The 1,153,433-nt window shown below is 36.7% G+C and overlaps 1 protein-coding gene, 4 long non-coding RNA genes, 1 other non-coding gene and 1 pseudogene across 31 annotated transcripts; 5 read left to right on the top strand and 2 right to left on the bottom strand.

Annotated features, from left to right (window-relative positions):
* The first annotated feature begins 39,053 nt into the window (after positions 1-39,053).
* LOC122237657 lies at positions 39,054-87,384 on the top strand. 2 transcript variants are annotated; one of them, XR_006216251.1, is made up of 3 exons: positions 39,054-39,105; positions 58,239-58,340; positions 87,234-87,384. It is a non-coding gene; the product is annotated as an uncharacterized LOC122237657 (long non-coding RNA). The 2 variants fall into 2 exon arrangements; XR_006216252.1 differs by lacking the exon at positions 39,054-39,105 and adding an exon at positions 54,440-54,526.
* A 9,126-nt stretch (positions 87,385-96,510) lies between these two features.
* LOC122237656 lies at positions 96,511-171,143 on the top strand. 3 transcript variants are annotated; one of them, XR_006216248.1, is made up of 7 exons: positions 96,511-96,586; positions 101,593-101,760; positions 138,027-138,097; positions 146,404-146,524; positions 152,029-152,096; positions 152,571-152,673; positions 171,068-171,143. It is a non-coding gene; the product is annotated as an uncharacterized LOC122237656 (long non-coding RNA). The 3 variants fall into 3 exon arrangements; XR_006216249.1 differs by lacking the exons at positions 152,571-152,673; positions 171,068-171,143 and having other exon boundaries at positions 152,029-152,470; XR_006216250.1 differs by lacking the exons at positions 138,027-138,097; positions 146,404-146,524; positions 152,029-152,096; positions 152,571-152,673; positions 171,068-171,143 and adding an exon at positions 104,324-104,435.
* Positions 171,144-262,158: 91,015 nt separating this feature from the next.
* Positions 262,159-266,334, bottom strand: LOC122237655. Its single transcript, XR_006216247.1, has 3 exons — positions 266,198-266,334; positions 265,150-265,350; positions 262,159-262,317 (listed from the first exon to the last, which is right to left on the bottom strand). It is a non-coding gene; the product is annotated as an uncharacterized LOC122237655 (long non-coding RNA).
* A 172,284-nt stretch (positions 266,335-438,618) lies between these two features.
* Positions 438,619-1,082,836, bottom strand: IQCM (IQ motif containing M). 23 transcript variants are annotated; one of them, XR_006216738.1, is made up of 19 exons: positions 1,082,592-1,082,836; positions 1,008,629-1,008,734; positions 1,007,697-1,007,779; positions 999,219-999,301; positions 996,924-997,191; positions 957,166-957,256; positions 952,022-952,113; positions 899,578-899,693; positions 863,524-863,579; positions 832,902-833,100; positions 813,598-813,742; positions 797,118-797,252; positions 706,406-706,567; positions 572,434-572,523; positions 463,148-463,281; positions 459,973-460,077; positions 456,922-456,949; positions 452,461-452,505; positions 438,619-438,763 (listed from the first exon to the last, which is right to left on the bottom strand). XR_006216738.1 is itself a non-coding variant. In XM_042983793.1 (17 exons), the coding sequence occupies exons 4-16, from the start codon at positions 1,007,713-1,007,715 to the stop codon at positions 522,873-522,875; spliced, it is 1,548 nt and encodes a 515-aa protein (XP_042839727.1). In that variant the 5' UTR covers positions 1,007,716-1,007,779; positions 1,008,629-1,008,734; positions 1,080,957-1,081,025; positions 1,082,592-1,082,836; the 3' UTR covers positions 493,153-493,656. The 23 variants fall into 23 exon arrangements, 19 of the variants coding, with proteins under 19 accessions (XP_042839730.1, XP_042839728.1, XP_042839738.1 ...); XR_006216737.1 differs by lacking the exon at positions 456,922-456,949; XR_006216740.1 differs by lacking the exons at positions 456,922-456,949; positions 572,434-572,523.
* LOC122238201 lies at positions 457,049-457,152 on the top strand. The gene has a single exon (XR_006217163.1). It is a non-coding gene; the product is annotated as a U6 spliceosomal RNA (small nuclear RNA).
* Positions 934,133-942,139, top strand: LOC102957978 (annotated as a pseudogene).
* Positions 1,082,837-1,101,088: 18,252 nt separating the features above from the next.
* Positions 1,101,089-1,109,599, top strand: LOC122237654. Its single transcript, XR_006216246.1, has 3 exons — positions 1,101,089-1,101,687; positions 1,105,732-1,105,816; positions 1,109,395-1,109,599. It is a non-coding gene; the product is annotated as an uncharacterized LOC122237654 (long non-coding RNA).
* Positions 1,109,600-1,153,433: the final 43,834 nt, after the last annotated feature.

The following is a 1,153,433-nucleotide window of genomic DNA, read 5'->3' as shown; positions in this document are numbered from 1 at the left end:
ATATATTTGGAGCTCTTCCAGTTTCCTTTCTTTGATTGATTTTTGTTTAATTCTATTGTGGTCTGAGAACGTACCTTATATGATATCTACTCTTTAAAAGTTGTTAAGGTATATTTTATGGCCAGAATGTGGTTTATCTTGGTGAGTGTTTCATGGGAGCTTGAGAGGAGTGTGTAATCTGTTGATGTTGGATGGAGTGAACTATAAATGTCAGTTAGATCAACTTGATTGATAGTGTTTTTCAAGTCAACTGTATCTTTATTGATTTTCTGTCTGCTTGATCTATCAATTATTGAGGGAGAGGTGTTGACCTCTTCAACCATAATTACACTCTATTTCTCCTTTCTGTTCTATCAATTTTTATCTCACATATTTTGACATTTTGTGTTTAGGTACATACATGTTTAGTGTTGTTTTGTCTTTTTGGAGTATTAATTTTTCTCTATTATGTAGTTCTGTTCTAGATCTCTGATAAGTTTCCTTGTTTTGAAGTTTACCTTATCTGAAATCAATATAGCTACTCCACATTTCTTTTGATTAGTTTTCTTTCTCTATCTCTTTGCTATTAATTTCTTGTATATTTAAAGTAAGTTTCTTGTAGACAATATAGTTTGGTATTATTTTTTATCCACTCTGATAGTCTCTGTCATTTAATTGGTATAATTAGACCATGCATATTTAAAGTAATTATTGATATATTTGATTTAATATAAACTATGTAACTTTTTAATATTTGTTGTCTGACTTTTTCTTCTTTCTCTGGTTTTAATTGAACATTTTATATGGTTCCATTTTATCTTCTCTCAGTTTATATATTAGACTTAAAAAATTGCTTTTAGTGGTTGCCTAAAATTTATAGTATACTTAAAATTTTTTTTTAACATTTATTTATTTTTGAGAGACAGAGACAGACAGAACATGAGTTGAGGAAGGGCAGAGAGAGAGGGAGACACAGAATCCTAAGCAGGCTCCAGGCTCTGAGCTGTCAGCACAGAGCCCAACTCAGGGCTCAAACCTACAAACTGTGAGATCATGACCTGAGCTGAAGCCAGACACCCAACCGACTGAGTCACCCAGGCGCCCTGCATATTATACATTTTAATACATTAACCTAAATCCACCTTCAAATAACACTATTTGCTCAATGTAATACAAGTATCTCATAACAGAGTATTTCTATATCTCTTGTCCTGTGACACTGCAATCATTCATTTCACTTTTATATATGTTGCTATCACTCAACATATAGCTACTATTATTAAATAGTTATTTTCAGATTAATTAAGAATTAAAAAAAAGGGGGTGCCTGGGTGGCTCAGTCAGTTAAGTGTTGGACTCTTGATTTCAGCTCAGATCATGATCTCAGGGTCATGAGACTGAGACTTGCATTGAGCTCCATGCTGGGTGTGAAGCCTGGTTAAGAGTCTCTCCTTCTCTCTGCCCCTCCTCTTCTTGAGTGCACACACACTCTCTTTATAAAAAAAATGAGAAAAATAAAAAGATACCTTATTGTATCTTTATTCCCTGATTATCTTTATTTATATAAATCCAGGCTTCCTTCAGATTGAAAAAAAATCTTTGAACATTTCTTGCAGGGCAGCTATGCTGGCAATGAAGTCCCTCAATCTTTGAGAAACACTTTATTTTCCTTAACTTCTGAAGGACAATTTTGTTGAATCTAGAATCTTAGGTTGGTGGATTTTTAACACTTTAAATACTGTGTTCCAATCTCTTCTTGCTTGCATGATTTCTGGCAAAAAGTCTGCTGTAGTTCTTATCCTTATTTTTCCATAGACCACATGTTTTTTCAATCTTGCTTCTTTCAAGATTTTTTGTCTTTGGTTTTCTGTAATTGAATATGCTATGTATAGGTATGTTTTCATTTATTTATTTTTTTGGCATTTATTTTACTTTGTATTTTCTGAGCATATTAGGTATATGATTTGGTGTTTGTCATTAATTTTAGAAAGTTACTAGCCATTATTGTTTCAAATATTTCTTTTCCTCTGTTTTCTCTTTGTTCTGTTTCTGGCAATCCAACAGCCTTTCAAAATTTTCCAAAGTTCTTGGGTAAATTATTTGTTTTTTAAAATATAGTGTTTTTTGTTTTTTGCATTTCAGTTTGCAGAGTTTCTATTGATGTATATTCAAGCTCCCTGATTCTTCCATTGACTGTGTCCAGTCTATTTATGGGTCCATTAGGAGCATTCTTCACTTCTTTTACATAGTGTTTTCAACATCCAGCATTTACTTTTGAATTTTTTCTGAGAGTTTTCATCTCTCTACTTGCATTATCCATCTGTTCTCGCATATTGTTTATTTTTTCCATTAGAGCCATTTACAAAATAAACATAGACATTTTATTTATTTTTATTTTTTATATGTAATTTATTGTAAAATTGCTTTCCATACAACACCCAGTGCTCATCCCAACAGGTGCCCTCCTCAATGCCCATTACCCATTTTCCCCTCTCCCCCAGCCCCCATCAACCTTCAGTTTGTTATCAGTATCTAGGAGTCTCTTATGTTTTGCCTCCTTCCCTCTCTGTAACTTTTTTCCCTCCCCTCCCCTCACCCCTGGTCTTCTGTTAAGTTTCTCAGGATCCACATATGAGTGAAAACATATGGTATCTGTCTTTCTCTGCCTGACTTATTTCACTTAGCATAACATGCCCCAGTTCCATCCATGTTGCCACAAATGGCCAGGTTTCCTTCTTTCTCATTGCCAAGTAGTATTCCATTGTATATATAAACCACATCTTCTTTATCCATTCGTCAGTTGATGGACATTTAGGCTCTTTCCATAATTTGGCTCTTATTGAAAGTACTGCTATAAACATTGGGGTACAAATGCCCCTATGCATCAGCACTCCTGTATCCCTTGGGTAAATTCCTAGCAGTGCTGTTGCTGGGTCATAGGGTAGATCTATTTTTAATTTTTTGAGGAACTTCCACAGTTTTCCAGAGTAGTTGCACCAGTTTGATTCCCACCAACAGTGCAAGAGGGTTCCCATTTCTCCACATCCTCTCCAGCATCTATAGTCTCTTGATGTGTTCATTTTAGCCGCTCTGACCAGCAAGAGGTGGTATCTCAGGGTGGTTTTGATTTGTATTTCCCTGATGATGAGTGATGTTGAGCATCTTTTCATGTGCCTGTTGGCCATCTGGATGCCTTCTTTAGAAAAGTGTCTATTCATGAAACATAGACATTTTAAATTCTCTTCAGATAATTCCAAAACCTGTGTCATATCTCAGTCTTATTCTAATAATTGATGTCTCTTCAGACTTTTTTTTCCCTTTTGGTATGCCTTGTAATTTTTTTGTTGTTGGAAGCTAGACATGTTGTAATCATTTACAGAAAATGAGGTAAAGAGGCCTCCAGTTTAGGAATTTATGCTCATCTGGCTAGGAGTTGGACTCTGTTTAATGTTTTCTGTAGCTATAGGTGTCGGAGGTTTCAAATCACTTTAATATCTTGATTTTTTCGTCTCTTTTCTTTATTTTTGGCTTACCTGAGTATTCCCCCTCAGAAAGAGTGTTTCTTGCAGCTCTTTCTGCTGTAATGTATTTTTATATTGGAACCAGATTCACAGGGTCATAAGTTATGGGAGCGAGAGAATGTTTTATAATATTTCAATTAAGTCTCAGCCTTTTGGTAAGCCAGTGTCTTTGGTTTGTGACTTTCACAAACATGTTTTCTTACATAGCTCAGCAACCCTCCTGTTAAGTGAGACAGGAAAACTTGAGGGTGTTGGAATGAGAGTGATACCTTTCTTCTCACAACTATTGGAAAGGTTCTGGTAAAGTATTCCTTTCTAGAGAGTAGGCTTTTATTTTAAATAGAGAAGGCTCTGTGCATATTTACCAAGGATTACTTTTTACCTCACCCAGCTAGAGCCACAAAGGGATCTTTCTTGGATCTTTACCTTAAGAACCTGGTGGGGTTCCTGGAGATGAAGACTATGTGGCTCTAATACTTTTTCACTCTTAAGGTAGTATACATGGAACTTCCAGCAATTTATCAAAATTACTGTGTATGTGTCTAACTAGCTTGAGCAACTTCTATTCTAGGTGAGTAGATCTTGGCTTTGATTTTTTGTGTTTGGCTGTCTCTCTAGGTTTTGAGGTAGCAGTTTGCCCTCCAAACTTAGATCTCTGATTTGTTCAAGAAAAGACATGGGTTTTCTGTTTGTCCTACTTTTTCTTGTTATGAGGACAGGAATTTACATGTTGGAGCTGAAACATAAAGTTCAGCTTACATCTTACATTTTTATTTGATGCATTTTCTACCCTTCTCAACCATTCTATTATTTTCAGCCTTTTCATATTCCTGTGCTAAATATGCCTCCTATATTGGTTGTGTTACTGGATCTTACTTTTTTAGTCCAATCTAAATTCTTTCCTTTGATCTGTGAATTTTAAAAAATTATATTTATTATAGTTACTGCTCAAATGTAAGTTTTTCCAGGTTATTTTGTATTTTTTATGCTTCTTTTTAAACTTCATTTCTTGTCTTCTAGCTATTGCATTTTTTGACTTTAAGTTACACTTTTATTTTTATTCTTTGGGTGATTACTCCTACTAGGGCTCATACTTAAATTTATTTTATTCATTTTTAAGTTTCTGTATCCTATCTCTTCCTAAACTAAATGACTACTTGCATGCCTATAACTACTTCTGTTTTATCATTACCAACTTTGTACACCCCACCTCATTCATAGTGTATGTTATTATTTCTCCAGGTTTAAGGTTAGGTGGGAGAGCCATCGATCATGCTACTTGCCATCTTATTAGCTATGGAAAATCTTTGCTCTGACATTCAGTGGATCAAAACTCTAATTTCTACCTCATGTATCACTTGTTAGGGGCAGCAACAATTCACTTTATCTATTTGGAATTAGAATCATAATTTTTGTGCAGAAAGTGATCTTAGAGATCATTTAGTAAAGTAGTCCCTATTTAATAAAGAATCATTTTCACTGAGGCAGGGGCCAACATGGTGGAGAAGTTGGGGGATCTGAAGTACCCTTGTCTCTCAAACACAGCAGTGTGGAGGCCAAGGGACTTTGAACTCCAAGAGTCCAGGAGGCAAAGTGACAGAGATGCCTCCAGGGCCCCACTGGGACAACCTGACAGGCCATAGGTGAATGATTGCAAACAGGGAGATAGAAAACGGGTGGTAGAGGAACAGAGGGGAAGGATCCCCTTCTGTGGAGAGACAAAGGGAAGAGAAAGAGAGGCTGGGGAAGCATAGGACTGCATCTGGACAAGAGAAAAACCATGGACTGGGACAGAGAAAGGTCCAATCTCTAACTGCAGGGCTTCTCTGGACTGGGGCCAGTTGTCCTGTTCGCCCACCTGGAGAGGAGGGGAGCCAGCCCCAGCTCAGTAACTAGTTCAGAGGCGCAGTCTGCAGTGGGAGAAAGCACTCTCCTCCCTGGAGTGCTGTGGGAAGAAGGTGTATAGCCATTCAAAGGGCAAAGGCTTCCTGCACCCACCAGCCAGAGACCATATATCAGGCGGCACACAGTGGCACTTTCCTGAAACTGGGGCAGACAGAGTGGGAACCTTAAAGACATGGGGGTTTAAGTCCCAGCCAGTTCCAGGGAGGTGTGAGAGTCAGCGGAGTGGGACAAACTGCCTTGTTTGCACCTGCGGCACAGTGAGGTTGGCTTGAACAGAGTGGTTTGGGACACCTGGTCTGTGGAGGAGAGACTGGGGTGTCAGTATTTGTCTCCCCATCACCAACAAGGTGAGGCTTCAGGGATCTGACAGTGGGGCCCACAATGGAGGTGATAGTTGCCTACACAAAACTATGCCCCTCCACACGTGGTAATTGTACATCTACTGGAGCAGGATTGTTGCTGATGAAACAGACATCCACTCCTCCAGACCAGTGCTGCTGCATTGCCTGGTTTAATCCTTGGACAGTTCTTATTATACAGATACATTCTTCATTTTCTCCTTCTTATCTCTTCCCTCCTCTAGTCTGTTTACTCTGGCTGTTAGTTTGTTTAAGCAGACATATTTAATCTATTCTCTTGATACATGTTCTACACCTCCTTCTTTATTCTCCGTTCTCTCTCTCTGGATTAAGCTGTATAGTTTCTCTGTCTGGACAATGTTCTTTTCTTTTCTTTTTCACTGCCTCCTTCTTAATTTTCCTTTCTGTCTCTCTGCATTAAACTGTATAGTTTCTCTGTCTGGTCAATTTTCTTTTCTTTTTTTCCCTGCCCTTGTCATTTCTCTCTTTGTATGGGATAAAACCCCTTCCATCAGCACCACCTCCACCCTGTTGTTTACTTGTAGCTGGAATTTCTGGTTTTTTGTTTGTTTGTGTGTTTGTTTGTTTTTGTTTTTTGTTTGTTTGCTTGTTTTCCATTCCAGGGCTACTTCAACGAAAAAATCAAAGCACACCTGGTGGAGGGTCCAAAACATCACTATGAGTAGGGAGATAAAGTAACCAAAGTCACAACAGCAGAAAGCAAGTAACACACTCCAAAAAACACCTCCTAAAGGGCTGGCCCCTGGACAGTGTATGACCCCTCTTTATAGTAGTGCTTTCAGGTTCAGGGCACATAACAAGCTTTTGAAAACACATAAGGGACAGAAAACTAGCCAAAATGACAAAACAGAAGAATTCTCCTCAAAAGACATTCCAGGAAGAAATGACAGCTAAAGAATCGATCAAAACAGTTATAAACAATATAACTGAACAAGAATTTAGAATAATAGTCATAAGATTAATCACTGGGCTTGAAAAAACCGTAGAGGACAACAGAGTATCTATTGCTGCAGAGATCAAGGAACTTAAAAATAGTCATGATGAATTAAAAAATGTTGTAAATGAGGTGCAAAATAAACTAGAGGTGGTGACAGTGAGGATTGAAGAGGCAGAGGGGAGAACAGGTGAAACAGAAGATAAAATTATGGGAAATGATGAGGCTGAGAAAAAGAGACAGAAGCTGAGAAAAAAAGAGATAAAAAAATTCTGGACCACGAGGGGAGAATTAGAGAACTAAGTGACAGTTCTAGCAGTTATTTGGTGGTGTCTGCTCCACCAAATGAAATGAAATGAAATGGAATGGAATGAAACGGAATAATATCCATATCATAGGAATTCCAGAAGAAGAAGAAGAGAGAGAAAGGGGCAGAAGGTGTACTTGAACAAATCATAGCTGAGAACTTCCCCAATCTGGGGAAGGAAACAGACATTGAAATCCAAGAGGCACAGAGAGCTCCCTTCAGACATAACTTGAATTGATCTTATGCATGACATATACTAGTGAAACGGGCAAAATAAAAAAGATAAAGAGAATTCTGAAAGTGGCTAGGGATAAACGGGCCTTAACCTACAAGGGTAGACACATAAGGGTAGTAGCAGACCTACCTACTGAAACTTGGCAGGCCAGAAAGGAGTGGCAGGAAATTTTCAATGTACTGAATAGGAAAAATGTGCAGGCAAGAATCCTTTATCCAGCAAGCCTGTCATTCAGAATACAAGGAGAGATAAAGGTTTTCCCAAACAAAAATTGAAGTAATTCATCACCACTAAACCAGCCCTACAAGAGATCCTAAGGGGGACTCTGTGAGTAGAATGTTGCAAAAACCACAAAGGACCAGAGACATCACTACAAGCATGAAACCTACAGATTACACAATGACTCTAAATCCATATCTTTTAATAACAACACTGAATGTAAATGGACTAAGTGCTCCAATCAAAAGACATAGGGTATCAGAATGGATTAAAAAAAATAAGGCCCATCTATTTGCTGTCTACAAGAGACCATTTGAGACCTGAGGACACCTTCAGATTGATAGTGTGGGGATGGAGAACCATCTATCATGCATTGGAAGTCAAAAGAAAGCAGGAGTAGCCATACTTATATCAGACAAACTAGATTTTAAACTACAGGTTGTAACAAGAGATTAAGAAGGACATTATATCATAATTATGGGGTTATCCATCAAGAAGAGCTAATAATTATAAATGTTTATGCACCAGATTCGATAGCACCCAAATATATAAAACAATTAATCACAAACATAAGCAATCTTATTGGTAAGAATGTGGTAATTGCAGGCGACTTTAATACTCCACTTACAACAATTGACAGATCATCTAGACAGAAAATCAATAAAGAGACAATGGCCTTCATATATGAAAAGCCCACAGCTAATATCATCCTTAATGGGGAAAAATGAGAGCTTTCCCCCTGAGATCAGGAACACAACAGGGATGTCCACTCTAACCACTGTTGTTTAACATAGTGTTGGAAGTCCTTGCATCCGCAATCAGACAACAAAATGAAATAAAACGTATCAAAATTGGCAAAGAAGAAGTCAAACTTTCGATTTTTGCAGATGACATGATATTCTACATGGCAAACCCAAAAGACTCTACCCAAAGACTGCTAGAACCGATCCATGAATTCAGCAAAGTCACAGGGTACACAATCAATGTACAGAAGTCGGTTGCATTTTTATACACCAATAATGAAGCAACAAAAAGAGAATTAAAGAAACTGATCCCACTTACAATTGCACCAAGAACCATAAAATACCTAGGAATAAGCCTAACCAAAGATGTAAAAGATCTGTATGCTGAAAATTTTAGGAAGCTTATGAAGGCAATTGAAGAAGACACAAAGAAATGGAAAAACATTTCCATGCTCATGGATTGGAACTATAAATACTGTTAAAATGACCATACTACCTAAAGCAATCTACACATTCAATGCAATCCCAATCAAAATGCACTGGTATTCTTCTTAAAGCTAGACAAACAACCCTAAGATGTGTATGGAACCACAAAAGATGCCACATAGCCAAAGTAATGCTGAAGAATAAAACCAAAGCAGGACGCATGACAATCCCAGACTTTAGCCTCTACTACAAAGCTGTAATCATTAAGACAGTATGGTACTGGCACAAAAACAGACACATAGACCAATGGAATAGAATAGAGAATCCAGAATTGGACCCACAAATGTATGGCCAACTAATCGTTGACAAAGCAGAAAAGAGTTTCCAATGGAAAAAAGAGTCTCTTTAGCAAATGATGCTGGGAGAACTAGACAGCAACATGCAGGAGAATGAAACTAGACCACATTCTTAGACCATAGACAAAAATAAACTCAAAATGGATGAAACTCAAAATGTGAGACAGGAAACCCTCAAACCCTTAGAGGAGAAATCAGGCAACAACCTCTTTGACCTCAGCTGCAGCAATTTCTTGCTTGACACATCTCCAAAGGCAAGGGAACTAAAAGCAAAAATGAACTACTGGGACCTCATAAAGATAAAAACCTTCTGCAGTGCAAAGGAAACAATCAACAAAACTAAAAGGCAACCAACAGAATGGGAAAGATATTTGCAAATAACATATTAGATAAAGGGTTAGTATCCAAAATCTATAAAGAACTTACTAAACTCAACACCCAGGAAACAAATAATCCAGTGAAGAAATGGGCAGAAGACATGAATAGACACTTTTCCAAAGAAGACATCCAGATGGCCAACAGACACATGAAACGATGCTCAATGTTACTCATCATCAGGGAAATACAAATCAAAGCTACTCTGAGATACCACCTCACAGTAGTCAGAGTGGCTAAAATGAACAACTCAGGATACTACAGACGCTGGCAAGAATGTGGAGAAATGGAAACCCTCTTGCACTGTTGGTGGGAATGCAAACTGGTGCAGCTGCTTTGGAAAACAACATGGAGGTTCCTCAAAAAATTAAAAATAGAACTACCCTACAACCCAGCAATAGCAGTAATAGGAATTTACCCAAGGGATAATTTACCCAAGGGATACAGGAGTGCGAATGCATAGGGGCAATGTTTATAGAAGCACTTTCAACAATAGCCAAATAATGGAGAAAGCCTAAATGTCCATTGACTGATGAATAGATAAAGAAGATTGGTTTATATATACAATGGAATACAACTTGGCAATGAGAAAGAATGAAATCATGCCATTTGCAGCAACGTGTATGGAACTGGAAGATATTATGCTGAGTGAAATAAGTCAGTCAGAGAAAGACAGATATCATATGTTTTCACTCATATGTGGATCTTGAGAAACTTAATGAAGGCCATGGGGGAAGGGATCAGAAAAAATAGAGAGGGAGGGAGGCAAACCATAAACGCTTTTAAATATAGAGAACAAACTGAGGGTGGATGGGGGTGCTGGGGGAGGGGAAAATGGGTGATGGGCATTGGGGAGGGCACTTGTTGGGATGAGCACTGGGTGGTGTATGTAAGTGATGAACCACAGGAATCTACCTCCAAAATCAAGAGCACACTTTACACACTGTATGTTAGCCAATTTGACAATAAATTATATTTTAAAAAAAGAATCATTTTCTTGTGGTTCTCCAAGAAGGTTGCTCCTACCATGCCCATGTTAAAAAAAGGAATACAATTAATTATGAAGCTTAGCTACTCTACACAATATATGTAGTGTCACTCCCATCTCTAAATAAGTTTCCAGAAAATTTCAGAATAGAAGGCAAGTGTCACTCTAATGTTATAAGGGATACCTGAATTACTTTAGCTTCATGTTTTTCAGAGAAACAAACATAGAACTAGGTGGATTAGGTGACTATGGTCCAGATCATGTAGCATTTAAAAAAATTTTTTTTTAACATTTATTTATTTTTGAGACAGAGACAGAGCATGAACGGGGGAGGGGCAGAGAGAGAGGGAGACACAGAATCGGAAGCAGGCTCCAGGCTCTGAGCCATCAGCCCAGAGCCTGACGCGGGGCTCGAACTCACGGACCGCAAGATCGTGACCTGAGCCGAAGTCGGACGCTCAACCGACTGAGCCACCCAGGCGCTCCAGATCATGTAGCATTTTAGAAGCAGAGCCAAGGCTGACTCCATGCTTCTGACTCCTGTTCCTGTGCTCAGTCCTTGGAACCATAATGGCTCCTATTTAGAGTCTATTTTGTGTAAAAGTATATGAAGAAATAGCTGCCTTTGAGTACATAAGAATTCCATATTACGATACAATGCTGTGTAAGGAGAAAGTAATTTTCATTATAAGCCATTCCTTTCCGTTGTTCAAAGTCTTCTGAAATAATCTCTTATAGATTTAAATTATCCCTGCTTGAAAAATGTATGGTTGAAGATCAGAGGTAATTTTATTTTGAATAATTTGGGCAGACTCTTTTGAGATACATCAGATTGGTGGAAATATAAAGAAGGAAAATGTTCATAAAAACTCACAAACTTATTAGCTTTCACTTAACTCTCAACTTGCTGAATTCATAACTTTCTTTAAACAAAATTCTTCATTTAATTGGAATCAAATCATAAAATAGTTGGGTAATTTAAAAATGTTAGGCCACTTAATATTTAATATGTTAATTGGAAGTACCAATAAACATTATGGCCCTTATTTTTCTTGTTTCAGCTAGCATTATTTCATCTTTTAAAAACACCACAAAAACATATGATAACAGAACCACACACACAAACTTGTATTGGGGGTGATCATTTGAACACTGTAAAGTCAGGAGTTTTCAAATTGAAAGTTCTTTGTGAAATAAAACACAAATTTAATATTTCCTATTTCCCTTTTCTCACTGAATATTTAGTTAGGCATTTTTGCTTTGATAGAAAGGAATAGAGAACTGCTCTAACAACCCAAGCAGTGGAGTCTTATTGGAAGGATACATGTGGTCTGGAACCACATGAAGAAACTCACTGAGAACTGAACTGTTCCTTCTTGATCTCATTTATGGAGTCTTAACTTCTCTCTTGGTATCTGTTTTGGCTCCTTTATTCTTTCTAGCAGATTCTCTTATTTATGTAAAGCTTCTGCTTCTTCCTGTCTTCAATGTGTACTAGATTATTGCAGTCTTTCTGACCTCCCTATACATCATGACTGTTCATCTCCACCTTATCCATGGGTAACAGAATGCACCCACCAACAGGTTGCAGTGATATCCACCTTGATGCACCTGGTTTGACCAGTGCCACCTCAATGGTAGGTGCCAGTGAGGTCATGCTAGTACCAACTATGGCTATCTAGGTTTCAAGGGCTGATGGAGGGCATGTGGAGTTTGTTGTCTCTGGCACAAATATTTACTTATGTACATATTTAACCAAGAATGACAAATGGATACATATACAGTACCATGTCTAACTTGTCATCATAAATTATAGTTACTGGTGGCCTCATTGGAATTCTCCAAGGTGTCAAAAGTGACAATATATGTGGGTACAACTGTCTAAAATATTTTCCAAATGTATTTGTTATGAATCTTTTAGGTGGATATTATTATAGTATTTTTATGTAATCCAGACACATGGCATGAATCTGAACACATACAGTTGCTACACGTTATGACATCTAAAGAGTTTCTATTTACAGTTTCATTGGGGTTGGAGTGGGATAGAGAATGCATGTTTAAAAAAAAAAGGAAAAGAACTTCAAAATGTCACATGCTTGCTCTATTTGATCAATGTACATATACATTATGTAGCAATATCTGGTGGGTCTTATCAAATGATCTTTGAAGCCAGAGTTTCCTCCATTGACTATTAGAGTTTTCCTTGGAAGGACTTAGGAAATTCCTCCTCCCAGCTGACTATTTCCAGTTGCCTAGATTTGAAGCTCTAGGCAGAGGCGGCCTGAACACTGCACTTGTCCCTGGTGTAATTGTGACTGTGAAACTGGAACTCATGGATCACGTTGTTCCAAACAGGATGTAGGAAATGAATGTAGGAGATTAAAAAGAAAAGGCCCTGCCCCCTCACTCTGTGGTCTCATGGATATTGAGCTGCAGGAGAAGTAGGGCAAATGGAGAGATACCAGAGGCCAAGATCCTTCTGGAGTTGGGGACTTCTATCAGTGGAACAGTGGAGGTCAGGGATCCAAACCCCCAAGTCCTAGTCTACCTGCTTTCAAGTTCCTACAGTCTGTCTGATTAACCAAGTGGTTCATGTGAAAATCACAATATTACAGTTTGAAAAAAAGCTCTGCTGAACTGCTAATTTTGTATTTATATGAATGTATCTGGTATTTGTAAATCTTCTGCAATAGCAGAGGCTCTGTCCTGGGAACATTTCTACCGCAGGAAGATTCACTATGGTGTAATGGAAAAACCCTGGAGCAGGCATCAAAGTGTCAGAACCTGGTTTTGTCCCGACAAGCTGTTTGACCTTGGTCCTTTATGAGACTGGGTTCTTCATCTGACAAATGCAGGTGCTTAAAAAAAAAAGAGGAATACCCACCCCATTTTCCTTCAAATGAAATTGTAGAAGGAAACCTATTACATGTAAGACTTAAGGCTGAGTTGGGATCCTCATTAAACTTTCTCTTCACTCCTACAGCAGTCCCTGAACTGTCCCCTGCAGAACCCTAGGACTCAGAAAACAGTTTGAAAATGACTAGATTATCTCAATGATTCCTGGTCTCTGCTCCCAGAGATTCTGATTCAGAAGTGTTGGGGGCAATGCCTAGGAATCTGGATTTAATTCTCCTTCCCCTCAAGTGATTCTGATGTAGGTCTTCATGATTTATTCTTTTCTGAAAGTCTCTCAGTCTAAGTTACTTAAGATTTGTGAAATTCCAGTTGGCTCATCTGCAAATATGAAGATTAAAATATCATCCTACTTGAAAGGCTTTTTGTGTGTGTAGGGGGGGGAGGGATCAGATGAGATAATGTATACAAAATTATGACTTTTAAAATGACATCTGTTGAAAGATGATTTAAATACCTGACAGACTATAGAATACTATACTATTCTAAAAATAGTTTTATGTAAAAATGCAATCCAGATAGTATAAAAAAGAGTCTTCAACTCCAAAACTTCTATATTAAGATCTTTTAGAAAGAAAAACTCTAACTGGGTGTTTTTCTTCTGTTAACAAAAAAGAAAGTCATAAATGTGCAATCTGATTGATTAAAGAAATATAGTTTAAAAGAATAGTACTTATTTTTACAAGTGTTCTTTTAGGAATTTTCTGTATAACAGGGGACTATAAAGGAGATCTTTACTATTAATGTATATTCATCCTACAATAGATCTTGAATTTGATAAGAGGTGGAGGGTCTATGGCTGATTTTCACTGGATATAAAGAACATTCGTTCTTTTGGATGAAAACAGACTTGTGAATATTTGAAGAAGTTCCGTTCTAGTATATATTATGTTCAGCCTGGTACTCAAAACACTTGTTCATTTCAAAAGTCCCAGATACTTTGTTCCCTAATCCATAAAATGAGCATTTGGGTGATCTCTAGATCTGTCAACCTAAGCATAAGCTCCTATAGTACATAAATAGCACTCTAGAGAGGAAATTTACCTCAAAACATCCATGTAATCAGGAAGAGAGTGAGGTTATTGTTTGACTCATAGTCATGTTAAACTTTATTTTTGTGGCAGCTGATATTTTCTAATGAATCTGTAGAAATTCCTGAATTAATAGGGTTGCTATGAATTAGACTATAGCAGAAGATAATCTGAGCCAGTAGTCCTAAACCAGGCTCCTCTCAGATCTGTTGAGAATTCTGATCAGCCACATTTGGAAACTACTGTACAAGAGAGCCATTTGTTGAAAACAGAATTTCTCCGGATGTGACTCAATTAATTCTTGTCAGCCTATCACACTCAAAAGTAGCTATGGATGGTGAACTTTTCTAGAAATGTCCTGAATCCAGGTGTGCGTGTGTGTGTATGTGTGTGTGTGTTTGTGTGTGTGTGTGAGTGTATGATTTATCAACTGTGCATCCACTGTTTTAAATAGTGTCTAGTAACTGTTAACACGTGGGTGCTTAAAAGCAAAATACAATATATCTTGTTGCAATGTATATGCAATATGCCATTTTATAGCTATGGAGAACTTAATATTAAATAGAAGTATACAAATAAGTAGGGTCATATCTATTCCCAAATGAAATTAAATGAAAATCCTTTCAGGACTTTAGTCACTATGCTTAAATTTCTGGAGCCTACACTGCTTAATAAATATGCAAATGCATATTTCTGTACAATTCTCTACTGGGACCATGTGACAGGTACTGAGGGCTCAGTTATTTCACCTCGACTCTACAATTTCTTTGTAGATGAAGGAGAAAAAGATTTTAAGAAAAGTAAAAGAAAAAATGTGGAGAATAAAAAGCTGCTGAATTCACTATAAATTAGTTATATGTTTATATATATTAAATATATTTATAATTTATAAATTAGTAGCCCCCTTTAAGCCCTGGAATGTTGGAGAGAAACCAGTGCAGGGCTTCTTAGTATATATATTTTTAAAGTGCCTTTGAATATCTTCTACTTTTCCTCCTACAGTTTGGACATCTTCCTTGCACCTGTGTTTTCTCTTATAACTGGCTTAGAAAATGTTTTTGTTGGTTGTGAGACAGCTGGTAACCTTAACTTTTACCTCATTATGTTCTTCTGAGTTCATTGTTTTGATTACAATCAATGTCCAAACTCCATTATTCTGAATCCAGTACAAATATGTACCATGGGTACTCTGAGAATTTCTTTGGGTGTATTCAATCCTAAATCATAATAAAATGTCTTTTTCATGTATCTCATATATGTTATCACAGGAATCATAAAGGCAAAACTTCAATCTGAAAGTTTGAAATACTACTTTTTAAAAAAAAAATTAATATTTATTTCTGAGAGAGAGGGAGAGAGGGAGAGAGGGAAAGAGAGAGAGAGAGAAAGAGAGAGAGAGAGAGAGAGAGAGAGAATGCAAAGCAGGCTCCAGGCTCCGAGCTGTCAGCACGGAGCCCACTGCAGGGCTCAAACCCACAAACCACGAGATCATGACCTGAGCTGAAGTTGGATGCTCAACCGACTGAGCCACCCAGGTGCCCGGAAATACTACTTTTTATAGCTGACTATCTTAGGGATGATTTTAGCAAAAACAGAAACCCACTCAAGCTAACATGAATGAGGGGGTGCATCTCACGATCTTTTACTGGGAGCTTGAAAGTCAGGTAGTTCCTAATTTCCCTTCTCCTTATTATAAAGTCTTCAGCTAGTGTCTCTGGTTTCCACTTCCCAGGAGACAGAATCTTGTTGGCTTAAGTTCATGTAATGAAGTTATGCTTCCTATGGCTGGGGGTGGTGGGGAGCAGATAATACAAGAAATGTCATGGGAACTGGGAAGAAGTGATGGTCTTTATAGTAAATGACTATTGCTACTTTTTGAATTTTGGTCATAGTATCTATTTGATATCTTCTTTTTCTTTCCTTTTTACATCTTCTTTTTCTAATGTTCTTTTAAGGATAAGTATTTATTATATTATTTTCTAAATGTTTATTTCTGACCGAGAGAGAGAAAGAGAGAGAGAGAAAAAGCATGGGTGGGGAGGGGCAGAGAGAGAAGTAGACACAGAATCCAAAGTAGGCTCCAGGCTCTGAGTTGTCAGCGCAGAGCCCAGCATGGGCTCTCAGTCATGAACTGTGAGACCACAACCTTTGCCAAAGTTGGGTGCTTAACCAACTGAGCCACCCAGGCGCCCCCAAGGGTAAGTATTTTTAAAACCCAGTTAATTCACATCACTAGCATCCTTGTTTTATTATTATTATTATTATTATTATTATTATTATTATTATTTTCTTCTCTGATGGTATACTAGTTTTGGACCAGACTGTTCGAGACCTCTCCCTTCTCTCCCTCTGGTCTGTGTTACAGGGCAGCAGATCCTTGCTGTCCCATTGCCCACCTCCCATGACAGGTTGGTTAGCTAATAAAACAGTTCTCAGAAGAGACTGGAGTGGGTAGAAGGGAGAAGCATGGTCTTACTTCCTGGGAACATTTATGTCAGTGTTACTGCCTTCTCTGCCACCCCAGGTCCCATGGGCCATTTGGTTCTAGCTTTCTCTACAGCCCAGCCTCTGGCTGTCATAACATGTCTTCCTCCCTTTGTCTTTTCAACTTAGGGGTAGAAGCTGCTTCCTGCTATTGCAAGTCACTGAGCTGGGCTTACTCTCTACACTTCCTTTGTTGTCTTATCTCACACCTCACCTATGTAACCAATTCCTGACTGATTGCTAACAGTTTAAATACTACCCAAAGCAATGTACACATTCAGTGCAATTCTTATCAAAATAACACTAGCATTCTTCACAGAGTTGGAACAAATGACTCTAAAATTTGAATGGAACCAGAAAAGACCCCAAATAACCAAAGTAATGTTGAAGAAGAAAACCAAAGTTGGAGGCATCATAATTCTGGACTTCAAGCTATATTACAAAACGGTAGTCATCAAGACGGTATGGTACTGACACAAAAACAGACACATAGATCAATGGAACACAATAGAAAACCCAGAAATAGACACACAACTGTATGGCCAAATATTCTTCAACACAGCAGGAAAGAATATCTAATGGAAACAAAAAAGAGTCTCTTAAGCAAACGGTTTTGGAAAAACTGAACAGAGACGTGCAGGAGAATGAACCAGGACCACTTTCTTATATAATACACAAAAATATATAATACACAAAAAAAATAGGATGAAAGACCTAAATGTAACACAAGAAGCCATCAAAATCCTAGAGGAGAAAACAGGTAACAACCTCTTTGACCTCAGCTGCGGCAACTTCTTACTTGACATATCTGTGGAGGCAAGGGAAACAAAAGCAAAAATGAACTATTTGGGGACCTCATCAAGATAAAAATCTGCACAGTGAAGGAAACAAGTCACAACTCTAAAAGGCAACTGACAGAATGGGACAAGATGTTTGCAAATGACCTATCAGATAAAAGGCTACTGTCTAAAATCTATAAGGAACTTATTAAACTCAGCACCCAAAAACCAAATAATCAGGTGAAGAAATGGAAAGAAGACATGAAGAGACACTTTTCCAAAGAAGACATTCAGATGACTACCAGACACATGAAAGGATGCTCAACATCACTCATCATCAGGGAAATACAAATCAAAACCACAATGAGATACCACCTCACACCTGTCAGAATAGCTAAAATTAACAACTCAGAAAACAACAGATGTTGGTGAGGATGTGGAGAAAGGGGGACACTTTGGGGACACTTTTGCACTGCTGGTGGGAATGCAAACTGGTGCAGCCACTCTGGAGAACAGTATGGGGGGTCCTCAAAAAATTAAAATTAGAACTACCCTATGACCCAGCAATTGCACTGTTAGGTATTTATCAAAAGGGTAAAGAAACGCTGATTTGAAGGGGCACATGCACCCCAATGTTTATAATAGTGCTATCAACAATAGCCAAATTATGGAAAGAGCCCAAATGTCCATTGACTGATTTATAGATAAAGAAGATAGAACATTACTTGGTGATCAAAAAGAATGAAATCTTGCCATTTGCAACAACTTGGATGGAACTAGAATGTATTTTGCTAAGTGAAATACGTCAGTCCAAGAAAGACAAGTATCATATGATTTCACTAAATGTGGAATTTAAGAAACAAAACAGATTAACATAGGGGAAGGGAAGGAAAAAAAAGTGAGAGGGAGACAAACCATAAGAGACTCTTAAATACAGAGAACAAATTGAGGTTGCTGGAGAGGTGTTGGGTGGGGGTGATGGGCCAGATAGGTGACAGGCATTGAGGAGGGCACTTGTTGGTAAGACACTGGGTGTTATATGTAAATGATGAGTCAGTGGGTTTTACTCCTGAAACCATTATTACAGTATATGTTACCTAACTTGGATTCAAATAAAATAAAACTGAAAAATAAAATTAAAAATATAAAGACCACATTAGACCTTTAGAGCACTAATGACTCAGAAGAAGCTCATAGGAACACATTTAGAAATTATTCATTTATTCTTTTGCCACATCCATTTTTTTTTAAAGTTTATTTAAAAAGTAGTATTTGGACTAAGTGTGATACAGTATAGAACTGTTGCTGCTTGTCTTTTTTTTCTTAATTAATGGACTTTATTTTTTAGAGTGTTTTTTGTTTGACAGAAAAATTGAGCAGAGTTTTTATGTATCCCCTGTCTACCCCCACATATAGTTACCTCTATAATTGACATTTTGCACTAAGGTGGTACATTTGATAAAGTTGATGAGCAAATAGTGAGACATTAGTAGCTAAAGTCTATAGCTTACATTAGTGTTCACTCTTTGTGTTGTATATTTTATGTGTTTTGACAAATACATAATAAAATGTATTCAATTTATAGTATCATAGGGAACACTATCATTTCTTTTTTATGGAATATTATTTTTTTCTATTTTTTAATTTTTTAAATTTACATCCAAGTTAGTTAGCATATAGTGCAACAATGATTTCAGGAGTAGATTCCTTAATGGCCCTTACTCATTTAGCCCATCCCCCCTCCCACTACCCCTCCAGTAACCCTCTGTTTGTTCTCCATATTTAAGACTCTCTTATGTTTTGTCTGCCTCCCTGTTTTTATATTATTTCTGTTTCCCTTCCCTTATGTTCATCTGTTTTATCTCTTAAAGTCCTCATATGAGTGAAGTCATATTTTTGTCTTTGTCTGATGGACTAATTTCACGTAGTATAATACCCTCCAGTTCCATCCACATAGTTGCAGATGGCAAGATTTCATTCTTTTTGATTGCCGAGTAATACTCCTCTCTCTCTCTCTCTCTCTCTCTCTCTCTCTCTCTCTCTATATATATATATATATATATATGTACACACACACACACACACACACACACACACACACCACATCTTCTTTATCCATTCATCCATTGATGGACATTGGGCTCTTTCCATACTTTGGCTATTGATACACTCTTCACTTCTTTAAACATTCCTTGTTTTCCAGTTATTTACCCTTCCCTCCTCCCGGTAACTCCTGATCTTTTATTATCTTCATAGTTTACCTTTTCAGAGTGTCATATAGTTGGAATCATACAGCCTCTTCAGACAGTCTTCTTTTACTTAGTAAAATGCATTTGAGTTCCCTCCATGTGTTTTTGTGGCTTGAAGTTAATTTTTCAAATTGCTGTATAATATTCCACTGTATAGCTACACCGCAGCTTGTCTATTCATTCACATATCAGGCAACTTCTTGGTTGCTTTCAAGTTTTGGCAGTTATGAATACAGCTGTTTTAAACATTTGTGTGGACATATAATTTCTACTCATTTGGGTAAATACCAAAGAATGCCATTGCTGGATGATATGTAAGAGTGTGTTTAGTTTTGTAAGAAATTGTCAGACTGCCTTCTAAGGTTGCTGTGCTGTTTTGCAATTCTCACTAGCAATAAGTGAGATTTTCTGTTGCTCCACATACTCATGAATCCAGCATTTCAATGTTTTGGATTTTAGCCATTTTAATAGCATTTTTTTCCCACTGCTGATGATAACCAAGTCTTTTTCTTTTCTGGTGGTAAAGAGATGAGATCAGTTGACGATATTATGACTATTTGTAAGCATGCTTTATTAATCATTACAATTTCTTAAGGACTTAAATGTTTTGAAAAACTTGTGATCCATTTGCTTTTTTAAAATTTTTTAAAAATTTAATGTTTATTTATTTTGAGAAAGAGAGAGAGACAGAGCATTAGCAGGGGAGGGGCAGAGAGAGAGGGAGACACAGAATCTGAAGCAGGCTCTAGGCTTTGAGATGTCAACACAGAGTCCAACATGGGGCTCGAACCCACGAGCCATGAGATCATGACCTGAGCTGAGGTCGGAGTCTTAACCGGCTGAGCCACCTGGGTGCCCCTCCATTTGCTTCTTTTGGTTCCCATTGCTTTTTTGGGGGGCCTGTAATTCTTGTGTTTTGTTTCTTAATTGGCAGTAAAACTAGAAATTAAGAATTGGTGCGTGTGTTGGTGCATGTGTACATACACTTGCTTTTGTGTACAGTTTACACCTAAGTGTCCATGCACAAGGCAGGTGAATGAAAGATTTCTTGTATTGGCTACAAGCATTATCCTTATCCATGTTTTCCTTGTTGGATACATAGACCAGTAAGCCTATATCATTATTTACTATGGTAGCCCATAATTCAGTAAGGAGGAACAAGACTGTGCCTTTTCATTATCATTTTGGAAACTGTTCCAGGACTTCACCTATTTATGCAATGTCCTTTGTGTCCATTCCCAATGCTGCAACCTCGACTCCAGCTTTCCTGTTTCACTTGATTTGCACCAACGGTTTTCTGAGTGGTATTCTTGCCAGCATACTCTCATTCATTCACTCTATGAATAAAACATTATGAAGAGCCCACTATACGTCAACATTGTGCTACCTGACAGGGATACACAGATGAGAGAAATATGCTCTCTTCCATCAACATATTACATTGTAATATTATATTACAATATAGCATTATATTATAATATAAAATTCCAATATAATAGGAGAGAAAATTAGATACTGACATGCTCAGAATGGAATCGGTAGGTCAAACAATAGAGATATTCACACAATAACCATATACTTATTCATGAATACCTCCAGGTAATTAGTTTTGGATGGGAGACTATGCTGTGGCTATAGTATGATCTCAACAAATATTTGCTGAAGCTGTGAAAAGACGAGTTCTCCCTCTCTGAATGCCAGCTAGGTCTTTGTATTTGCAGTTGCAAAGCTATAATTCTTAGGGAAACATAAATCTCACTAGTTTCCCCACCCAGAGATCTAGGTTTACCTGAACAATAATAAAGCATACTTTCTCTGTTCTGCAGAAAGAAGCAAGTCACTGTTTAGAATATTGCCTGTTCCTCTCATGAGGTTTGGTTTGGGCAGTATATGACACTCTATAAATATCCTGCATCCTGACTTATAATTTAGCTACAGTTGTTTTCTCCTCTGGCTCTTAGGGTAGTCTGTGTCTAGAGATTTTTGAGACCGTGGAGAAGCAAGTCAGGAAGGAGTCTTCCTTGTAAAGAGGCCCCATGTCAGGGGGCTCTGTGGGAAGGAAGTAGTGAACACATGGACTCACCACATGGAAATGGCAAAAACAGACCCACATGCGTGTGCATGATCACACGACTGACAAAACTGCTCCTTGTAGCGGTCTCCTAACAATCAAGCTGGGGTTGTTATAGAAGTTGTTATTGAACACTTTCTATGTGCCTTACAAAGTGCCAGGCACTTTTGCGTGTGTCATTACCTTCAAATAAATATGCCACCAAATTTGTCAGCAAAGAGATAGCATGGAGAGAGTAGCTTTAGGGAGATATGGTTAATGTATGGTTGAGTACACAGAAGTGGTTCCTGCAGAGAAGCTTGGATTCAAGGTACAAGGGAATAGGGTAACCTTGCAGTGGGAACAAAACCTAAGAAAAACAGTGCTTCAGGAAGACTTACATGGCAGTGCTCCCCACAAGCCCAAGGAAGTTGACATGTGAAGTAGACCTTAGCAAAAAAAAAAAAAAAAGCCTGTGCTTGAGATGAGCTCAAAAGTTCTCTTTTGATCTTAGCACCTCATTTCTGGAACATCTTATAGCCCTTGAAGCATCTGGCTTTTGTGTGCTCTGCTCTTCTAGTTGGAGGTACACTTATCTCAGAAGGTAGACACAAAGGGGTCAGAAGCACAGATGCGGCAGTTGACCCACGAAAAGCATAGGTCAAGATAGGAGAGTCAGGACTCCAGGACTAGGACTTGGGGAGGGAGAGGAGGAAAGGAGTCAGCAAAGAACCAACGGGCTTTGGAGCAAGAGCAAGAAATACACACTGAATCAGGCTGCCGTAATATTAGCAAAACTGAGTTTTAAGAAGGAAAGGATGCTTTTTGGGATCAAGGGCAGTAGCACCTATTAAGAGCCTAGGAAGCAGTATTCCAATCATTCCATTTGCAGCAACGTGGATGGAATTGGAAGGTATTATGCTGAGTGAAATAAGTCAGTCAGAGAAGGACAGATATGTCAGTCATGTGTGGATCTTGAGAAACTTAACAGAAGACCATGGGGGAGGGGAAGGGGAAAAAATAGTTACCAACAGAGAGGGAGAAAGGCAAACCATAAGAGACTCTTAAATACAGAGAGCAAACTGAGAGTGGATGGCGGGCGGGGGGAGAGAAGGAAAAATGGGTGATGAGCAATGAGGAGGGCACTTGTTGGGATGGGCACTGGGTGTTGTAGGTAAGCCAATTTGACAATAAATTATATTCATAAAAGAAAAAAAAAGGAACCTACAAAGCCTATTCCACAATCCTGGTTAAAATGAAGTACTCTGTCCTCTCTCAATAACCTGTAGAGCTATCATTTTTTAGAAGAACAAATATGTAATCAGTCCCATGACCTTTTTTACACATATCATTTCAGTCATTACAGCAGGTTTATTAAGTAGATATCATCAACGTCATCACTTATTTATTACAGATTGAGGACACTAACTCAGACTTTAAATGCCTTGCTCAGGTTTGCACAGCTAGGAAAGATGGAATTACAACCCAGGATGGTGTGTTTTGCAAGCCTGAGGTTTTAGTACTAGCATTATTTTATGGCACTTGAGATTTTGTAAGTGTGTCCCCCTCTCAAAAAAAGTTCCCTTTCTATTGTGTTTTTGTTTGTTTGTTTGTTTGTTCTCCACCACCTTATGCTCATGGTAGGAATACAATGCATATTCACTGAAAGACTGAGAGGAGTGGAATGAAAAAGAATAGGCCAGAATAGAATAGATGATAGAGAAGTACTTGCTACCCCTTGAAATCAGATTGCAAAGGAGTTACTTCTGACCTAAGTGGAGTTTATTATTCTCTCTCCTAGATGGTCTGTAGGCACCTCTAGATTCACATTTCTATTTATCTGACTGGTCTAAGAATTATGGCCCCATGCTTATATTTGTTAAGGGGAACATTCTAAATCAGAACTCACTGGCCCTTTTCATTTCCTGAACATGTTATCTAACAGAGCTCTTATTTGCATAGAGTTTTGTTTAGTTTTTTAAATGCTATACAAGCTGATCTTGGTAGAAGAAAACTCAAGGAGTGTTGAGTGAAATGGAATTATTTTGCTCACTCTGAGTATAATATTTGATTTGTCTCTCCTTGTCATCTGAAAAGGAGACTACCTACAGACTAAAGATAAATAGAGTGCAGAAGGCTGCAGATCCTTGAATAAATATGATATGCAAAAGGTCTGAATAGTCAACTCCATTTACAGACACTCCTGTGCAAATTAGATAGTTGGATTTTCCCCTAGGTAAGTGAATTTTGGAGGATATTTAAAATCAGAGTGGTAGATGGCCTTTTTATTAAAATAGAAAACAATGAGTATGTGCAAAGAAGTTTGCATTTGAATGTCCCACAGGGATCATTGGATTCACTTTAGCTCTCACAGATAAAGAAATTGAGATAAGCTAATTGGCCTTAAATATCACACAACTAGGAAGGTAGGGAGTATACCAGACTCCATCCTAGTCTGTTCTCTGGTTACCATGACAAACTGCCACCCCATGACTCTGCAATTCCTCCTCTCAACTCCCCTGAACCAAAATACTGAACTTTTCAAATGTTCCCAATCTTGGGTTATAAAATTTGTTTTGGTATATTAATACCAATGTTACTGATGCATAGATAATAAAATAATTGGAGGTGGAAATGATTACTGAACTGCTCTGTGCCAGGCACTGTACTAGACGTGCTAGACCCAAAGGGTGCAACTGTGAGCAAGACATGGGCCCTAAACTCTAGGAACTTCAAAGCTAGTGAAACTGGCTTCTTGTTCTGCCACTTAGGAGCCAACCCTTGGAGTCTCAAATTCCTCATCTATACAATGGGATAATCATAGCTCATAGAGTTACTGTATAAAGAAAGGTATACACAAAAGTCCTAACATACAGGATCTCAGTAAATTGAGCTATTACTAGCAGCTTTGTTTTACAAGCAAGGAAACAATGGTCCAGAAAGACCAACCAACACACTGAAGGTCACACAGTTGTAGGCAATCTGATTCATTCACAAACAGGATTTATATGGCTGGGGAATTCCTAACCATGCTCAAGGGTGTACCTTCACTTCAATTTTGTTGAATATATCTTGCATCATAGTTGCTTTCTGTAGTACCTCTTACATTGCAATGTCTTGGAATGTAGAAGCGGATGATTGAATACCAAAGATGACTTAACAAGTGTTCAGGGGAAAGCCCCCCAATATTCTTGAATCAAATTCTTCATTTCTCATAATAAAAGGAACTTCACAGTCCATTTAATGCATCCTCCCTATTTGGTCATTCAAATTAAGTCTTGTACTACTGGCTTTCTTAAAAGCTAGCTAGTGTTCATTTTAAAAGATGCTTAAGTAGCAGATAATCATCATGTGAAAGCACACTCATGGTTACAGAGCTTTCCAGTTTAGAAAATCATGCATTATAGGACCTATTCAAATAATATGTTCTCTTCAGACTAGTGTGATGAATTTGCTACTGGGTAGGGGAAGGTGAAGAGGTAATTGGTACCCATTGAGTAATATTCAAAGATTTTCAGAAAGATTTAAATTTAAAGGCGATTTAAAGAAAGATTTACATTTTAATAAGCACCAATATTTGCTGTTATATATACCAAAATTCATTTTAAGAGAAAACAAATCTGTTACCTCTTTCAGGACTCAGATTCAGTGCGCTCACTCTGGAGAAAGGCGAGGAAGAGGTCCTCCTCAGCAGCTTTCCCTCTCCGCTTCTTCATCCTCATTAGCCATCTCTTCCCCAGGGCTTCTCCTGCCTCAGGTTCACTGGGAGCTTGTTACAAAGGCGTATTCTTAGAGCTCATCAGACCAACTGAATCTGAGCTGGGGGTAGTGTGGGGTGGGTTTGAGAGAATCCACAGTTTAAACAAGCTCTCCAGGTGACATTTTCCCCATAATAAAGTTTGAGAACAACTACAGGTGTGTCTGTTTATTGGTCCTTGTCTTAAACCAGTGGTTCTCAAACCTGGTTACATGTAAGAACCGTCTGGGAAGCTTTGAAAAAATATCGATGCCAGGGCCCCACCCATGGAGATCCTGAAATAATTGGTCTGGGACTGAGCCTAATCATTAGTATTTTCTCCAAGTGATTTTCATTTGAAGACATAGTTGAGAACCATGGCAATGCTTCTGAGATCCCCACGTGATGCTTTCCCACATCTGCCCTCTGTCTCAGTATTCTGCCCCCCTGTCTATTATTTTCCAATTTGCTGCTTCCTTTCCTTGCCTTGTACATCCTAATTCCTGACAGATGGAATTCACAGACCATTTGGCATCTGAAAAGGGATACCATAAAGCGCAAAAAAGCAGGAAGTCACTCAGTATTTAACGTCTGTATTGCTGGCTTTTAATATCCAGGAAGGTTGTGTTCTAGTCATCCTCCTATAATTCAAATGATGCCCTTTGCACCTGGCTCTGAGATTCTGATTATGGAGATGACACATCTTAAAAATAAAACAACAGAAAAAACGTGATTGGTCCTATTCCTGCTGATGTTTAAATTTACTCTTATGAATAGGGGAAAGTCATGAGACATGTTGGGCCAAATGATATATCTCCTGTCATCTTAGGAGGTTCAGATTGAAGACTGGAGTTGGTCCATTTCTTTCATTCCACAACATGTAGAGATGTATTTCCTCTTTTGGATTTTTGTGATTATTGTTTCATTCATTATGTTAATTAAATAAATATGTATTGGGCACTACTACAATGAGAATGAATGATCTATAGTCACATGCAACAATATGGATGAATCTTACTAACATAATGTTGAACAAAAGAATCCATACATAAAAGCAATGTACCGTATAATTAAATAAAGTAAAAGCAAATGCAAAATTAATCTATGCTATTGTAAACCAGGACTGTGATTACCCATGGGGATGTATGTACTGGAAAGGGCAAAATGGAAGACTTCTGGTGAGCAAGCAATGTTCTATTTCTTAATCAGGGTGCTACATACTGAGTATGTTCAACTTGTGAAAATTTATTGAGGTTTTTACTCATGATTGTATTTTTGAACTCTTTTATATTTTCATAGAAGTTAAAACTACATAAAGAAAAATATTTCATGGGCACTGTGAGACCCTAGGGCTTCAGAAGTGAATATGTCAGAAGTGTACCCTGCCCTCATGGTATATGCGGTCAGGTGGGGAACACAGGCAAGTTCCATCATATACAGTATTACAAGGTTTCCCAGAGAAAATGACAGCTAAGACATTTGAAGTGTGAACAGACGCTTGTCAGCATAAGTGGTGAGGAAAGGGAGAGTACCCATGGTCGCAGGAACAACGTGGACAGGACTCTGAAGGCTGAAAGCATGGTGGGGCAGACAAAGTGAAATGGCCAGCATGCAAGATGAGCCTGGACAGAAAGCAGGGCCAGATTAAAAAGACCTTCTAAGTCATTTCAGAAGCTGGACTACTTGTCACAATGGGGTCCCTGAAAAACATTTGAAGGGGACATGGCAGGCTGCGGTCCTGAACAGATGTGGTTTTAAAAAAATTACTGTTACTGCAGAGAAAGGAATAGATTGGAGAGCGCAATTCTGCAGGCTGGGTTCCTGTAGTGCAGGCAGGAGATAATGGAGGTCTAGCTGTGATGGAGGCAGTGGGTGGACCAAAGGATTGAGAGGCATTTAGGAGGTAGACTTGCCAAGATTTGGTGCTAGGTTGGAAGTGAGGGAGAAGGAGAGGTGAAGGTTGAGCAGCTTAATGAATGGTGGACACTGGTAGGATGATGGTGGGTCCAGTTCTGGGCACAGAGAGAATGAGACTATGATGATTCCAGCTGAGAACTCTCTTAAGAAGGTGTGTTTTCTTGTTCTGCCTGCAGCCTTCCCTAAGAGCAGAGTCTATTTCGAAACAGCCACATTAATGGCAAAATGAAAAGAAGCTATTAGGTCCATTCATTGGGCAAGTTGAGGCATGTCTCTTAACCACTAGGTCTCTCAGCTTCTTTCTCTGTAAAATGATGACAATTAACAAGCCCCACCTTTCCACCCAGAGGTAGAGAACATAAAATGGAATCCTAATTGTAATCATGTTCCCTCAATGCAAGGAGACATTATTTCATCATATTTAGTCTTGGAGAGCATTTCCCTGTATTTTCTTTTGCAACTGATGTTACATGATATAAAATCTGTTCTCTCTAACTTCACATTCACAGGAAAGGTATTTCTGATATCCGTAGGAGAAGGACTGGAATCAGACCCTCCTTCATGGTTACCTTTGAGATGGGATCTTTCTGTGTCAATCTTTGCCATTTTGGCATTTTGGTTCATTTTGTATTGCTGGAAGGTTGTCCCCGCAGCACATGCTTCTCCTGGAGCTGCTCTCGGAATGTTTTAGTTATAGAAGTGGTACCACCATCCACAGGTTGTGTACGCAGCCTTTGTCTGCAGCCAGGAAATTAGTCGGGAATCTCGACCTCCTGCACTGAAAGACCAGATGACTTCCCACAGACTGTCTCTCTCCTGCTCACTAATGAAGAGAATCACAGATGCCATTTGATGATTACTTCCCAATTTTATTAGTTGTCTGTCTAAGAAGATAAATGAAAATCCTTCCTTTAGTATGTGTTTCTGCAAATTGCTCCAGTAGGAAAGGCCAGGTTCATGTGTAATCATTATTTATCTATTAATGGAACTATAAAACTATAATCGTAATTTAAACTATAAATCACAGAGTTAGAGATGACTTGTAAGACTGCCTAAAGTTTCCGTGTCATGCTCAGTGTATGGTATTTTGGGGAGAGAATCTGACTCAACCATGCATCCTCCCTAGATTCTGAAGTAATTTCTGTAATCATTGTACATCACTGTGGTACAGAGTATTGTTAATATTAGGCAAAATATGGAGAACTGTCTCATAGAAAATGGCACTATAATCCATTCATATAGTTTTGTCCAAGATAAAACGAATTACCTTGGTAGCTACTGAAAATACAGTATTACATTGTGTCAGAAAAGAACTAGTCTGACTGAGGAATTTATTACATATTTACTTTGCGTTCAGTACCTTGGATATCCGAGTGCCTTCCTAAGTACTGAGTTGTGTCATGATCGTTAAGTTCAGGGACCCCGGGTGTGGTTTACTCCTTTCTCTATCTCAAGTCTACGCTCTAATCCTTTCCTTACCTGTGCCCAGACTGTTCTTAAATCCATACACTGAGACTTGTTGCACTGGTTACACTTTTCAGTTTTATTATTTATATTTAGTTGCTTTTAAAATCTGCTTGCCTTATTTTTGCTTTATAGATTATATAATTTCCTTTGTTCTGTTTAATGTTTAAAACAATCTTGGGTTACTTTTTATTACCTACACTCTTGGACTGTGAATTATGCTGTTTGTTGCATCAGCAGATTCTTCTGTGATAGTTTGTCCTCTTCTGTTTATAAATTTGGAGGGTGATCTCCTCTTCCATGCAAGCCTTACCACACGCCCTGGCTGAGGGTCTCAATATTCAGTTGGACTCAATTTCCCCCAAGACAGACCCTCTCTTGTATCTTCCTTGTACATTTTCTTGTACCTTTCTATTTATACCTTCCTATTTTCAGAACTGCCTTCGCCTCTACTTCCAGAAGTAATGAGTACCACTGATGTCTGAACCACTGTACTATAGAACTATACTCTTCTATTTTCATTTCATCCAGATGATAAGAGAGCCATATTTGACTCAACTGAGAATGTTTTAAAACACACTATTATAAAGAGCATTATTATATGACCAGTGGATGATTAGTTGCTTTACTGTTCCTACATTAACAAAGCACACATGTATTGATCACATACTATATGTGTCAAGCCCCTTCTGGTCACAAGAGATCCAACGCTGAGCAGAACTTATCTAGTGGAGGAGATTGACAAGTGAGCGATTATTATATGATCTGATAAACACTATAATAGAATTATGACCAAGAGTTCTGAAAGAACAGGTGCTATTAATTATCGCAGCAACTTATGGATATTTACTTTGTGCCAAGCACTGTGTTAAAGGCTTAATTTCAGTACCGAGAGGCAGTTGACAGTGCTGAACCCATGTCAATATTCTCATTTTACAAATGAGAAAAATAGGGGTTATCCTATGAACAGGAGTTATACCCCTAGCAAGTGGCAAACTGGTGTTTTTAAGCACATCACTCCTGACTCTAAACCACCCCTTATGAGTAGAAACTGGGGGGATTTCGTGGAGGCAGTTCAACTGGGACTTGGATGAGTAGATATTAGCCAGTCAGGGAAGAGAGAAGTCACATTAGTATGGGAAGCATCTAGGAAGGGGAGCATCCTGATGTGACAGGGACTTAGGGAACATTGAAGGGGTGGGTAAGCATGGAAGATGAATGGGAATAGATCCTGAAGACTTCACAGCCACCATTGTCTCTCATATGAGCCTCACTGGGTTTGGGGAGAGAAGTGAAAGGGTTGGGGGTAGGATTGAGAGTTGGGATAAGTATGCTATTGACATGCATTTAAATAAGAAAAATATAAAGTTCAGATATTGGCAATGTATGTGAATTCTCTGCTCCATTTGCCTCATGTATAATTGGAACCACAGAGCTACCGTCAAATGAGCAGACTGTACCTACCATCCTGGTGTGGCGTTTACCCTGTAAACACTTATTGCCTCATTGCATCCTCCTTCCCTTACTGCACAGCATCTGTTTCTGTTTGTTACTGGACTCCACCTCAAAGGTTTCAACCAGCAACTTTTTTTTAAATGATTTGCCATGGTTGAACTTTGCAAGGAAGAAAATCACCTCCTCCCCTGCCGCCCCATATTCTGGAGAGTATGTAGTCTATTCAATGACTTCAGGCAACTAAGTTAAAAAATCATAATAATTTGTGATAACATTTAGAGGAATGTCAGCGAGTTATGGTGTTGCCTTTTGGTTGGCATATGCACATTTGATTATCACCTAGGTAAAAATTATCTTCTTATAATGTACATCAGGTGATGTGTTGCATATTAGCATCCTTCCTTCCTTCCTTCCTTCCTTCCTTCCTTTTCTTTCTTCCTTCCTTTCTTTTCTTTCTTTCTTTCTTTCTTTCTTTCTTTCTTTCTTTCTTTTCTCCTCTCTTTCTCATTTTTTTGTTCTTTCATCCTTCCTTGCTTCCTTCCTTCCTTCCTTCCTCCCTCCCTCCCTCTCTGCCTCTCTCCCTTCCTTTCTTTTCCAATGCAACAGTGACAGGATTTCAATCCATATGACAAATAATGTTTTGAGGTATTTTCCTACATTCACAAAGAAATTCCTGTGTTTTACTAGTGTGTGTGTTAGGGGAAGTGAAGACATAAAAATTGTTACTTGTTGTGGCCCTTTGTTGATACAGATATTTTCCTCTCAGGTACATGTTCACAGTGATTAAACACAGGTCATCTGAGCACATTATTTCATTTGAAATCCCAATTAAAGTATCTCATAACTATTAGAAGTTTAGTTGAACTTGTGTTCTTGGATTGTGCTCACTGTCAGCCATTCTTTTTATTTCAGTGCTAGATAATCACTAAATCCTTGTATTTATTTCCATTTTCCCAATTAGCTTAAGTTGTTAGTGCAAATTTATATGTCCTGGTTCTTCTAAGTTCTTGCCAATTACTTTGCAACACTGAACACTTTAACTGTGCTTGCTCTGGGGAACTAGCAATGAAACGGTAATTAACTGAGATACTTGCTCTTTTCCGTGAAAGCTGAGACTGAGATTATACTCCAATAAACAGACTTAAAGTAAAATGATGGTAACTCTTTTGATAACAAATTGTTAATCATAGTTTACATGTAATTCATTTTTTACATTAGTTAAAACTACAGAATGAAAACAAACTAAATTATAGTTTGTCAGATATAATAAAATGCTAACAGATCAGGTCTGGCTTGGCTCAGGGATACTCTACAATTTACATGACGTTTTAAATGAATCATAAAATGTTAATCAAGTAGAAATCTTGACCAAATCCAAGTAATCTGATTGAGTTCTGCTATAGAGATGAAACAATGGAAATTTCTTTCTCGTTGCACTTTTTCTTTGAAAAATTCATTTATGGTTATTGAAGAACAGACTTAGAAATAATTTTTAAAATATTCTAAAGTTAATCTCTTCTACCACCTTCAAAGACAGTCCGGTCATTTTCCAGCACTGTGGAAAAAAATGAAATGGGGATAAATTATCACAATGTCTCAATAGTTAAGTGGAATTTCAGACACATTTAGCGGCAATCAATAGATCAGTGACATTTACTGAGTTTCTACTAATGCATCTAGATAAAGATGCTAAGGAACTGAAAAGATACTAAGGAATAAATGTGTATGTGTATATATACAGTTGATCCTTGAACAACATGAGTTTGAACTGTGTGGGTCCACTTATACACAGTTATTTTTTCCAATAAATACAATAATATGCTGTAAATGTACTTTCTCTTCCTTAAGGTTTTCTTAATAATATTTTCTTTTCTCTAGCTTACATTATGGTAAGAATAAAGTATATAACACATACAACATACAAAATATGTGCTGTTTGACTATTTCTCAGCAAGACTTCTGGTCAACAGTAGGCTATTAGTAGTTAAGATTTGGGGAAGTCAAAAGTTATATTTGGATTTTTTTACTTTTATTTTTTATTTCTTTAGAGACAGAGAGAGTGCAAGCGGGGTGAGAGGGGCAGAAGGAGAGAGCAAGAGGATCCTAAGCAGTCTCCATGCTCAGCATAGAGCCTGATGCGGGGCTTGATCCCACAACCCTGGGATCATGACCTGAGCCAAAATCTGGAGTGGGACACTTCACCAAGGTGCTCCATATTTGGATTTTTGACTATGCAGGAGGTCGGTGCACTATATATGTGTGTATGTATATACATATATACATACACATAGTGTATATATATATATATATATACACACACACACACATACACATTGTGTGTATGTGTGTGTGTGTGTATACCTCCAACACATTGTGATATTATAAGCTGGTTTTTATATGGATCTAATACTTTAGAAGCATAAAATCCAGAGATGATGTGAGAAATTTTTTTTGTGTTGTGGGACTTACAGATACTTGTTCTGAGGCAAAGACTGAGATGGTGAGATGGAAGAGCCAAGTGGGAAGTTCTGCAAGTTACACAAAGGAAGAGATTCTATAGCTATACAAAAGTGCGGTGCCTTCAGTGGGAGCAGTTGCCACCCGCTCCTTCACTTCTTAAAAGTCTTCAACTCAGTTTACTGGGAGATCGTTTCTTTTTTAATGTCAACATATAGTCAAGTTTATTATGTAAATTAAAAAAACATTTAGTTTTAAAAAGGTTACATAGCCATTGTTTTTGGTATTGTCTGGGTTTCATAAAACCAAAGATTCATATGAGGTATTTTAATCAACAATGTTTTCCTAAGTTCAATGCCATTTGTTCTGCAGCAGGAGGTAATGTCCACTGCTGACATTCCTTAGCTATACATTTTTTTTCCTTTCAGAATCTGGGTCTCTGGGCAGTGGGAATTTGTGCCATCAGAGAAGGAAAAGTAGCTTGTGTTAGATTTCCACATCCCCAGAAAAGCTCATTTCTTCTCTTTGTGACAACTCTCCATGCGGTTTATGATTTACTTCTCTCTCCTTTAGGAGCCAAGTATCTGTTTCCTATGAAATTTACTACATTTGTGAAAGTAAAACCTGGTACAACTATTCTTACATGGACTTGTCAAGACTAGGTGGAAAATTTTTTAGCTTCATTCATATCAAAACCTAAGTTATTTATAGAAGCTTTTCATTAGAAGGCTAATGGTTCATTGGGACATCTGTATCCTTGTTTTTCATTAGAAGTTTCCAATTTTCCTCTCAACATCTAAATGAGTATGACAAAAATCATTCTCCTGCTGTATCTTAATATAATGTAGAATGAAATATATCATCAGATGCTCATTTCTAACAGACATCTCGATCTTGGCATATCCAAATTGAGCTCCTAATCTCTAAATACTAGCCCATATGCCCCATGACTCTTTCCTCTTTCGATCTGTTCTGTCCTCCATCTTCCTAATATCAGTTGATGGTGACACCATCCTTCCAGTTACTTAGTACAAAATCTTAGTGCAACGCTCACTTCACTTTGAAGCACTCTATCCTGGTGTATCCTATCCCTCTTACCCTGCTCTATTTTTCTTTTTACCCACAGCATTTAGCATTTTCTAACACACTATATGGTTTACTCTTTTGTAATGTATATTATCTATTGTCTGTATCTCCATATTAGAAAGTAGGATTCTGAAAGACCCGAGGACAAGGATCTTTGGCCTAAAATAGTGCCTCCATAGAAGACACTCAAGATATATTCGTGAATAAATGACGAAATAAGCTATGAATAAATTCCACAAGAGATTATTCAGTTAGCTATTTTTGTTGCCTAGAAGTAGCTAAAAGTACCCAATATCAAGGAATCTCTTGCTGACGATTCCATTTAAAATAGTCTCAGAAGGGGCGCCTGGATGGCTCAGTCAGTTAAGTGGCTGACTTGGGCTCAGGTCTTGATCTCACAGCTGGTGAGTTTGAGCCCCACATCCGGCTCTCTGCTGTCAGCACAGAGCTCACTTTGTATTGCTTTGGATCCTATGTCCCCTCTCCCTCTGTCCCCCCCACCCCCCAGCAGTCTCTCTCTCTCTCTCCCAAAAATAAACATTAAAAAAAATAATAAATAAAACAGTCTCAGAATGGCTATGATTTGGCTTTCAAAGTAAGAGTGAGGCAGGTTAGGCTGGTTTCTAGAGGCATCCTGCAAGTGAAGTGAATTATGAGGAGTAGAAGAATGATCTCTAATCTTTGATAAACCTTTATATGTAATATTTTGAGAACCAGTAGGTATAAGGAAAGACATTCTTTATGGCTTGAGAAAAATTAGTTTATATTTTGCTGTTATTGCTACAATTCAGCAGCATGATCACTTAATTCAAAGAGCATAGCTTTGATCCTGACAACACTCTCAGTAAATTTGAACAATTACATTCTTTCTTCTTTAATTTACTCAACTTAGCTATAGGAACTAGGATTAGATAGTTTTGTATTTATTTCTTCCCCAAGCAGGAAAATAAATTCAGCATTTTTCAAAATTTCTTAGAACATAGGAAATAAAGTAGTAATAATAAAAATGAATTCATAAGGTGTTTCCTTTTCAGATAATTAAGACATAAGATTATTGTTTGTAAATTGCATTGTATAGATAATTTGTGAGATGTAAAAGGTGAATTATTATAGTTAGAAGTGTTATTGCTAGACTAGTTAAAATCAACAACATAAGAAACAACAGGTGTTGTCAAAGATGTGGAAAAAAAAGGAACCTTCTTGCACTGTTGGTGGGAATGCAAACTGGTGCAGCCACTGTGGAAAACAGTATGGAGGTTCCTCAAAAAGTTAAAAATAGAACTACTCTAGGACCCAGAAATCCCACCACTGGATATTTACCCAAAGAATTCAAGAACACTAATTCAAAGGGATGCATGTACCCTGATATTTACAGCAAAATTATTTATAATAGCCAAGATATGGAAGCTGCCCATGTCTATTGATGAGTGGATAAAGAAGATGTATATATATACAATGGAATGTTATTCAGCCATAAAAAAGAATAAAATCTTGCCATTTGCAATGACATGGATGGAGCTAGAGAGTGTAATGCTAAGTGAAATAAGTCAGTCAGTCAGAGAAAGATAAATATAGGATTTCACTCATGTGGAATTTAAGAAACAAAACAAGCAAGCAAAGGGGAAAAGGAGACAGAGAGACAAATCAAGAAACAGACTCTTAATCATAGAGAACAAACTGATGGCTACCAGAGGGGAGGTGGGTGCGAGACGGGTGAAATAGGTGATGAGGATTAAGGAGTGTACTTGTTGTGGGGTGTCTGAGTAGCTCAGTCAGTTAAGTGTCCTACTCTTGGTTTTAGTTCAGGTCATGATCTCACAGGTTCATGGGATTGAGCCCCACATTGGGTTCCATGCTGACAGTGCAGAACCTGCTTGGGATTCTCTCTCTCCCTCTCTCTCTCTGCCCCTCCTATGATTGCTTTCTCTCTCTCTCTCTTTAAAAATAAATAAACATTAAAACAAAAAGGTGTGTACTTGTGATGAGCACCGGGTAATGTATGGAATTGTTGAATCGCTATATTGCACACCTGAAACCAATATAACACTGTATGTTCACTATTTTGGAATTAAAATAAAAACTTAAAAAGGATGTTATTATTAGTCTATGTTTTCCAGAAGGTTTGACTTTTATTTAATGTGTTTGATTAAAATATCTGAATCTGAGATACATAGTTTTGAGTAATATCTTGAGTAATTTATTTCTACTTTATAGGAAAAGTATTTAACATATATGAAGATCTGCTTCAAGTTGACATTATGGAAATGGTTAGGGTTTTAGAAACACAAGGACAAGGGTAAAATAATTTTACAGTTTATAACGTACAGCTCTCTAATCTGATGCAACCATCCGGAGATCACACAACTTCAGAATTGGAAGAGACTTGGAGATTTCCATAAGACTTTATATTTTGACTAAGAGAAATCAAGTGATTTGCCCAATGGTATCCCATCCCACAACTGGTTCATGGCAGAGCTGGCACTAGAAACCAGGAGTGTGACTGCCAGAGCAGAACTTTTTACTTTCCAAAAGCAGAGTTTTGAGCTAAATTAGGCCATCTTGGAATCTTACATTCTACTTAAACTTGGCTGAGGAGAGCATTCTTATTACTGAGAAATAATTTCTACCAGGAAGCAATCTATATTCAAGAACTACCATGTTTCAAATACCACTAGTAGAAGCATTTAGTGGAGCTGATCGATTTGGATAACTCTAGAAGACAAAATAGAATCTACAGATAAGTTGGAGAAAAGAAAAAGGAACGAAAGAGGAAGGAAACAATATTCTGGATAAGACAGAGTCTGGGATATCCTGGAGGTAGAGAGAAAAAAGGCACTAAGCCGCTAAAGCATTCTGCTTCCTCTTGAAAGGAATGTGATTTGGGGTAAAAAATCATTGGAAAGAGGGCAAGTGAATTAGAGCCTATCAATCCAGGAGCACCTGGTTGATGACAAGTCCAGCAGTAATAGAGAGGAAAGATGGCAGTTTCATTGGAATCAAGTTAAACTTGGTTCCAGAATTTAGTGGACACTAACTACAAGGACATACCACAAAGAGGGAATTTCTTACATTCAGAATTCATCTGGAGGAGGGGAGATATGATATGGAGTATGAGGAAACATAGAAGTCTATTTAACCAGAACAGAGGAGCAAACATACATTAAAATCTCATGGGTCACCCCCAGGAGGGATGTAACTCCAGAGGTTCTGAGGGATGTAAACTGAGTTTGGTATGTTAGGTCTCAGTATTACATATGTTTATTATGCCATGTTATTTGTTAATACTCTATTATCTGTCCTTCCTGCTCTGTTACTCTTTCCCTCATTAGGTTCTACTAAATTATTTTGAGAGGAGAACTGTGCACTATTGTTCTATATCCTGCACTGCCCCTCCCATCTACTACCCACTATTCCTAATCTCCCTACCCTGCCCTATTTTTATCCCCTTGTATTTACTATGTATTATATTTATAAGTTATTGTCATCTCCTGTTCAAAGAATGTAGGCTCCATGAGGGAAGAGATTGCTTTCTTTGTTTTTGTTTTCCAAATGTCTAGAAACATGCTGGGAGGTTAGGAAGTATTGAGTAACTAAGTGTTGCCTAAATTGTTAGGTCTCTGGTTAAATATCTTGGTTAGTTCCACGTATCTTATGGTTATGTTGTTCTTCCCTTGCAAGTAGATCCACAAAGCCAGATATTTAAGTCAGCATAGTCTCTATTTCTTTTTCTACGATCTGAGAGCAAACTGTTGGCCTGAAAGGAGAGAAAGAACATAAACTGACCTGGGACTGATCTGGGACCTGGAAAGACTGTGGCACCATGAAGAGGGCTTTCTGCTCTGGTCTTTGCTAATTCAAAGAGGCCCAGAATTTGCCTCAGTATCCTGAGCTTACAGGTGGGAGACCCTGGCTCTTGTTCTATTCTGTCACTAATTTACTATGTGACATCTAACGAATCACTGTCTCAGTTTCATTGTTTATAACATGAGTATAATAATGGTTTTAAAAGTTTAAGATGCTATGTATTTGTAAACATATTATTACTGCTTTTATTTTAAAAAAACATTTTCTTAAGACAGCATCTATTTATGTATAGGATAAGATTTTAAGGCATAATATATAATTTCTTTAGGTGACATATTTGCTTAATATGCACTTTCATGAAATATTTCCTGGTTTAGAATATCAGTCGTTTTTGTAGAGTATGATTTTGGGAGATATCTTTTTCATTCAGATATGGACATCAGTTTTTACTCCATTGGAAATCAGAAAATGAAGTTCGGCTATTTGTGATCACTGCTTTTGGCTGAAAGAATACTGGATTTGAAGTGAGATGCTGCATAGAGGTTGCACGGAGGGCCTGTGGGAAAGGCTTAGGCAGGTAATGGGCACTGACGAGGAATGAGTTTGTCATGAACCAGCCCATCAGGTGCAAGGGCCATAAAATGAGGCCATGAGGGACACAGTGTTCCTGATGACAGTAGTAAATCTGTTTCAAGTAAAGTGAACTGTTTGCTTAAACTTTCCCATGTTCTGTCAGACCTTTGGCACTGAGAACCAACTCAATACAGAAATTAGCTCACCCAGAGACTGCAGGGCAGAAAGACTCAAGTACAGATTGTTGCATCAAAATTGTATTTAGTAAAGCAAAGCTCTCATGAAATATTTGGTATATTGTTTTTTTAAATTTTCTGGTTTGAATAGAATTTTCCTTTCTTATATTACTGTTCTTTTAGCATAAAATGTGAAACAAAGTTCTTGCCTGATAAAATATATATATATATATATATATATATACATATTTCAGCTCTCTGACAAATCTATACTCTCTTAATTTTAATTTTTTATTAAAATTATACAAGGAAAATTATTTAGCATCCCAAGGAAGCATTGATTGTACTTATCCTCATGGACATTTCTTGTTTTATTTTTATTTTTATGTGGACTTTTTTCTACTTCCTTTTCTCCAGTGAACATTGTTTCAAATAAAGCTGTCTTATATAGAACGACATGGTTGCTAGGGAGCCAGAGTCACAACGGCTGATGTTACTAGGGAGGATACAGAGGTGAGTCCCTGATTATAGAAGAGAACCATTTTTCATTCTCCTTGAAAGTAAGTCTTTATATACAGATGACAGGTTCACTAACTCGGTTAGGAATAAGACGTCAGAAAGAAATATGAAATTTTAATATGTTTCCTCAGAGTGATATAAATCTAAAGATATTTCTTCCAGATGAATGGATGGAGTTTATACCCACCTCTATCTTACTCTATGGTAAAAATTCTTTTGGAAAATACCACATAGTGCAAATTGGTTTATAAAACTGGGCAAACTCTCTAAGATTTTGAGCTCAAAACCTGTCATTAGATGAATCTCTGCCCAATATTCCTTTCATTTTCACATTTGATTAAGTATAGGTCAATAAACATCCACTGAGATCTACTATATGCTAGGCATTTTACTAGGGGATTTTCATGTGTTTTCTCATTCAATCTTATAATCCTCATGCAAAGTATTATTATTTTAACAAACACTAGTAAATATTCTAGTTAGTGGAGAAGGCAGAATTTGAATCCCATTCAGTGTCACTAACTCATTTCTCTTAAAACATCTCCTAATGATGAATAGAATAAATACATAAATACATCAGTTTCATATAAACTATACCAACAGTACTTTTTCTGTTAGTTTTACTAATGCTTCTGAAAAATCCATAAATGGTAAAGTTTAGTAAAATACTTTCAGGAGATTATCCTGGCATTTGAAAACAAAATGTGCTAAACATTTCTTAGTTTTACCATCAGATAATTTAATTTTGTTGTTTGGATTCCCTGTACGATGTTGTTAATGCCCACGGTTAAACTCAATTAAAACTTACTGAGTAGATAGCTTGTATACAACATGGTGCTAGAATAGGTAGGACTGTCATTATGAAGCTTTCTATATAACATGGTGGAGATATTACCAGATGGAAAAGGAAAGCATTTTGAGTGTGCTTTTTTTTAAAAATGTAATCTCTGTGTTCAACGTGGGGCTCAAACTCATGACCCTGAGATCAAAAGTCACCTACTCTATCAACACAGCCAGCTAGGAGCACCCTGAGTAGAAATCTTTAGTGCCTCTTCAACATTTGAAATTTGCAAACAATCATATCAGCAACATGTTCCTCTTCAACTTTAGATACCTACAATCTTCAGTACTCTAGAACACATTAGTGGAGTCCTAAGGTCAAAGCCAAAGACTATCTTTACACAGCTTCTGAGATTATGGAGTTTTCATTGTCACCAGCATCCACTCACAGAATCTGAATAAGAGCATATGGAATAAACTAATACACTTTAAGAAAAGGTTGTGAATCTTGAGGTTTACACGAGATGAAGACATGAGCCACACTGAAGAATGGATTGGCACCCTATTAGCCTGAGAAACCACATCCCATAACCCAGAATATCTTTTAGAAAACAAAAGTGGATTAAAAAAGAGAGAGACATGTTCTTGGAGAGCAAGCTGTATGACTTGAGTGGGATTTATTGAGGCAGTTATTGTGTCTGGGTTTTCAAGAGTGCTGGAAAATTTTATGATCACCACTAGGCACTTGTAGCCTGGTCAGTGGAGATATAAGAGAAAGATTATTTAACGCTTCTGAATGTGGATTTATTGTCCGTGGGAATTAGGATTGAGAGTCTTTCCATGTATTGCTTTTTCCTATGCTAGATTATTTTTTTTAAGATTTTTTTTTAAAGAAATTTTGGTCTTTTCCTCTGAAATACCTATTTGTTGATTACTGTGAGGGGCAGGACATGTGATTAGGTGTATTGGCTCAAGTGTAGCAAATGCCACCCTACCTTAATAGAGGTTGCTTAGAAAGGTAGAGTTGGGGATTACTACCTTAATGGTCACCCATGGATTTAGCACTGTCAATCCCTTATCTCACAGAGGGCATGGGCAAACCTTTAAATGACTCCAATTTTAGAGATGGTGACACTGTGCATTAGACATAAGCCTTTGCAGCAGACCTGAGCCTTGAACACAGACCGAAATAAGAGATTTATGGGAAAGACAAGCCTTGTTTTTCGAACCACTGGCTGTTCATAAAACATGACAATCAGATAAAACTGTATGAGTTTTAAGCATAGGAAGAAAGTGGAGATATTTCTCCACATACTTTGTGATTTTATCTGTAAGCCAACTTTCTAGGAAAAACCTTAGAAACAGTTGCAGTAAGATGCAAGGTGTTAAGGGAAATGGCAATATTAAAATCAGCTGTAGGACTGCATTGTTTACAAATGAGCCAGTTCATTTAGAAGGATCCATTTAGAAGGATTTAGAAGGGAGTCAAAATAGCCAAACTATTCATATAAATTACCTATGTTTTTATTTTATTTAAAAAAATTTTTTTAATGTTTATTTCTGAGACAGAGAGAGAGCATGAATCAGGGAGGGGCGGAGAGAAAGGGAGACACAGAATCAGAAGCAGGCTCCAGGCTCTGAGCTGTCAGCACAGAGCCTGATGCGGGGCTCGAACTCACAGACTGCGAGATCATGACCTGAGCTGAAGTCGGACGCTCAACCGACTGAGCCACCCAGGCGCCCCATAAATTACCTGTGTTTTTAAAAATTACCTATGTTGAAATATTCTAGGGGTTATGTGTATATATACAATTCACAAAGCATCCAGAAGTTAGTAGGAAGTTTTGGACATGGTTTAATGTGCCCCCTCCCCTCTGCCTTAGTACTGAAAAGGAAACATTCAGTTCTCCCCAAGATATCTACTGAGACCTTATTTTATGTCAGGCATTGCAAATGTGCCTATGGGTTAGACATAGGGGAATACAATCCTACTATTAAATAAAAAAGAATATTTATTAAACACAACATTGCCCTTGAGACAGGTTGTACGAAACAAAATAGGATTATTTGACCTTGCGTGCTATGTCAGTCATCATTGCCTATTTTAGAAGATCTTGGTTCATCATAGCAAAGACCCAAGAGACTTGCATATTTTTAGGTTATAATCACAAGAAATTAAAAAACTGTTTCATAAATATTTAAAGTCTTCTTTTTCTTCAGATACATACAAATAATTGCTGCTATGGTTTTTTTCTTTTGTTTTTCTCTTTGAATAGGCAATGGCTACAATTGATTCAGTGCTACTTTACCAGAATAAGTAAAGGTCTATTTGCCTTGCATGATATTAAATTAAATCTGTCTGAGAGATAAACAACTTAAATTTTAATGCTTCATATTCAAGAGTGCATCTGTGCTAATATTTAAATAATACAATACATCTATCTTTCAGACTCTGATTTAAAGTTTCGGTCTTCTTTGGTTTTAGGCTTTTGTTGAAAGCTCTAAATTTATTTAATCCTTCTCTTTTCCAGAAAGGTGAAGGTATTAGTCTAAACCTTGCCTGACTAAAAAAAGAGTGCAAATCTTACTTCAGATTCATCCACTGAGTTATTTATTTTACTAGTTTACATCAAGGCTTAGTCATAAAGGCAAATAATATGAAGCAATGTTACCTGTAATATTCTTTAGTATATTTGATAGAAGTATAGAATGACCACATCATCAAATATATGCCTATAAAGAAATTTATTTTATGTCTTTCCTCACCAATTTGAATTACTCCATTCCCCAAATCACTGAAGGTAAAGCAATCTTTCTAGGATTTCTATATGAATATAGGTATTTCTTTTTCACCTTTCATATATAAGATGAACCAGTGGAGTGTAAATACATTTTCATTTTCAATTTTTTCCCCTCCTTTATATTGGTATATATTGTCGCCAAATTACCTCCTTCTTTATGGAGGGTTTGTAATACAGACACACTCACTTTGCCTCATGAGACAAGATAGTGTAAGGAAAAAAAAATTCAGGGCCCTAATACTATTCCTTCCCTTAACTCGGGTGCAGTTCTAAACCTTGAAGAACTTCAGTCTCTTTATTTGCAAAATGGAGTCAATCTATCTACCTTTTTTGGATTTTATGAGGATTAAATTAACATTCAAAACAAATAGATCCTGACAAATTGTGGGCAATAAAAAAGTGTCAGCCCTTTTCTCCTTATTGTTAACTGTGAATACATTAGTGGGACAAAGCCAATCATTCTTTCCTCTTCTTTCCACTAAGATCCAGGAGAAATGGCAAGACTTTATTTTACTTTTCATAATGTGTAGGTTGTCATTAAGAAGTTGTGGAAGTTAGTACTAGGAGATAGTCATGGTATTGTTTCATGTTTTTTTCTTAGAAGTAACTGAAGTATACTCATTTGAAATTTTATTAACCACAGAAACTATTGTATAGCTTGACAAATAAATCGAGTTGGCTTGAAATTTTATGTTTCTTGGAAAAGGTGTGTAGTGATCAAATACATCATTTTCACTTTGCGAATATTTAGTTCATAATTATGCCTGAAGGAGTTCTTAATGAGTTTCAATATGATTCCCAGACGAAACAGTTAACATCTAACCTTGTAAAAGTTCCATAAGTCTTAGGCATTTGTGATGGATAAGAGTCTCACTGACGGCCATCACCAGTTTCTTCCTTCTCTAAACCTGTCCATTGTTCCTCATATCAAGAGTGGAATCTAATTTCCATCTCCTTGAATCTGGGCTGGCCTAACTAGCTAGTGTGACCAATAACACGGAGCAGGAGTGATGCTCTGTAGCTGCTAAGCCTAGGTTATAAGAAGTTTCACATCTTCTTTGTTGGTCTTTTGGGATGTTTCCTCTCAGAATCAACCTTCCTTGTTGTGAGAACTCCCAGACACATGGAGAAGCCACGTGTAGGAGTTCCAATTGGCAGTGACAGCTGAGCCATAGTTGGTGGCCATTATCAGCAGCCAACCATGAGAATGAGCCGCCTTAGATGTCCAGCCCAGTCAAGGCTTCAAATGACTTTAGCCCCAGTAACTGTTGGACTGCAACCACGTAAGAAGCCCCGAGTTAGAACCAGTCAACCTACAGAACCATGAGAGAAAAAATTAAAAACCTGTTGTTTTAACCCGCCAAGTTCTTGGTAGTTTGTCATGTAATTGAAATATGGATAACAGGAATAGCATTATAAACAAACTACATGTTCATATAAAGATGTGGTGTCTGTTATGTTAAACCTCAACATATTAAACAATTTGTGTCCTTAATAGGACCAAATCCTGTTTTTTTATTTCAATGTGATCGAGTTCTAAAAAAACATAGTGAGTGTATGGTGTTAGATTTGAGGGGGAGAATCAAAATATAGAATTTTGGAACTCTGAGCCTCATATGCATCCATCCATTCATTTAAATATTGATTATGTACATATGCAAAGCAATATGCCAGGTGCTGTGGGGGATAAAGGGATGAGTCAGAAAGCTGTACCAATATTAGCATTTTGGAAGACCCTCCCTTTTCCCTCTGAAGACAATAAAACACAGTGTTCAAGTTTCCTGCTGGGTTTTCTTTTGGTGTTCTTTTCAGTTTTCTTTCTTCCATTCTTTTGCCTTTTTTTTCCCCTTCAGATTGTAGTTTCTTTTAGTGTTTGGGAAATGTAAAAAGAGAAAAAACCCTTAATTTGAAGGAAAAATAGTCACATACATAATTACATAGTTATAAAAAAAACACACAAACTAGTAATGTTAGTAAGCAATCTAAGTTTTGGTGAAGATTTTTATTTTTATTTTTTGACCCAGTTTATTTCTTTTTGACACTATAATATTGTTGTCTTTTGGTGAGATTTACGTTCATGATTTGATATAAATGACAAGAAAGATAATACTATTTTTCTGTAGCTCAGATGCTTCAAGTGTGATAAACCAACTATTAATTGTTTTCAAGTACTGTGACTTTAAGAATATGGACTTCAAAGGGACAGAAGCTGAACCATATTTGTGACTGATGTTTACTATATTTTTTAATGTAGGTAATTTTCAAAACACTCTAAGCCTAAGTTTTATTATTTAAAAAGTGAGCATAAAACTGGTACTGGGGCGCCTGGGTGGCTCAGTCGGTTAAGCATCTGACTCTAGATTTTGGCTCAGGTTATGATCTCACAGTTGTGGGATTGAGCCCTGCGACCGACTCCACGCTGTGGATCCTGCCTTGGTTTCTCTCTCTCTCTCTCTCTCTCCCCAAAATAAATAAATAAAAACTTTAAAAAAATGGGGGGGGGTGCCTGGTTGCTCAGCTGGTGAAGCGTCTGACTTTTTATTTCAGTTAAGGTCATGATTTCATGGTTTGTGGGATCGAGCCCCACATTGGGCTCTGTGCTGACAGTGTTGAGCCTACTTGGGATTCTCTCTCTCTTTCTTTCTTTCTCTGCCCCTCTCCCACTTGTTCATTCTCTCTCTTAAAATAAATAAACATTTTTTAAAAAAAAAACTTAAACAAATTATACTGATATCCAAAGGCTATTATGAGTATTGGACACAAATATGCATGTAGAGTACTTGCAAGAGCTCTAGCACGTAGTAAGAGAACCAACATTTTTCTGAAATTATGGTCATGGGAGATTACATTTTTAAGGTATTAAAAAATGGTGATGCTGATAGTTTAAGGAAATGTGGGTTCCACAGTCAGTGGGGCATTTAAAAATTGTCTAGATCTGTTTACTTTTTACAAATGGTACCAAAATTTAAAAAGATCATTTAGGAGTGCGAGCTTTCTTTAAGTGTAATCCCATAAAAATGGGTCGTTTATCTAGTTGAAATGGGGGTAGGGATGAATCTCACTTTCTGCAGTGGTTCATGTAGGATGAAAACCTAATGGAAAGTCCAGGTTAAGAATGGTCGCATTAGGCTAATCTTTCCATATTTGTGACTGTATTTCTTTTTAGTTCTGCTTGGCCATGTGTTGGAAGCCCTTGAAACTATATATTATCCTAAATGTCCTACATCATCTCTTGCCTCCCTGTGAGAGCAGAGTTCCTGCTCCTCATTCTGCCTGCAGAGTCTTAACCTGTGCTTTTGCTCTGGAGATCAGCTTCATTGCTCCAGCTTGGAGGGGAAAGGACACAAGTGGAATATGTTTTGAGGAAAAAAAAACCTTGGAATGTGTTAAATTTACTATTGCAAACATTTTATTCCAATTACAAAATGAAATCAAACATGTTTCACCTTAATTGCTCAAGCAGACTGAGCTACATTTTCATCTCATAGCTTTAAGTTTTATAATTTGGGATTTCTCCAAATACATTCTAGGGAAGTTGGTGAAGGCACTACCAGCTGGTGAGCACAGATGTTATTTCATTAACATACTTAGCCAAACCTTGATGACTCCTAATATATGTTTCCTTAATCCAGGATGTTTCTTTCCTTGAGTTCCTTTTCTCAAAGACTTCCAAAAATTTCCAGGGATGCCAGCACATATTCATGAGATTTTCCTGGTTGTAGGTCTTTCTTTGGTGAGTCCACTCCAAACTCCACAGACCTTAAAGCTGCTCCCCAATTCTTGTGCATCTCAAGTATTTGCCACTACTATCAGTGATGAGGTTGGCTGTGTTTCATATCTGGCACAGGGGGTCTCACAGCTTACTCTTGCACCTATAACGTGTAAATAAGAGCATCTCTTCTGCTCTCTGTTAGAGGGAAGGCTAAAAGTTTGCCTGAAAAAAATAAGTCCTAGAGTAGCTGGTGACAGCTTTTTTTAATTAAACAAGAATAAAAATTTAAGAATAAAATATGCTTATTTTAAAATTTGAAATAGTATAAATTCATGTAGGTAAAAGGGGGAAACCCCCACTTTTGTCCATTTTGTTCACATCTTCTATATATTTCTATTCTTTTGTTTCTCTATATGTGTATATACATATTTTAAATCGGAGCTCTTAGAAGGAAGAGAAAGAGAAGGAGGCAGAAATAATATTTGGGAAGATAATGGATGAAAATGTACCAACTTTGCTTTGATTAGTGTTTCATGATATGTTTTTTACTCATGCTTTCATTTTCAGCTTTTCTATTTTTTCTATGTTGTATCCCTTATAATTAATATGCAACTTGTAATTTATAAGGTATAGCCTAAAATTTTTTTCCTTTAACTGGAACATTTGGTACATTTAGATTTGATGTAATTACTAACATTTCAAATTGTCCTGTCTTTTCTCCTTTCTTGCTTTTTCAGGGTTATTTTTTTATTATTCTAGTATACCCTTCCACTACTTTGGAAGTTGTATATTATGTTTTTTTTCTTTTAGTGGTTTCCCTAGAAATTATAATGTGAATAATCAAAGTCTAATGCCATATAATACCTTTACCCTTCTCCTAGACAGTAGAAATCTTAAAGACTTTTAATGCCATTTACTCCCTTCTTGATTTATATTACTTTGCTAGATATTTTAATTCTATCTTTTCTATATTCCACAATATATTATTACCATTTTTTTTGTTTAATATAGTCAAAGTTCACTTAAATTTACTCAAATACTAATTTCTTTGCTCTATATTTTTTCTTATATCTCAGACTTTCCATTGGGGATCACTTTCTTCATACCTGGAGAATATCCCCTAGAATTTTATTAATGAAGATCTCTTAGTGGAAAACTTTCTCAGTTTTGCTTATAGGAAAAATGTCATTATTTATCCTCTTTAAAAATTATATCTTCTCTGGGTATAGAAGTCTTGATTGACAGTCATTTATTTCAGCCCATTGAAAGTGCTGTTCCACTGGCTTTTGATTTCATTGAGGCTATTGAAAAGTCAGATGTCAGTCTGTTGTTACATTGAAAAAAAATCTGATCTCTGGCTTCTTTTAACACCATCTCTTTGTCTCTGGTCGTGTGCTGCTTTACTGTAATGTGACATTTCTTCTGTGGGGGATGTATTAAGACTCTGCAATTTGTGAATTGATGTGTCTTTTATCATTTCTAGATACCTTCCCACTATCTTCTCAAATACTGTCCTTGCCTTGTTCTCTCTCTCCTGTCCATCTGGGGCTTTGATTGAAAATATGTGAGGCATGCTAACTCTATCCTCAATCTTCTTATCCCATTTCTTTATTTCTTCATACTGCATTGTAGACAGTTTCTTCTGATCAATATTCCAATTAGTTTTCTTTTTAGCTGTTTTTAATCTGTTCACGGTCACATCATTTGAGTTCCTAAATTTGAATAAATGTATTTTTTTTAATTTCTAGAGTATCTCTTTTATTCTTTCTCATATCTGCTGGGTCATTTTTTATAGTGTCCACAGATATATTAATTCTTCTCTTTAACAGGCATTTTATAATTTAGAGCTCATTAATTAAATACCTGAAATCTCAGTTTGTTTTGGCTCTTGTTGTTGCTGTTGTTCTAATAATGCCTTCATTTGCTGTGTACATTGTAAGTTTTAATTCTTCGTTGCTTATTTTCTTTGGGAAATTATTTGTGGGAATTGTTGAGTCCTAGAATGAAGATGAATTCCTCTAAAAATCTGAAGAGTATTTTTGTTTTTTTCTGCCATGTACCTGAGAGAACTGTGTCTGTGACTATCTTAAAGTAAATTTATAGTCTGAGGTATTTTGGACCACACAAATGAAATGAATTTTAGCTACAAATATATTGAAAAGCTGGCTTACAACTTTTCATTGAAGATTTATCCTTTTTGTTTTCCTTTAGTACCAAGTCAGATTTCCTTGTAGCCTCCTGGAAGTGGGGAAAGAGGGATGGGCTTATTTCTGATTTACTCTCATTTAGTTTGGGGACACCTGGAGTCACAGATTATTGATTGGGAAGTGTCTTTTATCAACTTCCTAACTTGGGTTAACTTTGTGCTTTATTTTTAATCCCCATGATTCCATGAGGCTATGAAAATGAAATTCAAGTTTCTAGGTTTAGAAAATGCCCCCATGTTAACACTATATTAGTCCTATGCTAACTCTTTGGATTCATTTTTTTCCGTTTTTGATTGGAAATAAATTACTATTTTGTCATATCATAGCTGCTTTTAATATGACATTTTTATGATTAATCCAGTATTTTTAGTTGTTTTCAAAAGGATAATCAGTCCTTCCAAATTCCTAACTGCCATAATAACTGAAGCATAAATCCCCATTCTTGTCTATACTATTAGTATATTACTTAATCATATGGAGCTTTGTCACATCTCTTACTTTGTGATTAATAATTATTAGGCTGTGTAACATTTTGTTATATGTGTCACCATTCTAATTGTATTCTAAACACCTAAATCAACATTCATGTGACACCTGAGTGTCCCCAAGACACTCAATCTTGGGGACAAGATTAAATCCAGATATTTAAATATCTTGTGATCCCCAAGAGTGAGGATCACATTACTGGTGCCCAGAATATATTGGCTGATTGAAAGACTAGGGTTTAATTTTTCCATTTTAGGAATATTCTTTTTTTTTTTTAATCTATCAGTATAGCACCATGACACACTGACAGTAAGTTTATGCTCTTTACGTTGTTTTCTCCATAAACACTGATTAATTTGTACTGATCTATTTCTACTCTTTGGGCAAGGACATTTATCACCAGGGGCTTATATTCATGAGCTGGAGAAGATCAGGAAATGCAAGAGCAGACTACTTGTGAGTGTGTGTGAAATGGTGGAGGCAGAAATGGTGGAGGCAGGTTAGTTTTCTCTCAATATCTACTCTCCTTTTCTCTCATTACAAGAGGGTTTTTGGTTAGGTACATGTCTTCCTAGAATAATAAAATATACTGGCCAGCCTCCTTTGTAGTGATGTATGAAATATAGCAATATTCCGTGGGCTGTAAGTGGAAATACCCTGTGAGAGCTTCCAGGACCCTTTGATATGATACAACTGGCATGTACCTATTGAACCTTCACAACCACTTCCTCTAACCTGTTGCCTAGAATATTTGTGATGGCTATAATTCCATCTCAGGTCATGTGTGAAGACCATGCCCAAAGGATGGCACAGTGGAATGTTGGAAGGAGTCTGGATCCCTGAGGACATTGTGGAACAGGGCCGCCCTACTGTCTCACAGTAATGTTTAGCTCTGAGCTCTTACCTGAGAGACAAATGAACTTTTAGCTTGTTTAAGCCGCTGTTGTTTTATGTTTCTGCGATTCACATCTGAACATTATCCTAACTAATGAGTAAATAGTTAATTCCAGAAATTATGCTGTCAGAGGGTTTGCTTTTAAATATCTGGGATCCAGCACGTAACATTTAGTCACACCTGATTAATGGTTTTTGTCACTCCGTAGGTGGGATTGGATGGTAAATAGCATAAGCTAATAATGTAACATCTGTTTTATATGCTTAAATTAAATACAGAGTAAACTTTACAGTTTTCAGTGTATGTTTTGAGTTCCATTATTTTACAATTTGTTTTATTATCTTTTTAAAGTCTCCAGGTTAAATATCTTCCCTGTATCTTGTTGATATTGTATGGATTGGATAAAACCCCAGAAAAAAATGTTGTTAAGGTTGGGCTTCATATCATAATGCACTGGGTGGCCTAGGAAACATGAGACATTTTTATAAACATTACATGGCTAGGTGTTTGTGCTTTATATCCATGTATATAAATCTCCCCACTGAAAACAAAATAAATTGATGAGAGCAATTTCTATGATGTTGATTTTTTTTTGTCACGCCACTGAAGTCTTAACACGATTCTTATTTTGGCAACTGATTAATTTTATGGAAATATGAAGGGAAATGTAAAGGTTTTACCAAACCTTTCAGGAACAGATAATTACTATGTAATATATCCATTCCAGGGCCTAGAATTGGTTAGTTTTTCAACTCATTTTATGGAATGGCAAAATCCTGCTGTTGATTCCAGAAAAGATAACCCAAAAATGATAACTAAAGGAAATTCCACTTATGGATATAGATGCAAAATCTTAAATAAAATAACAGCAAATTAAAACAGCAGTATACAAATCACCATACCTCATGACCAAATAAATATTTTTTAGGTTGGCAAGTGTGCATCAACATTAGGACAGACGCAAGTGTGATTCATTTTACCACTAACTTAAAAGTGGAGGGAGGAGATCATTCAATTTTTCAACTGAAAAATTCCTATTTTTATCAGAGATCCTGATCACGTCTCTTAGAAAGATAGAAATAAAGAGAAAATCCCTTAACTAAATATAGTGTATTTATAAAAGACCTTAAGCACAGATCTTACATAATGGCAAAATATTAGAAATGTTCTCATTATAGGCAAGCACAAGACAAAAGTTTTCACTACAACTGGTAGTGCCGATATTCGATGAGAAATCCTGTTCAATTTAATAAATTAAAAAATTTTATATATATGTGTGTATATCATTTCTAAATTATATAAGGTTTATGCCTTATAATATTATTTATATTATACAATACATTATATAATTTATACATGATTATATAAATAATATACAAATCGCTTTCTATATAGACTAACTGAAGTCAGTCTAGAACATCTGAGTAAATTACACAGACAGGTAACCGAGGCTCATTTGCCTGATCTATGTAGTACTAGTACCTTTCCTTCAATCCATGCCTATGGCACCACTGGGGACACGCTGACAGGGGGGAAAAGGATCTGGGCCTGGCTCACAAAAATGTTGGCATAATATGTTGGTGCTAGTCACAAAACAGTTGCTGCTGTATGAAAGTCCCACTCGATCTTGACCCTGAAGGAAAGTGATTAAGAGAAATCTTCCCCTTGGACACAATTAAGAGCAATACACTTGATTATCTGTTGCACATTGAAAAAGAAGTGGCACGAGTAAAGGATATATACTGACTCCTAAGGAGTGGGAAATAATATAATCAAATAGTCAGAAGGAACAAAACACAAAGACATGAGACAAAGATGTCTAGCAGAAACGTATGTACATAGACTACCAGAAAACAGCAATCTCATACAAAGCTCTTGGCAACCAAGTAGACAATGAATGTCAGTTAGCTTCTTACTGAGTCATCCCAGTGCTTATACAATGGAGCAATGAAGCCATGATAGTAAGGATGGAATGTAAGCATAGATCAAAAACATATGATTCCTTTCACTAAGGCTTATCTTTTCATCCCACAATCTTAGTCTTTGCTAGATTAGAGATCCTAGCTTTTCCTCCATGGGATCCACCCAACAGGGGGGCTATAATTACCAACTTGCCACTTTGGGGTCTCTTTGCCAGTGAACAAAAACAAAAACAAATAAACACACAAAAAGCAGGCAGTAGACTGGAATAAAAAAGACGCATACGTGTATAGAAATTATCCTTTTAATAAAAAATATGTATATATGTGTGTGTAACAAAGAATATATAAAAATCATCTACAAGTCAGCAAGAAATGAATCACCCAATAGAGGGGAAAAGCATATGAAATATGAATAAATACATAAACTTTTGAAATGATAGTAACTCTGCTGTGAAAATCAGGGAAATTGAATGAAAGCAATTGTGATAAATACAGATATTCCCTCAAATTTAGAAAAAAAGTAAAAAGATTGATGATTGATAATATTGATGATTTAATATCCAGTTTTGGTAAATTTGTGAGGAAATGACAACTCTGAATATACTGTTTGTGGAAATACAAATTGGTTAAGTCTCTTTGGTGGGCCTTTGGAAATCTTTATCAAAAATTTTAAATGAGCTTAACGCTTGAACCAAATTTCAACTTCTATGTACATAGGTATCTAGTTATGTACCAAGATATTCACTGAAGCAGAATTTATAATCAAGGATAACTGAGAGAAGCCTAAATATAAATCAATAATGAAATGGTTAAATATCAGCTTCATATAATAATATTCTGCTACAGTTTAAAAATAGGAAATACCTATAAGATATCTGGACATATTTTTAAGAAAGATTTTTTTAAAGTAATGTGTATGATATGATTTTATTTATGAAAATAAAAAAATATTTGTTATACACATATATACTTTGTGTAGAAATGCACACACTAAGCATCGACAAAATTTACATTGATCTTTCAGGAAGGTTCTATGGGAGAGACAGCAGGAGGAGGGCAGCAGGGAACGTAAGGTGGTATTTACTTTGTAACCTACATACTTTTGTCTTATTTGCATGTATCAAAAAAAATTAAGCCTATGCAATTTTAAAGTGGTTACAAAGATCCAAGATTCTTTCTTTCTTGTTTGTGGCTATTCCTGCCCAAAATGTTCTTGCATCTATTCTTGTATCTTATATCATGAGTAAGTCATACAGCATTCAAGGCGTCCATTTTAAAGGAAAGCCTAATTGATCATTAGGAATTTAGTATACACGTGAAATCATTTTTCAGGACAAAAACGTGTAAAATGGTAGCCATTGTTACAATAAATGTGTATTTATATTATGTGGACAGTGGTTTCACTCATTATAAATATACAGGTTCTAACAATGCCATTTGTTTAGGTGTAAATACAATTCTCTCAGACAGTAAGGCTAGAGAATAAGATGGTGAATTTCTATTTCATTTGAGATAATCTTAAAGAGCTTGAAAATTAGAGGAGAAAAAAATAGGTAAATGTGAGTACAGGAGTTTTTCTAGAATGTTTCATATTCTGCCAGTTCTAAAGAGCCTCCTGAAGGGACAGATGCTTTTCACTTATTGTCTATTATGTTTTCAGTGGATTAGGAATAAGAATCTTGCTCAAGGAATCCTGCAATGTACTTGTAGTCACTAGAGTTCCTATCATGTTTTTTATTCTTGGTGGAAGCAAATGTTGTCATATGACTAGGAATTATGGCTCTCATTTTTGAACACTATTAATGCCCCAGAAAGTCAAGGTTTTCACCTAAGAAAAAATGTAAACTTAAATTGGGGAATAATAATGTCCAGTAAAACTGTGTCTAAGTTACATTGAAAGAGAGGTTAAGGAATTTTAAAAAGGTAATATTATCCGCTGAAGGAAACTGTTTTAGGTTATTTGATATTACATGAAGGCAAAACATTTCTTCTTTTATGTTTGGAGAAAACAAACGAATGAAACGTGTACCAATTACATTTTTACTAGTCACTGCTGACAGATTCAACTTCATATTGATTTCATTTATGAAACCTGAACTGATACCCCCTTTTGTGACTCAATGAAGCTCTGCCAATCTGCAGTGGGTCTAACAATGTGCTGGGAGACAGATGCGTATATGGAATGTAGACAAGGACCAGAGGGAAAAAGTTACTGAAAACAGGAATACCTAAATTTTCAACCCACTGTTGGGAAATTACATCCAGGGAGGCAACACTGAATTTTACTGTAAAATTCTAAGAAAGAAGGAGGTCCACCAAAGAAGGGCCTCAATAAAATAAAATGGAGGCAATTGAAAGCTTGGCAAGCAGAAATGCATGTCTGGGTAATTCTATTAATATGGGATTTCAAGGGAGTAGTGTGTGAAAGAAGAGACTCAGATAAAGAAACTTAGAACTAGAGAGGCCAAACAGTTTAGCTCTTATTTCATTTCTAATACATCTAGGGCAACTTCTGGCTGTCAGTCTGTAGCTCTTTTACTACATTTGGTCCTTCTTTTCCTTTAAAGAGAAAGCCTTTTCTCAGAAGCAACACTGAAGCAAGTCAACAAGGGAATCTCTATGGACAGAAACATGGAGGGTGTTATAAATAAATATGGAGGTAAATAAATATGTTGATCAGCATAAGAGTGATAAAAGTAAATTTGGCGATAGAAGGTGGCTATCAAGCTTTTTTTTTTCTGGAACTGGGTGAACTACAATTTTAAAAGTCAAATCAGCCAATATAGGAATAAAAATGGGAGTATTAAATAAATTGAGATGCAAATATTTATGATACAGATTCTATGTTTGCAAAAATAATTTTTCTTATTGAGAATAATGGCTGTTTAAATAATTATCCATGCTTCTATATAGATAGTTTAATCATTGGGAAGCATGTAAAATACTCCTGGCCTGTGTTAAATGTACCATTTGGGTTCAGATTATGTTTGGCACCTTTTTTTGACCATCTTTGTCGAAAGCACTTCTACTTTTAGTCCAGTGGACTTTAGTGGAACAATAAAATACCCCTTAGAGCTTTTTAGATAAAATAGTATTCTGTGTATAAAATTAATACATAGTGAAAGATATAGGAAAAGCTAAGGATAGACAGGATAGATGAAAAATGGTATTTCTTATTCCTATCTCTTGGGGATAACCATTGTTATAGTTTTGACACATTGCTTTCTCAAATGAATATTTTGAGGTATGGAGATCTATGTGTCAATGCTTATGTATCCTTACCTGTCTTTCTATCTATTTGTCATCTATCCATCTATCTATTCCTCATACACATACATATGTGTACACATACACGCATCCATTTTGTTAAATAAATAAAATTAAAAGAATACAAAGAGAATTTTTAGCTAGACCATGTATTTATGTATACTTTTAATTATTATAATATATTTCTGTTTGAAAAAGAAGATTCATTTTCAGGTCCTAAAAGCCTAGTAATGTCTACATAAAAACTTTAATTTCTCTTCCAAATCGAAGTGTCTCCCCTCTACTCAGCCTATTTCTGACACCCTCTGGCTCAAGGACTTGTAATGAGGAAGGTGAGAAACATATTATTATCAATCCTCATCCTGCTGTTGGACTCCCCAGTGTTCAAACAAGGGAAGGGGAATTAGAGGAAAAGAGACAAAGTTGTAGATGACTAGTACTATTTTAGTTCTCTATTGACTAATACTATTTGTTAGTCAGGTCCTCCATTTTGGAAAGTGTCCCAATATTTACACAGAATGGATGGATTTCTAGTTCTTTAGGGTCAGTTTGCACATGCAAGTGCGTGCACGCGCGCACACACACGCACACAGAGTTCTGTGCTATGCTGTTTCCTCATACAGATATTTCTCTGACTCCTTAACATGTTTTTCAACTGCCTCGTAGTTTTCCTTTTGGGTCACATCCATCATACCACTTAGCTCTCACGAATCTTATGCATCCTTACCTTGCTATATGGCTGAAGTACAAGCTGCTCCTTATGACTATCTTTTGTCCTTATTTTGCTAACTCAGATGACTCCAGCCCATCACTTGCTTTCAGATCGAGAAGCAGTCTCTAGGGTCCTGAAATTCCAGGCGACACACATCAAGCTCTGTCAAGATTCTCACTTTATTTCAGTCTTTTTTGGAGCATTTGAGGGAGAGGTTGAAGGGAAGGGAAAATGTCACTGTATTCTCTGTGAGTTTGAACTATTCTTCTCTCTTAAGAGTGCTCTTGAATCCACTTTTGAACTTTAGACTTCATGTAAGTAGGTTATAGGTGGTGGTAGGAGTTGATAGTTGCTGGAACAGTTCTTTTCTCTTCATTGAATCCTCCATGGATGTGTCTAGCATCTCTCTTTAGAATGTGAAGTTATTTATAACTCATTGTTCTCGTTTTGGGGCTTCAGCCAAAATCCTAAGACAACAGGAAAGGTCCTATCCAAATTCTTGAAAAATATATATATATGTATATATATATATATATATGCACACACACAGATACAGAGATGATTTCACATTGCTTATGTTGTGCTTTTTAACCTTCTTTTTACTGTCAATTATATCATGTTCATTTATCATGTAATTACATTTCTTTGGAAATGAAATACTAATAATTAATATTTCATCTTTATGAAAATGTCATAATTTATTTTCCCTTTTAATTGTTAAAATGTTAGTTTTTTTATTGGATCATACCAGTAATACATGCTCATTAAACATTTTTGAAAAATACAGAAAAGTACAAGAAGACAATAACATCATTTGTAATTCCATGAATAAGGACTACCTGCCTTTTGGTATATTTCTTGCTAGATTTTCTCCCTCTGAATAGCTGTAGATAAGTATATGGATATAGAGATAGTTATATCTATGTATGTGTATATATGTATGCATATACAAACATATTTAATCTCTAACCCTTTTTATTATCATACATCTGTATTCAAAAATGAATGGGGTTCCTACTGTATATAGTTTTGTACCCTATTTTCACTTCCTATTATATTTTGATTTTCATATTTGAAGAAGTATTTTTGAAACCTACTTTTTTTATTACTAGCAAATATATGTTAATTATACAAAGGTTAGAACATATAGACTAGCAAAGAAGAAAGTCAAAATAATATTAACTTTTTGGTATTTATCCAGTCTGAAGGTCTACCAAACCGCCTCTAGATAGAAATGAATTCATAATAATACGAATATGCAAATCTCACTAGCTATAGAACACATCAGTCTTCTGCTGCAAAGTCTGTCTCCTATCCCTACCCTCTCCAGTTATTTATGGGCATTCCTCACATTAGAATGCTAATCATTCACTTCTGCTGCTCATTCATCTACTGGTGGCAGCTGTATTAGGATATAGGAGGCATTGGGAGGCCATATCCCTCTGGAGAACCTGGTTGGTGGATGCAGTGTAAGCCATGCTCTAGTACCCCAAACCACAACCTTTTGTCTCTGGGAGTTCAGTCCAGTTTGCTACTGAGCTCCTTTTTTTCACTTAGGATTCTTTCCAGGGATCCCATAATTCCTACCTGAAATCTGTCCTTCCTACCATCCTCCCTCCACTTCCCATAGTCTCAGAATGATGTCTGTGTATGTGTGCAACTAAACTATAGACACAATTACAAAAATACCCTTTGCCCTGGGGGGGGTGTTTCAGCCTTGTTGTAATTCATTAGAAGTTGTCAGGTGGGAAGTTGGCACAGGCAGTGCTTGCACGTGCACACACATACATACATGCACACATTTACATTTATGGGAAAGATTTTTATAATACACATATTTTATACCATAAAATACTTTTCTGGGTGTATTTATTATTAAATCTTTTAAATTTTTTACTGTTTTTTGTTTATTTTTGAAGGAGAGAGAGACAGAGCATAAGTGGGGGAGGAGCAGAGAGAGAGGGAGACATACAATTTGAAGCAGGCTCTAGATTCTAAGCTGTCAGCACAGAGCCCCATGCGGTGCTCAATCTCACGAACTGTGAGATCATGACCTGAGCCAAAGTCGGACACTTAACTGACTGAGCCACCCAGGTGCCCCTATTATGAATCTTTTATGTGTTTAAAGATTTGTATCTGTGTAAGCATGTGTACATGGTAGTTTTAAAGATGTGTCTATAGATCCTTTGGTACTCCTCCACTAAGGAGAAGCTTAATTACCCTCCCCTTGAATGTGGGCTGGACTTAGTGACTTGCTTCTAGTGGTAGAATATCACCTCTAATGTTAGATTTTAAAAGACTGTGCATCCATCTCAAGCTCCCTCCCTTCCTCCCTTCCTCTCTCTGTCTCCTTTCACCTCTCTTTTCCTCTTTCTCTCCCCACTCTCTATAGGGGAAGCAAGGTTGTGAACAGTCTTATGGAGATGATCACATGGGGAGGAAATCAAGCCTCTTGCAGTCCTCCTGAGCCTGGAAGAAGATCCTTTAGTCCCAGGTGAGTCTTCACAGATTGCAGTCCTGGCCAATAGCTTGGCTGCAACCTCATGAGAGATACTGAACTAGAACCACCCAGCTGAGCTACCCCCAGATCCCTGACTCAAAGAAACTTGAGAGAGAATAAAAACAATTGTAATTTTATGCTGTTTAGTTTGGGGTAATTTGTTATACACTAATAGATAATGAACACAGGATAGATAGATAAATAGATGATAGATAGATAGATATAGATAATGTGAGTTATAAATTTATGAAAACCTATGACCCAGGACTCAAGCTTGCAACATTCCCTACTACTCAGTATACCATGAACACTTTTATATGCCATTAAACTTTAGCCAATAATATTTTTAAATGATTAACAGCATTCTATGGTATAAATGCAATTTGCTTGACTCCAATACCAAATTTTGGATATTAAACTAATTTTTAGTTATTCATAATTAATAATCCTCTGTTGAACTATAAAATGTATAGTCAGGATTCTTAATTGTAAGCCACAGAAAACTTTTCTTGATGATTTAAATAGAAAAGGGATTTTCTTAGGTAATAGACCTAAAATTACTTAAAAATAAAAAGTAAAAAGCTCTGAAAAATGAAACAAGGGGCAACTGGGTAGCTCAGTTGGTTGGTTAATTGTCCTACTCTTGATTTCAGCTCAAGTCATGATCTCACAGTTCATGGGACTGAGCCCTGTGTCAGGCTCTGCACTGACAGTGTGGAGCCTAATTGGGATTCTCTCTCTCCCTTTTTCTGTCCCTCCCCTGCTTGTCCCTCCTTGTGCACACACACACACTCCCTCTCTCTCAAAATAAATAAATAAACTTTAAAAAAAAAACAAAAGATATTAGGAAATGGAAAAACAACATACCATATAGCCCTTTGGAGTACAAAAAGCTGCAGAAAATATTCAAATAATATTATGAAAACTGTTTCAGGAGGAAAATGAAGCCACCTCAATATCTTTAATGCTGATCCTACACCTACGGCACTCACTGATCTCGGTGGCACTGCTGCCTCAAGTGCCCTGGGAAATCTTGTCTTGTGACTGCCAGGCAGGATTCTCTTAGTCTCTGCTTCTTTCTGATACTGCCTCCCAAGTTTGGGGTTGGTGGGTGTGACTGGTGGAGTCCTTTTCAAAGGCATCTGCCCTCCAAATGAGAAGGGAAAAATGAGAACTTGGCAATTTTAGTTTCTATCCTGGGAGGTAAGTTGGGTCTTCTACTGAGAACAAGATATAGATACTGAGAAGTGAAAAAGGGTGCCAGATGTCCACTGACATCCACATTAGCATGTGCAACATTAGCTTAAATTTTTCTTGCAGTAATAATAAAATAAAAACCTTTCTCCAACTTAATGTAACTAACCTTCCTGTGTCCAAACTGCATTCCCCTCCTTTCCAAAGGGGAACCACACAAAATGTCATTCACTGCTGCATCCTGAAAAATCCATTTTCCTTCTAGTTTATTTACAATCTATTGTAATCCTAAGAGACAAACTGAAAGTTGTTTAGCATCAACATACCCTATACAAAATGGTGGAAGGAAAGATAAACAAGAAGGGAGAAGTGAAACATATAAGCCTGAGAAAGGAGGAAAACACAAAAAGTTGTTGTGATCCTCTCTTTGTAACTGGTCACGAGGTTCAAGTTGGTGATTATGACTTTTCTACTACTCATTTTGTGTATCTTTTTAAAAAATTTAGCCCACACCTCAAATGTCAAAGTGCTTAACGTGATGTAGTGTCCCATACTGACATTCTTGAGGAATCTAAGGCTTTGGTTATCTTCCCTACATAAATGTTGTGGCCTCCCAAAGAATTTTGTCAGTGAACATTCAGAACCAGGAGGCACCCCAGGATGTTCTTTTAGAGTCGTCAATATTTCTTACTTTCTTAATTGTGTAGCAGCAATTCTAACTCCTCTTGACAGAATCAATCTCAAAAGTCAACAGCATAATCCCCTTTATTTCCTGTTCACTTAGTGGCCTGAAGAGTCTGAATTGGCCAGGTGCTATTTTCAAGTTACCCATTAATTATTCCCTCGTTGTATCTTTTGATATAAGCAGTAGTGCTTTGGTTACTGAAACAACCAAATCAACAGCACCCAGAATTTCACGGGTGGAAAGTTATATTTTGAGAATGCCTGTATTTTGCATGGGGCCTTCTGAAATCTAGAATTCCCCATTCTACCCCCTTTCAGTCAACTGATCATTGACAGCTTTGCATGATACCTTAGGCAAGAATAGAGGAAAGGATAAAATGGTAGCACTAAAACCATTTGTGCCTTCAGAACTTTATCAGGTCCCATCGTGTATATCCACTTCCATTTGATGATGGAGCATTTTGGAGTACACCTGACTTAATAGACAAGTGGGTTAAGATGTCAGATTCATAATGTGAAGTTTCAGGTCCCATGGTCACATGTTTAGTTGTCAATAGGTACCAGAGACAAACCAGGATCTATTATTCAAAATAGGAAAAGACACTTGAGGAAAGGGTAATGGCTTTGACCACGAGCCTGAAGAATTTCTTCTGTGATTCCCCTAGGGGCTAGCCACAAACTTAACCATTGGATTTCCTGGGTAAAATAGTGAAGCTACTTCCAGTACAGTTTGGTCAGCTGAAGAGCCTTCTTTGTCCTCTGAGACCTTACTTGAAATTCATACCTTTTGTATGTCACACCTATTATATTTCATAAATGCTCAGATGGCATATTCAAAAGTGGTTACATTTTCTCTCTTACAACTAAAATGGCTCAAGTGTAATGTCCTTTTGTAGTTGATACAAATTAATGCACCTTATCTTTCACTTTGTTTGAGACAGCCCATATTGCCCTGGAAACATCTTTTAGAGAAGTTAATATTAGGGTACTGTGTTTTTATATTTTTATCTCCCATTATCTGGAAAATGTATATTTTACCCAGGTATATTTTTACCTTTGGTTCCTAGTTTCCTACAAGCCAGAATAATGTTCTAGGAAGGTGAACCAATCCATTTATCTAAAGGGAATCCAGCTTATCTCTTACCAAAACTCATAAGATTGGTATTTTTCAGAGGTAGGAGTCTCAGGAGAATGACTAATGTCTACTATAATAATGAATGATTCCTGTTAGGTCTGAACTTGCAGTCAAGGAGGATTAACAATTCAACATACTTCTTTGAATGAGGCTGAGCAGTATGAGTACATTTGACAACCAGGATCTTAAGAAAGACCATTAAGTGTATCATTCAAATACAAAAACCAGTGTACTTCCCCTAGCCACTTTTACCACACTTTGACCCTTGTGGACAAGACATGTTTCAAAACTTTTAGTTTGTGTTGTTTTCATGTGGAAAAATGTGAATGTTCTCTTCATGGGTAGATTCAAACTTTCTGAACAACACTATGCTCCCATAGTCATTTGTCCTGGGGGAGATATAGACAAATGGATTTAGACTAGGGTGGGCCAGAGACACTTACTACACTGAACCTATCATGATTCTCTCTACTTCCTAATGACAGAGCAAAAAGAATAGGTCCAATGTGCAGAGGTAGGGGAATAGTACCCGATTTGTCACTTTGTCCATCCTTTATGAAAATTCCTCTGTTTACTTTTTCCTGTTTATTCAACAAATCCTCCATCTTTTTTTCTGGTTTGCCAAACCCAGTCCTTTGACGTTTCTTTGTCTCTCTTCATGTACATTTCCCTGAGGACTTTTTAAGGGTAATTACATAAACATAGCTTTTAGTGACTAAAAAAGTAACATGTAGGGAATGCTATATTTCAAGCATTTTTAACTCCAACCTAAGTGCAAAAATTTCTACAGGGCATAGGTATGTAAGGTTGAAAGGAATATCTGATGGGTGTTTGATCACTTTATGCTATGCATTTAAATACATAATCTTCACATGTCTATGATTATTCTAGTATTAATTCTTGCAGTCAAATTTCTAGGTCAAAGGAGGTACATGTTCATAAAGGGCAAACTTGGCCCCAAGAAAAGATGAATTAATTTATAATTCTACCAATAGTGTACAAAAGCTTATTTCTTTACATCTTTGTTAAGATACTACAAATAAACACAATCTTTGACAATCTGCTATGTAAAAGGTATTATCTTCTTATTGATTTCTAATAACTTTTTATATATAAAGAATATTAAACATTTACTTGTCATTGGTATTTAAATATTTTCTCTAGGTTTTTTCCTCCAGTTAGAAGGAACATTTGCATTAAATATATATGTGATGAATATATCAATATTTTCCTTAATTTTTTTTTTCCTGGATGCATTGATAGCATGCCTAGAAAGTCTTTATCTGTGCTTAATTTGTGTAAATGTTCCCCTATAGTTTCTTATAAAACACTTTGTTTCATTATTCCAAAGTAAATCTTTATCCAATCTGTAATTCATTCTAGGGTATATCTTTGGGGGAGTTGTTGCAGGGAGTATGGCCAGAGTCACAAAAGATGAGTCCACAAACAAAGTACAGTTAAGTGAAGGTCTTCATACTTGAGTCAGAATGAGGCCCCGACTCCAGAATGAAGCTTCTTTTTATTAGGATAATTACTAAAGACTACGTGCAGAAAATCAGCTAAGCAAGTGTGCTAATCAATCTAATGGTTTAGCTTTTCAAGGTTGAATTTCGAGTTAATTGGTTTCTATAACACTAGGAAGGGTCAGGTGTGAAGGAGGATTGGGTCCTGGACAATGTTAATGGCTCTAGGTGTTCCTTACAAGCAGAGCCACAGCCACTTTCAGCTATGTAAACATGTCCTAAGACCTTGCACCTCTCCAGCCTTTCTCTTTTGAAGTCTTTTTCCTTTTTTTTAAATTTTATTTATAATCTTATTTTTTTTTTTGAAATTAACATCCAAATTAGTTAGTATATAGTGCAACAACGATTTCAGGAGTAGATTCTTTAGTGCCGCTTACCCATTTAGCCCATTCCCCCTCCCACAACCCTTCCAGCAACCCTTAGTTTGTTCTCCATATTTATGAGTCTCTTCTGTTTTGTCCCCCTCCCTGTTTTTATGTCATTTTTGTTTCCCTTCCCTTATGTTCATCTGTTTTGTCTCTTAAAGTCCTCATATGAGTGAAGTCATATGATTTTTGTTTTTCTCTGACTAATGTCATGTAGCATAATACCCTAGAGTTACATCTATGTAGTTGCAAATGGCAAGATTTCATTCTTCTTGATTGCCAAGTAATACTCCACCATGTATGTGTATATATATATGTATATATATACCACATCTTCTTTATCCATTCATCCATTGATGGACATTTGGGCTCTTTCCATACTTTGGCTATTGTTGATAGTGCTGCTATAAACATGGGGGTGCATGTGCCCCTTCAAAACAGCACAACTGTATCCCTTGGATAAATACCTAGTAGTGCAACTGCTGGGTTGTAGGGTAGTTCTATTTTTAATCTTTTGAGGAACCTCCATACTGTCTTCCAGAGTGGCTGCACCAGCTTGCATTCCCACCAGCAATGCAAGAGAGATCCTCTTTCTCTGCATCCTCGCCAACATCTGTTGTTGCCTGAGTTGTTAATGTTAGCCATTCTGACAGGTGTGAGGTGGTATCTCATTGTGGTTTTGATTTATATTTCCCTGATGATGAGTGATGTGGAGCATTTTTTCATGTGTCTGTTAGCCATCTGGATGTCTTTGGAGAAGTGTCTATTCGTGTCTTTTGCCCATTTCTTCACTGGATTATTTGTTTTTTGGGTGTTGAGTTTGATAAGTTCTTTATACATTTTGGATACTAACCCTTTATCTGATATGTCATTTGCAAATATCTTCTCCCATTCTGTCGATTGCCTTTTAGTTTTGCTGATTGTTTCCTTTGCTGTGCAGAAGCTTTTTATTTTGATGAGGTCCCAGTAGTCCATTTTTGCTTTTGTTTCCCTTGCCTCCAGAGATGTGTTGAGTAAGAAGTTGCTGCGGCCAAGATCAAAGAGGTTTTTGCTTGCTTTCTCCTTGAGGATTTTATTTTTAAATTTATTTTTTAATGTTTATTTATTTTTGAGACAGAGAGAGACAAAGCATGAATGGGGGAGGGTCAGAGAGAGAGGGAGACACAGACTCTGAAGCAGGCTCCAGGCTCTGAGCTGTCAGCACAGAGCCTGATGCGAGGCTTGAACCCACAGACCGTGAGATCATGACCTGAGCTGAAGTCGGAAGCTCAACTGACTAGCCACCCAGATGCCCCTCTCCTTGAGGATTTTGATGACTTCCTGTTTTACATTGAGGTCTTTCATCCATTTTGAGTTTATTTTTGTCTATGGTGTAAGAAAGTGGTCCAGGTTCATTCTTCTGCATGTTGCTGTCCAGTTTTCCCAGCACCACTTGCTGAAGAGACTGTCTTTATTCCATTGGGTATTCTTTCCTGCTTTGTCAAAGATTAGTTGGCCATACATTTGTGGGTCCATTTCTGGGTTCACTATTCTGTTCCATTGATCTGAGTGTCTGCTCTTGTACCAGTACCATCCTGTCTTGATGATTACAGCTTTGTAGTATAGCTTGAAGTCTGGGATTGTGATGCCTCCTGCTTTGGTTTTCTTTTTTAAGATCGCTTTGGCTATTCGGGGTCTTTTCTGGTTCCATACAAATTTTAGGATTATTTGTTCCAGCTCTGTGAAGAATGCTGGTGTGGTGTTATTTTGATAGGGATTGCGCTGAATATGTAGATTGCTTTGAATAGTATTGACATTTTAATAATATTTGTTCTTCTTATCCAGGAGCACAGAATCTTTTTCCATGAAGTCTTTTCCTTTGATGCTTCTCTCCTGCATCTCCCACCGGGAATTATCTATTCCACCCCCCCCCCCAAATGATAAGTTCCCTGCTCTATTTTTAAATCGTTTGTCCCCTGATTTAAAGCACTATCGTATCCCACACTGAATTCTTAGGTATGCTAGTACCTGACCTGTCTGGGCATACTTTTCTATTCCTTTTGGTTTGATTCTGTGCCTTGGTTTGATTATTGCAGAATTTTAAACATTTTATTATATTTAGTTCTTAATTTGTCTTTGGTTAGTAAGAACATATTATTTTCCAAGTGACTCAGTTTGTCGAAGCTTTAATCTAAAGTTTTATTCCTAGAATACTGCTATAAAGTTGTTTTGAATTGACATTATGTTCCTATTTTAAATACTTATGACATTTGTATTCACCTCATAGCTATGTTAGCAACAGTTATTTGGTTTTAACAATGTTTAACTGGTTTCAAGAAACTGTCTTGCCCAGGTAAATAACATATTCTATATTCTAGAGGTCTTGTTTTGACTCTCTTCTTAGTGGATTCAAATTAATCTTGGAATAATACTTTGCTTTCCATGAGTCCATAAGTAATATTCTTTATTAGCTCATACACAGACACATACAGGAACATAAACACAAATACATAAATATCTAAAGCTCTCTTTCTGTTGTGTGGATACAACAGAAATTTTAGTTGGGGTTAGATCTTTAGGGAGATACAAATTTTTTCCTTAAAATTATCTGTAGATGTTAATTTTTAGTATCATTCTTAATTTTGATTTATTATTCAGACAGCTCTAGAATACTTTTTATTTTATCCTGGAGAACTGCATTTCAGAATTTGACCTATTGCATACCTTAGATTATCATTTTGTTATTCTCATGTAAAATGACTATTTTGATACATATGCAATTATTAGTTACTCCATTGTCTTTGACATTTTGTGTCCCTGAGTATAAATCTAAGACTTCCCTATTTTTTAAAAAAATTTTACATAGCATACTTTTTTTCTGTCTATATACTTGTTTTACATTTTAGTAATGCAAAATTTTCTTTAAGAGAGCTTAGGTAATTGGCACCTTTCCAGTAAAACTTCCTGCAGCAAGTAGAGCAACAGCAATCACACATATTCTGTTTGCACTGCTGTTTCAAAACGTTTTCTACACTTATATCCTTGATTGTTTCTTCTGTTTTAATGTTAATTTTTCTTGGAATTTTTGTTTTGAATTCACTGTATTGTGGGTCATCTTTTCAGGTCTGTACCCCTTATTACTGATTTGATTTCTGTACTCTGCTATACTCTATATTGATTTTAATATAGATTTTAATTCCATTGAAATGCTAATTTTGTCACATTATTCCCTTATTTCATACTCAAGACTTAGTCCTAGATTTCCTCTTTATTTTGCACTTCAATCATGCTTGGTTTTATTTCAATTTAATGTCATTATTTCATTTGTTTCTCTAATTAATTGAGTTCAAACTTTCAGGAGATTTCTGATAACACGAAGTGATGTTTTATAATTGTAAGTCTTCTGCACTTTGTTTTTTTTTAATATATGAAATTTATTGTCAGATTGGTTTCCATACAACACCCAGTGCTCATCCCAACAGGTGCCCTCCTCAATACCCATCACCCACCCTCCCTTCCCTCCAACCCCCCATCAACCCTCAGTTTGTTCTCAGTTTTCAAGAGTCTCTTATGCTTTGGCTGTCTCCCACTCTAACCTCTCTTTTTTTTTTCCTTCCCCTCCCCCATGGGTTTCTGTTAAATTTCTCAGGATCCACATAAGAGTGAAAACATATGGTATGTGTCTTTCTCTGTATGGCTTATTTCACTTAGCATAACACTCTCCAGTTCCATCCATGTTGCTACAAAGGGCCATATTCATTCTTTCTCATTGCCATGTAGTACTCCATTGTGTATATAAACCACAATTTCTTTATCCATTCATCAGTTGATGGACATTTAGGCTCTTTCCATAATTTGGCTATTGTTGAGAGTGCTGCTATAAACATTGGGGTACAAGTGCCCCTATGCATCAGTACTCCTGTATCCCTTGGGTCAATTCCTAGCAGTGCTATTGCTGGGTCATAGGGTAGGTCTATTTTTAATTTTCTGAGGAACCTCCACACTGTTTTCCAGAGTGGCTGTACCAGTTTGCATTCCCACCAACAGTGCAAGAGGGTTCCCGTCTCTCCACATCCTCTCCAGCATCTATAGTCTCCTGATTTGTTCATTTTGGCCACTCTGACTGGCGTGAGGTGATATCTGAGTGCAGTTTTGATTTGTATTTCCCTGATGAGGAGCGACGTTGAGCATCTTTTCATGTGCCTGTTGGCCATCTGGATGTCTTCTTTAGAGAATTGTCTATTCATGTTTTCTGCCCATTTCTTCACTGGATTATTTGTTTTTCGGGTGTGGAGTTTGGTGAGCTCTTTATAGATTTTGGATACTAGCCCTTTGTCCGATATGTCATTTGCAAATATCTTTTCCCATTCCGTTGGTTGCTTTTTAGTTCTGTTGGATGTTTCCTTTTCTGTGCAGAAGCTTTTTATCTTCATAAGGTCCCAGCAGTTCATTTTTGCTTTTAATTCCCTTGCCTTTGGGGATGTGTCAAGTAGGAAATTGCTACGGCTGAGGTCAGAGAGGTCTTTTCCTGCTTTCTCCTCTAGGGTTTTGATGGTTTCCTGTCTCACATTCAGGTCCTTTATCCATTTTGAGTTTATTTTTGTGAATGGTGTGAGAAAGTGGTCTAGTTTCAACCTTCTGCATGTTGCTGTCCAGTTCCCCCAGCACCATTTGTTAAAGAGACTGTCTTTTTTCTATTGGATGTTCTTTCCTGCTTTGTCAAAGATAAGTTGGCCATACGTTTGTGGGTCTAGTTCTGGGGTTTCTATTCTATTCTATTGGTCTATGTGTCTGTTTTTGTGCCAATACCATGCTGTCTTGATGATGACAGCTTTGTAGTAGAGGCTAAAGTCTGGGATTGTGATGCTTCCTGCTTTGGTCTTCTTCTTCAATATTACTTTGGCTATTTGGGGCCTTTTGTGGTTCCATGTGAATTTTAGGATTGCTTGTTCTAGTTTTGAGAAGAATGCTGGTGCAATTTTGATTGGGATTGCATCGAATGTGTAGATAGCTTTGGGTAGTATTGACATTTTAACAATATTTATTCTTCCAATCCATGAGCACGGAATGTTTTTCCATTTTTTTATATCTTCTTCAATTTCCTTCATAAGCTTTCTATAGTTTTCAGCATACAGATCTTTTACATCTTTGGTTAGATTTATTCCTAGGTATTTTATGCTTCTTGGTGCAGTTGTGAATGGGATCAGTTCCTTTATTTGTCTTTCTGTTGCTTCATTATTAGTGTATAAGAATGCAACTGATTTCTGCACATTGATTTTGTATCCTGCAACTTTGGTAAGTTCATGTATCAGTTCCAGCAGACTTTTGGTGGAGTCTACCGGATTTTCCATGTATATTATCATGTCATCTGCAAAAAGTGAAAGCTTAACTTCATCTTTGCCAATTTCGATGCCTTTGATTTCCTTTTGTTGTCTGATTGCTGATGCTAGAACTTCCAACACTATGTTAAACAACAGCGGTGAGAGTGGACATCCCTGTCGTGTTCCTGATCTCAGGGAAAAAGCTCTCAGTTTTTCCCTGTTGAGGATGATATTAGCTGTGGGCTTTTCATAAATGGCTTTTATGATGTTTAAGTATGTTCCTTCTATCCTGACTTTCTTGAGGGTTTTTATTAAGAAAGGTTGCTGAATTTTGTTAAATGCCTTTTCTGCATCGATTGACAGGATCATATGGTTTTTATCTTTTCTTTTATTAATGTGACATATCACGTTGATTGATTTCTGAATATTGAACCAGCCCTGCATCCCAGGAATGAATCCCACTTGGTCATGGTGAATAGTTCTTTTTATATACTGTTGAATTCGATTTGCTAGTATCTTATTGAGAATTTTTGCATCCATATTCATCAGGGATATTGGCCTGTAGTTCTCTTTTTTTGCTGGGTCTCTGTCTGGTTTAGGAATCAAAGTAATACTGGCTTCATAGAATGAGTCTGGAAGTTTTCCTTCCCTTTCTATTTCTTGGAATAGCTTGAGAAGGATAGGTATTATCTCTGCTTTAAACGTCTGGTAGAACTCCCCTGGGAAGCCATCTGGTCCTGGACTCTTACTTGTTTGGGAGATTTTTGATGACTGATTCAATTTCTTCGCTGGTTATGCATCTGTTCAAGCTTTCTATTTCCTCCTGATTGAGTTTTGGAAGTGTGTGGGTGTTTAGGAATTTGTCCATTTCTTCCAGGTTGCCCAGTTTGTTGGCATATAATTGTTCATAGTATTCCCTGATAATTGCTTGTATCTCTGAGGGATTGGTTGTAATAATTCCATTTTCATTCATGATTTTATCTATTTGGGTCATCTCCCTTTTCTTTTTGAGAAGCCTGGCTAGAGGTTTATCAATTTTGTTTATTTTTTCAAAAAACCAACTCTTGGTTTCGTTGATCTGCTCTACAGTTGTTTTAGATTGTATATTGTTTATTTCTGCTCTGATCTTTATTATTTCTCTTCTTATGCTGGGTTTAGGCTGTCTTTGCTGTTCTGCTTCTATTTCCTTTAGATGTGCTGTTAGATTTTGTATTTGAGATTTTTCTTGTTTCTTGAGATAGGCCTGGATTGCAATGTATTTTCCTCTCAGGACTGCCTTTGCTACGTCCCAAAGCATTTGGATTGTTGTATTTTCATTTTCGTTTGTTTCCATATATTTTTTAATTTCTTCTCTAATTGCCTGGTTGACCCACTCATTCGTTAGTAGGGTGTTCTTTAACCTCCATGCTTTTGGAGGTTTTCCAGACATTTTTCTGTGGTTGATTTCAAGCTTCATAGCATTGTGGTCTGAAAGTATGCATGGTATGGTCTCAATTCTTGTATACTTATGAAGGGCTGTTTTGTGACCCAGTATGTGATCTATCTTGGAGAATGTTCCATGTGCACTCGAGAAGAAAGTATATTCTGTTGCTTTGGGATGCAGAGTTCTAAATATATCTGTCAAGTCCATCTGATCCAATGTATCATTCAGGGCCCTTGTTTCTTTATTGACCATGTGTCTAGATGATCCATCCATTTCTGTAAGTGGAGTATTAAAGTCCCCTGCAATTACCACATTCTTATCAATAAGGTTGAGTATGTTTGTGAATAATTGTTTTATATATTTGGGGGCTCCTGTATTCGGCACATAGACATTTATAATTGTTAGCTCTTCCTGATGGATAGACCCTGTGATTATTATATAATGCCCTTCTTCATCTCTTGTTACAGCCTTTAATTTAAAGTCTAGTTTATCTGATGTAAGTATGGGTACTCCAGCTTTCTTCTGACTTCCAGCGGCATGATAAATAGTTCACCATCCCCTCACTCTCAATCTGAAGGTGTCCTCAGGTCTAAAATGAGTCTCTTGTAGACAGCAAATAGATGGGTCTTGTTTTTTTATCCATTCTGATACCCTGTGTCTTTTGGTTGGCGCATTTAGTCCATTTACATTCAGTGTTATTATAGAAAGATATGGGTTTAGAGTCATTGTGATGTCCATAGGTTTCATGCTTGTAGCGATGTCTCTGGTACTTTGTCTCACAGGATCCCCCTTAGGATCTCTTGTAGGGCTGGTTTAGTGGTGATGAATTCCTTCAGTTTTTGTTTGTTTGGGAAGACCTTTATCTCTCCTTCTATTCTAAATGACAGACTTGCTGGATAAAGGATTCTCGGCTGCATATTTTTTCTGTTCATCACATTGAAGATCTCGTGCCAATCCTTTCTGGCCTGCCAAGTTTCAGTAGAGAGATTGGTCATGAGTCTTATAGGTCTCCCTTTATATGTTAGAGCACGTTTATCTCCAGCTGTTTTCAGAATTTTCTCTTTATCCTTGTAATTTGCCAGTTTCACTATGATATGTCGTGCAGAAGATTGATTCAAGTTACGTCTGAAGGGAGTTCTCTGTGCCTCTTGGATTTCATTGCCTTTTTCCTTCCCCAGATCAGGGAAATTCTCAGCTATTATTTCTTCAAGTACACCTTCAGTACCTTTCCCTCTCTCTTCCTCCTCTGGAATACCAATTATGCATAGATTATTTCTCTTTAGTGCATCACTTAGTGCTCTAATTTTCCCCTCATACTCCTGGATTTTTTTTATCTCTCTTTTTCTCAGCTTCTTCTTTTTCCATAATTTTATCTTGTAGTTCACCTATTCTCTCCTCTGCCTCTTCAATCCGAGCCGTGGTTGTCTCCATTTTATTTTGCAGCTCATTAATATAATTTTTTAGCTCCTCCTGGCTGTTCCTTAGTCCCTTGATCTCTGTAGCAATGGATTCTCTGCTGTCCTTTATACTGTTTTCAAGCCCAGCGATTAATTTTATGACTATTATTCTAAATTCGCTTTCTGTTATATTGTTTAAATTGTTTTTGATCAGTTCGTTAGCTTTCGTTATTTCCTGGACGTTTTTTTGAGGGGAATTCTTCTGTTTCATCATTTTGGATAGTCCCTGGAGTGGTGCGGAACTGCAGGGCACTTCCTCTGTGCTGTCTTGAATACCTTGAGTTGGTGAGTGGGGCTGCAGTCAGACCTGATGTCTGCCCCCAGCCCACCGCTGAGGCCACAGTCAGACTGGTGTGTGCCTTCTCTTTCCCTCTCCTAGGGGTGGGATTCCCTGGGGGTGGCGTGGCCCGTCTGGGCTACTTGCACACTGCCGGGCTTGTAGTGCTGGGGATCTGGCGTATTAGCTGGGGTGGATTGGCAACGTGCACAGGGGTGGGAGGGGTAGGCTCAGCTCGCTTTTCCTTTGGAGATCCGTTTTGGGAGGGGCTCCGTGGCACCGGGAGGGAGTCAGACCCACTGAAGTGATGGATCCGCAGAAGCACAGCGTTGGGTGTTTGTGCGGTGCAAGCAGGTTCCCTGGCAGGAACTGGCTCCCTTTGGGATTTTGGTTGGGGGATGGGTGAGGGAGATGGTGCTGGCGAGCGCCTTTGTTCCCCGCCAAGCTGAGCTCTGTTGTCCGGGGCTCAACAACTCTCCCTCCCGTTGTCTTCCAGTCTTCCCGTTCTCTGAGCAGAGCTGTTAACTTATAACCTTCCAGACGTTAAGTCCCACTCACTGTCGGAACACACTCCGTCTGGCCCCTCCGCTTTTGCCAGCCAGACGCGGGGGCTCTGCTTGGCCAGTGGGCCGCCCCTCCACCCCTGCTCCCTCCCGCCAGTCCGTGTAGCGTGCACTGCCTCTCTGCCCTTCCTACCCTCTTCCGTGGGCTCTTGTCTGCGCTTGGCTCCAGAGACTCCATTCTGCTAGTCTTCTGGCGGTTTTCTGGGTTATTTAGGCAAGTGTAGGTGGAATCTAAGTGATCAGCAGGACGTGGTGAGCCCAGCATCCTCCTATGCCGCCATCTTCCCCCAAGTCTTCTGTACTTTAAATCTATCTTTTCCTTCCAGCTTATGTAGAACCCCTGTAACTTTCTTATTAATTTAAATTTATAGATACCCATTCTGTAATAAAAGATTAATTCAAGCCAAATATTTGTCATTAAACCATACAGCTGGTTGTGTTTAGATGTCTCTTATTAGATCTTAAGCTAGTATTCAGATGATATGCACAACTATGAACTCAATTTTGGAGGATTGTGCTAATTCAGGTAGCATTAACTCTACTGGACATAGAATCTCCTACTCCTTTTTCTAAGCTTATGGAAGATTTTTTTTTCCTGAACAGCTTGAGGCATTATATGTTTCTTCCTCTGTTAGATACACCACATCTAAAACTTCAATCCCCTAACTGCCCTTAAAGTTTTACTTATCTCTCTCCCTTCTAGTTTGGCCTCATATCCCAGTGTGATATTGTCCATTCACTTTCAATCTGAAAAGTGTTACAAATTACTGAAATTGTTGTTCCTTAATAGGAGAAAAGCAGGAAGGACCAGTGTGAGAGAGAGGTGAACGTAAGGGAGAATTCTCTCTTTTTTTTTCCCCCTTGAAATTTTTAAATGTTTATTCAGTTTTGGAAGACAGAGAGCATGAGTGGGGGAGGGTCAGAGAGAGAGGGGAAACACAGAATCTGAAGCAGACTCTAGGCGTTGAGCTGTCAGCGTAGAGCCTGATATGGTGCTCAAACTCGCAAACTGTGAGATCATGACCTGAGCCAGTTGCCGCTTAACCGACTGAGCCACCCAGGTGCCCCATGGGGGATTCTCTTAAATGCTAGTAAAAAAAAAACCAGTATGGGCATTGATTAATATTCAAACTACTACTGTTGCAACATCACATCTCTTCCTATGCTGAAGAGAGAGCATATGTGTAGGTCAATAGGCAGGAGAGCTTGTGGACTGTAATGGGTTGTATGAATGGACTGTGTGGTGAAAAAGGGTGGGAGGAGATGAGGCTGAGGGGATCAGAGTTACATAATTATGACATATATCTGCCTGTGGAATCTAACTTTATCCTGAAGGAGGTGCTGAAATGTTCAAAGCTGGCATGTAATGCAGTGGGACAGAAAGATCTCTTTGGTAATCATTTGATTGGAGCAGGAGGAGATTCCTGACAGGAAGGGCACATAGGATGCATGGAAATCACCCAGGCAAGATAAGGTAACATGCTGGGGGGAAATGAAAGACTTTGTGATTGGAATAGAGGGCAAAGGAACTGGAGGAATCCAGGGTGACTCTTAGGCATTTGGTTAATGTTACAGGGTCAAGGAGTGTGACATTCACTGGAATAAGCTGCCTTCTTGGGCTGCGGTATTAAGTGATGATGAGTTCAATTTTGGAACTTTATTAGTGATTTCATATATACAATTTTATACACAGGCAGTGATCACTTTAACTTTAGTGGAACAACAACAAAAAATGTTTCCAAGGATAATATAAGCTGACTGTTTTGTACGCATGTATTGCCTACTTAAACTATTTGGATTGTGGTATGTTGTTGCTAAGGCCAAGGAAAGTAGAGAAATTAACCAACAAGATCAGTATTTAAATCAGGGTTGCGTTGGCAGCACAAGAGAGTGAGAAAGAGCTTAGCTTTGGAAGGCAGGAAATTAATATCCTTGAACGGATTTTACTCATTAACAATAGGATTTGGGGCAAGGCAGTTAGTCACTTAGTCATATAGGCTCCTGAGTTCCCTATTTGTAAAAGATAGATAATATCATCTTTCAAGTTATTTCGGAGTCTTAAGATCTGAACCAGATAGCTGATATGAAATTGCTTCCATATGCTGGTTTCATATCTGGAATGACAAGAAACAACATATTAGATATTTGTTGGAAACTGCATTGGGGCAAAAATGTTCTGATGGACTACCTTATGTAGTAAGGAAGTAAGGATGTAAGGAAGACTAGCCTTTTGTGCATTTTAATGCTACCTTTGATAAAAGAATATATTTAATTCAATTTTGGTAAACATAATAGTTTGGAGACTAGAACATTACAAATGTAAATTCTGACACATTACAAATAAAATAAAGCTAAATGGCAGTACTGCGTGCCAGAGAGATATTTTTTGCAATCAATTTTTTAATTAGCATTTTCCTTTATTAAAAATATAAGAAGAGAGAAAAGAAAATAGTTTTGCATTCAATATTAATATAATTTTCAACTCCTGGCTATGATTACATCATAAATATCACAGCCAAACTTCTTACAGAACTAAATACAGAGCATTTCATATTCTTTCAAACAAGTTCACATAATTAAGAAAGTGTTTTTCAAATGAAATAGAATTATCTCGTTTACTCTGCTGTATTTACATATGTCTTTCATGAAGAGCTATTTGGCAGTAAATCTAGCTGTTCTTTAAATAAGCGTACTAAAATACTTCTTCAGAGTCTAAAGTTCTACTAAGAGGAAAAAAAATCCACACCAATTTTGCCTCTGAAAAGATATTATCACTGCTCTTTTTGTTGGTCTAGAGACAAAATATTGGAGAAAATGGAATTTTACCAAAAGCAAGTTATGAATTCTCTTTCACAGAATCTTATCCTACAGTTTTTTTATAAACCAATAAAAATTAATGGATTAGGGGGAAAACCCACTTATTTACCTCAACGTATTTTGGAATAAAGAAACTGATCATTATTCACCCAGTGGCAGTCCTAGGTAAGCTCCCCTCAGGCAGAAGTCCAAATGAAAGACTTAAACACTGCAAATTGTGTTTGTCACATGAAGCTCTACCCCTCAAAACAAGCCAGCCGCACTTTTGATTGGTAAATATTTTAAGCTAGTGTCCAGTCAGCACCTTAGTTTGAATGGGTTTTATTACTAAGTTTAAATTTTGGGTATGTTAATATCTGACAGAAATTCTATTTTAACTCCGATGGTAAAACTAAAAAAAAAATAAAATAAAAGAGGGGAAAAAAAGGAAGCTATTTTAACAGCTGAATGGGTTTGAGAACAATAACTTTTTAGTTTGTGCCTGAGTGTCAGCTCATTCACCAGGGGATTGATTAGACTAGTGTTTCAGAGGCCATCTTTGCAGTCAGGTTGCTGGAGTTTGAATCCTGGCTTGCCTACTTAGGAATCATGTGGCTTGAAACACATTACCTTCCTTCTCTGTCCTCATTTTCCCTAATTATAAAATAGGGAAAGTAATAGTACCTGTCTCATAGTTGAGAGTATGAGTGAACATAGAAAATGTTTAGAACAGTTCCTGACACACTAAGTACTCAGCAGTTATAAGCTCTCCTTACTATTCTCAAAGAATAGTTAACACAACAAAAAGCTGATAAACAATGAGAAAGAATAGAGTAGGCTCTTTTAGACTAGTGCCCTGGACGTTGCAGGGATTTGAGAGAAGGAATGCACCATTAATAGGGGCTCTACCAAAGGCTACCTCTCATTCTTATTGCTTGGGATAGATCTTGAAAAACCAAGAGGAGTATATCGCTATTTCCCTGAAGGCTGGCGACCTAACCAGAACCTTCAGTTCTTTTCTTACTGGTAACATTCATTCCCAAATGAATCCCTCCTCTCCCCCTCCTACCCCCGCAAACTTGCAAAACCCACATGCCTCTCCTTGCTTGAGAAATACATGTGCCAAGTTTGAAATTTTAAAATTCAAACTCCTTTAATTTTTTGCATACACATAAATTCTGGCAAATTTCAATGCTGGTAAAAAACACGTTTTGCTTGTTGGAATGCTATTATCGCTCCAAACGAATGAACAGATTTCTTCAGCCTTTTTAAATGTAATTCATTTCTGAGAAGACAATAGGGATGAAGAATTTCTTCTTCAAGGGTCATGCTGAAGGAGGTGTAGAAAGTACTGAATTTGTGCATGCAACATACTGAATAAGTTTCCTCTCATCTATAACTGGTTATTTTATATACTTTTATTTGCAAAACTCCCAATGAGACAACATAGCCTTGACAAAATGAAGAAGAGTGTTAACCGGAACCTCATTTAACCCATTACGATGGATAGTTTCATGTGTCAAATTGGATAGGCTATGTTACCCGCCTTTTCAATCGCACGCTAATCTTGGCGCCGCTGCAAAGTTATTTTGTAGAAGTGGTTAACATCTGCAAACGGTCGACTTTTAGTAAAGAAGACTACCCTTGATAATGTGCATAGGCCTCATCCAATTGGTAGAAAGGTCTAAGGGCAAAACAGAGGTTTTGCCCTTTCATGTGGGGTCTTCAGTGCCAGCTTCTACCTGAGAATTCCAGCCTGTCGGCTTGATCTACAAGTTTTGAACTCAGACCAACCAAACCCCACAATCTCATAAGACAATATACATATATGTGTGTGTGTGTTACACACATATCTGTATATTATTCAGTTTTGAGGATGAATTTATCCTCAAAAGAGGTGTATTTATGTGTATATATAATATACATTGGTTCTGTTTCTTTCTCTAGTAGAGCCCGGATAGACTCTTCACCTTAATTGTGATATAAAATGCAAAGTACAAATTTCACTGGAATAAGACTTTTTACTTCAACTGCAACAACACTACTGATTTTCAGAATTTGGGCATCTGATATGGTTGGTTTTTAACTTTTTATTGAAATATTACACACACACACACACACACACAGAAGAATAACACACATCAAATTGAACACACCTGTGTAACCAACACCCAGATTAAGAAACAACATAATCTGGATACCAGAAGTCACCTTGGTTCCCCTTGTTGTCATGTCTCCCCTTCTCCCAGAGTAACCAGTATGCTGACTTCTAAACACATAGATTAGTAACCAGACATAAAGATTTTCAGTATGGGCAAGTAAATGTGTTTGGAGGATAGATGTCATTATCTTCAGACTTAGAGTGAGGTCTCGAAGCAAAGAGACAGTCTTATTACTCAGAGGTTGCTCAGAGGTTAAGACTTACTAAAGTTCAGAGCAAATGATGAATTTTTCTTATTATTTTAAAGCCTTAGTCACTAGATGGGTTTTCTTAAGTATATATTATAAAATCTACTCCAATCAGTAGTTACAGAAAGCTAAGTCCAGAGAGTAGGGAATTTAGGAGACAGTTTCTGCCCTTACATTATTTAATAATTAATTGCAAGAAATAATTAATTCTGTAAAATGGAAGTTTGTTTCCTTTCAAACTTTAAGCCAGTGGTGCTGGAGTGGTCTTGAATACTCCAGCTTTTTCATAAAGATGTTAGATCAGCTTCTTTGAAGAGAAGAGACTTTCTATGAATATATGAAAATATTCATATTTTCAAATATGAAAATATCCCTACTATTGGCATTTACACGATTTGTTATTAATAGTACTTTACCGACTTTGTGAAGTTCCCTTAGTCTTCTGAAGCTATTTCCTGGTATCACATATGCAATCAATTGACATTTCCTTACCAGAAAGTTAACCCACAGCAATTTCCAACTTGATGTACATTTTAAAGTTAAATAAATATCAGAAGATTATTGGTGTAACTAGCACCGCTTCAGAACTTGAATTAGAAAAACTCTATTTCATGGTGGAAAATAGGACTTTACATCCAGAAAGATCTATGGAAAGATGGATGCTTAGGAAATGAAGCCAGGAAAGGATTCCAAAGTTCCTGTGTATACTCTCTGGCCAGAAACCTCCCAGGCACCTGTTACAGCATCCCCTCTCTCTTGGTCAATGTGGGCATTCAATTCTATTTCTTCCTTGGGAGGGCATTACTCAGATCTAAATATACACAACTCCCAAATCCCTCAGGTTTTAAAAATTTCATGACATTTGATTTATGGAGGTGAAAAAAAAGGATCAGGGGAATGGAAAGCCCTGTTAAATGGCTTGGCCATTCTAACTTTCAGTGTGGTGATGAGAACAAAATCAGATTAATCTGGCCGTTGGGGATTTCCATGTTGATAACATTTCTGTATTTATATCATAGTCATATGGGTGCATGTCTTATCTTCACTAATACACCACAGACTTCTTAAGGAAAAGATATCTTCCCAATAAAGTTTTGTGTTCCTCCATAGTGTCTCAAAAATCAGTATTTGTCATATGGCTTTAAAAAATAACCATCATTTAGTTTTTAGTATTAACCCATTAAAATTAGAACAAATTATGCAGTTTTGGGGATGAACATTATTTATCCTCCAAAAGAGGTTTAGGTTTTCTGCCCATTGCTTAATTGTTTAAAGGAAGAATAAGCAGAACAAATCTAAATAAAGCCTTGATATGTCACCACTTGGGATGTTGCACATTATTCTAGTTGTTTCATCTTGAGAAACAGAAGATCAACAGAGTATTAGAAAAAGAATAAGAAGATCATGAAAGATCTTACATTATTGATCTCATTTCTTCCTTTAGTTACAACCTTTACAGCAAAACTCCTGGAAAAACATCTATTCTACTTGGATCTGATTTCTCTACTCCAATCTCCCTCAAATCTTCCCTGACCCACCTTTTGCCTGCACCAAATCCACTCTACCAAAACTGACCTTGGGGGCCACACATTTCAAGCCTTATATGACTTGACTTACCATTGGACAAAGTGACCACTCCCTCCTTTTTGAAGTTTTTGGCTTAGCTTCTAGGGCACACTCTTCAGGATGCCCCTCTGCCTGCTCCTTCTCAGGGGTTTGTGCCAATCCCCCCTCATCTATCAGTTACCTTCATGTTGGAGTGCTCAGAGCTCACTTGCCTCTTTGTCTACATTCACCCTGATGAACATGATGTCAGTCTCATTGCCCAAGTTGCCTTCTGAATGTTGATGACTCTCACATTTATAATCTTAGGCTCACCTCTTCTAAGACTCCCAGTTCCAGCTACCTATTCAGCACTCTTAATGGATATCTAATAGGATATCTAAAGCATCCAAACTGACTTCTATCTTCTCCCAAACTCCCCCTGATATTACTCTGCAAGCTTGTTTCTCATATATTCCTCCTAATTTCAGATTCAGGCCAAAATCTCATCTTAAACTCCTCCCTCTCACAGTCTACATTCAAGCCATCCAGCAAATCATAGCGGTTCTATCTTAAAAATGTTTTCAGGACTTCACCATATCTCACCAGTTCCACTGCTGCGTAATGTTTCACTTAGATTATTGCAACTATCTCCTGACAATGGCATGTCTGCTTCACTCTTGCCTTCCTATAGTCTGTTCTCAATACGGCTGCCAGAGCGATTGTGTTAAAAAGTAAGTCAGATCACATTACTCCTCTGCTGAAAACCCTCTGTTGGCTCTCCAAGGTACTTAGAGCAAAATCCAAAGTTCTTATATTGGCCTGCAAGAGCCAACGTGATCTGGCAACCTCATTTCTTACTATTCTTTTTCCTCCCTCTAATCATACTGGTCTTGCTGCATGTTCATGGTTTCTGCACTTGCTATCTCCTCTGCCTGGAACACCTTTTCCCCAGTCACCACCCCCTTGCTTCCATCAAATGAGCTTCTCAGAGAGACGTTCCTCCTCTATTATATCTGAAACAGCAACCACCTCCACATTCCTTATCTTACTTTCCTGTTTAATTTTTCTCCAAAGTACCTATGAACACGTGGCATAATACATATTTTGCTTATTTAGACACAGAATGAAAGTTCCAAGAATGAAGGGAATGTTTTTATTCTCTCTGCTAAATACTCCGTCACCTAGGATTTTAAGTACCCAATTATTTGTTGCATGATTGTGCCGCTTCCCTTCTCTCTCCCCTCCCCTCCTTTCCTCTCTTCTCTTCTTTTTCATTCCTTTCCCTTAGCTTGTTTTCTCTACCTACATTTATTCTTTTGATGATCTCCCCAGTGACATGGCTTTGGTTACTACAAGAAGTATAATCCAAAACTTGTTTAATAATTATTGCAATATAAAATATATTTAGAGGCATCTGTCCCCAATGAGAAAATGAGGTAGGCAACATAGAAATAAAATGTTGTTTTATAACATTTACGTCCATTTCCATATAGACGTATTTCTACTACCAACAACTTCACTCACTCTCTCATGATTTTTCCTTAAATTATTAGAATAACTTCTTAGTTGTTATTTGTAACTTATTTGTGAATATCTCCAATCTTTTCTTCACATAGTTGCCAACGTAATCATATCACACATATTTAAATATATTTCAATTACTTCCTACAAGTGAGGAGGATGATAAAAATGAGGTGTAGAATCAAGTATTTTGAAACTGGAATGAGCCATGTTTTTTCCCCTCAAAGTCAAATATATGTTTCCAATATGAGTTAACCATATCAAGGAGACACTCTGAAGAATGCCTGCATTATACATGTATATAATATTTCCACTGCGTGAAAAATACTGCTTAGTTGAATTAAAGGTCTGTATTGCCATTACAACTTTTAAACATTTCATTCTTTTAAATAAAGTAGAAATAAAATTGAAATCCATCTTGAGGATCATGATGCATTTCTATAAATCTGTGGACTGTTGCTTGCCATTAGGTCTGAGTTTTGGTTTGGTCAGCATTTTCTTTGCTAAGAAGGTCATCCATGAAACCCATTTTAGATTGATTGGTTTCTTTGTTAAGTTACACGCTATTTTAGTGGTGCAGAACATGGATAAGTTTTCTTTCAGGAAACACAAAAGTAGAAGTGTTTTCCAAATCTTTCTATACTTGAGTGACATTCTTCACTGGCCCAAACTTCTTTGGCTAATTGATTCTCTAAACAAGACCTCAGCCAACCTTCAGAGCAGCTGTTTCTGGAATAACGGAGACTGGCAAGTGAGGGAATAACTGTGGCTTTAACAGGCATGCATTTGCTTTCCACCACATTCTAAATTGCCTTCTCTGAAAGGGTTGCTTTTGATGACCAAATGCATCTTGTTTTCTCTCGGTTAAAAAAAAAAAAAGAAAGAAAGAAAATACAGTCCTATTTTTTAGACCATGATAACATAAAGCAGTCACTGGAAAAATTGGCAAGAGTGACTAGAGTTCCTAATAGGCTGGCCACTGTGACTTGGGATATTTTTCTGAGAAACCCAGTAATGCCTGTTTCATTTTGGAATAGATTCCTTTCCCCCAGTGGCACTCCAGAAGCCTAGCTGTCTGTTTCAATTATAAATCCCCAGTCTTCTCATCACAGACTCAGGGCTATAACTGACTTCTGGCAATTTATGATCAGACCTAAAGCATTTAGCTAGTGAATTGTACCATTTGTTGAGCATGTAAAAATTTCTGACACTCAGAGCCAAAATTAAAATGTCATTTAGTAAATGAGTGTGTTAAAAGCCAGGGAATCTTATAAGAGAGATAACCAGTGTCTTACTTAAAACCCCATAATTTTAGAGCTGGAAGGGAACTTAGTGATCACTTACTCTAACCCTTGATTTTACATATGAGGAAACTGAGGCCAAGGAAGATTAAGTACCTGGCTCAAAGTCACAACTGGCTTAAACAGATCAGTAGCCTAGTTCCCTCCAAGAGCCTGTTTCGTGTCCCATGATTCTCTTTTCACTCAAATGGGCTTTTGTGAAAGAGCAAAATCGGAAGACAGACAAAGATCTTAGGTGTTTATTTTCCATTATTGACAGTTCTCTTTTCCCCAGTGGGGTAGGCCAGGGTGGGCACAGGTGGAGGATGATTGTGCAAGCTGAGAAGCTCCTGAGATAATATTGCTTAACTTCTATGTATTTAGGACTGTTACTGTTGTAGGCTGAGTGAAACAGGAGGGGGATGAAATTATCTTTCCTGGAAACAACTACAATAGATAAGAACTTTTTGGAATCTGTTTAATAGTAGAAAGCATGAGGGCATTTTGGACAGCTGTTTTTAGTCAGTGTGTTTGGATAATTTGGTTCACTGTAAAGAGGTCCTGGGTGTATCATGGTATCCTGGATTTTCAGTTAGTTTGGGTTGTAGGACAACTTCTATCAAATAAAGCACAAATTTGAAAACAAACTTAGAAGACCCTTTGGAAAGACCATGGAGACTGAAATTTTGGAATTAAGAGCCATTTATCACTGGAGTTTTGCTGAAAAAATTGATAGGAAATGAGGAGAAGACTATTTTTGTAGTTTTATACCTTCAGGATTGTTAGAGGCAGAATCAGTCTATTAAAATGATGTTCCCTATACTGCTGCAGTATGCTATGGAGAGTCTTGGGATTCCTAGAAATGTATTAGGGTTTGAGTTTTCTTACAGTTGACAGTGAGGTTGGCTCTACACTAGGACTGTAGGTTGTCTTTCCAATAGACATTTTTCCCCCTAACTAATCCTGAACATTCACATTTGATGGTGCTATATCCACGTCTCAATTATTAGGATATCAGAGAACATCTGTTGCATTGTAGATACTTACATGTTTTTCAAGAAAATGTAAAAGGATTATGAATTTGGATTTAATTCAGAGAGGGACAGAGAGTGAGTGAAAGGTTTTAGTATTGGATGTGGCCATGTTCAGGGTTAGACAACCTCTTCCAGCCGCCTGGGTCCTATCACCCAGAAGTTTGTGGGGGTCATTTGTCCCTACATTTCCTCCTATCCAGTTTGGAACAGAAAGAACAGATAACCCATCGAGCTACAACATAATGGCCAATGATTTTCTGCGGTAGCATGAGACTAGCATTTTGATGCATGTAAATTAAAGAATATCAAAAAAGGGAAAATTGTTAAGGTTCTCCAAATATCCAATTTCTAATAATTCATCTACTAGGTTAATAGATTCAGTTTTTCTCAGCAAGCATTTGTTGATGCTAGTTGTGAAATATTTGGCTTCCATAGAGATAGAAGATCCCAGATATTCCTTGTGAGAAAGTCCATTAAAATTAGCATGTCCATTAGCATGTCCAATTTAGCATGTCCATTAAATTTCATTTTAACCATAATATTTATTTGAAACAAGACAAGAGAATCTTACTTCTTGGTACTTTAACAAACTATATGTAAAATAGTAAATTGATTTCCCTTTTACTACATCTAGCAGTTCTTCTTGTTTTTTTTGAATTTCTAATGTTTATTTATTTTTGAGAGAGAGACACAGAGTGTGAGCAGGGGAGGGGCAGAGAGAGAAGGAGACACAGAATCGGAAGCATAGCAGTTCTTCTGATTGACTAATTATATTAATATGATTATTTGGAAATAACCTGGATGCAGTATGCTAGTTTTAGTGACTTTAAAGGATTTCATATACCTACATGTAAGTGTAGGAGACAATGATCATAATTGATGTCACATAATGTAAGTGAATTCAGCATTTGAAGTTGATTTGCTGGAACATCTGATCTCACTGGAAGGAAGTGCTGATAAAGGCAGAAAGGTTTTCAAGGGAGAGAGGTATCAAGTTCAGTAACACCTCATTAAGTGCAAGTGCTTTGTCTGCAGGGAAGAGAAATTACTGATATTTTCATATCTTGCAACATTTTTCTTTGTAATTTAGCAGCACAAAGCCTTGTTTCTATAGTAAAATTCTCTGGAAAACTATCTTTTTTTTCCTGGGCCATGGTCTTTGACCTTCTTATAGTGGGACTCATTTTAAAAGTTCAAAATTGGTAAGAGGTTACATTGAAAATTGTATCCATTATTTTTCTAGAAATAAACCAAGTTATAAAACTTCAGATAGAAGGGGTACAGAGAATACCAAATGGGATAGATGAGAAACAAAACAAAACAAAACAAACCTATATACTATAGTGAACTTTTATACCAGAAAATACAAAGAAAATTTCTAAAAGTTTCCAGAGAAACACAGAAGGTTACTTACTAAGTAATAAGAATCAATATCTGACTTCTCAGTAGGAATACTGGAAACAGGTAAATGATTGAACAATATCTTGAGGGAAACCTTTTAAATATTAGACTTCTACAGCCAAATAAAATATTGTTTAAATATTAAGATGAAATAAACATATCCTCAGATATATAAGGTATCAGTGGTTCACCTCATAGGGACACTTTTTTAAAAATAACTCTTAGAGAATGTACTCTAAAATGAAGAAAAATGAATCTGGAAGTGATGAGATATGGAAGGTAAGACCAAGTTCATTGTTATAAAAAAGCAATTAAAAGTGAATAGCCATAATGTTCTAAAAATAAAATTCTAGAGAGCATCAATGATACCAGGGAAGTGAGTATAGTATAAAGGATAGATCACAGGGAGGTGTCAGCTTGTAGAAATTTTAGTCTTGTTCAGAGTGAAGACACAGATATTTATAAACTGTAGCAGAACTAGAGGGTATAAAAGTTCATGAGTTTTATGTAATGGCAGCCCACCACCAGAAGAATAAAAATAAGAAGTATAACTATTAAAGTAGCAGAAGAAAATTTTATTTAGCCAATAGAAAATAATAAAATAGAAAAAATAAAGTATAATTATTGTAAAATAAAATATAAACTAAGATGACACGGTTAAGATCTGATATAACAGTGATTACAATAAGTATACATGGGTTAAAATCACTGCAAAAATGAAAGAAGCAATAGCTGAGGGAAGAAATCAATATAATTAAAAACAGCAAAAACAATAACAGAAAAGGTATGAAAAGGAAAAATGAATCTTTAAAAAGATTGATCAAATATGTTGTGAAAGCCCGTCAAGAGAAATGGAGATAAATTTTAAATTGTAACGGTGGAAAATAACTAGTAGAAACATAAATAAAAATTGAGAAATAGTGTTCAGAAAAACTAGATGTTAATAATTCAACAAGCCTAGATAAGATATGTGAAATATATGATTTTGTTATGATTTCCAAGGTGAAAGTTTTCTTTGGCATGTCTAATAAATGCAAAATTTCTCTAAATTGAAAAAATGCATTAAAAGCATTAAATGCATTAAAAAGCTTAAATTATGATTTAAAAGTTTGCATTGGTTGGACATGCCAAAGAAATCTTTCACTTTGATTCAAGACCATGGTAATTTGCCAAGCCTGTTTTGGGGAGCCTTATAGTCATATCACTAATCTCTTAGGGTTTATAGGAGAAGACAGATGGCTTTAGTATGTTATAACAGTTCCCAGTAAAATATTGTCTCCAGAGGATACTAACCCATGCTAGTAAATGAATCAAAAAGTGAATTATATAATTATGGAACAAAAGCCCCATTGTCCATGAGGGCCAAGGACTCACCATTAGACAGGTGATGCTGACTCAGAGTAACCCAAGAAGATATGGCCATCTCATGCTTGGGGGGCTCTAGATGTTTTATTTATCACTAATTGTACAGTAGAAGATGACTAGGCACTTGGAGCTTGAAAAGTGTTTACTGATTTTCTGTGGAACCCCATGAACCATGCTCCCCTGGATCCATCTTAGCTTTTGGTTATGCTGTTTATTCCATTGTTTCAAGCCCTTTAACCCTATACTCAGAAAGAGTTCTGAATGACTTTCTGCTGCTATCAGTAACTTGGATCAACTAGTAAGAAATTTAGTTTCTCTGTGAAGGCAGAAGAATGGATAATTTTCAGACTGCATACTTTATTATCCTCCAGAGACCTGAGGGGAATGTCTTACCAGTAAAGTGGTAACATTTCTGTAAAAGACTGTATAGGTATAATACTTAAAATAATTGAGACCTGTAGGCAGAATTCCTAAGGGAGGAAAAAGGTATTTTTTCTGTTCAAAAGCATATGTGAGAATATCTATCTTTGGCTTAATCGGGTGTTTGCCAGGGTTGTGCCATTATTTTACATTTAGATAATGTAGCCAATCAAATAAATTTCTGGCACACTTATAAAGCTAACCACCAAATCAAAACAAAATAGGACCATTTGTATTTGAATACTCAGAAGTAGCTAGAGATGACAAAATAAGCTCTAATGATAACTGGCCTTGTTAGCTGACTGGTACTGGTTTCAAAATAGCATGTTATTCCCAAGAAGGAGATTCTTTTGATTCTGATCTGGTTGTCTTCTGGGTTGATTCTAGTCTGGATTCAGCATTTCTAGAGAGCAGTTATGAATATCATGCTTATTTGGCTTCATGTTTGAGTGCATGCTCATTAGACAAAAACTGAATGATAAATCAGGTCAGTGTTTGAGTGGTCAGTTATGTCTAACTCATAACTATGTTTGTTGAATCCTGATTTATGGGCAAGGACTGAAGTAGAGTCCATTTCATGTTATATGCAGAACTTCATCTTCCATAACATATGCCTTGGAATTTGAAACCTAAAGGATTTGATAATTTTCTTCGAAAACCTGCTACCTTATGTAGTGCTCCTCTACTTCATATTTTACTATCATGGGACATCTGGGAAGAGTCACTTTGTTTTAGATTAATGGGCTTGGCTGTTAGATTGATGGAAATATGGAGTATTTTTCTGTTAGATGAAGACATTTGTTTCTCACCTCCCATGCAGGGAATGAATATTGTCTTTTTATAGTTCAGGAAAGCAATTAGATAACAATTTTTTTTTTAAAGGAGGGTTGGTGTGTGTGTGGGGAGATATCTAGAAACTATTAAGGCTTAAAAAGCTCCATCCAAAACAGCAATAGCTTACACATACAGTGTTTTAAAGTTTACAATGATTCCCATATATTATCTCATTCATTTGTTCATTTGCTCACTCCAACCATATAGACAACACTGGGCTGCCTTTTAGTCTTTCAAACAATTCTGTGACCTGGGTGCTATCCAAATTTGAAAGATACAGTGTATGTTACTCTATGAATCTCATGCATTGTTTTGTGATAGGGTTGATCATATTGATATTTCTGTTTATATGTTCTTTCAGGGCTTCTATGAATTATGGTGCTCATGAGGCCAAAAGCTTTAAACCATGTAATACCTTTCAAGGGCAACTGCACATTCTCCAGCTACCCACTATGTACAAGGTAATCAATGTTTCATTGGATTTAGCAGATGTAAAGGTTGGCCCCAAAATGTGCAGCAGACAACTGTGAATGCCATGTACACTAGTACTTCCATGAGGAAATAAAAGAGATAACTAGAAAAGGTCACTTTAACATATTTACGTCCTAATAGACTTTCCTCTGTGCTCTATTTAAAATTAAATGTCTATGCTGGACACTTCAATATAACCTCTAGTTGTAAGCAAATATCATTGAATTGTTACTTAGCTTTCTATCACAGCAAAAGTCTCACTCACTCGTAATTGCTAGTTTATTTTACCATTTCTTCCTCTAAACTGAGATCCTTAGAGCCTTTGTGTTTTTCCATGTACTCCTTTCCATCATTAAGCACAGAACTTGACACCTAATAAACATTCAGTGTAAGGTTTTTCATTTTTTTTTCCTGATGAGTGGCTAAATCATAGATTCATAAATCTAAATTTCCAAATATTATTTCTGCCTGTGAGCAATGCTATTAAGAAGTCATTTTCTAGGGACACTTGGGTAGCTCAGTTGGTTAAGTTTCGAACTTCAGCTCAGATCATGATCTCACAGTTCATGAGTTGAAGACCTATGTCAGGCTCTGTGCTGGAGCCCGCTTCGGATTCTGTGTCTCCCTCTCTCTCTGCCCCTGCCACATTTGCTTGCTCTCTCTCTCTCTCAAAAATAAATAAACATTAAAAAAATTACAAAAAAGAGGTCATTATCTAATAAGGTGCCTTTTGATACATACACTGAGAAAAACAAATTCTATTCACATAATTGAACTTTAGTGGAAACTATGGATCAACTCCTTTCAGTATTTACATTGTATTGAAATAAGACAAATTCTACTTTGACCAATAAATTATTTATTACAAAAATTTAGTAAAGAATATTCAACTCCAAACAAAAGAAAGCTATACTAAGTGCGTCATTTGACTTCCAGGCAGGTGCTTGCCATCTCCATCTCCTTTTTTTTTTTTTTTTTCATGAGAACATTTAAGATCTAGTCTCTTAGCTAATTTTAATTATATAACTATATTTCAAATTTAAAATATATGACATAATTATACAGCATAATATATAATTATACCTCTATTCTTATGTAACTTTTGGAAATGTATCCTAATGACCAAATCTGGACAGCCTATCACATTTCATCTTGAAAGTTTGCTACAAAAAAAACATTTTTTGGTTTGACTGACAGGAATAAGAACAGAATGGCCAGATAAAGACTTCTTTAAGAGTACCATTCTTCCTCACTCCCCCAAAAGCTCAATGTCATAGATGCATAAGCATAAGATTATCTCACCTTGATAGAATACAATGGAAGTATCATGGTCAACTTTCATAAGATCGAGCCAAGAAAAGGTCTAAAGTGATGTACAAATAGTACAAACAATAGCATTATACAAATGTACAAATAATATTCTCTCTTCTATTCAGTCAGATCAGTGCAACTGCAGGGGCAAGAAAGGGTATTTTCTACTACTAAATGCAATATGCTTCTATAAAAATGTTTCAAATCTGATATTACTTATAAACTTTTTTTGATGCCTGGGTTGAGGTTGAAGACTTGTAATATAAAGAGTGGGTCAGTTGTGAATCTTGTCAACATTGTGCTGGTGACAGACTTTGTTACATGTAAAAAGAAAAATCAGCTTCAGAACATTTCAAATGTGTTGGCTGAACAGATATAAACAAAAAAAGATTGGCATCCTTGTAACTATATTTTATGTATTCAAAAGCCCCTTTCCATTCATGGGGAAAAAAACCCAGAGTTCATTATGTATTTATGAAAAACAAAATTACCTATTCATAAAAATCAAAAGCAATATGTTTTGCTTATATCAACGGGTAAAATTAATACAACTTTTCCTATAATAGCTCATTTGCTCTGACATGATTTTGAATATCAGAACAAAATGTCAAGAAGAGTTATAAATTAGAATAAGAGATAAAATTCTTCAAGTAAATTGTTTTCTCTATAGAGTCATAGGAATCAATTATTTATTATTCATGGAAATGTTAGCACTTCTAATTTGTACAAGGGCTTTCATTTTTACTTATTGATTCACCTACAGGGCATGCCCCTACTGTAAACATCAAGGTACATTATTATTGTTGCTGGCACTACCTATTAATAACTTGATATTAGAGCTGTGCTTCCAGTGCCATGTTTAATCTGCTTTTGATTAAACCAAGCATTCAATTATTCTTGGATAATATTCCCTTGAATCATACTTTTAAATATTAAGAGCAACAACCTGACTCTTCTTTCTCTCATATACTGTTATATTTGTCCCTGTCTTGTAAAAACGACTGGAGATGTAATGAAACTTCATGGAGGCCTGTCTTCCAGACATCAGTGCTCCCTTGCTAGAACAGGTAGGGATGGGAAATGCAACTTCCTACCAATGAGACAGCACTTGGTAGGATTATTCAATTTCTGAACTTGCTTCTGCTACCAAGGCTGTTAATTAGCACCAACTATGACAGCTTGTGGCATGATTGGACTCTTGTTCAACACAAATAATCATTAGCTGCTAATGATTTTAAATCACTGTGAACAAGACAGAGTCTGCCCTTCTGACCTAAATGTTCCAGGGGATGCTTAGAAGTTACAAGGTCTCCTGTAATGGATGAGGCTGGGTGTCTGGATTGAGAGCTGGGATTTTTTCTTAGCCACAGGAATAATGTCTTTCAACAAATAAGACATTGGGGTCTCAATTTACTTAATTTAAAAAATAAATATTTTATCTGATATAGTATATTTTGTGTATAGAATTGGTGCCATACAAAAAAGCCACATAGAGGAAACACATGAAGTACTTCTGTTGGATTTTGTGTGCACCTTTGCAAGTTGTTGGAAATGTCACTTTTGTTTTTCTTTCCACAGTGATTAGCGTAGTTAGTTTTTTTCCCATTATCTCTAGATAACTAGTCACTTAAGACTGGCTCAGCTGAAAGTGGAATGAATCAACGGAAAATGAAAAATGGCTCCTCCAAAGCATTGTGGAAAAAATTTTTAACATAATGAGTTAGTGATGTAGTTCTTTATATATTTTACATGTATTTAATATTTTGTATAACAGTTACTGAATTTATACATACAACTATAGCTAGAGACAGACCTATGAACTTAAAACACATCAGAATGAAATAGAACAGAGATCTGATTTATCAAGACAAAAGTTCCTAATGTAAGGAATAAAAAAAATAAGAATGTAAGAAATATAAAAATATAATAAGATATTTGAGGCCTCTCAAGGGCATTGCTAAATAAACTTATTATAGCATTACCAGATGCTTTAACTATTAAACAAACTGTTAGAGTATATGAATCAGCATAGGCCAGGAGTAAGAGTCTTAGGTTCCATTTTTATTGTATTTGTCACTCCCTCATTGCATAATAGCATCCCGAACAGTTGCTGCCCAGAACCTCTCAAAGGTGGGTGATTATTGCATTCTATCAATGGTTATACCAGAGACACAGGGTTATCACTGCACCTATTAGCAGCCAATAATGAATGATATATACAAACAGTAAATAATACACACATATTTTCCAAAATGGAATTCTATTTTCAGGCAAGCATAATTGCTACTTTCCTTTGCAAGATTCCCTATAAATTTGTACTTATTGAGAAATTAGTCAGATATGGGATTGGTTTAACAATTATTAGTCTCAACTAGAAGAGGGGCGCCTGGATGGCGCAGTCGGTTAAGCGTCCGACTTCAGCCAGGTCACGATCTCGCGGTCCGTGAGTTCGAGCCCCGCGTCAGGCTCTGGGCTGATGGCTCGGAGCCTGGAGCCTGTTTCCGATTCTGTGTCTCCCTCTCTCTCTGCCCCTCCCCCGTTCATGCTCTGTCTCTCTCTGTCCCAAAAATAAATAAAAAACGTTGAAAAAAAAAATTAAAAAAAAAAAAAAAGATAACATGGGACAAATAAAAACAGAATGACTTGGAGATTTGTCTGGCTTCTTTGGGGACTGATAGCTTAGGAAAAGTTAGAGATGGGAAATAGGAATTCTTAGGTTTTTCAGAATTGGATTCAATGATTTTGATATATTTTTTTTAACGTTTATTTATTTTTGAGACAGAGAGAGACAGAGCATGAACGGGGGAGGGGCAGAGAGAGAGGGAGACAGAATCGGAAGCAGGCTCCAGTCTCTGAGCCATCAGCCAGAGCCTGACGCGGGGCTCGAACTCACAGACCGCGAGATCGTGACCCGGGCTGAAGTTGGACGCTTAACCGACTGAGCCACCCAGGCGCCCCGATTTTGATATTTTTAATGCTGGTGAGATTTAGGATTTTGGTAACATTGCATGTTATCAGTTTCAAGTGTTTTATTCTAATTGGCTCAAATGAGCTGTAACTTTTCTTTACTGAGTAAATTCTGCTTATGACCAGAAGATGCTTAATATAGTAGTAAAAACTTGTATTTATGGGATGTCTGCCATGTCCCAAGAATTTGGCTAGGTGCTTTCACATATATTATCTTACTTTCACAAAAACACAGTCCAAATTGATGGAGAAATTAAAAGCCAAGTGTCTATGTGTCTCAACTTTTGTGAAGCATGGCACTGGTTTTGGCTTAATTGTCACTGTTTATCTTTGGTCTTTCCAGCCTCTTTTCCACTTCCTTTCCTAAATCCTTGCCCCATGAATACCTGCTCAAAAGAAAGTATTGGAAATTTGCATGTTATGAATATTTAAATAATATCAAAAACAAAAATTCAAGAAGTTTTAATTCTAATATAAAAATTAGAGCAGTAGCTTATCTTAGCATAAAGCCCTAGGTACTCCCTAATGCACGCAAATCTGGAATTTTCTGAGATACTTAGACAGAATCACTGGCACTGACAAAAACTGAAGTTAGTACTGGACGTGGGGGAAAAAAACCCCAAATATCCTTGGTTACGGGTAAAATGTTGGGATCATGATCCCAGAAATGTTCTATAGAGTACTTCATTATTGTTACAAGCCCCAGGACCAAACAATATAAAAGTAAAAGTCTAAATTAGTGGCAAAGCAAAAAGCAAAAACACTGTATTTTTGCTTCTTTCATGAAGAAACCCTAAATATGTGTGTTCTTGTGTGTGTGTATGTGTCCCCATGTCTGTATTCCCATGCCTGTGAGCTTATATCTGTGCATTGGTGCACATGTGCATGAGTTAGAAAGGAAAAGTACAAATAATGTAGGAGACCATGATAGTTGTCTCTGAGTGATAATACCCCAACAAAACAGAAATTTTATTAAGCTTTAACCCATCTGTGGATAGATAAATCCACATCAGGTTAGATTCATACAAGAAAAACCAAACAAAGCACTCAAATGAAGTTATAGGTGTGAAAGGGAAGGAAAATGAAAAAAAAAAATCAACCCGAAATTGTCAGTTTCAAGCCAGGGAAATGTGATCAGAGCCATAAAAAAGTCTAAGATGTAACAAAGCCACAAGGCTAATGTGATAACTGGATGCTTGATAAATCTAGCTGGAACTTGTTTCTATCTGTGAATTGAGGATAATCTTTGAAGAGAAACATGCGCCTCTTGACTGCTTAGATTCTTCTTCTAGGATCGGCACTATAATCCAGGTCAATTAAAGGAAATTGGCAGAGGTTCCCTGGTGAAAACAAAAGCAGGTTTTCATGCAACATGTGCTGTAGGTTAAGTAATGGACTCTTGGCTTCTTGGGACAGGATGTACTACTGGATATGTGCTAGGATCATTACAGAGAGAGCTTCAAGCATCCACCAGGGTTACAGGCAACAGTTATTAAATCCATTTCCTACTCAGGTTCTCAGAGGTTCATCACCGGCCTCCTTCCTGAAGTGACCTGATTCTTCTGCCCTGAATGTATGGTGTGACTTGCAAAGCTTCTCTCAGCATAACAGTACACTCTTTTCATTATTGTCTTTTTCTCTGGGGCTGGGCATTTTTCCCAGCTGGCTCTTATTTGGCTCTTGAGAAATCAAATCCTGTCCTGGCTTTGTGTATATCACCCTACTGCTTTAGTGTTTTATTATTATTATTTAATATTTATGGATGTGACATCATAATCATCGTGGCCCATTGGCCCATTGCCAATTTCCTTAACCTAATTTTGACAGTCTCTACCCACAGGGCTACAGATGCTCTGTGAAAAAAAGGTGCAACTTTCAGAGAGCGCTTCAGTAAGATATCATTAGTGAGTTGCTAATTAGCATGTTTTCTCTGCATCATTTTGGATGGTCTCAGCCTTGTTTTCAGTTTTTTTGAAGCATGCATTATTTTTGCCTCTCTTAAAACATACCATTAAATTTCACTTCATGTAACTACATCTGGAAAGAAAATATCAATCATTTCTCAGTAATTAAATGTGGCTACTTCATTGCTGATTTACTATCTGGTAAAATCTCAGAATTTCCTTGAGCATTATTTTAGAATCTAGCCCGTGAGAAGTGTTATCAGAGATAGTCAAAGTTTTGTGGTAAATCTAATAAGATCTCATGATAATTTTGGTGATACCTTATTAAAACTCCCTGTAGTATATAATTAAGCCCCACCATCCTGCATTTAACTGAGGGGAGGAAATTCTGAACTGTAACGTCAACAGCTGCAACCACTTTATGAAAATGTTAAGACAGTTAGCAAAGCCAAAACAGTTACAGATTACTATTATGTAAATTATAAATTTACATACACCCCCACATACACACATATACACAGACATACACACATCTGCAGCAGAGTTTATTTTAAAATGGAGATATGGGTAGGTGAAATTTATATCTACCTTACCATCAAATCTTACGTGTAAATCAACACCTTTTCCCGTCCCATGTCCTCTGTTATACAGGTCCATGGAAAGCCATCCCACACCCACCCAGGAGTCTCACCTCACATTGGCTTTTTCCTCCAGCTACCGTTTTCTTTCACATTGAAGTCTTTCCAGTCCTCACTACAACTTCTACAATGGCTTTTCCCTAAGTTTGAGGTCACAAGGGTATAAAACCCGCTACAGGGTGTTAGGGGTAGCAGTAACCCCACCTCCCCTTAAGTTCAAACCACTAGGAATGGAACCAGCTTGTGAAAGCTAATTTGCTCTCTATCCTTGAACAAGAAATATATGTTCCACAACAGCTATTATTGTGTCCTATCTAGGATTCACTGGGTCTCCAGTGGATACCAATGAATTGTGTATAGAGTTTTTCATCTCTCTATATATCATATATAGATGTATGTGTATACACACACACACACACACACACACACACACACACACACATATATATATATACATATACATCTCAGAGATATATCCATATCTCTGGATATCATTTTTAACTTAAATTTTTATGAAGGTAAATTATAAATACAATTGTAAGAGATAATATAGAGAGATCTCCTGTATACTTTGCCTAGCTTCCCCCAGGGCTAACATTTTGTAAAATTACAGTCTAATATCACAGTCAGGATTTTAATATTGATACAATCCACTCAATCTCATTCAGATTTCCTCAGTTTTATTTGCACTTTTGTGTCTGTGTGTGTATGTGTGTGTTCTATACAATTTTATCACCTGTGTATGTTTGTGTAGCTACCAGCACAGTCAAGATATTGATTCTTGCTGCCTTTTATTACCATGCCCACCTCCCACCTTCCTCCTTATGTCCCATCCATAACTCCTGGCAACCATTAATATATCTTCAACTTTTAAATTCTATTTTTTCCAAAATCTTATATAAATGAAATAGGACCCTTTGGAACTGTTTTTTTCTTTTTTCCACTCAGTATAATTTCCTGGAGATTCATCTCAATATATCATATATCATGAATTCATTCTTTTTTCTTTCTGAGTAGATTCCATGATATGTTATGTTCAAAAGTTAGTTTAGTAATTCATTGATTGAAGAACATCTGGGCTGACTCTAGTTTTGGCTATTAACAAATAGAGCTGCTATGACCACTTATATACAGGACTTTCATAAACATAAGTTTACATTTTCTCTTAGGAAGTAATGCATTGAGTTGAGAGCTGAAGGATGGAATAAAAACCCAGTAGTTCATCCCAGTATGTTCAGTTTTTATAGAAACTACCAAACTGTTGTCCAGAGTGGCCATACCATTTTTAAATTCCCATCAGCCATGTATGAGTGATACCATTTCTCCAGGTTCTCTGTATCTTTGCCATCACTTAGCTTTGTCAGTTTTTTATTTTAGATATTTTCATAGGTGTATGGTGAAATCTTGTGACATTAACTTGCATTTCCCTAGTGGCTAATGATAGCAAACAATTTTACTTTTGCTTATTTGCCATCTGTAAACATTTCCAAGAAAATGTCTGTTCATGTCTTTTGCCCATTTTCTGGATTTTTTTTTTTACTGTTGCGTTCTGAGACTATTTTATATATTCTACACATAGTCCTTTGTCAGCTAGGTTATCTGTAAGTATTTTCTCCCAGTGTGTAGCTTGTTATTTCATCCTCTTCACATGCACTTTCTCAAAGCAACAGTGTTTAATTTCTGGATGTCACTTAACAATGTCATGAGTGAGACCAGAAGGAAGAAATCGGTGTTTATTATTTAACTGCCATCATCAAGATATGGGTTAAAATGCAAGGTCTACAGAAACCATAGTCCCACATCTAGTTCAGTATACAGATAATAATAGCTGGTGGCAAAATAAGGTATGTGATGGTATGTTGCAATAAATGGTTATCTATAAATTCATATATTCATTCAATGAATAATTATTGAGTGACACTTATGTGTTAGGCCCTATACTGGTGGTGCAATGGTGACTTAAATCACAAGAATGTATAATTAAAACTGAGATAAGAACTCTGATGTAATGGAATATTGTACAATAAGAACATTTAACAGAGGAACAGGAAATAATGCCTGAGTTGAGAGCTGAAGGATGCATAAGGGAGGAGGAGGAAGATATGAGTGAGGGTGGCAGATGGGGAGATGTGCTGTGCTCAAAGGGAGTGCAGAGACCCTGTAGTGGGAGGGAGCATGAGTAGCTGGGAAACAAAAGGAAGGGCGGCTGTAGGGTGTGTAGGTGACAGGACAGTGATGCAAGAATGAGATGGAATTTGGTCTTTATTCTGAGAGCTATTCCAAGACTTGGTAAGTTTTACAAGGGAGAAGTGAATGAGTGATCAAACTTACATTCTAGAAAACATACTCTACCTTCTGTATGGAATGAGGAATGGAAGCAGTAGGGAAAGGCTGTGGGCTCACAGGCTTCTGTGGTTGTGCAGGTGAATATTGGTGGTGGTTTGAACTGAGATCCTTATGATATGTTCTTGATAAGGTTTTCAAAGGATTAATAGCCAACCTCAGACAATGAAATTAAAGACAGAATTTGGGCTGCATTTTGTAGAATTGGGTGCTCATAGAATTGGGTGGATCCCCTTTTAGACACATACATAGTAGAAAGACTACTACAGGGGTTGTTTCTTCTCTGGGAAGGGATAAGGACAACTATTTACCTGCCTTTAGGGTTGAATTTAGAAGCCTCAGTGCTTTGTCTTGCCACTAAGAGCTGAGGTGATATTCTATTCCAATCAGTTTTATGAAGTTTCCCTCCTCCCTCCTACCTAAACCCCTAGATCTAGGACCCAAAACCCAAATGGCCTGGGTAGCTCTTCTAAGACCTAGGTCATAAGAAAGGAAGTATGTTAAAAAAATACAAGAAAAGACAAAAGTTTAGAAAATCCAGGGAGTAAGAGTAAAAGAAAGGAGTGAGCGAAATATAAATAGAGTTTGTGACAAATAGGAATGAAGAGAAAAAGTTGCATCTGTCAGGGAGTGCCATTCATTATCAGTTGGTGTTTCCTCACCAACAGAAGCCCCCAGGTGGGCATAGCTCCCTTTCTCTAGCCATGATTGATGGTAGGGATGCCATTTTTGTGGATGAAGAGCATAGCAACCCAAAGAAAAAAATTGGAGCCATCTATGGGGTAGTCTTGGGAGCTGAAAAGGGTCTATGACAAAAAGCAGAAATTATGTCACAGAAGCCATTGGAAGGATGGGGCAGGAGTGGATGAAAGAATACCTTTAACATGAACCAAGGATGAAATTTTACTCTAAATTCACAGAGTCATATTTCCAAGTACACTTGAAACATTTGGTGTCTGTGCTTGTTTATAGTTGGGATATCATAATTTCCTTTGTATGTATGTTTTAATGAAGAACTTGAAGAGAAAAGAAACACCTCTAAAGCCTTTTTTGATGACAAATAGATTTTATGAAACATTCTTTAATAATCTAAGTATAAAGGATCTAATAGCACATAGATCAAATCTCTCAAAATATCAAGTGAAATAAAAAGAAAAACAAATATGTAATAAAAAGAAATACATCGTTCTTCCAAATATTTCAAAATTTCTCTCAATATGCAGAAAGTCCCCAGCCCCAGTTACGGTTACCTGTCTCAAGGTTACAAGGAATGAAAGGACTTCTCCATGATCTGAGAGACAAATAAAATCTAATTTACTGTGGATATACATTAATAAATATGTATCCAAGAGGTCATTTCAGCTCTAGTGGCTTGGGCTGCTAAGTGCAGTCACTTTGCTCACCGAGAAACTATCTAGTGTAGTCAGCAAGTTCAGTAGGACTCATTTTTGATATTGTTGCCATTTAGAAAACTGACCTTTTTTTTTCCTTTTGGTCACCATTTTCACATTCTAATTCTAGCATACGAAAAAGATTGGCAGTGCTTTGGGGCAGTAGGGGCAGCTGGCATTGAGATAAAAAAATGCTGAAATGCTCAGGTTGGCATTTAAGGAATAATTGCAATTGTGAATGGCTCTCTCAGGCAGTGTCAATGCAGATTTGCCTCTATGAATATGACCACTTGTTTTATGCTTGGAAAATTCAGTATAATGTCTTTTTTTAAATCTCAGATAACCACATTTTGCATGATTCCTTTTTATATTCTATGAGGAAGATTCTTTTGGAAATTGTGTCCTAAAAGGTATCCATAGACTGGTGTTGACCAAGTGGTTATACACATTAGCTATTCCCTCTGCAAACTGTTATAGGACCAGATTATCTCACTTGTCCTATTAAATGAAAGAAAGAGAAAAATACCTGAAAACAGGAAAATCACAGAAAGAAAAGTATAAACCAATTGTATTTTTCTCCTTCATCTCACCCATCTCCTTAAGATAGTATTAGATTTGTAAATGAATGCTTTGTGCACAATACTGTTTTACCTTGAAATTTCTAATTTTATAAACAGTCATCTAATTTTGGGGAATTTTCTGATAGCACAGTTTCCTGTTTCTTGGTTGCTCCCCAATTTTCTAAAATGTAATCATAGTTTGTTGTCCAAAGACAGGTGAAAAGTTGCCCAAGGAAGAATTTATCAATCTGGGAAACTCCCAAGATAAAGGACACTGAGAGTTGATGCTATCATATAGTTGGAAATCACTATTAAGAGCTTGAGGAAAATGATGGTTCACATTAAGTGAAGTGGAATGCTAAACACCGTGTGACAGACAGTGAAGAAGGGATCAAAAGGCTCACAAAGTAGATGTACTACCATGTAAGCCTGGAAAACTCGCCTGATGACTACATTGTAAAGGACATCCCAGACTTTAAAAATGGGAGGAGGCTGACTGCCTGGTTCAGTTGGTGAAGTGTGTGACTCTTGATCTTGGGGTTGTGAGTTGGAGCCCTGCACTGGGTGTAGAGATTACTTAAAAAGAAAATCGTTAAATAAAAAGAAATAAAAGAAATCCCAGGGGACACTCCTTTATTAAAGCAGGTTTGGCAAGGGGCATGAACACCATAGAAAAGCTTCATGGTGGCTGTGCTTCACAGACCATAGTTGATGGTAGGAGTTGCCTTAATAGACAGCAATGGGGATTGACAGGATCCCAAACTAAGGGAGGCTAATTGTTAAATGTCAAAAGCCAGTTGGGCATATTTACTGTAACGAGCAGCAAGGCTATAGTGGTAGCTGGGACACCTGAGATCAGAGGGCTCTGGAGATGGTTAATAGAACATGGCATCTCTAGGGACAAGATAGATGGGAAGTCAGCAAAGGTGTTGCTCAATCTACACCATTAAAATAAATCAAGATTGTCAATATGCTAGGCAACTTCCCAATAAAATGTCAAAATCTCTTACCCCTTTTCTGGATTTGAGCCAGTTTACCGATCCATAACTTATTTACTGTAGAAGAGACAATATTCTCAGAAGGAAGGACACAACAAGATCATGACAAGTGTATATGACAATAATTCCCTTAGTACTTCTGCAAAGGAATCTCTGGGCACTTACTTAACAACTATATACTGAGAAAGGGACCCAAACATTTTGAGGAACATTGGACAAAGAGGCTGTGGGGAATAGATAATAAAGACCTGGCTCAGGTTTGACTCAAGGAGTCCAGAGACCCACTCACTGATTATTTCCCCAATCACCCAATATATAATTGAATGTAGCAAAAAGAAACTCCATATTGAGATCTAAGCCTATGCCTGTATGTAAAAGCAATCATAATGAGGAATGCCAAATAAAAGTCTCAGAAATAGCCTCCTTCCCATCTTGCCTTCCTGGGACTGAATTTCTGATCCTCCAGTTTCTAGAAGTATGGAAGTATAAAGCTGGGAATATGTGAGCTTTAACTTATAAAGCTAAGTTCCCATTTCCTCAATAATTGAGTCACTCCTCTTTCCCAGGGGAGCTTCAATCTAATGGTTAATGAGAAGGATATAAAGTTTGGCTCCTTTGCCAATTTCCTACAATTCAGCTGTGCACATCCCTAGCTTCAGAGCTCCCCATGAGATTGGCTGAGGATGTTGTGGGGCTTACCATCTCTCTGCCCATTGGTACTTCTTTTAGCATCCTATAGGTGGTAATGTCAAGGATACTCTCCAATAAACTTTGTGCATGCAAACCTCAGTCCTCTCAGAATCTGCTTACCAGGGACCTGACCCGCAACATCATCCTTTCTCTTTTCAAAATAGAAGAATTGTGGGACTTGCCCAGCAAATAAACTCATCAGCTTATTTTAGCCAATTCTTCCAAAGTGTTAGGTATTCTAAATGATCGTTTGTCTGTGGCCTTTTTGATATGAAAATTACCTTGATCTGATGAATGATTACTTGGGAAATAAATTAATGAGTTGATTGTTTCATTTGGGCTCAGCCTAGCATTTTTATCAGAATATCCCATTAAAGATTCAAGGAGATGGTTCTTTCTTTGGAGAGACCATTCCATTCCTTCCAAGATTACCTTCCATTTTGGGGGAATTCTGAAATGCCCTGAGCTATGCAACTGAGTAAAAAGGAGCCTCTTTATTCTCTCTGGTCATAATATGCAAAATGGTGTGATCTTTTATTGAAATCTTCCAAACCTGAAATGCTTTTTTTTTCCTTTGTCTATACTCATTCAAGTAAATTATTGTTTTTATAATAGTAAACCAGAGACAATTTCTCCTCCCATTTTTATATTTTGAAATTGATTTTTATTTTAAATCTTGGGTATAGACTGGCTTTTATCCATTGCTTTTAGAAGGCTTTACAACCTTTACAACCTAAAAGGTGTAAAACCCAGATTTACTGAGTATCTACTATGTGTCTGCCATTATGCTTCGCTTATTCATATGCATTATATCATTTAATCTTCCCAATCATCATATATTATAATTATTATTCCCATTATATTATTCCCATTGTATTTCCCAACTCCTAAAGAGTTGAGAGGTAAAATAAATTGACTAAAGTCAGACAGCTCATAAACTGAAATCAAGGTTAGAACCCAGATCCTAGTCCCAGAATCCATGTTCAAAGCTTTTCCCACAGCTAATTTGACTGTGTGCTTTGTATCTAAAAACCATATCTCCTTTATGGAAGATTTTTAACGTCTTAAAAATTGTGTCTTATCTGAAATACTATGATTTTACAGATAATTAGACTCTATTGAAATTTTATTTCGTTTTCCAAAAATCACAGAGAAATTTGTGGAATAAGAAATCTTTTTTCTTTTTTTGCCTCTTAGAGAAGTGGACTATAGTATCCCCTTTTGAATTCTTTGCTTTGAACTCAGAAAATATTTTTACTTGAACAGAATGAGAATTTAGTATTTAAAATATAATTGTGGCTAGTGTGTATATGTATGTGAGTTTGTGTTTGTGTATATTTAATTTATAAGACATATTATTGTGTAGTAGAAGCGAATTAATAGATCATTGGAATGGTTCAGAAATATTTAATGTATTTAGGAAATAATTCTCTACCTACCTCACCAGATGGTTTTACCATCACCAGGATGATGGGGCAAAGCAATGATTTCCTTAAATGGATCTGAAACAAATGACAATGACTCTCCCAGACAATGACTATACAGGAGGAAGAGCAGCACACTTATTCTTTGACCCTATCTCTGACTGAGTGGTAACCAAAGGAACAACTAGCAAGTAAGTCTTTCTGTATCACCATTTTAGTTACAAGAAACTCTCTTGAGAGAGCCAGTAGAGTATAATAACGTAGCATAGCCTAGATAGGGGCACTCCTCTTAGTAAAATAAATATCTGGGAGGAGATAAATAAGTGACTGTAGAAAGTATTAAGAAGTAATTGCTTGTGTATCCTAAGTCAAAAGTATAATTTTGTGATCAACACACATCTATTCTGTAGAAGAAAACCAGGGAGCGCAACATATCATTTATGTCAGTACATCCACAGCAACCCTTATTAGTTCCAGGTTTGGAGTGGGGACTCAAGGGCACTTTGGACTATTTACCAGATAACGTTTTCTGCTTGTTGTTACTAATGCTTCATTTTAGTATCTCGGGATCAGTGTGTTTCCATATGGGGAAACTTTAGTCTACCCAAGAAAGTCTATTTTGACACTGACGTAAGAGGGTTATACGAGAATCTGATTCAGTGCTTTAACAAATGGTTAATCTTATGTAACAATGCAGTTCTGTAAATGCAAAACCTTTGGTTTAGTTACTAAAACAAACACTGCATATTATATCTAATGAAAGCTCTGATGTCCTACAGTTGGAGTGATAAGAATTCATTCTTGTATGTTTACTTTATAATTTCCAAAGTGTTCTGTTTCATTCAATGTCTTGAATGTTTAATATGACTAATCTCTTCTTGCTCTGGAAATGAGCATGTTCTTTGATAAATTGTTCGAGTGTTTAGGCATATAAATGGAAAAGATTTAGATTCTTGACACTGTATAGCATACAAGTTGATGAAGGGAACCTCACTATCACATGCCAAACAGGTTCTTCAACATTATGTATGTACAGAGAGATTAATGAAAAATAGCATAGGCTTTGGAAAGTTAACCTCTTCTCATTCCTAGATTTTATTTTGTTTCTTAGTTTGTTTTTTTAAGCTAGAAACAACTGAGCCATCATTGAACAGGTGAGAAAATCATACAGGTTTACTTTATGTACACACACACATATACACACAGCTATTAAGTAATAAGTATTTTCTGAAGCATTTGTGAAGGCTAAGGGAAGACACTGAAATAACTATAGATGATGGGGGTGGATAAGGCAACAGTGCCACCAATTACTTTTATCAGCCATATCACCCCATTATGTAAATCATAGAGATATGCAGATATATCTTTATAGATTGGCTTTGGCTTATCTATAGGGATATATGTTATCATTTGAGTTGAACCCAGTACATCATACATTCATAAAAGCCAGATGGATGACACTGCTTATAGGAAGTTTAATACCTGCCCATAAAGGCCAGATGGGTGCCGCTTCACAAAAAGGTTTATATTGGCCAGCTGTGACTGCACTCCAGAGAGTAATGAAATATTCTCAATTCTCCAAAGAATTTCTTTACTCTTTGTTTTCCATTGTAATTGTCTACAGAACCTTTCAGAACAGAAACACACCATTGACATAATCGTATACAACCTATATCTAAAGACTGTTGCTCTAGGGTAATACATAAAAAATATAAGACACTCAGCAACCATTTCAGTCAAAGAAAATAAACCAGTCAGATTGTGAGATGATTTTATGCTGGCTATTTCCTTCAATTAAAAATGGTTTTGAGTCCCATAAGTGTAGCTTAAAATATGTCAAAGTGAACAAGAGATTTCTTTGATGGAAAACACTCAAAATCTATTCTCTTCACCTGTATTAACACACAAGATTCCAAAACATTGTGGTGAGTGAAAATCAAGCCAATGTTGAATGAAGACTAAATTGATATTCCATCTCTATGTGGTTTCCTCATAAAACATTTATTTTTGTGACTTGTTCTCTTTGCTGACTTGGTGACTGAATTGGTTATGCTTGGTTTCTTAAATTTTCAGTCTCATAAATAGTTTGCTTGTAATTTAATATTATGATTACTTAAAATCCTAAATTTACCACAGACTTTAAATTCATGGGAGAGCAATCTCAAGGCTTTGTAAATATTAAAATTTATGAATATCACAATAGCAAATTATTTTCCCCATGAAACTTTTTATATTCTAAGACCCATAACTTTCTTATAGGGTTTCATATTCTGTTTCATTCCTGCCTCTAGCAGTAGCAATTCCCACTTGTTTAAGGACTATTTATTTCATAAGCCAAGATTTGTATCACCTCATGAGTTTTACTGTGTGCATGGAAAAATAGAGAATAATTGATCTTAGTTAGCTGTAGATGATGAGGTTAGTAAGATTCTAACATGTTCAACTAAAATTCTTTAAGGTTAGTCAGTGTTGGTGAAACCATGAATGTTAAGTCTGTGAATATTAAAAGTTTACCATGTTGTCTAATCTAATACACCTATGGTGATAAATCTCTTAAGGCTTTTTAGGGGGTTAATGTGGCTAAACAAAGAAAAGAAGTATTTTAATTAAGAAGAGGGAGAGCATGAATCGCTCCCTCTCACTGAAGTCTTTATTTTCTTCGAATTTCTTCAGATATTCAATATAGTTTCCCTCTACACAAAGTATGAGAAACTCTGAGCTAAAAAACCAATGGGAAATTACTTCAAATTTCAGGTGTACAGGTCAAGAGTTCAGACTGGACACCACTTCAACTATTTGGTGAGAAAGTTCACCAAAAGAAAAAAGAAGAATGGAAGCAATATACACTCAATCCACATTTCTTATGGGCCAGCAAGCCAAAAGTATGTTTAGTCAAATATACCAACCAAACTTGGCTCTTCTAACTTTCAATGTAGAAGAGCTCCTTCACAGATTGAAACACAAATATGATGTTATTGAAGAGTGAACATGGCTCCATTGTTATCCCCCAACCAGGAAGTAGAGTCTATGGCCCAAGCAGAAACACTTCAGTAGTTTTGGCCTACTGAAATAGGGTTTAAAGAGTGAAGGACTTGAGCCCCAGCATTACCATATTGACAAGACATAGCTAATTTTAGTGCACAGGGCAAAATAATAGAGTGGGCCAGATCTCTGAGGTTCTAGGAATATGATCTCCTTAAAGATCTCTCAGAGTTAGAAATAAAGCATTGTAAAATATTAGAAATTTCCACAGATGGCAGAATAGAGAGATCCTGAGCTTACCTTCCCCCACAGAGAACCTATACCCACATCTCTGAGAACAAACTAGCAAAACTAGCAAAACAGATCATATACAACTAACAATACAAAGAAAAATCCATATTGAGATGAGGAGGAAAGGCAAAGATGTGGTTTGATCAGGAATTATTGCAGGTGGAATATTACAACCATAGAGGCCCTCTCTGAGGAATGAAGTCCTAGGCCCCAGATTGGGCTCTACAGCCTGGGGGAACTGCACTGGAAAGAGGAGCCCCAAGTGTTTGGCTTTAAAAACTGATAGGCCTTATGTCTGGGAGAACAGAAAGGCAGTAGGAAACCAAGACTCTGCTCTTAAAAAGTGTATACAATCTCACTCGCTCAGAATCAAAGTGCAGAGGCAACAGTTTGAAAAGCACTTGGGTTACATTTGAAGGAGATCCATTGACCAATTTACTCAATATATGCCAGATGGGCAGGGATATATTGGAACATTCTTCAGGGACAAAAGCACTGGTGGGCACCATGTTTTTATTACTTCCCTTCTACCTAGCTGGCCTGGTGCTGGTGGGTTCCATTTCTGAAACTCTCCATCTATTGTCCTAGCATCACTTGCTCCACCCTGGCTTTCTCCTGTGGTCCTGCCCTATTAAACCCATCTGCCTACCAGGAGCCCCTCATAAGCTGAATGCTACCCTAAACTTCCCAGCAGTATTCATTGGCCAGCCCCAGAGCCCTTCCCAAGTAGCTTCCCCAGCTCTTCCACTTTCAGTGGGAACACTTGGCTGGCACTGAAACCACTCCCAAGTGGCCCTACTCTGGGGCCAGCCCCACACACTAAAATGCCTATAATAGTGATAGCTGGACTACCACTAAGCCTATCAGTAAGCCCACAGCTATTGCAGCCAGACCCTGCAGCCAGTTGCACTGGGGGACAGCCTGCATACCATAGTGCCTGCAATAGTCATTTCCAGGCCACAGATTCAGACAGGCCATGGGCCAGCCCTGATCACCAGCATGCCCATAAAATTCATGGCCAGACTTGACAGACAGCCTCCTTAGCAGGAGGCTGTCACATCAGCAAGTCTACAAAAATCATGATCCAGACATAACAGGAGGATGAATGCAGTCCACACAGGGGTCACTCCTAGGGCAAGTGGCTCAGGTGGCCAGGGAAAGTTTGCAGTACAAAGTCCCACAGGGGACCCTCTTCATAAAGACACTACTCCGAGACCAGGGAACATAACTCATCTATCTACCTGATACATAGAAAAAAAACCCAGAGAATTAGATAAAATGAAGATACAGAGAAATATGTTCTAAATGAAAGACCAAGACAAAACTTCAGAAAAAGAGCTAAATGAAATGGATATAGGCAATCTACCAGATAAAGAGTTGAAAATAATGGTCATAAAGATGCTCATCAAATTCAGACGAATGGATGAACAGAGTGGTATTTTCAACAAAGAGATAGGATATACAAAAATAAAAATAAAACCAATTAGAGCTGTAAAAAAAAAAAAGAAAAAAAACACTAGGAGGAATCAAATGGATTAAAGGAAGCAAAAGAACAGATCAGCAATCTGGAGGACAGAGTAGTAGAAATCATCCAAATGAACACACACAAAAAATAATAAAAAATAAAGATATGTTAAGCAATCTATGGGACAACATCAAGCATATTAAAAATCATGGTGTTCCTGGGTGGCACAGTCAGTTAAATGTCCAGCTTCAGCTCAGGTCATAATCTCATGACTCATGAGTTCAAGCCCCATGTTGGGCTCTGTACTGACAGCTCGGAGCCTGGAGCCTTCTTCAGATTCTGTGTCTCTGTCTCTCTGTGCCCCTCCCCTACTTATGTGCTCTCTCTCTCAAAAATAAATAAACATTAAAAAAATCATATTAAAGGAGTCTGAGAGAGAGAGAGAGAGAGAGAGAGAGAAAAGGGTAGAAACATTATTTGAGTAAATAATACCTAGAAACTTCCCTTACCTGGAGAAAAAAAGGACACCCAGGTCCAGGAAGCATAAATAACACCAGACAACATGAACTCAAAGACACATAATAATTAAAATATCAAATGTTAAAGATAAAGAGGCAATCTAAAAGCACCAAGAGAAATACAAATTGTTATGCAATTTATGCAATAAAAACTGCCTAAGGCTATCAGCAGATTCTACACCAGAAACTTTGCAGAGCAGAAGGGAGTGGCAGGATATATGTAAAGTGCCAAAAGGAAAAAAACAAGAATATTTTACCTGGCAAGGTTATCATTCAGACTTCAAGGACAGATAAAGAGTTTCCCAGACAAACAAAAGTTAAAGGAGTTCATCACCATTAAACCAGCCTTACAATAAATGTTACAGGGACTTCTTTAAGCAGAAAAGACTATAACTATAAATAAGAAAATTATGAAAAAAATCTCACCAGTAGCAAACATATAGTAAAGGTAGTTAATCAACTACATATAAAGCTAGTATGAAGGTTAAAAGACAAAAGTAGTAAGGCAAATATATCTAAAATAATTAGTTAAGGGGTACACAAAATAAAAGTTGCAAATGTGACATTAAATGTGGAGGAGGGAAGAGTAAAAATGTAGTGCTTTAGAATGTGTTCAAACTTATGTGACCATTAACTTAAAATTGACTGCTATGTACATAGAGTATTATATATCAACATTATAGTCATCATAAACCAAAAAACGTCTATTTTGTTAACTGATACACACAAAATAAACAGAAAGGAATATAAACAACACTAAAGAAAGTAACCAAATCACAAGGGAAGAGAGCAAGAGAGAAGAAAGGAACAGAGAACAACTACAAAAACAATGAGAAAACAATCATTAAAATGACAATAAATGCATATCTATCAATAATTGCTTTAAATGTAAATGGACTAAATGTTCTAATCAGAAGACATAGGGTGACTGAATATATTAAAAAAAATAAGACTCACACATGTGCTGCCTACAAGAGACTGATATCAGGTCTAAAGACACATACAAATGGAATGTTAAAGGATGGAAAAAGTAATTCCATGAAAATATAAACAAAAAGAAAACTGGGGTGGTAATACTTATATCACATAAATTAGCCTTAAAAAAAAGCTGTAACAAGAAAAAAAAAGAAGTGATTTACATAATGATAAAGGGATCAATCCAGCAATAGGATATAACACTTGTAAATATCTATGCACACAACATAGGGGCACTTAAATACATAAAGCAAATATTAACAGACATAAGAGGAGAAAATGGCAATATCACAACAATAGTAGGGGACGTTAACACCCCACTTACATCAATGTATAGGTCATCTGGACAGAAAATCAATAAATAAACATTAACCTTAATGATACCTTAAACCAGATATAACCTTAATAGTTATATACAGAGCATTTCATCAAAAAGAAGCATAATATACATTGGTTTCAAGTCCACATAGAATAGTCTTTAGGATAGACCACATATTAGACCACATAACAAGGCTCAATTAATTTAAGAAAAATGAAATCACATCAAATATCTTTTTCAACCACAAAAGTATGATACTGGAAATCAATTACAAGAAAAAAAACCCTAAAAATACCACAAATACAAGGAGGCTAAGAACCTGCTACTAAATAACCATAGGGTCAATGAAGATACCAAAGAAGAAATTAAAATATACCTTTAGACAAATGAAAATAGAAACACAATGTCCCCAAATCTATGAGATGAAGAAAAAGCAGTTCCAAGAGGAAGGTTTATAACAATACAGGCCTACCTCAAGAAATAAGAAAAAATCTCAAATAAATAATCTAACCTTATACCTAAGGGAATGAGAAAATGAACAAAGCCCAAAGTTAGTAGAAGGAAGGAAGTAATAAAGATCAGGGTGGAAATAAATTGAATAGAAATTCAAACAAACAAAAAATACCTAGAAAACATCAATGAAACTAAAGTTTCTTTCATAAAATAAACAAAATTGATAAACTTTTAGCCAGAATCATCAATAAAAAGAGAAAAAGAGCGCCCAAGTAAATAAAATCAGAAATGAAAGAGGAGAACTTACAATGGATACCACAGAAATACAAAGAATCATAAGAGACTAAAACAACTGGGATGACGTGGAAGAAATAGATACATTCTGGGGCGCCTGGGTGGCTCAGTTGGTTGAGCAACCATCTTTGGCTCAGGTCATGATCTCACAGCTCATGGGCTCAAGCCCCATGTCAGGCTCTGTGCTGACAGCTCAGAGCCTGGAGCCTGCTTGGGATTCTGTGTCTCCCTCTCTCTTTTCCCCTAACCCACTCGCATTCTGTCTCTGTCTCTCTCAAAAATAAATAAACATTAAAAAAATTAAAAAAAAAAAAGAAACAGATACGTTCTTAGAAACACAACATTCCAAGAAGAATCAGGAAAAAGTAGAAAATTTGAATACACCAATTACTAGTAATGAAGTTGAATCATAAGTTTAAAAACCCCAGCAAACAAATGTTCAGGACCAGACAGCTTCACTGGTGAATTCCAACAAACATTTAAATAGGAGTTTATACTATCTTTCTCAAAAAATTCCAAAAAGTTGAACATGAAAGAATGCTTCCAAACTCATTCTATGATGCCATAATTACATAACACCAAAACCAGGCAAAGACACTACACACACACACACAATAATTACAGGGTGATATCCCTGATAAACTATGATGTAAAAATCTTCAACAAAATTTTAGCAAGCCAAATTCTCCAATAAATTAAAAAGAACATACACCATGATAAAGTGGGATTTAATCCAGAGATATGGGAATGGTAGAATATCCACGAATCAATCACTATGATATACCATTGAAGAGCATCTCAATAGATGCAGAAAAAGCATTGATACAATTCAACAACCATTCATGATAAAAACACTTGATGAAGTAGAAAAAAGAGGGAAAATACCTCAACATAATAAAGGCCATATTTGAAAAACCCACATCTAACATCATACTCAATGGTGAAAAGCTGAAAGCTTTTTCCTTTAAGATCAGGAACAAGACAAGGATGCCCACTTTCACCACTTTTATTCAACATAGTATTGGACATCCTAGCCACAGCAATCAGACAAGAAAAATAAATAAATTTATTCATATTAGAAAAGAAGTAAAATTGTCACTATTTGCAGATGACATGATACTACATATAGAAAACCCTAGACTCCATCAAAAAACTACTAGAAGTAATCATGAATTCAATGAAGTTGCAGGATACATAAATCTACTGCATTTTTTTAACTATTTTTTTTGAGAGACAGAGAGAGACAGAGCATGATAGGGGAGGAGCAGAGAGAAAGGAGACACAGAATCTGAAGCAGGCTCCAGGCTCTGAGCTGTCAGCAGAGAGCCAGACGTGGAGCTCAAACTCATTAACCGTGAGATCATGATCTGAGCTGAAGTCAGACGCTCAACTGACTAAGCCACCCAGGCGCTCCCCCCCCATTTTTTAAACTTTTTAATGCATTTATATACACTAATAATTAACTATCAGAGAGAGAAATTGAGAAAACAATCCCATTCACAACTGCATCAAAAAATAAAATTCCTAGGAATAAATTTAACCAAGGAGGTGAAAGATCTATTCTCTGAAAACTATATAACATTAATGAAAAAAACTGAAGACTACACAAATACCTGGAAAGATATACTATACTCCTGGATTTGAAGAATATTGTTAACATGTCCATATTCCTCAAAGAAATCTACAGATTCAAAGGAATCATTATTCAAAATACCAATAGCACTTTTCACAGAAGTGGAAGAATCCTAAAATTTGTATGGAATTACAAGCCCCCAAAAAGCCAAAGCAATCTTGAGAATGAAGAAAAATGTGGGAAGTACAGTGCTCTCTGACTTCAGATTATACTACAAAGCTATAATAATCCAAACAATATTGTACTGCCACAAAAATAGACACATAGATCAATGAAACAGAATAGAGAATTCAGAAATAAACTCATACAGTCAGTTAATCTTCAACAAAGGAGGAAAGAACATATAACAGGGCAAAATCATTCTCTTTTGTAAATGGTATTGGGAAAACTGGGCAACTACATGCAAAAAAATGAGACTGGACCACTTTTTTTTTTTTTTTTTTACAACGTATACAAAAAAAATTCAAAATGTTTTGAAGACTAAATGTAGACAGGTGCCTGGATGGCTCAGTCGTTTAAATGTCCGACTTGGGCTCAGGTCATGATCTCACAGTATGTGGATCTGAGCCCCAAATCAGGCTCTGTGATGACAGCTCAGAGCCTGGAGCCTGCTTCCTCTTTCTCTGCTTCTCCCCCGCTTGTGCTCTGTCTCTCAAAAATAAATAAACATTAAAAATTATTAAAAAGTAAATGTAGACAGGAAACCATAAAACTCCTATAATATAACAGGTAGTAAGCTCTTGGGCATTGGTCTCAGCAATATTGTTTTTGATCTGAGGCAAGAGCAACACAAGTAAAAATGAATAAATGGGACTAAATTAGACTAAAAAGTTTTTGTACAGTGAATAACAGGATCAACAAAAGGAAAAGGCAACCTACTGAATGGAAGAAGATTTTTGCAAATGATATAACCAGTAAGAGGCTAATATCCAAAATATATAAAGAACTGAAACAACTCAAGATTTAAAACAGCCCAATAATCCAATTAAAAATGGGCAGAGGATCTGGATAGACATTTCTCCAGGGAAGACATGCAGATGACCAACAGGCAGACACATGAAAAGATGCTCAATATCACTAATCATCAGGGATATGCAAATTAAAACTACAATGAGATATCAACTTACATCAGTCAGAATTGGTGTTACCAAATAACAGGTACTAGTGAGGATGTAAGAAAAGGGAGAAAAGGGAACACTTGTGCACTGTTAAGAATGTAAACTGGTGCAGCCATTATGGAAAACAATGTGGAGACACCTCAAAAAACAATTAAAAACAGAACTGAAACTAATACAATGTTGCATGTCAACTACACTTCAATTAACAAAAAAAAGTAGTTGCTATGGCCCATTTGGCTCCATCTGGAGCCTGCTTCAGATTCTGTCTCCCTCTTTCTCTGCCCCTCCCCTGCTCATGCTCTGTCTCTTTCTTTCTCTCAAAAATAAATAAACATCAAAAAAATAAAAAAAAAAAGAAAATTTTGTCTATAATAGTCTGAATACTTAATGTCCTGAAGTGGACCTCTAAAAGATGATTCTAAAGTTGAAGAACCATAAAGGTAGGTAATTTTTGTAATAGCAAAGTTAAAATAGGCATTTGATTTTTCTTTCTCGGTCTATATGGGTTTTTATTTCTCTGGACTGTACATAAATATAAGGAAAGCCAATCATAAATATTATATATATGAATATTTTGAAAAATCTTATTTGAGCTTTACTGGATTTTAATCACACAGAAGTTAAAGGGTTTGCATTTGGTTCCAAATGCATTATACATTTACAGACTTTTTCTAGTTTTTTTTAATTAAAAAATTTTTTTTAATGTTTATCCATCTTTAAGAGACAGAGCATGAGCTGGGAAGGGGCAGAGAGAGGGAGACACAGAATCTGAAGCAGGCTCCAGGCTGCGAGCTGTCAGCACAGAGCCTAACACGGGGCTCGAACTCACGAACTGTGATATCATGAGCTGAGCCGAAGTCGGATGCTCAACCGACTGAGCCACCCAGGCACCCCTCTAATAGTTTGCTTTTGTAACTGAAACAGATGTATATCATTGATAGCAACACCAAAGGAATGTTTTAATTTATTAATTAAAATGTTATGGCTTCTTCAAGGCCGGTACCTAAATGCAAGCAAAGGCAGTGATCTGTGAATTAATTTCTTTTCTCAAATTTCTTTTCTCAATCATTTTCTCAATGGATATATAAATAGCATTTAACTGAAAGAGAAAGTTCTGTGGCTAAATCAAAGCATTAAAATATTTTAGTGAAATTTCGATTTCAGTTCATTTTCCAAACTCACGAATGATTTTCCCTAAGCATGAAAGGCAGAAGTTGAGGAGGCTGGGAAGAATGTGGTCACTGTAAAGGGAAGCACAGTCCCTGGTTTCTGTGATTGCCACCATTCCATTTCAATGTTGATTTCCAAAGTCTGGTCATGATTCTTTCTGTGGTCATATGTAACTAAAAATGTCAAATTGGTAACAAAATGGCATAGCTGTTGAGTTGGCCTCCCAACAGTTGGATGGCAGATCACTGTTTTGGCTTAAGAGCTTGGAGGAGAACCTGAAGATGGAACTGAGGCAATTCCTTTTCCACAATTATGTTCAAAGAGGTTCTCTCAAGATCGAACTTCATTGAGAAAGTTCCAGACAACATTGGCACTATGCAAGGGAGACTCAGCAAATAGTTTTTGATAGAGTCAGTCACTAATTCTCTGACCAGATCTGTTCTAGATCATCATAACCAGAGATGCAGAGAGGGCATGACAGAAGATTAGGCTAAATCTCTAATATACCCACAGCAACTATCTCTTTCATCTTTGGTTTTCGGTAGACTGACAGCTCTGATCAAATTCAAGTTGATGTTACTTTTAATACTATTCTTTCCTCAAAGGACACGCCTTAGTAAGAAGGGTGTGGGGAAAGACAGTGCCAGCTACAACATGCATTTTTGAAGGCTTCCTGGCCATACACCTTCTTTCTATAACATGTATTCCATTTCTTATCAGACTCAGTATCAAATGCTTTTCTTTAGGCTTAAAATGAGTGTTCTATTTGTGGTTTAATAGAACTTATAAGTTAAATCTTTACAACTTATAGAAAAAATATAGCAGGGAAAAATAGAGAACTTTTTGTGGTGGGTAAACTTAGTTATTGGGGAGTCGAATATAAAAGGGAAGAGAAGACATTGGGCCTTGATAGATACAGGTTGCTGTCCACAATACTTATTAAATATGACCTTGGAAAACACTAGAGATTCTTATTGTGTACTACCAAATAAAATGATCCTACAGTCAAGAGGAATCCTGGATTGCAAAATGACTTCTGAAAATATACAGTACAAGTAAAATCGGTCTGGAATTTCAGTATGGTCTCAGTATGGAAATTCAGTATGGAATTTCAGAGATCTTACAAGTATAATGACTTTATAAAACTACTTCAAATTAACATAGAAGAACTAGAAACTGATTATATTATCTTTAATGGGTTAATGAGATTTATGAGGGAATCAACACATGTAGGAAAAATAAAATTCATGAATTTCGGTCTTTGATCTATACCTCTTTTTACCCTTGGTTCTTTAGAAAATGGAGTCTGTGACAAAGCTTAATTTCTCAAGTTTTATTGGTAGTAGCAGCAGATCTGAGGCAAAAGATAAAGTGAGGCAGGGAAAGAGGGAATGAACATACAAAAGGATACATAGACAAGCTGGTTCTAGCTTCACAAGAAATATAACTGATTGCTTGATTTTGCACACTGTTTTCCAAACAGGTCCTGCCTCAGAGTTTCCACTTTAGGGCAGGGGTCCACAGAATTTATGTGTAAAAGGCCAAAGAGTAAATAGTTAGACTAAGCAGGGCATATAGTCTAGGCCACAATTACTCACTCTGTTGTAGAATGGAGTTGCCATAGACAATAAGTAAATAAATGAACATGTCTGTATTTCAACAAAACTGAAAAAATAAAAGGAAGGTCAGAATGACCCTTTGACTGCTTGACAAATCCCATCTTAGAGAGGAAGGGGAGAGGGATTTACTTGCCCTTTCTTTCGTGTCTCCTCTCTCTCATTGGTCAAAGTTCACCTCATGGGCCATTAATACTTCTGATTTTGTCAGCTACCCCTCCCGATAGTCACTGAGTAAACAGATTCCACATATCACAGTGTGGTGTATCATCTGAGCTTAGAAATGTTGAAGGAGTTGTAGCCTTCATAGGAGGTTGAACTTGATTCCAAGAACCACCATGATAGCAAATGACAGGGTACTAAGAGGAAGAAACAATGGTGGCAGTTTGAGCTGTCTACTTGAATAGGCAGCCATGGACTGAAGACTGGGACCTTGATGGGGCTGATTCAATCTTGGGAACTACCTAAACTGAATCTGATAATGTATCATATTCATATAAGGATTAAAACTTTCTGTGAAGAAAATATAAGTGAGAAGTGTTGATTGACACATATCTGACCTATGTTCTTTGCTTTAAAGTTTGTTAAATTACCACTACTGTAAAACCATTAAGAACATTCTCTGAGATGTTGCTGAGGCCTTAAATGGCTACAGAGCCTTAATGGCTACTGAGAAAATTGGGATAAAGTCAACATTTGAAAATAATATGCAAGAAGATGCAGTTGTCCTCTGAAGGGTCTCTGGAGCTGCTGTAATAGGCAGAATAGTTAGTTGATTAGATGGTCATCAGAGATCTTGCTCTATTTTTTACATAGCCAAACCCAGGCATTGGTGTCAGAGAGCTTGGGTTCAAAGCCTGGCTTTGGAATGGATCAGGCATACTCCTGACTCAGACCACCTCATTTGCTATTCCCCTACCTGGATATCCTCAAAACAAGTCCCTCATCTCCTTGGGCTCTTTGATGAAATGGCACCTGCATCCTGGAGCCCTGCTGGACCACTTGTTTAAAATCACAAATCCCTCCTTCTCCAGCCATCCATATTTATACCACCTCCTATTTAATTGTCTTCATAGCATGTATACCATCTAATACATGACACCTTTGATTTCTTTATTTTTATTAATGGCCTATCTTCTCTCCTGTAGAATAGAGAAAGCTTTTGTCTCTATTGGTCACTACTGGATCTTTCATGCCTTGAATAATCCTAGCACATTTTTGAATAAGTGAAAAATCAACATTTGAAAAATATAGAATTTTTATATATATATAAAAGCCTTATAGTATTTTAATTATATATAGAATTTATATATATATATAATTTATAAATCTATAAAATTATACATATATGTACATAAATAAAATTTACATACATATATAATTTTATATGTATAAAATATACATATTTTATACACATGCACAATATAAATTTTATATATGTGTATAAATATACACTATATATGTGTATATATAAGTGTATATATGTGTGTGTGTATATATATTTATATATATATATATATATATATATATATATATATATGGCTTATAGAAATAATCTAACTGGCTCTGGCCCAAGATAGTGACATAGGAAGACATTGAACTCACGTCCTCCATGAACACACCAAATTACACCTATTTATAGAGCAATTCCTCCTGAAGAACTGATGGTAGACTGAACAGCTTCTGAACAACAAAAGATAGAATGGCAGAAGAGAATGGCAAAAGAGACAGAGACAGGGTAACAAAAGGAACCCCTACCCTCAACACTGTGAACTGCAGTGGGGAGGGATAGTACTGAGGGACTAGAAACAGATTCATTTGTCCTGGAGCACAGAAAAAAGTCCCAGTTTAAAAGAGCAGCTAGTGTATAAAGATCCAGCCCTAGAACTTTGCCAAATGATGGGGGAGCTTCTGGAACTCTCTCTGGGTGGGATGGGCTGGTGGACATGGTCTATGCTCCCATCTACCTTGAAAGAACAGACTACTTAATGAAGGGTCTTGGTTCCAGAACATGCCCGCTGCTTCAGTAAGCCCCAGACCCCTGGCCCACACTAGCCCCAGCCATCCCATCAAAAAGGCCACAGGGTGGTTCCAAAACCCCTGGTCAGCACTCATTACAGCTCCAGCATTTATACCAAGGTGACACAGGCACAAAGCACCCTAAAACACTCCAGGCCCATACCACCTCAGCTTTAGATAGCTTGCTAGGGTACCCCCTGGATGATACCCGCTTCAGATTCAGCTGCCCTGCCACGATGCCCCCTACATGGAGCATTCTGGGAACCCCTGGCCCATGCCAGTGTCAGTTATAGCCACTTTTCCAGGGCACGCCCTGTGCAGAGCACCCTGGAACACCCCCACCCAGGCTGGCCTCAGCTCCCAGTGCCCAGCTAGTGTGCCCTCTGTGCTGAGCACCCTGAAATTGTCCCAGCTTGACCCTCCTTCAGCTTCATATATCCTTCCAGGGCACACTTTGTGCAGATAGCCCAGGCACCACACCAGCCCCTACTTCAGCCTTAGCTGTCCTCCAAGGGAGTGCCCTGTGTGGAAGACCTTAGGGCCTCCTGCCTTGTACCCTACTTTGGCTCCAGGCACTCTTCCAGGTCACCCTCTGTATAGAGAATTCTAAAATACTCCAATTTACACCCACTTCAATCTCAGCTATTCTTCCAGGGTGCCTTTTGTACAGAGAGTACAAGAACCTCCTGTAATGCACACTGCCTCAGCTCTAGTTGTCTTGCCAGGACACCCCCTGCATGGATTGCCTTGAGACATCCCAGCTTGCACCCACTTCAGCTTCAGCTGTCCTGAAATGAGCATTTGCTACACAGAGCCCTGGCATTTCCTGGCCTATATCCTGCCTCAGCTCCATTCTCCCTCCCAGGGCACCTTTTGAGAGTCCTGGAATACCCCAACTTACATCCATTTTGGCTTCAGCTATCCTCCTTGGTGCCCTTGGTGTGTAGAGCCCTAGGACCACTTGGCTTTCACCCATTTCAGATTCAGCTGTCCTGCTAGGTCACCCTCTGAACAGAGAACCTTAGAACCACCATAGCCCACACCCACTTCAGCTCCAGCCATCCCACCAGGGCAGCTCTAGCACAGAGTGCCCCACAACCTCCAGCCCATGCAAGCCACAACTCCAGTAAGCCATTAAAAATCACCAAGCACACACAACCTACATAGGGGCAGATACACAGGACCATTCCTTCAAGTTTAGGAGCAGTAACTATGTGCCTAATTCATAGAAACAAACATAGAAATTCAAGCAAAATAGGGAGACAGAGGAAAATGCTCCAAAATAAAGAATAAGACAAAAACTTCAGAAAAAGAAGTAAATGAAATAGAGATAATAAATATGCCTGATAAAGAGGGTTAAAATGATCATAAAGATGTGTACCAAGCTGGAGTGAAGAGTGAAAGAACTCAGTAAGACTTTCATTAAAGAGAAAGAGAATATGAAAAGAACTAGCCAGACATGAAGAATTCAATAAATGAAATGAAAAATACACTAGAAGAAATCAACAGATTAGCATATTAGCAATCTGGAAGCAGTGTAGTGGAAAGCACCTAAGCTGAACAGCAAAAGAGAAAAAAATAAAAACAAATGAGGATAGGCTAAACAATCTCTTGAATGACATCAAAAGAATACACATTTATATTTTAGGGTCCTAGATAAAGAAGAAAAGAAAAGAACAAAAATCTTATTTGAAGAAATAATAGCTGAAAAGTTTCCTAACCTATGGAAGGAAATAGACATCCAGGTTCAAGAAGCAGAGTATTTTAACAGGATAAACACAAGGACATCTATACCACGACACATAATAATTAAAAATATAGAATTTTAAAAGCATCAAGAGAGAAGCATAAAGTTATGTACAAGGAAAACACTATAAGGATATCAGCTGATTTTTCAACAGAAACTGTAGTCCAAAAGAAAGCAGGATGAAATATTCAAAGTGCATAAAGGAAAAAACTGAAACCAACAATACTCTACTCAACAAGTTTATCATTTAGAAATTAAGGAGAGATGAATTTCCTAGACAAACAAAAGCTATAAGTATTTATCATCACTAAACCAGCCTTATGAGAAAGGTTAAAGAGACTTTGTTAATTGGGAAAAAAAGGCCATAATTAGACATAAGAAAATTATGAATAAAAAATGTGAAATATGACAATATATATATAAAAAAGATGGAGGATGGAGTTAAAAATAGTGTTTTAAGAATGTGTTTGAAAATAAATGACCATCAACTTAATACAGACTGCTATAAACTTAGGATGTTATATATGAACCTCATGGCTCATAATCCAAATCCAAAACCTATAATAGATACATAAAAATTAAAACAAAGAAAGCCAAACATAACACTACAGAAACTAATTAATCACAAAGAAAGAGAGCAAGAGAAGAAGGAACAGAGAACAACTACAAAAGCAACCAGAAACAATTAACAAAGTGACAATGAGTTCATATCTATCAATAATTACTTTAGGGGTGCCTAGGTGGCTCAGTAGGTTAAGCATCCCACACTTGATTTTGGCTCAGGGCATGATCTCATGATTTGTGGATTTGAGCCCCGTGTCAGGCTCTGTGCTGAGCATGGAGGCTGCTTGGAATTCTCTCTCTGCTTCTTTTCCTGACCTTTCCCTACTCACACTCTTACTCTCTCTCTCTTCAAATAAATAAATTAATTAAAAGTTCATAATCTCATGGTTTGTGAGTTTGAGGCATATGTCACACTCTGTGCTGACAAAGCAGAGCCTGCTTAGATTTCTCTCTCTCCTCTATCTCTGCCCCTCTCCTACTGTTCTCTCTCTCTCTCAAAATAAATAAATTAAAAAAATAATAATAATTGATCTAAATGTAAATGGACTGAATACTATCATCAAAAGGTAGGGTGACTGAATGAATAAAGAAATAAGACCCATCTATATGCTGCCTATAAGAGATTTACTTGAGATCTAAAGATGTCTATAGTCTGAAAGTAAAGGTATAGAAAAACATTCACCATACAAATGGAAATGAAAAAATAGCCAGGGTAGCAAGATTTACATCAGACAAAATAGATTTTAAAACAAAGACTAACAAGAGACAAAGAAAGGCATTATATAATGTTAAAGGGATCAATCCGACAAGAGTATATAACAATATAAATACCTAGGCACCCAACATTGGAACACCTAAATACATAAAATGCATATTAAAGGACATAGCGGGAGAAATTTATAGTAATGGAATAATAGTTGGGGACTTTAACACTCTACTTACAACAATGGATAGATCATCCAGATAGAACAACAACAAGGAAACAGTGTTTTTGAATGACACATTAGACTAGGTGGATATAATGGATATATACAGAATCAAAAACCAACAGAGTACATATTTTTTCCAAGTACACTTTGAACATTCTACAGAATATGTCATGTATTAGACCCAAAACAAGTTTCAATAAATTTGAGAATTTTGAAATTATATCATGCACATTTCTGACCAAAATGGTATGAAATTAGAAATTAATCAAAAGAAAAAAAACTGGTAAAAACACAAATATGTAGATGCTAAATAACATGATATTAAACAACCAATGGGTCAATGAAGATATCAAAGAAGAACTAAAACATGCATGGAGATAATTGAAAATGAAAACACAAGGGTCTAAAATCTTTGAGACACAGCAAAAGCAGTTCTAAGAGGGAAATATATACAAGTACAGACTTAGCTCAAAAGTCATGAAAAAGTTCAAATAAACAATCTAATCTTACAGCTAAAGGAACTAGAAAAAGAACAAAGCTCAAGATAAGTGGAAGGAAGGAAATAAGAACCAGAGCAGAAATAAATGACATAGAGACTAAAGAAACAATGGAAGAGATAAATGAAACCAAGAGATGATTCTTTGAAAAAATAAAACCTTAGCCAGACTCATCAAGAAAAAAAGAGAGGGCCCATATGAGTGAAATCAGGTATGAGAGAGAAGTAACAACTAACACCACAGAAATACAAAGGATTATAAGAGAATACAACGAAAAATTTTATGCCAACAAACTGAACAACTTAGAAGAAACAGATAAATTCCTAGAAACAAAGTCTTCCAAAACTGAATCAGGAAAAATAGAAAGTCTGAAAAGACCAAACACTAGAAATAAATATGAATCGGTAATAAAAAAAAGTTACCAAAAAATAAAAGTCCAGGAGCAGAGGCATTCATGGGTGAATTCTGTAAAACACTTAAAGAACTATTAATACATATTCTCCTCAAACTATTCCAAAAAAATAGAAGAGGAAAGAAAGCCTCCAAATATATTCTATTCTATAGCATTACCCTGTGGTCAAAACCAAATAAAGACACCACAAAAAAAGAAAACTGCAGGCCAATATCCTTGATGAACATAGATGAAAAAAGTCTTCAACAAAATACTAGCAAACCACAATTAACAATATATTAAAATGATCATTCACCCCAGTCAAGTGGGATTTATTTTGGGGATGCAAGGATGGTTCAATATTTTGGGGATGCAAGGATGGTTCAATAATTAGCAAATTAATCAATGTGATACATATCAACAAAACAAAGGATAAAAACCATATGATAATCTCAATAGATGCAGAAAAAATATTTGACAAAATTCAACATCCTTTCATGATTAGAATGCTCAAGAAGTGGGTTTAGAGGGAACACACTTCAACATAATAAAGGCCATATATGAAAAACCCACAGCTAGCATCATCCTCAATGGTGAAAAACTGATGACTTTTCCCTACGATCAAGAACAAGACAAAGATGCCTACTCTCACTACTTTTATTCAACACAGTACTGCAAGTCCCAGCCACAGCAATCAGATAGCAAAAAGAAATAAGAGGAATCCACATTGGTAAAGAAGTTAAAGTCATTATTTGCAGATGACGTGATACTATATATAGAAAACTCTAAAGACTCCACCAAAAAACTACTGAAAGTAATAGTGAATTTAATCAAGTTTCAGGGTAAAAAATTAATGCCCAGAAATATCTAGCATTTCTATATACTAAATAAAGTAGCAGAAAGGTAAATTAGGAAACATTCCATTTACTATTGCACCAGAAAGAATAAAACACCTAGGAATACACTTAAGCAAGGATGTGAAAGACTTACTACAAAAATTATGAAACATTGATGAAAGAAATTGAAGATGACACAAGCAAATGGAAAGATATTCCATGTCATGGATTAAAAGAATTGATATAATTAAAATGTGTTTATTACCCAAAGCAATTTACAGATTCAATGCAATCCCTATCAAAACACCAATAGCTTTTTTTCAGTACTATAATAAAGAATCTTAAAATGTATATGGAACCACAAAAGACCTCAAATAGTCAAAGCAATCCTGAGAAAGAAGAATAAAACGAGATAACACAATTTCAGATTTTAAGATATACTACAAAGCTATAGTAATCAGAACAGTATGGTACAAATATAGATATATAGATCAATGGAACGGAATAGAGAGCCCAAAAATGAACCCACAGTCATATGGTCAATTAATCTATGACAAGGTATACAATAACACACAATGAGGGAAAAACACTATAAATACAGAGAACAAACTGATGGTTGCCAGAGGTTGAAGAGGTACAGGGATGGGAAAAATGGGTAAAGGACAGTGGGAGATATAGGCTTCCAGTTATAGAATGAATAAGTCACAGGAATAAAAGGCACAGCATAGGGAATATAGTCAACTTATTTCCTTGCTGTATCCTAGCCTCACACTGGGTTTTTAACTTTTAATTTTGTACATTTTAATATTTTTAAACTATAATTTTTATATTCTCTGATAATACAGCAGACAGGGGGAAGAGAACTGAAAAGTTTAACCCCTAAAAAATGCAGTAAAATTGCAGATTCAGTTTTTAACACAACAAGCTGAGGAATTGCACAGAAAATAACACAGGCTTGTGTCTTTTTACCATTGCTTTTGTCCAGCACAGCTCATTGAGCTTTGCAGGTATATTCAAGTGGCTTCACACAACTAGCACTCAGTTTTACAGGTGGAGTGACCCGTATTGCAGCAGTAATTCTGTGTGATAAGCATCTACCACTCATCTCTTCCCTGGAAGGAGTTCTGTTCGAAGTGGGCATACCCAAATTTCTTTGCTGTTACTGACAGGACCCAGAAACCTATTTCTGGTTTGGACTGGCAGGAAAATACGAGAGGATAGCAGGGTAAGACTTGTCTTTCTGTGTCCAGGAGGATCCACTGCTGGCATTCTGAAGGGGATAATCAATTAAAATATCTTTATGCTACTCTGAAACTTGTGAAAAGAAGAGGTTTTTAATTCAGTAGGAACACTTCAATTGCATTACTTGGTGTCTTGCCTTCCCCCCAGCTTCTGGTACCTGCTGTTGAACATGTACCTACCTGGCCAAACCATTCGGGTAAAGGGAGAGGTGAGATATAATCTCTCCACCTACTTCTAGGTTGGGTGGCATCAAAATCATCTTGAATTCATTGAATTGTGCAGTCTCAGATCCTTCCCTTCTCTATGCCCAGAGAAGAGAGGGTCGTGGCATCCACTTTCCAGTGTTCACTAGAATGCTATTCAAAACCTTGGGATAGAATAACCTCAGCCTTTCTCTTCTCCTCTGTCATGAAACCAGGTCCTCAATTTCAAGGAAAGCTGTGATCTGAGTTTTACCTGCTCCTTTGAGCAACAGCGGAAGTGAAAACAAATTAGTTCCTCCTTATTTTCACATGCAAAACAAATGTGATAATATATTATTTTCCTCAGGAGAGCCAAACACTGGTCAGTGTTATACACTGCCCAATTTTGTATATTTCTTCAATTAGTCTTATTACAGTCATAACAAGTTAGCCAATATTGCCTTTGTTCTTATGCATTTCTCCTGAGTACATAGGATTTCTATTTGTTAAAATTCCTTAAATATAAAGAACTACAACTGGAGGATGGTATCTGATTTTAATACACTAAGCAATGTTATTTCTTTCCTACAGAAATTTTCTTCTGAGTTTGGTCTTATCACCATCATCGTCACCATTATCATTATGACAGATAACACTTACGTGGAACTTACGATATACTAGGCATTGAGAGGATTTTACATTTATTAAGTCACTTAAACTATAAAGCTTCTCTGTAACACAGATACTATTTACCCACTTTCCAGATGAGAAAGGTGAAGCTCAGAGACATTGAGTAGTCCAAAGTCACACAAGTAGGACAAGTGCTAGAGCTAGGATTTTAACCAGGCAGAGTAACATGCTCTTATCCTCTGAGCTATCCTTTTTGTCACCAACTAAAACAAACACTGCTATTCAACTGCTATTTTCCATTAAATTACTTGTTTTCTTTCTTGAGTCCCCTTTAGGTATATTAGTTCTATGATTAAGTGGTAATTAAGGAAGTGTTCAGATACACAAATGGCCTTGTATTTTTGATAAAACTCTGGTATTTATGTTGTCTCAGGGTTTTCCTCCTATTTCTTAATCTTTTTGTGTCTTATGAAAAATAATTCTGTCTCTTACTTGCTGAGAGTTATCATGACCATATAAATGAAAAATATAGTAATTTTAAAGAGAACCATAGAAGATTTATTCAGGTGGGCTTTAGCATTTGAAAATAGTCAAATAATTGAATTGGTAAGATGTGAACTGAAGGCAACAGCTTTACATGTCGCAGGAAGGAATTTTATAGGCAGCAATGGGCATGCAAGCCTTGTGTGACACAGGAATATGTTTGCTTAATGACTTACCAGATCTAGTGCCAGTCCTAGTTTATGAGAATGGCCCTGTGTGTTGCTATGTAGATGATGAATTGTAATAAATGTGTTCAAGGACATTACACTACATCAGCAAAGACATTTGGAGAATATATACTATATGCTGTAAAAGAAAGTTGCAAACATTTCTGATTAATAAAAAGATATTTTTTGTGGAGGTATTACTTCATTCTTCTGTCTTTTAATCTTTATTTGAAAATTATGCAATCAGCTCTTTTGTTATTAAATTAGTTTCAGATCTACTACTATATATCTCAGTATATAAGTGACTGCAATTAGATGACAGCCATGTTTGATTTCACTGCATAGCCTTCACTTTCTTTAAATTCATGTTCACAAGCAGCATATTAAATGAATTTATTTTACAAAACAGTAGTTGCTGAGTGATGTTAAGTGTGTGTGTGTGTGTGTGTGTGTGTGTGCCCGCAGCAACAGCACGTCTAGGAACAAACTTGTGTCTCAGGGTGGAAATTTGGTCCCCTAAGTTTCAGCCAGAATTATTTTTTATGACTTAGTTATAAACCCACAAAAACATGGCTTTATAATGTAAATGCTGACATAACCTTTATATATACCCAGCAATAAATCCAGGAGCTATAAAATACAACATTTAAGAAGTCAAGCTAGGTAAAAATACTGAGTTAATGTGTATTGAGAGAAAGAGAGAAGTTAAACACTTCCAGTTTCAGTTTTGAACGAAATATAGACCCTTTTGTGTATTTTCCATAACAAAATAAAATTCAGAATGACCATCGTGTAGAAGTGAAATTAATGTCCAAAAATACTCTTTATGGGAAATAAAAGATACTTCAATTAGGGGATTACTGTATCCCAATCCAAAAGCAAACCTATGAAGGCCATTAAGAGTTCCTTCCCTAAAGAATTAAATTTCAGTCACCTATGTTCTGCTGGAGATAGAAAAGGTACTCAGTTCTCAGGGAGTGCTGTGACAGGGTAAAGAGTTTGTGGAGTCCAGTGGAATATCATGCCAGCAGAATTCTCATTGAACACTTGATGTCATGCATCATCTGACACTGGCTTTTCCATCAGGTCATTTCAGGATAAGGTACTACTGAAAAAGCATAACTGACTGGTGAACTGCTGACAAGTTTTAGGGGTTTGGCTGGCATTCCAAAGTTTATTTGAGTTAATCTCCATTCTCATTGGCCTGCAATGCTCGGTGAAAACTTGGTTTTCAGGGAACACTTTCATTACTACCTGATCGTACTGGTATCACAAACACCACAAGAAAAGTACTTGAGAGACAGGTTTTTATAGGAATAATTTTCTTCAGGTAAGAAAGAACTTCCTGTTACAAGGTACAAGGAGTATCCGGTTTTTGTTTATTTGTAACACATGGCAACTGCAGACAGCCGTATTTACCAAAGCCAGTGTCATTGGTGTGTTGGTGACTTGTTCCTGGAAATTATCTGGAATTTATACTTTCTACAGTAGGTTCCAAAGAATTCTCATTGATTGGTTAAGTAGGTAGAAGGTAGCAACAGATAAAATCAATTCAGCAACTGCACTGTGAAACTGCAGAAATTATAGTTGTAATTTTAAGTTTAATAGATGATGATTGATCTGAGAGGGTGTTAGACTGAATAGAAAATACCGCATTTTACTGAATCTCAGAGCCTTAGGGCTCAAGGACCTTATAAACTATACAACGATTCTCAGATTTCCATATATTCCATCACCATTTACAATGAAAAGGTCTGTACCATCTTCTGAGGATAATGTGTATATGCTTAAATGATTTTTCTTCTGCTCTAGTAATGGTTATGGAAAACCTATGTTCTGCTTAGACAAGTCTGTACCTGTGAGTTTGGTTGGGATTTTTTTGGGGGGTGGAGTTTGATAGTACATATAAAAATAATAGCTAAGTGGGAAAAGAAGCACTGGTTTGGTCAATGGCTGAGCAAACAGAAACATCACTATTACTGGATTTTGTTAAAAGATTTGAGAACACAGTTTAATTTTGGAAGCTTAGATGAGGCCTCTAGCTGCCTCTTCAGGAGATCTTAAGTTCTGAGGCTCTCATCCCCACCGCATGAGAAAGGCCAATCCACTGCACCTACCTGTGCCAGAAGAAAAGGGAAAGGTAGCAAGAGAGTCTCCTTCCCACTGATGGATCATTTCAAGCTGGCCTAAGCTGTTTATACACTGCTAGGCCTGACTTCCTGTGTGTCAAGAGAAGAAGGAGAGCAAGGCCCTGGCCCTCTGACAGGTGAAACAAAAATTTATAGAGAGAGTGGAAAAGACCTGTTTTAAATGGATACAGGAAGTGAAAGAAGAAAGCAGGACATGACCATTTCTTCTTAAGACACAGTAACAGTACTCTCTGTTAAATGTGGTGCCAAAGATGTCAACTTTTGTCCGATCAAGTTGGAATGTACTCCTCCCACAGGGCAGTGGGAAGGACTGAAGCCCAGGCAGACATTCCCTTCTTTATGAGCAGAGATGGGAATGTGGCGAGAAGAGGGAGAAATGTTTATCTTCTACACTTCCCTTCTGACAGTGGAATCCTTTCCATAATTTGCTCCCCAAATGACAATCCCGAACTTTCTTGAATACCTCCAGAAGCTGGAAATTACTCCTGGCAGTTCAGTGTGATTTGGGATACTTGTAGGAAGTTCTTATATGGAACCCAACTTACCCCATGACTTCTACAATGTATGTGGGTGTTGTCTTTGCAACAGTAAAGAGCTGGTCCAGCTATGTAACTCATTTCTAGATATTTGAGACCGTTATCTCTCTCCACACACCCCTCCTGACCTTCAAACGCCATGCCTCTCCATGAAATCTAAGAAGTAGGAAGAATTTTTATAAATATAAGGACACTTAAATCAGTTTCCTCTTGAGAGCACTTTCTGTTATATCACCTCCTGGAGGGGAAGTTCAGGTTAGAGTGCAGGAGAAGCAGCACTGATTGGCAGGACCCACAGTGGCACAGCAGGGAATGTGTAATGCCTCTTCTTTCCTCTCACTAAACAGCAGTGAAGGCTCTTGTCCCTCTCTGTGTGCCTTCTTTTGCCTCTGCTCTTAAAAGTGAAATTCTGCATAGTTGAGAGGACTGGTGCAGAGTTAAGACTCGTAGAGCCAAGAAAATAAAGAGTCAGATGTCCCAGCAGCTTTCAGTGCGTCCTGATTCTCACCACCCCCAGAGCAACCATGAAAGTAGGAGGGACCAGATGAAGACATTTAAAAATTGGTTCTGCTCCATAGTGATCCAGAGCAAGCTGGGGCTCGGCTGCTTTGAGGTGGTTTGAGAAGCTTCTCTCTGGGGTTGGGACATTAACGTGGCAGCCCTGCTTCCCTTTGAAATCACCCGGACTCACCCCCCAAAATAAAAGTGTTCCTTTTTTAAAAAAATCTATTTATCTTAACATACAATCTAATGAAACCAGATTCCATGGAAATCCAACAGAAGTATGTATTCAGCATAGCCATGGCCAACTTCTGGTCTTTAGCATGGATCTGTAATGCGGGAAGTGTGTGGGTGTTTGTGTCGGATCCATGCCATTCATTGGGTCTAGAGTGAGATCTGTGTGAGTTAAGAATTCCATTTATCCCATACGTTACAAGGGGAGAAAGGAAGTGCACTTATGTGCAGTGTTAAGAAACAAACAAAACAAAACAAACCCCCCTACAATGTAAAGGCCTACATCTTTAAAACTGTACCAGCTGCTGGAGAGTAGATGATATACATTTGGGATCTCACATGACATGTACAATGCTTCATGGTCACTTATGTAACAACCATTTGGGTGGGGAATTACCTACTGAGGGCTTTGTATGACTATTAAAGAAATATTCATAGAAAATACCTAAGTATGATATGAAATGTAGATAAAGTAAACGTTAGCCACCTGCATATGACTTGGCAAAGCATGAGCATTTGTAATTACCTGGTAGGAATCTAACATCTTCCAAGTTCTTTAGTAACCTTGGGAATTCATCAAGATTGTCAGGGCCTGTCACGAGGTAAGCACTGAGTGGATAAGGTTGAAAGAGCAGTAGATTGAACTTCCTTTATTTCTTTCTCATTACATCACACAAATGTCTGTGTTCCTGGCCAAATACATTAAGAAAAAAAATAAAAAGGAAATTCTAAATAATGATTGATAAAATGCCAAGCAACTTCAGAACTTTGTTGACATTTGCTCTCTTGAATTGTATCCTAATGCCTATATAAGATACAACTCTAAAGTAAGTAACTTAAAATACCAGTAAAAATATGCATTATTTTCACTGGAGCAGTCATTATGGAATGATAGCATTTAACCCAATAATTCCAAAATTATTCAAAACCATTACTATATTCTCTGCAAGTATCTACAGTTCCATGCACATTGCTTTGAATGTCAGTGTCCCTGGGCCTTACTGTTTGGCACATGCATGTCCTCTAGCATCCTCATTATAGAGAAACTTGATCTATAAAGTTCAAGTGATTTGTCCAAAGTCACAGAAAGCTGGGACCAGAATCAAGATCTGTTTTCCAGGATAATATTTTTGCCACAACATCCTTCTGCCTTTTTCCTTCGTGGGTGGACTTAATTTTTGGCAAAAAAAAGCGCATAAGTTATTCAAAGCCAAGTCTAGTGAATAAGATGGATGATCAGCTCAGTTCAATGCGGCAAACATTCATTGGGCACCGACTATATACAAGGCATTCTGACAAGTGCTGCATGGCATACAAGAGATTTTACGGTATTGAGCATGACCTTAAATTAACTGTAATAGATATTGGGAAAATGAACTGTGATTACAGTATAATTGAGAGCAGTTTCCTTGAGTTCCTGATTCTGTATAATATGCCTTCAATCAATAGGTTTGGATTTTATAAAACCAACAGAGAAAGCACCTACTTTAGTTAAGTACCTATTTGTTGTGCCCTTCTTTCAAATTCACCATGACAGGATTAGAATGAACAAAATTATTAGCCTATGAAAAGCATTATGAGTCTTTAAAATGAAAATGGGACGCAGCATTTTAGGTAAGAATACAATTATTATTTTCTGTAAAACCTGTTAGAATTTTTAGAATATTTATGTACTGCCAAGTTGCTACGTGGATACCTTTGGGGAAACGAAATCAACACATCCAATCTGTGGTGACAGACCTTTAATCAATCCTGTGCTTTCCTAGAGTCTTTCAAATATGGCCAGCTCTTAAACCTACTGCTTTTTAAAATCCCAAAATAAAGATAATACTTTGCGAATCTACTCTGTTTCAATTAATTTATATTATGATGACATAACGGCCTAGAAACAAAGTACATTGCCTACACCTTTTCCTGTGGTTTATGTAACAGAATAAATGTCTTTTCACAAGAATATATAACTACTGACCTATCATCAATAGAGATTTGAGTTAGTTTTCCAGTAATAATGTCATTTGGGAGATTAACTGTTGTTAAACATACATTCGATGTCTGGTGCATTTTATAAATATTAATTGCATCATTTACACATTTAATCCTCATAATAACTTCCTCAAGTAAGTGTTAGTAAGGAATCTGAGGCTCAGAGAGGCTAAATAAATTACCTAACTTCACAGAGTAAGAAAGTAGCTATACTGAGATTCAAGTTCAGATTTGTGGGTTGCTAAGCTGTCTTCTTCTTGCTGCATTATCTGTCCATGCTTCTTGAAATCAGAGTGCTACGTCACCTTTCCCTTTTATAATCAACGGTATAAACTGCAAGGTGTCTGGCCTTGGGGGAAGAGAAAGTTGAGAATAAATGGCGGAGAAAGAAACGGTAACTAGCGTTCTAGGAACTTCCAAATCCAGTCCTTGGCCTCCCACACTTCCCTGAAAGAACCCTGAAGGATAGGTATTCATAGAAAAACATGTCTGGCAAACATTAGCACTTTATTAATATCTGTGTCTTTGACCACACAGTTTGGTGCATTTTCTTTGGGATCTAAGCTGGGTCTTATGAGGAACCTCTATAGACTCTTGCTTAGGCCAGAAGCCATCCAAGTTGTCTCCTTTTTCCTCTGCCTCTTTCTGGTTTCCACTTGGTTTCTGAGGGGAAATGAAGTGGAGAAGAGGCCACTTATTCTTCAATTAGGACAGGGCCTGATTCTACTTTACCATGTGGGGATGAAGCAAATATAAAGAGATAAGTGTTTGTGTTCTTTCCGACAGAACAAGTCTTAGAGCCCTGTACTCCCCAGTCTTCAACTTCTGGCACACTCAGATTGTGATTCTATCCAATCTGGTGAAAATTATTAACCCAGAGACCAAAAAATGTTCTTTCTTGTCTTTCAATACATCCATAGTGAGTGGATTAAGGATAGTAGAAATGGGAATGGGCTAGGACAGGGTATATAGGCTTCTCTTAGCTATTGGGGAGAATTATGCATTGATTTGAAAAACATCCAGCTCACAATGCTGTCTTAATTCACACACTACCCTAATCTTCTGAGTTAACCAGCCTATATCTACCTTAAAGTTAGGTGAAATCATTTCAGAGGAGACATGGATAAAATACATGCACAAGAATCACATTTGACCATATCCTTTATACACTGTGGTAGAAATGACTTGACATGTAACCTGAGATTAAATATCTTTAAAGAAGAGGATAACTCACAAAACACCTGAAACAAATATTTTCTAAATTTGTGGCTACAGAATAAAATAATTATAATGGTTTTCTTTTTTTCCCAAACTTATCACTAAGTTTGTGCCAAAATTCCAAACACATATCAAATCAAACTGATGAGCCCATAATGTTAGTTTCTGATCTATATTGTGTAAACAGGGCTTTATATGCATGTGGTTCTATGAAGTGAGGCCCATCTTTTCCATGTATGAGGATGGAGCTTTATCTATCGTCCCAGTCAGAATAAACAAATAAGAGTTTTAAGGATGTCTTTATTTGAGATAATTCTGGGATAAAACACCTATTTGAGCCCCAACAAATAAATATAACTATTTTATCACCACATATGTAGTTTTCCTGCTCCTTATATTTTATTTCCTATTGGTGTAATATTCAAGACTGTGTTTAATATTTTTATTTTGTAAAATCTAAGTGTGGCAAATGCTATTACTTTACTGTCCAAAAGCTATAGTCTTTTCTTGGCTAACAAAATCCCAATTTTTTAGGTAGGCTAAGTAACAGCTTTAGGAAATGAATTGTAATTAGACAAATTTGGATGATTCTTTCTACTTTTTCAGATACTTGCTTTTCTAGCCTTTATTCTGGTGAGGGATGCCATATGACAAGTTCTAGCCAATGAGGCCCAAAGGGAGTTCTGTTATTTTTTTTCCCCTTTCTCCAATTAAAATGAATAGTAGCCTCCTTCTACCTGCTGCCTTCTTCCTCCCTACTTGAGACACTGAAATAAAGATGTGATTCATCATTCCTCGAAGTACAGTAATTATTTTGCAGTCATAGGGTACTAAGCCTAAGCTTGAAGGTCCATTCACCATAGCAGTGCAGAAACACAGGAGATGTGCTGCACCCAAAATGAAGCCACAAGTTTCCAGAATAAGAATTTGTACTATTAGTCAGATTGAAGATGTGGACAATAACAATACACTTATGTATGTCATATAGAGGAAGCTTAAGGAGCTAGGATAGAATGAATGAGGATTCCAAAATATGGTATAGGCAGATCCAGAGTTATCCAGACCAAGGTAGGCAGAAAAATTCTGTAAGGAAAGTAATCTAAGCTGAGATACCAGTGGGTGCAAAGGCAGGTTGATGAGCAAGAATATGACCTGATTGCTGAATATCTGTTATGTAGTTTAAGAGTGTCAAATGCCAAAGGGTCAATGGTGAGAGATGAGGTTAGAGAGGGATTAGTATCCTGATCCTAAAAGGACTTTTATGCCAGACTGAGGACTTTGCACTTTATTCTGATGATAGAGTGTTATTGAGGGAAGATAATATATTATATTACTACCTATTATACATTATATATTATATTCTAGAAGTTCCAGAACTTGGAGACAAAGAGATATGTTAGGATAAGGGAGAACATGAAGAATATAATGGATTTTTAATCCTTTCACAAAATGTGCAGATTTTATTGACTATGCCTTATTCAGAGCTAGTGATGTCCTAGGAGAATGTCCTTCTGCTATCAACGGGAAGCTTTTATACATAAAGACTGGGGGATCACATGTCTGGGTATGAAACCCAAAAGACAGATTCTTAAGCTACAGCATCCATATAAGTTGGTAGCAGAGGCTTTTCTAAGGAATGGCACTTCCCTCTAAATCTAGGCAAGTTTCCAGGCATCTAACAAGGAGACTTTTCTGGGTCCATTTTGGCACTGACTCTGTGTTCTCAGGGGCCACTGATAAGCAGGAATAGTGTAACCACAAGAATGCTCTCCGATAACAGTAAAGTAGGCTGCTGCATTCCTGTGCCAAAGCTATGTGCCCCCATCTACTGCCAGGCTGAAGAAAGAGACAAATTGGTCAAATCTGGTCTTACCTATTTGGGCTGGCAGCTATCAGGAAATGAGTAGCAGTATATGTGTATGTGTGAACGAGCAAGAGAGAGAGAGAGAGAGAGGGTGCACATGAGAGCTTAGGCATAAATCCTGGCCATGTATGTGGTGCTACAGTGCCTTGCTTCTCTGCTCTCAGGGGAATACCACTTGACTGGTTGATGACTCCTGCATCAGAGGTGGACCTGCCAGAAGCTTGCCTTTGCCTTGACTCTAGCAACCTGAAAGAGCAACGGCCAAGCTGCTTACAGTGCCTCTGCCCACTGCATCTTCCTTCCTACCACATCTCTAAAACCAAACTACTCATGATGAACACAGACTTGCTTTGTACATGCTGTCCACTTTTCCTGGGATCTCTATCCTTCTTTATCTGCTTGGGAGAATTCCATTTATCCTTCAAAACAGTTCATGAGTCACTTTGTCTAGGAAGAAGATTCTCTTTTCTCCCAATACCACATCTGAATGATCACTGTGTCCCCCTTAGGTTCCTTTTATCCCTTAAACAGTGTCCTTTAATCCCTATATATACATATACACACACATGTATATATAGGGATTGTGGTAAAGAATAAATAACATAATTGTGATAAAGAATACATAACATAAAATTTACCATCTTGAACATTTATAGTATACAACTTAGTAGTGTTAAGTACATTCACATTGTTGAACAACAAATCTTCAGAAATTTTCATCTTGCAAATCTGATATTTTACACCCATTAATCACCTTTCATTTCTCCCTCCTCCCAGCCCTCACAACCACCATTCTACTGTTTGTTTCTATTTGACTACTTTGATGGATCATATTAAGTGGAATCATACAGTATTTTTTGTGTTACTAGCTTGTTACTTAACATAATGTCTTCAAGGCTCATTGATGATATAGCATATGAAAGGATTTCCTTCCTTTTCAAGGCCAAATAATATACCATTGTATGTATACATCACATTTAATTTATCCATTCATTCATTGATAGACATCTGGGTTGCTTCTATCCCTTGACTATTGTGAGTAATGCTACTATGAACATGGGTATACAAATATCTTTTTGAGACCCTGCTTTCAATTCTTTTGGACATTAACCCAGAAATGAATTTGCTCGATCATATGGTAATTACATTTTTAAGTTTGTGATGAACCATCATATTGTTTTCCATAGAAGTTGCACCTTTTTACATTCCTACAAACAGTGAACAAGTGTTCCAACTTTTACACATCCTCACCAACACTTGTTATTTTCTGTTTTTCTTTTTAATTTTAGCCATCCTAATGAGGGTAATATCTTTGTTTTGCTTGCATTTCTCCGATAGTTATATTGAGCATCTTTTCATAGCTTGTTGGCCATTTTTATATCATCGTTGGAGAAATGTCTATTCAAGTCTCTTGCCCATTTTTAAATTGAGTTTTTGTTGTTGTTGTTGCTGATGATTTGTAAAAGTTCTTTATATAATCTGGATAACAACTCATCAGATTTACAATTTGCAAATATTTTCTCACATTTCATAGATTGCCTACTTCTATTGTTGTTTGTGTTCTTTGATGCATAGAAGTTTAAATTTTGATGTAGACCCATTTGTCTATTTTTTTATTTTGTTGTCTGTGCTTTTGGTAACACATCTAAGAGATCACTGCTAAATTCAATGTCATGAAGCTTTTCCTCTGTTTTCTTCTAGGAGTAGTTTTTATAGTTTTAGATCCTATGTTTAGGTCATTAACTCATTTGGAGTTATTTTCTGTATACGGAGTAAAGTAAGGGTCCAATTTCATTCTTTGCCATGTGGATATCCAGTTTTCCTAACAAGAAAATTTATTTGTTGAATATATTGTCCTTTCCCATTGAGTAGTCTTTGAAAAGATCATTTGACCATATATATGAGGGTTTATTTCTGAGATTTCTATTCTATTCCATTGGTCTATATGTCTATGTTTATGCCAGTACCACATAGTTTTGATTATTGTAGTTTTGTAATATGCTTTGAAATCAGGAAGTGAGAAATCTCAAATTTTGTTCTTTTTTTTTTAACATTGTTTGGCTATTTGGGGACCTTTGAGATTACATAGGAATTTTAAGATGGATTTTTCTATTTCTGCAAGAATTGTCAGGGGGTATAGTTAAGGATTGCATTGAATATGTAATTGCTTTGGGTAGTGTAACGGACTGAATTGTGCCTCCCCAAAATTCATATATTGAAGTCTTACTACATTTGGAGTAAGGGCTTAAAAGAGATAATTAAGGTTAAATGAGGTCATAAGTATGGAGCCCAAATCCCATAGGACTAGTGTCCTTATAAGAATAGGAAAAGAGAATAGGGATGCATGTGTACAGAAGAAATGTAATTTGAGGACAGACACAGCAAATAGACGACCATCTGCAAGCCAAGGAGAGAGGCCTCAGCAGAAACCAAACCTGCCCACATCTTGATCTTGAGGTTCTAGTCTCCAGAACTGTGACAAAATTAATTTTTTGTTGCTTAAGTCACCCAGTCTGTGGTATTTTATAATGGTAGCCTACTAGACGAAGACAGGTAGTATTGAAATATTGACAATATTGGGGGGCCTGGGTGGCTCAGTCGGTTAAGCGTCCGGCTTCAGCTCAGGTCACGATCTCGCGGTCAGTGAGTTTGAGCCCCGCGTCGGGCTCTGGGCTGATGGCTCAGAGCCTGGAGCCTGCTTCCGATTCTGTGTCTCCCTCTCTCTCTCTGCCCCTCCCCCATTCATGCTCTGTCTCTCTCTGTCTCAAAAATAAATAAACGTTAAAAAAAAAAAGAAATATTAACAATATTAAGTCTTCTAATCTATGAACAAGGTATAGCTTTCCATTTATGTGTGTCTTCTTTAATTTCTTTCAACAATGCTTTGTAGTTTTCAGTGTAAAAGTTTTTGACTCCTTGGTTAAGTTTAATCCAAAGTATTTCATTTTTTTATGCTGTTGTAAAGGAATTATTTTATTAATTTCCTATTAGGATTGTTCATTGTTAGCATAAAGAATACAACTGAATTTTGAGTGTTCATTTTGTATCCTGCAACTTTGTTAAATTTATTTATTATTTCTAAGGTTTTTTTTTTTCTGGTAGAATCTTTATGGTTTTTAAGATCATGTCATCTGTGAACACAGCTAATTTCACTTCTTCCTTTCAATATGGATTATTTTATTTATTTATTTTTTCTAATTGCTCTGGCAAAGACTTCCTATATGTGTAGGATAGAAGTGGTGAGAACAGGCATTATTTATGGCTTTGTAAGTCTCTCTCTTGCACTAGACTAGACCCAAAAGTCTTGAAAGTAGGGATGAGTCTTATTTATGCCTATATCTTCAGTGCCTGGCATTGACTAATATATATTTAATTTATTTCCTTAGAGAAAATAAAAGATAAATAAATTTTTGCAGAAAATAAAAAGTTATCTTGGGATTGCCTGATAAATATCTTTGGAGTAATATTAGGAATATAATTATAATAACTGGTGAACATTTCTGTTAAAAATATACAGTTCATTGTAGCTCACTCAGATTTAACATCAACAGTGACAGCATCCTGATAGAATGTACCCTAGATATAATGTGGTGAGAATGATTCTTTACCTCTGTGGTCTTCCTCCCCAAATCCCAGCCTAGTCATGAGAAAAACCCAGATAAATTCCAATTGAGGGGTCATGCTACAAAATACCTGACCATTGCTCCCCCCAAAAATGTCAAGATCATCAAAATCAAAAAAGGTCTGAGAAACTATTACAGCTAAGAAGAGTCTAAAGAGACATGACAACAAACTATAATGAGATCCTAGAATAGAAAAAGAACATTAAGAAAAACCTGACGAAATCAGAATGAAGTATGGATTTTATGTATTAATATTGATCCATTAATTGTAATAAATATGCCATATGAATATACGATGTTGATAATAAGGGAAACGGGGTGTACGATATATGAGAAATCTACCACCTTCACAAATTTTCTGTAAATCCTAAACTATTCTAAAAAAGAATCTGTTGAGAGGGTACTTCTCATGCTGTGGTCTTACCTCAATAAAAATTTTAAAAGGGGGGTTTTAAGTATTGGCATGAGCTACTGGGACACAAGATTAGAAGAAAATGAATATAGAAGATTCTAAACAAAGATTTTGGAAAAATGGATTTCAACCATTATTCTCACAGGCTCATTTCCATACTTTTTCTCTCTCCTCTTTATCCTCCCACTCCTCCTCTTCTTCCCTTCCTCCCTCCCTCCCTCCCTTCCTCACATACACAGATATACACACACGCCCAAACCCTCGAAACTGAGTATCCATATTTATCTATACGAAAGTGTGTGGAAGGAGAGAACATCATTGACATGCAAGGACAAAACACACACACACACACACACACACACACACACACACACACACATGTGCACACACACAAAACCCTCAAAAACAAACAAAAAATAATTGAGAAAGAGAGTAAAGAACAGGGAGGGGTGAGTTCAGCTAAATAGATTGTGAAGATGCCAATTAATCTTTCCTGAAGCAGGAATGAACAGAGATATTTAGGTTAGGATATTAGCCTGATTCAAGCTACTTTTTGGAAATTCAAAAAGTACACATTTATATTTGTATAAGATCTTTCAGAGCGGCACAGGGCAAAAGACATTTCCTTTGGCCTGGTGATTCCACTGTAATATAAGCATGATGAAATAAGACATCGTTCTTGTCTACTGTTGTAAACCCATTACTTGAAACAATCCTGACATATAGTCAGCACTCAAAAAATGTTTACTCACCAATGAACTTCTGTGTGACACTGTGCAGATGGCAAGGAGCTCCATGTACATTATCATATTCATCCCTCTTGAGAACTGTATTGAAGATTCTCAAAGTCATAGAGCTAGTAATGGGCGGAACCAGAGCTTGAACCCAGCTCTGAATGTAAATTTCATGTTCTTTCAGGGCTGACCTCTTTTGTGCCCTAGTGCTTTATAAGTAATAGGTATTCTACAAGTATTTGTTAAAATTAATACCTTCCTTGCACAAATGTTATTTCTGACCATTAACTAGATAATTTGTTCTAGTCTTTGTCTGTCAATCCAGGGCAGCAAGTGTTTGTAGCTCCAATATTTATAAGCATTTGCTCCTAACTGTAGATGTAGGTTTCAGTGAAAGGCAACAATGAGCCTAATTAACAATTTTTGCCATGGGTATATTTTAATCTGAAGCTATTTATTTTTTAAAACTACCATACTGAGCCACTGCTTTGTTATATATAGGACTTAATATACATAATATGTACAACATAATATGTTGCCTATATATAATATATATGCCTAATACATATATGAATGTGTGTATATATTTCTGTATCTAGTCTTCTGTGTCTGACTTTGCAGGACTGGTGGGCTGTGATCCCTTCAGGAGATACTGTAACAATGCAGGCCTGCTTCAGTCTCCATGGACAGAAGTGAGTAGGGGACGCTTGCCAATGGCTCTGGTAATCCAAAGACTGTAGCTCTGGAAACCATGCATGTCCTTGGCATGAACCTTGCAGTTTCCATAGAGAGCATCAGGAACAGCCTGTGTCAAGGTGCCTGAAAGAGGGAGTTGGAATACCTGAATAGGAGCAGACATATTCCTGGATACTCAGGAGAAACCATCATGAAATGCCTAGAAATAACTGGAAGATACGTTTAGTAAGGACTGCAGTCTGACAATCATGAAGATGGGGGCTAATAGCTGCTGTAGTTTGAACAGAAATGTTACTAAGACTTCACATAAGAAGGAGGCCTGGAAGTAGTCAGCTTACAAGGATAGCTATTAAACAGTGGTTAGTGTATACAAACTTGGACATTAAAATAATTACCACCAGGAAATGCCTCATAGAACAATCAGGCTTCTTTGACCCAAGGAAAATCACTTGTGGATTAACAAGTGAGTAACAGTCCTATTTGGTTTGGGTTTACTGAAAGTTAAAGGGATTGGTTTGAATGTCATCACTTACTTTTCTTAATAAATAGTTGATAACCAGTATTAACAAGAAAGTTTTGCAATAGCAAATTTCAGCTCTCAGAAATAGCAGCCATCCTCTACATACTGTTATTTAAAAATAGTGATGGTTTCTCATGGTTAGGAGTACAACAAATCTTAGCTGGCTCTAACTGTTACTCTAAAATATAGATCTTCTTTTCAGGTGGTCATGGGGTAAAATTATCTTGAATTTGTTTTCTTCCAAGAACTTACAAACCAGGCAACTGGGATTGGCTGGTGGTCAGTTACAGCCTGGGACAAGAAATTTGAGAAAAGAAGTTTTAGTGGGAGGCAGAGAACCAAAAGTTAATTAAAAACAAAAACAAAAACATACATTCAATACATTTAAGAAATTATTTCTGATCATTTTCAAATCCTCTCTGAACTAAGAGCATGATGGATGAGTTGAGCTTTAGGGAAATGAAGTAGTCTTCAAATTATAGCTTTATAAAGATTTCAGATTCTGCAATGAAATTTTAGACAATTTAAATCAAAGAGATTCAATTACCACTAAGCTAGAAGTAACAATTTTTATAATTTTCTGAATAAATGGGTTTTTTCCAAAGTCTTTGTTTTGATAAAATATTTCCTTCATGGTTCTCGTTGACTTCTCCTTCTAGGCTGAGTGTTTTTAAATTAAGATCTTTGTGTCATCTTTACAGTTTCTCATGGCTTTACAGGTAGTAGGAACTTGGGGTACCATCTGCCAGTCTTTCTGTCTCATGTTGTTTGCACATGGTAGGAGCTCCATTACTAACCAAAGGCTGAGAAAGGGGCAATGTTTGCCTTGTAGATGACGAAATGCTGCTGTTATCCCCTCTCTTCTTCTCCATGTTTGATATCTATGTAACTTTGAAATACAGCAATTGAGTTTTATCTATGGGAATACCAGGATACAATGAATAAATTTCAGAATTGCTGAAGTTTAGTTTAGTTAATGAGTCATAAATCATAGCCTTAAAAATGAAGAACACTTTTGGTGTCACTCTACTTCTAAAATAGGTAATAAAGCTGCCTCCATAAGATTTATTATTATTATTCCAGGGATGTAAATTGGATAAAATAGGGAGAAGAAGCAACAAATATGAGGCACATCCATTATTACTTAACCAAGGGAAGTTGGACACTGCCCTGAAAAAACCAGCATCAAAAGCGTAAAACAAAAGCATGCACTGACATTGCTTTATGGTCCTTGGATGGTTATCTCGGCTCTCCTGCATGCAGTGTATTGCTGACAATATGTTTTTCCAAATTTTTATTTCACTCTAAAGATAGTCCCGGAAATAAGTTAATCATTTCTTCTGGAAGAAATTGAAATTAATGTTACTCTTGAGGATCGGGAGAGAGCAGGTGAAACCCGGAAAACATAATGTGCTTCATATGGTCGGGAATCCAATACCAAACCAATCATGTTTTGGCATCTGAAATTAAATCTTATTGTTCCTATTTGTAATAGTGTTTCCTCTCCTATACTGCCTCTGTGCCTTGAATAAATGAGGGCGCTCACAGTTGAACTGATTGCTATGGTTACAGGCAATCTGTGTTACATCTCAAGGAAGTGAAAAAAAGGGTAGTTTAAGGTAAACATTACCTCTCTCTTAGAGAGGACAATTCTCTCACAACTGTACTCCTGACTCAGGCTTCTGTTGAAAATATATAAAGAATGCATTAAGGCTCAGGTTCTTGCCAACCCTCCTGCCCCACTCATAAAGGCGTACCGTTGATGCCCAATCCTATTTTCACCTCTAGAGGACCAGCTACCTTGGTTTCTGGAGTTTGGAGGCTAGGAGCAGGTTTAGAGTTGCAGACACAAAGAAATGTGTGAGACCTGTAAAGTTATATTTATTATTATAACGTATTTGGTAAGAACTGGTATTGTTATTGGCACCGACCAACTGAGCCCTAGTACTTCCGTTGTTGCAATAGCTAACACTAACAGCATTGGTACTTACAGTGGTGCATGCCTTTTCACAGCCATGCCTCTGTCCCCAGTGCTGGATGGGGAGTTGGGCCTTTCTGCTCCGTGGGTAAAGGGCTGGTCTCCAGGCAGTCTGTTTAGTTGGGTTCACCTCTCAAGCATGTATTGAGAGACTACTCCTGGCCAGGTGCTCTCCTGGGCTCTAGAAATGCGAAAATGAATAGGTCTTTTTCCTCTTGGAGAGTTGTCAGATAATCAGTATCTTTCCAAAGATGAAGAGTGGGCTATGAAAGACTTCTTTAGAGGAGTTTTGTTTTGTTTTGGTTTGGTTTGTTTGTTTAGGTTTTCCAAAGGACTTGACTGGCTGACAGCAGTTTTTCTGTTAAGAGAAAGGTTGCAGGTGTAAGACACCATAATTGGCTCTAGATGTTTTAATGATCCTACAGGCTCAAGCTAGAATCCTATTTCTTACTCGATACATTTTTCTACGTATTTTAGCCCATATTTCATGTTTCCATGTGTCTCTCCTTTTAGTTTATTTTTTCCTTTGTTCTCTTTTTGCCTTCTTTAAGATATAGTTATAGATGATTTTAACCCCCTTTTCTCTCTTAGTTTAGATAATTCCTTGATAATTATAGCTCTGTTGAAATTGGAATTGAAATAGGGAAATTAATGTTGTAATTCATTACTAATGAGTTCATACTTTTCTTTGCATAAGAAAGATATTAATGGCATGAACTAAGCTGACTGGCTTTGCTCTCTGGAAGGAAGAGGTTTTATTTCTTGGTTACAAATCCAGCTTTGGGCAAATGTTTCTGTTTTGCACAAAGCATATTTTAAGCCTGATTCTGTTGTGCAGGAGGTGATCCAAGGAAAGCTCAGTGTTTGAAGTAAATTGGTCAGTCCCAGATCTTGATTGAGCTTTATTCATTCTTCTTCTGTTGGTTTACAGTGGTCTGGTCTGTTCGCTAGCAAAATATCAGTATTTAAACGAATATGGACAGAGAATCTTGCTGTTCTGACAGTGAACGACAAGAAGCCATCAAGAACTGGACACATATTCCAGAAATTTAGCTTCCATTTCAGAAGTCAGAGATTTTTTTTAAAGTTTATTTATTTAATTTGAAGGTGCGGACAGAGAGAGAGAGAGAGAGAGAGAGAGAGAGAGAGAGAGAGAATACCAAGCAGGCTCTGCACTGTCAGTGCAGAGCCCAATGAGGGGCTTGACTTATGAAACAGATCTTGACCTGAGCCAAAATCGAGTTGGATGCTTAACTGACTGAGCCATCCAGGAGCCCCAGAATTTAAAGATTTTTAAAGAGCTACCTAGGAGAATTTTAATATTGATGTAAGAATTTTCAGCACATTTAACATTCATGCCAGTTACCTTTCTTTGCCAAAGTGGAATACTTTTTCTTTCTTTCTTTCTTTCTTTCTTTCTTTCTTTCTTTCTTTCTTTCTTTCTCTCTCTCTCTCACACACACACACACACATACACACAAATACTATCAAGCATCTTATAAAGCAACCCAATGTGAAATTTACTCCTGGCTAGTCTACATGAACGGAAAGTAGTTGGCAGGGATTCACTTCCAAGGAAGCTTTATAGAGATGTTTGGCTTTATGGGACAAAATTTTCAGGGAGGTTTGCGGAAATGATCGAAGATTGGGCATAATGGCTTGGTGGGTATTGAAGCAACTATGAGGAGACATTTAATATAATATGAATAATAATGTAGCATTTAACAGTCCCCAAACATCAACACAGGAGAAATCTATATTAAGCGCCTGAAGTTATATATTACAGTTTCCCAAAATGAGCTCTTGAGCTGTGCCCTAGCTGTTTTAAAATTAAAACGGAAATAGTGCGTCCCTTCTTCATTATTTCATTGCTTAAGCCGGGAGGACTTAGATGCCTTCCTTGAATATGGAATTCTTTCCAACACTCCAACAAATTGAAGGAGATTATGGGTTTGGTGTGCATGCTGGTCAACCAGCCGTATCCTCTACAGGTTCTTTTAAATATTTTGTTTTTCTCCAGAGATTTTATTTCTGACTCTCAATTTGTAATGTGGACATTGGCTAGGTATCCCCAAATTGAGAGTAGGTAGCTGAAATATTCTAAAACAGGCAAACAAAAAAAGAAGCCTGAGCTGTTGTTTGTTGGTTTGAAAGGGGGATTGTTTTATGTTTTCCACCAAACACTCCCCATTTTCCTCATCCCCTGAGTAGCCATAAAGGGTGACTTTCTCTTTATAAATTAGATGCGTGTCTTAAAACTTAATTAAATACCCATGCAAACTAGGCTTTTTCTTTTTAAAAATTTTTTTTTAATGTTTACTTATTTCTGAGGCAGAGAGAGACAGAGCATGAGTGGGGGAGGGTCAGAGAGAGAGGGAGACACAGAATCAGAAGCAGGCTCCAGGCTCTGAGCCGTCAGCACAGAGCCCAACGCAGGGCTCAAACTCACAAACCGTGAGATCGTGACCTGAGCCGAAGTCGGTCGCTCAACCGACTGAGCCACCCAGGTACCCCACAAACTAGGCTTTTTCTTCCTGGTTTTATGTATGTACTATTTCTTTAATCTTTCCTTTTTTGGTTTCACTTGCCTCTGCAATCATGTATAAAACCAGAATTCCAATCAATTTTTAATGGTGTCATTTTGACGAAAGGACAGAATCCTACTTTTCATATAGCTGTTCTTTTTCTTTAAGTTTTATTCATTTATTTTGAGAGAGACAGAGGTAGCATGAGTAGGGGAGGGACAGAGAGAGAGAGAGAGAGAGAGAGAGAGAGAGAGAGAATCCCAAGCAGGTTCCATGCTGTCAGCACAGAGCTCAAACTCACAAACTGTGAGATCATGACCTGAGCGTAAACAGTCCGCCGCTTAGCCCACTGAGTCACCCAGACACCCCTCATGTAGCTATTCCTAACACCTAAGTCTTTGAGTAACACATTCATAGAAGAGACAGTTCTGTTAAAAAGGTACTTAGAGACCAGACAATAGATTAAAATTCTAGAATTGAAACTTCCATTAGATGTCTGACAAGGTGGTAAACTTTTCCAGGTCTCTGTTTTCTCATTCTGACAAATGAGAATGTTGTGCGAGATGTTTTTGCATTTTTAAACCCTATTCTATGGTCTGGAGATTTATAATCCCCAGATAGTGATTAAAATAATTAAAATTCTCTATTCTTAATCAAAGCACTATCACTATATTAACTAAGATGTTAGAAGGATACCTTTATGAAAGGAATATTCTTAATTCAGTCAATCTAAGGCTTTCAAGAATTTCACATTAATATTTCAAATTGAAGAGCCATTCACTTCAAACTAAAAGAAAACATTTCTAAAAGGGCTGTGGTGAGTAGTATTTGGAATTTGTGGACATCTGGAATGAATCCTCTTCCACCTTTTCATTGCTCTTCTTCCCACCCCAGGAATCCCAAAGCCAGCATGCTCTTGAACTTTGTATTTCTGGCCTGTAAATACATAGGTAATGGAGTCAGAGTATTCACTCTGAAACTCCCATGATCATAAGATTTTTGAAGTATTTTTTATAACAACAACAAGGACCCATCTCTATTAAAAATAATATTTTAGGGGCGCCTGGGTGGCGCAGTCGGTTGAGCGTCCGACTTCAGCCAGGTCACGATCTCGCGGTCCGTGAGTTCGAGCCCCGCGTCAGGCTCTGGGCTGATGGCTCGGAGCCTGGAGCCTGTTTCCGATTCTGTGTCTCCCTCTCTCTCTGCCCCTCCCCCGTTCATGCTCTGTCTCTCTCTCTGTCCCAAAAATAAATAAAAAAAAAAGTTGAAAAAAAAAATTAAAAAAAAAAAATAATATTTTAAAAGAGCACTATAGAATTTTTAAAAGAGACATCTTAAATCAGTAATTATTGTTAAAGGAAATCTTAAAAGCTGATAGTAAAATACGTGGCCTCTATTTGCTAGAACAGAATTCCTTGCATTATAATATTTGGAAAAAAAGAAAATCTGGTTTAGTTTACACTCATATTCAAAAAGTGTTCATTTGTAACCTTCCATGTGCCAGGTGCCCTGGCAGTGGCTTGCTTGATTTTCATCTAGTTTAATCCTAACAGTGATACTATAGACAAAAACCAAAAAGTATTATATATGTTTTTTTTCAGATTATGAAAGTGAGCATCAGTAAATTTACTTGCCCAAGGATTTAAATTGAGTCCTTTGGCTCTAACTATCAAAAACAACCATCATCTGAATAGCTTTTTCCTCAAGAAATTAAATTGTTCAAGTTCTCATCATTACTAATTGTATGCTAACTAAGTATTATCTAAGGGAAACTTTACACTAAAAAAGACAAATAATTCAGAATATCAAACAGCCAGATGATCTCTTGCAATTATAGAAGTTGTATGTAAATGGATTCATTTGTGTGGGCACTCTCCTTATGGGTTTGCCCAAGCCATAGTAATTTGCTTAGCTGCCCTTTTTTTTTGATAATGTAAAGATAAACATCAACCCATATCTCAGCAATTACTGGATTAAATAAATCCATATCAATTTGGATTTATCTTTAGACCACTATGGAAAATACTACAATTATTATACAGTTGATCGTTGAACAATGTGTAGACTCCCCCATACAGTCAAAAATCTGCATATAACTTTTGACTCCCCCCCATAAATGAATCCTATGACTGGAAGCTTTACTGATAACATAAATGGTTGATTAACACATATTTTGCATGTGATAATGTATTATAGAGTCTTATAATAAAATAAGCTACAGAAAATATCATTAATAATATCATAAGGAGGCAAAAATACATTTATATTACTGTACTGTATTTATTAAAATTTTTAAATGTTTATTTTTGATAGAGGGAGAGTGCATGTGGGGGAAGGCAGAGATAGAGGGAGACACAGAATCTGAGGAAGGCACCAGGCTCTGAACTGTCAGCTCAGAGCCCAATGTGGTGCTCAAACTCACGAACCATGAGATCATGACCTGAGCTAAAGTTGGAGGCCTAACCAACTGAGCCACCCAGGTGCCCCTAGTACTATACTGTATTTGTTGAAAAATGTCTGTGTTTAAGTAGACCAGTACAGTTAATGTCCTTGGTGTTCAAGGGTCAACTGTCGTTTTATATTTTAAGAGATCAGCTCATCTTGGATATTGAAAGTTGTATGATATTAAATCTATGTCTTGGAACATGGTAAAGTTGTTATAGAAGATGTGTTTGTCTACTTTTCAAAGTTCAAAATAAGGAAATATTTTTTTCTGATTTACATGAAAAAGTTAATAAAGCTTTACAATTTTAAAATCTCTTTTAACAAAGAACTCAGAAATCAGTGCCAAAGTTCCTCCTTTAACATCCAAAAATGTCCAAAAGAGTGGGCCCTAGATTGATTTGCTTCTCTTTAAGCCTGTCTGATTGATTAATGAGACATTTTCAAAGGGAGAAATGTCTTGCTGTGTGGTTTTTCCGGGCCCTGCCTGGAGGAAGTAAACCTTGGAGGGAGCGGTTTATCAGAAAGAAGAATGAAGGTTTTCACCAGCCTTGTGTCTACTATTCAGCACCTTCTTGATCACTGGAACCAAAGTGCTGGGAAAACCTGGATACTCTGATGTGGACATGCAGGGCCATATGCTCACTGTCTAGTCAGAAGGGAATAATCCTTTTCCTTGTATCCTCATGCAGAGGCATGGACCACCAGTGTGATGGGAAGAAAACAAGTTACAACTTAAAAAACAAAACAGAAACAGATACCTTAATTAAATGTGATTTAATAGAAAGAAATTCATATTCATTAGCATACCATAATTGTAGCTTATTTCCCTGCCAGCAAGAAAACTGATCTCAAGCAAAGTTTACCCATTCAAGAAGACTGAATGTACTCTTATCCTTGACTGATTGCAACTTGGATTGAGATGAAGCTTATTCATCAAAAAACCTCAGCTAAGACGGTAATCTTTCCATCTTTTCAAATACCTGCCTGATGCTTCATAGGGTGACCTCATAAAAGTTTGATCCTCTACATACATATTTCTGTATCCCAAAGGACTGTGGGAAACAAGAATAAACCAAGATATCTCTTACTTTCATTGAAATCTGAACAGGAAAGATTTGAAGGAATACCACTCTTTCTGGGTCTTTTCAGGGAATCAAAGAAAGAAAACAAAACAAAAACAAAAACACATACCTCTAGGTTCAGTCATCCTCCTGTTTAAATCTCTGAGAATGGACTCACTGATCTCCCCTATTCCCCAGGAAACACCTGCCCCTCCAGTTGGCTCTTTGTTGGTTAATAACAGTGTGTCAAGGGGAAATAGCATTTCCTCTGTGTTAGATGTTTCTTTGTTAGAGCTGTATCACGTTTAGGCATTTTTCTTTCATTTCTTTTTTTTTTTTTTTTGATGGAGGAAAAATGCAGGATGATGAGAAAGCACTGATTGACATCACCAGATTACCTTTGAATTATAAAGCCATTCCAGTCGGATCACTAAGGCTTGAATATGCCTTAGGCTCAGAGACTTAATTGGAGTTTTCTCTTGCAGTTCCATTTTCTTCTTGAAGGGTTACAGAATTAGAGCTAATAGATAGAGAAAGGGTATTCCAGAACATTACATTTAATTTGGTGAGATTGTCCATTTTGTAATATTCATGTCTTTCAGCCCCTTCACGTGCACTTCTGTTGATGCTTCAGTTTTTTTTTTTTTGGGGGGGGGTGTGATGCACATAATTCCATTATCAAATTTACTTTCTTTCCCCTACAATGTCTTTTCCATTTTGGAGTTGTAGGAGATTATGCTCATTTTTGTTTTTAAACTACATAATCATTGGTTTGGGGGTAATAATGCTTACAAGTATACTTTTTTAATATAGCAAAACTTTGGTATGATGGTATTTACCAAAAACTTCTTGGGGACTGTAAGAATGAAGATTTACACCCAGTAGGTTCCCTTTCATCCCTTTGTTTCCAGTGACATTTGAAGCCCCCAGCTTATAGTTATTAATCACATTGCTGATGGCTTTGTCTTTCAACTACTCTCCCTCTACTATAGATTCTGTGGTCATCTTTATTCCATACAGAGGAATGAGGAATTTTTGTGATGCAGTAACTTGAAGTTCCAAGTGATTGAAAAACACAAAGAAGAATTAATGAATCTAGGTTAACGTAACACAATAAATAGTTTCTTTTTTTTTAAGTTTCTTTTTTTTAAGTTTATTTATTTATTTTGAGAGAGAGAGGGAGAGAGAGAGAGAGAGATCCCAAGCAGACTCCATGTTGTCAGCACAGAGCTTGATGTGGTACTCAAACTCACAAACCATGAGATCATGACCTGAGCCAAAATCAAGAGTTAGATACTTAACTGACTGAGCCACCCAGGTGCCCCTCTTTTTTTTTTTTAATGAGGCAAAAATAACTAATTTTCCTCCAAAATAAATTGGGTCAAAATGACAAAAGGATCAAAATACAGAATTCATGAGTTGGCCTGGAAAATACAAAGACAGACCAATAAAAATGAAGACCTGATCCCTGTCCTCATGGAACTTATGGTGTAAGGGGGGAACATACATTATTCAGATAATTACAAAAAACAATTATCTATAAACACAATAAGTGCTACAAAGGAAATCACGAATTAAGAAGGATTTTTATATTTTAAAATGACTGAGAAAATCAAAAGAAGAAGAATGTTCTGTGACATGTAAAAATTATATAATATTTCAAATTTCACTGTCCATAACTATGGTTTAATCTGAATGCAGTCATCCTCATTTGCTGATGTACCATGTATGGCTCCTTTTGCATTTTAGTGGCAGAGTTGAGAAGTTGTCACAAAGACAAAATGGTTCACAAAGCCTAAGACATTTACTATCTGGCCTTTTACAGAGAAAGTTTATAGACCCCTGTTCTAAGGGAATGAATTAAAAGTTGGTTTTGTTCCCATGGTCAAGGAAAACCTTGGTTGCAATACTCATAAAAATAGAGTCCCTAGAGGTTGTAGACCTTACTTCTATAGAAATTGCAAATACTACAAGAACTGAATAAATGGAAATAGAAGAAAATTAAGGGAATTTTTCAGGAAATCCGGTTTGATCAAGGAAGAAACCAAGGCTATATATTTGTGTTATTTTAATAAATTTGCACTTTTTTTCTCCTAAACCTTTTTATCTACCTATCTGAATGTGTGTGTGTGTGTGTGTGTGTGTGTGCATATATATATATATATATATATATATATGTACATTTACATATATGTATAATGGAGTCTAATTTTGACTTTTTATTTCTCACTTATAAGGTTCAACCTATAATAAGTGAAATTGGTTAGCAACTGTTAGATATTACCAGTCTCACTGAATCATTATTTAAATATGCTTATGGTTATGCCATTTGTTGGTTTTAACTTAATGAAAGGAAAGTATGAGAAGTTAGAGAAATGATATAAATATCGATTTTGGAGTCATGGGTCTAAATAACCTTCAACAAGTTATCCTCTTTTAGCTTTTATTTTTTTTTTACTCTGAAATCAGTATATCATTACCTCATATTGTTATGAAGATTAGATAACACATCTAAAATGTTTGGCACCGTGCCTAGTACCTAGACATGCACCTTAAATGTGTTATTTTTATTGTCATTATCATCACCTTTACACTAAGCTTCTTGAAGTCGGGAACATGTCTCATTTGTCTTTAAATTCCCATTGTCTATTACATAGTAGGGGCTCAAATTTGTTAAGTGAATAAGCTATATTTATCACTTATATTTCAAAACTTCTGTAAAACAATTTTTCTTTATTTAAAAATAATAGTATCTGAATTCTAAAGAACAAAAGCAATATTTGGCTTTTGGCAACACTTGCAGAGAAATAACATATTAAACAGGTCATTAGAATATAAGAAGTTAGGGGTTCCTGGCAGGCTCAGTCAGTGGAGCATGAGGCTCTTGATCACAGTGTCATGTGTTCAAGTCCCACATTGTATGTTTACTTAAAAACAAAATAAAATCTTATAAAAAAAAAAAAGAATAGGGGTTCCTGGATTGCTTAGTTGGATAAACATCCCATTCAGTTTTGGCTCAGGTTTGTGGGATCAAGACCCATGCTGGGATCCTCAATGACTGCTTGGGATTCTCTCTCACTCTCTATTCCCCTCCTCCACTCATGTATTTGTGTACATGCTTTCTCTCTCAAAATAAATAAACTTAAAAAAGAAAAAGAACATAATAACTGAATTAAAATCCGCACTAGAGCTTTGTAAATGCAGAATTGATGCTGAAAAAAATCAAATCAGTGGGGTGAAGAGGAAATTGTGAGAAGTTCACCAATGCATATTTTTATGCAAAGAAATGAAAGTGATGAGATCAAGACACAATAAATAAGAAAGTCAAACTTCAGCTACTGATAATACCTGAAGGAGACAACAAAACAACTGGGAATGAAACAGTTATCAAAGATATACTGGATGAAAAATGTTTCGAGCTAAAGAAGTATCCATTGAGCTTGCTTATTTCTATTTTTTAGTTCTTCCTGTAACCCTCAGATCTTTCTACCTTGCTTATCTTACTTGTACAAACACATAAAAGTTTCTGAGACTTGGTTATGCAATAGGAGTATAGCTTTCATAATTTTGGAATAGCTGGGATGCTTTTAAATTTTATTTGTATACTGAGAACAAACTGAGGGTTGATGAAGGGTGGGAGGGAGGGGAGGGTGGGTGATGGGTATTGAGGAGGGCACTTTTGGGATGAGCACTGGGTGTTGTATGGAAACCAATTTGACAATAAACTTCATATATTGAAAAAATAAATAAATAAATTTTATTTGTATAAAAGCCAATCCAAGTTTAAACACAGATAACTAAATTCTTACCTAGGTTGATTTAAAAATTTGAGTTAAGTTTGAATTAAATTTTAACTAAAGCATTAGATAAAGCATTGCTTAAAGATGGATAGTAGTGGTAAAATGTGTGTCCCATTTAGGCATCTAAAATATTAACCATGAAAGTCATTAATGAAGCTTGATAATACATATGAGCTTAATAAAATATCTGTTTAACAACACTTCCTAGCTTGGGAAAAGGTAGGCTATAAAGGTGAATAACACAAAATTCTTGCCATCAGAGAAACTGATAACATGGTTGGAAAGAAAAATGTGTGCAAGAATAAATAAATGAACAAAGAAAGGATCATTAGAAGTATAAAACATGGTTTGAATATGTAATCAAGAAGATTCAAAATTTCAGAATAGACTATTAGTTATATGAAAGGGGCCATTTTAAAGCATCAGTCAGGGTTACAATTGATTTAAAAAAATTCTTTAGGTTCTGGAGACCTGAAATGACTTTGATAAAAAGAGCTGATTTAAACCTTGTCACAGTGGGACTGTTGTTTTTGGATCATTGTTATCTATCTTGGAATGGAGCCATTTGATCTGTTTCTCCTCTGATTCTACCTCTTCTGGGCTCTCCCTTCCTCTTCATCATCATAATAATATCTGTCATTTATTAGATTGTTTTAAAGTAGTGGCTAATATTTGCATATTCACTATTCTGTGCTGGGTACTATCTCAAGTGTATAATTTAATAATCCACATGCTTTACTCAACAATCCTCTTAACAGCCTGAGGAAGTAGATACTATCTGTATTACCATTTTTCAGATATGGAAACTGAAGCAAAGAGAATTCAAATAACTTGTCCAAGGTTGCAACTTAAAAATGGTAAGGCTTGGATTTGAACCCAGGCAGCCTATCTCTAGACTTTGCGATCTTAATTGTTATGCTGCACTATGACCAAGCCCTGCAATTGGTATTATGGTAATCTTCATAAGAACCTGCCAAGATAGAGATTATTATTTTTATTTTCACAGGTTAAAACTGAATACTCATTGAATCTCTTAAAGTCATAGCGTTAGTAAGTGACAAAGCGGGACACAAACCCAAACCCAGGTTTGGATAAATCCAGTGCCTATTTTCATTATCTAGTATTATCTTTTATTAGATTTTAGATAAGACACCCTCTAAGCAAGAATTTCAACCTAAACAAAAAATTCATATAGTATGAATATGTAATATAGATAGGTTATTTTAGAGAGATGATTTTCTTATAGGAGATCTATTTTTAAACAGATTTTCAAAAGCAGATATTTATGGGTAGAAATACATTTAATACTTGATAACAAAGACTTTTGCTTATAAATGCAGGATTGAAAAAGGCACATGTTTCTTAGCTTGCTCTTAAAGAGGACGATTAAGAACAACAACAACAAAATTCATCTTAATATGTTATACCACACTCAACTTCAGCTACAGTAATTTTAGAGCAAATGAACTGTTAGACTTTTTACTATATTCTGTTATCTGATATTAGAAAACTCCCTTGTATAAGTGACATATACAAATAAAGGGAATTAGCATTTAAATCACCAGATCAAGTCTAACAAAGCTTGTATATATTCATAGGAGTGGTTTCCATGAAGAATAGAGTGTTGCATCAAGAAGATAATTGGACCAGTGTTCTTGAATCTTGTGTAGGTGATTTTGACAAGAAACCTTCATGTAGATTTGAAACCAATGACCTAGGAAGATGTGTGCTTTGAGTTTTTCCAGAGACAATGAAGTATGTAAGCTGTCATCATTTTCGCTTGGAGGTACTCGTGTCATGGACTACCCATTTGTATGACAGCTAGCTGACATTAAGTTATCTGTGGTGAACTGGATGAAACCAACTGGTCTGCCATACAGAATGATCCTTTAGTTTCACATTTTGGTCATCATTTTTCTAACTGACGGATCTGTTTAATTAATCTCCCAATTTGGTTTATTCACCTTGGCTATTTTATGTGATTATGAATAAGTTTTTCAATCTCAACCCTTTTTTATGGATAAAAAAAGCAACATACTACTTTTGCTTTTATTTTGTGTCTTTGAATAGCAATTTGAATTACCACTTTTTTTGAAGTGTCAGGTAAAAGTGTTACAAAAGGATTTTTTTTTTTTTTAAGAAACCACAGTTTGCCTGTTCAAGTTTGAGCCAACTCAAGTTCTTTGGGTAAAAGCCAACTCAAAATAGATCTCCAGTTCCTGACATGAAAACAGCATATAAAGGTAAGAAATTTAAGACCACCTAGTGATTTTTAATATCACAGGGAAAAGTTTAGTTGATTTTTGCTATCTTTTTCCCTTTAGAAAAAGATTTAAAATGCTAATAAAACCCAGTCCAGTCTTCCTTTGAGAATGAAAAAGGAAATGGGGGCACGGTACTCATTTAATGATGGATATATGAAAATGACAGCATCTTAGGGAACAAGAGAAATGATGTAAATCTTTTAAAATGAGGATATTAAAGACTTTTTCTTGACATGCTAAAGGCAATGTGTACCGGGAATAATTATAATGCCTACAAGAAGGTAAAAAGCTAACTTGGTTTGCTGGAATAAGTATTATTGGGATGTACCTTTTTTTTCTGATGGGCTCAAATAAATGACTAAATATATGCTAAATATTGATTTTTTAAAAATACACATTTTTATTTACTAGATGGTTCTTTTTTGAAAAGATTATATGTGCCTTCCCTTCTTGGAACATTTTGTTTATTCTATTTTTTTCCTTCCTAGTTTCACAATGCCATTGGTTTACTCCCACTCTTCCTCCATCTCACGTGTTCCCAATACACAGAGTTTTGTGATGCCCCTCATTAAACACAACACACGGTTATGTAGATTGGAGGTTCAGTTGTTCTAAGTACCGTTTTTGTAGCATTACGGATATTGCTAGTCTTTTGTGTGGGGTCTCTGAGATCTGTGCTTGTCTGAGCTTTTGCGCAATCTGTCATGATCTTAAAGATGGTAAAACAGGAAGAGAAAAAATTTGAACTAAATTTCAGCTATTTAAAAGCAAGTGCTTTTCATGTCCTTAACTTCTATCTGAAAAATTTCCTATTTAAAGCTTGCCCTTGGGGCGCCTGGGTGGCTCAGTCGGTTAAGCGTCCGACTTCAGCTCAGGTCACGATCTCGCAGTCCTTGAGTTCGAGCCCCGCGTCAGGCTCTGGGCTGATGGCTCAGAGCCTGGAGCCTGCTTCGGATTCTGTGTCTCCCTCTCTCTCTGCCCCTCCCCCGTTCATGCTCTGCCTCTGTCTCAAAAACAAATAAAACGTTAAAAAAAAAATTAAAGCTTGCCCTTGATTTCACTCTACCTAAAAATTCCCTTAAGACCAACTCGTAGTTGTAAAGTTAAAAAAAATAACAAACATGATGATGACATAGTTACTCTTAAAAAAAGGAGCAGAGGTTATTGAATACAAAATATTTAGTGTACTCTCTATGCAAAATTGTAGTCTTACTTTGTCCTACAATATGTGCCACATTTTTCTGTGAGTTGGCATATTCAGTTTTAGGTGGTGCCTAAAACATGAACAGGTAATGTTGATAAATAAGCTTGAAATCACACTCCAAAATTAGATGAAGAGCTCATGTAACCCATTTATGCTGGAGGAACCAGGGAATGAGAAGGAGGTACATACAAGGGACAGTGCTCACTACTATTCCTGTGCGCATTCAGGATTTGCAATTGGTGGAGTGGCCAGATCAGGGGAGGGCTGACAACTGCTCTCCCATCCCTCCTCCTTCACAGCAGATTTTGTAGGTTTAAGTTTGCATTGTATCAGAGCTTCGCTAATTGTTATTTCTAGCTGAATAGCACTCAGCTTGACCCAGGTGTGAGTACATTAGAAGGGAACAGAGGCAGGGTGTAAACAGAAGAGCATCATTATTCTTTCAATTTGCATATGTGTAATAATTACACACTTTGGGAGGAGAATTGGAAGGAACATTATTATATTCCTTTGTGAGTGCTTCTCAATTTTCTTACTTCTAATAGGTATACTCTTTCACCTTTGGAAAATTCTTGATGCCATAACTCTTTATCCTTTGCTTTCCTTTGGGATATAATTATTGGCAGTTGACAAAACTTTCACATTGGATTTCAAGTTGAAGAAAGTCATTTAAGTAAGCTTAACCAATGTACTCACTTTCACTAAATATTTTTTAATTAGTTATTTCAATAAAAAGGCCCATGTTTAAAATATTATCAATGAACTGTCATACATTAGCCAGAGAGATTCTCCCTGGCATGAGTCCAGGCTTGTCTTTACAAGTGAAAAGAGAACATTTTGTATTCTACCTGCCAGGTGAGAATCTGAGTCATACCTCCCAAACTGGTGTTTTTGGAGGCAGAGAGCCAAAGAGAAATTTAAAATGTAGCAGTTTTTCCTTCTTAATATAATGCATAAAATATTGACAGAATGTGTAATATGGATGGTTTTTAATTTCAAGTTCTGGTTATAAAGTTCTAATAAATGATCGAGAAGAACACTAGCTAATTTAGAACATAATTCTTGGAGGAGTGTGTTATGCCCCAGGGCTTTGGCTTTGGAGAGACCTTTGACAATATTTAGCATTTCTTCATTGAAACTATTGAATAGCACAATCTCAGTAGCTTTGTGTTAGGATATTTCATTTTGTAAAACCATTCCTTCTCTTATTAGCATTCCCAAGCTTTTATAGTGGTTATAGGATGTGATTGGATTAATAAAAGGTTTTCTAGAAGACTACTCAATTCATTAATAGAATTTTTGTCATAAAAATTAGCATTTAAAAAATTGTATTTTGAAACAATTGAACATAATGAATGAGTTAAATAGAGTATGTATTTTTAAACTAACATTTTGTTATGGTTTTGAAATTCAAAACTTCACTTTTTTGAAGTAATAATGCATTTGGTGAGTCTGTTGCTTAAATTATTTACTATTCTTATCCATGCTATAATCAAACTTCAACAGTTAAAAATATTCGTACTGCTATTCACTATTATTATGGGAGTCTCAGATTCCCATATAAACTGTATAAACACCTAATTCTTCCTGTTTTCATTGTGATACTACTAATCTAATTCCAGTTGCAGTATGTGCTTTTTCCCAACACTACCAAGCAATTAACTAAATTCTGATACTAACCACCTGGAGACGGCATTAGATCCCACAGGTTAAGAGCTCAGTCTCCTAAGATGCTCCCGCCCCCTACCTTCAGACACAATTACAAGTCCTGGTTGTCACCTGTGCTCCTGACTAACTGGCTACAGGTCAGAAGTCTCAACAGCTCCCTCCTTGGGTTTGGCTAGTTTGCTAGAGGGTCTCACAGAACTCAAAGAAATATCTTAGTTATTAGATTGTGATTACTGGTTTATGATAGAAGGATGTAACTCGGGAATATCCAGGTGGAAGAGATGCATAGGAAGAGGTGTGGGGGAAAGGATGGAGCATCCATGCTCTCCCAGCACACCTCTCTCTCAACACCTCTGTAAGTTTACTAATGTGGAAGCCCTCCCAACACTGTACGTTTGGGTTTTTATGGAGGCTGCATTACATAGGCACAACGGATTAAATCATTGGCCATTGGTGATTGGACCTCTCTTCTGGGGGAGGAGTTTAGGCAGAGTTGAAAGTTCCAACCCTGTAATCATAAAGGTTGGTTACAAGGGCAAGCAGTCACCATCCTTGGGTGCTTCCTAAAGGTCACCTCACTAATACAACCAAATACACCTTTATCATTCTCATCACAGGAAATTCCAAGAGTTTTAGGAGCTGTGTGCCAGAAACTGGACAATGACAAAATATATATTTATCATAAATTACACCATCACAGGTACTTCGGCCCACACTTATTTATTCTTCTTTAGAAATCTTATTTCAACTCAAACATCACAGCCCAGTAAGGAATCAAGTTTGTTTTCCATTGTCTGCGTCAATGACAGATCATTCTTCTCAGGTTCTGTAATTCTTGCCCTGGTTAAATTGTAGGCTCCCTATCGCCTATAGCTTTAGACCAAGAATTGGCCTGCCCTTCAAAGTCTTCTATTACATGACCCCACTCTACTTGTCCAAACTTGACTCTTGTGACTCTTCCACAGGAAACACAGACCTTCAATAAAGCAAGCTATTCACTGCCCTTAGAGTATCATATATACATCTGTACATGCATACTTCTGTTCTACATTTTCCCGAGCCTTCATCGTGCTTCCTCTCCCTTTACATATTCTTATCACCTTATTAAATTCAATTCAAAAACCACTTTTTTCTCTATGTATCTTCACATGAATTCTGCTCCTAGCTCTCCCTCTCCTCACTTTGGATTTCAGTAGCATTCACTGTTGACCCAATAACATTCACCAGGCAAAACATGAAACTTTAAATGTATCTTTTCTTTTCTTGGAGTCTAATAAGCTTCTTAAGGGCAAGAACTCTGTCTTACAGTCTTATTCATATACTGCACACAATATCTGCTCCAGAAAAGGCACTCATGGTTTGCTTAAATGAATGAATAAATAAATAAATAAATAAGAGTAGAGGAAGGAAAGAAAGGGGGGAAGGGTGCGAGGGAGGGGAAAAATGGAAAGAAAAAGAGGGTGATTGACTGATCTCTTGTGTCATCAGCAGAAAAATAAATTTTTGAAAGATGAGGGCTATACCTTTGTGTCAAAGAAACCATAAATATACATCACAGAATTGTAAATGCTAAAATATTCATTCATTCAATAATTATCCAGTAAGTTACTCCTCTTCTGTCCTCCATAAGGGAATTTTTCCCTCTGTAATCATAGAAAGTACATCCCTGCTTTTAGCCTTATCACCTCAACATTTTGGAAAATAACATAGTTCCTCACTAGTTTTTGGAAGTCCATGTTAGTTATGTTGTCCATGTCTGTACCTGCATAAAAATGTTTTCCCTCAGCTAATATTCTCAGCATTAAATAATTTTAATTAAGACCTCAAATTAGAATTTCTGAATCATCTTCTAAAGTATACATCACACATAGTTAGATAGATTATGATTATGGATGAGTCATAGTTACCATAAGCATACAGATAAGGAGAGCCTCAAAATATCCCTAATCTCTGTGATGATAAATACCTCCCCTTCCAGTTCCAGACAACAGCAATCTAGGCCTATACTGAAGCATATTTACAAAGGATGTATATTCTTATCTTAGTGGGCTGGTTGTATGTTTTCATTCTATATATAAAATTCTACCTGTAAAAAAATGGTCAGAGATCAGGTAGATTGCTCTGAAATCTTTCCTACCAAACCTGTATACCATATCATAACAGTTAGAATACACTCAACAGAATGTAATAGAAAACTCAAACACAAGTAAGTGGTTGAAACATTATAGTGGCCATGTTGATTAGCTTCGCAGCTCAGTGATGGCTCTCTCCATGTTTCTGCATTGCTGTCCTAGCTGGGTTGGGTAGCTCCTCTCTGCATTGCTAAAGCTCTAAGCATCACATCCTATTGATCAATGTCAGAGAAAAAGAAAGAACAATTTCTTCCCCTGGCATTAAAAAATATATTAAAAGTGAAGAATATTTTCCCACAAACATTTTCTATTAATTTTTTTCTTCTCCAATTAAAATCTGGGACCCATGTGAGCAGAGACGTTTCTGCTTTGCTCACTGCTGTTTCTCCCGGACCTAGTGTCTGCCATGTAGTGGGTATATATTTGTGGAATGAATGGATGAATGTATCTAGGTCTTATTGGCCCTGGATTGCATGCCCTTGCCCCAAACCAATCATAGACAAGGAAGATGAAACTCTATAACTGACTATGACCCTTCACAGTTTATCTGAATTAAATGGGGAAGGATAGACCCCAGAGCAAATTGTGGGCCTAACAGCAAGAAAAGGGGGCAAATGGCTATTAGGTTGACCCGCACATGGTCTTGGTAAATATCATAGCTAGCAATTTGCGGGGGGAAAGGGTATAAAAGTCAGTATTTGCAGTATGTTTTCAACAAAGTAGGTTAATGAAGAAAGAAGGAAGTAGGAGATAAAAAGTATAGAATATTTTTCCAGCCTAGGAAAGGAATGAAATATTGGATGCAGTAAGGTCACGGAGTCATGCAGCTTGAGATTGTCCAATTATTCTGTATCTTTATGTATTATCTATTTAAAGCTTTATATATGCCCAATGTAGTGTTGTTTATTTAATTAAACTTATGGTAGAACTTTGTTTCGTTTGTCCTGTTTTTCAGATATTATCACAAATGCTCAATCATGTCATTAGGAGGTATTATCCAAAGTTACCTGGAGAAATAAACTGTTTCAAATATTTTACTTTTATTTATCTTCATCAGATTTTTTCTATCTAGATTTAGGCCTGGACATCCTGCTTAAACTGTTTAAATCCTGAATCTGCTGCCCACTGTATTTGCTACAAGTTATTATTAGAGACTTTAGTTTTGGACATTGGACAATTAACCAGCAATCTTAGGTTTAATGGTTGAAATGATCAGTCTTTTAGCAAACTGCATTATCATTGACCTTGTAGGTTTTTTTAGCTCTTGTATACCTCCATCATGAAAGCTTTTACTAAAGACTTTTCTGCAAAATGGTAATCAGAGACTTCAGCAACATCCAGGTAAATTGATCCATCACAAACAGATAAAACAAACAGTATTTCCCCCTTTTAAATCTGTGGATGTGTCTAGAGAGTTTTGTTTTCATATAAGAAATGTTTTTGATAATCAGTCCTGAAATTCTGCAGTTTGCTAAATACACCTTGATAGAAATTTTAAAATCCATAGTCTCTTTGAATATCAGATCTTTGTCTGTTTTCTATTATGTATTTATTTCATTCTTTATGACTCCTCAAAGATTTCAAATTTGATTCAACAGTCATATTTGGTATTCTTTTAGAACTTTTGGAAAGATTTCAAACACATTTTGAAGGGCTCATTCTTCTCTTTTCTTTGGACTTTAAGGCCTCTTCACCAATACTTTGCTTCTGACAATCTGAGAATTAGTTTCCCTAATAACTAAGACAAAAGCCAATGGAAATAAAATAGTTCTCCCCTCATTGCCATGTATTAACAGGGTTCTGTCACTCCAATCTGAGGATTTCTTCCTTGAACATTCAGAATAAAATAGATGTGATTAGACACATGGGCTTTAGAGCATGTCCACCTGGATTTAAGCCCTGGTTCTGCCACTTATTAGCACTGATCTCCTTGAGTCTGGATAATGAGGATAATAACTGTGTTGATTTCATAGTACTGTTATGAGCATTAAATGAGATAATGTCCAAAGGATTCTTAGCATAATACTAGACACATTGCAATTGCTTAAAGATTGTAGCAGAACTGTCATGTTAAAGAAGATCTGGCATTGGAGAGGAGGAACAAAGTTTGGGGGAGGTTTCCAACATACGACAGAAATGCAGCAGTGCTAGGAGATCGAGTATTCTGCCAGTAATCAAAGTGTTGCTTGCACGGGACATTGCACATTGCTACTTTTGTATATGGCACTTGCTATTAGAATCTACTGCAGTAGTTTAAAACTCATGAAAAGGGATGACTACATCACTTTTGAGGGTGTGTAATCCCTAAGGAGTCAGTAAACTTATATGAGCTTTGACCTTTTTTTCCTGTAAGTGCTTGGGAAGTGTCAGAGTTTGTTTTCTGTTTTTTTTTTTTTTTCTTTCCACCACCCCGCTCCCCTTGAGTTACCTCAGATGCCCTTTGGTGTGTTTGATATTTCAGGCACTACGCTTTGAGATATTCATTTTTTCTCCTCCCATTTATTCCCTCCCTTTATAAACATGAACTGTGGATCCCAGCCTGTATCTAAATGGGCTCTTTCCTTGTTGAGAGCATAGTAAGATCCATTGATCTCCAGGGTCTTCAAGTCCTCTGTGGCCAGTGTATTAAGGTGCACGCTGTGTGTTTTTTTCCCCTGTAGGACCCTGCCCAACTGGGTACTCTGCAGCTTAATTAACCTTGGAGATAGACAGTGAAGCATTTGTTTAGTTTGACATTGTGGGTTTGTCAGATTTTTTTAGGGGGAATGGTAAAAATAAACATGTTATAATAATTTATGTACAAGGATGTTTATTGCAACATTATTTGTAATGGTGAAAAATTGAAAACAGACTAAATGTTTATCAACCACAGAATGGTTAAACAAATTATGGCACATCTATAAGATGGAATACTAGCTAGACTTTAAAATAAATGAGGCAGATTTGTATGTAGTTGTATAAAAATTTTTCAGTACTGTTGAGTGGATAAAAGCAAATTGAAGAATATTGTGTATAGTATGATCTTGTTTCTGTGTGCGTGTGTCTGTGTGTGTGTGTGTATAAAACTGAGAATGCCCAGAGTGTAGTAATTAAACTGTTAATAGTTGCTACTTTTGAGCAGTGGGGTCTGGAGGCATATAAGGAGTGAAACTTGCTCTTATTTAACACACTTCTATTATGTTTGAATGATTCATGGTAAGCATGAAATCCTATGATAATTTAAAAATAAAACTAATCAACTAAAAGCTGATTTTTTTTTACTTTATCTGCATTAATTGTCAGTTGCTTATTGATTAAAAATTAAAGAGAAAATATTTTACATCTATCCTTTCTCCCATCCATAATCCTGGAATCTGATTATAAAAATTAATATAATGGCCCTGGAATCATAGATTCAATTTGATACTAACTAATACTTTATGATAAAAGATTAAAATAGTAACCAAATAATTTAACTGATGTTATCAATTTGTATTAAAGAGAATATTTTTTAAAGGAAAATAAGGGGAAAATATTTTCTCATACTATTTCTATATTTAAGGTTTAAAGGGATATTTGTTTGAAGGGAAATAGGTCAGAAACCAATTGTACAAAACAAAGGACTCTGTGTATAAGAAGTAAATTAAATATTGGGATAGAGTATGGGAAAACCCAGTGCCTGGTTTATCACTACTAGGCTTACAAATTTTTCTGCCATTATTTTAATAAACTTGATGATGGATTGCATAAAGACAAGGACACACGACATTTTAACTCTATGTGTGTGTGTGAACGAGATAAGGGAAAGAGGAAGGAAAGGAAGACTCAGAGAAGGAGAAGGTGAGAGGGAGAGAGAGACTGAACTAGCAAAAGAGATCTTGAGAGAGAATCGTCCTTACCTCTCAGAATTTACCCTCTATTCTGCTGTAAGACTAGAGAAGATGAGCTCTAAAAAAAACGTAGAACATGAAAAATGATAATAATTATCAACAATTAAAAACCCAAGACTTCCAGTTTCTGGTACAGCATGTGAAAAGCTTGGCATTTGCCACTCTGTCCTAACAGCAAAAAGCTAAACAAACTGAAAATCAACAATCCATCCTAGATCCATAAGAGAGGTGAGGTCACAAGGCAAACTGCTGCCCCCCAAAGTTGGCATGCCTGATAGAAAAATACAAAGAATTACAACTTACCAGAGCAGAAACTCGTGAGCTGAAACCTCCTCAGAACGAGGGTAGAGAGACCTGAACTTCAGTTGACAAATGGCTTGAGGTTCCATGTGAACAACTCTCAATGGCAAAAACCCTGGGGTGACATGGTCATGGTAGAAGGGAGAAGACCTGCACACTCCTAGGTTCCACCTCCCAGATATATCTACCAGGTTCTTAGAGTGAATACTGGAGAAAAATCCCTTTGTGCTTCTGGCAGGGAGCAGAGAAAGGAACCATTTTGAAATATGGTAGAGAATTATGCTCTTCTTTTTTTTTTCAACATTTATTTTATTTTTGGGACAGAGAGAGACAGAGCATGAACGGGGGAGGCACAGAGAGAGAGGGAGACACAGAATCGGAAACAGGCTCCAGGCTCCGAGCCATCAGCCCAGAGCCCGACGCGGGGCTCAAACTCACGGACCGTGAGATCGTGACCTGGCTGAAGTCAGACGCTTAACCGACTGCGCCACCCAGGCGCCCCGAGAATTATGCTCTTCTTAATAAGGTCTGCCCCCAGGAGAAACTAGTTAATGAGAACCTAACCTGATGGAGTTTTATCAGAGCCTAATTAACCTGAGGGGAAGGGAAATATTCAACTCCAGCTGACTCTAGTTTCCATGTGAAGGAAAGAAAATACCTAACTAGAGCCCACTCTAGACTGCCATGTAGAAGAAGGAAAATATCCAGGTCCACCCAACCTAGTCATCCTTTCCCATCTAAGGGTAATGAGAAGATGGGGGGAACTAAGAAGCACGTGTGAACTTCACAGTCCAGAAGCACTGGTTCACTAAAAGACTGACAACTAGTTATAAGAGTAGAAAACACTTCTTCCCTTCCACCTACACCTTACCACTATATTCCTAAAAGAACTTTTAGGAATGTGTCTTTTACCTGACACATCATGCCCAGCTATTGAGAAAAAATTACAAGATATACTAAAAGGCAACAAACACAATTGGAAGAGAAAGGGCAAACATCAGAACTAGGCTCAGGTACAGCAAAGATGTTGGAATTATCAAACCATGAATTTAAAATATTTATAATTAATAAGCCAAGGGTTCTAATGGATAAAGTAGACAACATTTAAGAACAGAAGGACAATATAAGCAGAGAGATGTAACATCTCTTTCATTTCTGATTTTATTTGAGTTCCCTCTCTATATTTCTTGTTAAGTCTAGTGAAAGTCGTGTCAATTTTATTTACCTTTTCAAAGAACCTGCTCTTAGTTTTATTGATCTCTATTGTCTTCTTAGTCTCTAATTTATTTTTGCTGTAATCTTTGTTATTTTCTTTCTTCTACTAATTTTTGTGGGCTTTGTTCTTCTTTTTCAAGTCCTTAAGGTGTAAGGTCAGGTTGTTTGAGACTTTTCTCATTTCTTGAGGTGGACACATTGCTATGAACCTCCCTCTGAAAGCTGCTTTTGCTGCGTTCCACAAATTTTCGTATGCTATATTTCCATTTTCATTTATTTTTTTAAATGTTTTTTATTTATTTTTGAGAGAGAGAGAGAGAGAGAGAGAGAGACAGTGTGAGCAGGGGAGGGGCAGAGAGAGAGGGAGACACAGAACATGAAGCAGGCTCTAGGCTCTGAGCTCTAGGCACAGAGCCCGATGTGGGGCTCGAACCCACGCATGAGATCATGACTTGAGCCGAAGTCGGACGCCCAACCAACGGAGCCACCCAGATGCCCCAATTTTCATTTATTTTTAATTGAAGAGAAGATAATGGAAACGCATTCTTAATTATATAGCCTTAAAGAATGGAAGAGATAGAAGGAAGCTTTCAGGTCTTCAAATCCAAACTTCCTTCCCTTAAAAAATGCTTCTGTAATCTTTTTAATCATCACATCTCTATTTAAGCATTTCCTGCAGCAGGGAATTCATTCCTTTATTTTTATTTTTTATTCCTGTATTTTCAGATAGACTATTCCAGAACATGGACTTGTCTTAGAGAAGAAATCGTGTCTACTTCAATCTCTGACATCAACTAGCAGAACGAATTCTAGCAAGTCATTTAAACTCTCCAGGCCTTATTTTTTTTTCATCCATAGGCTGAGGTAGTTAGACTCAGAGGGTATTAAAGTTCTATATAGCTTTAAAGTGCTATTTGAACTTCTGTGATTTTCATTTGGAGTAGAAATGCAATGTAACAGAATTAGCATGGGCTTTGGAATGAGGGAAACTGGGTATGAATATTAACTAACATTTTCTGGGTGGGTGACCTTGAGAAGATCATCTGATGTCTTAGTCTGACTTCCATATCTTTAAATTAGAATTCACAAAGCCCATTTTGGATAGTTGTTCTGTGTGTTGATTGAAATAATGCTTTTAAAGCACTCAGCTCAGCATCATACTAAGCACGTGATAGGTGTCCAACAAATGTTAATTAACTCTTCCTTTCTCTCCATTTAAAACAGGAAATCTATGGATTAAAACGAAGCAAAAGTGAATACTTATTAGATAAAGAATATATTTTTTAAAAATAGAGTTAATGACTGGTATTAATTGGGTAAAATTTGTTCAGTGTTGTTTGGATTATTCTACTTGGATCCAGAAAGACTAGATTATGTTGGAAATTTATTTCTCCTCTCTAATTTACCATTATTACAACACAGAATGTTAAAAAATAGCATAATGATACACAAACATATTTAACACTGTTGAAATAACTTTCTATGCCCAAGATGGAGCCATTCCTGCCTGTGGGTATCACAACAGCAAACTGAAACTTAGGTAACTTTCCTGTCCCCGGAAATGCTCCTTTTGATCAGAACTGCAGTAAGCCATCAGCCAGTCCCCAAACACTAAGCCAACCCTGGGCCTTCTCACCCCCAACAAGGTTGACCATGTGGCCCCAGCCTATCAGATATTTTCTATTTTTCTCTTTCTTCTTCTTTATTCTTTTTCCTGTAAAAGCTTCTTGCCTTCCACCCCATTTTGCAGTTCTCTGAATGGAGACTGTTTTATAAAGTATTAAATAAAGTTTGTTTGTGTTACCTACACTGTCTTCTTTAGTCAATTTTAACAACAGTTACTAGTAAAGAATTAGATACTTGTGGGGTGTCCAGGTGGCTCAGTCAGTTAAGCATCTGACTCTTGATTTAGGCTCAGATCACGATCTCAACTGTTTATGAGTTTGAGCCCCACATGGGGCTCCACGCCGACAGTGTAGAGCCTACTTGGGATTCTCTCTCTCTCTCTCTCTCTCTCTCTCTCTCTCTCTCTCTCCCCCGCCCCTGCTTGTGCTATCTCTGTCTCTCAAAATAAATAAATAAAAACTTAAAAAAATAGTTAGATACTTGTAAACACTTTGCCATGGTTTATTGAAACTATTCTTCTATCTAAGTCTGTCTTTCAAAACAGTCCTTGAGGAAGGAATCCCAATCCATCTTTCTGCCCCCACCACACAGCATGGTGGCAGGCATATGTTAGGTATCATTAAATATTTATTATTCTAAGCTAGTAAGTATTCAATACAAATTACACCTTCAAATACTTTAGGAGAAATAACTACTCCATAATGAGCCAATTGACAGCACATATAATTTATTATCTCAGATTAAGAATCTGAGGTCCCAAAAGATTATCAGACTTGTCAAAGTTCAAAAAATGCCTTCCTAACAAAAAGAAGTTTGGTGACACAGCAACCAACTGGACCACTCAACTCTTCCTCTCCCTTCAAGGCCCTTGTAATTCAACAGAGGGTACTAAAACCAACGCAAAGAAAATAAAGGAATTCAAATGTAGGCCACACAGGGCAATAATATAGCTCTAGGTGTAATATTAATAAAGAGACATGGGGTGACTGGGTGGCTTAATGGGTTGGGCTTCCAACTTTGGTTCAGGCCATGATCTCATGGTTTGTGATTTCAGGCCCCACCTTGGGCTCTGCACTGACAGTGAGAAGCATTGGAATTCTCTGTCTCCCTCTCTGCCCCTCCCCTGCTTGCACTCTCTCTCTTAAAAATAAATACATTAAAAAAAAAATAAAGCAGCAAAACAAGCAAAACAAAAATGCTCAGGTATAGCAAGAGAGGAATGGAAGAAAGTACTTGTGATCAGTTAGTTAAAATTTTGCCAACTAAACTTTAAAAAAAAGAGTCGAGTAAAAGAATAAAGAACCAACACTTGAGAACACATAAAAAGTTGTAGCAAAAAGAACATAGAAAAAAGTGAGAGAAAGAGACTCCTATTGCTTTCTATGAAGCAAAAAAAGTATTACAGAGCAAAACGTCAAAGCTAGATTCATGCCGCATGTAACTCCCTGGAAATTCTCCTCCAGTTATGCAGCACTGTAGTGCGGATGGCATTCACCCAGAGATTCCAGGCCTCTGAGATATGCTTTTGTACCCATGTCACATTTGTACATTGCTTGTCAAAATTCTTCCATGGGATAGTGATGAATGAGAATGTGGAGCTAAATATAAACAACCGTATAATTCTACTCATTAAATTAAAAAGTCACTTCAGCTCAACATTCAAAAACAAAGGAAACTAAAAAAAAAAAAAAAAAAAAAAGAACATCTGTAAAATTAGGAACTTTGGCTGCCTTGAAGAAAAATAGCAAAAAGTATCTTTCTGTGAATTTTCATGGGATGAGGCCCTGTGTCCTTTGTGGACACCTCTCAAAATTAATTCCTTCATAACCAATCTTTAAATCCTCACTGAGAAAGAAAGACATTTCTAATCATTAGAAAAGAGGAAATAAACATGGGAAGTAGTAAGTTTGGGGGTAATTACCACTCTTTCATATTAAAAGATTTCAAGATTATCCAGATGTTTGTACAGTTCCCCAGAGAAAATTGGAGACCATTTCCTGCCAGGATGGAATGAATTATATAGTGTATGTGCAACATTTATTCTGTCATAAAAAAAAATCCCACAAGTTTATTCCATAACAATGAAACTTTGTTAATTCTTGGAAGATAGGAAAAGCCACCTGGGGCCTTTTATAGTTAATTTATTTCACACAGAAGACTCCATTCACAGTTTACCTGATTCTCTGTAATGCCCTCTTGTGCCCCTCAGGGCAACTTTATCTTGATGGGACTTCAGTTTACCTAATCCAACCAGTCTGCATGGATAGACTGAGTGGAGGGTTGGATTCAGATGCGAATTGGAGCCTGACATTTGAACACTGTGGTAAAATCAGGAAGAAAATATAATGACATACAAGGCATGAAACTCAAATATCACTCCAAGAAGCCCTGTGCTTTAAAGAAGTTTAGAGGGTGATGGGTATTGAGGAGGGCACCTGTTGGGATGAGCACTGGGTGTTGTATGGAAACCAATTTGGCAATAAATTTCATATTAAAAAAATAAAATAAAATAAAACACATGACTATTTAAAAAATAAATAAGTTTAGAAAATAGTTATTTTGCAAGCTTGTCTTCATATTGGTTTTAAAATGCTACTTCCAACAATGTATATTGAATAGATTTAAAAGCCAACATGTGACCCTTTTTTTCCTCCTCACCTCATTAGACTTTAATGAGGTGATAAAAGGAGAGAAAGATTGTCCCACACTTCAGGGCAGAGTCAGTTCTTCAAGAGCCCTGTACAGAGTAAGAATTGAAATTTGAAGAGAAGGGTGACATTAAGGAAGCATGAGCTGCATATTCCTATGGAAAGTGTGAAATTCTCCCCGATTTATCACAATTGAGATTCTTTTTTACATTTATACCAAACATTTCATAGCTTACTCATTATAGTTTTCAAAATCTATTCTCATAATTTATGTAGTCTGATTTATGTAATAATGCAATAAAATAATCAGAAAAGGTAATGTTAGAACAAAGATAGCATTAACATCCATGTAAATTTGTGGAGTCTGTCTCAGGCAAGTGAAGTGGCTTGCTTATGCTCAGCTAGCACATGGTCTGAGGCCTGGCAGAGGTGGGTTTACTCTCCACTATTTAGAGAAAGGTTCTATACATAGCTGCGTTTCCTGAAATTCTCTAAGTGATGCCTTGTACATCGTAGTATTTGACCCAATGTATGCTGAAAGAGCGATGCGACTGAGAGATCTGGCCCACGTAAGGGGAGAGAACTTCCACGAGAGAGAGAGCAGGTGGCTCAGGTGGGGTGAGGGGTCGGGTAAGGGTGCAAGTGGGAATAACAGCTACAAACCAGTTAACAACTGCACCGTTTGTTAAGTTCTTATTGTGAGTGTGGACTGGGTTTGTTTGTGTCTTTCTGTCTTGCTGCTTAAGTAGTTATGATACTTATGCGTTTAGTGCTTGTAAGAGTGCTATGAAATAAGCATATTACTACCTTCGTGTTAAAGATGAGGGAAACAGGTAAATGGGTGGCTCTGAGTCTCTTGGGCAGTCTCTCCAGTGTGAAAACCTAGGCTCTTCGTCCTGAGTCCTGGGGTTTCCCTCAAAGAGATTTGCTGAACTGGAGTGAAAGATAGGAAATGGGAGACTAGAGAGAGAAAATTATAGACATGCCTACAAGCAAGCCCATTATATCCACTCTCCATTAGCATCATTTCTGCCCCCAAACTATTAGCATGTTTCCCGCCTGTATTCCACCTTGAAATCTAATGGGAATGCAGAAAGTGTAAGAAAGATATGAATAGAAGTGTGTCCAATTCACAAATGGGAATTGGAGAGAAAAGGAAGAAATCCGGAAATGACTGAAGACTTTTCCCATGTTAGTGATGAAGTAGAAAGGATTAAAATAAAGATTTCTGATCTCTTGGCTGCCATTAGCTCACTTGACAGCAGTGAATGCTTAACTTCAGTTTCTGTCACCTTTAAAACAAATGGAAACAATATCCTTTACATCCCCAAATAATATAAATAAGCTTTGACATTAGACAAATTATATTAATGACATTTCGTAAATACTATCTCATAATTACACAAAATAAGCTCAGTGCCTTCAATACGTAAACATCCACATGTGAAGTGGGAAAAAAAAGGAGTAAGTGGTGTGTAGAGCCAACTGAAATCATGAAAGTATGAAAAGTTTTAATCTATATTTGTGTTGTTCCTGGAAAACAAAAAAGTAAACCAGAACATTCAGGGGTTTGCCAGATGTGGACCCACTTCACGAAACGGTAGCTTCTAAATACAGTGCATTGAAGTTAAACATTTTCAGATTGGGTAAAATGATAGAATGCTTCCACCAGCATTTAGCCCCATGAATCTTAATTTCCCATGGAGTTTGCTTTCAAAACCTTCCAATCCCTCTTTTTCTACCTCTGGATGCTCCCAGCCCCTCCTCTGATTCAGGAGGAATCATATCATCGGGCAGTGGAGGCAAATTGGGACCAAAATTCAGGGAATCCAACCCGACATGAATAAAGTATGATGCTATCATGTCAGCACAAATCCAGTTACAATATTATTGAAATATGAAGATACTTTTTGCATATTTATGGAATCAAGAAATACACAACATCATGCTAGTTTTATTTTTATTACTTCTTATTTTGGAATTCCAAGATCTGAAACCATCAATGTGAATATTAATTTATATGCTAACTTTAAAACAGACCTCTAGAATATATTTATAGATTAAAAAATGGTTTTCTAAGAAACCATTCAGTCATAGGAAAAGGTAATAATATTTTGTTCATTATTTCAGTGCTCTTTCTCCTAGAAATGCATGGTAGATTTGGTACTCTTTGTTTGCTGTGTAGATTACAAGGCTAAATAACATTTTTAACCACATACAGCTTTGGGATAACTATGTAGTACTATATGATCATATATTACATCAGTGAATTTTAGTTATTTATTCTATTGGTTCCCTAAAATCAAAAGATATGTATGACTGATTAAAGATATATAAAAATATATCTTTAATTTAATTTTAAGTTACTTATTTATTTTTATTTATTTATTAAAAAATTTTTAAATATTTACTTATTTTTGGGAGACAGAGAGACAGAGTGCAAGCAGGGGAGGAACACAGAGAGAGAGACACAGACAGAATCCGAAGCGGGCTCCAGGCTCCGAGCTGTCAGCACAGAGCCTGACGTGGAGCTCGAACCCACAAAGCATGAGATCATGACCTGGGCTGAAGTCGGACACTTAACTGACTGAGCCACCCAGGCACCCCTAATTTTAAATTATTTAAAAAGAAATACACCATAGGACATAAATCAATATTGTCACTGTACTAGTTGATATATAAAACTACTTATTCACCGTCTATGATGCCATAAAATCCCTGAGATATTACTCATGTTACTCATTGGAAGTTGGTTTCATGTGACCGAATACTTTACAGGATGGAAATTCATACATAGTTTCCTTGGTAGCCATTCTCACAGATTTAATCATGGTGACTCATTTTGGCACTGTGTGGCTATAATAAGTAATTCCATGGGAATCCTAATGTAATTCAGGAATAATTAAAGTTCACTAAGCAGAAAAAGATTCTGGCAACATCACAATGCAGAAGTTAGTTGTCCATCATGGTTTTAAAAAAATATATGATGTAAAAATGTGGAGAAAGCATGTGTGGAAGGCCTTGGAATGAGGACAAAGGGAACAGGTTTGCCTTACATCTCTTTTCAGAAGTTTTATTAGTGATTTCCACACTGAGAGTAATAGTGGTAACAGCTACCATTTATTGGCCACTTATATGTCTAGGTGTTTTACATAATTGTCTTACTGAATTTTGGGAGCAACCGTGAGACAAAAGTATTATAGTGTTCATTTTACAAAGATAGAGAAATAGTGCTCAGAGAAGTTAATCAATTTGCCCATGATCCCACTCAGTGAGAAGTTGACATTCAAAACCAGGTTTTCTGAATCCAAAATCTTCCTCTGTCCCAAGGAGCTACACTTCCACTGATTACCACAACTTCCTAGTGTACATCTCATCCTCATTCAGAAAACTCCACATTTCTAATACTTTTGGGATATTTCTTCATGAATGTTGAACAGTTGGTGGTGGGAAACCTCTGATTGCTCTTATTCAGAAATGGTTGCAAGGATATTGACCATTTACCCTGAAAATCAGATCTGTCTTGATCGACCAGATCAAGAGCCTGACTAGGGTATGATTTCAGAAGAACCAAAAGACTCTTCTGTCAAAAGAAACATGCTCACAGACTTGCCCACCAAAGCTGAACCATTATCCTACTTCATTTCTTCACTTCTTACTAAAAATACATTTTTAAAAATTTTTTATTTTATTTTATTTATTTTTTTGCAGTGTTTCATGGGTAGAGGAAAATAGGAGAGGAACGTAGGCTGGAGGCTGAGGATTGGAGCTGTGGAGATTTGGAGAGGTAGGATCAGTTCTCCAGGCCTGATTTATTAATTGTAAATCATTAGAGGGTAGAAACCATGTCTTAGTCTGTCTCTCCAGCTTCTAACCCAGTGCCTGAAACATTGCTTTGGTCCCATTACTATCCACTAGGTTGGTTAAGAGGGATATTCAGGTCTTTTTTGAATCAGAAAAGAGAAAGAAAGAAGAGAGAGAAAGAGAATCTGAAAATCCTGAACACTTGGGTTAGGGGTAAGAATCAGCTAGTAGGATTTTCAGGATTGGGGGAGAATAAAAGAGATTTGATTAATGAATGAGAGTAAAGTCATTAATATCCTACCTAAGACATATAGAAAGCACTCACAAATAATGACTATTTTTAAAATCTTAATCCTCATCTCATCTCCGTGATGTAGGTATTATTATTTCCACTAAACACATTAACTAATGGAGAATGATTAACTTTCCCAAGGTCACATAACCCGTACATAATCATGTTTGTTTGTTTTTGTTTTTTTTCCCTGGGACCTTCACTAGCATACTACTATATTGATTATTTGAAAAAGACAAACTTCAAAGACCTCACAATAGGGAAAGGCCTGGTTTTGTAGTCCCCTGAGCTCTGGGTTATCAGACCCATTCATTCATGTAGGTTTATTTATGGTAGAAGTTACTGACAATAAATTTCAAATTTAGAAATAAACTTGATTTTGCATGTTACTATCACATGGCTGTAAATTCTCCTTACATTTCCCTACCACATGCCAGGCAGAAAGAGACTTAGACATTTGCAGGAAGCTGTGTCATTACCAGTCCCATGTTATATGAATTTTTCTTCTTGCTCACCAATGTATCGGCTGCTCCTTTGCTTTCTTTGAGGCAGTTCAGTTTAATTTTTCATTATGACAGGTTTTTGTCTCCAATTCTTTATTTAGAGCATGGTTCTCAAAACTTTTTCATTCTGTAATCCTTTTGAGGGTTTCCACAACCCTCAAACATACCTTGAACCACTTTACTATCAAAATAAAAGTTTGGAAGAATAATTCAGCTGTTGGGAGGGGAAGCTGGTAAGTGTCTCTACTTTGCTTGACACTGTGTGAGAGAGGAAAGTGCTGGGGAGAAGGTGGGCAGTGCGCAGAATGCAGGCTGGGCAGGATATAGGGCCTTATGGTTCCAGTAAAAGAGAAGAAAGGGGTTGAGGCAGAAGATATTTTGTTGCAAATCTAAAACTGCCCTTGCTTAACAGATGTTAGAGAGGTTGCAACTCTGATTCGTGATTCCCTTGGAATAGCCCTGAGGAAAGGACATCCTCTTTGTGAAGTATTGATTTGAAAACAAGCAGCTTTTTCTCCTTTTGTCCCCATCCACTGCCCTCCTTCTCAAAACCCCTCCCTTTCTCTGTTTTCCCTTCTCCCCTTCTAACTCTGGCCTCTTTTCCTCCTCCTCAGTCACCTCCTCCTATTTAGAGAAATCCAGTGATTTGATTTATTTTCCTTGGGTTTTTCAAGGGGTCTCACTCATGACCCCACCAACTCCTAGGGCGAACTTTGCCCTCTGACCCAGAAAGCCTCAATCCCCAATTCAGCTTTTGTCTTTCCTACCAAATATAGATGAGTGATACTGGGTATTCTCTCTCTCTCTCTCTCTCTCTCTCTCTTGCTTTCTTTTTGGTGTGCAAAATTTAGCTCGCAGCAAATCTGAGCTGGCTCTCTTTTTCACTGGCTCTCTTTATTCGTACCTGCTTTTCTTGAATTGATCAAGTTGCAGCTGTTTTTCTCTCTAACTTCCCCTTCAGTTTCAGCGAAAATAAACTACTTCCTGACTTCAGCGCCTGGCCATCTAGTGATGTTATCCTGACTGAGTAGCTTGACTACAGAGTTAGAGGAAGTGAACTTTCAGCATTGTTTGCCTATTGAGTAACATTTGTTTTTTCCTTTGGTACAAAGACCTTGTTCGGCTTTTGAGGGCATGAAGCTTATGTTTTGTCCCCATGTAAAGATCATGTGTGGTCACTGAAGGTTCAACTGCCACCAAGACTACACATGTTTGCAGCTGGCCCTTCGCCACTCGTTCATTCCAGCATCCTCCGTGATGTCTGGTTCTCATCTGGTCCTTCCTAAGGCCATTTGCTTTGTGATAAATCACTGTGATTCCTGTCATCGCTTACTCTACGATTCCCTATTCTAGCTGCAGCTACAATCTCATGCTCAGTGACAAATCAACATTACATCAGCTTGACTGTCTTTTTGTGTCTTTATACAGTTTGAAACTTCTTCCTGCTTTTTTCAAAACTCCATGGACTTCCCACTCTCTAGGCTTCTATCTATTTAGATTGACTTCTTAAATATTCTCATTTTCTGGAGGCGTTTGGGCGGCTCAGTTTGTTGAGCGTCCGTCTTCGACTCAGGTCATGATCTCACGGTCCGTGGGTTTGAGCCCCATGTCAGAGCTCAGAGTCTGGAGCCTGCTTTGGATTCTCTGTCTCCGTCTCTCTCTGCCCCTCCCCTGCTTGCGCGCTCTCTCTCTCTCTCTCAAAAATAAACGATTTAAAAAAATAAAATGAAATATTCTCATTTTCTGTACCATCTTTTTCCCCTCTCCTTGTGCAGCTCAAGCTTACTATGTCTCTTGGTTGTCCATGGAGGCAGTCTATCCTCCTTTTCCCTCTTGAGAACAAGACTCAAGTTGTTTCCTCTTCCCAACACTTACCTTTGATCTTTCCTGGATAAAGAGAATGTGTAATGTGAGAAACTTCTTATTCCTTGCTCCACAAGTCATGTTTTTCCTTCCTCTTCCTTTCTCTCTCATGTCTCATTTTCTCCCTTCTTCCTTCAAAATAATTCTGTCTAGTTTTCTGTCCTTAGTTTTCTGTCCTTAGATGTGCACATTAATCTTAAAATATAATCTAACACCCAAATGTAGTTCATCTTATGTCACATTCAATTTTAAAATCTAAATTTTTAGCAACAAGTATCAAGTGTCTAAATACAAAACTCTAAATCAGCCTTAAAAAGTAAGGATACATTTTACCATCTTACAAATTATTTCCACTCATTTTCCACTCACTGAGTTATCCTTAAAAATGATCAATATGCCAAGATTCTAGCTGACTTGTTTGGCATAAACCATTATCTGGGTGGATGGATGATATTTTCTCTCAAATATCAAACCAATACATTATCAAGTGAACCTGAATGTTCTTTATCAGATTGGTTTAGATATAGAATGTACAAATCACTCATTTCCCTTTTTATTCCTGGGATGGTGCAGATTCTTGTTTCTGCTCTTAGAATATTACACCGAATGTGATGTTTACTATGTCACCACAGAGGCTTTTCCTGCCAAGGGTAGTTTATAGGGACTTACTGATGTCCCTACAACATTTGAAGAGATAGCAGAAACAGTGGAGGTTGAATATGCTAATAAACATTTTTGGATCAAAACTGTTTGCATTTCCCCAGGATAGCTGGCTTTAAAATACACAAAAGAATAAGCTCTAAATTACTGCAGGGTTTGTCAACCTCCCTAACAGGTTTTTTCTCTTTTGTTCTGAATTCACTTTAATGTGGACTTAACCATTTCTCAAAGCAATAATCACCATTAGGAAAGAAGCGTGGAAAAGTGGAAAAGAGCTGAGGTTTGAAGTCAAGTTGAAGAGATCATTCCTTATCTGTATCTGCAGGAATGACATCGCCTCTCTGTCATCATTTTCTCATAGGTAAAATGGGGATAGTGATTCTTAACTTTCCATCAGGGTTATGGGAATCGAAGATACCATGTGAAAACACCTAACATTGTCTGGGAAGTAAAAGGTGTGAATCAAATATTGCATTATTGTATTGACTTGTACTATTTGTTTTATTCATGAACTGATACCTACATCAAATTTACAGGTTTAGGCACAAGTAGATGGAGTACCACATCCTCTATATGATTTCTGGAATACTGGAAAGCTCCAGAAAATACTCAGAAGCCACTTCCTGACATTCTGACCTGTTGTCTCTATCTCCTCCCCTCAATGTGTTCTTTCTTTACCTTAAAGTTTGGTTCACTATTGAAATATAAACACCACTAAGAAGATTAATCCTTCGTCTTATCAATGGTTACCTTTCAATGTGAGTAGAGTTATCAGAGACATTTTCAGTGGAATTTGATTAGGACTAAAGTAAAGACAAAAAGCAGTTTAAGACACTGGGATTCTTGGGCCTGAGGGTTTAGAAAAGAGTATATGGAGAGGGATTAAACAGCAGCCTTGAAGGATATATAGGTAAAAGAATGCTCTGAGGTGCCTCCTACAATCTAGCCACTGAGCTAGGGTGCCAACCCCAGTTGCCTATCAGAATCACCCTAAAGCTTTTAAAACTACCAATGCCCAGGCCCAGCACCTTGGAGATGAGGATTTAATCATTTGGGAAAGGCATCTTGGTGTTTAAGAACTCCTCAGATAATTCAAATGCTTACTTGAATTGAAAACCACAGAATTGGAACAAATAGGGGCACTGGAAACATTTTTGTCTAGTCCTTCCTAACCTAGCCACAGGTTTTGATTGAATTAACTGCTTAAAACCCAACCTCCTTAAAAAGGATTTGTTTGTTATTGGTTTAATTATTTTTAAGGCCACGCTTAAAAAAAAAATGTGAGGCCGTAGTATTTATTGACTCAATCTCGTCATTTTGTTAAAGAGCATACAGTTTGAATAACTAAGAGATTCTAGGATCAGTTCAGCAATCATCCATGCTAGGTAAAGAATTTTGCATTGCTTTTATCCTTAGAGTTTTTGAATTTAATAAGCAAGGTTCTCGTTCTTCTCAAATGAAGAGAATTATGATAGAATCTTTAAGAAATTCCTAAAATAACTAATTCAATTAACTAACTTGTTTGTTGCTTTATAATGTATAATGCAACTTTATATATCACAATGATTAGGTATGTATTATTAATTATTATTATCATCATCATCATCATCATCATTTTTATCACTTGCAGAAGAGTAAACAAAGGGTTAGAGATTCTGACTTGCCCAGTTATGTGAAGATTTAAATGCAGAGGTAGAACTTCACTCAGGTGTTGATGTTAAAATTTGCATCCATTCCACAAGTTTATTATTTTGAAGTTCATTTTGTGTTTCTAGATCTTTAGCAGTACCTTGGTAATTTTTTTGACTTCACTGATTTTCTCTGTAATAGCTAGGGATATCAAGGATTATGTGGCATAGAAATCCCAAAACGGTAGTGTTAGGTTTTTGTTTTTGTTTTTCCTTTTTTGTCTTTTTCATTTTAGAATATCAGAAATCAGAGTGTGTTAACAAAAGAGTGACCCTAAGTCCTGATTCAGTCTGGGACGGTCTTTGCTTATGCTTTTGTCCTGGATTAGTTAGCAATTGTGCCCCCTTCTCTCTCCAAAGGTTCTCAATTAGGATGATAAATTATATGATCACCCTACCTAATGAGCATGCATCAAGCTTCCTCTCTTTGTTTTGCAGAATTAAGTTATTTATTTGGTCGAGTTTTCTTTCAACGAGTAGTCAGTAGCTTTCATATTTCCTTGATCCCCCCGTCATGTTTTACTTAGAGCTTCACTGAAATTTGAATATGTAGTGCATATAGAATCATGGTGATGATAATGATAATAGTAACTTGCATTACTAATCATTGATTTGTCTAAGCACCAAGTTACAGGCTTTACATCCATTATCTCATTTAACACTTATAAAACCTTGTGAAGTAGGAACTAGTGTTGTCTTCATTTAACACAGGAGCAAACTGAAGTTCAGAGATGCTAAGTTGCTCTAGGTTCAGGGCTGACTGACAATCAGGACTTTAACCCATGTGTGACTTCAAAGTCTGAATTCTAAATCCATACACTAAAATTCATGGCCCTCTTATCCATTCTACAAGAACCATCTTCTTATTCAGCTACAAAGCAAAAATTCTTATCCCTGATTATTTGCTAGATGTAATAGGGCATAAAGGAATGTAAGAAAAGTAAAGCGTTATATTCAACATGCTGTTGGAAACTTTAAATCTCCATATACAGTTGTGTCTATAGCGGCAGGAATACCTGTAAAGAATATAAATATTTTTGCTTAAAATCTCAATCTTTTGTCTAGTGTAGACTAAATATGAGGAAGATTGATGACTCTTCATCTGTATATTTTGAGGTAGCCTACACCATTTAAAGTCAGTAACTTGGTCAGCAATGTTATAACTTATAATGTCGTGAGTTAATTGAAGCTAGACCTAACTTTGACTATTCACATGCACTTGCTATAAGAAAGGGACCAAAGGACTAGTCTAAACAAATGGTGCTCAGCATGGTTAGCCAAATATTTGTCACGAGGTTTAATCATTGTAAGTTCACACATATACAGCAGAGAGATGAAATTGTCTCCAAACTAGTTTCTATTGAGGAGAAATGCTAGGAAATGGTAGAAGTTCAAACAATGGAAATGGGGTGGTGGCGGAATTTCTGAAATTCTATCTTAGTAGTACCTGCACATGAAGAAGAAAATCAAAATAGTGTGACCAAGTCAATATTGTAAATCCAAGTAGAGTTATTCAGGGCCCAGGCTGATGGACCCTTATTGGATATTAGGAATTTAGGAATTACTGAATGTGAACCTTGCCCGTAGAGAGGCCAGAGTAGTAGTGAATAGGAAAGACAAATTCAAATAAATGTGTTATTGACTATTTTGAAAAGTTTGAGGTAATATTTGGAGGGTAGGGAGTTGAGAAAGCTTTCTGAATGTGTAAGACTAAACAACAACTACAAAGATGAAGGGCATTTTCTTTTCAGACTGAGGGAATATGGCCGTACTGGAGAGCAAAAAAGGGCTATTAATGTGTCAGTGGCCAAAAGAAGGTGGCTTTTGGGTCTGTGCAGGGGGTTAGCCTCCTGGTGGCAGTGTAGTGGTTGGAGAGCACACAGATAGGCAGTCCCAATAGTAAAATATTTGAGGCCAGCACTGAAGGCTAAGTACTGAAGCGGGAAATGGCAGTGACAATATCCATATGGTGAATGTGAAACATTCCTGTTGTAGACATTGAAGATTCTGGAGGCATTGGAAGAAAATCTGAAGGTGTAACTTGAACAGACCTAGATCAAAAGATTTTATAGAGGGCGCTACAGAGGGAGAATGTAGAAGGATGAGTATGAAAGTGCCTGAGATTAGGAACAAAGTGGATGTATAGCCTTTATGTAAGTTAGCACAAATCTAACTCTTCTTTTTACAGAGGTGAAATAGAAAGCAGATTTTCTTCTATTCAGCCAAACTAAACACTAATAAAATTGGCCTACATGAATGCAGAAATAAATCATCCCAAACATGATTAATGTGCACACGTAACGGAGTTTCTGAAAGCAGGTACAAAGTATATTTTTTCCACCATCACATAAACTCTATAACATTTCCATAATTTGAGGTTTCAAGAATAAGAAAAAAAACCCACAGCTCTAAATGTTGACTTCTCTTAAGAGCAGTCATTATAAATATATTTGGCAAGAAAAAACAATTTTGGAAAGATTAGTTGAAAGTGAAAAAAAGGGAATTTCTGAAATTTCTTTATTTTTTAAAATTATAATTAAAACTTTTTTTAGAGTGGTTTAAGATTCACAGCAAAAGGAAGGCACACAAATTTCCCTATTGTACCTTTTGACCTCATATGTTCATAGCCTCCCTCATTATCAACATTCCCCACCAGAGTGGTATATTTGTTACAATTGATGAACCTATACCGACATATAGATTCATGGATTACAATAAAGATTCATAGATTACATAGATTACACTAAGTTTCACTCTTAAGGTATGTTTTATGGCTTTGGAAAAATGTATAATGGGTTGTATCCACCATTATAGTATTATACAGAGTGGCTTCACTATTCTAAAAATCCTCTGTGTTCCATTTGTTCATCCCTCTCCTTCACTCCCAAACAATGATATTTTTATTATCTGCATAGTTTTTGGTTTTCCAGAATGGAAATATGGTTGAAATTCTATGGTATGTAACCTTTTTGGACTGGCTTTTTTCAATTGGCAATATGCATTTATTTATGTTTCTTTTTATCTTTTAATGGCTTGATAGCTCATTTCTTTTTAGCATTAAATCATATTCCATTGTCTTGGGTGCCTGGGTGATTCAGTTGGTTAAGCATCCAACTATTAATTTTGGCTCAAGTCATGATCTCAGGGTTGTGGGATCAAGCCCCGTGCTGGGCTCTGTGCTGAGCAGGGAGCCTGCTTAAGATTTTCTCTCTCCGAAGATGGAGCAGATAGAACCAGGGAGGGGAAAAACTGAGCTGTGAAAATCAAACCCACTTTTCACAACACAACACACACCATTTTTAACCCCAACAGAGGTGCTGCTGAATGCACCAGGGATCTGAGCTACTGAATAATGAGTTCGGTGGGAAGACCCCTTAGGGAGCCTTTCAGCCAAAGCCACTAATTTTCCTAAGAAAGCTGAGGTTGGTGAGGCCAAATCACTTAAAAAAAAAATCACACCATCAGTTAATGCCAAAAAAGGAAATAAATTTAGTTCTCCTACCTCTCAAAAAAAAAAAAAAAAAAAGATTTTCTCTCTCCCTCTCCCTTTGTTTACTCTCCTGCTCACTAACTCTCTCTGGAAAAAAAAAAAAAAAAAAAAAAAAAATATATATATATATATATATATATATATATATATAATATCCATTGTCTGGATGTACCGCAGTTTATTCATCCATTCACTTACTGAAGGACATCTTGGTTGCTCCCAAGTTTTGGCAATTATGAATGAAACTGCTATAAACGTCTATGTGCAGGTTTTTGGGTAGACGTTAGTTTTCAGCTTCTCTGAATAAATACCAAAGAGCCTGATTGCTGGATCATATGATAAGAATATTTTTAGTTTATAAGAAATGGCCAAACTGTCTTCCAAAGTGGCTGCACCATTTTGCATTCCCACCTATAATGAATGAGAGTTCCTGTTGCTCCACACCCTCACCAGCATTTGTTGTCAGTATTCTGGATTTTGGGTATCCTGATAGCTACCTCATTGTTGCTTTAATTTGCCTGTCCCTGATGACATGCTCTGCGGAGCATCTTTCCATGTGCTTGTTTGCTCTCTGTATATCTGTTCTTTGATGAGGTGTCCATTAAAGTCTTTGGCCCATTTTTAAATTGTGTTGTTTACTTTCTTGCTGTGAGTTTTTAAAAGTTTTTTCTTCCTTTTTTTTATATTTTGGATAACAGTCCTTTATCAGATGTGTCTTGCAAATATTTCCTCCTAGACTGTGCATTTTCGCATTCTTTTGACATGGCAAAAACAGAGGTGTTCAATTTTAATGAAGTCTACCTTATCAATTATTTCTGTCATAGATTGTTTCTTTGGTGTTCTATCTAGAAAGCCACTACCATATCCAAGGTCATCTAGATTTTCTCCTATGTTATCTTCTAGAATTTTTATAATTTTGCATTTTACATTAATGTGATCCTATGTGAGTTAATTTTTCTGAAGGGTGTACAGTCTGTGTTGAGATTCACTCTTTGCCTATGGATGTCCAGCTGTTCCAGTGTCATTTGTTGAAAAGACTAACTTTACTCCATTGTATTGTCTTTGCTCCTGTGCCAAAAATCAGGTAACTATCTTTATGTGGGTCTATTTCTTGGCTCTCTATTCTGTTACTTTTCTTTACCATTAGAATTTAGTAAGCTTATAAAAGTTTAAAATGTATATTCATTAAAAAAAAAAAAAACTACAGTGTTTTCTTCTGTATGTAAAAGGCCAAGTTAGTAGTTACAATGCTAATAAAAAGCCTATAGGTGTGAATAGTAACTCTCCTGGAAGGCTGCTAAGATATTTAGAACACGTATCCACCAAAAGAGATCCAACAGAAGATTATTTCAAATTGTGGTGTTCTCTCAACACTTATGGTCTTTCTTCTCTCACTTCCATTCCCAGCTTTGTTCCTTTCCTGAGGTAGGAATGGTTCCCAAGACCTTTACTTAAATGTCCTTACGCCCTACTCAAAGTATGGACCCTCTCTGACTTCCTGTTCCTTCTTTCTGTCTTCAACAGAAATTGCCAGCTCATTTCTCTTTCCCTGGGGGCTTTATGTTCTTCCCTTTGGAGATGCTAATGAATGAATAGCTTCATTGTACGTGCAGATAATATTGATGTTCTGTCCAGTTCCCCTTCAATCCTTTGTTCCTAATTTGGGGGCGCTCCTGGCTTTGTGCGTTTTGGCTGTCAATAGCCAGTGTCCGTTACTTCAGGAACTTCTTTACCCACAAGAATCTAGGGATTTAATCCTTCTGAAGTAGCATTTAAAGAACAGCTAAAGAGTGTAAGATTATGAAAGCCCAAATTTGTCATTTTGGGTCAGAGACAATACTGAGGTGAGGCAAGCCTAATTTTTAAGGTTTCCCTGTTGAATCAGGCTAGAGCATATTGGGCCTCCTCTCTGTTCCTCTTTTGCACCCCCCACCCCCTTACTGATATCCCCTGGAAATGTATACATCTCTTCCACCTGAATCCTTGTCAGGGTCTGCTTCTGGCATATCTGACCAAAGATGGTGTATAAACTGCTTTAGAATTGTTTATATTTTAACAGTGATTATTGAAGACATGATGCTTTAGCTCAAGGGACTTACTTTCTAATGATGGAATAGCATGTCCATGTAAGGCAGGGGTGTGTTCATGTGCTTGTAAATAATGCCCTTAAACTGTGTAGGTGACCACCTAATTGTCTAGGCATAAGGCAAACTTTAGTTATAGGTATGGACTAAATTGCATCTTTAATTCTAGGTTCCTGTTTTCCTCATCTATAAAATGGGAGAAATCTCTCAATAACTTATTCATGAGTTGTCATGAAAGCTTAATAAGATAATGAAATTATGTAGACCTTAGCCTGTGCTTAAGATAGTAATCATTCATTAGCATTTGCTAATTTCTTATGAAGCAAATTGTATACAGGCTAAAATTAAAAACTTTAAATTAAATTATACTGAAATGTATTTAAATTATTGCTTACCACTTTATTAAAGTATGACTTTGAGTAAATACTTTACCTTCTCTAAATATCTCAGCTACCATTGTTTATAGAATGAAAGTCGTCACATTAGGGAAATTCAGTTTGAAATAGACTGACGAGTAGAATTATAAGTAGCAGATTTGTAATAAAATGTAAATTAATTTTGTTTAAAGATCGAGGTCTTGAAATTAATGGTTCACAAAATACAGTAATTGTTAGTGGTAAATCACAATGAATATTTTGTGATACTGCTTTTAAAATCAAGGGCTACTAGTTAGATATTAGAAACATTTAGTTTACTTTTTATTGGGCTTCTCTCTTAGAACAATTGTTTAGCTTTATTAATAAGGACATTAATGAGAATAAGTTTATTCATTTGATCTCAGTGTGGGCCAGTGAGCTTTGCTCTCTTTCATGATCACAGACTGACTCTTAATCCTTGCCAGTCATTATGTGGATTTGTAATGCTCAAAATGAGAACACTAATGAAACTGGTCAGTATGAACACACTGGTACAAATCCCAAAAGGCCATTTATATGTATGTATATGTATATATGTACATACATAATATAGCACATCAGATTAGGGCCAAAGGATCCAAGAGGATTAAGTAAAGCAGAGGGTGTTAGTATAGGTATGAAATTCACTATAAACTCACTGTAAAGTCATGACAATGACTGAGGAAGATACTCAAGGTGCACTATAGCTCTAAATGAGAAGATTCACTTTCTGAATGGAAGGGTGACATAATTTTTATTTTATCTCTTTGGGCCTTAGTTCTACATTTATAAAGTAAGAGAAATAATACCTTTTATTCATATATTAAATTACATCATTTGTGTAAAGAGAAATGAGGAAAAAATCTTTTGGGTTCTTTAGAAGAAAGGCCCAATATTCAGCTAAGTGGGTCTATTATTTTTATGACTTTCTTCAGAAAACCCTTAAATATATGTTAATTATAAGAATAAGGAAAGTATATTTTGTTGTGAGATAGCACATCACAGAGATAATCAAAGTGTATTTGAAAGTTGCCAAACATGGTAAAAAAGAGCCATATGAGTCTTTGGTGCCTAAGTAAGTTGTGACCTAGAAGAACTCAAAGGACCATTCTAGTGGCACAATTCACTATTCTATTATTCTGTGGTTTCAAACACACATGGAATGCCATGTCACAAGTGGCATTAATTAGGTCCTTCTTTTGTAAATTATTGTTTTCTTCTACCTACCTCCTTCTAATTAAATTAGTTTTTGATCTTGATCGTTGGCCTTTTCTATTGGTTCTTTCATCTAGAATTTATAAATGCTGTGTTCTGAAGCTTTATCAAACCAAAATGATCTATTTGCTAGTAACTAGGAGATTATCTTTATTTTTAGAAATTTTCCACTGTCAGATTTGCCTCATGTATCTCTTCAGTGTGCAACGTTACGTGCTAGAGGGTACTGATACTATGGGAAATTTAAAATTTTATTTTCCTAAATACAATTGATAAGAATAAGATCATAAAGAGTTAGATAACAGGTTTATTGGTCTTTTGAACTTTCCGAAATTATGGGCACCAGAAACTGGAAAAAATCAAACACTGGTCGATATTGTTCTTGGTCAGGCCAAGAAGCCCAAAATGGAGCAAATATGTCAGATGAAGTAAAGGGATTGACAGTTCACATGCTGCAGAATTCTTTTTACGCTTTCTTCCTCATGTAAGTAAGTGACACTTGTTAATGACTAAATTTTGTAGGAGAATATTCAGCTGAATCTGGCCTCTAGATATCTGCCATTTTCAGATGGTTGACTTTATGCTGGCCATGGCCATAGCCTTGAGAGAGACCATTTTGGTTGATAAATCTAGTGGTTTTCTCCACTGCTTACTTCTTTCTAGAAACAGGTTGGCCCGTGAAGCATTGCCAGTGGTCTAGATAGAATTGTGAACAATGAGAAACCTTAGCAGAATACAGAAAGAAAAAAATATGTCTTGTTTCTATTATCTTTGTTTCTAGATTAAAGTGGGTTTTTTTAAGAATTTTAATTTAGAGATAGAAACATACTTTCTTAGTTTAGTGGGTTTCACTGGACACAGCAGCAACCACAATTGCCAAGTAGCTGGAAGAAATGGTTTCTCAAATAGAAGGAAATGTTATTAATTCCCAAGATAGAAGTGTGGTAAATTCAATGGGATTAGTTTGTAAATTTGACTTGGTAATGAACCACTAAGGAAAAAAAAATGACAGAAATTTCCCCTTAAATCAATAGCTAACATTGGATATTTGAAATGCCATGACACTTTCTCAAAATATTTTAAGTAGATGGTGGAAATAATAATAGTTAATTATATCATAGGACCTGACAGAGAACTACAACTATTGGGTCTTGAAAATATGGACTTAGAACATAAATTCGGGAAATAGTCCTGATAAATGTTGGGAAATAAAGACCTTTTGTATTTGATTTGGAGATCTTTGATATTACAGAGGAAAATACAAGAATCCTGGTGTATAGTCCATATTTTGCCAGTCCAAATCTTATTTCTCATCTTCAGTACCTGGTAACCAGGAAAGGGAAATCTCATTTTCATAATGAGAAGGAAAATAAAAGTAAGTTTAGAGGGGAACAGGATAAGAGCCACTAGGAAAAGAAATAAGCATGAGAGATAATTTGTAACATTAAACCAACAGGGCTGCATAGAGAGAATTATGAGAGTGGGGAAAGTATCTGTCAATGCATATTTGGGGATATTTAGTACTTGAACTTAAACAATAAAACAATGATCAAGATAAATTTTAGTGAAATAAAAATGTTAAACTATAAACTTACCTATAAAATACACTTAGAAATGTCACTGAGGTTTTGTGGTATGAAACTGAAATAACAGACTATATTATAGTTGGAAAGCTAAGACATGTATACATACATACATATATATATATGTCTTATTATATGTATATCATGTGATACATGTATATATATATATATATATGTATATATCACCTTTCCCATTTTTTATACATATCCAATTCTCCCACCCTACATCTATTTTTCTTTTTTAATTCATATTATCAATGAAATATATCATCTGGTATTGAGGGCTCTTTGGTACTATACTACCTTCTTTGTAGAGCTGAGAGAAAAATGTAGCCTCTGTCCTCATGGTAGACAAACGGATATACAATAGTAATTTCTCTTGTGGATCATCTTATTGATGATGACAGCTAAAAGTTCCTGCCTTTGTTTGATTTTTTGAAATATGTATATCATAGCCATTCAATTACATAAGAGGAGTTGTAGAGGCGATGGAATTGAAGCTGCACTTTACAGCAAGAAGGAAAACTCCATGGGAAGCACTGTGTCCTCAGCATAGCTTTGATAGAAGCATAGACCTGGGAGTAGAAGCAGGGCAAGTGATCTACATAGACCTGGAGGAAAAAGTGAAGCTCTCAGGCAATGCATAGATCACTGCCAATTTACACTCTTTTTTTTTTAATGTTTATTTATTTTTTTTGAGAGAGAGAGACAGAGGAGTGTGAGCAGGGGAGGGGCAGAGAGAGAGAAGGAGACACAGAATCCAAAGCAGGCTCTAGGCTCCATGCTGTCAGCACAGAGTCGGATGCGGGGCTCGAACTCACAAGCTGTGAGATCCTGACCTGAGCAGAAGTCAGATGCTTAACTGACTGAGCCAACCAGGCGCCCCCAATTTACACTCTTAAAGCATTTTAATACAAGCGAGTATTTGATTTCAAAGGCTCAGGGAACACTTCCACTTTGGTCCTTTGCCCATTTAGCAGTTTAGGATTACCATTTGTGTACTAGCTAGATTGTGAGGCTGAAAGTTTCTATTATATTTTACTTTTATATGTGGTTGCTAAGGTAAATGTTTAATAAGCAATCACAGATCAGTTATGGGTGCCTTTTTTATATTAATGTGGTTGTGTGCAGCTCTTCTAATAACAAAACATATGCAGAAGATTTCAAAATTAGTTTCATTACTTCATTAAAGTTTTTACAGTGCTTTCCTTTGATACAACTCACTGAATGAAAGAAAAGGAGAAGCTGCCTTCAATTCCTTTCCCCATGTCCTCTTTGTCTAGTTCTTCTAAGCTATTGCATATATATAAGAAATATATATGTGTGTGTGTGAGAATTATCCCCACACACATATATGTATAGCTTAGTTTCTTTCAGTTGAACTACATTAAATTAAGGGGTTACTTTGCCCTAGATTAAAATAACAAAAATGAACAAGTGAACTTTTGGGATTTTCTATTCCCATGCTCAACCCTTTTTTTCTAATAACACAGGATGGCATTTTCTCTTGAACATGTTAGTGTGTTTTTCTCTAAGTTGTTGCCCTTTCTTTCCCACAATCAGCCACTTTGGCTGGAGCTTATTTACTGTGGTCAATTACTGAGTGATTTACATATTCACTTTACATTTTTTTGTTAATGCAGTCTATTTCTTTCTTTTTTTACTGAAGTGTAATTGATATATAATATCCTATTAGTTTCAGACATATATCATAGTGAATTGATATTTTTATACATTTAGAAATGATCTCCATGATCAGTCTAGTTACCATCTGTCCGCATATAAAGTTATTACAATATTATTGACTATATTCCCTCTGCTGTACATAATATCCCCATGACATTTATTTTATAACTGTAAGTTTGTACCTCTTAATCCCCTTACTGATTTTGTCTGTCTCCGTCTTCCTCCCCAATCTGGTAACCAACAGTTTGTTTCTGGTATCTATGTGTCTGTTTCTGTTTTGTTTTGTTTTGTTTTTTAAATTCCACATATAAGTGAAATCATGTGTTATTTGTCTTTCTCTATCTGACTTATTTCACTTAGCATAATACCCTCTAGGTCCATCCATGTTGCTACAAATAATAAGATTTCATTCTTTTTTTGGCTGAGTAATATTCTGGTGCATGTGTGTATGTGTATACACCCTCTTTTTTATCCATCATCTATCAATGGACATTTAGGCTACTTCCATATCTTGGCTATTGTAAGTAATGCCACAATGAACATAAGGGTTCTTATACCTCTTCAGATTAGTGTTTTATTTTCTTCAAATAAATATTCAGAAGTGGTATTGTGTGATAGTAAAGTAGTTCTATTTTTAACTTTTTGGGGAACCTTCATAATTTTCCAAATTGGCTGCACCAATTTACATTCACATCAACAGTTTTCTTCACAACCTCACCAACATTTGCTACTTTTTTGTCTTTTTGATAATATCCAATCTGACCAGTATGAGGAGATATCTCATTGTGGTTTTTATTTACATTTCCCTGATGATTAGTAATGTTGAGTGTTTTTTCATGTGTCTGTTGATCATTTCTATGTACTCTTTGGAAAAGAGTACAGTCCTCTGCCAATTTTTAAATTGGGTTGTTTGGGTTTTCTTTTACATTAGGTTATATGAATTCCTTATATATTTTGGATATTAACCCCTTTTTGGAATTCTGATTTTCAAATATTTCCTCTAGTTAAGTAGGTTGTATTTTCATTTTATTTGGTTTCTTTTGCTGTGCAAATGCCTTTATGTTTAGTATAATACTATTTATTTATTTTTGCTTTTTGTTGTCCTTGCCTGAAGAGATTGGTTCAAAAAATATTGCTAAGACCAATGTCAAAAAGCTTATTCCCCATTTTTTTAAAGGAGATTCATGGTTTCAGGTGTTATATTTAAGTCTTTAATCCGTTTGGAATTTATTTCTGTGTATTAGAGAAGAGAATGATCCAGCTTCATTCTTTTGCATGTAGCTGTCCAGTTTCTGAAACACCATTTGTTCAAGAGACTGTCTTTTCCTCATTATATATTCTTGCCTCCTTTGTCATAGATCAATTGATCATATATGCATGGGTTTATTTCTGGGCTACCTATTCTATTCCATTGATCTATTTGTCTGTTTTTATGACAGTACTGTATTGTTTTGATTATCATACCTTTGTAGTATAGTTTGAAATCAGGGACCATGATATCCCCAGCTCTGTTCTTTCTCAAGATTTCTTTGGCTATTGTGGGTTTTTTGTGATTCCATACAAATTTCAGGATTATTTTTTCTAGTTCTGTGAAAAATGCCATCAGTATTTTGATGAGGATTGCATTTAATCTGTAGGTTATTTTGGATAGAATAAATATTTTAACAGTATTAATTCTTACAATCCATAAACATGGCATATCTTTCAATTTATTTCTATTGTCTTCAATTTCTTTCATCATGTTTTATAGTTTTCAATGTACAGGTCCCCCTGTCATTAAATTTATTCCTAGGTATTTTATTCTTTCTGTATCAATTATAAATGGGACTATTTTTTAAGAAAAATTTTTAATGTTTATTTATTTTTTTAAGAGAGAGAGAGAGAGAGAGAGAGAGAGAGAGAGAATGAGTGCACACAAGTGGGGAGGGGCAGAGACAAGGAGAGACAGAATCCCAAGCAGACTCCACACCATCAATGCAGAGCCCAATGTGGGGCTCAACTCACAAACTGCAAGGTCATGGCCAAGATCAAGACTTGGACACTTAACTGACTGAGCCATCCAGGTGCCAGTGGGATTATTTTCTTAATTTCTTTTTCTGATAGCTCATTATTAGTGTATGGAAATGCAACTGATTTCTGTATGTTAATTCTGTATCCTGCAAGTTTACTGAGTTTGTTTGTTTGTTTATTTATTTATTACTTGTAATAGTTTTTTTGGTGAAGTCTTTAGGTTTTTCTATATATGGTATCATGTTATTTGCAAATAGTGACAGTTATTTCTTCCTTTCCAGTTTGGATGACTTTTATTTCTTTTACTTGCCTAATTCTCTGGCTAGGATTTCCAATACTATGTTGACAAAAGTGGCAAGAGTGGGGTATCATTGTCTTGTTCTTGACCTTAAAAAAAAAACTTTCAGTTTGTTGCCATTGACTATCATGTTGGCTCTGGATTTGTTATACATGGCTTTTATTACGCTGTGGTACACTAGGCTGGTTTAGTGATGATAAACTCCTTTAACCTTTATTCATGTGGGAAACTTTATCTCTTCTTCAATTCCTTTTTTTAAGTTTATTTATTTATTTTGAGAAAGAGATAGAGAGAAAGTGAGAGAGGGAGGAGCAGAGAGGGAGAGACAGAATCCCAAATGGACTCTGTGCTGTCAGTACAGAGCCTGCCATGGGGCTCTAACTCACAAACCATGAGATAATAATCTGAGCTGAGATTAAGAGTCGGATGCTTAACCAGCTGAGTCACCCAGGTATCCCTTTCTTTCAATTCTGAATGATAACCTTGCCAGATAGGGTAGCATCAGTTGTAGTTTTTTTCCTTTCAGCACCTTGAATATATCATGCCACGCCTTCTGGCCTACAGAATTTCTGCTGGGAAATCAGTTGAGAGCCTTATGGGGTTTCTCTGGTATGCAACCAGTGCTTTTATTTTGCTTCTTTTAAGGTTCTCTTTTTATCTTTATGTTTTGACATTTTAATTGCTCTGTGTATTAGTGTGGACCTCTTTGGGTTCACCTTGTTTGGGACTCTCTGTGCTTCTTGGACCTGGATGTCCATTTCCTTCTCCAGTTCAGGGAAATTTTCAGCTGTTATTTTTTCAAATGAGTTTCCCGTCCCTTTCTCTTTCTTCTTCTGGTACCCCTATAATACAAATGTTAGTATCCTCAATGTTGGTCTTGAGGTCCCTTAACCTGTCCTCATTTTTTAATTCATTTTTTTCTTTTTGCTCTTCAGCTTAGGTACTTCCCATTACTCTGTCTACCAGATCACTGATCCTTTATTCTGCATCCTCTAATCTGCTATTGATTCCCTCCAGATTTCATTTCAGTTATTATATTCTTTGGTTCTGATTGGTTCTTTTTTTACATATCCCCTTTGTTGAAGTTGTTACTGAGTTCATTCACTCTTCTCTCAAGTTCAGTGAGTATCTTTATGACTATTACTTTGAACTCTTTCAGTTACTTCTTTTTCTAAAGTTGTTATATTCTTTCATTTGGACCACATTCCTCTTTCTCCTCATTTTGTTTGACTTCCAACGTTTGTTTTTATGAATTACACAAGTCAGCTACCTCTTCTGTCTTAAAGGAGTGGCCTTGTATAGGAAGTACCCTATGTAGACTATGTGTGCCTGGAGGTTTTGGTTAGCTGGCTGGAGTTGGAGAGGTTGTGGGCCAGGCATCCCTGAGCACTCTGCACCAGGGACATCCTGATGAGATGGATGGATCTGGGGTGAGTACGGGCTTGGTGATACTGAGGTGCTCTGTAGCAGGGTCACCCAGGTGGGATGGATGGTGCTTGCACAGCCATACTCCAGAGAACTCCATGCAGGGGGCATTCTGGTGGGATGGCTAGAGATGGATTGGGCATGGTCTGGGGTGTCCCAGTGTGCTTTACACCTGGGCTACCTTAGCAAAATAGCTAAAGCTGTAGTGGGTGAAGACTGTGTGTCTCCTTGTGTGTGCCATGCCAGGAGAGCCATGGAGGGACAGCTAGAGTTGAGACAGTCACATGTGTGGGCGGGTGGTAGGGACCTGGTATGGGCTAGAGCCCAGGGCTTGCTGAGGTAGCAAGCTGCCTAAAGTGCCTAGCCCTTGCTCCTGTTTGTGCTATCAAGGTAGAGGAGAAATGTAAATAATAGCATTCTCTAGCCCTATGACTCTGTAGAAAGTTTTGGCAGTTTCCTCACTGTTAGGTGGATGCTCTAGGGTTGGCAAATGGGTTTTGTTCACTTATGGTCTAGTTTCCCTTTTAACTGCTGGGTTATTTTGTTTGTTTTTTGCTATGTTCCAGGTCATGTGAATCTGAATGTGGACCACTCAATGCTATCCCTTCTCACTGAAGTTTGTAGAGTCATGGGTGGGCTTCCTATTGCTACTGTGTCTCCATCTCTCCTGCTGCTCTCTCTGTGGTCACTCTATCCTTTGTTGTGCAAAAGCTGTTCAATGGACCCTCAGTTCTTCTTCAGGAGGATTTACGCTACATGTAGATTTAGTGTGTCTGTGGGAGAAGATGAGTTCATGGTATTTCTATGCTGCCATTTTGGACCTGCCCTCAATACCTAAATTTTTTAAGCTAAGAAATGACCTACCTATGCTATGAGTCAATGGTGGGCTAGGGTTTTAAGGTTTTTTTCAGGACCTTCACCAAGTCTGCCATACCTTGTTATGGTAGTTTCCAGGGTACTAGGCATGGACTGTACACTTTAAATATATTAGTTCATTTAATCTTTAAAATACACCTGAGATAGATTCTATAATTATCACCATCTTGCAGATGAGAAAACTAAAACACAGAGAGACTAAATACCTCAAAGTAATTGAGAAAGTAAACAGCAGAGCTAGGTTTTGAATTCAGGCATTCTGAATCCAGACACTGCCCTTAAATACTTTAAGGGATAAAGCATATTAAGGGCAGATGATCCTGGGCATTTTCTTCTCTCACCATTTTTTTAATAGTTTTCAAGAATAAGAGTGGGCTTCCAAAGTGACTTTGTGAAGCCCTGAGGACATCCCATGGATAAGTGTTGATGTAGGATATTAGCCTAAGGAGTTAATTTGTTCCTGGGTCACTGGAATATACAAGAAGTGATTTAAGGCATAAGTGCATGACCATGGAAAACCTTGAGCAGAATTCTTTTCCCAAGTGTGCATTGCTTCTCTGAGTACAGACATCCATGGTTAAAAATTGGGATGAGATAATTTGAGGATAGTAATACAATCTTACTTCATGGAAACAATATATTGATGTTGTCATGTGTTTAAGGTATAACTAACTTCTTGAAAGTTATATAAGATATTTTATGGGACATATGAAAACATACTAACATTTTTAGGGACTAATTAAATATGTATGAGTGTGTATAAATATGAATAATTACTATATTATGATTTATTAAAAAGGAAAATACTTAGAGAAGTAGGATAATACCTAACTTTTGCAAGTGAATTTCACATTATCTCACCTAATCTTGTTTACAGACAAGGAAGCTAAACCTTATAGAGATTAAGTAACTTCCCCAAGGTCACAAATATGATAAGGACAGAACTGGATTTGAAATCAAGTTTGTCTGACACCAAAGTCCTTGATCTTTAAATATCACTGTGTGTGTGTGTGTGTGTGTGTGTGTGTGTATTTGAGAGGTAGAAAGAGTGTGCTGAGTAGAATAGAATAAAATGATTTCCTTTTGTAGTTCTAGTAAGAGCTGAGTGGTACCACTTCTATACATACATTCTAGAGGTCATTTAGTTAGCAAATGTTATTAAGAATGTGTTTTATTGAGATTATGTGCAAGATTATGCTAAAAACATTACAGGATATAAAGAACCAATGGTCAGCTCTACCTTGTACCACTTGTGGTTGGAAACGTTCAACTCTGTATCACTTATTGATTTCTTGTTCAAAGTTTCCTTCCTGCTTTTTCTTTGAATATCAGCTCATTTAATTACATCAAGGCCATTTTCTTCTTCCAAGTCCCAGTGATAGTAGGCTTATACCAAAGAGCTCTCAGTGGGGACTAAATGTTAGAGGAAAAGGTAAGAAACATTAAAAACATAGCAAAAGGCATGGTTACTGATATTATGGGAATGACAGATGTGAAAGGGGCTTTGAGGGCAAAAAAGAAAGCCTCCTTATTCCCAGACACCTTTGTGTCTGGGTGAATGCAAAGATGCTGAATCATTCTTGAGGAGACAGACATTAATATTATACACAATGCACTAAGAAAATACTACTGCTATTAAGACTAATGGTCAAAATACTGATTACAGCTCTGGTCAAAGTGCCTTCACATAGGAAGAAGAGATTATCAGGCCTCCGATAAGATCATTGCTATAAACTATTTTTCTAGGGAAGGTGAATTTCTATTGATATTTATTTTGATATAGCTATGAGGTTTAGGGCTTATCCTGTTGCCTTACAGTATAACCCAGCTAGCTATAGGTGAACATAGGGTTGGATTCCAAAATTTCTCCCTTATTACTTGGGGCATCCACCAGAAGAGCCACATAGTTACATATTACTGAATGCCTTTCTTGGAAAAGGAAGTGCCAACTTTTCCTACTCCTCTCCATACACATACCACAGCCTTATTTAGTTCAAGAGTGCTTAATCAGGGAATAACTAAATTGGGAGTACAGTACTCCTCCCACCCCTTATCTGCAGTGCCCCTTCAGTTTCAGTTGCCTGTAGTCAATGGTATTTCAGAAGCAGATGATCCTCCTTCTGACATAATATCAGTAGCCTAACACTACGTCACTATGCCTAAGTCATTCACCTCACTACATCTCATCACATAGTCATTTTATCATCTCACATCATCATGGAAAGGTGAGTCCACTACAATAAGATATTTTGAGAGAGAGACCAGATTCACATACCTATTATATACAGTATATTATTATACTGTTGCATTTTATTATTGCTAATTTCCTACTGTGCCTAATTTATAAATTAAACTTTATCATAGGTATGCATATATAGGAAAAACATAGTATATATAGGGTTTGGTACTATCCTCCATGTCAAACATTCACTGGGGGGGGGGGGTCTTAGAACATAATCCCCGGGGATAAGGGAGGACTACTGTAATAAGTCATAATCAGTGTGACAGGGCAGTGATGAGTAAACACTGAGTGTTCAATAAATCTCAATAGCCAGTCAATAAAAATAGGAGGGACAGTAATTAAGATGGATCGCCACTTGGAAGAGGTAATCTGAGAGGGAGGAAAAGGTGATAGAGGGTTATGCTGCCCCCAGGAGTCAGCAAAGCCCTCATATTCCTTTGGAATTCCTCATGAAACTTAGACCTCCCTTTATAAGAAATGCCGTGACATTAAGCAAATGCACACCTCAGGTATGGCAAATTGTAGTGATTGCCCAGATTAAGGGTGAAAGATTCAGAGTGGCTTAAAGAGAAAGAAGTGGCAAGGTTGCCAGGAAAGCCTTAAAATTCTTGAGAATGTAGCATAATGAATGAAGAATGAATGTATGAAGAAATGAAGACTAAGAATCAGAAGGCTTGTGTCTTTCTCAGTGAAGCTTGGGCTCCACATCTAACTTCATTTTCCTTGTCTGTAACAGGAGGGGTGTAGGCTAGAGTAGTGCCAAGGTTCCTTCCTGCTTTAAAGACTCATGGTTCTGAACTCACGTCATTTCAGAATCTTTACAGAATTGACACATATCCTTGATCCCCAGTGAAATGCTAGTTTGGTTGCCTGACCACAGCATCTCCCTGCCTATTCTAAAACCACTTCTCAAGGAGCATAGTATTGTCTGGCAGTATCATTTCTTTTTAAAGATGTTCTTTGAGGGTGACTTTATATTTTGATATAATTTCAAGCTTATGAAAAGGTTCTCCAATACTTTTCCCAGATTCACCAATTATTTGCATTTTGTTCATTTGCTTAATTATTCTCTGCATGTGTATATGTTTTTTTATCACATATATACTTATAGACAGAAAACCATTTGAGAGTATATTTTAAATATTGTCACCCTTGATCCTTAGTTTACTGAATATTTCCTAAAAACACAGGCATTTTCCGACATAGCCATAGTCCAATTAACAAAACCAGAATGTTTAGCATTGATATATATTATAAGCTAACACACAGTCCATATGGAATTTTAATTAATTATGTCAATAATGTCCTTTATAGATATTTTTCCTTGTCCAGGATCCAATCCAGAACGACTTATTGCATTTAGTTGTAATGTCTCTTTAAATATGGAATGGCTCCTCAACCTTCCTTTACCTTTCTTGATCTTAAAATTTTTGAAGAGTACAGGTAACTTGCACTCTACAGTGTCTTTCAACTTCAGTTTGTGTAATGTTTCCTTATACATAGATTCAGGTTATGCATTTTAGGGAGGTAGTTGTATCACTGAAGTTGTATTGTGTCCTTCTCAGTGTATCATTTCATTCGGTACGTGATACTGGTTTATCCCAATATTGATAATGCTAACTGATCATTTGATTAAGCTTCTAGCTTTCTCTACTGTAATGTTTTGTTTTTTCCCTTTATAATAAATAAAATTTTAATTCACATTATAAGTTTCTAATCACATATACTTTAGCATGTTAGATATTTCTACTCCATTGTTTCACTTTTTTTGTGCTAATATTGGTATGATTTCCTGCTGTCAAGTTTACTTATTCTTTTCATCGATGTTTCCATACTGATGATAAGCTAATCTACGGGTTTTTCATCTCAGATACAATATATTTCATTTTAGCAATTTCGTTTGACTTTTCTTTTATAATAGTTTATATGTGTATGCTAAAATTACCCATCTGTTTATTTATGTTATAAACCTTTTCCAATATATTATTTTAACAAAGTTATTTTAAAGTCCCTGCCTTATCATTTTAACCTCTTGGCCATCTCTGAGTCTGCTTGTATTTCCTTTACAATTTTTTCTTCATGTGTTTTATAGTTTTTGATGTGTGCATTGTATGTACTAAAATAACAACAACAACAGCAACAACAATAAGAACAACCCAAACCAAACAAACAAGCAAATAAGACACAGTAGAGACTGTGAAGTAAATAATGAGTAAATATGTTTCTACTCAGGAAAGGGAACACCCTTTTTTCTGTCAGAAGTCCATCTAAACCATAGTTGAGTTATTGTTTTAATTAGATTTAGTACACCATTAGGTTAGTGATTCAGGGGTGAATCAGTACTTACCTTTGGCAGAGTAAGAACTCTGTACAAACAATATCCAACTTTTAAATCAATTGGAATCTCATTCTGTCTTATAAACTGGCTCCCAGCTTTTTATGTTGTTAAGGAGTTCCCTTTGCTATCATGTTTTGCTTCCTGGCTTTCTGTGTTTCAAGAGATCTCTTTCTACTTTCCTGTCTTGACCTTGTCTTTGGAGTACTGAGAAGTGTAGTCAGTGAATGCTCAGCATACCTGTAAGGGTTTTAGCATGGTATGTCCAACAGACAGGGCAGAAGAGCTGAAAGAGACTCTCAGGTTCTGGGCACCTGCTCCTCAGTGTTGTCTCCCTTAACTCTTCTGTTATTCCTCCTGCTTTGGAAAGCCTCTGAGAAGTATGTAATGAGGGTCTTCAGTGCCTTGGAGGGTCTCTCTCAGTTCTCCTCTCCTACTCTCAGCATTCAGCAAGTGCCTGTGTTTTAGGGGTTCTGTCTCAGATCTCTTGTTCTGCTCATAATCTTTTGCATAAGCATTTAGTGAGGCCTATGGGAAAGATCTGATGAGTAGGTATAGATTCTCTTTGTGCATAGCACTTCTCAGAATTCTGAACATCATACCAATTGCCACTTTAGTCTTTAAAATGTTTAGAGTTCAGTTAATTTCTCCTGAAGCCCATTAATGGTAGTTTCTTCCTATTTCCACTTTCTTACAAAAGATAAGAAAAGTTGTAGGACATTTTTTTTTTATAAGAGTCTAGTGACTTTCTAGATTTTGGTTAATTTTGGCTTATTTCATCCTCAGCTATCTGATGAGTTTACCAAAAAAATCTATGACTTTGTAGGTTATTTGGCTTGTTTTTGATATTAGGGTGAAAGTAGAAGCTGAAAATAAGATTTGGTGTTCTTTTAACACATTTCCATCATTATGTAACCACTTTCTGATAGAACAAGATGTTCCAGGATCATCTTATACTTTCCCGGCTCCAGCTCTGTAATTAGCCTTTTTCTCATGGATCCCTGGCTCTTTTTAGCGGAAATGTCACTATTAATTAGAAGCCAAATATAAGTATTAGATGTGTTCATTGCTATTAGTGTCATTTCTTCTAGGTCCTCTTAAGTAGACAAAGCTGAAAAACTATCATCTATCTATCTATCTATCATCATCATCATCATCACAATGTATCCATTCATCTATTAAAAACTGAGTTCATACTGGTGCCTCCTATTCCAATCTAACAACATTATATACATCATAATCTTCTCTTTTTTAATATTTGTAACTTTCTGCTACAACAATGTTAAACTTGAGCTTCATTATCCTTAACACATTTACTCATTTGCTCAAGAGAGAATACATAGAATTTAGTTTAAGAAATACTAACCCATATCACTGGGAAAAGACAAAACAAACCAACTAACTAGAATTCAATATTTATTTACCATTTTAAGGTAAAATTTACGTAAAGTATAGAAGTATTAACTATTTAATTCAATGAGTTTTGATAAATGTATATGTAGTATAATCCTCACCCCTTTAAAGATACTGAACAGTTCCATTATTCCAGAAAAGATCCCCTTCCCTCTCTGTCCCCAAATCAATTCTCTCTCTCAAACAACTGAAGTTCTAATTTTTTTCATTATATATTAGTTTTGCCTGGGCTACATATTCACAAAATGGAATAATACAGTATGCATTCTTTTGTGTTTGGCTTCTTTGGTTCAGCATAATGTCTGTGAGAATCCTATGTGCTATGTGTATCAATGGTTCATATTTTTGAGAAGTATATTATATGTACATATTTCATAATTTGTTTATCCATTTTCATATTGATGTACATTTGGGATTTTCCAGCTTTGCTATTATGAATGAAGATGCTATGAACACTCTTGCACAAGTCTTTGTGTGAACATATATTTTCATTTCTCTTGAATACATTATCATGTATTCATTCTCAAGAATGAAATTGCTATGGCATAGTATATATATATATATACATGTATAACTTTATGAGAAACTGCTAAACATTTTGCCCAAATGTTTGTATCTCGAGTATTTTTTTTTTACTTAATTTTAACACCTTTCTTTTGGAACTAGTATGAGGCTTTTTAGCTTCCCCCACTCTATGGTTTTACTTGACCTGAGTGCCCTCCATAGAAAGAGCTCTAGTGTTGGATTGATTTAAGGTCATACAGGGAGCCCTTACCTAACTGGAGTAGGCTAGTTAAGTTTCTAACTGGGCTTCAAAGAAGTGGCAAGGAACCTACATTCTCATTCAAAGAGCTTCTGGTCTTCCCCAAGTTCCCCTCCATCTCCTCAATCATGCAGCTATTCAATTCTGAACCTCTAGGAAAGTTATCATATTTCAGCAACGGCTGGAGTTACAAGATACTCTGAAACTTTGTCATTTGGGAACATACTTTGTCCTCCACAAACCATAAGATGTGATGCTGAGGAGTGGGTTGGTGGACATTCCTTTGGCTGACTTGACCCCTTTGCTCTTTTAGTCATCTTGTGGCAGAGTAATTGGAGGCTACTTAATGGCTGAACCAGGCCCTAGTCTTTGTGATGTCTAGACTTCATGAGCTCTGTCTTTAGCTAAGAATTGTCAGAAACAAACTGACTAGGGCGTTTGAAACTCTGCAGTGTTCTGAAATACAGTAAAGCGTCTGTACTCCCAAAATAGCACTCACACAACACTTGGAGTGTGCATTCTCTCTCTCTGGACACTGTTGTTGCATTTTCTTTACCCACACCAGTTCATCCTATTACCTCATCCTTTTCTTTAAAGGGAGAACGTGCTACAGTTTTCTTATCAGATTCAGACACTTCTCCCTAACAAAGTCTTTTCCTTCAGATGTATTCTTATTCTCCTTTTTCTGGTTTATTGGTGTCATAGGGCATTATCATGTATTATTGTCTGGCTGTGTCTCCTTAAATTCAGGAGACACTAAACCCCTGGTAATTACAGTGCTAGCCTAGTGAAGGGCTTTTGTGATTAAAATGTTTTATCATCAGTGGTTGTTGTTCATGATTTTTTAAATGTGTCTGCTGTCATGAACACATACTGTAAACATAGCTGTGATACGCAGCTAAAAAGAGCAGTAAAAATACATTTCCTGGTGAGTCAGTTCATTTTAGGTAACAAACCAGGCCCTGGTTATTATGTATGTAGCAGAGATGGCAGATTCAGAGAATACATGTCAGAAGAAAACTTCTGTTGATGATGAGAGCAGCCAGGCCCTTTTCTTTTGGGCAATGGAGAATGTGCCAGGAGCCCTGCTTCTCTTCAAAGAGAGAAACTGTTTCCATTACTAATTTGGAGTCTATCTTTTACTTCCTGAGATATGACATTATTCTCAGGGAAACCTGGAGTCCTGTGTTGGTTCTTGCAGCCCCATCTAACTGTAAATAGAAGTTCAAATATTTTCTTTCCATATTCCAATAGGTCATTTGTTCTTCCTTTGGGGCATGTATGTACTAGTTTGGAGACCCTGGGTTAAAGGATGAGTTGGATACGAACCCCTCGTATCTGACCACATTAGAGAAAACTCCACATAAAAACTTAACTTTGAATGATGAGTAGAAACTGGAGAGTATGCACCAGAAGAGAGTGAATGGCATGAATACTGCCATGGAAGCACAGGGTATGTGGGAGGAATAACAAAACGTCCATTATTTTAGAGCATCAAAGGAGATTTGTGAGGAAATTAGAGCCAGGATATTAAAGGCATTGAATGCCTTACCTAGGGTAAGAATTTAAACTTTATTCAGTAGGCATTGGAAGGCATTTTACATATATATATATTTTCCCCTTTGAACTGGGAGGTGTTTAAGGGAAGCAACGTTTTTGTTTATCTCTCTTAATCTCTAAGAAACTGGCCCTTTTCTTATGTGCATTCCCTTCCCTACACAACTTGTTATTGGAAATACCAGTCTAGAGTAGATAGGGGCTGGGATACATTGGTGGTGAAGGTGATGAGAGAGGAATTCAGCAAATGAAGATGCTTCTTACATGACCAGTGACTGGTTTAAGTCTGTTATATCAAAGCCTTAAAGGAGGGTGATGGTGATGGAAATGAAGGCAAAAATCACAGATTGTTTAGTGAAGGAAGAGAAAAAAAACATGCTTCCATTGAGAGTTTCCAGCCTGCTTAAGTGGGAAAGTGGGGATCAGGAAAAATGGAGACACCTGGAGAAGGAGCAGATTTGAAGGACGTCATAATCATGGGGGCTGATATTTAGCTAGAGGTGCCCAAAATAAAGCAGAGAAATAGGTATATAAAGATAGGGCTGGAAATAATATACACAACTGGAACATTAAAGGAATTAATAAGATTTAGAGGGGAATTGGTTAAAAGGAGAAGATGATCAAAGACAATGTTGGGAAGACATCTCCCCACATTTAACCAGGCAGTACTAGTTGGAGCAGAGACTAGGAAATCTCTGCTTAGTCTCTTAATTCAATTATTCATGTCTTTGGTGATTGTAGCTACTTCACAAATTCTTTTCTATCAGTTAGGTAAAATTAATGTGTTTCAGAAATCAGACTTCAATAATCTCAGGGAGTAAGTTTCAAGAAGTCTCTACACTAAGAGGGCTTAAGGAGCAAAGCAATACAAAAGAGCTAAGCATACTTTTAGAAAATAACATAAAACATAATGAAAAGTGAAAAAAATAGAAGTTTCTAAATACAGAACTACCTCTGAAATGGAAATAATTCTGAATATTACCAAGGCTATATTTAAGGTGACTTCCTTAAATGATATAGGCACACTGATGTTATGGACTTATCAACTCCACTAAATGTGAAGTTTGGTTTTTTTCTCACTGAGTTGCTCAGTTTGACTGAATTGATAAACTGTTTTGCTGTCATAAAAAAAAAAATCCAAAAGGTTTTTAAAAGAAATATAGAGAATTCGTGAAGCCTTTAAGGTAACAAAAAATCCTAGATCAGGGCTTAGGAAGTAATTTGGGGAAAAAAAGGTTAAACAAGGCAGAGACGCATTTCTGGCAAATTGCCAATAATATTATACTTAGTGGAGGAAGGAAGAGTATGTATTTTTTTATGGGTTGAACTATGTTGCTCCAAAATTCATATGCTGAAGCCCTAACCCTCAGTATCTTAGAATGTAACTAGATTTGAAGAGGGCCTTTAAAGAGATTATTAAAATTAAATAAGGTCATTGGGGTAGGATCCAATATAATATGACTGGTGTCCTTATAAGACTTGAGAGCACAGACTGGCACAGATAGGTGATCATGTGAAGACACAGGGAGATGATGGCCATCTATAAGACAAGGAGAGAGGCCTCAGAGGAAATCCACCTTGTCAACACCTTGATCTTAAACTCCTGGCCTCCAGAACTGTGAGAAAATAAATTTTTAAGTCATCTAGTCTGTGGTACTTTGTTAGGACAGCCCCAGCAGACTAATATAATTTTTAAATTTAAAAAGGGTGACCTGAATTAAACTTTTGTTTTGTTTTGTTTTTGTTTTTTGAACTTGGACAGGTTACTGGATGGATACTCATGAAGAAAAAAAAAAAATCTTGTCAGACTCAATCATTATGACCTAGAAAGATAGGTCTAAGAAAGATGTGATGCAGTCTATCTTGACTTGAACATGTTTAAAATTATATTCCATAGGAAACACTCATCATTTTATTAGGGAATCAGATTACAACCATCCGATGGAGGCTCACTGGTTAGAGGACCAAACTCAGAGCGTGGTTATGAAGGTATATGCCAACATGGAGGGGGGTGGTCAGGACAAAGTGGACAATAATCTAGAAAGAAAAGACACATTAACATTTGCTGCTAAAATTGTATCTGTTTTACAAGATAGAATCAGCATTATTAATGCAGATTCCTTACTGATGTGGGCAAATGGTGAGAGATTCACAGAGAATTTTTATTAAGAGTGTAAAGTACGAGGGCAGAACAATAATTACCAAAAGGGAATCCTTGCTTTGTAATCTTCCTTAGTCTGGCTGATGGCTATTCCAGGGGTGATTATCAAGCAATGAAACAAAAAAGTAGCCCTGTAGAGGGTAGAGTCACCATAATGAGAGGCAGGAATAGAAGTGCAGAAATCAGGAACCATGAGGTCATCTTTCAGTTATGCTTGCCACTAGCCAGACAGTCCCTGGGACCCATTTTTAAGCTCTAGATTCCACTTAGGAGTTAGAGGGAGTTTAGAGGTGAAGATAAAAATAATTAGGAAGTAAGCTCTATGAATATAGGTTAAAATAACTGATTATTAAACAAGAGAGGCCTAGGTTATTTAATAGTACCTTGATTTTTTTTTTAAAGAATGGTTTAGTTATAACTGATGATAATCAACCATTCTCCATTTACACAGCAGGGGTCAAAACAAGAGGAAATGGGCCCCAACTGCAATGTGTGGGATTTAGATTAAACATAGGGAAGAGTTGGTTGAGTGGGATGAATTACTATGGAAGGATATGGAGTTTCCTACGTGGGAGAACTTTATAAATAGTTTCTCAAGTGTCAAGCCTAATTTAAAAATTAAATCCTGTCTGAATAGTGGGGCTGGAGATTGGTGAATTGGAAGGTATAAGAAAACAACACAAACACTGAAGAGACCTTCTAATCTTCAACTGTATGATTATCTTGTAAGTAGTACAAGATATGAAGTAGGATATTAGAAAATCAGTGAGCACTAATACATGTGTTGTGATTTATTCTTAATATTTTATCTTTCTTCTTCCATTAATCTGGGCAGCAGTTTGGGCCTTTGCCAAGCAAGTTATAATTATCTATTGTTGAGATTTAAATCTCTTGATTATGCAAAATGCACCAGAAAGACCAGATAGAGAGGTTGGGAAATTTTTGCCTTTAAGTGTGTGTGTGTGTGTGTGTGTGTGTGTGTGTGTGTGACTAATATAGGGTGGTTAGATAAACACATGGGAAAAATTAGTGCACAATATTAGGTAGAATTATTGACTTATGTGACAAGGGCTATTTGTGTTAGAAGAGTGGGCCAGAGGGGTTTATAGGCTGGAAGTGTCACAGAGTAGATTTTAAAGGATGGGAAAGAATTAAAAAAGAGTGAGGGTATAAGAAGGACATTGCTGGTAAAAATGTGACCAAAGGGATGGAAGTGAGAATGTGTGTACTTGAGTCATACTTTGATACACCTAAGAGCCTTGCATAAGTATAGCCTCTGGGATAAATTCATAACTGTTCATAAGCCACACAAAGCTTTTATGATTTGCCATTACTGACATCTGTGACCTTAACTCAGCTTCTTTTTGTTCACTCTAACTCCCTTTTCTTTGTCACTGCCTTGAGTCTATTTGAGTTCAAATTCAAGTTCTGCCACTTTATGACTCTGTGACCTTGAGTCTTAGTTGCATCATGTATAAAATGGGGATAATAATGGGACCTATCTCAAGGCACCTGGGTGACTCAGTTGGTTGAGCTTCTGACTTTTGATTTCAGCTCAGGTCATGATCCCAGTGTTGTGGGATTGAGCCCTGCATCAGGTTCTGTGCTGAGTGTGGAACCTGCTTAAGGTTCTCTCTGTCTCTCTCTCTCTCTGTCTCTCTCTCTCTCTGTCTCTCTTTCTGCCACCTCCCCCCACTTGTACTCTCTCTCTCTGTCTCTATGTCCCTCTTTCTGCCACCTCCCCCCACTTGTGCTCTTTCTGTCTCTCTCTCTCTCTCTAAAATAAAAAAAAGGACCTACCTCAAAAGGTTATTGTGTGAATCAAATAAATTAATAGATGCAAAGTGCTTAGAATAGCACCTTGCATGTTGTAAGCATCAATAAAATATTATCTATTATTATTATTACTACTAATCCTGTAAGTCATGAAATGTAGGTGTTATCTCATCCTTGTCCATTCCTGAGCAGGCTACATCAACATCATCCGTGTGCTTGCTAATCTTTGTTCTTACCTTGTTCACACACAGTGCTCTAATCCTAGGCTGGGATGTCTGTATCTTCCTGGGTTGTGGGGCCTGCAAGCCACCATATCTTGTTTATTTCTGTGTCCCAGAGTCTAGGAGCAGTCAGTCAATATATGTTGAATAATTAAATGAATGAATGAATAAATAATTGATAGAGAGATATAAATCTATGAATTCACACATTATACACTTCCCCCCACCTCCACTGAATCCATCTTGTTTAGTTACTAATACTAAAGAGTAATATTAGCATTATAAAAAACCAAACAAAATAGTGGAATATGTAATGAACGTGTGTGGATCAAAATTTAATGATTTTGTATAATTGATCTCACTAAAAAAAGCTTTACAAAATATATTCATATTGCAAAACTTAAAGCCTACCACTATTATGTAATCTTAACAATTATATTGTACTTTAAAGATTTGTCCATAGTAATCGAGGCATGAGGTATTTCCACAACCTAATTAGTTATAAAATGTACTTTCTATTTTTAAAGTTTTCTATTGTAAATTCTTAGACTGTAGAGGTGGAGGGATCCAAAGGTAGGAATCAGGAGATATGGCAATGAACTTCTCTGGGCTTTAGATCCCCTTCTTTGAGGGTTTGGACTAAACAGTCTCTAAAATATCTTTCCTTTAGATATGTTTCCTGTAGATTGTCTGAATTTTGTAAATCTATGATGTGGCTGAGGTTATAATCTAGGTTTCTGGAATGTAGACCTAGTGTTCTTCCCATTAAAATCATGTAGTTTTATTAGTCACAGGATTAGTCTTTTCAATTATTTTATTTTCACAGAAGCTCTAAAAGATAGAATTATGGCAATGGAGAATTATTAATGTTTTAATAAAAAATAAAATGGTAAAAATAGAATTTTTATCTTTTTTTTTTTGGTAGATACCGTTCTTTTTTTTTTTAATATATGAAATTTATTGTCAAATTGGTTTCCATACAACACCCAGTGCTCATCCCAAAGGTGCCCTCCTCAATACCCATCACCCACTCTCCCCTCCCTCCCACCCCCCATCAACCCTCAGTTTGTTCTCAGTTTTTAACAGTCTCTTATGCTTTGGCTCTCTCCCACTCCAACCTCTTTTTTTTTTTTTCCTTCCCCTCCCCCATGGGTTCCTGTTAAGTTTCTCATGATCCACATAACAGTGAAACCATATGGTATCTGTCTTTCTCTGTATGGCTTATTTCACTTAGCATCACACTCTCCAGTTCCATCCATGTTGCTACAAAAGGCCATATTTCATTCTTTCTCATTGCCACGTAGTATTCCATTGTGTATATAAACCACAATTTCTTTATCCATTCATCAGTTGATGGACATTTAGGCTCTTTCCATAATTTGGCAATTGTTGAGAGTGCTGCTATAAACATTGGGGTACAAGTGCCCCTATGCATCAGTACTCCTGTATCCCTTGGGTAAATTCCTAGCAGTGCTATTGCTGGGTCATAGGGTAGGTCTATTTTTAATTTTCTGAGGAACCTCCACACTGCTTTCCAGAGTGGCTGCACCAATTTGCATTCCCACCAACAGTGCAAGAGGGTTCCCGTTTCTCCACATCCTCTCCAGCATCTATAGTCTCCTGATTTGTTCATTTTGGCCACTCTGACTGGCGTGAGGTGATATCTGAGTGTGGTTTTGATTTGTATTTCCCTGATAAGGAGCGACGTTGAACATCTTTTCATGTGCCTGTTGGCCATCCGGATGTCTTCTTTAGAGAAGGGTCTATTCATGTTTTCTGCCCATTTCTTCACTGGGTTATTTGTTTTTCGGGTGTGGAGTTTGGTGAGCTCTTTATAGATTTTGGATACTAGCCCTTTGTCCGATATGTCATTTGCAAATATCTTTTCCCATTCCGTTGGTTGCCTTTTAGTTTTGTTGGTTGTTTCCTTTGCTGTGCAGACGCTTTTTATCTTCATAAGGTGCCAGTAATTCACTTTTGCTTTTAATTCCCTTGCCTTTGGGGATGTGTTGAGTAAGAGATTGCTACAGCTGAGGTCAGAGAGGTCTTTTCCTGCTTTCTCCTCTAAGGTTTTGATGGTTTCCTGTCTCACATTCAGGTCCTTTATCCATTTTGAGTTTATTTTTGTGAATGGTGTGAGAAAGTGGTCTAGTTTCAACCTTCTGCATGTTGCTGTCCAGTTCTCCCAGCACCATTTGTTAAAGAGACTGTCTTTTTTCCATTGGATGTTCTTTCCTGCTTTGTCAAAGATGAGTTGGCCATACGTTTGTGGGTCTAGTTCTGGGGTTTCTATTCTATTCCATTGGTCTATGTGTCTGTTTTTGTGCCAATACCATGCTGTCTTGATGATGACAGCTTTGTAGTAGAGGCTAAAGTCTGGGATTGTGATGCCTCCTGCTTTGGTCTTCTTCTTCAAAATTACTTTGCTATTCGGGGCCTTTTGTGGTTCCATATGAATTTTAGGATTGCTTGTTCTAGTTTCGAGAAGAATGCTGGTGCAATTTTGATTGGGATTGCATTGAATGTGTAGATAGCTTTGGGTAGTATTGACATTTTAACAATATTTATTCTTCCAATCCATGAGCAGGGAATGTCTTTCCATTTCTTTATATCTTCTTCAATTACCTTCATAAGCTTTCTGTAGTTTTCAGCATACAGATCTTTTACATCTTTGGTTAGATTTATTCCTAGGTATTTTATGCTTCTTGGTGCAATTGTGAATGGGATCAGTTTCTTTATTTGTCCTTCTGTTGCTTCATTGTTAGTGTATAAGAATGCAACTGATTTCTGTACATTGATTTTGAATCCTGCAACTTTGCTGAATTCATGTATCAGTTCTAGCAGACTTTTGGTGGAGTCTATCGGATTTTCCATGTATAATATCATGTCATCTGCAAAAAGCAAAAGCTTGACTTCATCTTTGCCAATTTTGATGCCTTTGATTTCCTTTTGTTGTCTGATTGCTGATGCTAGAACTTCCAACACTATGTTAAACAACAGCGGTGAGAGTGGGCATCCCTGTCGTGTTCCTGATCTCAGGGAAAAAGCTCTCAGTTTTTCCCCATTGAGGATGATATTAACTGTGGGCTTTTCATAAATGGCTTTTATGATGTTTAAGTATGTTCCTTCTATCCCGACTTTCTTGAGGGTTTTTATTAAGAAAGGGTGCTGGATTTTGTCAAAGGCCTTTTCTGCATCGATTGACAGGATCATAGGATTCTTCTCTTTTTTTTTGTTAATGTGATGTATCACGTTGATTGATTTGCGAATGTTGAACCAGCCCTGCATCCCAGGAATGAATCCTGCTTGATCATGGTGAATAATTCTTTTTATATGCCGTTGAATTCGATTTGCTAGTATCTTATTGAGAATTTTTGCATCCATATTCATCAGGGATATTGGCCTGTAGTTCCCTTTTCTTACTGGGTCTCTGTCTGGTTTAGGAATCAAAGTAATACTGGCTTCATAGAATGAGTCTGGAAGTTTTCCTTCCCCTTCTATTTCTTGGAATAGCTTGAGAAGGATAGGTATTATCTCTGCTTTAAACGCCTGGTAGAACTCCCCTGGGAAGCCATCTGGTCCTGGACTCTTATTTGTTGGGAGATTTTTGATAACCGATTCAATTTCTTCGCTGGTTATGGGTCTGTTCAAGCTTTCTATTTCCTTCTGATTGAGTTTTGGAAGCGTGTGGGTGTTTAGGAATTTGTCCATTTCTTCCAGGTTGTCCAATTTGTTGGCATATAATTTTTCATAGTATTCCCTGATACTTGTTTGTATCTCTGAGGGATTGGTTGTAATAATTCCATTTTCATTCATGATTTTATCTATTTGGGTCATCTCCCTTTTCTTTTTGAGAAGCCTGGCTAGAGGTTTGTCAATTTTGTTTATTTTTTCAAAAAACCAACTCTTGGTTTCGTTGATCTGCTCTACAGTTTTTTTTAGATTCTATATTGTTTATTTCTGCTCTGATCTTTATTATTTCTCTTCTTCTGCTGGGTTTAGGCTGCCTTTGCTGTTCTGCTTCTATTTCCTTTAGGTGTGCTGTTAGATTCTGTATTTGGGATTTTTCTTGTTTCTTGAGATAGGCCTGGACTGCAATGTATTTTCCTCTCAGGACTGCCTTCACTGCGTCCCAAAGCGTTTGGATTGTTGTATTTTTCATTTTCTTTTGTTTCCATATATTTTTTAATTTCTTCTCTAATTGCCTGGTTGACCCACTCATTCGTTAGTAGGGTGTTCTTTAACCTCCACGCTTTTGGAGGTTTTCCAGACTTTTTCCTGTGGTTGATTTCAAGCTTCATAGCATTGCGGTCTGAAAGTATGCATGGTATAATTTCAATTCTTGTAAACTTATGAAGGGCTGTTTTGTGACCCAGTGTATGATCTACCTTGGAGAATGTTCCATGTGCACTTGAGAAGAAAGTATATTCTGTTGCTTTGGGATGCAGAGTTCTAAATATATCTGTCAAGTCCATCTGATCCAATGTATCATTCAGGGCCCTTGTTTCTTTATTGACCGTGTGTCTAGATGATCTATCCATTTCTGTAAGTGGGGTGTTAAAGTCCCCTGCAATTACCACATTCTTATCAATAAGGTTGCTTATGTTTATGAGTAATTGTTTTATATATTTGGGGGCTCCGGTATTCGGCGCATAGACATTTATAACTGTTAGCTCTTCCTGATAGATAGACCCTGTAATTATTATATAATGCCCTTCTTCATCTCTTGTTACAGCCTTTAATTTAAAGTCTAGTTTGTCTGATATAAGTATGGCTACTCCAGCTTTCTTTTGGCTTCCAATAGCATGATAAATAGTTCTCCATCCCTTCACTCTCAATCTAAAGGTGTCCTCAGATCTAAAATGAGTCTCTTGTAGACAGCAAATAGATGGGTCTTGTTTTTTTATCCATTCTGATACCCTATGTCTTTTGGTTTGTGCATTTAATCCATTTACATGCAGTGTTATTATAGAAAGATACGGGTTTAGAGTCATTGTGATGTCTGTATGTTTTATGCTTGTAGCGATGTCTCTGGTACTTTGTCTCACAGGATCCCCCTTAGGATCTCTTGTAGGGCTGGTTTAGTGGTGACGAATTCCTTCAGTTTTTGTTTGTTTGGGAAGACGTTTATCTCTCCTTCTATTCTAAATGACAGACTTGCTGGATAAAGGATTCTCGGCTGCATATTTTTTCTGTTTAGCACACTGAAGATATCGTGCCAATCCTTTCTGGCCTGCCAAGTTTCAAAAGAGAGGTCAGTCACGAGTCTTATAGGTCTCCCTTTATATGTGAGGGCACGTTTATCCCTTGCTGCTTTCAGAATTTTCTCTTTATCCTTGTATTTTGCCAGTTTCACTATGATATGTCGTGCAGAAGATCGATTCAAGTTACGTCTGAAGGGAGTTCTCTGTGCCTCTTGGATTTCAATGCCTTTTTCCTTCCCCAGTTCAGGGAAGTTCTCAGCTGTAATTTCTTCAAGTACCCCTTCAGCACCTTTCCCTCTCTCTTCCTCCTCTGGGATACCAATTATGCGTATATTATTTCTTTTTAGTGTATCACTTAGTTCTCTAATTTTTCCCTCATACTCCTGGATTTTTTTCTCTCTTTCTCTCAGCTTCCTCTTTTCCATAACTTTATCTTCTAGTTCACCTATTCTCTCCTCTGCCTCTTCAAGCCGAGCTGTCGTTGTTTCCATTTTGTTTTGCATTTCGTTTAAAGCGCTTTTCAGCTCCTCGTGACTGTTCCTTAGTCCCTTGATCTCTGTAGCAAGAGATTCTCTGCTGTCCTCTATACTGTTTTCAAGCCCAGCGATTAATTTTATGACTATTATTCTAAATTCTCTTTCTGTTATATTATTTAAATCCTTTTTGATCAGTTCATTGGCTGTTGTTATTTCCTGGAGATTCTTCTGAGGGGAATTCTTCCGTTTGGTCATTTTGGATAGTCCCTGGAGTGGTGAGGACCTGCAGGGCACTTCCCCTGTGCTGTGGTGTATAACTGGAGTTGGTGGGCGGGGCCGCAGTCCGACCTGATGTCTGCCCCCAGCCCACCGCTGGGGCCACAGTCAGACTGGTGTGTGCCTTCTCTTCCCCTCTCCTAGGGGTGGGATTCACTGTGGGGTGGCGTGGCCTGTCTGTGTTACTTGCACACTGCCAGGCTTGTGGTGCTGGGGATCTGGTGTATTAGCTGGGGTGGGTAGGCAAGGTGCACGGGGGCAGGAGGGGCAGGTTTAGCCCACTTCTCCTTAGGTGATCCACTTCAGGAGGGGCCCTGTGGCAGCGGGAGGGAGACAGATCTGCTGCCGGAGGTTTGGCTCCGCAGAAGCTCAGAGTTGGGTGTTCGTGCGGAGCGAGCAAGTTCCCTGGCAGGGACTGGTTCCCTTTGGGATTTTGGCTGGGGGATGGGCGGGGGAGATGGCGCTGGCGAGTGCCTTTGTTCCCCACCAAACTGAGCTCTGTCATCCAGGGGCTCAGCAGCTCTCCCTCCCTTTGTCCTCCAGCCTGCCCGCTTTCCGAGCAGAGCTGTTAACTTATGACCTCCCAGAGGCTAAGTCGCACTTGCTGTCGGAACAAAGTCCGTCCGGCCCCTCCGCTTTTGCCAGCCAGACTCAGGGCCTCTGCTTGGCCGGCGAGCCGTCCCTCCACCCCGGCTCCCTCCCGCCAGTCCGTGGAGCGCGCACCGCCTCTCCGCCCTTCCTACCCTCTTCCGTGGGCCTCTCGTCTGCGCTTGGCTCCGGAGACTCTGTTCTGTTAATCCTCTGGCGGTTTTCTGGGTTATATAGGCAGGTGTAGGTGGAATCTAAGTGATCAGCAGGATGCGCGGTGAGCCCAGCCTCCTCCTACGCGGCCATTTCCCTCTCCCCTTTTTATCTTTTTTTTTATCGTTTATTTATTTTTGAGACAGAGAGAGACAAAGCATGAATGGGGGAGGGTCAGAGAGAGGGAGACACAGAATCTGAAACAGGCTCCAGGCTCTGAGCTGTCAGCACAGAGCCGGACGCGGGGCTCAAACGCACAGACTGCGAAATCATGACCCGAGCCGAAGTCGGCTGCCCAACCGACTGAGCCACCCAGGTGCCCGGGTAGAATTTTTATCTTAAAATAACAAGTAAAACTATATAATCTTTAGTTAATACTAATTAATAGTATTGTTAGTTATCAGCATGGCAATTCAAAGGACTCTAGTGTGTAAACACTTTTAAAGGCAATTTATTTTATTGTTACATATCTGTCATAATTTAGAGATATAAGATAAAGAATATATCTATTTCAGCTACAGAATCCATAGGACTGCTGTATTTGCTTTCATCCCAAAGTTAATTCTTTTTGAGAAAGAGGAATTCAAAGGCCATAATTGTATTATTGAAATAGCTAGAACACCACACACAGTATTCCAGGCATTTTGGAAACCAAGTGGGCTAGGTGCATGATGGATCGGATCAATTACCAAACAGTCAACAGGCAGGGATGAAATTAGCAATGGCACATTCAGGCTGCTACACACTCTCATCTATTAATTGGGTTGTTTAGTGACTGAACTGACCCACCATTTCGCATTTGGAGTTAATTGACATAGCCAGCCTGACTATACTATGTTCTGGTTAACTGAGACATAGATATGGTTCCTGCTTTCTTGGTTCAGAGGGATAGCAAAAATAAGATGATGAAGGCACTAGTCAGGTTAGATTGTCAAATCTGAAATATTCATTTTGGTATTACCATCAATACTCTAAGGAACCATTTTTCTATGCTCTTTCTTTCCTACATTTTAAAGTTAGCATTATTTATTTTAGAAATCTGTAAAACATACTTTACTCCTTTTCTTATAATAGCATTTTGTTTTCTGTTGATGAGGCAGTATAGAACACTGCTCATATTCTGGGAGTATAACATAGTGGCCAAAAGCTTTGGAGTTAAATGGACCTAGACTGGTGCTCCTTTTCTATAGTATGGAAGGTACAATATCTAGTTCCTAAGGTTGTGGGGAATTAAAGGTTCATAATAAACATGAAGGCCTTAGCACATGGTGATTAATACATAGTAAATAATAAATTAATGTTACCTCTTGTTTCTGAGTGATGACACCAGAAATCAATAACCAATTTTTTCCCCATCATCACTTGATGGAAAGTTTTGACTTAACATTTGTCAGGATTCACTGTTGCTTGTATTGGAAAATGATATCCTTAGATGAGAGACAGCCTGGGAAATGGGGATATACAGTACTGTTTGGAATAAACTTATTTTTCTTCCTTTAAAAAAATTTTTAATGTTTTTGTTCATTTTTTAAAAATTTTTTTTTTAATGTTTATTTATTATTGAGAGAGACAGAAGCAGAATGTGAGTGGGTTAGGGGCAGAGAGAGAGGGAGACACAGAAGCAGAAGCAGGCTCCAGGCTCTGAGCGGTCAGCACAGAGCCCGACACGGGGCTCGAACTCACGAGCTGTGAGATCATGACCTGAGCCGAAGTCGGACGCTCAACCGACTGAGCCACCCGGGCGCCCCTGTTTTTATTCATTTTTGAGACAGAGAGAGACAGAGCATGAGCAGGGGAGGGGCAGAGAGAGAGGGAGACACAGAATCTGAAGCAGGCTCCAGGCTCTGAGCTGTCAGCACAGAACCTGACGCGGGGCTCCAACTCACAGACCGCGAGATCATGACCTGAGCTGAAGTTGGATGCCTAACCAATTGAGCCACCCAGGTGTCCCAAAACTAGATCTCATTTTTTAAAAGTAAGCTTCACACCCAGCGTGGAGCCCAGCACAGGGCTTGAACTCACAACCCTGAGAACAAGACCTGAGCTGAGATCGAGCTGGATGCTTAACCAACTGAGCCACCCAGGAACCCCTTATTTTTCTTTTTTAATTGTTTAATTATCAGGTGCTATTAATACAAGGAAAAACAGCTAAAATGATAGTGAGTGAAATAAAACACTGGTCCTCCATCATATATGTCTCATTACCTGAAATGTAGTTTATTTAAAAACTGATATATTCATTGAATTAAATCATGTTCTTTTTTTTAAATGTTAATTTATTTATTTTGAGAGAGGTGGGGGGAAGGCAGAGAGAGAGAGAGAGAGAGAATCCCAAGCAGGCTCCGAGCTGTGAGTGCAGATCCTGACCTGGAGCTTGATATCACGAAACATCAGATCATGACTGGGGCCAAAATCAAGAATTGGTCTCTAACCGCTCAACCAGCTGAGCCACCTGGGCAGCCCGAAGTAAATCATGTTCCAATCTTTGACAGACTCCCTCATTGTGCAGTAGAGAATGGTGGGTAGAAGCTAAAAACTACTTGAAAGACTTCATCCAGCTCTGGCTTCTACAACTGAGAGGGAATAAAGACATCATGTGTGGAAGGTTCAGAGAGAAGGTACAAAGGTGCCAAGAGACTGGAGACTGGAGACTGAAGCCTAGGAAGAAATGCTAATGGGGTTGGGCTTGTAAAGAAGGAAACAGGGTTGGAGGATAATGATACTAATGTTATAAAGAGTTGACACTCAGCAATGTAGCACGGCCAGAGGCCAGGCCATACTAAGGTGAGGTGGGAAATGAATGTCCTCTCTTCCCTTTGGGTGTTTGATTCTGCTCCCCGGATGGCAGGGAGCCCCCTTCCCACACATGCATTTTCCTTTTTTGTTTCTTTCTTATTCCTCCTCCCCCATTGCTGATTCTTCTCTCTAGCACGTCTTAGTGGAAATAATATCTGATTTGAAGCTAGAAGCTCTGAATGTGAGGTTTCAGCAGGTAATTATTAAATATATGAACTTGAACCAGTTCTGAGTTTCATTTTTGGAAAAAAAAAATAAGCGTTTCTTAATTTGTAAAAGGACGATAAAAAATATCTGCCTCATAGGGTTGCTGAGAGGGGAAAATAAAATAGCAGGCACAAAAACCACTTTGTAACATGTAGAGTAAATATGGGTGTGGGTTTTTAGTATTATCAATGTATTTCTTCAGTCTTTACATCTTTCCTCTCCTTCCCCTTCCAAGTAACAGGTAGCAGAGAAGAGAGACAGAAAATTGCCTTCTTACCTTTCTTTATAAGGTAGCTTCTTATCTTTAAGAAAAGGCTTAGTGATAGAGGGATGGATCTCAGGCTCTATTAGGCTTTATTCCAGTCTTGTGATTTCATGACAAATAAACCTTCACATATTTCCTCTGTGGGGTTGCTTATTGCTTTTTTTTTCGAGGCCCAGAGCAATCACTATCGCCTTCTAAATCTATACTTTGAGACCCTAGACATTTTTTAAAGAGAAAACTAAGGAAAGGAACAATTTCAGAGGCATGATTATATTGGTATGGATTGTGCAGCCAGCCTCTCCGGGTTTACCACCACCAAACCTTGTTCAACGCACCCTGCAGCCAATGTGGATTTAATCCTGCAGTGCTTTGCCTTGGAGAAGGAGACCAAAGAGTCCTGACTCCTCTGCATTGGCCATGGCTGCGTTTCCATGGTGATCCCAACAGAGGCCAGACCTCTGCTTCCTGCTGTTTGCACTGTGCTACCTGAGAGACACAAGGCAGAGTCCTAACAGAACTCTCGGTTCTGTTGCTGCCCTAAAATCACAGTGAGCACTGCCTTTGCTCAAACAGTGTAACATGCTGGCCTGCCCTGGGCCACATTCCTTCACCACAAGACCTGGGATTTGCCGAGCAGAAGTTGCAAGTGTCTGCCGTTTCCTCACAGGTGAATCCAGAGTTTCACAGGAAACTGAGAGGATCCCATTTGCTTTGTCCTTCGTCTCTTTCTGTCATTCGGGACCATGTTAGTTTGTTAGCGCTGCGGTAACAAAGTACCATAGCTGGGTGGCTTAAACAACAGAAATGTATTGTCTCACCGTTCTGAAGCCTAGAATTCTGAGATCAAGGTGTCCGTAGGGTTAGTTCCCTCTGAAAGATGTGAGGGTGAATCTATTCAAGGTGTTTTTCCTAGCTTCTGCCATGTACTGGCAACCTTTGGTGTGTCTTTGACTTCTGCTGCATCACCCCACTATCTATCTTCATTTTCACGTGGCGTTTTCTCTGTGTGCGTGTCTATATCTGAATTTCCTTTTTCTATAAAGACACTGACCTTCTTGGATTAAGGGCTTATCTTACTCCAGTGTAACCTCATCATAATTATTTACTTCTGCAAAAACCCTTTCCCAAATAAAATTACATTCTGAGGTACTAAGGGTTAGGGCTTCAGCCTATGAATTTTTTAAAGACATGGTTCAATCCATAGTAAGGAAAAACTCTTATATATATCTTGATTAAAATCTATTGAGTGCTCAAACTGTTTAAAACACGATCTGGGTACTGTAGACATTGCTTAAAGATGTAAACTATGAATGACCCATGCCTACTAAGAATACACCTTTTGTTGAAAGTCAACTTTGTAGCTGAGAAATGTTAAACAAACATATGGGAATAATCTGAGCAAAATTAATAGTAGATTTCCAACTTTTTTTAAGCAAGAGGAAAATCTTGGAGATTGAGAATAAAATATAAAAATTAGAAAAGACATATTTTCTCTGATTCAAGTGAGGATTTAGAGTCTCTTCTACCCATTTCTTTTCATAATAGCCATTGAGGTTTCATGGAAGTATTAAAATTGAATTAGAAACCCAAAGAATAGTTTGATCTAAAAGAGCAGAGGTGAGGAGAGGGAGTGTTCCAAAATAAAACACATAACATACGAGTAAAAGTTTGGGGATAGGGATATGGAAGGAATCTTAAGAAATTAGAGACTTGAGTTATAGAGAATAGTGGAAGCAAGTATTGAAAAGTAGGTTGGCTTCTTAGAGTGGAGGATTCCTTCATGGTTTGACTGACTTCAGATCTTTGAAAGAAATTTTGGGTAATTAGAAGCTTTCCTGGCCTCCAGTGACCTCCATATATCTTAAATCATCTTATTCGCCTGTCTATACCTTATCCTTGTTTGATGGTTTCCAATCATTAGATAACTTTTCTTCTTAGAAAGGCAGCATTGAGACAATCTTAGAATTGGGGAAGCAGTTTTGTAAACTTGTCTCTTTATTTCTATGCTAGAAACAGCATAATTTTTAAAAATTACTATCAAATTCATGTATATAATATGGACTTAAAGCTTTGATGAGGATCAGATGACAGAATTATGAAATGAAAAGAACTATACAGTAGATACTGTCCCAGGGCCGTAGGTACAATATTGTATCTCATCTTCACAGATTTCTAAGAAAGATTTAACTATTCCTAATTTCCAGATGAGCAATATGAAGTTTAAGTAAAGTATTTTTTCCCAGTCTCACAGTGAGTAAGTGTAAGAGTTGGAATATGAACCCAGATCTGCTTGACTATAAAGTTTATGCCTTTTGTTTCCCCTAAGATCTTATGCTGGAGAATAGAAGATACTGAAATCTAAAGGTATCAACACAAGGTCAAAGCTTATAGTCAAATCCTGGATCAGAAATGACAAAAGAATGAAGGGTTTGTGATCTGAGGAAGCATGAGTCCAGACTATTCAGTACTGATTTGACTTTCCTTAAAGACCATGGCAGAATTACATCTTAAAGATGTAAACTCAGCCTCCCATGTCCATTGTTGAGCCAATGGAAGAATTTTCCTACTCTGAAATGCACACTAAGTGGTAGTCACTTCTGTCTAGTCTCCAGCCCATGATATAGATGGTCTCATGTGCTTCTGTTCCTGTTTGCCAGTCTGCTTCTCCCTACCTTATCGTCTCATTCATACCAAACTTCATTAAATAAATCTCTTAGTTTTGTGCACATTATTTTTTTTATGTACATATAGAGTCTACATATTATATAGCAGAAAATAATTTAATAGAAATACAGGTCAACTGCTGCCTCTAGGATAATGTTCAGTGGGGTCAGGAGGAAATCAGGAAGTAGGTTATGGAGTTATGCAATGGACTTCAAATAAGAGCAGGCTTTTCCTTCCAAAGGAGTTTAAAATGTCCTTCCATTGTCAAAACTTGCCAAACACCAACTTAACAAGGAGAATGGAGCCACTGTATAAAAACCAAACTGAAAAGTTAGGTATGAGAGACAGCCATTATATCACATGCTATTTATGTGAAATAATAGGACAGGACACTAGCATTTTACAAAACATTTGGAAAAGCCTGTCATAGAACTCAGTCAATTCATTCTCACTATCCACTAGTTTCAACAAATGTATCAGCAAAGAATAGATACTCAGAAAAAATGTGGAGTTACAAAGAAAAATAATTATACACATGGAACTCTTAAAAAAAAAAAAAAGGAAAAATATTGAGAACTTGCTTCCAGAAACGCCTGAACTATTATGCAGTCTCATTCAGACAAGCTCTATATCTTAGAGACATTAGCAGAATGCTAAACTTGTAAAGTTCTGAACCTGGGATCTGGCTATTCATGGGAAGCTGAGTTGTGGATACATTTAATTTAGGTTTCATGGAATGTATTTATGGAATTCTCGGTCACTTCTATGAATGTTTATGTCACTGCTAGCTGTCCTGGTATAGGAATGTCTATCAAAAATGTAGTGAGCATCTTTTGCTTTGACCCACCCAGCACTATGACAAAGAGGAGCATCTGTATCAGGTTATGAATGTGTCCTCCAGTGGTGGGCCATGTGTAATCAGTAGTGGCAGAGAAACAGAGTTTGAAATGTGTGGACCAGGAGACAGCTATGGACATTTTTTCCCATAAGCTATAGTTTATATAAAAAATTAACTTGTTGGAATGCTTCCCAAGTCTTATAACAACATAAAACTTTATGTAATATCAATAAGTTGTGAAGCTGAATGAAACTTTGTAAAACATCATTAAGTAAAATAAATTTTGATCGGTCAATGATGATAGATAAAATACTGAATTATTTTCCATTTCCTTAATAAAAATTGTATTATAAAATTGTTGTCCTATAGAGTACTGATTAAAAAGTGTGCAGCCAAAAGTGTCTTAAAAAAATGACTTATATAACTGTGTTGGTCAATTAATAAAAATATTGTTATTTTTCTGAGCTTTGTGATGTTTATGTTATTTGTCAGACTTTTAAGACATTTAAATGTTATATTTTCATTCTCCATTTTAAATAAGTAATCATTTGTACTTAATTTCATATTCATGATTTTGTATTTTTTTCTTAAAGAGTCTCCTTAGTACATCAGTCTCCACCCCCACAAAACCTGAATTCTTTCCTGAATCTGAGCAATAAATGAAACAGTTGATAATAACCAAGATATCTAAAAAGGAATGAATAGACTTTTAAATGTGGTCCTTGTAAATCTTAATTTGATGTCATCAAAAGCAACCTCAGAAAAAGGATTCTCTGAAATTCCAATTTAAGCCTCACTTCTTCAGAAGTTTATCTTACATTCTAAGGACACATAAATTTGTGTCAAAGTATTTTCCAGGCTTCTGTGTATTACTTCCTGTTGCAGTTTCTCCTATCTCACACATAGAAATGTGGAAAGTCACACAATACTAAGAAGCAGAAGTAAGTGCTGATCTATACCCATAATTTGTGAAGTATTTCCACAAATTATAAAGCCACTAGAATTTCCACTGTGGCCAATAGTCTTATATACACTGTTCGCTTTTTCTAATAGAGCTCATATAAGGGTCCCCAGGAAGATAGAATTACTTTAGTCCTATTAACGTCAAGTTCTTGGCTCCAAGTCCCTGGGCCTCTTCCAGACATTGAAATGGGCAGCTGTCATCTACACAGGTATTTTCTTAGAAGTTTGCTGAAGCACCAACCCCTTTTCCTCTAACCATCATGGCTCTTTTTAAACACGTTTTGCAGCTAAAAAGCAAAATGATAAAAGAGCACAAAACAGGGAGGTAGAAAAAGAAAATAGGAGCGGCTCATTATGTCACAGAGGCAAAAAGCTGTAAATGGAGGAAGATCAGGGAAAGCCCTGGTAGGACAACTAATTTGACAAACTGCAAATTAGATTATTTCATATATTCCAATCACTCTAAGTGTTACAGAATTATGGACAAGATGAGCATATCCATACTGCATGATGGAAGACACAGGAATGAAGCCAGAAGTTGTATACATAATCTTGTTCTTCAGATGGGCATATGAACCTGGGAGTCTACTCATCCAAAAATGGATAGTAAACAGACCTGGGGAAATTTGGATAGTGGAGGGCAAAAAAATTTCTTTAAGTATTACAGTATATGGAAGTGGAATACCATCTTGAAGATTTATTATTAAAAGAATAGGATGCCGAAAGAGATTTCTCGCAGGGAACAGAAGAAAATTTAATATAAATTTAATAAAAACACCTAGTCTCAATGCTTTCATTTTACTGGATAAACATCCAGTTTACAAGAAGATAAAATTCTTATGAAATAAAAGCCACAGTCATCCAGAAAAGTAGTACTATGAAAATAAACACTGGGGGTGGGATTATTTTTTTTAAACCCAATAACTAATAATGTAATAACGGAATAAAAATATGCTCGTAAAGGGAAGAACTGTTGTTGCAGAAAACCAAATGGGTAATGTCAAGGATAAATATACTACATGTCCCCCAGAATGCAGACAAAGAAACAATAGCAATAAGAAAGAATACAGCAGTTAGAAAAGATAGAGAGCAAGGATTCAACATAAAAATTACATGTCAACTTAAGGACAATGCCAAACAACTGGGACAGATTCAGTAAATAAAGGCAAATTGAACTGTAATGTTTGGACTGAAAAAACAAACAAAAAAGGCCCCCAAACTTGGTAAATGTGGATTGAAAAAGCTCATCATATTCTGAAAAGAGCATGAAAAGAGATGCTATGCCAAGCTATATCTTGGCCAAATTTATGAATAATCAGTGACATCAGTGTCCCTACAAAAAATGGATGGAGACTCAGAATAATCTGAGGAGAGTTTATTTACAGAGAGACTAATTTCAAGGGAGTGGATGAGATGCTTGGGAACCGCAAAAGATTAAGGTAAGAATCCAGAACTAGTAACAGCAGCAGACTATCTTACTCATAGACCCAAGGGAAAAAGGAGATGGAGAGGTCATCAAATCCCAAATGTAAGTATGTTACGTAGGGCAGGCCACCTTAAGGTGATCAGTGGCTTTCTGGGACACCGGGTTGGTTCAGTGGGTTAAGCATCCGACTTTGGCTCAGGTCATGAGACAGTTAGTGAGTTCGAGCCCCACATCAGGCTCTGTCCTGACAGCTCAGAGCCTGGAGCCTGCTTCAGATTCTGTGTCTCCCTCTCTTTCTGACCCTCCCTTGTTCACACACAAACACACACACACACAAACACACACACACACTCTCTCTCTCTGTCAAGAATAAATAAACATTAAAAAAAAAGATGATCTGTGGTTTTCTGTTAAGGAACAAACCATTTTGAAGCAACCTGACAAAGGGAAATAATACACTAATTTCTCTCCTTTCTCTTCCAAACTCTTGGCCCCAGAGGCCAAATCCAACAGAAAGCCACAGGGTGGGCATCCCAATGGTGTACATTATTCAGGCCAATCTCTCAGGAGAGAGAACAGAATGGAGAAGGAACATGATGGATTGATAGAATATGCTCGATGCAGCAATCAGAAAAAAAAAATCCTTCAACATTTGATAATTGAAGGAATAAAATGTGTAAATAAGCAAAAAATGTTAGGCTTAATAAATGCTTATTTATAAATTTATGATTATTGTTAATCCATTTGAAAACAGATGCATAATTCTTAATAAAGAACATATATATTACAAAATAATTTGAATTATGGTAATAGCTCACTTCTTTTCTTTAATGTTTATTTATTTATTTTGAGAGGGAAAGCATATGTGAGTTGGGGGGGTGGGGAGAAGCAGAGAGGAGGAGAATTCCAAGCAGGCTCCATATTGTCAACATAGAGCCCATTGTGGGTCTCGAACTCATGGAACCATGAGATTGTGACCTGAGCCGAAATCAAGAGTCAGCTGCTTAACCGACTGAGCCACCCAGGAACCCCATTAAGAGCTTATTTCTTAACACCACAGATTAGAGTGAGATTGGATGGGTAAACTGATTAATTTCTGATCTCATCAGGTGTATAGAAAAGATAAAAGACTTTTTTTTTTTTCCTTTTTTTACCCTGGTATTTAGAAAAAGCTATATGTGTATCTGTGTGTGTGTGTGTGTGTGTGTGTGTGTGTGGAAACTTAGAGGTTATTTCAAATAGGCACACACTATATTTTTAAATGACTGAATAAATTTAAAATTGGACATAGCAAAAGATAATGTTTGAAAAAGGTAAACTGAAGAGACTGAAGTAGTCAAAATAAAAAAAAAATTTAGCAGTAATTACATGTTCCAATTTTAATAAAAGTTGAAGGTACTAGTTTAAAAAATCTAATAGCATGCTGCTGTAACACAATACAATAAACAAAATGAAGAGAGAAATAAAAATTAGATGATTTATCATGACCTTATAATGGTTCTCAAGCTTTTTGATCTCAGGATCTCTTTACCCTTATAAAAATTGAGAACACAAACAGCTTTCATTTAAATAGATTATATCTATCAATATAGATTGTGTTATAAATTAAACTGATTTTTTTTTAGTCAGGTCGATTGCTGTATACATAGTAAAATTTACTCTTTACATATGCAAGTCTATGACTTTTGGCAAATCTCTACAGTTGTATAACCACCATCACAATATTTCCATGCCCTTTTGAGGTCAAATGCCTCTCTCTACTACCAGTCCTGGAACACTCCATTTTCTGGCTCTATATTTTTACTGTTTGCAAATGTCATATAAATGGAATCATTACATAGTGTATGGAGTCTGGGTTCTTTCACTTGTCATAATGCTTTTGAGATTCATCTATATTGTTACATATAGTTTGGTCCCTTTTATTGTTGAGTACTATTCCATTGTATAGCTGCCCCATGAATTTTTTTATCCATTCACCAGTCAATGGATGTTTGAGGTTTTCCAGTTTTTTGGCTATTATAAATAAAGATGCTATGAACATTTGTGTATGGGGTTTTGCGGGGATATATGCCTCTATTTCTCTGGGTAAAGACCTAGGAGTTGGGATTGTTATATTGTATGGTCAGTGTATGCTTAACTTTATAAGAAACTGTATAAGAAATAATAACTCAATAAAGACAATTCCAAAGTGGTTGAAAAATTTTGCATTTCCATTAACAACGTATGAGAATTCTATTTACTCAGCATTCTTGCCAGGACTTGATATTGTCAATTAAAAATTATTTTAGCTATTCTAATAGATATGTAGTATTATCCTGTTGTGGTTTTAATTTGCATTTCCCTGTTGGCTACTGATATACAGCACATTTTCAGTGCTTATTTGCTATCTGTGTCTCTTCTTCGGTAACATGTCTGTTCAAATCTTCCGCCCATTGGGTTGTTTTCTTATTATTGAATTTTAAGAGGTGTTTTTATATCTTCTGGATACTAGTCTTTTGTCAGGGTATGTTTTGCAAATATTTTCTTCTACTTGTGGCTTTTCTTTTCCTTTTTATTTTTCTTTAAGTGTCTTTCAAGGAGCTGAAGTTTTAAATTTTGATGAACTCCCATTTATCAATTTTTTAATATGGTTCATGCTTTTGTATTCTATCTAAGAAAGCTTTGCCTAACCCAGGTCACAGAGGCTTTTTCCCATGTTTTCTTGTAGAAGTTTCATAAAACTGAGAAATTTTTAAAACATAAAAATACACAAGCACACCTACTATTACCCTTCAGAGTGTGATGTGTGTATGTATCAAAGCCATACATCATGTAGACTGGAACATTCTACAGTCCACTCCTGAAAGAACGTGAGTGAGGAAGGCAAATATCTTAGAATTATTCTGAAAAGATTGACCTCATAAGCTTTCTGAAAGGGTTTCAGGGATTCCCAAGAGTTTTTAGACCACATTTGAGAATTGTCAATCTAAAAGGTAAAGATAAACACAAATTATAAGTGGTAATATTAAATTTCAAATGGAGTAAAATTCAGGCAATACATTAAAGAAGACAAAAGGGTATTTCATATTAACAAACTCTCCTTTACCCAATTAAATTATAAGAGCTCTACATTTTATATATCAAACATATTTTTGAATATATTTTAGAATATATTTTAAATATGTTATATATGAAATATATTTGGAATATATTTTAGAAGTCTAGAAAATAAGGATACTTTCAAGTCATTGCAATTGTACTTGAAGAAATTATACCTCTTTAATTATTTAGAAGATAAAAGAGATCAATAATATATAAAATTTTTAAAGAGAAGATATAATTTTGACTACCTGAAACTTTCTATCTTATATAGAGAAGATACAACTTCTTTTGTTTTTAAAGTTCATTTATTTATTTTGAGGGGGGAGAGGGGCAGAGAGAGAGGAAGAGAAAGAGAATCCTAGGCAGGCTCCACACGGTCAGCGTAAAGCCTGATGCACAAGCAATGAGATCATGACCTGAGCCGAAGTTAGATGCTTAACTGACTGAGCCACCCAGATACCCCAGAAAAATACAACTTCTTTTTTAGCATTTATTGAACATTTAGAAATATTATTATTGCCATAGCTCAGTGTAGAAACGTTGCAGTTTGCATTTTTTGGATACTTACAATAAAATTAGAAAATAATCACATAAATTAAATAAACAAATAAAATTTACAAAGCATTTTTCTAAATAATTCTTGAATCATAAGAGACCAATACTGCATTAATAAATCATTTAGAAAATAACAAATAAGAGAATATTATATGGCAAAATTTATAAAAGATTGACAAAATCTTACTCAAAAGCAAATCCAGAGCCTTAATTTTTATGCTAATCACTGATGAGGAGGGGATATAAATAAACTTTGCATCATTCAAAAAAATAATAACAATAGGTAAACTTAAGTAGAGATAATTAAATAATAAAATCATAGAAAAGGAAATACTAAAAAATATTTTAAAAGGAAATGAAAATACTAACTCAAAAAGATCTCTACGCCCCTGTATTCACAGCAGCATTATTTACAATAGTCAAGACATGGAAATAACCTAAGTGTCCATCAGTAGATGAATGGGTAAAGACGTTGTGATATATATACGTGTGTGTGTGTGTGTGTGTGTGTGTGTGTATGTGTGTAAAGAAATATTATTCAGCCATAAGCAAATAGGAAATCCTGACATTTGTGGTAACATGGATGGACCTTGAGGGCATCATGCTAAGTAAAATGAATCAGACAGAGAAGGTCAAATGCTATGTGATCTCACTTAGACATGGAATCTTGAAAAGAGTGGGGGGAAGTCAGATTTGTGGTTGCAGGAGGCAGGGGTAAGGAAAGGGAGAATTGGAGGAAGATGGTCAAAAGGTACAAGCTTCCAGTCACAAGATAAATAAATACTGGGGATGTAATGTACAGAATGGTGATGTTAGCTAACATTGCTGTGTGGTACATAGGGCACCTGTTAAGAAAATAGATCCTAGGAGTTTTTATCACAGGGGATTTGTTTTTCTTTTTTACTTTCTCCTTTTATTGTATCTACATGAGATAATGAATGCTAACTAAACTCCTGCCTATCATCATTTCACACTATAGTAAGACTATTGTGTTGTATGCCTTAAACTTAAACAGTAATAAATGTCAACTGCATCTGAGTAGAACTGGAAGAAAAGCACTTTGGAAAATCTGATGAAGAAAAAAGGAGAGAAAATCAAATAAAATATTGTAAATAAAAACGAATATAGTGAGAAGTGACAAGGTTTTTTAAAAAATATGAAGGATGTATATAAAAATTTTCTATTAATTTGAAAATGTTAATTATACAATACTATTTTGAAAAAAAGAATTTCCAAAAGTGTCTGTGAAGAATGTAAAACCAAGATACATCAATGACCATAAAAGGAATTGAAAAATAAATAAAAAATATCATCAACAAAAATCACTAGGACAAGTTAATTTCATAGGAACATTCTTTCAAACTTTCAAGGAATAAATTATATGTTTTCCATTTTAGCCATTGTAGAGAACAGGAAAGGTGGTTAAATTTTGTGAAACTGGCATTAAACTGGCAAATATAGAACAAAAGAAAACTATACCCTTTTCAAAATGTTAAATGAAACACTTGAATGTCCTGTCAGGAGTTAATAGTTATCCTACACAGAAAGCATTCCATATATTTAGCCAAATAAATTTAATAAACCATGGATAAAACAAATCTTAACAGAGTGCTCTAGTACAGGGCATCTTAGGATCTCAAATATACAAAAATGCACGGTAAGCCTTCGAAATTTATTTAACCGTAAAAACACCTGTCCTTATTTTTTCTTCCCTGCCCCATATGCCTAATAATGGTTTATAATATTGGGCCTCCCAGAGTTCCAGGCACTGGTGTGTGTTAGTATTCTCAGCTACTGGACAGACTGTCAGAAACCAATCTCCCTAATTAACATAGGTGTTGAAATCGTAAATGATGAAGATCAAACTGACACTGGCAGAGTATTCACAGCATCATTCATCATCATCTTGTAGATTTTGTCGTAAGAATGCAAGATTGATTTACTACTATGAAGCACATTAATGGAAACACTTTAGAAGGTTAGATTTACAAATATGATCATTTAAGCCAATGACAACATGGGCTCTAATAAAATTAAAGAGAAGAATATCTTCCTTTATGAAATTGGCAAAGATGGAGAAAGCCGGTTACAAAGCTGGCAAGACTGCTGGGAGCTGGGTGATCTCAGATGCTGCTGGTGGGAGTGTCAAATGGACAATCTTTCTAGGGGACAATATGGTGACGTGGGTTTAATATGTAGTGAATTTCTTTAGAAGTTAAAGCTTTTTAGAAGGCTTAGATTCTAAGAGAATCGATGAGAGAAAGAGATAGACCAAGAGTGTTGTTAATAGTGTCTCTATTTTATAAACTTGCTCCAGTCCTTTGGAACCAGCCAGCCTCTGTCCTCCTCCCTTCCTGACCCTCAGTCCCATAGCGAGGACGCTTTCATGTCAAGGAAAATGAAATTAAGTCTCCAATTAAAAATCTTTCCCGGTCCCCAAGTAACTGGCAGGTAAATGGTTATCTGCAGTTGTGGGTTAAAATATTACTGGTTCTCAAGTCATATCAAGAAGACAATCTTTGGCCCGGCCGGCTGGGCTGCAGTAGCCAGGATTTCCTCACACAGTAATAACTCGAATTGCTCCATCACCCAGGTTCCTAGGAACAGAAAGTGCTCACAGGCGAGGCCAGGTTACCAGCTGCTTCCTTCAAAGTCCACGGGGATAAGTGAAAGGGACGCTTATGGTTCTTCAGTCAGAACTTTCTTCCTTCAGCATTCTTAACGCAAATGCAGTCTGGGAAGTTTAAAAATGTATTTTGTCACCTTTTGGTTCCCTGACTTCAGAGTACCAGTCAAAGCTGTAATGCAATAATATCCAAGAGGTGAGTTTTTGGTTCCCCTGCAGTCGGGAAGCCACAGCATCATGCTAATGTATCTCCTGCACAATCACAAAGAACTCATAATGCTGGCAGTGTAGGGGCCTGGATGTCTTTTACACCTATTTGTTACCTTCAAGGTCAGCAAGGATGCACCTGGAAAACACAGATGCAGGGACCTTAATCCCGCCTACTCAGGAAGACTTGTCTTTGGTTAGGTTATTTGAATAAAACATCATTTGGGATCTCACACGGTATATTCACACATGCTTATTTTAAAAATCTGCGTTTTGTGGAATATGCTGTATTTTAAAAGATTCACTACAGTCTACCAGTTACATATTTTACTTCGCTTTTTACAGACTTCTGATAGCAACAGCAGTAAGACTACTGAAGAATATTTCATTTGTACTGAATATAAGCATGCAGATAATTGTATAAGTACAAAAAATACTGAGATGTGTGTGTGTTTGTGTGTGTGTGCGTGTGTGTATATGCATGAGCTTTAAATATGTACTATTTCCATGGCAACACTGGAGATGAAGCAATTAACAAGATTTGACAAATAATTTCAAAGAAACCTTTGCCATGTTGGAACTTACCAGGATATGTGCTTCCTTAAATTCCTCCTACCTTGACCACACCTTTAGGACTTGATGCTTATAACAAAGGATAGTCTGTTAAATACTAAAAAACATTCTAAAGCAACTTTGTCACCAATATAGCTATTATGATTAATTTTTCACTTGACCCTCCTTTAAAGGCCTGGAACAATTTTTTTTTTCTTTTTGTTTTATGAGAAAGAATAAGTGAGTTATGGAAGAGATTTCTACTGCAAAACCTTTATTAAAGTAAAATATTCTGAAGCACATGACTTAAAGAATGTTGTTTTATTCTGCCAGTACAATTTAATAATGTCATTTACACTGAGCTCGATAGAATGGCAGTATCAGAAGTGTTGCACACCAGAAAGTCATTAAGCTAAATATTAAAAACGTTGTTTTATACTTTAAGGTATATAAATAATTTATAGTATGTAACTGACAATCTAGATGAGAAGGAGGGAATGACTGTGAAAAATACCTGGCCAATGCAGATGTGGAGTCTGACTGCTGTTAATGTGTAGTCCTGGGATTCACTGTGGCACATTGATGGGGAAGATGCTAAAAGAGTTAAAAAAAAATGTAAGTTCTAACTGAAGGGTCACCAAACATTACCTGGGCCAGTCACTAATCCTCTCAGTGCCTCAATTTTATAATCTGCAAAATGAGATCATTTGGAAAATGGAATGAGAAGAACGCTGCAAAGACATTTTGAGAGCATTATTATAATAATACTAGGAGAAACAGAAGTGAAGTAGACTGTGGCTGGGTTAATCATATAGCTTCACCATTGATGTTTATGAGGGTAAAGTTGTGGGATGTATTTTTTTAATAAAATTGTATTTTATTTATTTGTTTGTTTCTGAGAGAGAGCGAGAGAATGCGCATGCATGCTCACGTGCGAGTGAGAGAGGGGTCCAGGGAAAGAGAGAGAGAGAGAGAGAGAGAGAGAGGGAGAGAGAGAGAGAGAGAATCTTAAGCAGACTTCGCACCAGCGGGGCCCTGTTGCCGCACTGGTTCTCACAACCCTCAGATCAGGACCTGAATTGAAATCAAGAGACGAATGTTCAACTGACTGAGCTACCCAGGCACCCCATAAAAATTGTATTTTAAATAAGGGCTTAGAGGAGTATGCTTTGCTGCATAACCATTACATTTTTCTCTCTTAATTGACCCTTCATTCTTACTAATAGCTTTTATTCCTTCATGATTTTTACCGTATATATGTCCCGTCACATGCATCTCAGATTTACTTTCATTCACATCTTGCTCATTTTCTTAGTCCAAGGTTTTGAGAAAGGAAACATATTGGTCCAGTTTATCTTCCCATGCCACACAATAGGTTATATGTCAGGGGTCTCTGGGTGACTCAGTCCGTTAAGTGTCCGACTTCGGCTCAGGTCATGATCTCCTAGTCTATGGGTTCAAGCCCCACATGGGGCTCCGTGCATAGAGCTCAGAGCCTAGAGCCTGCTTTGGATTCTGTGTGTGTGTGTCTCTCTCTCTCTGCTCCTCCCCTGCTCATGCTCAGACTCCCTCTCTCTCAAAAATAAATAATATCTCTTTCTCAAAAATAAATAAACATTAATAAGTCATATGTCATTAGCCAGCAGGAATGGTTGGCTGTTATTGAGATAGTACCACACCTGGTTTAACCAGCTCTATTCAACAGGAGGGTCCAAGGTTTATATGATACAAAACATTGCTGACTAAGCCACAAGATACCCTAAGCATGGAAATTTCACTAATCAGGGACTGTGAACAACTGGGTGCTGGGGGATATCTCATATTCATCCAGACATATTGAACAACTTCCATCTTCCTAAAGGTGAAATGTCCTTGCCTCTGGGTCTTTGTAGATGCTGATTCTCCCATTTTCATTTCTTTCATACATCTCAAACTTTGTTTAATAAGTAAGCTTACTCCCTTGATTTGATGCTCCACTATCCCTTCCAATATTGAACTCTCTTTTGGCGTTCATCCAACATGCTTGCCCATTCATGCTTTCATTGTAGGCTGGGGAAATATAATTTGACAGGTGGGCCCGAGAAAGCTAACATGAGTAAAATGTAAATACTTTCTTGTGACTGGGTAAAAACAGTATCTCAGCCCCATCAGGCTACTGCACATCTATCCTTACCAACTTTTGATTTTGCCATGTGCGCAAATGAACAAACCAAACTCTGAGAGAAAGGAAGTTGGAAAGGTAAGCTGAGGGTATCTCTTTCATTGGTACGAAAATATAGGAAAGATAATTTGGCTGAGAAAGAGGAAACCAAGCCTTCTAGCAAACAAGCTTCTGAGGGAAACTTCATTGGAACACGCTTCAAGTAGGAGAACAAATTGCTGGTAAGTGATTTTGCTGTCTGAAGAGGAAGAACTAGTGAGAAAGTTTTTAAACCACCCCTTGGATTTTTTCCTTTGAAAAATGTATCTAAAATATTTTGTAGCACAATAGTTAATATTAAGTTTAATTACTGTTATAACATATTCTTTTTGGTGCAAGAAGGAGACTAAATTTACTTACTCTATGTTAATTGAATTAGCCAGTGTAGTACGAAGCCTTATAACTTGGGTCACGTGACTGACATTCTCCCACCGCATTTGGAAGCTCACCGATCTTATAGGTGTGACTTTTTCCAGCCACTATTAAAGTCAACTGAGAATACGTAAAATTAAAGATACTTAGTAACAGTAAAGTAGTAAGGTAGCAGTGAATGTGATCATGGAAAGAGCCAGAACTTCATTACTTCAGAAAAATAAAATAAAATAAAATAAAAACATTGCCTTTGATGTCTGAGAGGGCTAAATGAAATCCAAATTTTAGCATTTACCTTTTACGTAATCTCCAGCAACTCTTTCCATTTGTTTATTCATTCATCCACCAGATGCAAAATGAGTGTTTATCATGTGCCCACGATTATACTAGATGCCAAACATAATGATGAACAAAGCAGGTGAACTAACGTCCTCCAAACGTCTAATCCAGAGACTACCGTCCACTTGTATTTTAAATATGAATATTTCTTATCTCATTGAAAATATATAATTAAGTAGTTTAATTATTTTCCCCAAATTTGAAGGGTTATTGTGAAAACTAAGTATTTTATAAAGTGCCTAGTATAAGTGCTTAATACATTGTAAATATTCATAATAAGTGGTATGTATTATTTCCACAGTGTCTTCTAAAATGTTTAGTATGGGACTATAGTTTTACTGATAATAAAAAATTGGTATTAAGAATATAATTAACTGAAATTTTTATGTTGCTTAAGTCAGAGAGATAAGTATAGTAAGCAGTATGATACAATCTGTGTTGTATATAAGAAGAGTAATTTTTTCCCAACTGACTATATGTGCATAACTTTTTGGAAGCTATTGGGAAAAGAAAAAAAACTATAAATACATAATATTAATTTCGTTAGAAAGGTTTTTTTGAAAAAAAATAGGCTTTTATGAGCTGTTTAAATAAGGGGAGAGAGAGAAGCGGATGAGTTTAGACGGCGTGGTGGGGGGGGTTCTGCTGAGTTTAGAGTGCAGCTTGGAGAAGGTTTGGATGTGGGTGGGAGAGGAATGCAAATAGGAAAGAAGGCTGTTTGCACATGTGCTCATAGAAGTGGTGAAGCTCCACAGGGAAATAAAGGAATCTAAAGGGAATGAAGGATAAAGGAAAAGTGATTAAATAGATTAATTCTAATCCAAAGTGTAATCAATGGGTCAAAGTGTACTCCATTGTTAAAATGATGGGCACAAGTGGAGGGAAGTTGGACAGTACCCTACTGGACTATGAGAAGAGTTTGCTTCTTCAAGATTAAAGAGAAGACAAAAACAGAATACTGAAAATGATAGGAAAGTATCAGGTTTTTGGAATGCTGCCTGGGATTACAGCAATGTACTTGCCTTTTCTAAACCTTGGAAGAAATATAACTAATCAGGGAAGAAACCCTGGAAATGGCAATAAGTATAAACTTTCTTCCTGAAACTAGAGGGTACAAGATCTCAACCTGGGTGGTAGAAATTATGAAAGAGGGAAGGATAAAGAGATAGAGGGAAAACAAGCTGAGATGGAGAACAAATAATGTGGATCAAACTTGAGAAGTACACAGACTGGTAATATAAGTAGAGGCCACCAAAGAAAATGGGAACCTTTTAGAGTGTGACAAAAATTGAGTATTAGGTCTATGGAGTAAACAGGGATTCTCAATCAAGCCAGTCTGGTTTGGACTTTTACATTGGACAGGGAATCTGAATAGCATATATTTATTTTTTTAGTGTTTATTTATTTATCTTTAGAGAGAGAGAGAGAGCGAGAGAGTGTGTGTGTGTGAGAGAAAGAGAGGGGCAGAGAGAGAGGGAGAGAGAGAATCCCAAGCAGGCTCCACACTTGAAGTGGAGCTCAATGGGGCTTGATCATGACTTGAGCCCAAATCAAGAGTCAGACACTTAACAAACTGAGCCACCTAGATGTTCCTAAATAGCATATCTTTAAGTCAGGCCATGTAAAAGACAATCTGAGTTTTTACCAGGGCGGAGACTAAGAAGTACTAAGAAAGAGTGCTAAAGAAGAGTGGACCAGATGATGTGGGAAATGCATCAACCATCTGGGAATTTTAGGAAAGAGTGATTACCTTGAGAAACATTTGAGAAACATTTTGCGCTGCTTGAAAGTCTTTGACATGTCAGTATCTATGTCAGTTTCCATTCAAATGTAGACTGTGAAGAACTGCCATAAAAATGTGGCCATATTTTCCAAGATAATCTCAATTATAGTGTCTTGAGGGGACAATCTAAGTCTTTCACAGACATAGGGAGGATTTTACACATGTGTCACAGAGAATTAGCTATTATTATTTAAAAAGTGAGTGAGTTGTTCTTGAAGCAGACATACTGACATAGTTCTTTACAGTTGTTCCTGGAATTCCTAACACTTGAAACTGTGAGTACATTTGATGAATGCTTATAGTATTATTAAATTCATTTATTCTTAAATTCATTCTATAAATATTTATTAAGTACTTACTACATTCCAGGTACTATTGTAGGTGTTGGGAATATAAAGGTAAACAAGAAATATAAACTTTCTGTTCTCATGGAGTTGACATTCCATTGATGGCAGAGAAGGAATAGAAAATAAGAAGAAATGTTATTGAATACATGACAAAATAATTTTAAGTCATGATATGTGCAATACAGAAAATAAATAGGATGATGTGATAAGTCATGAGGAGGTGTGAGGCTTGGGTGATCATGACAGAGTCCTCTGAGGTAGTAACATTTAAGCCAAAAGACGTCAGCTACTGGTAAGGCAGAAACACAATGGCCTAGAGCAGAAATGAGCTTTGGGAAGTCCCTGGAATAGCAAAAGGGTGAGAGAGCATAAGTGCAGCTAAGAGGAAAGAGGGGAAGGAGACACAGTTGGAGAGAAAGACTTGGTCTGAGCATACACACCATAGTATGGCACAAAATTTGGATTTTCTTCTTAGTGTAGTGGGAAGCCATTTGCTGTAGAGCAACTTTTTTTAAAAAAACCAAAACGTTGGCCATCTGGATGTCTTCTTTAGAGGAGTGTCTACTCATGTTTTCTGCCCATTTCTTCACTGGATTATTTGTTTTTTGGGTGTGGAGTTTGGTGAGTGGATGGAACTGGAGAGTGTTATGCTAAGTGAAATAAGCCATACAGAGAAAGACAGATACCATATGTTTTCACTCTTATGTGGATCCTGAGAAACTTAACAGGAACCCATGGGGGAGGGGAAGGAAAAAAAAAAAGGAGGTTAGAGTGGGAGAGAGCCAAAGCATAAGAGACTCTTAAAAAATGAGAACAAACTGAGGGCTGATGGGGGGTGGGAGGGGGGGGTGGGTGATGGGTATTGAAGAGGGCATCTTTTGGGATGAGCACGGGGTGTTGTATGGAAACAAATTTGACAATAAATTTCATATATTAAAAAAAAAATGTCTACTTTACTACTGATGAAAGTGATATTGAGAAAGTGACCAAAGTATCAACTTTATTACTGATAAAACTGGTATTTACTGGACTGTAACTAAAATATTAACTTTATTATTAAAAACATATTGGAGAATTTGTGTTGTATCTGTGGACAATACTATACAGCATTAGAATTATAATTCCCCCTTCTCCCCCCTATCCTGGGCAGCTTGGACTGGGCGGCCTCTTCTCCTCCTCATGGGTTCCTGCCCCTATAAAACCATGTGAAGGAAGAAAGCAGAAAGGGTGGGCTAGAAAGTCTTCTATCCCAAAGGGTTCACTGGAGGACTTTTAAGAAGGAAGTGACACCGTATAATTTCAGAGGTACAAGAAAATGTCCTACACTTTGATGTTCTCCAATTAGAAATGTATTTCTTTGCTCTCTTTCTTCCTTCCTTGGTTTGCCAAACACTTACTGAGAATCTATCACCCATTCATTACTCTGCTGGGTGCTCATGATCCAAAGAAGATTTCCAGCCCTAGGGATCCTCTAGTTTTATGATGGAAATGACACGTTTACTAGCATTGGTGGAGGCTTGAACCAGCAGAATTTCTTTTAGGGGGAAAAAATCCATGTTTGTGAAAATGCTAGGATGTGCTGTTTTTGATTATAAAACACAAGGTCTCAACGTAGTGTGATGGGAAAAATTTGGACAGAGGAGCAAAACTGACCCAGCCAGCACAATGTCAGAAATTTGTAGTTTTCAGATTGGTCCACAGGACTTGGAATAAAGTAGAGAGTCAGAGTAGAGGGGTCCAACATGGCAGCAGGTAGCTGGTTGGGCTCTTGGGAGAGACAGCCAGTGAAAATTTCCTGTGATTGGTGAAATTTCAAGGAACATGGGATGTGGAGTTATTTCTTACCCTGGGCTGCAATTATCCCCCATTATTTATGACATTATTCTGAAAAGTCTGTTATGTACAATAGCCTTCTATCCCTGACTGGTTAAATTGGAGGAATGCAGAAGTAAAGTAGATGTCTTTGGTGGGGATGAAATGCTTCAAAGTGAAGAGGTATCTCTCAGAGGTAAGATGGTAAATGGGAGCAGGAAATCAGAATTACTGGTGGCAGAAGTATAAGCCCCTCAGAAATGTAAGCAAAAAGGGGAAGATTGCCTGGGATTTTCCAGCTGAGCCATCTTATTTAGGTATTAAAGGAAAAGGTAATGATCCAGAGGGATTAAGGACTTGAAACTTTTGAGTAGCAAATATTTGAATCACATAGAAAATTATAGTATAGTCTAATAAATACAAGGATTTTGTACTGAAGCCTGGGATAGAGGTAGTTAATGATAGTTTCCTAAGGAGGGCAATAAGAGTTAGCTGTGAGCCAAAGATGGGGTGAAGGAGGAGGTTTTTCATGCCAAAAAAGGTACAAAAGCCCACAGCAGTTTAGTTAATTGCAAGTGAGTTTCTAGCATCTGGGATATAGGACTAAAGTGGTGGAGCTAAAAGGTTAGCATCAAATCCCAGAGAACTTTCTAGACTGTATTCTGGACTCTATCTTGCAGGTAGTTAGACAAGAAGAGGGTCTCTGAAGGATTTTATGAGGAAATGACACACAAGACTTTTTATGTTTTATTTGTATTTTTTAAAGTTTATTTATTTATTTTGAGAGAGAAAGAGTGAGTGCGCATGAGTGGGGGAGGGGCAGTGAGAGAGGGAGAAATAGAATCCCAAGCAGGCTCCTCTCAGAGTCTGACACAGGGCTTGATCTCACGAACTGCGAGATCATGACCTGAACTGAAATCAAGTGTCCGATGTTTGACTGAGCCACCCAGGTACCCCTATACTTTTATCTTTTAAACTGCATTTGCATAAAGGACAGCTTCCCACATATTTAGAGTTGATTATGAAATGAGTGCAGGTTTCCTTGGAGGCTCTTCCCACCTCTCCTTCCTCCTGTTGTAACTTCTGATCATCCCACACTCCTAGACTCTCAGGTTGTATCCCGATGCAGGGTGCCTTCCTTCCCCTGAGGGCATCACATGACTGTGCCTTGATCTTCCTTTTCTTTTCCTCATCAAAGATCACTGATCTTATGTCTCCTACTCTTGAGGCCCTGTTCTCTGCCAAAGCAGAGCTGATAAAGCACCCACGCCTTCTGATGAGCATCGTCTTACTAGGACTGAGGGAAGATGAACTTATACATACCGTGTACCTTCCCTAGCCACAGTCCCTGTTTCATGTCCAGTACCTGGCACCATGCCTGAGGTGCAGATTAGACCTGCAACAAAAAAAATCTAATTAATCATTGCAACCAGCTCTATCTTGTTCTGATTTAGAGATGAAGAAATTTAAATTCAGGCAGATTATTAAGTTTATCCAAGGTCACAAAGCTGCTGAGTGGCCCTTTGAGGATTTAAACCAAAGTGGTTGGCCTCCAAAGCTCATCCTTTTGTCATTCTATCATGATACGCCACTCTCAGAGACATAATTAATATGAATTTCAGAAAAGGAGCTAGCGGTGTGTGTCATTTTCATATTCTTGTAGAATAATGGAGAAATACGATGTGGAGCTGGGATAATTAAGTGGGTACATAACTAGTTGAACAACCATACATAAAGGCGCTGACGGATTGATTGATGTGGGCTTGGAGGAAGATGTCTCCTGGCTATCCCAGTGTAAGTCCGCAACCACGTCCTCCTCAGCAATCTTGTTTAAGGCTAGAATGGAGACATATTGGTAATATGTACTTAATTTGTAATGACAAACGCTGGAGGATAATAAAAATGAGAATTCATAATGTAAAATGATCTTAACAGACTAAAATTTGGGGTTGAATTTTCTCCAACATTTTAGAAAGAAAAATTCTACATATAAAAACAGTTGAATGAATATTATATGAATACTCACATATTGAGTGCTTAGGTTAAACAACTGTTAATATTTTATCAGTTTTCTTTACCTATCTAAATATCTACTCAAAAATTTAAAATAAAATTTTTTTAATGCTTATTTGTGAGAGAGAGGTAACGAGAGTGATCCGGGGAGGGGCAGAGGGAGCCCGAGACACAGAATCCCAAGGAGGCTCCAGGCTCCAAGCTGTCAGTACAGAGCCAGATGCGGGGCTCGAACTCACGAACTGCAAGATTATGACCTGAGCTGATGTTGGACACTTAACCAAGTGAGCCACCAAGGAGCTCTTAAATACCTACTTTTTAATCATTAGAAAGCAGGTTGCAGACCTCAAAATTTGACTACTCCCTATCTCCTAAAAATACATTCTTCTATATTACTCTAATTCTGTTGATCACATCTAAGAAGAAAATTAACAGTAACTCCCTAAGATCATAATATCCAGTCCATATTTAAATTTGCTCAATTTTTTATTATGGTAAAATATTTATAATATAAATAGAATTATCTTTTGACCATTTTTAAGTGTACAGTTCAGCAGTCTTATGCACATTCACATTGTTGTGAACCATTACTATTATCCATCTCCAGAATGTTTTCATCATCATCCTCAGTTTTCGAGTCACTGAATTTTATATGAAATTTTATAGGTATGGTACATAATCTTACATTTGGATCTAAAAATCAACTGCATAAGCAGAAGACTGAGGAGATGGAAACATATCTGTAGGATGAATAAAAAACAATTAGGGGCTTTAGTCAACAGTAAGTTCAATTGTGAGTGTCAAAAAATGAGTGCAGGCTTAGGCTGACATGCAATCTTAGAATCTGAAAGAGGGAGTCATACTATTTTCTGCACTGCTCAGACCCTATTTGGAGAAGTATGCCCAGTTCTAGGCTGTATACCATTGGACAGTCAGAAAAATGATACTTGGAAGGTGAAAGGATTTTAAAAAGGCATCATCTAAGAAAGAGGGGAAGAGATTGGATATTTGGGACTTTCAGAGAAACAAAAGTTAACATATTGAGCAAGAGATGTTATTTTAACTGTCTCGGAATATTTAAAGAACTGCCATTTGGAAGGTAAATAAGAGGAAAGTGCCATGGGAAAGGTTTTAATTCAGTGTAAGAATTCGATTGAAAATGTTGTCTTAGGAAGTAGCTAGTATCTTGTTATAAATGGCACTTACTGTAATATTTGGCAGAGGAAATTAGATGCATTGAGTGACTTTTTTTGACTAGATGACTTTAGAGTCTCTTCTGACTATGTTTTGTTTAGGATTCTTTCGGTTGCAAGTAACAGACCCAAATAGTAAGCTTCTTAGGTAAATGAGGAATTTATTAAAAGAATGCTTGATGCATTGCATATGATCAGTGTTAGGGTTGAACACTGAAACTCACGCCAGGCATGCTTCTCTTTCTCTCTCTGTCTCTCCCAATACCCCCACCCCCCACCCCGTTGCTGTAACTCTCAACACTTGCTTCACCCTCTCTTTAGCTCTGGCCTCAGTTTCTATCATTGATTCAGATGCAACCTGGTCAGAAAAGAAAGCTGCTGACTGTTTCTGAATCTTAAGATGCTTGGTTGAAAAATCCTAGAGAAAGGCTCTGTGTTACCTACCTGTCAACTCTGGCCAGGAAAAATATAATAATGAACAGATTTGCTTTAGCTGTTGAGTTGTCAACTGTCTCAGGTAACAATGGACCCTTATGATGGGAGATTCAAATGTTGTGAAGGCCCAGAGTGAGTGTAAGACCCTATCTTGCCTTAAATGACATGGATGGCCAGTCCCGAAGGAAAATCACCATCTGCAGAGTGCTTCATGGCAATCTCAAGACACCCTAGAGGAGAAAATTCTTGAAGGTCACCCGGAAGCACCACATTAAATGTTGTAGCATAGTTGGGAGCTACTGAGTAATCCCTGCTACCCACAGACTGGCTAAGAATGCGGCAAATAAAGCAAGGCTTTTCTTTTCTGACAAGTTATGGGAAAGCTGTGAGACAAGGGCAGTGGTGCATACCAGCTTAGGCTCTGCAAACATTTACATTGTGGCTGAAAGCCAAGGGCGAGGCCCAGGACCTTTGGCACTGTAGATGAGATCCTAGCATTTTAGCAGAAAAGTCCATCCTTCCTTTACACTCAGGAGAGCTGAAAGTCCTCAAGGTGAAGTAACAATTCAGTGATAGAAATGATCCTCCCTAACATGGGAGTTCCCTGTCTCCTGATATTTCCTCTTTCCTGTACACTGCCCCATCTCTGAGAAATGACCTTATCATCTCCACAGAGGATCAGTGTGACTTTCTGTGCATTCACAGTCTGAGAAGGACTAGGCTTAGCTCTCAGAGGGTGGACAAATGTCCCCAAGTACCAGTTGCTGGTGTCATTGCAAGGACACCAACTGAGGAGCATTTCATTTTAATTTCTGCACAGCTATTTTTAAATTTGCTGAATATCATGTGCATGCACACTAATTTTGCTAAGAAATTATTCATTTCTGGGGAAATTCTACGAGTTGTAGCAGGGAATTGGGAGAGAGAACATAAACACATTACAGGCTCCTATGGGCTTACTCTCCTCCCCCACAACTTGCCAATGCCCACTGCCCACTTCCCACCTTCCCTAGTCCTGTCCCTCCTCCTGCTCCCTCTGAGGCTGACCTAGGACAGGGGCAGTTCTAGGAGTGACCGAGGCAGAGTTCAGAATGAATGCCTTTAGTTCAGCCCACCTGGCTTTTGCACAGTCCTCCGTGGAAGGGGACATAGAATGATGATGAAGATGATGGCGATGGTAACAATGATGGAAACAGGTTGCCCCTGCCAACCAGTAAATGCAGGTGGATCTGCTTTGCTATTCTGAGAACGTTGTCGAGTGCTGAGGTAACTAATGAAATGAAAGCTGAAGCGTGTGCACGCTGTTGCTTCCCTGAAAACCCATAAGGAGAATGTCAAATGTTTGAATGTTTCATTATATTTTATATTTCATAAGATGCTGCAGGGTATAGAAAGAATAAAAAGTAATGGTTAAAAAATGGAGGAGCAGGAGTGATGAGTCCTAGAATTGAAAATAATCATCACTCTTGGTTACTCAGAGTCAATAATACACTGTGAAAACCTCAGAAGGAAAAGGAGCAGGACTGAAAAAAAAAAAGTAACCCCACATGGATGTAAATAGGTCTCCAAAAAACAAAACAACAACAACAAAACAGCAAAAAACAATTAGGACAAAAGACAGACAGCCTTACTTTCTCTTTCTGAACTCTCACGCCAGAAAAGAGAAAAGGGGACCATTTGGGAGAATGTGCTACATAATGTAACAGTGGCAGCAGTGACAACAAAAACGTCCTGGCCTCACAATGAGTTATGGATGAAACCTATGTCTGTGACAAATGTGCCTCCTGTGAAAGATACAGCACTTTAAAATATATGGATTTTTTTTTCCTCCCTGCATCTTTTGGTATGGAACACATAATCTATTGGAGACATATGCATGCTCATGCCCAGAATAAATCAAGAGTGAGCCCAGTAGCCTTGGGATGTGGAACACGGGCCAGTAAAGAGGGCCCGTTGCCCACAGCACCACTCCCCCCACCAAGTTCCACATCTGTCTGTATGAAGATAAGCTTTCAACAGTAGGCTTCTAGAGGGTGGCAACACGTCTTTCTAATTTGGTCAGCAGTATAACTTTTTTTTTTTTTTTTTTGAGAGAGTGAGAGAGACAGAGTGTGAGTGGGGAGGGACAGAGAGAGAAGGACACAGAGTCTCAAGCAGGCTCCAGGGTGTGAGCTGTCAATGCAGGGCCTGACACGGGGCTTGAACTCACGAACCGTGAGATCATGACCTGAGATGAAGTCAGATGCTTAACTGACTGAGCCACCCAGGAGCTCCATGGTCAGCAGTATAACCTTCAGATGACTACTTTGGTGTTGGAACTGGGTCAAGATGTTGGAAGATGTCACAATTGTTCTCCCATGAAATGTGTGTTTTAAGCACAAACGGTCACTTGTTGCACAAACTGACCACCATTTCCATAAGAGGCATTGCCACAGGTCTCTCATGGAGAATGATGTGGACAGTGTGCAATTTGTTAATGCAATGTTTTTCATGTATTTTGACTGTGACCTACATTTAACTCATTTTACACTGGAATGCATTATACATACACATTTGAAACAAGATTTCATGAAATAATAATTACCCTAGCTATGTGCACCGCTCCCTAATTTTTCTATTCTATTTCATTTCTTCTATGCTTTTTTCCTTCCTTCCTTCCTTCCTTTCTCCCTTCCTTCCTTCCTTCCTTTTTTCCTTTCTTTTCTCCTTCCTTCCTCTTTTTGTTTTATGTATTACATTGGTTGTGGCTTACTGTTTGAATAGTTCTGAATTAGAAGACATAAAGAGATCAAGCAGAGCATCTGTGCTCTATCCAATGGGCTGGTTATAAGCCCTAGGAGGGCAGAGGCATCCTCAACACTTAGCACAGGGCACAGTGCATTACAGGTCCTAAGTAAATGTTAGTTATTTTTAACATCATCTACTAATTATTTGAAATTGAACAAATCATTAACTGCTTTATGTTTCTATTTTCTCATCTGTAAAAAGACACTAATAGGGGCTCCTGGGTGGCTTAGTTGGTTAAGCATTTGACTCTCAGTTTCAGCTCAGGTCATGGTCTCACTGTTTGTGAGTTTGAGCCCTGCATTGAGCTCTGTGCTGACAGTATGGAGCCTGCTTGGGATTTCTCTCTCTCTCTCTCTCTCTCTCTCTCTCTCTCTCTCTCTCTCTCTCTCTCTCCCCCTTCTCTCTGCCCCTCCCCTGCTCTCTAAATAAATAAATATTAAAAAAATTTAAAGATACTAATAATACTTATCTCTTGGCATTGTTGTGAGGAGGAAAGGATCTACAACAGTGCTTTACACATAGTTAGCCATCATTTTTATTGGCAGTGTTATAATTAAAGACTCAGTGGCAAATGCTATCAAGTGTAGCCAACTTACTTGGCCCATTTCCTCATTCACTCTTTTCTGTAGTGCCTCCTCAGTTCCCTGAATGATGCTAAGCATTTCATATTCATTATTATCATTATCTTCTCAACAATTCTATGAGGCAGGGCCTGTTAGTCTCAATTTATAGATGAAGCTTAACTAGATGAGCTACTTGCCTAACATACCATATCTAATCCTTGACACCAGGTTTATATGACTCTGAAGACTGAGCCATTATCCCTAAGAAAGTGGAGTTGAGTAGAGGTATTTCAGGCAGATAGATTGGCAATTGTAGAAGTCTGGCGGCAGAACTTAATTCTTTATTTCATATATGTTGTTTTCCTCTCATCTGTGTAAACACTCTGGATTAGATTAAGCGTAAGGAAGGTAGGAAAAACACACACCACTTGTGACAAAATAAAGGAATAAAGGAAGTATGGCTTGCTTCCTTTTCAGTTCTTGTAGAACTACTTTCAGAACCTGCTTCTCCTCAGTCCCATGGTGGGTGGGTTGGAGTCAGTCAGAGACATTGAAGCTCCAAATTTGATAGAGGTCAGGGAAATGCAGTAAGACATAGATTACCTGAAAATCAGGAATGAGAGACAGCCAAGGTCAAATAGACAAACTCAAGACAACTACCAAGTAAATACAAACATATAAATGGAGTAGATTCTGGAACTGGTGTTGTCAGGAAGTGCAGGCTAGACAGGCAGAGACTCATTTCTTAGGGTGGTTTTTATCTGCCCAGTGGCCACTTTTGAAGGGCTGAAGCTATCCTACCTTTGGCCCAAGCCTTCACTTCTGGAAGCCAGCTTTGATAAAGGTTGTCGTTTTAGCCACCAAGTCCCAGAGCTGGTGGCCATTTCTTCATGCAAATTCCCATTCCTTATTAATTATAACTTACCTGCTTATTTAAAATTTCTTTTCCAATTTATATACTCAGTGGAATGAAGCACATTTTCATATTTTAATGTGAAAGTATTTCATGTTCATTGAGCCTCTCCAAGATGAGAATTGAAAACAATCCATTCCTGTTTGTCTTGGAGGAGACCGAAAGCCGTACACTATTGACAATGTAGAATGATATCAAAGGAAAGAAGTTGCATGTAATGTCACATGATAGGTTTCTGAAGGAAATGACTGAGGACTTAATTTAATAACTGGACTGCTTGCAGAGTGACAAGCCTTGTCTTGCGAAAACCTGAAAGGAATTTCCTTTTTAGGAATGTTCTAATTCCAAACTTTTCACCCTACTCAGCCAATCCTGTAAATTTGACAATTTCTTCCATGATTTGTCACATTTTAGATTATGCCTGGGTCTACTTAGAGCCCAAAGATTCAAGTCCCTTGACATGAATGACTCCCATGGTCTGGTGCCTTCCATACACCAGAAAGCTCAGCTGCTATTGAACCTCCCTCTCCATTTTCTGGGTAGCTTATAGGCAGCCTCTCACTCTTCTTATAAAACCACCAAATATCCACATGCATGTGTGTGCACACATACTTAAAGTATTTAACCTGCTACATCATGGACCATGGGCACTGGCCTTAGAAAAACATACTGTATTGACTAAATAATAACCTAGTTCACCAGTATTTCATATTAACATTCCAAATCATACATATTTGGGGGAAAGGGGATATTTCTTTTTTTAAAGGTCATTTATTTATAGTTTCTATGTGTGGGAGACAGAGGAAGAGCCTGAGAGTGAGCAGGGAAGGGGCAGAGAGGGGTGGAGAGAGACATGGAGCTTGGTTTTATGACTCTGAGATGATTACTTGAGCTGAAATCAAGGGTTGGGTTCTTAACCAACTGAGCCATCCAGATGCCCCATGGGGGTGGGGGTGGGGTATTTCTTATATGAGACAAGTATTCCCTATCGGTAGGAAAGGGAGGTTTGGAACCAGAATTCCTAGTTTGTTGTTTGAATTGCATGCTCAGCCCCAACACTTTCCTTTATGCTGGGGCCACGTCTCGTTCAGGTAGGAACTCACAGACTACCATCTTCTTTGTAAAGCTTTTCTTTCTTTACTGCTCACTGATACCATTAGCAGTTTCTTTTTTTTTTTATCAGCTTCTCTGAGCTTGTATTTTTACCTTGCTTCCTTTACTGTCCCCTTTTCTGCTAACCTCTTGGACATCACAAAATAAGTTATATGAAATATACATCTACTAAAAGGTTTGGGAAACTATGGAATGACCTAGAGAATGTGCAATTGTCTTTTAAATATGACATTTATCATAACCTCATCCATTTTCTAAGGGAAAAGCACTCAGTAGTTTAACTCTTCAGAAATAGTTCCGTCTAGCGGGGTTTCTCAACATCAGCACTATCAGCATTTTGGGCCAGATAATCCTTTGTTGGGGGGGGGGGTCCTCTCTGTGCACTGCAGGATTTTAAGCATCATTCCTGGCCTCTACCCATAGATATTAATAGCACTTCGCCAGTTACGACAACTGAAATGTCTCTAGACATTGCCAAATATCCCCCGGCCACACCCCTGGAGTCTATATCATCTGTGTTTGAGAACCACTGCCCTCTAGAGACTTAGAACCACTGCCCTCTAGAGACACACAAAATGTGTTCTGCAAACTAGCAGCATCAACATCACCTGGGAACTTGTTAGAAATGCAGAATCTCTGGCTGTGCCCCAGATGTACTTAAACACAATCTGCATTTTGACAAGATCCTCTTAAGTATACCTTAAAGATTTTGAAGCTCTGCCTTGAAGAATGCCTCCATTTGTTAATTGTCTCCTCCTAACAGATCCATCTTTCTCTCACAGCTCCTTCTAATCTTCCCTGGAAAATTTTTCTTCTTTGTGGAAATTCCTTAAGCTGCTCACAGATATCTTTGACTCAAGAGCCATAGAGTTCCCCCTTTCCTTCCAGCAGTTCCTTTCCTCAATTCTAAATTATTTAGGCTATAATAATGCTCCAGAGGCTCTAGAGTAACATTCCAGAAGATGAGCCTGGGCTAGGAAGGGGAGGGGAAATTTGGGTCTTCAAGTCTGGAATAATAGTTCAGATAAGTACTGACAGTCTATGTCTGTCCACTCTGATGTTTCCTTGCTTGTGGGATTTGAAATTATACCTAGGCTGATTCTGTAGTTAAGACTATCATACTTCATCAGTTGATATCACACTTGATAATGAGATTCAGAATCTATGAACTGCTGTTAAGAAAGTCTGTCAATCTTTGACTAATGACTCTCCTCATTTTCAGTGGTCTTTAGCAGTTAGAGTCCAATATCATTGCTTAACACCCCTTCCCAATGAATTAGCACTTGAATACTATACCAGCAGGACAAATATACCTGCCTTATTTTGACACCTAATGTCCAATTTCCTTTAAAATTTTTCATTTGGTCATCTATTTTAATGTTATTGAAATTTAGAACTGGGCATAACTTCCACACACTTTCATATACTTACATTCTTTGTATCTCACTTCATAGGTGGTTATTTAATGGTTAAAGCAACTAGCGGAGTTCAGACACACAAGTGTCAATTGTTGCGAAGTGATGTGCAAACTGGCAGCCATATAATTATAGATCTAACAGGGCTGGGTACAAGGTGAGGCAAGATAGTTACCTGGAGCACAAACACTCTCCCAAGTTCATGTAACTTCTGATTCTAGTCTCTCCCAGAGACCTTGTATCTTCATTCTGCCTGTGACATGTTTTTTTCCAGTCATTTCTCTATCACCGAAGTCATGGATAACAACTAATTTCCCTGTTGTTTCAATATTCATGTTGTATTTTTTGTTCCCTACACGGTTTTCCCAGTCTCATTTCCTAGTCTTAGTTTTCCATGAAATTGGGCCATCTTGGATTCCTGTCTCCAGGGGAGGTAAATTCAGTAACTTGAAGAGTAGGGAAAATATGATTCAGAAGATCAGACTTGGAATTTTGTTTCCCAGATCCATGATCCCCATATGCTAGTCATCAATTTGTTGACTTCTCAATCCAAACCCACTCCCCTTTGCACTATTTCTTGATAGTGAATCTGTATCCTATAAAAATTTCTTTTGCCGGCTAGCTCCATGTTAAGCTTCGTGAGTAGAGTATGCTAGGGGAACTCTGTATGTACTCCTGTTTTGTTGCTTTGCTTCTTTCTTTGGTAGGGCAGTGGCCACAGCTACATTCAAGGGGGAGACCAAGTGATGCACATTTTCCAGCAAGTCTTGCTGGCATTCCAGCCAGCATCTTCCTAGTGAGTTTGCAGGAGGTTGCACTTTAGCAGGTTGCTTCCTGCTTTCCAGTTCCACCCTGCTGCACATTAGTGAGCTTCAGTGTTATCCAAGGGTCCACAGCCATTATTGTCTCTAACAAGGTCTAAATCTCAGCCTTGGTGAGAAGGGATAGTGACTTCCAAGTTTGGTGCTTCCTTGGATATTCTCCTTCATTCCTAGAGGTAGTAGTTATTCCCTTCATCTGCTATTTCAGTAGCTCTAGAATTTTCTTTACTTCTACTAGTATTATTTCTCTTTTGCATATTTAACATTTCCACATGTGAAATTACTGGTGTTGTTTCTGTCTCCTGCTTGGATCCTATTTCATCTTCCAGTCCAAAAGAGAAGATCTACGAAAAACTAAGTCTATTCTAGTTTCAGAAGGCATCTGTAGGAGATACAGGGCCCTTGTAGGGATCCCATTTATTTTCTTTTAAACAGATTAGAAATGGCCTTCCTTGGGAGAGACTGTAATGACCAGCTCATTAAAAGGTGACGCTCAGCAGTTAAGTCTCTATTGCTGTAGCTTGTCTTCCTGGGTTCTTGCCTTGCCACCTTCTTTTCTCTAGTTCTGACTGTAGAGGACCTACTACCAATCTGTTTGGACACCATTTACTTATGTTTAAGCTTTGGGCTTTCCTTGTTTTTTATATATATCATTATATATATATCTATATATATAATATTTACATATAATTATATATGTTATTTTTATATATTTATAAATATATATAATATTTATACCTAAATTAAAAATATCTAATATTATATAAAAATTTAAAGTATGTAATATGTTATATTGTATTATATATATATATACATATATATACACATATATATGTATATATATACATATGTATATATATATGAAATCAGGTTTTAATTGTAATATGTAATATGATCTAACTGGAGGAGATCACATTTTCTAACTTTTTTTATTTTTTAGAGAGAGAGAGTGCACAGTGGGAGAAGGAGGCAGAGGAACTGAGAGAGAGAAAGAGAGAAAGAGAGAGAGAGAGAGAGAGAGAAAATCTCAAGCAGGTTTCACACTCAGCACAGAGCCCAATGCAGGGCTTGATCCCATGACCCTGGGATCATGACCTGAACCAAAATCAAGAATTGGATGCTCAAACAACTGAATCATCCAGGTGCCCCCACATTTTCTAACTTTATTGTTTTCTATTTTGTTTTGTTTTCGACAATAGTAAATCACTAGAATGGCCTTTTCCCATGGTTTTCTACTTTCAGTGTAGTCTTTCTTAATAAGTGCTTGCTTTTTTATTTTAAATTTTTTTAATGTTTATTTATTTTTGAGACAGAGAGAGGCAGAGCATGAGCGGGGGAGGGGTAGAGAGAGACACACACACACAGAATCCGAAGCAGGCTCCAGGCTCTGAGCTGTCAGCACAGAGCCCGACGCGGGGCCCCAACTCACAGACCGGGAGATCATGACCTGAGCCGAAGTCAGACGCTCAACTGACTGAGCCACCCAGGCGGCCCAATAAGTGCTTGCTTTTAAACAGTATGGATGTTTTCATGACTAACCATTTTGAGATTGATAACAACCATATTGCTTATGAGGCTTAATGAGAAAATACAAAGTTTTTGTAAGATTTTTCCATTTTTCAGCTATAGTTCTCTTACCAGCTGGGTCAAGGGGCCCTCTGATCTACAGGAAGAGCTGTTGAATGCTAACTTCTATGGGACTGTGATTAAACTGGTTGGCTTGAAAATATACATTGTCTTTACCATGTAATTCTGATCTGAAGACAGTTAAAAGAGGGGACATTAATACCTTTTAGTTTGCATACTTAGAAGTAGGTGTCTTATACTCACTTTGCATATTTATGAAAAATAAACCATACATCACCATCATGAGCCCATGACCTTAGCCCAAATTTATAGCAGTAAAGTATTGCAACACTGATTTCTGATTGATAACCTTCATAAATGGATCTCATGCTTCCCACTGTGTTCTTGGCAAACATACCTTATTATTTATTTTCCTATCAATAAAATTGGCATAGAATTATATTTTGGGGTCCATATATTGACTGTGCATACATTAAATGCAAAGTTTTGTTATTAATAGTAGACACACTGAGATCTGAGAGTTAATAACTGTCTAAACTCACATACTAACATGTCGATCAGGTGAATGTTTGATTTAACAAAGTGACCTTCATAATTTACAATGTTTCTTAGTCTAAACTTCCCCATGACTATTTTCATTTGCACCTTGAGAGTTCTGTATCTCAGGGTCTTAAAGTATCCTATGTTATCTATTACTATTACACTATCCCAGAAAAAGATAAATGTTCCCTATAGATTTGTTTGATACAAATATCCTTTCAGAGTATTTTTCTAAAGATAGTGTTTCATTTCTAGATTGTAAAAGATGTAAAATAGATGCAGAATTTATTTTTTTTCCATCTTTTGGTCAGCATCTTCATTCACTGATTTTACATCTTAGTTATACTTTGGTGTGAACACCCATGAAAAGCTCCACATCTAATAAAAACAGCCTGAAAAATAATGCCTTCTTGCTTATGGCATGAGAGCTATTATGGAACACAATTCCTGTGTTTTGAAAAACAATAGAGTTTGTTATGAAATTGAGTTTCCCCAGAGAGTGCCACATGACCATAGGCTATTAATTATACAGTTTTATTATTATCTTTTGTTCAGAACAATAGTGCTCCTGAGGTCCTGTGGAACTTTTCTCCCCATGCGATTATGTCGAGTTTTGATTAAGCATCATTATATACAGTTCATTAACAATGTATCTTAAAATGAGTTTTTGATTGAACATTTTTATTGGTCATTTACTATAATTGATGGATTCTGTTGAAATTTTACATAGAAAATTTGCCAGGATAGTTATAGTATTTTTCATTATGTATCATTATGCCCCTTTTCCTTAAAAACCCAAGTTTCTTTAAAAAAATTAACTTTCAAAAATTAGATATTGATCTATTGCCAAGGCAGTTGCTCCTTCCATAGTTCAATTAGGAGAGAAACAGAAACTGGTAATATTGAATAGGAATGAGAAAAATTTGGGAAATTAAATAATCCTATTAGCATAGTCCTTTTTTCCCTAGCGCTCAAGTCATTCTTTGGGAAAGTAAATGAATGCTTGCTGGTTGATAAGATTCTTCTAATGCATTATAAAACTTCATCTGTTTCATTGGATTCCCCAATATTATAATATTAATCATAATGTTTACTGCACCTGTTCTTAACCTTAATCATAAATGATTTGGCAATGAGTTGACAGATTACTTTTTGTAATATCTTTATATTTAAGGAAATGTTAAAAATTTCTTACAAATTATTTAATGCATTAGTAAAAACTGCAGAAACTATTTAATGTGGTAGTAAAAACTGCCCTGGAATTTTTTGATAGTGAACTTATATTCACCGGAGTTGTTCAAGCAAATGCTTGATAGCTACTCATTGGGAAAGAGAAAATGGTAAAATAGATAATCTTTAATATTTCTTCCAGCTCTAACCTCTTACAAATTACTCATTGAATATAACATAAAGCAGAGAACAAAGGAAGAAAAAGAATTAGAGGAGGAGTTTAAAGACTGATAGTGTTTGGCTTCAAGCAAGCTACTTAACTTCTCTGGGTTTCAGTCACCTGTGATAATAAAGAAATTGGATTAGATAATGCTAAAGTTACCTTTCTATTGGAGCAATTCATGATTCTCTATTTCCCTGATGGCTGAGGATTAAATGAAACTCCTCTGAGAATCTATGTTTCATTCAGAAAATACCAGACCCTTGAGAAATAGAGTCCACTGACAACAGTTGGCAAATGTATGAAATTCCAATGAACTTACAGTTTTGGTATCTGTTACGTTAACTTTTATTCCTACCTCATCTAAAGTTTTGTACAGCTTTCCTCCTACTAAGAATGTGAACAAGAAAAGAAAAATAAAGAAAAAGGATTTTTTCTTTGTAATTCTTTATTTTCTTCTTTGAAATAGCAATTCCAGCTGCTGCTGGAAGCTTCTATGAATTAAAAATTATACTTTAGTGTTGTCATAGAGAAAAGGTCAAATTAAAGTTTTGGTTGCTGATCATGGGTTATTTTTCAGGAAAAGAAGAGCTAGTCATTGCTTACTATTGTAAATCTCATCAACTGATTGTCATTATCCTTCCCCTCATATTTATTTTCCTCTTTCTCCCCCTGGGCAGAATATGAATACTCTTAGCTCACAAGTATAATTCTAACCCTGTAGACTGAGCAGTTTGAACTCAGCCAACCACCCAGATATTTTGGGGGTCAAAAGGGCTCAATCTTCTGAAACTTGAAAGAAAAGAAAGCCTAAATGTAAAGGTCATATTTTATCTACTACAGAACTCTCTCTTCCTTCTCTTTCTATTTCTCTCTCAACATCCTACCCCAGTTGCAAGCCACCACTAACGGAAGGAAAATGTGCCAGGAATATGTTAGATTATAGTTAATTTGGTCACTATTTACCCTATAACATTGAGTGGATTACACTTTTGTATTACTTTATGTCTCAGAATTTATTGATTCAGTGATACCTCAAGTCGTGGCCAACAAGGACACTTTCTCCATCTACCACACCTACTTTCCTTGATTCTCTTGCAATTTAAGTGGGAAAAAAAATCATGAAAAAATATAGTATGAAGAAAATCCTTTGTAACATCAAGTTCATGGGTCAAGTTTAAGACTCTATTTGAAGTTCGTTCACATGATATTTTGATTTACTTGCCATATGTAAGGTGAATGAGCAAACTAGCTTTGTGAGTATTTAATATTTTAACCATATGGAGGAGAATCACTGCTTTTGCTTAAAGGTAAAACAAGGAGATAAGATGCATTTTATTGCCTATCTTGGGTTATTACGGGTTAAGATCTACTGAAATAATAAGAGTTTCCTATCCCATCACATATCTCTACATATCTGGGTAAAAGAAAAATGTTCCAGAGTTAAGATAGTAGCTCAAACAACAACTAACCCTCTTATTAATTGATGTTCTTGGCCAGAAAGGGAAAAAATAGTCAAGTGTGACCCTATGCCTCATCTGTTTTTAATATTGGAAAACAACGTAGCCAAAAAACAAAACAAAACAAAACAAAAATCCTATAGGTTGTCAGTTAGTATTATAATCTGAATGTAGAGAGAACAAAATATGAAAACAGAGCCCAGTGATCCAGCCTGGGAATAGGATGGGAAGACAAAAGTGTCTTACCTTTACACCAGCAATAAGGCATTCTGAGAAAATCATAGAGTTTGGTGGTTAATAATGCTATCCTCCAGCCCTCAGTCCATCATGATGACTTGTGTGACCTAGGCAAGTTAATTCATCTCTATCAGATTTTCTGTCTTCCTTCCTTCCTTTCTTCCTTTCTTCCTTTTTAGAATATCAGATTTACTTTCTTAACATACAAAGAAATGAGACATCCTTGGAAATCTCTGGCACAGTGCCTAGTATACAGCAGGCACACACGAAGTAGTCATGGGTTCTGTATCTTTCCCATTTCCTCATTCATGATGTGAGGAGTTTGATCTATAACACAACAGTTTTCAAGTCTTTTTTTTTTTTTTTCATTTGGACAACAGCAATAAAATTTTTCATGGAATCCCAACACATTAAATAGATAAAAGCTAAACTGTCCTGGTTGAAGTAAAAGTAGAAAGCTCAGAACCAGCTTCACTGGTTATTTGTGTTTATTACGGCAAAGGATTGACATTCATCCAAGCTTTTGGTCAGTATATGTTCATAGACACTCACAATCACAATTTTTTTCAGCACCTTTCACTATTTCTTGAGCCAAAATGTATTCCAAGTAGGTTTCACATGGCAGTGGTTTCTAGAGTTCACTTACTGTTTCCTCAAGTAATCTCCTTGACAATTTGATGTTAAAGGGGGTTACTATTGGTGTGGCAGATGATAATGATCCTGTGAAATCGCCCTGGAGATCATTCTTTTGTAAATGAAGGGTAACACACTAAACTGCAGGCAAACCTGATTCAAGCAGAATGCTATAATGAATGTCATTTATCTGTTCTGCTGACTGTGGGTGCTGGAATTTTTACTGAAATCTCTTGGGGACCACCCAGGGCAGATATCTATTTTTAACAATACATGAAAAGTTTCTTTTAATTCAAGACTATAAAAAGTTAAAAGAAATGTTTGGTTTAGTATAAATCAGAGCATTGTAATAACTGTATGTTTTACTAAATATTTAACTTACTTATACAATAACTATACTTAGCAGTATGGCATGGTTAGAAGGGGCTTCAGAGTTAAATCCCAGCTCTTTCACTTATTAGCTTTGTGACCTTGAGTAATTATTTTATCCTTGCTAAGCCACAATTTCCTCATTAGTGAAATGGAAATGAGAATTCATTCCTCATTTCGGTTGCTGTGAGATTTAAAAGGAAAAACCTATTTTGAATCCTACCATTGGACCCAGCATATAGTAGATGCCTAGTAACTTTATTTTTGCTTAAATGTGCTATGGCCTTGATGTCACTTATAGTCCCTCCTCAGCAAAAACTTGGTGATACTTGAGAACCCAGTTTGGCTGAGGAGTTGCAATGGTACAGCCTGGCTCTTTACCTTATTTTTCCTCTCTTTTTCTACCTCTGTGTCATTTACTGATCATCTCCAGAGTCTTGAGCTGACTTGGATTTTTATGCCAATTTACAGAGATTCTCAGGTTCTCTTAGGTTACTTGTCAAATGTTTATACAACATAAAGAAATAAATGTCTGCATTAACTGTATGCCTATAATCCAATCAGCTACTAGTAGGTACTGCACCAATTTACACAAAGTTAGAATAAGAGGAAAACTTTCTTTCAAAATGCGTTCTGCAAACTATCTGCTATTGTCATAAGTTTACCTAAGAATGGGTCCCCCACCCCTTTCGTCCCATTAGATGTTTTCCAGGTGGTAATGACTCCAATTTATATTCCACATAAAAACTTTTGCTATTCTGTGCAGACAACGCTAACTGTAGAATTAAATTCTCACAAATTTAATATGCAGACAAAACACTTGGGGATCTTGTTAAGATGCAGATTCTGATTCAGTAGATCTGGTGTGGAGCCTGAGTTTCTGTGTTCTAACAACCTCCCTGATGGTGCTCATGCTGCTGATCTGCAAACCACGGTTTGGGTAGCAAGGCTCCAGGTGCATGCTAGGTCACCTTGCCAATCATCCCTTATTGTCTCTCCACCATCTCCTTTGCCTATCTTGCTAGAATAAGCAGACTTGGTGTTTTGTTTGTGTTTTGTATTTATGTATTCCATGCCAGTCATGGTTACTTTTAAACTTTTTTAACGTTTTTTATTTATCTTTGAGATCCGGAGAGACAGAGCACGAGTGGGGGAGGGGCCGAGACAGGGGGAGACACAGAATCTGAGGCCGACTCCAGGCTCTAACCTGTCAGCATAGAGCCCGACACAGGGCTCCAACCCACAAACTGGGTGTTCATGACCTAAGCCGAAGTCAGATGCTTAACTGACTGAGCCACCCAGGCGCCCCATGCCAGCAATGTTTAAAATATAAACACAAAAACAAAAACCAAAAACCCGACAAACAAAACATTCCCAACTTGGAAATTTTTAGCTGTTTATCTCCAAAAAGTTGTCTTCTAAAGGAAAGAAAAAGAAAAAGAAAAAAAAAAAAAAAAAAAAAGAAGAAAAAAACAAACACAACTTTGTATCGATTTAAAATGATGACCTAGATTTATATGACTTCCTTTTTTGCATTCTAAACCTTCTTTTGACCATCATGCAGGTTGAATTTTCTGTCCACAAAGAAAGTAAAAATTCCTCATGGAAAAAACCTACTCTTATGACTTTGAAAAGTATTAAGATAACATTGGCATGTGACTGAGGCCGGCCCCCTGCAGGCCCAGCACTGACAATAGGGTGAACTCTTCCTTCTCTGCTTGCACTCAACAGTGAGCTGTCTGTAAGCCCTGTCCAATTAATAAAAATGATGCCTATGTGAAATGAACCTCTGTGAATTTATTAATTCATCAGTAGCCACATGAAAGGCATATCGGGTGACATGTTGGGCTCCCCATCCCTCAAATCCCAAGACTTGAGGATATTCAGAAATGCCATAAACTCCATTATTTTAAGAGCTGTTTCCTAAGAAAACTCTGGGCCAAGCATTTAGAATATATTATCACTTTAAACACAGATTTTCATTGACAACATTCTGTGGGCATCCATTTAATATTAATATTAAGCCAAAGAAATAATGGTCCTTGTTTCTTTCCTTTAAAACGACAGGAATAGTGGGTACTTGTTCCTTCTGAAAAACAGGAAATATCTAAGCCAGCAGTATTCACACTGGTGTCATTACTTGCATTACTTCAGTTATCGATTGAACCTTGCCAAAATTCTCCATGATGCATCTGCCTTCGAGCAAGGGAGAGGCTTCTATGAGAGATTGGCTTATAAAGGTTATCCCAGGATCAAATGATACGCAGTTCTCTGCCTTTTAAAAAAGTCTTAAAAGGCTGGGAAACAAGATACCGAGGCACAGAAAACGAGGCAGCTGGCTGTAATTTTCTAAAATTAGTAACATAATATTTTAATGTAACGGGTACAAAATTTGAACTTAATTTTTCAGAAGGGATGCCCAAACCAAATAAGCATTCATGAGTACTGTTCTGTGTCACCTTGAAATTACTGAATTCTAAATATCTTCCAGGGTTAGAACCCAGGGGCTCTTAGGAGTTTTCCAGAATCCTTGAAGTTCTTGCCTACCAAGCAATTTACAAGGTGGGAGAGGAGTGGGGCATAGCAGCCAGAATCAGAGGTCTAGGATGAGTTTATCCCCAAATTTCAGGGAGACTTCTTGGTGGTTCTTTCACTGACATTTGAGAATGTTGTATTTTATTTTGTCCCTTCTGTTGAATCTAGATTGATAACACCCTCCGAAACTCTTGCCCTAGGGTCTATACACTCATAAACACAAGAAAAGGAATTGCTGAGGCCTCAGTTTGTTCTATTGATTGGAGAGTGCTGCAGGGAGTCCCGAGATCAATAAAATACTGGCTTCCTCTCCTTCACCTCTTCATTGCCAGTTTTCTGTGCCAAATTTGCCTCTTTCTTTTCCTCATCTTGCTTTTGGGGATCAGTGCCATAGGCATCTGATCTTTTTCTTAATCTCTCTGGGGAAGAAAATATCTTAAATGCCCAGTGATTTTGTCAGGATTTTATCAGCAGTATATTTCAAGGTGGATTGAAATAGTACCAAATTTGGACCACCTCCAGGTCCACCTTTATTGTGTTTCCCTTTATCCATAATATCATGTAAAGGTGCAGTGCTTTAGGCTTCACTCAGATGGGTTTGACTATGGTTTTTACTGGCCTCGGCACAGGCTTGATTATATGTTAGTCTATGTGGTCATGTGAACACCCAGTATATTTCTTTCTGTGTTCCTGCTTCCCATTCTCATCTGCATGTGTGTGCAAGTGTTTATGCACACATGTATAAGTGAACATACATATACCAAGGACAGTATCTGTACGAGAGAGATGGGTATATTTTTAAAAGAGGTCAAAATAGGGATGATAAGACTCACATGAGGATAAAATAGAAGTCCACCCTCAGGACAACACTGTGATATTTTGGCGATTGAGTTCTACCCTAGGTCCTTGGTTTCCTCTCTGGAAGACCACCTTATTTTTGACAAGCCTTCCTTTAGATCAGCCTCTAGACAGCCAGTAGGTGCCAGAGACTCTTCCTGAACAAAGAAGATATTCTGAAGAAACTGCCTTTCATCTCTCTAAGACCAGAGATGGATTTCATTCATTCATTCATTCATTCATTCATTCATCCATTCTGCTGCACAAAGACCCAGAACACCAATGAATTTCTTTAGATGCAGTTGTATAATTTCACTTAAGAAGATGTCCTTAGATTCCCCTGAATCTTTCTTTTTCCCTTATCCCCAGAATCAATACAAAAAATAATAATAAGAAGAAGAAAGTGAGAAATACATGACCATAATTTTATTTATTTATTTATTTATTTATTTATTTTTAACGTTTATTTATTTTTGAGAGAAAGAGACAGAACATGAGGGGGAGAGGGAAAGAGAGAGAGGGAGACACAGAATTGGAAGCAGGCTCCAGACTCTGAGCTCTCAGCACAGAGCCCGATACGGGGCTCGAACTCACAAGCCACAAGATCATGGCCTGAGCTGAAGTCGAACGCTCAACCAACAGAGCCACCCAGGCGCCCCCGTGATCATAATTAAAGGTTTGAATAAAGCTCTTTCCCTACGTAAAGCAAATAAAAGTCTTGTTCTTTCCACCACTACAAACTACATATGCCCCTCAAGAATAGATTACTACTGCTGGAGTCAGCTATGGTTTCCATAATTTGCTCTGAGAACTGTTGGGATTAGCCTTCAAAGGGACCCTCTCCTCTGTAACTTTGTGCCTCCTTCCTTGACTCTGAAATCACCTCAGCAGAATGTCTGTTCCTGAATCCAGAGTGGACTTTACATTAGGAACAAAATTTCTTCCATGATCAATGGCTATCCAAACTAGATAATGGCTAGAAGAGGGGTCCAATGAATAGAACAGTTTCTATCTGGTTGTTCTACTATTTTTTTTTTTTTTTTAAGAAAATTCAGTAGTCTTTCAGGTGGGTCTCGGAACTCCCCAAAAGTGAATAGATTTGGAGTTGCTCCCCTTTAACTTCTGATATTGGACCCACATAGGTCCACACTCCAGGCTCGTGTTTGGCTCTCCCTTCCATGACTGACAGTCCCTATCCTGTTCTGAGGAACCATCTGTCTCCACAGCTCGCCCACACAAGGATGGAGTTGTCATTGATGTGGCAGCCAGGACTGCAACAACAGGCACTGATGCCAGATGACACAGGTGGTCGGGAGCATTGAGAGTCACCAAGGAGACTCAGAGAAGACTAGCACTTCCATTAGTTGGGTGGGATGCGTCTGAAGGCATCACCATTTTGTCACAGATTAAGGAAATCTGAGAAAAATGATGGACACTGACTCCTAAAATGTGTCCATCACATTCATAGAGATGTTAAAAAATGCAATATGTCACCATTCACTGAAAAAACACTATGTTTTCACTGTAAGTCACCAGACTTCAGTGCTTCCTTTGACTTGGGAAGCTAAGGTAGGATGAAGAACATGGTCAATTTCATCTCTAACTCTAGATTTTGCTGTATAATTTTTAAAAGGTACAGAAATATTCCAAATATTTTCTTTCAAGATGAACCATTAAGATCATTGGATGACCATTCAGATGCCAAGAAACCATTTCCAAGGTGCTATGCTATGGTAGGTTATACCAAAATATCTCAGGCAGTTGAAGCTATTCAGCACGTCTTGTTTCAAAGAACAAAGAGAAACAACATCCTCTATTGGTCTACAAGAAGTTAGGCAACATGTGAATGTAATGAAATTATACAACAAAACTTGATTCTTTTTCTTTCTTTCCTAATGACGACTCAAAGTCTGATAAGAAAACTCAACATAATCTCTTTCCTTCATTTTCTTCTTCAGTCTAATATGCAATGCATTTCCAGTGAAGTCCTGTTGATTCTTTGCATCTTTTCTTATCTCTTCCTTCTGTTTCTTCCTGGCTATAAATACTGAGTCTAGAACAGACCTGGCATATACTTAAGTGCTCAGTACATTAGAATGTTTGATAATCCCTGCTTAGCCATCTTCCTTGACTTTCTGTTTTTTCCAGGATGAAGTACAAACACCTGAACATTAGATTTAAGACACTTTGCATGTTGGTCTCAACCTGACTTTCCACCTCATTTCCTTGCATCTTCCTCTGCACAAACCTTCTGTTCAAGAAACCTGAAGATCTTGTCATTCCTTAAGCTTTCCATGTTTTTTCATCCATCTCTGCATGAAAACCCTTTTTAAGACTACCTGGAATACAGAGGTGCTGATGATTGTCTTTTCAGTCATTCTGTCAAACCATTCATTCATTCATTCATTCATTTCCTGACCAGCATCTACACATCCTTGAAGACCCAGGCAAAATCTTGCTGTTCATATGAAGCCCTCCAAGACCCCCTGAGTTTGTCACATTTTCTCAGTGCTTTTGTAGTACTTTATATATAATTCCATTGAGTTGTAATTTATCTTATGTGTTTCCTTTGTCCTCCTCTGGACTATAAGCTACTACAGAGTAAGCAATGAGTCATTTATCAACTTGTCCCCAGTATATTTTACAGTGCTTGATACATAATAAGTACTCAATAAATGTGTAATGAATAAATGAATAACTAAGCTACTGGGAATAGATACATGTTTTAGAAAGCAGAGATCATCGGGGCGCCTGGGTGGCTCAGTCGGTTAAGCATCCGACTTCGGCTCAGGTCATGATCTCATGGCTCGTGAGTTCGAGCCCCGCGTCGGGCTCTGTGCTGACAGCTCAGAGCCTGGAGCCTGTTTCAGATTCTGTGTCTCCCTCTCTCTCTCTGACCCTACCCCATTCATCCTCTGTCTCTCTCTGTCTCAAAAGTAAATAAACGTTAAAAAAAATTAAAAAAAAAAAAAAAAAAAGAAAGCAGAGATCATTGTTCTGGATTGAGGATTCAGCAGGTGAACTTCATAGCATTTTATCCATATATTTGAAAAACCTCAAGGAGTCTCTTTAGTAGTTATGTAAAATGCATATTGAAATTTTATTAAAATAATATTTTACATTATGTGAAATTCATAGAATAGCAACCAAATAACTTAAAGATCTTGGATCTGTAGACCAAGTAATATGATAATGAGTCATATAAACTGAGCAAAGGATAATGCAGCCTACAGAAAAATGTTTAGGGCTCCCTAGTCTCAATTATCTGTACATAATTCTCTATGAAGCCAATGAGAATGATGAATGACTAAGTAGAGCAACATTTGGTTTCTAGAGCAAGGAAGTTAACTATTTCAAAACAAAACAATATTATATAAATGTGATGATTGTCCTCATGTTTCTTTTAAAAGTGATGAATGTGCCCCCAAGTGACTTATTTAAATTTAAATGTAATTTGGTTTTTAAAGTAGATACTTTCACGTTTCTTAAATGCCAAAAGAGAAGAGCTGCCTAGTCATTTTGTTTTCCAGTCTCTCATTCATGCCTCATACCCTCCTCTGTCAATGACTTTGTTTGTTTGTTTTCCTACCTGAAGCTGCCCACAGAGAAAACAAAACAAAATGTTTGAAGGACATTGAAAATGGACAAGGAGGGGGGGTGCTTTCCCCAAGAAAGGGTACTTCTTAAATGAACTGACAGTGTTCTTTGTTGGTACAAATGAAAAGCTAACATAAAAATGTCCCCTAAGCTTCACTTTTAGTGTTTTGCAAGAATGGAGACCAGCTTTGACATATTTCTATGTGCCTATCTTAATCCTTCAGAACTGAGGATTCTGAGCAAACTGCTGAACCTGCAGTGTTTGTCTATTTATCTGTCTTCCATCTGCACATAATATAGACTTCACATTGTTCATTTGGGAGTCCCTGTTATTGTCCAAATGCCTGTCACAAAATAGGGTGTCTTAGTCCTCTAGGGTAACTGGCCATGGTACCAACAGACACAGATGGTGAATGAATGCATTAATATGCTCTGTTCATGGCGAAAATTGCACAGAAATAATACATTAACTTTAAAGGATTGCTTCCCATCTTTGTTACAGAGTTTTTGAGGCCATGTCTGCATGCACAAAATGAAGTGGAAATTTAAGGCAATTATCTGGGCAATATTTGGGGGAAAATTATAGTTACCTGTTAATAAAGAATTGTTAATTCTTACATTCTGAATTTGCTCACCCAGCAAACGTTCCTGACGGATTTCACCCCATTTGTCCACTAATTTACCTTGCCATGTTTCATACTTAGAGTCACAGTATACTTAGGTATTTAAAATGCAAAGCTGAGTTTCCCAGCCCCTAAGGAGAAAGGGGAAAAAATGGCAATATTTCACTATAACTCAATTATTATTTATAAGTTGTTTAATAAAAGGCTTAAGTTTCATTTGTAAAATGGGAAGCACAGGACCTATCTGCCTCCCCACCACAGAGACAGGGCTGTGATGAAAGCCCTCTATAATTGTGAAATCCTTTATAAATATAATACTGTTGGGTTGCATGTATTTAGAGATGGGGCGAGGAGTGATGACAGAAGGTAACTCAACAGATCTGGATTTATACGAAATTTTCAGCGGGAAAGTAATCCAATCCTTTATTAAATCAGGTGCAGACACTCTGGAGATCATTTGGTCGTATCATACAAGCACTATATACATACGCAGAAGGACAAGGGTCTCTGCCCCAAATCCTTTCATGCTCAGTACCTGAGCATTGGCTGCTCTTGTGTGGGAAGGCAATGCATGTGAGGGTCAGTGTGAGCTTTCCTTTCTGTCTACACTCTTTGAACCCAATTTCATGCTTTTCTCTACTTTGCTGCCCCTCTGCTGACTTCTGGCATACTTTTTTTGTCTTTCTTTTACCAAAGTTTCCTTAAAATTTTTCAGAACAATTCATGCTTCCTGCAATCAATGAAGCATTGTAAAAAAAAAAATACATAAAGAAAAATAATTAAGGGTCACCTGGGTGGCTCAGTCGGTTGGATGTCAGACTTGGGCTCAGGTCACGATCTCGCAGTTCACGAGTTTGAATGAAATCTTGTTCAGCTCTGTGCTGAGAGCTCAGAGCCTGAAGCCTGCTTTAGATTCTGTGTCTCCCTCTCTCTGCCCCTCCCCCACTCATGCTCTGTCTCTCTCTCTCTCTCTTTCTCAAAAATTAAACATTTTAAAAAATTAAAAAAAAAAAGAAATAAGAATCTTCCTCCACATTCTCTCTCTGAACCCCTGTTTTTGATGGGCATATTCCATCAACTTTTAGAAAGTGATGATGTTAATCACCTGATGTGCTCTTTGCACACTGCTCTCTCTGCCACACATCCATACGTATAGGAAAACATATTTGCACATGAACATTTGGGGCTGACTTTTGCTTTTATGAAACATTATATTAAACTCATCACTCTGAAATATACATTTTTTCATTTAAAAAATCATTATGGACAGTTCCTGGCCAATAATATATTTTCTTAATAGCTACATTTTATCCACGCAATACTCCACTATTTGTTTAACTTATTGTGTCCTTTCAGCTTATTTATAGGTTTTTTTTCCTATTTTTTTAATGTTTATTCATTTTTGAGAGACAGAGACAGAGTTTGAGCAGGGGAGGGGCAGAGAGAGAGAGGGAGACAAGATCTGAAGAAGCAGGCTCCAGGCTCTGAGCTGTCAGCACAGAGCCTGACGAGGAGCTTGAGCTCACAAACCATGAGATCATGACCTGAGCCAAAGTCGGAGGCTTAACCTACTGATCCACCCAGGCACTCCATATAGGTTTTTTACTACCAGAAAATTATGCTGTAATTGACACACTTGTTCATATATATTTATTTACTATATTTCTGTTCACATATATTTACTTTAGGAAAAAACTGACATAGTCAATGAAGGTGTGTTTTTACTTTTCATGTATTTTACCTGTATTTTTTGTATTTATCTGTATTTAATACGTTACTAGAAAAGTTTCCAAATGGTTTATACCAATTCACATTTCCACCAAACTGAAAAAGAGTGTCTCCTTGCCCTCATCCTTTATCAGCACTGAATTGATCACTTTTTAAGTTACTTTGCCAATTTGTTACATTAAAAAATGTTATCTCATTAAACTGTGTTTGCTCTGTATTTTAGTGAGGTTGCACATCTTTCCCACATTTATTGGCCATTTGCCTCTTCTACTTTGTTATTTGTTCATGTCCTTTATATAAAGTTATAGTGTGTGCATATAGGGTCTCAAAAAATGCCGGTTGAACAAATAACAAAAATATCTCAAAAAATTAAAATTTTCCCCATCAGTTTGTAGTAGTCCCTTGTATACGGGGGTGCTATATCCCCTTTTTTACACTATCTGTATTTTTTTCAGTTTATTTGTCTCTTGGCATTGCTCTACCATAAATAAAGCTACAAGAGATCTCTTGGAACATGATATAAGTAAAAAGCTGATACAAGCTGTAAAACATTCCATAACTCTAGTAACTATGTCTAATAACCATGTCACTACCCCATGTTGTTATGCCCAGCATATGTAGTGGTGTGTGACCATGTCCGATGAATGACTCTGGAACCAGGTCTCTTATATAACCTGTGGGGCTTAGTTAATAAATCAGAAAGCAAGGCACAGGCAAAAGAACAGCCTTTTCAGCCTTAGAGAGTAGAAATAGGACTGAGAGTGACTGTTTGCCTAATTGAAGGGAAGCCACACCTTTTAGGATATTTATAATGGGGCGCCTGGGTGGCTCAGTCAGTTGAGCTTCCGAAGTCGGCTCAGGTCGTGATCTCAAATTCATGGGTTCGAGCCCCACGTTGGGCTCTGTGCTGACAGCTCAGAGTCTGGAGCCTGCTTTGGATTCTGTGTCTCCCTCTCTCTCTGCCCATCCTCTGCTCACACTCTGTCTCTCAAAAATAAAATAAAAAATAATATTAATAAGAAATAATAAAATGAGCAGTAAAGGAAAATAATAATGTTAGTGATCATGATCATGATAATAGTAATATATATACATCCTAAAAATGTGTTTGGTTTCTCTGTACAAAAGAGTAGTTGGTATTTTTCGCTGATAATTTAATATCATTTATATGGTGTTTTGTTCTGAAAAGAACTTTAAAATAGAAGGTGAACTCAAATATTTGCATTTAAGATTGCTACTAACCAAATAGAGTTTAGAATTCTGTCACTTTGAGTTGAGATTTATAAAGCAACAGTGTTATGCACATAGGGCCTCAATAAATGCTGGTTGAATAAATACAAATATCTTAAAAAACTTATGAAGTGTGATTTCCTCACTTTATATTTTTTTAAATTTTTGTGTATTTATTTTGAGAGAAAGAGAGGGTAAGCATGTGCACACACACGAATAGGGGAGGGACAGAGAGAGGAAGAGAGAATCCCAAGCAGGCTGCATACTCAGCTTGAAGCCCAACATGGGGCTTGATCCCACCATCTGAGCCAGGTAAGATCGTGACCTGAGCCAAAATCACATGATCATGACCTGAGCTGAAATCAAGAGTCAGACACTCACCCAACTAAGCCATCCAGGCACTCCTCCCTCACTTTATAGGTGTAGCTCTTGAGGTCAAGGGAAGCCAGTGAATTTTGGGGACAGCAAATGAGTATGTGGCAGTGTCAGGATAAAGAGGGACCCTCTGCTTTCAGAGTCTCTGCCCAGCACCCTTCAGTTTATTCAAGATGTAATAAAACTCATCCATCAGACTCTAACTGGGTATTGGACAAAGTGTGGGGTGAAGCATGGTTCTGCTGTTTGCTTAATGGGAAAAACATACCATTGCTCTGTGACTGATTCTCTTCTTTATGAATATGCTCTTGATGTTCCCAGCACCTTGGCTTAACAGAAGAGGAAAGCTTGCTGATGAAGGCTCATAGTCAGTCACTCAGGGGCTGAGTTGGACTTGAATGGCCACTGTGATTCTTATACTGTTCATAGAAGAGAGCCTAAGAATGAAGAGGTTACCTAAGAAAAATCTGGCATCTCGATTATTGTTTTTATTTTGCAGTGTAATAGTCATTATTATGTTTCATGAGTTACATGGACCTCTGCCATAGATATGACTAGGATTGTCAACAGTTTTCACCTCAGATAACATGGTCAAATGTCTTACCAGGTATGAAGCTTAGTGATGGCCTACATCCAACTTGAACATTGATCTGAAACTATTTCAGGGCCAATAAAGTTGTTATCCATCTTATAAAATATATGTGTTCTTCTTTTGCTGGCACCACTCCCAGCAATTGTTGGATGCCTCATCCTGCCCTTGATCTTCATGAGCAAAGGAGTCATGGCTTTCTTCAGCTGTACTCACAGTTCCCCAGAAACTTAGAATCCCATGTGAGGAGAGGCAGCTGTAAGCACAGTCTAGTTTAATTCTTTAAAAAATAAATAATGTAAGTCACTTCCTTTTCATTTCATTTCATTTCATTTCATTTCTTTTGAACCAGTAATACATTTGCATGGTTCGAAGACATTCAAAAGTAAATAAGAGAAAGTATACAGGGAAAAATCTCCCTTCCATCTTTTCCTCCTTGTCAGCCAATCCTGCCTGGGAGAATATTAGGTTTCTGATGCATTCTTTCAGAGTTATTTCATAGTGTATACATCCGTGTGAAGGGGTGGGTTTTGCGTGTGTGTGTACATATGTGTACACTTATACACATATTTGTTCACAAATGTTCACATTCTAACATGTTGTTCTGCACTTTGAGTTTTAACTTTATAATATTTCTTGGGATTTTTTCCTTATAAATATGTAAAATTGTTCTTTATTCTGTTCATAGCTGCGGAGTCCTCCATTGTGTGGATATATCATAACTTGTTTAGCCAGTCTTCTATGAATGCATACTTAAACGTTCCTTTCAACACTTGTTATTACAAAAAGTTGTAGGGGTGCCTGGGTGGCTCAGTCCATTGAGTGTTTGACTCTTGATTTCAGCTCAGTTCATGATCCCAGGGTCCTGTGATGGAGTCTGCTTCTGGCTCTGCACAGAGCATGGAGCCTGCTTATGATTCTCTCTCCCTCTCTCTCTTCCCCTCCCCTGCTTGTGCACTCTCTCTTTCTCTCTCAAAATAAAATAAAATAAAAAAGTAAAATGAAATAAAAAATAAAATAACACAAAAAGGTGGTATTAAATGACTCTCTATATTGGTTATTTCATTTATATTTGAAAAAAATACGCTTCAGTTGTATAAATTTCTATCAGTAGAATGGCTAGGTCATGGCATATAGTGCACTTATTTTGATAAATATTACCAAAATGCCTTACATATGAATGTGAGTTGATTGACCGCCATTCAGAAACTGTTAGTTTTCTTAAGATCCCATGAATCTAAATATATGTGATTTTGTTGTTTTGGGCTTATGAAGGGATTTTTTTTTACAAGTAAAGGATGAGTAAACTAAGGGTATTACCAGTAGCAAATGTTTCCGTAGCATAGTATGTGCCAGGCACAGCTCTAAGAGCTTAACATTGATCCAGGAGTGAATACTCCATCCACTTCCCCCTTCATCCTCACAAATAAGAATTCTCCATAATCAGCCTAAAATATTTTCCAATAACTTTATGATTAAAAGTAAATTTTGAGGAGGATTTTTCTTTCAACTTTTTAATCTTCAACTCTTTTCTCATGTAATTATTTGAAAAAAAAATGTGGATTTGTTCCCTATTTTCAGCCAGCTTCCTACTTCCTTTTGGCCATCTTGCCACTTGCCTTCCTCTTAACCTTGCTCCTAGATGCAGACTTTTCCAGATACCACTGCACATCATGTCATGGAGGAGTGGGTACTAATAGGTGTCATGAGCAGTTCTTATTTCCAAATAAAGCACAGGATGGACTTGCTCCTTTCACAGAGTTGAGAAGCTGCTGACTTCTATGTTCTCTTTAGTTCATCCACAGTTTCTTCTTTACTCACAAAGAATGAGTCATTTTCCTAGATCTTAATTTTTATTTTCTTTTATTACTAGCATAATCAGTTGACTTTTTATCAGAGATTGTTTTTACAGTGAAACGTTGCTCTCATTTCCCTGTGGTTTACTCTCAGGGACAACAGCAGTGAATAAGAATAGGAAGCCCTTGTATAGTGCTTGCTATGTGCCAGGCTGTGTTCTAAGTGCTTTGAATATTGTATGAGGGGTACAAAGCTCATGTGCCTTCTCAGATCTCTCAATCGTATCTTTCTTTTTCAACATTCAACTAACACCAAGCACCTCTCCATTTGAGACCTGGCTGAGGCATGGAGTGTGGTTTCCAAAGTGCTTGCCAAGGGACCAGATGAAGCTAAGGGTAGAATAGGGCAATTACCTCTCTGCAGAGTGAACCAGTGGAATTCAAGAGACCAAAAGGAGCCAGACGGGTATATCCCCTTCCTTTATCTCATTCATGGACTGCTGTGAGGTGTGCCTCCTCTTTGCAACCCTTCCACATTAATCCCATTAACATCACCTATGTTGAAAGAACATTTGCTGAGCAATGTGCTCTGTTTTCTTAGCTATTTGTAGAGTGGCCAGTATGGTAAGGCATCTTACTGCATCGCATGGTATCTTGTCTTGTTAGGTTTCCCTTTTAACACCACTGTTACCACCTTAGGCATGTAACTCCCACATGAACTATCCTCACCATAATGTCTGTCTCTGGGTCTTTCTTCCAGAAGACCCCAGCTAAGATCTATACATCAACTAATTTAGTCCTCACAAAAACTCTACTGGGTAGATACTACTCTTTCCCCATTTCATAACTGATAAAACTGAGACAGAGGGGTTTAAATGACTTACCCAAGGCCACCAAGTTTCTTTGTAGCAGCATTGGATTTTAGTAGGGTGGCTCCAGAATCTATGCTCTTAGCCATTCTTCTCAGCTGCTCTCCAATATGAAGCTCTTGGAGCTAAGCTGTATAGTCACCACTAGGCTCCTTCACGGGTTTAACTGACTTGTTCCCAGGCAACTTCTTTGCATCATAAGACTCAAACTTGAACCTCAAAAAAATGATAATTTGTTGTAAGTCATGACCCTTTGGAGGTTGTTTGGGCAAACAGGAACTGACTGTTGAAACTGAATTCCAAGGGTTTGTTGTAAGTGTGGTAAGTGTCATATTTACTTTTTTGAAAAGTGTATTTTTGCATACACATACAACAACCCATATGAGAGTCATATCTTCTGGTGTGAGCATTGGGATGTGTGGACTAACATATGTGACACCTCAATATCTCTCCCATGCTAGACAAAAAGTGACCCAGGAGGGGGTGTCTGGGTGGCTCAGTCAGTTAAACGTATGGCCGTTAGTTTTGGCTCAGGTCATGATTTCCTGGTGTGTGAATTTGAGCCCCACATCAGGCTTCCTGCTGACTGTGCAGACCCTGCTTGGGATTCTCTCTCTCCTTCTCCCTCTACCCTTCCCCCACTTGCTCTCTCTGTCTCTCTCTTTCTCTCTCTCAAAAATAAATAAATTAAACAAACAAAAAAATGTGACCCAAAAAATCTGAGACACATGGTTATAGTACATATATATTTTACTGTTGGTAACAATTATTTTTATAGAATTTTCTGTCAAGGTTGGCTTCTCGGTATCCCCATTTGAACTTCAACTCTCAGGAAACCTGGGTGTAACTTCCTTAACTTACTCCCATAATATGGTAATTGATTAATGTGAGAGGCTGACTTCATGAGGCCAGTCCCCAAATGCTGTGGAGGTTCCATAGTAAGAGAAGTATACTGCCACTGCTTTAAAAATGGTAAATGGAAAGGAATCAGAGGCGGCATCAATGACGCTTTACACATCAGAAAACTCTCTGTAGACCAGACAGAGAATGTTGAACATGATACCTCTTGGGGTTTGGTGCAGATGTTACACAGTAAATATAGTTTGAATTGTCGCTGCATAGATTCTCTCATTGTCAAAAATTATGCTCTTTGAGGTCCATGCCTGAGGCACTGTCCTGTAATTAAATCAGAAGGTCTTGAAGAAGTCTCACATGTAGAATTTATTAAACCGTAACTAGGGTCTGTCAGAACTGTCTCATTATCCTGAATGACCAGTTCCTGGGGTCAAAGTTCCAAGTGACCATTCTTGTTCAAGAACCAGATATTTAAAGTAAAAGGTGCTATTAAAGTGGAGCCCAGTTAGAGATCACCTTGACACCAAGTTTGGCATTAACCAACCACCGAGAAGGGCAGAACGTTTTTGATGTATGTCTGTGTTTGTCAGGAATGAGAGCAGCCTATTTGCTGTTGGGTCTCTAAGCATAACATTATGTGTGTATGTATGTGACTCGCCATCTAAGAACAGGTGCTGGCTTTCTAAAGCTGGTGGCCCTCCCTGACAGCCAAATTCCTCCCAGGCTCTGTGGGCTTGCCAGAGCCATTATTTGTCATTTGTTTAGTTTTCATCTTTCTGGGAGAATATGGCAAAGCACAAGACCACAGCTGTGCCTCTTCTCAAACCCTTTCATATTTAGACTTGGTTTTTGTCTGATGAGGAAAATTTTACCATAAAACATGATGTCTTCTGGATATGGCTAGCAGAGCCAAATAGGATGGCAATGTCACCTGGCTTTTAAGGAGGCTTAAATACTAAAAGGCCAGTTTGCAAGCCTCACATATTTTGTCACTGACACCAAGCTGGGAAAGAAACGAAAATATTTTGATCACTGGGTATGGGCATTTGTGGCAGATGGTCTCTTCAGCAGTATTCCATTTGGGGGGTCAGTAGGGGAGAGAGGAGGATATCCAAATAGAATATATAAAGTCAAAGAGATAGAATCTTGGCCTCATTTACAGGGCTTTGTGCCAAACCTTGGAACACCCATGCGTCTCCACTCAAGCGGGTAGAGGTTCCCAGTCTGAGCAGTGTGACAGAGATGACAGTACATTTAAACAGTCTGCTGGGAGGAATTGCCCGGTTGGAAACCCAGGACCCAGGGAGACTGAACAGAATGGGAAAATGTGTATGCCTGTACCATCGATCATGAAGGGGAAGGCTTCCAGTTGTGCCTGCATAAGCCCTTGGTAGGAAGAATATTGCCAGAGGCATGTGTCTATGGAAAAGACTTGGAGAAATGCAGCCAAAAAAAGAGCTGAATCATCTGACTTCACCTTAGGTGACTTTGCATAGGACTGAAATCCCCAGCACAGCTCCTTGTCTTAAGACCTGGATCCTGCTGGCTGAATGGCTGGCTGGCAGGGGTCCAGAGACTGAGTTGCCTAGAAACTTTGGCCCCCACCCCCAGTCTCACCAAACAACCATTATGATAATGCAAATGCACTCAGAAAAAGCAGGGGACACTACAAGCTACCAAGTAGAGCTGGGGCTCTTTGAGGTCACAGGATTCTGCTAATTCCAGTCACTCGGGTTTTCTGTCTTGATATTATTTATTTATTTGCCTGGAAACTGCAGGTTTTTTTTTTTTTTTTTTTTTTTGCAAAAATGTTTGGGCAGAGGCAAGAAAATTATATTGGAGAAAGTATTTTTCCCAAGGGTTCACTGGGTACAGAAGTTGAGAAAGAAAAGGCCCAAGAATGCTATCAGTGTCATTACAATGGATCACCGTTGCCTTTCTGGACCTTCTGGTTGAAGATATCTCTCTCAGTCAGCTTTAGTCATTGGTGGGCTTGAACTTGGACTAACCTTTGTTGTCTCTGACAGCAGAGGCTATTTTGAGGTCCCTGACAGGTGGGCTTGTGAGCCATAACGCATTAGTGCCTACCTGATGACCAACCCAGGCAATGGTTCGCTTAAGTGATAACATTTTCTGAGCAATAGCTGTGTTCTAAGGCCTGTTCCACTCTTAGGGGAAGAGCAGACAGGAAACTGGCCCCCAAAGAGCATCCTGCTTAAATGTTCAAAAAATTGTTATTTCTTTTTCTGTTGACATAAAAAGACCAGCTAAAGCCCCAAAGTAATTACTCAGAGCCAGTGGCTTAGGACACCTGGTTTGTAGTCCCACTCACCTTAACTATACATAAAAAGTGACAAGAAGAGGAGACAAGTCAGAATATGAGTTTTCTGTCTTTGGTACACTCATATAAATAAATAATTACATACAGTACATTACAGTTTATAAAGTGCTTCATGTGTATTTTTATATTTTATCTTTGCAACAATATATATGGATGCATCCATTTTTAGATATGGAAGCTAAGTTTAAAAAGGTCAAATGATTTGCCCAAAGCAAGACATCTCATTGATGGAAAGCTGGGGGGAAAAGGCACAAGTTTAGGATTTCTGAAGCAAAACCTGGCATTTTATTCCTATTTCACAGCTGCCTCACTTATGTAGAGTAGTGCTAAGTGAGTACATCATTGTGAAACCTGTAGATTTTTAGCTGGGGAATGTTTAAAATGGAAATAGCCTGGTACAAAATAAGGCTAATTTTCCCTCTTTGCAGAGGGAGAGATTAGCTTGGGAAAAAGTGTACTAGCAGCCGGGATGAGTCTTATCTGAACAGGAGACGTCCTTCCTCCCTTACTGTGGAGCAGAGAGGTGACTGCAGGAAAGTGTATTTTTGCACATCTCTGGCATATATTGTCCATCAAGTTTCATCCCTAGCTGTGGCTGTGCAGGTTAGATCCTGGGTGGGAGGTGAGACAAGAACTTTGAGTTTCTCTGTCCTTCCTGAAGTTTCCAACAGAAGCTGCTGGAAACCTGAAAAGGGGATGTAAAATGTTCAAGTTCTCTTTTTTTTTTAAAAAAGTTCTTTAATTTATTTTTGAGAGAGAGAGAGAGAGAGAGAAAGAGGAAAAGAGTGTGTGCATATGAGTCGGGGAGGGGCAGAGAAAGAGAGGGAGAGAATCTCAAGCAGGCTCCATGCTGTCACAACAGAGCCCGATGCGGGGCTCCATCTCACAAGCAACGAGACCATGATCTGAGAAGAAATTGAATTGGATGCTTAACTGACTGAGCTCCTTCAAGCTCTCTTCTATTTTCACTTTTACTTTACTTTTAACTCTTTATGTAATTTCAGAATACAGAAAAGTCACCCAAAGAGTAATACAGAGTTCCAGTATATATTTCACTCAGTTGTTAACATTTTACTACATTTTTTCCTTCTTTCATATATATATATATGGGCTTTTTTCTGAACTTTACAAGAGTAAGTTGTTAATACAGTGCCCTTTTATTTCTAAATACTTTACCATGTGTTTCCTGAAAATCAGGACATGCTCTTACATAAACCTAATGCAAATGTCAAACTCGGGAATTTAACACCAACACAATAATATTACCTAATCTATAGACTTTATTAGATTTTTCCAATTGTCTTAATACTGTCATTTATAACAAGAGAAACTACTAGATGGCACTTCGTATTCAAGAGTCATGTCTCTTTAGTTGTCTATAATCTGGAAAAATTTCTCCATCTGCCCCTGACCTTGATGGCCTTGATATTGTGAAAATTACAAGTCAATTATTCTGTAGATTGCTTTTCAGTTTCAGCTTGCTCTGATAATTCATTCTGATAATTTATTCTGGTTGAATTTAAAAATGAAGAAAAATGTCATTAATAAAATCATAAATAAATCAATGTACCTAAATTGTATTGCCTGTTTCTTTTCCCTTTTCCCCCTATTTACAGTTTTCCATTCTTAGTACTAATATTCTTTAGGCCAAGAACACTATATGTAAATATCCATTTTTCACTAAAAAATTCTGCTTTACTGCTCTTTTAAAATGTTCTCACTACCCTTTCCTTTTTTGAAATGTAACAAGTTTGATCCTTTGTCTTCTTTCTCCCTAGTTTCTTGCACATTTCTTAGAATTTTGTGGGTGTCCAGCATCCCTAGACATATAAAGACTCCTTTCCTTACTCACTTGCTCTGTAGGTCTCTTTTGTATCCCGTTTGAAACGTTCTTCTTTCTAGGATGATTGTTTCTCATTTGGTTAGTGAAGTGACACTAAGGGCATGAATCCATGTGGAATTTAGTGAAGTGTGTAAGCATTATAAGATCTCTTGGAAACGAGCTCTGAAAATCTGAGAGTCATTAGCAGGGCCTCTGTAATTGGCCGTGGAGGGGTGGGCTGGACAGAAAGTGCAATGTGGAGCAAGTAGGCTTAGCTCATTTGGAAGTGGAGCACTTTCTGTTTCTTTTTAATGCTTCATTGAAGCTGGTTTTGAGGGAATTGAGAGCAGTTTAGTGGGTACTTTCTACGTTCCCTTCTTTACTACCAACCCATCATACACCCATCCTCACACAGGACATTAAATACATAGGAGGGACAGGAATTACTGAGAGCATGTTCTGGAATTACTGGAGAAAAAAGAGACACTCAAGTCTGGAGGGTGTAGAAAATAGAACGCAAACACATCTCTTCTGCTCTTGCTGTTTTGATCATGGAATGGTAGGTAGAGACAGTGACAAAACGGAGCACGGTTGTGGAAGTTATGGTTTTCTGTAGAAAGGGGTAGGAACAGTAGTAAAAATACAATACTTAAAAATGAAATGTGTATTTCCTATGCCCCCACAGACTTGGAGATACAAGTGGTATCATGTAGGGCAAATTTTGTGGGTTATTTCTGATTTCTGCTAACTCTCCTGTATACTCACTCCTGGAGATGATATATCAGAAAGGAGGTCAACACAATGGAGGCTGATGAAAGGGTTGCTATTTAAAAGTGATTATAACTACTGCTGTAGAGCCACATTTTACTCCTTACTTTTTATGGGTAATTCAAAATTTATGGGATCTATGATTTGGAGGGAAACACAAAGTGGTGATGGAAACCCTGTGAAAATGAAGGTTTCCTTAACTTATGTTCCTGAGTTTTTCATAGATGTGTTTTCCTGCACATGAAACAGAGAGCAGTAATGTAACTCAATGTGTTTGAAGGATGTAACTTTAAGTTTATTTTTTTATTTTGAGAGAGAGCAAGAGAACACATGTGGGGGAGGGACAGAGAGAGAGAGGGAGAGAGAGAGAGAATCCCAAGCAGACTCTGCACCATCAGTGCAGAGCCTGACACAGGGATTGAGCCCATGAACCATGAGATCATGACCTGAACCAAGATCAAGAGTCAGATACTTAACTGACTGAGTCACCCAGGCACCCCTGAAAGAGTAATTTTTAAATAAAGGCCATAGACATAGAACCAAATTGTGGTTTAAAAAGAAGAAACCAAAATGTTTTGTATATGAATAACAACCTCATTTGTACCCTTACTCTATAATAATCTCCCCTTTTTATTCTTGACCCTCAATATCTTTTTACTAATATTTGTCTGTTTTTGTGCAGGGTCATATGAATTTTCAAAGCTTTGATATTTTCACATACTTAAGAATTTAGTTCCTGCCAATTCAGCTTCTAGTATGCCTAAGACATTGGGCTAGCTGTGGTGGAGCACACAATGAGAACCAAAACATGGCCTCCACTTGAACAATGTCATACTTTAGTATAGAGGTAACAACCTAGAAATCTTGAAAATGAACAAACATAGCAAAGTAAGAGAAATCAAGGCAAGTCATCCTGGCTTCCTCACGTTCAGACGCAAATCCCAGTGGAAAATGGCCCCAGCTCCTTCTCTGGTCCATTTAGCCTGGAACTCTTTACACTCATAAGATTCATAGGTCATACACTGTCTGCCTTTCCAACTACAAAGAGAAGAGAGGTGAGGGAGTTTTACTGATGAGAAAGAAAATGGGGATCAACACACTCAGGTTTGGTGTTTCTAAAAGTAGGAAATCTAAGACACATCAGATAGAGCTTTACAAACATAAAACATCTTTGTACATAAAAATATTGAGAATCAATATGGTCTACCTAACAGACTCATTTTAGAATAAAGGTAAAATAAGGTTATTTTTCACAACAATGGGAGGCAAAAACCTCACGCATGCATGCACTGACTGCTACACTGTTCTTTATTGGTCTCTTCCTGAAGCACATGAACACTTTGTAACTGGAGACAAAATTACAAATAACTATAGAGTCCAAACAAGGATGCCCTGAGAGATATGATGAAGGTAAAATTATAGAAAGAGATTTGGAGATTGATTTGAATACACTGAAGAAAATGAATTCACTGAAGAAAGGTTACAAAGTACAGATACAAAAAATTATTTAAAAAATCATGCTCGAAATCAAACACTCTGATAATCTATTTATCATATCATGTGGTCTATCCTCCAAGATATGTGCAGACACATGTAAATATCAGCATAAATTTTTGAGCCATTTATTTAATAGTATAATGTGCTGGTCTTTATCTGGCTTTTATCCATTTCTTCATTATCTCTATTTTTATGATAAAATTTGTTGGTGTATCATTTTGTTATACTGATGTGCCATAATCTATTTACCCAGTAGTTTGTTGTTGAAAACTATATTTCTGTACTTTTTAAACATTAATTTTTATAAAGTATCTACTATTTATTGGCTATTTACCATCTACCATGCTCTTTATTAAGCAATAAGTTTATTGATCAGTCTCAACTCATTGGGTCTTGACATGGAACAAATTTGTTTTTCTGCCTTGCTATTTTAGACCTTTGTTCTTTGTTCTTAGATGACATTTAAAGAAAACTCCATAAGTTTATCATCATTTTCAATTATTAAACATTTGCTCAGTTAAATCTCAAACTTGAGTTCTGGAGAGTTCTTTTAAGGGCCCTGTAGGGAACGCTTTGTGATGGATTTCCCTGGTGTGGAAAAGCAGGAGATGGAATCTGGTTGAGCAACTTCCAAACCCCTCCTCTCCCACCTCCAAAGCTTTTGCTCCCTGGGCAGTACTATGGAAGGAGGCACTGGAAAGGTCCTCAGAAGTGTTGCTTCACATACAGAAACTTAGATATCTGAACCTCTCAGGTTGTCATTTTGGGTGGCCTCCTGTCTTTCCACTCTGCTACTTCTCCTCTCTCCAACTTCTTTCTTGTGTCAGGTAGCCACAAACTGATCAAAAAAGTTATATACCTAACTTTTTGTTCTCCATCTTGCAGAGATCCTTAATCATTTCCAGTGATTCATTTGATGTCCAGTCTAGCTTATTCAGGCTACTATGGCAAAATACTATAGACTGGCTGGTTTATAAACAACAGAAAGTTATTTCTTACAGCTCTGGAAGCTGGGAAGTCCAAGGTCAAGGTGCCTGGTTAGAGCCCATATTCTGGTTGATAAATAGCATCTTTCCATAGAGTCCTCATATGGGAGAAGGGATGCAGGAGCTCCTTTTATAAGGGCACTTATCTCATTCATGAAGTCTCTTTTCTTCATGACCTAATTAATTAAAGCCTCCACTCCAAATACCATCACTTTGGGGGAATTGGTTTCAATATATGAATTTGGTGGGGGAACACAAGCATTCACTCCATAGCAGAACCACACCAACCTAACTTTTCCCCAACTTAATTAAAGCATGCCCTTTGAAGGAAGAAAAAAACAAAAAACAAAACAAAAAACTATAGTCATGCCACAGTGAGCTGACCACTTACTACTCTGAAGATTTTCTTGTCTTTTTCCTCTACTGTCTTTTGCTTGTAGAGATTGTAGGTTAAACAGAGGGTCTGGATAAGTGTTTCTCAAACCTTAGTATGCATATGAGTTACCCATAGAACTTAATAATATTAAGATTTTAATTCCATAGTTCTGGGGTGGGGCCTGAGTTTCTGTATTACTAACAGGTTCCTGGGTGATGCTGATGGTAATGGTTTATGAACCACATGCTGATTAACAAAGGCCTAGTAATTATGATTGTGGTCAGGCTGTTTTTGCCCTGTTTTAGAGGCCCTGGATACACTTGTGGCCCCAACTGCTGGCTGCTATCCTGTGAATATGTGGTTATAAGTCTTAGTCCTCGGGCTTGGACTCCACTTTCCATTTCAGGTTAATGCAATAAGTCTCCATCAGTGTCTTCTTTCACATACATTACCCTACTTCTTCTTCACATAAACTTACTGTTACTGTTAGGCTTACCAATAAAGAAACTGAGGCTTGAGAAGTCAAATAACTTCCCCCCCTTGTTACACATTTTTATGTATAAAACCAAGGAAAAACCCAGTTCTACTTAACTTCTTTTCAACCCTTTCTTGCTAATGCATCAATATCTCACACGATGTCTCACGTCCTAGTCCAATTTTCACAAAAACTGCCACAGAATTTTTCTTTTGCTGTAATAACGATACTAATAACTGAAATGTATTAAATGTTACTAAGTTCAAGGCCCAGTGTTGAGGACTTTACCTGCAAAATCTCGTTAATTTTCACATCTATCCAAAGAGGTAGAGGCTAGTATAATTTAGACGCAGAGAAGTTAAAAAAATAAAGGATCTGGGATTAGAACTGTGGGCTGCTCAAAAGCCCAAGGTTTGAACCATAACCCAATGTTATGGTATATACTGCTACAGCCATATCTTTTTGGTTTTAATTCTATAAAAATAAAGATCATTCCAGTGGGCTTTAAAAAGAAGTACGGATAGTGAAATGGACGTTGGTAAGATGATTCTTCAAGTCGTAATAAAGAGATGTGTTCACAAATTGCTTAGAATTTTCTATAAACTCCCAACACACATTCTCTGAGATGCGATGATAAATTTTTTTTTAGGTCTGAACTGATGCATGGACTTAGTGTTTGTCATCTTCTGGGATGGTGCTCCTGGAAGTACACAGTTTCGGATCTCTAGCTAATTATTAGTGTGAGTGGTATGCATGTGGTGTGAGATATGGAGAGTTTAAGTAACTTTTCCAGGGTGACCATAAGATAGGTGTGGGGTTTGACCTAGAATCCAGGTCTGGCATGCACTCCAGGTTATATTCAACCAGGCTACATTGCATGTCTCTTTGTCCTACCTTTGGGAAATTGTGTGCTGATTCAAAATCTTGTCTCATAACCTATTAAGCATCCCTAAAAGGAATGGGTTTATTATGTCTCTTCACTGAAGTTTGCATGACAGATACTAGCTTCTGCTCCCTGAACCCAACTCTTTGTCAACATGTAATTCCTTGGAAGACATCAGGAGGCCCCAGCATAGGCCATAGCCACTGCTGGAAACATGAGCTTGCTCTTACTGTGTACCTATATGCTTGTGACTGGGCATCCTTTTGCCTTTAATGAGATTTTGCAGTGACAGGATTGGAACAGATTGCTGGCATTATGGCAGCCAGGATATTGTCAGGAGGAACTTGGCAGCACTCATAGGTGTTATGATGCTGGCTCTTTGCTCAAGGGCAAGAATATCGAAGGGAAAATTAGAGATAAAACAGAGAGTGAGAGGTAATGTCAGAAAAGTTCAGAAGATGAAACTGGGAGCTGTAAATACATTGGAAATTATTTGAGGTTTACATACTTTGAGTCCTTGGTGACTGAAGACATAGCCAAGAATTGCTTCAGTGATATTCCTTCATAAATCTGCATAATAATCTCTCGGCAGGGATTTGGTGAAATTACAAGTATTCATTTACTAAATTGGGTTCAGTGTCTGTATCATGCACGCCATATGAATATTCAGTGCAGTGAATTCTTCCCAAGCTATGTTGAAGTTAACACATAAGCTGAATATAACTCAAGTAGAACTCAAAATTGCATGCTTATTTTAACCTAACAGAGGTCCTAGTGTCTTAAAGAATTGGACCCACCCCCACGCCCAATATGTCAATTAATACTCATTCTAATAAAACAAAATGTAAAGGCTTTCAGTATTTGTATCTGAATTTTGGCATAAAGTAGTTTTCTTTATAATAGAGGATTAGGATAATAATACACAGGACTATGAATGGTTCCTTAGAACACAGTGGCAGCTGCCAAGCAGATTCAGGAAGAATGTTTAATTACAATACTCAGTAATAACAACAAAGGAAAAGTTCAATGAGAAGAAATGACTCTATTATAAGACAGAGGTCTGTGCTGAGTGGAGGAGGTACAATGGAGCCTTTTCTAGACCATAGACATTTGTTGTAGCTAAAGTTGCCTTGGCAGCTGATGGCCTTTTTACCTTAAAACTTGACTATTTTTCTTCTCAAAGAAACTCAGTTGGCTTTCCAGGTTAAGCATGCAGAATCACTTCAATTTCAAAAAAGTGCATTCTTTCCTGAAATGAAAACTGTTAATGATTTTAAGAGAAGGATTGATCATCTCTAGTTCTGTATGGCAAAAGAACACTTGACCAGGCACTTTGAGTTCTTATCCAGAACTCTGTAACAAACCAACTGTGGGGTCCTCAAACAGCTATGAAATATCTCTGAGCCTCTTTGAAAGATGAAATTTTCCATGCTATTCTGATTATTAATATATATTTGAGAATATTCCTTTTAGAACCTCCTTGGTCATAATATTTCATATGGCCCTAGAAAATAATATGACTTTATATCCACAATAGCTTGTCACATGTTATATGTGAAATTTTATTGATAGGTAATATTTGTTTGGACCTCTTATATGGCAGTTGTTATGCTAAATGTGTTTCACATGTCAAGTGTCAGCATATAAGATAGCTTTGTAGATGGAGTGGTTATAGCCCAGAAGGTTTAAGTCACTTGCACAATAACGTGTATTCTCTAAGTAGCAAAACTGAGATTCAAGGTCAAGTTTCTCTGATTCTGACAACAATACCTTTCACTATTCTATACTTCTTTCCTTTAAGATAACTTATAGCTACATGGTGAACCTCCTGTGTCCATCACTGGTGTGGGCTGAGGAAATGGGCTTGTGTTCTTAATTGAGTGTGTTACTCATTTAAAGAGATCTGGGATGAGAGATGGGAGAATATTATTTAAAGGATTGGATTTTAGAGGAACTGAGAGAGGAAGGGTGGAAGTTCATTAACACTGTACTTAGCAATAGCAAACAACTAGTGAGGTCAGTTTTCTCCTATTTTTAAGGATGTTACTTTGATATCTCTGTGGCTCTAAAGCAGATGTGGCAGAAACAGAAACATGCAAGTGTGCAAACGGTGCTTGTGAAGGCAGTACATGAGAGTGGGTGCAGATGCAAAGCAAGAAGTGACCTCACTTGCATGGGTCTTTCCAAATGAGGAAAGCTTTGGAAAGCTAATGCAAGGATTTGAGGAAGGAACTAAATATTAAGTCTGAAAGAAGATTTATTTTAGCAGAGACAGTGTGAACTGACTAGCAGACATAGAGGTTGCAGCTAGAGAATTGGGTGTGAAATTGTCTTGATGATGTAAGATGAGCCAAGTCTGAGGACAAGAATTTAGTGATGGTGATCAAGACACATGACTATAATATCTGGAAGGAGATCATCATTCTTAGGTGGTGAGTTGTCAAGATGCAGTCCCACATAGAGAATGCCTCTCAATGGGAATTTTTGGACTTGGAGGGATGGCAGAAGGGAAACTGTGTGCCAAAGTCAGCTTAAAGTTACAGAAACTTATGTAGAAGATAAAACAAGACTCCTGAACATGAAATTAGAGAAATTTATTTTTCTCTCAAGAAGTTTAGATTTAGATCCCATCAAACATGATAATCAGTTATAATGGAAATAGCTATGACTTGTTAAAGAAAATTGTAGAAGAATAATACAAAGTTCTTTGTGGATTGTTATAACTAATGAGAAAACTGGAGAGTATTTTGAAGTGGTGGAAGATGAGATTTATTATGTCAAAGCCAAAAGACCAATAGAATATAATTATGTTGGAAAGCAAGCTTTGGCATTTGGCCTGAAGGGATTAGGTAAGACAAAAGTGGTCAAGGGCAAATTGAGCTGACATAAGTTTCTCCTTGGAAATTTGCTTCAAAACTACTCCATTAGGAACTGTGTCATTGTTGGGCTACCATAAAAATTAAAGTAAAAATTCTTTATTCTTAAATTCAGAGTCTAAATCCAGTACTAGAGGGAAGGTCTTTCTACATTCATAGTATAAGCAAAGAAGAAAATCATGTGCAAATGAAGCTGTCTATCTCATACTATCGGAAGCCATATATTTATATGTATATAATATAATATATATATACATATATATGATTTCTAACATATATATGTATATATATACACAAATGTTATGCCCAGAATTCGTGATCCCCAAAGACCACCAGGGAGCCGAGTCTGATGCAAAAGCAAAGAGCCTTTATTCGAGCTAGCTCCAGCTCAATCTCCTACTTGCACCGTCGCAGCGGTGAGATACCGGAGAGAGAGCCATGTTATTATGGTAAAAACTGTTGGTTTTAAAGTATACCCTGGAACAGTGAGAGTTTTATATGTAAACTTCAGCTTCTTGTCCACATGAATGGTTCGCTATCCTGTATCGTGATCAAACTCACATACATACATATGTGTATATATATACATATATATGCGTATATACATGTGTGTATATATATATATATATATATATATATATATATCATTTGTTAATTTATTTAACTAATCTCTATACCTAACATGGGACTCAAACTCACTATCCTGAGATCGAGAGTCGCATGCTCTTCTGACTGAGCCAACCAGGTTCCCCTACATGTATATTTTTTTAATAAAAATAATTCTAATATATTTATTTTGTTAACATTGTGAATATTACTGTGGTAGAGTAAGCAAAGTAAATCTAAATCAGGGAGGAAAAAATAAAGGGGTCATTAGAAAGTCTCTAATTTTAGAATTTCATGAATGAAGATAGTGTTTATAAAATTGGAGGACTAAAATGGGATCCTTCTTCCATATGTCTGTGTCTCCTAGTAAGCATGAATCTGGACAGTAATCATGGAAATTTACACATCCAGGATTAGATGAGTCTTCACTATGTTCTACTTAGCCAACTAACAGAGCATGGAGCTCAGCCTCAACGAGGTCAGGAGACTATTTGTGGTCCTCAGTGACTTTACTTAGATTACAAATGAAGCATCCTGATTTCAGGAAATAACATTCAATAGGAGGCCTGACCTTGTGCAGGCAACAAATGAAGCTGGAAAATGTACCCTTAGGCCAGAACATTCTCAAACAAATTGACTTAGATTCTTGTATTTACGTGTCTTTGGTTCCAGCAAAATTTTTTTGGTTCATCTATAAGACAAATGATTTAAAAAAATCGGAAAACAACAAATAAATAAAACAAAGCAAAAGGGATTTTTCATGTAGAAATTTCTCCTTTGCTAAGGTCACTTTTTCTGTGGGTTTAATTATCAGGTCAGGAAGATGTAATCATAAGCCAGAGCAAAAGCAAACAGAATTGTCTGATTTAAAAGGCAAGAGTGGTTCATCTTGGTTTCATACATTTTGATTATATGGTATATTGAATTTGGTGTTTATAAATAAAGTTGGACTAACATGTCCAGACATAATTGTTTTCCATATTGCAATCTTTCAAAATGGAAATGGCTAGGCAGCATGTCCTTGCCAGCATTCTTTTTATTATTCTAAAGGGTACACCTTTTTGGGTTAGATCTATGCAGACATCAATCTTTTTATCAGATGCCTATCTCTAGTTCCTGTTGACTTTAGCAGAACTTGGTTTAGCTAGTTAAACACCAATTGGCCATATCCAATGACCTTGGAAATTAATCGGTGAGAGTAGGTAGAGCAAGTGATATACACATTTTCCTTTAAAGTTTAGTTAGCAGAAGTAAGAAGCTTCATGAAGGAGACTAAATCACAATTAAAAAATAAATATTGAAGAGGCACCTGGGTGGCTCAGTTGGTTAAGCATCCAACTCTTGGTTTTGGCTCAGGTCATGATCTCACAATTGGTGATATCGAGTCCAGTGTCACTTGTACTCTCTCTCTCAAAATAAATATACATTAAAAAAAAAAAATAAATAAATGTTTAAGAAGCAAAGCATGGGGGCAGGAGGTGTTGGGCTTTCTTGGTGGAATAATGGATTTGATTCTGAGTGTCAAGTTTCCCATGGCTTAGTGAGACACTTGAAAGCCATATATTTATAGGTATTTACTTCAGTGTCTGCAAAATGGGAACAATAATTCCATTCAGTCCTACTTTACAAATAAATAACATGTAATTGACTTTGAGATCATGAGATTTAAAGTGCTATATAAATGTGAATGATTCAAAGTTGTTTAAAATGAATCCAATTGAAGGGTACCTGGGTGGCTCAGTCGGTTAAGTGTCTGACTTTGGGTCAGGTCATGATCTCAAGGTTAGTGAGTTTGAGCCCTACATCAGGCTCTGTGGTGACAGCTCATAGCCTGGAGCCTGCTTCAGATTCTGTGTCTCCCTCTCTCTCTGCCCTCCCTAGCTCACACTCTGTTTCTCTCTCTCTCTTTCAAAAATCAATAAACATTGAAAATAATAAAAAAAAATGAATCCAATTGTTGAAATTAAATTTTTTTTTGAGAGAGAGAGAGAGAGAGAGAGTGTACAAGTGGAGAGGGACAGAGGGAGAGACAGAGAGAATCCCAAGCTGGTTCCCCGCCTAGTGTAGAACCTGATGTGGAATTGAGACCATGACTTGAGCAGAAATCAAGAGTTGGATGCTCAACCAACTGAGCCACCCAGGTGTCTCTAAATTGCACTTTCAAGGAGTCTTTATAAATGAATTGAATCAATTGAAATTTTAAAAACCATATAGCAAGGTATTCTGAATGGATTACTTTTGAGAAGCTGAGCTCTACTTTAATGATTATGAAAAAATCAGAGAAAAGGCAGCAGATTAACTTACATATAAGGCATGGCTCTGTTATTGTCTTGATTTCAAATTAGAACCAGTATTCCAGGAGTTTCAAATGACTGTTGACATGTGGGAAGAATTCTGAGTTTGGACTGTAATTTAAGCACACAGCATTATTATTAGTTTTTCCATTAAAATGAAAGGGAAAAAAAAGCACTTATAATGTGCTTCCTGTGTTCGAAGCAACATGCTAGGCTCTGGCGCTGGAATGGATGGGGAAGTTGAAAAAGAAGGTCTAGGGGCTAGACTCGGGCCATCATGGAGATCTGACCTGAGTCCCCATTTTCCATGACAAAAAGAAGACCTATCAAAATGCCAATGAAGAACATGATACGAGAGGGCTCAACACCACCCTATAAAAAGTTTCCAGGGCTTTATCGTGAAGTTCTAGTATATGGACTCAAGGTAAGAAAATAAAGAATGTCACCACTGGACATATTAAGGAGCATGTTGCAATATAGTTCTGCTGCTTCCTCCCCTGCCCCCTCCCCCCAAGGTTGTTTACAGCCTTAGAGCTTCAGTACTAAAAATAATGTAGAAAGGCAAGTCTGAGTTGCTCTGTAACCAGATAGATAAGGTACTGATGACCTTGAAGGATTTGGGATCCTGGAATCTTGAGACCTGGAGCCCCTTAAAGATAATTTTTCCTTAGAGGGGTATGAAGACCACAGATAGGATTTTCCACCCTCTACTGAAGAAGGCAAAGTATCAAATCTGCTTGATTTCAGGTAAACTTAGAAGACTTACTTATACAGTTACAATAATTTTCTATGCTGACATTACGAAGAGGGGCTATCTTTGCCTCTTCATATAAAGCAGGCAAATTTTAGCCTGTTTTTCTTTGTGAAAAATGGTCTGTGTGTGAGAGGAAAGTAATTTCCCCTAACATCTTCTGGTTGTTACAAAGTCTACATTAAATCTGTTCTTGTCTCTGAGGTAAGCCAGAGTCCTTTCTGAGGATGCCAGGAGATTTCTAGAGAGTAAAGAAGACCTCTCATTCATGGCATGTACTGTCAGTGCTTAATGTTGGACCATTTAGAAACTAGTGAGGTTGTATAATTTTACTTAGGTTTTCTTGCTGGTTAATCCTAGTACAATTTACCTCGTTAATTTGTTCTTAATGAGTTCATCAGCAATGATTTAATACAACTCTGAGGAACAGCTTTCTTTAGTCTTTAATTCGCGACAGTTCCCCTCCTATTTGGCAGTACATTAATGGAAATGGAAAATTGCCTCATTCTAAATGTCAGAATAATGCTGCACCAAAAACAATTCAGTCATGTCTTTCAAACCACGCACATATGGTTCATCACCAAATGTCACTGTTCTTCCCCCTTCCCCCCATGCCCCCCTCCCGCCTGTACCTTCCCTCTTCATTTTCTGTCTGTGGTGATCATTGTTTGGATTAACTTTCTAATATCTTTGCATGAGGTTTATTTCTCCTGCTGTCCAGGAACCAGTTCTCACAACACTAGTTTCACCTAGTTGCTTAGGATTTGCCGAGTTCACAGATCAGGTGACAGCTATTGCTTTTAGTATCGAAAATGGCTTTCATCTGCTCTCAAAATTGAAGAAAAAAAAGTTTATGTGAAGTTTCTTCAAAATCATTTTTGTGCATAATTTGTGGCTGTTTTGTGAAGTTCTCTAAGTAAACTGTATTCCTCATTCTGTCGATGCTAAGTCAGTTCTTCCCCACACCCCTGCCAGTTTTGCGTTCAACCAAGTTTCTCTCTAAAAGAGATGCTTCTATTATGAATATTTTAGTTGTGATTTTTTTGGGTAAGTTCATATGAAAACACCCACCGCACAGTTTTACTTGCACTTAAGGATACAAACTTTTAATTGAAAATCTGGATTCACTAATACTTAAAGGACATTTCAATGGAGTTTTAAATTAGTCTACGAGCTACACTGTCTAAAGACTGTCCATTTTTTTTTCAAAAGGAAAGTTAAAAGATAGAGCAGTTTCCAAAATTATTTATCAAGCATCACTTCTGTGGGCCAGCCTCTGAAGAGTATTTTCAATAAGTTTTTCTTTCTTAAAGAGACCCTACTTCCAATAATGTTTGAAAAAAAATTTTAAGAGAAAAGAATCCCCACTCTTGGTTGTATATATATATTTTACATTCTTATATTTAAAGTACTTGTCTGAAACTGGAATTTTGAATCTTAATTAATTTATTGGTTTGGCTTTTTATTTCTACCAGCAAGCTGACTCATCTGTGAAGTATGAATATTTTAATTCAAGTAACTGTTTTCTACAGATTGAGGATCATTTGTTTAAGCAGGCAGAAGGTAATCAGAGGGTAACTTGTAGTTTCGCATTACAGAGTTAGAAGCACCAAGAATGTTACCTGATTTCTCCGTTTTTCTTTTCCTCTCTCTAGTGATACATAGTTAAGATATTTTCTGGGTTTGCTCTGCAGAGACTATATAATTACTATCATAATAATTATATTTTTTCCACAATTTACTTAGCATCCACTGTGTCAGGTGCATTATACAGGTTATTGAATCTAATTTTCCTGAAAAGAGTGAAGTAAAGGTTATGAAAATAGTTTTCATAGAAGTTTAAAAGGCTGTTTGACATTACAGAGACGGTATGCATTTGGACGTGCTTTTCTTATTCCACACTTTTTCTTTCATCTGTAGTATTTGCTTTAGAGCATAAAAGAACATAAGGAGTGCATTAACCATTCTCCTTCATTGTCAATAGTCATCTGGCCCCTTCTAGAGTATTCCAGTGACACAGAATTCACATATTCCTAGGGCAGGCAGACTGTTGTTGAACAGTTCTAATGGCAGAATATGATTCATTATATACACCTGAAGCATGTCCTATACTCTTGCCCATCATCTTTCTTCTAGTTCCTATAATTAGTCAAATCTTTCTTCCACATGATACTTTCAGCTGTTTGAAGACGCTGCCGATTTCTTGAATTGATTTCTCCTGTAGGCAAAACCTTTCTGATTCCTTGCTGTAGATTCTTTATTATAAACTCATAACAGGGAGCAATAGGCCTGTGATGAAATCTGAAGCCATGTAGGATAAAAAAGGATTTCATTTGGGCATTATATTTTTTTACATGTAGACTCATAGGGTAGCCTGTGCCCTGTGTCCACCTCCATGAATTACGAAAATTTAGGATCAAGTAAAAAATAAATGGCAACATAAATTCCTAGGAACTAGGTCACCCATTTTGTACTAATGTGATTGACCTTTTGACCCTAACATGAAACTTTATACTCTGTGTAATTTTATGCACACTGACTTGGCCAATCAGTGTAGTTTTTGGTTCCATCAATTGATATTTGAATCCTCTCTTTGCCCTAACATCTTTCTGACATAGCTGCATTTCATGGAATTTTTTTCTATATTGTTAGTCAAGTAATTGATATAAATGTCAGTGTAGAGTATCCTTAAAACAAACTCCTAGAACACAACCCCATGGGCTTTCCTCCAGCATAACTACTGTTCAACCCATCTGATGGGCTGTGATTAAGCGTTCCCCAAGTCATCCTGAACCTCCAGAGAAAATGGAGGCTGCCCCTGAGGCCTCTGCCTCTGTCCCAGACATTGCTTGAATCTTTAGCTTTTGTTTTGTTTTTTAACTGACATCTGGATGTCAGCCTTCATGTCACGCTTCTAACAGAGTCTTTGTTCTTGGCTCTTTCTGTGTGATATTAATCTTTGCTTTTATAGCCCATTTGTTCAGACATTATTAATTCGTATGTTGAGTAAAACACACAAAAAACACTCATTTACTGGGGACTTTCTATGTGTATTAAAAAAATGCATGCCAGTTACTAGACCCTTATGAATCTATGAAAGACTTGCTCCCTGGGGTTTCTTCTTAAAGCAGAGTTCAACCAACTGCACCATGCATAGACACAAAGGCTTCTTCGGATTCTTCCTTCTTGTCTTTCTGAAAGAGATTCTAAAGAGTTCGTTAGACTACAGCTCAGGGCGCCAAGTTTTACTCATTTTCACCCACTGCTGGGCTCATAGGAGGTGCTCAGTTCAGGTTTGTGGATCTCAGCCAAACTGAATTCTGATCACTTGTGAATTCATAAGAATTTCACTTTGAGGGGCGCCTGGGTGGCTCAGTCGGCTAAGCGTCCGACTTCGCCTCAGGTCACGATCTCACTGTCCGTGGGTTCGAGCCCCGCGTCGGGCTCTGTGCTGACAGCTCAGAGCCTGGAGCCTGTTTCAGATTCTGTGTCTCCCTCTCTCTGACCCTCCCCCATTCATGCTCTGTCTCTCTCTGTCTCAAAAATAAATAAACGTTAAAAAAAAAAAATTAAAAAAAAAAAGGAATTTCACTTTGAAACTTTTCTATCCTTCTTAATCTTTCATGCTTTTGGAATGACTATCCTTGGGATGACAACTCTTTTGTTTCTTTTCCTCTTAAAATCTTGTGTTTTTGACCAACTGGAGTTCATTGGCCTTGGCTTGATGTGCCCTCTCCATGTGGTTGCTACACCCAACATAAGCCCATCATGTCCACAGAATCCCGACATTTCCACATCACCAGTAACATTCTTTCTGGATGCTCAAAATCAAGTTGTAAATAAGCTAAAGATCCAGAAGATATGATAGTTTCAGTCAAATCCAAAGTAACTAATAACAACAAACAAATGAACAATTAAATTCAAAGGGGCTTTTCTGAGTGCTAATTTTCATATTTTAATTTGTTTCTTAAAGCTTATTTTATTTTCAGAGAAAGAGAGAGAGGGCATGCACAAGTGAGGGAGGGGCACTGAGAGAGAAAGGGAGAGAGAATCCCAAGCAGGCCGCATTCCATCAGCACAGAGCCCAGCTCATGGGGCTTGAGCTCATGAACTGTGATATGACCTGAGCAGAGATCGAGTTGGAAGCTTAACCAACTGTGCCACCCAGGGACCCCTAATAATCTTTTTTAATCCAGAAAAATAGCTCCAACACTTCCTGAGCACCTCTTCTCTGCCAAGCACAGTCACTGCTGTGTTCATGTAAGTTGTCTCTAAAGTGTATGAAAGACTTTCTGGTTACCTACTGCTTTAAGCAAATTGTTTTGTTTATATAGGCTAATAGAGAGTTGAAAGGTAGATCAAAAATATTTGCTAGAAGTAGAATAAAATTTGATTCTCCTTTTGAATGGTTCAAGCAATTTTAATGATTTGTAAATTCAACTAAATTTTTATTTATATAAATGCATGCACATGATAAGTGCTCAATAATGTTAAATAATGACAAAGCTGATTTTTTTAAAAAGTAACTTCGTTTCCTGGTTATTTCTGTGACCAGAATATCAAGTACCAAAATAAACTGTAACATGTCTTATGATTGTTGTTAACTGGCTGGAACTGGCATATATCAGAGGTCAGAAGCTTATCCTCATAAGAATTTTAAGAGCGAAAAGTTTCAGGTTGCATCATGAATGCTTAGGCACATACCCATAATGCATACCCACAGCTTAGACTTTCTGAGAACTTTTTCTTATGTGATAAGTTCTTCAGCTAAATAGTAAGAGGTAGTGGAAAGAATGCTACCCTAAGAGTCAGGAGAGCTAGATTCTAGTATTGCCTTTTTTTTTTTAAGTTTATTTATTTATTTATTGAGAGACAGTGAGAGAGAGAGAGAAGAGGGGCAGAGAGAGAAGGAGAGAGAGAATACAAAGCAGGCTCCACACTATCAACATAGAACCCAATGCGGGGCTTGAACTCAATGAACTGTGAGATCATGATCTGAGCTAAAACCAAGAGTCAGGCGTGTAATGGACTGAGCCAACCAGAGACCTTTTATATCATAAATGGATTCCATTGGAGGAGGTGTTGGATTCACTACAATAGGCCAATGGAAAGGGCACTTGAGTCAGATCTAACAGGACTAAACTTGCTGTGACAATGGCCTGGTATCTAAAATATAGTATCTGTATTGGTTTCTTATGGTTGTCACAACTAATTACCACAAACTTGGTGTTAAAGCAATAGGCATTTATTCTCTCATTGTTCTGGAGACTAGAAGTCCAAACAAAATCAAGGTGCCAGCAAGGCCATGGTCTCATTGAAGGCTCTAGGGAAGAACATTTCCTTGCTGTTTCCTGGTGACTCCAGGCATTCCCTGGCTTGTAGCTGAGCTGTGTCACTCCAGTCTCCACCTACCTCTGCCTTCACATAAACTTTTTCTCTATTTCTGTGTGCTTTTCTGTCTCTTATAAAGACATTTTGAATAGATTTAGGGCCCACCTAGTCCTGCATGATGTCATCTCAATTCTTACCTCTAGTGTGTCTTCAAAGGCCCTGTTTCCAAATAGAAGATTTAAATTCTATTTCTTTCCTACTTCTAGGTTCCAGGTAGATATGAAATAGGGAGTGGGAGCACACTGTTCAACCAACTATAGGATCTAAAGATACATGGTAACTTTTGATTTAGGCCAGTTTTGAGTCACTTATTGATCCATTGTTTCATTCATTCAACAATGATTTATTGAAAACCTATTATATGGCAGAATAGTGCTAAGTATGAGGGTACTATCCACAAGCAGATATAAACCACAATTTTATGGAGCTGTCTAGAAGCACATAAAGGGACTCTGCTGCCTATATTCCTAAAGCATGATCTCCATACTGACTTGAGCATGCATATTTTTTCAGCATGTACTTCTAATATAAACTTTCACATTTATTTACTCAATTATTATATGAACTACACTACTAATGCATATGTATATTGTATAACACACCCCAAAATTTATTTATTTATTTTTTATTTATTTTTTATATGAAATTTACTGTCAAATTAGGTTCCATACAACACCCAGTGCTCATCCCAAAAGATGCCCTCTTCAATGTCCATCACCTACCCTCCCCCCCTCCCACCCCCCATCAACCCTCAATTTGTTTTCAGTTTTTAAGAGTCTCTTATGCTTTGGCTCTCTCTCCCACTCTAACCTCTTTTTTTTCTTTTTTTTTTCCTTCCCCTCCCCCATGGGTTTCTATTAAGTTTCTCAGGATCCACATAAGGGTGAAAACATATGGTATCTGTCTTTCTCTGTATGGCTTATTTCACTTAGCATCACACTCTCCAGTTCCATCCACATTGCTACAAAGGGCCATATTTCATTCTTTCTCATTGCCACATAGTACTCCATTGTGTATATAAACCACAATTTCTTTATCCATTCATCAGTTGATGGACACTTAGGCTCTTTCCATAATTTGGCTATTGTTGAGAGTGCTGCTATAAACATTGGGGTACAAGTGCCCCTATGCATCAGTACTCCTGTATCCCTCTGTATCACAGAGTGAATTCCTCTGTGTTTGAAATCAAAAAGACAGAGAAATGCAAGAACAGACATTGTTCCTGCCTGTGACTAACTTTATGACTTTATAAGAGAAAGTGATCTCAGAGGCGTTACTTACCTCAGTAAAATGAAGGTAATAACACTTAAACTACTTCAAACCAGAGTCTCGGATCAGGAAAATTTTGCCATCTCTTCCAGAAATAAGACACATAACTGTAAGATTTCATTGTTTTTCAGTAAGTTAAATGTTTTCCAAGAAAGAAACTGTTGACTCTTCTAATGATGACAGTTAAAATCGCATACTCAAAGTAGGAGGAGGAGCATTTTCAAATAAATCTATATTTTCATGGACTCAGGAGTGTCACAGAGAACAGTAAGCTGTGGTATGTTTCCCTAAAAAGGTGTGGTTGATTCATAAGTGAATATCTTTGAAGGAATTTTACAGACTAAATGCATATGTAAATGCTGCCTTCATGGACTTGTGTTGTTTGATTAGGAGCATTGCTGGTTCTGTCTGATGTGTTTATAGAGGGAAGTATATTTGCTGAGAAATAGAGGTAATCAAGAAATGGTTTTTATTTCTTCTTTTTTAATTTTTTTGATGTTTATTTATTATTGAGAGACAGAGACAGCGTAAGCAGGGAGGGGCAGAGAGACAGGGAGACGCAGAATCCGAAGCAGGCTCTAGGCTCCAAGCTGTCAGCACACAGCCTGACGTGGGGCTCGAACTCACGAACCGCAAGATCATGACCCGAGCTGAAGTTGGACACTCAACCAACTGAGCCACCCAGGTGTCCCAAGAAATGTTTTTTTAAAAACAGGCAATACAAAGATGAATCCTAAGTGGTTAGAAGAATTTGATTCTCACTCATTATTATTGAGGCTACCCATTTCAATACACTTTTGAAGATACTTTCTGCTCAGTTGTAACTATTGTGTTAATCCTTTAAAACTAACAATGGAGGAGCACCTGGGGGGCTCAGTTGGTTAACTATCCAAGTCTTGGTTTCGACTCAGATCATGATCTCACAGTTCGTGAGATCACATGTTGGGCTCTGTACTGACAGTGCAGAGCCTGCTTGGGATTCTCTTTCCTCTCTCTGCCCCTCCCCAACACCTCCTCTCAAAATAAATAAATAAACATTTTAAAGAATTAAAAAAAATAAAACTAACAAGAGAAATACAACCATAATATTATATTGAGATTTGTGATGCTTTTTTAGATAAGAAGTGAAATACCAACATACTTCTCAACAGTTTCGTGTAATAAAAATTACAGGATCTTGTAAGTTGAATAAGCCATGGATTGGACATCAGAAGGTCTCTTTCTCCTGGTGCCCATTAGACTCACACTTCCTATTTTTCAGATAAAGTTCCTTTCCCTCTTTGAGTGTTTTTTATTTTATTTATTTATTTTTTAACTAATGGGGCTGGGGTAGATTTTCTGTAACTTTCCTGATAGAAACATTCTGTTGTTTCTATCTCTGTTTCTTTCTGGTCTTTAACTCTGAGTTACTACTGTGCTCTCATGTTTACACTACGTTCTTCCACCCTTCATCTGCTTGGCTCAGCTGAACAATTATCTTTCCATTATTACCGCTCTTTTCTAGTGTCTCTGCTCTATTCTCTTCTTTTTTTAATTTTTCACATTTATTTATCTTTGAGAGACAGAGAGAGACAGAAGACAAGTGGGGGAGGGGCAGAGAGAGAATGAGACACAGAATCCGAAGCAGGCTCCAGGCTCTGAGCTGTCAGCGCAGAGCCCGATGTGGGGCTTGAATTCACAGACCGCGAGATCATGACCTGAGCTGAAGTCAGATGCTTAACCCACTGAGCCACCCAGGAGCCCCTCTGCTCTATTCTTTATATTCATACCATACCATGTGGATTAGTCACAGTTCAGAGCAAGGTGGATAATACCATTGATTTCAAGCTGTGTTTAATTCAGGGAATTGGATCCCCAAAGGTTAGAAGGACCTGAAGTTAAAAAGTCACTCTGGACTATTGATTTGAAGGTCACACCGTCATAGCAGCTACCCAGAGATCAGAAATTTCTGCTGCTCCCACACTTTCCCTCATGGTCATTAGCTGGTGACTAGCCTCTGGGGCATGGAGTCCAGTCACCACCAACACACCTGTATGACCTTGCTTGCCAGTATCAATACAGGCAGGAAGAGGGTTGCTACCCCACATTTATTTTGAGCTGTCCTTCAAGTCCTTGCTCAGATTTTAAAACTTAGCCTCAAGTGCATATGGGAAATTTAGAAATTAGATTTTGAATCCCTTAAACTAGAAGGAGGGTAGAATTGTGATTAGGAGAACCAACCCAAATATCTACCAAAGCATATATAATGCTTGACATGCTGAACTCGTTTATTTTACGTGGATCTTCTTAAGGGCAGGGACCATGCCTTATTAATTTCTGTATTAATAAATTAGGAAGAAGACACAGCATGAAAAGGTTATAGTCCATTCAGAAAATGTGTATCAATAGTAAACACTGAGAAAGACTTAAACAAAGTTATATGTATATATGGTGGACTGACAAAGTCTAGTTAGAAGACTAGTGAAATCTGGACTGATAGAGAAATCTTAAAAGATTTAGATTACAACATGAGTTTTTTTATTCATTTTTATTTTTTTTTATTTGAGTATAATTGACACAGAATATGACATTAGTTTTAGGTGTACAACTTCTCTAGTGAATCAACTTCTCTATATGTTATGCTGTGCTCACCAGAGAACTCTATTGCAATATCATTAATTACATTCCCAATGCTGTATCTTTTATTTTCAGGCTTACTCATTCCATAACTGGAAGTTTGTATCTCCCACTCCCCTTCACCCATTTTGCCCATCCTCTACCCCCCCCCCCCCCGCTCCCTTGGGCAACCATCAGATTGTTCTCTGTATTTATAGGTGTGACTCTGCTTTTTGTTTGTTTATTCATTTGCTTTGTTTTTTAGATTGCACAAAGAAGTGAAATAATATGGTATTTGTCTTTCTCTAACATATTTCACATAGCATAATGATCACGACATGAGTTTGGAAGAACAGTAGAATTTGGATGGACCCAAAGACAAAGATAAGATGTTACTATGGAGAGACTCCACTCTAAGCACTGTGAGTCCCTGGAGCTGCCTCTTCTCAAAAAAGAAGTTTCTCACATACAAAAATATTTTTCATTTATTCACTAATTCACTTACAAATGTTTACTAAGTGGCTACACCATCTATTTTTCAGGGGCTGGGGTTATAGCAATTAAAAAACAGGAAAAATGATTACAGAAGTATTGCACTTTGGTAGAGCAGATATTTTCAGATATTGATACATTATTTGACACTGTTTTTTATATTTTGGAATAGTTTATGTGATTGAATAAATATCCTTCCCCACCCCTTTTTTTCTTACATATGTGGTTCAAATGGTTTCTAATATGTTTGGCAACGTATAAATTCTCATATAGGCTATGCCAGATGGTCTCACTGTCTAAATGTTTAACAGTTGCGTTACACTATAATAGATGTTAACACAGTTGTGGAGAGGAGGGTAATAATAATATGTTAAGTAAGAGATATGGAGTGTAGTTAGCCTATTTATTCCCTAGCCCATCCCCCATCTTTTGAAAAACATGAGTTTAACAGGGAATATGGTAAGTAGGAAAGGTGTTAATTTTGGCTTTATGTTAAGATTTTGTTCAAAGCCAAAACAAAACCTTTCTAGGGAATGCTAAATGAGTTTAGACTCATGTCTGTTTCCCATAAATATATCTTCATTCAATCTGTTAATGAATTTATATAGTAAGAACAAGTATCTCCCTGACTTAATCAGTGTCCCATGCCTTATCTTATCTATATTGTAATCTCTTCAAGGGGTGCAAACTTTCAAGCTCTGTAAATGCCACCTCAACATTTCTTTTATTTTGTCCACCCTGAAACTCATTGGTCATTTGTGTGTCTATGTCATATTATTGTGTAATCAATCTGCAAATTCTTCCCATCATTTGCCATTTGATTTCTATTTAGTAAACCATCCAGAATCATCTACACAGTTGGAAAATGTCTCCCTTATATTCCTAATCATTTATTAAAATCCTAAACAAAATTTGTTTCCTAGAGTAAATTTTTGGGTGAGAGGCTGTATATTTATCCACTCATAAGAGTGACTTTTTAAAATTTTTATTTATTTATTTTTAATTTTTAACATTTATTTATTATTGAGAGACAGAGCATGAGCATGGGAGGGGCAGAGAGAGGAGGAGACACAAAATCCAAAGCAGGCTCCAGGCTCTGAACTGTTAACACAGAGCCTGACACGGGGCTTAAACTCACAAGCCATGAGACCATGACCTGAGCCAAAGTCAGATGCTTAACCGACTGAGCCACCCAGGTGCCCCAGAGTGACATTTATTTTAACCTTAGAAAGAATAATCTCAGGATGTATATTTTATACTCTGCTTTTATAACAAAGTATTTGAAGCAAATATGACTTAATATTGAATCAGTTCATATTTTTAATTATTGTCATTTCTAATGTATAATCTGCCTTTATTTTATAAAGAAATATTTATAATATAAAACATCAAAACTAAAGAAAAATTGAAATATCATAGAGTTCAAACAACAAAGATAACCAATGTTATAATTTTAATGTCTTTCTTTCTAGTCTTTTCATGTAGCTATGATACAAAAGAAAGAAATAGCTATATGTATTCTCAGAGCATTTTTTAGATTGGTTACAAATGGTGCCTTTCCCCTACTAGGTTATTTTTAGACATTCTACCTTTTTATTATGGCTCCATCTCAGAGCTGTTTCTGGTTTATAGCAATTGGGGTCATCACTCCAGACTTTGTGCTCTGGGAAGATCCATAATTCAACAGAGAACAAATTCCTAAAACTCCTGGGAAATAACTAGAAGAGAAGAAGGAAGAATGTTATCCCAAATGGGGGTTAAAATTACCTGAGACATTCTTATGGTTACATTTCAGCAGATGTAATTCTGATGTGTTAGGGGTGTCAGGAGAGATAGCACTTCAACTTCCTTTAATTGCCACCCCCCTGCTCCCACCTCCACCCCAGCTTCCCACATCTCAGTCCTTAAGTTTAAGGCTGGCATTTTGGGAAATACTGTCTTCTTTTCCCTTCAGGGTACCCTTGATATTGCTTTTGATCTGCTTGTCTTGGCTACATTTAAGGGAATGTTTGTATGGTGGGGGCATATAAAATACTGCTTTTCAGTGATCCTATATGCCCCTAAATGTGGACTTGATTCTACCAGTTTATGATTCCATTAACTGATACTCATCTTTTGCACTCCCTAGAATCTTCTCTAGTGATCTTCACATAGAATGAAAGTGTGATCACTGGTTATACATCTCAGGCCTTATGGCCATCTCTGTCAAGTTATATGTTATGGTCACTTTCTCTATGCCTGACGATTTTCTGAAGATACATGATTTATCTCTGTCTAGTTTATCAGTCAGTCCAGCACATTTGTGTGCATTTTCTGATGTTAAGTCTGTAATTGTTAGCTTTTGTGGTAAAATGTTTGCAAAGAGGGCCACAGTTATTGTTCTCATTCTTATAAATACATACCTTTTCAGTGTGGGTTGGTTGTGTCTCAGAGTAAGATGTGGAATTTATTTCTCCACTCCCTGCATATGGGCTTGGCACGTGACTTGCTTTGGCCAATAAGATATATGCAAACAAAGGCTTGAAATGTGTTTGCCCATTGGGGCTTGCCTTCCCTTCCCGTCCTAGAAAAACTGTTGCCATGTGGGCAAGCTGGATTAGCTTTCTTGGAGAGCTGAGCCATGTGAAAAGAGGCCCACTTGTCCCAGGTTAGCTTGGCCTTGGTCATCCAAGCAAGGCCACTCTAGGCTCTCCAATCCTCAGGGAGTTGATTCAGACCAGAAGAACTCCCAGTCCGTCTACAGAATTGTGGTCAACAAAAAATATGCTTGTTTTCTTCCAGGCAGTTTCTTACGGGAATAGTTTATTATGCAGTAAAATTGAACTGATACAAAAATTGGTACCAGAAGTGGTAGGATGCTGTAACAAAACTCAAAACATGTAGCAATGACTTTGGAATAAGATTGGAAATGAAGGCTGAAAAAGTAATGCAGAAACTGCTGTCAAAGCCTGAAAAAAAGGCAAATGAGCTGTTAGAGGCTAGGAAAGTGGTGAGGAAACAGCAATAGCCAGCTAAAAAGATAACCCATGTTATGTAGCCATGAAAGAGTTGACATAGCTGTCATGGGATTAAAAATGTACCTAATAACCTTGTAGATATGCCTAAAATGATATTATGGCCAAATGGTTAAAGCGTCCATTGGCTTCTTCTCGCTGTACCTTATATGATACTGTGAGAAAAAGAGGAGCTAAAGAAAGAATGATTTGGCAAGCAGAATTTAGAGATGTAGAGGGAAGCCAAATTTCTAGGTTGGAAAATAAAGCTGTTTTCACATCCAACCTCTCCAGACGGCAAAAGATTCTCAAAATAAGAAATGGCTCCTTGATAAGGGTAAATCAAGTATATGGCTATCAGATCCTTTAAAAATCCTCCGGAAGAGGTAAGGTGGTGCTTAGCAGACTCTTTCAGCTGGACAAAAGAGCTTTCAGTAATTTTAAGGGTGCTTTCCTATATCAGCCTGACATGCTGCCCAAACAGAGAAGTGTCTATTCCAAAGAAATTGTGGATGTAGATTTTGGAACAAGGAGTGGACTTCATTCCTCTTCATAGGGGAACTTATAAAACTTGGTGAGAGATTATCCTAAAGAGAAAAGAAACAGTTGGAAACCAAGAGAAGCCTCTGAGCCCCAAATTTCTATGGATAGGACGCAGGCTTCTAGAGCTACACTGAACAATGGACTTGGGAACCATTCCTGGGATTAAAATTGGGCTCCAATTAAGGAACATGCCCTTCTCTAGGAGTAGAGGCCCTTGTTAATGTTTACTTGGAAAGATTTTACAATAGCTACCAACCAGTGTGACTACCTGTATTTCTTTCTTCCCATTTGAGTGGAAGTATCTATTGATGTTAGCTATTCTTTCTATTACATAGTGTGTGTGTATGTGTGTGTGTGTGTGTGTGTATGTGTGTGCATGATATAAATAACTTCAGTGCTAAGTCTTTGAATAAAGAGGAGTCACATTTGAGGAACTGTGCCTAAAGATCCTCATCTGTTTCTGGACCTTATTTAGATGAAGATCTTGTAATTCAAAATGAATACCATAATGAGAAGTGACTTCTGGGGAAGAAAGAGAATGTATTTTGTATGTGGGAGGAAAGTTTCTTCTGTGGCTAGTGGGCAAACTATGATGGATTGTCTGTAGAGATGGCCACAATAATCCCTGCTATGCTTATATACGCATCTCTTTTTAATGTAACATTGCCATTCTTTCTAATAAGAGGTGGAATTTTATTCTTGCTCCTTTGAATCTGAGCATAGCCACGTGACTTGCTCTGGCCAATGGGACATGAGGAAGACAAAACCCAGGCACATGAATGGTTATACATTAAGACTCATTCTCTGTGGCTGCACATGTCATCCTTTAACAAGGATGTGGCAGTCCTGACCAGAAACCACATGGATGAGAACCAGGGAGGAGAAGTTCAGGATTGCCAGACTGGTAGGTGAGGCCATCCTGACCATCCAGCTCCAGCTGAGCCAAGAGCTGACTGCAGCCACTTGAGTGAGAGACAGATAAATCCAGCAGAACTGCCCAGCTGATCCCAGCACAAATTGTCCATCTGCTGAATCATGGTCCAATCATTGTTGTGTTAAATAGCTAAGTTTTGGAGTCATTTGTTAGGCAGCAAAAGCTAATTGATACAGATTCTTCATTTAAAATGCAATTTAAAGTGCTATATCTTCATAAAATTCCTTTTTTCATGAACATTACAGCAAATGTTTTGCCTTCATGTGCTTGAGTACAGCCTCCTTATCTTGAATCTCAAGAAGTTCTGTTAATACTTTACCTACTTTCCTTTCTTTGTTTAAGGACCTTAGTGTTTTATTTTGGATTCTCTTGCAAGGTGCCTTGTAATTAAGTAGCTCTTGACCTGTTTAAATTTGTTTAAATTTGACTTGTCACATTTATAGAATTCCCACTCTTCTTCCTGGAAAATTCTATTCCTCCCTAAAATGATTCCTTGCCCTTATCCCCTCCTTTTTTTAAACCGCCTTCTTTCCTTTGCCATTTAGGCATTTAGTGTTTATTTTCAAATGCTTGCTCTTTTTGGGCTGAGTCAAACATTTTTCCTGAGTTTCCAATAAGCTGTTCTTAAACAGTCTCCAGACTTCTTCATGGTTATTTACTTTCAGAACTATTTCTTTCAGGATTTTTTCCCTAAGAAAAGCCCAAATTTTGCCATAGTTCCCTTTTCTAAAACTGAATAACTTCATGATGAATATTTTTGGTTTTCCTTTCTTGCCAGAATGTTGGACTTAATCACGTGGTAATTGCTGTTAAACAAGCACTCCTTGAGAGACAACATCTCTCTTATGAACATCCCTTCAGATGAACAAAACCATCTCCTCCCCTCTTCTGAGGGACTTGAAAAACAAAGCTTGCCTGTCTATCTAAAGCATATTCTTCAGCTGTTGAGAAGATTCAGATGGAAATGAGGTAGAGGGGAAAATAACAGTTTGTTATTTATTTTGGTACTTTTCTGATTAATTAGCCCTCTCTATGAGGACATACCTTTATAGCATCTATATTACAGTTATTTGTAAATTCATCCTATCTTCCGTACTAGACTCAAGACATTTGCAAATAAGCTTCAGGTTCCAATTATCTTTGTATCTTTCAGAGTGAACCCAGGAAATAGGAGTTACATTATAAATATCTGAATAAATGAAGAATTATCAAATAAATTGATGAATGCATCCAAGCTATGACATGGACCAAGAACTTCTGTAGTGGGAAAAAGAGAAGGTTTTCTCACTTAAGCAGCCCTCCTGAATGAACTGTTTGCCTCTCCACAGTTGCCTAGTTTTGCCTTCCTACCTTACTGTGCCTTCCTTAAATGAAACAGATGGAGTTAAAGAAATAGAAAATCTATAATAACAAATAACATTATTTGTCCCCACTTACCACTCAAAAGGAGTCTGAGCCTCCTGTACCTACTTCTTCTGCTGGTTAAGTTAGAGAGAAATCTGGAAGATGGTGATGGCACATTTCTTGAATCTGTCTGACTACCCATTAAAATAAACAAAGTAATGACCATGATAAAACCAAACACCCATATAAGAAAACATATGAAAATATATTTTCCTGTACCTCCAAAATGTGTGGTGACGAACCACCAACAGTTCACAATACAAGGTATTCATACCTGTGTGGGGAGACGCAGAAGGAAGACAACTGGATATCTGTTAGTTCTGAGAATGGTGAGCACTGGGCTAATCTGAGAATAGCAGTCAGAAAGAATATGACAGGTTTCTGTAGAATCCAACTCAAAAAAGACTACAATGGATTATACTACCATAAATTCTAATGGTGCTTGAGGCATCTGGGCCTATAAACTCTCAAAATTATTAAAACAAAACCTATCTTCCAAGGTTGCCTGGGTGGCTCAGTTGTTTCAGTGTCTGACTTCGGCTCAGGTTATGATCTCATGGTTCATGAGTTTGAGCCCCGCATAAGATTCTGTGCTGAAAGCTTGGAGCCTGAAGCCTGCTTCAGATTCTGTGACTCCCTCTCTCTCTGCTCCTCCCCTGCTCACACTCTGTCTCTGTCTCTCTCAAAAATAAATGAAACGTTAAAAAAATTTAAAAAAATAAATAAAAATAAACATTAAAAAGTATTAAAAAACTATCTTCAAAAAAAAAGAAAAAAGAAAAATAAAAGAGGGGAGGCTGGGTGGCTCAGTTAGTTAAGTGTCTGACTCTTGATATCGGCTCAGGTTTTGATGTCATGGTTGTGGGACTGAGTTCTGTGTCAGGCTTGTGCTAAATGTGGAGCCTGCTTGAGATTCTTTCTCTCCCTCTCTCTCTGTCCCTCCCTCACTCATGCTCTCTCTCAAAATAAATAGATAGACTTCAAAAAGTAAAGAAATAAAACAAAGCTATCTTCTAAGACTAAGCCCCGTACTGAGGAGAAACTTCTAGGAGTAGAATTCAACAAACAGGATAAAGGCAATAGGGACAAAAAAAAAAAAAAAAAAAAAAAAAAAAAAGACAGGTGAGGAAAGAGAAGAGAAGAGAAATATACCAGACTATCAGAAAAATTTCTTTACTTACAGGGATTATGGTTGTATCCAATATAGTGTAATGACTAAGACAAGAGAATAAAAAGAATAAGATTTCTACAGAAAATGAAAACATGCAAAAATGTCATGCCCTCAAACATTTGAAAATTGTATGCTAATTGTGATAGGCATAATAATGGCTCCCTAAAGATATTTTCATCTTAATCCCCTGAACCTGTGAATATGTTAGGTTGCATGGCAAAGAAGAATTGCATTGCAAAGAAGAAGGTTGCAGATAGACTCAGGTTGCTAATCAGGAGTAAACTAAACAAAATAGGGAGATTAGCCTGAATCACTCTGGTTGGCCCAATGTGATATCAAGAGACCTTAGATAAGGGAGGCTAAAAACAGAGAATTAGAGAGATGGTGGCAGGAGAAAAACTTGGTCCAAAATCACTGGCTTTGAAGATGCATAGATGCAGCTATAGGCCAAGGATGTAGGCAATCTCTAGAAGCTGGGAAGAGCAAGAAAACAGAATCTCACGTAGAGTCTCCAGAAGGAACTCAGACTTGTTGGAACCTTAAATGAGTTAAGTAAGTTAACCCAGTGAGATCAATTTTGGATTCTGACACTCAGAACTGTAAAATAATACATATACATTGTCTTAATACATCAAGCTTGTGGTAATTTGTCATAACAGGGACAAGAAATGAATACACTAGTATCTTAAGATTACCTACAAAAATTAAGAAAATGATAGAAGCTATTATAATTTTTAAAAATATAAATAAAGTAGTTGGAGAAAAGCTACATTTGGGGAAAAATGGGGGACAGACTCAGAAAAGAAAAAGAAACGATCATCTCATAAGTAAAGAACAGAGTACAGGAGCACCTGGGTGGCTCAGTTGGTTAAGCCTCCAACTTCATCTCAGGTCATGATCTCACAGGTTCATGAGTTTGAGCCCCGCATCTGGCTCTGTGCTGACAGGTCAGAGCCTGAAGCCTTCTTTGGATTCTGTGTCTCCCTACCTCTCTGTCCCTCCCCCACTTGCACTCTGTCTCTGTTTCTGTCTCTGTCTCTCTCAAAAATAAATAAACATTAAAAAAATTTAAAAAAAAAGAATAGGGTACAAAGGATATGAAAATGAATAACACTACTGATAATGCCTTAATAGAAGTAGAAGATGGAAAGAAGGAACAAATTAAAAACAAATTAGAAAGGGGGTGTCTGGGGGTCTCAGTCAGTTGAGCATCTGACTTTGGCTCAGGTCATGATCTTGTGGTTCATGAGTTTGAGCCCCACATCAGCCTCACTGCTATCAGTGCAAAGCCGGCTTTGAATCCTCTGTTCCCCTCTCTGCCCCTCTCCCTGCTCAGGCTCTCTCTCTCATTAAAAAAAAAAAAAAAAAATTAGAAGATTAAAAAGAAATTTGAAGGAAAGTGATAGAGATTCATAAAGAAGGTTCAACACATTTATATGAGTCATTATATGAAAAACAAACCAAGGGAACAGAATATACTCTCATTAAAAGTTTTTTTAATTTCTTGAAATAAAAGATTATTTGCAACTTATTAAAATATATACCACATACTTGGGAAAATCTACACAGAAAGGTAAACATCAAGGCATAGTTTAGTAGAAATACTGGATTAAACAAATCCCATGTGCATTGAGGTAAAGAACAAAACCATACATAATGAAAGAAAATAAGATTATCATTAGAGTTTTCTACAGCAACACTTTATCCCAGATATGGAATAGAGTAGCATTTAAGATACTCAGAAGAAAGAAAATTTAAGACACATTTTCTATGTAGACAAACCAACTGTCAACATAAAAGCTGTAAATAAATGCCTATGAACATGTAGTGATTTAGAAAATATTATTTCCATGAGCTCTACCTGAGTAATTTACTGTAGAATGAGCTTTAGCCAACCAAAAGATTAGAGAGGTTTTGAAGTCAATAATGCAGTGTCTGTGTTTTCTTGCAATGTAGATATGGAACAATAATCAAATGGAGAAGAGAAAGCAGAGTATTTATAAAAAGAAGATTGCTGATTGCTTTAACAGTATTAACCTGGAATAAAAGGATATAACTTCATTTTGGATATTGTGCAAAAATTAGGGAGAAAGGAAAGGTTACCGGCTAATTTCAACATAGTTCATAGTGGCAAATCAATAAGCAATAGCCAAAAGCAACTTTAAAGGTACTATAAAAAGATATTAATGTAAGTTTTTAGTGTATTAGTATAACTCATTTGTGTACATATTATGTCTATATACGTATATCTTTATGTATGAAACCGATATAGGGCACGAAATATTGATGTGTTGATCATGTCAAAAAATGTAAATAAGTTTGAAACACCCATTTGAAGTAAAAAAAAAAAATTCAGACCGGTTAACAAATCATTATTTATTTATTTTGTTTTTATTTATTTTTGAGAGAGAGAGAGAGAGAGAGAGAGCACAAGCCAGGGAGGGGCAGAGAGAGAGAGGGAGAGAGAGAGAAAATCCCAAGCAGGCTCTGCACTGTCAGCATGGAGCCTGATGCAGGACCTGAACCCACTAAACCTGAGATTATGACCTCAGCTGAAACCAACCATCAGACGCTCAAACGACTGAGCCACCCAGGTGTCCCCAGTTAACAAATGATGCTTGAACACTGGAGCGCCTGGGTGGCTCTGTAGGTTAAGCATCTGACTCTTGATCTTAGTTCAGGTCTTGATCTCAGGGTTGTGAGTTCAAGGCCTGCATCTGGCTCCATGGTGGGCATGGTGCCTACTTAAAATAATAATAATAATAACTGAACACTATGCTACATACTATAAATCTGAGAAAGTAGAATTAAGACCAAATGCATTAAGAAATACAAAATTAAGTCTTCATTGTGCTAATGGCTACATTTATTCAATAACATAGTACCAACTTTCATAAAGCAGAAATTACATTAATAGAGAAAATTTTGACCATCTAAGTCAAATCAAGTGGACAAGGTATTGGTAAAGCTACAAAAAAAGTATGATATATTTAATAAGGTAGATATAATATATTCAACAAAGTAGATCTTAGATAAGAGATACATATCAAAATCAATCCTGATAATGGAGGAAGCACTTTCCATCAAGTGGATATGAAATATTTATGAAGTTGACTATATCAAAGTACAGAAAAAGAACTCAATAAATTCAAAAGACTAGAAATAATATTAATTAATAGTTTTAGACCATAATGAAAGATAACTAAAAATTAATAACTAAATCAAAACCCGAAAGATTTTTATTTAGAATTTTTTTTTAAAAATCCTAATAGATCTAAAAGAAAATGAAAAATAAAGTTATAAAATTTCTTTTAATTGTAACATAAAAACATGATATATTTGAATCTGTGGGAAACAGAAAAGAAGTTATCAGGGGAAAATTTACAGAATTAATTATTTATCCAAATAGCAATGTAAACAAACATATGAATTTGCACCTCAGGATTATAGAAAAAGAAACACACCCCACCCCCACCCCCACACACACACTAAAGTAGAAAGAAATTAGTGAAGATTAAAAACAAAACTGATGAATTAAACACCAAAAAAAAAAAAAAATGGAATTATTAAATAAAACTAAATACTAGGTCTTTGAAAAAAATCAACAAAATCAACAAAACAGGCAAAGCATTGTGTAACTTAGAAACAAAAGGAAGAAAGAACAAATACACAAAATCTAAAATGACAAGGAGAAAATAGTCATAATAGGAGAAATTTAAAATAGAAATAAGAAACCATTCTGCATTAGTTTACATAAATAAATTTTAAAACTTTGAACAGGGTTCTGTGAACTAGAGGCTAAATCTGGCCAGCTGTTTTTGTAATTAAAGTTTTATTGAAACACACCCATTCTTTTCTGTATTGTATATGGCTGCTTTGCTAAAATGTCAGAGTAGAGTAATTGTGACAGAGACCCTATGGTTTGCAAAACCAAAATATTTACTATTAAACTATTAACAGAAAAAGTTTGGTGACCCCCAAACAGAGAAACTGATGATTTTCTTTTTGGAAAAAGTAGACTTTGAAATGGGCTTCAATTGAAACAATATCACCCATTACTGTAGGAGAAATACAGTAAGTGCTTAAAAAGTTACTGCAAGGGAAGCGTTATTCCATTCTCCCAACTGAGAGACACCTGGAGGCCAGGGGTTATCAACAAGGAGGATCCACAACAAGTATGCAGTCCATGAAGACTTTGTTCCTACATTCCTGAGACTCCCCTTCCCCACTGAGAGACAGATGGACAGCACAGTATTAGGTGAATACTATCATCACTAGCAGACCAACATGTGAAGCTTCTTTAACTCTGCAGGCTAGAGACTCTTCCCCTACCTAGTGGCACCAGGTGGCCCAGAACTCAAAGCTTTTTCTGTCTCCTCAAGCAGCACCATCACAGACTAGCGACACCCTTACAACAACAAATAAATAAGCAGAACAATAGCACTGCAAAGTCTGAAAATTAAATTGTCATGGACCCACAGTCTATGAAAGTAGACCAAGATCTACTTGCTAAACCTGACCACGATGACTATCTTAAATTTAAAAATTTAAACAACTCAGAGACTCTTAACATAATTGCCAAAATGTCCAGCATGCAGTTGAAAATCGCCCATTCCCATCAGACCAAGAACCAGGAATTCACAACTCGAATGAGAAATGATAATCAACTAATGCCAACATGGAGATGAATATTAGAATTACCTCATAAGGACCCTGAAGCAGGCATGATAAAAGTGCCTCAACATAAATTACACATTTTCTTGAAACAAATGAAAAACAAATAGAAAATCTCAGCCAAGAAATAGAAGTCATATTTTCAAAAAGGCAGTATAGAACTGAGAAATATAATAGAAAAATATATTTGAATAAGTGCAAAGATGCACCTTTATCTTGGATAGAAAGTCTCAATAATGTCAATTTAACTTTAGTTAATGTAAAAATTTAATTACACTCCAAATGTAATATTTAATACATGGACATTGAGGAAATAAGAATGCTGATTGGATGCTTGGTTTTACTATGAAATAATCACTAATCTTTAAATATGATCATTATTTGATGGGTATAATTATGCAAATGAGTTCACATCTTTTGGAAACCAACAGTGAAATATAGAATAAATAATAGAATGTTTATGATTTGCTTCAAAATAATGGAGAATAGCAGGCATTAGGTAGGGATAAAACACGATTCACTATATGTTAATTTGTTGATAATTGTTGAAGCTAAATGACAGGTATGTTCAGTCTATTATACAATTCCTCTGCTTCAGTATATGCTTGAGATTTTTCCAAAATAAAGTTTTTAAAATATGTTCTCAAGATCTGAGGCTTGCTGATTTCTGTTTTGGTGGGGGAAAAAAAAAGGTAATGTAGAAGAGGCTGGCATTTGAGTAAGATGGAGGTAAGAAAATAATCGCAGGAGCCTGTAGGGGCACTAGTGAAGACGACTCCAGCCAAAGTATCCACAATCCACCATTTATTAAGGATATAACTTCAGAAAAATGACACACCCAATCTTGCTTAAAAATGGCGTTTTTAAAAATAAAAAAAAAAAACGACTCAAAGGAGATCATACCAAAATTTCCTGTAGTACTCTAAAATTTCTGTCAAAATCACACTTAGTATCTTCTTATACCAGCTTCTTTTTCTTATTGTTTCTCTTCTTTAAGTGCAATAAAAATAAAGAGATAAACATTTTAGCATACTTTATTAATTTTCTGTTTTGCTTGGACAATAGTATTGTTTTCTGACATTTTTAGTGTAATTAGTTACCTATTCATGGGTCAGAACCTGTTTTCCAAAGACAGACTGTATATTTGAATCCAGCCTCCATCACGTAGGAGCAGTGTGACTTTGGGCAGATCACTCACTCCTTTTATGTGTCAGTTTCTTCATCTGTAAAATGGAGAAGAGCTAGTACTTAAGATGGTGGTTAGAATCAATATACTTACTGTGAAACTAAGGGAATTTGGGACACAATCTGTTCAAATGCCTGGGTTTTTGATTATTCTCAGTGCATGGAAGGCACGGGCAGTTTATTTCTTGAACATAAAACTTGGGACTGAGCATTCAATGGCATGGTATTTGCCTCTATAATTCTCCACTATCCATCTTCATTAGTTTCCGGTGACTGTTATAACAAATTACCACCAACTTGGTGGCTTACAACAAAAATTTATTCTCTAACAGTTCTGGAGGTCAGAAGTCTGAAACCAAGGTGTAGGGCAGGGCCACACTCTGTTCAGAGGCTTTAGGGAGAAATCCTTCCTTGCTTCTTCCGGCTTCTGGTGACCCCAGGTGTTCCCTGGCATGTGACTGAGCTACATCACTCCAATCTCTGCCTCCTTTCACATAATGCTTTTCTCTGTCTCTGTATATTTGTTTTTGTCTCTTAAAAAGACAATTCTCACTGGATTTAGGGCCCACCCTATTGCAATACTGTTTCATCTCAATTTCTACCTGAAGTATATCTGCAAAGACCTTATTTTCAAATAAGTCCACATTCTAGGGTTCCAGGTAGATATGAATTTGGGGGGACACTATTCAACCCACTATAGTATCTAAAGATACATCATAACTATTTTGGTTTGGCTTTCTTGGCTTGTGGTTGTATCACTCCAATCCCTGCCTCCATTTTCATGTCACCTCTTTTCTGTCTTTCTCTTTTCCTCTGCATGTCTGTGCCCAAACTCCTTCGGTCTCTTTCCTCTAAGGATACACGTGATTGTTGTTAGGGGTTACCAGAATTATCTAGGGTAAGCTTTTCAAGAATCTTAATCACATCTCTTGCCATGTAAGGTAATATTCACAAGTTCTGGAGGTTAGGATGCAGACATATATTTGGGGGGGGCACGATTCAGCTCACTACACTATCTGAAAGAGTCACTCCTCTAACGAGGTATCGAATAAGAAGACTAGGTAAACACGTGTGGAGACTCAAATTCAGAAGCATCCATTTTGGAAGCAGAGGAAAAGGCAACATAATTTGTCACCTACCACACTAGGCTGTGACAATCTTGGATCCAGAAAATGCTGGTGCTTTACATTTCTATCACTTGGGTCAAGGTCCACTGAAAGAATGTTGCACTGAATTCTAAGAACATAGCTTCATTACCTTTGTTTGGCTACCTGACTTCAAGGTGCCCCAGCTTGCTGGACCACATTCCTGACTCATTCTGGATGTTTTGAGTACGATTTAGATGAGTGCCCTTGACATTTTTATTTTGTTTTACCTTTAATTACAAAGGTAACACATGCTTCTTGTTAAAACTTGAAACCAAGGACATTATATGTAAAAAGTGAATAATCTTCACCCCTTGTTTTTAATTACTTTCCTTACCCTAACACCACCACATCTCCAGGGTACTCATTATTATCAGTTTGGAGTTTGTGTTCCCATGTCTTTTTATGTATATGTAAATATATATAACCAAAATAGATTTATACCATATGTATTATTTTGCAACTTCTTTCCAGCTTTCCTTTCTTTAAATTTTATTAATAGCTCTGCTTAATTTATCCGGAAAAAAATCCCGAAAACTACGTTACTACTTCTAATATCACCCATCTATTGTAACAATCCAAGTGAAAAATGCTAATGGCTAATGTTAGCAATAGAGTTTTGAGAACTGACCAAATAATGGAGATCCAGATACTGTGATCCAAACACCCAATGGACAATATTCTTTGAAATGCTTTTGTAAATTGAGAATTGAGTAAGTGATTCGTACTGGGCTATCACCTTTATTGGTTTCTATTTACTGCTTAGGAAGCCAAGTACATTTCTTTTACTTTTGCTTTGCCAGGAAGCAGTCATCTACTTTACTTCCAATTTAAAATGCTCTATTGTAATCATGAAGAGCAACTCTAAAGACTTCTCAGTTCTATTAAACATTTCTAGCTCTATTATCAGATGCATATTAGTTAGTATGAAATTTGCACCAACAGCAATTTCATGTTGCTTTTTTCTCATGAAAAGATAGTTTCACTATTACTGTCTTTCAGCATTGTCTTCACTACATTCTCAACAGCCTATGCCTTTACTAAGGTCTATGACATCCTTGGCACTGTGCTAGGAGATACAGAGAGATGTGAGGTAGCCATCCTTTTCTTAAGAGCTGAAAATCTGGATGGTGAGAGAGAATATATAATAGTTCAAGTATCATAAATTGGTGAATTCATTCATTCGTCGTTTTTTTTAACACTTTATGCTAAAAAAATATGTATATCAGCCATTTTTTGGCTCTGAGATAAAGCATTGAACTAAACAGACGCAAATTTCTGCCCTCAAGAGAAATACTCTAGATGGGGAACAAAGCAATTAATAAGAAAAATATATGGTACATTAGAAGGTTAACAAAACTATGAAGAAAAATAAGAGGGAAACAAGAATGCAGAATGTTAGGGATTTTGCACATGCAGTTTTAAATTAGATGGGAAGTGTGGACCTCACTAAAAAAGTGATATTTGAGTGAGAATTTGAAGGAAATATGGGAGAAAGTCATGCCAGTATCTAGGGCAAGGACATTTTATATAGAAGAGATAGAGCAAAATCTCGGAGGCAAGATCATATCTGATGGTTTCAAAGAATAGCAAGGTGGTTAGTATGGTGCAATAGAGTGAAAAAACAGGAAGTAGCAAGAGAAGAGGTAAGGAAGGTCACAGGGCAGGGGGCAGTATCTTGGCTCTTACAATGTCAGAAATAGGGAGAGGTTTCAAGCCGATGAGTAACTCGTTGGTTGAAAATAGACTCAAATGTGAGCTATAGGAAGTTGAGAAATCAGTGAGGACACTGTTGCAATAATTCAGGTGAGGCATGATGGTGGTTTGGACCAAGGTGGTAGGAGTAGAGAAAGGGAGAAGTCATCAAATAATGGATGCATTTTGAAGGTAGAAACAGCAAGATTTTCTGATGAATTGGGGGTATTGTGAGACAAAAAGAGGATTACTCTGAAATTTACTAGGCTGGACAATTGGAAAAAAAGTGTTGCTGTTAACTGCCAGGCATCAAAGTTAGGAGTTCAGTTTGGCACATGGTAAGCTTGAGATGTTTATTAGACATGCAAGTAGAGAAGTTACATAAGCAATTGGATATAAAAAGCTACAGTTCAGATGAAAGGTGTGGCTAGAGATAGAACTCTTGTAGTTTATAGTGTAGACATGGTCTTTCTAGCCTTGACATTGGGCAACATCAAGAAGATATAGAACATCAAGGTAGAGAAGAGGTCTGAGGACTGAGTCATGGAAAACCCCACAAAGCAACCAGTAATGGTCCACGAGGTAGAAGGAAAACTCATGAAGCTCTGAAACAAAATATTTCAGGAAAGAGTGATCAACTTTGTCATATGTAATTGATGGATCAAGAAAGAGAAGAGAAGAAAAATATACATAAGTATGGAAACTCTTTATAGGAAAGCAAAAGGAACAGAAATATGGAAAGAGCTGGAGGGGAAGGTGGGTCAAGGACTTATTTTAGATGGGAGAATTAACAGTACAGATAAGACACTCTGTTTCATCTCTAATGTTTTAATGCATTGTGGATTTGAATATGTAGAGGAAGAAAAGTTTTCTTTTTCCTCCATCTGTTTTAAGTTCATAGTCTGGGGCCCTATAAATTAGACTGACACAAGACAGAGAAAAACAAACAGAAGTTTATTAACCTGTGTATCACACATACACACGAGAGTATTCAGTGATGAGTGACTCAAAGAGGTGGTTAGAATTTGAGCTTATATGGCATCTTAAAAAAAAGAACAAAGCATTTTTAGAGAAATGACAACACAAAGGAAAAAGACTGTTTCTAGGGTAGAAAATTGTGGGAGGGTAAACACATTTAACACTTAGACAGGTTTGAACTGTATGAATCCACTTATACACAGATTTAAAAAAAAATAAATAAATATAGTACAGAACTGTAAATTTATTTTTTCCTTTATGATTTTCTTAATAGCATTTCCTTTTCTCTAGCTTACTTTATTGTAATAGAACTTATAATACATATATGACATACATGTTAATCGATTGTTCATATTATCCATAAGGCAGCAGTAGGTTATTAGTAGTTCAGTTTGGGGGGGGACCCAAAAGTTATATGCAAATTTTCAATTGCCCAGAGGGCTGGTGCCCTTAACACCCATGTTGTTCAAGGGTCAACTGTATATGAAGGAACTAATGGAAGGTAAAGTCTAGCTAGTGAAGTTTCTCATATAGAGTCCTCTGGGTTGATAAGGGTCAGAGTTGACTCTGGTGATTAATTTGGATCTTTCTTGGTGGAAAGGGGAGGAGGGACACCTTTACCAATGTATGTCCTGCCTTTAGGCAAATAGGGAAGCAGCTCTTGTATCTGCTTCTTCTCAATTGCCTTCAGCTCTAAATAATCCTTATGAAGTGGCATATTTTGGGGTAGCATGTTCTGCTACCCTTCAAATGCCTCTTGAAAGGGCATGTTCTCTTCAGTTCTCCACATCCACATCCACCACATACTGTCTTTTGTCTAGCCCTGTAGGTGTTCAAGTTTGCAACTCCTGCAGGAAAATGTACACCTTTGTGGACTTAATATTGGCAGTTGTGGTATTTTAACCCTGAAAGACATGTACTCACTTGTACCTGTACTGAGGCACTTTCTGTTGGCTTTTTAAAATAATTTTTCTGTGCTTTGGAAAATTATAAAACTAAAATTTGTTTATAGTAGATAATTTAGAAAATACATAAAGGGAGGGGCGCCTAGGTGGCTCAGTCAGTTGAGCATCTGACTCTCAATTTCAGCTCAGGTCATGATCCCAGCATCATGGGGTTGAGCCCTGTGTGGAGCCCCATGTCAGACTCTGTGCTGAGCCTGCTTAAAATTCTGTCTCTCCCCCTGCCCCTCTCCCCCCACTCACTCTCTAAAAAAAAAAAAAAAAAAAAAAAATATATATATATATATATATATATATATATATATAAAATAAACAGAAAAAGGAAAAGGAAATAAATATTAACCATGAAAGATGGTAAATATTTACCATGAAAGATGATCCTCTATTATACTCTAGCATTTATGCTCATAGACTTTTGTGGATTTTTTTCAATGGAACCAAATTTGAGAAAAATGGGGTCACGCTCTAAATAATGTGTCATTTATTTTTTACCTTCAACATAGTATAAAGTCTTTTGAAGTAAGTATTCTCACTCTATCTTATGTAGTGATCTATATATAGCACCATTTTTATAAGTAATGGAATTCCATTGTATGGAAGGATTGAAATCTGTTTAATTGATCACCTGTTTAGATATTTATCTATTTGTTTATTGTGAATAAAATAATATGACAATGAACACCTTTGTAGCAAATCTTTGCATGTGTTTATTCCAAATTAGGATCAAAAGTGCTGCAAAGCTGGTGTGAAAAGTAAGTCACTTGGCCTCAGGGTGAGCTGGCTGACTTCCTCATGCAAAACTTCATAAAGCTCTGTTGTCTTATTAAAATAAATTACCTCAGTCAACCTTCACCAAAAGAGGTAAATATTATAAAACGTGTCTTTTAAAAAATTGAGGAAATTTTGGGAAAGTCACATGTGTACTGAAATAAAACCTCTCAGATGTAGAAAAACATCAATGATCCAAATAAAAAGTGTACTTCCCATGTAATTTTTCCTAATCTTTCTTTAGAGTTTGTAAATAAATAACACCATGTCTAACTGGTTCCTTTCACACATCAAGTCTTAGTGACTATTTCCAGGTTTTCTCTTATTGCTAAGCATTTAGACTTGTCAGTCTTACTATTTAGGCTATTGGCATCTGTATAGATGACTACGTATTTTGGCCTCAGCTTTTTCCTGCAAAGTCTCACATCTGTCAGTTGTCTGAGTAAGTGAGTCAGTCGCTTTGTCCTTTCGCTTTTCTCAAATATGGCGTAAATTCCCTTTCAACCATTCCGAAAGTGCTTTAAGTAACTAAAATCTTAGGCACTTTCACACTGAACTCTATCAAAATTTTGAACTCTGGAGATTCCCTACATAATTTTTATGCATTTGGTGCCTATCTCTTCTATGTAAGTTCCACCTGGGGCCCCTTGTCCAAAAACAGCAAAAAATATGCCATTAAAGGCTCTAAAATACAAAGCTATTTTCCCACAAGCCACCTCTCAACTTGTCATGGCACTTTTATCGGCTATTTAAAATTATTCTAGGTGGAGGAAAAAATTAACATTTTAAATTATTACTATGAATGTTACTGTTCATCTTTATATTGTGCCATGCCAGTTTTAATGGCAAATATAAGAACAGTGAACACAAATATGGAATCGCTGAAATTACACAATTCCTATTTGGTGGCTCATAGGTGCATATATATTTTGTACTTACCAGAAGCAGAAATGCTGGACAAAACTAACTCACCTGATCTGTTTTCTCACATGGTGATAAAATTACATTCTGCCAATACTTTCTACCTTTGGATTACTCGTGAGTAAGGAAGGACTGAAGGGAGAAGTTGGCTTTATCTTTCCCTTTCCTGCTATGCTGTCATTTTCAGCCTAAGTGGTTGACTAATACCTGGAAGCAATACAAGTAGGAAAAGATATCATAAGGTTCTTTGGCCACTTATGTTTCCTAGAATGCCACTTTCTTCTGCGTTTGAAGCAAACTCTGGTTCCAACAGAAAGTGTGCCCTGTCAGTGTATCAGCTTGCTCAGCGGAGGATGCTACATAATCACTGTGTACGGGCTTTGAGTCTGAAGGACCTCCACATCAGAGTTCCCTGTTCACAGGGCATGTAAACACTGTAGGAGAACTAGGCAGCAAGAAATGCCAAACCTACATATTGCACCGGTCTCCTTTGCTCAGACGTGAACTTCATTGCCCTATTAAATTTCACTTCCAAAATACAAGTTAAACGATAATGTTAGTAAGAATTTCAAGACCCTGACCACAGAGCATAAGGCCAAGTCTGGCACCCTTCTGACCATTGGGCTCCGTGTGACTGCCCAGGTCATATCCTCACGAAGCTTGCCCTGGTGCCAGCCTTTTCAAATGTTTTCTTGATCTTCATGGTGAAAAAAAAAAAATTGTGTCCTCTTCTCTTGCTGGATTCTCTTCCTAGAAAGCCATCTTTCTTAAAAGCTACAATTATGAACTCTATGTCAGTAATGTCCACATAGCTGTATGTTCACAAATATCTGTATCTTCAGCCTAGAGTGCACTTCTGAATTCCAGAGCCATGTATCCACTATCCACCTGACATGTTTGCATGGATGTCTCAAAAGGACATCAGACTTGAAGTGACTAAAACAAAATGTATGAATTCTCTCTTCATTGCTTCCTTTCCTCCCATCTTACCCCCAACACTTCTAGATCTTATCACCTTCTAGTGCCATGGATTTCAATGAAAGAGATCACCATCCAATCAATTACTCAAGTCAGAATTCCGAGGCCATCCTTAACACCTCTTTCTTCTCACCCTCTGTGCAATTCCATCATGACGTCTAGTCAGCTTCACCTTTTGAATATCTCCCTCATTTCTTTACTTCTCACCCCCCCCCTCTGTTGCCGCTGCCTCTGTACTACAATGGCATCCTAATTGCTCTTGCTAAATTCATTCTTGCCACATAAGGTCTGTTCTTCATGCTTCATCCAGAACACTTTTGGTTTTTTGCTTTTAGGAACAAATATGATTTTCCCACCTTCTTGAAACTCATCATTGCTCTTAGTTTAAAAAGAAAATCTTTAATGTGACATGCAAGGCCATTTGTAGACTGACCCCTACCACATCTTTATTGTACTCTAGTTCTGTCTTCCTTACATTCTGTATTTCAGAAACACCAACATTTTAAAGATTCTTAAATACTCCTTGTTTTCAAGCCCAACTTCAGGGATTTTGAAACCTGTCTTCACCATGTCTTGGAATACTCTTCCCTTCAGCTTATGTATTTGGACACTACTCTTCCTTTAGACCTCAGTTCAACTGCCGAATACAATAGTAAAGAATTCCCTGACCCCTAACTGAGTTAATTCTCCATATTATATAATACCACATTTGTCATGTAGATAGTCCTTTTATAAGTATATATTTACAATAACTTAGAATGCATCCTTTGTAAAGTGTTTTTGATCAAAATTTATCTCCTCCTGTATGAGTATACTCTGTCAGTTCAGACAGCATGTCTGGCTCACCATTGCCAACTCAGTTCCTAGCCCAGTATCTGGCATGTAGAAGAGACTAAATAACTATGTCACATCAATGAATGACCACTTACTTTGTTCCAAGCACGATGCTTGGCACTTTACATTTTTTTATCTAATATAATCCTCAGACAACCCTATAGAGCAGAGTCTATTATTATCTCAATTGTATATAATCTGAGGCTTAAGTTACTTGTATAAGATCATATAGAGTATAAGTAGCAGAACTAGAATTTGAACCCAGAGAATTTGTTCTCTCTTTCTCTTTAAACATAGTAAAAGAGACCATTTAAAACTGGACTTGAGAGGGGTGATGGAAACAATGAGTTGAAACCTTAACCAGCATTCTGGAAAGAATCCTATATGGTTTATTTCAAAAAATTCATCAAAGCTTCAAATAATAGAGATAAATATGTGATCCCAGTGTCAATGCCCAACCCTCTTCATCAAGATGTTGGGAATCCACGTAGGCAGGACCAGCAAAGGAAGGTCTATCAGCTAGCCTCTGGAACAGACTTTTCCTTCCCTATCCTGCCATTCAGTCATCCTTTTCTGAGTCTTTTATAAAATGTGGCCCAGCCAGAGCTACCCTTACCCTTTCCATGTTCCCATCCCGATGGATCCACTGCTGAGAGGTCTATCCATTCAGCAATTGCTCCAGAGCTAGGCTTTAAAGTACAAAGTTTTCATCAACTAAAAGTCCTCCAGCTGTAGCTGTTTCTACCACTGAGCAAATGCTGAAACACAGCTTGCCTTTACAGCCTGCCCTGCCAAGTATGTCTGCCAAAGCTGCCTGGGAATGTCTTCTCGGTCCACACACAGAAGTGATAAGAGTGATTTCAGATATCTTCTTAACTTTCTGCAAGGAGAATAACACTACTTTGCTGCGTGCCACCTCAACAGGGCTTCCAGCACCATGTAAAATGTGTAAAATTACCATCATTCTCCAGGCACCTCTGAGGCTCCATTATTCAACAGTTTCTTTGTCAGCAGCAGGGCAGTTAAAGCTGTCACTAGCAGCCTCACTTGGGCTTGTACTTTAACTATTTCATGACTTTGGGGGGGGGGGGAGGGTGGAATATGTGTGTGTGTGGGAGTAAATTTAGTGATGGTCTAAAAGATAATTTTCTTTGGCTTTTTAAAATATTGATTATTGATACTTCCTTTTCATTTCCCCAATAATTTCGATTGTTCATGTTGCCTGGTTTGCCCAGTGATTACAAAGATCTTACAATCTGGAAAGCTAATAACAAAACCCATAATAATATATGGAAGCTTCCTTTTGAGAATGGATGTAGAGAAGAAAGACAGATGGAGAAAAAGGGAGTGTTAGAAATAAATTAGGGAATAGGGTTGGCCGCAATCTATATACACCCACATAGAGTTACTTGCAAAACACAGTTTTAATCTGAAAGGCAGTAGAATCCTCATGAATGGACATGGGAAAAGGTGGCATGCAGCAGTTAAATATTTTGTGAGCAGATTGAACTGGCTGAAGGACAGAGAGCTTAGAGGTTGGAAGGACAGAAAAAAAAAACAGGTGGCAGGAGCTAATAAGAGGCAGAGATGAATACAATATTCTTTTAAATGGAGCCCAATAAATATTTTTGTTGTGATTTGAGATGTGGCAAGGCACACATTGCTTTGACACTTACACCTTCCAGCACTGGTGATGCCATTTGTAGTCTATGAAACTAATAAATGGTTTCTGATCCGCCCTTTCAGTGCTGGCATTAACATATAGGGAAATAGTCAAGGCAAAACAAAAACACAAAGGAACTACTGTAAAAATATTGTATTATTTGGATTCAGTCATCACCAATCTTGCCAAATCCCTGCGGATTTCCATTGTCCTGCATAGCAAGAATAAAGGAAAATATAGGGGTCGATGCCAAATTGTTTTAAGTTGAATGTTTTTCAATTTTTTTCATGAGATGTCAGTAGTTCTTTAAAACTCAGTTAAGGGTTTTGCAATATTTTTCTTATATGTATTTAAGCAATACATAAATTTCAGACTCTGTCTTAGTTATTTTAGTTGCCATTTTCAAGTAACTGATTTCAATTGTGAATATGCTGAAACCCACCAAAAAATAAATAAAAATTAAAAAATGGAAAAAAGATAAATATTGGTGTGAAACGATGCTTTCAATGCATGGGTGCCAGACAGGAAAAGCTCTTAGTCTTTTCCTATATTTGATCAATTGGCTTGTCTAATCCATTTGACTGTGGAAGGTTGGCCTGACATGACTTCAGATTAGTTTAATAGGGATTAAGGTGGCATGAAGTGTAAAACACCATGCATTTGCAAGTACAAACATGCTTAGAAATTCATTTGTCTTTTGGGGGAGGCTAGTTCCAACTCCAGCTATATTTACAAACAGATTCTAGCCACAGCCGAGCAATTTGGAGCTGGGGAAAGTAACTGTGCCTGCCTTTCCTTAAACCCACAGGGCCTTTGATTTCTGCCCAAATAAAGCAGGCCTTTGGCATTCAGCTCTCTTAGCTGGCAAGATATCTGCATAATGTCTGCAGAATTTAGAATGGCCAGGAGGGGCAGGTCAAAGACAGCCAAATTATGATATCACACCCATAAAACCTCATCAGTAGTGACATACAGAAAACACTTAGTGAATTGCTTTCATTAATTTATCCTTATTAAGAAATTCTAAGCAGTGTCTTCATTTCTTGGCAGGTTTCAGATTTAGCCCTTTCCCCTTCCTTCATTCACTGCTTTTCCTTAAAAAGAACAGGCACCACAGACACTGATTGACAGTAGTTGAAGACATGTGGCTTGGGGGAATCTAAGATGCTTGAACTACCCAGGAGGAATGTGTTATTTGCCTTTGGGAGAGCCAAAAACTTTCCAGAACCTCTGCTATGGGTTAGGATGAGAGCTGTTGCTGCAGAGAAGTAAAAGAAAACCTGACTATAGAGAATTCTGTATTTCTCTCTTCTCTAGAAACAAGGACAGGAGCTCTGACATACCCTGGGGCCAGACCCCACCCTGGCCTTGGGTTGCAATGATCTGACTCTGGAAAGAAGAAACAGGGATGGTTGTCATGTTGTCAGGATAGAGGCAGGATCAGGGAAAAGGTGGGATATGCAATGGAAGACGGGCCAAGCTTTTCTTCAGGTCATACATGTTTTTAAAGCTGAAAATCTGGCTGGTCTACAAAATCGACATCAGGAGGAACTGAGGGAAGTGAGAGGACTGATAGGAAACATTTCCAGATAATCAGCTGACCTGTTGACAGTTTAGAATGACATCAGCGTAGGGGCAGATATTCAGAAGACTCAGTGCCTTGTCTGCTTGTCTGACAAGAGGTCTGGGAAACATGACCTGAAAGCCTTATTCAGGAGGCAGAATTCATAAGCCAATACAGTGCCATGTGGAACTTTCCTATATAGGTATGTAGTGAGAGAGGAGTGCCAGAAATCTGAGACCAAGGAAGGCAGAAATAAAAAGACTTATCAGCGCATATTTAAGATTGGAATGAATAGAGAAAATGATTTTTTTTTTAATCTTTATTTATTTTTGAGAGAGAAAGAGAGAGAGCAAGGGAGGAGCAGAGAGAGAAGGAGCCAAAGAATCTGTGCTGGTAGCACAGAGCCCAACAGGGGGCTTGAACCCAGGAACCACTAGATCATGACCTGAGCCTAAGTCGGAAGCCCAACCAACTGAGCCACCCAGGCTCTCCAAGAGAGTGTTTTGAATATGAGAGAAAGGATCAAAGATGTTGCATTGTTTCACAGACAAATTTTAAAGTAGCAAAGATATAATTTATGTAGTGCAAATGAATCCTTGTTCTTTTGTGCTTTTTACTTACTGTGCTAAATTTTATTTCTTGGATTGTATACTTTGAAAATTCAAGTTTTTAAATATTTTAAAAATCCTTTAGTTATTATCAGAACTAACTGAACTAGGGCATTTTGGCTAGTTAAAAAGTATTCTTTTAACTTAACCTTGCTAGTCACTGGCATTCTTAAGGACTTCCACGTTAAATAAGCATGTCAGATGGACCCTTGTTAGTGACAGGCATTGATACAAGATGTGGGCAGGGAATCATGATGAGGGAAATACCCAAGTGCAGATGTTAACCACTCCAAGGAGGGATGAAAAAACCCCAAATCCCCAAAGCATGACTTAAAGAAATCAACTGTGAAGACAGCAGCTCTTTCTTCCTGCTAGCTTACTGATTTGAACAGGATGTTGTCTGGAGAAACAGTCCTACACTAAGGTGAGAAAAGACTATCATGACTCTCATCCCGATTCAGTGTGAATGAACCAAACTAGAACTATGCTCTGATTTTCTAAGGATATCAGAATCTTAACTGTTTTGACATTATTATACGAAGGCTTAAATGCATTCATACTAATTCCTTCTAGGTGTAGAGTCATGATATTCAATAACAAGAGGTAATGCCAAGAGATGAAAAGACACAGCTATTTAACACAAAACAATGCAAAAAAAAACCCCACAAATATAAGTAATGGACAGAAAGGTACCCTAGTGAGAGACCTTGACCCGTGTGGGGATTTGAAGTCTAGTACAGGCTCCACTGCTGAACAGCTATAGAGGAAAGGACCCCTGACTCTAAGTTCCTTTTTAGCTCTGCATATACATATATATATTTCAGTCTGATTCATCTTCCTAAGAAATACAGTCCTAAAAAGAAGGAGATCTTGCCATTTGCAACAACAGGGATGGACCAAGGCCAAGGTATAATGCTAAGTGAAGTAAGTAAATACCAAATGATTTCACTCATCCATGGAATTTAAGAAACAAAACAAATGAACAAACAAACCAAAAAGAGACAATCAAAAAAAAAAAAAAAAAAACCTCTTAAATACAGAGAACAAAACGGGTGCTTGCCAGAGGGGAGGTGGGTAGGGGGATGGGTGAAATAGATAAAGAGGACTTTAAGAGTACATTTAACATAATGAGCACTGAGAAATGTATAAAATTGTCGAATCACTATATTGTACACCTGAAACTGATGTAGCCCTGTATGTTAATTACACTTCAGTAAAAAAATAAAAAAGAAAGAAAGAAATACAGTTTGAGAGGTTCTTGGGTGTCTCAGTCAGTTCGGTGGCCGACTCTTGGTTTTGGCTCAGGTCATGATTTCAGAGTTTGATGAGTTTGAACTCCATGTCAGGCTCTGTGCTAGTAGCACAGAGCCTGCTTGGGATTCTCTCTCTCCCTCTCTCCCTCACTCCTCCACTCACGCTGTCTCTGTCTCTCTCAAAAATAAATAAATAAACAAACAAATAAACTTTTAAAAAGAAAAAGATATAGAGTTTGAGTTTCAAGAGCACTGAACATCAGTAAATAGTGAGTCTGATTTCTTTTGGTTTTAGGAAAGACCTGCAATTCTGTATAAATAACTATTTGGGTTTACTCTGGTGCATACCCCTTTCATTTTATTATCTTGAAAACTAAACCTGTTGGTTTATGATTTTTGGAGAGTTCAGAGGTAAAGTTATTATACTGCTGAGTAGTCTTTATTTTCAAGTACAAATGATGAATCTGTTTCTGGTGCCAGCCCTGTTATATCTTCACTGTGGTCAGCTGGATCTGTTGTTGGGGTCAGTTATAGATATTTGACCTAACTTAGGTAGTATGTTGAGGTTTTCTGTTCAGGGCCTCTTTTAAAAAAAACTTTTTTTAAATGTTTATTTATTTTTGAGAGACAGAGAATGACAAAGAATGAGCAGGGGAGGAACAGTGAGAGAGGGAGATACAGAATCTGAAGCAGGCTCCAGGCTCTGAGGTGTCAGCACAGAGCCTGACGCAGGGCTTGAATCCATGAAATGTGAGATCATGACTTGAGCCAAAGTCGGACGCTTAACCAACTGAGCCACCCAGGAGCCCCATGTTCATGGCCTCTTTTTTAAGCAAAAGGTGAAAACTCACACAAGCTTATGTGAGCTAGTGTAACAACATATTTGGTTTTACTATCACTATTTTTCCTCCTGGTGGTAACAGAAAAAGAAATTAGAGAACTTTGGGTTAAAGGTCCTCGATTTCTACAACGGCTAGTTTGATCCGTTAAGCACATTTAAGTAAAATGAAAATGAATTGCAGGCTAAAAGCAAGCTGTCTGCTTTCAAGAGTATCTTGGCTGATGATCCCAGGCAGCACTGAAATAGAAACCCCGGAAGAGATGCTACATATGAACCAGCGCACTCTGCAGTTCTCACTTCTCAAGAGAAACGTAAAATGGTCTTGCTCTTGTTGATGTGTGCATGCACAAAACAACAACTACAAAACACCTCACCTTTCAATACCTTTGAAAAGTTCTATATGTTGATTGAATGGGGAATTTGATGAAAATGACAGTTTTCTTACCACTGTCAACAGAGAAGTATAAAAATAAAAGCAGTGTGTTTGTATATGTGTGTGTATGTGCTCATGTGTGTTCATACACACGTGAGGAAGAGGTGAGGAGATATTCAGACTCAGGTACTCTTGGTGTGAATCAGTAGATTAACATTTGACCACTCTAAATTTATTTAATGGTTTTTTTTTTATTTGTTTATTTTAAGAGGGCGGGGGTGAGGAAGAGAGAGAGAGGGGGAAAGAGAATCCCAGGTGCTGATGGCCACACAGAGCCCAACACGGGGCTCAATATCACAAACTGTAAGATCATGACTTGAGCCGAAATCAAGAGTCAGACACTTAACCAACTGAGCCATCCAGGTGCCCCGACCCTTCTCAATCTCATAAGGGCTTCCATCTCCAGAAGACAGAGAAGAAATACTGACCATTTGGCATCTGTTTAGCTTTGCAGGTTTACTTGTCAGTGTAGTTTGTGTAATAAGGCTTCTCTCATCTCCAGATTGTTCATGGTGGTCTTTTGCTATGTACTCCCCAAAAGTTCCTTATTTATTTAGGGAACTCTCCTGGGATACTGATAGGATGCAGTGCCTAAAGATGGCACACACTGTCACTTTGTCCTTGTATGTGTGTGGTTTTTAAAGGTATGATTTCTCCCATTTTTTTTGGTTTGGAAGTAGACGAGAGGGAGCTGGTTGTGCTTCTCACCGCCGCGTCAGGCCCCAGACACCCAGATGGATATTCTGGTGCCTGTAGGAGTGCTCGTTAAAGACCTAATCAACAGGCTTCATTGACTCACAGGCTGCAATGTTGTCACTGGGGGTTGATTTTTTTCCCCTCTCGTTCTTTTATTATTTCCTTGGCACCTCTAATATTGTGTTGAAGATCATCTGAGACTGAGACAGAATGATGCGTGATGGGAGGAAATCAGAACTGAATATATTTTCTGTACTGGCACATATACCACACAGTTCTAAGGCTGACAGGCTTATCTGAAATAGCCAATTTTTCCAGGTCATAGCATATGCCTTTGACCCCTGGATGCCTCCCCTTCCCTTCTTACAAAACAAGAATGTCAGAAGAGCTTTTAAAAATTGCCTTAATAGCTATATTCATATCAGATCGAATATCTCCATGGCTTTCAACAAGAGCAGGCACACTGGAAGTAAAACATTATATTATTTAGAACAGATAATATGAAAATGAGAGATGAAGATGTTTTCTGTCTGAGGTACTCTGAAAAAACAAAACATGTGTCAAAAGGTTATAATTCTATTTCTTGCTCTCTCATGCACAATTTTCCTGGCCTTGGAAACATGGATATCATCCTCAGCTTTATCAGAAATATATCATAAAGCTGAGTTTAGACAAGGATGGTGTGAGGATGGATAGATGTGGTGGCATAAGAAAGTCTGAATAGTTGGGCGCCTGGGTGGTTCAGTCGGTTAAGCGTCCAACTTTGGCCCAGGTCATGACTTCATGGTTCCTGGGTTTAGTTCTTGGGTTAGAGTCCCCCACTGGGCGATCTGCTGTCAGCACGGAGCCATCTTGGGACCCTCCGCCCTTCCCTCTCTGCCCCTCCCCCACTTGCATGCATGCTCTCAAGGGCGCTCTCTCTCAAAAATAAGTAAACATTAAAAAAAAATTCAACTCTGGTGGGCTGGGAGTACATTACAAGAGACTGTCAATCACTCTCTTTATTGAGTTTTGTACAAAATGGGTAATGAAAAGCTAGAAGCAGAAAACATTTCTATGCAGACAAACTTTGGATATGTGTTCCCTAATTCATAAGTCAAAAGCAAAGAGAAAATGGTAGCTTGTAAGATTGTGTAATCTGGAGATCCAACTATTGTCTGATTTCAAACAGACTAAGGACACTTTTTACAATTGTTTTTAATGTTAATTTTTTTAAAGAATAACATTTGTTTTTAAATGAGGAAGGAAGACTTTGCTTGTGTAAATGACCTCTGAGGATTCTGAATACCAAAGAAACTAAGATGTTGAAGGATGGTTGGAAGCAATGAATAGAAGGAGGAGGTATATTAAGAAATAAAAATCCATATATATATGTATATATACAAAATATGTATATTGTATATACACAAAATATGTATATCTGTATGTATACAAAATTATTTGGATCACTTCCTTTGTTGCCAAATCACACATCCAAAAAAGACTTAGAGAGTAAACCGAGGTTTGCCTCCTCTTCAATAGAATAACCTCAATTTCTGTGTATGCAGAGGTGGGTCAGAGGCAGCTGTGAGCTGGCATCCTGGGAAACTTCATTACTGGATTGGCATCATGGGAATTTGCCCATTCTGTGCAAGACAATTTGTTAAATCCCATTCATGTGTCCAAATGCATGATTAGGGACTTATAGTAACCACCCATGTTCACACATCTATCATTCAGACACAAAACAAAATACAAAACACCAAATGTCTCTAGAGTTGAGCCAGATCTTTCTTATCTTTGAACAATCAAAACTTATAAAAAGCCTCAGGGAATTGAAATGATTTATGAATGTTCAAATTTGCTAAACTTTTGACAATCGTTCGTGCTAAAACAAAACTGTCTACATTATCTTGTATTACCATAAAGATTTTGACAAAAAAATATTTGTTTCCAAAAAAAGAATATTGCTTTCTTGTTATTTCTTTCCCTTCTATTTAGACATTACAATTTTTTTAAAAAAACTTTGTGTTTTTTTTTTTCTTCTGAAAGCTGTTACAAGTAAGAGCATCTGGGAGAAACAGAACCTTCCCAATGCAATGTAAGTAAAATCTCTGTTCTGGTCTGGTCCACAACTTACATCCTGTCACCAGGCTAACCAAGTAGACATTCGTTACCTCTTAAACTACCAGGGAAAACTGTAGGTTTTAGAATATGTAGATATAATATGTACATTCAAGTCTGGTGAAAAGAAAGTGCAGGTTATAAAAGCCTAGCTAACTCTTACTTTATTGTGAAAGCTCCAGGGTCCTGCTACTATTTCTTTTCCTGCCATGCATATTTTTTCACATAGCAATTAGAGGAATATCATTGCTGTTTATGCTCATGGAAAATTAGCAAACAAATGTATTATTTTCTAAAGCATTCATTTATGGATAAATCTGTGGCTCGTAATCAAAGTGTTTTATTTGCTTCTTTTAATCATGTGGTTTCTTAAGAAGAGTCAGCTGTCAGATTTTTTTCCCTGGATACAGAGGCTGGGAGAGGAAAGGGCACACAGCAGAGAATTGCAAAGAGAAAGAATTATGATTTATATTTTCTTTATTCATTTTAAGGTAAAACTGAAAGATGTGAAATGTGGTAAATGAAAAACGTAACTGATCCATTGTGGTTAAAGACTTCTTGGTTTCTCAGTATTAATTTTAGGTTATGAATTTTTCAATCTTTTGTGAGATCTTAATGCCCTCTGTTAAGAAACAATTATGTTTCATTAACGTCTGATTGAGCATCTTGTCAGCCTTAGATGACAGATTGTAGACACCTAGAAAATCTCTAGACTAATGTTGTTATCACTGTTGACAACACCATTCTTCCAGATTTCAGTTACAATAATCAGTGTCTTTAGGCATTCTTATCCAGTGATGGTGAGATTATAAATTGGTGCAAGCATTTTGAAAACAGCTTGGCAGTATGCTGTAAGAATCTTAAAACCAATTCCCTTGAGCTAGTCATTTCTCTTCTTGGAGTACAACATAAGGAAAAAGTACCAGATGTAGAATACGTAGCTTAATTTTTTGATTTTATGTAAACTGAGGACCCCCAGGTCCTCCAACTATCTGGGATTATCCTTTGCCTTTAATATCCAAGTTAAATAAGTCAAGTTTTCACTCATATTAACTACAGAAAATCCAATGACTTTCTAAACTCTCAGAGACTATGGTATGGGGTTGAGGTCAGGACAAGAGATACTTATATGATTACATTGGTTGTCCATTATAACTTCTCCAAACCACTGCAGCAGACCTTTACTGAATTCCTGTGACATCCCATACCTGCTTTTCCATGTCATACAAGTCTTGCTGTGCCATTTCATGCCATTTCCATTATTATCCCAGCACACCTAAGGTAACTGAATTTTTGGGAATTGTGGAAAGGCTTTGCAGAATGGGATAGGAAATAACTTAAAAATGGGTCTGGGTCACATTATGCTGTGAAAGCTAGTTGGCCATTCCCTTCCTGGTTGACTCTCTCCTTGGGCTCCAAACTATCACCCTGTTGATGGGCACTAGTCTCTCCTTTCAAAGCCTCCTTCCCATTTCCTGGTCACTCCAACTTCCTGTTTCCCTCCCCCTTCCTGACCTTGTCTCCTTTCCAAGAACCACACAAAGGTATTCCAAATTATTTTTTATCTCAACGTAGTTTTCCTTCAGAGAAAATACACTTTAACTTTATTTTAAAGAACAGTTTAGATTCTTTACTTTTAACATCCCCATTCTAAATTTTGTCTGAGACATATTTTTTCTTTTATTTCTCTTTCTTTCTTTCTTTCTTTCTTTCTTTCTTTTTTAACATTTTAGTTTTAAGTAATCTCTACACTCAACGTGGGGCTCTTGAACTTACAACTCCAAATCAAGAGTTGCATGCTCCACTTACTGAGCCAGCCAGGCATCCCTTGCCTGGGACCCATCTTATCTTTTAAACCAAAGGGTCTATTAAATTCAGGAGCAATCTTTTTCTAAAGCTGAATTCCGTTCTCATTGCCCCCTTCAAATTCATGAAACAGAATGTTTTTCTGATGTCCTGATAAACTGATAAAACTAAAAGTAGTCTGGAAAAAAACTAATGTTCCCCCAAAAGGAAAATGATTAATCAAGTTAAAGCAGATACATAGAATAAAATAATAGCTTATAACTATAAATTATATTTATGAAGAAGTTTTTGTTTTATATGTCACTATTTTAAATGACATAACATTAAATAAGCCATATTATTTTGGCTATGTAAAAATACTTAAATAAGCAGAATAAAATACACTAAAAATAAATAAAAAACCATCTGAGTGGTAGAGTTATGGGTGATTTTTATTTTCTTTTAAACATTTTTTAGTAGTATCCAGTTTTTCTGTAATAAGCATATATTTACTTTATGACTTAAAAATAAATTTATTTAAAATTCTCGGGAATTTAGACTTTTACATCTGTAACTTCTGTTTTCTTTTCTTCTGATTGTCTGTTCACGATGACGGTATAAATCTGGTCAGCATGAATCCAATACAGTTAATGATCTGGGATGAATGGTGGGGCCAATAATCAAAGAATTTAGGCTAATAACTATGTAACTTAATAGGGAAAAAGATGAAAAGCCACATGTTCTCTGGGAGCATCCATTTAAATGTTAGTCAGCTATGAAGAAGATGCCATCTATATATAATTTTCTAAATTGCTAATCTGGCCCCAAGTTAGAAATCAATGATAATAACCTCACAGTCTAGTCATATTCTGTTCATGGTGGTACAGGCAAACACTCAACTCCTCCACTGCCTACTCACATATAAACTAAACCCCCTAAATCTTCAATGATTAAACCCATCAATTGGAATTAAACTCTCCCTTATCTGATATTTGGGGCTGCTGTGCAACATGTTCCACCAGATTTATGAGATCAGAGGACGACTCTGTGTGTCTTGTGTTGCCTGTTGAGCCTCGTGAGATGTGCTGGTTTTTAAACTGTTCTCTTGGCCCCCGTCAGATGCCGCTGCAAACTTTATTCTCAGAGTTCAGATCTTTCTTCGTAAGATCAAGCATTGCATCTGGGTGATATCCTCAACAAGCCTAGCAATATCAAAATCAATGATGTAGGAAACCCATTTATTGTACAAGGTGTAAGCATGGAGTGGGACATGTTGGAGCACCAGAACCCCTTAAGCAGTAGATACCCCTCACAGGCACCTATATTCCCCTTAAATGGTCTTTATTTTTGATGTAACCAAACAAACAATTATTGAATAATAGATGTTTACAATTTCCAAAATTATTTAATAAGGTGCTTGTCCTTCTCATTAAGAAAAACAATCTTTTATTAAACTTGGGAATATCTGATTTGAAATGATATTTCTTTTATTCCTGTCCCCTGAATCCATAGATCTGTGGAATAAAGTCAGTAAAGACTTTTTCTAGTAAACACATATTTGATGGCTCACTTCAGCCCACAATTTGAGATAGTAACTTCCTCGCCTTCTGCACTTTGAGTTATACCTTATGTCTGAGAGTCACAAAGAAAAATAGTCTTTAGCTCTGGGTAGACCATGATAAGCCTAACTCAAAGGGAAATTTATATCATGAAGGTGGCAGGATAGTTTCAAGGAGGAAGTAAAATCTAGAATTGAACACAGAAAAAAAGTGTTGCATTGTAAGATCTATTTTGCCAAAAAAAAAATGTTAATTTTGTTTTTCAATGCAGATAGTTACATCACTGAAGCGTACTTCAATAATTAAATTTAATTTTCATTAAGAAGAAACTGTTTCCACAAGGCCAAATATATGTACCAAATATCTAAAATCTTCTGCAACCAAATTAAAAATATAGAATAATTGCCCAGCAGTCTTGCCAGGTAGCTGCATCACAATGGTGGGGGCGGGGGTCTTCTTGAATAATGCTTCAGGGCACACACAGGCTCTGGAGATAGATGGCCTGAGTTCAAATGCAGGCTCTACCACCAGCTGGCTGTGTGACCTTCAGTTTATTATTTAATCTCCTTAAGCATCCATATTCTCAGGAATAAAATGGGGATTATGATGCTATTAACTTCACATGATTGTTGTGAGAATTGAAGGGAAGATAGTACACACAGAATACTTAGAACAGTGTTTGGGTGATGCTAAATGATCATTAACCTGTAGTCATTGACTGCCATGATTTTTAAGGATATGTGTGTGAGTTTGAAATTAAAAGCTCAATAATGATATAAAAGCTAACTCCTAGTTCACGTGCCCATATGGCCATTCTATGTTCATTTCTACATATTAACTCTGAGCAACTTGCTCTAAATGCTCAGAGGTTATCTCTGTGTTGATAAATTATCTTCTTACTGAAAAAATGTGAGGAAGAGGATTTGAATGGTGAAATCTAGAATGAAATGCAGATGTGTTTTCCATCAAGAAAATACCCACTATTGTCATCTCCAGAATATCAACTGTCACCAAGCATCCAACAAAAATTGACAAAATATATTTGCCTAGGCCTTAGGGTTACAAAATAAATAACACCAGGGCGCCTGGGTGGTTCAATTGGTTATGCATCCGACTCTTGAAATGGACTCAGGTCTTGATCTCATGGTCCATGAGATCTAGTCCCATGTCGGGCTCTGCATTGGTAACATGGAACTTGCTTGGGATTCTCCTTCTCCCTATCTCTATACCCCTCCCCAACCTGTGCTCACTCTCACTCTCTCTCTCTCTCTCTCTTTCTAAATAAATAAATAAACATAAAAAAAAAACAAAATAAGTAACACAGGGTCCTGCTACCAAGGAGCTTTTCTTCTGTAGGGGAAATAGGGAAATATCAAGTAGCCTCACTATAAGGTAGAAAGGGATAAGTGCCTGAAACATATGTATAAAGTGAGTTTAAAGGAAGGTATCAGGGGCGCCTGGGTGGCTCAGTCGGTTAAGCGTCCGACTTCGGCTCAGGTCACAATCTCACAGTCTGTGAGTTCGAGCCCCGCGTCGGGCTCTGGGCTGATGGCTCAGAGCCTGGAGCCTGCTTCTGATCCTGTGTCTCCCTCTCTCTCTGCCCCTCCCCCATTCATGCTCTGTCTCTCTCTGTCTCAAAAATAAATAAATAAATAAAGGAAGGTATCATTCTTTTTCAAATATGTTAATCAAAGAAAAATTTATGGCATTTGAGCCAGACTTTGAGAAATAGCAAGACTTCATGTAGTATTATGAAGAAAATGCAGGCATGATGGCAATTGCATTAGCAAATAAGATTAGTTTTGATTTTCTAGACCCAGGTGTGTGTAGCAAGTTATTTTCTGCATGTATTTTGCCTATGAGATAATTCAAAGTTTAAGATAATTAGAGTCCTTATGCTTCACCTTATGGAAAGATTAGCAGAGGGATGACTTCTCTTGTAACTGCCCTCTCTCAAAATAAATTCAAAACAGGTCACAGAGTTACACACAAAAGTTAAAACTATAAAATTTCTAGAAGAAAATTCTAGAGAATACTTTGCAACCTAAGGGTAGATTTATCACCATTTATAAATCATACTTCATAAAAAATTAAAACTCTTGCTATCAAAAGACACCATTAAGAAAATCAGAATGCAAGCACAGACCAGAAGAAAGTACTACTATTCTGAATATATAAAGAATATATCCAATGTAATTAAAAAAAAGGCAAAAAACTTCAACAGATATTTTATCAAAGAAGATATACAAAGGGCCATTCAACATATGAAAAGGTGTTTAGCCTCATTATTCAGGAAAAGGAAAATAAAAGCCTCAATGAAGTACAACTGACTAAAATTAAAAAGAATGACGATTTGAAGGATTGATGAGGATGTGGAACAACTGGAAATAGCATACATTGCTGGTGGAAATGCAAAATGGTACAACCACATTGGAAAAGCAGTGTGGCAATGCCTTATACAACTAACTATACTTACATCCTACGTATCACCCAGCAGTTCCATCTCGGTATTCACTCAAGGGAAGTGAAAACACACGTCTATGGAAAGACTTATATAAGAATGTAGAATTGATAGGTTTGATATAACAGATATATATTTTTAAATATTTATTTATTTATTTATTTATTCATTTATTTTGAGAAAGAGAGTGAAAGCAGTGGAGGGGCAGACAGAGCATGTGAGAGAATCCTAAGCAGGCTCCACCCTAAGTACTGAGCCCAGTGCAGGGCTTGATCTCACAACCCTGGGATCATGACCTGAACCAAAATCAAGAGTCAGAGGCTCAACCAACTGAGCCACCCTGTTATAACAGTTATATTTAAAATGACTTATTAGAGCAGGGATATATTTTTCAAGTACAAATGGGACATTTATAAAAATTAACCATGTACTAGGTAAAAATACCTGTCACAACACAATGCCAATAATGAATATTATATAGCTCACATTCTTTGATCACTAGAAAACAACATTAAAAAGTTTTTCCCTAAGCCCACACGTATTTATAATTTAAAGATTCACTCATGGGTCAATGAAAGAAATAACGTGAAACTAAGGAAATACCTATACCTGATGACTATGGAACTACTACATATCAAAACTTTAGGAATGCAGTTTAAGCCATATATATATATATATATACACACACAGATATATATATATGTATATATATATGTGTATATATATATGTGTGTATATATATATGTATATATATATATGTGTATATATATATGTGTATATATATATATGTATAATCTATAAATGCATTCATTAAAAAAGAAGAATAAAAAGTAAAGGAGTTAAACTTTCAATTTTAGAATGTATGAACATCAGAATAAACCAACGTTGAAGGAAAGAAATAATAAAGATAAGAGCAGATTTAAATAATGTAGAAAACAAAGAAATAACAGCAAGAATTAGCAAACCCAAAAGCTGGTTATTTGAAAAGATGCATAAATAGAAACATTTGAAGCAAGACTGATCAAAAATAAATAGGCAGAAATGAACAAGATTAGAAACGGAAAAGAGGCTATAAGTCCAAATGCACTTGAGCCTTAAAAATCCTCAGAAAACAGACAAGTTTGTTTCAAATCAATTGAAAATTCAGAAGAAACAAAAAAAAAAATTTCTAGAAAATTTTTCTTTTTCTTTAGAAGCAGTCCAGCAAAATGATTAAGAGGGCAGCCTCTGAGGTGTATGATCTTGAACAAATTCATTAAGCTCTAAGTTTGCCCATCTGGAAAATGTGGATAATCAGTGTGCTTTATAGAATTGACACAAAAATTGAATTAATAATGTTGTTAACATGCATGAAAGACTATCAGGGAAATATTAAGTACTTGGTGAGTATTAACATTTATTATTTTTGTTAATGTTAATTTCCAACTCTAACTCAAGAAGAACAGAAAAAATAAATAAACCAATTACAACTAAAAAGTGAATTGAAAAGTAAAAGTATACTTTCTCTATAGTCACCATATCCACTGTTTTAGAAATGAATTTTACCAGACTTTCATATAGCAATCTCCATTTTTAATAAAATGCTTCAGAAAATTGTAAATGAGAGTACACTACTAAATGCATTTTACAAGGACAATATAGCCTCTTCCATAAGGACAGTGTCATGCTGGACAAGGATAGTACAATAGTCCCCTTTATCCATGGTTTTACTTTCTATGGTTTCAATTGCCTGCCATCAACCATGGCCCAGAAGCAGGTGATCCTCCCTCTGACATATCAGAAGGTCAATAGTAGTCTAATGCTGTATCACAATGCTTACATTATTCACTTCACTTTACCTTATCACATAGGCATTGTATAGTTTTACATCATCACAAGAAAGTTGAATAAGATATTTGAGAGACAGAGATTGCATTCATATAACTTTTATTATAGAATATTTTTACAATTATTCTATTTTATTATTAGTTATTGTTGTTAATCTTTCACTGTGTGGTTCCAGCCATCCACTGAGGGTCTCCGAACCTATCCTCACAGATAAGAGGATGCTGGTATACAAGGCATGGAAAATTATAAACCAATGCCATTTACCAACGTAGTTGTTAAAACATGGTTGTGAAAAATATGTACTAACTGAAAATTGACTAATTAAATTCAAGAGTATATGAAACATACATATGATGAAGTATACTGTGAAAAGTAGAACATCAAAACAACCTATTAATGTAATACCTATAATCTCAATGAATTCAGAAAAAGTTAGTTGATGAAATTTAATACAAATTAATGACAAAAATGTTGCATGAATTAGGGGCAAACTTTATAAAGTTTATTAACTTTAATTTCTGACAAAATAGAATTTGATGTTCAACTACATTTTTAGAAATTTGCAGCAAACGTCATGGTTAATACCAAGATTCTAGATGCATTCCCATTAACGTAAGGAGCAAATGATAATTCCTTCACTCAACATTTCTGTGCAATATTGTCCTGAGGCTGTACTAATTAGAATAAGGAAAAACAAAGAAATAAGAAGGGTAAGAATTAGAAAGGAAGAGATTATCTTTTACTAGATGATGAAATTATAATTTAATTAGACAATATGCAAACTATTAGAACAAATATGAATGCTAATGTTGTTAGATATGAATCCAACATACCTAAATCAATGATTTTCTTCTATAACAATAAACTTTAGATACTATAATAGAAAACATCCCTTTTTTTTTTAGCTACAAAATATAAGGGTAAGGATAAATATAGCAAATATATCTAAGAATTTATGGAGAAATTATAAAAATTTTTAATGACTTGAAGGTAGACAATAATGAAGCAACACATGGTATTAATTTAAATGTAGACCCAATATTTCAATACTACAAATTATGTGAAAAATAATCAACATAGTTCAATAAAAATCTAACTAGGGTGTTTCATGGAACTAGACAAGCTTTTTCTAAAGTTAACATATACTTGAATGGGTAAAGAAAATGTGGCGTATATATACACAATGGAATATTACTCAGCCATAGTAAAGAAAGAAATCTTGCCATTTTCGACAACATGGATGGAGCTAGAGTATAATGCTCTGTGAAGTAAGTCAGAGAATGACAAATATCATATGATTTCACTCATTTGTGGAATTTAAGAAAGGAGTAAAGGGGAAAAAGAGAGAGAGATGCAAACCAAGAAACAGGCTCTTAATAACAGGGTACAAACTGATGGTTACCAAAGGGGAGGTAGGTGGGTGGTAAGTTAAATAGGTGACGGGGATTAAGGAGTGCCCTTGTCGTGATGAACACCAGGTGATGTATGGAAGTGTGAAATTACTATATTATATACCTGGAACTAACATTCACTCTATGTTAACGAACAGGAATCAAAGTAAAAACTTAAAAAAAGTTAACTAGAATAGCAAAAGGCAAAGCTAGACTTAAGGAAAATTAAAGAACACATTGCAGCAGAGCAAGTCCTACCAAATAGCAAAAAATAGGAAGCTGTGGAAATGAAGATAATGTATCTGAATACAGAGACAGACAAACAGACCAAGGGAACAGAATAGAGAGCCAGAAATAGAACTAATATGAAAACTTGATATATGATAGTGGTGACATTATAAACCAGTCGACTAATCAATCACTGGTGATGAGGAAATTGGTCATCCACATAGAATGTAGTAATAATGATAGGTTCCAAAATCAAACTATATCCAAGAAGAAAAGTCTATTCTTAGTGGGAGATTCTGATTAACTCTTCAAAGTAAAATTCCAAAAATTTGTAAGGAAAATAAAGGATAATATTATGATGCTTAGGTAGTGAAAGGTTTTTTCATAGGTAACAAAAATATTGAGAGATTTCAGTATAAAAAGAAAAAGGGGGAAAAAGTCTGCATATGAACAGAAAACATAAAGAAAATGAAAAGGCAAGTCAGAGACTGGGAGAAGTGTTTTTGAATAGATAAAATCAAAACAGGACTGAGAAGCAGTGAGCTAAATTACCTGAGTTCAAAACCAGATTGCATCACTTATTAGCTGGATAACCTTGGCCAAGTTATTTCACATCTATGTGCTCCAGTTCCCTATATACAAAATAGAGATAATGGGTCTTCCATCTCTTAGGATTGCTGTAAAAATCAAATGAATTAATAAATATAAAATTGCCCCAAACAGGGCCAAGCTTGTCACAAGCACTTGATAAATGTTAGCAATTGTTTTAAAGGATTAGTATTAAAATATATAAAGAAATCCTAAAAATAAATAAGAAAATGACAATCTAATTGAAAACTGGGCAAATACTAGTAGTTTAAAGAAGATGCCTAGATGGCCAATAAATATTAGAAAAGATGATTGAAATATAAATTAGAACAATAACGAGATGCATTTCATGCTCATCAGATTGACAAAATTTAAAATGTAGGGCTATGGAGCAATAGACAGTCCACAAACTGCTGGTAAGAATATAAATTGCCACAACCAATATGAAAAGTAATTTGGCAATATCAAGGAACACTGATAATGCTCATAAGAGATAATCCAGCAATTGTACTTCTAAGATATAAACCCTAGGAGAATTTTAATATGGGTGATCCAAAAGACATGTACAATACCATATATAGTATAATAATAAATTATTAGAAGCAACCTAAATATCTTTCAGGGGAGATATGGATAAATAATATTCTTGTATATTCATATAAAGAGATACTACACACAGTTACAATGAATGGACAAGAACGATATTTATCAACGTGAACAAGTATGAAAACCTAATGCTAATCACAGTTTGTGCATTTAGATTCCCCATCTTTTCTCACCAACTCAAGCACACCACTCTAAGAATTTCTCTTCCCACAAGAGCAAATGTTTTTATTTCTACTGGATTATTCCCATGAGCATACAACTTGCTCTACCTTATTTCATCTTACATTCATTCTTCCGCTATCATCCCATTTCCTGCTCTTCATAGTAGATCTCTTTCAAAGGGTTGACCATACTTGATGTCTCCAATTCCTCTCTTCCCATTCTATTTCTTAATCTTCCTAAATTTCCTTACCTGTTGCAACAGCCAACATCTCAAAGTATTATCCACAATTCTTATCTCTGTGTCTTTTAACAACTTAATATTTTCAATAGATAATATAGTCACACATTTCAGAAATCTAAAAATATAAATACTTATATGCAGTAAGAAACTCTTTCTTTTACTCCAGTCTTTCTTCTACACAATTTCTACTCTTCTGTTATTTGTTTCTTATATATTATTCAGCTTATTTGTATACACAGAAGCAAATGGAAATATATTTACGCTGACTCTGCTGCAGAACTTTTTTCACTTAATGATGTATTTTGGAGGCCATTTCATATCAGCACATAATAGTTTTTCAATTATATTTTCTAAGTGTCTAGTATTTGATTGAAAGGAGGTACCATATAATTTATTTTACCACTTTCCTATTGATGAACATTTAGATAGCTTCTGTGCTTTTGTATTCATAAAAAATGTGGCAATGAATGACTTTGTATATTTGCTGTATTGCATGTGCATAAACATATGCAGATAAATTTTTAGAAGCAGAACTCCTAGGTCAAAGCAAAAATGCACTTAATTTTGATGGATATTACTAAATTTGTTTTATAGGAATTGTGTCAATTTAAGCTTTTCTCAACAATATATGGGAGTACCTGCTTCCTCACTGCCTCCACAAGAAATGCTATTATCAAATTTTTATTTTTTCTCATTTCATGGGTAGAAAATGGTAAATGGTTTTAACTTGTATTTTTCTAACTAAAAAAAGTTCAATTCTTTTCATAGGTTTTAAACTTTGTATTTTTTTCCTTATTTTTTATCTTTTGTCATTTATCTTTTGCCATTTTTTTTTCAGTTGGGTTATTCCCTTTACCAATTTCTGGGGGAGCTCTTTAACTGTTAGAGCTATTAGTCATCTGTGAAATGCTTTTCCCTTTTTGTCATTGACATTTACTTTTGTGATTTTTTTCTGCCATGAGAAGTTTATTTTTGTTTTATAACATGTTGATTTTATGTCTTGGTTAGAAGAACTGGCCCCACATCAAGGTTATAAAAGGGTCTTCCTAAGTTTTCTTCTAGTGCTTTTATTGACTCATTATTTAAAACATTTCAATCTCTGGATCCCTTGGAACTTAGAATAGTGTACAAGTATGGATCCAATTTTATTTAATTTTTATTTAGATGGCTACAAGGTTACTCCATTTATTGAATATCCTACCCTTGAAATGCCAACCTTAGGCTATTCTGTATTTCTTTATTCCTGTATATTGATCTGTTTGTCTATTAATGTACCAGTTTCATATTGGTTTAATTGCAGGGTTGAGACTTCAAGTATAACTTTTAAATAGGTGTTTTTTTAAAATAAGTTTTAAATATCTAATTGAGCTAATATATCTGTCTTGCCCTTCTTTTTCAGAATTCCTTTGCTCTTCTTTATTTTTCCACGTGAACATAGCATCTGTTTCTCTAGTGCCTCAGCAATCCCACTGGTATTTTAACTGGGAACCATTACATTTATAAACTAACTCTGTAAGTTAACACATAGAATTGACATCTTTGTGACATTGAATTTCTAACCCAAGATCTTGGTATATAATTTATTTGAGCAGCATTTCATTCATATAATTTTGTATATTACTTCTGGCAAATTTCTTTCATATAGTCTTAAATATTTCATTTCATTCTCAGGTATTTTGTTATATTTTTTTATTCCTCATGAAAATAAGACTTTTCCAATTATACTTCTAAGCTGTTTATTATTGTATACATAAAATATAATTTTTAAATTGATTTCATACTATATTACCTGATAGAATTATCTAGTTTATATTAGTTTTCAGTTGATTCTCTTGCCTTATACAGGTATATAAATGTAGCATCTGTAATAGTGATAATTTTACTTCTTGTTTTTCAGGTTTTATGCACCTAAATATTTCCTCTTCTCAGTTGTGTTGATGATAATGGTGGGCATTTGGTTTTGCATGATTTCTGTGGAAATATCTCTGGCTTTTCCTATTAAGTATGATGTTGGCTTATGGGCTGCTATAGTCATGTGGTAAGGAAATTTCCATCCATCCTCATTACTGCATCATTGAATTATCTAGAAGTTTCCTCAAGATAGCTTCATTGGAGCTATTATTTCCTCATATCTTGCACATCAGAACTGTTTAACTATAGCTTTTACAATTGGATATAATTTTGGCTGAATATAAACTTACAGATGTTCCTTTACTAATGAAAACTACTGTAGGAAAACATGATACCAATTTGATCTCTCCCCCTCTTATAAGAATGGCACTTGCATAACTTATTGTTCAAACTTATTGGCAATTCAGAGAGCAAAGGAGGGTTCTAATAGTAATTATACTGGAACAAAAACCATAAACTGGGACTGCCTTTCCTTCTATTCCTCCCCCAAAGCCTGAGATATATGATAACACTAACAGTAAGTAATTTCTTCTTTATTCTTGGATACACAAGATTTATTTCTTTCTAATTAAAGTTGAACAAATTTATTAAAATATATTTCAGCATTGGTGCCCCTGGGTGGCTCAGTAGGTTGGGCATTCCAACTCTTGATTTTGGCTCATGTCATGATCTCACGGTTCGTGAGTTTGAGCCCCATGTTGGGCTCTGCGCTGACAACTCAGAGCTTGCTTGCTTAGGATACTATCTCTCCTTCTCTTTCTGTGTGTATATATATATATATATATATACATGTATACATACATATACATATATATACATGTATATATATATACACATACATATACATATATATACATGTATATATATATATATACATACATATACATATATATACACACATACACACACACACACACAATGTTGAATGTTCTGTGTTAAGTGTTCTATTTTCTATGGTACACGGGAAATTTCAATATATAGATTCAAGTAGTCTCATATTCCAAGAAAGTTCTTAAGTTACATTTTTCAGGGTTTATTTTGTTCCACCATTTTGCTTTCCTTTTTCAGAGATTCATATATTGGTTCTCTTTTGCCTGTGTTTTATAACAAACATTTTCTCTCTAATCCTTTTTAACTCTTAATTTCTGTTTGAAATAGATTACTTTTCTCATTTGTGGTGTCTCTTACCTTGCTCCATGATATATAATCTATTTCATGTTTCCAACTGCACTTTATTTTTGTGAGATATATATTTCCTTCATTTCTGAGTTCTATCAGATTACACTTAATCTATTTATCATCATATTTTCCTTAGATTTTATATTTCTGTTTTATAATATTCCTTCAGAGATGTAATTACTTTATCAAGTTTGGAAACTTCCAAGGCAGAATCCTTAGTGATAATTTGTATTAGCCTATCATACCATGTTTTTATGAGTGTTCTTTACCTGTTGATAACTTTTTTTTCTTCTATTTTTTTTCTTATCCTTATATTGACATTGTGCCATGTAATTTTTTATTACTTTTTACTGGATGAATTGTATTTTCCTGGACTAATAACTATTAGAAATTTCTTGAGCAGTTGAATAGAGCCAGGGTAATCTTCTAGGAAACAGAAAGCAAAGGTGTCTCCTTTTTTATTTCTATAGAGATAGGCTGTTTCTGGTAAATACCACTCACTTTTATCTACCTCTGAATCCACTGATTTTATAAGCTATCCTCATCCAAGAGGATTTTTCCACCAGCCTTCTTCATTCTAGTTATAATACTTGAAAAGAAATGATGTGGATTTATAATTTAGGATGAGCCCTGTACTATCACAAAGTGTATTTTGTCCAAGACAAGGGGAAAAATGTGAAGTCACACAGCTGTGTTCCTAACAGAAATTCTCCTTTCTCTTTTGAACCTGCTCTGTTCGACACATTTTCTCACCACCTTGCTGAAAGAGGTCTTGCTAAGTATTATTAGTAACCTCTACATTGCTTATTCCAATGGTTGGTTTTTAGGCATGCTTATATTTGACTTTACGTTAGTACGTAGCACAGTTGATCCCTTCCTATTTTGAAACATTTTCTTTGATTGAATTCCAGCACATTCTTCTCTCTTTTCCTCTTATCTCTTTGGCTAATTCTTTTCCATCTCTTTGCTGATTCTTCCTTATCTTCCCAAACTCTAAACACTGAATACAATAGGGTTCCATTCTCAGGTCTTCTGACTTCTTTATCTTCACCTCCTTAAGTGATCTGATCCAGTCTCAAGGCTTTACACACCATCTCAATGGGGTTGAAATCCACTTTATATATCTTGACTCTATCTTCCTATGAACTCCATATTGATATATTTAATTTATCACTGAACACTCTCACTTGGATGTTTAACAGACATATCAAATTTAACAAGTCTATAATCAAACTCCAAAGCTTTCTCTCTGATATTTTTCACGCTTTCCCCATCTCATTTAATGAAAACACTATCCTTATAGTTGTTTAGATCCCAAATTTAGAGTAATTCTTGATTCCTGTGTTCCTCAAACTTCATATCCAATCATCACCAAATACTGTCAGGTCCTTCTTAAAATGTATCCAGAATGTGACCACTTCTAACCAGCCACCAACATCTCAGCTTGGATTATTGAAATGTCCTACTGTTGCCACCGCTCTTCTGTGGTCTGTCCTCCATATGGCAGCAAAACTAATATAATTTTAATATAAATGCTAGCACATTATATCTTTCTTCAAAATTCTTCGAAGTTTGTCCATTTTATTCACAATAAAAGTCAAGTTCCTTCAATGGCTGCAAATCCCTTAATGATGTGCTCTTTGCTCCAAATACAATATAGTTTTTTGTGTGGTTTGTCAATCATTCTAGAAAGTTTCTAACCTCAATACCTTTGCACTTGATGTACTCTTTGCCTGGAATTGTATTCCCCTTTTGTTTTCTGGGCTCACAGTCTCAGTCTTCAGATTGTGCTCCTAAGTCTGCTTAATATTAATGTTTTTCCATAAAACTCTACTTAAAATAACAACTATTGGACCATTCCACACCCCAAGTACTACGTATTTCCTTTTTCTTGCATGATTTATCTCTATAGTGTTCATTGTCATTTGAGATATTAGATGTTTGTATATTTATTTGTTCATTTTCTGTGTGCTCCTTTTTGAACATGTCATGAGGGCTAGACTTTATTGATATTGTTTATTGCTCTATCTTCAGTACCTTGTTTGGCCCATGGTTGAAAGTCAGTACATATTAGTTGAATAAATAAATTAAATACATAGGCAATAAATAGAAATTAAATAAATATATACTAAATATCCTATTAATTAAATAAATATAAACATCGTATAATATTTATATGAAGATTTACATTTGCAAAATAGTAGTCTATAACGCTGATGGAACAAAAGTAGATGGGGAAAGTATAAAAACATCTATAGGATGCTAAGGAAGGAGAGAAGACACAAGGAGACATACATGGAGACCCTCAATTATACATATGATATTTAACTTCTTAAAAATTGTGAGAAACACATGTAACATAATGTTAAGATTTGATAAAACTCAGTGGTGGGTACACTGGTATTTCACTTATTCTCTACCATTGCTGATGCACTGAAATATTTCATTTCATTCCTTAAGAAAGAGAAAACAGAGTAATTTCTTAAAGGAATCCCAAAAATGTATAGAATAAGAACTAGTTGAATGAATACAAAATTTATTATGCCTGAGGAATGACTGAAGTGATTGGCAGGGATTAGTATGGTATTTAAATCCACCTAAATTTAAACAACTCTGAAGGCAAAAGAGTTTAACCTGGATCCTTTTTTCATCAGATGCCTGGTAAGGTGAGTAACAATTACAAACGTTATTGATCTCATCTAGAAAAAGAATATAGCCTATAGTTTAAGGGACAATTGTCCCTGAGTATTTAAAAACCCACATTCACACAATAAATATATAATGAGTTTTTTCTATTGATCAGATTTATGCAAGTTATGAGGACTACAGAAATGAATAAGATGAAAATGGGGATAAAAATATCTGGCTTCGCAGAGTTCACAGTCTCGTGGGGAAGATGGACAAGTAAACAGTTATAAAACAATGTGCTATAATCGTGCTATAATAGCGACGCGTGGGGCGCCATGGGGGCAGAGAGCTGTGAGAATGAGCTTCCCATATGTCAATAAAGATCTGTGCTCACAGAGAAACTTTACCCAGAGCCGTGCTGTCAGCAACTATGTTCCAAAATCTACCATAATTATTAGTCCTAACTGCCAAATCCAGGGCCTCCCACTAGAATTTTTTATATTCCAGGTTTTGTGATTATTTTTCCAAGTAATAAGGCATTTGTTAAACTCAACACGTTCTTAGGAAGTTTTTATACTCTGATTTAAGTGCCATGTGGCTAACTTAATTAGGTTGTTTTCTCTGCTTCTGAAATACCCCTATCAAACCAACAACTAACAAGTGAAGTCTTTTTGATCATAATTTACCCACTTAATCTAGTGATAAGAGATATGGATAAAAGCCTCTCTTAGGAGGAAATACTAAAGTGATTTTTTCAAACAAAAGCCAATTTGTTAGGTATTAGCTGGCCCCATCTTAAGATACTACTAGTTTAGTTAGGGGTAAAATTAAGTGCAGCAACAGCTGTAACAAGGGTCAACAAGAAGAGAACTCTAAAAATATTCACCCAAAAGGTGGTAATAAACAGAAAGGGTCTAAATATTAAAAGATCAATATCAAGGTTTTTCTCACAGCCTACTATTCACAAGTATAATATCTTGTCTGTATTTCAGCAGCTGGTTTCCTCTTGGATTTATATCTGCCCTCTGAAAAGAGTACCACAGGGCAAAATCCTTCTGGTTGACATGATGGATAGCTTTGGCATTGCCATTACTGCTCTTAAGTCTTCAGGTATCCTGCCATCAGGTAAATAGATTTCACAAAGGTGAGATAGTTTTTACACTGGAAGCTGCAATCGAGAAAACTTAAGTGTCCCTTTTGGAAAGGAAGGCCATCGACATTTCTCAGGATAGCTTAATCAAAATGGGAAGTAACAAATTGTTATTCCACGAACTTGGAAATTTGTGGATAAATGGTTTCTGTATTTAGACATCGTTTCGCTTTACTGAATAATTCACTGATTAATATAATGGTCAACATTTCCTTCATTTGGACCCTCATGTTTTCCCCTCCATTTAGGTCCTAAAACCTTAAAGTTGAGGAGAGGAATTTTCCAGAACTCATGTTTCATTTAGGCAAATTATGCTATTGCTAAAAGAAAAGCTGACAAATTGTAACATTTACATTTCCATCCACATTATGGAGGAGGGGATTTAGTAGTTGGGTAGGAAATTCAACTTTTGAGGGAAAATAAAGTTCTACTTGGGAATATCCCTGGTCTCTCTGCCCGCAAGAAGTAGAAGTGGTATCATATTTCTAGTTTATAGGGTAGAATAATTGCCTCAGGTTTCTGGATTGAATTTTCGCTAGAAGTTCTGTAGGACAATTTAGGCCTTTGGCAATAACTTATCTAGGAAAAAAAATTTATACAACATTTAATCAATTTCATCCCTCTACAGTGTATACTGTTGCCATGACGGTCTTTTGATACAACTCACTTCATGTCTCAATCTCTGCTGAAAACCATGAAATACAGTCTTATTGATTGCAAAATAATGTCAAAATCCTTAAATACAGCATTGAAGGTTATTCATTATCTGGCTCCATACTACCCCTCCATTCCTTTCCTCTATTCACTTCTTAAGTAGCTTATTCTCTATTGAAACTTGCCTTTTGGACTTTCCCTCCATATTCTCTGCTTTTCCCACCTGAGTGACTCTCTCCTCTCACACACATACTTTAAAACCCAACTCAAACCTGCCTTCCCAACCCTCCGGATTCCATGTATGTAACCCATCTCTCTCTGAACTTTGTACTTTTCTTCAGAACTTTTACATTATAGATTCTTCTATAATTGTTAGAAGAACACCTTTTCTTTTGCACCTCCTGTGTGCAATGCTGGAATTAAGACATGACGGAGAACAACTTCACGGACTCCATAGTCTAGTGGGAAGGATAGACCAAAAATAGAATGAGGGAGGGAGAGAGAGAGAGAGAGGGAGGGAGAGAGAGAAAAGGAGAAGAGGGAGAATATAAGAAACAAATTCAAATAAATAAAATAAATAATGTATTACAATAAATGCTATTCATAAACAAACAAGCAAAGAGATAATATTAAAACCATCACGTAGGCCAAGGTATTTTTGGTAAGGGGTATCATTAGTCAAATTTCTTCAGAGAAGCTGAGCAGAGAGAGAGGGAGAGTGAGAGATTGAGATTTATTATGAGAAATTGAGTCAGAGTATTATAAAGACTGAGAAATCCCATGATCTGCCATCTGTAAGACAGAGATCCAGGAAAGTCAATGGTGCAGTTCAGTCAGAGTCCAAGGGCCTGGGATCCAGAGTTGCTGAAGAAGGAAGTCTTAGTCCAAGGGCAAGAGAAGATCCATGTCCTAGTTCCATCAGTTATGCATATAAAAGGTGAATTCCCCCTTCACCTTTTGTCCTATTCCAGTTGTCAGTAGATTGGATGATGTCCAGCCATGTCAAGGGAGGGCAATCAACCTGCTTCACTAACTCCACTGATTCATATTCTATTCTCATCTGGAAACACCACTGCAGACACACTTAGAAATAATGTTTAGTCAGATATCTGGGCATATGATGACCCAGTCAAGTTGACACAAAATTAACTATTATGTATGATCAGGGAAAGTCTTCCTAAGAAGGTGAAATTTAAGCTGAGTGCGAAAGATCAGAAGAATACAGCTATGGAAAGAGTGGAAGAAAAATATTTGAGGCAGAGGTAAAGGTGTACAAAAGCCCTGAGGAAAAGAGGAAATAGAAGACTATTTGTGTATGATGGAAAGGGGGAGCATGCAGAGCTTGAGGAGGAGACATTTTGTGTTTTAAATGTTCTGTAAAAGGAATGATTACTCTGTCTTTGGTGGGGAAAATGGACTGAAGGAGATAGTAAATAATGGGGCAGATTAGTTAGAAGGATGTTACAGTAATCCAGGTATGGTGCATTGTGCATGACAATACATCCCACATGCTTTTACCTGCTTCTGTGAAAAGGGGAGGTCATTATTCCCTCCCGTTGAATTGAACAGAGGCTTGTGACTGCCCAAAACACTAGAGTATGGTAGAAGTGATGGTATGACGTTGGAGGCTAGACAGTAAAAAGGATACAGCTTCCTTCTTGCTGATTGTGTGGGGGCACTCACTCCACGGAAAGCCAGCCACCATGCTGGTAGGAAGCCCAATTACCTTATGTGGAGAGACCACATGGAGAGGTTCAAATGGAGAGAAAACTGAGCCCCCAGCCAGTCACAACCACCCAACACATGAGTAAATGGCCCTTCAGATGACTTTGTCTTACAGCTTGTTTGTGTTGTGTTCTGTCTGGATTCCCGATCTACAGAATCGGTGGGCATTAAAAACAAAAAACAAACAAACAAAAAACTTGTTTTATGCAACCAAAGTTTTGGGGTAATTTGTTTTTAGCAAGAGATAAAAAATAGATTGGTGATACAGGAGGTGACAAGAAGGCAAAGTCATGATATTAAGAGTAAAGAGTAGCTCCACCTACTGAGGTCCCGAAGACAGGAGGATGCAGATGGCAGATTTAGAGAAGGGAAAGCTGATCTTTTCTACTAGACTTTAAGCTCTTTGAGAGCACAGTTGCACCTATTTCCTTCACAGCACAAAGCACAGTGGGTTTGTTGTTTTTTTTTTTTTTGAGTCTTAAGTGCAAAAAATATCTCCTAAATTGAACTGTGAAGAAGCTACTGCCCATGACTGCCCCCAGTGAGATCATCGCTTCTGAAAGCATTTATCTACAATATATATGGATATAGATGAAGATGCGTTTTTTACATTTGCATAAAAGGAATTGACATATTACATCAATTAATCACACTTGGCAAAGGAAGAATGCATAAATTAACTTTCTGTCTTTCAGACTTTGGCTGCACATAGCAGAGTGATATAAGGAACCGGAAAATGTATGGTTAATTTGGCTCATGGAGACATGCATATATTAAAACAGGTCATATCAGTCACAAAAATGAGGAATTGTTACGCCACGCTGTGTTCTGTAAACAAAACCTTTGTGCTTCTTACTTATGGCTAATTCTAGTTTATGCTTGCATGACCTTGGCCTTTTCTTCAGTGTGGCTGCTTAGATTTGTATTAGCCAAGTCTTCTTTATAAAGTGCCTAATTGAATATATTCTCTGCAGAATTTCTGGGAACTTTCCTGATGGGTCCAAGACTTTAAATAGACACAAGATGAGAAGTAACATAGCTGCAGTGACAGAAGAGCTCCCTTGCAGGGAATACTCCAGAGTAACACCTAAGTGGCAGTCTTTCTGAGTTCCCTGTTTCTGCAGTGTCCAAAGGAGAAGTCATTCTATCCGCATTCTTGGTGTTTGACACAGCGCTTTCTGCAAACTTGCCCACTTTGTAAATACCTTCACAGGATCTGGTTTGCTTTTTCTTTCTGGCACCTAAGTTAAGAATTTATCCCTTTTAAAATATTTGCTAATCTCATTTATATTCAAAGGGCAAATATGAACCCTGGAGACATCTCCTCTGGCCACATTTTTTGCCTCTGTGTTTCTGGTCGGGAGTAAAAAATGCCATGCTGTGGGTGCCATTAATGGGTCTGTGTGGGGAAAGGCAAAGGCCTTGAAAATATGACTCACAGTCCCAGCCACTGGACACACAGACACTGTGTCTAAACGTCCCATAACTATCCCAGGGGAAAGGTTCAGCTTTTTAATGATATAGATGTTTAATGACAAAGATGTCTCCCGTTTCACGTTTTTCCCCGCAGAAAGGAAGTTCATATAATCAACCCATTTGGCTTTGCTTTTAAAAAATGATGGTCCTGTGTAAGATGTTAATGTTTATCCCTTATTAAGTGCTGATTCTAATTAAACAAACTCTCTACTTTGAATGAGAAAATTGATTTTCTGTTTAAAATTTTTGTCGATAAAATTGTGGTGATTAGTGAGGTTGCAGTTAGTTATTAAGTCTTAATATACAGTTGTAACTTAAATTTAGCTATTATATTTTAATAATGTGCAATGATCCATCAGGTTTCCTGAGGTCTTTAGAGTTTTCACTGTTTATAATCCTCTATTGTGTTCAGAGGATTGTGAGGTACTCCAGGGAGCAGGTGCTAGTGGCCAAGCAGGTTTCTATTTTCATCAATGGGAGGAGTTTTCATAAAGGATTGAGTAATCCTACATCAATTGGCCTCAGGGCATCCCATGCCCAGTGAGTGTAACACACAGTTTTTCTTTCTTCTCTTTTCTTCCTCTCTTTTTCTTCCCTTTTCTTTCTTTTCTTCCTTTCTTTCTTTTCTTTCTTTCTTTCTAACTTCCTTCTTTCCTTCCTTTCTTCTTTCTTTCTTTCTTTCTTTCTTTCTTTCTTTCTTGATGGAAGTTAGATCCACATTTTTTAGCTTGGTAATGGGTAATGTGGAAGAAAAGATGGAGACTGTAGCAGGTGTTTGGTGATGTCAGGCTGCTCTTAACCCTCTTGTACCTACCAATGCCATTCTTCTGCATCTGTGGCATAGCATCTGGAGGCTTCATAAATTAAGGAAACTGATTTTAAAACTTCCTCTTAAATTTACCAAACCTTTTAAATTTACCTTTTGTTCATTGCAGACATTTGAAACAATGCACCAAGGTATATAAAATATAGTATCTTCATCACATCATCACCTCTGATCTTGTGCTCTGCCTAGAGGTAGTCACTGTTTTCAGGCTACTATGTATCTTTTGTTTTGTTTTTTCTATATATACCCATAAGCACACATGTAGGGCTCTGTCGATGGTGGTGATTTTGGTCAAAATGGGATCATGTGATACAGTGCCTCCAGCTAGCTTTTTCCCCCAATAATGTATCACGAACATACATCATGTAAAAATATACCATATTAGATCATAACGAAAAGTATTTAAAGAACACTGATTTATTTTTTTAATCAAACTAATCAGCATCCAAATTGTTGTTCTCTTTGTACTGATTGCATCAGAAGTCTAGCTATGTTCTTTCCACATTGCTACCATTTTTAGAAATATCTTTGACACTTTTACATCCACTTTCAGAGCCAGGTTAGACAATTCATCTCTTTACTTTGGGAACTCAAAGCAAATGGAGCATGCATTTTTTTGCTTATATATACAGTGGGTTTTTTTGTTTTGTTTTGTTTTGTTTTTTTAATAGACCCCAATTTGATAGGCAGAATTCTAAGATGGCCCTCAAGGTTCTTTCCTTTGCCATCCAGGTCAGTATCATCCTCTCACCTGGGGTGGGAAGGGGCTGGTGGCTATGAGGAAATATCTCTTCTGGGATTGCATTATGTTATCCAACAAAGATGTAATTAATCAGCTGATTTTGAGTTAATGAAAAGGGTGGTTATCCTGTGGGAGTGAGCCTGATCTAACTAAAGGTAGGTCCTTTAAATCTCAGTCTAGAGGTCAGAGACAGAGCATGTCAGGCAGATTCAGAGCTGCAGCAGATTTTCCCCTGTTGGCCTTGAAGGAGCAAACTGCCATGTTGTGACGACCATGTGTCAGGAAACATCAAGCAAACTCTTCCTGCTTGGAGTGGCCCCTAAATGGCAGCCAGCAAAAAAATCTGGATCCCTGTCTATACCCTCAAGTAACTGAGGTCAGCCAACAACCAGTGAGTTTGGAAGAGAACCCAGCGCTTCACATTAGATTGCAGTCCCAGCTGACACCTTGATTTCAGCCTGCGAGCTGCTAAGCCAGAGACTCAGTTCACCCACGCAGGGTTCTTGACCCACAAAAACTGTGAGATCATACATTTATGCTGTTTTCAGTGGCCAAGCATAGTGGTTTGAATTGTGGCCACCGAGAGGTATGTCCACAGGAACTTTAGAATGTGATCTCATTTGCAGATAGGGCTTTACAGATGTAATTAAGGTAAGGATCTCGAGATGAGATCATCCCGGGTGAGGGTGATGACACGGAGGGACAGAAAGGCCATGTGAAAATGGAGGCAGAGGTTACTGTTATGTAGCCCCCATGCCAAGGAGCACCAAGGGTTGCTGGCAGTCACCTGACGTTTGGAGGGAGTTGGTGAAGCCTTCACTCTCAGAATCTAGGAAGCAAACCAGCCCTGCTGACACTTAATTTTGCACTTCTGGCCTTTAGCACCATGAGAGAATAGATTTTTGTTGTTTTAAGCCTCTCAGTTTGTGGTAATTTGTTATGGCAGCCCTAGGAAACCAACACACCAAGTTTGTGATAATTTGTTACACAGAAATAGAAAAAGGATACACAATATTACAATTTCAGGAGATTTTGTTCTCTGTATCAACCCTGCATCTGCATCTCACATGGCGGCAGCGATTAAGAGGCAGCTGCTGCTGTTTGCCCTGGTCTGAGTGATCTGGTTCTCTCTGTGGACCACACCACTCCCACAATGCCCTTCAAGCACACTCACACCTGGCCTGTGTCTTCACCTGTTGGGCCCTTATGGTCATTTACACTTTTAATCTTTGCTTTAGGATTTCTTTTCTTTCTTTCTTTTTTTTTTTCTCTAAAACCTGAAACCATATTGCCAATTTATTGACACTTTGTTGCTTCTCAGAACTGAAAACTCTCCAGCAGCACTGAGGTTATTCAGAATAGAAATGTGTATGTGATAAAAAAAGAATTCCAAACTATATTCCAAAAGTATGTTGGACCAAACAAAACTTTTCCAAGCAGACTTGGCCAAACAAACCCTACATTGGACTTGAAATGAGGTGTCACTTTGCGCTATTTACCTACTTATTTCTCAGTACAAAACATTAACAATTTTTAAAAACTTACAGTACTGTTTCCTGCCCTTAAACTAGAATACCAATACGGAATATAGAGTAGTACTAATTTTCATGGAAACTGAACGTGTCAAAGACAAACCGTCTCTTCAAAGATACATTCTGGATGAGTCCACCTTGAGTTAGGTTCATAGTTCCTGCTGTGGAGTCTGCTAATTCTAGCTTCTCCCTCTCATACCTGAGTTGGCAGCAAGATTCACAATCCTACCTGTTTCTGAAGAATGGGTCTTTCTCTTATGAAAAGGATTTATGGATGCAATTTATGCCCAGTGACAAGACTTCCATTTCTTTCTACCTCCTGCAGCGAAGTGCAATTTAAATTTGTTATTTATTCGAATGGGCAAAAACTTGCCAATGGCTTTAATAATTGCTTATTTGTTTCTTTGTCTGCCAATATCACTTATTAAAAGAACTGGAATGAAAAGAAATGTCAAAGAGCAAATACAGTTTTCCTATAGGTCGTCTTAATGGGAAACTAATACATTTGACCCTTGAATAACGTTTGAAAGTCAGGGGCACCCATCTCTCATGCAGCTGACAATCTGTATGTAATTTTGATTCCCCCCCCCCCAAACTTAACAACTTCCTGTTCACCTGAGCCAATAATATAAATAGTTGATTAACACCTATTTTGTATGTTAGATTATTATATACTGCATTTTTACAATGAAGTAAGCTAGAGAAAAGAAAATGTCTTTAAGAAAATCATAAGGAAGGGAACATACATTTACAGTATTTTTTAAAATCTGCGTAGAAGTGGACCCATGAAATTCCAACCATGTTGTTCAAGAGACAAAGGTATAGTAGAGAACCAACATTTTCACAGGTGAGAAAGGAAGAGTTGATAAAACACTGAGGAAAAATGATGGAACAGAATAACTATGATATGTAATAAGATCCTTTTTAGTTTGATTCCTAACCTGAATTGAAAATAAAACCTGAGCCACTGTCACTTAAGGATATATGACAGTCTGGGAGTTGTGTTTTGATGATGGTTATGATTGAATTTCAATCAGAATTCAATGTTCAGGTTCACTGCTACCACACCATTACTATTTTATACCGACACAGCATCAGAGGATGGGCAAGCTTGTGTCTGGCAAATAAGACATTGCTATTTTTCCCAAGTCCCCTGGGGTTTGTTGTAAATAGATTTCTCTGCTGATCAGCAGCATTGATCAATATTTATTAAGTGCGGACTGGGTGCCTGGAATTGTGTAAGGCCATTTCATTTGTAAGATTGTTTTTGTCACTCATGTCATTTTTCTTAAGAAGGAATAGCTACTATTATTGTTAACAATATGCAAATAAGAATATTTAATTTATCATCCTTCCACTTTGATCTGGAAAAGGAATTAAAGCTTGCATATTACACCACCTTTCAATGAATCCTTTCCCAAAGACGTTATCCTAGATTTAGTTATTTTTAAAAAATTTTTTTTGACATTTATTCATTTTTGAGAGACAGAGAGAGACAGAGCACAAGAGGGGGAGGGGCAGAGAGAGAGATAGGGAGACACAGAATTCGAAGCAGGCTCCAGGCTTCGAGCTGTCAGCACAGAGCCTGACACGGGGCTCGAACTCACAAGCTGTGAGATCATGACCTGAGCAGAAGTTGGATGCCCAACTGACTGAGCCACCCAGGTGCCCCGATTTAGTTTTTTTTTTTTTTTTTTTTTTTTTTTTCAGCTAACTGATGCCTACGACTCTTCAGATTGTTGGGACCATTGCATAAATAGCTCTCTCATCCCTACATGTCTGTTCTCTACAAGTTTCAGATCTCCTCTCCACTTTGACTTGCACAGTCCTCAGAGGGGTCACAGACAAGGGAATGGGTCAGACCAAAGAGGAGGAACAAATTGCAAACAGGGGATGACATTAGCTACAGAGCTTCAAACGGAGAGGAAAGTTGTATATTTGATATACTTACCAAAGACATCCAGTTTTCCAGCTTTTCAGGGGACTTCTGTGTACCACCCATGGTATGTCAGTTCATCGGCAAAGGAAGCAGGAAATAAAATATTTGTGAGGAGTGTTAGGAAAGTACCTAGGGTAACTGAGTTCTCACCTTTAGACAAGAGCAATCTATCAGTGTTGTATTATGCCATGAAGAATTGTTTCCCTTCCCTTTTTTCATTTATTTTTATTTTTATTTTTTAATGTTTTTATTTATTTATTTATTTATTTTTGAGAGAGAGAGAAAGAGAGATAGAAAGAGAAAGCAGGGGAGGGGCAGAGAGAGAGGGAGAGAACTCCAAGCAAGCTCTGTGCCATCAGCACAAAGCCCAACGTGGGACTCGATCCCACAAACCGTGACACCATCACCAAAGCCGAAATCAAGAGTCAGAGGCTTAACCGATTGAGCCACCCAGGGGCTCCTTTCATTTATTTTTAAAATTTCATTTATCTGCTAAATCACTTGACAAAGGGAGTATAAAATACTTGTTCTGGGTAATCTTAGAAGAATGTTCTAGATTTTTCTACTAGAAATTTTACCGGTTTCTTTGTAGACTAAGGACAAGTTAAATAGTCTCTTGTTCTGACCCATTTCACTTTCATGTTTTCTGCATTATCTTTGGAATCTTATTTATTCATTATTCAAAACTGAAAACAAACTAGATGCAGTGAGCAAGGAACCATTTTCTTTTGTGGGTGTTTCATTTTTGGCTTCTTAGAACAGTACCAGGGCCAATCCTAATTAGTTGTCATTGTTTGTTTTAGTTCTCTGCTTAGGTGGGAGGATAGAAGACCAGCTTTTATACTGCTGTTTTTATTTATTATTTTCTTACTTTTCCTGAGGTTGAAAAACCCTGCCTCTGCTGTTTTATTCATTGTAACAAAAATGTGCTTAATTAAACATAACACTTTACAGATGCTTCAACAAATGTCTTATGTACAAAAGCACCTATCTGGCTGAAAGAAGGGAAGCTTTTCCTTCCAACTCTTCCTGTATTTTAAAGAAAACAAAAACAATTGGTGTTATTGCTTGGGTCCAAATGTATATGTATCAGGAGGCACGGATGTATGCTACAACAAAAAATTAAATTCTTCTGTTTATTTGGAAATCTTGTGAATACTTAAAGATAAATCCAATAAGATATTATACAAAGGTATTATTCTATTATATATGTATATAGCTATGTGTAACAAGAATAATTATATCGAAGATCATGGAGAAACGCTTTAGATTCTTCAGACAGTAATGTATAATGGCAAGTGTTATCTGACCACATTAAATAACAGTGAAAGAAAATGTTGAAAATAATTATTTAATGGAAATATATGTTTTATATTTTGCTCTTAGCATTTTCTTTCAACACTGAAATTTTAAATGAAGAGTAGAGCATGCCACTGCAATGATAAAAAATTTATACCTATGTTTTTCAGATCCATGGTCCTCCATGATCACCTCTGCCCTCCTCCCCAACCTAATCTCCCTCCAGGACACGACATGTGTCCTTCAGTCCAGGCTACAGGATGCATATTGCCATTTATTATCTCCACTTTGTTTTCCTTTTTCTTTGTTCTTTTCTTTCTTTCCTCTTTTTTTTTTTAATTGTCTGATTCAGGTTTTTTATACTTGCTTCAAACACTTCTCTTTGAATATCACCTTTTAATTTTATGATTCACAAATAACTAAAGATAATTAAAATTTTCTACGCATTTATACTGCATGTAGATTGCAGTTACAACTACAACTGAAAAGCTAGAGTTTGTGAGCAGCTCATGATTAGAATCCTGTTAAGGTGGTTTGGAGGAATTTCTGTGTGGAGAAATTAATTGAATATTCTGTTGCAGAAGCCCATGCCATAGTGCATAGTAAACCACTCTTGTAGCAGATTTAGTTTATGTAGGTTTATTTTCTCTAAGTTACTACCTACAATGACCACTTTAAGAGATGAAACAGACAAAATGCCTCAGACATAATGCCATGTGAAAAAATGAAAAATGAGAAAATCATGTTTCTCCTTTACTGTTTACACAAATGATGCTCGAAACAAACGAACAAACAAAAGCAGCAATTTATCTATGGATCTTGTGAGACCTGTGGTTTGGCCCTGTAAGATGATTATCAAAGATTGGTGAAGTCTGTGCACACTGGAAGCATGAAATCATCTCCTTTCTTTTATTGGAGCTGATTTTTTTCCAGTCATGGGGAACTACGTGCAGCGTTCAAATTGAATTATGATGTTTCAGACCGCTGTACCTTCAATGTACAGTCTCTTTCGCCTACAGTCTCTAAAGTGTCTTTCTTTATTTCTTCATCTTATCAAATTCTACTCATATGTCAAGATATAGATGTAGCATCATCTCCTCAAGGCAGCGTTCTCTAGATCTCCCAAGATAGTATGCATTCTCTCAGCTCAGGTAACATCCTGCATGAGTATTTATCATAGTAATTATGAACTGTTATCATTTTGATTTATTCTGTCTCTCTTGGACCACAAGGTACTCTGGGAAGAAGAGGATATCTTTTCCAGTTTTGTATACCTAATATTTAGAAGCATCTTTCATAGAAAGGGTGCTAACACTAATTTGTTGAATGAGTGAACCTGGCTGATACATTTGACTTGTACCATTTCAGACACTAGTTGGCCAATGAAGCTAATCAATATAATGAGTTGGAGTTCATGGTGTGTTTTCTAAAAATAAACCTGATCTCAGATGTCTATTTAAATTACACTTTTCAATGAAAACCATGGAATTAATTTCTCTGGTTTTCATTTAGAAACTCTATATTTAATAACCATGCCACCGTGTCCAGTTAAGGGAAACTTTAATTTCCAGATTTATGCCTTAATAATATTATTGTTATGGTAAGTTTTAATATTTTAATCCCATATCCTGGCCAGTTATTTAACAAATATATATTGATAACTGACTATGTGCAAATCCTCCCTGTTTGGGGCACTAGGAATACAACTGTGAACAAATTCCTGCTCTCATGGAGCTTACATTCTGAAGGGGATAGACAATAATAAGCCAAATATATATATCTATAGACAAAAACTCTGTCTTTAAAAAAATGTATTTCATGAACTCTGGGTTAAACATGAAACTAACTTTTAAGAAGAAGCTATCATTTAGCAGAAGAAGCTGCTAAAATACTGAAACACCTAATTCAGACCACAGACTCCTGTTTGCTCCTCTTGGGGATGCTTAACTGCAGAATTTGGAAGAGGCATCATGACCAGAAAGACTGAGACTTCTTTTTCTATGAGAAAACAAACATGGATATTTTGAATTCTTTACTACAAAATAGACTGAGTGTGGTTCTGAATATGGTCGCAAAATTGTTTGGCTCTGTGAATCCACAGCACTATAAAATTAAGCTTTCTGGTAAAAGGACTGCTTTTTTAACCTTAAAATTCGCAGGTTTTTTTTTTCCATCATAGCCCCTGTTCTCCCCACCCATTTCTTTGGTGCTCTTGGCAATGAGCCCTTTGGCTACACGGGTTTTCCAGCAGGTAGTATCTCTTATTTTTAGCCCAGTTAATGGCTTACTTGCAAACCAGTGAGTCTAAATCATAAAAAGTAAGGAATGACTCACATTCATTAAAGTGAATTCTGATACATTTGGCTACTCATGTAAAACAGAGGTACATAATGAGTCAATTGGAGGACACAGAATTCATTAATCCATGAGGTGGCAGTGATGCCAAGCAGAGACAGGCAGACATTCCTCTTAGGTCTCTTATAGGCAAAGTAATTATTTCTTTAAAAGATCTGCAGTTTATGAGCATTTGTTACCCTTGGAGGACTCCCCCTTCAAAACTTAGAAAAAGAAAATTCTCTGAGGAATTAACCCAGATGCATGAGTTATTATGGATTACAGTATCTATTTTATTCCCTAGTTTCTGTCAGATGCTATTCAACTACTGTTGATTCAGCAGTTCCTTACCTTCATTTGGATTTAGGCAGGGTGGCTGCCTAGACATTCAGGACCAGGACCACAACAGTCCCCCTGGTCCTCGTCATGGCTTACAGATGTCTTGGGACTGTGTCCACAGATTTGGATTGTTGGGTAGTCTTGCTTATTTATCTCAGAGAGCGGAAACAGCAACCAAGGGAAAACTGTTTAGCAAAAGGCTGTCCATTACATGAAAGAATCCTCCTGACAGACACTCATCATTATCATTTTGGCCTTATCATCAGGCCATTTTTCCAAAGTATGGTCTCTTCGTAATTCAATCTAAAAGCAAAATATAATAAAATTAATCACTATTGGTTTAAACTAAATTCTTTGAATCTTAATTGGTTCACCTTCTAAATGAATTAATGGCCATAATAGTTGATCTGGTCGCATGGGTAAGGAAAGTCTTAGATAAGGATCCAGGTGTCATTTTTTGTTTTCCTAAAAGTACCTCTTTGGGGAGGATAATAGATTTACTCATGTAGCTGGGACACAAAGACATAAAGATATTATCTTATTGTATCCAGAAGTTCAGCTATTTTTTTTTTTTTACTTCCAGTGAAAGGATCTAAATAACTCAAATGATTCCTGATTCAAGACAAACTTCGATCATCCTCCAAAGCAGAAAGAACATGAAATTCAAAATATAAATAATAATATATGTGAGGAAATGAGTCATAAAATGACTTTATAAGGAGTTCTTGTAAATTATTTCTACCTGCTATTTTTCTGGACCATCCAAATTCATACATATGTGATAGTTGACATTGAAGACTTACTGATTTGGATAACTCATTTAAAAATCTTAGAAAATATAACCTCTAATCATATATTTTTATTTATTTGCAAAATTTGAAGGAGTCACAACATTCATGAAAACTTTCATTTAAGGAGTCAGTTAGACTACATGTAGACATAAGAGTATATAATAATTAACATTTATCTGTATTTAGAAAGTCCTTAGGTGTAGGAACTTGCACTTGCTCTACAGGAGAAACATAGTTGTCAAGAATTAATGACTTGTAAAAAAAATTAAAAAAAAGGAATTAATGACTTTTTTCACCAACACTTATGTTTAGAAAAAAATCCCATATGTAAGTGAACTCCCTGGAAAGGGAGTAGAAAGCTGGTTATTTTGTAGCCCTAACTACCATTTCCTACCCTCTTTATTGGTAAGCTCCTTTCCATCTAACTTGTAGAAATGGGGTTAAAGTGGTCATTTGTATCTTCTCTATCAAATGTTCTAGAGATTCAAGTTTGAAACTATGTAATAAGGGAAATTCTAAAAATAGATGATCCCCTTTCAAGTATTTGCAAATCATCTCCATGTTTTTACCTAGAGAAAACTTTATTGAGTATTTACTATGTGTAAGACCTTGTAAGAAGTAGAAAAACAAACACATTGGAAAGTCACATGTCTGGTAAATAGAAGAGTTACAACTATGGACCACATGCCTCCTGATATTTCCTCTCCTTTCTTTTCCTCTTGCCAACTTCTCAAGAATTGCAGAGGAAATGTAAGTAAAATATTTTAGGAACGCATTATTTTATTTCTTACTACCAGACCATCAGGGGCAAGTCATTGTTCTTTACTAAATGGAAAGTTAAGCTCCTCAAAGTTATTTCTTTGGATTCGACTTAGCTAGAAGCAAGCCAAGACTAAAGATAGTGGCAACACCCAGGGTGGCTCAGTGGGAGATGTAGGGTCCCCCATCACCTCCATAATCACCTCTATAATTCCCTTTCCTTGATCTTTTTTTCTCCCAGTATTATGTAAAATATTATCTCAAGAAACCTTACACTCCCCTTTGAATTGGCTCTCCCCTTCATAGAAATATTGGATGTGACATTGGACCTAGAGATTTCTCATCTTCTGAGAGTTTGAATGAAAATGTTAGGGACATAGTAGAGTTTTGTTTGATTTAAAGAAATAAAGCATTCAATAATTTATCTGCCATGCTTGAAGATGCAGAAAGGGATCTTGTTGCTAATGTTAAAATATGCATTGTATATCTAAGAAATTTTTCTCCTCAGCAGGCTAGGTCAGTACATAGAGTGTGCTTCTGAAATCTACATGCAAAAATGATCATGATGTAGGTTGATGAGAACTTGGAAGAAGATTGAAGCCACATATCAATCTGGGAAATCCTAGCAACAGTTAAAGATTTTCAATGGCAACTCAAATCTAAAACTCTGTATTATTTCTTATTAAACCACACAAATGCTCTGTGCAATAATCAAGCAAGAAAATAAAGGGATTCAATCAGAATTCAGTGTAACAATGAGAAAATAGCAGCCTGACTTTGATACTTCATGTGAGTCAATTTCAAAACCAAACAGAAAAATAAAAGGCTCTAAATACTACTGTATATATGAGTATATATAATTATAAAGCCACATTAATATGGATATGAAACTATGATTTTTTTTTTAATTTATTGTATCAACATAGTCAAACTGGAACTCTATTTTCCTGAATTCGCTTTTTTGTGTGGATTCAGTTTAGGGCTGTACACAAGAGAAATTTGCGTGAGATTTGGAAGGTTGAAGCAGTTATCATGTTCTAAATGTTTGTGTGAATCCCAGGAGCCCAGCATATCACACATGTTCTCACAGTGTTCCTCCAGCTCTTGCCCAAGCTCCTCCTGGAGTTCTTCAACTTCTGGACAAAGCACCATGTATGGTTTGTAGCAAAGTGTACCCGTTTCTTCAGTGGGTAACCCACGTTGTCAAAGTTCTCTGAGGAAATCTGTTAGCCTCCCTTGCCTATAAAACCTGTGTTGGATTTCTCTGTGCAGTTTGCCCGTATAGGGACTGCTGATCCTCTGCAGAAACTGTCTCCACCATCTCTTTTTGCTTCCAGACCTATAGCCTGAATCCAGTCCTGGCATGCTCCAGGACCACCGTAAAGGTAAACAACCAAAATGATTACCCATATCAACAAACAAAATTATTCTCCATAAAACAAACAAAAATGAATGCAAGATATCTCCAATCTATATCAACATTCCCGGGAACATTCATGTTTGGGAATGAATAAGGTATGTTGAATAAGGGTGGGAAAATATAAAATACTGAATCTTTTGGTATAGGTGTACTCAAAAAAGATTCTAGATTCAACGTGTTAGCTTTAGCAGCTGGAAGTGGCTCTAACGGTCATCTTGGTTAGACAATTGAACTTGTTTGGTATCCTGGAGATGATGGTACCCAACCAAGGTCGTAATTCTAGAAAGGATCACCTCAAACCCACTCTCTGTCTGGATGACATTCTTCTCACAAATGATTTGCAGAACGCACATGTGAGGAAGCTCTAGACTGGCTATTCTCTGTAGTCCAGAAATACCAGTAGGAACTGCCGCAAAGTAGACTAACTGAATGCAACAGGGATGATGAGACCTTGCAGTGCCAGGGACCAAGTTGTGGCACTTAATGGCCAGAGACAAAGTGGTTTGGCCCACTTTGGGTTGGCCAATAATATGCCTCTAGACAGGAATGGATTGACAGACTTTTAAAGTATTACTTAATGTGTATAGCAGTCAAGGTCTCTTCTGGTGAATGGAAATCTAACTTTAATCATTATAATGGTTATGCTTCTCAACCACTTCCCAGCATTGAGCTAATTTACAAACCTAGAGTCCCTTGAATGAGGCAGAGGCCAAGTTATTCATGAAGAAAGATCCTGCCTCATAGCGAAATATTTGTAATGTAAACGTCGTTTCCCAGATTTCCCCAAAAAGGACATAGAGGCATTTCTCAAGGTGACTGTGCATTTCAGAAGAGAAATAACACAAACTTTTGGGGTAATTGTTGGTCACTGGCTCCAAACTGACTTTAATTCCTGGAGACACAGAATGTTGCTATTGTTCATCAGTGAAAGTAAAGGACTATGGAATTCAGACGAACAGTTTGGGTTCATGTGTATCTCACAGTGGACTCAGCAGGTCCCCAAATCTATATTGGGGTTATTTTGCCAGTTAGAAATGCATAGATGGAGTATTATGCTTAACAATAGGCAGACTTTGCACATTGATTCCTGTTAGTAACTCAGGCAGTTAGAGTTGTGATGATAACACAGGCCAAGCAGAAACCACTGGAAGGACTCTGCCTACCAAATAAGTAAACCAAAAGCAATACATCGCTGTGGATAAATTGCAAAAAATCATTGTCAATACCAAAGGCTTGAAAGATATAGGGGTGGTGATACCTGTCACATCCCCATATAATTTGCTTACTTGGCTAGGACAGAAGATGGCTATATCTTGCTGTGTACAGTGGGTAACCTCAAAATCATGTAGTGAATCCTATTTCAACTGCTATTCTAATGTTTTCTTTCTGGAGAAAATCTGCAACAGGTATGTAGCTATTGTGCCAACAAATACTTTTTCTTTTATGTCTTTTAGCAAAAATCCCAGAAGAAGTTTTCTTTCAGTAGAAAAGATCGTACATCTTTATTATCCTACTTTAAGGCTATACTAACTCTTCAACCTTATGTCATAATTGAGTCCAGAAGGGCTTTAATTGCCTCACCATTTCAAGGAACATTATGCAAGACCATTGCCTTGTTGATATAATGCTGATTGAACCTGGTAAGTAGGAGTAGCAACCACTCTAGGCACTTGCATAAGATAGATGCATGTCAGATAGTAGGAAATAAATCCCATGAATATTATGGCCTGCCACCTCTAAAAACTTCAAAGGAAACAGTCGTTTGAAGCTTAGTGGAATTCCCCTTCCAAAGTTAAGGAAAAGTTGTGGCATCTTGTGTTTCCTAGCACTACAAAAGAGACACAATGCCTACAGGGATCTCTTTGGATTTTAAAGGTATCATATGCCTTATTTGGGTGTACTTCTTATATTCATTTATCCAATAACTTCAAAAGGATCCAGTTTTGTGCGGGTTCTAGAACAAGAGACATCTCTAATAAGTCCAGGTTGATGTTCAAACTTCTCTACCATTTGGGATGTATGAGCCAGCTGATCATATAGTGCTTGAAGTGTCTTTGGGGAATGGGATGTTGTTGAAAGCCATTAGCAGGCATTTATAGGTGAATGAATGTGCAGATCTATTGGATTTTGAAATAAAGCTACGGCATATGCTGCAGATATCAGTTCTTTGAAGCAGTTTCTGGTCTGCTACTGGCCCCAATACAGATTAAATGCTAGACCATGACTCATCAATTTGCCATACCACATGAAATACCAAACATGAACTGAGTATTGTCTGACCACCAAACCATGAAGTTGGGTCATCCCTCATCAAATGGAAGTGGTAGATATGATAGCCAATGTCATGAAGGCATAAGTTTCATGAGCAAGTTGCCCAGAATTTTTGTTATGTGGCCTCCTCCTTCTCAACCATAAGATGGCCTCTTGGAGAGTTCCCTATGAGTGTAACTGAAAAAGAATATTTGGGTATGGTTTACAAAGGACTACTGGCACCACCATTCCTTAAAGAGATCAGCCTCTGTGCTGGCAGGCTGATTACATTGGACTTTTTCCATCATGGGAGGATCAGTTCTTTTTCCTCACTGAACAGACTCTTGGTCAGGATATAAATTTGCCTTCAATGCACACATTTGTTTTGTTAAAAAACTCCATCTCTGTGTGCTTTATTTATCCACATATTCCACATAGCATTGCTTCTGACCAAGGAACTCCTAAACAGCTAATGAAGTATGGATAAGGATGAGACATTTGAAGATTTTGTTATGACCCTAGCTGGGTGGAAAAATCTTGTAGGGCCAGGGTAGTGTCCTCTAAGTATAGTATTTACCCCAAATCGTGGCACTGTTTCTTCCACAGGGTCATCAAAGAATGGGTATTACAGTCACTATTCTCATTATTATCATTAATGATCTATGAGACATTTTGGGCTATACTAGCAACTTCGGGCTGGTCTTACTTTCCAAGAGAAAAATTCTTCTACCTGAGACACAGTAAGGGTTCCGTTAAACTGGAAGTTAAGACTGTTACTTTTAAACTGATACCATCGAATCAAAAGACAAAAAGAGAGGCTGGGATGTTCAATATTGACTATAAAGGAGAAATTGAGTTTTGCCCATAGAGTGGCCATAAGGAGTGGGTGTTTCTGGAATGTAGGAGGTCACCTAAAGCACCTGTTAGTATTGCCTTATCCTGTAGTAAAAGTTTGAATTACTCCATCAGGCATGGAATTATAGCAAGACGAGGTGCCTAGTAAGGAAAAATAAAATGGTAGTGAAAGAAGGAAGTCATAAATATAAGCTGTGGCCATATTTCCAGTAACAGAAATAAGAACTGTAATAGTTACAAATATTTCTTCCTTAATTTATGTACTTATTTTTGCGCATGTATATGTGTGTGTTTGTGTGTGGTGTGTGTATTTGTGTATATTAATAAATTATTTTGCTCCTCTCCCATTTTCCTACTATCCCATATAAGGCATGTTAATAGTGGTTAATTTTAGAGTTCAATATTTAAGCCACAGAATAGGAAGAGTGGGCTCAACCGGAAGAATGAACATAAACTAAACATGGATAAAGTGACATATGGGGCTGTTATATAGAGTGAGTGTGTTTTTGGTTGTACAAAGGATAGTTGCATCATATTCTACCACATTTATCTGGAAGTCAAAACATGCCTGAAAGAGGTATCTCTAGACATGGGGATACCAAGTGGACAAGTTGTTCAGAGACAACTGAGCTGGAAATACATGTTTGAGACTGTTCTTGCATCTAAAGATCCATATTATGAATGGCCCCAAGGGAAATTTGCACAAGATTTGGAAGGTGAAAATGAAATGGCAGCCATTACCCTCTGAAGGACAATATGGGGTGTCAGGCATCCCTGTAGTTCATGTATGTTGTCATTGATCTGCTGGCTCACCTGGGCACAGGACACAGCTGGGCTTGTGACTCTTCCACCTCCCACTGTACCTCCTTCATCATCTTCTCCAAGTCCTGGACTAGGTATAAATGCATATCCATGGGAAAAACTATCCGCTTCCTCTGAAGGTCACCTGTGTCATCAAGAATTGCGGTAGCGAGAGACAGATTAAGTTCCAATTCTTCCTTGCAGGTTCCAGTTGGTTCTTACTGTGCTCTGCTTCCATTGGAAATTGCTCCTGGCTGCCAGTACTGATGGCCTACAATTTCAGAACCTATACAGCAGCAACAGCTTTCCATAGACTTTCTCAACCAGTTCCAACAATTACATATGATCTAGACCCTTAAATGAATTTATACCTCCATATCACTTATAATGGATCTATTTTCTGGATTAAACCCTAACTGATATGGTAACTAAAGATGTAATTCAGTACGGTCTTCTTTTAGGAAGAATTACAATGTACACAGCCATTAAGAGTCATGTTTATTTTATACTAATTATTTTAAGCAAGAGCTCCTAAATTTATATGATCCTCACTGACCTCAGCAGGAGAAAATTTATGTTGTTTTGTTTTTGTTTCATAGTTTTACAGTTCCTATTAAGGTTCTTCTCCTAGCATTTTAAGAGAATTATAATTCTCAGAATATTGTAAAATCTTCCTTATATATTAAAAATATGTAGCAAAAAGTAAACAAATAAGGTTTAATTAACAAATGTGCTTATCTATATTCCATATGAACACAAATTAGTCCAAGTTCTACCTTAAGCATGTGTACGTGAAAGAGAAAGGTAAAGATAGAAAATAGTGTCTCTTATTACATAGAAAAAATGGAAAAAGAAAAGAAATTATTTTCTTACCAATTTTAAGGATAGGCTTTCAAGATTGTAGCTGGATCCAAATATGTATTTCTAAAATAATTCTGTTACCCTAGGCCTAACCTTTAAATTTGAAGATCATAAATAGTCCATAGATGGAATAATACGTTTTCAAAAGAGTTCCACCTTAGATGAATAGGACTATTTACCACATCTAATTGGGGGGAAAAAAACCCTGTTTTCCCCACTTAAAGAGATCACCTACTCAGCAATCGGGCTACTTTGTCAACAGTTAACTGGGACTGGAATCATGGGGAATCAATATTGCCACTTCCACCCCTACCCAGCTGGGGGCTGGAACCAATCACGGAGTCAGTAAATGGAGAGTTGAAATGTCAGCTTTTTATTTTTTTAACTGATAAAGTGGCAGCCTGAATAAGATGATTTTTTTTCTAAGCATGTGGGAGGGTGTCAAGATGAGCTTGCTAATTCTTTCCCTATAAAATGGACAGACTCACCCACATAGTCACAAATAGGGGAGGATGACTGCAAGCCCCACTAAGGTAACAGCATAGTTAGTCCATATCTTTCCAGCAATATGGTTGCTAATTTTTGCTCTTGCTGTCTTGCTATGAAATTAACAATTTATTGTATATAATCCAACTTTGTACTTGCCTTTACCAAGTACCTCCTGCAGGGTTTTGATAGACTCACCTGATGATGCAACCCAAACCCTCATTCCAGGAAGTCTGAGCCCCTGACCATAATCTTCTCAATGTTTACAGGTTTTGATTTTATTTGTATAACATTGCCTTGTTCTCTGTGTATATATGGTATCTCCTTAAATTGACCATAAATTCTTTATTAATAAGAGTCCGTGTTTTATGCTTTTGTTCTACCTCGCTGCCTTTATCATAATGCCAGGCAATAGTAACTGTTCAAATTAAGGAACATATATTGAATAAATGAATTAATGACTGCTAGGTACATGTTGTGGGAGTATGGGAGTAGGTCCTAGGATAGAGATTAACGTGTAGAAAGTTTATTAGGAATTGTTTACAGGATCAATCCCTGGCAAAACAAAACAAAACCAAACCAAAAACCAAAAACCAAAAACAAAAACAAGATAAGGTAAAAGGAGAAGTTGTGTTATGTTGTAATGGCAACAAACAAAGCTCTCAGCTAAACCCATAGACAGATCTAAATCTGGGATGGACCTTCAAAGTTATCCCAGCTTGGGAGAGGCTTCTGGACCTTTACATCACAGTATCTACCATTCATTGCATGCAGGCTTCTCCCAGGAAGGGGCATGAGCTTGGCAAGATACCTCTCCAGGTGACTGCAATTCCTGCAGAGGCAGGCAGGTGGTATCTGTCAGCCAGAAGCACTTCCAAAAACTTGAGGACCACGTGTTTCAGTATTGAAGATCTAGGTGATATACGAGAGCATCCAGACCACCACTTACAATGCCTAGATTCACTTCTTCCTATAAATTCTGGGAGAAGCTTCTCAACGACTCTGGTGGTGGTCTTGTCCTGGAAGAAATTTCTAAGAAGGTGCATGGGACAAATTATAGACTCTCAACACCTGAGCTGTTCTTGCAGCCATTAATGTCATCTAACCTACCTCTTCCTTTACCATCCACTTTAGACTCCTTTCATCCTCAGCCAGTACTTCTTCAATTTTAGGTGGCCCTGACACAGATTTCATGCTTTAGGGATCTGAGTCCCTAATCATCATGCCCTTTTAAGGCTGTGTCATGTATTTGTCCACAAACCATAAAAAATGAGTGAGAATAGGTAGAAACATCCAGCTGAATCACCTGGGTGCCAATCATATTCCACTCTACTCCCATTGTGTAATAACATTTCTACTTTTTTCTGATGGTCAGGGTCGATTACTCCTTCCAGAAATGGTGACTCATTCTTGGCCACAGTCTCTTGGCATTAGGGCCCCTAGGTGCCTGCACAGCAGTTGTAGCTTAAAGTCCAAGGGCACTTCTACTGTGTCCCTTTGTAGAGGTATTCCCTTTTGGGAACCAGGACCTATATCCCACAGCATCTAGAGTTGGGGATTGGGAACTCTAAATTCCCAAGTGGGTCACTGGCAGTGTTATTAAGTGGGACCATTCACACTTCCATCCTGACATATTTTCTCACCACATTTATCTCCTAGTCTATTGCAACTTCAGGGACACAAGCTCAAGTGGCTTAGCCACTTGCATACAGTCTGGACCTACTGAAAATCTCTTTATAGTTCTTCACAGAACTATAGTTAAGTCTCCCATGCAAAGTGGGAAGGCTTTCATTGTATCTGAGAAATGGGTTGGAGAGGTATCCCCAGCTGTGGAATATGCTGCCTCTAAAACCTGAAGAGATCTACCAGCTATTGTGCTTCCTTCTTTGTAGTAAAGCAAGTGAGATGCAATAATTTGTCCTTTACTTTGGAAGTCATGTCCTGGCATGCCACAGACCATGGAACTTCTAAAAATTTTATTGATGTGGTAGGCCCCTGAATCTTCATGGGATGTACCTTCTCTTTCTGTAATGTCTATGTCTTACTAAGGACCCCCCAAAATTTGCCAAATTCTTGTTTTTCTGGTGTGACTAGCATAAGGTCACCAATATAGTGGACCAGAAGGATGTTTCATAGTATGTTCAACTTCCAGATCCCTTTGAAATATAGTATGACAGAAGGCAAGATACATAACACAGTCTTGGACAAGGCCATTCACTCTTGATCATTCTAAATGAACATGAATTATTTCTGATTCCTCTTTATGATAAAGACGGAGGACATATATGTACATATATGTACATAATGACATATTCATTATGTACATGTGCCTGAGGTTCTATGAATCTGCCCTAGTAGTGGTATCATATCTAGCACAACAAATACTTCAAGCAACTACTTTTGTCAGTTTGGCGTGGTCTACTATTATTGTCAAGGATCAAGGTCTTTTTTAAAGACCAAGTTAGTGACTTTAATGGGGATATGATGGGACTACATATCTTTTAAGTCTGTAAGTATGACACACTAACTTCTGCCATTTCCCCAGAGTGTAACATTGTTTTTGATTTACCATCTTAGGCTGGAGCCACTTGGCTTTGTCCATTATATAGCTTTTACCTTCTAAGCAAACCAACCAAATTTGGGGATGGGGTAGGAAAACTATCAATTATGTCCAACCAGTTATACATTGCTGGTGAAATGATCAATGATGGGTCTGTGAGGTAGGTAGTTATTCCCTTTTTACAGATAAATCCAAGGCTTAGAGTAGTTAAGTGACTTGTCCAAAACTGACAAGCTAATGCGCAGCAGATCTGGGATTGAAACACATATCTCTCTGATCCCATATCCCTTAGTCCAACAGAACCATGCTAAATAAGCCACTGCCAATGTTAGGACGGGAGTATATTAAACAGTTCTCAGCTCATTATGTGAGAAGGGAATTCTAACAAGAATCAGGGAGTCAGTGTGGGGAACCCTGGGCAATCCCAGTAATCCATCCTAGATTATGCTTCTTAGAAATAAATAAAAGAAAACATGAAGCCTATAAAAAGTTTCTGCAGATTTTAAAAATGAAAACAGACTTACTCTATAAAAAGCAGGGGACATTTTGTTACTTCAAAAGGAGTGCACTTTAGAAAGCTTTGTCATCTCAAAAGACCTAGGGAAACTTGTACATTATGAAACAAAAGAGAAATGATGGGATAAGACCAAAACTAATATAAGAAATGGATTAAATAAGGAAAGATTGTAAAAACACAAATAAAAATGATCACAAAAATTTAAATCAGATGTAAAATAAGGCAGCAGCGATATTGCAGAAAAATGAATTCATGTTGTAAGAGGCAAACTAGAGAACTGTTCTAAAGTGCACAGAATAACAACGAAGGGACCAAATGGGAGGAGATGGTAGATATAAAGGTCAGGATATTAAGAGCCAACTTACAGATCACTTGCAAGCATGAATAGACAAAAAATTTAAAAAGCAAGTTAAAAGGAAATTTCCTGAGATAGAAGACTCTACAGCTAAGAAGGACAGATTTTGTATTAGAAAAAATTAGTAATACTTAGTACCTCGAAAGATCCTGGTAGCATTTTTTAAAGTAAAACAAATTAGTGACATTTAAAATAAAGTAGTTCTTTAAGTAATTCTAGGAATAAGTAAGAAAACTGTACATACAGAATATTTAGGGAGTAATGAGAACATTGTATATATAAATGAAGGGGTGTAGACAAGATAGTTTAAAAAGAAAATTTGTGAATCTAATTTTTTCCAATTAATCAAGAGGTTCAAGAACTGCTCACAGAAAAAACAACTTATATATTCCAGCAGATAAATGAAGAAAAAAACCAAGAACAAAAGAGTAAAATTTCAGAAAATATCTTCATGAACTTGGAGGCCAGGAAGGGCCTCTCTTAAAATTCCCAGAGTACTTTGATAAGAGAATAGTTGATAGCTCTGATATCATTCATATTAAAATGTTATGCACATAACAAAGCACCATTTTAAAAAAGCAAAAGCAAAACATAGGCTGATAAAAGTGTTTTGTTTTTGTTTTTTGTTTTTTTGTATTTTTTACAATGAACACGAGCAACTCAATAGAAGGAGTTCTAGAAATATAAAGAATACTTAAAATCAATCAGAAAAGACAACCCGACAGAAAATAGGCAAAAAGATATGAAGAAGCAATTCAAGAAAGTCAAAAGCTTAACAAAAAATAAACATGAAAATACATATAATCTCACTAATAACCATGGGAATGCAAATTGATATAAAAGGGACAAAATCACATGGGCAAAAACTAAGAATTTTGACAATAGTAAGATAGGAATGTGGAACAAGAAGAACTAATAATTCTCTGCAGTTGGGAGGGAAAATTATCACAAACACCTTGGAAAAAAATTTGACAAGTTAGTAAAATCAAAGGAATGAGTATTCAATGACCTAAGAATTTCATTCCTAAACTTATAGGCAATAAAGGTTGTGCACGTGTGTGCGCATGCACACACATGTGCTTGTCAGGGGAAGAGATTGAAACATTTATGACTGGTGAATGGATAAATGTATAGGTAATAAAATTACCTATATGTGGGATGTTAGTCATCACATTCAGGGATTGGATACCTCTGGGAGAAAGGGAGGAAAAGGGAATATGAAGAGCAACCCACAGAGATTTCATTTGAATATGTAATATATTATTTTTCAAGTTAGGTGGGTAGATGAGTGTGCATTATTTTATTCTCTATACTTATTTTCATGTGCCTTAAAAATTTATGAAACCAATATATGCCCAGAGAATTAAGATAAAGCCATAAATTAATGAATTAGAAACAGAACAGATCAACTAATCCAAGATCTTGGCCTTTTGGAGAGAAGTCTAAACATGAATTACAAAAATACAAAACACAAATATGGGATATTAGGCATGACAAAAGCATATCATGACAAATGGGATGTTTTAAAGTTCTAAAAGTATATTATCTGTTCAGTCTCAGTAAGTATGAATATTTCAACGAAGAAGACATTTTTCTTTTTTTTTTAAGGAAAACAAACCTAACTAAAAAGGCATTACTGGTCTGCAGAGTTTTAAATGCTCAGCTGGAACCCCCTAGTCATACCCTGTGACAGCCCCAAATCCTTCCAAATACTCTGAACATTTCTGAGTACCCAGGTTCCTGAGCCACTTCTGTCCTTGGGATCCCTGCTGACACTCTTCTTTGCCATGTTGACCAAGACATACAATTTATTCCCCTTCTCAGTTTCTGCCAAAAATTTAAAATCACTCTCACCAGACTTTTGAAATGTGGAAGGTTTTACCTAAAATTGGATGACGAAGTTAAATGTTCTCAAACAAAATATTAGACATAAATGTCATTTGGCCATCACATCACTAGGGACATTTCCTTAACTGATTCCCAGACAGCTCTCATTTCCCACCCTCTCCCTGACTTCTCTGTCTTACCTCTTCTTTCTCTATACTCTGCTTTCTTCTTTCTCTCTATTGCAAAGGACAATAATAATTCCTTTCGTCGTCTCACACATGTAAGTAATGACACATGCCTTCTGGATCTCATGTTCTATACCAATGGCTCATCAAGGTATTTCCCCAATAGACAGTAGATTCTCTCTGAAAGGGACTCAAATTATAGATGCTAACATGCTGTATTTTTCACTTCCTCATTATGGTTGCCAAAAAACACCCAAGAAATTACAAAACAGTATGTATAACATTATCTAAAATATGAATTATGCCTATCATATACATATGTACTCTAAGATAATGTTATTTGAAGAGATACTGACTCTATTAATAGTGATATTGTTTCTATTTTTTAATATTATTTAGGTAATTAGAAAAATGACATTAAAATAAATAAAAGTATAGGCATAGCATTCCTTAAATAAAGAAGGCAAAATATCCAAGCTTTCTGCCAATGCAATTTCTATCACATACCTAGAACAAATATTGACAGCCACCATTCTGCCTCCAGGCAAGGCTGCACTGACCCGGCATCTTGGGGCCTAGGCAGACGTATTCCTTGTTCTATTTCTCCGGAAGCCTTCAGAGCGCATTTCCCTGTATATCCCTAGTGCTATTGTGCTGTATTTCCTGGAATCTGTACTCCTGCTGTAGTTGAATTTCTGCCCTTTGGGAAGTTGCCTTGTTTCATATTGATTCTCCAAGATGTCTTGCGGTGTTCCGCCCCTGAAGTCAATTGCCTACAGAAACTAGTGTCCATTCACAGGTATGCATTCAATGAAGAGTAAGCAACAGTGATTCTGGACTGACACCCTGAAACTGCAGCAAAGAATAAAACCCAGGTCTCTCTCTTTGTGTTATGTATGTCCCTGTCCCTATATTATTCTCCTTCCCTAATAATTAGTAAAAGTGACATTTTCTCATGCAACCTTCCTGAAACCCTGGGCTAGCACAACAGGCCTGCTACACATTCCCTTAGCAATCTTCGCTTTGCAATCTTTGTAAACATTAATTCCATGTAATTTAAGGCCCATGAGAGCAGGATCATGTTCCTCTTGTTTATTGCTTTATTTATGGATGTAAGAATTGCTTAGTGAATAAATGAAGAGATGGATGAATGGATGGATGGATAGATGGTTGTTATACTGTCATTTTAGAATTTTCTCTTTCATCTTTGACTCTGTTCACTGGTTCTTACAGCAAAAGAAAAAAAAAGTTTAGCCAGTGTTCTCACCAAAATAAACTCTGTCTCCAGTGGGAAAGATCTAAAGGAAATTAAAAGTATCTTAATGAAATCAAGGTAGCAATTTAATAGGAATCCAATATCAAGATTAAGAGAATTTCAACCAAAGGTTTTTCTTCATCCTCTTCCACTCTTGTTTGCTTTTTTAGGAGATTGTACTCAACCTAAAACATGAGGCTTTTCCCTGCCATTACTCGTAATGACTTCACATCAGATTCCTCTGTCATATGCTGACTCTAAATCTCCACCTACTTTATGCTGATGGCTGCACACTTACATGGCTCCTTCCTGTATCATCACACAGCCCTGTTCCTCAGATGAATACTTCCTTGGAGTGTCCCTCTCTAAATTTGCCAATGATCACATTTTCCCACCAAGTTTATCAGTTTGGTTTTCCATATATATGATCACTTAATCCCTCACACCATTACCTGAAATATCATTCCCCAGATGCAGGAAGGCTATCATTCCTATGTTGTAATTCCCAGCACATAGGCCCATTCTTCTTTTTCTTTCTTTTTTTTTTTTTTTAGTACCCTGATTCTATTGAAAATAGCTCTTTATCATAGGTCATATCTTCAAAGAAAAATATCCCCTGACTACTCTCCTTTTCCTTCATCTCCCCTACTTCTCCAACACCATCCTGCATAGTACCTATTTCCTGGCTAATTTGCCCAAATCAATCCTTTCTGAGGACATTATTTTCAAAACCTCTAAAAGCTTCTTATTGCCTTAGAATCTACTGATAAAAAAATTCTCCACATTTAACTAGGCATTCTCTGAAGGAGCTATAATGTTTATGTGTAACCCATTTTCCTTCCAATCCTTAATGTTGCCAACCATGCTAGCGTCCTCATTCCTGCCTGCCTGCATTTACTTCTATCGACCTTTTCAGAATGGCTCTCCATTCTGCTGTCTTCTGACCCAAATCCTATTAACTTTGCCCAGATCAGTTCCATATACACCATGAAGCCTTCCTTTAGTCTATCAATTATTGTTTATATGAACTCTTCTCATATTTTGTATTTAATACCAGATCATTAATCTAAATGTTTCATGTATATTAGATCTGCCTTTCAAAGTCCACTGTGTCCTTCTTTATAGAAATATGTATTAGACTTCTGTATTCCCTGTTATACCCACAACAGTGCTTTGGACTTAGCAAAACTTAATAAGTTTAGTGTCTACTGAAACATAAAGATGGCCTCCTTCCCCTGTTGAGTTGTTGAAGGTTGATTATTATTAGGAAAGAAAGGAATTGAATTAGGAAGATGGCAGGGAAACAGTGCACAGTAAATGAACGAGACAGATTTGAAGACTAAAGAGTTTTGAAAACTATTTTCAAGCCTGAGCCAATGTTACCATGACCAAGCTTGTCAACAACCATGAGCAAACTAGCTACCCACCTGCTGTGTTAAGGAAGCATTTGGAGCTCAAAGAGAGTGAGTAGTAGCTTCAGATAGCACTTTAACACTAAGATAATAAATATAATAAAGCATATTTATCAATACTTTTTTTGAGAATCCCTAGCTGGTGTCTGGGCAAGCTTTCATGTTATACCTGTGATGGAAAGTGAGGGTACGGATTGTGAACATTTTGACAGAAGAGGACAGAGAGAAATCCCCTGCCGAATCTAACAGTGATACAACTGAGAATGGAAACCGGGTCCCATGCCTCACCATCTGGTGTTCTATCAGCTAGACCACACTGTCTCTCTAAATTGCCAACCTGGATCAAGAACTATGCCTGTGACATAATTCTCATCTTCCTCTTTCTGTGCTGTTGAAGATGGGATGTTTCTTCCATCGGGTATGGTGAAAATTTCTGTCTATATAAACACATTTAAAATTAGTGATATTGCTTCTTTATACACAACAGGATGATGATAAAATAATTTATTTAAGTTTATTTAAATGCCATAGGAAAATTAAGAAATTATTTGGTGTTAGGAAGATATTAAGTTATGAATTATATAAAGAATGTGTTTTGAGAACTGGATAATCTGTCATATTCACTTCCATACATCTATCCTAAAGTCCGAGCTACTCTCTTCAACAAAGCAGGAGTCTGTGCACACAGGACTTCTGCAGGTTCAAGTTTGTGCCAAACCATGGTTACAGAAATAAGAATGCTGGTCCTTGTCATCCACTCATCCACTATGCTAGCCCTCATGTGCACTTCCTTGGGCAGGTGCACACTCACATACATTGTTTGCCAGAGTTCAAAAACTGTACAATTTTGACTCAGACTGAGATGAGTAGTATTTTCTATTTAATTCAAGGAAAGTGACAGTTTAATATCAGGTGAAATATATTTGGTTTAATTACCAAACCAGGAATCCATTTGGGGTTACAGAAGGGAGCCAATCCTTGAATCACTAGCATTTCAATCTTTACTCTCTCAAATGTCTATGTACTTCAGACCAGCTGTTGTAATAAAAACTTCCCCACCTTTCTTTTATACCTTTATGGGTTGTCTGAATTATACACCACAATAAAGAGAAAAATTGTGGAAAACAAATTATTTACTTGAAAGGGATTAAGAGTTAAGGCACTGTGAGTGAGTGAGAAAGGATATCATAAAATATGGATCACTCAAGGGACAGTGAAGTTTGGTGAGTGACAGGAGGTGGCAGATTTCAGGGACATACTCAGCAGCAGACTCTAGGGAACAGCCCTGGGGCTGATCTTTAGAAGGTAACAGGGTCGCTGCCTCTCTTGTTCACTGTTGCCCTGGTTCCTAAACATGGTTTGCCCTACTCACCACTTCCTCTTTCTAAAGGAAAATTAAGGTTTTTATATTTCCTTCAATGGTGAATTTGAGCTAGACATAATACATAAAACACCGAGGAGAACTATTTCAGCTCCTGAATTAATTCACTGAATGTGTAAAATGGGGCGATAGGTCTGGCAGTGATCCAAATAGAAGAGAAATCTGAAAAGATTTAAAAATATATATAAAATCTCATTTGGGAATGAGCTACATAAGAGAGGCTATGGGAAGAGGGAGGAAAGAAAAGGGCAGGTGTGATGGGTGAGAAAAAAATAACCACTAACTCTTTTTAGTTCTAGAATTTAGGGTGAAAGATAATTGGGAAGGAAATAAAGAAGTATAAAGTAAATAGATGAACACAGGAAGGGAATGTTTCTAAAATATTAGTAAGGATACTGAGCAGGAAGAGAAATACTGCATTTGTGACAGAAGATAATAGTGTCGTGGGGAATACAGCATATTATTCAAGGGCCCTATATTTAGGCAATTGGAAAGTCATTTTTGAAGATTTTTAAAATATAGCAGAGAAGTATCTTTCTCAGTTCTTGCGGCCTCATTGCTGATCGTTGTAAACAGATTTCCTTTTTTTAAAATTTATTAGAAGCTTATTTATTTATTTTGAGAGAGAGAGAAAGAAAGGGGAAGGCGCAGAGAGAGAAGGAGAGAAAGAGTCCCAATCAGGCTTCATGCCATCAGTGCTGAGTACAAGCCGGGACTCAAACCCACAAACCACGAGATCATGACCTGAGCTGAAATCAAGAGTCAGAAGCTTAACCCACTGAGCCACCCAGGTGCCCCCTGTAAACAGATTTTCTTGTCATTTCAATATTAGACAAGACATAAAATAAAACAAGACATAAAACAAGACATAAAATAAAATGGTGAGGGCAAATATTGTGAAAGGAAGGGAATCCTCATAATGGGGCTGCTGCACTCCTACAGAGCTGCCCAACTTCAGTTAAATAAAGGACAGGAGGGGTGCCTGGGTGGCTCAGTCAGTTGAGTTTCTGACTTCATCTCAGGTCATGATCTCAGGGTTCATGAGTTCCAGTCCCTCGTGGGGCTCTGTGCTGCCAGCTCAGAGCCTAGAGCCTGCTTCGGATTCTGTGTCTGCCTCTCTCTCTGCCCTTCCCTAACATGTGCTCTCTCTCTCTCCCTCTCGAAAATAAGTCAACATTAAAAAAATTTTAAAAATACAATAAAATAAAGGGCAGGAAGCTTAAGCCTGCCCTTGAGCTCCTTCCCATGTCACCTGTTCCTCCCTCCCCTCACTTCTCTCTGCTGCTTTCCACCTTTTTGCCTTTCAAGTAGACTGACCCATTCTCTGCCTTCCCCTGGGGAACTGGCCACCACTCCCTCACCTTTCCTCAGGCCTTTCTCCTCAGTGGGAATGGCCATTTCCTTCCTCCTCTTGGTCGCATGTCATAGCTTTGTGCGTATGTTTACAAAGTCACAACAATCCAAGCTGTGTTTGCGGCTGTTGTTTTTTCTACTCTTCAGATCATCCAATAACACATGCTTTCCTTAGGCTGGATTTGTTTTATTCTGGTCACTCCATTTTTTCATGCCACGTGTTTTATTTCATAAACTAAGATTGTAATAAGTAGTATGAATGCAGAGTCCCTCCTTGATACTATATAGCCTTTCCTGTGTTGACTAGCTGGGTGAAAACGGTGATGACTGAGAAGTGAGGCTTAATATATGCCTGCTGTTTCATTAAGAAGGACATCTACCATGTGTCTTTCACTGAGCATTTATAATGTGCCATGTTTGGAGTTAGAGGCTTGATGTTTAAAATCATAATAGTAAAAATCATCATCATATCTTTCTTTTCCTTTTCTTTCTTTCTTTTTACCTTTCCTTTCCTTCTCCCTCCCTCCGTCCCTCTCTCCTTCCTTCCTTCCTTCCTTCCTTCCTTCCATTTTTCTGAGAGTAAACTTAGTGCTATAATTTAAAAGCATTTAAAAGTTTCTCTTTGTGTTGCATTTTAGAAATGAAGGTTAAATTGATGTAAATTTTAAGCTTGCATAAGGCAGGCAGTAACTTGGTCTATATGATATTTTTTAAATAAAAAGTTATTTTATTCACATGCTAAATATATGTCAAACCTATAGGTTTAAACACTTGCAGTCAGATTATAGAGTTTGGACCTCTTTCCAGACAAACTAAAACCTTCTAAGTCAGTGGAATACTTGGAATAATTTACTAAGCTAGCTCCTTGACTCACTTACCAATGACTTTAAAACATTATTCAGAAATGCTTGGTTAGGGGCACCTGGGTGGCTCAGTCAAACACCTGACTCTTGGTTTTGGCTCAGGTCCTGATCTCACCTGAGGTATAGCTCTGCATTGGGTTCTGTGCTGAGCTTGGAACTTGCTTGGGATTCTTTCTCTCCCTCTCTCACTGTCCCTCCCCCACTCTCGCTCTCTCTCTCTCAAAATAAATAAACTTAAAAAAAAAAAAAAAAGAAACGCTTGGTGAACAGTACCAAAAGATTCTACCTTGCTTTTGGGCTCTGCTTACTTTTAGGTATCTAGTGGTATTATAGAGTATGAGTCCTACAATTTGCTCTCCGCAGCCCTGAGAAAATCACAAACTAAAATCGGAGTTTTCCATTTGTGTTTCAAATTTGACTAAGCATTTTTATAGCATGACAGTCATGGACCAATGGTATACATATTTTGAGTCAGGCATGTGCTCGGTATTCACATGTCTTTAGTATGGCTAGTTGATAGTCCTCTCAAGCTATACATTTTCACTTGATTATGCAAATTCTCTTAGTGACCGGCTGGCATTAGTTACAATTTCTTATGGCAATAAAGAACATGTAATCCTTGGATGTCTAGTTTTATGAGGCAAACTCTTCCATTATTTTTATGCTTTACATTTTTTCTCATATCCTGAAATTAATTCAGTATTTAAAAGTATTTTCTTCCAATTTTTGTGGATTTAATTTTACCATTTAATAATGCAGCTCAAATTTTATCTATCTATGTTGGTATGATGAAAGGTAAAAACACAATTTAGTTTGCCGCATGTAGCCAATTAAGCAACATCAGTAGTTTGCAGTATTTTGAGTCTTTTATTTCAGGATCTGTTTTAGGGTTATCTGTTCTGTTCCCTTGATCTGTCAGCTGATTTTTATGCCAATATCACACTGTTTTTAATTATTGGCTCCTATAATAGAATAAATCTTCTTGTTCCAGTATTTAATTCTTCTTTTTCATTATCTTGGACAGTCCCTTACTGTTTATTTTTTTCGGATTTATTTTTGAATCATTGCTCCAAAGTTACACAACAAATTCCATTGGGATTTTGTTTGGGGATTGCATTTTGAAGATACAAACTGATTTGGGAAGAATTGGCAGCATTACAGTATTTAATGTTCCCAATAGGGTAATCTAAATTTTATGTCTGTGAAAAGTGAAACCTGTTTCCTTTCTGATATTATTTGGGGGGGAATGACTGTGAATGAATTTCAAGTATTCCAATACCGCTTGTTTGGTCTATGGATGAGCAGAATCTTTAGCTTCTCTTTTATCTCACAGCCTGATGTTCGCGATGGAACTTACACCTTCACTGAGGGGAACAGGAGTCCAAAAGCAAACCCAGGCCAATAGTTCCAGGGACAGGCTTGGTCAAGAAGGGAACTGGCATATCTGGCTGTGAAGAGGACTCCTCTATGTCTGGCCAGGGGCCTCTCTGCCCATGAGGTTACTAATCATGTCTGTTCTTGTGTTTCTCTGACCTTCTCAGCCTGTGTGGCTGCTTCTCCTCCATCTCCTCCACCCCGACAGGCACACTGGCTTGATATATATTTGAATTGAATTAGGGTACAAAGGAAGCTTAGTTCTGAGGCTTTAGGGGTGTCTTTGTCTCTGTTAATGAAAGGGCACACCAGAAATAGGGAATCAGAAATAAACTTAGAGTCTAGTTTCAAGGGAAAGTGTAAGCCTTTAATAAATTTTTTAGTATTAACAACAGGTTTCATTGCCTCTTCATTGCTGTGTCTGTCAAAGCTCTCTGATTCACCTTTTTGGTGTTAGGAATTATTATTATTTTTTTTTTTAAAGGAAGACACTTTCCACCAGTCACCTTTTTGTCCCTATAAACACTGAATACTCTCTCATTTCTGATGAAAATAATTTCATTTCCAGGAGACAGCTGGAAGGATACACAAGCTCAACCATCAACAGATTGCAGGCCTTGTGGTTGAAGAGGTTGAGAGGTCTGTGGGTTTCATTTCTGTCCTCCCACAGTTCCATCAGTTGTTGGTAATGCATGTGACACCATCAGTCTCTGGTGTCAACCCATGATGATGATGGGAAATAAATAGCTTTTCAAATGCAAGCTTGGGTTTCAGAGATCCAGTAGAGCCAGGCACAAGGGCAGTGAGTTGCATGGTTCCTGCCTATTATGCCTGGTTCTTGTCTTCTTTGCAATCTCCCCCAGTTTTTTGTTAACCCAAACTTGTTCTTGAAAAATGTTTGGAAATTCAATTCTAAGCAGTATTACTGATACGGATACTTTCCCCTCAATGGTTGCATTTAAAATATCTATTTAGGGGAGCCCGGGTGGCTCAGTTGGTTGGGCGTCCGCCTTTGGCTCAGGTCAAGATCTCTCAGTTTGTGGGTTGGAGCCCTGCGTTGGGCTCAGTGCTGACAGCTCAGAGCCTGGAACCTGCTTCAGATTCTGTGTCTCCCTCTCTCTCTACCCCTAACCACTTGTGCTCTGTCTGTCTCACTCTCTCTGTCAAAAATAAATAAACATTAAAAAATTATTTTTCTAATTTTAAATATCCATTTAAGGGGCACCTGGGTGGCTCAGTGAGTTAAGCATCCAACTCTTGATCTTGGCTCAGGTTATGCTTTCAGTTTCTGAGATTGAGCCCCGAGTTAGGTTCTGTGCTAACAAAGCAAAGCCTGCTTGGAATTCTCTCCCTCTCTCTCTCCCTCTCTCTGCCCCTCTCCTGTCCGTGTGCACTCTCTCCCTCTCTCTCTCAAAATATATAAGGAAATTTTAAAAATAAGTAAAATAAAATATGCATTTAGGTATGATCTGTATGTCTATTGTAAATGTTTACAGTATGTAGTATTTATAACAGAAAATGGCACTGTATTTTGATACAGCTTCAGATAATCTGCATCTTTCAAAAAGAAAAGCGAGTTAAGAAAATCTTCCACTGTTAGGCTATTGTGTCAACACAGCAAGAGAGAGAAGAGACAGAGAGAGTAGAGTTGATGTCCTCCTTACTCAGATCTGCTATTCCTGTCCTTAGGGTGACTCTCAAAGTTGCAAATCAGAGTCAGGTTACCTGAGTGTGGGGTCTGCTCACCACAGACCAGTGGTGAGTGTGTGTGCTGCATAAATAGGGGTGAGCAATCCAGAGGCTCTTTGGAGTAATCTTGAATTGCATGTGGGTTATTGTCTAACCAATCTGCTTACTATTCCAAAAGTGTTGCCTTGTCTCTGTAGATGCCTGATGTTCTATCGCATTTTTTCAAACTTCCACAGCCACTGCTTGTTTTAGATCTATTTTTCATGACAGGATGATAGCTTTTTCTCCTTGCTGTTGCTTCAGAAAAATGCTGTGAAAAATGTTTCACAGGATTTTCTTTTTTTCCCCTTTAAAATTTTTTTTTTGTTTGCCCTTTGGGTAGCTCCTGTGTACTCCTTTCACATGCAGCAGGAGATTAGATTTTTTTTTTTTAAATTACACTGCATGTCAGTTATGTATTAGAGCAATCTGTCATCTTCACATTAGAAACACTGAATGCTGGCTCCAGCAGCTGGTTCTCTAGGACTTATATTTTAGCAAGTATGGTAACGGGTGTTACATAAACAGTGTCAGGAAAGCGTATTCTTAATATGACGTACTAAGTTATAAATATTACCAGACATCCTGGTGCAGGTTTAGGAGATGATTCTGTGGTTAAAACAAGAAAACGTTCACGCAACTACCAGGCAGAAGCAAATGAAGAAACTAAAAAATGTATTGTTTCTGTGAAGTTTTAAAGCTGAGGTAGATAGCAGCAGTAACTTGGTCTTATATCACAATAGTTTGGAACTCTATTTTATATGTTTTCTTTCCATTTTATAAATAAGTAAGTAAATGTATGACATATTTATACCCTACCTCTCCTTGCCCCATGAGGTTGGTCAGTGCTCAGCTTGGACAACCACCAAAATGGAGATCTGTAATTCTTCTTGGACCTTCGCTAAAGGTAGGAGCCCAGCGGTAGCTTTATAATAGTATCTATTATTAACGCACATCCATTCTGCAAGAAAAAGGATCCATGCCAGGAAGCACTCCAAAGAACCCAGTCCATTTTATCTTAAGGAGGCTGGTGTTTAAACGTCAAAATAAAATAGCTCACACAGCTGAAAGGAAAGCAGATGAAAAGCAGGAAAACCAAGTGGCGCAATCTGAACTTCCCGGCATAGCTCACCCAGGGGCTCTGCTCACACACTGAAGCTGTGTGCCCTTCAGGAAACTCTTCTTTCTGCAGCCGTACGGATCGTGAAACAAGTGTTTGTGGAACCGTGAAGACATCAAGTTGTAAAATATAAACCTCATCCTTTCATTCATCCACATTTCTTGAAGACCGTTATTTGTAAGTGCAAATAGTGGGCTCCATGATTAAATGCAGATGCATGGTGCAGTCATGTCATGGCAATTTATGTGTTTCTGAGCACAACCAGCTTCTTTACCATGTTAAATACACACAGCACCTAACAGTGATCACATGTGAAGGTTAAAAACATCTTGTTCACATACCCATGTGATTTCTTTGTTATTCCAGGAACATTATTTAAAATAAGTATATGTATTTAAAATTCTCTTATTACATGATGGGTTATCAGTTCATAGATACGAAGTATATAAATGTTTTTCTAAAATACCCCATGTGTAATGACATGTGTCTATGGAAAGAGATCAATGTAATCACATTGTCTTTAAAATATGATGCTTTAAATAGTATGAGGCAAACATGAAAATCATGTCCTACCCATATGTGCTAGGCAATCCAAGCTTCTCCTATTTACAAAGTATACTTCACTTACTATTAATTTACAATTTTGAGATCTTCTGTTTAACATATATTTGATGTGAATTTTCTATGCTTCAAAATATTTGAGTATTTCTTTCCCTCACACTCCAGAGATGCGACCATAAAAACTATTGAAAAACGGCATTTTGTTATTACCATTCATTCATTAGCATTCACTAACATAATAATTACGAAATTAGGATGGGATCTTTTATTTATTATATTTCTGTGCAGTTTTAGAGGATAATTGTATTTCAAGTATTTTTGCTTTAATTGTGAAATTTGAAAATGAACCACATATTATCTGACATTTGTACAATATCCTGATTCTAACCTGAGCTATTGTATTGGATGTTCACAGAACCATAAATTTTTTTCCCAGATATCTATTTGCAGAAATATCAATGCATTGATTACACCATTTTCCACACCATGGAATCAGTTCATCATTTCTTGGTATCCATCCATCTCATTAACCTTAATTAGTATTTACTTGGTCTTACCATACTGGGTATATGGCACTGTGCTAAGTGCATGAAATGGTTTCACTTTAATTAAAAAATTTGAGTCAGTAATATTGTGCACATGAGCATACACACAGACATATACACACACATTGACTTAATCGAATGTGTAGGCCAGGCTCTAATGGTCTAGTAATCTCTGAGGGTGCACGAGCTTCCTCTGTTCATGAGTGAGTATGCAGCAATGATATTTGGCGAGCACAGAAGTGTTTTTACCAGCTGCACTGCACTTTGGCATCTACGCCACAGTACCAGAAGGATATATAAGGATCATTTGGCTGCTCTATTTATTTTCAGAGGTCATGTGTCAGTTTCATATGTACATTTTATTAAATTTTTAAAATTCATTAGCTATAACCTCCCAAACTCTAAAGTATTAACATAGTTTTTCCTTACTTTTTAAAAAATTAAAAATGATTTTGATGTTATTGACAAGATATCACAATTTCTTTAATATCAATAATATTCATCAATCCATCACTGAGGCTCACAGACGGTGTGTTGCTTCAGCATGGAAGGTTTACTGAATACTTTTATTTATTCTTTCAATTATTCCATCTATTTGCAAAAAGAGGCATTCCTACCAAATAATTAGAGTTGTTTTCAGAATTTGGGAGGAAAATATCAACAACACACTGAAGGACAACAAAAGGATTAAGATGTAATTTCCACATTAAAAAAAACAAAAACAAAAAACTTCTCTTCCACTCATCCCATCCCTGTTTATATACAGTAAGGAATAAAAACCTGAGGCATGTTTAGATAAGTATAGTTATTAGCTATCTAGCTGTTAAACAGGCACAATTTCTTTGAATCTTCAGTTAATGTTGTCATTTGCTTGATAATTTATATTCCTGATGCTGTAGTCCAGCCCAGTCTTTAAATCTTCACATTTGCATTTAACTCCTTAGTTCAAGTTAAATGCTGTGGTAAATCTGAAAAAAGAAAATCCAACTGGAAAACATGATTCCTTGCTTGGAGTTAGGGAGGAGAGGGATAATACAGTCATTGGCTAAGGGACAACAGTGAAAGTCAGATAATAAGGCATGTGCAGGTTGCTCAACTATAATATTGATGTCCTGTTGCTTTTTTCTTAATGACAAATACCGGGGTATGTTTTAGCTAAAAATTTATGCATAAAACATCCCTCTTGGCCCTCAGAATACTCTTGATTTACTTTCTCAAAAAGGAGGAAATTCCAGTTTTACTAGTTAATAGGTATGCTACATTTTTGTTCTCTTGAAGCCAAGAAGTACAGATAAATTAATGTAAAAAAAATGGCCTCCCTTTAAGGACTGAAAACATTTTTACATTGCAGATTTTAAACCTTGTTTTATGATTCTTCCATTAAATCAAGGCAATAAAAAATAAGTACTATTAGTACGTGGTCCAAGTAGAGTAAATTAACCCTTGCTTTAAGGTTAAAATAGTACATGGAAAATAGTACTTGAAATAGCAAAATGCAAAATAATGCCCTGTGCACTAAGGGACTGCCTGAGAAACCTCAGGAATTGGTTCAACCACAGCAAACAGTGTCAGTTTGTCTTATACTCTGTGAAAGAAGCGATGGGATACAGTAAAAGACATTTCTACCACCTCTAAAACACCCGCTATGGGAACCGCTATTTATTTGCTCTGAATTCTTTGAAATAGAAGGGAGGCACAAGCTTTAGGCTTATTGATCTGTTTGTTTTACTGTGCCTGAGTTTCAGTGAAGTTACGGATTCTGAATCTATACACCCATTGCAGGTCTTTCCCCAGTAATACAGATGATATCAAGCAAGCAGCCTGCAACAGGTGAGTTAAACAGTGGCTTGCATAAAATCCCACCTGCTTTTCTATGCCTTCTGGGAAAAGGAGACACAGTAAAAAACTACAAGACCTCACACCCCTTGCAGTCCGACTATAGCAGCCAAGAGGATCTCTGGTCTCAGCCCTTCCTGAACCCTGGATGCCATCCTTGCCATCGAATACCATGGAGCTTTGCTAGACCAGCTTCAAGTTGTTAGTAAAAGACAGGGATATTGGTTCATTCCTGTTGTTATTAAAATCAGGTTGGCAGGGAGGAAATATGTGAATGGCTTTTTGAGGGTCAAGCTGTTTCTGTCTGTAGGGAAGTAGTGTGCTCAGAGCCAGAATAAGAAATAGGCCAGCCAAGCTAGCACCTGGGCACTTAAACACTACTGAGGCCACTACAGCATGATTGAAAATGCTGGGAGCTGCAGCAAATTGCATTTTCTAGAACTCTCAGAGAGGACTGCTGACGATTGGAAGAAATGCCATGATAAGCTGCTTGCTTACCCTTGTAGCCGCAGCCAAGCAGGGTGCCTAACCTATAGGTGCTAAATAATATTCATGAAGCAGATATGATGCGAAGCCTGACCTCAGAGGCATGTTCAAGCAGGAAATGATCACTCGATGGTCTATAAAATGCCTTCTAAAAAGGGGTTATTGGAAGGAGCATTTTTTTCCTTTCTAAAATTCCTTCTTTGAGTGGAGAATGCAAGCTAATGACTAAACATTAGAGGAGAGGCTGATTTCTAAACCAGCATGTCTCTGCTCTTGCCCTTCTCAGTGTTCAGCCTGTCTGCCAACCCATACTCATATTTAAAGAATATCAATTTAAAGGAGTGTCAAATTATTAGTTAGACCCATACACTCATGTCTCGGTTTGAGCCTGAAAGTGACACTCTGACTTTGAGCTTGCTTGTAGTTATATATTTTCGGAATTCTAGTCCCAACTCTGTTAGTACATTCATCCTGGTGTCTGGAGAAGAAGCACTGTACAGACTCAGGAGCCAATGGTTCATTTTGCTTCAGTGAAAATCCTCCCCACTCTCACCACCCCCACATACACACGCTCACAAATAAGCATTGCTGTACGGAGTTAGAGCTGGCTGCGTTGTTTCCACTGAGATAATCAATAGAAGTCCTTTATGTAATGCAGCATGGAAGAAATTTTTCATTAAATTTTATTAGAAATGAATTGGAAATTTAAAATACCAGAGACATGATGCGACACCTGGGTGTCTCAGGTGGTTAAGCGTTCGATCGAGCCTCACATCGGGATGTGCACTGACAGCCCAGAGCCTGCTTGGGATTCTCTCTCTGCCCCACCCCTGCTCACGCTCTCTCGCTCTCTCTGTCTCCCATAAATAAATGAATAAGCATCTAAAAAATAAAATAAAACATCTGAGATATGAATTTATTCCTGGACATCAGATACTTTTAACTCAAAGCATGAAAAATGATTGACAGGCATATATGTGTAGCCACAGTACACATTTACACAGTTTCACTTCAATGCCTTAAAATAATTTGTACCCAGTAAAATATCCACTTTATTTTAACAAATCATGAGTAACACACAAGATGACTGAGATTGTTCAGTGGTAATCTATGTAATTCACTTCCTAGGGTCCTTATTGAAAACATTTGGCTGCCCGGACATCAAGTGGGACATACCATCACCATGTATGACAGACTATGGAAACTTTCTCTACAATAATTGCACAGGTTGGATTTAAACACGTGGTTAAAAAAAAAAATAAAACTCCAGTGCTTTAAAGAATATGGTTCTTTGGTCTGAGATGCTTCCCATGATGGGGTTCCTAAATGAAGTACCTTGTATAATCAGAAACTATGATATGTGTTAAGGATACACCAAAACTCAAATATAGCCAAGCTATAATTCTTACAAAAGTGCCTTATTGGTGAAATTCAGCCTGCAGTGCTTCTTCCTTCAGTGCCAGAATTTCTGAACATTAATGAAAGGATTAGTTAAATCCTTCATTGAAATGCTAGAGTGTCTGATTTCCCTGACTTTTGCTTCCGGATTACCACTTTTAAAAACATCTGACAAGTCAAAGAAGAATGAGAAGCAAAAAACCTATTACTCAAAGAAGAAAAGTCAGGTAAAGATCAAGTTTAAAACATAACCATAAACAAGGAAACAGAGAGACAAAACCCTGAATATATTTCTTTAATTAAATACCATGTATGCAAATTGGGAATGTTGGGACATTTAGTTAACTTCCAATTTTTTTTCTAGAGTATCCAAATAGCAAAGACCCAGTTTTGAAGGCTGTAGAAAGACTTAAAGAAAAATGATTCTTATAGTGGATGTATGAATATGTTGGATGTATGCTTTTGTTGATCTAGTGTTAAACTGGGAGAATAATACAAAAAATTAAAGGAATCTTTATTTGCTGTTTTCTGTTTTCCTTTGGGATTTAATAAGGTTATCATTTTCGATCAAGATTCCAATGACTAAGGTTTTTTTTTTATGACTAAGATTATTGATATTCAGCAGTGCATAGAGATAACTACCAAGGTTTCCCTCCAACATCTTAGTCTCTACCCTATGAGCAAGTTTATTTTCAAGAAAATGCTTTCTCCAGCAAACTGTCTGATGGCGGTCTCTGAATGTATTACTCCGCCTGTTGGCTCTTTGTTATTAAGAGTAAATTCTCAGGCTGGGTCAGGATAGGCTCTTAAAAAGTCAGAGAAGTAGAAGCAGGTGATATGCAGGAGAGATACAGGCAATGGCTCAACTATGCTGCAGGTACCACGTGTATCTTCTCTGAAGGAGCAGTTTCTTGGTTCGTGACTCCTGGAGGCCATTTGCCCTGAACTAAACAGTCCTGAAATTCACTTAGCTCTTGCTTGTGAGACTCTTTAAAACTTATGATTATAGGTATTATGTATGTGTGTGTCTATAATTCTTAATATTGAAAAACCCAGAATGTAAAGAAGATAACATTCACATCAAAATCCATCACCTACAGTAATCCTTCTTGACATTTTAAAATGTATATATTTACAATAATTTTTCCATGCATAGGTTTAATTGTAAGGCATTATATAGCCTAAACTTTATGTGTGAATATTTTCTAATGCCATTTTAATGTCTCTGTCATATTTCACCTTACAAATGCATCACATTTTTAAAACAATGCATATTGTTGGATGTTTAGGTTGTTTGCAATTTCATATTGTTAATAAACAATTCTGGTACAAACACTTTAGAAAATCATTGAGTAGCACGCCCATGATATTTTTTTAAGGATCAACCCTGAAAAGCAGATTTTTTGAAACTGGCTTTGCAGTACTTGGATCTTGGTATTTCCATGGTTTGCAGCTGTGCAACCCATAGGCTAACTGTGATAACAAACAACATGAAACTCTCAGAACCATAGTACAACAAAGATTTATTTTTTATTCACACAGAGTCTCCTGAGGATGTTCCTGGTCAGTGATTCTTCTGGGTGGCTTTCCTCCAAGCAGTAAATTCAGGATTCAGGCTCCTTCCACTGTATGTTTCCACCATCAAGGAGTCAACGGGAACCATCCTAAGATGACTCATATGTTCAATGGCTGTGTCTGAAACAGGGTATATCACCTCTGCCCACACTAGATTGCCCATAACTCAGTACCATAACTCAATCTATTTAGATTTATCTACAGAATGTCACACAATTTATCTATCTCCAAGTGTGTGTGTGTGTGTGTGTGAGTACGTGTGTGTGTGTGTGTGTGTGTGTGGGTGTTGGGATTAGTGGTGGTGGTAAATAAAGTCTTTCATTGAGCCCAGGAGGGAAAAAGAATGACTGGACGATGAAAAAGAATGAAATCTTGCCATTTGCAACAATGTGGATGAAACTAAAGGGTATAATGCTAAGTGAAATAAGTTAGAGAAAGAGATTTCATATGATTTCATATGATTTCACCCATATGTGGAATTTAAGAAACACAACAGGTAAACATAGGGGAAGGGAAGGAAAAATAAGATGAAAACACAGAGGGAGGAAAGCCATAAGAGACTCTTAAATACAGGGAACAAACTGAGGGTTGCTGGAGGGGAGGTGGGTTGGAGATAGACTAAATGGGTGATGGGCATTAAGGAGGGCACTTTTTGGAATGAGCTCTGGGTGTCATATGTAAGTGATGAATCACTGGGTTCTACTCCTGAAGTCAAGACAACACTGTATATTAACTAACTTGAACTTAATTAAAAAAAATACATTTCCACAAATAACATCTCCAAAAAACTTTAACATGATACTTCCAAGGTAGTAGACTCCTATCCTTGGAGCAGTTGAAAGGGAGGTGAGATTAGCATTTTCCAGGGACATTATACAATGGATTTTTAAATTGGTTGGAGGGTTGGAGTAGATAAGCTTCAAAGTTCTCTCAACTCTAGGATTCTCCACTTTTAGTCACTGGTCCACTTGGATCAGAGCCAACTGGGCCTTTTCGGGGGGACCAGCCATTGCTGTCAAATGCACAAATTTGACATGGCTTAAGACAGCATCATTTTGGACTGGGTCTTAAGAAGAATGGCTCAACCATGGCTTTCTAAAATAGCTTAATGCTGGAGATATTTTCAATGTTTAAAAAAGTGGAATTTTCTTTCTTTGCCCTAGGGAGTTACCACTAAAGAATCTAATAATATGTCTTTTCAACTGAATCAGTAAAAGCATGACTCTTCTTACAGGTATTCTTTTTTTTTTTTTTTTAAGTGTACCATATTCTCCTCAATTCTGATTGTGTTTGCTGCTTGTGATGGACAGAAAACTGACTAGTTACATTCACATAATGTAATGGGTGCTTGCTAGCCCTGTTTTATTTCCCCTCTGCCTCCCTTTGCAAAATGAGAGGCTTGTTTTGCCTCCACTGGCACATAAATTATATTCTTTCACTGTAAAATTAAGACAGAGTGATAGGAGAGACAGGGAAGGAAGGAGAGGAGAGGGAGACAGAAAGTGAGATACTGAGGAGGAATAAAGACAGAAATAGAAAATAAGACAAAGGAAAGAGAAAAGCATAAAATTATCACAGGCAAAATGGTATAATTGCTTTGCTTTCAAATTATGCATTGGTAGAATTGCCTAGTGATGGAATAGTTAAAAATATGCTACAAAATATGTCTATTGTCAGGCAAATTAGAGAAGAATAGTATAATTTCAGAAAACAAAACTATCATTAAGGACACTGAGAAAGGGAATAGAAAATACAGCTAAGTCTCTGTTTTGACTTCACTCACTCTGCATAATAGTTTAAATAACATATTCCTATTTACAAATTTGAAAATAAGAGTCTGATATATTTAAAATCATCAACTCTTTTTTCTTCTACCCTAGTTCTTTTTTTTTTTGTTTTTTGTTTTTTCCCCTTTTTGAGGCACAGGCCAAACCAGGACCCATGGACTCTAGCTTCCGGTTTAGTTCCTGTGTCAATTATGGAGCATACAGAATGGCTTTGAGTTACCCACCAGCCTGCTTTCTCTTTTCTCCCCCCTTTCCCTCCCTCTTCTCTTTTAAGCTTCCCACAACCCAGCGACAATCAAAACACACTTGAATATTTTTCCTCAATTGTTTTTCCTTGCATAATTTACTTCTAAGTCACATCATTCACAACTATACCATTCTCAAAACAAATTCCCAATTATCTTAAGCAAAACAGAAAACTTTATCTTTAAATGAAGGGGGTTAATTTAGGAATTTTTAGGAATCCTGTCAAATAAAAACAACTTTTAGGGGCACCTGGGTAGCCCAGTTGATTGAGCATCCAACTTTGGCTCAGGTCATGATCTCGCAGTTGACGAGTTCAAGCCCTCCGTCCGGGCTCTGTGCCGACAGCTCCAAGCCTGAAGCCTGCTTCAGATTCTGTGTCTCCCTCTCTCTCTGCCCTTCCCTCGCTCATGCCCTGTCTCTCCATGTCTCAAAAATAAATAAGCATAAAACAAAAACAAACAAACAAAAAACTTTAGAGGCCTCAATAGACCTGCTGAACATAGTACAACCTTGTGAAAATATGAGAAAGAGAAAAACAAAGGAAAATATCCTCTCTAGCAATGGCCCAAACAGCAAGGACTACCAAGAATGAAAATAAAAGTATTAGTGAAATTTTGTCCCCTAATAATTGCAAATTGATCCCATACCAATATGTCTTACTTTGACTTAAGTTACATTATCAAGGATTTAGCTTTATCGCCAAGTACAAAAGTAGATGGGTACAAAACCTCAATCAGGTTAACCTCATATGTTTCCAGTCATGTTCATTTCTTTAGTGCTGGCCTTTTAACATTAATGCTTATTCATTCTTTTCCTGTCTTGACTTTCTTTTCATTTTTCTTCACTCACTTCTTAAGTCCCATGGTCTTAAAATCACCTGCATGTTGTTGACTGTCAGCCTTGTAGCTGCATTCTTTGCTTCAGCCTTCACGTAAGTTACCCCACTGTCCTCACCTTTGCATTATCTCTGACAAAAAGTCAGTGCCATTGTTGTATTTGTTCTGTTGTGGATTCTATGTCTCTTTCCTCCTGCTATGTTTAAACTGTTTATCACTGTTTTAGGCAGTTTGATCATGTTGTACACAGTTGTAGTTTTCTTCAAGGTTCTTGTGTTTGGCATTGCACTCATTGGGTCCAGGAGTTTATAGTTGTCAGCAGACTTGCAAGATTTTTGCCCATTATTATTTCTGTTCCACTGCCTTTAAGGACTTCAATTAAAGGTAAATTAGACCGCTTGAAGTTATTCCACTGCTCAATAATTCCCTTTTCATAATTTTTAATTCCTTTTCCTCTTTTGTTTCCTTTGCATAGTTTTTGTCGCTATGGCTTCAATTTCACCAAACTTTTCTTCTATAATGTCAAAACTTCCATTAATCCCACCCAGTGTATATTTTTTATCTCTGAAATTGTATTTTTTATATTTAAAAATTTTCTCTGAGGCCTTTTAAATTTTCTATGTCTCAACTTTTGAACATATAGGGTACAGTTCAAACAACTTTTTAAATGTCTTTCATCTCATAATTCTAACACCTGTGTATATCTTATTGGTTTAGATTTATTTTTTCTCCTTATTACGAGTCATTGAGAATTTTAACTTGCTGGGTGCTGGATATATTTTATCCCGATGAGTATTCTTGAACTATGTTCTGGAACACAATTACTTGGAAACCATTTGATCCTTTCAAACTTTGCTTTTAAGATTTGCTAAGTAAGACCAGACCAGTGCTCAGCCAAGGGTTTATTAATCCCCACTACTAAGGTTAAGACCTTTCTGAGTAGTGTACCCATGGCCCATGAATCATGAGGGTTTTTTTTTAATCTGGTTAGTGGGGGTACACACTATTTCTGCATTGTGAAATCTTCAAGTATCCTTAAAGGGATTCCTTCCCTAGCCTTGAATAATTCCCTCTCCTACATGCATTGATCTGTACTTTGCTAAACACTTGAGAAGGATCCTATGCATGTCTCTGACATTTTCTCTCTGTGCAGCTTTTTCCTCTCCAGTATATTGTCCTGTGAACGAGCCCCTTGATTTCCTAGAACTCTCAGTTTCATCTCCTTGACTCAGAGTCAACTAGGCTTTGCTTGGGTTCCCCTTCCCTGTGCCACAGCATGTAAACTCTCTCAAGGAAGCAGGTCAGGGAGATCATGCACCATATCTCATATGTTTCTTTTCTCTCCAGTACTGCTGTCCTTCATTGTCTGGTGTTCAGGTTTCAAATGTTTTAAAAACTGTTATTTCAGATATTTTTCCAATGTGTTTGTTGTTTCAGATTAAAGGTTAAACCCAGCCCCTGTTACACCATCTTAACTAGAAGTTCTACATTGTAATCTTAACCGTTTTGTTGAACTCCAGCTATGCATTCAACATTCAAACTTACATGTCTAACAAACATTCCAAATGTATCATGCATACAGAGTTCTTTATTCCTTGCAGAAGCTTCTTTTAAATTTTCCTCTGTGCTCTAGAAATTCAAGCCAAATATTTAGAATTATCATTTTTGCATTTCTCTATTACACCTCCTACAGTCTATTCATCATCAAATTTCTTTAATTCTACTTTGCAAATACATTCCAAATCCAACTTCATTTTACCTTAACTGAGACCACTCTACTCCAAGACAACATCAAATTTCTGTGAAACCCCCATGTCAGTCAGGACTCTGACAGGGATAAAAGATAGTATACTCAAACTGGTGAATTAGGAGAGAATTTAATAAAGACATTGTTTGAAAAGATGAAGTCTGGGTTAGGAAAATCATCAGAGAAAAGTTTTGTAACCAAGAGCTAGTAATAATGGGGAGTCATTTCCCCCCAAAGAGCTGAAAATACAAAGGGAGAAAGAGGTACCAAAGTTAGGGAAATTAGGGGCTACCTAACAGAGACTGTGGCTCTTGGTAGAGAGATACAGCCGACCCTCAGCAACCTCACAGGTGGGAGGCTGAGGAATTTAGTATCCTGACCTCAGTCTCCTCTCCATTTTCTGTCGGTGGCTCCCATTAACTGAACCCAACTGGAAGTCAGAAGTCAAAGGACTTTTTTTGGTACAGCACAGAAAGGTCATGTTCTAGGGACCCAGCATGGAGACAGACAGTGACTCTGGAGGAACAAACAAGTTACTGAGCATGTTTCCCTAAGTGGTCTCACTCCTATGCAAGCCCTCCTACTATCTGTTCAAACCGGCCAGAGAGATCCTTTGAAAATATAAATCTGTTTATGTCATTCCAGTGCTTAAAATGCTGAAGTGGCTTTCCCTGACACTTAGAATAAAATTTAAAATCTTTAGCAGGATCTAAAGTTCCTACATGATCTCATCCTTGGCTATTTGTCCAATCCAATCTCTAATTACTCTTCCCGTCTCTTATTCTTCTACATCCACAGTGGCCTTCCTGCTTTTTCTCCATGCCTTAAATTCCTCCCTGCTTTGCACGTGCCATTCTCTCTAGTTGAGACCTCTTTTACATTCCCTCATTTTATTGTCTTGGAGAGGTCTTCTCAGATTCACTCACCTAAATAGTAGCCTTTATTATTCTCTATCTCCTCACCCTATTTTATTTTCTATTTCTTCATAGTAGTTATTGCCACTTGCTTATTGTCTCCTTTTTGTCTCTGTTAAAATATAAGCTCCATGAAAGCAAGAGCTTGGCTGTGTAATTGGCTTCTGTGTCCCTGTGACTAGAACAGCCTGTCACATTATAAATAATCATATAAATTGAACAATTAAAGACAGATAATTCTCTCCCTCTTTTCCTAATCCCGAGAAAGTTTCATAATATCCCTTCCAATTGTTGCATCTCATGCAATATTGTAGTTTCCCCATTTTATTTTCCTAAATATTTACAGACAATGTATTAGTTTGCTGGGGCTGCTGTAACAATGTACCATAATCTGAGTGGCCTAAACAACAAAAATATAGCTCATAGTTCTGGAAGCTACAAGTCTGAGATCAAGGTTTCATGAGGGTTGGTTCTTTCTAAGGGATGTGAGGAAGAGTCTGTTCCATGCCTCTGCCCTATATTCTGGTGGTTTGCTGTCAGTCTTTGACATCCCTTGGATTGTAGAAACATCAACTCAATATCTGTCCTTGTCTTTACCTGGCCTTCTCCCTGTGTGCATCTCTGTCTCCAAATTTCCCCTTTATTCAACAGCCATGTTGGATTCAGGGCCCACATTAACACTAACACATCTTGACTTCAATAATTATAGCATCAAAGACCCTATTTCCAAGGTCACATTCTGAGACACTGAGGATTAGGAGTTCAACATATAAATTTTGGTGAAACACAAGTAACCCATAACAGATAATGAGTTTGTCATATGAATAAAATAGATTAAAATATGTAAGAATAAATAATTAAAATAATATTTTAAATGCTTAAATAATTTATTTTGAAGTAATTTCATATGCTTTGAAAAGTTATAGCAATGATACAAAGAATTCCTGCATCCTCTTGAGATCCTTCAGCTAAGGCTATGTCACGTGTATCACCTTTTTTCTCTCCTTCTCTCTCTCTTTCTGTGTCACTCAACCTATTATTAATATTCTTTCACTGAGCTATTTGAGAGTAAGTTGCAGTCATAATACCCTGCTCTCCCCTAAATACAGAGGCATGTAAATCTCCAAAACATAGTATAGAGACTTGACACACACCAAATAGCCACAATACAACCACCCAAATCAGTAGATCAGTATTGATGCAACACTAACTTTTAGTCAATGAAGCACATTAAAAGTTTTTCAAATGCTTCCACAATGTTTCCCCCAACCCCCAGGGTTCAGTCCAGAATAATATATTGCATTTAGTTGTCACCTGTCTTTAGTCTCTTTTAATCTAGAACAGTTTCACGGTCTCTCGTCTCTCAGGATCATCAAAGTTTCATTCTGTGGACTGTTCTTCAATAGGAGTCCATCTGGTTTTTCCCCTTGTCTAGTCTCTGGTTGTGCATTCCCACAGGAATACCACAGAAATGAAGTTGTGCTCTCTCTGTGCATCACATCAGGAGGGGCCTCTCTGCCGGTGATGGTAAACTTGATCACCAATCCAAATGCCTGTCTGTCATGTTCCTCCCACTTAATATCCTCATTTTACCCTTTGCAACTGAAAAGAGTTTTGGAGGCAAATACTCTGAGACTATGTCAATATCCTGTTCCTCAAACCTTGACCCCCCAACTTAAGCATCTGTTAGTGACTACTACCTGAATCAGTCACCAGTGTTACAGGGCCAAATGGTAATTTTTCTATCTCCATCATTTCTTCTAACTTATTAGTTGACATACTAATTTAAAGAGGAGCTTATACTTTATCCCTCCATTTATTTTTAAATACCAGAATGGAACTATGCATGCCTATTTTATTCAAAATGTTGTAATTTATTTCTATTATTATTTATTTCAATGCTCAAACTTCCTAGATTTGGCCAGTGGCAGATTCTCGCTAGGTTCCTGTATCCTTCAGACATGGACTTATCATTCTTTGGGCACTTCTTTAGATTTTTTTCTTCCAAATTTTTATTTAAATTGTAGTTAGTTAGAATGCAGTGCAGAATTAGATATAGAATTCAGTGATTCATCAATTATATGCAATACCCAGTGCTCATCATAGCAAGTGCCCTCCTTAATGCCCATCACCCATGTAACCCATCTCCTTCCTCCCTCCATCAACCCTTAGTTTGTTCTCTATCTTTAAAATTCTTTCATGGTTTATTTCCCTCTCTCTTCTCCCCCCAATATATTTGTCTGTTTTGTTTCTTAAATTCCATATATGAGTGAAATCATGCAATATTTATCTTTTCTGACTTATTTTGCTTAGCATAATATACTCTAGCTCCATCCACATCATTGCAAATGGCAAGATTTCATCCTTTTTAATGGCTTAATAATATTCCATCACACACACACACACACACACACACACACACATACCACCTCTTCTTTATCCATTCGTAAGTTGATAAGACATTTGGGCTCTCTCCATAGCTTGGCTATTGTTCATACTGCTGCTATAAACATTGGGGTGCATGTACACCTTTGAATGTGTATTTTTGTATCCTTTGGGTAAATACCTAGTAGTGCGATTGCTGGATCATAGGGTAGTTCCATACTGTTTTCCAGAATGGCTGCGCCAATTTACATTCCCACCAACAGTGCAAGAGGGTCACCCTTTCTCCACATCCTTGCCAATGCCTGTCGTTTCTTGTGTTGTTAACTCTAGCCATTTAAACAGGTGTGAGGTGGTATCTCATTGTGGTTTTGATTTGTATTTCCCTGATGATGAGTGATGTTTAGCATCTTTTCTTTGGAAAAGTGTCTAATCATGTCTACTGCCCATTTCTTAAAAGAATTATTTATTTTGGGGGGTTTGAGTTGGCTAGATTCTTTATAAATTTTGGAATTTCTTTACATTTTGACAAAGAAAGATGCCATACGCTTACTTTGTATTTTCCTTGCCTTTGCCCTGAAATCAGCCATTTCCCTGAGGATCCCTGGTCTCTTTTAGTGGAGGAAGTTTTTTAGAATTCAATATCTGGGCATTCACTGAGCTTCTTAAGTTGCTTTTTAAAATCCTTTTATGGACAGAATTAGAATATAAATATTCACATATATACATATACGTAACACACACACACACATCTTTCTACTTCCATCTTTTCCATATTTGTGAGTCCTTTCTCCAGCAGTAAGAAATGTTGCTGTCATGATCCTCAACATATTTACTCATGTGTTCAGTACTCAGGTATTCAGCACCATGCTGGCTGCCACCTTTGTTCTGGTCCCAGTGCTCTCACCTCAGCTCCTTGCCTATCACTGTGTCCTAGGGTGCCGCCGCCTCAGCGTCTAGTCATGTCCACTCCTTGAAGGTGAGCGAAAGGAATAGAAAGAAAAGAGGAAGAGCAACAAATCACACAGGATCACCTGAAGTACATAGTAACTATTTTATTCAAATTTGTTTGCTACCTTCCATTGCTCCATTTGTGTTTGACACTTCCTTTGTCCTTCTCCAGACAAGTGAGATCAAACCTCACTTCAATGTTCTGCTAGTGCACCTACTGATATGAAAGACCCTGTCTGAGATAAGGTGAGATACAGGTGAGATAAGACCCTGGACAAGATACACATCTTGCCTTCAGGGTGTCCACAGTTGAGTTGGGGATATGCATGTATGTGGATCTATTTTGTCAAACAAACTGGACTTCTTACACTATAATAAAAAAGCAAAACCAACTTTATTCACTTCTCCTTATTTCTGTTTGATTCTGTGTTAGGGACTCTCCCATGTGACATGTTTACACATTCTGAGAAAGCCTCTTACTGAATGCTTCTGATTGCATCTGCCATATCAAGCCATATGGCTCCTCTGGCCAGTCATCTCCATTATTCCTTTACGATTTCTAGGCTTAATCCTTAATCCTGAACACTTTGGAGCTGCATTCATCTTCCTTGGTAGCAGAGAAAACTGAGAGAAAGCCTTAGAGTTCCTTTTCTTGTAGGCCTCCTTAGTTAGTCCCTGGACTGCTAGGGACATCCAGCTTGTCATGGTCATACAGTGGCTCTCTAGCTTTTTCTGACCTTGAACCCTCAGGGAAGGGAGAGGCAGGAGTTTTGACCAAGGTCCCTGGCAGACATCACCCAAACACTACCCCTAACAAAAAGCATTCACCTATGCTTCATAAAACCTTTTTTCCCCATCAGTGAGGTCGTGGCCACTGCATTTCTCTAACTCACTCTCTAACCTGAAGAGATGTCTATATGCCCTTTTTAAACTACAGTAATGCTCACAGTCCATCAAAACGAGGGCTGTGTAAACTATGACAATGCATTTGTGGCTTCTTTTCAATTTTAATCAGATATAGCTACCCTTCCTCAGTGGCTCTTGAGCTTAGATTTTTTTCAAAGTAGACAATGTGACTTTTATACATTATAAGGAAATAAAATCACATGAAACTGCAAATGCAATTTTTACGTCAAGCTTAGTCTCTTCAATTTGTTTAACATGAAGGGGAGATGTGTTAACTGAACCTTGTTGGTGCTGATTACACCTTCAAATGTACTGATTTTTTTCTTTTGCAAAGAAAAGAGATAATGAATTTTTTTTCATTGAAGTACAGCTTTTGTCAAGCTAGCATATTGCCTGCGAATATGTCTTATAAGCCTGATCAGTGAGAAGTTCAACCTGCTCATCTCACTAAGAATCCATGATCCAGAGATCCTACAGACATGTCCAGCATGTACCAGTCACTGTTCCCATTATCCGTGTATAAATAACAAAGTTATTGAAGCCTCTCCAAACTGGACTTGTTTGTCACCATCTTGTGTTTTACTTACTCTTTTAGCTGAGTAAATGCTTTGATTGCATCATTGCACCATCTCTTGATATTTTGCATCCTTCTCCATTCCTGGCTATAGCACTAATGAAATTCAGTCTCAAAATTGCCCTGCTTGTGGCATAGAGCTTACCTACAAATAAGTTCCTTATTTCCTTAATTCAGTTTTAATGCGACAATAGATGCCCATGTCTCAGATAAAAATATTCAAAAATGATGGGGACATAATTTTGTTTTGATAATTCTTTCTCTGGAGTTTAGTGTGTATCTTTAACTTCCCTCAGAGGCCTTTTTGGTTATAGCACTTTTCTCCTAAGAAAGGCAAGATTCAGGCCATCTTCATAGCTCAGAGTTTAAAAATCTCAATCTGGTCGTGTACTTTGATTTACTTCTTCCGTCTGGACTCACACTCTGTTCTCACCAGATACCCCGAACAGTCTTTCAAATTCATCAACAGCTTTCCCCATTGAGTGGTTCTTTATATAGCCTTTTATGGGTCCAGAGCTGTCAGTGTTTCTCTGCAATATTTGTTTTGTATTCAGAGATTACCTGCTGGATATCCTTGAAGTAGTTTTCTGGTGATGGATAATAATGGCAGCAGTTGTCCAATCCCCATGCTGTCCTCCATAATCAAAGTTGGCAGTGCAAATACGGGGCTGTCTGTTTTTCCACTATGTGAGAAACCTCTTACAGACAGGCTGTAAACAGCTTGGGTGGTATTGGCATGACACCGTCTAACTTTTCTGTCTACTTTTTTTAGACTTTCTGCTTGTTACTTTGCTCACGTGTACCCATGTGTCTAAATATGTTACTGAAGGCCTTGGAAGATAGTTTTTGTGCAACTTTTACATTGTCAATTTCAAAAATTTAGGTAAAATTTGCATACAGAAAATGTACATATCCTATTGTACAGTTCAATGAACTCCAACAAATTAAATACCCCAGTCAAAATATAAAATATTTTGATTGTCCCCCTCAAAGTTCCTTCTACTCTTATACAGTAAATCCACACACATCATAAGCAACCACTGTTTGGATTTCTACTTCCACATTCTTGAAATTCATATAAATTTAATTGGACAATATCTATTCTTTTGTGTCTGACTTCTTTTAGTTATGACAATTTTGAGATTCATCAGTGTTATTGGGTTTATCAGTGGTTTATTCTTTTCTTATTGTTGAGAAGCGTTATATTATATGAATATGTCGTAATTTGTTTATCCATTTTCTATTGATGTACCCTTTGGGTTATTTCCAGTTTGGGGACAGTATAAATAAAATTGTTATAGACATTCATGTAGAAGTTTCTTTTGGATCTTTGTTTTAAATTCTCTTGAGTAAATATGTAAGAGTATAATTTCTTGGTCATGGGACAAGTGTGTATTTAAATTCATAAGAAACTACCAAAGAGTTTTCAAAAAAAACCTGTACCATTTAATATTTCTAACAACAATGTATGGAAGGTCCAGTTTCTCCACGTTCTAACATTTGGTATAATCTGCCTTTAACTTTACCCTTTTGGAACTGGTATACAGAATGTGATTCTAGCAGGTGTGATTTTCATTTGAATTTCCCTAATCAGGCTAAGAATTTTTTGTGTATATTTTTCAGCATTTGTATACATTCAGATCTTTTTGCCCATTTCTTTATTGTAATTTTTCTTTTTCTTTTCTATTTGTAGGAATTCTTTGTATATTCTTGATAAAAGTGTTTTCTCAGTTCTATATATGTACTAGTCGGTGGCTTTTCTATTTATTGTCTTAATGGTATTTTTTGGTGAGAAGTTTTCCATTTAAATGAAGTGTCATTTATCATTTTTTTTTCTTTTCTGGTTATTGGTTTCTTCATGCTCCCTGAGAAATGAAATATTTGTCTACTCCAATACTGTGAAAATATTTACCTATGTCTTCTCTTCGAAAGATTTATAGATCGAGGTTTTGTGTTTAGGTCTATAATCCTTCTTGAATACATTTTTGGTTTTGGTGGGAAATAAGATGTGTGTTTCATTGTTTTCCATATGTTTTATTTATTTTAAAGCACTATCTATTAAGAAGATTTTTCTACTCCCTTTGGCACCTAGATAGAGAAATAATTTACTGTGTAAGTGTGGATCTCTGTTCAGAGAAGTATCTTTTTGGTTCCATTGATCTATTAGGCCACCTGTGTGTCAATACCATCCTGTCTCAATTACTACAGCTTTAGACTAAGTATGAATACTTAAGTATTATACCTACACTTAAGTATACTTAAGTAAGAATTCATAATAGTATGAATCCTTCAACTTTGCTCTTATTTTTCAACTTTGTCTTGACTATTCTAGCATCTTTGCATTTCCATATATATTTTACAACTGGCGTGCCAATTTTTTTAAATTAAATTAAAATTTTTTTAATTTTTAAAATTAAAAAACAAGCCTGCTGGGAATTTGATTGGAATTTTTTTAAATAAGAAATGAGTACTGAATTTTATCAAATCTTTTTCCACATATATCTGAGATGATTATATTTTTCCTTCTATTTTTTAAATATGGCAAATTACACTGTTTTTCAAACCTGGCCTTTCTGAGATTAACCTCACTTGGTCATGATGTATTATCCTTTTTATATGGTACTGGAATCAATTTTTTGATAATTTGTTTATCAGTATTCCTAAGAGATACTGACCTGTAATTTTTTTTTTCTTGTAATGTTTTGGTCAGGTTTTGGTATAACAATTAGGCTGGTCTCATAAAACTAGTTGGGAAATTATCTTTTCCTTTATTTTAAAAAATTCGTATAAGAATGGTATTCGTTCTTACTTAAAGATTTAATAAAATCCACTAATTAAAACATTTGTGTCTGAATTTTGTGGGGAGAAGGGTAAAATTTTTATTACATTTTCGGTTTCTTTAGTAGATACAGGGATATTTATATCCCTGTTCTTGTGTTTATTTTGGTAATTTGTATTTTTCAAGAAATTTTTCTATTTCATCTAAGTTGTAGAGTTTATTAGCATATTGCTGATCTTCAGATTTTCTTTTTACATTTTGTTATCTGTAGGATTCATAGCTCCTTTCTCTTTAATCTTATATTTTCATTTTCATTGACTTCTCTTATGTTTATGATTTCTTTCTTTACTTCTTTTATTAGCTTCTTCAGATGGAAGTTAAATAATTTGCACCACTCTTCTTTTCTAAAGTGGACATTTTTTTAAATTTTATTTATTTATTTTGAGAGAGAGAGAGAGAGAGAGAGGATGAGTAGGGGAGGGACAGAGGATCTGAAGCAGGCACCATGCCAACAGCAGAGAGCCCAATGTAGGGCTCAAACTCACGAATCTGAGATCATGACCTGCGGAGAAGTTGGAGGCTTAACTGAGCCACCCTGGTCCTCCTCTAAAGTAGACATTTAAAGTTATGTGTTTCATTTTAAGCCCTGCTTTATCTGCATCTCACAAATTTTGAAATGTTTGTTTTAGTTATTCTTCTCAAAACATCCAATTTCTATTATGCTTTACTTTAAGTCCTAAATTATTTAGAAGTGTATAGTTAATTTCTAAATAGTAGGGACTTTCTAGAAATATTCATATTACTGATGTGTAGTTTAATTCCACTCTTGTCAAAGAACATATTCTTTATGATTTTAATACTTTTAATTAATTGAGGCTAGTTTTGTCAGTCACCATGTGACTTGGCGAATTTTTCATGCATACTTAAAAATAACGTGTTCTTTGGGGCGTCCCGGTAGCTCAGTCAGTTAAGTGTCTGACTTTGGCTCAGGTCATGATCTCACGTTTCTGAGTTTGAGCCCCACATGAGGCTCTGTGCTGACAGCTCAGAGCCTGGAGCCTGCTTTGGATTCTGTGTCTATCTCTCTGCCTCTCCCCCACTTGTTCTCTGTCGCTCTTTCAAAAATAAATAAACATTAAAAAATAATTTAAAAATAAAAATAATGTGTGTTCTTTTGTTGTTGGGTGGGGCGTTCTGTGAATATAATTAAGTAAAGGTGGTTTATAGTGTTGTTCAAATCTTCTACATCTTTGTTGATTTTTATCTACTTACTCTATCAATTATTGAGAGAGAGGTGTTAAAATTCCCAACAATGATTGTGTATGTATCTATTTCTCCCTTCATTTTTGTCATATTTTTGTTCATGTATTTGGAAGTTTTTATTTTTAGTATATACACATTTATGACTTTATGTCTTCCTGAGGAGGTGACCCATTTTTAAAATGCCTCTCTATTTCTAGCAGCAGTTTTTGTCTTGATGCCTGTTATGATTCTTCGCACACCATCTTTCTTATTCTTACTGTCTGCACTGTATACCTTTTCCAACTTTCTTAGTCTGAAGCTCAAGTTTAGTCTTAGCTCAGGCTCCCATAACAAAATACCATAGAGTAGGTGACTTAACAGAAATTTAGTTTCCCTCAGTTCTGGAGGCTGGAAGTCCAAGATCAAGGTCCAGCAGGGTTGGTTTCTAGTGAAGACTCTCTTCCTGGCCAGTAAATGCCACCTTCTTGCTGTGTCCTCTCAAGACAGAGATTGAGTCTCTGGTGTCCCTTCATTTTTTTAAAGAATGCCAGTTATATTCCACTATTGTGACTTCATTGAACCTTAATCATCTCTTTAAAGAAACTTTCTCTAATATAGTCACATGTGGAAGGGAACTTCAACAAATAAATGTAGCGGGGGTGGGGGGAACAATCCAATCCATGGCTCTAACTTTTTACATTCAATCTATTCATTTCTCCACATTTAAAGTGTGTTGCTTGTATATAGCATATAATTGGATCTTGATGTTTATGCAGTTGGACAGTCTTTGGTTTTTTTATTGAACTGCTTAGTCTATATTTAATAAAAGCATTGTTATGGCTAGATTTAATTCTACTGTATTCTTATTTGTTTTATAGTTTTTCACTCTGTTTTCTATTTTCTTCCTATTCTGCATTAATTTTTGTTAGTCAAAAATTATTTAGTGTTCCATTTTGAATCTTTTTTTTTGGCTTTTTAGCTATACTACTTTGTATTTTTTAGTGATTGCTCTGGGGTACAATATGCATTCTTACTACAATTTTCCCAGAGTTAATGTTGTGATCCTAACATTCACTTAAAATGTATGAACCTCTCAAAATAGAATTCCATTTACTTTTTTCCATCCTTCATGCTACTGTTGTCATATATTTAACTACTATATTTATCATAAATTCTGTAAGACACTATTATTTATATATTTTCTCTAAAAAAGATCAGCTAATATTTTTCTTTAAGAAAAAAATAGAAAATATGATAGGTTTTAAATGCCACATACGGTCTCTGTCAGTTTTTGTTATTGCTGTTGTTGTTGTTGGTGGTGGTGGTGGTTGTAATGGTAGTTCATACTTGCTTTTGTTTTCACAATCCTTTGAAAATATGAAAAACATTCGTAGCTGTCAGACCAAATAAAACAGGCTGTGAGCTGGATTTGGCCCATGGGCCATTGAATTTGCCTGCTTCTACTCTAAAAAATCAGTTGTTTTTTTAAAGAAATCAGTGCAGGGAAAAAAAGATAGAATTTTATATTTATCATTCTCGATGCATTTTTTCCTTCCTGCAAATGTGAATTTAGGTTTGTATCATTTCCCTTCAACTTGAATAACTTTAAAATTTCTTGTAATGCAGGTCTCATGAATTCTCTCTGCTTTTAGTTATCTGAAAATGTCTTCTTTTTTACTTCATTTTCAAAGGATATATTCCTGGATAGGGAAATTTGTTTGTAATTTTTCTTTTCTTTTCCTCCTTTCCATATTTCAAGTATTATGCCATCATCTATTGTTACACATGGTTCTGATAAGAAATCAGTCATAATTGTTCACCTTTATGTATTGTTTTCTTTTCTCTATGGTTCTTTGTGGTATGTAGAATCCGAAAATACGTTGTTCCCTATCCCACCCAAGATTCCAATTCTTAAGACTATGAACATGGTAAGATATCATGCCTTGATTATGTTACATTACATGGAAAAGGGGATTTTGCAGATGTAATTAAGGTAACTAATCAGTTGACTTTAAGTTAGTCAAAAGGGAGATTATCTAGATGGGCCTAGTGTAAACATGGGCATGCTTTCAAAGCAGAGCGTTTTCTCCAGTTGAGATTGGAAGAAGTCCAAGAAATTCATTGTGACAAGGAGTTGATGTGTCATTTCTGGCACTGACAATGGAAGGGACCACATGAGGAGGAATGCAAGTGACTTCTAGGGGCAAAGAGTAGCCTCTGGCCAACATCCCAAAAGCAAACAAGGACCTTAGACCTACAACCATAAGGAACTAGATTCTGCCAACAACCTGAATGAATTTAACGTGGATACTTCCCCAGATCTTCCAGATAAGAGTCCAGTCCAGATAATGCCTTGATTTCAAGCTTGTGAGATCCTGAGCAGAGTATGCAATTGGGCCCACACAGGCTTTTGACCCAAAGAACTGTGAGATAATAAATGGATATTGTTTTAAGCCTCTATGTTTTGTTGCAATTTGTTACACAGCAATAGAAAACTAACAGGCTCCTATCAAGATATTTCTCCTTATTGTCAGTTTTCAGAAGTTGGATTGTGACATACTTAAGTGTGGTTCTGTGGTATTTTCTTGTTTGGGGTTCACTGAACTTTTTGAATCTGTAGGTTTATGTTTTTCATATAATTTGGGAAATCTTCAGACATTATTTCTTTTAAAAAACCTTTTCACCAGAGTCCCTCTCCTCCCCTTTGAGACTCCGACTGTGCGCACACTTGGCAGTTTGACATCTCACAGATTGCTAAGGCTCTTTCTTTTCTTTCCTTTCAGTCTTATTCTTCTCTGTTTTTCAAATTTTATTATTTTTATTAAAAATAAAATCCCATCTTTAATCTGTTAATCCCATTCATTGAAACTTTCATTCCAGATACTGTATTTTAAAGTTGTCGAATTTCCTTTGGCTTTTTTTAATAATGTGCTCCATTTCTTTGCTGAAATTGCCTGTTTACTCTTTATGTCCATCATTTTTTCTTCGAAAGTCCATGCACACATCTATTAAAGTCCTTATCTGCTGATTTCTGGGTCATCTTACAGTCTACCTGATTTGACTTTTTCTTGATTGTGAGTTTCATTTTTCTCCTTTTTCAGTTAAATAGTAATTTTTTCTTTTTCAAATCTTTATTGTTATAACTTAGATTAAAAGAAGTTACACACATTTAGTGATGCATCTTGATAAATTTGGACATATACATACACTCATGATACCACCGCCACAATCATACTACTAAATACATCCATTACTTACAAAAAATTGCTTGTGTTCTTTTGTGTTCTGTGTGTGTGTGTGTGTGTGTTAAGAGCACTTAACATGATATCTATCCTCTTCACGTTTTAAAGTGCACAATATTATTTGTTATCTATTAGTACAGCAGATCTCTAGAACTTACTCATCTTGCATAATTAAAACTTTATACCCATTGAACAAACAATTCATTTTCCCATCTTCCCACAGCCCAACCCAAACGTCCATTTGCAGATGAATGGGTAAAGAAAATGTGTTATACGCATACAATGGCATAGTATTCAGCCTTAAAAAAGAAGGAAATCCTGCCATTTGTGACAAAATCAATGAAACTAGAGGACACTATGCTATTTGAAATAAGTCAGTCACAGGACAAATACTGCATGATTGCACTTATATGAGGTATCTAAAATAGTCAAACTCATAGAAGCAGAGAATATATAGAAATATATTTTTTAATCTAGAATATTATGGATTATAGGCAGTGTAGATTATACTGTCTTTTTGAAGAAAGTTGAATTTTGTTCTGGCAGGCACTTAAATTACTGTTGTATATATAACAATATATGTGTATGTAACTACATCTGTAGTTAATACTGTGTTCTGTATCTGCAAGTTGCTAAGAGAGTAGATCTTAAAAGTTCTCTTCACAAGAAAAAAAAATGTGACTATATGAGGTGATGGATGTTAGCTAAGCTTATTGTGGTAATCATTTCCATATATATATATATATATATATATATATATATATATATATATAAAACCATTGTGTTATATAACTGAAACTTAGACAATATTACATGTCAATTATATCTCAAATTTAAAAAAAAATTAATGACTGCTGGTTCATTTAGAGTCCTTCAGGCCTGGTTTTATTGTTTGTTTTGGTTGGATTCTTTAGGATTGTCCTTAGCATAGAACATGGCCCTTACTCAAGGTTATGGATCTTATGGGCCTTTCTGAGTCTAAAATGAATGACCAAGGAGTTCAGTGTGGCTTCTCTGCTCTGGCTAGACTGGAACACCAATGTCTTCCAGACTCACATTACCTCAGGTATCCATTCTATCTATTTATTATACCTTTGTGGTCTCTATTCAGCTCTCAGCCTCATGGAGACTACTCTCTACCAGGCCTCAGGTTGTCTGGACTTGTACATGCACAGCCAAGACTTTGGCCAAAGTCCCACAGAGAAGCCCCCCATATGGGTTCTGGCCAGCTTCTCCACAGCTCCGGGCATTCTGGGACTCTATCCCACACATGACTGGCACTTCTGTAACTCTGAACTTTGCCCCATCATTCTTTCTTTGGTCAATTCCTCCAGAAATTATTCCCAGAAAATAGCCAAGACAAAGGCACTTGGGTGGCTCAGTTGATTAAGCATCTGGCCCTTGACCTTGGCTCAGGTCATGATCTCATAGTACATGAGATCAAGACCTTCATCAGGCTCTACACTGACAAATAGAGCCTGCTTAGAATTCTCTCTCTTCCTCTCTCTGTCTTTGTCTCTCTCTCTCCCAAAATAAAACACTTAAAAAAAAACAAAAAGCCAAGACAATCATGGTGTTGACTCCTGTAGGATTTAAGTCTTGGGCTGTGTATTGTCTAATCCCTAAAAAAAAAAACATTGTTTCATACAGGTTTTCCAGTTTTATACTTGTTTACGGTGGAAAGGAATGTCTGGTACCAGTTACTCCATCATGGATAGAAGCAGAATTTGCCATATTTGTTTTAATAATCTTTCAGGCCCCATAAGAATATTGACATTATTTTTCCTATAAATTGGGAGTATCCAAACTGTAATTCATGAAGTTATAGATCTATGAAAAGGAGTCTATAAATAAATATGCATAGGAAGAATTATCTATTGACTGAACAAATAAAATTTCTTATCCTGTTTGTCAGGTTTCGTCACTGTAAAGGTATTTACCCCCCCCCCTTTACATATTGTACTCTTTGGAAGCCCAAACTTAAGGTGGGGGTCACCTCATTGGAGGCAATCTATCTACAGAAATTATTTGGAATTCTTATGCATGGAATATTTGTCTTTTATTTTCCATTTATTGCTGCCTCCAATCATTTGTGCTCAGTCAGGGATTGGTTACTTCTATTTAGGAGACACATGGTGTAGACAAAGGGGCAATAAGCATATACTCATATGTTGGTTTGAGTCCTAGCTCTCCCACATGATTGTTCTGTGGTTTGTGTAATTTCTTTCATGCTGTTCATGCTCAATTTCTTCATATGTGAAATGGGAAACAACAATATTTGCTCCCTAGTGTATAATAAAGTTAAGAAAGAAATGTGGAAAAAACCTTTCAAAGAATTGTACCTTTTTGTCTACCTGCATCCCTTCTAGGTAATGAAGAAGTGGGATGATTTAAAGGAATTGAATCTAAAAAAAGGATAGTGATAGCTACATACCAGAAAATATTCAGATAAAGAATAACGGATTAAATCATTGAGATGTGTGCATGTGTGTGGGTATGTATGGATACATGAGTGATGTCTGTAATAAATGTTTATACTGTTAGAAAAATCTAGATAATTTATTTAATTTTACTTTTCAAACTTTTGGCACTCCCCACAGTGAAGCCAGAGAGATAATTACTCCTCTTCCTTCATTTAGTATCAACTACAAACTTGAAGAAAATTATTAATTTATCCTTTAGTTCTGTCATCTGTAAGATAAAGTAAGTACTACTCCTTTTGACCTTTCACCATATACTTTATATTGAAGTTATTTAATAAATATTCCTAAACATTTCCAAGTTTTATAAATCCCTCTTAATATTTAAAGTCTGAAATTAACATACTTTTCTCATAAAAGTCTAACAAAAAGAAGTTGTGTTCATTGAAAATAGCATATATAATTGTGGTTTAAGGAAGATTTTCAGCAACTGAAATAAATTTGGTTCTGAGAATAGTTAGAGAATTATCAGCCCAACATTGTTGATCTATCTGTTTTGATTAAAATAGAAAATGAGATGAGAAATTAAGATGTTTTAAAGTCTCTTTTGGAAGGACAATAAAATGTTTTGAATAATTGTATACCCCAGAGGGTTATCCTGGGAAAGAGAAAAACACGGGACTGAAGGGTAAAAGAGACCATTGCTTCCCCATGACCTGAGCATGAGAGGTCCTTGCTGTAGGCCACCATATTTTACAAGCCCCCAACTCTCACCTTCCTCTGTCTACACTCCACTATGACAAGTAGTGTGCGGTGTCAAGAGGACATGCCCTGTTAGAATCAGCACTCACCCCACCTACTACCACCACGAAACCATATTCTGGTTAGCTGGGGTTTTGAAATCCTAGCAATAGTATGAGTAACAGTTATAAGCCAGTTTCCTCAGCCTGAGTAGGCCTCTTGCTTGGGTCTGTGAGCCCAAAGACAGACTCTATGTCAGCATATGCTTCTCTTGGCTTTAGAACTGGCTGAAGGTGTATGGGAAGTATAGATAGGCCTCATTCATGCTTGTACATGCAGACTGGGTTATCCACAAGTATGTCTTTGAGGCCTATAGTGGTGTGGGTTGAACTAGGGACTAAAAAGAAAAGTAATGATGGTTTGCTTCAGACCAGGGGCTGGATGTCAGGGGCTGGCTCTCTTCATATACTCTGAGGAGTCTAAGAACTAAGAATTTTATTCAAACTGGAACATGCAGGTCATGATGAGGAATGTTTGTCTAAATAGATGTATAGAACATATTTTATTGAACACTTCGTGAGCTTGATTAATAACTTTTTAAGTCTTCAGATATATGACACATAGCTTCCACAGGTACTCCTGCCTTGAGCCCACAATATATTAGGAACAGCCTAGAGATGACCCAAGCTTTAGTTCTGGTCCTTCCACCAACCAGCCCACAAGTTTGAACAAAGGACTTAAAATGTTTGGGTTCTATTCTTTGTATTTGTAAAAGAAAGTGGCTGGCTTAGTTTCAATACTATTTCTGTCATTTATTAGCTGTGTAACTTTGAACACGTTGCACAAAACTCTGAGTTGAGGACTTTTCATCTGAAAGTCTTAAGGTTTAGATCAGGTGACTATATGATCTATTTTAGTTCTATTCCACAAAGACTTATTTTTTTTTATTAGGTTAGTTGCGGACATTTTTTCAGAAGAAGGAAACATATTATTAGAGTAATGGCTAAGGTTGATAAAAGTTAACCTGCATTAAATCGAGTTCCTCCTTCCCTGCAGTGTCTTCTTTCCTGGTTCATTGTCACCTGAGAGCTCCGTTTTGTTTTAACTTAAGTTAAAATTACAGTTGAATAATGTGGTTCAAGGTCAAAAATCAATTAAATGGAAATTACAGTTTCATGTTTTAAAAGTTCAGGCAGTATTTCACATCATGAATCTGTTGGATGACAGTTGATATAGATTAATCAGCAACCTGCTTTCTCTTTGATCATGACTCAAATCTGCTCTGGACAGGAGTGATAATAAGGAAATAATTATGAGTCATTCCCTTGGAGTGGTGTACATGGAGGGCTTTGGATAAAAAGCCTCTCTGAGTGCAAATTGAAGCTCTTGTTGTTATGTAGGAAAATCAGATTAATTGTCTCAATTCATGTCCAAGAGCACAAAGGGCAGCTCCTGGTCAGTCACATCAATTCTTCTCTGCCCTTTATTATACATCGATTACCCATGAGGCAAAGGTTGATATGTTACCTTTTGTTTTACAAGGCACAGGGAGAGCCAGTGATATTCTCTGGGCTGTGCAGGGGGCTGAAAACTCCATAGCTGTGCTTTCAGCCTTTAGTTTTCTCCTGAACCATTAGAGAGCCTAAAGAAATACACAGAATTTAGTCTGGAAGGGTTAAGTTAATTGGGGTAGTAATTACTAGGGAAGAAACAGGAGGATTTTCCAACTGCAGTCAGAGAGACCACAGGGATGGCCCCTGGTGGAAGCTCATCTCTTCAGACTTCCTGTTTCCAAACTATTGGCCACCATCTTCCAATTTTCTCTATACCATTTATTTCACCTATAAAATGAGCTTTTACTTCCATTTCACACACACACGCACACACACACACACACACACACACACAAAGTTTTGAGGCATAAGCATGATTCACAGCAACTCTTCCCTTAATTAATCCATTATACCATTTATTTCACCTATAAAATGAGCTTTTACTTCCATTTCACACACACACACACACACACACACACACACAAAGTTGTGTGGCATAAGCATTTTTAACAGCAACTCTTCCCTTAATTATTCCATTTACATAAAAATGATCAGATGTCTGTAATGAAGAAATAGCCCCTCTCCCATTTTGAACACCAAAAACAGAAAACATTATCAAGTCCATTCACAAGTTAGGCTTATGCTATACATTTGATGAATAAATATGATGGTGACTAGAATGTCACAATAAAATCTGTGTGATTTCTGTAAGGTATCTACAATTCTTATTTTAAAGAAGGGGGAAAATCACCTGCTATATGCTACTCAAGCAAAATCCTTAAAATATGACTTTATCACAACACCAGAGGTAAATGTTGATAACTTTTGTTGTACCAGAGGTAAACTGTCCAAACATCCGTATTTAAAGCTAATGAGAATGTTGCTCACCTTATTTCTCTGCCTGGGGCAGTGGGGGAAGGGAGGTAGAAATGAATTCAATAGTGCTCATTTGAAGGTAAATTGAGAGATTTTGCAGCCTACTCAAGTTTAATTAAAAATAAATGTGGAAAATTGTTTTATAAGATTGTACACAGTGATTATCTCAAATTGCCATGGGAAATACAGAAATGCCTCATTAAAAAACACATTTAGACATTTTTTATATATAAACTCCATCATTTATATTCTAGCTTAGAAAAACCTCCTCACTTCTAAACAACTAATCTGAAATATGTCATCATCACTTTTATGTATTCTAGAATATTATGTATATGTGTTCAGATGATTTTTAGTGTACATTGACATCAGGAAAATCATTTTAAAGGGAAACTGGAAGCTTGCAAAAATAAAACAAAACCACTGGACAATTAAAGGATTACTAAATCATGCACAGAAGCGAAACCAGCAATAAAACTGAATCAAATCTCGGTAGCCTCCCAAAATTAGGCTTGGTAAGTATCATGATGCTGCTTCACCATACAATTTCTTGGCGTCACGTAGAGGTTTTACCTCACCTCAATCCTAAACTGTATGTATATGCTACTTAAATATATTGTGTTTTTTCTTAATTGTGTGAAAAACTAACATGACGAGAGCCATTTTAAAGTAGAGCTGGAGCGGCCTCTGCAGAGATACTCCCTTAACAATCTTCTTTTGAACTGGCCCAAAAGCTTTGGACAATTGTTTTAAGCCAAAGTCAGCAGGAGATTGGATATCTTTATCACAAGACATGGCTGTGGATTTTCTGAAGATAGAATCAGGAGTCAATCCATGTACAAACCAGAGTAGCTTAGCTTGTTAATACCCAAAGAAAAGTTTTTCTTATTTTCAACTCATGTAATTGCCCCCTTCTTTTTCCTCATAAAAATTTCCTGCTATCACCCTACAAGCGAGACAGTATTTGGGTTTCCACCTGAATCTGTGCTCCCCAAATGGCCATTCTGTGATCCCAAATAAATGCTTATTTGCCTCTCATTACACCTCTTTATTTTCAGGTTAACAACTGAAAGATTTAGTAGATCAAGAAAGATCAATTTTACGAATGTTTTTGTCATTGAGTTGAGCCATAGTTTGGTGTTGAGTGACTGCATCATAAAGCTGTATCCACAAAGTCAGGCTTTCCTCAAAGGCCAAAAAGAAATGCCTTGTTACTCTGCTTTCATTTTACTAACCTGAAGAGACACACACATCTTCAATGTAGTTGAGTGGTTCTCCCTGCGAGCAAGAGGTTATGGAGTGGACACGATGCAGAAAAGAAGGAAATCAAAGTTTTTAAGACTCATGGAATAAGTTGTTCCACATTTTAAAGAATTTGAACTTACACTTTGTGGTTTCAGGAAGAAAGGATATTTGTATCATTAATAGTCATTAATAGCTTTATAGCCAAGAATAAATGATAGTACAGGGAAAATATGGACACTGTATAACTAAATTATTATTACCAATAACATACTGATTTTCTTTAAATTGTGGTTTTTGTGACTATCACTTTTTATGAGCCATATTTTCTATGACATATTTCTTCCTGGAAATTTCCAAAATTGCCACAGTACATGATGACTATAATATGCATACACATAAAATTGAAAAATGGTAATCACTAAAAGAGATTTCATTCTTAGGTAGAACTATGTGTAGACAATTTGATCACTAGCACAATGTCTTTGGGGAGTAAGCCTTTCCAAGCAATTATTATTATATTTTGTACCCACATCTTCTGTTTTATGCATTAAGGGTTAATGGACCTCTGGAGATCAGCAATAGAAAATTTTAGAAACTAGCAAAATATCTTTTTTTATTTTTCACCCTTAGTAACTCTGTGGTTGGGGTTAAATTTGTCCTGGGGTATTATCCACTTAGTCAACTCAGACTCTTCAGGCAAGTTGTCTGCTTTGCGCAGTTTCCGTGAGGCAAATGTTGCTTTCAAATATTCATAGACAGTTAATACCTGCCAGGCCAAATTAATTCCAAGGCTAACATCTTATACTGCCTCTATGAACTCAAACTTTCTGAAGACTAAAGCCTAAATGGTACGATTTGAAATTGATGTCCAGGTATCCTTCACTTTTCAAAAGTTCACATTACACCACTTCACTTTTGTAAAAGACCTGCCTTAGTACCAGTTTTCCCCAAAGGAAAGAAGTCCGAAGAGAGAAGAGGATTTTTGCCTTCACAAAGAGAGGTGAAAAGTGACACTAGTGTTCAGCATTTGTTTTGCAGTGACCCTTTATAGAGGCAGTGTGCACAGGGCTATAGGGGCACCACCGAGCTCTTCCCCTCGCGCCCCACCCCCACACCAAGCGACAACAGCTTCTCAGCATCAAGCCACCAAAGCTTGTATCTGTGAACATCTGTGTTTTATCCCCATATATTTTATACATTCATTAGCTAGATGTGTCCTAAATTATCAGAAAACCCTAAGAGAGAGGTTATTTTGGGGGCCTGGGAACGCTCAAACATTTCCCACATAAATTGATAGTAGTGGCTTCTTTGCTTTATGACATTTCCACTTACAAAATCTTTCATAGAAATGACCTGCTTTCGGATATTGGTGGGGAAACCTGTCCTTCCCTGCATTACCTATGGTAGAGGAAGTCTCAGCTCTGGAAGGATGTGCCCTGTGTGAGGTGCTTCTCTGGGCCAAGCTCTAAACGCTGCTCCCTGGATACAGTATACTATGTTTTGGAGACACAGCTGGAGGATAGGCATGGGGTAAACGATTGGGAATAATCAGGAACACATCATCCTCATCAAACATTTTGTTTTTTCCTTCAACCAATTTATCTATAGAACATGCATTCAGTAAAAGGAATGTAAGCAAAGGAAATATTTATAAGTAGAACCTATTCAAAAACAGAGCATCACAAAACTACCCAAGGAAGATCTGAAAAAACAATGTACCAGGAGTTCGTTATAGGGAAATATTCCAGCCATCAGGCAACCCAGAGACCTGTATGTGCTTCCCACTTCTTCCCAAATCAAGGTCTCAGTGGTATACTATGTACCTACTTGATTGGCAAAGGTTTAAAAAAAAACAAACTGACAATATCATGTGCTGATGAGGATATGGATCAATGAATTTCTTCCACTACTGGTGGGAGTATACAGAGGTAGAACTACATTTGAAAGTAATTTGGCATTATTTACCAAAGTTGAAGGTACAAGGAACATAAGAGCAAACAGTCCTACCAATAGGTAAATACCTAATAGAAATGCATACATACATGTTAAAATTATGTACAGTGTTCACAGAAACTCTATTTGTACCAGTTTCAAATGGAAGGCAACCTAAATGTCCATCAGCCATGGAACGAATTCAAATGTGTTATTTTATGTATGATGGAATACTATAAGCAATTAAATTAAAAATAAACTTACAGGATATAAAATAATATAGAGGAATCTTACATAAATAATATTAACTCCCACAAAACAAGACTGAAAATTATACATCTACATGAGATTCCAATCATAAACTTCAAATCAGACTAAACAAAATTATATTCTGTAGTGACATATAACAGGAGATAAATGTATTGAGCAAAAAACAAAAGGAAATGTGTATCATAAAATGTCAAGGTGGTGGTTATCACTAGAGAAAACAAAGCAATAGTAATCCAAAGAGTGGCTATGGGAAGTTTCTGGGGTGCTGGAAAAGGTCTATTTCTTAAACCAGCTGGTAGTATATGGATGTTCACATTATAATTATTTAACTATAAATTTGTTTTATGCATTTTTTTCTAAATGTGTACTGTTTTTCTCAGTTGAAAGAAAAGATGTAAAAAAAACATACTTTATAGTATGACTTAATTTTGGGAGAGGCACTTTGGTTCCCAGAATTCAAAACCCAACTATAATGACATCTAAGTTAAAAAAAGGTACTGCATAGGATTTTTTAAACTAAACTTTTATTTTGAAATATTTGTAAATCCACATGCAGTTGTAAGAAAGAATGCAGAGAGAGTCCAGGTACAGGCATACCTCCTTCTACAGCACTTTGTTTTATTGTACTTCACCCATAGTGCATTTTTTACAAATTGAAAGTTTGTGGAAACCGTGCATCGAGCAAGTCAGCGGCATCATTTTTCCAACAGCATTTGCTCATTTCATGTCTCTGTCACATTTTTGTAATTCTTAAAATATTTCAAACTTTTTTCATTACTACTATATTTGTTACCGTGATCTGTGTCAGTGATTACGACTTGCTGAAAGCTTACATGATGCTCAGCCTTCTTTAGCAATGACAAATTTGTTAACTGGCATACATTGTTCTTTTGAACATGACGCTATTGCACCTAATAGACTACAGTATTGTGTAAACATAACTTTTCTATGCACTAGAAAACTGAAAAATTTATTTGATTTGCTTTATTGTGATAGTCGCTTTATTGTGGTATCTGGAACCAAACCTGCAATATCTCCGAAGTATGCCTGTACCTGTACTCAGTCTCTTGCAAAGGTAACATCTTACAAAATTATAGTACAATATCACAACTAGGATACTGACATTAATACCTCAAGATACTGAGTATTGTCATTACAATTAGCCCTCACATTGCTCATTTTTTCTTTGGCTTCCCATTCCCTCCTTAACTTTTGGCAACCATTAATCTGTCCCCCATTTCTGTATATTACTTCATCTTAATATTTATTTGCTTTTGAGAGAGAGCATGAGTGTGGGAGGAACACAGGGGGGTGGGGACAAAGGATCAAAAGTGGGCTTTGGGCTGATACCAGAGAGCCCAATGTGGGGTTCAAACTACGGAACCATGAGATGGTGACCTGAGCCAAAGTCGGATGCTCAACCAATTGAGCCACCCACGCATCCCTGTTTTTGTTATTACATCTTAGGTGAGAGCTTAGATAATTAATTGCATATCTTTCATTTCTATTATAATCATTTAAAGCTATAAATTTATTTCTAGGAAGTATTCTGTGTCTCACAAATTTGATAAATTGCAATTTCATTATCGCTCAGTTAAATTTTTTTTGTTATTTTCTTTGAAATGCTTTTGACCAATACATTATTTAGGAATGAGTAATTTAATTTCAAGTAGATGTAAATATTCTAGATATCTTCTTGTTACTGATATCTAGTTGTGGTTAGATATCATAGAGTGCATGATTTTAATCCTTTAAAATTTACTGAGATTTGCTTTCTGGCTCAGCATAGGGTCTATTCTGATGAATATTTCCTGCATAGTTAAGAAGAATTATAGCAAATTGCACAACAATGTTTAAATTTAAATGTTTACTGATTTTTGTTTGTGTGTTCTATTAATTTCTCAGAGAGGGGTATTAAAGAGCCGATTATGTTTGTGGATTTGTCTGTTTAGTTCTGCCAAATTTTACTTCATGTGTTTTAAAGCTTTGTTTTTAAGTGCACATCCATTTATTATTGTTACCTCTTTCTGGTGAATTGATCTTTTATCATTATGAAATAGATTTTTTGTCTCTAATAACACTCTGAGAAAACTCTTGAAATTTACTTTATCTGATATTAACATAGCCATGGCGGCCATATTTTTCTTCAATTGATTAATTTTAATTTAATTTTTAAATTTCAATATAAAGCCAATTGATAGACTGAGTGTAAAAGCAAGACCAAACAACGTGCTTTTTATAAGAAATTAATTTTTACTATGAAGATGTAGATAAGCTAAAATTAAAAGGGTAGAAAAAGATTATACCATGAAAGCACTAAGCCTAGGCAAGTTTACTATGACTTAAGTGAGAAATAAATTTCTCTCTCATGTAAAAGACTGAGTTGACATGGTGGCTCTGTCCATGAACTTACCAGGAGCCCAGACTTGTTCTAATTTATTGCTTTGCCAACCTTGGGGTATTACACTCATCTTCTTAATTTAAAATTACTTAGCTCTGTCCAAATACTGATGGGAAAGGAGGAGGGGGAAGGCCATCTTTCTTCTATCTAAGGGCAGGACAGAGGAGTTTTCACACGGCACTGGCACTTAGTCCTGTGATCCTCAATGATAGGGTTTCAATATAAGCTGAAGAAACTCTCCAGAAATGCAATAAAAAATAAGGCTCTGTGTAACAGGAAAGAAAATATTAAACCATGAATATTAGGAGCTCTGGAAAATTACAAGAGGGGTAGGAATTTATCAAATATATAAATGTCTCAAACTGAAGGACATGCATTTCTAGATTAAGAAGGAATTTTTTTAACTGTTGGCAAAAAGAAAATTGTGCCATTCTACAGAGGAAAACGGATCTCACAAAATAAATTGAGAACATGAATGACAGCGTGCTTCATAACAACAATGGAAGCTGGAAAGAAAGAGCAATGGCTTTAAATTTTGATTGAGAATGTTTTCCAACCTAAAATTCTATTTCTAATGAAATAGCAACAATAAATGAGCAGAGAGTAAAGCATTTCAAACACAGGAGTTAAAAAAAAATTATCTTGTATTCATTTCTCAGGAAGCACCTGAAGAATGGCTTCACCAAAAATAGGAGGTAATCTGTGAAAACTCAAATCCATGAGTCCAGGAATTAGAGATTCTATACAAAGGAGAGATAAAGGGATGGTGGTGAACATAGATCTGTGATCAAGATGTAAGAAAAAGTTGATAGAATAATAATTTCTGTCTATAAAAGAAAGCTGAATGCTCCAGGAGGAGATTTCCAAGAAGAAATTAAAACCGTATTGGGAGGGGATTTTACCCATCTGGCAGTTTGGTGATGAATTAGTGTTAAATATATGGAATACTAAGCCGTAAAAAATTAGATGATAAAAATTATATGAAAAAACACGGCATTAGTATTCTACATGGCTCAGTAAGGATAATAAACTTGAAAATGGACTTAAACAAAAATTATAAGATAATTGTGGGAGGTGAGCAGAAAGACCCTAGAGATCTGAATCCTCATCTTCTACAGCAGAAAATCAATAGACAATATCTAAAAATGAAAAAAAAAAATCAAGATTTAAGAGTACAAGCATGTTATTCAGAAATATGAAGGTAAATGAAAACAGTGAATGTGGTTTCCTCCAACAAATGGCAAAGAGGCTTTGGAAGGTTTTGGGGCAGGGAACTGCTGTTTTATCATTTTCAGTCCTGGTAGAATTGACTTTTATAACCATGTTCATGTGAAATATTGATAAGAAAAATAATAATTTAAAAAGAAGGGAAGATGTAAACTAGCATGATTAAATTCTACAGCTTTCTGCTTGAACTTAGTTCTCCAGCAAACAGGATTGTGCTGTTTCCTAAGTTCAGAAAAATCAAAGAAACACAAAAAGAAATAAATACAGTAAACAATGTAGTGTGAAAACAGAAGACCAATTTGGAAAACTTTCATCAACGATATGGCTGCAACATCACTTAGCTGTTTGTTTGGCTCAGGATTTGCTCTCAGGAATATGGTGAACAGCACCAAGGACCAGAGGCAGAGAGGAGACACACTACCTGCCTTGTCCAGGAGCCCAGAAGAATGAAGTTGACCTTTGGATACATTTTGGAGGTACAAATCTCCTTCTTCAGAGCATGCATAAAGCACAACCCCAGGGAAATTTCAAAGAATCTTTTAACAGATTTTGGCAGATAGGAAGAAGCAGAGAAAATATGGAGCATTTGAGATTTTATAGAGTAATGCTTAGTCACTTATCAGAAGTCTCTAGTGAAACCTTCACTATTTGTTGTATTTTCTGGCCTACAGATATGAAGACAGAGCAAAGGTACATGGGAAGAAGAACATATTTTATCCCGTGGATGCTGCATTTATTCAAGCCTTACTGCTCAGCACAATCAAGAGCTCCCAAAGGAATACAAACCAGAAAGCTGGAGAACCTCCAGAATCTGTAAAAGGACAGAGAAATCACAGGAGATGAGAGAGGGGGGAGAATAGAGAACAGATGGAGGGTGAGAATGATTTAAACCTGCAGTGGATCTCTTGAGATCCTTGAGAAAGTTTTGGGAAGAATCTGAAAACAATTTTTTGGATCATCCTAGAGAATATCAGATACTACCTGAGGGAGCCACTAGGTAGTAAAACAAGATCTGTGTGATGCTCCTTCCTTCCAGGGGTTGCTATCTAAGAATAATGGACAGATATCCATTAACGGTTCTTCACAGATATACATATTACCCTAAGATTTTAGTTTTAGAGAAGATAAATAATTCTTTCATGACAGGCTTGGGCATTAAATATGACAATCCTGCTTTTTCAGTAAGGCTCTAATGTCTTAGATTGACAAACGTGAGAACACTTTATCGAATGAATGGCAACGTTGGAAAAAGAATCACTCCTCTAACACCTGCTTCCCAGCAGTCCCTCATTCCTCCTGTCTCTTCTTCTCCTTCCACTTTTAGAACTGTCTCTGGAAAGTGAAAAATTGATCCTTGCTCCAAAACCCTTGAGTTAACAGTTAAGTCGAAATATCGGAGCAGTGCAAAGCTCCTTCGGGCAATCTTCCCACAACCCGCATTCTAGCCATTCTTACCTTAGCAGTCTGGGACCAACAGTTTCTACTTGCAATGTCATTCTACCTTATTATTATTATTATTATTATTATTATTAGTGTTTATTTATTTATTTTTGGGAGAGAACTTGAACGAACACAAGCACAAGCGGGGGAGGGGCAGACGAGGGAGAGAGAATCCCAAGTAGGTTCTGCGCTATCATCGTGGAACCTGACGAAGGTGGCTCAAACCCACAAACTGTGAGATCATGCCCTGTTTCAAAATCAGGAGTGGGTTGCTTAACCTACTGAGCCGCCCAGGCACTCCATTCTCCCTTCTTTTTAAAGCCAAGCTCGATAACCACCTCTTTTCTGATGATTTCCCTGACTTTTTTGGGCGGAGTTCATTATGTTTGGTGCAATGTTCTTGTAGTTAACTACAATTCCATTGCATTTGTATAATTGTATTGTGATTATTTCTGTCTACCGTTTCCCATTAATTTGTCCTCCTCAAAGGTAGAAACATATCTTATTTATCTTTTTCTTTGTCCCGAAGCACATTCCACAGTTCCTGATACAAGAGAGTGCTTCATGATAATAGTTTGCTGAAGTTATTAACAAATGCACAAGGAGTGGCGATTTTCATGCTGGAGGATGAGAAAGATGCTAGAGGGTATTCTAAGTTCTTGACGATAAATCCCAGTCAATCCAGAAAAAGGTCTCATTCTGTTCTGTCATTCTTAGTCGCGATTTATTAGTTTCATCTTTGTGTTTCTGTCCCAATCATCCTTGCTGCTGAATGTCCTTTGTTTCTGCTACAACCATATTGTGTTTGATGGGCAACAGGCAAACACTTCCAACTGTGCTCTTTAGAGAGGGGTAAGTAAGCCCAATCTTGAACAGAACAAAATAAGGGAGAGTGGGAGAAGATAGAATTAAACCAAAAACAAAGAAAACTGCCATTGTGAGCATTTTATATTAACCTTTTTAAATGATGGATTATCCATTCTGAGCACAAATATATCAATCAGGGGAAATTATAGAGGCAAGGGATATGACAGCAGCTGTGGAGTTCGCCCTAACGATTCTGGACTGCCAACATTTCTCAGCTTGGTGGTACAGAAGAGAAGGGCTAGGAATTACGTGAGGTTGTGAGAAGAATACAAATGTCCTGCATACCAATGGAAAACAAAGATCCTAAAAATGAAGACTCCAAAAGTTGCTGGTGAAATGGCTTCTTCTGGACTGTTGGAAGAGTAATTTTCACTACGCCACTACATTTCAATATCTGAGGCACTCCAAATTTGAAACTTTATTAAAACCTTATTAAAAGAAACATGAAAATCAGCCATTCTTACTCCTTAGACAATAGGATTGAAGGAAAGACACACATGTATATTTTACATATACATACATTTACTGAACACACACATAAACACACAAAGAAATACCAAACACTGAACCTGAACACCAAAGAGAACTGAGAATTGCCAACTGTTAAATGTTTAGAAGATTTTTTCACCTAAGATTATATATGAATTCATTTCTGCTCAACACAGTGCTTGATGTGTATGTGGTTTGTGGGATTTAAACAGAGGATGAAGCATAGAAAAAAATAAACCTTTTAAAATTCTATTCTTGTCTGGTGCTTTGGGATCCTCAAATTTGCTTTTCAACTTTCTGTTCTGTTTGAGCAGACTTAGAGTATGTTTAGTAAAATTATCTGTAATTTAAAAAATAAACTGATGTGTCTGGGTGACTCACTTGGTTAAGCATCTGACTTCAGCTCAGGTCATGATTTCACAGTTTGTGGGTTAGAGCCTCACACTGGGCTCTGTGCTGACAGCTCAGAGCCTAGAGCCTGCTTCAGATCATCTGTTGCCCTCTCTCTCTGCCCCTTATCAGCTCACACTCTGTCTCTCTCTTTTAAAAATAAATATTAAAATTTTTTTAATAAAATAAAATAAAATAATTTGGTTAAGTCCCAGGCTGATGTTGAGGATGGGCAGGGCATGATTCCCACAAAGGAGCCGGAGGGCAATGGGATCACACCAAAGGGTACTTCCAGATCTCCTTTCAGTTAATCTTCAGGTGTAATAGCAGGAAAATCTCGAAGAACAGAGAGATAAACAAAGCAAAAGTTGTTACCCTCCCTTAACAGACTCTTGGTAATGTACACAAAATATATAGTTGCATTCTGATCTAAATGATCACTCATCCATTCATCAAGCAATTTTTGAGCTCTGGTTATGCGGCAGGACCTACTGCTATAGCAAATAAATCAAAGATCCCTGCCTTCATAGCACTTACATTCTAGCAGAAAGATCATGATTTCTAGAGGGGCAAGTCTTAGGGATACGCAGAATATGAAAAGTGCTCTTAAAAAAAATCATGATGTATTCTCCTCTTTCTAATTACCAATCCACCTATTTTCCTGAAGGCAAGTGTTAAAAAATGGCAGAGGTCATGCGAAATGTACACAGTATTAAGAGTAAAACATTAAGAAAAATTTATTAATGATAACAACCTCTTGCCCCAAAGGGTGAAGTCTTCGGCAAAACTAACATTTTTGTCAAATCTCAATCGTTCTTTAGGGTGGGGGACAACTGTGATAATGTCCACATATTTTGGTATTGATAACATAGCCTGTCTAGGGAGGATTTGCTTTAACCTTATGGGTTTCAGACCACAGGGCAATTGCATGTACACTTCTTTCCTGGAAAGATGAATTTCCACGAAATTATTTGTGGCTATTATTATATTAACTTGTAAAAAGATCAGAAAAATTATAACATCACAGAATATAAAAATAGAAGGAATGTCTGTTACAATGTCACTTCGCTAAAATACTTGGTCAAGAACTCTTGAAATTTTTAATGGTTCATATTCATCACACTGCAGGACTGAGTTTGTGCAGACAGAAGCATGCATAGGTTTCAGAATTGATCCTTAGAGGAAAGCTTTGAAAATATTAGCAATAACTACTATTGATCAAGGGCCAATTAGGTACCAGTAGTGGGCTTAGAACTCTGTACCAGTTAGTTGATTTAACAGCACAGCCTTGCAAGGTAGATACTGATATATACATTTTGTAGATTAGGAACTCAAGATCGAGCACTGAGATATGATTTGAACCTCAGTCCAATTCCAAACTTCATGCACTTCCCACAATGCAACAATGCCTCTCTCAATAAGAGTTTCAGTGGATGAAAAGATGAACAATTTACATTCCCTTACTGATGCATGGTTTCATGAGAGCTTCTTTACTAATACATACTCCTTGGGTACTAAGACCAAAAAGCTGTTGTCAAACTAAGAGCTTCTACAAATTTTAAGGGACTAGAAGTCTTGCTAGGTATTTTCAACACGCTTCTACAGTAAAAAATTTCTTATTGTTGTTCTTAACATGGGCAAATAGAATATTCATTTCAATACACTCTGTTTAAAAAACTATACTCTGGGCATCAAATCATAAATAAGAGTACAAAAAACAAAAATTCATATGAACACCTAATAAAATACTTTTTGTGAAATGAGTTCATTTCAGGTCCACAGAAAGGTAAAATACTATAAAATATTATACTTGTAAATATAATACCTGTAAAGTTCGTCTTCCAATGTGCATAAAATCAGTGGAAAAGTAGAAGAGAGTTTGACCAAAAAAATAGGCACAAGCATGTGTCTCTGGGCTACATGGTGCTTGGTGGCTCAAGTTTCTACTGTACATTTCCTTTAAAGAAAATTGCCTTTTCTAACATAAAACCTCAGCAGGCATGCACTTGGCTAACAAGGGGAAAACTCTGTCCCAGTTTTCCATAATACATTCATGAAGGGATTTGAAGCAACCAACAGTGACTGCAGAAGGAAAACGAAAAAATGTTGTTCCCTGGCATTTTTTAAACAAACACAAAAGTTCAAGCTCTACAGCTATTAAGCTTTTTGGAGGCGACATAAACACAGGCTTATTTCTAACCCACTATAATCCTTGAATCAAACCCAATCTTCATTTTCTGTTGTAATTTTTCTGCAATACTCCAGGCAGCAGGAGTGCCTGAGGCAGGGTCACCAGGCCTGGGCTTCAACTGGATTCCTCCAGTAGCAATATCAGCACCAAGGTCTTCACTTCATCTCTCCTGGTTGAGAGACATCACATAATAAGCACCTTCTTTTCTACTCTGTTTAGTCTACAGGGAGGCCCTTTTCCTTTGTGGAAAAGTACCATCTCTTTTCTTGTTCTCTTTCTTCAGAAAAGGAAGAAGCATGTCCAGGGAGGATGTGGTTGACATATTTCTCTTCCATGTGAGCAGGGGGAAGGAAGTTCTTTTCAAAACATAGCTTGATTTATGCAGGATCTCCTAGGATATTATAACATGTCATGTGATCATTGTGCTCAGGGAAACCTCAAGGGAACAAGGTCCACCCTCTGCCTCTCGACAGACTGCTTATAAATTACAGCAGCACAAAAAGATACAAATGGATCTGTGCTTATAAGTTCTGGAGATGAAGTTTCCACAACTTCTGCTTGCCTTCCCCAGTTGAGATATTTGCCTGATTTTGTCTGAATCGTTTTTTCCATCATCGAAAGGCTTAAAAATATTCTCCTTTCAATAGAGAGAATGGTTGGCCACCAACACCTGAGTAATAACCCCTCAGGTTATTTTTAAATACTGTAATAGCACAATGGACCCAATGCACCATGAGAAGGCAATTTCCTAAGTGGACACAGAAGTCCTGAAGAGGATAATGTGTGGGCAAATGTTACTTAACTGTCTCCATTTACCTAGCTACAACCAGGCCCGATAATTACAGGTGAGCAGTGCAAACTCACAGCTCAGTGCAAGGCCACGGAGTTTTTCCTCACGTCTGCAGTCTTGCATGGCACTGAAATGCACACAATAGATGATCAATATTAACAAAGCTATTAACCTTGATGATACCAAGGCTCACTTATATGAGGATAAGTACTGGTAAAGTGGTAGAGGAAAAAGGCAAAGTTAACCCAAAAGATCTATACTTCATTGAAGCAAAGGTAATTTTGTATGTTTTGATTTTTACTTGTGGGTGCTTAATACCTATTAAATAAATAATGAGAATTAATAATTATTTACAGTGCAGTGGTTATTTGTACCTTAGTTATCTGAGCTTGCTGAGCTCTGTAGACAAAGGCTATAGTACGTGGTACACACAAAATATTTTTTTAAATATAATTCTAATTATTTAAAATTTGAGATTCACCTTCTCCAGCTAAGAATTCCTTTAGAAGGACTGTGAACAAGGCACTTCATTTTTGGTATGGACCTTGACTTTCCTATTTCTAATACAAGAAGGTTGAAATAAGTGATATTTAAGGTCTCTTTACCTCTAACATTTTGTGATTATAATTAACTATACAGCTGGAGATTGATAGAATTCTTGACCTGGAAGAGATTCCAGAGTGAATTTATATAGAATTGTTCTTAAGACAATCATGGAGGCACTTTTTTTTAAAAGACTGCATGTATTGAAATCTTATTATATGTAGTCTCTAGAAAAACCACTCTCAAAATTCTCTTTTATGCATCTAAGAAAAGTTCTGTGATTTAGACACTGTTGTAATCTTTATCTAAGGAGACCAAGGCTCAGGAAAATAAATTGCTTAGGAACTCAAACCCAATCTCTGGCTCCAAAACCCATGCTCTTAACCACAGTAACTGCTTTTGGAATAACTTCCCCATAATCCTATTCCCTGGAGAAAGTTTGAACTTGATCTTACACATCTCCTCATCACCCTACGATCTTTTTGTCTCCCCTTGGCTCAGAGCCAAGGTTCTGTTCAACTCAGAAAAACTAGTTTCCTGTAAGTGAGAAAAGAAAGTCACATTGCTTCTCGGTATTTCTGCTCAAATATCTGGGCAGGCAAGATGGGACAAGTGACCATTCTGCTAGTCTCAAGTTTTAGCACAATAAGATTTTTCTTTAGAGTTTCATCCAGGGGAACATGGTATTCTAAATTCTTGTTTCCTTGCAGGAGCCACCAAAGTATAGGTCATTCCCCTTCACTATAGGCTAACCAGTAAGGATGTCTCTGACAGGCACTTGCCTCTCTTTCTTTCTTCCCCCCTCCCTCTGTTCCTTTGCCCACTGTGCAAGCAATTAGTGCAACCGAATCTTTAATAAGGACAATTGAGTCCAACCCACATAGCTATTTTGTTCCTAATAAATCAAGTATTTCACCTCAGATTGAGGAGGCTGTCATGTTTACAATATCACAGTCAGTACCTCCATATTTCTGTAAGAAATAAGAATCTAAGGAGTATTCTCAGAGTGGAATCTCATCTTTCTATTTGTGTTAGGGCTGATGGTTGTGCTGCTATTGCTAGAATCCCTTGTCTTAACCACAGGCTTGAGAAGATGATTTAGCAGTCACTTAGAATACTTTTCACATAGAAGGGAAGAGAACAGATAAGGGTCCACAGAGCTCTGTTCATATTGGGTACAAGGGATTTGAACAAGTATGGAGGACCCTTTCATGCGTGATTTCCCTTCCAAGATTCTATAGGGCTAGGTGGATCCCATTATATAACATAATATTTAAAGCTTACCAAATGACCTTTAATTGGTAGGAATTATCAGTGCCTATTCAATTAGCAAGGTAGAATTTAATCATATTAAATTAAAATTTGAAATTCAGGTCCCAAATATTCCCATAGCTCTACCCTAGAATGGTGAAGCTTTAGGGATCACACACATGTTGAATGTGTCATTTAGGATAAATTTGTACTTTAAAATTTTATATCTTAAAGAGATGCCACGTGCTTTTTACTTAATAATGGAGACTTAACTAATTTTTGAATTGAAAATGTTATAAAAAATAGCTATCCCATTGTACTAGATTTAAAGTATATTAAACTAGATTTAAAGAATTTCCTTAGTAAATTTCCTAGTTGATCAATAATGTGGTGTGATTGCTCATATAACCCATTGGTAAAATATTTAAAGTGAGAGACTGATGCTCTTACTTTCCTTTCATTTTTCAGATAATTGGGCTCAGTACTGTGAGCCAATAGACTCCTATTAGGCTATTTTTAGACTACTATTTTAAGGAAAATAGTGTCAAACCTCAGTATATTCTAGGAAGAGTGTTAAAATGGCAAGTGGATTAGAAACCCTGCCAAATATGAAGTAGTAAAGAGATAATGACTTATTTGTTTAGAAAAGGGAAGATTTGTTTCCAGTCAGGGAGTTCCTGCCCTGAGAAAGGCGTTTCAGCTCTTTCGTGTGGAAGAAGGATCAAACTTATTCGGTATGACTCTAGGGATAAAACTAGGGTCAATGAGTAAAACAAGAGAAAGCCAGATTATAATTAACTATGAGGAAATATTCTATTCTAAATGTTCTAATAGCCATAGCTATGCAAAAATGAGAGATGCTAAGTTCGTCTTGTCTAGAGATGTATAGGCAGACACTAAGTGCCCAGGTTGCAGGGATACTGTAGCACAGGGTTTGGGGAAAGAGAGCAGGAAATAACTCATGTTTAAAGTTCCTTTCTATGAAAGACTACAACTCTACAGTTTATGTTCTCACTAAAAATATGATCTATACTTGTTTGATTTCCTTGAAAAACAGCATGAGCTCAATAAAAATAAAGATAGAAAGCGAGGGAGAGAAATCTGAGGGATGGCCCTCTGATTGCTGCAGAGGAAACTTATCCTCTATCCTGGTCTCTTGACCATGGCAGTACATTTCCCTTCACTCTGCAAAAGAGTGAAAATCAGGGCCTAAACATGTTGACATGGCATCAAATATTAGACTACTATTTATTTTCCCAGAAACTGACAAGCAAATTTGCATCCAGGCTGCCAAATATGGTAAGGCAATAACATTAGGTAAGTTTGGATAACTTCCTCGAAAAGACATCCCTGTTGGAGTACAACAGGATAGCTATTTTTTATAACATTTTCAATTCAAAAATTAGTTAAGTCTCCATTATTAAGTAAAAAGCACGTGGCATCTCTTTAAGATATAAAATTTTAAAGTACAAATTTATCCTAAATGACACACTCAACATTATGCATCCAGAATAACAAGAAGCTTGTTTCCCTTTTGAGAATAGTCATGATTTTGTTTTGCCTTCTCTTAGTTTTTAATCACTATCCTTGTTGTCTAAAAGGCGAATTAAATTGTTCCAGTGTTCAGCTCTTTGTTCATGCAAATAAATGAAATCTCTTTGTGAATTCCATTGTTAACATAAAAATCTAATTTTGAATTCTTAGTTACATCCAATCAATATCCTACCGTAGATAATATCACAACTATCAATTAATTGTACTCTTTTTATATTTTGGTTGAAATAAAGATTAAAAAGTTGTACATTGCCAAAAGAAAATTTTTGTAACCTTGGGAATGTTAGGAAAGTTTCCCTGGCAGCTAAGTTTTGCAAAGATCCATGGCTTTTTGTGTTATAAGCAGAAAAACATGATTGCAACCTACGTTGTCTCTTTCTTATAGATGGAGAAAATTTTCACCTTTTTGAAATAGTATTATTTACCTTATGCTAAGTTATACTGCAGTAATGATTGACTTCAAATCATCTGTCATTTAAAGCAAATGTTTATTTCTTGCTCTCATTACATATCCACTGTGGGTTGACCCATCTGGAAGACCTCTGCTCCCATCTCTTATTAATACAGTGACTGTGTGGTTGATTGACCAGCCTCAATCTGAGATTACTGAGTTCATGGCAGAGGGAAAAGAAAAGGCACAATGTCACTTTTGCTCGTGCTCCATTGACTAAATCAGGTCACAAGCGTGATGTCAGTCAGTGGAGTAAGCATGTATAAGGAGGAGCTGCGTAGACCTTTGCCTACTGAATGCAATGCTAGAAACATCAAAAGGGTCCTTATAATGTAACAAATGTCCCTGTGGACATATGTGTGGAAACATTTTATCTCATCTGTTCTGTTCCTTCACAACTCTTTTTTTTAAAGATCTATTTATTTATTTTTGAGTAATCTCTGCACCCAACATGGCACTCGAACTCACAGCCCTGAGATCAAGAGTAGTCGGCTCTACTGACTGAGCCAGCCAGGAGCCCCTCTTCTCAGCTATTTGAATGTGATCAATTGAGGTATTTTGTCAAGTTGCCAATATTTCATCACTCGTTATTTTGCCCTTAACCTTTGTTAACCTCAGATTATGTGCCTATAAAATGACAATTCAGTGAAGTTTCATTGTGAATAACCAGGGGACATGGCACTTTTGGCAATGCTTTTTCCCCCCTCTAAAGTAAAAAAATAAAATACTACGTGAAGCATCCACATGAATTTTTCTCATTAACACTTCCTAGTAAATGGATATTAATTCATGTTACTATAAATTACAATAGAGTGCCTAAGCTGCTATGGAATTACACCTCACAGCTACAGAAATACCTGGAGAGCTGCTGGGGAATAATGTGATTATCACAAGCAACACCAGGGAAATAATATAATTTGTTGCCTACTATAAACTGCTACCCCATTTTTCTTAGAAGCTTGGCAGGTTGAAATAAATTATTTTAAAGGCAATTTATTAGATTAAAAAACCCCACCATTTCCCCCTTCCTTTCCTCACCCAGAGACCTTTAACAAACAGGTGTAAAAGTCGGTAGGCAACCAAATTTATTGAGGACTTTCTTGAAGAGAAAATCTTGGAATTAGTTAGGATAACATACTCTGAATAGCACTGATAAGATTACTGCCCCAATAATTTCTGGTAGGTTACCTTAAATAACACTTTGAAATTAAAATAATGATTAGATAGGTACACAAAAGAAGAAAGAGAAGAAGGGGGAAGGGAGGGAGAGTAGAAGAGAGAGAGAGGGAGAGAGAGAGAGAGTGTCATCAGAGCACAACAAGATTATTTCTACTGGTGCCATGGATTCATCAAAGCATGGGAGATTGTAGAGATGCCAGGTGCTGATATGAAGCTGATTTTTTTCCTTCCTTAGAAAGTAACAGCAGTTGACACAAACTTGTATTTAAAAAGATTTCCCACAATAATTTCTCAGCTGAAAATCTTCTCTTCTCTCTCTTCTTTGGCCATGCTACTAACCTGAAAACATCGGAGGTGTATGTAAGTAGGTATGTGGGTTGCATGGAGCTCTAATGTTGATGGTTGCTAGATTGTACCCTGGGTTCTTATTCTGTCCCTGGATGCTCAGAACAGACAGATATCCTGTATCCCTTTGAAACTATGTGCCCAAATGCTTTTTGTCCCTGCGGAGCCAGAGCATTCATATAGCATCTCTTTATTTTCGAATTCCACTGTGCGTTTTCTACTATAGCTGTTTGCATATTATATTCACAAAAATGCTCTTTTGAATTAAAACATAATAAAACAAAAACTAGAGAAATGGCTCAGTATGAAAAAGCAAGATAACACATTCATGGACTCACCACTGAATTATAATTTCACAATTATGGATGCAATTTGTGGTTTCTTTCCATATCTAATCACTAAAATGCCCTCAAGGGTGACAAGAACAGAAAAAATACATCTAGTACATCATCATTACTGCCTTTTAATTTCTTACCTCAATATTCAGGTGCCTCCTTGCAATTTCCCTGTTGTTGACACACCTCACATATTCTGCCTCCCAACTGTTAATAATTCTATCATCAGCCTCATGTCTAGTGATTCAGTTCAAGATACATTCTGAAGGTAGAGTGGATAGAACTTGCTTGTAGATTTGGACATAAGGTGCAAGAGAAAAGGAAGAGGCAAAGATGAATTAAAAATTACCTGAGCACCTGGGTTAATTGTGGTACCCTTACTAATGTGGGGACATAGTTGGACAAGCTGGATGTGGCATAGGAAGATATCCAGAGCTCTGTTTTGGGTCTTTTAAATTAAAGATATTGAAAGGACTATTGGATACACAAGCCTGAAATCCAAAGAGTAGATAGATAGAGCTTTCTCAGAAGAAAAAGATTAAATCATTAAAGAGAGGAGGCTGAATGGAGTCATATAGGGAAAAGGGTGTACAGTTGAAGAGAGGAGGTCTGAGGACTGAAGGGAAGAGCAGTGAACAAAATGGTCAGGAAAGAAGCATTCAGGAAAGTAGGAGAGAATGGCATGAAAGGAGGGGACAGAATGTAACATTTCTTCCAAGAAGTTCTGCTATATAGTATATAGGAGAAATGGGTGGAAGCTAGAAAGAAAATCTGGTGGTTTTTTTTTTTTTTTTAGTGATTATTTATTTATTTTGAAAAAGAGAAAGCAAGTAAGCAGGAGAGGGGCAGAGATAGAAAGAGACCAAGAATCCCAAGTGAGCTCTGCACTTACAGCAAGGAGCTCTATGCGGGCTCAATCTCTCTCAACCATGAGACAAAATCAAGAGTCAGATGCTTAACTGACTGAGCCACCCTGGTGCCTCAAGGTTTGTTTTATAAGATGAGAGATATTACATCGTGTCTGTATGCTGATGGAAATCACCCAATAAAACAGAAGAAATTAAAGATGAAGGAGAAAACAAGATTGAATTCAGGACCAACGATTTTGCATATTTCAGAGGGGATGGGAATCCAGTGTACAAGTGGAGGGGTTGGTCTCAATGATGGAAAGACATTTCATCCACTGTAATAGGAAGGAAGGCAGTGTTTATGGTGACAGATACAGATAGAATGGTTTTTGCGTTGGGAAGATGGGGACATAGGTTGCTGCTAATTTCTAAGTTAAAAAAAAAAGCTTTATCAGCTGGGAGTGAGGATTCAAGAAGCATGGTTAAGGAAAACAAAATGATAGAAATAGTTATGGGAGGTGAATTGACAAGAGAAATAAAATAAGATTTCTGGATAGAACTGATGACCCACTTAAGATTGTGGTCATAATTTTGAAGGGAGACCAGTCGGCGTGGTTGTGGATTTTTTTTAGCCACTTTCTGCTGTGAGAATGTGTTTCTAACTATGGTTGCTGTTTTGTTATGTGAAATCATGGATTGGAAGAACAGCAAAGGAGTTGAGATTTTTCAAAAGAATGATTATGGTGAAACACCATGGAACCAAATCTCAGTGAGAAAGAATGGTGGCCATGAGTGCCCATGGCAGTTAAACATCCCTCAAATTGAATTCATAAGCTTTCTCTTCAAACATGATTCTTGTGTTTCATCCTTTCCTCAGTGATGGGTTGCCTAGTTCTTTGAGCTGGAAATCCAGAAATATCTTAAGCTTCTCTTGCTTTGAAATCCCATCTCAATTTTTGTCAAATTGATCACATATTCTTCAAGTATTTTCTATTCTTCTCCCCATATGAGCTCCCCATGATTATGCTCTTTAGTCACTCACTTTGATATTGCAAGAGCTGGTATTTTAACTCTCCTCCAATCTTCCACCTCATTGATCCATGATCTGCAGTTACCAGAATGATTTTTAAGATCTGATCATACTATCTCCCTACTTAAAAACATTTATTGTCTCCAGATACTCTCCAGAAAAAAGTCCAAAACTTCAAGTGACAGAAGAATAATGATAGTTGATAGTTCTTCAAAGGCTACTATGTGCCAAACACTGGGCTAAGTGCAACACGTCTTCGAACAGCCTCAGGGATCACTGATTGATTGATTGATTGATTGATTATTCCATTGCAATATTATATTACATGTAAAGAAATGGAAGGACAAAAATATGAAGTTACTTCATCAAGGTGATACTTAGAAGTAGAAGAGTGAGAGTTTGGATCCAAGTCTGACTATTTCCAGAATGTGCTCTCATGACCATGGACATTATTGTCTAAGTATAAGGCTTGCTGTGATCTAACACTTGCTCATCATTCCAGACTTGTTTCTTATCCTTTCTCTCGTCCCCTTAGACTTACCTTGTGGAAAATACTGTTAAATAATCTCATGCCTATACTTATGCATGTGCTTGAAATGCTTTCCCCAAAAGTCCCTCCTTCACCTCAACTCCACCTAACACCCATCTGTTACTTGAAAATTTTTCATTAATTGTTTAAAATTCACCCCTTTTCTGATATTCCTGGGTATCTTTTTCCCAACTCCCCTTTCAACCTTCTGTTATTATATCAATAATACTTAATTGCATTTTGTTTATCTGTTCATAGATCTATCATGGGTTGACTTGTGTCCTTCCACCTAATTCATACGATGAAGACCTAGCTCCCACCATTTCAGAATGTGGCTGTACTTGGAGATAAATTCTTAAAGAGGTGATTAAGTTAAAGTCAGACCATAGGGTAGGCTCTAATCCAATCAGATTGGTGTTTTTATAGGAATGGGAAATTTAAACACACAGAGACATGACATGGTTGCAGACAGAAGAAGGATCATGGAGATCATGTGAGGACATGACAAGAAGGTAGCCACCTATAAGCCAAGGAAAAGGGCCTCAAAAGAAAACACAGCTGTGACTTTTTGATCTAGGACTTACAGCCTTCAGACTGGTAAGAAAATAAATTTCTGTTGTTTAAGCACCACGTCTGTGGTATTTTATTATGGCATCCCTAGTAAACTAATACAATAGCTTTACTACTAAACATTGGTGCAAGAACTCATTTGCATCATTAACCCTTAGGAATCTTATGCTGTAGACTCCTCTACCCTCTACACATTTTTTTTCATCTGACCAATGTTACAGATATTCAATATACTTTACCAAATGAATGAAAAACTAAACAGGTGAGAATGAATACGTTTGCACACAGGAGAACATTATGGACCTCCTGAATGTGGGTCTGAATCCATTAAATACTCCAAGGCCACGGTTGGTTATTTTATTTTTTTTTAATGTTCATTTATTTTTGAGAGAGAGACAGAGTGTGAGTGGGGGAGGAGCAGAGAGAGAGGGAGACACAGAACTCAAAGCAGGCTCCAGGCTCTGAACTGTCAGCACAGAGCCCCATGCGGGGCTCCAACTCACGAACCGTGAGATCATGACCCGAGCTGAACTCGGACGCTTACCGACTGAGCCACCCAGGCGTCCCCACGGTTGGTTATTTCATGTTATTTATGTATTTTCACATCTTTGCCTCTACATGTTATTAAGAATTATAGTTGGGTACTAAGAAATATGGCAGCGCATGTGTTAAATCAGTAGCACTCCAGTAATTCATTAGCCAGAAATGTAAACTGATGTCCAAGCCTCATGACTTTGATCTTCAGAACTATCGACTTCGAATTTGCCCCTTTCAGAGGTACACCTATGGAGGCATGGTTACATTTGCCGGTGTAATAAGAAATTGAGTGCCTTCCTCGGGTTTCTTAGTGCGGCCAGCACCACTGTTATTTTTCCCTCTCACATCCTTTCTTTCCTCAGTGAAGGAAAACAGAAGTGTGTTGACCTGGCAGACATTTTCAAGTTTTCACTGTTCTAGCTAAAACATTCCAAGTTACTGTCGCCATACTTGAGAAAGAAAATAGCAACATAGCCAGCCAGGATCTGATGAATGAAGTTACATAAATATTTGGTGTACGGTGTAGGTAAAAGCAGCATGATGTGTGTTAGAGGGATTCCATCCCTTTTGAGCAAAACTGCAATTTCAGCCGATTCGATTTTGTGGTGAACAAAATGATTTCCTAACAATTATATCAGCTTCTAGAATAGCCACAGTCCCAGCCTAGTGAGAAGAAAAATAAACTTTTGATCTTTGCAATTTGTAGGCTACAATGTCTTGTTAAACACTGAGGGCCTTTGAAGGACTAGACTTACATTTTGAACCCCTTTTATTACCATATCTTCATTTTTCCTTAATTGTTTCTTTAAAGTCACAGGACTTTGTTTCTTCACCAGGAAATTTCTGACAGGGTTTTTGATAACTTTAGAATAACCCGAAGCAGCTCGGTGAACACACTTTTTGTAGTAACGAAAATGACTACTAAGGTGCGTGTGTTATAATTTTGATTTTGTGTGATTTTGATTTTTTTGCCCCCAGAGGTTGAGTTAGGGCTGGAAAGAAGAGTGCACTGAAGCAGGAAAAACTTTTGTGTTCCAACAAACCATTAGTCTGCTCTTGCAAACCTCCCAGGGCACTAAATAGCTAAGTAAGCAAACATAAACCTGAAGCCTGTCTTGACTTCCAATTCTGTTTGTGAAACTCCCCTATCCTGAGTTTTCTTTTCTAGTGTCCTATTAAAGATTCCTATAAAAACCCTTACACTGTAATTGTATTTCAAACTTAAAAAAAATTTATTAGAGGCTCATGATCCCATATCTATCAGAGTTGAACTCTCCATATTCCTAATTCCACTGTGGACACTTCCCTTCTCCGGGCTTGGCGGCCTTACCATTTTCATCCACTCTAGCTTCCCTTTCTCCTGTTCCTTGAAAGAGAGCAGCAGGGGTTATATGAAGAAGGGTTCAGAAGCCCAGGAAACACAGTGAGTCCAATGATAGAAAGTTATGTGATATCATGGCTCCATCTGTGTTTCAATCTTCAAATAACCTGGAATTCATTATTCTGGCCTAGAATATACTATTCTTTGAATAAGATTTTTTAGAAACTATGCAAAGCAGACATTTGATTTGTATGGAGACATCTTACCTTTCTTTTTATTTTATATAGAATCTCCATAAATGTTGATGAAATGTCCCTATGGCCTCTTCCCTTATTTGAATATCAGGATACAACAGAGAAGGACAAAGAGATTTGACTTGTTACCTTGTTACTTGCTAGATACTAGGTAAAGCCAGGACCCTAGTGAGAATATTATTGATAATATTCAACTTAATAAAGGTGGTGAAAACTTTGGATCTAGGGAGGGAAGGCTTAAGAAGCTGGGCCCTCAATATGTTTATCTGAAGTGTACCATTTTCTTTAACTCATCTTTTTGTGAAAATTCCCAGCTCTTCCTAAAATAAACCTATTTTTTTAAGAAAAAGAAGACGTGTTCAAATTGTGGATAGCTTCGACTCTTTCTTAAAAACTAAGCAAAATCTAAACATTTTCATCTCTTTAAGTATTTGATAGGCAATGTAGACCTTAAGAGTCAGAAGAGGAAGGCCCCACCTAGCAAAAGAAACACTCGCTGTTAAATCAGAAATGGCTGGAGAGCAAAACCACAATGATTGCTGCTACAAGGCCATATGGATTTGAGTCTGGTCCATATTATAAAGGCTGAGGAAGACTTAGCCTCCTTCCAACACCACCCATTCCCCACCACCCCTCAGTCCACTGTCTTTGACTTAAAGCCAGGGTTTTGCTATACATTTTGAAGCATAATCCAAATATTCTCCTGTTCTCTTGCCTATAAAAAAAAGAGTCTGTCTTGGGTAATGTGTCTGTGAAAGTGTTCACCCTCATGAACAGTACAATCCAAGAAAACTATGTCACTGTATATATCCACAGCTCTTAACAAAACAATAAGGCCATCTTGTATGCAACACTCTTTCACAGGACAAAAGGTACTGGGACTTTCCATGTGGGCAGACGTGGTCCTGCTGTTGTGGAGATGGCTCAGGGGAATAGGGGCGGTACCGGAGGTGAGGATGTGAGAACATGAGAAGAGACCTCCACAGAGAGGACAGGACTGGGATGTGTGAAGCTTTGGCCCCATTTTATGCACAGCTGTGTTATAAATGTGATGAACTAGCATTTCTTGGATGATGTTCAGCCTGGGTCACAGGACAGCTAAGGTGGGAATAAACGTAATGTTACCTTAGGCCTTCCCTCCCCCAGGATTGTATTTCTAAGCATTGAAAACTGCTGAGATCTGTCCTCACAGCTGCAAGGGCTCAGAATAGCATGAATGATGTACATTTTGTCACACCTAGCTCTTGGTTGCCCAGAATTGAGGGGGAGGGGATCTCTCTATATTCCTCTGTCTCTGTCTCTGTCTCTGTCTCTGTCTCTCAATCATCTATCTCAGGATTGGTTGGGGGATAAAGTCATCAGGCCAACTCAGACCTCCTCCTGAGCTCAAGAAGGTGGGAGGGGGCAGGGCTGGTAGTGACTTTGACATAGGCCAATCAGCAAATAATCTACCTAATATTTGTGTGAATTGCTGAGCAAACTGTGGTCCAATAGTTCTTGGACTGGAAGAGAGATTATGGGTATTCATACTCTTCTGGAAACCTGTTTGATATTATATGTTTAATATTAACAAAATATATAGGCATGCTCGAAAATGTTTGCCCTCTATTCCCACTATAAGCCATATATAATAGTTTTCTTCATATATCACAACTCCACAGATTTTTCTTTTCACCCCATGAGTTATGATTTGTAAGAATGGTGGCCAAATTACAAGTGGAGAAACTGAGTACTACAAAAAAAAAATGTGTTAACTCTCAGAGCCTTACCACAAGGCATGGGTGGGAACAAACAGACAGAACAGTGTTTATACATCTCACTGGGTTGCCTTTCCCCTGAGAAAAACAGCACATCCTCTATTGATTTCCATGTCTTAATGAACCAGATGTAATTATAAATATGAGGGTGGGAAAGACACTGAGGGAAATTGATTTTGAAAAGAAACAGACAACTATTTCTGTCAGATGAAAGCCTCCCTCTGTGAAGACTGAGCAGGCAGAGAGTAGCAGCTAACGGGTACACTTCCCATGTTTCTTGTCCACTGCACACAAGAACATTCTCTAAGTAAAATTAGGTTTAAAATTTACATCAGCTGATGCTTGTTAGGGCTTTAAGGATGAGCCTAACTGAAAAGACTTACTCCAGGGATTATGTAAAAATATTCAAGTTGAATATGATGAACTTCTTACTTTCTTATACCCAGATAATGAGTGAATTGGCTTAGAAATTATGCTATAGCCAGAAACCCACCCCCTTAAAATAAGCCTCTGGTCTTAATGTTCAAATCCATAAAAAAACATTGTTGTGGGCTTCAGCCTAATATATGTAATATGATCAAAAGTAAGCACAAAACATTCTCGGCAACCTCACTTAAAGCAGCAGATGTCCTAATCACCTCCCAAATCCTTGAGATTGATGGGGCACCAACGTGATTTAATTCATGTGCTATTCTTTTACACAAGGGACTCTTGAAGAAGGCAAGGCAAGTTGCTGGCAAGGGCAGATCCCTGGAAGGCAATGCTCTGATAAAGTTGGCTCCCGAAACAGTTGTTTCACTCGGTGATAAAATCCCAGACTATGACACCAGGAACTGTTTCTGAGTCATATAGAAAACCACACCCAGTTGCATTTATTTCCTGAAAGAAGTAAATTAAAATTCCCCCTCCCAGCTAATAAACTCCAATGCACTCTATCCATTTAATGTTCTTTACAAAATACAAAAAATGCGAACAAAACATTACAGGAGCCTGATACACTCTCAAAATAAGGGCCCATCGGCTACAGGACCGGAACCCAGAGGGGCTCATGGTAAAGCTGAGGATATGATACTGAAGAACTAATGGAAATATTCTAAAGAACGTAAGATAAATTTAATATGCTCTCTGTCATACTCTCTTTCTCTGTAGGCTTGAGAATCCCTTTGACAGAAAAGTGCGTGTGTGTGTGTATGTGTGTGTGTGCATCAGAGTTCTTTTTTAATTCTAAACCTTATGGGAAGAAATAGAAGTAACTGAAGAGTACATAAACAATGAAATAAAACTGTGAAGTGTAGTTCATGCCCATGTAAAACATGTCACGTGGAAAATTTGATAGTTGATTATTTGAAAAAAGGAATTTGAAAAATTCAATCTAGTAATGAACACCCGATACTAGTAGCCAAATAATCATTGTTAATAATATTAACTGAAACTGGGTTCATTTTAAAACACATAGTACTTTCACAACGCCTTCAAAACTGAGAAAACTTTCCTCCTCTTGTTTTCATAATAAAGTTGGAAATGAACTTCATTTGGACTCTTGTCCCCCAAAACAATTCAACTTCCAAAAACTGCTGAGACATGGGTCTTTTCTCCCCCATCCCATTCTCACCCTCCCAGTTGTCTTTTATTCCAAAAGCATGATGCCTGCTAATTATCTAGTTTATAAAAATTGTTTTCTCAAATGCTTTTACATAAAAAGGGCCTTCAAAACTCATTTCTCTTGAATTTTGCTTGTCTTAGTTTTGCTTGTCTTGATTTCTTCCAGTCCTATAAGGTTTCTTTAAGTCTGTAGCAGTCAATAGACTCCAAAATGAATTTTTTCTAACCCCATCATCTGTCTTACCACTTAATTCCAGGCACTTAGAAAACTCTTACTTTGATTGTAGCTGTTTTTCTTTTTCAGTCTGTTTCCCCCATTACCATGCCTTCCATTGATCCTATTTCATTCCCATCCTTTGTCTCTCATGGTCTAGTCTTCTATTTCTCCCTTTCTCTCTATCCCTTATTTGGGGGAAGAGGGGAGCTCTACATGACTGTGGTCCATTCTAAACATTTTTATCCATTTCTTTCACCAAGAGTTATCCTGTTGGAGAAGCTACAGTAACATTGTGTGGTGTAAACAAGAATTCATAAACAGTAAGAACAGTTTGTTGGTCTTTCTTGGATGAATGGGCTAATGATTCTTTTTAAAGCTGAATTAAATACTGCAATTGTTAATTAACTCTCTTGATAAGAAATAATTCAAAGTAAACATGACTAGGTAAAGCAGCAATACCCACTCCTGACAATACAATATTCATCTCAAAGTTTTTGACCTCATTGTCAAAAGCCTTATAAGAACCGAATTTATTAAAATTTCAATTCTTTTTCCTTTTTAGTAGTTTCCTCCCTCAGAAGGTAGAAACTACTGGTGACTAAACTGACAAAATGCTAAGAAACTGAGAAAGTACTTTTTCATATCAAAGGATTCTAATAGAATAATTTCCTCTCAGTCTGTGACTCATACCAATACTGAGATCCTATAAAAATAAGACACGTGTTTCTTAGCCTAATTCTTTACTGTCAGCCTATGAAATAACAACATTGATACTGAAGGTGTTTTTAATTTTCTTCTGTAGTTCCAGTCTGGTTCCAAGGGAAGGAAAGGATATGTAAAGATATAACATCTAGAGATGGAAGGGAGGTACCTTAAAATAAAAACAGCCAGTATTCTTAAAGAATGTTTAAGCTTTCCCTCCTCCCTACCCTGTGAGCTCACTGAGGGAAGGGCCCACAATTTATCCATTTTGTTTTTGGCCTACCTGGCACCATGCCTACGACTTTGTAGGTGTCCAGTAAATATTTATAAATATTTTTGAATGAATAAAAATGACTGTAAGCATTAGACATGCTAAATGGACACAATCCTAAGCAGATCAGATCTGTGGCTTATTTAAGTTATACTCCAAAGCATCAATTCATATTTTGTATACTATTGGTGTTCGAGTCCTCAGTGATTTAAAATTAATCGCCATAGACTAATTCATTCAATATTAATTTCCATCATTTCCTGATGTATGTGTTGAAAATCTTTTCTTTCCTTATTTTTCAGTGAGCTAAGGAAAATTAGGTAAGTATCATATCATATGAGGTGAATTTTGCAATCATAGAAACTTAAGAGACTTGTAATTAAGTGACAAGCCCTGTGGACTAACAAAGGTAAAATTAAGATGATACACAGGCCTTCTAAACCTAGAGCGGTTCTTTATGACCCAAATAAACCCTGGGTTAATGACAGAACCTGTGTTAGGGTGCTAAGATCTCAGCATAGCATTTACACATCCCAGGTTCATTTAAGCCCTTAATTGTTTTGCCAAGGGATTAATCTTTATTGAAGGCAAGAAAAAAGAAAGAAGGAAAAAGTAAAAAGAAAGAAAGAAATCTAGAAGTTCTAATATAATTCAAGTTACTGGAGTTATCAAGTTTAACTTAAAAAATTTTTTTTAAATGTGTATTCATTTTTTGAGAGAGAGAGAGAGAGAGCGAGCATGAGGGGGGAGGGGAAGAGAGAGAGAGAGAGAGGCAGACACAGAATACAAAGCAGGCTCCAGGCTCTCAGCTGTCAGCACAGAGCCGGAGGCGAGGCTCCAACCCATGAACCTCCAGATGATGACCTAAGCCAAAGTCCCGCGCTTAACCGACTGAGCCAACCACACACCCCTCAAGCTTAATTTTTAAGAATATGGGATCTCTGAGAAGCCTTTGGAGCTGTATTTGCCAAGCAAACCAATTTAAATACTCAAAGCCTCATTTTTTTTCTGTCAAAACTATAGACTGCATAAGGGTGGGACGACTTCTAAATTTGGCAAAGCTCCCTTTCCTGGTATTCTAGAAACAAGTATCAATCACCCCAAACAAGCAGATCGCACTAATCAGCAACCACATAATGAGTCCCACTGAAAAAACTTGAAGCTATTTCTTGTGTCAAGTTAGAAAAAGCTGGGGGAAAACATTCTTCTTTTGATTAAGCATCACAAAGGAGAATTACATTTAAGCAAGTGCTTTCTGTTAACTAATTTGGAGAACACACAGGAGACTAAAATTTTTACTGAGGATATGGGAAGAAACACGGAAAGAAACATGAATGTATTTATGGATGTGCCACTCTGGGATAAGTGAATATCTATCACAGCTAAAGATGACAGTTAATATTTACAAAAGGGATATATATTTTTTAATCCAAACATCAATCCTCCAAGAGGAAAAGAAAAATACAAGTGTGATTTGACAGGCTCAAAAACACCATTTTGATGCATTAAAAGCCTTTAATCAAGAGAGGGGCTAAATCAGGCATTCTTACATAGGGAACAATCACCCTAAAGAGATCTATTAGAATTCAAGGGGGGTGGGAGGTGAAAATTTGGATGAAAAAAAATCCATTTTTATTTTTATTAATCTATAACTCAAGCTTCATCATTTCCTTCCAAATGAATGTAGACAACCAACAACATTATTATTAGCAATATCTATGACTTTGTCGCCAACAGAAATCACAGATATTTTAATAATGTCATATGTATATGTATTGAAGATACCTAGAAATTTTCTTATCACTATTTTGAAATTATAGCAGTTTTAGACCAACTGCTAGATCTTGTTTGTTATTAACATTCAAAGAAACGTTATTTGTGTCACAAATATTTTCTTAATATTTTGACTGTTCTAATATAATTTGTTCCCTATTTCAATATTTGACTGTTTCAAAATAATTTGTTCCCCATATAATGCTATGCATTAAAAACATTATTGCAAGCTTTTATGCATTAAAAACATAATTGCAACACTTTACTAGTCTGCAAAAGGTAATCATTTCTAGGCTAAGCCACCAGTTAGAGTTTGGAAAAATCATCAATATACCTTGTACATGTTTGTGATGAACATTTACCTGGCAGAGAAACACTTTGGAGCATTCTCTACTACTTATATGTAATTATGTACTACAGTGTGAGTTTAATGGCTCACACACTGATAAATAATAGTTCCTTGTGAACTATTTACAAATGAACATTAGCTAGCTAAGTTGTTTAAACAATAAATGCACTGCACACTGGGGAAAAACAATACTCTAACAGATTTTTTTTTTACTAACTTTATACTAGGTACTCTACAAACCTGAAAAATGTTTGCATTTATATGACACAATTTACCAAGCTAAGTGTTCAAAACAAAAGACTTAGGGAGATGAGAGTAAAGAATTTGATTTTCTAGGTTAAGAATGGAGGTCTAATTATTCTATTTTTACATCCATTTTCTGCATTGTCAAACGGTGACTACACTTGAAATACTGACATTGATGTATTATAAATACCACACTCCTTTATTTATTCATCTATCCTGTCATTCTTTGAGCCCCACTGCATAGACAAAGTTGTTTTAAAATTTGGCTCTTTGCTCACTTTATTATTATTGTGAATTCCGTTTCTTGCTCCCTTTTCATTATGCAACAAATGATTCTAGTACTTTCAACACTAGATATTACTAAAAATATGCTTCTCCACTATAACTCTATGGAAGTTGTAGAAATAGGACAACAAGGGCTTGTTACACAGATTATTGTCAGTGATGGTGTTTGGGGCAAAACAACTAGAGAAATGAAGTTACCATGAACTCAGATGAGAAGACAGGTTTGGGGATTGGTGACTGGACACGACTGACACATTACAGTTGAGCTGCTGGTTACATACCCAAGTGGAGATGTCAAGTATGTGGCTGCACATATGAATTCAAATTTCAAGAAAGAAGGCTAATCTAGTGACATGAATTTGGGAGCCATTATGTAGATGGATCTGAATGAGATCGTCTGGGGAGTGGGCGTAAACATGAACAACCATAAACAAGAAGAGGCCCAAGGTAAGGACCCACAAAAAGACTGAGAAACAGCATCCGGAAAGACAGGAGGATGGCTTGGCAATGTTTCTTCCAGGTTCCTTTTCACTCCCTGGTTTGAAGGCATTATAAATGTGAGCAGTTATAGTTTAGTCCTAGAAAATGCTGTAAGGATGATGTTGCTTGGTTCAAATATGTTTAAAGATGCTGAGAAGTGTACCATATGCAGTCCATTGATATTTTTCTTTGGTTTGAATTAAGACTTGCCGGCTGCAGAAAACTAAAAATACATCATGCTGAAAAATGGACACCCTGAACACTTTGTGTGTGTGTTTTTCACAGTTTTCCATGACATTTTAACTAAGTGTGGAGGATATTGTTCTTCTTTTCCTTACACTTGGTATGGCTAATGCTGAATGTGTGGGGATTACAATCATACCATGTGACAGATTGCAGTGTCACACACATAAGATTCTGCCTCCACTGCAGGGATGAACAGAAGGAAGTCATGGCTGGGAGAGAGAAACTAGTTATTCAGCTGCAAATAGCATCATAAAGGGGTAATGATAATTAAGAAAGCTACCAGGCTAAAGTAATGCTTCCCTCAGGTTCTTCATTCTTCACTATTACCTGAAAGTATGTGTCAAAGTATATGTGTGTGTGTGTGTGTGTGTGTGTGTGTGTTTGCGTGTGTGTGTGTAGTTCAAGGTGTCTCCATCTTTATTAAAACAGATAGTTATATTTGCAAAAATACTCTACTTCTGTTATTCTGTGTTAAAATAGCACTCAACAAAGGCTAACTTTCAATTTAGGAAAAACTGACTTGCTTGGGAAATCAAGTAATGATACTTCTATGTAGAAAATACATATAAGGAAAACAATAGAGATCATACATTGCTTATATAAAAACTGTATTTAAATTTGGAAGCCAGATACGATTGATTAGGGAAGAAGTCCCAACGTCATTGTTTAAGGTGATACTTATCTAGGATGTGTCATTGTGTGAGGTCTGTCCTTCTTGTTCCTCTTGGGCACTGAGCTCCTTTCTCTGAGCACGTTTCTGGAGACAGATCAAGGAAGGCAAAGAAGACAAACATTACATGTCTTGGTTCTTCAGGTGCTATATAACGCTAACCTTAAGAATTTTTTTAAAAAGTGGTTTTGATCGAAGAGCTAAATTTTAACTAAAATAGACTTCTGATAGTTTATGAAGTTAATTTCTTCATGCTTTCTATGTCCCCCAATTTGGAATTAATATCTTAGAGACACAGCCAAGTAAGCAGATGACTTCACTCAGTTGTAGGGGGAAATGCCTCTCTCTGCTGCTGCTTCTCTCTCTCTCTCTCTCTCTCTCTCTCTCTCTGTCACTTTGTTTATATGGCTGTTTCTGTCTCTGTCTCTGTTTTGTCTCTTTCCTTCACAATCTCTCCTCATCTTTCCCCTTTTGTAGTATAAGTTGTTAGAATTCACTGATTTTTTTCTAGATAATTTTTTTCAAATGTTTACTTTTTTGAGAGAGAGAGAGCAAGTAGGGGAGGGACAGAGAGAGGGCTAGAGAGAATCTCAAGTGGGCTTTGGACTGCCAGCACACAGCCCAATGTGGGGCTCGATGAGACGCTTAACCGACTGAATCCCCCAGGTGCCCCATAATGTTTCAGATACTTTAAAGTTTTAATTCATTTCTGCATCAAACTTATTTCCAATCTCCTTTATTGCATTTTTTTCATCTCCGAATCATTCTATTTTTTTTCCTTAAAGTTTATCTATTTATTTATTTTGAGAGAAAGTAAGCAAGCTGGAGAGGGGCAGAGAGAGAGACAGAGTTAGAGAGAGTCTCCCAAGTAGGCTCTGTGCTATCAGTGCAGAGCCTGACTCAGGGTTCAAAGCCACCAACCATGAGATCATGACCTGAGCCAAAATCAAGAGTCTGACACTTAACTAACTGAGCCATCCAGGTGCCCCTAGGTAAAATTTTTGATAGAATTTTATTGTATAAAACAAGTTATACTACTTGCTCCTGAGACCAGGTACAGATACATTTCTCAGGCCTCCTTTCATACTCAGTCAAGGGAAAAAATTTCATATCCTGACTGATATATTTTGTGCAGTAATCGTGTGTTCAAAGTAGTGTGCAAGGGGTGATGTTCGAATTCTAAAATTTAAGTATACTGATCTGTGAATTAAAAACTAGTCACTAGACTCTCTGAACCCATATTTTCAAAATTCACTTAAATGAGTTTGTGAAAAATAACACCTTTCATTTTATTCTTAGATATTGCTCTTAATAAATAAAATAATAAGAATAATTGAGCCCAACACCTATGGCATCTGTCCTTTTATGGAAATGCTCATCTTTATATATACTTTTCCAAGAAACAAAAATGAATTAACAGCAATTGATAGAAATTAGCAAGAACATCACATTGACCACATGGAATAAAACTTTCATTTCATTTCATTTCATTTCATTTCATTTCATTTCATTTCATTTTTTAAAGTATCCCTTTAATAGTCCCCTGGACTTCGTGATAAAATTAGGTCAATGAAAGTGGTACAGTTTAATGATGTGGTCAAAAAGCCCCTGAGGAAATAAAACGTCAACAATAATTCAACTTGTGTTCAAAATTTATAGCCACCAATTTTGTGGCATTGAAGAAAATTCCGTTAAGCATTTAATACATCTCTTTTTCTCCCTGGAGGAAAACAAAGTATTTATCTCCCTTTACCATGATTAGAGAATTGTCACCTTTAAAAAAACAATGTCCTTTGTCCCCAAAGCAGAAACATAACAAGAAAATCACAAAGCATGTTCTTCTGAACTCGGGAATTGATTTGGTGATCCCACCTTTACTGAGGCATTTCCTATAGGTACACAGAGGTGACTTCTATCGAATGCTACTAGATGCCAAAAACCGAACTGTGCACTTTCCCTACTTAAACTTTTCCTTCAACAACTTCATAAGAATGTTTTTATTATTCTCATTTTCCAGATGAGAACACCATGTTTCAGAAAAGTTAAATGACTTGTTGATGGTTGCTATAGTTTGAAGTGTTAGAGCCAGGATCTGAACCTGGATCCAAAGGTGAAGAACTATACACCATGATGAATTAGCTCTTTGTAAAAATTACATATATTCATTTGTGTATGTGCGCATATGTGCATACCTGCGTGTGTGTGTGTGTGTGTGCGTGTGTGTGTGTGTGTGTGTGTGTGTGTTGGGTGAGGGTGGACAACCTACACAAGCCAGCCAAAAGAGCAGATGAAGGTGTGCTTTGTCCTAGATTCAGAAAACGAGACATAAGTGAACAGAAGTGATGCTATGATCTTATGCTTGAATGCAGCTGTGCAGTTGGGTGATATTCTACTACACAGATCAGGGCAATTCCCTAGGGATAGGAGAGGAGCAAAATGGAAGGACCTCAGACCATGAAGACTTTAAGCCACCATCTGAGGCCTGGACTCCTATTCAAAATATTTCCAAAAGTGTCGTTTACTTTAGCCTAAAGCATATGTAACTAATATAGAAGTGCACAGATTAAACATTCATTAACAGATTAAGCATTAATGATCTAAATTACAATCAAGAAATTAGGTAAATAACAAAACTTAAGAAAGTAGAAAAACAACAAAAGAGGAAATATTAATGTCATGGAAGATGAGCAAAAAGAATAGAGAAGAGCAATGAAATTAAAGCCCAGTTCTATAAAAGCACCATGAATATAGACAAAATTCTGCCAAAGTGGATCAGGGAAAAAAAAGGGTGAGAGAAAGAGAGAAGCAATAGATAGACAGACAGGTGATAGGTACATAGTTAGACAGATATTGAAAAGACCATAAATATATGTAATATTGAGGATTTTAAAAACTTGTTCAAAATATCAGAACCTTTATAATAAATTTTAAAATAAAATGTTAATTTTCTAGAAAAAATACGTTAACAAAATGTATTCAATATAAACAAAAAATTTGAGTACACCTATATCAACTAAAGAGATATAATCATTATCAAAAAGTCTACATACAGAAAAAGCAACAGGTCCAGATTGTAGTATTCCACCACGTTTTCAAGAAATAGAAAACCCTTTTCTTATAAAACTGTCCCAGTGTTTACAAAAAATTAAAGTTCACCCACTAATTTTATGGAACTAGTATGTATTTGCTAATGATTCTGCAAATAAAGCCAGAAAAATGATTAGCAATTGTCATTTTTGAAATAGATGTAAAACTACTGTGTAAAATAGCAAACTGATTCACAATGTGTTGAACCTGAGAATATTTAGATGATTTAAATTTAGAAAATACATTAATATAATATGTCAACTTGACAATGTAAAGAAAAATTTATATAAATAAATGCAGCAGTCATTTAATAAAATTCAAAACAACTTATGAAAAAAAAAGGAACAAAACAGTAATAGAAGGTCAATTTCTTATCCAATTGTTCATATCTGCCAAACAGCAAGCAAATTCAATGGCAGTGAAATGTTAGAACATTCCCTACTTTGGGGCTCCTGGCTGGCTCAGCCGGTTAAGTAGCCAACTCTTGATTTCGGCTCAGATCATGATCTCATGGTTTGAGACTTCGAGCCTGGCATCGGGCTTTGTGCTGATACCACAGGACCTGCTTGGGATTCTCTCTCCTCTCTCTGCCCTTTCCCTCCCTGCTCACACACACTCTCTCTCTCAAAATAAACTCAAAAAATTATTTTAAAAAAGATCATTTCTTACTTTAGTTATTCCCCCACATATCTACCTCTAATCCAAGTTTAGGCTAATGAGATATAAATTAAAACTTTAGGAGGCAGCTTCCGAGAGCCCTTCCTTAACAGACATCTGGCCTGTGACTTACCACCTTTCTTTTTCTACTCTTCCCCCTTATTTCCACTGCTGATGTGGAGGCTGCTATGAACCAATGGTATCAGAGTGGAGAACTGGAAGGTCTGAGTTCTTAACAACATGTAGGACCATATCAGCCCCAAACTGCTAGTTTCCAGACTTCTTGAAATGTAAGAAATAAACTATTTTGTTTAAGCTGTTATTACCATGACTGCTTCCTCTCAACTCTATACTGGGAAGTACTGGCAAATTAATGAGAGAATAAAAAGAGATGAGATATAAATCATAAATTGACTCAAGGTGAGGAGAATTATATGATTATATACATAGAAAATCACAGAGATTTATACTGCAACATCAGTGAGTTTCAATTTCACAGCCATAATATTGTCAGAAATTAAAAGGTCTGATCACACCAAGTGTTGATAGAGTCATGGAAAAATACAAACCCTCATACATTGCTAGTGGGAGTATAAATATTTTAAAACTGTTTCAGCAAGTTTATAGTTAGAATTCTTTTGGCTTTAGGCAATAGAAATCTTATCTCAAATTGGCTTAATTAACGTGGACGTCTACTATCACCTGTGTACAGAGTTTAGCTGAAAACCAGGCTTATTATGATCAGAGGCTCAATGAGTCTTCAAGAAGTCAGTTCTTTCCAGTTCTGTTTCTGCCATTATTAACATACCAGCTTCTATCCCAGACTGGCCTCTCTCAGGGGCAAGAACACTGTAGTTCCTCCATGGATCTCATCCAGACACACAGTGTCTAGAAGAAAAGCAAGGACCCTATATTCCTGTGACTTCATTTTAGGATCAAGGAAACCATTTCCAAAATTTCATGTTTCTCTGCTCAATATTGGTCATGTGCCCATTCTCAAATCAATTATTGTCAAAGAGAATGGAATAACATAATCATTAGGCAAGGTTTTTCATACCAAAAGGACAAAGACTCAATATTCGGTAACAAGAAAATGGACAAAATTGTATGTTATATCATTACAACATCATACTACATAATAATATTAGTAAGAGTAATAGATAACATTTATTGAGCTGTTACCAAGTGCTAGGCACTCTCTTAAGTACTTGCTCAATATGTATTTGTTTTCCCACAGAGGGATGGACAAAACCCTGCAGGTGTTGGGCATTTAAATTGAGGCAGCAATTTCATCCTATTTCATACCCATAATATTGATGAAAATTAAAAGTTCTGGTTAATAACAAGTACTGGTAAAGATATATGTTATGTGTGAATGTACATACATATATACATGTATATAAATATATATGGAACATAAACCTCAGAAACTAGTTATAAAAGTTTAATTTTTCATATAAAATTATAAAGCATTGGGGCGCCTGGGTGGCTCAGTTGGTTAAGCATCTGACTTTGGCTCAGATCATGATCTGAGTTCGAGCCCCACGTCGGGGTCTGTGCTGACAGTTCAGAGCCTGGGGCCTGCTTCGGATTCTGTGTCTCCCTCTCTCTCTGCCCCTCGCTGCTCACACACTCTCTCTCTCTCTCTCACTCTCACTCTCTCTCAAAAAAATTAAACATTAAAAATTTAAAAATAAATAAATAAAATACTAAGGCATGAAGAAACTAAATACTTACCCAAGATCACAAAGCTATTAAGTGGCAGAGATAGGATTTGAGTTCAGAGAGTCTTTAAATAGCAGTTAAAATAAATAAATTAGATCTATACACATGTATCAATGTGGACAATTTTAAAGGCATAATGTTGAGTAGATGGAAGCCTTTCAACATAAAACGAAATATAAGAACAGTCCATGCTTGCTAAGGGAGAGGTAGATATTATGAGTTCATTAGGGAATAGGCTGTATTGAAGGTAAGGAACAAGGATGATGCCCCATAGTCATGTATACTACCATCCAAGAGGCAATCAGATACAAAGATTTCAAACGAGGTGTTTGGATCTGGAGAGGTGACAGTTATCAGGTAGTAGTGGAAACTGCAAGTGGATTTAAAAAGTGCAAAGAGGGAAGTAGGAAAGAAAGAGTCCGAAGTATGGGGAGAAAGGAACCAGAAGAGGCTGATAAAGACACCAGAGTAGATGTAGATGACACAGTCAGGTCTCAAATATGAATAAGGGCTGAGCTTCAAGAGCATTATGGACAATATTGCCAAATGCTGCAGAGAGTGGTGAAAATACTTGGCACATCATTAAAGATATGGGAGAAACCAGTTTCCAAGGTAGTTATAGTTACAAACCTGTATCCACGCTTTGAAAAGTCAATAGGCGATAAGAAGGTTATGTAAAATGCAGCCTCTTTTTTTTCAGAGTAGCTTGGTTAGTGAAGGGAAAATGAATATTAGAGCATTAGCCAGAGGGAATGAAGGATTTTTTCAGTGGAGAAGACATGGTAGTATTTTTAGCTTGTGTGAAAAGAGTCAGCAGAGGGAGACATCTAAAATACTGGAAAGATAGGGAAGGGTAGGACTTACTGTAGGAACAACATCTGGAAGAAGATGGGAAGCAGTGGATCAAAAGCACAGGTGGAGAATTTAGCCTTGAATGTGAGAAATAATGAGGAAGTGAACAAGAGATCTCCCAGATGAGAAGAGAGACAGATGGAACAAAGAAAGGAGAGAAATGAGTTTTGTCCTGCTGTGTTTCCAGTCAGCTTTTCCCAGAAGAGATACTTGGCAAGGAAAACAGGAAACAGACAGGTGGTCCAAGGTCTTTTGGGTAAAGTTAATATATAGTTGCCTGATTATTCAGTTCTGAGTTTTAGGACAAAAAAAAAGTAGATTAAAAGCAATTACTGCAAATTTATGAATCACATCCAGTTGCCCAGACACCAGTCTCCTGACCTGAATTTCTCCTTCCCTTAGTGAGTGAAGCTGGAATAGTGCCTATATGGAAGCCATTCTGAATTTACACCAAAAAAACAAACTGAAACCAGAAAAGAGTTAAAGAAAAGTCTCACCAGATGTCAACACCAAAAGCCACCTAGTGATCATCCACACAAATCCACTCTCACTGAGGAAAAAAACAAGTCTCAAAAGGGTACATGATAGCTCCAAGGTCATCAAGTTATTGATGGGTGGAGATCTCATACTTTATTTTCATCAAATACATGATATATTTTATTTTTTTTAATTTATTTATCATTTGCCTCCTCCCATGAGAATATGGTCTCCTGGAGAGCAGGGATTTTTGTCCCCATTGCTCACTGCTGTTGCCTCAACCCTCAAAGTGTACCTGGTGTTTAGAAGACATTTGATCATTATTTCTTAGTGAATGGATTCCATCTAACCCAGTGCACTTTCCACTCACCCATAACAATTTCAAAATGAGCACTTCAAAGTGAAACTGACCCTTGTAACAATCACCTCCATGCAAATAATTTTTATTAATTGCTTCTTCATTGGGTGGAGAAGGCTCCAGGGTACAGCAGAATTCAAATCCAAGACTGCCTGGTCTCATAGCTAAATGTTGGATGAATTTGACCCATTCAGTTAGTTCTCCCTGACAAAAACCGAAGGGGTTTTTGTGGCAATAAACAAAAAAACAATAGCAAAATAAATGAAAGCCAAATCAATGTTATGTGACAAACTATACAGAATTCACACAGCAGTGACCTTCACGGTGTATTCCACATTCAAATCTTCACCCATATTTTTATGTCTATGCCCAGGTTTATGCCACCCAAGATAAATATGGTAGGAAAAACTCCCTGGGTCTGTTGCTAGGGGAGTGTTACGAAAATTGTAACTTCATATCACCCTTCCTCTGCTGAAGAAAATTCCCTATTTTGGGGGTTTTGTGTGAAAAAAAGGAGAAAGAAACACTGTAAAGTAGGCAGCTACAAAGAAGAATGTTGTTAGATGCTGGGTGATTCTGAGAGAGGTTTTCCTACTCTCTCTGAAGTGTAATTTTTTTTTTCCTTCAGGAGTCATCTCCAGGGACAGGAAGGAGAAACACTCTGAATGAGGATGTGTCCATCTCAGGGGAAGCATATGAAACCTTAGAAGAACAGCTCACACAACAAAGCATTTATTTGTGAAATTAGGTAAGAGAATCTAATTTTATAGCTGTGAGAGATGCAACTGAGTATTTAAAGGTTCACATTCCTCAATGTTTTCTAGTATCTTTGGGTAACCCAAATTCTTACCAGAAAATGTACAGATTAGTATAATCAGTACATTAAACTTTATAATACATAAAATAGGATGGCAAATAGGATACTTAGTTTCTAGAATTTTTGCAAAGATCCAAAGCCAAGAATAAATATACCTCATATTCTATGTTCAGAAAGCCCACCACCTTCCTACCAGGAATTAGTGACAAGAGCCAGTTTAGAAAATGCCTAGTCACCAACTCTCCCCATCCCCCCAGCATTATCCCAGTCAAAGAGGGGGGTTGGGTAGGGAGAGAGGTGGTAAGTCTTATGGAGAGAGCAGAGCTTGGGTAGGAATGAAAGTACTACTCTTCCCTTTCTAATGCTCAGTGGGAGAACTGCAGGAGGATCACAGAAAGATTGACAGTTCCTGCCAGGGGAGCCTGGCAACCCGAATCTAGCAGGATGTGTGCGGGGCTGCAGAACACAAACATCCCCGTCTGTGCCATCGTTAATGCTGAACATAGTCAGAGAGACTGGATTTGGGAAGAGCATCTGGGAGTCTGAAGCATAGAGCCTTATTCTTTTCAGCCCTCTTCATCCAATATGAGGAAGAACAAACGTGTCCCTGAAGTTGGGAAGTATACACAGACACAGTGTGGTCTTGAACTTTCTGTAACAGAAACACCTGTATTAGCAACACTTGAAGAAACTGTGGCACAGTGTACCTGGGAGGAAAATGGTGGTAAGCTTCCTCCATCCCAATTTCCCATAATCCTCCGAAGTGTGAAGCAGACTCCAATAGTTTCCAGAGCTGCATGGAAAGGCACATGAAGGACAAAAGATGAGGGTGGACCTCGGGGCTGGTAAATAGCTGCTGGGCCAATTTCATAAGGCTCAATTTAGAGAAGCTGTGATACCCAATCTGCTGTAAAAGGAAAACTGCCCTAGGGGATGGGGTGTAACTATTTGAGTAACAGCAAGTTAACAGAGTTTCAGGGACATTGTCATGTCACCCACACTTCTGCCAAATTAAGGAAAACATTCATTTTCTTCTCAAGCCCTAAGCAGCAAATAACCTGGTATCTTTGCTTTATTTTTCCACTAAAGTAGGAAAAGAAAAGACTCTCTTTATTGCTATAATAGGTAAGATAGTACAGGACCCAGAAGCAGATAGGCAAAGAACACAAAAGGCCTAAAGAAGGGAAAGGTCAAGTAGAACTTTAGGATCACTGAAAAGAAATAAGCAATTCTCAGAGTGCTGAGTAATTTATGGGAAAAATCTTGCCATTAATTTCAGAGAAAACAAACCTTGAGGAGCACTGTTGATAAAGTCTTGGTACACAAGCAGAAAAGAAGGGTTGTCTATAACTAATAATAAGGGCTGAAATACAAATAAACAACAACCCAGAGTAGATAGCAATGGGAAAAGAATAGTGCAGGAAACACCAACAAGATTTGGATAGTATATGAAGAAAAAATCAGGATGGGTCCATGGCAGATTGTATTTTCCAAAGAGGAACACCACCACAGAGTCCATCCCCCATTCTCCATTTAGAATGACATTGACAATCCTTCCATCAAGCAATAGAATCTCTGTCCCCAACCCTTGGACCCAGGTAGACCTTTGTGACTGATTTGTTCAATGGAACACAACAGAAGTAAGGCTGTATGACTTCTAAGTCTAGATTATAAAAATTCTCTATTCTTTTATCTTCTTGGACACTTGCTCTGTACATCCAGACACCTTGATATGAGGAGGCCAAAAGGAAGCCTCTGGAAAGGCCCATAAGAGGGGACCCATGCAGAGAGGAACTGAATCCCTAGGCACTCATCCTTCACCAAGCTCCAGCTGATAGCCAACATCCAGTTGCCAGCCATATGAGTGAGCCATTCGTGGAGTGAATCATCACCCAATGTCCAATTGAGCTGATGCTACATGAAATGGAGATAAACCTTTCCCACTATACACTGCCCAGACTGCAGATTCTGTGCAAATAAGCGGTGGTTGTTTTAAGCCACTAAGTTTGCCAGGGAGGAATGGGCAACAAATAACCAAAGCAAGACCAGGAAGGGAGGAGACTATTTACCTAGCCAAAGCTGAGTTTCCACAGGTCCTTTGGAAGGAAGAATTGAAAGTTTCTATCAGTACTGCATTTTGTATAAGAATACAAATATGACAAATATGTGATTTCTATAATTTATTATCTCCTTAACGGTGTATGTGTAGAGAATTCTCACTTCGTTATACAGGTTTAGGTGTTATTAATAATTCTCTTGGCAGTTTTTATTAACTTTCGAATTAAACTTTAAGTATTGCTTTAGTTCACTATACAGAATGTTCAGCTTCAAATACCAGTAGTGGTTATAAGCTGTTGCCCGAAAAGGGGTACGGCACATAAACAATACTCTACAAAATGTGATTTACTCAGGCTGCTTTTTAATTAGGTGAATAACATGCTATAGTTATAAAGATCATCATGTGGGAAAAAGAACGCTTCCTGAAATATTTTCCCCAAATCTGAGTGGTAAATTTATAAAAAGTATAATCCAGACTCTCTGTGTAACAATAGAAAACATAAGGATCCATTAAGTGTGTGTTTGTAAAATATACATAGCACATAATTTTTTCATTTAACAGTACTCCAGCAAAGATTTTAGAGAAACTGCCTGCCAACATAAGACTAGACATAGAAGATACAGAGGTGAACAAAACACAGTGGTCCCTGATGAGATACTAAGATGGTAAGTATATATATGTGTGATATATAAGTATACACACACATATGTGTATGTGTGTGTGTGTGTGTGTGTGTGTGTGTATCAGAATGTTGAGAGGTATAGAAAATTAAATTGAAGTAGGTAAAAGAGATAGCATGCCAAGGTGGGATGGGGGTGGGTAAGCATGGTTGCTATTTTATATCGGATGCTCAGGAAACCCCTCCTGGTGCACTAGCATTTAAGCAAAGAGTAAATCAGATAGCTACCTGGAAGAAGCACATTTCATGTTAAGCGAACAGCGAATGGAAACCCCATGAGATGAGAACAATCTTAGTGCATTCAGAGGACTTGAAGACACCATCAGGCTGCAACAGAGCAAGCAAAGTGCTAGTGGAATGATAAGCAGTACTGGGAATAGGAAACAGGTTGTGGAGGGACATGGAATATTATAGAGACACTGGAAAGGTTTTAGCTTTTATTGAGTGATTATAGATATAGATATAGATATAGATATAGATATAGATAGATATAGATATAGATCATGAACTGAATGCTTGGGTCTCCCCGAAAATTAATACATTGAAGCCCTAATTTGGAGATGGAGCTTTGAGGAAGTAGTTAGCATTAGATAAGGTTAGGAGGGCAGAGCTCTTATGATGGAATTACTGGTCTTATAAGAAAAGCAAGAGATAAATTTCTCTTTCTCTGAACTCATGTACCAAGAAAAGGCCATGTGAGGACTCAGCAAGAAGGCAGCTGTCTACAAGCCAGGAAGAGAACCCTCACCAAAACTCAACCCTCCTGGCACTCTGCTCATGAACTTCTGGACTCCAAAACTGTGAAAATAGATCTCTGTTGTTTAGCCACCAAATCTGTGCTATTTAGTGATGGCAGCTTGGACTAAGACAATATGGTTATTGCCACAGTGACATATAGGACAACTACAATGTCAATCGGCTTAAAAAAATTAACATTTATTAACCTTTGAGACACAGAGAGAGAGAGAGAGAGACAGAGCGTGAGCAGAGGAGGGGTAGAGAGAGAAGGAGACACAGGATCTGAAACAGGCTACAGGCAGTGAGCTGTCAGCACAGAGCCCAGCACAGGGCTTGAACCCATCAACTGTGAGATCATGACCTGAGCCGAAGTCAGGTGCTTAACCGATTGAGCAACCCAGGTGCCCTCAATGTCAACCGGTTTTAAGTCAAGACTGAAATCCAATTTTCTTTCAAAATATCCTCCTCTTCATTCTTCTCTCAATTCCCCTGTCCACTTCTACTAGCTTTTGGGTAACAACGGTGCTAATTGCATAGTTCTCTGTGTGAGATCGCCTAGTGATTGGTTTCAATCACAACTTTTCCAGTTGTATTTCTAAAATGCAATTTTTCTGAAATATGAGCAAAGACATGAACTTTGGAAGTATGCCTCTCTGCCGACTGGAATGTCTTTTGTTAAAGTCTTTTGCAAACTGTGTCACAAAAATTAAAATAAAAAGTCTTCTCTAATATGCATATTACAGTTATATTGGCACGGTTTTATAGATTGCTCTGGCTCTAAGAGGAAAACAACATTCTTTTTAATTTTTTAAAATGTTTTATTTATTTTTTAGAGAGAGAGAGAGAGAGAGAAAGAGACAGAGAGAGAGAGAGAGAGAATGAGCTGGGCAGAGGCAGAGAGAGGGAGACAGAATCCACAAAGCAGACTTCAGGCTCTGAGCTGTCAGCACATAGGCTTGAACCCGTGAATCACGAGATCATGACCTGAGCCGAAGTACGATGCCCAACAGACTGAGCCACCCAGGTGCCCCAAAACAGTATTTTTCTATTCGAATGAGAGATTCTTGTCCATTATATGGAAATCCTTCTGCCTATAGTTATTTATTTGTTTGTTTGCTTACTAATTAATTAATTATCCTTTGGTTAAAATAGATGGGGTTTCTGACTCTTCTTTTCAGGCTTTAGCTATCTGATTTCATATAGAATAGATTATTAGGCAGAGTTGAATTTAGCCTGCCAGCACAGGCTCTTATGAGTAGATGACTGTTTTTAGCTTCTCCTGGCCACATTTCATGTTCAGGTAGTTTCTTCTGAGCTCTTTAGAAGTCCCAGACCATCTTTGTGGTTATTGCTATGCTGGTTTTCTCCACATTTCTGTTTTTGTGTTTTGCAGGAGTGCTCAGACACCACATAATGGCAAATCTTTTAAGAGACTGAGACTCCTTTCCTTTCCTGGAGCACCTCTATTTCTCATTTCCTTCATCTTTGTCCCTGTCCCTTGTGCCACTTATCTTAGCACTTCCTCCTCCCCCTCCTCCCCCTCGTCCTCCTCCTCCTCCTCTTTCCCCTCCCTCTGTCACACCACCCTTCCTCCTCCTCTTCAGTCCTGTCCAGCATTTGTATTCAGGCTCCCTGGCTCACGTTTTTTCTAGATCTCTAAGGGATTCTCACCAAGTTTCTGCACAATGGGTGGGACTGTTTATCATTTCTCAGTCAAGACTCTTTCTAGGAGAAGAAATAATTACCTTCTTGGCATTTATCTCCAGTAAACAAACACACAAGAAGCAAGCAAACCAACAAGCTCTAGCACTGGGGGGTTTTCTGCTCCCTGTCTTTAATACTTATCTAGTGGCAATGGACCAGACATCACAATGGGCAGAAATGGTGCTTTGGACCCCTGCGCTTTTTTTTAATGTTTATTTATTTGTTTCTTTTGAGAGAGAGTGCTTATGTGTGAGTGGGGGAGGGGCAGAGAGAGAGACAGAGAGAGAGAGAGAGAGAGAGAGAGAGAGAGAGAGAGAGAGAATACCAAGCAGGCTACTTGCTGTCAGTGCAGAGTCCAACACAGGGCTCGAACTCACAAACCACGAGATCATGCCTGAGCCAAAATCAAAAGTCGGTTGCTTAACAGGCTGAGCCTCCCAGGTGCCCCTTGGATCTCTGCTCTTTCACTCTTAACTATGAGGATAGGTTCTGTAAGAAATCTGCAGTGTCTTCAAACTCAAAGGGCAGGGAGATTATGAGTTATCATCTGGGCTCACAATAGAATTCTAAGAATGACATAACATATCATTTGGGGGAAAAATGAACTTCTCTTATAAGGAACGTGGCTCACCTTATGCAGCACTTCCTCCACAGATAGAAATGTGGTATTTATGTCCTAGGAAAAACAAGGCCACAAAAATAAAGTGAATTGACAATATTGTAGGGATTCAAAAAATACATTTTTTCCAACTTTGTTTAGATTCTCCATCTTTCACGGCAGCTTTGGTTTTTATGCTTATGAGTCATAGTAAGAAAATTTCAAAACAAAGCTGACAAGATTTATGGAAATTTCATTCCATTATTTTTAAAGGAAACACTTTCATTGGAGGAAGGTAGGCATTCATCCCTCTCATATGTCACTACCTCGATTGCATTGGGCACCATAGGAAAAATGTTCATCTGGTTGTTTACAGAGAAGCAAGTAATCCTGTTAAGTTTAGACTAGAAAATTTTAAAGAGTCATATCATTCTGAACTTTAGAGTCAAAGATCTGGCTTTATATCGTGTTCCCTGTGTAGCCACAGACAGCTTACTTAAGCTCGTTTACCTGAGCTTTCCTATCTAGAAAAACCAAAATATCTGTGCCTACCTCTTAGGGTTATTGTAAGAATTAAAGGAGGCAATGACACATAAAGCACATTTAGCAGCACATCTGGCACACAGTAAATGCTCAGTAAATACTAGATAATATTATTAGAATTGTAACTGTTATGGTCATTTTGCAGTTCCATTTTCTGTGACTCATTCATAGTATACTAGTGTACTTTGCTCTATTACTAACTGGAAACCTCAGTCAATTCACTTGTTTTCCTCATCCTTCATTCATAGCCTTCTAAATGAGATTTCCTTTACATATAGTGGGCTATAATAGCTACTTAACCCTCAATAAGTTATTTTTAGATCAGCATTTTGTTGTCCAAATGATAACATTTAACAATAGAGGTTCTGTGACATGCTAGTTCTACGGTCTAATTGAGCAAAGAAACTCCAGGGTGCCATGGTTCTGCTCCTTTTCCATCGCCACACAAACATATTCTCTGTGATTACTGTTGATGATATCCAGAATCTGTATTCAATGAATACACAATGACAGTAACTCATAGTATACAACCTCTTGTAACTCATAGTTTTGACCTTAGTAATTTCCAAATAAAAATAATTGTCTAGTTTTTGGGGAAGAGAGAGAGAGAAAGAGAGAGAGCTTGAGCGGGGGAGAGGCAGACAGACAGGGAGAGAGGGAATCTTAACCAGACCCCACGCCCATTGCAGAGCCCCACGTGGGCTCGATCTCACAACCCTGAGATCATGACCTGAGCCTAAATCAGGAGTCAGACACTTAAGTGACTGAGCTACCCAGGCACCCCCCAAAACTGTCTTTCTATCTCTGTCCCTTCTAATAATTAAGACCTTCATGTATGTAAGTTTTTAATGAAATCCAGTTGTTAGTGTTCTGCTAACTAGAAATTAATTATGAACATATTTTTTCCTTATTCTTAAGATAATGAAACTGAGACTGAATTTGACTGAGTTTAAAAGTGTCTTGGAAAAAAAAAAGTATCTTGACCAAACAAAAATCAGAAAGTAGTAACAGGAGAAACCAGGATTCAACATTGGTCTGTCAAATACAAAGGAACTGGCTTTAACCATCACACATGACTATACAGTATATGGATCACTGCTAAGGAAGATTTTTTAGGCAGCCATTATAGGCAAAGTTATTCCCCAGAATGAACAATACCAAACTGTGGTGTATGTGGTATTGCTTTCCTTTTCCCATGCATTATTCAGGTGGTTGTTGACCCATAGGGGCTACACCTGTTACTCTACAGACAGCTTACAAATCTTACAGTATAAATAATAGAAGAGCTTGATGGATTCTTGTGAATTTACACACCATGCCAAGTTTCCAGCAACCTCACTCTACCAGTTTCTGTGTTAGTTGACACAGGGTGGGATATTTACACTGCTGATTTCTTGGAGAGGTAATAAGAGCTGTGTGGCAATAAAGGATCATTTAGCTCATCTATTGGCTGGAACTTATATTCTAAAAATGTAAGCTAGATGCATTCTTAAAAAATAATCTTCAAATCATCCCAGCTGCGTCTGATATACAGAGAAACCACAGGAGGTTGTATGTGTTCGAGTGGCTGCAGATATTTGCTGGGGGTGTTTTTATGCATGCGTGTGCAAGGCTCCAGAGCAAATGCAGTTTGTCTTCCAAAAAATGGCATTTTACAGCTTTACATGAACTTGGTGTGCATTAAGGCATCTTTTGTGCTTCATGTTTAGTATTTAGATACAGAAATACTGAAAGATGTGATGCAGTTATTTATAAATGACTGATTTGCTAAAAATAATTTTGGATGCACACAAGAAATACTGCCTTCTCTAAATTGTGTCAGATTTTCACTATCTTCAGATTACACTTGCAGAGCACAGTCTCAATAGCTTCTCCACACACACACACACACACACACACACACACACATGGGTACACATAAATACACGTATAACTCTTGGGATCCTTGGTTAAGCAGTAGAGAGTAGTGATTTGGCTCTCCTGCAGTAGAGCTTCTCTGCTGAACATCTCAGATCCTAGCCCTTGGGTGTCCCATTCTTGGAATTCCTTCCCAGAGCAGTTCAAACTTCTTGATGTGGTGCTAGTTGGGAACATGCCAGACTTAGTGCATGATTAAAATGAGATGGTCCAAGTCTGTTATTGTCAATTACTGATAATATCATCAAGACAAGTCTTTGTTTAGAACTTTGGAACTTTTATCTGATGCATCAAGATGAATTGATAGAATTGTGATAAATTTATCTCTACTAATTCATTAAATAATACTCATGTGCTATATTCATATTTTGATGATTTCTTACTGAAGTTTAAATGAATGTATTTATTTACATCAGAAAAAAATGTATCACATGGTCTTCCCCACTTGGATTTGCCAATGAAAATGCCCCATCCAAAATCATTCCTTTCTGTAATTTTCTATCTCAGCTCCATTTTTATTTACTTCATAACATTCATTCATTACACTTTGTAATTATTTATCTGTTTTATATCAGCTTCATAGAGCACAGATCTTGGCTATTTTTTTTTTTTTTTTACCAACAGATCAAGCACTCTGAGTGGCAAATGAAGTCCTTCTTTAAATATTTATTGAATGAATGGGGCCCCTGGGTGGCTCAGTCGGTTAAGCATCTGACTTTCAGCTCAGGTCATGATCCTACTGTTCGTGGGTTTGGGCACCGTGTTGGGCTCTGTGCTGACAGCTTGGAGCCTGGAGCCTGCTTCAGATTCTGTGTCTGCCTCTCTCTCTGTCCCTCCCCCGCGCACACTGTCTTCTCTCTCAAAAATGAATAAACATTAAAACAATTTTTTAAAATATTTATTGAATGAGTGAGTGAAGTAATTAAATAAAAGACAGGTATTAATAACTTAAGTAGTCATCTTTTTAGCTTTATAAAATACTTTTTGAGAGGGCACAAAGGAGGCTGACTCTAGAATATTTAAAACTACTTTTCCACAGACAACCAAGCTGAGAATGGTAGACTTTGGGTGGAAATATTAAGAAAAAGGAGGAAGGGAGTCTGAGTAAGTACAGGAATTACATTTGCTTTAATCTAGCCTTAGTATATTAAGTTAAAATTCCATGGTGAGTTGGGGACAGGATAATCTTAATGTTAAAAAAAAAGGCAGTTTTGCCAAATTTAGGCCAGACTCTAGAACAACTATGAACAATAGCAAAGCCCTTGATCCGATATTGGCCTTGAGTTATTTTCTCCTCTGTGAATCTTGTCCTCTCATAGCATCTTGAGATTCTAAGCAGGTCTCAGTCACCTAGGTAAGTACTAATGAAAGAATCAAAGTGGTGCCTTTTGATTGTCACATCTAGGCTATTGACTTCAGAGTCAATACTAATGAAAAACAGGTGGAAAGAAAGCTACTGGGCAAAGTGAACTATACTAATCTTACTCAGGACAAATGTGAGCCTGCTCATCATGCAAGTAAATGGCCATCTTACATGTATTTATGTAAAAGGATATTTAAGGTTCTTTGTGTGTGTGTGTGTGTGTGTGTGTGTGTGTGTGTGTGTATTTTTGCAAACAATGTAGATAGATGGACAGACTGACAGAAACAGGTATCAAATACTTTAAATTTACCAATATATCACAGTATTATTTATGCTAAACAATTAGGCACAAAGTGATTTTTCAAGAATCTGAAAATGGCTCAGTGACTTATGACACACCGTCATGATAGAATATTTTTATAGAAGGATCTCATTTCCCTCAATCCTCATGCTCCCACACTCACTTCAGAGATGACGTTCCATCATTTCCACCCTTTGGTGTATAAGAGACCTCTGCCCCACCTCTCCATGTGTTATTATTCAAGGTTGAAACAGTTGCTAAACTTACTGGTAAATGGCTGATCTTCATCAGTTCACATTTTCACTAGCGTGGAATTACTTTACCTCACAAGTGGGGACACAGACTTTTAGGCTTTTATTTCATTCTTTACCTTTTCCTTGGGCTGTCCTCCTTGGGATCTGAAAGGAAGTTAGTGGGATCCTTACTATTTTTCCATGTGAAAGCATAGGATCCAGGTCCTGCATTTCAGAATATATGTCTTAAAATCTTAAAGGACAGTGCTTTCTTTAGCAGCACACACCCGAAAATTGGAACAATACAGAGATTAGCATGGCCCCTGCATAAGGATGACATGCAAAGTCGTGAAGTGTTCCATGTTTGGGGGTGAACTAGATAAAGATTAAGAATATACTTATCATGATGAGCACTGGGTCATGCATAAAACGTTGAGTCATACTGTACACCTGAAACTAATACGACACTGTATGTTAATTATACTTTAATCTAATTTTATTTTTTCTACATTTTTTAATGTTTATTTATTATTGACAGATAGAGATAGACAGAACGTGAGTGGGGGAGGGACAGAGAGAGAGGGAGACACAGAATCTGAAGCAGGCTCCAGGCTCTGAGCTGTCAGCACAGAGCCTGATGCGGGGCTCGAACTCACGAGATATGAGATCATGACCTGAGCCGAAGCCGGATGCTTAACTTACTGGGCCACCCAGGCACCCCAACTTTAATTTTAAAAATCTGATAGAACAAATTCTCCCTGTTAATTTCTTCATTTTTAAGGTTGTAGTTATTTGTGGACTTCTATTTTTCAAACAACTTTTTAAGTAACTTTATTGTGTTCCTCAAATATCTAAGTGGATATTAATTGGTTTGTACAATAAATTTATAGAAAAATAGACATAGTATTGTCATCTGTATAACATCAAGAACTTTTATCCACAACCATGGGATGTTTCTCTATTTGTCTTTTATTAGAGTATTAAGTTTTCCCAAGGAGAGTATGAGGTAATTATAGTAAATAGGAAGATTTAGTATGGCTTGTTTGTTAGGATTCTTGGGGCATCTTTGTCTTCAGAGATAAGGATGCTCCTTTTCTCTGGCATAGGAAGGGCACCTCTTACCTGAGAATTTTATGATCTGTTTCAATAGAGAAAGATTGGGGGGAAGATCAGAGTGACCTTTCTGCTTCTGCCATTTTCTCAAACTCCTTCAGCTTAAAATATTCAATATGCCGAAGTGCCATATTTGGGGTTAGCATGTCCTGAACTCCATCAAGTAAAAAGGGAAATCCTCAAATATTAATTATATATATGCTTCAAAAATGCTATAGGTCAGTTCTGAAAGATTTTCAAAATGAAGAGAAATACAATATTCTCTGCAAATAATTTCTATTTTCTGGTTCAAATCTAATGATTTTCAAAGTATATCTTTTACTTAGAGTTGCACCAGTAGAAAACTGAGGGAAAAAAAGTATTGATAATGAGCAAAAAATTAGTAATATAATTTAATTTACTAGGAAAGTGACTCTAAGGAAAACAAAGCAATCTATATCAGACTGATCACAAAGAATAAACCCCATGTGTTTCATGCTTAATTCTTTAGGACCTAAATTTTGATTATGGAAGATTCTCATAGAAACATTATATGATGAGAGAAAGCGAGAAAAAAAACAAGAGACTTGCCTTTTCACTCTCTTCCTTCCTATCCACTCTCCCAAACATTACGTGATAGCTGAGTCTTGCCAGTATAATTCTACTTAATCATTTTTATGAGAATTAAGTTGCCAAGTTTTTCATCAAACATCAACTACATATTGGAGAAATACAGACTTTGCGTCACATTTTATTTAGTGTTCTACCAAAAAAAAAAAAAAAGATTAAGTAAAGACTGAATTTATACATGTAAAGCAAATGGAAGAAATGGGGTTATTTTTCTGATAGTCTGTGCTGACATTAAATTTAACCTTGTGGAGAAAATAAAATTTAACCTTGGGGATACCTGGAATGAAGTATTTTATGATGGAAAGTAATTGAGAAATTAGCTCCAATTTTTCACTTCACTTAGAGTAAATAATACCTATTTCATTTTAAGCCAAAAAAAAAAAAAAAGGTTTTATGCTAAAGAAAATAAACTACAGAAGAAAATAAACACAAGCACATTAGGAGTTGGGGAACTTATTCACAGTTATTTTTTAAAAGGGCTTGTTGGAAAACACTTACAAATTTGGATCACAATCTCCATTGAGTAACATAGTTCTATAGCTAGATCACTGTTATCTGTGATTCTAATCTGGGATAACCTGACAGTGTAACCATGCCTAAGAGATCTCTTTTGTTCAACAGCATTTTGTTAACCAGCTGTCTTTTTGAGGTAGAAAACTGAATTTGTTAATATAAATAACACACAGGGAGGATATGAACAGTCAAAACAGTGTAAAAGGCCTCAATCTAATTTTTATCTTCCTGTCATCCTGGGTGGGTTCCCTGAGAGACAATACTCAAGAGCGCAGAGGGAAAACTCTTACGGGATATTTTACCCTTACAATTTATAGTAAGTTGTTTTTTGACAGCTAGCTTAGGGCTTTGCCCCTCCTCTTCTAAGGAATCATGCAAAGAATGTGTGAGCCTAGGAGTCTAAGGCGGTATTTTTCTTAAACTGATGATGAACACAGCCAAAACTGAAACCCAAGGTCATAGATAATGGAAAATACACCATAGGCATTTTCATTGCCTTTATGTTTTTAGTGATGTCTTCATTGTCTCTTATTGGGTTTTTGTTTTGTTTTCTTTTTACAGTCGCTTATGTTTCCTGCTCTTTGCCGATTGCTTTTCGGGCTGGCACTATAGCACTTCCATAAAATATCTTAATGGCCCCCTGCAGGGCTTCTGTAGCGAAGGGTCTGCTAATGTTTCCATTATGACCCTTGTCTCAGAGATCTTTACATCACAGTCATCTTAATTTGCATTAGACCATGGGGAACATGTCACATAGGTCAGTCTTGGGAGCGATATTTTTTGGTACACTTGAAAAAAATGATGGTATAAATTCCCCAGCAGTTGTATAGCTCTGGAGCACTGAATCTAGTTACAGTAGCATTTGCTGGGGTTTTAGCTGAGTAACTTCCATAAAAGTTAATTGAAATTATCTGAATGAAGCCTCAGGTGATGCTTTGGAAATAGAGACTAACCTTGTAATTGCCTTGTTCTCCTTTCACCTTCTTCTCTTGTCTTAAATAAGTAGTGCTGCAGCTGATTGAGCTAGAATGTCATCTTACAGATGAAGGTGGAATGACCTATTAATTAAAAACAAATTGTATCTTAGTTTAATAAGGGCTTCCAATATAAATATAAGACATTGTTTTGAAATGTCAGAGTGACCTAGGATAGTGATAATAGAAAGATGCAAATGCCCAAAGCAATGAGCTCTCCGGAACAGACGCTCTGTCCCGGTATGGGGGTGTCACACTTGTGGAATCAAAGAGAATTAAATACCACTTTGTGAAATGCTTGTGATCTATTTTCTGGTTATAAAATGTGATGAGTATTCCAAAAATTTTATTTAAATCCTGAGTCAAAGAGTCAAGACAAAAAATAATCAAGAAATGAATAGAAAAATATAAGGGAAAGATTCTAGTAATACCCAAATATGTAGATTGTTTAAAAACTTTTAGACATTTGGCATTCATTTAGTCTTTAAATCTTTATAACAATCTTTTGAATCATGCAAGAGATTCCCATTTTCAAGATAAGTAAACAGATTATTGACTGACAGCGTGTATTTTTCAGACAGACCTGGACTTAAATTCTTCCTTACCATTTACTAAGTGAAAGTTCGGGGCAAGTTACTCAATTTCATCAATTATGAACTTGCACATGGGCAATGTAGTGTTACTGTTACAGGGCTGTTGGGGGCCAATGAGATTCATGCATTATCTTCACACAATCCTAGCACAAAGAAGGCACTTACACTGTTCTTTCTCGTACTTTTTTTCTTTGAGAAGATGCGGACTTACTTAACAACACAGATGGTTAATAGCAAAGACAAAATTAAAATATGAGTGGTTTGACTTTTGACCTGATTTTGTTATACTCTATACCTTGTTCTTCAATAATTAAAGTTAATTCACCAAATATTCTCACATAATTTTATTTTAATTTACTCATTTTCTAATCGAATTAGAAGGGATTGTATTTGAAGAAGCATGATATGGAACAAAGTATTTTATGAATAACAGAACAATATATGATCGCAAGGAAGAAAATTTCTTTGCTTCCAAATGAAGCCGGAAAAACACAAGGGAAATCAGAAAATTTTGTACTGTCTGCTAGAAATCATGAAACAAAATGTGTAGAATCTACCACAGGGTCCTACAGAAAACTAAAATCTGGAATGTGAAAATTGAAGGAGATAAAGTTAACCTATATATGTAATAACAAATTGTGACCTTTCATTCTTGTTATCTAGATCACTCTCTAGTGAGTTATTTTACAGAGTATCTCACAGGATGTGTTCTGGGGAAATGCTCAAATTACAGTGTAATTATATGTCTCCATTTGCCTGAAATGGTCTCTGTTTCGGTTTGTTGTCCTACTGTAATTATTAATATATCACCTTTCACTCTCAAAAAGTGTCCATCTTTGGATGATGAATTATATGGTCACCCTTTCAATTAAAGACACAAGCCCCTGTCATGAGGAGACATAGTATTCTATCACAATCCTTAACCCGATACCAGGCACATCATCACTTTGGCTACCTATGTTCATTACTCCTTGTCACCATCCAACCCCCAGAGATTAGGGCTCTTTGTAAAACAGAGTATGAAACTGGGAAAGACTATCGGATTGGGGCTACAGGGTGAATATCTGTAGGAACAGGAGGAGAGCCACAGTGGGATACATACACTACATTGAAATTAAGGCATTAATATTTTTAAACTGTTTCTAGTGAATAAAGATGAATAGTGGGTAGCAGAGCATCCAAATAGAGCATCCAGATGCTATAAGTCAATTTCTACTGTAGGACCCAGTTACATATTCAAAGCCCCAGGTTTGGATCACGTATGCAATTGTTTATAAAATTGTCACTATTCTTAGCAGCCACATCACTTAGTCCTATAGGCCATTTTGATTAAGGTTTCTGGAAGGCTTATTCCTGAGAATAATTTATATATTGTAAACTGTTCCTGAGAAAATTTATCATATGTTATGCTAGTTCAATATGGTCAGTTGGTTGTCTTAGTTTCTTGCTGGTGTGAATAGATGAACTCGTGTACACCAGTTGAGTTACTGGGTTGAACCATATGAAATTGTTGCCTTTTAACCATTTTGACTTGAAAGCAGAATTCTATCTGGTTTAACCCAATATAATCCTATTAAGAAGGGAAAAGGAAGATAGAAAGCTTAATTTAACAAGGTAAATGATCCTGAAGCATGACAGAAAGGGGGAGAGAAGGGGAGGGGGGGAGGTAAAGTGGGGGGAGAGAGAGAGGAAGGAAATAGGGAAAAGCCACTAACAAATGGTTGTTGAACACCTATTTCCACATGCCAAGGAACAGTGCCAGGTGTCTGGGACTTAAAATAGACATTCTCTCTTCTGTCATGGCACAGGCCTTTGGGAACATAAATTAAGAGTTCATTGTCTAGTTACTTGTCTTGTTTTTAAACATAAATTCTGATAGAGCAGATTCTCTTCCTCCTTTTCTATTTTCTTTTTTTCCTTTCTAGGTTTTCTTCCATTCCAGAATATTTTGATAGTAATTTGCAATCATTTTTCCTCCTCGGTCTGAAAGCCTAAATTCCTATTGCTCTAAAGCATCTATTTCACTAGGGTGTATATTAGTTACCTGTTCTGACATCTGTGCCTCCTCTAAGCACCAAAATGTAAGCTCCTTGAAGACAGGGAATGAGAATTATTCATCTTAATTATCATGTGCAATACTTATTCCTGGCCTCAAATGTTGCTCAATAAATTCCCATTAAAGCAAATAATGCCCAGTGTACTGGTGCAATATCTAGGCTATGCCCAAGCCTCAAATATTAACATATTGATAATATAGATATAAGCATTGCTATTCACTACCCAGAAATTGAATGTTGTCACTGGATGTTATGTTTGGAGATCAATTAAAATGAGTTGCTTTTCTCATATATATGTAGCCTCTTTTTTAATGTGAACATTAATGGGAATAATTTTTCATTGCTCAGTATGAAAATAAAACAGTTTTGCAGTTTGATTCAGTGTTTGCTCCTTTTTTATGCAACCATGCCAAGAGATAAAAAATATTACTAAATGACATAAAACATGATGAAAATTTTCTGTGAAAAGCTACAGAAACCTTAAACTATTTATTTTTCTCTTACCTCTTTTCCTGAAAGGAGACCTTGAATCTGGAACCTGAATCACTCTTATTTGTCCTAAGATGTCAGTGGAAGATGGGGACAGCCAAGCTGGAAGGTCACCAAGAGACTTGCTAATGCATAATTTGTCTTGCTTCCTGCATTTCACAATTTTTAGAACATTGAATCTACTTGAATAACATAATAGGAAATACATAGCAATTCACTCCTTAAAACAAATAGGAATCCACCTACATGTATATCAGGGTAGAGATTATGCACATAGACACACAATACATATTTCATTTTAGATTTGAGAAAATATATAAGAAAATATTAATATATTCAGTTAAAACTTTGTTCCATATATATTATCTGGTATGTATGTTATATTGTGTGTGTATATATATATTTTTTACATAACATATATGCGTATATGTTATACCTTGTTTAAACAGCTTAGTATTTAAACTTGTTCTATTAATAAATGTATATATTGCCCTATAAATACACTATTCCTGAAAATATTTTTAAATATGCATTAAGTGGTAATTTTTGAATAGGTTTATGTGTTTTCTAGAGAATATTTTCCAGAAGAATCATCATAGTGCTCTCTAAAACCTTGGGAAACCAAAATCTAGAATTATGAGTTTAGGAGTGAAAGATTTTTAACAAAGTAGGGATTTGCCCTTAGCAGACTGTCCCTGGTTTCTCTGGCAAACAAGGGCTGTGCTAGAGTTGAAGGCTAACGTGTGCTGTCAGGTAAAGGTCACAATGACTCAGGTTGTTCTCTGTTCTTTGCAGAGTATTTGGGTGAAAGGCATCAAACTGATTCACAGAGTAATCACTTTGTTGTCTAAGAATAACAAACTGAGTTCTAGTAATAAATTTTATTTTGGCACCGGAGGAACATATTCTAAACAGTGTTTGTTTTTTAATTCAATTTATTTAAACTAAAACAAAAGCAAAACCACTACACCTATTTCTCCCATTGTCAACACCCTGCCTCTGGCAAACACCAATCTGTTCCCTGTACCGATGAGTTTGTTGAGTGAAATTTTATATATATAAAATCATACATTATTTGTCTTTCTCTGTCTGACTTATTTCATTTAGCATAATGCCCTCGAGTCCATCCATGTTGCTGCAAATGGCAAGGTTTCATTATCTTTTACGGCTGAGGGATATTCCATTGTGTATATAAACCACGTCTTTTTCCATTCATCCACTGTTGGATGCTTAGGTTGTTTCTACATCTTGGCTATTGTAAATAATGCTACAATGAACATAGGGGTGCATATATCTTTTTGAGTTAGTGCTTTCATTTTCTTAGGATAAGTATACAAAGTGGAATTACTGGATTGTATGCCAGCTCCATTTATAATTTTTTAAGGAACTTCCATATTGTTTTCCATAGGGGCTGCACCAGTTTACATTTCCACCAGCAGTGCACAAGTTTCCTCTTCTCTACATCCTTGCCAACACTTGTTATTTTTCGTCTTTTGGATAAGAACGATTCTAGTAGGAGTGAGATGAGCAAGGGTTATCCTTCCATTTATTTGTGTCTTTAGTTTCTTTCACCAATGCCTTATAGTTTTCGGTAGGTTCTTCTCCTTGATTAAATTTATTCCTAGGTAATTTATTCCTTTTGATGCAATGTAAATGCAAAGTATTAGTGCATAGAAATACAACAAATTTTATGTATTTTGTATCCTGGATCTTTACTGAATTCATTTATTAGTTCATTTATTAGTTTACAGTTCTTGATGAACTCTAGGATTTTCTATATATAATGACATTTGCGAATAGTGATAGTTTTACTTTTTCCTTTCCAATTTGGATGACTTTCATTTCTTTTTCTTACTAATTGCTCAGGGCTAGGACTTCCAATACATTGTTGAATAAAAGTGGTGATAGTGGGTATTCTTGTCTTGGTCCTGATCTTAAAGGAAAAGATTTCAGTTTTTGACTATTGAGCGTGATGTTAGCTGTTTGCCGTATGTCAGTTTGCCATATATGACCTTTATTATGTTGAGGTAAATTCCCTCTATATCTTCTTTGTTGAGTGTTTTTAGCATAAATGGATGTTGAATTTTGTCAATTTTTTTTCTGTATGTAATGAGTTGATCAAATGATTTTTTCCTTCATTTTGTTAACATGATGTATCACATTAGCTGATTTGTGGATATTGAAACATCCTTGCATGCCTGGAATAAATCTTACCTGATCATGGCATATGATCCTTTAATGTATTGTTGAATTTGGTTTGCTAATATTTTGTCAAGGAATTTTACATCTATGCTTATCAGGGATATTAAACTATAATTTTCTTCTCTTGTGGTATCCTTGTCTGGTTTTGGAATCAGGGTAATGCCGCCTCATAAAAAGTGTTTAGAAGAGTTTCCTCCTCTTCTATTGTTTGGAAGAGTTTGAAAAGGATTGTTATTAGTTAGTCTTTGAATTTTTTTTTAGAATTCACCAGTGAAGCCATCTGGTCCTGCACTTTTGTTTATTAGCGAGTTTCTGATTACTGATTCAATATCCTTACTAGCAACGTATCAGTTCAGATTTTCTCTTTCATCATAATCCAGTCTTGGTATATTGTATATTTCTAGGAATTTATCCATTTCTTCTAGGTTTCCAAATTTGTTAGTTTTTAATTATTCACAGTAGTTTCTTAGGATCCATTGTATTTCCGTGCTATCAGTTGTAACATCTCTTTCATTTCTGATTTTATTTGAATCCTGTCTTTTCTCAATTGCCACAAATACCAGAGATTTGCAAAGATTCTGCTTTTCTATTCAAAGAATATCTTTTGGTTCCATTTATCTTTGCTATGGTCTTTGTAGTCTCTGTTTCATATGTCTGCCCTAATCTTTGTTATTTTCTTCTTTATACTATATTTGGTCTTCATTTATTCTATGTTTTTAGTTCCTTGAGGTATAACATTGGTTTATTTGAGATTTTTCTTGCTTCTTGAGGTAAATTTTTGTCACTATGAACTTCCCTCTTAAAAGTGCTTTTGCTGTATCCCATACACTTTGGTATATTACATTTCCATCTTCATTTGTCTCAAGATATTTTGTATTTCTCCTTTGACTTCCTCTTTGACCCACTGATAGTTCAGTAATTATCATATTAGTGAATTTTCCAGTTTTCTTTGTGTAATTAATTTCTAGCCTCATACCTTTGTCATCATAAAAGATACTTTATATGATTTCATTTCTCTTAAATTTATTACGATTTGTTTTGTGGCCTAACATATGATCTATCTTGGAAAATGTTCTACGTGCACTTGAGAAGAATGTGTAGTCTCTGGGATTCCTGGACATGGATAACTCTTTCAGCCATTATTTCTTCAAATTGGATCTCTGCCCCTTCTCTTCTTCTGAGAACCCTGCCAAGCAAATGTCATTCTATTTGATGTTGTCCATATGTCAATTAACCGTCTTTACTTTTTTCATTCTTTTTCTTTATGCTTCTCTGATTGGATGAGTTCCACTGCCTTGTCTTTGAGTTAACTGAGTCTTTATTCTGCTTTATCTAGTCTCCTGTTGAACCCTTCTGGTGTATTTTTCATTTCAGTTATTGTATTCTTCAGCTCTATGACTTCTATTTGGTACTTTCTTATACTTTCCATCTCTTTGTTGAAGTTCTCACTGTTCATCCATTGTCTCCCCAGTTTGGAGAGCATCTTTATGACTAATACTTTGAACTTTTACCAAATAAATTACGTATCTCCATTTTATTAAGGTTTTTATCTTAAGGTTTTATCTGGTTCTTTTCTTTGGAGTATATTGCTCTGCTTCTTTATTTTGCTTGGTTCTCTTTGTTGGTGTCTCTACAATAGATGGTTGGTTTTTGCACAATAGATGCTTTCCAAGTCTTAAAGAAATGGTCTTTTAAAAGAGGTGAACCTTGTTGTTAAACCCTGCTTCAGTCCTTGGTTTTCCTCTTAAATCTTTGTTCTTGTCCAAGCAGCTCGTTATATTATTAATAGCTCCCTATGGTTGAGGATGTGCCAAGACCTCTTGATGTTCCAAAGGGGGAATCTCAGCACCTAGATTCAGGTTAAATGGAAGCCAGAGCCTCACACATTAGCTTTTAAGTGCAAATATATACAGTCCTATGTGACTGCAAGCATAAACCTCACCTGCCACCAGGGGATCCAGAGTTGTCCTTGGGTGGCACAGAAATCAGCACTTCACATGAGCATATAAGCTCTTCCCTGAGTGATACCAGCACAATGGAGTAAGGCACAGGGAGAGCATTAAGATGGCATCCACAGCTTACATTCCTTAAGGGCAGCTTCATCAGCCACTAGATATTTGCCAAACCTGAAGCTTGCCTCTCAGGCCAAATCTCCAGGACAATCTAAGAGGCCTCCTGCACAGAACAACTGGGGATTATGCCTCAGTCCTCTATGAAATGCCCTGGAAGTGACAGCTTGCAAAAACCATCTCTTCAATTGCCACAATTCTGTGGGACTCAGGAATGAAAGCCCCCTTGGCCACCAGAGCCAGGCAATCAAGGGATATTCCCTGGGCAGTGGCTACAAAAGCTGGGGAGCCTGACATAAAAACCAGGGCACCAGATGTGTGTAAATCTCTTCAGGGGATGCTGATGCTCTGGAGTACAGCAGAGGGTGAATGCAAAGATAGTGCCTACCCTCCATGGTCTTTGGAGAGGATTATAGTCAATCCCAAGATGTGTGTTCAATTAGAAGCTTGCCCCTGAGGCCACAGTCATGATTAGCTAAGAGGCTAATTCACAGAAACACTGAACTGCTGGGTCTGTTGCCTAGGGTGGTAGCTGTTTAAGAACTCTTTCTCTGTTAGTTAGTCCTATTGGACCCACAAATGTTAAGCCCCACCAGCCACCAGAGCCAGGTGATATACAGGTGTCTTATAGCAGTTGCAAATCTCAGGGTGCCAGAAAGGACTATGAACTCTTTTCTTGGTGACACTGATTATTATAGTCTCATAGGACTAGGAATACAAGCTCTCCTGGCCTCCAGAGCCAAGCGATCAATTGATTACAGCAGCTGCAAAAATTGGGGCACCAGACACACATAAAAGCTTCCTTCCAAGAGATACTGGTGCTCTGAAGCACAGCAGAGGGATAAACAGTTCTATATTTAGAGCACCACACTGTGCAATTGTAAAGGTGTTTGTCTCCTCCTATACCGTGAGCTCATAGGGGTCAACAGAACCTATGCTTGTCTCATCCGCTTTGTGTCTCTCAGCACCGGGCCAGCACTTGGCCTGTCGTACATTATCAATAATTGTTTGCGAGCTTAATTTAACTTGATGTGGAAAACAAGTCTATCTTAATTTCCATTATAGTCTTAAATTAGCTTTCCATTTCCCGGAAGGAGAGAAAGATTATAAATGAAGTGAAACAAGTGTAATGTGGGAGGAAATAAGATAATCAGGTTTACAATTATTTCACTCTGAGCTAATATTTACTAAGTGTTTGTAAATGATCCAGGCAATTTTCCAGGCAGGTGGGTACTCGTTTTTATTCCACTTGACAGATGAGGAAACTGAGGCACAGAAAGGTTAAGCAGTTTGCTTAAATTCACAATGCTTATTAATAAGTGGCAGGGCCAGGATTTGATCCATGTTATCTAATTACAGAGTCTACACTCTTAACTAGACAGTCAGTATCCTCCAGAATATTACAACATGAAACTAAATTATAAAAGTCACTAAGAGGGGCACCTGGGTGGCTCAGTCAGTTAAGTGTACAGCTTCAGCTCAGATCATGATCTCATAGTTCGTGAGTTCAAGCCCCGTATCAGGCTCTGTGCTGACAGCTCAGAGCTTCAATCCTGCTTCACATTCTGTATCTCCCTCTCTCTCTGTCCCTCCCCTGCTCACACTCTGTCTCTCTCTGTCTTGCAAAAATGAATAAATGCATAAAAATTTTAAATCACTAAGAGAAAGAAAAAGTTTTTTTTAATATTCACAAATTTTGCTAATTTGTATAATACTAAAAACAAAAAAGTAAAGTCTAGGATGTGACAATAAGTAATTCTGCTTTAAATTCTGCTTTACTGGAGGGGCATCTGGGTGGCTCAGTCGGTTAGGTGACCAGCTTCAGCTCAGGTCATGATCTCATAGTTTGAGAGTTTGAGCCCCGCATCAGGCTCTGTTCTGACAGCTCAGAACCTGGAGCTTGCTTCGGATTCTGTGTCTTCCTCTCTCTCTGCTCCTCCCCCGCTTTCACTCACTCTCTCTCTCTCTCTTTCTCTCAAAAATAAACATTAAAAAATTTTTTTAAATGTTTTTTACTGGAGGTTAATGAAGCATAGCAAATTCAATAGGTGAATATACTAGTTAGCACTTGACATGAACACACTTGTACACCCATTCAAAAATAAATATTGAGCATTTGTCACATGCAAGGTAATCTGTTAGGGATGGAGCCAGGAGGTACAATGGAAATCAAATCACTAACAGACCTAAGGGGGCCACAAGAGGTACACGAATAGCTTCAGTGCAGAATACCAATACAGACAGCATGATTTGAGAGAGGGAGAGAGTTGTTTTCCCCTGGAGATCTGGGTGTGTGGAGATTGGGGGACAACTCGCAGCAAGAAAGCAAGAGACATTCAAGGGAAACGGACAGTAATATGGTTCAACTGATGCATAAAATACATAAAATAGATGAAGAATTTACAAGATACTGGCCCTGTTGGTAAGGCCTTGAATGACAGGACAAAGCAAGGAAGGAATGTGGGGTGTGTGTGTGTGTGTGTGTGTGTGTGTGTGTGTGTGTTTATGAAAGCATGAGAGAGACCACCTTATCTTCTTTTTTTTTTAATTTTTTTTTAACGTTTATTTATTTTTGAGACAGAGAGAGACGGAGCATGAACAGGGGAGGGTCAGAGAGAGGGAGACACAGAATCTGAAATAGGTTCCAGGCTCTGAGCTGTCAGCACAGAGCCCGACGCGGGGCTCAAACTCACGGACCACGAAATCATGACCTGAGCGGAAGTCGGCCGCTTAACCGACTGAGCCACCCAGGCGCCCCAAGACCACCTTATCTTCTATGCATTATTCTTCCATCATCCAGCTTCCCATCAACTATCTATTTATTGTGATGTGTGTGCAAACACAAATGCATCAAGTTATAGTAGAAAAACAAGGACTTTGGCATGTGATGAACCTAAGTATGGATCCAGACTTCATCTCGCTCTAGCTGTGAGATGTCAGAAAAATTGTTTCACATAGCTGGATCTTGATTTCTTTAACTGTAAAATTCAGATAATACTACCCTGCAGAATTATTATGAGGACTAAATAAGAACAAACCTCACTGCCTTGATTCATAAATATTACTCAATATATATTATTTATCAAAGAGTATGAATATCTTCCTACAAGCAATACAAAGCTACTACAGTATTTTAGGTGAGTAACATACTTGCTAATTCATCTTGGTTCTGATTTCTGTATAGAGTAGATTAGAGGCTTCTTTTTTTTTTTTGACTAAAGAATTCATCAATACCTAGTGATATATATACGTGTGTGTGTGTATATAATTTATATAATTTATAATTTATTATATATATAATTTAATGCCCTATTTCTTTGGTGTTCCTCAAGTTTGAGGAGCACAGTTCACCCTGCAGTCACATTCTAAACATGAAGGGCTTAAAGGGCTTAAGACAATCTGGTTTGATGTCGTCCCCCTGGACACCAGAGTAGTCAGGGTCTGCTTGTCTTCTGAGAACTTAAGAGAAATGAGTGCTGACTGGAAAATATTGCTCTGCTACTCAACTAATCTCCTCTAGTTTTTTACTCTTTCTTATTAACAAAGATACCTGTGGAAACTATGGAAAGTAATCGGGGCAAAATACCCTTGGTCTACCTTGGTGGATAACTCTGCTGTGACTTTTTTGGTTAGCTGTCTCACAAAACATGCACAGCCAGGATAGATAGATATTCACTTCTCATGACTAATGCTCTCTGGGATATCTAAGAAGGAAAAAGAAAAAAAAAAGAAGTAGTGACAGTCTCAATGTTATGAACTGATTGCATGTTAGGCGTCAAATGAGAAAAAATGGGGGAGGGAATGAGAAATTAGGACCCATGAATCTTATAGCAGCAATAGAATATTCTATCACACTTGATATAATTTCCATATACTGAATGCCTACTTTTTATATTTTTACTTCTAAGCATACCTTGAAAGATTTGTCTCAGTGTGTTTCTTTCAGAGGTCAATCCTCAGGAGATTTTAGAAGCATATATTCCTTTTTTTATATATATTATGGTTTTAAGATCCTGGAATTTTGTCTTCAGAACTGAATTGAGTAAGCAAGCCACTTATTACTCCACTCTTTTAGCCTGTCCAAGTCAGTCTAAGCACGCTTTTGTGACTGTGCCTTCAATGCCTCAAATTCCCTATGTCAGCAGATTTTATCCTCCTAATGCATATGCCCTCTTTTGGGTCATTGATGTATAAAGTGAACAAAAGTCTGTCCTAATATTTATCCCCGTAGCAGTCCATTAGTTAGTCGTGACCAGTTACCATTCTCCATTACCTTCAATCTTAGTTATTCAAGGTAATTTTTCCCCTCATTCAAATATCTCATCCCTTCGTACCATAATTGCTGACCTTGTGAATCAGTTTTTCTGCACTCTATTATATTTTAAAATGTCTCAAATTATATGGAAGGTATATATTCATTATTTCTATTCCCTCTAAATAAGGATTTCATGCCGCCTTGTTCCAGAAAATTTTATTAGTTTTGTAATGAATAGCCTCTTTTAGTGAATCAGCATTATCTCTCTAATTTGAAACACTAATTTCTGTATATAAATTTTTTTAGGTTTGTATTTAAATTCTAGTTAGTTAACATATGGCATAAAATTAATTTCAGTTGTACAACCTGGTGCTCATCACAACAAATGCACTCCTTAATCCCCATCACCTATTTAAGTCATCCCCCAACCCATCTCCCTCTGGTAACCATCAGTTTGTTCTCTATAGTTAAGAGTCTGTTTCTTGGTTTGCCTTTCTCTTTCTCTCTTTCTACTTTTTGCTCATTTGTTTCATTTCTTAAATTCCACATATGAGTAAATCATATGGTATTTGTCTTTCTCTGAATGACCTATTTCACTTACATAATACTCTATAGTTCCATCCATGTCATTGCAAGATTACATTCACTTTCATAGCTTAGTAATATTCCATTGTGTGTGTGTGTGTGTGTGTGTGTGTGTGTGTACCACTCTTCCTTATCCACCCATCTATTGATAGACACATGGGTTATTTCCATAATTTAGCTATTGTAGATAATGCTGCTATAAACATCTAATGTTTGTATGTACTCTTATTGTCTCCACTCTCCAGTTTCCCATTTAGAAAAAAAATAAACTATTTTGTAGACTTTACTGGATCTGATTTGCTGTACACAATCTTTATAATTTAAAACAAGCATATATTTTAAATATTTTTAATATATCTTGATTTCATATTAAAATACATTTTATAGGTCAGAGAAAAACACAAGGGAAGCAGAAGGCAGAAAGAAAAGATATTTGAAGATGCCATGCCGTTGCCTTTAAAAAATAAATAAAATGAAATACATTTTGTATATTACTGATACTTGCCTGATTTTCGTGATAAGCTATGGAAGTTAAACTGCTTTCTAGGAATCAAAGCTCATGGACTATTTAAATGCTTTTGTCAGTGAGCCAATTCCAAAGGTGATTCTATCATATGGTAACAGTAAATTTTTTGAGTAACTAAGAATCACTGGCTAAATGTTATTCAGTGGTAAATTTAAAGCATTAACTTTTTTAGTGTTTATTTATTTTTGAGAGAGAGAGAGAGAGAGAGTGTGCACGTGCCCTCACACAAGTGGGGGAGGGGCAGAGAGAGACAGGGAGACACACAATCCCAAGCAGGCTCCAGGCACAGAGCCAGACACAGGGCTCGAACTCATGAACAGTGACATCATGACCTGAGCTGAAGTCGGATGCTTAACCAACTGAGCCACAAAGTTGCCCCAAGCATTAACTTTTTCCAGATTACACTTTACTAAGTGACTAAGCCAAACCTACAAATCATAGTAAAAATATCCTGATTTGAAAACATTTTTTAGGTCTGAATAGAGCTGATTATTTCCACCTGTTAATGCTTCTCTTGAATTGCAGGATTTACTCTTAAATGGGTTATTGACCTCTTGAATATCAAAACAACAAGTTATGTCACAAAACCTATTTTTGACCATCATAATGAAAACTCAATATTGATCATGTGTGTATTTAAGATATTACACTATCATCACCACATCGATAGCACAGATAATTTCAGTGGAATTTAATCATATCAACTCTAATTATAAGGAAATACAAACTACAGCCACTGGTAGAAAACCATTATATTTAAATTTTAAGTCACACCCAACTCATGCCTACTGCTGGAGACATCTAAGAATATACTAAAAAATGGATGGGTTTTTTATTCTGACTGGATTTTTCTTTTGATAACTAGAATAAAGTAACCCATATTCAGCATACAGTTGTCATTTTATAACTTCAGGACTAAACCCTCAGAAAGCCTGCAGTCTAGGGCTGCTAGGGACACCGTGTTTGGAAAACAGTCTCTGGGTCACTCACCTCACAGTAAATTCTCGGTAATGTGCCTACAGTGCTACCAGTTGCTTACACCTCATGGAAAAACAGGCCACATTGTCCATCGTGGGTAAAAGGGCCTAGGAGTATATTTAAGCAAAAAACATGGGTGGGATGCATCTTGAAGGACTTGAACAGGGAGTGTTGCTAGTATGAAGACCTGTATGCCAGGGAATTATGGATATTGATCATGTTATCAATATCAATGATATGATTGGTGTTCCTTGGACTGTAGACTAACTTCAATCCAGTTTAGTTTTTCTACACTTATGGAAAGTAAATTGTATTCTATTATCTCTTTCCATTGGCTTCTTTCTGTCAATCGCATTGCTATCTCCCTTGTGACAAATTTGCAAATAGTTTTCTTACTTTTAGACAAACAAGGACATGGGGGCATTGCATCATTACAAAACTGAAATCATCAGTGGCCAGTGATGATGGTTAACCATTCACCCTGCTATGGTTTGGAAGATATCGTAACCTAAAGCTTCCTCTCCAGTACAGTTATTCTTAAACTCTATCCCTGCTAAATCCTGGACATTAGTACACATACTATGGCTAAAACAGACTCTATCTTAACTTGACAATATATAATTTCTTTCCCTTCCATGGCTGCAAAAATCTGCAACTGCTGAATAATTCATTTGCTCTTGAAACCAGCCATTTTTCATCAGCCATACCTTATTAATTTGCCACCCAAATCTTTTCCTCCTCTGCTAGATGCTATCCTTAACACAGGAACTCAAAATATCACAACAGTAGGTATTTAACTGTGGCTGATTCACTTTTAGCATAAATGGCAATTTGTCATTACATGAATTTGTATATCTTTGGTGCTAGAGAATTTAAATTTTTCATGTGTAATTTTTGTGCCAAATGTAACAGAAACAAAGATCCACATTAGAGTTCATATAAGTTTCCTATTTTGTCTTTATGTGGTACACTTGGGACTATGCATTACATCAAATTTAATCGTTTTCTTTTCTTTTTTCCTAATGTAATTCATATTATAATTTCTCCTATTACTGACTTATAATGAGAGTTTAATTAGCAGAAAAAAGAATTTAACATATTCCATCTCACTAATAATAAAGAAATTATAATTAAAATTATGTATTTTTGAACTATGAAATTGACAAAGGTTAAAAGCAAAATACTAGCATCTAATATTGGAAAGTAAATGCTAAAAGAGATTTGATAAAGGTAGTTATTTTGATAAAGATAGTTTGATATCTAATTTGATAAAGGTAGTTATTTAAGCTGGTGTGAACTTGTGGAATAAATCCTAACAATGTTTATCAATACCTTTGAAAATGTTCATGCCATGGGACCCCTGGGTAGCTCAGTCAGTTAAGCATCCAACTTTGGCTCAAGTCATGATTTCACGGTTTGTGAGTTCAGGCCCCATGTCAAGCTCTGTGCTGACAGCTCAGAGCCTGGAGCCTGCTTGGGATTCTGTGTCTCCCATTCTCTCTGCCCCTCACCCACTCACACTCTGTCTCTCTCTCTCCAAAAATAAACACTAAAAAAATTTTTTTAAATGTTCATGCCATGAATTTATCCATAAGTGCTCTAGCAAATTATGTTTTTAATTATAAGAAAGCTATACAGAGATACACATATAATTTCACTATAATGAAATTTCATATTATTTTACATACTCTGTATACATATTATACAAGTATAATGGCAACATTTAGAAAAATTCAAGGTTTCTTAAGAATAGGGGTGATTAAGTTACAGTATATCCTTTGGATGGAATGTTATACAGATACATCACTCAGATACATGCAGATAGTCATTGATAGAGATATATAAGTAGAAAATTACACATAGAAATATAAAACACCAAGAAGTTACCAGTGACTATTTCTAAGTAATGGAATTGTCAATCATTCTTATTTTTTATTTTTCATTTCCTGCATCTTCTTTGAAATTTTACAGGTAATTATCAATTATTTTTATAATTCAGGAAAATGTTATAACTGAAAAAAATGGAAAATTCTAAAAGTGAGTCAAATATTTTCCCATTCCTTGTGATGTCAATTTGCAGAGTTATTGAGTCTCCACTTGGTTGTAATGGCTGAAAAGATGGGGAGTTTTTCTGTTTGGGCTTCTTGGCCATCAGTAGTGAGTCCCAGACAGTCACATTTTTGCTGTTCCCACCCTCAAAGCACTATTTGGGGAACCACTTCAGAGTTCAGAAGCCTAGCCTTAGCTGTGTGTTGGCCTCTCCCATTTTGTGAGACAGGAGGGTCCTGTGCTGATGATCTGTTTTCCTAACCAAACGAAGGCTGACCACTTTCTCTTTTCCAGGACTTTTTTCGTCCTGCCTGTGGCTTTGTGCAGAGAAGACAGTTAATCTGTACCTCACTATGAGCAAGGGAATTCTCTTGCTCATAAACTATGATACTCATTATGTTGTACCCTAGTCTCCATTTTTATGGATAAACTCCCAGATTTCTGTGTCATGCCTATAAAGGACCATTATACGAGTTTGCTCACAATGCCACTCATTCTACGTTGATTTTGTAATAGTTCTTTTTATATGACAAATAGCAAACCCTTATCAACTGTATTCAAAGATCTCCAACAACTGTTCTCTTCTTATGTGAATTTTACTTTTATTGCAAAAGCATTGTTAACATATAATTTTTTCAGTGTCCTTCTATATCTTATTATGTCAAATTGTAAAAGTTGCCTTTCATCCACAGATTTTACAGATATTGACCAGCCCTGCATTCCAGGTATAAATCCCACTTGGTCGTGGTGAGCAATTTTGTTAATGTTATTATTGGATCCAGTTGGCTAATATCTTGTTGAGGATTTTTGCATCCATGTTCATCAGGGAAGTTGGTCTTATAGTTCTCCTTTTTAGTGGGGTCTCTGTCTGGTTTTGGAATCAAGGTAATGCTGGCTTCATAGAAAGTGTTTGGAAGTTTGGTAGAATTCCCCTGGAAAGCCATCTGGTCCTGGGCTCTTGTTTTTTGGGAGATTTTTGATCACTAATTCTATTTCTTTACTGGTTATGGGTCTGTTCAAATTTTCTATTTCTTCCTGTTTCAGTTTTGTTAGTGTATACGTTTCTAGGAACTTGTCCATTTCTTCCAGATTGCCCATTTTATTGGCATATAATTGCTCATAATATTCTCTTATTATTGTTTTTATTTCTGCTGTGTTGGTTGTGATCTTTCCTCTTTCATTCTTGATTTTATTTATTTGGGTCCTTTCCTTTTTCTTTTTGATCAAACTGGGTAGTGGTTTATCAATTTCATTAATTCTTTCAAAGAACCAGATTCTGGTTTCATTGATCTGTTCTACTGTTTTTTTTTGGTTTTGATAGCATTAATTTCTGGTCTAATCTTTATTATTTCCTGTCTTCTGCTGGTTTGGGTTTTTTTTTGCTGTTCCTTTTCCAGCTCCTTAAGGCATAAGGTTAGGTTGTGTATCTGAGATCTTTCTTCCTTCTTTATGAAGGCCTGGATTGCTATATACTTCCCTCTTATGACCGCCTTTGCTGCGTCCCAGAGGTTTTTGGGTTGTGGTGTTATCATTTTCATTGGCTTCCACGAACTTTTTAATTTCCTCTTTAACTTCTTGGTTAGCCCATTAATTCTTTAGTAGGATTTTCTTTAGCCTCCAAGCATTTGTTGCCTTTCCAAATTTTTTCTTGTGGTTGATTTACATCCATAGATTTTAAAAAGAAAAGTGTGTACTAGCTTAGAGGTTGTAATTTTTTATTGTATACAGGGGAAAACCATATTCCCTAGGATTTTCTCTGAAAGAAGATGTATATTTCTGGCGTTGAGATTTTTTTATGATATTAACTGATTTGGTAATTTCACTGGTGGGGTCTCCACATGTGGTGCTAAAGTTGAAGTGGTTGGGGGGATCATAACTTACGGACAAGATGACAGGAAACACGGAATGGAAGAAGTCAGTAGGAAGAATAAGTTGTCCCAGAAATAGTGAGGGCTGGCTCTAAACTATGGAGAAAGGTAGCCTATAAGAGAATCCTCTGTGCATTGGTAGGTATGACCAATGGATTCTGGGATCTAGAATATTTTATTTTCAATTTTAAAAAATTTTCAACATGTCATTTTATTATTTTAGCTTTGGCCTATGTATTATCTAGGCCGCTGCAACATGAGAAATGAAGAAATGTCCAAGTTTGTGTTTTGGAGGTAAAGTTGGTCAAAGAATGCTGGACTGGTAGAATACTTGACTCCCAAAATATATGTAAAGGAGCCCTAAAAATACTCAGAAATACTTGGACAAGAGATTAGTTTTTCTGAAATCATGTAGAATGAGGTTCAATTTATTGTTACTTAAATTAAAGGGGAGGGTAATTCCAGAAGGATATGTATAAATTAAGTATAACCCATTTGGGTCATTTTTTTTTTTTTTTTGCCAATTGCTATGTGGTTCTGGCCACACAATTTTTAAAATAGACATCCCTTCTGCTTTATTTGTATATTTTACTTTGTCTTATAAAATCCTTGTGTAGCTGAATTTATTTTAATTTTTGCCTCTTTTCTATGACCCTAATTTATTTTTTATCCCTTTCTTTAAATTAAAAAAATTTATTCTAGTACAGTTACCATACAGTGTTATATACATTCCAGGTGTACAATATAGTCATTCAACTATTCCATACATCACCCTGTGCTCATCATGATGATTTTAACTTCTTTATGTCAGTACCACATTGCTTTAAATTATGCTTTTTGAATTTTGTTAATATTGTATTAATTTCCTATGGCTGCTGTAAAAGTATCACAAACTTGGTGATTTAATACAATACAAATTTATTCTCATGGTTCTGAAGGCTAAAAGTTTGAAATTGATGTGTGAGTGAGGCCATGATTTCTCAAAAGTCTTCATCCTTCCTTACTTCTTCCTAGTGTGTGGTGGTTATGGGCAATCCTTGGTGTTTCTTGGATTGTGGAAGCATAACCCAATGTCCACCTCCCTCTTAACATAGTGTTCTCCCTATCTGTGTCTGTCTGTGTCCAAATTATCCTTTCTATAAGGTTATCAGCCATATTGGATTTACCACCCCCTGTAACTCAGTATGACCTCATGTTCACTTGATTATATCTGCAAAGATCTAATTTCCAAATAAGGACATATTCTCAGGTTGTGGATGCACATAAAAATTTTAAAGAATAGTATTCAATTCAGTATAAGTATATTCTAATGTAATCCTTGTAATATTGGTCTTTGTGTTACACAGACCTGTGGAATCAAAATTTATGTTATATTGCCACTAGGACTTAAGATAAAAAAAAAAAAACCTTTGTGTCTTTCATTAATTAAGTAAAAATTTACTAGTGAATATAGGCTATGTGTCAGGCACTATTTTAGACACAAGAATATAGCAAACGAGGTGCCTGACATTATGGGGCTTGTGTTCTAGCCCTATGAGGGCTAGAGGGATGAGGGATACAGACAATAATTGAGTATATATTTGGATCATTTCAGATATTTCAGATATTCTGAAGAAAATAAACCTAACATGAAGGGAGAGAGATTCACTGGGGGCAGTGTCACTGGGGAGATAACATATGAACAGAGCCTTGAAGGTTAAGAAACAGCCAGTCATGTGACCTTCCAGGCAAAGACATAGTGTGAAGTCATGTCCATACACAGGCCATAACTATGACACATCCATGGCATATTCAAAAAATTACAAAGAGGTGAGTTTATGTGGAATGAAGTGAAAGGGAAATGTAGGCCCTGAGGCTAGACAGGGATACAGAGATCAGGTTTTGCAGGGTCTTTTAGAGTATGCCAGGAGCTCAGATTTTATTCTAAGAGGAAATCACTGGAGTGTTATAAATATGAAAAAGGTATGATCTGATTTATGCTTGCAAAAATATTATTTTGCAAGTAATGTTTGCAACCATTCTCCTGACTGTTGGAGAGTTAGCACTCACCCTACATAAGTCAGGATAGTCTGGGCTCTATTGAAATAACAGACATAAACTCTGAAATTTCAGTGGTGTAATACAATAAAGATTTATTTCTCCCTTACATAGAGTCATACAGGTCAGGAATCTCTCCTCCACCCTATAGCTGTGTGATTTAGAATACATACTCCCCAAGGATGCCAAGGCAAGGAAAGAAAGAAGACTGGAGGATCATGTAAGATGCTTCTAAGGACCAGACCTAGAAGTGGCTTATATACATTTGCCCACATCTTGTGAACCTAAGCTCAATTATATGGTACAAAACTCCTAACAAGGGAAGCCAGGAGATTTTGTCTTCTTGTGCATCTAAGAATAGGAAACAAATGTTCCTGCCAAACTCCTTGAGCCAAGATAACTCTGACTTACTGCTTTTTAGAAGCATCAAAACCTGGTAGACATCCTATTCTCTTTTTCAGGAATAGTGAAGCAACACCTTCAGGTCTTTCCGGGGTCTTGGCATCAACTAGCAAGCAGGAACTTCATTAATCTGACAGAGTTCCAAGCCCCCACACACCTTCTAATTGACCTGGGATCTTGAGAGAGTGATAATTATTTCTTGGTCATTCAGAATCACTTTCTGCTTGCTACACCAAGCTAGCATAGCCAAAGACAAAAAAGCTTCTCTCCAGGACCAGAATCCAGAATGACTTACATGCCATACAACTCAGACCCCAAAGGAGGAGCACTTGGTATGGATGGAATGTATGAGCAGCTACATCTTTTCCTTTTTTTAAGTGAGAGGACTGATATAAGGAGTAGCACTGAGAGGAGCCATCTCCTTAATTCTCCTTTGTCAGCAAAATTGTATTTCTCCCCCAAATTTTCCTTTCACAGCTTTTTCTCTGTGAGAATGGGTAACTTCTTATTTCAGGACCACAAAGGGAAAACCAGAATTATTATGACTTTTGAGACACTTGCCTCTTTTTTTTAAATTTTTTTTTAACGTTTATTTATTTTTGAGACAGAGAGAGACAGAGCATGAACAGGGGAGGGGCAGAGAGAGAGGGAGACACAGAATCTGAAACAGGCTCCAGGCTCTGAGCAGTCAGCACAGAGCCCGAATCGGGGCTCCAACTCATGGACCCTGAGATCATGACCTGAGCCGAAGTCAGACGCTTAACCAACCGAGCCACCCAGGTGCCCCGGGACACTCGCCTCTTAACCAGTAATAACACAGGGGCACCTGGGTGGCTCAGTCCATTAAGCGTCCAACTTTGGCTCAGGGAATGATCTCACTGTCCATGAGTTCGAGTCCCACGTTGGGCTCTGTGCTGATGGCTCAGAGCCTGGAGCTGCTTTGGATTCTGTGTCTCCTTCTCTCTCTCTGCCCCTCCCCTGCTCTGTCTCTCTCAAAAATAAATAAACATTAAAAAATAAACCAGTAATAATACAAATACTGGTGATACTAAGAGTACTTATTAACTATCCTTTTTATTTATTTATTTATTTATTTATTTATTTATTTATTTATTTTTGGCCAGATGTTGTGATAAATTCTTTAGAATGTTTTTTTTCTTTCAACTCTCACTACAAATGTATGCAGTTGGAACTACTAAAAAAATTGTTAAAACTGAAAAGTAGAAAGATTATGTCCTCTTTCTGGTTCCACCGCTAGTAAACAGGGAGCGAAGATTCAAACTCATTCTAATTCCTACTCCCATGCTCTTAATCACAAGAAAAGGATAAGGCAGATCCCCAGCCTGTTTTGATTAATCAAAATCCAACTACTTAGGTTAAAGATTCCATAGCTATTTACTAACTTCCCAAATACTTAGGATTCTAGAATCTATGGTCTAAATCTTTTTATGATAAGCAAATCAAACACAAATTACATTTTTTGCTATGGAGATATTAAACATAAATATTCTCAGGGCACCTGGGTGGCTTAGTCAGTTGAGCATCTGACTCTTAATTCCAGCTCAGGTCATGATCTCATGGTATCAAGCCCTGCATCAGGCTCTGTGGTGATAGTGCAGAGCCTGCTTGGGATTCTTTCTCTCCTTCTCTCCCCACCCATCCCTTGTGTGCTCCACCCCCGCTCTCAAAATGAATAAACTTAAAAAATTACATTCTCAAAAGTTATAAATTCTATGGACTCTGGAGAATGTGCATGCTTACTCTGATAGCTTTAACTTCCCAACCTGCCCCTGCTATCAGCCCTGAAGCCATATTTCTTTGTCTTTGAATCTTTCATATTGATTTGCAAATAGTATGCTTTCAACAAATGTTTGTTAAATTAGTGAATTCACATTTATAAGTGTCTATGGGCTTGAAAATAGATGGAGAAGCACCAAGTATCAATATGTTTTGAAATTATATGACCATGTGTGCTTTTGTCTGTATTATGAATATCTTTTGTTTTTGTCTTATTACATATATAATAAATGATTATTGTAGAAATGACACAAAATACTGATACATTTCGTATAGGATATATGTGTATATACAAATAAAGTGGGCTTATGCTGGTGCACTGCCTTTAATTTTTAAATTTCTCTTTTGATTATCTATCAGCTACTATTCAACAACAAAACTTTCTAAACAATACCTAATATTATTATATGGCTAGTTTCAAGCTTTCATAGACTATTTATGATGCGGTTTTCTGGAGAGGAACATGTAAAACCAGGTTTAAATCTTCCTGTGAAATAGTTTAAGTTTCACTGTTGTGCCAGTGAAGTATTCTTGCCTTGAAAATAAACAAAACAGCTCAAAAGTGAGATTTTTTTTTCCACGTATGATATGTACACAGATTTATGCAAAAATTCTATTGGTAAACAGCCAAACAAAACAAGGTCCCTTCATTATGAATGCAAGAAAAATAATTAAACAATCATTTAAAAACCCATAAACACAGTGCTCCTGTGCATACCCATACACACACACACACACACACACACACACACACACAGTCTCATTAACTTCAAACCACGAGAAATTAATTACAGATTCACTGCTAATGAACATATGGGCTAAGTGCTGACACTCAACTGGTTTCAGTTCAGTGATCACAGAAACAAAGCAATGCTCACAGACGGATGGTGGGGGAAACGTCAGTGAGTGGGGGCCAGGAAGCAAGATTCCTTCATAACTATGGAAAGCAGTTCCAAAATATTCAGACAGAGGAAAAAAGGGCTCCAAAATTCATCCCATGTTGAATAGGAACAGACCTTCTCCATCACTACCACCTGCTGTCTCCACCTCTAGAAGAAACTGAAATGTCTTAGGGAGGGAGAAGCTTGAGCAGAGGGGAGAGGGTAGAGAATTGGCAGAGAACGAAGGCTTAGGAGTAAAGAGATACCTACCCCTTAGAAAATAAAATGGGCAAAGAAGAGAACAGAATAATAGTGTGTCTAAAGAAAAGAGTCTCAAGCTAGAATCAGTTACCTACACAAAGAAGTCCTGAGTTAAATCAGAGGTTAAGTTACTGAGAGATTGCAGAGAAATTAAGATAGTGATACTGTAGGTCCTTTTCCATTTAAATACACTGACAATTTGAAACACCTCATGAAGATGCAGATCATGAAGACACTTGCCATTAATATGCTGAGTTACAATGTCAAACTCAAAAGAAATGGCAGCAGCAGGATCAATGTCACTTTATCTTCAGAATTCTTACCTCAAGGAAAACAGAAGGCAGCAATGTCGGACTGGGGATCTATTAGCAAGATGTGAAAGCTAGTGATACCACCTGGAGTTATAAAATAGTGAATGCCACCTCTTATATTGCTTGGGATGAACAAATTCCTCTCCCATTTCTATTCATGTCCAGAATCACCAGCTCATTTTTCATCACCTGTGATATATGCATTATTCATGATTCAATATTTATCAATTCATATTGGTGATTCTTCCTATTGAATCACTCTCCTATTCTTACTCATCTGTTTTAGATCCACTGAAAATGTCTTAATTTGCCTATGAGATGGGAAAATCCTAAACATCTTGTGCTTATGTACATTACCTATCTTTTTATAGTTACTTCTATGAAAATATTCTCCAGCTATTTTAACTTCTTTTGGAATTAGGTGCCTTTATTAGTCTTCTTAGATCTAGAATCGTTTTCCATCAGCTTATATAACCTCTAACTCTATGCTGATAAGGATTTTAGCTTAATATGAGTAATAATAAATTCATTTAGTTTCTGGATTTGATTTTCATCTTCCTGCTTATCAGAACTTTACCAGTCTTCAAAAATAAATCAGACACTGACTTTCAATTATCAACAGTTAGGCAATAATAATAATTAGAGAATCTAATTTATTATACACACATAACATTTTTAAGAGATGTTACATAAAAGTATGCCTAGAAAACCATAATTTAAATCTTGTAAATAGACACTAAGTAACAAAGCATGATGAATCCCGTACTACCATGTCATTTTATTTATTATTCTTGTTGTAGAAAAGAAATACAGCTCTAGCTAATACCCTTCCCAAGTAAATCTTCCAGGGCACAAAAGAGTATAATTATATACAGATCACTATTGTAATAAATAAGTTCACCTTTTACAAATTTCAATGACTAGTTCTGATTGAAGGGGTGTCTAATTATTACTTTGCTAATGTTGAGAATGTATGGTGTTATAGGTATGGCTTTTAAAGTATGGTGTAGGGTAAGGCTTTAAAGTTTAACTGCTTGCATTCAAATCCCACCTTCTTAGCTTGCCAACTAAGTAGCTGTGCCTGGTTTCCTTTTTATGTAAAATTAGCTATTTGCAGAAAAAATCATTTTCAGGACTAAGAGACATAATGACATGATTTATATGAAGTTTTCAGAGCCTTTAATCTGACAAGCACTCAAGGAATACTGGTACCATTACGTTGATAAATGACTTTAAAGCAAGGGAAACAACCTGTTCTTGAAAGGGAAGTGTGTGTGTGTGTGTGTGTGTGTGTGTGTGTGTGTGTGTGTGTGTGGTGGGGAAGGGAGTCTAGGAACAAAAATTGGACCATACAGCCCCTAAGATAGGGGTGTTGCCTCCATATTATGTACAGCTCATGGGTTTTATCACCATACTCCTTGTGTATATTAGGGCATGGGAATGAAGAGAAGAACTCTTGAATTAAAGATAAGAGAACATCTAAGTTGGGTGGCTTTACCATGTTGATTAGACACGTTCTCTAATCCAGGACCCTTATTATCACAGAGAGTGAGATCTCAATTAAGTATTTAATGATTTGCTTTATTCTTCTTCATGTCTCTATATGGATGTTTAAAATTTGTCATGGACAGTAAAAAGTGACCTATTTTCTCCTTTAGCTCTGGTGACCCTGCACTTTCCTAGTTGTCCTCCCAGAACTCTGGGTATTTCTTCTGTCTCCTGTGTGGAATTCTCTCCCGTGCACCTCAGCTTGTGTGCCCAATCCTTTTCTTTTTTAAATTACTCTTTCTGAGAAATATTCACCCTCTTAGCTTTATCTACCACCTAAAATCCCTGCAATGATATATTGAGCTGCCCTCTTACCATCCCCTGGATGTCTCACCAAGAGTTCAACAACAACATGTCTATGATAAAATTTTATTTTCACATCTCAAGTCCACTTCTCCTAAATTCCCTCTCTGAGGGATGGCCTGCCATCCGTTCATTAGCCCAAGCAAGAAGCCTGGAATCTATCCTGTTTTGCTATCCCTAAGCACACTCATCTCATTGTCAGCCCAGTTCTAAGAGTAATGTCTTAACGCTTTCCCAGCCTTTCTGTCCTCAAGTCTCTTAATTTAGCTTTTCATCATTTCTTCTCCACACCACTAGCTACATTAATGCACTGATCATCTCTGAGTTTTCCTTCTTTCACATTGTTTTCCATCCCATAGTCCCAGAAATGGCTTCCTTATCCACAATCACTCTATTGCTTAAAATCTACTTATTCAGACATTAAATCGACACACATTTATTGAGCATCCACTTTGTGCTAGTCCCTGCTCTAGGACCCAGGAAAACATGGTGACCATGCCCTTCCCTTGATGATGTATATAGATAATTTTAAATATATATACACATGCATACACATGTATATATGTACACGTGTGTTGTATTTTTACATAGATATATATATATATATGATGATATACCTACAGATACATAACTTTCTTATGATAAAAATATGTATCTGTGTGTGTGTATATATATACATATACATATACATATATATATACATATATATATATATATATGTATATATATATGTATATGTCGCGGCCATATAAGAGCACCAAAACTGTCAAAAGTTTCCGTTTCAAATTGGAAATGCATTAGAAGTATTCTTATCTTGCTTGCATTTTCATTCACTCATCCATTCAGCAACTATTCTTTGGTGTCTCTTTAACGCCTTCATGATAAAGTTCAAACTCATTAGCATTACATACAAGTGCCTTCCTGATCTTATCTCTCTCTCTTGCTCTGGCTCTCACTCTCCCTCTCTCTCACTCTAGCTATATTTTCTGCCACTCTTTTATATATCTCCTATATTCTGATCATATGTTTTGTGTGTCCTATAATCTTATCTGCCGCCTGAGATTTGACATTCCTCTCCCTTCTACCAGGAACATCCTTTCCTGCCTTACTCATGGAAACTGAAACTCGCTTATTCAGAGTGACTTGTCTCCACTCACCTGACCTTTCAGACTATTAGAGACCCTTCGTTGTACATAAATCTATCCCACCAGCTGCCCAATTGTATGATAATTGTTTATTTTCTGATCTCCACTGTGAACTTCCTAACACAACCGCATCATATTCACTTTCTTACACAATGGCTGGTACATAGTAGCAATTCATAAATGTCTTCTGAAAGAATAAAAGGCAGAATGAATGAGTAAATTAACTACCCCACAAGCACTTGGGTCACATGCTGCAGAAATATTCAGAAGTTTGTAGAACAAAATGCTTTCATTTCTTCTTCTAGAAAGTTCTGGAATAGTGGTCTAAAGATACTATGAAAGTTTTCCTAAATTGAGACTCAAGTCAATTAAATTGTAACAAAATTACTATTTTGAAAGGTATATAAAATCTATTTAACATAATAAAAATACCAAAAGAAGTAGGAGAGAGTCGATCAAACTTTTTCTCCTAGACTTCATGGGCACAAATTTTGTAAATGATGAGACCGACACTTCTTTTTTTTTTTTTTTTTAATATTTATTTACTTTTGAGAGAGAGAGAGAGCGTGCATGAGTGGGGGAGGAGCAGAGACAGAAAGAGGGCGCCACAGAATTCGAAGCAGGTTCCAGGCTCTGAGCGGTCAGCACAGAGCCCAACATGGGGCTCGAACTCACAAACTGCGATCTCAAGACCTGAGCCTAAGTTGGAAGCTTAACTGACTGAACCACCCAGGCGCGCCCCCCCCCCCACCCTTTTTAAAAATTTTTTAATGTTTATTTATTTTTGAGAGGGAGAGAAACCGAGCAGAGACCCACACTTTTTAAAATCTCTTCAGTTCACTCAAAGGGCAGCGTGCCTCAAGATACTCTTTCTTGATATCCACCTTTACCTCATTTGCCTTAATAAAATTGGCAGTTCTGAAAACTGATAAAACCTCTGGGGCTCTTTGTATCTACTTTGCCTCATTTTTTTTTTCCTTAAAAACGCAAGTATCCTGAAAGCTCCAAACATTGGAAACAGTGTAGCTGTTGAGATTAATATCCTCTGACCAAACAATGTGAAAACACTGGGCGATACCCTCAGTTTTCAGGGGAGGTAACAGTAACCCCCTGCAGGGTCTGCGTGTTAGAGCCTCAGGGTATGCCACCTCGTTCTTCAGTTTTAAAACCAATGCACCCAGCTTCCTTTCTTTGACTATTTCCTCAAAAACTTGGCTTAAAAAAATTAGAATTCTTCAAATAAGAGTTATTTAGCATTACCAGCTTTGAAAGGCTGAGTCTACTGCAAATTATACTTAATGTTAACATAGGGAGTGTGCTTGAAAATGTTTTGTCGTGAGGCAACAAATATATGAAACTAAGAATGAAAATTATTACTTCATGCAGGAAATGGAAGATTTTGTATATGCATTCATATGTAATTTTATATGTAAGATGTTATATATGTATCTATTTAAAGCCAGACAACCAAACTGAATAAATAATGTATGAATTAAAATTCAATTTGACTTTAAACAATTATGTAATGTTCTGAAATCGTCTCAAGCTATAGGGAAGTTAAATTTCCATTAGCAAGGCCATTCTGTAATACTGCATTGTTCATTAATTGTTGCTTGAAGATTGAGTATGAAGTAATGGATTCTATGGCACTTACATAATATTTTATATTTGCAAAGTGCTTTGCAATCATGTGCCAGTTAAATGTTAACTGGCCTTATATCCATTATGGATGAGAATAAGAAATTCCTATATGCAAAAGGACAGATTATTGGAACTTCTTTAAATGAGACCAGAAACCCTTTCATTAACTACATATGTCCTGTAAATTATTGACCTGTCCACATCTTCCGTTTTATGAACACTCTTTGAAGTGAAAGGTTTAAAATACAACTAGTCATTCGTCAATTTTAATTCAGATCTTGGAACAGAAACTGCACTGATTCCAACAATCACATATTTCTCTCTAATCAATATTCATCCCAAGTTGTCAATCTACCCTGTATTTTAGTGCATGTTAGCACTAATATCTCTTTTCTTCAACTCTTTGTCCTGTACGAAACCTTTATCAGTCAGTAGAAATTTAATAATTTCTCCTGTCTTACTGGTCTTTGTATTTTTTTATGTCAAAGTCTTTGAGGCTCTTGCTTATTATTTAAAATGTGTTCAGCCTTCAATAGGATTAATGAATTTTTTTAAAAAATAGATTATATCCTCTCACTTTCTTCCTATCATATCATATTTATGAATACGGGAACTCTTCATAAATAATAGTTATTCTTATTAGAGATAATGTTCTTTAATATATTATAAAGATACTTTGCTGGTGGTAGTGGTGTTTAAGATGGTTTTAAATAAAACTGGATGAACTAAAATAAGGCATGCCAAGCCTCCCAAGTGGAAGAAACTCTTAGAACCCACATATCGTGCCTTGTAAACTCCTAACTCAAAATAGTCACTTACTGAGAAATAAATGTAAATAGAATTTATGCTGGTGTCTGCTTAAAAGGTAATGATTATAAAACACACCTACAGTTTAATTATACAATAATGAGGCCGATTCTTCAATATAAAAAAAAAGCAGAATGCTTCCATCCCTGACTGGAGTCAAGAACACTGAGCGGAAGGCACTGGAACAGCTCAAGTGACATCCCATAGGTACTGGAAATAGGGTAGGGCAGTAGATGAGCAAGGCAATTCCAGGTAAGGGAGAGGCCGCTGTAGAATCACCATAGTGACACAAGGGGCAGAACAGAAGCAGTAGGGGGATACAGAGAAAGCACTGCAGAAAAATCAGAGAGAGAGAAGACATAAAGTTAATTTTAGAGATTTTGGAATTAGGGTAGTGATGTCTGCCAGGTATGTGGAAATACAGAACAGTGCTTTGGGAGAGACACAGAGGTAGGGATGGGGAGTAACCAGTTTACAAGTCATCTGCACAGTTCTTTCTATGGGCCTATTTAAAAAAATTTTTTTTTGTTTACATTTTATTTATTTTTGAGAGAGACAGAGACAGAGACAGAGCACAAGTTGGGGAGGGGCAGGGAGAGGGAGACACAGAATCAGAAGCAGGCTCTAGGCTCCAAGCTGTCAGTACAGAGCCCAACGCGGGACTTGAACTCATGAACCACAAGATCATGACCTGAGCCGAAGTTGGATACTTAACCAACTGAGCCACCCAGGCGCCCCTCTATGGGTCTATTTTATTTTATTTTATTTTATTTTTTTAACATTTTATTTATTTTTTGAGACAGGGAGAGACAGAGCATGAACAGGGGAGGGTCAGAGAGAGGGAGACACAGAATCTGAAACAGGCTCCAGGCTCTGAGCTGTCAGCACAGAGCGCTACGTGGGGCTTGAACTCACTGACCGAGAGATCATGACCTGAGCAGAAGTCGGATGCTTAACCGACTGAGCCACCCTGGCGCCCCTATGGGTCTGTTTTAAACAGAGATTTGGGTTTGCAAAGTCAAGAAGTAAATTCTATGTATTACTTTCTAAATACTTGGCTAAACTTAGGGAAAGGTTTTATATCAAGTACACTATACAAGATACATAAGCAGAGAAAGATTCAAGGACATAAAATCACCCAAGTCCTTTTTAGGATTGCTTTCCACATAACTTTCGCTTTCCAACACCCCAATACAATCATTTTTAGGTGGCAAAGGCCTTTTCCTTTGGGGAAAAAATTAAGAGTCAAGGTTAGTCTCAGCGCGCAGAGTGTAGCAGCCCCCAACAGTGAGTTTTTAAAGTGTTTTCTTGTTAACCCCTATCAACGAGGTACCATACTTCCAACTCCCCAGTTGTCCTGCGTTAGGAGAAACAATGTTTTATTTTTATTAGCATTCTCTCTGTTCTCAGAGTTCTGTCCTAGGTCCACTTGTGATCTCTGAGCTGCCTGCTTTTTTTTTTTTTTTTTTTTTTTTTTTTTTTGCTGTTTTCTTTCTTTCTTTCTTTCTTTCTTTCTCTTTCTTTTTTTCTTTCAGGCTTGGAGAGAAGTAATAGAAAGACAAAACCAAAAAAAGTTAAAACTGAATATTTGTGCTACATGTTTGTGGCTGTGAGACTGTAAAACTTTTCCTAATCAGAGAAAAATCATTGCTTCTTTCCTGCCTTAGCTTTTTGGCCTTTGCAGCTGTATCTCTGTAATGCTCATTTGCATTGGCCAGCTTATCCTCAGGCAGTTCTGACACGTAACTAATTTCAGATACAAAAAAAGCTTTCTCAAATATTCATATTTATCAATTTTACCGAAGTAGTTTACAATTTTAAAGTACATTTAAACGGAGACTTCAAACAATTTAAAAATAAAGATGAAATGTTTTAACACAGGCAATATATAGCATATGCCCAATTCACATTTGTAACATTTTTCTAAATAAAATATCGTGAGATATTACAAAATAACTTGGTTCTTTTCTGTTAGGATACAAGTAAAAGGGGTTTTAATTTAAATTGTAGGGATGAACTCTGGGGCACCTGGGTGGCTCAGTCAGGTAAGCTTTTGACTTCCACTTAGGTCATGATCTCATGGTTTGTGGTTCGGGCCCTACATTGGGTTCTGCATTGGCAACTCAGAGTCTGCTTGGGATTCTCTCTCACCCTCTCTCTCGGCCCCTCCCCTGCTTGTGTGCTCAGTCTCTTTCTCTCTCAAAATAAATAAATAAACTTAAAAAAATAAAAAAATAAATTGTAGGGATGAACTCTAATGAGAAGAGCCAGTCTTAGGTTTAGGATCTGAAATAAATAAATAAATAAAAGTCTTTGCTGACACATTTGGGGCAGCCTGAGAAATAATGAGAGAATAAATTCACATCAGATTAAAACATTACTTAAAATCAGGTAGGATTGTTTGAACATTAAAGAGATTTGGGGGCAAGGGGATATATTCCACGTCATGATAAATAGCCATGTATATGCATTACTCACTATAAGGTGATGAGTCTCCCTTTGAATATAGTTAGAAAGTTTATTGAAGAATTTATTAGATTTGTGGTATTTTTGCCTTACCACTTGGAAGGCCTTGCTTCCAACCTGTGAAGGAATGCTTCTTATTTTCCTAGTATGTGCTAAGTTTCAATATCTGCTTTACAGCTTGTATTCTAGGTGCTCTGTGTGCCATACATGATTTATGGAGTAAAGATGAAACGTGTTGTAACACTTGATGTGCTAGCAAGAATTTTTGTATATCGTGTAAGTTATTTATACAATTTACTGAGACTAAAACAGATATAATACACTGCCAATTTAAATCTTTACATAAGAGAGAAAATATGTGCAATTTGTAAGATAGTGCTTGAAAGCTGTTACATTTGACACATTTCCATGACTGGCATCAATCAATTGTGGATTCCATGGTGCAAGAGTTTTCAGTTTTACACTCTCTCAATGAGTACACAGCAATACACAAGGCTTAATATCTTTTTTCTTCTTATAGTTCTCTCATTAAACCGGTCTAAGGCAATGCATATTTGAAAACATTTTTTTTCCTGGTGAATATGTGAGAGCAGCAACACAGCAATGTTTTCATTTATATCTCAAGATTTTACTTAATATCCAAAGCATTCATATGCAAAAATCAGAGAGCCAAACCAAGTGGCTGATGGAACAGGGGTGCTTACCCAAGGTTCTGCTGAAGAACAAGAACAAAGAACAAAGCTCTGAAGGCTGAACCAAGCACCCATGACACCAAAGACAAGTGTCCCCCACAGACAGTGTAGGGCTGTCAACTGAGACACTTCTCCCGCAGGTTTCCCACTTTATCCAGGACTTCACTCAACTCAAGCCATGAACTTAAAAGGGAAAGCAATTAGTGCTAGAGCAGGAGGAAAGGGTAGGAATGTGAGGCCTGAACAGAAAGACACATGACAAACAAGTACTTCATTGGTGAAATGGAGCCTATAAATAGCCAGAGGTAGCAAGGACAACCTGATTCATTTGGTGATGTTTTCCTTGGCTGCTGTTAGGAATTACAATTCTTTTCTCTGTCTGCTGTTAAGCTCCGGTGGGATGGACTAAAAGGGATATAGATAGGTTGGCAGATTTAGCAAAACAAAACAAAACAAAACAAAACAAAACACAGGATACTCAGTTAAATTTAAGTCTCAGCTCAACTATATGTATTTTTTACAGTGTATCTTTTCCCATATATAATGAGTGAAAGCACTTGTTGTGTATATGAAAATTAAAGTGGGCATTCTATGTTTTATCCAGCAACCAATAAATGGGGAGGAAACACGGAAGCAGATGAGCATATGTAAAAAAGAGGAGGGAAGAGGAGAGATGTCAAATCCCTGAGGTCATATCACTATTCATACATGAACAGCCTCCCATTCATCTTTATCTTCTATGGCCCTCCTCCATCTTTATTACAGGGCCAGGCTGAATATTCCTCATGGGTTCTCTTCTACTCTCTTAGAAATTTGAAAGTCTGTTTTGAGATAAGAGCCACAAATATATTTTACTACATTGTGTTTTTTCCAAACCATTTCTTTGTGAAGCTAAGCCTTGTTAAAACCTCCTCCTGATCCCCACACACTGTTTGAATTCTTCATCAACATACATTCCTTTCTCATACACATACAGTCTGTCTCCTGAAACCTAGAAATAATTGGGACCAATGAGAAGGGCAGCCTCCAAAGTGCCTTGAGCTCAGTGCTTTTACATTTGCCAAATGCTTTTACGAAAAAATCTTCAGGGAATTTTAACTTTCCCCATAAACCAACACCTCAGTTTTGCTTCTCATCTAAAATTTGCTTGTCACCATGACATATAAAAAACATATTTTGGACAACTCACTCAAGGAAGATGCTATGAAAAGATTCTATGGCATTCTTCAACTCATGGAGAGCAGGAAAACCTTACCAACCTGCACAGCTTCAGCCACCATGACTGATAAGATGATGGTGCACTTGGGAATTCCAGCCCAATCAGCAATCTAAATTGGATTTTCACTTTGTTCTCCACGTGTGTATTACTTGTCGATCATTACTGGGCCTTTGTGTAGCATGGTGCTATATCCAGAGGTATCCTAAGTGGGATCTACAGCCATGTTGGATCTGAGAGAACTCTTGGAAGCTAGGGGGTTAAGGAGAAGCACTTCACCATTTCTTCAATGAACTCATGCTTTGGCTCTTCCCCATGCATATAGAATGCAGCTCACATAGAAAGTGAGCGCATGCTGTTGTGATCTCATCCTGTAGTGGGACATTACTTTGTGTTGGCTCCCACACTTGAAGCAATTTGAATTTCTCAGCAACTATACATCACCAATTTTGACAGAATTTGCAGGTTTGTTCTTCACTCCAGACCTAATGGATGAAATGAAACTTGGTGAGCTCCCAGAGTCGGACAACCTTCAGAATGCTGAGACAGACCAAACGAAGGAAGAAAAGTTCTCCAAGACTCAGCCCTCCCCCAGCGCCTGTGGCAAGGTCCAGTTGTTTCAGTGAAAAGCCATTGGACTTTGTGAACCAGTAAGTGGTCTCTATGATGACAAAAGCTTCTGACATTCCAGAATCTTTTGTTCAGCCCTCGTTTTTCCAGCCAAAGAAGATGGCATATAAAGTATGAAAAATACCTGACCCTTACCATCTAGCAAAATGACTTGCATATGCAGATTCTCAATAAATATTGATTCATCTCTGATTGTCTCTAAGAGAAAATACATATTCTAAAACCAGTTCAAAGTGTTAGGGTTAGTTTCTTTGTTTTGGGGCTTGCTTTTATCTGTTTAGTTTAAATTCACCTCAACTTCTTTTAAGATTGGTATCAAATTATTAGACTTAATTTGTTCCTCTTGTACTTAGAATAACATCGAATAACATAGTTTTCGATGAATGAGCCTTCACATGTATCCCTTAGATGTACTAGTGTAGGTGCACTTTTCCTAAACCTGTCTGAAATATATACATTTCTTATTAGTATGTTCTATTTCTTCACAGGCCAGAAATAGCATGAAAACATCTCTTGTATTTATTTTTGTTTTATACACTATAATTTTAACTCTGCCTTTTCTAATGATTGTTATGTAAAAATAGATAAAAGCCACTGACCTAGATAAAACAATTTTTTTAACACTGAATATTCATAGTAGATTTTAGATCAGGTCCTTGTTTTGCTTTCTCAAATAAAAATCATGTTCAGGATGAACTCTAATAAACATCTGAATGGGGTAAAAATATTGTTTCTCATAACTGAGCTTTGTTTTCTTATTAGTTAAGCTCAGCAAGGATGGAGGGCAGGGCTGGCATGGTACTGATGTGTCCTGATGTATTATGAGACGTTACTGTGGAGCTCTATAGCCCTGGGCTGAGGTCAAGCGAAGGTGGAAGAGATGACTTCATACAAGCTCCTGCCAGAAGCTTGATATCCGATGTTGACTGCTGACCACAAGCCAAGTGAATTCACTAAAATTTGGACGCTGCACAAGTTTGGTGCCTCATGTGACTGTATAATTGGTCTTTATACCCCAGATTAAACTGCTTATAAGAGCAGAGGAATTGTCAGGGTGATACAGATTTTACCACAAAGGGAGAAAGATGCTTCGCAATATTCACAAACAACCCCACTGACCCAACTCTGAAGTGTACATATTAAGACTAACAATATAAATGACCTCATGCACATTATATGAGGTTAAAATTTAGAACTGAACTTCTTTCTTCAAATCATCAGATCTGTCCATGTAATTTTCTTGTTTATTTGCATGTTGCCTGTCCCATGATTGTCTGTTTTGTTCACTGCTATATGTATTCCTCAACAGACAGAAGGCTCCCTGGCCCAAAAGAGGCACTTAAGAAATTATGTATTAAAGGAATGATAAATGATGGAAATAAGAAACACCAAACTCAGGTTACTGGTTACCACTGAGTACAAGAAGAATGGAAATTAATTGCAAACGGTTACACAGGGGCATTGCCTGTATCTGTAATGTCTCCTTAAAGAAAGATCTGATGTAAATATGCCAAAACACTGAGTTTGGGCAAAAACAAAAAAAACAAAAAACAAAAAAAAACAAAAAAAAAACCCAAAAAACAAAAAACAACTCAGCCACAGTTAATGGGTATGACATAAACAGTTTCACAACTGGTTATAGCATATACCATGCAATTTAAAATTACATATGTTTTGATTCATATACAGGAAAATGTAAAATTGTATTTCTTATCTTTTAATGTTAATTTTTTAAATGTCTTTAGTATCATTTTTGAGAGAGAGAGAGACAGAGCATCAGTGGGGGAGGGGCAGAGAGAGAGGGGAACAGAATCTGAAGCAGGCTCCAGGGTCTGTGAACTGTGAGCACAGAGCCCCAGACACCAGGCTTGAACTCACGAACTGTGAGATCATGACCTGAGCCGAAGTCAGACACTCAACTTACGGAGCCACCCAGGCGTTCTTTGTTTTCTTATCAACTGTGTTATGTCTCTGTTTAGTCAGAAATGATCATGAAAAACACCTATTTTTGTTTAATTTCTATATCTTTCACACTGACAACTATAATGGACAATTTCAGATTGTATAATACAGTTTGTCAAAGGCTTAACATTTACCTGTATATTTGACTAGTTTAAATTGTTCAAGCCCACGGTGACTTTAAAGAGAGTCCAAAGTATTTGGACAATAACGCTTCATTGATTACATTGAACAAATAATTTTGTTAAGTCTTTAATTCCAGGGTAGTTAACACTGTGTAATATTAGTTTCCGGTGTACAATATAGTGATCCAACATTTCCATACAATACCAGGTGCTCATTCACAATAAGTGTGCTCCTTAATCCCTATCACCTATTTCACCCATCCATCTACCCTAAATTTAACCAATAATTTTAATCCTGGATTTTATTTAGCTTTTTTTTTTCATAGACAACATCCTTTGAAGATTATAGGAAGCTTCCTGACATATATTCTAGATCCTATTCATTTACAAGATATATTTTCTGTCTCTTGGACTATAAATTAAATTTTCAAAAGTTGAACAAACTTTCATTGATTATCTGAATACATAAATGACAAGGCCAAACAAATGATAAGCAGACTGAAAATATCAATTCTTAATCTCACAAATTGATGCTGGCACTTCTAGAGGTGAATTATTTCATTGGCAACTGTTTGGCAGTTGGAGATATTTATTTTCTTTCTATCCTGCACTCAACATGCTTCAAGCTTCAAATGAATTCCGTGACCTCTATAGGAAGTAGTGTAACAGATATATAATTACCACAAAAGGATTTTTGAAGGGATTTCATAATGTAAGAATCAAGAATATGTAACAACACGTTTCTAAGGAAGTTCCCCTAAGTTTCCCCTCATAAACAATGGTCTGCCGGTCTTCTCTGCATCCATTCACTCATTCATTCATTCATCCAAAAGATAACATTCCGAATTTCCTGTCTTCAGGAAGATGGATCTGACAGTGGAATGTTATGTGGGCATTGTCTTTGGACAAAACATTCTTCTCTATACATAAAGTCATACGGTAAGTCTAAACATATCCCACTGGAACTTTGGGGACTCTGTTTTCTCCAGTGGGATGATAATTGAGGCAGAAGAGATTGCTCCTAAAGTCATGCAAAAAATATTAAGAGGCTCTCAAACTCAGATATCATTTGAAATGTGTAGAGTATTTGTGGAAGATCCTATCTAAGGCTTTTCTTGAATATTTTTGGATAAAACTCTTCTTCCCCAGACAAGCGTGGTGTATTTTCTTTTTTCATACCTTTACTCTTAATGTGCCCTCTGTCTAGAATGCCTTTGCATCCTGTACCAGATGGAATACCATCCCCCAACCTCCAAGGCTCAGTCAAAATAGAATCAAATCCCTCTTCTAAAGCCTTTTCTAATTCTTCTGGTAGGAGTCATTTTTCCATCTTCTGAATTTCCTTTGCAACTTTATTAACCGAGTTAATGACCTTTAGATGTTTTCCGCACATTTAACAGCTATCTATGTGCTTTAGACAATAAACTTTGGGGAGGTAGTGGGTATTACTTATCTTTGCATTCTCCATCTTAACCAGATGACTATTTTGCATGCACTAGGTTGTCAATCTATGCATGGTGAATACTAGTTGAATAATCTCTCCCTTTCTTTCCCACAGAAGGAATGGCTCAAAAATTACAGTTTGGCAGCATACCTTTTTTTCCATTTCTAGCCAGTCTGTCTCCTTCATAGAATAAAAGCCTTGAGATTCAGCCTATCTAAAACAGAAAAAAAAAAACAAAAAAACAAAAAACGGGGGGGGGGGTGGCACTAATAATGGCAGCTATAAACCAGCTGCTACACCTTTTAAGATCCAAGAATTCAGCATAATCTGTTTTCCCAGGAATCTCAGAGCTGTTGAATGTTTGACACCACACTAAAATTATGAACATCAGCATTGGGAGGCTAATTAGCTAACCAATCATTTAGGTTTCTACTTCTCTCCTTATTCTGTTTGGCTGTTAGATAAAAGGTGGCAAAAGAAAAGTTAAAACTAAAGCTCTGGACAAAGAAAATATAGAGAAAGGGAAGTGAGTAAATAAAAGTGAGATTCATATTTTGAACTATTTGTATCTTTCAATTATAAATTAAAGTGACAAATATCCCAAATGGACCTTTTCTTTAAGTAACCTGAATTTATCTATACTTTGTTATTGTGTTTGTTTTCTGGATATCCTTATCTAAACCTAATGTAACATATGACACCTGATATAATTTATCTTTCTGAAATACCTCATTACCCATTACATATCGTACCAGACAATTTTTCCCAAAAGAAATTTCCTGCTTCCTTATGGGTTAATAGTCATGACTCAGTCCCATAGTGAATTAATGTTAGAGCTCAGCCTTGGAATCTAGGTTTTCTGTTACCTAATTCAGAGCTTTTACATAGGTGTTAAAAACCCAGATGCCATTAAAAATCAGGCTCCCTTTGAACACATAAAACATGATTCCATTAACATATAATTCAAGTCAAATGGAATTTTTCCAGAAAACATCTATTACCTAAAGCAAGAGACGGAAGTAGTAGGACGAATGTAATGAAATTTAAAATAAAGCTAAGGAAAATGGTCTGGCAATTCATCAAAAGGTTAAATATAGAGTTACCATATGACCCAGCAATTCTAGTTCTAGATAGACATCCAAGTGAGAGATAAATCCACACAAAAAGCTGTACACAAATGTTCAGAGTGGCATTATTCATGATAGCCAGAAAAGTGGAAACAACTCAAATATTCATCAACTGATGAATGCATAGACAAAATGTGCTATATCCAGACAATTGCATACCATTCAGCTACAAACAGGAACGGATTGCTCATGCATGTTGCAACATGGATGAATCTTCAAAACATCATACTAAAAAAGAAGCTGGTCAGAAATGGCCAATATTGCATGATTTCATTTATGTGAAGCATCCAGGAGAGACAAATTTATAGATTCAGAAAGCAGTTAGAGATTGCCTGAGGCTGGTGGAGGTGGGAAAAGAGAAGTTCAGAGAAAATATAGAGTGACTGCTAGCAGGCTTGAGATTTTTGGGGTGTGTTGAAAATGTTCCCAAATTGACTGTGGTGACAGTTGCCCTACTCTGTGAATATACCAAAAGCTATTAGATTGTGCGCTTTAAATGGATAAATTTTATGGTATGTGAATTATAGCTCAATAAAGCTGTTACATACTTTTTTTTTTGAAAAAGGTAAGCCATTCGGACTGAAAATCCAATTTATTCATTTATCATTCACTATTTTATTCATTCATGTATATATTAATTTCTCCAGATTAGCCTGCTCTGACCTTGTTACCTCTCTACCTCCATGTCCATCACTGGACTGACAATATCCTCGTAGCACCACTCAATTTTCCTTCAGAGCACATATCACATTTGTAATCACTACAACCTTTATGACAAAGCACCATATCTGTTCTGGTCGTTGATTTATCTGTAGTACCTACTATGGTGTGCATGGAACATGAGCATTGTTTTCAACAACTGAAATATAAAACATTGAACACTAAAGAAGAACTTAAAACTTCCCAACAAAGCATATAAATATATATAATTGGATGAAGGTATATGTGATAATAATAAAAATGAACAGACAAGATTGTCGCTCAGTTGGAATTTTAATCCTAAATCTTTGTAGTTGTTTAAACAAAACAACAAATCAGAAAATACATCAGAGACTGATTTCAGGGAGACCATGGCATTCCTGATAATATGTGCAAATTTTCTTTCTATATATAGTATATAAATATATTTTTTCTGGGAGACTATATATAGCTATTATCCTATTTTAAAGCAGTTTATGAGCCTCCAAATGTGCACTATTATTAGACCTTGATCAAAAAGCCCCCAATTGCTAGTGCAATTCAAAATATGAATTGTCCACTTGTTCACTGTATCCATCTAGTTCATTGTTAATTTTCATTGATAATAACACTTAAATATTAACTGAATGTGCCCTTATGTATCTGTTTCTGCTTTTACTGCTTTGGTTCAGGCATTTGTAATTTCCTGCCTCAACTGATGTACTAGCAACCAAACCACTCTGCCCACCAGCAGAAGAGAGGTGTTCACCTTCTCCTTTAGTGAATTAGTCATTCACAGATGCTGTGCAAACAAACAACCCTGGGCTGCCTACTGTATGCATATCTGCAATTATTGTTTTACTTTCTTCTTTTTCAGTTAGTACATATAAGAGACAATAAGATTCTAATGAACAAAGACCATGATTAATCATCTCTATACTCAGTCTTGAAGATTGTAGATGTAGAACAGCTATTTGTTTAATTGAATGAATCTGTAAGCCTCAAATGCCTAGCATGTGCTTTGCATAAGAGAGAGGTTTAATAACATTAAACAAATGAATAATATTTCTACATGCTATGTGTTCATGTAGATGCATATTCTATGTGTTCATTATTTAGGCTTTCTTCAAAACCCTCCTGGGGGGAAAAAGGCAAAAACCTTGAAAACAGCAGGAGTTTATTTCTACATATGTTGCTTTATGAAACGGATGTGTCTTAAAGCCAAAGCCAATCCCATTAACAGAATAAACCCCAATATTCGCATAGTGTGGAGTTGGCGCAATTTAATGTAGTCCTGAAAGTAGCTGCCTTGTAAACTGCCATCTTGTTTACATAATCTAGGAGATTTCTAGATTATGTTAGTATTCTATAAAAATTTATAATAACTTGAATTCTGGAAGTTGTTTTATCAAGGATTTTTTCCACTGTGTAGAGAATTAGCCCATTCAGTTTATTCCATTTAGCTGTCTTGAAAAGCTTTAATATATATTTAGTTATGCCCTAATAAAGACCTTGAACAACAAAACACACTGCTTTTAAAGTAGCTGCTTTAGTGTGGTGCCACACGCATCATAAAGGGATTATTTACTTTTGCTTCTGGTTTCATGTTCACTAATTACCAGAGGTGTTTAGCTCAGAGAACTAGATTTACTGTGTGTCTTTTGGTAGACAATACATTTTCAAATAAGGAGGCAAATGCTTAGATTTTTTAAAGTCCAATACATCGTTATAACTCAAGTATGGGGCTAAAAAGGTATTTAAAATCTCTAAAGAGCAAGCCTGTATTGAATTATCAGTGTCCAGTCACCTTGCATTACATTGTACACAATAGGTAATGCACAACAACAACTTCCCAAACCACATTTGCAAAATGAATCCCCAGCAATCCATCATCCCTGGAAATGTGCTCATCATGTTCTCCAGGTGCATTTTTCTTCTTGACACTCATTCTATGCTTTTATTCAGTAGTTAACTAGCCATGGGCTTTGGGCACATCTTTGAGGGCGGATTACATCATCAGCAAAGAATCTGACGTCTTAACCTGCATAAAATCATGGGTGCTGAAGTAGACCAAGTATTGAGGCTCTTCCCAGTTCCAACGTCCAGTAATCTGGAATTTAGTCAGCATTTTCAGGCTCAGTAGGATAAGACTACTTTTAATAAGACAAAAGTAGGATGGAAAAGTCAAAGCAAGGCACTAGTGACCATCTTCAAAAGTCGAAAAATTCTAGTCTGTCCCTTCTCTCGAATCTAGCTGTCATTGCTTTAGTTTTCCTAATGTCACTGGGACAAAAAAAAACACTAAACTTCTGATTGATGTCATAAAACAATATTAGCTATATTCTCATCTCATCCTTGGTGAACACTCAGATATATTTCACTCACCTGCCATTTCTTACCTTCAGTACCTCCCAAGCCCTCTAAATAACTCCTGAGTTTCTTGCCCTTGGCAGATAATCATCCCTTTTAGAGATCATCATGGGAGGAAACCCTCCCCTCTCCATTCCCCACTTGTCTTCATCATCAACACACATGTTATGAAGATTCAACCATTTTCACCGTCTTTCTTTCAGGTGCGGAGAAAGACTTTTGCCTCAAGTCTTGTGACCACACCTTTATCATGAACCCATCTTGGCCTGTCTCCTTTAAAAATATGTTTCTCCAAAGATTCCCTTTCTCTTCTCTATTTCTGTATTACACCCTGCATTCTATAAATATGGTCAAATCTTTTGTATCTTAAAAAATAAAACAAAAATCCCCCTTTGATTTACATCCCTTGTTAGTTACCCTTCTAGTTTTCTCCTCCTCCTCTCAGTAAGCTCCTCTGTGTGCTGTCTCCAGTTCCTTATTTTATGTTCACATTCAGGATCTACTTTACAATTTCACTATAAGCAATTTAGGGGAGGGTCACCAATAATCTCACTTCTCAACATCTAATGGGAATTGTCAGTGTTTAATCCACTACATACATGTTTTTGAATTTCTAAATATTTGAGCTTGTTTTACATTTCCTCTTTCTCTGGCTCCCAGGACACTTCACATTCCTAGTTTTCCTTCTATTCTTCAATCCTTCTTTCTCAGTATTGTTGCTTGCTATTGTTCCTCCTTCTGCTATTTGCATGTTAATGCCTTTCCCATCTTCAACCAGGACTTTTCCTGGGCCTTTCATTTCAAATAGTATTCATTTGTGATGATATTACAATGGATGGGTTGAACTACCCAAATCGATATTTTGTAGGTATTTCCAATTCAATATGTTTAAAATTAGATGACTCCTTTCCCCCAAATATGGACCTATTAAGAGGGAGAATATTTAGAATAACTTAAAAAGAAAAGGTCTTTTGTGTACTCAGTACTTCAAGAAGTAACATAGCCAAATGATTTTGAAAGAGTTGAGAGGAATTTATAAGTGAAAGAACTAAAAATAACTTCTTTCAGAAATTTCGATATACCTAATTAAATTAAAACTAATATTGAGAGAAATAATTTCACTGCCCTCCCATGAAACATTGCTTAAAACAGGACTTCTGTTCACAAAACACTGGCTGGATAGACCTTGGGTCTGACTTCTGGATTGATCCTGATATTCCTCGATTCACAAAAATGTGAAGAAAGATATTTTACATTGTGTGGAGCAGTGAATTTCCAACCCAGAATCCTGGGAAAGATATCATTCTAGGTACTATATATTAGAATCTTGTAGCTAGGCTTGGAACAGGGAAGGAGTATTAGGGCCTCTAAATCTACTTTGAAAAATGCTTCAACTATTATAATTATATATTATCTATAAAATATCAATCTACACAATCTTGAAATTTCAAATAACATGAAAGAAAGACTTTGGATTCTTATGCTTAACAAAAGTGGGTGTGGATTTCAAAGGCCTAAGAAATATCTGTTTTCTATCATATGACACTTCTTTTTTTTAGAACCTCATTGTTAAACCAATTGTTAAACAGATAGGGGATTTTTTTTTTTATTGCTGTAATACAAGTCTAGTTATTCAAAAAGAAAAACAGTAGTAATTTTAGTCATACAACAAACAGTATTAATCCCAATTGGAATCCAAGATTAGAAAGCAGTTTATGTTCAACTGGCTTTCATAACATTTGTTAAAACAAAATTCCCCATGCAACGGGACACTTTCATGTTCTCCAGTGCTTTTCAGACACTAAAATTGGCCTAATAGAGTGTCAACCACACTGAACATGGTTCCTGAAGAATCTGTCATAATCCCTGACCTAAAAAATTCAGAGTCTTAATGTTATAATTTCTCAGTAGGCTCCTCAATTGTGACTAACCTTATATGTTCTTATTTTCTGTCCACAGGGGACAGTGCATTTTAACAGTGACTAGAGGATTATTGTGATTAAAAGTTTTATACGTTAAAGCAGCTCTAATGTGACCTTAATTCAGGTAATTTTTAAAGCAATTACAACAACAGTCATTCCAACAACAAAAACAACAAAAACCTTGGTGAAGAGCTAAGGGAGAAGGTTAAGGTAGAGGACACAAATAGTAGAAAGAAGTATACATTACTGAAAATATTTATAATGTGTTTCTTAATTGGGTTAAAAATTTATGGTGGCTGACAAATGTAATTCAGACTCTACACGTTACAACAGTATTATTCCAAGAGGACTCAAATAGCACTTTATGTTTTTAAAGTCATTATGCTTGAATTTCCTCTTTTGGCCTTGATGCCTGCATTCTTGAAAGCTTTCTTAACCAGCAGAATTTCAGAATAGAATTAATTCTCAATTATCTGTGCTAATGGAGAAAATAAGAATAGAAAACAAAATAATACTAGCAAAAATAAGCAACATTTTATAAAAAGGAATTAGTAAACTCAAAATGGATCAAAGTAGACCCAAATGTAGATGCTAAAACCATAAAAATGTTAGAAGGAAACAGGTGTAAATCTTTGAGACTTTGAATTAGGGACGCCTGGGTGGTGATTGGTTAAGCATCTGACTTCAGCTCTGGTCATGATCTTATAGTTCGTGAGTTCGAGCCTACTGTCGGGCTCTGTGCTGACAGCTCAAGCCTGGGACCTGTTTCAGATTCTGTGTCTCCCTCTCTCCTGCCCCTCCCTCTCTCTCTCTCTCTCTCTCTCTCAAAAATAATAAACATCAAACAATTTTTTAATAAATAAAAAGACTTTGAATTAGACAATAGTTTCTTAAATATGATGCCAAAAGCACAAGCATCAAGTGTAAATACAGATTAAATGGATTTCATCAAAATTTTGTGCACCAAAAGATACTATCAAGAAAGTAGAAAGACAACCCATGGAGTGGAAGAAAATCTTTGCAAATCATTTATATGATAAGGATCTAGTATTCAGAATATATAAAGAATATTTACAACTCAACAATAAAAAGACAACCCAAAAAGTATTTAAATAGACAATTCTCTACAGTAACTATACAAATAGCCAATAAGTATATGAAAAGATGTTCAACACTATTAGTCATTAGGGAAATGGAAATCAAAACCATAATGAAATACCATTTAATACCTGCTAAAATAGCTATGTATGGTTTTCAAAAGGAAAATAACAAGTGAGAAAGTGGAGGAATTGGAAGCCTCATAAATTTCTGGTGGGAATATAAAATGGTGCAGCTACTGTGGAAAACAATTTGAAAGTTCCTCAAAGAGTTAAATGTAAAGTTACCATATGAGCCAGTAATTCTACTACTATATCTATGCCCAAGAGAACTGAAAACATACAATCACACAAAAACTTGAACACAAATTTCACAGCAGCATTATTCATAATAGCCTAAATGTGGAATAATCTGAATGTCTAGCAAATGATGGATGGATGAACAATATGTGGTATATCCATATAATGGACTATGGTGCAATTATAAAAGGAGTGAAGCACTGATACATGCACCAACATGGAAGAACCTTGAAAACATTGTGCTAAGTGAAAGATGCCAGACTCTAAAGGCCAGATATGGTAATGACTCCATTTATATTAACTGTCTAGAATAAGGAAATCCAAAGTAGAGTAGTGATTACCTGTAGACATTGGGCATGCAGGGGAATGGACTACATGTGGTTTCTTTTTGGGTTAATAAAAATGTTCTGGAATTAGGGGTGTCTGGGTAGCTCAGTCAGTTGAGCATCCGACTCTTGGTTTTGGCTCAAGTCATGATCTCATGGTTTGGGGCTTTTGATAGAAGTTAGCCACAGTTACTAACCTGGTTTGAACCCTGTATCAGGCTCTGGACTAATAGCACAGAGCCTGCTTGGAAATCTCTCTCCCTCTCTCTCTGCACCTACCCTGCTCACTCACTCTCTCTCTCTCTCTCTCTCTCTCAAAAATAAAAAACAAACTTTAAAGTGTTTAAAAAAAAACTTTCTGGAATTAGTGGTGATGGTCACTCAGCATTGTGGATATACTATAAAATCACTAAATTGTATGCTTTTAAAGGGTTAAAATAGTGAACTTATATTAGTTTTTTAACAATAAAAAAATTTTAAGTAATTAGAGTGTTGTCTTGATCCAGCTTTAGAACTCACAAACATGCGTACGTACGTACATACATACATACATACATACATACATTTAAATAGTAATTTGTTTTCAACTGGTCCTCTGATTATTTTTTAGTTAGGCCCTTGGCAAAACAATTCACCAAAGGAAGTCACTGTTGATAAACCACAATGTTACATAAGCTGTAAGTATTCTTTTCCAGTAAAGAGTTCCATCAGGAAAATAGACACAATTGTAGATATTAAAAGCAAAAAGGGAATTAATATAAGGAGTGTAGTGTTTTTAAAACAATTGAAAAGGCTATAGTGAAGACATAGACAGACCAACACTAGCTCTATAGCTTAACCACTCATTTCCATTGAAATGGATCACCCAGGTTAGGAACTGTGGCTAACTTCTATCAAAAGCCCCAGTTGTCTCAAGTACTCTGGGAGGCAATTCACAGGGCAATGCCTGGGGGCTGCTGAAAAATTTCCAGTTTTCCAAGGCCTATGCTTCTGTCCAGAGTTGAACAATGCCATTTGGCAGAATGTAAATTGCAGCTAGTGTCATAAAGGCCAATGTAGTTTACAAGTTTCAGGTCTTGTAAAGAGGGGAGAGCATAGGAAGAAGTGGGGCTACATAATTGAAAAACAAATCCAGTACATTTCCAAGAGTTAACTGTAATTAAAATATTTAAATCCTCACAAGTGTCATTATCTGATTGGCAGATGTTAACCCCAGTTTATGTGACTACTATTTTTTCTCATTTAATTAATATAAATATTTATATATTAATTATATATATTAATATATTTAATTAAATTAATATAAATTATTGACATCTGTGGACTTTTTTTTTATGTTTATTTATTTATTTTGAGAGAGAGAGAGAGAGAGAGAGAGAGAGCAAGCATGAGTAGAGGAAGAGTAGACAGAAAGAGAGAGAAAGAATCCCAAGCAGGCTTCATGCTCAGTCCAAGGCTGGGTTCAATCTCACAACTATAAGATCATGACCTAAGCCAAAATCAAGAGTCGGATGCCTAACCTACTGAGCCACCCAGGCATCCTATCTATGGACTATATTTTGGGCAGGTTTTCCTTTCATAAGTTCTCATTCTTTAATAGGAAGTTCCACTTCTTCCCAGCAATAGACCACCAAGTCATCCAAGCCAGTAGGTGCTTTGAAAGGACAAAAACTGAAATGAAAGCAACATCTCTTTGGTTCACTTCAAGCCTACTATGCACATTTTTCTTTTCTTGATGATAATTGTTCTCAATCTAGCTTTCCAGAACAACCTGACTAACCTGGATTATGTTGAAACCTGATCTCAGAAAGAAAAACAGATATATGTGGAAGAGATGGGGTTTGAATCATTATTTAAATATAACTATTGTCATGAATTTCCTAAGATGAATTTAGGTTGGGGAAGATCAAGCTTCAGATCAGATAAAGAGTTAATATTTTCATCATCTTCTTAAAATACATGTTACATAAAGTCAACTTACAGTACATTAATAACTTAAAAACTAATAAAATCATCCCTTTGCAACAGATAATAGAAGGCAGAATCATATTATTAATAGATTTTAGACAAAATGGGGCATGATTCTTTTGAGTTACAAAGTGAGTAAAGCTAATATAATTTCTGCATGGGTACTTTTGACATTATAACCTAATTATATTATTCCCCTTACATTTGAAATAGAATGTTTCAGATTAATTTTGGATAAACTTGTAAAGAAAGAGTGTATTCCTTTTGCTCTTGTAAAGAAAGAGCTTATTTAGGTCATAAATAATAAAATCCTAAAAACTTACTTGCTTTGAATTATAGATCCCTAAATCGGCATGAATGCTAGCTAACACTTAGATTTTTATTTTACTCTCTTTGGAGAATCTAAGGCAATATTCTGGCCTTTTTCCTGTACAGGATGACCTCATCATTGGCTCATAAAGTAGGTGAAATAATGATACTAATTCATAGAAGCTATTTTAATATAAATGTATTTGAGTTGGAAAACACTGTAGGTAAGTATATTTCTTTTCTCTAAACATGTAACAGAAATCTTGTAACACAGCAGTATTATTATTAATATAGTTTTTTGCATAATCTTGATTTCCTGTCATAAAGTTATATTTTCAAAAGCAAAAATTAAATACAGAAATATTTTTGGAAAGTTAACATATGACAGTAACCTCAAAATGGTTCATTAATTAATTAGAATATTCTAATAATTATCCACCTATGAAATTAAAATATTTTGAAAAAAACTTTAAACATTTTCAAAAGTTTTTAAAAAGAAAAGATTTTGAAAAAGTCTATGTCCAAGTTCAAAACATAGAGAACTAATACTTTTACCTACTGTAAGAATGTTTAATCTCTATCATGTGAGCTTCTGTTTGGTTGGGATCTTAAATATGTTGTTCATTGTATCCCAGCCTAGATCAATAAAAATGTGTTGAATGAATTGTAAGGTATAAATATTGTTAATGGTTACAGTATCAACAAAGATGTGTCACTTCAAGATCAAAATGATGTTTCTTGTTACATATAGTAAACTAGCATATTTTAGCCTTCCTGACAATGATAATCTTGCCTACTTTTACTTTACACTAGGTATAACACTTCTTTCTAAAACATAAAATCTGTTTTAATAAACATTATAGGTTACTATCTTTTTGGATAGTATGAGCTATTTCCCCTTCCTGAAATTTCTTATTTCTATATGTAGTATTAATTGTTATGGGTAAAAACAGGTTAATAAAAAAAACAAGTAAACAAACATTTAATAAATGCATCCCCTTTCAACATAAATGAGTCACTCAAACTTATTATTACAATCAATTCCTTTCAAAGTTCTTGCTGAATAGCTTAGTGACTAGCTCCTACAGGCTTGTGTGAGCCTCTGCCCTGCTGGTGAAGAATCCAGTCCAGGAGAATTTCTACCTTCTATCAACCCAACTGTTAGAAGAGAACAATTTTAAATTCAAAGACCTTAGAATTCAACAAACACATTCATAACAGTTTAGAATCAGTCGTTAAATTTGACTACCAACCTAACACACAAACCAAAATAACTTGACAGGCAGGAATCGACAATGAAATTATTAAATATGAGCCTCTCTTTCAGAAGATGGGTTGAAAATAATGTTTTGTCAAGTTTTAGCATTAAATAAAATAAAACTGAGTTTTTTCTACTTGAAATTTGCCATAAATGTCCCTGCATACCTTATTTTCACTAGTCTTGCTAATGAACCAGCCTCAAAATTTTGAAGAGAAGGACTCTTTATTCAGAACTAGAAGAAAGAATGCCAAGGGAGGCTAGGAGTCACAGAAGTCAGTAGGGAGAGATTTTTTTAAAAAGTGTTTTAGCTATGTCAGTGGCTGTTGAGATGCCAAACAAAAGAAGAACTGAAAAGGGCATTAGGAAGATGCCAGTGTAGGAGGATGCTGGGCTCGCCTGTCCAGCTGATCGCTTAGATTCCACCCACATTGGCCTAAATAATCCAGAAAACTGCCAGAAGACTAGCAGAACGGACTCTCCAGAGCCAAGCATAGACAAGAGACCCACAGAAGAGGGTAGGAAGGGCAGAGAGGTGGTGCGCACTACACAGACTGGCGGGAGGGAGCTGGGGCAGTGAAGGGGCAGCCCCGCCTGGCAAGGCAGAGCCCCGAGTCTGGCTTGCAAAAGCGGATGGGCCAGACTGCGTGCGTTCTGACAGCCAGCGGGACTTAACGCCTGGAATGTTAAAAGTCAACAGTTCTGCTCTCAGGGAGCAGGGAAGACGAGAGGACACCAGGAGAGAGTTGTTGAAGGACAGAAGGACAGAGCTCAGCAGGGGAACAAAGGAACTGGCAAACACCATTTCCTTCTCCCATCCCCCAGACAAAATTCCAAAGGGACCAGTTCCATCACCGAACTTGCTTGCACCACGAAAACGCCCAATGCTGTGCTTCTGTGGATCCATCCCTCCACCGGGTCTGCCTCTCTCCTGGTGCTGCAGGAACCCTCCTACAGGGGACCAATGATGGCAAAGCAAGCTAAGTCTGCCCCTTCCACCCCTGTGCACCTTGCGAATCCACCCCGGCTAATACACCCTTGGCAGAGGCCACAGAAAGAGCACCACAAGCCTGGGAGTATGCAAGTAGCCCAGACAGAGGCCATATCACTTTACAGTGAGTTCTGCCCCTGGGAGAGGAGAAGATAAGGTACACACCAGTCTGACTGCAGCCCCAGCAGTGGGCTGGGGGCAGACATCGGGTCTGACTGCGACCCTGCCCACCAACACAAGTTATTCCAGACAGTACAGGGGAAGTGCCCTGCAGTTTGGAGCCACTGCAGGGACTACCCAAAATGATGAAACAGAAGAATTCTCCTCAAAAGAAACTCCAGGAAGTAGCGACAGCTAATGAATTGATCAAAAACGATTTAAGCAATATAACGGAACAAGAACTTAGAATAATAGTCATAAAATTAATCGCTGGGCTTGAAAAAAGCATAGAGGACAGCAGAGAATCTACTGCTACAGAGACCAAGGGACTAAGAAATAGTCATGAAGAGCTAAAAAATGCTATAAATGAGGTACAAAATAAAATGGAGGCGGCCATAGCATGGATTGAGGAGGCAGAGGAGAGAATAGGTGAATTAGAAGATAAAATTATGGAAAAAGAGGAAGCTGAGAAAAAGAGAGGGGAAATTAGAGAACTAAGTGATGCAGTGAAACTCAATATCCGTATAATAGGAATTCCAGAAGAAGAAGAGAGAGAGAAAGGGGCTGAAGATGTACTTGAACAAATCATAGTTGAGAGAAGGAAACAGGCATTGAAATCCAAGAGGCACAGAGAACTCCCTTCAGATGTAACTTGAATCGATTTTCTGCATGACATATAGTGAAGCTGACAAAATACAACGATAAAGAGAATTCTGAAAGCAGCTAGGGATAAACAGGCTCTAACTTACAAAGGTAGACCCATAAGAGTAGTCGCAGACCTATCTACCGAAACTTGGCAGGCCAGAAAGGAATGGCAGGAAATCTTCAATGTGATGAACAAAAAAATTATATGCAGCCGAGAATCCTTTATCCAGCAAGTCTGTCATTCAGAATAGAAGGAGAGATAAAGGTCTTCCAAACAAACAAAAACTAAAGGAATTCATCACCACTAAACCAGCCCTATAAGAGATCATAAGGGGGATTCTGTGAGTGAAATGTTGCAAGGACCACAAAGTACCAGAGACATCACTACAAGCATGAAACCTACAGACATCACAATGATTCTAAACCCATATCTTTCAATAATAACACTGAATGTAAATGGACTAAATGCTCCAACCAAAAGACATAGGGTATATGAATGGATAGAAATACAAGACCCATCTATTTGCTATCTACAAGAGACTTATTTTAGGCCTGAGGACACCTTCAGATTGAAAGTGAGGGGATGGAGAACTATCTATCATGCTACTGGAAGTCAAAAGAAAGCTGGTGTAGCCATACTTAGACAAACTAGACTTTAAATTAAAGGCTGTAACAAGAGGGGCGCCTGGGTGGCTCAGTTGGTTAAGCGTCCGACTTCAGCTTGGGTCATGATCTCGCGGTCCGTGAGTTCGAGCCCTGTGTCGGGCTCTGTGCTGACAGCTCGGAGCCTGGAGCCTGTTTCGGATTCTGTGTCTCCCTCTCTCTGACCCTCCCCCGTTCATGCTCTGTCTCTCTCTGTCTCAAAAATAAATAAACATTAAAAAAAATTTTTTTTTAAATTAAATAAAAAAAAATAAAGGCTGTAACAAGAGATGAAGAAGGGCATTATATAATAACTACAGGGTCTATCCATCAGGAAGAGCTAACAATTATAAATGTCTATGTGCTGAATACGGGAGCCCCCAAATATATAAAACAATTAATCATAAACATAAGCAACCTTATTGATAAGAATGTGGTAACTGCAGGGAACTTCAATACTCCACTTACAACAATGGATAAATCTTCTAGACACAGGATCAATAAAGAATCAAAGGCCCTGAATGATACATTGGATCAGATGGACTTGACAGATATATTTAGAACTCTGCATCCCAAAGCATCAGAATATACTTTCTTCTTGAGTGCACATGGAACATTCTCCAAGATAGATCACATACTGGGTCACAAAACAGCCCTTCATAAGTATAAAAGAAGTGAGATCATACCATGCACACTTTCAGGCCACAATGCTATGAAATTTGAAATCAACCACAGGAAAAAGTCTGGAAAGCCTCCAAAAGCATGGAGATTAAAGAACACCCTCCTAAAGAATGAATGGGTCAACCAGGCAATTAGAGGAGAAATTAAAAAAGATATGGAAAGAAATGAAAATGAAAATACAACAATCCAAATGCTTTGGGATGCAGCGAAGGCAGTCCTGAGAGGAAAATACATCGCCATCCAGGCCTATCTCAAGAAACAAGAAAAATCCCAAATACAAAATCTAACAGCACATCTAAAGGAAATAGAAGCAGAACAGCAAAGGCACCCCAAACCCAGCAGAAGAAGAGAAAAAATAACAATCAGAGCAGAAATAAACAATATAGAATCTAAAAAAAAAAACTGTAGAGCAGATCAATGAAACCAAGAGATGGTTTTTTGGAAAAATAAACAAAATTGACAAACCTCTAGCCAGGCTTCTCAAAAATAAAAGGGAGATGACCCAAATAGATAAAATCGTGAATGAAAATGGAATTAATACAGCCAATCCCTCAGAAATACAAGCAATGATCAGCAAATACTATGAAAAATTATATGCCAACAAACTGGACAACCTGGAAGAAATGGACAAATTCCTAAGCACCCACACACTTCCAAAACTCAAACAGGAAGAAATAGAAAACTTGAACAGACCCATAAACAGTGAAGAAATTGAATCAGTTATCAAAAATCTCCCAACAAATAAGAGTCCAGGACCAGATGGCTTCCCTAGGGAATTCTACCAGACATTTAAAGTAGAGATAATACCTATCCTTCTCAAGCTATTCCAAAAAACTATAAAGGGAAGGAAAACTTCCAGAATCATTTTATGAAACCAGCATTTGATTCCCAAACCAGACAGAGACCCAGCAAAAAAAAGAGAACTACAGACCAATATTCCTGATGACTATGGATGCAAAAATTCTCAATAAGATACTAGCAAATCAAATTCAACAGCATATAAAAAGAATTATTCACCATGATCAAGTGGGATTCATTCCTGGGATGCAGGGCTGGTTCAAAATTTGCAAATCAATCAATGGGATACATCACATTAGTAAAAGAAAAGATAAGAACCACATGATCCCCTCAATCGATGCAGAAAAAGCATTTGACAAAATTAAGCATCCTTTCTTAATAAAAACCCTCGAGAAAGCCGGGATAGAAGGAACACACTTAAACATCATATAAGCCATTTATGAAAATCCCACAGCTTACATCATCCTCAATGGGGAAAAACAGAGCTTTCCCCTGAGATCAGGAACACAACAGAGATATCCACTCTCACCCCTGTTGTTTAACATAGTGTTGAAAGTGCTAGCATCAGCAATCAGACAACAAAAGGAAATCAAAGGCATCAAAATTGGCAAAGATGAAGTCAAGCTTTTGCGTTTTGCAGATGACATGATACTATACATGGAAAATCCAATAGACTCCACCAAAAGTCTGCTAGAACTGATACATGAATTCAGCAAAGTTGCAGGATACAAAATCAATGTACAGAAATCAGTTGCATTCTTATACACTAACAATGAAGCAACAGAAAGACAAATAAAGAAACTGATCCCATTCACAATTGCACCAAGAAGCATAAAATACCTAGGAATAAACCTAACCAGAGATGTAAAAGATCTGTATGCTGAAAACTATAGAAAGCTTATGAAGGAAATTGAGGAAGATATAAAGAAATGGAAAAACATTCCGTGCTCATGGATTGGAAGAATAAATATTGTCAAAATGCCAATACTACCCAAAGCTATCTACACATTCAATGCAATCCCAATCAAAATTGCACCAGAATTCTTCTTGAAGCTGGAACAAACAATCCTAAAATTTGTATGGAACCACAAAAGACCCCAAATAGCCAATGTAATATTGAAGAAGAAGACCAAAGCAGGAGGCATCACAATCCCAGACTTTAGCCTCTACTCCAAAGCTGTAACCATCAAGACAGCATGGTAATGGCACAAAAACAGACATAGACCAATGGAATAGAATAGAGACTCCAGAATTGGACCCACAAAAGTATGGCCAACTAATCTTTGACAAAGCAGGAAAGAGTATCCAAGGAAAAAAGACAATCTCTTTAACAAATTGTGCTGGGAGAACTGGACAGCAACATGCAGAAGGTTGAAACTAGACCACTTTCTCACACCACTCACAAAAATAAACTCAAAATGGATAAAGGACCTGAATGTGAGACAGGAAACCATCAAGACCCTAGAGGAGAAAGCAGGAAAAAACCTCTCTGACCTCAGCCGCAGCAATTTCCTACTTGACACATCTGCAAAGAAAACAATCAACAAAACTAAAAGGAAACTGATGGAATGGGAAAAGATATTTGCAAATGACATACCAAAGGGTTAGTATACAAAATCTATAAAGAACTCACCAAACTCCACACCCGAAAAACAAATAATCCAGTGAAAAAATGAGCAGAAGACATGAATAGACACTTTTCCAAAGAAGCTATCCAGATGGCCAACACACACATGAAAAGATGCTCAATGTCACTCCTCATCAGGAAATACAAAACAAAACCACACTGAGATATCACCTCACACCAGTCAGAGTAGCTAAAATGAACAAATCAGGAGACTATAGACGCTGGCGAGGATGTGGAGAAAGAGGAACCCTCTTGCACTGTTGGTGGGAATGCAAACTGGTGCAGCCACTCTGGAAAACAGTGTGGAGGATCTTCAAAAAATTAAAAATAGATCTACCCTATGAACCAGCAATAGCACTGCTAGGAATTTACCCAAGGGATACAGGAGTACTGATGCATAGGGGCACTTGTACCCCAATGTTTATAGCAGCATTTTCAACAATAGCCAAATTATGGAAAGAGCCTAAATGTCCATCAAGTGATGAATGGATAAAGAAGTTGTGGTTTATATATACAATGGAATACTACTTGGCAATGAGAAAGGATGAAATATGGCCTTTTGTAGCAACGTGCATGGAACTGAAGAGTGTTCTGCTAAGTGAAACAAGTCATACAGAGAAAGAGATACCATATGTTTTCACTTTTATGTGGATCCTGAGAAACTTGATGGAAGACCATGGGGAGGGGATGGGGAAAAAAGTTAGAGAGGGAGTGAGGCAAACCATATGAGACTCTTAAAGACAGAATAAACTGAGGGTTGATGGTGGGTGGGAGGGAGGGGAAAGTGGGTGATGGGCATTGAGGAGGGCACCTTTTGGGATGAGCACTGGGTATTGGATGGAAACCAATTTACAATAAATTTCATAAACAAAAAAGAACTGAAAAATGTTCTTGTGACATTGCTGAGGTCCAAAGAGTACTTGGCAGTTTAGTTGATGTTTGGTGGAAGTCAGATTACTGAATTAAAGAGTGAAAGGTGAGGAAGGAGAAAATGCAAGGATCAAAACTAGTTTGTGCCATTTCGAAGGGACACATGCACACCCATGTTTATAGCAGCACTATCAACAGTAGCCAAAGTATGGAAAGATCCCAATGGAGGAATGGATAAAGAAGAAGTGGTGTGTGTGTGTGTGTGTGTGTGTGTGTGTGTGTGTGTGTGTTTTGGAGTATTACTCGGCAATCAAAAAGAATGAAATCTTGCCATTGGCAACTACGTGGATGGAACTGGAGGGTATTATGCTAAGTGAAATTAGTCAGAGAAAGACAAAAATCAAATGACTTCACTCATATGAGGACTTTAAGAGACAAAACAGATGAACATAAGGGTAGGGAAACAAAAATAATATAAAAACAGGGATGGGGACAAAACAGAAGAGACTCATAAATACGGAGAACACACTGAGGGTTACTGGAGGGGTTGTGGGAGGGGGGATAGGCTAAATGGGTAAGGGGAACTAAGGAATCTACTCCTGAAGTCATTGTTGCACTATATGCTAAGTAATTTAGATGTAAATTTAAAAAACAAAAACAAAAAAATAAATAAAACATTGAAAAAAATAGTTTGTGAATATTTGACAATGAAGAGAAGGAGACAGGAAAGTAATTACAGCCCTAAATTTCTTTGACTCTTTTTCATGAGAGTTGAGGTATATGTCCCATCCCTAGAATTTTTCACTCTGTGAATGCTTAACTAATAAAGAAGGCTTTTCCCATTTTCAGAACTGGACCCTAAGACAATGGCAGCTTCTTAAGAATATAAGCACTGTATATTTCTTAGAATCATTATCTTTAAACTTATATAGATTTTTTGAAAGTCTCATTTTGGTTCACCCCACTAGACAGAATCTACAACTAAACATCCATCTGAGATAAACCCTCCTGCATGGGTCGTCTGGGTGGCTCAGTTGGTTGAGCGCCCAACTGTTGATTTCAGTTCAGGTCATGATCCCAGGGTCATGGAATTCAGTCCCGTGTCAGTCTCCATGCTGAGCATGGAGCCTGCTTGGGATTCTCTCTCTTTCTTTATGCCTCTTTCCACTGCTCATGCACTCTCTGTCTCTCAAAATAAAAAAAATAAAATAAATTAATTTTAAAAACCCCGCTCCACTGTGGGTTATGGAGGGGCCATTGGAAACATATTCCAATACATTTCTTGGAATATGGTCAACATTCTGCAAGGGAGCCCACATAAAAACTGTGGAGAGGCCTATATGGGAAGGAACTGACAGGTAGATAGCACCAATTTTTCAGTCATTTGGAAGAAATCTTAGAAGTGGTTTGTCCAACTCAAGTTGAGCTTCACCATCCAAAAAGGTATGGGTACAAATTGTTCTGAGTTTTGACAAAATTTAGACTTGTGAACAAAATAAATGACTGCTGTTGTTTAAGCCATTAAGTTTTGGGGTGGGGTTTGTTATGCAGCATACATAATTGAAGCAGATGTTGGTGCTGGAAGTGATATGTTGTCATGGCATAACAAAAACCTGTGGCATTGACTTCAAAGTTGGATGGTTATCAGAAGTGGGAAGGGCAGTGAGGGGTCTGTTTGTGGAAACCTAAGAAAATTTCAAGGAGTGTTATGATCAACCTCAATGGTTGAGGAAAATGTAAAAGATTTCATAATACTGTTGATGAAGGTTTAAAATAAGGAAAATATCATTAAAAGCTGGTAGAAAAATGGATTCTTGTTATATAATGACAGAAATTTGATAACACTGTCACCTGAAGAAATGTGAAAACATGAACACATCTTCTGAATTCAATTATCTAGCTAAGGAGATTTTTCCATGCAAAGTGTTAAAGATCCTGCCTGGCTTCCTCTAGCTGTTTATTATAAAATTAAACTGGAGAAAGATGAGCTAAGAAGGGAAATTTTGAGTTTTTGAGGAAAATTTAGAAGAAATACAAATGATTCAGGGTCTGTTCAAAAATAAAAATGTCTTATTCTCAGTCTCTTTAGATGACAAAATATTTTCAAATTAAAATATGGCTTCCACAAAAAGGTGGCAGATCTGTAAGACCCTTTGTTAAGACATTATGAAGATTTAAGGTAATGCCTTATAGAGCCTTTCAAACAGACAAAAGACTTTCTAAAGATGTTAAAGGCATGCTTCATAGACCTTCTCCATTAAGCACTCATTTTCTAAGAAAATTAAGGACATGGTCCCTCAGTAATCCATTGTAGAGAAGGGTTTCTCAAATAGATTTTTGTTTGTAGCTTTTGTGTAGTGGATTGAACCCCAATTAGTTTTATAGAAAATCTACACAAGTTTAAAGCTAAACATTTTGGAAGAAGTACTATTTTCTTTTTTTTTTTTTTAATGTCTTATTTATTTTTGAGAGCACGCAGGCCGGGGAGGAGCAGAGAGAGGGAGACAGAGGATCTGAACCAGGCTTTGTGCAATGTAGGGCTTGAACTCAATATCATGAGATCATGACTTGAGCTGAAGTCCAACACTCAACCGACTGAGCCACCCAGGTGCTCCTAGAAGTACTACCATCTTGAACTAAAATGGACAGTACAAAAGGGAGAGGCTTTTAGAGCACCAACATATGCCTTCTAATGGTAAAGAAGAGCTAAGAAAAAGATTCAGTTGTAAACTGTTTTACTATGGAAAAAGTAGAATGATTCAAAGGACAGGATCAAAAGCCCAGAGAGTGGAACTAAGCCACAGAGAATCATTCACAGGGAGCAGGACTGGGAACTGGCAACATGTGCCAGGAGAGTTGAACAATTGCTAGGGTCCAGACAGTGTTGCATTCATTTTCATCTTTTTTGAATGGAAATATCTACTGAAGCTATCTTATGTTTATTCCACCATTGTATGTTTGTTGTATGGGTGGTGGGGAAAATAACCTGTCTCTTTAGTTCACAGGTCTTCAGTTTGAAAGGACCTGTGCTTGAGAAACCTTATTTACAACTAGACCTGATATCTATAACATGATCCTGAATCTCAAGCCTGAGGCTGAGCCTGTAATGAAAGAAGACTTTTGGGAATGGGGGGTGTTGGGAAGATGTGAGTGTATTTAGCACATGGATAGAATAACAATTAGTTTGTGGCAATGAGCAGACTGTGGCAATTTTAAATACTGTCTCCAACTTATTTTGACACTCTTCTATGAAGAGATGGAGTATCTGTTTTTTTTTGTTTTTTGTTTTTGTTTTTTGTGTTTTGTTTTTTTGCCTTAATCTGAGTCTGCTTGACAAATATTATATGGCACTGTGTCAGCTGCTAAGCTTAGACCTCAAGAAACTGGCAGCTTGTGACCTGGGTGGCTCATCAGTTAAGCATCTGACTCTTGATCTCTGCTCAGGTCATGATCTCATGGTTTATGAGATCAGACCCCACACTGGGCTCTGCACTGACAGCTCAGAGCCTGCTTGGGATTATGATTCCCTCTCTGTCTCTCTCTCTCTCTCAAAATAAATAAATAAGCATTAAAGAAAGAAAGAAAGAAAGAAAGAAAGAAAGAAAGAAAGAAAGAAAGAAAGAAAGAAAGAAAGGCATCTTCACTCTCCCCCTTGAAATGCTCGTGCTTGGAACCTTGCACCATATTGTGAGGAAGCTCAAACAGCATGTGAAGAACCCCAAGAGGGAAAAAACTGAAACCCCAGGTTCACAAAATCTGAAAGTCAACTACACTTCTTCCTCTTCCTTACCACAAGTATTTATCAAAATTATTAATTTTATCATACATGCAAAAATGTATAAAATGCACATGTTTATATAGTAACTGTATCCACACCCCAACTTAAAAAGAAGATCAGAAATTTAGAGCATCCTATTTGCTCTCCACAATACATTCTATTCTTCCATTCTAAAGATCACTAAAATAAAGAACCAGCTTTTTTATACTTTATAAAGTATAATAATATAATATGCATATCTTTCAATGTTGCTGTAGGCAGCTGTATTTTATTTGTATTAAAATTTTGTAATAAAAACTTTTTGTACTCTGTTAATATTTGTTAATAATCTTTAGTTCCCGATTTGGGCCCCCAAGAAATCAGACTAGTAGTTGCCAGAGGTGGAGGGTAGATGGAAAAATTGAGTGAAGGTGGTCAAAAGTTACAAAATTCTAGTTATAAAATGAATAAGTCCTGTAAATGTACTGTATAGCATGATGACTATAGCTAACAATACTGCATTATATATTTGAACAGTTGCTAAGAGTAGATCTTAAAAATTCTTTTCACAAGAAATGTGTGACTAATGTGAGGTAATGGATGTGAACTATATTTATTGTGGTAATCATATCACAATATATACGTACATCATCAAATCACTATGTTCTACACCTAAAGCTAACACAATGTAATATGTTAATTAAATATCAATGAAACTGGAAAAAAATAAAAACAATTAATTTCCTGCCATCATTTTGGATTTTTTAGTTTCCTTTTGAATTGTTCTCATTGTTTGTTTTTATATTTTATGAAAAGTAATTAAGAGCTTTCTTTTATCTTATTGTAAATGATAATGTTAACATATTGCATATTAATTTTTTGCTTAGCATATGTATATATTTAACTCTTTTCATTGTTTTATGTGCACCTCAAACAGATTGCAGCTGGATTTTTAATGCAATTTAATATTCTCTGGATTATAAAAGATCATTTTATTTCTGCATATTTATTAAAAATATATTTGATCTCATTTACTCAAAAAATGTCATTATTTCATATGGTGTTATACTGTATAACTATGTCAAAATTTACTTATGCTATTTATGGACTTTCGGGTTATTTCCTGTTTTTACAATTGCAAGCCGTATTATAGTGATCTTGCACATATTTTCTTCTGGATGTGCGTCTTTGGGAGTAAAAACACTAGATGATAAGATATGTGCGTGTTTAATTAACAATTTTAATTTTTTTTGCAAAATGGTACCAAATTAGGTTTCATTAGTAGTGTATTAGAGTCTGTTTCTCCTTCTCCTCACCAATATACATAATATAACACTTTTTAACTTTTGACAGTCCAGACAGTGAAATAGCATCTGGAATAATGGTATTGTGGTTTGAATGTGCATATTTTTGATTACCAAGGAGACTGAACAGCTTCTCCTGGGCCATCCTTGCTTTCTCTTAAGGGAAATGCCTTTTCACATCTTTTGTCCATTTCTTTTTCTATTTGGCTGTTGATCTTTTTCTTACTGATTTATAGGAATTTTTAATATTTTGTTAATTTGTTTTCCATCATGTATGTTCATCCTTTTCCAGTTTTTGCCTTGTATTTGTATTCACAGTATAGCATCCTGTGATGATCTAAATTACTTATGTTAATGTATTTGAATATATTGTTCTTTTCCTTTAGTTTTAGTGTGTTTATTGTCTTATTTAAGAAATCTTGTACCACTCCAAAAATGTGAAGAAATTCTTCTGTATCTTCTTTTAAAACTTTTATAGATTAGCTTTTTATGTTACATCTTTAATTCACTTGGAATTGATTCTTATGTAGTGTGATGTAGGAATTTTTTTTCTAGTAGGCATAATCAATGATTTACCAATGATTCAGTAAATACTAAGTCTTTATTTAGTGCTCCAAACTTTCGCAGGGATATTTATCCCACCTTTACATTCAGAAATATTAATCCCAGGGCGCCTGGGTGGCTCAGTTGGTTAAGCGACTCACTTCGGCTCAGGTCATGGTCTCACCGTTCGTGGGTTCAAGCCCTGCACTAGGCTGTGTGCTGACAGCTCAGAGCCTGGAGCCTGCTTCAGATGCTGTGTCACCCTCTCTCTCTGCCCCTCCCCTGCTCACACTCTGTCTCTCTGTCTCTCAAAAATAAATAAATGTTTAAAAAAAAAGAGAGAAATACTTAAGCCAACTTAACTATGAATTAAATTTTCATAGGTGCATGAATATAGTCCTGGATTATTTAATTTGGTCATTGTTTAATTGACTGTGCACTGCTCTCAAACTGTCTTAATATAACTTTATGATATCTTGATATTTCATAGGGAACACCCCCGACCTCAAACTTTTTTCCTCTTAGAAATGTCTGGTTTATTATTGTTGCATTGCTCTTCCACGTAAGTTTTGGAAGCATCTTATAGAGAATATGTAAGAAAAAAAAATCTTGTTGAGATTTTGACTGCAAGCCTATTTAATATAAAGAAAATTTTAGCAGATTTTATATGTTTCTGCCTATATAAATGCCATATCTCTTGCTTTATTTAGATGTTCTGTTTTCTTTTAATAAAATTTTACAATATTCTCTACAAAGAGCTTGTCCATCTTTTGTATATTAGTTTGAAATATTTTATATATTTATTGATAATGTAAATGCTACCTTTTTACAATAAAATTTCAAATGAAGAACAACAATAAAAGTTCTCAATCATTAGTATAAAACTCAGTTTTGATGCTGTGAATACACCCAGGTAACCAACAAATAGGTATTAAAATAGAATACCATCAGAACCCCAGAAGACTCCTGCACTCCCCAAGAAGTACCACTCTCCTGTCTAATTCATAAATTAGTTTACTTGTTGTTTTGTTTTGTTGTTTTTGTTTTTGTTTCTGAGAGAGCGAGAAAGAGCACGCACACAAACACATGGAAAGTGCAGAAGGACAATGAGAGAGAGAATCCCAAGCAGGCTCCTGGCTGAGCAAGCTGAGGGTCCATTCCATGACTCTGGGATCATGACCTGAGCTGAGATCAAGCGTTGGATGCTCAACTGACTGAGCCACCCAGGCACCCCTTGTTGTTCTTTGTAACTGTATTTCAACATAATTATAGAATATGTGACTGGATTCTTCAACTCAGCGTTATATTTGTGAAATCCATCAGTGTAGCATTAGCTTATTCAATTTTCATTGTCATGTGATATTATACTGCAGTAATATTCCACCACTTACTCTCTTATTCTAATACTGATGTGTAGTTTTGAGTTTTTGGCTATTAGTCATAGAATGGTTATGAACATTTTTTATACATCCTGGTACACATATATTCATATTTCTATTGGTATATACCTTTTAGATCTAGAATTTTATTTTACTCTATTTACAAGCTAGTAAGTTAGTTTCATGAATGCTGGCAGAAGACACAAGACCCCTAGCTTAGAGACAAAAACATGTACTACTCATGGCACACTAAACAGCACGAGTATCAATATATTTGTGCCAGCTTCCCTCTCCTGCCCCAAGACTCATGGGGATGAAGCAGCAATCAAGATGGAGCCTGTACACATGAGTACGATGTTAAACAGGACTGGTTATAACAAGCATCTTTTTCTTCTAGATCAGGCAGCAAGCTTCCAAAATGTTATCATTAAATATAAAATTTATTCTCTTTATTATTTGTTATTGTTGCAGTTAGTATTGTCACAGTACATTTTAAATATAACATTGCACACAGATTTTAAGTGTGAGGAGTGAGGAGTTTTGATAAATGTATACAGACTGAAGTAAGTCCCATGGCAGACATGATTCTATGATGGCCTCATCATAGAATTCCCAAGTCCCTAAGACATGCACACTACATACTCTCCTCCTTTTGAGTGTAGATAAGACCTTTGAATATGATATCACTCCCTTGATTATATTGTGTTATATAGCAAGAGAGATTTTGCAGATATTAACATTCCTAGTCAGCTCACTTTGATCAAAAAGGAGATTATTCTGGATGGGACTAACCTAATCAGGCAGCCATAAAAGAATCAAGCAGCAGCAGCAACGACACACTTCTTCTCCTCCATAAGAAAATAATCGAGCATGTTGTAAACTGCCTGTGGAGGAGAACCCAAATTTTAGGCACTGAGAGTGACTTCTAGCTGGAAGTCAGTGAGACACAGAGAACTTAGTTCTACAGGGGCAAGAAACTGAATTCTTTCCACAATCACAGGAACTTACAAGAGGACTCGGGGCTTCACATGAGATCTCAGCCCCAGCTACATCATGACTTCAGTCTTGTGGGACCCAGAACAGAGGACCCAGTTACGTCATGGCCAGAATTCTGACCTACAGAAACTATAAGATAATAAATGTTGCTTAAGCCACTAAGTTTATGGTAACTTGCTATGCAGCAACAGAAGACTATTACATTCCCTCATCCTAGAGGCTGTTCTGATTTCAATCACCATATCTTACTTTTGCCTTCCCTAGAATTTCATAAAAATTATAAATAATTATGTGTGTGGATGTGTGTGGCATCTTTTGTTCATGTTTTTGTGTGCATCAGTAGTTTGTATTTTTTATGGCTAAGTATTTTATATTATTTATGTTAATATATAAAATTATATTATTTGTTGCTAAGTATTTTATTATTATATAATGTAGTTCAATTTGATTATTCACCTGGTTTTGGATGTTTGAGTAGTTTTTAGCTTGGGGATAATATGAATAAAGCTGCTATTTTTAACATTCTTGGCCACAAATCTTATTTGGATATATGTTTCATTTCTTTGGAATAAGTACCTAGAGTAGAATTGTTGAGTCATAAGGCAAGTGGATGTGTATAAGATGTTGCCAAATTGTTTTCCAAAGGATTATATTATTTTTCACTCCCACCAACAATGCATAATCATGCCAATTTCTCTACCTCTTGCCAACACTTATTATTGCCAGTCTTTTTAATAGACTATGGAGTCAGACTGCCAAAATTTGAATCCTGGCATTGATGCTTAGCGTACGACCTTGAGCAAGCAATTCTCTGTGCCTCAGTCTTCTTATTTGTAAATTGAGAATAATATTAGTACCTGATCCATAGGGTTGTTTTGATGAATAAATGAATTTATGTATATAAAGTCCTTAGAATTGTGCTTGTCATCTAAAATTACACAAATAAAAATTATCATTTAAAATTTTTGCACTTGTATTCATGAAAAATACAGCTCTATAATTTTCCTTACTCCTACTCTCTTTTGGAGGTTTTCTGACTCCAAAATTATCATTCACATATCTTACTTTTTCTATTCTTTTGTAAATTTAACAAATCATTAGAGCATATTTTATCATTGATAAAACTCAACAATAAAACTGTGTGAGAATGGTGTTTGATTTGGAAAGATTTTTAACTCATTCTATTTCTTTGTTATGTGAAAACTCTAATTTCCCACCTCTTGTGTAATATCAGCAAACTATATTTTTACCCAAAGTTATCAATTTTATCAAACTACTCATATTTATCTCCTATTTTTTCCAATAATCCTTTAATTTTTTTGTTGCATTTATAAGTGTGAACTCAATTGTTTTCTAATAATGCTTGTGTGTGTTTTTTTAATTAGTCTTGCTATCATTTTGGCTGACCTTAATGTTTTCAAAGACTCAGCTCTTAACTTTGTTGAGATGTCACATTGTATGTTAATTTTCCTTATCATTTATTTGTACTCTTATCATTTGCTTTTTTTATGTCCTTGGCAAGATAACTCTTTTCTCTTTTTAACTTTTTAATTTGGATGTTTTACTCTTTAATTCTCAGCACTTCTCTTAAAAATGTCAGCATTTAAGTCTAAATTTACATTTCCTTCTATGCACACCGTTGCTGCATACCAAAGGTTTATGCTTTGATAAAAAGAGTTTTCATCAAAACTTAGTAGTATTAAAATATTGCTAAATATTTACTCATTTCCACTATTACTTACTCTTAATATGTGTTACACATACATGGGTTTTTTAAAATTCCAATATAGGCATCCATTCTGGTCATCTTTTTGCTCTTGAATTTTATCAAATGATTTTCTGCATTTTTTGAGAAAATAGTATTTCTAGTCTCTTTATTTGATAATACGGTGAGTTTCATTGGTAGTTGTCAAATTCTGAAACATTTATAGAGATTGATTTACTACCAAAGTTATGTCCAATTTTCCTAAATATAACATATGTGTTTGAGAGAAAATGTGCACCTTTATTTACTGAGTACAATATTTTATATGTCTGTTGGCTAAGCTTGCTAATCAAACTCTTCAAAATCATATATCCTTAGTGATATTTTTATTGGCTTGGTCTATTGATTACTAAACATTAGTTATCTTATTCCCCTGTCATAAATTATGATTAAATATAGTACTAAAACAATAGTTATGAAAATTAATAATTTTGTCAAGTTCAGCTTCTAACTTAGACTTTTTTCATGTTTTGAGACTATTTCATTAGTTGTATACAATTAGATCTCTCTGGCAGTGAATCCATTATCAATACATGGTGATCTTTGTCATTGGTAAAAGTTGTGCATTTTATTTCTGTGATTTGTGTAATACATCATCTTCTTTTGGTTAGTGTTTGTCTCTTGTAAGTTTTTAATATTTTTCTTCAATAATTGAGTATTTTTATACTTTAAGGATCTCTTTAGTAAAGATCTCTTAGCTAAATTTAAAAAATTCAATTTGACCATCTTTGTCTTTTAAGTGAAGAGTTTAGTCCATTTATATGGTTATAACATTTTTTATTTCTATCCTCTTTGTGCTTTTCATTTTGTCTTTCCATAATTGAAGAAGTTTCTCTTTGAACATACCAGTTTTCTATTTTCATTATCTCTTTGTAGACAATGAATACATCATTCTGAGCTTTTTGAATAACTTTTAAATTTTCATCCAATTCCTCAAATCTCTCTTCAGCTGAGTTGAATATGTAGCTTAACTATCCATTAGGTTTAAAACTGATTGTTTTTGTTATTCATAGGAGCTCCTTCTCTCTCTCTCTCTCTCTCTTTTAAGTTATTTACCCATTTGAGAGTACAAGCAGGGGAGGGGCAGAGAGAGAGAGAGAGAGAGAGAGAGAGAGAGAGAGAGAGAGAGAATGAATCCCAAGCAGGCTCTGCACTGTCAGCTCAGAGCCCAATGTGGGGCTCAATCCCACCAACTGTGAGATCAGCCACCTGAGCCAAAATCTAGAGTTGCTACTCAACCAGCTGAGCCCCAGGTGAGCTCTTTCTGATTTTTGTTCTCAAATTTTCTTTGTAAGTTTTATATATTCTCTTGTTCCTTGTTTATATACTTAATCTTCTTATATTAAAATGTATTAATAGTTTTTGCTGTCTCAATTTAAATATCATTGTGGGTTTGATGCTACCTCCTGTTGTTTTTGCTGACTCTTACATATGGAGTCATGTTTTCTTGTTTTGTTTTATAACTTTTAACTCTGAATTCATATTCCTTGGAGCTTTTTGTTTATAGAACTGTGAGGCCTGGCCTAAGGTGCATTCTCTAAAGGGGGATTGAGTTTGTTTATGCTTATTCCTGGGAGCACCACTAATCTGGATTCACGTTACATGAGCTGGCATGAATTTGTGCTACAGCCTCACATGATGGAAAGATTGTGTTGTGACATCTCAAGGGAGAATTTTTATATTCTTCTAGTAACAAGATCAAGGGAAGAAATATTCCTTGTTGGCCCCTTCACCTGGGCACCCTGACACTGAGCATATAACCCTTTGAGGCCCCAGCTGTATGTAGGGGAGTTCTGATAGACTCCATATTTTTTTCTGGCTCTAGAATGTATGTGTGTTTCTCACACATGCTGTAGCCATTGAAACTAAAACTCAAGGTCACTAGGGTTTGGCAGATATCATCAGAGTGGCTTAGACACTGGCTTACTTCCCAGAGTTTCTGCTTTAACTCACTTTTTGGCATCTATTGATTCCAACCTTTTTTGCCACTTCAGTTGTATACTAAGTTTTGATCTTTAAAAATTGTTTTTAAAATTTTTGTTCAGATAATTAGTTATCTTCTGAAGCTGGATTTTTCAGAGTGTCCAGTTTGCCAGAGTACTAGAAATATAAAACATTAATTTTTTAATACTTGTAGAATCTATCTCTTTTCTCTGTCTCATTTACAGCATCCTAAGGCCCTCATCTAGATTCTCATCTCAGTTCTGGTTTCACTCACTTCCACATGTGGTCAAATTTTTATAGGGTTCTCCTTGAGTTGCACAAAATCCAAATTCCTTGGAGGGACAGAGAAGGAATGGTCAATAATATGTGACTAAAACTAACGTGTGTGCTATAAGGAAATAGAGCCAATTAAAAAATGGATTACCAATAGTGTATTTTGCAGGATCTAGGGCCATGGAATTTTTTTTATCTCAGTTCTGAGTCTAAAAGTATAGATTTCTACTTTGCATCTGGGGGAAAAAAATCAAATTTTCCAAGTTCAACACTTGTATTTCAAAGCACATGAAATTATTTGCTTAGTCTAAAAAGATCTTTGACAGCAAGTTTCAAGTACTTAAGAATGCATAAGCTTTCTTGTCCATGAATAGAATGAACAGAGAGATGGATATATGCCTTGTTATGAAAGTCTTCCTGAATGATAATTCCATTGCAGATGGATAATGATATGTTGCCTCTCCTTGCCATTATTGAGCATTAGGTTGTTATTAACACTTTGTTTAATTTTCTATTACCTACAAAATGGATATGTAGACAAAAGTAGGTTCTTCTTTCCATAATAAACTTTTAAAGCTTTTTAAAATCAGTATCTAACATATTATGATTTTTAAATTATGATTTAAAAGCATGTGATCAGTTCCTTCACTCAATTAATTTAATACTAATTTTAAGCCCTCCAATCTTGAATGATAATTAGAGTTCGAGGAAATAATGAATCAGATAATACACTATGTTATTTTCATTTTTTTCTGCAGTATGCAAGACACACTCACACATATACACACACATCTTTATCAATGATCCGATCGAAAAACACCTTAAGTTCTTGGACAGAAGGGGCAGGTTTTGCTGATGATATATCAATACATCTAATATACTGGCAAAATTTCATTTAGTAAAAATCTTTAGACAGTGGAAAGCAAATTTCACAAGGAATATTACCGTGGTTATAAACAGATTAAGAAACACAGCTGTTAAAGAAACTGTGGATATAGATACTTCAGAGAAACACCCTGTCGTCAATAATTCCTTGCCAAAAGCCTGGAATGGATCGTACCAAACTTAGGTCAGATGAAAACGATTTCCAAGGCAAGGGGTGTGCTAAGGTTAGATGTCTAACCCCATAACCTATATCTGCAGTTTGTTAAGTATCTTCATACCTTTATTTGTAGTTTTCTTATAACTCACTTACACTTATAACCCGGCACTTTAACTCAAAATATCAGGGCCTTGCTGATTTTGTTGTCTTCCTAATAATTGTTCCCTGTTCCACAGTCATCAAATGAAACATATCTTATGGTACTGTCCACTTCTAGATCAGCACCATCCAATAGAAATATAAGACAAGCTGGAAGTGCAAACCACATGTTATTAAAAAAATTTCTAGTACCACATTTTTAAAAAAGGAAAATAAATGGGAAATTAATTTTAATAATGTATTGTATTTAATACCCAATATCCAAAATAGTATGTCAAATGTAATCAATTCTAAAATTATTATTCGGTTTTTTTATATTCTTTTCTCATATGAGGCCTCTAAAATTCTCTGTGTATTTTATACATCCAGCACATTTAATTTGGGTTAGCTCCATTTCAAGTACGTAAGTGACAGTACAGTTCTAGACAATTTTTTTTTAATTTTTTTTTTTTTTTTATTTTTGGGACAGAGAGAGACAGAGCATGAACGGGGGAGGGGCAGAGAGAGAGGGAGACACAGAATCGGAAACAGGCTCCAGGCTCCGAGCCATCAGCCCAGAGCCTGACGCGGGGCTCGAACTCGCGGACCGCGAGATCGTGACCTGGCTGAAGTCGGACGCTTAACCGACTGCGCCACCCAGGCGCCCCTCTAGACAATTTTTTAAAGGAACATATGGCACAGGCTTTATGAACTCAAGCTCAGTTGTCTTTATACCACCCTATGATAATGGAAGGTTGAGAATACACTAAACTTTCATTTTTAATCCCAGGAAGTTGAAATATCTACCTGTTTATTTAGCAAATATGTATTCTTTGATGACATTATGCTTTATAATATACTTGGTGCTAACTTTATTTTTTCATACTTTATTTTTTTTTTACTTTTTAAATTTTTTTAACTTTATTTTTTATTTTTTAAAATTTACATCCAAATTAGTTAGCATATAGTGCAACAATGATTTCAGGAGGAGATTCCTTAGTGCCCCTTACCCATTTAGCCCATCCCTCCTCCCACAACCCCTCCAGCAACCCTCAGTTTGTTCTTCATATTTATGAGTCTCTTCTGTTTTGTCCCCATCCCTGTTTTTATATTATTTTTGTTTCCCTACCCTTATGTTCTTCTGTTTTGTCTCTTAAAGTCCTCATATGAGTGAAGTCATATGATTTTTGTCTTTCTCTAATTTCACTTAGCATAACACCCTCCAGTTCCATCCACGTAGTTGCAAATGGCAAGATTTCATTCTTTTTGATTGCTGAGTAATACTTCATTGTATATATATACCACATCTTCTTTATCCATTCATCCATCAATGGACATTTGGGCTCTTTCCATACTTTGGCTATTGTTGATAGTGCTGCTATAAACATGGGGGTGCATGTGTCCCTTCAAAACAGCACACCTGTATCCCTTGGATAAATGCCTAGTAGTGCAATTGCTGGGTCGTAGGGTAGTTCTATTTTTAGTTTTTTGAGGAACCTCCATACTGTTTTCCAGAGTGGCTGCACCAGCTTGCATTCCCACCAGCAATGCAAAAGAGATCCTCTTTCTCTGCATCCTTGCCAACATCTGTTGTTGCCTGAGTTGTTAATGTTAGCCATTCTGACAGGTGTAAGGTGGTATCTTATTGTGATCTTGATTTGCATTTCCCTGATGATGAGTGATGTTGAGCATTTTTTCATGTGTCTGTTGGCCATCTGGATGTCTTCTTTGGAGAAGTGTCTACCCATGTCTTTTGCCCATTTCTTCACTGGATTATTATTATTATTTTTTTTTTGGTGTTGAGTTTGATAAGTTCTTTGTAGATTTTGGATACTAACCCTTTATCTGTTATGTCATTTGCAAATATCTTCTCCCACTTTGTCGGTTGCCTTTTAGTTTTTATGACTGTTTCCTTCACTGTGCAGAAGCTTTTTATTTTGATGAGGTCCCAGTAGTTCATTTTTGCTTTTGTTTTCCTTGCCTCTGGACACGTGTTGAGTAAGAAGTTGCTGTGGGCAAGATCAAAGAGGTTTTTGCCTGTTTTCTCCTTGAGAAAACTAATCTTTGACAAAGCAGGAAAGAATATCCAATGGAATAAAGGTGGTCTCTTTAGCAAGTGGTGCTGGGAAAATTGGACAGCGACATGCAGAAGAATGAACCTGGACCACTTTCTTACACCATACACAAAAATAAACTCAAAATGGGTGGTAACTTTCATGTCACAAAAAGTTTTCATGCTCATGGAGCTTGTATGATCATTAAAAGGATGTACACATAGGGGCTTCTGGGTGGCTCAGTCAGTTAAGTGGTCCGACATGAACAATGCAGTTCATGGGTTTGAGTCCCATGGTGGGCTCTGTGCTCAGAGGCTGGAGCCTGCTTCAGATTCTGTCTTCCTCTCTCTCTGCATCCCATCCCCCACCCCACTCATGCTTTGTCTCTCTCTCTCAGAAAAAAATAAATATTAAAATTAAAAAAAAAAATTTTAAAGGACAAATAAACAATTGTCATGCATTTTGTGCTAGAAACTCTTCTAAGTGCTCCCTATATATTATCTCCAGCATGTATCAGGTAGGTAAAACTCTTCTCCCTAATTTACAGATGAGAAAATTGTAGTCAACTAGCTCCTTGCTCTAATGCCCTGTCTTCATAGCTCTTTTCCCCAAACTGAAGATATTCTCACCTAAAAAATCCTGGGGCAATAATTGTCAACTTTGGTAGCACATTAGAACTTTTAGGGAACCTCTCTCAGAAATTCTGATTTGGTTGGTCTGAATTTTTTTGGTTTTTGTTTATTTGTTTTTGTTTTGTTTTGTTTTAAACTACCTGGGTGGTTCTAATATGCTGCCAGGATTATTTTAGGAGAAATTCAAGGAGCTTTAATTCCATGGTCATGGGAAACAGCTGTAACTCACCGTTAATAGTAAACTCTTTCTCACCTTTACTCATAATAGATTAAGCTTTGTCTTTGTCCCTGATATCAAGTCTGAAGATTTTTGCCTAAATTCATTTTATCATCTTCTGCTCACCTAAGAGACCAAAAAATCACTTAGCTCTTTGCTAAGCTTTCTGTTCAGTCGAGTTCTTCTCTAAACCTCTACCCCAAAACAGGACTAAGTCTGCATTTCTAACAATATCCAGAAGTTGCTAATGTTTACCCAGGAACCACACTTTGAGAACAATTGCTCTGTGGAATGTTGTACTGGATTCCTCCCAAATACCTTTGGGAGGTACTCTAGCTGCCTCTTCCTAAATACATCATGGTGCTTGCCCCACTCTGGAATATGTCCATCTAACTCCCAGCATCTGCTGATCTACCCCATCTTATGTACTTTGTATTTATTTTAAGTATTTTAAATTTTATTGTTTATTTTTGAGAGAGAGAGAGAGAGAAAAAGCTCGATTGGGGGAAGGGCAGAGAGAAAGTGGGAGACAGAGAATCCAAAGCAGGCTCCAGGCTCTGAACTGCCAGCACAGAGTCCGATGCGTGGCTCGAACTCACCAACTGTGAGATCATGACCTGAGCTGAAGTCAGACGCTCAACCAACCGAGCCACCCAGGCACCCCTGTATTTCTGTATCTAGTTCTGTGATGAGATATACTTGCACTTTTGCAAATACAACAGTACGAGCTTTTCAGCAACTAGATCAATGATGCTATTGTAGATTCCACACAAACCCCATTCATCTATGAGCACTGCATGTGAAGAATGTTAAAATTGGAACTTTTATTGACCTAGAAATTTCATAGTCCTTTATGAAGCACTGAAGGTATAATGTTATGTCTTTAAGATGGCATATCTGATTATGAGAACAGCAGAGGATGAACAAGAAGAAATACTTTAGGGAGAGGAGAGCATATCTAAATTACAAAAAGGAAATATAAAATCAGATCTTCTTAGATCAACTCTGTAGTATACTGCTGCTTATTTATGCCTGCTTCCAAAAAAAAAAAAAGAGCATCAGTCCTCTTGAGGTCAATCAGTTTCTATTTTGTCTTACTTGGTCATCTTGTGAGTTATAGGTGGCCCTTGATGTTCTATACTTTGTATTCTAGTTTAGCCTCTCCTTCTTTATCCTTTGTGGACAGTTCATTCAACCATCATTCCAACTCTCGAACTGTTTATCTTCCTCTATGATATATGATAGATGTTAGCTAAATACTTGAATTCTCAGCTTCCCTTCCCACAAGAAGTGACATAATTCTGTGGCATATTCCCGATCAGGGAGGTACAAGCACAAGTCTCTGAGGAAGGCTTTCTTCAAAACTTCACAAGAAGAAGACTTCCACCTTTATATTTTGCCCTTTGCCTATCCTCCTTCTCTCCACTGGCACCCAAACATATCTCATAAATTCAATAGCAATCTTGCAACCAAAAAATGGCAGGAAGGCAGAAAGATCCTAGGTCTTTGCTGAGATATTTGAGCAATCAAACCCATCATACAACTGACCTTTTTGTTACATCAGAGTGATAATCCCAATTTTATTCATCCCATTTTCCATCAAGTTTTTTGTAAAAGTGAAATCAATCCTACTTGATACATATATTGAACTCTTGAACTACCCTTCAAACTATTAAGTTACTACTTCTTTAAACAATACCTCATTAATGATGACTTTGAGCTCTCACCTGCTGGTACTGCCAGCCATATCTCACCACTGGAGTAAAAGGCCAAACCTCCTCACCAGGCTACAGGAATATTTGCAGGTAGGAGCTTAGGGAAATTATTTTTTCCCTATCATACATGGTTCTAACAATCAATATCTGCAACATGAAGAAGGGACCCTGGAAACTCACAAATATTGGGAAACTATAGTTTGCTTGCTCATGATTGACTACATTTTTTTGGTCAATTCACAACCGTCTCTGTCTCCTCACTTATATGCTGTTCCCATTTTTGGTGTGTGAAGCAAGAGTCTGCTGCATTTCCAATAGATAGCTAGAAGTGAGTGTTTCATCCAGTGACCTGTGCGCATTGGTCACAGCTGTTCCTTGACTGCTATGGTGAAAAGAGACACTTCCTACTCTACTCTTAGTTCAGGAACTAACATGGTCTCCTTCAGAGTTTTGAGCTTGAGCACTGCCAAGGACTGTACTCTGGTCCTTCCAGAGGACTCTGGACACATGTGAGTCATTTAGAAGAGGTCACCAGAATAAAAGGAAGACCACCTCTTGACCTAGAGTTCCTTTAATCCATTTTCTGGTTATCCTTCCCAAAGTCTTCCTTGAGTCACAGAGGAATAAATATTGCCCCTGGCCATTGAATAGGCAGAGACTAGATCTTTCTAAACCTACCAGCGTAACCAAGGCAAAGACAGCTGGAAGCACATAAACTTGCTGGTTAAGTTATTGTTAACCAAGAAGGGCTTAGCATACTAAGGGGGAAAAGTGCTGTGTTCAACATTTTAAAACGTTTTACGTCCCTGTAGCAGTGGGCTACAGTACTTTAGCTTGAGATTAGTTTCACATAAACTTGCCAAGATAAAGAACCTTTGTGGAATGCTTCTTCCCTAGCTGCTTTATGATTAGCAATGCAACAGTCATAGGACCACATCTTGTGGTCTCCTACTTGCTAAACAGTTTCACTATGTCAGAATTTCACATTAAATTAAAAATGACATGAAAATGCATTTTAGTTTATGATGATGGGGACTCTTAAAGTCTCACACACTGAACAATTCTGAAATATCTGATGACTTACTCTTTTCATAATTTTGTTACTGCATTTTAGCATTCTGAGCTTAAAAAACACAAATTATTTTTAGCGTTCGTATCACCCGTTTCTTAATGGAAAAAAACCCATGCTTTTTCTAAAAAGTACTACAAAGTTAACTAGACACAAACATATTTCCAGTGGTTATCCAGTCCATATAGAAAAAAACATTCCAGTGGAAGCAAATCACTTCTGGTAGCATTCTTTACATTTTTGATTCCTTGCATTATTCCTATAACCTCAATGGTTTCATTAATATGTCTGAATGAGGCCTTGGCAGCAAAGCCCTGAGAATGATGAACAAAATAGGTTAATTAGAAGCCTTCTAACTTTTCTTAACTTATAAATTCTCATGAATAAAAGAAGTGAAACATAAGTCTCAGAATGCAAGAAGAAAAATGGCATTATTTTTATACTCCCAGATGAATAAACTACAGTAAGAAAAAATATCATTTATGAAAAATCTTATAGCAATAGCAGGCATTTTTTCAAGATTGGCCCCATGCCATCTTTCTCACTGAGAGTCTACTCCCTATGGCTACCACAGCATCAGCATTTTTATGTAACATTCTCTTCTCCCCTCTTTTTCCCTATAGTTGTGAACTTCTGTCTTCTAGTCCTTCTTTCCCTGTGTTTGGACAGGAAGAGGATGATTTTGTGATCACAGTGATCTATAGTTGTCTTTCAATTATCATCATTGGCATTTTCCACTTCCCAGATTACCTCTGGCACTCTCTGAGCAAGTTTCTCCCACTGTGCAGCATGCTCCCAGGATAAATCCCCTGCCATCAGTTGCTGTGTGGGCAGGAAATGCAAACTAATTTTAACCTTAGCTTAACCAAAGCAGTATCAGAATCTTAAAACCACAGAAAAGAAATCACACAGGAGAGGTGAAAAGCAATTAGGAATGATGGAGAAGTGTGGGCCTATCTGGTAGTGGGGGTTATCCTAAGCTGATTTTCTCAATGAGTACCAATAATTGAGAACAGAGTCTATAGCTTTGCATATTTATTATTCTAAAGCACATGTCAGACAGACAATATTTATCTGGGTCAGTGAGCTCAGTTGGTGTGGAGCTAATAAGGCCAAAAGCATGGACTCTTTCCCCATAGAAACCAGGAAAATTGACTCAGAGAGAAAAACAAACTTATTCTACATTCACAAGTTGTACCCCAAAACCTGGCCAGACATCTCACAAATGCATGCTGTGGATAACAAGTGGGGTGGGTGAGAGAGACTATGCTAACTCATAATAAGTCCAATGAAAGTGTTCCAGAGTTGACTCCAAGTGGAGGTCCTTCAGTAAGCAAATTAAGAATGTAATTTATTAAGAGGGTTGGCATTCATATGTCAGATAAAATAGGCATATAGATGCAGGTCACTGCCACTTGCCACAAAAAAAAATTGTTAAGATAATGTTATCTATGTTGATGTATGCATTGTTTTAGAGAATTCATAATGAGTTTTTGGTGGTCTCCACTATTTTCAGGGTTCATCTCTTATAGGCAACTCTGCCTCTTGGCCACATGGGAAGACACTATGAAAATATCTACTCTGGAATCAGAGCCTGCTTCATTTCCTTCTTGCATGGCCCTGGATAAATTATACTCTCTAAATTGTTTCCTCATATGCAAGAGAGCAGTTGGGAGGATTCAGTGAGATGAAGTATGTAAAGCTATTAACTTAGTGCCTAGGACATAGTAAACTCTTCACTAACAGTTATTTGGGTTATTATTACAACATGAGATAGCATATGACAAGTGGCTGGTGTAATGTCAGGTTCATAACAGGGAAATCAACAAAGATTAGTTCCCATTCTTCTTCCCTTGACAGTTTCTCTGATTTTTCTGTAGGTTTCTCTCTTCTTTTTCCTTGCAGGTCGCTCTCTCTCCCTGTCCAAAGCCTTCCTACTTTTATGATTTCACAGAACACCTGCTTAAGAATCTTGGCATCTCTAGCCTGAGGTGTGCTTCATCCTTTACACTTCATTTGTGCATTGACTGTGTCTCAAGGTCTTTTCCTCAGAGAAGCCATCTTGTTACTTAACCTTCTTCTAGCATTCACTCATTGGAAGATTTATAGATCCATTCAAAAACAAAACAAAACAAAACACGTCTATTAGTAGTGTTGTTCGGGAGGCCAGATATGAGGGATATATTTGGAAAGTATAGGCCACTTCACTTCCAGGTTAAAAATTTGCCTCTCTATATACTTTTATCTGTCTAAGAACTAGTTTCAACCTACCTGATTTAATGTTTTTTTTCTTTTTTTCCTCCTCAAAATGAAACTGAAAGTAAGCTTAATGAAAATAAACTGGTGGGCATGGGAGAAATGTACAATGAACCTTAACTCTGGTCTCACATGTTATGTTTCTCAAAGTTTAGTGTTTGCATAGGAACTTTGATGCTGTTTCCATATTTCAGTGACATAAGTGGTAGAAATAGCTGGACTTGATTTTATCCTTGTGTAGTTCACCTTCCAAGAAAAAAAAAATCTCATTTGCCTCCCTTTGATACTGTGAAATAGAGAGTACAAGAGATCACTTCAACTCTACCATGGGAAACAGGTTCCTTTTTAATATTTAAGAAAGTACATCTGTGGGTACAGCCAAAGGCCTTCAAAAGAAATTCTGCCAAAGCAGTCGATGATTCAAGAAAACCTTGTCTGATTTCTCTTGGTTCACTCCCAACCAGCTCTGAGACCAGAGTGAGCAACCCTCACTCTTTTTCTTCTTTTTCCATTATGTGCCATAATAAGATTTTATCCCTTCTGCTGTTAATTCAATTATTGATCTCAGTTTGTCTGTAATCGTGATTTTTCTACACATTCCAGATTTTGATGACCATTCATGTCCTTGTAGATATATCTGACCTGCATCTGTATTTTTCTTAGTTTTGAAATTTGTTGGTAGGATTCACAAAGAGACAAGATGTTAGATGTAAGGATGTCTATATGGAAGGCCCAAAAGAACAAAGATCAAAAAGTTGCATTCTTCTAAAGCAGAATCCTTACAGAATAAATTCTGAAAACTCCCATATTTCTCTGATCCCACTCTTGGGTAGCTTATCCAATCTGATCTAAAACAGTTTATTCCTCACATGTTCCAAATTTGTAATGTTGTCCTCTAGGGAAAGCATAACTCCCAAGAGTTTTTCCTCCGACATCTTTCAAAGAATTATGAAAACTGAGGGTTGGAACATTGGGGGGGAGGCTGTCTTTAGTGTGGGTTATGAGGCTGATGGTTGGTCTACATCTTATGAGGACATGCTCTAATACTTTCTTGCTACTCTGTGAGAAGAGTGAAAGACATATGGTCAAGTTTATGCATTCATTAGACTATTGCATATTGAGAACTCATAGATGATGAAATATTCAAAAGATGAAGAAGACATTGGTTCCTGCCCACCATCTAATAGGGAAAGATGTAAACAAATCAGAATACAAATGAGCTAATTTATGGATACACTTTTAATACTTCAGTTCCTTATGGACAATGTATGTGCTTTTCACTTCTATTGAAATAGCACAACTTTTGGAGTAGAATTAACATCATACATCTCCTATAGTCTCATCATATTCTCTGTCCATATTAGTTTCCACTACATTCTTTCTGTTTTTAATTTCCTGTCCTTCCCCCAGGTCCCAGGCCCTCAGTCAATCAATTTCATCTAGTATCCCTTTGATAAGCTGCTGGGACAGTGTTATAAGTGTCAGTATATCTGCTAGTCTCCAGATCACTGAATAAATGTACTAAGACCTAAAATTCACTTGGCAATGCTGTTGGTTGAATCTTCAATAAAATTATGCACTGGGATATACTTGAATCAAAGGCAAACATGGAGTATTTTTTTATTGATATACTCCCTTGAGTCAAGGACTCAAATTTTAAAACCAAATACACTTACAAGGAGAATCATTTATAATGTATTTATTCATTAATTCAAACTGCCTTCACAGTTTAAAAAAAAACAAAAAACTTGTAGAACCCAGAATCCCAAGCCTATTCCTTAAAAGAATGTATTTTAACCCTATTACAAAATGTAAAGGATATCAAAGTAGTCAAACTAAACTCATGAATATTTATAAAGTTTTACATATCTTTTCTCCATAGAATATCAAGACCTGACAAGTCATTTTCTCTTCCCTTCCTTTATACCAAATGAACTTATTAACAGTGATTACAATGATTAGAAGTGAAACGTTTAAGAGAGCTGACATTTAGGTGCTCATAATTGGGTTTGAAAGTTACCATATTATTGAGATGGATAGGGGAAGTGACTGTGTCATTTTCTCTTGTTCCAGTGGGCTCAGTTCCATGGGCAATAGAACATCACCAGAGGGAGGTTAAGAAGACTATAAAGTTTAAAATAGGATCCAGCAGAAATCTCACAGAGGGGCAGCAATTTTCAAAATCATAGTCTTTGAGTACCCTAACTTGTGTGGTCTCTGTACAAGTTGGAAATTATTCTTTGCCTATAAACTAACTAAATGTGTTTGTGTGTCCATTTCTTCTCTTTATTCCTGTTAATTACATCTACATCTATACTCGCATATTTCTTTTCCCCTTTAGCCTCTAAAAGAAATGGACTCTTGTTAAGGTGCTATTATGTAAGGAGTATTTCTAATCTAGTGTGTTCATTCTGTGTACCAGAATCGAAAAAGGAATTTTCAGCTGTATCCCTGGTTTAAGCACCTATCTATAAAAATAATAGCATGAAGTGTTAATAAATATTAAGTCACAGAGAGACCAATGTGGCATGAGAACTCCATACGCATTACTTAGGATTAATTATAAATAAAGCCTGGTTCTAGCTTCAACATCCAATGCAACCCTTCCTTAGCTTGGTGGCTTTCTTAGGTAAATTTGGCTAAAGAGATTGACTTTGCCCTCTTTAAGTTTGAATCTCTTCTTTGATTTTTTTTCTGGCACTGCTTTGCTTCCTTACTAAAAGATAGGTTTACAAGGTAGAATTTCTGTCTATTTTGTTTATTCCTGAATTTCTTATTCCTGGATGGTACCAAGTCTATTACTATGTAAACCATACATATATATGTTTATTTAGTTTTTCATTTATACAAATATATAAATTTATATATTTATACATACACACACATACATCAGGCATATTAGGGGTTTTTTTCCCCCCACTAACATGTAACCATTACGTTTATTCTAGTTTTAAGAAGGAATTTCTTTCAGCACAGTACGGAATTTTTTGATCTAAAAATAATTCCCACAACTTAAGCAGCTGGTGGTAAGGGGAAAGATAATGAACCTCTTTGAACTTCAGTTTTCTTCCCTGTAAAATTATAATGCCTATCTCACAGGTTGTTGTGAGATTTGAATACAATAATATACATGAAGTATTTAGTACAATGTTTGGCATCTAGTTAGTATATGCTCGATAAATGCTGTGAAAATGTTAGAAGGGGTCTTATACTCTAAGATTGAGATGCGTTGAACATGATAATTATAAGGTTATAGAATTGCTTTATGGCAAACAGAGAATGGCTGGCCAGAGTTCCTGACTGTGAGATCGTGCATGGATGACAAAGCCTAATCAGCCATGGCAGAATTGAATTGCTTATTTTGGCTTTATTTAACAATAAGTTCTGCACAATTAGTTGCTATCAAACTATTAAAATTAATTCCTTCTAGGGAAAGAGTATTATGTAAGTTATGCCTTTACTATTCAAAATGTTATGGTGTGATTTAATTTAAATTTTAAACCAAGATTCCTTCCCAAATACCCAAAGTTCGAATATTGCTTACAAATTAAGGTTGTATCAAAGCAAGCAATATGTTTTTGCATTTTAATATCCTGGTTTCAAACATTATTCAAATGTCACTTATTCCTAAGTTATTTTTTCCAGGAATATAAGACCCATGGGTGCAGGGAAAATAGTACTAGAATCATCTTTGCATATTTACTTGAAATGCCCCACACTACTGCTTCAAAGTGTCAAAAATATGCTGATGTCAAGTCTACGATCCTATGAAAATTCAATGAAAAAAAATGCTAGCAAATCACAAGTTCTCACTTGATACACTATCAAGCTGTATCTCAAAATTTCCCTAGGTTCTAGGGAGAATACTTGGATTTGGCCAAATTGGGTCCACATCTCCAATGCTACTTCAGCTGCTGGGGCTCAACAGCGTTCCATTTTGACAGACATGCCTTTCACATTTACCATGGCCCACCCTGGATGCATTTCTGCCATTTTGGTTACCTGGGGATTTTATCTTTACTTCCAGAGAGTGGAACAAAGAGACCCTACACATAAATGATAGGCAATGTGTTCAGAAAGTGATATTCTATGGAGCTACATGTGTGGGAGAAAATGACACATTGACCAAGGCCAGGGAGAAGATACCATAGGGGGAGAGAGGATGGAGTACAAAGGAGTCAAAAACTTTGGACAGCTAGAAGAGAAGTTCCAATGCTAGCAGCAGTCAGGGGGTTCAGACTGATCCCTAGGATATAATTTCTAAATCAGTCATGCCTTGATGATGTGTTAGTGGTGGAATTCACAAACTGAGGAAGACTAACAATTTATTTTCTTCTACCTATGGCTTATATCTAGCCCATCTTTATGCCTTATTTCTATCATTTGCTTTTGGAATATTTGTTATTTTTATTGAAAAATACTTACATAGCACTTACTGTATGCTGAGCACTCAAAGAATTTTACCCACAGTAACTCAGTGGTTCTCAACCAGGAGCAACATTTGGAAATAATTTTGGTTGTCACAGTTTAAGGAGGGGGGTGTTGTTGCTACTTCATCTAGTGGGCAGAAGTCAGAGATGATGCTAAACATTCTATAATGTACAGGACAGCCCCTCTCCTCGAGGCAGAATTATTTAGCCAAAGATATCAGTATCACCAATGTTGAAAAGCCCTGTATTAATTCGCTAATCTTCAAAACAGCCCTGTGAGGTAGGTACTGTTATTATCCTGATTTTACAGACAAGCAAAATGGGAGTCAGAGAGGTTAACTAACTGGCTAAAGGTCACACAGTTAAATGGCAAAGCTGGTGTGCAAGACTAATCAGCCTGTGTCTATAATCCATGCTCAACCACACCAGGCTGCCTCTCTCATGGTTTATATACAAAATACCTCTGCTATTTTGAAATCTCACCAAGGAAGACCACACTTCATCCCATTCCATCTCCTTACTTCCATACCACAGAATGCAGACTCTGCTGGCTTTGTCCTGTGTTGTCCATCCCTGCCATGGAGGGTATGGGTATGTCAGATGCAAGGAAGTTATTCCTGTCCTAAGCTGGTCTCCATTCATAGTGCATCCTTAACCTTACTCTGGGATTATTCAATATCATGGTCTCTTTATCCTCTTCTTCATGACTTCTAACATTTTGGCTACTTCAGGGCTAATCTATGTATAATTCAGAAGATAGATAATGGAGAAGTTCAAATGAATCCATTTGTGACAAGTTAGCATTCCTGAAGAAGGTATGAATACACAATTTGGAAAATTATGAATAAAATAAAGTCAGCCCACTATATGTGCATTCTTTAAATAAAACTTGACACACAGATGGCCAGACATATGAAAAGATGCTCAACATCACTAATCATCTGGGAAATGCAAATCAAAACTGCAATTTATATCACCTGTCAGAGTGGCTAGAATCAAAAAGACAAGAAATAACAAGTGTTTATAGGGATGTGGGGAAAAAAGGAGCGCACTCTTGGTGGAAATGTAAATTGGTACAGCCATTGTGGACAAGGGTATGGAATTCCCTTAAAACTTAACAAGAGAAATACCATATGATCCAATAATTCCACCACTGGGTATCTACTCAAAGAAAATGAAAACACCAATCCAAAAAGAAATATGCACCCTATGTTTACTATGGCATTGTTTACAACAGCCAAGATATGAAAACAGCCCAAATGTCCACTAATACATGAATGAAAAAAGGAAGATGTGGTATACAGAACAGAATGTTACTCAGTCATTAAAAAAGGTCAAGATTTTGCCATTTGTGACAACCTAGATGGACCTAGAGAGTATTATAAGTGAAATCAGTCAGACAGAGAAAGAGAAATACCGTATGATTTCACTTACATGTAGGATTTATTTTTTTTTTATTTTTTTTTTTTATTTTTTTTTTCAACGTTTTTTATTTATTTTTGGGACAGAGAGAGACAGAGCATGAACGGGGGAGGGGCAGAGAGAGAGGGAGACACACAGAATTGGAAACAGGCTCCAGGTTCCGAGCCATCAGCCCAGAGCCTGACGCGGGGCTCGAACTCACAGACCGCGAGATCGTGACCTGGCTGAAGTCGGACGCTTAACCGACTGCGCCACCCAGGCGCCCCAGGATTTAAAAATAAAAATAAGCCAAAGAAATAAACCAACAAAAAGCAGAATCAAACCTATAAACACTGAGCTGATGGTTGCCAGTGAACAAATACTGAGAGCTGATGGTTGCCAGTGAGGAGAACGGTAGGGGGATGAGCAAAATGGGTGAGGGGAGAAGGAGGTTCAGGCTCCCAGTTATGGAATGAATAAGCCATGGGAATAAAAGGTACATTATAGGAACTACAGCCAATGGTATTACAATATGATTAGGGTGACAGATGGTAGCTACACTTACAGTGAGCACAGCATAATGTATAAGCTTGTTGAATCATTATGTTGTACACCTGAAACTAATGTAACATTGTGTTCCAACTATACTCAAATGAATTTTAATAACAAAATAAAATAAAATGGTCCTTAAATTTCATTTGATAACTCTAAGTATAAATAATTACTTGAGAGTTTGCAAAAATTGATGGGAAAACTGAAGGATAAATCCACCCCTACCTGAAAAAAATAAAAGAACTGGGGATTCATGTTATCTCTCTGCAGTACCAAGTGTACATTCACCGGGAAAACACAAGATTTCCAAGCAATATGTGAATTCTGTCACGTAAAAGATCTGAAGGAAAATATATCAAAGTGTATGTTTTTTAAAAAGCTACTCTTACGTTTGCAAAACACTTGGCGTCCATCAAATAACGTGTGGGTGGACAGCCTTGCTCTCAGAAACAGGGAGTATCAATTAGGCTTCTTTTAACTTTCCTCCACAATGCTGGATTGTTGGTTCTAAATATGTGCTGGGAAACCATGATGCTTTCACTATAACTGCCTGGATCTTCTGATGCCAGGTCACGGATGGCCTGCACCCTGGAATTACCCAGTGTGGCATGCTGTAACTGAATACAACTCCCTCGCCTTTACAGCTCTCATTGTGATGCGAGCATCATTACCACCAACCCAGGCTGTGTGCAGGGGTGCAAAGGGACTATATGCACAGGGGAAACAGAAAAGAGAAGAAAGGGAAGGAAACCAATGAAAGGAAATTGGCCAGAATTTAGAAAGAAGGGAACCAGTAAAGAAGTCAGTAGGACAGAACAACAACAACAACAACAATGACGACAACAACTAAGAAAGTGTTGTCTTGCAAACGCCAAAGGAAAAAGTAGGTGACAGTAGATAAAATAAACAACTACATCAAATAGTGTTTGATACATTGAATCAGGCAGGTTGGGACTTGACCTTAGGATTTGGCAACATGGTGTCAAAGGTGATGGCAGGCTAGGAGGCTTACAAGACCAAGCTGAACAGAGAAAGGTGTTTACCCCAGGTGGCCGAAAGCAAAGTAATTCATGGGAAGAACTAATTCCATGACTGGGAAACCTGGCCCAAGATCCAGTTAGAAAATAGTACACTTATGTGTAAATCTATCCCCATACACTTACTACCTCTGGTTAAAGGTGGTGAACTGTTTCGTGTGCCCACTCATATGCAAGACCAGCCACTGCCATCTGCCCCGATTCCTGCTCCTTCCTGCATTGATCACCTGTCTCTCATCTTTCTCTCTAATTGCTCTCATTTCTTCCAGGTTAATTTTATCAGCATACAAACAAGCTGTATTATTTCCAATCTAAACCACAAAACAAAATAAAACCAGCAAGTCTCACTTGACCCCAATGTGCCCCACTAGCTCTTGCCCATCCATTTGCTCCCCTTGGTGGCAAACATCCCCCAAAGAGGTGTCCTTGGACTTACAGTCTCTTCTCACATCTGCTTACCTCAATCCAGAATATATACCCCAGATTCTACCCAAACAACTGTTGTTAATTTTTCATCACCTCTGACAAGAGGCTCAGGGACTGATGTTAGATTCAGAATGGCAAAGAGAGAGAGAATGAAGGGGCCCTTCCTGCCCAGAAATGCCCAGACTCCATTCCTGAGTGTCTCTTTTGTTCTGTGTTATCTTCTCCGTGATGGAAAATGGCCTCAGACCATTTCCTCTGTGTTTCTGTGCTAATCTGACAACTTGGGGAAATAAATTTTGTTTTTTCTTTGAGAATTGGCATTCTAGAACAAGCCGCTGTTGGTCTCTGTTCACATTCAGCTGCAAAGGAAAGAACAGATAACACTGCACATGGTCGTAGCCCTTCAAATACTGATACTTGCTACCATTGAACACCATCGTTCTTCACTTAAGCCAGGCCTGTGACAAACAGTAGAACTACAAAGTCTTTATCAATAAGGATTCTCAGGCTAAAATTATAATTCCTTTTTGTTATGTGTCTCTTGGCTAATGGGTAGGTGTGTATGCAAAAGCATCATGACCCTCCTTCATTTGGGTGAAGAAGGTGCCAGAATACCAAGACACTGGTCTGCTTCTCCATTGACTGGAGAAACTTTATCCTCTCAAAACATCGCTCCAAATATGGTTATCATGTCCTTTGCATCATGCTGAGTTGAAAGTCTCTAACCATTAAGTACAAGTATCCTAAAAAATTCCATTATAGACCTGTAAAATATGCAGCTAGACAAGACGCTCCCACCCTTTTCAGTAAGCAAACTCAATCTGTCTCAGAAACTAGCCCTCTAAATTCCAGGGAGGGACACTGTGTTGTTGATCTTCTCATTGCCAAATTTATTGGAAATTCAAATTTTGGCTTTGAATGGAAAGATTAACAGTTTGCCTAAACAATTTTTTTTTCCTTTTTAAAAAATGTTTTTAATGTTTATTTATTTTTGAGAGAGAGAGAGGGAGTGTGTGTGTGTGTGTGTGTGTGTGTGTGTGTGAGTGGGGGAGGGGCAGAGAGAGACAGAATCCAAAACATGCTCCAGGGTCTGAGTTGTCAGCACAGATCCCGATGCGGGGCTCGAACTCACAAACTTCAAGATCGTGACCTGAGCCCAAGTCGGATGCTAATTGAGTCACCTGGGTGCCCCTAAACAAATTTAAATTTTTAATTTATTTTCAGGAAGTGATCATCACTTCTGATTCCCAGGCAGCAGTGAATGGTGCTAAAGATAAAGAAGGTGTCAGGGGAGAGGGACTTAAGATTCTAGCATTGCATCTATTCTAATGTACTTGATAACAATTAAGAATGCTGTTCTGTCTGCACTGAGCAGTCTGAGCCACTCTAACATCTGAGGAAGATACCGTTAGTCACATAGAATAACAATCCAATGTACAGAGCGTGGTCCATAATGAGCTTAATAGGATTCACAAGTTAAAACATCATAAACAAAATACTAGAACAGGTGGCTTGTAGATGAACAAATAGGAAAAGGCAGAAATCTTAAGTTGGAGAGAATACTGGGAGGGAATCAGGTGACTAGGTTGAGTTCCAGATGTACAACCTGCATTGAGGACCCAGGAACTTGCGCTCCCTCTGAACTCTAAACTGGGGATAACAGTATTGTGCCTGCTCACAACATTCCGTCATTCCTCCACAAATGCAACAGAGGTTTGTGTTCAACTTGCAAGGAAGGCTCCCACTGGGATGAAATGAAACATAGTGGCCAAGAGCCAAAGCACTAGAGCTCCACCAAAGTCTCCTTGCAGGAAGTCTGGCAAGTTACTCAGTTCCTTTGTGCCTTACCTTCCTCCTCTGTAAAACCAGGAGAGCCATAGGATGTGCCCCAGAGGACAGTTTTGAGGATGGAACAGTTGATTCTTACAAACGGGCAGAGTAGTCCCTGGCAAACAGTGAGTATGGGTGTTACCTGTCTCATCACCCCTGACCCCTCCACAAGGTATGGGGAGAACACAGATTTGGCCCTTGCCCTTGGAGAGTGTGCTGTGGCCTTGCTGTTTGCACAGGCAACTTTGTATCCTTAAAGATCAAGCAACATCCTAAATGGAAAAAAGCTTTATAAGTTCTTTATAAACACAAGGCATTATTATCATTATTTGAATTCACCACACCCCCAAGGAAGAAAAAGGACTTTAATGATGTGCATTAAACTAAATAATGCAGAATTTAATTAGTTTAAACTGTGGGATTCTGTAGGAAAGTCTTTTTAGGTGGGCTGTAGCATTGCTTTGAGGAAATAATGAGTCCATTTTAGGGTATTAAATGAGTTCCTAATGCCTTAAAGAATGAATGCACCCCCTGAAGAGCCCTCCTTCAGACTGGCTTGGCACGAGGGCAGAGAGCTAGCTCCTTGTTACCCAGACAGCTCTTCGTCCTTCCAATAAACCATCTCCTCTATACAGGAATAGCCAGGCAATTGCAGAACTCTTCTTATTTTTAGTTTTCCATGCTACTTTTCATTAGGTTTAATCCTTTTTTATTTAAAGTCTTTTGAGTGTTTTCTAGTGTAATTTTTTTATAAAGTTTAAGTTATCTAGACTGGCACCAGAAATTATTTTTTGAAAATGTAAATTGATTCAAACATTGGTTCAGTGTATGTCAATTATTAGGCTGACAGCTGAACTCTTGGATCTCTCGACAATTTAAATATTAATGTAGACTTTCAATAGCATCTTATGTGTTATGTCCAATACAATCAAAAAGGAAATGGATGCACTCCAAATAGCTAGCATTTGATAATGTGCACTCTCTGAAACGCCCGACAGAGATGATCCCAGGGGAAGGGGACATTGCAACATTTCCCATAACATTTTGTCAGCCACGTGGCTTCTTACCCATTCCTAGAAAATGGTGAGTCTAGGGCACCTGGGTGGCTCAGTTGGTTAAGCGGCCGGCTTTGGCTCAGGTCATGATCTCGCGGTCCGGTCCGTGAGTTCAAGCCCCATGTCGGGCTCTGTGCTGACAGCTCAGAGCCTGGAGCCTGTTTCAGATTCTGTGTCTCCCTCTCTCTCTCTGACCCTCCCCCGTTCATGCTCTGTCTCTCTCTGTCTCAAAAGTAAATAAACGTGAAAAAAAAATTTTTTTAAGAAGAAAAAAAAAGAAAATGGTGAGTCTAATTTCATAAAAGTTCCTACACTTAGCTGCATCTAAATGTGGATGGTTTTTGGATTCATGGGAGGAGCTGGTATTAACCAGGCTTTTTTATTTGAACTAAAATCCCTAGCACTTCAGGAATCATCCACTTTCAGAAAACAATGGGCTCCAAGCTTCATCCTATTATCATGAATGGGAATCTTTGGAAGGGAGTTGTTAAGTCAATGGTAGGCCTTGGACAGATTTCAAATGCCCAGGTACTCTTAAAAACTGAATGTATTAGAAACTACAAATATAGACGAATTGTTGTCCATGTTTAAAATCGTATTAGGTAGCATTCATCAAATATTATATTCTACTTTCTTTAGTGAGAGATAAGTAGTAATGGGATAAACTAAAGGAATTTTCAGATATGATTAAATTGACAAAATGATGGTTTCAGAGATAGTTTCTACTCAGAGTACAAATGCCAGTAATTACCTGGTAACATCAAGTCTGTCATAGCTTATCTTTGTACAAAATGGTGGATCAAGAAAGTTTTTCCAAGGCAAATTTTTTTCAAGTGTTTTTTAATGTTTATTTATTCTTTGAGATTGAGAGCATGAGCAGGGGAGGGGCAGAGAGAGGGAGACACAGTATCCGAAGCAGGCGTCAGGCTCTGAGCTATTAGTACAGAGCCCGATGCAGGGCTTGAACTCACTAACTGCAAGATCATGACCTGAGCCAAAGTCAGATGCTTAACTGACTGAGCCACCCAGGCGCCCCCCAAGGAAAAATTTTAATAATGAATTTGCAACAACAAGTTTTGGAGTTCTACCTGGGATTGAACCCTGTTTCTAATACTTATTAGTGTGTAATCATGGGCAAATGATTCAAACAAGTCACTGTGTTTTCTCTGGAGATACAATATAATAATGCCTACCTTTTAGATTTGAGAGGAGAAAATATGATAATGTAATTTATGAAACATAACTGGTACATAGTATGTATGTATGTGTACATGCATTTTTATACATGCTTCCCCCATTACATATACAGAAATTGAGACCTTGACTCATGAATTTACTTCTCTAAGAACACATAGCTCTTCAATAGCAAAATAAGCTTCGAATCTAAGACAAATCTTTTAAATTTCCTCATAGTTAATGTGATCTTAACAAAAACCAGTAAGTCACTACAATGCTCTAATTCTCATTTCTGAAAACTGTCAGGTTGCTTTAATTGATTATTTCAAAATCTTACTAAATACAATCATGAACCCACCTCCCCTCCTCAAGTATGTGAGTTCGCATTCAAGCGAAATAAACCACAAACCAGCATGATAGAAAACTGAGGAAACCTTCAAGATGCTAAAACTGGAAGAAAAGCAATTAACTTGGAAAGCAGGTTAAACCTAAGTACAGCAGACAACTGCTGGTCTTTATTTAGTATTGGTGAGTGAAAAAGGTCCGTTCCATTCACAATGTAAACCAAACCCTGCACTAGACAGCAACATATTAGCATACCCAAAACTTGGATTTGCCACTCCAGATTTTACTTTGCTCTCACCCATATTTTGCTTTAGCTTATGTGTTTTGATAGGCAGTAATAATGATAATTAATAATGCCTCTTCCTGAAATTCTCCCAAGTTTTGTTTGAGACTAGCAGTCTGTGCTAAACACCAATTCCCTTCAGAATCAGGAGCAATGCAAATGTAGTGCCACTAACACTTGAACATGCACGTGAGGGATATGAGTAATCGTAAGATTAAATCTTTGATTTCAAGATGTTTGCAATATAGTTTGGGAAACTATTATTTAGAATTAGGTTACTTTATAAGTGATGAAAATTCAAAATATAGCCACCTAAACAAGTATATTTGTTCCTAATACTGCTGTATAAAACTATCACAAATTTAGTGACTTTAAACAACAAAAATGTATTCTCTCTCAGCTTGGCGGGGGGGTGGGGGGGTGGGGGGGGGCAAATAGGCAAATATCCAAAATCAAGGTATTAGTAGGGCCATGCTCCCTCTAGAGGCTCTAATGGAGATTCTTCCCTTACCTTTTCCATCTTCTAGTGGCTTCCCACAGGCCCTACAGCCGGATCACTCTAATTTCTGGTTCTTGTCTTCATATCTTCTCCTCCTCTGTGTGTCCGATGCTTCTCTGCTGCCTGTGTGTCTCCCTTCACTGTGTCTGCTGTAAGAACACTTGTTGAATTGAATATGGGGCCCACCTGGATAATTCAGGATGCTCTCATCTTGAGAGCCTTAACTTAGTCACATTTGTAAAGACTTTCTCCAAATAAGGTTACAATCACAGGTTCTAGGGATTAGGACATGGGCGTATCTTTTGGGAGGACATAATTCAACCCACTGCAAGAAAGGAGAAGCTTATTTCTCTCTTATAATACCTAGGCAAAGTGCCAAAGGCTGACAGGATTCTCCTCAGTGTATCAGCAACCTGGACTCCTGCTATCTGGTTTTCCTGCTAAAACGGGCTTCCTTTCTGAAGACCAGCTTACAAGCCAAGATGGCTGATTCAGTCATTGCATCTGATTTTAAGCCAGTAGAAGGAAAAATAGGGCTCATGAGAGAGTTCCAAATGAATGGCAGGGCTGTTGACCCTGGTGTCTCAGACTCCTCATTAGAGAAGAAATAAAAACTCCATATTTTAGTACTTTGCAAGTTAAACTAGTTTTTCTATCACTTCCAGCAAACCAGGCCATAAAAATACATACACATTTTTTAAAATTATTTTTTAATGTTTATTCATTTTTGAGAGAGAGAGAAAGAGAGAGACAGAGCAGGAGAGGGGGAGGGGCAGACAGAGAGGGAGACACAGAATCTGAAGCAGGCTTCAGGCTCTGAGCTGTCAGCACAGAGCCCAATGCAGGATTCAAACCCATGAACTGTGAGATCATGACCTGAGCCGAAGTCAGATGCTTAACCCACTGAGCCACCCAGGCGCCCCCATGCACGTATTAAAGACTATTAAGCCATGCAAAGCAGCATATCATAGGGACTGTGATAGAGTCCAGAAGAGGGGAGAACTCTGTGGCTCAAATGATCCAGAAACAGCTTGTTCCTGATCATTATCAGAATTAGTGAGATTTGACAAGGTGGGAAAAATGAACTTCCAGATGATGTCAAGACTTAATTGATCTTTCTGGACCAAAAAATCCCAACAACTTGGATTTCAGTACTTACTTGTTGCCTGAAATCACTTAGATTGTATGTTGGGAACAACAAAAAAAATATCATTCTGAAAGCAATCGGTGTTATATTACTCACCTCTTAGGTTCTGGAGTGCTGTCAGAGCAGCACCAGAAGCAGAACCAGAAGAAACCTAAGATTTACCTAAGATTGCAAGGCACTATCTGAGGAACAACAACCAAAGGGGGTGGGGGGAACAAACAGATATGGGAGATAGGAAGAGAGGTAGAGAGCCTGAGTTTTGAGGAGAACAGAAGAGTTTGAAGAAGACGCTGCTATTTTAAAAACTGCTCCCCACACCCTGCTTGCCCCATATTTGCTACCACTACAAGAGAACTTAGGACAAGCTTATCCTATTACTGAGGGTTTTGGAGCAGCTTTATAGACAAGACTTAACACAGGGACAAGAAAGTACTGGGGAAAATACTTGCACCTGGAAGATAAAAACAACAGCAGCAAAACTTAACAAACTACATAATACAAATCTCAATTACGATCACTTAAGATGAAGGTAGATAACTACTTTTACTCGTGTAGAGATGATTGAGAAGCTAGGCACTGCGCTAGCCATAACATTTACTCCCTCAAAATCACAGAAAAATGGGTAAGATGCAGACAGAACACACAAATATGGCATAAGATATTGGTTGTTTTCATGTTGATTTCAATAGCATTCTACCTTTATTGCCTTTTAAAATTATCATGCACAATATGCAAATAAACACCCACCATGAGAATTTTTTCCATAAATTACTTCTCCCTGTGCTGAAAGGAGCCCAGGGGATTACCAACCGGTGGTGCAGGTACGTGGTATTTACTTGCTACACAGTGCCATCTGGTGGCAAATGTGGCAAATTTCAGACACAGGGTCCCTGAGCTCTAGACAGACTCACAGGGGCTAGGGGCCTTGATGTGTCAGCCCAATGGAAAATAAGTAAATACACTGGAACATTTGTCAAAGTTGAAGATCAAGTTATTTGTTAATTATTCTCGTTAGTACTCCTAATATGTAGCTAATGTATTTCCAATAAAAATGAACTCTTTTATGAACAAATTGATTCATAATAGCAACAATTCTCAATCTTCATTAACACTGTAGTTTTTAAAGTCCTATTCTTATTTAGGAATGCACAAGATGGCTATGGATATTATGCCTTTCTCACAAATGGAAAATGAAGCTCTAGTAGGCTAAAGAAATCGCTCAAACTCACAAAGCTAAAAATAATGGTGCTGCTAAAGCCCAAATAAAGACTCTCTGTTACTAATCTGTGTGTCTTTACACTGATCCTGTTAGCCTAGGCTTAAAATGAAATGACGCAGTTTCAGTTGAAACTAGATTGAAGCTTTCGCTTCCGTGCAAAGTGGGTCTTTTGAATTAGATGGCGCTTCATAAAGTAACAGTTCCAAGCCTCCCCTTATGGGATCTGGAGGAAGACTCTGGGAATGTTGGTGGAAATGGCTGTGCATTCCTAAAGATCAATAGGTGATTTTTTTTCTTGTTTTCTCCCCAGCCCTTGTACTCACATATATGAAACACCACCTGTCTTTGTGTTTTGCTCTGCCTCCCTGTCTTGGGATTTACTCTTTATAACTGCTTTTTATCAGAAGCAACACCTACTTTCCAGTAGACCTTCAGGTGGCCCCTCACTCCCTCCTGGTAGATGTATTTCTTTCAGAGTTAATCAAAGAATGATATTTAAGGTGGCATCTCTTATTAGGCATCTAGATGACTTATGCCATTCGTATCAATGAGACCTTTTCAACCCTAATATCTGTTCCAGAGATTTATGGAGTACAGCCTTGAAATTTAATTATGGTGATGTTTCAGAGACTGATGGACAGCTTTAAGCATCTTGCCTTAACATCGTTAGACAGTCCCAAGTTTCAGTGCTATAAAAGATTGAAGATCAGGCTACTGCATGTCTTACCTTCATTATGATCTATAGGTATAAGCCTACATTTCTCAGACTCTGTCAGAAGGTTTTTTATCTTGTGAGAAACTATTGAAATTTAAGGCCATTTTTTCAAAAGCCTATTTAAACCTATGGGTATGGTCCTGATGCCGTCAGTATTTTGGTCATTCCTTTATGGCTGCTTATATTTTTAGACTTGAGCAAAGAGTCCTAAAACCATTCCAGGATCAAAAGTTATTAATGTATTCATTTAAAATAACCTTCTGAGGGGCGACTGGGTGGCTTGGTCGGTTAAGCATCCGACTTCGGCTCAGGTCATGATCTCAGGGTCCGTGAGTTCGAGCCCCGCGTCGGGCTCTGTGCTGACCGCTCAGAGCCTGGAGCCTGCTTCCGATTCTGTGTCTCCCTCTCTCTCTGCCCCTCCCCTGTTCATGCTCTCTCTCTGTCTCAAAAATAAATAAACATTAAAAAAAAATTTTAAAAAATAAAATAACCTTCTGAGAAAAATGCCACTTATGCATTATGATGTTTCATTTTATTGGTTCATCAAAGTCATTTTGAAAATATATTTGAAAATTTATCCCAAAATGTAGAACATTTTCTTTCCCAAAGCTACCACACCAGTGAAAACCCCAAATTTCCCTTTTCCTTTATGCCATTTATCATCAGCCGCAATAAAGATTTTGGAATTAGAACTTAGGTAGCAATTTTGGGATGATGTATTAGCCCTTCTTCAGCTATGTTTGCTCTAGAGAGGTGATTAATATAAATGTCAGTTTATTTGTAAACTAGGAATATGTAACACAGAAAAAAAGACACAGGGAAGAACTGATACTGCCATTTCCAGAGCCTCGTTTTAGACCCTAAATGAACTTTAGTTGGGGAATGGCCATCGCTGATAAACGCTAGAAGTGATATTGCCTAAAGTGACAGAAAATACAGTGGCACCCATCTCTTTTCAAGGTTAAGAAGTTGCTTACTCTGTCTCAAGAGCTCAGTATATAAACACAGTTTACAAGGAACTTTAAACTGATCACTAAAACCTGTGTATATTCAACTGTTAAATCAAAAGGAAGCCTGTGGTGTTGATCAAGCCCAATAATCATTCTTTAATATCACCAGGGAGATAGCAGCATGATGAAAAGTATAAGGATGGTATAAATCAACTGAAGAAATTCTGAGCCAAAGACCTTCATTTTTAAAAGGCAGAGATTAAAATCACCAAGCTAATAAGATCTGCTCAGGGACCTAGAAATGTCAGCCAAAAATATGGAAAATGTATCCCCCAAGAGTAAGCTTTACTAGGTTGGTTTATAAATAATAGTTATCTGCTGAAAACAGACCATTAAGCTTGCTGTTTAGCTTAAAGGTAGTATTTAGTTAGAATTCTATATATGGGATGTCTTATTCATATATTAATGTTCCTGTCTAATGGATAGGAAAAGAAATAACTATTCAAAGGAGATTATGCATTAGTTTCCTAGCTCTTTCCTGACATCTGACATTCCCTTTATGCTGCAAATACTACTGCTTTGTAAACATCTCCCCTGACCCAAGATCTTCACAAGGTACTCTTGGTAACCCCTCATATTATTTTGACCACCTAAGGTAGTGAGTGGTATGATCTATTAATTTGGCAGTCAGTCCCAATAGATTGGGGGTTAAAGAACAAAATAGTGTCCTAGTAATGTTGCCTCCAAGGCCTATCTCTGTTCCAGACAAACAGCAAGTGCTCAGTGCAAAACTGTTGATCTTTATTAATTGTCTCACTATGTCTCAACATAGACATATCTCCAACCCAGCTGATCGACTTCTGATCGCCAGACAATGAAAATCCCTTCTTCTGTCGTTTGGTTTATACCATATATCCTTCTAGGAGGTTCTGGTTCTTTACTTTCTAACTCTTTCCATTTTTTTAGACAATTTTTAACGCTTATTCGTTTTTTGAAAGACAGAGAGAGAGGGAGCGCAAGTGGGGGAGAGGCAAAGGGAGAGGGAGACACAGAATTCGAAGCAGGCTCCAGGCTCACAGAGCCTGATGCGGGGCTCACACTCACAAGCCATGAGATCATGACCTGAGCTGAACTCAGATGCTTAACTGACTAAGCCACCCAGGCACCCCATAACTCTTTCCATTTTTATAAGTTACAGTCTACGAGACATCCCAGAGAAAACAAACTTTTCTCTCCTTTCTCTTCCTACAACATTGACTATTTTCCCCAATTCTCCTAGCTCATGTTAGTACATGCTATCTTGTGTCACTGCTATGTTTCTAATTAACAATCAGAATTCCAAAACAAGACTGAGTCTCTTCAAGGACAGGAGTCATGTCTTGGATTTTGTCACACAGCAGTTACCTAGGGTGCTACATTAGCACATGCAGGTGCCCAGTAAATCTGAGTTTAAAGAACGCTGGTTCAATGCTCATCTAATGATAACATAGCATAATAAAAATGAAGCCCGGTGCCTGGCAGGCAACACAAGTGCAATTCTGAACGTTACCTTGATAAATTATGTGAAAGTTCAGGCTGAAAACAGGTAATGCAAAATGATTTGATAAAATTAATTTTTAAAGAAAATTTGAATCATTACAGTGAAAATGTTGTGCAAAATCGTACTCATCATTCAGAACATAAAAAAAAAACACGCCACTTTTTCAAGAATGATTCCCTTATTCATTTCCCTCCCCTCCCCAGCCAAATCAGAAGCAATGGTTTCCTAAGATAAATACTCCAAACCTAGCATTTATTTCTCAACTATTTGGTTTTTCTCAGCTATGCTTAAAGTATCATCTCCATTTGGAATGTACTTAATTGAACATAATGTGTTTTGTCCTCTTCTAAGCCATAAGGTATTTGAGGGAAGGAGATCAAGTTTAATTTATTTTTGAAATAGTCCCAACACGTAGAGCATGGCTTACCTGTAGAAGGGCCTCACTGTGTGCCTGCATGCCTACATGAATGAATAAGGGTCTACATCATTACAATAGGGGCATTCAAGTTAAAATTCTGTACTGGAGACCAGCAATGGTTCTCAAGTCCTAGAAGCACACTTTTTAATTTTAATGTTTATGAAATCACAACACCTCTTACATTGGATGTGCACATTTAGTGTTGTTATTGTGGAGTGTGTGTGTGTGTGTGTGAGAGAGAGAGGGAGGGAGGGAAGGGAGAGAGAGAGAGAGAAAAGCAGTTATTAATTGGTGGCACATCTTAGAATAAATAGCATCTTTGAATTGAGAAACTAGAATACAGGTCAAAACTTCTGACTTAAAGATTAGCTGGGTTTACACATGTCTACAAGAAAGAGTACATGGTTCAATGTGAGGAAAAGAATCTCCATCTTCCCAGAGAGGTGCAGAGTTCTTTGTCTGATGTATTGCATCCCTAGAATGAGATGAGTAAGTATTTGCTATGACTAGAATACATACTCATCTCTAAAAAACTGCAGGAGTTGTTTAAAAGAGAGCTAGCCAACTGCCCACTGTTCTTCCTGCATCCCTTTGTTCTCAGATGTTAATCCGTTATCTCCCATGCCCCCATTATCACTGTGATTCATGGCCATCTTTAAATATAGATGGATTGCTTAGTTCTATCTTCATTCATGTTTTGCCTGAACGTTCTCATTCATGATAAAGACTAGTTGATTTGGATGTGTAAAATCTTGGGTTCATAGCCAAACAACAGTTGGCCAGTTTGCAAATTAAATCCTCGGTTATAAAGAGTTCCAGGAAAGAACAGAAAATGTGGATCACATAGTGTACCTAGAATTCTACTTCTAGAAACACATTCCCTGGCACCAGACATGCTGATGGTATGATGTGAGCATAACCTTAATCACAAAGGACAACAGGCTAAGCTTCCCACACTGTGTACAAGAAATAATCAAGATGACAGAGCCCTTTCTGATCCCCTGCTACCTACTTCGGGATTATCCATAAGGTTTATAAAAGTAAATAGAGGAGAAAAATCACACACTGATTAACTTTGGACAATGGTCAGGGCAGCCTCTTAAGTATATATATATTCAGGAAGTGTCTGATAAAATAAGAAGTCATTGTTCTTAGGCATATGTATGGGAAATGCTGTTGTTTTTCCTTTTTCATAGCATAGCGGTCTAACCACTACCTGTATGTGTGCATGTGTCTGGGTAGGGATGAGTAAGCAAATGATAAAGAACATGTATTGAATCAAATCATATTTTGAAGTGTGATCATTGCTATAAAAGACTGCAGTTGTCCTTGTGAGTCTAAAGAGTTAATTTTTTTCTAGCATGATTTCATTTTACGTCCCAAAGAATCAGATTACTCCCAGAAAAATGCCACTTAAGTGGGAAAAATAAAAGGAGGCAAGAAAGGGATAGACAAAAAAACAGGCTTGAATGCATAATGAATGCTTTGCAACTCATTGATAGACAACCCTTAAAACAAAGCATTGTTGTGTAAAATGTTCTAGAGAAAAGAATTCAAGAGTTTATCAAATGAGTTATTGGAGAAGAATTTTTTTTAAATCTGCCAGAAATGTACCAGGCCATTATTGCATCTTATAAATTATTTATTATTCTTAGATATGTCATAAAGCCCAACACAAATAAAGAAAAAATGCTGACAAGACAGAAACATCATTGTGAATATAGAGATAGCTTTCTGAAGCCTTGCAAAAACTCTCTAAGGATCTCTGCACCCTGCCCCCCACATTGTCACCACTTTTGTGTCTTGCTTCTTTGTATTTGAGGGTGTCAGCACTTCGCTCCTCCAACAAGACCACCCATTCTTGTTTCTCTTTGCATGACTAAGCTAATAGACCACAAACCATTTGTGTCTGGGTGTGTGTGTGTGTGTGTGTGTGTGTGTGTGTGTAAGAGAGAAAGAAAGAGAAAGAGAATTAGCCATGAAAAATTAAGTAAAATATGATTGTGAAGAGAAATCCAATTGTAAAAACATCTATTAATATGACTGCCTAGTTTATATGCAACTCTGCAAGATTTTGTCATTTCTCACGACTGCCTTAGCTCTTCCAGAGTCTTATTTAATAGAGCAGAGAAGTCTCCCTAGTCTTTCATTCTTATGAAGCAGGCTAATGAAATATCATAGAAATGGTTTCATTTTAACACTGGGAAGACATTAAGTATCTGACTGGAAAATACTTTTCTCCTTATTCACTTTTAAGGGTCTTATGGAAATGAGTATGGTTTTAAGTAAAAGCAGTAATTTCAAAGTTGCTTAGTCACATGAGGACACACTATCTTCCATATTTTGCTTTATTCTTTGCCCATTACTCCTTTCCAGTTCTGGAAGCACATTTTTCTTCTTCATGGCCTTTCTGGTGAATGGCTAAAACTAGATCCCAAATCCCCTTAGGACAGACATTCTGTCTTGGGTACCTTAGTATCCTCTGCAGCATTTCATCAAATGTTTTGCAGATCACAGATGTTCCATAAATATTTGTCGATTTTAGTGAGTATGTGTGCGGAGTGGGTGGCAGAGAATCTTTCACCTCCTCCCAGTATGCACCAAGAAAACTCTAGGGCACCAAGTATCATATCACTTTATCTGATCTTCTCCAGGGTAGGGGTCCCAGAGGTCACAGCTCTGATCTTTTTTGTATCTAGGAAATCATACTAAATAATACAGCTATTTGCGATTTAACTCCTGTTTGTGAGCACAACAACCCTAAGAAGACAGCTTGCCTACTGTTAACTGTTAGCCACATGGCTCAACATTTTCCTGACTTCCATTTTCTTAATCTTGTATCTAAATAAATATACTCTTAATCCATTTTTTTTCCAGAAACATTACTATATATTTTGTTAAAGGTTGCTCTGGCAATATTCAGATGAAATAAAGTCAAGTATGGATGGTCTAACACTTAGGAGTAAGCAGAAAATTTGAGGCATTATAGAAAGAACCATAGTAGGACCTGGGGTATAGTAAGAGATGTCTGTGAAGGCTGAAGTTGCCCGCGAAAGATGCGGCAAATGGAGAATTATTTCAATTTTATACTGTTCTTTTTGCCACATTCAGGGCCTTGGAAAAAGCAGAACTCGGGTCACTGATTGGGCATAAAGGCCTCTATGACTCTCACATAAATATGGAGTGTATGGCAGTGAAAGGAACAATTGGCGGGTGGTGAGGAAGCCTTACTACTAACAGCTGAGAAATCCGGGGCATTTCTCCTCTTGACTGCAGCTTCTTTGATTGTAAAGTGAAGGCATTAGACTGGATTATTTCATATTTTTTAATGTTTATTTATTTTTGAGAGAGAGAGAGAGAGCTTAAAGGGAAGGGCCAGAGAGAGAGAGAGAGAGAGAGAGAGAGACAGAATCTGAAGCAGGCTCTGAGCTGTCAACACAGAGCCTGATGTGGGGCTCGAACTCATGGACTGCAAGATCATGACCTGAGCCAAAGATGGACACTTAACGGACTGAGCCACCCAGGTGCCCCTGGATTATTTCATTTTTAGTTTTTTGTTTACATTTATTTATTTTTTTGAGAGACAGAGACACAGCATGAGTGGAGGAAGGGCAGACAGAGAGAAGGAGCCATAGATCTGAAGCAGGCTCCAGGCTCCAAGCTGTCAGCACAGAGCCCAAGCCTGACACAGGGGCTCTAACCCACAAACCATGAGATTATGACCTGAACCGAAGTTGGAAGCTGAACCTTCTGAGCCATCCAGGCGCTCCTGGATTATTTCATTTTTCAATCATTGTATTGTATTCTATGGAATCCATCTGTGATATTTTCTTTCTGCAGTGCCCTATAATCTATCACTCCACGAGGACTCCTGAGAATGTATCCGTGTCTGTTTTCACCCCTCTTTTGGTTCAGACCCTCATCAGTGTTTTCCCTACTTTTGTCTTTACTGCCTAATTTACCCTGTACATTTAGTCTTTGCTAACCATGACTTAAACTGCATCATTTCCAGCTCCAGTATCTTCCAAGATGTCCCACGATTAGAGAACATGATTCACTTACCTTAGCCCAGAGTGACATCTGTTTTTTGTTCATTCTTTACTGAGAAGTTAGCTATTAGCTGACTTCTTATCCCTGATGTCAAGTTAATAGGTGTGAACACTACTTATTTCTTGATTTCAAACATAACCCTTGCTGGTGTGATTTAGGTCCAATTTCTTTCCTACATCACTCTACTGCACAGCGATCTCTTTCTCCCCTAAATCTCTATGGTGCTGTCTCTTCCAATCGTATCTTCCTTACCATTTATTGCTTCACTTGTCTGGATCTGCCAGTTATTATTTATGTGGCTCTCGGCAAATTACAATTGCTGAAGTCTTCAGTTGCTCTATCTGTTAAATGCGAATGGCAGATGCATATACCCACAGATGGTCTTGAATCCCCTCAGATAATACGTACAAAGTACTTTGTACTGTGCTCAGTTCCTAAGAATGACTAATACTGTTACCTAGACAATATGTATCATGTCCTTTTTCATTATAAGGAGTTTACTCTTAATTACAACAGAGCACAAGACAAGGAAAAATAAAAGCGACCTAGAGGTCTGGGTAGAATGCCGTGTGTACACAAACATATGACTGCTCTTCTTATGACAATAAAAATGACCAAGAGTACGTCAAAATGGGGAGTGTGAGGAATCTGTGACAGAACAAGACTTGAGGAAGATATCGTCTTCTTTATGGAATTTTCAAAGATTTTCCTGAGAGAAATAATGGCAATAAAACCATACGGAGAAGAGACCCTCAGAGACATATTCACTTCTCTATGCAATAGGGGTGGGCTTTTGAAATCCAGGTAGAAGAGCTCAGGGACTGCATAAACACCATCTATTTGGGTGGATTGAAAGTGACGGTGAACTACAGGGCAGAAGAGGCTTTCCTTGGGCAGTTGTGGATTGAGGACACTTGAGAGAAACTAAGAGGGTATACAGAGGGTCATGGGCATTTACACACAGCAGAGGCTTCCTTCAAGCTGCCTGTCTGTTCTTGAAAAGGCAGTGGGTGAGCCATGAGCATCCTCTCCCAGGCGACACTGGTCCCATTAACCATTACCCAAAGACAGTGCCAAGACCATGTTTCTCTTTTGGAGATTGCCTATTAGTTACACAAAGAAACAGAAAGCAAACGGCCATTGAGCCAAGCTTTAAACTCAGTATTGTTTGACTCCAAAACACTAAAATAAAATATTTATAGAATAGGAAAGCCATAATATAATTGCCTGAAGATGGGCATCGAATCCATTTTTAAATGTTTGAATGTTATAAATACGGTTGCAAGAGTGGCAATTTTATTTTTGAAAAATAAAATATGTGATATTGTGAGAATTTTTAAAACTGGAACTATAAATTAAATTATATGAAAATAAACCAGGATTTGGGTGAGAAGGTAAAGTATGGCAATGTTTCCATCCTGCATCACAGGAAGCCAGTGAATACCATTTTGTTCTTGATATTGACAAAACACTTGGAAATTAAATACTCTTCTAAATAAAATATACTAAAACTGAATTTATCAAATATATAGGGAGTATAATGACAACACTGCATATTAAAACCCATGGACCCCAGCCAAAGATGAAATTAAAAGCAAATTTACATCATGAAAAACTTTGATTAAAACAAGGAGAGGGGCACCTGGGTGGCTCAGTCGGTTGAGCTTCTGACTTTGGCTCAGGTCATGATCTCACTGTCTGTGAGTTCGAGCCCTCATCGGGCTGTGTGCTGACAGCTCAGAGCCTGGAGCCTGCTTCAGATTCTGTGTCTCCCTCTCTCTCTGACCCTCCCCCGTTCATGCTCTGTCTCTCTCTGTCTCAAAAATAAATAAACATTTAAAAAAAATTTTAAAAAAACAAGGAGAAATGAAGATATGCAATTTAAAGAAATAACAAAATCGTTCAAAAGAAAGGAGAAATAGAAGGGATTAATAAAGAGATATATGCAGAAGTGAATAAGTATAAGAAAAAATAAATCTATAAATAAAAGAAATTCCTTCTATCCTATCATTCAAAAACTGTCTTATAGATGTTAATAAAATATGGAATTATGTTTGATGTGGCATGATTTAAAATATTGGATCCATAGACACCTAAAAGTTAATTTTAGAAATTCTGTAGGCCAACTCAAAGAAATAAATTTTCATATTTCAATATAGCTAAAGCCGAGGATGAAGTTTTCGTCTAATCCTGAGGACAACTGAGATGGTCTGCTGGCAAATAAAGGCTATGAGGGAGACAGAAGCTTCACCTTGGGAGCCCATGGGAGTAACTAAAAGAAAAGGTTATAATCCTACAAACACCCAGAGCTGAGACATAATAAGCGATCCACAGACTAAAAAATAGGACAAATGTGCCGCATGTATTAAGGAACAAAATGATCACATCAATATAAGTATTTTAAAAATCAGCGTCTAGAACTAGGAGGAGCATGAGATTTTATTTATCCTTCTCTCAAATTAACAAATTATCCCACCACAATTTCATGAAGCTGGCAGAAGATACAAAACCCATGGGTCAGAGACAAAAACCTTATGAGTATCATGTTTATATTAATTCCTCTTTCACCCAAGTTCTAGAGGAAGTGATGTGGGGTGGGGCCCAGTGGTTGCTGGGCACACAGTGGGTTTGCAATCATAGCTGAAGAGCCTTGAGCTGGAACCCAAATCTTTTGTAACGGACTGCATGCAAACCTCCTTGACCTCTGTGGCAAAGCAAGATATTATCATATTATCTTTATTATGCTCGGCAGGAAACAGATCTGTCTTCTGCTCCAGAGGGAGACATTATCTTTATCTTCCAAAGCTGTTTGCTCTACAACATCTTTGGAAAGTTATCCTAGGACACAGGCCGCCGTGCCTCTGCTCACAACATGTGCAGAAATGAGGGAGACCTATGGAGAATTGTCTCTGAACACACACAGATGCTCTGAACTGCAGATGCTGACTTACAATTGCTCTGCATCTTAACCTGTACATATCTGTGTAACAGGCTATAGAGTAGATAGGATCCAGGATTTACTTAGCAACGCTTAATAATTTTTCCAAGCAAGTCAGATAGTTCAGCCAGTAATGTACAAATCTAAGAGTTAATTATTTGAAATTATTTTTTACGGGAAAAAAATAATAGCCAGACAGCCTGGATGAAAAATTTAAAAATGCAGAAAAATAGAAATTAGGAAAAGTATATAATACAAACAAAGAGGTCAAAAAACATCATAATAAAATACTATATTTAACTAAATGATATATGATTTTCTAAGAAACACGAATTATCTAATTTTTGGCACTTTAATCCTTCTGGAATAAATTTTGGTATACAATATGGCAGTGGCATTGAATTCTGAAACATTAATTTATCAAATATATCCAATACCTGATATCTCAAATGTACTATATAATTCATCTTTAACCTACTGGCATATGTAGAGAAAAACCTAAAATAAAATAGTATAACATTAGAGATAGTGAAAAATGGTCAACAGATTTGATTTGTGATTTTATCACTGTCCATTCTGTCTAGGCAGTAGTGTAGGGCAGCATTTAAGAGTTTAGATGCAAGAACCTGCCTTCCTCAGTAAGAAAACTCACCCATCCCAAAATAGCTGAATGACTAGGGGCATGTTATGTTACCCCTTAACTTTTCTGTACCTTGATTTTGTCCACTGTAAAATGCAGATAATAAATGTACATACCTCTATCTGGATTAAATGAGTTAATGATTATAAAGTGTTAATATAGAACCTGAGACAAAGAAAGCACACCGAAAGTGTTAACAGTTGTTATTTTTTGCTATTTTTCATTTAGCACAGCAAAATATGGCAAATAGAGATGACAAAAAATGTAACATGTCTGAGATTCAGATTATTTAGTCTTAATTTAAGAGAAACCTACAAATCTTTAAGAAAAAACAAAGACCCTGATGGAAAAATTGCTAAGAGACATAAGCAGGTGACACACACACAAAAATACAATGAAAAATACTATTAAAATATTTAATATTTTATGTGTTAAAATATTTAATATTCTGTGAAAATAGAAACAACCAGGTCTTTTCCTATCATATTGCAAAGATTAAAATGAGTGGAAAAATATGCATAAAAATGCTCAAATAGTGCTGAAAGAATAAGCATAGAGACATATCAATTGCCTGAAGGAAATATGTCAATATGGATCAAAGCCTTAAGTATTTGAAGAAGAAATCCCACCACTCTACATTTATTCCAATGATAAAATCAAATGTCTATAATGTGTGTACACACCTAACAGAGTGTTATTTATAACAGCAAAACATTAAAAAGAACCTAATGTCCAGCAGGAGAGCACTGATTATGTATATTATGGTGCATCTTTACGATACCAGGTTCAGGACTGAGACAAAGTTGAGGCAAGACAGGTGCTCAGAGCACATGATGTAGGGAACCACTCACAGTCACTGTCATGGCTAAGTGCCAACACTGATCGTACAAGCCTCCAGGAGTGAGCACCTCTTCAAATATTGCTACCGAGGCAAAATTCTTTTGCCTCACCCTAGGCCAGATCCTAAATATGAAACTTTCATATTTATAAGTGTTTATAACATGATATAACACTTAAAATCATGTTATAAAAGATTGTCTAATGATCTAAGACCATATTTTTATATATTTCTAATGCAAAATCTAGGCTTGACACAAAGGCAGAAATAATACTAGGATAACATTAGTCTAACTCTCGTCCTATTACTTATTCAACATTTAATTTCTTGCTTTTTTTTTTTTTACTATTTTGAGTAGTGTTATGATGACTCTCCTTGTATATAATTTTTTCTATATATCATACATTATTTATTTTTGTTTGTTTCTTGGAATTGGAATTGTTAGTCAAAAAGTATGAACATTTTTAAGACCCTTGATAAAAGTTAATGATTGCTTTCCAGAAAGACTCCATTTTTATACCCTCAAGTGAGCAGTGTGACTCTGAAAGCCTCCAAATATGTGTCACCCCTTCTACTGAAGCACAAATGCATGAAAATTTTGGATTATTTCTCCAACTCACCAACTATAGAAACTTCTAGCGAGGTCAAGACTTGATTGTATATACTTTTGTTTTCCTTTCTGTGCTTTGCATATTAACCTGCATTAAAAGCTTACTAGGCACTAGTTGATTGGTAGTACCTCGCATATATTTTTTCTGCTACAACTTTATACACTTTTTTAAAAAAAATATTCTTAATGCCTTTATTTATTTTTGAGAGACAGAGAGTGAGCAGGGAAGGGGCAGAGAGAGAGAGGGGGGACACAGAATCTGAAGCAGGCTCCAGGCTCTCCACTGTCAGCACAGAGCCCGACGTGGGGCTTAAACTCACAAGCCGTGAGATCATGACCTGAGCTGAAGTCAGGTGCTAACCAACTGAGCCACCCAGGCGCCCAACCTTATATACTTCTTAAACTTATGAGTTCCTTTTCTTCTCTTTCCTTTTTTTTTTTTTTTTTTTATCTTCTGGTCGCAGCAATATGAATAGAGGCTGGCCAGAAGTCAAGGGAAGACAAAGGAGCCAGCTGGCTTCAGCAGCTCCTATAATTCTGTACAAATCACAGTGTGGAGAATACTGAAAAATGGCGAATTAATGTCGAAGGCCTTTCAGGAGAACTTCTCCCTCCACAGACTGCTATCCTTGATTGCACTGTGCTGATATTGCATACAAAATGCTGCACAGGTAATATTGAGAATTTACTAAATTAAACTTTGAGCGACAGGACATTAAAATCCACTTGAAAAAGAAAACCAAGAAAATAGTTCTGATTCTTGTTTCCATTGCCAAGGCGTCCCAGAATAAGAGGTAGATTTCTGAAATGTTTTCATGAGAATGGTGCCAGTGTCCAAGGAGCCACGTGGGTATTTTTGGGCCACATCAAAATTGACCAAGAGATCCTCTATTAGTCTCTTTAGTTTCCTGCTTATATTAATGGGAATTTCCACCTAACTGATGATACCAGTGATCCCAAGGCTCTGTGCCAGGCAGACACGAACACAGAATCAATAATGTCACAGCCCAGGCTTTCGTGGTCAAAAGGACACGGACTGAGAGCCCACATGAAGTACCTACGGGCTTCCTGAGGGTGATGACTTGGCAGATAACTATGACCTGCAGGAACTTGCAGTGAGGGGCAAACTGACACACACACAAATGGCAGCACACTGTCATCTCAAATTCCTAGAAAGAAAAATTTGTTGTTAAGGCTTTGATACTTGTTTTATTTTTCTGTTCCTTCCTCTACCTCTTTCTGTCTCTCACATTTACACATTTAAAAGGAAACTTTCAATTAGTCCAAGAGAATCTGCCTGTGCTTTTAAAACAACAGGAGGTCGCCAATCTTATTCTCTAATGAATACTGACTAGTAGGCATATTTACAATGGGACTTGGGTTTTCTTGGTGGATATTGTGAATTTTTTTTGAACGTTCAGTATCTATTTTAGCAATTGCCCCAGAGACTTACTTATGATTTCTCTATCAGGTAACATGGCATTATATCTATAGTTACCAGTTTTGAAATTTAAGCTGTAAGCTACTGAATAGCTTATCATAGAATGTTCATCCCTCTTTTAGCAGTTACAGTATTGAAAATAATGTTACAGACTTTAAGAATCTAAACAAAACACTTCTGATAGCAAACAAAATGAAGCAAGCTTAAGTGTTTTCTCTCTTTAGTCCCTCAAGATCCAACTGGTCAGGTTTTCTTGGCACCTGCTGTCCCCAGCTGTGGTGGCTACGGTCTGGCTATGGGATAATAGACTTATCAGAATTGTGCACCACCAGCTGTTCCGTGTTTCCATGTCTTGTCCTCAGGGTCCCCTTCTGATTCCGATTGACCCACTAGTTGAGTGCCAGTGCTCTGAGCATGAATTATGAATGGCGTGCCTTGCCCATCCATCACCTGGACTCTGCAAGCTACCTACACTTGTCAGAAGTGGGTAGAGTGCTACTTGTAAAAGCCTGTATAAAATAACACATCCAAGGAAAGGATGGCATTCTCTGCACTTATCTTGCTCAGTCCAGTCCTGGGCCTTCCATTTGCACACCTAGTCAATACAGCTTTCCTTTCTCTCTAGCAGCGAGGAAGTTTTTGTAGGCAGAAATCTTCTGACAAACATAAAATGCAATGAGAGAAAAGAGTCAGAAGTCTTGAGTCTGAGTTCTACTTGAGGATGTGAGCACATTTAAGCAATCTGGACCTGCATATTCATCTAATGAATTCAGTTTGGAAATTTGGCTCCTATCGCTACTTCCTAAAAGAGATGGAGTGCCAAGAGGGTAGCAGCTGAGAGGGGAGGGACAGAAGGCTGCAGAGTGGGCGAGACTAATTGGTCTTGTCACATAACACAGATTAGATTATGTCTGCCTAAAACTAGGAGGGGGAAGGGATGTTTAATCATTGTTTATACCAAAAAGATATAAAGCCGAGCAGCCTCATAGAACCAGATGCAGGGATAGAAGCACAAGCTTCTTGACAAGAAAATAGGAAAAACTAAGTGTGAGAAAAAAATTTTTTAAATGGTACAACATTTTGTTTTTCAGCTAGATAAGGGAATTGAGAACTGGAACAGCAGAGTATAATCTAATAAGAATTATGGTAATGTCTGACAATTCACTAAGGCCAGAACAGAAGTTTACCTTGCTAACCTAGTCAATAGATTTTTTTTTAATAGAGCAAGAGATTGGTGGAGTTGTGGGGCATATTCTAGCTACAAAGATCAACTTTTCAAGGAAATGGGAGTAAATATTTTAATATAAATAACTAATATGGCTAACTATTAAGGATTCTTATCTGTCAATAGAATAAGGTGTCTTAGAATCTCTATTCTAGAATTACTATTATAATTCAAGTTACTGTGTGTTCTACAATATAAAACTGCATTTTTGAGGACAGTACTCTGCAGATCAAACTCAGAGAACCCAGGATGAGCACTCCTTCATTTGTTCATATTATTTAAGGGACTACTGCATGTTGGCTAAGTAAACAAAATGTCTAAAAGGAAAACCGATATGGGTTTTTTTGTCTACCCTTTCCTCTTACCTACTTGTTCTCCTGCCCCACTTTTTCCGTTGGATCTTTCTGACTTTCTTCCTTTCCCAAGATAGTTTGTCCCTTTCTGGCAAATTCCAACTATGTTAATAAGAAAACATGAGGAAGAAATAGCAAGTGTTGATTTGTGACTAAAAGTTTTCTTCAGATTACTGTAGGTTCTATGACATAACCTTTTCCCTAGACTCTGGAACTCGAATGAAACAGAGATTTCCCACAGGTCATTCTCTCTGTTGCCTCTGGCCTCGGACCACAGTTAAATCAGCCCCCCTGGGTTTGTCTTACATACCACATCAGATATCCCAAACAGCCCTCATTATTAAACCCAGCTGTGAGCTAACTAATAGTACCAAAATAGATTCTTCTCTCCTTTTTACTGTTGGGAAAACATACCTCAGAATCATAGCTTCCTGTAAATAGATGAGCCTGTTCAGCCACTTTAGTAAATAATCAGTGGCTTTGTCATGGGAAGTTTTTATTTAATTGGGGGGTGGACATGGTTTGTCATATTGCATTGTGTCAAAGAACGTAAAGCTTTTATTCTATTCTTTTCAAAAAGGTTTCAGAGGGTTTTTAGTACTCAATACATATTTCCTATCTTGTCTTTCTTTTTAACTCACAGTTGCTGGATATTCATTTTCTGTGAAATTATAATTAGTGATATTTCTAGAAAGAATAATATTGAGTTTTGTATTGCACCTGTCACCCTTGAGTTCTCTGCAGATGTTTTAAGCAAGATGGATGATAAGGTAAGGTAATGACTGTGAAGGTAAAATGCATCAACTTGTGAATGTTCAGAAATGACTCACCTATGAGCTCAAACTGGAGCACTTATTTCTGAAAGGATTTTGGCCAGGAAACTCCAGCGAGGAAGATGATTTTATTTGCTTTTAGAAATGAGAGAGGGTAACTCTAGTTTCTAACCTTACATTCATCAGGATCAGGGGAAGGGAGGGAACGTGCAGAGAAAGGAAAGGACTCTGAGGGTAATGTGGGAGAATTTTGTGGGAGGGTATTAGGCCTCTCCATTAGTTACTGGAAAATCCTGAGTAGGTCACAATAAAAAAAAAATTCTCTTAAAAACTCTTAGCAAATTACTTGAATTATTTTTTGGAGACACTATTGCCAGAGACTGATTTTAAAGGCATCAGAGTTTTCTCGGAGATCTGAGTTCAGGAGAGGTGAGCTACCCTTTCCTTGTAGCCTTGTTGTCTACTAAGCTTGGGGGCAGTGTTTTAACCAGTTGCTCTGATAGTCCCAGGTGAGCGCAACACGAACAGTAAATACTCTCAGCCTGTGACCTGTATGGTCCCTCAGACGGTCTCAGCCATTAATCATGTGTTTTATTTTCTCTTCTATTTGTAGCCCAAAATGACATCTTTGTATTCCATTAGAATAAGCAAAAAATGGGCTATGTATTTTGATATTGATAAACAACAATTATTTCTGCTAATGTTATTGACTACTTACAATTATGGTAGTGAGGTAACTACTTATCTATTTATCTATGTATGTATCCATCTACCACCTCTTTTCATCCTCCTAACAGTTTTATGAAGACAGGTAATATTACTGTCTTCATATAAATATATAAAACTTATATTCAAGGGCTGAAAAATTCCCAGGGTCATAACACAAGTAAGAGATAAACCAAGTTTTAAGCCCTTATCATTTTGACTATCAAGTCCATACAACTATCTTGCTCTCCTGCTATTTTAATTGATTTCATGTTATGACATTGTCATCATTTGTGTCTCATAGACAAAAGAGGCAGGAGTAATTACAAATGTTGGAATGAGGGGCACCAGGGTGGCTCAATCAATTGAGCATCGGACTTTGGCTCAGGTCATGATGTCACGGTTCATGAGTTTGAGCCCCGCATCAGGCTTGCTGCTGTCAGTGCAGACCCTACTTCGGATCCTCTGTCCCCTCTCTGCCCCTGCCCTGCTCATTCTCTCTCTCTCTCTCTTTTCTCTCTCTCTCTCTCTCTCACACACACACACACACACACACACAAAATGTTGGAAGGAAATGAGTTTCCTTTGTTTTACTACTATTCACATGCCATTTCCCAATTTCTGGTCACTTGTGTATGAATAGGTAATTAAACCAGATAAATTACCAACAGGGTTATAGGATTTTGCTTTGGTATTTTCTGTTTGCCTAGTATTTGCGTTATTCTCAGAGAAAAACGTATGATTGTTCTGAGATCATCCTTCACAGCTGTATTTTGTACAACTCAGTTCGTTTTTATTTGTCTGAAGAGAGAGAGAGAGAGAGAGAACTTTGGTCTTGATAAAACTCATAAGAGTAGCTAGGAATATTTCTCAAAGCAACAACCTAAATGATTGAGCTCAAGGCCTCCAAATCACGATTTTTTGATGATACTGCATTGTATATTTTTTCAGCATCGAATTTATTTAAACCTTATTCTTTACAAAATGGCTTAAGGCAACTTATAGAAGAGACACAACAAGAAGCATACTAATTTGGGGGACAAAAGAATCAGCAAATAAGTCATAAGGAAAAGAGAAAAACACAGGTAGCCTAAATGGCAGGGTTAACTCAATTGTACAACTAAACTCCAAGTTTGCCTGTGAGCCTCCTGGACACCAGAACAAGGAAGCCTGATGAATTGCATTGTTATGTCTAGAAAACATATGTTTAAGGTAATACAATTGAGTGTTGTCAGCCCTATTATGAACTCTTCTTTGTTTTCACATCTTTATTATGTCCATTCCTTCATATTAATTTTTCTAAGAAAACTGTTAGATGTGGTTCAAAACTTTCATAATCCCATATATTCCTGGAATTGGCATTAACAGGAAAGTTGTTATAAAATAAACATTCATTCTAAAAATAAATAAATGAATTTAAAGTGTGAAGCTACATTTCTGATTAATTCTGTTGGATCATCAATAATAGTAAAACCTACTAAATAAGTGGTTGAAGATTATGAAAAGAGAAATATAGGCATCTGTAAAACAGTGCAAATGAGCTCATGAGGAAACTGTGACACACTGGCAATGTTTAGCTCTGCCTCTGGACACATGGCGTTCAAGTTGAGCATGTAATGGTGCTGAGGATTCTTGAAGAAGTCACAGGATAAACATATTGAAGAAACTTCACACCAATTTTTTTTATATTATTGACCAAATTTTTGCTTCCTCTTGGAGCAATACACTACAATATCAAACTTCACAGTTACCAAAAAATTATTTATAGTTTTGAAAAATGTCTCCATCTAGAACTAGATACCTCAGCTGGCCACTACAGACAACATGAAATATATTTAGACTGCCTTTCAGCTGTTTCCTACAGCTTTTTTTTTGTCAGAATTTTACTTGACACTGAGTTGTTACCAATCCAGATTCTAGCTGGCATTTTTGTAACCCTTGAACCATTAAATAAATCATAGTCTTGCTACATTAGAATTCAACATTTCAACAAAATGGTTTCTAGACGTCCCTGTTGCATACTATTTCTTACATTTAACAACAACAAAATCCATAACAATTTTCTTTTTATATAATTTTATAACACTTCTGAAATTTAAATGTGTATTAACTTGTTCCTGACGTATTATTGATATTTTCTACAGGAAAAAACAAACAAACAACTATCATTTTATTGTTGAAAAGCAAATGACAGATAAGTGGACTCCAAGAAAAATCCAGAAAACATAGATATTCTACTAGAATTCCTGGGATTAGATAAATCAATTGGTTGAAAGTAAGTCAATAATTTTCTGCTCAACAGCTTTGATAAACTTGCCTCCTAATTTTGAAATAAGTGACTTTAAATTGTGTGTAATTTTAATTCATTTCTACTTCTTTTTAAGAACTGTCGTAAGTTCATGTGTCTTTTGACGCATGAAAAGATGCTCAACATCACTCATCATCAGGGAAATACAAACCACAAGTACAATGAGATATTACCTCATACCCATCAGAATGGCTAAAATTAACAACACAGGAAACAATAGATGTTGGTGAGGATGTGGAGAAGGGGGAACAGTCCCATACTGTTGGTGGGAATGCCAACTTTTGCAACCTCTCTGGAAAACAGTATGGAGGTTCCTCAAAAAATTAAAAATAGAACTACCCCACAGTCTAGCAATTGCACTACAGGCATTTACCCAAAGGACACAAAAATACTGATTTGAAGGGATACATGCACCCTGATGTTTATAGCAGCATTATCAACAATAACCAAACTATGGAAAGAGCCCAAATGTAGATCAACTGATGAATAGATAAAGAAAAGGTGGTAAGATATACAATGGATATACATTCAGCCATAAAAGCAAAACAATGAAATTTTGCCATTTGCAATGAGGTGGGTGGAGCTAGAGTGTATTATGCTAAGTGAAATAAGTCACTGAAATACAAATACCATATGATTTTACTCAAATGTGAAATTTAAGAAACAAAACAGATCAACATACGTGGGGAAAAAAGAGAGAGAAACCATAAAACAAACTCTTAACTATAGAGAACAAACTGAGGATTGCTGGAGGGGAGGTGGGTCGGGGGATGGGTTAGATGGATAATGGGTACTAAGGAGGGCACTTGTGATGAGCACTGGGTGTATAAGCAAGTGATTAATCACTAAATTCTACTCCTGAAGCCAATATCTCACTGTATGTTAACTAACAAGAATTTAAATGAAAACTTGGACAAAATAAATTTAAAAATTATTAATACACTTAAATATATGAATTGAACATATGAATGCAATCTTGGCTAATTTAGTGTCACACAAATAGGTGATGAATCTAATAGAAGAACATGAAGCAATGGGATATTCTTTGGAGTCAGAGTCATTTCAGAATTCCCTTTTCACATAAGAAGACCAGGATCATGGTTGGATATGTTGGACATTTCCCTCAATTCTTAGAGAACTCCATTTCTATACATGGCTTCATGGGAGACAAAACTGGAAGGCTGCTTACCACTTAATAGCTCTGTTATTTATAGCTTCTTCAAACTCCTCACTTTTCCTCCCTTTAAAATAAAGATACAAATATCCCCTCCCCCAAGTTTTAAAAATAATTATTTGTATATGACATTTCTTGGCTCATAGAACTATTAAGTATGTTCAACTCCGTTACCTTTCTTTGTATGCTGAATGAACACTGCCTTGTTATCTTCTGCTTCATCATTCCAAATTTTTTTTTCCTCTGGAGCTATATTAAACAAGCCTTATTGCAAAAAAGAAAAATGAAAAAGAAAAACAAAAGAACTGTCATAAATTTATTCCCTAAACAGTAAACAGAAATACAACATTTGTATAGGGAAATGTCCCTCAAGTTCTGAAAATAAAAGAGTTTTTCATTCATGTCAAGGATAATGCTCTATGTCTGCTGTAGGCAAATATACTAGCAAATGAGATGTATTTTCTGGACAAGATTTGCAGATGATGCAAAAGTGATATCACAAACACATATCTGTGACTTGAATTGCATTTTTAGCATAATTTTTTTATCACAAATGAAGAGGATAAATGTTTAAGTGGGTAAAAGATGATTCTAAGAAAGCATGAAAAATGTTTTTGTTCAGACATGCTATGATGTATAAGAAATGCCAGATTTGATTTATGTTGTCCAGTAAAATAGATTTAGGATCAATAAGGGGCTGTTAGAGACTGCTTTCAGCTATCTACAAAAATTGTTTTAGATTGACAGCTTCATGAGGGCAGGAATGTCTTTTTTAGCAGTGTATGTTAAGCTTCTAGCAGAATGCCTGGAAAAACAAAATTAACTTATTAATAACAGTTAAATAAGCAGAAGTAAGATTTTAGAAGGAGAAGAGAACTTCCCATTCCTCCTTTCTCTCTGCAAAGATATACTCTCATTCAAAGATAGGTCAGGCTTGAAGTTTAGCAGAAAGATGCTTTGTAGGGAATCCCAAGATGACCATAATGGTCTGTACCATACCGTTCAGATTAATGGTTGTCAAATTTTTTCTGTAAAGGTCGGATAGTAAATATTCTAGGTGCTGAAGTCCAGATAGTCTCTTTCACAACTATAAAACTCTGCTGTTACAGTACAAAAGGAGCCATAGACAGTAAATAAATGAACTGGTAGGACTGGATTTGGCTTATAGGTACACCATAGTTTGCCAACCTACCATCTAGTTCTGTTATTACTCTCTCCCTACTTCCTTCCTTTAACGATGCACTTTTTATAATTAAAATTATTTTATTTTATTGTTTATTGTGCTAATGTATACATTACAAAATATTAAATTTTAACCATTTTTTAAGTGCAACAGTTCAGTGGCATTAAGTGCATTAACATTTTTGTATGACCATCACTGCTCTCCATCTCCAGAACTTGTATATCATCCCATACTGAAAATGAATACCTATTAATCAACACTTCCCTTTCTCCTCCTCCCTCCAGCCCCTGTCATGACTGTTCTACTTTCTGTCCTTACTGTGGGTGCTTCATACAAGTAGAATCATACAATATTTGCCCCTTTGTGTCTGGCTTATTTCGCTTAGCATAATGTCTTTGAGTTTCATCCATGTTGTAACATATGTCAAAAGTTCATTCCTTTTTTAAGACTATTTTTTTAATCAGTTTTACATTCACAGTGAAATTCAGAGGGAGGTACAGAAATTTCCCATATACTCCTGCCTCCTCATATGCATATCCTCCCCCATTATCAACATCCCCTACCAGAGTGTTACAACTGATGAACCTACATTTGACATATCATAATCACCTGAAGTCCATGCTTTACACTGGAGTTCAGTCTTGGTATTACACATTCAATGTGTCTGATAAATGTCTGGATGACTTGCATCTATCATTTCAGTATTATGTGGAGTCTTTTTAGTGTCCTAACAATCCTCTGTGCTGTGCCTTTCCAATCCTCCCTCCCTCATTCCCTGGAAACCACTGATCTTTTTGCTATATCAGTTTGGCCTTATCTAGAATGTCATATAGTTGGCATCATACATCATGTAGCCTTTGGAGATAGTCTTCTTTCACTTAGTAATATGCATTCAAGTTTCCTCCATGGCTTGGTAGTTCATTTCATTTTAGTGCTGAATAATACTCTATTGACTGGATATATCACATTTTATTTATGCACTCACCTACTGAAGGGCATCTTGGTTGCTTCCAAGTTTGGGAAATTATAAGTAAAGTTTCTATAAACATCCACATAATGGTTTTTATGTGTACATACATTTTCAACTCCTTTGCCAGGTTGTAGGGTTAGAATGTGTATAGTTTTATAAGAAACTGCCAAAATGTCTTCCAAAGTGGCTGTACCATTTCACATTCCCACCAGGAATAAATTAAAGCTCCTCTTGCTTCATATCCTCACCAACGTTTGGTATTGTCAGTGTTTAGATTTGTTTGAGATTATATTCTAATAAGGGTCTGGTGGTATTGCATTGTTGTTTTAGCTTGCATTTACCTGATGGCATATGATGTGGATCATCATTTCATATGCTTGTTTGACATCTATATTACCTTTGGTAAGGTATCTTTTAAGGTTTTTGGCCCATTTTTTAATCACGTTGTTCCTTATTGTTGAGTTTTAAGAATTCTTTTTATATTTTGGATAACAATCTTTTATCAGGTGTATCTTTTGCATGTATTTTCTCCTTGTTTGTGGCCCATCTTTTTGTTCTCTTGACCATGCTTTTTAATACAATTTTATTTAAACATTCCAATTATACCTCAAAGGAACTATAAAAATTTGAGGGAAAAATGCACTTCTGGTTAAGATTGGAGCAGCTCCTCCTGAGTATAGAGTTATCAGTGATAGAAAATAAAAGCTCACAAATGGAAATAGAAGTCACAGGAGTAAATTGAGGCTATAAAGTCCAAGCATCACATTTCCCTAATACCAACTCTGCAGATCTTTTCTTAGGTATTTCAGCACTTTTACATGATTGCAAAAAGTTTATTGGGGTTCTGGTGTCTGGTAAGATGGAATGAGCACATTCTGCCACTGAATGCCTAACAAAACATGGACAGAATGCATGAGGAGCTATTTGAGAACACTGAAAAGTAAATAGTAACAGGCAGATGGGGGGGCATAATTCTAAGTGCCACTAAATCACCAGTTATCGTACCATTTTTTGTCTCTGATATCTGCAGAACTGGTCTCAATGTAGCCTGATACTCAGAAGTTGGCATTCTCACAGAAAGAGTCATTAAGTTACAGCTTGCAAGATGGGGAAGGGATCTTCTAACTGTAAAAGATAGTGGGATAAAAATCTCTGTGCTATTGTTGTTTCCTTTTCTCCTTTCTGTCCTCTCCCAGTTCTCAAGCAATCCAGTGCAATTAGTGGTGGCAGTGGAAGCAACAGCAACCATGATGGCTAAGGGAGGCACAATGAGGAAGCAGAAGCTTCCTTACAAATCAGAGATTAGACCCCATAAGAGTGGGGCAAGCACTTGTTGCTTTTTTTCTTGCTGCATCTCACTTCAGGAAATGCTTACAATTGCAGGGAGTACATGACAGAACTGGGAAAATAAAGCCCCAGTTTTCTGGCTGAACTGAAAAGAAGAGCCCCAGAGAGCCCAAAAAGTTCTAGGAAGGTCAAAAAAGAAAAGAGTTGGGAGAGTGACCTGAAAAGGTAGTTCATGAGCTCATGGGAACACTCCCAAGACACACATGTATAGCTTTGACACATAATAACATACCTCCAACTTTGAGAACTGAGCTGCAAGGTAGATCACCACCCAGGATTCAGAATGGCCACAGGTGGGAACACACATAAGACAGATCCATATAATACTGCAAAGTTACTGACAAAGGAAGTGACATTAAGACCACAACTCCCATAAGGCAGAACTTGAAAACTGAAACAAACAAGGTCAGTTGTGTGCTAAAAGAAAGACATCAACATTCTTCAGAAGACTTGGGCAAGACCCTGAGAACTCTAGCATAATATTCAAAATGTCCAAGATACAATCCAAATTACATGGCATATGAAAGACCAGGAAAGTGTCCCTTTGTGTGAAAATTTCTTTATAAATGCAAATTTCTATTATAAAAGGAAAACTTGTATCCTGTTTTTAAAGTTTTCCCTGCACCTACTGATTCTCAATAGCCATTAGCTCAAAATAATCCATATGCCAAAGAGACATATTTTGGGATGGCAAATTCTGGTACCCTTCAGGAATGATGGTTCTATAAATCTAAACTTGGGTTAAAATTCAGAGAATTGTGCACTCTAAAACAATGTATTTTTATTGTATTTTAACTTGAGCAATAAAAAATGTTAGAAATACAAAAAAAAACTCATTGGGGAAAAGTAAACTTAAAATGTGAAAGGAATTTTGAGTTAGATGTTCTTCATTCTAGATCACCATCCAATAAATCACCTTCAAGTAAATTCATATTTAATTCTTCTGTTCCCAATCTATTAAATGGGAATAATAATATCTGACCAAACTTTCTGGACGGTGTGGTTCTCAATTTTATTGTCTCGGTTTCCCATTTATGTTCTTAAAAAGTATTAAGTATGTTAAGGATTTCATTCATATGGGTTATGTTTAGTATTTACAATATTAGAAATTAAATGAAGAACAAATGTAAATACTTATTAACCCATTTTAAAATAACAAAACAAACTCATTACAAATTAGCACAAGTAATATTTTTAATAAAAAGTATTTTCCAAATCAAAGAAAATAGTGAGAAGAATAGAATTGTTTTAAGTATTTCTAAATCTCTCAATGTACAGCTTAATGGAAGACAGCTAGATTCTTACTGTAGTTTCTTGTCTCTGGGCCCTCTGGGAACTCATATCATGTTTTCGGAACTACTGCTTTAGAGAATAGGAGAAAGAAATAATCTGAATCTTTATATATACATCATTAATATATTTTAAACTGGTGCGTGTTATAGATTCATAAACAGAGCCGAAAGCTATTTGTTTCTATGTGAATGAGAACACATGAAAATTGCCGTAGCCCAAAAAACTAAAATCTTCTTCTCTGACCCCAAATCCCATATACTTTCACTATGCCATGTTGCCTCTCGAATGCCTTGCTAGGGACATTCCAAATCCTGCTTACTTTGCCCCCCTCTGGACTATATTGGAAGATAATATTAAACACTTCTGAAATCATTAGGTATTTTTACAGTCTAAAAATGCTATTCTTATTTAGTTTGTTGTTTTCCTATTTTCCTCTTGGGTTTTTTTCCTCTAAATTAATACCTTCCCAAATATTGTCTGAATTTTTCTGAATAACAACAGCTGTTCATTCCCAGGTTGGCTATGACCCCAAAGCAGCAATGGCACCAAGCCAATGTTCTTTCCTTGACAGCATCAAGAAAATTAACATTTTCTGGATTCTATTTACTCGTAGGTCCTCTTCATATATGAAATCACAGGAAATGTTAGAAGTGTGAAATTAAATGAAAATAGTGCACCTTCTGGACTTTTTGCTTTGGAATATTTAAGAATATTGGAAGGTCCCAAATGTCATTAATAATGAATATATCTGAAAAAAGAATATATCTGAATATATAATATATAATATAAAATTAAAGAATTTGAAACGTCCTTGAGAGACTATTTTATTGCACAACCTTTATATAGTAACACACTGATGTGAGAATTGTATGAAACTGCTGCAAATATTTCTCATCAAAGAAAAGGGGAGACTTCACAAATGTCCTCGGTAGCCCATTGTAATAATTTTTGCTATAGAACAAACCACCTCAAAATGTGTTCATTTAGCTTGTGATTTTCTGAGCCAGCAACTTAGGCTAAGCTCAAATGGCTGGTTCTTCTGGGCTCAGCTGGCCTTATGTGTCTACAGTCAGTTGGGTAACTCATTTATTTAAAAAAAAATATTTTTTTAATGTTTACTTTTGAGAGAGAGAGTGAGACAGAGTGTGAGCGGGGAAGGATTAGAGCGGGGAAGGGAGACACAGAATCAGAAGCAGGGTCTAGGCTCTGAGCTGTTGGCACAGAGCCCGATGCGGGGCTCGAACTCATGGACCACGAGATCATGACCTGAGCGGAAGTCAGACACCCAGCCGACTGAGCCACCCAGGTGTCCCATGGGTAACTCATTTCTGAAACACAAGGTCTCATCCCTTAGCATGTTAGCCCACACACTGGATTGTCAGAATTTTGCAACAAAGCAGATAATCACGATTCTGTTGAAGCCTGGACTTCGAATTTGTACACTTATGCTACATTATGCCACATTCTATTGGTCAGAGCAAGTCACAAGTCCAGCCCAGGTTGAAGGTGTAGGGGAGTGGAATCCATCTCTTGATGGGAAAAAAAACTAAGTAACATGGAAAGGGTATGTTTATAGGAAGGAATATAATATAGCCAGTTTTTCAAATAATCTGCATACCCATTTTATGAGATCCAGAAAGCTACTCCATGTCAATTTTCAGCACAAGAAAATTATAAAGATGTGGAGGTAAAAATAAGAAAAAGAATGGGAAAATATCTAAGTACACAAGGAGGGACACTTTTGTTGGTGGTGACAGAGAGAGATGGAGAAAGCTGAGCGCTAAGGAAAATAAACAGCACTTTGATCTCCATTGTGTAGTTACATAGAGTGTAAGTAGGAGTAATGGAGAGTGAAATTGAGAAAAAGAAAACTTGGGCAGAATTCTATGCAAGTTCTAAGAGTAAAGATTATTATTCTATAGAATAATCTTGCAGACTAAGCAATGTATTGTGCATTTCATAAACACTCAAAGAAAGCCTATAAAACCACACTTTTTAATTCCATAAGGAAGAAACTTGCTTCATATGCTGCGAGGCTGGCCAGTGTGTTTAACCTTCTCCTATTCTGTACTTACCTGCTGATGGTGCCAGTTCTCAGAGTATGTTATCCCTTCCCCCTCCATTTCACAGTCTTTGGGCAGATCCCAATCAAATCATGCCTGGTATGCATCTCAGCTGGCCATCCTGTTTCTATCATTTCCTCTTCTTACAATAATACTGAGAACTGTATTCCAAAGGTATCATCTTGGAATTGCACTCTCCTGAACAATGTAGTGTTTTGTTTAAAACTACCATTTTCAGGCAACGGACATTAATTCAGCTCTTGTCACATGCTAGGTGCTGGATAAAAATTAGTTTGTTATATAAAATGTCATCAATGTCTAACTGAATATTTTCTTTTTAACCATTTCAAAGAACTTTCTCATCTGTTACATAACTGAGTCTCTGTGAATTGGCTAAGCAGATGTCGATACACGTGGAAACTAGGTACTGTAAAATATATGGGAGTGACTAAGGCCATGTAGCCAGTTATGTGTACAATTCCCCAAATTAGCAACAACAACAAAAACACAAAGAACAAAAAATTAAGACTGTGAGGCCTGAGGAAGAAATGGAAAGTATATATTGCACTGTTTGCTCTGTTTGAGCTGGTCAAAATTGGATCTTCTAAATCACTGCTCACTTAAAAAATACTTATGAACATGGACGATCCTCCCACGGAAAATGTGTTCTTCCTTCTGCCAGCTCTCTCCTCTCTTCAAAATGGTCTTCAAAACTCACCTCCACCAAGGAATTTCCTAGAGAATCCTTGGTTATAAAACCATTTTACATTTATAGATTGCATTAAGAAAAAAAAATACTTGTATAGATTTTATTTGAACCTCACATGGTGGTTCATGTGAGTGGATTTTTGTGTTTTTACTTTACTTTTCAGATGAAGGATCTAGGATGACTCTGGGGAGTTAAGGGATTCCTGAGGGTCATAGCGAGTAGAAGAGTCAGTATTATCATTGGAGAACCCAGGGAATTTCCTTCTACAGGCACTGGTTCTAATTAGTCATTATAGTTTCTCCTTGGGGCCTGTGAATGTTGCTACACATCATTGCATATTCCTTCTGTTTATATATCTTCTATCGGAGCATGTTCTCACACCCCTCATTATGGGATGAATTGTGCCCCACTCTTCCTATGTCAAAGTCCCAATCCTCAGTACCTCAATGTAACCATATTTGGAGATAAGTTTTTTAAAGAGGTGATTAAGTTAAAATGAGGTCCTTAGGATGGAGCCCTAATCCAATATGACTGATGTCCTTATAGAAAGAGGGGGGTGACACCAGGGATGTGCACGTACAACCGACACAGAGAGAAGGTCGCTATCTTCAAGCCAACAAGAGAGGCCTCAAGAGAAACCAAAACTGCCATCTTGGACTTCTGGGCTCCAGAACTGTGAAGAAATAAATGTCTGTGTTTAAGACATTTAGTCAATGGTATCTTGTTATGGCAACCTGAACACCTTAAACCTTATGCTGTGGTCATACTTCCCACTGTTCTTGGAGTGCCTGGGTGGCTCAGCCAGTTAAGCGTCCGACTTCAGCTCAGGCCATGATCTCGAGGTTCATGGGTTCCGGACCCGCATCAGGCTCTATGCTGACAGCTAGGAGCCTGGAGCCTGCTTCAGGTTCTGTGTCTCCTTCTCTCTTTGCCTCTCCCCCACTTGCTCTCTCCCTCTCTCTCTCAAAAATAAATAAACATTTAAAAAATTAAAAAAAAAATAAGAGGACTGTTCTCATTTCATGGTAGATTTTATGTCTAACCATAAAAGTTTCAGGGCTTTCTAGCATCTTCAGAAATCAGAAAGAAAATATATACGCTTTGGCACATTACTCTTCCTTCGAGATAAATCCAACAAATGACCTCTGCACTAAAACAACTGTTAGAGGTTTTCAGGTAAGAAAAGGGAAAAAATTAAAAAGTAAATTTGATCAAAAGAGTGTTGCTTTATATGACTTTCCTGTGGCTTAAGGCTCTCAGATCACCAAAGTTAACATTTCAGGTGTCTTTCCAATATTTAAATGCTTATTGGGATCTAGGAAAATGTTGGTGAAGAGGGCTGCATCTGCTGTGACTACAGTAACAAAGTATGTTGCTAAAATAGAATTTGTTCTTCCCGTGCATGTGTCTTTTCCCCTTCATCCTGGAAGCACACAGCCCCACCCACAGGTTAGTCTCCAAAATTAAGGACAGGCAGAATATGCGTGGTGAAATGCTAAGTCATGCCAGGTAAAGCCTCTCCTGTTTTCTACCGATGTCTCAGTTGTTTCCTGATCCTGTTCGAAGTGCAGCATTGACTTCTTTTTCCAGCCTTGGAAGGACTTGGTCACTCTCCTAGAAGAACGAGTTTTAGAAATACAGGGAATTGATGAGACATGGTGTAATGGTATCAGAGTCCTGGCAAGGGATTATAGGCAAAATAATTCAAACCAATGCCATTCACACCTGCCAGATTTTTGGTCAAGTAATGTGCCAAATATTTGACAGAATAGTGATGAATGAACAATGAGAATCTTTAGAAAACATGAAAAACTGCTTTATTTTGAGAACTGCTCAGCGCACAGACAAAACATAACTTCATAGATTAGAGCAGCTGTTTAGGAAATAGAAAATCATATTCTACCAATCCTCAGGCAAATGTTAGTAGCACAACAGATAGAAGTACAGGTATTTTCTTTTTTAGGAACCTGTGGGATTCTGGGCCTGTCTGTTGGGCTGTGTTTCTGGTCTGATGGGACAACCAATTCTAGGTCTCTTGTCAGGAGAACGGCAAGGAAACAAAAATCACTTCAGAGGATTGGGTCCATATGAGTGCTCTTTGGATCTAACTCTGCAGGAACTGGACAAAATAAATCCTGTATTGTCTTCTTGCAACAAACAAATTTCTCTCGTGTTACACTGGAATCGAAATGGACTGCTGGAGTAGGAATCAGGACCAGAGACAGCCCTCTCGGGGATTTAGAATCAAATCCCAGATTTCCCCAAGGACCAAATGAGCCTCTAAGGCTGGTGGTGGGTGGAGGTGGGATGGAAGTGAAGGCTATCCTTCAATCTATGCCAAAGCAGGAAAGAGATCCTTAATCAAGAATTCTTCCTACAAATATCTATTAATTTACTTTTCTATGTTGCATCACTACCAAACCCCAGAATGGCTAAACATTTGTCAGCTGAATTCACTTCTTTGCCCTTCATGGTTATCTTGTGGAAGGTAACAGATAAGAAGGCATAGCACACCTTCCATCTGAAATCTAACATTCTTTCCACTCTCTGTGCCTCATCAATATGGAGAAGACCATGGTGTCAGAGGAAGGATTATGATCTGAAGGGGAGGAAAATATGGAGCTTGCCCTGTCTGCCTTAAAGCTTCAAAGTGCATATAAATAATTCAAAATGTAGATTATTAACTTGTTCATAAAGTTAACTTCTGCTAGAAATCCAGTATGCCAGTACAAATGAAAGAACTTTTTCTCAAAGAGAATCAGGAAACATGGAAAACAGAGAGTTCTATTTTCAGATTGATTTTCAGAAAAAAAAAAACCTTTTACATCTTTGTAGTTATTTTTTACTATGAAAGTAATGCATGCTCCCTATCTAAAACAAAATTTGAGACAATACAGAAGAATATATAGTAGAACATGTGATATTCTCATTTCCCTCTGCTCTCTTCTTCTTTGAATTGAATTCTCTAGGGATAAGAACTTTAAAACAATCTGATGTATAGCTTTATGCAAATGCCTGTGGATTTACAAATACACATCCCAAAACCAACAGAATTGCAGGAGTTATACAACAGAGACTATCCCATCATACATTCACTTAGTAATTCACTGTGGGCCTTTTTTTTTTTAACATGTACATATTTTTGAGAGAGAGAGAGCACGAGTGGAGGAGGGGCAGAGAGAGAAGGGGACATAGAATCTCAAGTAGGCTCCAGGCTCCAAGCTGCCAGCACAGAGCCTGACACAGGGCTCAAACTCACGGAGAGATCATGACCTGAGCTGAAGTCAGCTGCTTAACTTACTGAGCCACCCAGGCGCCCCCACTGTGGACCTTTTCTAAAATAATATGTAGATCTACTTCATTATTTTTAACCACTGCATAATATTCTAGTACATGCATTATAGCAAAACTTATCTAACCAATCCCTAAAGATGAAAATTTAGGTTTTTCCATATTTATTTAAAAGAACATAAACACTATGCCTGTACATGCAAGCATGCATTATACACTGTCTTCTCTTACAGCACTTATTCCTAACATTGCAATTCATAGTCAAAAGGGTACTAGCAATTAAAATATTGACAAGGGACACCTGAGTGGCTCAGTTGGTTGAGTGACTGACTCTTGATATTGGCTCAGGTCCTGATCCCAGAGTCATGGGATTGGGCCCCATGGTGGGCTCCATGCTGAGCATGGAGCCTGCTTAAGATTCTCTATCTCCTCTTGTCCCTCTCCCCAACTCGCACTCTCTCTCACTCTCTCTCTCTCAAATAAAAAAATAATAATAATATAATAAAATATTGACATAGTTGACAAATTGCTCCAAAAAGTGTGTCCTAAACTTATTTATGATCCTAACAGTACTGTATGAGTGCCCAATGTCTTGGGGTGCCTGGGTGGCTCAGTTGGTTGAACGTCCTCCTCTTGATACTGGCTCAGGTCATGATCCCAGGGTTATGGGATGAAGTCCTGCTTGGGCTCTGCCTCAGCCCTCTCTCAGCCTCCATACTAAGCATGGAGCCTGCCTGGGATTCTCTCTCTCTCTTCCTCTGCCCCTTTTCCCTGCTTGCGCTCCCTCCCTCCCCCTCTCTCTCTTTCTCTCAAATAAGAAAAAATAAAAATACATATATATATATGTATATATATATGTATTTTTTTTAAAGAGTGCCCAATGCCTTCATTCTCACCCAGACTGGATAGTAGCAGTCATTTGTCTTTTGCCAATCAGATAGGCAAAAAGTTACATCTCTTGGTCATTTTTGTTTGTTAGTGAAATGGAACATATTTGATATTGTGCAATTTATATCTCTTGTGAGCTGCCTGTACATACCCTTTGCTCATTTAAAACAATGTTTTCTTCTTCCTTATCATACTGATATGTAAGACTGAGCTCCTTATATTCGAAGAAGGTTAGCTTATTTCATGTGCTATATGCTGTGAATATATTTTGTTAATATCTTGGGAATGTTTGTTCATGTAGAAGTTTTAGATTAGGATGTATTAAATTTGAATCAGTTCCTTTCCTTATGGCTTCTAGATTTTGTGTCAGGCCTGGGAAATTCCTCCAAGATTGTCATAATATTCAATTGCATCTCATACCAATACCTGTATGACTGCATTTTTAAAAAGACATTTAAACCTATACCTCATCTGGAATTCATTCTGGTGTTAAATTTGAGGTAGGGATCCAATTTACTTGTTTTAGCTACTGTTAAAATCATCAGTGATTGAATAATTATTTCCCAGTGATCTGTAATGCTGTCTTTCTCACACAGTGAATTCAAATAAAGGTTTTAACCTATTTATTCATTAATCTGCACCATTGGATTATCTATTCTTTTACTGGTACCACAGTATTTTAATTATTGTAGCTTTATAAAAGCCTTAAAATCTGATATGAATATTCCTCCCTCCTGATTATTCTGTCTTTCTAGAATTTCTCATCTTAGTCTAAGATATTTATATCTCTAGCTGAAATTTATGAAGTTTAAAGAAAGCTGTTATGATTCACATTAGGATTTCATTTACTTTATACATTAATTTAAAAAGCATTTTTATCATTACAGTAAACTTTTCTATGCAAGAATAAAGATTGTCTCTCCTTTTAAAAGGCAATATTTTTCATACTTGTAGCTTATCATTTTTTAAAAGAGGTGCTATGTACTTTTTTCTATATTTCTAGCGTGGTTTTTTTTTGTTACTTCTTTAACTGGAATATGTTTATTCAATCATCTTCGATACCTGCTTTTGACGTTTGTAAGGTAATTTTTTTTAATGTTTATTTATTTTTGAGAGAGAGAGAGAGAGAGCATGAGTGGGGGAGAGACAGAGAGAAAGGGGGACAGAGGATCCAAAGCTGGCTCTCTGCCGACAGCAGAGAGCCTGATGTGGGACTTGAACACACGAACTTGTGAGATCATGACCTGAGCCAAATTCAGACACTTAACCAGCTGAGCCACCCAGGCACCCAAGTAATTTTCAACTAGTTCCCAACTAAATTTTAAAAATGCAGTCGATTCTGTTTTTTCCCCTCCAGGCATGCAGTCTTAATATAATTTGCACATAATCCACCCTACTTGAATATAAACTCCAAGAGTGCAGCCCATCCATCTTTACATGGCAGTATGTCCTAATAGCCATGTTATATGACTGACACCTAATAGGCTCTCAATCAATATTTGTGGAACAAAATGGATGAAATAATGTTTTCCCCTTTGTAGCAATGTTTCACATGTTTCTTCATTAATCTTAAACACTACCAATTATAGTGGGTATCACTGTTATATTTCTGACTTTAATTGTAATACTTCAACTGCTTCGTTCTTTACCATGACACTTTTAGTTGGCACACATATTTTTTCATGTGAAGGAAATTTCTGTTGATTCCTATTTCTCTAAGAGTTTTTCTTCTTGAATCAGGAATGGGTAATGAAATTTTCAAATGTCATATCAGCATATGTTGAAACCATCATTTGTTTTTTTCCTCCTTTGACTTATTAATGTGCTGAATATTAGTAATGCATTTTTAAATATTGAATCAGTTTGGATTTCTGGATTTAATCCCAATTGGCCATGGTGAATTATTCTTTTAATGTACTGCTGGATTCTATTTGCTAATATTTTATTTAGGAATTGCATCAATATTTCTAAGTAAGATTGGTTTTTAGTTTTCTTTTTGTACTTTATTTTAAAATATCAGCATTATGGGCTTAGAATAGAAATAGAAAAGAAGTTTACCTTCATTGTGTTATAGAAGATTTTAAATAGCAGGCAATTATTTCTGACTTTTGAGGTCTCCTTCCTCTAATTCTCTAGTCTGAAGAAAAGTTAATCTTGATCCCTCTAGGGGAAATCATCCCTTTCCAAGTTTGAGATATTGTTCTGATATCTGGCCCTTTCAGATCTTTTTGTAGATTCTGCCTTCCTTCACCAGAGAGCTTTTAGAATTACTATGTGTGTCCTACATATGTATGTACTTGAGTACTTGAAAGCATTTTCCTTCCTTGTTTAGACCAAACTTGAATTTCATCACGTGGTTCTCCTTTTTGTGTGTCACATGTTTATTTTCATCACTCTTATTTGTATAAACATATGCTGCATATTACGAAAGATATTGAGGGGCACCTGGGTGGCTCAGTCAGTTGAGCATCTGACTCTTGATTTCGGCTCAGGTTATATCTCACAATTCGGTTAATGACATTGAGCCCCAAATAGGGCTCTGTGCTAACAGCGTGGAAACTGCTTGGGGTCTCTCTCTCTCCCTTTCTCTCTGCATTTCCCCCCCACTCTCTCTCTCTTTCTTTCCTTCTCTCTCTCTAAAAAATAAACATGAAAAAATAAAAATAAAAAGATGTTTAAAGATATTGATTGGGATGCCTGGCTGGCTCAGTCAGTTAAGCATCCCACTCTTAATTTCGGCTCACGTCATGATCTCACCATTCGTGGGATTGAGCCCTGCATCGGCCTGTGAGTGCTGACAGCCTGGGATCTGTTTGGGATTCTCTCCCTCTCTCTGCCTCTCCCCCACTTGCATATGCACAAGCATGCTCTCTCTCTCTCTCTCTCTCTCTCTCAAAATAAATAAATAAACTTTATTTAAAAAAATAAAGGGGGGTGCTAGGGTGGCTCAGTCACTTAAGCATCTGTCATGATCTCAGGTCAAGCTTAGGTCATGATCTCACGGTTGGTGGGTTCAAGCCGGATCAGGCTCTGCGCTGACAGCTCAGAGCCCGGAGCCTGCTTCGGATTCTGTGTCTCCCTCTCTCTCTGCGCCTCCCCTGCTCACACTGTCTCTCTCTCAAAAATAAAATAAACAGTTAAAAAAATATATAAACATAAAAATTGATTAAACACTATGCTTTTGCTATAATTAAACATTTAAAGAGCAGTGCCTGGGTGGCTCTCTTGGTTAAACATCTGACTCTCAGTTTCAGCTCAAGTCACAATCTCACACTTCATGAGTTTGAGCCCCACATCTGACTCCATGCTGACAGTGTGGAGCCTGCTTTGGATTTTCTCTCTCCCTCTTTCTCTGCCCCTTCCCTGCTCACCCTCTCTGTCTCTCTCTCAAAAATAAATAAATTAATTAAAGAAAAACATTTAAAGATATATCCTTCGGAGAATATTATCATTCAACCTTAGTACTTTTATTGTAATAATTTTGAAGCACTATTGGTTATCATTTGAGAGAAAGTGCGACATAAACCAGAGTTGGGTGATCAAAAGATGCAAGTATTAGGTTACCCAAAATCTTGACATTGTGGCAATGTCCAGAGACACTGTAAATAGACTAGACTGTTTAAATTTATGGTTTGGGACAAACTGTTCCTGATAGTGCACCAACAGATAGGGTGATGCTGGTTTCTGATGTTTCATTATGCCAGAATACTAATGTGTTATTAAGTATCAAAATAACAGTCTTTTTGTTGCTGTAATACTATTTTGATACTTTTTTTTACAAATATGAAATCTAGATCATTTCTGCTTTAAAATGCCTCTAGAAATTTATATGTTACATTAAGTTTTCAACTGGAAACAAAAATATATTCCTCCAAAAACATTCTTCACTGTGTAAAACACCTCCCAGTGCATATTACTGTTTTTATTCCAAGTATTTGTGTTAGCAGGGAGGTTGAGCATATTGTATTTATTTTCTATTTCTATTTTTTTTTTGTGGAGCCAGTTTGTATTTCTACATTTAGAAGATCCTCAAGGGCTTTAAGGAAGGTGGGAGAAGCCCATGGAAGGATAACTGGGGAGGACAGTGCAAGAAGGGATAACAGCAGGGATCCAAGGCCCAAATCAAGCCCTTCCTCTGATGTTTAACCATCTCTTTCCCCTAGAACTGGATTCCTTCTGCTACTCTCATTTTTTCCCTTAGGACCAGATCTAATCTCTAGGTCTTTATCTTCCAATGATAATTTATGTTAACCAGGGACTTCTTTTTAGTTATCCAGTTGAGTTACACTCAAGCATGAAAGACAGAAGAAATTTAGTCCTGGACCCTGAGCTTTTCTTAGGGGAAATTGTTTCTAAGAAAAAAGTACAGAAGACTATCACAATGTAATCTCATTTTTTAAAGTAACTATGCAAAGAGTTATATATTTTGTTCTCATATTAAAATCACTAACCACATTGATGGACAAGGCCAAATATTGACCTTTTAGTTTCTCTTTCTTAAGTTCTCCAAACAGTATATTTTAGTGGGTAAAACCCTGAAGTAATTACAGTGAGTCTGGGAGCACTTTAGGAGGGTCTAAAATATTGTAGACAAATGTAAGCACAAAGAAAAAGCAAGGGCCACAATACGAATATCAGATAAATTTACTTAGCAAAAGAAACCTATATCTCTCCTGCAACTTTATGCCATAGTTGGTATAACTGCTGTGTGACTTCAATAAATCCTCAAATGTAAATAAACAAACTAAAGCAGAAGAACAGGACATTTTAAGTTCTGAGTGTTATTAGAACCAGGGACCATGGTAGGAAAAAAAAGAAGGAAGAAGGGGAGATTGAAATGATCTGAATGAGAGACAGCAACATCAGTGGACTGAAGTTTCACTAGTCTGGTGACCAGTTTATTGGTGACCAGTATATTGACAGCTCCCAGGATTCTTGCTGAATTTTGTTTGGAGGAGAATGCAACTGTTTGCTCGTGTGTGTAATGAATGAGGATAAGTTGACCTGAGAATGGAAGATAAAAGCTAGGAGAGAGTAATGTGGAAATGTTGGCTGGAGTGGAGGGGTAATGGTTTGGAAGTGGCAAAGAGGGGAACTAAGAAACGAACCCCACCATTTGTGACCAAAAGATATGGGAGAGAGAGGATAAAGTGCTACCACCTGAGATGCCACCTGCTGAAGCCAGGTTCTCAGGGTCGAGGCAGGTTTTAGTGAAGCCTAAGGAGAAGGAAGCAAACAGAGAAATGATTGAGCTATGAAGAAAAACTGATAACTTTGGGAGGACAGTTCCAGAGGACACAGAGACTTGGAGAGAAGTGGGACTTGGGGGGATGGGTGAAACAGGTGATGGGGATTGAGGAGGGCACTTGATGTGATGAGCGCAGGGTGTTGTATGGAAGTGTTGAATCACCAAATTCTACACCTGAAACTGTGATAGAAAGCTGGAATTTAAATAAAAACTTAAAACTAAAAAACCAAATGTTTTGGACTCAGTCCAATTCATAGAAAAATACTGAATAGTTAATATGGAGGGGTAGCCTTATGGAAAACAGAGGGTAACAGTTAATATCATAGGAGTCAACTGACAAAACATAGGAAGCATGATCAATTTAGCCTCATTTTCAGGAGGGTGGAAATTGTGCCTGATGCCCAGATGCCTTGGCATTTAAAATACTCAAGAGTCTTCCATATACAAAATCAGTATTCAGTATTAGTGACTTAAAACCGTAATCATATAGAAAGTTAAGCATAATTTCAATGGGTTCCCTTTTACCTATGATTTACCCATTTGGTTTATAATAGGAATTGTGATATCATAGAAAGATATGTGGTCTCTGTCCCCAGTTCCTTTGTTCTAAGCTCCTAAAAACCTTGGAATTTTCTGAGTGATAAGAATAACAGAATTGTCTTATGCTCTAATGAGGCTACCTTTGGCAGGCCCCTGGACAGCTTCAGGATGGGTGCTAGTTACCAACCAGAAAGACCAATCCTTGATTAAAAGCTTGGAACACGCAACCCTATCCCCCAGCCTCTAGGAACAGGAGAGGGACTAGAGATTAAGTTAATCTTCAAGGGCCAATGATTTCATCAATTATGCCTACCTCATGAAACCTCCATAAAACCCCTGATGTGACAGAGTTCAGAGGGCTTTTAGGTTGGTTAATGCATCCAGGTGCAGGACAGGCGGTACACCCCAGTTCCACAAGGTCCACTGCTCTAGACCCTTCCAGACATCACCCTTTGTACCTCTTCCTCTGGTTTATTTGTATGCTTTATAATAAACTGGTAAATGTAAGCAAAGTGCCTTCCTGAGTTCTGTGAGCTGTTTTGGCAAGTTATTGAAGAGGCTCATGGGAACCCCTGAATTGTAGCCAGTCCGGCCAGAAGTACAGGTGGCCCAAGACTTGTGACTGACATCTGAAGTAGAGGTAGTTCTTGATGGCCTGAGCCCTTAGGATATGAGGTCTAATTCCAGGTAATTAGTGTCAGAATTGCATTGACTTGTTAGACACCTAGTTGGTGTTAGAGAGTTAAAGACATAGGTTGAGAAAACATCATAGATTTGATGTCAGGAGGAAAAAACATCTCTCAGGTACTCTTTTATTATTAGCCTTATTAGCCTAAGCTACACAGAATGAAGTAAAATTGAACAGAATGCAAACTCTACTGAGATGAACTCTCTAGTACCCCCTACACTGAAATTTAGTCATAGACTGTAATTCCAAAGTCAAATAGCAATAACTGTGAGCATAACTGAAATTTAAATTTATGAGTACCTAGTGTTTTCTAAGAAACTACAATCTTCCCTCCTCTGTATCTTCCATATAGTTTTGTTCCTATTCCCAAGATTAGACTATAATTACTTAATCTAGCTTGTAAACTTCAGGATCATTCTGAGATCAAGCTTGTAAAGGATACTTCTACTGAAATGAATAGCATTTCTAGGCTGTGCTGAATACTCCAAAATATTATGTAAGGAAAGATGTTCAGGATACGTGGCGACCATGTGAGCCCCACATGAAATAAATTTGTCATTGATTTTTACTGCAATTATTGTATGAATTTCAACTGATCAACCAGGATAGCTGTTTGAGACCTTGAACTTCCTTCCTTCTGATATGAAATTTAAATGAATAAATCACCTCTTCCTATTCAAAAAGTATGACAATACAGAAATTGAAGTACTTTTACCTACAGAATTTCTCTTTGTAGATTATACTATCACTTTTCATTGACACATACATATGCTAGAGAGGTAAATAAATATCTCATCTTTGTTCTGTCTCAACTCAAATTAATATTCTGAACCAAGCATGATTCCCAGACACTTTACAGTAAAGAATTCTGAAATATTCATTGATTCTTCTATATCCCTTGAAAGCAAAAAGCATGATAGTTTTAGTCTTCATTGTTTATGTGAGATAATAGTTTCCTCAATCACTTTCCTATGGAGTAAATTTGTACTATAGGGGAAAATTTTAAACTTGGTATCTTCCCATTAACAATGAATTTTTTAAATACAGCACATAAATGCCAATGTGAATCTTTTATGTTTAATAGATGATTTTAGAGGACATTTAAAAAATTATGTTGTAATCTTATCTAATCAATGTGCTAACAAAATTTCCCTATGGTAAGTTAAGGATATATTTGAAGATAGAAATCTTTAGCATGTTTATATTTAAATTATCAAAAATGTTTCTACTTATGTTACTAACCAGTAACATACACTGAATTATCTGAGCATTGTTAAGAATTAGTGGATGTATCCTAGAGGAAAAAATATATTCCCATTAATGATGGTTTTATACTGAAGAAAGAGAGCTGAGGTACTTGCTATAACTTTCTTAATGAATTGTAAGATACCTCTCCAATCTCTGCCACCTATTTCTCCTCCCCTATTCTATACTGAATTTCAATGTGTAACATATGCACTTTAAACATGATGCCAGAGATATGTAAATATGTGAAAAAGAGAACAGGTGTTGGTGTTAAAATTAGAAAAAGAAAATTGAAAAAAGAAGAGTTTATCACATCTCAATTTATATTTGCATAAAAACACAATGACATTTATCTTTTGTTTGAGGTGGAGGGATCATATGGAAATTTGACCTGTGACTGCATTGCTCACACCTGTATGAATTAGTAGAATTTAAAACTTTAATGTACATCAGTGGACATATATCAGTTTTACTGTGAAAAAAGAAAAGGTGTTTTGAAAGGCACACACTAAAAAAAAAGAACAACAACAACAGAAAAGAAAAAGCTAACATCGCAGCACTACTTAAAACAGTAATTATCTCTGGTTAGTAATTGACATTATATTACATCAGGAAGTGATTTAAACTGTCTGAAGTTTTCTGAAAATATTAATTTACTAAATTCAAGGTAATGCACAAACTGTTGGATATATGTCCAGGTACTTTTGGAGGGCAGGAGAACTCTGAATGTAACAAATAACAGTGTAATCATGGTAACATAAAACGTTACAGGTTACAGGAATTTAAAATCAAACACAATTAAAAAAAAAAGCACCATGTGCCAGAGGGGGAGAGGGGCAGAGGGAGGGGGGGAGAGAAGCTTAAGGAGGCTCCATGCCCAGTGCAGAGCTTGAAGTGGGGCTTAATCTCATGACCCTGGGATCATGACCTGAGCTAACATCAAGAGTCAGACACTCAAGTGACTGAGCTACCCAGGCACCCCAAAAATCAAATACAAATTTAAAATCAAACTAAATTTTTCTTAAAAACACCACAATGTGAAAACTTTTAATTTTTTTGTCAGTGTATTGACACTTACTTTTTCATATAAAATCATTATCTCTATTCAGTATGTTACTCTAAGCAGCTTAAGATACAAGGGTTCAATTTTTTTTAAGTTTACTTATTTATTTTGAGAGAGAGAGACAGAGAGAGCAAACAGAGGAGTGGCAAAGAGGAGGAGAGAGAGAATCCCAAGCAAGCTCTGTGCTGTCAGCACAGAGCCTGATGCAGGGCTAGAATTCATGAACTATGACCTGAACCAAAACCAAGAGTCGGACACTTAACCAACTGAGCCACCCTGGCGCCCCAAGAGGATCTCATTTTTAAATGCCCCATGTGGACCCTACAGAAATTCTACACTTTCATTAGTTTGCATGAAGAAAATTAAAATAGTAATTTTGATATACAAAGGGTACTATTTTGTTTTTCTCAGAGCATCTGATATAATTGGACAAAAATGTCAAGGTATGAGGGATGTTCCCAACTCAATGGAAGATAGCTGGTTGTGTTTTCTTGTTATATATAGTACTTCCATCGACACCAGATCTGTCAGTTTTTCAGAAATTCATGGAAATCTCAACAAATGTAAATCGGGTTTTCATGTAGATCTCCATCAAGCTTGAACCATGTCCAGAATTCCATCTAATGTTAATGAAAGAACTATAGTGTATCTGACAGCAAACAATCTTGCTCAGTCAAGCTTGCTGAAATTTTGCCTTATGCAAAATGTCAAAAATATATCTTTCCAATATGTGTCCACTTTATTAAATGACTAGTTCGGGAGCATTGACTCCTCTCACCCATTCCAATCACCAATATCCAAGTCTTAAGACTTTATCAATCATGTTGAAATGTTTTTGCTCAGTACTATTTTAGAACTTTTCCAGAGTCATTTGTTTTTCTTTCTTTCTGAGAAAGACTGGGGTGACTATAGTGTGGCGAAGAATTGCAAACAAACTTGCATTTCCACATTCTATCAAATTTTATGAATATCTCCATGACAAGACACAGAATAATAGATACTTTCACAAAGTGGCATTTCCCTCCAGATAACCCCAATTTAAAACAGGATATCCTGGTCTCTCAATTGCCTGACAGGAACTCTATTTGGATAAAATAGACCATATGTTTTCCATGATGCAAAACAAAGAGATGAAGGATTTGGTGGGAAGTTATTAGACATTCCTCACAAGGATGAAGGAAAGCAGCAGAAGCGTCTTTGAGCTGCACTCTGGAGGAGCGTGTCATAACAGATTTAGGAAATGATAATCCAAGACACAGAGAAATATTTAGCTAGTGGAAGGGAGAATACATTTTCTAACCATGAAGCTATTTAACATTTAGTTCTGTGGAGCGAAAAGTTTATAGGGGAAATTCTTTGGCTTCCCCGCTAAGATAATTCCCTGAGGGTGCCTCTTCAATTCTTATCTTAAAATACACCACTGAATCTTGGAATGATAATGATTTTCATTACTTTTATAGGGATTTGTCATTTTTTTTTCAAGTTTGAGTATGTGAATTATTTATTTCCCCAAAATAACTAGGGGAATATTCACAGATACTATTTAACAAGTATTCCTTCATTCTGAATTCATCTAGAAATAGCATTTGCTTGGTACCATTGCATATGTAATTATGAAGAGGGATAACATTAGTAAACTGAAAATGACTTACACATCCTGAGCATAAACATGATTGTAGTAGTGATTCTCATTAGATATTTTCATCTGATATTGGTGATGTGCAGTGTGTTTGTTATCCCTACTAATCAATACCATAAGATCTTTATTTCTTAAGTTAACTGACATTCATCAAAAACCTTATACTTACTAAGCACTACACTAGGCACTGAAGAAAGAGACGACCAAGTAAATTATCTATGAAATACAGTATATTTTAAAGAGCTAAAGGTAATAAATAATCTGTCTATAAACAGACATTTATTAAGTACCTAATAGGTTCCAGAAACTATGGTTAGTTGTTGAAAATTTAAAAGTGGATAAGACATGATTGCTGCCCCCACAGATCATACAGGATATCAGTTAAAAATAATTACAATGGAATATGATAAATTCTGACAGACAAGTAAAGATTATTAATAGAAGTACATAACTGGCCAACCAAACCACTCAAGGCAATCAAGGAGTAAAGACTTCTAGGAGGAAATGTCTAAGTTAGGACCTAAAGAATTATTAGCAGTTACAAGGTCAAGGAAGAGTAGAGAGTGAAAAGGGAGTATTACAGGCAGGGAAAACATGTATAAAGATAAAGGAGAAGAGGAAGGATTTGAAAGAAGTTTAGTACGCCAGAGTCTGGTCTTTAAGAGCAGAAGTGACAAGAATTGAGGATAGGGGAAACAGGGGCCAGGTCATAAAAGACCTGGATCACTACCTTAATGGGATTGGTCTTCATTTAAGATCAAGGAGGAATTATTTCGAGTTTTAAGTATAGGAACAATTTATCAAACTTACCCTTGGAAATATTACAGGGGCTGCACTGTGAAGAATGGATTGAGTAGAAAGCAGGGAGATCAATTAGGCTTCTGTAACAGTAATTCAGGTAAGAATAATGATGGTCTGCAGTAAGGCAGTGTGGGTGGAGAGGGAAAAAAGTTGAATTTAAAAGATATTTAGAAGGCACGATGGCATTTCTGAATGGTAAATGTGGAGAGAAAGTGGAAGAGATGAGGCTAGAATAACCCTGGTTTGTTGATTTAGATAACTGGTAGGAAGGTGCCAATCATATATTCAGGGAATCCAGGAAGAGGAACCATTTAGAAAGTGGAAAGGTGGGAGTTGAGTCTTGAATATGCAGAATTTCAGGTGCATGTGAGCGATCTAAGTAATAATATCTAACAGGCAAATGGTCTAAGGATATGAGAGCAGCCTGAATTAGAAGAATAAACTTGAGAGTCAGTAGTATTTCAAGCCACTACAGTGTGCGATCATAGATGCCAAGAGATGAGAGTGCTTCAATAATAGTATTTATTAGATACTTGCAACTTTATTTGAGAGCTTCCCCTGCCCCTGCCCCCGGGCCTATATGCAGGGGAACTCTAAAGTGTCAAAGAGGTAATGTCTACCAAAAGAAATATAGGAAATTGGCGGGTAAATGCCCCAGCCTGCTTGTGCATTTTTTGTAGTCTGAGGTGTGTTCTACACAGTGTCCTAGAGTTCCCCGGTGGAATTAAGGCCCAGCTGTCAATGGTGGCAACATACTTGCTGAGTCACCCTTCATTGCTTCCCTCTCTGCTCCACTTCATCACTCCACCACGTGTGTTTTCTGAAATCACCTGAAAAATTAACTATTTGCACTCTATTTCTTGCTCAGGATCTGCTTCTGAAGGAAACTAAAACTAAGATAGCTGGTATAAGAATTTGTCTTAGGAAGCACTCTGTTAACATGGTGTTCTGAAACTCAATCATTTATCCATCAGATGGCAATTAAGGATACCATTGCTGGTCATGATATGGTTATAATTCCTGATATTGCTGTAGCACCATAATCACAGTGCTCTTGTGTGGAGTGAACTGGGATGAATACAGCTAGGAAGGAATGCCCTGGATTATGCAATACCTCTAACCTAAACAGATAGGGAGTCTATGGCAATAACAAGAGGTTTAACGTTTATTTAATTTTTAGACAGAGAGAGACAGAGCATGAATGGGGGAGGGGCAGAGAGAGAGGGAGACACAGAATCGTAAGCAGGCTCCAGGCTCTGAGTCATCAGACCAGAGCCCGATGCGCGGCTCAAACTCACGGACCGCGAGATTGTGACCTGAGCCGAAGTCCGACGCTAAAGCTAAACCGACTGAGCCACCCAGGCGCCCCAACAAGAGGTTTAAAGTAGGGGGTGGGACGCCTGGGTGGATCAGTTGGTTAAGCTTCTGACTCTTGATTTTGGCTCAGGTCTTGATCTCAGGGTTCCTGAGTTTGAGCCAGGCATTGGGCTCTGCATTGACAGTGCAGAGCCTGATCAGGTTTCTTTCTCTCTTTCTGCCCCTCCCCTGCTCTCGCTCCCTTCCTGCCTCAAAAAAAGAAAAAGAAGTAGGTGGACTGTTACTTGGTGCAATAGATTGAAACTTCAACCTCTACAAGTTTTCCATGGTAAAGCCAGAGTTAGAGTTCTTGATAGAGTTCTTGAAATCAGAATATGTGGGTGACTATGTGTGAGAAGAACGTACCTGCAGATTCTTCTGAAATCACTGGGCTGGCAGAAAAGGACTGCATCCTCTTGTGAGAGAATGACAGTCCCCTTTTATTAGAGAACATGCAAATTTATCACCTGATGGAGTTGCCTCACAAGATGATGCTTGGCCCTCTGAAAATCTACCCCCACCCGTCAGTACTTCTGGACCAATAACTAGAATACAGGCTCAACATGGCAAGATGGTGGGGGTGGGGATAAAGTCCTTGCTATGGGAGAAAAAGGATTATTACTAAAATAGCTTTGGGATCAGGCCACAATGTACTGGGAAAAAACAAACAAACAAACAAACAAACAAAAAAAAACAGGAAAACATGCCTGAGAATAGATATTGTGAGTGATAACCCAGTGGCTGCAGAATAAAAGATTGAATAAAGGAGAGTGCACTGATATAGGGCACTTTATCATGACTCAAGATTTAATGATGAGGCAAAGTCATGTATGGCCAATTCTAATATACTGATGGATTGATTCTTTTAATTTTTTTTTATGTTTATTTAATTTTTGAGAGAGAGAGAGAGAGAGAAGCAGAGCATGAACAGGGGAGGGGCAGAGAGAGAGACACACACACAGAATCCAAAGCAAGCTCCAGGCTCTGAGCTGTCAGCACAGAGCCTGATGCAGGGTTCGAACTCAAGAACCGTGGAATCATGGCCTGAGCCGAAGTCAGCACTCAACTGACTGAGCCACTCAGGTGCCCTGATGGGTTGATTCTTCTAAGCACAAAGCAAATCATGGTAATTGGGATGAAGTATCAGAATAGCCCTACCAGAGTATTGAGGAAGGAGTCAAAAGGCTCAAAAAAGGAGTGTATACTAGAGTGGACTTATCCTATAAAACAGAGATAACTGCATTCCGCAGGAAAGCCAAAGGGATACTCCCTTTATTCAAATGAAAAAGAATGGGTTAATGGGGGGGGGGGACTGGTATCATTGAGAAATCCAATGGAGGCTATCCTTGTAGGACAGTTAAGTAACTGATCCCTATGGCACCAATGAGGGTGATAGGACTTTCTAATAGTGGAGCCAAGTAATATCATTTAACTGATGGAGTCAAAGTGGGTACAATTACCATAATGTGCAGGAGATACCTGTAGTTATGGCAAATAGACCATGGTATTTGAGAAGTGAAAGGCTTCTAACAAAGGTGTTGCTTAAGTTTCAAAGCCAAGATATATCAAGAGCAGGTGAGCAAAGGCTGTTTCAGCCAACAGAATAGAAAGCCATCTTACCAGCAAACAGACATGAATCAGACCCAATGAACACTGTAGGGGAGGGAGACTCTCCTTCAGGAACGATCTTGCAATGTCAGAATAAATATATACAGTATCTATTCTCCAATCTTTCCCCACAAAAAGACATACAGACATTTACCAGAGGAGTTGTACCCATATATTTCAAGGATTGTTGAATAAAGAGTTGAGCTAACACTGGTAACAAAAAGATTCAAAAGATACTCATGACTCCTTTTTAGAGCTGGGTTTGGGGAGGCCTGGTAGAAAATGGAGTCCATGAACCTGCTCAGGGGTTATTTGTCTAGCATCTGATTGCATAATCAGGATGGATATAATTAACACCTTGCAGAACCCTCACATTGGTTTCCTGATCTGTAAATTAAGAACCATAGCGGCAGGTAGAAAACGCCAGGTGACAGTCACTGAAACAGCCCCAGATCCAGCTGAGATTATAAACGAGAAGCAAAACACATCTTCAGGGAAGTGTCAGAGATCACTGCTTTCTTCAAAGATTTTTAATAATGCTGAAGTAGTGGTCCCCATCATATATGCATTGAATTCACCAGTTTGGTGGTTTGGAAAACCAGATGGATCATGGCAGATAGCTAATGTCTGAAAACGTAACTAAATAGTAGCCACAAATGTAATTGCTGTGCAGGATGTGATTTTGGCTATAGCTCATGAAACACTTGGCAATGTTGCCCTGATCCATTTGTCAAGTGATTTGGAAGCCTTATAATCTATATGGAGCCCAGAGCAAAAGAAGGTTGTGCAGCAGATATAGACTGCAATACACATAACCCTTCTTGGCCACACGACATGGAAGATTCTACGTTATTAGAGGGAGTATCCATGGTGGATAAGGACGCCCTGTGGATCTGCTAGCATGCCCTGGTAGCAAAGTCACGATGCACTCCTCAACATTTCTGGAGCACACTCATATTGTCTACACAGAAGAGCTAGCTAATGTCTAAAAAGTGACCTTAACATGGCTTATGCCTCAGTAGAATAGCTATGGAATTGGAGCTTCCCATATATGCCAGGCCTATCAGGTTGACGGGCACAGAAGCAATCCATTAGATAATGGAAACATCATATTTGCAATTGGATTTAAGCATAGAGGGGAGACAAAAGTCAGTTACATGAACAGGCGCCCACTTTATCATGTCACCTCTCTGTGACACCTCTCTCTTATCATACTCACAGCTTTGTTGAGGATTTCCTATGACCATTTGATGGAGGGAAGGGAAAAAAAACAATTTGTTTCACAGATGGGTTGGCTTAATATGCCCACGAGAACCAAAATTGGACCACAGATGCACACAACATACAATCCTACTCAGCAGTAGTCCCAGATAACAATGGTGAAAGACAGTATTCCAGTGGGCAGAGCTTCAAGAAATACACCTAGTCATCAGCTTTGTGAGTTTTGGATATACTTAGACTGCAGCGAATGGCTGGTTTTGTTGCTTCATCAGAAAGACTGTGAGGAGAAAAACTGGAAAATCGGAGACAAAGAAGTCTAAGGAAGAAGTGTGTGAATAAACCTAGGGGAATGCACACAGAATCTGCAGTTCCTTGTGTTTCACCACCATACCTGCCAGACAAACTCCTCTAAAGAAAAGGCACTAAGCAACAAGGTGGGCAGGATGGCTTTTCCTGTGGAAGTCATCCTGCCTCTGTTATTGGCCGCTTCAGTGTTTGTGCAATGGACCTATGAACAGAGAAGCCATGGTGGCAAAACTGGACACTACAAATAGACCCAGTGGCATGGACTGCCCTTCACCAAAACTAACCTAGCTACTGAGCAGCTGAATAGCCCAAGTGACCAAGGTGAAGATTGAGCCCTTACTATGGTGTATCCTAAACTTGACCACTTTGAACCACTTCCTTCTGGGAAAGGATAGGGATTCAGAATTATTAAAATTAACTTAGTTTCTGAGTATCAGTTTGTCTTTCTTACTCCCATTGTCTTAGCCAGCCCTACTATACAAGGTTTCACACAAAGTATCTGATTTGTCCTATGCAATATTACCTTCGACCAATTTTGTGGGGAAGAATGTGTGATAGCGGGAACATGACTGTGGGATCCTTTATTCCTACTGTGACCACATGATCCTAAAACAGCCAGAATGCAAAAACATTGAAATAGTCTTCTAAAGATAAGCTAAAATGCCAGATAACATCCTGGAAGGTTGGGCCCCTGCCCCTCAAGATGTGGCCTATATTCTCATGCAGTCATTATATGGTACTGTGTCTTTGAAAGGTGGAACATATGGTCTGGGAAATAAAGGGTGGGAATAAGAGCAACCCCTGTCATCATCGCTCTCCATGACCCACTAGCAGAAACTGGGTCTGGTTCTCAGAAGGAGGATATTTCCACAGGTGATACATTAAGGACTGTACGAAATCATTTTGGGCTCTTCATGCCAATAGATTAGCGAGTGAAGAAGGACGTTACTAGACTGCCAGTGGTGTCTGGTCTAATCACCATGTAAGATAAGGCTGCTAATAAATAATGTGTCCAGAAAGCAGTATCTAGAAAGTATATCTAGAGCCTTGGAAATCCATTCACTATGCCTCTTTTAGCGCTTTTGTGTTTCCCATTCCCACGAGCAAGAATTATAGCATCCATGACCTGCCCCCTGGAGCTTCAATCATGAGCTCGGACCCCTCAAAGCTAAAGGTTTTGCTTACCCTACTAAGCAAATAAGCTAGACTAGCAGAAAAGCTAGCCAAGGATAAGAGACAATAAAATGGGCGGTAAATAAAAAAAAAATGATAAGTAGTAACACCAATTAATCTCAGAGCTGACTGCAGTAGAACAGAATGTAGCTTATTCCACTAACCCCTCACTGGAAGTCCTTTTGTTGGTAACTGTGACTGCCATCACCTAGGAGAGTCAGTGACAAAACTGAGGGGTTTAGATCTAACCTATTATTTTATTTGGAGAGAAAATGAGGCCCAAAGAAGTTAAATACTTTTCTTCAAATCACTCGGCTAGTGAATGACAGAACTGGGACAGTTCTATCAATCAAATGTTTGTTTATTTACTCCCCAACCCACCCCCCCCACACACACCCAAAAAACCTGTGCCTTTTCATGCGTTAGCATTAGTTATTGTATTTTTTACATCATTTAATGTGTACACCTCTTGTTTTCACAAAATTATAATCTCCCACTAAATTATCCCTCATAGGGTAAATGCAGTTCTTATTAGTAAGTCTACTAGAATCTGATGACTCTGAGAACTCCGAAAATACGAGAGTCTCTCACGTGAGGGTGCAGTAGCTTCCTACCTTGTCTCCTGTCTCTGCCCTCATCTCCCTAACATCCATGCTTCATGCAGCGCCCACAGTGATCCTCTTAAAATGTGAGTCACACCGTGTTACTGTTCTGCTCATTGCCCTGTAATGGCTCCACTTGCATTAGGAGTGAAGAGTCCAATTCTCATTGGTCCTTTCATGATTCTGACTCCATCTCCCAAAACATGACCTCATCACCTACTGTTGTTCCCTCTCTCATTCTGCTCAAGGCCTTCAGGCCTCCTTACTGCACCCACTTATGTTAGCATGCTTCTGCCCTCAGGCCTTTGAACCACCTGTTCCTTCCACCCAAATGTCTGCAGAAACATTTTACCTTTTTTAACCTTTTTCAGTTATGCTTAATGTCACCTTCTAAATGAGACCTACCTGATCACCCAAGTGAATACTATCCCCATCACACTCCACCTTAGGGGCTACAATTTTATTTTGTTCTATAGTATACATTAGTTTTGAACACTCTAAAGTTCTTAAATGGCATTTAAGTCATTTGTTTCCTCCTACTGTAACATAACCTCCACAATAGTAAGGAGCACTGTTTTGGGCTCACTTGTGCATTCCAGACTCCTAAAACCACGAATGGCACATCCACATGCTTAATGCTTAATAAACATATGTTACATTGAAGTTATCCTTTCCAATAAAAGCCTACTCAGTCCACTTACAGCATACTACATATTTTAAATTTCTCAAATAATTGCATTTATATTAATTACTATGATAAAGTCATAGTAATAATTTCAGGTTGGATAAAGTAGCCATAGAAAAATGAGCAATCAGGTAGACTATATAGATATATCTTACATCATTCTATTTCATATTTCCAGTGTATAAGCATTTCCTGAACGTAAGTTGGTCATCTTTGAGAGATACATTTACACTTTCAGATGACTAAGGTGCTATTTAAAACACCAAACAATTGGAAGACATTTCTTCAAAGGAGACATACAAATGGCCAATAGACACATGAAAAGATGCTCAACATCTTTCATCATCAGGGAAATGCAAATCAAAACTACAATGAGATATCGCCTCACACCTGTCAGAATGGCTAAAATAGAAAACTCAAGAAAACAACTTTTGGTGAGAATGTGAGGAAAAAAGGAACCCTCTTGTACTGTTAGTGGGAATGCAAACTGGTACAGCCACTGTGGAAGACAATATGGATGTTCCTCAAAAAATTAAAAGTAGAACTAACCTATGATCCAGTAAGCGCCCTACTGGATATTTACCCAAGGAATACAAAAACAATAATTCAAAGGGATACGTACACCCCTATATTTATTGCAGCATTATTTACAATAGCCAAATTATGAAAGCAGCCCAAGTGTCCATTGACTGATGAATGGATAAAGAAAATGTGGTTTACAGACACAATGGAATATTATTCAACATAAAAAGAATAAAATCTTGCCATTTGCAACAACATGGATGGACCTTGAGGGTGTTACGGTAAGTGAAATAAGCCAGTCAGAGAAAGACAAATACCATACAATTTCACTCATATGTGTAATACAAGAAATAAAACAAATGAGCAAAGGAGAAAAAGAGAGAGAGAGAGAGAGAGAGAAAGAGAGAGAAACCAAAATAAACCAAAATAAAGACTCTTAACTATAGAGAACAAACATATGGTTATCAGAGGGGAGGTGGGTGTGGGGATGGGCTGGATGGGTGATGGGCATAAGAAGGGCACTTGTGGGGGCACCTGGGTGGCTCAGTCGGTTAAGCGTCCGACTTCAGCTCAGGTCGCGATCTCGCGATCCGTGAGTTCGAGCCCCATGTCGGGCTCTGGGCTGATGGCTCAGAGCCTGGAGCCTGCTTCCGATTCTGTGTCTCCCTCTCTCTCTCTGCCCCTCCCCCGTTCATGCTCTGTCTCTCTCTGTCTCAAAAATAAATAAGCGTTCAAAAAAATTAAAAAAAAAAAGAAGGGCACTTGTGATGAGCACTGGGTGTTATATGTAAGTGACGAATCACTAAATTCTACTCCTGAAACTAATATTACACTATATGTTAACTAACTAGAATTTAAATAAAAACTTGAAACTTAAAAAAAAAAAGAGTACACTTATCTTGATGAGCACTGAGTAATATATGGAAGTGTTGAACCACTGTATTGTATACCTGAAACTAACATAACACTATATATTAACTACATTGGAATTAAATTTTTTTTAAAAAAAGAAGCAATCAGAAAAAGCAGTTTAAAAATCTGGTAACAGTTCCCTCTGGGAAACTGGAACCAGGGGTGCAGTGGGAGTCTCCTGAAGACTTAGAAGTCTGTAGTTCTGTGTAAAAGGATGTATATGTATTATTTTGAAAAATATTATTTTGAAATTGCTGATATTTGTCAGTTTTGGCTTATGAAAATGGCAATTATACATGGTTCAACTTGATAAAAATTAAAGTAGAAAAAAATTAAAATAAATAAACCCTGGAACAGAAAAATGATAGTTTATAAAACAGTCCAAAAAAACCTTGCCTTAATCTATCATGCTAGTACCTTAAAAGTCATATAGAAAGATTTTTATTGTTTTAATTTAATTTATATTGCACCCTCATATAAAAACTTCATTCACCAGATTTGAGCTCATTTTGTCACTTAAATTCAAGCAGAAACGGATTTGACCAAATACAAACAGAAATATACATATGGCAACAATGTCATTTCATTCTAGTTAAATTTTCCTTAGTCTAGCTTTATTTTCTTTTATTTGTTCATTGTGATGCTTTCTGGTAACTAACTACATTAGACAATATCTGTTGAGTAAAAAGCATTGCTTAGAGAAGTCTGCAGATAGCTTTGTTTCCTCCCACTAAGAGTTAATTGTTAAGATCGAAATTTTTTAACCATTTTCTTTATAAATATAAAAATTTGTTAACTGAAGCAGAGAATCTGTTGAGCCTTTGTTATCCCCAGGAGAGATGCTGAAAATGCATGAGTTAATCTACTGTGACTATGGAACTTAGATACTATTAATAAGGGGAAAATAAATATGATTCTAGGCCACCATCCATTTTTAGTAACTATATTTGTCGCTATTATTCTCCCTATTGAAAATGTACATTAGGATTTGATGCCCTGGCTTTGGTGTACAGAATGCTAATACTCTCTAATTAGAGATATTTCCTGACACTCAGGTAGATGCTGCAGATAGTGTCCAACAATCCGCACCTGTGGTGTAGCCCTATGATTCAATATTGCTGAGAAAGCAAGTGGTCAGGGGAAGACATTGCTCAATGTGGCTATTTTTATCTTAGTTCTGATTTCCTTTTTCAATATATTCCTCTGACTGAATCCTTTCAATTATTTTGTTCTCAAATTTCTTCAGATTCAGGCTTACAGACCTTTTGAAAATTTAAGGATTAGAATCTTAGACTATCTCTCCCAGAATATGAAAATCTCAATGGATATTCATAAGAAGCAAGAATAAGGAAGTAAATCAGATTAGATAAGGCTGCGGATAGACAAATTATTATGGTAAGGACGCAATGCACATAGTGGAAATTGTAGAGGGTCTGGGGCCAGCCCATCAATTCAAATCCTGCTTTGGGTACTTTAAATTAAGCTACAATTGTCTCACTTCTTGTAATGTGATTATAATAACAACCTAACCCATAAGATTTTTGTGAGGAAAGTGAGATATTGCTTCCAGTACATCTTTGCACTTGGTAAATTCTCAATGAATAGTACCAATCATATAAGTTATTCCATTAAGTTTACTATCGTTTTTCTTTGAGATGAGTAGGCCATCCTAAAATCAATAATCCAGTGGGACAAGAGCATTAAAATCACACACAATGAACTTATTTTGGTTCTGATAAAGGTTTTTCTTGGTTAAATAAAACAAAACAACATTCTGAGCCTTCTGTTGACATTTTTACTGACCAAAAAGTTTTAAGTGAGGTTTTGCAAGATGTTGCAAGTACCATATGGCTACAGTGGAAAAGTAGTTCAGAAATTTGAGCCTTAAGGTGAAGTTGAACTGTTACTGCCAAAGGAAATGGAAGGCAGACTGTCCCACAAGAGGCTTTAGATGGAGACATCCGTTACCCATGGTTTCTCCATGGTGTGAGGGATGACCATCTCACTTTCAAGGCCAGACACACTCTTGGTATGGATAAAAGTTTGAAAGTTACAATTGCTGAATGTAATTATGGTAGATGGCAGGGGTGGTTTCTTTGAAAGTCATTTTTATAATATTGCAGAACAAGTAAAGATGACTCTAATGTTCCATGATTTGTGTAGCTGGCTTACTGTATCTTTGAAGGTTTCAACACCATTCTGAAAGAACTCGGCAAAATTAAAGGTATCCCCCTACTTGTCTCCAAACTGCTATGTGTATGGCAGAAACAGGAATTTGTCCATCTCCCAAGGACAGAATCATATTAAGCAGTTCATATATAAAATTGGAAAGGCAATTTATTAGTTGACAATGAATAATCTCTGCAATGAAACTAAATATTCAAAATCCTTGCATGTAGACTTACATGCAAGCCAAATATATATTAGAGGTTTTCTTAGAAAGCAGAAATCAGACCAAGAGAAGTTAGACTAGTGGAAATATATCATATGAATCCAATATTTAATTATATGCTTCTTTTTATAAAATTAAAAAAAATTATTTGAGAGAGAGAGAGAGAGAGAGAGAGAGAGAATCCTAAGCAGGCTCCCCTCTGAGCATGGATCCTAGCGTGGGGCTCAATCCCACAACCCTGGGATCATGACCTGAGCCAAAATCAAGAGTAGGACACTCAACCAACTGAGCCACCCAGGTGCCACCAAGTATGTGCTTCCTTGACTGCATATCTCGTCTACCTATTGCTGCATGGCTCTGCTCTTTGCTTCCATCAAAATCTTCAGAGGAGTTTCTAGAATCGTCACAGCTTGCTCTGTCACCATCCTTTCATTCTTTCTTGAACCCACTCCATTTGGCCTTCATGTTGCCAAATCCAATGGTCAATTTCAGTCTACTCTAACTTGATCATTCAATGGTGTAAAACTACGTAAAACATAATGATGACATCCCCCTCCTTGAGACATTCCTTCACTTTTTTCTAATTTTTTTAATGTTTATTTTTGAGAGACAGAGAGAGAGAGAGAGAGAGAGAGAGAGACAGTGTGAGCAGGGGAGGAGCAGAGAGAGAGGGAGACACAGAATCTGAAGCAGGCTCCAGGCTCTGATCTATCAACACAAAGCCCAACACGGGGCTTGAACTCATGGACTGCGAGATCATGACCTGAGTCAAAGTTAGACACTTAACCAACTGAGCCACCGAGGCACCCCAAAACATTCCTTCACTTTTTCCCCCAACTGTGATGCCCCTGGCACCATACTCTCTTAGTTTTCCAATATCATGCTGATTCTCATGGACTTTTTAAACTTTTATTTGAAAATAAGTTTATATTTACAGAAAAGTTATGGGAATAGTACAAGAACTTCTGTACACGCTTCACTCAGATTCACCAACTGCTGACATTCTGCCACACTTTATCATTTTCTCTCATTCATTTTTATCCCCTGAACCATTTGAGAGTAGAGACCACCATCCCCTTATCTCCTTTACTTTTCTGTGTAATTTCTCAGAACCAGGATACATTTTAACATAATTATAGTATAATAATAAAAATCAGGAATTGTAAGATTTATACACTACTATTCTGTATTCTACATTGGAATTAATCAAATTTCATCAGTTGTCCCAATAATATCGTTTATAGAATTTTTTCTTCTGGCCTGGGATCCAATCTAGGAATCATGACTCTATTACCTTGTTACACCTCCTTTAATCTGGTACTTTTCCTCAGACTGTATTTGTCTTTCATGACATTGACTTTTTGAAGAATACAGGCCAATTATTTTGCAGAATGAGTTTTCCTCATGATTACATTTAGGTTTGCATGTTTGGTAGGAGTGGAACTGTGTCATTTTCAGCACATCTTATCTGGAGACACACAGTGTTGGCTTGTTCCATTATTCATAACATTCTCTCTGATCATTTGGCTAGAGTTATGTCCTCCACGTTTCTCCCTATAAATTTACTACTTTTCTCTTTACAGTTAATAAGTAATTAATGAATAGATACTTTGAGACTCTGTATATATTCTGCTTCTCATTGGCTTTCAACTACTAGTCTTTGTGTTTGTTGATGATTCTTGCTTTAATCAATCATTACTATCATGGTTGCAAACGAGTGACTTTCTATCTTCAACCACATTTATTAGTTGGCATTCCTTTTGCTTTCAGGAAAAGTTTCCTATTTTTCCCCATTTGCTTATTTAACCATTTTTATATCAGTATGGAGTCCATGAATTTATATTGTATTCAATGGGTTCATTCAATGGGCTTATTCAACCTACTGTTTTTATAATTTGTTTTGCTGTTCAAATTGTTCCACCTTTTGAGTTCCTTTTGGTGGATCTTTTTTTTCTAATGTCTTGGTCTGTCAACGTTGGAAGTATTTAGGGCTAGTCCACAACTCTGATTTCTTTTCTTTGTACTCACTCTGAGAAATCTCATCTAATCCAATAGCTGAACCATCATCTTTACATTGAAGACCTTAAATTTATATCTGTAGTCCAACCCTTCCCCCTTAATTCTACATTTACATTTCCAATATCCTACTTTACTTTCTATTGTCTATTAGGCATCTCAAATTTAAACTACTCTCCAAACCTGCACACCACCCCCCTTCAGTATATCCCATCTCAGTCAGGTACAGTTCCCCTGAATCAGAGCTCAAGCTAAAATTCTTGGAGTCCTTCTTGACATCTCTGTTTTCCTCACACACCACGTTTAATCTATCAGCAAATCCTGTATCCTCCAACTTCAGAGATCATCTAGTACCTGACTGCTTGGAATCACTTTCACTGCTATCATACAAATCCAAGCAGTCATTATTCATCACCTGGATTCTTGCAGGAGGCCCCTGAGTGTTCTCTACGTTTCCACTTTTACCTGCTATCCACTGTCTGTTTTTCAATCACTAGAGAGATCATTTCAAAGTGTATAGCATATTATAACATTCCTCTGTTCAAAACCTTCTAATGGATTCCTATTCATTCAAATTAAAATTCAAAAACTTAATCATGGCCTAATGTGGATGATTTGGCTGGTGATTACCTGTTTGACTTCATCTCTACCACTGTCCTCTTTCCTCAGTACATTTCATCCATTCTTGGCTCCTTGCTCTTCCTCTAGCCCTCAAAGACTGATCCCTGATCCTGCCTCAGGACCTTTGCATGTGCTGTCTTTTCTGCCTCTCTTTCTCCCCTTTCAGACATTTGCATGGTTTACTTCTTTCCATCCTTCAAGTCTCCACTCAGATGCTACCTCCTCAAATAGGCTATTGCTGATAACTCATCAAAAACAGCACTCTTGTTTCTATTCCCTTACTTTTTTCTTAGCACATTTCACTGCGTGATGTATTTGCTCACGTTTTCAAAATATCTATCTTCCACAGTAGAATGTAAATTCTGAAAGCAAGGATGTATCTTTATCTTCCAATGGTATGTTTTCTTGTGTGTTGAAGAGTGTCTGGTACACATTAGGAACTAAATATTTGTAAATATGTTGATGGGATTAGGCTAAAACAGACTTACATAACCTTCTCTAGAGATAGTCTTGCTAATATATCCAAAATCCCTGATGTCTGCCGGTGCTAAATCTTCTATCCCCAGGAAAGACTTGGGTGGCAAAACAATTCTCCTTCTTCTGTGCTTCCTATGTCCTGAAAATTGCCATCTCACTTCCTGAATACATACCACATTGTTTTTCTAGACTTGTCAGTCCTTCAGTCAGGTTGTATTTTTGTCTTTCTGCTCTCAGTGTCATTTGGTCTATAAGGTGATTTTGCCCAACTATGGTCTATGATCTTACCTTTAACTCTTAAAAGCCAATCTTCTTTTTAAAAAAATTTTTAATATGCTTTTTCATTTTTGAGAGCCAGAGAGAGCCAGAGAAGAAGCAGGGGTGGAGCAGAAAGAGAGGGGACATAGAATCTGAAGCAGGTTCCAGGCTCTGAGCTGTCAGCACAGAGCCCAACATGGGGCTAGAACCCATCAACTGTGAGATCATGACCTGAGCAGAAGTCAGACAAGTAAACAAGTGAGCTACCCAGGCACCCCTCTCAGAAGCCAATTCTGATGCCTGTTTTCCAAATACTCGGTAACACCACATTGTTGCTTCTTGTTCTCAAAGTCACAATTGTTCCTTGTGAATTCTTTCACAGAATCATTTGTCACATAGAAGAAGTTGGCCAACTTCCCTTTTACATAATAGAAGCTCTGGTTTGGATTTTGTTAGCTAGGTTGTGTTACATACTATCTAATTTGAATATCAGTATTCATCTTTGTAACTATGACATGCAGAAGCAAATGTATATATACCCTTGATTATAAGTCATTTTCTTTTACCATAGATGGAACAATTCTTATATACTATTTTGGTGTCACTTATGACAATTGTTATACTATACTGTGCTCTATGTCATATACAAACATGTTTACATGGAAGCATCCAAAAACCGTGTGGAAAGAGTAAAAATTTTTACTTTTATAGGTAAAGAAATGGAAGTTTGGCAGGTGTAATTTTTCCCAAGACCATTCAAGTAAGACTACTTATATTCAAGCCCAATTCATCAAACTCCAAAGCCTGTTCTTCTGCTACTATATCATCAATGTCTCTCAACATACTGAGTAAAGAGCCCTAGCTGTTTATGACTGTGACCTCTCCAACCAACCTAGCAAATGTTCTTAGTGCAAAGTTCCTTTCTTTTTAGTGCCTATAATAAGTGCCTGTGGATTCTTATTAGATATAACTGAAAAATATTACATTCTAAGCCAAACAAAGTGTATAATATATGTAAGCCTCAAACCTGCCAATAAATCTGGGCAGGTTTAATTTCCACCTAATTTTTTTTTTTTTTGTAATGGATTGATATAGGGCAGCAATTCTCAGCTTGGGGCAATTTAGCTTCCAAAGAGATATTTAGCAATATTTGGAGACATTTTTGCTTGTTACAACTGTGGAATTACTACTAGCATCCATTAGGCAGAAGACAAAGATGATCCCAACATCCTATGATGCACAGAACAACCCTCCACAACAAAGAAATATCTGATCCAAAATATGAATAGTATTCAGGATGAGAAACTTTAATCTAGGACAACCATGATAATTCAAACAACCTAGATGTCAACAAACAGGATTTGTCGTATATCCACAAAACGGGAATAATAATATTTATCTGACATAGACTGTTGTGAGGTTTAAATGAGATAATGGTATACAACTAGCAAACCCTCCATACATATTCACTACTGTTATTACCAGTATATATTCTTTTTACCTCTATGCCAAACAGGTGTTTCTTAGTTTTTCCTTGAGGCACATGCCATAGCCTTGCCTCCCTGAAATAACTGTTTTCTTGATCTAGGGAAAAGCTGAATTTTGATGGTTAGTAGAAGTACTTCTTCTTCTTTTCTACCACACCATGTCTGCTCCAAAAATTGAGCATCTGTGATCACTTTACACTTTTTCTGATCCTTTCTGTGAACTAGCAGATTGATTTTTAAGCTTATCCTGTTGACATTTTCAGTTCCTAGGAAGTAAGACATTTGTTTCTCTCTAAGCTCTGTCCCTGTGGATAATTCTACCCTGATGGCACCCATCTTTTAGGGATTTCAACAATCCCCCAAATAAACCTAAGTCCATCTGCTAAAGGACCTAAAAAGAGTCAGAAATGTGATTAAAGGAAATTGAACCTTTTGGTCTCACCATTCCCTCTGGATTTTCTTTTTGTTTGGTTTTCTTAAAACTCTAAATTTGCCAGGGAACAAGTACTGTATCCTGCAGGTTAATGCACGTGTTCTCAGTAATATGAGAAATAGGGGGGAAAGGTGCTGGGGGAGAGAAAGTTATTACTGGAGAATTAGGAGGATTCGTTACAGTCAAGGAGAAAAGGTATTTCAGCCTAATGGATTTTTTTAATTTTCTTCCACTCTTAGGCTTTAATGTGTGAGGAATCCCATTTTCCATGTAGGAAGGCAGTTTGGCAGAAATTTAGGTACAGACTGAGCTCAGATTTAGGCACTCCTATATTTCTCCACTGATTCAGCCTGGGCTTATTATAAGGTCTGAGCCTCACTCAGACCTTGGTTTCTTCACCATATCACCTGCCAGGACCAAATGCATAGTAAGCACTCAACGTTACTCTTATTTTACTTGTCCAATATTCCTCTTTGTTCAGAGTCTCCAACCCTCTTTGGAAAGAGGAGTGCTTAATATGCTCCAACACAGAAACTTTATCAAAACATTCTAATAACCTAAAATCTGATTTGTCAAGTTCTTTTTTAATTTTTTTTCTTTTTGCTGGTTTTTCTTCTTTCTTTTCTCACAGGTCTCTGATACAGAGCAAGATAAAAGATTTCCATTGTTGATTTCTCAAACTATCCTTATATGCAAATATTTTAAAAAGAAAAGGTTTCTATTCTAAAGTTACTATTTCTAAAGTTATAGGCGTTCTGGGCTCTAAGCTCTCAAATATGCAGAGGTCACTAAAAGCTACCTCTTGAGGAGTAGCAGGAGCTGGAGTAGAGCCATCAGGTCTGTGATGGGAGACTGAACATCTTCAGGAGTCACCGGAGGCTATAGGTTGTTTAGAGCTGTACACTGTGTTGGGAAAAGGAACACACACCAATCCAATAACCTGGGCTAGTGCTAAGCATTTAGGTAAACTACTGGATCTGTGATAGCTCCAACTAACAGCTGCCACTGTGAGGCCAGATTCTGTGCTTGATGAAATGGGGCTCAGTGTAGGCAACCAGAAATCAATTAAGTAGGGATGACTAAGGGCACCTGGGTGGCTCAGTCAGTTGAGCATCCAACTTTGGCTCAGGTCATGATCTCATGGTTTGTGGGTTTGAGCCGTGTGTCAGGCTCTGTGCTAACAGCTCAGAGCCTGGGCCTGCTTCAGATTCTGTGTCTCCCTATCTCTCCGCCTGTCTGTCTCAAAAATAAACAAACTCCCTGCTCACACTCTGTCTCAAAAGTAGACAAACACTAAAAAAAATTTAAGTCAGGATGACTAAAGAAAGAGGGAGAAAAATTAAAAGGGACAATAAACAATTAGAAACAATTCCTACTAAGAAGAGTCTGTATGACATAATCCACAGGAATGTATAGAAAACTAATACTATGGAAAAACCAACAAACTCAGTAATAAGGAGAAGGATTAACTAGTTGAAAAATCAAAGAAATGATTGTAAATGAGATAAAGGGAAGAATAGCAAACATTTTTAAAAATACATTCTGAAATAAAATTAGGAAGATATGAGTCAAGAATAAAAACAATAATAAATGGATATATAAAAGCACCAGTTGCAGAAATTTGCAGTTAAAATAAGTTTATTAATTTTTTTTAATTCCATGGATAAAATAATGTTCTAGCATAGAGGGACAGCTAAAAAGAGAATTACTAAATCAGAATATAGACCTGAGGAATTCTTTCAGAACACAGTTTTGGGAGATAAAGAAAGAAAAATCACAGCAGAGAAAGTAAGAGACATGAAGGATAGAATGAGGGATGAATACACTTAGGTCTCATAGTTTCCCAGAGTTGAGAATAGAGGGAATGCCAGCGAGGCAATGTCTATTCAATGTGGTTGAGAATATTCCACCTTTGAAGAAAGATGAAAAAAAATGTGCACATAAAGCCAAGCCAGATAAATGAAAATGATTACTCCAAGAACACATCCTAGTGAAACTGCAGGATACCAAGAACATATAAAAGATCTTGTAAGCCTTTGAGAAAAATAAAAATATTACCTGCAAAGGAATGACAGACCTAGAACAGTGATCTCATCAGCAAGAATAAAAAGTAGAAGATGTTAGAATAAAGTCTTCTAAGTACTAAAGGACAATAACTCCCAATTTCACATTCTAGATTCTACCTACCATTCCAAAGAGAGAGAAGTGTAGATATTTTCAGATATTTAACACATAAGAGAATTTACTACCCAAAGAACCTCATTGGAGAAACTACCAATAGTTACAATTTAGCAAGAATAAAAGTGAATCCAGAAAGAAAAATACCACAAATGTTAACAAAATATTTATCATAAAAATTACAAATTTTTGGTCAACATATGTACAAATCTAGAATTCTAAAAGTAAATTCTGTACAATTAAAAGTTAAACTTGCTAAATTTTATTTCTCATGCAAGAGAAGTAATGAAAACTTTAGGCTCTGATAGAAAAAAGTACTTGAGTATATATGTTAACATTTTTAATGGTAATAAAACAGTAGAGAGGAAAAGAGAATAAAGCAAATTGATCTAACAGAAGGCACTTGGAGAAAAATAAGCAAAGGAAAATCATACTAAACAGAAAACACAAAATATTAGAGATGATATTTGAGATAATATTAGATATTATTAGAGATAATATGAGAGATAATATTTCCAAATTCAACAATCTAAAAAGTGAAATTAGAAATATTTTTAAATTATATCATACATTTGAATACTACAATAATCTAAATGTACATTAAAGATTAAACAAAAATAAAATTACAAAATATTTATAGTGAATAACATAGAAATACTACATATCAAACCTAATAGATGTAAAGTATTGGTTAGATAGAAACTTTAGACAAATGCAATTATTCTAAACACAGAGGTGTTAAAAACAAATTAGCTACAGAAGCTATTAAAAGAAAAAAGATTATACCTAAAGAAGGCAGAAATAAGGAAATAAAAGAGACAAGAGCAGACAATAATGAAATAGAAAAAATATATATAATCGCAAAAGCAATAGAATGTTTTTTAAAAAGAGTAATAAACCACCTCTAACAAGGTTGATGTGAACACTTTATATTAATTTATTTAATCCTCACAGGAACGCTGTGTGGTAGGTACTATTAAGAGTTGGTACAAATAAACATTAATATAGAAAGGAAGGTAAAGAAGAACATGGCTACAGACTCAACAGAGATTTTACAAATAGTAGCAAATTCTGAAGACAACTTTTTGCCGGGACACTGAAAATTTGTCAATATCAATTACCAAAAGTAACTTACACTAAACAAATAAATAAATAACCCAATACCTATTTTAAAAAATGAAACTGGCAGCCTATAATCTCCCCCTCAAAAAAGCCATTTGTAAGTGGAGGCACTTTTACTGAATCATTTTATTAATTTCAAATCCTATCTTATACAAAAAGTTTTACATAATAAAATTAGGGAGCAGTTAACAAATTAATCTCAGGAAGCTAATATACTTTGAAAATAAGACCTACCAGAGAATTCAAGAAAATCCAAAATTAAAATAATCCCATGTGCTTACAAAGATGAAAAAAATCTTAAATACAATTTTTGTAAATCAAGTCCCGCAATGTTGTAATAAATACCATGTAACCAAGGAGGATTTCTCAGAGGAACTCAAGAATGATTCAATGTCAGAAAATACTGTAATGTAATACACATATTGACGTGACAAATGAAAAGCTATTTTAGGAAAAAAATACGTACATATATACAGTAATACTTGAGAAATATTCTCATTCATCATGAATAAGGCAGTGTTGCCCACTATCACTCGTCACTCATCAGTATTCACCATTGTACTAAAGTTGCTAGCCAAGGAAAGGCTAGCAGAAAAATAAACACATAAAGATTGGTAAAGAATAAATTAAAAAATTATTTGTATAGAACACATTTATAAATAAAGAAGACATACAGTAATTTCCAAACAATTAGAATTCACAATCAAGTTCAGCAAGGTGATTAGATAGGTCAATATGTAAAATCAAAAGGAGTGTGTATGTTTTAATATTTTAACTATATAAAATGACAAACCAATAACTAATTGAAATTATGACAGAAAATGTATTTGCAATTATAAATGTACCTGGAGATTATAATGTATCTAGGAAAATACCTAGCTAAAATAGGTAAGCCCATACTGATTTCCTATGGCCACCTTAACAAAATAGCATAAACTGAGTGGCTCTAAAATAACAGAAACTCTCAAGTTTCTAGAGCCTAGAGGTCTGAAATCAAGATTTTGGCAGGGCCATACTCTCTTTAAACTCTCAAAAGGAGGATTCTTTGCCTCTTCCAGCTTCTGGGAGCCTTACCCAGGTGCTCCGTGGTGTGTGATGCATACCTCCAATTTCTGCCTCCATGTTCCCCTGGTCCTTTCCCTACGTGTCTATGTCTCCACATGGCTGCCTTCTTATAAGAGCAATCATACTTATTAGTGTCCTACTCTATTTCCTGAGGACCTCATCTTAACTAAATATATCTGTAATGATCTTATTTCCAAATAACATCATATTCTGGGAACTTTGAAAATAAGAAGTTAAGATTAAGGAGGTTAAGATTTCAGCATATCTTTGTGGGGGGGGGGGCACAATCCCCAAATTCAAGGGGGCTTTGTTGAGGGGGTTGTTATTTAAGGAGATAGAAAACAAAGGACATTAGAATAACCTGTCTACAAACCTGACCATCAATTCTCCTGATTACTTGGCTCAGCAAGGAAGACTGCATGCCATGGGGAACAGTAAGAAGAGGATGTGTATGGGGGCCTTTGACAGGATTTGGTCTTGGGCTGTTGATTCGGGTGACAGCTTAAGGAATTTAGGGTTTGCTCTGGACTGGATGATGTCAGAAAGCAAAGGTAGCTGCTTGGGGATTGTGGGTTATTGGAGATCTTAACTTTTTCTGAGAAGTGAGAAACAAAGAAGTAACTTTGTAACTGGCAAAGGAGCAACATTCACACATTATCTGGAAAGGGGACATTAGGTCATCTTTGTGGTTTGCATGGTGTCCTTATTTTTGCCTGTGTCATTAGGTAATTGCCTTGTTTTAGTCTTGCTCCATCACAGGCTCAGTGACCTCGTGTGATGGGGTTCTGTGACATATTCACCACCATCCAGCTGTCACTGTCCAGCTGTCCAGCTGACAGCTATTAAGGGTACTTTCCTCCATATCACCTGAACTAATGGTGAAATTTACCATGATCATGAATTAGAATATTATAAAGATGTCAATTCTACCAAAGTTAATTGATGAAATCACTTTGTAAATAGACCCAGTAAGGATTACAGATTTAAAAGTGCATGCTCCTGGCTAAAAGCATTAGCTTTTTCAAAAGGACACAATTCATCCTTGGAACTGATTTCGTCCCATTCTATAGTTCAGGTGACCACACATTCTAGTTTTCTTGAAACAGTGCTGACTTACACCTATGTATAATCCTATCTTCCAATCCAGTTAGCATTTTCCCCAGATTTTTCATTTTTTACCAAAGTATTCATTTTAATATTTGTATTAAAAATAAGCCAGAATTAGTTTGGTAAACCTCCTCTGTGTACTTCCAGCTTGTCTATCATCTAGTAGTATGTGATGTATATGTGCAGAAAATAGCCTCATTTAGTACCAGGTGATTCAGGAAATCGGTCTCCAATGACCCATCTCTTTTCCAAACCTTTTCATAAATAATACAAGTTATATTCAAGAACAACATGCCAAGTATTCCCTGATAGAGCAAAGTTGTCTGCCCACAACAGCAGCCAGAGACAGCAACTTCTTTGGGTATCCAGTTTCAGTAGGGAAAGGTTTTGAGGGGCAGGGGAGTGTTTAATTATATTTTTATTTACTAAGGAGTCTCATTGGGGTGGGAGCTGTTACCATTAGTCTTACAAATAGAAATGTAAATTAAGCTCAGTTAATTAATTTTAGCAATATCCTGGCTTTTAGTAGTATTCCCCCCAGATTTACTGAAGTATAATTGACAGATAGAAATGTAATGTATTTAAAGTGTACAACGTAATGATTTGATATACATATGTGTTGTGAACATTTTCCCGCAATCAATGGGGGATGTATTTGATGTCACTGTCCAGCTGGCCACATGGCATACCAGACAGTTGTGCTCTAGCCTCTAGCCCCTGTCATAGTTTGCAAGATGTACTGAATCTCCAGACCTTGAGTTGGTGGAGTCAATAAGAAACATGGCAAATTACAGGTGAAGTATATGTGAAATATGTATGGGAAATGGAGACTGAGTAGTCCACAATAAAGAGTCGGGAGTGGCTTCAAACTTACGCTTATTTTGGTAACATTTGTTTTCTTTCCCATTTATTCAATCATTTATGTATTATTATGGACTCATGCAGTTGTTGTTGTTGTTTTTTTTAACCTCAGGGTTAAAATTCAATATTAGAGTTTGTTCTAGAATTACAAACTTTTATTATAAAACATTACACTTTGCTTCTTTGTAACTTTTCAGAAAGTGAGAAACTTAAGTCACATTATCTGCAATATATCTACTTCTTTGTTCATGCTTAGCATACCTGTAAAATAGTTTCAGAATTATTAACATGTATCTCCTATGGCAACATTTAAATTTTGCAACAAACACTTTTTAATAGCCATCAACTCAAGAAAAGGATGTCAACATTCAGTTAAAAATTAAGAACTGAATTTATTTCTCAGGATGCCTAGGTAGCTCAGTCAGTTAAGCGTCTGACTTCATTCAGTTCAGGTCATGATCTCATGATTCATGGGCTCCAACCCCATGTCAGGCTCTGTGCTGACAGCATTGAGCCTGGAGCTTGCTTCAGATTATGTGTCTCCCTCTCTCTCTGCCACTCCCTCATTTGTGCTCTCTCTCTCAAAAAGAAAATAAACATTAAAAAAAAATTTTAAAGAACTGAATTTATTTCTCAAAAAATTTCCATAGTTATTTTCAGAAGACTATGCCCAAAGATGACCTAAAACGTACAGACTCAGAAGATGCCTTTAAGTATAACTCTGTAAAGTATGACATTCATTTAGATTAATTACTGAATGGATTTTTGCTTATTTTCAAATCCAAGTTTTCTTTTACATGATCTCCAACTTAAGTGATATCTGATAATGTGTTAATTAACATAACGTGATAATTCTATTATCAGAAAAAGATAATACACAAAGCATATTATATTAATGCCATCAGATTCTATACAGGGAAATATCAGTGAAGATAATTGTAATAATACTATGATTTTTTTATATATTTCATGAAATTCACATAAATCTTTTTGGAATTTCATCCTCTCAAAGGTGAGACAATCTGACATTAAAAAAATTTTTTTAATGTTTATTTATTTTTGAGATAGAGACAGAGCACGAGTGGGGGAGGTGCAGAGAGAGAGGGGGACATAGAATCTGAGGCAGGCTCCAGGATCCAAGCTGTCAGCACAGAGTCTGAGGTGGGGCTCAAACCCACGATTGGCAAGATCATGACCTGAGCCAAAGTTGAACACTTAACCAACTGAGCCACCCAGGCACCCCAGACATCTGATATTTTTTAAGTGCTTTTGTAAATTAAGTTAAAATGCTCAACATTGAAAATAGTTTCTGTGTTTGTAGTATAATATCAATATAAATTTTGTGAAGAATGAGATTACAGTAAAAATGATGCCCTTACAAAATTAAGAAATATTTGGGGGATGCTCAAATGGGATGGTATGGGAAATATTTGGGTGACTCAGTCAGTTAAGAGGCTGATTCTTGATTTCAGCTTAGGTCATGATCTCACGACTCATGAGTTTGAGACCTGCATCAGGCTCTTTGCTAAAAGCATGGAGTCTGCTTGGGATTCTCTCTCTCTCCCTTTCTCTCCTCCCCTCCCTTACTCATGTGTGCATGCACTCTCTCTATCTATCTCAAAATAAATAAATACACTTAAAAAAGTAAATATTTGGGGCAGAAATATTCTTGGAATTAGTTGTAGTACACACATAATTCAAATTGCATATGAACAAGCTACAGTATTATGAAATAGAAGCTATAGTTGTTGAATTTCTCACACATGCACACACATGCATGCATAGACTGGTAACCTGAATTAGAATAACTGTACTACAGAGTTTGTGGGATAAAGAGACGACCAAGGGGCACCTGGGTGGCTCAGTCGGTTAAGCGTCTGACTTAGGCTCAGTTCATGATCTCGCAAGTCTGTGAGCTCTAGCCCCTCATGGGGCTCTGTGCTGACAGCTCAGAGCCTGGAGCCTGCTTCAGATTCTGTGTCTCCCTCTCTCTCTGCTCCTCCCCTACTCATGCTCTGTCTGTCTCTCAAACATAAATAAACCTTTAAAAAAATTTTAAAAAATTTAAAAAAAGAGACTGAAACTGAAAAGATACTTCAGAATGGCGGCATGTACTTTCACTGTTGCCCATCGTCATCCTGATTTCGGAAATGTTTTGCTTTTAAAGAACTACTTTGTAAGTCAACTCCTTGTGAATCCTCTGGATTTTCTTTATTTTCTTCAGAATCAATATGAAATCTTTACTAAAATTATTCAACAAAGGGAATTGTCAAAAATGCCATCTTTGAAAGACTTTGCTTAATTGCAATATATTGGAAAACAAAACTGGTAAACAGGAAGACACTGACATTTATTCATAGAAAAGCAAGACTAACTGAAATGATATCTAACATTTAATTCTGGAATTCTATAGTTTGCTTTGGAGTATCTTGACTGGTAGCAACACTATGTTATTGGAATTCTAACTATTAGTTGAATAAGTTATGTTCTGGGATGAAATGAATCTGACAAAATACCTATGATTTTACACCACCTGAAGTTGATAAAACAACCAAAAACTCATATTAACATATTTGATACACTTTTTTTCATGTGCAAACATTAAAGAATGGATGCTAACTGGAGGCTGACCATGAATATCTGTGAAAATATTGGAGTTGAAATATTTATATATTTATACAAAAAATTTTACCCTTGAGAATATTCTTCATTTGGCAGAATTTGCTCTGAGCTTACCAGATACCTTGGCATTTTTAGTGTTGTTTTAATTAAAAATAATACAATCTACAGAGAAGATTCAGTGGTAGGTGTCCATTTTTATTTTGTTAACCACAAATGCAACCTAGAAGTCTATTTCAGGCAATTTTATGAAAAAATAATAAAAGAATGAGACCATATTTGGGAAAAATACCAATGGCATTGTATTAAAGAGTCACTGCTAATTCATTAAAGTATGTGATTAAAAACGTGAATTACTACTGAAGGAGGATCCAGTCTGTTGCCTTGACTGACACCATTTTGCCTTCAACTTGTTCCTCTTAATTACTTTGTTTTTCCCTCCAGCTTATCTGTTAATTCAGGCAAGGGGCCCTGAGTACAAAATATGCAGCGATAGTAACTGAAACTACCCTCTCAAGCAATAATGGCTGCCCTGACTACATCAAGATCCTGATTGACCCCAAAGACAATGATCAGCCTAATCTTTGCTGCTCAGCTGCATGTACCCACCCATCTTTGTTCCACACTTTCATTATATAAACTTAGAAGTATTCACATCTTGAAGATAGATCCTGGGACCCTAGTCTGCTGTCTTCCCAGTATTGGCCTCACTGAAATAAATTCCTTTCTTGTTTCACCACTGCTCCTCTCTCTGCCTTCGGATTCTGTCCATGGTGAGTGGTTGTACCTGGTCGATTCTTGCACCCTTGGGCTCTGGCAACAATACCAAGACCAATTATGCTGCATCTCTTCTTTTTAATGTTCAAATAATCAATTAAAAGGTATTTTGGTATGTTACATGAAGGTATATAGATGTATGCTATTTTTATTTTGGGGAGAGAGTTTTATTTTTGAAAACAATTTTAATAGAATTATTTTATACATCCAATATAACAAAATTAGTGGGAAAATACATAATTTTAGCTATTTTTGGTACCCATTTTACTCTCACAATTGTCTCATTTTTTCATCTGCCTTTTTGTGACCTGCTACTGTCTATACATTTGCCAGCGTTTGGTGTAGGATCAAAGTCTGAAGCCTTTCATATCTCAGTAAAACCCTTGCTAGCCTGTTCAGTTTTATTGGGCAGTCCTTGGTTTAAATCCTCTTAATTCAATGGACATTTCTCAAAAACTAGTGCTAGGTTTAGGGATGTGGTATAATCTTTGCTCTCAGGAGTCTTTTTTTTCTTTTTCTGGTGAGTTAAAAGTTCTGCACATGAAACAACTCATTGAGACCAGTATACATCAGTGCAAAATAACATCATCAAGAACAAAAATAAATGGGGCAGAGAAATTCATACTGGCAGAAGGGAATAAAAGCACTAAGGATGACTGGGTTTTCTGGGAAAGGTTTGAAAGAGTAGATCTAGGACTGGTTGTCTAGATAACTAGGTAAATTTCAAACAGACAAGGAGAAAAGGGGAGAGGTGCCTTGAACTGAGGGAGGGAGGAGGCTTGCTTGCTCTGGGGTCAGCAGACTAGGCAATAAGGTGAAGGTGTATTGCAAGAAACACAGAAGGCAAGGGTACAGATATGAACTTTAGCCGAAGGTCTAGAAGGTAAAGAACAAGGAGTGTCTAAGATTTAGTAGGAAGGCCATGCATTGCTAGATGGATTGGAGAATAGGACACTGACGTTGTAGAAAATTCAGAGACATGTTAAGAAATCTAGATTAGGAGTGATTAAGTCCTGGACTAGCAGAATGAATGTGAACGTGAAAAAGAAAGGGACAAATCCAGGAAGTGTTTTGAAGAAAAGGGAACTGGCAAGTCATCTTATGTAAGAAACATGAGTTTTTTTAAAAAATGTAATTCTTTGTGATTTAACTCAGAGACTGTGTGGGCTAGCCTGGGAGTCAAGATTAAACACGAACTTTTCCTACATAAAACCTGAAATAATATACTGTATTGATATAATCATCTAGTCACAAGATGTATACTAGAAGGGAGGCTCAATATCAGTCATAACAAATACACAAAATAAAAATTCTAACAGGATTTTTTAAAGTAAAGTTCTTTTTTTTTTTTTTAATATGAAATGTATTGTCAAATTGGTTTCCATACAACACCCAGTGCTCATCCCAACAGGTGCCCTTCTCAGTTCGTCACCCACCCTCCCCTCCCTCCCATCCTCCCCATCAACCCTCAGTTTATTCTCAGTTTTTAAGAGTCTCTTATGCTTTGGCTCTCTCCCTCTCTAACAGGAATTTTTTGGGTTTCAATAAAGTTTGTAGTAAATCGTGACATAAATGTTACCAGGATGCCCCTCAGTTGGTTTGCACAATGTCTGAGGCTCCCAGCATTAGTCACTCACAGTTGACAGGCCTTGTTAAAATGCAAACAAGGTAATACATGAAGCCATTAGGATCCATTAACACCTTGAACCAATTTAATTGATCAAATTAGCTAACCTGTTCTAAAGCATGAGGAAAAGAAGGATGCAAGCAAGGACAGCAGGGAGATTTTTTATGTGGGGGAAGAGAGAATACTAGAGAAGTCATTCGGCATCAGGCACCTACAGCATGTGCTGTTTGTGATGTTGCCTAGTTTGGCCCTGCATTGTGGATCCTTCTTTCTAGAAAAATCCACACATTTTTGTCTTCTGTGGAGGTAATAAGGAATAGGATAAAGGAAGATTGGGCTGGGAATCAGAAGATCCGATGCCAATCCCAGCTCAGACAATAAATTGCTGTATGATCTTACTTAACCCTTGACTTCAGCTTTTATTTTTATAAAATGAGGGCTTTCGACTATTTAAGTAATGCCTGCTCCAGCTACTCAATTCTATAAAATAGTTACATTTTTATTTTCACAGGGTTTTTTGTTGGTGCTTTTCTTTTAGGATAAGGGAGTTTTATAAATAAGAAAAACTCAGTTTTATCAAGAATATCACCTATTTAAGATTCTGAAGGATCAATGATGTTTCAAAGACATATTTTGAGGCTCTTTTACAGATTAGCCTGATATCTTGGTTTATGATGAAAATCTATAGGACCTGTATTTGCATAAGGCAGTATCAGTTTTCCTCAAAGCCATATTTCACTTATTACAGCATCCCAAAATGTATGTTCCATTAGTCATCTAACTATATGAGAGATTTTACTTCCAGACTAACCACTGCATCATTGAAACAGTACAAAATTTACAAATAGTTTAGTCTTTAATATACATGTCAAAATGCAGAAAGATTAAAGTGATAAATCTCATCCTATTCTATCCCTTTCATTTTTGTGGATTATATACAACTGTCAAGCTTCTGGAGTTTCATCAAATTATCATCCTGCTATCAAAAATAAAGTTACTTTTCTGATATCCTTGGCTTTTCTACTATAGAGGATTACTTATAGGAATATTATTTAAGGTATCAAATATGCTTTCAACTAAGATGAAGCTGCCATGACATGCAGGAGGAAAAATGGAGCTGGGATTTTTTGGGACAATGAGACATGCTAGGAGGTCAGATATCTGGCCTTTATGCTTATGGAGTACATCCCAAATCTTCATTTTGAAAAATGCATCTTACTTCTAAATACCTTTATATTGGTGGAGACTTTACTGATGAGCATTATTTAGTAAAGAGGGAGAAAAGGAAAGAAGAAGGGAAGAGAGGAAGAAAGGAAAGAAGAAAGGGAGGCAGGAGGAAAGAAGGAAAATAAATGGTTTAGGGTTCTCAGTTGAACAAGTAGTTTCTGGCAGCCTATTTTCTCCAGGCTGAAAATCAGTGGTCTTTTATATAAAAAGAATGGCTCCTATCTGGGCACCTGGATGGCTCAGTCAGTTAAGAATCCAACTCTTGATATTGGCTCAGGTCATGATCTCATGGTTAGTCAGGTCAAGCCCCACACTGGGCTCCATGCTGACATTGTTGATCCTGCTTGGGATTTTCTCTCTCCCTCTCTCTCTGCCCCTCCCACACACACTCTCTCTCTCACACAAAACAAATAAGTAAACTTTAAAAAAATGGTTCCTATCAACATATTACTGAAAAGTATTTACTTAACAATTTTTATTTGAATAACAAAACCAAAACAAAATAAAACCCAAAGTTCTTCAATTTCAGGAAAGAAAAACACATACCTAAGAAATGAAAAAAAAAAAAAAAGTTTCCCTTTAAACTGATGCTAGATGTTTGCAGGATTCTTGATGAATTATACAAGGGATTAACATCACAATATTGGAAAACTAATGACTGGATTATTTGGATACTTTTATAATAAAATGTTAAACCACAATGATGACCATCCAAGTAAAGCCATTTGAAATTTTTCTTGTTCCCTAAAATAATGACGAATGCAATCTAATCCCTGTGGCAGAAAAGGACATATTCTCTTCTTGAATGTAAAACTAGTCCACATTTCCTAGCCCCCTTGAATTTCACTGGAGCCAGGTGACAAGTTGTCTCCAAAAGAATGTGAACAGAAGTGATGATGTGTTCCAAGTTCAGAGTGAAGCAGTTAAGATATGGGTGTGTTTTCTCCACATTCTCTTTTTTGTCTACTGCATGAATGTGAAGACTGTGGTAGTGGCCCTAAGGAGTGGCAAAACTATTAAGAGGGAAAAAGACCGAATCTCTGGAAAACTGCACGTGCCTGCTGACTTGGGCTGGCTTGTGAAGTAAGCAAAAAAGATATTATTACTTTAAGCCAATGGGATTTTTAGGATTGTTTTTCAAAGCTGTTAACCTGCCCTGACTGATACACTTCTCTGAACATACTTTGGGAGAAAGCAGTTAATATAAAAATTTGGTCTACCTACTGTTGAAATAAATTTCTAGACCCAAGATAGAGCCACTCCTGCCTGAGGTGCCATCTAAGCAAACTGAAACTTAGATAACTTTCATGTTCCTGTCAATGCTCCACTTGACCAAAGAAATACAGTGTATGACTTCAGCTGATCCCTAAATGCCAAACCAACTCTGGACTCTCCTTATTCCTTATTCCTTCTCACCCCAAACAAGGTCGACCATGTGGCACCAGCCAGATAGCTCCTATTTTTCTCTTCCTTGTTCTTTATTCTTTATCCTGTAAAAGTTTCTTGCCTTCCACCCCATTTTGCAGTTCTCTGAATGGAGAATATTCACCTTCTGTCTTAATAATTGTCTACATGGTCTTCTTTAATAATTTTTCACTGTCAAAGTTTCCACAATTCAAATTTATGTGAAAGCATACCACAAATACTAAAGCATTTTGCAAATTTAATATAGGATTGTTATTAACAGCATTAATAAAAATTTTAATAGAGAATTCGGTATTTCAGTTGTATATTTTGGAGTGGAAGTTGGGAAAAGAAGTGGATAGACATATAAGAATCCCCTTAAATCTGAATTTTATTTATTTTTTAATTTTTTAAGCATATTTACTTTGAGAGAGACAGAGAGAGAGAGAGACCACCCACAAGTGGGAGAGGGGCAGAGAGAGATGGAGAGAGGGAATCCCAAGCAGGCTCCACTCTGCCAGTGCAGAGCCAGACACACAGCTTGATCCCACAAACTGAGATCAGGACCTGAGCCGAAATCAAGAGTCATAAACTTAACCAACTGAGCTACACAGGCGCCCCTGAATTTTCTGAGAGGTACTTCATGCTGAAGGATCACAGCTTCATTAGTACTCTAATAGCTGAACTTATTAAGAAAAATATAGACTCATAAGAAAATGTAAAACATAAGACATAGGCGACTAAAAGATGTAACAAAGCTGAATCTTGACTTTTCATTGTTTCTGGATTTTTTTTTTTCCTAATGCACTTTTATTTAATTTGGCTTAGCTATTTTACAGATTGTATTACTCTAGTCAGAAGCAGTGTTTTAGAACTCAGCTGGGTCACAGGAACTTTCTCACCACTCCATTCTAATTTGCAGTTTTGCTATAATAAAAGGCCCAAATATATTGCTACTGTCTAGACGTTTTATCTGAAACAAGTGTCCTTTGTAGTCTCAGAGGACTTTTCTATTTTATTTCCAGTAAATCAAAGTCTGTGAAGAGCTTTGGTTCTTATTAAGACATACCCTTCACAGTCCAGTGACTGCCAACAGTAGCAAGCCATTGACAGTTCATTTACATATAAGTGATGACTTCCATCAGGTAGTTGGCTCAAAAACACAATGGACATTTAGAGCATATCCAATATTTCTTGTTCTTTGATGAGCACCAAGTGCCAATTTTTATATAGAAACTAACTATTGAGAAGTGAAGGCTTCTTTTCCCTGACCTTACACTGTCTCCTGCAGCTCCACAGTGACATATTGTCACTGAACTTTAATGTAGGATCACATCTCTGAAAGACATTCAGTAGCCCTACCTCAGTTTGCTAAAAATCAAGAATAATAGTCAAATGTGGGAAACAGGAGATAAGAACAATTATCACATTTTGTTAAAGGAAAAATAAACTTCTATATTCTGCCCCCAACTGTCATAATCATACCTTAATTTTTATGTTTTATTTTTACAGGGTAATATTGATGCTTTTTTCTATTAATTGTTTTCTCTTATAAATATATTTGCCATTTGAAATAGTGACACCCATTACACAACACTCATTAGGAAATCCTGTATTTTAGTTTGTAGGTGCCTTTCATTATAATTCTATGGTTTTGCTCCCAATTTTTTCTTGAATAGTGGTAGCAGAAATCCAGCCAAATTTTCATCCTAATAATGCTATAAAAAGGAGCAGGCTGATGATCTGGTACCACACTGGAACTCAACTCATGTGTGATTTTTTTCTTTTCTTTTTTTTCTTTTTTTATTGTGCGCTTTCCAGATTTTTTTAGTCTTGAAATAAAGAAAAATGTTTTTCTTTAAAATGAAACACTTTCAATTACCAACAGGGAGAATTTGGATAATTTAATTTCACAAATAAGCTAATGTGTATATTTTAGCTCATAATCATTTACCCTCACCCCTCCCCACCTCTAGCCCCACCCCCATCAAGTGTTTTACTGAAAACATTTTCTGGTTAGAGGATTAGCATGTTTTTTAGCCCAGCTTGGTTCTGGTTTTGGTGAGGCCCTGACTTAACATGATTTTTGTAACTGGCTTTTCTAAACATTTTATTCTAATAACTTCCACATTGGTTCTACAGTAAACTTTACTGAATCAAGTATCCTGAGAGAGATTTTATTCTTAAACCAGAGTTGATTACAGAAGTCACAGATCACAGGTAAGAACCGAAAAAATGAAACACATGTAGTTCCCACCTCTATTCATATCTAGTCTCTATGTTAGGTACACATTCTGTTCCTTCACTTATTTCTCCAACTGCATTCAGAAGGAGGAAGTAGAGGAGGGAAGAATTGATAGATAACCTGAAGGATGGATGGATGGATGGATGGACAGATAGATAGACAGATAATATTAAATGCAAGATTCTTAAGAAACTGGTGTTGTCCAACTGTGCCTCAAATCCTTTCTGAACTAAGGCAAGCAACTCAGGAACATTATATGTTGACTTCCAGTTTTTCACGAGTGAGGAATGACAATAGGGAAAAATAATACTAGACTACACTAATAAAGTCATATAGCTTAAAATACATTTTGAGAAACAATTTCCAAAAAATTTAAGAGAGTTTTTAGAAACAAAAATTGTAAAGTCTCTTTATGGCATTTATTGGTAATGGAACAACATAAATTAAAGTTCAACGAAAGGAACACTTGACACTAAGAGGTTTCAACTTCATTATGATAAGAGTAGCTTTTAGTGAAGAAGAGCCAGTGAATGGTTCATCCAAAGATATTTTGAAATTATAAACTGACTTGTTGAAATCCTTCTTTTGATATCCAAAGATGCTTGTCATTTTTTCCTGTTGATATATAATTAATCCATGGTCGATGTTAATGTATCTTTGGGTAGAAAGGTTCAACTCTTAAGATAATAACATTGTGTTGAAACATTATTCTACTTCTTTTGATAAATGCCTCATTTTCCTTTCTCTTATAGATCTGGATACTAACTTTCCAACAATCCGGATGTTAGCTCTTTTGAGTATTGGATGTCCGTTCACTATAAGACAAATATATACTACATTAATATATTTTCAAATAATATGACAATGTGCCATGCTTTTGAAATCATAAAATATTATAGGAAATAAATTATAGTTGTTCTAGAACATTAAAAAGTTTGAGTTGGACACATTTCTTTCAGGTATATTGTACTACATTATATATCATGACAAGAGACTCAGCAAGAGTTACTATAAAACCAAACAGCTGAGAGAAGGGATGACAGAAACTGGATCCCAACATACAGTGTACTTCAAATAAGTTAGATGCAGCATATGTTTGATCATAAGAGCAACAGTATTATTATTATTTTTTACAATACAACATACTCAGTTCTGATATGGATATTCAAATCAATGTAAACTATTTATATAGATTGCTTGTACTAGATTCATTTTTGAATAAAATGACTTTCCAAATGAGAAACAAAAGCCATAGATCTAATGTGTCTACCATGATACACACACTAATTTACAGATATGGTAGTATGTTTTTGCCTTTCAGGACCTATTGCTGTTATGAAGCAAAAACAACCAAAAAATAGTTTAAGTTATGAGGAGAACAATCCACGTTACTACAAGGAATTTAATGACTTGATGTGTTGCAAAAGAAGTATCAGGGCACTGTTGCTGTTTTATGTTATCTATATTGCCATTAGACAAATACCAAGGCTTCTAATAACATAAATAAATTATACCACATTCAGAGTATTTATAAAATAATTAGTAATTATCATTCCAGCTGTGATTGTTGGTAGCCACCAACTGGTGTTCTAATCTAGTAGTTATATAAGATAAGCATGTTAATTCTAAAGATAAGATCTCAGGAAAAAAAATGATTTCCTGTTGTGAATGTTTTGTAATTATATACAATACCAACCATACATTTCATCAGACAGAAGACAGTTAAAATATAGGATTTCTCAAATTACTTAAAACAGAAAAAATAGTGAAGATAATGGTTCAAGATCTTGTTTCTACACATTTTTCAGTGAATCCAGACTTAGTGCTCAACCTTAGGTTCCTTATTTTTGAAGTGGGGATAATATCTATCTTGTTCAGTTGTTGAAAGGATCCAAAAAAACCATATATCAAAAGACATATGTTTAATAATGTATTAATATTTACCCTTTATTTATAATAAATATACCATACTAATGCAAGGTGTTAATAATTAGAAATGGGAGAAGGGGGTGTAAGGAGGTATATGGGAGCACTTTCTACTTTCCACCAATATTTCTATAATCCTAAAACTCCTAAAACAATAAAGTCTATTAGTTTAAAAAAAAGATATGTCTGATACTTCATAAATATTCAAGATACAGTTGCTGTATTGTGATTACATACACCATGATGTTATAATGTATAACCTTTATAAAGATATTTCACTAACAATTATGTGAGATAATAGAAAAAATATATTGGTCTCTGCCTTCTGATTCTTGGCACTGAACTACTAAAACCTTTGTAATTTTCTAAGTGATAAAAGCACTAGGAGCATCTTTTGCCCTAATGAAGTGACTCTGAGTGAACTCTTGGGTGGCTGCTGGATGAGAGATGGATCCAGGACACCCAGTTAGTATCCAAGAATTACTTGTTGGTGTAAGGGAAAAATTCACACACGGATGACCAGAATCCTAGTTGGTGATCAGGAGTGGGATTGGGAGTGGAATCCTAAATTTTATAATCCATTATTTTATAAATGTTTCAATTAAATAAAGGATCATTTAATTTTAGGAAGAATAAAAATATAAGTATACATGATATATTTTTAACTTTTCAAAGTAAATATCCTTGACCTTCATTTTCATCATATAGCAGAGAACAATCCTTTTGATTAAAACAAGTCAAATCTTGAATAAAATATTATATGTATTTTAACTGCATTGCTAAGCTGGCAGAGAAGTAGGAAAATGCAGAGGCCAAAAAGAAAGTAAAATCAGTAATCTATAGTGGATATTTGAGTGCCAAAATCAGTTTTGTTTTGTTTTGTTTTGTTTTGTTGGATTGAGGTTTTCTGCAGAACCCTGGATACCTGAACTTTATTCAGCCTTATGAGGGGGGTGGGGACAGGAGATAAAGCATACGGTCCATTCAAAATGGGGAGTTCATCAGGAGACCACAATGAAGGGGTGGGGCCCTAGAGGGATACAGCATCAGAGTAGGCAGAATGATGTTAAAAAGGAGAGAAGGAAGGGAAGGGAAAGAAAAGGAAGGGAAGGGAAGGGAGGGGAGAGGTGGGCAGAGCAGAGCAGGGCATGGAAAGAATAGGAAGGGAAGCAGAGGGGAAGATAGAGAAGGACGGGGGAAGGGTGAGCATCTGGGAAAGGAAGGGAAGGGGAGGGAAGAGGAGAGGAGGGAAGGGGAGGAAAAGGAAGGAGAGTGGAGGGCGGGGTGGTGGGGAAAGGAAAAGGAAAAGAACACTTCAAAGAAAAACATCCAGGGAACTTTCCTATCTCTGTGAGGCTGGTAGATACAACTGAACCCCAAGCCTGGCCCTGGTTTGATGTTCCAGTTCATGTCACCTGTGTGGTACAAAAAAATTTCAGTAAGTGTAGAGTTTGTTGGTCTGCCAACAAACCCCTGTTGTTGGAAAAACCCCTATAGAAGAAAGCAACTTAAGAAAGCAACTTCAACCAAGGCTTTTAAAATACATCACAAAAACATACGTTATCAAATGCCTATATGTTACAAAGTTATTTTAAATGGAAAAACAGATTACAAAGCAGTACCCACAAAATAATCCCAGTTTTTAAAAAAAATTATATGCGTGGGGCAACACCCACAATATTAAAAGAGCAACATGTTAATAGTGAGTGGAAATATAATTTAGCTTTAATTCTGTTTGTTTATCCATATTTTCAACAGAACATACCATTTATGTAAAAATAACAATGTTAGAGGTCTTCAAGTTTCTAGATTGCAATATATAATAGAAAGTCATTTTTATTGTGATGAATAAATAATCATGAGTTAGATATCTTTGTTTATACTTCAATAATTTAAAGAAATGATTCAAATTGGAGAATTATTCAAATTAAATAGATAATATGCTGAAAATATGCATTTCATTAGCTGCATTTTTAGGAAAGGATACTAACATTTTCTCAAAGATTGAAAGTATGCTTTGCCCTCTGTTTTCTTTTTAACCACCTCCAGGCTTTCAGGTTCACAAATCTATTTCATTATTTTTCATGCAATCTCTCTGACCTCTTCAAGCATATGTATTATTCTACACTATTGGCTACCTCCTGTGAATGCTTCAAAATGAACCTTTGAAAGGAACTTGGAAAGAAAATGAATGTGGATTATGTAAAAAGTAAAATATACATTTATGTCACTGAGTATCAGTAGAACCCTGTTTGTGCAGGGTCATGCTAAGTGTTATGAGGTGATGTAGAGGGCACCAGCTTAGACCTTTCTGAGTCTTCATTTCCTAACCCACAAACAAACCAAAAACAATAAACAAACAAACAAAACCCAGTAATTTTATGTTACTCATAGAGATTTAGTTAGAAAAAATAAACGAAAGCAACTACCTAATATGGTATCACAGCCCTGCCCACCAGCAAGATTATCAGAGCCTATAAATAGCACAAATATAGTCCTAGATGACAAACAATTAAGGACATATTTAAGTTGTTACATTTGATGCTAGTATATGGCAGGGTCCAAGTTTGAACCTGCATGTTGTGCACTTTAGAATTTCAAACAGGTGTATGTCCAGAAGACTGGCAGAACAAATCCTCCAAGGACCTTTCTGTAAAGAAAGCAAGAAATCCTCTTGGGGAAAATCTCTTAATACAGGAAGAGTTAGCTGAATATTCCGTCTTGGTCTAGGAAGACAGTGGCAGCTGGCAGGGATGGGTATATTTACGTAATTTGAATTGCCTCTTGCTAAGATGATTTTGCTTTGACTTTCCACTTCCTTATTCCCTATCCATCTCTTCCCTCTCCCTCCCACGGCCCCCCCCACCCCCCATCTGGATACTCTGTGGGAGATACTTTGTGGGAGAAAGGCCCCAGTGAGAAAATGACAAGGGAACTGAAAAAGCTGTTTTCCTACACCATGCCCTTGGGATGCTGAGAGCACAAGGCATCAATACTGAGATTGAGGTAACGGTGGTTCAAAGTCCAAGGGAGAAGTTTTTCCTTCTGCAGGTTGGAATCAGCATGGCATGGCCTGTATAGGTGCTGAGAGCAATGGCAGCAGCAAGACACCTTTGCTAGGCTTCCTGCACTTCAGAGTGACAGCAGAGTGTAGAAGTCTATTTTTAGCCTAGAGTTGGGTATTTATGAGCACATGTGAGACATCCTAGAAATAACCAATTATGAGGACTGCTTTCAAAGAAATAACAGATTGCATAAAAGTAGGTAGAAAATTCTATGTGACTACCTTTGTGACTATACATGTATCTACATATACATATGTGTGCATATATGTGGTTGGATATTGTTTTGAAATATTAAAGGTTGGCTTTCGACTCTTCATCCCTCTTAGCTCCTGGTTCTGCCATTCAGGCAATAGTAATGGTTTCCTTGAGGGTGACTGAAAATAAATCACCTCATTTCTGACACTTACCAGTTTGAAACAAGGAAAAATTATGTAAATAGGTAACAAATATTCCATTATTGAGTTTTTAAATAGTTGGGTTCCTCTTTGTAATCTATAAAAAATATATATAAAACAGGAGCACCTGGGTGGCTCAGTCAGTTAAGCATCCGACTCTTGATTTCTGCTTAGGTCATGATCTCACCATCGTGAGATCAAGCCCTGCATTGGGCTCTGCGCTAGGTGTGGAAACTGCTTGGGATTCTCTCTCCCTCTCTTTGCACTTCCCCTGCCTTTCAAAATAAATAAATAAACCTAAAAAGTGAAAAAGAATTGGACTAGCAAACTGGAGGGGAACAAAAGAAAAGTTATTGATGCTCTCATGAGAAAGGGCCAGGCAGCCTTTCCCCTTGTACCTTGCCCTGAGGGAATGGAAAATGGAAATCTCAATGACAGAAAGCACTTAGAGTTTGTGGAAAGATTTAGGAGTAAAGGAGTTTTATTGAAGGGGCCATGATTCTTCTGAAACACAAAACCAAGTGGCCAATATGGTGCTGTGACAGTAGCTGTGGGGAGGGTCTAGGTAAGGGTTATGCAGCATCCCAGAACAAATTGCAGCCCAATGTGGTATGAGGAGAGCCATTGAGATTGTAGAGATTTCTAAGTGGGAATGGGAATTCTGAGAAGACTGGCTGACTGGAGGAGGCCAGAGGTCAGGACAGGGAGAGAATCAAGTAGATGCACTTCTCTACTGGGGCTAAGGCAGATGCTAAGGCTGAATGCCAATGAATGGTTCCTAAGGTCCCAAGGTTCCCAAGGTCCAGGCACAAGAGTTACATCTCAGGAGGCCATCAGAGAAAAGAGGTCACAGTGAGGATATCTCTCATAAGATGAAAAGAAACAGGAGAGCAGCCCTATTATAGGTGGGGGCCTGGCAAAGACTAAGTAAGAAAGAAGGACAAAAGTTGATGGTATATATAAGCAACAAGACTGGAATAAAAACACACAAGTTAGAGATGTAGCTTACAGATTACTAAGAGGAAAGCAGTCTGGTTACTAACAGGGAAATATTTTCTATGTGAAAAACTTGAGTATGAAACTTTACTTGCTGTGCAATCAGAAAATATGAGTTTCATCACAAGTGATATCCACTTATGGAATGGGGTAAGGGAAAAAGAGCTGACCTAAGTAACTTGAAAAAACAATGTTTTGCCTAGAAACTGGAAGCTAATGAAAAATGCAAATGGATAGATGCAGATAGATACATAGAGAAATAATTATGTTTACAAACTTGGGTTAGTAATCTAAGAATCATATTATATATATATATATATATATATATATATATATATATAATATATATTTCTTAGATCTGTCTACTGAGGGAGGCTGGAGACCTCAGTAACAACGAACACATCCCAGTGCCCAGATTTTGGTTTCTTAAGACTACTCTCCAATAAAAGGAACCAAGAGTCCCTGGAGAAATGGCTGGCTCTAGGGCCAAGGCAGGGACAATATAAGATGAACCTTCAGAATCTTGTAATGTCAGAAAGTAAAGAAGTGCTCAAAAAACAAAAGGACAGGAGCATGTCACAGGGACTCAGGAGTCTACGTGAAAAAGCACCCAATGTCTAAAGCTGGAATAATCTGAAAAATAGCAACAACAAAAGAATGCAGTATTAGATTATAACTTAAAGTATAAATGAAATATACAGGAGTACATGTAAATAAATGATTGAATAAATAGGGGAGAAAAAAATCTTCATTACATAAGAATTCTTTATAATTTATGTAGATATTCCCACTTCCCAGAGAAAATGTTTAATATCTCATTCATACTTCCTTGAGTGTGAGCTGGATTTAGTTATGGACTTTCAAAAAAAAAAAAAAGATTGCAGAGGGTGGATGGGGAGAAAGTAACTTATAGCAAGTGGAGGAACCAGACAAACACTATCTTGGCCCGTTGATGGAGGTTAAAATCACGAGAAATAATTCAGATTGGTAGCATGTTCTTGCTAATGTGATGTGATGAGAAGGGCACTTCACCTCTGCTATTCTTTCAAAAAAATACACAACCTCAGCATTTGAAAAACAACAATATTGACAATGAGAAGGATAGCTTCCATTTAATGTACATTCATTCTTTGCCAGGCACAGTGCTGAGTGCTTTACTTATATTATCTCAAATTCTCTTTCTACCAATACCAGATGCTGTCATTAATATTATTATAAGAAACTCAGGGGCGCCTGTGTGGCTCAGTCGGTTAAGCATCCGACTTCCACTCAGGTCATGATCTCGTGGTCTGTGAGTTCAAGCCCCGCATCGGGCTCTGTGCTGACAGCTCAGAGCCTGGAGCCTGCTTCAGATTCTGTGTCTCCCTCTCTCTCTGCCCCTCCCCCACTCACACTCTGCCTTTCTCTCTCAAAAATAAACAAACATTAAAAAAAAATTTAGGTGCTGGGAGAACTGGACAGCAACATGCAGAAGGTTGAAACTAGACCACTTTCTCACACCATTCACAAAAATAAACTCAAAATGGATAAAGGACCTGAATGTGAGACAGGAAACCATCAAAACCTTAGAGGAGAAAGCAGGAAAAGACCTCTCTGACCTCAGCCGTAGCAATCTCTTACTCGGCACATCCCCAAAGGCAAGGGAATTAAAAGCAAAAGTGAATTACTGGGACCTTATGAAGATAAAAAGCTTCTGCACAGCAAAGGAAACAACCAACAAAACTAAAAGGCAACCAACGGAATGGGAAAAGATATTTGCAAATGACACATCGGACAAAGGGCTAGTATCCAAAATCTATAAAGAGCTCATCAAACTCCACACCAGAAAAACAAATAACCCAGTGAAGAAATGGGCAGAAAACATGAATAGACACTTCTCTAAAGAAGACATCTGGATGGCCAACAGGCACATGAAAAGATGTTCAATGTCGCTCCTTATCAGGGAAATACAAATCAAAACCACACTCAGATACCACCTCACGCCAGTCAGAGTGGCCAAAATGAAGAAATCAGGAGACTATAGATGCTGGCGAGGATGTGGAGAAACAGGAACCCTCTTGCACTGTTGGTGGGAATGCAAATTGGTGCAGCCGCTCTGGAAAACAGTATGGAGGTTCCTCAGAAAATTAAAAATAGACCTACCCTATGACCCAGCAATAGCACTGCTAGGAATTTATCCAAGGGATACAGGAGTACTGATGCATAGGGGCACCTGTACCCCAATGTTTATAGCGGCACTCTCAACAATAGCCAAATTATGGAAAGAGCCTAAATGTCCATCAACTGATGAATGGATAAAGAAATTGTGGTTTATATACACAATGGAATACTACGTGGCAATGAGAAAAAATGAAATATGGCCTTTTGTAGCAACATGGATGGAACTGGAGAGTGTGATGCTAAGTGAAATAAGCCATACAGAGAAAGACAGATACCATATGGTTTCACTCTTATGTGGATCCTGAGAAACATAACAGAAACCCATGGGGGAGGGGAAGGAAAAAAAAAAAAAAAAAGAGGTTAGAGTGGGAGAGAGCCAAAGCATTAGAGACTGTTAAAAACTGAGAACAAACTGAGGGTTGATGGGGGGTGGGAGGGAGGGCAGGGTGGGTGATGGGTATTGAGGAGGGCACCTTTTGGGATGAGCACTGGGTGTTGTATGGAAACCAATTTGACAGTAAATTTCATATATTAAAAAATAAAAAAAAAAAAAAAAAATTTAAAAACAGAAACTAAGACTCATAATACTAACATGACTCATTGAGCTATATAGGTAATTTTTGATACACATATGAATTGCAGAACCTTTTATAATAACTCACTGGAAACCATAGCACTATTTAAATCATTCATTTTTAAAGCAGGTCTATGTTACATTATATAATTCTTTTGCCTTTTTACTTAGTACATCCCTTGAGCATCATTTGTCCTTCTTCAAAATATCAGGTAATATAATTTTTGTGTCACTGCATTAATCTCTAAAATAGTGTCTTGCAGATTAATGAGTGTTCAATAATTTTGATAATGCTTATTTTTTTTACAAAATTTTCATCATATTATACATATTTTGCTTTCTTCACTCAAGAAGAATTGATGGAAATCTTTCCATGCTAACCAGTATAGCTCTAATTCATTATTTTAAGTGGTGCATAGTATTTTGTGATGTGAATGGATCATAATGTTGCTTTATTGATTAGCATTTACTTTGCTCCTCAGTTTTCCCAAATAAAAATAATGCTTAAAATAAGCATGCTTATGTATTTAGTGGCACTGTCATTTCCATGTGACAGATTCCCAAGATGTAGTGCAGAGTCAAAAGTATTTATATTTTTAATTTTAATTGATATTGCCAACATGCTTTCTAAAACAGGATGAAATGCAATTTATACCAGCAAGGTGTGCCAATACTTCTTTGCTCATAACTTAGCCACAATAGGCATTATTGTTTTACTTGCTTTGTTTTAATCGTGACCAGTCTAAAAGCTGCTAATCCATTGAGTTTCCTCATCTTCTAGTGACTGAGCAACTTTGCATATATTCAACGACTTTTGGATTTTTTGTGAGTGGTTTCTCTACATCTTTTGTCTATTTTGCTATTAGATTATCCTCTTTTGCTCAATTTTAAACAGTTCAACATATTAAACCTCTGTCTCATAAAATGCAATTCTACTCCAAATCAATTTTTAAAAATAGGTTTGTTTATGGTACTTTTTCATAGAAAAGTTTTGAAATTTTTATAAAACGAAAGTCATTTTTCTTCTGTTTTATATTCCTTATTGAGTATCATTCTTGCTCCTACCTTAAATATGTAGTTCTTTAGATTTCCTTGCAAATTGATTATTGATTGACTAATTGGTTGATTGGACTCATTGTTGAATTTTCTCAATTGCTACTTTTAGTATCTATCGATATTATTATATAATTTTTCCCTAAAAGTCTTTATGTAATAAACTATGGGAATAGAATTCTGAATTTTTAATATGGTGTTATCCTTATATTTGGAACAGAATGTATTTGGCCTTAGTGTGTTATCCTTTAATAGATGCCTGGGACAAGTTCCTTTTTCCAAGTACTCAGTGCTCATAACTACTAAGACAAAGCATACCAGCCACTTCTACCTTGTTAGAAACTTTCTTTGGATCTTTCAGGCCCAATTACAAGAAATCCACTCTCAATAAGAGCCCTTTCGCCAGCATCATATAATAGTGGCTAGGACTGCCTCCATTACCCAGATCTCATTCTCTGCTCAATGGCTAAGTGACACAGCTTCAAAGCAAAGACATGAAAGATGAAAACAACAAGAGGAATTTTAGAGTTTTCAATTGGAAATTCTTCATCATATTTTTAAAAGTGTTATAAAAAGACAAAGTAATAAAAGCCAAAGACTATACAATCTGTGTAAAAAAGGCACAAATATGAAATTTCTCTAAGCTGAGGTAGATCATTTTTTCTGGGGAGGTTGTAGGAGGGAATCAAGGCAAGATCTTAATATTCCAGACAAATACATGAGATTAACATAACGAGGAGGCCCATCCAGAGAACTCACATCTTAAAAACTAGAAAAAAAAATACATCCAAATGCATTTCACCCTAGATGTTTTCCAACTTAGTACCTCTTTTGAGCATCATTTGTTCTCCAACTCCTTGTCAAAAGGAGTGCCCCAATCCTGAGAGGCCCCCATAAGCCACCAGGCTTCAGGAGGTGCGAGGTTCATCAGAGCCTCTCCACTCCCCTCCCCATAGATGAGGCAGTCTGCAGCAAGCAGAAACAGTTGGGTTCTCTTATGGCAAAACGGCAAAATACCAAAAAGGAAGTTGAGAGAAGCCCTCTCTTTACTATCCAAGCCAAACACAAGCCTTTCTGATACGCTGCAACGGCGTGCCTTGTACCACGCAGAAAACGAACTCCAAGAAGCCAGTAAACAACACAAAACAAAATAAAATAACAACAACAAAATGAAAATGGTATGGTATTATTACAATAATCTACCAGAAAATACTCAAGTGCTTCATTATTCATTTTAATCTACATTAGGACAACAGCAGAGTGAAGATTCAAATTGCTGAACTGCCTCTGAAAAGAAACAATCACAAAAAAATTAAAGTATTCCAATATATGTGCACAATGGAAAAGAGCAAAGAAGGTTTAAACCATGTATGTTGTAATCTATTGCATTCTAATTGAAATCCAATTGATCTTAACAGGATTTAGATAAGGACATTTAATGGACAAACTTTTCAAAGCAGAATGGTCAATGTCTCACCAAGAAGTGATAAAAATTCTTGTGACATTTTTAGTAGAGAGCCAGGAGCATGAACTTTGGGATCAGAAAGACCAAAATACTAAAAGACTAAAATATTGGCGTTTTTAGCTTAGCACCTTTGTGATGTTAAGAAAGATGACTTTGCATGTCTTCATCTGTAAAATGAAGACAGTATCAGTACCTACTTCAAAGGAATAGTATAGGAATCTAATAAGAAAATATACATAAAGCACTTGATTTAGATTTGAATGTATCATAAATTCTTATATTGTGTCTATTATTATCCCCCTTTCTCTTCTTTTTTGTCCTCCTCCACTGAGATGGAGATTAGTTTGTCACAATCTGCCCTGCCAGATATTTATTAATTTACTGGGTATTTTGTTGTTATTTTCTTTAAAGTGTACTTGCTTTGTGAATGCCACTTCCAGATAAGCAAACAACCCTTTTCCAATGAACCACCATATTGTTTCCTCTAACTTCTTCCTATAGACACATTCTGTATTTACCACTGATGTGACTGCATTCTGATGTGAAAACCAGTGAAAATATAATTCCTAGTTAGTTTTTAACACACAATGCTACCTCTTCCACCCACACACATAACCAAGTGAAATTCCGAGAAATATAAAATCTTCATTTTGTTCATTCTTCTTAGATAAATCAGATAAACCTATCTAGTGTTTCCAAGAGGTCTACCAAAACAGCCCGTCTTCCTGCCCTTCCACCTCTCCCTTCTCATATGAGCATGACTCTGGAAATCTTGTTAAGACAGTCTGGTGGAGGGGTGCCTGGGTGACTCAGTGGGTTAAGCATCCCACTGTGGCTCCAGTCATGATTTCATGGTTTGTGGGTTTGAACCCCAGTGGCAGCACGGGGCTCTATGATGACAGTGTGGAGTGTGGAGCCTGCTTGGGATTCTCTCTCTCTCTCTCTCTCTCTCTCTCTGCCCCTCCCTCACATGTGTGTGCACACACTTGTGCCCTTTGTCTCTCTCTCTCTCTCTCTTCCCCTCTCTAATAAATTAAACTTAAACAACAACAACAAAAGACTCAGTCTGGTAGAGCGTCTTAAATTTCCTTCTCCCAGACCTTGAAGTGAGGCACTTACACTTTCTGAGTAAGCATATTTATTGATCATATAATCCCTTTCTATACAGTGTCTACATCTGTGAAAAGGCTTAGAATTGGGTATGTTCACAGAACAAATATGCTCAGTTAAACTTTACCACTAGGTGTCGCTCTGTCACATCCAAGCCAAAGTGGGGCCACTTCACACTACCAAAATGCTGTGCAGTCTAGGCACTTGTCCCACACCTGAGAAATATCTAACAGTAATATTGACTTTGCCGCACTGGAAGCAAATAATTAAGATTAATATAAGACCAAAGTTGGCTCTAAGTATCCTCTGATCAGGATAGAAGAACCCACTTATCTCCACCAACCATGATCTCATTTGATAGGTCCCCACTTCCAAAGGGCTGAGGTACACCTGCAGTGTTTTTGTCTCCAAGAGTTTTCAGCTTTCCAAGCTCCATGATGCCAGAGGCTAATGGAAGCACTTCTTTTATCCCCTCATATCGTGTTGGTGTCATGAGCAACAACTCAGATGGACCTCTGAACTTATAATGAAAACTAAGGTTCGTCAATATGTCTTTACCATATGAAGCTGCTATGCAAACATGATCCAATTGATCCTCATTCTCTAAGATTCATTCTACTATTGCTGACAAATCATGGAAATTAATTTTCAGGCTGAGAATCTGGCAACTATTTTGCAGTGAGTTAGTGCACCCCAGAAAGAATTTTGTGGAGCTGAGTTCATGAAAAGCCCCAATTCTAAGCCTTCTAGATTCACACTTAGCACTTCTACTTCCAAAGATGGCCATCTCTAGAGATTTAGTAGCGTGTTCTATCCATGTCTACCAAGTCTTTTTCTCCCTTTGGTACCTCTCATGAATTTCTCGAGTTGTTTTTTTTTTTTTTTTTAAACAACTATAATTAGTCTGAACCAATGATTAAAAGCAATAACAACAATAACAACAAAAACTTGTTTAATTATAAGTTTCACAGCAGTGAGAACATTCTCACACTCACAGAGATCTGCATTTATCTGACATGAACATTCTTTGAACAGAAGAATTTTTGAGTTCTTCAGAAACCAGGTCTCCATTGAGACTTGGTTAAAACTCACATCCCATTGGAAATTTAATGAAGGACTTCTTTAGACTTCCTCAATTTAGTAAATTTATATGGTACTGAATAGGTTTGCTTCTCTTTTAGGCATATCTTGTCTTGAACAGGGCATTCTAAGCAAAATTATAATGGGTGCAAGTTCAGTTTTGTTGACATCCTTCTCCTTTATGCTATCCTTTGACCAGAAAAATAGAAATGGTGAAATGTATTTGTGGCTCAAGAACAAAGTAATTTTAATGCTGAGCAGAAAGTTGGATTTAAATTTCCAGGTTATAGATCCCACAGTGAAACTCAAATACAAGTCATGGATCCATGAGATTCCATTTCTGGCAAAATCTGAAGCAATGATGATGAATTCTAAATCTTACTCAGTCCCATAATAATATGCCCCAAATCTAGCTTCTTAAAATTATTTTAAAGTTATCTTTAGACATCTTTTTGACAGTCAATACTTTTGCACACCCATTTGAAACTTCCTTTAAAAACCGTCTCTTTCTATTTGTTTCTCTATGTATTAGTGCTCCCCTGTATCAATCCTACGAATCTCTTTGGTCAGTAACCTTAAAATTTAACCATACATGCTAACTGCTAAAAAATCTATCTTTATACCTCTCTTTCATCTAAACATCAAGAAATGTCCCCACGGTCATGATCCTTCCCTATTTCTCTCCTTCTGTTCCCATGCTGTTAATGTGTACCTACTCTTGGAATGCTGCCCTTATCTTACATCTCTACCTCCTTCATGTATGTTTCTGGAAAGGCACTTTTCTTCTACTATGATTGATTTTTTAGGCAATAATCCATCTATTCCCACACCCACTAATTTCAGAGAATAAAATACTCTAACATTGTAACTGCTAATGTTATAATGATTGAATAGATAAGGAAATCCAGCTTAGAGGGGCTAAGTAACTTGCCCGATTAAGAGGTGGACTGTGAATAAACACCCAAACAGCATTACTCCAGAGATTCAGTTAGACAGGCAGCATGAAATGATGGTTGTGAAGACCAACTCCAGACCATACTGTCTAGGTCTAAATTATCAATCTGCAGCTTACCATCCATGTGGTCTTGAAACACCCTCTCTCTCTGCTTCATTTTTTACATTTTTCAAATGGGGATAATGACTATATTACTATTTATAGTTGTGATGAATAAATGAGTTAATATATGAGCAAAACACACACAGTAAATGAGTTAAATGAGTAAAATGTATAGTAAATATTAAATTGTTATCATTAAACATTGTACTGTATCATTTTTCAAATTCAAAAAATATTTTAAAAGTAAATGTACATCTATAAGTCAAAATAATATGACCAGTCTATAACTCAAGTTATAAATAGGGGTATAACTTAGTATATTTAACAGAGGAATGATTCACTAACCTGTCTCTCCATATCAAATACTTTAGTAGTGAAACCCTCGATCAGAGTTTGAAACATGTAACAGATGCTTAATGATGATGATAATGATGATGATGATAGCAATAACTGCTAACATTTATTGTAACTTACTGGGCACTAGCTGCTTATTTGACGCTATGGTAAGTGCTTTAATCATCCCTATTCACAGACGAGGAAGCTGAAGCTAACAGGTTAAGTAATTTGTTCAAGATCGAGAAGGAACCAAATATCAACGTTTGAGCTTCATTTCACTGAGGTAATCACAGAGCTGACCGGAGCCTAAAGCTCACAGTCAAAACACAATTGAGTAGCACATACATTTTCAGATAAAGATGCTTCAAGTATTTGTAAGTGTAATCGTATTTCTTTGATTTATCTTTACATGGCATTACATTTGCTTTTCTACTCTAAAGTTGTACTGTTGGTCATAAAGTCATAGAATCCATTACTAATAATAAGCTTTAGGTTCAAAATATAATTATTTAATGTAAGATGTTCCCTAAATATTAGAATAAAAAGAATTCCAGAATATGTGCCTACTAAGCCTCTGGGTATGAAGATAGTTGTAAATTTAAAGGTAATTTTACCAAGAACCTTGTAAGCTGGCTCCATACTAGAATGGAGAAAGCTGCAGCCCAAAAAGGTTAACAAGTCACACAGACAGTAAGAGGCAGAATGGTTATTTGAATGAAAGGGGTTTTTCTGATCACAAAGTAATTTCCACTAAACCGAGTGGTTCTCCAAAGTACATATTTTTTCTTAAATTTGCCAGTTATAACTTAATTTTTTCCTTATAAACAAATTTAACTTTAATAAAATCAATCTGTAATCATACCCTCAAGTGCATCTTTTTAAAAAAAATTATTCTATTGTCACAGTTCCTTGCTTTTGAGAGACAAAATTAGTGGCGTTACACCTAGAATTTTTATAAATTGGCATCTAGTGTATTGGTGGTGAAAAAACTACACATACTATCCATCATATCCTATCTGGATAGCATATGAATATTGTGTACCAGTCTAGACAGTTTCATGCCCGAGACTATAATGCAATCTGTGTCTATAAGATATAATAAATAGAATAGGTTTATTCTGTTTCTTCTCAGAAGGACTGCAAAAACGAAAGCCTTGTGTTAAACCTTCAGAAAGAAAATGTTGACTAGACTGATAATGTTAAAGCAAATTCAATAACGAAATGTAAGATGTTTTCAAAAATACCCTGGATCTTATTCTGTGTCAGACATTGTTCTAAGCACTTTATGTGTACTATTTAATTTATTTCTTATCACAACTCTGTGTGACAGTACCATTATAATCTCAATTTTATACAGGAGGAAACCGAGGCACAGAAATTTTAAGTAAATTTCCCACAGACACAATGTTAGTAAATCCTATTACTGTACTTCAAACCCAAGCAGTGTAGGTGAGGTAATCATACACCGACTCCCATATACGACAAAAACAACAGCATTAGCAGTAACAGTAATGGGTCAGACACCTACATAAGCATTTTACATGTATTTTTTCACTTATCCTTGATACTAACACTATGAGATGCTACTACCATAATTCTTGTTTCATAGATGAGAAAACCACAGCAGTTAGATAACCATACAGGATCATATTAAATTTTTTTAATGTTTATTTATTTTTGAGAGAGAGAGAGAGAAAGAGAGAGAGAGAGAGAGAGAGAGAGAGAGAGAGAGAGAGAGAATGAGTGGGGGAGAGGCAGAGAGAGGGGTAGACACAGAATCCAAAGCAGGCTCCAGGCTCTGAGCTGTCAGCACAGAGCCCAATGTGGGGCTCGAACACAGGAACCACGAGGTCATGATCTGAGCCCAAGTCAGATGCTTAACTGACTGCGCCACCCAGGTGCCCATTTATTAAATGGCAAGATCAGGATTTGAATCTAGCTGGCCAACAGACCCCATGCTTTTGCCTTTGTCTGAATATTAATTACCCACATATATATTTAGTTGATATATATTTATATTTTATTCAAATATTTTATACACATTATGATCTTAGCTCCAGGAATTTAAATGTAAAATAATTACATAAGTATTTATAAGCATTTTCTATTCTTGAATATTGACCCTGCAGTGGATATTGGGGATTGATTCCTGCCTTCAACCTTCCCTTTAGATTTAGAGCAACTGCAAATAAAAAAAATAAATTTAAAAAAACCACTTTATTTCTAAGATGGCCTTGAAACTAAGACTCTGAGTGTTACCTTCTATCAATTAATTATACTTTCACAGGATTTGGAAGGCTAAAGGGATGTGGAGATTTTTTTCTACCTTATTTGTTTCACCTTTCTGCTAGCAGATAAAGTAAAACAAAACAAAATAAAACAAAACAAAACGAAAGTAAGTTTGTTCCACCGCAATGTTCCAAAGACTGTTATCTAGATTCCTGAGTGACTAGGAGAATTTGGAACTTCGACAGTAATCTTCCTAATTTCACATCCTGATTTCCAGATCAACCGTTGGATGTTCTTGAATTCATGGCTCCAATGGCAACTGCCAAGGTGGTAGCTTCCCTGATGGGCTAGGCCTTCATTAGTCTGAATGCCACTCCCAGAAGTTCAAAGTAAAATCCACCCCTTCACCCTCCGGTGATTTGCTATACTTAATTTATTGTATCAAATCCGCTTCTTCTTAAAACATCTAGCATGCTTTTCATTTCCTGTGCTGAGCCTTGACTGATAGAGTATTCATTGTGGGAACTGTATTACTGCTCTCCAGCAGCAGTTCTTGGAGCTGATGACTTTGAGAGACTGTGGTGCTGTAGTATCTGACAGTTTTATCTTTCCATACACTCCGGTCCATCCTCCTCACCTAATCCTCTTTCCTTTAGTAACCCTGTCCATTCCCTGCTTCAAAACCATTAACGAAAACCATTTGATGGTCATGCCTAAGATGTGCTTTGCTCCCATTTCAGGAATATTAATATCCTTTTGAAAGAAAGAGATCATTCATAAAGTAGAACATTCAAAATCAAATAGATTTTTATTTAAGTCACTTAAAAATAATGTTTCTGATGAAAATAAGTTTTGTAGGTTTGTTTGTTTGCTTTTCTTTTCTCTGGTATATTTAAACCAGAAAATATGTGCTGGTATCTAGTTCCTATCTCCTGCCACTTTTCACCATTAGTGCAACACCCTTTGGTGCTCCTATTGTTACTGCCTCACCTTTGCCCTAAAAATTGTTTCAAAAAAAGCTGTAGGTACTGTACTTGATACTTGATATTTGCCACAAACTATAAATGTCTACAAGACATGTGTATAAAAACTGGAGATCAAAACCATGCCAAGCCCCTCACCTCTGCCACAATTTTGCACAAAACCCTTGGTGCAATAACCTTTTTTGAAAACACTGTCAATTTTTCCCCAGCGTATCCTTTATTAGCAAAATGGAGTTCAGCCTAGGAGTAGGCATTTTAAAAAGTTCCAAATCCATTCAGTTAAAAAGCTCAATAACTTCATATCAAAGAATAAATATTGGTACCAGAGCACCTTGCTGAATTTGTACTCAGCTGCACACTAAAATAAATACCATACATATTTATACGTGATGGTTGTTGGGAAGAATATCAGAAGGGTAAACAACATTTGGGAAAAGCAACAGCCATTTGCTTCTTTGTACCTGACCAAAAATATGTTCAGCTGGTATTTGTGCTACTACATAGATGGGCGCCTACAGCCCATCTGATACTTCTGCTCCCGTCTTCTTCCCCTGCAGAAGGGAGGGAGAAGACAGATTGAAAACTTTGCCCAAGTCCCCAGATGCCACAGCCAAACAGAAAAGTATCCTAACAAAAGACAAAGTCCCTGTCACTGGGAACTGGCTTAGCTCCTACTTTTTGTCTCTGGATGGCAATTTTTGTAGAAAAAACAAATATGAAGTAAAATACAATTCCCACTCTCAAAGTGTCTTAAACACTAGTTTGAAAGTTAATCAGGTGGATGCGCTTCTGTGAAAGGAACTGGAACTTTTTGCATTCTGGTTTCCTTCCAGATCTTTTTCAAAAATGTAGGTAAAATTCCCATTACTATTTTCTTATTATTCCATTGTGTTTTTCCTACACATTGTAATTCATTGATTTTTCCTCTAGTTATGATTCTTTAAGTTCAGATTGGAAGCATGGAATTTCCTTATCAAATAGTATTTGATGCCACAAGATTTTTTAAATTTACATTTATTATAAATAATCATTTGATGAAACAAATAAACATCTATTGCATGTTCAATGATAGGGCCAGCAGGGGAATATTTGAGTCTTTAGTTTCCAATGGTTTATTACCGAATATTTGCAAACATAACAAAAATGTGAAAGAATTATACAATTAAAACCAGTCAGAGTCTACAATTAATATTTCACTATATTTTCTTTATTATGCATCTTTCCATGTCTCTGCCCTATTTGGGGATTTTGTAATCAGATATAAGAGGAATCAGCTAAAAAAAAATTAAAAAGTTTATAACTAACTAAATAGAAATCTCCCCACCCTTAATAATGTTTTCAACATTTTTACTTTGCTTTTTCCTTTCTAAAAATTACTATAAAAATTTGGATAATGTTTGAAGTGAATGCTGGGATTATGACTCACTCATATCTCAAATGTTTTCTGCAGGTTTTCTCATGTTTTTCAATAAAGTAGGATTTGTTGAGCAGTAGAGGACAAAGGGTTATCACTGAGTATCAGACTAATATATAAAGCTCCTTACATGCCATCACACTGCCCTCGATTTTTAAATAATGGGATTTTATAAAAAGACTAAAAAAGGACTCTAAAGCGATAAACTACAGAGAGATACAAGATGCTATTGCCAAAAACAGATAGCACTCAATTAGTTTTTTTAAAGGCATTCTTATCACATCTTCTCCTAATATTAGCTTTCTCAATAAACAATAGCCTGCTGCAATATTGCCAGGGTCGCCCAGCTGAGATGACAATGTGCAATGACAGATGATCGGGACCATCGAATGGTTGATGTTATTCACAAATGGCACTCACTGGCCCTTCGGTTTTTAAGATTATTCTATGACTCTAGCATGAAACCAGATTAATATTTATGTGGGAAGAGAGATGAGAAATGCATTTTCCTGCAATAAAAAAGGAACTAAAAATATTCTGTGGGTCCATTTCCAGCTACTAACTTTTATCTAATTGAGTTTGATATGTACATAAAAAGCAACAAACACAAATCTTTCAGCTTTTTAAAAGGCTTTAAATCTTGTATGTCTATTCAAGAACTTAGTTAAGGTTTTCATATTGTATTCGGAAAAAAAAAATCTCTACAATTTAAAGTAGAATGCTACCGTTCACACTAAGTTATGCCATTCTCTGGTATGTATGTATGTATGTTTGCATGTATGTATGTATTTATTTATGTTTTTATTTATTTATGAGACAGAGAGAGAGAGAGGAGCAGAGAGAGAGAGAGAAACACAGAATCCAAAGCAGGCTCTAGGCTCTGAGCTGTCAGCACAGAGCCTGACACAGGGCTTGAAACCACGGACTGTGAGATCATGACCTGAGCCAAAGACGAATGCTTAACTGGCTGAGCCACCCAGGCGCCCCAGTCTCTATTTTTTTCTAACATATCAATTAGTACATTAAACTGCTGAGTCAAATTAAAGTTTAGAATATTTTATAATCTGTTCTTTTTATCCAGAATATAGATAATATGTAGTTTTAAAACAAAAAAAAAATCATTTTTTTAACCCATCTACCTAAAAAGTGTAATTTCAAGATATTTTGGGACATTGGCCAATTTGACAGTATTGAATCATCTGACTTTCTGAAAGGAAATTTAAATTTTACTTACAGGCTAGCACAAAAGTAAGATATCAATATCCTTGTAACATTATAATATCTCCAATTCAACACATAATGCAATTACTACCTTATGATAAATAAAAAAAAAAATCTTAACATTATCTGTAATGCCCTGAAAAGTGTGGCCCCTTTCTATCTTTTCAATCTCCTCTGGAATGATGTTCACAGGGTTTCCAGGTGAGTCAACTGTCTAGTTTTCTCCTACCTTCATGAACTTCTTCTTCTCTGCCTTTTTTTAGGATTCTCCCTCCTTCTCTCTGACTTGGTATCATATTCTGTGCCTTGAACACTATCCTCTATTCACCCCTTTGCTGTCCTTATCCAATCCCATGTCTTTAAAGATCATATATTTCTCAATGGCAATCAAATTTATATCTCCAGTTTCAATAGCTCCCTAAACCCCAGATTCAGTATTAAAAGGGGCTTTAGGACCCACTACATATCAGGAGGAAAAATTGAACCCTTTCAGTGATGTGCTGGACTAGTAAGAACAGATTTTAAACATATCTTCCCAATTCTGCATTCAGTGACATCTCATTAGAAGCCTGAAATTGGCCATATTGGGAATATTTCACCCCTGAAAGCCAGCAAGTGGTACAAATCCTTGCCCCCTGCAGAACTAGCTTAGCAGCAAACAAATGCCTGTGATATCCTGGAGAGGCCCAAGAAAATGAGGGCCAAGAAGATGCTGAGTACTTAAGATGCCCTTGTAGTGTGTGTGTGTTGGGGAGGGAGAAATTGTTCTAGTTATTCCTTCAATATCATTTTCTAAATCTATTGCTTTGGTTTATTTAAAATATTTCTAGGGGCGCCTGGGTGGCTCAGTCGGTTAAGCGTCCGACTTCGGCTCAGGTCACGATCTCGCGGTCTGCGAGTTCGAGCCCTGCGTCGGGCTCTGGGCTGATGGCTCAGAGCCTGGAGGCTGCTTCCGATTCTGTGTTTCCCTCTCTCTCTGCCCCTCCCCCGTTCATGCTGTCTCTCTCTGTCTCAAAAGTAAATAAACGTTAAAAAAAAATTTTTAAATATTTCTATATACACAAAGCTCCAAATCCTGATCAGCAACTAAATTCGTTGTCTTGGGATATTTAACCTATTCATTCAGATGGAATAACATGGTTAGACCAATATATGAAGTTAGAAGAAACAAATTTAATTACTTCAAGGAAAATTTTACTAATAATTATTATTTGGATTGGGATCCTATGGTACTACCACCTCTAACTCCCCCCCAATGCAGATATTTAGATCGAGGAGGAGGTACTTAACACGAGCTGGGCAACGAAATTTTTTCTCCTGGAATTTGTAGGGTGGTTAGCTCTTGATAGCCAAGTTGGAAAGTCCTATTTATATCTTCCATCTGACATTAGTGCTGTGAAGAGCAATGTGTTACAGAGCAGAGGAAATCACAAAGCAACTAGGAGAATAAAGAAGATATGCAAAGAGAAACAGTGTTAAGAGATCTTGTGGTCCAGGAAAGAGAGGGCAACGTGACATTTCATAACCTGCAATCCCATGAAGCATGGCTATTCTGCCTGCAATTGGGTTTCACATGCTTCAGTTCTGTTCTTTAAATGAACACTTCTTTAGTTTAGAAGTTCTTATTAAAAATGCCATTTCAGATTTAGTTGAGAAAAAATATTCCATTAATATCCAGTATGGAATTAAATTGACCTCTTGCAATCACTTAGCAATCACTTAGATGTTTAATAATCATCTCAAAATTTACATCCAAAAGTGAACTCCCGAATTTCACCCCAAACTGTTTCATGCACATTTCATCTTTTTCTTCACATAAATGTCTCCTTTTTTTTCTAGTCATTCAAGCTAAAACCATTTGATTTTGACTTCTTTTCTCTCACATAACTACATCCAATCCCATATAGCATATCATGTTGGCTCCATTTTCTGAATGTATTCAAAATCTGAATTTCTCATCATCTCCATTGCCACCAAGCTCTTCCAAGCTATTATTCTCTCTTGCCTGGATTATTGCAATAACTCTGAGTTAATAGTGCTCGTTTCTGCCTTTCTCCACCTCCACCCTTCCCCAAGTCTATTTTCTACACAGCAACCAGAGTAAATCATCCCTCTATTCGGACAACACTACATTAAGCTTCCTTCCCATTTCCCTCAGGCTCAAAGCCAAAAAACCATATAATGACTCCTCCTCTTTAGCTCTGTAACCTCACCTCCAACTATTCACCTCTTCATTTATTTCCTTCCAACTCTATGTTCTTCCCTGCTTTCCTGAAACACCTTTCCCTTCAGGTTCTTTGCCTTTCCTGTTCCCATTTGCTTAGAAATTCTCCTTAGTTATCTGCTTAGTTCAATTCCTCACCACCTTCAAGTGTTTACTCAAATGTTACCTTATGACTACAGATTTTCCTGGCCATTCAATTTAAATTAAAACACCCCCACCCCCCCAGGACATCTTATCCCCTTTCAAGCTCCCTTCTGCCATATAATTTGCAAGCATGTAATGCAGTATATATTTAATCCCTGTTGTTTATTTTGTTTCTCTCCACTAGACTATATATAAACTCTGTGCTGGCAGAAATGTTTGACTGTTAGATCACAACTGCATCCCCCTGTGCCTAGGAAGGTGTTTAGCATATAGTAGATGCTCAATAAGCCCTTGAATAAGTGAATGAGTACATTCAAATAATAAATAAAAATATTTGTGGGGGTGAAGTTGGGAGATGGCTGAATTACACAAACTATTTGCCTCCACTGCCCTAATTCAATGGAATATTGCCAACTCTTTGTTTTGTTCTATTTAGATTCTGCATCTGTGTAGATTCCGTTTCCAAAATTTGTGGATGTATAGTAATTTAGTCAGGAAAAAAGTTGTTTCCATGGATGCCTGGTAAACTGATTACAATGAAATTGGCACTGGGTTCTATAATATGACACCATGGCATATTAGAATTCTAATTTACACTATAAAGTTTTTCTAGTGGCAGAACGGGTACTTTCCCAGGTCTTTTTTTTTTTTTTAACAGAACTTAGATAAATAGCCCATGTTGTATCTGGCATCTGATCACTCATAGCAATCTTCTCAGATAAAAACACAATGTCAGTGAGAAGAAAGGAAAAATATCCTGCAGAATAGAAAAGAATAATCCCTTGCAAAACCATCTCTGGATGCTAATGAACCAACAATAAAGGCCCTATTATGAAATTGTTTTGAGTGATATTGTTCACATTAAGTTTTAGTGATGCCAAAGGCAGAATCACCCTGAGGCTTGGACCCATCAGCTAGGACAATGACATTTAAGCTCAGCAATTTTAGAAATGGTTGGTGCGTCTAGTTTATATCAGAATGAAAAATTGGAAACTTGAATTTATTTTTAGTCTTATTTTGACATTATTGATCATATTCTTGAGCAGAAAACAAAGGAAATACCCTGAAATACACACAAACATATATCCTAATGAGACAATACCAGCATTTAAAGTGTATGGAGTCCTCCACACCCATCCCCAGGCTGAAAGAGTAATATGTGCTTGTTTTGAATTTCCTGTGTCCTCACACTGTAAGATTTTGAAATCTGGTTAGATTGGTAATTGCTTCCATTGCCATATGTAGACACTTTAAATAATGATGTAGGTGATAGGAACTGGAGACGAAATGCATAGTCAATATATTTTGACTTGCTCATAAATCTAGGAAATTTAGAGAATCTCTAGTCATTAAGTAATGTTTGAAATCATATGTGGATAATGAATTCCTCCATGGCCCTCCAAGGACAACACAGACTCCAAATTAGACACTAGAATTTTGTACTATATGAATGTGATACTGAGATCAGATGTTCAGCATTCTGGCATATTTAATAAACCATACTTGACACAATTGTATTTTTTAAATGTACAATTAAAGTTATGTCACAAACGAAGTAGTTGATCTAGGAAACGTTTAAGTCTTCAGTTGTAAAACTGAGTATTAAATTTGAACAGCTGGATCTTTTTGGCTAACTCTAGTGAAGGGATGGGCTAACCTCCTCTATGATTAATCCTCATATCCTTGGTAGACCATTCTGGAATAGTCCAACTTAGAAATTCTTACAAAGTTAAAGTTTCTACGAATGTAAAGATCATGTAGGACAGATGATGAAGAGGGTATCTTCTCATGAAATTTGAGGCCTGAGAAGAACACTAGAGCTCAGCTTCACTCAATTTTTTCATTTTACAGATAAGAAGTTGAAATCCAGAAAAGCAAAGTAATGTGGACCCATAATAGTAGTTATAATTGCATTATGTGACTAAAGGGGATCTGAGTATGCCATCCCAAAATATGTCACTCTGGGAAAAGGATGATTTTGAGTTGAAGGCAACTGAGAAGCAACAGATGTAGAAAGAACTCTGCTCTCCCACTTTCTGCTAAAAGCAGGGCATAAGTTTCCTTTGGTAAGTTTCTCCGTGTCTGTCAAAATTCAAAGTACAATCATCAGCCACTTTACTGCTGCATCACTTGAGCACTTAGAAGCAGTCCTAGCACACACTCAATGCTCAATAAGTATATTTGATTCACAGAAATGGATTCCTTTCATTCCTTTTGCTTACCTTCTAATTCATTTTCAAAGGGGCAGAGTGATCTTTTCAGTTCTCTAACACTATCACATCATTCTCCTATTAAAACCCACATTGGCTTTCCATCACTTTTTGAAAAAAAAATTAATAAGCCTTAAATGGTCCTGCATGAATGGATTGGTTAATACTCTATCTTGTACAAAACAAGATGAGAAATGTGAGTCTGTGCACTTGTAATTTATTACCACTGTATAGGATTTGCACTGTGATGTCAACCTCCACATTGAATAATTGGGAACTGTGAGTGTGCCAAACTTCAATGGATGCAAGAGGAGAGAATATTGGGGGAAAGGATATCCCACATGGCACACACATTTTAAAATAAAATTTTTGATTATAAATATTTTCAGACACAAATGGAGAGAATATATAACTCCATATACTTATCACATAGTTTTAACAATTATCAATATCTTATTTTACATTCCTTTCTTATAGCTAAAGTATTTTAGGAGAACTCCTAAACCTCATACCACTTCATTTCAACTTTTATTTATTCATTTATTTCTTTACTTACCTATTTATTTACTTTTACTTATTTTTATTTTTTATTTTTATTTTAGAGAGAGAAAGCACACGAGCAGAGAAGGGGGGGAGGGAGGACAGGAAGAGAGAGGAAGAAGGGAGGGAGACAGAGAGAATCTTAGGCTCCATGCTTAGTGCAGAGCCCAACACAAAGCTGGATCCCATGACACTGCGATCAAGACCTGACCCAAAATCTAGAGTTGGATGTTCAACAGACTGAATCACCCACGTGCCCCCTCATTTCAACTTTTAATGGGCACCTTAACAATATGCACACTTCCTGATAAACTTCAATGCTGCTATCCTATTAACAAAAAAAGCAAGAGGTGCTTGACATTATCTGATTCAAAAGCCATATTAAAATATTTAAAATTCTTTCAAAAAGTGTCTTTTTTACATATGAGTTATTAGAATGAGGATCCAAATAAGGTCCATAGATTGTGTTTGGTTATGTCTCCTAAATTTCTTACTCTGAAGCAGTCCTCATTCTCATCTTTTAAAATGTTATCCCATTGACTTAAGACACAGGGTTCGAGGTCCTACAGAAAGTCCTACATTCTAGATGTTTCAGTTTGATTCCTTTGTGGTCACATTTAATTTGTTTTGCCACAAAATTTTCTGTAAATTGAAAGTTACCCCAAAAGACTTGAATAAATTCAGATGAGTGTCCTCTTGTATTTTCTCCCACCAAGAACACTGAAGTGATGCTGTGCATTTCTCATAGCATTACAGAAGAGGCACACAATGTCTGATTCTCTTCTTAATGATACTAAAATAAATGTGGGTTCAGGTGGTGATGGACTGACCCCCTCCATTACAATATTACCAATCACACTTTTAACCAATACCTTCCTTCTTTGATTATTTTTGTCTTAATTAGGTTTTAAGGGTTTACAAATGATCATTTTCCAACTCTATCAATTCTTCCATATTTATTTGTTGGAATTTCTCTGTAAAAAAAAAGAACAAAAAACAAAACAAAAAACACCTTTTCCCTTGTCAACTAAGGCTGTTTACCCTAAAATGTAGTTCATATAGATAAATCAGGATTGTTTTTAATTGTCTTCCATTAATTGACAAGATCCAAGTCTAGGTCCAAGGTCTAGTTTGCGTATATGTGTGTTTCTACAGCTCCGTTGAGATATTTCACATATTATAAATCATAGTTTACAGTTCAATGCTTTTCAGTATATTCATAGACTGTGCAGTCATCAACCTAATCAAATTTTAGAACATTTTCAATACTCTTGAAAAATCCCTGCCCATTAGCAGTCACTTCCAATTATCCCTACTTCCCAGTCTTAAGGTAACACTAATTCCATGTCTAACTCTATAGATTTGCCTGTTCTGGCTACTTCACATAAATGAATCATGTAGTGTGTCATGTTTTGTGATTAGTTTCTTTCACTTAGCATAACGTTTTCAAGGTTTATCTATATTGGACCATGTATCAACACTTCATTCTCTTTTATTGCTGAATAGTATTCTATTGTATTAATAAAACATATTGTTTATCCACTTGGGTGATATCATCAATAATACTGCTATGAACATCTGTACAGGAGTTTTTACATGGGCTTATTTTGGATAGATACCTAAAAGTGGAATTGCTGGGTCATATGGTAATTTCATATTGAGCCTTTTGAGTAACTGTCAGACTTTTCCAAAGCAGAGGTAAAATTTTACATCCCCATCAGCAATATATGACTGTTATGATTTCTCTATCTCTTCATCAACACTTGTTATTGTCTTTCTTTTTATCTTAGCCATCCTAGTGGTATGAAGTAGATTTTAATTATGCTTTTGATTTTCATTTCTCTAATGATCAAAATTGCTGAGGATCATTTCATATGCTTACTAACCATTTGTATACCTCCTTTGGAGAAAAGTGTATTCCAATTCTTTGATTACTTAAAATGTTTTTTAACTTTCTTTTTTTATTTTGAGAGAGAGACAGAGAGCAAGTGAGCAGAGGAGGAGCAGAGAGAGAGAGGGTGAGAGAGAATCTAATGCAGGCTCCTCATTGTCAGCACAGAGCCTGATGCAGTGCTCAAACCCATGAAGAAGCCATGAGTTCGTGACCTGAGCAGAAACCAAGAGTCTGATGCTTAACCAACTGAGCCACCCAGGGACCCCTGACTGTTTTTTATTTTGCTACAATCCTATGGGAATTTAACCCATTGGCACAGGCTTATTTAACTTTAGTTACTACTAACAATCCTATCTCCATATATTTCTATTCTTTACTTCATTATTTCCTCTCTAATGTTTTCCCCCCCTTCTATTTCTAGATTCTTAGGGTGGAAAGGTAGATTGTTGATTTGAGATCTTTCCTCTTTTTAAATATAGGCATTTGCAGCTATAAATTCCCCTCTCAACATCACTGTAGTTGCATCCCATTACTTTCAGTATACTGTTTCCATTTTCAGTAATATCAAAGTATTTTCTAAAATTTCACTTATGAATTCTTCTCGACATATTGGTTATTTAGGAGGGTTCATTTATTTTCCACATTCTGTGAATTTCCCAATTTTTCTCAATGTTGATTTCTGATTTAATTACATTGTGGCCAAAAAAATACCTTGTATGATTTTAATACTTATAAATTTATTGAGTCTTATTTTATCACCTAGCATATTTCCATCCCGGGGAAAGTTCTCACTGTCCTTGAGGAGGATGAGTGATCTGCTGCTGCTGAGTGCTGTGTTCTACAGATGTCCATAAAGTCTAGTTGGTGTTTAGCCTTAAGTTTTCCATTTCCATGTTGATCTGCCTAGTTCTATCCATTATTGAAGTGGGGAAGTGAAGCCTCCAATTATTATTATTGAATTATCTATTTCTCCCTCCAATTCTGTCACTTTTTGCTTCATGTAATTTAGGGCTCTGTTAGTAGGTGAATATGTTATAGATGATTGGCCAATGTTCTTGGCATTATCTTATTAGCTATTACCTTATTTTGCTAGCTTAAAAGCAATGATTCTATTACTATTTCCTGTTAATCCTGAAAACTACTTTATTCCCAATTAATACAAATTAGTGGATTTTTTTCTACATCTAAAGTTTCTATACCCTAATATAATAGTTCCCATTTGGAAGTGTGTGAAATTCAATCTTTGCTTTTTAAAACAGATTCTTTAAAAATAATCCAATTGACTTGTAAATATGAAACACCACTATGACATAATTTTTTTTAATGTTTATTTATTATTGAGAGACAGAGAGATACAGAGTGTGAGCAGGGTAGGGGTAGAGAGAGGGAGAGACACAGAATCTGAAGTAGGCTCCAGGCTCTGAGCTGTCAGCACAGAGCCCGATGCGGGCTCGAACTCACAAATTGTGAGATCATGACCTGAGCTGAAGTCGGACGCTTAACCGACTGAGTCACCCAGGTGCCCCTATGATATAATATTTTAAGGATGGATGATGCAGTGAAATGAATAAAGGTTACAAATTTGAACATTAATATGGCAAAAATCATGCATAAGTGTTGTCAAGAAGTGATCACAAAATGGTAGATGGATCACCTTTAAAAGAAGTTCAGGGGCACCTGGGTGGCTCAGTAGGTTAAGCATCTGACTTTGGTTCAGGTCATGATCTCGCAGTTCATGAGATTGAGCCCCACATCAGGCTCTGTGCTGGTGGTGCAAAGCCTGCTTGGGATTCTCTCTCTCTCTGCCCCTCCCCCATTCTCTCTCTCTCTCTCAAAATAAATAAACTTAAAAAAATTAAAAAAAAAGAAGTTCATGCCTGATAACTGATGCATTCGCTCTAAGAATACTTTGCAAGTATGTTATATTAAAACACTGAAACTGTAGAGGAGAGAGGAGATAGAAAACTCAGGCTCCATGCAACATGGAAATTCTATGACTTCCTATTAAAGTAATGAAAATGCATATGGAGCAAATATCAATAGGAAGATATAAACAGGAATGAAAGGCTGAAGACAAAGCTATAGCAACTTAAGGGTAATTTGTTAATCTCTATCATCTGTAACCAATATCCACGGCTGTGCACAGAAGACAGGCAACAAGGCTTGATTTGCATATAATGTTCTATAAATTACCTCCGTATAGTTCAACTTCAGTGAAATGATGGACTAGACAAAAACCTGTCCACAGAGAAAAGGAAAAGACATAGAAATGTGTCTGATATAACCTGGACACTGGGCAGGAAAAAAAAAAAAAACTTAATTGAAAATTTATAACCACAGTTCTTCCCTCATGGGTTTAGGATTATAATTTATGCTAACTGTATAGTTCCCAAAACTCCAAACTCCAAACTGAATCTGCATTTGTTCCATGATAAGGGTATCCCAATAACCTGGAAAGAAGCCATGGCAAAACTTTTCTAAAGTATTTATAGACTCATAATCCAAAATTTACATAAAGCCCCAGGAAATAGACAGCCACCAGAGAAAGTAGAACAATACATTGCAGACTTTGACCCCCAAGAATTTCAAATTTTACAAGTATATGAGATCTAATGAAAATTAATTAAAGTGTAAAGAAATAAGATTGAAACAAAAAGATGAACAAATAATAAAATAAAAAACAAATAATAAAATATCAAGTGATGTGGAAAAGACCTAAGTGGATCGCTAGAGATGAGAAATAAAATAATGGAATTATAAACTTCCATACTGGTTAAGTTGCAAAATAGACATTGTAGAAGAAGAATGGGTGATCCAGTTGAAGAAACTGAGAGAATTAGCAAACATGAGAGGTAAGTTAGGAGATGTGAAGAAAAGAATGAGAAGTTCCAGTGTAAACCTAAAGGAGGTTTAAAAGGAAAGTGTATATTGGAAAAGATGAAATGTTCTAGAGAACAGGGGGTAAGAGTTAAGAATAATATAAAATATAGAAATTCAAGATTCTGGAATCCCAAACAAGAAAAATAATTTACCTACATCTAAACACCTTTTAGGCTGTAAGAAATCAAAGACCAAGAGAAGATTTTAAAAGAATCAGAGGACAAATATAGTTACATAAAAATGAGTGACAATAAACATGGCAGCAGTGAGAGACCCAAATTAATATTGGTGAGGTACTAAGAGAAAATCACTATAGACCAAGAATTAAATATATAGCTTATCATTCATGACCAAAATAGAAATAAAGATAATTTCAGATAAATAATAGTGAGGACATTCTAAAGGACATAATTCTGGAAAAAGAAGTTTCTCAGAAGGAAGTCAGAGATGCAAGAAGAATTGATTAGCAAAAAGAATTGGAAAAAACAAAAAATCTAAACAAATATTAGTGTATAAAATAATAAGCAGTTGGGTATAAAAATACTGAATAATAGTTTCCAAGTCAGGATGTTGGATTTCAGAATCATTTCTCCCTTCTCATAGTATTGTTCTTGGCATGCCCAATGCCATTTTTATTCAAATTGGTTTTAATATAACCTCTCTTTATTTGTTATGTTTTCTCTTTGTAAGCGTATGGATAATTTAACATAATCTTGATGGGTGTCTTGCTGTATTTATTTTTATGGGTACATTGAGGGCTTATTTAATTGGCTCTCATCTTAAATGTTTGGAAAATTTTCTTCCACTATTTCTTTTATAATATTCTCCCTTCATTTTTTTCTATCTTTACTTTTTGAAATTCTAATATTTCAGTTTAGATTGATCCTCTAATTTTCTAAATGTTTTTTTTTTTAACATTTATTTATTTTTGAGACAGAGAGAGACAGAGCATGAACGGGGGAGGGTCAGAGAGAGAGGGAGATACAGAATCTGAAACAGGCTCCAGGCTCTGAGCAGTCAGCACAGAGCCCGACGCGGGGCTCGAACTCACATACCGCGAGATCGTGACCTGAGCCGAAGTCGGACGCTTAACCGACCGAGCCACCCAGGCGCCCCTATCCTCTAATTTTCTTACATTTTGTCCTCATTTTTCTTTTTTTTTTTTTTTTTTGCATTTTTGTATACTTCATCCTTTTCTTTTGAGAGATTTATCTTGCAAATGTTCTTGTTTTTGTCTTTAATGTTTATTATATTATTGGTTTCTAAGCAATGTTTTGCTTGTTCTCAGCCTCATTTATGTACTTCTTTAAGTTTGTTCAGTCACATCTTCTGGAGCCTTGACTACTTATTTCATGAAAAGCTCTGGTGGGTCATCTCTCTCCCCTTTCTAGAACAAACAGATGTCTGGCATCTCTTGCACTGAAGTCAGGTTCCAGGGCCTCCAAGGTGACTGCCAAGGTGGGAGTCCCTGCCTACTGGATACCCAAGTCCCACTCAGCTGAATCCAGTCCCTTTACTTGCAAACTAACCTGAAGCTCATAGCAGCTGGCTTCCTCAGCAAACACATTATACTCTGTGAAGACTGAATCTGAAAGATCTACTCTACATAGTTTTGTATATCTAAACTCCTCATCTTGAGAAAGGACTAATTTGAATATTTTTACCTAGTTATTCATTAGGTTGTATCAGAGAAAGGCACTTAAATCAAATCTTTCTTCCAGAGAACTTGCAATTACACTGTCTTGAGGTCCATATCACTGTCTCCAGACAATTTTATTTTGTTTTTTATTGGCCTATAATTTAACCGACACAGAAAAATCAAAGAAAGAAATCCTGCCAAATAAAACCTAGCTAAAAGAATAGGAAGAGCACATGTCCACAAACAGGTACCTAAAGCTGCCCCAGTGAAATTTAAGAATTTAAAAGAGGCCAATTCAAATGGGAAAGATGTCACAAAGCAAAACATATAAACATATCTATAGCTCACATTTGTTTTGATCACACGTTCCTCTAGGAAACACATGGCAACTAGGAAGAAAATCCTATTTTCACTGCCAGCAGTTAAAGGACTAACCTGCCTTGGAATCCAAAGTATTAGGAGTGTTGTATGTGTTTTAAAACTCATCAAGTGCCACTTTACAGGAATGTTAGAGATTCACTTTTGCAGTAATGATAACTGTTTCTATTATAGAAATATCATTTGCTGAATATAGCTTTCAGGCAAAAAGACCACTATGTGAGTTAATAGACTTCAGGTTCTAATTAAGTGCTGCTCTTTGGAGAATGGTTTACATATGGGTACCCTAGACTTAATGTTTTATTTAAACATAGCTTGTTTTGTATAACAAAGGATGGGAAATATAAAAGCATAAACTGAAAAATATCCCAAGGGGTTATATATTGCTTCTCTTTAACCACTGGAGAATTGTACAACCCACTTATCATGGGGTTGTCTGTTCTTTGCTAAAGAATGAGGGTGAATCTTAAATTATTCCAAGTAGCTCACTTCGATTTCCTACGACCATTTCTATCAGGAGACAGAAAAGTATTTTGGGAACAATAAAGTGCTATGCAAATGCAAGTTTTTATAATTAGTATTAAGACCTGTTCTCTATTCCCAGAAGAGGAAAATGACTAGATATTTTGCATCTTATAAAAATTCTTGCACCCCTGAAAACACTAAGATGTTATTCTTCAGCTTTCTCCATGCAAATAAAACTCACATTTTACTTTTTCCTAATTAGCCTTACTTCTCAGTCTGAGTTCATTCTCCCTATTGGACAATTGCCAAACTTACCATGCCAGAAATATAAAACAAGTAATAAACTAGCAGAAAATGGGGTGATTTTTGTTAAATTTTTGATATTTTTAACAGATAAAGGTCAACCTCTAATTCAAGTCAATCATGTCTAATACTTATATTTTAATTTTTACAACTTTTAATTATGAATAATTTTAACATGAAAATTGAAAGACTACTACATCACCAGGAATGTCTACATCACCAGGTGGTCAATTTGATTCAACAATTATTAGTGTTTTCTTATAGCTGATTATCTATCATACACCCACATGCACACATACACAATTTTCCAAATTATTTTAAAGATGCAGATACTGCATAATAATAATGCAATTATCTCACCAAAAACCTCCAAAATCTCATTCAGTGTCAAGTCCATGATCAAATTGCCATAGTCATCCCACAAATACCTCTCCCACAATCTATATATTATAGGTAGTTTCTGGTTTAGCTCTCCAATTTTTTTATTGAAAAAATATATTATATATATATAATTTACTTTTTATTTGAGTATAGTTGATGATACACAATGTCACATTACTTTCAGGTATACAGCATAGTGATTCAACAAGTTTATGCATTATGCTATGCTCATCACAAGTATGGCTACCATCTGTCACCACACAACTCCATTTCAATGCCGTTGACTACATGTATATTATGTGAAAGGAAGCATGCCGTATGCAATTCTACACTTTGTTTTGTTCATTTAAATTGTATTCTTGTGATCCCTGTATATCAGCGCATACTGGTCATCTTCATTTCTCTAACCTCATGGGGTTACTGTGACTATGGGTTAATATATGCAAAGGGCTTAGCACAATGGTCATAAAATAGCAAGCTCTCCATAAATGCTAACTGCTGTCCTTTTAGAGAGACTATATAAGAATCCTGGAATTAATGGAGAAAAACACCATGCTGTTTTCAGGGAAAGGTATATATAAACACACACACATATGTGTAAATTTACTCCAAGATATTTACTAATTTAATGAAATATGATTGCTGACTTTGGATTGGCTATCAAAAAGCAGTAGCAACACCTTTGTTCCTTATTGTCTTTAACTTCAGAGGCTGAACACCTTTACTACTCAACTCTCTGTCCTCTACTGCAGCTAATGATGTCAGGGAACATTAGTATGGTTATTGAGAGTGTGTGAGCATCCCTTACATACTTTTATCCTATAAAGAGGCAAAGTGTCACTGGGAAACTAGGAGTACAGTTTTCTATGGGTTCATTTTCCTCCTTCCTCCATCTTCCTGCCTAGAACTCAGCTCTGTTGACTAATGGTACATGGGCTATCTTAGGACCTTAAGATACGAAGCTTGAAGGCAAAGTCTTGTAAGTTAAAGATGGATGAATTGAAAACAGAAAAAAAAATCCTGAGTCCCTTAGGGCACTGCAGAGCTGCTGTGCTAACTTTATATTATCTACAGATTTCATGTTATAGGAGACAAATTTATATTTTGGGGAAGCTACTTTTGCCTGGTTCCTGCTTTTTTTCAGTCAAATGCATTCCTAATGGACACAGATAGAAGTCAAAATGAAAATATTAACAGAATTTTTCTGAAAACAATGCTTTTATTTTAAATTACATTTTTGATCCTTTGTAGTTGAGAATACCAAAGAGTATTCAGAAAAACAATGATGCAGAACACTAATATTATCAGCCTTTCTGTATATTAAGATAGATTTGAAGCAAAAATAACTAAATTAGCATATCATTGGGTGGCAAATAAATGATACATCAGTGGAAGAATATTAAAGTTAGTAAATGTCTAAAAGTATAATACATGAAAAATCAGGCATGACCAAATGATGAAGGCGGCAAGGAGCACCCAGTCATTTTTAAAAAGTCATCAACTTGAAAAACATGAGATTTGCTCACAAATTTTCTCGTGTGAAGCCTTACAGATTAATTCTTGTGGTAGACCACAGAGAGAAACCAACATACCCTGTTCTGTGCCGTTGCTGTAAATTTTGCTCTAGCAATTTTCACATATGTTAGAAGTGTTGACTGGTTTGTCTTTTAACACCAACTCCTAAATAGTGCCCGTGGGCTCAATAAATGAACAAAAAATAATTGAATGCTTACCCCCTTCAGTGTTTGGTTGTGGCAAATTTATATAAATAAGACACACCCACCCTCAGAAACCTCGCAACCAGTAGAGAGGATATGATTATGTAACCCACCAAAAAAAAATAATACAAGTAGAATGTTATAAATATCTTGCGGTGGATGCAAACAAAATATTCTCTGAATGTACAGTATTCAAATGAAACCAAGAAAGAGGGAAATGTTTGTTTTTGTCAAATATGTGGATGAATATAACTGTAAAGTCCTATATATTATTTAAAATAGTGTTTTTATCTTTTAGTCAGTGATGGACTACTTTGAGATCCAACCGCTCCCTATAAATATTCCTATATACATAGACCAAAATTTTGCACACAATTTCAGGAGATTTAAAGATTCCCTTGAAGTTTGGCCATGAACACTTAGTTAAGAACCCTTGATCCAGATATATGTAGTTAGGATTTTATCACGATTTATGTAATAAATAATCTGTGTCCACATATAAACTAGTAAACATCATACAGAAATATTTTTAGTAGTACAGAAGCAATGTTGCAGATCCATGATACAATAAATGTTATATATTAAAATACAAGTATTAAACATTATATTTCAATAGTTATGTGAAAATTTTGCTTGCAAACAGGTTAACAGAGCATGATACTTTCAGAGTGTTAAAACTGTTTCTAAACAATTACTTTTTAGCACTGCTAATGAAAATGACAACTTTTGCAATGACTTTTTGATGAAAACTTGGCACAATTAAAAGGTTACTTTTATAAAGGTTGATAGTTTCCAGGATATTGAGAGCATTTTGTGCACGCGACTTTGATTGAATATTAATTATGTGTTAATAAAAAATTATAAATGTTGAAGTAGATTATGTAGAAATGGACTTAAAACACTTCTATGGAAGAGGGAGTTTAACGCATTAACATAATTTTTTTCATGATGACTATACAGATAATTTGGGCTTAACAATCATGTGTTTGTTGCTGTGACTACTGACAGACACATGTGTACAGGTGCAGGAAGAATAGGAAAATATCTTTGAAATTCAGGACTCACTTATTCAATGTCGTTAAGGCTCAAACCATATTCAGGTCTGAGAGTCCCTCTTCTCTCAACAGCTATATTCTATATTTGTTAGTAGAAAAATACCATTCTTACTGTGGGGTTCTAGGGAAACAGTTATGCCTCATGATTTTCTACCCATACCTTTATAGTGATTCAAGGAAGAAAAAGTAGAGAGGGAATCTAAGGGCACAAAATATATAAGGGAGATTATGGTCAGAATTGTTCAACTGAGAATCAGTGCATCTCAGAAATTTGCATTTGCATGTTCTATACATCATTTTGGTGTATATTTATCGGTTCTGAAAATGTTGCTTTAGGGGCGCCTGGGTGGCTCAGTCGGTTAAGCGGCCGACTTCAGCTCAGGTCATGATCTCGGGGTCCGTGAGTTCAAGCCCCGCGACGGGCACTGTGCTGACAGCTCAGAGCCTGGAGCCTGTTTCAGATTCTGTGTCTCCCTCTCTCTGGCCCTCCCCAGTTCATGCTCTGTCTCTCTCTGTCTCAAAAATAAATAACCGTGAAAAAAAAATTAAAAAAAAATGTTGCTTTAAATATATATCCAATATTAAACTCCAGGCCATCATTGACTCCTTTGTCCATGAAGGCAAGGAGGTGAGGCTTGGTTTACAGAGAAGCAAGCCACAGACTCAATGGTAGTTCCTCAAGTTCAATAAAAAATGCTCCATTTTTCATGAAATAACCGTATGGGGATCCAGACACCATACATGAAAATTAGAAATTAACAATGCTTTAATCAACATGTGGAACTATGTGGCTATAACATATTTCTTAGCTACTTATTAGGATCTTTCTCTATTTGGAGTATCCCATGTCATACAATTTAAAATTATTATGCCTCTATTTGTACGGTGCCTCTTAATTTACAAGGCATTTTCACAAACACGGTTTTCTGTAAACCTCTTAACTTTTGAGCAGTTCTCTCCATTTTATAAATGAGGAGAGCTAGGTTTTTCAATGACATATGCCTAGTAAATGGCCAAGCCAGGACATTAATCAAGGTCTTTCAACTCTCTCGCGCATTATTTCCATTTCAACACGGTTACTTGCATTTCGCGATACATAAAATGTACTGGCTTTTACATTTTTCATTATGAAATAATTCATCATAATTCTCAGAGGACATTCTTATTTGAAAATTCATCAAAAAATATATCCAATATAAGCATTTTTAAGTGAATGGAATATTTTGATTATCTTACGCATTTTATTTCTTGAGACCGAATTTAGTTGGTGTTTAGTTCTTCTTAAGAGAGATATTTATGGATCAAAACTACCTTTCCAGACTGCTGGTTTCCTTCCAAACAAAATTTCTTTTTACTTTTTTTCCTCTGGCACAAGTTTCTGCATGTAACAGCAGGAATACAAATTATGTCCAAAGCACTTACGTAGTTGGCAGAAGTATTTTCTCTTCTGCTATAAATTTATCAAACATTTTTCAAAACAGTAAATCCCTGAAAACAAGGGCTGAATTCCAAATAGAATCATCATAGTTATGCCATTTACAATGTTTTAGTTAAGAGAATCTTCAATTATCTATTGTAAAGATCCTAAGTTCGAACGCAATAACAATTTGCTATGGGTCTGAACTGGCAGACTAATTTTCAGCTTCAGCAACTCTATTTTTTTCTTGAAACTTTAGGCCAGTTTTTCACTATGGGAAATGCATTACTAATTAGTGATCAGTTCCTGCATGGGTCTTTTTACACAACGTAAGAATATGCATGGCATTGCAGACTGTAGCATTATCATCAAATCGGGAGCATAATGGGACAGATGGAGGAGAAAGAAAGAGCTTTCAGGAGTCAGAAGACAAAATTGAGTGCATACGACATCATTTATAATGTCCTTATGTGTGCAAATTCAATTAGAGGTAAAATATTGATTAGGTAGTTGATGTCACAGATAATACATTATGGAAAAGTAATTAAACATTTTCAATTTTTCATTTTTTAAATATTCACAACAGTAGAGCAGAATTAAAGATGAGTTAGTTAGGAAATAAATGGTGCTGATATGAGAAATGAGTTGAGTATGGACAGTCAGATGAGAATTTTTTGTTAATCATAAAGTATTCAGCAAGGATTTATTAAGTGCCTTATATTTGTTAGGCATTCTGTCAAGCAAAATAGATACAATGATGGACACAGAGTAAGACATAGTCCCTTCCCACAAGGACTCTCACCTCTTGAGAGCAGTGAACACTCATCCTTTGAAACACCTTGCACCATTGCTCAGATTCACTAAGGTATTTATCTGGAGTTAGAGAAATATAACTGGGTATGTTGACGCAACTCCAGTTGCCACATCTCTATTGACCAACAACACAAAAATTTATTAGTACAGTAGTTGAAAATGGCCACCATCAAAGCACAGATTTATTAAGACCTTTCCAGATTCTGATTATTTGACACTTATCCTTTATTTCTAAGCTGTGCTTGAAAATATTAACCAGATGGAACCTCAGAGAAGAGTCTCTGGGCTCTTGACTGCATATCAAATGAAAAGGCCACCCTGAGAGCTCAAATACAAGTTTGAATAATCTTAAATACTAAATACCAAAATACTTACATGCCAAAAACACAGAAATACAAAGGAGGTGGAGATGTTATGAGGAGTTCATATTTATGAATATAGAGGTGGAAGAGAATATAATAAATGCACATAAAGAAGGTAGTGTTCATTTCTTGGGGTAAAAAATGAAGTCTAGCAGCTGGTGGAATATAAAGGAAAAAAAATCAAATCAGATATGGAACAAAAATCTGTACAGTTAGCAACCATAGATGGGAAAGTGTTTGGAGAACATAAAAGGAATAAAAGAATATAGTCTCCAAGGATAAGGAGAAAGAATGGTACAGAAAATATGTACACAAATATAGAGCTTTTCATCGCAGATTTTTATGGAAAAAGATTAATTAAGCAGTTGACAGCAATTTGTCCTTCTATAGAAAAAGCAGAGAAATATATTTAGCAGAAAGATACAGACATCAATTTATACTTTACATAGAAGAGTAATTTGAATAACCTAACAAACTGAAATTCTTTGCTAATGTTTCCCATTATGAAGAAGCAATAATTCAGTAAATACATAAATGCAATCTCCCTTGAGACAGGAAAGTATGTTTTGGGATAAAATGGCACATCATTCACATAGGGGTTTCTGTCTCGCAGATCTACATATTCATAAGAGAAGGGACATTAGGCCATATAAAAAAAGAAAGGGGTGGGGAGGAAAGAGGCTTCTAAGCAGCCAAAGAGATAGTAAGATTGCATAAAATACTGTATACTCAACAAAAAGTTCCTAATACAGTGCCTGACACATTTATTGATCAGTGACTTAGTCAAAAAAACTTTCTTGGCCCTCATCTTACAGCCACTTAACTTTAATTTTAAATATTTTTCTAGCCTTGCCATTTGTTTTCTTAGCCCAGAAGAGATGAAGAAATGGAGATAAGTAACTTGATAACAAATAGGAAATAGCTGACCTCCAGACACTAAATGGGCAAGTAGAAAATAAAATTTGAAAAAGCCTCAAGAAAACTCAAAATCGGTCACTTCATGTTGGAATATACCCCTGAAACAACTCTGCAGGAAATGGGTGTGCAGGGCAGAAATTATTACTCACAATCACGAACTTATTTTAGTCATCTATTTTCTCAGTGTATACTTACTGATCACCTACCTTAAGTGACCTACATTCTCAATCCTTTTTTCATTTTCACCCTGTAAGAAGTCTATTTAGACACTTATTTTTTTTCCTGAACTGCCATTCGCCACTCCTGCCATGAAAATGTAATACCACAAACATAATATTTATCTTTCTATGTACTGTGGTCCTTTGAAGGGTTTCAAATCTCTGTAATATCTATGATTTTTTCACCCATTAAAAACCACACTTTGTCCCCTTGAAGGCAATATAGCACCCTCAATGAAGATATATGCTCTACTTTGAGCCAAGCACTGAAGTATGTAATGGTAAACAAAATAGAAATGGTTTCTGCCCCTGTGGAACTCACTGTCTAGAGAAGGAGATAGTTAGTATAAGCTCAGTATAGTAGCAAATGCAAGGATATAATGATGAACCCATATTACTAGTCAGCTGGGTAAGAAAAGACTTCTTTGGGAAAGTGACACTTGAACTGAGATCTGAAGATGGGTAGGATTATCTAGTAAAGAAGGAAAGGAAAAGCATCCAAGGTAGAGAGAACAGCATGTACCAAGGGTCTGTAGCAGGAGAGAGTATGGTAAGAGCAAGAGATTTAAGAAGACCAATATGGATAGAGCAAAGAGAACATCAGAGAACACAATGTACAATGAGGCTGCAAAGCAGGCAAGGGGGTTGCAGGCTATATTAAGGCTTTTAGTCTCCATTCTATCCATTCAAAGAGCAAGCTGAAAAAAGTGAATGGCCTCAACCAGAAGCAGAGTCTTTAACATAATCAGATTTACAATAATCACACACATACAAATTGAATTATGTTTAAAGTATATTCTGTTTGTAAATGCTTGGAATTATGGAAGTTGTAATATTTTCAGTGTTTTCCATTAAAATGACAATGATTTAAAAATTGATGCTTCTATGGTGGATTTTAATTGCCTAGAAAATTAGACCACATGAAACAGTTAATTCTCAACAACGCCAGGAAAAGCAGGTATTTTTCTATTTAAAATTGGACCAACTCATTGTGACATATGGAGTAATAAAGAAAATGAATAATGAATGTATGCAACAGATGATTATTATGTTTATAAAGTATGACAAGTAGAATGGTTGCAAAATAATTGATGAAGAATAAAGGCTGATAAGAGGCATATGTCATTCTAAAAGCTGTAAGAGTGAGCCTCTCCTCAACTGATATGCTATGCATCCCTACTTGAACAAAACAACTGCTTCTCTTACCTTTGAATGCATTTGTTTCCTACCATATAAGAAATTTCCATTAGAAACCATACCATTTTAAGAAATGACTTTAATAGTCACTCAATTCCTATTCTTTGGTACTATACAATAGGTGAGTCTTTTTTTTTTTTCTTTTTTCCTTCTTCCTTTTTATTTTATTTTATTTTATTTTTAATGTTTATTTTTGAGAGAGAGAGAGAGAGAGAGAGCAAGGGGTAGGGAGAGAGGGAGACACAGAATCTGAAGCAGGCTCCAGGCTCTGAGCTGTCAGCACAGAAACCGATGCAGGGCTCAAACCATGAACTGAGAGATCATGACCTGAGCCGAAGTCAGACGCTTAACCAACTGAGCCACTCAGGTGCCCCTCCTTCTTCCTTTTTAGAGAGAGAGAGAGAATGTATGAGGGGGAAGGAGAGTAAGAGAGTAAGGAGGGAGAGAGAGAGAGAGAGAGAGAGAGAGAGAGAATCTTAAGCAGTTTCTACATTCAGCATGGAGCTCCGACATAAGGGCTTAATCTCACAACCATGGGATCATGACCTGAGCTGAAATTGAGTTGGACACTCAACTGACTAAGCCACCCAGGAACCCCAACAGGAGGTGAGTCTTAACAGAGTTCAGAAACTTGCTTAAACTTAGTTACATTAGGGTTCAAATACATCTTTGATTTCTATTCTCAGTATATTTGTATTTGTCCACGTGTATGTGCATATACCATTGAATATTAGGTTCTAAAAAATCTCAAAATATCCTTTGAGGTTTTTTTCTACATTTTAATTTTATTTATTAATTTTAAATTTTTTTGCATGTTCATTTATCTATTTTTGAGAGAGAGAGAGAAGGAAAGCACGAAGAGAGAAGGAGTAGAGAGAGAGGGGAAGAGAGAGAATCCCAAGCAGGCTCCTTGCTGTCAGTGCAGAGCTCAACACAGGGCTTGAACCCATGAGCCCTGAGATCATGACCTGAGCTGAAATCAAGATTAGGACACTTAATGAATGAGCCACTCAGGCACCCCTTCATTTTATTTTTTAAGATAATACCATAGTAGAGAAACCAAGTGTTGCTATTTAAGAGCAGACTGTGTGCCCCAACTGATGCTCTCAGGTTAACCAGGAAGTATATAATATGAAAGAAAGGCAGGGAGGCCTGGAAGTTTGGTTTTTTTATGCTGTTCTAGAAAAACCTCATCTTGTTCAACTTGGCTATTTAACACTTTGGTCAGATATGTGCACACAGCACAACCTTTGACAAAATTACTTCCTGGGTTGCTTTTATTTTCCAAATGAGGTAAAGTTATGTAAAGCGATCAACAACTTTCCACCACCCTCCCAAAGATGACAGAAACACTACTGCTCCATGCCATTGTGGAATACAAGGATGTGCTCCCATACCAACAGAGGCCCTGAGCCAATTCCAAGGTCCTTGGAAACTATCCAGTGGGTGAGAAGCCAGATCAGAAAATATTTACTGAGATGATTCACAAAAGGTCAGTCAAGATGGGGCCTCTGAGGACATTACAAATGACTCTAGGATGGGTCCAAAGAGCCGTGTGTGAATTAAAGTTCTGAAAGGCCTGGCAGGAGTCAGACTGTCACCCATGCCAGTCATCCCAGAGCCCAGAAATTCATGGCCTACACCAGAATGAGCTCCACTCAGACATTCTGGCACTGCCTACGGTTGCACACTGAGTCATAGGATGTGGCAAATAGTCCAGCAATTATCATTCTGGCATCTCACAAAGTAAAAATCATGGGTTGCTTTTGTTCTACTCTGTGAAGGCCAAACTGACAAACAACAAAACAAAAGATGGCAGGAAATTTTTTAAAAGTTTCTTTACCAAATCTCTTTTGGAAGTCAATTGGAAATTTGTGTGGTGGCACAGAGTGTAACTGTTCTTTATAAATAAAAGAGTAGTGTGTTAAAGGGCTTGTGAACAGCTCTAAATGTTGTTCAACGATCTGGGATCCTGAAAATATTCTTGTTCTTCCCTGGGCACTTTCCTCCCTCGCTTATGAAGATCTTCCACCCTGTTTCTAAAAGAAGTACACATCTCTATAGTGGGGCAGTAACACACAGAGGCAAATAGGCAGTAGCAACAGCCTTTCATTGGGGCATACTTCCCCTGCTGGTTGGCCCTATTCACACTGCATCCTGCAGCACGCCTGGGCACTCCAAAAGGACCAGCCCTACGGAGCTAAAAGACACCAAAATGCTCACATCTGCACCCTAGCAGTCCTTGAAATCACAATCATAATATTAACTATTACAGCTTATGGCAGTGTATTTATATGGCATAAAATGTGGCCCTAAATTATTAAAATAAGCTTTCCCTCCTGTGGAGAAACTGCTCTGCAACCACATAGCTAGCTACCTAGATGATAGATAGAATATGTTCAGACATATTTTTCAGACAGAGTATTTCCATATCATATATCATAATTATGAAAATTCAATTTATATATGTAATATTTTCATTTTGTAATTAATAAACAACTGATTGGCGATGGAAAGTCTGTACTTTATATACTGAAATTCAAGACCGAGAGCTTAATAGTAGTGTTCACATTGTTACACTTTTTTTTTTTAAGTAGAAAAGTTGTTCAGGTATCTCTGCCTTAAGAAGAGCTATTTTCAATGACATTTAGGCTAAAATTAGCAAAAGTCAGACTTCTATCTTTACCTTGTGATATCTTCAGGTGAAGATGAAATTTTGTGACTTTAATTGACTGTCTTAAGGAAGTGATCTTAGAAGCTAGCTGGTCAGTAATCTCTGCAGACCAAGGACCTATTCCAAATCCCTCAATATAGTGGTCTTTACTGATTTCACCTCACTAGATTTAGATTTTTATATTGGAACTGTGTACAGTATGCTGGTGAGCAAATGGGCAAAACCCTCTTTTATTGTTGTTTTAGAATATGAGGAAAAAGAAATAAAGAAAACTTAATTAATTATCTTTGTATGTTTCAAGAAGCTAAGAGGTAGCCTCCCCGTTGCCATGGATATGGGCATCCTGTTTATAATAATGGTCTTTTCAAAGAAACTGAAGCTCATTAAAATCACCAGTTACACAGTAGCACTTTTATTGCAATGCCCCATTAAATTTATAAAATTTATGTATCCTCAATATTTTGCTTTCAATAGTCTTTTGTAGCAGTTTTTTTCCCTACAATATGTTTTTCAAATGTCATTTTTAAATGATTAATATTTTAGTGTATTTTAAAACAAAATACAGATTCTATTCATTACAGTTCTGTTGGATAAAACATAATTGTTTAACAGTTTAAAATATGTTTTTATTTTTACACATATTGTGTTCATGGAAAATGGAAAATAGGTTAAAAATCTGTCAGTAAAAAAGTCAATTGTAGCTAACGTTTTTTGAGCGCTCACTATGTGTCATGTCATCTTCTAGGTGATTTGTATGTATTAACTAATCTGTATTTGGGGTCTGAAATTTATTTGGCAGCCTTAACAGAGGCTGAAATTAGTAATATTGTTTTGACTATATAGAAAAATAAAATTTATCGGTTAAATGTTCTACCCAGAGCGAGAGAAGAAGAAGGAAAGGAAAGGAGTTACGGGGATGTTTTCTACTAGGTTAGTAAGCTTCTAGTTCACCTTAAGATCCATTTTATTAAGGTAGTTCTGTTTTTAACTTTTAGAGGAACCTGTTTTCCATAGTGGCTGCACCAGTTTTTGCCTCCAGCAGTGCAGGAGAGGGTGGATGGGTGAAATAGGTGATGGGGATTAAGCAGTCCCCTTGTTATAATGAGCACATCCAGTGATGTACGGAAGTGTTGAATCACTATAGAGTACACCTGAAACTAATATTACTAACATTACACTGTATGTTAAGTAATTGGAATTAAAATTTTTAAAAATCCACTTTATTAAGTTAAAAAAGTAGTTATGGTTCCTAGGAAGTACAATAATGAAAGTTGTCAACAATTACCAGGCTTTTTTTTTTTTTTTTTCAGGCACTATGCTATGTTACTTAACTATTTTGCATTATTCAATCTACAAATGCTCTTTTCAAAATTTTTCTTTTATGGATAAGAAAACTTCTGTTCAAGGAAGTATATAATTTGTCCCAAAACACACAACTAATGGTGTTAGAGGTGAGATTGAGCTCAAATTATTCTACTGTTCTACTCCAGTACATAAGGTCTCAACTAAATTATCTATTTTTATTATTATATATAATTAAACTACATAGCCTTATCTTATAGATAACTTTATATGTATTTATATATCTTCATATATATCATCACATCTATATCTTAATACATATAAAATCAGCCTCTCACTCTGCAACCAGTCTTGGGGAATAGAATAGTAATACAATGAAGGTGGCCACAGTGAATATGATAGTCTAAAAGTTATGTCTTGGGGCTCTATGGCAAAAAGGAAAATGGGGGCCTAGGTCACCCCAGGCCTAATAAATTCCTCAAGACTTAAAAATAGCAACACTAGTGAGGTTTTCTTCACTAGAGTATTTAAATTATGCTTTTATTTTTTGAGCATTGAAAATCCAACTGTGGATATCTAGAGCCCTCTCAAAGGAACCTAACTCTTGTATTTGCATTCTATCATGTTCTTGGAGTCAACGTACACTGACTAAACTTAAAGCTATATACAGATTTCCTTTAGTGTTGGTTGTAAGTAGTAGTAGTACCTATGTAATACAGATCCACATTTCTATCCACTTACTCATAAGTATTTATGGAACACCTGTGATGTACCACAGTGTACAAGTACTATAGATGCAAAGATTAATGAGAAATCACTCCCACCTAATGTAGCTCAAAGTAGAATTTAGGAGACAGATATGTATAAATCTAAATTGTGATGTATTGTGCTAGAGGTCTTCAAAGTGTCTGAAAAAGGGCTATGGGAGCTCAGGGGATGGAGTGATTGTAGAAATCTTAATGTTTCATACCATAGTGCCAAAAGATTTAGTTAATGTATACAGATAGGGTTTCCAATCAAGAGAGCAAGTCTTTTCTGTGCAAGGGAACCAGTGTGCTGAGGCAGGACCAGAGGAAGTTAAAAGGTTCAGAATGCCAAGGAGGTAGGAGACCAGCAGGCAATGGGATGGAGAGAAAAGTGTCCGGGTCAGAACAGGAAGGATCTTGAATTTTGTTCTCAAAGCCAGTGTGGTCTCTGAAATTTTTTATTGTGTACCTCTATTAGCACAAAGCCCTTAGGATATGCATATTTATCTATGTACAGGTGAACTTACTTATGTTATCATAAAGCACACATTAAAAATACAAATGTCAGAAGATATAAGAAATTAAATCAAATAGAGGTCCTGAAATTTTCTTCTCCTGTCCCAATGACACATTCTTTGTCTCTGCACCCCACTTTAGGCAGTGAACATTCAAAAGAGACTTGGAAACAAGGGAGTGGTGCCATCAGCTATGCATTCTTGAGAGACCAGCTCAGGGAGAAGTGTGAAGAAAGGATTGAAAGAGATCAGGGGGTGCCTGTGATGGTGCCAGAGAGCTGGTGGGGGAACCTGGATTGAACTGTGGCACAGCAGAGGGTGTGACTGATAGGCTCCCCTGGTTGGGGACGGGGAATGCCAGGACCACCCTGAGGCTCTAGCTATCCATCTGCCAGGGCTACTCAGAACCATATATACACAGTTTCTCGAGGAACTCTTCTTCCGCATGCTTTGTATCAAGACCTTGTTAAGGAAAAAAAAAAAGAGAGAGAGAGAGAGAATAAAGAGAAGTATATAAACAAAAATTTTAAAGTTCTATCTGGATAGTAAATAGGCGAGTGCTCATTATATTAGTTTCTGTATTTCTCTATGCTTTTGAAATATTTTAAATAAAAATATAACTTATTTGCATGTTTACATTTTTAAATCAACTTCATTAACAGAGAATTTGATTTCTGTGACTATTAAACATTAAGTTCTCCTTACAGAACTATGAAGCAGTTTTTTAAATTCAGTGAAATGTTGACATGTGAGAATTTCTTACCTTAAAATGACTAAACATTTCATACATCTGCAGATAGGTGCAAAATTGCTATCAACTCCCCTCTTCTGTTACAAAATTAATGAGTGTTCAGTGAAGCCATAACAAAGAATTTTCCTCTAGGCATGTTATAAAAACATTTCTAGTTCTAGTATGAATGCAAAGTCTTGACTGAAATCCAGTGATTTAAAATATGCACATTTTTGAAGATGACGAATGCCACACAAAGTAGTTCTTTTGATTTTTCTCATATTTAAAAATCTCTGATCTACCTTATCAAGCCCTATTCATAATGAATATTTTCCTAAGGGAAGATTGAGGAACAATTAATGATTAAATTCAAAGCATTCTCATTTCATCTGACTACTTGAGGATATGGAGCTCCAATAAATTCTGAGTATCACTAAAGGACTCAATTGATACTACTGTATCTCCTTCATAAAGGACGATTTTGTTCAAAACTGATACCTCAAATTATTGGAGGAATAATGGATTTGCTTTCACTATGATAGTTTTTTGATGTTATATAATAACACTGGGGTCTGAATCTCAGTCTCTGACTCATGGCACTTTCATTTTAGTCTCAATATAAATGAGAAAAGTAGTGTTGGAAAATAAGAGACAAGTCCATGAAAGTGCATAGAGTCATACATTCATGAAATAAATAATCATCAATGCATTCGGAGTTTGTCCATTATGCTCCTTATGAAAAAAACTTAATATTTCCATTTTATTTCCCCCTCTCCTTTTAAGAGTCCCCATGAGAATTTTCTATATTTTGTGGATACTTCTCAATTATATAATTAACATTTGTCATTAATCTTTATAAATGAAAGAATAACAAGCCAAAAATATTAACTGAGGAATTGTCTTTCCATCATCAATAGTCCTGTCTAGGAATTTTACTCTCACATTTATAGAATAACAACCTGAGGTTTCAAATGTAAAAATTAATAAAATAGATAAAAACAGTAATGTATTCTTAAAGGGCATAAGTCACATAGGGAAAAAAACTGCAAATATCAGAATTATTAAATCATGAAAATCCTCTGTTTTGTAGATTCATGGAGAAAAGTATATGCATCAGATCTACTAAAAACACATTTTATAACATGGACTCAACTGTATGTATGTTTTATTTTATAATTCTTATTTTTCCATTTATATTTCATAGTATTTGTATCTGGTTGAAAATAAACTCATTTTACACAACTTCTAAAAATGTCAATTACGCTGGAAAAAGAAATGGCTACTTCGATTAAAAAGCCATCATGCCACATTTCCACCATATTTAAAAACGCATGCTGAAAAAGCCTTGAACACTTGAAGTTTTGAGGTTACCTAGAAAAATTATATTGCAGTCATTGGTTTGTGAAGAAAGCTCAATCACCATCTCTTGCTCATCATTCTTTGTAATTGATGAGACCACTATATGAAAATAAGACTACCCATAAACTGATAGAATTCCTTCAACCCCAGTCTTCTAGTCTGCAAAATGAAAAAAAAGTCTACTTATCTATATCTGTCTATCTATCTATCTATCTATCTGTCATCTACCTATTACTTGCCTCGGTAATATTGAAATGGTCACATTCAGAAGTGTGTTTTATAATGTTGACTGTAAATCACACAACTGCAAATATTCACAAAGAAGACAGCAGGAGTATGAGGTGTGTCCTCCCCAGAACACTAAATGGCTGTTACTCTGCTTTGTGGCTCCTGATTTTTTAAAAAGTGCTTTCCTACATTTCCCAACTTAACAGTAATGCTCATCCTTCATCTACTGACATATTGCAACCCATCCAGGAACAAAGGGAGTCAAGAAAGGGACTGATGCTAGAATATTCCTTTCCGGGATGTGTAAGATCATAGGTGTAGTAGTATTAAATTCTGCAAGGGTAGCTTCTCACAAATTCATTTATCAAGAGTCTCTCTGGCTGGGCAGTAAGATTGCTGGACTGGGTAAAACCCTGCTAGTAAAGTTAGTTTAGAAGCCTCCTAATCAGATGACTTAGGGGGTCTGACCCATAAACAAGTGGTTAGCACTATCACCAAACAGATATTTTCTTATCCAGGGATGAAAAAACAGGAAACACAATCACTCTTTCTCTGTCTCTGTACCAATAAATACTGCAGAACCAAAGTGATCTAAGGATTCAGAGGAAACATATTCCTGATAAATTATCTACTGCTGTATTCAAAATGAAATTCTTGGAAATTTTGGTACTTGATGCCTATGAAGTAGGAATTGAGCCTTCATTTGTTTAAATAAAGGGTTATTAGTATCTTAAACCTGACAGGTGTTTTCTTAAGGCAGTGTTTCTCAATCTCTTATATGTATTAGAATCACCTGGGAGTCTGGGGAGGCCCCACCCCCCCACCCCAGACTCATAGTATTCAGTGCTGCCCAGGTGATTCTAATGTGCAGTCAGGGCTAACCACTCAGCTAGTATAGGATACATCTGTGAACACAGGGGCACGGTTCCAGCTGTCATGGAGCCATAGTTCTGGAGGTTAGAGTTGCATCGTAAACAGAGAAGTAACATAATATTAGATAGTGATAAAAGCCATGATGAAAACAAAGCAGCTTATATTAGAGAGAGACTGAAGGCAAGGAGCAGGACATTTTTGATTGGCGAGGGTGGGGAAGACTTCCTTAAAGAGGGGACATCTGAACTGAGACCTAATTATCAAGAAAAATGAGGCTTGCAAAGATCTAGGGGTACTGGTTTACAGGAAGAGGAAACAGTGTAAAGCCTTAAAGTGGTATGATTTTGATGGAGTTGAACAAAAGAAAGGAGGCCAGCGAGCCTGGGATGATTGGTGTGATGGAGAGGAGAAGGACAGGCCACAGACAGATCAGAAAAGCCTCCTAGGGTTTGATAAATGTCCTGATTTTTTTTTTTTTTAATTTAAAGTGAAGGCATAGGAGATTTTAGGCAAGGGAATAGCATGATCTTATTTACACAGCTATAGATCATTTTGACTTTGTGTGGAAAACAGAATGTTGGGTGGGCAAGAGGAAGATTAAGAGACTTTAAGTGGTCCAGACTAGAGAGCATACAACTGGAACAAGAATGAAATGGAGAGAGCACAAGGGAGGTTCTGAAACACTGCAAAAACGCAATGACTGATGAAGCTGGGTAATGAGGTTCGCTGGGCAATTCTCTCCGTAACTGTCGGAAATCTCTGGAATAAAAAGCTGTGTGAACATATAAGTGCAGAATTGCTGTAGGCTTTCGCGGGAAAAGATTTTGACCTGGGTGCTTCATGTGCATTCTAGTTTTATGATGGGGACAGAAAGACTTTCGCAGGGTATGTGAGGACTTAAATCATTTTCACATTATTTCAGACAAACTTTAGCGGACGGAATGAGTAATCAAAACTAAACTGAGGAATGGAAAAGTTGTATGTTATAGGTTTTTCCTTATTCTATTCAGAGCCCCAAATCAAGGGTCTTATTAGATAATGTATTGTCAAAACACTCCTGCAGCCTGATCTTTTTCCTTAGTAGTATTCTTGTTTTTGCTGTGTTCCCTTTCTTAGGAAGTGTGTTTCTTAGGCCACATCCTTTAATCCACAATTTAGATGGAATTTGTCAGGCTAATGGTTGCTAAGATTTTTTAGGTCTCTCCCTAAAACCTGGAGCTAGACTCCCTGCCTAACTCAGTGCTCCTCTCCTCACACACGGGTTATCTCCTCGTCCCAGCTCAGGACTACAGAGCAGCTTATATTCCTGTGGGACTCAGCACCTACCTGTTCTGGGCACTGTGGTTCCACTGGAACGTGAACTACCTGAAGATATTTCTGGGAGTTGCCCATTCTGTTAGCATTAAGTCCACTTGGAATTTAATTTAGCAATCTTGTAATGTAACTAAATTAGGAAGATAATTCATCATACATCACAGTGGATACTTTTGATGGATGTGTCACAGCTTGGTACATAAAACCTGTTAGACCCAATGTCCACTATCTAATACTTTAAACTTGTACAGTTGAGTCATCCCCTCTCTGCTCTACAGGAGACAGGTGCACTTTACGGTCTCCTCTCTGGTGATTCACCCTGTAGGCCAGACTGTTCTAAGCTCCTTGGTACATGCTCAGATGCCAGATGCTAAGAAAGTATTCCGTATTTCCTTTTTTACTTTGTTTTTTATTGAAGGTACTTTGAAGTTTGCAGAAATAGAAGCTTTAAGAGTTTGGTAGTTTATCAATAGTAATTTAGGTCTATAGGATGAGTCACGGTCATTACCTATATATACTTGAGCCTAGCAAAGGCAATGATGAGTTCTCTTAGCTTGTAGAACTTCTCTGAATGGCTAAAATATTTACACAGTTGGATACTCTCCTGTATTACCAATTTTTTTTTTCCCTGAACATAAGCAGAAGAGCAAAGAAAACCAGATTGGCCATTTTCTTTATAGGGAATTGTGACTGATGCTCTTCTGCGTCTTTTTGACTCATGTCAAATGACCTGAATCACTCAATTATTCAATCAACAAAGATTAGTACACTCTCCCATAGCTAACAGTATATTTCCATTGCTTTCTTCATTCTCGTCTTCCATTCAGACATGTGAATATTCTTGGCTTAAGTATGATAAAAATAAATATATACAAAAGTGTTTAACGTTATTAACATATGCAGTTAGTAAATTTTCTTACAAGCCATTATACAATTCATAAAAATACACAAAATCAACAGATTATTTCTAAATAAGTATTTCTCATTGCATTTTCTAAAATTTTCATAATGAGAATGCATCATTTTTATAATCCCAAAAATGATTTTAAAATTCCTGTGTGCATGTACAATTTGTATATGTCTTATCATTACAACTATAATAGTTGACCATGATCTACAGTTTCATTTCATGTAGTTTCAGTTACCTGCAGTTGACTGCGATCTGACACACCTCAGAAGGTCAGTAGTAGCTTAATGCTATATCACAATGTCTACATCATTTACCTCACTTCATCAGTTACGCATTTTATCATCTCACATCATCACAAGGGTGAATACAATACAATAAGTTATTTTAAGAGCAAGAAAAACAGACCACATTCACATAGCTTTGAATACAGTATATTGTTTTGATCATCCTCTTTTGTTATTAGTTATTGTTGTTAATCTTTTACTGTGTCTATAAATTAAACTTCATCACAGGTACATATGTATAGAAAAAACAGGCATTCCCTCGGGATCTTGGAATGTATCCCCCATGGAAAAAGGGGGACTAAGTATATTTTTTAAAAAAGCACAACATGAAAACACAGCAAAAACTTAATGATAGTTATCTCTTGGTGGTTTATTTTATAAGTGATCTTAAAGACTCAATAAATATTTGTTGAGTAAAAAAATAACTTTTCCTCTTTATCCTTCCTAATTTTAAATAGATTTTGGTTATGAGCAAATATTGCATTCTTCTTAAAACAAAAAAAATCAATAAAATTTAACTTCGGTCATTGTTATTGACCCATAAGAACTAATCCCCCCACACACCCAAAAAAGATTTTATTGATTACTAAGGCTTAAAATTGCCAGTAAAAATACTGTATCTATTCACAATATACAATGATTCCCATCCAAATAATTGTGTGTGTTGTCCCTCTTTTTAAACTATTGTTTGAATCTTTTATTCTGATCTATTTTTACAGGTTACGTGTTTAATACCCTACATCATTTTAACTATTCTAAATCATGGGCTGAAAAGTTAGAAATCATGAGCTGGTTTCATTTCACAACTCTACCACTTTCTAGCTATGACTTTTAGGTATATTGCCTCTCTGTGATTCATGGTTCTTATGGCACATGGCCCATTGGGTCTCTATGAGGATTAAATAATATTGCTTACATGAATATAGGTAAATCATTTAGCACAGTACTTTGCATATAGGAAGCATTCAACACATGTGAAGTATAATTATTTTTCTTTTTGCTTCCTAATAATAAAGTGTCTGGAGCACAGTTCAGGTTCACTAAACAGATACTGATTTGCTTTGAAGAATTCTGATTAATGTGAAACTTAAATCCAGAAACCAAAATCACAAATAAACAACGAATATACATGGAAGAACAGATTTGGGTATATTCTACTGTGTGGAAGAATTGTTTTACTACTATAACACACAGTTGTAATTTATTTAAGCAGGTTTTTTTAAAGCTAGAAGTAGTTCTCTTCTTCCTCCCATACATATGACAACATACAGTGATGTTTTTGCAAATAATCAGGCACCAGCAACTACCATAAAATTCCTTTCTCACCCATCTCTTGCACACGTTTCCCTCTCCTGCCTTTAAATTTTACTCTTAAAATCTCTTGTAAGTGCCCATTAGACAGTGCCCTCCACTGTCAGGTGGAGGTTAATATGTGTAACCATGAAAAGCACGAATGTTTTATGGTGCCAAACATTATACACTTTGCATATTTTTTAGTTCAGAGGTGCTATATGTCCACCTACAAACTGGCTCAAAAGAAATCCACTCGGTGTTTGGCCTGTTCTACAATTTTTTAATGTCACTTCATAGCTACAGGTTCCTAGTAAGTACCATAGCATGCACTTCAGAATATGTATTGAATAAATGAAGTTTTGAACCTTTCTTTTAAATAAGGTGAGATAGAATAGTTCATATTTTGCATAGACATCTGTCAAACTTACTCTGAAAAGAAGAAAGCAGGCCAGCCATACCACCAAAAAAGGGACAGTATATAATTGTGATGTGAATGTTTAAAAACATATATATGGTATTCATGGTCACTGAGTCCTTCTCATGCATAAATAAAGACAGTTAAAATTGTTGAAAGAGCTCTATTATTTGCAACATGCCACAAAGATCATTTTTTAAAATAAAATTATAAGCGGTTTTTATAAGCATATGTCAATATATTTATTAAATAACTCCAGTATGCAGGTGTTTGCATATCAAATGAAACCTGGGAGCCTCTACATCTTTTTCAATTCATCACTCACTATTTTACCACAATATACAAATAGTTATAAGCTAAATAAATCATAATCATCAGTTGACTTTAAGTCTAAAGTATCTGTATTTATATAAAAATATCGGCTGCAAATTTTAAAGACTTTAAGAAAGAAAGACAACAATAGTTTCAGTACATGATTTACATACTTGTTTAAACTAATGTTAACATTAAAGGCATTTAAAATGTTCCAGGGTAAGCTTATTTAACAGGTTAATTTATTCTAATATTATATAATCAAAACAGGGTTCAGGCAAACTATATTTGAACTGAGATTAACATAATGACATACCTTTAATAGAAAGTCTTATCAGCTCCCTACAATTATCAAATGTTCTAATTTAACTGACAGTCAAACAATACAGAGGACAATTATAAAAATTCCTAAGTATTGTGAAAACATTCTTACCTCATTATACTTCAGTCTTTAGGGGGAAAAGTCATTACTATACCCTAGGGATATTAAATAATTTTCAGCTTAAAGTTTACATCTAATAAGGATCAGTTTCTGTTTTATGTGAGATTTCATGATGAAGCACTATTTCCTACAATTTAATATGTGTGGTTGGAAAAGGAAAGGAACTGAGCTAAAAATAGCCATGCAAAACAAGATGTGACAGACCAAAACTGCCTGGTCAGAGTCTTTCAAAAAGGTTAGAAGCCAACATGTGCACTGGCAACAAGAGTTTTTGCAGCGCCAGACGGAGCAAAAAGGGGAGTGAGTATGGTTTCTTTCAGTTTTTGCTTTAGAAAATATACAAAGGACAAAACTAGCAGCCAATTTTTTAAGCTGGAGGGAAACAGAGAGAAAAATAAAGACTAGTACAAAGACAGATGTAGTAATGCTTACTTTGTCCAGAAAAATTACTTTTCATAATAAAGCCAGGATGAGGGAGTATGTGCATGTGGTGGTGGAGGGTAGATAGTGATGGGTCTGATGAGACTCTGAAGTTGAATCACCATCATGTTTATAATTAAGGTCATGACCTGGAACAAGCCACTTAGCCTCTGTGCCCTCTGCTCAATTCAAATGATTTTTTTTCAATACCTGCTAACGGGATCCCTGTAAAACTAAAAAGAGAATTGGCAAAATGACATGTATGTCCCTTCCAGGGCTTAAATACTCTAGTTACAATACGTTTTTACAAAATACTGGAAGAAAATATGCCAAAATAAAAAGTAGTTATATTACAGAAAGTAAACTCTCAGTAATATTTTCTTTTTTTAAAATTTGGAAATTATCTGTAATTCACCTTTATATTAAGTTCACACATAAAAATATCAATGTATAGGACACTATGGTTGATCACTATATAATGAAATAATGCTTACTCCTTAGTAAACAAGTGCACTATTTTAAATTATTTCCGAAGGGCTAGTTAAGCATACTATCGATGTTTTCGTTGAGGGCACTCTCTTCCTGTGAGCGTGAAATAACTTAAAAGGCATCCAGACAGTTCTCTAAAGACATCCCAGGTCTCTGCATCAGGGCTTATGCTCCTCTCTCAAGCAAAACCCCTACTATGCCTAACCTCTCAGGATTGCTTAGTGGATCAACTGAGAACACAGCATGGACTTGTTTTACAACTCTCATCGCTTTACATCTTCTACTGTAGTTAATTATGTATTGGTATCATTTCCCCAGCCTAAATCATAAACACTGAGGAAAGCTGTTTTATTTACTTTTGAATTCTCCTGCCTATCACAGAGTATTGAACATAAGGAACTCAATAAAGATTTGTGGAGTGACTGAATATGCTCTCATTACCTTGGATCTTTGCTTCCATTATGGTAAAATTATATTTTATTAATAAAAATTTTAAATATTAAAGAACTGTGCCATGTGTATTATAGCCATATCATATTACAGTAATCTTTGAAGGAATCCACAGAGAACAAACAAAAGTAATTTTAATATGTTGATTGGAAAAAAAGTATTTACCTTTAACATGAAAAATAGCTTAAATGCTAGAGTAATACTTTATGTATGCATTCCTATAACAAATAGTTAATGCATAAATGCCTGCTATGTGCTAAGAATTCTAGAGTGGGAATAAGGATAATTAAATAGAGTGTGTTCTCAAAAGCTTATGGAATTATCAGAAGAGGTATTTAAAATAAGTATTATATTTTCATACCTGAAATGTAGTTTTAAATGCAAAACCGCTTTCAATGGTTTTGTAAAATAAAATTTAAAAATGGTTTCATTCATTTCTCAATTTTTTTTGAAATGCTATATTTTATTTATTATTAATTATATGATAAATATACTTTTCATTATACTTCAACACAGCAAAATCAAAATAATATAAAGATAAACTTACCAATGAAAAACAATGTAAACATAGATAAAACTCTTTGAATTTTTTAGGTAAAGAATATGGCTTACATATGGAAGTTCAAAATGATATTTTACAAGTCCCTAATAATTTTATTACTATTGTTAGACAAGAAATGTAGAGTAAAACATGTAGACTATGTAGAAAAATTAGAAAATTCAGCCATACTCGAATAGTTCAAGTCCATTGGATTAACACAAGATTAAAATTTGCATATTCTTACATTCAATTGATATAACCATGTGAGTATACACACCATGCTATTATAAATATGTATTTTTTTGTATTTCCCTATAAGTAAGGGAAATACTTATAAGTCCCTATAAGACTATCAAAACATAATTTTGATAGTCATATAAGAACTCCACCTTATCATGAACCACAGTATACTTAACCATTTCCCTATTCCTGGGACTTTACATTGTTTTAACATGTACAGTAATTACAATATTGTAATTACTATCATACATATATCTATACGTATGATTTATTTAAGATAAATTATTATATACCTGAATTCTGAAAGAATAATCATAATTTAATGTTTTCTTGATGATTCAAAATAAATCACCACATTTATTGCATAGATAAGTGCTTGCTCTCAGTGCAGAATGTCTGAGCTGAAATCCTGGTGGCACACCCCAACAGCTGGATGATCTAAAGCAAGTTTTTTAGCCCTTCTAAGAAATGTTTCCTCTGTAAAATGAGTTCAATAATAGCAATTATCATATAGATTATGAAGATGAAAGGATAAAATCACATAAAATGTTTAGTCATTAGGCTTAAAGAGTACAAAATGAATAAATATGAATTTTATATTAACTATGTTATTTTACCATCGTAACAATCAGTAAATACCAGGAATTGCTAATTGTTCAACTCTATTTACCCCTCACTCAACAAACTAAAATTACAATTTTCAGTTTTGAAATATCATATATATATATATATATATATATATTTCATAAATTACATATAACTTCAAGATCTGAGTGTCTGTATGTACATGTATACATACACATATGTAAATATAATTATATTTATTTATTTTTAGCACAGAGTATCTTACCAAGTGTAAAACCTCTCTTAGGAAATATTTTGGAACTTTGAGGATGTGGTATTGGGTATCATAATGATTGGGATGAGATAAAGTGACTTTTATTAGGTAGGAGCCAGGAATACAATATTTCCTTCAATAAATGACACAGTATATGCAACAAAGAAATGTCCCATATCCTACACAAATTTCAAATATTCTCCTTTAACCTTATGTAAAAGAATCCCATTTATTTTTTACTGGTTTTATTGAGAAATAATTGATACATGTCACTGTGTAAGTTTAAGGCATACAGCATGATGGCTTGATTTACACATATTTGTGAAATGATAACCATAATAAGTTCAGCTAATATCCATCCTTTCATATTAATACAGTAAAAAGAAAAGACAGGAAAACATTTTTCTCCTTGTCATGACAACTCTTAGGATTTACTCTCTTAACAATTTTCCTATGTAACACAAACGTGTTATCTATAGTCACTATGTTGTACATTACATTCCTAGTAGTCATATATCTTATAATTGGAAGTTTGTGCTTTTTGACAACCTTCCTCCAATTCCTCCTTCCCCCACTCCATGCCTCTGGTAACCACAAGTCTGATCTCTTTTTCTTTGACTTTTGTTTTGTTTTGTTTTAGATTCTGTATATAAGTGAGATCATATACTATTTCTTTTTCTCTGTCTGACTTATTTCACTTAGCATAATGCCTGCAAGGTCCATCCATCTTGTCACAAATACTAGGACTTCCATGTTTTTTATAGATGAACAATAAGTGTTCATGTATGACTGAATGGATACAGAAGTTTGAGATTCTTTGTTCTAGTTCTGCAAAAAATGCACTGGTATTTTGATGGGGATTGAACTGAATCTACAGATTGCTTTGGTTAGTATGAACATTTTATCAACATTAATTCTTCAAATCCATAAGCATTGAATATCTTTCCATTTATTTGTGCTGTCTTTGATTTCTTTCATCAACATCTTGGAGTTTTCAGGTCTCTAATCTCTTTGGTTAAATTTATTCCTAGGTATTTTATTCTTTTTGATGTAATTATAAATGGGTTGCTTTGTTAATTTCTCTTTCTGATTGCTTATTAGAATATAGAAATGCAACCAATTTCTGTACGTTAATTTTATATCCTGTGACTTCAGTGAAATCATTTACTATCAAATAACTTTTTGGTGAAGTCTTTATGTTTTTCTTTTTTTTAGATTTTTTTTTAACATTTATTCATTTTTGAGAGACAGAGCATGAGTGGAGAAGGGGCAGAGGGAGAGGGAGACAGAGAATCTGAGGCAGGCTCCAGGGTCTGAGCTGTCAACACAGAGCCTGACATGGGGCTTGAACTTATGACTGTGAGATCATGATGTGAGCTGAAGTCAGAAGCTTAACTGACTGAGCCACCCAGGCACTCCTTTAAGTTTTCTATGTATAGTATCATGTCATCTGCAAATAGAGACAGTTTTACTTCTTCCTTTCCAATTTGGATACCTTTAATTTCTGGTTCTTGTCTACTTGCTCTGGCAAAGACTTCCAATATTATGTTGAATTAAAGTGACAAGACTAGGCATTCTTGTGTAGTTCCTGCTCTTAGAGGAAAAGTTCTAAGCTTTTCACCATTTAGTAGATGTTAACTGTGAGTCTGTCCATATGACCTTTTTATGTGTAGGTATATTCCTTCTATACATGCTTTGAGAGTTTTTATCATACATTGGTTTTAAATTTTCTAAAATACTTATTCTGCAGCTATTGAGACAATATAATTTTCATATTTATTTTGTTAATGTAGTGTATCACAATGATTGAGCTGCGGAACTTGCATCCCTAGAATAAATCCCACTTGATTGTGGTGTATAATCCATTTAGTCTACTGAATTTTGTTTGTGACTATTTCATTGAGGATTTTTGCATCTATGTTCATCAAGGATATTGGCCTGTAATTTTTTCTTCACTTTATTTTTCTTTTTTACTTTTCTGTCAGTTTCTGTCTCTGTCTCGTCTTTGTCTCTCTATCCCTCTCTCATTTTTTGTGGTGTCTTTGTCTGATTTGGGTATCAGAGTAATGCTCTCCTCATAAAATGAGGTTGTAAGTATTCCTTCCCCTTCAATAATTTGAGGATAGTTACTATTCAGTTATTTGATGATAGTTAAAAGTTTGGTAGAATTCATCTATGAAGCCATCTGGTCCTGGTCTTTTTTTTTTTTTTATAAGCCTGCTTACATTACTGATTTAATTTTGTTATTTATCATCACTCTATCCAGATTTTCTACTTCTTGTGATTCAGTATTGGAAAAGTATGTGTTTCTAGGAATTTCATCCATTTATTCTAGGTTTTCTATTTTTGTTTTCTTTTGTTTTTTATTTTTATTTTATTTATTTATTTTTAATATTTATTGTCAAATTGGTTTCCATACAACACCCAGTGCTCATCCCAAAAGGTGTCCTCCTCAATACCAATCAACTACCCTCCCCTCTCTCCCACCCCCCATCAACCCTCAGTTCTTAGTTTTTAAGAGTCTCTTATGCTTTGGCTCTCTCCCTCTCTAACCCCCTTTTTTTTTCTTCCCCTCCCCCATGGACTTCTGTTAAGTTTCTCAGGATCCACATCAGAGTGAAAACATATGGTATCTGTCTTTCTCCATATGACTTATTTCACTTAGCATAACACTCTCCAGTTCTATCCATGTTGCTACAAAAGGCCATATTTCATTCTTTCTCATTGCCACGTAGTATTCCATTGTGTATATAAACCACAATTTCTTTATCCATTCGTCAGTTGATGGAAATTTAGGCTCTTTCCATAATTTGCCTATTGTTGAGAGTGCTACTAAAAACATTGGGGTACAAGTGCCCCTATGCATCAGCACTTCTGTATCCCTTGGATAAATTCCTAGCAGTGCTATTGCTGGGTCATAGGGTAGGTCTATTTTTAATTTTTTGAGGAACCTCCACACTATTTCCAGAGCGGCTGCACCAGTTTGCATTTCCACCAACAGTGCAAGAGGGTTACCGTTTCTCCATATCTTTGCCAGCATCTATAGTCTCCTGATTTGCTCATTTTAACCACTCTGACTGGCGTGAGGTGATATCTGAGTGTGGTTTTGATTTGTATTTCCCTAATGAGGAGTGACACCGAGCATCTTTTCATGTGCCTGTTGGCCATCCGGATGTCTTCTTTAGAGAAGTGTCTATTCATGTTTTCTGCCCATTTCTTCACTGGATTATTTGTTTTTCAGATGTGGAGTTTGGTGAACTCTTTATAGATTTTGGATACTAGCCCTTTGTCTGATATGTCATTTGCAAATATCTTTTCCCATTCTGTTGGTTGCCTTTTAGTGTTGTTGATTGTTTCCTTTGCTGTGCAGAAGCTTTTTATCTTCATGAGGTCCCAATAGTTCATTTTTGCTTTTAATCTCTTGCCTTTGGGGATGTGTCAAGTAGGAAATTGCTGCAGCTGAAGTCAGAGAGATTTTTTCCTGCTTTCTCCTCTAGGGTTTTGATGGTTTCCTGTCTCACATTCAGCTCCTATATCCATTTTGAGTTTGTTTTTGTCAATGGTGTAAGAAAGTGGTCTAGTCTCATCCTTCCGCATGTTGCTGTCCAGTTCTCCCAACACCATTTGTTAAAAAGACTGTCTTTTTTCCACTGGATATTCTTTCCTGCTTTATCAAAGATTAGTTGGCCATACTTTTGTGGGTCTAGTTCTCGGGTTTCTATTCTATTCCATTGGTCTCTGTGTCTGTTTTTGTGCCAATACCATGCTGTCTTGATGATTACAGCTTTGTAGTAGAGGCTAAAGTCTGGGATTGTGATGCCTCCTGCTTTGGTTTTCTTCTTCAAAATTACATTGGCTATTCAGGGCCTTTTGTAGTTCCATACAAATTTTAGGATTGCTTGCTCTAGCTTCAAGAAGAATGCTGGTGCAATTCTGATTGGGATTGCATTGAATGTGTAGTTAGCTTTGGGTAGTATTGGCATTTTAACAATATTTATTCTTCCAATCCATGAGCATGGAATATTTTTCCATTTCTTTATATCTTCCTCAATTTCCTTCATTAGCTTTCTATAGTTTTTCAGCATACATATCTTTTACATCTTTGGTTAGGTTTATTCCTAGGTATTTTATGCTTCTTGGTGCAATTGTGAATGGGATCAGTTTCTTGATTTGTCTTTCTGTTGCTTCATTACTAGTGTATAAGAATGCAACTGGGGGCGCCTGGGTGGCTCAGTCGGTTAAGCGTCCGACTTCAGCTCAGGTCACGATCTCGCGGTCTGTGAGTTCGAGCCCCGCGTCGGGCTCTGGGCTGATGGCTCAGAGCCTGGAGCCTGCTTCTGATTCTGTGTCTCCCTCTCTCTCTGCCCCTCCCCCGCTCATGCTCTGTCTCTCTCTGTCTCAAAAATAAATAAACGTTAAAAATTTAAAAAAAAAAAAGAATGCAACTGATTTCTGTACATTGATTTTGTATCCTGCGACTTTGCTGAATTCATGTATCAGTTCTAGCAGACTTTTGGTGGAGTCTATCGGATTTTCCATGTATAGTATTTTGTCATCTGCAAAATGTGAAAGCTTGACTTCATCTTTGCCAATTTTGATGCCTTTGATTTCCTTTTGTTGTCTGATTGCTGACGCTAGAACTTCCAACACTATGTTAAACAACAGCGGTGAGAGTGGGCATCCCTGTCGTATTCCCGATCTCAGGGAAAAAGCTCTCAGTTTTTCACCATTGAGGATGATGTTAGCTGTGGGCTTTTCATAAATGGCTTTTATGATGTTTAAGTATGTTCCTTCTATCCCGGCTTTCTCGAGGGTTTTTATTAAGAAAGGATGCTGAATTTTGTCAAATGCTTTCTCTGCATCAATTGACAGGACCATATGGGTCTTATCTTTTCTTTTTTTAATGTGATGTATCACATTGATTGATTTGCGAATGTTGAACCAGCCCTGCATCCCAGGAATGAATCCCACTTGATCATGGTGAATAATTCTTTTTAAATGCTGTTGAATTCGATTTGCTAGTATCTTATTGAGAATTTTTGCATCCATAGTCATCAGGGATATTGGCCTGTAGTTCTCTTTTTTTACTGGGTCTCTGTCTGGTTTTAGGAATCAAAGTAATGCTGGCTTCATAGAATGAGTCTGGAAGTTTCCCTTCCCTTTCTATTTTTTAGAATAGCTTGAGAAGGATAGGTATTATCTCTGCTTTAAATGTCTGGTAGAATTCCCCTGGGAAGCCATCTGGTCCTGGACTCTTATTTGTTGGGAGATTTTTGATAACTGATACAGTTTCTTTGCTGGTTATGGGTCTGTTCAAGCTTTCTATTTCTTCCTGTTTGAGTTTGGGAAGTGTGTGGGTATTTAGGAATTTGTCCATTTCTTCCAGGTTGTCCAGTTTGTTGGCATATAATGTTTCATAGTATTCCCTGATAATTGCTTGTATTTCTGAGGGATTATTTGTAATAATTCCATTTCCATTCATGATTTTATCTATTTGGGTCCTCTCCCTTTTCTTTTTGAGAAGCCTGGCTAGAGGTTTATCAGTTTTGTTTATTTTTTCAAAAAACCAACTCTTGGTTTCGTTGATCTGCTCTACAGTTTTTTTAGATTCTATATTGTTTATTTCTGCTCTGATTTTTATTATTTCTCTTCTTCTGCTGGGTTTGGGGTGTCTTTGCTGTTCTGCTTCTATTTCCTTTAGGTGTGCTGTTAGGTTTTGTATTTGGGATTTTTCTTGTTTCTTGAGGTAGGCCTGGATTGCAATGTATTTTCCTCTCAGGACTGCCGCCGCTGCATCCCAAAGCATTTGGATTGTTGTTTTTTCTTTTTCATTTGTTTCCGTATATTTTTTAATTTCTCCTCTAATTGCCTGGTTGACCCATTCATTCTTTAGGAGGGTGTTCTTTAACCTCCATGCTTTTGGAGGTTTTCCAGACTTTTTCCTGTGGTTGATTTCAAGTTTCATAGCATTGTGGTCTGAAAGTGTGCATGGTATGATCTCAATTCTTGTGTACTTATGAAGGGCTGTTTTGTGACCCAGTATGTGATCTATCTTGGAGAATGTTCCATGTGCATTTGAGAAGAAAGTATATTCTGTTGCTTTGGGATGCAGAGTTCTAAATATATCTGTCAAGTCCATCTGATCCAATGTGTCATTCAGGGCCCTTGTTTCTTTATTGATCCTGTGTCTAGATGATCTATCCATTGTTGTAAGTGGAGTATTAAAGTCCCCTGAAATTGCCACATTCTTATCAATAACGTTGCTTATATTTGTAATTGCTCTATATATTTGAGGGCTCCTGTATTCGGTGCATAGACATTTACAATTGTTAGTTCTTCTTGATGGATAGACCCTGTAATTATTATGTAATGCCCTTCTTCATCTCTTGTTACAGCCTTTAATTTGAAGTCTGGTTTATCTGATATAAGTATGGCTACTCCAGCTATCTTTTGACTTCCAGTAGCATGATAGATAGTTCTCCATCCCCTCACTTTCAATCTGAAGGTGTCCTCAGGTCTAAAATGAGTCTCTTGTAGACAGCAAATAGATGGGTCTTGTTTTTTTATCCATTCTGATACCCTATGTCTTTTGGCTGGAGCATTTAGTCCATTTACATTCAGTGTTATTATAGAAAGATATGGGTTTATAGTCATTGTGATGTCTGTAGGTTTCATGCTTGTAGTGATGTCTCTGGTACTTTGCTTCACAGGATCCCCCTTGGGATCACTTGTAGGGCTGGTTAGTGGTGATGAATTCCTTCAGTTTTTGTTTGTTTGGGAAGACCTTTATCTCTCCTTCTATTCTAAATGACTTACTTGCTGGCTAAAGGATTCTCGGCTCCATATATTTTTCTGTTTATTACATTGAAGATTTCCTGCCATTCCTTTCTGGCCTGCCAATTTCAGTGGACAGATCCGTCACTATTCTTATCAGTCTCCCTTTATATGTTAGACCATGTGTATCCCTAGCTGCTTTCAGAATTTTTTCTTTATCCTTGTATTTTGCCAGTTTCACTATGATATGTCATGCAGAAGATTGATTCAAGTTACATCTGAAGGGAGTTCTCTGTGCCTCTTGGATTTCAAGGCCTTTTTTCTTCCCCAGATCAGGAAGTTCTCAGGTATGATTTCTTCAAGTACACTTTCAGCACCTCTCTCTCTCTTCCTCCTCTGTAATCCCAATTATGCGTAAATTATTATTATGTTTTGTCGCATCACTTAGTTCTCTAATTTTCCCCTCATACTCCTGGATTTTTTTATCTCTTTATCTGCTTCCTCTTTTTCCATAATTTTATCTTCTAATTCACCTATTCTCTCCTCTGCCTCTTCAGAGCTGTGGTCGCCTCCATTTTATTCTGCGCCTCATTTATAGCATTTTTTAGCTCCTCCTGACTGTTTTTTATTCTCTTGCTCTCTGTAGCAATAGATTCTCTGCTGTTCTCTATACTTTTTTCAAGCCCAGCAATTAATTTTATGACTATTATTTTAAATTCATTTTCTGTTATATTGCTTAAATCATTTTTGATCAGTTTGTTAGCTGTTGCTACTTCCTGGAGTTTCTTTTGAGGAGAATTCTTCCATTTCATCATTTTGGATAGTCCCTAGAGTGGCACGGAACTACAGTGCTCTTCCTCTATGCTGTCTGGAGTAACTTGTGTTGGTGGGCGGGGCCACAGTCAGACCTGATGTCTGCCCCCAGCCCACCGCTGGGGCCACAGTCAGACTGGTGTGTACCTTATCTTCCCCTCTCCCAGGCGCAGGACTCACTGTGGAGAGGTGCAGCCCCTGTCTTGGCTACTTGCACACTGCCAGGCTTGTGGTGCTGCTTCTATGGGATCTGGTGTATTAGTCGGGGTGGATCCACAAGGTGCACAGGGGCAGGAGAGGCAGACTCAGCTCGCTTTGCCTTAGAAGGTCCACTTTGGGAGGGGCCCTGCGGCGCCCGAAGGGAGGCAGACCCGTCGGAGGGATTGATCCACAGAAGCACAGCACTGGGTGTTTGCGTGGTGCAAGCAAGTTCCGTGAAGGGAATTGGTTCCCTTTGGGATTTTGGCTGGGGGATGGGCGAGGGAGATGGCGCTTCCCACCGCCTTTGTTCCACGCCAAGCTGAGCTCTGTCCTCCAGGGCTCAACAACTCCTCCTCCTGTTGTCCTCTAGCCCTCCCACTCTCCGAGCAGAGCTGTTGACTTATAACATTCCAGATGTTAAGTCCTGCTGGCTGTCAGAACACACTCCGTCCAGCCCCTCCGCTTTTTCAAGCCAGACTCGTGGGCTCTGCCTTGCAAGGGGGCTGCCCCTCCATTGCCCGGCTCCCTCCTGCTAGTCCATGTAGCACACACAGCCTCTCCGCCCTTCCTACCCTCTTTCGTGGTCCTGTTGTCTACGCATGGCTCCAGAGAATCCATTCTGCTAGCCTTCTGGTGGTTTTCTGGGTTATTTAGGCTGATGTGGGTGGAATCTAAGTGATCAGCAGGATGCGGTGAGCCCAGCGTCCTCCTAGGCTGCCATCTTCCCTAAACTCCTGTTTTTAACTTTTAAACTGCAGTTTTAATTGAATTACGCACCAATATTACCATATGGAAGAATTTAAATATGACTACATATTTACCATTACGAGTGAGGTTCACCTTACTGTTTTATGTTTTTATGATGTTAATAATCATTCTTTTGCTTCCAGTCAAAGAACTCCGTTTAGCATTTCGTGTAAGGCAGGTTTGGTGGTAATGAATTCCCTCAGCTTTTGCTTATTTGGGAAAGTCTTTATTCCTCCTTTTTTCCTGAAAAACTGCTTCATCAAGGATAGAATTCTTGATTGACATTTTTCTTTCAGTATTTTGAATCATCCCATTCTCTCTCAGTCAAAAATGTCTTGTTGAGAAATCTGCCTAAAGTGTTATGGGGGGAGGGATGTAACCTCTTGTATGTAAATTCTCTTTTCTCTTGTTACTCTTACCATTTGTAATTTTGTCTTTGACTTACGAAAATATAATTATTTGTCTCAGTGTAACCCTATTCGGTTTCAACCTATTTAGCATCTTTTGAGCCTCATGAATCTGGATACCCATTTCTCTCCCCAGTGCTGGGAAGTTTTCAGCAACTATTGCTTTAAATGTATTTTATATCCTTTTTTCTTCCTCTTCTCCTTCTGGAATTCCAATAATGTGAATATTTTCTCTTTTCATTGTGTCCCCTAACTCTTGGTAGGTTTTCTTCACTGTTTTATTAATTTTTTTTCTTTTTTTTCCCTCTGGGTAATATCCTAGCCTCCAGGTCACTTATTCTTTCTTGTGCATGGTTAAGTCTACTTTTGAAACCCTCTATTTATTTCTTAAATTCAGTTATTATATTTTTCAACTCTATAATTTTTTTGTTTTTTAACGGTTGCTATTTCCTTGTCAAACTCCTCATTTTGTTTATGCATTATTTTCCTAATTTCATTAAACTGTCAATGTTTTCCTCTAGTTCATTAAACTTCCTTTAGAGGACTATTCTGAATTCTTCATCTGAAATTTTATAGATCTTCATTTATTTTTTAGGGTCAGTTAATGAAGCCTTATTAGTGTCCTTTGGTAGTGCCATATTTATGATTGCTCACGATCTTTGGCTTCTTATATTGATAACTGTGCTTCTGAGTAATTGGACGCCTCTTCCAAACTTTACAGGTTTACTTTAGCAGGGACAGTTTTGCATCAGTCAGTGCAGTATGGGTTTCTGGGTGTCTGTTGGTAATGTCTTTGGGCAGGTGAGGCCTGCTAATATGGTTTATTTTGGGATGGGGCAACCGCTGGAGCTCTAAAGAGGGGGATGAGGGGTTGTGTCACTGGCTGAGAACAGTTGACTAGGACTGCTGAATTGGTACCCAAGTAATCCTGTAGAATGAGTTCTGCAGTTACCTGGATTCTCTGGTCAGAATCAGGTGGTCAGGACTGGGTAGTACATTCAGTTGTATATGAGGTTTTAAATCAGTTTCACTTCCCTGGCAAGGCTACAGGACAGGACTCAGGTTCTGTACTGCTTGTTGGTTAGGAACCCAAATCAGTCTAGATGTGTACTGAGTCCCCTTGCAGATGAGGCCATTGGTTTTGTTCTGAAGATGGGGGAGTCCACAGACTGTGCTTTCTGTTCAAGCACTGCTGTATGTAGGTTTGCTGAATGGGCTATGCAGTTTCCCATGTTCTCTGGTTAGCTTCCCTGTTCAGATAGGCTGAAGCTTATATTCTGCCACACACAGGGCTACATAGTAGATTATCTGTCTGGAGACAGCAGGAGAAGCAGCTCCAAAGCTGGTAAAGTTCTTTGTTATCTTAACTCAACCCCACCCACACTGCCCCAAGTTCCCTGACCAGTCTATTGGATTTGCTCTGCAAATTATTGGCTCTGGTCACTTCTCAGCTCAAGTGCTGCTAGGCCAGCACAGCTTCCAGGAGTTGTCACCAGCTTTTCTGGTCAGATGGAGGTAGAAGACATTCTCCATAGTGATTGGGGCAATATCTCAGCTCCCTTGCCTAGGCAGGATGGAGAGAGGCCACTCCAGGCTACTCTCAACTTCCCAAACAGGCTATCAGTTGTGAGGAGCTGGGAGCTATCCTCAGCCTTGGCTATGAATTAGTCCTCTTGACTGTGCATGGCATGGGAACACTCCACACCCAGTATGGGCTTTATGCTGGGGTAATCAGCTCTGATCACCTGCCTCTTGGGTGAAGAACCACTAGACTACACTGCTTTCAGGTGTTGTAGCCAGCCCATCTGGTTAAATGGGGCCAGAAGATATTCTCCATAGCAGCTGGGGCTGTGATTCAGCTCCTTGCCTTGGCAATGACAAATCAAATTCTAGAGCTGGCAAAATTTCTCATTTGAGGATCCAAACAAACAGATCTGCACCCTGCTGAGTTCCCTGGTCAGAGTGTGATCCCAATTTAGTTCTGCAGGTGAGCAACACTGCAGGTTGGAATTACTACTTGGGTACAGCAGGTATCATCACCTTGGTCTGCCAAGATTCACATGTTGGTTGTTGCAAGCCCCTGTCCCTTCTCTGTCTTAGTCAGATTCCTAATGGTTGAGCCTCACAGATTTCCCTCTAATGCTCGTGATGTGAAATTAGAGTAAGGATTCCCATAGAGTGACTCACAATGCTGCAATGGGGCTGCTTGTTGTACCCCCTGGGTTATCTTTTCACTCTGGAGGAAGTATAGGCTCAGGGGAGATCTCTGTGCATTGTGTTGCACTAGCCTGAGAGATGGGCAATGCAGTCAACATATAGCTGTCTCTCTCACCCTTCTAATGCAGTCTGTCTTTGGCCTCACTCTCATGTTCTAGAATTCTCTCAGTAGTGTCTTGTTCTTAAATAGTTCTTGGTTGTTCTTCTTGTGAGGGGGTATGATGTCAAGAACAATTTATGTTGCCTTCTTGGTGATGTCACTCTAAAATCCTGTTTATGTTTATTGGAGCATAGAACCCAACTTCATGTTATGTATAATCACAAAGTTTATTTATTTATTTATTTTTTAAATAGAGAATTATACTTTATTTATTTATTTTTTAATGTTTATTGATTTTTGAGAGAGAGAGAGAGAGAGAGAGAGAGAGAGAGAGAGAGCAGGGGAGGGGCAGAGAGAGAGGGAGACACAGAATACAAAGCAGACTCCAGGCTCGGAGCTGTCAGCATAGAGACTGATATGGGGTCAATCCCACAAACCATGAGATCATGACCTGAGCCGAAGGTGGATGCTCAACTGACTGAGCCACCCAGGGGCCCTGCACAAAGCTTTTTTTAAAGCACTATTTTAAAATACACCAAGTTTTCAATGAATAAAAGCACAATGTAAAACACAAGACTAAACTCTGTCTTATTCAAAACTTTACCAAGAATTGTTCATTTTGAAGTTATATCCCCCAAAAGCAATACTTCTCAAAATATTTGAGCTAACAATTCACAACACCTTTGTCATTCTACATTTGTAGCTGTCATATTTATGGTGTTTCTATATATTGCTGCAAACATATGACTATTTTATATATCCTTCTATAATATAGTCATACCCAAGTATTTATATATCAAAGCACATTTTCATATACCACCTTTCCTTTTATCCTTTCTCATACATACATATATAATAAGGTAAATTTTAAAATATTTGTTATATAAAACGGGTGCTAAGTCTAATAAAGTTGAGACCCATTACTCTAGGACAAATTCTCTCAAACAAGAATATGCTTTTTCTGGTGTTTGAAATAAGAATAAATGGGCATTGAATGAGACTCTCTCCTGTGAGCTTTAATATGTTTCTTTTGTTATATCAATTTTGACTGGCTAGAGACACTTTTATGTGAATTTCCAAATTCTTTATTGCATTCTGAAGTTGAATTTATCACCTAAAATACTCTTTAACACATAAGAACTTACTCTCATCTCTAATTTTATATATTACTTCTATAATTAAAATATGTACTTATTACCTAAAATATTAATTAACTTATGAGGAGAGATTAGAGTGTGTGTGTGTGTGTGTGTGTGCGCGCACGTGCGCATGCTATGTAGTCATAAATTACATTAACTAAATGTGAGAGTGAACGGGCATAAACTTCCAAGAGGTGACTTTATGACACTTGGCATTGTATACTATGTCACCAATTTATCAGGCTTTATAAAACCACTGTCTTAGTCTCGTGTAAAAGTTGTGCAGAAATACTTTATAAAAGGGGTGTGAGGTGGAATTTCTTTAAACAAACAACTGAAGAGAATGGATCTTTCCAATGTCCTTCCCTTTGCCTATAACACTTTATTATCTACTTAGTAACTGTAATCTGTGCTATAAGAACAACTCATATACCATAATCTTTATAAAATCATCTCTCATACAGCCAGATGTAGTCATTCCCTTCTCTTAGGCTCACAATTATACTTAATTGCTTCTGTTATTTCAATTAGCATGAAAGCTTGATTGTTTTCTTTATGTGCTTATTTATTGAGAATAACATGTCCTCATACTCTTAAGAAAAGTCAAATGTTTCTACAACTATGGCAATAAGTTACTACAACTAATTTTTAAACTTCTTTAATTAATCAATTATAGTTCTTTAGCTATGGTGGCAAGTAATGCCCAGAACAAGTTATAAACCTGTTTTATCAACAAGTGATAGCTCAATTCTGGAAACATACTTCTGAAAACCAACCAGTAAGTGGGAGATACTACTTTGACATCTAACTAACTAGCAAAAGTCCCTCTCTAGTAATACATGGTTGAAGGCCAGTCAATCAGCAACTTGGTCTTTCCTGAGGAACTATACCGTAATCTTTTTTTGTTTTTAAGTTTATTTATTTATTTTGAGAGAGAGAGACAGAGTGCAAGCAGGGGAGGGGCAGAGAGAGGGAGAGAAAATCTTAAGCAGGCTCCACACTGTCATTGAAAAGCCCAACGTGGGGCTCAAACCCACAAACCATGACGTCATGACCTGAGCCGAAATCAAGAGTCAGACACTTAACCAACTGAGCCACCACGCACCCCTACCCTAGATCTTATGTCATTTCACTTCCATTGCTAAAAGCCACTAACCACTAACTTGCATGTTGTGTAACAAATTACCCCTACCTTAGAAGCTTAAAACAACATTTGTCTCACATAGTTTCTGAGAGTTAAGAATCTGGAGTGGATTTTCTAGGTGGGTCCAGCCACAGTCTCTCATGGGGTTACAGTCATCTGAAGGACTGATGGGGTAGAGACTCCACTTCCATGTTGCATTACTCACACAGACCTCAGTTCCTCACTGGTTGTAGGTGGATGGCTTCAGTTCATTAGCACAAAGACCTCTCAACAGGTCTGCCTAAGACTTTTATCACATGGCAGCTAGCTTTCCTCAGAGAAGCTTATCTAAGAGAAGGCAGCAGGAGTCACAAAATCTCTTTATGAACTAGCCTCAGAGGTAACACACCATCACTTTTTTTTTGTATTCTGATACAGTATGTGTATTTCCACAAAAGCATGAATACCAGGAGGCACAGATCATTGGGTCCATCTTCAGAGATAGCTACCACTCTTCCCCCAAGCCCTATATAATATCAATAGTCTGCTTTGCTCAGAAAGACTGTTTAACCAGGATAACTCTCACTTACTTAGATGAACAACAAACTGAGCTTGGAGTTTTTATTTCACATATTGACTGTTGCTGTTAGGCAGGTTCTCCCAAGATTTTTTTTTTTTTTTTGAAGATCCTTGTTTTGTGGCATTTTGTTTGACCCATAGACCAATAGAAGTGCTCACTGGGACTGACTGAGCCAAAACACTCTGATAGTGCTTTGGATCTGCTAGAATGTGAACACTTCTAGGGCAGGGATTAAGCTCAAATTATTTTTCAAACTTTATTGCCAAGAACATAATTGACACTTAGTTCATGCTTGTTAAATAAATGGATGCAGAATTCAAATAATAAGACATTAATCCTACAATTTTCATTTTAAAAAGTTCAGAAGTATTGAGTGGTAGATTACTGTTTAATATGAAACTCACATTTCCTTTAGCTTATAGATCTAATGCCACATCTTAATGTCTTTCGCAAATGCTTCCATCCTGCTTGGTGAAACTGGGTTTTGGGAGAGTGGGAGACATATCTCTGATTTTATCAATGAAGTCCAAGAAAAAATGGAATTCACATAGAACACATTCATTCCATTAAATGAGCAAGACCTCATTCATCATCCTAAAGAATTTGTAATAACTTGACCATAGTTGAAAACCTTTCACCAGATACAATACAGCATTCATTTTTATCTTTCTGTGGATAATTTCTGTGAATGTACTAAATGTTGAAAGTTTTAACCAACTGAACCATCATCTAAAAATAAAATACCATTGTTCCACCAGCAAGTACCATCATGAAAACATAATCACATAATTTGCCCTTAACAAAGAAAATCAAAGGGACATTAAAGAACATGAAAGTTGAGGCTGCTGATAGTTTATAGTTGGTAAAAAGGGACATCGACAAGTATATATCAAAAAAACTTTACAAGTCCAATTGAATATAAAATATAGTTTTTAGTGATATTATTCTCCTCAAACAAGCAGGTTATCCATAGGCTAAGTAAGACCCTGATATAACCATAGTATGTTTAAACTTATCCAAACTATAATAGACCATTTCCTGTACTTAAGCATATATAAGTGATATAAAATATATGACGCTCCCTTCAAATCAGGATTTGAGTTTTTCATTTTTTAATAATTAATCTTACAGAATACCCCAAAGAACAGGTTAAAAACGCAAAGTAGTTTTAACAAGAGTACAAATGTCTATATCTTAATAAGTTAAGGATAATCAGGACAAGTCAGGATAGCAAGTTTAAGAAGGCAAAATAAATTGCACACATATTAATAGTATAAGAAAATATGGTAAAAAAGGAAAGAATGATGATGGGTAGAAATCCAAATGCTGAGATGTGTGTTTTAAAAGTTTAAAACAAGTGCCTATTTTTATCTTCTTTTATTTTTCCCTATATTCATTTGTTTTGTTTCTTAAATTCCACATATGAGTGAAATATGAGACTCTTAACTATAGAGAACAAACTGAGGGTTGCTAGAGGGGAGATGGGTGGGGGGAATGGCGAAATGGGTGATGGGCATTAAGGAAGGCACTTGGGATGATCACTGGGTGTTATATGTAAGTGAAGAATCACTGGGTTCTAATACTGAACCAATACTACATTATATGTTAACTAACTTGAATTTAAATAAAATCTTGGAAGAAGAAAAAAAAAGTTTAAAACAAGTACAGAGATATAAGCAGAATATGTGGTAGCTGGATTATATTCACAATAAATTAGATATATTTGATTATCATATCTTCTGAATTCCATCACTTAAAAGAAATGAGAAAATTTGGAAAATTTTTAGAGAGAAGTACCAAAAGACATTAAGGATTAGAACGAGGGCTTCTGAGGAATAATATTTTTAAAGGCCTATTATAGAAAAAGAAAGATTCTTATTAATCTATGCATAGACTTAATTTTGTGGATTGTGGAAAAGTTACAGCTGCAATCAACATGTGTAAGAAAAGAAAGTCTTATGTTTCAGAGTAGAAAGTTCTGAGATAGATCATCATCAAAAATCAGACCTGTCAAGGACAATTATGTAATTGCCAGAGTCTAAAGATGGGATTCTCATTTGGCTAATACACATCAGGTCTTGCCTGAAGGCAGTGGAATAAACCGAACAGCATAAAGAGATATCTTTCACTTTTATAATGGGTAACAAAACAGTGATTAGGCCAGGAAATCAGTTCCAGCATTAATTATATAACTTAAATAACCATATGTTATAGGGGTAAGTAAAATGTACTATATGAAGGGCTGGAAATGATATATGAAGAAGTAGTAGAACTAGAGGTCTCTGCTCATTACTCAGGATCTGAACTAATTAGAAACCTTACATTAATATAATAATATGATTCAGTTAAGAATGCACCATTGGTTTGAAAAAGTAATTTAATCATTCATTTGTATTCTCTAAATGATTGTCTTGAGAGATAATGGCTAACCTACTCCTTTCAAGGTATTCCCATTAGAATTCCAGGGGTTCTTAATATAATCTACAGCTTTCAGGTTGAGAATCCACCAAAGTCACAAAAGCTAATGCAGGTGAGAAATAAGTTCAGTATGTCTGCGACAGGCCAGAAGAGCAGCGGGACTCAAGGGCAGACAACTCATAAGGAAAGATAAGAAAAGACACATTAAAAGACCAGCCTTCCAAAAGGCTTGTTAAACTTATTTTCTGTAAATACATATGTTCCTGGAGAAAAAATAAAAGTTTTTAATTCATTGATCTAAAATGATAAATTATCATTCAGAAGAAATACTTTGTGTATTTAAGCAATTTGAAGGTATGACTGACTTATGCTGCATTCCAGTGACATTCAAACCAGTATGATAGGAATTCTGAGATATAAAAACATGGATATAATGATACTTTTAGAGTATGTATGGTCTTAATACTACCTAATTTGTTAGCAACCCATGCCATTTATAGAACATTCAGTAATTCTATTGCTACTCCTCAGTTCTTGCTGATGATACTTCCCTAAATTACAGAGTGAAATCAATAAACAGGAGTGCCTACATGGTGGAACACATAATAAATTCCCAGAGCTAACTTCCTTAAAATGTTTCTAGCAGAGCAGATACTGAGTTTCAGAAAGTGCTTCTGTAATACACTAATCTTTCTCAAGGCAAATGCTGAAAACTATTTTGTCTATCAGTTTAATAACAACTGTAATTCAAAAAAATGCGAGACCTTGGTCACTTACAAAAAGGGAAAAGGTAAGCATAAAACTTCAGAAGATAGAGTCTTTAACTTACAAAATAATGCCTCTTGCATGTTTCCTTTATGTTTGTTTTATTTGCAACAAATGTTCACAAATGGGCTATAAACAATGAACACAAATCTTTGGAATGATATGGATTCCACTGTGGGAATGTTCAGGTGGAAAAGGGCAAAGAGAAGATAAATTGCAACAGGGTCTTGATTCATCTTATAAAGCCTGAAGCCCTCAATCTTATTTTTCATAATTTTCCTTCTCTTTTCCTCCTCTTCTTCCCCTGTTATCTATCAGAACAGGGTACTTAAATATGCCATTACATACACTAGCCCAATGAGACTGTGCTAAATCTGTGGCTCTCTATAGATAAGTTCTAAAATGCTGAATCTAAAACTTAAAATCATTTCTCAAAATTATTACCAAAATACAAATTTCACTATCTTGGTTCTTTAAATTTATTTTATAGCTTTATTGAAGTGTAAATGAAACTGCACATGTTTAAAGTATACAATTTGATGAATTCTGACATATGTACATATACATGGAACTATCACCATGATGAAGATAATAAACATTACCATCATTCCTGTCACAACCCATCACATCTCACTTCCACGTCCCAACCCAATCCCAGGTAAACATAGATCTGCTTCTGTCATAAGGTTTAGTGTTCATTATCTATAATTTCATAAAAATGAACTCACACTCTTATCCTCTTTTTTTTTTGGAGGGGGGGGTCTGGTTTCTTTTACTCAGCATAATTCTTTTGAGATTCAGCCATGTCGTTACATGTATCAATACTGTCAATAGTTTGTTCTTTCATATTGCTGAGTAGTATTCTGCATGGATATATCACAATTTGTTTAGCCTTTAACCTGTAGATAGACATTTGAATTTTTTCTACTTTTGAGTCTTTTACCAATACATGGATATTCATGTACAAATCGTTTACAGATGTATACATTCTTTCGTCTTGGATAAATATCTAGGAGTGGTATGGTTGGGTCATAAAACAGGTTTATGTTTAACTTTTTAAGAAAACATCAAATTATTTTGCAAAGTGTTTTTACCATTTTACATTTGCACTGGCAGAATATTAAAGTTGCTACACATCCTTGCCAACACTGGGTGTGTTCAGTCGTTTTAATTTTAGTCATTCTAGTAAGCATGTAGTGGTATCGCACTGTGTTTCAATTTACATTTCCCTAATGAGTAATAATGATGCATATCTTTTTTGGACTTGTTTGTCATTCATATAAATCCTTTTTTCTTTTTCTTTTGTATTTATCTTGAAAATTTTATTTACAGTAAAATTCACTCTTTTGTTATACAGTTCATTTTGACTAATTTTTAGAGCCCTATGACCATTATCATGATCAAGAGACAGAACAATCCCATCACCCAATGAACTCCCTCATGCTGCCTCTTTGCAATCAAATCCTCCCACCAGCTGTAAGCCCTGGAAATCACAGGACTGATCTCTGTCCTATAGTTTTGCTTTTTCCAAAGTGTCATTTAAATAGAATCTATATATAGCCTATGAATTTGGATTCTTTCACTTAACATGATGCATGTGAAATTCCTGTTGTTGTATCAATAGTTCATTCCCTTTTATAGGTGAAAAATATTTCATTGTGTAGATGTAAAAATTTTCATTTACCACCTCACCAGCTAAAGAACATTTATGTTGTTTCCAACTTTTGGCAATTATGACTAAAGCAACTATATACACTTATACACAGGTTTTTGGTAAACAAATACTTTCATTTTTCTTGGGTAATTACCCAGGACTGAGATGGCTGGGTTATGGATACAGTACTGCAACTTTATAAGAAAGTACCAACAAAATATTCTTAAATTGATTATATCATTTTACATTCCCAACAGCAATAAATGAGTGTTTCAGTTGCTCTACATCCTTGCCAGACTTGGCACTGCCATATTTTCAATTTTATTTTAGTCTAATAGGTGAGTATTCTTGTGGCTTCAATTTGTATTGCCCTAGTTACTAATGATGTTGACCATTTTATATAAAACTTAAAGAGAAATCATTTCATGTGCTTATTTGCCATCTATGTATCTCATTAGTCTATTTGGTTTTTACCAAAATACAAAGGTAATTAAGAGAAGGATAGTCTTTTCAACAAATAGTGCTAGCATATTTGGATATCACCATGTTAAATTTAAGAAAAAAAAAAAGAACTTCAATCTATGCCTTGAGCCAAGTACAAAAAAAAAAAAAAACAAAAAACAAAAAAAACCCTCAAAACAGATTATACACTGAAATATAAAACCCAAAGGTATAAAATTTTCTGGAGGAAACCCTTGAGACCAGAAGTCTGGCCAGTTTTCTTGGCTATCACAACAAAAACATAAAGAATACAGTAGTAAACTGAATTTCATCAAAATTAAAAACTTCTCTTCAAAACATATTATTGAAAGAAAATACAAGACACAGACTAGGAGAAAATATTTTCAAAGAATATATCTTAAAGGATTTATATTCAGAATATCTAAAGGACTTTCAACACTCAATAATAAAAGATATATATTAAAAAATGGTCGGGGCGCCTGGGTGGCTTGGTCGGTTAAGCGTCCGACTTCGGCTCAGGTCATGATCTCACGGTTTGTGAGTTTGAGCCCCGCGTCGGGCTCTGTGCTGACAGCTCAGAGCCTGGAGCCCGTTTCAGATTCTGTGTCTCCCTCTCTCTCTGCCCCTCCCCTGTTCATGCTCTGTCTCTCTCTGTCTCAAAAATAAATAAACGTTAAAAAAAAAATTAAAAAAAAAAAGGTCAAAAAATTTAAGATGGACAGTTGGCCGATGATGATATCCAATGCCAAATACATGAAAACATACTAAATATCATTATCTCCTGGAAAAGTGAAAACCACATCAGAATACCAATACTTCTCTATTAGGATGGCTAAAATTAGAACAACTAATTATACCAAGTACTGATGTGGAGCAATTGCAGCTCTGAAGTCTGCAGGGGGCGGGGGGCTCGGGATAAGAAATGATAGAACTGCTTTGGAAAACAGTTTGGTTAAGAGAAATGCTAGGATAAGTCTATCCACGATCCTGTGCATGAATGAATGTTCATAGTAACTATCCGTAGAGTATCACATTTTCGAAAGCAACACGAATGTCTATCATCAGGTGAATGAATAATCACAGTGTGTTTCTGCTATTCTAGAGGAAACACCAAAGTGTAATACAGACACTTTTTAAACTGCAGGAATAATACTTAAGAACTAAAATGAATACTCCCCAGGGCCTAGATATTACACTACATCATCTAAGTGACAAATAAGAGTTAGATAAAGGGTCATTTCTTCTATAATATAAAAAAAAATAATAAGATTCAGCATCTTACCTATATATTTATATCCTTCTTCCCCATTTACTATGGGTCTCAGCCAAGTTGACCTAAGTCGTATATTTTTACACACATGGGCACCTTGAGGAGGATAGAGTGTAAATAACATTTCAATCGCATTGTACTTCTTGAGGAGTTGAGAATATCTGTCACGGTCTTCTGTAAAAAAAAAAAAAAGAATATATATTTTTTAAATTTTAGACATTTTGCAAAAATGTCTAATGTATTTTTAAGGGACGCACATTAGAAACTATTTAATAATTTGAATGCTAATGGTTATGTTGACAACTTGGATTTTCTTTAGTCAGAGGTACTTCACCAATAATCTTACTGTGCAGATAATTCCTAGCAAAAATTAAGGAGTAATGGGTTTACTAATATCATCTTTAAACACTATCAGTTTAAAGTAGTATTGTTAACAGGTATGGAAAAAAGTAAAGTAACCAATGAATAGCATTTATATTATACATAATATAACTATATGTATATTTGTAATTGCTATTAAACAATGGAAATCAGATTAATCTGACAAAAATGTTGACTAAACGTAGAGTTCCCTAAAGTGGAATGACTAAATTAATATTCCTAGGCTATGGTCTTTAAGAAAATACAATGATGTGTGTACAAATATTTATTTTATTTTTTTAATGTTTACTTATTTTTGAGAGCGAGAGCAAGCAGGAGAGGGGCAGAGAGAGAAGGAGACACAGAATCCGAAGCAGGCTCCAGGCTCTGAACTGTCAGCACAGAGTCTCATGCAGGACTCAAATCCACGAACAGTGAGATCATGACCTGAGCTGAAGTTGGACACTTAACCAAATGAGCCACCAAGGCACCCCATACAAATATTTACATGCCACTTACTATATGGAAGGAATTGTTCCAAGTTCTTTTAAAAACTAATACATTTAATTTTCGTAAAACATCTATAAGGCATATCTTATTATTTCCATTTTACATGAGTAATTTGAAATGCAGAGAAATTAAGTAACTTGCCTAAATCTTGCATTCTGTAAATGATGCAAATAGGCTTTGGGTTATCTAAGGAAGCTCTCATTTGCAAACATATAATTCTCAACCAAACATAACCTGCATTAACTAGTAGATGAGAAAACTAGAATTCAAAAATAATTGGAACTGTAGAGTGAAAAATCTTTGGTTATGGACCCTGGGCCTCTGGGTGGTAACTTCAGTTTTTGGCTGATAAACTAGTGCCTAAAATTCAATAAGACAATCTCTTGAGCAATGAATTCAAAGTAACTCTACCTAGAAACATCTCAAACAAAAGAGAAATACTGATGTAAACCTTCACTTATAACCCTGTTACATTTTCTTTCTTTCCTTCCTAATTTCCTCCCTTTCTTCTTATATTCCTTTATTTTGTTAAATAGCATATTTTGTGGTAGAGTAAGTATAAGACAATATGACATAATGCTTGAATGAGTAAGAAAGTAGACTTGTTGGTGGGTAGTGTGCCAGGTATCAATCTATTACCTCACTCCTAATCCAACTTTCACAGTCCTGCTTCTGAGACTAGAACACTTCAGACAGATATATATATATATCTGTCAACACCTGCCAACATCATCTGTCAACAGAAGAAAGGAGGCTTGAACTATTATAAAACCAGCGCTAAAGAGTGAACCTGTTGTACTTTTTGGCTCATACTTCTTCAAGAAGTTGGGGAGGTGGTGCCTGGGTGGCTTAGTTGGTTAAGTGTCTGACTTCAGCTTCAGGTCATGATCTCACCGTTCGTGAGTTTGAGCCCCTCATTGGGCTCTGTGCTGACTTAGAGCCTGGAGCCTGCTTTGGATTCTGTGTCTCCCTCGTTCTCTTCCCCTCCCCCACTCATGCTCTGTCTCTCTGTCTCTCAAAAATAAACATAAAAAATTTTTAAAGAAAGAAGTTGAATGGGGGGCTTTTCATGCTGGAGGGGGCTTCCAAAGTTGTAAGGGAGTCTAAGGATGCAGCATTACATCATGATGAGAAGTCACATAGCTAAATAAAACATAAGACTGAAATTTTCCATGATACACAAAATAAAGAAACAAAATAGATCAGAATTTCTCTCTTTGAAACCATAAAGAAAATGAAAGCAGGAAAGACTAGCAATAACAGCAGTTATTTAGTGTAAAAAGATGGAACCGTACTTAAGGTGTCTCCCCTCCCTAACACTTATATCTTTCTAACTCCTTTAGCCTGAAAAGGGTGTTTAGTAATATAGCTTGATAGGATTATGCTTATTGGTTTTAATAAGCACTATATTTTCCATAAAAACAAATGTTTCCATCAAACAAAATAAAATGCCTACACTAAAATCTCTGTAGTGGTAAATGTAGAGCTACAACTTTTTCTTACTGGCTTAGCTCAGAGTCCTGCTAATGTCACCATTTACCATCAGGTAACACAAATGATATGATTTCTGAATGACTGTGCCTTCCTTCATAATATCAAAGTTGATTACAGATAAACATTTTTAGTTTTAGAAAACATATAATTTATAAAACATGTTATCTTTTTATTACATATGTCAACACAAGATAAAATCAGGGATTTAACTTTTGTTGCTGATATTGAAAATTTTTGTTATTTATTGGAACACCTTCCTTTGAATGCACTGCTAAGCCAATATTGCCATATTGGATTCAGATATAGTAGTACTGTTCTCAGAATCCAGAATAAGAGTTCTTCCTTCCTCCTTCCTCCCCACGCCACATGTATAGTAAAAATCTGAAGACCTTCAATATATGTGTCATAGTCTGGTTCTGTGGCAAAAGCCCACACAAAATTTCCAGAACTCTCTATTGCTCCCAGGTCACCAAGTAGTTAGTCATCTTCATTAGAGGGAGCAGTGGTTGCCAGCAGAGGCTCTGGAGCAGCACTTCTTGAGTGTGAATCTGGATCTGCCATTTATGAGCTATGTGACCGGAAGCTAGTTAGTCAACCTCTCTCCAGATCAGTTATCATTGGTAAAGCTGTCCACATGATAATGTTGTTATGAAGAATACATGGGTTAATGTACATAAAGTCTTTAGGAGAACATCTAGTCCTTAGAAGAACACCTCATCTATAGCCAGTATTATTTAAGCATTAGATACTACTATTAATATGATCTGCTTCATTTAACAGATACTGATATAGCCTCTGTCCCATTTAGGTAATGATGGTAGTTTCCTGTCTCTTCCTCCATCTTACTTGTTTGTGGGTAGGTGGAAAAGACGTCAGTTGTCTTGAAGCAATTGCCCTTTCTACACTTTCACTCCTACACTGTTTTGGATGCTCTGATGGTTGGTGGTTCCTATTGGCTATGGACTGGAAGTTTTTGTTACTTGGTCACTTGTGGGCTACTAATTGGTGTTATGGAGGTCTTCCTTCTTATAATTATTAGTAATAACAATATTTTGATGGATCTAAGACATTACAGATGTTGAGGGCCCCATCAATTTATATACCACTAAGAAATGCAAAGGACTAGAAATTTAACTATGGCATAGCATTGATTATAATGCGACATAGTTTAATTTCAGTAACATTAAAATATGAAAGTATACATCTTAGAGTTAACAAAATGTGGCAAAAACAAGATACTTGTACAGTTGACTAATTGAGAACTCCACTTAACTAACGAAGAGGCAACTCAAAGTCTATGCACCAAAACCAGTCTTGTGTCAGGGTTACCTATCTCAGTAAATAGCATCTATCTAATGGTAGAGTCTAGAAAAAGCTATCACCTACATCAACAAAAACTCCTTAGTTTCCTAAATAGCCTTCTTGGCCCTTCCAATCTTATCTCTAAATAGCAGCCACAATAACATTTTAAAAATGTATTTTTTATCCATTTTCTATTCATTGGTTTCTTGATGCTCTTAAAAGAATGTTGGCCCTTTACTAAGTCCCAAAAGATGCTGAACATTCTGGCCCCTCCACCTCCTCCATCTCTAACAACCTTGGATCTCTTTCAGTTTCATAAATACACCTTATTTCCTCCTGTTAAAGGACCTTTGCACAAGATGTTGTGTCTGCCTGGCATGTCCCCTCTCCTTCCCTCCATTACCCCAGTAACTTCTACACAACCTCATGTCTCTCCCCAGAGACTCCTCTGACTCTCACCAAACTAGATCAAGCCTCTGCATTTTAAGATCCCAGAGTTATTGTTTTTGGAACTTTTCCTCTGTTATACTTACTGAAGTTTGTAATTCTATTATTTTATATTATTATTATTTGATTAAAATCTGTGTCCAGATTATTAGCTCCAGGCAGGCAAGGTCCATGACTGCTTGCTAACCTACTTACACTGTATCACCCATCACCTAGGAGTACCTGATACTTACAAAGGATCAATAAAAGGCCTCTTAATTAAATGAATAAAACAATAACTGGTTGTGTTTTTTGGGTGCTAAGCAGGTTATATATACTAGCTAACTGAATCCTAAAGGCACATATATTAACTTGCTGACAGCCCTGTGAATTTCATCTTATCATACTCATACCAAATATTTTTTTTTTGTCAATGTTTGTTTTTTGGAGAGAGAGAAAATGCACACATACAAGTGGGGAGGGGCAGAGAGAGAGGGACAGAGGATCCAAGATGGGCTCCGTGCTGACAGCATGGAACCCAATGTGGGGCTCCAACTCACAAACCACAAGATCATGACCTGAGTTGAAGTCCGATGCACAACTGCCTGAGCCACCCAGGTGCCCCTCAAATCTTAAGACACTGAGACAGAGAGAGGTTGCAGAGCATTCTCAGGGCTTCACAGCTAGTAAATAGTGAAGCCAGCATCTGCTCTTAATTCTGTCTCACCTCAAAGCTTGTCCTCTTAACGAGGATGTCAAACTGTTTTAAACACAGGGGACTGGGTATCAGGGGCTGTCAGTGGCCTCTAGAGTTGCTAGTCACCTGGTGGCCTCGCCCCTTGAAGTTTTCTTCCCATCTTTCTAACTGTTCAGCTGTCCCAACATAGTCAGCTAGTCCACACCATGGTTTCTCTCACAGAGGCAGCTCACAGCTCTTTCCAGCAGTTTTCTGACACTCATCTTCTCACAAGAATTTATTTTGTAGAGAATACTGATGATCTCTCAGATCGACACCATTATTAATCAACTGATTAAAACCCTCTTTGTTTGCTAACAATGTAAACTAGCATAAAATCCCAGTGTGACCCCCTTAGCTTCCTCCAGGTTTCCCCTGCCTCTCAGATAAGTGATGTTTGTTATCTTCAATATTTGTAGTAGATGGTGAATTTTCAGAGAACCCCAAAATGCACCTTCCCTTCCTCTCCCAAACAGGGCACTGCATTATTGACAGTTCATTGCTTCCCTCTTGCAGAGCCTGAATCTGAATATTTAAGGCAGGTTCCCAAACTTGAACACAGTGATTAAAAAAAATATATATTATCAATGGGATCTTACTAATTGAGTTTATCTGTATTTGGCAAATATTCTGGTTTCATGGTTATTTTAACATTATTTCATGGCTTTAAACACATTATGTGTTCATGATAGGAAATTCTGGAAATACAAAAGAGCATAAGGAATAATTATTACTTTCAGTAATTGGCTAATCTAATCCCATATGCATAATTTTTATTCTCCCACAACGCTGAAGAAACCACAATAGAGCACAGGTAGTAAATAGAACACTTGGTGGCAAATCACTCCTGGATGAAATAAATATTAAAATATTTCTATTAAAAATAATAAATTGAGCAGATGCTTTAAAAATAAAATATTAAAAATTTTAAATTGGGTAATACACTGAAAGTTGGCAGCTTTACATTAGCAATCAGAATGATAAAAACAAAGACCATTTATCATCACACTTGTCCCTTTCTAAAATTATTATTAAAGGATATTTTAACACTAAACATGCAAGAGCAACATAATCTTAGATGAAAGAACATTATTTACATTGAATGATGGGAACCTTGAGTTTCTAAAATTTTTGAAAGTGTCAGTTTCTTCCTAATGGGCCTGTCCTCAACACAAATCCCAGCATAGACTCAATACTTAAAAAGGGCATGTATGTAAATTATTAAGTTCAAGACCAATTCTAAGTGTATCAGGGAGAGTTAGAAGGCTAAAAAAGCTTGACTAGTGACCCTGGGTCATTAAACCAGAATGGCAGACCTTGTTACTGATGTCAATTATTAACAAGTATTTTCAAGTATGGGTAGAAATAGCCTATTCTTTACCTTTGCCCAGTAACTGTACTACTATGTAGCCCAATTTATTGCCGAGGTAAAAATATTCTTTAAAGCCTTCATAAGCACACCAAGTTCACAAGCTAAAAGCAATGGTGACAGTCGAGGTTTTCTTCCATTGTGAACATTATGCATTCATTAAAACGTTGATTTATCTCTCATGTGCCACTGACCAGTCATAGTGGGTTTTGGTATGGGGTTAATGAATGTGAGCTTGGACTGGTGGTCGAATGGACTATAACCCACTGTAAATGACCACTTTCTAAATGTTGTACTTTTACTATCTTGCCACTGCCACAACACGTATGTGGCAACCATCTTCTTTGATTTGAAATAAGCGAATGTCATACTTTTTCATCATGCCATTTTATCTAAGCTTTTTCTATTTATTAGTAAATTTATTTTTTTATTAATTTTTTTGTTAATGTTTATTTATTTTTGAGAAAGAGAGAGAGAAAGAGAGAGTATGAACAGGGGAGGGTTAGAGAGGGAGACACAGAATCTGAAGCAGGCTCCAGGCTCTGAGCTGTCAGCACAGAGCCTGACGCAGGGCTCAAACTCACGAACCAGGAGATCATGACCTGAGCTGAAGTCAGCCACTTAGCCGACTGAGTCACACAGGCGCCCCTATTTATTAGTAAATTTTAAAGAAGGCTACCAATTTATCAGTGTAAAAATTATCTATGTCTTGAACAAAGGAGATGAATGTAAAGCCTCCCCATTCTTAAAGTAATGAAACTTTCTTATATTTAATTTCTTTTAAGAAATAGAAGATCTTAACTATCATTAGTGGAAGAGCAAGATGTTAAGGTTTGAAACCAAAGGGCAAAATGGTTGAAAGCAGTTAAACAATCTGCCACTGGATGATATGACCTGCAAAAATAAATACAAGGACTATTGATCTTTCATATTATAGTTAAATACTGCTATTACTCACTTTAAAGAAGAGCAAAAATGTCACTAGCACTTGACTGAGAATAAAGAATATAAAATAAGGACGTACACCAATTAAAAATGTGTTAAAGATAGCAAATATTAATTTAAAAATTATTAAAATATAGCAAATATTACTACTTTTAAATCTCCTCAGTTCACGGAAACAGGCACATATTGTGAATTTTTCAGAATGTTCTTTACTACATAATTCAAAGGTTAAATATTAGAAAACTGTGTCTTTGACATATATCTTTATAAATCCAATAAAAATTATGCTATTAAATATAAAACTATAAAATTGCAGCCATTGGATTATTCAATAATAAAAGTACAGTTATTTCAAAAGGTTCACTTCTAATCAGAACAGAGAGTTCATAAAGAAATATGCTAACATTTTAATTTTATTCCCATTTTATTTTTACTCTTTACACTTAAAAGCAAATGCATTTTCAAGTATTTGATAAAGAAAGCTAAAAGACATTTCCCCTTTTCTGTCTTCATGAAACTTAGAGAAAAATACAGATCGTACTACTACACATAAATTATATAGCTACATAAAACAGTAAAATAACTGGTTAATAATTCCAATAGAATTATAAAGATTCCTTATGATGGGCTTTTTCTAAAAGCCTATGTAAAAACAAATGGTCTGTTAAAACCTAAATTAAATTGCTAAAGAAATGCTCAATGATAAATTTATGTTAAAAATCTTTTTTAAAAAAACATTTTTAAAAAATGCTTTAAAAAGATTTTTTCAAAATCTTTGGAAAAGAAGCATCTTTGTTATTAAACAACAAAGAGTAAGATAACTTTACATCTAAAAACCTGAAAACCATGAAAAACCCAACAACATATTTAAATAATAATACCTAAGGAGGAACAAAGATTCAAGCTGTAATATGATAGATCGAATAAAATGTAAATTATTTTTATAGATGTTGAAAAGGTATTTAATAAAACTAAAAAAAAATCTCTTCATAAAGATATCTAGTAAACTTGGAAGAGAACACTTAACTTAAAATAACCATCAATAGTATATAATATTAAAATCAGTGAAGAAATAACAATGTCCATCCTTATCATTATTATCTAAGGTCTCAAAAGGTCTAGCCAATGCAAAAGCCAAGAAAAATATATCATAAAGTCACATCCTATATGACAGATGCATAATTATGAAAAATATCACAATATCATTATTTTCAGGGAAACAATTACATACTAATAAAAGTCAACAAGATCAGCTGAAAACTATTATGATTTTAGATAGTACAATATGGCTACAGGTCATAAAATAAGCATATGATAATTAACAGTCATAAGAAAAACTTGCTAAAATATATAACAGAAAAAGAATATGATTCAAAGAGTTTTTAAAAATCACAATCAAAACAACTACAAAAAAGCGCCTATGTGTGTGTGTGTTTGTGTGTGGTTGTCTGTGTACTAGAAGTAATGCAAACATTGTCTCATAAATGATTGGGGTATTCTGGTTAATATAAAGTATTCCATTTTAAAAATATGTCCTTCAAGGGCAGCTGGGTGGCTCAGTTAGTTAAGTGTCTGACTCTCGATTTTGGCTCAGGTCATGATCTCATGGTTTCATCAGTTCGGGCCCCACCTGGGCTCTGTGCTGACAGCACGGAGCCTACTTGAGATTCTCCCTCCATCTCTGCCCATCCCCTGCTTGCACTTTCTCCATCTCTCTCAAAATAAATAAACAAACTTTTAAAAAATGCCCTTCATTTTTCTCTTAAGGTCTGAGTCTCAGGATGGCCAGATTAAATCCATTAACATGACTCTACTCTGACTAAAGACAAATTCTCCTCTCACCTTACTTTGAATGCCTTTACTTTGAGAGAACACAATACCACAAAACGTTCTTAAAACTTAAGAGCACAGTGGCATACATACAATGAGCTCACCATACATAATTCAAAAGATACGTCTTTTCACTTTCTTTGGAAGAATATTTTCATAAAGAAATTTACCTCCTAGATTGGAAGCATAAAAACTCCAAATAAATATAGTTACCTTAAATTGTTAAATCAAATATGAACTCCCCAATCCTCTTGTTTTTCTTGCCACATACTGTCATCTTTTTTGTCATTTCCCCATATATATACATATTCTTAAGGGTCAGGTGAAATCCAACAAATATTCAGGCTATTCATTAGTAATATCAGTTTTGAAAAGTATTTGGGGAGGGACGCCTGGGTGGCTCAGTCGGTTAAGCGTCCGACTTTAGCTCAGGTCATGATCTCCCAATCCTTGAGTTCAAGCCTGTGATGACAGCTCAAAGCCTGGAGCCTGCTTCGGATTCTGTCACCCTTTCCCTCTGCCCCTCCCCCACTCATGCTCTGTCTCTCTCACTCTCAAAAATGAATAAATGCTTCAAAAAAATTTTTTTTGAGTATACTGGGAAGAAAGGTGGAGTTATTTCACAATTCAGTGTTTTAAGTATTATTGCCCCCTACTATCTCAATCTCTTACTGAAAATTATAATATCTGGCAATTGAATATAACAAACTTGGGGCACCTGGGTGGCTCAGTTCACTGAGTGTCAGTCTTGGCTCAGGGCATGATCTCATGGCTCAGCTCCTGAGTTTGAGCCCTGTTGTCGGGCTCTGTGCAGACAGCTGCAGAGCCTGGAGCTTTGGATTCTGTGTCTCCCTCTCTCTCTCTCTGCCCCTTCCCTCCACTTGCACTCTCTATCTCTCTCAAAAAATAAACATTAAATTAAAAAATAATAACAATACAACAAACTTAGCTCTATACCTTTACTCAACAGTTATGTCAGTCTGCCATGCAAAAATTATTATCAAAAAAATCCAAAGATTTACTTTACCTCTCATGTGCTTAGGACTCTCTCCAGATACAGGAAGCCAAAATAATACCATTCTGTTTCATACAGCAAAATATGAACTCTAAATAACTAAGAATCTTTCCTGATGGATTTTCCAAATGAATACTACATAAATGAGGTTTTAAATATTATTTTATGTACTAAATTTTTAAACAGTGAGTGCTTTTAGAACTGAGCAATTTATTTAGCTTTTTGGAGTTCATTTGCCGGGTTAATTTAGATTTCTTAATACCAGTAAAGAATTCTATGACTTGAGGTCTGTTTATTAATTATCAAAAATCTTAAATGAATCTAAATTCCTTCTGAAACAAGATTGAGTACAAGTTAATTAGCAAGTGGAAGAATTAACTTATTTAACAAATGTCCAGTTTCCTGGCTCAAAATATTTACAGGTATACTTACGGGTAATAATATCCCTGGTTAAAGGTAGTAGAGTGAAAGAAATTTTTTTTCTCTTCTTCCATCCCATGATAACCGCCCCCCCAAAACATTTTTAACACACCAAAAATATAAATATATAAACATATTTAGTAAAAAATTAAAGTTCCCACAACCTCTAATAAATCGGAAAAGTATTTGACAGAAACAATGAAATTCAGACCTAAATGAGAGAGAATATCTACAGCTGACACAAACTTCTTCAAATCTTGGACAAGAGACAGATGTGTCTGAAGGGAAGAATCATGGTCCTGAAGGACCCCTCCAGGGACCTTTTGAGGAAATGACAAGACCTATCTGTGTAGATGGAACATAGGAGAAGCAGGAAAAGTAACTGAGATACCCAGTCCAAGTCTACACCTCAGAATGACTTCGAGATGGAGCCAAAGGAATCAAGGTTAATGTCTGTCTCACATGCATATTCACCTCATCCCAATGTCACTTAAGTCTCTACCATTGATAGCATCAAGTCAAAATCCAAAAATCTCATCAGTTCAAAAGTCCCCAAACTCATCATCAAAATCATCTAGGGGCACCTGGGTGGCTCAGTAGGTTGAGCGGCCGACTTTGGCTCAGGTCATGATCTCACAGTTTGTGAGTTCGAGCCCCACATCGGGCTCTGTGCTGACAGCTGAGAGCCTGGAGCCTGCTTCTGATTCTGTGTCTCCCTCTCTCTCTGCCATCTCCCCCGCTCATGCTCTGCGTCTCTCTGTCTCAGAAATAAACGTTAAAAAAATTTTTTTTAAAAATCATCTAAATTTGGTATGGGTGATGCTCTAGGTATAATCCATCCTGGGGCACAATTCCTCTCTATGTATGGACCTCTGAAACTTAAGAACACATTGTCTGCTCCCAAACTACAATGCTGAAACAAGCATACGATAACAGCTAAGATATTTCCATTCAAAAGAGAGAAAATGGGGTGGGGGGGGAAGTGTTTTTGAAATCCAGCTGGATAAACTCCATTAGATTTCAAGGGTTGGAAATAATCATCTGTACTTTTCATCTCTGCCCTCTGAATCATTTTTCCTTTTTCATGAAGGGTAGCATGGAATCATAACAGAGTAGTTTTATCAGTCTGTTTCCTGCCTCTATACTTCTGGGTGTCCAGGAGCTTTCTTTCATTTCATAATGTTTTTGTCCTTTTTGGACAAAACTGACCAGGTTCTGCTGGTATTAAATTCTCAAGAACCTTGTGGTTTTTCCATGTATGTTACATAGATTCATTCCGTTAGACAAAAGGCTTCTCCACACATCCTTCCTAAAATATCTTACCCCCATTTGTGACTTCTGCATAGATAACTGAGAGTTTCTATTAATCACATATTTTTCTCTCTTCAAAGAACCTTTGTGTAACTAAATTGTCTTTTTTTTTTTATCTTTCTGACGTATTAGCAAAATGTTGTCTAGCCATACTCTCAGCTTTTCCTATAGAGCATGTTTTTTTCTGATAGTGAAGTCTTAGTTTTAGCATCTTTCACAATTTGAATGAGTTGAAAATTTCCCAAATCATCTATTACAGGTTCCAGTTTTTTCTCAATTTATCCTCTTGCATTTTACTATAAGCTGCAAAAAGTAACCAGGCTGCACTTTCAACTCTGCTTAGAAATCTCCTAGTTGAATGTCCAAGGTCATAGCTTCCAAACTCTAGTCTGTACATAACTATAGGACATTATTACACGGAGCTTTCTGCCACTATATAATAAAGATCTCCTTTCCCCTAATTTCTAATCAGGTGTTCCTCATTTCCTTTTGAGCCCCCAGTAGCAGTACATTTAACTTCCATATTTCCACTAACAGTCTGTAATTTAGGCATTCTCTAAGGTGATTTAGATTTTCTCTACCATGCTCCTCACTTCCTTCTATATCCTAATTAGCAGAATCATTAACCTCCATAATCCCACTAACTGTCTGTTCAAGCCAATCCAGACTTTCACTATCAGAGTCCTCAATATTTTTGTCTCCACGGACTTCCCAATTCCACATTTTTAGATAATTTTTATCAGTCAGTATTCAACTAGAGAGGCAGAAAGACATTTCTGATGTGTTGCTTATACACTTGTGGGGACTAGGTAGACAAGTCCTAAATTCATAGAGCAGACTATCAAGAAGGGCAGGCTGGAATTCTTGGGCATAGCTGAGGTCACTATCCATAGGCAGAATTTCTTCCTCAGGGAGGCCTCAGCTCTGCTTTAAAGGCCTTTCACCTGATTATTTCAGGCCTGCCCAGATAATCTCCCTTACTTAAAGTCAACCAATTATGTACTTCAATCATATCTATAAAATATCCTTGGAGCAACATCTAAATTAGTGTTTGACTGAGTAAGCGGGAATTTTAGCCTAGGCAAGCTCACACATCAAAAAGACCATGGAAAACCTAATGAACTTAAGGATATACAAAGCAGCCTCTGGGAATCCAAATCCCTTCCAACAGGTGATAATAGAGGACTTTGGTTCTTCCAAAACAGAAATCAACAAAGAAACAAAAAAAAAACTTAAAAGTTCTGAGAGAAGGTGCAATCCTAGAGTTTTATATGAAGCTAACTTTATAAAGATACAAAAATCATTTTCAGGAAATACGGCACCCACAACCTCTTTCTGGAATAAAACAAAACAGAGCAATAAAACACCACATTGTGTTAAAATAGAGCCAAATAAAATTGAATCAAAATAAGGAACTAAAGAACAGAGAAGCTCATGGCAAAACATTAAGGAAGGGAAGAAGGAAGGAAGGGGAAAAGGAAGGAAGGAAACTGGTAAGTAATGAACTCATTTAATATATAGAAACACAAGGCCAAACAACTGTAGGACTTACAGAAAAGGTATATATGTTAGAAACCTTGAAAATATTTTAAAAAATCATTAGATATATTTTTAAGATTGGGAGATGTTTGGGAGAAGTAAAAGGAAGCTTAATTCTATCGTTTTATTGCTAGGATGTCAATAGAGGGTTTTGATAAGTTAGGAAATACTTAAAGTATTTCAATTTCTTAAAATATGGGGCGCCTGGGTGGCTCAGTCAGTTGAGCGTCCGACCTCGGCTAGGGTCATGATCTTGCGGTCTGTGAGTTCGAGCCCCGCATCGGGCTCTGTGCTGACAGCTCAGAGCCTGGAGCCTGCTTCTAATTCTGTGTCTCCCTCTCTCTCTCTCTGCCCATCCCCCCGCTCATGCTCTGTCTCCCTCTCTGTCAAAAATAAATAAACATAAAAAAATTAAAAACAAATAATAAATTTCTTAAAATATGCTTAAAAGGGCCAAAACCAATGCAGAATAATTTCTGATAAAGCTAAACTTCCAATGAGTTAACATACATAGTGTTTTATCCAGATATATTGCTGCCTCTAACAATTTAGAGGTTTGGTTACCAGTGAAAAGGGGAAAGACCACACATGTATATATTTACCATCTTTTCCCATTCTCCAAATAAATTAAAGGCATTTGGAAAGAAACTCTCATGGGATATTTTTCCTGTAAATATATAAATAGCACATGTTTTCTATAATATAGAAGTGTATCGTTATGCTGTTTTCTACATGAATATAGAAGTATATCATCTTATGCTATTTTCTAGAGGTAGCTAAATATTTATTAGTCAGGTTATTCCAATAAATGTATTTAAAAGAAAAGTTCTATGGTGTTTAGAAGATTTTTTTCTGACATTTGAGATAGAGTAAGTAGCCAAATTCCAGTGTTTTGTGCATGCTATTTCTTGGAAATATAAGACAACTTGGGTTATTTCCCTTTGGGTTTTTCCAAAAGAGAAAGATTAATTGCTTGAATAAAGATAAGCTTATTACATAATTTATAAGTGTGTATGCAATCCACTGTACTTTATTTAATTTCTTTCATAGGATAACAAGCTTAAAGGATAAAGTAGATTAGAGACCTGCTATCTTTCTATTTTAATGGGGCTTTAAAGAAGATTTTGTAAAGACAAAAATATATGGAAACTAAGGAAAAACAGATTAGCAAGCACTAAGATCAAAAGTATTGGCAGAAATAATAAACAGATTGTTTTTAGTGGTCCATGGCAAATTAACAAGACATATTAAACTGATAACAAACATGAGCCTAATACACTGTATTGTCTCGAAGAAAAAGGGAAAAAGTTAGTGTAACATAGTTCAGAAAATGCACTGGGATAATCTTCAGAAATAATACAAAGTAAAGAAGAAAAGATAGGTGAATTTGACTACATTAAAATTAAGAACTACTGTTTATCAAAAGACGACCTTTCCCCTTAACATCCACTCCCTTTAAGGTGGAAATACCCTTTATAAGTACCACATACTAACGTGATACATAGTACACACTGCAATTAGATCACACTCACAACTTTCATTTCTTACCTTTAACCTTAAAGCACAGTCAAGAGACAGTTTGCTGACAACTAGCTCCTCCCTGTGAATGATATAACCTGCAAGTAGACTTTTCTATGCTTCAATGAGGTTTTCTTCTTGGCTCAAAAATTAGCATTAACTAGATATAAGTGACTAAGAGAATAGAGAACAGATTCATTTTTATCTGTACTGTTATTCTCTGCATCCCTTTCATAACAGGCTAACGGTTATTTCTCTGATCATTTATCCTAAAATCTTGGATTTTGATTCAGATTTTTTAAAGTAAGGTTTATGTTTCAAGCAGCATTAACATGTTTTACCTAGGATGGCAGTTGGGAATAAAAAGAATATATTTATGTTATTTCTTCTGAGAAGTACACCTGTCCATCATTTAGGTTGTCACATAATCTGCTACTTATCTGGATTAAAAATGTTTTTCCCCTAAACAGACACATGAAAAGATTCTGAAAATCACTCATTATCAGCAAAATTCAAATCAAAACCACAATGAGATATCACCTCACACCTGTCAGAATGGCTAAAATCAACAACACAGAAACAACAGGTGTTGGCAAGGATGTGGAAAGAGGGAAACCCTCCTGCACTATTGGTGGCGATGCAAACTGGTATAGCCGCGGTGGAAAACAGCATGGAGATTCCTCAAAAAATTAAAAATAGAACTATCCTGGGGTGCCTGGCTGGCTTACTTAGTAGAACATGCAACTCTTGATCTCAGGATCGTGACTTCAAGCACCATGTTGCTTGAATTACTTAAAAAGTAATTCACCATGTTGAATTACTTAAAAAGAAAAATTAATTATTAAAATGAAATAAATAAAAATAGAACTACCCTAGGATTCAGTAATCACACTACTGAGTATTTACCCAAAGAATACAAAAATATTAATTTGAAAAGATGTATGCACCCCTATGTTTATTGCAGAATTATTTATAATAGCCAAATTATACAAGCATTCCAAGTGCCATCAATAGATGAGTGGATAAAGAAGATGTGATATAAATACATAAGTCTAAGGGTCTCCAATTTCCAATAAGTATACTCTTTCTTTGTAAATAAAAGCATGCAAAAAGTCACCCTGCCAATACATATATATATATATATATATATATATATATATATATATAGTTGCAAACTAAAGAATATTTCCTATTTATTCCTCAAGGGTGTTGGCATGTAAGCATTTTCCTCAAAACACTTTTGATATGATTTTTTCTAACTTCCAAAGAAATCACCAAGGACTAAAAAAATATGTGATAATTATTATACTCTGACATGTAATATTCTGGATAAAATTATGTTGCTGACTTAAAATATTAAAACTATAGTTCAATGATATTTTCTTTTATTATTTGCCATGAGAAATTTGGAATGAGCCATTCACACTCTTATTTGGTGACTCATATAATCCCTGAGATGTATTTATAATAAAGCTGTCTTTAAAAAGGAATTCCTTCTTGTGCAATGGAACAGAATGGATTCTTTGTGTCAAGCTAACCGGCCCATGAAATAACTGAATATATAATTCTAGGTCTTTCTAATATGCTCTGTTCAAAAGAACTAGCTGGCTCAAATATGAATAATACTTAAACTTTTGAACAATAATAAAAATCTGTGTCAGTGACATTTGTTTTTTGCAAAATTTTTTAAGATGCAAAGTGTCATTTTATTGGAAAGTAAATTGTATGGGAATGAGGAAAAACTTGAGAAATTGTTACAGCAAGCTGAAACATGGAATTTATTACATGGTACCAAAACCTTAATTTTAATAATCTCGGGAAGTGGTTGAAGGAAATAATGGGTCTGACACTTATACACATGTTAACTATTTAGTTATAGATTTCTTGTTAAAAATTCAAATGAAAGACATTATGCATTCTTCTAAATTGTACATACAAATGTATTTCCATGAACCATTCATTTTAGTAGAATATTTCATAAAGAAATTCAGAGAAAATATACTGCTTTAAATTTCCTTAAAATACAGTCAGGCTAATCAATAATAATTTCATAGAATCAGAACGGTAAAGCTCAAAAATTGTTTATATTTTACATGTATTAGAGTAAAATTCAAATGTTGCTAAGAATGTTAAGTCCCTCAAACAAAATGTTAACACATGATGTTAAAATAGTAGAAATCTAAAAATCAATCATTTTTAATTGAGCAATTATTATGTGCTAAACATTGTGTAAGGTATTAAAAATAAAAAGACAGCAGTGGCACTTTCCTTCATAGACCTGACTGTCTATCAGGATATGAGATAAATAATAAAAACAGAAATGAACAAATACATGCAAATGATTACTCATGTAACAAAGGGAAAAGACAGTGATGTGACAAAAAATAATACAGCGGGTAGTGGAAGAAACAACCACTTTAGCTAGATTTGTAAAAAAGAAATGCTTTTACAAAGATTGAAACCACAAAAAATATTTATAGGAAGAAGTTATCAAACATCATTAAGATACAATTCAAAATGTGTAGCATCCATAAACAAAATCGATAAACCTGTAGCCAGGCTTCTCAAAAAGAAAAGAGAGGGGGCCCAAATAGATAAAATGATGAATGAAAATGGATTTATTACAACCAATCCCTCAGAAATACAAGCAATTATCAGGGAATACTATGAAAAATTATACGCCAACAAACTGGACAACATGGAAGAAATGGACAAATTCCTAAACACCCACACACTACCAAAACTCAAACGGGAAGAAATAGAAAATTTGAACAGACCCATAACTAGTGAAGAAATTGAATCAGTCATCAAAAATTTCCCAACAAATAAGAGTCCTGGATCATATGGCTTCCCTGGGGAATTCTACCGGACATTTAAAGCAGAGTTAATACCTATCCTTCTCAAGCTGTTCCAAAAAACAGAAAGGGAAGGAAACCTTCCAGACTCATTCTATGAAGCCAGCATTACTTTGATTCCCAAACCACACAGCGACCCAGCAAAAAGAGAGAACTACAGGCCAACATCCCTCAACAATTCTCAACAACAAACTAGCAACTCAAACTCAACAGCATATAAAAAGAATTATTCACCATGATCAAGTGGGATTCATTCCTGGGCTGCAGGGCTGGTTCAATACTTGAAAATCAATTAGTGTGATACATCACATTAATAAAAGAAAAGATAAGAACCATATGGTCCTGTCAATCGATGCAGAAAAAGCATTTGACAAAATTCAGCATCCTTTCTTGATGAAAATCCTCAAGAAAGTCGGGATAAAAGGAACATATTTAAACATCATACAAGCCATTTATGAAAAGCCCACAGTTAACACCATCCTCAATGGGGGAAAACTGAGAGCTTTCCCCCTGAGATCAGGAACATGGCAGGGATGTCCACTCTAACCGCTGTTGTTTAACATAGTGTTGGAAGTCCTAGCATCAGCAATCAGACAACAAAATGAAATCAAAGACATCAAAATTGGCATAGATGAAGCCAAACTTTCACTTTTCACAGACCACATGATACTCTACATAGAAAATCCATCAGACTCCACCAAAAGTCTGCTAGAATTGATACATGAATTCAGCAGAGTCGCAGGATACAAAATTAATGTACAGAAATCGGTTTCATTTTTATAAACCAATAATAATTCAACAGAAAGAGAAATAAAGAAACTCATCCCATTCACAATTGAACCAATAATCTTAAAACACCTAGGAATAAACCTAACCAAAGATGTAAAAGATCTGTATGCTGAAAACTATAGAAAGCTTATTAAGGAAATTGAGGAAGATACAAAGAAATGGAAAACATTCCATGCTCATGGATTAGAAGAATAAATATTGTCAAAATGTCAATACTACCCAAAGCAATCTACACATTCAATGCAACCCCAAACAAAATTGCACCAGTATTCTTCTCAAAGCTAGAACAAGCAATCCTAAAATTTGCATGGAACCACAAAACTTGTATGGAACCACAAAAGACACCAAATAATCAAAGTAATATTGAAGAAGAAAACCAAAACGGGAGGCATCACAATCCCAGACTTTAGCCTCTACTACAAAGTTGTAATCATCGGGAATATGGTATTGGCACAAAAACAGACACATAGACCAATGGAAGAGAATACAGACCCCAGAATTGGACCCACAAATGTATGGCCAACTAATCTTTGACAAAGCAGGAAAGAATATCCAATGGAAAAAAGTCTCTTCAACACATGGGGCTGGGAGAACTAGACAGCAACATGCAGAAGAATGAAACTAAACCACTTTCTTACACCATACACAAAATAAACTCAAAATGGATGAAGGACCTGAATGTGAAAAAGGAAACCATCAAAACCCTAGAGGAGAAAGCAGGAAAAAAAACCTCTTTGACCTCAGCCGCAGCAATTTCTTACTTGACACATCTCCAAAGGCAAGGGAATTAAAAGCAAAAATGAACTATTAGGACCTCATCAAGATAAAAAGCTTCTGCACTGCAAAGGAAACAATCAACAAAACTAAAAGGCAACTGATGGAATGGGAAAAGATATTTGCAAATGACATATCGGATAAAGGGCTAGTATCTAAAATATATAAAGAACTCCCCAAACTCCACACACAAAAAACAAATAATCCAGTGAAGAAATGGGCAGAAGACATGAATAGACACTTTTCCAAAGAAGACATCCAGATGGCCAACAGGCACATGAAAAGATGCTCAATGTGACTCATCATCAGGGAAATACAAATCAAAACCACACTCAGATACCACCTCACACCGGTCAGAGTAGCTAAAATGAACAAATCAGGAGACTATAGATGCTGGCGAGGATGTGGAGAAATGCCCTCTTGCACTGTTGGTGGGAATGCAAACTGGTCCAGATGCTCTGAAAAACAATGTGGAGGGTCCTCATAAAATTAATAATAGATCTACCCTATGACCCAAGCAATAGCACTGCTAGGAATTTACCCAAGGGATACAGGAGTGCTTATGCATAGGGGCACTTGTACCCCAATGTTTATAGAAGCACTTTCAACAATAGCCAAATTATGGAAAGAGCCTAAATGTCATCAACTGATGATGAATGGATAAAGAAGATGTGTTTTATATATACAATGGAATACTACTTGGCAATGAGAAAGAAAGAAATCTGGCCATTTGCAGCAACGTGGATGGAACTGGAGGGTATTATGCTAAGTGAAATAAGTCAGGCAGAGAAAGACAGATACCATATGTTTTCATTCATATGTGGATATTGAAAAACTTAACAGAAGACCATGGGGGAGGGGACAGAGAAAAAAAAAGTACAGAGAGGGAGGGAGGCAAACCATAAGAGACTCTTAAGAACTGAGAACAAACTGAGGGTTGATGGGGGCTGGGGAACACTTGTTGGGTGTTGTATGTAAATCAATTTGACAATAAATAATATTTTTAAAAATGTGTAGCATCTGATAAAAATTACCAGAAATGCAAGGAAACTGAATAGTACAACCCATACTAAGGAGAAAAGTCAATTTATCTAAACAAAGACAGAAATAACACAGACTATAGAATTAATAGACAATGACATTAGAAGTATTATTATAACCATATTCCATATGTTCAAGAAGTTAAAAGAAAGATTAAACATGTAAAGTAGTAAGTGAATGACATCATAAAGACTAGAATAAAACATCTAGAGATGGAAACTACAATGTCTAAAATGAAAGTATACTTGATGGAATTAATGTCAGATATAAGAACAGTATTTTAAATTGAAAACATAGTTATAGAAACTGTGCAAAATGAAACAGGGAAAGAAGAATGAGAAAATATAAACAGAGTACCAGTTAGCTGTAGGACCAACTTCAAGCAGTCTGATATATGTAAAACCCCAGTTCCCTAACAAGTAGAGAAGAACAGGGATAAAGAAGAGAATATTTGAAGACATAGGGTCAATTTTCCAAATTTAATGAAAACTGTAAACTCACAGGTCCCAGGAGGTCAATAAACCCGAAGCATAAGAAACATGAAGGAAACAATAAAAACATATAATCAAATTGTAGAAAACTGGTGATAAATAAATGATCTTTAAAGTATCCAGAGAAAAAGGACACAATAAATACAGAGGAACAAAGATAAGTTTTAGAAATAAAAGGATTTCAACACTCCTCTCTAGGTTATTGATAGAACACACAGACAGAAAATCATTAAGGATATAAAAGAGTTTAATAAAAATATCAAAAACTTAATTGACATTGAATAAAACACTGCAACCAACAGTATCATAATATATATATTTTTCAAATGCACACAGAACATTTTCCACAATAGATTAAATTTTGGGTCAAAAAAAGGTCTCAATAAAGTTCAAATGATTCAAGTCATATACCATATGTTCAAGGACTACAAAGGAATTAAGTGTAAAATCAGTAACATAGAGGTCTCTGGAAAAATCCTCAAATCTCTGGAAACTATATAGCACACATCCAAGTAATTTCTGGGTCAAAAGGTAATTTAGAAGATATTTGAACTGAATGTAAATAAAAACATAAAATATTAACATTTGTGGGATGTCACTAAGGTAGTAGCAGTACTTACAAATTTATAGTACAAAATGCCTCTATTAGAAAAAGAAATACTTCTTGCACTGAAAAGTCAAGTTTCTACATTAAGACTCTAGAAAAATAAGAGTAAATGAAAGCAAAAAATTAGAGATGAAAAGAAAAAATATAGGACTGAGCAGAAAACAGTGAAATACAAATAGGAAATCAATGAAGAAAAACAACGAAACGAAAGAATTCTTTGAGATCAGTAGAATTGATAAAAACTTTAAGCCAAAAGAAGAAAGAAGATTTAAAAAAATGTCCAATATCAAGAATGAGAAAAAGTGACATCACTACAGCATCTACAGATGTTAAAATAGGGGACTATTATGCACAACATTATGCCAATAAATTCAACAACTTTGATGAAATTGACAAATTCCTTGAAAGACACAAATTAGCAAAGCTCACTTAAGAAGAAATAGACAGCCTATATCTATGAAAGACATTGAATTTGTGTAGAAATACCATCCCACATAAAACTCCAGGCCTAAATGGCTTCAGTAATGAATCCTACAAAATATTTAATGGAGAAATGATAGCAGTTCTTTGAAATATTTCCAAGATTCTTGAATAAGAGGGAATGCTTTCCAATTCATAGTGTGAGTTAAAACTATTCCAACAGAAAAAGAAGGAAAGACATTAAAGAAAAACTACAGAACAATATTTCTCATGAACATACGTGCAAAAATTCTTAACAAAATTATAGCAAAATGAATTCAACCATATGCAAAAAGGATAATACATCATGAATAAGTGGGGTTTATTTTAGAGATTATGGGCTAGTTTAACAGTTGAAAATTAATCAATTAAACTTCCCACATTATATGACCATATATCATCTCAATAGATGCAGGAAAGGTATTTGTCACAATCTAATATCCTTTCCTGGTACAACTTTTCACAAAGTAGGAATAGAAGGGGACTTCTTCAACATGATAAAGGGCACCCATAAAAAGCCAACAGCTAACATTATATTTAATGGTGATAAACTGCATACTTTCTTTCTATGGTTGTGAACAAAGCAAGGATAAACGTTCTCAACTTCTTTTTAACACAGTTGTTCTAGTTAGTACTATAAAGCCAGATACAGGGGTGGCGGGATCTATTGTAGGAAGGAAGCAGTGAAACTGTCTTTATTCACAGACTACATATTTATGTGGAAAATTCTTTTTTTGTTAATTTTTTTAAGGTTTATTCATTTTTGAGAGACAGAGTGCGAGTGGGGGAGGAGCAGAGAGAGGGAGACACAGAACTGGAAGCAGGCTCCAGGCTCTGAGCTGTCAGCACAGAGCCCAATGCGGGGCTAGGACTCACTGACTGCGAGATCATGACCTGAGCTGCAGTCGGTTGCCCAACTGACTGAGCCACCCAGGTGCCCCTAAATTCTATGGAACCTACAAAAAACTACTAGAATTAATAAGTGAGCTAGGTCAGCTTGCAGATTATAAAATCAATTGTGTTTTTATATGCATGCAACAAAACTTCAGTTTGATATTTTAAAAACTACATTATAATATATGAAATATGTAAAGATAACTAGAAAAAAGGTATGAAGGACTTGAACAGTGAAAGCTACAAACATTTCTGAAGGAAATTAAAGAAAACTTAAACAAATGGAAAGATATATCATATTCACAGATCAGAAGACTCAATACTGTTAAGATGTCAAGTCTTCCCAAATTTATCTATGGATTCATTGCCATCATAACTTTGTAAAAATTGATAGATGATTCCAAAATTTGTATGGAAATTCCAAGAACCTGGATAGCTAAAATGGTTTTAAAAAAGAAGGATAAAACTGGAAAATTTATACTACCAAATTTTAAGGCTTAGTACAAGCTATAGTAATCAATACAATGTGGTATTCATATAAAAATATACAAATAGATTAATACAAAAAGTATTAGAAAAGTTTAACTTGAAAAAAAACATTAGAAAGTAAGTTTTAAAAGAGAGAGTGTGGTAGACAAGCTTTAAACAAATAGGTAATGGGATGTACTAAATTGGAAGTAAAAGGCTCATGTGGCTGCATTATAGAGATTGTGGGAGATTAGCAATGAGACTGGAAATATAGGTAGGGCCTAGATAACATCTAGCCTTGTACACAATAGTTACTAATTCTTATAAATATAATGAAAGGGCATAATAGGGTTTTATTCTGGGTAATGCTATGATTTAATTTACATATTTAATAGACCACTTTGATTCATATGTGCTGAAAAGTAATATTGGAAGGATAGAGATTGAATGAGAGACTATTTGCCATAGCCCAGGCAGAAAACAATGTGCTTTGTAAAAAGGGGGCAGAGAAGTACAATCCAAAAATGACTTTAAGAATTCCATTCACAACATCATAAAAAAGAAGAAAATAATTAAAAATAAATTTAACTGGGGGGTGCCTAGATGGCTCAGTTGAGCATCTGACTTCAGCTCAGGTTCATGGGTTTGAGCCCCAAATTGGGCTCTCTGCTGTCAGCACAGAGCCCACTTCAGATCCTCTCTCCCTCTTCCTCTCTGCTCCTCCCTGGCTCATACTCTCTCTCTCTCGCTCTCAAAATTAAAGTATAAAAAAAAATAAAAATAAAAAATTTAACCAAAGGAATGTGAAATGTGTATACTAAGAATGAATTTGGACCCCTACTTCATACTAGATACAAAAATAACTCAAAATGGATCAAAGACCTAAATATAGGCTTTAAGCTATAAAATCCCTAGAAGAAAATAGGAGTAAATCTTTATAACCTTTGATTTGGCCATGGTTTCTCAGAAATAGTATCAAAAGCATAGCAACAACAACTAGAAGAAAGATAAATTTAACTTAAAAAAATTTTAAAAATTTGGCTTCAAAGGACACCATCAAGGAAATGAAGACAACCCACAGGCTAGGAAAAAAGATCTGTAAATTTTATTTGTAATAATGGACTTATAGCCAGAATATGTAAGAAACTCTCACAACTCAACAATAAAAAGACAATCCAATTTTTAAATGGGCAAATGATTTGAATAGACTTTTCTCCAAAGAAGATATATAAGTAAGTCAATAGTGTATGATTAGATACTCAACATCATTAGTCATCAGAGAAATATAAAAACCAAAGTGAAATACCACTTCATATATAATACAATGGCAATGATCAAAAAGACAGATAATAGCAGATGCTAACAGAAGTTACAAAGAAGTTACAGCCTTATATATTGTTGATGAGATTGTAAAATGATGTAACTACTTTGGAAAAGAGTTTGGAAGTTCCTCAAAATGGTAAAGGTAGGATTATCACATGATCCAGCAATCCTGCTTTTAGATATGAACCCATGAGAAATGAAAACATATGTCCATACAAAAAATTGTACACAAATGTTCATCACAGGATTACTAAAAATAGCCATAATGTGGAGACAACCTAAATATCCATCAACTGATTAATGAATAAACAAAATGTAGCTTATCCATACAATGAAATATTATTTGGTAATAAAAATATTAAATACAGATAAATGAGATAACATGGATGAACTTCTAAAACCTTATGCTAAGTGAAAGAAGTCAGTTATGAAAGACCACATTTTATATTATTTCACTTTATGATTATATCTATAATTGGCAAATCCATAAAGACAGAAAGGAGATTATAGTAGTGTTTGGCCAATGCTGGGGATTTGGGTGGATAGCGGCCAGGTAGGGGATGGGAAGTGACTGCTATGGTTATAAAGTTTCTTTTAGGGATGATAAAAATGTTCAAAAATTAGGTTCTAATGATGGTTGCACAGCTCTACAAATATGCTAGAAACCACTGAATTGTACACATTAAAAAGATGAACTTTATGGAATATAAATTATTTTTTAATAAAGCTATTCATAGTTGTATATATTATATGTATAATATATATAACAATTATTGATTAAATTACTCAAATATTTAGACTGAGAGACCTATGGCTCTCTTGGTCTGGAGTCCTCTTTACCGCCATCTTCAAGTTACAATGCCCACTTGCCTAGAAAATGGAGACCATGCCCATCTCCTCTACTTTGTATGCTTAATGGAAAGTTCAACTCTGGATTTGATAAACATTTGTTCAATGTCTTAATGAATAAATGACTATAGTTTTATTAAAGCTATGAGTTAAAAAAAAAAGTGTATTAACATTTAATGCTTCCTATGAACCCAACAGCACCCTAGACATTGCCATACATGAGATCTCATCAATGACAAAGATGTTATGTTTTTGTTGTTATTCCCATTTAAAGATTTTTTAAAAGACTCAGAGTGGTTAAATTTGCAGAATGTTCCACAATTTTAAATGAGGTAGATCTGGTTCCAAACTTGTATTCCTCTAATTTTATATTTTTTCTCTATGCCACAATTAAAAGATTACCAATCACTTTTTTTTTTTCTTAGAATCAATACAGTTCTTCCCTATCTCACTTGGTTACAACTAGAGTTACCAGGAAACATTGAGAAACCTTCTCTGTTCTTGGATTGCATTATAATTAGAACTTTCTAGAAAAGAAGTGTTGTATTTGTCCACAAAATGGATATACACTGGCCCTGGATCTTCTCCAACCTCCTGTGAGTTATTCTGGTCACTACTATTAAAAGAACAAAGGCAGGGTGATAGAAATGTGCCCTGCAATAGAAAGGGTAAACTTAATTAAGAGTGTGCTGCTCTCTTCAAATATGTAGTTTCAGAATGGACTTTAGCAAAGGCTCATTCACCTTGGCAGAGTTGATTTTAAAATTTATAACAAATCTAGGGGCGACTGGTTGGCTCAGTTGGTTAAGCATCTGACTTCAGCTCAGGACATGGTCTCACACTCTGTATCTCTCTTCCTTCAAAAATAAAACATTAAAAAAATTTATAACAAATCTGAAGAAATCAAACACAAGGCCATGGGAAGCATTGCCTGCTATTTTGCTATTAGCGTGATAAAAGAAAAAAAAACATATATCAGAGGTTGGCTGGCTAAAGGAAGAAAAAAGATACAAAAGTGTTTTTTCAAAATTGTGCAGCAATAATTTATGGAAAAAGGATTGGGGAAAAGGGTACCATGGTGCTAATACTGAGTTTTAGAAATTGAGCAAGGAATAACTTTTAAAATTATTTTTCTATGACTTTACTTTTCTATTATAATCATGTTTCTTCTTAATAATAAAGAGAAATGCCTGCATGTATGTTAAGAGGAAGAATGAAAAATCAGAAATTCATTTTGACTTGTTACTTTATTTCCTTTTCCTTACATATCTAAGTCATAGTTGGTTCAGGAAATGTAAATTAAACAATATTATATGCACATCAGCATGGGCAATCCCAGAGAGAAGAGGCAAAGGAGAACAAAGATAAACATAACACAAAGAAACAAAATAGGATAGGGGGCAAATGTCACACAAACAACTGACAAACAACTGACAAAAGTCGAACATTATAAGTACCACAGGAGAAGACGTAAAAAATCTCATTGGGAAAACAAAAATAGAAGTGTTGGAAAATGTTTAATTTTGTGCTTGAAAGTGTTTAATTATTCAGGCATTGTGGCTAATCAGTTTACTTAAATTATCCTGGCCATCTGAGAAATAATGTGATTTTGTTACATTAAAATAGGGCCAACGAAGAATGTAAAAGAACCTTCCCTAACAGGTAAACAGTGTATTTCATGTAGTAAATAAATTTTGAATACATAAATGAAATAAATTCAGGTAAAAGAGATGGCAAAACGTCTTATCTAAAATTTCTTGGGGCGCCTGGGTGGCTCAGTCGTTTAAGCATCTGACTTCGGCTCAGGTCACGATCTCGCAGTTAGTGAGTTCAAGCCCTGCGTCGGGCTCTGTGCTGACAGCTCAAGGCCTGGAGCCTCTTCACATTCTGTGTGTGTGTGTGTGTGTGTGTGTGCGTGTCCCTCCCCCCGCTTGTATTCTGTCTCTCTTTCTCAAAAATAAATAAACATTTTTAAAAAGTTTTAAAAATAACAAAATATATTAACATATGTATCCAATGAGTAAATTTAGGGACCAAGATTAATGAAAGGCAACAGGAAATAAGTGCAAATATTGAGAACATTCAATGATAAAGTGTGAGACTATAATCGTCTTAGTGTCTTTTTCCTTTTCTTAAATGTCAATCTTAAGATTAAGTAACCTTGCTGTACAGTAAATTTTAATTTGTTAATGTCTAGTTTGTAAGAAAAAAAATAATTTAGGAGTCAATTTTCTTACAGAAAATATTAGAAAAGAAAGATTAAAACAATTTTATCCAGGGGTACCTGGGTGGCTCACTCAGTTAAGCATCTGACTTTGGCTCAGGTCATGATCTGATTGTTTGTGAGTTTGAGCCCCGCTTTAGGCTCTATGCTGACCGCTCAGAGCCCAGAGCCTGCTTTAGATTCTTTCCTTCTCTCTCTGCCCCTTACCCCCACCCCTCTCACCCTCAAAAATAAACATTAAGAAAACATTTTTCATCTTAAAAAAATATTTTATCTAATGTTATTCTTATAGACAAATTGTTTTGGTGTCAAACATTTTGAAAGCTAATTCATAATTTTATATTCTTGAAACAAAATCTTTTCTTCAAGTGGCCATGAATAGAGAACTTCACTGATTTATAGCTTTAAAATAAACAAATAAGCAAATAAACAGATTCAACCTATAAAAACTGTTTAGTTTCCATGGTCCTCCTCAAAGTACTAGGTTTGGGGGATTATGCTTTACCACAGATTAAATAGTTTATCTTTTGGGTGCCCTAGGCAGCCATCCAGTCTAGTAAATGGCTAACATAAGTCACAACAATAAAGCTAAATGGAGGGTTTCTGTCATTGTTATTTTACTTTCATCACCAGTAGATTATACTGTGGTGGGAATGTGACTCCCTGGCTGATGCCTTGAAAATAATCCCATTTTTCATAGAGTAGCTCTGTCTATACTGAAACAAAAAGGTCTAATAGCTCAAGAAACATTATACTCCCTATTCTAAAAGCCTACAGTATGATCATATACTCAAGTTGAATGTAAAATAATTGTGGGTTTTTCTTATTTCAATGGGATAAAACAGACACAGAATGAAAGAAAAACATATCCTGTGTTGAGATATTTGTCACATTGTTTCCCCTAAAGGTCAGACTTGGCATTCTCAGCCACTCACTACTGTCTTGCCAATGCCTGGCACTTAGTAGTTACTCAGTAAATGTTGGCTGTTGGATTAACTGAAAACTATGAAGAAGTACTTGCAAAATCAAATTAAGAAAGCCTTCCTATTTTACCCCTTAATGTCACAATCTAATTTTAACTTAGTTTCAAGGTTTTAGAAATGACTGCATATATACACAGCATTTTTTAGTTGTATAAAATGTACACTTTAGAATTACCAAATAAATGTTTTAATTACCCCACGTAATATGAGTATATTGCCTCAAATTAAAGGTGAAAGATGAAAAGTTCTTGGTATCAGATAGTGTCATCTAAGAGGATCAACAGCAATATAATAAAAGAAGAAAGAAAGAGGAAAATGGAAAGATGGAAGGAAGGAAAAAAGGATGGAAGAAGGAAAGGAAAGTAGGACCAAATTACTGAGTGTAAAAATTAACTAGGTGATGCAGAAAGCTGTAAGGCATTTTAATACTCACCACTGCCATATAGACCAAAAAATACTGATGGTCATTGGAAAATATTTATTTCATTAAAAAATAATCAGATATTGATTTTCAAAATTGCTGCTGGACCTCTCAATTTACTACTATTATACCACTTTAAAAATTCCTCTGTTAAAATAAAATCAATGTCAAAATATGTTAATAAAATAGTGTTTCAATCTGAACAGGTAAAGGGTCACATGGATTGATTGCTACTGCTCATGGTAAGATAACATCTAATGACCATGTTGACCATGTTATGACATCAAGAGTCATATCCCCTTGATAAGAAAAAACATTATGCTTATGAACACCTGTCTTTTCAAACAATATACATAAGCTTAGATTAGAAAATGTCAAGAAGAAGAAACATGAAAAAAATAGAACACTGTTGATTTCATTTCTAATTTTGAAATTGATTGGAAGGAAAGAACAATTCTAGTGTGGCAAGTTTCTTATCAATGGCAACATGAAACCGATAAAACTGAAGGAATAATTTACACATAGCCAACCTGAGGCTATCCCTGGTATTGTGAATCATTTTCAAGAGCAGAAATTTCCATTAGAAAAGATTGAATGTTATCAAAACTTGGATTTGTCCCAATGGAAGTATCTTGTCTTGCATCACCTTATGAGGTTGCTTGTTACATTGTCAAAGAAAAGAAGTGATGAATGACTAAATATTGATGATATATTGAATAAACCACATGCCCAGAATATAAATGGTCAAAATGGCTGTGGCATTGACGGAAAATAAATATGAGTTCCCTTAGAACTACTTGGAGAAACTCAAATCTAAGCTAGAGGGAAGGAATAGAAACCTGAGAATGGTTAAAGAGCAAACTTGTATCCGTTAAAAGCCTTCTTTTTAGAGTACTAGAAAATGAGAAAGTAAAGTTCTTACACTATAAAAAGTAGTTGCTTTTATAGACTTTATCTATTAATATATACTTTGGAGCTCTCTAGATAAATTGTGCCTAAGAGATACATAACATTTATTAAATCATTGAAGAATTCTTTGGAGATCTTGTTAATGTTCTACATATGTGGTACCCAAATGCACATTATGATTTGGTAGGGTTGGAGTGGAGCTTGAGGTTCTACATTTCTAGCATAAGTCCAAGTGGCATCAGTGTTGCTGATATCAATTAATATTGAGTGAAAAAGTTATCAATGGGCTGCCTCAAGAGTGCAGGAGAAGGGTCTTTTTCAGGGATAGACCATAATCGGAATAATGACACTTCTTCAGAAAGAAAATAACTCAGTCAAAATAATGAGATGCCTGCCTATTGTCTCACAGTCCATTTAACTGACTACTATAAAGACATGGGAGAGAAAAGAAGGAGCATTAGAGGGATAGATGAAAAACTACTCATCTTTCCCCATTCTCCACAACAGCATGTACCACCTACAGACGGTACACTGAAGTTAATTTTCAATAAAGCAATAGAACTGTTTCCTGCTGTTTGAATCTCTTGTCTTTTATTTTCTTGTTTATCTTGCATGTGTCTTTTTCTCCATTCTCCACTTAGAGCTCATTAGTTATCATGGAAACAACGACTCTGGCGTGTATGAGGAATAGAGACGTAAGTATTTTCAAGTGAGGCAAAGTGCCACAATTACACTCAATTCTCAGAGCTGGGTTAACACCACAGCTGGACAGCAGCAAAATTAAATCAGAAATTAGACTGCTGAATTATTCTGGATTCAACTCTAGAAGTCAGGCTGCTAGTCTCCACAGGAGAACATATGAATTTGAGCTACAAAGAATGATTAGGCAATGTACAACACACTGGGACAAAATGAATTTGTAGGAGGAAGGGATAAATAAAAGTTCTCCTTCTCTATTCTACAAATTTCAAAATATCCCTTTGGTGTGAAGAGTTGGAATTGCTGCATTAAAAAACCTGTTAATAAGAACTTAGAAAAATAGCATGATCTCCATCATTTAGGAAACAGCTTTGGTTAAGGAAAATAATAAAGATATCCACATTATACAAAAATTCCATTTATATATGCAGGCAAAGTAAAGACTACTAAGCTGGATGTGTCCAATGAAAATCTGAACCTGATTCATTAAGTCATGAAGACAAATGAAAATCAAAAAGAGCACTTTGAAATTAACTGCCATAAACAACAGGAATACACCTTACCCCTGCTATTAGCCATAATTGGCTTTGGGAAGGAAACAGAAGCTGAATGCAATATAGGTAATTAAAGAACAAGCTTTTGTTAACACTGGCAATCATGGGGTTGTGATTTTACAGACTTGGAACCTATTAAGGTACCCTGAAACTAGTCTATTTTTAAATAGGTAGTGTATTTCTCTTTCTCACAACACTACAGTATAATCCTGGCTAACAGACAGTTCGTTTTCTATTCAAACTATTTACTATCCATTTAGGGCAAAGATGAGCATTTTTAGAATCCAGAATTACCATGGAAACCATATTCTTAATCCCTGAGGGCTGGGGAACAATTGGTTATGAAATCATGATGGCTAAATTACAAGTCCCTAAATAGTGCATTATTGTAACTACTATCTCAATACTAAGCATATGGGGTTTTATTTTGTTTCCCTTTAAAATGAACTCTTTTTTTATAAGATGGCTATAACATATTAATTAGGTAACTTAAAGTAAATATGGTATTTCAAAATATGATGGCTGAGAATCAAAATTAAAATCATAATGAATTTAAAAGAATGATTACAATTGTCATACCAGATGTTCAGCATTTTTGGAGAAATAACATAGACTTAGCTTTTTAAGAAAAGTTCAGAAGTAAGACATGAAAATAACACCAGATATAGACCCGATAAGTATGAACCTTTTTAGAAAGTTCCTAACCATGCTGCTTGGAAAGAAAACGTGAATCTCAAAGAAGTAGCTCTTCAAATAAGAAATTAGAATAAACTGCACATTCACATTTCTTTCTACTTTGGGTATAAAAGTAGAATTATAAAGCTTTGTGGTATTCATCTTTTTCCTCTTTTTCTGTATATGTAATATTGCTACTCTGCTAATTATAATGAACTATTGATATCGGACTTTCATCACCTACCATTCCACAAAAAGGACACTTAACCCTATCTCAGTATTCTGTTCCGCATCACATTCTTAATCAAGGGCAGCTTAATTGCTGTTAAACCAGCTTTAGTCTGAGATTACCATCTAACTCTACTAATTGGTTTCTAGACTAGATCCTCATGAATAAACATTAGTCTTCACCTAAAAATCACTCTGAATCCAGTACTCAGATTCTTCCTTTTCCCTACCTCCACCCAAATCAAATTCTTAACATAGTATGTTGCTTATTTCTAGTCTCATCTAGAACTAGAACCTATCCTACTTTCATCTTGCTAGAGCTCTCTGGACTAGGTACCCAGCCCCTAAATTCTCTCTCTTGCCAGATTGGTCTGATTTCCCTACCTTGACATTTGACTATTGCCTGCTATCATACCCTCGGATGCCAATACCTTGCTTACCTATGGTAAGCCACTAGGCCCTTCTCATGCAGACTTGACTTAACCTAATTGCACTTCCAATGACTTTTTTTAAATTTTTTTTAATGTTTATTTATTTTTGAGACAGAGAGAGACACAGCATGAGCAGGGAAGGGGCAGAGAGAGAGGGAGACACAGAATGTGAAGCAGGATCCAGGCTCTGAGCTGTCAGCACAGAGCCCGACGCGGGGCTCGAACTCACGGACCATGAGATTGTGACCTGAGCTGAAGTCGGACGCCCAACTGACTGAGCCACCCAGGCACCCCTCAATGATTGTTTTTGATGTAATTTTTTGAGATTGCTTTGCCTTCCCTGGGAGATCTCACCATCTCTAGGTTCTAGTTCTACATGATCAGAGCTACTTAATAGAACTTCCAGGGATGATACAAATGTTCTGTTATCTGTGCTGCCCAATATGGTAGTCATTAGCAACATGTGGCTCTTGAGTACTTGTAATGTGGTTAGTTCCAAGGCACTGAATTTTTAACTTTTAAATTTTTAATTAATTGGTTACCATTTTGAATAGCTCAGGTCCAAGTCCTCCCCCAACTTCTTGGTAGTTTACAAATAAAAATCATAATATAATGTTAAATAGGAATAGTTAAAAGTCTAGATGTATGATAGACACATAAGAGATACAGATAGAAGGAAACCATGATATTATTATTGTTTTCGTCCTTCCCCCATTTCCATTATACCTGTGATACTAACAAGTCTGTGTAAGTACCTGAACCATTAACAAAAGAATTGATAACATATTAATGATATATAAATAAAAAGGAGAAAGGATATTTAAATGTTAATCTTTATGTATTTTTCCATGTGCTGTTTGGTATAAATAAGAAAAATATTCAGTGAATAGTATTATATTTGATTTTTTTAATCAATAACCTAACAAAAGGTTTGTGATATATATGGCGTGACAAGCACAGTTTACATAAATAATACACGTGCTTTTAATTGGTCTTCAAGCTCTGTATAAACACTTGTGACATGGTCACTAAAAATATGCTGTTTCTGTATATAATGGGATGCTGTTAGGAGCCAAAGGGAAAAATTGGTAACTAAGATTCACAAATCTACATTCTAAGTCTAGAAAGCTACAAGCTGTTGAGGCTTGCTGAGAGATGTATACTGCAGAACCAGCTCTAATTCCCCTCAATATCCACCTCACTGCACAAACACCACCAGCACTGGTAGAAATGAAGGTACAGTGGAGGGAAGGCCACTGTAGGAAAGTTGATCCTTCTCCTTACCTCCTTGTGGGAACCTCCCCAAAGTCAAATTAGAAAGATTCTGGAGAATTGGTTGTAAATAATGGAGTTCCCTGCAAGAAGGGGACATTAGCTTTTTGGTTCCTAGTTGGCCATCTATTAGGCACTATTATTATAGACCTGCTTCTATGCTACTGAAGCAGAGAAAAGAAAAATGAGGAAAGATGAAAAGCTACCTGGTAGGGAACTGCCAAGGGCAAAAGAAGCGCTCCTTCTTATATACCCAGTTTCCAGGAGATCAAGGCACATAGATAGATTCAGGAGATGGTGAAGGGCAGGGTGGTTATGTTACTTTGTTTTGCTCCAAACATTTAAAATAATCATGAAAACAGATTTGAGCATTAGAGGAATATATTAAGACACTACAACTGGGAGATACCCAGAAGATGTAGTCTAGTCTAGCAAAGGGCCATCAATGCTTATGCAGGCTACTTGGGTGTGAGCCCTTTTGCAGTTAGTCATTTTGAAGCTCTTGCCATAGATACTGAGTCTATATACAATAAGTTAGAACAGCAGATACCACCAAACCTGATAGAGGCATAAAAATAAGGATACCATTGCCTTTCCTAGCCAAACTCTTGCCCAGCATTAGGACAGTAACTGCCCAGGAGAAGGAATGGAGGAGTGAAAACACACCGAAAGCCACTGGAGCCATGATCAACACTGTGCAAGAAAAGCAAGGTCTTAATGAAAGTATAAAATTAGTTGGTCAGAGTCTTATCAAACCAGATGAGGTGATTTAAGAACTGGAGGTGACAGAAAATTATTACACTATACTGAGACATAATTAATATACATGGATTCCCAGCAAAGAAAGGGATGCTGGTGGTTGATACCAGAGAATAGGAGGTTATTATTAAAATAAAATTATTTCCTTTTACTCCCAAATGAGATCACATCCTAATATAAATCGCTAGAGCTGAATCAGAAAAATATATAGGTGTGTGTGTGTGTGTGTGTGTGTGTCACAGAAAATATGTGCCCAAATAGAAAGATAAGCAAAAAGTAGAATTCCCAGAAAGGAATATAAGGACATTTAAGGAAAATGCAAAGGTCTAGCACATATGTAATGAAGTCTCAGAAGAGGGAGAATGAGATATAATTCATAAACTTTCCAAAAGTTATGAAAAAAAACCAAACCAGAAATTCAGGAAGCACCAGGAAACCCAAGCAATATAAATACAGAGAAAAATCACTGATAGGCAAAGATAATGAATTTTTAAAAATTTTTTAATATTTATTTATTTTTGAGAGAGAGACAGAACATGAGCAGGGGAGAAGGAGAGAGAGAGGGAGAGAGAGAGAGGGAGAGAGAGAGAGAGAGAGGGAGAGAATCCAAAGCAGGCTCCAGTCTCTGAGCTGTCAGCACAGAGACAATGTGGGGCTTGAACCCATAAACCATGAGATCATGACTTGAGCTAAAGTCAGACGCTTAACCAACTGAGCAACCCAGGGCCCTGATAATGAGTTTTCTAAAAATTGAGTATTGACTATATAAAAATGTTATATGAGATTTTAGAATTTAAAAAATTGCCACTATAGACCAACAGACAGATTGGAGAAGTAAAATGGAGTTTAAGTGTTCTAAAACATTACACTGTGAGAAGTGGTCAAAGAGACACTTTAGATTAAATATTAACAATATTCATGTTGTAATCTCTAAAATAACCACAAATAAAATGGAAAAGATAGCTTAACAAACGATAGAGAACAAAACTGAAAAAAATAAAACCAATCACAAAAGATTCAAGAATAGAGATAGAAGTGAATGTAGAACAAGGGGAGCAAATAGAAAATGAATAATGAGAAGGGAGATTTAAACACAAACATATGGCAAGAGATATGAAATATAAACAGCATAAATTATGCAACTAACCAAGATCGTCAGACTGGATAAAAACAAAAGCAAATTCCATACCTCTTACAAAAGCCACATCTTAAATATAAAGACATGCAAGCATAAAAGAAAATACAAGGAAAGAGATATACCATTCAGCAATAACCAAAAGAAAAAAAAAAAAAAAAGAAGGCGCTATTAGAACTGTAATTATCATAAAATGAAACAAAGTAAATTTTTAACAAGAAGCATTACAGAGATACAGTGGAAATTTTCATAATGATAAAAAGTGTCAATCCGTAAGGATAACAATTCTAAATTTATTTGCTACTAATAAAACGTAATATATAAAGCAAAAATTGATAAACCCAAGAAGAAACAAACAAATCCACAACCATAACAGATTTAAAAATGTCTATCTCAATAACTTATAGAACATTTATATAAAAACAGGAAAGACTATGGAGTTCTGAACAATGTAATTAACAAATTTGACCTAAAATACACATTCTTTTTAAAATGTACATAGCAAATTTACCAAAAATGACCATATTCTGAGCCAGAAGGCAAATTTCAATACATAGTAAGGGGGTAAAACAATCCAAAGTATGTTTTCTGATCACAGTGAAATTAAGCCATAAATCAATATAATTTTTTAAAAAGATAACCGGTAAATCCACAAATGTTTGGAAATTAAGCAATGTAATTCGAAACGACCCATCAGTAAAATAGGTGAACGATAGATGATAAATGATAGGTAGCTCTCACTAGAAATTACATCTTTGAATTGAATGGTAATGAAATTACAGCATATCAAATGATATACAAATAGTAAAAAGAAAATATTTGCAACCTATGTACCAAAGGATTAATCTACAGAAGTTACTAAGAGCTCTAACAAATTAAGAAGAAGACAATCTAACAAATAGAGAAATAGTCAAAAATGTATCAAGAAATTAGAGGAAGAGGGGCACCTGGGTAGCTCAGTCGGGTAAGCGTCTGACCTTGGCTCAGCTCATGATCTCATGGTTCATGAGTTTGAGCCCCACGTCAGGCTCTGTGCTGACAGCTCAGAGCCTGGAGCCCATTTCAGATCCTGTGTCTCCCTCTCTCTCTGCCCCTCTCTCACTCACACTCTCTCTCTCCCTCAAGAATAAATAAACATTAAAAAAAATTAGCTGAAGAAGAAATACAAATGGCTAATAAATATTTGAATCAGTCAACTTCATTTACAGAGAAGTACACATTGAAACAACTGAAATATAGTTTTGTTTATCAGATTTTCAAAAAGTAAAACAATTGATAATGTTGGAATTAAAACCTAGGCTGACCTCATACATCATTTTCACTGCCACCAATATTGTTTCATTGAATCAGTATTTTGAAGTGACTGTGAACAATGTTAATGTGTGCATCTCTATCATATCAGCTAGAACACATCATCACCGTTAGTGTTTATTTGCCCAGCTCCTTCCTACTAGATTGCAAACCCCTTGAGCAAAAGAATTGTGTGGCCTGTATCATACAACCTGAAAGCTTTTCCTCATTGGCTCATAACTGAAGTATAACAACAACCACAACCACAACCACAGCAATGTTCAATTGAGTGCTTAGTTTACACTAATAGAAATGCAATAATCTGATCAAAGGAGATGCCTGTTTTGTTTATTTCTGCATGGGTTGAAATGGTATATTCAATTCTATGCATTACACTTTCTGTGGAATTTTACCAAGAGCAACATGACCAACGGAGGGCTCCACAGAATAGTCTAGACTGCTTATTAAAAAAGAGCTGGGGATGCTTAACTTCAAGCAGACTAAAAACACAAAGGGCTTAGCTGTCTACAAAGGTTAACAAGAGTACCAGAGGAAAGTATATTATTCAGTATGTTTTTCAGTAACGATCTCAGATAGAAAACAGACAACACACCTAATAAAAAGTTTAAGTAGACTACTTGAAAAAGGTTAAGGTCAAGGTTTAGGGTAACCAACAAGGGCTAGTGCATAATCTCAGGGCTAACAATTTCAGGGAGCTGTTATACCAATGGGCCTGATGGAACCAGAAAAGGGCATAGTTATCAAAATTCTTAAGGGCCATATCACAGGAGCTATAGATTTCAGTAGAGCAAGGCTGCCAATGGTGGAGACACAGCAGGAAAGGATCTGGGGAAATAAATACCCCAGCCTCATTGTCCCTTTGTCCTCTGATCTAGTGCTGCTGCCCCCCATTGATCACACTTGAGTGAAACCTCAAGGACCAGGGAGCCTGTTGATGCAGTTCACACAATTCATCATCTCAGGGCACAGAGCAGAGTGGAGAATGGCTCTGAGGGAGCGAATGAAAAATATCCATCATGGCATGTTGGAAGGTAGTAAGTATGCAAATAGTAATAAGAATGACAAAGTAGGGGCAGGGGGATGACGAGTACAGAGATGAGGAGAGCGTGTTGCACTATAAAGGGGTCAGAGTAGACATAATTGAGAAGGTGTCATTTGAACTAAGACTTGAAGGAGATAGGGAAGTTAGCCAGGTGAATATCTGGGTAGAAAGTATTTCAGGAAGAAGAAATGGTTGGTGCGTGGCTGCTGTGTTCAAGGAAAAGCAAAGCAGCCAGTGTGATGGGAGCTGTGTGAGTGAGGAAGAAAGTAGTAAGAGATGGAGACAAAGTATTTCAGGGAGCCAGATAATGCATAGTTTTAGTGGCTAGTGAAGGGTTTTGGTCTTTACTGAGCTAGATCAGGAAACTAATGAAGAGTTTTGACAAGAGTAAAGACACAACCTGACATATTTTTAACAGATCATTCTGATTGCTGTGTTGGAAATAGACTGTGTGGCAGGGAGTAGCAAGGGTAGCATCAGAGCAGTGTGGGAGGATGATGTTGCAGCAGTCCAAGTGAGATGATGTTCAGACTATGGTCTGGCACCAGAGAGAAGTAGTGGTCACATATAGTTGAAGGTACAGCCCAAAGAATTCTCTGACAGATTAAATGTGGAGTGAGAGAAAGGCAGGAGTCAAGGATGTCTCCAAAATTCAGGGCCTTGGGAGCAATGGGAAGGATGAAATTGCCATTAACTAAGATGTTAAGATTGTAGGTGGGGTCAATTTGAACCAGAAGATCAGGAGTTTATTTTGAATATGTTGAATCTAGAGACTCTATTAGACCTCCACATGGAGATATTGACCAGGAAGATACATAAACAAGAATTGGGAGAGGGGTCTGGAATAGAAATAGAAGTTTAGGAGTGGTCAGCATATATGTATATTTAAAGCCATGAGAAAGAGATGGAAGAGATCATGAAGGTAGTAAGTATAAACAGAGAAGGGAAGAGGACCAAGATCTGAGACTTGGGGAATTGCAACACTAATGTGGTTGGGAAATGAGGAATCAGCAAAGGAGACTGATAAGGAAAAACCAGAGAGAAGAGGAAAACCAAGAGATATCTTTGAACAACAGTAACAACTAAGTCTATGAAGGAGAAGGGAGTGACCAGCCCTTGGAAATGCTGCTGGTAGACCAATTACGATGATAACTGGATTTAGGAAATGAAGGTTATTGGTGGCTTTGACAAGAGAAGTTTGGATGTAGGAATGGGAGGCGTGTGTGAAAACCTGACAATAGTGGACTTAAAAGAGAAAAAGACGAGAGGAATCAAAGACAGTAAGTGTAGACAACTCAGGAAATTTTGCTGCAAAACAAGTGATAACTGGCAAAGGACGAAAGTTTTTGGTTTGATTGGTTGTCATTATTCCCTATTTAACCTGGGAGAAATACCAGCAAGTTTGTATACTGTGGGAAATATCCATTAAAAAGAGGAAGACTGGTGATTTGGAGAGAGAGGTGAGAATTACTGCAGTAATGTCCTCAAGAAGGTGAGATGGGGCTGGATCTAGGCACAACTGAATGGACCAACTTCATCTGGAACATGAATCAAGTGGTGCATCTATGGTAGCAAGAGGAAGGCAGGGTAACTGATGGAAGTAACAAAGGCATAGACATTTCTTGTGAGCAACAATGTATTAGCCTCTTTGCTTGACATAGAAAAAAATTCCAAAATCAATCTCCTTTTCCTCACTCAAGCTGCCCAGAGTAGCAGGAGGAACACAGGTTCTCGATTAAAAGGGAGGCTTTATATTACAATGTGAAGTTAGATGAACTTATGGATAAACTGACTTTATCATGAAGTCAGAAAGTCATCAAAACATTACTAAGTCTTAAGTGACCAGCAGTGTGAATTTCAGTGTAGTCCCTGAAGGCAGTAAGAGGCTGGGGACTAGAAGTTTGCACATTCTTTATAACCTGAAAAAAAAAAAAATAATAAATTGCTAATTATCTTGAAAGGTCCAAAAAGTCAGATTCAAGATCTTTTCTATCAGACTAGATTTAGTCTAAGCTGCAAGGAGAGAAATTCCCTTATTTTTTTTTTTCTTTAAATAAGTTACAGGAAGCTTTATGAGCCAGAGAGGAGAAAAAGCAGACTGAAAGGGTGAGTCCCCATGCCCATCAGATCCAGGGGTCCATCTCACATCAGTGGCATTGAGTCCTAAAGCTCTCTAATGATATTCCTATTCGTACAATAACAGCAACTTTTCACTTGAATAGAATTTTACAATTTAAACAGCTTTGTGCCATATCAAATGAAAATTATGTTGAAAGGAATCTCACAAATAGAGGAAGGCCAGAAACCTGGCTTCTGGGAAGACAGCTGGCGTCATAGAAACAGCCTGGTGCAGTGTGTAGGTTCCCAAGTGGAGTAAGGGAGGCTGCCATATGCAGGGAGCTCCAGATACGGCTCAAGAGATTGCACTAAGACTTGATCTCAAAAACTATCTAGATCTGGAAAAACAACTGCCACAGCTGAAACAAGATGATACCCAGAAAAATAAAGTATACAGAAACATTAGATGATATATAAAGTACAAACACCGATAGACCTGCAATTAAAGGCCACTTTCAGAGATTAAAGGATGATCTTTGTATGGCTATCAACATGGAAGAGTGTTTTGTTCAAACCTCACAAGCATTGTTAATATGCCATTGGTGGGTCCACCTTTAATCACTGTGATTTAAAAATAGTGTTCTTAAAAGATATTTAGATAGATAAATAGAAATATTTTTGGGGGCGCCTGGGTGGCTCAGTCGGTTAAGCGTCCGACTTCAGCTCAGGTCACGATCTCGCGGTCCGCGAGTTTGAGCCCCGCTTCGGGCTCTGGGCTGATGGCTCAGAGCCTGGAGCCTGCTTCCGATTCTGTGTCTCCCTCTCTCTCTGCCCCTCCCCCATTCATGCTCTGTCTCTCTCTGTCTCAAAAATAAATAAACGTTAAAAAGAAAAAATTAAAAAAAAAAAAAGAAATATTTTTTAAAAGATTGTTTCCATGATCATTCATTCATTCATTCATTTTCTTGACTGCAGCAGATTCTACTTCTGTATCAGGCAACATAAGGTGACTCTCATGCTGAAAAGGGCCGAAGCATCCTCAGCTCCGAGATGTCCAGCTTGCAGTGTAAGAAGGTGTAGCGGGTGTACTCATTTGCCGGAGATTCCTGCAGGTGGTGTCGTCCACTGGGCTCTGCAGGGCCGGTGGCTTGAGTGGGCTTTTTTGGTGGATTTTGCTTCACAGGATTTGATGCCAGTCCCTTTTCACTCTGTCCTGATTGTGCAGAGAGAAACGGTGGGAGCAAGTCCTCGAAACACTTGTGCTTCTATAAACACAGTCTTTACTGCCCGGACTGGACCGTCCTTGCCACAGCAGTAGCAAGGCCTCCAGGACAGGACACGGGGGTGGGCCCAATACTTGATTCTTTTAATGTTTGTTTTTTTTTTTTAACGTTTATTTTTGAGACAGGGAGAGACAGAGCATGAACGGGGGAGGGGCAGAGAGAGAGGGAGACACAGAATCAGAAGCAGACTCCAGGCTCTGAGCTGTCAGCACAGAGCCCCACGCGGGGCTCGAACCCACGGACCGTGAGATCATGACCTAGCCGAAGTCGGACACTTAACCGACCAAGCCACGCAGGCGCCCCTACTTGATTCTTTTAAACATGGAAAACTCTTTGTAAGAGTTTATCGGTATTGCTATAATGTTAATTATTTCAATGCCTGTACTGACCTGTGAAAAATATATAGTTACCATGCAACATTTATCTACTACAAAGAAAAGCATTCTTAAATAAATATATTAAGTTGTCTCACAAATATTTACCAATAATCCAAGACCACAAGAAATACCTGATTATAAAATATGCACTAAGGAAATGAAGGTTATGCTAAAATGAGCAAACTAATTTCAACATGATAAAAGTTCTATGAAACATTTAACTTTTCAAAAATACATTTGGGATAGACTAGGAGGCGGAAACAACCAAATTTTGAAATCCCTCAATTCATTTTCATATAAATGGCATTTCAAGTCAAGAACATAAATGAATACATTCTAAAAAGTTGTTAACACAACCTTTCCAGATATATTATTGCCATAACAACAAACTTCCTACTGTCATTTTTGAGGTTGTGTCATAATAGATAGACTGTCTTAAAGAACATGGAGAAATGACAACTTTCTCCTTAGGTACTGAAAACACACAGCTATGACCCAAAAGGACACTGTTCTATGCTTTACTTTGTGGTGTTTTATGAACTATGTAAATTCTAGAAAAAAATAGAGGAGGCGGAGTAGGTAGACTAACATAATTCCCAAGAAGAGAAAGGTAATGGTAGATACTTGATCTCAGAAGGGAACATCAGCAGGGTGCCTGGGTGGCTCAGTAGGTTAAGCATCCTACTCTTGATTTGGGATCAGGTCATGATCTCTGGCTCAGATCATGATCTCACGACTGAGCCCTGAGCCTGGAGTTAGGTTCTGTACTCACAGCCTGCTTGATATTCTCTCTCTGCCCCTCCCCCCACTTCTCTCTAGAAAAAATAAAGGTAACATCAGTTACCTTTATAAATGTGGAAACTTGAAAACACACCTAGGCATTTTTCTAAAGGACAATGAGAAGATGGACCTTTGGATGGCATGAATGGCTATGTAAAAACAGCAGTAATTTAAAATATTTTTGCTAAAACTATAAATCAAATTCTAATGATTTATAATGAATGGCTAAAGATTCCATCCAGCTAAAAGACTTGGATGATCTAGCCCTCTCCAAATACATTTGGATGGAGATTTAATTGGATGTTCTATTTAGAGTCTGTGCTATTGAAAAAGGCTTTTATCAACATCAAATGGGCATAGTAACATAATTCAACAAGCAAGCAAGTAATGGAATGAAATTAAACAAAGGAAAACATACACCCACAAAGGTGAACTTAGCGTTGGAGGGCTTCAACTACATTTTTTTAAATGCTGAATTAAATACAAAATGTCCAACATAGTCTTCCCAGCAAGTGCATTATTTGTTGGAAGCTAGAATGCTACTTCAATGCATTCTGATTCCTTATTTTGTTACATAATAATATGCTTAAAAAGCAACACATTGTGAGCTTGGGAGCTGTTAGGCATTTATTTACCATGGTGGGTTAATCTCATTCAGTGAGGTATAGAAACTCAATAATGAGTGCTACAGTATATAAGCTAATTGCTAGGATAAAACCAAATGAATAATTACTTAACTCCAGAATGAGGCCTGCGGGAATTTTTCTTTAATAAAGGTTTAATTCACCAGTGATAATGAATGCAATCTCACATACTACTGAATAACACCATTAGCATAATGGCTGCGATACAAAAACTATAATTAGAACTAAACAGAAACGTTAATTACAACCACCAAGGTACTGAATGAAATACTGTTGTTTAAGAAATTGACCTGCTTTGCTGTCATGCTTTATGGGTTCAAGGATATCTCTGTAATTATATATATATATATATATATATATATATATAGCCATAGAATAGGGTTGTTTTTTTTTAAATCACTGTACTGGAATCCTTTTAAGTATAATAAATATATTAATGATAAATTGTCTAGAATTTGAATACAAGCTAAAACATCAACATGATTAAAACCTTTGTTTTATCTTGATTAAATGCAAAAATCAATATGTGTGTTAAAAAAATTCCAATATTAGAGAGAGTAGGAGTCTCAATTTTGCTTTTTACTGATGTTAGCTCTATGAACACTAGAAAAACAATTACTAAAAAATGAATTGATTAATAAATGCGAAATATTACTTATAATAGGCTATAAAAATAAGTTGCATAATCAATGAAAAAAGTCAAAGTACGAAACTAATGGTTCTAAAAAGACTCAGCTATGATTCTTAAAATTATCTGAATTTCACTTACCAGATAAATAAATATGTATATGGCATTTAACTGCACACATAATAAAGAATTTATGTATCTAGATAGATATATATTGATAGGCATTTTGAAACCAAGTGTCACATTTGTTCTCTATTAAATATCAAAAATAGTAACAATAACCATAACAACCTTATATTATATACTTTCTTTTATTTTTATTTCTTTAATGATATATTTTTTAGAGAAAGAGAGAGAGAGAGCATAAGCAGAGCAAAGAAGAGAGGGAGACATAGAATCTGAAGCAGACTCCAGGCCCCAACCTTTCAGCACAGAGGCTGACACAGGGCTTGAATTCACAAACTGCAAGATCATGACCTGAGCCGAAGTCAGATGCTTAACTGACTGAGCCACCCAGGTGTCCCTCTAGATACTTTCAATAGGATATGCTTAAAAATATTATCAAAAGGATAAAGCCATATGCTTCAAATATGTTTCAATGCCAACTTCAATGGTATTAATTTTTCATTATCTTTATTTTTAAGATAGAACTTCAAAAGAAAAAACATATGAGCCAAATCAGTAAGACTAGAAAAATCTATCCCTGGCTACTCTTATCCCTATACTCATTTACTCCGTTTTAATGAAATAAATGTATCTCCACTATTTTTCTATCAATCCCCTCCCTCTATCATAATGCATTTTCCAACAGTCTAACACAATTTTTTGAGGTTATAACATCTCCAGTAATGCATCTGGAAAGTGGCTGTCTTCTCACTATCAGCCATCCCATTAAAACTCCATTCTTTAATGAAATATTACCTGAAATACATCAGGTAATGAATATATCAGGTAATGAAATACATCATACAACAGATGTATTTATCCTTCATAGTACTCATTACAATTTTCTGTGACCTACATGACCGCTCACCACAAGTGGATTGTTAACCACAGCCTCCACCCTGACAATAGCCCATGAGGGAGAAGGGAGAAAGCAATAGCTGAGATGTATCCTTTCCCATGTTGCTTCATATCCTCTTACACTAATAAACTATATGAGTAGAACTGATGGTTTCTGCAAGTTTCTCTTTTGCCATCTACTCTTCTGTGGAATGTGCCTAAAACAACTACACCTGATTGGCCAGCTTTAAAATTTGAATTCCAGACTCATGCTGGAGATTCTAATAGATAACTATAACTCCCAAATATGCCTTTGACCAAAGAAAGCTGCTCTTGTATCAAGGAATATCATCTTCTTGCACACTTTTGGATGGGTTACAGAATGCAGGGTAGAAAGGGAGGAAGACTGTGATCTGGCAAATTAGATGAGTACAATCAACTCTGGCTCCATTGGGATGAGTGATCACCCTCATTACTTATCTAATTGCCTGGTGGGCATCTCCTTCCCAATGATTTACAAACTAACCTCTGCTTGGTATTGGTCTGCACACATCTTCTTCCTCATATTCCCTATTTCAGTTAATGGTAACAAGATCAGCTCAACAACCCAAGCAGGAAATGCAGAAATTTTTCTCTACATTGTTAAATACAATTGACTAACAACTTTCAATTGCTTTTTAAAACAATGTATTTTCTTTGTCATCCTCAATAATTCTCTCATTTTTTTTTTCTCATTAAGAAGGGGAGGGTGAGACGCCTGGGTGGCTCAGACAGTTAAGCATCTGACTTCAGCTCAGGTCATGATCTCACTGTTTGTGAGTTCGAGCCCCATATTGGGCTCTGTGCTGACAGGTCAGAACCTGGAGCCTACTTTGGATTCTGTGTCTTCCTCCACACCCGTACTCTGTCTCTCAAAAATAAATAAACATTAAAAAGAAAAAAAGAAGGGGAGGGTAAAGAAGAGAATAATTTTCCTTCAACAAAAACTTGAGTGAGTTTTAATTTACCTTGAATTAAAAGAACTCTTTTTAAAACCATGAAAAGCCAACATTAAGAGTTTAAAAATACTTCGAGTAGAACAGCATAATATTGTCATTTTTGGAAACTGTGTCACCAACTGATGATCACAAATGTGGATTTAATACTATTAGTCCATCCAAGTATACCTAGAAATGCCTATCATTAAATTTTAACTCCCCAAAACATATACGTTGAAATTGCCTGTAAACATACAGTAAGAGTAATCTCATGTTTCTCATAATAAACAAGACTATGATTTGCCTGTCTTTCTAAAGGAAGAGAAAGGAAAATCCTAATGGCTCCCAGCAAACAGTATTTTTACCCTTGAGTGATCTCTGCAGTTTGAGAATGCATGCATGGTCTGAAAACATTCACCTTGCTATGGACCTTGAACCATTCTGCAAATACATAGAAAAATAAATTAAGTTAATTCAAGTGCTGTTGTGCTGCTAACACTGTCCTTCACGAGGAGAGGAAAAAAAATAGGTGGGTGGGGGAGTAGGACTATAGAGAAAGAAATTTGGAAATGGCACAAAAATCTACATTCTGCCTAGAGCTTACTGGCATATAAATTTCTTAAAAGGAGAATCATAATCAAACACAAACCATCTGTTTTGTTGTATAAAAATTAGTAACCATAGTTCCAGCATGTGGCTCTATCCAGATACAATGCTTTTCTTCTTTTTTTTTTTTATTTTTTGCATTTTCCACTTCATAATATATAAAAACTCCTGTCCAAACAGAGCCTGATACTACACCCACAATAAGATTCAGCCTCCTCTGTATTTTTAATTAACTCAGGCTCAGCAGTCGTTTTTAACAGCTAACATTTTGTGTGAGTTACAGTATGCACACTGCTGAGACATAAATGCAAAGTAATCACTCTAATAAGTAGATATAAACATTTACAATAATTGCAACAAGTCTCTGCAACAAATAAGGGGATAGGAAGAAAAATAACCAGCGGTAAGCCAGGAAATAAGTTTCAATACAACTGCATGAGTACAAATATCATTCAAAGCTCTGATCTTTTGTTGCCTTTAGTCATTTCAACACCCCAAAGTCACTAACGAGCTTGTACTTTCAATGCCAAAAAATGAGTACCTTGATTAAGAAACAAAAACAAAAACCAAGACTTCAATTTTTATGTTTGTGCCAAAGACACCAACAGAGAACTCAAGGCACTTGGGTGACAGCATCATTTCCATAACAAAGAAAAATTATAACACCTCAGTCCAGAACCAAACAGGGCAAGCCTTCAGCTCTTTTTCTGAAAAGAACAATAGACCCTAAGTTGGAAAGATGCTGGACAGATGGGAAGAGCAATGAAAATGCCAAAGGGGTAAGATGAGGTTGGAGAAGGAGGCAGTGTGTGGAAAGCCTTCTAGAGCAGGATAAGGGAAACAGATACTAAGTATAATGAAAACATGGGAGAATTTTAAGCAAGGTGGCCCCATGACCTTACTTACGTGTCTTGAAGGTTACCATGACAGCAGGTTAAAGAATGGGTTATATGGGGCAAGAGTGAAACCAAGAAAACCGCCTGTGGGCTATTGTAGTAGGATGCTTGGTCTTCATGAATAGGACTGTAGATAGAAACAGAAAGAACAGATAGATCAAGGAAAGTATTAGGGAAAGTAAGGCAAAGGAAGAGACAAAGAATGAATCCACACTGGGACTTGGGCATATGGGTGAATGATGATGTCATTTGTCACAATGACAGGGAATACAGGTAATAGAGAAAGAATAAAAGTTCATACAGAATTGAAGTCAACAATTTTCAGGCTTCTGATCTATATCAAGCACTGTCTACTATATACTATGGGTATTGCCATTGCCTTTTACTTAGTAGCGTATTGTCTGCTATGACACAGAAAAACAAATACATAATCATTCTAAAAGAATAGCTAACATGTGGAATGTATTAAGTGTGCACTAAGCACTAATCCGAGTGCTTTATCCATTTAAATCTCATACAAACTCATGTTACAGGTGAGTGAACTGGGGTCCAGCGAAGTAAAGTGGCAAGCCCACAGACACCTACCTGATAAATGTTAGAGCCATGATTCAAAATGAGGCAATTTGCTTCCAAAGTCTATACCCTTAACCCTTTATACCACATAACTTTTAATACATACACACGTATATGTGTATACACATACACACACACACACACACACACACTATAAATTCTACAGTAAATGTACAGTAGAATAAAGATTGATGCCAACTCGAAGCATCTGGGAATGCAGACAAGCTACTCTGAGGATGGTGCAGAACAAACACTGAAGGCTAGATAAGTTTTTGACAGAAAGGAAGAGCTGGGTGTGGTTGTTAGGCTAGGCAAAATGGTTAGTGTACATATCAAGTGGGTAAGGTAAAGGTACCTTAGCTACAGAATCCAAAGAAAGCTTGAAAAATTACTTCTCCTCAGATATAATTTTGTCTAAGCCAAGGTTTGCCGAAAACAGTTGACACTCAAAGCAAATGTCTATTCTAAGTTGGTAGGGTGGTTTGTCTAACTGTGGTAAGAATTGGATAGCTCATTACTTACATTATCCCAGAGTAGTGAGTGTTTCAACCTCTCAGAGGAGGAAGAGATATTTAGCTACATGAAATTAAGCGAATAGAACAGACCTGCAATTTCCATCTATGGGCCTTTGTACCCTTTTTACCCTTTGTACCCATCAGGCAAGTGGAAACATCTTGAGGACTGGCCAGCAAGAGCTTTTCTAAAGGGATAATCACATGAGGAGGGTAAAGGAGTTGTGAGGGATTAATCACATCTTTTTTATCAAATGGTATTTAGTTTGTTTCAATACCTTGACTATTGTGAGTAATGCTACAGTGAACATCAGGGTGCAGATATCTGTTCAAGACACTAATCTCATTTCCTTTAGACGTGGAAGGAGTAGGATTACTGGATAATATGATAGTTGTATTTGAGGAATCTCCATACGGCCTTCCATAGGCTGTACCAATTTGCATTCTCACGCAGTGAAAAAGGATTCCCTTTTCTCCGCATCCTCACCAACATGATCACTTGTGTTTTTGATAACAGTCATCCTAACAGGTATGAAGTGGTATCTCCTTGTGGTTTCAACTTATATTTTCCTCATGATTAGTGATGTTGAACATCTTTTCATGTGCCTATTAGCCATTTATATTTCTTCTTTAAAAACATGTCTATTCAGGACCATTAAATCAGGGTATTTGTTTTCTTGCTATTGAGTTGTTTGAGTTCCTTATATATTTTAGACATTAACCCCTTCTTAGATGTACAGTTTGCAAATACTTTTTGCCATTCTGTAGATCATCTCTTCACTTGGTTGACTGTTTCTTTTACTGTGAAAAAGTGTTTTGGTTTTTTTTTTTGTTTTGTTTTGTTTTTTAATGCCATCCCTTTGTCTAATTTTGCTTTTGTTGCCTGTACTTTTGGAGTCATATCCAAAAAGTCATTGTCCAGATTGATGTCAAGAAACTATTTCCATATGTTTTCTTCTAGTAGTTTTACAGGTTCAAGTCTTATATTTAAGTCTTTAATTCATTTTGAGTTGAGTTTTGTATATGGTGTGAGATGAGTTCAAATTCATTCTTCTAACATGTGGGTATCCAGCTTTCCCAACATCATTTATTGAAGAGACTATTTTCTCCCCATTGTGTGCTTTTGGCACCTCTGTTGAATATCAATTGATGGTAAGTGTGTGGATTTGTTTCTGGGGTCTCTATTCTGTTTCATTGATCTATATATCTGTTTTTATGCCAGTACCATACTGTTTTGGTCACTAGAGCTCTATAATATAATTTGAAATCAGGATGTGTGATGCCTTTAACTTTGTTCTTATTTCTCAAGATTGTTTTTGCTATTGTCTTTGTCATTCCATAAGAATCTTAGGAATGTTTTTTTTCTATTTCTGTGAAAAATATCATTGTAATTTTGATAGGGATTGCATTGAATCAATAGATCTCTTTGGGTAGTATGGACATTTTAACAATATTCTTCTAACCCATAAACATAGAATATCTTTCCATTTATTTTTATCTTCTTTATTTTCTTTTATCAATATCTTATAGTTTTCAATATATAATCTTTCACTTCCTTGGATAATTTATTCCTAAGTGTTTAATTTTTATGCTATTATAATTGGGATTGTTTTATTAATTTCATTTTTTTAGATAATCTGATGTTAGTATATAGAAATGCAACTGAGTTTTGAATGTAGGTTTTGTATCCTGCAACTTTACTGAATTCATTCATTAGTTCCAATTCATTCATTAGTTTTTTGGAGGAGTCTTTAGGGTTTTATATATATATAAGATCATGTCATCTGCAAACAAAAGAATTTTATTTCTTCCTTTCTGATTTGGATTTGTTTTATTTCTTTATCTTACCTAATTGCTATGACTAGGACTTCCAGTACTACATTGAATAGGACAGCATCCTTGTCTTGCTCCGGATCCTAAAGGAAAGGCTTTTAACTCTTCACTATTGAGTGTGATGTTAGCTGTGGGTCTCTTACATATGGTGTTTATTATATTAAGGTATATTTATTCTATACTTAATTTGTGGAGAGTTTTTATCATGAAAAAAAGTTGAATATTTTGAATGCTTTTTCTGCAAATAATGAAATGATCATATAATTTTTATCCTTCATTCTGTTAATGTGGTGTATGGCATTATTGATTTGCACAGGCTGAACCATCCTTGCATGGTGAATGATCTTTTTAATGTGATCTTAAATTTGGTTTGCTAGTATGTAGTTATTTTTACATCTATGTGTAGAAGAAATGGATAAGTCCCTAGAAACATAAAACTTACCAAGACTGAATCATCAAGTAATAGTGTGTGAACAGACCAATAATAAGCAAGGATATTGAATCAGTAAGCAAATATCTTCCAACAAATAAAAGCCCAGGACCAAATAGCTTCATGACCAAATATTTAAAGAAGAATTAATGCTACTTATTCTCAAACTCTTTCAAAAAAATTAAGACAAAGGAACACCTCCAAATTCATTTACAAGGCCTGCATTACGCTGATACCAAAGCCAGACAAAAACACTACAAGAAAAGAAAATTACAGGTCAACATCCCTGATGACATTCATTCCTGTATTCATTAAATATTTATCAAACCTCCTGGTCTACCAAGGCCTCTTTGGGGCCTAATATGTATATGTGTGTGTGTGTGTGTGTGTGTGTGTGTGTATGTATATATATATATATATATATATATATATATATATATATATATATAATGACAAACAAGACAGGTATTTGTTTCCCAAATACACACTGTCTAGTGGAAGGGATAAAAACAAATAAATGCAATAACATCTTTTAAGTGCTGGGTAGGGCAACAGTGAGGACAAAAGGGAAGGTAATTTCTGTTAACTGTTGGGTACTGGGGGGATAGTGGGGAGAATTGTTCAGAATGGCTTTGTGGAATCTTTCCCTCTGTCTTCCCTTTTGTCTTTTTTGTGTGAATAACTAAAAATTCTGAGTTGAAAAAAATACTATGATGTTTTCCTAGGGAGTTACAATAATAGGGGGGACAAGAAAGTATACACAATTCTCTAGTCAGCTTTTCAAAGAAAGGAATGCCAAGGGAGAAAACTATAACTGATGGTGGCTACTTCTTTGGCTGTGTCCTGAGCTTCCTGGAAGGAGTTGGAAGGAGACCATCAGAAAGGGCCCGGGCCTGAGAAGGATAAACAACAGAGAAGCTACAGGACTTTCAGGCACAGGGATACTCAGAAAAATCAATCCTTCATTTCCTCCCCAGAAGGCCAGATATTAGGGGGGGAAATGTTACATTCCCCTGAATGTTTATCAAGGTAAAAAATAATGTTGAAATTTTATTTCATTTTTAAAAAGAAAACTACCAAAAAAAATCTCTGTGTTACTATCAATTGCAAGTTTGTTTGTATATTCTGATTTTAACTTTTCTTTCATTTTTTTTTTCTTTTTGGTTCACAAGTTGTCTTGCTATTTCCATGTATTATTGAGTGGTTTTTGTTCTACTGTTACCAAATTGAGGCCAATACCCAAAGTCATAGGTGCAATAAAATAGCACATTCTAAAAACAATTCTAGACACATCTTTGGGAAACTTCCTAAAAGAAGTTAGAACTAGCCCATTATGCCAACCCCACTCCATATCTACAATGTTTAAACAGAACACTATTCAAATAGAACACTCAGGCTGTAAAGTTGAATATCTGTCCTAATGAGTCAGTAGTCTAGGGTCATTTGTTTTTCCCGTCTTCTCTCCATAAGGGAAGGGAGGCACATGCTCCTTCCACCCAAAGCCAAGTGATGATCTGTCAAAACTGGGTGAGGTTGCAAGAAAGAGAGATCAACATTCTGTCTCTGATTATGAGCAAAATTACTCTGTGACTACTGAGCCAAAGAAAGTGAACTGGGAGAAGCCACAGGAGAAAAGGCAAGGGTCGATGATGGGGGCTGCCACCACTTCCATTATTTAGTGTGGCAAGGACTTCACATTTCTGGAAGGATCACATTTATCACAGAAAGTAGCCCGGTTCGGGCTGCCTTGCAAGTATTTCAACCTATTAGACTGCTTCCTGGGCATGGGGCTCCCGGCAGCCAGAGGCTCAGAGCTGTACCATGGGGTGGACAGAAACTGAGAGGCCATGCTGAAATCGATGCCCCTGTCAAGAAACTGAAATAGGGATGATCCCACAGGGTGCTGTGAAGGACACACATACCTCATCAGAGAACAAGCAATTAGAAGACAATTAAATAAAAAAATGTCTTCATGACTGTCATTTAATCCTCCCTCCAGTTCTGCCCCCTGCCCCAACACACACACACACATATCCATCACTATAGAGCTAGATGAAAAACAGAAGGGGTCGCAGCTGGGAGTTTGAAGGAAGGCACAGGCCATATTCACTTTCACTCACATTTCAGGCCAACACCTGCCTGGTGGGGTTGGAAAGAGAAGGGATACGTGGAAGAAACAAAACTAAAATTGTGCACTGAGATAAATGGTACTGGATTTTTTTTTTTTTTTAATATGTGAAAGGACAAGAAAACTATGGCTCTGCTTGAGAAACTGTTGAGAGGAAGAAGGCATATTTGAAGGCAGTACATGAAGAAATAAACAAAAATAGATGCCCCCCCAAAACTGTTCAATAAGTGGTATTACCAGCATAGTTGGATATTTAGAGAACAACTTTTACAAGTGATATCTGGATAGAAATAAAGTTGGAGACATGATTTATCCCCCTTCAGATGAGGAGAGAAAAACACACATTCAATTCTCCCAAAGTTCCTGAAACACAAACACAATTTCTGGCTCTTGGGAAGGAGTGGAGGGCAAGTGAAGAATGTTATACAGGGAACAGAAAATGTTAGGTGCAAATGCTTACCTATCATGTATCACTCCATCAGTTAAATATACACACATGTAAATATACCTGCTACTTTTTCTAGAAACAAAATAGTATAATCACCAGTTTTATTTAGCTCCTTTAATTTTCTCAAAGAAACAATATTTTTACATCAAAATATTAGGAAAGAAATAATTTGCCTTAGTAAAGGAGAATACAAACATAGTAACTCTAATTTGGAAAGATACTGAACCTATATTTATTTGCTAATCAAATATATTGTAAAACCAGAGAGACACAGCAATATTTAAAATCTAGCTGATTACTCTTTGGAGGCAGATGACTAACAGCTTACCTCAGCAAAGCAAAAATTGCTACCAGAGATTTTTTTTTTTTTTTATAGAAATGGTCCTTATTTATTATCTAAGTAACAGCTGTATACCCGATAGGCAAGAAATGAAAGCTCTTAAAAGCATGATTTTTAAAAATCTAAACTTTCTGTTACAGTAATATGAGGCGAATTATAAAGGGGTGACTTGGAAATAAATTCAAGATATCTACTTCATAATCCACGGTAATGAAGAAAGGAAATGTAGACTGGCCAAAATAGTGGACAGAGAGTCTGTTGTATTTACTTTGGGATGTAATCTTTATCTGAATATTCGAGCCAGGGGAATAAAAAACATTGCCTCGGAAATTGCCTTAAGACTATGCAAGTTCTTCTATCTGACTCTTCCATGCTCAACAACTTCCAGTAACTCGGTGCATCCTGAGAATACACTGCTCTTTTCCAGCTGACCAAAGGCAACAGCCTAAGCTTAGCAGACCTTGCAAACCCTTTCTGGGGAAAAGTAGTTTAAATGAACAATCAATTATTAAGTTCCTGTTTTGTCCAAATCCAATTTGGTAAAGAAATTTTGTCTCAATGAACTTTCTTTCAGCGTTTCAAAGGTAAAGAATACCAGATAACAATAAAGAATGATTAAACAAGAAAGATCTCAACTATCAATAAAGGGAGATATCCCTGCAGAGTGAAAGCCTTACATGTGGCCCTTATAGAAGTCTGCTTGATTACGTATGACTTAAGCCAACAAAGTGCCAAATGACTGGCAGGCTTAAGTTTAGATAATATAAACCCTCTCTCTGTATTCATTTAGGAAGGAATGAAAACAATCCTCTGTTAGATGTAGTAAATTGAAACTTAAGGTAATTAGGAAAAAGTTAACAGAATATAGAAGTGTATGAAAAGAGTTCAAATATTCAGACTGAGATGACTGAATCAGAGATGGCTGAAAGAATCTTCAGATATGAACACATGCTACCTTGAATGAACTTTTAGAAACCATAGAAACTTGAAAAGTTACCAAAAGACTAAGGCAAAAGGGTGTTTTGTCCTTTTTTTTTTTTTTTTTAAGGATGGGTTCCAGGAACCATAGAAATGTTGACATCAACCTCAAGAGAAAATTTAAGGACAGAATTTTAGGCAGATAGCCTGTATATATTTAGGGAAAAAAGAGTTGAAATAGAAGGAGTCCAGTAAGAAAGTTCAAATCAAATCAATATTAGTTCCTTTTTTGATACTATTTCTCTAGTAAAAGAGTAGAAGAATACTCTAGACATAAATGACCCTGATTTCATTAAAATATTCAACAAAATCACATGCTATCATGGAATATAATAGAGAAAGAGAACAATGAAATGATATCAACTCAGAGTGCTATGCTACTCTAGGCTCTTTCCTTTGGCAATATTGTTTCTCAGCGCCTGCAAAGAACACATGTAAGTCATGATTACCTGTTACTTTGGGCTTCTGCACAAGCTGTTTCTTTTGTTTGCAGTGATTTTCCCCTTCCCTTCCTGGTTTGTTCAACAGAAGAGCTCTTACGTTTTCACCAAATCTGTTTGACTTAAAATTCTATCTTCTAGGATGCCTTCCCCAAAGAGCTGCTGACATATTTTCCTATACCTGAGTGAGTTGTTTACTTGTTCTTTAGCCATCTAGACTGTGACTGTCCTGAAAAAAAGATATTGTTCTTTACATTCATCCTGGTACAGATGAATAACAGATATTCAATATTTGATGAATAAAACCAGCTTGCATGATTCCAGAAAAAAGTTAGTCGGGATGGTGAGAAGCTTTTTATCAGAAATTGCAGAAGAAACCACAGCTATCTACCTGTTAGTAAAGAAAATTCCTGGTAATGTGAAAGGCATTTACCTGTTCATTGCTTCAGATTCCTACTGAAATGGCACAGAAAATGTAAAAAAATAAATAAATAAATAAATAAAATACAAGGCAAACTTATCAACAATGAGAAGGGACCACCAACATGACATTTTTAGTAAATTATACAAAAAACAGTACAGATGGGATCATATCGAAGATAAGAAATAAGAGATGATTCCCAAGTCTCCTGCTGAGATGTTCAGAATCAACATGAAGAAAGAAAATTCATGCAGAAAACTACTCACACCACATAACTTTGAGAGTAAATACTGGATTCATGGACAGTGCATGGCCAACGTGGAGCACCCTTTTAGGGTCCTCCACTAGGACGTCCGTTGCTCTGGGAACTAGCACTGGGGCTGCAATGTCAGTAGGTAAGTGGAGCAGCAGCAGCATGAGAAAGGCTGACCCCGTGGTGAGGCTGACCGCCAAAAGAAGACAAGTTCCTTCTGTGGCTTTTCCAAGTTCCCAACATGGCAGTTTCATTAATAAGAAGAGATTCCTCTATAAGGAAGTTCCCTTGTTGGTTATAGGGGGAAGTCCTTATAATAAAGTTAAAGAATTTTCTATAACTTTAATTCCCTTCCAGTTCACCTTAGGCTCCTAAATCACTGGTTAAGGAAATTTAGTTCAGTCTAATATCTCAAGACATGATAAAGGACTTTTAGCACAGTTTAGACAATAAGAACCCATCAAACCATTTATGGGCAATTACTAGCCCTGAATAGACTTCTCTTGTTCAATGAATATTTTTTAAAGTATCTAAATATATAAAGATATATAGATATCGTTATATAGAGACCAAAATTGCTCACTATTGAAAACAAAAGCAAAATTTGTAAATGTATCACTTTGTACTCATAATAAAATTCAATGGAAGTAAGAATTCTGGAACTACAGATAAAAAATAAAACGGTAAAGCAATAGGCTGAGAAAAAGAAGAAAGAAGAGCCCATGAGGTAAGGGAAATTGAAAAAAAATGCAGTTGCAGAATTGAAATATGCATCAGGAGAAATGAATAGTGAAATTGGCACTACAGGAAGTTTGAACTCATTATGTAGGGGACAAAAGGGAAAAAATTTCCAAGCAAGCAAAAGGACTAAAAAAATTGGTATCCAGTAGACATCTATGTGTTCCTAAGAATATATCAGAAAACTTTTGAATAAAAATAAAAATAATCAAAAATAACATCTCTGATCTATAGAAATGCCTGAATCTGAATATCTAAAGGACATACTAAAAATCAAGAAAACTAATGCAGACAAAAGAATACATGGCTATAGGGCAATGGAATTTTAAATTTCAGAGACAAAGACTCCCTGACCACTCAGGTTGAAGTAGTTTGAGGGGAGAAGGGAATCAAGATGGCTTCAGAATTGTTCCACCAAATATTCAATGCTAAAATGAAATGATGTCTACAGAGTTTTCGGAGAAAATAACTGTAACCCAAGATTTTGATGTGCAGCCAAATTGTAGATCACATGTAAATGCAAAAGAAAGATTCCCTAAAAGCTAGAGCTCAGAATCTAAAACACTAAGTATTTTTTTTTCTATTAATATTATTGAAAACTTATGTAGCCAACCAAGCGGTGAACCACAGGAAAAAAATATATAAATAAAAAATTGAAATGACCAACAAAAAATCAAAATACAAAAAAGAATCTGTATCAGCTCAGAAACACTGAGGAACTATAAAATATCATATAAACTTCAGGAAACTGAGGGACATGCTTATTTCAAAACACCAATATTTTAGAAAAAAACTACCATTAAATCAAAAAATAAACATCAAGTTGGAGAAAAAATTGCATCTGGAATGTTTGACAGAAGAAGAGCAGTAAGCAAAAGACATGGGGCACCTGGGTGGCTCAGTTGGTTGAGTGTCCAACTCATGATTTTGGCTCAGGTCATGATCTCATGGTTCATGAGTTCAAGCCCTGCATCGGGCTCTACACGGCAGCTTGGAGTCTGCTTGGGATCCTTTCTCTCTCCCTCTCTCTCTGCCCCTCTCCTCTCTCTCTCTCTCTCTCTCTCCCTCCCTCCCTCCCTCCCTCTCTCTCTCTCCTTCTCAAAATAAACTTAAAAAAAAAAGGGGGGGGGCGCCTGGGTGGCTCAGTGGATTAAGTGTTGCACTTCAGCTCAATTCATGATCTTGTAGTTCGTGAGTTAGAGCCTACATTGGGCTCTGTGCTGATAGCTAGAAGCCTGGAACCTGTTTCATATTCTGTCTTCCTCTCTCTCTGCCCCTCCCCAGCGCTCGCTCGCTCTCCCTCTCTCTCCCTCTCTCTCTCTCTCTCTCTCAAAAATAAATATTGGAAAAAAAAATAAAAGAAAAAGACAGCTGCACCAATTAAACAAATTAGCAAATGACCCAAATATATCATTAACAGAAGAAGGATTTCAAATAGAGTGGAAGCTTATAAGAAAGATTCACTCTTACCAGCCATTGAATAAGACAATTTAAAACAATACTATGGAATCATTTTTCATCTATCAGATTAGAAAAAAATGAAAAAGTATGAGAGTCAAGGTGAGAAGAAATGGACATTGTCATATATAACTAGCAGTCATATATGAAGTATTAATCTTTCTGGAAAGACACCTGACAACATGACTCAAAAGCCTAAAAATGATTTCCTCTGTAACTCAGCAATTCCACATTATAACTACCAATCAAAATATATGCACAATACAATGTAAGAATTATATAGGAAAATCATCTACTTATTTATTCAATAGGCATATATGTATTACCTATTATGTACCAGGTACTATTCCAAATAGGGACATATAATAATAAACATGGCAGTTCAGGTCCCTAATCTCATGGGGTTTACATTGTAATGGGGAAAAGGGGGGACAACAGGTACATCACAGAAATTTTTCAATATATTACCTAAAAAGTACATAGGAAAAAGACGAATTGCTGAAGTCATAGATAACCTGTGATTTAGCTTTAATTTAAAAATAATCTTTGACCCCTCTATTGAGGTAGTATTTCCTAAAGTATGCCATACTAAAAAAGGGGAATTCCAGAGTCACATTGTACTGGCAATAGTATATATTGGGAATCCCCTCAAACTGAAGGTTCTAAAGAGGTTTGAAAGTAAGATATCTGTTTTGTTTTCTTTAAGTTTTCTGGAACTTGTATTTTTTAAAATGTAGCTCTATAGGTTTTATCAGATTATATAAAAATATATTTGAAATACTTTCAAAAAGAATAGTATAAAAAAGCAAATATAAATCCTCTGAAATCACACTACCCTGAGATAACCACCATAATAAGCATTTTGCTATTGATCTTCTTTTCTTTCATGTCTCCATGACTATATAGCCACACAGTCAACGTGTATTTAAAGACTGTTCTAAAATACTGTCCTTATTGTGGATGTATTTGTTTTATTTTTCTTTTCTCTTACCCCTCCATTTTCCATCCTGAAAATCAATGTTAAGAATCTGGTCGTTTCCATATTCATATAATTATGCACAATTTTTTTTTAATGTAGCAGGATGTTAAGTGGGATTGTCTCTGTACTTTGAGAGATACTGAAGCCCTAAGCAGAAGATGTTGAATGATCAGTGCCAAAACATTCTAAAGATTTTAAAGAGGTCCTAGACACATTTTCACATGACTTACTAGGAGGGGAACAAAGTTGGGCCTATGAATCTTAGTTACCCCTCAACTTGAGCCTACATATGACTATTTATTTATATAAAGAGGTGCTGGCTTAACAGAGGGTGAGCCAGCATTTCTTCCTTCTAATAGAGGAAGGGGTGCTACCTTCTCACCTACCAAGCCAAGAACAGGAATGGGGAGTGAGGAAGACAGCAATAAAATCCTTGGGAAGATTATAGGAGGCTTGCCTAAGAAAACTTTGCCATGTCATTTTCTGATTGAATGCTTGTCAGTGTAAGGAAATACATCAGCCCAACCAGTACTACATTTCATACTATTGCAAAAGAATTCTTGGAGAATATGATATAGTCCTAACAGAGTTTGGGGGAATACATCATAAAAACAGAAGCTGCTGGAATTCCCCTGACCTCAGAAAAAGGAAGGAGATTAAAACAGAAATAAAGTACATTTCCATGGATATGGGACAAGAAGATAAGTTTTCCACATGTCAAGTGATACCATAAATGAAGTAGGTTAAAGCTGCCTTCAAAAGGTCCCTGTTCAGGGTACCTGGAAGAAAGAGAAGACCCAAAATATATAGTCTTTGCAAAGGAGCTAAGAAAAAATTATAAAAATATAGACCAAAGAACATTACTCAAATTAGGAGAGGTGGAATATAAAAAAGTCATAACACCAGATTGCTTGGGTAGGGGTACCATTAAGGAGTCTACAAATGCATTTCAAAGAGAAGGAGCTAGCAGCACTAAGACATGTGTCATAACAGACAGCATACTGAAGCCAAGAAAGAACTCCCAACAGCATCAGCATTTGCCTGGTTGCCTCTCATCTCTCCTCCCTCCTTTGACACTGGAAGAATAAGCTGCACAAGAAATTTAGGAAAGAAGCAAGAACAAGAATAAATAGTGAACAAAGAGATGATACTGCATCACTACTCACATGCCTCTCATCTTCCTCATTGCTGTTTTGCAGAAGCAAGGATCCAGCCTGAACCAGGGGCAAGGGAGAAGATCTGAATTGCTTAAGAGATTGGTTTTGGTATTAAGTTAGATTGGATTTTTTATATGGGAAAAAAAAGAAGACTGGAAAGCCAAGAGATCTGAGATCAAGAGATAATCCAGGGACAAGGAAGGGATGCCTGACAAAGTCTATTTGGTCATCAGTAGAGAAAAATAAAAGGTATTTCCACATCAATCAATCAATCAATCAATCAATCAATCAATCTTGTGTGGGTGACTGTGTCATTATTAAATTTACAAAATGCAGTAACGTTTATATATGTTATATTTCTTCATATCTTCCTCTTCTTATTTAATAATGCCCTCTGGAAAGCCTCCCAAACTTAGTTCTAATTCATTCATGAATGTTACTTTTGAGTCCTTGGTAGTGATGTGTCCATATTATCATCATTCCTGTGGCATAGACTCACAGTTATTTTTTTAAGCTTATTTTTATTTTTGAGATATAGAGACAGAGCAAGGGCAGAGAGAGAGAGAGAGACACAGACCTGAAAGCAGGCTCCAGGCTCCGCTCTGTCAGCACAGAGCCTGACGCAGGGTTTGAACTCACGAACTGTGAAATCATGACCTGAGCCGAGGTTGGAGGCTTAACCGACTGAGCCACCCGGGTGCCCCAACTTACATTTCTATATGCATATATATTTTTTTTGCTGCTACAAAAAACCCTGAAATATGCATTCTTTTTTTATACCAGCTTTTATTTATATCAGATTATTTTCTAGGAGTCTTCTTACTAGGAAAATATATGCATATTATATTCTAATATATTGCCAAAATGAATTCCACAAGGACTATAACAAAATTTCCACCCTCAATATAAAGAATGCCATATTCTTGGAATCCCCACTAGTAGATATTACCACTCTTTTTAATTTTTAACAACTTAATAGGTGAAAAGAGCTGTCTCAGTAGTTTTTATTTTATTTTATTTTATTTTTAGTTGGGTTGAGCATGTTTATCGGTCATGTGAATTTGCTCTTTTGGCAAATTCCTTATAATACCATATGCCTATTTTTCTACTCAGGTATTTATCCTTTTTTCTTATCAATTAAAAGGACCCTTTGAATAGAATTTAATTATTCATAACCAAAATATTATAAGTATTATTTATCAAGCAATCATATATTAGCTATACATTATTTTTTTATTCTTTTAAAATAACCTTTGAGTTTATAAATAATTTTAGATTTATAGACAAGTTACAAAGATAATACAAAGAATTCCTGAATGCCCCTCACCTACTTTCAGTTCCCTGTGATATTATCATCTTCCAAGATCATGGTACATTTGTCAAATAAGAAATCAATATTGGTATATTACCAATAACTAAATTTTAGACTTTGATTTCACATTAAAAAAAATTTTTATGTTCCTATTTATTTTTGAGAGGGGGGAGGGGCAGAGAGACACACACACACACAGAATCTGAAGCAGGCTCCAGGCTCTGAGCTGTCAGCACAGAGCCCTAACACAGGGCTTGAACCCACAAACCATGAGATCATGACTTGAGTCGAAATCAGACGCTTAACCCAGTGAGCCACCCAGGTGCCCCCACATTTTTCCATTAATGTCCTCTTGCTGTTCCAGAATCTAATCCAGGAAAGCACATTGCATTTTTTTTCTATCTCTTTAGTATCCTATTATAATATTATAATAGTTTTTCAATCTATTCTTGTTTTTCATGACCTTTTAAGGAGTAGTCGTCAAATATTTTATAGAATACCCCTCAATTTAGATCTGATATTTTTCTCATGATTAAACTGAGGCAATGGGTTTTTGGAAATAGTACCACAGATGTGCTCTTCTCATCAAATAGTATCACACAGCACCTGGTACCATGTGACATCACTGGTGATGGTAACTCCATCACTTGGGTATCACAGTGTTTGTCAGGTTTCTCCACCACAAAGTTCCATTTTTCTCTTTCCATACTCTATTCTCTGGAAGCAAGTCTTTAAAGTCATACGCTTTTTATAATCAAATACATACTTTTCATTTAAACTCCTGGGTTTCCTACCGAGATGTTTCATCACGGCTCATGGAATCAACCCAGCCTCTACAACATGACTCACAAGTCCATGGCAGATGTGACCCTACCCACCTTCCTCAGCCTCATTTACATGCTTACTCCATTCTTTTTTTTCCTCTCCATCACCTCTGGTTTCACAGAGTTAAATCCCATTCTTTCATCAGATATTAACTTACATGTCACTTTTTTCACAATGCTATTTCATGAGATCTCCAGTTTGGTTCTGGTGATGCATCTCTGTGCTCCCATGGCACAATGTCGTCCCCTGTAGCAGACTTTATCATTGTGTGCCCTAATCTTCCACATCCTTCATTGGATTATATATTATAATAGGACAGTGATAGTGTCTTTCCTCTTTCTTTTGTGTGTCCCGGGTCTAGAATAGTGTCTGATACATAATGTGCACTTGATAAATATTTGATAAATAAAAATCTGTTTCAGAATACCATGGCCTTGATGATAGCAGCCTTCAAAAGTATTTGTTTATTGCTCTTAATTCTCATTCATTCGTTTAACCAATATTTATTACACACCTTCTCTGTGTCAGGTACATGCTGAGTGCTAGGTACCTAGAGAATAAGACAGACTATAGTCTCTTCTCTTATTATTTTATAAACATGTACTGCATAGAATTGTAAAACTTTTTAAAAAGCTAAGGCAACTTCCAAAAGTCACTCACACATTGTGGTTATCAGCACTGACTGATCAACCCCTTAGTTTCTGGGGGAACATAAGCTCTACTCAACAGAAAATGTAAATTAAATAATATTATTCCAGTTGATCAACTCCCCCTAGAAAGCACAAGTAAGTAGTTTATAAGAGTTAGGGAGGTGGGATGAGACTGGGGAGTAAAAATGTAGAAGGAGGAGGGGAAATGGTTTAGAAATTGGGAGATTTCTGCAGTGTTTTTCAGTGATACCATACACAATCTAGATCTGCAAGTTTTATCTCAAGCTAAGAAATTTGTTGATAGAAATGGCGGCAGCATTTTTAAACTTTTTATTATAGATATTTATTTGGCTTAACTTGAGAGAATTCACAAATATAAATTTTAATGGAGAGCTTTTGACCTTTCATATTAGATTAATTTATTTCTCTTTTAAGTTGTTTGAGTATTTTCATTTGATTCTGTGTTGTCAGTTGAATTATTCTACTAAGTCAGAGGTAAAGCTTACAATTATGAAATCCAAGCATACTTGTGACTTATGACCCAACCACCTCAAATTACTGCTGACTGAGTGAACCCCAGACCTTCTAAAATATTAATTGTGTAATTTCTGCTGAGGCCCTTGCTATTTCTCATAAATATGTGTTTCAAAAAAATGAAGTCACTACAGTCATCCACTATTCTGAATAACTTTTATCTCATAAAGCTGAACTGAAGTGCTTTTAATAAAGATACCCTTAGCTTCCTACTGTATGATTGCTTGGGTTGCTATGTGAATATAGCCAAGAGGGATTTAATCTAAGCTCAAAATACCTTGTTTAGGTTTTTATTTCCTTGCCTATAAAACACCTCCAGTTCTTCTCATATAAATAATGCAGCCATGTCCTAGATGTCATTTTCAAGTACAGAGCTAATGCAGACTAATGAACTACATGTACCCCAAACCCACTCTAGCTAACCAGTGGACCATAAGTCCAAAGTTGGTAGAGAAGGTAAATCTGGTCTCCTTATCCCAAAGAGAATCTTTGGAAGATTTACAATCTCCAATCTTACATTTTGTTTCTAAAGGTATGGAATAATTTAAAACTTGGACAACATACTAAGTGAGGAGAGGGAGTTGAATATTTCTTAGTATAATGAGCCAATTCCTGAAGGTGAATAAGAGTTCTGCACTCATATTATTTATAGTGCCCAAGTTATCCTTATGTTTTTGTCAACATAGCTTAAGAACTATTATTCACTCTATCAAAAAAACACACATGTGCAAAACAAATATTCCTTCCTAAAGAATAAGTGTGGAATGAAAAGAAAGAAAAGAGGGGTCACATTTATCCATTTAGTTGTAATAAATAATGCAAGCTTTCCAAGTGGAAGTACTGGAATAATTAATTTTCCAAAATTATTCTAGTGTATTCAATTATGGATTTTAATTATTTTAGAGAAGCAACTTGCAGTGTTAATGAACAAGACAGTAGTAAAAATCATGGTGGAGTTAGGTTTCATGTTTCTGCATTCTATAAGCTTTATTAGACAATGTTAATCAAATATTTGATGAATACTAAGAGCCTTTTGGGATAGCAAAATGAATATTATCATCATGACTCTGAGAACTAGGTTGAAGTATAATCACAGTCAGTTAAGGTAAGTGGATTTCACTGCCAAAGGGAACATTGGTTGAAAAGAGGCCTCTGGAGAACTGTTTGGTATTAAATAGAAATAATACTAAAATAAAAATTAAAGCTTTCTGAGTTCAAAATGTAAACCACAGGAAACCAAAAATAATAAGATAATGTCACTCTTCAATCTTCAACTCATAGTGGATAAAGATTCAGAAGGGTACAAGAGAATAGAATAAAATACGTATCATTTCATTTCCTACATCATATATATTTCACGTGTCACCCAAATACATCCTATTCTTTTCTCTCTATGGCATCTTAAAAAAGAAAAAGAGAAAAGAAAAAGAGAAAAAAAATGGTGTTTAGTTCGATGTTTATTGGACTACCTGCATCACAACTACCTGTCAGCGATAGTTAAAAATACAGATTCCTTGGGGCGCCTGGGTGACTCAGTTGGTTAAGCAACTGACTTCGGTTCAGGTCATGATCTCATGGTTCGTGGGTTCAAGCCCTGTGTCAGGGCTCTGTGCTGACAGCTCAGAGCCTGGAGCCTGCTTCAGATTCTGTGTCTCCCTCTCTCTCTCCGCCCCTCCCCTTCTTGTGCTTTGTCTCTCTCTCTCTCTCTCAAAAATAAATAAACATTAAAAAAAATATTTTTAATACAGATTTCTTGTAGTCACCCAAATCTAATTAATTGATTGCTAGGGCTAAAAACAGGAATTTGTTATTTAAATGATCTACCCAAGTGATTCTTAATCACATTAAGGTTTAAGATCTGCTGAATTAGATTGCTGAGTGAAAAGCCATGTTAAATATCTATTTTGATTCCCCCCTTTTCCTCCAATAATAGCATGACAATCTTTATAAAGTATATGAATTTTACCTCCCTTAATAAATACCACATACTGAAATACTTTGCTTATTTGAGGTTAAAAAAATCTTCTGGAAACTTGTATTAGGGAACTATTGCTGTGAGACAAACATCAGAGACTATTAGGGACACAGAATGACAAGCATTTATTTACCTCTCATTTTTATCATTACCAATGATAAAAGTTTAATTGGTTCATGTGGGGGTCAGGTAAACTAAGCCAGGTTTACCTAGGCAGATATAAGCTGTAGGTTGGTTTTCAGTCTGTTTCATGTCTCTTGTCATCTTGGACCAGAGGACTAGTCGGGGCATGTCATTCTTACAGCAATGACTCAGGCACATGAAGACTAACCATGCAAGCACAGGTCAAGTATGCTGGTGTCACATTTACTAATATCCATCCATTGGCTAAAGCAAGTCACATGGCTGAGCCCAAAGCAAAAGAATTATAAAGCACATTCCACCCACTATGTAGCTAAACTAGATAAACTACCTAAAGCTAGTTACATGGCCAAATTCAGTATCAAGTGTGTAGGTAAGTCCACTCTTACCATGGAGTTTGTAGGGAGGAAATAACTAACAAGCTTAAAAGTGATAATTTACCTTAATAAAATTAGAGTAGATCTCTGCTAACTTAGTGCTAACTGGGTAGATGAGGGAGACCAGGAAAGGGGTCTTCTACCCACCATCATCTGCCTCAAATATCACTGCTAAGTTTCTTCTTTTAAGTCTGTATGGTATGTAGAAATATTCTGGTATAACTCAAGCTTCCCAGAAAGGAGGCAATACATTTTGAACAAAACAATATATTTTTTAAAAAATAATACAACATTTAGGGTACTGTCTCAGGAGCATATTCTTAAGTTATATGGGTCAGATATAAGGTATCAACAAAGAAAAAGAAAGGAAGGAAAGGAAGTCATGGGGGAAATACATGGGGGAAAAAAAAAGAATCAAGAGAACACAAAAACTGATTGGATGGTATGAAACAAGTGTAAAGAATAACAACAGATTTTAGGTCCCAGTGGGTATTGAAATGGAAATGACCCACAGAATACTGGAAATGTGAGAAGAGAGCTCAGCCTAGAAGTTAGACCAGAGAGAAGGGGAATGGAAGGAGGGTGACAGGGAGGAAGGGGGTGAGAGAGAGAGAGAGAGAGAGAGATGGAAGTCTTTTTATTTTAAGTTTATTTATTTATTTTGTGAGAGACTGAGACAGCACAAGTGGAGGAGCAACAGAGAGAGACTCCCAAGCAGGCTCCACATTGCCAGCATAGAGTCTGATGCAGGGCTCAAACCCACGAAGAAGCTATGAGATCACGACCTGAGCTAAAACCAAGAGTCTGATGCCTAACCCACCCAGCCAGCCAGGCGCTCCTGGAAGTCTTTAACATATAAGTGGCAATGAAACTTGAGAAAGGAGGTAATGAGGTCACCTAAGATAAGCACTGGGAAAAAGTGTAGGAAGTAATTAAAGAAAGACTCTTACGGAGTTTCTGCATTTAGGGAAAAATTAGTAAAGGAAACCGAGAATACCTCAATTAAGCTTACTTGTCCAGGACACATCAACCATACAATAAATAATAGATAATAGATCGCATTATTTGATCTAGAGAAGATAACAGAGAGATGACATTAAATCCCTACGATGTGATTTCTTGTCAAACAGTGCAAGAGACCATTTACCAGGCATTACTGTTCTTTTGCTGGGTAGAAATCACCTTCCTGAATCCAGTAAAAACAAGTAAGGGCAACTTGATGCTGTCTACAACACAGAGAAAGTATTATACAAATTTGTGATTAGTTTTCTACTAGTATTTCTACTAGTATTTGTTGACTATTTGATTCTATCATTTTGAAAAATTAGAAAATATATTCTAATTACTTTGTATGCAAACACAGTGACATTTGCTTTTCTTTGAATCAGACCATGCACTGGAATAGTGCTTTCTTAATAATGTGCCAGTTAATATATGTGTCAAGCTTTTAAAACACTTTTACGTTTGATACCTGTTAAACAATATGTGGTAGACCTGGCTAAATTTCCCACCAAATGGTAATAGTATGGTAACGGTGGTTAACATCTGCAGAGCACTAAGCAGTTATATATATGCCAGGTACGGTTCAAAGTGATTTTTGTATATTAGCTAGTTCAATCCACACAACAACCTTATGAGGATACCCTTATCTTCTTTGTCACATAAGAAAATCAGAGCAAAGGAAGTTTGAGTAACGTACAGGCTCTCACAAATGGCAGATGCAGAACTCAAATACAGTTTGACTCCAGGGCTCAGCTGACAACACATCTCTCTCTGGTTTTTCCTGTTGTCCCAATGTAATTATTAACTTCACATCCTTTAATTCTCAAAATGTCCCATTTGGGATGATAAGTTATATGGTTAGCCTACCTACAGCCTAAACCCTTACCAACTACACAAAGCTGCCTCTCGGGCAGAAAGTTTGCAGTGCTGAGGAAGGAAACAGAAAAATGAAGAAAGTACTGCTCAGAGTGGTAGGCAGATTAGTTAAATCTCAGGAGGCTAGGAGAATATATCAGGTTTATTTGCCTTATGTATATAAATGTAATTTGAATGTTCCAGGTGTCACAAATCTAAGGTTATAAATAGTTCCATTAGCTTAAATGCACATATCCTAACTGTTCTTAATTCTATCTATATGATTCTAAGACATCATGATTTCCACAGACTCCCTCAGTTATACTAGGGTTTCTAAAATACACATCACATGCCTATAGACACAACGTATTCATGCTCTTCCATCCTGCCTCATCATTGAGAGCCTGATGTCCATCAGCTACTTAGCAGGGACATCTCTCCTATCTTATATACTCCATGAAAACACCACTTTCTCAAGAGTCCCAACCTTTCCTGTTGCTCTACTGGGCATAGCAACGCTCTACTGGGCATAGCAACCCTCTGCTGGTCTAGCTACTATAGGGTTGCAGGTTCCCAAGTTTCCTTTCATTCTGGGAGGAAGCAAGGCCAAGGGCAGAATGGCTCACTAACCCACTCTGGGATGCTGCTTTTTCTTACATGGGTCCATAAGAGATAGTTTTGACCCAACATGTCACCAGGTTAATTATAAACAGTTCTTTTTGGTTATGGGCATATTCCTTCCTTACACAAGGCCTCAAATCCATCTATTAGTTAGAAAGCAAGAAATGCCAGTGAACAATCTGTCATCTCAATTTTCCTCTTTGCCATCTTTCTTAGCACCTAAGAAAAGAAGAGGAAGAGAAGAATGAGAAGGAGGAAAACAAGAAATGGAAGGAAGAGAGAGAGGGAGGAAAGAAGGAAGGTAAAAAACAAGGAAAAAACTTTCCTCCTCATTTTTCTACCATGCAAATAATTACCTCACAATACTCACAAGTTCCATATAGAATAACTCAATTTCTATCTCAGAGACAGAAAGAAAAATTATTCTACTTTTTGTAATGTTTAATTCAGCTTAAATATATGAATCTTTCAGCCTCTCTCAGAGGTTTTAGGTCAAAATGCATTCATATGTCATTGAGTTGAAAGTCTCAAAATCAGTTGACCCTTTAGACAATAATTTCACTAACATTTTAAAAGATAAGCTATTATTTAAATATCTTTAACATCAACAACATAAAAGTCTTCATTAGATTAACTGGGTGTGACTGAAACAATTGAATTTCAATGACTCCTTTTTCTAAGTTGGAAGATGAGGGTAATACTTGAACACATCAATTAGGTTATATTGGCCCTTTGGACTCATACCTGCCACACTCCTCTGCCACTTCAGTGCAACTGATTGGAGCACTTGCTTTACTCTCCAGACTGGAGGGACTTGGAGAGTCTGAGTGACACCAGGGGTTCCCTGAGTTTTCTCTGGGCTGTAAAAGAGATTGGAGGCTAAGGTGGAGAGTCCTGGGACAAGGATCAGAATACCACTCTTTACTCTGAGAGATGGGACCAGGAGTGATAAGACCCTTGGAAACAAAGGACTGCTTATCCCAGAGAGCAAATACTAGTATCCCTTTCACTGGAAGTGTTACAGGGGAGTAAATGAGTGAGTGCAGTGCTTCGGACACTAGATGCTGAGAGAGCCTCTACTGTTAAGATCATCAGGGAGCAGCAGACAGGGTTCTTTGAGTTCTTTCCGGTACCTTGCCAGCTACTGACAACTTGCCAGCCAGTCCTTGCCAAACTATAGGGCAGACAGCTGCTCCCCTCAACGCTATTCACACTCTCACAACTCCAGGCAACCAGCAGCTGCCCCTGGCCACCAAGAACCATACATACACAAAGAAAAATAACTTTATACTTCAGGAACCCAAGAGCCAGACAGAAGAAGAAATAGAACAGCCAGAATAAATGGCTCCTAACAGAACAGAATTGCTGATGGAAACAGAAAAACACTTGAAAAAAATAAAGTAAGGGAATGTAAGTACAATTAGAAATTTTTTTAAAAAGCCTTTCCATAACAATAAAAATACAAGTCTTTAATAATTCAGTTTGTAAATTTAAAAAGAGCATAATTACTAATAAAGCTTGATTTAGTAGCCTAGAAGATAGTTGATGAAATGAATTCAAGTCATAGTAAGGAGGGGAATAGTGAATTTCTCAATATCTCCAGAGAAAATATAAACAACATATCAATAGACCCAAGAAGTATAACATGCAAATAGAAGTTTTATAAGAAGAAAGGAGAGGGAGGGAGAGGGAGGAAGAGAGGGAAGGGTAATCAATCAAGTGACAAAAAATTTTTTTGCTTGAATTAATCCGGATTTGACTCTATAAATTGAAAAGATTTACCAAGTTCCAGAATTCCAATTAGGACTGTAAATACAATTAGTTAAAAACGAAAAAGAATCAGTCAGGCAGTGGACTTGTCATCAACATAGAAAGTTTTAAAAAGTACCATAAAATCCTCTAATCGCCAAAAGAAAGGAGAGAATTCAATACATTTATACACAATCAAAGGATTGTTCACTTGTAAGAAAAAAGTATATTTTGGAAGTGCAAGAATTTTGAGAACACATTCCCCATGTTTTCCATCTGAGGATAATAACCAACAAAAAATTAGAAGAAAAGCCACAAGACAGACGAAGATGAAGAGGAGAGTAGAGAATGGTAAACAACAACCCTAAATATCTACATTAATATTGATGAATGGATGGGTGGATAGATAGATTTAAATCAAAATGGACAATAAGAAACAGACTGAGATCATACATAAAATAAGTACTATATAGGAATCCTGGAAAAGGAATATTAATATTGCAGGGGCAAATCAAATAATCTGGAAATAAAAATACTTAAATATCTCTGTGAAACATAAGTTGGGAAAAGAGCAGAGTAAAAGCATTCTAGATTGAAAAAAGTGAGTAGAAATAGTACCTGGTTATGTTGGATTATGATTAAGAAAAAAAAGAGTCATTAAAATTGATTGAATGAAATATTGTAGTAAACAATTTTCAGTTAAGAGATAAAAAGAAAAAAAGTGACTTGGTTGAAAAAATAGGAAAAAGGGGGGAAAAAAAACAAAGATATATAATAAACTGGACCTAGCTGACTGAAAATACAAAATCCAGTTATATTTAAGTTATTTAAAAAACAGAATTTAAATAGTGATAGAAAAATACTGAAAATAAAGTAAAATTTTTCAGTTAAGAAATAGAAAAAAAGTGACTTGATTAAAAAAATAGGAGAAGGGGAATGGAATACAAAGGACAAGATTTATGAGAAAATATAAGTATCATAAATGTTTATGCCCAAACAATATGGCAGCTAAATATATAAGGCAAAATCCATTAGAATTATAAAATAATTAATGGAAAACAAAAAGCAATATCAGACCCATACATAAACTATGCACTTTCAGAACCAGATAGATCCAACATAATTGACAAAGGCATAACACAATTATGTTTAAAAAAATAAACCAAATTTGATATAAATTTTGCCTTATTTCCAAAATATTTCCAAAATCCAAAAGATTTCCAAATCTTTAACAGAGTTTAGATTTTACATATCTTCTGAATATAATCCAATTACATTGGAAATTAAAAATATGCAGATTCATTAAAATATTAATGACTTGAAAACTCATAACATACTTCTAAAGTAACTTTTGATTCAATCCAGTTATCCCATTCCTTAAGTACATACCCTAAAGAAATGAATGCGTATGTTTACCAGAAATATTTACATGTTCATAACAATTAGTGTATAATAACTTCAAACAGGAAATAAACCAAACTACCATCAATAAAAGAATGAATAAATAAATCATGATACATTCATACAATGGAATTCCAAACAACAACAATAAAGAATGAAATATTGTTACACAGGACATAGGTGATTCCTGCAGATATTAAAAGTGAAGAAAGTCAAACACAAAAACTACATGTTAGATGATTCCTTTTATATAAAAATGTAAAACTGTCTCTGGTGATACAAATCAATACGGTGCTTATCTTTTAGAATTGGTATGTTGGTGTGAAAGGGCACAAGGGACCTTTCTGAGGTGATGTAAATGTTCTGTATGTTGATCTAGGTGGTGGTTACACAGGTATATACATATATATAAAATTCATCTAGAGGTATGCTTAAGAATTGTGCACTTTAGAGTGTATAAGTTATACCTGATTAAAGAAAAATTAAAATAAAGGGACTGAAATTATGCAGTGCCTATTAAAAAAAAGGGACTACTTCAAATCAAAACAGTTAGGATAAGATCTAATTTATAGCTTTGTATTCCTTCATTGTTAAGAGGAACTGACTACAAATAAAGAAATTTAATTTCTGATCTTCAAATTTTTTTAATGTTTATTTATTCTGAGAGAGAGAAAGCATGAGTGAGAGGGTGGCAGAGAGAGGGAGAGAGAGATTCCCAAGCAGGCTCCACACTGTCAGCACAGAGCCCAATCTGGAGATGGAACTCATGAAACACGAGATCATGACCTGAGCCAAAGCAAGAGTCAGATGCTTAACCAACTGAGTCATCCAGGCACCCCTGATCTTCATCTTCAAATGTTTTAAAATGATAAAATAACTAAAAGAAAATTATTAAAGATAAAAGCTAACAATAATGAAAAAGATGGGTGCCTGGGTAGTTCAGTCAGTCAAGCCAGTTAAGGATAAATGGCCTTTAATTAGATCTAAGTATGTATAGGAACTTAATATATAGAAAAGCATTTTCATTTAGTGGCCCAGAGACCATTAACTTAGTAAATGATGTTGACACAAATGGATATCCATTTGCAAGAAAGTTGAACCCCTACTCACATCATATCCAGATATAAATTCCAGGTAATTAAAGATATGTAAAATATAATAAGTTTAGAAGAAAATTTTGGTAGGTTTTATATATAACTTAGAGTTTAAAATACTTTTCTAACCAAGAAACAAAGACATAAAAGTACACATTGTTAGAAATACAAAATTTTTGTATTACACAAGACAACATAAACAAAGTTCAAAATTAAATGACTGGAAAATGATTATAACATATATGGCAGGTAAAAAATTAATATATACAATAGAGTAAAAAGCATATTAAAATCAGTAAGACAAAGAGAAAGAACCAAAACTTAAATGAAGGACAGTTAAATGTCACAGATAGGGAAATATAAACTAAAGTAAGTTTAAATCATTTCCTACTCACCAAATTGGCAAGTACATCTGCCACTGGGAATTTGGATAAAAATATTATACTCAAACTCTGCTGGTGTAAATCTGAATTGTTACAGCCTTTCTTGAAAATAATTTTGTAGAGGCACCTAGGTGGCTCAGTCAGTTAAGCGCCTAAGTCTGGATTTCAACTTAGGTCATGATCTCACAGTTGGTGAGTTCAAGCCCTGCATCAGGTTCTGCGCTAACAGCACAGGGCCTGCTTGGGATTCAATCTCTCCCTGTCTCTCTGCCCCTCTCCCACTCCTGCAAATGCTTTCTCTCTCTCAGTCTCTCTGTCTCTCTCAAAAATAAACTTGAAAAATTTTTTAAAAAGAAAATCATTTTGTAAATATCAACCAAAATTTACAATATTTACATCTTTTGATCCAACAACTTCACTCTTTGAAGTTAAAAGCACCAATACAAAAAGATGTCTGTAGTGGTCCCAAACTATAAGCAAAGTCAATTCTCATCAACAGGGGAATGACTGAATAAACTGGTGTGCATCCATATCATAAAATATCATGAAGACATTAAAAAGACATAAAGGGTTCTCATGATGTATTGCTAAGTGAAAAAAGATTTAAAGAAATGCATATAACATAATTCTAGTCTGCAAAATAAACACTAGCTATAAACATTTATGTTCATATGCATCTATAAGCAAGATGATCATAGAAGATTTTTTTTTAATTTTTGCAAGAATATATTATATAAAAAATGTTTTTTCTTCACTGTGAAAAAGTTCAAAGAGCTATACAAGTGTGAAAAAATGGCTCCTCCTCAAATACTTTGCAGCCAGTTTCTATTACACAGATGAAAATAGAATCCACACAAAATGAAAGCTATTTCTCTGGGCAAGGAGAGACGAATCCATGTTTAATTTATAAATAATTAAATAATGCTGACAATAAAATGTTCTAAATAGACTTTTAACAATTTGATATTGTTTTTGGCATTTTATACATTTATAAACATTGGAACTAGGAAATTCTATGAAAATACATATTTTATGGTGATATCTTAAATATATAAACTGTGAATATGAAGGATTACTATTCAGAACAAAAAATAATCATTCTGCTATACCTTTATTTTTTGTTTTTTCTATATATTTTGTTTACTGATGAATCATATATCCATTTTAAAGAAATCGTTTATTATAAATATTTACAAATAATTAATTCTATTATTTGTGTTTATAACCTCTCAGAAAAAGTTATTACACATAAGTTTGGTTGTAAGACATTTACAGATCAGCAAAGCAAGGAGAATTGTAGTTTCATGCCAAAGCACTTTCCTGTATGATTCCTGGAATTATGATCTCAGCAAGAACTAAGTTATAATAGAGATACCAATCTGAGAAGGGAATCACCAGATCAACTTACTATAAAAAGACCATGATTATTACTCCCATCAAGTAGGACTTCACTCTCATCAAGTATCACTAGACTAAGCATGAGTTGGCCACAGCAACCAAAGCAGGTTTAATAGTTGAGTCCTTTGCCCAGAACAGAAACAAGAAAGGATGCAAAGTGATTAAATTAATGAACCTGTAGATGTGTTGCTTTATATGTAATATGTATTCCTCTATTGTTATAGACTGAATGTGTGCACCCCAAGTTCATATGTTAAAGCCCTAACCCCCAATGTTATGGTATTAGAAAGTTTTGAAAGTATTAGGAAGTATTAGAAAGACCTTGGAGAGATAATTAGGTTTAGATAAGAACATGAGGGTAGACCTTCATGACAGAATTCGTGCCCTTGTAAAGAGACACCAGAGAGTCTTCTCATCACCTTGTGAGAATACAGTGAGAAGGCAGCCATCTTGAAGCCAGGAAGAGGGTCTTCACTAAGAACTGAATCTGCTAGCACTTTGATCTTGGGCTTCCCAGCCTCTACAGAAGCAGAAGAAATAAATGTCTGTTGTTTAAGCCGCCCAGTCTATGGTATCTTATTATGGCAGCAGGAGCTGATTAAGACACTAGATGTATTTGTGAAATAAATCTTTAATTTCAATGCATTTGTCTTCAGAAACCGCTACAAATGATAATTTCTTGGATATAAGCTGGCAGCTACCAGTTTTTAAAATTCATTATATGCAGCACCAACAAAACTAGGCCCCACAAAGGAGATTGTATACTAGTCATCAGTCTTATTTTTATTTTAACAATAAGAATAATGCTCCCTTTTAATATTTAAACATTTGCTCTGATTAAACAGTCCATTTCTGCTGACTCATAACAGACATTGGCCTGGTACTGTTTATTAACTTTCCTATGAACATATTGTTTATAGCAGGTGTCTGATTAACATAACTGGTCACTGAAGGCTCATTGTTGGCCACATAAGAGAGTAGCTTTGCTTGGCAGCAGAGCCAGCTCCTTTATCACCTCATGTATTTGAATCCTAATCAGATTTAATCTCCTCCTAACATTCCCTTTTGTTGGGTGACTCATACTTGGCTGGCTATGCAAGTGTGTCCTAAGTTCACCAGACCATTGCAAAAAAAAAATTTGAATATGTCTCAATAGATATGGTCTTGGGATGCCTCAAATGTTTTCACCTTAAAAACCTTAAAAACAACATATAAACTAAATAAAAACATGAGCAACAAGAAGCCCTTTTGGAGCCTGGTAAACAAAGCTGATGCTGGCATGACACCAGACCATCCTATATTCCTACAAAGTGACACATTTGCAATAGATCTATAAGAGATGTCCCATGCTTAAAATCATATACCCCAACACACCAAACAGAATAATCATGAATAAGAAATTATTACCTGGGCAAGCCTATAGGATCTGCAAACGTTTGGCTGGCAGAAAGCTTTGGAAAGTCCTGAGGGGATCAGACTTTTTCTGAAGGGTAACATTCCCTCTTGGCTCCAAGACATGACAGAAGGTGACTGAAGAGTCTACTTTTTATCATCTCTAGGAGTACAGGCAGATGATACTTTTTCCATTTTTTCCTACTCTAATAATTTTAGAGGAAAGTAGGAAATATTTTCCTTTCACATCTCTTTCCTTAGAACTGGCATGTATCCTTCATTCTGCTGTGGCTGGTGACATCATCTCTCCCCTTCTTTCTGTATATGCACAAGGGTCTATCCTATGAACTGGATCATAGCAGTGAACAAGAAAGATAAGATCACTGCCATATTGGAAATCAATAGGCAAGTAGAGGAGATAGACAGTTAACAAATAAACAAATACATGTTTGAATATAAATACATTCAAATATGTAGAAAATATCAAAGAAACGGAGGAGCATAGAGGGCAGAAGACAATGAGAGGAAAGCGAGATATTTCAGAAAAGAAAATCAAGAAACGTCTTTCTGAGAAAATAATATTGGAGTAAGCATGTGAGTCAAACTCTTACAAAGTGATCCAAAAGGAAAGAGAGTTCTAAATAGGAGAAATAGTGAGTGTAAAGAATTTAATATATTCAAAAACGTAAAGTCATCAGCCTGACTGGAGCAGAGTAAGCAAAAAGGAGAAGGGTAGGAATTGAAGTCATAAAGGTAAAAAAATGTATCATTTGTTAAGTATTTGAAGTTTATTCTACATGTGACAAAAAGGAACTGGGAAATTTTGATTTTTTAAATTTATTTCAGACATATAAAAAAGAAGTAACAAGAGAAGCAAAAATAAACATGTGTACCCAGCACCCAACTTAAACATTAAAAGAAAGGTTAATCTTCCTTCATATCCTATAGCAATAAAAGATATGATACTTAGAAATAAGTCTGTTAAGCAAGATGAATAAGTTCTATGGGATCTGCTGTACAACATTGTACCTATAGTCAGCAATCAGCAATACTGTACTATGCACTATAAAAATTTGTTAAGAGGGGAGATCTCATGTTAATTTTTCTTAATATAAAAATATAAAATAAAACAAAAAAGAAAGAAGTCCAATAAAAATGCATAAGACCTTTAGGGAAAAATGAAGAAAACTATTGAAAAACATAAAAGATATAAATATAAAATATGTAATAAAAACATTAAATGTAAAATATAAAAAAACTTAAAAAATAACCTATACATAAGCACAAAGATTTAATATCCAAAAGTTAATTTTCTACAAATTGTTTTGATATTTACTGCATTTTTAATGCAACTAGAAAGACTAACTCCCACATTTTTATAGAAGTGAAAAAGTCCAAGAAGGTACAAGACAAAAAAAGGCCCTGTCTGGTCCAGTGACTCATTATAAAGCTACACTGACTATGATATTGGTACAGGAATACACTAAGAAAAAAAGAAATTGAATTGAAAACCCAGAAACAGACCCAGATTTAGAAGAGAATTTGATATATGTTGGAAGCAGGATTGCAAATCAGTACTCCAAGAGAGTACTGATTTGATCAAAGAATCAACAAAGATAAATAGTTTAAGAGGAAAAAAAATATCTTACTCCCACTAAAAACTGAAAATAAAATGTAGGTGCTTTATGTAATCCTTTCTCAATTGTATTCTCACTTTTTCCCTCCCACCACAGTGGTAATGGCTCCTCTCTCACCTGCACACTGAGATGACCTAGTGTGAGTGAGAACATTCCCCTTATCCTTTTATCTATTTCTTCTATCCCATACCCGTAACCTGTATACAGCTCAGATTCGGCTGTGCTGGAGAGCTCCCTTTTATGCAAAATATTTCAACAGGAGCTTCCAGAAGTTTCACATGGGCTAAACGTGGCAGCATTTCTGTTAGGATGTTAAGATGGAAGTTTCAGTTCACATTTAGTTTTTGAGAGGATATTTCTGTAGTGCTGGACTCTTGTCCTGTACAATATTGATCTCTCTTCTCTGTGACCGACTGGGGCTCCCTGACATGCCTAGATCTCTAATGAAGCTGTTTCTGCCATGGTGAAGAAAAAAAAAAAAAGAGTTAATCATGACTCCAAATTTACGATTTTCCCTTACCTCTTTCATGTCTTTATGCTTTTATTACAAATCTATGTACTCTTAAGTAATTAAAAGTTCATGTTAAAAGCCTAAAATTTTTACATAAATTATGTGTCCTTTGACTCATTATTTTTTGAAAAATATTTATCTATGCTGCTACATGTACCATTAGCCCACTACCTGAGTAGTATTTATTACATGTCAGTGATTTTTTATATGTCTAAATTACTTGATAATATGTCTAAAAAGAAAATGATAGATGGAGAGGTAAGAAGATAACAGTCTTTTCTAATTTTGTCTGCTATATCATTTTCATTAGAGATAAGTCATTAGCAAGGAGGGGGAAGATAGAGGTGTTAAGTTTGAGAAGGACTGAATTGTATGAAATATTCTGGGAGAAGAAGAAATTGAATTAACTAAAAAAAATGGAATAAAACTGCCTGGCAGTTCTAGGGGTCCACCTGACATTTATGATCAGAAATTTAAAGTGAAAGAAATCAGCATGGTTGTGTTTTTCTCCAGCCATGCCATGTTCGTCTTCTTGAACTAGGCAGAGACTTGGCTCTGTCAGATTCAGCCTTTTGGAAATTAAGGCTGGGGAGAGTAAGGAAGTTAATATGTATTGTGAAGAGCTGACATGACTGGATCCATTTTAAATAGAGCTGGAGTGGTCACTGCAGAGAAACTGCCTTACCTCCCTTTATTTGAACTGAGCCATAACCTTTGGACTGGGCAAAAGGGCAAGCAATTGACTTAAGAAGTCAGTAGGAGAAAAGACATGCTGATCACAGGACTGACAGTTGTGAACTTTCTGAAGACAGAATCAGCAGTCAGTCAATGTATAACCCAGAGTAGCTTAGTTTGTTACCATCCATCGAAAAATTTTTCCTTCCATTCTTCAACTCATTTAATCACCCGCTTTTTTTTCCTCCTAAAAACCCCTTGCTTTCACCCTACAAGTGGTACACTATTAGTGGTACACTAACACTAACTATATTTGGTTTGTTACCATCCATCGAAAAATTTTTCCTTCCATTCTTCAACTCATCTAATCACCCGCTTTTTTTTCCTCATAAAAACCCCTTGCTTTCACCCTACAAGTGGTACACTATTTGGGTTTCTACCTAACTCTGTGCTCCGTGAATTGTAATTCTTTGATCCCAAATAAAAGGCTTTTGGGCCTCACATTACAGCTCTTATTTTCAGGTTAATAGTATGTGTGGGGTACCATGGAATAAATCCAAGCTAAGTAGTGGGGAAGGTGAAAGACCCCAAGGGTTATGAATATTATAAATATAGTAAAGTTAATGGATTCAATGTTCCATGTGCTGCAGATTTATTGAAGGGAAAGAAGAGCCATAAAGATGTGAGAGGTGGTCAGGGAGAAGGAAGCTTGAAAAACAGATATTGGAGGCTTGCAGTTGCTGGGAATGACAAAATCCAGTTAGAACCAAGGAAGTAAGTTGCTATAGGAATATGACCATTAGAAATGAAAATTAAAGAAAATGAGAGCCTAGGTTATGCTCAAAACTGCTAATTGCAAGCACCTCCAGAAAACTGAAGGAGCTGTAAGTAAACAGAACAAAAGTCCTCAAGTTACTATAAATGCCTCAGTCCTGCAAATGTTATATTTAGGAAGCTAGTTATTATCTGCAGAATAACAAGTTTGGAATATGGTAGTTGGTGATGGGCTTCTTTGTCTTTCACTTCAACCAAAAACATCATGAAGACCATAGTATTAGAAGCATTTCTAGCAATGATTGGTTCTAGGTAGGTACAGAAAACAAAAGTATGGCACAAGCTAGAAATTTACAGTACTTACATGAGCAGTCATCTCATTGCTGAAAAGCAGTACTGCTCTTAACTCCACAATAATCAGAATTTTTTCCAAGGGCAGAGTAAGCAGAGTAAGACTGACCTACTGGAAATTAGCCAGCTGATATGGGCTATTAACACACGGCAAGTGTTCTTACTCTATTTCTGGCTACACCTGCCCAGGGTGAGGTTCACCTGCATGACACATGCACAAGGGCTGAATTTGGGTGCAATTCCCAACACACCAGTCTTAACTCCATCCTTTCTCTCTCAACAAAAAGTCTTTAGAATTCCAGTAAGTTAGAGTGATGCTACAGGGATTATTTCTAATCCATTTAAATTTCTTTCTTACTTTAAAAATTGGGGTACAATAACTTTCTTAGAATCAAATTATTTGGAAATAAGTTTTTAACTTATTTAAATGCATGAGAATGTTATAAGACCTTGGTTAAGAGACATAAGTTTAATAGGTTGTTTAATGTTACATGAAAATCGCTATACTAGAAAATATACACAATAAATTGTAGGTATAGAGTCAATTTTGCCTTTTCTGATTAGTACTATGAATTAAACTCCACAAAGAATAAAGAGAAAAAGAAGGTTCTGATATCTGCCTTTTTTGAGCAATTATTAGTGTTGATGGGAGTTACTAACTATAATACATATGCTATGCAAATGTGCTTACATTTGTGTACTTGTTTTTACCTTAAAAGATGACAACTGCATACAAGGATGCATATGAAAATTAAGTCCTCTATATATAAACCACTAAGGAGCATCAGATGAAAAGATGTTTGGTTACTCATCATGCCAAAAATATATATATAAGCATTAGTAGATAAGGTATCATTGGAAAGAATACTTTGAAAGACTATAAATCCAACAACTTTCTGGTAGAAATATGAGGTATTTATGTTAAAATGCCTGAAAAACCATTCCCTGAAAGAATCTTACTCTATAAACATCTCCTTGCATAACAGACCAACGTGACTCATAAGAAAATGCAGCTACAAAACAATATTACCATGTGGATTTCAACATGGAAACAGTCACAGATTTTAAATTTTGGAAATTGAAATACCAAATGAAACTCATGAGCTTATCACAGCTTTAAAGGCAAACTTTAAGTTAACAAGACTTTAGCATTAACAACTGGCTTCTATGATGCCAAATTGGCAGTTCTCACAAGTGTGGTTCTATAGATCTGAATCATAAGCTTGCATTTCAGTACCATTTATAATATACAGAGCATGACAGACTTCACAACCTGGGAACATCATGGTGCCTTACTGAGCAGAGCATAATTTTTTTTTTTTAGTTTTTATTTAAATTACACTTACTTAACATACAGTGTAATATTAGTTTCAGGTGTACAATATAGTGAGTCAACACTGATTTTTTTTTAATCTTGATTCAAAACTGTTAGAAAATGTGCATTCCTAAAGGTGACTTAAAAAGTGAACTGGGTGAGGTACCTGGGTGGCTCAGATGGTTGAGCATCCAGCTCTTTATTTTGGCTCAAGTCATGATCTCACATTTTGTGGGTTCTAGCCCCATGTTGGGCTCAGTGCTGACAGTGTGCAGCCTGCTTGGGATTCTCTCACTCCTTCTCTCTCTGCCCCTCCCCTGCTCACACTCTCTCTCAAAATAAATAAACTTAAAAAAAAAAGTGGACTAGGTGAGGGGCACTTGGGTGCCTCATTTGGTTGACCGACTGTTGATTTCAGCTCATGATCCCAGGTCATGATCCCAGGGTCATGAGATTGAACCCCCATGTCATACTCCACACAGGGTGTGGAGCCTGGTTAACATTATCTCTCTTTCTCCTTCTGCTCCACTCCCCTGTTCCCCCACCCCTGCTCTCTAAAATAAAATTAAAATTAAATTTAAATGTAAAAAGTGGACTGGGTGAGATTGGCAAAACTCACTTGACTGTCAAGGGCTGAAAATTACTCTAATTCCTTTGACAGTTTTCACTTCGCTGGGGGAATTAATGGGACTCTGGATCAAATGGAATGCCAGAAACACACACACACACACACACACACACACACACACACAGCTCTTTAATGCTTTTTGATGTTGGAATACTTATACTATATCATAAAATGTTGCATTTCATAAGACTTTCTGATGAAATATTTTATATTAATGTTTTATTAATCAGCAACTTGCTAGCAAAGTTGTTTTCAATATTTCATACCCCTGATACTATGGTAATTTAATCATATAAAACAAAGACTTGCTAGTGGATTTTTGCATGTTAAGAGTATTGGGTGTGTAATCTTAATAAACAGTGATCTAACAAAAGGAGCCTAAAGCCTTGCCCTCTAATAGACTTATGAAAGTAATTATACCTTTATTGAAGTTACACTCCTCTCAAACCCCTGCTGTTCCTGCTGTTTCTTGAAGATGGTTATTCTCTACTTAACGAAAACAGACAGGCCTTAAAAGAATAGCTAGTGTTAAGTCATATTACACAATTTAATCAGATGCTCTATGTAGCTTATAACAATGGTCCAAATATTTCAACCCAAACAATAAAAGACTCAAAGGCTTAAAAAAAAAAAAAAATCCCAGAATGGCTAATTAGACTACCTTACTAATTGGAGTAACAACTCACATGACTGCAGGAAGACAGGAAAGAGGGGAAAGGGGAAAGTCTTTCACTGGCCCAGATCATTCCCAGGGCATATCATTAGCATAGGCTTTAACAGGCTTTGCACAGCCATAGCTAGGGTGAAAGAAGGCATTAACAGAATGAAATAATGAAATATGAGACAAAATATCAAGAACCATCTTTAAAAAGTGTTAGGGGAGAAAGCAGGCAAAACTGTGGGAGCAGCTGCTTGGATTACATAGCTGAAGCATGGTGGTGAGAGACAGATCCTACAGGGTTGCTCTTTGCCCCTAGGGTCTGGTCCCTCTAGTTTATGCAGGGGTGTTCAAGTTCTAGAGAAACATGTTTAAATAGCTCCTAACTGACACAAAACTGATGTATGTATCCAAAATCTAATATGAATTGTGTATTTGAAAATATCCATTTCCAATAGATGACAGGTGAATACATAGGATTCAAAACAAGAAGAACAGTATAAGAAGAAACCACTGTCAACTAGATCTCAGTGAATGATCTGGCATCTTTTAGTCAGCAGTTTTAGTAAACCACGCTCTCTCCAGTTACCCACAGATTTCTCCTCTTCACCGTTACCAGCTGACCTAAAAATTCTAATTTGCCTTGCACAAATCTCTCTTTTATGTGTGAAACCTCTTTCTCTTATGATCTAGTTAACTCATGCAACAATGATTGACATTATCTTCAACATTCTCTATAACCTTCTCTGACTTCCAAACTTAAGACATGACATTTGTATTAGTGCTCGATACTATTGTGAATATATAAACATTTACAACCTTGTATTTATCTAGTTATATATGTCCATTTCCCTCCTGTTATTAAGTGGATTTTTGAGACCTTTGAACCACAATATATTTCACAGCACATATAAAGTGCTCAAAATGTATTTGTTGAAATTGTTGTTGAAATTTGTTGTTACAATTTTTTCAAAAAAGATTCTGGATTGCCACAACCACAGAAGGCATCCATGTAGTATGCTCTAATTCATTTCTTTTCACTTCATAACTTATTCCTGAAATCATCAGTCAGAGAAGAGAATGTGTTTTTACCTTTCACGTGGCTGAAAGCATCAGAAAATATCTACTAAAACACCAGAAAAAAAAGCTGCAACCTGCTATACAAAGGCTATAGACACCACTGACAAAATCTTTACTTTTTTGTAATGCATGGAAAGAGTATCAGTTCATGGGAGTTTTGCAGTACACCCATCAGAGTAAGTACTTGATATTACTTTTTTTTTTAAAGTTTATTTATTTTGAGAGAGAGAGAGAGAGAGAGAGAGAGCAAGCATGAGCAGGGGAGGGGTAGAGAGAGAGGGAGAGATTAAATCCCAAGTAGTCTCCACAGGGTCAGCCAAAGCCAGACACAGAGCTCAATTCCATGAACCATGAAATCATGACCTGAGCTGAGATCCAGAATTCGATGCTTAATTGACTGAGCCACCCAGGTGCCCCAACACCAAATACTTCTAAAGGGATCCAGTGTTCTATAACACAAGTACATGAAATTCTGCTAAAGAACTTCATGATAAATCGGTTCAGGATTCTTCTAGAATTCTTCTAGATTCTTCTAGGAAGTGGAGGTGATAGTAAAAGGAGTATTATCATTATATAGTCATTAGAATAGGTGCCAAACTTTCCTAACACTGACCATATGCTCCAAGTCATCTTTATTAAGTCATTTCAGATAATTTTGTCCTAAGAATTCTACTCATTTACTTGCCTCCATATTTTTTGAGCATTCTGTCTTTCTCTAGTGAACAAATTTAGATCACTAGGTCATAGGTTTTACTGAACTGGGTCATGACAATAGTATGAAGAACCAGTATCAGTATGTCTAACATGAGGATTATTCCTCCTACCCCCCCCCAGCCAGACACCAATCAACCAGGAAGCTAAATTGATTTGAAGAAGTAGGAAAAACTCCACATCTATTGACATTGAATAGTATATATAACACAATTGATAAGAAATAAATGGAGAGACACTGCAGCTGTGCTAGCCTGAATTCAGTCTGAGTTGGGGCAGGCACTGGCAAGCCGGAAATTTCAGAGGCATATTTCGAAATGAGAAAGCCACAGAATGGCTTGACAACTATTACACACATCCCAAGCTAACTGGAAAACAATGGGAATGAACAGGAAAGACCCAAGAGTACCAGTGGAAGGTAGAATATGAGGCAGATGTAAAATATGAGCACATTCGAGCACTGAATGTACTCCCAACCCACACACACAGATCAGGCAGAGGCTGGAAACCTTAATGGCTCAAGGTGTTTGAGTAAACACTCTATCTAATCATAGGCTGACAGCTAGGTTATACAGAATCAGAGATAGCTTTTTCAAAAGCCACTCTAAAAAAATTAAAACAATGACTGAGCAGAGAAATGAATAGCCAAACACCTGGGGGAGACAGATCAGATTCCAGATATTAAGTCCAGAGAAGTTACTAAATAAATAAATAAACCCTTGGAAAGGGGACGCCAGAATCCATAGTTGCAACAACATATTACCTAAAATGTCCAGTATTCAACAAAAATAACAATAGAAACATTCAAATAAATAGGAAAGTGTGACCAATACTCAGGGAAAAAACAGCAGTCAACAAAAATTAAGTCTGAATGGACTTATATATCAGATTTAGCAGACGAAGACATCAAAGATGCTACTATAAATGTGCTCAAATAATTGAAATAAATTATATTTAAAGAATTAATGGGAAATATGACAATAACTCAAAAATGGGCATTATCACGATAAACAGAATCTGTAAAAAAATAAATGGATTCTAGCATTGAAAAATGTAATAACTGTGGGGAATAAGCTTAGGAGTTCCCTGAGCCTGCACTGATGGGTTAACAAGGCATAAAGAATTAGAAAGCCATAGGATGTACACACCCAAGTTTGGGTAAACAAGATTAGGTAAATAAGATTAGGGAAACAGGGCAAAGTCCCCCTGTGTAGGAGAAGCAGGGCAAAGGCCTCCAGTATAGGACAAAAGTATAGGAACAGAGAATCTCAGGATGAAAACATCCAAGATGAGGTAAACAAGATTAGGTATTCAGGGTGGAAACGCCCCCCAACTTAGTACAATAGGAGAAAGCTGCTTTCACAGGAAGGACCAAATTAGGTAAAGAGGTAAATAGAGTTATAGATTGCAGTGGGGCAAAGTTGCCCAGAGGGGAGCTAATTAGCAAAAGAAAGGTGCCTTGTTGACCTTGAAGTAGCATGCTCAGTCTTTCTGGTCTCCTAGACCAGTTTAGGTAAACAGAGGTGAGGACTCAGTCTGCTGTGAACAACCTTCTGTCTGGTGCCAGGATTTTGTTTTGTATTGACCCAAACCCCTAACACCGCATATCTTCAAAACCCCCTTTCCCTACACACCCATGACTTAATGTTCATGATTTCATTGTCTCTTTGTGCACATCCATCACCACATTTGTAAGCCTTCTGATCCTAATAAAAATGGAGCAAGGACCCTTACTTGGGGCTCTTGTTTCTTCCTGGACATTAGCCTCTCTCTCATTTTTAATCCTGTGTCCCATTTTCTTGCTGGACAAGAGAGAACTCCAGACACAGAGTCTATGACAAATAAAAAATGAAAAATTTACAAAACAGGCTCAGCAACAGATTTGAGAAGACAGAAGGCAGAAAGTAAACTTGAAGATAGATCAATAAATATTATCCACTTTTAAGAACAGAACAAGGGGCTCCTGGGTGGCTCTTCAGTTGAGTGTCCAACTTTGGCTCAGGTCATGATCTTACAGTCTGTGATTTCAAGCCCCGTATTGGGCTCTGTGCTGACAGCTCAGAGCCTGGAGCCTGCTTTGGATTCTGTGTCTCCCTCTCTCTGTGCCCCTCTCCCTGCTCATACTCGCTCTCTTTCTCTCTCTCTCTCTGTCTTTTAAAAATAAAGAACAAAAATTGAAAAAAAGGTAAACACAGCCTCTGAGACCTCTGGGACACATTAAGTGTACTCATATAAATGTAATAAGAGTCTAAGAAGGAAAGGAGAGAGGGGAAAATGTACGAAAAAAATGGCTGAAAAATTGACAAATTTGATGAAAACATTAATCTACAGATCCAAGAAGTTCAATGAACCCCAAGTATGATAAACATGGGTGATCCATGATCCATACCCATGTCTGTGGTATTTTGTTACGACAGACCTAGCAAATGAATACACCAAGCAATGCCTATGTCAAAGATGACACTGCAGATCAGGTAGACACTCCACATGCTATGTCAGTATGTAAATGCCCTCTATCCCTTTAGCCACAATCTCAGAAAAAAGGGAATGAAAAGCCAGACTGACTGAAATTCAATTTTGATGGATAGAAGCTAGAAATAAAAATTAACTTGTTGTAGAAAAACAGTGAGGGGGTGCCTGCGTGGCTCAGTTGGTTGACTGTTTGACTCTTAATTCAGCTTGTCTGGCTCTGAGCTCAGTGTGGAAACTGCTTAAGATTCTCTCTCTCTCTCTCTCTCTCTCTCTCTCTCTCTCCCTCTCCTTCTGCCCCTCTCCCCTGCTCATGCTCTCTCTCTCTTTCTTTCTCAAATAAAAAGAAAAAAATAAAAACAGTGAGTTTATGAGCTGAGATTTGTACCAACAACATAAATATATAGTGTGATCAAATTTTTATTATATAAAAAAAGAAGATTGTCAGATAGTCTCTACAAATGTTAATAGTAGCACTAGGAAATCCATATAAGACCTGACTACCTATTCTATTTGACCCCTAGTCAGTAGCTGGAACACAAAATAACCAGTAATTTTCATTTCATCTTTTGTTTTTAGGGTGTGTCTTCAGCATTTTATAATAAATATGTGCTAAATGTTTTTAGAAGTTATTTAAAATAAGGCTCCAATACTTCTGTATTTTTTTACTGCCAGAATTTGCCCATGTCTCACATTTCCTATACCCTAGAATCTCTTACTATCTTTTTAAATCCTCTTTAACCACTTTCCTGCATAATTAAAATTTTATCATTAGAGTGTCTGTTCATACGAAAAAAATTTAAGGAAAAATAATTATACGTTTCTAATTTAATAACATAAAACCTTTTCTCTAAAAAACAGCAAAAAATTCAGTGTTGTCCATTTATGGTGGACAAAGCTGTGCCCTGAGGAGCAGGAGGCCCAGGATTTAGTTATAGTTTGCTACTAACTAGTCAGGGAACTTGAAATAATTTACATTCCATTTTAGGCCACAGTTTCTTCAGATGCATAGAATATGTTAGGTTAAATAACATACAGGTAATTTCTGTGTTTCTGATTTTAAGGTTTTTGTCTAGAGCTCCATAGTGAAAATGGACTTGTCTTCATTATTACTGTGTGTTCATTTTAACTGCAGAAAATAAACTAAACGTTCTATTTGCATGCTGGAAAAATACTGGAAAACACTCAAAGTTCAAATTTCTAAAAATTTAGGCAGATGATAAGAGAACAGATGATATAGAACCACAGTGTATTATTTTCCTTACTTTCAGATATGCCTTTCTGTAGTTTTTAGTTTCATTTGTTGAGATTTAAATGAATATCAAATAATATCATGTTTGCATACTCTTCAGCTTTTAAGATCAACGCATGCATGTAGGCTAAGATCAATGCATACATGTAGCCTGAAGTTGCTTCATTTTCCCAAGGGAAGATTTTCAGACAAAAACCGTGTCCTCAGTCACAAATTTTTTTGTTACCATAGTGATGAGAATAAAGAATGGGGGTGGGGGAGCTAAAAATACCTGAATACATACAGACAGTTTTAGGAATGTGACCTACTTGGTGTCATACACCAAAGAAGTTAATCAATTGAATTAAGTACATATGCGTTAGGTAAAATATGCTACTGGATGAAAAAATGCGTAGGTTTCACATCTGGCGCTATTATCCCAATCAAAGAAGTCAGTATGAATGAAGATGACTGACAATCTAAAACACATAAAATCAGATTATTTTAAAAATGGAATATATACCAGAAGCAAGTAGAAAACCATTAATTTAGCTTCATTTCTCATAATTTTTTTTCCATTAGTTAGTATATTTCCATTTCAAATGAAAGCTTCTTATGCACCAAAAGAATTTTTTCAAGTGGATGGAGCAACATAATTGGACATATATTTTAAATTATGTTAGAGTGGCTCCTTTCTGTAAAAAAAAAAAAAAAAAAAAAAAAAAAAAAAAACCACTTCCCAATTTCAGGCAGTATAATAAAAACAATATGGTTTAAAACTAAGTTTTCTTTTGAAAATTCTAGTTTTAATAAGAAATTTCATAAACTCAATCATTTGCAGAAAACCTACTATATTGCAAGGCATTAGGCTAGTCTGTGAAAGATCAACAAAAGGCAGTACTTGCTGTCAAGAATGTTTTCATCATCTAATTATGCTTTCATAACATCAACTTTTAAAGTATCTTCACATAGTAAAATGGAAGCAACACTGAACCTAACTTAAAGAGACCAGGAGTCAAGTTCCAACTCTACTAGTGAGATTAGAAAAGTCTCTTCTTAAGTCTCAGCCCTCTCATCTGTAAAATGAGCATAAATGAACACACAGGTCATTGTGATATAAGAGAGGGTGGAAACCAACAAAAAACATTCAGTAAACAAGCTCTATAGAATGAATCAGTATACAAAGAGATTCAACAGTTAAACATTATCAACATAAAAAATTATCAAAATGATTAAGTATACTTACAAATTTTTTAAGAATAATGAAAGCGAACATTACTGAGCACTTGTATTAGGACACATATTTTACATAAATTATTTCATTTAAACTTCACAACAGTCCAATTGACTTAGATGGTATTATCTTTGTTTATGGTTGAGAAAAATAAGGCATAGCAGAGATAAATAAATTGTCCAAAGATACAACCAGTAAGTGGTGAAGCCAGGAATTAAACCCAGGAGAGCTAATGCCAGAGTCATACTCTAAATCTAAGCTTATATGATATATTCCAAAATAATCAGTAGAGGGAAATATTTCTATGAAACTGTTAATTTGAAAACAAAATTATATTTTAGATTACTAAAACTGATCAGTATAAGTTTTAAAATGTCTAATTCATGCTATTTTGCTGCATTTAATTTTTTCATTATTATTTATTATAAAGAAAAATGAAAACAATTTAAACATGCAATGATAAATAGCTTATAGAACCTCCATATGACAGATTATCACCCAGTCATTAATAATGCTGTGAAAGGTATGGCTTGGAAACTTGTAAGTATTGGTAAGCAAAAAAAGCAGATTTTTAAACATGTAGAAAATAATCTCACTTTTCATAAAAATAATGTCATATACATAGAAAAAAATAGGAAAGATAGACATCAAATGCTTACAATTATTATTTCTTGGCAGTTTTGTATATTTATACATTCCTAAATTTTCTACAATAAACATTCTAGGTTTCTGTCATTAGAAAAAAAATTAAACAATCTAGTCATGACTACTAAAGCACAAAATGATTTAGATGCTTCTGCCAATCTGTGAGCAAATAGTTATTGAGAGTCAAGAAAACTGTTCTAGGTACTAGGGATACAGCAGTGGCAAAGCAAAGTCATAGGTAATAAATTAGGTAAACTAAAAATTAAGAAAGAGAACTTCAAACCTATAATGAATCTCCAACTTTGTCACTCTGACCTTAATCAAATCTTCCTACAGGTATATGAGTCCTTTTCCTGTATTTAAAGTTTATTTATTTATTTTGAGGGGCAGGAGAAGGGGCAGAAAAAAATGGGAGAAAGAATCCCAAGCAGTTTCCTCAGTGTCAGTAGAGAGCCCACACAGGGCTCATTTTCACCATTTTTCTCAATTAAATTGTGAACACACCATCCATCATCTCTAAACATAACAGCAAGCTATAGCACTATTATGCTCATAGAAACATTGAGAAGAACCTTAAGGAATTAAGGAAAACTTGTTGATATTCCCCACATCTTCGTGACAATTTTCACGGGATGTTCTTCCATTTAAATTATTAAGTATTCTCATACAATACTATCCTTTCACCTATTTACTGTTCAGAAAATAAATGAGTTTCTAACTGTAAAATTCTATTGAAATAGTTTACAATGTTTAAATATTTAAACTTGGCTATGTTCTTCAGTACCAAATCTAGCTATCTGGTAGAAAGATTTTTAGCATCAGTAGTTAAAATATAGTGGCTTAAAATACACTATGTTAGACATAATTTATATTGTATCAAAAATATATTAAAATCTTAAAAACTTAAAATAACCTCCTCCGCCCCTTTAAAAAACGTGTATTACATTAACTTCTTTGAATCATCCTTAAATTTCTTCTTTTATATATATTAAAATCAGATTTTTAAAACTTTAGGAAAAGGATTTTATAAGACAAATTTAATGGAAAAGAAACATGGGAACAATTTAAATTTAAATTATATTTAAATTAAATAAGAGAAGGAAGGAAGGAAAGAACAAGGGAGGAAGAAAAGGGGGAGAGGGAAAGACAAAGTAAGAGAAAAGAAGACAAGAAATGGGAAACCACTCACCTTTATGGACCAGGTCCCAAACTTCATCAATTTGCTGCTGGATTGGGAAATGACCACACTCATTGAAGAATTTAAGGAGCTCGCTTCTTTCCAATCCTTGCCAATCTTCTCTCTTAGCAAACATTGTTTCATAGACTAAAAGAAAGACATAAAATATTTTCTTTTTTTTTTTAAATGATGGAAATTTGGGAGAATGAGAAAGTTGATTTCATAACTAATTTACTTAAGAGGGCAGTTCTTTTTTTTTAATGTTTATTTATTTTTGAAGGAGAGAGAGAGAGAGCGTAAGTGGGGGAGAGGCAGAGAGAGAGGAAGACACAGAATCTAAAGCAGGCTCCAGGCTCTGAGCTGCCAGGGCTAGCACAGAGCCTGAAGCGGGAATGGAACTCACAAACCACAAAATCGTGACCTGAGCCGGTTGGATGCTTAACCGACAGAGCCACCCAGGCGCACCAAAATATTTTCATTATAAATACTCTGTCAAGTACAAACTACCAGAAAGCTTCATCTAACTTCAAAGGAACTTTACCTCCAGTTTTATTTTTATGTCTTGATTAGAGTGGCATTATGGCGACCTCCTGGGGAAGGCTAGAAGGAAATGGGGCATGCTTCTCCTTCCTACATCCCACAGTAGTCAGATTTGGACCTGTTTCTGCAAGAGAACACTGGCATCCTCTGGCCTGGTTTACATGACAATTGCCCATGGATCATGCATAAATCAGTGCTCAAATCACATTGTAAGACATAACTTTGATGTCAGGATTCATTTTTCATTAGTTCCCCTAATTTTTTCTTCTCTTTCAGGCTTCTATCTACATTCTAACCACTCGTATAATTGATTCTCCTCTGGACTATTTATTCTGCTTCTGATTTTGCCCCTAAATGGAATGATGTCTATTTTCTGTTCACTGACTTCATGTATTCTTCCTTTCTAGGTAAGGTCACTTGCTTCAAGTGACCACAGAAAGTGACCTTGCCACTCTTCGCTCAAGGTTTCCACAGAAAACCACTCAGTTGGGTCATCCTTCACCTATCTCCTATACTTGGCATTAATGGGAGTTAGACAATAACCAAGAAAACTGATGCATACATTTTACAAGTGTAGTTCCCCATAAAGAGTTTATTTTTTCTTTTCAAAAATGGGATACTAAACCTGTACTCTGAAGTATGATTGATTCGCCCCATGATGAGGATTGTCAATCAGAGTGAACAGAATAACAGGGTCTGCCTCAGTACAGGTTTAGTTCTGAAATACGGGTTCCAAATGACAAAGAGCACTAGAAAGTTTTCTAACAGAACTTAAGGTACAATCCTGGCACTCAACCACATGGACTTCAACTTTCCATTTATTTACTTATTTGTTCGGTTGAGGTGGACAGTCATGAAATATCAACAAATTCAAGAAATATTTAGTGATTGCCTAAATATAAGCCACTATTCCAGAACCTAAAACACAGCAGTAAAATACATTCATATGTAGAGTATCTATGGCTTTTTCTCTCTTTTCAAGGAAGCAAACTAGGGTCACCTGGGTGTCTCAGTAGTCTAAGCATTGGACTTTGGCTCAGGTCATGGTATCATAGTTTGTGAGTTCAAGCCCCGCACTGGGCTCTGTGCTGACAGCTCAGAGCCTGGAACCTGGTTTGGATTCTGTCTCCCTCTCTCTCTCTGCCCCTCCCCCACTCGTGTTCTGTCTCTCTCCTGAATTCAAAAATAAATAAACCTTTTATTTACTTTTTTAGTTTTTATTTAAAAAAACTTTTATTTATTTAGTTGGCTTTTTTCTTAAAAAAAAAAAAGGGGGGAAATTGCTCAAATAAGCAAACTAGAGCAGTTGCTGTTGGTGCCCCATCCATATGGCCTTGTCCCTGGCATTTCTGTGAATGCTGACCTGACTTTCAATTGCCAGCATCTCATTTCACTGCCTGAGGGCTCCCTCTGGCTGCAGGACTCCACTCTGCCCACCTATGCAGCAAGTCAGAAGTGCCAGGGAATTAAGGCCCACAGTGCAGTGGCCCTCAACCACTGGCCATCCCTCAACTGAGAGTTGATGTATAAAGACCCAGCACTTAAGGAAAGTTGTCTACACTGTTCCCTAGAGGGATCGAGCTCTAGTTGATGGTAATCTGCTGGATAATGCATCCTTTTTTGACTTCCATCCCTTCCCTATCTTACCTCATTCCACTAACAGTATTTGCTGGGATCAACTTTCAAATAAGTTAGTTGTACTTGAATTCTTGTCTCAGGGTCTGATTCTGGAAAAATCCAAACTAGTGCAAAAAGAATGCCACTTTTTACTTTTCTGTTTAAGTAAATATACTTCTCCTTGAAAAAGTATATATATCTTCATCAGTTTTTCATTTAATCAGTTTCAGATGCTTCTCAGTAGATCAAACTGATATACATATTAACATTATGGTCATGTAACTATATTAATAGATAATAATGTCCTTAACCTGTATATTATGCTGAAAAGCAAATGTTCAACAACACACTAGCAGAATTAATATTCTAGGCAGGTTTAATTAGGGTCATTACAAAACTTAAATCATGAAAATTAATGACATTTTCTGGTCATTAAAAGATTCTTGAAAATGTGTATAGATACCTGCAAAATATCACCCAATTAGCAATACACATATGGAAGGGATGGAGAATTTTCTAAGGAACATAAGGGCAAATAAGAACTTGCAAATTCTGTGGACTCTAGAGTTACTTTAATCCTTAATGCAAAGGGGCGCCTTAGTCGGTAATTCTTTAAATCATTCATTTAGCTAATTCTCTCCCACTGTTTAGATCCTACAGTGGACAGAGCACCATCAGTCCTAACTGGACTGGACTCCTTTATGTACTTACCTCTTGTCAGCCTATTCTCCACAAAACAGCCAAAGGGATGTGTTCAATCATAAGTCATATCATAGCCCTTGGATAACAGTCCTCCATGGGCTTCCCAACCTTTTCAAGGTAAAATCCAGTGGTCTATAAAACCTGACACAGCCTATGCTCCTGCTCCCTGCTACCTCTCCCATCTCATTCTGCTCTGTTCTTGCTCCATTCCAACGGCAGTAATAGTTTCCTCCAATACTAACAGCCTCCAACTTTGTGCCTTTGTGCTTGGGGCTCCCTCTGCCTAGAACATTCTTCCTCCATGTATCCACTTGGCTCCCTTCTGGCTTTTTTTTAAGACTTTAAGTAATTTTCAGCTCAAAACCACCAGAGTCCAGGCCAGAAAAATGAACCACATTAGCTCTTTTTCAAAATGAGAGATTAAGATGCAATAAGGGTGAAATCTGCAGCTAAAATCAAAGAGGAGAAACGGTGGGAAGAAAGTAAAACAGAAAAATAAGCAAGATTCTATAAGGTTAAAAAATGAATTTAGTGACAGACTTGGGGATGAAGACAAGACTAACTGTGTGAAATAGTGGGAGTATTTTGGAAAGTATATGTGATTTGGTAGTCAGTAGCTTAAAATATAAAATGAGTGGAAAAGAAAAGGTGTTCAGTGTAATAACTGTAAGAAATGTAAGGTCCTAGTAATTATTTTGATAAAATGATAATATTTGTACAGTAATCTCAATTAGAGAATATAAAATTACTGTCCATTAAAGAGTATTGAGAATACCTCTTATTAACTATAATTAATAACACTGTATTACATACTTAAAAGTTGCCTAGGCAGTAAATGTTAAAAGTTCTCATCAAAAGAAAAAGAAAAAAAAAAAAACTTGCAACTATGTATGGTGACCAATGCTAACTAGACTTATTGTGGTGATCATTTTGCAATATACATGAATATTGAATCATGTTGTACACCTGAAACTAATAGAATGTTATATATCAATTACACTTCAATTTTTTAAGTTCGTTTGTTTATTTATTTATTTGTTTGTTTGTTTATTTAGAGAGAGGGAGGGAGAGAGAGGGAGAGAGGGACAGAGGCAGAGAGAGAGAGAGAGAGAGAGAGAGAGAGAGAGAGGGAGAGGGAGAGAATGAATCCCAAGCAGGCTCCACAGTGTCAGTGCAGAGCCCAACTCGGGGTATGAACTCATGAACCACGAGATCATGACCTGAGCCGAAACTGAAAGTCAGATACTTAACCGACTAAGCAACCCAGGCATCCAACACCTCAATTTAAAAAAAAGAAAAAAAAACTGTAAAAAAAATTATAATAAAACAAAATTATTATAAAACAAAAAAAAATTATCTTTTTGAATTTTGTATATAGTGTTTGTAGAGTTTATGTATAAAAGTTGTAAAATCTGAGTGCATGTCAGTATAATCTCCCTCTCTCTCTCTCTCTTACTCACTTTTTTTTTAAAGGATTTTTAAGACAAAGGAATTCCAGCAGCTTCCTAATGAGAGAAATATTTTCCCTTTCTTGCCTCTCTCACTTGCTTTCTCTTTCTCCCTTCTTCCCATCTTTTCATCTCCAACACATTAGTCTCTTCTGCTTTTTTCTCTGGACACCAAGATTTTGGACTGCATTACGTGATCTAACTTAATTCTGTGACTTGTATAAATCTGTCTCTGACTTCTTCATTCCTTAACTTCTAGCTACAGAAAAGGAGTCATTCTAACTCAAAGAATTCTGGTTATTTGTAAATATCTTTCAGCAATTTTAGCCTAAGTAATAAACTTGATAAAAACTATCAACAAAGATTTCTGAATCCTTTTGATAAAACAGGCATTTCCTAATAGTGTCTATTTATTAATTAATCAAACAGATACAGTCCTTGTCTTCATGGAAGTTATAGTCCACTGTGAAATCCACATTTCATGATTGAACTATATAAAAAAATGTAGCACTATAATAAAGCAGTAAGATGCTCATTTCAGTTAAATATATCTGCATCATTTTGTTGTTTTTGTTTTGTTTTTTTAAAGACAATTTTTTAAAGGGCAGTGTTAAGTTGACAACAAAATGAAGAAGGTACAGAGATTTCTCACATACCCACTACCTCCACATAAGCATAGCCTCTTTTCATTATCAACATCACACATCAGAGTGATACATTTGTTACCAAGGATGATACATCACAATCACTAAGGTCCACAGTTTACCGCATAATTCACTCTTAGTGTTGCAAATTCTATGGGTTTGGACAAATGTATAATGACATGTATCCATCATGCAGTATTATGCAGAATAGTTTCACTGCCTTAAAAATCCTCTATATTCTGCCACATCCCTCCTCCCAACCCCATCTCATTCCTGGAAAATATCAATCTTGATTTTCTCCAGTTTTGCCTTTTCTAGAATGTCATAAGGTTGAAAGTATACAGTGCATGGACTATTCAGATTGGCTTCTTTCACTTAGTAATACACATTTAAGATTCTTCCATGTCTTTTCATGGCTTGATAGCTCATTTCCTCTTACATCTAAATAAACTCCCTTGTCCAGATGTACCACAGTTTATCTATTCATTTACTGAAGGACATCTTGGTTGCTGCCAAGCTCTGGCAATTATGAAAAAGTAGATATAGACATACATGTGCAGGTTTTGTGTGGATATAAATTTTCAATGTCTGTGGGTAAGTTTAATTTGTGTGGACATAAGTTTTCAATGCCAAGGGGCAATCATGCCCCTTTAAACACCAAGGGGCATGATTGCTGGATTTTTTGGTAACAGTATGTTTAGTTTTATAAGAAACCACCAAACTGTTTTCCAAAATGGCTATATCACTGGCATTCTCTTTAACAATAAACTATAGTTCCTGTTGTTCTACATCCTTACCAGCATATCATATTGACAGTGTTCTGGATTTCAGCCATTCTAATAAGGGTGTAGTGGTATCTCTGTTTTCATATGAATTTCCCTGATAACATATGATGTGGAGCATCATTCCAAACACTTGTCATCTGTGTATCTTCTTTAGTGAGGTGTCTATTGATATGGTTTCTGATAGATTGAATGTAATTCTTATCTTTCTACCTCTATAGGAAAGGAATTTTTTTCCATGGCTTCTTTCAGGATTTTTTTTAATCTCTGGTTTTCTGTAGTTTGAAGATGATATGCCTACATCAAAAATGTTGTAGTTTCTGGAACTTATTCTGCTTGGTGTTGCCTGAGCTTCCTGGATCTGTGGTTTGGTGTCTAAGAATAATTTGGGGAAATTTTCAGTCATTATTGTTTTAAATATTTCTATGGTTCTTTCCTCTCTTTCTTCTCCTTCTGATATTCCCATTATCCATGTTACTCCTTTTGTAGTTGTCCCATAGTCCCTGGATATTTTGTTCAGGTATTTTTTTTTCAGTCTTTTTACTCTTTGTTTTTTGATTTTCAAGGATTCTACTGGTATATCCTTTAGCTCAGACAGTCTGTCCTCAGCCATGTCCAATCTACTAACAAGCCCATCAAAGGCATTCCTCATTTCTGTTAGTCCTATCTCTAGTTCTTTTTGGTTCTTTCTCAGTATTTCTATCTCTCTAGTTACATCGCCCATATATCTTTTGCATGCTGTCTACTTTATTCATTAGAGCCTGGAGCATATTAATCATAGTTGTTTTATATTCCTGGTGTGATAACTCTGACGTCACTGCCATGTCTGGTTCTGATGTTTGCTCTAGCTATTCAGATTGTAGTTTTTGCCTTTTTGTATACTTTGTAATTTTTTCTTGATACCCAGACATGATATATCAGGTAAGCTGTAAATAGGCCTCTAGTAATGTGACTGAATGTGTGGGAGGAAATGTTCTATAGACCTATGATAAGGTCTCAGTCTCTTAATATCCCTGTATCTCTCTGGGCTGTGAACTATACAAGTGTTTCTTAGGATCTTTTTTCTCCCCCTATAGGTGGGAGAGGAAGGCCAGAATGGACTGAAGTTGGGTGTTGCCCTTCACCACGTCAGTTAAGCTCTGAAAATAACCCAGCAGGTTAGGCTCCAGTTAACTAATTTCCCTTGAAGGTAGGCCATGTAAAGAAGAGTGTGATCTGGCAAATTTCAAAATGGTTCTGTCTCTCTGATATTTACTGTGGGAATCTGCTCAATTTCCTGGAGGTAACTATCACAACACTGGGGTGGTCTTCTTATGACTGGGTCCTCTTGGAGTTTTGTTGTTGTTGTTGTTGTTGTTGTTGTTGTTGTTGTTTTTTGTTTAACTCTTGGGATTGTTCACACTGAGCCTCCAGCTATTTGCTAATGACAGCTCATTTTTCCTAATTGGTGCTGGTTCTCACATCAATTTCTTTTTTCTTTTCTTTTTTAACATTTGATTTTAAATATGGTATAATATACAGTGTTACATTTGTTTCAGATGTACAGTATAGTGATTCAACAGCTCTACGCACTCATTACTCAGTGCTCATCATGATAAGTGTACTCTCAGTCCGCTTCACCTATTTCACCCACCCTCTCTCCCACATCCCTTGGGTAACCACCAGTTTGTTCTCCAAAGAGTCTGATTTTTGTTTTGTTTTTTACTTTGTTCATTCATTTTATCCAATTCCACATATGAGTGAAATCATAGTATTTGTCTTTCTCTGATTGAGTTATTTCACTTGGCATTCATTCTAGATCTGACCATGCTGTTCGAAATGGCAAGATTTCATTAGTTTTTATGGCTCAGTAATATTCCATTGTGTATATGTACCATTTCTTCTTTATCCATTCATTTATCAATGGCCACTTTCGTTGCTTCCATAATTTGGCTATTTTAAATAACGCTACAATAAATACATGGATGCACAAGTCTTTTTGAATTAGTGTTTCTGTATTCTTTGGGTAAATACCCAGTAGTGCAGTGACTAGATTGTATGGTAGTTCTATTTTTAATTTTTTGAGGAACTTCCATACTGTTTTCCACAGTAGCTGCACTGGTTTGCATTCCCACCAACAGTGCAAGAGGATTACTTTTTCTCCATATCTTTGCCAACCCTTGTTTCTCCCCATATCAATTTCCACTCACCAGTCTCTGCTCTGGTAACTGCAACTCCCTGTATTTGAGTGTCTATCTCTTTAACCAGTTTTCTCTGTCTTTTCCCGTCTCTTATAGATCCATGAGAAGTTAATTTTTTAGTATATTCAGCTTTTTTACATGTTAAAATGGAGTGGAGACTTCCAGGCTCCTTACATGTGGAACCAGAAACCAGAAGTCCTCATTTATTATTTTTTTAATCAAGAAACTGGCTGTAATGTCCATCCTAATCCTAAGCAATGTAAATTCATTAAATATAATAGGAACCAGGCTCTCTGAAAGCTAAGATATAAATTGAGGAACTTGTTCTGTGAACAGAATTTCAACACTAACAAGCAACACATAATAGATATCTATTTAGCCTGTTTGGTGTCCATTAGCTATTTTTCTGTTAGCAGTATGTAATTTTCCTTTGGGGAGCTACCCTTCCCCCAATGGATATAACCTCTGTGAAACTCAAGCAAAATTCTCTGCCCTCCCATGGCAGAGTGTTGGATTCATGATTCAAATTAAGCTAATCAGATGTTCTCTCCCTGGAATTTGAATTTAAAGCATAGAAACAAAAAAGTCTTATAAGTGACAACAGCTTATCTGTCTCCCAAAGACAAATAGAGATTTTTTTTTCCCCTTACTTTTTGCTCCCTAAATCTCTGGAGTAGCTCTGTTTCAAATTCTGTGTGAAATCTGATTCTTTAACTATTTTTCCTATATTTTTCCTATAAATTTTCTTTTTGCTTTGGTTAACCAGAATGGGTTTTCTGTTGTTTATAAACACAAGATCCTAATAAATTAAGCCAAATATACATCACTTTAAAATGCAAATAGCCACCAGGTGTTACATGGACGTATTGAGTCACTATATTGTACACCTGAAATTAATATTACCCTGTATGTTAAACTAACTGGAATTTAAATAAAAACTTTTTAAAAAAAACTTAAAAAATAGATGGGGGAGGAGCCGAGATGGCAGAACAGCATGAAAGTTTTTCTGTGTCTCGCGTCCATGAAATACAGCCAGACCAACACTAAACCATCCTACACACCTAGAAAACTGATGGGAGGATTAACACAGCAATCTGCACAACCTGAACCACAGAATTCAGCAGGTATGTGGCACGGAGAGGTGAGTTTGGGGAGCGAGAAGCCTCAGAGGGTAGGGAACCGCTTTTGGGGACAGAGAGAGGACAGAGACTGGGGAGGGGGGGAGAATATGGGAAAAGCACCCCTCCCCAAAGCAGCTGGAGAGAAAGTGGAAAACTGGAAACAGCCGCAGGGACTAAACTAAAAAGGGAGAAAGGAGAAAGGAGAAGGTTTAAATCCCATTAAGACTGTAAACAACGGCAGGGCAAAGTCTGCAACTCCACAGCTCAATACCTGGTGGTGCTCTGGTGGGAAAGACGAATCCCCAGGAACAGAGTGGGGTCCAGGAGGTTCTCAGGCCACACGGGGAAAAGCGGTTCCACTGCTGGAAGGACATTTGGTAGAGACTGTTGAAGCCACCTGGTCCCAGCACACCCCAGAAAACGGCCACATCCACTGGTACTGGAACAAGGCCGCTAAGGGTGAAGCCTGGTGCCAGATGCGTGTTGTGATTTTCCATAATCCCTGAAAAGCTGCCGCTATACTATCTCGTGAACTTTTTCCAGGGCAGGCTGGCACCTGGCTGCAGTCTCGGGGCACTGGCAGAAGCAGGGTCCAGCAAGCGTTCCTGGGTGCAGCCAACATTTGGCCATTGCTTGTTCAGCCATTGCTCAGTGAGACCCTCCCACAGAGGGGCGGAACGGGTCAAAGCCGCAGTCCTTCAGAAGTAAGGGGCCAGGGAAAACAGCCGCATCTGAGACAAAACTTGGGAGAGAGGTACTGCCTGGGGCCTGGTCATGGAGAGTGAAAAAGCGGGACGTGGACCAAAGCTGAAGACAGAGGACAGGTGCGTGATTTCTGATCCCGGAGAACAGACTGGTAGCCAAATGGTGCCATGGTCACCCCTCCCGCGCATGCGCATATGCACCTACAAGCACCGCCAACAATCCACCCCAGTAGGCTAGCAGCGCCAACTAGTGGAGAGCAGAGCTGTTACACTGAGCCCCACCCAACTGGGCCAACTTCCCTCTTCAAGAACACAAGTCTCACCGCCGACTTATTTTATGGCCTATAAAGCGCTACATAGACTAACTTCTAGGGGAAAACGAAGTAATTTCAGTCCTACTTCAATCTGTGAGCAGGTTCATCTATTCAATTTTCTTTCTTTTGTTTTCTTTTTCTCTTTTACATTTTCTTGAATACAGAAAGAGAAAAAATTCATTTTTATTTTCAATTTTTAATTAAAAATATTTTTCTTTAATTTTTATTATTATATTTTTTACTTTTGTGTAAATTTTTTCAAATTCTATTTTACTTCCATCATTTTGTTTTAGTCTACTTCAGTATATTCACCGTTTCAAATTTTCAAACAATTTCCTTTTTTTCTTCTTTCTTTTTGTTTTTTGTTTTTTGTTTCTTTTCTTTTTCTTGAATGTAGAAAGAGAAAAACTTCATTTTTACTTTCAATTTCTATTAAAAATATTTTGATTTAATTTTTTACCATATTTTTGCTTCTATGTAAATTTTTCAAATTCTATTTTACTTCCATAATTTGATTTTAGTCTACTGCAGTGTATTCACTTTTTTCAAATTTTCAAACGATTTCTTTTTTTCTCTTTTTTCTCTTTTTTCTCTTTTTCATTTCTTTTTTTTCTTGAATATAGAGAAATAAAAAATTCATATTTATCTTTAATTTGTATTAAAAATATTTTTCTTTAATTTTTTCCACTATATTCTTTACTTTTGTGTGTATTTTTTCAAATTCTATTTTACCCCCATCATCTCATTTTAGTCTACTTCAGTGTATTCATTTTTTCAAATTGTCAAACGATTTCCTTTTTTTTCTTCTTCTTCTCCCCCCCCCATTTTTTTTCTCTAATCTGTCAAACCACTTTCAACACCCAGACCAAAACACACCTAGGATCTAGCATCATCTATTCGATTTGTGTGTGTGTGTGTGTGTGTGTTTAATTTTTAATTTTAATATTTTTTAATTTTAACTTTTTTTATTTCAATTTTTATACCTGGTTAATTCCTTTTCTCCCTTCAAAATGACAAAACGAATGAATTCACCCCAAAAGAAAGACCACAAAGAAACGACAGCCAGGGATTTAACCAACACAGATACAAGCAAGATGTCTGAACCAGAATTTAGAATCATGATAATAAGAATACTAGCTGGAGTCAAAAATAGATTAGAATACCTTTCTGCAGAGATAAAAGAAGTAAAAAATAGCCAGAATGAAATTAAAAATGCTATAACTGAGCCGCAATCACGGATGGATGCAGTGGCGGCAGGATGTATGAGGCAGAACAGAGAATCAGCAATATAGAGGACAAACTTATAAAGAACTATGAAGCAGAAAAAAAGGGAGATTAAGGCAAAAGAGCACAATTTAAGAATTAGAAAAATCAATGACTCATTAAAAAGGAACAACATCAGAATCATAGGGGTACCAGAAGAGGAAGAGAGAGAAATAGGGGTAGAAGGGTTATGTGAGTAAATCATAGCAGAAAACTTTCCCAACGTGGGGAAAGACACAGACATCAAAATCCAGGAAGCACAGAGGACCCCCATTAGGTTCAACAAAAAATGACCATCAACAAGGCTTATCACAGTCAAATTCACAAAATACTCAGGCAAGGAGAGAATCATGAAAGCAGCAAGGGAAAAAAAGTCCCTAATATACAAAGGAAGACAGATCAGTTTTGCAGCAGACCTATCCACAAAAACTTGGCAGGCCAGAAAGGAGTGGCAGGATATATTCAGTGTGCTGAATCAGAAAAATATGCAGCCAAGAATTCTTTATCCAGCAAGGCTGTCCTTCAAAATAGAAGGAGAGATAAAAAGTTTCCCAGACAAATAAAATTTAAAGGAGTTTGTGACCACTAAACCAGCCCTGCAAGAAATTTTAAGGGGGACTCTCTGAGGGGAGAAAAGATGAATATATACATATAAAAATAAGTAAATACCAAAAGCAACACAGATTACAAAGGACCAGAGAACACCACCAGAAACTCAACTCTACAAGTATCATAATGGCAATAAATTCATATCTTTCAGTACTCACTCTAAATGTCAATGAACTCAATACTCCAATGAAAAGACATAGGGTAAGGGAATGGATAAGAAAACAAGATCCATCTATATGCTGTTTACAAGAGACCCACTTTAGACCTAAAGACACCTTCAGATTGAAAATAAGGGAGGGAGAACCATCTATCATACTAATGGTGAACAAAAGAAATCCAGAGTAGCCATACTTATATCAGACAATCTAGACTTCAAAATAAAGACTGTATCAAGAGATGCAGAAGGGAATTATATCATATACAAGGGGTCTATCCACCAAGAAGACCTAACAATTGCAAACATTTATGTGCCAAATGTGGGACACCCAAATATATAAATCAATTAATCACAAACATAAAGAAACTCATCGATAATAATACCATAATACTAGGAGACTTCAACACCCCATTAACAGCAATGGGCAGCTCATCTAGTCAAAAAATCAGCAAGCAAACAATGGCTTTGAATGACACATTGGACCAGATGGACTTAACAGATATATTCAGAACATTTCATCCTAAAGCAGCAGAATACACATTCTTCTCCAGTGCACATGAAACATTCTGCAGAATAGACCATATACTGGGACACAAATAAGCCCTAAGTAAGTACAAAAAGATCAAGATCATACCGTGCATATTTTCAGACCACAACGCTATGAAACTCGAAATCAACCACAAGAAAAAATTTGGAAAGTAACAAATACTTGGAGACTGAAGAACATCCTACTAAAGAATGAATGGGCTAACCAAAAAGTTAAAGGGCAAATTAAAAAGTACATGGATGCCAAAGAAAACAATAACACCACAACCCAAAACCTCTGGGAGGCAGCAAAGGCGGTCATAAGAGGAAAGTATATAGCAATCCAGGCCTTCCTAAAGAAGGACGAAAGATCTCAGATACACAACCTAACCTTACGCCTTAAGGAGCTGGAAAAAGAACAGCAGGTAAAACCCAAACCAGCAGAAGACAGGAAATAATAAAGATTAGAGCAGAAATTAATGCTATCAAAACCAAAAAAAAAAAAAAACAAAAAAAAAAACAGTAGAACAGGTCAATGAAACCAGAAGCTGGTTCTTTGAAAGAATTAACAAAATTGATAAACCATTAGCCAGTTTGATCAAAAAGAAAAAGGAAAGGACCCAAATAAATAAAATAAAGAATGAAAGAGGAGAGATCACAATAAAAACAACAGAAATAAAAACAATAACAAGAGAATATTTTGAGCAATTACATGCCAATAAAATGGGTAATCTGGAAAAAATGGACAAATTCCTAGGAAGATATACACTACCAAAACTGAAACAGGAAGAAATAGATGATTTGAACAGACCCATAACTAGTAAGGAAATCGAATTAGTAATAAAAAATCTGCCAAAAAACAAGAGTCCAGGGCCAGATGGCTTTCCAGGGGAATTCTACCAAACATTTAAGGAAGAGTTAACACCTATTCTCTTGAAACTGTTCCAAAAAATAGAAATGGAAGGAAAACTTCCAAACTCTTTCTATGAAGCCAGCATTACCTTGATTCTAAAACCAGACAGAGACCCCACTAAAAAGCAGAACTATAGACCAATTTCTTTGATGAACATGGATGCAAAAATCCTCAACAAGATATTAGCCAATCAGCTCCAACAATACATTAAAAAATTATTTACCATGACCAAGCGAGATTTACACCTGGGATGCAGGGCTGGTTCAGTATCCGCAAAACAATTAATGTGAATCATCACATCAATAAAAGAAAGGAAAAGAACCATATGATCCTCTCAATAGATGCAGAGAAAGCATTTGACAAAATACAGCATCCTTTCTTGATAAAAACCCTCAAGAAAGTAGGGATAGAAGGAGCGTACCTCTATGAACAACCCAATGCTAATATCATCCTCAATGGGGAAAAACTGAGAGCTTTCCCCTAAGGTCAGGAACAAGACAGGGATGTCCATTCTCATCACTGTTATTCAACATAGTATTGGAAGTCTTAGCCTCTGCAATCAGACAACACAAAGAAATAAAAGGCATCCAAATCAGCCAGGAGGAGGTCAAACTTCCACTCTTCGCAGATGACATGATACTCTATATGGAAAACCCAAAAGATTCCACCAAAAAACTGCTAGAATTGATTCATGAATTCAGCAAAGTTGCAGGATATAAAATCAACGCACAGAAATCAGTTGTGTTCCTATACACCAACAATGAAGTGACAGAGAAATCAAGGAATCGACCCCATTTACAGTTGCACAAAAAAACCAGAAAATACCTAGGAATAAATCTAATCAAAGAGGTGAAAAATCTATACACTGAAAACTATAGAAAGCTTATGAAAGAAATTGAAGAAGACACAAAAGAATGGAAAAAGATTCCATGCTCCTGGATAGGAAGAACAAATATTGTTAAAATTTCGATACCACCCAAAGCACTCTACATATTCAATGCAATCCCTATCAAAGTAACACCAGCATTCTTCACAGAGCTAGAACAAATAATCCCAAAATTTGTATGGAACCAGAAAAGACCCCGAATAGCTAAAGCAATCTTGAAAAAGAAAACCAAAGCAGGAGGCATCACAATTCCAGACTTCAAGCTATACTACAAAGCTGTAATCATCAAGACAATATGGTACTGGCACAAGAACAGACACTCAGATCAATGGAACAGAATAGAGAACCCACAAATGGACCCACAAATGTATGGCCAACCAATCTTTGACAAAGCAGGAAAGAATATCCAGTGGAATAAAGACAGTCTCTTCAGCAAGTGGTGCTGGGAAAACTGGACAGTGACATGCAGAAGAATGAACCTGGACCACTTTCTTACACAATACACAAAAATAAACTCAAAATGGATGAAAGACCTCAATGTATGACAGGAAGCCATCAAAATCCTCAAGGAGAAAGCAGGCAAAAACCTCTTTGATCTTGGCCGCAGCAACTTCTTACTCAACACGTCTCCAAAGGCAAGGGAAACAAAAGCAAAAATGAACTACTGGGACCTCATCAAAATAAAAAGCTTGTGCACAGCAAAAGAAACAATCAGCAAAACTAAAAGGCAACCGACAGAATGGGAGAAGATATTTGAAAATGACATATCAGATAAAGGGTTAGTATCCAAAATCTACAAAGAACTTATCAAACTCAACACCCAAAAAACAAATAATCCAGTGAAGAAATGGGCAAAAGACATGAATAGATACTTCTCCAAAGAAGACATCCAGATGGCCAACTGACACATAAAAAAATGCTCAACATCACTCATCATCAGGGAAATACAAATCAAAACATAATGAGATACCACCTCACACCTGTCAGAATGGCTAAAATTAACAACTCAGACAACAGATGTTGGCGAGTATGTGGAGAAAGAGGATCTCTTTTGCATTGTTGGTGGGAATGCAAGCTGGTGCAGCCACTCTGGAAAACAGAATGAGGTTCCTCAAAAAACTAAAAATAGAACTACCCTACAACTCAGCAATTGCACTACTAGGCATTTATCCAAGGGATACAGGTGTGCTGTTTTGAAGGGACACATGCACCCCCATGTTTATAGCAGCACTATCAACAATAGCCAAAGTATGGAAAGAGCCCAAATGTCCATTGATGAATGAATGGATAAAGAAGATGTGTTATACATATACAATGGAGTATTACTCATCAATCAAAAAGAATGAAATTTTGCCATTGGCAATTACGTGGATGGAACTGGAGGGTATTATGCTAAGTGAAATTAGTCAGAGAAAGACAAAAATCATATGACTTCACTTATATGAGGACTGTAAGAGACAAACCAGATGAACATAAGGGAAGGGAAACAAAAATAATATAAAATCAGGGAGGGGGACAAAACAGAAAAGACTCATAAATATGGAGAACAAACTGACAGTTACTGGAGGGGTTGTGGGAGGGGGAATGGGCTAAATGGGTAAGGGGCACTAAGGAATCTACTCCTGAAATCATTGTTGCACTATATGCTAACTAATTTGGATGTAAATTTTAAAAAATAAAAAAATAAAATTAAAAAAGAAGATCTACAAAGTTGACTAATAAAGAGAAAAGTCCTAATATGTATTGAGAACTTATATTCCCAAGCACTATTCTTGGCCTTTTGTACCTATTTATGATTTAATCACCTTGACTTCTTTGTGAGATAACTGTTATAACTCACTAGATAAATTGTTTGAAGGGAGAATTGGAGACATTAAATGATGTGCCTAATAAATTAAAAAAATAAAAATAGAAAATTTAAAAAAATTAAAAACTTAAAAAATAAATAAAATGCAAATAGCTTTCAGCAATATAAAACATGGTTTTCCTTTGGTGTCTATGGGTAATTATATGTAAATTATGTATAAAACCTCAATATTTAAATGAATTCCAATTTTAAAATAAAATCAGAAATGACTATCACTTACATTTTTTTCTGTCCATCCATTCCTCCAGCTCTACAAAGTTTATAACTTGTCTTGTCCTCCACAGACCAAGTCGATATTTAACACGATGGATTAGTCTATGATACATGTTTATAACTGCTCTCAAATTTGGTCCATGATGCAAAGCCTATAAAACAGCAATATGGACAGTAAAGCCCCATATTTACATATTTCTTTTATGTGTATTTAATCTGAATTTGCCCTTTTCATTTCATCTATTTCACCCAGTTTCTTAAATTATGAATGTATTTGTTAATGTTTATTCTGTAGGTTGGTTAAACACATGCACTGTTGAATGAGATAATCTCTTTCGAGTGCAGAGAGCTTCATCATAAACTGTTTTGTCATCAGATACCCGTAATTCCCATATCATAGAGTTTTCAATGATGGATACTTTCATGAAAGCTTCCTAGGTTGACATCCAGATTTCTATATATGTAACCCACTTGGCCAGAATAAAAAAAGTTTTAAGGCAGTTTCTGTAATGGTGATTCTTGCCTAAGCTATTCACTAGGGGTGGGTGCTCAAATTCTCGTTCATTTTCTTTCTTTTGAAAATTGTATGTTTGTATCTTTTACTTATTTTTTACTATAGTTTTTCATGTCTTTAAAACTCTGTTAAATAAATTAATCATTTTCAACATATGTGCAAGTTTTGTTCTTTCAATTTACCTTTTAACTGTGACTATATTTTCTATATATACATTTTCTATATTCTACTACAATAAATTTGAAAAATTAAAGTATAAAAACCAATCTATTTCAGATTTCTTCTTTTCTAAGTAGTTTCATTTTATTTAACAATTCAATTATTTTTACTGGTTTACATTTTCTAGCTCATTAATTTCTCTATCTTTATTAATTCCTTTTTTAAGGATTATTTTCCTGTGCTTGACTTCTTAAATTATAAATCTTTTTTTTATTTTTTTTTTAATGTTTATTTATTTTTGAGACAGAGAGGGACAGAGCATGAATGGGGGAGAGTCAGAGAGAGGGAGACACAGAATCTGAAACAGGGTCCAGGCTCTGAGTTGTCAGCACAGAGCCCAACGCGGGGCTCGAACTCACAGACAGCGAGATCATGACCTGAGCTGAAGTCGCCCACTTAACTGACTGAGCCACCCAGGTGCCCCTTGACTTCTTAAATTAAAGACATCTATTTTCATTACTTTTTTTTAGAATGTGTTTAAGCCCATGAATTTTTCTCTGAGTCATCTTTCCTTTGATGTGCTTTGTATACCGTTTTACAAGTGAAAAAACTGAAGCAAAAAAAAAAAAAATCTTTAAGTTTTCCAGTTATTGGGTGGTTTTCTGCAATAGCTATTAAGTTAGTAAATTGCAGAACTGGTCTTGAACCCAAAACTAGGACACTTCAGAGCCCATACTTTTTATTATACACTATATTCCTCTTAATTTACTTGAATTTAGTATTTTTTGTGCATTCTGTGAATTTTTGTTTTGGTTTCTTTCCTAAAACATTTCTTTCAACATTTAATAACATTTCCCAATGTTTATTTTTAATCTGCCGTTTATTCAACAGGCTGTCACTTTATTTTAAAAAAATAAATGAATTGGTCACACTTGTGGAGCATTCCCTACCATATGAATTTTAGTGGAAGGCAGAACAAACCTCCCACAATTTGAAGCCACACATCAGATACTAATGACCAAAGCCTCCTCTGTTAAAGCTTTGTTCATTATCCACATCAACACCAGATTTTGAATCGAAACTCGTGATGGTTTAGATGCAAAACACTGGTATATCCATTTGCGTGGTAGAGTGTGGCAGCAATATCCATTTTTCAAGGGCAGCATTTGTGGAGGTAGGAATACCCAGGATTGGGTGTCTGCATTAGATTCCTTCTATGTAGGATGTAGTTGGAGTTCTGAGAGCTATCTAACCTTCATCATCCCTTCATGTTTCTAAACTTAGTTCTCCAGACCTCTGCCCAGTATTCTCCTCAATATCTCTCTGCTTAAATCTGTTAGCAGGTTTCTTTTGCTTATAATTAAGAATCAAGCAATGTTTTCATTGTGCCCTTAGAGCATGAGCCAAAAGGATCCTGGTTGCAGTGTGTCTCTTAGACGGATGATGACATTTGCTAAGAGAGCAGGAGCACTGGGCAGCTATCAGACCCAACTGGAGTGTGTTTCCCTCCAAATTTAATAGAGCCTCTTTGGGGACACAACCCAACTTGTGGGGGACTCCTCAGATCTAAGGCATTCAGAAGGTTACCTAGGTTTTTATGTTTAACAATTTGGGTCAGATCTGCATGGTTCATCTGCATGGTTCATCTGCATGGTTCTGCATGGAAAATAATCCATGCATCTGCAACCATGTCCATCTGCATGGTTCTTATTACAATGTGTCTCTCTCCCAGTCCTCTGCATGGGAATATGCCTCTGCTATGGTGCTATGTACATCTCAGTTAATAAATCTTTCACCAATTTCTAAACATTTCTCAAGATAGAATCTATCAGAAAAATGTACAAATTGATATTTACAAAAACAATATTGGAATCTAAAAGACACACTGCAAATTAGTAATTATAGTTTTCCAATTCATGCTAACTTAAAAGGTAAACGTATCATACTTATGACACATCAACATTTAAATTTTTTCCAGTATGCACTTTCAGTCTGCCTTTTGTTTGATATAGTCATCTCTCTTTTTAAAAAAAAAGTAATGGGGTGCCTGGGTGTCTCAGTCTGTTAAGTGTCCAACTTTGGCTCAGGTTATGATCTCACTGCTCCTGAGTTTGAGCCCTGTGTTGGGCTCTGTGCTGACATCTCAGAGCCAGGAGCCTGCTTCAGATTCTGTCTCCATCTCTCTGCCCCTCCCCTGCTCACTCTCTGTTTCTGTCTCTTTCTCTCTCTCTCTCTCTCAAATATAAAATAAAACATTAAGAAAAATTTTTTGAAGTAAGGAATGGATTCCTTGCTTGGATAATTCCACTACCATATGACACTTACTAGGGCTTAATTTCTTTGATTACTAGCAGGAGTTCTCTCTTTTCATATTTATTTGCCATTTATACTTCTACAGAGAAGCTATTATTATGGTATATTTCTTATCAGTTTGTAAGAGATCTTTACATGTGGAGTTTTTTTAAATACTTGCGAAATATTACATCAAATGTTTTACTACAGATTGACTTTCTAACTTTTAAAAAATGATGTTTATTGTGTACTCCATTGGAGTACTACGTGGCAATGAGAAAGAATGAAATATGGCCCTTTGTAGCAACATGGATGGAACTGGAGAGTGTTATGCTAAGTGAAGTAAGCCATACAGAGAAAGACAGATACCATATGGTTTCACTCTTATGTGGATCCTGAGAAACTAACAGAAACCCATGGGGGAGGGGAAGGAAAAAAAAAAAGAGGTTAGAGTGGAAGAGAGCCAAAGCATAAGAGACTCTTAAAAACTGAGAACAAACTGAGGGTTGATGGGGGGTGGGAGGGAGGGGAGGGTGGGTGATGGGTATTGAGGAGGGCAACTTTTGGGATGAGCACTGGGTGTTGTATGGAAACCAATTTGACAATAAACTTCATATATTGAAATAAATAAATAAATAAATAAATAAACAAACAAACATTAAAAAATAAAAAATAAAAAAAATAAACCAATTTGACAATAAACTTCATATATTGAAAAAAAATGATGTTTAAAAATAAAAGCAGGTAACTTAACCACGTATATTAACTGAAGTGTAACCTTGTTTAAACACTTACATTGGACATTATCTAAAAGGTTCTTTATACAAAAACCTTATTAAAACTAAGCAGGAAAAGATTTTTAAACTTAAACTAAACCAAATGAAATAAAAAAATGAGTATTTTGAGTTGTTATCTTAAACACATATACATAGACACACACAAGTATACAAGCCATAAATAATGTTAACTATGATTTTTGTATTCACTTCCCCATCCACTAAAGAATTAGTGAAGCCCTTAGCCACACCCATGTAGCTAAAGCAAATGTCTCTCCCCTGGGCTTGGTTCTTCTCTTTTTAGGCCTCTTCTCTATAACACCTGCTGTTGTCATCCCCTCTGATCTTGGTCAGAATGATTATTATATACCTGAAGTACATGGTTAATCCTTCTATCTCTAATTGCTTAGTATAAAGACTGTGAGTACACATTCTTAGTCAACTGTATCACTGAATCTTGTTTTCCTCCCACACGCCTCTGCAAAACGTAGCAGCTTCTGATTGCCACACAATTGGTGTCCCTTTATATGAATATAGCATCTCTCTGCATCATTCCCCTGATATGATCACATCCCAATTGGCTTTACAGTATTAGAAGGTAGTTTTAATCTAAATTTGGCTTTTGACCGGACACTCCAATGTCTATGTTGAGCCTGATCTAAGAAAAGACTCCACCATTTTGCAATGATTGCTGAATACTGCTGTTACCAAAATGGTCTAATGTTTTAAAGGGTCTGTAGCCAGACAGGCTTCAGTTTTATGCTCAAAATTCAAATATGCCAGTGGCTGGATGTGTAACTTTAGACAAATTTTGTTAACTCTCTGTGCCTTACTTTTCATAGCTAGTAAAGATAATTATGCAACTTAGAGGGATGGTATCACTTCAATTCTTGATCCCCAACCTCACCTGGCCTGAAAATTCACCCATGTTTTCCTAGGCATCTCTCTTTTTTGTCATTTTCTATAGAAATTCAATCTCCTCAAACATTCAAACTCACTCATTTAGAATGAGAGCATTCTAAATGCTCTCAGCAAATGACCTTGTCCCTTACTTCACCAAGGAGAAAACATTAGATTATTGCTATCTCAACTTCCTATCACCAAATCTAAACACTCAGCAATACCGTTTGGTCCTACAATACAGAAATATGTCTCTCTTACCTAAGGCTAATCCTGTCAGGTGTCTTAAAAACACACCCTTTCCAATATTCTTAGCCTTTTAATATGGATTATCCTCATCTCTCATATCATCAACCTTCTCCTCTTACTAGCTTTTTCAATAAGCATTTAAATGTACTTAAGTATTTTCCATCTTAACCTTTCTTTCCCTAAACCTCATAGTGTCTCATCTTTATCTACTCTAGATATTTTCACTTCCTTGACTTCACTTCCTTGCTTCCTTGCAAAATTTTTGTCTCAGGGAGTTACATTATAATGGAAGGAACAGTAATCCAGTAAATAAATATCTATGTGTTGGGTGGCAATAAGTGGTTTGAAAAACAATAAAGTCTTTGAAATGGAATAGGGAGTGACCAACATCACATCTACTGAAACTTGCCAGGGTGATCCATGAACTAACTATTGTAAAGACAGGAAATTCTCTCTAGACCTTCATTCCTAGCAGCATTTGAGACTAGCTACCCTGCTTTCTTTCTTAGACTGCCTCTGAACTTCCTTGATCTAGCATATTCTGGTTTTGTTCTTACCCCTCTGGCTAATGCTTTACTGTTACTGGATTTTTCATCATCTGCCTTCCTCCTGAACAGTGTGCTTTCTCACTCTTACCCTTTAACTGCTTTTCTCCTTACTCTATATATTCTCCCCAGACAATACATCAATTCCCGTGGCTCCAGTTAGTATCACTAATAATAATCTCAAATCTCTGGATGGGGGCAGAGTACAGGAAGTTATCCTTGGTCAGGAAGCTAAATAAAAATATTTACAAATTTTTTTTTTTCAAATTTCTCATCTTCTGATCCAGATATTCTATTATAATCCTCTATCATATTGAAAATAACTTATTTTAACTAATTTAATTAATTAATTAACTAATTAGGGACCTAATATGTGCCAGGAATGTTCTAGACTTTGTGAACAGATTAATAAACAGAAAAGGCAAAATTTTTGTCTCAGGGTGTTACATTATAATGGAAGGAACAGTAATCCAGTAAATAAATATCTATCTATGTGTTGGGTGGCAATAAGTGGTTTGAAAAACAATTAAGTCTTTTAAATGGAATAGGGAGTGACCAGACTGGACGTTAGTTTTTGGGTAGTATCGGGCAGTCTTTTTGATAATTAACACAGGTTAATTAGCACAGACATGAATGAAGAGAGCCATCTAGTCACCTGGGTAAAGAGCTTTCTCGGAGATAACATGAGAATCATTGCTAAATGGAGCTACTTTCATGAGTGGGAAGGTTTTATCATCTTCCTCAAGTGTGTTAAGGTGGAAAAGAATTTAAGAACTACTGATGAATTCTAAATGTTTCCTTATGGGCCAATCTTCCTTCTGAGTTTTGGACCCAAATATTCAACTTCTTCCCAGACATCTCAAAGATTTCCCACAGGTAGTTCAAAGTCAGTGTTAAAACTTGGACTCTCCTTTCCTTTATGCCCCACTCCTACCTGCTCTTCCTCTTAACTTCTGTATTTCACAATCATCCACTGGGTTGCCCAAGACAAAAACCACAAAAACTGAGGAACTGTTCTTGACTCCTCCCTCTCCCTTACCTTCAAGTCCATTTAAACCCAATGTCCTATCTTTGCTCCATCTCTCCATCCCTAACTCAAGCCACCATTGTCACACACTGAATTATTGACAAAGTATATTAGTTGTCCTCTCTTCCTCTTCCCCAATTCACTACCCAGAGACAGTAATTTTTCTAAAAGGCAAATCTGTTAATATCACTGATTTCCTTTAAAGTCATCCATTCCCATATACTAAATAAAAGCATAAAGTCCTTAGCCTGATTTTTAAGAAAATGCGTAATCTAACTGCTATCTCAGCATCATCTACTGCCACTGTCCTCCCAACCAACCCCTAGCCCCTCAATGTTCTATCTCCCCTAAGGCCATTGATATTGTCTTTCCCTGTGCCTACAACACTCTGAGCCTCTCAGATGACCTGACAAAACATAACTTCCCCTCATTTTCCAGATCTCAATGTATAGGCACTATCCAACCCCTACACCAGACACAGCCTTTTGGATTAAATGGCCTTTCTAATTTCTCTATTAGTACCCAATACTTCTTTTAGTTATCTGCATATATCTCTGGACTATATGCTCTATGATATCACACACCAGGCAAGAAATTGGATCCAGTAGTAACTGTTATTAATTTTTTTAAGTAATCTTGAATAAAGAACACAGTTCCCCTGGTGTCTGGGAGCTAGCAAACTTACGTAATAAAACTTTTCTGATCCATGTCGCCTGTGCCATAGGGCCTATGTATGGGCTTAAGGATTTTCTTATTGTTTCTGTTTTGTGTTTTGAGATAATGAGAGAAAATCTATAATCTATTGAACTTTCAAAGGATTCTATAACCTCCAAAAGGTTAAAAACCACTGGCCTATGTATGGAGTATTGCTATCATAACCTTAAGCCTCAGATTTTCCAGAAGTATCCCAAGTTTATTTATTCAACAAATATTTATTCAAAAATAACAAATATTTATTCAAAATTCAATTTGAACACTTTCTTATTGCAACCATCAGCTTTTCAAGTGCCCTAGGATTTCAGTATGTTTGGCAAATAGCAAATGAATATTATCAATTTAAGCCTAAAATTTAAAAATTTAAATTATAAATATTCATAGAAAAATATTAAAATTAAGTAAAATCTTAGAGGCATTATGCTCAGAAAAATACTGTTTTTGTATCTTTATAGGTTTTTTTTAAAGATCATTATTAATTATTCCAAAACACATGCAAACAACACAGAGTTTTTAAAAGGAAAAGGACACTTTCAATGGTGGAAACAATTCTGGTACTTAAATGCAGCAACCTCTGTGGTACCCTTATGACTGATCTAATTCAATGTTGCTTCATTATTTCTAAATAAACCCAAGCTGGAGCATTTCACAGGAAATGGTGGAAATTGTACATTCTCTTGAGGTATCGTAAAGTGACATTCTCATAGACACTTTCCACGGCTACAAGATCTGAAGCAGTAGCCAAACAATATGACCATGGAAGTCTTCCAGCGCAGGGATTGCCATGGTGCTGACAATTATCCAGTGATTTGCTGCACAGCCTCTAGGGCAGAAACTCTATCAAGAATTCCCCCAACTGCAACCCTGTACACAGGCACAGTCCTGGAACCTGACGATGTGTGCATTACAGGCCTGATGCACTAGCTGTTCAACAGCAGGCAAGACAACATTCACCATATAAACAGAGCAGTCATCCAACATACAAAGCACCATATGAGTGATATAATAAAAAAGAAAATCAGTGATTGTAACAAATTTTATAACCAAGTCAAAGTCAACAGTCTAGTTTAAACTGGCTCCAACCCATTAAAAGTGCTTCCCATTCTTTCCATTTCAAATTCTACCTCTACATAGAAATTCAGCATTTTCCTTGTCTCTCCTTTTCACCATTCTCTTGGGCCCATTCTTGCTCTCTAAGTTTACTAAGACTCATTTCTCTACCAGAGGTGATGGATGACTCTATAATTCACTCTAACGCAAGAAATTCTATAATTAAATCATAATATAAATACATAATCATATATGTGATATATAACCATATGATATATGTTATATATTATGTACTTATATATACGTGTGTGTGTATATATATATATATATATATATACACATATGCATATACATTATTTCTCTCTACATATAAATATGAATCATTGGGAGTGTCCTGATAAATTTCTATAACTATATTTTGTTGAATTAATTCATCCATTCAATACATATTTACTGAATACTTACCATGTACTAATCACTATTCTAGGCATTCAAACACAGTAGCAAACAAAACAGAAACAATGTAAACATATACAAAAAACTAAACAAACAAGAAAAAAAGCAGATAATAAGTGCAAATAGTTAATATAATAGAGAGTGTATATTACATGTCAAAATAGTGTAGTGCTATAAATATAAAAATAAAGGGTATATTCTTCCAAATAGGTCACATATTTGTATTGCTTATGACAGACATGTATATAAAGGTCACAATATAGATAGCTGAGCACAAGAATGACCAAAAGGATAGAGAGATAATTACTGCTTAACGGACCTGAGACACTGTCTAAGCACATATATGCAAGGAAGATCTTGAAAGATGAGTTGGAGTTTATCAGAAGATTAGGAAGGAAGAGTATTCCATCTGAAGAGAACAGCATAAAAACTTAAGATATAGGGGCGCCTGGGTGGCTTGGTCGGTTAAGCGTCCAACTTTGGCTCAGGTCATGATCTCACGGTCCGTGAGTTCGAGCCCCATGTCAGGCTCTGTGCTGACCGCTCAGAGCCTGGAGCCTGTTTCAGATTCTGTGTCTCCCTCTCTCTCTGCCCCTCCCCTGTTCATGCTCTGTCTCTCTCTGTCTCAAAACTAAATAAACGTTAAAAAAATTTTAAAAAAAAAACATAAGATATAATAGGAAACAATCAGGGAATTAAAGAATTTGGGCTTTGCTAGAGCACATGGCATTAGTGAGGAATTCTCATGTGAGGAAGATGGACAGCAGGCAAGTGCCATACCAGGGAGGTAATGTGTACCATGTTATGTTAGAGAATTTATGCTTTCTCTTATAAGCAATATAGGCCATTAAAAGAGGATAAGAAATGGCATAAGGTAATCTATGTGAAATTTCTATAATTTTATATGACAGATTGGGGGGTAAGTAGAAAAGAGGATAAATAGGAGATAACTGTAGTTCTCCATGTGAGAGTTAGTAACTAGAAGCTCTGGCAAGAAACAAAGAGAGGAAGAGCAACACAAGAAATATTATGCATGTGATAATCAATTAAATATGGAAGTGAGCGAGTTGAAAGTATAAAAAACTCCAGGTATAGCTTGGTGGGTGGTGGAATGGTTCATCAGTATAGGTAGTACGGGGTGGGGGTTGGGGGGGTCCAAGATAGGGCATAGGAAAATCCTGAACTCCTCTCTTCCCACAAGCACACCAAACCTGCAGCTATGTATGGAACTATTCCCTCTAAAAAAGAACTGAAAACTAGCAGAACTATTCCTCTATAACAAAGGATTAAAGGTCCACATCCAGATGGGTAGGAAAACCAACAGGGTTTGCATCCAAGGAATACAAAGGGCTGTAGGAAACCAAGATTCTCTTATTGAAAGGCTCACCTGCAGTCTCACTCATGTTGGGACCTACCACAAAAGCAGCAGTTTGAAAAGCACCTAGACTACAGGTGAAGGAGATTCACTTGCTAATCTTAAAGGATTTGTTGAAGGGGCAGGGGACAGCTGGGACTCTCTGCAGAGATGGAGGCACTGGCAGCTGTCAGTTTTGCACTCTCTCCCCACCCCGCTAGCACAGGAGAGTATGTACAGACTCAGTGCCATCCTGCTGCCTTGCTAAGGCTGGTGGGGGTAATGGCGGTGGCCCCCTGCCTTCACTGGCTGGGGCCCATGAGCGTGAGCAGTCACAACATTCTCCCAGTCCCTTGCTAAAGACTGTGAGCATGGGTGGTTGCAGCCCTGCTCCACTCCCTAGCTGGGGCCAACAAGTGCAAGTGATCATGACATTCTCCCACTCCCGTGCTAAAACCAGCATTAAATTTAAGACTGAAATCGTACCAAGCATGAACACTGAATAGTATGAAACTAGAAATTAATTACAAGGAGAAAAGAAAACTCACAAATATGCGGAGATTAAACAGCATACTACTAAACAACCACAGAGTTAACAAAGAAATCAGAGAAATTTTTAAAATACCAAGAGACAAAGGGAAACGGATATATGACATACCAAAATCTATGGGATGCAGCAAGTATTTCTAAGAGGCAATTCATAGCAGTACAGGCCTACCTCAACAAAAACCAAAAACAAAAAAACAAAACAACACAAAAAAACAAGAAAAATCTCAAATAAACTATTTAATTTTGCACCTAAAGGAATAAAAGAAGAAAAAGTGAAGTCTAAAGTTAGTAGAAAGAAGGAAATAATAAAGATCAGAGCAGATATAAGTAAAATAGATACTAAAAAGATAATATAAAAGATCAATAAAAGAGCTGGTTCTTTAAAAAGATAAACAAAAATTGACAAACATTTAGCTAGACTTACCATGAGGAAAAAAAAAGAAAACTCAAATAAAATCAGAAATGAAAAAACTTACAACTGATACCACAAAAAATACCAAGAATAAGACTATTGTGAATAATTATATGCCAACAAACTGGACAAACTAGAAGAAGTGGATAAATTCCTACAAACATACAATCTTTCAAGAGTGAATCAGAAAATATGAATATATCAGTTAATAGTGAGGATATTGAATTAGTAGTCAAAAACCTCCCAAAAAACAAAAGTCCAAGACTAGATAGCTTTACTGGTGAATTCTACCAAACATTCAGAGAAGATTTAATACCTACACTTCTCAAACTCTTCCAGAAAATTAAAGGAATGAACACTTTCAAACTCACTTTATGAAATGAGTACTACCCTGATGCCAAAACCAGAGAAGGTAAAGAAAGAAGAAAAGAAAAGGAAAGAAAAGGAAAGAAAAGAAAAGAAAAGAAAAGAGAAGAAAAAAGAGGAGAAGAGAAGAGAAAAGAGAGAGAGAAAGAAAGAAAGAAAGAAAGAAAGAAAGAAAGAAAGAAAGGAAGAAAAGAGAAATCACAGGCCACTGTCCCTAAAGAACATAAATGCCAAAATTCTCAAAATATTAGCACTGAATTCAACAATACACTAAGATGATCATATACCATGATCAAGTGAAATTTATTCCAGGGATACAAGAATGTTTCAACACCCATAAATCAATCAACCTGTTGCACCACATTAACAAAATGAAGGATAAAATTCATATGATCATCTCAGTAGATGTAGAAGCATTTGATAACATTCAATGTCCATTTATGATAAAAAAAACTCTCAGTAAAGTGGGTATAAAGGGTCCATACCTCAACATAATAAGAAGGTCATATATAACAAACCTATAGCTAAAATATGCTTAACAGTGAAAAGCTAAAAGCTTTCCTGGAAGATCAGGAACAGGGAAAGAGGCCCACTCTCACCACTTTTATTCAACACTGTATCAGAAGTCCTAGTCATGGCAATTAGGGGAAAGAAAAAAAAAAAGGAAATAAAAGGCTTGCAAATTGGAAAAGAAGAAGTAAAATCGTTACCATTTGCAGATGACATATATGGAAAACCATTGGGGCACCTGGGTGGCTTAGTCCATTGTGTCCAACTTCAGCTCAGGTCATGATCTCATGGTTTGTGAGTTCAAGCCCTGCACTGGGCTTTGAGCTGACAGCTCAGAGCCTGGAGTCTGCTTCAGAGTCTGTCTCCCTCTCTCTCTGCCCTTCCCCCTGGTTGTGCTTTCTCTCATTCAAAAATAAACATTAAAATTTTTTTTAAAAAGAAAATAAAAACATAAAGACTCTACCAAAATACTATTAGATTTAATAAATGAATTCAGTAAAGTTGCAGGCTACAAAATCAATATATAGAAATATGTTGTTTTTCTTTATAGTTATAACAAGCTATCAGAAAAAGAAATTAAGAAACTAATCTTATTTCTAAGTACATCCGAGAGAATAAAATACCTAGAAATAATCCTTTTTTCCCAAGATTTTATTTAAATTAGTTAGTTAACATAGTGTAGTACTGGTTTCAGGAATGGAATTTAGTGATTAATCACTTACATATAACAGCCAGTGCTCATCACAACAAGTGCCCTTCTTAATGCCCATCACCCATTTAGGCCATCCCCCCCCCACACACACATTTCCCCCCAGCAACCCTTAGTTTGTTCTCCATAGTTAAGAGTCTCTTATGGTTTGACTCCCTCTATGTTTTTATTTTATTTTACTTTTCCTTCCCTTCCCCTATGTTTATCTGTTCTGCTTCTTAAATTACATGTATGAGTGAAATCATATGGTATTTGTCTTTCTCTGACTGGCTTATTTCGCTTAGCATAATATACTCTAGTTTCATTAATGTCATTATAAATGGCAAGATTTCATTGTTTTTAATGGCTGAATAATACTCCATTGTATAGGGGCATCTGGCTGGCTCAGTCGGTTACGTGTCTGACTTCGGCTCAGGTCATGATCTCACAGTTCATGAGTTTGAGCCCCACGTCAGGCTCTGTGCTGACAGCTCAGAGCCTGGAGCCTACTTTAGATTCTGTGTCTCCTTCTCTCTCTGCTCTTCCCACGCTGTCACTCTCTGTCTCTCTCAAGAACAATTAAAAAAAAATTTTTTAAATACTCCATTGTATATATATACCATTTCCTCTTTATTCATTCATCAATCAATGGACATTTAGGCTCTTTCCACAGTTTGGCTATTGTTGATAGCCTCTTGGGTGCATGTGCCTCTTTGAATCAGCATTTTTGTATCCTTTGGGTAAATACCTAGTAGTATAACTGCTAGGTCATAGGGTAGTTCTATCTTTAACTTTCTAATGACCCTGCACACTGTTTTCCAGAGTGGCTACTCCAGTTTGTATTCCCACCAAAAGTGCAAGAGGGTTCTCCTTTCCCCTTTCTCCCACATCCTCACCAATATCTTTTGTTTCCTTAGTTGTTCATTTTAGCCATTTTGACAGGTGTGGGGTGGTATCTCATTGTGGTTTTGACTTGTATTTCCCTAATGTTGAGTGATGTTGAGCATTTTTTCATGTGTCTGTTCACCATTTGTGTGTCTTCTATGGAGAAGTATCTACTCGTGTCTTTTGCCCATTTCTTAACTGGATTATTTGGTTTTGGGGTGTTGAGTTTGATAAGTTCTTTATAGATTTTGGATATTAGCCCCTTATCTGGTATGTTATTTGCAAATATCTTCTCCCATTCTGCAGGCTGCCTTTTAGTTTTGTTGATTATTTTCTTTGCTGTGCAGAAGTGTCATTTTATCTTGGTGAGGTCCCAATAGTTCATGTTTGCTTTTGTTTCCCTTGCCTCTGGAGACGTGTCTAGTAAGAAGTTGTTATGGCTGACATCAAATAGGTTTCTGCCTGTGTTCTCCTCTAGGATTTTGATGGTTTCCTGTCTCACATTTAGGTCTTTCATCCATTTTGAATTTATTTTTGTGTATGGTATGAGAGAGTGGTCCAGTTTCATTCTTCTGCATGTCTCCAGTTTTCCCAACACTGTCTTTTTTCCACTGGATATTCTTTCCTGCTTTGTTAAAATTAGTTGACCATATAGTTGTAGGTCCATTTCTGGGTACTCCATTCTGTTCCATTGATGTATGTGTCTGTTTTTGTGCCAGTAACATACTGTCTTGATGATTACAGCTTTGTAATACAGGTCAAAGTCTGGAATTGTAATCCCTCTCACTTTGCTTTCCTTTTTAAACATTACTTTGGTTATTCAGGGTCTTTCCTGGTTCCATACAAATTTTAGAACTCTTTGTTCTAGCTCTATGAAAAATGCTGGTGATTTTGATAGGGATTGCACTGCATTTGTAGACTGCTTTGGGTAGTATAGAAATTTTAACAGTATTTGTTCTTCCAATTCATGAGTATGGAATGTTTTACCATTTCTTTATGTCTTCTTCAATATCTTTCATAAGTGTTCTATAGTTTTGTGAGTACAGATCTTTTACCTGTTTGGGTAGGTTTATTCCTAGTTATCTTATGGTTTCTGGTGCAGTTGTAAATAGGATAGATTCTTTGATTTCTCTTTCTGCTACTTCATTATTGTATATGGAAATGCAGCTGATTTATTTATATTAATTTTATATCCTGTGACTTGACTGAATTCATGTATCAGTTCTAGCAATTTTTTTGGTGGTGTTGTTTGCGTTTTCCACACAGAGTATCATGTCATCTGTAAAGTGAAAGTTTGACTTCCTTGCCAATTTGGATGCCTTTTATTTCTTTTTGTTACCTAACTGCTGAGGCTAGGACTTCCAGTACTATGTTGAACAACAGTGGTGAAACTGGACATCCCTATTGTGTTCCTGACCTTAGGGAAAAAGCTCTAGTTTTTCCCCATTAAGGATGATACTAGCCGTGGGTATTTCATGTATGGCCTTTATGATGTTCTATCTCTACTTTCTTGAGGGTTTTTATCAAGAAAGGATGCTGTATTTTGTCAAATGTTTTTTTCTGCATCTACTGAGAGGATCTTATGGTTCATACCTTTTACTTTATTAATGTGGAGTATCACATTGATTGACTTCTGAATATTAAAACACCACTGCAGCCCAGAAATAAATCCCACTTGATCACAGTTAATATGTCTTTTACTCTACTGTTGGATTCAATTTGCTAGTATCTTGTTGAGAATTTTTGCATTCATGTTCATCAGGAATATTGGTCTGTAATTCTCCTTTTTAGGATGGGTCTTTACTGGTTTTGGAATTAAGGTAATGCTGGCCTCATAGAATAAGTTTGGAGGTTTTCCTTCCATTTCTATTTTTTGGAACAGTTTCAAAAGAGTAAGTATTAGCTCTTCTTTAAATATTTGGTAATTCCCCCAGGAAACCATCTGGCACTGGACTCTTATCTGTTGGGAGACTTTTGGTTACTGATTCAATTTCTTTACTGGTTATAAGTCTGTTCAAATTTTCTATTTCTTCCTGTTTGAGTTTTGGTTTTATATGTTCCTAGGAATTTATCCATTTCTTCCAGATTTCACATATAAATAAGTTTAACCAAGGAAGTGAAATAACTGTACCTTGAAAAGTGTAAGACATTGATGAAAGAAACTGAAGATGACACAAATAAATGCAAATATATACTATGCTCATGGATTGTAAGAATTAATATTGTTTTTTTTTTTATTTTTTTTAACGTTTATTTATTTCTGAGACAGAGAGAGACAGAGCATGAACGGGGGAGGGTCAGAGAGAGAGAGGGAGACACAGAATCTGAAACAGGCTCCAGGCTCTGAGCAGTCAGCACAGAGCCCGACGCGGGGCTCGAACTCACGGACTGCGAGATCGTGACCTGAGCCGAAGTCGGAAGCTTAACCGACTGAGCCACCCAGGCGCCCCAGAATTAATATTGTTAAGATGTCCATAATACCCAAAGTAATCTACAAATTCATTATAATCCCTATCAAAATACAAGTAGCATTTTTCACAGAACTAGAACAAATAATCCTAAAATCTGTATGGAACACAAACAACTCTGTATAACCAAAACAATCCTGTGAAAGAAGAACAAAGTTGGAGGTATCATGCTCCAGGATTTCAAACTATGCTACAAAGCTTCACTGATCAAAACAAATACAAAGATCAAAAGAATAGAATAGGCAGCCCAGAAATAAACCCACTTACATGGTCAAGTAATCTATGATAATGGAGATAAGAATATACAATGAAAAAAAGACAGTCTCTTCAGTAAATGATGTTAACACTGAACAGCTACATGCAAAACAATGAAACTGGTTCAGTTTCTTACACCATAAACAAAAATAGATTCAAAATGTATTATTGACTTAAGTGAAACCTGAAAACATAAAATTCCTAGGTGAACACATAGGTAGTAAGCTCTTGAATATTGGTCTTAACAATATTTTTTAGATCTGTCTCCTCAGACAATGACAACAAAAGCCAAAATAAACAAATGGGTCTACCTCAAACTAAAAAACTTCTTCACAGCAAAGGAAAAGATCAACAAAATGAAAAAGCAACATAATGAATTGGAGAAATTGTTTGCAAATGACATATCAGATAAGGGGTTAACACCCGAAATATATAAATAACTCACACAACTCAGTATAAAAAAATCCAATTAAAATATGATCAGAGAACCTGAATAGATATGTTCCCAAAGAAGACATACAGATGGCCAATAGGTACATGAAAAGATGCTCAACAGCACTCATCACCAGGGAAATACAAATCAAAACCACAATGAGATATCACCTCACACATGTCAGAATGGCTACTATCAAAAAGATAAGGAATAACAAGTATCAGTGAGGATGTGGAGAAAAGGGAACCCTTGTGCATTATTGGTAGGAATGTAAATTGGTATGGCTACTGTGGAAAATAGTATGGATGTTCCTCAAAAAATTAAAAACATAACTACTATACAATCCAACAATTCCACTGTTGGTATTTTTCAAAGAAAATTAAAATACTAATTCAAAGTTATATGCACCTCTCTGTTCATTGCAGCTCTATTTACAATAGCCAAGATATGGAAGCAACCTAAATGCCCATTAATAGATGTATATGTGTGTGCACACATACATACACACACACACACACACAATGGATTATTATTCAGATATAAAAAAGAATAAAATCTTGCCATTTTCAACAACACGGATGGACCTAAAGAGTATTATGCTATGTGAAATAAGTCAGTCAAAGAAAGGCAAATATTGTATGACCTCACTGATATATGGACTCTACTATAAAACAAATGAACAAACAAAACAAAGCATAAACCAGCTCATAGATACAAAGAATAAATTAATGGTTGCCAGAGGGGAGGAGTGCAAGCAGATGGACAAAATCGGTGAAGGGGATTAAGAGGTAAAATCTTCCAGTTATAAAATAAATAATACACAGAGATGTAACGTATAGCATAGGGAACACAGTCAATGATATTGTAACAACTTTGTATGGGGACAGATGATAACACTTACTGTGGTAAACTTTTCATAACTTATATAAATATTGCATCACTATGTGTACAACAGAAACTAATACAATGTCATACGTCAATGATTCTTCAATTTAAAAAAAGAATGAAATTTTGCCATTTGTGGTAACATGGATGGATAACATAGGAATTATGCTAAGTGAAGTAAGTCAGAGAAAGATAATACCATAGGATTTCACGTACATGTGAAATTTAAAACACAAATGAACAAACAAAATAAAAACAAAACCATAGATTAAGAGAAGAGAAGTGGTTGCCAGAGGAGAACTAGGGAGTAGATGAAACAGGTAAAGGAAGTGAGGTAAAAACTTCAAGTTATAAAATAAATAAGACATGGTGACTATAATAGCTCACACTCAATAATATCATAGAGCACACTTGAAAGTTGCCAAGAGAATAAATCCTGAAAGTTAACTTCATATGGTGATGGATGGTACTAGGCTTATTGTGGTGATCATTTTGCAACGTAATCAAATACCAAATCATTATGCTGTACACCTGAAAGCACTATAATGTTATATGTCAATTATTCCTCAATAAAATTTAAAACAATAAAGGAAAGGAAGAGCTTTGTGAAGTATGAAAACAAATTCATTTAAGGCTATGTGAAGTTTGATTTAATTATGGACCTTTCAAGTGGGCAATTTAATGCCTGAATTTTGAGTTAGAGAGATAGGTCTCGATATGGCTTTAGATCAGATTAGGGACGAATCAGCCATAATAGTTCAGTAGATGATATGATATATAGAATAAGATTGGCTTTGGAGTCAGACAGACATGAGTTTGAGTTCTACCTCTGTCACTTACCAGCAGTGTTACTTTGAGCAACAAGCTTTATTTCTCTGAGCTTCAGTTTCTTCACTTATAAAATGGATAAAACTGTTACCTCACAGAATTAATGAAATATTGAAATATTAATTATATGGAAATTTTACCTTTTTGTTAAATTTTTACATGTGTTATCACATTTAATCATCATAACTACATACATGTATTATGGGTATATATATATATATATATATATATATACACACACACACACACACACACACACACACACAGAGATAGGCAGATAGATTGCCTTCTAACAGCATTACAGAGTTCTCAGAGAAATGCATTTGGAGTGTCCACCACAAAGCCATTCAAGAAGGCTCCTCCCAGAAGTGCTAGGAATTTAAGAGGGCACTCCTGACCTATTCTTCTATTTGTAGTTGGCTTCACAAATTCCTTGTGAGTGGTAAAACTTTAGCCCTCAAGGTGAGGATATTTTAGGATCCTCTCAGAAGTCACCAAGATCCATCCAATCAGGTTCTTCTGCATTGTCCCAGACAAAATAAGTCCTAAATATTTGTTTTGAAAGTCAGGACTGCTGCTTATAAAAGTTTCTCAGAGGTGTGTGTGTACATGTGTGTTGTATGTATAGTTCTTTTTGAGTTGAATGTATATGCAATACAACCGTATCAAGGGGTGTGGGAAGTGAAAGAAAGTTGCTTTATGCAGAGAATAAACAGCAAAAAGGAGAAACAAAATTAGAACAAAGATAGACAGTTCTGGCCTTAGCATAAAAGTGGTCCCAAAATACTGGGTTAAGGATAAACTAGTCCTTTTGCTTAGATTCTCCAGTTTGACAAAATCTGAAACTGTCAGCAGAATAGATTATTCATACCATTTTTTTCAATGCAAAGAATGCATTCAGAATTTTATTTAGAAAATCATAGATATATTGACGAGGTGACTATTCAAAATCTACACAAGAAAATTTACACACATTATATTTAACATATGCTTTACCTTGATCATTATTCTCTGGTATCTTCTGCGTTCGAGCCACCCTCTGACATAGGCCTGCATGATGGTGATCATTTTCACTATTTTTTTGGTATTTATGAATGTGTTCCTTTCCCGGAACACTTGGAAGATTTCTATGTGTGGTCCAATTCTTTTAACTTTATTGTCAAGTTTACCACTTTTAGTTAGAATAGATTTTGACCTAAAAATAAAATATAAAACTTTCTTAGTGTAGTTAATAAGAAAAATAATCACTTCTGAAAAGTCTTAAATTCATTTCAATGATAAATATACTGAAATAGGAAATGTATTATTATTTGTACATAGATTTCACACAGATCACCTGAACATGTCAACAGGGTTCTCTAAATAAGTTTCAATATGCCAGAGTCAACGTAATATGTACAAAATTAACCTTCTAAAGAAAGCAAATCCAAAAGAAAGCAAATTTGTCAAAACTTATCCATAACTATTCAAAAAAGAGATATAACATTTGAGGAACAAAATGTTTTCATATAACAGAGTTAGTCATATAGTTAGTCAAAATAAAGACTACTTCAAAATTATTTGGCACTGATACGCTACTTATCAGACACAATCTGAAAAGTGATTTTATTTTCCAAATGCTCTCTATCAAAAGGCATGGTAGTGTAGTGTTAACGTCATGGACTATAGGATCACAGAAGCAAGTGACCATAATGGAAACCATTATAAACCCTGACATACTGATGTGGATGGGCCTTGCAGTGATGAAAATTTGTGAGAAAACTGCAGACTTTCTACCATGGACAGACTGTCTGTAATCTCGTGTCTGCTTTTTTCATTTATATATGGTGTATTCTTTATGCGGCAGTTAGTTTTTTCAAAGTCTTCCAAAGTTGAAAGTATAGTTTCCCTGCAATTTTTAGCATATAAAAATCCTTTTTTTCTTCTTCATTACTTTGGTTTCTGCATGTTTCACAGCTGAAATTCCAATGAGTTGCCCAGGTGGATTCATACACCAGACAGAACTGAGTCTTGGCCCTAAAAAGTACACTGTATACAGATATCTGGATCCTGGGCCCAACTTTCTTGATTCCCAGAGTGAATATCATGGCTCTGTTTCTGCATTTTCTTTCCTCTGGAGTTTATTTTGATGTCTGCATTATGCTGATTCATGAGGAGTCCTGTTCTATTTTGTACAATGGACATTATTGTTCTTCCCGTGGTAACTGAAATGTTGGGAGTCTGATTTTGATTATTTCACGCAGACATCTAGTGTCTGTCGGATGGTAGATGGTAGATGACAGCTCAGTCTTTTTCATTTATTCTTTTATGTTAGTCTTAAAGTTTATGATACGCCTTGTATTACATGTAGTTTGAACACCAGTATAGCTAAAAACATTTAAGAGGCAATTTTGTGCCAACTAGAATGGAGATCAGCTCCCTATCAAGAGACTGTCATAACAAGTATCTTCTTTGACTCCCTGACATTCCTATTCCCAAGAAGCCACAACTGACAAATGAAATTTGTTCAGGCACAGAAAACTGGGTTCCATATCTACTTTTCACCTATAGCTAAGGATGCAGAACTAAGGCTGTTTATTCTCTTTGTGCTTGTGTGTATAAATGAAAAAAAAAAGTTCTCACTCTCCTTGCAAAAGAAAAGAAGTTAGCTTTGTACAATGTTCTTGTAACTGTAGTTCTTTTGTATCTACGGCTGGTCCTTTCTCTCATTCTCTTTCTTGATAAAACTTTTTTTAGATTAATGAGTCAAAACTATATCATTTTGTGTTCTGAAGAAATATCTTATTTAGACAAAACTACACTAAAAGGCAAAGAAAAGGAAGTATACCTGTCAGGGGTTTTTTGTTTAAATTAATATTGATTTTGAACAGCTTAGAAAAGAGAGCTCTGTCTTATAAGGGGATTTTTGCTTGGTTGATATAGCAATTTTGATGAATGACCTCGATGTATTAAAAAAATTAGTGATGTAGACAAAATGTTAATGATTAGTTCTGGCTTATCCAGAGTTTAAAGACCTACTGTGAAATCTAGAGAATTCCGATTTCCTAACTTTTCTCCTTTCTGTCAGAAGAATTAAGAGAATTGTCATAGAAATACTCAAGTGTGCAAAGTGTATACCCTAAGTTCCATGTTCCAACAAGAAGAGATAAATAAATCTTAAAGGGGTATGTATGATTGTAAATTGATGTGTGATGTGTACTGTTGAAGCACGAGTATTCTGCTGGTCTCTAAAATTGCCTTGAATGTCACAGAGTTCTTAGTTACCCCCTGAAAAGTGTGTGTGTGTGTGTGTGTGTGTGTGTGTGTGTGTGTAAGAGAGAGAATTGAAACTGAAATTATTTTGGTTAAAAGCTATAGTTAAAATGAGTGATTAGAACTATATTAAGTAAAATAATTATGAAGAAATGCAAACATGTGTACAGAATGATGGATATGTTTTGTCTGTTTTTATCAACTTAACAAGAAATAAGTTTTATCTTAGGCTTTAGACATACAGACTTTGATCAATAGTACATCTCTAAATAACTGGAATGCTAAAAATAATAGAAAGGGAAATTTGAAGTTGAAGTATAATTTATAGAAGGCTTGATGTAAAGTGAATTATATTAAAAAATAATGGATTTGAAAAGCTATAAAATATATCAAATTTTTACCAAGTCAATTTTGGTAAGTTTAATCATAAAAAAGAGAAATGCTTGTGAATCCTTGACTATAAAATGTTATTTAAGTGGTATACAAAAAGAATAAGATTGGAATTTGATTTACTTTCTGTTGCATTGACAGACTGAGTTTTGAATCCATTCTGCTCTTAATTTAACAAAGGAAAAACCATTTAATGCCTTCAATATAGTGTGCCTGGAAAATAAAAGTTACTTATATCACAAAAATATTCTATCATAATTATCTTTTTTTTTCTTTGTGATCTGCTTGCAAAATCTGGTATTCCTAATATTTAATGTTACGGTGGCTGTGTTACTATTGTTTTACTCTAAAGGAACCAATGACTTGCTCATAATCTTGGCTCTTCTAACAATTCTTTCCAATATTGTTTCTCCAAGTTCAAACTCCAAACGTAAAAATAAACTATTATTTTATATTTTAAGCTATCTTCTGGGTGTCCCAGATGGCTGCAGGACCACACCAAAGATTTTCTTCTTCACTATATAAAAGGAGGGATGCTAGAAATGGTAAAGTATGTTTGGCATATTTATATAACTGAACCAAAGATGACTTTTTGTATATTGGCCCCTACGTTGTTCTTATATCAGGATAGGACCATTAGCTCACAAGCCTGCTGGCTCAAAACTCAAAATTCTTAGACATCCTATTGTTTTAAATATCTCCCAAAAAGTATATTTTCAGCCATTCAGAGCCTGCCTATATATTTTGGAGATATTAGCAGATTAAATTCGAGACCACTGCACAACAGTGAATATCAATGTGATTATTGCAATGAAATGAGTCAAATGAATTTGTTGGTTTCCCAGTGCATATAAAAGCTATATTTACACTATACCATTGTCTACTAAGTGTGCAATAGTGTTAGGTCTAAAACAAAATGTGCATACCTTAATTTAAAATTCTTTGTTGTCATTTCAACAATCTTCACAATATGTCCACCAGGATTAGATTCCATTTTAAGAAACAACATTCTGGGGCATCAGGGTGGCTTAGTTGATTGAGCATCTGACTCTTGATTTCGGCTCAGGTGATGATCCCAGAGTTGTGGGACTGAGTCCAGAGTCAGGCTCTGCACTGACAGAGTAGAGCCTGCTTGGGATTCTCTCTCTCTCTCTCTCTCTCTCTCTCTCTCTCTCCCTCTCTGTCTCTCTTTCCCTCTGCCCCTCTACCCTGCCTGCTCTTTCTCTCTCAAATAAAATTTAGGGTTTTTTTTTTAAAGAAAAGAAAAGAAACCACTTTCTTTGCTCATCCTTAAGAAGCAACTCCTCATCGGTGCAAGTTTCATTGTGAGAACACAGCAATTCAGTCACATCTTCAGGCTCCACTTCTAATTCTAGTTCCCTTGCTATTTTCAACACATCTGCAATTACTTCCTCCTCTCTGAAGTCTTGAATTCCTAACAGCTTCCATGAGGGTGGGAATAAACTTCTTCTAACCCATTTATGTCACTATTTTGACTTCTTCCCATGATATCACAAATATGGTTAATGGCACCTAGAATGGTGAATACTTTCCGGAACGTTTTCAATTGACTTTACCAGATCCATCTGAGGAATCACTATCTACAGCAGCATTAGCCTTACAAAATGTAATTCTTACACAATAACAGTAAATCAGTCCAGGACCCATAGCCTACAGAAGAGATACCATGTTAGCAGGCATGAAAACAACATTAATCTCATTGACCATCTCCATCAGGGCTCCTGGGTGACCAGGTAAATTGTCAGTGAACAGGAATATTTTGAAAGGAATCTTTAATTCTGAGCAGTAGATCTCAACTCTGGGCTTAAAATATTTAGTAAACCATGTTACAAACAGATGTTCTGTTATTCAAAGTTTATTGTTCCATTTATAGAGCACAGGCAGAGTAGATTTAACATAATTACTAAGGGTTCTAAGATTTTAAGAATGGTAAATAATCATTGGCTTCAACTTAAACTCACCAGCTGCATTCACCCCTAACAAGAGTCAGCCTGTCCTTTGAAGCTTTGAAGCCAGGCATTGACTTCTCCTCTCCAGCTATGAAAGTCCTAGATGGCATCTTCTTCCCATACAAGGCTGCTTCATTTAAAATGAAAATCTGTTGGTTGGTGTAGCCACCTTCATGAATGGTCTCAGCTGGACCTTCTGGAGAACTTGCTGCAGCTTCTCCATCAGCACTTGCTGGCTTACCTTGCCCTTTGATGTCACTGAGATGGCTTCTTTCTTTAAACCTCATGAACCAACCTCTGCTAGCTTCCAACTTTTCTTCTGCAGCTTCCTCACCTGTCTTAGCTCTCATAGAATTGAGGAGAGTTAGGGCCTTGCTTTGGATTAGTTAGGCTTTGGCTTAAGGGAATATTGTAGCTGGCTTAATCTTCCACTCAGACCACTCAAACTTTCTCCCTCTCAGCAATAAGACTCCTTCACTTTCTTATCATTGATGTGTTCACTGGAGTAGCACTTTTCATCTCCTTTAAGAACGTTTCCTTTGCACTCACAACTTGGCTGTTTGGCACAAGAGGCCGAGCTTTCAGCTTACCTGAGCTTTCGGCATGCCTTCCTCACTAAGCTTAATCATTTCTAGCTTTTGACCTAAAGTGAGGGATGTTCAACACTTCCTTTCACTTAATAAATGATCTAATTTCAATCTTGTTATGTCTCAGGGAACAGGCAGGTCTGAGGAGAGGAGACACAGGGGGAACAGCCAGTTGGTGGAGCAGTCAGAACACCACATTTATGGATTTTGGGTGTGTTTTGTGACACCCCAAAACAATTACAATAGGAACAACAAAAATCACTGACCACAGAACCATAACAAATATAATAATTATGAAGAAGTTTGAAATATTGAAAAAATTACCAAAATATGACACAGACACATGAAGTGAGCAAATGCTGTTGGAAAAATTGCTCAACACAGGGTTGCCACAAACCCTCATTTTGCAAAAAAAAAAAAATGCTACTGTGAAATGCAATAAAGTTAAGCACAGCAAAACAAAGTATGCATATAGTTCTCTCTAAACTAATCTCTAAAATAAAGTTATATGTATAAAAATATCAATCATAGTTTTCCTTACCATGGGAGAAATCCAGAAACAAATATCTAAGTAAACTGTATTATACCCAGTCAATAAATTATGAGGTCATAAAAGTGATATTTATGAACATTATGTAATAACTTAAGTGCTTACGATTCCAAAAAAGGATATTAAGAGAATGAAGACATTAAATTATATGCATTATACGATTGCAACATTATTTTCTAAATGATGTATACAAATAAGTCCAGAAAGAAACATGCTAAATATTATTAGTGACTGTATTAATGTGGTGGTTCTGAATCAAGTGAGGCATCTAAGAAATATTTTCAAAGAACTCCTGCTCAGGGTCTTTCCTCATAGATTCTGATGCATTAACTCCTCCAATAAAATGCAAATCCATGATTAAACAGTATGTTGTGAAGAAAACCTTAGGTTTATTTTTTTTTTAATTTTTTTAACATTTATTTATTTTTGAGACAGAGAGAGACATCATGAATGGGGGAGGGGCAGAGAGGGAGGGAGACACAGAATCGGAAGCAGGCTCCAGGCTCTGAGCCATCAGCCCAGAGCACGATGCGGGGCTCGAACTCACGAACCTTGAGATAGTGACCTGAGTTGAAGTCGGACGCTTAACCGACTGAGCCACCCAGGCGCCCCGAAAACCTTAGCTTTAATAGAAATGGTTAAAACTCACTATTGAACAACATGGGTGTGAACTGTGCAGGTCTACTTATATGTGGATTTTTTCAATATAGTACAGTACTATATATGTATTTTCTCTTCCCTTATGATTTGCTTAATAACATCTTTTCCAGCTTACTATATTGTAAGAATATGGTATATGATACATTTAGCATACAAAATATGTGTCAATTGACTTTTTATTACCAGTAAGGCCTCTGGTCAACAGAAAATTAGTAGTTAAGTTTTGAGGGAGTCAAAAAGTTATATGCAAAATTTTTATTCTATGGGAGAGTCAGCACCCTAATCTCCATGTTGTCCAATTGTCAACTGTATTTATTTCTTGTTCTCTATTTTTATATTTTATGTAGACTAATATGCATTGTACAACAAAAAAATAAATATATAATAATTAAATCCATTAATAGCAGTAGTAGCAGCAGCAATATTTTATTAAACATTTGTTTCAGATATACTTTCTCCCTTAATCCTGAAAACAGTTTTATTGGATGGGCGCCTGAGTGACTCAGTTGAGTGTGCAACTTAACTTTGGTTCAGGTCATGATCCCAGTATCGTGGGGTCTAGCCCCACATCCACCTCCACTGACCATGGATCGTGCTTAAGATTCTCTTTCTGTCTTTGCCCCTGCCCCACTCATGCACTCACTCGTGCCCTCTCCCTCTAAAATAATAAATAAATAAAAATGTTAAAAATAATAATTTTATTGGATAAATGTTACTATTATGATTTCACCCATTGATGCAAGAGAAATTAGGTGACTTCCAAAGATCATGAAGGTGTAATTAGCATAGTCAGAATTCAAAGTCCTCCTTGCCTTGTATGTAATAAAATCAAAAGAGAACAAAATCATGTCCTGACTTCCCCAATCCTCAATTGTTTAGGATGATTTGGGTGACTGGCTCTAGGTTTCTCTTTTGTTTGTTACAGCAGTACTGAAAAGATACAGCCATACAACATATACTAAGATAGGGGAGATGCATTGTGACTGCCAAATATATGGAGGCCAAGTGACCTCTTATTAGAGAATCAGTAGGAACTATCCTGTGCTTACCGTCTAAATGAAATTTAAAAATTTATCTTCTTTCACAATGTCTTAACACAATTCTGATATGGAGAGAATTCTCATTTTTACAGATTCTTAGCCACTAAAGAGTCTCTATAAAGTTCTTCTGGAAAATCTTTATGAAGATAAATATATAAGTCATTAGAGGCTAAATATAAAAACAGTTTTCCTCATTGAAGAGACCACCTGCTTTGTCCTCAAGCCACCTCCTGCTAAAGTCACCCTAAGAAAGACTGAGAGAAAGACCAGGGATGGCTTGAATAGCTGAATTTGACTTTTTCATTTGAAGTTTGACAAATTTATCAAGGTATGAAATCAAGTAGTTTTCAGTGAGAGAAGAAATCATTAAGCAAGATTACATGTGAGAAAAGATACAATAAGTTAATTAGTAAGTTAATCATGTCTGAACATTAGATACTGAGCTTGGCAAACATTTGAACAGGGAATTTCCTTTCAACTACTAATGCTTATATGGTAATATATATTAAACACTAAATCAGTTTTAGAGTTTGGTTCAGATATTGCTACTAATTAGTTTTGGCTGATATTGAAGTATTTTGTATGCTCCATTTATAAAAGCACTGCTTGCCCATCTGTTCATAGGTTGAAAGTGATTAAAGGGTACTTATTTTGGCTGTTGTAAAAGCCAAATACTTTTTAAGCTGCAAATATGTGACAAAACCAGTTGAGGTTGCCAAGTTCAGAAATATATTAAAAGAGATTTGTGATGTTTCCCTCCCCCAATTCCTCTTCCAACCTGCATTATCAAAAAGTAAATATCACTGTTTTCCCGATTAGACTAGCATGCCTCTTTGTCCAAATGCTTTGCAATTTCGTTATAATTTTCACAATTTACCCTGATTTGGATCCTCTGCTACCAAGCTGTGTTGAGGGCTTTCGTTTCCTGTACGTGCAGCCTTGAAGTAGAAACATGTGATGCCCTCGTGCTCTGCATGCCAGATTTGAAAGCAATGTGGGTAACGAGTGAAATAAGTTTGTGGCCTCCTTTAATCCCCTACATGAGGTCTGTTCAGTTTGAAAACAATGCATTTAAATTCAGAGTGGGATTTAAAAAACAAAGATTTTTAAGAACAGGGATGCACTACATTTCCATGAATAATATAGTCTCAATACTATTTAAAATTTTTAAGTAATCCCTACACCCAATGTGGGGCCCGAACTCACGACCCCTAGATCAAGAGTCACATGCTTTTCTGACTGATACTGCCAGGCGCCCCTTGTCTTAATACTATTTAATACTTCATTTCCAAATCTTCCCAAGGGATTAGTGCTGCATATTTGTAAAACCTGTACACTTCAAAAATCAGACCGGGGTTTCGGGGACTTTTAAAAATAAGATGCAATCTCCTGAAGTGGAAAATAACACCACTTTAATTCAGGCAAAATGCTTAGTTTCAATATCTGCATGAAATGCATTTTCTTCTGTTCTTTATACACTCCTTTTGTATTTTGATCATTCCTCATGATGTCAGCCTGCCAGACGCTCCCAAAACCAAGTCGCCTCTTATTTTTGGCTGTTCCCGGTAGCATAGCAATCTCTCAAAGTAGATCATATTAAAGGGTGGGGTCGACATTCTATCTGAAGTTTCTGTGGGTAGGCTCAGTCAGTTAAGCATCTGACTCAGCCTCAGGTCATGATCCCGCAGTCCATGGGTTCAAGCTCCACATTGGGTTCTGTGCTGGCAGCTCAGAGCCTGGAACTTGCTTCGGATTCTGTGTCTCCCTCTCTCTCTGCCCCTCCTCTGCTTGCACTCTGTCTGTCTGTCTGTCTCTCTCTCTCTCTCAAAAATAGATAAGTATTTAAAAGATTAAAGTTTCTGGGGGTATTTGCTTTAGTTTATTTACTACCTGAAGTTCTCTAACTAGTACCTATCCAGCAGTGCAAGTGATATAATGGGTTGGTAGGATTTTCTCCTACAGAAATTCTCCCAGCCAATTTTGTCATATCTAGGGAAAGATGGGTTTTATTATTACTGCTGCTGTTGCTTGGTATCAATTTATCAAAAGCTTTTCCTCAAAACAACTTGGAAATATCTAAGTTCAAATTCAGTTCAAAAAAAACCCCACAATTATTCTTTCCCTCACATATAAACATTTTGGAGGAGCACTTATTTATTGTGAATTAAAATGAAATTGTCATTTTACATAGTAGAAAAAAAAGTAGAAAGGAAATGTTATTTTTGTTCAAGTTTCATTGATTCTGATTTTATGGTCAAGGTAATCGATGATGCACTTTCAGAGAATTCTCTTTCATACAAACATTTAAAACTCCTTTTTATTGTGCCTATGTGTTTTATCCATAGGACACTGAAAAAACTTACCCTGAAGATGCCTGAAATGACTAGGATGTTTATGCCAAAGGTGTAATAGGAGCTGATTTTTCTGTGGCACAGTGACCAGAATTGTCAATTTTTCATGAGCTTATCTAAAAAATAGGGAACATGAGTTGTCTACTCTCCCAATAGTGTAATTTGCTTATTTCTCTTGGGGTGACCCTCTGCTCCTGGCCCAAACTTTAGTCAGTCCTAGAGGAGAGTTGCCTCCACCCACTGCCATCTGTCTCTCTCATCTCTGCTCAAAAAGGGCATACAATGAAGACTGGTGCCTGTTCATAAATTACTTGTCCCTAGAATAGAATTCAGGTGATTCTAAAATCATTTTCTGATATTACTCTCAATCTTTTAGCCCCAACCACGTATATGTTTTAGGGACTGTCATTTCTAGGAATTCAGAGACCCTCAGGCAGGCACAAAGAGTGATGGTCAGACAGTGGCAGGTCAAAGTCTATTAGAAAATCAGGAAACGTGGATGGTCTTCAGAGCAACCTGCAGGAGACAGAGAGGGACTTTATAGCCCCCTTTCTCCTTGTTTCTGCCTCTGCACTCTCTCTCTGTGAGTTCTTCCATTAAAAACTAATTGAAAATCTGATTTTCCCTGCTTGAGATATTCATTTATTTTGCTTGCGGGCAGGATTACTGTGATTTAGAGATGGGAATTTATGTTTTTTTTTCCTCCCATGATTCTGCTTGTTGCTCCTCAGACATTTGCGTTCTGATTCCATGCAGGAATCACACCTTCACAGGGGCTTCCCTTTTAATCAGGCTCAGCCATTTTTCCCCCCAGGTACTGATTCTATGTAGTCAGTTTCTTCCTTGCTCACTGCTACATCCCTCAGCAGACACTGGTGGAATCAAGAATAACCCATGCATATGAGAGACAAAGTAAACTCAAGACTTTTCTAACTTCTCAGCCACCTCTACTTCAAAGAAGAAAGCAGAAGTTCCCAATTCAGCCTCTAGCTTAAGCCAATATGCTCCAACTCCGTTTTACCAGAGAATCCAGCTATCAGAATGTGGTTACTGTTTGGCCTGCCTACTGGTGTTAATGTATCTCCATCCAATTGGACAAGATTGAAAAAACCAGATGGTGCTGACCTAATGATCCTTGGTGACTCTCACCGATGCTGGATTCTGGACACATTCAGAGATCGAAGCTGCCAATGGTCTACTGCCAACCTTGCTCCTGCTTGGGTGTATGGCTTTCTTGAGTAGAATCCTTACACAGGAATGTAAGTAATAAAAGGCACCAAAATTCCATAATTAACAACTAAGAGAAAGTTTCAAAATTGTTGGCAACAGTCATAAGCAGGGGGCCAACAGTTCCTGAATATTCAGACCAAAGTAGACATTCTAAAAGCCAGGGAAAGCTAAGATAGGTGAAGGATCAGCACAAAGGACACACCAAGCAGGGAAAAGAAATAATTGAGCCAATTACCTGACCTATATTTAGCTACCTTTGTCCTCTTCTTACACTATTGAGGAACAGGCCTGAGGAAGGCAGGCCTGGAACACTGGGAAACATTTGGCCAAATGATAATACTTGGCTTTAAGGTGTATGAGTTTTGAGATGGTAGCATTTCCCAGCAGATACAGTTCTCTGGTATCTTCCCAGATTTCTTCATATCACAAGATAATGGCGCTGGAGGTACTACTCTATCAAGGTACTACTCTATCAAGGTACTACTCTATTAACTTGATAACCCTAGCAGAAAGCAGTGAATTCATCCTAGGAATTGACAGAGCTGGAAGCTGAAGGGAACACTGGACATAGTCAAATACACCCTCTCGCTAGCTACTCAAAGTGTGATATGAGGACCAGCAGCATTTGGCATGACCTGGGGTTTACTGGAAATGCAGTATCTCAGGCAATGCAATATCTCATTGGTTCTATGTTGCTCAATAAGAATGACCATCATACCAAAGAGGGCAGAACAAATACTCATAGAAGAGAACTCAAACTGGAAAGATTTCATAAGCAAAACTGAAGCTCCTCTTAGTTAAATTTTCTGGGCTCAGACAAATAATTTTCCAGATTCATCTGTTGATCTGCTCTCTTTGAGAAACCGGACGATGAATGTGATATGAGAATTCTGGAGAACGGTAAATGTCTTCACTTTCAAAGAGGAAAGAATTTAAAAAAATATGTAAAGTATGGGGCAGTAAGTATGGACCAGATTTTATCAGTTACCAACTGGATGGTATACAATTAAAGTAGTAATGGTGCCAAGAGTCAGAATGTGTATAAAAAGAATGTCATGCCATCTTGAATTTCTTTTACTTTATTTTAATTTTATTATTATTATTGTATTGTTTTGCTAGATTGCTATTATTTATGATGTTTCTGAATGTCAGGAAGGTAATTTTCAAGGTTCTCATAAAATCTTTGTCAACCAGGTAGAGAAATAATAGGCTGATTGGGTGGTCTTGTGTGTAGGGTGGATAGTATCATTACCAGCTGAGATAGGGAATATAAGAAAGAAGATTTGGAGAAGGGATACATAATTACTTCAGTTTTGAGAAATGGTTATGGGATATTACAGTAAAGATACTAATAAGCAGTAGAAATGGGGAAAAAAGCTACAAATAGCTAAAAAAGGGAAAAAATTCATTACAAGACAAAGACAAAATTCAAAAATTTAATTCATCCATTGAAAAAATATTCATTCATTCATTCATTCATTGTAAGATGCTCTTCTAGAACTGAGGATATATTAGTAATTAAAACATAGAAAACTCTCTGTCCACATTGGGCTTATATTCTAGTGGGAAAGACAAACAGTAATCACAGTAAACAACTTAACTGCAGAGTATTTTAGAGGCAATATATGCTATGATAAAAAAACAAATAAAGTGGGAAGGCAATTAGGGAGTGATAGCAAGGGTGGAAGATAAAATTTCAAATGTGTGTCATGGCAGGTATAAGTTCTTGAAAAGGTAATATGTCAGCTAATTTTCTGAAGTAAATGTGACAAGGAGTTAAATCCAATGTTGAGATGTGACAGCTTTACTTGCAAAGCTATGCAATTGGTTGATGCATATGATTATACAAAGAATTCCTCTCAGACCCATGGAGATTGTTAGGTACCTTTCCTCCATCATTGCAGTTACCACATTACTTTATAATTATCTCTGGGTCTATCACCCTTCTATACTCTGAATTCCCTGAGAGCAATGACTCTTTCTTGTGTGCTTGGAAATATTTAGTAGATGAAGAAAAGAAGAGCAGAAAAGAGAAGAAAGGAGAGATGAAAGGAGAACAAAATGGGGACAAATTAGAATATCTGATGTCTCAGAGTCTGCTTGTTTGGGGTTTTGTTTGTATTTCAGAATTTAAATCAATGTATTACCCTTAAGAAATTGTCCACCAAAACTGACATAACGATGGGCTTCATGAATGGATCCACAGTGTTGACAGTTTGGTCTCATTCTACCTGTGTAGATAAAATTATATCTGAAATACTGTTTTTTCCTAAGCAACATACTTTATTTTTTTTAAGTTTATTTATTTGTTTTGAAGGGGGAGGGGCAGAGAGAGAGGGAGAAAGAATCTCCACACTGATAGTGTGGAGCCCAACATGGGGCTCTATCTCAAAACTGTGAGATCATGACCTGAGCCAAAATCAAGAGTAAGACGCTTAACGAACTGAGCCACCCAGGCTCCTCCAAACATCTTTTCATGCTAAGCAAGATACTTTAAAAAGGATACTTTTGAGTATGGTGAGCACCTGTTCCTTTCCTCTATTTTATACCTCCTTGACTTTTATAGAACTTCACTTCCTCCAGTCCACTCATGTGACTTCAACATGATTTGTCTAGGGTTGATTGTGTCATCCACACTGAAAGGTCAGCCAGAATAATTCGGGGCGGGGGGGGGGCAGTCAGTGGGTGTGGATGTGTGAAAGAGACCATTCTTTTTGGTAAGAGCAGGAAGTAAGTCAATTGCAAATAGCTGGAAGCAAGCCATTTTCCTTAACACATGGAGAAAAAGTCTTTAGTAAGAGGTATTAAAGCCAAGCAGGAGCAAGCAGAGATTTGAAATGAATGAAGAGAGTACATCTTGAAGACATTACATTTGACCTCTGAACAACATGGGGGTTATAGGCACTGACCCCTTGTGCAATAAAAAAATTACATATAACTTTTGACACCCCCCAAAAAACTTAATAGCCTGTTGACCGAAGGCCTTTCTGATAACGTACACATATTTTGTACATGTATCATATACTGTATTCTTATAATGAAGTAAGCTAGAGAAAAGAAAATGTTACTAAGAAAATCATAAGGAAGAAAAAATAGACTTACAGTACTATATTGTAAAAAAATCCTCACATAAGTGGACCCTTGTAGTCCAAACCCATATTTTTCAAGAGCCAACTGTACTTGAGTCTGTTGAACCAGTTAAACCTGAGATGTTAAAAAGATACAAAGAGCAGATGCCCACCTTACTCTACACTCTTTGAATCTCCATTTACATGGACATACAGATTTAAGTATCATTTTGCTTAAACTAAGTTGAATTACCATTCTAACATGTTGTAAAACCATTATATATATATATATATATATATATATATATATATATATATATCTTAAAACCATCATATAAATACACACACACACACACACACACACAAACTTAGGGGCTTAATATAAAAAGAGAAGACTAGTAACTAGGGCAGTGCCTTCAAGAAGATAAAGTCAGGACCAACGGGTACGAGTTCAAGGGGGATAGGTGGTGAGCTTTATACAGAGAACTGTCTGAAGAATCTGAAAAGTCCTTACATTAAATCAGATGCCACTTGAACAGAAACATTATGAATCCCTGGAGTTTTCAAGTAGAGGCTATGTGGGTACTGTATTATAAAAATGCACGCTTTGGATAGACGGTTTCAGTAGAAAACATCTAAGGTTCCTTAAACTCTGGGATTCTATTAGTCTCCAAAGACAAAACACACAAGTGGAAGTACCATTGGGGAAACATTATTCCCCATAAATATTATTCCCCATAAATTTATTTTCATAATTTCTTAAGCTGAGTACTGCCCCAGATAAAGAACCGTTCATGGAAGATACTAACCATAAACAAACTAATGTTACATTATTAGGCAACAAAATTTCAAGAAGAGATCAAAGGCAAGTTATCAGTTGGTAAATTATAAAAATTGTGTTGAGATAAAATAAGAGAACCTGACCCTGTCTGGGAAAAAATGGCAATGCACAAATATAGTAATTTCAAAGGAAACACTCAACAACCCACCTAAATTTCCTGACTCTGAAATGTGAATTTCATACTTACATATGGCAATAAATGTACTATATTTTTTAATATCAAAAAAGGAAAAATTGAGGATAGTGCAATTTTACTTTTCAGTGACATATTGGTTATTCATGTCTTGTTACTATTATCCTTTTGGTTCCAGTATACTATAAAATAGTAAGGAGAAAGTATGTAATTATTCCACATCTACATATTTACATGACCTATCTGGACACTTAAAATTCTAAAGAATAAAAAAAAAGGAACTTCAGGTTTCCAAAATGGTATACTTTTCTCATAGATGATATATTCAAATAACATTTTCATCATCCAAAATTGAAACAAATACTAAAAAGGTGAAAAGTGATGACCAGCCTCTGAACTTATTACAACTAGAAGGCTAGTATTATGAATCAACAATAGAATATTTTTCCTCTATGAATTAAAGATCCATCAACTGCTCTGTTCTATACTTGCAAATCAGTCGGTCATTAAAAAAAAAACCAATTAAGTGCTTTAGAAATTCAACAAAAGGAAAATTCATCACGGAGGTCATATGAATTTGCAAGGGATTAACAGCTCACTGCAGAAAGACATCAAAAGAAAATAAGAGTCTTATTCATGGAATATAATAGTTTATCTGAAGGAAAAAGATTTTTGCCATATGGCTAGAGGTACTAAACAAGTTCGAGTAGACTCAAAGAAGATTGTTTATTTATATAAAGAAAATCTTTCTCACAGAAAATAAAAGTACAGTGTCATCGCAATAGTACAATAGATTACAATCAATAAAGCTCCTGGCTCACAATTTTTGCTTAGATCTTGAGAATGGACTCTGTGTGTGCTGATGCATATTTCCCTTGACCTAATAATATAAACTGCATTTGATACTTTACATTAAAAATACTATATAAAAATAAGAGAAAAATGGGCTAGGTATAAAGAAGCTAATGAACAGATTTTTAAAAAGATGATGCTAGGAGAAGATAAGATCTTACTTTATTGCAAATATCAATCTTTACCTTTATTGAGGTAAAAAGAATAAATATATATACATAATTCATGTACACATTACCTTTTTTACACTAAAAATTAAGAGTTACATTTATTTGTCTTTAATTCTTTCTGGTTTAGAAAACTTATAATTGAGGGGCGCCTGGGTGGCGCAGTCGGTTAAGCGTCCGACTTCAGCCAGGTCACGATCTCGCGGTCCGTGAGTTCGAGCCCCGCGTCAGGCTCTGGGCTGATGGCTCGGAGCCTGGAGCCTGCTTCCGATTCTGTGTCTCCCTCTCTCTCTGCCCCTCCCCCGTTCATGCTCTGTCTCTCTGTCCCAAAAATAAATAAAAAACGTTGAAAAAAAATTAAAAAAAAAAAAAAGAAAACTTATAATTGGTATTTTACTTTAAAAAACAATAAAATTCACAAAAATGTTCCTTTGACAATTCTAAATGAACTGAAATCAGTTGGCTTTCTTTGAAATGCTTCACTTATACTTTCCTTAATAATGGTTTCAGGCTTTCTCAACCATACTTTAATCTTATGGATTTCTAATAATCTGAAACCTGTGGAGTTTTAACAATTTCACAATTTATTATTTAAATTGAAATACTGAAGTAGAAATTATTCAGAAACAAACGTTATAAATGCTCATCTATGAAAATTATATTCTAAAAATGTTGAGCAAGGGCGTATATGAAAAAAAATGTTTACACCAGAATTAGAAAATTAAGGCAATAAGATCACCTCTCTCTTATAAAAATACACAAATGTATATATTTAAGAACCCAAAAATAAAAGCAACCAGCCACTGTTTGGAGTCTGCAACCTGCAAAATTCAACCTAAATGTACTGGATTTGAGGACTACAGCTCTTTGTTTAATAATAACACTAATGAAAAGTCTTCTGTACATCTGTACATATATTTGCACAGGCAAATGTACCTAAGCATTACTATGCCATCTTTTCTTCTAAATTTTGAGATCTTGATAGCTGAAAAAACAGGGAGATAAAAGAAAAAGATAGGAACTTGAAAACCTGTCTCTTAAGTTTATGATCATTGAAGACTAGGACAGAAACCATCATGACTCTGCCTTTTGAACCATCATTTACCTACGGAAGGGCAACAGGTTCCATTCCCCACCTCCCCCACCAAGAACAGGAGTGGGTACACCAATTTGCGTAATTCCAAATCAAGTGCAGCAACTCCATTTTTCATTTGCTTAACTTCCTAGCCCCACCTTTTAGCAGACAAGAGACTGTTTCTTTAAAAAATAATGCTGAGTTAGCACACAAACCAGTTCTATTTGCCAAATGTAGAGGGTTCCTGCAAAGCTTGTGGGTATGTGTAAATGAATTCCATTATCTTTTCTTTTTTTTCTATAACTAAGAAGAGGGGATGGGGAGCAAACTGTCTTGTATTTACTCTAGCCTGATAGTGGTAATATATGTGTGACATATATTTACCCTTGAAATGCAAATGTGCTTTAGAAATTGGCCAGTACCCCATTGAAGTTGACTGATGACTGACAGAAGGTTATAATACACCCTGCCTCATGCAGGCTGTAAGGAAACCTTGAGCTGAAAATATATGGGAAATTCCTTTCTAACAAGAAAAATCCTTCAGGTCAAGCTTATAAGGTCTCAACATTTGGATTTTAAAGTTTTCTGGAATTTCTATGACAGAAATGGTGTGGGATTTCAGGTAAACAAGAAAATATTAATATTGTTTCACTAAGATATTTTCAATGAAATTGTCTGCATGTTTTGTATTTACAGTTTTATATTGTTCACCACTTTATTTTCACATTGCTTCCTTCTCCCTGGGATTCTATTCTAGTGACACTTTTTAATCACTAGAGCCACTCTAAGATTTGCTAATTCAATAAGTACAGTTTCAGTCTACATTTCTTCAGTGAGCATCAGAAAGACAGTTAAAATTTAATATCACAAATGGCATAAAGCAGCATGACTGGTAAGAATATTGAGGGAGGTGCCTGAGTGGTTCAGTCAGTTGAACATCTATCTGACTCTCCATTTCGGCTCAGGTCATGATCTCACAGTTTGTGGGATAGAACCTCATGTCAGGCTTTGCACTGAAAGTGCACAGCCTGCTTGGGATTCTCTCTCTCTCCCTCTCTCTGCCCCTCCCCCCCTCTCAAAATAAATAAACATTAAAAACAAAAAAAAGAATACTGAGAATCTGTTTTTCTTTTTTACTTTTGTGACCTTGAAGAAGTTACTTAATCTTTTTGAATCTCAGTTTTCTCAACTACAAATTAAAAGGATTAAATCAAAAGACCTCTAAACTTCCCTTTAGACATCATTCTCTAAAATGTTTAAGATTTCCCTGCAAAAATAAGCTATATATCCCTGCAAAATTTTGCCACAGCTCTTTATGCCTGCAACAGATGGAAGACTGTACAGGAAAATCTTTAGCATCCAGATTAGCTGGCTGGCTCCAGTAAAATAACTATAATAAACACTCATCTTTCAGACTGTACAATTTTTTAATCATTGAAAGGGCTGGCCTGGATTTTAATTTAGTGACACCTATGAGGGAAAAAAAAAGACTTCCTGGTCAAACTAATCAGGTAGAGAATATTTATAGGAAAAAGACATAATATCAGCTGGTTTATCACCATTAAATTGTTATAAAAAATAACTTTCTTTTCTTTAAAGCAAGTTTTTTGGGGGAAAGGTTTTTTATAACAAATTAAATTTCTTTACTAGACATGAGTCATCCAAGTTTTCTATCTATTCTTGTTTCAGTTTTGGCATGCTATCTTTTTTTCAAAGAATTTGTCCTTTTATAATTTGTTTTGCACATAGTAGGCATGAAGTCATTCACATCCCTTTATTTTTAATATTGGCATTTGTGTTTTAACTCTTCTTTTTCTTAATAAGTTTTGTAACGACCTTACAAAATTTATTATTGCTTTCAAAGAATCAACTTTTGGATTTGTTAATTTGCTATATTGTTTCTCTGTTATTTATTTCATTGCTTTCTTATTTCTATAATGAATGTTAAATGTGCACTTAAAAAGAATGTATATTGCACAGTTGTTGAATGTAGTCTTGTACAAATGTCAATTAGGTCAATTAGTTGGTAGCTTGTTCAAAGCTGCGATAACACTATTTATTCTTTTGACTAATTTTCCTATTACTAAAAGAGGCATGGGAAAAATTTCCAGGCATACTTATGAAGTTGTCCATTTTACTCTTTAATCCTGTCAATTTTTGCTTTATTTACATTGAATATTTCTAAGGCATACACATTTAGGATTATTATCTAATTCTGAAAATTGACCCTTTTACAATTATGAAGTGTCCTCTTTATCTCTGGAAATAGTCCTTGAAGAGTACTTTGATGTTAATATGACCACTCTAGCACTCTTCTGCTAGCTTTTGTTCATTGTTTTATCTTTTTCTATCCTTTTACTTCCAATTAATGTCTTTACATTCATGTTTTAGAGAGAGCTGAGAGTTGTTCTTGCTTTTTTATCCATCCTGAGAAGCTCTTTCATTTACATATAATGTTTACATTGTATATTTAATATAAATGTTGCTACAGTTGGGTTTAAGTCTATTTTGTATTTGTTTTTTATTCACTCAATATGTTCCCCTTTCCTGTCTTCTTTTAGTATTCCATTTAGTTTTAGGTATTCCATTTCAGTTTCTAGAGTATCTTTTAGGTTTGCCTTTTTGTATTAGTGGTTGCTCTAGGAATTGTAATATGCATTCTTAATTACCACACTCTGTTTAGAATTAATACTGTTATACATAAAATGAAAGAAACTTGCAAGAGAATAGCTCCATTTCTGTTGCTATTATTGTCACACATACTTGTATCTACCTAACTTATAAGTAACATAATAATGTTATAATTTTCCCTTAAATGGTCAATTTTAAAGAAATTTTTAAAAATTATTCTTTTAAATTGATCAACATATATTTTCTATTTTCAATGTTCTTTATTTCTTCTTGTAGATTAAAGTTCCCATCAGATGTCATTTCCTTTCATCATGAAGAACTTTCTTTGAAATTTGTGAAGGGCATATCATCTGGTAATAAATTCTCATTTCTTTAATTTAACTGCAAATTGCTTTTTCAGCTTCAATGTTGTGTGATAGTTTCATTTGATATAAAATTATCAGTTGATAGTTTTTTTTTCTTTCAGAACTTTATATAATTTCATTGCCTTCTGTCCTCCATCATTTCTGATGAGAAGACATCCATCATTCTTAAAATTATAACTTTCCTTATAATGTACATTCCCCACAGCTCCCTGCTTATTTCCAAAGTTTTTTCTTTGCCTTTGATTGTCAACTCTTACTATACTTGTCTTCATGGGGTTTTTCTTGTATTTATCTTGCTTATATTTGATGATCTTGGATATGTAAAGATGTTATTTCATTAAATTTAGGAAAAATTCAGCCATTATTACTTCAACTGTTTTTTTTTTCTGCCTCTTTTTATTTCTCTTCTCCTTCTGAGACTCCAATTCATATATGGTAGTCCATTTGATATTAGATTATAGGTCATTCAGGTTTTGTTCATTTTGTTTCTCCATTATGGTTTACTTTGCTTCAGATTAGTTTCTATTGATCTATAAGTTTACTGACCTTTTCTACTGCATTTTCCAACATGCTGTTAAACGTACTCAATTGTATTTTCATATCAATACCATATTTCTCAGTTTCAGAATTTTTATTTGATTATTTTGTATAGTTTCTATTTCTGCACTGGCATTGTCTATTATTTTTTTTAATATGAAACTTATTGTCAAATTGGTTTCCATACAACACACAGTGATCATCCCAACAGGTGCCCTCCTCAATGTCCATCACATACTTTCCCCTCCCTCCCACCCACCGTCAACCCTCAGTTTGTTCTCAGTTTTTAAGTCTCTTATGGTTTGCCCACTTCCCTCTCTGTAACTTTTTTTTCCCTTCCCCTCCCCCATGGTCTTCTGTTAAGTTTCTCAGGATCCACATAAGAGTGAAAACATACGGTATCTGTCTTTCTCTGCCTGACTTATTTCACTTAGCATAATACCTTCCAGTTCCATCCATGTTGAAGCAAATGGCATGATTTCATTCTTTCTCATTGCCAAGTAGTATTCCATTGTATATATAAACCACATCTTCTTTATCCATTCATCAGTTGATGGACATTTAGGCTCTTTCCATAATTTGGCAATTGTTGAGAGTGCTGCTATAAACTTTGGGGTACAAGTGCCCCTATGCATTAGCACTCCTGTATCCCTTGGGTAAATTCCTAGCAGTGCTATTGCTGGGTCATAGGGTAGATCTATTTTTAATTTTTTGAGGAACCTCCACACTGTTTTCCAGAGCAGCTGCACCAGTTTGCATTTCCACCAACAGTGCAAGAGGGTTCCAATTTCTCCACATCCTCACCAGCATCTATAGTCTCCTGATTTGTTCATTTTAGCCACTCTGACTGGTGTGAGGTGGTATCTCAGTGTGGTTTGGATTTGTATTTCCCTGATGAGGAGTGACACCGAGCATCTTTTCATGTGCCTGTTGGCCATCCGGATGTCTTCTTTAGAGAAGTGTCTATTCATGTTTTCTGCCCATTTCTTCACTGGGTTATTTGTTTTTCGGGTGTGGAGTTTGGTGAGCTCTTTATAGATTTTGGATACTAGCCCTTTGTCCGATATGTCATTTGCAAATATCTTTTCGCATTCTGTTGGTTGCCTTTTAGTTTTGTTGATTGTTTCCTTTGCAGTGCAGAAGGTTTTCATCTTCATGAGGTCCCAAGAGTTCATTTTTGCTTTTAATTCCCTTGCCTTTGGGGATGTGTCAAGTAAGAAATTGCTACAGCTGGAATCAGAGAGATTTTTTCCTGCTTTGTCCTCTAAAGTTTTGATGGTTTCCTGTTGCAGGGAGTATGGCTGGAATCACAAAAGATGAGTCCACAAACAAAGTGCACTTAAGTGAAGGTCCTCATACTCGAGTGGGAATGAGGCCCTGACTCCAGAATGAAGCTTCTTTTTATTAGGATAATTGCTAAAGACTACGTGCATAAAGTCAGCTAAGCAAGTGTGTTAATCAACCTAATTTAGCTTTTCAAGGTTGAATTTCAAGTTAATTGGTTTCTATAACACTAGGAAGGGTCACATGTGAAGGAGGAACCAGCCTTGGAAAATGTTAATGGCTCTAGGCATTCCTTACAAGCCGCAGCCTTGTTCAGCTGTGCAAAAATGTCCTAAGGCCTTGCACCTTCTCCAGCCCTTCCATTTTGAAGCCTTTTCCTTTGATGCTTCTCTCTTGCATCTCACAGTTTCCTGTCTCATATTCAGGTCCTTCATCCTTTTTGAATTTATTTTTGTGAATGGTGTACGAAAGTGGTCTAGTTTCATTCTTCTCCATGTTGCTGTCCAGCGCTCCCAGCACCAGTTGTTAAAGAGACTGTCTTTTTTCCATTGGATATTCTTTCCTGCTGTGTCAAAGATTATGTGGCCATACTTTTGTGGGTCCAATTCTGGAGTCTCTATTCTATTCCATTGGTCTATGTATCTGTTTTTGTGCCAATACTGTGCTGTCTTGATGATTACAGCTTTGTAGCAGACTACAGTCTGAGATTGTGATGCCTCCCACTTTGGTTTTTTTATTCAATATTACTTTAGCTATTCAGGGTCTTTTGTGGTTCTATAAAAATTTTAGTATTGTTTGTTTCAGCTTCAAGAAGAATGTTGGTGCAATTTTGATTGGGATTGCACTGAAAATGTAGATAGCTTTGGGAAATATTGACATTTTGACAATATTTATTCTTTCAATCCATGAGCACAGAAAGTTTTTCCATTTCTTTGCATCTTCTTCAATTTCCTTCATGAGCTTTCTATAGTTTTCAGCATACAGATGTTTTACATCTTTGTTTAGGTTTATTCCTAGGTATTTTATGCTTCTTGGTGCAATTGTGAATGGGATCAGTTTCTTTTTGTCTTTCTGTTGCTTCATTGTTAGTGTATAAGAATGCAACTGATTTCTATACATTGATTTTGTATCTTGAAACTTTGCTGAATTCATGTATCAGTTCTAGCAGACTTTTGGTGGAGTCTGTCGGATTTTCCATGTATAATATCATGTCATCTGCAAAAAGTGAAAACTTCACTTCATCTTTGCCAATTTTGATGCCTTTGATTTCCTTTTGTTGTCTGATTGCTGATGCTAGAACTTCCAACACTATGTTAAACAACGGCGGTGAAAGTGGACATTGCTGTCGTGTTCCCGATCTCAGGGGGAAAGCTCTTAGGTTTTCCCCATTGAGGATGATATTACCTGTTGGCTTTACATAAGTGGTTTCTATAATGTTTAAGTATGTTCCTTCTATCCTGACGTTCTCGAGGGTTTTTATTAAGAAAGGATGCTGAATTTTGTCAAATGCTTTTTCTGCATCGATTGACAGGACCATATGGTTCTTATCTTTTCTTTTATAAATGTGATGTATCACGTTGATTGATTTGCGAATGTGGAACCAGCCCTGCAGCCCAGGAATGAATCCCACTTGATCATGGTGAATAATTCTTCTTATATGCTGTTGAATTCAATTTTCTAGTATCTTGTTGAGAATTTTTGCACCCATAGTCATCAGGGATATTGGCCTGTAGTTCTCTTTTTTTGCTGGGTCTCTGTCTGGTTTAGGAGTCAAAGTAATGCTGGCTTCATAGAATGAGTCTGGAAGTTTTCCTTCCCTTTCTATTTTTTGGAACAGCTTGAGAAGGATAGGTATTATCTCTGCTTTAAACGTCTGGTAGAACTCCCCTGGGAAGCCATCTGGTCCTGGACTCTTATTTGTTGGGAGATTTTTGATAACTGATTCCATTTCTTTGCTGCTTATGGGTCTGTTCAAGTTTTCTATTTCTTCCTGCTTGAGTTTTGGAAGTGTGTGGGTGCTTCAGAAATTGTCCATTTCTTCCAGGTTATCGAGTTGTTGGCATGTAATTTTTCATAGTATTCCCTGATAATTGCTTATATTTCTGAGGGATTGGTTGTAATAATTCCATTTTCATTCATGATTTTATCTATTTGGGTCCTCTCCCTTTTCATTTTGAGAATCTTGGCTAGAGGTTTATCAATTTTGTTTATCTTTTCAAAAAGCCAACTCTTGGTTTCATTGATTTGCTCTACAGTTTTTTTTTTAGATTCTATATTGTTTATTTCTGCTCTGATCTTTATTATTTCTCTTCTTCTGCTGGCTTTGGGGTGTCTTTGCTGTTCTGCTTCTATTTCCTTTAGGTGTGCTGTTAGATTTTGTATTGGGGATTTTTCTTGTTTCTTGAGATAGGCCTGGATTGCAATGTATTTTCCTCTCAGGACTGCCTTCACTGCATCCCAAAGCGTTTGGATTGTTGTATTTTCATTTTCATTTGTTTCCATATATTTTTAAGTTTCTTCTCTAATTGCCTGGTTGACCCATTCATTCTTTAGGAGGGTGTTCTTTAACCTCCATGCTTTTGGAGGTTTTCCAGACTTTTTCCTGTGGTTGATTTCAAGTTTCATAGCACTGTGGTCTGAAAGTGTGCATGGTATGATCTCAATTCTTGTATACTTATGAAGGGCTGTTTTGTGACCCAGTATGTGATCTATCTTGGAGAATGTTCCATGTGCACTCGAGAAGAAAGTATATTCTGTTGTTTTGGGATACAGAGTTCTAAATATATCTGTCAAGTACCTCTGATACAATATATCATTCAGGGCCCTTGTTTCCTGTTTATTCTCTGTCTACATGATCTATCCATTGTTGTAAGTGGAGTGTTAAAGTTTCTTGCAATTACCACATTCTTATCAATAAGGTTGCTTATGTTTGTAATTGTTTTATATATTTGGGGGTTCCCATATTTGGTGCATAGACATTTATAATTGTTAGCTCTTCCTGATGGGTAGACCCTGTAATTATTATAAAATGTCCTTCTTCATATCTTGTTACAGCCTTTAATTTAAAGTCTAGTTTGTTGGATATAAGTAAAACTCCAGCTTTCTTTTAACCTCCAGTAGCATGATAGATAGTTCTCCATCCCCTCACTTTCAATCTGAAAGTGTCGTCTGGTCTAAACTGAGTCTCTTGTAGACAGCAAATAGATAAGTCTTGTTTTTTTATCTATTATGATACCCTATGTCTTTTGGTTGGAGCATTTAGTCAATTTACACTCAACGTTATTATTGAAAGATATGGGTTTAGAATCATTGTGATGTCTATAGGTTTCATGCTTGTAGTGGTGTCTCTGGTACTTTGTGGTCCTTGCATCATTTCACTCACAGAATCCCCCTTAGGATCTCTTGTAGGGCTGGTTTAGTGGTGATGAATTCCTTCAGTTTTTGTTTGCTTGGGAAAACTTTTATCTCTCCTTCCATTCTGAATGACAGTCTTGCTGGATACAGGATTCTTGGTTGCATTTTTTTGTTGTTGTTGTTCATCACATTGAAGATTTCCTGCCATTCCTTTCTGGCCGCCACGTTTTAGTAGATAGGTCTGCTACTACCCTTATATGTCTACCTTTGTATGTTAGGGCCTGTTTATCCCTAGGTGCTTTCAGAATTCTCTCTTTATCCTTGTATTTTGCCAGTTTCACTATGATATGTCGTGCAGAAGATCGATGCAAGTTACATCTGAAGGGAGTTCTCTGTGCCTCTTGGATTTCAATGCCTGTTTCCTTCCCCAGATCAGGGAAGTTCTCAGCTATAATTTGTTCATGTACACTTTATGCCCCTTTCTCTCTCTTCTTCTTCTTCTGGAATTGATATGATACGAAATTCATTCTGTTTGATTACATCACTTAGTTCTCTAATTCTCCCCTCATACTACTGGATTTTTTTCTCTTTTTCTCATCTTCCTCTATTTCCATAATTTTATCTTCTAATTCACCTATCCTTCCTCTGCCTCTTCAATCCGTGCTATGGCTGCCTACATTTTCTTTTCACCTCATTTATAGAATTTTTTAATTCATGGAGACTGTTTTTTAGTCCCTTGATCTCTGTAGCAATAGATTCTCTGCTGTCCTCTATGCTCTTTTAAACCCCAGCGATTGATTTTATGACTATTGCTCTAAATTCTTGTCCCATTATATTGCTTAAATCGGCTTTGACCAATTCGTTAGCTGTCGCTACTTCCTGGAGTTTCTTTTGAGGAGAATTCTTCTGTTTCATCATTTTGGCTACTTTTCTGTCCCTTATGCATTTTAAAAGCTTGTGTGCTCTGCACCTGCAAGCACTATCATGTTAAAGTAGGATTATACATGGTCCAGGGCCTGGCCCTTCAAGAGGTGTTTTTTTCGGGGATTGTTACTTGCTCTCTGTTGTGACTTTGGTTATTTTATTACCCTGCTCATAGTAATATTTTGTACCCTCCACCAGGTGTGCTTTGATTTGTTCCTTGGAGTAGCCCTGTAGAGGAAAACAGACAAACAGGAGACAAAAACACGCAAGCACACAAACAAAAAATACAAACAAATAAACAAAAACAAAAGCTTAAAGACTAAAAACAAAAAACCCATAAACACCGACTACAAGTAAAGAAGAGGGTGGAGGTAATGCTTATGGAAGAGCACATACAAAGAGAGAAATGACAAGGGGGGTGGGGGTGGAGAATAAACGATGATTAGCCAGAGAGACTAAAAGGCTTAATCCAGAGGGAGGAAAATAAAGAAGGAGGCAGGGAAAACGAAAGGAAGATAAAATTACCCAGATAGAGAAGCTATATGGCTTGATTATTCCACAGAGAGAGAAAGGAGTGTAAAGAAGGAGGTGTAGAACATGTATGAAGACAATGGATTAAATATGTCTGTTTAGATAGACCAATAACCAAAGTAACCAGCCTAGGGGAGGGAAGAGATAAGGAGGAGAAATGGGGGAGAGGGGGTTAGAATATATCTATATATCCAGAATTGACCTAGAGTTAATCCAGGCAATGCTGATCACTTGTCGGGAGGGGCTATCTGCAGGGTCTGTGCTGCTCTGGTGGATACACAGTTACCCAGTGCAAGGGCATGTGTGTTGGCGAAATCTGAACCCACCTCCACTATGGGCCCGGGGAGTGATCCCTCTGAGGCCCCACTTCGGTGGTGGTGGTGATGGTGGGGTGGGGGGGGGGATGGTGATTCCCCCAGTCTCTTCTCCACGGAGCCAGACTCAGTGGACTCCATTTGAGTCTTCCTCAATGTGTTGTGGGTGCAGACAGGGAGCTCCTTCTCACTCCACCAACTCCCCTGACCCTGCGTTTGGCTAGGATTCAAAGTCCCACTCTGTGTGCTCTGGCACTGGGGAAGCACCTCTCTGTGCAGCGATACGTGGTCCCAGCTGGCTTTGTCTGTGCCACCGCATTTCAGGGAGGACCGACTTCTCCTATTGCAGACTGAGAGCTGCTGCCCTCACCGCAAGCCCCCAGGGTGGCGCACACAGGCAGGCTTTGTCTTTTCCCACAGCACTCCAGGCAAACGGCCGCCTTATACTCCTGCAGACTGTGCCCTCCGCCCAGCCACTGTGCCCAGGCGTGGCAGATGCAGGCAGGTTTTGTACTATCGCGCAGCCCTCCAGGGAGGGAACCACTTTCTCCAGCTGCATACTGAGCCTATGACCTACCACCACACCCAGGCCTGGCTCCCCTCCTCCCCAGGTGCGGGAACAGGGAGTCAGCCCCTGTCTGAAGAAAGCCCCACAGTTAGAGACCGGATCCCTCTCAGTCTCAGTCTGCAGTCTTTCTCCTGTCCAGCTATGGTCCTGCACTCCCCTAGCCACTCTTTCTCTTCCTTTTGTCCATCTGCAGAAAGGAGTCCCTCCCCTCCGTGACCATGCAGACTTTTTTTTTTATCTCCCTCAGTTGGTAGTTACCCACCTATTTTTTTTCCAGCTTTCCCATTTTCTTTCTAGTAGATTCAGTCTCTTTTCCTCCCAGGCTCTGGTGTTCAAAGTCCTTTGGCTTCTACATTTCCTTGTTTGAGAGACGCTGGACGTATGGATCCCTCTACTTCTCCGCCATGTTGGCCCTCTCCCCGCTGGCATTCTCTATTATTATGAACATCTTTTCCTTTAAGTTCTTGAACATTAACAATAGCTACTTTAAAGCTCTTTGCCCATTAATTCCAACATCTGGGATATCTTTTTCTTTGATGTAAATCAGATTTTCCTGTTTCTTCATGTCTAGTATTTTATTTGTTGTATACTAAACATTTTACATTATACAGATTCTGAATTCTGTTACTGTCCTTGGCAGAATGTTGGGTTTGTTTTTTTCATTCTATTTGGTGGCCAAATTACTAGTTTATCATCTTGAACTTGTCAAGGCTTAATTTTACACTTTCATTAGGGCAAATCAATTTGTTTTGTCCTTAGTACTTAGGTGAATCCTTTAGTCCTAAGACACAGTTTCCACTCCTTAGGTTTTTGCCTTCTAAGATTTCTATGGAAAGAATGAGGTGCTCACTAACTCCCCATCACTCAATGGGACTTAAACTCCAATTTTTAACTACTTCCATTGTGAACAGCAATGAAAAGTATGCCTAGGCTTTAAGTTAAATCGATGTAAAGAGTCTATCTTGTTCACGCTGTCTTTAGCACATAAAACAGCAAGTGTTTAATATTTGTTGTTAAATGAATAAACTATAAAAGACTGAAAGAAAATTTTCTCAAAAAAACAAAATACAAATCTGTTTTTCCTTTGCCTCTGGACATTGTTCACTTATGCAATTGTATTTACTGGGTTCAGCTATATTCCAGAGATTATGTGAGGAGCTTTAAATAAAAGTGCAAACAGAATCAACAATCCTTGCCTTAACAGAGGTTGAAATTTTAGTCAGAGATCATTCTGGCACAATTTATAGTATCATAGCTATGTGTCTATAATTAAAGAACTTAGGTTTGAATCTAGCTCCATTGCCAACTAGCTGGATGACCCTAAATGAGATATTCAACCTCACTTTTCTCATCCATAAAATGGTGATAACAAAAATACTTACTTCATTGTGTTCTTAACAGGAGTTATATGAAAGTACAAAGTCAAGTACATAATAAGTCCAGACTGAGTGCTATGGCTAAACTTATTATAAGACTAGGTCTCCAGTAATATCCAATCTTAAACTGGACAGCTGTTAACTGAGTATTTAAAAAATTTTTTAATGTTTATTTATTTTTGAGAGAGACAGAGACAGAATGTGAGTGGGTTGGGGCAGAGAGAGAGGGAGGCACAGAATCTGAAGCAGGCTCCAGGCTCCGAGCTGTCAGCACAGAGCTTGACGCAGGGCTTGTACTCACAAGCTGTGAGATCATGACCTAAGCTGAAGTCGGACATTCATCCGACTAAGCCACCCAGGCACCCCTGTTTACTGAATATTTAAATAATTGCATTGCATTTTTCATAGCCATATTTGGCCTAGATTTTCCATAAGTGCAATTCCATAGTACTTGAAACTTAGAGTCATATATATTTTGGAAATCATATTTTTTTTAATTTTAGGAAATTAATATAGTATATTTACAATATATTATGTAACACTCAAGCAGGGTCTGAGGCAGTGTCCTGATACAAAACACATCAATATTAATTAGCTAATGTAATTAATGTTAATATGTAGGCAAAATGTGAATATCCACATAAAATAGGAAAAGTAAAAACCGAATAATCATAATCACTTGTCACTTGAGGTCAGGTTTTTGACACCAAGTAATTTTAGTACCACCTTAAGTGACATCAACTTTCAGTTTCTGGAGCTTTCTGAATTTTGGAATTATGGAGGAGGAATTATGGACCTTGTAGAGCCACATATTTTGAGTAAATGAGAAGAGGAATGAAGAAGGATATAAAGTAGAAGAAGGTAGCCTGAATAATATATTTCAATAAACTTGTATTTACTGGGGGCTTAGAGTTCCAAACTGGTAGCTTCTGACAAACTTCAGTCTCCAAGGTGTACCCCTTTACTATATGCATCTGGATGGCCTGGCACAGTGCTTTGCACCTCATTAGTCCTAGATAATATTTGGTGGGTTAATGAATGAATGTATTACCAGTAAATAAGAAAGCACAAGTGTGAAACTTCCCTTTCTGAGAACGTTCACTGTTACCTTTCCACAATCCATTCTTTCCCTCACACTGTCCAATCTATCTCATAAAATCAATAGTTTTTCACAAGTTTGTTAACAAATTTGATACATATAACAGCAAAGAAATCTTAACACTCTCTCTGAGTCATTGAAAGACATGCTTTTACCATAGTGAATTATAGTACCCTGTTTCTAATAAACAAAATAGATGAAACATTATATACTATTGTTTACACTGATTTTCTCAGCTACTACATAGTAAGCTTCAGCCTGGTCTACTGAATGCTCATTAATATACTCAAAAAAAAAAAGATTTTTTTTCTCCTTGCCTTAGTCAAATTAAATGGAAGCACTAAAACATATACGTTAAAAACTCAAGCTTTCAATCACATGCACTTCTTTAAACGTAGATACCTAAGTAAGGATAAAACCAAAACAAGCACATTAATTTATACTTTTCTGCTATCACATAAAGATATACCTGGGTGGCTTTGGTTCTGGTTGGATAGGCTGTTGCTCTTTCTTCAGTAAGGTTTTCTAGAATAGAGAAAGAAGAGTTGACATAAGTAGGAAAACAACTTCAATGTAAAATTCTAATTTCACTAATGTTCTATTATCAAAGGGAGAAGGAACCATTCCATTCTAATCTATATCACAAACCTAAACACTGATGTAAATTTGTAAGTATACTATGAACTGAAACATCCAAGATGGAGTCAGGAATGTCAAAGGCCCTAGAATGTCAGGATCCAGGAGACCACCGGGGAAATGAACAACTACAAGTGGATGGAACATAAACTTTTAGACTGTGCTGGGCACAAATGGCTACATCGTGTTGCAGGTCTCAGAATGAAGCTTATATCACTGAATTCCAACCTAACAACTAGCATAGTAACATACCCTAAATAGACTAAAGTTAATTATTTTTACCTACACCAGTCATAATTCTTTCAAAACAACTTATAGAAGCCTGAGGGTTTTGCCTTTATATACTCTTTCTCCTCCCTCAGGTTCCTCCTGAATCTGTGTCTCCTGGACTGGAATTCCTAAAGACCTCAAAGAAACTTTTGGTCTGCTTTGCAGCCTAAGTACTTTTCTGTTTGACAATACTCAGAGGAGTATGATCATTGTACTTCCTCCAGCATCTTTTGGCACCCAGGAATACAGTTCCTACCAATCATTTCAGTGAAAAAATATCCATACAAATCTATTACAGATGAGAATTTATTTATTTATTTATTTATTTATGTGTTCCCTGTCTTATAAAAGAGATTCAAGATAGCTTACAAAAAATATAGTACATATGAAAAAGGAAAATAACAAAGCCAGATTAAAGGGAAAATATAGATAGAAAGATAGTATCAAATATTTTCTGATATTTTTGTCACACAGATTTTGTTCTCCATTTCCTAGCTATCAAAATGTATGAACTGAGTTATGTTCCACCAAAATTCATATATTGAAGTCCTAATTCGCAATGTGACAATATTTGGAAGTAAGGTCTTTCAGGGGTAATTAAGGTTAAATGTGGTCATAAGGGTGAAGCCCTAATCCAATAGAACTGTTGGCCTTATAAGAAGAGGAATAGATGGCCAGGGACACGTGTGCACAGAGAAACACCAAGAAGCAGCCATCTGTAAGCAAAGGAGAGAAGACTCAGGAGAAATCAACTCTGCCAGCATCTTGATCTTAGACTTCTAGTCTCCAGAAATGTGAGAAAATTAACTTCCATTATATAAGCTACCCACTCTGTGGTATTTTATTATGGCAGGCCTGGCAAACAACGAATACACAAAGTAATGAAGAAAACATGGTAGTTCTGACATTCGCAATGTCTATAAGAGAAGCAAATTTAACTTCTGTGAAAAATTTCTTCCATGAGTTCTTCAAAAGAAGTGTAGTATGTTGTGATGATTAGTTTCAACAGCATTTCTTCAACAATTACATGAGAGTGTTTAATGTGGATTTTTTAAAGACAATTCTTCAATTATCTGTCAACATTGGAAAGAACAACCAGGAAGATAATTCTATAAGACTTAAGAATAACTGGGCCATTCCCTCCCTGGTCATTCTGTGTGATCCAAAGGTTAAACTTATGCCTAGAGGCATTGATGAATTGCATATCTACTTTATAATCTGCCATGACAATTATTTTGCACAAAATATCTTTGGGAAAAAAGTGGTCTCAGATAAGAGGAATTTGAGGAAATCTTGATAAATGAATTAATGGATTTTGGATTGTTGGTTTTGTCTTCTCCCTCAGACTCTATAAGAAGTCAGGAACATAAAATGTCTTGGCTATTGTTATATGGTATGCTCATGATACCACAAGGAAATGCTCATTTTAGTTCTGCTTCTTAAGTTTCAAATATGTCCTTAACCACTATTTGACAACTAAAGCCAAAGAAGTTTTAGAGATATAAAATCTCTAAATCTATAAAGGAAAAACATAAAGACAAGTGAAAGTAAGTTGTGTTTGCATTGCAAACACCCCTCAATATTAGGACATAAGAATGATTGTTTTAAATATTTTAAACAAATTATAAGTCTCCCTTTTACAGTTACACTCATTCTGTGTCATATTACTCTCTCAGATGCATCTGACTTATATATGTTAATTTTGTATTTGATGCCAATCATTTTTTAAGATCAAAGATTAACTTTTCTTCTAACATTACGTTAAAATGCAACAATCACCTTGAAAATTAGTTTGTAACCTCTCTCAACTATTTGTAACTTTTAGAATTCCCTGATGATGTTTTCATTTTCAAAGTAGGACATCATCTTCAAGAATAATACTGTAATTTTAAAAAAATTATGAGCAACATGTAGGTCATCATAAAACGTGAAGCAGGACCTACATATTTCAAATGTTGCCCTCAAGATGTTCCATGACATATATTCATGGCTACAAAAATACTAATGACTACAAAAATTAATTTTAACCAATATATTCCATACTTTGCACAAAACAATGTGCTTGGCTAAGAACACACTGTCCGTATGTGATACTACTATTTACGCTTGCCAACTTGATTTTTTTTTAACTGCTTCCTTCTTGGCCAGACTAACTGAATTGGCATGCTCTCCATGATGAAGGGTGTCAAGTTTGAAGGCTGCTAAGTAAAACAGTCTCAGACAAACATTCTTGAGGATTTTCAGTACTAAGATAGTCTCTGATTTTTTTTCCAGTTACCCTCTTGCAACTGTATGGCCTTAACAACCTCCATTGTGCCTCTCTCTTCCTATCCTATCTCTTGCTATCAAAAACTGGTTTCTGTTTTGGATCTTTTCCGATTTGAGGGGGGTAGTCTCCATTTTGCAAAATCAGCAGCAGTCCTATTTAAGAGGTCCTGTGGACTTTTGATAAGTATTAGTGTTCTACATATAGATATATTCAAATCTCAAGTCCATTCTGTCTTAATGTTTCAACTCCATTCTTTATCAAAATCTTTCCTTTTCCACAGGTATGACCTGCTTCTTTAAACTATTTCAAGCTCTTTGTCTCTAGATGACCATGCATTTGGAGTGACACATTCTAAATTTTTTTTTTAATTTTATTTTTGAGAGAGACAAGGCACAAGTGAGCAAGGGGCAGAGAGAGAGGGAGAAAGAAAGAGAATCCCAAGTGCGGAGCCTGAAGCAGGGCTCAAACTCAGGAACCACCAAGATCATGACCTGAGCCGAGGTCAGATGCTTAACCAACTGAGCCACTCAGGCACCCTACATTCTAAATACTTGATATAAGATGTAAGTCATTTATTAAACCCTCATGTCAAAATTTTTAAAACTTTTAACAACCTGTGTGTTATTTATTCCAAACCACTTCTCAGACTCCATTCCCCCACATATTTTCTCACATCCTACAATTTAACTGGTACCAAGATTAATTCTGATAATTTACACAATATTATTGCACCTCCAGCTTCTTTTTAGAAGCAGCTGTCTAATCCATCAATTCTTCTTTTCTTTCCAAATTTCATCTGGATTTTTTTTTTCCTTTGGACAATTCTGAGAATTTCTCTCATACTATAATGATTAAATTTTTGATTAACCACAGATGAAATATGGAAGAAAATCTTTCATTTTGCATATTAACTCTAAGACATATTCCTTTTTTTAATGTTTTTATTTATTTTTAAAAGAGACAGACAGAACATGAGCAGGGGAGGGGCAGAGAGAGAGGGGGAGACATAGAATACAAGCAGGCTCCAGGCTCTGAGCTGTTAGCACAGAGCCTGATGCAGGGCTCAAACCCACAAACCATGAGATCATGACACAAGCTGAAGTCAGTTGCTTAACTGACTGAGCCACCCAGGCACCCCTCCTAAGACATATTTCTATATTACTAGTATTAGTGTGGAATTCTAGAATATTTTTACTATAAAAAGGTAATCTATTATTGGCATATTACACCTCCAATACTTACCCCAAATGTGGCTAAAGGGTATTTTCTAAATAGCAAGGAATTTTCATAGTTCTAAACAGTTATATGACCCTACCAGAAGTATATATAAACACACCATTAAAGGTAAAGTTAAATGTTTAATAGTAGGTAATTGTGAAGATAAAATCATTAATAGCATATACATATAAAATTACAATTACACATTAAAACATGTGAAATAAACTGAAAATCTTTTCCTGCCAGGCTTGACTATTAACACTTGTGTTTCCCCAGCAGAAGTCAGTCATGTCACTAGCACCTTCTGTGAAATAGCAGTAAGCTTCCTCCTTTATATTGCTACTGCTTCTTGTATGAGAAGCAATGTAAAGGGAGGAATGTCAATAGCTTGCACACATGCAGAACCAGAAGGCACCAAACACATCATTCTGGGATTTTTCACAAGTCAGTATCTTTGCATTATTAAATTTTAGAGCTTCCCCAAACACATAAAAACCGCAGGAGGATTTTCAAGCCATCTAACTGCCCCTAGGAAGCTGTGATATGCCCAGGAAACCCATGGATATTCAAAGTCTCCTCATGCAGCAAGAGCAGCATCCATTTTGGAAGATGTTCTTAGGTGTGGCTTTTTCTTCACGGTTCTTAAGAAAAATAGAGGGATTCCAAAGGTAATGCTGGCCACTCAATAACGGCGATGACCTCAAAAAGCCACTCAACTTTCAGATTAGGGAAGACTGAAGAAGGTCTTTAGCTCACCAACACACAGGTTGTTTCTTTACCAGTCACTATATAAAGTTTCTTCAATCTCCAAGAGAAATCAAAACTATAGGAATTTATTCTTCTAACTGCAGGAATTGAAGTATAACATGAAAGACAATAAAAAGACTAATGAGAGGAGGGAGCTGGATGGAGAAGTTTACATTACAATATAAGTCCCTCTGAGGGTTGAAATATATTTGTAAAAGATATAGACCCAGAAAACCACCAGAAGACTAGCAGAACAGACTCTCCGGAGCCAAGCGTAGACAAGAGGCCCATGGAAGAGGGTAGGAAGGGTGGTGAGGTGGTGCACACTACACGAACTGGCAGGAGTGAGCCAGGGCGGAAGGGGCAGCCTGCCTGGCAAGTCAGAACCCCCGAAGTCTGGCTTGCAAAAGCTGAGGGGCCGGACTCCGTGAGTTCTGACAGCCAGCAGGACTTAACATCTGGAATGTTAAAGGTCAACAGCTCTGCTCAGAGAGCAGGGAGGGTGAGAGGACGCCGGGAGGGAGAGGTGTTGAGCCCTGGAAGAAAGAGTTCAGCTTGGCAGGGCAACAAAGGCACTGGCAATCACCATCTCCCTCTCCCCACCCCCCAGCAAAATCCCAAAGGGAACCAGTTCCTGTCACCAAACTTGCTTGCACGGTGCAAACACCCAATGCTGTGCTTCCGTGGATCCACCCCTCTGATGGGTCTGCCTCCCTCTTGGTGCTCCAGGGCCGCTGCTGCAGGGGACCACCTGCAGCAAAGCAAGCTAAGCCTACCCCTCCCATCCCTGTGCACCTTGCAGATCCACCCTGGCTAATACACCAGATCCCATCAAAGCTGCACCACAAGTCTGGAAGTGTGCAAATGGCCAAGACAAGGGCCACACAACTCCACAGTGAGTCCTGCCCTGGGTGAGGGGAAGATAAGGTACACACCAGTCTGGCTGCAGTCCCAGTGGTGGGCTGGGGACAGACATCGGGTGTGAATGCGGCCCCGCCCACCAACACAAGTTACTTCAGACAGCACAGGGGAAGTGCCCTGCAGTTCTGCACCACCCCAGGGAATACCCAAAATGATGAAACGGAAGAATTCTCCTCAAAAGAAACTGGAGGAAGTAGCGACAGCTAACGAACTGATCAAAAACGATTTAAGTAATATAATGGAACAAAAATTTAGAATAATAGTCATAAATTAATTGCTGGGCTTGAAAAAAGTATAGAGAATCTATTGCGACAGAGATCAAGGGACTAAGAAATAGTCATGAGGAGCTAAAAAATGCTGTAAATGAGGTCCAAATAAAATGGAGGTGACCACAGCACGGATTGAAGAGGCAGAGGAGAGAATAGGTGAATTAGAAGATAAAATTATGGAAAAAGAGGAAGATGAGAAAAAAAGAGATAAAAAAATGCAAGAGTATGGGAGGAGAATTAGAGAACTAAGTGATGCAATCAAATGGAACAATATCCATATAATAGAAATTCCTGAAGAGGAAGAGAGAGAGAGAGGGACTGAAGGCGTACTTGAACAAATCATAGCTGAGAATTTCCCTGATCTGGGGAAGGAAAATGGAATTGAAATCCAAGAGGCACAGAGAACTACCTTCAGATGTAACTTGCATTGATCTTCTGCACGACATATCATCATACTGAAACTGGCAAAATGCAAGGATAAAGAGAAAATTCTGAAAGCAGCTAGAGATAAACAGGTTCTAACCTACAAAGGGAGACCCTTAAGACTAGTGCAGACCTATCTACTGAAACTTGGCAGGCCAGAAAGGAATGGCAGGAATACTTCAATGTGATGAACAAAAAAAAATATGCAGCCAAGAACCGTTTATCCAGCAAGTCTGTCATTCAGAATAGAAGGACAGATAAAGGTCTTCCCAAACACACAAAAACTGAAGGAATTAATAACCGTTAAACCAGCCCTAAAAGAGGTCCTAAGGGGGATTCTGTGGGTGAAATGTTGCAAGGACCACAAAGTACCAGAGACATCACTACAAGCATGAAACCTACAAACATCACAATGACTCTGAACCCATATCCTTCAATAATAACACTGAATGTAAATGGACTAAATGCTCCAACCAAAGGAAATAGGTATCAGAATAGATAAAAAAAAGCAAGACCCATCTATTTGCTGTCTACACGAGACTCATTTTAGACCTGAGGACACCTTCAGATTGAAAGTGAGGGGATGGAGAACTATCTATCATGCTACTCAAAGTCAAAAGAAAGCTGTAGTAGCCATACTTATATCAGACAAACTAGACTTCAAATTAAAGACTGTAACAAGAGATGAAGAAGGGAATTTTATAATAATTACAGGGACTATCCATCAGAAGAGCTAACAATTACAAATGTCTATGTGCCGAATATGGGAGCCCCCAAATATACAAAACAATTAACCACAAACATAAGCAACATTATTGATAAGAATGTGGTAATTGCAGGGGACTTTAATACTCCACTTACAACAATGGATAGATCATCTAGACACAGGATCAATAAAGAATCAAGGGCCCTGAATGATACATTAGATCAGATGGACTTGAAAGATATATTTAGAACTCTGCATCCCAAAGCAACAGACTATACTTTCTTCTCAAATGCACATGGAACATTCTCCAAGATAGATCACATACTGGGTCACAAAACAGCCCTTCATAAGTATATAAGAATTGAGATCATACCATGCACACTTTCAGACCACAATGCTATGAAACTTGAAATCAACCACAGGAAAAAGTCTGGAAAACCTCCAAAAACATGGAGGTTAAAGAACATTCTACTAAAGAATGGATGGGTCAACCAGGCAATTAAAGAAGAATTTAAAAATATATGGAAACAAACGAAAATGAAAATACAACAATCCAAACGCTTTGGGATGCAGTGAAGGCAGTCCTGAGAGGAAAATACATGGCAATCCAGGCCTATCTCAAGAAACAAGAAAAATCCCCAATACAAAATCTAACAGCACACCTAAAGGAAATAGAAGCAGAACAGCAAGGACACCCTAAACCCAGCAGAAGAAGAGAAATAAACAATATAGAATCTAAAAGCAGAAATAGATCAGAGCAGAAATAAACAATATAGAATCTAAAAAAAAAACTGTAGAGCAAATCAATGAAACCAAGAGTTGGCTTTTTGAAAAGATAAACAAAATTGATAAACCTCTAGCCAAGCTTCTCAAAAAGAAAAGGGAGATGACCCAAATAGATAAAATCATGAATGAAAATGGAATTATTACAACCAATCCCTCAGAAATATAAGCAATTATCAGGGAATACTAAGAAAAATTATATGCCAACAAACTGGACAACCTGGAAGAAATGGACAAATTCCTAAGCACCCACACACTTCCAAAACTCAAACAGGAAGAAATAGAAAACTTGAACAGACCCATAAGCAGCAAAGAAATGGAATCAGTTATCAAAAATCTCCCAACAAATAAGAGTCCAGGACCAGATGGCTTCCCAGGGGAGTTCTACCAGACGTTTAAAGCAGAGATAATACCTATCCTTCTCAAGCTGTTCCAAAAAATAGAAAGGGAAGGAAAACTTCCAGACTCATTCTATGAAGCCAGCATTACTTTGATTCCTAAACCAGACAGAGACCCAGCAAAAAAAAGAGAACTACAGGCCAATATCCCTGATGACTATGGACGCAAAAATTCTCAACAAGATACTAGAAAATTGAATTCAACAGCATATAAGAAGAATTATTCACCATGATCAAGTGGGATTCATTCCTGGGCTGCAGGGCTGGTTCAACATTAGCAAATCAATCAACGTGATACATCACATTTATAAAAGAAAAGATAAGAACCATATGGTCCTGTCAATCGATGCAGAAAAAGCATTTGACAAAATTCAGCATCCTTTCTTAATAAAAACCCTCGAGAACGTCGGGATAGAAGGAACATACTTAAACATTATAGAAACCATTTATGTAAAGCCAACAGGTAATATCATCCTCAATGGGGAAAACCTAAGAGCTTTCCCCCTGAGATCGGGAACAGGACAGGGATGTCCACTCTCACCGCTATTGTTTAACATAGTGTTGGAAGTTCTAGCATCAGCAATCAGACAACAAAAGGAAATCAAAGGCATCAAAATTGGCAAAGATGAAGTCAAGCTTTCGCTTTTTGCAGATGACATGATATTATACATGGAAAATCTGACAGACTCCACCAAAAGTCTGCTAGAACTGATACATGAATTCAGCAAAGTTACAGGATACAAAATTAATGTACAGAAATCAGTTGCATTCTTACCCACTATAATGAAGCAACAGAAAGATTAATAAAGAAAGTGATCCCATTCACAATTGCACCAAGAAGCATAAAATACCTAGGAATAAACCTAACCAAAGATGTAAAAGATCTGTATGCTGAAAACTATAGAAAGCTTATGAAGGAAATTGAAGAAGATATAAAGAAATGGAAAAATATCCCATGCTCATGGATTGGAAGAACAAATATTGTTAAAATGTCAATACTACCCAAAGTTATCTACACCTTCAATGCAATCCCAATCAAAATTGCACCAGCATTCTTCTTAAAGCTATAACAAGCAATCCTAAAATTTGTATGGAAGCACAAAAGACCCCAAATAGCCAATGTAATATTGAAGAAGAAGACCAAAGCAGGAGGCATAACAATCCCAGACTTTAGCCTCTACTACAAAGCTGTAACCATCAAGACAGCATGGTAATGGCACAAAACAGACATGGACCAATGGAATAGAATAGAGACTCCACAATTGGACCCACAAAAGTTTGGCCAACTAATCTTTGACAAAGCAGGAAAGAGCATCCAAGGAAAAAAGACAGTCTCTTTAACAAATGGTGCTGGGAGAGCTGGACAGCAACATGCAGAAGGATGAAACTAGACCACTTTTGTACACCATTCACAAATTAAACTCAAAATGGATAAAGGACCTGAATGTGAGACAGGAAACCATCATACCCTAGAGGAGAAAGCAGGAAAAGACCTCTCCGACCTCAGCCGCAGCAATTTCTTACTTGACACATACCCAAAGGCAAGGGAATTAAAAGCGAAAATGAACTATTGGGACTTCATGAAGATGAAAACCTTCTGCACTGCAAAGGAAACAATCAACAAAACTAAAAGGCAACCAACAGAATGGGAATGACATATCAAACAAAGGGCTAGTATCCAAAATCCATAAAGAATTCACCAAACTCCATACCCGAAAGACAAATAATCCAGTGCAGATATGGGCAGAAAACATGAATAGACACTTCTCTAAAGAAGACATCCGGATGGCCAACAGGCACACGAAAAGATGCTCAATGTTGCTCCTTGTCAGGGAAATACAAATCAAAACCACACTCAGATATCACCTCACGCCAGTCAGAGTGGCCAAAATGAACAAATCAGGAGACTATAGATGCTGGAGAGGATGTGGAGAAATGGGAACCCTCTTGCACTGTTGGTGGGAATGCAAACCGGTGCAGCTGCTCTGGAAAGCAGTGTGGAGGTTCCTCAAAAAATTAAAAATAGATCTACCCTATGACCCAGCAATAGCACTGCTAGGAATTTACCTAAGAGATACAGGAGTGTTGATGCATAGGGGCATTTGTACCCCAATGTTTACAGCAGCACTTTCAACAATAGCCAAATTATGGAAAGAGCCTAAGTGTCCATCAACTGATGAATGGATAAAGAAATTGTGGTTTATATACACAATGGAATACTACCTGGCAATGAGAAAGAATGAAATATGGCCTTTTGTAGCAATGTGGATGGAACTGGAGAGTGTTATGCTAAGTGAAATAAGTCATACAGAGAAAGACAGATACCATATATTTTCACTCTTATGTGGATCCTGAGAAACTTAACAGAAGACCACGGGGGAGGGGAAAGAAAAAAAAAGAGGTTAGAGAGGGAGGGAGCCAAAACATAAGGGACTTAAAAACTGAGAACAAACTGAGGGTTGATGGGGGGTGTGAGGGAGGGAAGGGTGGGTGATGGGTACTGAGGAGGGCACCTGTTGGGATGAGTACTGGGTGTTGTATGGAAACCAATATGACAACAAATTTCATATTAAAAAAAAGGATATAATAGGACCGTTGTTTCTAGAGCTATGTTCATAATAACAAATCACAACATAATACTCTAATAAATTCTAAAAACAAAAAATAAGATATTTTAAATACATGGCTGAGTTGTTGGGAAATTAATAGAAATTCTTTCTGGTCAAAAATAACAAGAAATGTTGAATTTACTATTGTATTAGATCTGGAGCCCATCTTTATCTTGAGGATAGCATAGAAATTCCTGACAACCTAGAGTCTGGATTCTAATGAGCTACATGCCTTGCAGTTGGAAGACACAACTGAAGCCAGAGAATGAAAGAATGTCAGAGTTGAGAACCTCCCTCCAAAAACCTGAGTACTAGAAGTAGGATATCCTTAGAGTATAAACGAGGATTTAAAATTTCCCTATAAATGGGGTACCTGTGTGGCTCACTCAGTTGAGTATCTGACTAAGGCTCAGGTCATGATCTTACAGTTCATGTGTTCAAGCCCTCCTGTCAGGCTTTGTGCTGACAACTCAGAGCCTGGAGCCTGCTTTGGATTCTGTGTCTCCCTCTCTCTCGCTCCTCCCCCCACTCACTCACTCACTCTCTCTCTCTCTCTCTCTCTAAAATAAATGAACATTTAAAAAAGTTAAATTATAAATAAATAAAATTTCCCTATAAAGAGAAAGAAAGAGAAAGAAATACGATAAGACCACATCTGTGTCATGATCTTGGCCCTGTGTGGCTCTAGGCTCCAGAACACTCCCCCCAAAAAATGAAAAGCAAAAGTTTAGAATAAAGTGGTCTCAGGTTGGTAGAGCTCTAAAACACCTGGTAAAATCAAGTATCAAGCATTTTTTAAAGACTGCAATTTAAACTCAGGTTTCAAAGTATTCTTACAATAAAATACCAAGAAAAATGATTTCAAAATCAGAACAGTCATTAAACATAAGAAAACAAGCAATCAAGGAGTCAGAAAAACAACAAAATACATATTCAGAACCTCAAAGACGGTAGTACTATAATTAAGATATATCGAACATAAAATAAGGTTTTACTTCTACGTGTATAGAGAAGATTAAAGGAAGCAAAAATTTTCAAAATTGACTAAGCTGACTTGGAAAATAACAAGTAGACATTCTAAAAGTTAAAAATAATATTTACTAAAATCAGAAACTTAATAAAAAGATAACCAATAATCTAAAAGAGAAATCAAAGGGGGGGGGAAGAAGACCAGTAAGAGACAGAAATGGCAAATATGAAAAATAAACAAGGCAAAAAATGAAACTGAGTGAAAGAAGAAAGAGAAGAATGGAAGGCAGAAAGCATTTGAAGAGATCATGGCAGAGATTTTTTTTTTAGAATGCTGAAAGACAGTGATTTTAATATTTAGGGAGCCAAACAAAAACCAAGCAGAATAAATGAAAACAAAACCACACTTACATATCACAAAATAAAACAGCATAATAAAAATAATAAGTTCTTAGAAGTAGACAAAGACAGAGGAAGATTACTTAGAAGGGAAGATAAGTGGAAAAACATCTGATTTTTCAACAGCAACAGCAGCATCCAGAAAACAGAGGAATGATAACATGAAAAATCTGAGAACGTGTGGTTGAGGAGGAGTAAGAAATAAATATACTGTAAGCTGAAGTCTTCTGCAAACTGACCCTTATTAAAAGGTACATCTAAAGGATGTAGCTCAAGAAGAAAAATCATCTGTAGGTCTGAGATACTAGATATAATGGCAAGTACAAAAAAAGTTAAGCATGTAGGTAAACCTAAGCAGTGGAGTATAAAATAAAATAATTGTGTCTAATTTGTGAGGTTGGAAAAGAGAGAAAAAAAGTTCTGGGGAAGATAACAGAGTAGGAGAGCCCTCTGCTCACCCCATCTCACATTTACAACTAGATATCATCCATATTCAAGTCAATAAACTGGAGAGTGATCTGAAGACTGGCAGAACAAACTCCACAACTAAATGTAGAGAAGAAACTGCATCTGAAAAGTTAGGAAACTCAGAAAGGTGAAGGAGGCTGTCCGTGGGAAGGAGGGAGCTGCAGGCATGGAGTGGGCAAGGAAAGGGGCCCTTGCACCAGGGAGCTCACACAGGGAAGACTAATCCTCATAAATTTGGCTTTGAAACCCAGAAGGGCTAAATTCTGTGAGTTTGTAAAACCAGTGGGACTTGGAGCTTTGAGCTTTAAAAGTCTGCTGAATCATACTGGACAAGCAGGGAGGGCTGGTGATAACTTGATCACTGCCCTTTAAAGAGACAGCAGTCTGAGCAGAGAGGCAACATAAAAACAGCATTAACACAATGCCGGGGGAAAAGAGGAGACAGATCTGCTCATACTGATTTCAGACAATGTTGGGGGTGGGGGGGCTTCTCTAAAAATGAGGGAGCTGGGAGCACCATTGTCTTCCCCAGCCCCCCAACACAAACACAGAGCCACCTTCATGAGGCAGGGCTACACACACACTTACTACCTAACCTGCTAGCAGTGCTCCACCACCACAAGTTCTCCTGAGGACTTGCACACTCCAAGCCTGCTATTTCAGCCCCGGGCTCAGCACAGATTTTGTTAAAGCCATGCACCCTGCCCAGCTGCCCAGGCACAGCTGTTGCAGTGCCCTCCAGTCCAGCCACAGAGCAGCACTCCAATCACTGTGCCGAGCCCAGCCATGTGCATCCTGAGCTACCGTGGTGTGCTAGGTCCAGCTACACCTAGCGATGTCATGTGCCATGCCCAGCCTCATGCCCTTGGCTGCCCCAGTGCATAGTCCCCAGCTGCCACAGTACTTTGGGGGATCAGGCATAGGACTACTGGCCTAACACATATTTTGCTACCACCACTGCCATACTCCCATATTTCCTGATGGGCATACTCCCTCAGAACTGGCCTCCCTGGGATCCACTAACACCACAGAAACCAGGTACAGCCCAGAACAGGCCAAAAGCCAATGCAAAAGACTCCACTGAAAAGAAAAGTGATTCAGACACAACAGCAGGGCAAAAGCAACATATAGAGGATACTGTCTTGAGGTGGCAGGTTCTAGTAAACAGGGGAAACTTCACTGCAGGGCAATCCAGGACCCCTTCTTCATAAAATCACTACTTTCAAGAACAGAAGACACAGTTAACTTTCTTAACACATGGAAACAGTCACAGAGAGGCAGACAAAAGGAGGAGACAGAGAAATTTATCCCAAATGAAAGAACAGGTAAGGCCAGAGATCTAAGCAAAACAGATATAAGTAACATGCCTGATAAAGAATTTAAAGTGATGATCATAAGGACACTCACTAGACTTGAGAAAAGAGTGGAAGATATTAGTAAGACCCTTACCACAGAGAGATAAGGAATAACATAGCAGATAAAGGGCTCAATAAATGAAATGAGAAACACACTTGGTAGAATGATCAGCAGGATGGAAAAAGCAGAGGAATAAATTAGTGACATAGAAGACAACATAATGGAAAGTAATCAAGCTGTACAAAAGACAGAAAAAAGAATTACACAAAACAAGAATAGATTTAAAGGAGTCAGTGACTCCATCAAATATAAGATTCATATTACAGGAATCCCAGAAAAACGAGAGAGAGAAAGGGAAGCAGAAAATTAATTTTAAGAAATAATAGCTGAAAACTTTCCTAATCTGGAGAAGGAAACAGATATCCAGTTCCAGAAGGCACAGAGAACTCCCATCAAAATCAACAAAAGCAGGTCAACACCAAAACATATTGCAATTAAGTTAGCAAAATATAGTGATAAAGAGGAAATTTTAAAAGCTGCAAGACAAAATAAGACAGTAAGTTACAAGAGAAAACCTGTAAGGCTAGCAGGAGATTTCTCAACAGAAACTTGGCAAGCCAGAGGGAGTGGCATGAAATTTTCAAAGTGCTGAATGGGAAAAAAAAAATCTGCAGCCAAGAAATACTCTATCCAGCAAGGCTATCATTCAGAATAGAAGGAGAGATAAAGTGCTTCCCAGAAAAACAAAAACTAAAAGAGTCTGTGTCCACTAAACCAGCCCTGTGGGAAATATTAAAGGAATATTTCCATTCCTCTTTGAATGGAAAGGAGAGACCAAAATGATACTATGAAAGTAGTAAACACAAAAGCAGTAAAAATGAATTTTTCTGTAAAAAATCAATCAAGGAACTCACACAAAAAAAGGATATGAAATATAATAACATATACCTAAAACATGGGGAGGAGAGGAGAAAATAATGGGTTCAAACTTAAATGACCATCAACTTAATATAGACTGCTATATACAGAAGATGTTATATACAAACCTAATGGTAACAATACATCAAAAACCACTAATAAGCATGCAAAGAATAAAGAAAAAAGAAAACAAATATACCACTAAAGAAAACCAGCAAAACATGAAAGAAAAACAAGAAAGCATCAAAAAAGTCTTCAGAAACAACCACAAAACACGTAATAAAATGACAATAAATGCATATCTATCAACAATTACTCTGAATGTGAATTGGCTAAGTTCTTCAATCAAAAGACATAGGGTCACAGAATGGATGAAAGAAAAAAAAACAAAACAAAACAAGACCCATCGGTATGCTACTTACAAGAGACTCATTTTAGACCTAATGACATCTGCAGGTTAAAAGTGGGGGGATGGAGAAACATCTATCATACAAATGTAAACCAAAGAAGGCCAGAGCAACAATACTTACAACAGAAAAAATAGACTTTAAAAAAACAGTGTAACACAAGACAAAGAACGACACTATATAATAATAAAGACGAGAATCTAACAAGACGATATAACAACTGTAAATATTTATGCACCCAACATAGAAGCACGCAAATACATAAAACATTTAGTAATAAAAATAAGGGAACTAATCAATAATAATACAATAATAGCAGGAGACTTTAACACCCCATTTACATCAATGGACAGATCATTCGAACAGAAAATACACAAGGAAACAATGGCTTTGAATGATTCACTGCAACAGAAGTATTTAACAGATATATTCAGAATACTCCATCCTAAAACAGCAGAACACACATTCTTTTCAAGTGCACATGAAACATTCTCCAGAATACAGCACATTTAGCCCATAAAACCAGCCTCAATGAAATCAAGATCTGAGTCATACCATGCATTTTTCTGACCACATTGCTATGAAACGAGAAGTCAACTACAAGAAAAAAATCTGAAAAGACCACAAATACATGGAGGCTAAATAATATGCTGCTAAACAATGAATGGGTCAGCCAGGAAATCAAAGAAGAAATAAAAAGTACATGGAAACAAATGAAAATGAAAACACAATAGTCCAAAACCTTTAGTATAGAGCAAAAGTGGTTTTAAGTAGGAAGTTTATATAGCAATACAGGCCTATCTCAAGAAACAAGAAAAATATCAAATAAACAACCTGACCTTACACCTAAAAATAGCTAGAAAGGAATAATAAGCAAAATCTAAAACTGGCAGAAGGAAGGAAATAATAGCCTAGATCTGAAATAAGTGATATAGAAACTAAAAAACAAAACCATAGAATGCATCAATAAAACCAGGAGCTGTTTTTTTTTTTGAAAAATAAATAAATAAAATTGATCAATTTCTAGCCAGAATTATCAAGAAAAAAATAGAAAAGACTCAAATAAATAAAATCACAAATGAGACAGGAGAAATAACAACCAACGCCACAGAAACAGTAACAGTTGTATGAGACTATTATGAAAAACTATATGCCAACAAACTGGACAAACTAGAGGAAATGGATAAATTCCTAGAAACATAAACTACCAAAACTGAAACAGGAAAAAAATTTAAAATGTAAGCAAACCAATAACCAGCAAAGAAATGGAATCAGTAATCAAAAAAACTCCCAACAAACAAGTTTAGAATCAGATGGCTTCACAGACAAATTCTACCAAACATTTAATGAATAGTTAATATCTATTCTTCTCAAATATTCAAAAAAAAAATAGAAAAAGAAGGAAAACTTTCAAATTCATTCTATGAGGCCAGCATTATCCTGATATCAAAAACCGGATAAAGACACTATTCAGAAAGAGAAATAGAGGCCAATATGATCTGATGAACATAGATGCAAAAATCTTCAATAAAACACAAGCAAACTGAATTCAACAATCCATTAAAAAAATCATTCACCACAATCAAGTGGAATTTACCCCTGGATTGCAAGGGTGGTTCAATATTTGCAAATCAATCAATGTGATATATCACATCAATAAGAGAAAGGATAAGAACCATATGATCATTTCAATAGACACAGAAAAGGCATTTGACAAAGTTCAATATCCATTCATAATAAAAACCTTCAACAAAGTAGGTTTAGAGGGAACATACCTCAACATAATAAAGGTCATACATGAAAAACCCACAGCTGACATGATACTCAATTGGGAAAAACTGACAGCTTTTTTCAGTTCCTTGTCAGGAACAAGATACAACTTCTTCCTACTTCTATTCAACATAGTGCTGGAAGTCCTAGCCACAGCAATCAGACAACAAAACAAAAATAGCAATCAGACAACAAAAATAAAAAAGGCATCCAAAATGGTGAGGAAGTAAAATTTTACTATTTGCAGATGATAAGATCCTATATATGGAAAACCCAAAACACTCTACCAAAAAATGGCTAGAATTGATACCTGAATTCAATAAAGTCAGAAGGTACAAAATCAATGCACAGAAATCTGCATTTCTATACACCAATAACGAAACGGCATAAAGAGGAATTCTAAAAAATATTCCCCATTTACAACTGCACCAAAACCAATAAGATACCTAGGAATAAACCTAACCAAAGGGGTGAAAGACCTGTACTCTGACAACTGAAACACTGATGAAAGAACTTGAAGAAGACACAGAAATGGAAAGACATTCCATGCTCATGGATCGGAAGAACAAATATTGTTAAAATGTCTATACAACTTAAAGCAATCTACACATTCAATGCAATCCCTATAAAAACACCAACGGCATTTTCCACAGAACTTGAACAAACAATTCTCTAATTTGTATGCAACAACAAAAGATCCTGATCTTGAAAAAGAAGAGCAAACCTGGATACATAACAATTCCAGGCTTCAAGTTATATAATGTAGCTATAGTAATCAAAACAATACAGTACTGCCATAAAAAAAAAGAGACATATAGATCAATGTAACAGAATAGAAAACCCAGAAAATAAATTCACAACTATATGGTCAATTAATCTGCAACAAAACGGGAAAAATATCCAGTGGGAAAAGGACAGTCTCTTCAACAAATGGTACTGGGAAAACTGTACAGTTATATGCAAAAAAAAAAGAAACTGGACCACTTTATTACACCACGTACAAGAATAAATTCAAAATGGATGAAAGACCTAAATGTGAAAAAATAAATGTGAAAAAATAAAAATCCTAGAAGAGAACACAGGCAGTAACCTCTTTGACACTGGCCATAGCAACTTTTTTTTTAGAAAGGTCTCCTGAGACAAGGGAAACAAAAGCAAAAATAAACTATTGGGACTACATCAAAACAAAAAGCTTTTGTGCAACAAAAATCAACAAAGTAAAAGGCAACCTACAGAATGGGAGAAGATATTTCCAAATGATATATCCAAAAAGGGTTAGTATCCAAAATATATAAATAAATTATAAAACTCAACACCCAAAAAACAAATAATCCAATTAAAAAATGGTCAGAAGAGATGGACAGACATTTCTCCAAAGAAGACATCCATTTGGTCCCAGACACATGAAAAGATGTTCATCATCACTTACCATCAGATAAATGCAAATCAAAACTACAAAAAGATATCACTTCACACCTGTCAGTATGGCTAAAATCAACAACACAAGAAACAACAGGTGTTGGCAAGGATGCGGAGAAAAAGGACCCCTTGTGCATTGATGGTGGGAATGCAAACTGGTGCAGCCACTGTGGAAAACAGTATGGAGGTTCCTCACAAAGTTAAAAATAGAACTATGCTATGATCCAGCAATCACACCACTGGGTATTTACCCAAAGAATAAAAACACTTGAGGCACCTGGGTGGCTCAGTGGGTTGAACTTCCAACTCCTGATTTTGGCTCGGATCACAATCTCACAGTTCATAGGTTTGAGCCCCGGGTCACGTTCTGCACTGACAAGTGTAGCCCGCTTGGGATTCTTTCTCCCTGTCTCTCTGCCCCTCCCACCTTCTCTCTCTGTCAAAAATAAATAAATGAACACTTCTAAAAATACTAATTCAAAGGGATACATGTACCCCTGTGTTTATAGCAACATTATTTACAGTAGCCAAGATATGGAAGCAGCCCAAGTGTGCACCGCTAGATGAATGTATAAAGAAGATGTGGTATACACACACACACACACACACACACACACACACACACACACACACTGGAATACTATTCAGCCATAAAAAAGAAAATCTTGTCATTTGCAACAACATGGATGGAGCTAGATAGTATTATGCTAAGTGAAATAAGTCAGTCAGAGAAAGACAAAAACCATATGATTCCACTCATATGTGGAATTTAAGAAACAAAACAAATGAGCAAAGGGAAAAAGAGAGAGAGACAGAGAGACAGAGAGAAAAACCAAGAAACAGAGTCTTAATTACAGAAAACAAACTGACAGTCACCAGAGGGGAGGTGGGTGGGTGGTTGGGTTAAATAGGTGATGGGGATTAAGGAGTTAGTGCACTTGTTATGATGAGCACTGGGTGATGTATGGAATTGTTGTATCACTATACCGTACAACTGAAACTAATACAACACTGTTTGTTAACTAACTGGACTTAAAATAAAAACTTAAAAAATAAGAGACAACCAAACTTTAGTAGTTAAGGAAATCTAAGATTTCTGTATGAATTGGGAAGAGGGTAAAGATACTTAAAGTTAAATTTATATATTACCATCTATAGGTTAACTACTTACAAAAGTAAGAACAAGAATACTAATGCCAAATTAGTATAAGGAAAACTATTACAATGCCAAGCTTGGAATAGGAAAAATGGAACAAGAGGGAAAAATATGTCAATCAATTTCCAAAAAGACAGCAAAGGAATTGAAAAAAGGGGAAAAAAATTGAAAGAATAGAGAGCACAAAATAGAAGGAGTAGAATTGCATCTAAATCCATTTTTAAAAATACAACAGTATGACATTTACAAAGAAGAAATAATGGTGGCCTAGAAATATGTGAAAAATTCTCAGCCTTATTTGTCATTAGGAAAATGCAAATTAAAATCACAAAGAAATATTTCATGCCCGCCAAATTGGCAAAGGTTAAAATTTTGACATATTAAGTATTGCCAAGTATATGAAGCAATGGGGACTCTCGTAAGCTGCTGCTGGAGTGGAACAGTGTTTGCTAGTGCCTGGTAGAACTAAACATATACCCACTGGCCACCACAGCCATTCGACCAGAGGCAATCAATTATGCACGTAGTCAATAATCAGTTATTGAGCTCCCACTGTCCAGGCCCTGCCCAGCTGCCTCAAGGCTGAAGGGATCAATATCCCAGCATCTATATAACCCATTCTTGATGCAGTAGGATGCACGTTCATAGTGATGGTAGGAATTCTTGCCCTAGAGAAATTCTTGCACCTGTACTTCAGAAGACATGTAAAAGACTGTAGAAGAATTGTTCATAATAGGAAATAGCTAAAAAAAAAAGGGGGGGTGCAAATATCTCTCAGCAACAGAAAGAATAATTAAACTGTAGTGGGATGCTGTGCATCAATGAAAATGAATAAAACACGGGGCACACATCGACATTTATGAAGATCGATGGATCTCGAAAATACACAGTGTTGAGCAAAAAGAGAGGCAAGACATTATGATCCCATATACATAATGTTAAAAACAAGCAATAGTAAACAAAATCCTAATTAGAGATATGTGTATATGTGCTAAAATTCTAAACAAAAGCAAGGGAATGATGAACATAAAGTTAAGGAGATTGGTTTCTTCAGGATATGAAAAGGAAAGAAAAGACACACAACTCTATTATGTTTTGTAAGTATTTGTTTTAGTATTATTCTTTAAGATACACAGAAATAGACAGATATGTATAATGTGCTCTTGTGCATAAGTAACATATAAGACAGAAGAAACTTCTTTAAATAACAGGGTAGAAAAATTCCTTGAACTTATGACGAGCACCCCTTGAGAAAGAGAAGAATGAAGAGACCTTGGCAATCCACAGGTTTCTCAGGTATACCACAACTTCCTAGGACATGACATAACTCCAAATATCTCCTGTGGTTTGCGTGTATTCTTAGAAATTCTAAAATTCAAGAATGCCAAAGGATAGAACAGCTGCTGCCAGGTCTGAGTTATTTCTGAAGTCTTAAACTGTATGAATCTGTAAATACATGTGACTGGTTGTTTTTATAAGCTAGAATTAAAAGGAAAAATTGAGGAAATGAGTCTCCACTTTACAATTTGGGGGCATTTTAATATGTTTGTGTTTACACTGATGTTACAGTTGGTGTTTAAATAGATACAAGGTGCTTATTTGATTTTGAAAATGTTTCTCCCTTAGGATTGAAACTAACATCCCAGGCAGTTAATTTATTACTAAACAAATCAGTTACAAACTGAACAGTATTTTAAAATATTGAATTCAACCCTTTTCATTTGTGATTCTGTTTGAGATTTATTGGAATGTGGAACCATTGTAAATACAAGTTTGGGGGCGCCTGGATGGCTCAGCTGGTTAAGTGACTGACTTGGGCTCAGGTCATGATCTCACGGTTGGTAGGCTCGAGGCCCCGCGTGGGGCTCTCTGCTGACAACTCGGAGCCTGGAGCCTGCTTCCGATTCTGTCTCCCTTTCTCTCTGCCCCTCCCCCATTCATGCTCTGTGTGTGTTTTTCTCTCTCTCAAAAATAAATAAACAGTTGAAAACAAGTTAAAAAATGTGAGTTTGGTTATCATCATGAGATTTATATACTTTGTGGTAGATATGGAAGTACATCACAGAACTAATAAATTGTTTAACTAATAATTAGAACCTATTATGTGCTTATGTACATTTTCTTCAATCTTCACCAAGGCTGCACAAAAGATATTTTAATTCCCACTTTTCCTAATGAAGTTGAAACATTTAATATTTTTACCCAGATGACACAAGTAGGAGGTGGCTTGGATTCAGATTCAATATACTACTGTATTCAAAAGGTGAAATTGGTAACTAAGCAGATTTTTAATCACTGCAAACAGAACATAGTGAACAAAGACAGTATCAGAATTTGTTAGGTTTTTAATTGATTGACACTCAGCAATTTTGTTTTCCACTTTTATTTCTTTTAGAAAAGATGTCATGATTTTGTAGGGAGTCAGTAGGACTTAATCATAGTGGGATTTAGGACTGCCCATCAAATGCATTGAGGTCAAAGCTTGTCCCCGCCCCCAAAGTACAACTTGACTATCACTCCTTATTTGGAGAACTTTTACAGAAAATTACACAAAACAGTTCTTCTCAAACTTGAACGTGCTCATAAATCACTAATACCTGATTCCTAGAGACTCAGGGCGTACTTGGATGGATATATCAGCTTATTGAAATTGCCCAGATTAGTCCATTTGGGTGAAAGCTCTAATTATAAAAATGTCTGGCATATTTTCCGAGGCCAATTTTGACATTCACTGTAGTTCCATTTCATTATTTGACAATGAGTTTCTTATAGCTCTGATTGGTTATAATCTCACTCTTCAACTTTCACAAGAAAATGCATTCCTGCCCCACCATGTGACTCTAAATTCAACACAGAATAGCTGCACTTCAGGTATTGGTCAAGAAAAAAAAAAATACTTCATATATACTGTGACTACTTATCAATGCTCACTTAACAGGCAGAATACCATGGGGAATGATCTAAAACAGCATTTGTAAAACTTTAATATGTTTATAAATCACTATGGATCATGTTCAAATGCAGATTCTGGTTCACCAGAGTTGGGGTGGGGTCCTGAGATTGTACATTTGTACCAAGATGATAACGGTGCTATTGAGTCACGGAGGAGAAAGGGCCCAATGAATATTCCCCTGCTCCTCAAGATATCCTAAATCTACCTCTGATTTAAACTAGCCCTGCAGAGACCTGGATACTATGTTACCTAGTAACCTAGCTTACCTGGAGGGTCTTCTAATGAGTGTTGGAAGAGATTGAAAAAAGAAAAAGAGAAACCAACAAGAGAACTGCCTGACAAAATGAGAATAGCCACTGATTCCAGAGAAGAGAAATGGAGGGAAAGTCTATTTCAGAACAAAGAATCAATGATTGTTCAACTCCTTTTGGTCAATACAGAAAAAAATAATAATAATTACAGCAAGATTGATGCAACAACTTTAAATAGTTTTTTTTTCTTTTCCCTCCTCCTAATAATATTATTATGGCTGTATTTTTCACCGCCTAGGGAACTTGGGTCTCTTTTGTGTTCCTTTTAGAGAAAATTTCAAACAACCTATTATTCATTTTGAGCAAATATTTTCCAAGGTCTAATTTATGACATTATACTACTCTAAGCACCAGGGCTGCCTCAGTGATCTTAAAAGTCCTCACCCCTGTGGGGCCTACATTTTAGAGAAAAAGGCCAGGAATAAACCAATAAAGAGATACACAGTACACTGTCAGGTCAGAGTACCTCGTATGATGAATATAAAGGCAGTGGTCCTCTTTTGGTGGAGCACAGCAGAGGACTCTCACAGGAAGATTCATCTATCAGTAAGAGGTAATCATATCTGCCTAATTCTGCCAAGAGGAATCATACAAACATGGGCATTCCAGGATATCTTGGACCAAGAATCAAGAACAATGACTATATGATCATGCGATTTTCCTTAATAATATGCGTGTGTTTTCATGTAAGTGTGTGTATATGTCTGCCCTCATCTCTTTCTCTTCCCTGTCTACCTTCATCTACTACTACTAGAGGTCTATGATGAGACTCAGAAATCCAAAAAGCTTTGAAAACCAACACATTTTGTGTAACTCACATGTTACTCACATGGAAGAAAACTTAACCCACTAGATCTTTGGTGGCAAAACCTGATGTGAACCAACTTAAAAGACCTATATAGTGGTCTCTCTCACCCACTTAATGAGAACATTTATATGCTTTACTGCAAAACATTAATATGTTTTGAATACCGGATTCATCGCAGATCTATTTATCTTCTTTCCTCTCTAAAGTTTGAAATTTTCTGAGTTCCTCAGTATATCTGGCCCCAAGAGTTTTGAAAAAGGATTATGGATCTGTACAACCACTACAGGGTACAACTATTAACTACTGTTGCTGTGTGTGCTACACAACTGTGTCTTTGAGTAGCTCTGTATTTGTTATTCCAAATCATTCCACCTCACTAGCTGAAGCCTGAAGAGAAAACTTTGCACCAAAACTATCTACTGTTTAATAAATACACTTGACTTTTCTAAACATTTTTTTTCTGATCATTTAAAAAAGGAAATTACAGCATGCTAACTCAATGCAATATTAACAGCCGTGGCAATATCCAAATCCTGGATACTAGCTAGCAATTTGTATGTCTACTCTCACTTTCTATGTCTACTTACTATTACTATTGAAGTTTTCATTCATATTCAACATCCATGTCTGGTGCCTTTTGTTTGATGAAAACAAGCTAATTAGTGTTGAACTTTCCCTAGTTCATAAATTTATTCCTAAGAACATTAAAAAGAAGTCAAGTGAGACATGTTCAGTAACAGATGTTTGCCTTTTTTGGCTGCCTTTTTACAGTTTGTTCTCTTTCATTACTTTTTAAGAAATTTAGTTAATGTTCCTTTTACAAGAGAACAAGCGTACCTAGCTTCCCAGCAGATTGGAGGCGGGGGGGATTCCCCAGGGCAGGCACAGTCTGTTCATTCCCATAACCTAATATCTTCCCAAATGCTCTCTGCACTCAACTTTCATTCTTTCATCCAGGTTTTGGTAACAATCACGCTGCAGCTTAAAAAAGAATGCATGCATTGACTGGAAACCATAAAACTAGAACTAATATGGGCACTAACACTAACACACATGGGTCTACTGTCCCTCAAATATCTTTCCTGCATGGGAATATCTCAAAATAAAGGATCAATATAATTGAAATATGGGTTCAATCTTTTGGCTTCCACAATAAAGATTGTGAAATGGTTTCCAGAAGTAAGAATCCAATTTAATAATAAATGAGAAGTATAGATAAATATTTTTCTCCATAAAATTAAAGTGATCCAAAAATACAAACTTAAAATTATCTGATTATTTTCCTAACCCTCCACTTTTGAAAATTGTTTAGTCTGGGTCAGATTGTGACGCTGTTTAAGTGGTAGTATACTGGAAATCTAAGTAACATTGCAATCCAAAGCTTGCACTCAACAAGAGTACTTTCTTTTAATAATTTGTGAAAATAATTGAATGGAAGTTTCGACCAATTTATTGCAACTACTCCTCTTGACCTATTAATTGCTAAAGGAATAATGCATACCTCCATTATTTTTCCCAATAAGTTATCTTAACTAGGACAACAGTAGGAATTTTTATCTAAAAGGAAAGATTCAATAAAATAAAATAAATGATGGTTGTAAAAACATACTTCAGGCCAAGATAATACCACTGCAAAGCACCGTAACTATTGAAATGTAAGCTTTTAACTGCAACTGTGTAAATTTAAAATGTCCACCTATATACATATATATCAAAGTAAATATCTACTTCATTCTATCATAAAGATTAAAACCTTTATAGATTAATAATTGTCAGGGACCAAGAGGATGAATAAATGGAAGAATGCCAATGGGTATTGGTTTTTGGGGCGGGGCGGGGGGCTGATGAAAATGTTCTGAAGTACGTAGTGTTATGGTTATATAACTTTGTGAACATACTACAAAACACTGAATTGTATACATTGAAGTCTCTGAGTTATATCTCAATAAAGCTTTTATTTTAAGAAGGTTAAAAACTTACTATTTCCACAGAAAAAAATATGCATTTCAAAATTAAAATGTGAAGCCTAAAGATAACATACATTAGGCATCACTACTCCTTGTAATACGACAAAAACAAATGAATAAAAAAGTACACAGATAAGAGCAACTACTGGAATGTTATTCAAAATGTCAAAAAATCACGGTCACTTAGCTGTTAACTCAATGCCTAAATTAATCCTAAGCCTACTGCAGGATTTTCAAAGAGTAACTTTATTTCTACCCAAAAATGACAATAAATATTTAGGAAATCATTTGAACAAATAGAAAATTTTAATTTAGTAGTTGTGATTATTTGTGCTAATTCTTACAAATATCAAAATCAAATCAGATGACTTTTTTTTTTTTTTTTGAGTCAAATGTAGCCCACCAAGGGGGAAAACCATGAGCATGAAAATAATTAAAACACCTCCTCAATTGTTTTGGAGAAGGGAAGGAAAGGCTCAGAGAGAAGAAATTGGAGTGGGGGAAAAGACAATAAGTAAAGATGCTTTACATATTAAAACTTAATTAACTATTTTTTGTTATGTAATAAACTCCTTCAAGTGAATGCCCACAATCTTCTGAGAGTACAATTTGGTAAAGAATTACAAAAAGACATCTAAATTTCCACGTTAAAAAAAATATCTCTTTAGATTCTTAAAAGTTTCTTTTACTAAAATTGCTCAAGAAAATTCTCCAGAGAAAACTAATCAGAAAGTTCACGTTAAAATATAGTCAATTCGTTCTATGGTCAAAATGAACCTGATATGGAGTAAAAGCAGTACCACCTTAAAAACCTGGTGTGGAGTAGGAGGACCCTAGGCTCATCTTGGGTCCCCGGAACACAACTAGATAACTATCAAATCATCCTAAATACCCCAAAAATTGGCCTGAAGTCTTAACAGAATAAACTACACAACTAAAGGAAGATAAGAGGCCACATCAAAGAAGGTAGGGAGAAAAGGTTTGTGGCTGCTGTGGTGGGGAGGGAGTCGTGGTCACAAAGAAGGGTGAAAGAGAGGAACATACAGGGGAATGCACAAGGGAAATGTTTCTCAAGGCCATTGGTTTGGAACACAAGAGGGGCTGAATTTTGTGAGTTCTTGCAACCAGCAGGGCTTAACGGCTGGAGTTTTAAAGGTCAGCAGACCCCAGTGGCTGGGATAGAGCCTGGAGGGCACTGCACTATTCCTGGAGAGAAGGCAAGCAAACAACCTGGGGCAGATATCATGGAAACAGTGATCTGAAAACCAACTGGGGCACACAGAAGAGAGATTATTCACTCTTCTAGGAGCCCTTCCCTGAGAGGCAGCATTCAAGGAGATGCCTCTCCAAGAACAAAGGAGCCAGCTGGGGCCATGTACTTCCCCTACCTCTCAGCATAAACAGAACCACTTGAGGGAATCAGCTCAGCATGAACATTAGCTGCCTAACTTGCTTACATCAAGGCCCAACCCCTAGCGCTAAGGTAGGACTACCCTTCTCAGTCAAGCTTGCCTCAGCCCCTGTGTGATAGGCCCCTCCCCCAGAAGACCAGAACAGGCCCTGACCACACCACATCTTCTGACCAAAGAGTTCTACAGGGCCTCAGTTCTGGTGGAGCTGGTGTCAGGCCTCATTTCACAAGCATACCTAGTTAAAGCTTGTCACATTCAGGCCAGAGACCAAACACTTCCCACAGCAGGCAAGGAGCACCTCTGCAGACAGCTAACCTGAAGGATAGAGTAGCCAGAACACAACAGCCAGTACAGTAGGCACAGCACACACTTGAGATACTCCCTGAAGTGCCAGACCCTGAGCACTATATGACCTCTTCTTCATAAAGTAAAGCCATTACTTTCACAGGCAGGAGACATAGCTGGCTGTTCTAAAACAGAGAAGAAGGCAGAGATTTAGACAACATGCCAAAAAGGAGGAATTTATCCCAAATGAAAGAACAAGATAAGGCCATGGCCAGAGCTCTAAGTGAAACAGATATAAGTAATATGCCTGATGGGGAATTTAAAGAACGATCATAAGGATACTCACTGGACTTGAGAAAATAATAGAAAACATCAGTGAGACCCTTACCACAGAGATTAAAAAGTTAAAAAAGAATCAATCAGAGATGAAGAATACAATAAATGAAATTGGAAGCAGGCTTGATGTAATGAACTGGCGGGAAGAGACAGAGAAACAAATTTATGACCTAGAAGACAAAATAATGGGAAATAATTAAGCTGAACAAAAGAGAAAAAGAATTATGCAACACAAGGATAGACTTAGGGAATTCAGTGACTCTATCCAACATAATAACTTTCAAAGGAGTTCCAAAGAAGAGGAAAGAAGGCAGAAAATTTACTTCAAGATATAATAGAAGAGAACTTCTCTAATCTGGGAAAGGAATCAGACATCCACCTCCAGGAGGCACAGAGAACTCCCAATCAAAATCAACAAAAGCAGGCCAACATCAAGACATATTGTAATTAAATTTGAAAAATATAGTGGTAAAGAAAAAATCTTAATAGCAGCAAGACAAAAGAAGTCCTTAACTTATAAACCCATAAGGCTAGCGGGAGATTTTTCAACAAAAAGTTGGCAAGCCAGAAGGGAGTGGCATAATATTTTCAAAGTGCTGAATGGGAAAAATCTGCAGCCAAGAATACTCTACCCAGCAAGGCTATCTATCATTCAGAATAGAAGGAGAGATAGAGTTTCCCAGACAAACAAAAACTAAAGAAGTTTGTGATCACTACACCAGCCATGTAAGAAATATTAGAGGGGACTCTGAGTGCAAAGGAGGGACCAAAAGTGACAAAGACAGGAAAGAACCAGAGAGAATCTCCAAAAACAATGACAAGTCAAGTAATAAAAAGGAAACAAATACATATCTATCAATAATTTCTCTGAATGTAAATGGACTAAATGCTCCAATCAAAATACACAGGGTGTCAGAACAGGGTGTCAGAACAGATTAAAAAAAAAAAAAAGACCCATCTATATACTGCCTACAAGATACTCATTTTAGACCTAAAGACACATGCATATTGAAAGTGAGAGACTGGAGAAACATTTAACATACAAATGGATGTCAAAAGAAAACCAGAGTAGCAATACTTATATTGGATGAACTTGACTTTTTGTTCTTGTATTTTTTTTCTCCTGCTTTGGGATCAGGGTAGCACTGGCCTCATAGAACAATTTTGAATGTGTTCCCTCTATTCCATTATTTATAAGATGTTGGCAAAGATTGCCATTAATTATATTTTTAAATGTTTGGTAGAATTCACCAGTAAAACCATGTGGTCTTGGGCTTTTCTGTGCTGTGAGATTTTTGATTCCTAACTCAATTTTCAGTCTTGTTATTGGTCTAAGAAGATTTCTTATTTCTCGGATTCAAGATTCATGATTACATCATGGTAGCTTGTGAATTTTTAGGAAATATCTGATTTTTGTCTAAGTTATCTGATTTGTTAGTATGTGATTGTTTATAGTAATCTGTTATCACACTATGTATTTCTGGGGTTATCTGTTGTATTGTTTTCCATTTCTCATTTTGGTTTTTGAGTCTTCTCTTTTTTTCTTAGTTTATGTAGTTAAAGCATTGCCAATTTTGTTTATTTTCTTGGAAAAACTGGTCATTACTTTCAGTGTTATATTATTGTTTATTCTGGTCCTTATTTTATTTATTTATGATTTTTCTTTGTTATTTTCTTCCGCTACTAAATTTTAGCTAAGTTTTTTCTTTTTCTGGTTCCTTGTGATATAATGTTAGGTTGGTTACTTGAACTTTTTTTCTTAATCCAAGCATTTATATCATACAATTCATTCTAACATCTGATGTTGCTGCATCACATAGGTTTTGTAATATTGTGTTTTTCTTTTGTTTTGAGACTTGCTTTAATTGGCCATTTGATTTCTTATTTTGCTTATTAGTTGTACAGTAGTGTGTTGTTAAATATTTACATATTAAATATTTAATATTTACATTGTAGATTTCCTGGCTTTCTTTTATTGTTGATCTTTAGTTTTGTACCACTGTGGTTGGAAAATACACTTGTTATGATTTCAGTATTCTTACATTTGTAATATTTGTTATGTCCTTATATATGTGATTTAACCAGGGGATTTTTCTGTGTGTAACTGAAGAAAATGCATATTCTATTTTTCTTGGATGGAATATTTTATATGTATCTTTTAGAACCATATATTCTGAAGTATGCTTCAAGTAAAATATGTTCCTGTTGAAAAAAAAATAACTTTAGGGGCACCTGGTGGCTCAGTTAGCTAGGTGTGTGACTCTTGGTTTCAGCTCAGGTCATGATCTCACCATTTATGAGCTCAACCCCTCTTAGAGCCTTCTTAGAATTCTCTCTCTCTCTCTCCCCCTCCCTCCTCAAAAATAAATAAATGAACATTACAAAAATAATAACTTTAACTGAGGGTACTAGTTTAAAATCAAGCATATCACAGGGGAGGTGGGGGGATGGGTGAAGTAGGTGATGGGGATTAGAGTACACTTATCATGGGCACCAAATAATGATACACAGAATTGTTGAATCACTATATTGCACACATAAAATGAATATAACACTATGTTAACTCTACTGGAGTAAAATTAAAAAATTAAAATTAAAAAACAAAATTAAATTAATGTGGAGAATGATAATGTTATATTTGAAATTTCTTTTCATTTCTAAAAAATGTTTCTATAAAATCCAGTGAATTTTGTCGACAAGATGAAGATATAAGTATGTTTAAAAATATGACCAATGAATTGTTTTCTTATCTCTTATGTAGGATGTGTTCCCCTAGGGAAGGGGGGATAGGGGATAGTGCAGAGGACAACGAAGCCAAATGCCCAGAGGACTGACTCACAGTTTGTTCTCTGAAACAAAACAATTTATAATGCAACCAATTATTAAACTGAATTCTACTTTTTTTTTATAATCCCTTATGTCCAAGTGTCAAGGTTAGGCAAATTCCTTGCAATCAGGGTTAAGAAGATAACGTGACTGACAGTCTTCCTACAAAGACACTTCATGATAATAGGGACTTGCTTATCTCTTCAGTTTCATTTCTTGCCACTTGCCCCTTAGAAAGAATGTGCTGCACTTTTACTGCAATGAACTTCTTTCAATTCCTGAAATGCCCCTACTCTCCCATGTCAGACAACTACAACCACTCTTTTCCCTCCATTCTACTGCCTTGAACCTCATCACCATCCCATCCTGGATGCATGTGCACACGCTTGGCATTCCCTGGCTTGGAACTCCATCCTCACTGGTAGATATCACCAAACGGCATATTTCCCCTCAGAAGGGGCACTGCAACATAGTTAATAACCACCCTCTGAGGAGAGGTTTGCCTTACTAACAACTAATGAATAAAAGTTATTGCACTTTCTCCTCTGTTTCCCAATTTTAGCTAGAAATTAACTACTTACACAAATTTCTGTCAATATTTGTTTTTATCCTAGCTATTTTTAAGAACACTGTTGATAAATACATTAATTTTTCCATCCCAGAATTTTGATAAATACCAAGGTTGTTTTCTATAACTGTAACTACAGTCCTCCAGGTTGTGGTTTCAAGATTGCTTCATACATGATTATAAATGTTAGCAAAACTTTTAAAGAAGAATTATAAAATGAAACTGTGGTGAGAAAGTTGGAGATTGTATTATTGCCATGTAATATTACATTGTTATGTTATACAAAAGATTACATTTTCAGTATTCACTTACCATGAATAAATATTATCTTTCAAGACAATTACGGCTATAAATATCTCAGTACTTCAAAAAGCATAAACAAATTTTTAAAAATCCTCAGTATTTCAAAAAATCATAAAAAATACCATCAGTAACCTTTTCTTCAGGATGCAGTTTCTTTAACTTCATATAAAGACATTTTATGGGCCCATAGGACATTGCTTAAAGTAACTAGAAATTCTAATAACATAATTCTAATATAGTAAGGCTGAAATTTCAGAAATGAAACATTAAAACTAAAGACATTAAACATTATTAAATTATTATTTAATTGGAACTGAAAACATATGGTGAGGATGTGGAGAAAGGGGAACCCTCTTACACTGTTGGTGGGAATGCAAACTGGTGCAGCCATTCTGCAGAAGAGCATGGAGGTTCCTCAAAAAGTTGAAAATAGAACTACCCTATGATCCAGCCATTGCACTATTAAATATTTATCCAAAGGATACAAAAATGCTGATTCAAAGGGGCACATGCACCACAATGTTTATAGAAGCACTAACAACAAGAGCCAAACTGTGGAAAGAGCCCAAATGTCATCTACTGATGTATGGATAAAGAAGAGGTGGTGTGCATACATGTGTGTGTGTGTGTGTGTGTGTGTATTATATATTATATATAGTATATATATAATAATATATGTCATATATATATGGAATATTACTCAGCCATCAAAAATAATGAAATCTTGCCATTTGCAATGATGTGGATGGGCTAGAGTGTATTATGTTAAGCAAAATAAGTCAGTCAGAGAAAGACAAATACCATATGATTTCACTTGTGTGTGGAACTTAAGAAATAAGACAGATGAAGATATGGAAATGGAGGAAAAAGATAGAAAGAGAGAAACAAACTATAAAAGACTTTCAACGATAGAGAACAGACTAAAGGTTGACAGAGGGAGGTGGATGGGGGATGGGCTAGATGGTGACGGGTATTATGGAGGGTATTGTGATGAGCACTGGGTGTTATATGTAAATGATGAATCACTAAATTCTACTCCTGAAACTAATGTTACACTATATGTTAACTAACTAGAATTTAAATGAAATTTTAAAGAACTGATAACATATAAGGATTCAGAAGATTTTATAAAGAAAACAAAAACTTCAGGCTTAAAAGGGATAGTGTTGTTTTGTTTTGTTTTGTTTTTTAGGTTAAAGAAAGCATATCCACAGTGACTTTCTTACCTGAGTGAATTAAAATTTTGATAAGGGTAGCTATGCTGTAGAGAGCGTTTTGAAAGCAGAATGTGCAAAATTTTTCTCTCCTCCTACAAAATCAAAGACAGGGTTTTCTATGCCCTGTGCCTACTTTTACCAGTGCAGGTTTCTACACTCTTTTTTTCCTACTTACTTTTTGGTCTGACTGAAAAAAACTCATATCAAGATTAGGTACCGTTTCCCACCCATTAGTAAGGCTGCTATCAAGAAAATGGATAATGTAATAAGTGCTGATGAGGATATGGAGACATTGGAATATTTGTGCATTGCTACTGGGAATGTAAAATGGTGCAGCCACCATGGAAAACAATATGATGATTCCTTAAAATATTAAACATAGGAATACAATATAGTCCAGCAATTCTACTTCTGGGTATATACCAAGAGAAGTGAAAGCAAGGACTCAAACAATATTTATACACCCATATTCAAAGAAGCATTATCCAAAATATCCAAAATGGTAAGAGCAATTCAAGTGTCCATCAACAAATGAGTGGATAAACAAAATATGGTACAAGTATCCCCCGCTTTTTGAAAGTTCACATTCTGCCACTTCACTTTTAGGAAAGACCTATATTAGTACCTACTTTTGCTAACTCAAAGAAATCCAAAGAAGATTTTTGCTTTTATCTAACAAAAAAGGTGAAAAGTGAAAATAGCATTCAACATTTGTTTTGCAGCAAGCCATTATAAAGGTAGCACACAACCCAACCAGTGAGAGTGGCCTCACCTAGCTCCTTCCCTGGAAACTCCACTCAGCACCTCATCATCAAGCTACCACACCTTTGAACTGTGTCTTGTGAGCATCTGTGCTTTATCTTAAAGCATTTTGTTCATCCATTAGCTAAGATATCAGAAAGGCCTAGGAGAAGTTATTTTTGGGATCTGGGAACACTTGAAATTTTTTCCATATAAATCAATGGTAATTATTTCTTCACTTTACGTGATTTCAGCTTACAAAATTTTCATAGGAATGTTCTACTTTGGGATAGTGGGGAAACCTGTACAACAGAATATTATTCAGTCTTTTTAAAAATTAAGGAAATTCTGACATATGTTACAACATGAATGAACCTTGAACACATTATGCCAAGTGAAATGAGCCAGTCACACACACACACAAAAAAAATCAAAACCATAGAGACAGAAAGTAGAATGCTTGTTGCCAGGAGATGAGGGAAGGGAGAGAGAATTAATGTTTAAAGGGTACAGAGTTTCAGTTTGGAAAGATGAAAAAGTTCTGGAGATGGATGGTGGTAATGGTTACACAGCAATGTGGGTGTAATTAATGCCACCAAATGATACACTTAAAAATGGCCAAGATGTAAATTTTATGTTAAGTATATTTTACCACAATAAAAATTGGGGAAAAAAAGATTACTTAGAACATGATTTTTGATCCCTTCTAGGATTGTGATTATTTTGAAGGATAAACAAAAGAGCAATTCTTACTTAAAAAAAAAAAAAAAAGGCCATTTAGACTTTCAGTAGTAGAAACTGAAAATCAAGTAAGCTGCAGGAAAGAAATTTGAAGGTCTGAATCCTGCTCCTTATCCATTCACACATACCCACCCCCAGTACTGTTGGTTTTCAAGGATAAGAGACAAGCCTTTAACTGGACTGATACAAAAGGCCTTTTCATGCTCACCCAGTCTCCACTCCAGTCTACCCCAAACTCTTTAGCCATGTGCACGTCCCCAAAGCACTATCTTTTATGTCAAAGCTATGGGTAATAGCCTTTTGTGTTCCTAATTCCCCCACTCAACAATGAATAAATATACCCTGTCTTGCATTTGCTCTCCACAATCAAGTCTACCCTTGCCAGATATATTCCCCCAAAGAAATATATTTAAATGTGGTTTCTCACACAGCTAGGAGCAGTCTTTAAATTGTTAGTGTAAAACAGGGTAGAGCTGGATCTGGAAAGCTTAGAAGAAGCAATTCATTTTTTTTACCTTTACTGGGAGATAATAATAACAGCCTTCTATGGGTATTGGTTTTGTTAAAGACATCATATTATTTTCCTTAATAATATTCATATAATGTCCTTGTCTAAAACAGTGTTTAGTTTTAGTAAATTTATTCACAAATTTAGCAATATAAGTTATATATGACATGATTCAAAAAGTTCTGGTCTCTGGGAAAAATATAAAAATACAACCTTTGTTTTTTTTAATCTTAAGTAATCTATATATTCACTAAACAGGAAAAATAATTTTTCAATATATTTCAGTTGTCTAATGGTGTTATGGACTGAATTAGGTCACCTCAAAATGCGTATGTTGAATTCCTCACCTCTAATGTTACTGTATTTGGAGATAGGGCCTTTAATGATGTCATTAGGTTAAATGAGGTCATAAGGGTAGGGCCCTAATCCAATATGATTAGTGATCTCTTAAGAAGAGACAGACACCAGGGACACATACAGGAAAGGCCATGTGAGGACACAGCTGCCTGCAAGCCAAGGAGAGAATGGCCTCAGGAGAAAACAGACCTGCTGGCACCTTGATCTTGGATTTCCAAACTTCAGGACTTTGAGAAATAAATTTCTGTTGGTTAAGCCACCCGGTCTCTGGTATTTTGTTATGATTGCCAAACACACTAATACAAATGACAAGTCAAGAAGAAAAATAGTTAGTGATACAAAAAGAGAGAAAAAGTCAGTGAAAGGATGAGACAGACACATTCACATACAGAACCGAACACGGAGAAGATGTAAGAAACCCAAACATATATATATATATATATATATATATATATATATATATATGTACTGTGAGACACGACATTATAAAATAGAAATTGTTGCTAAAGATTTCAGAATCACATGAGTTTCCTCTACTATTGATATAGAAACATCTTAGGACCTTGCCTGATAAATAGATGAACTCAAAGTGAAGTCCAGATTCCATTTTCAAGTCCCAGATTCCCATGTTTCAGTTTAGAGAGTCCTCATTCAGAAAACCATCAATGTGTGGTTGTGAAATTGTCCTTGGATTTTTTAGTCCTCTGTGACACTCCTAACAGCTATCTTCATGCCCCACTGGCCTCCATTATATTTACTTGATAGTCTAGGTACCATTACAAAAATAGTTACTATCACATTTGGGGAAAATCATTGTGATGATCACTTTGGCTATCAGTACTCTTCAAATAAAAATTAATACACATATTTAGGAGTTAAGGTGATCCACAAGATGCAAATTTTGCACAAGATATGATAACAGAAGTAAAGCGCTGTTTCAGGACAAAGAATTTCAGTGGAGAATCATTTGGGAATGAAATAGGTCCATAGCACAATCTCACATATTTTATCAAAATTAACCCAATAAGCTGCCAGAAGAATGGTAACACAACTCTATATCCAGTTTCACAAATACTCACAGAATGGTAATCCCGAAACATTGATGATGGCCCACACAAACTAGGCCAGCTGGAGTCAGGAGTCAAACAGGAAGGCTTTGTTGACATAATTCCTCTCCAATCGTAGAATGTTTTATCTGTTAGAAATATCAATGCAAGTTAAAACAATATTTATCCAAGAAAAGTACACACAGACCATACTGCTTAATGTTACAAAGAGGAAAATAGATCATCTTTACGGCCCTGTTATTCTATATTAAAATCGCATCTTGTCATCTAATCAGAGAGATGCAGAAGCATGAGCACCACACAGAGAGAGGCTTCAATTAATTGGTTCCATCACACAGTAAAGCTCTTGTGTTTTTATTGGGTACGGTGTGCCCATCAGAAGACCAGGTTCATTCCTTTGAGTCTCTTCTGTTCAAGAGCACTGACTTCTTTTTTTAAAGGAGGCTTAGCAAAATCATATTTGTGAATAGCACTTACAAAAACAAAGGGAAAACTCCTCTCCCTGCTACGTCAGTACTTTAAAAGAAAATTCAGAATTATGATGAGGGTACACATTTTGACATGGCAAAGTAAGTGAAATTATTAAAAGTGCTCTAGACAAATAAGTTGAAAGAGCAAAAGCTTAGCCAACATATGCCCACATATTTCTTCTGTCTCATGGCAGTTGTTGCATGGGATTTCTGCAGACAAATTTTTTTTAAAGATGAGGAGATTTAAGATTTATTTGTCTATTTCTCAGAAACATTAATAATTTAAAAGAGAAAAATTCAGTTCAATCCTGCCATCCAAAATGAATCAAACTGTTTATACATTTCCAATTTTCTTTCTAATACTTATTTATATACATATATTCTTTCCTGAAACTTTTGATTTAATAGAGACATCTATGGACTGCTTAATTTCACATAAATTTAGAGAAAACTCAGACGTAATAAATTCTCTCATTTCATTGCTTCAACTTATTTATAGGATCATAAGCTAAGTGTCCTATAGGGAGGCAGATAGTAACATAAAATAATAAAAAAAAATGTAATGTTATCTCAGAGACATTCCAATCAATAACATGCATGTAATCTACCCCATTCTAATTTTATATGTATATAATTTCTTCCACTTCAGTCAAAAAGAATCTTTGTCCTCTTATCAAAAAGGCAAAGTGTCTAGAAGAGGCAACATAATAAATCGTATTTCAATCACAACTCAATATGAATAAATAAAATTCTTTAGTGGAAGCAGATGCCAACAATGGAAAGATTATAGGGAACCTGAACATATTAGTATCTGGGAAGAGGACAGCAAAGAAAAGGCCATACACATTAAACTTTAACTGGGGATTTTTATAAACCCAGGGGGACTTAAAAGGGTAGAATAAGAGTTATTAGAGACGTGTAAGTCCCCACATTTCTTGTGACGCTTTCTTGAGTAATTTAAAGCATTCCTCAACTCACTAACACTATCTCTGGACCACCTACTTCCCTTAATGAACTTGCACCATAAGTGTCTTCACATGTTTTAGATAATTGGGCATCTCTTTCCAATCTCCTTTTTAATTTTAACTAGGGTCTAATTTACTTTATTTTTTTCATATTTATAATTTTTACTTTTCATTTTTTAATATGATTTATTGTCAAATTGATTAACATACAATGTGTACAGTGTGCTCTTGGTTTTGGGAGTAGATTCCCATGGTTCATCGTTTACATACAACACCCAGTGCTCATCCCAACAAGTGCCCTCCTCAATTCAATCTCCTTTTTAAACTGATAAACGCTTCCAGGACGAAGACAATATTTTAGTTGGAATTTATCTGTGCTTCTGGTTCATCAGCAATGCAATTGAGGTAGCTATGTAAATACTGGTGAACAAGAATTAGCCTCCAAAGGGGAGATCTCACAGGGAAAGGGAGTCTTCCTGATCATTGAAGAGCCCAACCCAAAATGAATCTAAGTGCTATACAAATTATTTTCCAAGACAGTGCAGAGCATTTCAAATATTTTATCTGGTTTACCCACAAAACAGACTCATGCAGTTGAGAAGGCCATGCATTATTTTCTCCAGTCTATAGGTATCACATTAGAAAATATAGCTATAACTTTTCCACTTCAGGAAGCAGTAAACCCTCCACTAAAATCCTCAAGGTAATCATTCACACACTGATGTATGCTAATGACTCCCCCTCAGAAGCCAGGCCCGGAAGGTGACATGCAACAAATTCCAGTTTATTCCACAAAGTCAGTCAAAAGTTATAAACTGGTAGTTTGAAGAACAGTCATACATCAGACTAAATGTTCACAAACCCTCACGGAGCCAACACTCTTCACAGATACTGCCACAGAGAAATGAAGATTCTGAATGCTGGAAATGGAGTGGGGAGTAAGCAAGAGTAGGTTGCTTATTGGTAGGTGAAAAAATAAGAAATCTTAGCAGTGATCCCAGTTTAACAGCCAGCAGGATAGAACAAAATATTCTGATATTAAACAAAACTGGGGAAAATGCAATACCAAAATTTGAAAAGGAACCAAGAAGGTTCTATCAGGTTAACAAGCTGGTGGAATAGGAGCTACCTTGGAACATAAAAAATTTGGTTAAATAACTACCCATACTGATGTCTTCCTGCCTTTGTATTTCCTCAATACTTATACAGACTCTTTTTGAAAAATATTATACACTTAATTCATGTTATTTTGTTGTCTTCTGCACATCTTATTTTCCTATCTAAACTTAAAAGTCTTTTACTTGCTTTGCATTTCCCATAAAACTGAACATAATGCTGTGCCCAAAGCGTATGTTCAATGTATGCTCTGGAATTACTTGGCACTGATTGAAAGGCCAATCACCAAAACTGTTAAAAGTGAAAAGTCCCATACAATGCAACTGACACAAATATCTGAAGGAATGGAAAAAAATTTACAACAGGTTTTTAAAATTCTATTTTTTTTCAGGATCAACTATTTTCCACCAGATTATCTTCTCTCACTTTCTAGCATCATCTTGATGTTTATAAAGGTAATAATTTTTAAACATATTTCAGTTGGGGGTGCTTTTTTTAAATTTTATTTCCCGTTTGTACTTAAATTTATGTAGTTAACAATGAGCCAATTATTTGCAAAGGTGAGAGACAGTTCCAAATTCTAATTGTCATAGTTATTTTAGAAACTAAAATTTCTCAAATGACTCACAGAAAACTGATAAGGTTCTATACTGTGGTGAGACTGCCAAGAAAATGAAGAAAGAAAGAAGGAGAAAGGAAGGAAGGGAAAATTTGTAGCTAGTTGAAACATTCACCACTTATGTAATAATCTTCATAGTGACAAATATTTCCTCCAGGTTGCAAATGGATATATTTGTCCAAGTCACCTGAATTATCAGCAAAAGACCCAAAGACAGTAGTTCAAATTTTTTAAATATATTGTGTCCATCAACCATGAATGAAGAACTAAGAAACAGTCTATGCTAATGATATATAATGTAAGAATATAATAGTTCAAAAGAATATGTCTATGCAACTGCATCCAACAGAGCCGAAGAAGTCCAAATGAAAGTGTGAAGTATCTTTACCAGGACATGATAGAGCCCAAGACACTAGTGGGTTCAAGTGGTCCTGTGTCCCTAGAGCCTTTTTATGCCAAGCTTGTTCTGTTTCCCTTTTATCAATTCCCTTGTATCAATTAATTCTCTGAGTTAATTGCACATGCAGTTTTAATCTGCGTGTAATTACAAACAATTAATAGTTAGGAGACAGAATTAGCAGTTCTTAGTTTGATTATCTATATAATTAAAAGGGGTGGTAAACTAGAGTTGACAAATAGCATCTTAATCACTTGAATAATCAAACCCAGAAGCTTGCTTGGGCAGCTGAACTCCATCTGTTACATTAGTTCAACTTTTAGAATCAATGACTGAAATGTCCATTTAAATCAATCATATTTCAATTTATAGTCAAAAACATACAATATGTATTCTCAAATTGCTTAAACTATTTACTTTGTTTCATTTATTTAAAATTAACTGTTTCCAAAAGGGTTTAATAAAAATAAAGATTCAACAGACTAACTTTTGTGTATCTACTGAATACCAGTTAATATTCATGGTTCCCAAATCTTATATTATAAAACATGTAAGAAATACAGATAACTCTGTGTTCCAATTAACACTTTTATTTAAGTGAATCCTGAGAGACAGCAAATAAGACATACCTATGATCCTTTTTTGGGTTCTGATGGGATCACTTGTTTATACATACAAAGCAAATACTAAAAAACAGGAGAAACTTAAAGTGAGTTTAAAAATATATGAGAACTTCATTCTTATTAGGATATAATATAATACAGAACAGTGGCATCACTGTTGCATAATATGTTTCTGAATTGCCAAGTATTTGAACAAGTTTGACAGATACTTTCAGCTAATAATGGATAAAAAAAAGTGTTCAAAAAGAATCATTTCTGGTTCAATATGGCTTTGTGACTTCTGGCTGTGAGGCAGCCCCTTTTACAGTACCACTAAAATACTGTAACAATAAAGAAAAAGATGAAAATCTCAAGGTTACAAGAAATTAAGTCTAACCATTCATTAATATGCAGATGAGAAAACAAAATTCTTTAAGATGAGGAAGTGAATTGAGGAAAGCAATTAGTGACCTTTACATAATAAAACCCCTAGCCCATCTGAAAGATGTTAGAAAAAAGGCTTATTATCTCCCAAGAAAAATATAAAGAAAAAAGAACAAAACCCATTTCTGTACAATGTGGATGCTGCTTTTGAAGAACCCTTCCCTTTCCATACCCTCAACTACCACAATCCACTTGGACACTACAACTCTAAGGAAACAACTAGAAAAGAGAGTAATCCTGACTGTACCAACAGGAATTGAAACAGTCTTATTGTAAAGAAAGAGCTCTGTGCAGAGGATGGCACTGACAGGATTTGACAACAATGCATAACGGGGATTGTAATTTTAACGTGCTAAACAGCTAAAAATAATAGTAATACTAAAGAATGAAGGAAAAATGAAGGAATGAAAGGACCCACCCAGTAGAACCAAACTGTTCCAAATGGGCATCTCCGGGTTACTGAGAATTCGGCAGAGAAGGGGGCATTGACACCAGCTCATCAACTATAGAACTAGAAAAGGTAATTGGCACATTCAAGTGAACGTGGAGCAGAGTAGAGAAAAATCCATATGTTCTCTCTGTTCATAATCACTCACTTTGCATGGAGCTATGTCTTTTTATTCAGGGCAGAGTAAACATCCTGGGGCCTATATTGATCATGGAAATGCCAGTTAACATTTACGGAGGACCTAGATTGTTGAATACTTTACACGCATTACCTGACCTAATCTACACAAGAACCCTAGTTTAACAGAGGAAAAACAAATTAAGTCACTTGCCCCAGTTCAGGCAGCTAGTAAGCAGTTGTGTGAACCCAGATCAATCTGAATTTGAAGCCCAAGGGACAGCAACACAAGGGGAAAGGTCCCAATGGAAGACTGAACAATGGCCCCAAAGATACTCACATCCCAATCCCTGAAACCTGCAAATGTTAGAATACATGGCAAGAGGGACTTTGCAGGCATGATTAAATCAATAATCCTGAGAGGGGAAGATAACCTAGGATATCATGATGGGCCATATGTGTACTCAAAAAGGCCCATGGAAAAGAAGGAAATGTGATGACAGAAGCAAGAGTGATTTGGAGAAGAGGTCATGAGCTAAGGAGTGCAAATAGCCTTCAGAAGCAGAAAAGGAACAGAAATATTCATCCCTAGAGTCGCAGAAAGAATCAGTCCTGGGGAACATCTCCACGTAGTCCAATGAAATTAATCCCAGATTTCTGGCCTCTAGAACTGTAAGAGAATACAGTTGTGTCCTTTTAAGCTACCAAGTTTGTGGAGTCAATTGTTGAAGCAGCCCTGGGAAACTAATACAGTCTGCAATTCTGAAAATCTATAAAAGAGTTTAAGTCAAAAATATTCTATTAGACTCAGAAGAAAATTTTAGAATAGTATTGGCATTCCATTGTACTATATAACAAGCCAAACTCTAAAATAGAAGCCAAAAGCAATAAGGAGAAAACAAACTAAGACTTTATACAATAAGAATATTTGCAAGATAAATAAAAATGGAAATGAGTGATCTTTAAAAGGCAAGAAATACCAGGAAACCAAAACTGTAACAACAGAATTAAAATGTATTTCACACTTAATAGGAGTGTAAGAGACAGTACAGAATATCAAATGACTAGATTTAGCAAGTGTTCCTAGAATAAAGAAGTATCCAAAGATGAAAATTATAAGAGAGAAGATTAAAGATTATAGATTAAAGTTGACAAAAAATAAGTATCCATCAAAGGAGTCCTATACATTACTGAAGATGAAACCACAATAATCAAAAGTAAAGAAAACAAACACGACTGAATAATTATTTCCTCAGCTAAAAAAAAAAGCATGTATCTTCTGAGTATTAGGGCTTATTGTATATTATGAGAAAGTAATTAAAAGAGATTTGTATGCCATTACATCCTGCAAAATTACAAGAATAAAGAAAACAAACTACCAAAAGAATTCACACACATTTGCAAAGAAAAAACATCTCAAACGTGTAAAACACAGGTTGTTATCAAATGTCCTCTGTGAAACAACAAAAGAAACAATAAATGACAGAAAACCACAAACAGAATTTCCAAGGAAAAGGAAAAGTTGTGAAACAGAAATTTTAAAACCAAATTGTCTTCCATTTATAAAGGCCAGGGAAAAAATTCATTCTCCGATATACCAACACCTCGAAGGTCTGCTGAGAAAAATCACGTGTTTTTGTTTAAATAAAAAATATCTATCTGAAGATCAAAACTTGAATCAAAATTAAGGTTAAAAGAGTTTAGAAATCATGGGACCAGCAGTTCTTCCCATAACCAGAATAGCCATTTCAAGTAGGGCCACAACAGTCACGTGGATTCTACACCTCAGACTTACAGCTTGGTCTTCCCAGTCCTAGCCTCATAGTTCCTTTTCTGCTTCATTTTGCTTTCCCAGGAAACAAACAGTTTGTTTCCTATGGTATAAGCTTTACCTCACTCACAGTTCAAATGAAATGTTCTTTCAAATGGACTCTTGTTCTATGATTACCAAAAACAATAACCAATGACCAGCATTGGTGTCTCGTGCACTTAGAATGGCTAAAGGTTCGGAACATGCACCCAATAAACAAAACAAGGAAACAAAGAACAATAGTGGCTATTTTCATTTTCCAAGAACTTAAATAATGACTTTTCTCCTTCTTAAAACTTCAAATTGAATCACCTAAATCACGACATCACCCCCCAGGAAGTGCCTCTTTATATCATGAGAACAGCCTCTGAATATTCCTATGGCCCTCAGTTGTTTAAGGGGAAAAATATACCTGGAAAATAGATTGTAGGATATACACCAGAATTTCATAGTGAGTATTTCTGGGTGGTAGAACAATAAACAAGTATCTCTTTTTGTGACAGTGTTCTGTATTTTCCACATTTTCTGCAATTAATCATACTAATTGCAACTTTACAGAGAACACATTTAAAATAAGTCTGTATAATTTTAGGCGAAATTAGGCAAAAATTATGTAGAAAAACTATGAACAAAAGCAAAGTCTGAAGAAATCATCACAGAACTTTAGGGAGATTTACCTCTCTTTTTTCTAACAAAGATGTTTTGTACTTGGTAAAGAAGAAAACACAATTTGCTTAAACTTCTTACATAACAAGCATACATACAAAAATAAATGGTTCCTTTATTTATTTTTAAAAAAATTTTTTAACATTTATTCACCTTTGAGACACAGAGAGCGAGCAAGGGAGGGGCAGAGAGAGAGAGACACAGAATCAGAAGTAGACTCCAGGCTCCGAGCTGTCAGCACAGAGCCCGACGCGGTGCTTGAACCCGCAAACCCGAGACCATGACCTGAGCTAAAGTCAGACACTTAACCGACTGAGCCACCCAGGCACCCCAATAAATGCTTCCTTTACATTTGTCTTCAATGACACAACAGTTTGGGGGCAGGGGAGAACCACACTATCTTTAAAGAGTCATAAACTCACATCCCCCTCTCAGGAAGTAACAGAGATAGTCTGCTATGTTGAGGTAGCTTTGGAAAAGTTTAGTCTCAGTCTTTCTGATTAACTAAAACAAGCCCAGGTACTACTGTCACAGATTTATTTCTGTGATACAAGGGCAGCTATCTGAATACATGATCTGAAAATGCCTCTTGATGGCAGCCCACTTGTCATCTTTGCCCAGAAGCACTATGACAAATACAGCTCATGCTAGCACCTGCCTGCAAACTCCAGGTGGGCAGACGTCACATCCTGTATACTGTTGTATCCTCTACACAACCACAATGCCTGGTACAGAATATGTATGAATAGTTTTGAAGAAAAAATGTTAACATGAACCGGATGATGCTTGTTTTACAGATGGCAATGATGTCATAGGTTTCTAGGCAAAAAAAAAAAAAAGACAAGAGTTCTGGGAGAAAAGTGATTTATTGCATGGTAATTCGATGGGAGTGTTCTTAGCAGTCCCTGCCCCATCCCTGTAAAAAGAAGCAACAATTAACTAGCCATTTGTTTGTCTCATATAATCCTAAATTTTTAAAAATTATTTCTTCCAGGTTGACTACATACTGATGTTTGGACAATACAGATCTTACTGATTTTAGTCAAGGTTTCTGTGCCCACACTCATACATGCTTGGTGAAAATGAAAATTTTAAAAGATTCTGGGAAAGTAATTCGCCAGTGAGAGAAGTCTTTTAAATATTCATATTTTTGAAGTAATATCGATTTCTAGGAATCTTTCATAAGGAAGTAATTTGAAATATGCCACAAGATTCACTAATAATGATGTTTATTACAGCATTATTTATAATAATTGGGCAGAAGAGTTAACATAGCAAAGCTGAGACTGTTATTCCTAGAAAGACAAGTTTACAAGGTTAATCCTGGGCTGGTATCTGGGAACTTGGCAGGTGAACAGTTCCCTACACTGATGTAAAACTTTTCCTAAAAGATAAGAGTATCTCACTGTGCCTAGACTGGGCAAACAATACGGGTTTATGCAAAATGTGTGCTTCCTTCTGGAAATCTGGAATGTTGGGACATACTAAGCAGAGGATACTTAGATTATCCCCCAGTAAAAACCTTGTTGCTGAATCTTTAATGAGTTTCCCCAGTGTACAACACTTCACACATGTCACGATTCATTATTGGAGGAATTAAATGCATTGCAGTGACCACTGGAAGAACTCTTAGAAGCTTGTTCCTGGTTTCCTCTGGCCTCCACCACATGTGAAGTGATTTTTCTTTGATTGTTGATTTTTCTTTGTATGTTTTTATATAATAAACCTTTGCTATGAATATGACAACATACTGAGTCCCATGAATCCTCCTAGCAGATCACTGAACAAGGGGTAGTCTTTAGAACCCCAACACAATAATAAAAATAGAAATTAACATAAATGTCCAGTAATGGGAGATTGTTTAAGTAAATATAGTACACACATGCATTGAATTATTTTTCAACAACAAAAATATATATCTTGCACTTTCAATTATGAACGAAAAACCCATAAACAAAAAGACTAAACAAAAATATGCCAAAATGCTAAAAATAATAATTTTTGGTTTAATCGAACTTTTGTCTGTATTCTGTTTTTTTGTTCTGAATGGGCTGAATGCAAAATTCATGAATCTGAAGGACCTGACTCACATAGAGCCATTTTTGAGGAAAGCTATCCTAATTGTTTTTTCCTCCTACTGGTTGCCATAGGACCTAACCCATGGTTTATTTGTAAAACCAGACTTGCTGCCCGAGCTTGAATAGAATGGATAAGGAAGCAGTCCATGGGCCTGAGACAAATATACATGAGTTGGACATGAGGGGGTAAGTACATATTTGGCTCAAACTCTGCCCAGTTTGGTCTCTACACCACACGGAAACAATGTAATACAATCAAATCTTATGTTTTAACAGTTTAAATGCTAAACGAACAAAAAGAAGGAGGTTGTTAGCTAAGAGGTGAAATACCCCTCGACTTCTCTCTGAAGCAAGTTGATAATCCCAGTTTTAAAAAATCTGGAGCATAGGGGTGTCCGGGTGGCTCAGTCACTTGAGCATCTGACTCTTGATTTCAGCTCAAGTCATAATCCCATGACCCTGGGGTCAAGCCCCAAGTCAGCTCCATCCTGAGCATGGAGCCTGCTTAAGATTCTCTCTCTCTCTCTGTTTCTCTTTGTCTCTCTCTCCGTTCCTCTCTACTCCCTTCTAAAATTTAAAAAAAAAAATTAAAAAAATAAATCTGGAACCTAGAATGACTGTGGAATTTAGGGGACGACTTTACAGGATGTTTTCGTATACATGCATCACTCAAAAAAATATGCACATGCCACTCCCTTCCAGTTATAAGGATGTTGACCTGAATATTTAGCTTTCCAGAAGCTTTTTTACGGAGATATAGTTGTTTTGTATTACAAAAGAATGATTAAGCTTTAAACAAAACTATCTACCAAATGTTTTGTCACAAATCTTTGGTATTTTATTTACTCATAGGTTATGCATGAGCTAGAATAATTGTGCAAATTCTGGAATGAGCTGGCCTTTTTAGAAAACAAAAACAAAACTCTAATCCCCTAAGAAAGATTGTTAATTTTTCGTTATTTCCATCTGTCTTTCATGATTGGCTTCTCAGGAAACTGAAGTTCATTAATGTATCATTATCTTTACTAAAATTCATTAAAGCAATACATTCAAGGCAGGAGAAAAGATTCTAGTGACAAAAACAAACGGATAATTATGGAACAGCATTTTAGCTCTGCTTATGTCAGTATTTTTATTCTAAATGTTTCACTCTATTCTTTTCTTCTAGTCATAGCTAGGAGAGAGTAAGTCTGTCACCTTGTGAGGCATAGAGCATATATGATTGATGGAACCTTAACTAAATTCCAGGTAGAGTATTATACAAAATTAAATTTAAAATATATCTAAGTACAAAGAGATTCACAGAGCCTAAGTCTATAAAGCTATAGCAAACATCACACATAAATATAGCAAACAATATTAAATAAGCTAACAAAAAGAACATTTTTATGATGATAAAAAATTACAATTATCAGGCTTAAAAATTAGCCAATTTCTACTTGTCCTTTTCAGTCCTTTCAATCATCATCAGAAAGGAGGCAAACATAAAACATAAATTAATGTTTCTGTTTGTTTATAAATACAAGAAATAGTCTAAGTTCTGAGTGGATGATGAAAATTCTGGATTTTAATGTGTTAAATATTATCTATAAAGCTCAATAGCCATGGAGATGCTGTTTCCATTATCACTAATAAATGAAAATTGACTGTACCAATGAAATATTTCACAGATGCTCTGCCTTCTTACTCCTACACATCAACAGATCAAATTCAACAAATTTGCTTCTTTTCAGAAACATAATATGTATTATTTTAGCAGCAACTTTAAGAATAAATGAGAGCAAAATAAAGACTATTTCTTAATTTACTTTCCTGGTTTTACTAATGACAATGTCAATGTATGAGTCTTTCCTCTAGTTGAAGGGCTCTACTTGCCTTAACCTAAACAGCACTGAAGTCCACTCATTTGCTTCCATTTGTGATAGTTCTTTTTGTGTCAACCTGTCTAAAATACAGTGGCCAGGTATTTGGTCAAACATGTATGGATGTTGCTGTAAAGGTATTTTCTTTGAAGGGAGGGGGCAGTTTGTGCATGGAAGTGGGGGTGGAGAAGAGAGAAAGGGAAAGAGAGAATCCCAAGCAGGCTCCATGCCCAGCACAGAGCCTGACATGGATTCAATCTCATGACTGTGAGATCACAACCCAAGCCAAAATCAAGAGTCAGACACCCAACCAATTAAGCCACTCAGGCGCCCCTGTAGTTATTTTAGATGAGATTAACCTTCAAATCTGCTAAAGCAGATTGCTCTCCATAACATGGGTGGGCCCCATCCAATCAGTTGAGGCCTCAAGAAAAAGACTCATCTCCTCTAAAACAGAGAATTCTGCCAGCAGACTACTCCAGACTCAAATTTTGTACTTGTCAGCCTCTACAATTGCATAAGCTAATTCCTTAAAATAAACCTCTCCATATATGGAGTCTAGAGGAGAAAGAGAGAGATTTAAGGGCTCACATATGAAGAATGAGAAAGAGAGAGGGTATCTATCATGTATCTGTCTTTCTATCTAACTATACCTCTACTTGTCTATCTTGAGCTCAATATAAATATATACATAAATAAGTAATAAGGTAGATCTAGTTATATTTTTATCAAGAGGAAAATAGAGAGGACATAGAGAAAGAGAGACAGAGAGAGAAGGATCTTATTGGTTCTGTTTCTCTGGAGAACACTGACTACCATACCCAGATAACACATTCTAACCAGTCTCCACCTTCCCAAAGCATACCCAACTTTCAAGGACAAACTTTCAAGACTCATCATCTTTTTCTCTCCATCCAAAAAAGCATATTGTAATTCAAAATATTTCCATTATGGTTACTGATACCAAATGTCTTTATCTATGTAAACAATAGAAGCAAAAATGATAAAACAACTCCATCTCTACTTGAATGAACTCTCTATCAAAATATGATGAAAAATGTAGAATTTGAACAATTGCTAGATATTAATTGATATTAAATTATTGTTAATTTTTAGATGAGATTATGATATTTTGGTTGTGCTTTAAAAAGAGATTCCTGGGGCACCTGGGTGGCTCAGTGGGTTAAGCATCCAACTGCAGCTCAGGTCATGATATAAAGGTTCGTGGATTCAAGCCCCACATCAGGCTCTGCACTGACAGCTTGAAACCTGGATCCTGCTTTGGATTCTCTGTCTGTCTGTCTCTCTCTTTCTCTCTCTTTGCCCCTCCCCTGTTTTTGCATGTTCTCTTACTCTCTCTCTCAAAAATAAAACATTAAAAAAATTTTTTTAATAATAAAAAGAGATTCCTTATATTTTATAGTAAAACTGAAAAACATTTATGGAAGCATATCAAGGAATTTGCTTTAAATGGCCCAAGGTGGAAAGGTAACTGAGTGGGTACATGTACATGGATGCAACAATACTGACCATGAATTTATAATTATTTAAGCTGGATAATAGGTACTTGTGGGTTTATTATCCTACTCTCTTTTTGTATATATTTATATTTTCCATAATAAAATGCTTTTTTATCTATTTATTCAAAAATGCATAAACCTTTCCAGTGCCAAGAAAAACTTGAATTAAATAGCTAAGCATCAGGGGAAAAAAAAGAGCAGAGCAAAACATGAATAACAATACTTTTCTATCTGGCAAGATTTGGTTTGAAAAAGGAAGAAGAGAAGCACACATTAAGGTGTAAGAAAGTTCAGCTAAGAAAAATCCCCACCAAGTCTTCATATGGTGGCTTTGTTGAAAATACTGTAAAATCCCAGGCCAGAACCTTCCTCAGAGCAGAGCATCAGAAATTTATTGTCTGTCTTCTCCAATAGAATATAAGTACTACAAAGTCAATAACTTTTGTCATGCTCACCATTATCTCCCTAGCAACAAGCAAAGCACACACAATATGTGATCAATAGATATCCGTTAATCATTTCTGTGTACAAAATATGTTCTCCGATGGCTATCACCACTATGCCATAAACTATTAATTACAGGTATAAAACTATTAGAATAAAAACTCATTTCAGAGATTCAAATTTCAATTATATATGTATCTTTCTGAAAATTATTTATCAGCAACTTACATCTATTTAGCATGTTAAGAATAACTTCTACATATACCATCTCATTTTAGCTTCCTCAAAAAAGAGAGATATAAAACAGGGATTACCTCTCCTATTTTAGAAAAGAAAAAGCTGAAGTTCAGAATATACTATTCTGCTGAGATTCCAAAGCTGGTTTTTTTACTCAAGATCCTTAATTCTTTCAATTGAAGAACCATCTGTATGTCCTTTTTAACTTAGGATACTTCTAATTAATCAAACATTTTCACTCAGTATTATTCATTTAAGGACAGAAAACATCCTGAAGTTGAGCCCAGACCCAAAAGATAAGAGATGGAAAATCAAACCTATTATGTGGGTGTTTGGGTACAATATTAAGGAATATCATTTCAAATCTTAAAAGATATGTAGAGTTCACCTTTCACTTTAAATATAGAAAATCACACAAAAAATGTTTTCCACTCTAGCAATAAGAACAAGAGAGATAGTGTATAAAACAATAATTTTTGATCCATGAAGAGCTAAGGTCACAAGGCAACCTAATGAACAACTATACAAGGCTGACAAGCTCCTCCAAGAAAAGATAGAGTACAATTCACCTTCGGCAGACCATGGGAAGAAGAGATGACCACCATGGAAGCATGGAAGAAAACAACAGCTGAAACTTTGGATAAACCTTTAAAGACCAAATGTGTACTCATTTGGTAGCACAGATTTCTTAGAAGCCCAAATGAGGCATCTGCATCCACAATTATACTCTTTTCTAAAGGTTTCCACCCAGTCTTCCCTGGGAAAGACCAGGGGAAGGCAGGAGATCTGAGAGAGACCTCCTCTGTGATGCAGGTGTCTAGAAAAGAGGCACTGCAAGAGGACAAGGTGGTTGTTGGCTGCTGCAGGAGAAAAGCCAGGAAACTCAACTAAGTTTATGAAGCCATTATAATTCTGATAGCAAAGTCAGACAAAGATTTTATAAGAAATAAAAACAGACCAATGTTCTTGAGAAACACAGATGCAAAAATCCTTAATAAAATATTAGCAAATCAAATACATCAATATATGAAAAGCATCCATCAATATATGAAAACCATAATGTGATCAATTAGGTGTATCCCAAGAATATAAAGTTGGTCTGATATACGAGAATTCACAGTGTAATTCACTACAATAAAACACAGAGAAAAATCAATAATTATCTAAGTACACTACAAAAAAACACTTTAGAAAATTCAACACATTTATGATTTAAAAATTTTTTTTTCCAGAAACTAGGAAAAAGGGAAATTTCCTAATCCTGATAAAGGGAATCTACAAAGAACTATAACTAATATCATACATAATGATGAGATATTGATGGCATCTACCTAAGATTTGAAACAAGATAGGATGTCTGTTGGGGTGTCTGAGTGGCTAAGTCGGTTAAGCGCCTGACTCTTGATTTTGGCTCAGATCATGATCTCTCAGTTTGTGAGATCAACCCCCATGTCAGGCTCTATGCTGGCAGTGCAAAGCCTGCTTGGGATTCTCTCTCTCTCTCTCTCTCTCTCTGTCCCTCCCGCAGGCATGCACGCACTCTCTCTCTCTCTCTCTCTCTCTCTCTCAAAATAAATATTTTTTTTAAATTTGAAAAGAAAAGAAAAGGAATGAAAAGAAAAGAAAAGAAAAGAAAAGAAAAGAAAAGAAAAGAAAAAGATAGTATGTCTGCAATCACTACTTCTATATAGCATTGTGCTAGAGTTTCTAACCAGTGCAGTAAAACAAGACAGAGATAAAAGACATGCAATTTGGAAAGAAAAAAAGTAAAGCTCTCTTTATTCAGAATGACATGACTGTGTATATAGAAAATTCTAATGAATTGAAAAGAAAACTGGTAGAACTAGTAAATAAATTCAGCAATGTTGCTGTGGACAAAATCAATTAAAAATCAATTATATTTAATATAGTAGCATGAATAATTAAAAAAATCAATTAAGAACAAATTTAACAAATAGCATGTAAAACCTTACATAAATATAAAATATATATCTTACAAAATATAAAATAGTGCTGAAAAATTAAAGAAGACTTACATAAATGAAGAGATAAATTGTGCTGATGGATTAAGGACTTAACGTGAAGAGTGTTGTTCTATATCCCTGAAGTGATATATAGATTCAAAGCAAAGCCATTTATAATCGCAGCCAGCATTTTTTCTGGAAATTGGCAAGGTAACTTAAAAAATTTGTTTGGAAAAGCAAAGGAACAAGAATAGTCAAAACAATCTTGAAAACAAACAAAGTTGGAGGATGTGTACCATATAATTTTAAGACTTACTATAAAAGTAGTAAGAAAATGTGGTATTGGCAAAATGATGTATAAATACACTAATGAAACAGAGTTGAGAGTCCTGAAGTAGACATGCACAAATATGAAGATTTTTGACAAAGATACCAAAGTAATTCAATGGAACAAGAAAAATCTCTTCAACAAGTGATACTAACTTAGGCCATACACAAAAATTAATTTGAAATAGATCATAGGTTGAAACATAAAAGCCAAATCAACAAAGCTATCGGGAAAAAAAACAGAGATCTTTACAACCTTGGGACCAGGAATGATTTTTAAGGAAGGCACAAAGCACAAGTCACAAAAGAGAAAATGAAAAATTGGACTTCATCAAAAATAAAACCTACTCATAAGAAAAGGCAAGGAGAAGGGGAAAAAAAAAAAGCAAGTTAGAGACTATGAGTAAATATTCACCACATATGACAAGGACCTAAATCCAGAATATATACTCTTACAGCTCAGTAACAAAAAGACAAATCACTCTGTTTTAAAAAGGGGCAAAAGATATAGAAACTTCACAAAAGATACGCAAATGGAAATACACATGTGAGAAAGTGCTCAGCACCATTAGTCATCAGGCAGAGGAATACAAAATGAAACCGCAAAGACCTACCTTACCAACTGAGTGGCTAAAATTAAAGAGACTCCGGGTGCCTGGGTGGCTCAGTTGGTTAAGCGTCTGACTCGGTTTTGGCTCAAATCATGATCTCAAGGTTTGTGAGTTTGAGCCCCAACTCACACTCTGCGCTGGCAGTGCAGAGCCTGCTTTAGACTCTCAATCTTTCCCTCACTCTCTGCCCCTCCCCAACTCTTGCTGTCTCTGTTTCACCCAAAATAAATAAACTTAAAAACAAAATAAAATAGAGGATCCTGGGAAGATGGAGGCGTAGGAGGACACTGGGCTCACCACGTGTCCTGCTGATCACTTAGATTCCACCTACACCTGCCTAAATAACCCAGAAAACTGTCAGAAGACTAGCAGAACGGAGTCTCTGGAGACAAGCACAGACGAGAGGCCCACGGAAGAGGGTAGGAAGGGCGGACAGGCGGTGCGTGCTCCATGGACTGGCGGGAGGGAGCCAGGACGGAGGGGCGGCCCGCCAGCCAAGCAGAGCCCCCCGAGTCCGGCTTGCAAAAGTGGAGGGACTGACGAAGTGTGTTCCGACAGCAAGCAGGACTTGACATCTGGAAGGTTATAAGCTAACAGCTCTGCTTGGAGAATGGGAGGGCTGGAGAACAACGGGAGGGAAAGTTGTTGAGCCCCGGACGACAGAGCGCAGCTCCGCGGGGAACAAAGGCGCTCGCCAGTGCCATCTCCCTCGCCCATCCACCAGCCAAAATGCCAAAGGGAACCAGTTCCTGCCAGGGAACTTGCTCACTCCTCTGCGCAAACACCCAAAGCTGTGCTTCTGCGGATCCATCCCTCCAGCGGGTATGACTCCCTCCTGGTGCCACAGGGCCCTTCCCGAAGCAGATCTCCGAAGGAAAAGCGAGCTGAGCCTGGCCCTCCAGCCCCTATGTACCTTGCCAATCCACCACAGCTAATACACCAGATCCCCAGCACCACAAGCCTGGCAGTGTGCAAGTAGCCCAGACGGGTCACGCCACCCCACAGCGAATCCTGCCCCTAGGAGAGGGGAAGAGAAGGCACACACCAGTCTGACTGTGGCCCCAGCGGTGGGCTGGGGGCAGACATCAGGTCGGACTGCGGCCCCCCCCACCAATGCAAGTTATTCAAGACAGCAAGGGGAAGTGCCCCACAGTCCTGCACCACTCCAGGGACTATCCAAAATGACAAAACGAAAGAATTCCCCCAGAAAAACGTCCAGGAAATAACAACAGCTAACGAACTGATCAAAAATGATTTAAACAATATAACAGAAAGTGAATTTAGAATAATAGTCATAAAATTAATCGCTGGGCTTGAAAACAGCATAAAGGACAGCAGAGAATCTTGCTACAGAGATCAAGGGACTAAGGAACAGCCAGGAGGAGCTAAAAAATGCTATCAATGAGTTGCAAAATAAAATGGAGACAACTACGGCTCGGATTGAAGAGGCAGAGGAGAGAATAGGTGAACTAGAAGATAAAATTATGGAAAAAGAAGAAGCTGAGAAAAAGAGACATAAAAAAATCCAGGAGTATGAGGGGAAAATTAGAGAACTAAGTGATGCACTAAAGGGAAATAATCTACGCATAATTGGTATTCCAGAGGAGGAAGAGAAAGGGAAAGGTGCTGAAGGTGTACTTGAAGAAATCATACCTGAGAACTTCCCAGATCTGAGGAAGGAAAAAGGCATTGAAATCCAAGAGGCACAGAGAACTCCCTTCAGACGTAACTTGAATTGATCTTCTGCATGACATATCATAGTGAAACTGGCAAAATACAAGGATAAAGAGAAAATTCTGAAAGCAGCTAGAGATAAACGTGCTCTAACATATAAAGGGAGACCTATAAGACTCTTGACCGATCTCTCTACTGAAACTTGGCAGGCTAGAAAGGAATGGCAGGAGATCTTCAATGTGATGAACAGAAAAAATATGCAGCCGAGATTCCTTTATCCAGCAAGTCTGTCATTTAGAATAGAAGGAGAGATAAAGGTCTTCCCAAACAAACAAAAACTGAAGGAATTCGTCACCACTAAACCAGTCCTACAAGAGACCGTAAGGGGGATCCTGTGAGACAAAGTGCCAGAGACATTGCTACAAGCACGAAACCTACAGACATCACAATGACTCTAAACCCATATCTTTCTTTAATAACACTGAATGTAAATGGACTAAATGTGCCAACCAAAAGACATAGGGTATCAGAATGGATAAAAAAACAAGACCCATCTATTTGCTGTCTACAAGAGACTCATGTTAGACCTGAGAACACCTTCAGATTGGAAGTGAGGGGATGGAGAACTATTTATCATGCTACTGGAAGCCAAAAGAAAACTGGAGTAGCCATACTTATATCAGACAAACTAGACTTCAAATTAAAGGCTGTAACAAGAGATGAAGAGGGGCATTATATAATAATCATAGGGTCTATCCATCAGGAAGAGCTAACAATTATAAATGTCTATGTGCCAAATACAGGAGCCCCCAAATATATAAAACAATTACAAACATAAGCAACCTTATTGATTAGAATGTGGCAATTGCAGGGGACTTTAACACTCCACTTACACAAATGGATAGATCATCTAGACACACAGTCAGTAAAGAAACAAGGGCCCTGAATGACACATTGGATCAGATGGACTTGACAGATATATTTAGAACTCTGCATCCCAAAGCAACAGAATATACTTTCTTCTCGACTGCACATGGAACGTTCTCCAAGATAGATCACATACTGGGTCACAAAACGGCCCTTCATAAGTATAGAAGAATTGAAATCACACCATGCATACTTTCAGACCACAATGCTATGAAGCTTGAAATCAACCACAGGAAAAAGTCTGGAAAACCTCCAAAAGCATGGAGGTTAAAGAATACCCTCCTAAAGAATGAATGGGTCAACTAGGCAATTAGACAAGAAATTAAAAAATATATGGAAACAAATGAAAATGAAAATACAACAATCCAAATGCTTTGGGATGCAGTGAAGGCAGTCCTGAGAGGAAAATACATCGCAATCCAGGCCTATCTCAAGAAACAAGAAAAATCCCAAATACAAAATCTAACAGCACACCTAAAGGAAATAGAAGCAGAGCAGAAAATACACCCTAAACCCAGCAGAAGAAGAGAAATAATAAAGATCAGAGCAGAAATAAACAATATAGAATCTAAAAAAAAATGTAGAGCAGATCAATGAAACCAAGAGTTGGTTTTTTGAAAAAATAAACAAAATTGACAAACCTCTAGCCAGGCTTCTCAAAAAGAAAAGGGAGAGGACCCAAATAGATAAAATCATGAATGAAAATGGAATTATTACAACCAATCCCTCAGAGATACAAACAATTATCAGGGAATACTATGAAAAATTATATGCCAACAAAATGGACAACCTGGAAGAAATGGACAAATTCCTAAACACCCACTCTTCCAAAACTCAATCAGGAGGAAATAGAAAGCTTGAACAGACCCATAACCAGCGAAGAAATTGAGTCAGTTATCAAAAATCTCCGAACAAATAAGAGTGCAGGACCAGATGGCTTCCCAGGGGAGTTCTGCCAGACGTTTAAAGCAGAGATAATACCTATCCTTCTCAAGCTATTCCAAGAAATAGAAAGGGAAGGAAAACTTCCAGACTCATTCTATGAAGCCAGTATTACTTTGATTCCTAAACCAGACAGAGACCCAGCAAAAAAAGAGAACTACAGGCCAATATCCCAGATGAATATGGATGCAAAAATTCTCAATAAGATACTAGAAAATCAAATTCAACAGCATATAAAAAGAATTATTCACCATGATCAAGTGGGATTCATTCCTGGGATGCAGGGCTGGTTGAACATTCACAAATCAATCAATGGGATACATCACATTAATAAAAAAAATATAAGAATCATATGATCCTGTCAATCGATGCAGAAAAGGCCTTTGACAAAATTCAGCAACGTTTCTTAATAAAAACCCTCAAGAAAGTCGGGATAGAAGGAACATACCTAAAGATCATAAAAGTCATTTATGAAAAGCCCACAGCTAACATCATCCTCAATGGGGAAAAACTGAGAGCTTTTTCCCTGAGATCGGGAACACGACAGGGATGCCCACTCTCACCGCCGTTGTTTAACATAGTGTTGGAAGTTCTAGCATCAGCAATCAGACAACAAAAGGAAATCAAAGGCATCAAAATTGGCAAAGATGAAGTCAAGCTTTCGCTTTTTGCAGATGACATGATATTATACATGGAAAATCCAATAGACTCCACCAAAAGTCTGCTAGAACTGATACATGAATTCAGCAAAGTTGCAGGATACAAAATCAATGTACAGAAATCAGTTGTATTCTTGTACACTAATAATGAAGCAACAGAAAGACAAATCAAGAAACTGATCCCATTCACAATTGCACCAAGAAGCATAAAATACCTAGGAATAAATCTAACCAAAGATGTAAAAGATCTGTATGCTGAAAACTATAGAAAGCTTATGAAGGAAATTGAAGAAGATATAAAGAAATGGAAAGACATTCCGTGCTCATGGATTGGAAGAATAAATATTGTCAAAATGTCAATACTACCCAAAGCTATCTACACATTCAATGCAATCCCAATCAAAATTGCACCAGCATTCTTCTCGAAACTAGAACAAGCAATCCTAAAATTCATATGGAACCACAAAATGCCCCGAATAGCCAAAGTAATTTTGAAGAAGACAACCAAAGCAGGAGGCATCACAATCCCAGACTTTAGCCTCTACTACAAAGCTGTCATCATCAAGACAGCATGGTATTGGCACAAAAACAGACACATAGACCAATGGAATGGAATAGAAACCCCAGAACTAGACCCACAAACGTATGGCCAACTAATCTTTGACAAAGCAGGAAAGAATATCTAATGGAAAAAAGACAGTCACTTTAACAAATGGTGCTGGGAGAACTGGACAGCAACGTGCAGAAGATTGAAACTAGACCACTTTCTCACACCATTCACAAAAATAAATTCAAAATGGATAAAGGACCTGAATGTGAGACAGGACACCATCAAGACCCTAGAGAAGAAAGCAGGAAAAGACCTCTCCGACTTCAGCCGTAGCAATTTCTTACTGGACACATCCCCAAAGGCAAGGGAATTAAAAGCAAAAATGAACTACTGGGAGCTTATGAAGATAAAAAGCTTCTGCACAGCAAAGGAAACAACCAACAGAACTAAAAGGCAACCAACGGAATGGGAAAAGATATTTGCAAATGACATATTGGTCAAAGGGCTAGTATCCAAAATCTATAAAGAGCTCACCAAATTCCACACCCAAAAAACAACCCAGTGAAGAAATGGGCAGAAAACATGAATAGACACTTCTCTAAAGAAGACATCCAGATGGCCAACAGGCACATGAAAAGATGCTCAACGTCGCTCCTCATCAGGGAAATACAAATCAAAACCACACTCAGATATCACCTCACGCCAGTCAGAGTGGCCAAAGTGAACAAATCAGGAGACTATAGATGCTGGAGAGGATGTGGAGAAACGGGAACCCTCTTGCACTGTTGGTGAGAATGCAAATTGGTGCAGCCACTCTGGAAAACAGGGTGGAGGTTCCTCAAAAAATTAAAAATAGACCTACCCTATGACCCAGCAATAGCACTGCTAGGAATTTACCCAAGGGATACAGGAGTACAGATGCATAGGGGCACTTGTACCCCAATGTTTATAGCAGCACTCTCAACAATAGCCAAATTATGGAAAGAGCCTAAATGTCCATCAACTGATGAATGGATAAAGAAATTGTGGTTTATATACACAATGGAATACTACATGGCAATGAGAAAGAATGAAATAGGGCCTTTTGTAGCAACGTGGATGGAACTGGAGAGTGTGATGCTAAGTGAAATAAGCCATGCAGAGAAAGACAGATACCATATGGTTTCACTCTTATGTGGATCCTGAGAAACTTAACAGAAACCCATGGGGGAGGGGAAGGAAAAAAAAAAAAAAAGAGATTAGAGTGGGAGAGAGCCAAAGCATAAGAGACTGTTAAAAACTGAGAACAAACTGAGGGTTGATGGGGGGTGGGAGGGAGGGGAGGGTGGGTGATGGGTATTGAGGAGGGCACCTTTTGGGATGAGCACTGGGTGTTGTATGGAAACCAATTTGACAATAAACTTCATATATTGAAAAAAAAAGATCCTGTGTAATTTAGATTAAAGCAGAATCCCCAGACTTTAGGATTCATGGTTCAAAATAATTAAAAAAAAAATAAAATTGAAGGACTGGAAAAAAAAATTTAAATAACTAAATTCTACACCTGAAACTAATATTACATTGTATGTTAAGTAACTGGAATTTACATAAAAACTTGGAGAAGTAGCTTTTGGTTTACCTGAGTTGTGAAACAGAAACATAAATGCTGCATATCTTTAATTAATTTAAAAATCTGCATATTCACATATCAGTTAAAATAAAACATTAAGCTTTCATTTAAAAAATAAAATAAAATAAAATAATAAAATAAAATAAAATAAAATAAAATAAAATAAAATAAAATAAAATAAAATAAAAGAGATTGACAACAACAAATGTTGGAGAAGGTGGAGCCACCAGAACACTTAATCACAGGTGATGAGAACGTAAAATGGTTATAACCACTTTGCAAATCCTACTTTGCTTCTTAAATAAACACACATCTATTCTGTAACCCAGCAATCCTGCATTCAGGTATTAATCCAGGAAGAAATGAAAACAAAGGCCCCCACAAATACTTACACACAAATGCTACTGCAAAGCTTTATTCATACTAGCTAAAAATTGGAAACAATTCATAAATCCATAAGTAGGAAAATGAATAGCTACACTGTGGTATTATCAAATAACAGCAATAAAAAGAATGAACTACTGATATATACAACAACATGGATACATTTCAAAGACGCTATGCTAAATGAAAGACATGAGACAAGAAAATATATATGCTATAGGATTCCATTTATATGAAATCCACAAGTTGGCAAAATTAAACTATGATGAAAGAAATCAGGTCAGTGTTTACTTCTAGAAGTGGAGAGCACAGCATGGGTAGATTGATTGCGAACATGCAGACAGAAACTTTCTGGAGTGATAGAAACACTGTGTCTTGATAATCCATTCCTCAAAACTTCATGAATGGTACCTTCGAAATATGAGCATTTCTTCTTTTTTCATGTTTACTTTTGAGAGAGAATGAGAGAGAGAGAGAGAGAGAGAGAGAGAGCAGGGGAGGGGCAAAGAGAGGGGAGACAGGGAGAAAAGGACAGGATCTGAAGTGGACTCTACTGACAGCAGAGAGCCTGATGTGGGGCTCAAACTAAGGAATGGTGTGCTGAGATCCTGATCTGAGCCAAAGTCAGACGCTTAACCGACTAAGCCACTCGGGCACCCCAAGATATGAGCATTTCACTAACATAAGTTATATTTCAACAAAAAATAAAAATAAATTAAATATTCTATGTCCCTTCTATTAGCATCTTCACACAAGCAATTTATATTATTCATATTATGGTGCCAAATAAAATTTGAGTTATAGTCCTAAAAGGTTAAAAGTTCCTCCCAAATACTTTAAAAATACTTTCTAATTTAAAGTTCATCTTCAGAATAAATCATTCACAAAACAAAGCATTTCAAAATCTAAATAGCCAAGTCGTTTTTCTAGGAATAAGCTCTTGTTCTTTCCCTGGCACATGCACTAAATTTAAAAATCATTTTTTAAATGTTGCACCAAGGTGGTTTTCTATTAAGGAGAATCAGAATTCCTGTGGGTATTTAAATTAGATGAGACTTTTTTAACTTCAGAATTTCTTCAGTTTTATTGATTCAAGTTATTAATGTTCCATTCTAAAAATGATTTAAAGCTCAAAGTTTAGCACTTCACAGTTTATACTTCTACATAAACAATCTTGTCTGATTCTCATATTTACAATGAATAGTAGATAAAAGAGGCATTTCCTTCCCTATTGTAAGACAAAACAATGATTTTCTCTTCTTTTACTGTCTTCCTGATCTTGCTTGAAATTCTTGTTTAACTATCCTCCTCTTTGATTCCTTAAATTTTAACCACGTTTTCTACCTCTAATATCTCCATTTAAGGCTTTGTCCTTAATTAAGATCCTCACTTTTCCTAAAGAAATTATCTTTTTTATCCAAGTTTTTTCTTTCATTTTTAGGCCAATCCTGTGATACAAAGACAATTTTAACCATGCCAAAAATATATTAAAAGATTTTTAGCAACTAGATAACATCTTTGATGTAGTCTTCAGAAAATACTTGTTCTCATTTTCACTGGTAATTAAATACCTAACTCTGACGAAAGAAAAACAGAAAACTAGGGGCTCCTGGGTGGCTCAGTCGGTTAAGCGTCCGGCTTTAGCTCAGGTTATGATCTCACAGTTTGTGGGTTCTAGCCCCACACCAGGCTCTGTGCTGGCAGCTCAGAGCCTGGAGCCTACTTCAGATTCTGTGTGTCTCTCTCTGTCCCTCTGCCGCTCATGCTCTGTCTCTCTCTCTCTCTCCTTCAAAAATTAAAAAAAAATAAAAACATTTTAAAAATTTAGAAAAACAGAAAACTAAAGAGTAATGAGTGAATGACTGTAATTTTATTTAGCCCCTTATTATTTTTCTCTACATCAATTTATTAATTCTAATGGAAATTGTTTTTAAAGACCTGTGGTATTAGACCCACACAAAAACCTATTTTAATTGTGTGTTATTTCAGAAACACTAAAAGTTGAAAAATAAAAATACCATTTTAAAAATTCATGTTCTACAGATTAATTGTGGAAAACCACTTTCATTTACCTACAATTAGGTAAAAATGATTAGGGAGCAATTAAGACTGTGAAAAACATCAAAATTCTTTTTAAAAGTCCATGTGTTTTCCCAATTTTATAAGTGAGAGATAAATGGTCTCATTTTTTAAACACAATTAAGTGAAAATGTATCAGTCATTTAAATATTGTCTTCAATATATTACTGAACCAAATTTTGCCCCACAGAGGAGTTTAAGCCAAAATTAGAAACCCAGAAAAAGAAGACTTTAAAATTTTCTATTATACTTATTTCCATGCTTTATCCTTCCATTTTTTAGGTAAGATAAGCTTCCAAAATATTCTATAGCAGACATGGTCATGAATTATTAATCCTAATTTGTAAGACTTATGCCAGAGAAACTACCTTAGGTGTAAAAAAAAGGTTTCTAAATCCAGTTGGAAAATTGACTTTAAAAACAGGAATTAGGGGCGCCTGGGTGGCTTGGTCGGTTAAGCGTCCAACTTCGGCTCAGGTCATGATCTCACAGTCCGTGAGTTCGAGCCCCGCGTCGGGCTCTGTGCTGACAGCTCAGAGCCTGGAGCCTGGTTCAGATTCTGTGTTTCCCTCTCTCTCTGCCCCTCCCCTGTTCATGCTCTGTCTCTCTCTGTCTCAAAGATAAATAAACGTTAAAAAAAAAAAATTTTTTTTTTAAAAAAAACAGGAATTAGATCTTGCTTTTAATTAAGGAATAAGATCTTGCTTTTAATATTCTAAAAAATAGTTCAAAAGTCATTGTAAGTGAATTAAGCAACATTGAAATTCTGGTTGTCAAGGACAAAGCTAAATTCTCAGTGTGTATATTCAAGAAAAAATACTCCAAACAGTGAAGAGAAAGAAAGAGAGAATTAAAAACAAACATGGACCTCCCATCCAAGTACTAACCAGGCCCGACCCTGCTTAGCTTCCGAGATCAGATGAGATCAGGCGCATTCAGGGTGGTATGTGGATCCTGAGAAACTTAACAGAAACCCATGGGGGAGGGGAAGAAAAAAAAAAAAAAAGAGGTTAGAGTGGAAGAGAGCCAAAGCATAAAAGACTCTTAAAAACTGAGAACAAACTGAGGGTTGATGGGGGGTGGGAGGGAGGGGAGGGTGGGTGATGGGTATTGAGGGGGGCATCTTTTGGGATGAGCACTGGGTGTTGTATGGAAGCCAATTTGACAATAAACTTCATATATTGAAAAAATAAAAATAAAAAAAATAAAAAACAAACATGGGCACCTGGGTGGCTCGGTCAGTTGAGCGTCAGACTTCGGCTCAGGTCATGATCTTGTGGTCCCTGGGTTCAAACCCCGTGTTGGGCTCTGTGCTGACAGGTCAGAGCCTGGAGGCTGCTTCAGATTCTGTCCCTCTCTCTCTGCCCCTCCTCCCCATCGTGCTCTGTCTCTCTCTCTCAAAAATAAACATTAAAAAACTATTTAAAAACAACAACAAATAAAACCACCTTCATAAAATGCTCTCATAGAGATCTGCTTTATAGGACTGATGGTACAAGTAATTAGTATGACAATAAATGACACTTTGAAGAACTGCTAAACCCCAGTAAACCTTCAAGTCATACTACCTTGGCTTTTATTTGCTTTTAAGCAACAGAATTATATTTTGCCACCATAGTTCCACCACCTCATGTTTAAAAGATTCATATGTATAAAATGCTTGAAAGAAACATTCCTTATATACACTGTATTTCCCAGTGGACATAGCTTAGCACAAACTGATAAAAATGAAGGGTCATAAAATAGAAAATCCATTTTCATACTCATTGGTGTGTAATTGAATAGACCTTTTTGAATAGTCGCTATAAATTAATTCCAACTTAAAAGCAATGAAATATTTTACTTTTTGCAAAGCAGTCAGGAATGACAAAACTATTCTTTTCTCCCTTTAGCAAAGAAGGGATATTCTGTGATCTCAACAGTTATTGCCTTCATCTATCTAAACTATAAACCCATCTCATGGACTGCACAGGAAAATTTGGAGCTCCTTCAAAGCTCAATCATCCAAATACAACAGAGATTTTCATTGGCTTAAAGTATATTTTAGAACACTAAGATATTGTTCCAGGATATTAAATTTGAAGAATGACTGACTTTGGTTTCTCTATGAGTTAGGACATAGTAATGAATAGTTCTCCTCAGATTTAAAATAGGTTCAAAATTATATTTAGGGACACAAATAGGGCCTACTGGTCCATAAAATATGTATCAGCTTTTGCCATATGTATTAGAAGGAAAAAACACATCAGTTATATTTCTTAATTAGGACTAATAAATGTGGTTACCTAACAGAACTCACACACAACACGGTATGGACCACAGAGAGCTTTATGTTCTAAGACATTTACATTCAATAAGAGTAGCCTACACATTAGTGCTTACTTTTTTGTGTTTTATTTTTTTCTTCTACCTTTTTTTTAAATCAAAAATGTTATTTACCACTGTTACACTCAATCAGGCAAGCAATACTTACTAAACCTTAAGAATAATAATGTAGTGTGGTTTTCTTCAGGGCCAAATAAATTGTTACACCTAGTATTTCAGTTCAATACATGGTTTTATTGTCTACAATCCCAGCAGGTATTTAATTCATATTTACTAGGTGCAACTAAACACCAAATGCATACTCTTTGCCACGCATGTGCTAAGTGTTGAGAATACAAGATGAACAATACACAGCCCCAGGCTTTGAGAAATACACAGTCGAATAGGGAAAAGTAAATAAAGACAACACATAGCACTTTGTGGTAAGTGTTTACTAGATGTATGTTTCAGAGGCTCACGCAGAGATGAGGCATTTCTAGCCAAGGAAGTCCAAAGATAGCTTCATAGGTGATGACGGGACACCTGAGCTGGATACTAAAGGATGATGAGTAGCTCTAGCAGGAGGTACAAGCGTTTCCATCTCTCAGTGGAGACAGCAATAAAAATGAGGAGTTAGGGCTCTGAGCTCTAAATTCCCAGGGCACTCAAACATTTTTAGAGATGTCTTAGTACAGAGTACTTGAGACTTAGTATAACTATTTAGCCAGAGAGGAGGGTGTAAAGTGAAAGAATTCAGTCAAAATCCAGAAGTTGCCCATGATAACCAGAAAGGATGATCAGGCAGGACAAAACTGGCAGTCAGGAGCTTCTTAAGAAACCCAACTGATGGTTTAACAATGTGGCCTTTTCCTAGATGCTATAACTAGAAACTCCAAATACATCTCTCCAATGGATTACCTTTAGATTCCTACTTTATTTAAAAAAAAAAAAAGTTTTTTTAAGGTTTATTTATTTTTGAGACAGAGAGAGACAGAGCATGAACAGGGGAGGCTCAGAGAGAGAGGGAGACACAGAATCTGAAGCAGGCTCCAGGCCCTGAGCTGTCAGCACAGAGCCCGATGCGAGGCTCGAACCCACGGACCTGAGATCATGACCTGAGCTGAAGTTGGACACTTAACCAACTGAGACACCCAGGTGCCCCTAGATTCCTACTTTAAAACCTGAGTTCACTCTGCCTTCCTACTATTATATTTCCTAGCATAATTTTACAACTGATGAGATGTCCAGGGCCTATGCTTCGTATTTGATGACCTCTCCAGTAGTAAAGTGGTCCAGATGCCCAGTCACCAAACCATCCCAGTTTGTGCAAGACTGCCTCTGTTTTAGCACTGATAGTCACAAATCCTGGGAACCTCCTCAGCCCAGGGCAATCTGGGCCCATTGGTCACTCTAAGACTTCCTATTCCCAAGGCTCTAGCAGAATAGGTACACAGCATTGCTTTTCATAGTGAAATTTTTTTTCTTTTAAAAATCTACTATTTTAAAATGTAACATACATAGAGAAAAGCACATAAATTATAATGTATACAGTTTTTAACAAATAGTTATGTGTACAGTTTTCAGGAAATAGTGGGCCACCTAGTATCAGAAATAATATATATGCCACCACTCCAGATCCCTTCCTTCCTTAAGTGTTTGCCATCCCCCAAGAATTAACTCCTTTCCTAAATTTTCTTTTAAACATTCCTTTTTAAAATAAATGTGCCAATGGTTTTAAACTATGAAACTTAGCTTTACCTTTTTATATGAACTCCATCTATCAAAATATAGTACTTCTATGTTTTGCTTTTAGTGCTTAACATTATGTTTATAAAACTCATCCACGTTGCTGCATGTAGATGTAGGCTGTTCACTTTCTTGCTGTATACTCTTCCCTTAGATGCATTTACCATAATTTATTCATCATTGTACTGTTGATCACATCTGAATTGCTTCCAGTTCTAAGTTATTACAGACTAAGCCATTATGAACATTCTTGCATGTGCATTCTGGTGCAAGTGTGCAAAAGGTTCTCTGAGGCTATACTAGTGAAAAGTATGGTCAATGAATTAGCAGAATCATCATCACCTGGTAGCTTTATAGGAACGCAGATGCTCAGGTCCTAACCCAGACCTGCTGAATCAGAATCTCTGTTCTAACAAGATTCATTTGCATATTAAAGTCTGTGTGAATAATACGCAGTACAGGGTGAGATGCACTGCTCTACAGCATAAGCTAAGAGGTGGAATCACTACAACTAAGCTTTACTTGATGCCAGCAGAGTGAGAGTTCCTGGCCTTCCACATCCTCACCAACACTTTGTACCGTTAGTCTTTTAGATCTATAATGCCCTAGTGGGTGCGATCTTGAATCTCCTAGATTTCTTTTGCATACACCTAATCACTAACGGGGTTGATCATCTCTTTATAAGTTGATAAGGGATTTGGATAGACTCATTTCAAATTTCCTTTCCAGTCTTTTGTCCAGGTTTCTATTGGTTTGTTTCTCATTGTCTCCTTAGTTGGAAAAAATTTGCTGCATACATTGGGTTTTAGAGAATTGGTGGGTGTATGTATTGAGGATTTCTCCCACTGTGTGCACTTTTTACTCTTTATGGTGCCTTTGACCAACAGAATTTCTTAATTTTGATGTAGGTAAGTTAGACAGTTTTTTTTTTTCGCTTATGTTTGGGGACTTAGTATATTATTTAAGAAATCCTTTCCTACTCCAAGGTCCTGGATATATTTCCCTATACTATTTCCATGAAAAAATTCACATTTCTTAACCTTTTATTGAAATAGAATTCATGCAGAAAACTAAACATGAGAATTCAGCTTAATAAATTTTCACCAACATCCTTGTGAATGATGACATGATTTCTAGCCACTAGAAACCCCTATGATGTTCCTCCCCCTTAGTCACTATTCCTCAAGATGAAGATGATGTGAGATAATTGCCCTGTTTCACCTTTTTCTATAGGGATAATTAACCTTTCTAGTACAATGTACCAGAAAGTCCCTTTTATTCTCACTCATATGTGGTGCCCCTCTTTAGTATATCAGATGTACATGTAAGGTATAGATCCCTTGGCAAACTCACAGCCCCAGTCTGGCCTGGTGATTACTTTCCACAGTCCTTGCAACACGGAGATTGCACTCCAGACCCTCTGCCAGCACTGCCACCAGACTCCCTCTGTTCATGTATCCTCTCCCTAGGTGGACACTGGGCATTCCAGGCCTCCCACCTGCACAGCAGTACACCCACTCCCCCTGCACACCTGTGTGCCTGTGTGCCTGCCCCTGCATGAAGCTCATGTGCAACTCAGAAGGTTGCTTCCTGCTTGACCATCTCCGGTCACACAGTGAACTTCTCTGCCTTCCAGCAGGCTGCAACTACATGTTCTCCAGTGTGGGGATGGGAGGCCCCCTCAAAGTCTTTCCATCCCTGGATGATCTCCTTCAGCTTTAGATACACTGTACAATTCTCTTACATCTCTTTTTCATGGCTTAATATCTCTTCATATTAAATATCCCTTGTTTAAATCACTGTGTACTCCATGTCTCCTGATTAAACCTAGACTAAAATAAAGCCTTTATATTTCCAAAATATAAATTTTAACTACTTCTGAAATATGAGATTAGAGGTTTTTATTCTTTGAATGCCTGATAGAAATTGCCAGTGAAGCCATCTGCCCTAGCAGTTTTTGTGGAAAGATTTCCACAAGGAGTTACTTTCTTTAATGATTGTGAAAGTTGAGGTTTCGTATTTTTGTTGTTGTTGTTGAGTTAGGGGTACATTATATTTTTCCAGAAGCCTTTTTACTGTGTCTACATTTTCAATACTTCTGGCATAACGTCCTCCCTTTCTTCTTCTATGTCTACGATATCTATAGCGATATCACCTTTTATATTCTTAACATTGGTAAAAGTATTGAACTATATACACTATGCTAACAGAGATCAAAAGAAAGTTGAAAAACCTTTTACTTCAACTTTCTATATTCTATGTTTTAAATGTATCTCATAAGTAACATAGAGTTGACTCTTTTCCCTACAATGTAAAATTCTTTGACTTTTAACCGAAGTATCTCTTTTCATTTATTTTCAATGAGTAATATTTTTTGTAACTATCTAATTTTTCCTATTTTGTCACTTACTCCTTTTCCCTCTCTCCTTCCTTCATTTGTGCTAAGTACTTTTTATTATGCTACTTTTAACCTGTGTCATCAGTTTGAATGCACACTCTTTAGATAATTATATTCTAGATATTAAAAATGCATACATAACAAAAACTTTATCCTTTTCTTGGATACACTAAATTCTCTAGAATACTTTAACTTTTATGTTAATTTAAAGATAATATTATAATCACTATTTAATATTTTAATTATATTTTCTAGACTCACTAGATATTATTACTGCTATTGCACATCATCAGTTTATTTTCTTGTAAATATTTGTGATTTTTTAAATCTATATTTTTCTTGTCCTGAAGTACATCTTTTTTTTTAAGTTTATTTATTTTTGAAAGACAGAGAGAGACAGAGTGCAAGCAGTGGAGGGACAGAAGAAAGAGGGAGACACAGAATCCAAAGCAGGCTTCAGGCTCTGAGCTGTCAGCACAGATCCCAACACAGGGCTCAAACCCATGAGCCATGAGATCATGACCTAAGCTGAAGTTGGTTGCTGAACCAACTGAGCCACCCAGATGCCCCCTAAAGTACATTTTGAATATTTCCTTCATGAGATTCTGTTGGTCATAAACACTTTCAGTCTTTGTTTATTTTATCACATCCTCATTGAACCTCTTGAAAGATATTGACTATGCCTGTAGACTTTTAGACTAGCAGGTATGACTGTAAGCACACTAGGGTTATTATTCCATTACCTTCAGGCTTTCATTGTCACTGTTGATAAATTGATTATCTTACTGCTCCTGCTGTGGAGTTTTTCTTTCTCTTTCTTTCTTTCTTTCTTTCTTTCTTTCTTTCTCCTTTCCTTCCTTCCTTCCTTCTTCCCTCCCTCCCTGACTTTTAAAAATAATTTTTTTTTGTTTGGTCTTCTTTATCTTCACTGATTTCAAAGTATATATTTCTTTTATTATTTATCCAAATTAGGATTTACTAGGCTTCGGTTTGGCACTCCAATATTCTGCTTCCCACTCTAGTTGCAGACAGTTAAAGAAAAACTGACGTGTGGTATTCCCCACTGTCTTTTTAGTCCTTCAGTGATTTTTTTCATATATTTTTAGAACATAATTTATCTAACATATTTTATTATTTCAAAAGGGATGCTGTATATAAATATTCCTTAACCTCAGTAAGTGAAATAAATGCTTCATCAGAATTGTCAAATTATTAAAATCAAAGTTTAATAGATTTCCTTTATCTACAAACTAAAAAGAGATGCAATTCCAATGTCCATATTTCCTTGGCTACATGGTAACACATTTTACCTGTCCATGGGTAGATAACTAAGTAATATTGGACTAAACGTATATCTCCTGAGATATTAATCACTGGTAGGTCTCCGAACACCTTCTTCCCAATTTAGAAATGATAAAATGTAAACATGGTACTAAAATAAAGAAATCAATATGTCTCAGTGGTTCAATATAACTGTCATAAAAAGCAAAATGTTTGTGTTTTTTTTAAGAATACTTTAAAGCTGTTTCACAAAAACCTTGTTTATCTGTTAAAAAAAATAGTAAGTTAGAATAATCAGTTAATCCATTATCTTCCAAAAGATACAACCTCTTATGTTCTAAACTGAATTGTGTTCCCCAAAAAGATATGTAGACTCCTAACGCCTAGTACCTCAGAATGTGACCTTTTTTTTGGTAAATAAGGGTCACTGCAGATATAATTCATTAAATTAAGAAAAAGTCACATTGAAGTAGAGTGGGCCCTTAATCCAATATGACTCATGTCCTTATAAGAAGAGGAAAAACACGGAGACATATAGGAAGAAAATATAAAATCAGAAGCAGAGACTGGCACATGTCTATGCCACAAGACAATGAGCATCTAGGGCTATTAAAAACTTGAAAAGCTAAGAAAGGACCCCGCCTCAAGATTTCCGAAGGAGCATGACCCTGCCATCACCTTGGTTTCAGACATCCAGCTCCAGAACTGTGAGACAATAAATTTAATTTGTTACAGCAGCACTAACAAACCAATAAACCCTATTAAAGTGTTATTTGAAATTTTATATCTTATCAGTAACTTTTGAGGAGGTTATTAGACTATCATTTAACATAAAATACAGATAGATAATAATATGCTCTGCATTAAAGATTAATGTATGAATTATAATTCTTTCAGGGAGACTTGCTTATTGGCATTTGCTTGAGTTCCTCAAAATAGTATCACACCTTCTGGCTTGTAATTATGGAATAAAAATACAATCTTTCCCCCTTCTTCTCTTGGAAATAGTCCAAAATCAATAATAAAAATTAAACACCAGAAAAACAAATTCCTTCAATGAAATAAGAAACCATCTAAAACCTAGAAGCATGCTATAAAGACAGAACTTCCAAATATAAATGAAAGCCTGGGCGGCCCAGTGGTTGAGTGATCAACTTCGTCTCAGGTCATGATCTCACAATCAGTGAGAGCCTGGAGCCCACTTCAGATTCTGTCTCCCTCTCTTTCTGCCCCTCCCCTGCTCACACTCTGTTGTCTCTGTCTCAAAAATGAATAAACGTGAAAAAAAATTTTTTTAATTTAAAAAATGAAAGTTAAATGGATGTCAAAGAAGATGAAATTAAAGATGCCACCATTGTAGATCTCAGGTAATACAGAGGATAGATCTCTAAAATAAGTAGCCACATCTTGAAGAGCAAATCCCTTTGGGGGAAAAATGAAAAATAAGGGGTCTATACTGATAGCAGAAGTGCCCTGGGCCACATTATCTCAAGATCTCAAAAAGTGGGGAAGTTGGGACTGGATGAGGAATCATATATGTGAGGCATATTTTCAGGACTCAACCTCCAGTTGAAGCAAAGGGTAAGGAGAGACATTCAGCACTGTGAGTTGTCCTTCAGAGTGGAAATAAAATGGTTGGGGAGAAGCAAAGGCTAAAACAACTCATGCATACCACCGATCTGCATCATTAAAGGTCTTTTCCATCAGGGAACCTGCGTGGCTTAGTTGGTTAAGCATCTAACTCTTGACCTTGACTCAGGTCATGGTCTCACAGTTCATGAGATCAAGCCCCCCATATGGCTCTTCTCTGAAAGTGTGCAGTCTGCTTGGGATTCTCTCTCTCTCTCCCTCTCTCTCTGCTCCTCCCTGCACTCACTCACTCTTTCTCTCTCAAAAATAAACTTAAAAAAAAAAGGTGTTTTCCATTAACCAGGAACATTGTCCTGTCCATTCCTATATGCAAACCTCCTACAAATGGCTAGTCCAGGAAGAACATACTCCATTAAAAGTAAATAATCATAATCATAATCATAATATATATTGCAGAAACAAATAAAATGTAAAAGGCATTTTTTAAAATGACACATGAATACCATGAGAAAAAAATGTTGCCAAGGGAAAAAAGATGAAACATATTGCCACAAATAAGATAAACTTTTTAACCAAACGCATTGCCTAAGAAAATGTTTGGAGGAAAAAAGGTAATTGCCTCTATACAAAGAATTCTCAATAAAAATATATAAAAACTGAAGAAAAATATAGCGAGACAATAGAGATCACTGCTTGAGTTGAAGGAGCCCAAAAAGAAGTAAATGGAAAAAATTAAATCATTTGCAGAAATGAAGACAGAGTATGGGGCACTAGAAATAGGATTGATAGCAGTGAACGTGAAACATAATAAAGAAAGCTTAAAGGGATTATAAGAAAAATGATAGACATAGGAAACAGGCAAAAGAAGAAAAGAAACAAAGTAATAGAATAAAAATATATTAAATATATAATTTAAGAAATAATCATTGAAATGAAATAAAATTAGAACCTTCAAATTGGAGGACATACTTTATGTCATGAAAAAAAATCATCACAGTATAATGCTTGCCAAAACATATCTCAGAAATATCACGAGAATTCAGAAATAAAAAAATAGGCAGGCAAAAAGAACAATATGACTATAAAAAGCAAAGCTGCAAACTACAAGGCAGTAGAGAAATGTGTACAAAATCCTCAAGAAAAATGAGCTTGACATAAGAGTATCACCCTGGCCTAGATGACAGAATCAATAAATAACTAACAGAAATTTTAAGAAGGAAAAGAAGTTGGTAAATGATGTAAGTTGGTAAATGCTGATTTCAACATCTTTTATAGTTAAAGGGGGAAAATTCTCATTTGGAATTAGTAAATCACTTGGTACAAAAATAGGCATATTTAAAGTAGGACTATCATGTATACTTTACCATGTATACTCTTTTTTTAAAGTTTTACTTTAAATTCCAGTTAGTTAATATACACTATAGTATTAGTTTTAAGAGTACAATGTAGTGATTTAACACTTCCATACAACACCCAGTGCTCATCAGAGCAAGTGTGTTCCTTAATCCCCATCACCCATTTACCCTTCCCCCTACCCACCTTCCCTCTTGCAACCATCAGTTTGTTCTCCATAGTTAAAAGTCTGTTTCTTGGTTTGCCTCTCTCTCTCTTTTTTCCCTTTGCCCATTTGTTTTGTTTCTTAAATTCCATATATGAGTGAAATCATTATCATGTATATTCTTAGTGTATACCTACACACTAAGAGAAAAAACATATCTAATAAAATCATTGGTGGATAACAGATAGAGGAAGGAAGAATAAATAGATATATAAAACTCCATTATTGTCCATGGGAGAGACTCACAGTTACATATAAAGAAAATATGTCTTCTACTTTTGAAATAGTAACTACTATGGGAATGGTCCCCTGTCACAAATAGCTAAAAATCTAGACAAAAGATTTATTATAAACATATGGTAATTAGAAGCATGTGGTACTCTTCTAAGACTAGACAAACAGATCAGTAGAACAGAATAAGACAGAGCAACATATCTATGCATATGTGGACATTTAGTATATGACAGAGGTGGCCCAGAAGACCACTGGGTAAAGAGAGCCTTTTCAGTAAATATGTCTAGGACAAGTGAGTGTCACTATGGCAGAGGAGGGTGAGAAGAATGGGGAGGGAATGAAACTGGACCCTTCTCTCACACTTTGCACAAAATAGACTCCAAAAAGCTTAAAAACTAAATATAAACATAAAACCATAATAACTTAGAAGACATCAATGGACATTAAGACCTTTAGGTAGCAAAGGTTTTACACTAAAATTTTCAAATAAGATACAAAAGAAATAGTCACAAGGTAACACTGATAAATTCAATTTCTATTTAGCAAGACACCATAAAACAGTTTATAAAGACAAGCCATGGACTTTTTCTAACACATGCAGTGCACAAAGATGCAGTTTATGAGATTTTATGAGAAATGTTTTAACTCAATAAGAAAAAAGCAACAAACCAAAAGAAAAATGGAAAAAAGTAACTGAACAAGATTTTTTTAAAGAGGAAATCCAGGGGTACCTGGGTGGCTCAGTTGGTTTAAGCATCCAACTCTTGATTTCGGCTCAGCTCATGATCTCAAGGTTTGTGAGTCCGAGCCCCATGTCAGGCTCTGTGTGCAGAGCCTGCTTGGGATTCTCTCTCCCTCTCTCTGCCCATCCCCCACTGTGCATGTTCTCTCTCTCTCTCTCTCTCTCTCTCTGTCTCAAAATAAATAAATTAAAAACAAAAAGAGGAAATCCAAATGGCTAAGAAGCATATGATGAGGTTCAACCTCATGAATAATCAGAAAAATGCAAATTAAAAAATTTTAAACACTGAATCCCAACTGATTGGCACAAATTTACAATTTTAACAATTTCAAGTGAATAGGCTGTGAAACAATGGGACTTCATTCTCTTCAAGTGTGAATGTGAATTAGTGCCAATCTTGGAATAGTTTGGCATTATTGAGAAGTTTAAAGTATACGTAGCCCATGAACCAGAATACTCTCTCCTTGATATATAGAGAACCTCTTGCAGACATACAACAGGAGACATGCACAGTAGCGCTGATACAGCCCTAAAGTGAAAACAACTTAAATGTCCATCAAGAATAGACTAAATGCTGCATTATGTATTCTTAAAATGGTACACCGTACATTAGTGAAAATGAACAAAATACAGTAATCTGTAACAGCATGGAAAAATTTTGTAAGCAGTGTTGAGCAAAACAGGTAGGGCACAGAAACTATAGATATTATAATATAATTTATGTAATTTTTTTAAATAGGCACCAATAATTCTCTATCAGTCTGGGTGGTAAACCTACAGAGAAAAACATGGAAATTGTTACCACAAAACTAAAGCTGGTGGTTAACACTGGGGGGTGAACAAGAGTGTTCCAAATGGGAGGAGAAAAGGTGGGAGTGGGGGTAAATACTGAGTGCTGACAACATTCTATTTTATGATCTGGGTACTGCTGACACAGGTTTAACTTTATAATTATTCATCACATCATAACAGATTTCCATTTGCTCATTGCTGTCTTTCGGTCTGTCATGGTGGTTTTGACTTGTAATTTATTGCTGTCAATTTATTGTTGCTGGGCCAGTGCAGATCTTCAGGTGTGCAGGCTGCACTCATTCACCAGACCCTCCTTGCTCTGCAAACACAAACAGGGCAGAAGGCATGTGTCTGCAGTCGCTGAGCTGGAACCCGGGAGGGAGCGGGTGGTCAAGACTCCATCCTTGGGGTATAAGTAGGGAGGAGGAGGTGGGACCAATTGGGAATTAAGGCCCCAAGCTTCCCTTGCATGTTCCATTATCCTATTAGACTTACTTACAAACCACAAATTTAAAGGTAAATTACTTAGAAGTTCAAGACAATGACCAGAGAGCATTAATCCCCAAGAGCTGATCCCTTTCTAAGGGGCAGAGTCCTGTGTGACTTCAGGGTCACATGCCCATGAAGCCAGCCCACTACCATAGGTGTATGTTTTCTGCACACCTCTACATGTATTTTATATTGTGTATGTGAATGTGTGAATGGAGGAAAGGAAACAAAACAAAACAAAACAAAACAAAACAAAACAAAACAAAACAAAACAAAACAGATGATGCTTCTATTTCTTGCTTCAAGTCCCTGAGCAGTTCAGGTCTGAACAGAAGGGAAATAAGAAGATCTGAAGTGATCATTGCATTAACATTTTAAACCATCTACCTGACTGAAGCTTATTTACCAAAATGTTCATATATATGAATGTAGACCTGCATGTTTAAAGGATGTTTTATAAATTAAATATTAAATATTTATAATTAAGATCATGGGCAATTAATTCCACAGCATGCTAAGCAATTTAACATAATTGTCCTTGGCTATAATCTAAATGCCAAGAACCTCCTACTCTGATTCTAGTTCCTTCCATTCCACTCACTTTAACTGAAAAAAATGTAATGTTTGGTGGGGCAATTTATGAAATCTAATAAAAGTGGATATGAGCAGATTAAGTTATCTAATATAGGACAATTCAGATTCCAGAAGGGAAGTGGGATGGAAGGAAACCAAGTAGGTGCTCTACCTTTGATACCCTCATTTAATTCTCTCACAGTAATACTGAAAGGCATATACAAATATCTCATTCCTACAAAAGAACACTGAGGTTAGGAAGGCTAAATACCCTTACCAAGGTCATCCATCTAATAAGTGGATATATATACTCCAATCAGGCAACAAACTTCTATGACCTTTCTTTGCTATCTTTTTTTCTTCTTTTCTTTAAACATTTACTGTCCATTTACTATGTGCCAAGCATGATCACAAAAATGAGTGATCAACATCCACTGGAGGCCCAAATCCTAATCCTGTGTTCTCAGTATGATAAAGTGTGGCTATGAGCACTTGAAATGTGGCTAGTATGAATGGTGATGTGCTGTATGTTAAATTATATGCCAGATTTTAAAGAATTTGTAAGAAAAAAAAGGAATGTAAAATATGATACTAATAATTTTTCATATTGATTATGTATTAAATGATGAATTTTATATATATTAGGTTAAATTTAGTGTGTTTAAAATTTATGTCATCTGTTTCTCTTGTTTTATGTGACTACTAGCAAATCTATTTTTCTTAAGTTTATTTTTTAGAGATGGGGAGGACACAGAGAGAGGGAGAGAGAGAATCTCAAGTGGAGAGCCTGACACAGGGCTCGAACTCACAAACTGTGAGATCATGACCTGAGTCAAAATCAAGAGTTGAATGCTTAACCAACTGAGCCACCCTGGCACTTCATCCAGAAAATTTAAATTATAAGTACATCTTGCATTTAATTTTTATTAACATCATTGGTCTAATGATCCCCTTTCAATCTTGCTTCAGGATATATAAATGAATTACATGCTTATAATGCTTAAATGTTTTATTTTAAGATTATTTTGCATAAGAAATATCTGTAATCCACTGTGGAATGTATCTTCCTGCTACCATCAATATTTATAGATGATATATTCAATCTCTTGAAATTTCAGAAATTAGCTTAGCTAAAATTAGCTAAACCCTGTTGGGTTTTCCTCTTCCTGACAGAGTATATAAATGAACAGAGAAATACCTGGATTCAAGACACAGGTATTCTTGTAATGGAATAAAAAGAGGTTTTTCACATTCCTCAAATATCTCTTAGAGATTTGCTGAACACTTCTAATATCATAGGATGCATTTTTCCCAGCATGAAAATTTTTGATTGTTTAGAATTTGGTACATTAAAAATACTTTTTACATTTTCCTAAAAATGATGAGGCAAGGTGAATTTTCAGACAAAACACTTGTGTTTTTACAAGATGTCTATTAATGTGAGCAGTGGGGAATAATGCAAAAAAGCTATATTTCCTAATACATTATTATATACTTAAACAGCAATAGAAACTAATTTATAATTCAATATAAAGGCTAACACTCTAAAATTATATATTATGTAACAATATTATTGATAAACTTGGAAGACTAATTGAAAACGTAATTCTAAAAAATATGTACAGTAGTGAGAAACACCATATTTAGACCACATAGTATCAGATGGAGAAAAACTCAAAAATTACACAAATTTACACTACCCTTTAGTTTGTAACATTTTATGTACTACAAAATACTCACTTTATAAGCCCATCCTATATTGAATTACTCTGTTTTGTCATGAAATATAGCCTTAAAATATCCCAATTTTAGGGGCACCTGGTTGGCTCACTCAGTAGAACATGCTACTCTTGGTCGCAAGTTCAAGCCCCACTTTGGGTGTAGAGCTTACTTAAAAAAATAAAAGCTTTGAACAAAATATCTCAATTTTATATTTAAAGAGCAAAATATTCATAGATACATATAAGACAATATGAACCTATATAAAGCAATACAATAAAATGGAATGAGAACTGGGAATCAGAAAACTAATACTTGAAATTTGAGCTACTTACATACTTTTTAATATTTAGTTTCTTCATACCAGTGATGGGAAAAATTAGATGAACTTTGCCTGAAAATCCCATGAGAATCAAGAATACAACATATAAAAAGAAACTTACCAGTAAGGAGTGATACGAATTATGTTATTAGTTTATTAAAAACAAATTTATTCTATTACTTTGTTAAAACATCTATCTTTCAGTTAATGTTTTTAGTAGCCATTGTGGCAAAAAATTAATAAAAATATTTTAAATATCTTAAATTTCAGCTTTTTTCAAATAACTTTTGGAATTTCCTAGGTATAAAATAATAACTGACATTGTATCAACAAATGAAAGTATTTATGAGAAGGTACTTGATTATTACAGTAGAATTGGGGGAGATAGGGGATCACAGAATCAAAAAGGCAGGTAGCAATGGTCTAAATGTACACAAGGCCAGCATCGTCTCCGTCTCACTGCACCTGTTGTAATATAGTGGATTCCTGAATAAAACTAAATCTGCTTAGAATGTATAGAATTTATTATTTGGGGGCAAGAACAAGCATCTTATGAAAGGCAGCAAAAAGGGAGCCAAGAAGAAAGTGGTTGATCCATTTTCTAAGAAAGATTGGTATAATATGAAAGCACCAGATACGTTCAATATAAGAAATATTAGGAAAACACTAGTTACCAGAACACATGGAACCAAAATCGCATCTGATGTCCTCAAGGGTCATGTTTTTAAAGTGAGCCTTGCTGATCTGCAGAATAAGGAAGTTGTATTTAGAAAATTGAAGCTAATTACTGACGATGTCCAGGGCATCTTTCCATGGCATGGACCTTACCCATGACAAAATGTGCTTCATGGTCAAAAAAGTGCAGAACATGATTGAAGCTCATGCTGATGTCAAGACTACCAATGGTTATTTGCTTCATCTGTTTGTGTTGGTTTTACTTAAAAAACAACAACAACAACAACAACAACAATCAGATTTGGAAGACCTCTTATGCTCAGCACCAACCTCCAGATTCAGAAAAAGATGACAAAAATCATGACCCAAAAAGTGGAGACAAATGACTTGAAAGAATTGATTCTAGACAGCATCAGAAAAGACATTGTAAAGACTTATCACTTTATTTATCCACCCCATGATATCTTTGTGAGAAAAGTAAAAATGCTGAAGATGACCAAGTCTGAATTGGGAAAGCTCATGGAACTTCACAGTGAAGGTAGTAGTTCTGGAAACACTACTGGGGATGAGAACGGTGCTCACGTTGAACGAGCTGATGGATATGAGCCACCAGTCCAAGTATCTGTTTAAAATTCAGACATTTAATGGTGACAAATAAAAAAAATCTTATTTGTGATGTTTAAAAAAAATAACGTATTATTTTAAAAATTCTATTTTCCACTTCCAAAATGAGTTGAAAATACCTCTCTACCCTCCTCCCTTCCTATCTTCAGCCGGCTTTGCATACTGTCAAAAGGCAGGAACAAGGAACATGGTTTTTCCTCCTCTAGTACTGAGTGCTGTGGACTTAATTTTGTTCCTCCCAAATTCTTATGTTGAAAGCCTACCCCTCAAGGTGATGGTAGTTGGGAGATGGAGCCTTTGGCAATTAAGTTTAGATGAGGTCATGAGGGTGGGACTCTCATGCATGATGCCCCTATAAGAAGAGACCAGAGAGCTCTCTCTCTCTCTCTCTGAATGTGCCCTCTCAGAAAAGGCCATGTGACAAAACAGGTAGAAGGCAGCTGTTTGCAAGCCAGGAAGACAGCTCTCATCAGAACCCAACCACGTAGGTACCCTGATCTCAGGCTTTCAGCCTCCAGAACTGTGAGAAAATATTTCTGTTGTTTAAGCCACCCAGTCTATGGCATTTTGTTTTAGCAACCCAAGCTGACTAGTACCTGAATAACCTCTGATGAGCAAGTGAAGAAGCTGGAGAGTTAGCTGCGCTGGTACATGAGGGAGAATTCCCTTGTATTCATTGAGAGAAAATGAAATGGATGCTTATGTCCAATTAATGAAAGAAAACTATTACATTAGACTTAACTAGAAAAAAAAATTAAGTATTGCCACTAGGTTTTAAAAAGATACAAAGGAACAAAATTGAAAGGAAATAAACTAAGTTGTTAAGCACAGCTGTGAGAGGGTGGTGGCATTAATTGACAAGTTTTTTTTTCTTTTTTCCAAATTGTTCTTTAATATAGTTGTCTGTATTTTTATAACTGAAAAAAAAAATAAAACCTAACATTTGGCTATTGATCTCAATACAAAAGGAGTCTAACAGAAAGGTTTTGTTTATTTTCAGTTATCTTCGCAGGGGACAAAAGCTATTTATAAAGCATTTTTTGAGTTCCCATATGTCTACCATTCTATTGGCTATTTTTTTTAAGTAGGCTTCATGCTCAGAGAGAAGCCCAATGTGGGGCTTGAACTCGCGACCCTGAGATCAAGACCTGAGCTGAGATCAAGAGTCAGATGCTTAACCGACTAAGCCATCCAGGTGCCCCTCTACTGGCTATTTTTAAAGGGTATGTGCTGCCTTCCTTAAAGTCATCCATTTTATTGAGAGAAGATTCCACCACAGTAATTGATAATAATACCATATATACAGTATTTAGACAATTTTCATTGTAATGAATAAATGCTGAAGTAAAATCAAATAACAAATATTAAGATCTCAAAGAAAGCACTCACTCAGAGCTGACCAACACGGGGAGCAGGAAAATATAATGATTAGTAGAAATTCATGAAATAGAAAGCAATGCACTCTAAAGAAAACCAATTAATCCTAAAGTTGTTTCTTTAAAAAAATAAACAAAGTTGACAGACATTCAGCACAACTGACTCAATAGAAAAAGGAAGGAAAGGAGGGAGAGAGAGAAAACCTAAATAATTAATATAGAAAATTAAAAAGGAGACATCAGTACAAATGTTATTATGGACAACTTTGTGGCAATACTTTTGACAACTTGGACATATTACTATAAACATAACTTATAAAAACTGGCAGAAGATTAAAATAATTTCATCAGTTCCAATCTTATTAAAGACATTTAATCTATGATTTTAAAATCCCATATAAAGAAATCTCCAGGCCAAGTGGCATCATTAGTGATTTTCCCCCAACATTTAAGAAAAAAAATAGCACAATCTTACACAAAGTCTTCCAGACAAATGAAAAAAGTGGGAATAGTTTTCAACTTATTGTATAATATTCATTACCTCAACACCAAATCCTGACAGGAACATTATAAACAAGGAAAATTACAGGTCATTTCTTTTTTCAAAATAAGTTTAAAAATCCTCAACAGAATATTAGCAAATTAAATTCAAGTTTGGTTTATTCCAAGGTTGAAGATTAGTTTCACATCTGAACATCAATGAGCATAATTCACTACATTAAGAGAACAAAGGAGAGAAATCATATAATCATCTTGAGATAAAAATAAAATCATCTGATAAAATTCAACATTGACTCATGATGAAACCTCTTCACTAAGTAGGAACTTCTTTAATATAGACAGGCTTTGACAAATACTATACATTATACTTAATGCTAATATATATAATAATTCCTTCTGAGATAGAAAATGAGAAAGCTGTTCACCATTTTTGTGTTACATTGTTCAGGGGGGGCTAACAAATGCAATAAGGTAAGAAAAAATAAATAAAAGACCCAGAATAGGAAGAAAAGAACATAAACTGTCATCATTCATGGACAGTATGATTATATACTTAAGAAATCTAGAAGGATCAACAGATAAACCAGATTAACTACTAGAAATTATGTTAATTTATAAAGTCTATAAGATGTAAGGTCCATATAAAAAGATTAACTGTGTTTCTAGGTTGCAGAAACTGGGGTAAGGCTGAAATAAAATTTTAAATAGCATTTAAAATAGCATCAAAAACATCAAATGCATGGAAATAAATCTTTAAAAATGCAGAAAACTATAAAATATTATTGAGACTTTATAAAGCCCTAAATAAAAGGAAGGACATATCATGTCCATCTGCAGTTCATTTGGAAAATTTGTAAGTTTTTTTGCAATTCTTGATATCTACGTGGGGACAGGCAAATCTAAACAAACATCATCTTTTTATAAAATAATGACAATTATGGCATAGCTTGTGAGATTACAGTTAAAAAAAGACAAAACTGGAATAGTGGACAATGAGAGTAAGAACTTCAAGATTGGGGGAGAGCAAACCTACAGCATTTCATTTTATTGCCCCAAAGAGGGTAATATTTTTGTTCAATTTTGTCATATTTAAATCAATATCATTTGTTTATCAAAGACACCCTTAAAGGAAGTGAAAAGACCAGTCACAATACAACAAAAGATTAGTATCAAGAATTTAATAACACTCCAAATCTAGAAATCTAGGGTGGAAGCAAAGAGACAGGATTTGGCAAGGGCAAATAAGTAGATATCAGTTGCTATCAATATTATTAAACAAATGAAATAAAAGAGGGCAACCCATGAACAAGTGATGAGAATGCATCATGACAAAAAATCAATCTATTAATCTAATTCTGGATTCCTGAGATCTAATATGAGTGTGTGTGTGTGTGTGTGTGTGTGTATATATATATATACATACATGTGTGTATATATATATATATACATGTGTGTATGTGTGTATATATATATATATGTGTGTGTGTGTGTGTATATATATATATATATATATATACGTGTGTGTATATATATATGTGTGTGTGTGTGTGTGTGTGTGTGTAGGTATATATCTATATATCTATATATGATTGATTGAAAGGAAAAGGCACAGAAGTGATACAAATTTTTTGTTGCTTGTTTGTTTTAACTAGGAGAGTTGTAAGCTACCAGGAATATAGGTATGAGCCCTAAAAACAAACTACTCTAAATAATATAAAAACCTTGTGGAATCAGACTTTCTTATATTTTCTGGTTTTACTATTTTTATGCTTTCCTGCTCGTTCAGCCAGGGTTTTAATCTTATCTTTTAATATTTAACTAGCATTTTTAGGTGTTCTGTACCCAAAAGTCTTTCCTCGCATAGTTGTTCACCATGTTCTCAGAAACACACATGCACACACACATACACACACACACATACACGCACGCACACACGCACACACATATAGAGCTGTATTTTTTTCAGCTTTATTTTTTATTCAAAATGAAAACAGCATATTTAAGCTCCATGGGTGGAACTATTTATTCTAATAAATTAGATAAATTTCTTCATTAAATAGAAAAAAAAATAAATATGCAAATTGGTACCACTCTTAGAAAATAAAATGGTATCTTCACTCATAGTGAGTACTTCCTATGTGCCAAGAATGATTCTGGATCCAAGGGATTTAGTAGTGAATAAATCAGTCAATACTATCTGTCTTCATGGGTTTTACATTCTAGCAGGAGGAGGCAGACAAAGTCAGATAAATGAAAGAAGCAACATGTCCTGAGATCTCAAATGCTAGAGGTCAAAGTAAAGCAAGTGACATAACAGGGCTGGCAAGTATGGTTGCTGCTATAATAAACTGGCCAGGAATGGCCTTACTGGTAAGGAGGCATTTGGACAATGCCCAGAAGTGGCCAAAAGGTGATGCCTGTGATATCTAAGGAAAGGAGCTTTCTAGACAAAGAGAACAACACCTACGGAGTTCCTGAGTTGGACATGTTAGGTTTGAAATGCCTGTTAAAAATTCAGGTAGACATGCTGATTAAGCAGCTGAATGTGAGATGGAGTTCAAGAGAATAACCAGGCTGGAGATATGTTTGGAGTCATCAGCACATAAATGATATTTAAAGCCACAGCTTGGATAAAATTATCAAGGGAATGAGTGTAGCTAAAGAAGAAATTCAAAAATTTAATGCCAGGCCTCTATTTTCACTAGGGTCCCAAGACTCTTAGTGGGATTTAAAAATATTTTTAGAGTTTAGAAGGTGATCTGGTGAACAGTAATGCTCTTCAATGTCAGGTTTTGGAAATATTTCAAAGGTATAACTATTAGAGAATACATGTAGTACGATGGAAAGCAAAATCATTTAAGGAAAAGGGCTCAAGGAATGCAGAAGCCAATGAGTCAGAGAGCTTATTTATTTGGACACCCACATCACAGTTATTACAAGACTGGTGCTTGAGAAAGTCACGAGGGCCCAGGGTCTAAATTCTTTAAGATATTTGAAAATGGATGCAAATCAATAGATTACTGTAAGAAGAAGAGATAATGGAGGATATCATTTGATGACATGGGATTCAAAGATGGATTCATGTTAGAGAATAGGAAGCGACAATGGTCTGGAAACAGCATAAGGAATAAGGTCACTACTCCATCTCCAATCCCAGACAGGTGAGGTGTGGGAGAGAGAACCATCACCACTTGAGACAACAGCAGAGAAAGAAATGTCCTCAGGGCTAGGGACAGAGCACGGATTTTAGTGAGACCAAGAGCTAAAGGGAACACTTAGCAGAAGAGAAAGATTCAGGGCTTTTGCTGGTTACTGGCTATGATTTCAGAGAGGAGAATAAACAGTTTCTAGGAGCAAAAAGGATAAGGGATAAGGTCACAAAAAAAGGCATACAGAATTAGAGAGAAAGGGAGTGGGACTTTGGTGATAAGAGGCAACCTGGAAGTCCTAGGTGTCTTGTGGACACTGATGTAGACAGAGTTAAAGGTCATACTTAATGAGATTCATCCCAAGGGTCCCAAGGCTGTGAACTTACCAAGTAGGGTAAGGTAAGAAATCTTGCTAAGAGCAAAGGCTGGGGTTGGTCCACTTCTCTCCAATCAATGATTATGTACAGAGATTTTAATATCTGAGAAGCAACCCTACAGGTAAGGGAAATATTCTAACCTTTTGTTATTTTCACTGAAGATAGTTTCATTCTTTCCTTGAAGATTACAGATGATGAAACTAAAGCCCAGAGAACTGGGGTACCTCCTACCATGGGCTTATTCCCTTAGAATCATAGAGATGGAGGTAAAGCTCTGAAATGACTGGTGAAAGGAGTGCTTGAAGAATATCAATTTCAGTGTGACCTACCAAATTCATTGAAATAGCAAATAAACAGGCAGATTCAAGGTCTAGAGCAGGATGCTAACAATGATAACGACCAAAATAGTTGAATTTAGGAAAGGTCACAGTGATTGTGTTTATACATTAACAATAAAACTCACTTCCTGAGTTCCATGCTGTGATAGGGTTGAGTGTGTGGTTAAGAGGTAGGTCTTGTGCTTCTAGTAATAAATCCTTTAGGATATATGCTTTACTATTTACATCTAGGGAACTGAAATTAATAGTCACAGCTCAATTTTATTAAGCACCAGGATGTATGGTATACATGTTATAAACATAATCTAAAAATTTTGAGGTTGGTATTGTTATTATTCCCCATGTAATCAATGAGGAAACTGACTCATAGAGTGATTAAGTCACTTGGATGAGGTTTCCAACTAGAAACTGGCAGAGCCAGAATTCTAATCTCATTAGAATGACTAGAACAACTTCAGTGCCTTCACTACTGTGCTATCCCGTAGCCCCCTTACCTGCAGTTTCACTTTCTATGGTTTCAGTTACCCACAGTCAACCAAGATCCAGAAGCAGATGATCCTCCTTCTGACACACTGTCAGAAGTTAAATAGAAGCCTAATGCTGTCATAATGTCTATGTCATTCACCTCACTTCATCTCATTGATAGACATTTTGTCATTTCACATCATCATGGGAAGAAGGTGGGTGTAGTACAATAAAATATTTTGAGAGACAGACCACATCCATGTAACTTTTATTACAGTATATTCTTATAACTGTTCTATTTTATTATTAGTTATTATTAATCTCTTAATGGGCCTAATTTATAAATTAAACTTTACCATAGGTACGTGTGTATAGGAACACACATAATATATATAGGGTTCGGTACTATCTCAAGTTTCAGGCACCCACTGAGGGTCTTGGAACGTATCCCCCATAGATAAAGGGGGACTGTTGTACCACTTTAAAAGGCAAGGCTTCAAGTAGTATAAAGTATATATATTTTTATATATATAACATATAATTATTATGTGTCATACATAATAATATATGTAAGTCAAATGAATAGAAGTCTTGACTTTGTCTTAACTCCCATGTTCTAATTTCCTTTCCTTTTTCCTTTAATAAGAATAATGTAAAGGAAGGAAAAAATAAGATAAAAACGGAGAGGGAGGCAAGCCATAAGAGACTCTTAAATACAGAGAACAAACTGAGGGTTGCTGGAGCAGAGGTGGCGGGGCGGGGAGGGGGCGGAGATGGGTTAAATGGGTAAGGGGTATTAAGGAGGGCACTTTTAGGGAGGAGCACTGGGTGTCATATGTAAGAGATCAATCACTGGGTTCTACTCCTGAAGCCAACACTATGCTGGACGTTAACTAACTTGAATTTAAATTAAAAAAAATTATTTATTTATTCTAAAAAAGAATTGGGCAATTTTAATTTAAGAGCCCAGTAAATTATCATATACCTCTGAGAAAACCGCAAGATCGGCATTCTCCACAATTTAAGCTACATCCTCTTATTAAAGAGACCTCAGCAACTGTTTCAGACATTCAGTGAAGCTGTAACTTACTAAACAGTGTTAATACTGATGTCCAGAAAAAGCTTTGTTGGACAAATTTGTAGACTAAAGCTGTAAAATGAACTAAAAAATTAACATGAATTTTAAAAAATATTCATAAAGTATTGATTATTTTTCACCCAAGACACAAAGCCAGGATCACACCTAGGTCACACCTAAAAAAAAAAATCAACATTTTTCACACTTCTCTGATAGTTAAGTAAGTCCTGGCCACAAATTTTCAGACATTTCTGACCTTACCAATAATAATAATAATAATAATAATAATAAAATTGCTATTATAAAAGAGTTGTTTGGCTGAAAACAAAGCAAAATAAAACAAAAATTCATATGAAACAAAGCACTGGTGAAATTTCCACTCTTATTTTATTAAAAATACATTTCATTTTAAGGAAAAAAGAAGAACTGCACTATAGCATTTGGAAATAATATTTTATTGAAAATTTTTATACTTTCAGCATGTTTAACCTTCCAACTCCCCTGAAGTTATATGAGTATTGAGAGACTTATATCATAAAACTAATAATCTGCCCAACAATTTGCTTTTAAAGCATATAAATGAAATGCATAACATTTTACTTATTTTTATGCTATCTCTGCAGTCTACACATAATCAGTGTAAACCAGAACCATAAAAGAAAAGTGTCCAGTGCCCTTTTTTTGCAGGTATATATTCATTGTTGTTTTTGTATTTTATTTCCCCAAATTCATCTTTTTCTTTTAGCCTATAATGCAGAAAGAGATACACAGATACATATAGAAAAATATTCCATTTGGGTGGCTTCTTTTAATTTGTCTTCATTCATTCATTCATTCATTCAACAAATGTTTATTAATGCCTAATATGTGCCAGTCACTGTGATAAGACAAGGAGCCTTCATCTCCCATGAAGTTATTATGGATCTATTAGTAAATATTCCAAATGTGTCAGCAGAACATTTTTGCATGGACAGAACCTTTAGCAAACCTCAAAGCACATCCTGTAGGTGACTGCCCATTCTGCAGGCCTTTGACTCACAATTTCATAATAATCTGTAGCTAGTAATTGAGATTCTCTCAATAAACATTTTAGAAAGATTTTGTCTTTTCTTTAGCACTAAAAAAAAAAAAAACAGTGGTCAAACTCCAATGGAGTAAGTTCCATGTAGATGGAAAAAGACTTAAATTTCTACATTCAGAGTAAAGCCATGAGAATTACTGAACCCTTCAATGAACTAAGAGGTGGCTCTAAAAAGGGAAAAAACATATGATTTATCTGAGTTTGATGGTATTTGAAAACAGATTTTTATCAATGCTTAGTATGATTCTGAATAAACTCTAAATATCATAGAACTTTCACTTATAAGGTAGTTAAGGGCTGCAAAACCTCAGCCTTCACAGTTATCAGATTTCAAGATTATACTATTTCACCTATTAGATCCTATGCTTTATGAAGAATTTTTGACAGCATTTACTTCTTCATATACATATTCTAGACTCAGTTGAGATCCACACATTGTTTACACTACCTGGGACCTCAAACTACCTGGTCAAGCCTTAAAAGAATTTAAGCTATGGATCAATTCAACATTCAAAAATTTTAAACAGATGTGTGTTTGACTTTAAACAGCATGTGTTCAAGATTCTGACATTATATTCACAAATATTAAAAGTACTGGTGAATATTGGTTGGATTAATGAAAATGTGGTGCTTGAGCCTCCATTTGATGCTTGAATTCCTTATAATAATCAAAGCAGAGAAACGCTGGCAAAATTGTAGTTGGATAAAGGAAATTTTATGCAAGAATGTCTTAAGAATGCAAGGAGAAGCTTCTTCTGCAAATTTTCAAAATCAATCAAAGTCCCACTCTACAAGAAGAGTTTTCTCTTAATGACAGCCTGAAGCTCAAGAACATGAGTAACAAGTTTAAAAAGAGGAAAACTACAAAACAGTTTCTTTGGATCAATAGCCCCCTAGGTCTGTCTTTAAGCAAGTCACCAAGTTCCAGAGAGTTAGCTTTTCAATCACCTTTAAGGGACTTTAAAGAATCATCTATATTTTCTTTTGAAGAATTATGTATTCTTTTAAAACAACAATAACTCAAGGATAGAGGAAATTATAAAAGTATAAGAAATTTATGCTTATAATTTCCTAAAACCTTCAATATTCACACACATTAAAAACATCCAATCTGGGGCGTCTGAGTGGCTCAGTCAGCTCAGCATCCGACTTCAGCCTAGGTCATGATCTCACCATTCCTGAGTTCAAGCCCCGCGTCAGGCTCTGTGCTGACAGCTCAGAGCCTGAAGCCTGTTTTGGATTCTGTGCCTCTCTCTCTCTGCCCTTCCCCTACTCATTCTCTCTCTCTCTCTCTCTCTTTCTCTCTCTCTCTCTCTCTCTCAAAAATACAGAAACATTAAAAAAATCCAATCTCTCAAGTTCAAATAAAAGAGCTGAAAATGAATTATTAGTATTTGTTTCTGAAATCTCTTTATATTTTGACACAGTATTTAAAGGAAATACTAGCTGTTTGACACTACATTTTAAATGAATGTGAAATAATGAAAGTCACTGCGTTATTAACACTTACGAATGAGACTCACCATGTTCTTTCGGAAGTCCCATGGAAGAGGTGGTCATGGGTTGTAAGGGCAAGCCAAAGTTGATGGGGACGGCATATGGTGAGACCAACAATCTGTTTCCAGAATGTAAAGATAAAGCCTTGAGTGATTTCTAATCCCTATTTTGTAATACAAACGCTCAAGAACAATGTTATAATATTAGATGCTAATCACAGAGAAAAAAAACACTTGTCTCCTATCAGTAGAGACTATGAATGTTGGACCCTCAGCATTCTGCAGAGTTAGAAGCATGCAGTAGGCCCTCTATAAATATTATTGAAAATATATATTTATATGTAATTATGTTATTACATATAAATATATAATATTTATTGAATTAAGACAAAAATAATACCAAATTTTGCTGGCTCTGAGCATGGATAACAAATAGGAACATTTGCTTTCTGAATGAAAACAAAACTCAGAAAACTGAACAAACATCATATCTATTTATTCTCGCTTTCACAAGAGATTTTAAGTAACATGTTTCTTATCATGACTTAGTGAGATTTAACCAAGTCAGCTGAATCAAAAACTGGGTATCATGTAGAAATTTTAGCAAATGTACATAAGCAAAAGGAAGAAAATAAAAATTAGCCCTAATTCACCACCCTATTATTTTAGTCATATTTGTAAAACCTTAAATGCTTCTTAAGGGCCAGGCACGATTCTAAGTTCTGTCTGTCTTGCTGCATTTAGTGCTCACAAGATACTGGGTTTTTATTATTATTACACCCATTTTATTTTATTTTTATATTTATTTATTTATTTATTTATTTATTTATTTATTTATTTAAATTCAAGTTAGTTAACATACAGTGTATTATTGGTTTAGGAGTAGAACCCATTGAATCATAACTTACATATGACACCCAGTGCTCATCCTAACAAGTACCCTCCTTAATGCCTATCACTCATTTAGCCCATCCCCCCACACTAACCTCCCCTCCAGCAACCTCAGTTTGTTCTCTGTATTTAAGAGTTTCATATGGTTTGCTTCCCTCTCTGTTTTATCTCATTTTTCCTTCCCTTCCCTTATGTTCATCTGTTGTGTTTCTTAAATTCCACATATGAGTGAAATTATATATTTGTCTTTCTCTGATTTCTTATGTTTAGCATAATACACTCTAGCTCCATCCACGTTGTTGCAAGTGGCAAGATTTCATTCTTTTTGATCACCAAGTAATATTCCATTATATATATATATATATTCCATTATATATATATTCCATTATATATATATTCAATATATATATATAAAATAATAATATATATATAATATATAATATAATATATATATATTCCATATTCCATTATATATATATATATATATATATCTTCTTTTACAAATGAATAAACTAAGACATTAAATGGTTAAGTAGTATATAGTTCAAATGATCCCAGCTAGAAATGGGTGGAGCCAGGATTTGAATCCAAGTAGTAGGACCTCAAGAACTAAACTCCTTATAACTATTTTATACTAACTGTATTTGTCATAATTAACATATGTACTATATTTCATACCTTCTCTGTTTATTTGCACATATATGTACATGAATCCTTTAGCTCATTTTTTTTACTTAATATCATGAATTTCTTTATTTGTAAATGTACGAAGATGTACACTGTCATTTAGACCCTTTACAAAGCATTCCATTATATGGATTTAACATACTGATGGTTTATTTACCAATTTCTTTTGCTGGATATTTGGGTTGCTTCCACTTTTTTGGTATTTATAAACAAGGATGAAAATCTTTGAGCATTCATATTTGTGAACCTATCCAATTCTTTTCTTATTATAAATGTCTAGAAATTGAATTGCCAGTTCAAATGTTATATAAATATTATAGAAATTTTTAGGATTTTAGGGGCGCCTGAGTGGCTCAGTCGGTTGAATGTCCAACTTCGGCTCAGGTCATGATCTTGCAGTTTGTGAGTTTGAGCCCCACATTGGGCTCTGTGCTGACAGTTGAGAGCCTGGAGCCTGCTTCAGGTTCTATGTCTCCCTCTCTCTCTCTGCCCCTCCCCTGTTGGTGCTCTGTCTCTCTCACTCTCAAAAATAAATAAACATTAAAAAAATTTTTAAGAAATTCTTAGGATTTGAAAACATTTTGCCCATCAAAAAACTAGGGTCTCTGAGGGAAGACTCTGTGGCAGAGTTTTACATTTGGCATACAATTGATACTTAATAAATAGTAAATAAATGACTGACTTAATAGGATCCATTAGTCTATCTGTCACTCATGTGGTCACATGCAGTGGCCAAACAACTGAGGTATCACTAGTATGACCAAATCATACAGTCAAGGGAAAATATGAAAGTCTTGAGTATACAGTCAGCTTTGCAAAACCCCATTTAAAATTCTAGAATTTATTTGTATGTCATCAAGAATAGGGCCACAATACACTAATCAATCTCAATTTTCTTTGATCTCTTCTATCTGGCCCATGGTTATATATTTAAATCTCCAAATTAGGACTATTAATTGCATTGTTCAATGATTCCCTATTAATGAAAGATCCTAACAGAAGCAGACCACAGTTCATCCACTTAAGCAAAATATTTTACAAACATTAAGGTGAAATGGCAGGGTCGTTTCAACTTGGATGTGAAATGCAGTGAGGGATTCTATCATTACTTTATAATCTTCTCATTTTATTATTCAATTGATCAGAATAGCCTAAATACAAACTGTCATATAACACACAAGAAACTCCCGAATGGTCACAAAACTAGGGGAAGAAGTCTGGGCTCACTTGCCCAAGTTACAGAATGCATTTACAGAAATACAGTTGTCATACCTTCAAATGCACCAAATATTATAAACAACAACAACAAAAATAGCTCTAAAAATAAGTGCATAGAAAATTAATTTCCTTGGTGGAAAATTAACATTTAGAATGCACTCACATTTATCACTATTGTCATAAAAAGAGCATGTTAATGTACGGTAATCTTTGAAGTTAGAATTCAAAGGTATAGTGAAGAACTTCACTTCCTTAAATTTGAAAATTCAGAGGTATTCAATTTTGGTTTTGCTCTGCAAATCAAATGTAGAGAAATCTGGCAAAAGGAAATCATACATTTATAAGATTGTATTTCTTCATGTATTGTCCAAGGAAATTTCTTTTGTGGAGCCAATATTTTTACGGTCTACCTAAAAATATTATGTGTCTCCCTTAGAAATAAGTATTTTCCAAGGCATCTTCAGGGGAATTGTAAGTAGTTTATATACAGCTTCCCTCACAGGGGTCTATTCGTATTGAACAGAAATCTTCCAGAAGTCTCACAAAGAGTTGGGCAATTCATGCTAATTAGTGCTGGACTCTGTCCCTGCATTGTTAACAACCTCCTACCTGATTTCCAACTGATTCTATTGTCCTTTCTGTTGCTTATATCCTCATGGCTAAGTTTCCTTATCTTTATTATGTGGTGAACTAGATTTCAGTAAAAATTTCACTCTAATGGCATCTTATTTGTCTAGTTAAGCACAGGTTTTCTAATACCCTGAGTCACCATGTCCCAGAACACTTATTTGTCTTTCCTTCTGTATTCCCATCACACTTCTAACATTAATGAAATGAAGCTAACTGCAAGGTAGGAAACAAGTTACCGCCATAAGCTAGCTATAAATAAAGACAAAGCAACCCTAGTGGATTGAAGTTCAGGCTTTATGTGCCCCAGGCTGTTACCGGGAGTACATGGACCTGCTCTTAATTTCAGAGGGTGTTGATCTTCCTCATTAGGTAGGACATGTTTTCATTAAAAATGGGATGTTAGGGTGTCAAGAGACCTTTATCTTCCACCAGTTACAGAAGAAACAATTCTTTGAGAAAGACTCAACTCTCTTGAGAAAGACATACTGAAAGATACTCTACCTGATCAGATTTATTATTAATGAGTGCTCCACTTGTCCCTAAGTCATTATTATTCTTTCTTGAATCTTCAGTCCCATTGAAATATACAGAAAATGGTAGATTTTCAAATTAGTTCAGTTAACTTTTCTAGTTATTAAAAGCGTACTTGAAATTCTAAACTATTTGGTTAAATTGGTCTATTTTTAGCAGTTACCACTCTGCTAGATCAACCTGGGTCTTGGTTTAAATTAAGGCCAAAAGCAAATTTTTTTTTTAAACTGGTAAATTCCCAATATAATCATTTCTTTTCCTTTGCAATTAACATCTTCCCCTACCATGGATAAAACCAAACCCTCAGTATTAGAGCTTTACATAAATTCCACTCTTCCAAATTTGAATATCACATTACACTTATGCCAACAAAGTGTTGACTTCTGAGCATCAATCTCCTAGTGTTAAGCACAGATTGTTGGATAAATGTTGGAAGGTCCATGATATTCTTTATAGCCAGGGAAACATTTTCTCAAATTTTTATTATTTATTACTGTGCTAATTATCCCAAATTTCTGACGATGTTACATAATGAAATAATGTAAAACAAATGACTGAAAAACACATTTAACAGAGCAACATTGATAATCTACAAGTATAAATGTTCCTACAAAATGTGCTGAAGAAACTTTAGAGGTTCTGTAGCCCTAGGGCCAACAGTTATGTACACAATTGTAAAGTTACCTTGAAGATGACCGTGCTATTTAATGGAATAATGCGGAAAAGTAACTGACTCATCTCCACACACCTTTGGAAAGCAGAAGCAAATGCCTTCCCTGAAACTATGCTCTACAGGATCAGTCTCACCTTCCGTTAGAAAAAGACTAACTTTAAATTATTAAATTAAAAAAGAAAAATTATAACTTAACTCTGCTCCATAATTGCTGCAGAGGAGTTATTAAAATTCCAAACTTATGTAATATTATCATAAAATATGGCATTTTTCTCAAGAAAGCCACAAATTGGATTTGAGCTTATGCACTGTAAAACCCAGATGGTTAGCTTAACTACTCAGACATCCTCCAGTTCAAAAGTTAATTGAATTGAAAACTAAAATTTTGATAATTGATATGCTTTAAGGGACTCAAGCAGAAGGACAAATTAGGATCCCGCACGACGTGTTAATAGACTTGAGAAACTACAATTGGTCAGGAAGTATTCGCATAGTAGAATAAAACTATACATTTTCTATAGGTTAGGTAATTACACATTACCTGGACTTAACATGGTGCTGATGCTTTTCTTTCTCCATTTTTTTACCCACTGATTCAATATTAGTCACTATTTTACCCAGTTTAACTTGTTCTGGAATTTAAAAAAAAAGAAAAAAAACCTTTAATTGTATCCTCTTCGTTTTCAAGTTCTAAGGCGTATTTTGAATTAAATTGCAAATTGCAGATTTTTTAATAACAAGAGGTACAATATTTTTCAAACAAATTACTAACACAAAGATACTCTAAAAACACATTTGAGTGTTTTTTTTTCACCCCACGCTCCTCAGATGTTTTGCAATTACCAAAATTTAGTACTGAAGGTATAGAGTAAATGAAGTGCATATATCAGAAAGGAGATAGCTCCCCAAGAAATGTCTGCAACAGCACAGTACATACAAATGAATACCAAAGCCCCGTTTATACATATCAGCATTATTATCACCATTATCGTCATGAGTCTTAGCTTTTATGGAGAGCTTGCTATTTTAAAATAATTTAGCAATCATTAGTTAATGTAAGTAGGAATACTCATCAATTTGATAAAGCAAGACTGATGTCCAAAAAAGGCAAAGTTCTGCTTTAAAAAAAAATTGAGGTTTTAAAGTCTAAAGAGAAATTTACATAAATATTTTTAAATACCTATTCCTTTCTATTTTATATAGATAATAGGACTAATATAGTTTGAAACATTATCACAAAATATTAATTCAATATCTATTAAGCACGTTCTAGCTACCTGCTCAAGTATAAGAAAGATACACTAAAGATACAGGAAACTTATGAAGTGAAACCCTCTGTTTTAAAAAAATTTACAAACTAGTTGGTGTGTCAATACTAAGAAGAGCACAGTTGACTATCTTATGTTAATTTAGATTTAAAATATATAACACAAATACAAAAATTTTGGAGAAACAGAATCTAACAGAATGTTAAAATTTACTGACTATTTATATACCAGGGATGTTGGTTAGCCTTCCCCATAAATTGTCTCACACTTAAGCCTCAGAACCAGTTTCTGGCGCTTTTGTTTGTTTGTTTTTTGGTGAAGTGCAATGATTACTCTCTTTTACATGGAAGGAGAACAGCTTACCCAAGATCGGGGAATTTAAAAGTACAGAGACAGAGCTCCAACTTCTATCCCTCTGACTGTAAGTTCCTTCATCACTACAGCCCCTGCAGCTCAGGGGGCTCCCCTCAGCTGCCTAATGAGGGAAAGAGGACCGTTTCTTTCTTGCTTACTTTGGAGGGTAACAGAGCTCAAAAGACATACTTTATATAAAGACACTAATAGATGGAGAAATAGAGGAAGAAGTAGGGAAGGAATTTATAAGTTTGAGTCTTAAAAATAGAAACATTTAAAAATATTTGCCATATGCTAAATGTGCTAATTCCTATACATGGGTTATCATATTTTACTCTCACAAGCACAATACAAATTAGGTTCTATTATTATCCCCATTTTACAGATGAGGAAAATGAGTCAGATAAAGAGATTAACTTCCCCAAGGTTATATAGCTAACAGTAGGTAGAGTCAATATTCAAACCCAGGTAGGCAGTCCTTGGAGCCTGCATTGTTAATCAATATGATACTCAATATGCATATTTATTTTATTTCAGTAATATCTACTGAGTGAAAATTGCTATGCTAACTCCTAAAGAGGGGAGATATAAGACACAACAATTAATAAAACATGATTGGCACTTTCAAGGGACAGCATGACTAACAGCAAAAATTATTGCAGAAAAGCAAAGGAGCAAAAGGATAGGGAGGAAAGATCACGAGAACATGTGATCCAGAGATCTAAGGAGTGAATTTTATAGTGATGCTAAAGAAAGTAAGATTGGGTTACTATAATAATTAATAAAGCAAAAGATATGCCCATTTGGGGGGGGGGGGGTTAAATTCATTTTTTTAGTAATCTCTACACCCAACATGGGGCTTGAACCCACAACCCTGAGATCAAGAGTTGCATGCTCTTCTGAGCCAGCCAGGTGCCCCTATACGCCCATTTTTAATAAAATCTGTTAAAAAACTTCAGGCATAATCCATTTAAATGCTAAACTAAAAGCCTCTACAGTAGCATTTAACTAAATCATGTTAGGACTGCATCCAAAATTTAAAAAAATAAGTATAGTTATATCCCTTTAAAAAGAGGGATTTCTAGAAAGGCAATTAAAGCATATAAAAAATCCAACATTACTTCTAATTAGCTTAATAAACCTTTGGATGGGGAACCAGACTTATTGTATGCCTTTGGGCAAATTATATCATCTCAGAGTTCATAACTATTCCCTTTATGTAAAATCTAGTCTCTAAACCAATTACATCAAACTCAAATTCAGTTCTAGAATGTAAATTATAAATCACCTCTGGTTAGAATAATTGGTAAATAAGAGACAAACAGGGAGACTCGGAGAAGAAAATGCAGGTAAAGCAATAAATTTTTAGGGCTTTTGTAATGAAATCAAACATATGGAACATAAGGCATTGGAACTGCCAAAGGACTCTAGTCCTTAACACTATGTACCATGCTTTCTTCAGAGTTCAGCTGGAATGGACCATTCATTCACCTGGAATCAATCATCCATTTGATTTCCTTCACTTCTGAGTACTTCACCTGTCTCTTCATGGACTCATGTTGCCTTGCCACCTCCAGCTGTTGTGCATGCCCCACAGCTCTTTCTTTGGCTGCCTTCTAACCCTTTACTTGAATGATCTAGCCAATGCCCATGGCTAAATTAATCAACTAAATGTAGATGCCTCACAAAATCTATGTATCTTGCCCAGCCTGCTCTCAAGTGCCAAATTTGAATAACAAACTATCTCTATATATATGTCCCAAGACATCCCAATTAACATTTCTCTCTCACAATTAATGACACTACCATCCATCCATCTACTTGGAAGTTACTTATACTCATTCTTCCTCAGTTTCCTCCTACAATCAGTCATTAAATCCCTTCCATCCTTTCCCAAACATAGGGCCTCAAAACGGACCTTTGTCTTCTCTCCTTTGAAAACTAATACCTTCCTTCCTTGGATTCCTGCCTCCAACCAAAATACCCTCCAATCCATCCTCCTTACTTTCCATGAGTAATCCTTGATTTTCAAGTTAGGGATTTTAAATTATCATTGTCATTTTTTTAACTTTTTAATTCATTATCATGGGTTTTTACTTATTTTTTAATGTTTATTAATTTTTGAGAGAGTGTGTGTGTGCACGTGTGCACAAGCAGGGGAGGGGCAGAGAGAGAGAGGGCGACAGAGGATCAGAAGCAGGCTCTGTGCTGACACCAAACATCGAGATCATGACCTTGAGCCTAAGTCAGACACTTAACCAACTAAGCCACCCAGGTGCACCTCATTGTCATTGTTTTAAAATTTAATTTCACTGTAATCAGAGAACATGAAGTATAATTCCAAATTCTTTGAAGTTTATTGATACCAACTCCATAAAACAGTGTGTAGTCAATTTTTCATAATGTTCCATATTTGTCTGAAAAATATATATCCTCTCATTGTTGTTCTATATTGATCTAATAAGTTGACTTTTTTTTAAGTTTATTTATTTATTTGAGAGAGAGAATGTGTGAGCAGGGGAGGGGCCGGGAGAGAGGGGGAGAGAATCCCAAGCAGGCTCCATGCTCTCAGCGCAGAGCCCAACAGGGGGCTCAAACTCACAAGCCTTGAGGTCATGACCTGAGCCAAAACCAAGAGTCACAGGCTTAACAGACTGAGCCACCCAGGCACCACAATGAGTTAACCTTCCTAATGTAGTTGTTTAAATCAAATTTTATAACTTTACTGATATGTATACACATATAATTTATCTTTTGCTGGACCATTTGAAAGTAAGCTGAAAACAGTATGACATTTCTCCTTTAAATATTTCATTACATAGCTCCCAAGAACAAGTACATTTCTTACACATTCATAATCCCCACCTAAGGATTTAACATTGATAAAATAATATTATCCAATAAATTGCCTATAAAAATTCCCCTAACTGTCCCCCAAATACCCTTTATAGATGCTTATTTATTTAAATCCAGGATCTAAACAAGGATCATATATATCTCTTAGATCTATTTAAACCTAGAAATTCCCTGTGAATATGGTAGCCACCAGCATATAACTACTGAGTCTTAAAATGTGGCGATTCTAAATTAAGATATACTATATGTATAAATACAGTCTGAATTTCTAAAATTTACTACAAAAATGTAATATTTCAAATTAAAATGTTATAGTAATTAAATACTTAAGTAATATCTTCCTATATTGAACTAAATAAAAATATGTCATTGAAATTAATATCACCTGTTTTTCTTTATCTTTTTCCATGTGGCCACCAAAAAATTTTAAATTGCATCTGTGGTTTGCAATGCTTTTCAACAGGACAGTACTGACCTAAAACATTCCTCCTATTCTTTTTTCATCTTGAAGGCAATCTGAATTCTCCCCATTGTTTCTTTATGACTAGATTAAGACTAAGCATTTTTGACTGGAAGAGTACAGAAGTGTATGGTGTCCTTCCTACACATCCTATTAAAGCTCATCAAAAGGTGTTGCTAAATTTGGGCATTTGATTTGGGTGGCAACTGTCAAATATTTCTATTATGAATGTACATTTTCCTCTTGTAATTAATAAATAATTTCTGGCTGATACTTTGGCTGTTCCAAAATTCTAATTCGGGTGGCTAAAAGCAACCAATCTTAGTTAAGCTAGACCAGTGGAATTTAGTAGGAACCTAGTTTTCTGGAACTTAGAGTTTTAATAATTCAGGTATTGGATACTGTAAAAGGTAATGTGTTCCTCATCACAGGTATTTCCTGGCAGAGACTGGACAGGGACTTTCCAGAAAACATTAATTAAGGAACTTTGTATCATGAAAATAGTTGGGCTAGAAGAATGTTAATGTATCTTCAATGCAGAGATTTAATGATACTAAGAAAGTGCTTCACACAGGTTAAATCCAGATCCTTTTCATTCAAAAAATGAGATTTTAGGTTTTGTATACTGAGTAATTATAAAATGCTTTTCTTTTTATTTTATTTTATTTTATTTTATTTTATTTTATTTTATTTTATTTTAAATATATGAAATTTATTGTTAAATTGGTTTCCATACAACAGCCAGTGCTCATCCCAAAAGATGCCCTCTTCAATACCCATCACCCACCCTCCCTTCCCTCCCACCCCCCATCGGCTCTCAGTTTGTTCTCATATAAAATGTTTTTCTCACCTTTCTCTCTTTTTAGGACCCACTGTTTAAATTATATTCAATCTCATATGAATTAGAATAAAATTTAAAACTTAATGTTGCAAATTTAAAGACAGATTCATTAGTCAAGAATGACAGATTGCAATTTACTGACATTTCACATTCTAGTGTGTGGGCTGGGTGGATGTCATATGATTTTCTACTGTTGGAATTTCTAGCACATGTGTGTTATATAGAATGCCAATTCCTCCCTAGATTGTGAACTCTTTCATGGTCTCTTGAGGACAGGGATTGTGTTTTTATCCAACATCCACTTATTCAATCATTAATTCAACAAATATTTACCAAATGCCTCTAATGTGACAGGCAGTCTGCTAGGCACTGGGGATGCAAGACATAATGTGGGGATTATGAAGGTTATATCCTAGGGAATTCAATAACTAAATAATTAATTACACAAATAATTGAGTACTTCCAATTGCAGTGCTAAAAAAAATCTATTTCCATTATCTCATACATTTAAGACAAGGAATGAAATACATCCTTTCGCTTTTCTAATTAGGAGCCTATTCATGGAGAGCTAAAGGCAAAGATAGAAGCAGAAGCAAGATTTCACTGCTATGAAGGAATAAACTCATTGGAAATAATAAATGTAGACTCTCTTTTTAAAAAGTGTGGTTTGAAGAGGAGGAGAGAGATGAAATGACCATCATGGGGACATAAGTTTGAGAAAGAATGTTTTGGTGTCGATATATTTTTAAGATGAGGAGATTTTAGGATGCTTATAATATTGTAAGAAAGGAAAAAGTGGAGACATAAAAAAAAGAAATAATATGTAATAGACAAGGTAGGTTCCTGGCAAGAAGGAAGGGATGGGATAGAATTTACCCATATTCTAGAGAAAATAGATGTATTTTCTTTTCAAGAAGGTAGATAAGGTTTAGGTAGCTATGAATAAGTTTCTAAAGAGTTCACTATCAAGAACTGTATTTTCTCCATGAAGTAGGAAGTGAGATCATTTACTGGGAGAGGGGTGTAGAAGTTTGATAAGGATCTTCAGGAGAGTGGCAAAGATTTTAAATAAACAGTAAGTGTGGTGGGTAAACAAACTGACCAAGTTTAAATAAAAGGTTTTAACTCTGATTACCTCATAACGCAGTCATCATCACAGCTATCACTTCAAAACAAAACAGAACAAAACCTTCTCTTTGCTTTATAGGAAAATGATTAAACTGGCTGTCTACACATAGTTTACACTTCCTCATCCCCACTTCTGATCCACTCCCAGTAAAGGTTGCTCAGACACCATATCAAGGGCACAATGACTTCCATGCTATCACTCCCACTGGACAAATCTCTGTCTGCTTTTTCTTGGGCAGTACACAATGGTTAATAGTAACCCTCCTGTGAAGGGATTACATGACACTTTCTTCTGGTTTTGCTCCTAGGAAAACCAGGCTGCTCATTTTCAATATCTTTTGCTGACTCATCCTCTTTTATCAACCCTCTAAAGGGTTGAGCCTCTATCACAAGCCCTTTTGTATTAATTTCACTTGTTCCTTAGGAAACTTCATCCAGGTCCTTGGACAAATTATGTCCATATACCAATGACTCTAAAACTTTATTGTCTGTACCACATCTGTCCTCAAAATTTCGCTCGTGTATACAGCTGTCTTACATGTGAACTTGCATGTTAATAAGTATCTCTAATATATTTAACAGAACTCTTGATTTTCTCTCCCAAACTGTTCTTTCTTGTATTTCTCATGTCTGTAAATGATATTATCATACAGCCACCCATTCAAATCAGAATCTCATTAACTATCACTAAGATATATCTCTAATTTGGCCATTTCTCTCCAATTTCACTAATACTACAACAATTGCCAGTATAATACTGCATAGAAAACCAAACCAAAAATCAGTGGATTACAGGTTTAGATTTTTGTTGCTCACAACTCTTCAGCTTGGCCAGAGCAGCTCTGAGTCAGCTGGCTTAGATGGGCCAGGCTGGAGAGTTCAGCTACCTGGGGCACAGTTTTTCATGGCAGATTGTGGAGTATAAGAGGCAAGTTAAACCACCAATACATTTAAAGCTATTGCTTGCATCATGTCTTCTTATCTTCTATTGACCAAAGCAAGCACAGGGCCAATCTCACAATCAGTGGGTCAGGGAAGCGTACTCCAATCCAAGGTAGCAGAGGAAGAGAGTGAATACGTGTTGAACAACATTAGGAGTGAAAAATAGTTTTCTGGTTAGTCTATTTCCCTCTAGCCTCTATTACTTCATTTTACACACAGAGGTCAACACATCTGGTTAAGATGGAATTCTGATCATAACATTTGCCTTAAAACCATTCAATCACTTTCCACCACTCTTAAAACAAAAATCAGCTTCTTGCATTACTTACAGGGCCACACATCATCTGATTCCTGGTCATCTCTCTCACACGATTTCATATCACTATCCTTATTTTCTCTGCCATTACTCTACATCCACAATGGTTTCCTTCCTTTCAGAACCTTCAATGAGTCAATTCCTGTCCCCTCTCAAGGCTTTTCCACTGCCTGGATTTCTTTCATATTGCTGCCAGTGATGTGTTGCAGCTGGTTTATACAGCTTTCAATGGCCGGTTGTTAAATTTTTAGAAATTTTTGCAATCCAGATGTTAAACTATTGGTAGCCTGAAATTAGCCACAGTGGGATATTTACACCATGAAAGTCAAGACATGTTATATCAGGCTTTTTTTTTTCTTTTTCCAGAGTGCTAGTTTACCAGCACACCACTGGTCCTCCTCTCCGTGACATCTCACATCAAATATGAGTTCCTCAGAGATGACTTCAAGACATTTGCATCTAAATATATCCCCACAGTCTATTACATCACTCTGTTTCCTTCATTGTGATCTTTGTGTTTTGTGATTATCTTCTCTATTCATATGCTTTTTGTCAATCCTATCCCAGCAGAATGTAAGCTCCATTTCACAACTATATCATCAGTGTCAAGAAGAGTGGCTGGCATATAATAGATGTTTAATAAAGAATGAATGAATGAATGAATGAATGAATTTTTTCTAGCATATTATTAGTTATTTATGAATTGAGATTTTTTATTCCCTTTCTAACTCATGCATAGCATTATAAATCAGAAGCACAGTAAATGTTAATTGTATAAGTGAAATAATTTATTAATGCATTTACCAGGTACAGATATAATGAATTTTAGTCAGAAAGGGGATATGCTAGACAAGTTGTCTGAATACTTCAGATTTTACTATATATTTTTGTACTCCATTCTCATGTAGGTATTTTTGTCCACAATATGATATCATTCAACTAACAAATGGTAATTGACTACCTCCTTCAGCCATGTGCCAGAGACCATGGAGGTTATAAGAAAATGGGAAAACATCATCACCACTTTCCAAAAGTTTGTATTCTATTAATCACACAGTAAAGATAATCATTCATTCATTTGTTGAACAAATCCCTCAAGTGCCTAGCCTAGCATGTATTAGGTACTCAATAAATGCTGAATGAATAAACAAAACCCTGCCAGGAACCAAGAACAGATTGAATTAAATAAAAGAGAATATAAAGTTCTCTGTGATGTCAGAAGAAGAATACTGGAAATTAATACATATTTTGTCACTACAATTTAACTATACTATGAGACCTCAGTGTGTAAAACAATAATGCAAAATGTACTAAAATAACAAATATATAACTATTTTCAGAAATCTAAAAATATAATGTAATAATAATGAAAAAAAAGACAAAGATTATACAACTCCAATCTCCTATAAAGTTTAAGACAATTTACTCAAGTATAATCAATTCAATATCTACCAGGTACAAATTATTATGTTAACTGATATCCTATTTTAGGAATCTGAATCTCATCCTCTAGGGGGTATACTGCATTATTTATTAGGGATCACACAGAAAATGATTAAGAGGACAGAGAGACTTGAGGGGGTATAAATTTGAACTTTATCACCAGTGTGACCCTCAGGAAGTTTCATCTTATCTCTGAGTTCATCTTCCTCACTTGTAAAATGTGTATGATGATAATAGGTTACCATGAGGATTGGATGAGTAATACATGCAAAGGACTTAGCACAACAACATCTGGTACATAGCCAATGCTCAATACAATTCGTGGTGGTGATGGTTAAAGTAACATGTTATTGATTATAGTCCATACAGGATATGAAGCAGACATGTAACATGTTATAAAGTGAAAGCTATATGTGCTATAATGTGCTAACAAAATACTGTATCAAGTATGTAAACTTTTAGTAATAGCACAACGTATTGAAAACAAAACACAAAGTCGTATTATGCTAAGTAAATATTCCTATGCCTAAAACTTTTCTATCAAGCATTCATTTCTCTCTTATCTAGTCATAAAATACAGCAGTACTCATTAAGCCTTTAGCAAATTAGGTAGCATACACTCTTCCCCCAAAGCAAAATAATGCCAGATATCCCCTACTGAAATAGCTGAATCTCTACCAAGTAAATATCATAGCTAAAGGCTTAACAAAATTGCCCGGAAGAAATGTATTTATATTGATCTTCTTAGGCCACCCTCTCCTACAAAAAATAAAACAACTAAAAAGCCAAACAACAATAAGAACCAAAGATGTGGGTACAGTTAAATGACTCTTACAAATCTGAACCTTCGCTCGGCCTTACCGGGCTCTGGTCCACTTGATGGAAAAATACTGGTGCATATCCCCAGTCAGCCAATCTTGATCTTTCCCTTACACAAAATTAAAACAGGTGGCAGGAGATAATTCTCTATGAATATTTTTACTTTTGTGCACTGTCAGGGCTTTCTGGGCAACAAATTCTGGCACTTGGGTTAGAGGATGCCTGAATGGCAAACAAGCCAAGTAAGTTAAAGGTAGAGACTCAAAAGAGATTTAGGGGCACCTCCCCTGGAGACATTTATTTACATTCCAAAGACTGATAAACAGAGGGACCTTCACTTCACCTCCTTCTATCATTTATAAAGCACTTGTGAGCTTTCTTGCACTCACTCTCGCTCTCTTTCTCCCTCTCTCTCCCTTTCTCTCTCTCTCTCTCTCTCTCTCTCTCTCTCTCTCTCTCTCTCTCTCTCTGCCTCCCTCCTCTCCCCTCTCCCTTCTCCGCTGTCTCTCTCAGCAGGGAAGAAAGGGCAATTGTGCCAAATGCCCCCAAATAGACTCTAAAATTCACAATTGCAGAGTTCCTCTTCGTGGTACTAACTCCACGGTATATGAGGTACAGGGAAACTGAGGTAAGATGTTCTGAGTAATTAAGTCTATCTCTGATACAGAAATCTCATGTTTCTTATCAAGATAGGTAGATGTGGATGGATGGATGGATGGATGGATGGACGGACGGACATAGATAGCCAGATTGCTAGCTAGCTAGCTAGCTAGCTAAAGATATAAAACTTAACATAAGCAGGGTTGATGTACTCCTTTCCCTCACAGATGAGCCACATTGAGGGAAGTTAAGGAACTGACTTCCAGATGTGTGAGTGTTTTACCTAGCTCTGTCAGATCACCACCCTTCATACCTGTTCCCCATGCTCCCTCCTCACCATGCAAGGAAGTCCATCTTTGGGTTATGACTCCAAAAACCTTAGCACTATTCTCTTTTAGCTTATAGCTGGGCACCTACTAAACTCTCTAGTTCTAAACCATTCCATTGCAATATCTCTCAAGAGTTTTTGAAAACAACTTGCTACAAACACTCATTCCCTCAGGAAATGCATCATACCAGAGAGTATGAGATACTTAAAGTGAGCAGTGTGGGCATATGGATTAGCAGACTGAGCTGGCTGGTCCACCACTGGCCTTGGGTAAGACACTTAGCCTCTCTAAGCTTCAGTTTCATCATTCTTAAAATTAGGGAATGATACTTCTGAGTGTTATAAATTAGACTCTAATGTGTTCAGTAAGTTGTCAACTATCTGCATATAAAGCACTGCCTGTATAGGCACTCAGAATAGGGAACTGTTGCTGCTATCATTGATGTGTGTATTGTCTCTTTTGCTTTTTATAAAGACAAAACATAAATTCCTCAGCACTTGCTTTACCTAGCAGGACTCTTGTACTACTAAGGCCATCACCAGAGGGACCCAAGGACCTCATCTTTCTTTCCCATTGTGTCTAATCTAAAGAATACAGGAGACTTGCTAATAACCCCAAATCCCTCTGAACATGCTTCCTAAAAGTGAGGCATAAAAACACACAAACTGAGTCTCAGAAGCAAGTAAATACATCACACTCTAGCACAGGCCCTGAATTCGATCTCGAGAACTCAAAGATCTTATTTGACCCTACCTAGAATACTGTCTCCAGAAACCTGGGAAGGTAGCAGTCATCAGGAGTCGGTGACAGATATAAAGACAAATCAATGTAAAGCTAATTAAATTCACATGTTAGGGAACAAAATACAAGCATTCATGGAGAAACCTAAAATACCACAGCCCTTAATCATAACCATTTAGTAACCTTGACATGGCAAGGAGGGTATTCATTTATAATCTTATCCCTCACAGCAGATATTCCTGGGGTGAGAAGGGTGTAATTACTAGGGCAGGACTGCTAAACATAGAAGGTGGTACCTTTAGGCATTAGGGAGTGTTTGCAAATGGAGATTGCTTTATTTATTAATTTCTGAAGCATAAATCATGCTGCATCTTGCAATGGTGTTGTCATTTCTCTTGCATGCACACACTGAATTACTGAGCAGTGCTATGCAATGTGTCTCACACACGCTGGCACTTCCATTTCATACTTCACAGTTTTAGTGTCACTTTGAGGTTTGAAATGTTTCACAGTTATTTGCTATATGTGGGTGCCAAAAAAAAAAAAAAGTCAGCCTATATCACTGAAAAAGATACTGCAAGAATAGAAAATGGTTAGAGTCAGATGGGAATGTTTGTCCCATTAACATTCAGAACTTTATCAAGAATCAATTTACTTTTTATCAAAATCTAATTTATGCTTTACAGATGCATGGGAGCATACAATTATTTTGCTCACCACATACACTTCTCACAAAGTTAAATATAAACTTTTATTGATATAGATAAGATTCTATAATTAGGAAATTGAAAACACCATACATATTTTCTAGCCTACAACTTGTCCATATGCTCTAACATAACAAACCCCAAATCCTCAATCCAGTCACCTGATCTAATCCAGTGTAAATATTGAGCGAATTTCTATGTATATATCTTGACACATGTTTCAGTTTAATGTGCTGAAGTCAATCTATTTAAATAAAGATAGAATGGCTTATATCTGCCATAAATATAAATGTGTTAAGACAGATCATACACTGAACAATATATGGATCGACATCGACAAATAATGACAGGCGTTTTACTATCAATTCTTGTAAAGCGCTACCACACCTGATGACGTCCTATTTCTGCCTATATACTTTTACTGATGACTCCCTTACTTTTACACGTACCCCCAGTATTCTGGCATATGACCACCCACATACCACATGTATATTTTTATTAACATAACCTGTCTAGTTGTCAACCACAAAACTGAATAAACAAATAAATAATAAACATGTTAAGACACAAACAAAAAAGGAAGCTTTTCACACGAGAAGTGTCTAGAATAAGCACTTGGCAGAAATCAAGCACTAAGTAAAGATGTGTCCTCTTCCTCTCCTTGTCTTTCTAACTGCACAAGATGTCTCCTCAAGCTTAAATGTCTGGTTTGTTTCATTACAAATAGATTCCGAGAGCCTGGTAAGCATGAGAAGAAAGCAAAAAGAGAAGTAAGCAAATACAGATGGAAACTCAAGTAGTGACATGTTTGGGTATGCTCTAAATACTGTTTAAGAGATTTTTTCCCCTCCTAGCAAGAGGAGTTTAGGCCTATCTGAAAGATTATAATTAATTGCTAGAATGCAGGAGAGTAACTTTTCCATATAGCCCTTAACAGAGAAACAGATGATGTCAGAGAAAATAATACTGACTTGTTGCCAGCACTACAAAGAGTCCAAAGGGCTATTCTAGTTGCAAATATTCCAACAAGAATCCAGGGTAATCCTGAAACTGGGTATTCGGAGATAAGACCAAGCTCCACAAAATGGACAACGGGCGCAAGAAAAGCTCGTTACCACAGAATGCTAGCATCGGTCTGCTTTGTGTTCCCAACTTAAACTCTACCTTGGCAACGCCACACTAAAAATGCAAAACTGTCTGTATTTGCTATATTTTATATTTGCAACTTTCTCTCTAAATGTATGTACAATTAAATGAATAGCAGCAACAACAAAACTTAAAACATACAATTTCTTTATCATAGAATAAAAGAGGCTACTAGAAAGCAATAATATTACACTATTTAAAAGGTTTTGATTCCACTTGGTTACCTCTGTTAGCTACATATAATGGATATTCTGACCCAGGATTTACCATTGCCCCAAAGTACTGACATTGTACCAAACTGCCTCATGAAATTAACAAAGGAGGTCTCACAATAAATCAATTGCAACTCATGTCAAAATTAACACTTCCTAGTGGCATGTTTAGAAATAGGTGGGGAGAAGGGGTGGAAGAAATGGATCAGAAAATACCTGCAGAACTTTTTAAGTATCACAAATTCCTTAAAAAGATAGGCAAGTATTGGTTTAGACAATAGGCCAAGGCCTCGACTGTGGTTTCTAAAGAGACTGACTGGGCCTTCAGTCAATCATGTTTTTGCTCTACACTTTATTTAGTTAGAAACATGTCTTGTGTCAAACTTTCTGTCAGATGCTGTGGGGTTAACAAAAGTGACAAAATATATGGTCTGAGTGATCATCAGAATTAGAGAACACCTTATACAGAATAAGAAATAATTTTATTTAGAAAGTAATAATTCAGAGTTTACTTGAGAATGTCAAGGGAAAAAATGATTACTGTTAAAGGGAAAGTCAGGCTAATGGTTAACTATTGAGTAGCTGAAGCAGTTCTGATTAAAATGTTAGAATATGAGGGGCGCCAGGGTGGCTCAGTCGTTTGAGCATCCAACTCGATATCGGTTCAGGTCATGGTCTCGTGGTCGTGGGATTTAGCCTTGGGTTGGGATAGAGCCCTGTGTTGGGACTGTGGGACTGAGCCCCATGTCAGGCTCCACACTCAGTGTGGGGGATTCTCTCTCTCCCTCTCTCTGCCCCTCCCCCATTCGTACGTACATGCGTTCTCTCTCAAAATAAAATAAATATTTAAAATGTTAGCATATGAGAGAATTAATTCATAAGATCCTAACATTCTCTAGAACCCTTTCTCTATTTCACACCACCACATGCTACTCCATAAGCTGAGAGTGTCTTTCTCATGTATAAGCACAAGACAGACATATTCCCAAATGCATGGTATTTGTGAAGAATGTGCAAAGCTGGAGAAGTCTCCAGTCTTCCAGTCTTTTTCGCACTCTACTATCAGTACAAAAACATTTTATCAGGGGTTCCAATATATGTATAGTTGTTTATCTATAAATTACACTGACATTCTGCTTTATTAACTGTGTACATTATAAAACAAAAAATAAACATTTTAATCAGAAGATACAGAAAAATATCAACAGAAACTTCTTACATAACCAGGTATCACATTGCTTAACCCTTGGAATAAGCATTCCCTACTATAATATCAATGGATCAGAGTAGGGGTTGGCAAAAACCAGAGCCAGGGGCAAATTCAGCTCATTACCTATTTCTGTAAATAAACTTTTATTGGAACGCAGGCACAATCACTTGTTTACCTACTATCTATGGCCACTTTCGTGTTACAAAAGCAGAGTTGAGTAATTGCGACAGGCAACACATGGGCCACCAAGCCAAATATTTTTACTATTATCTGACCTTTTACAAAAACAGCTTGCCCTGCCCCCCTGCCCCATCAGGATTAATTTTGAAGTATCTAAGGATGGAGAGTTCTACAGATACAGCAATAAGACGGAGCATCTGAAATGGAGAAAAAGAAAAAGGCAGAAGTGACGAATCGGCTAGGGAGGGCAACCAAGTTGCAACACAGACAAACGAGAAGAATTCCCTACCAGAATAAAACTGACCGCAGCATCAGAGAGTATGAATGCAGAACTTAAATACTGGTGAAAACAAAACATAAATCAAAGGTATAGAGGAACAGTTTATTTTTTAAAACTGGTATTTCTTACAATACCTCCACGAAGGTAGATAACTTCTATCTCAGCACAACTTTGGTTGGCATACCTTTCATATCTATGTCAGCACTTGCCACAAACTTCAGATTAGGGGCCCACAAAATATTTAGGATATCAATCGTTAAAAAGTTTGGTTTAACATGAAGAACGAATAGCACAAATTCCAATTCAAATCTCTCTCACACACACACGCACACACATAATTCTAGTCCTCACATCCTCTAGCAAATATCATAATATTCCCTTAGCTGTGACAGGGGGTTCTCTTAAATATGCTACTAAAGATAATTGTTGGAATATGGAGAGTGAAGGCATTCATGTCCCCCATAATCTCCTTACTTTACGAAGCTTTCTTAAAGTCAATGCCAAAGATCCTACCATTTATTTATTCTGCAATAGTAGTTTTGACTTTCCCAACTAGAGAGGACAGAAATGACAAAATAAAGATACCTGCTGTGTTTTAGTATGCCACATGTCTCTTAGAATGGGCCTGTGGTAATACACCCAATAAATAATTATTGATTGATTCCTGAGAGGTTATCTGCAAAATGTGTTGTTCCATCTTATCGCTTTTATTATAAAACTGAATACTCTTTTTAAAAAAAATGTTTCAGGATGAAGTGGAAAGAGCACTGGACTAAGTGTCTTAGAAATTTAGTTCTAGTCACAGTTGGTGTGACAAACTAGCTTTGTCACACACTGACTTGAGCAAGTCACTTTATCGCTTTTGTTTCTCTCTCAGCATAATGATGGGTTAGAGCAGCTGACAACTAATACCTTAATATTTAGCTCTAAAAACCCTGTGACAAGATCACATTTAAAGATACAGCAAATCATTTGAAACCATGTTATTCAGGTCAGGTGTTATAAAATGGCAGCTGGAGAGCTGAATCCAGACACAGATTTGGCCGGGGTCAGGGGGCGTGGGGAGAGGTTTCAATGTTCAAGGTATTGAATCAGAGTGTATTGGATGGGTGTGCTTTCTCTAGCTTGCCATAGACACTATTCCTTCCATTGATCACACTGGCTATTTTATAGTTACCTGCTGATCTCAGAAGGGCATTTAAGTTTGTACCCCATGACTTAAAGCAATTATAATTCTGTTGTTATTTCAATACCTAGGATGATGAAAAACAGAAGTACTATTGTTACCGAACAGAACTTTAGAACACATAATGAGAAGGTACTAAGCTTCTCCCAATATCCTTGAGTTCTTCTTTGCTCAGAAGGCAATGTAGAGTGTAGTGACAAAAAACTCTGAATTTTAGATTCAAAAAAATCTTGGTTTCGGCTCTTCTGTTTACCACTAATAAGACCTTTGACCTTGGGTGGCAATTCTTTGGGGCTCTCTGGACCTCTGCTTTCTTACTGGTAAAATGGAGGTGGGGTGGTTAGACTAAATTGTGGCTGATGTACATTTTATCTCTGCACTTCTGCGAACAATTTCATTGTTTTGACCTTATTTCCTAGAACTTTGAGGCAGCTACAGGCCTTTAGAAATAAACAGATTTATCTAAGCTAAAAGGAGGAAAAGATGCAGGAACACTCTAGTCTGATAAAATCAAAATGCAGCAATAGAAGAAAAGGAGGAGTCATTTCCTGCAATGTACACAGCAGTAAATAAAATAATGGAGAAGCCCTCACTAAAACACACAGCCAACAAAGCCTAAAAATTCTTTAGCAGTAATACAGAAACAGGCCAATGGTAATAACATTAGACTATGAATTAAAAATACTGCATTGTAGTCCCTGCTGTGCCACTTATTTGTGACTTTAGCTTCTTATTTAAACACATTGAGCCTCAAATTCCTTATTTGCCAAAAGGAGGGAATGATAGTGCTTTGAAACTACAAATATATGTGCATAGAATTCATACAAGTTACAATAGACACATATTGTTGGTAAGATAATCATCTAGAGTTCCTAAAGGTTAGAAGACGCAATCTGCCATGGGTCCTAAACACACTGAAAATCATACTGGGTGACAAGAATGCCAGGTTCTGGCTGTTCTTTGCTCTTTACTCAGACTGTTTCTCAGGGTTGTGTTTGCAGCAAGCCAACCTTGAGGAGTGAGGTAATGCCTCTCCCAAGACAGACAGCATGCTTCCTCTAAAAGCCATAGATTCCCTCAAGCTCACATCTCTCAGCTGTAACCCAAACCCACCATGGGAATGGCAGCCCTCCATGTGGCTCTCATGGGACTTGAGGGGAAGGGGAAGAGACGTGGACATGAAGCTCAGCTTGCATGCTCTAATTTGAGTAATGAAGTCCTTATCTCTCTCTGACAGGTCCTGATTCTGTCTTCTGCCTATATCTATGAAACTGTATCAGGCTAATTTTTAGCTTGTAAATAGGGAGAAATCCCAGACCTTTCAGAGACCTTATGAAAATGCTTGAAAATCCATGATTGCTGTATGAACACAAATTAGAATATTTCATATACATTTCATTTCCTTTTCTTAATAGAAATCTAAGGTAAGTTTATTGTCTACTCTTATGAATAAAGAGTTCTATATTTTAATCTACAACCAGGAAGAGAATTTGTGTGGCGTTTGTGATCTTCCTTATTCCTTATCGCACAAACTGTCCTCTGTTAAGTAATTTACTACACTACCATCAACATCCCATCCCGCCAACCACTCAACATTATTGATGACAAATGCCAGCACCTCACCTCTTTCTTCTTTCCTTGGTCAGAATTTTCCTGCCCTCAAAAGCTAAGATCTTTTAGCCTGACTACTAAGGTCCTGATCCGAGCTAATCCCAGATCTGCCACGCTAATTACAAAGCAAGTTATTGTAATGGTATCCAGCACCAACACCCAAAATATATCCTTTTTGTGGAAACTTTACAAATGATACTTCTGTGTCTTAATTGCACTTGAAATTGTTACAGAAAAAAATAGGTATAGCTGAAAAGACTGTAAAATTGCTTAGGATTGTAGACAGGAACTTGGAGATTTAAGTGCCACCTCTACTATATTTTGTCAGAATGTAAATATAATTGCAGGTGCTCAGAAAAAAAAAAAAAAGACAAGTATACCAATAAAAATCTTACATGCTGAACGCCAGGAAAGCAATAACACTTCTATTATAAGCCATTTTATGTGATAATTGCCTTTTGAGAAATAGGGATAGGGATATTATCACTAACAAAAAGGCTTTAAGGAAATGCAAATTCCTGATTAGGATCATTTTCAAGTGAGGTAAACAGCCATTTGTAAACGATTATTTCTTTCTCTGTTTTCTCACCAGCTCTTAGCTTTCCTCACATTTTATACCATCACTTGTTTTAGGTAAAATATTTCAAACACCTTGACATACTTTCTCACCTTGCATTAGGAGTCCTATTTTTCCTGTGCCTAAAACTAAGTCTATGCGAACGGACAGAGGATGTTCGCCAAACCACGATATGCTGTTTGTCCTCAAATGGATTTGGCAGTCTTCTTGTTGTTTATCTACACAGACTTGCCAATGGCATTAAACCACCAGACAGAACAGGAATCTGACTCATCTGCGGCGAATCACAAGGCTCGAGGCTGTAAAGCTGACCAGTTTTGTGACTGGTTGCAGACACAGAAACCAAGGTGAAACAGAGGATGGAACCTGGCCCCACTCCTAATTAAGACACTTCTGCTAAAACCCTATTTCCCAGTACACTTGATGCCAACAACATTTGTCACAGTTGCTCCCTGGCAGTTTATTAAGTAGTTAACGTTTTATTAAGTCTTGAAAACCACATGATACACGAAATTCTAAAACTTAGACGATACACTTGGGCACCAACATAGCTTGGCACCAACATAGCTCGAACACATTTACGTAAAACTAGAACATTAGTTTTCAAATAACTGCCAGGTGAATGGATCATACTAAGCTTTAGATGCCCTACCCAGTGTAATGTTTGAATGTGATCTGTTGACTGAGGAGGAGAGGGAACACAGACAACCCACTCAGATTTCCAGGAAAATTTTCTTTTTGCAAAAGCGCTTTGTAACTGCTTTGTAATAAGACAGCCATCGGCTCTTTTGTATCAGCATGTACATTCTTTTCTTATGTTAGTCTTTCAACGAGCCTTTAATAATGTACCTGGTATTTTATAGTTTATATTTTCGCATAGAAATCTTATTTGATCCTCACAGCGATCTAGTCAGCAGGTATTTTTATCATTGTCATCTAAAAAAATAGGAAACTGAGCATGCAATCAATGTGTTAAATAATTTCACCAAGATCATGTAGGAAGAGAACGAGACCTTGATTTTTTTGTTTTCTTTCTGAAACTCAGATTCTTCCCCAAGCAGATGCAGATTAGACTCCCATTATCATCCATGGACAGACCATCATTCTGGACTACGTTCAGAGTACGGAAGCGCCATGGCGAAGTCTTCTTGTCCCACCCTCTCAGACCACTGAAGCTGCTCCTTTAAGCAGTGCAAATATTTCCTCATGGACAGGATGTTCATATCAGAGCTACAAACACAGTAACAAATCTAGGAAGATGTGAAATTCACTCTAGGTGTTAAGAGAATAAAATTTGGGGGCCAACCACCAAAAGAGTACAGCCTCTAGTTACAGTGACAATCAAGATTCGAAAAACATTCCTTTGTCAAGGAGGAAGAGAGACCCAGATCTGTAGATCTGGACAATTAAAATGTCTGTAGGAAACAAATGATTAGAAAGAGTGTACACTCATTTGATTTTACTGCTTATGCCATAAAACTTAAAACTTTTTTCCAAATGTAATTATGCCTATAAGTAAATGAAATCAGCTGCGAAAGGCAGATTTGAGCAAACTGGGGTTTCAGCTATTGTGATTTTTTTTCTTTAAACAAGGCAAAGGCACTATGTACAAATTAAAATCAGCCTTCATTTAAAAGCCAGGCAAAGAAATGCCTTGGGCAGTATAAACCCCATGTCTGGTGGTTCTAGCATTGGGTCCTAGAATTATAAGCATTATAGTGTCATTGCTGAGTTCTAACTACTCACATAACAATTTTACCTAAGAAACTGTCTAGGAACATCAAAAACACCTTCATAGCCATTTTGGGCAGTTCATTATTGTTGACCCAGCCAAGTAATCACGCCTTCAACTCTTTTACAGAGACAGTCAATCCTTCCCCATATTCTGGCTGCTCCTCCCACTCAAGGAATCCATCTGTGCTTTCATTGATGAATGTGGTATTGTTAGAAAGGATTTTCTAGGTAGATGTAGAAACAGTCACCATTTTCACAATAAAAAGAGGAAGAAAAAAAAAAGCAACTGCCAAAGCTCATCCCAAAGCTAATATTCTCACCTTTAAAATATCTGTGTAACATGAGCTGTCTTTTCATTTTTACTAGCAAAAATAGATTCATTTCCTGGAATTTCTTGAGTCCTCTAATACACAGCACAATATATCCCTCAGATGTCATTTCTTTTTCTGGTGAAATTTCTAAAATGCATCAGGTCTCTGTGGCTTTGGTCAGACAGGAAGGTGAACCCCGCAGCAATACTGGAATATTTTGCTCCTGATCCATAGAATCAGTGCTAAATTACCTAATGATTTCCACTGGCATTCTTTGTCTTCATCCACAGGATGCCTCTGTAAGGACCTATTGAAAATGATGCTGCCCCTTGGGAACATCTTTGGAATACCAGGAAAGCCTACAATTGCTACCGGACATAAATGACAATGGCATAATTTTCATTATTATCTAAGATGAATTTGGGCACTTTAAATGTCACCCATCTTCTGAAAGATCATAACTCTGCATGAAAATACAATAACTTTCCAAAGCAACAAACAACAGATCAGTTTAATGAGGCAAATTGAGATACAGAGAAGAAAAGTGACTCACTCAAGGTATACAAGAAATTAGGAGATTTAGCACCACTTCCATGCTCCCAGAGCACTTGGGAGACCCTCATTCCTCCAAGCACCCTCAATTGCTCCTGATGCCACTGAGAAAGAGGATGCACGAGTGGAAAGAATGCAAGCTTTAGAGTCAGAAAGACCTCAGTCCTGGTTCTGCCATTTGCTATCCATGACAACAGCATGGGCACTGTCTCTCTCTGTGCCTGTTTTCTTAACTATACAATGCAACTAATGACATGTCTATCTTGCAAGACACTGGATAATGCATGGCTTAATACAGTGTCTAATAAGTAGTCGATGCTCAATATATGTCGTTTCTTAGCTCCTCTGTTCTGTCCCCCATTATTTGGCTTCCAAAAGAAGAAGAGTGGAAACATTTTCAATTTCTTAACACCAAAAATTAGCTTCTAGAGATAGAGGTTTCCAAACTTTCATCAAGAAATAAAAAAGCAAAGGTCATTTATTTACCACGCTACAACCTCATATCTCAGTCTGTTTATAAATGCCACTTAAAGGCCACACTTAGTGGTTTAGTGTAGCTGGAAACCAAGAATTTAAGTAGAAAGTGCCATCAATTTAATCACACTGAAGTACTTAAAAGCACCTATTAAATATGCAATGATAACACATTATATGTCTTCATGAATGTCTCTACAGTGACTGCATGGAACACTTCTTAGATCCATCCTAAGTATAGTCAGAGTACTCATTGGACTTCTGGAATAGTTTTTTAAAAAATAAAGTGTCTCTAAAATAATGTTTTGATTCATTAAGTGCAATGGGATCAAAACCAGATGGACTTGGCAGCAGACTTGTTCCCCTGGTTCTCAGGCTGTTTCAGAGCAGTGCCAGCTCAGAGAGGAGATGATCAATGTCACACATTCCACACTTCAGGCACTAATAGATCCTTGGCTCCAGGTTTCCCAGTGTTCAGATGGAATGCCAGAACACACGTGCTGTGACAGAATCATTTTGGAAGCATCCATGCAGACCAGAGAAATGAATAACTGCTTTGGGCACTGAATAGCTCGGGCACCAGCTGTTTCACACTGGACAGTGATTAGGATCGATCTCTTTATTCTGTACAGTAACTGTCACACTTCACAAACACACACACATACACATTAGGTCTTCCTAAGGTGTAACACAGGGATCAGCACGTTGTAACAGAAGTATCAACTCAATGGTAAGTGGAATTGTTTGAAAAACCACCAGGCTTGCCTAGAGCTGGTTGGTGAGTTACACTTGCACTCATACTTACACCTTTCATCCCATTATCCAACAAATGTGTATGGACTACTCCTCAGGTTCTAAATGAGCCCATCTTTCTGCTTTTCAGGCACTGAGAATATAAAAGCAAACAAGAGAAATAAAATCCCTGCCATTCCCACTAGTGGGCTTACTTTTTAATGTGAATTACAGATCAGTTCATAGGCAAACCACTCCGATGGGAGATGTTCTTGGAGCTATCAATTGGAGGAATACCTAACACTCCTCTAAAATGATAATAAGAACACTGTCCACTCATCTTGGAAGACTTTTGATGACTTACAGAGCCTAATTAATCAGGATCTCTGCAGTAGAAAGCTATGAAGAAAGATTTTTTATTTTAAAGTTGGTTGGTCTCGGGGAGCCTGGGTGGCTCAGTCGGTTAAGCATCCGGCTCAGGTCATTATCCCACAGTTCATGAGTTGGCGCCCCATGTCAGGTTCTGTGCTGACAGTGCAGACCTGCTTGGGATTCTCTTGCCCCTCTCTCTCTCTGCCCCTCCTGCTCTCTCTCTCTCAAAATAAATAAACTTTTAAAATAATAAATAAATAAATAAAATTGGTTGGTCTGAAAAGTAACTTACCTTGGTATATTCTGATACAAATTAACTAAATCAGGGTTGTAAGTGGCCTCACCAGAAGAAATTGAAAGAAGTTTATAAAGATATTCACTGGCCAACGTTTGCGCATAGTCATAGTAACTAGCAAAATAACCAATATTAACTAGATTATAGGATTATCTTCTATTGCACTTCTGCTAAAACCGAAGATAAAATTACAATAGCAAACAAAATATGTTCCTTTAACTGCAAGAATATTTTTGCTTAATACAACAAGTCCTGCTTTTCTCTATCTGATCCCCTCCCCCCATAGAAAGATGACTTCTTTGGGGTTGTCTGCCCCATGCAGTCCCCTTCTCCCAAACCACTTTCTCATCTATTGTCTCCACTAAGAGGTTGGGCCTAAATGGCCATAATGGTACCTTATCACCATCGCTTCTGTCCTGACTGTGGCTTTGGGATCACCTAACCGAACCTAGGTCTATCATATTGCTCTCCCAGAAATAGGAGCTTTAAGAAAATGAGTTAGATGTGTAGTGTAAACCCAAAACTTCATGTGGACTTAGGCCATGAGGCAACCATGTTGGTCTGTGTGTCTGATGAAAAGGAGAAGAGACTTAACTCTGAGGAAAAACAGAGGAAACAGTCCCACTGGGAGAAGCAGGAGGAGAGACCAACTGGTCCTCAACAGCCTGAGAGGGCACCTCAGTTTCTGCTAGGCTCTCAGTTCTTACGAGACTCAGCTGTATTTTATGTTCCCATTCCTTGCATTTAGCGAGGTCTGAAACTTGAAATACATTCCCTTTACTTGAGCTAGCCTGAGGTGGGGTCTTTGTCCTGTGCACCCCACAAACATATAAGGACAGGTGCAATTGCCAATTAAAATTTGACTCAGAATGACCTTTTATCACCCTCCTTCCATGCTGATAGTCAACTTTTTGTCTGAATTCATTCATAAACATTTATTGAGTATCTGTCAGGCTGAGGTATGGGTTATAAAACACTGAAAGAAACTACTGTCGACCCTCAAGGAACCACTGTGTCCCTGTTCACACCCTGGTGTGAACCAATCAGCCGGCACCTGAGCTCCGTTTGAAGCATCTGACTCTCTAATCACCGATTTCTACTTATTTAGGTTATTCCTCATTGCCAACAATTTTTGACCCCTACCAGGACCTATTATTCACTGATAACTACCACCTTCCCACACTCCCTTGCCATCTTTATAACTTAGCCAGTTGCAATTCCAAGTCCGTCCCCATGCTCATTCTCTCACAGACCCTCAGCTCTTTTGACCCTCCTGCATTTTGTCATGTTCATTTGTGAAAACACAAAACCCTACTTGAATCTACATCTCCACCTCTTGTGTGGTATTCGCACCCTGCATGATTGATGTGAGAGTAGGAAACAAAAACATGATTGGCCTCATTTCACATTCATGAACGAGAACCCAAGTGGGCCTAATGTATCCAGTAGTCACAACACAATTCCTTAGTCCATTCATTCTCCCCTCTCTGTTTCACATTTTTCTACTCTCTCTTCAAACCTTCAACACTTCCCCGACCATACTTTCAGCTGATATCCTTGCTTTCAATTTCACTGAGAAAACAAAAGCAATCAAAAGACACCACTGGGGGCACCTGGGTGGCTCAGTCAGTTGGGCGCTTCGACTCAAGTCATGATCTCACAGTTCGTAGGTTTGAGCCCCACCTCAGGCTCTGTGCTGACAGCTCAGATCCTAGAGCCTGCTTTGGATTCTGTGTCTCCCTCTCTCTGACCATCCCCTACTCTGTCTTTGTCTCTGTCTCTCTTGGAAATAAACATTAAAAAAAAAAAAAAAAGACAACACCAAAGCTATCCTCCTGACCACATCTGTACCCATTCACTCTCTGCCTTTCCTTATTGCCAGTGAAAATACCCACGTTCCGATCTAAGGCCAACCCCTCTATGTGTCCAACAGTTCTCCTCTACTCTCACCTTCTCAAGGACACTGCCCCAATAATTCCCTGCTCCTTGCTTTATTATAATTTTTTCCTCTTCTCTTGAATGTTCTGATCAGAAATGTTGTAATTTCTTTCACTTAAACAAGTAAACAAAAATACAACTCTCTTGATCTCACCTCCCCCAATAGGCACCCAGTTTCTGTTCTCCTTTATAATAGAATTCCTTGAAATAACTCTTATACTTGTCTCATTTCTCTCTTCCCATTCTCTTTTGAATTGGACACGCTACTGAAACAGTGGGTGCTAAGGTCAACATTGACCTCCACATTGTTAATCCAATGTCAATTTTCGGTCCTCACCTTACTTGATCTGTAAACAGAATTTGACAGTTAATCACTCCCTTCTTGAAACATCCTCTTCACTCAGTTTTCAGCATATCCCAGTGTCCTTTTTGAGGTTTGTTTGCTTGTTTTTTTTTCCCTTCCTCATTTGCTGTTGCTTTTTCAGTCATCTTTGCTAGGTTCTCATAGACTTCTTAACTCACTCCTATGATATATCATATAGCCTTAGAGCATTAAATACTGTCTATAAGCTGAGGTATCCCAAAGTGATATCTGAGCCTATTCCTCTGCCATGAACTCCAAATCCAGATACCAACTTTCTATTCAATATCTTCACCTAGATGTGTAACTGATATCTGATTTTATATGACTAAATTTAAATGACTGAATTTCTGGTCATAAGACTCAAATCTGTTCTTCCCATAGACTTCTCCATCTTGCTAAATGGTGACTCTACCCTCACGAACTTGGGACAAAAGCATTTATGTTTCAGGTTTGTTTTGAAGTAGAACCTTCAATAGGAATTGGTGATGAACTGCTCATCTCTGACTCTTTTCTCTCCAAAAACATCCAGTAATCAACTCATCAGCAAATCTTATTGAAGGTTCCCAAAGCCTAAATACTTGCTATCACCCTAATCCAAATTACCATCTTACTATTTCTGTTTTATGACAGTAGCTTCTGATTTTCCTGCTTAACTTTGGGCCTCCACTGGTAGTGAATCCAGGTATTTTAGGGACTAAAAATTATAAAATTTGTGGGGACATACTAAAGAAAGTGTCTGTAAAAGCATAAATACAAAATGAGGTGTGAACGTGAATATTTAGAATTAGAGAAGGTTATCACCATAAATAACAAATTCTTAAAGCTGAAAAGTAATCACAACATCATAAAATCCAGATAAATAACAGTATTTTTGTTAATTACCTACCAGAGATACCTCTGTAATACATTTTGCCTCCTTTTTTGGCTCTGTATTCCTTGATTACTGCTTCATATAACAAAAATTTCTTATTTTCCATAAAAAGAATAGAGAGATAATTCAGTCTTTCTTCTATCATGATTAATCCAACTTTTAAAAAATATTCATAGTTGGGATACATAAATATATAATTTTACCTCCATTATCCTGTGGGCTCTGGGGAAACATTGAAGGATTTTTGAAAAAAAAGAGAGTGTAGGATTTGCATTTTACAAAAATCACTCTGGCATAAGTTTTTTTTAAAGATTGAATCAGATTTTGACCAGAGGCAGGGAGACAAGTTAGGGGAGCGTGTTAATAATATTAATAATGTAGGCTCGAAATGACCAAAGACTGTCTCTGACTGAAAATGGGATTATTGTCTTAACAGCATTCTTTAGTTTACATGGAGGTCAGTGGGGAAAAAAAAAATTCACATTAAAATTTGTAAAAAGAGAAGACAATTAAGTTAGCCTCTGCTTATTTCTTTTACACATATATCAATCTCAGAAAGGTATTGTCTCTGAAAGACAACCAAGATCTTAATAAGATGTTCAACCTCAAATGTTGAAAGTTAACTCTACTTGATGTACTAATTATCCAGCAATCAGATCTGTGCCTGAAATAGGTTAAAGTAATAAACATGTTACTGGTTGGGGTTGACTAACTTCCACACAGTAGGACAAAAATAATTATGGGTCTCTTGGCTACATATAAATCACTAAGAGGAAGGAAATGTTCCATGGCTTACATTTTTTTTTAAATCCCAAAGTACCCAACATAGCAAGGAGGAAATTACATGCCACTCAGTAAAAGATTTAATTACCTTAACACCCAGTTTATGGCCGTTTCTTTTCCAAACCCTCCAAAACGTATGTAAACCTCAGACAATAGGCAAATCCTGCAAGTGGTAACATGGTGGCCTCTGACGATAGGAATCTGTAGTACTGGGGAGCACACATATATTTATGTTTTCCCTTACTTCAGAGACACAAAGGAGATGAGGGTATGGCTAGACAAAAAGGCTCATGGCTTTGGTTTGTGAGAGGCCAAGGCCTGCCTTCACCCTGTGCCCTTCCTCATTCTGACTAGAAAAGCCAAGCTGGGCTTGATCCCTTCAGAGTGTCTCCAGCCTACAAGAATGGAGCAAGCAAATACACTCTCCTCTGCAATAGGAGGTTTCATTAGAGGGCAGGTGTTGCTCTGTGTGTGTGTAGGGGTGGGGGTGGGGTGGTGGTTAAGCCACAGGGCTACTTATCCAGTGCCATATTCTCCCATCAGCTTTCTCTGTAACAAAACGAACATTTTAATCTCCATTTGTCCAACTCCTGTGTCTTCTGCATTCAATTGGTTCTTAATTCAGAAGGGAAAAGACAGTTACTTATAACGCTGGACTCCCACCTTGAAAAATCTCCACCCCGCCCCAAAAAAAAACCCCACCCTGCAATATGTATATTTTTTGAGAGAAAGAGAGAAAGGGAAAGTAATTTATGCTAAACTGAAAGTTTCAGGAGGGCAGGGGCCATGGTATGTAGTATCTGATTCAAGGAGGAGCTTAATACAATTGCTGAATAAACATATGAATGAGGAAATGAAAGTTGAAACATTTGACCTACTGATCACACTTTTGCACTCATTATAACAAAGAGGTTATTTTTCAATGTCTTGAAACCTACTTTTGGAAAGACATTATATTAGTTCTATATGACTGTTATAACATATGGTGGCTTAAAACAACAGAAATGTGTCCTCTCACAGTGTGGGAAGCCAGAAGTCCAAGATCAAGATGTCAGCAGGACTCCACTCCTTCAGTCTCTACAGGCAAATCCATTCCTTTCCTATCCCAGCTTCTGGTAGCTGCCAGCCGTCCTGGGCCTGTGGACATATCATTCCGATCCCGCTTCTATGGTTACTCTGTGTCTCCTTTTCTATGTGTCTATAATCCCCCTCTGGTTTTCTCCTATAAAAACACTTGTGTGGCATTTAAGGCCCACTGGAATAATCTAGGATAATCTCTTTAGCCCAATATCCTTAACCTAATCACATCTCGAAAGATCCTTTTTTCTGAATAAGGGAGCATTTATAGGTTTCAGGATTTGGAATGTGGTATCTTTGAGTGGCTATGATTCAGCCTGTTACACACACCTTAAGTGGAGTTTTTCCTACATTGACTGGATAAGGACGGTGTTTCCATCAGACTACCAAGAAAAAAACCAACAGAAAACCAAATTACCTTAAAAGGAATCAAAGAAACTGATGAGTGTGAAAGCTGAGATGTGAATCTAGGGAGTTGAACTCCCATGTTCCAAGCCACTGAACTATCTGCCTTCTCCAAAGGGCAGAGTTCACTGATTCCCATAAACTGGGAAATCCAGGTAAAGTCTGTCTTCATCAAAGCTTGCATCAGAGGCTTAAACAATGTCATCAGGGCTTATTTATCTGCATCATTCAGCTTACTCTTCCACGTTGACTCTACTCTAGAATTCCTGTGCTATATTCTCTGGTACCTCCAGGCTCACATCATTCTTCCTCATTTAAGCCCAACCATTCCACCCATCACTGTGGTCAGGAGAATAAGCTCATCTCTTTGTGCCTGAATCACATGCCAAGCCTGGGGCTAGAGGGTGGGTGACAGCCCTTTCTGCACTGCACAGACTCAAAGTGGGAGGAAATGTTTCTCCAAAGTCAAACCTGAGAGCTGTTACCAGAGGTAAGGTTAAAGGATGCTGAGAAGTCAAAAGCAACAAAGGTCCACTGAAGATTTTCACTGCAAATAGGAAACTACTCCTAGGAAGCAAGGACTCTCATTTTAGTTCCTCGGGGAAGCTGGTATTACTTACTCCTACAGAGAACTTATGTACAAATGACTTAGGAAGAACACTAGCCCACTGTAAAATATTTCACTAGCCTCAGCTCTCCTCTGCTTGTATTCCTTGTCAAATGCAAAACATAGAACAAATGTACTTAATCATAAAACCTCTGCAAGTCACTACTCTACCCAAAGATTTCTGTAATTCCCTAAATTATCCTCTGGGCTAATAAAATAGTAGAAGGCAAATGGTAAAAAAAAAAAAAAAAAAAAAAAAAAAAATGCCTTTCAACTGTTTCTAAATCCTTTGTATTGCTTAATAATTTTTTATATTTAAGATACTATTACTTTATTAAAAGTTAATGAACTTTATGACTAGTTAAATGTAATAAACCATGTTCCTATAGAGCAATGAGTCTCCTATCTTAGAGTCTCCACGTTGCATCTTTCTATTTCAGAACTTACCAGGTCAGCATAAAAAAAAAAAGAAAGAAAGAAAAGTATAAGGAAGAAAGAACTGTGTTCAAGACATGTGTCACTCAAATATATAATTTGCTAATCTTAATCCTTAAATCCTTTCCTCAAGAGCATAGGCAACCAAAAGAAAATTACTGACAAGAAATGGGAAGAAACATAGCAACATAAACCAGAAAGAAACTAAGAAAAGCAGAGAAGCGGTTGCAAAGTTCTGTGTGATTATCCCAAATTTATTCCCTCATCTAGAAATTCCTCAAGTAGAGTCTGTTTTCATATGTGGAGGAAGATGCTTCAAGTTCCAAAGCTCCAAAAATCAAATTATTCTGTAATATAAAATTCAATATAATCTTCCACCTCATTTAAAAGAGCCTCTAGATTCCATGTTTCTTATATATTGTTATGGAACTTGGCCTCAAATTCTTCTAAATAATTTTGTAGGAATGAGTAAAAAAACAATTTTAATATATTTGTTGAAATCATATATATATTTAAAATCATTAAAACATAAAACAGAAGATTTTATATACATTGCTGATCAAAAAAATTGTTTGGTAACTTTTCACAACTGAGAAGAAAATAAATAAACATAGCACAAAGTCATTTTTCCTGATAGGTTTCTCCAGTGCTTTCCAGCCACATAGTTATTTTAAAGCATTATTAAAAATCATTCTGCCTTCATTTTATATTTAAAGGAAGATTTGTTTGGAGACCAAAGAATACATACACACATAAAAACACATACACACACGAACATATACACATTTACTCCTTTCCAAACTGGTTAAGGAACAATCCAATATTGACCTTAAATATATTTGCTTGACATGAATATCAGGAAAGCTCATTGAGTTTAATTAATCTGTTTTCAAATTTAAATGACTCAAAGTTAAACCTAAGTATTTTTTTGTTCCTAAATGAATACATAAATGAGTGAAAACTATATATTATATAGTAACTATAGCCTAATATTTTATATTACAAAACCAGATTTTCACATGTGACTTCTAATTATCAAGATTCATAAATTGTTGGCAGCTTGACAATACAAAATGGTTAAGCAGTACTGTAGAATATCTATATACTCAAAGAAGAAATCATTTTATATTTTTTCTGATTTTGCTCTATGAAGAAAAATATGGGCATTTATTACATGTAAACACAGAGAACATATTTACTAAAGATACTTGATATTATAATTGTTACAGTATATTTTTATTTTTTTATTTTTTTTAATATTTGTCTATTTTTGAGAGACAGAGCATGAACTGTGGAGGGGCAGAGAGGGAGACAAAGAATCTGAAGCAGGCTCCAGGCTCCGAGCTGTCAGCACAGAGCCTGATGCAGGGCTCAAACTCACGAACCGTGAGATCATGACCTGAGCCAAAGTCAGACACTTAACTGACTGAGCCACACAGGCGCCCCTATTACAGTGTATTTTTATTTTATTATTTAAAAAATTTTTTAATGTTTATTAATTTTTGAGAGAGAAAGAGAGAGCACAAGTGGGGGAGCACAGAGAGAGGGAGACACAGAATCCAAAGCAGGCTCCTGGCTCTGAGCTGTCAGCACAGAGCTCACGCGGGGCTCGAACTCACAAACCGGGAGATCATGACCCGAACTGAAGTCGACTGAGCCACCCAGGGGTCCCTATTTTACTTTTTTTAATTTTTTTAAATCTTTATTTATTTTTGAGAGAGAGAGAAAGAGACAGAGAGAGAGAGAGCATGAGAAGGGGAGGGACAGAGAGACTGGGAGACACAGAATCCGAAGCAGGCTCCAGGCTCTGAGCTGTCAACACACAGCTGGACACAGAGCTCGAACTCAAAGACCGCAAGATCATGACCTGAGCCGAAGTCAGACACTTAACCGACTGAGTCGCCCAGGTGCCCCCAGTGTATTTTTAAAGTTGATATCCTTGGATCAAATTCAAGGAATGTTTGGCCTCTTCTCATACAGATGTTTAGCTTATGGAAGATAATGCAGCTGATCTGTCAGTGCAGCATGAGCAAGGTACATGTATCACACACACAGGACTCACTTTTCTTTCTAATCTCACAAACTTTAATCAAGTTCTGGAATTAATACTGCTGATATCTTAGATCATGCTTCCATTCACACTGAAGTGAATATTAGGAGTATGTTTAAAAAATAGATGCAAGTTACAGACTTAATATATACTTTTTGAGATAAGAACTTTAAGAAGTGAATTCCAATTTTAATTCAAATATAAACTCTAAGATCAGCACTTCACAGCTGTCTGGTGGGACACATGCAAAAGCTCCCAGTAAAATGTCTCTGGCTTCAACAGAGCCTATAATAGGATTTTCAGGAGGACCACTGTCATCCTTGTGCTCTTGATAAAACTTTCACTCCTTTCCCATATCCCTCACCCCCAACACCCTTGGCCTCGTGATCACAAACCGCTAAAGAAAACAATCCCCAAAAGGAGACTACCATTTGAACATTTACCTGTCTTCTATAAAAGACCCTCTGAACTTGTCTTCTCATTCTTTGCTTTTGACCTTAATCTCCACAGACCCCCACTGTTTTATCCTTCCTTGAATTGCCTCCCCAAACTCTTCACTGTACCCTAAGAAACCCCAGATGTTTCATCAGCTGAACTGATATTCTAGCTATGTTCTATGTTTGCACTGTCTTCTTGTTCTAACCGTTATTTTCCTAAGGGCACAACTTCTTCAACAGTTCTCTCACGGGGTAACCATTATTCTCTTTCACCCTTCCCATAATCTAGGGCTAGAGATAAAGTCAGATTCTTCCTTAATCCTTACTGACACTTCCCAACTATTTCTCTTTTCTCTTAAAAAAAAGGGAGGGGGGGCGCCTGGGTGGCTCAGTCGGTTAAGCGACCGACTTTGGCTCAGGTCATGATCTCGCGGTCCGTGAGTCCAAGCCCCGTGTCGGGCTCTGTGCTGATGGCTCAGAGCCTGGAGCCTGTTTCAGATCCTGTGTCTCCCTCTCTCTCTGACCCCCTCCCCCCCCGTTCATGCTCTCTCTCTGTCTCAAAAATAAATAAGCGTTAAAAAAAATTAATTTTTTTTTAAAAAGGGGGAGTATTTTTCACAGAAAATTACCTTTCCTAGTCCATGCACTTCCACACTTTCTCAGATTATGATTAACTCACTCTTCTCCTCACTCCTCAAAACGCAATATTTCCCATCCCTTCCTCAAGTGAAGACCTTACTTCTAACTTCACTGAAATAAACAAACAAACAAACAGTACCAATCCCACCATCTAATCTACCAATGAGACTCTCTCTGTGCCCATGGCCCTGTCTTTCTTCTAGGACAATGGATGAGATTTCCTTGCTCCTGTCTAAGGCATTCCTCCTCCTTTACTGAAATACGAGTAATATATTTCACACTCTCATGATTTCTTCCCCAGCTCTTCATTTCTACTTCCTTTGCTGGGCACTTCTCTTCTTACCCTCTAAATGTCAGAAACCTCCAGGACTTAGTCCTTGGATATTTTTTCTCTACCTACATTTATTTATTTGCTGATATTATCTATGATTGTAAATTAAAATGATATCTATGCTGTTCAATGCAGTAGCCACTCACCAACTATAGTTACTGAGCATCTGAAATGTGGCTACACCAATTTCTAAAATATACACTGGATTTGGGGTATAAATGTAAAATAATGTAAAATACTAACAATTTTTATATTGACTATCGTGGCTATAATGAGTTAAATAAACCTATCATTAAAATTAATTTTATCAGTTTCTGTTTTTTTAGTTTATTTAAGAATCTCTATATCCAATGTTTGGCTTAAACTTACAACCCCAAATCAAGAGTTACATGGTTTTTCGACTGAACTATCCAGGTGCCCCTTACCTATTTCTATCTTTTCAATGTGGCCACTAGAAAGTTCTCAATCACATTTGTGGTTCATATAATATTTCTATTAGACAATATTGATCTGTATTTTAGTGACTCCAATTTTGAGCCCACACTTATACACTACCTATCTGACATTTTCATTTGTATGTATAATAGACACATTAAACATAATATCCAAACCTCAATTCTACATTTATGCCCATTGAAAACTGTAGGTCACTCTCCTGTCTCAGAAAGTGATAACTCCTATCTTCCAGTTCATTAAGTTTTAAAGCCTAAGAATTATCCTTTCTTGATAATTGACTCTTCCTTTCCCTCACATTCCATACTGTCTCTTACCAAATACTGACAACTCACCATCAAAATATTTTTTAAGAGGGTATTTTAAGGAAGTGAGCTCAAGGAACAGGAAAGAACAATGAGGAAATAAAACAAGAAAGAAAGGTAATGTAAGAAACCTTTCTGAGTTGAGCATCACTACAAGAAACTGGTTGCTTAACTGTTTAGGACCTTCTGAGAAGTTTATATAGTGTAACTAAGACCATTCTCCCCAGGGAAAGAAAGGAGGAAACATTTACCCATTGGCTCTTATCCTCCCTTCCTTGTTGCTCATGTGCCAGTGTTGAGCCCATTTTTGTTGGTGTCCCAAGCTGGGAAGGAGTCAGGGAAGCCTGGAGAAGGAAGCAGCCTCTACTGCAGTAGCTGGATAAGAAGTAAATTTAAGAATATTTCAAGTGGTGTATGAAAGGTGTTTGCCCCAACTATGGAAAGAACAGACTGTGCACATCTCTTCGTAACTCCCCTAATCAGTGATGTAACATTGGTAGCTTGAAATTGGCTACATTAAAGTATTTACACCATGGAAATTGGCAAAGACTATAAATCAGGCTTCCTCCCTCTGCCCCACCATAGCCAGTTAATAAACATTTGCTAGCACAGCACTGACTACAAGGTCCTATTTTTCAGATAGCTGTAAGCTACCCCTCTCCAGCTCCTTCCCAGAACCGTAGCCTCATAAGTTCTTTTTGTACTTCTTTGAAATTATGTCTGTGCTTCCCTCCCTTGGGCCATTGCAAATGGTTTTCTCATGACCTAGAACTCCAAGCAGGAATTACTTCTTATCCTAGTAATTATTCCTCATCTTTCATAGCTTAGCTCAATTATCATTTCCTCTGGAAAGCCTTTGCTGACCCCAGTCCAGGCACCATTCATTTGTCATATACTCTCAACTGCATGTAAGTGATTATTTAATTGATAACTGTTTCCCCAGCTAGTCTCCAAGTTCCATGAGGGAGAAAATTTCCCTTTTGTATTCCCCATACCAAGTTTTGCATATTTACTGAATATCTCAATCAAAATTTTTCAATTGACAGTTATTAGAAGCACTTTTACAGGGTTCCTGGGTGGCTCAGTCAGTTAAGTATACGACTTGGGCTCAGGTCATGATCTCACAGTTCATGGGTTCAAGCCCTGCATCAGGCTCTGTGCTAACAGCTCAGAGCCTGGAGCCTGCTTCAGATTCTATGTGTGTCTCTCTCTGTTTCTGCCCCTCCCTGGCTCATGTTCTTTCTCTCTCTCTCTTTCTCTCTCTCAAAAATAAATAAACATTAAAAAAATTTAAAAAAAAACAAAAGTTCTGTGTAACAGAAAAAAAATTTTTTTAATAAATAAATAAATAAATAAATAAACGATAAATATGTAAAAGCACTTTCACTATTCTCCCATCAATGAAATTGCAATTGTTTTAAGAGTATTGAAAAAGAGTCCTCATAGTTGAAAATATGGGAGACATGTTGGGAAAAGAACAAAAGATATTTTTTGGATAAGCATCACTTCTAGCTATAATCCACTGAGCCAAATCTCAGTCACATAGCTCCACCTAACTGTAAGCGACATGAGAAATGTATGTTAGCCAAGTGCCCAGGAAAAAAAGGATACAGTAATAAGTTTGATAAATATCTAGCCAGTCTCTGCCACAGTCAGCCCTTTTGAACATCAAATATCCATCCATTCTTATTCCCTGACAAATACACTCTTCCTCTCCCCAAAGGAGATAACCTAAAGTTCAACCAAAGTACTACATTCAGCTCAGAGTCCAGAATTTCTGGCTATTTGAAGTCTTCTTCATCAGGTCCAGGTGTGGCTCCTTCTGGCCAGTAATAATACATACAAGATATATAAAATTATTTCCACCTTCCCCCAGAAGCACACAACATCCAGCATTGGGGCAGGTATAGGATAACTTCAGTAAAAACTCCATTCGTGAAAGAGAAAAAGAAAAGTCACATAGCAATCACCAGACTAAAGAAGTTACAGAATCCTGCTGGGGAGTCACTGAGAGCCCCCCTAACCTGGAGGTGGAGAAGTTTTTTGAGTACACAATGATTCTGTCCTGGAAGTACACTCCCTTATTATTATTTTTTTGGTTCATTGTGGTCTCTGGATCTACTCTGGGAAGATTTTTCTTTGCTTGTTAGCTACACCTTGCTATTGTCCTCCCTGGGGACTATACAGCTTTTGAGGGTCACTTCCAAATAAAGCCAGGTTATTTTACTTTTGAACATTTTATTAAATCAAAGTTCATGGTTTCTTTGGCAATAACATTCTCTAAAATATTTGTTAGATTTTTTAATTCATTTTTTTCTAATTAATTCTTCATGCCAAAAACCACATTCAAAGTTCTTTTTTTTTTTAAGTGTAGCTTTAAAATCTCTTTTGTATCTTCATTTATTTATCCCTTGCTTTAGTCTTTCAACTTAGTGTTAAGTGCCTGGAGGGGATCTGAGAATATGGGCTGGGTTAAGAAGGACACACCCTTAATCTGATTTTTGCTGCAATGATAGGTCTTAGACATTTGCTCAAAACCAAGGATTCTAATACCTAGTACCACTCTATGCCCTTTCGTTTCTGCTTGCAAACCAGCCAATACTTTTGATAGTTCATCTCTTTTATAGAATAACTTCCCACAGGCAGCCAAAACCACCAACATATTCAATAATGCTATTTCCCAACTTCATCACCTAGAACAAAGCTCAGTAGGTACATGGTTTAGATTCCAACTTATTGCTGGTGGCAGTTTTACTATTACGTAAGATGTATCTCCAACACTTTAATTTCCTGCATCCGTTCCCATGCTGCCACTTAGTACAAACTATGCCAGTGAATCCCACAGCTCTTCCCCTGTGTCTTATGTTCCACCTACTGCTGACCAAATCTAGAAACTCTACTTCTTAAATGTCTCTAAAATCTCTTCCCTCAGTTTTGTTCTCAGTGCCACTACCTTAATTCAAGTCATCCTTTCTCATATGAATTAGTCCCCTCATCGATGGACCCTGTGCCTCCAAAATTCAACACACCTCATCTCTGCAACCAGGAATGCTCTAAAAATGCAAATGTGATCACTGCCAACTTTTCACTACAACATCTGAAAAGCAGGGAACCTGGGTGGCTCAGTCCATTAAGTATCTGACTCCTGGTTTCGGCTTATGTCATGGTCTCATGATTTCATGGGTTCTAAGCTGGCAGCATTGAGTCTGCTTGAGATTCTCTCTCTCTCTCCCTCTCTCTCCATCTCCCCCACTCACGCTGTTTCTGTATCTCTTAAAATAAATAAATAAACCTAAAAATAAAAAAAACCATCTAAATGGTTCCCATTACTTTTAGGCTAAAATTCAAAGTTCTCCAAAATCTAGTCTCATCTCTGATTACTCCTCAATCTTCATTTCAGTCATATAAAATCATTTCAGCTCCTGCAAAGACACTACAATCACTTTCTCAGATATCCATTATCATGTAGAGGTTAGACCATCTGAGTCTAGTTAGAGTTCTATAGAACTTTTCGTCTTTCATTATTTTTTTAATACAATTTATTGTCAAATTGTTTTCCATAGAACACCCAGTGCTCATCCCAACAAGTGCCCCCTCAATGCCCATCACCCACTTTCCCCTCCCCCCCACCCCCCATCAACCCTCAGTTTATTCTCTGTATTTAAGAGTCTCTTATGGTTTGCCTTGAGTAGATGTTTAATCACCCTTCAAAATTTACCAAAGACTTTAAATCTCCTGGGAATCCATCCTTAATTATTAAATCTGAAGAAGGTATCGCCTTCCTATTGATTTCAAAGCAGTAAAGCTTATTTTTATTACAATATGGGTCACACTATATTGTAACTATCTATTTATCGTTCTTTATCCAACCACATACAAATTACATATATCAAGTTTGAATTTCTTCAGGGTAAGTAGCATATCTTTTGTCTCTATACATTTCACATATAAGTAAATCTTGGCTGAACAAATGCATGAACCTCACAATTACATCATGGCAGTTAACCCCCAACGTCAATCTTCAATCTTCACCTGTCTCTCTCTTATTTGCCAGATCTCCAATTCCAACTTCCTAATGGTTATCTTCATATTCATGTCTACTTATCAGGTCTAAAACTCAATTCACTATCTTTCCCATTCCTTTCTCCATCTGCCTAAGTTCCACTTGTCTTTCTCCATTCCGATCTCAATGTAATAATGCCTACCTACCCAGCATTCCAGTCTAGAAACCTCAATGTCTTTCTTTAGGAATTCTTTGCTCAAATGAATTGGTGATGGCCAAGTTAAAAAGAGCAAACGGAGTTCTTTTCTACAGCATTTCACAGAGCTCTCAATATATTAATGCTCAACATGAATCTCCAAGTAGTAAATGCATTAAAACTTATCTAACTAGAGATCCCTTTTGTTGAGGTGAATGCCTCAGAACTAGTGTTCTGAAGACTCTACTTTGAGAAATGCTACTGTAAATCCCTCCTCCACACTTACTTGATGCTGACTACTGCCCTCACTTAGGCCCCTGCCATCTCTTACATGGATCATCTCTTTCCCATGCAACCTCCTCACTTATCTCTCTGGCACCATTCTCTGCACAGCCTCTACTGACAGTTTTATTTTTCTATCAGAAGAATATGGTCATATCTTACCCTTTCCCCACTTTTCTCTTGAAATGACCAGTGGCTTTCCATTACACACAGGTTCAAATCCTAGGCCTGCTATTATATTTTCTTCTAAATCTAGCCTCACCCGTCTTCCTAACCTCATTTCTTATCACGTATCTCCTTTCCCAAACGTATCACATTCTTTCTTCCTTCAGAGCTTTAATATTTTTCTCCCATGGCTCAAAATGGCCTCTTCTGTTCCCACACTACATTTAACAAATTTCTCCTTAAAACCCCTTTCTAATGAGCTCTCTTCTGAGAAAATTTCCTTCTGGCACTTGGTTGGTTACTCCACAATGTTCCCGTAATGCTTTGCACTTACCTCTAGTGTAGCAATTGTCACACTGGATAATAAGAAATTACTCAGACACTCATCCCCACCATTACTCTATGAGCCTTTTAACCTTTATTTCTCCAGCTCCTAACATAGGAAAGTATCCACATTGAATGAATAACATAAGAAGCAATAACAAAAGAGGAAAAATGGAGATGAAGTTACAAAGGCTTAAACAGAAATGTGTTTTAAGAAGTCATTTTGTCTAGAGATGCCTGGGTGGCTCAGTTGGTTTCATGATCTCATAGTTTATGAGTTCAGCCCCTCTATGCTGACAGCACTGTCTGGAGCCTGCTTCAGATTCTGTCTCCCTCTCTCTCTGCCCCTCCCCCACTCATGCACGCATATGCTCTCTCTCTCTCAAAAATAAACATTAAAAAAAATTTTTTTAATAAACGTCATTTTTTCTAGCCATTAGTCTCAGGAAAACAATATCACTTTGCTTAAATAGACTTCCAAGTTCCATCTTACCAAGTTCCTGATAGAAAATAAACCTCTACTATATAATTTTTCTTAAGGAAAATTCTACAATTCCTAAAAATCCTTTTGGGGTTTTGGGGGAACACACTCACAGCTTGCCTATACTATCTACCCTGCTCAACAACAGAATTCAAAGCCATAAACCTCTCACTGCTTTAGTAATGGTGAACTACAATGGTCTGAGAATTTGTATCAGAAGAAATATTATCCTGTCGGAAGACGTGGCTAACCAATTTTGTCCTAATAAATTCCTCTTTCCCATTAGCATACTCTCTTCTCAATTTCTGGTAGTCCCCAGAGCTTAGTAACCCTTTTAATCATGGCTCCCTACCTCCCATGGCTAAGACTTAAAGTATGGGCTTTTGTTTCAACAAGGAAATTCCATTAAAAGCACACCAGAAGCAAACAGTTTTGCCTGTTGGTTTGCTGAAATTCTCTGCTCCACCAAAAACTTACCTTTCACAATTAGATCCATCGAGTCCTTGAATTTTTCCTTTACACTAAACATGCATGGCTCCTTAAAAGAAGTTTGTTGAGGGGTCTCCTCAAAATGTTCCCTTTTGAACAGGTGTTTGGGAAAACAAATCTTTTTGTGTGCCGTCCAAAGTTCTTGGACCCCATCAAGTGTTTCCTTTTTTTTAATCTCCAAAGGTATGAATTTTACAGATTTTGGTTTTTGATGTTTATTTCTAAAAACATTTATAGAAGTACTTTGAACTTTATTCTGTGAGTAAAACAAAAATAAATTTAATAAAACTCAATTTTACTATTAATAGTATAATACAAAAATTATATAATACATTTTATAATAAAATAATATCCACTCATTGCATTTTACAAAATACCTTTACTATATAAGACATTTATTATAAAGCACATGACAGTAATCAGATAAAGCAGATGTTATCCTTTATAGTTCTTCAAAAGCCCTTAACAAGAATGAGGGTTAGTTTTCACTTCCAAAAAAAAAAAAATGTAAATTCTAAAATAGTAATTTTCTCCTCACATGTGATATTTTCAAATGCAGTTTTAAAGTCCACTTTACAATAGAAGTTTTCAAATACTAGACATATTAAGAGTTTAATATTTTTCAAGCATCTTTGAAGAATTTTCAAATGTTCATAAAATGCTAACACTCCCAAACTTCTTGGTTGAACCAGAACTTACAGTTCTTATTGGAAGTAAGTTCTCAAGAAAGCATATTAATAATCAGATATATATTTCAGATCCTTTCAATCACTTAATTCCTTCTTACTTTTGACTACCTTGAACAATAGAAATACAGTCCCAGGTCTCCAACAGGTAATTATCCAAACAATTATAACTGTTCTGGTCATTATCTTGGCCCATAGACAGAGTTATGGCTCTCTGCCCTCATCACTCCCCTCCAGAAAAAAAGATTTATACAAATTCAAATTGGTGCCAACTCAAGATGCCAATAAAAAGATTTTAATAAGATAGTACTATGTTTTGCCAAGCAACCCAAGATAGAAGAGTATGCTCTTAGGATTGGATAAAATTCTTTAGAAAGGTCAAGTTTCTAAAATACATCTATCTAACTCTTTAGTTTTCAACCTATGTTTCTACTAGTGAAATCAATATAACTTGAAATCATTTTTAATTGGTTAGAGAAAAAAATTAGTTAAGCAATGTTAACAAGGTTGATTACAAAATTAAAACCACTTATGACCAGTTTCAGCCTAGAGGACCATTCAAAAGAAACCTAGGTAAAATTATATCCCCCTCACCTACAAGCATTTAAAAATATTTAAAGTCCTTATCTAAAATTCAGTTTTTAAAAAAAGCATTCAAGGGGCACCTGGGTGACTTAGTTAAGCATCCAACTTCTGCTCTGGTCATGGCCTCACAGTTTATGGGTTCGAGCCCTGTGTTGCGCTCTGTGCTGACAGCTCAGAGCCTGAAGCCTGCTTCGGATTCTGTGTCTCCCTCTCTCTCTGCTTCTCCCCCTTCCTCCCCCTTCTTCTCTCTCAAAAATTAATAAACATTAAAAATATATAAGTATTCAAAAAGCAGTAGTATGATGTGGCACACAGTAAGCCATCCTAAGATCCCCTTCCCTCACCTGTCTCCCCAAAGACCCATTTCTCGCAATAGCTGCTGCTCCCCTACAATTTCTCATCTCGTCTGCAGATGCTATCCTCTAAAATTTCAACCTGCGCTGATTCCTGTCTTATTGCTGACCGATTCCCTCACACTCCCACCTTCCAAATCTATGCCATTCAGCAAATATTCATTGAACCAACCACAAAGCTTGTTGCTGGAGATGCAACATTCACAAAAGAGTCACGGCCCTCAACGGATGGTCAGACTGGTAAAGGGCTCTAATGCAAAGTGATATGAAAGGAGATTCAGGGGAGAATGTCATTCTGGGGGTATGGGAAAGACACATCTCACAGTATATTTTCTAGTTTAGCTTTATCTAATAGTGTTTAAAGAGGGATATTTATTTGAGATAGTTAATTCAAATATTTGTTATAATTCATTAAAACATTAAAAATTGGATTAAATTTGCAAATTAAATATATATATATAATCAAATAATCTGTATATTTATAAAATCTTATTTTTAAATGCAACCTAAAATCAATTTTTATATCTAGTGAAGATTTCATTTTCTCTTCTATTCAGAATCTATTAGGGTTCATGCAACCATTTGGAACAATCAGTGTAGTATACAAAAATAGTTATTAGTTTTCTGAAAAATAAGTTAGATAAATGGAAAGCATTAACCTCATTTACTTTCTCATAATGTTGGGCAATGAGAGTTTTTGCTTCTTGAAAAAAATCTTGCTTGGCGATCTCTAATATGGGACCTAAAACAGAAACACAAAATGTTTTGGTTTGTTTTTTTAATGTAGTTAATGTACTTTCTTGATCACAAATGGCAAAACTATGAGATTAAAATTTGGGCAGTGATGAATCTTGCAGGATATTATAAAAGGTAAGTGTTACAAGTGGATGTTGTAAGTGAATGCAAAAGAAGTTCACGGAATGATCCTTCAACGTAATATTTTACTTTAAAAAAACATCAGCTTACAATGATGAGAGTGGTAAGGTAGATATCCTCATTTACTTAAGTCCAGGGAAACCAAACAAAACACACAAAATCTAAATCTCCTTCAGCTCTTCAAGTTCTTTAAATGTTACTATATAGAAGACATAATATGTTTTGGGCACAGAAATTACTAACGAATCTAAACGTATTTTGTATACCTGATGACTAATTCATATGTCTGTACATTTCTTCAAGAATATTTACCTTATATCTAGATGTTAAAATTATAACTACAAAATAAACTCAATAGGTTTACTGAGTAGGAATAGCAATGAAATAAAAAAATACACAACTACAAATGAGTAAATAATAACTCTTATTTATATTCTCCTAAGATTCTCATTCTTTTTATCCAGAGCTACATATAGAATTCTACAGCATGTACATAGACTACATTATTCTCAGTCTTGTCTAAAATTTCCTCCTTAGAGGAAAGGAGGATCAAGATTTTTCTCTCTTTTCAGCCATTCAAATTTTAAGCAATTAGAAACTTCATCTTCACAAAAATCAAAACCTTAATAAGATACTGTCTTACTTCATGTGGGCTGCTATAACAAAATGCCATAGGCCAGGTGACTTACAAGCAATAGACATTTATTTCTCACAATTCTGGAGGCTGGGAGTACTAGAGCAGGGTGTCAGCATGGTCAGGTGAGGGTATCCTTACATGGTAGAAAGGACTAGGGAGCTCTTTGGGGCCTCTTCTATAAAAGCACTAATCCCATTAAACCCTTTGATGAGGATCCCACCGTCATGACCTAATCCCCTTCTAATACCATCACCTTTGGGGGTTGGATTTCAACATTCCAATTTCTAGGGGTAGGGGTGGGGGGGCAACATTCAGATCATAGCCACCACATACCCACCAGAATGGCTAAAATTGAAAACACTCATAACAGCCAATATTGGCGAGTCTGCAGAGCACTGGTAGGAATGTAAGATCATCAGTTTGGAAAAGATACGGCAATTTCTTATAAAACTTAATATACATCTATCCTATGACCTAGCAATCCCACCCCTAGGTATTTATCAAAGAGAATGAAGCATATATTTACAAAGGAGTTGTACCAGAATGCTCATAGAAGCTTTATTCATAATAGTTCTAAACTGGAAACAGCCCAGATGTGTATCAACAAGAGAACAGCAAACAAACTGTAGTATATTCACACAATAAAATACCACTAAGCAACAAAAAAGATTCAAACTACTGGCACACACAACAACATGAATGAACTTCAAAAACATTATGCAAAGTAAGCATCCTTACAGACACACACAATATAATACTTTATCGTTCCACTTCTATGAAGTTCTAGTGCAAACACAGCTAACATATGGGAGAAAAAAAAAAGAACAGTGATTTTTCTGGTGGGAGATGGCATGAATTGACTGAAAAGGAACATGAAGGAAATTTCTAGAGTAATGGTAAGCATTCTATATTTTGATACAGAGTGGATCACACAGGCATATGTAATTAACTCAGTGAATATATGTCTAAGATGTTGGCATTTTGTTGTTGTACATTTTATACTAATAGAATAAAAATATAAACAAGTAATGAAGTCTGACTATGATATGCATGTTGATGCATGGATATGAAATAAATTGAATACAGTAAAATATTCATGGTAAGAACTGGGTGGTAGGTCTATGGGTGTTAATTTAAAATTCTTTCAAGCTTTCTATATGTTTGAAATTTTCATAACAAAATATTGGAGACAAGTTCTCTCTTCATTCCTTCACGAAACCTCCCCTTGCTTTTCCCCATGTAGACTCATGGGCCACAGGTAGCTGTTCCTTTGGGGCAATGCCATCCCAAGGATTGAAGCCTGGGAGAAGACCTTAGCAATAAAGGAGAGAGACAACTGGACTCTAGCACCCCCTTAAAAATGTTGGGTTAGAAGAAAAAGCATTTACTAAGTTGTCCCATCAATGGGCATTAGAATTATTTCTGTGCAGTCATTCTAGAAAAAATATCTTTTCTTGCTCTCAGGCTTCTTCCTTCCTTCCATTCATACCTATACCATGGAAAGTGGTGTATGTAAGTCATGTCAAACTCAAATATCCCTGTCCACCACACACTTGCCACTGTGTCTCCCCACATTCAGAGCTATTTACATATTTCTAAGGATAATGATTGGTGGGTTTTTTTAATTCTTTCCAATAAAAAAAAAATTGTCAAGACTTCACGCATGTGCTTTTGGAAAAGTATACATATTCTTTGTACAGATCAGAGCACAAAGTCACATGTGAATCATAAAATATTTCATTATAAATATCATCACTCAAACCATAAGATGCACTGTCCTCACATGGAAGAGACAGGAGTTCAGGGATTAAAACTGTCTGTCAAGTTTGAACTAAAATCCAAATCCACTTTGAGGGGTCTTCTAACCAGACCATGTACTTCCCAGAGGAAAGGCAGTAACATATTCTGAGGGGTGACTCCACAACTTATCGTCTTTATCTTCCTCTCATGATGATCTTTCCTCCTTCAAATCCATCCTTCTGACTAATGGAATCTCCCTTATAATTACAGCACCTCCATGTGTCATACATATGACAAACAATATAACTTATTCATAGATGAGATGGTTAAGTCACTGAGTTTTGGTGAAACTATTTTGTCTTCATTCCAAACAAGACCTTGAAGATGATCTAATCTTCATGTATAGGCAAAGCTCTGACACGCCGAGGGCCCAAATGCCTACTGAAGTCAGCTGAGCTGGAAGCCTACACAGGAGCCGTTCTTGTGAGTTGCTTTCTGCTTTTTCCTACACATCTGCTTCTTTTGCTGAAGCCATGCACTCCTTTTGAGTACTGAAGACTCCAATGAGGTTTGCCTGTTCACTCTAGTAAAATATTTGCATTTCATTGCCACTTTCGGCTATGGACAAAAGATATGTATTGCCCCAAAATTCATATGTTGAAACCTAATGCCTGATAGATGGTATTAGGAGGTGGGGCTTTTGAGAAGTGATTCGGTCATGAAGGTGAAGCCCTCATGATTGAGATTAGTGCCCTTATGAAGAAGCCTCCAGAGAGGTACGTAGTCCCTTCCATCCTGTGAACATACAGTGAGAAGACATCCATCAGTGAGGAAGCAGGCCTCACCAGACATCAAATCTGCTGCCACCGTTATCTCGGACTTCCCAGTCTCCAGAACTGTGAGAAGTAAATTTCTGTTGCTTATAAGCCACTCAGAATATGATACTTTGTTACAGCAGCCTGAATAGACCAAGACACTTTCATTTCAAGCTGTCAATCCTGAGTCCTTATTGTAATTTAATGTCCTGATAAAGCTGTTCTGATTTTCCCCCTCATAACTATAAATCGGCCTTAGACAGAGGAGATAAATTCCCAAGTCAGCATTGTACTCCTAGCTGGGCTTTTTGATGACTGGTGTGTCTGATTCTCACCAAGAGCCACCTGTCACCTCTGAACTGTGGAGGAGTTAGTATACACCCTGGCAACCCTAATGGCCTTCCTGGAGCCAGCAAGTAAATTCTGACTCATTGAGGGACTTGCCACAGTGAACTCATACAGTGAAGCCATGAAGTCCTTGAACACAACAAGGCCTGGGATTGTTCTTAAAAGGGCAGAGAAAGGCAGCCACCATCAAAAGAGCGCAACTTCTCACAGACCCTAAAACGACTCCAACTGAAGACATGTAGATACACTGACTCCAGGTCAGCAATCCCGAGCCCTCACTGGCATTTAAGATGCTGAGGCAGTTGTTCTGATTTCCTCTGGTAACTAAAAATTAGCCTTTGAACCAAAAAGTTAAATTCGTAAAGTAGAACAAGAGAATTCATATCTCAGGCCCTTAGAAAAGGCAAAGCTCTAGTGTGTGTTCCTTAACTTTATAATTTCTAAGAATCTTTATATATTCAACAAATGAGTCTAAAATTATGAGAAATTAAGCAATTTTGATGTTAAGAATCCATCCAGTTAATAATCTTTGAAGCTTCTGTTTCTCTGTTCATAATAGGGTAAGTACACAAGCATGCAGCTTTTATACATTCAAGTGTGCATTAGAACTTCAATTATTAAAAGGAAGCTGTCAAGGTCTGCTCCTTCTCTTAAAAAAATCTATAATTAAAGCTTTGTTTACTTGCAGATACACATCCATAGCATATAGAATGACTTTTAAGAGCTCTCATTCCTGAGTCACACTGTTTTGGTCTTGAATTACAATTTGCTCATGAACCTTATTTTATTGTCTTAAGCCTTCATTTTCTCATTTGTAAAATGAGAACAATAATAAGAATATATCTTGCACAGAGTTTTGAGGATTCAATTGCACTTGGTTACAAAGCACTTAGCACAGAGGCTGGCACATAACAAGCTTTCAATCAATGTGAGCAATTATTACTGTAGTTACTGTGGTATTACTCTCATTGAGCTAAACTTTTCTCCAACCATGTTTATATAATTAATTTCATCAGTCAGTTCTCATTTCTTCAGTAGCACAAAGATAAATTTCAACTTTCTAAATTAGTTTGAATAAATCTGGTCTTATTATAGTTCTTTTTATCCAAAATTAATTAATTAATAGGTTTGAAAATAATACAATTTCTTTATACTTCGGATTCCTTAAGTTACTAAACCCCCAAAAGCAGTAAAAAATCATTATAAGCAATAACAAATATTTTATGATAAAGTTCATGAAGAGATTTAAATACTTATACTACTTAAATAAAACATGAGTACAAATATTAACATTTCTATGGGGGAAGATAATGAATTTCTAATGCCAAATGATTTCACTAGCCTAAAATTGTTTTCTTACATTTATTTTATATTTTTTTAAAAAACTCACTCTTCCTATATCATCAGTTTAATGCTATTGTGATAGATAGTTCATAAAACTTCATATTTTTCTTAATGCTTTGGAGGTTCTGTGTAATTGCTCTAGTAAATCTCTGAAGTGAAGACACCAGAAGATCTAATTTTGGAAGTTATGACAGGGAACAAATCATTGGCCATCTCTTGATTATATCATTGAAAAAAATCTTTTCTGCCCCTAGAAAAACCAAGGGACCAGCAAACATGTGTTTGGTAATTTGTTGTAGCAGCAACACAATACTAATACAAATTGTTTACTCATTCTTCTGTTGATGGACATTATAGCTATTCCAAGTTTGGAGCAATTGTGAATAACACTGCTATGACCACTTTTTCACAATGCATTTGGTGGAAATTTTTCACTTGTTTTGTGGAATAAGAATAAAAAATAAGAATAAGAATAAAATTTCTGGGTCATAAAAAAAATAACTGGCCTTACTAAGAGAGTTTCTATCCTTCCTACTCACAGGTTCCATTCTTCAGAGACATCACAAAAATTTACTACGGAGATATCCTGAACAAAGATGTATGCCTACATGGCTAATGCCTTCTTTGCCTCTATAGTCAAAGTAAGTGCCTATGTGTTTGATCTCACAGATGTTAGAAAAGCCATACCTCAGACTCAAAGAGATTTAGTTCAGCATATGTTCATTAAGCACCTACTAAGTCCCAGATGCTAAATGTGCTAAATTTGGTGCTGATTTGGTGCTAAATGTGCTGAAATAAATAGGACATTAGGTAGCCCTGCCTTCCAGGTACTTAGAGCCTAATGCCAGGAAAAAAAAAAGAAATATTGTAAATAAACGCCATGACATTCAGTATGCACATACATTGTGATAGAGGCCAATGTAAGTCACTAACACCCCCTACTGCCAGCTTGCTAATGTATGAATTTCCCTTTAAAGATATGAGACTTTGCATTGTATTATTAGAGATAAGGCTTAAAACAGAAATATCCCAAGAGAAATAAAACAGTGAATCAAATCCAGACTAAGACAGTGGTTTTAAAACTGTGCTTCATCAATTTCATGTGCCTTCAGGGCCCTTCCTTCTTTCAATCACAGAAGCTCAGACCTTATCTGTTTTACATATTTGAACTCTTCCTAAGTTTTCATTTTGTAGGAAATATCCCTTGGCTAAAAATAACAAACACACAGCAAACAAGTAAAAAAACAAATTAACAAAGGTTTGAATATTACTTTGTGTGCTGAAAGATCTCCTTCTAAAAGCAGGTTCAGAGGACGGGCAGGATTAAGTCAGGGGAGGGGAGAAGCTTAGAGACAAGGTGCAGGAGAGAGAAGCTGAAACTAAGATGGTTTAATTTGTTCCAGGGCAAAGAGTTGTGGAAACCAGAATGTGAAGGGAAGCTCTTTGAAGAGAAACCTCAAAGAAAATAGTTTATATTCAATTCCACTACACTTAAGTGAAGAAAATATAATTTATCTAATTTCTTTTCAAAAAGAATTTATTTTTTTTAAAGATTATTTTGAGAGAATATGCGAGAGCGCACAAGCAGGGGAGGGGCAGAGAGAGAATCCCAAGCAGGCTTCTTGATGTCAGCCCAGAGCCTGATGCAGGGCTCAATCTCACAAACTGTGAGATCATGACCTGAGCCGAAATCAAGAGTTGGATACTTAACCAACTGAGCCACCCAGGCGCCCCCCCAAAAAACCAAACGAAACCCAAATTCCAAGTGACATATGGCTATAATCTCCTAAAACACATATTTGACAATTTTTTCTACAGCACATTCTCCATTAAGACCCAACTCTTCAGTTCCATTGTAACAGCATTCTGTTGAGTTGTCCCTTACACACTTTTCCTCACTTCCCCACTTCCTTTATTCCTTCTTTAGCCAAGTGGTTTATCATCTTTACAACAATAAACTAATTAAGGTTTCTACCTACCTCAGGGAGATTTTACAGTGTACCTCCCCTCCAAAACAATCTCTCTATGTTAATCTTTCCCAGAGTGGGATTAGGTTGCTAAGGAGATACATGGGAATTACCAGCTCTCAGTATCAAGACTTCAAATATAATTTAATTAATTATGGACATGACCCTAAGGCAAAATGGAACTAGAGAACAGTCCTCCTCTACTTTATGGATCTTCTTCCCTTCTGTCCTATACATCTTAAAAATGTGCTGTATTATCCGGATAGAGAGTTAAAGTAATCCACACAGCGCTCTATTTGTAGCCCAGAATAGAAGCTGGCTGGCCTGTATCATATACTGCCTGGGGTCACAAGAGTCAAAGAGAGGTAGCCTAACAGGAAATCTTAATGATCTCAGCCTCTATGCAGCACTCTATGTTTCTCAATCTGGTTACCTAAGCCTAAATTTAAGGTTACCTGCATGTTGCCAAGTCTAGATTAGATCTAAATGAAATACAATGTGAAGGGTGCCTGGGTGGCTCAGTCAGTTAAGTGTCTGACTTCAGCTCAGGTCATGATCTTGTGGTTTGTGGGTTCGAGCCCTGCGTTGGGCTCTGTGCTGACAGCTCGGAGCCTGGAGCCTGCTTCAGATTCTGTGTCTCCTTCTCTCTCTGCCCCTGCCTTGCTCGCACTCTGTGTCTCTCTCTCTCAATCTCTCAAAAATAAATAAACATTTTTTAAAAAATTCTTTTTAAATAAATACAATGTGAGCCTAATATAGACACATTTCTAAAAGTGAAAAAAGATGAAATTAATTTTAATAACATACATAACTGTTATAGATTTTATTTAAAGGACATATATCCAAATATCATTTCCACATCAATCGATACTAAAAATTAATGATATTTACATTCTTTTTTTGTTGTCTTCAAAAATCATGTATATATTTTACACTTATATACCTCTCAATTCAGATGTTGGTCTTTACTCAAAAATAATCTATTCAGGTTCTCTAAAATATCCACTTGCAAAAGTATATTCACATACTCAAGTTCCTCTAAACATGGTTAAAAGTTTTCCAATAACTGAGTTAAATATTTTAATAAATCAAATTACATTGAAATTAAAATTAATTACATTTAAATTAAAAGAATTAAAATCAAACACTCAATCCTTAGTTTGGTCACATTTTAAGCAATCAATAGCCATATGTGGCCAGTAGATACCATGTTGGACAGCACACTAAATTAAAAGTTGCTATAGATCTCTCAAAGAGAGATTGGTTATATTTAAATAAAGGGAAGGAGGTGAATTCTTACAAGGCACACCAGTAACTTTAGTGCTCCAGATATTAATAATTAGAAGTTTCTCAAAACTGTTGGAGCACCATGCATTGCGCACTGAGTCGTTAGGGAAGTGCAATACTCACCTTCTTCTTTATCAGACATAACTTCCACAGCAGTCGTGATGGGAGGTTAGGGTGATCTTTTTTGAGAGCTGAGTTCCAAGTCCCTAAACACAATCACATTAAATACTGCATTGATAATAAATACTTCCTTTTATCTATTTCTTTCACCCACTCATGAAAAAAAAAATAGGATGATTAACACTTTTTATACATCACTCCTCTGCTCTAAAATCTCCTATGACTGCCACTTCTTTTTTTTTTTTTTTAATTTTTAACATTTATTAATTTTTGAGAGACAGGGAGAGACAGAGTATGAGCAGGGAAGGGGCAGAGACAGAGGGAGACACAGAATCCGAAGGAGGCTCCAGGCTCTGAGCTGTCAGCACAGAGCCTGACGCGGGGCTCAAACTCATGAACTGCGAGATCATGACTTGAGCCGAAGTCGGAAGCTCAACCGACTAAGCCACCCAGGTGCCCCTATGCCTGCCACTTCTAAAGACAGTAACCACAAGAGCTAGCATTGGGTGGGGCTCTGTGGTTTACCAAATGCTTGTGTGTGTGTGTGTGTGTGTGTGTGTGTGTGTGTGTGTGTGTGTGTGTGTATCACCTTACTGATTCCAAACAACCTGACTGGAACTTATCCCACTTTTGGCAGATGTGGAAACTGGAGCTCAGAGATGTGAAACAACTTGTCAAAGTAAGCATATATTTAGTGGCATGTACATAACTCAAATCCAGATCTTTGGGCCCAATTCCCTATGCAGGCCCCTCTGAATTCTCACTATTTTCCCACTAATATCCAGTTAATACCTGGCACATACCTTACACATCCTTGCTTTGAGCCAACACACTTGAGCTTAGGTTGACATTAGTTTTCTACTCAGAATGCCCCGTTCTCACACCTTTGTTTTCTTATGTCCTACCCATCCTTACAACATAGGTTCAAATCCTACCTCCTCCATGATCACCCCAGCCTCTAGGGGCCTGTTCTTGCAAACATAGCAGTTATGATGTCCATGCCTCTTACTTGAAACTTAGTACATGCTTCTGTGTAGGGAGCTAAAAAAACAAACAAAAAAACAGAGTGAAAGATATAAATAGAAGTTCTGTATTCTTAATTAAACTCTAAGTGCCTTGAAAACCACAGTGTACTTTATACCTGTGGCTCCTCAACCCTGGATGTCTATTTAAGTTGCCTGGGTGGGAAATGGTTAAAAATGAAATCAAAGTCTAGAGTTGGGCCTAGGAATCTGTGTTTTTTTGTTTTGTTTTGTTTTTTAAGTTTCCCAAAAGATTCAAAGGTTCAGCTGGAGGAGTGAACCACTGCCTTTTGCCTTGAACTTCCTAATGCCCACCTCAGTGAATCACATTCTGGAAGTGCTCAGTAAAGGGCTGATAAACATGTTGACTAAGCTGAGCCCTTCTTCCTATGTTTGAAATTATCACTACTTCCAATGGATTATCCAAAATGCTTCAAATGTTACCCCAGGGAGTCAGGGGTTACCCCAGGGAGTCAAATGTTACCCCAGGGAGTCAAATGACCCCAGGAAGTCAGTTATACCAATGCATATTACTGTGTGCTCACATGACTTTATAATTAGAAATAGGAATATTAAATGTTTTACAGAGTCCCATGGACCCTCTTGTTCTAAAACCCTAGGTGTAATTTTTAATTAGCTGACTAGAGCATCAAACTGTGGTGAAGTATTCAAGACCTTTTAAATACTCTGGGCATTATTTGAGTAAATGCACAAGCCATCATGGCCCTATGGAAGTCATGACTCTATGACAACATGATCTTAGGTAAAAGGCTACAACACTTTTTCTCAGCTTCTACTCAGAGGGGGGGAAATATTGCAGTTAGTTTTAAAAAGCAAATCTGAAACATCCAAAAATGATTCATTCTCAAATTGTCAGCATTATACCATGGGCAAGAGTACAGACCATGTACCTCATTTGCCTGATTGTACAAATGAACTGGGACAAATTGAAATACTGCACCTCCCTTAGCAATTAACAATCAAAACTCATCTTCTGGTCTGGCTTAATTACTATCTCCTTTCCATTTAAATATAAGAAGAAAACAAAGGTGTTTTGTGCTCTGTCATTTGCTTGTTTTAATCTCCACAGCAATGGACTCTTCTCTGGGGCGGTTGGCTCTTCCACCTTAATTCAGTATGCCAGGAGTGTCAGCCTGCATTAAATTGGCTGGCAAGAAAGCCGTCCCACAGTCCTTTTAATGCACAAAACTAGCCAAGCATCCTAAGGGGTGCTGGTGTGGTAATGTCCCCACAAACCCAAGGTGATAGGGAGTAACTGAGACAGAATCTGGGGGTGGATGAAGTCTTTGGAGTCTATAACAAGTGTGAAAATAATCCATGGATCAGAGTATAAAGCAAATGGAAAAGTCATCAGATAGACAGAGGTGTCCATTTCCTAGAAAATGATGAGGATGGAACTGATTAAAGATACGGAGCACAGAATATCAGATAGGGTCCCTCTCCACTTTCCATCCCCAGCAGACAGTTATGAAATGTTGCGTACCTCCTGATATATTGACCAATTTCAATTAATAAGAGCAAATCTAGTATCTGGGTTTTACAAGGGGTACTTCATCCATTTTGGAAGAAAAGGCAAACACATAAGTCAAAATTTTAAATAAAATCCAAACAACTATATGGCAGATGTCATAAGAAAGCCTGTGAGCTTTGTAAATAAGTGATATAAACCCATGAGTGCCATGAGTTCAAATGAAGACAAGACCACTGAAGGCTAAGAAAGGACTGAAGAAATGCATCAAAGGGAGACTGAGCAAAATATGGAAGGGTGACTGTTGAGGTAACAGTGAAATTTTGAAAAACTGGTTCAGCACAGGCATCAACCAATTAGAAGTGGATGCTGGCCAGCACACCTGTATGGTACTGAGTATCAGATCCGTCCCGAGTGGGTCAGGTTGGCTGCTTTAAGAGGAACAGAGAAGCAGGCAGGTGAGAGAAACAGCAAATGTAAGGTGAGAAAGCACATGGACAGCAAATAGTGGCTCTGATTTAAGCAGAGGTTAGACTATATGCTGTTGAAGTGGGCAACAAACCATTGAAATAGTTTGAAGCAAGCAATGACATAAGCAGTGTTCTGGAATGTGACTTCCATAAAGGAAGGATTCTCTTTTCTTCCTTGCTTCAGTCCCAGTGCCTTAAACAGGACCTAGCATTTAGAAGGATTTCAAAAACTGTTTGTGGAATGAGTAATTGTGTCAACAGGATGCTGGAAAGGGATGCCCTACCTTCTTATGTCTTTTCAGGAACATCTGTGAAAAAGTCCTTCCACCCCCTCTCCTCCCGTAGATGCTCAAGGCTCTCCTATCAGGTTATAGGAATGCTAAGGGTTTCTAATTCTATTTCTATGTGGATAAAAAAAGCAAGCAGAAGTGGAAACAGCATTTCCCTACCTTATCTCCTTAGCTTATCCTTCCAAAGTAGATGACTGGGAAGAATTTATCATGGTACCTTATATAATTAAGGATCCTGGTGACAAAACAAAACAACAAAAACAAAAAACTGCCCTATGGTATTCAGCAGGACTTGGGGAAACACGTCATGGTCCATCGATGTAGACAGTCAGTTTCAACAGTCAAGATAAGGGTGAATGAGAGCAATGCTCCTAACCTTCAATCACATGTTAGTCCCTCCCCACTTCTCCATGTTAGAAATTGCACTTATATCCACCCAGTTACTCAAGCCATAAAACGTTGACTCCTCCGTATTTTTACCTACCACATCCAATCCATCAAGTCTTCTACATTTTTAACTTCAAAATACATCTGCTTCTCCTCATCTTCCCTCTTCCCAGTCACAATCATTTCATTCTTGGAATGCTGAAATAGCCCCCTACCTGCTCTCTCAATTTCCAATCTAATCCTATTCCCATTCATTCTCCACACAACAGAAGTTGTCTTCTTAAATGTTTATCAGAGCATATCATTCCCTTTCCATTACTTCCGAATGCATTTAGAATAAAACCCAGCTTCTTGCCTTGGGCTTTTCTCTCTCTCGCAACTGAGTAAGTATGGATGAAAAATATAGCACTGTCATCGCACAGCTCCATCCAGAACTGAGCCAAGGGGCTTGCTTTGACTTCTCTTAGCCTCAGCTTCCTTATTTGCAAAATAAAACTGTTGGGAAATAATACCTGGAAGGCCCCATTAGTTTCTAAAAACTGTTATTACATTGCTTTTGTATGCAATTCTAACTGGCCCCAAAACTCAAACACTATGAAGTTAAGAGTTTGTGCCTCCCTCTAGTTCCTCTTCACTTTCCTGAGCAGAATATCCAAGAAAGTGGCCTAGGCCTGACCTCTTTCCATCACATCCCTGGTTGCAACCCTCCGCATGTGCTCTCTACCCTTGGCCACCAGGGTCTCCCTCTCAGATTTTGTCCTGTCGCTTGTCCTGTTTCATTCCCTGATAAGTGTGAGCCCTCCTCCACTTTTTCTCTTTCAAGAAAACAAGGATCTTTGGGTCCTTTTCCAGATTTGTTTCCAAACTTCTCTCTGCCAAGTCTCCTTGTCCCTCAGACCAGATATCAGATATGCTGGCACCAAACAATAGGAATTAAAAAAAAAAAAAAAAGGAGCATAGGGAGAAAAAAGGAAACAGAACAAGTCCTCACTAGGTCCAATATAACAGAGCCAATATTAGACATTTATAATGGGTAAAAAGGTATACTCAGAGAACAGGAGAATAAAAAACTTATAACTGTATAATTAAAATTATGAACCAAATTAATGAGATAGCCATAAAATGAGTTGGAAAGAAGATACTTTATGAATTCACCAACACCAGTATCAACTAAGCTGGGATCCTGGGGAACACATGTAACAGTGGCAAACACACTTCTTTCCTGACGCAGAAACCTCCGATTGTCTAATTAACTTGGATGAAGACATTTCTCAGAGCCAGGAAGTGGGAAGGGAAAGGACATAATTGAATCATTAGGATATTGCCCCAGCTGACACAAATATCAGAATCTCAGAGCACTGTGGAGATAGCAAAGTTGGATTTCAGTCCTGATTCTGTCATTGCCAAAGTGTGTGATCTCAGCCAAACCACTTAACCTCATAGAATTCCACTTCCTTCCTGAATTCCTGTCTATAAGTGAAGAATTTAAAATAGACACACAATTCTTAAAAGAGCAGCTTCAACCTATGTTTAAAGGAAACAGTTTCTCAGAAGTCAATGAGGACAATAGATGAAAGCCTGGCTGTTCTCACTCAAGAGAGTCTCAGACCTTCTCCCTGCATGGCCCTCACTGCCACCAACACCAACCCAACACTCCAGGGTTGGAAAAGTCCAGTCGGTGACTACAGGTGCCTTGTGAGTGTAAGGTTCAACTTCATAAAACAGACATTATGCTGTATTTCCTTGTGGGCTTGCATGGACACTGGCACTTAATTAGGAGATCCCAAATATTCCTGGTTTTACATAAAATATTTAGGTCTTCAAATCACCAAAGATAGCTATTAATTTCATTTCAATTAGCAAGTCGTTAAAAAGGAGATGTTAAACTGAGAAGACTCGCACATGATGCTTGAAAATACTCTAAGCTTAAATATACAAATTCTTTCCCATTTGGCTTCAATGTGTAAAACTGGTCCTTCTGAGCCATATGCAATAAGCTATAAAGTTTTTCTGTGTTCTTACCTTAGGGTTTTGATACAGAGATAGATAAAATAGGATTTGGGAACACATGAACATGTACATTTAAGGCCACTGAGAATCAAAGTTTACCAACAGGAGATGAGGGCCAGGGTTGGCAAGATAAGACTATCATTCCACAGTGGTCAAGTGGAGTAACCGGTCAGGGAGAGGGAAGCAATCAATGTCAGATGTAGCCGTACTTCAGTAAAGAGATCAACTACTAGAGAGAACTGAAATATTGACTTTTAGTCCCTGAACTTTCCAAAATCATAAGCACAAAAATAACATACACAACATAGATAATTTTGACAAATCAAAGGAAAAGACAGACAATCTAATATAAAGGTAGGCAAATGATTGCAATGGACACTGCAAAGAGGATTTTCAATGGGAAATCAGCATGTGAAAAGATGGCTCAAAACTCATTGGTCATTAAGGAAACACAAAGTAAAACCACAACTACCACACACCCAAACAAATGGCTTTCACAAAATCCTAGGTGTTGATAAGGATATAGAGCTACTGAAATATGCATTTACTGCCTGTTGGGAGTGTAAATTGGTAATCTCTGGAAAACTATTTGGCAGTATGTTCAAAACCTAAATAGGTTAAAAAAGAAGATGGCGGCATAGGAGGGCACTGGGCTCACCATGTCCTGCTGATCACTTGGATTCCACCCACACCTGCCTATATAACCCAGAAAACCACCAGAAGACTAGCAGAACAGACTCTCTGGAGCCAAGCATAGACAAGAGGCCCATGGAAGAGGGTAGGAAGGGCGGGGAGGATTGTGCGCTACATGGACTGGTGGGAGGGAGCTGGGCGGTGGAGGGGCAGCCCCCCGGCAAGGCAGAGCCCCCAAGTCTGGCTTGCAAATGCGGAGGGGCCAGACGGAATGTGTTCTGACAGCCAGCAGGACTTAACATCTGGAATGTTAAAAGTCAACAGCTCTGCTCGGAGAGTGGGAGGGTGAGAGGACACCGGGAGGGAGAGGTGTTGAGCCCTAGAAGACAGAACTCAGCGCGGCAGAGAACAAAGGTGCTGTCAAGCACCATCTCCCTCTCCCATTCCCCAGCCAAAATCAAAGGGAACCAGTTCCCATCACTGAACTTACTTGCTTGCACCACGCAAGCACCCAATGCTGTGCTTCTGTGGATCCATCCCTCCGACGGGATGGCCCACAGGGGCTGCAGGGCCCACAGGGGACCACCTATGGCAAAGCAAGCTAAGCCTGCCCCTCCTGCCCCTACGCACCTTACAGATCCACCCCAGCTAATACACCAGATCCCATCAAAGCAGCACCACAAGCCTGGAAGTGTGCAAGTAGCCTGGACAGGGGCCACACCACTCCACAGTGAGTTGGGCCCTTGGGAGAGGGGAAGATAAGGTACACACCAGTCTGACTGTGGCCCCAGCGGTGGGCTGGGGGCAGACATTGGGTCTCACTGAGGCCATGCCCACCAACACAAGTTTCTCCACACTGCACAGGGGAAGTGCCCTGCAGTTCCACACCACCCCAGGGGCTACCCAAAATGATGAAACAGAAGAATTCTCCTCAAAAGAAACTCCAGGAAGTAGTGACACTAACAAATTGGTCAAAAATTATATAAGCAATATAACAGAACAACAATTTAGAATAATAGTCATAAAATTAATCACAGGGCTTGAAAAAAGTATAGAGGACAGCAGAGAATCTTTTGCTACAGAGACCAAAGGACTAAGAAATAGTCATGAGGAGCTAAAAAATGCTATAAATGAGGTGCAAAATAAAATGGAGGTGACCACAGCTCAGATTGAAGAGGCAGAGGAGAGAATAGGTGAATTAGAAGATAAAATTATGGAAAAAGAGGAAGCTGAGAAAAGAGAGATAAAAAAAAATCCAGCAGTATGAGGGGAGAATTACAGAATTAAGTGATGCAATCAAACAGAGCAATATCTGTATCATAGGTATTCCAGAAGAAGAAGAAGAGAAAGGGGCATAAAGTGTACTTGAACAAATCATAGCTGAGAACTTCTCTGATCTGGGGAAGGAAACAGGCATTGAAATCCAAGAGGCACAGGGAACTCTCTTCAGACGTAACTTGCATCAATCTTCTGCACGACACATCATAGTGAAACTGGCAAAATACAAGGATAAAGAAAATTCTGAAAGCAGCTAGGGGTAAACACACTCTAACATAAAGGGAGACCCATAAGACTAGTGCCAGACCTATATACTGAAACTTGGCAGGACAGAAAGGAATGGCAGGAAATCTTCAATGTGATGAACAGAAAAATATGCAGCCATGAATCCTTTATCCAGCAAGTCTGTCATTCAGAATAGAAAGAGAAATAAAGGTCTTCCCAAACAAACAAAAACTTCAGGAATTAATCACCGTTAAACCAGCCCTACAAGAGATCCTAAGGGGGATTCTGTGAGTGAAATGCTGCAAGGACCACAAAGTACCAGAGACATCACTACAAGCATGAAACCTACAGACATCACAATGACTCTAAACCCATATCCTTCAATAATAACACTGAATGTAAATGGACTAAATGCTCCAACCAAAAGACATAGGGTATCAGAATAGATTAAAAAAAGCAAGACCCATCTATTTGTTGTCTACAAGAGACTCATTTTAGACCTGAGGACACCTTCAGATTGGAAGTGAGGGGATGGAGAACTATCTATCATGCTACTGGAAGTCAAAAGAAAACTGGAGTAGCCATACTTATATCAGACAAACTAGACTTCAAATTAAAGGCTGTAACAAGAGATGAAGAAGGGCATTACATAATAATTGCAGGGTCTATTCATCAGGAAGAGCTAGACATATAAATGTCTGTGAGCCAAATACAGAGCCCTCAAATACATAAAACAATCACAAACATAAGCAACCTTATTGATAAAAATGTGGTAATTGCAAGGGACTTTAATACTCCACTTGCAGCAATAGATAAATCATCTAGACACAGGATCAGTAAAGAAACAAGGGTCCTGAATGATACATTGGATCGGATGGACTTGACAGGTATATTTAGAACTCTGCATCCCAAAGCATCAGAATATATTTTCTTCTCAAATGCACATGGAACATTCTCCAAGATAGATCACATACTGGGTCACAAAACAGCCCTTCATAAGTACACAAGAATTGAGATCATACCATGCATACTTTCAGACCACAATGCTATGAAGCTTGAAATCAACCACAGGAAAAAGTCTGGAAAACCTCCAAAAGCATGGAGGTTAAAAAACACCCTACTAAAGAATGAATGGGTCAACCAGGCAATGAGAGAAGAAATTTAAAAATATATGGAAACAAATGAAAATGAAAACACAACAATCCAAATGCTTTGGGATGCAGCGAAGGCCGTCCTCAGAGGAAAATACATTGCAATCCAGCCTATATCAAGAAACAAGAAAAATCCCAAATACAAAATCTAAGGGCACACCTAAAGGAAATAGAAGCAGAACAGCAAGGACACCCCAAACCAAGCCGAAGAAGAGAAATAATAAAGATCAGAGCAGAAATAAACAATAAAGATTCTAAAAAAAAAACCTGTAGAGCAGATGAATGAAACCAAGAGTTGGTTTTTTGAAAAAATAAACAAAATTGATAAACCTCTAGCCAGGCTTCTCAAAAAGAAAAGGGAGAGGACTCGAATAGATAAAATCATGAATGAAAATGGAATTATTACAACCAATCCCTCAGAAATACAAGCAATTATCAGCAAATACTATGAAAAATTATATGCCAACAAACTGAACAACCTGTAAGAAATGGACAAATTCCTAAGCACCCACACACTTCCAAAACTCAAACAGGAAGAAACAGAAAACTTTAACAGACCCATAACCAGCAAAGAAATTGAATCAGTTACCAAAAATCTTCCAACAAATAAGAATCCAGGACCAGATGGCTTCCCTAGGGAATTCTACCAGACATTTAAAGCAGAGATAATACCTATCTTTCTCAAGCTATTCCAAAAAATAGAAAGGGAAGGAAAACTTCCAGACTCATTCTATGAAGCCAGCATTACTTTGATTCCTAAACCAGACAGAGACCCAGTAAAAAAAGAGCACTACAGGTCAATACCCCTGAAGAATATGGATGCAAAAATTCTCAACAAGATACTAGCAAATCGAATTCAACAGCATATGAAAAGAATTCTTCGCCATGATCAAGTGGGATTCATTCCTGGGCTGCAGGGCTGGTTCAACATTTGCAAATCAGTCAGTGTGATACATCACATTAATAAAAGAAAAGATAAGAACCATATGATCCTGTCAATTGATGCAGAAAAAGCATTTGACAAAATTCAGCAACCTTTCTTAACAAAAACCCTCGAGAAAGTCGGGATAGAAGGAACATACTTAAACATCATAAAAGCCATTTATGAAAAGCGCACAGCTAACATCATCCTCAATGGGGAAAAACTGAGAGCTTTCCCCCTGAGATCAGGAACACAACAGGGATGTCCACTCTCACCACTGTTGTTTAATATAGTGTTGGAAGCTCTAGCATCAGCAATCAGACAACAAAAGGAAATCAAAGGCATCCAAATTGGCAAAGATGAAGTCAAGCTTTCACTTTTTGCAGATGACATGATATTATACACAGGAAATCTGATAGACTCCACCAAAAGTCTGCTAGAACTGATACATGAATTCAACAAAGTCACAGGATACAAAATCAATGTACAGAAATCAGTTGCATTTTATACACTAAAAATGAAGCAACAGAATGACAAATAAAGAAACTGATCCCATTCACAATTGCACCCAGAATCATAAAATACCTAGGAATAAACCTAACCAAAGATGTAAAAGATCTGTTTGCTGAAAACTATAGAAAGCTTATGAAGGAAATTGAGGAAGATATAAAGAAATGGAAAAACATTCTGTGCTCATGGATTGGAAGAATATTGTTAAAATGCCAATACTACCCAAAGCTAACTACACATTCAATGCAATCCCAATCAAAATTGTACCAGAATTCTTCTTGAAGCTGGAACAAACAATCCTAAAATTTGTATGGAACCACAAAAGACCCCAAATAGCCAATGTAATATTGAAGAAGAAGACCAAACCAGGAGGCATCACAATCCCAGACTTTAGCCTCTACTACAAAGCTGTAACCATCAAGACAGCATGGTAATGGCACAAAAACAGACATGGACCAATGGAATAGAATAGAGACTCCAGAATTGGACCCACAAAAGTATGGCCAACTAATCTTTGACAAAGCAGGAAAGAGTATCCAAGGAAAAAAGACAGCCTCTTTAACAAATGGTGCTGGGAGAGCTGGACAGCAACATGCAGAAGGATGAAACTAGACCACTTTCGTACACCATTCACAAATTAAATTCAAAATGGATAAAGGACCTGAATGTGAGAAAGGAAACCATCAACACCCTAGAGGAGAAAGCAGGAAAAAACTTCTCTGACCTCAGCCACAGCAATTTCGTACTTGACACATACCCAAAGGCAAGGGAATTAAAAGCAAAAATGAACTATTGGGACCTCATGAAGATGAAAACCTTCTGCACTGCAAAGGAAACAATCAACAAAACTAAAAGGCAACCAACAGAATGGGAATGACATATCGGACAAAGGGCTGGTATCCAAAATCTATAAAGAATTCACCAAACTCCATACCCAAAAGACAAATAATCCAGTGCAGAAATGGGCAGAAGACATGAATAGACACTTCTCTAAAGAAGACATCCGGATGGCCAACAGGCACATGAAAAGATGCTCAACGTCGCTCCTCGTCAGGGAAATACAAATCAAAACCACACTCAGATACCACCTCAGGCCAGTCAGAGTGGTTAAAATGAACAAATCAGGAGACTATAGATGCTGGCGAGGATGTGGAGAAATGGGATCCCTCTTGCACTATTGGTGGGAATGCAAATCTGTGCAGCTGTTCTGGAAAACAGTGTGGACGTTCCTCAAAAAATTAAAAATAGATCTACCCCATGACCCAGCATTAGCGCTGCTAGGAATTTACCCAAGGGATACAGGAGTGATGATGCATAGGGGCACTTGTACCCCAATGTTTACAGCAGCACTTTCAACAATAGCCAAATTATCCAAAGAGCCATCAACTGATTAATGGATAAAGAAATTTTGCTTTATACACACAATGGAATACTATGTGGCAATGAGAAAGAATGAAATATGGCCTTCTGTAGCAATGTGGATGGAACTGGAGAGTGTTATGCTAAGTGAAATAAGTCATACAGAGAAAGACAGATACCATATGTTTTCACTCTTTTGTGGATGCTGAAAAACTTAACAGAAGGCCAGGGGGAGGGGAAGGAAAAAAAAGTTAGAGACAGAGGGAACCAAAACATAACAGACTCTTGAAAACTGAGAACAAACTGAGGGTTGATGGGGGGGTGGGAGGGAGGGGAGGGTGGGTGATGGGCATTGAGGAGGGCACCTGTTGGGATGAGCTCTGGGTGTTGTATAGAAACCAATTTGACAATAAATTTCATATTAAGAAAAAAAAAGCTAAATATATGCCTAACTATGGCCCAGCCTCCCACTCCCAACAGAAACACTTTACAATGTATACTAAAAGACACATATAAGAATGATCACTGAGCGCAGCACTATTCTGTAACAGGAAAAACTGGAAGCAACTCCAGTGTCCACTGACAGTAGAATAGATAAATCGCAGCATATTCATACAATTCAATGTGTCACAGCAGTGAGGATGACCTGCTATACACACAGACATAACTGACTCTCTCTCTCTCTCTCTCTCTCTCTTTCTTTCTCTCTCTCTCCCTCTCTCTTTCTGTCACACACACACACACACACACACAATCCTGAGATAATGCATGGAGAAGACAGAATGTATACCTCCATTAATGTCAAGTTCACAAAAGGCAAAATATTAATGGTAATAGAAAACAGGGTAATGGTGACCTTTTGGAGAAAGGGTGTAGTGTCTGATGGGGCACAAGGAAAGCCTATAGGGTGCTGGTAATGTTTATTTATCAGATGGTGGTTACACAGGCATGTTTACTTTGTGAATATTCCTCAAGCTGTATACTTAGGAATTGTGCACTTTTCTGATAGTATGTTATACATCAATTTAAATTTAACAATAAATTTTAAGTTTTAATTATTAGTTTTTCAAAGCAACCTATTAATCCTCTGAAAACACTACTTTCATCATTGTAGATAGTTTTGTTTCTACTCTTCTTACTCCTTCTCAAAAGAAAAAATGAAGCTAAGAACTTTGCTAAAGGCCAACAATATCTACACTAGAATGTAAGCCCCACTAGGGAAGGAACAATTTTTTTTTTTATTTCTTTTGTGTCTTCCATAAGACTGATCACATGGCTAACCAAGCAATAAGGACCTCGTAAAAAATGTATTTGAATTCCTACAAGAAGTCCTCTAACATTATAATCTTAGTTTTCACAGAGTTCCTAATATTTATTTAGAAATCTCAGTACTACTAATTTTTCCATGTAATGTGTCATGATTTTTTGCAGTATGGCTAATGGACTTTTTTTAATGGAGCCAATGGTCTCTAGTGGGTGACACTGACATTAATAAATGACCAGCAAACGAATACATACTTCTAACCGATGATGTGTATGTACACAGGAAAAGTTCAGAGTGCTGGGACCAAATGTAGCAGGAGGCCGGGTAAAGTCCCACAGGGTGGCCATTACAAAAGATTTTCTCAAAAAAGTGGCATCTGTGAAGTGATGGCTGAAGTGTGTTTCCTAGTTTCCTAGGCAAGAGGGTAGGGGAGGAAGTGCATTCATACATCATCTTGTTTACTCCTTCCAGCAGCTGGAGGAAGTAGTTAGCATTTCATTTCACTGCCTGGAGAAACTGAGGTTCAGTGAAATTCAAACAACTTTTCCAAGTTCCCACAGCTAGCATGGGGATTAAGGAGTGCACTTGTGGTGATGAGCACCAGGTGATGTATGGGACTGTTTAATTTTATGCACCTAGTTCCCTTGATAGGAAGACCATAATTATCCAAATGAGGAAAGGAGCTAATTACTTTGGCCCAAATTGAGTAGTAATCACACACACACACACACACACACACACACACACACACACACACACACTGGTTTCAGAAAAGCCAACACTATTCCACGTTTTTCTCATCTAAAACTCCCAGTCTTTGAATTTAACCTTAAGATACTGACAGAAAGGGGCCGGGGAGCAGGTAATAAGATTTTTCTTGAATGAAATGTTAAAAATATTTGAAGTTATATCTTGTAAATTTGAATTTGGTGAAATTTTAGTTAGAAACATATCAGATACAATTCATGCGTCCAGGAACAACAAAAAAAAGTCACAGTACTTTACTTCTTAAGCACTCTATTATATCAGAAATGCTTTCCATATATCTTAGGAAGATTCACATCTCAATACATGCAGTTATGCCTTCAACAAGAATTGTGGCATGTTGGGACTCTGTTTCTCATGATTTTTCACAGATGAAAACTGTGCTGTTATAAAAGTACATTCTCTCAGCTATTAATCACACATGCCTTAAATAGAAGACATTAACATTTTATAAATAACAATAAAGAATGAAAGCCAGATTTTAAAGCAGCTCCTGCTTAGATGTTTAGGACATTATGTAAACAGCTAGAGACAACAATGAAAACACTATAAAGTTAATTACCACAAATTAAATAAAATAAATTAAAGACCAGAACTGTTAAACTGTTTCAATGGAATTTGGCTGTGCTCAGATAGTCGCGTTGATGTTAAAGAGCTAGATCTAGAAATATGAACAAAATCATGAAATACTATAAATCCTGGTATCTATTTTCAGATTTCTTCTTTCCCCATTACCTTATAACTTGATGGGCTATGAAACAGTTTTGGAGTTTATTTTAAATTTGGAAACAATCTTAGGAGTCGCCTTCTTGTTAGTCCTCATTTTATGGGTGAGAATACAGCTGTATGGGGATGTGAGTGATTTGTCCAACTTAACACTGGGTTTGTGGACACCCTGGAACCAGAATTCAGGTCTCCTGACTCCTGCTAAAGCACAATTTTCCCTAACAAAATTCCTTCCAGGAAATAGTACACCCCGTTCATGAATTCTTTCATGCCTTTACTTTCTATCTCCTCTGTGAATCAGTCCTTCTATCCCTACTTTGTTCTAATAGAGACAATATAACGTGGTGGTGAAGAGCAAAGACGGTAGTCTCAAGAGGACCTGGGTTCAAGCCGAGGGCTTTGCACCTTCCTGGTCATTGTCCTTAGACATGGGGGACCAATTCATCCGTTTGCCTAGGACTTTCCTGTTTTAAAACTGAAGGTCCTGAGTCTTGGCAGCCACCTCAGTCCCATATAAATTAGGTTAGCTATTTACTTAACTCTATAAGCTTGAGCTCTTTTATCTGTAAAATATGGATCATCGTCATTCTTATGCCTCATAGTGCTGCTAGGAGATCAAATGAATGAATAACTGTATGAAAATATTCAGCATAGCTCCTAAGCCTGGCTCATCTAAGCCCTCATTTACATATGGATCCTTTCCTCTTCCACCTCTCCATGTTAGAGATGTAGATTTGAAAGTCTGTAAGACTCAAGTGATACGTAAAGCCAAGAGAGAGAAAAGAGTTTCCTGAGAAACAGGACAAGCAGCTGACTTGTGGAGGGTGGGAATAGCACAGAAAGAAAGAGAGTGCCTTGAGGCACTTGGTCAGCATAATCAGACAAGAAATGAAAGAATTTCAGGGCAATGGCATGCTTGGAAAAACTTAGTAACAAATTCTACTCTTGAGTCTATAAACACATGCAGATTCCATAAAGGATTTCTTTTTTTATTTTTTAAAATATTTATTTATTTTTGAGAGACAGAGTATGAGCAGGGGAGGGGTAAGGAGAGAGAGGGAGACACAGAATCTGAAGCAGGCTCCAGGCTCTGAGCTGCCAGCACAGAGCCCAACACAGAGCTTGAACTCACAAGCCATGAGATCATGACCTGAGCTGAAGTCGGAAGCTTAACCAACTGAGCCACCCAGGTGTCCCTCCAAAAAGGATTTTTTAAAAGTAAGTAAAAAGAGGAAGTGAGAGTGAGGGGTAAATAGGTATAATACTTTGCTACATGGGATAACTTTAGAAACATGAAGAATCATCAAAAGAGACAAAAACACCTATAATTACCACATCACTGATATAGACAGTACCATATCTAGCATTTATATCTTTCTAGAAAAAAAATATCGAAGTGGAATAACATATTGAACAACAAATATCAAAACACCTATCTTTTTCTCACCAATATCTGGCTGAAGTCTTTTTCCCCAGGAGTGAGACAGGCCTGAATCAGGTAGAAATCTTTAGTAATCAGGAGTAGAAAACAAATGCAGAGTGGTGATAGCAAAGAAACTGTGAATGCTGTTCTAGTTCCTAGACACAGGCAGAGGCTACTTGGAATTCAGTCGCAGTGGGAAACCCAGAACTCAGCCCAATTCCCACATCAGGTGCAGGATCAGGACCAGGCCCTGCTGAAAAACCACCAGATGAGAGGAGGCAGAAAATACAACTTCCAAACCATTCTTGGAGCAAGGACTTATCAAAAGCTCTATACTGGGGAGGCAGAAGATATACACATGTCCCACCACCCAGACCAGCCATACCAGCCACTGGCTCAGAGACAGAACTTGAAATATCATCAGTATCACAAGGGCAGGAGCCCCTAGGAACCAACCTAAGACCTGGTTCTGGAATGGAAAACACTGTGTCAACTACAGTACTATGAATCAGAATGCAGTGAGTATAAATAAAACATAAAAATATGATACAACTTCTACTCTACGTAAGCCTGAAAATTATTATAAAATCATTTCAAAATTACAAAACACATGCCCAAAACAAACACTAAGAAAGATACAGTCAATAAAATCAACTACTCTGTAGTAATTCACTCCATCGGAAATGAAAATGATAAAAGAATTTAAAATAAGTAGGTTAAGAATCCACCAAGAGACAGAGGAGGAAATAATATTCCTAAAAATATATATATGACAATATGAAACAAAGAAGCCAGAAATAAAGACATAAAAAAAAATCAGAGCTTTCAGGATAAAAATATATCCCTCTTTTAGGGGCACCTGAGTGGCTCAGTCGGTTGAGTATCTGACTTTGGCTCAGGTCACAATCTCACGGTTCATGAGTTCAAGCCCCACCTCAGAGTCTCTGCTGTCAGCATGGAGCCTGCTTTGGATCCTCTGCCCCTCGTGGTCTCTGCACCTCCCCTGTTCACATGCATGTGTTCTCTCTTGCTCTCTCTCTCTCAAAAATAAACATTGAAAAATATATTCTTTGAAAAAATTTTATAAACTCAGTATACAGAATAAAATCTAGACTAGATATGGTATAAGAAAAAATACTGAGGAATTTCCCAGAAGATAACAAAGATATAGATAAAAAGATTAAATAACAATTAAAATTTATAAAACATAGACTAAAAGATCCCAAAATGTGTATAAAAGAAGTTCCAGAAAGGAAAAAAAGAAGAAGAAGAAAAAGAAAAAGAAATGGAAAAAAGCAATGTTTGAAGAGCCAGTATTGAAAAATGACATGAATCTTGAGATTCAAAGTACACTCTGAATGCCAGGCAAGAAGAATAAAAATAAATCTATATCCAGATACTTCTTAGCATCAGGAATGAAGAGGAAAGAGTCATCTGTGCTCACTGTCTCTGATTTCTGTCTTCCCATTCTTTTTTGAACCCACTCTCATCAGGCTTTTGCCCTCACTACTCCATCTAAACTGCTTCTAATGGACTCTGTGATGTGCCAACCACAGCCTCTAGAAGAACTTACTGCCCAGCTGCTAGAAATGCACCAGGAGACAGTTCTGACCCTTCCTGAGACTGCACTGGCTAAGGGAGTCACTTTGTCCAAAATCAGGGTCCTTTCCAGGACAGCCCACTTCCAATGACTAGTCAACATGGTGTTTATGCAGGTCCAGATACCTCACTCTGTCTCAACAGCAGAGCTCCTCATGGGATTTGCTGCAACCTTCATTAGACTGGGCATCACAGCCCAACTTCCTGCCTTCTTCCCTCCCTTCCACAGATGGCAATTATGAAAGTAATTCTTAGCAAACCTCTTACTCATCTCCATCTCAGAGTCTTACTCATCTCCATCTCCTCACAACCTGCCATTCCTTCTATCAGGGTCACTGATGACCTTCATGCTGTTAAACCCAACTGCCAATTCTTAGCCTTTATCTTGGTTCACCTATCAACTGTATTTTACATATTTCATCACTGACTCATTCTTGAAATGTTTTCTGCATTTGGCTCCTAGGAACCCCCACTGTCCTAGACCTTCTCTTACTTTTTTTTTTTTACCTCTTCAGTATTTTTGCTGGTTCCTCCTCATCTCACTGACCTCAAAATATCAAAATGTCCCTAGACTCAGACCTGGAATCTCTTTTCTTTTCCACTACATATATTTATTTTGTTATGTCATCCAGCCTCATGGCTTCAAATACTATCTCTATGTTTATGATTGGCAAACATGTATTTTCAGCCCGGTCCTCTCTCCTTGGCTAGTTCACATTCCCATTTGAGCGTCATAAAGGCATCTCAAATTTTTCATATTGAAAGTGAGTTCTAATCTTCCTCTGATAATTTTCCCAACATCAGCAAATGACATCTCCATTCTTCCTGGTACTAAGGCATCCCTGACTCCTTTTGTTTTTTGTACATCCCACATCCTATCCATTGGCTAATCCTAAACCAGCAATACTTTCAAAATAGATTCAGAATCTGATAGCTAAGCACTACCTTCGCTATTAACACTCTAGTCCAAACCATTACTATCTCCCACCTAGATTATTAAAGTATCTCTAACTGGCCCCACTCTGCTCCCTGCCTCTATCCTATAATCCATTCTCAACTCAGCAACCAGAGCTATCCCACTAAGTCAGATCATGCCCTCCATTCAAAACCCACTGGTGGCTCACACAGCCCTACATTATCGGTTACCTCACTAACCTAATTTATTACCCCAACCCCTTGCTCACACTCCTGGAACTACACTGCTTTCCTGGTTGCCCTAGCCAGACAAGGCTTGCGTCTGACCTCAAGACATTTACATTTGCTATTTGCTATGTCTGAAATGTTCTTCCTGCAGATCTCCACAAGGTACCAAACCCTCACTTCTTGCAGGTGTGTACTCAAATGTACCCTCTGAGCAAGGACTTCACCAGCCACCTATATACAATTGTGATCCCACCTCCCACAGCCCTCCCTAGCTCCCTCCTTGACTTACTTTCCTCCTTAGCACTAATACTATTTAGCATACCATGTGTTTTACTTGTGGCAGGGCAGAAACTGCTAGCTGGCCCCCAAATGTGTTTTCTCTTCTTTCCTTCAGCCCACAGCTGAACTACTTTTCCCAGGCACCCTTGAAGTTAAATGTGAACAAGTGACTTCATCCTAGCCATGAGAATATGGGCCAAAGTGGTAAGTGCCATCTCCCAGGCTAGCCCTTAGAAACCTCCCATGCTGGGGTGCCTGGGTAGCTCAGTCAGCTAAGCAGCCAACTCTCGGTTTCGGCTCAGGTCACGATCTCACAGTTTGTGAGTTCAAGCCCCACATGAGGCTCTGCACTGACAGTGTGGAGCCTACTTAGGATTCTCTCTCCCTCTCTCTCTGCCCCTCTCTCCCTCTCTCTCTCTAAATAAATAAACTTAAAAAAAAAAAAAACCTCCCATGCTAGGGCGCCTGGATGGCTCAGTCAGTAAGCATCCAACTCTTGGTTTCAGCTCAGGTCACAATCTCACAGTTCGTGAGTTTGAGCCCCTCACCAGGCTCTGCACTGACAGTGCAGAGCATGCTTTGGATCCTCTCTCTCTCCCTCTCTCTCTCTGCCCCTCCCACTTTATCTCTCTTTCTCTCAAAATAAATAATAAACTTTAGGGGGAAAAAAAAACTCCCATGTAATCCTCCACAATCTTTTCCCTCTCTGGCTGCTAGACTGTTGGTGACCCCAGCACAGCATCAGAACTAAATGTTAAAGATGACACGGTCACAAAGTAGAAGAAGCCTGTATCTTGAGAACTCCCTAACTAGGAGCATCCATAACAGACAGTGTTAAATATAAAAAATAAAATCTCAAAATATTAAGCCAATGATAATCAGGTGTTTAATTTATTATAATGGCTAGCTTTATCTTAGCTAATACATTCACTTGTTAGACTGTAAGATCTTTGAGTGCAGGGAATTTTTACTGCTTTGTACACTGATGAATACCCAGTGCCTAGAGCACTAACTGTCATCAATCAATAAATATTTGAAGAATAATGAAAAAGTGAATTTAAAAGAACATAAATTCCACATAGAGAAAAGATAGGCCATATAGAAAAGAATGACAGCTTAGGCAAAAGCTCTAATCAGCAATGACAGTTGACAGAAGATAATATCTTAGAATATTAAAGGAATGTAACAATAAACATAAAATTCAAAGTCAATATAAACTATCATATAAAAGTGAGAAGAAAATAAGGACTTTTAGAAGTATTAAGTCTAAGAAATCTTCACATACATACACGTACACACACAGATCCCCCTAAAATGAGGGGACATACTTCAGTTAACAGACATACTTCAGTTAAGAAGAAAGTGAGTCTGGGGGCACCTGGGTGGCTCAGTTGGTTAAGCGTCCAACTTCAGCTCAGGTCATGATCTCGCGGTTTGTGAGTTCGAGCCCTGGCTCGGGCTCTGTGCTGACAGCTCAGAGCCTGGAGCCTGTTTTGGATTCTGTGTCTCCCTCTCTCTCTGCCCCTCCCCTGCTCATGCTCTGTGTCTCTCTGTCTCTCAATAATAAATAAACGTTGAAGAAGAAGAAGAAGAAGAAGAAGAAGAAGAAGAAGAAGAAGAAGAAGAAAGTGAATCTGAAAGGAATGAATGGAATGCAATAAAAAATATATAAGCACAGAAATATGATAATGTTTGTAAATATAAATAACTATTACCTACAAAATATTATGAGTAGTTAATATGGGTTTTTTCCCATGGGAAACTAATTATTTTAGTGTGATTTATTTATTTATTTATTTATTCATTTATTCATTTATTTATTTATTTATTTTGAGAGAGAGCATGAGTGGGGAAGAGAAGAGAGAGAGGAGGACAGAGAATCTGAAGCCAGCTCTGTGCTAAGAGGCTGACAGCAGTGAGCCTGATGTGGGGCTCCAACTCACAAACTGTGAGATCATAATTTGAGCCAAAGTCAGATGCTCAACCAACTGAGTCACCCAGGCACCCCAATGTGAAACTAAAAATTTTAATATAATAACCAGGAAGGGGGCAGGGATGACCCAGAAGGGAGCAGTTTTCAGTGGATTAAAAGTTCAGGGCTCTTGTCTTGCTTAAGAGGAGAATAAATATACTGACTAGTTTTTTAAGAAAAAATTAGAGGCATATATTTCCAATAACATATTAAGGATGACTTCTACTAGAACACCAATATAACATATAGCTCTGAAACTATCAGAGGAATAATATATAATTACTGAAAACTCTATCAAGCCAAAAGAAGGCAGTAGAATGAAAAAAAAAAGGCAAAGAAAAAAGTTCAAATGGGAACCTAAAATAAGATAGTAAGATAAATATAAATTATTAATATTTATAAGTGCCATAAATATAAGTAGATTACACCCATCTTTGAATAGACAAAGATTATAGAATATAACAAAATTTAACTAAAGGGTTTGTTTTAAAAGGTAGACTTAAAACCAAAGAACACAGAAAGATTGGAAATTCATGAAAAATATTTACCTACATATAATAACCAAAAAAAGCGATTATAACACTATTACTACATTAGATCAGACATTAGTCCAAAACAGACATTAGAACAAAATTATTAATAGGAATGAAGAGGTACACTAAATCATGGTTAAGGAAACAATGCTTCAAGAAGTAGGACGATTATGAATTTGTACATACCTAACAAAATAGGTCCAAACTTTTCAGTAATAGAATTACAAGGAAAAAATGTTAAAATAATTAGAGAGGGATATTTTAACACACCACTATTATAAACATGGAGCAAGTATATACAGAATGATAAGGATATAGATTTAACATTAGATGCTTGATGTAATATATGTTTTTAGAATCCTGCACAAATAAAAAATATACATTCTTTTCAAACACATATAAGGCATTTAAAACTTTTTTCCATACACTAAGTCACATGTAATGTCCCAATAAATGTTAAATATTTGAATAATACAATTGTTACAAATCAACAGTAAAGACAGTTTTTTTTAAGTGTACTCCTGAATAACTAATTGATTAAAGAGGACATCAAAAAGAGAATTATGAAATATTTAGAACAGGAAGTAAATGGAAAAACCACAAGTTAAACTTGTGGAGGAATGCAGGCAAAGTAGAATCAAGAAGTAAATGTATTGCCTTAAATGTATTTATTAAATGAAACAAGTATTTAAAATAGCAATGCAGGGGCGCCTGGGTGGCTCAGTCAGTTAATCATCCGACCTCAGCTCAGGTCATGATCTCGCGGTTTGTGAGTTTGAGCTCCACATTGGGCTCTGTGTGGGCAGCTAGGAACCTGGAGCCTGCTTCAAATTCTGTGTCTCCCTCTCTCTCTGCCCCACCCCCACTCACATTCTGTCCCTCTCTCAAAAATAAATAAACATTCAAGAAAAATTTTTTAAATAAAAAAATAAAATAGATATTCAACTTTAACACACATAAAGCAAAATTTATTAAATTCAAAGAAAGTAGAAGAAACTAATAAAGAGCAAAAATAAGTATAATAGAAAACCACCACACAAAATGAAACAGTAGAGATTATCACCAAAATCAAAAACAAGTCCTTTGTAAATACTGACAATATCTACAAGCCTCTAGGTACCACAAAAAGAAAGATGGGGGCGGGGGAGAAGAAGAGGAGGAGGAGGAGGAAACAGAGTGGGGAGGGAGGAAGGAAGGAAGGTGGGGGAGAAAGGGGGGAAGAAAGAAAGAAGACAGGGAGAGGGTGGGAAGAAAGGACAGATGGACAAATAAGCAATATTAGGAACAAAAGGAAAGGCTGAAGAGGATGGGGAGGGTAATCTAGATTTGTTAGAGTATTGGAGGAACCAAACAGGCCCAGGTAAGGCAGAAAAGTGAAGAAGACTCAAAACACCCAGGAGCAGCATGAAGGCACTGAATTCTACATGGGAGAAGAAATCACATAAAATAAGGAAAAAAAAAAAAAAAAACAGAAAAGAGCATGAAACGCACTAAAGGAAGAAGCAAGTGTAGAGCAGCATAAGGTAACCATATGCTAGCTCTTCAAGTATTTTCCTTTCTAAGTAGAAAACTAGCATTACATAAAATAAAATCCATTTAGAAAATGACTTTATTAAGAACTATTTATACAAAATTATAATAATACAGCAGAAGGCTGAGAGTGAACTTAATTGTTCTTTTATACATCTGTGTAGCGCATTAACAGAAACCAAGGTATTCATTAAGAAAGGATGAACTGGGAGCTGGGGCTCCTCAGTGGCTCTGCTGGTTAAGCACACGACTCAATCTCCGCTCAGGTCATGATCTCACGGTTCATGAAATCTAGCCCTGTACAGAGCCCTGCATGCTGCCCTGTCAGGCTCTGCGCTGACAGCATGGGGCCTACTTAGGATTCTCTCACTCCCTCTGTCTCTCTCTCTCTCTCTCTCTGCCCCTCAAAAAAAAAAAAAAAAAAAAAAAAAAAAGAACAGCTGATGTTCATCCAAAGAAAAATCCCACATCCAACTACCCACTAAGGGTCTGGTTCCTGATTTCATGTGTAACGAAACACCTTTTAGGTATGAAACACTGATCATTTTGTTTCATTTTTATTAAATAAAAATAATAAAACCACCAATGAACTCTGTGTTGTATTTGTGTATTTTACTTACATGTATGTATGAATTTATATTTTATATTCCTGAGATATTATTCAAAACAGTAGGTTAGGTAAAACTGTGAAGTCAATCTAAAATATAAAAATCCATATTTGCCTATATATTCTTGAGAAATGTTCTTCCCCCTTGTAGATATCTTTTCTCTGCACAGTGCTCTTGACCTATACCCAAAGTCTTTTATATTTTAATAGGGGAAAATACATCAAGAAATTGATCACTTGCCTTTAAGGAATTTGTATAAGAAAATATCAGATATTAGCAGACAGAGAATTTTGCTAAGTCTTGTAAAACAAGCTTTCCTAGTAGCCCTAAAATCACAAAATACAGAACTGTTACTGTCAATTCCATGGACCCATGCCTATGTCAATTCCAATGCCTATGATATATAGGCCAGGATGTGAAAATGAGTAAGAGTGTTTAGAGCCAACAGACACATAGACCAATGGAATAGAATAGAAACTCCAGAACTAGACCCACAAACGTATGGCCAACTCATCTTTGACAAAGCAGGAAAGAATATCCAATGGAAAAAAGTCTCTTTAACAAATGGTGCTGGGAGAACTGAACAGCAACATGCAGAAGATTGAAACTAGACCACTTTCTCACACCATTCACAAAAATAAACTCAAAATGGATAAAGGACCTGAATGTGAGACAGGAAACCATCAAAACCCTAGAGGAGAAAGCAGGAAAAGACCTCTCTGACCTCAGCCGTAGCAATCTCTTACTTGACACATCCCCAAAGGCAAGGGAATTAAAAGCAAAAATGAATTACTGGGACCTTATGAAGATAAAAAGCTTCTGCACAGCAAAGGAAACAACCAACAAAACTAAAAGGCAACCAACAGAATGGGAAAAGATATTTGCAAATGACATATCAGACAAAGGACTAGTATCCAAAATCTATAAAGAGCTCACCAAACTCCACACCTGGAAAACAAATAACCCAGTGAAGAAATGGGCAGAAAACACGAATAGACACTTCTCTAAAGAAGACATCCGGATGGCCAACAGGCACATGAAAAGATGCTCAACGTCGCTCCTCATCAGGGAAATACAAATCAAAACCACACTCAGATATCACCTCACGCCAGTCAGAGTGGCCAAAATGAACAAATCAGACTATAGATGCTGGAGAGGATGTGGAGAAATGGGAACCCTCTTGCACTGTTGGTGGGAACGCAAATTGGTGCAGCCACTCTGGAAAACAGTGTGGAGGTTCCTCAGAAAATTAAAAATAGACCTACCCTAAGACCCAGCAATAGCACTGCTAGGAATTTACCCAAGGGATACAGGAGTACTGATGCATAGGGGCACTTGTACCCCAATGTTTATAGCAGCACTCTCAACAATAGCCAAATTATGGAAAGAGCCTAAATGTCCATCAACTGATGAATGGATAAAGAAATTGTGGTTTAAATACACAATGGAGTACTACGTGGCAATGAGAAAGAATGAAATATGGCCCTCTGTAGCAACATGGATGGAACTGGAGAGTGTGATGCTAAGTGAAATAAACCATACAGAGAAAGACAGATACCATATGGTTTCACTCTTATGTGGATCCTGAGAAACTTAACAGAAACCCATGGGGGAGGGGAAGGAAAAAAAAAAAAAACAAGAGGTTAGAGTGGAAGAGAGCAAAAGCATAAGAGACTCTTAAAAACTGAGAACAAACTGAGGGTTGATGGGGGGTGGGAGGGAGGGGAGGGTGGGTGATGGGTATTGAGGAGGGCACCTTTTGGGATGAGCACTGGGTGTTGCATGGAAACCAATTTGACAATAAACTTCATATATTGAAAAAAAAGTGTGTTTAGAGCCAAATAATACACTAATTCAGCTCTTCCTTCACACATGGCCTTATTACTCAACATTGGAAAAAAATCCTAACAATCTCTCTTAATCATGGATCTACAGTTAGTTCTGTCCCACCCTTTATCCACAGGGGACACTTCTAAGACTCCCAATGGATGACTAAACAGTGGATACTACCAAACCCTGTAATACTCTGTTTTTTCCTATACCTACGTATCTATGATAAAGCTTAATTACAAATTAGGCACATTAAAAGATTAAACAACAATAATAAAATAGAACAATTATGGCAATATACTGTAGTGAAACTTAGGTGAATATAGTCTCTCAAAATATCTTATCATACTGGACTCACCTTCTTCTTATGATGATGTGAGAAAATAAAATGCCTACATGATGAGAGGAAGTGAAGTGAATGATGTAGACATTGAGATGGAGCATTAAGTTACTATTAACCTTGTAGCAATAAGTCAGAAGGAAAATCATCTGCTCCCAGAACATGGTTGATTGACAAACAGTAACTGAAACCACAGAAAACAAACCCAGGATAATAGGGACTACCATATTCACACTCCTCTTTTGCTCAAGATGTCAATGTTTATAAAATAATATGGTAATAAAGAACCCAAAGAGGTAAGTCCAACTCCCAAGTCTCAATGCTCTCACTTAGGCATGGCACACAAGATCCCATTTCTGATTCCCACCACAAGCACCCTGCGCATTCCTCCCTTGCTCAGTTTCATTCATTCTGTTTTTGCCACCTAGGTATCAACTTTGCTACATCCCAAAAAGCAAACAATCCTGATTTTCCTTAGAGGAACATATCAAACGCCTCCTCCTCCACAAGTTTGCTCTTATTCTCCACATTGAAGGTCTTCCTTCTGTCCTAAGAACCCCACAGCCCTTCCAGTATCCCTCATTTATGACACTTGTTCTTTTAAATCTTGTATTGTGGTTATTTGTGTGCAGATGTTATTTCCCCCATTACACTACAAAAGTCTCAAGGATAATATTTCTGTCTGAATTATCATAATATCCATCAGTTCCTAGGAAAGTTCTCTAAATAAAGTAAATTGATTGTAGCAATTAATTATGGTAATTTTATTAGTAGTACAAAAAGCCAGTTCCCCAGAAATATATGTACCAAAACTAGGTTTAGCTGCTGACTTCTTATATGACATCACCCATTTTCTGGGACCTCAATTTCCCAAACATATAGCATTAAATAATAATGGAAAAAAAATTTTTTAACTTATAAAATTTATGAAAAAAGTTACCCACTATATAAAGTGAAAAATCAAGTACCTTAGAATTAAAGTGGATGTTATTATAAGTATTCCCAAAAGAAGAAGTCTGACAGCTTACAGTAAGAAACTAAGGAATTGATCTCCATTAATAAGACTCAATCATCATGTAGGACAATATATACAGGGAAAGAGGTAACACAAGAAAGGGAAAGACACAAGAGCAAGACCTCACAATTTTTTTTAATTGATAATAAAAGGTATAAGTTCCCAAAATCAACTTTATGATTAAAGGATAAAATATCTAGGCATGGTTCTTCAGGAAAAAACAGTAACAAAAAAGAAGAGACAGGATAATAGATGTCGAATTTAAGGAGGACAGATAAAATTAATCAGTCTAGTCAAATAAGAAGTAATTCCAATGGCATTTTTCACAGAAATAGAATAGAAAGCCCTAAAATTTGTTTGAAAACACAAAAGATCCCATATACCCAAAGCAATCTTGAAAAAGAAGAACAAAGTCTGAAACATCATGCTTCCTGATTTCAAACTATACTACAAAGCTACAGCAATCAAAATAGTATGGTATTGGCATAAAAGCAGACACATAGATCAATAGAACAGAATAGAGAGTTCAGAAATAAACCCACGTATATAAGGCCAATAAATTTACAACAAAGGAAGCAAGAATATACAATGGGGAAAGGACAGTCTCTTCAATAAATGGTGCTGGGAAAACTGGACAACTACACACAGAAGAATGAAATTGGACCACTACCTTACATCCAACAGAAAAATTAATTCAAAATAGATCAAAAACTTGAATGTAAGACCTGAAACCCTAATACATCCAGAAGAAAACATAGGCAATACTTCTTTGACATTGGTCTTGGCTATGATTTTTTAGATTTGACACCAAAAGCACAGGCAACAGAAGCAAAACTCAACAAGTGAGACTACATCAAACTAAAAAGCTTCTGTACAGCAAAGGAAACCATCAAGGAAATGAAAAGACTACTGATTGGGATAAAATATTTGCAAATAATATATCTAACAAGGGGTTATATCCAAAGTATATTAAAAATGCAAAAACCTCAACAGCAAAAACAAAAACAACAAAACAAAACAAAAACAAAAACAAAAACAAAAAAATCTTGATTTAAAAATGGGCAGAGGATCTGAAAAGACATTTTTCCAAAGACATACAGATGGCCAACAGGTACATAAAAAGGTACTCAACCTCACCAATCATCAGGAAAATGCAAATCAAAACCATCATGAGGTATCACCTCATACCTGTGTGAATGGCTATTATCAAAAAGACAAGAAATAGAAAGTGTTAGAGAGGATGTGGAGAAAAAGGAACCCTTGTGCAATGTTGGTGGGAATGTAAATTAGTGCGGCCACTGTGGAAAACAGTATTGAGGTTCCTCAAAAACTTAAAAATAGCATTACCATGTGATCCAGCTCTTCCACTTTTGGGTATTAACCCGAAGAAAACTAAAACACTAACTCAAAAAGATATATACATCCCTATGTTCACTGCAGCATTATTTACAATAGCCAAGACATGGAAGCAACCTAAGTGTCCATTGATAGATCAACAGATAAAGAAAATGTGGTGTATATATAATACAATGGAATATTATTCAGCAATAAAAAAGGAAATTTTGCCATTAGCAACAACATAGATTAAAGGCATTATGCTAAATGAAAAGAGCCAGACAGAAAAAGACAAATACCATATGATCTCACTTACATGTGGGAATCTAAAACAAACAAAACTAGGGGCACCTGGGTGGTTCAGTTGGTTAAGCATCTGACTTTGGCTCAGGTCATGATCTCATGGTTCGTGAGTTCAAGCCCCATGTTGGGCTCTGTGCTGACAGCTGAGGGCCTGGAGCCTGCTTGGGATTCTGTGTCTCCCTCTGTCTCTCCCCCTCCCTCCACTTGCATTCTATCTCTCTCTCTCAAAAATAAATAAACATTTAAATTAAAAATAAATAAATAAAACAAACAAAACTGAACTGACCGATACAGAGAACAGACTGGTGGTTGTTAGAGGCAGGGGGTGGGGTGAGGGGAGTGGTGTAAAATGGGTGAAGAGAGTCAAAAGGTACAAACTTCCAGTTACCAAATAAACAAGACATGGGGACATACATGTACAGCATGGTGACTGTAGTTAATAACACTGTATTGTATTTTCACTAGTTGTTAAGAAAGTAGATCTTAAAAGTTCTCATTACAAGTAAAAAAAAATTGTATGCATGGTGATGGATGTTTATTAACTGTGATCATTTTGCAATATATACAAATATTGGATCATGTTATACACCTGAAACTAACATAACGTTATATGTCAATTATATCTCAATTTTTAAAAAGTAATAAGGTAGGGCACCTGGGTGGTCATCTGACTTTTGATTTCGGCTCAGGTCATGATCCCAGAGTTGTGGGATCAAGCCCCACATCAGGCTCCACACTGAGCATGGAGCCTGCTTAAGACACTCACTCTCTCTCTCTCTCTCTCTCTCTCTCTCTCTCCCTTGACCCTCCCCCCCAACTCACGCTCTCTCTCTCTCAAATTAAAATTTAAAAAGGAGTAGTAAGGAGTAGTATCCTACACTATGATAATTTTAAGTAAAATATTAAGAAAAACTATATGGTGATTTTTAAAAATTGTATATAATTTTATACACAATTGCTTACCCAACATAACAGGAAATGTTCCTCAATGATGGAGAAATTCAGGAATATGTTAAATATTATTTAAAAAACAATGAACAGAATAAGATCAAATTTGGAGAATGATCCTTCTAAGTCAGCCTTGCAAGTTTCTCTTCATAGACAAGGCAGATGAAATGAAGGGTGGTTTAAAAGATAACACCAAAATCCAGTCTGGGGAAAAAAGTTATTTCTTCCAGGTTTCATATTCAAATTACCAGTAATTACGGCATTGTACTTCACCACAAACTATATCGAACTCTTGATAAAAACAGTTACCAAGCATTTTATTTCATCTTCTGTGAGGTAGCGCTAAAGGCTAATTGAAAAGGACAGTCTTACTTCATTACAATGTGAGCACTTAGGACAAAGGCTGAGCTATTTCTATATTATAAAGGCATCTTGATCCTGTAGGCTCTGCTCATCTGGCCGTCTCTACGAGGCAGTCAATGCCACCATAGGAGAATTATATTTAATTGCCTTGTTATTTAATAAGTTTTAGGTATAGTTTCACATGAGGGATTAGTTCTAGTTCAGATTAATTTATTAAAAGCCTATTCAGTTGTAATTTAATGATAAGGTTCTCCACAGATCTCTACAACCTCTAACCGACAAATCCCAAAATACTTTTTTATTTAAATCACCGTTCCTAATTACTCCTATTAGGGGATCTCAGAGATGTTCTTCTCTGTCCCACACAGCAATTTTCAGTAGCAGATTTAGTAAAAATGTTAGATTTAAATACATATACACATGAAGTGCAAGCACACTCACACACACACACACACACACGCGCGCGCGCATACACACACACACCAGGCCCATGCTCTGATAACACCATCTGAAGTAAAATCACAAAGGCTATTGAGTTTCAATGAGTGAAGTTTAAATATAATTAAATCTTATTTAATATTTGCCTTTATCCTAAAAATATGATGGCTTCCTATTTATACAGAATCTGTCATCTTCACTGTCATCATCAGAAAGCAGTGAGATGGACAGTACATCATGCTGCTACTGTACTGATTAGCAAGACTTACATAACATCACAAAGAACAAACAAACGTTCGGAGTCCTTGCAGAGTGTTATATTTTTGCATGTTGAGTTTAGCGTCCATGTGAAAATACACAGAAGAGGTGGGATGTTAAGAAGCTCCAAAAGGAGGAGAAGAGGCTTAGAGAAGCACAAGAGCCAAGGTGTTCCTTCCCCGAAATGGAACATCAGAGAGAATCTCACAGAGGTTTGTAAAATAGGAGTAATCAGTGTGGGAAACCCCAAGAGCACCATCTTTACTATGCAAAACCCTTTCAATCAAGGCTTTATGGAATATCCACAAAGATGCTCTGCACTTAGTACTAATAATATCAATTTCTTTAGATAAGGACACTGCTGCTCAGAGAGGTAACTTCTTCAAAGCCAAAGAGCTGGAAGAGCCAGGATTCAACCCAAGATCCTCTGACTCAAAAACGCAAACTCTTAACCATTGGGCTTACTGCCTCTTTCCATGAAAGGAATGAGAGAAACTCTCACAGAAAGATGCAAAGCCTGAAGAATCAGAAACTCATTTTTTTCAATCTAGAAGATTCTCCACAATGAGGAAAAGAAGGTAAGAGCAGAAAGTATTTGGTCATGTCAGTGGTAGAGTTGAGCAATATGTCCTACTTGCCAGGGAAAGGATGCATTTTCCTCAAAACAAAAAAAATCCAGATTTATCCAAAGAGGAGGTTAAATGAGGATGCTACTGTGTCCCCTAGTGCAGAACCAGGCACCATAGATGTCATAGCTGGATAAAAGCTTCACATCTTACAAGTGTTTTTTTAACAAAATTAACAAGTCCCAAGCTACATATCTCTGGTCAGTTATGGTTTAAATTATTTCCCTAAAAATTTAAATTTAACTCTTTAAGTTTACTTATTTATTTTGAGAAAGAGAGAGAGAGAGAGCAAGCAAGGGAGGGGCAGAGAGAAAAAGAGAGAGAGAGAATCCCAAGCAGGCTCCACACTGTCAGCACAGAGCCCAATACAGGGCTCGAACCCACAAACTGTGAGATCATGACCTGAGCCAAAACCAAGAGTTGGACCCTTAACTATATAAGTCACCCAGGTACCCCTATCTTTAACTTTTTACCAAAGTAACTTTAGCTCAAACTCAAAAGCAGCACTGTTTTAACATTCATTTCAAATGAATGTTAAGTAATCAGGAAAGAACAGAGTAAAAGGGCCATAGAGAGATATTTGAATCTGCCACCAACCTAAAATATGATAAAAATGAAGGCATTTGACAGCTGCTAAACATAGAGAAATGTTTTCCTCTACCTAACCACATCACAACCACTTTAAACATGTGAAAAGTATCCCCCAAAATATTTCTCCATGAAATGCCCTAATAAAATTTATATTTGTGACCAATACTTATAAATCTTATGTGATGGCAAATACTGGGATCAGGGAAACCAAGAAAATAAGTTAGAGCCTTTCTGCAAAGTGTTCTCCTACATGAAGTGCACTTAAGGAGCAATAAAGAATAAAAATGGATTTGTTATGACGTAGGACCCAGCAGATACTGACCAAGGGAAGAGAGTATAATAACTACCACAAGAGAGAAATCAAAGATGAAGTAATTTGGAAAATGAGAAGAAAAAAGATAGAGTTCTGTGTTAATCACTATTTTTTTTTCTATTTTTTATTTTTGAGAGAGAGGGTGTGTGAGTGAGCAGGGCAGGGACAGAAAGAGAGGGGACAGAGGATCTGAAGCAGGCTCCACACTGGCAGCAGAGAGCCCGATGTGGAGCTCAAACCCATGAACCACGTGATCATGACCTGAGCTGACATTGGACATTTAACCTACTGAGCCACCCAGCTGCCCCTAATCACTATTTTTAAAATTTCTCTGATTTGCTAAAAAATCACAGAACATTTGCTACCTTGCAACCACTACTCCATAACTGGAAGATTTGTTATGAAGGATCTGTTATAAAGGAATCTCAGCTTACCAAAGATGGTTGATGAAAACAGAAAATTCAGTGGATCCCCATAGGTAGAGGATTTGGTTCTCAGGTTTGCAAGACAAAAAACTCACTACAGATAACTTTCTGATTTTTACATTTAATCTCACTACTGCATTCTTTCCACATTAACAGAAAAATGCTGCAAAAGAAAAGATTAATATTGACCCTAGTAGGAGTAATCACATTTTTTGTTACTTTATCTAAGGCTAATTGAAATATTTTTACCTAATGATATTATTAACAAGAAAAAATATTAGGTTCAAAATAATATGTAAGGAATGATCATATTTTATAAAAAATAAAAATAAAAATAAATTTGATGCAATTTCATAATTTTTTTCTTTTCTAATTTTCCTAAAAACAACATGCATTACCCATAATTATTAAGAGAGGGAATAGGAAGAATTGAAAGCTAATGAAGTGATTTTTATTAACCAAAGTAATCTACCACCAACATGGCAATTTACCCATTTCTTACAGTAACTATCATGATCTTCATGGGGACAGGTGTTGCTCAGACATTACTATCAGAGTATTAATTCAAAATATGTTCTAAGATATTTATTTCATTATACTTAATTATATCTTAGCATGGTTTGTTCCTGGTGTCATATTCAGCTTCTGTCATTTCAAAATTATACTATATGAGTCACTTCTAAAAGAGATGGCTGTAAATAGCAAATTCCATACATGGATGGTACTAGCATCAGTCTGAAAGGGTAATATTTCCTGAATTTGACCCTAGTTTCAAGAGTGCATCTTGTTTGAGGCCCTGTGGTCTTTTCTCCACTGATTATGTTGGTTTGCGTAAAAATTTCATTATTGTAACTGCATGCTTTAGCTCTGAATATTAAATGGTCTGTTGAGCTGTGTTATCATCATTGCTGATCATTAGTCTCTGTCATTAAGATGACAAGTTGAACTGGCTTTTGAAGAATTCAAATCTCTATGTGTAAATAATTGTTTGAAAAATAAGAAGAGAATGAATGGGAGTCTAGGAGGGACTATAGATACATTTAACAAAAAGAGACAAAATAAAATGGCTTTTTATAAATGTGTATGTGCTAAGGGGATCTGTTTTAGAGTTTTGAGTATTTACTACTTTTAACTTACATACCTGACCTAATTTCAGTTACATGAGCCAAGAAAACTATTCAAAATGGGTATGACTACTAGTCTATGTCTCAAGGAAAGTAACTCACAGCCCTGATGTAAGAAATTTTATCACCTCTCTGAATTCCTAGAAAGATAACTCAACAGGAGATGAGGTTCTTTTCACACATCTTGCATTTTGCTTCAAATTAAACTTTTATTTCACACACAAAAAATGTGAAGAGGTGACTAGATTAAACTGTTAGTAATCATGCCTTCAGCAGAGACATAATTTCACAATCACTGTGAAGCATTTTACAGTTTGGAGACTGGATTAACCACAACACCAGGAGGCAGAGTGACCTTGCCTACCTCACAATTTCTGTAATAATAAAACCAGGGTTAGAAATTGAAAAGTTTATTCATTAGATAAATCATTTATAATGAATCATCTGACTTTACAGCCTGTTACGGGCATAATAGATTACAGCAATAACAACCAACAGTCTACAGGAAAAAAAACAAACTTAAGTAGAGATAGGATATCAAATGTCATTGCATCACTTAAAAATTTCTAGACAAGTGCATTTTAAAGTTAAAATAAAATCCTACTTAGCATCAATGGTCTGAACAGCCCACACACCCTGTCTTACTTGAATGTCTGCTGCCAAGAGTTCTAACATGTAGAATCCAGTCTGTGACATTTCTGTCTGTAATGGGATTATCCCAATATTTTCCCCACCCTAATCAGAGTAAGGTTACTCAGCGATGGTAGCATTTAAAGAGAGATCAAAGGTCATTAAGGAAAATACTCCTAAGATTTGGCAATTGAATCATGTATTTACTGAAGGCTTAAGATATGTGAATCTTCTGTGGTATTACTTGGCACTAAGAATTATGAACAAAACAGCTGACAGGCTTGAGCCTTTGGGCAGTTTATATAACTTGCTCACCAGGACAACTGAATTCTTTGCAGTATCTGTCTGAGACTAAATTTACAAAAATATTCATGGATAATTTAAACTATTTAGGGTATTACATTTAGATCAGGCACTTTAGAAGGAATATAAAAATCACCACAGATCTTACAGTGAAATATCCAAACAATTTTCCGCGATAAAAGATTTACTATCATTTGCATTTAACAATTCATACATGTGAGAAAACTTTCATTGCCAGAAGTATCCCTGCTGTATTAGAACTTACTTAAACTACAGATTCTTTCTCATTAACTATCTATGCTTGCCAGGTTTTCATTCTTGGTCTTTCTCTGATTCTGAACAGCCTTCCAAGGGGAATTCATTTAAACCCATAAATTCAAGTACCTCCTGTGGACAGTTAAAGCCTGAGTTGTATAACCATATATGCAACTGCCTGCTGGACATATGCCCCAAGGTGGTTCATCCAGAATCACAAACTCAACTTGACCAGATAAAACCCGTGACCTTTTATACCCAAAATGTGTCCCTCTTCATTGTTACAAATAAAACTACCAACCATTCAGACCCAACATTTTAATGGGGCACAACAGAGAAGAAAAGGCACCAGCCAGTTTTCCTAAAAGTGCATAGTGAGATCAGAGAACCACCACGTAAAAAACAGAGCCCAAAAATGTGTGGGGCTCAATAGCTAAAAGAGGTTAAAAGTAAAAGGACAGAACGCCTCCTGGGTGGCTCAGTCTGTTAAGCATCTGACTCTTGATTTAGGCTCAAGTCATGATTTCATGGTTTCCTAAATGAAAACTCTGCCTTGGGCTCTATGCTGACCACAAGGAGCTTGCTTGGGATTCTCTCTTTCTCCCTCCCTCTGCCTCTCCCCCACTTATGCTGTCACTATCTCTCTCAAAATAAATAAATAAACAAACAAATAAATACACTCATTTTTTAAAAAAAAACAGTAAAAGGATAAAAATGACAGACTTTTCTACACTTACCCCCCGCCCCCCCCCCCAAAAAAGACTAGAATGGCTATATTAACTAGACAAACTAGATTTCAGAGCAAAGGCTATTACAAGGGATAAAGAAGATCACTTCATAATGATAAAGAGTACTTAACAATTCTAAAGGTTTATGAACCTACTGACAGAACTTCAAACTATACAAAGCAAAAAGCTGGTGGAACTGCAAAGAAAAACAAATCTACAAATTATAAGATTTCAAAGTCTTTCTTTCAAAAACGGAAAATAAGTAAGGACAAAGAAGATTTAAATAACATTATCAAGAGAATAGTAAATGAAACCTAAAGTAAGCAAAATAAAACACTAGATAGAATTCAACAAGGAAAAACAAAAACAACAAAAATCAATAACTTCAAAAGCTACCTATTTGAGAAAGTCAATAAAATTGATAAACTGCTATCCAGACTGATAAAGAAAAACAGAGTGAGGACAGAAAATACAAATAATCAATAGCGAAAGAAGTCACATGACTACAATTCTACAGAAAGTAAAATAATAATAAAGGCAGATTAGCAACCATTCTATGCCCATAAATTTAACAACATAGATAAAATGATATCCTTGAAGGACACAAGCTACCAAAGCTCACTCAAGAAAAACAGATAACCTGAATAGCTCCGTATCTATTTTTAAAATTGAATGTGTAGTTAAAACTTTTCCACAAAGAAAACCCCAGTCTCAGATGGCTCCACTCAGATGGTAGAATTTGGTGAATTCTACCAAATTTTTGAGGGAAACATATCAGTTCCATACAAGCTCTTCCAGAAAACTGAAAAAGGAAAACACTCCGCAATTCCTTCAATGAAGCAAGCATTAAGACAAAATCAGACAGATACAAGAAAAACAAAATAAAACCTACAGATCTATCCCTCACAAACATACATTAAAAAAATCCCCCACAAAATATTAGTAAAATACATCCAATAATATACATAAAGAATAACATATCATAACAAAATGAGGTTTATCCCAGTAGTGAAAGAATAATTTAACAATCAAATATCAACAAATATAATTCACCATATTAACAAATGAAAAGAGAAAAACCATATGATAATTTCAAAAGATTCAGAAAAAAGTTTTTGACAAAATCCAACATCCATTCTTTAATCATCATCATCATCATCATCAATCATCATTATCATATCTCAGCAGGCTATGAAGAGAATAGAATGGAAAGAAATTTCCTTGTCCTGATAAAGAGGATCTATGAAAAATCTACAGCTAGCATCATACATAATGATGTTCAGAAGACTGAACAATTTTCCCCCAAGATTAGGAACATGGAAGCAATATCTGCTCTCATCACTGCTCTACAGAATTGTACTGGAAGTTCTAATCAATGTAATAAGGCAAAGAAAATGAAGTGAAAGTCATCCAGAGAGGAAAAGAAGACAAACTGGCTTTACTTGTCCAGTACTCTTTCTACTATATGTCTAATTTTATGATTTATATTTTCTTTCCTCATTTTTTTTTTGGTTAAGTTTATTCCTAGATAGATTATTGGTATTTGGTGTGATTGTAAATGAGATTATTTCCTTAACTTCCCTTTTCACTAGTTCATTATTGGAGTATAGAAATGCAACAAATTTCTGTATATTAATTTTGTATCCTGCAACTCTACTGAATTCATTTATTCTAGTAGTTTTTGAGTGGAGTCTTTAGAGTTTTCTGTATATACTATCATGTCATGTGTAAATAGCAAAAGTTTTATTTCTTCCTTTACTAATGTGGATGCTTTTCATTTCATTTTCTTTTATCGACTTCCAGTATTATACTGAATAAACATAGACCCTAACTTCTTTCTTCACATATTTTAAGTAGTTCTAAAACCTAACATTCATTGGGGTACCTGTGTGGTTTAGTAGGTTAAGCGTTTGACTTCAGCTCAGGTGATGATCTCACAGTTCATGAGTTCAAGCCCCACATCAGGCTCTGTGCTGACAGCCCAGAGCCTGGAACTTGCTTCAGATTCTGTGTCTCCCTCTCTCTCTGCCCCTCACTGCTCACACTCTGTCTCTCAACAATAAATAAATGTTAAAGAAAAATTTTTAAAAATAAATAAAACCTAACATTCATCAGTGATTATGCACTTCCTACAAAGAACACTTTTTTTTTTTTTTTTTTTTGTCAGATGACCCCAGGGAACTTCTGTCCAACAAACTATCACTGTGTGCCAAGAATTCTCATGGCAACCACTTTAAAATCTGTGGTTTTTAAAAATGTCTTATTTAATTTTTTATCTTAGAATTATCATTTAAATATATGCCCTTATCACACACAATGCTTTATCACAGGATATAAGTAAAATGAAGGCAACAGAATAAAAGCTAAAGACAAAGACTGCCTTACAATAGTTGTACCATACTTAATTGTCATACTGTCTCTTAAAGTCTCTTAAAATGTCCTCTTATTACAAGCCAATTAATTTATTTGCTTTCAGTATGAAATTCATCTCTTCAAAATAGTCTATAGTAGAGTGTAATTTGTTTCTCATCTTATTTGGGAGACAAGACAGACTAATAAGGTTCTTTTATCTTTCATTATTTATTTACTTGTTGGTTGGTTACTTAGTTCAGTCTTCCTCTTTATAATACTTTGATTGCAATGAAAAAGCAGAAAGAGATATCAAGGAATCAATCCCATTTACAATTGCATCCAAAACCATAAGATACCTCAGAATAAACCTAACCAAAGAGGTAAAAGACCTGTACACTGAAAACTACAGAAAGCTTCTGAAAGAAACTGAAGAAGACACAAAAAATACAAAAAATATTCCATGATCATGGATTGGAAGAACAAATATTGTTAAAATGCTGATACTACCCAAAGCAATTTACACATTCAAGGCAATCCCTCTCAAAATAGCACCAGCATTCTTCATGGAGCTAGAACAAATAATCCTAAAATTTGTATGGAACAAGATATGATCCCAAATAGCCAAAGCAATCTTGAAGAAGAAAACCAAAGCTGGAGGCATCACAATCCCAGACTTTAAGCTATATTACAAAGATGTAATCATCAAGATAGTATGATACTGGCACAAAAACAGACTCATAGATCAGTGGAATAGAATAGAGAACCCAGAAATGTACCCACAAATATATGGCCCACTAATATAAAGAACTTCTCAAACTCAACACCCAAAAAACAAATAATCCAGTGAAGAAATAAGCAGAAGACGTGAAGAAGACTTTTCCAAAGAAGACATCCAGATGGCTAACAGACACATGAAAAGATGCTCAGCATCAATCATTATCAGGGAAATACAAATCAAAACCACAATGAGATACCACCTCACACCTGTGAGAATGGCTAAAATTAACAACTCAGAAAACAATACATGTTGGAGAGGATGTGGAGAAATGGGAACCCTTTGCATTGTTGATCAGAATGTAAACTGGTGCAGCCACTCTGAAGAACAGTATGGAGGTTCCTTAAAAAATTAAAAACTGAACTATCCTATGACCCAACAATTGCACTACCAGATATTTATCCAAAGGATGCAAAAATGCTGATTTGAAGGGGCACATGTGCCCCAATGTTTATAGCAGGACTATCAACAATAGTCAAATTATGGAAAGAGCCAAAAGTCCATCAACTGACGAATGGATAAAGAAGATGTATATACATATACATACAATGGAATACCACTCAGTGATGAAAAAGAATGAAATCTTGCCATTTGCAACAACATGGATGGAACTAGAGTGTATTATGCTAAGTGAAATAAGCCAGTCAGAGAAAGACAAATATCATATGATTTCATTCATATGTGGAATCTCAGAAACACAACAGATGAACATAGGGGAAGGGAAGCAAAAATAAGATAAAAACACAGAGGGAGGCAAACCATAAGAGACTTAAATACAAAGAACAAACTGAGGGTTGCTGGATGGGAGGTAGGTTGGGTGATGGGTTAAATGGGTGATAGGCATTAAGGAATGCCTTAATGAGGCACTTTTTGGGATGAGCCCTGGGTGTCATAGGTAAGAGATGAATCACTGGGTTCTACTCCTAAAACCAAAACTATATGGTATGTTAACTAACTGGAATTTAAATAATAATAATAATAATAATGTTTTGAAATATATTATATTCATATTTGTAATTTTATTGAGTTACACTGTAAGTCCTAAATTGTGTGTGTGTGTGTGTGTGTGTGTGTGTGTAAGTTCTCACACTCAACAAAATTACACATTCACTCATAAACAGACTACTAATGAATAACAAAGCACAAATTCTTGTACTTAATAATGAATTGTTATGACAATACATTTTTATTACCTTTATTGAAAATCAGCCATGCTAAAGGATTTTTAAAATTGTAATGGGGGTAGCATTGGAGGTATTTTAAATTAAAAGGATAATCACATATTCTTGTAGTAGGGTGACCCTATGTTTCATTTCAGTCAGTCTAGTCTTTGAACCTGTTGATCCAGTTCTGTCCTGTTGAGCATTTGTTCTGGCAAAAGTGTCCTTGTTTGGACGATCAACTACATGGTTACCCTATTTTTTTGAGATTACTCTGAGACTTTGAAATGTTCAAATCTTTTGGTCTAATAATCCCTCAAAAATCTATTCAAAAAAATCACTGATGCAGGATGTACATTTGTATAATAAACATGTACATTATTAGATCATTCAAACTCACAAAAATGTAAACAATTTAAAAGGCAACAACTGAAGAACTGATAGGTAAGTAAGGTTCATAAATGAATGGAATACTATGCACCACTTAAGCATTGTTTCTAAAAATAATTGAGTGAGCGAGCTCAAAATATAATTTTAACAGAAAAGGAAAAATATAAAATGCATTTATAATATAATCCCTTCTCTATTATATATTTCATACATAATGCACACACCATTCATAAAAATAGAAATACCCAGAATAATGAACAGTTAATCTCTGAATAATGACATGAATAATATTTTTTCTTCAAATTTTGCTGTATTTTAAAATTTTTCTCTAATAATGCATCGCTTTTATAATCATAAAAAATAATTACTAGGAAAGCAAAAAAGAGAGAGAATCAGAATTCTAAAAGATCTGCTCTTTTGGAGTTTTGGCAGAGGAGAGACCAGTTTGCAAATGAAGCATAAAGCAAGAAGCATCTTTAAAAACAACACGGTAACATTGGTTAGTAACACAGATCACGTTCTGTGCTATTATCCTTTTCAAAGGTTACTAATACCAATAGTAATTCAAACAGAAAATGTCTCTCAAACCAAGGTAGTATATAGTCTTACTTAAACTTAAAACAGCTCAATGTTACCTCAAGTATTACATTGTGCGCACTTTAAAAAGAAACATTATTTTATGGAATATATCTAAAGGATAGCAACTAAGATAACATTTTTAAAAACCTGAATGAAGTCTGATGAAGAATAAATACTTAAGGACACTGGGAATGCTTCTTCTAAGGAAGAATGTAAGCAAACACAGGTTTTGTGTAATCTAGTGAAGAAAATAGCTAATGGTTAGAGCTAACTAAGGAGGAAATGGGATCTTTCCTCAGGCAGTAAGTTCCCCCTTTCTGCCCACTTAGGGATTGCTATCCATTAAATACATGTAAGGTAACTGCTAAAGAATCTACTTGACAACCACTTTGGAATCTACTGTTATTTGTAAAGATATTCTCGTTAATCTTGTTTAAGAGTGATAAACTAAGCATCACGTGGGTATTTAGATTAAGTGTTCTCTAATGAGCCCTCTAAATTGGCATGTCATGCCTTTAGATGTTCTAAAACCAATCCCAATTTGGGAGCAGGGGTTCTCTTCTGCACAACACCAAGCAATTCTTGGGACACTCTAATGGTACCCAAGAATTCAACTCAGTTCTGACACTAACTACCTGGAGATACCATCAGATTGCACAGGTTAAGTGTTCAGTCCCACAAAACTGCCACCACAACCCTCACCTCAGATGTCAGTTGCAAGCCCAGGCTATTTACTTATGCCTCTAATTGACCAGCTACAGACTGTAGGTTCCAACAATCTCCTCCTTAGGTTTAATTAATTTGCTAGAGGGACTCACAGAACTCAGGGAGACACTTAACTCACGTTTACCAGTTTATTAAAGGATATTATAAAAAAATAGAAATCAACAGCCAAATGAAGAGATAGTCAGGGCAGGGTCTCAAACCTAAGCTTCTATCTTCATGGAACTTAGGGCCTGGCTCGGTGACACATAGAAGCATTCTGGTCCCCAAGCATGGAAGATCTCTGGGAGAAAAAAAAAAAAAAACAGGCCAAAAAGTTGTTCTCATGACTTTTTATGAAGGCTAATATAGTCATTGCCTAAGTCTTTGGTCATTGGCCAACTCAGCCTTCAGCCTCTCTCCTCTCCTCGGTGTTCAGGCAGTCAGACTGAAAGTTCCAACCCTCCAATCACATGGTTGGTCCTCCTGGCAACCAGCCCCTGACCTTGGGTAATGTCTAAAAGTCACCTTCATTAATAACAAGACACTCATTTCACTTTTATGGCTCTGAAGCATGTTCAGGAACTGTAGATGATCATCTGAATGGCCAATGCAAAAGAAGGTTTAAAACGAAGCACTGCTAACAGTCACTCAAAATAGTCAAAAGAACACTGAGGAAGTAGGGCCTACACATGTATGTCTCTTGTTTCAATCCTTTAACACCATCAACTTTTGATTTTTGTCAACTGCAACTCCACCACTTCCTAGGACACATCCTTCTACTTTGAACTGAAATACATAATGCAACACATGTGTTAGCTAAATAACCAATTGTGTTACTAGGCAGTCAGTTTAAACTCTGCCAGCACCGATCATAAGTCTTTCAAAACAAATTACATAACCCTATGGTTTTTGCCTTTATAAGCCTGCACTCCCATTTACAATTCAGAACACACTTTTAATTTCAGTTGACTCTGTGCCTCCTGGATTGCAATCCCTAGGACCTCAATTAAGTGCTTTTGGTTGCTTTACAGCTTCTTCTTCTTATATATTTCTTATAAATCGTTACATCGCCATATAATGTTACTATTCCTGAGATTTGACCCACGTTGCTCACATTTAGTTTTATAGCAAACTGTTAAGACATGGATGTTCCATCATTAGTTACCAATTCTTCTCAGCTACTTCACTATTCATTAGCACTTCCACTAGAAGTAGAGGGGGTGGAGAGAAGTTCATTCAAATGAGTTGACTCTTGTGCACGTTAAAAGTTAAAATGAAAGACTGTGTGCAAGAGTTTAACATCCCTGGCCAAAGTGCTTTATTAGTATTACGAGCTCCCTTAACCACTTTATCCCTATTATCTATCTCCCTTTGCATAAGATCTCTTCCATATGGTAACTAGGCATACCACTAAGGATTTAGAATATAATTGTGAAATCAGCTTCCCTGAAATGCCAAATCTATAACAATAATAACACGATAGTGCTGAGTTCATCTAGCTAGCCCAGAGTTCTGATTTTATCACAACTGAATATACATTTTATAAAGGACTGATCTTTTGTCTTGCTTTATCATGGCTTCTAAGGTAAACCTCATTCACCCTAAGCGAATGGACCATAAGTATCCCTAAGCTTCATTATTGTAGATTTCTGGGTAAGTTCCTCATCCAGAAATTTTATTTACAGAAAATAGACTACATTAACCAGGTGAGAATTTGCTTCTATTAACTACTGTAGTAAAACACACACACACACACACACACACACACACACACACACACAACATAAATTATACCATCTTAACCTTTCCAAGTGTAGAGTTCAGTATTTATTAAGTATACTCACACTGTTGCAAAACAAGTCTCCAGAACTTTTTCATCTTGCAGAACTGAAATTCTATACACATTAAACAATATCTCCTTTCTCCACCCTGTTCCTGGTAACCACCATTCTACTCTGATTTTAAGAATTCACTTTTTGCATATAGTTTTCCAATTTTCTTGTATTTCTTATATATTTGTGAAAACAGTGAAAAATGCACACTAATGTTTCATCTCACTCTTTTTAAAAAAAATCAATCATTATTCAAATATTAGGTTTCCCTAAATGTCATAGTATATATTGTTTTAATGCTACACTAACTATAAAAGCAATTTGAAAAGTAACAGGCATTTTTTTCTTATCATACCTGAAAAGTGACTGTTAGAAAAAAATGCAAAGGCATTTAAGCAGTTTTTCTCCTTAGTTCTGTTCAAATATAGAAGAGCATAATTAGGTAGACAAGCTGCCTAACTCTGCAATACACTTCATCTCCACAACTCACAAACCCGCAGCAGTAACAAGCTTTGCAGTAAATTAAAATCTCCACTTTCTGAAAAAAAAAATTACATTCAGAAAGATGAAGTAAACACCAATTTTCTCTTTCCTAAGAGTGAAGTGTATGAGGTTAGAAAAAATTTCTTTCATTTTTTTTTTAATTTAGCAAGTTAAGATGCTGTAATAATGATGAGACATTCATTTTTCTCACCACCAAGTAATCACTTCCACATTAGTGGACAGCTTATGGGTTTGATTGCTTCACTGCCACTTAATAATCCTGGAAAAAAAAGCTAACATTTTTCTTGGAATCTTTTTGTGAAAGAAAGAAAGAAAGAAAGAAAGAAAGAAAGAAAGAAAGAAGAGAAAAAGAAAGAAAGAAAAAAGAAAATATAAGAAAATAAAGAGGAGGAAGGGAGGAGAGGAGAGGGAATCTAAAAGTTACTTTGGCAATGCAGCAACTCAAGTATTTCACTTTGGATCAGTCTTCCTTTTTTGTGAACATTTAAAAGATAAATTTCTTTCTGGGGTGCCTGGGTGGCTCAGTCGGTTAAGCTTTTGACTTAGGCTCAGATCATGATCTCACAGTTCATAAGTTCAAGCCACACATTGGGCTCTCTGCTGTCAGCACAGAGCCCACTTCAGATCCTGTCTCCTCTCTCTGCCTCTCTCTCTCTCTCTCTCAAAAATTAATAAACATGTTTTAAATATAAGTTGATTTCTTTCATTCTACCCTAAATTCAAAGTTTCTAAGATAGATCTCTTGATTCTACCCACATTCTTGAAATGATTAATACAAAATCTTCTCTAAAATAAGTATGTGAATGAATGCTGCTTCTCTAAAACCAAGTTGACCCAGTCAATGTCAAGATAAGACCAGAATACATATTTCTCAGACCAGGTAAGGAAGTAATGCCTAAAGTTTTCAAGATCTATGGAGAGAAAGCTAGTAATAACCCAGAAAGTCATGCATGGAAGCTCAGCAGAACCTTAAATCTGTCAGTAAAGAAACAATAAGAGGGATGCCTGGTTGGCACAATCAGGTTAAGTGTCTGACTTCAGCTCAGGTCATGATTTCGTGGTTTGTGAGTTCAAGCCCCGCATTGGCCTCTGCACTGTCAGTGCTTGGGATTCTCTCTCTCTCTCTCTCTCTCTCTCTCTCTCTCTCTATCCCTCCCCCCTCTTTCTCCCTCTCTTTCTCTCTCTCAAAATAAATAAACTTTAAAGAAAAAGAAACAATAAGAAAATGGATCCCTAAAAGTATTAAAACCTACTACAGAATCTGAGATAAAACCATTTTTCTTCATTTCTTTTTTTTAATTTTTTTTAAATTTACATCCAAATTAGTTAGCACATAGTACGTTATCTCTTCATTTCTGATCTGAGGATGTTCTTTTCAGGAGTTCTATTTGTCAGCACAGCTCACAGACTCACTATGTGTTATACAGGTCTTTTAACCAAATTAATGATTCTAAAAACATATTTTCCAGTTCATTGCAGGTACATCTCTAAATTACACTGGGCTTGCAAGTTGTAACAAGCACTATATCACATAGCTGTAAGTTCCTCCCACTCAACCTATTTTAAGTTCTGATATCAACCAAGGTAATAATGCCCATCACAAAAAACTATCACAGGTTTCAATACCTGTTTAAAAACATTCATTAATTCAAAGATCAAGAGCCCTAAGTGAAAGGCACTGGACTAGGTGGTGTAGGTGACACATAGTTAGAAAACCATCCCTACCCTAGTCTGTTTTCAGTCTCCCCAGGATGACAGGGATAAAGAAATTAACAATGAAATTAACATTGAAATAAATTAACAATGAAATCCCAAGTTGAATCTGTTATTCAAACTAAGATACTTTCAGAGTGAGAGAAGTGCTTCTAAAAATTAAGCCAGGATAACAGACATAAACAAGTCTGTCCAGGGAAAACTGGGACATACAGTTACCCTAACTATGGTATTCAATGTTTTGCAATTTAAGTTTTTCAAAAATGTTATTTTATTTTTTGACTAGAACAAAGCCATGAGATAAATAACACAACACAATCCCCACTTTTAGATGGGAAAACTAAGCCTCAAAGAAAGTAAATGAGTTACCTAAGGTTTACACAACTAATAAATGATGGGACCAGGGCCTGAGCTGACATTTTCTAATTGCACATCTAATGTCTTTCCACTATAACACACTTGCCTCATCATTCGCTGTAACTACTACATATGCATATAAATTCTATAATGACAACTTGTGGGAAGCATTGTTCTTCTGATTATAATATATGTACAGAAATATAGGGAGAAAACATTTACCAGTTTGACGGCATTTTCACTTTCATAATAAAAATTATGTGGATAAATGAAGACAGACTAATCAAAGGAAACTATATGACAGAGCTGACCTACAAAAAAAAAGAGAAGAGCCAAAACAATTTCAAATAAAATCAGAGTCTAAAGAGGGATATCCTCATCACTGTTATTCAAAATTGTCTTGTATATTGTAATGGATAAATATTGGATAAGAAGAGATAAAATCATCTCCTTTTCCTAATAAGACTGTTATAATAATAGTGACAATGACCAGAATTTTTAAAAATTGGTAAGATAGTCAGTTTCAAAATAAATATTTTAAAACTCAGTAATATTTGTATCTTCCAGCAATAAGTTCTCCCTCCTACCAATCCCAGACTCCTCCAGACTTCTTCTCATTCCATATAAAGTTTTGTCCCCAGTTATATCAGATTTTTCCAGTCTTGAACAGAATACCTAACATCCTACTCTGAAGTGTCTGGTTTGGATTATTTCTCCAAATCCAGAGCTACGAACAGGACAATGATTTATTGTGTATCTGTGACCGATAGGACTTGCTAATATTTTCCTTTCAGGACAAAAGACTGCCTCTAAACAAAATTCTACCCTTAGTCTTAGAGCCACTGGCAACAAATTTCTGGATATTTTAAAATGGCAAATTTCTTTCAGTCTTTAAGAACGTATAACTACTGACATCCAATATCAAAACACTCAATGCAGACAAGGAAAAAAAAATGTCCATGATAAAAGGATGCATGTGTGCTTTTTTTGGGGGGGGGGGTGGCGGGTGGGAATTGTCCACTTCACTATTAGCTCCCTAACAATCTGATATAACCTGTTTCAAATACCTCTTTCAGTCACTACAATCTCTTTATTTCTAAAATGACAGCAGTTTCTACAAAACTCAAAAACTAGTTGATTTATCAATGATATTTATGTGTCATCCTTTTAAAGAACACTGGTAACATTAAAAGAATTTCCATATCATTGCTGTGTTGAGATGTATTCTTTGAGAACTTGCATCTTTGTGTCTGTAATAGATACTTGTGACTCTCCTCGGGGGCTTGGTGAAGTGAGCAGCCGTGTGAAGAAGCCCACATGGTAAAGAACTGCAACAGCCTCTGGGAACTGCATTGGCTTCTAGGATCTGAGGATCTGTGTGGTTTTAGAACCACAGGAAATGGATTCTGACAACGACCTGAATGAGCATGGAAGTGGATTCTTCTCCAGTCAAGCCTCCAGTTGAGAAAGCAGCCTGGCCAATACAGTAAATAAAGCCTTGTGAGACCTTGAAGCACAAAGCACATTCAAGCCATGCCCAGAATCCTGGCCCATAGAAGCTGTATGTGTTGTTTTAAGCCATTATTTGTAATAATTTGTTACACAGCATCATGAAACTAATGTATCTTCCAATGTCTCTGCCTTAGAGTAAAATCCCAAGTCATTTTCACAGTTTGGCCCCTTGCTACCCACTCTAACTTCATCTTCTCCCATTTCACCACTGCAAACTTTGCTCTAGCTACAATGGCCTCTTTGCTTGTCAAATAGAACAGACTTGCCATATTTCCTATAGGACAGACTGACTGAGCCTTCAGCATTCTGCCTGGAATGCTGTTCCCAGATACCTGCTTAGCTCACAACTCACCTTTTTCAGGTACCTATTCAGAGATCACTTTGTTGGAGACAACTTCCCCTGAAAAAAAAAATAGGAATTCCAACCCCCATTCAACATGCACTGCTAACATCTGACTACTTTATTTTCCCCACAGCACTCTCATATCACCACCTGATATGTTTATCTGTTTATTGTATCTGTCCCTGTACCAGAAGGTAAAGTCCAAGGGGGCAGAGACTTTTTGTTGTTGTTACCTGTTGTTAACCTATATATGTGCAACATGTGTTAAATAAATAAATAAATTGATAGATAAGTTAACAAATTAATTAATCAAAGCAAATGCACTATTAAAGAAATGAGAGAGGAGTTAACAAAATGACTTAGTGTAGAGATACATTTAATCTAACAAATAGAATAGACAAAGCATTCAGAACTATAACAAATTATAATTTCCTAATTCCTCATGATCCAGGTGGGAAAAATGATATATATTCTTTTTCTAATTGGGGCCTCTGGGTGGCTCAGTTGGTTAAGCATCTAACTCAGGTCCTGATTTCACAGTTCATGGGATTGAGCCCATCAAGCAGTGCAGAGCCTGCTTGGGATTCTCTCTCTCCCTCTTTCTCTATCTCCCCTGCCAGCTCATGCTCTCTCACACTTTCTCTCAAAAACATTTAAAACATTATATACAGTAATCATTTAAATATATATACAGTAAAACCTTGGTTTCCAAGCATAATTTGTTCCAGAAACATGTCGTAATCTAAAGCACTCGTATATCAAAGCGAATTTCCCCATAAGAAATAATGGAAACTCAGATGATTCATTCCACAGCCCAAAAATATTCATATAAAAATGATTATAATAGTGTAATATAATAGAAAATAATAAAGAAAATACAAAATATAAAGAAAAATAAGCAAATTAACCTGCACTTACCTTTGAAAACTTTTGTGACTGGTGTGAGGGAGACAATAGAGAGGAGGGTTATTGTGTAAGACGACTTTCATTATCACCAACAGAATCACTTCTATCTTTTGGCTCAATGGAATCTTTTTCTGCATGAGGGCCATTGTATATGCTTGTACAGATGTTGACTACAGCACAGTATTAATAAACTCTTGTCATATACTGTATTTAATGTAACTGGCAATAAGGCAGCAGAGGAAAGGGTCTGTATCTGCAGACAGCCTGATCTAGAATGAAGCAAAGAATTCCTGAGCTTACTCTTGTATGGAAAAGCAAAGGACTGTCCCTAGGTGCTTTGAAGTGACAAAAAATACCAGTTGTGGTAGTACCAGTTGTACCTGGTACTACCTGGTAGTATCTGGTAGTACCAGTTGTGGGCACCTTCCAATGTTCTGAAAAATCACCAATTTCTGCCAAACACTACAGCCTGAGACCGAGCATCCGAGCATGGGAAATGATCACCCACAATCCCACAGCAAGAGAGAGAGAGAAGAACCATTGGCTCCATTGTGATCATGTGACGTTCAGCATCATGTACTACTTGTATTGCAAGACATGGCTTATTTATCAAGTTAAAATTTATTAGAGATGTTTGCTCATCTTGTGGAACACTCTCTCATAACCAGTAACTCCCAATCCAAGGTTTTACTGTGTATGTGTATGTGTGTGTGTGTGTGTGTGTGTGTGTGTGTGTATGAGCATATACACACCCACATACACATATATTTCCTAATCATGGGAATTGGACTAACTCCATATTTCACAACAACTTCCACACGACAATGGAGCAATGACTAAAATGTTCTAAGAGAAAGAGAGAATTACTTTACTATTTTATACTCAATCAGATTTTCTCTTTAGATTCAGGCAATTGACTTTATTAAGCAAAAAAAAAAAATCATAAGAAATATAATTTCTACAATAGCTTTATGAAAACTGAAGTTCTACCAGTCAAGAAATTGATGACATAAGGGGCTCGGAAATGGAAAAGCAAGAATTAATAAAATAAGTGTTGGTGGGCATTGAATCAATTTAAATAAATCTAGTTAGACAACTACAGAAATTTGCTAGAAAATACATTTTGAATGCTTTAAACTTTGACAAAGAGAAATAATATAACTGACAAAGCTGAAAGACTGGTGGAGAAGTGGTAAGAGGAAGTAAAAGGATATTAGAATATTTCCTCATAATTCACATGAGGGAGAAAATTTATATTATCTCAAAAATTGAAGCCTGAAATTTTTTTAATGGCCCAAACAACTTAATTTATTCTTCATAATAATTTTAGTAACCTTAGATCTTTTCAGAATTGTTTTTACAAAGTTCTTCTGTAGATTGGCACAAAGTAAATATTTAGGCTTTGTGGAATGCACACAATCTCTCTTATGTTTTTCTTTCTTTATTTCTTCTATAACTCTAAAAATGTGAAGACCAACCTTATAACCCCCAAGCTGCACAAAAACAGGCCTGGGGCTGAATTTGACCTGCCTGCTGTATTTTGTGGACTCCTGGCTAAATAACATTCTACTGTTCTTTCATTCCCACTGTAGAATGTTTTGATTCTGTTAAATGTAAGTAAAGCTGATTGTGGTATTTTGTATTTAAACCTGTATGATAATTTCTAGGGCTTCCACTTTTGGCCAAGATGTACCCAGCAGGTATAATTCACGATGTTTGACATCCAATCAAAAATTATCAAGCATGCAAAAAACCAGGCCAATATGAACAATAAGGAGGGGGAAAAACCTAAATTAAAACCAACATGGAAATTACACAGATGATAAAATTTGTAGACAAGAACATTAGACTAGCTATTACAGCTGTATTCCATATGTTCAAATAGCTAGAAGAAAGATTGAGCATGTTATGCAAAAACCTGGAAGATATTTAAGACTCAAATATAACTTCTAGAAGTGAAAACTTCAATGTCTAAGATCTTTAAAAATATATACTGGGGGCACCTGGGTGGCTCAATCGGTTAAGCGTATGACTTTTTTGATATCAGCTCAGCTCATGATCCTGTGGTTCATGAGATCAAGCCCCACATGAGGCTCTGCACTGACCACATGGAGCCTACTTGAGATTTTGTCTCTCCTCCTCTCTCTGCTCCTCCAATGTTCACTCTCTCCCTGTGCCTCAAAATAAATAAACATTACAAAAAATTTTAAATACACCAGATGGGATTAACAGAGATAAACGCTGCAAGAGGAAAAATTAGTAAACCTGTAAGTGTATCAGTAGAAATCACCCACACTGAAACACATAAGGAAAAAAGGCTGGAAAATAAATGAACAAAGTGTCCGTGAGTTGTGGGAATATTTAAACTGATCCTACAATTTATCAACGTTCTGCTCATTGTTTAACTGAATCCTTGAGAGAGAGAACACAGAAAAATATTTGAAAATACAACCACCAAACTTCATCAAAATTTCCAAATTTGATGAAAACTATATTACCATATATGCAAGAAACTCAATTAACCCAAGCACAAGAAAAAAATGAACCACAAGAAATTGTTTAAAACCAGTGATAAAGAGAAAAACCTAAAAGCAGCCAAGGAAAAGACACATTGCATACAAGGAAACAAAAATACAAATTAAACCAGTGAAAAGCCAAAAGGTAGTGGGGTCACATTTTTAAAGTACTAAAAGAAAAGAATTGGCAACCTAAAATTCTAAACCTATGGGGGAAAAAAAAGCTTTCAAAAACAAAGCTATATACTTATTAAAATGGCTAAAATCTAGAACACTGACAAAACCAAATGCTGACAAGGATGCGGAGCAATGGCAACTCTCATATATCACTGGTGGGAATGCAAAATGGTACAGCTACTGTGGAAGACAATTTGGTTTCTTACAAAACTAAACTTACCATACAATCCAGTACTCATTCTCCCTGGTATTTACCAAAGACGCTGAAAACTTATGTCCATACAAAAACCTATAAGGATATTTATAGCAACTTTATTCATAATTGCCAAAACCTGGAAGCTATCAATATGTCCTTCAGTAGATGAATGGGTAAATAAACTGTGGTACATCTAGACAATGGAATATTATTCAGTGCTAAAAAGAGCTATCAAGCCATGAAAACATACAGGGGAACCTTAAATGTGTATTACTATTATATGATTCTAACTATCTGGCATTCTGGAGAAGGTAAAACTGTGAAGACAAAAAAAAAAATCAAATGGTTTCTAGGAAGCAGGGGTAAGATAGAGACACAGGCAGCGGAGAGAGGAGTTTTTTTAGGGCAGTGAAAATACTCTGTATGAAATTATAATGATAGATCTATGTCATTACACATTTTTACAAACCCATGTAAGATACAATGCCAAGAATGAACCTTAAGAAAAACCAAGGATTTGGGGTGACCATAATGTGCCAATTTAAGTTCATCCTTGGTAAAGAAAAAAAAATGTACCATTCTTGTAAGTGATGTTCATAATGGGGGAGGCTATGCATGTGTAGGGGCAGCAGGTATATAGGTAATCTGTCCCTTGCTCTAAATTTTATTGTAAACCTAAAACTGCTCTTAAAAATAGAAAGCCTTAAAAAATATGACTTACTAATGATCAATAAGCACATGAAAAGATGCTCAACATCATTAGTCATTAGGGAAATGCAAATCAAAACCATAATGATTTACCACTTCACACCCACTAGAATGGCTATAATTAAAACAGACAATAACAAGTGTTGACAAGGATGTGGAGAAATAGGAACCCTCATACACTGCTAATGGGAGTGTAAAATGGTGTAACTACTTTAAAAAATAATTTGTCAGTTTCTCAAAATATTAAATATAGAATAACCATATAAACTGGCAATTCAACTCCTAGATATCTACCAGGAGAAATGAAAATACGTTCACATAGAGTTACACACAAATGTTCACAGAAGCATTATTCAAAACAGCCAAAAAATGGAAAAAAATCAAATACCCATCAACTGATGAATGTGTTTACACCTATACAACAGAATTCTATTTGGTGATTTAACACAGCAATAAAGTCCCAATACATGCTACAACATGGAAGAATGTCAAAAATATTATGCTTAATGAAAGAAGCCAGACACAAATTAATGCTATTTATATTATCCTAGCTATATGAAATGCCCAGTAAAAGTGCCATAAAGTAGATTAATGATTGCATATGGCTGGGGGAAGGAATGAGGATTTAGTACAAATGGGCATAAGATTTGTTCTTGAGATCATGGAAATGTTCTAAAATTAGACTGTGGGGATAGTTGCACAACTCTGCAAATACACTAAAAATCACTGAATTGTATACTTAAAATGGAGTTACAATATCTTAATTAAATCTAACCTAAGCTATTTGAAAAACACAAAAGTAAATAAAGACCTTCTCAGACATAGAAAAGAATTTATCACCAGCAAGCATGCGCTATAATAATTGTGAAAGTAAGGCTTTCCTTCAAATGCAAAATGATATAATATAGAAACCTGGATCTAAACAAAGAAATGAAGGGGTGCCTGGGTGGCTCAGTCAGCTGAGCATCCAACTTCAGCTCAGGTCATGATCTTGCAGTTCGTAAGTTCAAGCCCCATGTCAGGCTCTATGCTGACAGCTCAGAGCCTGGAACCTGCTTCAGATTCTGTGTCTCCCTTTCTCTCTCTCTGCCCTTCTCCTGCTCATGCTCTGTCTCTCAAAATCAAATAAATGTTAAAAAAAAATTAAACAAAGGAATGGAGCAAACAGAAAATGATAACTAGTGGGTAAATATAAAAGACTTAATCATTTTTTAAATGTCTTTCAAAAAATTGTTTAAAGTGAAAATATTAACAATATATTGTGACACATATAACATATAACAGGTGATGGGGATTAAGGAGCACATTTGCCGTGAAGTACACTGGGTGTTATATGGAAGTGTTGAATCACTATATCATATATCTGAAACTAATATTACACTGTATGTTAACTAAATGGAATTTAAATAAAAACTTTTTAAAAAAGAAGTAAAATATATGAAAATAGCACAAAGGCCAGGAGAAAAGAAATGGAAGCAAACTTATAAGCTAACTATGTTATGGAAAAAGAGGACAAAAAATGGAAAAAATAGAAAACAAATAGCAAGATGAAAGCTTTAAACCCAAACATATCAATACTAATATTAAATGTAAATGGTATAAATACTGCAAATTTAAAATCCTTTGAAATGAGTGTTTCTTGTTGGGTAAAAAGGAACAACCAACTATATGCTGCCTATAAGAAATCCACTTAAAATATAGAGAGAAATAGATTAAAAGAAAAAGGGTGGAAAAGATATGCCATGCTAACACTAATCAAGATAATGCTGAAGTAGTTATATTAATATCAGACAAAACAGATTTTATAGCAAAAAATTTCACCAGAGATAAACAGAGTTATTTCACAGTGATAAAGAAGTCAATTTATCAAGAGGACATAACAATCCTTGATGCTTATGTACCTAGTAACAGAGCTTTAAAATACATTAAGCAAAAAATGGCAGAACTTAAAGGATAAATCAATAAAATAAAATTTATAGTCAGAGATTTCAACATACTTACCTTAGTAACTAATAGAACAAATTGGCAGAAGGTCAGTAAGGATATACAACACTTGCATAATACTATCAACCAACTTAATCTAACTGACATTTACAGAACATTCTACCTGACAACAGACAAAAACACATTCAATTCAAGTAGACTCAGAATAATTATTGGGTAGAGCACATTTCAAGGAATAAAACAATCTTAATAAATTTAAAACAATATAAATCATGTAAAGTACGTTTTCTGACAACAATGGCACTAAATTGGAAAGAAACAACAGAAACATAGATAGCAATAACAGAAACATAGCAGAAAAATCTCTAAATGTTTGGAAGCTAAGTGGTGCTCTCCTAAATAACTCAAAGGTCAAAGAAGAAATCAAAAGAGAAATTGAAAACATTATGAACTGAATAAAAATGACAATACAACATACTAAAATTTATGGGATTCAATTAAAGTAGCTTTTACACAAGAGTGCTATTTTGGAGGGGCACATGCACCCCAATGTTTATAGCAGTGCTACCAACAATAGCCAAATTATGGAAAGAGACCAAATGTTCATTGACTGATGAATGGATAAAGAAGATGTGGTAAATATATATAATGGAATATTACTCAGTGACCAAAAAGACTGAAAAAGAATGAAATCTTGCCATTTGCAATACCGTGGATGGAACTAGAGTGCATTATGCTATGCTAAATAAGTCAGAGAAAGACAAATATCATATGACTTCACTCATATGTGGAATTTAAGACACAAAACAGATGAAAGTAAAGGAAGGAAAGCAAAAATAAAACAGAGAGGGAGATAAATCATAAGATACTCCTTGTGAGGAAATAAGTTCTACTTAAATAAATGGGTTAGAAAAAAGCTTAGGTCAGAAAGCTGCCACCACCATGGGGTGAAAGTGCCAAGGATAGCTAGCAAGATATTATAATAGGATCATGAGTAACTTGTTATATCACCTGCAGGAAATTACTTTCCATCTGGCACCAATGTACCTTGATCACAAACTCCACTTGTCCCCCAGACCCTTTGCTTCTTACTCACACAAGTTAATGGTTACTATCTGATTGTTTTCTCCACATTCACGAGTATAAGATCTTATTTTCTTCACATTCACCATGTGTGTAAGATCTTGAGAGCTCAATAAATACAAAGATGAAAACCCTGTTCGGGGCTCTTGGCTCCTCCTGGACATTAACCTCTCTCAAATTTAATTCTGCGTCCACTCTCTTGCTGGACAAGAGAGAACTCTGGACTCATAGTCTGAGACAACTCTTAAATACAGAGAACAAACTGAGGGTTGCTGGAGGGTGTTGGGTGGGGGGATGAGCTAAATGGGCACAGGGCATTAAGGAGAGCACTTGTTGAGATAAGCACTGGGTGTTATATGTAAGTGATGAATCACTAAATTCTATTCCTGAAATCATTATTACACTGTATGTTAACAAGCTTGGATTTAAATTTTTAAAAATAAAATAAAATAATAAAGTAGTATCTACAAAGAAACATAGCACCAAATGTCTATATTAGGTAAAAAGAAAGTTTTCAAAACAATGGCCTCAGCTTCCACCTTAACTAAAACACACACACACACACACACACACACACACACACACACAGAAAAAGAATAATAAATTAAATCCATATTAAGTAAGAGAAAATAATAATAAAGATCAAAGTGAAAATCAATGATACAGAAAACAAAAATAGAGAAAAATCAATGAAATTCAAAGCTAGTTCTTTTGACATCAATAAAATTGATAAACTTGTAGCAAGACTGATCAGCAAAAAAAAAAAAAAAAAAAAAAAGAGAGAGAGAGAGAGAGAGAGAGAGAGAGAGAGATAAAATAGAATTTACCAATATCACAATTAAGGGTGATATCACTAGTATCTATAGAAATTAAAATAAGAGAATATTAACAATTTATGCCAATAAATTAAGCAATTTCGATGAAATGGAAAAATTCCTTAAAAGACACAAACTACCAAAGCTCATTCAAAAAAAAAAAAGACATGAATGGCAAAGAAGTCTACTGAGTAAGTCAAATCTGTAGTTAAAAACCTTCCTAAAAATAAAACTCCTGGCTCAGATGTCTTTACTGGTGGGTTGTATGAATACCAGGAGGCAGGGTTGCTAGGGACTATGTCAGAGTCTGTCAGAAATAGTATATACTTTGATCCTATTTTAATAAAACTATTTCTATTTAAGTACTTTCCATTCACTTCATATGGCTATGCATCCATCTATAATGTAGAGAATGTTTATTTAATAACAGATGCTATTTCTGAGTGAGGACTTAGCAATTTTCAGCTTTCTTCTTTGTAACTTTACATGAAATGGGTGTATATCACTTTTATAAAACATTCTAGTAGAATAATAAAATATTCTTTTGGAAAGTAATAGTGAAGCCCCAAATTAGTGTAATGTCATTAATATGTCACTAAAACAAGAGTATTTCAAGTAGAAATATTTGATCAAGTGATTAATTCAGCAGAGAGCTTGATAAGCAAGAGAGCTGAGAAAATACCATTTGGATTAGTAATTAGGAGATCAGTACACCTTCTACAAAGTTGAATGGGGAAGCCAAATTACAGGGTGTTAGGCAGTGAGTGAGTGGTAAGGCAGGAGAAAAAATGGTTTAAAGCACTTATTTGAGAAATTAGTCTCTGAAAGGATGGTATCTATACCCCAGACTAGCTGTGGGAGGAACTGGAAAATTGTTACTCTTTAACTTTACTCCTAAACAAAAAATTACTGGAACACCTAAGCCATCTAATCAATTCATGCAATTGTTAGACAATATCAGTGGACAGAGTACTATCAGGCCAACTTTCAAAAAGGAGAGAATGGGTTTCCTCATGTAGGGGACTAGAGACAATATGAGATAAAAAATTCTAGCTTCAAGAAGAACAACTGAGATTATACTTGTCCTGAAAGTAAATGAATTCTTTTTTTTTCTACAAAATAAAGTGATTACAAAGGAAAAGAAAAAAAGGATATCTTAATAATAGTCAATTAAGCTTAGAGAACACTGTGATCAAATTAGCCTTACTGTATCATTCAGATTATATATTCTTTACAAGACTGTTTTGTATACATTACTGAAATAACTTTCTGATTTCTAAAATATATTTACAGAATTTCACATTTTTCCTTAAATATGTAGATGCTTGAAATCACATTCCCCACCATATCCTTAAGAGTGGTTATCCTCTGACTTCAGTTTTTAAACAAGGAAATCAATAGGCTGATTTCAGTAAATGTAAAAAATTCTCAGGTGCATCCTATTAAAATTCATATCTAGACATTTTTAAGATGACTTGTAATTTTCCAAGCTATATTTAGACACCTTAAAAAAATTAAAACTCCTGAATGACCAGCAAACTCATACTATTTATAAATAAAAATACCCACTGTCATTTATCTGTTAAATAAATCAGGATTTAACAATTGCATTTCACCTGCTAAGTTTTCAATGTAACCACATATTATAGCTCAACTGAGAAGAGGCAGATGATTCCAATGGTTCTATATTTTTTGTTTACTTGATTTTTCTCCTGGAAACTGAATGAAGAGAGCCAAATTAATCCTTCGAGCCTTCTCTTTGTATTACTATTGTTCATTGACAAACCTTCCACACAATCCCTGGGCTTTTAGCTCCAACCGGATTGTCCTCAGAATGTTTAGCTCCCTTCATGCCCTTAGTAAGCTACTTGTAAAATATATTGTATCCATGGGTGCCTGGGTGGCTCAGTCAGTTGACTTCAACCCAGGTCATGATCTCATTGTTCATGAGTTCAAGCCCTGGTCAGGCTCTGAGCTATCAGCACAGAGCCTGGAACCTACTTCGGATTCTGTGTCTCCCTCTCTCTCTCTGTCTCTCTGCCCTTCCCCGCTCATGCTCTCTCTCTCTCTCTCTCTCTCCCTATCCATATCTATATTTCTTCTTTATTAAAGAATTATCTATAACGATCAGCATTTTAGTCTAGGTCACGATATATGGCTTTCTGGTAAATGATATTTCTCAGGCAAATACCTGCTCAAATTTCTTAATCAGGTACTTCAGAAAAGGGCAAAAATTCAGATTGAGAAAAGGTGTGCTGTTTCGAAGGGGCACATGCATTCCAATGTTTATCGCTGTGCTATCAACAATAGCCAAATTATGGAAAAAGCCCAAATGTCCATCAACTGATGAATGGATAAAGAAGATGTGGTATATATATGTACAATAGAATATTACTTGGTGATCAAAAAGAATGAAATCTTGCCATCTGTAACAATGTGGATGGAACTAGAGTGTATTTTCCTATGCGAAATAAGTCAGAGAAAGAAAAATATCAAATGACTTCACTCATAAGTGGAATTTAAGATACAACACAAATGAACATAAGGGAAGGGAGGCAAAAATAATATAAAAACAGGGAGGGGGACAAAACATAAGAGACTCTTAAATACAGAGAACAAAGGGTTGCTGGAGGGGTTGTGGGTGAGGGGATGGGCTAAATGGGCAAGGGGAATTAAGGAAGACACCTGTTGGTATGAGCACAGGGGTTTATATGCTGTGGACGAATCACTGTCCACCCTGAAATCATTATTGCACTACATGCTAACTAACTTGGATATAAATTTAAAATAATAATAATAATAAAGAATTCAGATCAAGAGATAAACCTCTTTTTTTTATTATTTATTTTTGAGAAAGAGAGACAGGGCACAAGAGGGGGAGGGGAAGAGAGAGAGGGAGACACAGAATCTGAAGTAGGCTCCAGGCACTGAGCAGTCAGCACAGAGCCCAACTCAGGGCTCAAACTCATGAACCACGAGATCATGACCTGAGCCAAAGTCGGAAGCTTAACTAGCTGAGCCACCCAGTCGCCCCCAGAGATAAGGATCTCAATTGCATATAAATGTTGGAAAGTCTCTTTTTTTACTGAAAAGTAAAATATGCTATTGTAAAAAATAGCAATAGCTATTACAAAAACCTATAGCTCATTAAGCCAATAAGGTCCTTTGTACCAACTATTCCCATATCAACTATGTAACCTTAGACTAACTATACTTATAGAGTTTATCTTAATCGTTCACGAAATACTTGGCATTTGATAAAATTTGATTTTTATTTCATCCTCTATCACTATTTAATATTTACCATTAACTAATTTTGTATGTCTATCTTCCATAAACAAAGAAAACTGGATCTGTTTCTGTAACAGGTTCCAGAGAGCAAAGTAAAACTTAAGGTCAGCAAAAGGGGAATGCATAGGCTCATTAAATTTAAACAAAGTAACACATCACAGGCATGGCTGGATCTAGGGGCTTGAAAATTTCATCAGGACTCATTTTCCATCTTTCTATCTCTCAGCCCTCACCTATGTTGGCTCTGTCCCCAGGAGGATCCCTATATACAGTGAAAAGATGGCTTCCAACAGTTCTAGGCTAACTCTGTCAGTAAACTCTGTTTGCCTTAATTTTAGCAAAGGTCCATGGATAAATTCACTGGCTCTGAAAGCCTTGGCTTGGGCCACATGTTCTCTTTGTTCAGTAGAGGTTATACTCTCCCCTGGAGATATACACACACTACATGGACTAAAAATAGATGACATGTAGTTCTATAAGGAACATCAGGAAAATGTTACTAAATGATTAAACACAAAAAAGATTATTTGTACCAGAAACTTAGATTTTTCACTATCTAAGGCTAACAGCCATATGATATACAGATCAAATTGCAGCCTCTACAAAAATACCATGATACTAATATCCTTTCATTTGGGGCTATCCAGAATTCAGGTGTCAGAATACCCACCAGAAACCACCATGTTCCTATCTGATAAAACACATGAGAAGAAAAAAAAAATAGGTTCCTAATAAAAACATTTTGCGTTAAACAGTATTAACCTGAAGAAGGGAAAACAAAAAAGAGGAAACTTGTTCAGATTCACACTTCTTTGCTGCAGCAGCCCAGTGAGTAGCTTAAGGCAACATAAAAGTCCAATACAAGCAAAAAGCAAAAGAAAACAATCAGAAAACAGAAAGAAATAACACTCTTGCTGACTGAACCAGAAAATCAGTTCAGGAAGAGGTCTGCTATTACGATGATTCACTTCATCCTTCTAATTCTTAAATCTAAGACCTCTTCACTCCCAACTACAAGATCAGTTCTGCAGCAAGATTTCTAATCCTGAAGAATTTAAGGACCTCAGATAAGCAATCCTATATTAATTTAGCCTTGCTCTCAGTCTCCTACTGACTTTGTTCCCTGGGCCTAATAACTGGATTCTTGCTACATTCTTCAAAATGAAAACCCCACTTGTACTGCAATTCCAAGGCTCCCATGTTCCTGTTTCTTTTTCTATATGACCCCAACCCTAAAACATCTCTACTTCATTCATTCATTTTTTCAATAAATTTATATTTAGTGCTGCTAGTTTCTACACATTCTGCTAGGCACCATGGATATAGCATCATCACTGTCCTCATGTTGCAGTTATTGCCTTCCCAGACTCCTCTGATCCCATGCTTTCCCTATCCACTGGGGTGACAGTGGCTTTCCACTATCCCTGCTAAGAACTATCATCTTAATGCCTGACTTTATGAGAGCTCTAGAGAGCACAAACTACAACCAGAGGTGATGTACTATGTTTGTGCTCTCTACATGCCATTATAGAGTCTGTCTAGATATAAACAAATCAAATTAATTAAGTTAATAAATAAATTGTGTGTTCATGCATTTTTCAACACCCCAGGACAAAACTGACAACAAAAAATTTTAGGGGATTTATGGCTCCCTCATTCCCTTTGGTATGTTTCTGATGTTCACCTATCTTCATCTGGTATTTCCTCCCCCCTTCAACCTGCTACACCTGGACTTCACCCCTACCATCAAGGATGCCTTTTTAGCACTCACTTTTTAGCACTTTATGATCTTCACATGCCTGGTCAGTTCTGCCACTAAGAAGTGAATCTGTGCTCTTTTCTAGGAGGGAATTTGAGATATCAGAAAGAAGAAAGCTATCTACTGTCCATCAAATTGGGTGGTAATAGACTAATTACACTGGATTGATACTGAGTATCAAGCTACGGCTTATAAAAATGCCTGACATACAGCATACAGCATGTTATAGTTCTAGAGATGACATTCACACATATTACGCAGCTGGAAAATCTCAGAGAGCCTAAAATGTTAGGAAGTTACACACAAAGAGGGAACAGAAACCCAACTAGAGGGCTCTTTCCAAGTGTACTCAACACAAGTGGAAAATGAAAATGTCCCCCATATCTATGGAGGTCTCTAAGGAGCTCAACTGCATGATATTCTGATAAATGCTCACCCCTATTAATCACAAATCTAATCAGACCACACCTGATTTAAATCCTTCATGGCTTCCCACTGTTCTTGGTATAAAGAAAAAAAAAACACTTTTGAAAAGTCAGCCTTGTTTTGCATCTTTCCCCAGAGTCCCAAAACTATACCCCCTCAGTTTTCTTCACCTCAGCTGTCCTGCCCTACATTTTCATGTGGAAAGCATCATGCTATCTCCTTCCACAGGTTCTTTGCACTTGCCCTTCCTTCTGAAATGCTCCTCCATCATTGCTCAGGAGTTAACTCCTACTGTTCCCATCTGAGTTCAAGCTTCTTCAGTTAATATTACTCAGGCCAATAAAGGTGTGTCCTCTTCCTTCAGAGCATTTATCACAGTTGTGGTATACTTTCTATATTAATATATTTGGAAACTATCAATCTTCTCCAATGAGACTGTAAAGTTCAGGAGAGGAGGAACTGTGTTTATTTTTACTCACCACTGCATCTACAGAACCAACTTACTACTTACTGTGTTTTTAGGCAGTTGGCACATTAGTGATTGACAGCAGTCTTTGGAGTCAGAAAGACCTGGCTTCAAATCCAATTTCCACATTTTACTAGTTCAGATAACTTTGGGATGGTTACCTACTCTCTTAAATCTTAATTTCTTCATTTTTAAAGTAGGAATAATATTAACCTAACCCAACCATACCTTAGATTAATTGTGGAGATTAAAAAATCATGCAGTAGACAAACATAGATGCTTATTTCTTCCAAGGTCCACCACCATTCAAATATACAATTTATATTTGGAAGGAAGGTGAATGATGTTTTGAATTTAATTAAAGAGACCTGTCAAAATTATTTAAGTATAACCTCTACTATGGATCAGTTACCATAAAAGGATAAACTCAAATAAAATGTGTTCTCTGATGCAAGAAACCCTGAAGTGTTAGTGGGATGAATAACTCACATGATATAACTTGTGAGGGTAATTAGACAATGACAATCTGTGCTGTAAATTAAAAGATAAATTAAGGACTAAGGGAAGATCCTTGCACAATTAAGAAAGAAATTCTCCCTACAGCATAGGTTGAAATCATAATATGATTATCAAAAATGACAGTGAAACAGCACGACTCAGCAACTATAAATTCCACTCTGAGATAACCCAGGGGTCAGGCCATATGTCAAGGAAAAACATACACTCATATGCACACCCACTTCCCTCTAGTATCAATTAAATACATGCCAAATCTAGCTCTTATACATCTATGCTAAAACAATCTGATGACTTCAAGTAAGTAGCTCAGTCATCCAATTTTAATGGTCTTTTTAAATTTATCATCTCAATATTAACATAAATATTATGAATTTATACTCCCTAACAGCCTCTTATATGTTAGATCATTGACTTCATTTTAGAAAGAGCAATGGTTATTTTAGATAATCAAACTTGCAGTAATTAAAAAGGAAGGCAATATAAAGTATGAATAATTTTATTCAGGTACCAAAATTTCCAATGAAAGGATTAATAATGAGATTTATGTTTCATATTTCATTAATATAAATAGCTTTTGTAAGTAACATTATTTACTGACTAAATTTTATTACTGTCTTTTGTTGTTTTTTTCCCTTTCTTTCATTGACTGTAATTATGCTTTCTACCTAGAAAATTTTTAACCTGCAGTCATGCTATTGAATGGCTAAGAATTCTAAAAGGTTCATTCCACATCAGAAATATAAGCACACTTCATATGATGTCCTTATTTTACACCACAGGGATGTTTGAATGAAGAGCCTGTTATAGAATAAGAAGCAAAACTCCAGATTCCCATTCGATTACTTGAAAATTGTCATTAGTGCAAACAGTACACATTTAAACTATCACCCTGGAATCCTAAATCTTAAACTCAACATAGAGATTAAATATCAGCAGAAAAATAAATATGGGTTGAGAACTAAAGTTTTGTTTTTCTTCCACAACATGGAAGAGAGTATACATGCAACAGACATCAAGAACAGGCTAACCAGAGACTGAACAGATGCAAACAGGATGCCAAGCAAAACTCAGCTTTTTGCCAAAGGTTTTCCCCAAGAGGTGAATAACATTATCCACAAGTATAAGGAAACTGCAGAATTGGTTTGGTAATGAAATACTCTTAGCCACCTTTTAACGTACGATTTAACATTTCTGTTTTCTACTGAATAGGACAGGTTTATTAATTATGTCAGAGGGAAACCCATATTTATTATTCAATGAAAAGATAACAGTATTTTAATTTACTTGAGAAGATTTTACCATACGTAAAATCGAAAACATGCATTTTTAAACTGACTTTTGATAGTGTAAGACTATTAATACAATTATAGTGTAATGCTGCAAGATTAAAATTAAATATAAAATTTTCAGGCAGGAGCACTTTGTATTATGTGACGCTAATTGCAACGTATTATAATTTAAAAAGTCATATTGTAATTTTCATAAAAGCTACATAAGTTGGGCCACTTCATCATTGGAAGGTTAGATAGCCATATAAAGGAATTTGATTTTTAGAATATTTTCTGTTCAATAGTTCATAGGTGCATCACAGATGATTTTCAAACAACAGAAAAATGTAGCCTATCAGTAACACCTATTTTTGTCTTTGACCCACCATCAGTGATCTTCTCTTATTATTGGCACTCAGTGTTTATAAACAGAAATAAAAACTGGCTACTGTGTTTACTGTTTTTATTTTACTAGATTATTTCTAAAATTAGAAAAGCAATCAAACCAAGTCATGAAAAATACAGAAACCCTGCAAAAGTGTTGTGAATTAGGCAGTAATGCACCTGACTGGTCCCCAAAGTGTCCAGAGAAACAAAAGCTTTCAGAAGTTTTCAACCATTGCTAAAAGCAGGCTCCACACTTAGCTCCATGCATTTCAACACTGGAGCAATGTTCATATGTCATAGACTATCCTACAAAGATACATAAATTGTCTGTATCCTTGACTGGGCACCTGTGACTTTGGAAAATTAAATTTCACATCCATTATTTATGAGGTCAGCACAAATCCCTTGACGGAATTTCAGCCTAATTAGGAAGTATTAAGAAAGGTGCAGATGTCCTAACTAGTTCACATAAATGCTCCACTGGTATAAAAAGTAGGTAACTACCTTCTGACTGAGGACAGGTCATGAATCCACAATATTTATACCCAAGATCATCTACAGAAATTCAAATTTGTTTTCCTGTTGTAATTTTGAGTTTTAAGTGTTCAGGACTATCTCGAAGTTTCTTCCATGCCAAAGGAAGCAGGAGGCAGGAGACCAGATATTTTCCTTTTTTTACTCTTTGCCTTTAGGCACCTCTTCCCCCATTGACTATCATCAGTTCTTTTACTTTACTTCTCCTCATGCCTCTTTGCTCTAATTCCACCAGCTTCTATCCTGCTCCCTCTATTCACTCCTGCTTCCTATCTATAAAATCAAGCAAACCTTAAGATTATTTTAAGTAAAACTCATTTAGGGGTGCCTCAGTGGCTCAGTCGGTTAAGCGTCTGACTCTTGGTTGCAATTCTCTCTCTCTCCCTCTCTCTCTGCCCGTCTCCCCTTGCACTATCTCTGTCTCTCTCTAAATAAGTAAATAAAAACTTTAAGCAAAAATCATTTAAAACATATATTTTTTGGGGGTGCTGGGTGGCTCAGTCAGTTGGGCGGCCTATTACAACTCAGGTCATGATCTCACAGTCTGAGTTTGAGCCCCACATCGGGCTCTGTGCTGACAGCTCAGAGCCTGGAGCCTGCTTCCGATTCTGTGTCTCCCTCTCTCTCTGCCCCTTCCCTACTTGCTCTCTGTCTCTCTCTCTCTCTCAAAAATAATAAACATTAAAAAAATTTTTTTTAAACCATATATTGTTTTGGGGTGCTTTGGTGGCTCAGTCAGTTAAGCATATGATTCTTGATTTCAGCTGAAGTCATGATCTCACTGTCTGTGAGTTTGAGCCCTACATCAAACTCTGTCAGCACAGAGTCTGCTTATGATTCTCTCTCTCCCCCTCTCTCTCTTTTTGCCCATCCCCTGCTGGCACTCTCTCTCAAAATCAATAAATAAACATTTTTTAAAATATATGTTTTAAATGTGAATATTATATATGGGTTTCAGTTTTTCTATTTTTACCAGAACACAAATTTGTCACCACAAAACTTTCATATATTTTGTTATAATACTTCATTATGGTTAGTCAGTTTTAAGACTCAGTCATTTAAGAAGTATTTACTGGATCTGTCCAATATTCGGTCCACGACAGAATTTATAAGGGATCAAGGACAGGTTGGGGGGGCAAAGGAGGACCAGAAGATACTTAAACCTGGTTTCACTCCCCCTAAAATTCTTTTAAAAAAAAGGCATAAGCATTTAAATAACATTATGCTCAAAATGTATGTTACTACTGAGGCAGGATGGCAGGCTGAGCACAAACATTTACCTTTCTCCCTTTCAAATAAGACTGAAATGAATCTACAAATGCAGAAAAGGGAATGTGATAGCAAAAAGTGAATTAGGAAGGGAAGCAGAATGGACAGTAAGTTCTGAGTCGTCTACAAAGTTTAATGAATTTGGAGAAGACAGGTTACAGATGGAATTATTGGTGTGACAATATGTATGAAGACAAAACATGGAACAGCAGATGACGGCTGTACAGAAGGCAGGTCTATTTTGCCTGAGAGGTCCCAGAAAGGTTCTAACAACACAACCCGCAGGCATGGAAAGCAAAAATAGGTTGTACAGCAATACTGAGGGTATTAAAGGGCTAACTACTGAACAGCTGGCTAAGTCCTTCCCACTTTCACTTTCAGACAACTGGCAGAAATACCACATAATGCAGCCTATCCCTAAAGAATTTAGATATTTTTCCTTGGAAGGCTTACACTCCAAAGGAAAGCATCAGAGTGTCTGTTACACAGTACACATCTATCTACCAGTCAACATGCCTACTCAAGTATACGTAGTTTTTACTCAGGGGGACATAGCAATATATAACGGCATAGGAAAGCTACACCAGCGAGTTATGCTAATAAAACTTCCCAATTAACAAGTAAAAATGATCAACCATGCACTACCAGACATTTGAAGAAAATAAATAGCACAAGACTAGTCTAAGAAATATTGCATCCATATAATAAAAATAGGTTTCTATGAGGGGAAAAAGGAGTAAATTAGAGAATAAGATTTTTTTTAATTTTTTTTAACGTTTATTTATTATTGAAAGACAGAGAGAGACAGAGTGTGAGCAGGGGAGGGGCAGAAAGAGAGGGAGACACAGAATCTGAAGCAGGCTCTAGGCTCTGAGCTGTCAGCACAGAGCCCAACGCGGGGCTCGAACTCACAAACTGCGAGATCATGACCTGTGCCGAAGTCAGACTCTTAACCGACTGAGCCACCCAGGTGCCCCGAGAATAAGATTTTAAGGGAGATTAAAAATATAATTACTGAAATATAGTATGTGTGCCAACTATACTCAAAATGTTTTAAAAAATATAATTATTGAAATTAAATTTCAATGAAAGAACTATAATATAAAGTCAAGAAAACCATGGAGTAAAAAGAAAAAGATAATAAAATGGTAAGATAGAAATACAGATGTGTAGATATTTCAAATTTTATTGTACTTTAATAAACAATATACAAGATATAATTTTTTTATGATTACAAAACCTGCAAAGAGACAAGAAATTCACAAGCAAGAGAATACATACACATTTTCCTTGATGGGGTTACATCCCAATAAACCCAATATATGCTGGAAATATCCTAAGTCAATAATGCATTTAATACACCTAACCTACCAAATACAGTATCTCAGCCTAGCCTACTTTAAACACGCTCAGAACACTTAAATTAGCCTATAGTTGGGCAAAATCATCTAACACAATGCCTATTTAATAATAAAGTGTCTGGGGCCCCTTTGTGGCTCTGTCGGTTAAGCATCCGACTTCGGCTCAGGTCATGATCTCTCAGCGTGTGAGTTCGAGCCCCACGTCATACTCTGTGCTGGCAGCTCGGAGCCTGGAGCCTGCTTTAGATTCTGTGTCTTCCTCTCTCTGCCTCTTCTCCTGCGCTCTCTCGCGCTCGCTCTCTCTCTCTCTCTCTCTTCCTCTCTGAAAAATAAGTAATAAGGGGCACCTGGGTGGCTCAGTCGGCTGAGCGTCTGACCTCAGCTCAGGTCATGATCTTACAGTCCAGGAGTTCGAGCCCCGCGTCAGGCTCTGTGCTGACAGCTCAGAGCCTGGAGCCTGCTTCAGATTCTGTGTCTCCCTCTCTCTCTGCTCCTCCCCTGCTCATGCTCTGTCTCTCTCTGTCTCAAAAATAAATAAAAACATTAAAAATTTTTTTTAAAATAATAAACATTAAAATAATAATAATAATAATAATAATAATAATAAAGTGTCAGATATCTCATGTAATTTATTGAATTCTATACTGAAAGAAATAGAATGGTTGTGTGGGTACTCAATCCACACAGTGGGTTGACTGACTCTCAATCTTGGCTCAGGTCATGATCTCATGGTTCATGAGATCAAGACCTGCATCAGACTCTGAACTGACAATGTGAAACCTGCTTAGGATTCTCTCTCTCCCTCTCTCTCTCTGCCCCTCACCCACTCATGTGTGTGCTCTCTCTCTCAACCTCACTCTCTTTCTCAAAATAAACATTTTTTTTTAAAAAAAGAATGGTTGTAAGTGTATTGATAAGTTTATCCTCGTGATCATGTGGCTGACTTGGAGTTGTCACTGCCCAGAATCATGACAGAGTATCATATTGCATATTGCTAGCTCGGGGAAAGATCAAAATTCAAAATCCAAAGTATGGTTTCCACTGAATGTATATGGCTTTTGCATCATCATAAAGTTAAAAAGAAACTGTAAGTCGAACCATTAAAAGTCAGAAACCGTCTATATCCAACACAAGCAAGATACAATGATTGAAAAATGGGGTATTCAGGAGATAAATGGAAACTCTATAAAAGAACTAAAGGGAAATTCTAAAACTAAAAAATACAGTATTTGAATTTTAAAAATTCTTTCAATGAACTTAACTTCTAGACTGCACAATGCAGAAGAAAGAGTACTACACTTGAGAGTTCAGAAGTGATAAGAATATATGGGTAACACTTTAATTATTTTAAACATCACTTTCTACTATAGTTACTATTACACATGCAGCTTTAGCTTCTGACCTTTCAGATTTGATTTTGCCCAACTGCTATGAATGACATCATTGGTTTCTTCATAGGTAATATATTTGTAATTGAGATAAAAACTCAAAAGTGGTAGGTGGTATCTGGAGTCTAGTAGAGCTGTCAGCTTCCCATTGGTGTGACTAACCAAGGAAATAAATCAGCTTTCTTTTTTTTTTTTTATGTTTATTTTTCAGAGACCGAGCAAGAGAGAGACAGAGTATAAGTGGGGGAGGGGCAAAGAGAGGAAGACACAGAATCTGAAGCAGGCTCCAGGCTCTGTGTCAGCACAGAGCCTGGAGCTGTGAGATCGTGGCCTGAGCCCAAGTCAGGTGCTTAACACACTGAGCCACCCAGGCAACCCTAAATTCACTTGCTTTTCTACTCACATATGCTATTCCATAAGAACAAGCCCAATAATTCCTAAAATAGATTATATTTCAAAGGTTTGACAATTTAGAGCAAACGTAAAAAAAAAAAAAGAAAAAAGAAACACTAAACTAAAAGAAATTTAGTTTAAACTAAAATATTTTTCAAACCTACCAAGGATACAACCACATTGCATTGTCCCTGCCACATAGCAAAACACAAAGAAAAAAATACATCTCTGAGTTATTTCCTTCAATCAAAGAGTTGCTGAATTGATCTGCTGAATAACTCTGATATCTCTGCTTTGCTTTTGACAATAATTAGTCTCATAACCCTGATTATTTATTCCCTTAAGTTTAAAATAAAAATAGTTTATTTAAATTGCTTTCCTCTAGTTAATGGATGTTTAATGAATAATGTTTAATTGAATTAAACATTTGTTTGTTTAAATATTAAACATTTAATGAATAAGACAGAATAAGCACCATATATGTTTTATAGCATCTTTCTGATAATAGCTTTGTAAGGGTCTATATTCTCTTTCCCAAAATATTAAAATATACATAACACAAAGCATAACACAAATTCCAAGCAAAAATACAAAGCCATTTCTCCAAAGTAAGCAATAGTATTAACTAAAAGTCCTTTATTATAGAAAATGAACTTGCCTACAATATTTCCAAGTTCAAAGTTTGTCATTTTCCCATTTCTCTTTCTCCGTTCATCTTCTAGGGCTTGGGGCTCACCTTCCCAATCCCAGACATACCATACCTTCTTGTTGGTCTTTAGATGTCAAGTGAGCCCACCTTAGTACCCTCTGCTAAGGTTTGCCTTACACTGAAGAACCACAGGGACAAAATTACTTCCTTCTTCTCTCTTTCTGACCCCCTCAAAATGTCCATTAACTAGAGAAAAGCAACTTAATTAAACTAAGCCACACTGGATTCTGAATGATTGATTAATAGACTACTTGACCCTCCCTGGGACATTTTTATTTTTAAAAAGGAGACTGTAATCTAAGTGAATCAGTAATGGACAGAACTTGACACAGTTCAAAAAAGTAGGGGGAAATATATAGGCTCATTCCAGGAAAATATGTTTTGATAGAAGAGCCTTCCGAGGGTCTCTTAAATTATCCCTGTTGGTGGCCACCTAACTCAGCCTCAGTTCCTGACTAGGAGAATAAAGCATTGACTGAAATGCCCTTTTCCAGTTTTATAAGTGAGCAGCAAAGTACTCTCAAAGGGAAGACATTTGACTTTGAAACAGACTTCAGAAGTTGAAGTATGGTTTATTACTCCTCCGGGTGAACTGAGAAATATAAATGCTTCTTTTAACTTGGAGTCAAAATCCCAAGAGCCATCCTTAAACACCAAATATCACTATGACAAAGGTCAAATCCTCTGTCATGTGGAAATGACCCTACAGATACTCTTTTTAGATTAATCACATGTTTTTTTAACTTTTAATTGGAGGATGAGAGTGAGCACCAGAAATATGTGATATAACCACATATTATGGAGACACAAATGAGAATATAATAGCAGAGGAACCTCTACAAACTTCAAGGTAAAGTTCAGCCTCTCACCTCATCAATCCTACCTTCTAGATCATCTACACATACACACACACACACACACACACACACACACACACACACATTCAGTGATGGTAAAAAGCCCTATTTCCCAAATATTATTTATAGAGTATCCTCTTAAAATTTAGCTAAGTATCACCTAAAAACTTTGGAATAACACTGATAATAAAACTGCTAACATGTCTTTATTGTTGACAAAATAGGTTAGACGTAATTACAACACCCTTTTTGCTTTAACAGTATTTTTTTTCCTGCTTTAACCCTGGTATAAAATACAAAGAGAAGGAACTGTTTACTTCTTGCCTCCAGTTTCATCTATGTAAACTGAAGCTGATCTTCCACTCTAGCTAATTATAAATCTTGCCCTCCCCTACAACAAGATGACCACACAGACCTCTGTGGTCATGACAAAAGTCATTAGCATTTTACTTTGTTGTAACAGTTGTAAAAATCAACAATTTGACCCTTATTATGAGTCAACTGCATTAGCATCTCAAGGATCTCTTCTGCAGAAATGTCAGGCTATACCTATACCTATTCTTTGGTGAATTTTTTCCCTGCATTAAAATATCTACTTAGCCCCTGGTGAACTTTTTCACTGCATAAAAACATTATACTTTGCCTTAATTTTCAAAATTCACTTGGTTGGTTGAATAGAAAACTACCATACAAGAAAGACATAGTTGCAATATCTATCCCCCAAACAAGAAAAGTTTAATTGATATTTTTTTCCTTTTAGCTCTAAAAGTAAATTCCACTTCATTGCTAAGTAAACCTTCTACACCAAAATGTGCACCATTAATTTAAAATCTGCCTTCTGAAAACTTCTCATCAGAGGTACATTTTGAATAGGGTACCCCAGGGCAAAAGAGCATATTTAACAAATGTCTAATTTGGCCTATTTTTTAAAGACATGAACCCACAGGAAGGGGAAGAATAGGAGAGAAAACAATAGCAGCTAAGTTTTGGAAGGCAGAGAGCAGATACACACCCAGACCCAAGAAAGTTCAATCTTAAGGGGTCAGTGAGAAAAGCCAAGAACTAATAGTTACACAACAGATTCTCCACAATGTTCAGCAAATGTTAGTACCAGTTACTCTACAACTGAGGATAAAGTGGGGTAGGCAGGTGGAAACCTAAAATAAGTAGGATTTGATAAAGGCTATTTGAAAAGTAGTTAGACATCTATATGTCTTCCCCTATTTCACTTTCCTGAGTAATGACCCTCACCCCTGCCCACTTCCCCCTCTACCACTCCCACTGAGGTCTAGAAAGAGTAAAACAGAAAGTCTTTAAATCAGGGGAATCCCAAGCAACTGAGGACATGGGAACCTTACTGAAAACAAGAGATTGAGTAACTGTGCATACAGGATACAAGGTGCTGAGACATATTCCTTCCACCCCCATACCCTCTTTTTTTGGTGCCAGAAGACTGATAGCTAGAACTTCCTCCAGAAAGGAGATTAGAATGCATTTCTCTAGGGAGGTTGATCAACCTAATCAATGGCCTATCTCCCACAGTAAAGCTTAAATTTGACATTGCTAAAATACTCGGAGCTTCCAAAAAGCTTTTCAGCCCCCATTTAGGGAAGACAGCCCAAAACAAACATCTTATTTAAGAAGCAACTTGTATGACACAGAGGCTATTCAGGGAGGAAAAAAAAAAACGTTTTAAAAAAATCAGAGCAGGGGCGCCTGGGTGGCGCAGTGGGTTAAGCGTCCGACTTCAGCCAGGTCACGATCTCGCGGTCCGTGAGTTCGAGCCCCGAGTCAGGCTCTGGGCTGATGGCTTGGAGCCTGTTTCCGATTCTGTGTCTCCCTCTCTCTCTGCCCCTCCCCCGTTCATGCTCTGTCTCTCTCTGTCCCAAAAAAAATAAAATAAAAAACGTTGAAAAAAAATCAGAGCAGTAAGTCAAAATATCTCATCCATGATCAAAAGACTAAAATATCACAAATAAGAAATATTCAAAGAACAGCCATAAAATGAACTATTAGAAACTAAAAAGCAGGATTTCAAAATCAGTATAAGGGTTAGGAGATAAAATTGAAGCAATCACCCAGGATCAAAAGGATAAAAAGATGTGAAAAAGAGAGAGAGAAAGAAAGAAAGAGAGAGGAAAGATACAAAAGGTAGGAGACGACTCTAGGAAGTCAACAACTATAAAGCAGGATTTCCAGGAAGACAAAACAGAGGAGAGAAAATCATCAATAACGTAACTCAAGAATTTTTCATCTCTTCAACCAGAACGACTGAAGTTTGAGAAAGAATTGAGCTGGGTGCCCTTTAGTGCTGTTTCTCCATGTTTAATTTTGTGAAGAAAACAAATCCAAATACCATCAAATATCTAAGCCAAATAGAACATTCTTCACTTAAAGTATTAGAATCTTATTTGATTCATCTCTATCCCGAGCTGGAGCAAACTGATCCATCTCTAAATAAGGAATACCATTAAAGAACTCTCATTGGTTAGTCCTCAATAATGTTCTTCTCTCCCTAGAAAAACAAAGAAACCAGCAGGTGGCAAAATTATTATTCCAGAGTCTTTAGCACAGATTGCTTGTTGGATTTTCTCATAATCTGACAAGTAGGAAATCTGCTCTGACCCATTTAGAACCCCAAAGCTTCATTACAAACCTCCCCAGAACTGGAAATCTGCAATTCATTAGGAACATGCTGGGATCCAGGGCTTCATGAAGGAGTTGCCTAAATTGGAGAAGGCAGTTGAAAAGAGTCTTCTGAATTCTTTCACATTTCTAAAAATAAGCAGGAGACTCTCTGGATAAGCTTAAGATATAGAAAATCAAACAGAGCTTAGGTCCTAGGTTCTTTAATACTCATCAGAATAAAACCTTTACACACTACCCAAACTTCTCAAATACAGAGAATTAGGTTTAAAAATTGCAAGACATTCCAAGAGGAAATACTGAAGAGCAAATTTCCATCAGGTACTGATCAAGGAACTTCACTCCAAAATAGTTTATGTTGATATTTCCATACCATAAATCATATTAGAAGCTTGTAACTTCCACCCCTTGAAAACATATAATTGGCTATGCTATACTGGAAACAGCTCTAGAAAATGATCATCTCATCACTAGAATTGTATTAACAACCTGTTTGGAAAGAACCACCCAGTTTCTATATCAAGTTAATTGTCTTAAGTCTACAGAGTAATTACTAAAGATGAACAAGGTAATGTTTTTACACTTTATCACTTCAAAAGTATAAACATAGTATTTTTAGTATGTTTTAGAATTCCATGATAACTTTTTTCATAACAAATCACAAATATCCACCAGGTGTCCAGAATAGTTACTAGTTATTCTAATAATCACTTATTCACCTCTGTTCCACCTCACATAGGAACAGCTGAGAATGATTTCTCTGACCTACGTCTTGTTCTATCATTAGCATTTGACCAAATGGACAGAGACCATCAATAGTAAAAAAAAAATAAATGTATAATGCTCACATAGAGCCTATATATTACCACTTTCAAATCTGAATCACATTATTACAGTTAAAATCTGAGATTTTTCTCATGCCCCATTCAATACACATCTTTCAAGAAATTAAATATGTCTGCATCCGAGTACACAAAAAATCTATATCTAAATAACATGGATTGTTTAGTGATGGGACTGACTTTTAGAGGAAAGCAACAAAAACAATGTAAGTGTCCTACTCTTTGAGACTGGCATAATTTTTTCTCAAAGAAGTGCTGGTCTCTGTTGACAACAGTTGTAATAGCTCAGCATTATGTACTGAATACTAAATGTATTTAATTTGGCAAAATTATTCAACTTTTAAGTGAAAAAAATTATGTATCTCAAATATGTGAGTCAACTCACAAAGTTACAATTATATAGTTTATAATTGAGTTAGCATGAAGTTGCAATACTATGTAAAATCAGACACTGGCCCGAGGCCTTAATTGTCTTTACACACAATGTGGTAAATTAGTAACCTCCACTTAGAATTCTTCCTTCTGAGGCCTACAGAAGGGAAGGCTTTCCATCCTATAAGGCTCAAAACTCTGAGAGCTAACAGACAACATGTTTCCATCTTATAAAACAGCAAACATTGTTGACTATATATCTTAACCTCTCTAAACAAAAAACTTTATCAATATAATTTTGTCAAATCCTACAATAAAACGTGTTTCTCTGGACAAACTTTGTGACCAAAAAAAACTGCCTTTAAACGCTTTTTTAAAAAAAACAGATAATGAATACTACTTAACCCAATCGATACTGCTTAACTACTTACCTCTTGCCTTAGCTCCAATGAAACTTCTAGAAACAAATTCACTGCCCCAAAGTTATAATGAGCTCAGCAGCTTGATAGTACCTAATCCCTGTATTCTTCCTTTATTCTTTTTTTAATCTATAATTATCCACCTTTAAAATTTTTGTTTAAAATTTTTAAAACCAATTCCAAATAAGTCATAAATAATTGAATTCATTTTCTAGACCCCTGACAACCCTGTGATTATTTCCTACTTCTCACATATGTCTGCCTTCATCAGACACCCAAAGAATTCTAGAATCAGAATATTTCCTTGTAATCTACTAGATGATAATTGGCTGTTACTATAGAACTACTTATAACAAGGTGAGCCTTTCTATTCCAGGCAAGAATTCAGGCTAACCTCCTTTGTGGAGAATACCAAATCTGACCACAGAAAACAGTAAAATACCTCACAAAAGGAAGAATCCACTTCCAGCATGTAAGATTTAGAAGAATCAATAAAAGTTGACTGAAAGATGAACATTTCTTATTTTTCATTTCTTAAAATATTTATCATGTAAGTATAAAGTTACAATTATCCATGATGATTAAAACTTCAGTATTTATAAATGTCAAGTATTAAATTACATCAAAAAACTTGGTCATTCTCAATGTTCTATTCAAATACAACATCAAACGCAAAACTATCAAATGTTGCACAGTTGCCAGATCTAGAATATTGAAATAACACTGAAATTATCTCTCACTGGCTTAAACTTATAAGCGTTAGCTCAGCCTGACTGCACTTAATAGCAAATGGTTTAAATACTATGATTTGCATCTTATTTTCATACACACACTGATGGATTCGAGATAGATACCTTCTCATGGGTCATTCTTCTCTCCTGCATCATGAACATCCATCAGTGGTCTTCAGTCAAGGGTGATTTTTACCCCCAGGGTGAGAGAACATTTAGCAATGGCTGGAGACAATTTCAGTTATTACAACTGAGTGTAGTGCCACCAGCATCTAGATAACTACAATGCCCAGAACAACTCCCCTGGCCACCCACAATTACCCTGCCCAAAATGACTATTCTGTGGAAGCTGAGAAACCCAGCTACAAGGACTAACACTCAAAATCTCCTATTAGGTGCTAGGCCTCAGCTTGCAATAAAAACCTCAGATGCTATGCCTCAACCTGTAATAAGGAAGGAGAAAAGAGAACTCAGGCTGGGATATAATTCCTTATATGGTCAATTTAACTCTGAAATGTATTCTACGTTTCAGCACTCAAAGACTGTATCATTAAGTTCTCATTCTAGTCACTAATCCTTTCATTCAGTCAAGAATCTTCTTTATGCCTTTCCAGACCAATGCTAGAAGATTCCCCTGTATAATTAAAATTAAGTATTAATTTTTAATAAAAGCTCACAGAGAAGCTTAAGTAGAATACATTTTACCAATCACTAGTTCTTCAATGTCCTCCCTTTAAAACATGTAACTTTTAACCTCCAAAAGAAGTTGATTGTTCATCTATAATTTTCATGTTTTTATTATAGTTCTGACAGTTCTTAGAAACTCCAGCATTGATCACAAAGAGAGATGCTCTAAAATGCAAATCAAATGTGCTCACTATATTAAAAACTGAATAGTACCACAATCAAAATAACAGAAGTTGAAGTCCTCTGATCAGATGCTTTCTATAACATATGAAATACTAGACAAATTTAAGCTTTGCCTCAAATTTATATGCTTCCAAGCTATTCAAATATAAAACAAGCACTAACAAATGGGCAACCTTGTCCACTGCAAGGCTAATAAATCAAAATCACCAAGGTAAGTTAACTGCATTTCCAGTGGATGCAGATTTATCATCAGAGGCCTGATAATCATGCAACCACTAGAAAAAGCAATGTGTTTTCCATGACCTTGGTCATAATTCACCAACAACACTGACTTGTAACTTTTCACTATTATGTCACAGTGGGCACACTCTAAAAAAGATCTCAGAATTTTTGGACTTCTGAATGAAGAACATGCATGTTTCCATCTGATTTTTTTTTTTATATTAGAACTCAGTATAGAAACTATAAACACCTGATACTTGAAAAATAGAACAGTGGATAAAAAAAAAATGGAAGAAAAGCAGGACTTAAACGCCTTGGAATTTTTCTGAAAATGAAAAGCTAAATAGAAGTTTGAGTTGGTCCAAATGCAGAAGCCTCCAAACTTGCACATTTCAGCAATTACTATATCTCTTATATCTGGTCATTTCTTTTAGTTGACTTCCTCACACCCAACTGGTAATAAAGCAAGCAGGAATGTCACCAAGGTTGAAATAAAGACAGAAAAGTTCCCAAGCATTCCATTCTATAAGTAGTTTTATTTTGATCTCCACTAGTGGAGAAAGGCCTAGCTGCCACAAATGTTTCCAAGATGGAGAAAGTGGTTAAGAGATGCTGATATCTTTCTAGGCTTTTCAGAGATTAATCAAAAGTATAGCAAATCCCTTCAAGAACACAAGATGGAGGAAACAGAGAATAAGGTGCTACCACAATGGGCAACAAGTCAAGGTAATATATTTACCGAACTTTCCCCTTGGCTTCCAAGCATAGAATAATGGAGAATAGAAATGATGAGGTTTTTTAAAATATTTAAACAGAGGGGTTTTGTTTTGTTTTGTTTTGTTTTTTTGTCTTAGGACAACAGACCAAATATCCAGAGGATAAAATAGTGAAGAAGCACACTATTTGAAGAATTGCTTAAAACTGAAAACCTGGGGGCACCTGAGTAGCTCAGCACTGACTCTTGATTTCAGCTCAGGTCCTAATCTCATGGTTTGCGAGATCTGTGAGTAGCACAGAGCCCACTTCGGATTCTCTCTCTCCCTCTCTGACCTTCCCCACTTGTGCGCTTTCTCTCTCTTTCTCTCTCTCTCTCTCTCCCTCCCTTTATCTCTCTCAAAAATAAATAAATATACTTAAAAAAAAAAACTGAAAGCCTGAATTGGAATCCTGATTGGAATTCTTCTTGGATGTAAAACTTTAGGCTAGCTTGTAATCACTCACAGCCTCTGGGTTTTGCTGTTATTTTTTTGTTTTGTTTGTTTTAATTTTGAGTTGGGTTTTGGTTTTAAGCTATAAAATAGAGTTTATAAAATCTAACTTCCAGAAAGATTATATGAGCCAATATATGTAAACAGTCGGAAACATATATGAGAAAGTGTATGGTGTTATTAACTGTCTGACAAAGTCAAAGTTATTATTATGCATTTCTATGTCAGAAGACAAAGAACAAAGACAAAAGGTGGGCAGAAGCGAGCATATTGGGTGCCACACACCTTTCTGGCCCTGAGTTTGATGAAATTCCAGAGAACAACCACTATGGACCTTTTCTGATTGCTGGGTGGGAAATGAGTCCATTGGAAAACTCAAGATTCTAACACTAGCAGCTAATATGCCAGACACAATAATCCAATTAAGGTGGTTCTATAATTATCTATTAGTATTCTCATTTTATAGCTGCAGGAACTAAAGGTCAAAGAAATTTAAGAATTTACACAGGTTACAGGCAGAAAATTGGAGGCATGGAACCTAGAGATGTACTAGAAACAAAAGCAAGCCCAAGAGTAAGCATCAATGGGCACAGAGTGAGTTCTATCCATAATGAGTCCTGAATGCTGGCTTCCCGTCAAGGTATCCCTTAAGAGCTTGCAAGCCAGGGTTAACCATTCTTACAGACACATCTTCCCTTTAGCACCTTACCTTTCCTTACTAGGCTAGTATCCAGTTTTCCAAGCAGAGGTTTGGGAGAGGACAAAAGTTTCAGCAAGGAAGCAAATATGAACAGCAGGACTGGGTTCTAGGAAAGTCAAGCTTGAATGAGTAGGATGGCCAAAGCAAGTATACAACACCAACACAACATCATAGATGGTTTTTGGTTTTGTTTTTTTTTTTCCCATACAATATCTGGGAGTGTAAAGAATTAAAACTGAAGAAGCCAATTTTGACATTAGCAGGGAGTACAAACACAAGGTCTGGAAACAGCAGACAAAGCACAGAAATTAGGAACTAAATACGCTCAGGTATGAATTAGAAAACCAAAGGCAAAATCAGAAAGTGAAAGCATCCAGAAACTTTGCCCTGAACAGGGGGATTCAGACATATTGAGGAGTGGAGAAGAGTCAACATCTCAGAGGCCAACTCTCAACGAGTGGGTAAAGGAAGCCCATGGATTCTGCTCTAGTCTCCTGTTCTTAGGGCAGACAATTCTGAGAAACACTCTGCACACTTCTCAGAGGTTCAGATAGAACAGTGCCCTCACTGCCTATAGCAGCAACCTTAATAACACATCCTTACATTGTTGTTGTTTTTCTCTTTCTCTGCCTCACTGTCTCCACTCACATTCTACAGTGTCCCTAATAAGGTAAGAAATTTGTGTCTAGATGTCCCCTGAGACCATAATTTCTGCTTGCAAGGCAAGTTTTTTATGAGACAATTAACTCCTACTTTGCCAAATACCCCCATTCCTTGGTAGGGTAGCCCGGTAGGGTCTGCAGAAAGTTAGCAAGAAAGGAAAGAAAACCCCCACGATCATCTACCCTGTCCCAGAGGAAGGCACACTGCTCTGCATGACTCAATATCACTGCAAATGACATCAAAGTCCAGGCCCAATATGGTCAGTGTACATATACTACTTAGCATTGCATTGACTAGCAGATAAAAAAGGGAATCATTTTGGCTTCTTTCGTAATCCTCCAATTTCTGTATTATGGCAATAAAATAGAACATGGAGTTCTTTTCTATTGCTCTAACAAAGAATCTTTCCTGGAGAAGGAAGGCCTTCTCAAAATTGGCAAGCCCTCAGACAGGCAATTCTATTGGGACAAATTTGAGGGAGACTGGCACAATACAGGCTATGGAGTGGAAGGAGGAAAACAGACACAGAGCTCTATGGGTCTGATGACCAAGTTCTGTCCTCAGGATCACTGCAAATGCCATCAGAGTCCAGGCCTAATGCCTCCCAGTTTGCACAAAGTCAAGATGGAGAGAATGCACCAGGATAAGAGTCCTATCAGAAGGCTTCCTCTGGTCTTGCCTCACCTTGGCCTCCTGCTGAGTGGCCTGTAGACTCTCTCCTCTAGGCACACGAAGCACCCCTACGTGCTATTCAACAGCAGTGGCAGACTTGGCAGAAGGGACAGGAGATGGACAGACTGTCAGTTCCAGGAGAACTCTACCTCCTGAAAATTGTCCAGCCAGAGGATTCCCTCACAGTCTGAACCCTGGTATCGGGATTCTGGAAGAGAATATAGGCATCTATGGCACCTATGATTTCCTAAGTATACATTTTCTTTGTTTATACCTGCTGCAAAGATATTCCATTTGTATCTTTATAAATGTCCTCAAATGCAATGAAGTATTTATTATCAAATTTTTAAGCATTTTAAACCATGTTTATCAGGTGCTTTATTATATTTGAGGTAATTTATAAAGATATATATATGGTAAAAGGACAAAAATGAGAGGAAATCAGGGCAGGGGGTTAAATGGAAGACAATAAGACAAAACAAATGTAACAGATAAACCACCAACTAGCCTAATATTTTTAAGGGAGGAAAGGAATATCCACAAAATTAAGGATGAGTAATAATAATAATACAAACATTTATAGAGTGTTTATAAATGCTAGTCACTGTTCTAAGCACTTCTCACATATATTGCCTCATTTTTTCCTCACCACAATCCAATAGGTAGGAACCACTTCTTTCTCCATTTCATAGTTGGAGAGGCAGGAGAAATAATGTCATTTACCCAAGGTCACACAGCTTGTTAACAGTGAAGCTAGGATTCAAATCCAGGCAGTGTGGCCCCTAAGTCCACACTCTCACGTATTAACATGCTGTCTGCTGACCCAGGAAGGGAAGGAACTAGAAACACAGATTTTGAAAAGAATGTAAGAGACTACTTTGAACAATATCATGCTAAAAATTTGAAAACCTGGGGATATTCTTATAGGAAAATGCATGCTACTAAAATTGATTTCATAAAGGAGAGGGAAAAGAAAACACTAAACTAAAACCATGGGGGGAAAAATGAGGAAGTTGTCGCAGAGCTGGCCTCAAAAAACTGCCAGATCAGTGCTTTCTTATATTAATTAGTTCAATATAATTAAGATATCATTTTAAAAATTCCAGAGCATAGAAGAAAAAAAAAGAAAAAAGGTATGTAAGTTTATTTTCTGAGTCAGGCATACATTAGTATCAAAACCTGGTCAGTTTTGTTTAGGAATATAAATGCAGGCCTCCTATATAAAATATTAAAAATTCATATCCAGTGGCTTACTTACAAATAACATCAAAAACATGCAGTCTTTATACTAAGAGTGCAAGAAAAGCTCAACAGTAGGCTATCTATTGATAAAAATTGATACATTGTGAGACTAAGTAAGAACAACAATTGGGTCATTTCAATAGATCCTGAAAAATGCATTTGAAAAAAAATGACACCCACAATGATATATTACTTAAAGCCTTTAGTAAACTAAAGATAGAAATTCCTTCAACAGTATCAAAACATTTTTAAATAAACACAACAACAAATATCCTTAATTATAAGACTCATTCTCATAGGAGATGGAAGTTATGACACCTTCCCTTATTCTACTGTAATCATATGTATTAGTGGAGAAGAGAAAATCCAGATATATCTACACACAGTGGGGAACTAAGTAGAAGATAAAAGGCTAATTTCAAATAAGTGGGAAAGAATGAATTATAAAACAAATATAATTGGGACAATTACCCTTTATTTAGTAAAAAAAGTAATACTACTTTATACCACAATACACAAAAATAAATTCCAGAAGCAGTAAGTTTTATCTGTAAAATCCAATAGAATATTTTTGAAACTACAATATTGGGGTACCTGGCTGGCTCAGTTGGTGGAGCATGTCACTCTTGATCTCGGGGTTGTGGGTCCAGGCCCCACATTGAGTTTAGAGATTACTTAAAAATAAAATCTTTAAAAAAAATTTTTATAAAAACTATAATATTTTTATCTTGAGACTGTTCTTTATAAGCATGAACTGAAACTGAGAAATCATAAGGGAAAATATGAAAAGATTTTACATGTAAAAACTATAATTTCTGTTCAAGAAAAAAATAGCATAAACAAAATGCAAAGTCAAATAGAAGTTATTGGGAAAAATATTTGTAGTAGACATAAAAGAGGTTAATATCTTTAATCAACAGTGTACATTTAAATCAATTTAAAAAGATGAACACTACAGTTTTTAAAAATTAAAAGACATAGAGACAATTCATACAAGAAAAGCAAATGACCAATAACTGTAAGAAATTTGATCTCACAAATTATTAAAATATAATGATTAAGACAACAATCTGATAATTACCTATCTGCAAAAAATCAATATGATTGTTAATGTGCAGTGTTGGTGGGGGAGGTTAGGTACCGATAAATAGGCATGTATATTGGTACAACCATCCTGAAAAGAAATCTGGCAATCTGTATCAAATTTAAAATGTACATGCCTTCAAACTTGGCAATTCTGCTAGGAATGTTTCTAAGAAGCTAACCTAACAAGTATTCAATGAATTATACACAAAGATATTAATGAAGAATTACTTAAAACAATGGCTTTTTAAATTTAATTTATTTTGTTCCCAGCTTTGTTGAGATATTGACATATCACATATGTAAGTTTGAGATGTTCAGTATGATGAGCAGATACATGTATATATTGCAAAATAATTACCACAATAAAGTTAGTTAACATCTCCATCTCCATTCCTTCACATAATTACAATTCTCTGTGTGTGTGTGTGTGTGTGTGTGTGTGTGTGTGTGTTGACAACCTTTAGGATCTATCCTTTTAAAAACTTCCAAGTATGTAATACAGTATTGTTAATTATAGTCATCATGCTGTGCCAAATAACAGCATATTTAAAACAACATAAATGTCCCTCAATTTATTTGTCAAATTATAGTGTTTCCATAGTATGAAGTGTTATTCATTTGTTTAGAAAAATAAAGTAGATCAAATTTATAAAGTTGTTCATGATATACTATCACTTGATTAAAGTAGGCTAGGAAATAATTATTAATAATACATTTTATACGTATCTAAATGTATTTTTTTTAAGTCTGGAATGGTGTAACCGAAAAAGAAGAAAAGAGCTTGGAAGAATTTAAACCAAGGTTTATATAAACATAGTTGTTTAAAAATGGTTGAATTATGAGTATTTTTGTTTTCTTCCTTTTGTTTCCATAGTTCCTGACTTTTCTTTAATAAATGTGTTTTTCCCTTGTAGTAATTATTTGCATTTCTTACAATGAAAGAATCTAGATTAAAATATCAACCTATTTTAATAGACCCATAAACATTAATTACAGAAAACCAATCTTTTTATGGAATACTGTTGTTGTGTTTTTTTGCTGTTATAGCAAAATACACCAAACTTCCTAGCATTTTTTCATACTTAGGATAATTGATTAGTCACTTCTAAAAATGTAAAACCAAGGGACACAGCTAATACACAGTCTTGATTTCACCATTATAACTTTAGTCTTTCCAAAGTCAAATATAAGTCTCTTCACACATCAAATCGTTTTTCAAGTGACATGGGTAACTCAACGTTAGGGGTCCAACATATGTTGTTGATTGGCTGACTCATGTTCTATCAACGTAGAAAACCATCATTATCTACTGACACACTACAATACGATGACAATTTAATTAGTGTATGAACTGTAATTACAGAAAATGAAAATAAACAGGAAGAAAATAAAGGATCTTGAAATTGACCACATCAAGAATTTTGTGTAAATGTGGAAGACAGCAGATTTTTCTGTTCACAGATATTAGTTGGATACTTCTGCAATTAATTTTTCAAGTCTCAAATCATGTTCTGGAATCACTAAGTATTCAAAACAAATTTGTTATTTTAGTCTCCACACCCATTGAGTCTTTCTCCAAAGAAGCTGCCAAACCCAGCACCAGCTGGCCTCTTGGGAACAAGACTAGGCTAACTACAGATATTTCTTTTTGAACTGTTAATAGATATTAAAAAGACAGAGTTGAACTAATCTAAACTAATCTAAACTAAACTGATCTAATAAAGGGTTACCATCAAGAAAGATTGAATTGTATAGTGAATATTTAAAATATGTCCATTTTCTTACCCATAAATCTTTATCTCTTTTAAGCCTTCTGGTTTTTCTTAAACATTAATTGTAGATAAGGTGCCCAGCAATTCTCCCACTCCCTTCTGCCTGGCTCTCCTCATGTTTCCAGAGGGGTTCTTTTAAGCATTAGTGAAACCTGGATAAAAGCACACACAGTAGCATAGCTTGTGGTACACAAGCCCCATTTCCTTACCTATCTTCCCAGACTCTGTCCACAATATCAATGAAATTTACAGAGATCCAAGTAGTTAATAGAGAGAAAATAGTAAAAGCATATGATCGCTAGATTGCTAGGAGGAATAGAAATTGGCCCAACCACTCCACAGAGTAACACATAACAACATTCTTTAAAATCTTCATGCCCTTTGAGCCAGTAATTCCCCAGAACTATTTATATTCAACTAGGCTCAGCACAACATTATTTGAGTCCTAGGACACTCAATCTTTTGCCAAATCTTTTCTAACTTTGATCAGGTGGTACTCTCATCCCAAATACACTCACTCGTCCAGAAACAACATCATTAGATCCTCTGTAGACTGAGCAAAGCTTTAGCCTAGTGATCTCCTATAATTCTCAACCAGGGTCCCAGGGGTTGTTTGGAAATATGGCAAGTATTTTATAGTCCTGGTGGGTAGGGCCAGGGATGTTACACAGCTGCAATGCTTGGGCTATTTCCACATAACAAGGAATCGTTCTGCCCAAAGTACTAGTAGTAGAAGTAGATATTCTGCCCTGAACCTCTTTTCAAGGCCAATGCCCCAGGGGCTAGGAATATTGTTTGTTTATGGTTCACAGCTATGCCCCTCACTGAGCATTGCTCCAGATTACTGCACCTCCCAGAAGGAACCCATAGGTGGTATCTGGTAAAAGCTGCAAAGGCCTGACTCCTCTACTTCCACTTGGGACAATTCCATAGGGCTTTCCTTTCTCCATGGCTCCCTGTAGGATTGGCTGAGACATCAGTTGCTATCCTACTGCAACTCAGCTTCTCCCTGTGCCCCATCCTGCCCTCCTAACTTCAGACCAGGAGCATTTCTTGTAAGCATCTACAAGTAAAGCTTGTGCATTCAAGTCTCCCCCTCCGAATCTGTTTGCACAGAACCTGATTTATGATAATCGCCACTGAGATACACTGCTTTAGTCCAACTCCTTCATTTCCAGATGAGTAAAAAAGGGTCTAAAAGGGTAAAAATCATGTTCAAACAAAGAAGTGGTTAGTTCAGCACTCACTACATATACTACACATTACAAATGGTGAGAAGCTTGAGAAATTGGAAGGAACAGAAAGAGAAGGAAAAAATATGTGAAAATCTTTATTGTGGGTGGGGCACCTGGCTGGCTCAGTCAGAAGAGCAAGCAAACCTGGATCTCAGAGTGGTGAGTTTGAGCCCCACGTTGGGTGTAAAGATTACTTAAAACAATAAATTTAAAAATCTAAACAAAAAAATCTTTAGTAAATCATAAACAAGAATTTTAAAAAGCATTTAGATTTAACTATAAGGAGAAATGCTTAATAATGATCGAGTCTGAGAATCAATATTATTAATTAACTGCAATAGTGGAAATCAAAAGAAGACTGTTCAAATATCTCAGTTTGGGGAAAACTATTTACTGGATTCCCTAACTACTATCAGTCCACCTAAACTATTCATATTTAGTGTGCATCACTGTGATGGAACCAAAAAATAATAATTAGAAATTTTCCTCTTAAAAGCAAACGGCTGGAAAGATATGGAGAGTAGCCACTGAGGTGAGAGTGAATAAACATGAACAGTAAATCAAATCCCCTTCATTTCCATTCCTCTTTCCTCAGAAAATAGCTAGTTGTAGACACCACTGCCCACCAAAAAAGTCTGACATCCCCAGTGCTCTCTTCCAAGCCATCAGTCATTCTTGATCGACATGTCTCTACCGTAGCCAATCCCTCCACTCCTGCTTAAAAACTAGTAGGAATTACTAGTTTTTCAGTATGGCATTATGACATTTTCACTCTGCAATTTTTATTACATCTTTGTTCTGTTCCCAGTAAAGAAATTTCTCCTATTATGTTCAAGAATCATGTAGACAGAATAACAATATTGCTCAAAGTTCCAACTGTAGCCTAACAATCACCCTCTAACCTCCACAAAAAAAGGAAAACAGGGGCGCCTGGGTGGCTCAGTCGGTTAAGCATCCGACTCTTGATCTCAGCTCAGGTCTTGATCTCAGGGTCATGAGTTCAAGCCCCGCATTGGGCTCCAAGCTGGGTATGGAGTCTACTAAAAAAAAAAAAAAAAATTTAATTAAAAAAGAAAAACAAAATATACAGGTTTGAAAGATCTTTTTTTTTTTTTGAGAGAGAGCATGCAAGAGCAGGGGAGAGGGTAGAAGGAGAGAGAGAGAATCTTAAGCAGGTTGCATGCTCACCACGGAGCCCAAGGACCCTGGGATCATGCCCTGAGCCAAAATCAAGAGTCAGACACTCCACCAACTGAACTACCCAGGCACCACCCCTAAAAAATCCTTTTTAATGTAACCCCATAATTGTGATACAAAACTGAGTTGAAAATTACTAAGATTTTTTTTTGAGTAAAAGAAAATAATGTCTTTATCACACATTGACTTTCTTAATTTCCTCAGAATCAAAATTAGTATTTAAAAAGGCAGGAAATAAAGCACAATGAATGAACTGAATTATTACTAAAGCCAACATGACCAAAATAATTTTCCCCAAACCCTCATTTGAAAAGAATCTGAGGGGCGCCTGTGTGGCTCAGTCGATTGAGCATCCGACTTGGGCTCTGGTCATGATCTCAAAGTTCATGAGTTCGAGCCCCACATCAGGCTCTGTGCTGACAGTTCAGAGCCTGGAGCCTGCTTCGGATTCTGTGTCTCCCTCTCTCTGCCTCTCCCTCACTTTCACTTTGTCTCTCTCTCCCAAAAATAAATAAACGTTAAAAATTTAAAAAAAGAAAAAAGAAAAGAATTTGATATCTTAAAGCAAAAACTCACAGAAGTCCTTTGCATTTAACTAAGAATCTCAAAATACTGTGTCAAATATTTAACAATTAATTTTAAAACATTTTGAGTGGTACTTTTACCCCATATATGTCCCAAAATAATCCTGAAAATGGTATTTTTTTCTAACATATAATAAAATACTTCCTGCATTTCAAAGTCTGAGAGAGAGCATACATAACATACTAGGTTCCTGTTTATTAGTTCATGATATGAAAATAATTTTTTCCAGTAGCTTCAGGGAAAACTACTAACTAGAACTTACTATTAATAATGTTCTCATTTTCTTGGTCATCTACATGAAGTACAGTAAGAAGTCAGACTTACTCTTTAAAACTGAAAAATGACAGAAGTTATTTCCAGACCCCACTGTTATATAAACTCTGGTTTTACATCAAAGAGCACCATGATTATTTTAGTCATCCTCTGATTCATTGGCCACACCCCCTAATATTGCATAGAACAATCATATGTTTAATTAAATTTGGAAAAAGTAATAAGCATTCTACATTTGGGGGTTAGCAATATGGGCCTCCTCCTGTGTTAAACATGTCCCAGTTTATATCTAAGTTGACAATTCAAAGGCTAAACCAGAAAAGTCAGGACAGCTTGACTTTGTTGGTTTCCCAATTGTACAGCTTGCAATCTCTCTATTTCATCGAGGTAGCAGGGCACCATAACAGGAACAGATTGTTCCATCAGCAGAACAAAAATTGAACTGACAGCAGATTTCTCCAAAACTGTGACTGTTTTCCAAATGTGCATGCTCTAGTTAGGGCTAAGGTTATTTATTCAAAGCTAATAGAAGTTATTGTGGCCATCAGTTTTCTAAGTTGAATTTAGAAACTGTTGCTTTTCTCTCTTACCTAAAAGATCTGGTCATATTCCTAGACCTTTTTCCTGGCTGTTAGGTTCTGAACCAAATATCCTCATATCTGTGTGAAATTGTGATCTGATGTTGATCGCTCTATTTAGTTTGGCATCATTCCACAAACACTCACACAGTTAGAAAATGACATTTCTTTGATATTCTTATAATTATGATTTAGTTCTTCTCTAGGTCACTTTTAAGACCAGTTCTATGATGAAAGCAATAAAAAAAAAACTGGAAAACTTTGGATCATTGGAAATGGTTTCTGATAGATACTCTCTGTTAAATCTCTACTAAACCATCCCTGGCTTTCCGCTGTCCTTGCGATAAAACCCAAACTACTTAATTCAGCTTACAAGCTCCCTACCATCTGCCTTTTGTTACTTTTTCAAGGTCTCATTTCTCCCTTGAACTCTAGCTTTAGCTTCAGTAAACTTCTTCCCATTCTGGAAGGTACCATGCTCCTTCCTGCCTTGGAATCTGTAAGCATGCTTCTCTCCACCTAAACATTCTTGCTGGAAATACCCCCACCCCTTTTACCTGCCTACCTCCCTTCTCATCCTCTCTCTCTCTCTCTCTCTCTCTGATAGATATAGATAGATATAGGTGATATATAGAGAGATACAGACATAGACATAGACATAAATACAAATATAGATATATAGATGTATGTATTTATAGAATTTATCAATGTCTGAAAGAATCAGTGATGCCATTAAGATACTTACCTGTCTCAAAACCTCTCTTACTACACATTCTTATAAAGATGCAAATAAAATTTTTAGAGAACTAACAAAGAATTATTTACATGTAATAAATTTAGTACAGTTAATAATGTGATTTGCTTTGTGAATATGCCAGGCAGAGAAGAGAGCTCCAAGGTAAGAAATGGGGGCCAGGATAGGGAGCCCCCTAAAGGCCTAATCATCTATATTAGCACTACCAAAAGGGACCACAGACTGGCACTTGCCTGTGAACTGTGTTATAGTACAGTGAGGAGATAGCAGCTTGCACTAGAGTGTAAATCCACACATTGCTTCTGAGAAAGTCTTGCCAAAAAAAAAAAATCAGTTAAATTTAACAGCTAAATTTAACACTAAATTTAAAGTTCAGTGACTTTGCATACCACTGATCTATAGCAAAATCTCAAGGCCCTAGATAAAGAACTAAACATAACAGAAAGTACCATAAAAGCAAGAAGAAACTTACTCAATAGAAGTTTTACATCTGTCAATTTTATTTAATGTCAGGCTTTAAGTTATATCCATAATGACATTCTTTTTCTCTTACCTCTGACACACTAGACTTGGCTATAATATTAACTAGGTAAATAAGGAAACGTTTCTTAATTCAGAAAACATCAGTACAACATTAACATTTTACAATGAAGAGATTGCACTAGATCAGTGGTTCTCAACTGAGGGTAATTTTGCACCACTAACACTCCCCTGCCCCCAGGTAGCACTGGCAATATTGAGAAATTGTTGATTGTCACAGCTGAAACTGGTGAATGAATTATCTGCATTTGTGGATAGAGACTGGGGGTACTGGTAAACTCCCCATTGTGCACAAGACTTATATCTCCCCAAACCGAAAAACATCCAGTCCAAAATGCTCCTATTGTTGAAGCTAAGGAACTTTGCACAGTAGATGGTCTCTAAAGTCCCCTTCATCTCTCACATTCTCTGATTATTTTGATGTTCACAAGAGTTGTATTCATATTAGTGACCTAATAACAGTGGGCAAAGTGACTTCTTTATCTAATGTCAATTTCTGCAATGAAATATATTTAGGCTATAAAGAGAACAGGATAATACAGTTTCAGTATATATTCAAAAACTGAAACAGTTATAATGCTCAGCAACCTTCCATAATGTTATTGATTTATTCTAATTGAATTTTTTTTAAGTGGGGGGGAGGGACTGCCAGAAACTTCTGCCTAAAATGACTTAATTTTCTCTATCAGCTATTTGTTTAATCCAGTTGTATAAGGAGTTGAAAAACATTCAGGAAACTTAGATTCGGTCAGCACCTCTGTCCTGATCTATTACAAAGCCTTAAGCAGGGTTCTATATTCTGGGCTTTAGTTTTTGTTTTTACTGGAAAACAGACATACTACTTAAAGGCTAAAACCAAGAATGTTTGGCACAAAAATAACATGGTTTGTTGTATTCCTTGAGGCCTTTGTTTAAACTTTTCTGCAGTTAAAAAAATAACTACCATGAAGTAAGTTTTCCTCTGACATTCTTATGAGTACCCTGCAAATTCACTAACTCTAAATAGAACAACTATTTCTTTTAGATACACTTCAGAGTGTATGGTAATTTTTTTATTAAGTTAAAACACTATGTTCAAAAGAATATATATCTTATTGCATATAAAAATTATTTCCTGATGATTTCTAGTGCCTGCTTGCTTAATGATATCATTGTGTCTGTAAGATTCACCAGACGTCAGATTTGGAGCCACGATACTTTGGTGAAAGACCAAAGATTTTCACAAAGGATGTCAGTTATGCCCCTGGAATTACACCCTTCTATTTGATCTGTTCCAGCTTTCTCAGCTGGCACGTGCATACTTGAAAAGAAAAAACCTCAAGTTCCCAGGATGGTCTTTTGTCTTTGGTCCTTTTTTGCAAAGAGAAGTAATCTTGTCTCTGCATCTTCCACTATAGTTTTGTTGAGTGTTTCCAAAAGCACTTATCCCCAAATACTTGGATACTGCTCTTAAGTGTTCTTCAAAGTCATTAGATCTTTTATACTCCATCCATAAACAGATAGGGTTTTGTAAGCCTTATATAAATATTAATGACTACAGGCTAAGCATCAAATGCAAAATGGGCAATCAGGATTTTTATTTAAATTTAAAGGTGCAGGATAGAAATGTCAAGCCCATAAGCAAAAAAAAACTGCAGACTAGATCTCAAAAGGCAATATGAATAACTGGAATGGTAACAGAGAAGTTTCCAAATGTATCAGAATGAGTAATGAAATCAAAATAAAATAATACTGGCATACTTACAAAACAATAACCTTGTTTGACCTATTAATAGATTTAAGAGCAAAATCTCTGAAGTCCCAGTCTGCCTACGAAAAACTGAGTAACTTAATCTCTGTATGTTTTGATTTCCTTATCTTTAAAACATGATTTTAAAAGTCCTTATTTCATAGAGTTAGTGTGAGTATTGAATGAGTCCACATGTTAATGTGTTTGCTCAGTGCCTGACACACAGCATTAACTTGATATACATTAACTATTATTCATAAAAATGTTATAAAGATCTAGATTGGAGGTAGGGAAACCACAGCCCGGCTCACAAGCCGAGTCCAGCTGGCCACCTGATTTTGTAAACAGTTTTTTTGGAACACAACCATGTCCCATTCATTTATGTACAGTCTAGGGCTACTTTTACCCAACAACAGCAACATTGAGTCCTCATGATGGTGACCGTATGGCCTGCAAAGCCTAAACTATTTACTCTTTAGATCTTACTGTGTCTAAGGGTCTGTTGCCCTGAAAGAAATGACAATAAACATGCTGGTAATCAATAAGAAGCAGCACACAAGGCCCTTCTGCGAACACAGGTCCAAAGCTTCTCAGAAGTTCTAACCCTAAAGGGTTTTGATTTGAAAGGGGAAGCAGAAATGGGACTGGTGAGGGAGAGAGAACAAAGACAACCTAGAGGGATAAGGGCAAAAAGGTTTTCTTCCAACATCAGATTTTTGCCATTAAAAGCCACTGTCATGGCTGTTTCTTTTAGGGCGTTAAAATCAGACCATTTTGAAAGTATCATTTAGAATCTAAGTAGAGTTGTGGTTAAAAACACAAACACTTAGGGCGCCTGGGTGGCTCAGTCGGTTGAGCATCCGACTCCAGCTCAGGTCATGATCTCACCGTCAGTGAGATCTAGCCCCACGCCGGGCTCTGTGCTGACAGCTCAGAGCCTGGAGCCTGCTTCAGATTCTGCGTCTCCCTCTCTCTCTCTGCCCCCCCCCCCACTCGTGCTTTCTCTCCCTCTCTCTCTCTCTCTCTCTCTCACTCTCTCTGTCAAAAATAAATAAACATTATGGGGCCCCTGGGTGGCTCAGTTGGTTAAGCAGCTGACTTCAGCTCAGGTCAGAATCTGGCAGTTCGTGGGTTGGAGCTCCGCGTCGAGCTCTGTGCTGACAGCTCAGAGCCTGGAGCCTGCTTTGGATTCTGTGTCTCCCTCTCTCTCTGCTCCTCCCCTGCTTGTGCTCTACCTCTCTCTGCCTCTCAAAAATAAATAAATGTTTAAAAAGTTTAAATAAATAAATAAATAAATAAATAAATAAACAAACAAACATTAAAACACACACACACATAAACATTGGAGCTAGGTTTCTTGGGTTCCAGTCCTGATTCTACCATTAACTAGCTGTGTGACCCTGGCAAATTAAATAATCTGTGGTAAGGATTAGATAAATCACTAAAAGCACTAACATCAGTAATCCATTCCTAAAAATTGAATGGTGAATGGTGTATGCACAAATGCTCACCAGACTGCATTATTTTTAAAAGAGAAAATCCATATGTGTGCCCCACCTCACACACCCCACCCACGACACACACCTACTTAATTACTATATCTTGACTCCACAATGACCAGTTACATACAAGAGTAACGCTTCCTATGAGTGTGCCAGTCCTAGCTAGAGCTTTTGGCACAATGCTGTCACCTTCCTAAAAAGAAACTAAAGCCGTAAAAATGCCTATTCATAATTATTAAAGTATCATTTTAGTATTTAGATGTTCAAAACATCTTTCTGATTACTACATCATTAACAATTTGTTAAAAAGTTGCTTTGTATGAAGTCACATCTTCTTTTCCATGTAATTGCTTTTCTCGGTTGCTCTGCTATTTCGCTATTTTCTTCAACACTTTCTCATTGCACAGTTTTAGGCAAAACAAGGCCTCAATACAAAAGGCATTGTGGAAAATTTGTTTGGGACCAGGAACCCAATGACAGGATCGCACTGTGCAGGAGGCAGTGGGGCCCCTCCTAGAACATGCAGCATCCTAGATGCCCAACACTGGCTGTGCAAGACGCCTGCTCGCAATTCTCATTTTCTATCACTTTGGATTAACTCCAGACTTTTTCTGCACATTTTTTGTTTAAAATGTACTGTGTTTCATAAATATATTTTTGCCATATAAACAATGCCTGAAAGGTTTGTCCACTCTACAAAGCTTAAGTATTAAAAACCACAATACACGTCCCCCAAACACACCCCAACCCTCGCCCAAACCTTCCTGCAACCCCTGACTGGCACTCGCAGCTCACCAGAGTCTCCCGACGCTCAGCCCCTTGACAGCGCCAGGAGCCTCCAGGACGTTCAGCGCCTTCGCCTTCCGGTCTGGCCAAGCCCCGCCCCCCTTCCCAGCACGGCCCTCCTCCCTTCGCGCCCTCCCTCCCTCCACCTCGGACCTCCCCTGGCTGAGGCGGCCATGCAGGGCCCTTGCCTGCGTGCTGTGGGGGCGCTTCTCCCCCAAGCCCGCATCTGTGGCTGAGGCTTCCAAGTCTTGACAGAGTTGCTAAGAAACGGGATAGTGCCCTCGGGGTATAAATGAGTGCTTCCCCAGGCAAAGAGGCGTCCCAAGCATTTGAAGAGGGACACAGCTGCACCTAAAACTATGGCCATTGCCAAACCCCGGATGTAGCCGCAGTTTACCAAGATTCAGAGGTCTTCACGAACTTCAAAAGTAGGCTGTTAGCTAAGAAGTTTTTATAGGCCTGTGGCCTCTTAGTCTGTGGTCCAGGACTACTAGAATATGGATGCAAGGCATCTAGGTAACCGCTGGAAATAAGAACCACGGAGTTGCCACTTTGGAGCTCCACCTCTGGGTTCCCTCTCGGCTACACGCACGAGGAGGGCATCTTTCCCTCACTAACTCCCTAAGGCTCGGTCGGAATTTCTGCCTCGTAGGGGCTGTGTAGGAAGACCTGGCCAGAGAAGCTGCTGCAGGAACATTCTCCTACCTTCCGCCTCTGTTCTGCTTTGTTCTCTGCCTGTGATCAGAAAGAAAGCCGACTCAGAGTAAGTTAGTAAATGCTTGATTCCTTGTCTTACTGAGGGCCACAGCCCGGGAGACCGTCTTTCAGATTCTTCTCAAGAACCGCTGGGAAGCTTGTTCACTACAAGGGATTTTACTCTGAGTGCTTGCAAACAGTTCTCCAAATATTTGGTTGTCACTAGGTATGATGTGTTACTGTTGTAAAAATTAAGGTTTTCTGATTTCCACATAGACACGAGAAAGACCCTTAGTGTAACTAACCCAAAGGAGAATTCCTCCACCTGATGCGCCCTAAGCAATAAAATATAAAATAAAATAATGAAAACACCAATAAAAACTGACAGCTTTTGCGGTGAACGAGGATAAGACCATTTATTGGCGTGGCACCACCCAGGGGAACTGGGAGCTAATGCTCAAAAGTTCCTAACTCCAAGATGGCTTTCCAGTGAAGGGTTTTAAGGGCAAAATTTGGGCAGGGGTCTTATGAGAAGGTGGACACTTAATTGGAGGTCCATGAGGTCTTATTAATGCATGTTATTTAGTTGTTATTGGTGCCACTCTGTCTGGTCCCACCGAGGTTTGGACTTGGAATCTGAAAAATATCTTCTGTCTTCGTGTTAGAGATTTTATTAGGTGCATCTGGTGCCTGTGTGTTCAGGATAGTGCTGATTAGCTGACTGTGCTCAAACTAACTATACTTGTGTAAGCTAGTGGGGTTGCATTTCTTCATGTTCCTTTGAATGATGAGCAAGCATTCCTAGCTCCTGGGCCTGGGTCTATGTGTTTCCTGGCCAGTTAAGCAGTGCTGGGGATGATGTGACCTCTAGTGTTCATTCTTTCATCTGAACTAACAAGATGGATGCTGCTTTCATTAGGTCATCTTAATACATTATATTTCTATCATCAGATTGTTTTAAAATATTGCTTACGTGTCTCTGCTTAACGGGTTTTGGTTCTTCCCATTTTTTTTATTTCTTATTTGATACAGTCACAGGAAGTCAGCATCAGTTACCTGCTGCAGTTTTAGTGGACATGCCTCAATGACCTCTCAGTGATTGGAGAGTTAGGAGAACAGAAGCCAGACACCTTTTCTCATTGCTCTGGGTATTCCAAGTTCCAGTTTTTCAGGGCATATTCTCACACACACACACCCCGCCTGCTACGTACATCCGCTATATCCTGACTCTCCAATAACCGGTTTCATATAAGCACGAACCCTTCCTGTGTGTGTTAAGTCCCAGCTGGGACTTAACACAATGCTTTCTACTAAAAGTAGGTTGTTGTTTATTTTTAAGTTGGGAATACAGAATTAGGTTTGTATATTAAAATGATATATATACATATTTATTGGAAATGATGGAATGATCGTGGTGAAAACTTACAGTCTGGGAGCCACCATGATCTATGCCATCTCTTATTGGTCTAGGGTTAAAACAGGAGAGAAAAACCTGTCAGAAAATAATGGAGCCAGACAAGCAGTGTTGGTAGTTGGGGATGAGAGTGGGGGGGTGGGGAGTATGCTATGCAGATTTGGTGGTGTTCAGAACCTTCAGCAGAGGAAAACATCAGTGTCCAGGTAGTTGGAAAACCTTGGACCATTAGTTTAGGGCCAATCCCTCTCTAGTCTCTCCTCTTGGGAGACCCTGAGCCTCATATCCATCAGGAATAGGTATCACTTTTTTTTCATGGCTCCCTGCCACTCTTCCCAACCATTACCATTGCCCTCCTATTCCCACATAAATAAACTCAATCCCAGAACCTGATTGAGTATTCACCTGCAGGGCTTAGGGCTTGGATGTGCTTAGTCTCCCCAAATGCCAGATGCTTACATGGAGAGGGGAAAAAATAGGAAAGACCTAGAATTTACCGCATATTCTGATTTGCACAAAGGTTACCTTTTGCCATTTTTGAGAACATTCTCAAATAGGAAGTGAAAAGTGATATGAAACAAAAATTTCTTTTCATTCACAAAGAGCATTTTTCATGAAATATTTGTAGTACTGAAAATTTCAATTTAGGAAAATGACTTTTGCTCTTGCTATGAAAATAAATGCTTACTACAAAGATTCCCATATTTTCACAACACCCTTAGTATCACAGTAATCTTTTTACAGCACTTCTAGGCCAAAAAGAAATACCTAACAGTTTTGTTTATTAAGGAGTTAGGTCTAAACAACGTAACAGGTATTTATATACTAAGAACTTAGCAGCCTCTGAAAAAATAATAAACATTAATTGGAAGAAAATATTATTTCATTCATAAATTACAGTAATTGCTAACAGGATGTGTGAGCCTTTTGGGCACACAAGATTCTCAAGTCTCAGAATCAGATTGTACACCCCACATTCCTTCCCTATTCCATATTGATTTTTACATAGCAATTTTTTTTTTCTCAAGGGAACCACCGAAAACCCAGTGTTATAAAGATACAGCATCACTGAAAGTAATGTAGCGCTAATATTGAGACTGTGAACTACTTGAAGCTAATCCTCTGCAATTTCTTTAATTTTTTTAATGTTTATTTATTTTTGAGAGAGAGACAGAGTGTGAGTGGGGGAGGGGCAGAGAGAGAGGGAGACACAGAACGCAAAGCAGGCTCCAGGCCCTGAGCCGTCAGCGCAGAGCCCGACACAGGGCTTGAACTCATGGACTGTGAGATCATGACCTGAGCTGATGCTGGATGCTTAACTAACTGAGCCACTGAGGTACCCCTGCAATTTATGATAAATGACAAGTATCACTGTGTTTCCTTGGATATTTTACATATCCTGCAGTGACCTTGTGAGTTCCTAGCGCTTCATAGTATGTTGGCACACAGTTTGAGAACCATGGGTTTAAACTCTGTAATGACGCATAGTATCACGACACTGTGAAAAAACGTATGGGACAGGAGAGTGTGTGTGCATGAGGGTGTTTGCAGTTACATTTAGATTTATGTCTTTGGGTGCCATGTGATTATAGGAGCAATTCTTACAACCTCGTAGTAAGTCAACACTCTCACAGTAAAGTGTCCATCATGTCATGTTTTTTAGATCTAAGATTTTTTATTCCTCCAAGCAGGGACACTCTAGGTCCCAGGTTTCATTTTCCAACTCTCTTGGTTTACTTAAGGAGAAGAATATCAAGGAAAGATTTTATTAATTACTAGATACACAATTACTCCTGCATATGCCTAGAATGTGGGATTGTTTTGTCATTTGTGCCAATCAATCTGAATTATCAAGTTAAAACAATGATATGATGTCAAAAGCTGATTTTAAAATTCTATTACAGCTTATTTTGAAGAGAACCATGCAAGTAGAATAAATATGTGAACATATTTGCTAATTCTGAATTGTGTACCTCCCTGATGCATATGTAGTTATGTGAGTTTGAATGTCTTGTGCATAAAAAGGAAAGATCAAATTTATCTTAAACTGTAACTCAAAGGATAACATGTAATAGTTCTTCATGCTGTGATCATTCACATAGTCAAATACATATATTACTCCTTTTCAGAGACTCCAAGTATATTTAAAACACATGTGTATATTATGACTGGATCATTTGTAGCAAATACAAAGCTAAGTCTTAAGTAATTCAAAGGGGGTCTAAGTTTCTTAACTCTGAATTGATCCAAACAATCACAACTGCATTTTAATAAATAAGTTTTTACACAACTATGCTAAAAGACTTGTATTTCTTCTCATTCTTCCAAATGATCTTTTGAAGCATTTGCTGGCTGATATAGCAAACAGATTTTATATTTGTAATTTCACTTCAGTTCAGGCTTGAACATGATTGTTTTTCTGTTTACTCTCCAGTATTACTCTAGGTCACTGGCACTAACTCTTTGAACAAATAAGTAATCCAATGATGTAAGTACCATTTTCTATGTGTACAAAAACGTGATAGAATTTACTTTGTCCTACCGTATGCAGTTATGAAATCTGACATCAGTAGAATTTATATTTGTAAGCATTTTATAGAAGAAAGGTGAAGTAATGTTTACTAATATGATCCTCCTTGCTGTAACCACATATAAACCCTTAGAAATTTTGTTCTGAGCTCTTATTTTTGTCTCCAGAACCACTGAATGTTGAGCTTCTCTGTCTCATACGAGTCAGGAACTGGAGATCTCTCAGAGACCTTCTACAAAAGAATGGAAACAGGTATTCAGCTCAATCCTATTTTATTTCTAACATATAAAATAAGAAGTACAAAAATGAATTTGGAAGTTTCCCTAAGAACATTCCCTTTCTTAAATAAAATGAAAGAAAAAGTACAGAGCAACAACAACAACAAAAGACAAGGTGTTCTGCCTATAAATGCTTAAGAAAGAGACTTTCTATAAAGTTCTTAGAACAGTGTCTGGCACTATGTATTAGTTATTATTTTTTATTGTTATTCTGGCTGAGTGCTGCCTCTTCTCATTGCATGAAAGGCTGAGATGGCAAGAATTAAGAGAAATGGAAAATATCTGAAATTGTTTCAAAATAGTATTCCTGCCATACAGATAACAGTGGAAGGAAGATAATTGTAAGCCAGGAAATAAAGTTGTTCTATATATTCTCTCCTTCTGACAACATACTTATATTCCTTTATAAAGTTCACTCTTCTAATAATTATTTGGCAGCGACTGATATACCTGTGTACGTCTTCAGAGTTGGGACCCAAGAAAGAGTTGCACCATAAATCCAACTTTTTTGTATTGCTTCCATCCCTAGCACCTCAGTCATGACATGCGTTGCAAAACAGATCTATGTCGCACCCTGTTCCTTCCCACAATCTCTCCACTGTCACCCCCATCTAGAATATTCCATGCATTCACCCAAGGTCCACTTCAGAGTAAGAATTTCCCTCTGTATTTCATGGTGACTTCTTTGTCAACAGGTGAGAAGTCCTTCACTATACCTTCAGGAGCAAAGGATACTGGTTAAGACTTGCAAAAATACACAGGCCAGCTTTCCAGTATGAGATGTTAGTGGTTCCATCCTCATCCTCTGAATCACTACCTCACTGTCCTCTGTCTTTCCCATGGGGTCAGGAATACTGCCCAGGAAATCTCACCTGGGTACGGGCCTCCTTATCCCACTCTGATTCCTATCAACAAGATCAGGAGTAAAAAGTCAACAGTTTGCTGTGATTGTTTTAGTAAGTCACCTAGATGTGTTTTGTCTTGTTTTGGTCAGTGTCTTTATTGGTGGGTGTAATAGAAAAGTAACATTCCACTGCTTTACTGGGCAGGAGTAAAATCACAGTGAATTTTGCCCCCTTCTTATAGCTATTAGCAAAACACTTGTGTATCTAAGCAGTGATTTGTCTGTCCATATCACTGTGAGAAACAGTTAACGTCTAACCCAGTGGTCCCCTACCTTGTGGTTTTAAGAGTCTTTATTCTCTTTAACATGATTGCCTACACCAAAGACTTTTATTTATGTCGGTTATACCTGTTGATACTTACTGCATGATCAATTAAAACTGAAAAATTTTTGAAAGACAATAAAACACAAATATACATTTCATTAATCACCACAGCAATGACATTATCACTGTACACTTATGAAGAAAGGCACATACCTAAAACCTTGACACATCCCCTTTTATGCACAAAAAGAGTTGGTCTTTTTAGAAGTCTTCAGGACTAAATATAAACAGAAAATCACTTTCCATGTGTCCCTACTCTCCTCATATATGTTGAGGAATTATGGATAAATTATGATGTTTGGAAAACTCTAGTAAGGCTGCAAACTTAAGGCTCTTCCCTCATGAGTAGTTTCTTCCCAGGAGCTTGAAGGCCACCTGCAAAAATCTCTCCAAATTCAACTCTTATCTCAATTCATAAATATTTATCAAGCCAGACATGATCTCTAAAAATCCCCATCCATATTCCATGAGCCAGTTCTTCAACAAAGACACTGACATTGTCCCAATTTTAGGCCTTCTCCCAGTATTTTCAGGGCCTGGGGTAAAAGGATATTTAGAGATACTAGTTCCATGGCCCACTACTCTTCTCTTCTCACACACAGCTTTTTCTTGCAGTGTATGGAGCCTCCAACACATCCATATGCATACTCCAGCCACAAAGCCAACCTTCATCCATACCTCTCTAGACAACCATCTTTCATGGTCACCCTAAGGCCTAGACCCCATGGTCTTCCCTTAGGATACCCACAACAAAGAAGACCATGCTAGCTCTGTAACCAGGCTTGGGGTCATTTGGGCAAGGAATTCCAGGATAACCCAAGTGTAATGTAGAGTGGAGGGCACAGGCTCTGGTTAGGCACATGTCCTGGTGCTGCAGCTCCTCCCCCTGTGGGGAGGGCCCAAAGAGAAGGACCAGAATGAGGTCCCCCAAACCTTGAGGCCCTGAGCAGGGGCCTAGTTGCCCAGCTTCAATAATAATCCTGCTAAAGAGCAATGGTTCTACTTCTCTTAGTGTGAGTATTGGTTGTAGATATATACTGCATAAGGATTTTTAAAATCCTGGAGGAGATCCCAAAATTAATGAAAGCATTCTTAAATTTTTGTTCACTTTTAAAGACCATTATTTTAGTAATCTTAGTTCTCAATAAACTAGTGGAAACTAGTTTTACCAAAATTTCCTTCAGTTCTTCTGGAGTTGATCAAAAGATCACCTCATATATGCCCACAACCCATTTGTCACTGGAATCGCCACACTTCAACTGGACCATGTCCACTACCCATAAAGCCAGGAAGAGAGGCTCCACTGTTCACATTGTCTTTGGAACTTCAAGATTCAAGCTAAGGGTACTAACTACAGAGACTTTTAACACTTCTGTCGTTAGGAATCTCAGATTTATTCTGGGATCCTTGTAGAAGACAAGACAATGACATCCTGTCCAACTTTTTGTCATATCTTGTCACCTGCATAACCCAACAGCTCTGTTTATGCCCTGAATCTCAAAAAAGTCCCTCTTGTATTGTTCTGCAAATTTCTGGACCTCTCTTCTCTGACAAAGAGCTCAAACCCAATGCCACACATTAAAATAGGAGCAGACACTGTAGTATGTGGCCCAATCCATTCATTTTAACGCCTCATGTCTCTTAAAGCAAATCCTGCTTTCATGTAAATGAATGTAAACAGATATAAGGTTCAAGGAGTGAGATAAATAGATGTGTGCCCTGTTATGAAGGTATTAAGGAGAACAGTTTGAAGCCTGGTTTTAGATAAGTGAAACCATTACAATGTATAATAACAGCAAAGTAAAAGCCGTTGTGTCCAAGTATTGTAGGCTTGAAGAGGTAAAAATGTCCAGATGTGAAGAGACAGCTAACCAAATAGCTCCTGGAGTTTCTTCTTTGTATCCAAATTCTATCACTTTCACTTCTGTTAGTGCTCCTGTTACGACAGATTCCAGGGATATTAGCTCCCTTTGAAAAAACCCTGGTCCATATGTGGACAAAAGCACGTGTGGACAAAACCTTCAGAAGCACGTGCCAAGACATAACTAGATATGTAAGAGTGTTATTGGGGGAAACACTGGTGAGGAAAAATGGAAAGGGTCTTGAAAGAGGCCATGAGAGCCTCAGATATTGATACAGGTTTGACTACTGTGAAAGAGAACAGGAAGGAACAAGGGAATTACCATACCTCAAACCCATCTTCCTGCCTCCCCCTCCCCAGATATATAATATTACTAGTGGATTCTGACCATTTTTTATTCAATCTTGTCTCTGTAGATGGAGTCTCTTATATCTGTACCCTGACATGTATTTTCTCCTCCAGAACCCTCCTTCTTGGTCACTTTCCTGACTCCTGGCTGGGATTTAGAGAAACCCTACAGATCTTTCTCTGCAGCAGGGGAACAACAAACATGGATATTTTCAATGAGACATAATTTTATGTCCAACCAGAAAATGACATGCAATTTATTAATACCAATTTTAGTGACTTTTGGATGGATCTCTGATTAAGATTATCTAAGACTCTATCTCCTTCCCACATTTCCAATAAAAAAAAAAAACAGCTAATTAGAAGAAAATATAATAAAACATCCTGAGTCTCCTTTACACTAGACTGAATGCTCCATATAGTATGATTACTGATGGTTAGTACATTGGAATCAGTATGGTAATTAAAACTTAGAGCCATTTCATATAATGTTTGTCAAGGTAAGAACAGTAATGAGCAGTGAATCACCAGTTCTGAATCAGGGAAAACCAAATTATAATACTGCTTAATTTTTAGTGCTTTGACGAGAGCCCAAAATTCAACGGTGTCATTTATTTTGGAATGATAAATAGGTAATAGTGGTTGATCACTCTTTAACATGTTGGCAGCTTTTGTTATTAGAAAAATCACCTTAGCATCTCATAATGTATAGAATTGTCAAATCACGGTGTCATACACCTGAAACTAATATAATATTGCATGTCAACTACAATTAAAAAAAAGAAAGATCAAGTCATCTTATAGAAAATAGCACATAAGTTCCAGAAAAGTCTTGGATATAAACATCTTGGATCAACTTCTTTTATATGAACTTGCAGAACCCTTTAAAAGAAAATGGATTAAAATAACCATGAAGAAGTGGAAAAATAGAAAATTTCTGTTTAACTGTACGACTTGCCTGTTACCGTAAGTAATCAAAAAATTACATCTCTCAACAGTGACTATAAAACAAAACTGAAAGAAAGATGAACAAGCCACACATTTTTAACAGCCAGGAAAAAAACACTTCTTAAACCTGATTTTGGATGTAGTAAGGTCACTGTTTACTACACAAGGTGGAAAGAAAAACCGAAGTGAAAACTTTTGGTTCTGTAAAACATGCTGTGTGGAAAACAGGTTCTTTTATTATTATTATTATTATTATTATTATTAATTTGTAACATTTATTTATTTTTTAGAGAGAGACAGAGTGTGAGCGGGGGAGGGGCAGAGAAAGAGGGAGACACAGAATCTGAAGCAGGCTCCAGGCTCCAAGCTGTCATCACAGAGCCCAACGTGAGGCTCAAACTCACAAATCGTGAGATCATGACCTGAGCTGAAGTCGGATGCTTAACCCACTGAGCCACCCAGGCACCCCTGAAAAATAGGTTCTTGATGAATTTTGCAACAGAGAAAAATATTCTTATATTTGCTCATGTGTTGAGGCACATATATATGTTTTCTTGGGCTGAATATTGTCATATTTATTTTTGTACCATTTAATACATTAACTTGAACAGTAAGCAGTAATACCTTAAAATCTCTATCAACTAAATCTTTGCATTTTCAAAAATAATTTAGTGTTTCAATAAAAAGCAGATTTCCATGAACCATTAAAACTCTTAAAATATAAGCAGTGAGTAAAAAACTAAAATAAAATATAAGCAATGAGCCTACTTTATACTTACACTTTCACTACTGCATTATACAACCAATTCCTCAGGGAAAACATTAGCTATTTACTTTCATTTTACTGTTTCACTAAGGTTTATTTTTTCCACTTAAACTCTTGCATGTTATTTTTTTTCCTCCAACTCTGATTTACTCCATGATCCTATAGCTACTCTTGCCCAGTGACAGGGTCATGTTGATCAGCATAAGTTCCTGAAAACCATCCCAGGTAACTCTTAATCTGTAAAGCGCAAGAAGAACCAAAAGAGTAGCCTTGGAAGATAAAAGTCAGAGGACTCCCAGCTTTAAAAGAGCAGAACAATAACATCAGAGGCTGTTTCCCTTTGAACCATCTGCAAACAACAAAGAATGAGGAAAAGAAAGAGATGGGAAATACCACAGTATATTTGAACAAGTGTTGCAGTAAAATTGGACCAAGGTACAAAAGGATGCTGGGAAAGGACACATAAAATCAATGTGAAAATACTAAAAGAAATGGAGGAACAAAACATGCATAAATAGAAGGTAGACTTAGAGTGCACAAGAGAAAATTTTTCCCGTGAAATAGGTAAACATCTTGCCAGACTATTCTTTAGCAAATATAAATTGGCCACTATGGGGCACCTGGTTGGTTCAGTCCCTTTTGCCTCTGACTCTTGAATTTGGCTCAGCTCATGGTCTCAAGGTTCCTGGAATCCAGCCCCACCTCTGGCTCTGGGCTCTGAACTACCAGCCTGGAACCCACTTGGGATTCTCTCTCTCCTCTCTGCACATCCCCCACTTGTGCCTGCAGCACACACATGCACACACTTTCTCAAAGTAAATAACTAAAAAAAAAAAGAAAAGAAAGAAATGGCCTCTGTGAAATAAGAGTTCAAAGCACATAGAAGGATTCAAGGGAGAAATAAGAAAAAGAAGTTTTTTTTTTTTCTCTTAAACTAAAATAACTCAGGAAAGAAATGGGGAAAAAAATCATCATAGAATTTAAAGCCACAATAAATGACAAGATAAAGCTAATTATTTAGAATGGTCTGATAATGGAAAGTATGGACTGTCCAGAAATAGACCCATATAGATCAGATTTTCTAGTCAATAAAGTTGCATTTCAAATTAGTAGGAAAACAAGGATTGAAAAATGATGTTGAAAAAACTGGCTAGTCATCTGAAAAAAAAATGTATTCTTACCTCACTCTTTATGCTATCATATATCATAGTAGGTCAACTGTTGAAGCATAAAAGTAAAGCAAAGCCGTACATTTACCAGAGTAAAAAATATTTTTTTAATTTTTTTTAATGTTTATTTCTTTTTGAGAGAGAGAGAGAGCACAAGCAGGGGAAGGCCAGAGAGGGAGAGAGGAAGACACAGAATCTGAAGCAGGCTCCAGGTTCTGAGCTTTCAGTACAGAGCCCATTACAGGGCTCAAACCCATAAACCATGAGATCATGACCTGAGCCAAAGTCAGATGCTTAACCAACTGAGCCACCCAGGTGACCCCAAAAAATATTTTTAAACTATTTCAGAGGAAGGTAATATACAACACTCATAAATGCTACTTTATAAAATAAATTTTTAACACTACAAAAATAATTCCCCACGAGCCATGCCAAACAGGAAGCGACCAATTAGAAAAGAAATTTGTGGGGCACCTGGGTGGCTCAGTCACTTAAGCATGATCCATGGGCTTGAGCCCCTGTCAGTGGGGAGCTGGCTTCAGATCCTCTCTCTGCCCCTCCCCCACCAAATAAAACTAAAATATTTTTAAAAAGAAAAGAAATTTGCAAGTAAGTATGATAGCTAGTAGGATTATTTCCTTAATATATAAGCTCCTGGGGCACCTGGGAGTCTTAATGGGTTAAGCATCTAACTTTGGCAGGTAGTGTAATGATTTCAGGTAATGATTTCAGAATTCCTGAGTTTGAGCCCTGCATTGGGCTCTCTGCTTTCAGCGCAGAGCCTGCTTTGGATCCTCTGTCTCCTTCTCTGTCTGCCCCTACCCAACTTGTACATGCTATCTCTCAAAAATAAACACTAAATATATATGTGTGTGTGTGTGTGTGTATATATATATATGTGTGTGTATATGTATATATATATATATATACACACACACACACACACACATATATATGTATGTATGTATACATATATATATAAGCTCTTAGTAATCATTAAGAAAAAATCAATAATCCAAATACCAGAAAAACGACAAAAGTCATGACTAAATAGTCAATTTAAAAAGAAATACTAATGTGGGCACCAGGGTGGCTCAGTTACACATCTGACTTTGGCTCAGGTCATGATCTAACAGTTTGTGAGTTTGAGACCCACATCAGCTCGCTGCTATCAGCATAGAGCCTGCTTCAGATTCTCTGTCCCTCTGTCTGTCTGCCCCGCCCCCACTCATACTATCTTTCTCTCTCTCAAAAATAAACATTAAAAAATTTTTTTATATACTAACGTAACACTCTGTGTTTACTAAACTAGAATTAAAAAAATTTTTAAAGAAATCTTAATGTAATTTATACTTATAAAAAAACTGTAAAAATAATCAATGTTAAAGAAATAAAATTAAAACATTGACAGATGATTTCTTATTCCTTAGTTTGGTAATTTGTTAACACACTGTGTCAACCAGTATGTGGAGGAATAGATACTCCCATATATTCTTATGAGTATATAACTGAAATAATAATGTCTCAGGGAAAAACTGACAACAACAAATTTTAATGAATATCCATAGACCACCAATTCCACTTCTAGGAATCTGTCTTACAGATATACACATCTATGTTTGCAAAGATATGAACAAGGGTTTTCACTACAAAATTGTTCATATTTAAAAAAAAAAAAGATTTGGAAACGATCTAAGTGTCCACAAAGCCAGACATATATGCATATACAAGTTCATATACAAATGGTAATATCTGTAATACTGTTCTGCATATTGCCATTTCTTACAAATATATCTTGGAGATTATTTCCTTTTAGTACATAATAGATCTGCTTTATTCATTTTAACAACTACATAAATCATCTTTCATATTTTAGATGCCTTTCTTTCTGTCCATATTTTCCAAACTGTTCCATAGTACTGTGTACAAACTCTCTCCCCACCCAAAAAAAGAAAGAAACAAAATCCCTCATTCACCCTTCATTGCTCTTCATCAGAAGCCTCCTCTCTCTTCTCATACATGGATAAACTTCTCAAGAGAGTTCACATACTTCCTCAACCACAACCCATTCTTGAACCCTCTCATCTGTTTTTGTTCTCATCCTTTCAACAAAACAGCCCTAAGTAAGATCATCAATATTGTTCATATCACTGGACACTTAGAGCATTTTTTCTCCAACCAGGGATCTTTTTTGTTTGTCTTACTTACCATGCAGTGTGCTCTCCCTGGCTTCTGTAATAGAAGGCAATACTGGTTTTTCCTCTACCTTGATAACTTTTTTTTTTTTCTGATACTGCCTGGCCATTTGGTCTTAGAGTTCCTCAAGTCTCAGTCTTAGGCCGTCTCCTGTTCTCACTTCTACTCTCTTCCTAGGCGAAAATACACTACGGGGTTAGTTATCTATCCTCCATAGCGTATTGAGCCTCTTACAGGTCCAGACCTGTCCTTTGAGTTCCAGACTTGCCCATCCAGCTGCCTATTTGACCAGTACCTCTCCTTGACCACCATCTTTTGGAAGTTTTAAAAGTACCTCAAAATTCAACATACCCAAAATTAGCTCATAATCTTCCCCAAAATTCTAGGCTTAATTTCCACTGTTTCCTATGTCACTGAATGCTACCATAATTTGTCCTGTGGCAAAAGCCAGATGCCTCAGAATTATCTTTGATACTTTTCTCTGAATCTGTCACAATATCCTACCTATTTAACCTCTTAAAATCTCAAATATGTCACTCCTTTCCCTCTCCACCACAGGCGTTGAATGCCATGACACCCTCATCTCTCATATGGATGACTACGGTAGCCTGTTAGGTGCTCTACCTCCATCCACTCTCACCAGCCTACCCAATCCAATCTCACTCAGCAGCTGATGATCTGTTCTGTATGAGCACTACACACGTCGCTCACTTGTGTGGGGACATTAATGGTTCCTAATGTGGAACATTTGGAATAAAGCCCAAATGCCTTACGTGGCTTGCATGCCACTGGCCCCTTGCATGTTCTATGCTGTGGCCATGGTTTCCTTCTTTAATTTCCTCATTGTGCCATGTTTCCTCCCACTAAGTGTCTTTTCACAAACTGTCCCTCTGTTGAGAATACCATTCCCTCTCTTCCTTGTCTAATTAATGCCTATTTATCATATGTCATATAGATACATCTTCATATCCCCATATCCTCAAGAACCTCTTTCTGCCGTCCCTGACTAGATCAAATTCTTTCTGTTAAGACCTATTGCTGCTACTTAGTACCTGCTACAGCTGCAATTTTATATTGATTTATATAATTATTTTGTTAGCATCTATCTCCTTATTTAGACTGCAAGCTGAGAGTGATGAATGTTATTTTTCATTGCAAAGAATGTTTCCCAGTACAGAGTATTTCTTGGTACATGGTAAACGCTCAATAAATAACTATTTAATGAATCAGTTATACACAATAAAGCAGCAGTGACTATAATTCAGTTCTACTGAATTGGAGAAAGAATGAGATTCATAAAAATAGTGAGATTTTTCTGAGTATGAGGAACATTGTCTCTGAAGAAGTCAGAGATTTCTTGAATATTTCAAGGATGAGTGACCAGAACAAGAATAGGGCCAATAACTGATAATGGATATTTATGGATATCAACTTGAAATAGGAAAGTGAGTTTTAGTTTGTTGAGTTAGAGGTTGTGGTGACATCCACCAAAGCTGGCATTTTCAGAGATAAATAACCCTGGCTGCTTCATAGGAACTGCTCAAGCTGTAAGCCAGGATTTCTAACTGCTCTGATTACAATGTGCCTACCTCTCAGTCCTAATTGCAAGTCCTGGCTAGCTCTTCTGTAATTCATTCAGCATGCCTTCCTTTCCACTCTTTTTCAACTGCCTCATAAGCATCCAGACACATTTCATATTTTACTTATGTTTTTCTCTGTCCTTAGAGTCCTAAGGGGCTCACTCAGAATTTTTCACCTCCACCCCTCACTACCACTCTTAATTCTTCCAACCTGTAGGCACAACACAGACTAGCATTCAATCTTCATTAGGAATACACAGGACAGGCAAGTGGAGATGTCTAGCAGCCTGGCAAGGATATGACTCACCAGCAGAAAGATTTATTTGGTAACTGAAATTGTGGAAAGGGCTGAGTTGCCAAAAGTACAGAACAAAACCAGAGGTCAGAGAACTCAACCTCGGGAAGTAACTACTTTCAGGGATCAAGTGGAAGATAAATGGCCATTGTCTGTAAGTTCATTCTCCACGTAGAGAGCAAACAAGTCAGTCTCTGGAGCAGAATTCAATTCATCAAACACTTTGAGTCCCTACTAAGTAACTGATAAGGACTGCTTATATTAAAGAAGGTTAGAATAAGTCATAGTCATTCAATGTTGGGTGTCTTTTAAGTTGAACTCCTTGAGAAATAGACTCTGAGATGGAGATTTGTATGGAGAAGGTTTATCAGGGAGTGTTATTTAGAACAATACCTATAAAAGAGTAAGGGAAACTGAACTGTGATATAGATCCAGCTGATCCCAGCAGTAGCCCTTGAGTTGAGATGGCCCTTCAGAGGGGTCATCAATGGAGGCAGGGGAATCTGGCCTTTGGACCCCCACATTGCTCTATCATAGGATGTGGACTGTGGATGGGATGAGGTGTAACCTTTGAAGAGTAATTTCATCAACTGAAGGCGATTCCCAAAGAAAGACTTTTGCTGTGAGCCACCAGCACTCAGTGAGCACACTGAGCTCACTCAGTGTGAGTCGACACTCTGAGCAGTTGAGAGAATAAATCCTTCAGTCTTTAAAGTGTGGGTCTGCATCGTGCATCTCAGCATCCACTACAGAGAAATATTCAATGGTAACTTTTCTTTTCTTTTTTGTCAGGGAAAAACTGAAGCCCTTTAGCAGAGTAGAGGTTGTGGTTTTTTTTTTTTTAAACAGCATTATTGAAATATAATTCATATACCATACAATTCACCATTTTAAAGTGTACAATTCAATGGCTTTTAATATATTAACAGAATTGTGCATCCATCAGCACAGCCAATTTTAAAACATTTTTATTACCTCAAAAATAAATCCCATACTCCTTAGCCATCACCCTTCCAATCCCCTTGTCTCTGCCAGTGCTAGGCAACCACTACTTCTGCTGCGATAGATTTTCTGTTCTAAACATTTCATATAAATGGAACCATACAATATTTGGTCCTTTGTTAATGGTTTATTTCACTTAGCATAATGTTTTCAATGTTAATCTGTGTTGTAGCATGAATCAGTATTCCATATATTTTTATTGTCAAATAATAATCTAATAGAGATATACCACATTTTATTTGTGCATTCATCAATTGATGGACACTGGGGCTGTTTCCACTTTTTGGCTATTATGATTCATGCTGCTAAGAATGTACAGCTGTTTATATGAAAATACTTCTCATAGATACATACCAAGGAGTAGAATTTCTGGATTATATGGTAACTCTATGTTTAAACATTTGAGGAACTACCCAACTCTTTTTCAAAGCAGCTGCACCATGTTACATTCCCACTTCCATACTATGAGGGTTCCAGTTGCTCTACATTCTTGCCAACACGTTACTATCTCTTTTTATACATATAGCCATTTCAGTGGGTAAGTGGGTATGAAGTGGTATTTCATGGAGGTTTTCACATCCACTTCCCTGATGACTAATGATGTTGAGCATCTTTTCATATACCCATGTGTAAATCTTCTTTGGAGAAATGTTTAATCAGACCTTTTCAGTTGTGTTGTCTTTTTGTTATTGAGTTGTAAACATCTTTTATATATTTTAGATACATGTCCTTATCAGATATGATTTTCAAAAAAATTCTCCCATTCTTTGGATGGCCTTGCTTTTTGATGGTGTCCTTTCAAGCATATGAGGTTTTAATTTTGATGGTGTCCAGTTTATTTATTTTTTCTTTTGTTGCTTGTGTTTCGGTGTCATATCTAAGAAACTATTATCTAATTAAAGATCACAAAGATTTCAATAGCACCTTTTTAAACAGAGATATAAGCTGGTAGAGAGGAGAAGTGTAGCTAGTGGGTAAGATGCAGTCTGGATGCAAAAAACCCAAAATTTCACTTGGGAAGTTTAACCTCAATTCAAATCATTTAAACATGAATCTGATTTTATGGCCACAAGGGCTCATTTTTTTTCTAAGTTTATTTATTTATTTTTGAGAGAGAGAATGAGCAGGGTAAGGGCAGAGAGAGAACAGAATACAGAATATCTGAAATGGGCTCTGTGCTGACAGCAGAGAGCCTGATGTGGGACTTGAACTAATGAACCATAAGATCATGACCTAAGCCGAAGGCAGACGCTCAACCAAATGAACCACCCAGGTGCCCCACAAGGGCTCATTATTAAGAGAGATACATATAATTCATGAAACATTTTAAAAATGGGTCCATGATTAAAATGGTCAACCATTAAAAGAGGTCAAATGGAAGAAGAAATACATTGGGATTAGAAATTGATAAAGATTTAAAAACTAGAACATGAGCTGGATCTTGTCAGGTACGTAGGATCTAGAATATAGAGAGAAAAAAGAAGATCTTTCCAAATTATATGAATAGCAAGAAAAAGAAAAATCACAGAGGAGAGAATGGTCATATCAGCCAGGTGGGAACAGCAATCTAGACCAGGAGTCGGGAGATGAGAGATACTACAAAACCTAAAAATAAGGGTACAACACAGAGTGTAAGAGCAAAACAAACTTACATATTGTTCAGATAGACCTCAGAACTAAAATTAATCCACAGGACAAGACATGGTGACAACAGTCTCTCGTAGTACCTTGAGAATCAATGAGAATTGTGGGTAGTTCTGGGAGACCTATCCATTTACCACAGGGGGGAAAATGGCCTATATCTAAGACTAAAGGAAGCATAATACAACTCCTCCAAGGTAACAAGAGTAGGAAGAAATATGTGGATTAGAAATCAGAGCAGCATCCTCAATCCTCAAAGGAAACAATGGTATCATGCAAAATAATTGGCTGGTGTATGCATGGGGTGGAGATGGAAACCCAGTTCAAAGTGCAGTGCTGTGATGCAAGGGGTGAATTCAGAAAGTTTAGAGGGCTTGTCTAGGTGCCCCTGGTCTTCTGGTCTGGTAGGAAATAGGACTTAATTCTTTTTTTAAATTTCAGCTTTATTGAGGTGTAATAGATAAATAAAATTGTAAGATATTTAAAGTGTATGTCATGGTAATTTGATACACACAATAAGGACTTAATCCTAAACCCCACCTGATACGGTGCTAAAGCTGCTGGTAGACCTACAGGCCACATCAGCTCTGTATAATATGTGGAATAGCCTTCATCCCACTGATGGATGGACACAGTCCAGGGGCTGGACAAAAGAGAAAAAGGAGAAATACCTCCCATGTGCTAGTAGCACAGACTAAGAAATATGGCTAGATGGGGCCATATCCTGGAGGATTTTGAAAAGAAGGCCAAGTTCTGACTTGACTCAGGATTAAGAGTCATTCTCAATATGATGGAAGTAGCATCCAATAGGATTAATTTCAGAGTTTCATTCCACTATTTCCCATTTTAATTATCTACTCTTAAGCACTCTTTAAAGTGAAAATACCCATTCCCTTAGCTATGCTATCCATGCTTATTCCCCTACCATGTTCCTTTTTTTTGTTCTGTGTTTCTTCAAAAGCACAGTGGCCTACTTAATTTAGAGAAAACCACCCAGATGCAAAGCCCTAGAGGGTATTTCTTACTTAAAAAGCCCAGTTACACCAAAACCATAATGATATTGGAGAATTCATTTGACTCAAGGTCCCCAGAGTATCAAACTGATTTCTTTGCTGCAGCTGGTTGCTGCTTTGTATGAGGTGATGTATTAAGGAGCTTGAAAAGTTCAACAGTTATGTCCGTCACCAGTCTTATCTCTAAATATCTGCCACAACATATCTGCTGACGACTCAGTGAAAGCACTTCTGTCTCTGACATCAGCAATGGTGACATCTCTGCCTAAGTCAGAATTCTAGATTTCTTTTTCTCCCAAATCTGCTCCTCCCCAAGTCTTCACTGTCTCAGTAAATGACACCATTCTTCACCTGTTAAGCAGGACAAAAAAGTAGAAACCATCTATTACATTTTGGTAATTCTTGTAACATTTCAAACTTTTTCATTGTTCATGTATTTGTTATGGTGATTTGTGAGCAGTGATCTCCGATGTTACTATTGTAGTTGTTTGGGGGCACCACAAATCACACCCATGTAAGGTGGTAAACTTAAGTGATAAATGTATGTGTTCTGACTGCTCCAGTGACCAGTCATTCCTCCTTGTCTCTCTCCCTCTCCTCAGGCCTCCCTATTCCCTGAAACACAGTGATATTGAAATTAGGCCAATTAATAACCCTACAATGGCCTCTCAGTATTCAAGTGAAATGGAGTCACACACCTCCCATTTTCAATAAAAAGCTAGAAATGATTAAGCTTAGTGAGGAAGGTATGTCAAAAGTCAACATAGGTGGAAAGCTAGGACTCTTGTACCAGTTAGCCAAGTTGAGGGCAAAGGAAAAGTTCTTGAAAGAAATTAAAAGTGCTACTCTAGTGAATACACAAATGATAAGAAAGTAAAACAGTCTTATCGCTGATACGGAGAAAGTGTGAGTGGTCTGGATAGATCAAACCAGCCACAACATTCTTCTTAAGCAAAGCCTAATCCAGAGCAAGGCCCTAACTCACTTCAATTCTATGAGGGCTGAGAGAGATGAGGAAGCTGCAGAAGAAAATTTGAGGCTGTCAGAGGTTGGTTCCTGAAGTTTAAGGAAAGAAGCCATCTCCATCACATAAAAGTGCAAGATGAAGCAACAAGTGCTGATGAAGAAGCTGCAGCAAGTTACCCAGGAGATCCAGCTAAGATAATTCATGAAGGTGGCTACAATGAACAACAGATTTTCCATGTAGATAAAACAGCCTTCTACTGGAAGAAGGTGCCATCTAGTATTTTCATAGAGAGGAGAAATCAATCCCTGACTTCAAAGGTTCAAACATCAGGCTGAGTTTCTTGTTAGGAGCTAATGCATCTGGTGAATTTAGGTTGAAGCCAATGTTCATTTATCATTCCAAAAATCCTAGGGCTCTTAAAAATTATGCAAAATCTATTCTGCCTATGCTCTATAAAAGGAACAATAAATCTTGGATAAAGCACATCCATTTACAACATGGTTTTCTGAATATTTTAAACCCACTGTTGAGACCCACTGCTCAGAAATAAAGATTCCTTTCAAAATATAACTGCTTATTGACAATGCATATGATTATCCAAGAGCTCTAATGGACATGGACAATGAGATTACGTTGTTTCCATGCCTACTAACACAACATCCAGTCTGCAGCTCATAGCTTAAGGAGTAATTCTGACTTGCAAATCTTATCATTTAAGAAATACATTTCATAAGGCTATAGATGACATAGTAGTGATTCCTCTAATGAATCTGGGCGATGTAAATTAAAAACCTTCCAAAAATGATTCACCATTCTAGATGCCATTATGAATATTTGTGATTCATAGGAAGAGGTCAAAATACCAATATCAACAGTAGTTTGGAAGAAGCTGATTCCAAACCCTCATGGATGACTTTTAGGAGTTGAAGACTTCAGTGGAGGAAGTAACTGCAGATGTGCTAGAAATAGCAAGAGAACTAGAATTAGAAGTAGAGCCTGAACGTGGAACTGAATTGCTGCAATCTCTTGGTAAAACTTTAACAGATGGGGAGTTGCTTCTTATGGATGAGCAAAGAAAGTCGTTGCTTGAGATGGAATCTACCTCTGTTGAGGATGTTGTGAAGACTGTTGACATAACAACAAAGGATTTAGAATATTATGCAGATTTAGCTGATAAAGCAGTTGCAGGATTTGAAAGGATCAACTCCGATTTTGAAAGAAGTTCTCCTGTGGGTAACATACTATAAAATAGTATCACATGCTCCAGAGAAATTATTCATGAAAAGAAGAGTCAATCAATGTGGCAAACTCCGTTATTGTCTTATTTTAAGAAATTTCCATAACCACCTCCACTTTCAGCAGCTACTAGCTTGATCAGTCAGCAGCCATCAACACTGAGGCAAGACTCTTCACCAACAAAAAGATTATGACTCACTGAAAGCTCAGATGTAGCATTTTCAGCAATAAATGCACATTGTTTTTTTCTGAAACATAATGCTATTACCCAGTAGACTACTGTATAGTGTAAACATAACTTATTTATGCACTGAGAAAACAAAAAATTCATTTGACTCACTTTATTGCAATATTCCAGCTACCCAATATCTTAACATATTTAATTATAAGAGATGCAGGGCATCTCTGCAGGACTTCATGCATTTAGCCTCCTATCCCAATCTCTCCACCATTTTTTTCAAGATAGGCCTAGACCACTAAGGACTTCATCTTTGGGAGAATTAACATTTGTCCCATACTCTGTGTGGACTCTGTCCACCAACAGTGCCATGAACAGCATGAAATTATATCCAGAGGTTGATTTGCAGTGTCAATACATTTGTTATCTCCAGGGAACTCCAGACTACAAAATCATTATCTAATTAAATTAAAGGGTGACAGCGCAAAAGCCTTCCTAATTCAGGTCACAGTAATTCCAGCAATGAAGAGAGCAATGGCAGTCCATTAATTGTCTTACCAGGAAACACATACACACACACACACACACACACACACACACACACACACACAAAACCCTTAGGTCCTTGGCTGCTCTGTTGAGATAGCCCTAAAGACCTTAGTACATTGATTGTTTGGCTTATAATTTTTGCTTCTTACTATTGAAAAGATTTTATTTCCAAAACAACCCATCAAACTGTGAATAATTAAATTACCATATGAAAAATTCCTTTGAAAATAGTTTTGTTGCCTATTACAATAGAAGGGACATTTCCTCAGATATGGAAACTCTGAAAGCCCTGTTTTAAAATATTAATTTAGAAACTTAAAACCTAAATCTTTAAGAATCTACATGCACATGAATTTATATGTTTGTAGTCTCTAAGCATGAAATGTATATACAAAGGAGTTAGGTTCATGACTTATCTTACATCATAAGATCTTAAAAAGATGTAACATATTGTCCTGTTAAAAATTATAAACACAGATTTCTTAAGGAAATCTGTAAAAGTCTAATCAAGTATTCACAAAGGAGAGACAAAATTAAAGTGAATTAATGCATTTAAAGGGAGGACCTTAGGAGAATCTTGATGGCTCAATCAGTTAAGCATCCGACTTTTGGTTATAGCTCAGGTCATGATGTCACCACTCCTAGGTTTGAGCTCCTCATCTGGCTCTGTGCTGACAGTGTGGAGCCTGCTTGGGATTCTCTCTTCTCTCCCTGTCTCTGCCCTTCCCTCACCCTTTCTCTCTCAAAATAAATGAACATTTTAAAAAGTTTTTTTTTAATAAAGGGAGGACTTTATAATTTATTTAAAATTTAACACATAGAATGGGACACCTGGGTGGCTCAGTGGGTTGAGCATCCGACTTCAACTCACGGTCATGATTTCATGGTTCATGGGTTCGAGCCCCGTGTCGGGCCTGTGCTGACAGCTCAGAGCCTGGAGCCTGCTTCAGATTCTGTTTCTCCCTCTCTCTCTTCCCCTCTCCCACTTGTTCTCTCTCTCTCTCAAAAATAAACATTAAAATCTTTTTAAAAAAATAAAACAACACATAGAAAACTCTAACGCTTCGAGGAATTTCATTTTAAAACTTTGCTACTACATTCTGATGAAGTAAAGCAATGCAAAGCCAAGGAAATTACAGAAATTTTTACTAGTATACACTGACAAAAGTAAAGAAAAACTTTTTAAATATAGCCCAGGATGATAACAGCTTACGTGTGAAAGCTGCCAAACAAATTTCTCTACAGTGTTAGTTTTCAAAAACCTCCAAAGGCATCAAGCACAGAAAATCTTTTAAAATTAAACACAATACACAGCTAAGAACCATTTGTGATGTGTCATTTATGGCCCTTAAAAATAAAAGAGAATGAATTTGCCAGTTGTGCTAAAAGAATCTGGTAAAATAATCCTTCATAGGGGTTATCACCAACAGTTACCTGGAACACCTATATTTTTAGGAGAGATTTTCTGGAAAACGAACATGAATACAGTACGTTTCTGGAGTCAAACAGCTTCTAGCAACCAATTTTACGTAACAGGTATAACCTATCCCTGTTTGTTTGTGATTTAGCACACAGGACAGTTCCAAGTGGAATGGGTGATTTTTAAATGATTTTGAAAGAATTTGCCTAGCAATAATTTTAACATCTTTGAAAAGAGTAATTGTTAATTCCAGCTACCTTCCCCATGATCATCATAATCATAAGTCATTCTTCCAGGAAGTACCTACAACAGTGCCTAGGACAGAAGAGATACTCAGTAAATATGTTTCCCCCCTTTTCCCTCACCCCTAATCCTTCCATACCACATGCTATGTAGTGGTTTCCCTGTGGTGCTTTGGGAGCCCTAGCCAGTGACAGAGCAAGATGAAGGGGGAGGTCAACCAGGCTGGCCTTCTGCATAAGCAGTTTCATTTATATCTGCTTCAGATATTGACATCCAGTTAAGAGTTTGTTTGAATAGAGTTCTAATTGCACTACTAGGAGAAAAAGAAAATCATCTCTGTTCTTCAGAAGTGGAATTCTGTCCCAAGCATTCTCTTTCCAGAGTGAGTCCATGTCCTCCTATAGCTTCAACTGCCCTCTATACAACAATGCCCACATCACTATCCCAACTCGCTATCCCCAGTACCCAATCAGCCACAAAGTCCTGTGAATCCTAAATATATTTTACTCTGCTTCATTCCTACCACCACTGCTTTAGTTCAGGTCCAGATTATTTTTGTGTGTATTCGTGGAATAGAGAATTCATTCTAGCAGTGATATGTAGGCTCTACTGGGAGGTACATGAGATGATGAAGACTTATATCAGAAGGTAGCAATAAGAAAGAAGGGCTGAGTGTGAAAGATACCACACAGGAAGATCCAAAATATTTGTTTACTGACTAATCATGAGGGGAAGAGAGAGCAAGGAGACAAAGTAACTCTAAAATTTCCAGACTAAGTGAATTAGAATATGCCTACAGAGATTAGATTGCAGAAGAAAGTAGAGTCATTAAAGAAGATGCAGTAAGTTGACTTGAAAGTGAAAGGAGAACCAGAATTTCACAGCACTAAGGATTAAAATAGCAATAAATATGATTATAAAGAATACATAATTTGTAATTAATTTTATCACTAATAATTGTATTCATCATTATTTTTTTCCTACAAAGAAATATAAGGGCCATGGGGAAATTATCGATAATATGAAACGATGGAGACATTAGAAAGACATGAATACATAGGGTACCTGGGTGTCTTAGTCAGTTACGTGTCTGACTTCAGCTCAGGTCATGATCTCACCATTCATGAGTTTGAGCCCTGCATCAGGCTCTGTTCTGACAGCTCAGAGCCTGGAGCCCACTTCAGATTCTGTGTCTCCCTCTCTCTCTGCCCCTCCCCTGCTTGCTTTTTGTCTCTCTCAAAAATAAATAAACAATTTTTTTTCATTTTCAAAAAGAAAGACATGAATACAGAAAAATGGTCACTGGATTTGCCAATGGGGAGACCATCAGTGACCCCCAGGGGATCACTGGGGAGTGGGAATGGAAGCCAGTCTATGAGGAACTGACATCATGAGTCAGTGATGAGAAATGCAACAGTAATAGATTTTAAGAAGTCTGGCAGAGAAAGGAAGATTGGGAAAGGAAAATATTAGGATAAGATGACTGCTTAAAGGGATTATGAGCCATGTAAAGTTTGCAACCATTTAGAAGACAGAGTAGAAAAGAACCATTCGTTTTGCAAAGCAAGAAATTTTGCTTCCAGTGTTTCCTTTATAAATAAGTCACAATAAGAGACAGCAGGCTTTCATATCGAAGAAGATATATAGAAAATTTGCACTGATGTGACATAGACCATATTCTTAGCTTTTAAAAATCTATCTCTGAGTCACTGGCTAAGAGGGCAAGGGCAGAGATATGGCAAAGATAGCTATTGCCTTCTAAACAACACAAATAATGTCACAGGTCTGCTACCTTTCAAGTAGTATTTTCCTTCATGATTTCAGTTTAACATTTTAACATGTTTTTCAAAAAATAGATTCTATAAGAAGTTACTGGATGATACAAAATGTTTAGAATATGACCTATATTAAGTCAAAAGTCATCCAAACTTTAATCACCAAAATGGCCAGATGACTGACAGCATATCTGCCATTGAGCATTCATGAAGTTATCTCCATAAGAGAATTCACACTCTTACACTCAGCAGCAGTCAGCATGAAATTAGAATAAAAGGTAATAATCCCAAACACATGCAGTTTACTGACTGGCCCTCACCGTATCATAAATAGAGGGTGCTTGAAACCTGCCCTTCAGTTATCAATAATAGCCTGCCAAGAGCTTCTAAAGCAAGTAGGAAGGAGTGGGGGAGTGAATTTGTGATCTGAGGAGGAGATATCATATATTTGGAAAATTCCATTTAAATAACCCAAGTTTAACAAATCCCCTTCCTAGATACCCATTCTAGGAGTCTGAAAAGCAGTAATTAGAATGGGTGGGCTGAGAAAGTCAACTAAACACAGATTGACAGATAGGCCTACCCAAAGAGGCATCCCATGAACTGCATTATTCCAACAAGAATGTCTTTATTTACATAGCAAAGTGGGTATATTGTGTTCAGCAAAGCTTTTCAATAACCAGAAACATGCTGCTAAAAGAATTGCCCACCACCACGAAGAACTCCTAATGTAAAGATACAAAAACCAGTGTGACAATTATATTTGTAATCCCACAGAAAACAGTGAAATAGCTTTCTTCATGAGCAAATCACAACCATAGCAACTTAACATGTGCAGTCCCATATGGGTCCACTGCTTCCCAAAATGAGGCCAAGAACTCGGGAATTCAAACTCTTACATCAGAACTAGAGAAAAACTGGACATGAAATAGTTTTGTATCAAAGTTAAATTTTAGAAATTCTAAAAGCAAATTTCAAGTAATCATCATGTATATCCCTGCATCTTGTTATACTGTTTATATGGATGCAGTCAAAATGTTCTGATCTGTTCTATATCCCCACAAAAATCAAAGAGACTCACTTAGATTGAGAATGTTCATTGCACAGATGTATATGATTGTGTGGGGATATATGTGTTTTATTTTTTTTTTCTGATTCTGAATTAAAGAAAATTTTCAAAAGAAAATTTTTCCTGCTATGAACAGCCACTAAATAAGACTAATACTGGCTATGGAAAAGGGCTATTTCCAATGGTCTACCCATTTGAAGCACATACCCTGAATAAATCAAAAAGTGCTGATGGACTACCTGAAACCAAAAATATAGAACTGGGTCCCTGGTAATTAAGACCCTTGATGGATATTTGTTTTCTCATATATCATAACAGACTGACCTAGATAGATAAGTTCAAATCCTGGTGCTACTTCCTAATTTCTATACTTTTAAACAAATTACTTAACTTCTCTATGCCTCAGTTTCCTCATCTGTAAAATGAGGGATAATTAACGATGCTTACCTCATGGAATGAATTAATACATGAAAGCAACTAAAACAGTACCTGTCTGGTAGTAATTGCTCAATAAATGCTCTCTCTAATGATCAAGAGAATGCTTTAAAACAGCACCCAGCTGCCAGACCTGTGATTGCATGAAAAGTGTGCCAATGTACTGTGTTGGCTTTACATAAGAATTAAATATTAGGTCTAAAAGGAAATAATTCTAATGAAATATCATTTTCTAAATATTTAGTGCCAACATATTGGAAAAAACAAATTAGAATATTTATAAGGTATTTGAAATCAGTACCTTCTGATCACAATTATACTCTTAAAAAAACTCAAATGCTATTTCCATTAGGAAAAAAAGTAGAGCCATATTTGGGGTTTACTTTTCTTCCTTATCACTCTACCCTTTTGTGGTTTCTGTCTCTTTTCTGAGTTTCCATAACTGGAACTACGAGAGTGATTCAAAAAAGTATAAATCAGGAACATCCTATAAATGATTACTAAAGAAATAAGAATGTCTATAAAGGAATTAGGGCAAAGAACCTAGCAGCTGAGCCTCTTTTAAGGGCCCCAACACTTTTAGGGAAAAAAAATAGAGAGAAACATTTTTATACATTTGAAATTAATCCACACATTCATTCATTAAAAAAAAATATTGAAAATGCTATGCACTCTTTTAGAAACCACAGATACCTATGTAAATCCCTTTCCTTAAGGAGTTTATAGTTTAGTAGAAGGACACTCTCCTAAACCAATGATTACAATACAGTATGACAACAGAAGTATTAGAAATATGTAAAAGATACAATGGGAACATAAAAAGGACCAATGTCTTTCTGGAGGTGTCAGGCAAAAATTCATAAAGGAAAAAAAAATAAATAGAAAAGAGATTTTTCTCAGCCTGGGAAGGATAAGAGGGCATTCCAGGCAAAAGGAATGCCATCTGCCCAAATCTGGAGGCATGTAAGTGCCTGCTTGACATGCTTCAAAGAGATTTATAATGCCAAAGGGTGAAATATTAGGTGGAGAGTCAGAGCTAGGAGAGAAAACTGGAGCAGTTGATAGGAAACAGATCAGTCATGCCCGGCTACAGAATTCAGGCTTTACTCTACAGGTGATACAAAAAGAACTATGACAAAGGAACGAACTAATTTCAAGTTTGGAAAGCTCTAGCCCCAAAACAAAGCGTGGATCAGAGGAAAAGCAGAGTAAGAACCCCAGACTAGAAGTGGTGGGTGCCGAAAATAAAGCAGTAGTCACAATACACAGAAATGCAGGTATGCTCAAATACATATTTAGGAGCACAAACTTAACAGAATTTGGTAAAACATGAGAAAGAGTCAAGAAACAAGAATAACGCCAAAGTTTCTATCTTGATTAAAACTGATGAAAGATCAGGGCAGAAAGAGGTTTGTGACTTCAGTTTAGGATGTATGAGGTGTCTGTGTAATTTGCGGGTGCAGATGTTGGATCTGGAAGTCAGGAGAGAGATTTGGGCTAAAGATAGAGATTTGGATATGAAGAAGACAAAAGGTGCAGTTCAATCAATGCACATGAATGAGTTCACCTAGCTAGAGGGTAGATGAAAAAGAAAGGACCAAGAAGTCTGTCATATGAGAGGTGAGCAAAGTCAGCAGAATTCCTAAGGAGAAGCTGGAAGCCAAAGAGACCACAGAGAGGGTGAATGAATGGTTGTTGGTACCAAATGTTGCTGCCAGGACATGAAAATGTGCAGGAAAAAAAAAAAAGTCTACTGGATTGAATAACTAAGGAGCCGTTAGTGACTTTAAGAAGAGTGGGGAGGGAGAGAAGCTGGGTTTTGTGGGCTGAGGATTAAGTAAGATGTGAGCAAATGAGAGTAGGCAGACCCAACTCTTTCTAGATGAACACATGCAGCTTATTTTATGCAACATGGCAAATACATAGTCACACTTTCAGCCCACTTGTTGAAACCATGCTGGTCTTGAGTAGATGTTTATGGTAAGCTTCTATAAATGTAGTATGATCTTAAACATGCCAAGAAACCCTGTTTGCCCCGTAAAGACCTTTCCATCCACTAACTAATGCCTGAAAATCTGATAGAGGCCAAGCCTTCCTTTCATACAGAAAGAGCTTATAATATAAATTCCTTTAGAAAAGGTAAAACATGGGCAATTTTCAACTTAAGCTGAACATTTCCTTTGCTAACCCTTCTCTGAGAGGAGGTTTGGGCAGAGCAAGGGGCCAGGAAGAATCTGAGAGCCCTGAGGGAGAGAACAGAAAAGAAGGCCCAAAGGTACTGAAAATAAATTTTACCTGGCCCAAAATTGTATTTAGTGTTACCCCTGTCTACCATGGTTTTAGAGGTCACATTGTCATAAACACAAAGACTCAGATTCCTAACCACTGGGAGAATTCTTTCCCCTGGTTGCTGAAGGAGAGAATTACACTGATCAGTAATTTCACATTGTCTAAATTCTAGATAGCTTTAAATAAAAGTCTACCCTTATCCTCCAACCCACATACTCATTTTCAGCTTCTACCTAATAATCTTGACACATTTCATTTGGTTTTAGGGGTTTTTTTATATCTCTTTAGCATTAGTTAATTTTTTAATTGCCAAGAAAGGTTTTTAAAATCTATTATGGGTATTATGATATGGAACTATTAAACTTGAACATATATACTGATTTTCAGATATTTTTGAAACCTGTCATAAAGTCTTAACTTTTTTGAATACTCTGCTACTTTCATGAGCCTTCTAAAAAACCACTCATCAGAGCCATTTAGAAAGAAATATGACATTAAAAGGAGGTAAATTTTCCATGTATTATACTGTGATTTAGTAGCGCTCTCCCATTAAATCTAAATTTGTCTTCTAACCACTGTGAAGTAGTCATGGTTTATTTGATCCTTATGGCAAAGGTCTATTAAAACAATAACTTGGAAATAGTCTTCATAGCTAACATGTCATTCATTGAAGAGATTGGGGCAGGAATTCCACAGAAGGTTGTGGGTCAATCTGTATCAATGCTATCAAGGAAATAACAACTAAAGGAACTAAAGATATCTGACTCTTCATGCACAGAGAACCTCACTCTCAGAGGATCTCAGAGAACTAGGGAAGACTGAAAAACAGTCCATGGAAGAGAAAGTCTCAAATCCTGCACCTGCCACCAGCCATGAACCATCTCCACAGACAAGCTCTGCACTTAAAAAAAAGAAATGTTTAGGGGCGCCTGGGTGGCTCAGTCGGTTAAGTGTCCAACTTCGGCTCAGGTCATGATCTCACGGTCTGTGAGTTCGAGCCCCGCGTCGGGCTCTGTGCTGACAGCTCAGAGCCTGGAGCCTGTTTCAGATTCTGTGTCTCCCTCTCTCTGACCCTCCCCCGTTCATGCTGTGTCTCTCTCTGTCTCAAAAATAAATAAACATTAAAAAAAATAAAAAAAAGAAATGTTTGCAGTTGGATAAGGGGGGGTGGGGGGTGGGAAGGATATTTAAAATAATATCCAACAGAGTTGCTTATAATACAGCTTGCTAGCAAATAGATCTAGACATACTGAAGATCAAATTCATATCCCCCAAGTCATAACCATTACATTAGTTCAAGCCCAGGAAAGCACAGCTATAAGGAGTGTTTTCACTATGACCACATCTTCCAAACTCTCTTGTAGCCTTTGCAAGATTAAGGCTTTAGTACTTGAGTCCACCAAACTACTTTCACCAGAGACCCTTCTTTTCTACTCCTGTACACCTATATTTTTTAAACATTTTTTAAATGTTTATTTTTGAGAGGGGGAGGTGGGGCAGAGAGAAAGGGGGACAGAGGATCTGAAGCAGGCTCTGTGCTGACAGGAGAGATCCCCATGTAGGGCTTGCACTCACAAACTGTGAGATCATGACCTGAGCCAAAGTTGGACACTTAATTGACTGAGCCACCCAGATACCCCTGCTGTATATTTTATCACCAGAGTTCTCAGAGGCAAGTTCTAGCCTCACTGTCTGTTTTTTCTCAGTACAAGTATGTTCCTCAATTCATTGCCTCCACACCCCCAGAAACTGCTTTCATTAAAATACCCAATCACCTTCCAGTTGGTAAATCCAGCTCTATTTCTGTCTTTGTCTTTCCTGGTCTTCTGCAGCATTTACCCACGTTGATGGTCTCTTCCATTGCTCTCCAGAGCCCTAAGAGCATATGCTTCTCCTCCTCCCACTCTGATCATTTTCACTACTGACTTCTACCTCTACTCCCAGCAGTTCTCATGTTTACATAGCAAGTACTCTCCTCCATTCACACCACCTCCTGTCCCTTTATGATCTCAGCCACCATCTATACAGGACATGAGTTTCAAAACTTCATCTCCAGCCCCAGTCTCTCTCAAGATCCAGACACACGGGTCCATCTTTATGTTTCAAAGGCTCTGTTCACATACTGTGACTGAAACTTATTTTGGTTTTGTCCTACCCCACCTCTCTTCAAAACCTATTCTATTTTTCTTATCTCAATTAATGGTGATACTCCAAATGTAAAATCCTGGGAATATTTTGTGCTTCCTTTCTCTCACCCCTGATACCCCAATGCATCACCAGAATTCATTAGTTCTATCACAGAAAAGCTTCACAAATCAAATCTCTCCTGTAACACTTGCCTCTGCCTTACACCAACCACTCCTTGTCTGTCAAATGGATTGATGAAATAACCTCTTAACTGGTCTCCTGCCTGCAATGTCACCCCATTCTGCACACATTCACATACCTGATCCTAAAAGCAACTGCTCATACTATCACTCCTCAGTATAAAGATCCCACTGCTACACCTCAGCTGCCTTCAGATGGTTCATGCTCCTTAAAGAGGCATACAAGACCTTCACTATGGCCCCAGCCTACTACTCCAGTCTTAACTGATGCAGCTCCTCTCACAAAGTGTCTACATGTACTATGTAGGCCTTAACATTTATTCCCTCTGAAATCTTAAATAACATTTCCTAACTGAATGACCAATACTTCCTAACTCTCCAACTTATTCACTACCTTAGCACAGTGTATCTAATTCTTTACATCACTGAAAGCTCCAGTCTCTCAATAACACCCTTTCCCCATTTATTTTCAATTTTTAGCTGCCTTTTGAGCTAAAGGCTCATTCCTAGATGCCTTTAGTTAGGTCCTCAATATTTCCTCATCTGTCTTGCTCTCCTGGTCTTTTTATTTATTGTATAAAACCCAACTTTGGATCAATCCAAATACAATATATGAATCCTTCGTTCCTATGCCTTAGAGGTAATCACCTTTATCAGTTCTGTTCTCAGAAATAAGTCCATTAAATTTTATGGAAATAGCTTATAATAGCAGTAGGTATTATTCTACTCCATGAGAAATTGATGAAATGCATGATTCTCAGAATATTCTCTGATGCTGCCACAAGTTAGAGCTTTTTGGTGGGAAAAAAGCACAGAGGATTTCTGTGGCCAGGAAAAGCTTTGTCTTAGTCAATGTAGAGTTTGAGCCCAGAATCAGGAGTTTTGGTGAGCTGGAGCTTCATCCTGTGGATCTCTTTCCAGCCAGCCTACATGCAAATCTCGTTAGATCAAATCCTATTTCCCAACCTTTTCAGATGAGTTTTGACTAATTAATTAATTGAAACTGAGAGTAATTAAATAATAACAGAAAGGTACATTCCTCTTTTGGTTCTGAACATGAAAAACATTATTCTTTGGGGGGGCTCCGGAAGATGGCGGCGTAGGAGGACGCGGGGCTCACAGCGCGTCCTGCCGATCACTTAGATTCCACCTACACCTGCCTAAAGAACCCAGAAAACCGCCAGAGGATTAGCAGAAGGGAGTCTCTCGAGTCAAGCGCAGACTAGAGGCCCACGGAAGAGGGTAGGAAGGGCGGCGAGGTGGTGCGCGCTCCACGGACTGGCGGGAGGGAGCCGGGGCGGAGGGGCGGCTCGCCGGCCAAGCAGAGCCCCCGAGTCGGGCTGGCAAAAGCGGAGGGGCCGGACGGACTGTGTTCCGACAGCAAGCGCGACTTAGCCTCTGGGAGGTCATAAGTTAACAGCTCTGCGCGGAAAGCGGGAAGGCTGGAGGACAAAGGGAGGGAGAGCTGCTGAGCCCCTGGACGGCAGAGCTCAGCTTGGCGGGGAACAAAGGCGCCAGCGCCATCTCCCCCGCCCATCCCCCAGCCAAAATCCCAAAGGGAACCAGTTCCTGCCAGGGAACTTGCTCGCTCCGCGCAAACACCCAACTCTGTGCTTCTGCGGAGCCAAACCTCAGGCAGCGGATCTGACTCCCTCCCGCTGCCACAGGGCTCCTCCTGAAGTGGATCACCTAAGGAGAAGCGAGCTAAGCCTGCCCCTCCAGCCCCCGTGCACCTTGCCTACCCACCCCAGCTAATACGCCAGATCCCCAGCAACACAAGCCTGGCAGTGTGCAAGTAGCCCAGACGGGACACGCCACCCCACAGTGAATCCCGCCCCTAGGAGAGGGGAAGAGAAGGCACACACCAGTCTGACTGTGGCCCCAGCAGTGGGCTGGGGGCAGACATCGGGTCGGACTGCGGCCCCGCCCACTAACTCCAGTTATACACCACAGCACAGGGGAAGTGCACTGCAGGTCCTCACCACGCCAGGGACTCTCCAAAATGACCAAACGGAAGAATTCCCCTCAGAAGAATCTCCAGGAAATAACAACAGCTAATGAACTGATCAAAAAGGATTTAAATAATATAACAGAAAGTGAATTTAGAATAATAGTCATAAAATTAATCGCTGGGCTTGAAAACAGTATACAGGACAGCAGAGAATCTCTTGCCACAAAGATCGAGGGACTAAGGAACAGTCACGAGGAGTTGAAAAACGCTTTAAACGAATTGCAAAACAAAATGGAATCCACGATGGCTCGGCTTGAAGAGGCAGAGGAGAGAATAGGTGAACTAGAAGATAAAGTTATGGAGAAAGAGGAAGCTGAAAGAAAGAGAGATAAAAAAATCCAGGAGTATGAGGGGAAAATTAGAGAACTAAGTGATACACTAAAAAAAAATAATATACGCATAATTGGTATCCCAGAGGAGGAAGAGAGAGGGAAGGGTGCTGAAGGGGTACTTGAACAAATTATAGCTGAGAACTTCCCTGAACTGGGGAAGGAAAAAGGCATTGAAATCCAAGAGGCACAGAGAACTCCCTTCAGACGTAACTTGAATCGATCTTCTGCACGACATATCATAGTGAAACTGGCAAAATACAAGGATAAAGAGAAAATTCTGAAAGCAGCAAGGGATAAACGTGCCCTCACATATGAAGGGAGACCTATAAGACTCGTGACTGATCTCTCCTTTGAAACTTGGCAGGCCAGAAAGGCTTGGCACGATATCTACAGTGTGCTAAACAGAAAAAATATGCAGCCGAGAATCCTTTATCCAGCAAGTCTGTCATTTAGAATAGAAGGAGAGATAAAGGTCTTCCCAAACAAACAAAAACTGAAGGAATTTGTCACCACGAAACCAGCCCTACAAGAGATCCTAAGGGGGATCCTGTGAGACAAAGTACCAGAGACATCACTACAAGCATAAAACATACAGACATCACAATGACTCTAAACCCATATCTTTCTATAATAACACTGAATGTAAATGGATTAAATGCGCCAACTAAAAGACATAGGGTATCAGAATGGATAAAAAAACAAGACCCATCTATTTGCTGTCTACAAGAGACTCATTTTAGATCTGAGGACACCTTTAGATTGAGAGTGAGGGGATGGAGAACTATTGATCATGCTCCTGGAAGCCAAAAGAAAGCTGGAGTAGCCATACTTATATCAGACAAACTAGACTTTAAATTAAAGGCTGTAACAAGAGATGAAGAAGGGCATTATATAATAATCACAGGGTCTATCCACCAGGAAGAGCTAACTATTATAAATGTCTATGCGCCAAATACCCGAGCCCCCAGATATATAAAACAATTACTCATAAACATAAGCAACCTTATTGATAAGAATGTGGTCATTGCGGGGGACTTTAACACCCCACTTACAGAAATGGATAGATCATCTAGACACACAGTCAATAAAGAAACAAGGGCCCTGAATGATACATTGGATCAGATGGACTTGACAGATATCTTTAGAACTCTGCATCCCAAAGCAACAGAATATACTTTCTTCTCGAGTGCACATGGAACATTCTCCAAGATAGATCATATACTGGGTCACAAAACAGCCCTTCATAAGTTTACAAGAATTGAAATTATACCATGCATACTTTCAGACCACAATGCTATGAAGCTTGAAATCAACCACAGGAAAAAGTCTGGAAAACCTCCAAAAGCATGGAGGTTAAAGAACACCCTACTAACGAATGAGTGGGTCAACCAGGCAATTAGAGAAGAAATTAAAACATATATGGAAACAAACGAAAATGAAAATACAACAATCCAAACGCTTTGGGATGCAGCGAAGGCAGTCCTGAGAGGAAAATACATTGCAATCCAGGCCTATCTCAAGAAACAAGAAAAATCCCAAATACAAAATCTAACAGCACACCTAAAGGAAATAGAAGCAGAACAGCAAAGGCAGCCTAAACCCAGCAGAAGAAGAGAAATAATAAAGATCAGAGCAGAAATAAACAATATAGAATCTAAAAAAACTGTAGAGCAGATCAACGAAACCAAGAGTTGGTTTTTTGAAAAAATAAACAAAATTGACAAACCTCTAGCCAGGCTTCTCAAAAAGAAAAGGGAGATGACCCAAATAGATAAAAATCGTTAATGAAAATGGAATGATTACAACCAATCCCTCAGAGATACAAACAATTATCAGGGAATACTATGAAAAATTATATGCCAGCAAATTGGACAACCTGGAAGAAATGGACAAATTTCTAAACACCCACACTCTTCCAAAACTCAATCAGGAGGAAATAGAAAGCTTGAACAGACCCATAACCAGCGAAGAAATTGAATCGGTTATCAAAAATCTCCCAACAAATAAGAGTCCAGGACCAGATGGCTTCCCAGGGGAGTTCTACCAGACATTTAAAGCAGAGATAATACCTATCCTTCTCAAGCTCTTCCAAGAAATAGAAAGGGAAGGAAAACTTCCAGACTCATTCTATGAAGCCAGTATTACTTTGATTCCTAAACCAGACAGAGACCCAGTAAAAAAAGAGAACTACAGGCCAATATCCCTGATGAATATGGATGCAAAAATTCTTAATAAGATACTAGCAAATCGAATTCAACAGCATATAAAAAGAATTATTCACCATGATCAAGTGGGATTCATTCCTGGGATGCAGGGCTGGTTCAACATTCGCAAATCGATCAACGTGATACATCACATTAACAAAAAAAAAGAGAAGAACCATATGATCCTGTCAATCGATGCAGAAAAGGCCTTTGACAAAATCCAGCACCCTTTCTTAATAAAAACCCTTGAGAAGGTCGGGATAGAAGGAACATACTTAAAGATCATAAAGGCCATTTATGAAAAGCCCACAGCTAACATCATCCTCAACGGGGAAAAACTGAGAGCTTTTTCCCTGAGATCAGGAACACGACAGGGATGCCCACTGTCACCGCTGCTGTTTAATATAGTGCTGGAAGTTCTAGCATCAGCAATCAGACAACAAAAGGAAATCAAAGGCATCAAAATTGGCAAAGATGAAGTCAAGCTTTCGCTTTTTGCAGATGACATGATATTATACATGGAAAATCCGATAGACTCCACCAAAAGTCTGCTAGAACTGATACATGAATTCAGCAAAGTTGCAGGATACAAAATCAATGTGCAGAAATCAGTTGCATTCTTATACACTAACAATGAAGCAACAGAAAGACAAATGAAGAAACTGATCCCATTCACAATTGCACCAAGAAGCATAAAATACCTAGGAATAAATCTAACCAAAGATGTAAAAGATCTGTATGCTGAAAACTATAGAAAGCTTATGCAGGTAATTGAAGAAGATATAAAGAAATGGAAAGACATTCCCTGCTCATGGATTGGAAGAATAAATATTGTCAAAATGTCAATACTACCCAAAGCTATCTACACATTCAATGCAATCCCAATCAAAATTGCACCAGCATTCTTCTCGAAACTAGAACAAGCAATCCTAAAATTCATATGGAACCACAAAAGGCCCCGAATAGCCAAAGTAATTTTGAAGAAGAAGACCAAAGCAGGAGGCATCACAATCCCAGACTTTAGCCTCTACTACAAAGCTGTCATCATCAAGACAGCATGGTATTGGCATAAAAACAGACACATAGACCAATGGAATAGAATAGAAACCCCAGAACTAGACTCACAAACGTATGGCCAACTCATCTTTGACAAAGCAGGAAAGAACATCCAATGGAAAAAAGACAGTCTCTTTAACAAATGGTGCTGGGAGAACTGGACAGCAACATGCAGAAGGTTGAAACTAGACCACTTTCTCACACCATTCACAAAAATAAACTCAAAATGGATAAAGGACCTGAATGTGAGACAGGAAACCATCAAAACCTTAGAGGAGAAAGCAGGAAAAGACCTCTCTGACCTCAGCCGTAGCAATCTCTTACTCGGCACATCCCCAAAGGCAAGGGAATTAAAAGCAAAAGTGAATTACTGGGACCTTATGAAGATAAAAAGCTTCTGCACAGCAAAGGAAACAACCAACAAAACTAAAAGGCAACCAACGGAATGGGAAAAGATATTTGCAAATGACACATCGGACAAAGGGCTAGTATCCAAAATCTATAAAGAGCTCATCAAACTCCACACCCGAAAGACAAATAACCCAGTGAAGAAATGGGCAGAAAACATGAATAGACACTTCTCTAAAGAAGACATCCGGATGGCCAACAGGCACATGAAAAGATGTTCAACGTCGCTCCTTATCAGGGAAATACAAATCAAAACCACACTCAGATACCACCTCACGCCAGTCAGAGTGGCCAAAATGAAGAAATCAGGAGACTATAGATGCTGGAGAGGATGTGGAGAAACAGGAACCCTCTTGCACTGTTGGTGGGAATGCAAATTGGTGCAGCCGCTCTGGAAAGCAGTGTGGAGGTTCCTCAGAAAATTAAAAATAGACCTACCCTATGACCCAGCAATAGCACTGCTAGGAATTTATCCAAGGGATACAGGAGTACTGATGCATAGGGGCACCTGTACCCCAATGTTTATAGCGGCACTCTCAACAATAGCCAAATTATGGAAAGAGCCTAAATGTCCATCAACTGATGAATGGATAAAGAAATTGTGGTTTATATACACAATGGAATACTACGTGGCAATGAGAAAAAATGAAATATGGCCTTTTGTAGCAACATGGATGGAACTGGAGAGTGTGATGCTAAGTGAAATAAGCCATACAGAGAAAGACAGATACCATATGGTTTCACTCTTATGTGGATCCTGAGAAACATAACAGAAACCCATGGGGGAGGGGAAGGAAAAAAAAAAAAAAAAAAAAAAAAAAAAGAGGTTAGAGTGGGAGAGAGCCAAAGCATTAGAGACTGTTAAAAACTGAGAACAAACTGAGGGTTGATGGGGGGTGGGAGGGAGGGCAGGGTGGGTGATGGGTATTGAGGAGGGCACCTTTTGGGATGAGCACTGGGTGTTGTATGGAAACCAATTTGACAGTAAATTTCATATATTAAAAAATAAAAAAAATAAAAAAAAAAGAACTGAAAAAAAAAAAAAAGAAATTGTGGTTTATATACACAATGGAATACTACGTGGCAATGAGAAAAAATGAAATATGGCCTTTTGTAGCAACATGGATGGAACTGGAGAGTGTGATGCTAAGTGAAATAAGCCATACAGAGAAAGACAGATACCATATGGTTTCACTCTTATGTGGATCCTGAGAAACATAACAGAAACCCATGGGGGAGGGGAAGGAAAAAAAAAAAAAAAAAGAGGTTAGAGTGGGAGAGAGCCAAAGCATTAGAGACTGTTAAAAACTGAGAACAAACTGAGGGTTGATGGGGGGTGAGAGGGAGGGCAGGGTGGGAGGGAGGGCAGGGTGGGTGATGGGTATTGAGGAGGGCATCTTTTGGGATGAGCACTGGGTGTTGTATGGAAACCAATTTGACAGTAAATTTCATATATTAAAAAATAAAAAAAAAAATAAAAAAAAAAAAAAAAGAATAAGAAATAACATTCATGAGCTTACCACCCACCTAAAGGAATTAAACAGTATCATTACCTTTAAAAAAAAAAAAAAAAAAAAAAAAAAAAAAAAAAAAAAAAAGAAAAACATTATTCTTTGAATAGCAAATTAACTTACAGAGAAAGAGGACTGGCTCCCTTTCTTTTATGTGGAGTGGTATCTTGTTAAGATCCATTACCGGGATGCCTGGGTGGCTCAGTCGGTTAAGCCTCCAACTTCAGCTCAGATCATGATCTCACCATTCATGAGTTCGAGCCCCACGTTGGGCTCTGTGCTGACAGCTCAGAGCCTGGAGCCTGCTTCAGATTCTGTGTCTCCTTCTCTCTCTGCCCCTCCCATGCTCACTCTCTCTCTCTCCTTCAAAATAAATAAACATTAAAATAATTTTTAAAAAAAGATCCATTACCAATTTCACTCAGCACACAGTAGGCAAACCTGGGCTCCAGGGGGAGATCCTGAATATTGTCAATGGACAAATCTTAGAGAAAAACACAGAAAAGAACTCTTTCTATTCAGAAATGGGGTTCAGGTTGCAGGCTTACTTGAGGTGAACAAAAATCAAAAATTGTTAGTATATTTGTGATTCTGGTCAAGTAAGAACAGAAAAAGCTAAGGAGCAAACACAAGGAATAATAAAGAGAAAAGGGACCCAACACCGAACACTCCAGGGGAAAAACAGAAGCAAACCTCTTGTAAGTAATAGAAAAAAAATGTCAGGGGGCAGCTGGGGCACTTCAGTCCAAATTTCAATAGCTAGGATTCAAGAGTCAGGATCAGGCAATGGGAAGACCCCATCCCTGTTTCAGATAGATGGCCTAGAAGAATCAAGAATGGCCTTGGAATCTGTGTGAAAAGCTTGTCTCATATTCACTGTACCAGGTAATCAGTGAACACCTCTGCTTGATCAGTGTTCCTACAAGTGGTCTTAGCAGTTCCTGGCCATCTGTATTTGTGTGGATTACCAAAAGGATCCATTTCCTTTCCTCCTCAGGTGATGTCAAGGGTATTTTTTTTCCCAGCAAATAGTACATGAATCCTGAATCACTATCCCCAAAACTAAGGAATCTTAGTTTTGTTTCCTCCTGCCAATATCTGCGCTAGCATTTTGGCCAGTTAAAAAAAAAAAAGTAGCCTTGTTTTCACATATGATCACTTAGTACTGATGAGGGAGTATACGGCAGGCTGAAGGCAAAGTACAAGCTACCACACACACACACACACACACACACACACACACACACCAGGTGGGATATGTATGATATTCCTTGGACACTCCTGGCTACCCAAAAAACAGAAAGGACAAAAAACAATTGGTTAAACTGATAAGAGTCTCCACCAGTTTACAAGAAAAAGGCAATCTTATCAATAGCCTAATCTCCAGAAACCTATAGACTCAGTTTCCTACAGCCCCAACATCAACCTCCCCTCCATAAGAAACGGGAACCCTCTTGCACTGTTGGTGGGAATGCAAATTGGTGCAGCCGCTCTGGAAAGCAGTGTGGAGGTTCCTCAGAAAATTAAAAATAGACCTACCCTATGACCCAGCAATAGCACTGCTAGGAATTTACCCAAGGGATACAGGAGTACTGATGCATAGGGGCACTTGTACCCCAATGTTTACAGCAGCACTCTCAACAATAGCCAAATTATGGAAAGAGCCTAAATGTCCATCAACTGATGAATGGATAAAGAAATTGTGGTTTATATACACAATGGAATACTACCTGGCAATGAGAAAAAATGAAATATGGCCTTTTGTAGCAACGTGGATGGAACTGGAGAGTGTGATGCTAAGTGAAATAAGCCATACAGAGAAAGACAGATACCATATGGTTTCACTCTTATGTGGATCCTGAGAAACGTAACAGAAACCCATGGGGGAGGGGAAGGGAAAAAAAAAAAAAAAGACGTTAGAGTGGGAGAGAGCCAAAGCATAAGAGACTGTTAAAAACTGAGAACAAACTGAGGGTTGATGGGGGGTGGGAGGGAGGGGACGGTGGGTGATGGGTATTGAGGAGGGCACCTTTTGGGATGAGCACTGGGTGTTGTATGGAAACCAATTTGACAGTAAATTTCATATATTAAAAAAAAAAAAGCCTTTTAAGAAAAATAAATAAATAAATAAATAAATAAATAAATAAATAAACTGTACATGGGTAATGAATAATTAAAAATATCAGTTAATGTTCTTCCTAACCCTGCTTCTCTTTGGTGCTGTATTCTCTTAACGAATCCTTTACAACTGCAAAAAAAAAAAAAAACAAAACAAAAAACAAACAAACAAACAAACAAACAAAAAAACCTCCCCTCCATAATGATGTGGGGAACAAAGGCAAGAAGGAAATGGCAGGTAAAATTGAATTTCCTCATAACCTTCAGCCCACTGACAAATACTTGAGGCAAATACAGAGTAGAGTATAACATTTCTCCAGGAACTCCCTACTGTCTTAATGTTAATGCTTTGCTAGAGAGAAAAACAACCTTAGCTTGACAATAGGTAGGCCTCCAGTAATCTGTGAGTGTTTAGCATATGAAAGTCTCTTTGGAAACTTCCCTCCTATCTTTACTTCTCCCAAATCCATAGTATATAACTAGTCATTCTACGCAATCTCAGTGTAGCTCTTCCTGCCCACAGGTCCTTTTCCCCTGCTTTAACAAAATCACCTCTTTGCACCAAAGATGTCTTCAAGAATTCTTTCTTGGCCATCAGCTCCAAGCCCCATGAACCCCACCATCACCCCAAAACCTCATCAGTACCATTTTGAAAGGCCCAGTTGCAGTCTCCCTCTAGCAGGCTAAGACACAGCCTTCTGGATAGAGAGGAAATGGAAAGGAAGGGTAACAGAGGGGGAGGGGGAGAGATAGAGAAGAAGGAAGTCATTTATTTGACTCATTTTTCTGGCAGCATTAATTTATGATTCTTGGAAACTTTTGGCAGAAAAGTGGAAGGAAAGATTTCAAGAATTCATAGAATCATTTAAAAAAACAAAAAAGAAGAAACAGGGAAATGTGTACCTACAGTGTGCATATAGTCCAGTTCTATCATTTCATGGGTTCAGACAATGAAGAAAAGGAAAGGGGAAAGAGGATAACATTTACTGGAATCCTAGAGTTAGCCAATTATTTTATATATTTGTCATTTCATTCCTCTTCTTTAAAAAGTGTGAAGCAATGACATCTCCAGTTTATAAAGATGGAAACTAAGAATCAACAAGGTTAAGTACATTTTCTATGGGCACAAAGGTAGTAAATGAAAGAGCCGAGATTTCAGAGTTTTCTATTTCTAGATCCAAAACCTCTTTCCACAAAGAGGTACTGGAAGGTTAAAAGATTGTCTCAGCAATGCAACCAGTTAAGGGAGAGCAGGTCTTCTGACCCCACCTCATAGTCACTGTAACACTGCAATTTACAGGGTTTTTTAAGTGAGGACAAATGACTGAATTAAATGATCCCATTCATTTAGCATTCTGTTGGGTTTTGCCTGTCCAGCAGGCAGGTTGCCTGCCTTTCTTTTCCTCCTGCCTCTGCTGCAAGCCTGCCCCAAATTCACCCTTGTACTGGACTGCTCACTGACCCTTACTTTCCCTTCTCATTTCCTCCCCTCTCAAAGTATCTGTCCTTTCTCTTATTCCCTGAGGACCAGGTGTTCTAAAGAAATGAAACATTCATTTAAGGAATATGTTAACTAATAAGGCTTAATGATTTAATGTATTATAACCACCCAGACACCATTTACATGTTAATATTCAGCTACATTGTAATGCTCAAGGGATTCAAGTGTAGGGAATTACAAGTCAATGAAGGGCACTTTAGAGGCTTGAAGCTTTTTAATCAGAACTTAATTAATTAATTAATTAATTAAATTTACATCCAAGTTAGTTAGCATATAGTGCAACAATGGTTTCAGGAGTAGATTCCTTAATATCCCTTACCCATTTAGACCATCCCCCCACCCACAACCCCTCCAGCAACCCTCTGTTTGTTCTTTATATTTAGGAGTCTCTTATGTTTTGCCTCCCTCCCTGTTTTTATATTATTTTTTTCTTCCCTTCCCCTTATGTTCATCTGTTTTTTACCTTAAATTCCTCATGTGAATGAAGCCATATGATATGTGTCTTTCTCTGACTAATTTCACTTAGCACAATACCCTCTAGTTCCATCCATGTAGTTGTAAATAGCAAGATTTCATTCTTTTTGATTGCCAAGTATCATATATATATATATATATATATATATATATATATATATCACACCTTCTTTATCCATTCATCTGTCAATGGACATTTGGACCATTTCCATACTTTGGCTATTGCCAATAGTACTGCTATAAACATTGGGGTTCATTTACCCCTTCTAAACAGCACCTGTACCCTTGGATAAATACCTAGTAGTGTGCATTTGCTGGGTCATAGGGTAGTTCTAGTTTTAATTTTTTGAGGAACCTCCATACTGTTTTCCGGAGTGGCTGCCCCAGTTTGTATTCCCACCAACAGTGCAAAAGAGATCCTCTTTCTCCACATCCTCTCCAACATCTGTTGTTGCCTGAGTTGTTAATGTTAGCCATTCTGATAGGTATGAGGTGGTATCTCATTGTAGTGTTGATTTGTATTTCCCTGATAATGAATGACATTGAGAATTTTTTCATCTGTCTGTTGGCCATTTGGATGTCTTCTTTGGAAAAGTGTCTATTTATGTCTTTTGCCCATTTCATCACTGGATTATTTGCTTTTTGGGTGTTGAGTTTGATAAGTTCTTTATAGATTTTGGATACCAACCCTTTATCTGATATGTCTTTTGCAAGTATCTTCTTCCATTCTGTTGGTTGCCTTTTAGTTTTGCTGTTTGTTTCCTTCACTGTGCAGAAGTTTTTTATTTTGATGAGGTCCCAAAAGTTCATTTTTGCTTTTGTTTCCCTTGCCAAAAGAAAGAACAGGAAGAAATGACAGCCAGGGACTTAATCAACACCGATACAAGAAAGATGTCTGAATCAGAATTTAGAATCACGATAATAAGAATACTCGCTGGGGTTGAAAATATATTAGGATCCCTTTCTGAGGAGATAAAAGAAGTAAAATCTAGTCAGGACAAAGTTAAAAATGCTATAACTGAGCTGCAATCTCAAATGAATGCCACAGCGGCAAGGATGAATGAAGCAGAGCAGCAAATCAGTGATATAGAGGACAAACTTACAGAGGACAATGAAGCAGAGAAAAAGAGGGAAACTAAGGCAAAAGAGCACGATTTAAGAATGAGAGAACTCAGTTAACTCATTAAAAAAGAATACTATCAGAATGGGTCCCAGAAGATGAAAAGAGAGAAAAAGGGGTAGGAGGTTTATGTGAGCAAATCATAGCAGAAAATTTTCCTAACCTGGGGAAAGACACAGCCATAAAAATCCAGGAAGCACAGAGGACTCCCATTAGATTCAACAAAAACTGACCATCAACAAGGCATATCATAGTCAAATTCACAAAATACTCAGGCAAGGAAAGAATCATAAAAGCAGCAAGGAAAAAAGAGTCCTTAACCTACAGGGAAGACAGAACAGGTTTGCAACAGACCTATCCACAGAAACTTAGCAGGCCAGAAAGGAGTGGCAGGATATATTCAATGTACAAAAAGAAAAGAAGAAGAAGAAGAAGAAGAAGAAGAAGAAGAAGAAGAAGAAGAAACAAAAGTTTCCTAGACAAATAAAAATTTAAGGAGTTTGTGACCACTAATCCAGCCCAGCAAGAAATTTTAAGGGGGACTCTCTGAGGGGAGAAAAGATGGGGGAAAAAAAGCAACAATGATTAGAAAGGACCAGAAAACACCACCAGAAACTCCAACTCTACAGGCAACATAATGGTAATAAATTCATATCTTTTAGTACTCACTCTAAATGTCAATGGACTAAACTCTCCAATCAAAAGACATAGGGTAATAGAATGGATAAGAAAACAAGATCCATCTTTATGCTGTTTACAAGAGACCCATTTTAGACCTAATGACACCTTCAGATTGAAAGGAAGGGGATGGAGAACCAACTATCATGCTGAAGGTCGCCAAAAGAAAGCCAGAGTAGCCATACTTATATCAGACAATCTAGACTTTAAAATAAAGACTGTAACAAGAAATGAAGATGGGCATTCTATCATAATTAAGGGGTCTGTCCACCAAGAAGATCTAACAATTGTAAACATTTATGCTCCAAATGGGAAACACCCAAATATATAAATCAATTAATCACAAACATAAAGAAACTCATTGATAATAATACCATAATATTAGGGGACTTGAATACCCCACTTACAACAAGGGGCAGATTATCTAAACAGAAAATCAACAAGGAAACAATGGCTTTCAGTGACACACTGAACCAGATGAACTTAACAGATGTATTCAGAACATTTAATCCTAAAGCAGCAGAATACACATCTTCTCCAATGCACATGGGATATTCTCCAGAATAGATCACATACAGGGACACAAATCAGCCCTCAACAAGTACAAAAAGATCAAGATCATACCGTGCATATTTTCAGACCACAATGCTGTGAAACTTGAAATCAACCACAGGAAAAAATTTGGAAAGATAACAAATACTTGGAGACTAAAGAACATCCTACTAAAGAATGAATGGGCTAACCAAGAAGTTAAAGACGAAATTAAAAAGTACATGGAAGCCAATGAAAATGATAACACCACAACCCAAAACCTCTGGGACTCAGCAAAGGTGGTCATAAGAGGGAAGTATATAGCAATCCAGGCCTTCCTAAAGAAGGAAGAAAGGTCTCAGATACACAACCTCACCTTACACCTTAAAGAGCTGGAAAAATAACAGCAAATAAAACCCCAAACTAGCAGAAGATAGAAAATAATAAAGATTAGAGCAGAAATCAATGTTATTAAAACAAACAAAAAAAATGACAAAAAACAGATCAATGAAACCAGAAGCTGGTTCTTTGAAAGAATTAACAAAATTGATAAACCCCTAGCCAGTTTGATCAAAAAGAAAAAGGAAAGGACCCAAATAAATAAAATCAAGAATGAAAGAGGAGACTCACAACCAACACAGCCGAAATACAAACATTAATCAGAAATTTTAGAGTTAGGTTAGTACCTTCTTTCCCCAAACCTGATTTCTAAAGTAAAATGCATGGGTCAATCAATATGCATTTCTTGAGTACCTACAGTGTGCTTAGCACTATGCTAGTACTCTGGAGAGATGAAAGGTGAAAATGAAAGATTTCAGACACCATTCCTCACTTTAAGTTGCTCACATAATAATATTTGTGAATTAAATAAACTGGCGTCCAATAACCTACTAGATATCAACTCTTCAATGAACTCCTGAAGCCACCTCAGACTCAACATTTCCTCCCTTCCCCAGTAAAAACTCCTCTTTCTGCATAAATGAAAGCCTGCATGTGTAATTTGGCCCATGAAACCATCTTCCCAATAACCTAGACACAACACCTTTTCTCAACCAGTCAGTTGTCTGGTCCTGTCACTTATAGCTTGGCCATGTCAATTAACCATCCCACTCTTTCTTTTCTCACCTGCTACTATTATGATCATCTCTTCACTGAACTGTTGCACTGATCTCCTTGTTTACAGTCTCTTCTCCTCTTAACCACTATATGTATACGTTGGTTTAGTTTAATCTTCCTTAAGTACATCTCTGTCCACATCATTCCTCTGATGAAATATCAGTGGTTCTCTGTCTATAATAGCAGACTGTATTCCATGGCCCGGCACTCAGAGCCTTTCATGATTTGGCCCAAGCTATCTTTCCAGTCCTAGCACCCATTTTCACTTTCCTTTGATAAACTTCGTTATGCTCTATTCATTGAGCCAATTTCTGTTTTTCATAAGAATTCCTGCTCACATTCCTCAGTTTATACCTTATCCTAGCAAGCCCTTCTTTCCTCTTTCTCTCTGCCCCCTAAATTGTATCCTTTCCTCAAGGGCCCACTGCCATTTCCACTGAGAAACAGTCAGAAGCCACTGCACTGTCCTCCAAATGCTCACAGCATTTTATCTGATTATCTAAAAGGATACCAAATAACCACTACTTTGTGTCACAGTTATTAACATATACATCTCATCTTTTTGCTGACCTGTAAACTCCTTGAAATGCAAGACTAACATTTAATGCAGATAGAATCAAAATGCTTTGGTGGTGGAGAGAAGGTAGATACTATTTCCATCTAGAGAAGTCAGGGACAAAAATAAAGAAGCCTTTGAATTGAGCCTTAAAGAATGAGGAAAACTTGAATGTATGAAGACTGAAAAGGTCTTTTCATGAGAAGGGGCAGTGGGGTGGGGAGGAATTTTGAAATAAGGCTAACTTTATAAAGAAAAGAAGTTTGTCCAGTCTGGGTAAAGTTCAGAGTATGTCTTATTCACCAGATACAGTGCTATCAAAATACTTTTCTTTAAGTATAAAATTTTAACCTGCATTGCTAGTTTAAATGCATAACCTAGACAAATACCTTAGAGGAAGCAGTGTGACTAGTGATCTGTAGAATATGTTTTGCCTTTTGCATTTTTCAGTATTGGCCTGGAAAAGGAAAGGAAGGGAGGGGGAATAGCCAGCACCTTCTGGCAACATTGTCTAGTGACTTGCCAGCCAAACAATCATTGAAGGCTACTAGAAGAAACAGTGAGCAAAGAATAATAAACTCATCAATGTGAAGATGCAAAAAGATCTCAGCTGGCCTTAATCTATATCTGAAAATGATTCGATTATTAAGCCTGTACAGCAGGATATTAATTCATGTCTTATGTTGCCACGTATTTTTCTGTAAATTGTCTGGTTGAATTATAAAACAAAGAATCTTCATGAAATGTTTTTAAAACATCCATCGCGGAGGGGCACTTGGGTGACTCAGTCGGTTGAGCATCCAACTTTGGCTCAGGTCATGATCTTACAGTGTATGAATTGAGCCTCGCCCCGGGCTCTATGCTGACAGCTCAGAGCCTGGAGCCTGCTTCAGATTCTGTGTCTCCCTCTCTCTCTGCTCCTCCCCTGCTCACACTCTGTCTCTATCTCTCTCTCAAAAATAAATAAGCAGGGGCGCCTGGGTGGCTCAGTTGGTTAAGCATCTGACTTCAGCCCAGGTCATGATCTCATGGTCCATGAGATCTCACGGTCCCGCCTGCTTCTGATTCTGTGTCTCCCTCTCTCTGACCCTCCCCAAGTCATGCTCTGTCTCTCTCTGTCTCAAAAATAAATAAACATTTTTTTTTAATTTTAATAAAATAAATAAATAAATAAATAAATAAATAAATAAATAAATAAACAAACATTTTGGGGCACCTGGGTGGCTCATTTGGTTAAGCAGCTGACTTCAGCTTAGGTCATGATCTCCCAGTCTGTGAGTTCGAGCCCCACGTTGTGCTCTGTGCTGACAGTCCAGAGCCTGGAGCCTGCTTCAGATTCTGTGTCTCCCTCTCTCTCTCTCCTCCTCCCCCACTCGTGCTCTGACTCTGTCTTTCAAAAATAAATAAGCCTTAAAAAATGTTTTTAAATATCCATTGAGGAAACTGAATCATACCTTCATTCAACAAAGATTTTTTACATACTTTCTTTGTGTCAAGCACTTTTTTTTCTAGGCACTGAAAATGCAGCAATTAATATAACAGACCAAAATTCCTGCCCTGATAGAGTTTACATTCTAGTGTAGAAAGACTAACAGTAACCAAAATCAGTAAATAAGTTACGTAGTTATTAGAAGGTGGTTAGTGCTATGGAGAAGAATCAAATGGGAAAGGGGGAGGGAATAGCATTTCCAGGTAATTAGGGAAGTCCTCACAGAGAAAATGACATTAGAACAAAAAAGATTTGAGAGGGCCAAGCAAATTAGGCATGTGATTATCAGAGGGCAAACATTCCAGACAGAGAGAGCAACAATTACAGACATCTTGAGGTGTCCAGTTATGAAATGACTAGATCATAAGGATGTAGTATGCAGCATGGTAACTCTGGTTAGTAATACCATATTTATTGTAGTTTTGAAAGTAGCTAAGAGAGTGGATCTTGTGATCTTTCTCATCACACGAAAAAAATTATAACTATGTATAGGGATGGATGTTACTGGAATTATTATGGTGATCATTTGCAATATATACAAATACCACATCACTACATTGTACATATGAAACTAATATAATGTTATCTCAACCATACCCCAATATAAAAAAAAATTCTTGAGATGGGAGCATATAATGGAGGAAAGACAAGGAGGTCACCATAACTATTGCTGCCACTGGGGATTTGAGGCAGTAATAGAGGCTCCTGGTACAAAATAGGAAGTTACCACAGATATAGGAATGTGTAGTTTAGACTGATGGTATTGGGAGGTGGAGAAACCAAGGTGATATATGATATGGAGTGACTCTTCCTATAAAATAATAACCAGAGGGAGGAGTTGGCCTCATGGAGGAAGAGAATGTTACCTAAAATGAAATTATAGTCCTCCTGCTACAAGAGCCCACAGTAATCGGGGAGCAGGTTGACAAGCATAAAAGGTGGCAACCCAGCAGTACAAGGGCTGGAGGCTTTGACTTCTGCCACTGGAGAGGCCCCACTCTCCCATACTGGCTTCTCCCTACTACCTGTGAGTTTCGTGGAAACCACACACACACACACACGCTGAGAAAGGGGTTTTATAGGAGTGTTGGCATTAACATTTAGTCTTTCATGCTTCATCTTTGACATGGCTGATTCTGTTTTCTCTGATAGTTTAACCTTTCTCAAAAACTTTGCAGGGGGACAGAAAGACAATTTAGGTTGGAAGATTGTTGTATATAGATTATATTCCAAGAAATACTGAGAGGAGAGGGTATCCTAATAAAAAGCAGTATACTTAATGTAGGAATCTGAAGGACCCTGGGGGAAAACTATACCTGACCCAAGTAAAATATATTAAAACATTGTAAACAAAATCTTGACTTCCAACACATGCCCTGACAATCTGTTGCCTTCTTGATCACCTGGGTGGCTTAGTCAGTTAAGTTTCTGACTTTGGCTCAGGCCATGATCTCATGGTGTATGAGTTTGAGCCCCTCATCAGGCTCTGTGCTGACAGCTCAGAGCCTGGAGCCTGCTTTGGATTTTGTGTTCCTTTCTCTCTCTGGTCCTCCCCCACTCATGCTCTGTCTCTCAAAAATAAACATTAAAATAAATTTTTTAAATAAAAAAACAATCTGTTGCTTTCTTGAACAATATTCTTCTAGTATGTTCTGATAAATAAACAAAAGATCACATTTAACTTCATATATTAAGCCCAGTATCAACATTTAACTCTTATTAAATAGTTTCAGATAGAACAAAGACCGAATTATTAAATTCCATTACCAAGTGTTAAAGATAAGCTGTCTAAAGTCCATTAAAATATATATGCTTGAATGCTCCTTCATTTCAAAAAGTTGGAAAACAAAACAAAAAAAAATAATGAAACTCTTCGCTTCACTAAAAATATCCATGCCAAATTGCAAATATATATGGGAAAGTCATCACTTAATAATAGCCAGACAAACGCTTTCAAAATACCAGAAACCAATATAACAATAATTATTATTCACTTGAAAGCTCTGTGCTCTGTGCTTGAAAGCTCTGTGCTTAGCATGACTTCTATATTTGTGTCAGCGTTAGGTGATCACATTTGATTCTGTCGCATTTCACAGTAAAGCAATGTCATGTATAATGATGTTATCAACCTCAGAAAAACATAACTATTGTAACAGGATATCTTAATCCTGCTAAATTAGTGGTTTGTCACTAATTTGCTACAGCACTAATTTTATCAAAGTACAAACACCTTTATAGCAATCCACCTGCATTTACTAGGATTAAAATCTAACCCTTTTCTTCAACAACACTGCCACCTTCTGTTTTGTGTGGACTTTATTTTTATTTCTATGCCTTAGAGTCATGAAATTAACTTTGGATTTGTATATACTTAACCATAAAGACACCATAAAAAAAAAATCTAATTGAGCTCTCACATTCTATACATGAGGAAACCGAGACCCAAAAGTAGCAAGTCTTATAGCCATTTTGCCCAAATTAGAACTCATAAATTATTGATTTTCTCTGGTTCTTTTCACGTGGACATATCTACAATTAAATTAGAGTGGGGATGTTTTATCAAGACCTTAATAACACTTTTCTCCAAGCACGGGATTTGCTTATTTATATTACATAAATTTTTTCCCATGACCAAACATTATACTTTCAATTTTAAAAGATTTGTGTTTTTTCAGTGTCTGGCCTTAAATAGAAGAATTATTTTAGACCATGAAAGAGGTGACAACTAAAAATTTTTCTTTTACTCTTTTTCTTTCCTTCACTTCTCCTCAGTTGGCACAACACCAATGCTAATGGAAAGGTTCCAGGAAAACAAGGGACAAGAAATATATTGTAAATATTTAGGAGTAACTAAACAAGAATTATGTTACAATATTTTATAAGTATGGTACACCTATAGATATATTTACATTTAACAAACTCTCATTTAGCAGGGTTTTTAAATTTTATGTAATGTTTATTTGGAAAGGGAGAGCACAAGCAAGTGAGGAGGGGCAGGGATAGAGAGAGGGAGAGAGATAATCCCATGCAGGCTCCACACTGTCAGCACACAGCCCAACATGGGGCTCAGACTCCCAAAAGGTAAGATCACGACTGAGCTGAAATCAAGAGTTGGACACTTAACTGAGCCACCCAGGCGCCCCTAGCAAAGTTGATTTTTTTATTTTCAGTTTTGTACAAACTTAAATGTCTCATTTAGCCAGGTTGGGTGTAAATTGGATTAGCATTTCCAGTTATAAATCCCCCTGAGTGATTCTAGCATATTACATATTTATTAGTATTTTGTAAAGGATTTTTGCATCTGTGCTCATGAAAGGATATTGATTAGTGGTTTGCTTTTCTTGTAATGTTGCCTGGTTTTGATATCAGAGTAATGTTGGCCTCATAAAAGGAGTTTAGCCTCCTCTTCTGTTTTCTGAAAGAGTTTCTGTAAGATTTGGAAATTTTCCTTCATATATTTTACCTGGGTCCAGAGTTTTTGGGGGGTTTTTTGAAGCAAGGTTTCTATTTATGAATTCAAGTTCTTTGATAGATTTAGATATAGATCTATCCTGATTTTCTATTTCTTTTTTAGTTCATTTTAGTAATTGGTGTCTTTCAACGATTCGTCCATTTAATCTAAGTTGTCACATCTATTGGCATAAAATTGCTCATAAACATCCTCTATTATATTTTGAAAGTCTATAGGATCTGTAGTAATATCCCCCCTTTCAGTATTGATATTGGTGATTTATCTCACTTATTCATTTATTTTTGAACATCTTTTTAATGTTTATTTATTTTTGACACAGAGACAGAGTGTGAGCAGGGGAGGGGCAGAGAGAGGGAGACACAGAATCCAAAGTTCCAGGCTCTGATCCGTCAGCACAGAACCCAACATGGGGTTCAAACACACAAACTGTGTATCTCACTTTTTTATGATTAGTCTGGTCAGAGGTTTATCGATTGTA

This window comes from Panthera tigris, chromosome B1, assembly GCF_018350195.1.
Source record: "Panthera tigris isolate Pti1 chromosome B1, P.tigris_Pti1_mat1.1, whole genome shotgun sequence".
Classification (NCBI taxonomy): Eukaryota; Metazoa; Chordata; class Mammalia; order Carnivora; family Felidae; genus Panthera; species Panthera tigris.
This window is presented reverse-complemented; position numbering and strand designations above follow the sequence as displayed.

Coding starts and splice junctions, on each gene's coding strand:
- IQCM (XM_042983793.1), bottom strand. Junction 957,257..996,923: donor GATGGATCTAATTGTGAAAG/GTAAGTTTTTGG, acceptor TTTAAATTCCAG/AACAAGTTAAACTGGGTAAA. Junction 833,101..863,523: donor CCAGAACCAAAGCCACCCAG/GTATATCTTTAT, acceptor TTTTATTTTTAG/GTCAAAATCTATTCTAACTA.